The following is a 989,950-nucleotide window of genomic DNA, read 5'->3' on the forward strand; positions in this document are numbered from 1 at the left end:
CAAACTAGCTATTGTACACAGATGTCAGTAGTTCAGGAGGTCATGATGGAGGTGTCCACCGATATATTTAAAAGACTGTTGCAACAAGTGAGTCTGGCTTGTTCTAAAAAGACTGACCATACTTCAGCGAGCAGGTGGCTCGCTGAAGCGGAAAGTCTGATGATAAAAGAACATGAAAAAAAAGCCAGTGCATCCTGCATTCAGATAATGCAACTATAGTGCTAATACTTAGTTGAAAGGGCCTTCAGCACTTCACAATGTGCGTTCTACACTGGAAATCTATCCTGATTTATAGATCACCTCTATAAAAACATGGTATTTAATTGTTTTGGCAGTCGAATGTGTGAATAAGGTTCAATTAAATAAATTACAAACTTGAGTGTTTCACCCTTATTGCAAAACAAATGAAAATAGGCGTCAAATATCCACATTAAGTCACCATTGGTTCAAATAAAGGTGTTTTGAGAGGGCTGTTCCATTGCCAAAAAGGTGGCATTCTGGCATTCTCTTTCTGTGTTTATAATTATTGTTGTTAGTAATTATTGTTGGGTAGTTAGGCTTAAATTAATAAGCACATGATTTGTATTTTTAGGTCATTTTTCATCCTAAATTTTGAGTGAAAGGTGAATGAATGACATGGCCGTCAAGGTCAAACTGTCTGAGTGAATTGTCCAGTGAATGAATATGATTATTGATCTTCCGCACGGCTTGTGCTTGGAACCCACGCTGTGCTCTTTATTGTGAACAATAATCAAAAGGCTGTTGCTGCTCAACCACACTGATTCCTAAAGTTAATATATTCTCAAAATTTGAAAGAATTGGTGGTGATGCAGTACAGAGCAATTGAACAGCTGCAGCGAAGAGAAGTCAGACAGGCTGAATACAGGTTTCCACTGGATTGGTAGTTAATAGAAGCCGATGATTGCCCAAGAACAGGATGTGTACTCATAGCCAGCGGGTATGAAGATGAAAAAGGCGTATTGGGATGCGTATTCAGTCTAATAAATGAAAATACTTCAACACTATTTATAGTGGACAGCATGTTACCCAAGATTCTTTGTAACCTAGTGATTTCACCTTTGTTAAAAATAGTCATAATCAGACTCCATCGTCTAGTAAATGACCAAAAAGTAGAAATTAATACATCAAAAGATGAATAAATGCCATTCTAATGTAGGACTACAAAAAAAACATTCATCAACCATGAACAACACAAGAATTAGTTTGTATTCATGCTTTTTATGTTTTGAAATGACCTTTAAACCTCGTATTAAAAAAAGAGACAACATGCATTAGCCACCATTTTCAGGTGCCTCTGATTTGTCCTTAATACATTTCAGGTGACATCATTGAGTGTGTCATGGAACTTTCGTCCGACATATGTGGGTTCAGTTCCCACTAAGTGACGGCGTGAAGGGTAAGCATTGTTCAGTTTGTTGCATGTTTTCCTGCCATTTTTTGCACCAACCATGCTTCCACAGTACCAAAGGAAATAATTTATTATAACTAAATTTCACAGTTTTTTTTTTTTTTTTTTTACTTTTGGCGCACCTACTCTCATATTTACTGCGCGAACATGTATTTTTCTAAAACTGGTACACAATCAAATCAAAATCAAATCAAAAGCCTTTATTGCCATCATACACAGCTGCGTATAATGAAATTGGTGGTGCTACTCCACAAAGTGCGTTTTCCCAGTAAAAAAAACATAAATAAGTAATATAAAAATATAAAAAGTCACAACCTGGCAAGGTAAATTCTAAAATATTGCACAATATTTTAGTGATAAAGGGAGTCAACTTAAGATGAGTGGCACTTTACTGAGACCACAGCTCATGTGGTAATACAAAACATATACAGTATATAATTAAAAATAGCATATATACACATTTATGATGAGATTCACAAAACCACATTGCAAAATAGCTTTGGTCTGCCGCCTTCTGCTCTACTAATTCTGATCAAAGCTTCTGCTTACTGGAAATGAGACGATTCAGCAAAAATTCTAATTACCACTTTACCTACTCAAAGTGAGCATCATCGGTTTCACGGTTTATTGTCACATCCAGTGAGAGATGACAAAATATGGGAAAAATACACTTACAACAACATATCATATTATTGTTTATGCTTTAGTGAGCGTAGAAGTTTTGTCATCTGGACCCAGGCATATGGGGCGAAGTATGTGTACGTATGTCTCTAAGTGTGTTATGCGCGCAGTGTACATGTGTCCTGAGTCCTTTTCCATAAGCAGCTGTTCAACTATTAGCCCCCCCCCCCCTTCTCCTCCAATTGGAGTGTGGACTCACAGCACGCTTTCCAGGTTTCGAGGTCCTGCGCTACTGCTAAATGGCTGAGCTGCTGATGGATTAGCAGCCTGAGATGGAAAGTGTGAATGTATTTATCCCCTGCTCATAGCAAGCTGCAAGAAAAGCTTCTCAAACGTAACCCCAATCCACCAGCTATCAGATGGCGAAGGATTTGGGGTGGTACGATAATTCTGTTTTTTTTTTTTTAAACTGTAGATTTGCCAAGATCATAAGCCCCTCGTTGGTTACTATTTGCAGGTGATGATTTGAACTAGGATTTCATTCTTTGGCAGGACATTGTTAGAATAAAATAAAAGATGTTACAGAAGAGGCTCAGGTTGAAACACGTTTAGACAGTACACCAAACAGGGTAAAAGTAGCGCAGATCACAGTAAATCCTTGCCGACAGATGCAGGCCTTGTTGATCTGGGGGGATAAAGATGTGTCCAAAGACCTGTGATCATGGCATGTCATGGACAGCAGGCCTATTTGTGCATGAGATGCGCTGGGAAGTTTTACTTCGACCCATCTTTGACAACCTAATTAAAACGTGTTGAGTCTACACAAACATACACTTATTCCTGCTTATTATACTTGAGGTCAAGTGTGAACTATAGCCTGTATCACAGCTAATTTGGGGCAGGATACCCCATTGAGTGATGTCAACGCAGTCATACCTACAGGAAATTTGGACTTTTCTCGAGTAGCCAGAAAAAACAAAAAAGAATGTAAAGATCTCCATTTTGGCATAAAATTTCACCAACTTGTAATTGAACGTTATCTATTTACAAATGCTGGCTTCATCACTAGAGGAGTAAAAAATAAATAACTTTTTCTTATTGTTCTCACCCTAATCTAGTAAATTAACCTGATAGTATTAGGAATTCTGTACAAAAGGAAACAAAGTAAAAATCTAATGTTGGAATGGTTGACACTTTATTGATTAAAAGAATAACACTGTATTAGCCAATTGTTTAGTTTAGAGCAGGGGTGTCAGAGTCGGGTTGGTTCGCGGGCCGCTTTAACGTCAACTTGATTTCACGTGGGCCAGACCATTTTAGATATAATATTTAGATGTTTTTTAATAAATAGATTAAAAGAACTGGATTAAAAGCCCTGAGTATTCAGTTTTTTATCGATCTAAAACAATGTTTATTTTAGCTTTTTTTAAAATATATTTTAAGATTTTACAAAATGATTCTTGAACTAAAAACACAGAAAAAAATGATTAAAAAATTACAATTATTGATTTAAAAGGGGGGAAATCAGGAAATTTAATATACATCTATACTCTTCATTTTAATTTGATCCTAAAACAAAAAGTCGGCACTCATGATTTACTTTCCCGGGCCACACAAAATGATGCGGCGGGCCAGATTTGGCCCCCGGGCCGCCACTTTGACACATGGTTTAGAGTGCAGTCTTCCTACCACAGTCAGCTGGGATGGAACAGAAGATAAAAAAATAAGAAAGAAGAATATAAAAGGAAATACATTCATACCACACCATAAAGGTAATAGGATTCAGCAAATGATAGTGCATCGGGATCAACAATCTGTCAACTTTTGATCTTAACATGCACTTTTTCCAATATGAAAGCAAAGTTGGCCTGAAAAGGAAATCTTCAACACCTACAATATTCTAAAAGATCGACTGAGCAAAGTGAAAGATATTAAAAAAATGGTTTGGCATCTGCTGGGCGGGCTGATGCTCACTGAGAGTGAAAGGAGATTATGTAAAGCCTAAGGGAGGCTTTTACATTTGTTCAAATCCTGCAGGCATAATCTAATCTTGCCTGTCTCAATCCAATTTTTAATGCTGGCGACACATAGGATTAAAGTAGGGCAGTTTGCTTTGTAGGCCATTTGGCAGTGTAGCAACATCTGTTGCTGATGGTTGGAAGATGTGCAGGTTAAAAGAGATCAGAGCCAGAAGCCAGCTTCAAGCTGGTTCAGATGTTCACTCTAACAAAGAGTATTTCCACGCTGTGAGGAGAGATTAGACTTTACCTGTAGTAAATTGTTTCCTTTTTAGTAAAATGAGGACTTCCAGTCAGCAAAGAAGAGATTTCAAATCAGGAAGTGCAGGAAAGCAAACAAGAAAAGTCATGATTCAGGCCCTAAAACTCACACATTTTATTTCAATATATCAGATGCACACTTTTTCAAGACTCTGGTTGTGGCGTCCCAGCCAGAATTGATGATCATGTCTGGCTTTCTAGTGCTGCGCTAGCTCGGACATGCTGACAGAATGGTCACGCGGCAAAAAGAGAATAGAAAGCGTATGGATGGCTTGGTAGCAGACTGACAAAATCGGCAGGGCATTCTTAGTCGTCTTCTATTTGGAGATTTTCTGTGGGTGGGGCCAGGGGATCTTCAATTACTAAGCCTTTTTTTTGTCACTTTTTGGACGGATCTAATCCAAAATAGGGTCTACAATCATTTTATGATGTATTTCATAGCACCTTTAAAAGTGTGTCTGTTTGGGATTTGTCTTGCTTTTTACTATTACTTGCATGGTTCTTAAGAAAAAAAATTCTCATGATTAGTAGTAAACTTTTATTCATTTTCAAATCAATAGACATTGAAGAATAGTTTGTATTTCATAATGTTTGCTTTGAGTTTCAAAATCTAAATGTTGTCAGCAAACTGGTGTTGTAGTTTGGAGTGCCCTTATAATTCATTTGTAACTTAGCACAAATGTAGCCGAGCAGTAGTTTGGTCACCTTCATCAATTATCCTTTTCAATATGACAGCACTAAAAGCCTCAGGGAATGGCCCAAATGCTCATCTTGTGCTGATCAGGTTTCTCTAGAACAGATGGCTCTTATCTTCACAGAGATCGTTCCATTCCCAATGTTGTCAAGTCTAGCTTTAGTTATTTTTTTCTCCTCTATTTTTTGAGTCATCTTTCCCATGTATTAAAGCATAATCCAACAATTATGTTATAATCTACTTAAAAATAGGATTCCAATTAGTCAATGAGGGCTGATAAGATAACGATATTAGTTTGAAATCAATTACCTTTTCAACTCCTTGTTATTCATATCACAATTTAGAGCAACCACAGGTTTGATTTTGCTAGTAAAAATTTGCAAGTGACTACAATTGCAAAAAAAAAAGTAGCAGGGAAAATGCTCCTTGTGTCCTCCTGTATGTGGTGAATGTTATTTTATTAATTGTACTAACTGGTTACATCCGAGTTTTTAGCTTCTTTACATCAAAAGATCTGATTTTAATAATCAGATTTTATTAGTTTTTTTGCTGGTCTGTGGAAATATGTCTTTTTGTAAAACAACTCTGCAGTTAAAAAAAAAGAAAAAAAGAAAAAAAGCCCGGGAGACCGCTGCTGATGTAAAACTGTTCACTCATTGTGTATATCCTTGTATCCCTCCATTCATCCATCTGGCTATATGTGTTATATTCAATAGCATTGTCCATAAAGTATTACAACCCGAAAAATCTCATTCCCGTTGCGTGACCGGCTTGTGTAGCAAACGAAGGTGTTTATACAAGCTGTTTGAACAGCCATAAGGAAGCATGATGGAAGACAGCGTCAGAGAGCAAATTGCTGACAGGACAAGAGCGTTTGTTTGTCAGGATGCCATTAAGCTGGAGGTTGCATAGCGCCGTCGCCTAAATACTTGGGTTGCTGAAGTGTGACAATCATTTGTTCAAATATGACACAGATGTCTCTCTCATAAGTGTTTAGAAAAATAAAATAAAAAACCTTTTTTGACCTGTAGAATTATTCGGACTAAAATCTAGTGCGCAAAGCTACCAACACTTGCATCTTCTATCACTCTCACTACTACAATGCCCTTTTAAAACATGTGGGAATTAAATTTTGATATATCTGGTTATGTTTGGATGATTAAACATGGGTATACTTTATGTATAAACGAGAAGGTGGAGGTATGTGTGTATGTAAAAATGTTTATGTAGTTTTTTTTTAATATGGAGATGTGTAATCATTCCTTTGCTTCCAGAAATATACATATGTGGATTTTTATTTTTAGTGTTGTTGGTTGTTCTGATGGTGGACATTATTGGAATAAATTAAAAAAACGTGATCATAGTTAAATGGTAGCCATTATTCAACCCTTGAAGGAAATTGGATAATGAACATTTATTTAGATGACTTATGTTATTTTGCTATATCAGGATTTTTATAGGTCTGCATCTAGCCAATGTGAGATGGTGAAATGAAGTTAATTTTTAATCTTCACAAATGCAGTTTTTCTTTGTCCTTACAAGCTACAGTATATTCCCTCCTGCCTCCAGAAAGCTGACCTTTGAAAATTGCTGTATTTAAGTCTTTGCTTTTTAGCCTTCTGCAAATGTCACATAGTGTTATGGGCTTTGGTGGGACAGGATCATTAATCTTTCCTGTGCCCGTTGCCTGAGAGAGAGAGGGGGGGGGGAGCATATCACTAAGTAGGGACATCAGAGCAGAAATGTAAACATCGTTTCGACACGGCCATTTTTCTGCTCAAATTGGTCTGATGTTGATGAAGGGAGATCTTCATTTCAAAGTGCAATGATGTGTGATAGCCGCTCGGGTGTTGGTACCTAGCCTACAGGACAATTAGAATTTTGCACTTAAATTTCCTCCACAGTTTCAGTAAAATGCAAATAATGATTGTCTGGTAAGGTTGAATTTATCCTACTAAGTACTCCCAAATTGATGTAATAGTTATGTGACAGCGCATTGATTTCAAGTGACACATCCCATGACTCTTCATTAAAAGACACCCACATCACACCAAAAAATGCCATTAAAATGTGTTCCCATTGCTTTGCTAAGACTGGGAAATGACACATTTTATGAATGAATAATAATTGAAATCAGGAAATGACCACATCCATTCATTCATCTTCCGTTTCGTTTATTCGAGCGAGGGAGGTCGTGGCAACAGGTAAAAAGCAAATTAAAAAAAAAGAACCACCCTTCAAGAATCGAGGGGTGCATCGTCTAGATCAGGGGGAGAAACTTGAGCATATTTATCTTTTTGCGCAAAAGATTCGATCCAGACTTTGCCAAAATTGCTCGCAGAAATCTTGATGTTCATCTGGATTGGCTACCTGTAGAGCAGTGCAGCACGCTGGCAGAAAGAATTATTTTTACGTACTGATGTAGTGATTTGACACCATGAGAGAAAGTTATTCTGATCATTCCATTGGAAAAACTCAGCCAAGAAATGATTGTGATCAAATACTGCATTACAGGCCAACATTTAACCAGGATCTTTAAAAAAGTGTATCTGAATTACAGATAACAATCATGTGTTGCTCATCATAAAACCTCATTTATCCACTGCAATCATTATTCATTTTTACACAGCTCTCCACACAGTTACTCAGCCAATTGTGATCCCCTGTATCAAATACTGCATTAAAGGCCAACATCTAACCATGATCTTTAAAAAAGTGTATCTGAATTACAGTTGACAATCATGTGTTGCTTGTCACAGCTCTCCACACAGTTACTCAGCCAATTGTGATCCCCTGTATCAAATACTGCATTAAAGGCCAACATCTAACCATGATCTTTAAAAAAGTGTATCTGAATTACAGTTGACAATCATATGTTGCTTGTCATAAAAACTCATTTGTCCTCTGCAATCATTATTCATTTTTACAAAGCCCTCCATGCAGATACGCCCCCCTCACCCTTTCCGTCTTTGTCTCGAATGCTTCCTTTTATTTCTGTCATGTCAGATCCAAGTGGACACTATGGGTCATTGCACGGCTTTCTAAAGTCTTCACCATTTGTATGGGATCAGAGTGAGCATTTACATCTCGTGACAGTTTTCCCCTCAATTTGCTCTGATGTCAGGTCACTGCACCAGTCGGCTTGTAGACCACCAAATCTAATGGCGTCAGTCACTACTGTAGATTTCTACGCAATTCATCACACATTCACTGGCTTTGACCTTGTCATGAGCTTTGGATGTATTTATGTTTGTTTGTTGACAGTACTCTAGTGTGCTTGTGAGCTGACTTGCTACGAGGCTTAAGAGGTGCACTCAATCACAAGTCTTCTTGGTTGTCAAATTCAATAAAGTGAAGGAAGAGATGCCTTTTTTTTTACATTTTTACAATGCATTGTTTGAAGATAATTCCTGCAAACATGGAAAGACTGAGAGCGGGTTAAAAGAATGCAGTGGCGGGCTGTCAGGGCCTTCAAGGCCTTCTCTGCTGGCCTAAGAAATATCTGAATCACATATTATATTTTGGCCATCAATACTTATTAAATAATTCCAAATTGTCTGTTAGCTTCCTTTCATTGATTTTCCCCATGGTTGCACTGCTTCCAGATGTGTTTTCATATTGAAGCATTTAACCAATCACATTTCAGCCATTATTTGTTGCCAGGGTCAGAAATCTGCCTCAAGGCCTTCACAATCAGTTCTGCGGGCTCTGCTGCATTAAACAAGCGTCGATAAGACTGTTGCTTTAACCAATCAGATTTTGAGTTGGCAACACCACAATGCATTGTCGCAGGTGTAGGGATATGTCATCGCTTTCACCAACTATGATTGGCTAGTGATTAGCCAGAGCTACCCAACTCGACTTTCAGCATTAGCTTCGATGGCGATACAAAAGAAGGAAGAAAGAAAAGAGGATGGATATTGTGTACAGTTAAAAAGGATTTTTGGTGAGTAAAATATGGCTATATTCCTAAATAATATTTCAATTGTGGGCCAAGTTCTGATATCTGAAAAGCTCCAGTGTTTGTATTTAAGCTCCAGTGTTTGTATTTAATCACTAAATGCTTCTAGGAAGTGGATTTTACCCCATTTTAGTGCATTTTTTGCCGTTTTGCCATTGACGTCCATTGCTGTCTTTTCCCGGGGAAATCACCCCCCTGGCCCGGTTGTAATGCTTGAAAAGCTCCAGTATTTGTATTTAATCAATAAATGCTGATAGGAAGTGGATTTTACCACATTTTAGTGCAATTTTTGCCGTTTCACGTATGGACGTATCAACATTCATCGCTGTCATTTCCCGGGAAAATCACCCCCGGCCCGGTTGTAATGTCTGAAAAGCTTCAGTATTTGTATTTAATCATTAAATGCTGCTAGGAAGTGGATTTTACCCGTTGAAGGCGCTACGAGAAAATGCACGGACCGCCACTGAAACCGAGAGAATAGTAAGTAACATCCATGCAATAAAAGCAGAGCAGTCTACTAATAAATCAGCTATAACCAACCACTGCAGGAAGGAAAATCACATTAAAAACTGGAAAAAGGCCAACGTTGTGCATGCCAAGAGCAACAAATATCCCGTAGACACAATCAAGATGAGGAAATGAGCCCCAAAATCTAGCAACAGAGATGAGAGATTGTCCACCTTTCCCCAAATGTGGGGCACAATCTTTCACAAGGTGTCAGATAGCGGAGTCGCCCAAAATCTGTTGCTGTCTGATTAACCTGCTAAAAACAGCTTTTGAAGGCATGTACGTACAGGAAACACCACGCAGTCCTCGGATCCAGGAAAGACTGTACACAAAAATTGTCATTTTGAATGGTCTCAACGTCTCAATATTTATGATCCTGTCTGCTTGCTGAATAATTCCTTGATGGCGCAGCTTCATTTTCAGTGAAAAGCCACGGAATTGGCCAGTCAATAATTGGTATTCAGGTCTTCTCATGAGGCCAAATGATTCATCCTTAGGCGTCTGAGCTGTACTGGCCAAGATAAATAGTGAGGGAATATCAAGATGAGCTGCTTGAATGACCTTGTTTCCCAAACTCTTAAGATTGTATACAAAGAAGATCCAAGGGAGCACCTGCATTTGATTTCTGGGATGCAATTTCCCTCAATAGCTTTATTTTCAATGAGGCTGCGGATCCCCTTGATTGAATGAATATGACCTGGGTCAAACAGTGGGTCACTTTGAAGAGCTTGAGTACTCTCGACTTGGTCCTTTATGTTTGATATCAAACAACAAGCTATTGATTGCTATCAATCCTTTGGCTTCAATCTTGAGTTAAAAAAGAGGCTACCTGATTAAAGTAATCGCTCTATAGGCTGGAGACGAGAAAAGATGCATTGTATAATCCACAAATCATATTAGTTGACCACACCCACACAGCTTAGAAAATTGTCAATTTACGACCAACCTAAAGATAGATGAAGACAAATGGTCAATAGTCTTTTCAAGAAAAGAAGAGGAGAAATAATTTAAAAAAAATTGACAATCTTCAAAGAAAAACAACTGCATAATCGGAATGTGGATTCAGTTGCATCTCCAAATCATGGATAGAAAAACATGAAATTGTAAGTCATAAAATTGGAGTTTGGAATAATTTTATTCAAGGTACTGCTAAAATGTTTTCTGTGATCTAAATCATATTAAAAGTGGAATTAACTGAAACATGCTGCTTTCCAACCTCAGATCACTGAAGCAGTTTACTCATGTCAAATGGTCAAAGTATTTGTAGTAGCAAACCTGCTTAATTATACTGTCACCCAGGAGTAAAAAGACATACTCACACACTCTAGGGTCAAAGATTATCTGTTTACTTTAGTGTTGTGAAAGCTTTTCTCACAGCAACACCAAAGGGAGTAAACCTCTTTGCGATATACTAAGAGGCTATCACCAACTCATAGAAGGCTTAAAAACCAATTGATGTGATTTTTAAATGACCTTGTTTTAAATTCCACTCTAGAAATAAATTTGCCTTGGCTTGCTAAAAGTATTTCCTCAAAAATGTTGATGAGATTGGTGGTTTTCTAACATTACATATGTTTTATTGCAAGTAATTTGGTCAAATGGTAACAATTTACTATCATTTATCAACCCAGGATCTATGAAAAACAGTCATCCAAATGAATAGATTAATAACATAGGTTTTATTAATAAATTAATGTAATACATAAAATATAATATTTAGAATGTAATATTTTTTTCTTCTTCCGGGCTGATTGACTCCTGCCGTTCCAAGTTAGTGGCTGAAAATTGCATATGAAATATTGATACATTATGTCCCAATAAATGACTACAAAACAAGTTTTTGATCTTCTGAAGAGGTCCATCTGCTCTTTGCAATGAATCCAGATCATTGTTTTGCAAGCACAGCAGACAGCCCTTCATCTAATTTGCCTCAAAATATCCAGACAAAATGATAGAAAAGTATTGCAATTTTTTCATTTACCTGCATCTAAAGCCCCCGTTCCTTCAAAGCAATCCAAGATGCCATTGGACAAGGTGCAATGACACAAAATGATGTAATTTTCCCAACAGATGCCTAGAATAGAAAATAATAGCCTTGGATCAGACGTATTGATGCCAGCATGCGCGTGGTATTGGATGTCTCTGTCCTTTTTTTATTTGTATTTTTTCTTGAAATAAAGCTGTTTCATTCTAGCTTTGATGAACATATCATCTTATCATCTGAAAAGATGGATTTTTTTGGAGTGAAATGTCAAAATATCATGTAATGTCACAGATACACACATACATAGATCCATTTTAACAGTTCCCAATTATAGTGTAATTATATGTCATCATAGGAGAAGGCACAATTCTATAGTGCTCCAAATGATGATGAGGGGCTTTTGTGCTCCTAGCAACCAGCCAACAGAGGTTTGTCAGGGTTGGATGCAGACTGATGTAAAATCATTCCATAAAATACTGCACATCTTTTTATTTTATTTTTTTAAATATAATCTTAATTCATCCAGTGTAGGTAAATCCGAACAGATTTTCATTTGCCATGCTGAAAATAAAATGGAATAAAATGAAAGCAAAATTCAAACATCAATAAACACAGTAAAAAAAATAACTACATACATATACATTAAAATTACATTTAGGGGCATCACTAGATTCCATATACATCTTATCCTCTAAGAGATGCACAATCAAACACAGCATTATATTTCACAAACAGCTAACCAAGACTTAAATACCTTGCATGGTGCTAGTTTAAATATTGGGGTAAAAATTCAGGGGCAAACAATAATTACACTACATGTCACATTTCAATGAGCCTTGATGTTCTGTGAAGTCAGGTGGTAAAAGGAAAGCGCCTGGTCATTAAATTGCAGATGTGATTGTTAGGCTCATTAAATGTGCCCATAATCCTAATGATGGCAAGCTTCTGACCTATTGACATGGCAGCCTTGGAGTTTAAATGTCACTGTTTTGACTTAACAGTTATATATAAAAGAGACAGAACGTGTATTGCGGCCAATAATAGAAAAGTGAGGTTCTTTGTAAAAAATTATGTTGGTGGAAAATTCAATGCTTATAAGGACAACTTTTACCAAAAAAAAACAATAAGAGGAATATTTTGGATTTTATCAACAGTGACTAAACACTAACATTGCATCAAAAATGTGCATTTTTTTGTGTAAAATCTATTGTTTTATGGGCAATTAAGAGCAAAATATTGTCAGTCTAAAAGGTAATGTAATGTAGAATAGAAATTGCCCATGCAAATGATGAACAGAGTTACACACATTACATTTGAATGTGCAAAGACAATATCACATTGATTTTCATGTTCTAATCAGATCTGTTTACAGCCAAATTAAAATATGCCTATCATTTTAGAAGAGTAGTCTACGCTGCGAGGTTGCTCAGACACGGGTCGGGGATGTCCGAGACAGATCTTTTTCCCAGCCATGCTGGAGTCAGAGTAGCTGCTCGCTCGCCATCTCTGGGGAGGCTGCAGTGTTTCCCGCGACGTTGTGGTGGCATGTTTGGTAACAAGATCACTACACAAGTAGTGCTAAAAGGCTCTACAGTCTGGACTCAGGAAGCGTCTGTGGTCAACAGTTTCTCTCCTCTTCTCTCACTTCCTGATTATCTATTTTCTTTCAAGTATAAAATGTCTAGAATTATTTGGACAGTGAAATTGAGTGGAGTGGAGGCTTTCAACTTTCATTTACAGTTTCATGAAAATATAACATTGATGGTAGTATTGACGAGCCTTCGATTCTCCTTAGTTTTCTAGCGTGAGTGAATATGAGCAGAGTCTAGTGCAATACTGCAACAATGCATTTTCATTCTTGGTGGATGTTTGGGTGTTCTTTAAAACCCAAGTGCATTTTTTTACTCTTCATATTTTCTATTCCCGACATTTTGACATCTTGCTAGATTAAAGTCCGACTTTCCAAGAAAAATTGTGATGGTTCTTGACGTTTCGTTTTTTTCTTACATGATCTCAATGCAGCTGTACTTGAGTTTTCTTGAGAAGTCATCCAGACGCAGATCTTAATAATTAGCCTCCCATCCAATCTTGAAGTATGTCGCTAATCAGCTGTTACATCATGTGAATTGGTCTATGGAGGTCGACAGATTTTTTTTTCCGCCACGTTTATCCAACTAGCATCTTACACCCTGCTACGATGCGCCTATATCCCTCCAACCCCTCCATATATATATATATATATATATATATATATATATATATATATATATATATATATATATATATATAGGTACACGGTCGATTGGTCGCCGGTCTTTTGGTCGCCGATCTTTTGGTCCCCGGTCTTTTGGTCACCCGGAAGGTTATTGATAATTACCATTTAAATCGTTGCTCCAATTCCCTAAATACAAACTGCGAATTACTATTTAGTCATACTTAATGCCCTAGTAATTATTAGGCTAAAGAAAAGCTCCAAATTTCCCGGACTTTTATTGTTTTTTGTTGGAGAACTTAAGACCCAGAGTTGTATTCACTTCTGGAATTCTGCTCTCTGCACTATATATCCCGGTGGAGTATAATATATTCCTCTGTGCATATGAAGCTCCTGCTAATGGCATATGCGGATCAATTAAATACGATCCACCTGCACTTCCAGGTGGACGGAAAATGTATGATTTCAGACAATCTGCCATGCCGCAACAACAAATTAAGACAGTATCAGTGCAAGTCCTGTGCTAGACTCACAACAACTTATTGATGTTCTCCCCCTTCACCCACTAAGTGGGTATAAGGTATCACATGCTTCAAGGTTGGCGCCAGCTTCTGTCTTTTATACACCACAAACCAGAATTAATTGCAAATCAATCCAACAAAGTACCACTGATCAGTAAACCAATTAGTAATTTTAGCCTTTTGTCCCGTTTTTCCTCACTGCTCTTCCGTTCCTACGTATGTGTTAAGAATAAATGTATGGTCCCTTTTGCATGTATTGACAAACACTCTGAAATCAGAAATGTGGTGCATTATGTCCTTTTTGTTGTCGTAATTTTTTTATGATGTAGATGTATTTCTTTTTTTCTCATCATGGTGAAGGTTTGAGACTAAAATTATTCATTGAAATTGATGTTTTCATGTATGATTAGTTTAGAATATAGATATCGATCAAGGACAAATTTGTGACTTTGCTTGGAGAGACTTCTTAAAGTAAGAAAATGAAAGATTTTGTGGTTGATTTCTACCAAATATGCTGTATTATTCAATGGCTAGGAAAAGGAACATAAACAAGATATTTTTAGACAGGCATAGACCTTCCTATTTTACTGTTACTGTGTCTTTCCCTTTACCCCTTAACTTGTCTATTTAATGATGTTTTTTTTTGGTTTTTCCGTTAGTTCTTTCTTTTTCTCTGTCCCCACAAAACCCTTTCTTTGTCCACCGCTTTCTCTAAATAAACAACACAATATAAACAACCACAAAAAATTCCCATGTGGCACATACCCACTGTTCTTCACAGCAAAGAAAATGTTCAATTTTCATTATTCTGAATCTTTATTGTGAACTTGACTATTGTTTGAAGAATTCAAATTTTAACACTGAAATTTCCAAGACATTTAGCTATATAGTGTGTATATATATACACACTATATAGCTAAATGTCTTGTTTTTCTTCTTTTTTTAACATATATATCTACATATTAACCCCCAGAATGTTGCAATACAACTAGAGCTGTTTGTTTTAAAGAAGAAACTCTGCTATAACCAAATATGTGAAAGAAAAAAGGCTGACTGAGGCTAAAACCGTGATGTGCCATCTTAAGATTCTAAGATCTTTTAATGTATTATCCTCAGCGGCCAGGCCTGAAAGGGAACGGGAAAGAGGGGAGCTGAATGGATTCCATTAATTTAATTGAAGCAGGCCTTGACAAGAGATAAAACATCTTAGGCCCACATCTCTTCAGGGTTGGTGCCGGGCTTCATAGTAAACAAGCCGTGATCCGTAAACAAAGCCCAGAGAGCACTGCGCGTGCTGTACAGACTTCAAGGCCATGGAATATGTCAGAAATGGCTTTGAATAGATATTCAAGTACGCCCCACCCTCCCACCTCCATCTCTGCTCCCTCCTCTTAAGTATTCAAGCGCTATACTAGCCATTGTGCCTCAGCTTGTGGATATTTTGATGCTGGTAGCTCGCTATTTCAGTGACAGTACCTGCTGTGGATCAAGCAGAAAGGGAGACATTCACTCAAAAGTGCATTGAAATATGGATAGAAAGAATCATTGAATCCAACTCATAAAGACTCTTTGATGTCTCATCAGATAGGATTCTCACACACAATTCTGCACTGGAAGCTAATGTACAGTTGAATATTTTTCACATATTAGAGAATGACGGACATAATGTAAAAGTCAATGAATTCCGATTTCATTAGACACAAATTTGGAATTAAAATTTTTCTTGCCACTTGCATTGTGGACCGCAAGAACGATATCATGACAATGCCTAGATATTCTGCAAATATGCTACATACAATTGTCGTAAAATTTCTCAACTATAAAAATATCCTTCTTATGGCGAAATACTGAAAGTCTCAGAGTGTAGAACTTCAAATATATGCACAAAAGTACAGAGTGCGACTCTTTGTATATGTTTGATATAATAATGCTTGAGGGAAGGACAGATGAGACACCTGTGGAGTGGGCATATATTTAATATGAAAAGCACATGCTGTGCAGTGACTTTCCATCCATTTCTGAACGGTAATGGGAAAATATGCAAGAAGGTGCCAATTAACTAAATGTCTCACTTTGAGTTAATTGAGTTTCTGCAGAAAAACACGTGGCAAAAGTGAGCTTGAAAAAAAACACATTTTTCATTACTTATACATTTAATATCTCTGTGATTGGCTGGCCACCAATTCAGGTGGTCAATGAGTGATGCCCATACTTGGCTGGGATAGGCTCCAGCACCCCCAGCACCATTTGTACTTTGCTTTGGACACTTGATGAGTGCAGATTTTGTTGATTCATTTGAAAATATTGAATGAGTGAAGCACTTCTTTGGGTTATGTCTGCAAGTAAAGAAACAAATAGTTTACTTGCTTACATTAATGCACTTATCAGGTGAAAGGAAAAATATTTTTAAGCGTCTCTCTGTATTTTCTTGCCTTTTATTTCCCACTTTTTGTATTTTGAGTGATCAAATAGTCCTAGTCACAGTTAACTGACCATCTAATGCAATTGTTGGTCTATTTTCCATCAAAGGCAGATTTGATTGATTGATTCATTTATTTGATAAGAGACAGCGCTTATTAATGAACATATTTATATTCATGTTAATGAACATATATATGTAAATATGTAAGATTACTTTACTTGACTTCTCCTTGATTTTGTCATCAGTCCGTCATAAGACAGATAGAGACTGTTGTGTGACATTGCTTTATGTTGGCTCACATCCTGTTTTATTTTGGTGGCTTCCTCTGTTTTTCTGCGTACACTTTGTCAACCACGCCTCCATCTAATCACCTGAGTGTCACCACCTGTGCATCCTTAACCCTTGTGCTTATATAGCCCTCATGTTCCTTTTTTTGTGCCAGTGTGTCATCCTTGTTGGAGAAGCTGTAGGAAATTGCATAACCTCAAAGTTAAGTTATTTTTCGGTGGGTATTGTGCATGTCTAATGCTGTCAAATGGCTTAGTTAGTGTCTGCCCAAGCCTATATGGCAATTACTTCAGATGTATGACAATGCAGTAATTTAGTTTTAAAATAGAAAAATAGCCCTCCCCAAAAAAAGAAAAATGTATTGGTCCAGACTACCATTAATAGTTTGATACCACATAGACGTCTCCTGTAATGGATATCAAGAGCCAAAAAATGGGATTAGTGCTAGACTGGTATCGAAATTTCTGAAAATGCAATAGTGGCTATTTAGAGTAAATGCACACACAGTATGTATGGATAGCGACTATAATGACATTGTGTGACAATCTACTTTTCCACATATAACCTCCAAGCTTTAAAGGTAATTTTAGAATACCCAGGCAGATCAATGTTGAAACTATATAACCTTTTTTACCACCCACCTATTCTTTTGTGCCTTCATAAAAGCTATTAAGAGGATTTTTGGCTTTGGAACAGTAATCAATTAATAGAGCAGAAAGTCAGCAATCTGCTCTTTTTGTGGTTTATACTGTGTAACATATAATGCCATTAAGTGAACTGAGAAGGTCTTTGTCTGAATCTCATTTTACATCTACTCGTTGTTTTAGCTTTTTAATTCACTCCATTTTATCAGGCACTGACACCATTAACAACATCATGAAAATCTATCTGCGTTCTAATCTCATTTTAAATCATTTCAGGTTTTTCTGTGCATGATGGAATAAAGCTACATATAGATTGGAATTCTGTTAATTATGTAACCATTTGTTAACATTTATAGAGATACAGGGAGGAAGAATCGTACGTGTAGTTCAGCTGTTTGGCAGTAAAAAAAATAGTTAGCAGCTTTCGCTTGAACTTTTGCAGGTGGTGTGCAACCTTCATGTGACTGCAAAGCAGGCCATTACATGCAACTTTTATCTCATTGATCGTGTGCTCCATTCTATCTCGGAGCGAATCAAATCTTAAAGTTGTTGCTTTATGTTGAAAAGCCAACACAGACTCATGTCATGTGTATCTCATCTCGTCATCAGTGATCTCTGCTCATCTTTCAAAGCAGGTTTGATGCTCTTGTTGTGGGAAAAAAAAAAGCTTCTGATGTATTCACCTTTTGGTGTTCGATCAGATCCAAACATGCTTCATCTACACATTGGACCGCCATCTGCTCCGAAATAATCTGTAACACTTCTGATACTTTTTTTTTTGCTTTTCAACATTGGTGATTATATTTGGTCTGGTGATGGTGCATAACAGATTTGAAAAATTATTGTTATTGGTGTGGTTAAAGCGCCTTTTGAAGCAAAGGGAATGTTTTGGGGGCAGCATGGTTAGCACATCCATTGGCTGTTCAGAAGTAATGGCTTCAAATAGAGGCAGTGGCAGCCTTGCGATGCGGAGTTTGCGCCACCTCCATCACTTTTGTGTCCCTAGTGTGGCTAAGCAGTACAGTCAATGAATGGATGGATGGATATGCAGGTATTTAGTTGGTTTTGGTGTGGTGTGATTGAACAGCAATGGAAAAGGTACAGATTGATGTCAGCTCGGTCCAACTTATTTAATCACCTGAAGTGCTGGGGACGACAGACTTTGATTAAGACCACCCTATCAATAAAGTCCTTGAACTTACGTAAGTCAACGCCGGCCACTCACGGTATTACGGATCACTACAACACAATGCTTTTACTGTCTGACCACCACATCGGAGTGATGTTTCGACTGACAAATGAATGGCTTTTATGTCAGCTTTCACTTCAAAGTTAATATTTGAGAATACAAATGGGCACCAAAGTCTGTACTCTTTAAATTTGGGGTTATGTGAAGTGTGTTCTCTCTCACATTCAGCCACTGCTCATGCACATCTCAAGAAATCCAATAAATTGCCTGTATTGATGCAGTATACCTTGCAGGCATGGCATCCTGATTGCCTACAAAAACAGTCACAAGTTGGACACAGTGCAAACCAGTATTATATCTACTGATGCAACCAGTAAATTTGTGGGCCTACCACAGATTATTTCCTTTTTTACTTGTTTTTTTTGTTGGGAAAGAATTTATCCTCCACAATGAATGCATAAACAAGCTGTGGCCTCCCGAGACAACACTGAACAAAGAACCGTACCTGCCTTATCATAAAAAATGTGGGTGAAGGAACTATTTATTCCCCTTCAGTTTGATACACTGCTACATATTGGTGGTATTCCACTAATATTACACTAGACTTCCACACTGGACATCTCAGAAATAGATGAATAAATTTTTTGCCCAAATTTAACAGGCTTTTTGAAGTACTTTTTATTTTTTGTATCGGTGTTGCTAGTCTTACTATTTTAGTCGTTGTGAGGAAATGTCTCTCACCAGCCAATAGTTCACTTGTCAAGCACAGGTTGTGCACCTGATAAAGCTGTTTATATATTCCCAGACAGAATGGAACGGGCCTCACCCCCCTACCACAAGTCCCCACAGCTGTGATGATGGAAAAGGAAGGAGCCCTGAGCAGAGGAAGTTTGGGGACAAGAGCTGTCCCTTTGCCGACTGAAGGCCTGTTAAAACAGATACCCTGCCGTCTTGGTGAGCAAAGGAAAGCTGACACCACACACACTGTTTTGGGTAGTTCCTTCAATGTCGATGTATGACGAATGTTTGCGTTTAGATTGAAAGAAAAATGCCACAACAAAATTATAAGTAAAGAATAAAACGAATATAAGTCGATGTGCAAGAGTGATGCTAAAACTAACAAACTTAAAGGGCACATTTATTTTTGTTGGAATCATCTTTATTAGCTCTGTATGTTAGAACACAGAACACTAGTAGACCAATGAAAATCTGCTACAGCTTGAGTACATTTAGGACATAAAATAAAACATAAGCCACAGCACATTTTGGCATTTTTTTTTTACATTTTCCTCTGAGCTCTTCTGAAAAAAGTTACAAATGTTTGCATTAAACTAAGGAAAGGGTGTCTCAAAAAGTATTGTACAATTTCTTTGGAACATATTGTACAACAATGCCATATTGAAAGCTGGGTTGTTGCTTTTCATTTACTTTTTCTCAATGTGCTTACTTTACAAGACAAAGTGCTTGTTTTTTCTTCAATTTATGTCACCATTCAGATGGAAATGAAAATTGTGGGCAATTATTTGCAACTTGCAAAGGCCTTTCTTAACCCAACTGTCGTTTTACGACATCAGCAGTCACAAAAAGCTACGTTTGCTTTTAGTCACGGCGGGGTAACTGACTGCTGTTGATTATTGATGAATGTTGGGATGGCCTGAAACGTCTGTTTGATGGTACGCGTGTAGAACACACACGAAGGTCTTGAGCCCAAATTACTGGTGGCGGCTCATTAGCAGGGATTGTCAGTCATTTCTTGTTTAAGTAAGTGTTTGACATGCAACCTGTCAATAATGCAGCTATTGTTAGTCCAACAAATGGTGATCACTTACTGTTCTGGTTTTTAATGCTCAGGCATGTTACAGGGAAGTAGCCCATTTGTTTTGAACACAATCCAGCAATTTAGTAAAATAGCGTAGAACATTACACTGTGCAATGAATACATACACACAAATTGTCAGAATATAATTTTATCTTGGGGATATTTGTCTTATTCAAAACAAGTGTCCTTTTTCAATTCAACGCACCCCCGAAAAAAAATCTTCCACTTGAGCAAACAACGGTGTAAAACTTTATTCCCTCCAGATGCATAACAAGAGAGAAACATGGCCACTGCTGGCAGACAAAATGTCAAACAAACAGCTCAAAGAAAAATTCACACAGGCCGTCATTGCACCCACGCCCCCTTTGACATTATCCATAAAAAAATAACAACATTAATCCTGTCTAAATAATCCTAATCCTGTTCAAACAGAAAAAGTGGAACAAATCCTTGAATAAAGATACATCTGTCAGTAGCAAGTGGGGGTTGCTGCTAAGCGTACACAAATGGAGGCGGGCGCATGTCATTGGAACAACAGGGTGAACGACTCTCTCATGGCCCATATTCAGCCTACCAGCCATGTGGCACAACAAAGCCGCTTCATCTTCCTCTCACTTTCTCGGCACAACATTGTTAACACCCAGGAAGCCTCTGTATTGACTTTGTGACCTTGCAGTCTGATGGTGGTCGTGCCGCCCTATTTGCATAATGCTCTATGAGACTGTTGATCTGTCCATTACTTATGGATGTAGCTGCAGTAAAAGTCTGGCGGCATAAACTGCAAAAAACATTCTTTTTCACTGTCTTATTGTTAACCCAAGGGTCTCCATTATTATTATTTTTAATACATAGGGGTTGGTTAAAATGTCCCTTAGTGAAAAATGACACTTTAATATGAATTCCAGAGTTGCTGAGAAGGGCCTAACGATTCTTTGTGACAAGTCACGTATAAAATATGAGGAGAGGCTTATCTTCACTCTTGACACACCTGCCATTTTTCAAACACGGAATCTTGTGTCCGTGCTGTAGTATGACAATATCAGTGGAGAGAGGACTTGCAATGGAAGCTTTTGCACGTCGGAGCAAAGTTCTGATGCCATTTTAATTAACAGTGCAATGTAATGTAATATATTTCTAACTAAATCATCACCAGTTTTTTAAAGAATGTAAACCAGAAATATTTCAATTACTAATTGGACTGAAACGTGACCTGCGATTGTCTGGCTACCAATTCAGGGTGTCCCCTGCCTCTGGCCTGATGTCAGCTGGGATAGGCTCCAGCACCCCCTGCAACCCTAGTGAGAATAAAGCGGTTCAGAAAATGGAATGAGATGAGACTGTAAAATAAATAATAATTTATAAAACTTTCAACAGGTACTGTGGCACCCTGATGTGCCAAGGGGATAATTAGGGTTACTGCAGGAAGTTATCCAAATATCAGTTCATGTGCCCCAAAATGTTTAAATACAAATATGTATTTTACTTCTTCTAGCGACAGACAGAAAAAAAATATTGCTTTGCTATGAATAGAAATATGCACAGTAAACCCAGCCATTTGTTGCCATTCATAGAATAAGTTGCATTTTTCTATGAGTATATTTGTTTTATGTTAATTTGAAAAGACACTCATTGAATAAGTCCGACCTCCAGATGGGTGGATGGAAAGACAGCCAGACATAAGAACTCCACCAAAGATTTCTGTCTAGCCTCAGTAGGACCATCATTAATGGCTTATTTTCACCTTGATGCTTTATAAACGCCACAAAGCACTTCCTGGCTGTTTGTGCAGCTTCCCACATAACTCCATTTATGTTTTGGCATTGATTAATAAGTGATTGACTTCCTGAAGAGTGTGCTGCTGTGCTAATGCAGTACACACTGACACAGGCAGACTTAACTTAACTTAGCAATAGCCCAAACTTTGTTGATTTACTGTGTTTAAGACCTCAATAGTTCACTTTCAACTTAATGCATGTCAATGATATGCTTCAGTAATATAGATATTCAGAAATATCTATATTTTTATTGGAAAATTGATTTTTAGTGCTGGTATGGAAGCTGTTATTCTTTTGACATGGATCTGCACTGCAATTGTAGTTCAATCTTTTCCCAATATTTGAGAGCCACATCATTGAAAGCAGAGTTGCTTCTCACTGAAAAATGATATGACGCGTGAACCACCCAAAAATCATTTGCATTTTATTCTAAGGGCTAAATTTCATGTGTTAAAACAGAACGAGTACATAAGAATGCGAGAAGTATGAACATATTTGACATACGACAAGATAATAATGGCCAACAATTATGCCAATTACTTGCTAACATAATTCCAAATTATTTTTCAATCGCCCCGACCCAACACATTTATATTCCATTTCTGCTCAAACCTTGTGACATACGCGCCGCTGAGCCGATACGAACGTTATGTTCCCGCGGGTCAATAATTGGCGTACTTTGCCTACATTTGCTTGAACCAAACCAGCACATTTAGCAGCCTTGTTGTCAGTGACGATTTGATGCCAGATGAGCGACCACGGCACAGATGGGACTCCGGGACGAGGCCTCTCTGGTTAGATTGTTGTCTCGGTTGTCTCCAATGACAAATGGCCGTCTTTGATTGAGATTAGTGAGGTGGGTCTTGGATGTGTTTAATGAACCAGAAAATGAAATGATTACTATTGGGCTTCTATTGACTGCACTGCTGGTGACACTCTCGCTTCATCCTGAAGGTTAATTGGACTTGAACCCAGAAAGTCAAGGGGTTAAGCAGGGTGAGTGTGACAGCAGGTCCTTCTGGGAACAGCCCTCTCAAATGGCTGCTAATCAGATTTGTCCAGGGGCTTTCCTTATGATAATGCTTTCTTGTGCTTCTCTGTTGCCGCTGAGCCACAGCGCAATATCGATTCACATATAATAACATTATCCTTGACAACTGTGGGAGGGCAATTATAGTCACGTCTTTGTAGTCAAGAAAATAAAGCTGCCCTGCTGATTCCGTGATATTTTTATCAGTGTTCAGTGAGCGGTTATTATTGTCTGTGAGTATGCCACACACTTTTTGGAATCGCCGCATGAAGACCATTGGTTGGACTTTTAGTGTTACGCCACTCCCATTAGAATTTTAATCAGTTCGTCTTTTGCTTGAATCGTGGAGGATATGTTAAATTAGTATTATGCATCCATTTAGTTTTATAGTCCCTGGGGTCATAGGTATGCAGCACTCTGTCCCGCTTTATTTCGGGTGAGAGATGGGGTGCAGCCTGGACAGAATGTTAACTTGTGGATATCTTTATTGATCAAAATTTGCCAAAAAAAAGTTGTAAAATGAAAATTGTAGTTGTAAAAAGGGATTTTTTTTACTGAAAACGAATTTGTAATCCCAAATTTTGGATTGTGAAAGAAAAGGAGTCAGACATTTAAAAAAAGTTGTTTTCTTGTTTTTTTAAAATCCTATGAAAGTTTTAAATATGCAGAGTAGTAATGAATGATCTCACCGATCAGGTAAATCTGCACATTCAATTTCACTCATGGAGTACCAGCGAAAGAAATCCAAATTCTGCAAGTACATTACAATGGCATTACCACCCCATTAATGAACTATAGATTGAATAATGTTGCCCAGAGGGTGGAAAAAATCATATTTATCTCGTAAGATTGAGAAGTGAACGTTATGTATTTATTTGGGAGTCTGCAGGGTACTTCAGGGGCTTACGCTCTCTCAATCCCTTTCCCAATGTGCATCATATGAAGCAATCCATTAGTCTTAGCTTTTCTAGTCTGAGATTTTAAGTGTACAAAAGTCCATTAAGACCATCATTTTAGGCCCTCTCGGAAATTATTTGCCCCGAATCAAATGCTCCCAAATGTAATGGAATGCATATTTTTAGCATTTTCTTTCTACATATTAATCACCCACATTTAACAAGTTAAACTACGAACCTGGTTTTGATACGAGTGAGTCATTGTGGGAGGGAAAAGCCTTCTAATGCTTACTATTAACCAGGTTCAGTTCACAATCCAGAAAATTTTCGTGTAAAACTAATTTTTTAACCCTACAGTTGAAATGTTTCTTCACATTACCAATGACTTTAATTTATTCATTTATTTTTTACTTTTTATAGAAATCCATGGAATATTAGAGTGGATTTTATTTCATTTTTACCTGGCATGTTTGTTTTGATTTTGTCAAACATCAAATATTTGCTGGATGTTACAAATACAAGAATTGTTGTTCGTCTGCCTGGGATAAGCTCCAGCACCCCTGCGAGGCTTGTGAGAATAGGCTGTATGGGAAAAAATGAATGAATCGAAATCTAACTCTTTTAGATACAATTGAGAGATGAGTTGCAGCTAAATTGTTTTGTTTGTTTGTGAGCACTTGCAGTTCAATCGCTGCTTTTCATATGAATCAATAACAATAGAGCGACTCCCCCCCGACTCATCTCCACAGCGCTGGTGTCTTGTTACCTCGGTCTAAATCTGGAAGGTGGTGGCCGTGATAAGATCGAAGGCCAACTTGTTTAGACTCTCGACAGGGTTTTCCTGCGAGCACATTATGGCAATGAGTTTGAGGCTTAAAGGGCGGATGTGACAGCCCGGTGACACAGGCGTAAGCCCCAGTCATTCCATCAAGCCTGAAATTAATTAAACAAAGCTCGGCCCCAATCACGAGAGTGCCTGACAACTCTGAATATATGTGGGCTCCCGGCTATTGTATTTATTATTATTAATCATTTTTTTATGTTGTTGTTGCTCATTGGCGCAGTGTTCAAAAAGCAATCACAATAAAAAGCATATCTTGTCTTTATGCTTAATGCTTCAGAAAAGCTTTTTAAATTCATTAATTCCTGCATGTGATGGAATATGAAATTTGTCATTTTCCAATTATTTAGCACGTTGGGTTGCATTTATTTGGGGGTTGTCCATTTTTCTTATATGATTTGGCATTGCTCAATGTGGAAATGACATATTTCTGTTTTTTTAAATTCATCTTCTTAATGCCAAGTTCAATTTTTGAGATAATTTGAAGTGGTAGAGACAAGATGCTTTTCCTCAGCCCTATGAATAAAGCAATGAGTTGATTGGCTACTAACAGCAAACCAGGTATATACTATAGTTATCAATATAAGCCATTACAAAGTGTGGTGCTGCAATCGAAGAGCGGAAAGGGCTCAAGCTGGATTGCTTGAGAAAGATTGGAGCTTTGTTGCCTCCACAGGATTTGTTTCACTTTTTTGTGTAAGCATCCTAAGGGGTTGCTAGAAAAAAAAAGCTCTCCCGTCTTGACATTGTGAGCCTATTGTCTGGAATTGACTGGGTGCAGTCCCTTTCGCAAGTCCTCTCTCCTTTTATTCTACATTGTTGTATGAGAAGCCTGCAGAAAGTAACACATCCGTGCGGACTCCAAATATTCCTCGATACAACATGGACACATGTAGGTTTTAGCCCAGTGAGGCCTATTCACGAACAAATAGTTTTGTTGAACATTTTACTAGAGGCGGCTTATCATCAGGTTATTGACCAACAATTACCGTAATTGCACTGAGACTGTACCGAATATGACGGATAAGTGAGACGGGTGATGGCTGAACCATTATATTAATGTTATTATTTGTGTATTATGCACATTATCTGATTTAGAAGATCAATTTTGCTCATGCTGTCTTCTCCGTTTTTTTGGTTTGTTTGGATCGACTCCTTTATTAACGTACGCGCCTTGTCTTGTGGTTATGATGCAAAAAAAAACACCACGAGGAGCTTCTAGAATTTTACAATTCTGTAAATGTTTAGATCCATGATTACTTCTCCAGCCGAATAAAAGTGCTTAGAATGAAAGCAAGAAATCATTGACTCGGTGTTCTTTTGTCTGGCTCACCTTCACCCTACCCCTTGCCTCTGCACAGAAAGAATGGCGCTGACATTTCAGCCGGGAACAGAGAATAGAGGCAGTTTGTAATGTGTGCAGTCTTGCCTTTTCTTTCTCCCGTTGTAGTAGCACTTAAGTGTCGTGTTAAGCCCAAGGATGAGGGAGACTCAATGGCCTAGCCTCGCTCTCGGTGTGTGTTTACTGTATTCTGCCCGAGCTAAAGTGCCAGCAGAGGCATATCCCTGATCGGCAACAAAAAGTCCAACAGATTAGGGCCTCAAATTTCCTCTTTTACCCAAAGTTGGCTTTTATTTTCTATGCCGGAACTTGGATCTTGAGTTTCTCTCCTTTATGTTGCTAATGACCTCCCTTACAAGATTGCAAGCCCATAACAGTGGCGCTCAAAAAAGTTTTCCTTCCTCGAGGAAAGGCGCCTGACAGTGAGTGTGAGCTTCTAATTGAATGAGCTTTCTAATAAAATGACCATTGCAAATTATAATCATTTTCAAACAAATTATGACAACATGGACACCGCCAGACAAGCAGCCGGTTAAGAGGTTGAGTGTGGCATAATTTTTTGAACACGTAAATGCTACATTAAAGCTCCACGCCTCATCTCGTTTATTTTGGACTCTCCCTTCGCCCAATCACGCCCCTTTTACGCCTTCGCACCGGGCAGCCCAAAGAGCTGCCAGAGCACTTCTAAGCTCCACCCCTGCTCTCACCTACTAATAATTACCTTACAATTTCAATGTCAGAAAAGCAAAATGGTAAACTGATTTTTGCAGTAGTAGCAAATGAGTACTTAATAAGATAGAAACACACATTTATAGTCCGTAAATAAAACAGTTCATGAAAATAAATAGTGAAATGGGAAAATATTGGGAAAGAATTATCCATTAACATTGTCAATAAACACCTAAATATCAATAACTGAAAAAAATAACTATGGCTACAATTCATTTATTACATCGATGATGCATTCCAAAGAATTGGAAATATAACAGATCAAGAGTGGAGTCAGGTTCATTTATAAATCTGTAAATCATCAAATGATCCCAAAGGGCTTCACCGACACAAAAATGACATTAAAATGTTAAACATGAAACAAAATAATCAAATAATAATAATAGTGAAAACATGAAGAGAAGTTCAAATCAATGATTAATGATGACACCCCCTGAGCAAACTCTACCACTGACCGACCATTGGGAAAAACTCCATACTAAACCCAAGTGGCTTGCAAAGCCAGGTCAATTTCAAATGCCAACAATTCAAAACATGCCAGTTTCCACGCAAATTGTGTTGTAGTTTCTCTTCCTGTGTCACCATTCCAGGAAGTGATCTTGATTCCAGCCAAGAGACCAAAAATACTTCAGGAATCCAAAGCTGTTACACAATGCAAATATAGCATCTAATCAGGTTGACGAATGAACGTCTATTAGCTGTCAACTGGACCTTAACGATGTGCTGAAAAACATGTGAAGCAAATCTATGGAGCTCACAGATGACAATTTCAAAACGGACCAGAGTTTGAACAAAGGCTTGATTAGAAAAAATGTCCAACGTCAACACTGAAAGAAGACGTTGAAAGGAGGAAGTGGATTTGAATAGGCTGGCTACCAAGATTAGAGTCGCCCAGGGCCAAAGACATGAGCAAATGAAATTCTCATGTTATGTAGAAAAGAGAAAGCTATTGACCATTTTGAAAAATAGTGTTAGTGTGTTTTTAAACTTTACACATCTCGAAGTGAGGCTGAGTCAAACTACTTTTAAGCAACTGCTCACATTCCTCTTTGTGATGACCAGATGCTTCTTGCTCCCCCAAGACACCCAACAAAAAAGATGTGTATGATTTAAGGGGCAGAAGAACATATTTGAAAGGAAGGGTCGCATTTGTGTGACTATATCTTCTCCTTTTTACGAGTGCACGAAACCGCGGAGAGATACACAATGAAGACTGCATGGTAGCATACATATCTCCCTCTTCTGATTGCAGCTTTCTAACAAGCAGGGCGCTTGGTGAATCTTTTCAGACAAATGGTTGGAGTCATCTGTGCATGCTTTTTCTCTGATGCAGCTGAAATGTCCCTCTAGATGGAGTTGGCATGGCAACCTCTAACTGCTGTTCAGCAGAACAGAGGTTTAAAAGGTTTTAGGGTTGTCGTTGAAAATCCATTTGGGCCTCTAGCACTATGCTCAGCAATCCACTCCTCCGCCTTGAGGTGAGCAATAAATACTCCCTGCCCGCTGGAAAAAAAAACTCCATTGATTTTCTTTATGAATTGATTGCACTCACGGCAGCAACAGTATCTGCTCTTTTTTTTTCTTCCTCTTTGTTGTGAAGGCCTTTTAGTGGCAATGGCATAGTATCTTGAAAAGTTGATGGAAAAGTTGTTGTCATATGCTGTACTCGGGCAGGCTTCGCTGTTGAATCTCTTCTTGATAAAGGCCCCAAAAATAAAATGGCGTAAATTACGTGGGAGAAGTAATGGTGGAGAGTGGTTGGAGGGGGGGAGAAGAAGGGATGGAGGGCTTCGGTGTATCTGTACAGGCGGATTCCTACTACGACACTTAACGACCCTTGTCCTTAGGCTGAGATGAGACACTCTAGCCGCAGAATTATCTGAAGGGTGCAGTGTTTGAGAAAATTATCTCATCCTCAGGGACAAAATTACAGGGAACTTATCATTACAATTAGCATACTTATGCCCTTCGCCACATTTGGAGTAGGCAAGCCAAATAAGCCGCCCCGATAGGGCTCTCTCTGTCTCTCTCTCTCTTCCAGTCAGCTGGTTTGAACACTACGTTGCTTTGTTCAAGTCCTGCAACACTGCACGGGTGCAGGATTGTGGTGTGATGAGTTCTTATAGGTACGGAGGTGCGTGTCCATTCAGCCATTTGTGATCGAGCAGTATCATTGTGTAATTGATCCAGAATAGTGTGAGCCAGTGAGTAAAATGCGGAGATTAGGTGACCTACTAATGAAGACTACAGAACTTTAGGTGCCACTTTTACTCTCTTAATAATGAACAGTTGTGGTAAATTTATGAAGTCAAGGACAAAATAGGCAAACAACACGGCCGGTGGTGAATTGCTATCTTTAGAAAACTGTCATTTAATCGGGTCCTATATGTTGTTCTTTCTTACAGGGCTATTTTGCACATTTCCCCAAAAATTGTAGTCATTATTATCCTTATCATTATTATTTGTATTATTTTTATTATTTGTGTTTTTATTATTATTATTATTATTTGTGTTTTTATTATTATTATCATTTTTATTATGATTTTTGTTTTTATTATTATTATTTTTATCATTTTTATTATTATTATTGTTGTTGTCAGGAAACCGCTTTCAAATCAGTAGTTTGTGAGGTGTGCTTTAGATGTCTGGTCCACTATTAACATAGATTGATAAATCATTGCCTAAGGGCTACATTTGGGTAAGGACATTTTATTAATATCAGTACTATTTTCGTCAATAAAATGCAAATATCTTACATACGCCTGAGCTCAAGTCTATCAATGTGTTTGAAAGAGATCACAAATTGGTGTGGGCATCAGCAATGTAATTTATTTGGGTTTTTTAAGATTATTTTCTTCATTAAAAGGCATCAAGGAAATTTCCCATTTGCATGCTTAAATACTTTGGGTAACCATTTTCACACATTTCTACTTTTAAAGGGAACTCATAGATATCTTCTGGTAATCAACAATCAATCATCATATATAATCGCTGATGCTCATGAACTGATGTAAAATGAGTAAAATAATATCTCTGATGTATTTTTTATTTTTTTCTGGCCAAAGTTGTTGTCAGTCAATTTTTTTAAAAATGACTTCTATCGTTTTAGTGACAATTCATTCAAAGCGACTCCAACTAGAGATGTAATTTGCATTCCGTTTTTTTGAAAATTTCCAAAGCATTTGCAAGCCAGTTACTATAGCAACTCAAGCTGAGGCTGTTTATTAAGGCAGGCTAGTGTTTAATTGATCCACTAATGCATTTAACTGCGCACCCACCACAAAGTTGCCTTTGTTTCCAGGTCACATTTTAGGGATAGGCATTTACATAAAAGCATCCCAGATTGCTTGAACCAGTCATTATCAGCAGATTTTACATGTCGCCCTTTGGAAATATGCTGGTACAAACATTGATGATAATGACTACAACATTGCCTCATCTGAGAATTACTGAAATAATTATTCTGGTAGTATAAAACATAGAGCATGAGGCAAGTGTTTTGACCAAACTGTAAACAGTGTAGACTGTTAAATTGGGGTTATTCTTTTTCTTCTTCTTTTTTTTCTCAAATCATTTGAGCAAAATTCAGGAGACAAAAAGGCCATAATAACCAAATCATTTGCATGTATTGTACACCTTGCGAGTTTCTTTTCTTTTTCTTTTTCTTAAGGAGTAGAACAAATATGACCATAACGTACTACCTTTATGGATTCGGTCTTAAAGAAAATATCAAAATTAATTGTTTTATTGTGATATTTACTATTGAACCATCAACTAAGTGGTTTCACTGACACAAATGGTCATCATTTGAAAATGTAATTAACCAATTGCAAAAACCAGTACAAAAGTCCAGAACGAGTGTGACCAAAGACGGATTTCGAAAGTAGTGTGAAATATAGAAAAGTGCATAAGAAAGACTCATCTAATAACATTTAAAAAAATCTTGATAAGGTGCCTTGTCTTTGCAAAGGCCATGAAATCCCTCACTCCATTTTTTTCCATGAAATCTATGGTCAGAGATCTTCCATATTTCAACTCTGACAATAGGAATTTAGATTCAGGATGTTCCCAAAACAAAAGAGTTTGAGGCAGCTGCACAAGGAACAAGCAGGGTAATAATTGAATACAGGATGTGGCTGGGTAAATATTAGCCAATATAAAGTCTAATTATCTAAATGGCTTGATGCAGCAAGCTCAATGATAAGCATTGACGATCGGGACAGAGTGGCGGACTCCAAAACCGGCTTAAGTGCTAATTGGTTGCAAGAGATGCAGCTGCAGACCGACTCCAACATGTCCAAACATGCAATTACTCACATATATATACATACGGAACCACATGTTACGTGTTTTAATTTGTTTTTGTTTGTCGTGTTGTAGATTAATTTTGGTAGTGTGTCGCGTTCAAGCCAGTTTACCTCTGCTTGAACCTCTCCTTGTTTGCTTATGAACTTTTTACAATTATTTATCTGTTTGTAAACTAACCGTCAACCTGACGTGTTTTATTTTACACGGAAAGTTACTGAGTTCCTGCAACATTTTTCTCCGTGTGCTCCACAAATGCCAAATATATTAATCCTTAAATTTCCCTGAGGTGTCACTTGCTCACATTTTGGATGTCCTGAATCAGAGGTTTGATTGGTTAGGGTTTGTGCCAAATAGGTGTCGTGTGGGCTGCCCAGTTTATTTATGGCCAAAACAGTTTACTTACTGGCCGCTGGATGTTCATCTGACCATTTCAGTAAAGATGGATTGGACATATAGTGATGTCAATGGCACTGAAAGATGAGCCTCCACTGCCAGTTTAACTGAAAGGGACATCTATCCTTGTCAGTGGCAGGCAATGGGTTAATTTGGCGTTACTCCCTTCTCATTTTAGGGTACTTGCATGTTTTTGTAAAAAAATGGGATGATTTCCTATTGAATTTGGGGGAATTTCTGGCCTGCTTCCTGTTTGTTGGTTGTGTACTTTTGTTTTTTGGGGGCATTAACACGTTAATTTCTTTTGGTTTCAAGGCATTTTAAGGTTCCTTGATAACTCATTAATGGCACCATTTTGACTGCAGGGGTTAAAAGAACAAATGTGACTGTGGATAGGAAAATAACAATTAAAAAATAATACTATTCTGTTTGTACAGTATGAATGAAACCCCGCCAGTCGGATCAGACCACCTAGTGGCCCACATCTGGCCCGTGCGCTCTATGTTTGACACCCCTGTCCTAATTGAATACTTGAACTAATGATTTTCATAAAGGATAAGGCAGCGGGCCCTTATGACAAAGACGGAGTTATTTTCTCGCATTTATGGTCAATACAATAGTCTGGCATCAAGGTAATTAAATGTCAATTTTTCAGTACTTCAGTCCATGCAATCCAACTCAGTAGACAAAGATCAGTTGTAGAAGTACCAATACAGAACGACTGATGAAAAAGTAGGTGTACCAGCTGTGGGAGTTTTGTTGCACCAGCCGTCCAATCTGGTGCTGTTCGGGAAAGCACCGAGCGTTAACAAATATTTTCTGGACACACCCAAATTGCCCATAAAAGTGCAGAAAACTGTCTACTAGTAAAGTATGAATTAAAATACTACCGACATTTTTCCTTTTGCTGTTGGATTCAGAGTTAAAAGCCGTCTGTCAATGATGTGACCAATTCCATCCAACCATTACTGTAATTTGGAGAAAATTGATGGCGGCGTTGAGCAGAAAATGCAGGAAACTGCGAAGGAGAAGAATTCAAATTAAAGGGGAGGAGAGAGCAGACAGAGAGATATGCAATGCTTTTAGGAGTCCTCATCAGATTTCAGTGTATACAGTAATACATAAATTACCCCAGTCAGAAACGCTCAAATATATAATTTTGAGACAAACATGACATCTTGGGCTTCCTAATAAGTGATGAATGTCATGTGGAGGGTGCAATTATTTCATCTCAGTCACTCGTGCAAGTAATGTGTAATAGTAACTGCAGTAGTTGCACTCCGGTGAAATGTGTCCTCCTAAGATGCTTCCTGAGGATTGCCTTGTAATAACATAACTGGGAATCACGGGCCTTCGTGCATAATGTGTATTTGGAATCACTACCATTTTCGCCAAGACATATCCAGGTATTTTACGGATAAGCCGGACTTGATTTTAATTCAGTGCGTGAGCGACAAATGTCAATGTTTTGACCTGAAGCTCTTCTCATGCATGCAAGTGAGTGTCTGGCATTTTTTTATTTGAGTTGCTCATCACATCACATCCCAGACAGATTCTTGACTTCTAATCTGTGATATCCGGTTCGACTAGACCTGCTTCAATGGGAGTGATTTCAGGAGACAGCTCATCACAAAAAGTGATTGACTGTATTGTTCAGTGGAGAGAGGTCAGAGCTCAGGTTGAAAGATAAATCAATCAATCATAAAAAAATAAAAGAAAAAAAACAGCACATTTTATATATCCGTACATATTGAACATGGGCTCCAGCACCCCTGTGATCTTTGAGGATAAGCGGAATGGAAAATGGAGTTATATAGTCATTCATGTATTTCTCCATGAAGGGTCATGTATAAATATGTATATTTTGTATTAAACATAATGCATTAATTCACTAGATTAGTAATTGTCACAAAGAAAGCAAATAATCACTAAGAAATATGACAAAGGTGACAACGAGCTAACATAGACAGACAATTAACAAAGATGAGATAACAGACTCCACCTGGAAAGATGACAGGAGCGAGAAGAGAAATGATGAGAAAATATGTAAAAAAATAAAATAAAATATATAAAATGAGGTGACCAAGATGAGACAGGGACTAGGTAACAAGCCCAAAATTAGCCACCCCCCAAAAAGTGCATTTGTTGGCATAAGTGGGCTTTACCCAGCATCCTGATGAACGTCGCTTCATGGTCCAAAATTATTTTTAAGACAACCAGACATGAAAAAAGTGTGGAAAATTGACCCAACAAAAACATGCACATTTTAGCTGTCAATTCTGTTATAATAATGTGTTATAATAACTCTGCCACTTGATAGCAACATGTCATTTTAACCATAGCATATACATCCAGCTTCTCAAAATCACACTGAACATCTTTATGTCCCATTTTTCTTGGCATTTAGAAAAAGAATGACCGTTTTCCCCCAAGCCTCTGGTAGAATTTGTCCTTTTACGTTAATGCATTAGTCAGAAAAAAATGCAAAGAATCCATCTTTGTGTTTTCTACTCAATGATTTTCTCTCTTCTTTTTCTAATAAGCACTGGTGTCACTCTTTCTGCTTCTGAGGAAAAGAACAGTGAGGGAGATGTGACATTTAAGTCTCAGCGCTTTGATTTGTGCATCCACCAAATTAGCATGCAGAAAAAGCCATCTGTATGTATACTGTAGGTTACTCCTGAGAGAGGTTGAAAGCACTGCTTTGTGTTAGGGCAAGAGGTTATTTGGAGACTCCAGCCAGACCTCTTCGGAGACACTTACCTACCTACCTACCTTTTTTTGTATTGCAAATTGGAGCACTCAATAATAAGGCATCTATCTTTCTTTTAATCTTCCTGAAAGGATGGCACTGCTTTTTGTCCATGTTTGCGCTGGTTTCCAAAAAAAAAGACATTCTCCATGACATGGACTCTTTATCATTAATGAATGGTGCGCATCTCCGCCATTTCTCAAGTACAAATGAGCATCCTAAAAGATTTCTAACATTGTTTGCATTCTTGCGAGAATAGCAATCAAGATTTCATGAAGGATACTCTTTCAAATTGGGATAATGTTCCCATTCACAAAAGATCACTTCTCACTGAAAACATTGCAGTCACTTTATTTTAACTCAATGTGATGCTCCCACTTACTCGCTATTTTTGCGCCTCACATATTCAACAACTTCTCCAAAAAAGAGGAAGAATGTTTTGAAAATTGTTGTTTTCTTTCTTTTCAAAGCTTTGACTGGCCTTTCTTTTTTTCTTCTTCTTTACGTCAATATGGTAAAAGCCTGCACCCTACAATTGAAAAAGTAAGATGAAACTGTCTAGCAAAACCAATGCAGATGCAAAAAGTTATTCCACGTGCTTTGTTTCAATTTGATATTGACATTTTTTGAAACCAGTGGTACAAACATATCCATATTTGTCCTATTTGTTCTATTATAACGATTTGTGTAGAATTAAATGGAATATACATTGGTACCTCGACCTACGATCAGCTCGTGGTACGACGAAAATTTCGATCGAATAATTCGCCCGCGATACGATCAAAATTTCGAGATGCGACCAAGCCAGGTGGCCATGACATGAGAGGCTGTTTATCATTGTAGCACACTGTCTTTTTTTGCCGCATCCCTTTCATGTATAACTACTATATCTATGAGGACTGAATGATTTATTCAGACGAGTTTCGACCAGGAAACGCACAACGCGCATGCGCGGGCAAAAAGAGGGCTTTCTGGGTAATGAAGTATACTGGTGCACACAACACTGACAGGCCGATATCGCTGTCTCTACCCTCCGCAAAATGCGTCTAATTTTACTTCTATTAAACACATTTTATTACTATTAAACCACTAGTTGTGTTACTTTGTTAATAAATGGCGAATTAGAAGAAATAAAACTTTTTCCAATCCAATATCCTGTTTTTGGTGTTTTTTCAGAGGGTTGGAACAAATTAATTTGTTTTTAGTTCATTTCAATGGGAAACGTCCGCTCGTGTTACGAAAAGCTCGACATACGAGCTCAGTCCCAGAACGGAATAAGATCGTATGTCGAGGTACCATTGTACTGCATAATTCATTTCAATTCTTTTTACAAACCAACCCAGCGCCGCAATCTTGATGTAATGGGATTTCTGACAACTTGATTTTCTTTGTCTCGACTGCCTTCGTAACGATCCCAATGGTGGACGAAGGAGGGCAAACGCGGCGGCACACTGAGCGCTAAGATGAAATACAGGCGGAAATGTGCGGAAAAGCATTTATCGCTAATCATGTGGAAAATTAACTGCTGTGATACAGAATCAATAAATGTGTTTTAAGCCCCACACCTTATCTCCTGACTTGAACATTAACCTTCCATTAACCATTACGCAAGAGTTTTATTGCCCGTCAGTCAATTATGTTAATTTAGAAAAGGTCTTTTTTTCCAGACGCTGTATTCATATTATGGTAATGTCCCAATCTTTGGGAAGGGCTATCGGAAAGGGTAAAAGCTCTTCCGGGATGAAACATGGCATGCTGGGATGAGTTATGACTCCAAACGCGTTTCTTTGCAATAATCTGATGGCCAGGTCATTCCATTTTAGGGTGGTGATACCAAAGTGATGGCAATGCCCTCTGTCTCGCCTTAACCTCCCACCGTCATTTGGTCCTGCGGAGGAGAACAAATAGCCCACCTAATTGAACATTACTAGCGTGATGATTTCTGGCAATGTTGGCGAGGATTCTCCCAGGTCAACATTTATGTCACTTAAAGGGGAAAAATGGTACTAATCCTGCACTTTGATCTCAGTTAAATGATAATAGAGGCCAAGAATCGCTCTTTCGGGAAAGGAACACCGAGAGAGTAGTAACTTAGACCTACTGGATCATGTCCATAATTAAAGCTGCCTGTGTCTACAAAGCAGAGCGTGGAGCCGATATTCAATCGTTGACGTTTTTATCGAAATGGACAGAACTGGTGACTTAGTTGTTAACAACTGACGCAATTGCATGTTGGAAAAATTGTGGGTTTTGATTGTACCGCCTTATAACAGGATGCCAGACAGACTTAATTCAGTTTTCTTTGATTTCAGGGCATCTCTATATAATATACATGTATATACTAAATAAATAGCATGTCTTAATTGTGGAGATGCTTTGCAAAGTACACACACATTTTTCTTCCCGTCCAAAATAGGTTCCAAAAACATTGAAAATTCCAAACTTCAAATCCTTCCTTCATTTTTCCAAAATTTATAACATTATCTGTTGAATTCCTTGAAAAACACAACCGATTTCCAGGAGCTGGAGTAGATAGTAAGGTTTATTTGGCTTGGTTTCATTCCGTTTAATAAAACGTCATTCCTATCTGCGGCATTATTCAAATAGGGATGACCTTTTATCTTCTTATCTTGTCAGTAGATTTGGAGGGGAGAGAAAAAGGAAAAAAGCCGCGTGATTTTAGCACAATTTTCTGGCATCCAGAAAAATGTTAACATGCAATTATGGTGTCAGACAGCAGGAAGATAAGGGTTTGGCTCACCAAGAGCTCCGTGACAGGTGCATTGTGGGAAAATTGATTCTTACGTAGGGGGTAAGTGAATTGTCATTACCCGTCTGTTTCTTGTGACACATGGCTGGGTGCCTTACGATTTGTTACAACAATTTTGAATTGGCCTGCCACCTTTCCTCCGACTTGTGTCCAACTCTCCAGATTAGAAGGGAAGAGTGAAAGCCTTCTCTTCATAGGTCAAGAGCTCAGCTTCTAGGGGTCGCGCATCAGCCGTGATGGGGGGGACAGCTGAGCAGAAAAATGCAACTATGATAAATGTTTGCCTTTACCCCCCGCCTTGCTTATTCATAGATCACAAGTTAGACAGACGGCCAGGAAGGAAAACTCAAAGGAGAAAAAAAAACAGGGAAAGTGCTATGTTTGGGAGGCTTGTCATTGTGAAAACCATCACAAGGTAAAAAAAAAAAAAAAATCAATATGATATCTGTTGCCTCCATTAGCTTGATTAAAAAGAGCAATGGAGGAAGGGTGGCGGCCGATTCTGCGGGCTAAACAACTTTGTTCAATGAATTACAACAGGGAGCTTTTGGGCCGTTCAAAGGAGACGACTAAAAGAGACGCAGTTTGATCTCTATAGACCCCTGGGTGGGCATTTCATAAAGTTCTCGCATGAATAAGCATTTTGTGGACTTAGATTGGATTGTTAAATCGTAATCCTTCATTAATTGCCACTGCCCATATGTCACAAAGTGTATAGTAAAAGGTTGATAAAAAACATCTTGGATTCTATTTTTGTAATAATCATGAATCAACTCAATATTTCTCCAATACATGCCGGGACCTGAAAAATACAGAGAAACAAACACCCTAATAATATTAACCCATTTGTGCAGAAAATATGATTCAACAAATCTTTGCAGGACACTAATTTCATTCATTGGCTGCCATTGACGGCACTAAATGTCCAATCCATTTTGAACGCAAGTTCATTCATTAGTATACTACTTTAGAATGCCTCTTGTTACTGTAACAGCGTGGATGTAAAGTGTAATTTGTGCATGAAAGGGTTAAATGACCAAAAATATATAAAGTAGTAAGTGTCAACCTTTGGTTAATACAAAGTCATTTCAGTGATAAAAAGTAAACTCAACCTTCTCCAGATTGTTTCCATTTTATAGACACGACGTCTGTTTGCTTATGAATAAAACGTGAAAAAATGTGGATGAATTGTGCGACTCTTTGATGTCACCACAAGAATCTGCTGTATTATTGTTTCTGGGTGGGTCGTTTGAGATTTTAAATCAGAGTGGAGGCAAGGGAATGATTAAAATCTAGAGATAAGAAGAAAAAAAAAAGACGGCTAGTGGGTTGTCAGGTGGCTTTTCCATACATTTCACACAGGATGATACTGTATACAAACATTATTATGATCAAGTACTGCCATTTCTCCAGAATAATCCACATTTTTTTTATTAGAAAGTGGAGGGCGGGACATATAGTGCATGAGAAAAAAAATGTAATAAATTTACTATTTAACACGCAGGTGGACTGGTGCTAAAGTGATACTATTATTGTGTAGACTTTCAATAAGGAGGCCCACTATGCCCCTTAACCAATTTTTGTGGAATATACCTCCATTTTTTTTATAGGTCATGTTTATATACTGACATTTATTATTTTCTTGTGGCTTTGTCCCTCATTCTACTCACATTTCATGCAGATCTCCTGAAAGTTTTCCCCTGGAGAAAAATACATAGACAACCTAAGATAAGGAGAACTATAGGGTCGAAAAGTTCAATGGTTTCTTTGATTTTACTCTGAAGGGCAGCAGTTTTTTGACAAACGTGAAATAATGAAAATGGTACTCATCAGTGATGTTCATTATTTCTTGACTAAATCCATTATGTCTTGAGTCGGTATAGCGACGATTCTGGAACCAAATTGCTTTAAAAAAAAGAATCCGGCCTTGAAATGTTGACAGCAGACGGTTAAAAAAAAAAAGATAGTCAAGGGCAAGCAAGTGAAGACTAACAAGGCCCCAAGGACGAAAGGGCTAAATAAGATAACACATACACGTGCGTGTATTGATATCTTATCGTATACAAATGAGTGTAATGGCTGGAACTGACGCCAGAAAAAAAATGCAGCCAAGTGTTAGTCATAAACACAGTCAGTATATTTTCCAGACGGACATCTTAAAACATGGCTTAACGTCCCAAGGTGTGTCATTTTTGTTTTATTATGGATACCAGCAAAATTGAGAGAAAATTAATAAGCTCTTCTAAAAGTTGTGTGCACCAAAGCGATTCATGGGATGAAAAAAAAATGTATATTGATTAAAACGTTACAGAGAAATAATGGTAGATTCAAGTGAGTTTGTAGCATTCCAATTAGTGGTGCATCAGCTGTCTTTGTTCCTCTCATCTATATTTTTTTAATTTTTTATGGGGGCTTGGAGTTGTTCTAAAAGGTTCCCAAGTGCAGTTTTAAACAGGCGCAGACAAACCACTCCTTTTACCCATACTTTAGCAGTCAACACTGTTATGAAGAGGGGTTGAAGCACAGAAAAGAACATGAATATACCAGGTGGCACTACACTTGAAAACCTCATTATGTTTTCAAGGACACAAAGAAGGACAATGTGAAGACAGGATGGCAAAGAAAATCGTATTCCGCACTTCTTTTCACCTAGAGAGGACTTTTTTTAACCGTAGCCAAAAAGACAAGAACAACAAGACATTTGGTTCGTCAGGTCAAACTTGAGTCATCCTTCTGTCATATTCATTCATTGTCTCTAATCGCATTCATCGTTTGTTTGCGAGTCCATATTTTGATATTTAAATTCTGAGAGCGTGCAGAGGATTTGCCACAATAAGTTTTTTTGCGGCTATTCACACCTCTTTTGATTACAACTTGCATCTATTCGCAGATGTACAAACAACAGCGTAGGGTGCGATTGACAAATGTCATTGTAAAATATTTCCCCCAGTGAAACGTGGCCTGCACTTTGTGACAGACAATGCTCATTTAAAACACAAAAGAAAATGCTGGTATTCAGACTACAGCTGCCCTCTTTCACAACTAAATTCAAAGGCCACTTTTTGTTGTCCCGCACAGGTTTTTCCCGACAGAGGTAAAACCAAGCTGGCTCCCACTCATTCTAGGGAGGGGTAAGGGTCTTCCTGTTGTATTTAAAGAGGCAAAGCCTTTTTCACTCGAGGACACGTTAGAGGTGCACGGCTGGCTTTGTCTGGAGACAGTTGCTGGTAAAAATGCAGGGTGAATTGGAAGTGGGAAAACATCGTGCTGGTGGTACAATTGTCCCAAATGTGCTTATGAATGATTCTTTCACAATACGGACAAAGTCACCTGCTTCTTTTCGGGGAGGTTTGCGCTTCCACTCAACCACTATAGCACCAAGTAACACTTCAAATGCTAGAAAAAATTCAAATTGAACAAAAAAAAAAAGCTAGTGAGGAGATATGATGATATTTTTTTTAATCAAGTGTTTAATGCTTTAAATCAAGGGTGTCAGACTCGGGTTGGTTCGTGGGCCGCTTTGACGTCAACTTGATTTCACGTGGGCCGGACCTTTTTTGATATAATATTTAGATTTTTTTTAATAAATGGATTAAAAGAACTGGATTAAAAGTCCTGAATATTAAGTTTTTTTATAGATCTAAAACAATTTTTATTTTAGTTTTTTTTAAATATATTTTTAGATTATACAAAATGATTTTTGAACTAAAAACAGAAAAAATGATTAAAAAATTACAATTATTGATTTAAAAGGGGGAAAATCAGGAAATTTAATATACATCTATACTCTTCATTTTAATTTGATCCTAAAACAGAAAGTCGGCACTCGTGATTTACTTTCCCGGGCCACACAAAATGATGCGGCGGGCCAGATTTGGCCCCCGGGCCGTCACTTTGACACGTGCTTTAAATAGATATATTTTTTCCCATCAACACAAGTGGTTTATTATCTTACTCATATGTATATTTGATGTCTTTGTCACATCATCCTTCTGATTAACAATATTTAAACAAAGACTGGTCAAAAATGCAGTTTTCATCGTTATAAGTTTGACTGAATATATAAAACAACAAAAAATAAACAATAGGTTGGTTTAATAGAAAATACTGAAGTCTGAGAATTGTTTTATTAAGAAGTGGAAATTTGGACCATTGGATGTAAAGTTAAACAAGGTCTCGGTTATCCATTGATCAAAATAGTTGGAAATTAATTTGATAATTCTTTGATCTTGATTAACTCGTGTTTTTTGCCAGTTTATAGGTGGTAACTTGTTCAGTTCATTCAGGCAACATGTAGGGCAACATTACGTAAATTTCTTAAAGTAACTGTTTTTGTTTGTTTGTTTTTTTGGTATAAAATATTAAATATGTCCAGAGCATCGGTCATCTGCCAATAGTCTTTCCCGAGCAGCGATCCTGTCTCCTATGTCGCGAACACAATCAGACTGATAATACCGATGAGTGACGGACAATCAGCTGCACTGGACATTACCCAGGACTGCCAGTCAAAGTATTCACAAACAGAATACAAGAACAACATTTTCTCGGTGCAATGAACGTTTTTTTAGTTAAACAGTGTGCTTTAACTTTGAATTGAAATTTGGTCCTCTCAGCCTCTTCATAAGAATGACTTTGTATGCATTTTCAATCCAAAATGTCTTGAGAAACTAGCAAGACAGATTGACATTTCCAAGTGAGGACCAAACAACATCCCTACTGCTATAGCCTAAGAAATTTGACGCGAGCAATGGCACACTATCTGAAATACTCGCCTTTCATTGGCTAAAAAAACGTCTGGCATTTAAAAATGGTTGTTCACGGCAATTTTGCCAACTTGGCTTTTGTTGGTGTTTTTCCCCACTATTGCACAGCACAAAATATAAATTCAGTGGTCATAGTTGTTGTTTTTGTTTTGTTTTTTTGCCCCAAAATTCTTCTATAAGACTCTTTCTGCTATGATGCACTTGATCAAAAACGTGTCCTTGAAATATATTAGAAGGGTTTGGGTCTAACAGGCAAGTTGAGGAGACTGAAGAGAAAATCAGAGGCTACCTCCAAAGCACAAATTGAATAAAAACTGAAGTACCAGTTGGTCATTTCATGTTCCTCGAGGGTCGCCTCGCTTGAGGGAATTGATGGCAGGAGGTGATTTGTGCATGTGAGGGTGGAGGGGGGGCTAAAATGATCACTGCTGAAAGAGATATGGCAACACTATATGGATCAATAGCCTTGTTCCATTTTGAACACCCTGGCAACAGTACTTAAGAGAAACATATGTTTTATTTGAAATTATTCTAGAAGGGCCTTATGTAGTTATTAATACTATCACGCAAAATATTTCAATAATGCATGTTTTTCCTAGTGAAATTTGGAGTATTATCATGATATGAGTAATTTCCGTCATGAAATGGCAACTACAAAGAAGGGAACAAATTATAAGTCGCAATGCTCCCTGCATTTTATTATTTGTGAATTCAGTGAATCAGTGCTATCAGTTGTATCGCTTGACTCAAATTATACACTCGACCATTTCAGTTCAGTCCATGGAATTTAATCTTTCATTTCAGGAGAACAAAGAACGGTATTCAAATGATCCCAACTGAGTTACACATTGGACACGCTTATCTACATATAAATAGCAGAAAATACAAGTGATTCCCTCAAATACATTTCAAGTACAGGTGAAAAGTGCCACATGCCATTTTCTGTGACTTTACTGAATTTACTTGTCATTTCCAGCCTGGAATACCATTTTCAAATGCCTGTGGATACCCATATCCATCAAAAGTCAAATTGCAGACAATGGGCATATTATGTTATTAACCTGCATGCAGTGAATAAATGCTCAACTGACATTCAAGTCCTTTCTAGGGTGGATTTTTTCCCCCCATCTTCTTTATTGATCAAGCCTTTCTACATAAAAATAGCACATTTTTCCTGACTGAAAAAGAAAACAAAATGAACAATTCAAAACATATTCCAGTTTATTCCTACGTAGACATTCAGTTCATGGTTATTTTGTGTCAGCAATTGTTCATTCTTATACAGCTGCAGCGTGTAGTACTACCACATCATATTGTTTTCTACTGTGATAAACATTTTATTAAATAGTCAGCTGCTGTAAACAAAGTATATTATTAACAACACACCCATTTTCTCATTTGATTGCAAGCTTGCTTCCCACGGTGTCAGTTATTATCCCACTGTGAACATTTGGTTAACCCATGTGTTCTTAAGAATTGAATTAAAATGCTTTTATTCAACTTTTTTTGGTTTAGAAAATGTCAATATTATTATAGCAAAGTAAGCCTTGAAATACTTTACTCAACATGACGCAGATCCATTCATTTTCCGAGCCACTTATCCTCATGAGGGTCTATGGGCACCAGGCTGAACTGGTTATCAGCCAATTGCAGGGCACAATGAGACTAACAACCATGCACGCACAGACTCATACCTACGGGCAATTTTGAGTATTCAATCAGCCTTCTAACAATGCTTGTGGAATGTGAGAAGAAACCAGACTACCTGGAGAAAACCCACACAGGCATAGGGAGAATCTCTTGATTTTCTGAACCACTTTACCCTCCCAAAAACATATTATGACTGCCACAATGAATCACTTTGCTGGCATCAACATGTTTTTTTTGGCCTGGCTCCTCATCCAACCGGGGGGTGGCAGACATGTTTCACCCCAGACGGAGCACGAACCCGCACCGCCACCATGTCGCCAGTGAGCAGTCGACCTTCGCTGGCCACAGAGCTAAAAGCCTGGGCTGGAAACTGAAGGTCTCTGTGAAGGTTACAGGGAGTGAGGTTTTTCCAACATATTCCTTCGCATTGCAAGCTGGCATCCATTGGACTTAAATATACAACGATTGTGTTAAATTCTCTATAACTTTGAATTAGTGTTGCAGCAATGATTTACTATTACATTCTTTACGGCTACAGACTATTTATTAGGGCTACCTGGTTTTGTGGTATCCTGAAATGCCAATACTGTATATAAACGACATTTTGGAGCCACATTCTTTTTTTGATGAGATTGTACATTGAGAAATATTTTTGGGGGAATTGTGGCATTCATAAGTTTTGGGTGGAGAAGGATGTCATGTCGTCCATCCAGTGTAACAATTTGACGGTATGCGAGGCTTTTAAAGTATCTCTTCCCAATTAACGCAATACTGCCGATCCATGAACAGAGAGGGAAGTTGTAGATTTCAGAGCACTATTGAGTCTCTGAATCGAATATAGGCCTGTGAATGCTGAGCTCAGATTTCTCATGAAAAAAAACGCTATTTAAAAAAACTGTTACAAATTACTGGCGTGTTTTAGGCGCTCTTTTTTAAAGGTGAACATTAAAGCGAGAAGCCCAAAATAGAAAGTTAACAGCTCGTATGACTCCACTACTGACAAGCAGAGGATAACAGACCGTGCTACAATCTGCCTATGTTCTATCTGGGTTCTGAAACAGGCTCCTAAAAGTGGAAAACAACAACTTCAAGGGGGGTCCTAAGAGGATATGAAGTGGATGCTATCTGCTTTGGACACAGTTCTCTAAGTATGCTATGATACTCCATGCAAAGACAGTATTCTTACTGTACATACCTTATGCCATTGAAGACGACAGAAAAACTTAGTAATTGCATTGTATTTGTAAGAAATGCTGTGTACGTAATTAGGGAAACAGGTTTTTACAGAACAAGTGAGAAAATTGATAAATAGAAGTATTATAAAAGTTGTTTCAAGAGCTGAACTGTCGGTCCTACAGACTAGGACTGTGATTCTCAAATTTGGTAGATGAAATTCCACCACTAAAAGTACATAGCTCTTCAAATGTTCTCGTATTTTTCCACATAGATTCAGGTAGCTTTAACTATGTAAAGCCCAAACCATTAAATATGTGACAGAAAATTCCAATTCTCTAAATTTAGAGCCTTTCTTGGTGCCTTGGAACAGACAAATGAATTTTGAACTTCATTTTCCATAAATTTGTATCATATTTGATAGTACATTGGGTCAAAGGTTATTTTTTGTTCCTGCTATATTAACTGTACCTTGCTTGAATCGGATTGAACACATTGGGCTTTATCGGGGAAATAATATCCATATATAAAATATAATATGTTTAGCATTATTGGGCTAAATGTTGTTTTCCTAAATAATTGGTCCCATCCGAATATGTACTTGAGTTACCTCCGCGCATTTATTCCTATTTTCCAGTTAACTTTACATTGCCTTTTTGTGATTTGCTCAGTAACAAACAATAGCTTGGCATTTTCACTGGCCCAGATGTTTTATCATCCTTTTGGAATCCACCGTAAAATCTCATAGTTGAATTCATCATATGGCAAGGCTGTAGTCAGAATAAGTCTGTGTCTAACTCATGACTACTGGCTCGTTTTCAGATTTGTTTCCAGTTGTCTGCAAAGACACTTTAACAGAGAAACGGGTGTGCGCGACTACATCGATGAGACTCCAATAATGTTCCATTATATGTTCTTCTCTGTAGTCACTATTTTTTTCTTCCCTTCACATAATGGTGCATCAAATCCAATACTGCAATAACTGTCTTTCTTGTTAGCCAGGTTAGCATAAGAGGGCCAAGTCCCACGAGCTTTGGCTTCACATAGTTATTGTATTTACTCCAGACCAGTGGTGCCTAAGTGCTGTACAGAAGCATATGGCCAGACTCGCGGCAGCCCAATTACAGGCATTATCTCATTCAGTATTGTAAGGGGCTGTTGTGCTATCTTCCATTTATTTAATTAGGCTTTTCACTTACAAAAGCCCAGTTACAGCTGCAAATGCAACATATGTGTTGGGTAGAAGGCGGATTCCGAGTGCTCGGTGTGCTTTAACATATTGCCAGGCTTTTGTATCGACAGCAATTTGTCAAAAATGAGCCGGACAAATGAAAATTTTCCAGCACTAATCAAAGCAAAATGCAAAAACATTCTTTACATGGCTAGGCCTCGATCTGTTCCCATTTAACTTGATGGCTCAAAAGAGCCTCCTATTCCTGGCTCCCACTCCACTTGATCACCTCATTTGCATTTTATATTGGTAAATCAAATTAAGCACCCATGGCTTTTAACATGATTGACTGTGCCCCGAGCCGTTCGGCTGGGATTTTTTTTTCTCCCCTCGATGGTGGAATATAAAACCAATTTTAATGGGTAGAACAGTGAGTCTGGCTTCAATTGCATTCAGCATTTCACATTCACTCAACTAATTGAAAAGATTTCCCCCCATGCCAGTGTGCAAAAGGAATGAGCGAGATTAAAAAAAACAAAAAAAAATAGAAAAAACACTACTTTCAGCTTTTTGCTTGTCAGGTTATTCACTATGAGTCACTCAAGTGATTTGTTTGGCAAGGTTTTTTTATTTTATTTTATGTTGGAAGCCCTTCTTGAAGCATCTCACTTGTTTTTATCCAGGCAAGCAGTCTCTGATACATCAGCAGTGCTGAATGTGTAAGACTAAATTGATGTTTTTAACATTTTATTTATTTTCTTTTTTGTTTTGTTACCATTTGACTTATTTTTTTTACCATTTTCATGTTTACTTCCATTTCATGCAGGTCACACAAAATGGTTAACTTAAGTTTAATCAGTAATCTTGTAGATAGGGAATCAATGTCATCATATTAATTATTTAGCTAAATTATACATAATGGATAAACTACACTGACTAGTATTTGGTAGGATGTCCAACTACTGTAGTTAAGCATTTCATTGGCATCAGTAGAACATAACCCACACCTTACATACTTAGGTATTCTATTCATACATATTCTAATTGCGGCCAATGCTGGTGGCCACCCACCTTCCTGGAAAAAGTATTTCATACACTATAAGTAGGACTCATTTTAATATTTCTAAGGTCACATTAGGACAGTTTTCAAAGAATTACTTTGTCTTCGAAAATTACAATCCCTTATGTAGCCCAAAGCCAACATCATTCATGTTAAAAAATCATATTAATTCAAAAAAAGAGTAACACACAATTGTACAATAGTGGAATGTTGTTAGACAATGTTTTTTTTTAAATGTAAGATTCCTGGTCAAAGGCATCAATTGAATAACATTATATATTAGACTAATCATTTTGCAGCAATACATTTTGGGGAATAAAACAATATTGATATTGAAGATGATTGTTTCTATTATTTGACAACTCAATAATAGTTTCTGATTCGAATCCACAGTTGTACGTGCAAATGTGTTTTAAAATTGAAATGAAAGTTACACTACTTGACAGTGTAGGATCGAGGTGAAGAGAAAATACTGTTCTTTGGGGAATATTCCCACTGAGAATAATAGGTGCAGCACAGCGCCGGCACCAGGCGCTTCCCTGGAACGTGACAGTCAGCTTAATTGCAGCTTTTAGGATCATTACTGCTCCCATGTGAATGTCAAAATGGACAAGGCTAGCGGGCCTTTGACAAACAGGCAACCACCTCCCGCCACCCTGCAGTCTCAAGGAGAGGTCCCGCATCCAAGAGAAAAATACAGACCTTTTCGTCAAATCCCGAAGAGGAGAATACAACTGTATTCTTTTCCATTATAGGTATATACACACAGCTAAAATAGAAAAGCAATTGTTGAATAGTTTACATTGGAGGTTTCAAACTTTAGTTTGGTTCGCCGGTCACATTCATGCCAACTAGATTATTTTGGGCCCAAAAGGTTTAATTACTGGACGATGAGCATTGACTTCATTTCATGTCACTTTTTTAAAAACTTCCATTTTAGGGTACTTAATGATTATTTCTGGAACATTTTTGGATCATTTTGAGGGACTTTCTGAGATGCTTCTTGTTCGTTTGTCCCTTTCTAATGATTTGGAGCATTTTGGGGACACATTGAATTGGTGGCCAGCCAATCACAGGGCACAAGGAGACAAACAACCATTCACGCTCATACTCATACCTAGGGACAATTTAGAGTGTCCAATCAGCCTACCATGCATGTCTTTGGAATGTGGGTGGAAACCGGAGTACCCGGAGAAAACCCACGCCGGTCTGGGGAGAACATACAAACTCCACACAGGTGGACCGACCTGGATTTGAACCGAGGTTTCCCCACTGTGAGGCTGACGCGCTAACCACTCAGCCGGTAACTCAATTTTTGGTAAATAATACATTAATTGGCATGTTTCAAACACAAAAAAAGGATGACTGAATCGTGCCGTGCTCAGCCCTCTCTCTTCCACCTCCAACCTTTTTACTTCAAGTTGTCATGGCTGCGAATGCCTCATGACAGATTTGCTAGTTAAGGAGCCCATTCATCATTTGAGAGGAGAAGCTTGCATCCAACTCAACAGCTGGAGAAAAGTGGCTCTTCAAGAGCCTTGGCCTCATCCCTACAATCATCAAATGAGGTCTTCCATTGAGCATCATTGCTCACAATGTGGAATACAATGTCAAATTGTCTTTTACAAAAAGCCTATCAAAAGTCTTTGGTTGCATCCTCCTGTCATTAAATGCTTTGACTTTTTTGGACAAGTCACAAGTCTTTTTTTTCTCAAAGATGACTTCCCTGTTGTGACTTTGTTTCTTGGATTGCAAGAGCTCTTGCCAAATACAACTTGTTTTGCATCTTTCATGGTTTTCACCTTTTTGTTGATTTTGTGGGGCACAGCGAACAATGGGGGATTACTGTGGAAATATTTTTAGCAGTAAAATCCTGTTATTCGCTTTCGTGGATTTTGCAGCGTGCAAAATATTATTCAGTGTACTTAAAACAGGGGTGACAAACATACGACCCGTGGGCCGGATCGGACCCACCTAGCGGTGTTGTTCTGCCTGACAACCATCTTGTCGCTCATTCATGCTGTTCATAGAAAATCAAATGCTTTTATCTATTAATCACGGGCACCGTGAAGTGAGAATTTTGTGAATTGTGATTGAGAGTGTGCACTACTGCACTTTGCACAATTTCCTTTCCGCAGTCACATTCATTATTTTCTCCGTCCAGTCAAAATGAGTTGAACGTCCACGCCGTCAATGATGGCGTTTTTTAGGGCCAAAAATATACAGGTACGCCTCACGTGAGCTCCTTTTGGAATGAATGTGCCCCACATACCAAACTGAGAATGACACCCCTGGACTTTAACCCTTCTAAATCAAGAAAAAGCAAAGACAAAATGGTCAAACGACGTTGTTGTGACATGTTAATTTAATGTGAACAACCGATGTTGGTTCCTTTTCATTACAAACAGTTGTCGAGTCATTGGGGGGAAATGGTCATCATGGGTCTGATATGTGTATGAGGTAAGAGCCTTTTAAAGCATTTTCTAGTCAAGCTTGTTTTGGTTTGCAGTGTTTGTAGCAATATCCCTGCTGACCCTGGGCACACAAACCCTACCTTTCAAAACTAGGAAGGTCAAAACTCTCAGGTGTTATGCACGCCTAAGTGCTGTAAAGCCAAATATGTTATCCTTGTCACCTGGAGAGATGTTGCGATGTGAGCAGAGGATGGAGGTTCAAACCCACACCATCTGCCGGAGTGTTTTTAATCCAAAACCGTTCTGACCTTATGTGGAGTTTGTATGTTTTTTTGAAAAAAAAAGCATGACTTTATGTGGTCATTTTTAACGAAAAAAAGCCTAACTATAAATGGTCATTTTTTTAAAGAAAAAAAGCCTTACTATGCATGGTCATTTTATCACGAAGAAAAAGGCTTACTGTACATGGTCATTATTTGGATGAAAAAAGCCTTACTACATATGGTAATTTTTTGACATTAAAAAGCCTTACTATACATGGTCATTTTTGACATAAAAAAGCCTTGATATACATGGTCATTTTTTTACGTAAAAAAGCCTTGCTATACATGGTCATTTTTCACACAAAAAAGCCTTACTATACATGGTCATTTTTAACGTAAAAAGTCTTACTATACATGGTCATTTTTTAACAAAAAAAGCCTTACTATACATGGTCATTTTTTAACGAAAAAAGCCTTACTATACATGGTCATTTTTTAACGTAAAAAAGGCTTACTATACATGGTCATTTTATCACGAAGAAAAAGGCTTACTGTACATGGTCATTTTTCTCACAAAAAAGCCTTACTATACATGGTCATTTTTAACGTCAAAAAGCCTTACTACACATGGTCATTGTTTACGTAAACAAGCCTGACCATACAATGTCATTTTTTTACATAAAAAAGCCTTGCTATACATGGTCATTTTTTACGCAAAAAAGCCTTACTATACATGGTCATTTTTAACGTAAAAAGTCTTACTATACATGGTATTTTTTTTAAATAAAAGCCTTACTATACATGGTCATTTTTTAGATTAAAAAGCCTTACTATATATATAGTAAGGCTTTTTTCTTTAAAAAATCGACATAGTATAGTAAAGCTAAGAAAGTCGGAGAATAAATCTGGCTTCTGATTCTTCTCCTAGTTATTGCTGTGGTCCATTGGCAAAAATATTGGTTCAGAACTTGAGGTGGGAATCAGGAGTGAGTTCAATTCCACTCTTTGCAATTCACAAATTGTTTGTTGAGGTAATGAAAAGGATAAATATAACTTCCAATCACTTCATTTCAGAAGTCACTGTGGTCCAGTTGCAAAGACAAACGGTCAGAACTTCTGGTGGACTCAAGTTCAAATCAGGAGTGAGATCAATTCCACTCTTTGCAATTCTCAAATTGTTTATTGAGGTAATGAAAAGGATAGATATAACTTCCAATCACATCATTTCAGAAGTCACTGTGGTCGGTCCAGTGGCAAAGACAATGGGTCAGAACCTCTGGTGGACTCAAGTTCAAATCAGGAGTGAGTTCAATTCCACTCTTTGCAATTCTCAAATTGTTTATTGAGGTAATGAAAAGGATAGATATAACTTCCAATCACATCATTTCAGAAGTCACTGTGGTCCAGTTGCAAAGACAAACGGTCAGAACTTCTGGTGGACTCAAGTTCAAATCAGGAGTGAGTTCAATTCCACTCTTTGCAATTCTCAAATTGTTTATTGAGGTAATGAAAAGGATAAATATAACTTCCAATCACTTCATTTCAGAAGGCACTGTGGTCCAGTTGCAAAGACAAATGGTCAGAACTTCTGGTGGACTCAATTTCAAATCAGGAGTGAGTTCAATTCCACTCTTTGCAATTCTCAAATTGTTTATTGAGGTAATGAAAAGGATAGATATAACTTCCAGTCACATCATTTCAGAAGTCACTGTGGTCCAGTGGCAAAGACAATGGGTCAGAACTTCAGGTGGACTCAAGTTCAAATCAGGAATGAGTTCAATTCCACTCTTTGCAATTCTCAAATTGTTTATTTAGGTAATGAAAAGGATAAATATAACTTCCAATCAGATAATTTCAGAAGTCACTGTGGTCCAGTGGCAAAGACAATGGGTCAGAACTTCAGGTGGACTCAAGTTCAAATCAGGAATGAGTTCAATTCCACTCTTTGCAATTCTCAAATTGTTTATTTAGGTAATGAAAAGGATAAATATAACTTCCAATCATGTATAGGCGGGCCGCCTCGTGGTGTAGTGGGTAAGTCACCTGCCTGCGACGTGGGTGTCGAGGGTTCACGTCCCGGTGTCGCCAGTCAACGACTGTATGGTGTCGGCAGTCGGCCGAAGGCCGACTGTCGAACACCACCAGGAACCCCCCCCTCCCAACTGTCTTCCGGTCAGCCGAAGGCTGACCGGAAATATTGTTTTGCTGAAAAAAATGACTAAGTCTTTATTTGAATGAAAAAAGGATTACCCATTTACTGAACTACTAGTGTAGTGATTAGTCAAACGAGAGCGGGATTCGAACCCCATCTCCCACATGGCAGTCAAATCCACTAACTTGAGGTCTGTCTGACCCATTGTCTTTGCCACTGGACCACAGTGGCTTCTGAAATGAGATGATTGGAAGTTATATTTATCATTTTCATCACCTCAATAAACAATTTGAGATTTGCAAAGAGTGGACTTGAACTCACTCCAGATTTGAACTTGTGTCCAACTTCAATTTCAACCCATTGTTCTTGCCACTGGACCACAGTGACTTCTGAAATGAGATGATTGGAAGTTATATTCATCATTTTCATCACCTCAATAAACAATTTGAGATTTGCAAAGAGTGGACCTGAACTCACTCCAGATTTGAACTTGTGTCCAACTTCAATTTCAACCCATTGTTCTTGCCACTGGACCACAGTGACTTCTGAAATGAGTCGATTGGAAGTTATATTTAAAGTTATATTTATCATTTTCATGACCTCAATAAACAATTTGAGATTTGCAAAGAGTGGACTTGAACTCACTCCAGATTTGAACTTGTGTCCAACTTCAATTTCAACCCATTGTTCTTGCGACTGGACCACAGTGACTTCTGAAATGAGTCGATTGGAAGTTATATTTAAAGTTATATTTATCATTTTCATCACCTCAATAAACAATTTGAGATTTGCAAAGAGTGGACTTGAACTCACTCCAGATTTGAACTTGTGTCCAACTTTAATTTCAACCCATTGTTCTTGCCACTGGACCACAGTGACTTCTGAAATGAGGTGATTGGAAGTTATATTTAAAGTTATATTTATCATTTTCATCACCTCAATAAACAATTTGAGATTTGCAAAGAGTGGACTTGAACTCACTCCAGATTTGAACTTGTGTCCAACTTCAATTTCAACCCATTGTTCTTGCCACTGGACCACAGTGACTTCTGAAATGAGATGATTGGAAGTTATATTCATCATTTTCATCACCTCAATAAACAATTTGAGATTTGCAAAGAGTGGACTTGAACTCACTCCAGATTTGAACTTGTGTCCAACTTCAATTTCAACCCATTGTTCTTGCCACTGGACCACAGTGACTTCTGAAATGAGTCGATTGGAAGTTATATTTAAAGTTATATTTATCATTTTCATGACCTCAATAAACAATTTGAGATTTGCAAAGAGTGGACTTGAACTCACTCCAGATTTGAACTTGTGTCCAACTTCAATTTCAACCCATTGTTCTTGCCACTGGACCACAGTGACTTCTGAAATGAGTCGATTGGAAGTTATATTTAAAGTTATATTTATCATTTTCATCACCTCAATAAACAATTTGAGATTTGCAAAGAGTGGACTTGAACTCACTCCAGATTTGAACTTGTGTCCAACTTTAATTTCAACCCATTGTTCTTGCCACTGGACCACAGTGACTTCTGAAATGAGGTGATTGGAAGTTATATTTAAAGTTATATTTATCATTTTCATCACCTCAATAAACAATTTGAGATTTGCAAAGAGTGGACTTGAACTCACTCCAGATTTGAACTTGTGTCCAACTTCAATTTCAACCCATTGTTCTTGCCACTGGACCACAGTGTCTTCTGAAATGATGTGATTGGAAGTTATATTTATCCTTTTCATCACCTCAATAAACAATTTGAGATTTGCAAAGAGTGGACTTGAACTCACTTCAGATTTGAACTTGTGTCCAACTTCAATTTCAACCCATTGTTCTTGCCACTGGACCACAGTGACTTCTGAAATGAGTCGATTGGAAGTTATATTTAAAGTTATATTCATCATTTTCATCACCTCAATAAACAATTTGAGATTTGCAAAGAGTGGACTTGAACTCACTCCAGATTTGAACTTGTGTCCAACTTCAATTTCAACCCATTGTTCTTGCCACTGGACCACAGTGACTTCTGAAATGAGGTGATTGGAAGTTATATTTAAAGTTATATTTATCATTTTCATCACCTCAATAAACAATTTGAGATTTGCAAAGAGTGGACTTGAACTCACTCCAGATTTGAACTTGTGTCCAACTTCAATTTCAACCCATTGTTCTTGCCACTGGACCACAGTGACTTCTGAAATGAATCGATTGGAAGTTATATTTAAAGTTATATTTATCATTTTCATCAACTCAATAAACAATTTGAGATTTGCAAAGAGTGGACTTGAACTCACTCCAGATTTGAACTTGTGTCCAAATTCAATTGCAACCCATTGTTCTTGCCACTGGACCACAGTGACTTCTGAAATGAGTCGATTGGAAGTTATATTTAAAGTTATATTTATCATTTTCATCACCTCAATAAACAATTTGAGATTTGCAAAGAGTAGACTTGAACTCACTCCAGATTTGAACTTGTGTCCAACTTCAATTTCAACCCATTGTTCTTGCCACTGGACCACAGTGTCTTCTGAAATGATGTGATTGGAAGTTATATTTATCCTTTTCATCACCTCAATAAACAATTTGAGATTTGCAAAGAGTGGACTTGAACTCACTCCAGATTTGAACTTGTGTCCAACTTCAATTTCAACCCATTGTTCTTGCCACTGGACCACAGTGACTTCTGAAATGAGGTGATTGGAAGTTATATTTAAAGTTATATTTATCATTTTCATCACCTCAATAAACAATTTGAGATTTGCAAAGAGTGGACTTGAACTCACTCCAGATTTGAACTTGTGTCCAACTTCAATTTCAACCCATTGTTCTTGCCACTGGACCACAGTGACTTCTGAAATGAGTCGATTGGAAGTTATATTTAAAGTTATATTTATCATTTTCATCACCTCAATAAACAATTTGAGATTTGCAAAGAGTGGACTTGAACTCACTCCAGATTTGAACTTGTGTCCAACTTCAATTTCAACCCATTGTTCTTGCCACTGGACCACAGTGACTTCTGAAATGAGGTGATTGGAAGTTATATTTAAAGTTATATTTATCATTTTCATCACCTCAATAAACAATTTGAGATTTGCAAAGAGTGGACTTGAACTCACTCCAGATTTGAACTTGTGTCCAACTTCAATTTCAACCCATTGTTCTTGCCACTGGACCACAGTGTCTTCTGAAATGGTGTGATTGGAAGTTATATTTATCCTTTTCATCACCTCAATAAACAATTTGAGATTTGCAAAGAGTGGACTTGAACTCACTCCAGATTTGAACTTGTGTCCAACTTCAATTTCAACCCATTGTTCTTGCCACTGGACCACAGTGACTTCTGAAATGAGTCGATTGGAAGTTATATTTAAAGTTATATTTATCATTTTCATCACCTCAATAAACAATTTGAGATTTGCAAAGAGTGGACTTGAACTCACTCCAGATTTGAACTTGTGTCCATCTTTAATTTCAACCCATTGTTCTTGCCACTGGACCACAGTGACTTCTGAAATGAGGTGATTGGAAGTTTTATTTAAAGTCATATTTATCATTTTCATCACCTCAATAAACAATTTGAGATTTGCAAAGAGTGGACTTGAACTCACTCCAGATTTGAACTTGTGTCCAACTTCAATTTCAACCCATTGTTCTTGCCACTGGACCACAGTGTCTTCTGAAATGATGTGATTGGAAGTTATATTTATCCTTTTCATCACCTCAATAAACAATTTGAGATTTGCAAAGAGTGGACTTGAACTCACTCCAGATTTGAACTTGTGTCCAACTTTAATTTCAACCCATTGTTCTTGCCACTGGACCAGAGTGACTTCTGAAATGAGGTGATTGGAAGTTATATTTAAAGTTATATTTATCATTTTCATCACCTCAATAAACAATTTGAGATTTGCAAAGAGTGGACTTGAACTCACTCCAGATTTGAACTTGTGTCCAACTTCAATTTCAACCCATTGTTCTTGCCACTGGACCACAGTGACTTCTGAAATGAGGTGATTGGAAGTTATATTTAAAGTTATATTTATCATTTTCATCACCTCAATAAACAATTTGAGATTTGCAAAGAGTGGGCTTGAACTCACTCCAGATTTGAACTTGTGTCCAACTTCAATTTCAACCCATTGTTCTTGCCACTGGACCACAGTGTCTTCTGAAATGATGTGATTGGAAGTTATATTTATCCTTTTCATTACCTCAATAAACAATTTGAGAATTGCAAAGAGTGGAATCAAACTCACTTCTGATTTGAACTTGAGTCCACCTGAAAATCTGACCCATTGTCTTTGCCACTACACCACAGTAAAGTTGGAAGTTGCATTTATCCTTTTCATTATCTCAATAAACAATTTGAGAATTGCAACGAGTGGAATTGAACTGACTCCTGATTCCCGCCTCATGTTCTGACCCAATGATTTTGCCAGTGGACCACAGCAACAACTAGAAGGTGAAGAATCAGAAGTCAGATTTATTCTACGACTCTCTTAGCCTTACTTGCTATGTCATTTTTTAAAGAAAAAAAGCCTTACTATACTATGTCGTTTTTTAAGAAAAGAAGCCTTACTATACAATATCGTTTTTTAAGAAAAAAAGGCTTCTTCTACTATGTCGTTTTTCAAGAAAAAAAGCCATGCTATACTATGTCGTTTTTTAGGAAAAAAAGCCTTACTATACTATGTCGTTTTTTAAAGGAAAAAAGCCATACTATACTATGTCGTTTTTTAGGGGGGAAAGCCATACTATACTATGTCGTTTTTTAGGGAAAAAGCCTTCTTCTACTATGTCGTTTTTCAAGAAAAAAAGCCATGCTATACTATGTCGTTTTTTAGGGGGGAAAAGCCATACTATACTATGTCGTTTTTAGGGGGGAAAAGCCATACTATACTATGTCGTTTTTTAAGAAAAAAAGCCTTGCTATACTATGTCGTTTTTTTAAGAAAAAAAGCCATACTATACTATGTCGTTTTTTAAAGGAAAAAAGCCATACTATACTATGTCGTTTTTTAGGGGGAAAAGCCATACTATACTATGTCGTTTTTTAGGGAAAAAGCCTTCCTCTACTATGTCGTTTTTCAAGAAAAAAAGCCACGCTATACTATGTCGTTTTTTTAGGGGGGAAAAGCCATACTATACTATGTCGTTTTTTTTTTGAAAAAAAGCCTTACTATACTATGTCGTTTTTTAAGAAAAAAAGCCTTACTATACATGGTCTTTTTTTAAGAAAAAAGCCTTACTATACATGGTCTTTTTTGTAAATAAAAAGCCTTACTATACTATGTCGTTTTTAAAGACAAAAAAGCCTTACTATACTGTGTCGTTTTTAAAGAAAATAAGCCTTACTATACTATGTCGTCTTTAAAGAAAAAAGCCTATACTATGTTGTTTTTTAAGAAAAAAGCCTTACAATACTATGTCATTTTTTAAGAAAAAAAGCCTTACTATACTATGTCGTCTTTTAAGAAAAACGCTTTACTGTACATGGTCGTTTTTTTTAAATAAAAAAGCCTTACTATACATGGTCATTTTTTAATAAAAACCCTTAATATACATGGTCATTTTTAAAGAAAAAAGCCTGACTATATATACATAGTATTTATTTTTTAAACAAATAAAAGCTTTACTTTACATAGACCCACCTATAGATGGTCATTTGGTGCTTTTATTTAAGGAAAGACTGAATGACTTAGTCTTTTTAATGGCAAAATGGTTCATCGTCCACCGAGATTCGAACCCTGCCTGCCCACAAGGCAGTCAGGTGAACAAACCTCTACACTATGAAGTGGCCACACTTAACTTTGTCTTTATTGGAATTATTTGATTCAGGTGTATTGGTGGAGGGAGACATGGAAAACAGACTGGATAGGGGCTCTTGAGGACCAGACGTAACCACCCTTGCTATACATGGTCTTTTTTAACCAAAAAAAAGCTTTACTATATAGTATCTGGTAGCTCTGCTGGCTGAGTGGTTAAGTAGTTAGTGTCTCAGCTACCAAATTTTGGGATTGGTGGTACAATCCCAACTTTTGACCTTCTTATGTGGACTTTGTATTTTTTTTAAAGAAAATAGTTACGTGGTCATTTTTAACGTAAAAAAAAGCCTCACTATACATGGTCATTTTTTTTACCCAAAAAAATCTTACTATATATTACCTATAACCTGTGTCAGCTGAGTGGTTGAGAGGTTAGTATCTCAGTCACCCATATTTGGGAATGTGGGTTCAATTCCACATTCCAGCCTTCAAATGTGGACTTTGTATGATTTTTTTAAAAGAAAATAGCATGATGTGGTCATTTTTTAAGGTAAAAAAAGCATTACTATACACACCTCAATTACTGAGTGGTTGAGTGGTTAGGGTTTCAGTCCTCAACCATTGGGAATGGGGTACAATCCCATGTTCTGATGTTTTATGTGGAGTTTGTATGTTTTTTTTAAGAAAATTTGGTTGAGTGGTTAGCACAGTTGTTCTTAAACTTGTTGGAGCTACTGATCTCTTCCAGTTACATATGTGCATTCCCTGAATCTTACTTTAGTGTAAAATAAAATGTGATTTTTTTCTCCAAAATCAAGATGTATGAATTCCTCGCAGCACTGATTGGCCAAGCAATGTTTCGTGATCTTCTGCAGCCAGTGATGGTCAAGCGGGATATGTTATCGTGAATAGACATGATGAGTCGATCTGTCTTGACCTCTGCGCCAGAGTCACCACCGAACCCCTGAGATCGACTCACTGAACCCCTAGGGTTAAATCGAACCCAGGTTAAGAACCACTGCTATAAGGTTTTTGCATTGATTGTCCCATGAACATAATGAGTTACGTTATACGTGAAGCCAATTGTTATTGATGTCCAATCATCAATATAATTTAAAAACTGGTGATGATGGATCTTATTTAGTAAAGATCTGATTAGTTAACTGCTAGCGATGCATGGGGAAAAAAGACTTTCTTGGGCATCACATTTGAGTTTGTTTGGGTTTCTGTTTGTTAGTCTTTGCAAACAAGCATCCTCATATCTCATTTTCTGAACCACTTTATCCTTCATAGGGTCACGGGGGGTGCTGGAGCCTATCCCAGCTGACTGCAGGCCAGAGGCGGCGGACACCCTGAATTGGTGGACGGCCGATCGCAGAGACAAGCATCCTGGTTCTACAATTTACTCAAATTTTACATCAAAGTCATTACTGTGAAAATGGGTCAACAATGTGTCTACAACGATTAAACCTGTGGCAAATAATTTATTTCCCCTGGGAGAAAATACCTCTAACAATGACCAAAAAAAACCATACATGCTTTAAAATGCAGGCTTTATGCATGGTTATCAAATCTGGTCAATGTCAGTAAAAACCTGCAAGCTGCTCACTGAGGACCTAAATTTGAATTATTAACCTCTTTCGCAGTGTGTGGGGGGTTATATTGAAACACACACATACACACACACACACACACACACACACACACACACACACACATCATACTTTACGTTGTATGCTGTTCATTTTTGGTGATTAATTTTATTCAATTGTTTTTTAACAGTGTTACTATTAAAGCATTTTGTCAAGTCACTTGCATAGTTTTGTTTTTCTATTGACAATACACATTTAAAAGCCTTATCGTTCAAAGCTTTTTAACTGTAACATCAAGATTTTTTTAGGAAGTTATAGCACCTGATGGACCTTAACATTGTCCTTTAAATTATATATTTTTTGAATGAAGAAATTTATGATACAACCCATGAAAAAACATACATTTTTATGAGGTGGACAACGCAGTGGCCATTTTGGATATCCTCTATGTTTGGAAATGTTAATAATAATAAAAATGAAGTCATTCATACCACCAGTCAATTTGTCTGTGATTTTTCCTTATATAATTTAATTCAAGTTAACGCATGTCTGAAAATGATTCTTTGAAAAACAATGACCAAAGTGACAAGGAATTTACAATTGGCATTATTGTCTTTGCGTCCATTCAATATAAATAACATGGAGGGGTGGGGGGGGGGGCATTGACAAAACCCAGATAATGAAGTGGCCAAAATAAGTGAGTCATGATGAAAAACAGACGTGTCTTAAGTTTAAGGCAAATAGATCAGTGCCTTGATTCATCCGTTTATTTTAACAGCACCCCCTCACAAAATAAAAATAAAAATAACAAAAACACTTTTGCCTTCAAAAGTGTTTTTTCCCTATAGTCCTGTTAAAATATTACAACCCTATCCCCAAAAATGCGTGGCATTTGCATGAGTGGATTTGGTCAAAACTCCACATCTCCCAATCAATAAATACAATTAGCATAACCGAAATAAATAAAACATGTATATTTCAAATTCATAAATAAGCATTCTAATCCGTGGCCTGTTTGTCAAAAACAAGAAAAGAAAGTTTCAATTCTGATCATGGAGAGATGATGCACTCTGCATATTTTGGACAATACATATAGTAATAATAATAATTAAAATAAAAAAGACACCAAACGTCCTTTTACTTCAATGAAGAAAATGACAAAAAAAGTGGCCATTTTGTCGACAATAAATAATAAATTATTTTTTTCCACGGAAACAAAGAACTAATTTATATGCATACATACACATGTTTGGAAAAGAAAAGCAAAAAAAGAGGTATACCTTGTTGAAAATGCTTTAGTACTTCGTCGAATTTAATGAAGAAAACCCCAGGCCGATTTTCCATGTGATGGTACTGACGATTTAACGATTTCAAAAAAAAAAAATGCAATCGCAAATTCAGATGGAGTTCGTCCCCCGTTCACTGGTCCAAAATCTGAACGAAGCCCGTTTGGAGTCTTGACTTTTGGCAAAAAAATAAAAATAAAAAAACAAGAAAAACAAGCAGCGTCCGCTGGAGTGCTGCAAAACGTCGTTCTTTTGCGTGGATTTAAGAAGTGGGTGACGATGGTAAAATCCCATGATTGTCTTCACAGTGTCAAAAAAGAAAGAAGCGGTGCAGTCCGGAGGTGAGGAGATGAACGTGAGGAGCGTCAGTCCGTCCAAAGGAAAAAAAGAAGTCTCAGGCCTCGATCGGGCTGGACACCATGCTGTTCGGTGTGTCCGGAAGCTGAGATGACATGGACGCTACCTCGCTGCCGGTGGAGTTGGACCCTGGCCCGCCCTCCGAAAAACTAACCTGCAGAAAAATGAGTGGCGGTCAGCGTTCAGCTATTTATAAATAATCATCATTTTGAAAAACTATCATACTTTTTTTTACAAGGCTGCCAGCGTGTTAAAATGGGTATCATTGAGGAAGGGAAAAGTTTGGATCTGGCAACCACTGCTGAAATTATGGCAATACGTTGATTAGAAATATTTTGGATAAAATGCTGATCACTGAGGAAGGAAAAGAGTGGGATTTGGCAACCACTGCTGAAATTATGGCAATAATGTTGATTAGAAATATTTGGGATTAAATGGTGATTACTGAGGAAGGAAAAGGTTTGGATATGGGAACTACTGCTGAAATTATGGCAATAATTTGGGGGAAATGTCATAAATGGGAATGTTGATCAGTAATATTTTGGATAAATGGTGATCACTGAGGAAGGAAAAAGTTTGGATGTGGCAACCACTGCTAAAATTATGCCAATAACTTTGGGAAAATGTAATTCATGGAAATGTTGATTAGATATATTTTGGATAAATTGTTCATTTGATTTTTATTTAGGGTACTTGTCATATTTTGATGCTGGATCTGACGTTGATCTAAGAAAAGTAAACTTTTTCCACCGATGGACATTTTTAAGGTTATTATTGATTTAAGGGCGTATCAACTTATTTTCCTTGAGACGTACAGAACAGCTGATAATTAAAAGAAATAACAGAATAAAAGCCTGAGCTGAACCAAAGATGTGTAATTGTCTTCAATTGTTTTATTTTATGGGGGCATCGTTAAAACAAGCTATTATGATGATAATTGGTGAAATAGTCAAAACGTTTGAACCAATATAACCTATATAGAATTTATAGATGAAGAATTACTTTGAATAACTTCTATTTTTAGAGACCTTTATTCAAGCATATTAAAATTCGGCCACTAACTCAAATATTGGGGAAAAAATGAATTATAAAAAAAAATGTCAAAGAAGGCTGCAGAAATATCAAGCGACGCACCAGTTGCTGAAACGCGGGCTGGTCGATGTCGCTCTGCAGAGCAAAATCGCTGAGGACCTTCCAGGGCGGCTGGTAGCTCTGCACCTCCACCGAGTTGGCCTGGATGCCCCCGTCGTGCCGCTCGGGACTGGCCGCCACCATCGGGGTGCCCGTCATCCCCTGGATGTTCTGCAACAATTAGCCAAGCTCAGCGGGAGGAGTTCCACAGGGTGTGGTAAAAGGCTCATCCAATTGTGTATGTGCGTGTGTGTGTGTGTGCAAGAGGTGTGGGAAATTCATCCCGCGTCAGTCAAAACAATCAATAAACACACAAACAAATGGAGTCAGCGTGGGTGGATGGAGAGCATCAGGATGCCGCCTTACCGTTTTGTCGTTGGGCTGCTGTTGCTGAAGCTGCTTCATGAGGATGCTTCTCTTCTTGTCTTTGCAGCGCTTGTTCTGGAACCACACCCGGATGACACGCGGGCTCAGGCCAGTCATCTCCACCAGCTGCTCCTTCATCAGGGCGTCGGGCCTCGGGTTGGCGTTGTAGCAAGTTCGCAAGGTGTGGAGCTGCTTCTCGTTTAGAACCGTCCGCACCCGGGTGGTCTTCTCGGGCTGTTTGTGGATGTGGGGTCGAAGGGCAGACTGCCGGGCGGAGATGGGTTCTGTTCCAGGAAGCCACGGAAGAACCCGTCAGTTGAAATGCTTTCTATTTAACACAATTACTGAGTTTAAACTTTAAAGGAAGCGTTTGCTACTTGGGGGAATTGATACAACCACGGCCCTCTCCCCGAAGAGATTATTAAAGTCAATGAAATAATCTACTTTTTTCATAGAATAGTTGGTTTAGGGAAAAACATATTTTTAGTTGATAGTGATCACACTAGGGTTCATACAAACACATTTTGGGGTTTTCAACTGTGTTATTTGACTTTAGCCTTGCAACTAAAATGCAACATCAGTGACAATTTGGTCTTGATGAAATTTCAAGTTGGGTTCAAAACAAAGCCATTTGTTTTTCTATGATTTTAATAACTATGGATTATTTGGCCAAAACATCAGGTTATCTTAATAAAGGTGTTCAAAATAACTTGTGTAGTAATCACCGATGCTTTTAGAGTTCAAAACGTCATTTTAGTTGAAGGCTTAAACATTTCAACTCCTGACCGGAGAGTTGTCAGTCATACACTGTCATTTATTTATTCATGTGGAAATTGTTTACCCTTTTTATTGAAAACATTTTTGGCGTCTGGCCTAATTTAGGTACAACTTTCTGTGTAATAATATATAACATAAATAATTCAATACCAGCAATCCACAGATCTTAATGAAGCTTGAGGGTGTCCTACAATTTATCCTAAATGCCTTTTGGGTGAGAGAGAGCAGATTCACCTATCTGCCGATTTTATTCTAATTTTTTTAATACATATTTTCAAATATTTATTTTAATCATCTTAACCTTCCAGTTCAATTGAGACTCTTTTGATAGTTGAATGGATAAACAATAACTTAGTTTTTTTTCCCTCCCTTCCCAAATGTTTTTTTCTTTCTAAATGTTAAATAAAATGATTGAATGGAGTCGATGTGAGTGCAAATGTTACCTGCCATTTGCAGCGGCCTGGCGGGGTGCAGCGGACTGAGCGGGTCTCCGTGGGCCAGCGTGGCCCGCTCCACCACGTCGTGGTCGGCCCGGCAGAAAAGGCCGTCCTCGCGCAAGGCGAACTCGTCTCCCGGTATGAGCTGCCGGCTGCAGGCCACGCAGCGGAAACATTCGATGTGGTACACTTTGGATCGGGCCCTCATCACGAAATCGTTCTTGCTGAAACCGATGTTGCACTTTGCGCATTTAATCCCATATAACCTGCGGGATAAATCAAATAAACTTTATTAATATTATTAATTATTATTTTGCATAAGCATTCTAATTTAAGATGATTATAATAACTTTCGTTGCACATTTATTATTTTCTCTCATATTTACAGAAAATGAATCAGTTGCTATAATGAATAATTGCACGGTGGTCCATACCTGATATAATCCCGTTTACAGTACGTTTTTCCGTCCCGGACGAAGCACGTGCACGATTCGTCCAAGTACTGACTGCACTCGGCGCATTTGAGACAGGCGGCATGCCACTCCAGATCCGGGGAGACCCGCAGGATGTACTGGTCGTGGATCTGGTTTCCACAGCCCACACACAGAGACACCAGCCGTTTTTCTAGAAGACCATGATGAGCATGATAAATAATTCAGCCTTAGTAGAAGAAATTGTTATTCTTCAAACTCTCCAATATATTTAAAAAAATGCAATATGAACTTAGAAGCTGTCAAATCCTCATAATTAAGAAATAACGGACTGAAGCAACTTACTTTTCGGTGGATCCCCCATGTCTCCCATGGTGATAAAGTAAGGCGATGGAAGGTCCACTGTCAAGCTGGCTGCAACGCCTGCACGCCTTGATGTGTCTTCTGCTGTCGGGGCAAGGGGGGGCTCCAAGAGGGAGTGTGTGCGTGTAGGTGTGTGTAGGTGTGTGCGTGTGTGCGTGCGTGTGTGTCTGTGTGAAACCCTCATGCTGGTGGGACTGACGTAGGACGACAGCACGTCATCTGCATGCCCAGCTGATTGGCCCTCCAAAGTGTACCCCCCACCCCCTCTGCCCCCCCAAACACACACACTTCTCCAATACCCAACACCCCCACCACAGTGGCACACTTATTGGTCTAAATAATGTGTTTGTCAGATTTTCTTATTTGGTGTGTAGCCTACACAAATGGGTTGAAGTTTATATGCAAGAGGAATTGGTCTTTTTTAGTCCTTTATTTTGCTTTTTGAAGGGAAGATGATAGGCTCCAATATATTGTGATGGGCGATCACGCAGTGGACTTTGGCAAGTGACAGGCCTGTGACAAGCACGCACGCACGGACAGACGCACGCACGCACGCACGCACGCACGCACGCACGCACGCACGCACTCACGCACTCACGCGTGCGCACCATTACAGAAAAACAAACACGCCCTCTTGTGTCGGTCACCTACTAAAACCAATAACATCTCAGCAGGAGAGCCATTCGGTCACTCTTTGCTCTTTTCACTTTTATTTACTCACCTAAAATTCAGAAAAGCGACTGATTGTTCCGGTATTTGTTTTTAATCAACACAAAAAGGGGACTGGTACGCCCCTCTCCTTTAATATGTTTGTTAGAAAATACTCCCTAAACCAAAACACAATTTTAATTGGAAATAAATATATTGACTTCAGGTCCTCCATGTCTAACAAATATTTAAAGGTTATGTAGGGTCATTTGGATGATTTTCTTCTAAATACATGACATCTAATTGAATATAAATGCTGAAAACAAGTGAGTTCTGAATCTCTGAGTTATATGGCCATATTAAATGATATTTTCCTAATTGCTGCAAGGCAATAAAAATTGGGCAACGAGCCGGAGTTGACACCCATGCTAGAACATGAAGCTTCTCTTACAAATCTGCAGAAATTTGGTGGATTAAAACATTGAAACAGTCTACATTTTATTAATAGACTGTACGCTTTCATATACTATTAGGCCAATTAGAGAATAACCACCATGCTGGATAAAATATTTTAGAGTAGTCTTGTGATTTTATTTCACAAAATATGAAAAGATTTGACAGAACAAATATGCACACACACTTATTGATTTGTTGATATAACAAATGTGATAGAAATACTCTTGACCAGGACGTGTAAAAACAAAAAGTATAGATCCAGAATTGGAGGGGTGATACATGGGCCAAAAATATCAAATAACATTCAATGATTGTCACGTGGGACTCTCCAGGGATCCTTACTAGAACCATTGCTATTTATTTCTGATTACTCCATGTACCTGTACATACTGTCCAAAAAGTTCTGTGTTTAGAGATAATACCAGAGCTCAGTCATACAAACTAACAGAAAAAGGGGTATATGACTTATATAAAGCATGTGGTGAAATATCTCTCATTTTGAGTTAACTGAAAATTTCTATATACCGTTCATCATGATATGCATCCAAGACAATATAAAGATGCCGTGGCGCTGTACTTTACTTTTGTTTGGACTGCTCTACTCCCATGTGATGACATTTTCCTGCAGTCATGGCCCGAGGCTATGTTTGCCCTTGAGACTAAAGAAGACTGGCTGCCACCATCATGTTTAACTACCTCTGACACATCATCACCCTTATTGTGCTTCCCAATCTGACCACACGTACACAGAGCAGCAGCAACAGCAGTCCAGGGCTGCAGTGCTGGAGTACCATCTGTCAGCCTGGTGTCAAGTGGCCCTTGTCTCCAGTGATTATGAAAGCTCCTGCTGCCTCAGGTGGTCCATAGACCAACTCACCCATCTTGGAAGGGCCAGGCCGGGCCATATGGTGGACATGAGGGGCACCCAGGGGAGGCAAAGGGGAGCGCTCCTCCCTTGCCATCGGACAAGACAGCCTGAAACCACCAGCCTGCCAATTGCTGTTCACTAAAGTGACCAAATCAAACCTGAATAGACAGAGAAGGTCTTTTCAGATACCATTCAGCACCTTAGAAGAGAGCAAAAGAACAAGCTTACTAAGGCAGTGTGCCATGTGGCTCCATTTCTCACGGAGATCTTATTCTACTCGATGAACATGGCCAGACAAACCTCTCTAAAACGTCTGACTTGAACCCTATTGAGATTTTTCAGGCGAAAGGCAGTTTACACCCTGGACTGGTCGCTGTAAAGGGACACCTTGCAGCCCTAATCTATGTAAAATTAGTTCATCTTTGACTGTCATTTGATCACCTTTTTTTTAATTACTTTTTGAGTGATCTACTTCCTATCATTTGAAAATAAGCGCTTGGTTTTGACAGTTTTTCCTGGTGGTCAGCTGAAATTTGCTGGTCACCGTCACCCCTCGAGTGGAAATACAATTCAAATACTACAACTATTTTGGGGAAAATTTGTGGCAGGAATATTTCTAACTGCAAAACCTACGCAACCTAATGCAAATAATTGTTGGATTAATTTGGCTCTTACCTTAAAAAAAGAATCAGTCTACTCTGGATACATGAACAACTTCTTATTCAGTTTTCACCCTAGATTTAAAAAAATCAAGATATTAAATAATGCATCATTTTATGAAGAATAACCTCTAACTGTCAATGTTCATTCTGATGTTTGCATGTCTTGACATTTTGCTTGATATGTGAATCAATATTTAATTACAGCAACAAGCAGTCATAGACTGTCAGGTTTCATGATTACATATGTGGCAAACAGAAGTAAAATCACTGCTATTCTTCTTGGTTCAAAAACCAATACTTTTTGTCATCTCATCTATTTTGATCATCACTTAAGTGCAAACTATTTTCCCCTCAAATTTTGAGTTTGTCATGTTTCTTTAATAATACAAAAAAAACATGCTTATCGGTGTACTATACCTGCATTTATTATTCGGGAATCGTGACGTTATTAATGATTTTAGGTGAACTGGGATTAATTTAAGCATGACTTTTTTAAGGGAAACGTTTCAGTTCAGGTTATGTGGGTCAACAATTTCACTTTTAAACGATTCATCCTATTTTCCTGCATTTTTTTTCATAAATTAAAAATATTCTCATTCCTCAGAGTTACCTTTTTTTGTTGGACTCTTTCAACATTACTGAAAATGAGATCTTGCCATCTAAAATGTCTTAGGGTGTAAATTTCAGTGATAATTGAATTGAATATTTTTCTCTGCGGCGAGCTAATATTTTGCTTTCCCACCACATATTAATTCAAACCACGGCGGAAATGCCACGAAATTATTAAACCATCCTTGTCCTCTCTGCTAATAACAGCATCACATCTTTCCAGTGACAGTGAAAAGCGATACTGTGAAAACTGTAATTAAATGTCTAATTGGCATATTTTAATAGAATAAAGTAAATTACCACAGTCCCATGAAATAATTGAACAACAAAGCAATTATGGTCTGTAGGCACCAGTCAGTGTGATAATTGCAGCTTGGCTCAGACTGACAGCAAATTAGACCGGGTGGAGTTAGAGACTACACTGTCTGTCGAATTAGAAGAAAAAAATGTGCCAAATTCTCAGTCTGTCTCTTATCCAACAGCACAATGGGGAAAATGACATTTTTTTAATCTGCACAACTTTACTTTTGTAAACAATATTTGGGAAAATAAAAGGTGGTGTGGTTGAATTTTACATGAGGGAACTTGAAGGTTCTGTTTTACGCTCTTTTGGCTTGATTTTGAAGGAACCGGATGTCATTCTCAGTCCTTTTGAATGATCTTCTGCATTAATAAACTACAAGTACACACGTTTTTAAGTCATTTTTTAAGGAGCTGCAACTTAATATAATACACAAGTGTTGTCTTGTGAACACGACATGTAAAAAGAGCAACAAAAGACGACAATAACATTTCCGTCCATGTAAGATGCTAGCAAAGATAATTAGACTAATTTACACAACCTTTTCAAAAGTTTATCATTTGTAAAATACATCACTCACCCAACTGAGTGACTCATCTTTTGACAGGTATTCAGCTTTTCTGAAGGACTTTCCCTGGAGATTTTGACAGTTCCTGTGAGATCTCTTTTGTGCATGTGACCAGACAAGACCTGCAAGAAGGGCAGATGTTTTCCAGACATTTTTGCCCACTTCATTCACCTATTGGGACCTCTTTGAGAAAGCCTCTACTTGTCCATCCACACAAAACCACCCCGTACCCTTTAAAGCAAAGGTGAGAACAACGGTAATTGTATGTAACAAACCTTGTGATGCAGGTCACGATGCAAGGCACGGAAGGGTCAAGCTAAGGGCATGATGGTATCGCTTAAGGAATACTGGTGTTGAGTCATTTGTTTAGCTTTTGATCAAATATTTATACGTTTCGGAAAAAAATAGGAAAAAAACAACTTTTATTTGGGTTACGCACAAAAACAGAATTAGTCCGCCTCATTTGGCTTGTTAAATCCCAAACTTTTAGGCACATTTTATATTTTTTAAGCGTCTGCCAGAGGTCGCTATCTTGCTAGCCCGCCAACTTTTAACATAATGATATTGCGTGAACGGACGTTTCGTCGAAAGACGTTTGGTCCCCGGACGTCTGCTCGCCCCGCCCCCGGATTCCCTCGTATTGGCGTGTGGGTACATGTTTTTCAAACTACGGCCCACGGGCCATATACGGCCCGTTAGGCTTTTTAATCCGGCCCACCGACGTTGTCCAAATTATAGGAAAAATCAATGACCTTATTCACTTGCCTTTACCCTGCAATACCGCTCATCACTCTCAATTAAAAGACTGCTTTCTTTCGTTGAATAATAATATGTTCTTAATGTTGAAAGTAAATTTGAAAATAAATTTTCACCTTCAATTGTGTCATTTTTCTTATATTTCAATCCCCAGGTTTGATAAATTACATTGCGTGTCCAAATGCTGTCCAATTTTAGTATACATTCTGGCCCGCAAATAAAAAAAATGCCTACCCCTGGTATAGACAAACTTGCCTCTTTTATACTATTATTGTCCCAAATTAAACACATTATCAATAAGCTGCCATTGACGGCGGTGGATGTCCGGCTGCCATTGACGGTGGTGGACGTCCGGCTGCCATTGACGGCGATGGACATCCGGCTGCCATCCATTCTTTTTGACTTGCGGGCCGGGGACCAAACGTCTTTCAACGAAACGTCCGAGTACCCCCGGGAAACAAATGAGTGTGATCTACTGCCTTCTATTACCATTCTATTTCATTTTAATGGGAATAATTATTCGATCAGTGTAAGTCTGGCTCAAAAACATGAATAAATAAACATTACTATTCCAAACGGGCATCTTATGATGGTCATCCCAGCAACAAAAGAGGTGATTATGGTCTAGTTGACTTTTAAAACAGGCCGCTTGGTGAGCCACAGGCAGCAGTATCTTACAGACTGTTAGCACTAAATATATAATGCAATATTTTTTGTCATGCCATTTGTCTTTGGAAGGGAGACACGGATTGTGGCTTGGGGCAGTGCATCTGTCCTAGAGGCTGCCATGGAAGGGCTTAAAAGCTCCTCCAGCTGAGCCAAGCCAGCCACATACCAAACCCTGGAAAATCATCACACCACTGCTTCTACATACACAATTTCTTACCATCTCTCTATTACCAGCTTCTCGCTCTCTCTCTCAGACTACTAGAGTTTCTTTCATGTTGCCCACAGGCAGTTGCTCAACATGCTTCACTCCCAGTTCTCCAGCGCTCTTCTCCACAGGCAGTACAGCCCTGTTGGTCGTCTAAATAAGCCACATGGAGATCCCATTGGGGGCACTACTCCCTCTCCCAACAATAAATGTGCACGTGCCACAAATTAAAATGAGGGGGAGGTTAGGGAATTGTCAGCCTTCAAATGACTGACATAAGTTACAAGCAAATTTTAATTAGCCAGGAGGAGTGGGTGATAATTCAGAGGGGCCTAGTTCTGTCAGGGGGCTTATCTATATTGTGTTTATTCATTGAGCAGGCATCTGGAGACTCCGGCGGGCCCCTGGACAAATTCTATCGAGGATAAAACGACTTGTATGTACACGAGCACGCACCATGACGTGAAGATCCTCCTCCAAATTAGCCAACTGATATGAAGTGATGCTTACGAGCTGGAGTCTATTCCAGCTGCTGATTGACAAGAATGTCAACAGTTGCTCAAAGATAACCGGATAATGAAAAAAAATATCTTCAAAAATGAGAATATACATGTGCAGTTTGCAACTTGTTGTCACAACTTTTTTTAAACCTATGTTTTCTCATCCATAAAAGCTCGGGATTGTGATTAGTTTAATCCAGTCCATCCATGTCATGAAACAATTGAGTAGGCATGTGTTACTACTGAAGAAAGTAATCAGGGTCATTAATATTTCAGACTTTGCCACGCCTTCCCGACTGTTATTCAATCTCAGCTCCTGTTTCACTCTGCATTTTATGTTTGCCATTATTTATTTACTGATGAAGAAGGTGGAAGGATATCCATGCTTGGCGGGAGGTTGGACTTGAGGGGAAGGGCTTCTCTTGGAGGAGGAGATTGTTTAGTGGAGGGAAAAGGTTCTCCATTGCCTTCTATATACAGTATGTATATGTCATTCTGTGAGGTCAGGTTAGAAAATATGCCAACATTATGGAGGTAAACTCCATGTGGGTTGGGATGCAAATATGACATGCAATAATTGTGTTTTATTTTGGCTCTTTTGAAGAAAATCAAGTTCTCTCATAATAGTTGTTTGTTTATTAAGGTTGTCATTGTAATGCATCATAGAGGTCTGCTTCAGAAGGTTCATCATCTAATTTGAACATTAATAAAGTAAGTTCCTGTCTACCTCCAGTGAATTGCTGTGACTTGCGTGGCACTCTAAGGTCTCAATGTGAGGTCTGCATGCCAAAGGTGGACCCGGGTAGATTAGTTTGCCTATACGGGGTGATTTGTTGTGTTGTGACAGAGGGTTTGTCGTCAGCGTGGCCACATTTGTGAAGAAAATATTAAAGATCTGTTTTGTATTTAGTGCTCGCGTTATCTGCTACAAGTTCTGTATTATCTCAGGACTTAATATACGGAATAATATGGTATTATGCAACTGATAAATCAGAGATAGTCATAAAATGAAGAGTATTGGTCCTACATTTTGGTTTCACATGAGTCGCTCTTCTTGTTTACACATGGTGTATGAATATATTCATACGTTCATATTCAATCTATAATTATTACTAATGGACTGTTATTTACTCACTTTTTTTTAATGTATATATATCAACAGTTGGTCTGTGAAGCCGTTTGGAATCTTTTGGTAATTTAAAGATATAAATTGACTTGGAGTAGGCACTCATCAACCAGTGTAGCTTTTTTCTCCTTAGGAGTGGACTGACATTTAGAGAATTACAGATTTAAAAAAATCATACCTCAAAAGGTTATACACATAAATATTAAGTTAAGGCTGGGATCATTTTTGTCGCATTTTTATTGACAATGTCTGACTTGCAGTAGCATGTTCTTGGGAGACTTGGGAGTAGCATTTTTATTTTTACATTTTCAGTTATCATTATTTAAATTTGCGTTGAGTTTTCATCACAATAGTTTAGTCCATGTCTGTATTTATGTTTTTTTTCCTTTTTTTCTCTTCTAAAGCATAAATGCGGTTCGCTAACGACTAAAATCATATTTGAATTCCATGTCAACATTCATTTGCTTTGAAATGATATTGCAATATAAATGAAAGTTGAACAAAGTGAAATCAGTTCGATTATCATAAATTTCCCTAATGGAGTAATCCCTGTCAAACAAAAGACACAATATGCAGGATAGTGTTACATTTTGTGCCTTTCATCCCAGGTTCCTAATTTTCATATAAAAGTCTTTCTTTTTTGGGGGGGGATAAAAGCACTCAGTGACTTGGCACACAATTCAATGCTTGTCATGAGTATTTCTGACTATGGATATAATTGTAATGCTTGAATTTACAACAACAATTGGCAAAATAAAATTCATTGTTCATTGTTTCAAGTAGTGTGCTCTGGCCTGCCACTGATGTTATTGTACATTCTGCTAATAAACCCAAGTAGAATTGCGTAGTTTGATTAATAAATCTGTAAGTGGGGTTTGTCTTTACACAGAAAGTAATGAAGGATGTCCCACCTGCTGTAGATTTATTGTATGCTTGCTGTACCTAAATCTTTGGTGGGCTGCCATTCATATTCACTAATTTTTCAGCCATGTTGGATCCTTTTATATATATTTTTTGTTTTTAATTTCAAAAGCAACACAGGCAAATCAATAAATATTTTTGTGCGAACATTGTCAACTGGCCTGGTGGGTGAGTGGATAGCGCGTTGGACTCACAGTTCTTGGGTGGAGGGTTTGATACCAGGTGGAGTTTGTATGTTCCCCTTGATTTTTGAAACGTGAGGATCTCATGTACTGGAAGGAACATAAATGTGATTTAGTTTGCAAATGCATTCCCCAAAACTATGCACCATGCCCTTTTTAATAGTAAAGCAATCTAAAATGTCCATTTTGGTATTCTTTGCTTTTCAAGCATCTCACCATTTCACTTTTGTCAAGCGTTAACATTTTTTTTTAAATGTACAAAATGAAGTTGGTCTTTTTACTATTTTGAAATAGGGCTTCAACTCAAAAAAAGAGAAGGGGCACTTACTAACTGCTTAAAGCAGGGGTGGCCAAATCCGGTCCTCGAGAGCCCCTATCCAGTCTGTTTTCCATGTCTCCCTCCACCAACACACCTGAATCAAATAATCTGGATTGGTATGAAGCTTCTGGACAGCTTGCTGATGAGTTGATCATTTGATCCAGGTGTGGTAGAGGGGGGAGATATGGAAAACAGACTGGATAGGGCAGAGATGGGCAAACTATTCCAAAAAAGGGCCACAGTGGGTGCAGGTTTTTGTTCCAACCTATACGAGGTAACCTTTCCACCAATCTGGTATCTTTGAAGCACAATCAGTGGATTGCAGACAGGTGCTTATTGTTTCAGCAGAAACCTTATTGGTTAAACAGTTTGCGTTGAATCGGTTGGAGCAAAAACCTGCACCCACAGTGGCCCCTCGAGGACTGGTTTCCCCACCCCTGGGATGGGGGCTCTTGGGACCGGACTTGGCCACCCCTGACTTAAAGTGTACGAATATGGGATAACTATTCAACCGTGCATGTGAGACCCGTTAAAAAAAAATAGTTACTACTCTCTTGGTGCAAGTGAAGGCCCTGGTTAAGTCAATTAGGCAAGACTTAAAGGACGGAGGGCCTCAGATCCAGCCGGAATGGAAATTGATATGTGCCCAGTAAATATCGTGTACCCCCGCCTCCCTGGTAACCCCTTCCAATCAAGCCCCGACCCACATCCCTCCTCCCACAAGGCTGGTGGCACCATGAACCTTGAACTCTGACTTGACCTCGTCTACGCCCCCAGCTCTGCCTGCGCACTGTGTGCCACACTCCATCCCCTCCCCCTTAATTCTCCCTTGTGCTCAGCCAGTCCGCCTCTCTCTCTCAGAACCGCCGTTGACACTTTAGGGCTTGGCGAAGGCAGAAAAGCGAGAAGGGAAGGCACAAATGTTACTGTTACTTGCCGTGGCGGAAACAATTTGAAAATGAGTGATGCTTTTTGAGTCCCATGAGGCACTTATGTCTTCCTGGCTGTCCCCCGTGCTCTCTTACTCTATCTGCGGAGGAGGTGGGGGAGATAACATAAAGGAACAAGCACAACAACAGCGGATTCTGAAAGAGCTAACCGGTGGGTGGATTAAGTGTGTCATTGAATGGGGTTCTGTTGTAAATGACAGGGTGGGGTGGGTTTTCATCCCCATCTGGTCTTTTTAAAGAATACTTTGTGGTAATTACCCCCCAGACAGCATTGTGGAGCGCCCGAGCCCTCCGACCAGGTGCCTGCAAGTCCTGCTGCGTCCAGCCATTCAATGGCGCTGCGTGCTGTCTTGTAGAAAATGGCCCCAAGGTCACCACCTGATTTTTTTTTCATCCTACCACATTACTGTTTTTCTTTTTTGTTGTTGTTGTTTTTGTTTCTTTTTAAACAGCTAAAAAAAAATCCAACAGGCGCGCAGTGAAGCCTGACACAAAGCAATATCATGAGCAAAAACAGTGTTCCAAAAAGCTTACCTTGATAATCAAGGGTGTAAGAATAAATGGCTGTATCACTTGAAGACAGCCTGTAAGATCCCTGGAGAGATCTCTCTCTCAGCTGCTGCCCTCTTCAGAAAGGAAAGTGTCTGCTTGCCACTCTTGACCCTCTTAAGGAAGAAGACAAGTCCAAATAATGCTTGTGATAAAATTCCCGAGGGTCTAACAGTGGCGGGTCTTCCCTTTTTTTGCTGGAGGATACCCTGAATTGACATGAAAACAAATTGATTTCATCACATGATATTATGCCATTGATTTCCATATATTTCTATTGGTTAATGGTCATGAAGTCAATACCTAGTAGCTATAACAATGTTTGTTCACTGAGATTATCGTAGAATTCACTTTCCAAAAATGAAATGGATTTCATTTGAAAGGATGTAAAGAGTTCTGGATTCAACTGGGGCTAAAATATTAATTGAAATGTTTTCTAAAATTCTTAAGGTTGTAAACTGCATTCTGTTGCCCCCCGTTTGCATTCTCGCCTGAATGTCAGTAACAACAGGTCCTTAACCTTTGCCCCCTTTGCTCTCATCAGCTTTCAACATTATTCATGAATGAACATATAGAGCAGGTTGGCCTTAACAGTGCTAAGGATGGGAATAATTAATCTGTTGGACCAAGGCTCATCCATTGTCACTCTTCAAGGGCGCAGCGAAAGGTTAGTGGGAAACATGGATCTGCAAAAGGTTGTTTTTTTTTGCTGTGGCTGTCTTCCAAAGCAAATTCCTGCATAATAATAATAATAACAACAACAAAAAATGTCAGCCTTATTCCAGTGGGATAAAAATATCCCCATGAAAATATGTGTCCAATATCCTTAATCCAGTAAAAAATTAAATATCTTCGTGAAAATATATGTACAGTTTCAATATTTACAGTTACAATATAAATAGTGGACAGTGTAAAGTGAAGGGTAGCGATTGGTCATCTCTGCTGATTCATTTTATAATCAAAACTATTATAAGTATGGGCACCATGTTGGCGACCCCCCGATAAAGCGGATCCACATTTCCTTCTAGAAAAGACTGAAAGGGGGTGTAGCCCCCTCCAAAACAAACATCAACTGAATGAGCCTTTAGTTAAAGCCAATACAAGTACACTTGAAGAAAAGAATGCAAAAGTTTCTTATTGAGAGGCTTGGAGCTATTAACATAAATAAAAGGATTTAGAACAACATTCTAAGGGCATTTTGTCATTTTTCTTCAACAAGTGAAATGAGGAACATTTTATTTTATGCGATTTACATTTTGTCTTAGTTTCGAATGCTACCTAATGCTATGTTATATATGCCAAGACTTGATAAAATACTGTAAAATACTGTATTTCATTTTTCCTCTTCATAATTATAGAGACCTAGATTTTAAAATTAACTGCTTTTGGGATTGTAGAATGGTTAGGTTTTAAATTTCATAAAATTTGTGCGGTGCAGTTTATAGTCAAATGCACTCGATAGTGCGGAATTTACGGTAATCTGCTCATTGTGCAAATGATGCGACTGTGTATCAGACCATGAAAAATCATCGATTAATACACTTGGCCAGGCTCTAAGAGTGTTGAAAAAAAATGACACATATTCTTCCTGTTCTGCAAATGTCCTAGGTTAGAGGGAAATAGCTCTCGGTGGTGCTTTTTATGCTTCACCTACTGCAGCGAAGCAAGCGGTAGATGGATGGATGATTAGGTAGATGATGGTAACAGTATGGCAAATAGACAGGGATCGGTCTCCCGTAAGCACTGGCAACCTTACATAGATTCTTTGTCAGTGCAGGAGAGTTCACAGAGATTGCCTGCTCAGAAAGGTGTCAGTGCTCTGTTTGGCGACTAAGTGCAGTCCCTTAACACGGTCAATCTCCTGCTGCTCTCCTCACAAATGTACAGCAGCTGACCTTGAAATACAATGTGCGCATGTATTATATCGCTGACTGCTAGAATAACTTTTGTAACATGTATATCCAACCTTTTGTTTGAGCCACGAACTCATTTATTTCAAGGAATTGTTCTAATCTACAATCTCGGTTCAAGATTGCTTCCGTGATTATATTATCTCGAACATCCTCGCACTATTTTAACACTTTCTGGCCCGATTTATGATTTTAACAATGTAACAATTTAAACAAAGAAATCAACAAAAAGAAAAGATGGATATATATTTGGATGCAAAGTGTTACATGTGGTTGTGTGTCTATGGGTGATTGTCCATCTTAAAGTGCTCCTTTGCGAGGGGCTTTTGAGAGAATGCTCTTCATGCAAAATGGATTGGATGTGGAGAACTGTCAATGGCACTGAAACATGGGCATACAATGAATTTAAATGTCTACATTCACACATGCTTTTATAATTATAAAAAATACTGTTGCCACCACTGATTTTGAATGGCGTAATAGAATATTCACAATATACACCGTTTTAATGAGCAAAAATAGATTTAAAAATGACAATAATGCTGCATATTTTTTGGGCATCCCTAGTATTGCTTTTCCAGTGATGTAAATTGACAATCTGGCCAGGTTGTGTTGCAGTTCTGAGAGTGTAACAGATGATATACTACTATATTAGAGCGCCATCTGTTAATCCTCGTCCTGATTAACGCATATTGACCAATGAAAGGCATTCCTCAAGTGACTAGAACAGCAGCGGGATAGGAGGAGTTTTGCATCATAAATGTGTCCAGCCAACCAAAGTACGTAATTAGTACCATGATTTCATCCTGGTTTCTATTGGAATACTTTGTTTACGCGAGCCCATGGGTTTGCGTCCACCGTGAATTTGGAAAGGTAATTATTTACAAATGACTTACAAAACGGTCGACTAGGCCATTGTTAATTCTATTGAATCTACCAGATGAATATAAACTCAAACTGTCAGTTGTGAAATAAATAAATAAAAAAACTTAGCTCCTCGAGTCAGTTGTAAAGATACACACGGAGCTCCAAACACGGATAGATTTTACACAAGGTGTTACGGAAAGGATGTAAAAGGAGAAATAAAAGAAAGAAACACGCTGTTCACTAGCCTCCATTGATTCTGCATGGGTGCTGAAAAGGTCTTTGGTTCATGCCCTAACCAAAGGATACTAATTTGCTCGATCAAGTCTGTCAGAATATCGACTGGGAGGAGACTGAACGCCTGCCATTGTGTACCTTCAGCAGGGAGCTGGTCTGTGAAACAGGATTACCAGAGGTCAGGCAGGCAGTGAAAGGATGTCCATCACATGGGGGCTAATACAAAGGGGCGGAGCCCTGGAGACATGATTGAGATGTTGAAAACCAAAGGGGAGGCAAGGCTGGAAGGCTCCCCAACCCCCACCCGCACCCATATGTAGATCTGCATCCTCTTAATCTGTGTATTTCATGGTTGCAAACATCCAGGAGGATATTTTCTCTTAATCGTATGTTTCTTCTCATCTCAGGGAAAACTCTTATGACCTAAACCTCCAAATAGTAAAATGAATTACCTAGTGGCTGAAGAGAAACTCCCAAAACTCAGCACAGATGTAGTAGTACATATTCAAAATGATTTATCAATTCAGAAATTTGCATTTCGAGATTTTAATCCAAAAAAAGTTGTGTTTGAGAATGTTTTTGATGACAGATTTAAAAAGTTATATGTCATTTAACACACCAATCCTAACAAAATGTGAGATATCCTTGAATATTTAAAAAAAAATGCTACTTCCAATTGTTATTAGCAAGGACATCCCACATATTTTAGTATTAAGGTGACTTCACTTGATATCCTCCAAAGGCCATAAATTACTAGTGCGATTTGATCTTTTCATGTATTGTTGGTGAGACTCTGCTATGAGCTTGTTTGACAAGAGAACTGAACGCAACCCTCGCACCATTTCAACCTGATCACATAGGCATTTAGCTCTGCATAATGGCCTGGCGTTTCTGTTTGTTTTATTTTTAGAGCAGGTGTTTTATAATCATTAGTGACTCCATTATGGCCCCAGCTCTAAGTAGAAGACAAACAGTGGCGGTGCATCTATTCTCTATGAAACCATCTGGTTACAAGAAGGATAAAATGACTATGTGTTGTGCCAAAGGAAGCATAATTGTGTTTCAGAATAGAGAGAGGGCTTGTAGAAACAAAAAAAATGATGGATTTTAGTGAAGTTTATTTATTCAACGGACGTGATGTTTGCATTGTCTTTGGCCTGCTGAAATATGACTGCTTAGAAAATGTAATCCTCAACATTATCATTGTTATTGATCATTTGGTTAGTCGTTAGATCACAGTTTTGTATTGGTTTTATGTGCAAGATGAAAAAAAATACATTTTCTTTTCTAGGGATTACTATTTGTTTTACTGTATAGTCCAAAAAAATGTGAACTTTTTTTAAAATGGTCAAAAATTGACATGTTTAACCAAGATTTGGGAATATCAGGAGGCGACAGGTTAATAGGAAAACTGCTGTCAGGCACAGCTTTTTTTAATGAAACGTTTTCATTTGTTTGTTTACATGTTTTGAGATTAATCTTTTTGTTTGTGTGTGTGCAGGCTTGTGTGTACGCCGTTTGCATTCAACAGCCGCCTCTGTTACCACTCAGGGTTCGTTTGTTTGTGGGAAAGGCTGCATTGCGATAATTATGCCAAAATAAAATGCTTCGCCCACTACACATAATTATACCACTGATCCTAATTACTGTATTTGTTATTAACGACTCATTAAACAATTACGCTCACAGTAAATGATATGCTAATGAATTTCACACATAATCGGATAAAGTATCAACACAGGCAAGAAGACGTGCACAGCCAAACCGAAGCTTCTTCTTAAATAAAACTTTCACATGATATCACATGGACAGAAATGTCCTTTCTTTTCAACTTCATATTGTCACTGTTGCCCAAATATATTATCCATGTCAAGTTTTTACAAATCGATCCTAATTGCCTGGCCCCACTTTCTCTGTTGTTTTGGAATTTAATCTATGATCAAATTTGGAAGTGATGACAAAAGAGGATTTGAAAAAGTTTTCATTGTCAAGCAACTGTCGGATGTACTTTTATTCGTGCACAATAAAAGTTGTTCATTTTAAGGGGGAAGGGGAGGTTATAGCAATCAAAAAAAAATCGCCTGTATTATTCCGTGTGCGGTCGATTGGTCGCCGTTCTTTTGGTCGCGGTCTTTTGGCCGCCCCAACCGCGACAACGGGCGACCAAAAGACTGACGATCAAAAGACCGGCGACAAAACAAGGTAAAACAACACGGTCTACGCATCAATAAAAGCCAACAATGGCCATGAGCATTTTCACTGAGGCGACGTGTAAATCTGGTGCAGGTTAATATGTGTTTAATGTGCATGGTTAGTCGGTTCTTGGTTTTATCTCACGCGTTACTAATGACTCATAGGCCTTTGAGAGTACGGGATGATAACATAACACAGGCGTTTGATTTTATAAAGATTTAAGGGTATGGACAGAGGTACGTTTTGATGAGGACATTTGCACTGCTTGAACCAATCCCACTGCAATGAATTAGCAATCTCTTAGAAGCCACATCCGCCTCTTCTCAGGGTTGTATACTTTGACAGAGGTGGATTTTTTTTATTTTATATTATTAATTCTTTTTTTTTTAACTTTTTCTTCTCCAGCCTAAAATAGAGAGAGCGGCTGAGAAAGCGAGTGAGTGAGGGAAAGGGGACAATGAACTGTTTGGTTTAATGGTAAAATATCCTTCCATTTCAAGTTCCTGGAGTGAGGACCTTGGATAAATTGATGTATGCCTCCTCCTCTTCCTGGATCTCTCGTCTTTTCCACAGCATTATGGCTGGTTTTAAAATATTAATAAGAGAGTGCATTTAGTGGAGGGAAGCTCATATGAGTATTCTCTCGTGACTCCCTATTTAGGTCACTTGGGAGAGAGAGGCTGTCTGCTTGCCTGGCTGATTTACTCTAAATGCAACATCAAAAATCCCCCCTTCTTTTGCTGGCTCTTTCTCTCTCGGGCAAGAGGGGCACCCCGGACTGAATGGCAGTCAATCACAGGGCACATATAGCCCGCCATTCACACAGATTCACACCTAGGGGCAAATCAGTGACTTCAATGAATACAACATCACAAATATATAAATAAGAGATAAGGTCTGACTTTGCACTTTAACACTGATTAATATTACAATGTAGTTGCATTTAATTGAATAATTGTATACAAAATTCAATACTTCAGTCAAAAAGTAGTATATTTTCCATTTTTTTTCGGTTTTCAATGTACTTGTGAATTAAAATGTCATAGCATTTGTCAAGAAAACATGATTTTTATACAGTATATACAGTAGCTATTAAATAAAATATTCAGTGTAGCTCTGAAGCATAAACAAAATTACAGTATTCCCCCGTTTTTCCAGTTTTGCATTTTTTCGCAGTTTTGCCGTTTTTGGTAAAAAATGTAAACATAGCAAACAATGGGGGAATACTGCCAAAATAAAGCCTATTACCACTGCTAAGGCCTAATTGTAAATCATTTGGGTTAAAAACAGGTTGGAGTGATTGTCATGTATGGCTGGGGCAGCCCATTTACCCTCAGAGAACATGTAACACCCCCCCATTCACACAAAGCACAGACACCTTCATAATGTGACTCTGTGGGCCCGAGAATATTATTATCACAATATTTATGACCCAAGTAAAAATGACAATTACGGCGGCATACACGTGGTAAATTGATTCACATCTCAGCTGCACAAGCTTTCTTTATTTTTCCCTTTGGTGTTTCAAGCGCGTATGCCTTGGGGTTAAAGGCTTTTGGAAGTGTGCTTCTCTTTTTCAGTGAACACTGAGTCCATCAATTTCAATTAAAATATCTCACCATCATTTTCACATATTAAGGCTTCACGGCAAGTCGAGTGGAGTTTACTTGCAAAACGTTCAATCACAAAAGATGATCTTAAGAAATACAGTTATTGTTGATAAACTCCACTATATTGTCCCTATCGTTCTATTATTTTCTGAGGCTCAGTTAGAAATGAGTGGTGATGTCCGGGTGCATTTAGATGCTGATTAATGATTGCTTTTGTACATGACAACTACACGGCTTGTGTACATTAGCATTTGCGCTGGATAAACAAAGACTGGAGCATTATTTCAAGCAGACCAGACAGCAGCAGGCTGGGAGCTGTACTGCTCTTCAGGTGCTAAATAATTAACTGCTTGCTACTCACAGAGCGAGGCAGTGTGGTGGAGGAAGTCAGGCAGAAGCTGAGAGCAGGCTGCATGAACAGCATGAGTGCGTTCTTCGTGTATTTGGGTTAAGAGAGGCGGTAACATTCAATACATTCTTCTCTTGTGCGGCGACTTACTTGTTATGACATCTGATATTCACGCCCTGGCATTCTTGACTGTGTCCTTTGGATGAGGACTTGCTGGTAGTAGACCAGGCGCTGCCTTCCATGTCACCTTGCGCGCTCTCATAAAGACGAGAGCGAGAAAGTCCCAAAGCACATCTGTAAGGGGGGGATCAGCAGGAGCCTTCATGTCACCATTAAAGTTTCAGGCTGCACGTGCCTGTTTTACATGGCTGGCGATCCCCAACAGAGGCCGAACTGGAGAGCAGCCATAGGCAAGTGCGTGTTAGACATCACATTGCTCGTCTCAAGGTGCTACTGCGCCACAAACAAGTGTTGAATTAACCCCATTGGGATTTAGAGCAACATACGTTAACATCTCAGGGATCCTGTTAAAAAAGATGTCGCACACCACGACTCAATGACAATTAAGTTCAATATTATGTGTAGGTTTTATATATTTCTATTTTACACATTCATTTTTTTCCCTCCTCTGTTCTAAATAAAACAAGAATGAAAAAGTCTTATTAAAATACAAGTGCTTATTCTCTGCAAAAATATTTATCATTGTGACATTTCATATTCAAATCCCACAACAAAAAAAGATACTATACTGGTATACTTTAAAACTAGACACATTTGGCCTTTAAATCGGCAGTTTAATATGAAACAACAATGTTAAAAGCCATTGAAAAGATTCCAAAAATGTCGTATATATGTATATTCAGGAATAGATAACATTCTTGTTTACTTCTGACAAATAGGTTTTATGGATGAAGCTATTTTGGGGGAAATTATGCTAAATCATTTACTGTATAATAGGTCCCTTAAATCTCAGCAAACAGGTGATAACTGTAACGACATCCCTGGAAGCATGATGGAATGTCAAGTCAAACTTGCTTTTTTAATCTTTCAAGTGCTATTTTTTATATGCAGTTTTTACCGCAATAAATCTAAATCTTTTGTATATGTGTCGTGGGGTTGCTAATGGGTTTTTGAATAAAAGTAAAATATTGGAACCAGCCAGGTGTTGGCTGGCAGCAAATAGACCCTTTTTACTAGAGTTTATTTTTAAGCCAAGACCCTGTAGCCCCCTATCAGTGCTTTTGAAGTCATAGATGACAACCTGCACAGTATTGATGCAAGTCCACCGCTAAAAAATGATCCCATAACCCAAAATCAAAAGCATAGCTTCTTGTTGAATGGATCTATTGCTCTGCTGGTCCAGTCAAAGATCAGAGCTGTATATCCACATGAAAAGCTGAGCCCATCAGAGCAAGGCTATTTTTTTTATTTTTTTTATTTGTCTGCAAAATGTTCCACACCCAGATGGTTGAAAAGTGAGCCTCCCCTAAGAGAACAGAAATCCGGCATAACATTGGCAGCATAATCACGGACAAGGAATCTGGCGCAAACACCCTGACCTTTGACCTAAGACAAATCCCCCATCTTAGATCAATATAAATCAAAACTCTGTAGGGTTCTTTCAGAGCCTCAAATTACATCAGAGGATCACCCTTACAAAGGATAGCCAATAAAGACAGTGATTTCATAGAGCGTTTGAGTTTTTTAAAAAATTTTATTTTAATTAATTTAAAATTATTCACCCCTTTTACCCGGAATTTAAAAAAAAAATCTATTTTTTTTCCTAAAAGAGCCGCCTCCATTTTCAATATTATGAATATTGTAAGGCCGTGAATTTTAGGAAATTACTTCTCACAAAAAGACAAAATGGATAAATGACCTCTGGTCACCATCTTGTTCTGATTACATTACAGGTTTAAGACCTAATGTTCAACCCTGATAGCAATCAAACCACTGAAGGCAATTCAATATATATTGACTGACTATTTTTTGATTATTAATTTTAAAAATGTGTGGAGTTTGCATCTACTCGTTGTGCCTGTGTGGGTTCTCTCAGGGTACTTCCATTTCCTCCCACACACCCAGGTACCCTGCAATTGACTGGCAATCAATCGATGGTATACTCCACCCACTGCCCAAAACCAGCAGGGATTAGACATCTAGCCTCGCCAATGGCAGGTAATAAATTAAACAAAGGCACTATTAAAGGGTTCAATTCATCGCAGGAGCATTTGATTAGGAGGGATTTAAATGCGTCTTGTGTCACATCTTGAAACATAGTGGAGTGGAATCTCAATTTTTGGGGTGACCGACACGCCTATTAAGGAGAAGTGGGATGAAACTGGAGAGCAGGGACCCAAATTTTGATTTTATTGGGCTCTGAACGGAAGAAATAGTTGCTCACTTTGCTTTGATAAGTGGATTCTTATTTTTCGCCATTTATTTCAATGAGCAAATGAATCAAGATCCATTCTTTACTTGGAATAAGTTTTCAAACAGATGCATGAATTTGACATCAGTGTCAAGTATCGTGTAAATAATTTCTTCCCTCAGACAAAAAAAATAAAACCTGTTTGCCCTTTTAGTAGAGTGCAGAAATTATAATAAGAATAATTTACACGGACGGGTTCTTTTCCCAATTGTTGTATTTTAAGGGCTCTTGACTCAGGGTTTGTTGAGATAAAAAATAGTGGAATGTCGTGGCACATTTGAGGTCTTCTCTCAAGGTCTGCATTGAATGCTTTCTCAATTTGTCATCCCTGGCATCTTTAAACACTCTCCATGCACAAAACGTCAAATGCTGCTTGAAAAGTTACTTCCTTTGTCAGACCATCATAAATTATCAAACCTTTTAGGGGGGGAAACAAGTAGCGCACAAATAAGACAGCCCCCTGAATCCCCCAACCTCCCTGCTAATTTAAGAGCTTTAATTTATGGCTGTAACCATGGTAACTATCTCCTCGGTCTTTGCAAAAGCAGCCACCCCAGCGTGGTCTATTAGTTAGTGTAAAGGAATACTTTTGCGTCAGGCAGCTAGCGAAGAGGGAATTAATCCAAAGATTCGTCATCTTTTGCAGTCTGACACAATCGCTGACGGCATGTGAGCAATGATATCTAGAGCAGGGGTGCTCATTATGTCAATCGCGATCAATCGATCGCCAGTCTGTTAGTTTTCTTCTGAAACTTCATATCTGACTGATTTAACAATCATTAGGGTCTCATCAGGATCTAAGTGTGGTGACCACAGCTCCGGCTAATATGAACGACCTGTCACAACTGCCTGTTAAGTCTTTCCTTTGATGTTGAAAAGCTTCATTTCGGTGCCTTTTTTTTGACAAAAATGCGATAAGAATAATATATTTGAATTCAATTTGACCTCAGCCATTTCATCTTCTTGAAAACAATTGAATTTAAATTTCCGATGAGTCCGTTTTGTTTTGACCCGATTTCAATTTAACGCCGGCATTTGAAAATTCCAATATACATGTGTTGAAATCTTCATCGGTTCCACAACAGGCCATCGACAACCCAGTTGAGATTAAAACCTGGTAAAACTCAAGCACCATCATTGTCAGCGTAGATGCCCTCCAACAATATCCACTCGGCCCCCTCCTGTTCACCTTGTGACCCACAACAGTCCACCAACAAGTTCACAGACAACAGATCTATGGTGGGCCTCATCCGGCTCACCAAGTAGCACAAGGGACAACAATTCTCCCCCTGGATGTGAGGAAAAACCAAGGAAGTGGATAATGACAACCACCCCCTGACGACGTGGTGTACAGTACACAGGTCTGCAGATTGAAAAAGGCGTGAACTTCCCCACCCATCACTTGCTCCTTCTTAGCAGGAACATTGGCAGCCGTCTAACCAGCAGCATAACCGTGTATTGTGGAAGACACATGAAGTACAATTGCCAAATTCGGCCGTGTATCGTGACAGACATGTAGCAGAATATACTTCAGTCTGTTCTTCAGGCGTTTAGTCATGCTGAGCAAGGAATGAAAATGCTTACCTGATAGTGGCAAGTTAAGTACATCTTTCAGGTTCTTCTGCTTCTCTAAGCAACAGGATCCAACAATGCGCTTAAAGGGGGCCAGAGGGGGGGGGGGAGTTGATCATCTCCACCTCTGTCATGGTGACCCTCAGGAGGGCCTTCCTGTTCGCTGCATGGTACATAAGCACTGTACTGACTCAACAATGGCGGCACACTAAAAGGAAAGCATCGGTCTCCCCTCCAAGTGAGGCTTCTGTAGCTCTTGCAGGAAGTGTAATCTCAGATGATCCTTTTTTTTGGAAGTCCTGTAGCGATCCTTTAACCGGATGGACAAGAATCTTGATCATCTGCATCCCAGTGTCCAAAATATTGTTTAAACAACTGAGAAGAATTTCATTTTTTGATACCTAATAGGGTAGAAAAATATTTAAAACATCAATATTTGCCCCGAGCATGCAAAATAGCCATTGTTAGACATTTTTAATTGCTGAGAGTATTTTAATCAATCAAATGCAAGTATCTCATATTGTCCCCCAGCTATAATGATTTTTCAAAGAAAATAATAATTTCATGTGTCTCAGCATTTGTGTTAGCATGATGTGGCGTACCTGACATCACATTCATTCTTTACACAATACCTGTGCTTGCAAGCGTTGTCATTTTTCATGTTTGAACATTATTTACTTCAAAGATCGAATGTCCGATAAATGATTTGCCCATTTAAATACATTTTGAGAACCACATTTCTCATGAAGGCCATTATACTTTGTGTTGTCTACGGTTTAACACAAATATCTAAAGTTACACTAAAACACAGTACTTTTCCCACCTGAAAACTAAGTGTATTATGTGGGCTATTTTGTTGTTTATTGGAAAATTAACTCATTTTTCTTAACTTTTGGTTGCATTATGCAAGTCAAGATGGACTCTCTTTTACTTTGTGTCGAGTACAACATTGGAGATTTGAAAATTCTCTATTTGTGAATCTAAACCTTAAAAAAATGGAAATAGTGCGAAACCCATTCATAAAAGTGACAGAAGCATGTTGGTTTAATTAAGACATTCATATAATACTTGTTTGATGACTTTCGTTCTAACCATGGTCAAGTGTACGGTGTTGGGGGGGAAACCCACAGCTAGTGTTTATTAATTTATTATTATTATTTTCTTTTTTTATGAGCCCCCCCATAAAGGGATGGAGGGGCTTCACCTCGGTAAAAGAGCATCGTTGCCATCTAGAGACCGAAAAAAATAGAATTCAGTTCATTGTAGTTATTACTATGGCCAAACTTTTTGTTTTTTTAAACTGATTTGGTGTAATTTAATTTATTCATTTATTTTTTCTTCATGCAAGTGGCACTTTTGATATTCTTGAATTATCATATTTTTAATGTACTATTTATTACTCGATAACAGTTGAACTTTTTAAAGTCCTCTGCATCATTTATATACATATATTTGTAGATATATTCGCTTGTTATAGTTGACTGATTTACACAAAGTGGAGCAAATGACTTTGTCCCTATTGTTGGTCTCCTTTATGCAATTGTTTAAAACAATCAATTTCTGCCTCTTAGTCTCTATTTTTGGGAGTCAGACAAAAAGTTAAACTTTAGGAAAATCTGCAAATTTAAAAATCAATGCATAAATGCACCTTTTGAGGAGGAAGAAGGGAAATCATCATAATAATAATGGCTGAATTCATTTTTGCTGAATTAATTTTCTATTTACAGACTAAGAATTGCCCTGCCTTTAATTACAAATAGGAATTAAATTTATTGCATAAACAACGATAAAATTGCAGCAGAAATTCTAATTAGAAAAAAAATCTGTTTTGATAAAAAGATTCCCAAGGAAAACAATATTTAGGATTCCACTGACCTCAAGTGGAAGAAGAGTAACACTGCAATTTGGACCATGATCCCCTTTGAACTCATTATCAACGTGGACTTCGTAGTATTCTTTCAAAACAAAGAAGTGTTAAGTGGTTAGCGAACCGGCCTCGCAGGCCTGAGGTCGAGGGTTCGATCCCAGGTGGGTCCTGACAGTGTGGATGTGTGTGCTCTAAATTTCTCCCAAGTATGAGTGTGTCCATTGTCAGTGTTGAATACCAAAAGTAACTAAATAATAGATGACGACATCCTCATTCAAACTAAAACAAAAATCTTACACGCAACATGGCAAATGATTGTTTCTCTCATTTAATCCGTGCCTATTTCAAATGAATAGCACCGTACACATAAATTAAACTGAACTAAAATCAAAAGAAAATACTTTTTATTTGTTATACAGATACCAATAAATGAAAACATTTTCTGTTCTTTGGAAGTTCAGTCAAAATCGACTAGAAGTGCTTGCACTGGTCCAATCATTTTAGAAAAGCGTGCGCTGAACGACCAGAGGGAAAAGAATGTTAAGAGAATAGTTCTATCTTGAGAAAATAGTTGTGCAATATTCCATTTTTTATATTTGAACACAATGGCGACTGGATTTTAATATTTGAGAGCCACTAGCAGCAATAGTCATTCAATCCACATTAATATGGAGTTTATGTCTATCAATGAGTTAAATCATCAACTATTTGGAATGATTTTCTTTTATTCAAGGTTCCACGACATTAATTTAATTAGCGCTGGAAACGGAACACAATGAAAGTTTATCTCATGTCGGTATAAGTGAGGCTCATTTGGCAGAAGGCAGTTGTTTTTCTTTCTCAGGATGATCAGCTAACCAACCGCTCTTTCTCCAACTTACAACCCAATCGATTGACCAATCACAGTTGGACTTTGAATACTCGGGACTGCCGTTGCACACACACGTAAGTAGCAATAGAGCAATATGAATGTCCATAAAAAATATCATTTGGTATTTACACACAAACCAGCACGAACATATTTAAATATTTTTCAAATTGATATTCAAATGTAATGTGAGTAATTAGGTTAATAAAATATAAGTATGCTCCCCTCCTATGCACAGACCGGAACAAAATGTGACCATGGCAGGGAAAGTTTGCGGTAGGAAATCAATCCAAAAATCCAGATAAGGGATACCGTTTGTCAAGTCACCGTGGTCAAGGCAGCATTCCCGAATGGTCGCCGAAAGGACGCCGCCGCCAAATTGTGTTACCTTGCGTTTGCTTTCTCAACGGTGGCATCATTTGGTGAAGGCGGCGATGACGGCCCATAAGAGCTCATTAGCGTTAGCCTTTGTGCTTTCACTTTCAGGCTCCAATTCAAGAAGCAGCCGAACTCTTTTCATCGCCAGGTCGTACTGTTCATCCAACAACGGCGCAAACGCGTTTTCCAGGACATCGGAGGAATGGGCTAGGAAGATGAGTGCCAGAATTCGTCTGTCCATTCGGTGGGGGTCATTCACCCACCTGTCCAATACAGCCTCTTGGACCTTCTTAATCAGGCGCTGCTTGAGATTGTTGTTAGTAAGAGGGTGCGTGGTCATATCAAAAAGCAGGAAGTTCTGCTTTTCAGTGGTGAGGACACCTTTCTCCACCAAATTTTTGGCCAGTCTTTCACGGACGTTTCTCAGTTGATAATGGAGCTTGAGGGGATTCCATGTCTCTCCTGAAAAATCATATGTACAGTCACAAGCATGCATGCTGATAAGTGAGGGAAAACTCAAAGAAATGGAAAAAATAAAATAAAAATCAGTGATATACACATTTTTAAGTGACATTTGGGGAGAAAAAAAACTCACCACTGAGTAATTCAACCCAACTCTGCACAGTCTCTGGCGGTTGAGTGTCTTTGATGTGTTTTAATGCTTCGTCCAGTAGGACGTCACCTGTAGGAGCATCTGACTTGCATATGACCTGCAAGCAACATTGAAAATGTTAAGGTGTGCACGCATTTAACTTTGGAAAAAGATGTTGATGGGGGATTTTTTTTTTTTTTTAATGATCGTCTACCTTTCTGGCAAGCAGACTTTTCCTCCGCATACCAGAGGCTTCCAACTCAAGACGCCCGCGTAGAGCGAGCTCAATCAGCATGCACCCCCGCAACCCTGATGAAATGCAGTCATTCCAGAAGGAGGTATATCCCTACAAATTCCAAGACAAAAAAATAAATGAGATGAACCTCTTGGGGAAAAAAATGTTACTCAAACAGGTTTAAAAAGTGAGAATGAAACCAAAGTGCCAATGTCTGTTAAGAGACTAAGGTGACAACTGCATTTGTCCTTTTTTTGTTTTTTTAAGACACTTGAGAAATGTTTTTTGGGGAAAAACAATAACTAATATCACATTCAGAACATGAAGTGACCTTGTTAGTGAAACGTGAACCACCTTGAATGTAGGTATTTAAAAAAAAAATGTAAATAGTAGTAGTGATGTCCTGCTCGGATACGACTATTTTTGGAGTATCGGACAGTATCGGATTTGATCACAGGATCGGATCTGATCTAGTAGTCGCGTATGATTTCAGTACGATCGTGATTTACAGCTGCTGTAAATCAAACCAGTGGGCAAACATGCCAACTGAGAGGGTCTACATCTCTTTAGAAACTAATGACAGTTACAGATCATCATGTAATATCGTAAAAAAAACATTTCTTAACTTTAATACGATCAGTAATTTATCATTTGCTGGTTCTATTATATTTTTCATTATGTTCACTGATTCATTTTCAAATCGGTAGCAGCAAAACATCTTGAGAAATATCGCATGTCAAAAAGTCAGTATCGGGCATCTCTAATCACAAGGTCTTTTATGAAATGTAAATAGTATAAAGATAGTATAATTTCAGCAATCTGAAATGGCCGGTATTAGAATTAGTGCAGCCCAGTTAAGCTAATGGCTAATAAATTTAAACTTTGTTCGATTAAGAAGGCCAGGTCAGTGAAAAAAACAAACAAACAAACACGGCTAACTTTATCTTGGCTATCCTGCCTGTGCGAGTTCCGTTGTGTTGATCTCTTTTACCTCTCGGTCTTTAAGTCCCAATAAGAGCACCTCTTCCATTAACGTCAATCGTGTTTCTTTAGAGTCTTGGCCATCGACATCGCCTTGATCTTCTCCTGGCCTCAAATCTTGGTCTTCTTTCCCGGGAGAGTGCTCTTTGTCAGCGGCACTACGAGAGGCTTCGGTTCGCCTCTGCACAAGGCCCGAACTCCGCTGAGTCAACGAAGTCATGTCAGCAAGTTAACTTTACAGCGACTAAACAACAACGCCTCGGACTCCCTTTGCCGAGATAACACGACTCAATTAGTGCTCATATGAGCGACGGATTTAGGTTCTTTTTTGGGGGAGTCTCAGCGTCGCCGTTGCAAGAAACATGGCCTCTTGGTGAACGTAATGCCGAACGTATCCAACAGATGGCGACATCTCCCTTCTTCTTTTTTGTCTTCTTCTTTTATTTCCTCTTCTTTTCTTTGTTTATACGCATTTAGGCGTGCGGCTGCCATCTACAGCTGAATGCATTCGTCATGTTTGTGTTTTGTCTCTCGTCAAACTGCAGTAAAAAATATTAATACAACTGGATTTTTCTTTCATTCATTTTGGGCCCCTACCTTCTTGATAAGAATAAATTATTTAATGTGTTATTTTTTATATTACTTATTTAGATTTAAAAATAAAAATAAACACATTTTTATAATCAGAAAAAGGTATTCAATAGAATTTCAGTTCTTGGTACTTAAAAAAAAAATAAAGTGCACTTACGAACTAATATCGGGTGTTATAAAGGAAGATGGGCAGAAGTGGGACCCATATGAATTTAGGTCCCCATCAGGGCTTGGGCCAACTCTGCGTTGTGACATATAACTCCCCCCACTAAAGAGCATTTTTCCCTCCTTGGAAAATAAAAACCACAAACAATCTCTACCAAAACATGTGATCCATACATTCTACACGTTGGAGAAAATCAGCATTGTCTGGCTTGAAAGAAGCTATGCAAACCAGATTATAGTAACCAGAATAATGTTTAGTTGTGTATGTGTACTATTTATTTGACTGTAAATCCGTTTTCTAGTGCGACGCGAGAGAAAAGCTTTTGGGAAGGGGGCGGAGTTAATGGTAATAACAACGTAGCAGTCTATGTTTTGGCCCCGCCTACTGCGGGCTGACACAGACGCTGCCAATGCCGCTTGATTCCCCAAAGTATTTTAATCATACCTTTGGCTAAGGCGACACAGATGGGAAAACAACAAACCAATCTTACACGTTTATGGTCGTTTTTAAGGAGGCCTATTTGAAATCGGGCTCCTTTTATTTTCACCGAGATTTTGAGTTTGGGATGCAAATTCTTTTTGCAACGCCGTGAGTGAAATCGGGGTTTATGGAGTTGGGTTTGACTCGAAAAGTCCATGTCTTTTCTTTTCTAAAACATCATCATGAACATCATACGGCGTTGGAAACAGGAATGGTCACGCTGCTTTGAAATACATCGCCATGCAACACAAGGTAAAGCGTTAACTATGGTTTTTTTCCCCCTTTTTTTATTTGATGCTGTCTGCAGCCCCCTGCCCCAACCAAAAAAAGTCATACAGTCGAGACTGAGTTGTGACAGTTTCAGGATGCGCCTTGAGAAACGATCAAAACTATTAAAATGGGTTTTTAGATCAACACACAGCCTAAGGCATGCTAACTCTGTCCTAACATGCGTCCTCACACAAGAATTCTGCAAAGAGGATTTGAGTTGTGTACTGCAACACTGTAAAACAACCTTTAATCTATTGTTGTATTTGGGGGAAAAAGATGAATTATAGCATTTTTCTTAAATGCATACAACTCTTTGGTAGCCTGCCAAATTGAATCAAATCCTTACCACCTCACCAAATTCAGGAATTGACCACAGATGAACACAAAGTTGGGCAAAGATTGTGATTTTATTTATTTACAAGAATATAAGATTATGTTTAGTTATATTTCAAGGATAACATATCTATTTTTTTATGTCAGCTCCACCTTACTTTGCAGCAAATGAAATGTGGCATTAGTTTGTTGTTGTTACCCATGAGATCATCACATATTTAATTAACGGTGTATAAGAAAGAAGCTCATTGACTTAAATTAATTTCAAAGGACAACTAGCCAAGAAACACAAGAAGACATTTAGAAAAACAGGAATCAGTAACAGTTGTTAATAAAATATATTGTCAAATTTAATTCCCGAACTAACAACTACAGTTGACTAGTCGTCTTGTTAGTCTGCAGTTAGAAATGACTGATGATACATTGCTCCAAAAATGGAAGCTGTCAAGTGAAACCATGGAGAGCGTTATCCAACTTTTTAAAGAAGCTAAATCACCATTTGATGTGCTAAAAAATGTTCGCTGTTCACAGTCAGCCGTGTCGAAAATATGGACCAAGTACAAACTATTTGGAAAGGTTAAAGGCATGGAGGGTGGTCCTAGCCAATGTCCTTTTGACCGTTGGTATGTTCCACTAGCTCGCACTAAGTTCAGATGTCCTTGAGTGGGCCCATAACTCAAAAATCACCTGCCACCCAGGGACACAAAGGACCCGTGATGTCCTGCTCCAGCAGATCTAGGCCACCCTGCAAGAGGACGCTAGGGAGTTTGTAAATGCTTGCTCCGTTTGCAACCAAAACAAGCTGCCCCCAAGAGCCCCACTGGTCTCCTGCATCCTTGCCTCCGGTTCCACATCGTTCTGGAACTTGTCATGGGACTCCCACTATCTGACGGCAACACAACAATCCGATTGTTAACTGTTTTAGTTAAGATATCTCAGTTCATGTCCTGACCTAAACTGCCCTGATGCCAAGGTGACATCAGCAGTAGTCCTCCAAAATGTTTTCCGCCTCCATGGCCTCCCCCTTGATTTGGTCCCAATGAGTCCTCAATTCGCATCTGTATTCTGGAAAGAGTTTTGCAAGTTTTCCATCCGCAGTCCAACTGGCTGACCGAATCAGGAGATGCGGAACGCTCTTTGCTGGGTAGTCTCGGAGAAACCTGCATCCCGACTGCTACTCTGGATTGAATATGCAGGGAAACAAAAGTCAATTTTCAATCTAAATTGAAAATGTCACTGAGCTCATTGCTGTTCCAGGTTCAAACTTGCCGGACTTGATATTAAGAAACAGTTAGCGTAATCCTGTACTTGTGTAGCCTCAAGTGTGTTCGTCAAACAGAAGTTGCCAAGTCTAGACTCACAAGTATGAACTTGTCATACTTTGTATTAAGAAACAGACACTGTGAGCTGTTAAAAATGTAATGATGGTGCAACAAAGTACTAGTTCTGTGTTTGCTTGATCATTCGATATTTGTTTTCCCCTGAAATTAGGCAGAAATCCAGTTTTAAAAGACATCGGTAGACCCTCCCATTTAATAAAATCCTGCCAACTGAGATAAGGTGACAAAAAGTACATCACTATAACTCACACGAACTATCCTACCGTACCATCTAAACATCTTAATAAAACAGTAAATATCCTACAAGTTTTGTTTACTAATACTGAAGTTTTGGGTGGATTGATTTGCATCAAATCATGTTATGACCTTTATGTTCGCGAACTTTGACTTGTCACTACGTTAGATTTGTAACATACAAAAAGGGCTTTTTCCTAATCTTAGCCCATATGTTCACAATAGGGGGAGGGGAGGATAGGATTGGATAAGTAAGAAATATAGGTCAGTCTGAAACAAAGAATGGTTCATGTGTCCCAATTTTAAAATTAAAACCCTGTTCGATCATGACAGAATCATTCAAATGAAAAAAAGAAAAATCAGTGGGAGAAAATTTTCCTAAATTGCGTGACCGAAACAAACGTGGCATTAAAAGAGTGCATTGGCCTCTTCCCATGTACAACATTGCGATTAATTGTAAGTCACGCTGGGACAGGGTTTCAGAAAAGATTTTAGGTTAGGTTAGAACCTTATTTCATTCTGTATTTGGGAAATTTCTTGGTTGCAGTAGCAAGACACACAAGACATTGTAGACCTAGCTAAAAATATATTTTAAATAATTTTAATATAATATATTAATAAAAATAATAATTTTAAATACATTTTATTGCTTGTCCTCATGGAAGAACACTTTCATATATCATATCAAGTATAGGGTTAGGGGTTAGGGGTATCAAGGATTGATTTTTGGATGCTTCCTATATGGGATGCCTTGTTGTTAATACACTAGCCTGTCGTATGTTTTGCCAACTGTGACCGTGTCCTCCTCAGATGTGTTTTATACGAATGAAAGAAAACAGCTTACCACTTGTCTGTGGTGATGCACAAAGTTGATATCTCAGCTGAATTTCCTGAACACACCCACATCGCCATTGTTTTCCTAAGCGCTGTAACAAAGAGCCCCAGCAAAGAGATGTGACACTGTTGAACTAGGGATTTGCTAGGTTTATTTGGAGTCACAACATTTTAATAGGCTTTTGGGTTTACTGATTTATCAATCTACTGTACACTTGTTGATGTAAAGTTTTGTAATAACATTGCTGAGAATGGTAAAAACCTACGATAAGTCCAATGTGCAATTTTAAAACTAAGCCTGAGAGTGCAGGATTTGCCTGCCTTCATGCAAAGTACGGTACTTTGAATACTATAGACAGACTGCACCACAAAGTGCAACGCTTTATTTGAAGGGCCAGTCTCTATATCGTAATTATAGTGCGGTCTTGTGGTAGCCTGGCTTTTTTATCTCTAATTGCCAAAGATGTGGCTGTGCGCGACTCTGTGTTTGTAGTTAAGTTTACACCAAATGGTCAGCCCATATTCCCCAGTTCTTATCGGGACCGTTCATTGCCATTCACGAGAGGATTTAATAACCATGTTGAAGACTATTAATAACAAACTACGTAAACTCGTACATAAATAGAGTATGTATACCGCAACCCTGGACATTGTTCAGTGCGTCGTTGTGGTCAGTGACATGGTTATGTCCTCTCGCAATGTACGATTTTTTTTTTTTTACTTTTTTTGTTTTGGGGTCGGACCATTCTTTTATAGCAAAGGCCTCCACTGGAAAGCACTATATAATTTGGTGATAAAGTTAGGAGCTTGTTTTCCTCAAATTACTGTCTACTAGTAGCAATAGTTTTTGGAATATTCTACAAAGTAAATTGTATATCAGTCGATGTGTCTCTTCTGACAATTCCATTAGTATATGTATATATTATATAGTATATATAATATATTATATATGTATATGTATATATTATATATATGTATAGTCACCATAATAAGAAAATAAACATAAGCAAGTACACGTTAATTTTCAAACAGTACTAACCGAGATTCTTTTAATGTGTATGCAACATACCACAACATGGCTCTTCTCTTATTGGTCGGTCACAAGAACGTAAACAGGAAGACGGTTGTTTGTTGATAATTGTAATGCCAGATGTAGTATAAAAAAAAAATCTAGTGGGCCAGTAAGTAAAGAGCACTTTAAAAAAATGATTGAGACGTGATATCCTAAATTGTCTAGATTAAAAAAAAACATAATGGCAGGTTCCAATGACTAAAATCGAATTAAGATAAATAAAATATACCAGAATATTTGTAAGCATAAAGTTGTTTTTTTAAAACAAGGTACTCTCTGCCTAATATTAAACTAACAAATGCATTTTTTTCTTCTTTTTTTAGGTATTCATGGGACGCTACTACAAAGTCCCCAGAAAATCTATACAAGCATTCTCTACAATCAATTACACTGAATACAAGTTCGGGTTTATTTGATATATACTGACACATACAATGTTACCTCTATCATGGTATTGAAGAAATTGATATCAAGCCACCAGGATATGTTGATTGATTGATGGCTGCATGGAAATTTACCAGTATCAACTTTGCTGTTGGTGATGAAGTCTGAGCAGGCCTAAAATGCCAGAATGCCCATATCCCAGGACAATGCCCTCAGCATCCTTTCACTTCTCAAGGAATGGCTTGGAACTCATGCCGAGAGATCGCCGCACCACAACGATGTCTCCCATCTGGAAACTTGCGTCGGCAAGGTACTTTACCTCCTTCTGTTTTAAAGTAGGACACACAATAGGCTTGTTATTGGAATGAAAATCACTTCCTGAGAATATTAACATTAACCTTCAATGGAAACTTCCAAATGAATACACAATGTAACTGTAAATGTAACATTATATAGATACAGAAGCAAAAGTCCCAAATACATTAATATCCAGATTGTAACGAATCAGCCAGCAGCAATTATGTTGTCCTCATAGTGCCCAGTTTTTCCTAAAAAAAAAAAAGTCCTGGGAATATTAAGCTAAAAAAAAACTGTCATGATTATGGTGTGTGTGAATGTGCTACGGCAGCACACACAATTCTGGCAACACATGAAAGATGAATTACGGCCGAGCCACAAAAAAAAGAATGGACTCACTAACGACTAGAGGATAGGCCGCCAAGACTCAGCCACATGGTCAGCCACTCCTTTGCCCGTCACTGAGGTCGGCCAAAACACGTTCCTGTTATTTGCCTTTGATTCCGTAATCTCCCGCTTTTATCGTTTTAAAGAATCCTTTATGAAACACAAATTGTGTGACATTTGTTGTCCTTGTTTTCCAGGTTTTCACACCATAAAATCGTATATCAGAGTCTTCCTTGTATCTCGAAACAAAAAATGCCTGGGGTTAGATTTATCCCCCCAAAAAACAGACACTTCCAACAAATACAGAAGACATTGAAAATGATTTTCTTTCCTCAAAAATGTTAACGCTAAAGTCACATGTCAATCTGATAAAATGGATAAAACGGGGGTTTATTTTAATCACTTCTTTTATTTTTATTTTTTGGGCAGCCCTGTGACCAGAATGGAGAAACGGAACAAGGGTGCAATAACGTTTACATGAAGAATGAAGACGTGGAGAACTTGTCCCTTTGTCTGTCTGCCATTCAGAAACTAGTCGAATACATAAAGTTCAACTTCATCGAGGATGACTCTGCTTCATCTAGCGACCTATCCTCCGACAATGAAGGCTCGGATGTTGAGGTTCACGCTATTTCAATCCAGAAAAATGAAGGGGACCCATCCGATTTTGGTCTCAGCTTTGGAAACATTCCAATTTTTGGAGATCCCGATGGAAGAAAGAAAGGTGGACCGAGGAGGAGGCGAGACCAGAGTCCCATCATGCACGTGGGATGCATCTGGGTGACCGAAGTAAGAAAGGGAAGCCCGGCAGCCTGCTGTGGCAAAATCAAATTAAGAGATGAACTCTTATCACTGAATGGACAGCTCATGGTGGGCGTGGATGTTAGTGGAGCCAGGTAAGGCTATTAAAAACAGCATTGAAAGTCAACAAAGTTCAATGTGAAAATTTTAGGTTGTGTTCTTCAGTTACCTTGTTCTGCTTGCTTCAAATTTTTGAGTTCCCAAGGATAACTCTGGTCTACAATGTATTTGCAGTTATTTGGCGGATCAGTGCTGGAATGGAGGCTATATTTACCTTGTCCTGTTGCGGAGAGTGAAGCGAAAAGCTCCTCTCCCTCCCCACGGCTGTCCGAGTTCGCCCATCGGTTACGACGGCTGCGGCGAGCAGCCGCCGTGTTTTCCACCCGCCGACTCCTTTGACAGTCCTGTGACGTCCAAACGTACACGCAAACTTGGTGTCATTTCACGGTCACCCTGCAAAAGAGATGCCAACAGCGATACGGACTCTGAATTTCAGAGTTATTGTAGTGACATTAGCTCTGGCTTTGCCGATGGAATCTGCCCCGCCAAGGAAAAAACGGAGGATATCTTCTCCACGCGGATGCCTGCGGAGGAAGGCCACGGCACCTTGCCTCATGCCAAATTTACGCACCACCATCGCCGCAACGGAGGAACCGCGACGCTGCCTATAAGGAGTCACAGTCAAGTGTTGGAAAGCAAAAAGGATTCTTTCTGCAGCACGCTTCCCAATCAAGTAAGTTGCACATTTTTATCATTGTAGTATGATGTTATAGTATGTACATTTTCAATTCAATTTTGTATTTTTTTTTTACTAAAACATTGCGTGTGAATGTGTTCTAGTTGGAAGCAGATTGGAGATAATATCTTTGCTTTCTATTTTTTAGGGTTAGTTGCTAGTGTGCAAATTCAGTTTATACATAAAATACTTCCAAACTCAGTTCACACATTTTAAAATGAGCAAGTCCACTTTATAATTCATACGTGGACATTTATTAAGCACGTTCATTGTTCCAAAATCAAACTAAATTTATTGTTTGCTTCTTTTGCTGAGGTCCTTTTATTTAGCATTTTTTGTGAATGCCACAATAGTGGCAACATTTATAAGTAACATTAAGGCTAGTTAGTGTTGTTACCGTAATTACTCGAATATAACACGCAGGTTTTTGCAAAATAATTAATTCCAATAGTTGGGGGTGCGTGTTATAATCAAAAACTAATTTTTTTTTTTTTTTTTTTTTTTTTTTTTTTTTTTTTTTGTCTTGTTACATGGCCCTTAGCCTGGTGCTTTTTCTTGCCAAATAAATTGAATTGAAATTGAATTGAATAAAATAAATTACAAATTTTCGATCGAAAAAAGCATTGTCAAACTCACTTTGACGCACGGATTTTACGTCATCTCGTAGAGCTGACGCACGGATTTTACGTCATCTCGTGAAGCCGACGCACGGATTTTACGTCATCTCGTAAAGCCGAGACCACCACTGCCCCCCTCTAGCCTCGTACCCGTCTCAGTTCACCCTCTCTCAGTTCAGTGTTATAATCAATAACTAAAATAAATTACAAATTTTCGATCGAAAAAAGCATTGTCAAACTCACTTTGACGCACGGATTTTACGTCATCTCGTAAAGCCAATCGGATGATGTGTTGTGGGAGGAAGAGGAAGTGGATGAAGGAAGCGTGGACGTTGATAGGATTCTCAACGAAGAGATGTATGAGAGGACAGACAAAGAGAGAGAGGAACTTTTCATTTGAAGGATTCTAATGAATAAATTTGTTTGAACAAAACAATCGTGAAACGAAGAAAAAAAGGTAAGATTTCTGATTTTCGTCAGCGGGAAATTTTAGGTGCGCACTATATTCGAGTACTGCGTTTTTCCAGATTTTTTTGGCCCAAAGTTATACCTGCGTGTTATTTTCGAGTGCGCGTTATATTCGAGTAATTACGGTAGTTAGTTAAAAATAAAAATTAATGAAAATACAACTAGGCAAATAGAATAGTGGCCTTTTGTTGCTTTTACATGGTATGTATTTTGCTAGCTGCGGATGTAAAAAGATTATAGACTGGCGAATAGTGGTTGAAAATGTGGGTCAGAGACAGACAGATGGTGTATTAACCCATATTACAAGGATTTTAAATGTAAATCCATGTCACATGCGCTTATAATGGAAAGTTGTCAAATATTTATGAATCTGTAGGCTGATAACAAGCCATGTCGATAGTACAATAAGATTTGTACGTTGAAAAAAAATGTTGCTGGTGATCACCCTTTTCCACCTGAGTAGCATAATCTCATTTTTACAAATAGTTTCTCGTTTCAATTTATTGACACTCAGTTGTAAATCACTCCAGTGAAGGTTGAAGATTGTAACTTCATGCAGAAGAAGAACAGAAATATTGAGCTTTTTATTAATTATAATAACATTCGTTTATTGCACTGTGGGGAAATTGAGCACATCATTGGATTGGGGAAAAAAGGCAAATGTATAGGTTTATTACTTTGATTGAAAAAAATCTAGTTTAAAAGTTTGAGAGCTGCCATTTCAATGAGTGCAACGTTACAAAATTGCCATGTCATTGTTAACTGAACTCTTAATCACACTGGCAATCGTGGTATTTTCATCCACTATACTGTACAGTATGTTGTGATTGGCTAGCACACGAGGATCGGTCATGGATTATAGCTTTTACAGAATTAGAAGGATTTGTGCCATCTGTCACGTGTGATGTAATGCATCTCTACCTTGAAGTAAATCCAATGCTAAGTCCATTATCCTATAGTTTTCAAAAATTCTTGTATACTGCTCATGATAAAATATTACACAAAACAAATTATTGCAAGTTTTTCTACTTCTATCTACAGTTGGAGTGAGAACCTCCTGGGTAACTACCGATACTTTGCAATACGTACAAACAAGGCTTACGATAACGATTATCTCAAGACGACAATTATCGAAGTACCGTTTTAGTTGTTGTAATTCTTATTGTATTTTTTTTCCTGTGCTGTCAAATCTGCTCAAGAAAGAGAATTTGATTTTCTGTTTTTTTTTCTCCTTTCCTAAAGTCAAAGGATGGCTGCCACATCTGGAAAATGCACCTGGTTAAAGGTCAAGAGGGTTTAGGCATACAGATAACTGGGGGGCGCGGATCCAAACGCTCCCCCCACGGGATTAACATCACTCATATTGAGGAGGGAGGAACCATTCACAGGTTTGCTTTTTCATTGCCTGGTCTCAAGGTTTTTTTTCCCCCTTTTTCTTTTGGCTGGGCACAAAGATTATTAAAAGATTGCTTTTAATTTATAAAAACAACATTTTCAAAGCCACCAAGAGTTCAATCAAAATTGGAATTGATGTGTATATTTTAACTACTAACTAACTTTAAACTGGCAGGAGGTCGTCTGTAACGCACTGCATTTTCTTACTAAATTTGCTTTTTATTTATTGAATATTTTACCTGTTAGAGTTTTGTGAAGGAGAAATGTTGCTTTTACTCATTATTTTCAGGATTCAGGTTTGCAGTGCTACTACTACTTCTATTTCCATTAATAAAACTAATGATAATACTAATAAGTCATCGTCATAATAACAATACTCCATTTTATTTCAAGGCACTTTGCATTTAATTGAAAAATTAAAACTCCAAGCTTAAAAACAAAAATGAAAAATCTTAAAAAGTTTGCTCATCTTAAATTGGACAAAATAGCACAATTTACAAAGGAGATTTAAAACAAACAAATACTTTGACTAATCATACAAAACACAGCTATTGCAGTAATTAAAGAGCGCTTCCTCAGTTCTAATGCGCTTCTATTTTACCCAACAAAGATGCATTTCATATTCATATTGTTTTAGTTGAAGCAATATCAGATTCATGCACAGCTTTTTATATTTCTGTCAAATATATATTTTCCGACAGAAATAATATACAGTTACTTATGGATTACTGAGAATTTCAGTTGTTTTTCAACTGCATTATTATGTAGTCTTGTAATCATTTGTTTCTTTTGTGTTTCTTGTAACATAAATTTACATGAATTTGAACGTGTTTTATAGGGATGGTCGTCTTCAAGCTGGAGATGAGTTGCTTATGATTAATGGTCAGTCGCTAGTGGGTCTTACTCATCAAGAGGCTGTTTGTATCCTCCGCACTTCCACTGGTCTTGTCCAGCTCGTCGTTGCCAGCCGGGTAACACACTCAATCAATAGGATTATTGATTATGATGTAACTATATAGCATATGTAAATATATATACAGTAATCCCTCGATTATCGCGGTTAATGTAGACCAGACATGGCCGCGATAAACGAAAAACCACAAAGTAGGGTCACCCCTATTTAAAATAAATAAATAAAATTATTATTATTATTTTTTTTACACTTCAGTGCCGAGTCCTAGTAGCAAGCGGAGGACAAGGGAGCGGCTTCCGCTTGCGAGTTTCAGCTTTGATTTTCACATTTTTATGAATTTACACAAATGTAATTAAAAAAAAACATTCCCCCAGAAAAAAATCAGCGATGTAGTGAAGCCACAATATTCGAGGGATTACTGTATGTATATATATGCGTGTGTGTATATATATATGATTTTTTTTAAATGAAAAGTAATAAATATTCTTCTTTCCCAAGCAGGAAGAATCTGATGTAGGTTTCCAACAGCATCCATCCACGAGTTTGCCCGATCTGGTTAGCATCTCCAACTCATTTTGACCACCTTGTCAGATTTGTCTGTACATATATGTTCCAAGTAATATGATTCAGATATTTTAAGTGTTAGAATTTCAAAATAGTATAATGGTCTTTTTTTGCAGTAATCTTGGATTTGAGTAAATAAAATACAACATTATGTAGTATTTACAACTTGCTGTGTCTAGTGGTTGGTTTTAACTAACTAAATTTGGGTTAGTCATTCAACCGCAAAAGCTTGGCTGCGCATTTGTTGTGCAATTGTTGTATAATACTATAGTTGGGGTATTCATTTAGCTTAGGAATTGGGTCAAAACCCAGTTGGGGTTTACCCAAGTTGTATTCAGTGTCCTTTTGACCCAATATTTTGGTCAATATGAACCCCCTTTAACCAAGGCGCTATATGGTATGTGTGAATAAAATAGCTTTGCTTTACATAAGTATGAGTAGTGTTCCCCAAATTACCAATATCCTCTGCAAAAAATTAGGTCTCTTATACGGTATATTTATATTTACAGTGTATATATATTCCACAACATGGTTGTGAGGAGCTAAAATAAAACAATGGAATGTCATGGCCAAGTAAATTGCTAGTGTTCACCAAGTGCTTCTGGAATTTAGGCCACAACAACAACAAAACTATGAAAACTAGGAGCAACCATTTCTATTATTGTTTGCTAACAGTTGACTAACCTGGAGAAACTAGAGGACACGTGCCAAAAAGAGGCCGTCAGAGGATCGAGTTGCAGTCTTGCACCCACAAAGCTTTGCAGTCAATCCCAGAGTGAGTAATATTGCAAACCCACGTGAAATGTGTAGTCTTGCCCTCAGATAGCAAAATTCCAAAAGTAAAATCCCTAAAAGTCATCATTCTGCATATATACTAGAACATTTATGAACACATTTATAACATGTAATTGCCATCTTTCTATTCGTTGCGGTTGTAGGTGGCAGCTCCCGTTTGGAGTCGGTTGGTGAAGATGATGAGCTCTTTCTGGAGAACGGTGTGAGCCGTTGCGATGTCACACACAAGGCCTCAAAGCCAGGCAGACGTAAACACTCCTTACCGCAACAGCTGGATACTGCTGGAGATAGACAGGTATTATGACTCGCAATATTCTTTACTAACCAAAAGTCACAAATCCTTTTAACGTAGAGTAAAAATTATGTCCAACAATCCATTTGAAAATAGCAAAGCTTAATTCTCATGTCCTGAAGAGGTGTTGTGGATAGTAATTTTCAATTGAAGGATCCAGGGTTCAAATCTTTAGGCAAAATACTTCAGCCAATTTGCCTGTGTGAAAGTAGCGTGAAAATGATTGGTTATTCGTGGTCAAAACGGTGTAAATTGGTTGCCTCACTTCTGTCAGACTGCCTCAGGGCAGCGATAGCGCGTGTGCGGTCTTTTGGTCGCCGGTCTTTTGGTCGCCCAAGACCGGCGACCAAAAGACCGGCGACAAAACAAGGTAAAACAACACGGCCTACGCATCAATAAAAGCCAACAATGGCCCTGAGCAGTTTCACTGAGGGGATGTGTGAGTGTATAAGAGTTTGTATGTACATGAGTTGTCCCCTTAGGAAGGGACGTCAGTCAGGGTCTTAACAAGTTCTCCAACAAAACACAAAAGTACAGGAAATTTGGACCTTTTCTTTAGCCTAATAATTAAGTATGACTAAATAATAATTCACAGTTTGTATTTAGGAAATTTGAGCAACGATTTAAAATGGTAATTATCAATAACCTTCCGGGCGACCAAAAGGCCGGCGACCAAACGACCGAGTACCGCGATAGCGTGGTGCTGTGTGCAATAGTTTCTTACCAACATCTAGCGTAGAAAAAATTGCAATGTGAAGCGTCTGAGTGTCCAGTATAAATCCAATTATCATTATTGTCAAATCACAGTATCCCTATTAGGATTCAACATAAACTAAAACACATTTAAAGTGTCAACTCAAACCATATTATACTTCTCAGCCTATGACGCAGAGTTGAGGACTCTCGTGGCTAGATTATGTTAATGAAAGATGAAAAAAAGAAATAAACAAATGGGAAGAAACAGCAAGCTCCCATCATTAATTCATAGAAATCCACATTTTGCAAATGACTTCTTGAATACAAAATGGGGTTTACTAATTAAAAAGTACAGAAAATAATGGCATGTTTGTTGGAAATGATTTGGAATGTTAGCTGAAAGGTTATTATGGCTGTATTTATTATTTCATTAGATTGTCGCATCCCTTTACCTTTCAGGAATATCAGATCATTAAGAAATCAGCACGTTCGTTAAGCACCGTTCAAGTGGAATCACCATGGCGACTGGCACAACCATCAATTATCTCCAGCATAGTACTAATGAAAGGCCAGGGGAAGGTGGGTGCACTCGTCATGCGAGCTGGAATAAAGCCTGTAAAATATACACGGAAATGTGTGTGGCATTTTTGTTCACTGCTTCAAAGTTTTGCTAAACATCTGATTTTAATTTTCTCTTTACATTCATCATCAAAATCTCTCAGGGCCTAGGATTCAGTATTGTTGGTGGTCAGGATTCAGCTCGTGGTCAAATGGGAATTTTTGTCAAGACTATTTTCTCTCATGGCGCTGCAGCTGCTGACGGTCGCCTAAAAGAGGGTAACCTTTCTTTTTTTTTTTCTCTCATAACAGAAACTGAATACGATACAGAAATGCAATTTGACCCCAACTTTTTCTGCACAGGAGATGAGATTTTAGAGGTAAATGGAGAGTCTCTCCAAGGACTGACACACCAACAAGCCATCCAGGCTTTCAAGGTTCGATCACGCACCGCATTAAATCATAATGTAAAACTGATATATTATGCAGAATCCACTGAAATGGATATGGACATATTTATGACCACGTTTAAAACTTCACTGTTCGTGTCCAATTTCAGCACGGCTGAAAGACTACATGAATTTGAAGCAAACTTTTTTTGGGTGGGTCAATGTCTTTCCATGACAGCATTCTCATGTAAAGGGTTGTTTTTTTGAAGTTGCGCATTTTCAATGTGACAGGACGTTCCTTAAGGTAGTTGACATTCCTCGAATTCAGCGGTAGTCAAAATTTCATTGCTCTCACCTGTAAAATGGAGTAATCCCTCGATTATCGCGGTTAATGCAGACCAAAAATGGCCGCGATAAACGGAAAACCGCAAAGTAGGCTCACCCCTATTTAAAAAAATATATATATATTTTTTTCTTTAGTGCGGAGGACAGAGGAGTGGCCTCTGCTTGCGAGTTTCAGTGTGGATTTTCACATTTTTATGAACTTACAAAAAAAATTAATTTAAAAAACTATTTCCCCCAGAAAAAAATCCACAATGTAGTGAAGCCGCAATATTCGAGGGATTACTGTAAAGGATGCCTGTTTTCTCTTCCTTCTGTAGCAACTGAAAAAAGGCGTTGTGACTCTGACAATTCGAACTCGCCTTCGGAGCCCCAGTCTTACACCCTGTGCAACCCCAAGTGTGCGTAGCCGATCCAGCTCACCCAACTCTAACACCAGTGAGGGAACACCGGTTCCCTTTGGAGCTGAAGAGACTGATAGCCAGAGGAGTTCTGGTCCTGGTCCAAAAGACTGCATCATTATGGAGGTCACACTTGATAAAGGTTCTTCCATATATCTTTTTCTTTTATTCGGCCAGGTGCTGCAACCTTACAAGATGTGTCAGTTAAGTCAGTGGTACCCTACCACCAGTCCGAACCACCTAGTGCCGGTCCATCAGAGTAAAAAATATGAACGTTTTCAATCTCGCCCTCCTAGTTGAAATGAGAAAAGTTGTTATAATAATAATTGCTATTATGCTTTTTTTGCCGTCGTGGGTGTCATTTGTGGACTGACCCCACCCCCACACAATTTAGTCTTAAGTTATCGCCCTCCCCATTAGCCGATCCGCGAGAAAATAGAAAGAGCTTTACCGGTCCGCGGTGAGAAAATGGTTGGGGACCGCTGAGTTAAGTGACAGATTTATGTCACTAAAGATGTATGAAAACTACAAAGGGCAAATTTAGACTTTGTTTAGTCGTCAGTAGAACTTTTAAGGTTTCTCCATTGGGTTTTTCATGTATTGTAAACATTAGATGGAAACAAACATATTAAGCACCAGGTACCGACTTAACATCAGTTGGATTAGAAACTCTTCTTTGATTGTCTATTTTACTTAAATAAGAAATGTTAATGGACATGAGCTAAGGTGTTCAAAAGATCAGAATCACATATGAAAATGAAGCGATAACGGAACTAAAGATAGAAGTAGTATGGATGTACCTTTTTGAGACCTATAAAATATATATATATACGTATAATAATTCTTTTTTTTTTAGAGCCTGGTGTTGGCCTGGGGATTGGAGTTTGTTTTCTTACCCCAGAAAACTCTGCTCCTGGCATCTACATCCATAGTCTAGCACTGGGATCTGTTGCCAAAATGGATGGCCGGTTGAGGTAAAGGCATTTGTGTACTTTTACAAAATAATCAAGAGGGAAATCTGGTTACTTACTTGAATGTCACACGTATGCTTTCTCACATTTAAGCCGGGGGGATCAGATATTGGAGGTGGATTCCGTCAGTCTTCGTTTCGCTGCCCTCAGTGAAGCCTACGCCATTCTCAGTGAATGCGGCCCTGGACCCGTCAGTCTCATCATCAGTCGGCACCCTAATCCTAAAGTAAGTCTCCTTTCTTCTTTTATTGACAAACTCATCCATCCCAATTAAAACTTGACTGTTTTACCTGTAAATTGCCACATGCCAGATGGAACTGTGGAGCCATTTATGTCATTGTCTTTTAGTCAGAACTCATTAAAGAACTCTTGTTTGTAATGCTCACTGACAGTGAAACAAAATTATAAATTGTGTTATTCGGTCTGAAATGTTTCCAAACAACTTCTTTTCTCAGGTATCGGAGCAAGAGATGGATCATTTCATAGCTCAATCCACACACAAGGGCAAAATGAACAAGAGACATTCATCTCATTCTCAAGGTCTGATACCGTAACATATGTCGAGTTTCTTCTTTCTTATTTCTGTTATTCACTCGCGCCAACGAAACATTTTGGCAATATTCTTGTCTAAATTGACTTTTTTTTTTTTTTTACCAGGCATTTCCTGTAAAGGCGATGGATCACCTGCTCTAAGCTGGACCATGAAGAGATTTCTCGAGCCGGCAAGTAGGGTATGTAGCAATACAAGTTCAAGTGGGAATTGTCGCTTCAGGTTGGAAATGGGAAGAATATATATATGTTTTGACGAAAGTTTGGCGACACTCTCTTTCCTTGTCGACGATAATGTCAAATATTTATTCATCTTATTAGACGTGCTTCATAACTGAGCAAAGAATACCCTGAGATTTGGTACAAACGTAAAGCTGGCATGCAAAATGACTTGAATGGCTGGACATCGTAAGGCTTTTTCTTTAAAAAAAAGTGGTCTATGTAAAGTAAAGCTTTTATTTGTTTAAAAAATAAATACTATGTATATATAGTCAGGCTTTTTTCTTTAAAAATGACCATGTATATTAAGGGTTTTTATTAAAAAATGACCATGTATAGTAAGGCTTTTTTATTTAAAAAAAAACGACCATGTACAGTAAAGCGTTTTTCTTAAAAGACGACATAGTATTGTAAGGCTTTTTTTCTTAAAAAATGACATAGTATTGTAAGGCTTTTTTTCTTAAAAAACAACATAGTATAGGCTTTTTTCTTTAAAGACGACATAGTATAGTAAGGCTTATTTTCTTTAAAAACGACACAGTATAGTAAGGCTTTTTTGTCTTTAAAAACGACATAGTATAGTAAGGCTTTTTATTTACAAAAAAGACCATGTATAGTAAGGCTTTTTTCTTAAAAAATGACCATGTATAGTAAGGCTTTTTTGTTTAAAAAAAACCATGTATAGTAAGGCTTTTTTTCCTAAAAAACGACATAGTATAGCATGGCTTTTTTTCTTGGAAAACGACATAGTAGAGGAAGCCTTTTTTTCTTAAAAAACGATATTGTATAGTAAGGCTTCTTTTCTTAAAAAACGACATAGTATAGTAAGGCTTTTTTTCTTTAAAAAATGACATAGCAAGTAAGGCTAAGAGAGTCGGAGAATAAATCTGACTTCTGATTCTTCACCTTCTAGTTGTTGCTCTGGTCCACTGGCAAAATCATTGAGTCAGAACATGAGGTGGGAATCAGGAGTGAGTTCAATTCCACTTGTTGCAATTCTCAAATTGTTTATTGAGGTAATGAAAAGGATAGATATAACTTCCAATCACATGATTTCAGAAGTCACTGTGGTCCAGTGGCAAAGACAATGGGTCAGAACTTCAGGTGGACTCAAGTTCAAATCAGGAATGAGTTCAATTCCACTCTTTGCAATTCTCAACTTGTTTATTGAGGTAATGAAAAGGATAAATATAACTTCCAATCACATCATTTCAGAAGACACTGTGGTCCAGTGGCAAGAACAATGGGTTGAAATTGAAGTTGGACACAAGTTCAAATCTGGAGTGAGTTCAAGTCCACTCTTTGCAAATCTCAAATTGTTTATTGAGGTGATGAAAATGATAAATATAACTTCCAATCATCTCATTTCAGAAGTCACTGTGGTCCAGTGGCAAAGACAATGGGTCAGACAGACCTCAAGTTAGTGGATTTGACTGTGGGAGATGGGGTTCAAATCCCGCTCTCGTTTGACTAATCACTACACTAGTAGTTCAGTAAATGGGTAATCCTTTTTTCATTCAAAAAAAGACTTAGTCATTTTTTTCAGCAAAACAATATTTCCGGTCAGCCTTCGGCTGACCGGAAGACAGTTGGGAGGGGGGGGTTCCTGGTGGTGTTCGACAGTCGGCCTTCGGCCGACTGCCGACACCATACAGTCGTTGACTGGCGACACCGGGACGTGAACCCTCGACACCCACGTCGCAGGCAGGTGACTTACCCACTACACCACGAGGCGGCCCGCCTATACATGATTGGAAGTTATATTTATCCTTTTCATTACCTAAATAAACAATTTGAGAATTGCAAAGAGTGGAATTGAACTCATTCCTGATTTGAACTTGAGTCCACCTGAAGTTCTGACCCATTGTCTTTGCCACTGGACCACAGTGACTTCTGAATTGATGTGATTGGAAGTTATATTTATCCTTTTCATTACCAAATAAACAATTTGAGAATTGCAAAGAGTGGAATTGAACTCATTCCTGATTTGAACTTGAGTCCACCTGAAGTTCTGACCCATTGTCTTTGCCACTGGACCACAGTGACTTCTGAATTGATGTGATTGGAAGTTATATTTATCCTTTTCATTACCAAATAAACAATTTGAGAATTGCAAAGAGTGGAATTGAACTCACTCCTGATTTGAACTTGTGTCCACCTGAAGTTCTGACCCATTGTCTTTGCCACTGGACCACAGTGACTTCTGAAATGATTTGATTGGAAGTTATATCTATCCTTTTCATTACCAAATAAACAATTTGAGAATTGCAAAGAGTGGAATTGAACTCACTCCTGATTTGAACTTGTGTCCACCTGAAGTTCTGACCCATTGTCTTTGCCACTGGACCACAGTGACTTCTGAAATGATTTGATTGGAAGTTATATCTATCCTTTTCATTACCAAATAAACAATTTGAGAATTGCAAAGAGTGGAATTGAACTCATTCCTGATTTGAACTTGTGTCCACCTGAAGTTCTGACCCATTGTCTTTGCCACTGGACCACAGCGACTTCTGAATTGATTTGATTGGAAGTTATATCTATCCTTTTCATTACCAAATAAACAATTTGAGAATTGCAAAGAGTGGAATTGAACTCATTCCTGATTTGAACTTGAGTCCACCTGAAGTTCTGACCCATTGTCTTTGCCACTGGACCACAGTGACTACTGAAATGATTTGATTGGAAGTTATATATATATACAGCAAGGCTTTTTTATGTAAAAAAATGACATTGTATGGTCAGGCTTGTTTACGTAAAGAATGACCATGTGTAGTAAGGCTGAAATGATGTGATTGGAAGTCATATTCATCCTCTTCATTACCTCAATAAACAATTTCAGAATTGCAAAGAGTGGAATTGAACTCACTCCTGATTTGAACTTGTGTCCACCTTAAATTTTGACCCATTGTCTTTGCCACTGGACCACAGTGACTTCTGAAATGATGTGATTGGAAGTCATATTCATCCTTTTCATTACCTCAATAAACAATTTGAGAATTGCAAAGAGTGGAATTGAACTCACTCCTGATTTGAACTTGTGTCCACCTTAAATTTTGACCCATTGTCTTTGCCACTGGACCACAGTGACTTCTGAAATGATGTGATTGGAAGTTATATCTATCCTTTTCATTACCTCAATAAACAATTTGAGAATTGCAAAGAGTGGAATTGAACTCACTCCTGATTTGAACTTGTGTCCACCTTAAATTTTGACCCATTGTCTTTGCCACTGGACCACAGTGACTTCTGAAATGATGTGATTGGAAGTCATATTCATCCTCTTCATTACCGCAATAAACAATTTGAGAATTGCAAAGAGTGGAATTGAACTCATTCCTGATTTGAACTTGAGTCCACCTGAAGTTCTGACCCATTGTCTTTGCCACTGGACCACAGTGACTTCTGAAATGAGGTGATTGGAAGTTATATCTATCCTTTTCATTACCTCAATAAACAATTTGAGAATTGCAAAGAGTGGAATTGAACTCACTCCTGATTTGAACTTGAGTCCACCAGAAGTTCTGACTGTTTGTCGTTGCAACTGGACCACAGTGACTTCTGAAATGAAGTGATTGGAAGTTATATTTATCCTTTTCATTACCTCAATAAACAATTTGTGAATTGCAAAGAGTGGAATTGAACTCACTCCTGATTCCCACCTCAAGTTCTGAACCAATATTTTTGCCACTGGACCACAGCAATAACTAGGAGAAGAATCAGAAGTCAGATTTATTCTCCGACTTTCTTAGCCTTACTATACTATGTCGATTTTTTTAAGAAAAAAGCCTTACTATATAGTATCCATAGGAATGGCAGAAAAATTCTGTATTTTTTGGACCACAGCATGCCAACACCATATTATAAGGGGCACCATTAATGAATGGGTTTATTTCAACACACAAGGTGCAGCTATAATTATAAAGTTCATTATGGCATTGATGGACTGCATTCGTTATGTCTTCTTTATCTTTTAACTTCCTAATTGTTTTAATTATTTGTGATCCTTATGAATAATAAATGTATCTTGAGCACTTTACTGGAGCAGTATAATACGGTTATGCCTTACCAAAATAGTTTTGAGTTCAGTAGAGAACCAGAATTTCTACATACAGGAATGCATACTGTATTATAAGGCACACTGTCAAATTTGTCGGAGAAAAAAATGAATTTTATTCACAATGATGCACATTTTTTTCTATGATTACTAATATAATTTATTCCTGCATTATTGTTGAGAATTGTTCATTTTAATTCTCTTATTTCCTAATCAGCAGGGCTCACTGAGTTCAGAGAAAGAGTTATCACAGTACTTCTCATCGGATGTTTCCAGCCAATCGTACTTGGCCAAATCAGTGGGCTCGACTGCAGATGAGGCCCACCATCAAGGTACTAACATCCCTATTAACGATGTAGCCTCACAGTTTCCGGGTAACAGGAATAAACAGCAACAATAATCAGTGTATATGTTGTTTTATTTATTTAATATATATATATTACCGTAAAACCTCTATTTCAACGGCATGCCGTTCTATTTTTCAAACTTTTTCCATAGTGCCATTCAATTAGAGGTGCCGTTCAAATAGAGGTTTTACGGTAACTTTATACTAAGATCTGTTTTAACATGGCGCTGTTTCTTATTTTCAGGAGCTGATGTAGAATGTGACACCGTGTACAATGCATTGAAAGACAAGAACTGTCCTCTATCCAGTCAGTCGAAGAACGCAGTCAACTTGCCCACTGTTGTGTCTGATCGCAACTCGGCGCGAAGCCCACTTCTCCATCAGCGAGGAGTCATTCATGAGGATAAGATCGGAAAAGAGGAGGATTCATCAACAGGCGTTGCAGCGTTATCCCTGGATGGCGACGACAACAGTCACTTCTGGGGCGAGAGGCAGACCCGCGTCTGCAACGATGCGACAACACCGCTATATAGCGGTAGCAAAGAAGGCTATACAAATACCTATAAACTACCAGGTCCAGAGTCTCCCTTTATGCCAATCCGTTGCCCCTCTAAGCAGAAAGTAGCAGAAATAGATGACCGCAACACGTTTCAGCATCCCCCCGAGACGGGAGAGAAAGCATCGACGCTGGTTAAAAGCGTGTCATGTCCTGAAGCTGCAGATTTCACAGAGGAGCAAAACAACAGCGCTAATGGGCCTTCACCAAGTGCAAAAAACTCAATGACGTCAAGTGTCCTGTTGGATGATTGCCACTATCCAAAGGGAGCTGAAATTGAGGGGTTTGGTGTTTGTACAGTTCACAATGTGACTCTGACAAGAAAGAAGGATGAATCTTTTGGCCTGGACTTGGAGATAATATCATCCCCTCTGAAAGTTGTCATCAATGGGTTAAAGCCTGGGGGTGCAGCAGAAAGAGTAAGTTCTGATTTAATTGTAAGTCAAATTAAAAAAAAAAAAGACCCGAAACATAGGCTGAAAATGATGCTGTTGACCTAAGAAAGGCTTTGTGGTGTTGTGACTATTGATGTTCTGCTTACAGGAATCAAATGGAGTATTGTGTCCGGGTGATGAGATTGTAACTATTGCTGAAAAACGGGTGAGCTCCTGTAGCTACCAGGAATTATGTGAACTCATGCATAACCTTCCAACAACAATGTCTTTGGAAGTTACGAAGCCTGTTTCAGGTAAGGCCCGAGTACACCAACATCCATAAACGGCATCCCATAATCATTTAAGCACTAACGTAATATGATTTTAAAATCACCCTTTAATTTAATTACCCTTACATTCACTTTAATGAGTTTTGATGTGGAAGAAAAACAACAACAAAACAATAGTTTCTTTCGTTCCTTCCTCATTACCCTTTTTAATGCAATGTTTTCTTTGTTCCACCAGTATTAAAACAAAATCTAACTACCCGCTTGTGCTTTTCAAAATGCATTTATTGATAAGGCTTTTTCAGTAAACCCTGTACCCATGTCTTCCCTTACATGATGACCTAAGATTTAGGTTTAAGTCATGCTCGCTCACCTCCCCAAAACAGCCTTCATGCATCTGGCTATCTATCCATGGTGACTATGCTACGTTGTATTGTTTGCGATTAGTAATCAATGCTAGCTTTTTCCTGTAGCTTAACTCCCTGCATGTTAACAAAAAACAGAGTTGAAAATGTGTTTGCTCAATGCTAAGCCTGATCTTTAGTTTTGCTCAATTTTCGAGTAATGAATAAAAATTGGCCCCAATTGGTATCAAATACATAATGGACAAAAAACAAACAAATTTGTTCTGACTGTGAACCCTTGGCATGCTTTTGATCCCTCAAAAAATGTATCTTAATAATAGGACAAACCCATTAGGGAGAAAAACAGTCATCACACTGCAAAATGATTGACAAAACCATAGTTTCAAGAGAAATGTATCTTGCAAACACCTTTTCAAACTTCTTGCATTGTTTTTTTAACTAGTGTAGTTGACTTCTTAATTTATAATAGAGTAGGTTCTGCTGGCAGCAAATGCATCCATGTGAAACATGTATAAAACACTCCATTTTCCTTTACATTGACAAAACTATCATTTGTTTTGAAGCTGTAGATGGGCTCTCCACAATAACGGATTTCTCCGGGAGCAGTGACAAAGACACCGAACTCAACCCAGACAATCCGGAACTATTACATGCCAAGATAGTTGAATCCGAACACAACCCCCACATAAACAATGAAAGTCCAACTCCAGTCACCAACATTGATGATATTATATCTGAAATTATTCTCCATTCCACCTGCAGCAGCACGCCCCAAGAAAATGTGCCTGAGAAACATACTCTGGTTCAAATCGTTTCAAATTCACAAGATTTTTTTTTAGTGGATAGAGGAAACGAAAGGGGGAATCCTGCACATGTGAACCCACTTCATCAAAATAACTCTTCCATTGCGAATGAATTATACCCTGAAACAGTTAATGCTGTGTATCAAGAGCAAGACTCCAATGTACCCCAAGACAGCAACTCCAGTGACAAATTGACATGTAACAATGTCAAGCTTGGCAAATTGTCCAGTGTCGGTCAACATTTTCAGGAGCCATCCTCAAAAGGGAAGACATTTGAGCCTAATTCCTGTAACAACCAAAACCCTGTTAACGACGGACATGTATACCTCAAAACCTCACCTAATAGATCTTTGTCGTCCCAGCACGCCAGCCAAAACAAAAGCCTGCATAAGACTACCGATATGTTTCTCAGTTCTATAGACTTGATCAAGCACGAATCCTTATTGCTTTCCCAATCAACAGGCGTCTCAGCCATCGAGAAGCCAAGCCTGCCATCTCATTTATTGTCACCTGTTGAGTATCAGAATCCCGCCATTGAGCCCGACTCTGTTGAACGTCAAGATTCCTCTGAGGCAAACAATTCTAGAAGCCTTTCTCCACTTGATTGCAGTACCATCCGGAATAGCCTGTTGTCTGATGGTGCCTTGCTCAACTCGGATAAAGCACAAACATCTGAATTGACATCCGGGAGAAATACAAACATTCCTACCACTTATACGTCAGCTACAGTACAGTCAAATACTATGATGAACAAAGAAAAAAGTCAGGAGTGTAGACCAAACCGTATCCAAAATATAAACCCCAGCAACAACACATGGTCAAAACATCAGCATCAAGGTCCAAATGATGATGAATTTCAAGTTGAAACTCAGATCACACCTGAAAATGGCTTTAAAGAAAAGGTTCAAAGAATAAAGAAGGAGAACGCCGGAGTAGGAACATTGCAAAATCATACCAAATCTGAAACTTCAGTTGTTTCGTCAGGCAATAAAAATGACTTCCGTAACCAGTCTACAAACCTCACGGCAGGAAAAACATTGACTCCCATTTTGAAGATCAAAAACACACTCAACAAAAACAGTGTTACTTTATCCACACTCAGCGTAAGAAAGACTACGCATGATTTATCAGATGACATATTTGGAACAGTTGTTCCCAACAAAAAAGACATCAATTTAGAGACCAAAACAACATCGGACCCGAAGACATTGTCTCAATCGCCCGCCACTCAGAGAACATTTATCGAAGTTCAGTTGTCTTCTTCATCTGGCGTTTTACCTGTGCGGGCAAAAAAGCTGACCGCCGAAGTACAAAATCCTGCAGCAACTCAAAAAGACACAGAAACCAGATCAACACCTGTACTACCAACTTGTGACTCCATTGTAGGCCCAACAAATCAAACTGATAAAAGACCACGTAAAGACGCGACAACTGACACCCAACCCATTGAAAACCCAAAGTCCAGGACATCCAAACTGTACAAAAAGACAATACTAAGGCGAAGCTTTGTCGCAGACCCTCCCTTTTCGGTTGACTACAATCCCTTCTCTGTCCAACACAAGATTAAGTCCTTTGAAAATCTGGCTCTCCTCGACAAGCCTTTGTCTAAAGGTAGTGACATTCACTCCTACGCTTCAGCATACAGGGCCTCACTGAACCAAAGGATTGCGGGCTACATGGGCTTGATAAAATGTTCTGACGAGAGAGTACAACACCACCGTTTTAGCTCCTTTGAAGACACTTTATTGTCTACCGCATCCTACTCGTCACCGAGATCGCAGTCAAGTGTCGCGTTGAAAAATCTTGATCCTCCATGTGCTAAGAACAGCCTCGTCTCTGAAGTACAAAACATTCCCGATGTTGCGCCCGAGACCCCGCCAGTGGTACGTCGAAAAAACGCCAGACTTTTCCGAAACCAGTTGCGGCAAGCCAGAGCTCTCAGCATGCCTGAATTGGGGAAACTATTCACGTGTGATTTGCTGACCAGAAGAGATGGTTCAACCGATGAACCTGAGGAGACCATCGCTTCCGCAACCCCAGAAACTGTGTGCTCTTCTTCATCGCCTCCACTCCAAACAAAAGTGGAGATGACAAAAAGAAAGCAAAGAAACATCGGATCCACTGAAGAAACAACTGAGAAAACCATCCTTAAACAATGTCAACAGTCGGAGCCCTCTTGGAGTATCAGGCAAGGAATTAACTTAAGTGTTGTTACTACATCCACTAGTTAGAACTGTGGTAGTAGGTGGAGCCTATCCCAGGCAACCACAGGTAACAGGCAGGGGATGCCCGGGATTGGTTGCCAGCCAATTGCAGGGCACAATAAAACAGACAACCCTCACACTCACAATCACACTGACACCAAGTGGGAATCACACCCAGAATGCCCACACAGAAGTCAGGCAGAAAAACCATTGCACAATCGGTTGGCCTATGAAAAAATAAATCAATCCTCTGTATTGTGTTCAGGTTAAAAGATCTAAACAGTCCTCCTATGAGTCAGTCAAAGTTGCAAGCACTTCAGACGGCTACAACAAACACTCCTACTCTACTCATGGAAACAAACAATTTCATAGAGGTATCACATAAAAGCCTATGATTCCTAACATGAATTGCACAGTTATAATACTCTTGAGTTTTTGTCTGACCAATTTCTACAGGCTAACGGTCAGGCTCAGCTTGTGGTCCTTCACAAAGAGGAAGGTTCAGGACTTGGTTTTAGTATTGCTGGTGGAAGTGACCTGGAGCAGAAGACAATCACCGTAAGGGGGTTTGCCTTTTTATTTTCAAAAATTATTTGGAACATTTGTCAGTCATTTTTCTAAAAAAAAAAACGAGTTTGACTAAGGGTTTGAATGTCAATATCTCTGCATTACCAGGTTCATCGCGTCTTCAGTAAAGGAGCAGCCGGCCTAGAGGGCACAATTCTGAGAGGTGATAGAATTGTTTCTATAAATGGCACACGTCTGGATGGTAAAACCCACGGAGAGGCCGTGTCTTGCCTCCATCAAGCTAAACCATCCATGCAAGCCTCGGTAGTTATTTGCAGACACATGGTCAGTGAAAAGAATCCACTTGAAAAGCTTGATTCAACCGGCCAGCCACAAATGAGGTTATCTGCCACCAAGATGTCTTTGCAGAAAAGTACAGGTAAAAAAAAAAATGTTGATAAAAATGAAACAATGGTAACATGTTTTGATATTCTGTGACATAACGTAGCCAAACAGCTAAAATTTTGTATCAGGATGAATCCAGGTGGTGTGGCATTAACCCTTTAAAGAAACATGTCTGATCTGAAAATTTAGGTCCAAGTGGGGCTTTAAAAGTTGAGCTTCACAAGACAAGTGCTGGACTTGGGTTCAGCCTGGATGGGGGGAAATCCTCAAGTACTGGAGATAAGCCCCTTACTGTAAAACGCATTTTTAAAGGTAAAATGGTTTTTACTTTTGTTTTTAATTAAAAAAAAATAATTAAGGAATACAGGTTTGCACTAAATTGCTATGTCCCTCTACAACAGGAGGCACTGCTGATCTATCTGGGGTACTAGAAGTTGGTGATGAGGTCTTGTCAATAAATGGATTCTCACTGGAAGGTCTCATGCATCATGATGCCTGGAAAATCATTAAAGAAACTAATGAAGGGCCCAATCACCTTGTCATTCGCAAGCTTGGAGACCGGCTCTAATTCTTTGAAGGAAAAACTGATTTCAAACCACTTTTAAGACAGAAATCAAAGTGCAAAAAAACAAAGTAGTAAAGATAATGGCGTGAATCCAAGTCTTACTAGTCATTTTTTAACAGCTCAGTATTATTGCGTGATTTTACAAGATACTGTCATCCCACCACCAATGTTGGTGAGAGCAGCATGTTTACAACTTGTAATATATCTAAGAAATGTGATTTGCCAATAAAATGTTGATTTTAAAAAGCTTGAGTTTTTTTAACAGTGCATCTAGCCCTCAAATTTAAGATATCAAGACAACACTACTTGCAAATGGAACAATTGCAGACAGGATGTCATTTAAAATATATTGTTTATGGCAAAATATAGTACAGAACATTTCATTTTGAATGTTTCTTGAATGTATTGACATCAATGGACAATGCTCTCATAAACTTCAAATTTGTATTGGATACCATTTTCCTCTTGCAGACCCTGAGGGACACCAGGAAAGCTAGAAGATATAAAAGTTCACTGAATGATTTAATTCATTCCAAATGGGCATTTACTATGAAATAAGACTTGCATATTAGCAAAACCTAACTTCAGTGTCACAAATTCAGTTCAACTATTTTGGAACAAACATGTTTTGTTATACACACTGTGCAACTATTTTGGAACAAACATGTTTTGTTATACACAGCGTTATACAGTGGTTTTAAATAAAACATGTAAAGATTGTTTTGACAACTTAAAAACATGTTGTAAAGCTTAATAACAATTAGAAATTCTGCTTGCTTTATAAAATGTTATCTTTTTATTTAACTAGCAATATTTTTAAACCAATGCAGAAGGCAATTTACACTTGCGCATTTTTGACTGAACAAAACATGGATGTCAAAGTCCAGAAAAATTATATAACTGTAAACCTTTGGACTTATAACTGACTGAGCCTTTTTAGACCAAAACAGGAGGCTTTTTCTCATTAACAACTGAACTACTGCTACCACTGCTTCCTAACACCATCTTTTACAAGAACTAAGATAAACTCACCTAGGCAGCAGATTGTAGTCGTCTGTGCTGAGTTCAGGGAAGAATGTATCACATGGAAACTGTTTTAGAACTTGTGTGACAAATAACCTTCTGATGCCTTGGCTCTCCATCAGCTCCTACAAATATTAACATCAAGCCAGTGTGAACAAAAGGGAACAAGACAACCTTTTACCAACATGAGCATTTAAATGTGGCATTTCTTGAAACCGGCACTAGTGCAGCGGAGTGCCTAGGATATTTTTTGATCAGTTTTCATTTAATAACAACAACAACAATTGAGTTTTACCTTGTAGAGTGAGCTACCTCCTATAACCCAGACCTGATCGGCCCGCTCCGAAAGCTCCGTGTTAATCAGCCTGAGAGCTGAGCAAAAATCAGGAGCCAAGTGCTGAGCTCCTTGAGGAGGATCTCTGTAGGCAAAGCAAGATTATTGTTAAAACGGAGAAATACAACATCATAATGATGGGTGAATATGTGAGAAGAATGGAGGGAGGACCTTACTTGAGTTGTCGACTTAGTACGATATTGATCCTGTTATTTAAAGGTCTGTTTTTTTCTGGGATGGAAAACCATGTCTTCCTGCCCATGATCACCACATTCTGCCTACCTGCAGAAGACAACAAATCGCATCATGACAACAAAACTTCAAAAGAGCAATGGGTGCCATTCAGGAATGGATTGAAAATTATGGCATGATATAGGGTTATAAAACACTCCAGACATATGATGCAACTTTTTCTCTATCTCCAATGAAACTTAAACATTACCTTCCACAGATGCCGTGGCCGTCATTTTCCGGAAGTATTTGAATTCTTCACTAGAAAAGGGGGAAAACATTGGAGGACAGCAACAAACAAACCAAAATTTAATGTTTTTTTTCATCTGTCAGCACTGAAACTAAGAAAGCAGAAAAAAACAACTTCACGAGTGTTGAAACATCCCAAACGGTTTGTCATAAACTAAGTTATTAGCTGTCATTTATGGCAAAAGACGATCGCTGCCAGAACATCCCAGTGAAATGATTGGACGTCTATTGCCGTCAATGGCACAGAAACATGATCATTTCATCCTGGCCATTCAAGTTCAAATGAATTTGATGTTTATCGAATGGCAGTAAATCGGGCAATGTTGCACTGACCACACTAGAACCACAGGAGTAATTTTATATATTGTAATATAAATATATAGCCTACACTATATCTAGTGTTGATGTGTATTATACACAGTGCAGTATCTGCAAATTGCAGGATCCACGTTTTTCACTCTCTCTAGTTTATAGTAAACCATTTTAATTGAACAAAATGAGAAAGTATTGCAACTTACTTGAGTCTTGTAGGGTGCCATGGGAGATTTCCGTCCTTGCCTATTCCCAAATTGGGACACATTGCAACGATACCGTTCAAGATGCGCGCCATTCTTTCACCCTTTTGGGCGACAGGCCGGACTTTCAGTTTCCTTTTCCGGTTTTCCACAGGACGTGCATTTTTTTTAATGTCATATACAGAAAAGGCTAGCTGTCTTAGGGGGAGATGTCGGCGTAAAGAACGGGCGGCCATCTTGGTACGGAAGATTTCCCTGCTAACTTTAAATTTGAATTCTTGGGGTGGGTGATTCAGGCTAAATGATAAAACAAAACTATACATTTAAGTAGGGACCGCATTAAAGTTACTTAATCACAGATGAATTACTGTTTATATATATAAATATGAGCCTTTAGAAGTTTTTGTCATCAAATGGCCCCGACCCAAAAAGGCCGACGAGTGACGACACTCGTTCACAATGGCACACGGTTGAATTGCACATCTAGCATTTATTATTTTAATCAACAAATTAATGGGTGGCCCAACACTTTTAGTTACATTGTAGTGTCCAAACTTTTTGAGGAACTTTTCCTACCCTTTTTTCCCTAATCTTGTTCTTCAGAACTTGCTTTGCAATTTCGTATTTTTACTCGTCGCACCATAAAATGTATTTGTTACACAATTTTAATAGTTATGGATCTGTGTGACTCAATGACCCACTTAATACCTTTTCACAAGTTTGATTCATTTAATTAGTTTGTAAAAAAAAAAAAAAAATGGTGATGTGGGAATTTAAGGGGTGCGTTGACTGTGAACACAACCAGGGCAGCAGTGGAGAGAGTCGTGAATGAAGTGATCACACTCCACACAAAATACATTTTTACAGGATGAGCAGGTGAATATCTAGAAAAAGAGAAATATACCAAGGTAAAGTCATTTGAAACAACTAGTGGATAGTAAGAAACATGTATAAAAGTCATTGAATTAAGCATCCTAAAGGGTCATTTACTACTTTTTTCCTGACAGAGCTACTTAGGGAGAATTTGTGACTGAGCAAGTATAATGAAATTTCAATTATGCCATTCTCCCCGTAAAGGCTCATTACAACTGTAGGAATACCAAGCTAACATTAAAATACATCAGCCACACTTACTGTTTTATCTTTTAATTCTCCTTGACAAGAATCACAGAACCTGAAATTGACAAGAGCAAAATGTTAAATTCTTTGGAACATTATTGTATGTTTCCAAAATTTTACATAGAGTGGAGGGCATTGAAAAATGACAACAACAAAAAAGTGCCCCATCCAAAAATGCTGACGGAAAGAGCTTGAAGTCAGCATTTCCTCATTTATACAATGCGGAACAAATTTCCAATTGTGCAATTTTGTCTGAAATTATTGTTATTTCCATGTATTCAACATGGTATAATTATTTTAGAGCTAGCCTTTAGTAACTTACCTTTTATCTGGGCGGTCTCCTACTGGCATTTCAGTGAAGGCGTGTAAGGGGAAGAGGTGGTGAAAGGATCTGGCGAGATGTGGTGCCGACACAAGAGTTAAACCTTGGTGACAAAATAACATGACATGAGACATTGGACATTTTAAAGCCAGAACATATTTGAAGCATTGTGAAAACACTAATAATATGATTGTTTCATTTTTTAAATTGTGCTCCAGCCATACTTACCACAGACTTTACATTCCACTGGAAGCTCTGTGTAGTTACCATGGCACTGCGGACAAAAGTATCCTCCCAGAGAAAGCCCTGCATCAGTACTATCTAATAAACTTCAAGACAAACAACAGACTTAAGATCAGTTCTGCTTAAAATGTTCATTAACAACACTACTTGCAACTTTTGCCATTTCTATCAGTTTACTTTTTACCAGGAGCAGCGTTTTAAAACTGAATCTATCATGATTCCGGTCTCAATTTTCCAAATAACGGAGTTAATGGAGATAAAAATGTTACTTACGCCATGCTGAAAGCAGGTTTGGCATTTTGGTCTGTCAGGGAGGCAAAGGTATGCTGGGGAAACCCTGGTGGAAAGAATTAAAAAAATATGAATAAAAAAAAAGACATCCAGATCATTGTCACGTAACATAACTTCCCACCTCGCATTGAAATATTAACGCTTTGTGATTAGAATGTAGAATACAAGACTGATAAGCATAAACATCAGTGTGCTACGTACCCATACGTATTAATGAGCATTCGGATGAGGCGTTGGCTGGGGGAGGTTTCACGTGCAGCGTCAGGAGAAGCTCTTTGAAATGGCTCTCATCCAGGATGACGTGGTATGTCCCGCCAGTTTCCCGGGTCAACATGGTGCACACCCGAACTTCCGCTGACAGGCCGATCACAGACACCCTCACCTTCAATGACTTCATGGTCTGACAATGGCAATGAATAAATAAGTTATAACCTGTCAGGCATGGATTTATAGGTTAATTGCTAGAAAAAAAAGTGTAAAGTGGTCCACAAGTCCACAAAAACGAGGGCCTTTTGATGCAGAGTTAAAAGTGTGAATTGTGGTATCACCTGGATCATCTCATAGATGTTGGCTGGGTCACACGTGGTAAGGCTGCTTAGGATAATCAAAATCTCCCGGCTTGTGTGTCCAGGCATGTGTCTTCACGCAATCATAGTATTTTTTTAAAGTGCAAAATTCTCATTAGATCGCAGGAAAACATTTCAAAGCCATAAAAACAAACACAACCTACTTCAGTGTCTGTAACGCCAAGTTCAGGGAATTGTATAAGGATGGTTCTCCGAGACAAACGGTGTCTACTGCTTTCCTTATAGCGGTCATGTGCTTTTTGGGGTTCCCTGTTAAAATTAAGTGCACAATCCAAATAAATGGATTTGAACTGACAAATGAGTATTGAAAAAAGAAATGACACATGTTCTGATGCACACATGCATTACCTGATAAGTCAGTGAGCTTCTCTGCTCTTTTATTTTTTGTCATAATTATTCCAACCTGGAAATGACACAACACACTTATTGGTGATTCATTCAGGAATTGAAGCCGTTTCCGGACATACCTTATTCCCCCGTTTTTCACTTTTTACGGTACACCGCGAAAAATGGGGGATTACTGCAAAAATATTTTTCACAGTATTCCCCCGTTTTTCGCGTTTTTTGCGTTTTCCAGCAAACGTTTGATGCCTTTCAACGTATAACAGTTGCATCTGAAATTCTATATGTAAAAGTATACCCTTTATTGGGGCTGTAATTTTTACCACTCACCTGGCTAATAGGATTCTGATCAAAATATTCGTCAATAAAAGCCTCCATAAGCTGAAGCAAGAAAAAAAGACACTCATTTAATTAAGTAATTGTCGATACATGTATTAAGAAAACGTAACTTTTATAATGTGCAAACCTTAAGAGTTGCAGTAAGACGGTTTGGTTTTAAGTCTTGATCCTCCATACTTCTAGAAGAGTCAATCACCACAAAAAGATGCCGCATCTACTTTGTACAAAAAAGGATGGGTATTTTAATCTTAAAATGAATTTAGCCACCACAAAAATAAGCACCCGTGATTAAGCAGTAAAAACGGATAGAGTAAAAATCATTTTAAAATTATTCATCATGCTCTTTAAACCAACTAAAATGGTAACCAAAATGAATAACAGGGAAAAAATGGAGGACCAATAAAAGATTTCCATTCATGAAGAATAGTAAAAACACAAATAGACTAAGGAAATCCATCAACTCACCATTCCAAGTCTAATTTGGCCAGTGCTTTTTACTATCCTGGGAATGGAGAAATGACGATGTGTAAATAGTTTATAGAGTTGATATGGAACTTTTTCAATGACCATAATATGTTCTCAAGTCAGAAGCACACCTGTCTCTTTTGGACTGGAACAGAATTTCTTCCACAGTGGCTTTGAGTGATCCTGATTCATCCTCCTTCAAAATTTCCCTGACAATGAAAAACAAAACAAAAATGAACCTCCAAATTTGCTGCAATTCAAGACTTTTCTTCTACTGTAAAACCTTACCATGTCCTTTCATAGCCACCTTCCCAGCGTTTAGTTCTCTCTGGTTCTTCATCCATGATGACTGATATTTCTAAAAACAAAAAACAAAAAAAACAAAGAGTTGGCAATGAGAAACCAGTAACATCCTTGATATTGAATAATTATACACCAAGAGGTCTAATATCTTATCCTTGACCCAGACTATTGTATACACCATTTTTGGTCGTTCCAAAAACTACACAGAAAATCTATTTTCAATGCTGGTTCATTGAACAAATATAATTAGCATGGGCACTATGAAAATTCAAAAACATATCCAAATGCAGTATTTTTTTATTTGATTCACCTGAGTGGACGAACTTATTTCTGAAATTCATACATACGTATAAATAACTATGTATAACACAGATCAAGTTTTTTTGGGTGAGGATAGACAAAATTGAACTTACCAACAAAGCAATAAGACCATAAAATCTGCAATAATTTACCTGTCAAGCTATTTGTTGGAGGTTTTATTGAACAACGAGTGCCTCTCTTTTATATTCCGTGTCAAAACGTTATCTGCAAAACATGATTCTGACCAAAAGGAAACATTTCGGGGCGCCTCCAAGGGGAATATTAATCCGCTCAAAAACTATTTAAATAGAATCCAAGTGGTTTTGCACACCAAAATACATTCCCAAAATATCGTTTTCTCCAACTACCACTCTAATGACTGATGCATGAGTGCACTAGGGCTAACTAGGCTATCATTGATATCATATATGTCAAGGTAGATGTCTAAATGTGGAGTCGGCAGTGTAAGAGACTGGCGGCCATCTTGCGTCGCAATACTTAATTGGATTTTTAGTAAATGATCACAGATTTTATATGAATAAATTCAAATACTGGGATTCCTTTTGTAATTTCGTGCAAAACTAAAATTAGGAAGATCACGAAATTAAAAAATAGGCCTGCCATAAGTGGAAAAAAGGAAAACAATTATGAGCAGTAAACAGTACAGACAAAAGAAAAATGTCCAGTTTTATGTAAGAAAGTCCAACGAGGAAAGCAAACAAAAACAAGGGAAAATTATATTAAACGCAATGTATACTTGGATAATTCATTTGTGCACCACTAGAGGAAGCCTGCATGCCAAATTTTGAGGGTTTTTTTCATGTTTACCTCTTTTCGCACCTTTACAACAACAACAACAGAAAAACATGTCAATTACGCAACAAAGATTGCTCCTATTTCAGTAGAAAAAAAAGCAACATTGATCTTTTTATATTAATAATTTATACATTCATTCATAAATGTATTCATGGTAAACTTGTCAAAACTGTTATCGGTACTTGTTTTGTTGGTATATAATGCAGTCGGTCGAAAGCAAAACACAATAGGAATTTTTCCTACAAAAAATGTTTTTGTTTCACGTCACAACCGAAAGCACCTTACTGATGTGTTGATCAGGCATCTAGTAGCAGAACAGGTTTGTCAGGTAGCATTAAGGCGGGGCTTCTGTGATGAGCACACCTTGAAACCCGATTTTCTTCCAGGTGCACTACAAGAATCATCTTTCCCAACGTCATTGTGATCAATCATTTCTAGAGCTTCCAAAGGTAAGTTTCCTCATGATGTTTTTCATCATTTTCAAATTTTACGCCCTAAGAAAGACTCGAGTTGCAAAAATAATAATTATGATGGTGTCAGCTGCACATTGTTAACATTGTTTTGTTGAATATTCAATTAATTCAATTGCTTAATTCGTTTGAACAACATTGAAACTTGTGATTTGGTGGCTTCTTCCCAAATGCTTGTTATTCATTGAGTTGTTGCTGTGCCTGTGTTTTTGCTTCCTGTTTTGTCTTCTCAGACAAAGAAATTTCTGCCCTTGAAAATAACCAGATGATCATTTATGACAAAATTGTGGGGGATTGTAAATTTGGAAATGTTATTTATCATTGTTTCAATCTGATGGGATTTGAGAGGCAGATGACGAATTTTAATGTCTGCCAAATTTGAAATAGTACAGCTATATTTCACATCTGTTTTGAAATGGCCATTTTGGAATTAAAAAGCAGTTTATTCTTAATTAGAATAAGATCGGGGAATCATTGATAGAAAAAAAAAAATAGTTCAAAAATGTGTTCATGAATGAAGGTTTCTTGGATAGAAAATATAGTGATAAGTGTAAAGACAGACAAAGTGTGACCAAAGTACAGCAGACCGGATTGTCGTATGCTGAAAAGATTTTGATTGAACCAACAAACTAAGGAGAGAAATATTGCTGGGATTTTTTTCCAATTAAAATATTTTAAGTTGAGTGAAACTGTCAATTTATGACAAATTACTGTATGTGGCAAACGTTAAGCAACAATGAGTGAATTCATCCCGTAATTTAAAAGCAGAAAATAATTGTAAATTAAAAGTGCCAAAAATGGACAAATGAATTAATTGACCATACTTCAAACCATGTCCAGAAATCGGCAAACATTTTAATCATTGTTTAAAAAAAGTCTGATTTAGAAAAAATGTCAATTACGTTGCACGCAACAAGCTGATTTCCTTAAATGTCCATTTAGCCTACTTTTCATTGATGGCCAATAAATGAAGGATACATCTTTGACAAAATGGACATTTAGAGAATAGCTACAGGATTAAGTGAATGGTCTTCAGCTAGATTGCCGACAACTAGACAAAACATTATCAAGGTCAAAGATTTTTTTCTTTTTTAAGTGAACGTCTTATCCTGTTGTAGAATACATTCTAAGTGGACTTCACTATGCGAGGCGATAAAAGCAGCAACCCACCATACCAGCCGAATGGCAGCAAACAGTGAGTATGCTATCAAGAGGAACCAGTTCCATTATACTTTATTCTAGAAATGTTGACAATTCATTCATTGAAATACTTTAAACGGTTATCTAAAAAGTTGTGTTTGGCCATTTTGGAAATGCTGTCTTTGTTAGCCCATCAGGAGCAGAGAATTTCTATTTTATGTCAATAGCTTGGGAGATTTTTGATTGCTCTTCTGGAATATGTTAGTGGCATAAAGTGACTTGAGCTAAGGACATTGCTTGTTATGCGTCAGTGAATCTGAAATATGTGTAACTATTATTCCCTCAGAATGATGAAATCAAATGTACATTGCATGCCACGTCAAACCAAATTGGAATCAAAGTTTCCATTTGTTATCTTGCAGCCATAGCAGCAGACACAGACATGGCGAATTCATGTCCAATCCGGCATATTCCTACCGCTCCGGAGACAAAATGCTCCACTTCTATCGCTGGACTTCGCCACCGGGTGTGATGAAGATACTTTGCATTATCATCATCATCATGTGCGTGGCCGTGTTTGCCTGTGTGGCCTCAACGCTCGCCTGGGACTACGACATGAACGCCATCGGTCTTGGCGGGAGTGGCTTGCTTCCAGGCGCCGGCGGTTCGTTCGGCGGATCGTACGGCGGCGGCGGCGGCGGCGCCTTCGGAGGCTCCTACGGCGGCGGCTCGTACGGGGGCATCGGTGGAGGTTTTGGTGGAGGGTCTGGAGGTGGCTACAATGGCTACGGAGGGGGCACGCAAATGGATCCTAAGGCTGGAAAGGCCTTCATCATCGCCATCGCCGCCATCACCTTCATAGCCGTGCTAGTCATTTTTATATTGGTTGTGTCAAGACAAAAGGCGGCGCATTCGTCAAAGTTCTACCTAGCAACCATCATCATCTGCGCCATCTTGGCATTTTTGATGATCATTGCCACCATTGTGTACCTGGTGGCCGTAAACCCCACCGCCCAGTCCACGGGGTCCATTTACTCCAATCAGATTCGCCAGCTGTGTGCCCAGTATCAAAATCAAAACCAGGCCCAAGGGATCTTTCTCAACCAATACCTGTACCATTACTGCGTGGTGGAGCCCCAAGAGGTGAGATGTAAACATTATTGGAATTGACTCAACATTGGGCTATCTATACTATTCCTTTTTCTGTGAGATTATTAACTTTTCCCTTTAGTCAGCACTAATTGGACTATAATTCCAAATTAATAGGAAAACCGTTTGTTCATATGAGCCGCGGGGTTTTAATTGGATTGGTAAATTGCAGTTTAGTCCGAAAATGACAGTATAGATTTAAAAACATCAAACCTTTTGGTAGCTCATTGTATACTTTTTTGTTATTTCTGCCAAAAGTTTAAGTCTAAAACGTTAATACCCAAGGCAGCACTACTGTTTAAGATTTGGGAACATTTTCTGGGAAAATAAAGGACAATCGTCTGAAATATACAAAGAATGAATGTCATCTAAGATGCAAATTTTTGGTCTGTGGGAAGAAATTGGTTGAAGAGTGACAATTGATTTTTGGGTTTCTGCAGGCTATCGCAATCGTTTTGGGCTTCCTGGTGTTCGTAGCCCTCATCATTCTTCTGGTGTTTGCTGTTAAAACACGCGCCAGCATTAGGCGCTGGGGCAGAGACCGAATTCTATGGGAGGAGGTGAAAATTGTCAAAGACAGCCACAGCATTGGAGAGTGGGTGAGTACATGAGATTGAATTTTGAGGCAAAATGGCCAGAATAGTAGATAGAAAAAGTTGTTAGATTTGGCTCCAAAAATGCTTCATAAGAATAGATGAACATTTCTTTATGCTTTTTTTCCCCCTTACCTAACTTGCCGCCAATTAATTTCCAGAGAGCAAGCAGGAATTCTTTATTAAAATACCAAGTTCAAATGAACTACGATGGCCTTGTTATTTTAAACTTGGTTGTTGATAAACGCATTTGACTATCTTTTTTTTCTGCCTTGAACTAATGATTGGTTGTTTTGTTTCCATTTGTATTTATGTCATATTTGGAGGTCCACACACACATCGCTATGTGTGACACGAGAAGAATTTCATCAATAGTTTCTGGGTGTGGTCAACTTGGAGATTTTAACACCGAGTATAAAGTAGAAGTAGGTTGTAGATCCAAAACTCACACTGCACATTGTTATTGACTTAAGTCAGGTCCACACTTAGTTATTCTACTCGCTTCGTTTCCCTTCTAAAGCAAAAACTAGAGAGCTGACAGAGCTGACATTTGCGTTTCTGTTAAGGCCATCATTAGATTCCTGTTTACGTAGTCGTATTCCGGCATACAAAAAGTACCGGAACAAGTTTGACTTGTCGAACGGCTCTTCCAGCATTGTTGGAGGAAAAAAATGCTCGACTATAAACAAGTAAAGTGTTACATGATCTCTTTTTACAGGTAAAAAATGTATCAGGTGAACCAGAAACATTGATGAATGACTATAATGATCAAGTTGGGGCACCTCCAGACTACATCGATCATATGGAGCGCGACAAGCCTCTTTACCTGCCAGGGTAAGACATGCCTCCTAATTAGCAAATTAAAAACAAAGTAATATATATTGCTATCTGAAAAATTAGAATAGAAAGTTGATTATTTTTTGACAAAAGATGAAAACAACTCATTTTGTTGAGCCACTACACGGAAATTTAAATATCTCAAGCAGTTCCTTGTTGTAACTTTGCTCATTAAGATTGTCACCTTGTTAAAACAAGCCTTTCAGGATATTCTAATTTTCTGCGTAGTATTTTACAAGTCACAAAAGGTGAATCCTCAAATGTTTTACACATTTACCAACTAAATCGATGACTTAAAAAGAGAAAAAATGGCAAGATTTGACATCAATTTAAATGTCATGTGCTAGAATTATTTCCTAAATCTTTATTCAGACTTGGACCCAAATCTAACACCAAATATCTGAATCTTGTTTGCAGGAATTCTGATATTTCCGGCTCAGTGGATGGCCTTAGGGGTTTGAATGATTACGATGCTGGGGGAGATTTAGGGGACGATTTTGAGGAGAATTTCAGCAAGTAAGTAGAACGTATGATATTTTGATTTGCCTGGTATTTTTTTTTTGTTCACATTTTTCCCCCTCACTTCTGTAGATTGTATCCTTCCATTATTGACGAGGAGGAACGTCTGGCCTACAAACAAGAGTTTGAGCGAGATTACAGTGAGTACAAGAGAATTCAAGTGGAGCTGGACAACATCAACAAGACCCTTGCTGATGTGGATCAAGAACTGGACAAGCATCCAGAAGGCAGTCCACAATATCTGGTAAGTGACATGGTGCTAATTTTGTGTGCGCACTCACATTTTCTCATAGATTTGGGAAGTATAATCGATTTTTCCTGCCATCCAATTAAATTGGGCTCAGACTCTTGGTATAATTGAATAGATCACACTCAAGTTTGACTAAGTCAACAGACTCATACGCTCCCAGAATTGCATCCCGTTTGCCTTGAAAAGATAAATCAAAATTCAACAATCCCTATTTAAATGGACTAAAATTCTTCTCGTTGAGGAATAATGTTGGAAGGCTCTAAAATATATTTATTTTGTTTTCTTGCATCTTTTTTTTCCAGGATGCCATGGATGCGTACACAAAACTGAAGAAAATTAAGCAGGTAAGTCATGTAAAATGTCTGCTTTTTTTTTTTTTACTGAAATGACCTATTTTTAAACTTTTTTGGGTGGGCATTCATTTTCATTGCAGTCCAGTGATTATCAGGTCAGCAAGAAGCAGTGCAAATATCTCCGGGCCAAGCTATCCCACCTCAAGAGGATGATCAGCAACTATGACCATCGACCTTAAATCTTGGATTGTTTTTATATCAGGATTTTATGCACTGTCTCACAACCAATTTCCCCCTTTTTAAGACTTACAAAAGTAAATCATTTTTAGACTTGCAGTAGCTGGGATTTGTGTGGCTTTTATGGGCTCACTTTTTAAATTCCTGAAGGACAATATAGATCAATGAGTTGTATCTTATGATTTTTTTTATTGTACATAAATGGTGTGTCAAGTAACAGTGAAAACATTTTAAAACATTTTTAAACTTTTTTAACGTGTGATAAGTCAATCATTGATTTCCTTCAAAACCATTGACTGGCTATATTGTACATGTTTTTGCTTGTAATAATTGTATATATTTTTTGAGACATTGAAATAAAATGTGACAATAAATTTGTGGTGTTTATCATGATTTTGGCATTTTTAACCATGCTGAACCGCACTGGACTTTATCTACCAAAATAAATATTTTGTGATTGGATACTGCATTATCCAATATGGAATAAGCATTTTGGGGGAGGAAAAATATAAGACTGGCAGAAACCAGTTTTAGGTTTTATTTAAAATGTACAAACAAGTACAGTTTTTCTATAACAAACAACAGTTTATTACCAGTGTTTCACACCATTTACTCTTTCTAGTTCTCAGGTTTCTGAATTAAATTTGTATACATTAGTCAATATTGACCAAGGTTAAATACCAATTACAGTACAATAGTTTCCTTTCTCCTTTGACAAGTGTGTTGTTGGGGGTTATCCTGACTAATGTTAACGGAATTGCAAGTTAGCAATATTTGGATAACCAAAGATGGAAAAAGACTGCCCAAAGTCCGTTTTTTTTTTTCAAAGAACACACCCAAACCCCAGACATTGCGGAACAAACTTGGATGAGCCAAACAGACGTAACCCAAAATAAACTTAAAGCCCCACTATTTTGAAAATATTTGAAATATGATTTAATATCAAAATGTTGCCACCATACATCACTCCTAACTTATAAAAATGCAAACACAGGGAAAAAAAGGGACCAAATCATAACTCTGATGAAATAATTTACCAAAGCACAGCCATGGACAAGTTTTGTGATGAGCGGATTTGATTTCAGAGTTCAGTGTGATGGGCAGAGTGATGGAAGGGATCCTGGCTCGGCTGGATGAATACGCCTTCCATAACCTGCCACCAGTTATGCTGGTTCGGCGAGTGCATGCCGTGCACTTCCCTTTGACCACGAATGGGGGGGCCGTACTGCTCGCCCGTCACGCTCAGAAAAACATTGGTACCTACATGTTTGATTCGGACTTCATCATCACGCTCCCAGTGGATACCATCACACTCCACTTTCCAAACGTCCAAGTCGTCGCCCTCGCCATTTTCTCCAAATGCACTGACCTCCTGTAATAGAACAAGCTGGTAAATTGTACAGCAATTTTGGGGAATTTTTCCATTGGAACAACTGTTTTCATCTATGGTATCCTTTTATCTGGTTTGACAGTTTCTCACTGGGCACACTTATGAATTACCCAGGGATCTCATTACGGTGCATCTTTGCATCCCAAGGGGACAGTTTTAGCACTGTAAAAAAATACAAGCAAAACTTCCTGAGCCTATAAAATGAACATTGCTTACCTGATGATTAGACAACGGGGAGTTGAAGTGGTGTGTGTGAAGGTTGCGACCGGTCTTCTGGTGTGTGAATCGTATAGCCTGACCACACTTAATCGCTGTTCCACGTCGACAGGGATGGTCGGGCTTTCCTCGTATCTGCCAGTAACTGTTACCATCATCGGCGCTTTCCACTCCTGTCACAGATTGCTGTCCACTCCCTGACAAATACAGCCACACGATAAATGTCTTTTATTTTGAAATTCAGAAGCGAATGAAACATGCTGATGGCAATTATAAGACAGGCATCATATTTTCTTCAGGTTTTTGCAGAGTCAGGGTTATCTTCACTTTTCCAGTATTCCTAGCCCTCTCCTAACTATAAATCCCAACCTTCAGTCGTGAGACTAGATAGATCAAAACATGCCTAGATTGTGGACGTAGTTATTTATTTAATACATACAAAATAAAATCACCTGCCGCCATCCTACTAGTGCCCACCATGTTATCTTTAATTGCCAGATAGCATATATCATGATTAAAAAAATGATTTAGATATTATATGATTATTTTTTTAAATTCACCTCAATTAATAGAAACATTTAGCCTACCTGAGCCATATTTGACATCGTGGGAATGTAGACGAACGCTATGCCTAGTGTTCAAGAGTTTTATCAATGAACCGCAAGTGACGTCTTTAAACTCTGTCTCCTTCCCCTCGCATTTTAACCAAAACAGAAGAAAGACCAATGATTCGACGAGATATGAGCATCTTATCTCCATCATGATTCAGTTGTATTGCTCTGTGTCGCTTGTATGCCAGGAAGCGTGAGCGACCCTTAGTGTGGAATCTCATCCCTAATTTTGGCCAATCACAGCGTTACATGCAACAATACGGAAGAAAGGCGTCACGCATGATGAATATCATGGCTATGAATCTAGATGCATGATGCGCCCTGTCAGATGACTGGTCACCATCGTTAATCGTCGGCCATTTTGCATCAAATGGTTTGGCTGCGGTCAATTTACTGCATTTTAAACATTCAACAACTAGTCTGAATCATAGCCAATTAAATATATTTCTCATAAACACATCATTTTTAAACATGTCTTGACTTCAGCAAGCCAAGAGTATTCCAGTGGTAAAAATCAACTATACTACACAGCAGTAGGGCACATTAGAGAAGTCCTCCGATGCAACATGCCCGACAGTTACTTCACGACACAGGTTTTACGCATCTAGTCCAATATTTATTATATCTTTGACACTTAATCTTAAGTACAATATATACAGTGCTCCTCTTTATGAATATAAGCTTTATATAAAAACACCCGAGTTTTTGGAACATACTCCAGGTTAAAAAATAAATATTGCTGGGTTGTTTTTTTAAAGATCTTTATCGATTTAACGTTAAATTGTTGTTTGTAAACAATCATGGGGTAACTATGGAAGGGAAATTATTATTGATAGTTTTATTGTTATTTATAGACCATATGGTGTTTTGTTCAAAACAATAGGAATAATAATGTCCCTGAAACCCATAAACTGTACACAAAATCGCGATTGTTCGGGTTCATACTAGCCAGCCCAGTAGATGGGAGTATTGCATTTTTGAAAAATGGTCAAATACTAGTTTAAACAGAAGAAGAGGCTGAACAGAGTGACCAGGAAGATACAGCAACTACTTTTTGTATTTTTTTTTTCAATTAATGCAAAACACTTGAAAATGAGGACCGTTCTGATGGTGGCGGAAAAACCTTCTCTGGCTCAGTCAATAGCCAAAATTCTCTCTAAAGGTCTGTACCGATAAATCATTTAATCTCTACAGATACTCATTCAATCCACATTTATGTTCCTTTCCGTGTACTTTCAAGTTGTAAACATACCAGCAGATTTCAATGTTTTGCACAATCTAAGACGCTAATTTGAACAATCGATTATTTTTATGCATGCATTTGCACATGTATTGCTGTATTAACATAAAGAATCAGAAGGATTTATGTCCAAATGCATTCTTACTTTAGTCGAGAAAATCTCTCTTTGTATCATTTTCATTCATAAATCATTGGGTGTTGGACCAGGAATCCAGTTTTTATTTATATAAAAAAAAAACGATGGACTAAGTAATAGTTCAGAAGTGAAACTAATCACTGTTAAGTTAGATCTTCCTTTTCCCAAAATAATAGATTCTAGACATTTCTCATGACCTTCAATTATCTTCTAGAAATCGGGTGTTCTTCTTCAATGCATCAAAGTTGCTGATCCCCCCCCAAAAAATCAGCATTTATAATTAAAAATAATGGAATTTGTCAACTTTTTTGCACTATTGTAGAACATCTATAGTCATTATTGGAACTAAAACGTGATCATTCAGTTAAAATTGGATTGTGTATCTAAATCAGTGAATGAAGGTTTAAAATATTTTTTTAAATGTCAAGAGGACATAACCAGCATTTTCTTATGCAATCAAACTATGATTACATCAAAATGATAATATATTGAAAATTTGACATTGCGGAATCAGAATCCATTGCGATTTATTACCGGCAATAAAATAACCCCACCTGTAGTTTATTTGACTCTTTTATTTCTGACACTAAGCAATGCACACAGTTAGACTGTCGGAATATGAATTCCATCTTTGTAATCCCCTCCCGAGTCCTTTCATCAGTAACATGTGTCACAGTTAACATTAACAGGAGATGACAATGTCATCGACCGCCACGTTCAGCTGTGTCTGGCAATAGCGCATATACAAGCGATGTTGATGAGTTCAAACTCCAAGGAGTAGCTTGCCGTCGGAAAACAGCTGGGGTTCTTCTTAAGGACGGGCATTCTCAGGGCTACGGGGATGGTCTCGAGACCAAAAGTATTGTCGAGACCCCTGCAGGAGTGGCTGGTGTGGCAACTGGCTTCGCTTATCACCTGAGGTATCCGGTTCAAGTCTATGTTTTTTCTAAGGAGCAGAGTATGACCAGAAAAAGTAGTGAGCATGCACATATACATACTGTACACAGTTGTGTATATATACACACACTAGGGCTGTACAATTAATTTTTGGGTGACCATGTGATAATGAACGATAGTGTTATTTACATTTAAAATGCAGAATATGCTGCACACTTATCCGGCCTCTTTTCTCAATCTTACTAACCATCAGTGGGCAAGCCAAAGATTTAAGTCTCATTAACCTGCCTTAGTAACAACGAGTGCCCTCTATTGATTAAGGGAGAGAGTAAAAAAGGACCAGTGGATGATAATGTTGAGGAGCTGTCTTAAAAGGAATCCGCATTTGACATCTGGATTTTTTTCTCTGTGATTTTAAATGAGGCAAAAACAGTTTTCTGTTCGCCCACAGTGAACGTCATTGCAAAATGTGAACTTCAAAAGCGACGTGATTACTTCTGCAAAGTCGATGTGATCGTTAACCCTGATGCTATAACGAAAGAAAGCTTTGGAAAGAATTTAAAGACAAATTTCAGATCATCATCATCAAGCGTTTCAGTCGTGCAGCCCATATCTACTTATTTCATGCAAAGAAATACTCACATATAATCCCAGGGGGCGATACTGCGCTCATTGATGCGGTTGGGCAAGTTACCCATCTGGCTGTAGTAATCCTCAAAATTGTACGTACAGATGGAATCATCCAGACATTGGCTTTGTAGTGTCATAGTCAGGCACTGATGGACAGCTAGAAAGCTCAGCAAAAATACACGCAGCAGCTGGACATACACATAAAAAATAACATAGGATTTCGTATTTATTTCTTAGGGATAGTTTGCCATAATTCCATATTGTATTTACAGATTACTACTAACACTGTTAGTCGTCAACACGATAAATTGTAAATGCCACTTACCTGAATCCTTGCCATTAGATTTTTCAAGGGTAGGACGGGAGAGTTTAGATTAAGATTGTGCAATTTAGTTCTTTTTTTCCGTCTTTGGTCTTCACTGCATCCTTTGGCAAGACTTTTGGCGACCATTCTTGATGTGGCCCTTTTTATCCCCGTGTGTTTGTACATGCTCGCAGGTCAGATGAATTTTAAAATGCATTTCTCAATCGTCATCGGTAGGTACAAAATGTTGATGAGGGGACGTGGATTGCTCATGATTTTACATTCACGTCCCTTATCAATTAATATTCAACCTTGAGGGAAGAATTTTATTCACAGTGGATGTCACAATGTGGCAAATGAAAGCACTTTTTATTCCTGGAGAGGGAAATGTATTTTCAAAAACTATAAAAGAGCCTTGATTCATCATAATGAAGATGATGTTGTCATTTTGTGCATATGTATGCATTCATATATTTATAAACTCTTAAAATTTGGCCAATAGATTGTACTTGTTGTAGTATTTGTATTTGTTAGAATCACTTAGCCATATGCTCCCTCACTTAAGATCAAATTTGTTGTCTGAATACACAATTGAATTGGAATTTATTTAATTTATTTATTCATATTTTGGGCATTTTTTGAATGAAATTATTTGCCTAAGGGCTCTCAGAAAGTGCTCATACTTTTGTCTTTAAGACTCACTTCTGCATGTCACCTTACTTTAAAAATTCCAATTTTTAAAAGTAATTTAAAAAAATAAGTAGCAATTGAGGACAGGCTTAATTCCCCATTTAAAATTGTCGCTATATTAAAGCTATTTGTCATGATTTTTTGATACATTTTATGCCCTTTTTGAAACACTGGTTTTCGTTACATACAACCAACCAAATAGATATGCATGCATAAAAAAAGATATAAAATCATTCAATGATCCATAGACTTCTAGTGGTTTTGTTTTGAATTTTCCCTTTTCTGTTTTTAGGAAGTTGTACAAGTCGCAAGGGTCTGAACGCATCATGCTCCGTGCACGAATTCACTGGCAGCTTCCAGGGCCAAACAGTACAATACAAAATGACTTCTGTTTGTGGACATGTGATGAGTTTGGATTTTATTGGTGGGTATTATTTGAAAATGTGACTTGATAACCCATTGACTTCTTCAAAGCGATGCCTGTTTTTTGTTTTATTACTAATGGTTTCATCGTGTTTTTGTAATGGCCCATTCACAATGTAATAAAAACGTATTCATTATAGCTTTCAATAACATTTTAGAGTTTAAGAGCATGTAAAGGGAACATCACTTTACTGTTCATACAAACATACCGGGCAGGGTATGAAATAATATAGTCTGCTCAATTATTATCAAGCATGCGATTCACAAGAATGACAATGCTCAATTTGTAATGATAAAATCCACTGAAAATAATACTTTTTTTTTTCAAGCAAAGTACAACAACTGGGATAAGGTGGACCCCGCCGAACTGTTTAGCCAAGCTCCAACTGAAAAAAAAGAAGTCAACCCCAAACTCAACATGGTGAAATTCCTCCAAGTATGTCCAATATGAATGCGTCTGGCTGAGTACTTCTCTCGATTTGTATCTTTGATCCTTTGCCTATTCTCATTTTGTCAGATGGAGGCCAGAGGCTGTGACTACTTGGTTTTATGGTTGGACTGTGATAAAGAAGGCGAGAACATCTGTTTTGAGGTCAGACAAACATCTTAACATTTTTGTATTCTTATTTCAATGTTGCTAATGGTCACAAAGTAGGGAACTCCTTCCATTAGTAAACATTGCCATTTGTCATTCACTAACTAATTAACCTTATGAGAATGTTTTGTTTTTGTTTTTTTTTACGTCCAGGTCCTCGATGCTGTCCAACCAATGATGAAGTCGGCGCTTCACGAGCAAACAGTTTATCGTGCCAAATTTAGCTCCATAACTGATACCGATATCTGGAAGGCAATGAATACCCTGGGAACGCCCAACCGCAACGAAGCCCTTTCGGTGGATGCGCGCCAAGAACTGGATTTACGTATTGGCTGCGCCTTCACTCGGTACATTGTCTTCCGTCCCACCTCATTTTCTGTCCCTCCATCTCAACATATCACAGCAACGTTACATATCTTTTTACTCCTATTTCTTCAATCTGCATGTCACCTTACTCTCAGCTTCCAAACCAAATATTTCCAAGGAAAGTATGGAAATCTGGACTCGACTCTGATATCATTTGGACCGTGCCAGACCCCAACTCTCGGCTTCTGCGTGGAACGTCATGACAAAATCCAGTCCTTTAAACCGGAGAACTACTGGGTTATACAAGCAAAAGTGAATAACACAGACACCTTTGATACCAACAAGGGTTTTAGTGGTGTACTCAGGTGGTTTCATTTTTGCTCAGGTGTTTAAAGGAAAGGACAACCCACTGACCCTTGATTGGAATCGGGTTAAGGTCTTCGACAAGGAGGTGGGACAAATGTTTGTCAACCTGGTCAAGACATCCAAGGAAGCTCTGGCAAGTATAAAGTAGTCGTCTGTATAAGTATAATATGAGTTGCTGTCTTTGGTTTGCCAATGTTCTCACTAGAGAACAAAGCTCGACTTGTTATGAGGTTAGAACATTTGAAAACTCTATAATTTGTACTTTGAATCCAGGTGGAGTCAGTGACAAAGAAGGAGAAGGCCAAGCAGAGACCACTGGCTTTAAACACTGTAGAGATGTTGAGAGTGGCAAGCTCTTCCCTAGGTATGATAGTTTTAAAAAAATGTTTTAGATATTCCTTGTGTTAAATGTCTATTTTTGGTAGTTGGGCTACTTTAGAACAAAATATCCAGAATCTACATCACGGGTGTCAAACTCATTTTTTGTCGCGGGCCACATGGTAGTTTCGATTACATCCGGAGGGCCGTTATGTCTTCCAACTAGGCTGCCAAAATTAATCGATTAATAAATTGACAGCTTTCTCGATTGTGCTAATCGATAGATCATTTTTGGACATTCAAATTAGTACAAATTGTTTGCAATTATTGATTTAAAATGAGGAAACATAGGAAATAATCTACAAACTTCATTTGAATTTCATCATAAAACAAAAAGTTGGCAATCATCATTTACTTTCTCGGGCCACACAAAACGATGCGGCGGGCCAGATTTGGCCCCCGGGCCACCATTTTGACACATGTGATCTACATGATCAACATTTCACATTCAAAATCAATCTTTGCAATCCAAGCTACAAATAACTAAATTCACTATTATTAACGTCCGTTTTTTTAAAACTGTATTTACATTGAACCTCAGGAACATCTCCCCAAATTATCCTATTTTTCTGTCTCACACCAGCCTAAAAATGGACAATAAATAGAAAAAAAAGAATGTTAGCAGTGAAGTATGAGACAATTTTGGAGAGATGATATCTTTTCAGAGAGGAAGAACAAATATTATACTAAAAATGATGATATAATTCGCAGCTAAAGTAGCAAAAAAATGTGAGCATTAGTCTTGAAAATACGGTAATGAAAGCATTTGGATCTGCTTTTTTTTTGTTCCCAGGTATGGGTCCTCAGCATACCATGCAGATTGCTGAGCGTTTGTACACTCAGGGCTACATTAGCTATCCTCGGACAGAAACGACGCACTATCCCGAAAACTTTGACCTAAAGGGAACACTGAAACAGCAAATCAACAGTCGTTGGTGGGGAGAGGAGGTGAGAGCGCAAGTTATGAGTTATTAAAGTCAAATGGCCCAATTGCTGCATTGTGATCCTAATACGCACCCCAAACTTGTCCGTTTAATCACTAGGTTAAAAATCTCCTCTCGGCTGGAATAAACCAACCCAAGAAAGGAGTTGATGCTGGGGATCATCCACCTATAACTCCCATGCGTGCTGCTTCAGAAATAGAATTGGGTCCGTCTAAGAGCTAAGATTTGATATGTAAAAATATTCCAATATATGTATATGTCAAATTCCTGTAAATATTCACCCTTCAATGACCATTCAGACTCCCTCAGTGTCTATTCAATAATTTATACTTGCTAGATTGACAGTCAATTCTTGAAAAAATGTTAAGTGACTGAACAGAGTGTTATTTGGTTCCAAACCAAATTCAATCCGTTTTTTGGCGCAGCTCAGGTCGTTTTCAACTTTGAACGGTTTCTCTGCTCTCCACAGGAAGCGACGGCTGGCGCCTTTATGAATACATAACACAACATTTCATAGCTACTGTCAGCCCGGACTGCAAGTACCTCCAGACAACTATTGTCTTCAACATTGGCACTGAAGAATTCTCGTGTAGTGGGAAAACACTCATCTCCCCCGGTAAATCTTTCAGTAAAAACAACTTTTTACTACCGACAGCTCGACTCTTCCCTGCTTCGTCGATGTGTTTATTTTTAGTTGGAAAGCGTTTATTAGGCTCACCTATCCATTTTTTCCTTAGGTTACACAACTTTTATGCCATGGCAGGGCATCCCTCTCGAAGAAGCACTACCTGTCTGTGAAAGTGGTGACGTTTTCACGGTAGAAGAGATCAAGCTGCTGGAAAAGCAGACGGGTCCTCCAGACTACTTGACCGAAGCCGAACTCATCACTCTTATGGAGAAACACGGCATTGGTACTTTTCAGCACTCAGTGTCTACTATAAATATTAGTATTTTAATAATATTTGTGCCTGGGTCCCCCAAAAATGGTAACATCCACATTTTTTGTGATAGTTCTAAAAAAAATGCATTTTTTTTCCAGTGCTGAGGGGAAAACACCTCCCCAAAATGGTGTACTATTAATAACTCAAAGTCCTTTTCTCCCACAGGTACAGATGCTAGCATCCCAGTCCACATCAACAACGTCTGTCAAAGGAACTACGTGACCGTTGAGAATGGACGCAAATTGAAGCCTACAAACCTGGGCATTGTCCTGGTCCACGGCTACTACAAGATAGGTCTCGGATTATGTCAAACTTTCTCCATGCCTTGTTTAATATTTTCCAAAAGTGATTCTATAGACCGCCATATGCTTTTCTTTGCTCTGAATCTCTATTCTATATTTTGTCTCTATCACAGATGCAGAACTGGTCCTACCCAGCATTCGCAGTGCGGTGGAAAAACAACTGACCTTAATTGCACTTGGCAAGGCCCACTTCCAGGAAGTACTCCAACATGCATTGGAAATCTTCAAGAAGAAGTTCCATTATTTTGTGGATTCCATCTGTGGTGAGTTGACTTACAGCCATGCCTTGCAGACAAACCCCTTTTCTGAATGGATAAGATGGTGCTCTGGATTCACAGGAATGGATGACTTGATGGAAGTGTCTTTTTCGCCAATTGCCGATTCAGGAAAGCCAATGTCGCGTTGCGGAAAGTGTCGCCGGTTCATGAAATTCATTCTGGTAAGCAAAGGGAGGCTATTAAAATATTTGAATATGATTGGATTAGTGAGTAAAAGTTTTTTGGAATGATTATTTGCACACTTTTTGCACCACGCATTAGATTTCTCTTAAAGTTGACAAATGAAAAGTCCAAACTTTACTCCAACTAAATCCTCCATTTGAAATACAATGAATCAGAAAAGCCAAATTACTAGATACACGTGTCCCTGCCCTGGTTGAAGAAAAAAATGAATATAAAGTAGCTTCAATCGTCATTGACTGGCTGGGATTTGTCCGTTATGAATTAGTTATTTTCTGGTCATTGTCAAGTACTTAAAAGCCTTTCGCCAGACCAAAAAAAAATAGAAGTGAGTCATATTTCCAATATTTAAAGCCCATTGATCAGATGAATCAATTCTGTCCAATACAAAAAAAGAACATTTTCTCCAGGGGTATAATTATTGTAACATGTTTTATGTTTGTGTGTAAACTTTTGACATTCCTACCTTAACGTGCAGGCCAAACCCAGCCGGCTTCACTGCTCCCACTGCGATGAGACCTATAGTTTACCCCAAAATGGAGCCATCAAACTGTACAAGGAACTTCGCTGTCCACTGGATGACTTTGAACTTGTACTGTGGACCTCAGGCACCCGAGGGAAAAGTTACCCGCTGTGCCCGTACTGCTACAGCAACCCACCTTTCAGGGACACAAAAAAGAGTAAGATGGATTTAGAATCGTGCAATATGACAAAAAGGCTTTGTAGAAAAAAAAAAAAAAGTATAATTGAGATTTTATCAAATGGTTCTGACCTGTTGCATTTACTGTGTATATTTAAATCCTGTGATTTCAAATATTCTGCATTCTTCTTCTAGATGTAGGTTGCAATGAATGCACCCATCCTTCCTGTCAGCACTCGCTCAACTCTTTAGGCATTGGACAATGCGTGGAGTGTGACAGTGGCGTTTTGGTGCTGGATCCAACTTCGGGGCCCAAATGGAAAATGTCTTGCAACAGATGCAACGTGGTTGTTCATTTCTTTGAACATGCACATAGAGTGCAGGTAAGACTTTTGGTTAATTGAACGTAGAGTGACGGTTCATTGGCGAGTCCACAATTCATTAGTGTGTGTTTCTTACTTGCTCAGGTCGCCCAAGAGAATTGCGAGGCGTGCGACGCGCCCCTGGTCACAGTAGATTTCAATAAAGCTCGCACCCCGCTGCCGGACGGTGAAACGCAACACACGGGCTGCGTTTTCTGCGATTCGCTCTTCCAGGATCTGGTGGAGCTCAAACATGCTGCCATGAGGCACCCCATGCACAGAGGTGGAGGCGCCAGACGAGGACGAGGGCGAGGACGGGGACGCCGCGGACCTCCCAAAAGGCCTAAAGACAAAATGGCTGAGTTAGCAGCGTACTTTGTTTAGTGGACTGGATGACCTTTTTGGATATGCTGGTTTTATCTCGACCTTTACTACAATTAAATAAACTTGATGAAATTACATTTGTGTTCATTTTAAGTTGGGCAAATTGATGTAAGGTGTCCAACTTTTGTTTCAGGATTTCTGACCCACAAGAAAAGCGTAGCGTTGGAAAAATGCTAAAGTTCAGACGAGGCATAGATTTGAACTGACCTCAGGTTCTTGTCAGATGGTCAAGATTGAAACTTTTTAGGGCCATGGTAGCATACTCCATTTTAGAGTTGACTGTGGACTTGGACTACACAAAAAACAAAACAAAAAACATTACTGTGATTAAACATGTGACAGTTTCCATAATCATATGAAACAGTATATAACGTGCAATTGCTTGGCTGTGGTATGCTCCAGCACCCCGCAACTCTTGAGCATAAGGAGAAGAGGCTGAATGAACGAGACCCCATCACTCTTCTGTTTTCTGTCATATGTCGCCCTCTAGTGGTGACAACTCGTATCACACCAGAAGATTTAAGAAGTTGGGGCTGCTGTTAAAAAACAGCAGCAACATCAAATTTTCAACTTTATTGTTTCAACATTCTGTGTTTTTTATTAATTGTATTTTTAAACTAAACAGCAAATAAGGTTCTATTCATACTCGTGAAGTGCTGCCACATCCATGAAGGCGGCGACGATAACGTACGATTACGAATCAGCGCTGAATGTGACGTCTGTCTGTCTTACGTCACTCACTGAAGTGCCCGGTGTTTTTATTTATTTATTTATTTTGGAAAAGCGCCGTCAAGCAGAAAGAGGAAAGAAAGCGCACCAGGACTCAAACATGGCACCTTTTGGACTAAAGGCACTTGTTAGCGAAAGTAAGAAATATTTCAATATTATTGATCTTTCTTACTCATTTGTTCAATTTTCAATGTGCAAATGCTTTCTATTACATATCATCAGAAGCTAAAGTATAAAAACACAATAAATCATAGTATTAGTCTTCAATGATATTTCAATTTTCATTTTATTTTGCATATTCGCCTGTTTAAAAATGCTGGAAAATAGATCAAAATGTTTCCAATAGCATCTATATTTTAATATAGTTCTCTAAATAATGCTTTATCAAAATACGTTTGGTTATTTATTTATTGTGAATTTTATTAGGCTAAAACGTGTAATAAAACTTGTTTTGGTAATGACAGTCATCATTTAAAAAGCCTCACCCCCACACACACACATACAAACAAACACACACACACACACACACACACACAAAGGGAAGTCTGCAATTAGTATTTTAAGGAGTTATGTGTGCATTTATGTCTCAATGAGGATTGATGTTTTCCTGTGATGTTGTGTGAGATGATACAGAACTGCCCTGAAATTACGATGAGAAGAGTTGCACGGGCTAAGCGGATTTGAAGCAGATTAGAGGCAGGGATTGCGTTTACCCTCCACGGAGGACAGACTGGATTGCTAAATCCCAGTGATAGAAACTGGGACACGCCATGTCAGGCTTGCCCATCCACCCACCTCAGCGCGATTTGATTTTATCATTATTATTGTTTGCTTTTTGGTTCAAGTTCAATTTCTTTACTGCCCAATGATTGTTTAAGTCCACTTTTTGAGTCAACATTGAGACCCCATTTGGAATTTTGGCACCACTAGCACAGAACGTATTTTAGGGAATACTTACAAGCCTATTAGACTTCAAATTAAATGTTAATTCTTAAAATAGTTCAATTCAACTCCCTAATAAATTTACATAACACCCAAATCCATCAATTTTTTTAATGGTTATTCAACAATTTTCCAGGTAGAATAATGGGCTGAAACTAGAGGTGGATCCATTAATTATCATTAATATTTTTTCTCTGATGCATTATTTTCCAATCAACTTTTTGGGTGGAATCCCATTTTTCTTTCCCATTTGAACCACCCGTGCAAAAAATGAGCTGATCGGAATAGTATTATTACCACCCACCCAAAACTACATTTCATCTAGCGGAGAAAAATATCATTAAAAATACATTCGTCCTTTCTTCTTCTTGTTTTACAACAAATAAACAGTCTTTCTCACTTCACAGAGATAATGAACGGTGTGATCAAGAAAGCAAGAGAAAAAGCAAAATGGAAAGTAAGCGCCCGTCACTTTCCTTTTCAATTCTGCTTGTTTAAGCCTTACCTTTCATGGTATGAAGACTTGCGTCTCCATCGTTTGTAGGTTCTGGTGGTCGACAAACTGAGCATGAGGATGATTTCTTCCTGTTGTAAAATGACAGACATCATGTCAGAGGGAATCACCAGTAAGTAACACTGCAAATCCGTCTGAAACACTACAAATGCTTGTTATATATGCTTATCCATGCAGTACATACAGAATTAATGCTTTTTTTTCCACACTAAAATTTTGTGAGTTCTGTGTTGAGTGCGTGCACTATTACACTTAGCTCAATTTCTTATCCGCAGTCATATTAGTTCTTTCAGTCCAAACCGTGCCGTCAACGGCAGCCTACGAGTAAACAAGGAACGTTAAAATTCTAGATTAGATTAGATTAGATAACTTTATTCATCCCGTATTCGGGAAATTTCATTATCACAGTAGCAAGAGGGTGAGAATACAGGAAAATACATTTTAGACATAAATAAATAGGTGATAAATAAATAAATTAATTAATAGAAATATATATTTATATAAATAAATGTAAAAAAAAAATTTAAATTAAAAACGTGCCCCAAAACCAATAGGAAGTAACCTGGAAATGGGCAAAAATAATAAGAATAATAGGAAATGATCTCAAATTTACAGGACCCTAAAATGACTAGGATAGAGGTCCAATTCACTTAACCTGGCTGTGGATGCTCATCTTTCAGTGCCACTAAGTTATCTTTTATGGCCAAAAAAATAAACGGATCGAGTTGGCATGAATGTGGCCTGCAAACCAAAGTGGTCATTAGCAGGCAAATGTGGCTAGTCATTATGATATGCATCTAAGGTGGGCTCAGATCACCTCTAATGTCAATTCACGACTGATAGAAGGCTGAAAAGTATGTTTCTTTTCACAGTTGTCGAGGACATTGCCAAGCGAAGGGAACCTCTGCCTAGCATGGAAGCCATTTATCTGATAACACCCTCAGATGAAGTGAGGAGAAATTGCTGCTATCTATACAAATATCTTCATCATATAGGAGATGCCAGTGGAAACTCCGCTTTTACACATTTTATCGTTCTCTGTTGACAGTCTGTTGAAGGTCTGATTGACGACTTCCGAGACCCGAGTTCTCCAAGGTACCGAGCGGCCCATGTGTTCTTCACCGATGGTGAGTAACACAAAATAAATTACAATCATTTTTTTAAAAAAAATTTAAAAGCGTTTTTTTCTTTTCTTAACAGCGATTCCAGATTCCCTGTTTGGTCTGTTGACCAACTCTCGCGCCTCCAAAGCCATGAAGGCCTTGACGGAGATTCATGTCGCCTTTCTGCCCTACGAATCTCAAGTAAGTACATATTTCTATGAATGGCTGAAGAAGTCTATAATTTTGTCTTTGCATTTGACCACAACAACAGTTATTCAACCATTCCATTTTTTTACTGGCATGGTTTCTCATTTTGATACAGTGCCTATCCATTAACCTGAGGGCTGAATTGTCCCCAAAAAATGAAAAAAAATATTTGCATAAATATAGAGAGAAAACACGAGTGTTAATGAGCATCAAATAACAGTTGGTTTAAGCATGTATGTCTTGGGTACAGGTCTTCTCCCTGGACAAAGTAGATGCCTTTCAGGACTTCTACAGTCCCTTCAAAGCAGATGTGAAAAACAACATGCTTGAAGCTTGTGCTGAACAGATTGCCACCTTATGTGCTACGCTAAAAGAATATCCTGGAATCCGATACAGAGGGTGAGACAATAAATTAAATTAAAAAAACACACAATGCAATTGGCCATTCGATGTCAGGTCATTTGTTGTTGAAGAATACGTTTATAGTTGTGGTCAAAATTAATTCTGGCTTTGATATTAGATTAGAATTGATTTTAGTCTTGCTTTATAAGTGGAATTTTTATACAACATTTTGTACATGTGTTATTTTTTGTGTTATTCAGGGAGTACAAAGACTGTGCAGTTCTGGCCCAAATGCTGCAAGACAAGCTAGATGGCTACAAAGCTGACGACCCCACCATGGGGGAGGTGGGAAATATTAATCAAAGAAAAATAAATATACAACCCAATTTGACTTCAATAAATGACATGCATTCTACCTCCCGGGTACATACAGTCATTTAAATTGCATCATTTTTTTAGAGCAATAAATGATACAATTTGGACAAAACAAGCGGAAATTTCCCTTTGTACATCCGCATGATGTTTGAAAAAGACCAGGCCGTTATAAGGTTCTTACAGACTAATCTGTCGTTAACCCTAATCCTTAGAACACTACTTCAAAAAAAAGAATGCTATGGGATCGCCAATGTCTTCCTATGTGGGAATCAAAATATTAGGATATTTAAGATACCTACACTTTTCAAAAGGCACGCTGATTACACACATTTAATATGAATTTAGACGCATAAGGAAGCAAAGTCTCTGCATAATGTTTAAAGTTTTTTTTTTTCCTCTGTCCTGATTTTCTCCAGGGACCAGACAAGAGCCGTAGTCAACTAATCATCCTGGACAGAGGATTCGATCCTGTGTCACCTCTTCTACACGAGCTCACTCTTCAGGCAATGGCCTACGACCTGCTCGGCATTGAAAATGACGTCTACAAGTACTGTATATCGTTGCCACACAATATTCACTAACAAGGTCACCTCAATTTTCCACCATTTTTTTCCATGTTAATAAGCAACACCCCAAAATTAGTCATAATAAGTAAAAGTGAAGATTTCAATTTTTGGGGGGGAAAAAAACATCACTTTTTTGTCTTTTAATCGTTTTTTTCCATTTACAAAAAGGACATTTTATGAAAAAAATATTTTCATTCACATTAAGACAAGTGGAGAAATTATTTTTTCTGTTGAACTCTTATGTATTTCATTTTTAGAATTTTAAATATCCTTTTTTTGATTAAAAACAATAGGAAAATAGAAATATATTATTTAATTTTAAAAAAATGTTAAGTCAACACACACAATTTACTTTGGCGGGCCGCACAAAGTCATGTGGCGGGCCAGATCTAGCCCCCGGGCCACCACTTTCACACCTGTCTGACCATTTGAAATAAAGTGATGTAGATATCAAAATCGAATAATTCCAAAGCAGCGGTCAGTGCTGCTAGGGTAAACTTTTCCCTCTCAGGTTTGAGACCAGTGGAATGGGGGAAACTAGAATAAAAGACGTCATATTGGATGAGGACGATGACTTGTGGTTGAGTCTGAGGCACAAACACATTGCTGAAGTTTCAACGTAAGCCCTTACAAAGTATACTACCCTATCTACACCTCCCAAAACTCAAACTTAATCAAATATTACTATCCTCAATACTTTGACTCGATTTAGGGCTGTGACTCGTTCTCTCAAAGAATTTTCAGCCAGCAAAAAGATGAACACAGGAGAAAAGGTAATGGGCAAAACATCCAAACGACTTTCCTGCCCAACAAGGATGTAAAAAGTGAATTTAAATCGTGAATCACCCTTCTGTCTTTCAGACCACAATGAAGGAACTGTCTCAAATGCTAAAGAAAATGCCTCAGTATCAAAAAGAACTAAGCAAAGTAAGACGAGCACACGCATTCTTAGTTCACAATTTCCCTCCCTCAAAGCAGTTACTACGATAAACTGCCAAACTCATCCACAAAAATACCCTCATCTTGTCAGTATTCAACTCATCTTCACCTGGCTGAAGATTGTATGAACCGCTACCAAGGCACCGTTGACAAACTCTGCCGCGTGGAGCAGGTAACAGGCACTTTTAATGAAATAAATAGACGCAAAGAGGTGAAGAAATCTGCTTCCTCTTTGAATACAGGACCTAGCGATGGGCACCGATGCAGAGGGCGAGAAAATCAAAGATCCCATGAGGCTTATTGTACCCATTTTACTGGATACCAACGTCAGTGTCGCCGACAAGATCCGCATCATACTGCTTTATATCTTCCTCAAGAATGGTCAGTGCACTTATTTTTCACTTGGATATCCTTTTGAATCCATATTACATCCTCTAAAGCGGAGTGTGTGTGCGTGTGTCAGGTGTGACCGAAGAAAACTTGTGTAAGTTGCTCCAGCATGCCAGCATCCCACCGGAGGACAGTGATATCATTTCCAACATGGCGCACATGGGGGTGCCGATCGTCTCCGAGGTAAGGCTGAAAATTGGATTCTAACCTCATTGGATGCACAAATTGGTAATTGTGACATAACAATTCCATTTCAGGGGACTGCCAAGAAAACCAAAAAGCCAGACCGGAAAGAGCGAATCAGTGAGCACACCTACCAACTGTCAAGATGGACGCCACTTGTCAAAGACCTCATTGAGGTGCGTTGACAGCCAAATGTTTTTTTCCTCAAATTTTTATATGAACATAAACCCATTTTTTAAATTCATTTGTTTTTACTGTTTTTACACTAGCACAGATCAGGGGTAAATTTCTTGTTGCTACTCTTGATAGTAATGCTAAGAATATATTTTTGCATATTATATCATATGAAAAAAAAGATCTAAAAAATAGTTTTAAATCCAGTTGAAAATGTTTGTATCATGACAACATTAACGCTGAATCATTTTGCAATGCCATTTCACATTCTCAATTTCTTATTGTCAATGTCCTTGAATGCGACCCACACAAATCAAGATGCCTAATCCAATTTGCATTCCAACAGGATGCCATTGAGGATAAACTGGACGTGAAGCAATACCCATACATTTCTCAAAGACAAGTATCAGCCAAAGCCAGCGCTCCGACAAGGTGAGCATATCACAGCACTCTTTATTTCTAATTGTTGCATAAGGAATATATGAACATAGCACAAATCATTGTTTTCTGTTACACAACAATGACCTTTTTTGGTTACTAGTATGTCCACCAGAAGTTTGTTCATTGTCATTTCCCTTTTTGTTTTTTTTTAATACAGTAGCGCCCGCTATGGTAACTGGCACAAAAACCGAGGACCCACGGAGGTGAAGACTGGACCAAGGGTTATTGTCTTCATTATTGGCGGCATGGCCTACAGTGAGATGCGTTGTGTGTATGAGGTCACGCAAGCCAATGGCAAATGGGAGGCCCTCATTGGTACGTTTTTTATAGGCTTACAGATGCATTAAATAATGGAGCAGAAATTGTGTTAATTTTGGGTTCTTGCGCAGGCTCTACTCACATCCTTACGCCTCCCAAATATCTGAAGGAGCTACAACACCCCGATTTCCTGGACCCCAATGCAGAACCTGAAATCACCGAGCAGGAGTCAGCACAGTGATACGCAAAATTAATTGCTCTTTCGTTTGTGGACTGTATGTGGATGCGCCTGAATGCATCTTGAATTGACGATTTGGTTTTTTTTCTTTAGGTAAACACCAATTTCCTGCAACCACTTTACTGACCTAAAAAATCCGTTCACATGATTCTACTCGAATTTATACTCTTATTTCATATAAAGCACTCGCTCACTTTTTTTCTGTCAATGACTATGGTCAATTTTGTTTGGTTAATGTTTATTGCGCAGGGTTGTACTTATTTGTAAAATTGTATTGATTGTGTATATGTTCATTTCTCTATGTGAAATAGTTTAGCTGTAGAAATTAAGAGGGTCAAATAATAGGGAATTCTTATTTTATCTACTCGATGTTTTATGAAATTACGAGATGTTGACAAAACAGTTGTAAGACTGAAATGGAAGCCAGTTAAATGTTATGTTGATTTAGAATTCATATTTGTTTGTACGGCAATGTATTTTGATACTTAGATACTCATCTGATGTTTATTTATTTATTTATTGGAACAGGCTTATGTAGGGCTTTGCTTTTGTGAAGTGATATACGTCGTTTCCCATGTTTTTATCTGTTCGACCATTCCTTGGAATATTCTTAGCACTGTTGAAAGTGTCAACAAAGTACATTATTTATATGCATGCATGCATGTAGGAAATTGAATGTGAAGGTGCATAGTGTCGTCGTTTTTTTCCTTCTAGCTCTTATGGTGTTTGTGTTGGGAGTACAAAAAGGATTAAAAATAAAACTTCAGACCACAGTTAAAGCTTTCATTATTTCAAATGACTCATTTGATGTGCATACTAAATGTTTTAAACATTTTTTTGTTTAAACTACTGAGATTAGGTGGCAGCGGGGATATATATGTATTTTTTTACTGGATCAATCATGCCTGTTTTCTTCTGCAGATGAAAGACTAAAATGGACGAGTATGACCATAGTGGTTTTAAATCAAAACCCAGGTAACACAACTAACTTAATTAGGCTAAATTACAACTTTAGTCCAACTATTGAAAATTTAGTTGCCTGGACACGATAGAGAAAAGCGTACCCCTTTGTATGTAGAAACAGAAAAGTCAGATTATTTACCTGTACTGTAACATATAGGTATGACAGAAATATATATTTTTTTAAATTGCTGTCTAATTTTCATTATTTACCAGTATCAGATCATCACACAAATTATAGGTATATCAATTCTCTGCCACATGGCGTCAGCCAATATTTTCAACAGCTTTAACAACTGTTAATCATTTAGGTTCCAACAAAATGAGTATACCATATTTCACAAATATGAAATGAAGAATGGATACTTTTATAAGCGCAATGTAAAATTCAAAACTGAGAATTCTGCAATATGTTTTCAGTTTCCCTCATGGCAAAGCTGCTGGGAAAAATGCCTATATTCCCCGCACAGTGTCCCTCCAGCCATTCCTCGTTCACTATTCAGAAAAAAGAAAGAGAAACATAACAATGAAAAATTATAAAGCGTTCTAAGATCTTGTGACGTGCTCTTTTTAAGTCATTTGAACTAACCAATCAGGTATGTCAACTGTCTTTACGTACATATACGTAGTTGAGTTTTGTGTGAAAGAACTTGACTAGCACCCGCCTAATGTTTTCTGTTTGTCAACACAGATTAGAGCACACACCCGCCAAGGTTCCGCTGGAATTGTGTTTTGGTGCTGGTATTACAGCATCTGATGGATTTATTTGGTATTATCTAAATTTTTGTTATGTCTTCTGGATGAATGTTCCAACAAAAATGCTTCAATTTTTTTAAGGAAAATAGGATCTGTCCTGTCTAGAAACTCTTATCCATAAAATGATAGAAAAAAATGATGTTGCGCTACCTTCACTCAGGATGTCAATGGTGTCCCCTTCGCTGAACTCCAAATCCTCTGGACCCTGAGCAGAATAGTCATATAGTGCCACCATTTGGTAGATGATAGTATGTTTTTTCAGGGAATCTTCCATCTGAAATACAAAGATGTTAATTGTTTGACTTGTGTATGATTTTGAATCACCTACTTAATTTATCTAATTCTGAGGTGTCCAAGCGATTCCACAAAGGGCTACAGATTTTGTTTAGGATTATAATCGGGATTGAAACGTGACCAGCGAATGGTGATACAAATGAGGCAATACACACCCCTAAGTCCATATAATCATATACTTTCTGTAATTAAAAAGTTTGAAACAAAACTAAACATGTAATTGTGTTAGAATCCTCACCCGGCACCACAGAGTGGTTTTGCCAGCCTCTGAGATCTCTTGTATGGTCCTTCCTACATCTAATTCCCATTCAAGCGGCACCAGGGCTCGAGAACCCTGCTTCTTATGTCTGATAAGAGAAAGGGTAGATGTTTAAATATTGTGAGAGAGAGAAAGAGATGAACATAAGGGGGGAAAACGGATTATCTAGACAGAATAGACCTGACCTGAGGCGTAAAGAAGATGCCGGCTGGTCCAACTGTTGAGCGATTTCTTCCTTCAGTTCATTGTATGATGCATTTGAAGGTACTGACATTGCCATACTGTACGTGTAGTGAACTTTTACAGTCACATAGTCTGTTTCTTCTTCTTCGACTGGGTTGAAATGCTGAAGAAAAAAATGGAAGAAGAGGAGCCAATTCCATTAAAGTATGCCACAAACGTCACGGTTTGCCTAGCAGAAAAATGTTGTCATTGAGGGACAGCTTACCTCATTTCTGGCTAATGGAGGAGCCGCGTACGTTTGGGGCACTGGGCTTGGCAGTTGAGTGTGGGTGGCACTTGAGTAGGATGGGGGTGGTGTCTCGGAAGGCAATTTTGCCCCTGCATAAATTCACGGCTGTAGTGAAAATGCTTACTATTACAACAGTTATTAAATGAAAGCTAATTAGAGTTGATACATATCCTAAAAGACTGTATTAGATGGTAAACCTTTTCAAGCACTTTACAAACAATATGAAGCATTTTTAACTTCTGAACATCGGATAAATGAATGAATTACATTCTGTTTAAAAAAAAAAGTATATTAGAGTTGTATTTTAGTATGTTGCTCATTAAGATGTGTAAACTGCTTCATTGTTCCTTCTAAAATCAACACAATAGAAAGCTAAGCAAGCACAAGCAGAAAACACCTTAATTCTAATTTTACCATAAGTAGGCGGAGCCACACTAGGCTTAGTATGTGGCCGAGTGGGTGGTTTGAGTCCTGGAGGGAGTGGAATCCCAGATGGAAGTGTCTGTAAAATAAAACAGGCAAAGTACAAAAGTTGTTTTCAACCAACAAGAAAATTACTCTCACTATATTTCCTTCAACCAAGCTATATTTCTACTCATTCCTCATGACCTTGTAGGTTTTATCCTTTTTTTCTTGCCCTTTGAACCAAACTTTTTGGCCGCCTTTGCCATCTTAACTTTTGTGTGATTATGTTCACGACCTTTGTATCTTTTCAGAAGGATAGGTTACAATTTATGTACTATAAATTTCAGTGTTGTCTTTTCTTTGATGCTTAGTACCCTGATCCAGAATCCAGAAGAGATTATTTCTGTGTGGGACTGGCAATGAATTAGCATAGACCTGCCACAAAAACATTGTGTATTGTTAGTACCTAAATGACTTACATTCCCATCTTTGCCTTTGGTCATCTTGTTATCCAGCGGCTTTAACAGAGACATTGGAACAAGTCCTCTCTGAAAACAAAAGATTTCAAATCAGCAACAGACAATTTCCTATTGTCCATTTCTCCCTCTTACCTGTCCATCATATATGACTGTTGCCATCCCATCCTTGTCCTGATCTTCAAATAAAAACACCTTTGCACCTCCCGGCACTGTCAGGTGGCCCGGGCCTCGAGCCATGTAAGGGACCGTCATACACATGTAGCGAGACATCCTGTTATGCAGTAATGAGATGTGAAAATAAACATTTCACTTTAATGTACGACATATTTAAAAAGTGCTGGCATAGTTTATTTCTTAACCTAATTCTGAATCGTTGCTATCCTTTAAAGCACATGTGTCAAAGTGGCGGCCCGGGGGCCAAATTTGGCCAGCCGCATCAATTTGTGTGGCCTGGGAAAGTAAATCATGAGTGCCGACTTTCTGTTTTAGGATCAAATTAAAATGAAGAGTATAGATGTATATTACATTTCCTGATTTTCCCATTTTTAAATCAATAATTGTAATTTTTTAATCAATTTTTTCTGTGTTTTTAGTTCAAAAATCATTATGTAAAATCTAAAAATATATTTAAAAAAAGCTAAAATAAACATTGTTTTGAATCTATAAAAACGGAATATTCAGGGCTTTTAATCAATTTATTAAAAAAAATCTAAATACGGCCCGCGTGAAATCAAGTTGACGTTAAAGCGGCCTGAGTCTGACACCCTTGCTTTAAAGGGCACCCATTGAACTCATTCCAAAAATACACAATACTAATTTATCATATTTCAGTTGTTTTTTTAAATGACCAAAAACTATCACTTGCCCTAAAAAGGGTTTTCATGATATTCATCGAGGAAAAGTCAACTTTTGAATAGCTGGCAACACCCACAGAAAGTTTAAATTACATAATACACTGTACAATAAGTGCTTGTAAGGGCTCATAGCCAATAGCTCATAGTGAATCTCCCCAAAGCTTGGGTTCATACGGTAAAATGGAATTTTATTTCAAGAGTCGGAGTACTCACTCAGCACCTTCCACTTTGGGCTGATAGTAACCAGGTTTCTACAAAGGGCATAATTACAGTCACTGATGAGACTGGGTGACATTTCTAACAAAAGCAACAAAGAAATGAAATGAATATGTCCACTCTTACCTGTAACCTGAGCGGCTCAAATCCCCCATGATCGTCATTTGGAATAATGGAGGAAATCACCTTCAGGTAGCAAGCAAAATAAAATTTTAACATTTTGTTAAAAAGTCAAACTCAAATGTTTTTGCTCTACATCAAGGATAAATCCTTTTTTCCCCTGCATTTCTGCAAACCTTTGCTTTTCCCAAGAAGTCTCTCTGCTTGAGCTGTTCCACATCTTTTTTCCTGGGACGAAACACCACACCTTCAGGTACGAAGAGAGGCGCAATCATTTCTTTTCTCTGCGTGTTCAGAGGAAAACAACCTTTACTCACGAAAATGGAAAATTGCCCTTTTTAGGTTAGCAAACAATCTGGGAGGCGAATTTGGACACCTATCTAAATTTGGGCCCTATATTTTGGGTGTCACCCTGTCAATCTTTCAACGTCGTGTCGACCTCTTCAAAATAAGAGCATTCTTTGTGACGGTAGGTGTTTTGGGTGGGAGCGACAAGCAACGAACGATGCTTTAAAATGAGAATGGTGCCATAAAAAAATTCCTTGTTAGCACAGCAATAATTTTAAAATGTCAGCGTACGCCTCCACTTGCACAGGGTCCAGCTGTTAAGATTCATTTACCTGTTTAACAGGTTGCACATATAGTAACCGTGCAATAACAAATTACCCAACAACAGACCCACAAACAGTCACCTTATGCCTCCCAGGATGCATTGCGGAACAAGGTATGGAAATGATTTTCAATGTATATGTTGTTTGCTAATTATTTCTTCAATTAGTGTTCCATTTATTATTCCATTTGACTTAATGGCAGAATATTATTTGTCAACATCCGCCAAATTGTGAAAATAAAAACTGTGATTTATAGTCCCCAAAAATATTGTCATCTACAATTTGAAGTGAAAATAACTGTCACTCACCAGGACACTGTCCAAGGCCATCTCCAAATTCCCCCCATGATTTTCTGACATGAGAACATCCCTGGCCTGCTCCCACTGGTTCATTCGGCAGTACACAGCGGCAGCATTGTGTAACAGCTAGAAGAGATTTGAAAAGATTGGATACCTGAATTTGCGGCTAACTTTATAGATGCCTAAATTGCACATTTTTTTGTTATAAAAACAGCCAGTTTCACACCTGCCAGCTGTAGAGCTTATAACGGAGCCCAAGTTGCCGATAATCAATGACAGCATTTCCTCGCAAGTGCTTCTGGGCCCAGACACAGTCAGACAGAGCCTCGTCCAATCTGCAAGAAAAAAAAACATTAAAGACGGAATAAAGCTTTAAAGAATTAATGAAATTAGAAATGATCGATCATTTTCCTGCTAATGTGGGAAAAATCAATCACTAGGCACTTTGTGAGACAACACACATTTGGCAAATGAGTTTGATTTGTCTGTTTGTATAAAATCAAACAGAAGGAGTAATGGCAGGGTGACATTTTTCGAAACAATTTACAAGTAACATCCACCCTCAGAAACCACCTCAAAAGTTTACATTCAATGAAAGTTTTTTATGAGCGAGCCAATTAAAAGCATAAAAACATTCCAAGGTTACCCATTGACATTTTTCTTGGCATGGTTATATACTATAAAATAGGCCTTTCTTCTGTCTGGAATCAGGTCTCCAAGACACAGAAATATTTTTATGTATTTGCAAGATTTTTTTGAAGGGAGTTCATCATCAGGAGTTTATCATTAAATGTTTATTGTCGCAGTTTCCAGTTGTGGAAAATAAAAGGAAAAACTATTAACAAAGTGAATAGGAAGTGGAATCTTTCAATCACCTGTCAAGTTGCATCATTACTGCTGCTCTCTGGAAGAACGCAACTGAGAGACGTTGATCCTTGACAATTGTGAGATCCAAAGCCTGAAAGATGAGATTTACTCATCTATCAAAAAAAATATCAATGCATACAATCCATAATTGAATCCCCATGTTGCCCCCCTGCGACTGCAAAGGGGTGTGTTGGGATCACCTGAAGGGCATAGTCCAGCTGTCCCAGACACAAGTGTGCTGATGCAGCATTGAAGAGCGTACAGGAAGATGGTTCAGTGATTTTCTCCAACTTTTCCAGAGCTCCTTGCCAGTCCTTTTTATCCATTGCATTGACAGATTCGTTCCATAAGTGCAGAAAATCTGTATAAAGCATTTTTTCTGCCTGAAAAAGAAAAAAAGTTGGTGAAAATCATTTGGGTAACAGAAACCCCAATCATTGCAATCTGAATTGAAAACATTTTTTTCTCCACTTTCCTCCATTGAAATGTTCGCTCTTGAATGAACGCTAAACGCACTAATCAAAAATAATTTCATTTAACAAATAGACTTTTACCTTTTGACGTGAAGAGCTGACTTGGAAATAAACAGTTTGTACTGCTTTGTGAAGGAAAAACAGGGAAGTGAGACTTACTGAAATAGGTTTACACACCTGTGAGTCTCCGCCCACAAGGAAGTGATTTAACCACATTCCTCTGTAAGCACCTGCAGAGGAAAAGAAATTTTGGGCTTCACCTGTCCACATAACACAAATAACGAATAGAGTGAATAAAACCCGTTCATCTCGACCATCTGCATTTTAATCGTGATGTTTTGTTGCCGTTGCCATGGTTACCATTTTTAACTTTGAGGCGCCACTATATAGAATTGGGACAAAAGAGTGACATTTGGGAAGGAACAAGGAAGGAAACTTCATCTAGTTAATCAGTTGGGATTGTCTTTATTTCAACGACATTTTAGAGCAGAGATTTATTTTATAACAGGTAATAAATTCTGTGATAATTGCTGTTCATTTTAGAAGTGCAAGTAAATAATGTTGTGCCCCAATAGGATAACATAACTTCCATGCCTCATTCGTCAAAGCCCATTTTTACTTTTTTTCTTTCTGACTCATTGTTGCTTGCAGATTAGGAGTTAGCCAGAATGATGTAACAGTCTTCAGCCTGTACTAGCACACTAACTAAAGGTGCCCTTTATTAGTTAGTTACTCTGCTACAAGTAACTGGTTTTGTGTTTGGTAGCCCTGGTCATTGTAATGTAAAGCAAAAATATATTGAAATCAAAGAATCAACTAGCGTGTGAGTCATTTAATGACATGAAACAAACGAAAAAAATTCATTCTTAGTGTACTGAACTTTTTGAGGTTCTAAGATGAACATAATTAGGTTGGAAGATAAAAGGGAGGGATTTTATTATGAAATAAAGGACAATCACATCAAGTTGGCTCCCAAACAATCACTTTTCAGTCTAAAAATCTCTGCTCTTATCTCCCAAAAAATCACTTTTCAGGATAAAAATAACTCATTGAGCCACAAACATTGCATCGTCAAAGAGAACAACAAGAACACTATCACTTTTGAATAATCAATAGTTTGCAGGAGATAATTCAGTCTATATAAATGATTCAGTCCTTCATGTTTTGAGAAAACGACCCATTTGTTCTATGGTAACTGGTGTATGTACAATACACCAAATCTAGTCGACGAAAATACTTCTATTTGTTCTTAAAAGAAAGGGTTTGATTCTACCTTGCTTTTTTCATTTTTAAGTACCCAGCAGTAGTTTTATGAACATGCAGATAAATTAAAAAAACGGAATATTAATCAACAGAAAATGTCAGTTGACGCAAGAAATGTCTCCAAACCAGCAAAACCTTAACAATATCAAGACAACAGTCGTATTTTGGTTCTTTCCTCCTCCACCCATAGTTTGATGAGGTTTGCTTCAGTGATCCTAGCTTTGATTACTGATGCTGGATCAGCATCATTGGATCCTCTGGAAAATCATTTTCAAAAATAACTATATAAATATTTTAATATGGCATTAAAATTGAGAAAGGGGCAGCTTCCAATACCTTAAGTCGAGATGATGGGCTCCCCCAGCAATATTGATGGCTATCAATGATGAACTCAAAGACTTCCGTACCTTCAAGAAAACATACAGATCTAAAGAATTGTCTTTACAACCCACATTTAAACCACTTACCCCTCCATTTGCCCATGGGTCCAGATCACCATTGGAGAAAATAATGTTGCTGGCTCTAGAAAGGGCTGAAGAAAAAGCAGTGTGCAATGTTTATAGGCATACTGTACAAATACAGTGTATCTGAGTACTGTTCGCTGAATGGAATTCAAGAGGTTATTTGGGCGTCACACCTGTGATAAATGTATATTTTGAAGACACTCACCATCTCCCCAGAACTGAATTTTTAGCCAGTCTGGTCGTGGAATCACACCCCAGCGTTTGGAGCAGTACTGTAGGCGCTCTTTCTCAGTAAAAATCATTGTAGGAAACATGTCTGTGACATTGTTGCTCTCACAGCAAAGATTTATTTCCGTACATGCCTGCAACACACATGGATGTGGAGAACTACTGTGTCATCTTAACAAAAATGAATCTTTTTTTATGATGTGGACATGGACAGCACATCTGATGCAAAAAAGGCCTTTGCTACGAATGAAAATGTTGTAAATAGAGTGATTGTATAATACCTGATAGTCCCAGGCCATGCTGTTAAAGCCAAGTCCACAACCAGTGGGATCAGCACACTTCACATACAAAGTGTATGCGTCAAAACAAGTCAGTAAACCAGTTGAGTTGTACACAATTGCTGTAAAGTAAAACATCCAAAGGTCTGAACAACCTCAGTTGAACCCAGATTTTGACATTGATTCATTGCAAAGACACAAACTTTTTCCTGCTCGCACAACAAGCTCGTTTGAAAAGAACTACGTCATCTACAAATTGCAACAAATAATGATTCAAACTTGAGGAAATGCCCAATTGTTTTCCTGTTATCTCATCTGATTTATTTTCCATGATGTTACACAAAGAAGCATTGGTGGACATACCTGCAGTATCTCTGAGATTAGCAAGCAGATCCGATCCACGCAGCATCATTTCGCAACCAACCTGACAAAATTAAGAATACATATATATGACACATTCATATAAATGTAAATGTCAGTGGAGAAAAAAAATCTACATATTCTTCTTCAAATGCCATGTTTTTTGTAATATTATAAAATATAAATATAATAATAATAAATATTAAATTTATATTAAAAAAAATAAAAAAAATAAACAAACAAATAAATAAACGAACGGACACATAAATGAATAAATAAACTAAAAAAAAACGAAATAAAAAAAAATAAAAAATACATATAAAATATAAAAATTCAGACCATGTTGTATACTAATACTATTTTCCTTTTTGAGACATTTATCTGTAGAGGTATAAAATTACCCCTATTTTTGAGATCACCAAGGTTAATTGATTGTGCAAGTGTACAACACTCGTTTCAGTTTGGCTCAAAATTAAGCAATCACATTCAAACTCCTTATATGGACGTCACCAAACACCTGCAACCATTCACAGTTATTATAAGTGAGGCCAAATGAAGTTCGGGTTGATCTCTTTTTCCTGATATACCATTAGAAATTGCACATTTCAGAGGTTTTGCATTTCTTTCCTCCCAGGATAGACAAAATTAATCAATTAATTAATACGTTATACAACAATGATAACCCTAAGACAATGTGAAACAATGTCAAGCCCTACCTTGACAGGATTGGCAGGCATGTTTCCTATGAATTGAGTGCTGTATGGATAATCTAACATGGCCATCAGCGTGAAGGCGTTCCTCAGCAAACCATTTAGCTGATGGATGTCCTGCGCACATGACGGACGCTTACACAGTCTGAGGGCAGACTGAATTTTACTGTATTCTAAAAAAGTTCAGAGAAATTGCATGTTTATTATTACATTAGTAAGAATACATGATAGAAAAATGTAAGTGAACTGTTTTTATTTGAAAAGGCAAGGGACAAAATTGCACATTTTACCTTGCATTTCACTTAACTCTTTCAGCTGCTGAAATGCTCCTTTTACAGCAGAACTGCATTCTGGGGAAATATTCTCAAAATCCTATTGGGGTCAAATAAAGCAAAAAGGCAAATTTGTGGAAAATGAAAATCTGGGCTTTTAAAAAAAGAAAAAAACTTTTTTTAGTCTATTTCTTTACAAAATCTTAACATTTACTGTACAAACCTAAAATGATCACTGGATTAATATTTTCTTAGATTATTATAAACCCTAAATGAATGTGGAAAGAAAATTATCCACCCAATAATACCGCGCTGCAAATAGGATACAATAATTTTGGAAGTAAACTTAATGTAAGAACGTGCAAAGAATGCTAGGTGGTTCTTAATAATTCTACACACAATTCTAAATAAAACCTATTCAACTTACAGCAGTGACATCCCTAAAAAACTGTCTAGGGTCGCCAAGCCCAGCAGTTGAAAGGATGGGAGCACTAGCAGCTAGAGCACCAGCCACCAGATTTGGATATTTTATTCTCATATAAACTGACAGCATTCCACCATAACTGAAGAGAATCACGAGACAAAAGCATGTTAAATTTTGAGGTTACAAAGGGTCTAAAAAACTCATGGTAAATTGTGGATATCAATAAATAGAGCATGAAAATATTCTTTCCTAAAACTTATCGCAGGCAGATAAAATCTACATAATATAGTCATTTATACATAGATTTTTTAAGCCACTGGTTAAAGGATGTCACTAAAAAGGAAGGTAAATGTGAGTAAAATCACCTTTTGACGATGTTAGGCTAATCTTACCTCCCACCAAAAACAATGACAGGGCAATCTGTGGCTCCCATCTGATGTTTCAACACACTGATTATGATGGCGTAATCGGCGATTGCCTGTTCCACTGTCAACAGTCCAATCTGAGGTATGTTGAAGGAGTCATTGCCAAAAGGAGAAGACTTGCCATAGTACCTCTGTAAGAAGAAAAATAAATGTAAGCCAATCAAAAAAACATCAAGTTAAAAAATGACTCTTAATTTGTCTGATTCTCTGTAAGTGCTCAAGGGAAAATTCCAGTAAGATATGTTGGCTTTTTTCAGCTTTCGCAACAAAGAAAACAATGTAACATTTGTTTACATGTTCAGCAAATATGACCAAGGCTTCCTGCTGAGCGGCCAATTCCATCAAAAATCCAGAGTTAAGGGCAAATTCCAAGATGTCCCCTTCATTGCCAGTGTAGAAGAAAATTGGACCGTACCCAATTTTCCAGTATTCATCTGTAGGGGAAATCAAGACATAAATTAACACCTAATAATTTTTGGCTGATTGAAATATACAACTGAATATTGGTCAAATGGTCACCTGTGATCAGGTAACGCTGAAGGAATGTTCCATTCCCCATTGAATTAAAGTTGAAATGGTCCAGGGTCTGGGTGAAATACTTTTCTTTGAAACTGGGTTGTGTCTTTAATTTATGAGCTCCTGTCTAAAAAAAATATTATAATAATAATAAATACACAATAATAAAAAATAGTCTTAGTCAAATGTTTTTTTACAATTATGGTCTGGCAAAAACAGTGTGAAAGGTACCATTACCTTTTTGGGACAAACTGGATAAGATTAGAATAAGCATGGCTGATAATGAATACAAAAACAACCCTGATTTCATTTATATTAATTCCACATTCAGTGTCAGAAAAGTGGGCGTTCCAAAACTGATAAGACATTTTAAAAAATAAATAATTATATATATGTATCCATAACGGCAGAATGCCAAATTACGAGTCCGAAACTATCACATATTTGGGTCTTTTGCCGAGAAAACGCACCTTATGGAGAAGCACTACCAATTTCGTCATACGCAGTTTCTGGGTGTGATGACAATTAGGCTTTTGTTGTTGATGATGACGACAGGGCCTATGTCCGATTATTTATTATAAGCCTTAATCATGGCGACACGAGCCAAAATAAAAATAAAATGCGGTTCTTTTAAGATGGAATGGCTGTAGAAGTGTGTGCAAATAGAAGAACAAGCGATGAATTTTGGTGAGAATTGTCTAAAACTGCTGTGCTTTGTGTGTGTCTAGTATGTTTTATCGTTTGTCTTCAACCTACAAAAGCGACTAAAGATGGAATTTAGCCCTCGGCTACAATCTTACATATTTACATATATATGTTCATTAACATTAATATAAATATTTTCATTAATATGTGCTGTCCCTTATTAAATAAACAAATTACAAACAAAAAAGGTCTCCTCTACAAAACATGCAGCGAAGCAAAAGTCTTAAGCGGGTTTTCTGATAGAAAAATATTGCATATAATGGAAACTTGACTATCGCAAGTGGCAGATTCAGCAGAAAAGTCATTTGAACGAGAATGAGAAGTGAGAAGGACCGACTTGAAAAATAAGGGAAAATTATAAGTCCGATTTGTGCATATTTTAGTGTCATTTATTAAGATGTTTTATTCATAGATATTAATTACATTTTATTATGACTAGATCATTTCTGGATCATAGATACTGGTGTGTGCCCATAGCTAGCATTTATAATGTTGCTCACACTGGTCCTCTGTTTGCTCAAGGGGGTTGTCTGTATGCCCAAACATATGAACAATTAGAGGGAACATTGATCACGGGTCAAACTTTGCAAGGAAAAACAAATCAATTTAGGACAAAAACAAACGTTTAACGTGTATTACCTTGACCTGACACTGTGACAGCGCGTGTAAATTCATCATTATTGCTATTAAAGCTAACTTCATGTTTGCAACAGAAGCTCCAGCACTCAGGAAATAGAAAGACTGCGTCAGCATGTGTTTGGTTAACAATCCGTCGCAAGTGAAGACGCCTCTCTGCATTCTGATTGGCTTATGACAGTTGATGGGTGGGACTAAAGTCTCCAGAAATGAGACGAGTGTTCCTCCTTCTATTTAGTTATTTATTTATTTAAACTTTTGTACATTTGACAAGTAGACATTTGTGGTTATTTTTTTATACACAAAATTATTATACAAAGTACCTTCCAATTTGAAATACAATAATATGCTTGTAACAAGGTCATTAAAAAGGAAAAAAATAAAAATATTTTGAAAATCCTTTTGCGCAAATATAATTTATCAAGTAACAACATAAGATTGTTTGCAAAGGACAAAACTTTACCATTAAAGTTTAAAATGCTGCAGCTATGTCTTTTAGATCAGTATTGACGGTAGGCTGTTATTTTATGGAAATACTTTTCAAAAATCTAACCAAATTTAAAATAAATGAAAATGTTATTTTATAGTGTTTTGCTATAGATATTGATTTTTGCATTATTCCCCAAATCTTTCTTTAGAAAAGATAACGGTGATGCAAATGACACAATTTCCAAGACACTAACGCTTGTTCATAAAAGTGGTGACATTATTGATGGAGACAGTGACAAATAACAGTGACTTTTTAATTCATGTCACAAGTCATGGACCTGGTGTGCATACAAATAGAAATAAACTCATTTGTAAATATGACTATCAGATTTTGTGAATACTTTTAAAACAGATTTAAGTATACAAGCATTTATCCCATTGTCGATCAACCTCTATGCATATGTTGCCGGGACAAATCACGTCTAATACGGCATATACTGATCAAATACATACCAGAATGTGTAAACCAAAATGTATCTAAAAGCTTAAACGTGACAGAAAAATGTTATTTACAAAGATATGTGAGTCAGTGTCGCTACACTACAACGTGATCATTAAATTTTATCTTTCAGAGTAGCGACACATGGGTGAACCACATTCGCAGCTCATGTATTTGCTCTTCACCATCCAGTAGTGATCACCGTAGTCAAACCTGATGAAGAGATGTCATGATTTGGTGATGTTCTTTTGATTTCAATCATGCTCATATAAAACAAAAAATCTAAATCGCTAACACGTATTACTCCACCTAAATCAATCCAGTCCTGAGTTAAATAGAGTGAAATAGCGCTTACCCGATCTGATTGCCAGCTTTAATAGTTTTGTTGGAGAAGAAAGCAATCCTTGGAAAGCGCATATCCTGGTGCATGGTGAATACCTTCACGGCTAACAGGTTGGGCTCACAAAGATGGTTAATGAAGCGGCCAATGTTGCCAAAAAGTCTTGCATCAATGCAATGTACATCATCTACCTGCATAGGAACAACACAATAACAAATATTGGATGAATGGATGGAAATTTCAAATACTATGTATTTACTGCATATGCCGAGTTTCTAGTGAAACTAAGGGCTGTGCTGGACAGTCTATGCATGCATCAAGACAGATTTTTTTTTACTATGGGCACTAAAAAATAATTGGCGTTAGCCAAATTTGAAAAAGCAGTGTTTGATTTTTTTTTTTTAACTCTTGGAATTTTTTGTAGCAGCGTTTTATTGTAAATTGCTTGTAACAGGCTGCTGCAGAAACTTTTAAAATACTTCAGATGGTCATTTGTAAAGGAATTGTGGAGATGAAAAGGGGAACAAGGGTCAACCAACCTTATCGTTAAGCGTAAAGAGGAAAGAGTCATTCTCTCTATTGTTAGCTTCAGTGTCAGTGATGATCTCGCCAATATACCTTGATAAAATGGAAAGGAAAATGCCTTTATAAACTGAACATGTTGTAAAGTATACTACCCATTCACTTAGAAAGATTTTCCTCACTCGCAAATAAATGTTCCTTGGGGGACATCTTGCATGACTCTCACTCCCCAGCCCATTTTCATTGTTCTGAAAAGCTGTAGTTGCACTCTAGTAACAAAGCAGTACAGAGAAAAGTTCTCAGACCACTTTTATTTTGATATTATCTGGGTGACTTCACATGCAAAATATAAGAAATAAATAAAAGAAATGACTATTAAGCGTATTGCTTGAAAGTGTTTCCGATTGCCTCACCTCAATCCATTTTGAACAACGCGATTCTTGCAGGTTCTCCAGCATAGGCAGGCATGGTTACACTCAAAGAGCACTGGGGGATTCTGCTGACAGAAATCCGACAGCAGGCACCCCTCCTGCATACAGTATACGTAGAAGTTGTTGTTTAAATTGCTATGGGTGCTATAATCAGAGGAGAATGTTGCACGTGTAGACGCTGTGTAACTAAGGAAACATTTTCTTTCTTTATACTTACACTATCGTACCAACATTGTAGACTAAGCTGACCACATGTGCAAGTACTGGATGAACAGTCATCTGTGCAACTACAGTGCTAATTGGGGAGAAAAAAACAAGATATACAAATAATAAAATTGTATAGCTGCTCAAACTGCAGATATGTATATGAACCTCATACAAATTCATGGCTGTTTTCTATTGTTTTTTCTTTCTAAACAGGTAAAATTTTACCTGCAGGTGAGTTATGTCACAGTCAATGTTTACAGGGGAAGTGACACAGTTGTCTGGTATGTATTTAAAGTTTCCGGGATATGCCTTGTCGTCAACACCATTAACACAGCTTATGGGAACGACCTCATAACCTCGAGAAATGTCCCTATCAGAGAAAAGGTTACAATATAAAGAAATAGGATGGCAATCACATATCACTTGCGTTAAATTGGAAATTACACATATTCAGCAAAGCACATGCCCTATTTAAATGATGAACATAATTGATTGTTTACTTGATTTTTATAAAACTTATTATATAAACAAACATTTACACACAATTGCCTACCTAACGAGCAACTGCTCCTCAGCATTCCCCTTGGTATCGTTCAGCTTTGTGCTCGAGTTAAGGGCCACCCATACCTTTGAGCCATTGACGCAACAGTCCAAAGCGGTTTGTCCGTCCCTGTTCTTCTGATTCATGTTAACTCCGTTGGTCAAAAACAACCTGCAATTTAAATTGTAATCTAAGACCTCCACATATGGATGAATCTGAAACCTAAATAATGCAATGTAGAAAACATCATACCCAACAATTAGCCAACCCCTCATTATTGCAATGTACCTAAAAGTATGTGTTTTTCCTGAACACACAAAAATCTCCACAGTCTTCACAAAGTACTAATTTTCTAGTAAAACTGAAAATCTGTCCTGGGTTTTTAATGCATATCCAAATAAAGCGATAAAGGTATACTCACTTGACACACTCTAGGTGGTTTTCTCTGGCAGCCACATGAATTGGCAGGTCCCCATGAACATTGACAGAATTTTGGTCACACTTGGCACCCAACAGAGCCTGGGTGATTTCAGCACACCCCGATAAAGCTGCCCAATGCAGGCATACATTCTGTTCCTGTGAAGTGGGATAGATTTTAATCACATCTCTCACATCTATAAGAATAAAGATAAGAATACAAATTGAGGCCTGAAGTCACACCCAAAAATTCAAACACAAATTTCAAATTTTCCCCGTCAAGAAAAGAAAGTTTTGATACACTTCACATTGCAAAATTTCTTTGGGTTAACGCTTTAGCTCCCCAATTAGAAAGATGTTTCACAGGTAGTGTCTGAAATGACCTTGTCTCTGATGTTAACGTCCGCCCCTTTGGCCAGCAACAGGTAGAACACGTCCTTGCGTTTGTACTCGATTGCCCAAGTGATGGGAGTCCATCCACCAACATCCTGCTGAAGCACAAGTTACACTTCTTATAATCACACAAATAAAATATAGGCAGTGTGGCCAAAAGTAGAAACAGCTGAATATTTTAGGTAGGTACAGTAGGTCCCCGTTGAATGTAGTACAAAGTGTCTACCTGACAGTTGATGTACTTGGATGACTTGGAGAGCAGATGTTGAACAATGTCATGATGTCCAAGTTTAGAGGCCAGATGCAAACAGGTAAAGCCCATTGAATCCTTACGTGGAAATACAATTTCCATCAAACAAACATTGGACAACAAAGATATTTGAAGAATTTGACCAATTCATAGAAAATGCTAGCAAGTCAATCCAACTCTAGTTGTATGTGTATCAGTATTTTGTTTATTGAATGTATTGATAAGAATTATTTTTTTAGTTATCGTCTTATTGCTGCAACCGGCCACAAAATATTAACGTGGCTCAAGATAAAAATGATGTTGACGAGTTAATATGTACGTCTAAGAGCGTACCTTGTGGTTAATAGCAGCCCCAGCCATTATTAGGTATTTTACAGTCCCTAAATGATTATTTTCACAAGCTGCCAGTAAAGGAGTTCTTTGCTCTTCATCTAACATCTCCAAATTGGCTCCAGCCTGTAAACACACACACAAGTTGTAACTCAAAAAAATACATATTAAACGACAAAACCCCCGCACAAAGATGAACATGTATAGGTCAACGGGCTGTATGAAAAAAAATTGGTTCAATCATGCACATTCTAAACCAGGGGTGTCAGACTCGGGTTGGTTCGCGGGCCGCTTTAACGTCAACTTGATTTCACGTGGGCCGGACCATTTTAGATGTAATATTTAGATTTTTTTATAAATGGATTAAAAGAACTGGATTAAAAGCACTGCATATTCAGTTTTTTATAGATCTAAAACAATGTTTATTTTACCTTTTTTTAAATATATTTTTAGATTTTACAAAATGATTTTTGAACTAAAAACACAGAAAAAATTGAACACTACAATACTCAATAAATCATTACTTAGGAGAAAAAAATTCAAATAAGGTCCAAGTTAGCAAAGCAAAATTATCTTTTGTGGATTGCTGCATTTTACAAACTTGGAAAGTATAGAAACTTGGCCTCACCTGGATTAGCATATGGCAAATTTCCTCGTGCCCTTCTGCAGCAGCCGCATGTAGCGGGGTTCGTTTGTTTTGGACATCCATGAGAAAATTGGGGTCCTTTCCATCAACTGCAGTAGACGAAATTTGAAAATAACCATATATATATATAATGGTACTAAAACACTGTTAAATCAAATCTGCTCGTAAAATAAAGAAAAAATAACTATTGGACGTACCCAAGAGGCGAATGACCCTCTGGAGCTCCCCTTCCTTTGCAGAAATATACAGTTGTTTAGTCGTGAAATTGACTTTTGTTGGTTTCAAACTACAAAAAAAGTGAGACAGAATAAATGACACTTCAGTGTTTCCAAAACGAGGAAATGCTTCATGTGTAAACTTACTTTTCATCATCTAGTCCAGTCAGTATATTATCTAATGATTCATTAGGACTGGCTGCAGTACTGCTGTAGCATTAGAAGAAATCCATACATTGTTATGTAGTTTCTAATTTTGTATGAGATGATTAAAACAATGTCATTTACTTGTTTGAGTGTGTCTCTCTGCTCCTTTGGGGTTCGCTTGTCTTTTTAGCCCTGAGTATCTGTGTGGTGGGTTTTGGCTGGGAAGTAGGTAGTGATGGCGAGGAGGGCAGGGGTGAGGGCACTGTGACTTCTTTGGCCCCACTGGCGTCTTCTCCGCAGTGTGGGCAAAACCTGCGATCTTTCAAAATGGAGGCACAGCCCCTGTGAAAGCGGTGGGAAATGTTGCTATAAGGCTGACACTCCATGAAGGTACCCTGAGGGGAAATCCAGAAAAGCAACTTTAGAGACGATGTCAAGTGATTTCAGAGTGTTATTTCTTTGTCTGTTTTCAAATTAAATTTGGCAGGCCAATTAACAACGCTCTTCAAGTGTGATTTTCATGACATTTTGTTTTCGATCTTGAAGGATCTTGTCATAGTTGTTATCGAAGAAGGGAGGCAGGGCTATTATGTGTGATTTTTAGGATTCCACTCACCGCATTACAGAAGATTCCACAGCCTGGGCAGCATTGATGTTTAACCATGCTGGCCCTGTGTTTCTCACACAGAACCTGCATATGGACTACATTAGAAGGTCTCATCCTTTCATATTTAATGACATGATTTTGGCAACGATTCAACTGAAAAAAGAAAACAATGAGTGTATGTCATACATTCAAATAAGTATAAATTCTCCTACATGATTAAAAATGAAGTAAAATGTTTCAAAGGTTTAATTACTGTATATTTTTTACTATAAGCTGCACCTGACTATAAAACACACCCAGCGAATTTTACAGGAAAATTATTTGTTCATATATAAACCACAATAGGTTATAAATCACAGGTTTGTACATTGTATTAAGGGATATTTCCAGCAAAAGATATGCAGCTTGTTAGCCTGTAAAAAAAAATCTTAAATAAACCGCACTGGAAAATAAAACGTTGCAACGAATGACTAATAATCCGAAAATGTCAATAGTCCCATCCAAAACTATCGTCTTATCATAGGACAATAGAGATGTTGTGACAGAATCTCTCATTTGTGCTTTTTTTACCATTCCATCTGTGCTCTCCATGGCCATACAGGTCTGGTCATTTTCAGAAAATCTGTCTCCGCAGGATGGCGTCTCCATACGACAACAACACAATGGTAACTCCTCGTCCAAGTCTGATTCGGTCGCTTCAGAGAATGCTGGTCAAAATACAAGAGAATGGATGACATCTGTATACTTGTAAAAAAAAAAAGCTTTACAGTATTATTGCAAGATGAATATGGTGAGTATGTGCAATGTCCCATTTACCCATTGATTGTGGTAAAAGTAGCTCTTCCTGAACTTTTAGGTCAATACAGTCTAAATTCAGCTCTGTGTACTCAACATGGCTTGCTTCTCCAGATTGTCCATCCTTGAAAAATTCACTTCTCATAACTGAGGTTTCTTCACATTTTGTAGTAGCAGGAATAATCTCATCCACGCCAACATTTGTCACCTGCACAGTGTGGTAAGAGTCATAACTCTAATTAAGACCATAAAGGGTATGTATTATTACTACTTGTATGTGTTTCATTCAAAAAATGAAATGCAAATACAATTTTCACAATGTAGGAATGGTATAATAAGTTGAATGAATAAAATGAGTCATTTGATGGATCATACATCAATACATCACTGACTGAACACTGCAGTGCAGTTTCTAAATTTGATAATAACCCACTTTACATTTTATAATATTTATCCTCATGCACAAACTTACTTTTTCTAGTTGTTTCAGTGGCTTTGCCTTCTTTTTTGGGACAAAGTTGTACAGTCCCATCTTCCTTTTCTTCCTTTTCACAGCTATAAAAAGAAATATATAGTATATAAATAGCTACAGAGTAAAAACACTGCTAACATATTAGATACCAGGATTGTATATGTTATGGTATAAAATGAGGTAGAAATGGTAGATTAAAAAAAACCTTTACCTATAAAACACATGTTTTGATACAATATAAATATGAAAATGTTACAATATTATAATATAATCATGCACATATGTATGACGAATGTCAAACATAAAATACGGTTTCACACCAATCACCAAATTATGAAAGGAATACCTGAGTGAGGTTTAGTCGAGGTGAAGGACACACTCTTTTCACCATCATCTACACAACCGTCTGTGGCTTCAGAAGTGTGCATGTCTTCTAGTTCCAATTTTGCTTTACTCTTAGTGGGCTTGAGAGAGAAAGACAACAGCAAATGTAGATTGGTGGACGAGTGGTTAGTGCATCAGCCTCACAGTTCTGAGTTCAAGTGTTCAATCCCAGGTTCGGAATGCCTGTGTGGAATTTGAATGTTCTCCCTGGCCTTGCAGGGCTTTTCTCCGGGTACTCCGGCTTCCTCCCACATTCCCCAAAATGCATGGTAGGTTGGTTGAACACTTTAAATTGCCCCTAGATATGATTGGATGGCGGCTTGGTGGCACGATTGGTTAGCGCGTCGGCCTCACAGCTCTAGGGTTATGGGTTCAAATCATGGTCACGTCCACCTGTGTGGAGTTTGCATGTTCTCCCCGGGCCTGGGTGGGTTTCCTCCGGGTGCTCCGATTTCCTCCCACATTCCAAAAACATGGTAGGCTGATTGGACACTCTAAATTGCCCCTAGGTATGGATGTGTGTGTGCATGGTTGTCCATCTCCGATTGGCTGGCCACCAATTAAGGGTGTCCCCCACCACTGGCCCGAAGTCAGCTGGGATAGACTCCAGCACCCCCCGCGACCCTCGTGAGGATAAGCGGTATAGAAAATGAATGAACGAAAATAAAGTTGCACTGACAGGAAAATAAAAGCAGTATCACATCCCCCATCTCCAAAACTTCACAAGTAATCGTTGAAACGTTAACTAACTAACGTCAAAAAAGGGGCAAAGACAAAACAAAATCGTTAGGTATGTGTGGTATAAGTGGAATTGTGCCCTAGCTTCATATAAACGCAAATTAGTATTTTCTTACCTCGCATTCACGTGCACTTGTTTTTTCAATAGAGGTGGACTGCTTATTTTTTAAATCGCGTATTGGGTCGTCTGTTTCTCCGATGGGGATGGATGCCGCAACAACATCTTCCTTCTGTACAAGTTGAGCATTCAATGGATCGGATGGGTCAGGTAATCCGGACCTTTTCGTTGGAGAGCCAGAAGGTCGGGGGCCACGGTTCCATCTCAATCCCACGTCACTTACAATGTGAAAAGGAGTTGCCTTCACTCTTGAACTGTCAGTCTGCTTCAGTCGGGTTCTCACGGTGGTCCCTAAAGTATTTAAGAGTCCCACTTCTGATCCTGGACCCTCTTTAGCTCCCTTGTGGTCCATGAGTCTCCCGATAAAATACTGGTCACTTAAAAACAAGTATACTATACTAGATTTTAAATTAGTGTATTCAACAAATAGGCGCACTCTAAACTACTGTTGACATTCAATCGGGCTTTGTTCCTGCAGGTTTGGAAAAGTTGACCGAGTCACTCAAATTCAAGCGGATGTACCATAAACAGTGGCATATCTTAGAGAATCAAACTTTTAAGAGTTGTAAAAAAGGGGGGGGAAGCATGCCATCACGGTCTTCGCCTCGAAATGTGAAGTTTATGAAGATGCGGAGATGTTGTTGTTAATTTACAAGTGCAGTTGCTAGACTTGCACTTCTTCGTTTGAATTTCCGGGGGATTGGACACATTGCTGCCCCTTGGTGGTTAGAAATGAACGCAACAGAGCCCAACTATAAACTATATTACTACGTACATACTACTGTACTATTTTTTGTTACAAAGTAATGGTGCTTCATATGTCCACAAAGTTTAATTTTAATTTTATCAGACCATGAGAGGTATCTAAAATTACGTTTTCTTTTGGAGTCAGATAGTCTCCCGAGAACAGGGGTAGGGAACCTATGGCTCGGGAGCCTTATGTGGCTCTTTTGGTTGGTGCATATGGCTCCCAGATAACCTATCAGTTAATATATGGAGTTCTGAATGCACCAATAGGAGCATCAAGTCTGTGGCATTGACGCTACATCTAGCACCGCTTTAATCATTATTCTTTTAATTAGACGACACTTTATGCATACAGTGATTAGCAACAGCGTACGAATGTTGGCAAAAGAATTCAGGGAGTTTTTGTACTTTCAAAGGGGTGAAATTAATTTTAAAAAAGGGCGCACATTTTTCATGTATGTTAAATTATGAGTATGGCTCTCAAGGAATAATATTAGAAAATATGAATTGTTTATGGCTCTCTCTGTCAAAAAGGTTCCCGACCCCTGCCCTAGAATATATCATACCAGTTTTAGCCAGAATCTTGATAAGGTGTGTTGTTTTGGGGTTTATAAGTAGTAGTACATTTGAGAGGACACCATTATTACTGTAAATGAGTAAAAAATGTGAGGCTTTTTGTAGGATTTTTTATTGGGTTAGTGAAATTTTGAATGAAAACATTTGTTATTTTAAATGATCATTATACTTTTCCACACTATAAAATCTACATAGTGGAGTATTTCAAAATTGAAAAACAAATACAGTAGATTAAGAAAATATTCTTATGCTAAATTCTAATAAAGTAATTAGAAATCTGTTCAACAACAAATATATTTAACAAGTCAAGCTCTTGCCACCAAAAACAAACAAACCAACTCACCTTTAATATTACCATTTAAAAATATATTAAAGGAATTCTGAGCTATTCTAATTTAAAATATATGTACGAATAAGAAAAAAACTACAAAGTAGGTTTGGAATAGGAATTATTTTTTAAGAAAACTAATCCAACTAATTTGTAAGCATGTATTCCACCATGATGTGATGATGCTTGCACACTTGTTCATGTGTTGCAGCTCTCGTCATAGGAAGGAGGAGCCTCTGAAAAACAATCATAAGCAGCTAATTAGTAAAACTCATTATGGTTTAACCCATTATTGGATACCTTTGACCTAATTGTAACATCCATTTAATAATCATGTTTCACAAACCGAGAGAGTGGATCAAACAATCAAACTATTATTCTGTAACCTTACTTGTGAACTTTGAATACCAAATATTTTCAACAGATTCCACGTTTAAACTCCTTCCACAGGCATTAAATATTTTGAAATTATTATTTTTGTTCTCCTCTAATGGTAAAAAGTTGTCATGTGATCGGATTTCTTAATGAGTGAGTGCAGAGTAGCGTTGAAGGAAATCTACTTGACCAATTGGGATACACTTGGCGAAAAGTTCGACCATCCGTGATATGATTCAGAGTCAAATATAGCAAAAGCAAAAAGCTAAGAGTGCAGGAGAAAAGAGAGAAATCTGTTTATCAAGCAAAACAACATATAGGACAAGCGAGAAAGCTAAGGGTAAATGTAATAATAATAATCGGACATAGGCCCTGTCGTCATCATCAACAACAAAAGCCTACTTGTCATCACACCCAGAAACTGCGTATGACGAAATTGGTAGTGCTTCTCCATAAGGTGCGTTTACTCGGCAAAAGACCTAAATAAGTGATAGTTACGGACTTGTAATTTGGCATTCTGCTGTTATGGATACAGGTCACTTACCTCTCACTGTCTTTCACTTACCTTCAGTCAGCTAGTAGGAGGCAGATCACCACCCAAACATCTTTTCATATTACCTCAGAAGGGAATGTGTGTTGTGTTACCGCAAATTTAGAGTTCTGATGGATGTGGGGAAAAAACTGTCCTTAAGCCTATTTGTCCGTACTTTGTGGGAATCATTATAAGCTTTATTTTTAAGATGACTTTGTTTGCTTGAATTTCATTATTTTGCTTGGATTGCTTTTTTGGGCTCTAACCTGACAGAATTATGATCCCATTTAAACACACAATTGGAATAGCAAACAATGACCATTTATGAATTATGTTCAGGAAAGAGTAATATCTCTGATCAATCAATCATGACAACTTTTGGTTTGCAGTCGTATTTTGAGCACTAACGCCGACCAAATTCCTAGATTTAGACAACCTTTCCAATTCCACTGGTCAAATCTGTGAGCTCAGCCTGAAAGAAATCCTGCCAACTCACCTTGTGGGAACTCTGTGCTTCTGTAGTCCGGAGGCATGGAAAGTGGAGTTAATGCCGGGAAAGCAGTGTTCACATTGGAATAAGAAGTTGGAGTCCTCGTGGAAGCACTGTGCGGAGTTCCTTCTGGGTTCACGCCTGAGCGGCTTTGATGGCGGTTTGGGAAGGCGAGGCCAGGAGCATAACTAAATCCAGTTGGTGACAATTGGGAGTGGCGCTTGTTGGTGAAGCTGCCATCCGACCGTATCCCACCCTCAGCTCCTGGTTGGCATTCAGCCAATGTAACGTTCGGAGGGTTGGAGTCTGAAAGTCTGGCGCGAGGAGCGGCACGTGGAGTCGGTTTCGGGGCGGTGGGAGGTGGAGATGATATGGGGGCAGAAGCTATAATGGGTGACGTGTCTTCAACATTTACAGAAGATTGAGAAGCTTGGTTTTGCGATGGTTGAAACCTCCTATCCAAAGAGATATTCCCAATGTGGATTGGTAATGTCAAAACAACTTGTGGAGACTTTAGGCTGACCTAGGCATCGAGAGATGAAGGGTTTAAACAGTTAAATGTATTGATCAATATTCCAATCTCAATTCACCCCAATTGACTTACTAGTAGCTAAATTATATTTAAGACAAGCATGGGAATGTAAACTCTAACATGGATCATTCAAAAAGAATCAACCGATTTTTTGGACACATTGCTACTGTTCCCAATCATATTTATGGAATGAGTCAGTGACCATTTGAATCAGGAGGAAGACATTTTTTTCTTACTTTTACGTAGTATTCGACCTTGATAAGCTCGCAGCCAGTAAGGTTTGACTGTGGCAGAGGAGGAACAATGATCTGCTCCTTCCACTCTAGCACTTTGCCAGCTTTAACTCGACCACCTTCCAACTCTACAATGGCCCTCACGTCATGGATGGGTTTTTTTGTATGATACGTTACTCTCTGAAACAGAAGAACACAATGATTCATAGCCACAACTCATTGCATTGAACAATATGTACACATGTTTCCTTTGATCTGGTTGTCCAACTGGCAAAACGTTATGTTCCTAGGACATTCTAGTTCTTGACTCAGCAACCTCAATAAGTCTTTAATTTTGTTCCAACTGTTTCAGCAACAACATTTCACAAGTCTCGTGACATCCTTTTCCTGCAAGATTGTTGGTATGGTGCAATTGCATTTTCTCTCCTTGAAAACTTTTAGATTATTAGATGGAAATCTAATCATTAGCCATTTTTTTTTGCTTTAGGGGCTTTTGGCCGGCTGGTTATTTTCTCAAATTAAAACAAATTAAAAAATAGGAACTATTTTTCTGAACCCTCAAATTGACTTCTGATCTACAAAAGCTTTACATTGTTATTTCCTTGGCCAATTGAATTAGTAATCAACTATAACCATGCTAGGCTAGTCATGATACACATAAAAAAGCTGTAAATTCCTACCCAAGCAAAACTGCAAAACTGACATGAATTTTTCATCTATAAATTTACACGGTTTATGTAAAAAAAAAATCTATTTGGATTTAAACACACTATTTTTAAAAATTAGAATGTGTTGTTTTATGACTCATGAAGTTCATTACCTCCAACAAATGTAAAAGAAGCTTTACCTGTATCAGAGCAGCACTAATGTTGCCTGTACTCTTTTCAGATTTATTGTGGACAATCGCCGAAAGTTGAATAATCTGGCCTGGTATGTAACCCTTCTTGTCAGTCTGAGCTTTCAGCATCACGGTGCCCGTTTTTAATAACATGTAGGTGAACTCCTGGACCACTGAAGATGAACATGGACCCTGGGTACAGATAGACAATTTCAGTCTGCAGTGATAGGACTGAGAGCCAAGGTGGACCTATACATTGGTCCATTTTAGGCAAAATAAATACAGTTCATGGCTCACCCATATTTCTGGAATTTTGTTTAAGTTCAGGGCATCCAACAAGAAGAAGGCTTTCTCTGTACTGTAGTCTTTGCAGAAGCGTGGTGTGTCAATGAAAGCTCTTATTCTGTATACTATGCTACCATAGTTGCCCCTAAATGACGTTGGAGCCGAGCCTGGAAAAAAAATATATATAATGTTTAAATGGGTATTGTGGTTACAAAAAAAAATTGTTCATACCAGCAGTAACATCAACTAAGTACAACAACAAATTTAAAATGGCCAATTAGATTTACATAGAACGTACCAGGTATAAGAAACTTGAAGGGAAATGTGTGACTTCCTGGTTTCAGAGTACCTGTGGAGGGAAACAAAGAGTTGAGGGACAAAGGCATCGCAAATTACAGAAACTCAATGTTATGATTGCAATAATGTCTTTTGTCCAAGATGTTTGGACTGAAAAATCTACTAATAGCAATGTCAACATAAACTTTGTACCTATATCTGCAACAGAAACTGTGTTGCTGAAGTATTGTTCCTCCAGCGTCCATGTTGTTTCATTTAGTTTATTGGTGATGCCACAGAAACCGTTGCAGTTCACTTTAATAGCTGTAAATGGCAATAAACATCTTTGTGTGATTACAGGATATATGTAAATAAATAAGCTATCATACCTGAATCACAGCGTCCTCTACTACACCCACCCTTTAGATAAATGTGGCAAGAAAATGTTTACATTCCTACGACTTTAAATACATTTGCTTTATTGGCAAAGGCTTAGAACCCCCATTTATGAAGGACATAATCATGTCTTTAAAAGGGAACAATAGCACACAAATTCTCATAACACTGAGTTTTGTGTACATGTCTGTGTGCATTATTCAAAATTTACAAATTATGAAGTTTAAACACTCAAAACATTTAAGAATTTAGCCACTGGCAGAAGCAATAAATAAAAAAAATTGTTTAACATTTTGAGAAGGCGACTGTAGAGATTATTTTTTAGGCAGTGGCTCCTTAGCCGGTAACCGGTCAAATAGTCCCAGGGGCTATTTAGCCGGTAACCGGTCCAATAGCCTATATGGCCCCATATGGCTATTTAGCCGGTATGAATTCTGTGTGGGGAAAATAGTCAGAAACTATGGCTACGGAGCCACTGCCTAAATAATAGTCATTAAATCCCTATTCACCTAATGTTAAAATCTATCAATTGGCAATAACACATCAAATTTCAATAAGATTGATTGAATGGTTTAGAAAATCCCCTATTCACTCAATGTTAAATAATAGGTTACCGGCTAAATAGCCCCTGGGACTATTTGACCGGTTACCGGCTAAGGAGCCACTGCCTAATTTTTAACATAATGCCCTGCAGTATTGTATCTATTGGCGTAAAACGGAGCCAGTTTATTTACTTTTATTCATTTATTTAGAGACTGAATTTGCTGACTAAAAGAACTCCTCCCAAGTTGCTATTATTTCCAACACAAACATATAATTATTAATCACACACTTTTGAAGATGAATGAAGGTTGGTGTTGATGGTTTTCTTTGAGTCCATCCATTTTTTTATCATGCATATAATCATGAATTTGAAAATTAATTGCAATGCAATAATGTCAATTCCTTCTCCAAAATATGGTAACCCATCTACTTACTCATTCATGTTGGACTGGTATTATAATTTAAAACACCATTAGGTATAAAAGTATAGCAATTACGTTTTTGAATGTTCTCTTTTAACATAAATCTTATCCTGAAGAACAGAATATTTAAAAAACACTCATTACAATCAATCATGCTATTTATTAATTATACCATTAATCTCTTTATCCCTGAAGTGAAACTCAAACACCTTCAAATACTAAACATTAACACGTCGTTTTCTAAATATAATATATTCACTAACGATTCCAAATAAACAACCAAATCAATTCCTACAAATGTTGCTTTCACTTCCTTGTTTGGCGACTCCATTTTTCCCCCCTGTTGTAGATAAGAGCAAGATGAAACCAAGTAAATGATCTTTTACCTGACTCTTACCTTTACATTGTAGCTTTTGCCCCACCTTGATAGCCACAGTTCCCGAAATGGACTCGCCGGGGCTATAAAACTCCTTAGTGCTGTCGAATTTGAGCTCAAGAGAGTCAATTTTGCCCATATTTGTGGCGAAAACGGCTCGGACTAAACTGCGAGCGTCACCTGTGTGATCCAACCACTTCCAAACCCGCCCCTTAGCACACATAACCACATTCTCAAGGTGGTGGCTCATGGTTGTCGCCACCAAAATACTTCACTTTTTCCACCCTGGGCCACTACATAAAATCCAATTTTTTTTCCGCCGTTTGCTCACCAAACAAGGTAGTTGAAAATTTAGCAAACCAGCAAGAAGTTTTATTTATCGGGAGTCGTTGAGGGGGGAATAATTGTTACTTGCCCGTCATGGTTCTGTTTCTTGTCGCTAGAGGGAGACATTAACGTTTAAAAGCTAAGTTTGACTCGAACTAAAATTGTATGTGAGTTATTAATATATATAGTCCTTTCGAGCTATTTTTTTTTTCATTTTTGAAAAGGTGACTTGGAACTTTGTTGTTGTTGTTCTTACGTAGTTTTGATTGTGACAAGTCGAAATGAAAGAGAATGGCGTCGTAATTTCTTTTGTGGTCAGTGACACCACTTGTCACTCGTGTTTGGGCTTTTTTTGTGGCGTAAAGAACAAAATAAATGTGGTTATAACTTTATAATGCAAGGGTCTATTTTTAGGAAAAATAATATATACATTTTTTGAATCGCACATTTCACACACTGTCGTGGACATCACCTGTTGAGTCATAAAAGACACAATATAAGCATTTGCCAGATAGTTTCTGCCTTTATGACCCAAAATGAGATTTCCAGATGTAAACATTTAGCCTCAATTATAGAAATATTAGTGATGAATATGTAATTGAGTAATGAATATAATATATAATTCATATAAATATGAATCACTGTTGGATTTTTAATATTGTTTTGACATATTTTTAATAAAGGCAATTATGAGTCAAAACAAATACACTGGGTATGTCAATACCCCTCTCAAGTGGATTTTAAAATGAAATGTTTAATTTCATAGTATTTAAATCATGGCCTCAAATTGATAACAAAAGACATTGTGCTAATGGTCAATTTTCAGTGCCATAGATGGCACAAGACGTCCAATTCATTATGACTGGAAGGGTGGCAGCAATTAAAACTACATGGGTCCATAATTGTCACAATCCACAGTGTTATGGAAATAGTGAGAACCTCTGAAGCTGCCTAGAAACGGCCATGTCTTGAAAACATCTTGAATTGCAATTAAGACTAGTCGGCATTAAGAAAAACAAATTGGAGACCTGTGAAACTGGAGTGACAGGTATCTACAATTCAAATGCAGATATCTGTAATTTACACAATAGAACCCTGCAGGTGAATTGCAGATGTCGCCCTCACACATTAACATCAAGATGTTTTTAATCGAAACTGCCAGAATACAAGGCTGCCCAGTTTTTGGCATTGCCTTAAGTTATTTCTTCCAAAGGTGAATCAAATTGTCACATTAATACATGATTGATACTTATGTAATGAGTTTAGTGTTGTCAGCGCTTTTTATGTTAATATGAATTCCCGGTTGCACTAGACAAGGCAGTGATCACCCTCTAAAGAACAAATACTCAAAATTTCTTTTAATTTATTCTTTTTTTTTTGCACTGGTAACTACTGAAACAGAAAAATACATAGTTCTGGTTTCTCACTTGAGTACAAAAATATTGACAATGAAAAGAATGACGTCAAAAGCTGGAAAACCAACAGAAACATTCATAGGAAGAAATCTCTATAGAAATGTTTATACAAATAAACAACCAGGCTCATGTTTGTAGGACTACACGTAGCTATATTTACAGTCAGTCTCAATTCAAATGCATCCTTTGGATCTCAGATAGGTGTAGTTGGGGTGGAGGCTGTGGTGGGAACATTTACAGGGTGAAGACTGAGATCCATGGATGGAGTTTCCTCAGGCACTGGAGGACTCTTCTTCTGGGCTTCTATTTTCTCTAGGAGTTGGCTGTGTAGCTCCTTCACAGGATCACTGCTCTGTATTTTTTTTCCATAACAAAACCAATGATTAAGCCAAGCTCAAACTGACTGTTATACGAGTCAAACTCAGGCTACAATGTCCACCAGAAATTGACTGAAAATGTAAGCCAAACCTGTTTTGGTGGTTCCAAAGTTTTGACCAAAGTTTCCATATGTGATGGCAACACCTTGTGATGGAGATGCAGTAGCATACGTAGAAGGTGTCTGTGGACGTTTTCTTTACTGTAGAAATATAAGCATAAAAATAAAATACAGTAATGCAGGGTCAGAGGTCAAAAAACATCTGCTAATTTTAGTGTTATAGGATCAGGTAACAAATTATTAGAGCTAGTGTTGAATGGGGGAAAGCTGTGGTAAAGACGGGTCTAGAGTTAAAAAGAGCAAACCTGGAAAAAGTAGTCAATAGGAAGCCATCAAAAACGACTGAACAAAATTCTTCTCCTCCGAATTCGTCTGAGAGCAGCGTGAGGTGTCCCGTAAGCAGATGAAGGAAAATGTCACCAAAAGCCATATCGTTGTAGGTCTCCACTTAAGGAAAAGACAGACAGATATTTTTATAATAGCCTGTACAATTGAATTGAATTAAAGACAAACAGTCTTATATCTTAGTTTTTAACTGATCTTAATACCTTCAAGTAAATACAAGATTAATTCAAAATGTTATGCAACCTGTTTCACTAGTTTTAGGAAAACATGGTGGATTCTCACCGAGGGCAGGCAGTAACCTTTGTAAGGCATTCTTGTTTCTCAGCTTGGCGATGTGAAGGATGTAATAGAGGCCCATTTCACAGGCCACTCGATTCTCCTGCAGGTATCTAAGGCAGAATCACCAGAGAATGATTGCATAATTGATTCATCATTTTTCTAGCTAGACATAGGTACAAATAAGTATCTGATCTACTACAGAAAGTCCACACTTTTGTAGTTGTATACCCTTTAAAAAATCCAAACAATCAATTGCCTGTGGCAAAACACGAAAAGTTAGTGTATAACTCTAAATACGTTCACCAGCAACTGAGTATTTTTCATTAACTTACTGAATAATTGTATTTTGTAGGCGAATACATTTTCTCGTCACCTGTAAAATTTTACCTGGTAAAGGCATCTGGTAAAGTGGTAGGATAGGAAAGCGAGGTCTTTTCTTCACTGGGAAGTTTCTGCTCAACAGTGAAAGTATGGTCATCCACAACTACCGACATCATGGCAGGCAAAAAGCGGGTCATGAGCTCCAAATCCTGAGTGTGTGTGTGTAAACAGTAAAAAAAACAACAACAACAACAATTATAAAACAATTTTAAAAGGCAAGAATTGTGCAACACATAAGACAACAATTGCGAATACCAAACGAGGTTCTTTGAACACTTGACTGTCAATCATATCCCACGCTCCTTGACCAAGAGAAAGCATCCTCAGAAGCAACATCAGATCAGAGCTATCCTGAAGACGAAATGACTTCCTTAAGTTATACTGTTTGAAATCAAGTTCACGATAAAAGGTCACAAGTTCCATAATTATCATTACTTTCACAAGAGACACTTCTTTCATTTAAAACTATTTCAATTTTAATGAAGGTTGGCAAAATAATGAAATGCTTAATCACTCAACTCAAGCTCGTAATTCATAGCGAGTGAAATTTGGCTAATTGAAGACTTTAAAAAAAAAAAGTGATAACAAGTCGCTCACCCTAGGTAGAGCATCCTGGCTAAGAAGCTCTTGCAGGTTCCTCATGATTGTCAGCACCAGAGTGTTGGACGCAAATGGATCACAGAGGATCATAGATAGGTCCCTAAAAGTATAGGTCACTATCATTTTTTTTAAACCAATTTCATCATACGCAGAAAGTCTGGGTATGATGACAATTAGGCTTTTGTCGAGTCAATGATGATGACAAAGCCTATGTCCGATTATTATTTACATTTATATCCAAAAGAAAGAAAAATTATGCTTAGCCATGTCTGCTCTTTTTTTTACCCAAGTACTTGCTCTTGTCCTTTCTTGACCCCATCTAAGAACCCTTGCAACTCTCTTGCGCGTTTTCCATCCACAAACTTCTCCCGAATGCAGGCATCTAAACACCAAGTGAACTGTGGCAAATGAAAAAGTAAAACAATTAAAAGAAATGTACTTTGACCTATGTTGCAACATCTCCCTGTCCTCTTGTTAAGAGAGAAATGTCTTCGTACCTTGTGGCAGGGGTCAACAGAACAGATTTCACTGATGTCCAAGTCATGAAGAGACATTAGCAGTTCTGCTCTAAGAGTACAGTAGTGGACATTTCGAGTCCGTAGGAACAGTGTTCGCAAAAACTGCAAAACCATATCATAAAGCTTTACATTCTTCCCAATCATCTGGGTTAGCTTCAGGACCACCTAAAATACACACAAACAGAACAATTAAACACCTGTGTTGGATACTGAGTTCATGTAATGTGACAATTTACTCCCCCCCACACACACACCTCGCCTTGACGTCGCATTTTTGGAGATGGGCTGAAGAAATTATGTAGAATAGAGAGATCGTTGCTGAATAGAGCTGCTTCTTTTTCCACAATATACTGCTTTAGGAGAGGTGAAACCTCATCCCCAAATAGGGCCTGGTTGTCCTGCCAGATTTGTCTTTTCACCTCCACAGCACACACTTTGTAAAGCTCCTTGTCTGCCATGACCATCTTCAGTTTCTTCTCGGGTACCTGGAAGTGTTCACGGTTAGTAAGGTGATGCTTTTTTAATTTCAAGCATCAGGGTTATGGTTGTAATGTACATAATACTACCTACTTAATCTATTTTAACTGTGTAGACTGCCAGTGGTCATCTTCCCAGTTAAAATGAATTGGACACCCATTGCCTAAGATCATCTTGCCTCTTTTTTATTGATCCACACTATAACTATGCCTTTTCTTGCTACTGTCACAATGAAATTTCCCGAATACGGGATGAATAAAGTTATCCAATTTCCATGATATTAATACTCAACATGGTGCAAACACAGACCTTGGGTAAATGTTTTAGGACTTGCATCACCACTGGTTGAATGGATGGCATTTTGACCAGTGGAAAGCTTTTCTCCAGTAACTCTTCAAGCTTCCCATATCTGCAAATGTATGAAAAATAAACACATCATGGCAGACACGTTCAGAATTTCACTTCAGCTCCCCTAGTTCCTCCTACCTGTCCTCCTCTTTGCCCTCAGCAATAGTAGCCACTCGCTCCAGTAACTTTTCACGAAGTTCATCAAAGACGGATTGGTGAAACTCCAATCGGGGTGTTCCGTGTAGATCCAGGAAGGGAAGGGCAGACTGGAGAGTTGGCAACAAGATGCCATTTTCCATCTACAGTCATACGAGCATCAAGGCGTCATTATCAGTTAACATACAATTAAAATGCCTTGAGATTGTCTTGTGTGCGTGGTTGTTGTTGATGTTTCATCAATGATCAGGTACTGTCTATTCAAGGATACGCACCGTTATCGTAACCTCTAAGAAACATCCTGGGTGTTTTCATGAACAATTTCATTTTGTCATGAGTATTTGCCAAAGAAAACCCACATACAAAAAAAACAATTTTCCTTTACACAGTCATAAATTTCTCTTTGAATGTTCTCAAGTGGCAACATTTTGGAAAATTTTCCCCCTAATAATCGCAAAAATAAAGTATTTTATTTGACTTATAAAAGTTTTATTTTTTTAGATAAATCTAACAATGACTATTTATAGAAGCATTAATTGCAATGGGGCGTGTCGTGCCTAGAACATCGGTGGGATTCATAATAAGCAGATAGTGTAAATATGATTGTTGTTTCGCAGTCATAAAAATGAGCACACCCCAGTACTTTGTGTATTGAATAATTATGGAATAAATCCGCTAAATTCATAATACAATTCCGAATGTTCACTGTGTGCACATGTATATCCTTTTTTCCAACGCATATTACAACAAACCAAACAGCGAGGAAGTCGGTCGGTGTGTCTTACTATACACTGGGCGATATAAAATTCGAAGCTGACATAAATTTATTAACACGATTAGCTTCACTTCTTCTTGTAATCTAAAATTAATTTTATTGACTCCCTGTGAAAGACTCGTTACCTGAAATTGATCAATGGCTTTCAGTGGCTCGGTGCAGTTGGTGAGAGTTTCTTTCAGGTCCTCGCCGTTTGAAATCCCGAGCTCAGGTAAACCCCCAAACATTTTCGTTTCCATTTATACATCGATTTTAGGATTCTAAATGAGAAGAACTCTGTATCACAGTTTTGAGAACCAAAGGTTTCCGCCTATCAGGTTCTGCGTGGTCACTTCTTAAACAGTTCGTCAGAAACAAACCGGAAAAAATAGTTCCGCTATATGTATGTGTGTTATTGTTTTCAAATTTCCATGGAAAACATTTAAAAAAAATCTCCATCAGGTTTAAAAAATCTAGAAATTTAAATTCCTAGAAAATAAAATAAGAGTCAATTAAGAATTAAATTGAACCCCCAAATTGCAATTGCAGAGTGTGGGTGACCTCAGTCAAAGAAAAGGAAGGCCAAATATTGAATCAAATTGGAAAAAAACAGATGTTAGGTGATTTATTTATATCTTTATAATTTATTTTTTGTTCAATCTAATTTTTAGACTGGCATTAGATTTGTTTTTTTCCACAGAAACACGTTATTAAAACCATTGGCAATAATTTGTGCATTCATTCATTGAATGTTAGAGAACCATTCCCGTGAGTGAACGTGTGTGTGTGTGTGTGTGTGTGTGTGTGTGTGTGTGTGTGTGTGTGTGTGTGTGTGTGTGTGTGTGATTACACAAACAGAACTTGGGGGTGACTGGTCTGGGGAGTTGGGTGGTGGGTGGTAGGGTGACACAAATGGCCGAGAGGTTAAGAGGTCACCAACATATTTCTGAAATACACAAATAAATCAGAAGTGTCTATAGCCAGCAGTACAACCAGCCACACAATGTTTCTTCTCCAAACAACATTGGTCACTCTTTCAATGAGTCAGAAACTGCAAAAACTACCATTCAAAAATGGATTATCTATTTTTCAGGTTTGTCTATTTTCTTGTATTTTGAGTCAATTTTTTGGGGATTCACATTTATTTTGAGTGATTCACCCTTCCATCAACAAAAGGCACTCTTATTTCACTGAGCTGTGAACTTGAAATTTTGTGGTTATTATTTTACTAACTGTAATCAGTGGTAGATTCTAGCAATTTGTTTTCTTATTTACATTACCTCTTTAAATATCTCTTACTCAACCTTGAGTTCCAACCACAAGCAGACTCCGTCAAGTTAAAACTTCTCATCAGCACTTTTACTTACTGTAGGATGATACTTTTATGGTCGCGTTCTTCTGACATTGTGCTAGTAAATTCTTACCCCCCGTCCCAAAAACCAAATGTTGTGTAAAACTACACACAGATCGGCTGAGTTTGCAAACTGAAAGTCCGAGGGCACACAGAGGGCATTCACACCTTGTTAAGTTTTACAACGGGTACATTTGTTAGTCCCAAGCATCGATTGCTCCAACGACTTGTTGGTCTCAGCTTTGAAGTGACCTTCCTTCTCAAATTAGGTGTGGAAGAAATGCATTTTTCCTCCGTGGTCAGTGGGAATAGAAACGCGTTAAGTGGTCTTGCTGTTTTACAAGGACACAGTAAAATCACAAACCAGGTTTATAACAGAATGTTTCATTTTGTACAGTCATTATAGGGCTCCAGACCACCTTATTTTACTAGGAGAATAGTATACACCATTTTGAAATTTTACTGGTGCACCCAGAACATATAATGGTTTGCAAATTGAATATGTACATTTCTCATTGATTTGAACTATTCACTGTATTACTATTAGAGCGGAACATCATCCCAAAATGAACATTTCCTGCCTTTTTATGTAATTAAAGTCTATATACATGAAAAAATACAAATATATACATCTCTATCGGGATCTGCGGGCTGTATTAAAAAGAAATTGATGCCTTTTCACATCGAAAGTTTGTACAAATATTACAAGATCAGCACACACACACACACACAAAAACAAGAACAAAATACTCCACAAAAGGTCACGTTTAAGGACGATAGGGTACACTTTTGCGTCAGGTTCCTGAATTATTTTGCTTTTCGAAGCCTTTATCTCATGCAACAGTTTGGATCCATTATAATATGTTTTTTTACATTTGGCACACAAGGTTTATGTACATTTATTTATGATTTTCCGGGTAATCGCATAACCTGCTTCTTTTCAGACATATAATCTAATGAGACTAACACAATGTCATGGCTTTAAAATAGAATCCCGAAAAAAAAAACCAGAAAAAATATAGTGTAAAGTGATACCACACTGCACTGATTATCATATGATAATATAATCACTCTACAAACAAATGGAATGCCGGTAAATGTGTAATGTATCTTAATTCACAGGCTCTTGTGCTCTATGTTCAGTATTGAGACCGTAAGCCTCAACATGAGGGTTCAGATAGATGGCTTAATAAGTAGCGCATAAATGAGTGCTCAAGTTTTTCACTTTTGGTTTGATCATTCATAAAGTGGACCACCCAGTGCTGAATCTTTGCCTCTATTTTTGCAGGGTCAGAAAAGGGAGGCCAGTTGCTCTTTATGGTGGAGTTCTTTACGACCAGGTCAGAGCTGGTTATGGAGCAACACTTGTTACTGCAGTTGTAGGAGTCCCCTTCCCTAAATGGGCTTTTCTGTGTGGACTTAGCTTGTTCTGACACTGCTTAAGTTTATTCTAGCTAATTGCTCGGGTTTGATCCCATCGCCCCAAAATATTTAACATTTGGCAATATGAATGTATTTTTGCCAGATTGAAAATCTTTTGCATTAACCAGTCTTTTGTGGATTCTGGCATTCCTGAAGTGTGAAGTTCCCTGCGTTTTTGCAACAGGATTATTCAATTTCCTCGCACACCGGCTTAATTAAATGCTCGTAAGGGTCAATGTGAGAGTAAATTGTTGTTTGTTTACATGTGCGCTGTGATTGGCTGGTGACCAATCCCCTTGCCCAAAGTCAGCTGAGATAGGCTCAAGATCACGCATGTCTCTCGAAAAAAGGTGGGACAGAAACGGCGAGAATATCTATATTTATATCATATCTAGGTATGTTTCATATTAGTCATTGATGGTGTAGTCAGTTACTTTTCTGTATAGTAGAGCCTTTGCTGATTTTAAAATCCGACACATCTTTGCAAGTCTTCTTAAGACATTTTTTAAGTGATTAAGATAGGACAACAATGTCACTGGTTTAGTTTAATAGATCGTGCCAATTTTCTATACTGAGCTAGGTCAGGGTTATGCTTATTTTTGTCATAGTAACCATTTGTTTCTCATCTCCTCACAGTTAGCTCCGCAAAAGAAAGACTACTGTAAATTAAACTAATCCTGGGATGTTGATTGCAAATTATGCAAGGTTGAATCAGGCCTTTTGTCGACATGATTTGTCTTAATGTGAACCAGAAGTGTGACCAGTTAACATAAGATGAAAGGGAAGTGCAGCGGTAGTAGTGGGAGGAGTTTTCTTGCCACACCCATGTCTACACACTTTTAAATACAATGCCGCGGAAATGATCCCGAAAGCTAGGTAGGAGGGTCCATTTGCTCTTCTAATTGAGGCACATCATGTGTAATTAAAGAAACATTTTTGGAAAAAAATCTTTGCAATTTTCCTTCTTGGGAGAAAGTGATTGTTCTGATAATCTGCAATAGTTTTCAGGCCTTCCCTGTCAACATTTAAACAAGAAGAAAAGAGAAAAAAGCAGATTCCGACTAACACTGAAGCCTTTCAAAGCAAAGATTTTGCACATAGAGATCAGTCATATTTTGACACTGTTGGATACGTGATTTAATTTGGACGACAATGGATGTGGCCAAGTGGATCTTTGAGGATTTCCATGGATTTTTCCAAGAGGACTTCAACACTCGTCAACGGGATGAGATTTTTGATACCCGTGAAGCCAAAACACAGTGTTGATTCCAGAGACTGGTATGGTGGATGGGCTGCTTTATTGTGCTAAATTTGCAGCACCCATTTGGGATACATCTTTCCTCAAAAAACCCACTTCTTGACCGGTTTCATCAGAAGGAGAAAATGTATGGAATAAACCAACGTTGTATTTACCTGTAAGTCTAATGTAATCCTGATTGTAATATTTTGGCCATCGCCATGACTCCCCTCCCTCAAAAAATACTTGATTTTAATCACTACTGTTAAAAAAAATTCTTTCTGCAGATCATTTCAGTTTTTCATGCTCTGGAGCCATGCTAAGGTAAGAATATAAAAAAAAAAATCCTTTCAGTTCTTTTTTAGATTTCATCCAAATTAGCAGCTCTTTTGACCAGTTTGATTTTTCCCATTGAAAAGTTATTTTACCAAAGTTTGAATAACCTGAGAAATTGGCTAAATCCCAGATTAGAAAGAAAGCATTACAGATTGTATTTTTCACTTTACAAAAAAGGGGGAGAATCACCCGTCTCCTAATTTTAACCAGTACGTGAGGACACAGGGTGCAGTGACGGACCAGGTCAGCCGCAGACAGGTCAGGATTTACCAGCTCTACAGCCGAACCAGTGCAAAACACGTCCAGATTCAGGGCAAAAGAGTCACCGCCACAGCCGAGGATGGAAATGTCTACGGTAAAAGTCATTTCCCTATTTGATTTGAAACTATCTATACTCACAAACATTCATTCTTCTAGTAATTTTTTTTGAATTTTTTTTTAACTCAATTTGACTCTAAAGAATCGTTTTACTGGATTTTTGTTGTTGTTGCTCGATAACTCATATGAATGAATACCTGTTTCGGATATTTAACTAGTTTATCAAATACAAATTATGATCCATTGGGTTTCTAGTCACAAGGCTCCTGCCGGGCAGCCTTTGTCCTTAGCCACAGCTAGGGTTCACCTCCAGCCACCCCGAAAGAACCCAACCCCCGCGGCATGTTAATGCAAGCTAGCGTATCAGCAGAATCCATGAAGTCATCGTCTGGCAAATTAGAGGCTGATTGGCAAAGTCATTTGTTACGATGGGCCCAATACACAAGCTTGTTGTTATTACCACCTGCCACAATTTGCAGTAAGTTAAATTGCGAATTGCGAATGTATATTCTACAAGAGCCCCTTTCACTGACGACATTTTCTTAATCAAGTAGCCTAGCCTAAGAGGAAAGGCAATTTATTTCGTTTATGGGCTTGCTACAAGCACGAGTGACTTAATTGATTGTGCTTTGTTTGATTTAGTTTAGATTCACTGTCATCACCGGTTTCGATCACTTTATTTAAAAAAAAATATTGATCAATTTTCTCTGAATTGTATGTTGTATTTGATGGCTTTGTGGTTGGTGTTTTCCATTAATATGTATTTTTTAATTTTGTTTGCAGCTCGTCTCTTTGTTGAAACAGATACTTTTGGCAGTCGGGTCAGGATAAAAGGTGCAGAAAGTGGACGGTACCTCTGTATGAACCGGAAGGGAAAACTTGTTGGAAAGGTAGTTTAAATAAGCGTACGACATTTAGTAGTTCATATCGAAAATATATCCATTTATCGATAAAACATTGGACCATGTTGCTCTTTTTCAATCTCATGTTTATTTTAATACCTCAATCAGGTTATAGAATCTAAACAAATCAGCATTTAAAATCACAGTAAATATTAAACTAAACTTTCTACAATATAAATTAGTCAAACACAATGGTGCATAAAAAAATAACATTTGGACTTCTGAAATGGGCCTGTAGAGTGTAAAACATTTCATCCAACTGTAATTTGGGGCAAAAAACGTGCTTTGGTATCACAAATGAATCACTTGCTGTTGCTACCCACTAATAATTTACTGTGGAAAAAATATTTTAAAGAATCTTCTAACATAAAAAAAAACCTCTCTCCCCCCCCCCCATCCATATACAGCCCAGTGGTTATAGCAGAGACTGTATCTTCACAGAGATCGTACTGGAGAACAATTACACAGCTTTCCAGAATGCCAAGTACGAACGTTGGTATGTTGCTTTCACAAGAAAAGGGAGACCCATCAAGGCATCTAAAACAAGAGAAAATCAGAGAGAAGTCCATTTTATCAAAAGGCTACACACTGGTTCTCCTCCCTTTCCCAATGCTGACCAAAGCAAACATTTCGATTTCATTCGATTTCCAGCTACACGTCGCGCCAAAAGGAATAAGACATCACGAAAGTTGGTGGCGAGAAAAAAAGGGAACTGACGACAGCCTTCGCTTTGGAAAAATCACTCTTCTGTTTTTGTATATTATCCAATGTAAAATATGGTCACCTTGTCTTATAATAAAAAATGCTCTTTTGTAAATACTTTACTGAAAGGGATTAAAGCAAATTAAGTATACTATATTCAGTGTTTTTATTACTGCAATAATGCTGCACTGTTTTTCTAAGGGACACACATCAGTTATTGCAAATTGCATGATTATGTGTAAGGGAAAATGAAGTAGTAAGACTTGGTCATGTATTTCCAATGGTCTTTCTGTGCATTAAAAATGTCTGGGAAACAGACATCTTTAATATTTCATTTATTTATTTGTAAAATCTCACAAGAGGAAATAAATTGGGATTTTACCATTAAAATGTGAGTGCATACATCATGCATGGCTGCTTGTGCATGTGCATTTTTCTGACATAGGAAAGAATAACCCAATTGGTGGTAAATGAACCCAAACGTAACAATAATATACAATAAATATGTGCAAACAATAATGCCGTTGAAAAAAAAATGATTTTTTGAAGACAACACACACACATTGATATGAAATAATGAATTGAACTTTCAAATGATTTCAGCAATAATCAGATATTATAATTCCAGGTTTTTAAGCCAAAATGACCTTATTAACAAATGATGTGTTGATGTTGACAAGAAAGTAAAATTCCTGGAAACCAGTTGAAAAATGAGCACGTAATTTAAAAAGAAAAAAATGATTTGGATAGGCTAAAATGGGGGCATTGCCCCCTCCAACATGGCCTACGCTTTAACACATCACAAGCATTTGCAGGCCGCATTCGAAGTCTCTTTCACTAAGACTGCGGTCTACAAATGCAAGCCACAGACGTGTATCACGTGGAAAGTCAGCTGGTATCCAATCGCCTCAACCAGGAAGAGATCACAAGTTACACTTAGTTGCCATGCAAAAAATCGTTTATTTGTTACATCACATGTTTTATTTGTCACGTATTGCCTTTTAAGTGATAAAATGTTTGGTGGAGACGACGAAGATAGAGATTTCTTGTCACCCGCAGGCGGGTAAGTGATATTTCTTTTCTCGACGACGAAGTATGTGTTAGCATAGGAGTTACCTACCTAGCATAATACTCCCTCGGCATTGTCAGTGATGGATAGGTATGTACATCATTTTTGTGGTCAGTTAGCCAAACATACAGATTATTACCAACTTTTAGTACCTCCCAGTTTAGTAGGTTTATTTCTCGTTTCTATTTGATTGTTTATGAAAGAGAAGCAGTCAAAAGTTGAAAAATATTACTCAGCTGTCAATTTCATTTTAATAATCTATAATGTCCATTTAATGGCTTGTGATTGACTACGCGATTTTTCCTAAATGGTACTAGTGTATTTTATTTTTATGACATGCAGTGAAACGGGGTTATACATATTTTTTATGGACTTCTCCTTAAAAACAGGGAAATGATCCATGAATATGAAATACTATGTATTTATTTCCCTGAAATTTTCGAAACACATTTAGAAATCAATTATTGTAAAATGTGGTGTCAACGTACACATAGATATTAATAACTCAAAAATTCAATTAAATAAATGTCAACAGATATGTAAGTTTTATCATTTTTTTCAAGGTTTAATGAATCCTATGGAAACGTTGACACCACTGAAAGCACTCAACTAAAGCTTGACAATTTACAAATATTACAAAAAATATGCATAAGGCCTATTGACTAACTGAAATAAAGCAGTTTTCCCCACCCAGACCACCCCCTTTGAAATGTGAAAATGCCACTGTATACTGCATTGTGATTTTGATTTAAATTGAAATAGTATTACCACGTAACCAATTATATTCTTCCATGATTTATTCCCCATAATTTAAAATATTTTATTTTTAATATATTTAATATATATATTTAAGTTTTCTTAATCTACAGGGATCTGCAGCATTTTTATTTAATGGAGTTTTTTTTTTACCATAACCTGAGAAGAAAATCACGAAAGCCTTAATGCAATTATATTGCAATCATATTTTATTTGGAATAAAGCATAGATTTGCCCAAATCTTGTCTAATACAGGCCTTTAACTGTTCAACTGTCGCACCTTCCTCTTTATGATGCGCCAAATGTTCTCTATAGGTAAAAGGTAGTGATGGTTCAGCAACACTGATGCGTAAGGAGCATTCATCAAGTTCATTGATCAACCCAAATGTATTGCTTTAAGGTAGTTACGTGACCCAAAATGGCAGTCACTCCAGCAGGGGTCAATCCAATTTTGCAATGTGTTGAAACACTACATGACGCCTCATCGACCGTCTATTTTGAATAAAATTATTCGACTTTGGACTGTCCACCTCATTGTTTAGATTTTTTTTAAAATAACAATTTGTCAAGCATTTTAGAAATCTGCTTCATATTTGAACCTAACATTTATTCTGCTTGTAGGGCCAAGTTGGCATCCTTGTTTGGGATTGACGAAAACAACAGTCAAGGGAATGAGTCCTTTCATTATATAGCACCAAAACAGCCGAGAAAAAACGCAAATCCAGGTCAGGCCTTTTCAAGGGAAAAGCAGATATTAAATACGTAATGTGAATGGCATACTTCAATTTTTGTCTCATCATATTTTGCAGTTTCAGTCATCCAGACAACAACAGCACCATCACCTGGAACCTTTGAAGTGTTGATTGCCACAGCAGTCCAAGCCTTCCGATAGTAATACTTTCATTTTAAATGTCTAAAGATGAATTGCAGTTTGTCTGAATTATGACTAGCGTATTCGTTTTGCCATATGCACTTTGTTTGAATGCTCAAATAGATTTACTTGATTATCTTAAGGGAATGTCTTTAAAACAATTGCATGCCCTTTATACAGTATAAATGGACAGTATGTGAAGCAGGGAAAGCTGGGGGCAGCCATATTGGGAAACCACACAAGTAAAGAGGTAGGGACTGTGGACTGGATTATTTTTGGCTCCAGTGTAAATTACAATGTTTGTGCATGAGAGTTGTTCTCTTATGACATTTTTCTCAATCACGGCTCTTTTTCTGTGTAGTACAAGCTGCTTTTGTACTTGAGCCAGCAGAAACCAGTGACTTCTGCCAAGATTCACATTGATTTCATTTTCACGGTGAGTTTCGAAAACTATTACAAATGTGTTTTTCTTCACTTTCTGAAGCAAAGCATTTCCCCCCATTCAGCAAGTAGCCATTTCTACGCATTATTTATAATATGCATGTTAGGGTTACGATGTAGTGGTAGTGGGTTTTCTCATTGTGCACAAAAAAAGATTGCGTTGAATTGATTTGAGCAACAGTCACTCTGAAATTGTATTTCTTTTCACATGTTTCTAGATGTATAAATGCTTCATTAAACCATTTCACTTTTACACTGCAATGAAGCCCATAAAATCTGATTCACAGCCGTTTACTTTTTTTTTGTTTTTGCAGGTACAACCAAACAATTACTGTACATTTTACGATGACCAAAGGCAGAATTGGTCTCTTATGTTTGAATCCGAGAAATCAGCATCTGATTTCTGTAAAGAAGTAAGTTTAAAAAAAGCGCAAAAATGTCTCAAGAATTTTCAGAAAAACTTTTCATTTCATTCATTCTCTATTCAAATTATTTCTTGCATGGTCAAATGATGTGAGGTCTAGCTTGTTATCATTTCCTCCATAATAGTCATAGAGTAGAAATATTTAAAGAAAAATACTATAGTAGTACTTAGGTGTTTTAAATATTTTCCTCTCTGTGTTTATATTTTTTTGCATTAGGTGTGTTTGGCAAAGGCAAACACCTGCAATGGGTTAGACGTGGTGCTAACTCAAGATCTAAGTCTGGGAGAAGGCCAGGCAGTCCAACATGGTGACTCTTTGGAGGTGGCGTACAAAGGCTGGCTCTTGCAGAACCACACCATTGGCGAGGTAACATATAAATAATAAACAGAAATGTATTTGCTTTATTGGTGGCATTCCATGTTCAATTTTTTCATTTCAGATGTTTGACTCCAATCAAAAGAAAGACAAGTTGTTACGTGTAAAAATTGGAGCTGGAAAAGTCATTCAAGTAAGATGAGAATTTCTTTTCCCCCGCATTCTTCTGAATTAACACCATATTCGCGTGTCTATATTTATTCCTGCTTTAAACACTTTATGCTGTCGTTCTGCGAGCAGGGTTGGGAGAAAGGCATGCTGGGGATGAAGAAATCTGGCTGTCGACTCATAGTTGTCCCCCCAAACCTTGCCTATGGATCTAAAGGTGTCCCTGAATGCATTCCAGCTAACAGCACCCTTATTTTTGCAGCAGCGCTAAAACGAGTGAGTGCCTTGAAATATTTCAAGCAGTCATTAGCCACATAATAAGTTACTTGGTCAACTTTTTTTAATTACCTTTTCTGACAGATATAATTATTCATTTGTTAAGTTTGAACAAAGATGTAATCTGGATAAATCAAGTTTATCTTGTGTAAGAAATAATGTTCAGTTGTTTCTGCGCTGTAGGTGAAATTCTCCAAAGACTCTGGCTCTGATCAGACCAGTTCCAGAGACTCTGGTGGTACGCTTTCCCCTGCTCCTAGTCTTGAGAATTTGACGCAAGAGCCAGTAATGCAAACAGGGTGAGGCTTAAATAAGTAATAGGAGTATTTGTGAAAATGTTCACATTGTTGTTGTTTTTTTCCTCTAAGGGAGACAACTCAACGTGCAAAATCAAATTCAATAAATGAACAGGTAACACCAAGTCATCTTGATGGCTGTTTTCTAATTAACCCCATTTTAACCCGTTAACTTTTTTTAAAGATTTTTCTAAGGTTTTCAGACATTTGCATAAAATGGGGAAACTGTTTTTATATCAAGTAAGAAAAGAATTACAGGTTGTCCTGAAATGAGGACAGTGGGTGAAAATGGGTGAATGCAACATGGAACACGTCAGCACATTTTGTTAAAAAATGTATGAATTGTTTTTTCCAAATTTAGACTGCAGATGTTACAAAAGCCAAGCTGATTTCTCGTATGGCAAAGATGGGCCAGCCCTTGTTACCTTTCCTAACAAGCCAGCCTGACTCTAGTGACTCGGAATTTGAGGTGACTGTATCTGGCTCGAAATTGCTCATTTTCCATAATTGTAGCAAGAAAAAAAATCTAACAATTAATATGTGGATGAAATAATTCTGTCTATCCTTCTTTAAATAATGCAGTAAATGTCCACTAATGTATATTGTATATTGTTTTCCTTTTTCCTACAGGATTCCAACACGAGTCGAGGCAAGGATACGTCTGCTACACCATCTCCTGTACAGATCACTTCGGCTGCCCCCGTTCAAGGACATGGTACTGTAAATAAAAGTTCACAAGTTTTTCCATCCCGTCTTCCAGCATCTTAAATAATCCAATTCAATTTCCATGTTTAAATATGCGCAGAATGACGAGTTAGATAGCAACCATTTGTTGTCTTTTTGTTTCACATTAACATACCTGTCAACCTCTGCCGATAACTGCCCTTATAAATGATTATTGATTCCCCTTACAAACCCCAAAAAAACCTTACAAACACCGTACGAGTCGTACGGTGTTTGTAAGGTTTTTTTGGGGTTTGTAAGGGGAATCATAATCATTTATAAGGGCAGTTATCGGCAGAGGTTGACAGGTATGCATTAAAATGGTGAATTCTTGCAACATTGGATATTTTTGTTAATTTGGCATTTTATTTGGTTTGGTTGTTTCTCGTAGTGCTTCCACATCCATGCCCCAATTTTCCGTCTAACGTGCTTCCCAGCATTACCAATTTTGCCGCACAGCCTAGTTTGCTAGGCAACATGCATCCTTTTCAGGTGAGATTCTCACATTTTGTCGTCAGTACTTTTTGACTGTGAGAGTAAATAAGAAGTTTTGTGTTCTGTTCATTCTTCATTTTTGTTGTTTGAAAGCCTTACTCCTATACGCAGACCTCTGTTCCGACTCAGCTCCAGTCCGTTGGCCAGGTTCATCCCGCACGTGTTCCTTTCATTGGTACCACATGAAAACTCAGTGAATGCAGAAAAATCATTTAAAGTCACAATGTTTATATTTGGGTATTCTAAGTGGATAAAACCTCGTTCGTCCAGGCACCAATGACGTGACTTCATTGTTGATGATCGAGGCCAGACAGCAAAACACGGAAATCCGCTTAGCGGTCGGAAAAGTAGCTGACAGAGTTGATCAACTTGCATCTAAGGTATAAAATCCAAGGATATGTCGCGTCTGGCTTTAACACAAATGTTACCTGCTTGTGGTGTTTTTTATTAGGTAGATGATCTTCAAAGGCAGGGAACGGTCCCCTTGAATCTGTCTGGTATATCAATGGAGTCCTCCATGGTCATGCAAAACCTTCTAAGAATCATCCAGGTATAGCCCACGTTGTATGATCATAAAAATCATACAAAACTATCAAAAAAAATATTGAGACAAATATCACACCTGGGGTGACCTTCTCGAGGCTGACATTATGATTTTCCTTTTTCTTATTAGGAAAATGAATGCTTAAAGAAGGAAATGTTTGAGAAAAGCTCTCGTATTGAGGAGCAAAACTTTAAAATCAATGAACTCTTAAACCAAAACCATGGGTGAGTTGTAATAGTTTTGAATGCTCCCATTTTTAAGTACTTGGATGAAGCTGATTTAAATATGTCTCATAGTTATATGGAACAGAGAGACACATTGTTGGAAAAGAGTAACGACTCAAAGTTCTCAAATGTACAGAGTCAGGCCAGACTACTCCAGGCTGAACAAGACAAGGTCGGTATTTCTTTTTGTTCTTTGGTTTTACGGTGGGGAGGTACTTTACATTGTGAAACGTGTGTGGTGGTATGAAAAGGCCTCAAATCCTTAAATGTAGAATTATAACATGATTGTACCCATCGGGTTTCTACTAGATTCAATTGAACGAAGCGCTGGCATCCACCACAGCCCAGTTATCTGAAGTCAAACTCGAGTTTTTGGCTCATCAGCAGAAGTTTCTGGAGCTGCAGACTGAACTGAGCGCAAGGCAGCTAGACTGTGAACGCCACTCTCAACACATCTCTGAGCTGGAATCACAGCTTGAAGGTTGGTTAAGTGTAGTAGGCCTGTTAATACAGCAGGATTAAGGTATCGCGAAGGCTATAGCAAACAGACGACGCAATCACCGATTTAACGTTACTGTCAACATGTGCTTGTTTGGGTTAGAGTTTAAGAAAATATCAGAAAGAGTCCAGGCTCAGTATTGTGCAGAGCGGCAAAAGTGCAAGGAGATGGAATTAAAGCTCGAAATCACGACGGGGGAAGTCAATGAACTGAAGACGACTCAAGATAATCTAAAACAAGTGAGTGTTGTTTATTTACTCGGTGCATACAGTTAGTGTTTACACTTTGGGTGAGACTCAAAATAACTTTTGATAAACTATTGTGAAAATATTGACACTAGCAAAGGTAAATATAAAGTAGGAGAAAATGAGCCATAATACATCATAACATGTGAAGGTAGAAGAGAAATTGATTTTTTTATTTTTTAAATCAGAAGTAACTTTGTACTTGTTACCTTTGTTAATTTTTTTTCCAGAGGTGTCAACACCATGTAGAGCTAGAGGAAAGTTGGAAGGTGAAGTACAAGCAGGCTTTAGAGTCAATTAGAGAAAAACATTTGAGGGAGACTGCTGAGTTTAAAAAGGAGAGAAATAATCTGTTAAAGGAGCAACGGGAAAAGGCAAGTTTGTTACAGTGTAACACACAAAAGCAAGCGTTTTAGTATGATTTTTTTTTAAACCGTTAAAATTGATAAACTCATTAATTCCAATTTACTTAAGGCTCACGTAGCAATATGTATGCTCGTAAGGAGCGACTCCTTCAAACTCTGTATTGAACCAACAATGAAAGAATACCGAAAAATCTATAACATCCTTTGCCAATCTGTCGGTGGCCCCATCACGCCACACAGTGGTTGGTGTTAATCTTGGATTTAATTGATTTTACTGATGCACATTTTTCCTTCATGGCCTGTACATGAAAGGATTCACAGAGCTCCACTGTTATAGCTTCTTTGGAGAGACGAGTGGCTGAACTTCAGAAGAAACTGAATGAGCAGGAAAGTTCAGCAGATACAGCAACAGAGGTAAATAGTAGTTTTTTTCCCCCCTCACCTTATTACTTGCGCTCATTGACATTCATTCGAACTTTGTATATATTGCTGAAGTAATTGACATTAAAGATCAAATGTGAACCGGTGATGCATTTCTATTCATTGATTGAAGTGTTTTTCCTCTTGTTGTTTTTGTCCTTTCATTAAGAATCCTGTTTAGTCGACACAAACATAACCTAAAAAGACCTTTTTGTCTTGGCTGTAGGTGAAGCGTGTCATGAATGCTGTTTTTCATTCTTTACGGGGAGAGTTTGAACTCAATGAAAATTACACTGGCCAAACTGTGCTCCGTATACTTGTTAATACTATTAAGGTAAGTATAGGTGTTTTTGGTTTTTGTTACTAGAACTTTTTTTATGTAGTCAAAACAAATGCAGTAGGATTTGTTCATTTAGGGTAAACGAGAAAATTCTATACAATGCATTTTCTGGTTGTAATGTCATTTTCTCTCCGATTAATGCTGCAGTTGTGTCCATTGCTAACTTGGATTGTCCAACTATTCACTGGAATTTTAGAACCCTTTATTTTATCTTTCCATGAATTTTGATATGACTCATTAATGTGTCTCCAGAATGTAACTTTACATCTTCTACATGGCAAAGACTCTCTTGCAACAATTGAGAGGGAAGAGTTGTCCGATCAAGAAGAGGAAGAAGAAAAAAAAGACGATTCGGAACAAAAAGAGGAGAAGGTAAGCAACACGGTCCTCGTCAATGAAGATAATGCAGTCAGCAAACGCATGGAGGATGGCGACCATCACAGAAGTCAAGACCAAATTCATCAAGATGAAGCCGAAATACGGGAGCAGTTACCTGATTTGAAGGAACAATTTGCTTCAGAAGCGCCAAAAATTGCACCTATGACAGGATTAGAATGTCATGAGAAGCAGGAGCAGGCAGTAAATGACACAAGTGGGACAGCAAATCCAGAGGCTGGACCTCATCAAAGTGTTTTAATTGAGGGTGAAGAGGAGCAGAATGCTGTGTTTATACCAAAATCAGGAGACATTGATCCAGATTCTCAGGAATGTCTTGGACCCCCAGTCAAACCACCCCCACCACCAAATGAAGTTCAGTTTGGCAAGGGTGAAGATAAATGGTAGGTGTTCCCTTAGGAGTTGCTCATTTTGATTGGGAGCTTTGCTGTATGCTTTACATGCATTATTGCTTGTATTTCTTGAGATCCATTATCAATGTATTATGCTGAAGTTCATAACCCACCTGTTATTGTTTTTTCTTGTCTTAGTCTGACTGGAGAATCACTCTCTGAAAACGGGGCGTCCATTTCCCAGGTAGCTTCCCCTCCTCTTTTGGAAGAAGAAGAAGAAGAAGAAGATGAGCTGGTGAGAAAGGGAGCTATATAAATCTGTAATGTAGTTTGTCCTTAATATTTTTTTTTAATTTGACTTTGTTTATTCATGTGTCAACTAGGTAAATCTGTTTTATTTTCAAAACTACATTTGTTTTTTGTTTTTGTTTTCAGAACCTGAAGGGGTGTCCACCACCAGATCCATTGTTGGACAACAACAACAATAGTGAAGATGATGATCCTGTTTGGCGGAGTTGAAATACATTGAGTATTTAAGTTAAGCACATTAGAGACCACATCTGCCTCTACAAATTATGTCAATGTGACTTCTAAAATGTTGAAATTTAGACTGTGACTGCCCAAGGACACTGGAAAAGTACATATAAGTAAGTATTAAGATTTGGGTTTGGTTCATGGAAAATGATAACTATTTTGAGTAACTACATTTTTTTTTTTCTTAAGCGAAATTTGTTCAAGAGATTTGAAAAGCTTCCACACCCCTGTTCCAATACTCGCTTTTTGTCTTATATATTTTACATTTTAAACATTTTCCACTATTTTTCCCTATAACCTTTACAACTCAGTTTTCCCCCCATGTCATCTATTGTGGAAGTAAAAATAATCACATGTGATTACACACAAGGTTTTTGTTCTAATGGAACCAATGTTTGACTTTTATTTTAACTTTTTTTCTATAAACGCGATCACGCCACCCCCACCAAATAAATCTAATTAATGAGTTAGAATGTAATTGGTTTACTTTTAAAAAAGTCACATTATTTGTACTTACCCTCGGAATGATTTTTTTATAAAGATTGAGTTGCACAGGTTGTATGTCAGAATATTGGGAAAAGGTTTTAAATGATCTTGTTCTCATTAATTCAAAACAAAATCGTTGTTTTTGAGGTGTGTAAACTTCACTGTATTTATGGTATGTTGTTGTGCTGCACAATTTCTTTTTCTAATCTGTTCCTGTTGTCGTACATTTCAAAACAATACCATTAGTTTTAAACATGTACCATGGGGAAAAAAATAATCTAGAGAATACTTTTACATAATTTTGCTATGATTATATAAACGTACACAATAAAAATCTTAGACAAAACCGTTTTCATGTTTTTAGTCTTGACAATTTGTTAGATTTTCAAATTAAATATGAAACTTGCCCCTACCAACATGGCGAAGGCGCTGACGTACCGCCGCAACGGGCTAACCCGGTAAAGGCGTTTCTACATCCGGGTTTTCAGAAACGTCAAAGATGCAGGAAATGGACTGAACACTTGAATATTTATTTTTCCTAAGCCCCCATTTTTAAATCCAAACATTTTGAAACTCCGTCGTGATTTCGCTAAATCAAGAGAATTTATTGGAGAAAATGGCTTACCTTAGCTTCGCTGCAAAAAGGACAGAATTCCAGTGCTTTAAAATGGCCGCCAGATAACGTTGCCGACCGCGACTTTCCGCATCTAGCGCTAGTTTTTCTGCCGCGGTGCTATATGGGTAAAAGTCAATTGACGTCCCATGTTACCAAACAACGCTGTCAACTCGGACTCAACGTTCGTATGTAAAAGTTGGTCCAATTTTCAACATTATACACCGATTTCAATCGCGGTGAATCTCTGTGTGTCCACAATGAGTGGCATGCGAACCATCTTGACCTCGGCCGCTCTGGTTGGAGTTGTAGGGGTCGGCTATGGGATGTGGTCGATTATTGTTCCCGGAGAAGAAAGGAGAAAGGAAATAATCAAGGTGATTCACATTCACCATATCATATTTGTCTTTTTGGGTACTACAATGACCTCATGTTGACATAGATGGACATTAAATTTTTGTCATGTAGCTCACAATATTAACATTTAGTAAGTAATAGAAGTTTGCAGTATTTTTTTACTTTGATATATTTAACAGATCACCTGCTATTTACAATGATAGACATCCAACTCATTTAAAAAAGGGAGGACTGGCTGGGAATGTTCTACCATGATCACCAATCACATATTTCCTGATATTGGGAGAGTGCATCAATGTAAACAAATGTTAATCACGGTTTGAAAATGTGTTTTTTTTGTCCTCAGAATTTGCCTGAGTCAAATCCTGTGAGAATGGAAGAGACAAGAAAACGAAATATTCTTGTAATGCAGACACTCAAGGAGGCCGCGGAAACCAATGAGAACATTGCCAGAGGAATCGGACGCTCCACAAAATAGACTGAAACCATTTTCTGACTTGTTGAAGATTTATTTGGCATCTAGAGTAACGTGATGCATTCGATTGTGCTACCAAGTTTGAATGTGGTATATTCCATCATTCCATCAGAATTCTACACCCAAAGGTGTGTGGCCACTTGCTTTTCAGATTCTTGACCTTTTAGTTTAAAGGAAAGGGATATTTTCATTAAAAACAAAACAAACTCATATTTGGTGTCCACATGTGACGGTGAAGTCTAATTCATGCGAACTGTCATGGTTGGCAGTGCTGCATTGCCAGTTCATCTAATCCTTGTGCTTTAAAACCGAAAATAGCGGGAGTAAATACATTGAAAAAATGACATTAAATAAAACATTGGAATCATACGACAAAATATTGACTAGTTATTAGTACCTAAACCTGCGTTACAAGGTTATATACTATAGCTCCACCAGGGGCGGTAGAGAGCCGCTCAGTTGATTTACGAAGTACACGACGAAGATGAAGAAAAGAGAAGAAGAAGCATTTGAAGAGGAAGACTACATCGCTACACGATACGTTACAGCCAACAAATTATCTACGAAATAATGTAAGGATTTTAGATTTGAATCGTGCCTTGGTTTTCTCTCATAGGTTCTCAATTTTATATTCCAAGGTGGCTATTTTAGCCTTTTATTGTATAGCGGAGGTGGTTATAATTCAAGTTACGTTTGGAGCTAGGCCTTCACGTGCTTTGTTGGAGTGCATGTTTGCTCAAATATTGGCCTACCAAGCTAAAATGTTCATTTAAATGCTTTATGTCAATGGTGTCATAATGTTGACTTCAACTCCCAATGATGAAAATTCTCTGTCCTTTCATAGTATGTTGCATGTTTTTTAATGTTATTGCACCCAAGCGAACGACATTAATCAATCGTCCGTTCGTTTAAGGTGGCAGCAATTTTTCTCGTCTTATATTTTGTCCAAATTAAAGTAATTGAGTTCTCCATTTTAAAATAGTGGGATATAACATGGTGTAAATGCAAAATGGTTCGGCTATATCTCAGTATTTTTTTCCTCAATCAAATGTTAAATACATAAATCTTTATGATGTACTTGTTCATTGACATAATTTAGCCATAGTCATTGTGCTCGTCAATATAAGAAGACGTGATTTATGGCATCATAACTTCATAATTTACGTAAAATGAATTTTAAGCAACAATCTAACAGGTAAGCATGACATTTTCTCATCATTTTAAATCAAAACTATAAAGTCCCTATCACCGAAATCGTGAGCAAGTCACATAAACTAACCATAGTGGCTTTGAATTTAGCAGTAGTTGCACACTTTGTTATCAGATGATCTAAATAGAACTTTTTTCATTTAAAAAAAATATATATATATTTCCTTTTCCCCCCCAACTAAGACCTTTAATTCGTATTTTCTATCCACTTTGTTAGATGACTACTATCTTTAAACATTAGTGGTCATTTAATTCACATTTATTTTAATCAGAAAACTATAAGCCCATCCAGAAAAACAAAATTATTAAATTTTACATACGAAACAATGGAACTAGTTCAGTTGTCAGTAATATAGAAACTGGCAATATAGTATCGGTATTAGTAACTTAGTAAAAGTTGTGTTCACACATGTACATACTGTAGGTGCAATGTATTAAAGTTGAAATATTGATTTCTTTTTCTGCAGAATGCCTAAATCAAAGGAAGTGCTTTCCTCCACATCTGGGAGTGACTCTAATAGTGATGTGGAAACCAAGGTATATGGAATATTTTGGTGCTCATTTCTTCTTCTTCCAATTATAAATCTCTGCAGACTGCGCAATATACAATAAAAACACATATGAATGTGTCCAAATGAAGTTCATTTTTGTGGCCACTTGAAAATAAATATATTTGATGGTTCTAGGCTAAGAGAAAGAAGTCCGCTGCGGCGCAGAAGCCGGCGGCTAAGAAACCAAAGACTGAGAGCGGCAAGGCCGGCGGGTCTTCCAAAGGCGACAGTAACACTGAAGACAGCATGTTCCAAGTGAGTGCATTCACAAGTTGCATGTATAGATAATAATACAGTGGTACCTCATGATACAACATGCTCGTGTTACGACGAAAATTTCGATCGAATAATTAGCTCGCGATACAATTAAAATTTCGAGATGCGATGAAGCCAGGTGGCCATGACATGAGCGGCTGTTTATCATTGTAGCGCACTGTCTTTTTTTGCCGCATCTCTTTCGTGCATAACTACTATATCTACGAGGACTGAACGATTTATTCAGACTAGTTTTAACCAGGAAACGCACAACGCGCATGCGCGGGCAAAAAGAGGGCTTTCTGGGTAATGAAGTATACTCATGCTCACAACACCAATAGCCAATGGCACCCTTTCTCAGAATAAAACTTCATTACCCACAATCAATACGTGGGTAGGCTGTTATTCCTTCCTTAGCCTGTTAGCTCCCGCAATCGCTCATTCAAGACTACTTCTCGTTGGCAAGTGGACGTGCGTTATCCTATTGTGAGGACATTTGTGTGCATCATTTTGGGAATATTTTGAAGGAAATACAACAACAAACAGTCCATCGATAGCAAACGTGAGGGTGGAGGCGTGGCAAACCGCTAACCCGGAAAACGAAGGTAACAAAAGATTAAGACAAAACTAGAATTCAGTTTTGTGTGAAGTTACATTAAACGTATGTTTGAGTGTGTCTTTATATATTTATCCAAGTTAATTTAAATTTGTTTGTTCGTTTACAAGTGCCGTGGATAAAGTCCTCCGCCTCCGTGTGTGTTGTTGTCTCTCCCCTCCGCGAAATGCGTCTAATTTTACATCTATTAAACACATTTTATTACTATTAAACCACTCGTTATTTATTCCTTTGTCAATATATGGCAAATTAGAAGAAATAAAACATGTTTTCCAATCCAATATCCTGTTTTTGGTGTTTTTTCAGAGGGTTGGAATGAATTAATTTGTTTTCAATTCATTTCAATGGGAAACTTTTGCTCGAGTTATGAAAAGCTCGACATGAACATCGACTGAATATATTTGGGACATAATTAATGTTTTCTTTGACAGATCGGAAGGATGAGGTATGTCTCTGTCCGGGAGTTCAAAGGTAAAGTTCTGGTCGACATCAGAGAGTACTGGACTAATCAAGATGGCGATATGAAGCCTGGGAAGAGAGGTATAAACTCATTTAACTCGCTTATCTACTCAAAGTATGACACTTTTTTATTTTTATGCCAAACACCATAAGGACCCTCACAATAAAGAAATGCTTGTTAATTTACCTCAATCCAATAGTTCGAAATGACCATCAATTGCTGTTTCTAATTGTTGCAGGCATCGCTCTGAATCCAGAACAATGGAATCAACTGAAGGACCAGATTTCAGAAATTGATGAAGCCATTAAGAGAGTATGAGCAATTCTTGTTGAAAACTTTGGCTGTTTTTGTAAAAAGCCTCTGATTTTTTTTGTACCTAACTTTAACAGTATGTTTAATTTGTCATGGTTTAGTACTGTTGCTGGTCTTCTTTTTAATTTGTTTTTCATGTCAAATGTATTAAACTGTGTACCTTTTTGAGCTGTGTAGTAAAGCGAGGGCTAATTAGGATGACTTTCATGTTGTGGCATATTTAGTAGTAAAACAAGTTGTGAATTGGTATTAAAAGTTTTGAAAAATCTTTTTAGTTTGTTGTCCAAGTGCTTTTGCCATTGTCAGGTCTCTGAGTCCTTCGGAATTTTTCTTTTGCTCTGGGAATTAGAATCAAACTGTCGAAATTAACGTTTTGACCAATTCGTATATACAAAAGATTAATGACTTCTTTCCAAACAAAACGGAGATACGTAACACACTCACTAAAACAACATACATATAGATAATTTAAAAAAATCACAACATTGTGTTTGAATAATAAAAGAAAAGGCATGTATAAGCGAGGAAACATTTTGCGGATGCACAAGTGTTATTTGGTTATAAAGTCATGTCGCCTTTATACCTACAGAGGCCGCTGTTGAGTCATCTTTATCCTGGATGCTTTTTTTCGTCAGTCTTTTCAAATCAATTCATTTTATTCCAAATGTTTGTTTTTTGTTTAGTTTTTAATAATGACCAATCACTGCTTAAATTTTTCCTTTCACACTGAGTAAAAAAGTTTTTAATTGACTGTTAATTTTATACACCTTTGTCAAAAATGTCTCATGCTAGTACTATTTATTAATGAAAGTTTCACTTCAGTAGCTGTCAAGATGACATTTAAAACTTTTAAGATGAAAAGGTCAGAGCTCTCAGTCGCTACCAAAAACGGGCCAAGGTTGGAAATCAAAGCTTACGAACGAATCCAACGTGTCTCAAAAAGATTTGGTTCCGGAACCCGGGTCATCTAGCGAGGCCAGCCCCGTGTTTTTGAGCTGGAACCTCTCAACCTCACACATAAGTTCAAGCTCTTTCACTACCATAAAAGTGACATGCCAAGTCGCCCATGCCAGCTTTTACAGCCGGGAATATTTTTTCACCAATGCATTTATTTTCTCACACACACACTTCAACATCGAGAACAAAAATGGTCATTATTATTAAAACAGTGACACAGTCTTCACCGAGAAGAGGCCTGTCATTTTCTCTTGACTTATTCTCTTAGCCGTCCGTGCACAAACGTGCGGGGGTGCGGGAATTTGAAGCGTTGTGCAAACAGGGTGAACAAACGAAGCAAGGGAAGCAACACGAGAGACGACAGAAGCAGAGATTAATTTGGTGTTTGACAACTGGCGATGGATGCCACTGTGGCGTTGATGATGTGCTGACAAGTTCTTCCTTTTAGTTTGCTTGGTGATGACAGATTTGCCTGGTTTGGATCTTTCCTGGGATGTTAGAGAAGTTTGCAGGAGAGAAATTCTCAGCCTACTGTTAGTGCTCTATCCAACATGCCAAAAAAAATGAACAATTTCCATTATTATGCACAAATTCTGCCGTGCAAACTGACGCAACGGTGATTTCTTGTTCTGTAGCGAGTGTAGTAATTCGCCGAGAGAATCAACCTGACACTTTTTGCATTTAAATCCTTTTGTAGGATAAACAAATAAAGGAATAAAAAAAAGAATCAACCTCCAATATACACACATTCTGACACATTTCCCAGAAAGTGTTATATAGAGCATTCTGGGAAAACAGAATGCCTCTGAGTAAAGTTCACATCCTCTTGATGCCTGCTGCGAAGAAAAGCGCGCTGGTAACTGTTTGAATAGAATTGACTATTTACTGGTCCTGTCAAGAAAGTACGAGGCGACATTGTTGACATTTCCCAGGCGCTTGCTGTTGTGTGCACTTTCCAACAGGCAGTCACACAACAATGTGAGACTGAAAACCACATGCCTTTAACGCTCTCCTCGATTTATTAAGCCTGCCTGCCACCTGTCCGACGCGGCTACGAGCGAGAAAACGCAAGTGCAAAGCAAAGACAGGTCAAATCTTGGATTGCTTATTTGTATGGAAGGCTAGTGTAACAGCTATATCATTCAGAATTGCAGGATCAATGATACGGCCGCGAAAAAATGAGTGTGTGATAGCATAATAGCTTAAATCAAAAGAAAGGACGAGGATGTGTGCGCGTCCAATTAAGCAGGTGTTGTGACTGCCAAGTTAAACAGTTAAACAGGATGAGGATGTGCGTGTGCATGTTTTAACGCTAATTAGTGGGAAGGCTAAAGACTGGTTTCTTTTTGTTGTGGCCTGAAAACATGGGGAATCAAAACAACAAATATGAGACAAGAGCGACTGGTTTTATTTCCAGCCATTTTGGATTTCAATTTAGAACACATGAAGAATGCATTTGTGACAGTTTTGTTTTGTGGCCCAGAACGATCGCTGCCATCCTCTAAAAAAATGTCTTTGGCCACCAGTGGTTGCGAGTTTGAAATAATTAAATGGTCTCGTAGTGTGGATGGTGTCCTGCTGTGGACTGTGTCCAGTTACTTCGCAGGGTTGTAAATGACACCACTTGATAATGTTAATGAGAAAGCATGTTGATTTATATAGCGAGCGTTATTGATTTTAGTTAAAGTGGCTCCAATCATTCCTTTAAAAGTCTAAAAGCTTTAAAAAGTTCCTTTTGAGAGCCTCGCTAAATGACATTCCGGTTGTCAAAGTAACAAGTCAATAGGAAACAGCTAACATACTGAGTAAATCGCGCTGTTCCCATGGTAACTGTTGGTGTGACTGCGACTCTTGAATAGAAATGATGTTCAAACGGACTGTATGGCCATCGTGTGTCTTGAAGACAATTTTAGCAAGTCATTTGTTTAACCATTATTCTATGCATTTGATCATGAAAAGAGTTTTTCCCCATCGTGAATTCATATTTTCAAGACAAAACAAAATCAGATGGATCTTAAAAATGAATCAACATTCATCATCACCTGTTTCCAACCAATTAAAAGGCAAATAAAGTATTCACAAACCATTAACACCTCAAAAATGATACATCAATCAGAACACTATGGTCATTCATTTAGCTAAATTGAATTTAAAAAAATGATATCATTGCAAAACATTGATTGACATCCTCTTTCAAAGGTATGAAATCTTTGAAATTGTCAAGAACAACAACATTGATTTCTAATTTTAATTGCCCTGAAAATAATGAAAATTGTTGTGCTAGATGTAAATTGGTTTAAGGCCCTTGAATGTAATTCTGGCGAACTTTGCAAATTTTGTATCATATTCCAAAGAATTGCTATCATATTATACTGTATCGTATCCTCATTAAATTGGTCAATAGTTAGTCAGTCTGTTACTAAGGGACTTAAAGTCAGTTTTCCCCAGAAATCATTGTTTTAAAGTAGGATGCGGATGGAGCTTGTATACACAGTGGCCCAAGAATTTTATTTTTTCAGAATATTTTCTATGTGTTTTCACACACATTTTAGAGGCAAAGGCTTTCATCTCACCTAGCGCACCACGACACCCCACAACAATTGATTTCGGCCGTTTCCACCACGAAGCCATCGGAAAGTTGTTTGTCGAATGGCGATTTGGAAAGTCTCCATCTGGCCGTGGTCTGTTTGTTCGAATGACGTCAAAAGCATTTTATCAGATAGAACGCTCACACTCTTCATTGCCAAGCTGCCAATCTGAAACCGCTGGAATGCATTCCCTTTCAGCGATGGAAGAAATAGCTTCCTTCCTTCTTTACTTTATACTTCCTCTCATTAGTTTGTTTCACTTTACTGCAGCACAATCTGTTGCTTGCAGCGGTTTGTCGCATTCAAATCTCCCCATACATTGTACATTTATATTATTTAATAATCTCGTCTTGGAGTTAGTAATGTCCTTTCCACATGCAATCACAATACGAATAAAGTTGGGTTCGACATCAATTAAAACAGAATGAAATTATATGCAAATCATCTTCAATTTAGAAGAGATATTTGATAAATATACGTTAAATCCAAAATGGCAGCGCGCGTGGGTGCAGTTGGTGCTTTGTTTCCTCAATCTTATTCTGTGAAATAACTTTGGGGTGTGCAATAACAATGTAATATCTTAGATTGTACAATATTTTAGAATTATACCCGGACATGACTTTTTAAATTACTTATTTATGTTTTCACTGGGGAAAAACACACTTTGTGGCGTAGCACCACAAATTTTGTAATACGCAGCTGTGTATAATGACAATAAAGGCTTTTGATTTTGATTTGATTTGATATTCAAAATGATCCACTTTATTGTTTTTAGCAATGAACTTTATGTCTGCAACACAATTCAAAAGGACAAAAGAAAGAGTTAAGGAATGCTCATCAGCCATCTTTTTGAAACAAACCACAGGTGAACTAATGGTGCCACCTGATTGGAAACAGCTGTGTGCCATGATTGGGTAAAAAAAAACAGCATTCCAGAATTGTTCAGTCATTCACAAGCAAAGATTCACGTCTTTGTATAAAATTGTGTCAAGAAAAAGGTCAAACTGGATAAAGATTATGTTCCTCTGTGTACAATTTCAAGGAATTTCATCATGTACAGTCCATAAAATCAAAAGGTTTAAAGAATCTGGAGAAATCACTGCAGGTAAGCGGCAAAGCAATCGTCCCCGAAAACGGCGTCGGTAAACATTTTTTTCTTTGATTTGATTTTTTTGATTGATTTCGGTTTTTAGAACTTATTTCACCAAGACAAGACCAAACTAGATTCTGCATGTATTCCAAAAGCGTGTCTTCGTAATAAAAAAAAGTGTATAGATAGGAAAAAACTGGTCTGTCTCACGTTGAAAATGACTCTTGAACCACTAAAGCTGTACATTACGCAAAAATAGGAAATAATAATATAATAAGAAATGACTCGTATCCTCGGTCCTCAAATCTATAATAACAGTAAAGGTATATTCCATTAGATTCAAATGTTTATTAAATGTTTTTAAAAGATGAGCCTTGCCACCAGCTCTTTTAAAAAGTTCCAATCATAATATTTTAATTGAATGATGAATCTTTCTAAAACAATGAAATGTGTCCGTGTGAAATTATTTTCAATGTCCCAAACCTAATTTAAATGACTGTCGTCGATCCAGTGTGGGCTTGGTTGGAGAATTTTGCCTCTAATTCCAATCAAAGCCTGCAAAAGCACGATAGTCGGCTGTCTCCAAAAGATTATGCAGACGGGTACATTATTGTTTTTAATGTCAATTACAGTGTTGCGACTCAGTGACCAAAGGAAATTGCGGGCCCCGTTGTGACAACATTTACAAACCGATGTTCTTATCTACACTTCCGTTTGATATGTTGACTAGCTCAGACCCCCCCCAAGTGTACATGTTTATCCCCTGGGGAAAGAATTTTAGGTCTCCCTTCTCACACGATCTGATGTCTGGGTGTATACATGCACATCTTTAATTGGGCAACCAAGTGTAGCAGTTATCTTGTACATCTCTGGCATGTGTGGTCAGGGGAAGCGTATCAAAAACATTTCATTCCAACGTTACAAGTGGAATTTAGGAAGTTGTTACAAGATTGTTGGCTTCGGTTTGGATGTAAATAAAGTGGCTCCGAAAGCCAGAACATTTTCGGAATTCAACCACCAATATAAAGCTGATATGATTATGCAATAACGCAAGAACTGTGCTTCTTCAAACATTAAATCAGATTTTTTTAAAATCTTTTTTTAATTTTTAATGTACTAACATGTCTGTGATGTGCGCCTGACAACCCGAATATTCATTTATTATGGGATGTTTGCCATGACAGTTCATTTTAGGTGAATGTTATGCTTTTTTCTTTTCAGATTATTCTCAGAAACCTGTTTTCGTCATCTTGTTATACCGCATGCAGCAGTTTGTGAGTTTTGATCTATTTTTTTAATTTTGTCAAATTATTTTACACTTTTTTTTGCCAATTACAACCACACCTCTAAAATTCATTACAAAATTGACAGCACAATTAAACCAAATATAAGTAGTGCACATTATAGCATAATATATATCTACAGCATGTAATTATATACAGCCAGAAATAAGATTCGTATACAGTGTAAAATTACAAAAATGTCTTTCTATGATCAAATGGACCCTCACAAAAAACTTTAGCTGTAAAAGTAAAAAAAAAAAAGTGGTGCTTTGAGACAGTTACAGTTGTCCTGAGTTAAAATACGTTTTAAAGTCAAATATTTAAACACATAAAACCATCTAGTTTCTAAGAGTATTTCCCTATTAACAGCCATGATTATCTCCAGCCACAGAGATGTAAATTTGCGGCAACAGTTTTTGCTTTTGATGTTGCTGGCTAAGCAGCCGATAAATTGGATCTGATGGAGTCTTCTCGCAAATGGCGGTGCTTCCTGCTGGCACACGCCTCGCCGTCGGCTCGACGTTCAATGGTAATCCGGTAATTTTTCCTACAAAAGAGAAAGAACCCCGGTCAACGATGATTATATCGTAAAATACGGGGCAAATTAGGGATGCACTTAAAGAATCGGTGTTGGTATCTGAGACTAAAAATGCCGATTTATTGTCAAGCCAATGATAATAAATGGCATATATTTGAACACATTGGGAAAGTGAGAAATTAGGATCGAGATTATGGAAACTCAAAATCATAACGTGACAGATAGAAGCGGGATTTACACTTGGAATATTACCTGAAAAAGTAGAATGCTGTAAGCATTGCAATTCCCAGAAGGGATCCCACTATGACTCCAGTCAAAGCCGACATTCCAAGGCCACCTGGTTGACAGAGGAAATAAAATGCCACAGCAGTTAACGTCCATACAAGTTGATCAAAAATATTGCAGGGAGATATTATTTTACATGATGAATCTGATATCTCTGCATGCGTTATTTGTATTCCTTGCAGAGTGAAATGGTGATAGTTGAAGGCTGGCAGCAGCTGAAAGCTCCTGTTCAAACCAAAATAATTGGCCACAACCTGAAATGACATGATGTGAATATTAGGAGGGCTTCGAATCAGATTTAAACGTCAAACTTTTGAGCTTGAATCGGACGTCGTACCTCATACGTTCCTGCGTTAACGTCGGTCATTGCCATCAAAGAGAAATCTCCATTTCTGTCACCGTTGCCATCGATGGACACCTGGCCGGCGATTCCTGTGCATCACAGCAAAAACAATCTACATTTGAAGGTGTTGGGTCAATTTGTGCTGTTGTCCATTCACTGCCAATCAAAGCTGGTCCTCTCACTCCCTTTAAATATGGCATAGTCATTCAGATTTTATTTTTATTTTTAGATTGTGCAATATTTTAGAATTACCTTTTTAAATTACTTATTTATGTTTTTACTGGGAAACACGCACTTGGTGGAGTAGCACTACCAATTTCGTTATATGCAGCTGTTTTATAATGACAATAAAGGCTTTTGATTTAATGTGATTGATTGATTTCAGCTAGAAGACAAATGTCAAGTCATGCCATATCCTTTAAATTGCACTTTTTTATGGGGATGGTTGGGGGAATGTTTTGGCCTCCTAACGCGTTCAGGATAAACTATAATAATAATTTATGACCACCGGAGGGCGACAATACACCTCTTTTGTATGAGATCTGAACTTTCGAGTAACGACGGAGGCGCTAAAACAAAATGGCACTGCAGTGTAAATTTGTCGGATTAAAAGGAATTACCTGACCAACATTTTTAGATCTATAGCAAGAGTTTCACCAAATGAAATGTTAATTAGATTGACAGCTAGAAGTGATGATACCTCGGATGAAACCTTCTGAATTACCCGTGGCGCTAAGTTAACATAGCATAACGTGATGACTTTAGCTCACTGTCCGTTCCTTATTTTCTGGTGACTTTTTTTAAATAAAAGCTCAGAAATCCCTTATTAAAATGAAATTTCATGACTGAATGTCTTATATATAAGGCCACATTCCTCAAGGTTTAATTTACCTTCAAAGGTTCTGTTCCACATGCGTGAGGTGATTTCCAATCCATTTTTCTTACTGTATCCACTTTTTATGGCCTCCTTTAAAGCAATAGCATAAAGCAGCAGCGCGTCATGGAATCCCTCAACAAACATGTTGACCTGCAAGGGCAAATGTGGGCAAAATGTCAATTATGATAGAGGATTAGATTTAACATTGCTAATTTCTTGTTTGGTTTTTCAGTGGGGCCCAGGAGGACAAGATGATTCCATTTAATTATAGGAAGTTGTGTAAATGTTATTGCAGAGATTATGTCTTAATTTTTCCCAACCGAGCAATCGGATATCCTGCCAAGTTTCCAGGGACCAACTTCACTTCTTTCTACGCTGCCAAGGTCTCTAACATCGAATATTTGAAAAAAATAAAGACTCAGTTTATCAGATTTAAAAAGGCACCCTGACATGGCTCGAAAGACCCTCCAGCTGGCAACAGAATGCTGTTGCACAACTGCAGAATAGTGGAAATTAAAAAAATATAATCAGAGGCCACATTGTTAACGTATTAAGGTATTTGCTACCATTTTTTTTTGGTCTCAAGGTTATGCCGCTTACTTTTTGCTTTTTTCTCTGATTGTTTGAGATGAAAAAGCTGTCCTGCAATGTGCACACAGGTTTATCCGCTCTGTTGGATGTGGGAGGAAACCGAAGCACCCGGAGAAAACCCACACAGCCATGGGTAGGTCATGCAATTACACACCAGGATCGAAGCATCGTTCTCAGAATTGTAAGGCAGTTAAATTTCTCCAAATTTGAAGTACAAATGTGTTTAACTCCATTTCAGGCACTATGAAAAAATACATTTTCTTTCTAAGATTTTTACCTTAGTCCACATGTGTCAAAGTGGCGGCCCGGGGGCCAAATCTGGCCCGCCGCATCATTTTGTGTGGCCCGGGAAAGTAACTCATAAGTGCCGACTTTCTGTTTTAGGATCAAATTAAAATGAAGAGTATAGATGTATATTACATTTCCTGATGTTCCCCCTTTCAAATCAATAATTGTAATTTTTAATCCATTTTTTCTGTGTTTTTAGTTCAAAAAATCATTTTGTAAAATCTAAAAATATATAGAAAAAGCTAAAATAAACATTGTTTTACATCTATAAAAAAGGAATATTCAGGGCTTTTAATCCAGTTCTTTTAATCCATTTATTATAAAAAATCTAAATATTATATCTAAAATGGTCTGGCCCACATGAAATCGAGTTGATGTTAACGCGGCCCGCGAACCAACCCGAGTCTGACACCCTTGCCTTAGTCCATGGTTGAGATGGAATTACATTATTTTAACCTGATGCATATGCAAAGACCCTTTAAATAAGTAACTCTCGCCTTCTTATAAATCAATGAATTGCAATTGAGTCCAGCAAAAGCATTAAATATTTCTATTATTTGGTCATTACAACTAGACGTGTAGTTGTTGAGGTGCATTTTTGTGTTTTGGAGAGGTCAAAGGTCTTTCTACTTGTTGGCACATACTGAGAAATGTGAACTTTGACTTACTGTCAGCCCCTACTTACATGACAAATATCAGAACTATTCAAGTATACTTACACTTTCGCAGTCTTTGCAGTTGTGCAGTCCCATGCTTTCCCTGGCTGCTTTAATTTCCATCGAGAAGTTCTCAAACTCTGGTTTGACCGTCCGGAGCAGCGTGACGGTGTTCAGATACGCATAGGCTTGCCTCGCTTCATCATCAAACTTGTCTCCTCTCCACCACGAACCGTTGCCTGAAGTGCAGTTTCACGACATCCACAAAATGAAGTACAATTTGATCAACGTAAAATATATTTTTAAATTAGAATTTCCACTCTAAAGTGTGCATCATTCAAACACAACATTGCTTTTATAGGCTTTACCGTAAGAGGAAGCGTTGAAGAGTTCGATATTAAAGAACATGTGCGTTCCGCTGGTCAATCGTCGTCGGTGTGCGGCGAGCATAATTTCTCGGATTTTGTTGGCGTCCATGCACAAGATTACCACTGCGAGAAAAAGACATTTTATTGTAGGGGGATAAATATTTCAATGGGAAATTGTTTAGAATATTTCAAAACATTTTTTTCTTCATTCGGGTGGGAAAATGACCAACTTTTAGATGTGTAGATGTGTTTAAAAAGTAGTATTCACTTAAACTGAGTGGCACAATCTTACACACTAATCTGTTAACTCGTTTTTAACACTCCAAAAAATGGAGGGAATTTATTTGACTAGATTTAATCAAACCAGAGGTGTAGAGCTGAAGATGCAGCCAAGTGGTGTCTCTACATCTGAATTTAAACCCCCCAGCGTTAAATGAAGTTGACGGGATTTTTAAAGGTGCATGCATGCCCATATATGGTCACACAGTTGAGTGTCTGTCAGAGTGCAAACCAAGCCTGAGGTCTGAACAATACTCTGCAGACCTCTGAGACAAGATTGCCCTGAAGCAAAGATCTAATGAAAGGTACAGAATAGTTTGTGCACCTTAGAAGGTCTTACGATCCACAGTGCACTTCACTATCCATAAATGGAAGACAGGAAACCACCAGGACTTCCTTCCCCTTATAGATAGGAGAAGAGAAATGGAATGGCCTTTTGTCATGAGAGGATTAGTCTGATTTAATTTTAGACAGTGAGGTAAAGTTATGGTTTAATTCATGGAAAGATTGGAGCTGCAAGGCAGTCGCTCGAGTGGCAAATGCAAAAAAATGCAAAGATATGCATGCATTGAAGGTCGGCCCTTTATTTTGCTAAGGTGACTAAAAGATTGACAGGTAAGGTCAGGCAGGAGTCACTGTGAACTATGTTTGCAATTCACATGATATGCAGTGAGTCGACATGTAACAAGACAGCGCATGTGTGTGAATTGAGAATGATTTATGGAGACGGATACCTTCAGTTGTGTGTATATATATACTAGTGGTACCTCACGATGCAAAACAAAGCTCACCATAACAATTATCTCCCGATTTGGCCACACAAACCATTTTTGATATGTTGGTCAATGATATTCATTTGGGGGCATTTCAGGTCATTTCTTATTGGTTTTCAGTCATTTCTTGTAGATTTTGGGGCATTTACGGGCTGTTTCTGGGTGATTTTGTGCTACTGAACAGGAAGTGACCTGTAAATGCCCTTAAGTGAAGCCAAAATAAACCAGGAGTGACCTGCAAATGCCCTTTAAACAGGAAGTGGCTCATGTTTATTCAACCCCTCCCGGTCAAAATGAGCCGGACGTCTAGCACCGTCAATGGCAGCCAAAGAGATAACATAAAACCTATTTTAGTGGATAATTTTGCTGGCAGCCTGTTGGTTGTCTAAGTGTAAGTATACTTGAATAGTTTTTGGCAGTAGCATATCAATAACCTTTTGGGATGCATACAAAGTATCGCGATATATCACCGTTTCCATATATCGTCACACTCCTAGCGTATATTGTTTATACATGTATCAAAAGGAGTTTAAAAAGCCAATCAGAATTGTTTTGGGATAAAGTGAAAGAGAGAAGATGCCTGCATATGCAGGACAGATAGATGAAGATGTAGTTACTGACTTACCGTGTAAGAAAATATAAGAAATGTGATGTCAGGCTCTTTAACAAAACAAATGGCTGAATGTTAAGACCAACCGTATGTATACATGTACATCTATGTGTATGTATGTATATGTATATTTATATATATGTATGTATATATATATGTATATGTGTGTATGTATATATGTATATATATACATATATATACGTATATATACGTATATATATATATATATATACACACACACACATATATATATATATATATATATATATATATATATATCAGCAACATGCTTCTTTATTTATTAACTTATTTATTACCTATTTATTTATGTCTAACATGTCTTTTGCTGTGTCTGTATTCTCACCCTCTTGCTACTGTGACAGTGAAATTTCCCGAATACGGGATGAATAAAGTTATCTAATCTAATATAATCAAATAAATCTACTCTAGTTTTTGATGGTGCTGTGCCATTAGCCTTAAGTGCAAGTCCCATTTGAGTACAAGTTAAGTAGCATTCAGCATGCCAGTCGTCAAACAAATCTTTCGCAAACCAATGAAACGAGTCAATATATTAATGAATAAATTGCGAATAGACACAAAGAAGCCTTGGCATTTGACCTCCCCCGCCCCCTCGGCATTAATAAGGAAGAGTCAGACAGACTCTGGCTGGAACATTCCTCACGACTCCGTCACTTAAACACACCTCCTGAAATATGCCCCGAGTGAGTGGGACAAACTTCACCTCAGTCTTGCCAGCACTTCAGCACCTTTAATTACACCGAGTTCTCCACACACTGCTCGCCCTGTCTTAGCGATTCCGTGAGCCAATGCGAGCTAGCGGCGATATTTCCAAACCTTCAGATATTCCTTTTACGAGAGTCCCAATAGCTGTTAGAAACTCGCTGAAGGCTGCCCGCGGCGTGGCACGCCGGCAAACTGTAACTGTCAATGCTAGATTGCAACCGCCCTGTTTGCTAACGACTTGAAATCCGAACGGGAAATTGATTGGATATAAAGGACAGTTGTACTAATTTGCTATATCGTTGGTCCTAAAACAAGGATGTGTTGTGTGTTGCTGAATTCCTCCCGAACAGGGTACAGAAATGACATTTAAGCGGCGCAAAGCCTTTAAATTATTCCGCCTACGTTAGTGTTGACCGTATGACTGCCGGATAAGTTGACCGATGCATTTCCTGTTTATCGTTACCGTACGTGCAGAATGATATTGCTGTCTTCGCCCGTTTAGGGAGCGCAATATGATGTTTGAGGTTTTTAGTCAAAGTATAAGTCATTGGTTTTAACTTTGCAGGAGCCAAAAGGCGGTACACTCAAAAGGCACGGATTTCATACAGACTCCATATTGGCATTGAAATTTTTCACATTTCAACATAGTAAAGTGACTTAAAAAATGGAATATAACATAAGTCGTCGTGCTGAAATGAAAATGCATCTACCAAGTATGATCAGCGACTATATTCGCTGCCAATCAAACTGGCTCCTATCATTCACTTTAAATGTGGCAAAGGAGGAACATGTTGTCTTTATTAAAAACTTACTTGCTTAAGTCTACCAGGTTAAAACACGCAAAGTACGTTCAGAAGGAACTGCTAGCAAGTCGTTGATACCAAAGTGAGAAGGACAACTGAATATTTTCCAACCTTGGTAATGAGTCTATCACTTTGAACGTTGTAAAAGTGAATCATTTTGCGACCACTGTGCTGTATGTACGTATATGGTAGTTACATTCATCAAGTGAGGTTATATCAGTTTTACGTATTACTTTCAATAGTTGGACTTCACAATAGGAAAATCAGTTTGTTTATACATTATATCAGCAATTGTACCCAATCAAAAAGGTGTTTCCGTGTGAGAGTGATATTGCCGCTTAAATAATGTGGATGAATGAGCCAAGTGGAATCCCCAAAGAATCCTTCCAGGAGTGCATGAAAGAGTCGCAGAGAAGGTTGGAACAGTGCAGAGGGAAATGGGTTTGAATAATATATTTTTAGAATAGGTCATTTGGCCTATGAAATATAGCTTTTCTCACACAGACCCCAAAACTGTCAAAGATAACCTCTCCAAAATGATCAAATAGTTAGCTACTAAGTTTCAAGTTTGACTGTGGCAGTTAAAATTCGATTTTGGAGTCAAGAGATACGACTTCACACATTGCAGTCATTCCTTGTCAAGTACATAACATCTAACTAAATTAGGGAAGGGAGCAAAGAGCACCCTCTAGTTTCCCTGCTACAAATACACATTGACTCATTCAATTTCACTATCTCTTTTTTTGGGACCGCGCATGCTCTATTGCATTCACTTTATGGTTATCTGACCTGGACTGGAGAGATAAGGTACTTCCATTTTCCAGTGGGAAGAGTTGTGAGAGGCTCTGACTGGCAAACTAAGCTTTAAAAAAATATACGTCTTGAGATAAAACAAATGTCATATTTTCCTACCATTAAAATCTATTTTCAACGATCATGCTTTTGAATACAAGTAAAACCAAAAGTTTTTATATGTTATTTTTTTCAATGAAATGTGATTGTTTAACAGTCCTTTTAAAGTTATTTTAAATGATAAATAGGTGGCCCGGTGACCGAGTGGTTAGCGCGTGGGCTTCACAGTTCTGGGGTCGAGGGTTCCATCCTCACTGTGTGGAGTTTGAATGTTCTCCCCTGGCCTGTGTGTGTGTTTTCTCCGGGTACTTGTGTTTCCTCCTACATCCCCAAAACATGCTTGGTAGGCTAGGTGAACACTCTAAATTGCCACTTCGTATGGATGAGCATGAATGGTCATCCGTCTCCTTGTGCGCTGCAATTGGCTGGCCCGTAGTTAGCTGGGATAAGCTCCAGCACCCCCGTGAACACTTGCAAGGATAAGCGGTTCAGAAAATGAATGACTATGGATAAAAAATGATAAACCATACATGTAATGCCCGTTGCGGGCGGCCCGGCGGCTCGAGGGGTTAGCGCGTCGGCCTCACAGTCGGGGAACCGGGTTCAAATCCAGGTCGATCGACCTGTGTGGAGTTTGCATGTTCTCCCCGGGCCTGCATGGGTTTTCTCCGGGTACTCCGGTTTCCTCCCACATTCCAAAGACATGCATGGTAGGCTGATTGAACACTCTAAATTGCCCCTAGGTATGAGTGTGAGCGTGAATGGTTGTTTGTTTCTTTGTGCCCTGCGATTGGCTAGCCACCAATTCAGGGTCAGCTGGGATAGGCTCCAGCACCCCTCGCGAAAGGCGGTTCAGAAAATGAGATGAGATGGGTAATATCTATTGCAGTGTAAACATTCAGCGATTGGCATCTAGTTTTGTAAGAAAAGTTTTGATTAGATTTTCTTTTGAGAAGACAAATAAGATCATTTCTGCCATTTATTTCTGCTGCATTACCTTGACTGTCATACATGCTTTGGATGATGTCGTCAGTGTCCAGCGGCTCTTGGAGGGATAAAGCATAGGCTTTGATTGTCAGGTCCGTCATGAGATGATAAATCCCCTCCACCGTGAAGTAACAGTTCTGCTCTTCTTTGTCGTCCTCGTAGATGAGCACCGCTGTCTTCCACGTGAAGTGGCCGAAGATCGCGCTGAAGGTCTCGGCCATTTTCCCGTAGGACGGCGCGATGCGGGTGAGGTGGGAGTATTCGCTCTTCTTGTCGCTAAAACCGGCGGCCAGGGCACCTGCCGAGATGACCGGAATATTCCAGTGGGAAGCCAGCCTCACCACAGGCGCCGCCTCGTACTCGCACACCGGACCCAGAATCAGGTCGGGCTTCTCCTCGCACGACTTGTCCACCAAACTGAAGACGGCCTCGTTGACGCAATCGGACTTCTCGAAGTGGACGTTGAAGCGGAGGTCGGAGTGAGGGGCTCCGCTCGTCTTCAGCTTGAGCTGCGCGTAACGGATCGCCGGGGCGACCCTCGCGTAGGAAAAAAGGTAGCTGTCATTTTGGGGCAAAAATGCCATCACTCGTATCTCATCGCCAGTGTCTTGTGTCGCCGCGACTCGTGTACACGAGATCAAAAAGAGCAGCACAGCACGCAGTGAAGTCACGAGTGACATGACCCGACCTGTTAAAGTCACCCCCCAAAAAAGAAAAAAAATTAACCGAGAGGCTCAACTGTGTGAATGAATGTGTGTGCGTATGTGTGTGAGTGAGTGTGTGTGTGGAACCCCCCACCCCAACCCCCCACCAAAGGCTCCACTTGGCAGTGCCTTCCGACCTGAAACTATAGTTTATTTATCATTTATCTGTTGGAGGAAGAAAAAAAAATCTTCAAAAGTTCATGTTTTATTTTCAGTGGAATCTCCTGGAATGTGGTTCTAATGGTCTTCTAAAACTGTATGCCAGCCCGGATGGTCTCAAGCAGTCGGTGGTCACCACGCAAACTGGCTGTGGGCCTGCCTGGAGTTTTGAAGCATCTTCTTGGGTTCCGTCGTGCGTCATTGGGACGCTCCCCACCTCCTTCTTAAAGCTACAAGGCAGGGTCAAACTGCAGCCTAGTAGTGAGTATATTTGTATGACCTACACTTATATGACCCTTCCAACCAAGTCAAGTATTCATCAAAGTATGCATAACGATAGGCTGAGGCTCATTCCAAAAAATAAAAAACAAGGGATGACTCGGTGAGGGGTGATAGAGACCCTAAATTCTCGGGGTGGCATAACTAAACTAAAATGCTTTATTTTGGAACATCATAGGAGTAGACTGGCCAGTAAAAATAAATTAATAAAAATAGTATATTAGAAAGACTATCTTTATCAAGCTCATTCCAACGTAAAGTGTCTACGTAATTGGATTCATTGGGAAAAAAACAGATTTTTTTTTCATACAAGTTAACAATGTCAATTATAGGCCCCCTAATTTTCACCCCTGTTCACCCGACATGTCATTAATACCCATGAAACAGGCACTCTGTGCTTAGAAGTCTCAAAAATTCAACATTTGCATGCTTTGAGCCACTGTCTTTCATATGAAGGTCATTTTGACTAGGCTATGTTATTTCAAATGGTAGACAATGTTCACTAGTTAATAAGATAGCTGCACGACTTTTGGTATATTTCCTAGTACAATGTGGACGTTAGTGGATTACAATCCAGTGCAGCTTACGTATGAACAAATATAGTTTTCTTGTGAAATTTAGCGGGTGTTGCTTGTAGTCAGATGTGCCTCATAGTACAAATATTGCAGGGTATGTCTATACACACGTATATATACAAATGCCCAGAATTTTAATAATACATTACACTGTACAGAGTTGGAATCAGGAGTATTGGGAAAATGAGTACTAACGTTTGGATTTTGCCTAGTTGCACTGCAAAAACATTTTAACATTCAAAATCCTGTTTCATTTTAAATGTAGTTTAACACTGTCATCTGTTTGATCATGACATAACCTTTAAGCCAATATAGTAAAGTCATCATGGTTAGGTTTACATTGTTACTGGATGAATTCTGGCAGACAACCCAGCAATGCGTCCCTTTATTTTCCAAGATGCAAGCTCCCTCTTGTGGCAACATCAGATTGAAAAGTCTCATGTTAACACATTTCAAGCGTTTGTTCATTTACCTTTTGAATCTCTTACTTTTTGTCTGAGTGTTAGGAATGTGACCATAGAAACCTTTGATTGTGCAGGGAAACAGTGTCGAAAGTGTCGAATCAAATTCTCAGACTCGATTTGAACACTTTTTGAGATTTTATGCCGCTTTCAAAATGATTTGAGTATTTTTAAAAGGAATCCATTAAGTGTTCAGTTAAAAACTTTGTAAAAGTCTTACAATCTATTGTTTAGCTCATTCTAAATCCTTATGTATTTAAATAATTCCAGTGGACAAAATGTCTTTAAAAAACATTTATTGTTCCTAGGGAGGAACATGGTGCTACTCAGTGGTCTTGCAGACCCTGGGCAAATCAGTCTTTGGTTTGTTTTAAGGCATCAAGAAATGTAACCAATCGTTTGCAGCATCCAAGTCAATCCAAAAGTCTTTGTTCCCATTCACAAGAACCACGTGTCATTACCAGTTTAGCAGACCATGTGAAATGGAACATTTGCCTATTCAGAGGGCCTTCTTCCACATAATGATCCAAGAAAAATGTACTAACCGCTTTTAAACAATGCAGGTCCTTCAAGGTTGCATCCAATTTTGTCCATAGTGCATGGTACAATAGCAAAGGATTTATTTCTTACATTTATGATACAATACTATGTACATTATGTGTAACCCACCAACGCTCAACATTCACACAGTTAACTTTTGGATGCTACTTTCTTTGTGCATTTATTGTGAGACGGGTTTAGAAGACCTCCATTCACATGAAAACAAAAGTTGCTTGACTGTTGAGAAGAAACAGAAATTGGCAAAACCAGACCAAATACTGCTGTTGAAATCACTTTGCAGTTATTTCACTCCTGTATTCACGCATACTGTTCAAGTACCATGCTGCCTTTCTGCTCATGAGGCTTGCTTGGTGCAAGTTCCCACACTCTCCTGGAGATTTGCCTTGGATCTAAAGACAGAATTGAACGGATTAAGCATGGGCTACCTACAATTTCGTTTTCTTTTTTTCTCAGCAATCCCTCTCAGTAGATTGACTTCCTCTAGTTCAACTAAATTTAACATAAACATTTCAATAGTTATGTCATTTACTTCGGTCAAAAGAGGAAAATGAACGCTTACCTGTTATGTGTCATGTGACTCTTGACCAGGTGGCCAGCAGCCAGCGCAGACATGAGTGACAGTTCCCCAGCCAGCACAGTGGCACAAACCACCTTGGCGAGCTGCCTGGCATTCTCCCCCGGACAAGCCTCACTGGCCCCCTGCACGCCTAACATCTGGGCACACGTCCAAACAAAATGCCTGACTCAAAGATTTTGAACCACTCCACCATCTGAATCACGCGTAAGTACAAACTAAGGCACCATTACTTTTTCAACGAGGGAAAAAAACGAAACAAAATCATCTTAAATGATCGTCTGGCGAATTGCGCCGCCTGAAATGATATATATGGTCATATCATGCGAGCCTACCTGAAGGCAAGCTTGCTGGGGAAGAAGGTTGGTTCCTCCCCCTACAGTGCCGAGCTCTATAGAGGGCATGGTGCAGCTGATGTAAAGGTCTTCACCTGTAGGACCTGATGCCTCCATCAGGGTGATGCAGTTACTGCTGCTCACTGACTGAGCGGGATCCTGAAGTACACGTTTTAATGTATAACTAGGAATGCCATCAAAATACTAAGCACAAGGAGAATTTTACTACCTGTCCACAGGCAATGTATATGGCAGCTACCAGGTTGGCTGCATGTGCGTTAAATCCACCAATACTGCCAGCCATAGCGGAACCCACCAGGTTTTTGTTGATATTCACCTCCACCAAAGCCGCCGTCGAGGTCTTCAAAATCTGAAGTGATTAGTAACATAAGTACGAATATAAATATATATTTTAATTGTTTTTCTAAACATTGTTTATTAATAAATATAATGCTGAAATGATAGAAAGAAAATGAAACCAATTCAAATGAAAGAATTCCCCCAAAGTGTGCAGGTTCAAAGTTACTAGACGCACATATTTGAAATCAGGGTGCATTTAAACGTACCTCTTTGACCACTTTGGCTGGGATGGTAGCCTCGGAGACTGCCGATTTTCCTCTTCCTTCGATCCAGTTGATCGCAGCTGGTTTCTTATCGGTACAGTAGTTCCCGCTGACAGCCAAAACCTGCAGCTCTGGAAAGTGTTGCTGAAGCTTGCTCAAAGCCTGCTCAGTACCCTGCAACAGGAACCGACACACTTTTAGAATGAGCGAAACACTATGTTTCATTCCGATACACAACTTTAAACAATGTAGGGAAATGATCACTGACTTCATGAACCTCTCACCTTTGAGATCATATTCATTCCCATTGCATCCCCTGTCTTTGAATGAAAACGAATGTACAGATTTCTACCAGCCAGACCAACCAGTAGCTTCTGGAGACGAGCAAACCTGCCACAAAACAACCACACGTGTGACTCGTTTTTGCCAACGCAATGCATGTAAATGCCAACAAGCAAGCTCGGGTTTTACCTGCTGGTGTTGTCAAAGGTTTCTTTAATGGCTTGGAAACCATCTCTGCTCTCTAGCCAAGCTTTGACCTCCGCAGCCTGGCAGGCAGAAGGAAGTCTTACCACGGGTCCTCGGGTCATACTGTCAGCCAGGATGCAACTTCTGGCTCCACCTCCAAGCTACAAAGACATAGATCGAAATTCTTTAGCTCAGGTGAACTCTCAACTCTCTAAATAGTGCAAAAATTCCGATAAGCTAAATCATGCCACTTAATTACGCTTTAAACAAACAGTACAACATTTACCGCAATTGCTCGACATCCCCGATTGGTGCTGGCTACCAGGCATCCCTCTGTTGTTGCCATGGGAACTTGGAAGTGCTTTCCATCCAGGTGTAGCGGCCCAGCCACGCCCACCGGTACAGGCATATATCCAATTACGTTCTCGCAGCAGGTGCCCATAACCTGGAGGACAAATTCATAGCGATGTCAAATAGGAAATACAGCAGACTTTTGCTAACCGCAGCTGATCGACCTCACCTTGGAATAGTCGTAATCAGTAAACGGCAACGTCGAGAGTGCAGTGGGCGAGGGGAGCTTCGCGGAGATCATCTGTCGACGTATGGCCACGCCTCTCTCGGGTGTTTCCATGACGGCCTCCAGTTTGTAAGACGGAATGTGTTTCGAATTGACTAACATGATCACCTCAGCGTCACTCAGAAAACGAGCCCCTTGCTGCAAAACACGCCATTTGTGTAAGGGATTTACTTCAGATCAAATGAGCCATTTTACCATTCAGTAGGAGGAGAAATTCTCTCAAAACTTTTGACCTAGACTGTACGGGGTCAAGTAGAGGTCTCTTACCTCTGGATTGTTGAGAATAGCCGTACATTCATCAAGGCTTCGAGGCTTTAATGGAGGCAGAAGCTGTGCTTCTGTGATTTCAGATTTTTTCCCTTCTTCTTCATCAAGATTGGAGATGTTAATAGACCCAGAATCATTGACAGAAACAAGCAGGGGCCGGATGACTTCATCTGGAGAAACGATTGAAAGAAGTGAGTTTGAAGAATTGTCGTTGTTGCGCCATAAGAGTAAAAGTTTTACTGAAGAATGCTCTCTGATTATAATTGAGCAGCAGCATACCTATATCTTCCTTGTTGGGTGGAGTGGTAGAAGGCAAACTGGTAGAAGTTGGTGGGCATTGGACAAGAGCAGGCTCCTTCCTGTAGCATGTTTCCGAGGCCTGTCGCGGAGCCACGGACTGGCCGGACATTGTGATCGGATTCTTTATTGATAGGGAAGACTCCGTCTCCGCTTGCTCGAAAAAGATGTATTTAATCGTCAACAGCAGAGCCAAGGCCAGACAGATCACCTGCTCAACGTCCATGGTGATCATTCTGTGGGAAAACATTGCGTCAGCAAAGGAAAACATTTGAAATCACACTTCTTCTCCACGGCTAAAAAATGTAAACACCGCCGTTTCTAGCAATTCACGTCCACTTTTGGTACCTTGTGAGGTAAAAGTGCCACAGGGGTATTTCTGGTTCGATCCTTCTGGGTGAGAGGTGCGATTCGTCCATGCCACCCAGTGGAATTCCACCTGTAGCATTGAACAGCAAGGGCTCAGCAATCCACCTACTGTGGGCATGAACCATAACAAGGCCCAGAGACTGCAGACAAACAAGATGCAAAACACATCACACACATTCTCGGAATGGAGAAAAACGACAATGAAAGAATCAAACCCAAACAAAAAATGCTGTAAAGAGAGCAATTACCATTATTATTTTGACTCTCTGAGTGACGGGATTTGGTTTGTTATCCTGTTCTTCTTCCAGCACCCGGGAGAAGTGGCTCAATTGCCAAATGGGATGGCCTTCCTGACTCTCACGGGACACCTACAGGAAATGATATAGATAAACTATTGAAATCAAACGGAAAACTTTGGGAGTACAAAAGAGCCTGCTTGGATAAACTAAACTCTTACCTCCAGCACCAGTGACACACATGCAGGGAAGAACGTCATGAAGACAAAATAGTTGGCCAAAATAGACATGCACCCAAAGCAGCACATAATTTCCAACTGTCGAACACCTGCAATATATACACAGTTACAAAATAGTTGAACATTTCTGGGAAAGCAGACTCCATGAGTACACATGTTTATGGTTTTCGTTTTGTTTTCTCTCTACAGATAGACCTAATCATTCAAGGACCGCATCGCACATGATGATAACCAATCAGATTCTTCCCCGATGGCGATATCGTACCTGACATGGTTCCCACTCCGATCACTAAGCACTCCACCAGGGCATCTAAGGTAAATGTTGGTCCCAGTACTGCCATACCTCGAGCAATGTTCTCACGGACTTCCTCCTGAAGACAAAAAAAACATGTTAAAATAATAGCAAATATCACTTACTATTCATTTTACATGGGTTCCATTGCACACATTTTTTTTACCTGGGAACTGGAGCTGAGGGCAAACTTGGCCAGAGCACAAGCTTTGGACAGGTCAATCAGAAGTAGAAAGAAAGGTAGCGCCTCACTGGAAGATACGGAAAAACACTGTAAAATTGTTGAATTTTCTCTAATTTAAAACATTTATACAGCAGTAAAGTTTAAAAAAAATCTTACTTGAGGCCGGTTAGTTCTTTATCAAGGAAGTGAATGACCACTGTGCTGAATACAAAGCTGGAAAAAATTGTGAACAGGCCTGCAATACCTAAAAAGAAAGGAGTCCAAAAATCACATACAATACTAGTTTTAGGTATCACTCTGTTTATTAGCAACAAATGTCATACCTAAAATATATTTGGATCCCAATTGTCTTAAACTTTGGAACTGGAAGTAAATGTAGATAATAGCAATGCATCGTGTAATGGTCAGGATGATAATGTCGCTGCTCAGAATTTGCTGTAAAAAGAATTTAAAAGCAGTTTTTAAAAAACGGTTGCACAAAAATAATCAAACAATAAGGTTACGGACTCCCAAATAGAAGTGGGTGTCTTTTTGCAAACAATTGTAAGGCAGAATGACCTCATCTGTTTTGGGGCAGTCAAAGTTCCAGCCACAGATCTGGTCATTTCCGGTGAACATATTCATAGACATCATGCAAACGGTGAGGGTGACGGTGCCCACAATGACCTCCCAAGGATGGGAGGCCACCACAAGGCCGTGAAGGCGGAACAGATGGGTCAGCATGGCGGAGGGCTGTTCCAAACCAAAATAGGAAAAGCACAACATTTTAAGAGCAAAATCCAGTACATTTTAATGAAAACAGTTTTTTTTAATCAAAAGCGATTATTTAAAAGATGACGACGTTGAGCAATGTTTTGCATGTCAATTTGATTGCATCATTGCTCATCCAATCGATGTATTGATCCGGATCGATGGATCATAATCATAATTCAAAAATTGCATCACAATTACCAACAGTATGGAATTAGAGTAATAATTTTATTTACCACAGCCTATAAATATAAACATGATAGCCTGAGTCTACCACTTGTTTAGGTGCAAAATCGCAATTGTGGTTGTACATCAACTAGTTCACTCATTTGAAATAATTAGAATTAAATACGAAATGGATACATTACAATCACAGCAATAATTTCACTTTATATATGTATATATCTTTTTTAAATTAATAGTTTCTTCTTCTACTTTAAAGCAGTCCAGGCTTTAACTTAACTCGCACATATCTATAACTGTTTATGCTATAAATATATGCAGTACAGTATTCGTCATCAAGTATTCCTTTTAAGTGTTTTCAAAAGCATTGGTGAATCTTTGATTCATCCCAACAACAACAAAAATACATTTACAAAGTATGTTACAGTTTGACAAAAATACAAGCAGTAGAAGACGTCCCCTTGTCTGAAATCTTTCAAGATCTAAAACGGGGTCTTACCTGTGACAGTGCAGAAGGGTGAAGAGGAAGTGAGGGTGGAATGTGGCGACGATCTAACGATCAAGGTTGCCCAAGTCAAGGGGCGAGCGGGTGGGCCGGACTTGCCTCTCGCAAAATCGCTCCCATCACCAACTTGAGCCGATTCTGCAATTAAGCGAGGCCACATGGAACCATGGCACGCTACTGCATCATACGAGGGCTGAGCCAATCACAACGCTCACCTTTTTCGGTGACGCGTATTCCACGCCCCGTTTCCAAGGTGACGCCGAAGTGGGCGGGACCCGCGCGAGGACGCCTCATCGAACCACTGCGCTCAGATATCTGCGTCAGACCAGCTCAGCATACGATTCTTCTGATGGAAGACCCGGTTTTGCTACATTTAAAATTCAATGCAAAACAATGCAAGTCTCTCCATTGTATATTTTCTAGGGATCCTTATTGCTATTCTACGTACCCTTAATTATCTCGCAGTGGAACCACATTTCATGTTGACTTGTTTAGTTACCTACAGATGTCGATAAATTAATTTAAAAAAATCAAATATTACGTTAAACACTTTTGCTGTTTAGCAGGGAGATTATTTTCCTCTTGTGCATAAGCAGCTAGTACTTTAAATAGTATTTGCGCGCCACTGGAATGACGTCACTGTACTAGCAAAGTGGATGTTATGCATATGCTTGTTTTGACAGTTTTCGACAAAAACAATTGACTTTAATTCTACTATAAGCAGGACACCGGAGATTTTACAGGTAATTACAGCTCATAGTCTTACCAATACATTCCATGTTATAGTTTTTTTTTTAATGAGAAAAAACGTTACAGCAAATCACTTAAGACTGCACATTTGCGTTAAGCTAGGAAGCTAGCTGACATGAATAATACTTGTTGTTATGATGTTATTGTAAATTATTACTATGGTAATTTCATAGTCTCCATAAATGTGTTTAATATGGTAACATTCATTCGTTTTTTTAAATGCTTATCCTGACAACTTTTAGCCAAAACTACCTTGTAAACAGTAGGCCTTACTTGTCTTAGCCCATTATTATTATAAGTTGTTTTACTGCCAAATTGCATTTTTGGGGGGCTTCATCGCCGAAATTAATGAATATTAAACTAATTAAATTAATAGGTAGACAGCTGTACAATATGGACACCATATTGTACAGCTGTCAACCTATTAATTTTACTATTTATTACACAATTTAAGAATGAATGCAGTTGTTCATGAAAAAAACATAGTCAACACCGTTTATGACAATAAATCAACTCTAAATATGTCAAAACTTCTACAGTACAGTTTAACAGTGACCAATCAATATTTAGTCTTAATATTTGCTGATTTTTAATTGAAATCAATCTTTAGAGCGGAAAGTCAATTTTACACAGCCGAGAAAATCATTTACTCCAAATGAACGAGATCATTTTTCTTTTCAAAAAGTGAATTTGAATAAAGTAAAGATGAAAATATCTTTCGTCATTTAGAATTTTACGTGACCAATTTTGAGTTCTCCCATACCCTGAAATAATCTCGTTAGGTGTGTTTCGATTTTACACTGTTTTATTTCCACAAAAGTGGCTCCAAGTTAGTGACAGGTCCATCATCTCACAGGAATTCATTCACACACCAACATTTTTAAAGGAGCATGGCAAGGAATGCAAGGTAAAGTGCTGTTTTTTTGTTTAGTTTTTTCAAATTCAACCATGTAATGGATTCAAAAATATGATACCATAATGTGGCAGATTCATGACTTTTATATTTCCCAGTTTAATCATTTGTCTGTTACAGAAATGTTCAAAAGAAAATAAAGACAACTGCACCTGCTCGTAAGAAAAAAATACCAACAACACAGACAGGTTTGACAATTATACATTATTACATTGTATTCGTGCAATTGCCTCTATTGCATATTATTTACTATTCCTTCATTTCAATTGCCAATATTGCATGTGCACAATGTGCACTAGTTTCCTAAAGCATTAGTATTTTATATATATTTTATTTCTCTGACTTCCATTTAGAATGGCTATTTAAGAGGTTACTGAAATGTATGACCGCCTTTTGAAATGTTTTTGTTTTGCTTTGTTTTTTTGTTTTTTTACATGCACAGCCAAAAGAATCAAATTTGTGAATCGTAGAAATCGCTTTGGCGAGACTTTGCTCCATGAAGCTGTACTCAAGGCCGATATTCAGCTTTTGAAAGACACACTGAAGCTTGGAGCAAATGTCAATAGAACTGACAATACAGGTAAAATGCAGTGTAAACTCAAACTGTCTAAAGCATTTTTGTTTTGTTTGAAGCTTTCAGTTTTCTTGCCTCCAGGACGAACAGCCCTACACGAAGCCGCTGTCCGGAATCAGTATGAGGCTTGTTGTTGTTTGGTTAATGCTGGAGCTTTGGTCAACATTGAAACACGAAACAAAGCTACACCGTTGCATGAAGCGATCACATTTGGCAATAAAAGGGTAATTAAAAATACTAATATAAAGGAATGTTTTTGTCCCCATTTGTTCAATACTACTCATTTTCTCTGACTACAGATAGTCGAGTTGCTTCAAAAACATCAAGAGCAACAGTTCAAAGCCAAAGAGGAACAAACTACCTTTGGAATCATCGAAAGACCTTCCTGTCAAGTACAGGTGCCTAAAAACAAAACCTAAGATTACCCAGAATGCACATATTGCAAATATTGTCAAAGTTGTCCGTCAAGAGTTATTTCTAGTGACAAACATGTATTTTGATGTTTAATAATGATCCAACCATTCATAATTCATTGTCTCTGATAAAATGAAAATAATACAATACTAGTTGTAACCTTATTTTAGAACTACATCTCCCATGATGTTTATCGGCGAAACGACAAGTGTTCCTCTACGATGTGTCTCCTTATGATCTATTATCTTTTGGTTATAGTAATATAAAATTATAAATTGAGTTGGTTAAGGGAAAAAACACCTTATGGGGATTTATAAATTTGGAAGGTTTTTATCAGAATAAACAAATCCACATAGCTGTCATCTTAAATAAAACGCCGGATCATTGCATATGTCGAATGTGAACTTTTTTCTTCTTCTGTGACAGGGAGAAGATGTCCAAAATAAAGAATCTGATCAATCAAAACAAAACCAAACTGAAGTACCCAGAGGAAATCCGAAGACCTTGACTAGTGGTATTTATATGCGCAAGTATAATCAAGTTCTTGCTAACAAGCTTAAATGTGTTCCTGCAATTGTTCCTCCGCCTCCAGCAAGCCAGCTACTTTCAACAAAGGACAATAACAGCCTGACTCAAGATCTTCCAGGAGAAGAGACAGACAGTGACCAAACTGTTAATTACTTGGGAGAGAGTTCTGAGTCAGAGGACTGGAGTATTTACGCCACACAAAATTTCTGCTAACCCTGAAGCATTGTTTATATGGCTGATTTTTCTGCTTCTAGATAGTATTATCTCCTGAGAGCTAAATGTTTTAGGGAATCAACATCAGTTGTTCATTTTAGATCCCATTAGTTTGGGTAGTTTTACTCTCACTCATTGTATTATTGTTCATTTTTCCTTGATAAGAACATATTCAAGGTCGTTCAATAAAGCATTTCCCACAGTAATTACGCTGTCCTTGTGATCATTTACAATATCTCAAATGTTGCACAAAGAAATGTAAAACTTGATTCTATATAAGAAATATATTTTAGCTGGTTCTTCCTCTTCTGTGCATCAAACGTTTTAGCTGCAAAATTTGAGACATGTGACAGTTTATCGTAGTTTATTGTCCTTATATCTATTTTGCTGAAGTTGTAAATGTTTCTTTTCCAGGACTAAAAGAATAGCAGGAAGATTGTGACATGTCTGACCCAGTCATCAGTAATGGTTTCACAAATGGGTGAGTAGGATGTATTAATTGGCTCATTGTTACAAGATATATAGTCATTGGTTGGTTATCCTTATGTTTTGTAATTCAGAGCCCCAGACTAACATTTTTTTACTGGTAGCATTGTAGCCCTCAACCTCAAATTTTAGGTGGCCAACATTTGACATTTTTCTGTTAAAGGGAAAGGATTGACAGCTACAATCAGGAATATGAGACATCCAGTGATGACTCTATAAGTCTGTTACATGACTTGGAACCCATCCGAGGAAGAGGAATACATGCAGAATCTGAAATACATCATTCATCTCTCCAAACCATTGCAAAGGTGAAGGAAAATAAGTCATCAATAAGTCTCGTGAAGACCCCTTCAGGGACGGAATGGAGAAACTTGACAGAGTGTGTTGCAAGCGGCGGTAAGTCATAACCAAACACCCACATTTGAGATGCATACGTGTTTATAGTACATTACGTACTATTACTCAACGTTTCATTGTTTTCAGAAAACGTCCCAGAAAATGGGAAAATGATTCGCAGAAGACAACTTCAGAGGAGAGAATGCAAAGACAAAACGGTTCTTCACAGAACATGCAGAAGAGGAGATGTGGCTTGTGTCAAAGCCCTCCTTCAAAACGGGATATGCGTAAACATGGAAGATTATGCCGGTTGGTTTAGAATAAATATTCCCTGACCAATGTTCCCTCTAATTTTTTGTTTGTCTGGGCAGAAAGACAACCTCCCTGAGCACACTGAGTACCGGTGTGAGCAACATCATCATTACTCGCTATGGGCACACACCAGTATCACACTTGCCATAAGCAGGTGTATGTCTACTACACATAAATGATTCAGTAATAATAAAATGTAATGATTAATATATAAGAATGGGCGGCCCTGTGGATGAGTGCTTCGCGCGTTGGCCTCACAGCTAAAAAAAAAAAGGGATTTTATTTTGTGCGCTCCATATGATTTGCTGTGCGCAGAGAAGACGAGAGTAGTGCGCAATTGCGCACGCGCGCAGCTTAGAGGGAACATTGTCCCTGACTATTTTGTTTTTTATTTGTCATTTCATTACCATCTGTTTTCAACCCTTTTTTTTCAGGCGGGACAGCTCTCCATGAGGCCTGCAAAGAGGGTCATGTGGAGGTGGTCCAGGAGCTGTTGAATGCTGGAGCTAATGTCAATGCTACAAACCATGATGGCACCAGCCCTTTACATGATGCTGTTGCATGTGGACATTATCAGGTGAATAGGACAAATGAATGGAGTGTATATTTGAATTTTCCCCAAGAAATGTGTATGTTCTGTATGTGTTATGCAGGTAGTGGAGATTCTCCTCTGGCATGGCTCAAAGCCTTGTGACAGGAATGAACTTGGCGTCTGTGCACTTGACATGGCTGAGCGAGAGGACATAAAAGAGCTGCTGTTGGCATCATCCTCAATTCCAGTCCAGCATGGTGAAAATCTCATCCATCGTTTTACCAATCACAATCAGTGCCTTCTAACCTGATTGAGGGTCCAACAATTGTCTTTTTACCTCAAGGTGAAATTCCCACTGAGGCTCCCTGCCGTGAGCAACCGCTTGACCTTTTAAGCATCTGTTCCACTCAAAGTGACACAGCAACAATTATACCTGCCAGACAATCAGCAGATGGAGACAGAGCCATACAATTTGCGGAATTTCCAATGAGAAAGATTGGCACCACAACTGATTATGTGAGCTTTAGTTAAAACTCTAATCACTGAGGCAAGATAGAGTTGCTATATTGATAGTGATAAGTTGTTGTATCGTTTGGTTTGCGGGGGTCTTCACTGACTTATTAGCATATTTTCCCCTTTTCTTTCCCCTAGTGGAAACAATCCACGGCCATAAAAAAGATTTTAAAGGATGTGGCAAAGAAGCAAGTGGAAATATCTACCTGGACTATGACGGGACCTGAAGATGGAGGTAGAACTGCAGTTGAAAACAACAATAGTGTTCATCTGTACTTTTTTTGTAACAACAATCACAGATATTACTGCTAATGCTATCTCAACTATGTTACAAAATATTACAATGTTTAAAGTAAGCAAGAAATTGTGTCATTTTTGTTTTACTTTGTTACAGTCGGATATTACAAAGCATTTACAGAGATTCTTACTGCAGTAACCGAAGTCCTTGCCAGGCAACATTTGGAGAAGCATCAGCTCACCAACAAATACAAGTCAGTTTTCTGTAAATCCTTCCCTGTTACACCAGTCAAGAACTCTTTCTACTTTTGGTTTTATGTCACTAGTGAGTCCAAATACTGTGTGTCATTTAAAATATTTTTGACATGGCATAGCCTCAATGACATTTCCGGTTTTTGGAATTGCAAGATACACGATACACTTACACGTTAACTCACAATTTCTCAGAGATGAGATGTCATGGGCTTAATACAATACGTATATGTTTGGAAAGCTAAGATGGTAGTATTTTTTTATTATTTGACTCATTTCATGGTGCCTGGTCACATCTGTGATTTTTTTTTTTTTTTTGCTGTCATTTTACAAAAATGTGTTGTTGTTTTTTTAACACAGAAGTATGTCTTCACCCAAAAGTCAAAGTCTGGTAAGAATTCAACTTATCTCCCTTGCTACAAGACAACGGAACATAGTAGCCATCCTTGAGAAGCAACGTGATTTGATACAATTGCACGACAATACTACAAAGTTCACCATTCACCCAACCAGTCATATCAGTCAAGCAGTGCAAGACTCACCAGGCCCGCTTATGCAAAAAGTGACAATTTCAAGCCAAAATGTTGTAAAGTTTTTCTTCAAGGTGAGGGCTGTTGACCTTATTCAACTCCTTTGAAGGTTTCTAAATCTTGCTGTGATTTCTGCTATGGCACCATGCTCATTATCCGAAATGTGGTCAGCATATACTTACGCTACTCTTTTTGTCCACTAAGGGACGCTGTTTGCAAAGCGATGGTTTTGTTAACAACAGCCTTTCTCCCGAGCTTCAGCTGCACTCTGTCACTGATGACAACATCCCAGTTAGTCCCAGTCATTCGTGTGTCCAGGACAAGGTTAGCCAACTTGTTAAATAGTTAACCATCTCTGCTGCTGTCCCATTCCTAACAATTGCACGTAGACATTAGTGTGTGTGTACACACGCCAGTGAATTGATGTACTTATGAAAACTGAAGAGGACTTTATAAATGCGACATTATTGTTGAATGGTATTTCATCAGCTCGGGGTTTCACTCCCATTATTGATAAATATTTTACAACGATTGAGTGTGCAAATTAGTGGTTTTAAATTCCTTTCTTTGTCCTTTACCAGAGGATGTTCCATGAAAAGTGTTTGTCCCATCCTCGCGGTAAAAGGCCTGAATCAAAATGCTCTGAAACGACTGTGCAACATGGCAGCACTAGTTCTACTCCGGAAACGGTTATAACAGGTCAGTTGTCACTACTATCTGCTGACAAGTTTCATTCTGACATCAACACACTTCCTGTCTTGTCCACTTCCTTCTGAACAACTCAAAATAATTGCAATGTGCAGCAGCTATTGAAGTGGAGATTTCATCATTTCCTCTCTTTATCATGTCTGCCTCTGAAAAGTTTTGATGAACAGATGAATTGTTGCCATTTTCTTTGAGATAGTAGTGATGGATATTTCTTGTATCTTCCAGTGTCACGCAAGTGGAATCATATAATGAACATCAAGACAATTTATTTGGTGGCTGATGAAGAGCTGATTCGAAATGCTTTACTCGACAACTACTGGGGGATGCTTATCCGGGGTGACCCACGATTGGGATGGTAACCACTTCACTAGCTCCAAGATTTTATTTGAGGTGTCTCAAAGAACACACATGAATTTTCATTGGATTCCTCATCTCTGAGCATAAATCTATGTCACTGTTTGATTTCCGGATTGACATTTTATAAATAATTAGTAGTCAACATAGATAAGATAAGATTTCAAAATGTCTTTACAATATATTTAGACACGTTTTGTTGACTTGCCTCTCATGGACATTAACAAGGTAATCAAATGGTTAGAAACAGAATGATACGTTAATAACAGTCACCAGGAAAAATAAAAATAAAAACTTGACGCAATTAATTTAGTGGCCTTTCATTTCTTTCCCTACCCAGGTGTATCCAAGGCTACAGTAGTATCTGTAATGGTCACTTGAATCACTTGTATAAATAATAGATGTCTGCAATGAAGTTAATGGAAGGCTTAGTTTAGCTGGGTTAATCATTATATACCAGTGTAAAGTTGCACTTGGACTGACCCATGAAATAATCCTAAATAACTATATCCCACCACAAAAAGAGACAAAAAAGAGTTATAAACAACACAAACGACTGAGATAATTTTTCAAGTTTGCAAGAGTTTTCCGTGCAGCGGAGGGGCCATTTTGACGCAAGTTCCTCACAGAAGAGACATAGAAAGAGCATGGTGAATGTGAAGTAATAGTGTTGGACACAGTTATGTGGTTGTGAGGGCCAGTGGGCGGACTGTTGCCGGGACTCCTTCCCCATCTACCACCCTTCCTTCCGCTCCTAGCCACCGTCACTCCACCCTAAACAGCTTCCAGTCCACGATGGAGCTGCACACATAGCGGACGGGACAGACAGTCTACCTGTTCTGCCTAAACTTTCCTCACGCATGGGGAACTTATCCTGCTGGTTCGCCTTGCAATGTGCTGTACAACCATTAGACATCTTTCAAGGTAATAGTACAAGACTCAACTTTGTTGTGGAGTATTTTACAAATATGTTTGTATTGCACTGAAACTTTTCGTGTGACCTTTCTGTCATCCGTTGAATTGGAGAAGTGCATTTCCGTTTTAAAATTCTTTCATTTAAGTTTCTGGCGGGTTTATTACATTTTCTTTGTCATTCAAGGTTCACATCATTACAGCCACACTTGTTGAAGAAATTTGGATAACACTCTCCAGGACATCTTTACAGAGCAAGGTTAATCTACACCTTTTTATTGTTGTCTTTTTTTTTCAAATTATTTGGTTCATGTGGTGTTATAACCTATATATGTACAGAGTGCTCAGGGTAAACAGTTAGTGCTTTCAAGTACTTGGTCATTTCCTAAATACTGTCAGAAATATTTATGCTCATTTTAAACATAGAAAAAAAATTAATTTCATTTTAATAACGCACAAAGTGTAATTTTAGCACTAGTTGTGTGTACAATTGGTTGATTTTTTTTCCAGTTAAATTTCAGATTCCTGTGTTGCTATGTTAATCTAATCTGCACAGGGCCTTCAAAACCGTTCTGGCATTGTATACCCCCAAACTATATTCAAGCTTTTTCCTCATTTTAAAATGTTTAATGTCATGTAAAATGACAAAAATCTCTTTTAAATTTGAAAAGCCAAAGAGAAGATAATTTTTAACTATACGGCTTAATTAATGTCATAAACGTATATGACATAGAGCTCCACAATCATGAAAATTGCCTTACAATTGGAGGACTGTGTTGAAGCAGACCTCCAACTGTCTATCACGTCCAAGCCTCGCCCTCCCAGGCTTATCCTGTGCAACATTTATTCTCCTCCATTAATGTGTGAACACACAAACTGACATCATATACATGGTGTGGCACTATTTAGCTCATAAAGTCTTGACCGTGTTCTAGAATCACTCGCTGGCCCAGTTTGTCCTAATCTGAAATCTGAAAACAATTGTTTTTCGAAAATAGTTTTGAAAGTTCCTCCGATAATTTTTAAATGAGCGGGAGAAGGCAACCATGCGATATCATTTGCACATAAAATATACACCTGTGTACGTGTTGTATGTTAATGACTGTCACATAGGCATCCGTATCCATTAAAATGCTTCTTTTTGCATGTCTTTAAACCTTTTTCTAGAATGAAAATAAGATGTGGCTGCTACAGACATAAATTGAGACAAAGGTGCTTCCTGTTTCTTCTGTCTCTGGTGGCAGTGTGTTTGCTCAAGCTCGTCTACATCAAAGTCAGCGTAAGGGAGAGCATCTACTTTGACCCCTCTGGAACCTATGACAGGCAATCAGCAGTTCACAGCCCCACATATGACGTCAACTGTTCCGCTATCTATGAGCTTGACCCAGTGGAAATAGGCAAAGCCCTCCAGATGAAACGAAAAACCATCCCAGTGGATGACGAGAGCACTGTGAGTCTGACCTCGGACTGTGCCGTATTTATGAAAACAAGACGGTACGCTAGTGTCCTAGTATCAGAGGTCGAGCGCAACTTCCCGCTGGCTTATTCCTTGGTGGTTCATAAAAACGCTCCCATGGTGGAGCGTATTCTTCGTGCCATTTATGCACCTCACAACCTCTACTGCATTCATTTTGACCAAAAGTCCCCTCCGACATTTATTAGGGCCATGGAGAACCTTGCTCGGTGTTTGCCCAATGTGTTTGTTGCTTCAAAACTGGAGTCAGTTGAATATGCCCATATCAGCAGACTTAATGCTGATCTCAACTGCCTCTCTGACCTACTGAGGTCCGAGGTCCAGTGGAAGTATGCAATCAATCTCTGCGGCCAGGATTTCCCTCTCAAGTCCAACTATCAACTTGTCATGGAGCTGAGGCAGCTGAACGGGAGAAACATGCTCGAGTCTTCCCGCCCAAGTGAACTGAAGAAACAACGCTTCGGCTTTCGTCACGAACTAAAGAATGTCCCGTATGAGTACAAACGTATTCCTGTCAAAACAGAGTTGGCTAAAAATGTTCCCCCGCATGGAATGATGGTGTTCGTGGGTAGTGCGTATTTTGTCCTCTCGTGGGAGTTTGTCAATTACATAAACAGCAACAAAGTGGTGGAGGACTTTCTGGCATGGTCAGCAGACACTTACTCACCAGATGAACATTTTTGGGCCTCCCTTATCAGGATGCCAGGTGTGCCAGGACACATTTCCAGGTCTGAACCAGATGTTACGGACTTAAAGAGTAAGACAAGACTTGTTAAATGGCAATACTTAGAAGGGCGTTTTTATCCACCCTGCACTGGTACGCACGTTAGAAGTGTTTGCATTTTTGGTGCTGCAGAACTTCGTTGGCTCCTCAATGATGGTCATTGGTTTGCTAACAAATTTGACCTCAAAGTTAACCCCATCTTGATACAATGTTTGGAAAGTAAGTTGATGGAACTGCAGTACCACCACGCATAAAGATTGTACTTCACATAAACTTGATGGAAACTTGCCTTAAAGGAAACTCAAACTGTAATAAAAAATAGATTAAGAACCATTGGCCTCTACTATCAACAGATGGTGTTAGAATTTTAAAAACAGGTATTCTAGTCATAAAAATGGTTATTGTCGACAGAGTAAAAACAATACATTGTGACTGCCATGTTCTCAGTGAGCAGTGTGTTCTGAAGCAATGGTGAAGGTTGGTTGAGCCATATTCGTCCCACAATGCCACACTGTGGGGATTTGGATGTGCTTTTGAATCAAGAGCAGCTGAGTTGAAGAAAACGTGGATACATGTTTGTCCTCGTACCAATTTGATTGAAGACTAATCATCAACTTGAATTTATGTCACGTTGACTGCTGTGTCTGGATCCAAATAACGCCTTAGTCCGGACCATCGCTACCCACCAAGCACCCAAAAGAACGCCCACAAAGGACAAGTAAAAGCCGGTCCCAAAGATAAGAGAAATACGAGATGTTAACCGCACTCCTAGATTGACAGCTTGCTGCTTCACCACCTACAGAAGAGACGCCACCTCCAGGCAGAACTTCTGTAAGTGCTCATTATCTTCTACCTCACTACCCAGAACACATTGCGAGATAAAAAAAACAAACTGGCCATTGTGTCAAAATATGGATTTTAATATTACATTAACTATTATTTAATATTACTTTTTTTTTTACATGTCATCACCAAAAAAACCTTTATTCATAATCCTGCCTATGGACTACAAAGCCCTATCAAGTCAAAGCCAAACGGTAAGAAAAGGAGCAAACTAGTAATCAACTAGCACATACTAAGTTGTCAATATGGCATGCGGAAATATTCGGGTTTGAAGGCATGTTAATGAATAGCTATTTGGGAAATAATTGAACATTTTGAACACTCACCTTATTTTTAGATGGGGCTAGTCGTAGACCTCACATTGTTGCTTCCTAAGACACCAGTTGTCATGGAAACTTAAGTCATGCATTAGCCCAGCAATACAGTACGTTAGCATTGAACAAGAATGACCCACTAACCTCTTGATTTGAACCTTAGTGTGACATGTGGATGTTCAGTGTGATCTAAGTGTTGTATGCTGGACATGTTTTCATGATCCCGATGGACATTTAATCCATTTTAATTGGGAGGGTTGGCAGCAGACAGAGTGAAAAACCAGAGATTTTTCGGCTTCACATTAAAAAATGAATATGAGACCAAACTTAAGAATTACATCATTTAAAGCCAATCACTTTTCAAGTGAGCAAAAGTATGGAATAGTATAGTACAAATTGTTGCTTCTGGTTGCTCAGGTACTGCCATTTTGATGGATTACTTTAACATTAATTCATCAGATAGTTTTTCTTTTTGGCTTTGGGCTTTATCACACAAAATTGTAGTCGCTTTTGAGCAAGAAGACGCCTACGGGGGAAAAGCAGAGGAGGGAAATTCGGTCAGCGCTATTGTCCAAACCATTATGCTCTGTACACTTTCTTTCCATTCATTGTACATGTTTACATTTTATCTAATCACAACTTGCTACATTTTGATTCTTTGAATGTATCACTCCTCATATTACTTGAATGTTAAGCCTGTGTGTGTTTTATCAGCTGCCAAATTCAATGTTGCTGCTACCAACTCTACGACAGCAAAGAGAGCTGCAATAGGGAAGATGGGCGTCACCTTTTCGGAGTTGAGTCGGAACTCCTACTCCATCAAATTTCAAGTCCACGGCTCTTCTGGGATATGTTCATTCAAAGGTAAGGTCAAAGGTCACATTACTCACATCACTGGGCCATGCAGTATGTTCAGCTATGAATGAATGATTTTTGATTAGACACGAGGAGCTTTGCAGATATCCTTGCTATTTTTGCTCGCTTCTTACAAAAACTCAATTCATGGCTGTAGGAGGGGGTTTTGGGAGGTAGGTGAAATCCGAACGCCTTCCACCTGCCCCCCACCTCTTATTTTCTGCCGGTATTAAATGAACAATACCCATCATTCATTCTCGGTAGTATGGTATTTTGGGAAAGTTCCCAGCTTTCTTTACCTCTTACAGGTTGATGAAGTCCTCCGAAGTTGGTTAAAGTATGAAATAACTTCAATTGGGCTAAAAGAGTCATTATATCCCTTTTTAGGTACTAGTTTTGTAAACTCGGTGGAATGAGAACATTTTCACATTTCACAAATTATAACGCTGGCCAAAAATATACTTTAGATCAAGTTCTGGTATACACATTTTTCAAAAAAATAAGCATGAAAGACCACCTCCATTTTGTCAGACATGTTTTTGTCTAAAAACCACAGTAGCATTGTATGAAATGTATTATGTGGCTTTTCTATAGGTACTCCGGTTTCCTCCCACATTCCAAAACAATAGTTTTTTTAAATTGATATCTCTTAAATAGCCCAAAGGTGTGAACCTGAGTGGAAATGCTTTCTAAGTAAACACCAAAGTAGAAAGTGCTGGTGTACCAGAGCTGTCAGAGCACAATAGCGGACTTGTATGTGCAGACAGGCCTTAGTTCCAACCATCACCTCACTGATGAGCTAAGTGACTGAATAACAGAGTACTGTCCACCATAACTTCACATACTCCTCCTCTGCTTGCACAGTACTTGCGCACAAGTGACACATTCAACTGAAACATGGTGCATTTGATTATTTACTTCCCTACAAATCGGGTGTATTTTTATAAAAAAAGGTGCAATGCGTGGCAGGATAGTCAGTAAGGAAGTCCAAACATTTGAAGAAGCTTCAGACATCCTAAACAGGTCTAATATCAGATTTAACATTAATCTACAGTCTGAAAAATTCAAACCCCTTTTTTTCTATAGTGTGGACAATCAATTGGGTGTCTTTCATTCATTTTAATCCGACCGAATTAGAAATTATAAATAGTGCCCTCTGTTGGACAAAATTCAAACAGGCAAATTCTGCACGAATACTAAAAAAAAGGATGTCGCGATGTCAAACACCACATTCATTCATTATTATTCTTAAAACTCAAATTATTTTGCAACAATTAAAATAGATCCTAATTATTGGACAGCTCTAGCAGTTGTTGTTGCTTTAATGTTTATTATAAAGCCCACATTTAACTCTGATGGCAAATGACTGTATTAAATTATAATTTTATTTATTTAAAAATATATTTTATAAAATAATAATAATATAATTGAGACCTAGTGTCCACATATGTGGACATGAGATTAACCCTCATATGGCACTCATTGAACTCATAGGCTGCCATTGACGGTGCTAGGCGTCCAATCAACTTGGATGAACATTTATTCGGCCCTCAGCATATAAAGACTTCAATATTATGAAAAAAAATACTGTTAAATTTTCGTTAAGTTCTTTTTTAAATTAAAATTCTATTAAAATATTATTTTTAAATATATATATAGTTGATATTGAAAATAAAATGATTTAAAACACCTTCATGTTTATTCCATTATTAATAATAGTGAATTGCTCTATGTTTTGTCTCGGAAAGGGTTAATCTGACTCTTTTCATGGGCCACATTTTCTCTTTTCTTTATTTGGCCCTAATACTCCGTCGTATTAAAAGAGTTAGAGGAGCTTAAAGTTGAGTTACATAAGAGTACCGAAGGATTGGTTTCCCCTCGCGGGGCATGCGCACATTGCTCCAGCATCAACGGGCTCAGGCGGCTGTAGCCTGCCATCTCACAAACCTGCTCGTATAGTATAAATAGTTATTACGATTGTGTGCGATTTTTGAGCCATCGCCGGTAAGTTTATGTTCGTGTACTGTCGAACGCGTATGTGTTTGTGCGTGTCTGTGTGTGTCCGATATCGGGCTGTGCTGTACGGGACAGCGACCGAAGAGGGATGAGCTCGTTGGGAATGTCGAACGAATTCATTACTCTGCATGGTACTGTTTTCTTTTTTAATGTGCCGTTCTATTTGGACGCCATAAACAACAACAACAAGTAACATTTCAATTACTTATGATAGGGAACGAAGTGTTCTAAAAACAGGCACTAAACAGGGCACCCTTCTATACTGTTTATCATTTCTGTAATAGAAAGAGGGGTTAACCAACATGGGACTTGTTATTGTTTAGCATTGACAACTAACTATTTAAAAATTTGGCATTTTGAGAACGTTTTCCCTGTTGACATATGAAAATCGGACACAGGCAAATAATTGTTGTTAACTTGCCCGTTCTGAATGTGTTTTTTCATGTGTTGCGTGTTAAGGGGCCCTGGGGCCTTGATTAATTCATCACTTGCTGTAGAGTACACCACACCCACAATTTTACTCATGCGCGTGTGCAGCCCATCCCCCTTTCAGTTGTTGGGGCTCTGTAGAACTTGTTGGTGCCTACGAATACAAATACATAATACATCATTCTATGCGTGGAAGCATTAGCATTAAGCATTAGAAAAGTCCCCTCACCGTTCCTTTTAAAACTGGCCTTAAAACCAATTTTTAGTCCTTGACCTTTAAGACGGCTTGAGACTCAGCTCTTTAAATGCTGATTGTTTAGGTTTATTCAATTTCAAATCTTATGCTGTTTTAATTTCCACTTTTGACCTGTTAAAGCTGCTGTTTTAAAGTGTTTTAATAAAGTTGAGTAGTGTTTTTTTAATTCTTTTTTTAAATTTAGGCATCAATGAATTAAAGTTATGAAGCCTACACAAACCCGCGCACTGTAAAAAAACATTCCATTCGTGGCAAGTTACATTACAGATGAGCGGTATTCACAGCGCCCTATCCTCGGGGGTTTGTTCACTGAGCAAACGCATGCAACTGCACTCAGACATTTTCTCTCTTTGCATAACAGAAAGCATACATGACCTGAGAACCAAAGAAAGTCATGTCTAGTACACTAACTGCAGGTTTCCATTCTATTGAATACATACAATTAATTTGACTGTTCATTATGTTAAACCTGATGTGTTTGTGTATTCTAGTTATGGAGTTTCCTGTTGATTTCCTGGCTGATGTCAGCCAGGCTCAGCTAGAAGCATCAGCTCACAAGTACATGAACCATCTTCTTTACAGCAACACAAATGGCCTTGAAGAAATAACCCTCTCGGACTATACTAAGGTTACACAACCTATCGCTCAGAAAAAGTTCACATTTTTGTTCAACCCATGCATTGTTTCCCTTATAGTAAATGTCAGGTCAAAGGTTATATTTTGTTCATTTTAATCTTGTACAAATATTACTCTGCCAACTGTTGAAATAACTCATTATTCACACAAGTTGAAATGATATATATTGTTATAGTGTATGAAATATATTAGTGTTGTGGATACGTTTTCAACCAGGTTACGTTAAATTATACGAGCTTGCAAGCTTCAGCCCGTTTTTCATGAGTAATTTGTAAGGATGTTCAGATCCCCAGCCCCCTATTCAAGATGGATTGGACCCCTATCGCTGTCAATGGCAGCCAATGCGTTAAAACTTTTAAAAAATAATAATAAAAATAAAAACCTGATCTTTTTTTACCTGATTCTGATCCCTGATAATGACGTGATCTGATCACATGATCGGATCTTGGATATCTTCTAGTAATTAGTCATGGCAGGATTCTGAAAATATGAGGTAAACTTCATGCACATATGTTCATTATGTAGCATGAACATACTATTTTTTGTGCTTTCTTCTTTGTCTCCAGGTCAGTGTAGGTATTTCCAGTGTTGGCTATGTTCCTCTATATGTTTCCAGTGACAAAGATAGGACGCTGGCCCTCTTTTCTCCCTCCAACCCATTTAATGCCGTTGCTCTTTACCTTTTGGACAAGTGGTGGACTGCAGACGATATTCTCAAAACCTCTAATGTTACTCGAAACGGCACTTTGAAGGTAAAAGGACTTTTGTAAAACGTCACGTCGTTAAAGTTCTGTCACTGTCATCTGTAACGAACATATATGGTCGATATTCAACTTTCAGTCAAGTTTTGTACATCAACTGATGTAGATGCTAGTATTTGATAGTGTCTTTTTCCCCCAGGTGGAGAGTGTCGGCGAGAGAATAGTGTTATATGTTCTGAATCGGTTGATCTACAGAGTAAGGGAGATAAACCCCCAAGACGAGCTACCCTTCCTCTGCCATGGGGGGACGGATTATTCAAAGATTTGCTGGCGTAATGGGGAAGCAGTTGGCTTCTACTCAGTCAAACACTCAGGTGACCTTCATAACGGATGTGGAACCACCATCCACCATCACACCCTGTTTTTGATGCTGATTACCTTACCGCTCCAAGTAGCCCTAGAAAATGTTGAAGAGCATAAACTGTCATATATGGGTTCCGGCCTTGCGTGAGTTTTCTCCGGGTGCTCCGATTTCCTCCTACATCCTAAAAGCATTTACTGTCTATATCTGCCCTGGAATGGCTGGCAGATAGGATAGGCTCCATAACCATAAGGGGGGAAAAGCAGCATGGAAGAGATTGAATGTTTTTTTTTCTATTGGTGTGTTCTTTTGTTTCCCTTGTAGGCACTTTGTATAGCTATTCTTCAAGAAGATATCAACTTCCTGTGATGGACTCTATATTTGTGAGGAAATGTCATCGTCGTAATGGATTTGGCCTTCACATGCTGGAGGATTTTGTGCTGAGTTTTCAAGATGACTGTCTGGGATTGCGATATCCTCTTACCAGAGCCATGTACAAAAGTATGTACTATGCTGTGACGGGATGTAGGTTACAAACAAATATATAATGTGTGTGTCTTGGGATGAATATTGCAAAATATTTGACGCCCTACTAATGCCCTACAATTCCAAATTCCTGCTTCTCTTTGTATTCAAAACCAAATGAATGCATCTGTAATGTTTACATTACATTAGAGAGATTGTAACAATCATGTCAATACTATTCCATTGCCGTTTGTCTGCAGTGTGTGAGAAGTACCTGCATCAGTACCCGGGGGACGCAGATTTACTTTGGGAGGTGGAGGGAGAAGGTGGACTGAATCAGAGGTTTAACATTGCCAGCAAGATTCATGCCATGAAATTGAGGGGTAAGAGCATATCCCAGACCAAATCCATTACACAGTCCTTACCCAGCAACATCAACTGTCCATTCTTCGCACCCACCCACCCACGCTATGATCACGTTCTACCCTGATCACTGTTACTCTACTCTGGTCTTCCTCTCACCATTTAAATGAACAACATATGGACCACAACCGCACTACCCACGTCATGATCTAATTGTATTCATAGATGTACTTAAGTTAAACAGTAGCTTGAATCCGAAATGCAGACGATCCTCTCTGAAACACTTTTTCACAACTTGCCTAATGTGTCAAATGTAAATGCTCATATTAAATGATATATTATCGATTAAATGACACATTACAACCATATTAGCAGGTGTTTATTTACAGAGACACCAGCGGAGCTCAGTGAAGAGCCAGAGAAGGAAGTGTCAATCGTCGGGCAGATAAAAGCAGCGGAGTCTTTGGTGTACACTGTTGAAATTGTGGTATGTTTTTTTTATTGATTGCATTACAGTTTTTAGTCACAACACAAACGAGAGCTACTAAAACTAAAACGCTTATTGATTTTGAATTTGCAGGATGAAGTGTTAGTGGGCGGAGCTACTGGAGGTAAGAATATTTTCGACAGGAAGCGTCAAATTAAATTGACCTCAAAATCTGAACAGATACCAGGGAAATGGCCGTTACTACTCGGAGTAGAAGCAGCGCTCGAAAGCAAGGAAAGAAAGCTGATGAGATTGTGAGAAGTCAATCGAAAAAAGTTAGCAGGTAACCACACATTTTTCTATCTTTTTTTTGTGTCATAGTGCTTTACGCAACAAATTTTCAAGAAGGTAGCCTGGTTTTCTTTCCCCGTCAGTCCACACTTTATCATGTGTTTAATTAGCGATCAGAAATAATTAAATAAATATCAAATTATACTCTCATATCTGTTAGACTGAAGGATATTGAAGCACAGAACCCACAAGAAAATATATTGGAGGAAGAGAAGGCCACGTCTTGTTCTGATTTGGTGGTGACTAAGGTGTGTGTATAGCTAAACATATGTACAGAAATTTTCATTTGATTAACAATAATTGTGTGTTTTTATGTTCCAGGGAACAATTAACATGCTTGCAGAGGAGAAGGGAAAGAATGAAGTTGCAGATTTGACAGAGATAAAAATAATCCCACAAGATGAAGATGTAACAGCACTCGGTGCAGAGGTGCGTCAAGCCACCGAGATTCTGACACAGTCTTGCAGTGATTCTCACATTGGTATTGAAGAACCGTCAGAAATGGAAGGAATTGAGCAGGTGCCCCCAGAAGAAGCCAAATCTATCGAAGAATTGGATTTAACCATTGATGAAAACCTTGAGGAAAAAGCAGGTTTTCCTTCTGAGGTATCTGACAATGGCCAAGTGGGGTCTACACTTTTGCCTTTGAATGACAAAAGTCACGATGACTTAAAACCCGCCAAGGTGGTTCACGAAGAAGGAGGAAAACGCACTGCCGAGGAACTGAGATCAGTAGAGGGAGATGGTGCGCCAAGTACAGGACAAGATGAAGTGAGACCTTTCATTGAGGGAAGCCTGGAAGATGAAAACGCAAAAGTAATGGAGCTCGAAAACAAAAATACGGATGAATACCAAATTCTGCCAGCAGGAACCGAAGCGTCACAGGAAGAAGATGCTGATCTTCCCAAGCTTCAGGAAGCCAGAGTCATCTTAGTGGACTTGAAAACAGCAAACCATGCAATCTCTGAGAAAGAAGCGGAACAAACAGCGACTACCGAGGGATCTGCCGAATTACTCGTTGAGGGAACTGAACTGGAAGCAAAGGTGGAAAACAACATGGCCATTTGTGTTGAAGAGACCACTGGTATGATTTTTACGACAACAGAAACAGAGACTGCCAAAATAAAAGATGAAAATTCAGAAAAGGAAATTGTGGATGAGATGGAAGGGGTGCCAGTTGAGGAAATGAGAGTTCTTAGGAGAGGGAGGCGTAAGGTAGGACCAAGTTGTAGGTCTACAAGCAAAACTGAGAAACAGGCAGGAGCCAGATGTCTTCCTATAAATAATTTACATGAGGCAGACTCCATTACGATGGAGGAAGAGGCTGTAGTTGTAAAAGACACAGAAGAGGAGAAACAACTTGCAACTTCAGAGGTCTCTGTAAATTTAAAGAAGGAAATAGAAATGGTGACAACAACGGAAACAATTGTGATTTCGGATGATGAATTACAAGCCAAGAAACCTGTCCTCTCACTAGGTCAGGAAACAGAACCTACTGCAGCACATGAACAGAGTGAAGAAATTGCTTCAAAGTTACCGGATCTGAAAACCATCCCGGTGATTGTAGTGGAGGATGGAGTTCCAGAAAATTTCTTACCTGAAAATGGAGGGGACCTTGAAGAAACGACTGGCGAGGAAAACACAGCAGAGAAACATGTTTTCGAATCGGAGATCGAGCAGAAAAAGTGTACAAAGGAAGCTGAAGGTGCAAAAAAACATGAACTCATTCAGGATGAAGAGAAGACATGCGATGTAGAAAGCAGCCTTGAGGAGATGGCTGTCGACGTACAAACACAAAGTATTGAACTAAAAACAAGCAGCGAGAAAGAGAGCACAATCGCCGAAGACTGTCCTATGGAACAAGAGGAACTTCGGCAGGAACCAATGGAGGAAGATCAGGCAACCGAACGAGAAGTCGCTGCCGGCATTCCCGACGAGGGGAGCACGTTGAAAGATCCTACACAAGAGTCCATGAAAACGCAAGCTTCGGTCGAAAAGTACGAAGAGACTCCATCGGTCTTGGCCAGCGTTCCATCAGGAGACATTGCGCAGGAGATACAGCTGCAGGAATTTGCCACTACGGTTGATCAGAATCCCGAAGTGAAGAGGGTAGATCTTGGGACTCCGGGAGAAGAAAGGTTTCTGAGAAAAGGAAGGAAGTGGTCAGCTCCTGCCACCACTGGAAGTAAGTCCAAAAGGGCCCGCGGATTGCAGCAGTCGGATGACGTCAATCCAAAAGAGACTGCGGGTGGCGTCAGTCAGAAGGTGAGGAAGAACAAGATGAGGAAATAGAGGTGGAGCAAAGACAAGAGCTACTTTTAAAAGGGGGAGCTGAGAGAGGAGAAAAAAAAGGAAACCAAACTGAAGGACAAAAAGAGACTCAAATCTCAGAAGTTGAACTTGTCATTAATCAAGGGCAAAACAAAACTGATGGCGTAGGAGGTCCAGATCTGGAGGACATTGTGGTCCAGCCTCAGAAGAAAACCAAAACATGAAATCCATGAACTTGATGATGCAACCGAAAACAGAAAGCTTTTTATAACCGTTGGTGCTAAGGAGGAGAGCCACTAAAATGAAAAGCAGCATTCGAAAGAACAAAAACATCCTCAAAACGTATTGATGGTACAGCACCTGATAAAAAAAACTACTACATTTCAAAAGTGAACAAACCTTTTTTTTACATAAAAGTGAGAAAATCTTGAAGCCAAAGAGACCCTTTTTGACATTTTAGATGAGGAATGCAGGAAGATGAAGACAAATAAGGGACCTTAGAACCTTTGGAGAACTAGCGATGATGATGAAGAAGAAGAAGAAGAAGGTACAACTGATGAATGTGAGCCAAGTGCAATAAAATAATGTAGAGTTCACGGTTAAAAAGAAAAGACGAGATCAACACCTAATTGTGATCATACCACACTGCGAATGAGGCTGCCGCATTATAACTCCTGACAGGTATGATTCAAAAATTTTTGGAAAACAAAAGCCATCTATGCAAAAAAACAGGTCATAAAATAACTCTCTGGTACGTCACAATTAAGAATAAACAAATATTTTAAACAACATTTTTGTTGGTGAGGAAAACATCTAAAAATATATATTTAAAAAAAAAGCTCTGGCAGATTCCCTTATCCTTGTTTAAAATTGTCCTTTGTTTATTTTACTTTATTTTATTTTTTTATGTGGAGTGGATATTTTACTAAAAGAAATAACAAACATTATATAGACCCATTTATTCCTTTTGTTTTACTAACGTGGCAAAAAAATAACAATTGTAGATAAAAGATGCTTAGATGTTACGTTTAGTGTATAGATGTTTTTCTTTTTGTTAAAGGTACTTTGTGTTTTACTGTCTATTTTAATTAGATAATAATAATTGCATATATCTGAACCTAACATTTCTGTACACCTCTTTGAAAATGATGTGCCAATATGTTCTTAAAATGTACTACTAAGGATTTATTCCCTGTTTGGCACTTTTTAATCTATAGTTTTGGACCAAAGTCATAACTCCAACTCACCAGCAACGCAAACGAGTTTTCTGTTAAGCCACAAGCAAAATAGGCAATGCCAACGAATGTAGCGCTAAATGCAAAATGTACATACAATTCAAGTTTACGTAAGTTAATTTCTCTAATACCACTGTGATTTCATCTAAACATTATACAAACTATTCAGTCAATTTAGTATTTAACAACATTAATTAGCATTAAAGCAATCATAATGTGAAAGTTCTTCCGACTTAAAAGGCCCAAACTAATCAACAAAAGGTTTGTCCAATGTAACCTTTTCCAATGTGCTCTCAATGCTATTTTGACACGCCATGTAAAGCGTATGTTTGTTCTAAATGTACATTACAATAAAAAAAACTGCAAGGTAAGTCATAGTTGCATGTCTTTGTAGAAAAAAAGATAATTTCCTTAAAATTGATTTTTTTTTTCATTTGGATCTAGTATTTCCCATTATTCATTTTTCTTCTCCGGTTAAAGTTAACTACACTCAGTTGTACATAACAGTTTTGACATCTGGAGTACTTTAATTTATTCACGAATGAATCATACGTTGGATTGTTGAAGCATTTTATATCCTTTCAACAAAGGTGGAAACAATGAAGTATCCAAGAATAGTTGTTGTTTATAGCATGAAATTATGGAACGACTGGAGTCAGAAAACCACAGCTTTGCGTAACCCGATGTCAGGAATCGGAAGAAAAGCTTTTCAAGGGAAAAGGGAAACTACCAGTTGCATTTCATGCTTATTGGTTGCTTTGTTCGAGGCTATAGGCATAATGGAGGGTGCCACCTTTCTTCAGGAAGCAGTCGTGCTCGTGGCTTCCAGGTCGGATTTGCCTCTGACACACTCCCAGCAGGTCGTCGAAGATTAAATCGTGGTCATAAACCTCCAGCCTCAAAACGTCACGCTCCTGGGCCTTAAAGTGGGAGAACTCCTTCTCCCACCAAGGGTTGGCGTTGTTGTTGCGGACCTCCGTTCTGCCCAGATCCGCGGAGCCGCAAAACACCTTGACGTAGCCGTCGGTGATCCCCAAAATGTTGGAGGGGAGACCACTGGCGCGCAAGTTAAACACCTTGATCTGGGCCTGAGCCATAGCCAGGGCACAAAGAACCAGGAGCAAACTTGGCAGACTTGAGGCCATGGCTGTGGAAGGGAGTAGACGTACCGTATTAAGTACAAAGAAGGAAAATTCAACGGGAAATGGAATGAAAGTATGAGACGGTGCGTGCCTAATGTTACCTTTGGTCTTGGTGTTTGTGTCTCGATATTGTCCCAACTTGGACGTTTTTAAACGCCAACAGGCTTCGTATCAGTTTGATAACGGAGGCTGTTCCACAAATATTCTGGGCGCACCTGCTCCGTTCTCGCAACCATGGGAGAACATGATGGATGCCACCTGAGCCATCAACTTGAAATGTTTATATAACTAACAATGTCGAACATGGATGATCATTCGATTCAAGGATAATTTTGTTTTTCATTTACATTGATCCGAAACAATTATTAGGTTAGCTCGATTTAGAAAGTTTTTTTTCTTATTCTACCAGCGTGACCTTGACACACGACAGTGCAGGTAAAAATGTTGTATTCTTCTTTTTGCTTACAGTGGACTAGAATCAAAATAATTGGAGAAATGAGAAATAATAAGGTGCATCCAATGGGTCTTCAGATTGAATTATTTGAAGGTTTCTTTGCTCTTCCTGAAAACAATTACAAAAATGGATCCTGACAAAACCCTTGATAACATCACACCAGATGCGATGAGGTAAATTTGTTGTAAATATGTTATAAATACTAGCTGTTTGTAATTTTATGTGTATGAGCAAATATTCACTTTAAACATGGCATGGAATGAGAAGGAAGCTGTCAGACAAAAGGATTATATAATAGTTTTACATGTACTAAAGTAATTGTAGAAATATAAAGGAATCATAAACAACTGTTTATTATTCATAGGGAAATTCAGAGTAACATTAGTTCTACGTCTAACCAACAAACTTTATTTTTCTGAAACTGTAGTACTAATATTGTGATTGATCATTTTGTTCCATTTGACTAGCCTGTCCTACCTGTCAGGGATTAGCCAATCATATTGAAGCAAGGCTAGGCCTGCCCACAAATCGATATTATTAGGCATAGATATCCTATGTGCATGACGTAACGTGGTTTACATAACCACGCCCCCGTTTTGCATGGAGCGGGTGTCTAAAACTGCAGTTTCCTTTTTCCTCGTGGACTTTGAATGGTTTTCAGAGCGCCATCTGCTGTTTTGGAGGAGGGATTGTTCGCGTGTCACGTGACTTGGGGCAGTCTTGTTCTTTGCTCCGATTTGCAAAAGACAACACTTCATTCCGCAAATAGTTCCGGGTCTGTAGTCGCCGAAATAGTGCAGAACATCATGTTTAAAACGTTGATTCGCGAGCGGCTTGATGCGGCCGCAGAAGAAATATTCGGCCTGTTTGAGAGCGCGATCAAGTCGTACGAGGAGCAACTTTTTCGCGTGAAGGAGGAAAGCGAGCAACGCCGACAACAACTCGAAGCTATCTGCAAGGCCCAAATTGTCGTTCGCCTTGAAGGTCTGCCTCCTTCCTATATTAGCAATATAGCAATACCTCATCACTACTTTACACCAGACCACCATTATTGCACGGTGTTTTTACAAACAATTCCATTGATAGAACGCTATCATTTCTTTTAACAGCCCTGAATATTAAAACGTCAGACAAAGAGATTTCAAACGTGTGCGTAATAGACCTTCCTAGGCTTCTTAACTTGGTAAAATAGTTTAAAGACAGACCCTGTGTATGTAGTTGAATAATGACGAAAACCTGTTTCGTTCTAAGAATAGCGTTCTAACCAAGGCGGAACCATTGTCACTGTTACATGGTTTCTGGTACAGCGGTAATGCGGTCGGACAAATGCACATGGAGGAAAGTTTATTTAAAAAAACACCCTTATGGAAGCTTTTCGCGAGACTTCAATAGCCATGTCCATCCATAATTGCTTATTGTAGTCCTGACTTTTATTTCTAGCAGACTGAGTTTAAAAACCGTAATCCGGCTTGGTTTGTTTTACTTCCGTCTTGCAGATGTGCGGAAGATGATTGGTCGTGAGGAGAAACTTCCCACCCAGCAACTGTTGAGGAGCTCGAGTTTAGAGCAGAAGCATCCGCCGCCCCCCACTATTAAAGAGGAAAGTGATGGTCTAGAGCTCCTTCACATAAAATTGGAAAACGAGGAGCCTGGCGTCAGCGAGTTGTCACTACCTGTTGTTTCTACGGATAGTCGAGACAATGCGGGTCAACCACCTAATACACTGCAGCCTCATCATGATAGTCCAACTGGACCCCTCCCCGGAGGACCACCCGCAGCTCCACTGGCAGACAGTGACGACGTGGAAGAACCATTGGGGAAGGACGCAGACAGCCACGGTGGGGACAAACGGTTCAAGTGGTCTCAAAAAGAGAGCACTCTTAGCATCATGACTACTAAAAGGAGCAAGAAAAGATTTACCTGCTTAGATTGTGGTAAGGTTTGGTCCAAAAGAGTTCATTTTGTGACACACATGAGAAAACACACAGGTGAAAAACCCTTCAGTTGCCCAGTTTGCAGTAAACGGTTCTCAGACAAGTGCATAGTGACACGACATTTGAAGATACACACTGGGGAAAAACCTTTCAGTTGCTCAGTTTGTGGTAAAAAATTCTCTCGTGGGAGCTCTCTGGTGAGCCACAGAATAACACACACAGGAGAAAGACCCTTCCGTTGCTCTGTTTGCAGTAAAACATTCTCTCGTAAAAGCACTTTGGCAAACCACAAAGTGACACACACGGGAGAAAAACCTTTCAGTTGCTCTGATTGCCCCAAAACATTCACGCGGAGAGGAACTTTGGTGAAACACATGAGATCCCACACAGGAAATTGACATTTATAGTTGCTCAGTTTGCAGTAGGTCTTATACAGAAGAGCACAAGTATTTTGCACTTTGCCACAAAACATTCAAAAAGCAAGTTTGGAAACTTGCTCATAGGATAAACCCCCTTTGTCAGCCCACCGGAAGCCTCAATCCAGTTTATTCTCTCTGGAACCGATGGACATTTTCTTGAAATGTAAATTCTGGATCAAGCCAATACCAGTTGACCAGCAGGTGTCGCTGTTGAACCTTATATTGTCTATTTATGTTAGGGGAAAAATTGTTGCAGGCAACAGTGTCTCCGTTTGGATTTTCATGCAACGGGTTTGTCTTTATATTTAGTCGCTCTTCCTATATTAATCGCATTTTCTCGCATGTAAGCCACCCCATGCATAAGCCGCACCCTTGAAATTGCCTTAAAATTTCTAATGTATAAGCCGCCCCGATTAACAATTTTCACCTCCATATTCATGGTTTTAATAGGAGTACAAATGTCTTACTTTGAAGGGAAAATCTTAAGAAAAATCATCGCACGTGGTATTTCTGAGATTCTGTATGAATCAAAAGCACATTAGGATCAAGATCATAAGGAAGTTAGTAATTCACCCAGTATTAGTTGGTTTCTTACTGCAAAACAGAAAATAACCAACAAATACTAAATATTATTTTGCCGAAATCTACTGGTGAAAAAAGGTACAGAAAAGCTGTAAGTCTTGTGCGCATATAAGCCCTACCCTTGATTCAATCGGTCATCAATACTGGAATAAAATTGGATTTTCTGGCTGATAATTTTGTCTTGTTTTCTGCTTTCTCCACGGGAAGCTAACCTCCAGCCTTGTATGGAAAAGCAGGAAGCTCCTTTCAAGAACAGGCCTTATCTGAAACATATGGAGGGCTGGTGAGGGAGTCAGTGTTGCTCAATATGTTCCTGTGTGGGATCCAGTCAGTCACAGCCAGTGTTGGAAGGAGAGGGAGGAAAGAAAGAAAGCATGGTAAGTATGCGTGAGTAAAGTCGCGTCATCGAGCAGGGGGGCGGAGTTGAACTTGTCTGGGGGCGGGATTTAGCGGCTTCAATTGACAGATTACAGCCGAGTGGGCGTGTCTTAACCTCGCAGACAGCCAAGCACGTGGCTCGGCCAGTCTGCACGAGGGCGCAGCAACAAAGAGCAGCCAGTCAAACAGTACACGGGACATCTGCTGCAGACACGCGCACGCTCACGTTCACGTTAGCCACACACTCCTGTGGGTTTATATGGAGTACAAACAGCCGCAAAAGCAGACAAATTGTTAGTCTCCAACCACGTGAACACAGCGTTAGAAGCAAATGCAGCACATTTCTTTCACCTTTGGGTTCTCACACACACATTTATAGATGCACACACACACACACACACACAGAGTTTCCAAGGGACCACACTGTAGCACACATTCTTGTTTTTACAGCAATCAGCGAGGAAACTATGCAAGGGAGAGGTTTTGTGGGAATAGTGGGGGTGAAAGTAAGAATTTAGACAGGAGGAAAGTTGTGGGGACTCCTCCCTGGGTGAGGCACAAAAAGAACATTCATCATGTAAAAGAGCTGCGATCCAGTCGGAAAAGGACTTGTTGCTGAATCAGATGATGATCCACGCTTGATCGCCATCATTTGGCTTTCAACCATTTTTCCGTTTGACTTGAAAGCAAATTGGGGTGCACTTGTTGCGTTTTACAAAGCGAGCCTGTGCTCTCAAATTGAATATCATACAACAAAGAAGCTCCTGATCCCCCTGAAATGATGCGGACAAAAATGCTCTGTTCGTGAAATGCTACACGGCACCCCCTCATCTGGGGGGTTTCAACCTAACGTTGAATGTTCAGTGTGAGCCGAGCAGGGTGGGGATCAACTTTAGAATCAATGCTTTTTTTGGTCAACCCCTCTGCACAGTTTATCGTGCCTTACACGCGGCTTATGTAAATGGATAAGCTGCGAAACCCTTTATCAACAGTGTTGGCAACGCAAAAAGTCCAACCCTTGTGTGTGTGTGGTGGGCCAATATCTCCCCAGTAACTCGATACATGCCGTTCCAGATTCCCAAAAGTAATCCCCACCATCCACAGAAGGAAACTCCAAAATGGCCGAGATGTTTCCGTTATCGCGGCGACCTATCTATAGCTAATCCTCACGTGTATCATTCATGGCAGGTGAAAAGAAAACCCCCTCCAATTGATCCCTTAGCCAAAGAAACACCCACCTTCAGTACACCCTGGTACAGAAACCTCTAACACACAAACAGAGAAGAAGAGTGATGACAGCATACACATGAGGGGGATGGGTATTGCTCCTTGACACCTCCCACTTTCTCCTCAGTCGCAACCTCCTCTCTGCGAAACCAGTGAACCTTTACATACTAAACAGACGCATACATTTCACATACACATGGTCAGTCTTTTCTTCTCTGTACAAACCCGCGTTAACACAACACAGTCCCACAAAGACCTCAGTGTAGAGAACGAAGCGGCTTGACCCTCCCCCATCATTCTCGCTGCTTGCTTCACTGACATCTGACAAGCTCATGTCTCTAGAACCGGGGAACATTGCATCATCAAACCCGAATACATAAAGAGCTCCAAGAATTGTGTCACACTGTCCAAACCAAACCGTAAATGTGGCCTTATCGATGAGTGTGCACATGATAAAAAACAACCGCATTTTATGGAGCTGTGACTTCTTCTCAGAACGGTATCTCCTATAACCAGAGTGCTCATAAATATACTCATAATACTACACATAAATGTCATGCTCAAAGCACATTGCTGAAGAGGTTTGCATCAACAGCTTTAGTAAATCAGTTGTTTACACAGATGACGCTATTACGAAATCTGTTTTTCTAGCAAACGTGTGTGTGTTGAGCTTCGACGAGGTTACACAACGTGGCAGTAAGAGAGAGCCCATCCAAACTTGCTACCTTGTTTATCAAGAAACGTATCATCTTTGGCCAAGAGCCACCTCAGCTCGTGGATTTCTACAGAAGTTATGCTAAAGAAGTTATGCCAACTCAGTCAATACTTTAAATGAGTTGCCACTCAGAGAGTGGAAGGTTCTGTTACAGCCTCTAGAGCTGATAATCACCCTTAATATTATGTTTCAGTTTGAGAAACGTTCTGGCCTTGGCTTTCTGAAACCCTAAGACCAATCGCAGGATCCCACGTCTTTTCCCATTTGTCCTGTCAGTCAGAATCAATGGGTCACAGAATGTCCGAGTGCTCCAAGTTCCACGAATTTACTGATAGACGACACGTTCCGCTTGAAGCACAAACATGCGGTGACATACATTCTGTCCAAGGCATGTTTGTTTTCTACTGGGCTGGGCTTAAGGAGGCCTTTACGTTGATTGACGGACGGGGTGGGAAGAAGACGTTGAGACTTGTCAGACCTGCGGGGCCAACTGACACACTGAAAATACATGGAAGGAACTTGTTTTTGTTTCCCCCAACACGGCAAGTCATGGAAAGATGGGGAGGGGGCTCTTCAAAGCACAAAGTTGAAGCGAAACTACTGTATAAGAAGGAAGTAAACATTATTTGTTCTTGTTTACAGCTCATTTTGTGATTTTACATTGGTTTTACTGTTAACAAACGAAAAGGTTTTCGATTTAATTTTTTTTGCTAAATATTCACTTTGAATAAGTTGACACGTAGCCAAAGATAGACTATAATCTTTTGTTTAATGAAGAAAAGTTCTGAATGTGTGGTAGCATACTTTCAAATAACTGTAATGACAACTCCTTACAACTTGTTTATGTTTTAAAAGTTCTTCTGACTAGTAAATGTTACCAGAATGTGTAACCTTACTGTAATTGCTTCTAGTCTTTGCTTAATACTCCCATTTTCTTTGAATGACCTCAGGGAATCGAACCCTCGACCTCAGAACTGTGAGGCAGCCAGGCCGTTGACATTAATCATTTAATACTTTATGTATGGAATTATTAATTTTTAAAAAAGGACTCAATATTAATATTACTTTAACGTGTGTTAGAGACTTATCACCTTATCAATCTTAAAGTCAATGTACTTGTGAAGGCAAAAAAACAAGCAACAAAGGACATATTGTCCTGTTTATCTTACATTATCATCCAACCTTGTATCTTTTTCATATCTACGGTGTCAGTGCCGCAGCAGAATTTACGCCGTCGACCGTTTCGGATGATTACTCAATAAAAAGTAGGATAAAAAAGGTTGTTGTCCTTGTAGGTGGATGACGAATCCATGTGTAATAAAGGCTAGACGGTTTGTGCGCATGCGCACGGGCAAACGCTAATCCGGGGGGCTCCGCGGCCAGCCAATCGGGACACGTTGTTTCACCCGTGACACCATCCGCCGCCACTCCCCTTACTAAAGAAGGAAACAAACATCCACCCAGAAAGATCTGGAGATCACCAGAGAGAGAAAGAACGGAAGGACGGAAGAACGGAAGAACGGGAGGACGGAAGAACGGAAGAACGGGAGGGCGACGAACGGACAATTTAACCCATCCGAACAAGGCTCGAAACGGATAAGGACGAAAGGACGTACGCCACGTTGTTGCTGTTTTTTTTAAACCCCACTAACATCAATTTCCTCCGTCGCTCGGCGAGAGACGTCGAATTTCATCAGGTGATTTTCTTGGATTCATTGATTATTTATGTTCTTAACGTGTTTTTGTCGAGTTAAAAGACGAAAAACGGCGTTTTGTGGGACGGCGATGTCAACCAACGCGACCTTTAACGGCTGATTGAAAGGTCACGTGGTCTGTTGGGTCGGAGAGAGGAAAAAAAAGCTGTTTATTTGTCTTTCGTGTGTTTGTCAACGGCTTTGCGACCACTTGGTGTTCGTGTCAGCAGCCCACCAACGTGACTCTGTCTGGCTTGGGGGGAGAGAGAGAGAGATAGCTGGTGCTTGTTACCCCCCCTGTGCTTCGCCCATGCAGGGGGTTGGGGTACCAAAACCAGATCATTCTGGTCGAAAAGTTGAACATTTACACGCCCAATTGACAAAAAAGCGAGACCCAGAGGCCAAATCAGTGGAAATCGCCATCAAAAAGGACCAAGGATGGCTTGATCAAGTGGTCAAGTCAGTTTCTTGTGGGTATTCTGGGGGTTGATCCCTGTTGTTTTAGGGCTATTGTGCAAAATTGTTGCAGTTTTAGCCTTTTGTTACATATTGGAGGTTGGAACACAGTTGGTGTGAGAACTGAGTGCAATATCCAGGGGAAAATGTAGCTGTTCATGTAGTGTCGAAACAGGAAACAAGGCAAATGTAGACAAAGGAAGAAACAAAGGCGAGCGACCGAGAGCACAGCGTCTGGACGCTTTGACTAAACATCATTGGTCCTCATTTGTGTGTGCTCTCCAATTCTATGCTATATTTATTTTTCTTTTTATAAATAGAAGGATAACAAAAACAATGGTTGAGTGTTTCTCTTGTGTCCAGTGTGACTCAGTAGTTTTCAGCGGAGAGGGGCCTGAAATAGGAGCTCAGCTTCCTGCTGATAATCTGGAGTCAACCAAAGAGGATCTCCAACTCTAGTATTTTCAAACTGACATTCATTTACAGAAATGTGTCTTGGATCGGGTTACAATTCAATGTGTTTATGAGCTATAAATCAAATGTTGACCCTGGAAACCACCTTGTTTACCCGATATGGTTTATCAGAATAAAGAATACAGGTTCAACTCAAAGCTGTTCAGGTTTATTTTGTGTATTTCACCTTGTCTCAACATCTGTTGCTTGATGTCTTGGTGAGATTGCAAAATTGAGGCTGCAATGTTTTGTTGTTGTGCAAGTGGAGTCATGTTGACGTAGCTTTGAGAGAAACATAATGGTCCCCTTTCAAAATTCGTGAGTTGTAATGATTCTCATTGATTTAAAAAAAAGTCACATTTAAATCCAGTTGAAGCATGGCTTTAAAAGCCGATGACAAGAACCTACACCAGTCAGCAGATGAACATGTGACAGGAAGGCAGAGAAGGTCACCGTGGGCTTTTCCGTGGAAACCCTTTGTTGACGTGTATGCACAAGGGATCTGGTAGAAGGAGGGGGGTTGCTTTACGACTTAAAACACGTGTTGGCGAGGGCGAAATTCCTATTTTTGTGGCGTGAAGACATTCAAAAACAACTGCCGGTTTCCTTGCAACATAAAAGTGTACGAGCCTGTTTGTGGGCGAAATATTGCCAAGTAAGCAGCTGCTATGTTACGGAATTGTGTCAAAGGTTACCAAGGAAGAAAATAGGATTCTTCTTGTATTGTCAGCCACTTCCTTTTCATATTAGTCACGTCATCGCGAGGGGGAAGTTAATAAGCTCCTTGGTTAAAGTATGGGAACAGAACGACCTCGAATGTTAACCCTCCTACGTTTCCACGTTTATTAAATCGCCGAGGCCTGTTTGAATTGTGAAGTCCCCCGTTACACAACCGCCGTTTTTCTTTCATCACTATGTCATGGGCCGACGAGTTTTGCCTAGAGAAATGGATGTATACTGACTGTTTGCGTAAGGGAGGGGGCAAGTTTTGAAAGGCCTTATTTGGTCATCTGGCTGTTGAGTGGAATTTCCCTAATAATGATTCTTTGATTCTGTTGTCTTTAGTTTTTATAGTAGCACCAACGTGTTTTTTTAATCAAAGTGGTGTCATCAACTCAATTGTCAAACGATAATGAGTCATAAATTATTATGCTGTAGAAAGACAGAATTGAATGGCAGTATTCACACAATGTTCTTTTAAGCGGAACACGTCATCGCCGCGATACGTCATCAAGACGAGTTTTCCTGAATGACGAATTGTGTGTCAGCTCCGGGAAGAGCCATGATGGCAAACGCTTGAGGGGAAGGCGGTTTAAAGTTGAAGAAGGATCATTTTTTGTCAGGGATTGATTTCCACACAGGAAGCATTTTTCCCTTTTTTTTTTTTTTTAAACCTTTTCTCACTCCTCTCGTTTCTTTCTTTATCACATTTTCAGCCATGGCCCAAGAGACAAACCAGAGTCCGGTGCCCATGCTATGTGCCACAGGCTGTGGTTTCTATGGCAACCCGAGAACCAATGGTATGTGCTCTGTATGCTACAAGGACCACCTGACACGGCAGCAGAGCAGCGACCGGATGAGCCCCCTAAACCCTATGGGTACGTCAAGCCACGACAAAATATCAACAGAAAGACTCTCGTCCGACTTTTTCCAAACAGCACAACCTTTGCTAAGTATAATGTAAGATTGTATTGTTTTCAAATGAATACGTGACATTTTTCCGCTATGTAATGAAACACAGCTGTTTTCCTTAGTGGCAATATTCAAGGTTACAGCTACTCTTAATGTCAAGCGTGGGAGTCATGGTATTTGATTTAATTCTCGGTGTCAAAGAGGCATCGCACAAAAAAAATATTAATAATAATAATCAACATTGGTTTCAGTGTTGGTCGTTTTGTACCGGGTCCTGTCTAATGAATGTACATTTCCTCAATCAGGCTCAACTTCTAGTCCTACCTTAGAGGCATCCGCAATCCATAGACTAGAAGCTAGTCTAGCTAAAGTTGACGCTTCCCCTGCCTCCTCGCCAGTCATGTCTCGGTGAGTATCCAATGCCAACCCAGCGAGCCTTTTTCGGCTCCCGCTTTTGCCTTTTCACCTCCCGCTTTTGCCTCACGTTTCTTCCATTTTGGCATCTACAGAACTGTTCAAGGCTCGCTTCCCGTGACTCAACAAATGACCGAGATGAGCATTTCGAGAGAGGACAAACCCGAATCCCTAGAAGCCGGTAAACACGCACGTGTACCCGAGCAGATATTTGATGCACTTACAGCTGACAGCTCACGCGCAGTCTCCTTTGAGGCCGTCTTCTATTCCTTCATCTCGGCCACGGGGTTTTCTTTCTGCGTCGAAGAAAGACGGCTAAAAATAGAGCCGGTTAAAAATAACTCCACATCAGCAGACGTTTTCGGAGTAGCTTCTGGCTACCAGAAGCCCACTCAACGGGAAAGAAAGGGGTCATTTTAAGATGGAGCCTATGCTAATTACCATCTGAGCAACTATGGAGTGCTGCTAAGTAAAGGCATTTTTTTTTACTGTGTTGCAGCACTTAAAAAACGTGAATTCTGCCGCATTCACGAATGGAGATGAATTAAATGTGTTAGTTCCTCCGTAGTACCGTATTTTCTGGATTATCAATCGCACTGGAGTATAAATCGCACCAGCCCATAAAATGCATAATCAAGAAGGAAAAAACATATATAAATCGCACTGGAATATAAGACGCATTTTTGGGGGAAATTTATTTAATTAAATCCAACACCAAAAACATACATGTCATCTTTAAAGGCAATTTAAAATAAAAATAAAATAGAGAACAACAGGCTGAATAAGTGTACGGTCGACTAACGTTACATGACTGACATTCCTGGTAATGTCAGTAACGACGAAACATATTAAGAGTTATTCAGATAACATAAATAACATGCTAAAAAGTTTACCAAACTATCAGTTTCACTCCAAATCACCAATGAAATCTTCACTTTTAAACAACTCCCCCAACTCGGGAGGTAAATAATTTCACACAAGTCCCACCCCCAGCCAAACTGTGAAAAAAAAATGCGATTTATAATCTGAAATGCATCTTTAATGCTAATGCAATTAATGGACGATCAATCCATTTCGATTCATTCACTGCCAGCATCGCAGATTGCTCACCGTTCCTTTTTATTTCATAAATACTCGCGATCACATGCATCTATCTTCACGTTTTATCCGTGTGTGTATAACTGATGTCACCAAATGGCTGCATACTTCTGTACATCTTTTCACCTTTTCCCATGGTTATTTATCCTTAAATATAGTTTTTTCTTCATGTGACAGTCGTAAACCAGCCAGCTGCCTCGAGCCCAACTCCTATAGCTTCTTCCAGCGGTGACGATAGCAAAGATGACGCGTCCAAGCCTAAGAAGAATAGATGTTTCATGTGCCGCAAGAGAGTGGGCCTCACAGGTATGCGGTGGGCAGTAGAAAGAAAGGGCCTTTTTGTGCATTTGGTTCTTATCATTTTGGGCTTTTCAGGATTCGACTGTCGCTGCGGGAACCTCTTCTGCGGAATCCACCGGTACTCCGACAAGCACAACTGCCCGTACGACTACAAAGCTGAAGCGGCCGCCAAGATCCGAAAGGAGAACCCCGTAGTGGTGGCCGACAAGATCCAGAGAATATAAATCTCGCAAGGCAAATGATGCAAGTGGCGGTGATAAAGATGACACTTTTTTTGGAAAAAGACTGGAGTATTTCACCCTTGGAATTGAGCACTGGCATTTGAGGCCAAGTGAGGACGGAAAGGACTTGATTTACAAAATGAAAACCTCAAGATAAAGAAAAAAAATCATGTCTGAGGGAGATGCATGAATGATCACTTTGCTCCCCTTTTGATGAATCCTTTTTGTTAGTTTGATCTTATTTTCTGTGGTGTGACTTTTTCTCCCCGAGAATACATATTGTCTTATAACGAGGAGCCCAGACTCGATGTCCGACATAAGCTGCGCTCTTTTCACCTTAACCAGGCATGTTGTGCCAAAGTGCAGACCGCCATGCTTGCTCAGACCCCGTCATGCGTCACCAACCCGATTCTAGACTTGAGACTGTCCCCCAAAATATCGCACAAGGGGTTCTGTTACTTCGTCTCCGTCTCTCCTGGCTTTACCTACCTCAAAGTCGTTCCATTCGCCTCGTCCAAGACCACCATACCCCCCCATCACCTCCCCCAGCCCCAATCCTTTGTCTTTTTGTGCTCATCTGTTGTGACCCCAGCAGAGCAACAGGTCACCTCTTTTCTGCCTCAGTGACCCCTCTGATCAACATTCTTATGTTGACTGATTGGTTTGATTGTGACGAGGCTCATTCTTGTTTCATTATCGGGGTATAGTGCAGGACAGGGACAAATTGATTTTCACTGAACTAAAACCCTAGTGGTGGGCATTAAGGGTGAAAACGTGCATTCACGGGAGTGACAGGCCGGAATGATGGAAGACTCGCAGTTTTTCATCGTTGAATGAATTGGATTTATGCATTCGGAAATGAGTTGCAGGCATTTTTAATTGCTGAGACAATTATTATTATATCAGTCCCCTTCATATCAATCTCGTTTGGTTGTCGGCGCATCTATTCGATGCATACGTGCGCCATACTTTGTAGTTTTTTTAATGATTTAAGTGCGCTAACACAACGTACATGTGAGCAAAGTTTGTGTGTGATTGTTGAGAAACAAGGTTTATCAGCACATGTTTACAGAAAACTACAGGAGCATGCAAGACCTAGATTTAAATGAAAAAAAAATATGAGACTATCATAATTATATGTAGCGCGTGTGTTGTACGCAAGGAGTGTTTTCATGGGTGCCTGACACATTGTACGTATGTGATTTTTGTTCATCTTCCAGTGTGTTTTTCCATTTAAGACAACTATATCTGTTTGATTTTCCCCCCCACCCTCCGTTTCGATTCTTAGTTATATGCAAATTTGTACAAAAAAAGAAAAAAAACTTGATATTTATGTATTGCATATAGTCCTGCTATCCAGCATTACCACAGAATAGTATCATGTAAATAAAACTGTACAGAGAGACATTACCACGCTGTACTGTGTATAGTCAGTATTTTTTTTTGGTGTGTGTGCGTGTGGTATTTAGAATTTTTTAGTATTTTAAAACTTGCAAAGAAAAGACTGCACATTTTTATTTTGTTGTCAGGCCAGAAAACTGCTGTTGGGAATACGATGACATCATAATAGGTGACTCAGCAAAGTGGTGCAGGGAGAGCAATTGTATTTAGTAAAGAAGGCATCAGCTCAGTTAAACCGGTTGCTTGAACTTGCGGATTTTGTGTTATGACGTTGTTGTTATTATTATTTTAACCTTGGCAGGATCGTGATCGGCGCCAAAGTGCGTCATTGTTTCGGTCACACGGGTCGTAGTGTACGGACGACTAGGACCAACCTGGCTTGCCCGTGCACTTCAAAATAAACAATAAGTTCTTTCACACTCCTTTTGGGACACGCAGATGGCGTCACGGCAGCAGCTGCTCTGACAGCTGAGCCGTGCTCATGTGCGCTTCCTATGACACAGATCACATTGTTTGGACGCGGGCCCGGCACAAAACAGGATTTGGGCAAAAAAAAAACAAGGTGGATTTAGGGTGGTCAAGCAGGAATCGGTCATCTTTTCCAATCAAAACCTTGGATTTTGAGTAATGTGAAGGCCTTTTTTTAAGTTGGAGCCACATAATGTGCTCAAATGACGTTTTATATGTTGTGTTGTTAGGAAAAGCTTTACAAGTGTTTACAGTCACTTCAACAGCACCTCCAGGAAATAATGGCCTGTGACCGGGCTATTTTTAGAAGAGACCTGCAGGCTATTTGGTGGTCCCTGGGGAATGAAGCTAGTCCTCATGGGCACCATGTTTTTGACCCCTGTGCTCGTAGAGAAGAAGATTCAGCACATTCCTTGGGAGTCGTGACATTCAACAAATGCTGACCTCCTGTGAAAAACAGAAAATGAATGGAGAGAAGCGCTTGCTCGAGGCTGATCTGCCACCGTGAACACGTGTTATTTTGTCATTTCCACTAGCGCGTGAGGCGGAGTGTGTCACCCTCCATGTTGGGGTCTGCCGTTGTAGGTGTGACTGAACGGGATGAGACAAGAACAAAGGACGATAACAGAGACGTCAACATTTGGGAGCTCAAGAGGCATCACAGTCGCAACTTCGTAAATTGTCTTGGGTGCAATGACTTTGCAGTCTGTCTATTTTTGCAATGTTTACAATTTTTATAGTGTATTGTGCATACTTTATAATGTGCAGAGACATAACAACCCTTTGAAGCAGCTGAGTTTTTATTTTCCATATCTCTGTGCAAAAAATAATTTCAGGATTCAGTATTCAAGGTATTAATAAATTAACTTATCTTTAATTACTACACTTTCTTTATATACTTTTTTGATTCTTACGGGGAAATTAATGTGATTAGAAAGGTTTAAAATATTCTAGAAATGCAGAAATATTCTCTCTTTTTCCCAATTTTGTTTATTGCAATTTTATGTCAAGAATGGAGAAAAGCATGACTGTTAAAGCTTCTATTTTATCTTGCAGCAAACAAGTTTTCCTTCTGCCAAAAAAACTAAATTACAAAAAAAAACATTTCTTCACTTTTGCGTTATGTTCAAATATTTGAGTTGCACACCTCTAGATTTTATCTTATGATCCAACGAGTAAAGCATGTGCAGACGTTTAACCGCCGGAGGGCGCTACAGTTCTTGCCTATGACCTCTGCGACCGGAAAAGGAAGTAATTTCGTCCACCGCTCGTGTTAGCGGTGCTATTGGAACGTAACCGTAGCGTGAGTTGGACTCCAACGGGAATATTTGATCGAAATTTGAACGATACACGCTTAAGCCATGCGCCGATGATTTCTGCATCTTTTTCCGAGGAGAGCACGTCACGATTCTTGTGGTCGATTTGAGCCCGTATCAGTTTTTTTTTTTAAAAGAAAGTGTGCTCGTAGCTTACGCAAGGTAGCACCATGGCGGATGTTACCGCTCGTAGCTTGCAGTATGAGTACAAAGCGGTGAGTAGGATTTTGTATAAAACGCAGTGCAGTTCAATACATCGGATCCTACATGATTGTTTATTTACATCTTATACGACTTTATTATCTGTTTATCGAATGTATTTATCAGCGTTTGTGTTAGTTTGTTGCCGAGTGAGAATTAGCTATTAGCTTCTGTGGCTACACCGAATTTGCTCAATATGTTTTGAACCGTAGAATTCGAACTTGGTGCTGCAAGCCGATCGCTCCCTGATCGACCGAACTCGGCGAGATGAACCTACTGGAGAGGTGCTGTCCCTGGTGGGGAAGCTGGAGGGAACCAAGATGGGAGACAAAGCCCAGAGAACTAAACCTCAAAAACTGGAAGAGAGACGAGACAAGTCAGTACAAGTTTCTTTTGACGTTTTGACAATCGACTCACATTTTTGGCGTAAATGCAGTGGTATTGTTTTTTTGTGCCCACAGACACCATTTGCAGTTCGAAATAATATTATATTTATCTTGAAATCGAATGTGTCATTAAGAAAATAATCGTTTTTAGCTTGAAATCCAATATGCCATTTTGTGACAACGATTCTAATTTACGTTGCTGATCCTTGATTACCATGTCTTAATCACACCAGCAAATAAATCTTGGCTGTAATATTAAATCTAAAAAAAATCAATCAAATTGATAAATCCTAAAATAAATGTTCTATTACCCAGTTTTATATGTCCTCATGTAATAACTTTATTTTTCTGTTTAAACAGGAGACGAAAGAGAGACGAGGACAGACATGATATCAACAAAATGAAGGGCTTTACTCTCCTGTCGGAGGGCATTGATGAAATGGTGGGAATTGTATACAAACCCAAAACCAAAGAAACAAGAGAAACCTATGAAGTTTTGCTCAGTTTCATCCATGCGGCTTTGGGAGATCAGGTTTGTGAATCCCACTTTTTACTGGATGAACGTTGGTTCAATGACCGTTCACTGACTCCAGTCTTTTCTCCTTATAGCCACGCGATATCCTCTGCGGCGCAGCAGATGAAGTGTTGGCCGTGCTAAAGAATGATAAAATGAGGGACAAAGAGCGGCGGCGTGAGGTGGAGCAGCTTTTGGGCCCGGCCGATGACACCCGCTACCATGTGCTGGTCAACTTGGGAAAGAAGATCACCGACTATGGGGGCGATAAGGATTTGCAAAATATGGGTATGTTTCAATGAAACGACTGTGCACTCAATAACCAATGTATTCCAAACTATTAATTCCCTCGTCAATTCTCTCTTTTTGTAGATGACAACATCGATGAAACTTATGGCGTCAATGTCCAGTTTGGATCTGATGAGGAGGTATATTTCTTGGATGTTAGAATTTTAAGCGATTTCTGCTTTACAAACGAATCCTTTTTTTTTAGGAGGGCGATGAAGACAAGTATGGAGAAGTGCGGGATGAACACTCAGATGAAGACAGCGAAGGAGAGGAAGCCGGCGTGGGCTCTGCTCTTTCGGCCAATGTGAGCGGCCCATCCATCTGCCTGAGTAGTGGAGGTGAAGCTTGATTGTTTATTGATCCTTCTTCTGCCCATTCAGCTTGGCGTCACGGGCGATGTGATGACAGTGAAGAAGAAAGATCTCCACCCGCGAGACATTGACGCCTTTTGGCTCCAGCGGCAGCTCAGTCGTTTTTATGATGATGCAATTGTTTCCCAAAAAAAAGCAGATGAAGTCTTGGAAATTCTCAAGGTCAGCTCATCACTTTTCATTTTTAGTGTTTTTTTTCTTTCTTTTTTCCTTCTTCCTCTGAACTGAGTTTTTGTCCATTTCTTCCAGACTGCCAGTGATGACAGAGAGTGTGAAAATCAGCTTGTGTTGCTGCTGGGCTTTAACACTTTTGACTTCATCAAAATCCTCCGCCAGCATCGTCGGATGAGTAAGTGAATCGGGCTTTTGTTGTCCTTCTCAAATGTAGTAACGATTTTTTTCTGTAGGCGCTCGTTTGCACATTTAGATGGCATTTTGAGTCCAAATTGAATTTTGTATGCTTTTCACCCGCAGTCCAATATTGCACAATGTTGGCAAGCGCTCAAAGTGAGGCGGAAAAGGAACGAATCACCGGAAAGATGGAGTCTGACCAGGAACTTTCAAAGATTCTCTACCAGCTCCAAGAGACGGAGAAGGAGGACATTATTCGGGTAAGGCGTGCGTCCTCACATGTATCTTTTAATTTTTTCGCATCGTATCTGGACGGGTTTTTATATTTTTAGGAGGAGCGTTCTCGCAGGGAGAGAGTCCGAAAATCGCGAGTGGATGACATGGAAGCAATGGACACGGGCCATGGAGAGGTAACTACATATACTATTGTGGCTTCACTACATCTGATTTTTTGGGGGGAATTCATAAAAATGTGAAAATCCGCCCTAAAACTTGCGAGTGGAAGCCACTCCCCCAGCTACTAGGACTCCGCAATAAAGAGAAAAAAAAGGTATTCATAATAGGGGTGATCCTTCTTTGCGGTTTTTCATTTATAACGGCCATTAACTGCGATATTCGAGGGATTACTGTATGACAGTGGCAACATGTCAGCATACAACATATAGGTTGTGATTTTTTTAATTCATTAGCTGCTATTATTAGCAAATCCATTTTCTTTAAATCCATCCTTGTCCTCCAGGCTGTTACCCCCCGCCAACTTTTGGACCTGGAAGACCTAACCTTCACACAGGGAAGCCATTTTATGGCCAACAAGCGCTGTCAGCTGCCAGATGGCTCCTTTCGCAAGCAAAGAAAAGGTTATGAAGAAGTGCACGTTCCTGCACTCAAACCCAAGCCGTTTGGCGATGAAGAGGTTTGTATTTTGGAAGCAGATCTATAGTTAGACATGTCAGTAGGATTTGTGTCCTCATTGCTTTTCCTCATTATTACACTGCTAGGTTCTTGTTTCCATTGATAAGCTGCCCAAGTATGCCCAGGCTGGATTTGAAGGCTATAAAACCTTAAACCGTATCCAGAGCAAGTTGTTTAAAACCGCCATGGAAACTGACGAGAACCTGCTTGTGTGCGCGCCAACGGTAGGTTGAGTTTGAGCATTGGATTTGGCTCTGCAGGTATTATATTATTTCTCTAAATATTTTACACGATGTGGTGTTTGCGCAGGGAGCCGGTAAGACAAACGTGGCTCTGATGGCAATGCTCCGAGAAATCGGAAAACACATCAACATGGACGGGACCATAAATGTGGATGACTTCAAAATCATCTACATTGCACCCATGCGTTCTTTGGTACAGGAAATGGTGGGAAGCTTTAGTAAGGTAAGTTCGTCTCATTTGCATTTCACTCTTTGGATGCCATTGATGCCGAGAGAGATCCTTTTAAATTCGTGGATTTTATCCATTAAAAAAATAAAAGGTCAATGCCAATGTTTCCCCCCCTTTTTTTTCTTCCAGCGATTGGCAAGCTATGGAATCACAGTGTCGGAGTTGACAGGAGATCATCAACTATGCAAAGAGGAGATTAATGCCACTCAAATTATTGTCTGCACCCCTGAAAAATGGGACATCATCACTCGTAAAGGCGGCGACCGGACTTATACCCAACTAGTGCGCCTCATTATCATTGTAGGTGCCAGGCATACTTTTTAAAACATTTTTTAAGACTGTTGTTATAGAAGGTGAGCATAGTTTGAAATAAGAAATGCGAACACTTGCGCAGGATGAAATCCACTTGCTGCACGACGACCGCGGGCCCGTGTTGGAGTCCCTGGTGGCTCGAACCATCCGCAACGTGGAGCTGACTCAGGAAGACGTGCGTCTGCTGGGACTCAGCGCCACGCTGCCCAACTACGAGGACGTGGCCACCTGCTTGCGTGTCGATGCCGCTAAGGGTCTCTTCTACTTCGATAACAGGTATACCCGTGAACCACAGCGGTTAGTTGGTGCCATTTATTCGGGTTGTTCAAAAAGAATGTGTGAATAATGACACGTTTTGGTTACCTCTGCAGTTTCCGACCAGTTCCTTTGGAACAGACTTATGTTGGCATCACGGAGAAGAAAGCTATTAAACGATTCCAGATCATGAATGAAATTGTCTATGAGAAGATAATGGAGCATGCTGGGAAGAACCAGGTTGGTCTTTTATAACTTTGTGTTTGAGGGAAACCGATTATTATTTTATACGTTAACGGGCTATCGAGGAACCTATTGGAATACAAAGCATCATGATATATCTGGCATACATTGCCTATTGGGGTTTGTACAGGCTACTAACTTGTATTTGTTTCTGCCAGGTGCTTGTATTTGTTCACTCCAGAAAAGAAACCGGAAAGACAGCCAGGGCCATCAGAGACATGTGTTTGGAGAAGGACACGCTCGGTCTTTTCCTTCGAGAGGGCTCCGCCTCCACTGAAGTGTTGCGCACTGAAGCAGAACAATGCAAGGTAAAGTAGACAAAGAAAAGAACTTTTTTGGGGGGGGAAGACTTGTGCAAAATATCGACAGCTGGTTTTCGCCTTTCACAGAACCTGGAGCTGAAGGACTTGCTCCCTTACGGCTTTGCCATCCACCACGCCGGAATGACCAGAGTGGACCGTACCCTGGTGGAAGATCTATTTGCCGATCGCCACATTCAGGTTCTGGTGTCCACGGCGACTCTGGCTTGGGGCGTCAACTTGCCAGCACACACGGTCATCATCAAAGGTACGCAGGTGTACAGCCCCGAGAAAGGCAGGTGGACCGAGTTGGGCGCCCTGGACATCTTGCAGGTGAGTGTCGAGACCACGCGGGGACTGTCCGATTGGCATTAGGGCGTTTGCCAATCCGGGGTGAACATTTCAGATGCTCGGTCGAGCCGGTCGTCCGCAGTACGACACCAAGGGAGAAGGAATCCTGATCACGTCCCACGGAGAGCTGCAGTATTACCTGTCCCTGCTCAACCAGCAGCTGCCCATCGAGAGCCAGATGGTCAGCAAGCTTCCCGACATGCTCAACGCCGAGATCGTGTTGGGAAACGTTCAGAACGTGAAGGTCAATTCACGGGCGGCGGTGGCGGCCTTTCTACTTTAAGCGTTGAAACGATCAGTGACGTTTTTGGGGACTTGATTTCAGGATGCGGTGAACTGGCTGGGTTACACCTACCTGTACGTGCGCATGCTTCGCAACCCAACGCTGTATGGGGTCTCCCACGATGACCGCTCATCAGACCCGCTGCTGGACCGCCGGCGGACGGATCTGGTGCACACGGCCGCCAACGTACTGGATAAGAACAGCCTCGTCAAATACGACAAGAGGTCGGGCAGTTTCCAGGTACGCGTTTTGGGGTTTTCTGTTTCCACAAAGCATTTTTCAAAATAGCTGCAGTTCAACTTACCTGGCGGTCTCTTCAAAGGTGACCGACTTAGGCCGCATCGCCAGTCATTTCTACATTACACACGACTCGGTTCAAACGTACAACCAGCTGCTCAAACCGACCCTGAGTGAGATTGAGCTTTTCCGCGTCTTTTCGCTTTCCTCCGAGTTCAGGAACATCACCGTGAGAGAGGTATGGCGGACTCTGAAGTGTTGTCTGCCCTAACCGAATAACCGGGATCCTTACAATTATGGCCGTTTGTTTTAGGAGGAGAAGTTGGAACTCCAGAAACTGCTGGAGAGGGTTCCCATTCCAGTGAAGGAAAGCATTGAGGAGCCCAGTGCCAAGGTAACTTTCAGCTAGCTAGCTAGCCCTGAATGTTCATTTTTCAGTGCCATTCAATTGAATGATTGCCCTCTTTTCCCCCCACAGATCAACGTGCTGCTCCAGGCATTTATCTCTCAGCTAAAACTGGAAGGCTTTGCCCTCATGGCAGACATGGTTTATGTGACCCAGGTTTGGATTGTTACATATTTATTCAAGTCATTAGTTGACATTTAGGGTGAGGAATGTCTCCGTTTTGCTTGGCCTGGGTCTCCCAGTCCAAATGAATTGTACGTTTATCACTCGTTTCTATAGAAATTGTTCACAACACCTACTGTATGAATGCAAGTTAAAATTCAGAAAGATCAGAAACCCTGCATTTTCAAAGTCGGCTTGTTGAATTTCCCTTGCAGAGTGCCGGAAGGCTGATGCGAGCCATTTTTGAGATTGTTTTGAACAGAGGCTGGGCTCAGCTATCAGACAAAACCATGAATCTGTGCAAGATGATTGACAAGAGAATGTAAGTCTGTCATCAAATTTGGACTGGCTGTTTTTTGTTGTTTTTATTTTTAGTAATTGCGTTACAAAAGCCAGATCTTGAAGCGTATGCTGATTTTCTTTTCAGGTGGCAGTCAATGTCCCCACTGCGCCAGTTTAAGAAGTTGCCAGAAGAAGTGATCAAGAAGATCGAGAAGAAAAACTTCCCCTTCGAGCGACTCTATGACCTCAACCACAATGAGATCGGTGAGTTTCCCATTGTTGAAATCCCCCCTGCGGACTCGCAGTAAAGCGGCGTTTTCTAGGCGAGCTGATCCGAATGCCCAAAATGGGGAAGACCATCCACAAATATGTCCACCAGTTCCCCAAACTGGACCTGGCCGTTCACCTTCAGCCCATTACCCGCTCCACGCTCAAAGTGGAGCTCACCATCACCCCAGATTTCCAGTGGGACGACAAGGTTAGGCTTTTTTCGGGGTGTCAATAGCGTGCGGCGCTGCATTCGCGCACTTGTCCCATAACTTCCGCTCGCCTCGTTTCAGATCCACGGTTCGTCCGAGGCTTTCTGGATCCTGGTGGAGGACGTGGACAGCGAGGTCATCCTTCACCACGAGTACTTCCTGCTCAAAGCCAAGTACGCCCAGGACGAGCACCTGGTGACCTTCTTTGTGCCGGTGTTTGAGCCCCTCCCTCCTCAGTACTTCATCCGCGTGGTTTCCGACCGCTGGCTGTGTAAGTCGAACGGAGGAGGCGCTTGCGTAGACTCGATCCATCGCCCCTTTTATTTCAAAGTTTCATTCCTTTTGCCGTACTATCACTCCAGCCTGCGAAACTCAGCTTCCCGTGTCGTTCCGGCACCTGATCCTCCCCGAGAAGTACCCTCCGCCCACCGAGCTGCTCGACCTGCAGCCCCTTCCCGTCACGGCTCTCAGGAACTCTGCCTTCGAGGCCCTCTACCAAAATAAGTTCCCCTTCTTTAACCCCATTCAAACTCAAGGTAAAAGAATAAGGGACGACCAAATTCAGAAGGATAATTTTTTGGGGGGTTTAGACCAGTGTTAAATGTAATGTTTTTTTCTGCGTCCGTCCAGTGTTCAATGCCGTGTACAACAGCGATGACAACGTGTTTGTGGGAGCGCCCACGGGCAGCGGGAAAACCATCTGTGCCGAGTTTGCCATCCTGAGAATGCTACTGCACAACGCGGAAGGTCGCTGCGTCTACATCACCCCCATGGAAGCGCTGGCAGAACAGGTCGGATTCAGATCATCAATGGCAATATATCTAGAGTAAAATTGGCATCCTCATATATGTGTTGGTTCCGTTAGGTGTTTGTGGACTGGAACCAAAAGTTCCAAGACTACCTAAACAAGAAGGTGGTGCTGCTCACGGGAGAAACCAGCACCGATTTGAAACTGCTGGGAAAGGGAGACATTATTGTCAGCACCCCTGATAAATGGGACATCTTGTCCCGCCGCTGGAAGCAGAGGAAGAATGTCCAAAACGTCAGTCTTTTCATTGTGGATGAAACGCACCTCATCGGAGGAGAAAACGGGGTAAGGTTCAAGTCGTCGGGTCACGTATGGAGAGAACGTCTCTGCCGCTGGTAACACGTCGTAACGTCTGCTCCCTCCCCCAGCCGGTGCTGGAGGTCATCTGCTCGAGGATGAGATACATCTCGTCTCAGATCGAGCGGCCCATCCGCATCGTGGCGCTCAGCTCGTCGCTGTCCAACGCCAAAGACGTGGCCCACTGGCTGGGTTGCAGCACCACGGCCACGTTCAACTTCCACCCCAACGTTCGCCCCGTGCCCCTGGAGCTGCACATCCAGGTACGGAAAAGCGCGGCCACTCGCCCGCCACCTGCCGCGGCCACTCGCCCGCCACCTGCCGCGACCTCATCTGAACTCCGCCTCCCGGCCTTTTCAGGGCTTCAACGTGAGCCACACTCAGACTCGCCTGCTCTCCATGGCCAAGCCGGTGTACCACGCCATCATGAAGCACTCGCCCTCCAAGCCGGCCGTGGTGTTCGTGCCGTCCCGCAGGCAGACTCGCCTCACGGCCATCGACATCCTCACTTTCTGTGCCGCCGACGTGGTCCCTCAGAGGTGGGTCTCCGTCCCGTTTTTGCCAACGCTAATCGGTCGGGAGAGCTCACTCGGCTGTCGCCTTTAGGTTCCTGCACTGCACGGAAAAAGATCTGGCTCCTTTCCTGGATAAGATAACCGACGCCACCCTGAAAGAGACCCTGGCCAACGGCGTGGGCTACCTCCACGAGGGCCTGTCCGCCGGCGAGCGCAGAATCGTGGAGCGGCTCTTCAACTCGGGTACGAGCCACGACACCAAGATGAGAGTGGGTGGTTTCTGACTGGTCCCCGATCGTCTTTCCCAGGTGCCGTCCAGGTGGTGGTGGCGTCTCGCTCCCTCTGCTGGGGGGTCGACATCTCGGCGCATCTCGTCATTGTCATGGATACGCAGTACTACAATGGCATCATACACGCGTAAGTAAAGATGGAGAACATTTGCGGACGTCCGGGACGCTGTATTTGATGTATGGCTCACACGGCTCTCATTTTTTTCTCCGATCTATGCCATTGTGTTCATCCTCCGCGCAGCTATGTGGACTATCCCATCTACGACGTCCTCCAGATGGTCGGCAAAGCCAACAGGCCCATTCTTGACGACGAAGGACGCTGCGTGATCATGTGTCAGGGCTCCAAGAAGGTATGTCTGCTGTTTTTCTGTTTTTTTTTACTTAAACATTAAGCGACGTAAAGGATGGCAAATCAACGTGATTTCTTCCTGTCGCGATAGGACTTCTTCAAAAAGTTCTTGTACGAGCCTCTGCCCGTGGAGTCCCACTTGGACCATTGTCTCCACGACCACTTCAACGCCGAGATTGTCACCAAAACGGTGGAAAACAAGCAGGACGCCGTGGACTATCTGACCTGGACGTTCTTGTACCGTCGCATGACCCAAAACCCCAACTACTACAATCTTCAAGGTGAATACACTTTTCAAGGCTAATTAAAGGGGGCATCATTGAATGCGCTTGAGCTCACGCAAAAGCAGAATAGAAAATTTGACAACATAAAATCTCCAACGCCGACTTGTCCCTGTGCCAGGCATGTCCCATCGCCACTTGTCCGATCACCTGTCTGAGCTGGTGGAGAACACGTTGCACGACCTGGAGCAGTCCAAGTGCATTAGCATTGAGGACGAGATGGACGTGGCGCCACTCAACTTGGGCATGATCGCCGCCTACTACTACATCAACTACACCACCATCGGTTTGTGCCCTTTTTTATTGGAATGTAGTGAAGAGGGGAGGGGGGGAATTTTTATTGTGCAAATTTTGGCGGTTTTGAAATGTCTACGTTCACTGTACGGTGCAATTGGTCTATTTGGAGCTAAATTCCCTCTAGCTTTACCGAATGAAATGCTCAAATGAGACAATGCAGTTCCGTTTTATTGAAACTATCTCTGGGGTAGTGTTTCAGAACAATTTTTCAAGTATCACTTTGACTGGAAAAGGCTGTAAGCGAGTGAATGTTTGCCTGTCGCTTTTATTTTGTTGGATGACCACTAAGTATTTTCTTTACGCTGTGCAGAGCTATTCAGTATGTCCCTCAACGCCAAGACAAAGATCCGCGGCCTGATCGAGATCATCTCCAACGCCGCAGAGTATAAAAACATTCCCATCAGGCATCACGAGGAAGCGCTCCTTCGACAGGTAAGTTGTGTTAAACGGGGAAATATAGCAAATCCGAAAGTCTCTGGAAGTATGTCTGATTTTATTTTTCCTCCTGCAGCTTGCACAAAAGGTGCCCCACAAGCTGAACAACCCCAAGTTCAACGACCCCCACGTGAAGACCAATCTGCTGCTCCAGGCCCACCTCTCCAGGATGCAGCTGAGCGCGGAGCTGCAGTCGGACACTGAGGAGATCCTGAGCAAAGTGAGTTTAGACACGCGGCGTGCGTTCGTCTGTCCAAGCCGGAGAGTGACCGCCTCGTCTTGCTCGTTAGGCGGTGCGTTTGATCCAGGCTTGCGTGGATGTGCTGTCCAGTAACGGCTGGCTGAGCCCCGCCTTGGCGGCTATGGAGTTGGCCCAGATGGTCACGCAGGCCATGTGGTCCAAGGATTCCTACCTCAAACAGCTCCCGTTCTTCACCTCCGAGCACATCAAGCGCTGCACGGATAAGGTAAATCGCCCGTTTCCTCTCGCCGCCGTCCAACGTCCCGACCGTCGAGTAACGAGCCGCGACGGACGGATCAGGGTGTGGAGAGCATCTTCGACATCATGGAGATGGAGGACGAGGAAAGAAGCGCTTTGCTGCAGCTGTCCGACATTCAGATAGCCGACGTGGCTCGCTTCTGCAATCGCTATCCCAACATCGAGCTGTCCTACGAAGTGGCCGATAAGGACAACATCAAGAGGTCTGTCTCCTTGTTCGCTCGCGCGAGCGAAGACACGATGTTGAGCATTAGCCTCAAGATTTGAATTTTTTTATTTTTTTTTTCACTCTCAGCGGGAATCCAGTTCTGGTTCAGGTCCATCTGGAACGAGAGGAGGAAGTCACCGGGCCCGTCATTGCGCCCATGTTCCCTCAGGTATTGTTTCTTCAACGTTCTTTGATGAAAGAATTGAAAAATGTTCTGTGAGGAGGATAACAATTCAAAAATAACACAATGTTGGTGACTGAATATTCCGACAGTGCGCGTTAAATCTGAGTATTTTGCTCTGTAAAGACTTTTTATAGCACCTAAGTATTTTCTTATTCTAATCTAATGCTTCTCAGAATCGTGAAGAGGGCTGGTGGGTTGTGATTGGAGACCCCAAATCCAACAGCCTCATCTCCATCAAGCGACTGACGCTTCAACAGAAAGCAAAGGTCGGTGGTCTGCGCGCTCTGCCTTTTGACGGCCGTCTGAAAAACTTCAGTGCAATTCATGTTACATCTCCTGCAGGTCAAGTTAGATTTTGTGGCACCGGCGATGGGCGTTCACAACTACACGCTGTACTTCATGAGCGACGCCTACATGGGTTGCGACCAGGAGTACAAGTTCAGCACCGACGTCAAAGAGGCCGACAGCGATGCGGATAGCGACTCGGACTAATTGGAGAACAAGTCAATGGAGGCAGTCTGATTTCTGTAAATATTTACCCAACATTTTCTTCCCATTTACTTTGAAGTAATTGTTCTTTCATATGGTTTAAGGTCAGCTCCAGAACATCATTGAATATTTTTCATTTAGCAACAGTCATTTGTAGTACCTGTGGGCACTTTTTGTCAAGCAGTCTATTGTCTATTTTTGCCACCGCAAGTTAAAGTTGTTATTGTTGAGCAGTGAACATTTTAATAAAAATTCCAGAGTTTTTTCAAGAAGGAAAAGCCTTGTAATTGTGTCGTCATTAATATAAACATCATCAGATGAATTACAAGTATGCACGTGATGGATGAGACCGCCGTCGCCATTTCGATCAACGAGTAGTCAGTGCAAAAACGTCACCCACATTCAGTCTTGCTCGAGGAACTTCCAAATGGCAATGTCGCCGTCGTCGCTACAAGAAGCTAGCAGTCCGGCTTCTTTTGGATTCCACGTCACGCAGTTGACATCCTGGCCGTGAGCGTTGGGCTCGTGCGCCGCCAAGGAGAACGACGGCTGGTCGGGGTCGGACGACGCGTCCTCCCTAAACACTCGGACGGCGTTGTCCCCGCTGGCGGTTGCCAGAGCTCCGGTCAGACGACACCTCGTGAGACGGAGAGACGAGTACAGTTATTTAAGATGTATGCGTCATCAAATGACAAAAAAGTTAAGTCCAAGGTATTTAAATCTTACCAGTCAATGTCGTATACTGTGCGATCGTGATAGCCAGACAGCGTACAGACGCATTTCCATGACTTGTCGCCTGCTCACAGCACAATGGCGCGCTCATTACCCAGACGAGGTGAACTTGTATTTTTGCCAACTCACCTTGCCCGCTTTCGGCGGGGTACTCCTTCCAAATCTTAACGGCGCGATCATCGCTACACGAAGCCAGCCTCTCGCCGGTGGCGCTGAAGGACAGATTCCACACGGTGGACGTGTGGCCCTTCAGCGTGGCCTGACACTCCCAGTCGTCGTCCACCTCTTTGTAAATGCAGATGTTGTTGTCGTAGCTCGCTGAAGCCAAAAGCTACATTCAAAAATAAAAATGTTAGAAGTAAAAAATAAAAATAAATCATTGACGTGCTGGGACTCACTTCCTGCGTTGGGTGCCACGCAACATGTTTGACATCCTGCGTGTGGGAGTTCAATACCGTAACGCACTCGTAATCGTCCTCTTCATCAACTGTGAAGCACAAATGATAAGATTACAGGGTGTTCCAAAATGTTCTACCACATTTTGTCGGCCAATCATTTTGACAATTTTCTTTGGAATGACCCTAAACGCTCAGTTTGTGTAGAAATGTTTCAAGTTTCCATGTGTAACGTTTAGCATTTCTATCTTTTAGCTTAAGAAATGCCACAAAAGGCATTTTTCGTGTGAGAGTATGCTCCGACCGAGTCACCAAACACAGTGCAGCAAAGAAGGCACCAACTACGTACAAAACAAATTAGGACTTTGGCAACAAAACTTTCAAGAAAAGCGCTGAAATGTGGATTTCCACACTTGGAGGACTAGGCAGGAAAACTTCACAAACCTGCTCCACTGTCTTAAAATTATTGGCCTAGAAAACGGGGTCAAACATTTTGGAACACCCTGTATTTGCGAGCCAAACACAATGAAAAATGTGCACTAAACAGTTAAGTTTGGTTTTGCTAAAATTATAGGTGCTACTCAAAATATTAGATCTGACGTTCTAGTTGTGCTTATGCCATATTACACAGAAAACACCTGATCATGTCTGATTTTGGAAGCTCAGCAGGGTCAGGCCAGGTTAGTATTTGGATATACAGACGCTCCCCTACTTACGAACGCAATTGGTTCCGAGCGATTGTTCATAAGTTGAATTTGTTTGTAAGTTGATTCAGTGCTATATTTTGTATTATAATTTATGTTTAAGGCCGATATAAGTATATTGAAGGTTTATATAAGTGCATTTGTATGTTTAAGGCTTGTATAAGTAACACGCATTGGTTTGTACTGAAAAAAAAAAAACATTTAATAAAATGGAGAGAATATGTACAGTACTGTAGAGAGAGAGAGAGAGATTTATGTATTAGAAACTGAAACTTTCAGAAGTCACTGTGGTCCAGTGGCAAAGACAATGGGTCAGAACTTCAGGTGGACTCGAGTTCAATTCCACTCTTTGCAATTCTCAAATTGTTTATTGAGGTAATGAAAAGGATAGATATAACTTCCAATCACATCATTTCAGAAGTCACTGTAGTCCAGTGGCAAAGACAATGGGTCAGAACTTCAGGTGGACTCGAGTTCAATTCCACTCTTTGCAATTCTCAAATTGTTTATTGAGGTAGTGAAAAGGATAGATATAACTTCCAATCACATCATTTCAGAAGTCACTGTGGTCCAGTGGCAAAGACAATGGGTCAGCACTTCAGGTGGACTCAAGTTCAAATCAGGAATGAGTTCAATTCCACTCTTTGCAATTCTCAAATTGTTTATTGAGGTAATGAAAAGGATAGATATAACTTCCAATCAGATCATTTCAGAAGTCACTGTGGTCCAGTGGCAAAGATAATGGGTCAGAACTTCAGGTGGACTCAAGTTCAAATCAGGAATGAGTTCAAATCCACTCTTTGCAATTCTCAAATTGTTTATTGAGGTAATGAAAAGGATAGATATAACTTCCAATCAGATTATTTCAGAAGTCACTGTGGTCCAGTGGCAAAGACAATGGGTCAGAACTTCAGGTGGACCCAAGTTCAAATCAGGAATGAGTTCAATTCCACTCTTTGCAATTCTCAAATTGTTTATTGAGGTAATGAAAAGGATAGATATAACTTCCAATCAGATTATTTCAGAAGTCACTGTGGTCCAGTGGCAAAGACAATGGGTCAGAACTTCAGGTGGACCCAAGTTCAAATCAGGAATGAGTTCAATTCCACTCTTTGCAATTCTCAAATTGTTTATTGAGGTAATGAAAAGGATAGATATAACTTCCAATCAGATCATTTCAGAAGTCACTGTGGTCCAGTGGCAAAGACAATGGGTCAGAACTTCAGGTGGACTCAAGTTCAAATCAGGAATGAGTTCAATTCCACTCTTTGCAATTCTCAAATTGTTTATTTAGGTAATGAAAAGGATAAATATAACTTCCAATCATGTATAGGCGGGCCGCCTCGTGGTGTAGTGGGTAAGTCACCTGCCTGCGACGTGGGTGTCGAGGGTTCACGTCCCGGTGTCGCCAGTCAACGACTGTATGGTGTCGGCAGTCGGCCGAAGGCCGACTGTCGAACACCACCAGGAACCCCCCCCTCCCAACTGTCTTCCGGTCAGCCGAAGGCTGACCGGAAATATTGTTTTGCTGAAAAAAATGACTAAGTCTTTATTTGAATGAAAAAAGGATTACCCATTTACTGAACTACTAGTGTAGTGATTAGTCAAACAAGAGCGGGATTCGAACCCCATCTCCCACATGGCAGTCAAATCCACTAACTTGAGGTCTGTCTGACCCATTGTCTTTGCCACTGGACCACAGTGACTTCTGAAATGATCTGATTGGAAGTTATATCTATCCTTTTCATCACCTCAATAAACAATTTGAGATTTGCAAAGAGTGGACTTGAACTCACTCCAGATTTGAACTTGTGTCCAACTTTAATTTCAACCCATTGTTCTTGCCACTGGACCACAGTGTCTTCTGAAATGAAGTGATTGGAAGTTATATTTATCCTTTTCATTACCTCAACAAACAATTTGAGAATTGCAAAGAGTGGAATCAAACTCACTTCTGATTTGAACTTGAGTCCACCTGAAGTTCTGACCCATTATCTTTGCCACTGGACCACAGTAAAGTTGGAAGTTGTATTTATCCTTTTCATTACCTCAATAAACAATTTGAGAATTGCAACGAGTGGAATTGAACTCACTCCTGATTTCCGCCTCATGTTCTGACCCAATGATTTTGCCAGTGGACCAGAGCAACAACTAGAAGGTGAAGAATCAGAAGTCAGATTTATTCTCCGACTCTCTTAGCTTTACTTGCTATGTCATTTTTTAAAGAAAAAAAGCCTTACTATACTATGTCGTTTTTTAAGAAAAGAAGGCTTCCTCTACTATGTCGTTTTTCAAGAAAAAAAGCCATGCTATACTATGTCGTTTTTCAAGAAAAAAAGCCATGCTATACTATGTCGTTTTTTAGGAAAAAAAAAGCCTTACTATACTATGTCGTTTTTTAAAGGAAAAAAAGCCATACTATACTATGTCGTTTAAGAAAAAAAGCCTTACTATACTATGTCGTTTTTTAAGAAAAAAAGCCATACTATACTATGTCGTTTTTTAGGGGGAAAAGCCATACTATACTATGTCGTTTTTTAGGGAAAAAGGCTTCCTCTACTATGTCGTTTTTCAAGAAAAAAAAGCCATGCTATACTATGTCGTTTTTTTAGGGGAAAAAAGCCATACTATACTATGTCGTTTTTTTAGGAAAAAAAGCCTTACTATACCATGTCGTTTTTTAAAGAAAAAAAGCCTTACTATACATGGTCTTTTTTAAACAAAAAAGCCTTACTATACATGGTCATTTTTGTAAATAAAAAGCCTTACTATACTATGTCGTTTTTAAAGACAAAAAAAGCCTTACTATACTGTGTCGTTTTTAAAGAAAATAAGCCTTACTATACTATGTCGTCTTTAAAGAAAAAAGCCTATACTATGTTGTTTTTTAAGAAAAAAGCCTTACTATACTATGTCGTTTTTTACGAAAAAAAAAGCCTTACAATACTATGTCGTTTTTTTAAAAGAAAAAAGCCTTACAATACTATGTCATTTTTTAAGAAAAAAAGCCTTAACGAACGCAATTGGTTCCGAGCGATTGTTCATAAGTTGAATTTGTTTGTAAGTTGATTCAGTGCTATATTTTGTATTATAATTTATGTTTAAGGTCGATATAAGTATATAAAAGAGGCGAAATACAAAATTGGACTTGCGAACATTTTTGGACTTAAACGCAATTTGCAGACATGTTCGTATGTACCGTTGTTCGTAACTCGAATGTTCGTAAGTAGGGGAGCGTCTGTAATCGGAACCTAAACTTTTCCGGGATCTGCATTTCCAAGCATCATAATAGAACGGGTTAAAAAAAAAGAACACCTACCTTCCCAAATCCACACGCTCTTATCGCGGCTGCAGGTCGCGAGCAGGTTGCCCGAAGGTGCCCAAGCCACGCATTTCACCTCGTTCTCATGACCCTCCAACACGGTCAAGCTCTAAAAGAACACTAATGTTTTCTCTAGTCCAAAAAAAACCCACCCAACATTTCAACGGCAAAGATCAACACTGACCTCAAATTCTTGATTTTTCTTCCTCCAGATGCTGGTCGTGGCATCAAAGCTGGCAGAGGCTAGATAATTGCCACATGGAGACCACGCCAGCTTCCTGACGGTGCGTTGGTGGCCGTCCTCCAGCACGCTCTTGCACACCCACGTGTCACCTGCGCAAAACACAACACCCGAACGTGTTAATTGAAGGACACACACAAGAAACGAAAATGGCTGACAATACTGATGCATACGTACTACACTTAACTTATTCACTGCCATCCCAGGTACTGCACATGCATAGTAACACGTTGCGGTTCACGCAATTTCAACCTAATTTGATTCAAGCTAAACACTGACCTTCCTGCCCCCAGATCCGGATGGTCTTGTCGCCCCCACACGAGGCCAGAAGAGACCCGTTTGGATTCCAACCGACGAACCAACAACGAGAGTCCGGATGCGCCTCCACTCTCTGAACCAGAGTCAAATTGTCCTTCATTGTTCAAACTAGAACGACACTCCTACCCAACTAATGACAAATGCGGCAAAGTCTCTTGTGAGAATTTGTCAAGTGGGACTTTTGATGCTCAAAATGTTCAAAAGTTGTGTTTAATAACGCAAATGACGGTTTGCACACCCTATGCATGCGGAAGCGTCGCCATGTTTGCTATCCTGCTTTGCGCAATGCATTGTGGGAAACACAATTGATCATTTTTAATTTAAAAAATAATTTTATTCGTACATTAAAACAGCAAAGAATGAGTGAAATTAGATAGAAACTATGAAAATGTAAAATACAATCAACATAAAAGATAAATAAGAAATCAAAACCTGGATGTGTAGTTTGCTGAATTGATCAATTTTATAATTTTTCATATTTTTCATATATTATTATAGTAAAATATATTACTGCGCCTTAGTACACGTTTTACCGACTAAGTGTAAAATCCAGCGTTTTCGAGATACTAAAGTTAAAGTTGTGTTTTTACCGTTCGCCAATAGAGGTCAGCGTTGAGCGCTACGTGCTTCAAAGCGTGGCGAAGAAGAATGTCGTGAACAAGGAAGTCATTAATTCTACAGGAAGCCGTTGTTGGCTGCCTTTGTTTTGTTTGGTTTTTGCTTTCATTTCCCCCCATTGAATTAAGCATCATTTCCAGAAGACATTCATTTGATTGCCAACGAAAAACCCGTACTTTTTTCTTCGATTGTTTTACTTTGATTTTGCCAAATTGTCGACGATATTTAACGTTAGCTTTTGAGCTATCCGTATACGCCAAGTTAAGGCCTGAGGACCATCTGTTCCTTGTTCGTCGGCGATGTTTTATTTCCTAAAACTGGAATATTTGCACTCGATTTGACTCTGTTTCGATCGAAAGTGTTTATGCGATCGGTAAGACTTCTTGACGCGACGACTCCAATTTAAGTTAAGAGAAAAGATCGCGATTAGAAGTTACCGGACGAGTATGTATGCCCCGCCGGGCTCGAGCATTCCCGGAGGCCGGAGGAGGAGAGGAGGCACCGCGTTGCCCAAGCAGCCGGAGCGGAGCCTCGTCTCGGCTCTTCCCGGAGCCCTTTCCATCACCGCCCTGTGCACGGCCCTGGCCGAGCCGGCTTGGCTCCGTGTTCACGGGGGCACCTGCCCCAGACAAGAGCTGGGAGTAGCGGACGTCCTGGGCTACGTTGATCCCAAACTTTTGCACGGTGAGGACTAAAGTGTCATCGACATCCAGAGGGAAGCCACTCATCATATCGTGCCTTTTGTCTTTCAGATTTCTGCGTGAACTCGCAGACAATTTTGCTGCTGCGAGTGATCGCCGCCTTCTGCTTTTTGGGCATCTTCTGCAGCCTGACTGCATTCCTCCTGGACGTATTTGGACCCAAGTACCCCGCTCTTAAAATCACGCGGAGATACGCCTTTGCGCACATCCTCACAGGTCAGATTGCGTTTCTCTCCTCGCTATGGCAAAGTTTGGCTCATTTTTCCTAATGCTTTTGGCTCCTTCGCAGTTCTCCAGTGCGCCACCGTCATCGGCTTCTGCTACTGGGCTTCGGAGCTCATCTTGTCGCTCCAGCAACAGCACAAGAAGTACCACGGCTCCCTAGTCTACGTGACCTTCGCCATTAGCTTCTACCTAGTGGCGGGGGCCGGCGGGGCGTCCATCCTGGCCACGGCCGCCAACCTACTGCGCCACTACCCCACGGAGGAGGAGGAGCAGGCTTTAGAGCTGCTCTCGGAGATGGAGGACAGCAGCGAGACCTTCCCCATCGAGTACGACGTAGGCAACCAGTTCCAGCCGCCACCCGCGTACACGCCTTGACGGTCGCCCGCCCACGGGCCGATGCTCCCTATAGTTGAAAGCGGCAAACGCTCGCGAGCGCTCCAAGGCCGACGAGTGCTTTGGCGCATGAGAACTGCGAATTGGTTCTTACTTTCCCAGATGATGTTGATTTGCATGTAAATGGCTTGTAGGACTTGCTTCTTCACCTAAAGCCGAGGGGTCATCGCGGCGGACGACGTCGCCAATGGAGCGGCCCTATCGATGCCCATTCTTCTTCCCGACTGCGTGTCGATTGGCTCCGGCCGGTGTTTTGCGCGTTGTTTTATTGTATTGTCTTGACAAAATGTGAGTGCTTGAATTGCTGAAGTGGCAAAAGTGCAGAAAAACATGTTGTTAACTTCTTTTTTTTTTAACCAAAAAACAAAAAAGCCCCTATTTATTGGTTCGTTAGATGTCCGCGATCATATTTTGTACTTGAGTTGACAGCTGGAGAAACTATTTTTATATTGGGTTGGAAGAAAACAGGTCGACTGTTTAAAGATAGGTGAAGAAAACCGTTTGGCTCGAAAATTGACATTCAACAGAAAGCTGCAGTGGCTCGAGTGGGCGCCGGCACGCTCTGCATGACATTTGTTTCAATCCAACTTTATTTGTACGGTGTAAGTAATCCAGTATAGTCCGCTTGTCCACGTGAGATTCTTTTTGTGCCCATCTTAAAACTTTGTCACCACCTGCGTGGAAAAGATTTGAACTGTGATTTGTGTGTTGATTCTAGTTGCTCGTCCGCTTTTCCGTTTCACGCATTTCTGCTTTTATTCGTTAATCTCAATCTTGTATACGTACATCACGATGTAAATATTGTTCATATATTAAAAAAGTCAAAATACAAAACTACATCACTTGTTTCGGTGCGATTTGTTAAATGTCCACGAAATGTGATCCTACACAACTTTGCAGTGGCGGTCCGTGAATTTCCTAGTGACGCCTTCAGCTTTTAGAATCAATCCAACCCTCAAAAACTATATTATGGCTATAAAACCTCTACTGCAGCTACAGCTGCGACATATACAATACTCATACAATTGAAATATTATTTAGGAATATTGCTATATTTTACTCACCAAAAAACACTTTTACCTGTACATACACAATATCCATCCTCCTTTCTTTCCTCCTTTTCTATGGCCATCAAAGCTAATGCTGAAAGTCGAGCCTGTCCTGTCGTATTTCTGCGATTTAGTGCTGAAAATGTTCCTTCCCGGTTCTGACAGGCTTGCTGGCTTTGGGGTTGTCCGACCTTTCTTAATGATGTCCAGCTTTTTTTTTCTTGAAAAGTCCGTCTTGAAAATGGCTTTCACAGTACATCTGCAAACAAATCAATTTCTTCTCCTCCTTCAGCCATTGTGGGTTGACAAAAATGCTATTAAATCAACAACAATATAATTGCTTGTGCAGCTCGCTCCAGAAAGAGTTTGGTAGCTCTGGCTCGTCCACTCTATCACTAGCCAATCATAGTTGATGAAAGCGATGACGTATCCCTACGCCTGCGAGAAGGCCTTGGTGTCACCAAATCGAATTCTGATTGGTTAAAGCAACAGTCTTATCGATGCTTGTTTAATGCAGCAGAGCCTGCCGAACTGATTGTGAAGGCCTTGAGGCAGATTTCTGACCCTGGCAACAAATAATGGCTGAATTGGGATTGGTTAAATGCTTCAATATGAAAACACACATCTGGAAGCAGTGCAACCAAGGGGAAAGCAATGAAAGGAAGCTAACAGACAATTTGGAATTATTTAATAAGTATTGATGGACAAAATATAATATATGATTCAGATATTTTTGTGTTTTTTTTAATGAAGTATTAAAAAAAGATAATAAAAAATTTCAAAATGGGATTTAAAAAATGGCAGAAGAAGAAGTAAAACTTCAGCTCTATTGTCTTTTTTGTGTAATCAATTTACATTTAAAGGTCGTTTTGGGTGAAAATGGCACTGGGACTGACTATGGGTTAAAGGAACATTGGTTTTTTTAATAAAGCAATTTATCCATTACAAACATATGAAAACAAAACAATATATAAAACTTTTCAGTTTGTACAAAAACCTCTAAATTCATTACTTGAGATGTAGCTTCTCATTTGGGGCTATTTTCGTAGAAATAGTTCTCCAAGTACTCAAATAACTCTAATCAGCCGTTTTTGTTTCTCAGTTGAAAATAAAAATGAGCAATTTATAAAAGCCTGAATCATTCACAGTGCTGTCTTCACATAAGTGAATTGTAAACATGTTTGCATATTAGAACTCACTTCAAAAAAGGTGAGCAAAACTCCAAAGCAGAAAAAGGCTTGCAACATTTTCCTGTCTTACAAAGTGTCATTCGACTCTTTTCAACTCAAATCTTTTTGTTTGTTTTGTTTTTGCTTCAACGCAAGTAAACACTTGCACACCTCAACAGGTAAACATTCTGAGATCAAGGGATTTAGGCTAATAGAAAAGGGAAAAAAATAACATCACCAGGTGCCCTGAGGTGTTTAAAACTAAAGGGTAAAAATATTAATTATATTAGATTTGAGAATAAAAATGTCAGCAGTAGGAAAAGGATGGGAAAGTACACAATGCCATTTTGGGAACAAAATAATTGTCATAAGCTTTGTTTTTCTTTAAGAAAAAAAAACGCCCAAAAGAACCCCTTCATAGAGATGTTTATATCCAATTTGATCTGTGTCTGATTGTCAAAAAAAACCTAAACACAGTTGGACAAGCTTTTTTAACATTAAATATTCCCCCGTCCAGTGGAACAAAGACAAGATAATGCCATTAGATGACAAATGCGTACTAACCAACCACTTGACGCCAATTCAGTTTTGGATTCTTTTAGTCTGCTCGAAAAGACCAATGATATTTTTTCCTCCTCAATCGAGACCGCCGTCTGCTACTTGTTGTCTTTTTCAGGTGCACCTGTGGAAACAAAGCATTGCGGCAATGAACTCCACAAACAAATTTACTTTTTCTTCTATTCCATTGACATGCAGTGGGAATTTGACTAAACTAAAAAGAAGTGAGTGACAGGCAGGCAAGGAACGGAGGGAAATCAAGGAAAGAGAGGGCAGTCAGAAAGCGACGGACCACTTTTAGAGCAATGCCGAGCCGGCGTCGGAGTCCGAATCGGGTCCGGGGTCGAGGTAGGGTTGCCGGGAACGGGTGGACACCTGACCCCGCCTGAACTCTTGGTACTCCTCCCGGAGAGCGTCGTAACGCACCTCGCTAAGAGATTGGCGGTAGCGGGCGCCGGGTGGGCGGGCCGAGGGAGACGGGCCTGGGAGACGGCACGGGGGACAGGAAACGCATGGGTGGACGTGACGGGAAAAGCTTACGACAACCACAGCACGGATGGGGGGCCAAGCTCATGCGGCGTCATCGTCACGTTTGCTGGCACTTACAAATGGCGCATGCAACATGTCTGAAAAAAAATCAAGAAAGTGACATCACCTTTGTTTCTCAGGTCCTGGAGACCCGCGGGTTGATCGCACGCAAGGCTCCTCCCCCCGCCTGTGGGAAAATCCGCTTGCGAGCGATCCAACCGCCAGGCCTCCAGGACTTCCGCGTCCGCCGAATCCCACTCATAACTCTCATCTACGGATGTGTTCCTTCTACTGGAATACACAAAAGCAAAAAAAAGTCAGAATGAAAGCATAGAGAGTGAGACAAAAACAGTGTTACTTTGGCAACAAGAATGAACCCTCCCTCCGCCGTGAGAACAGTCCGCTTTGCCGTCCATTTTTCCCCGCTGAGGTAATGTTTCACCTTTTGGATGGCCTCAGACTTGGATCCGACTCGCCTCTGTGCCTCTCGCTCTCCTCGGTGGTCTCGGGGGAGCTGAGCAGCGTGGGAGTGATGGAGAGCGACTGGCGGAAGAAACCGGCGCTGCCTCTGCCGCTGCTCTGACTGGCATAGCTGGCTCTCCCTCCTTCTCGGACCTCCCGACTCTCCGCCTCGAACGGCCTCCTCGTCGTCCTTTCTACCCGTCTGTGACCGTCGCCCTCCCTCTGAGGGAACGGCATGCCGTAGGGCGAAGGCCAGCTGACGCCCCTGGGAAGGTAAGACCTCGGGGTGCCCATCCCGGGGTCCATCGGCCTCACGCTCTCTGGTCGGGGTCCCGGCCAGGGTGGATGACCGGGGAACGGGATGGACGCGGGCACGGGGAAGTACCTGTACTGAGCGGATCTAACTGTCTCTGGGTAAGAAGGGGACCACCTGGAGGAATCGGAGAATACGGCCGCGTGGCGTCGCGGATCGCAGTGTTCCGACATCGGGGACCCCGAGCTTTCTCTGGGCGGGTACATGGAGGGGGTGAAGTAAGAGGGAGCGGGTCTTTGGGAATATTGGGGCCGCTCCAAGCTCCCCATGGGGGGGCGCCTGACGGGGATGTACTCTCTCCAGGAAGGCCCAGGTCTGACAAAGGAAGATGGGCCGCGACCTAAACTGTAAGACCTCATCCTGTCGTCTGGGTTCGGGAACTCATCCCAGTAACATTTCTCAGTAACGTAGGGCCTGGGGCTCTCAAAGTGCTCCCATCTGGGGGAGCCGAAACTGATCGATTTCTTGAGGAAAGGTCGAGGGGGTACCATACCTGACAGAGTTCTACACGGGCCCACACTTAAGGATTTCTTCAGAAACGGGACTGGGGCTTGACTTATTCGTGACGCAATCTTATTCGTTCTGTTGCCGGGAGAACTTTGCCTTTGGGGTTGCTCAGATAAAGTCTCGCTACTGTCCGCAAAGCTCGGCGAATGTTTCGACATGATATCGACCATGCCTTTGGCGGCACTGAGAAGGGTATGAGCAGGTCTGGAACTCAGTCTGGACTCAGTGCTTTTTGTTTCTGCTCGTATCTGTGTTTTTTCATTGTATAGTTGTTTACTAGTTTTTTCTGGAGCGGGTGACATTGGGCCGATGTGGTCCGGAAACCTTACTCGAGGTTGAGCCTCCCTTGCTTCAACCTGGCCTCGAGATCCATTTTTTTCAAAGGAAACCTTAACTCTACTTTTTTCAGTTTCCGCAATTTCCTGTACGTGAACTTCCCAGTTCTTAGGTACCACATCAGGCTTAGCCACAATGGATTGAATCGACTTTTGGTCATAACATTGTCCGGCTCTGTCCGTAACTTCGGCTTCTTCCACGGGTTCATCTACGCTCATCTCAATAAAACCCGGAAGACTCAGATATTCCAGAATTGCGCTGGTCTGCATTGTTATTTTAGAAGGCGATGCTTGTGGTTTGGTCTTGAAAGACCCTGACGTTCTGAGGATAGAAAATTGGGACCGGTCACTTTCAGACTCTTCTACGAGGGTTAGGGGCGACACGGGGCTAGGGCTATCGGAGAAAAGACCTTTTTCACTCCTCCTGGAGCGTGCTCGTACACCTTCTCTTTCGGATCCAGACCCGAGACGCTCATCGCCGCCTTGATATTTGCCGTTTTTGCAATTTGATTTGACTTGATGCTCATGTCTTGCGGTACCCGAGGGTCCCGGATCCCTTGTGGCAGTAAGAGCGGGACTTTCAGACCGCTTACTGAAGACTAAAGGAGTTCGTGAAGGAGAATCCCAATTTCGAGTGCCGTAAGCGTATGAATTTCTGGACCGAGAGGGAGCACCACCAACGACCCTATTTCCCCCTAAGCCCTCTGTCAAGGTCTTACTACACAGATCTGAATCTCTGTGCGGACTCAGTGACTTAGCTCTGGGCGATGTCGCCAAACATGAAACGTTGGGGTTTTGGAATGTCCCGTCCATAGATGGCATTGGAAGAGAGGTGTTCAGAGTCAGCTGAGTATGCGATGAAGCCACAGCAAACGAGTTTGTAGTTTCTGCAGACGGAGGAGAATGCTGCTGTAATGCTACAGATGTGCCATCCCAGTGGCTCTTGACCGGAACGAGGTTTGTTATGCCTGCAACGGGGCTGATGTCCCATTGGATGTTAGATGAAGAAACTCCATCTGTAGGGCTACTGGTGCTCCCAAAGTAGCACGCCCTTCGATAGTCTGCCACCCGACTGGTGTAGCACGAGGGCTTGGGTTTTTGACGAAGGGTAACATCTTGGAGCTTCCACACGGGTTCTTCATCTGGCTGGGATATGCTACGCCGAGGGCTCTCTTTCCCATCGTCTCGGTTTCTGCGATCGGTCCTATAGTGTTCTAGCTCTCGTTCCATTTGCTCCCTCTCCTTGGCCAGCTGGATGCACTTTTTGATGCCGTCGTTCTCCGGGTCGCTCTCGAGTTGTGTGATTAGCGTGCTATCGTCTGTAAGGTGACTGGCCATGGGTTGATAGGCCGAGGACTTCGGTCTGTCTGCCTCTCTATCCAAGATATAGGTTCTCCTTGACAAAATAGGGAAAAGGTCTTCGGTTCGAACTGGCATGCGATGCTGCTTCAAAGAGTCGCTGTATTTTATCTCACTGTTGTCAGAATAGAAGCTCGCTCTTTCCAGGAGGTTCTCTGAGCCATGTTCATCGTCTGAGTAAAAGCAGCCATGACGAGAGAAGTTCCGAGCGAGGCTTCGTACCCTTCCGGGCGACGGGGGAGGTTTGTTAAGTTCCAGCACATCCACGGCAAATGGGGAATCTTTTCTCCCATCCTTGTCGGAACTCAAGATACTCGACTTTGGGGAGTCCCGAAATGACGTGCGATTGCTTCCTGAGCCGCTCGCGCCGCCATTGCTAAGCACGACGTCTGTGAGATTTTTCTTATTGGAGGGACTGGAACTCTCGATCAGAGGTCGGATTATGAAACGTCCATCTGGGCCTCTGTGAATGGACTCCAAAGATGTCGGGGAGGGAGCCTGAGTACCCAGGTGGCTCTCAAAGAGTGTGTAATGCGGCGGTGGAGATGAGTTAGCCAAAAGTTGCTTGCGCTGATCTTGGTATTCTCCTCGACTGCCTTTATTGAAGGAAGACCGATCGTACTGTGACATGGACGTCGGGAAGAAGGATATGGGTGGACACAGCTTTAGCTTCAAGACGCTGTCTGGACTGGGGGGAGGCGAGCGACCTCTGAGGGGAAAAAATACAATCAATATACAAGTGGAATATGATCAAACAAGGCAGTCGGCGATTCCAATGCTACTTTATACTCCTTGAATTTTTTTCAGTTGAATGATAATATTTTCGAATGAGACGTTAAATCAGGACACCTACCCTGAAGATGGACTCTTGTGGAAAGCGGATGGGACATCTACAAAAGAACAATAGAAAAAAATGTTGACAAACCATTTGTACTACGTGTGTCAATCCCGCTTTATTTACCTAGTTGTCTCTTCCTGCGCCGACGCACTCGCCAATTTCTCATATAGCAAGCCGTTACAAATGAGAGCACGATGGCCATGAAAAGGAAACACACTCCGCCGATCACGCCGGCCAGGAGAGGCGCAGGGAGAAGCTCCAGAAAACTAGGGCTCAGAGGGTAAATCTCCATCCCTTGAAACCCAGCAAATCAGAATTAAATTTGTCAACTTGTATATCTTCAATTCCTTACACACTGAAGTCAATTTCAATTCCTGTAATTTACCTGTGGTGGATATACTGACAAAATCACTTGGTTCGCTGTGCACTTGATTACTCCGCGACATCAATCTCAGATCATAACTGGAGTCCTGAGGGCCAGAAGATTTTATGACCTTGTGAAAATAATTCTTTTAAACCTCATGGCATTTTTAAGAAACATAATATCGATGCGAGCTCCAGAAGCGACGCAAGACCGTTTGAGCTCATGAGTCAAGAAACACTAGAAAACGCCTTACACGAAGCAGACCCTGAACGAGGACTTCGCTCTCATTGGCACCGATGTCGCTGCTCAGGATGACCCACTGGCCCTGATTTTGGCGAGCCTGCAGCACATAATTTGTCAGAGGGAAGGATGGAGCCTCGGGAGGTGACCACTGGAGGAGAACACCCAGGGTGGTCCGGTTGGCACACAGGATGAAGGGGGGCTCCAGTGTTACTAAAGTGGTGCTGACGGTTGGGGCTTCTGTTGGAATAGCTAGAATGACAAATCAGGTTAGAGTACAAGCCCATACAGAGTTGACAAAAAATGTCAAGGCACCTCAAACATTCACAAACCTTGCGTCCTTGCGGTAACAATTTCACTGAAAGGTCCGGAGCCAAGTTTATTCTGCGGTAGGACGCTGAACTGGTAACTTGTCGCGACCAGAAGACTGGTGACCAACAGGTAGTTCTTTGAGGTGGGAACTGGTAAAGATGCCCATTCATGTTTACCTCTGGAGGCTTGCTTGAACCTGATAAAAAATAAAAATAAGAAAAAAGGGAAATTGACCGACCACTGTGTTTACAGTAATTAAATAATGACAACAAGCAGACCATCCATGTTATTTACCACACAGTGAACTTCTGGGTGTATCCACCATCAAACCCGGGAACCCATGACACATTAGCTTGGTTTATTTCTGTGTCTACAGATACCGCAAAGACGGCATGAGGACTCGTACCTGGGTAGCACAGAGAAACAGTTGATGTAACAGAAATACTTGCAAATGAGTCTATTTTCTGGACTATAAGTCGCATCTCCAAAAATGCCCAATGAAGAAGAAATCAACATGTAAGTGGCAGGCCCAGCCAAACTATGTAAAAGAAATGTGACTAACAGTCCGGAACATACGGTACTGTACTTCTTTTGACGAGGACCCACTCACCGAGCACCGTTACCGTAGTTCCCGCACTGACAGTTGCTACAAGATTAGAGGCTAAGCATTCCCAGCCCCCGTGATGGTCTTTACTGAGAGGCTGCAGAAGGAGGGAGCCATTGGCCAACACAAAGTATTGGGAACGAGGAATAGAGCCGATCTGGTGGAGAACATCATCCGTTAAAACACGAAAAGCGGGACAAAAACATTTTTATGGTACAATCTCGATGTTATGAGTACCTTGCTCCATGTTATGTTTGGCAAGGGATCGCCAGCAGCTTCGCAGGGGATGACCAACTCTCGGCCTACTTCCTGAAGATACTCAGACCGTGGAGGCACGAGGAATGTGGGTGGATCCTGGAACATCAGCGAGAGATTGCCTTTGTCAGCTCATGGCACGAAATAGGAAAAAGTTCAGAGCAGCATCGGATACCTGCAGGATGACCTGGGTGGGCTCAGATTGACCCATGGTGCCGTAGCTGTTATACGCGGTGCAGCTGTACATGCCCACAGCATTGTCGTTTGCCGTCGCTATGAAAACCGAGCCTTCGGAATTCACCATCCAACCGGGGAACTGGATAGGACGGAGATATCAATCATTTACGGTAGCGCCACTTCCGAGGGAGAGAGGAGCGCAACCTACGTGGTCCAGATTTAAATAGTTTCCATCTTTGGTCCAGTTCACATACAGCACCGGGGGATCCGCTTGGACGGGACACATGATTACCCCCTCCATGCCAGAGGGCAAGTATGTTTGCCTGGGCATGCGTACGACCCGAGCAGGATCTGGGAATTGAGAATTTGCGATAAAAATAATGGTTTTCAGGCAGTGAACAAGGATCCAGTCAATTCTTACGTTTCACTTGAAGGTGAGCTGAGGCAGAGGGTGGAGTCAATATCCCATTGGTTGGGACACACGTGTAGTTTCCAGCATCTTCGGGGATTAGATTAGGAATCAAAAGGGTTCCGTCCACCAAAACTTTCACTCTGGATTTGAGAGATCTATAGAAACCCGAAAGAACTTGTCATCAGAAAATAATTGTGTTGTATCAATGCGCTATACTGACGTTGTAAAATGAAGTCAAACAGTGTTCATGTACTGTATCTTTAAATTTTCTATGAAAGCAGATGATGCCATTTTGTCAGCAAATTGATGAATCAGGCTATTTTGACAGACAATACTCACTCAATATAGTAAACATTCTGTCCTTGTTTCATCCACTCATACGTTAGGTTGGACGGGTAAGCGTCGGCCTGGCACTGCAGAACTGCATCCTGGGACATATTGAGTGTGGTGTCCTCTGGCGAGATGATGATGAGTGGAGGACCTTCAAGAACACCAGACATAAATGTCACTACGGAGTACACGGTGCACTCTTGTACAGATTGATAACCATTGTTGTTGTAACAACGTGCAGAAGAGTACAGGGATTGATTCCTCGAGTTACGACGGAGTTAAAGTACAAACTTACAGGCACATCTCAGGACGTGATCAACAAGCAAGAACATATTTGACTCTCACCTTTCACCTGCAGTTGTGTCACGTGCGTGAGGTTGCCTTCTGAATTGGAAACGTGACATTTGTACACTCCTGAAACGCTTCTCGTGGCTGAGGTCAAAGACAAGGTGCCGTTGAGCACCTGGAAGTAGCCAATGCAAAAGGGACAAGTGTTAGGAGAGCAGAAGATCACGGAGTGTTCATTTTGGCATATTTCTAGTAAGGATGTCGGAAATAAAACTCTCTCACTTTGATTTTTTCATGCTTCTCAATAGGGGTTTCATCTTTGTGCCACACGATGGTCGGGCGGGGGTTGCCGTGAGCGCCGCAGCTGAGCGTCAGCGTGTCTCCAAGCAGAACCTCCACAAAACTTGGGGGTGTCTTGATAAACGCCGGCGGAGCTGAAATGTGAAGAGTGCAGTAGAAAGAGTTTTTCCTTTGACGAGTGAGCCGTTCCACTGAAATTGCAAAATGCAACACAGTAGCTCTAGAGGGCAGCGTGTCTCATTTTGATAGCGTGAGGAGCATCTGGTCTCAGTGGAACATCTGACAAATGTGAGCTTTTCAAAATGAGATAACACAACCTCAAGCAATATGTTGTTGATCTACTTTCTCAGTCATTTTTGATGAAAAACGGAGGAATACTGCGAAAAAAAACTTCACGGAGTAACCCGTTTTTGCGGTGTACCGAAAAAAACGTGAACAACGGGGGAATACTGTGAAATGTTTTTCGCAGTAGTCCCCCGATTTTCCCAATGTCCCGCAAAAAGCGCAAAAAGTCAACATTTAAAAAAATTGCTGAAAAAATCTGATTCAAATTTGTAGTGTTGATTTCATTGCTCATATTTTTCTTGTTTCAGAGATAGTTATTAGTGTTCCATCCCTTACAGATGCACTTGATGTGAAAGCTGCCTTGTACAGGAAAATTTACCAAATGTTCTCCATTACCTAATTGTGCCTTGCTGGTCTTTACACTCCCTTAGCTCATCCAAAATAATAATAACATCATTTAAAGACAATCTACATTCCATATTGGGATTGCCCCTCCATTTGTTTTGTGGCATGCAATAGAATAAGCGCACTGATGCACCACAATCATCAATAAAATGAATAGCGCCCAGTGGCATTTGCAACCTTTTCATTTACTGAAGGAGAATTAAATGTGCTTCTCAGATGAAAAAAAAAACAACCTCTGTGGCACAATTATGTGTAATTAGTTATAGCGAATGTTCTCTTGCCAGAATGTCTTCAAGGGAACAGCAAAGACATGCGGTTGCTTGTGTACACAGATTGTCATGTGGCGTAAGTGTGAATTTAGTTTGCCAATGCCTTTTAACCACAAGCCACCAAAGCGCCGGTGATGAGCCAGCAAATGAGCAGCTCTTGATCTTCCCAAGCCCCGCTGTGCCGCACCTGTGATGGAGAGGAATGTCCACGTGCCGTTTTGGAAGTCATCTGTTTTGCTGTCCAGGACCAGGATGCGGCATTCGAACCAGCCCTCGTCCTCCAGGGTCAGCCGCTCCACCAGCAGGGAGGCGCCGCGGGTCAGAGAGACCCGCCCTGTGGGAGGCGGGGAGAGGAATCAGAGAGCCAGTCGGCACACGCCGGAACGCCGCGTACAGTCTGGATGACACGGGATCATTGCACAAAGGCCTCGGCCCGTGGTGAACAAAACGACGGTGGCAAAATCAAAACAAGCGTCGACAAATCAGAGCAAGCAAGTTACACAGATACGAGTCCACTGTTGAAATTATTATGGGCAGTTTTGAACTCGCGGTTGCAGGTGTGCGTGCCTACACACCCTGACACACATTTCATCCCTCTCTGTCATCATGCCCACAACCCACTCTACTAACCCTTCTTAGTAGGTTTTGTGTTTTTTTGAACGTCACTTTTAGGCTTTGAAACCTGATCTGTCGGTTGCCTGGTGACTGCGGCCTGAAGTGACCCCCCTCCTCACTTTTTCTCCTTTTATTCCGTCTCTCAATGAACTCTTTTTTACCCCCTTCAATCTCAGCCTTTTTAACGACAGGAGGAGGGGGGGAAACACACACCTCGTTCATACCAGGCTGTGGTTGGTTGGGGCAGTTTGAAAGTAAACAGAGACAATATTGGGAAGTTCCCAGAAACAAACTATCCTTGTTTGCTGGGGGTTGCCTTACGCATGCTGATTATTCCTTTGTTATAAAGGCTATTATTTTTAAAAAAATAGATAGCTCAATGGAATAAGATGAAATCGGGACATCACAAGGTGATTTTTTTTTTGACTGGAAAAAAAGAGGAGGGGCAGAAAGACTCAAAAGACCTAATAGAATAAAATATCCGTATCTCTTCCCAGACAGTACAGTCTGGAAAAGAGCCTGAAAGCTATGAAATTCATTTAACTTTAGACACGGACTCCAGACAGGGTGAATGAAGCACACGCTGAGACTATAGACAGGCAACAATGGCTTATAATTAACCCCGCATTCCAGACCGGCCCTGTCGCTGTGCTTAATGGTCACGTATAAATGATTGACTTTACTCCGTCGAGTCTTGAACGGGCGACCAATGCTTCTCTGAGACGTTCCCTCAAACAAATACCTTGAATCGCGGATAAGTACTGACCAAACAAACGGGCGGGTCACCCATGAGAAGGTGAGTGGATAACCTCAGGCATGCTGCTCTTATTTCTGAAAGGAGGATCCTCCCTTCAACCGTTCATTTGCCAGGCGCCCCCTTCTCATTGGACGCGGAATTAAATGCACCCTGAGAGGGAAAACGTAAAAAAACACATAAACAAAGCACCGCTAATCTTCTTACGGCTAAAAACCGTGTTGCTCTCACGGGTTTAGCGTCACGTGGTGGCGTGTTGATTTTCAAAAATGAGTTCCCGCGTGTACGAGGCCCTTAGAAAGCGCAGTTCCTATCTTGGACTTTTAACCCTTTCCCACTGCCTCGCTACAAAGGGACAACAGCCCCCCGCGCCGCATTCTCGCTCGTTACCATAGAGACGAGACCGAGGAAACCCGGGACAGTAGGTTTAAATTTGAATTCATTTACTAGAGGAGCGTGGGCGCGGATAGGGGATTCTCGCCTGCAAGGGTGGAAAAATTGAGAGAATTACAAAGGGAAAAACACGTGTTTGGATTTGGAACCCGAAAAAAACCCCAAAGGATTGCACAGCATCACTTGGAGGCTGATGGGAAGTGAGCGGAAAAGAGAGAGGAATTCTTTTTCAATTCAGCCTATGGACAAACAAAAGACTGACACTGAGTGACAAATGTTTTTTTTCCCCATTTCACGGCTTAGTCTCTGAACTTGAACTCAAATTGGCAGGTGCTCTTGGAATTGCATTACTTATGGCTTGATGGCCACATTTAAAGGAAATACTTTCAACCCAAGCACTAACAATCATCCATCATATGAAGAGAACAACAAGCAAGCAAGAGAACGCGAGGTTATGGAAAGGTTACTTAAATTGTGTGCATCAATAATCCACTGACAACCAATAAGGCGTGGACCCTTTTGACCTCACTCCCCCCACAGACACATTCATCACTCCTTCTGCTTCAAGGGACAAACATCATTAGACTATATGGTGGGTAACAGAGAGAACGGCAAACAGAATAGTTGCATCTCCCCCCGAGCCAAGCCTCATCTCTCGCTCCTCTACCTCGGGATTGTTTTTCTCCAGCACCTTCCGACAAGTCGGCTCGTCCAAGTGGAAATATCGCAAATGCCTGTTCACTGGTGCAGTGTGAACACTTATTGGAGAAGTTAGACTCTAACTCCAAAATGAAATGAATCACAGTGTTCATCCGTCTCTGTTTTTTACGATCCAAACCAATTTGACCAGTGAGATATATTTCCCCGAGATAGTAACAGAGGAAGAAAGTTTATTTAGTTAGAAATAGCATCAGCACTGCTTTTCTTTGCCCACGCATGTGTGTGTAAGAGAGAGGCCAGATTGCATTGTGGGATGTGTTTTGATTTGAATACAATCATAAGTCTGGGTTCCTGGCCCCATGCTTCTGATAGTTCCCCCCCTCACGTTCCCCCAAATTTCCCTGTTCAATCCTCCTGTCCCCCTAATCAGTTTAAGCCTCTTATGAATAGCTCTTTGTCGTGATATAGATTACAGTTAACTCTGCCCCTCTCACTCTGTCCAGCTCTGTTAACCCCTGCGCCATTAGGCACACCCGCCTCACGTGCCAACTTTCACCACAGCCAATGACACTCTCAATATTTCTTCTCCGCTTTAACTTCCATGCTCGTTATCTCTACCATTCCCTTGACTTTATTAGAAGAGCGATATTTTTGCAGCAGGTCACACACACACCACAGAACAACATACGTACAAAAGCAACTACAGCAATAATAATAAAAAGCAGTACCCGGCAATAGATACGCTAAATACAGAGAAACCATGAAAATAAAGTGTGTTCTATTTTGTAGCTGAGTACTAAATGGCATAGTTCTGGTCAACATGTTACGTAAGGAAGCTGTAAGTAGGCATGTCTAATGATGTTGTTCTGATTGAACCTTTTGAAGAGCTTCAGTTGTTCGATTGAGTTTTTCACTTTAGTATTAGTTAGCGAATATTCCTCTGAATTCATTTCACGGGACTTGGATTATTGGTTTCCAACATCTATAAAACTCAAAGTTAAACTACTCAGCTGAGTAGCACCACAACTGGAGAACTTTTAATCAGGAGTAAAACGAAATGTGTGGTCTTCCATCACACTTTGATCACCTTTACCCTCCAAATAACCTCTGGTCCACTCAATTCTTCTCCTATTTTTTTGTCCAAGACTGATTGTTAATTACAAATACAGTACATCATCATTTACTGTATCTATGCTTACAAAACCATGCAGAACAAGTACATCAATGCTCATTAAATGGTACGAGCCAAATCTTCACCTACTCCTCATCATACAATATGGCTTCCTTTCAGACGTGACTTTTTAAAATTTTATGTTACTTATTTATGTTTTTACTGGGAAAATTGACTTTGTGGAGTAGCACCACCAATTTCGTTATACGCAGCTTTGTATAATGACAATAAAGGCTTTTGATTTGATTGGATTTTGAGCGTACCAACTATTCAATGAACCGTGCCCAGATTCTTTCCTTGGGAAATTCAAAATGAGAACGGATCTTCACGGTTTTGGTAATTAAACCTTTTATCCCATGTTTTGTGGTGCTGACGCTGTGAGTTTTCTACTGCAAAACATGCCTTAATGAAAAAGTTCTGGGGTTGCTATTCAAGAGGACTATTTGCACTTAGCATTGATTCAGATGGCCTTGAATTGATTAACAGATTTTTTCTTCCTGGTATCTTCAGTGTGAATTTAAAACTTGTATTATAACTGGAAGTGGTCAGTTCTTCTTCAATAAGCTGACCCTCTTACTCCGCATTATCTCCACTAAAATTGATGTCGTCTGCTTTTGTGCGTTTAGAATAATAATACGTTTCGGATGTCCGCGGTGTGTGTGCGTGCGAAATAGCTGAAACCTCTCCCAGGCTCAAAGGACCCACAGAGAGTATAATGAAGGCCCACAGAAACCTGGGGGGTTAGCCCATTGTTGTACTGGCCTCAGGTCGAACTCTCCCGCTCACCGTCTCCCAAGATTTTCTTCAGCTCACGGAAGGAAGCCATTTGATCTCGCCCTGCAACAGTAAACCTGCCTGACACCCACATAAACCCCCATATTTTTTTTCCTCCAACAAATTCATCTCAAGCAGATTACAATAGAATGTTGTCAGAGTTGATCTGGCTGCTTCCTCTGTTATGTGTTCAATGATGTTCTGCCCTGCAGGCCATGCTGGGTGTGAAACGTGATAGGGCTGAGGGACACTTATACCTGTCGGATTCATTTGGAGCAGACAACCAAGACTGGAGTCTTAAAAGCGTCAAAAGAAGGTAGACATTCCGTAGTTTCCTCAAATGGCTGATGTACAAAATTTCAATTTAAAGTACAAAAATAGTCATATTCGGTATTACCCGCTCTTTAAACACTAGACTGATAATAATACCAAACAAAACAACTTGTTTCCCATTTGAACTGCTTAAACACATAATTTACCTGCACTGAAATTAACAACGGTTGTCCGCACAATCCATCAAGTTTAATGTGGAGGCAAAGCAATGCATTAAATTGACAATTCAGCACTTCCACAATTGCACCTCAAAACAACCAAGCAATTCAAGGATTTTCCACTTGAAACTATCATTAACACCCTGTTTGAAATGCGCTGATCTCAGACAAGACAGGGCAGCGTTCTGGGAACTGTAACCAAGTCAGCAGTCGTCATAAAACCCCCAACACTGTAATTTGAGGCTAAGATACATTAGAGCGGCCATGCTGACACGCTCCACATGCTGCCATCTGCCTCCAATGGGAGGGGAGGCATAAGGATGTGAAGCAGACAAGAGTAAAGCTCAAAGCAGATAAGACACACGAGGTGGCTATTCCAAAATACAGCACTGGAAAATATGCCAAACGGTGTGGGAGAAGGTTATTTACTCCGTTAGGGCTGCAAAATCTTCAGATGACTGCTCAGAAACAATAGCTCAGTTAATGGTCCAACATTCATCCACATGTAGCCCAATTGCTCAGTGAAATTGGCCTGTTTAGGGCTGTCTTTGCACACAATCAATACAGTGTTATTAAAACCCACTAAGGTGCATGTTACAGTACTTCAGGGGATTTTCTTCCAGATTGAAGCCGCTTTTGCTGGATAAATGCAATACACATGTAGCTACAATCATTTTCTTTAGGGCGTTAGCGGGGCGGGGTTATGGGATTTTGGACAATCTAGCGGTCGTGTGGTATTTTTGTAAGGCAAAAGGAGGTTGTGATACCCCTCTTTGTCTTTTGTTTAGGGGTAGACAATGATGGGATTATAGGGCTCCAGCAAGAAACCTCCCATTATCTGCCGTGCTCCATCCTTCCTTCTCCACTCACAATCTCTTAGTGGGTCACCCCTCTGCATACTAATAAAAAAGCCACTGTCATCGGACCAGCGGCCCCCACCTGCACACTTAATCCTAGCATGCGCATTGCTTCTCGTACCCTCCCCCTTGGTCTTTGCAGAGCTGCCCCACCCCCTTTATAGCCTCCATCTGAACATAGGCGTTCTCGACCCCTTTCTCAGTGCTTGTGCCATCAAAGCAGACAGGAAATCCACAGACTGAACACCTGCTATGATTCACATTTTTCAAATAAAATTCAGAAAAGTCGCGGCCAACGTCAAAAGTTTCAAGGCTTCCACGGAGGACCAACATTTATGAAAGTAAAACTCTTTGTTTGCTGAAAAACGTTTAGCGCTATGTACTTGGGCGGGTCTTACCCTTGTAGTTGGGATGAACTCGGGGAGCGTACACTCCAAATTTGATGAGGATGGGAACGTTGTAACCGAGCCGCACCCACTCAACCACATGTAATGGAAAGAGGTTTGGGCTGGTGGCGTCATTGGATTTTGGTGCAAGGCTGCAGCCCAGCTCTGCAGAGGCCCCTTCTCTGCCACGAACCACTGATGACAAACCTTGAGACACACCTGCGAAACAAACATGAAATATATGACCAAGATAAAGTACATGGGTGCATTCTGGATGGATAACTCCAATACACAACACACTTATAATCTGTGATTGCTTCAAGAAGACTATGGCTGTTTTCAGAGTTACTGGATCCGAAATTGGGTTTGATCGCATTGGAATTGGGTAGTAAAAAAATCAATTGTGAGCGGGGGGATCGCTTGCAGCCCTCTTTCAAAATTCATTGGACGTCTATTGTCGTCAATAGCAGTGAAAAATGATCAATCAATGCCAGCCCATTCAATTGAAATTGATTTGGGGTCTAGAACTGTCATTGGCAGTGACTTAGTTATGGGCTAAGAACAGAAAAATAATCCAGAGGTAGATTGGCAATAATTAAATAAACAATTTGTAAAGGGATAGAGATTGAATGAGTGAAGGATTCCGAACAGCCATGAAGCCTTTAAAAAGAGAAATGGCTGCCAGACCTTGAGGCGCAGTTCTTGCAACTGTATTGTATTAATACAGTCTCAAAACGTGCTTTGTATTGAGAGAAAAGAAACTAAACCAAAAAAAAGGTCTAAACTGATTTTTCATGAAAGCTGAGCTGGCGGCTCCCCCGAGCGCTTCTGATGAACAGCCAGGGGCATGTAGTGAGGGGATGTAAAATAAAATAAAAACATGTGCCATTTGGTGACAAGATCTTGTGGTGGCAAAGCCTACAAACACAGCGCAATCCCATTAGTGACACCTGGAGTAAGCGCTCCTCCCGATCGCGGCCTACGGTCCCTTGCTGCCATGTGCTCACGTGGGTGTGAGCGCTACTGGGTGCCAGTGTTTGCTCTACTGCTCATCTGGCCTGGTCATTACTTTAATCCCACAGGGGGGTAGGGCTGCGGGGGTGACACTCTGATAGAGGGCAGCAGGCCTCTGTGTGCTCTCTCTCGCCGACCTCCCGCCACCCACTGGGGGTACACACATGGTTAGAGGACCAGCACAATCAATCCCCCCCACCCCTCCTTACTCACGCAGGCACACACACATGCACTAAAAGAAGCGTGCCTGCGGTTGAGAGCTGCATAAATCCCAGATTGATCTAATTCCGCACCCAGAGATGTTATTTAAGTTGCATTTTGGCCCCAATTCGCACTCATTTAAGCGAACTGCGGCGCGATAACCCTTCCTCTTTACAGAGGGAGCCGTGCCAAAGTGCGCGGGGATAGTTAAACAGCAACATGTGCCAACTGCTAAACGATGCTTTGACATGGCGGTCAATTTGGCAAAGGACCCAACGACAACAAGAAAATGTAGTGCAATAGGGGCTGACTGACTGCCTGTTTGGTACCTCAGGGGTCGCCACAGACATTCATACAGTCGATTCGCATGATAGATTTGATTCACAGCGGATGCACTTCCTTACACAACCCACGCAAGTAGGAATTGAACCATGACTACCTGACCGGCAGTGGGGCACTCAGACCACCGATCCACCGCCCAAGTACCTAGTAGGGCATTAAACTAATGAAAAATATGGAACATTCCAAAGAAGACTCTGCTTTTGTTAAGATCATCAAATTGTTAAAAGATTCATTCAATCATTTTTAACACTGGAAGGCGGACTCCACCCTGGATTGGTCGCATAGAGACAGGCACACATTCCGCCCCCAAGTGGGAATCAATCCCACAATGTCCGTGCTGAAGTCAGGCAAAAAAAACACTGCACCATTGGGCGGCTTGTGAAAGCATGAAAATAAATGATGCTCTCTTGATTTTCATGTGTGCTTAAAAATATTTCATGTGATTTATTGGTAAAGTAAAGAAATAGGCTTAGTTTTCGGCTTACAACGTAGTACTACTAGATTATAGCACGGTTTAGTACTAGTAGTGTTGCATGAAGCGGTCATATTTTTTAGCAGTTGGCATTTCCAGCTGTTTGAATTATTGACCTGTGTTGTAAATCATTGACCCAGCTAAATAAAAACTGCAAAATATGTGCAACTATTTGCATCCCCGGGGTAAAAGCCACATCTGATTAGCATGCATACTTAGCAAAAATATGGCTAGAGCAGTGACCGCCCGAAGCCACTGTCTCTCCGGTCCCATGGCCGTCCGTCACGCTGCTTCACACATCTCCCAACCTGAAAGACAAGACCACAAATTAAAAATACTAGCAATAATACTTCTATTCTAAAACTTGACAACGCACCGAAATGCCAGTCACAATTCCTCATAGATGACCCAAATGACTTCAATTCATTATAACCATTAGTGCAACAATATGATGTTCCGCTTGGATTTTGATTGAGCAGAACGCACCTTCGCTCATTTTTGGTATGTTTACAATCATCATATATTTTTGTCATTTTCTTCTAAAACTGCGCCTAATACCCGAGAAACGCGAGACTTTTTTCAAACGACCAGTTCAGCACCACTAACAAAAATTGAGGTGATGTTAGGTATTTGTCAGGTTAGTTTATAAGAGTCAGGACAACAAACATCTTCACGTCAGGAAATTTTTAACCAGCTTTTCTAACTGAGTAAGACAAACCATGCTATTTCCTAAGACATTATACTAAGACTAGGAAGCTGTATATTCGTGTTTAAACGTTTAAAACTGAAAATGCAGTCCTAGGCATTCTGGTCCCACAAACAAGCCCCCAAAAATGAAACATAAACCAAACAGCTAATACACTTGCAGCACGTGCCAAGTGTGCTGGTTGTGGATTTCACTGACACAAATTGCTTTGGATCTAGTCATGACTTAGCCTTCTGGATGGTTCATTTGTGGCACCTCGAGTAATCCTAACCTGCTGCTCTGGGTGTTAATGGTCTAATCAAATTAGTTACAAAATAGTGAAACCAATCGAGGACATTGAATGAAGTTAAAAAGTGCTCGATTTCGGCATTCCATAAATGATGCTCAATGTTTATATTCTGGGCCTTCTGGTTCTGCAAATGCCTACTTTTTCCAGTCTAATTGCCTTTGACCCTTGCTCTCTAAACATTATTGTGATGAGGCACATCAATCATTTAAATGAGAAGAATTTACTGAAAAGGGATTTATTCAGAGTAAAACCCTGGACTACTTAATCGAGCCTAAAGCCGATACTGTATCCTTGCAGGATACCATGACTTATTCTGATGTCACAGAAGCTTTATTCTACCTTCTGGCATTTAATGGAGGAAGGTCCCCCTGTCCGTTACTATACTTCCCTGGCATAGATATATGAACAACCATATATATGTAATTAATGAATAATTTTCAGACAGATTTCATGAAATTGGACTGCTGTTGATATCTCACGACACCTTGGCTAAGAATTGGTTCTCCATAGTATGAAAAATGTACGCCTAACAATTACTTCAATGAAGTGGTGTACTAGTATATGACAGTGATTGTGATAGTCACAACAGATGGCGTGCTTATGCATCTATGCTTGAGTAAACTCAAGAAATTAATAATGCAAAGAGTTTCAGTGGCCCATACAAGAAGGTATAACTGTTATAGTAATAGTCAAGTATTTAATAACCGCTTTGTAAAACTAATAAGAGACAAATTCCTTTGTCTGTACATTTTTATTGTGCTTGTGTTTGTCCGTGTGTGTGTTTGTTGTCTGTGTGAGGAGGGGGTCACTTCATGTGTCAGACAGCACCATGATTGATGTTAATGACAGAGCCGGGCATGATAAGAAGGAGCAATACTCTGTAGTTAATCCTTGTTAATCCTTGACAGAGACTGTGGTTTTAGTAAACCAGCCTGTCGGGAAAAGCAAGTGCCGTTTTAGTAAACACTTTCACAGGTGCACGAAAAAGATGCCACACGAAGGCCACCAAAGACAAAAATTGCCGTACATTCTTCTGATTTTATGCCACGCAATCGTGAATTGCGAATGAAATTTTACGTGACAAGTTCCAGTTTTATTGTGGTTTTCTTATTAAAAAAAGTCAAATTCAATCCCATGGACAGGACTGAATTGTTTGCTTTGCCCATCACAGGAAGCGATGAGACAACCATTCACGCTCACACTCATACCTAGGGACAATTTTGCATGTCCAACCATTTTACCGTGCATGTTTACGGGGTGTTGGTCGAAATCGGAGCACCCAGAGAAAACCCACGCAGACCATGCAAACTCCACACAGTGAGGACCGACCTGAGATCGAACCCTCAACCCCAAAACTGTGAGGACGACGCGCTAACCACTCAACCAGTTAATGCATTTATCTGAAATATTTTAAGGTCAACATTGTAAGCTTCAAGTAGAAAATGTGAACTTCCCAGCACAATTGAATGCAGCCTTATCACATCCAAGTGATAAGGAGTTATGACTGGGTAGTATTAATTGCAACATTGAAACCAAAACAGATGAGGACACAATGGTCCCAAAAAGTATCCTTTTTCCACTTTAACAGAGGATTAATCATCCAGCAGCACTGCAGTAATCACATTCTTAGACTTTGATTGAGAAGGTGACAGACGCAAAAACCTCTTAAGGTAGCACCTTGGCTGTCTAAAACCCGTGAGCAGGTTTTTGGTTGACACATTTTCCCAAGCTTGCGCTACACAATCAAAAACTCAAAATGGAGTTCAGTCAAAATGAATTTTTAAAACTGCAGTCCACTTTTTAAATGCTCCCAACTCGATTCTTTTTTTATTCGACTGTAAACAACCACTCTAGCCATTAGTACTTGGACCAGTAAACCACAATCGATTTATGGGTCCTCAACCCTGGCACGGCAACCTACTTTGGGACTGTATTGAAATTTTCTAGCGCAAAAGGAAATGAACTTGGCACGCGGTGGGCACATGCGTGGACCGCTGGTCTCGTGAGCGGGGAAGCCTGCTGACTATGGATTCATGTAATGATTTCAACATGACGCCACAGGGTGTATCAATACTGGCTGAAATAATTGCAAGTTTTTAATATTAGGCTCACTGACTTACGTTACATTACGATAACATGAAAACACAAAAAAAGATGGTTTGTGTATTACCATCTTATTTTATTGAGAGTAAAGAATGCCACGAGTTGTACCTCCCTCCCCATCCCACCTGCTCCTTCACCCCGGGAGTCGGCTCAGTCCCATTAAGCTACTTTACAGACACGATGAGGAGAATCTGGGATCAAAAAACTGCAAAATACACAGCACATTGCCGAGCTATGGACAAGTGTTAAGTTTCAGCATTTTAAACGGCAATTAAAAGTCTTCAATGAACCTAGCATGTGTGTTATTGGAATGTGGGAGGGAACCAGAGTACCCAAGACAATCCATGAAAGCGCAGGAAAACAAAAACACCTCAGAGGAAAAACCAGAATCGACATTCAAACTCCAAACATTAAACAAGTGAGACTATTATCCTTGCCACCTTACCGTCCATAAAAAGAGTGTTTTTTTCTTTTTAAACACGTACTTTGCCCCATGTTTTGGAGCTGACTGTATTACAGATAGTAAGAGACTCAAGGAAATATGTTCTATTTATCAGACAGAGAGCATCCCCCCTAAAATCCTGTTGTACAACACAAAGGATTACAGGCATTCGGAATGATGTGAGCCTCTTTGTAGCACATTCCCCATAGACAAAAGGCCAAAAAAACTGATTTGTGAGTGTTTTTAGTTTTAAATAAAAAGCCGGACTGCAAATAGCAATCACAGCATGCCGTATTGCAGCGGACAGATAATTACAGTTCATGTGAAAATGCCAATAAGCAAACAAACCCTATAGATCTGCAATGCCACATTCCATTGTGCAGTGCTTATTGCCACCACCCAGAAAGAGCTCCCGTAAATCATAACAAGCGCATCTTTTGTCTGGTGCAGCTTACTGAAAAAAAATGGAGCAATAAAACCCAATATTTCTTTCACTTGATTTGTCACTTTTTCAATCTAAGGATCATTTTTTTCTCGGTAAAGCACTCAGACACCACAGTTGTATATTACAAAATAAAACTATTGGATATTACAAGTGGATCACGTGAGGACAACAGGAATAAAGGTATTGTGACCCAGTGTGGTATTTTAGGAATGGATACAAAAAAAACTTATCTGAATGTTTATAAATATAATAGAAGACTAACAAAAAATATGGAATGGTAGTAGCATACTGGTGGTAGAATGAGAATCAGAGTAGTGCACAGCTGCAGTTAATATTAAATCCAAACAATCCAAACAATTTATATGTGATTTATTCAGGCTTTTTTTTCTTCTCTTTTGATTTCTTTTCTGTTTTTGAAGTTAACCATAAAGTGGATGCAGAGGATGAAAAGCACACATTTGCTTACCTTGCTTGAGGCACTTTAGCACTTGGAAGTTTCTTTTTTTTTTTTCAATCCATTGATGTTCTAGCAGATTCACCTCATAGCGTTCACCATATGCTGAAATAAACTCGAAGATTTTCAACCAGTTGGAAAAAATAATCACATTTTCAGTCGATAAAATAATAACCTTTGCGAATCCTTCGGGTTGATGAGATTTGGGGCTAGAAATTCAAAAAACAACGATGAGGTCCAGTTTCAGGCAGTTTAAAGTCGATTTCAACTTGTTCATTTAAGATGACTGATAATAAGTTAAAACTACAAGTAAGAAACGAGCCTAATAAATGCGATTTGTGAGCCGAAAAATGACCATACGGTGCACCTTCTCTTCGTATGGCCGCCGTAGGGGGTGAAAAAAAGCACCAGCACGTTTCAGGCAAATCCCAATGTTGATACTTGGGAATCTCTCCTCCCATTAGGAAGCTCCCTCCCCCTCACCCATTACTGTATTAACACCCGTATTCCCTAGTGCTTCCTGTTTTAGCTTTCAAAATTATGTTATGCATTGTCATGGGGGAAATATATATCAAACTAGAATAAAATATTTAAATGAGTATTAATATATCTACATACCATGGATATGCTCAAGGTGTTAGTTGTATTTTAAGCAAATTCATTGTTTATTTTCGTCACACTCAGTGTCTTTTACGTTGTTGGGACTTTAACTCGTTCCGGTAGGTACCGGGTAGTTACTGTTAACTTTATGCAACGCTCATTTGGGCGCCGCACACAAAAGCGCTTTTTCGTTGGAAAGAGTTCGAACGCAACAAAAGACGAACGCTAACCAAAAGGACGCGCTTCCAAACAGACCCCCAAAGGCCCCCCAATAAAAAACTTTTTGCAATTTTCTGTTGCTATATTAAAAAACGCACACCAGCCGTTAAACACGACTATATCTTGATAATTGCACTTGTTGTGTGGTTGAAAATGAGAGAAAATGAAGAAATTAAAAACATTTTGGTGAAAACAGAATAAACACACGAACACAAGCGAATATATTTCAAAAGTACTATTTCATTTTAACACTTATACATGCAATAATATAATAAATTAATATGGGTCAGTAAGGTCTCTCACCTCATCTCATTTTCTATTTTCATTAGGGTGACGGGGGTGCTGGAGCCAACCCCAGCTGGGGTCAGTAATGTGTTTACATTAAAAAAAGTGACAAGAAAAATGCATTCAGAATGCATATCAATTAAAATCAAATAACACTAGGAATAAGTTGAATACGGAATTAATTTTATTGCAGATATAGAAAATAAAAGCTCACCCAGGTCAAAATGTTGTGCATTAAAAGGTTAACAGAAACAACACCAAAAATGGGATGTTTTCAGAAACGTGCTGGTTTGTTACCATGCACTTACTGCTATGATTAGCCACTAAAAAAACACATTTTAATGACTTCACTCGGACATATCTGGTATGATACCAAATTACCACTAATAGGCATTAAGTTCCCCATTTATGCTGAGCTGAGAATGAGAAGAAGAAAAATATAAGCCTTTAGGTCATCAAATTATTATAGATAACTTTGGAAAAATAGGGAGGAAAAGTAAAACTAACGGTCAAGAAAGAAATCAATACTGAAAATTGATACAAAGTCAACGGTAGCGCAGTCACAAAGTATTTATATTGCCCACAATAGCTAATTTGTACATCAGAATACATATACACATACATACACCACTCCTGCTAATGTCATAGTAAAATCATAATATAATCACTGGTATGACAACGGCATGAATGAACCAAAAATGTCATAAATCCTAAGAGTTTTCATTTACTGACAAACAAAGCGAGTACATTTGAGCTCTTTCATTAGGGGAAGGAAACAACAAAATGTAAAAACTAAGGTTTCCAAAAACAAAGTAATAATTAACTTTCCATCATGGAGGCTTGAATGTCAGAAATTTGAAGACTTCTGACTTTTGTTACAAGAAACAATGAATTTAATCATCAAAGTCTGGGATGTCATCATAGGAGTATCCCGGATATCCTTTAGATGCGTAATAAGCTATCCGCAAGTGGTAAATTCCAGGAAGAAAAACGAGAATTCCTATCACTAGGACGGGAACGGTGCGATCAGAATGCTGAAAGAGTTAGAAAAGCATTTTAATGCATAGAAACGACCAGGAAATATCATTGTGTGTGTTGTGAAACTTTTTTTCTACTCACAGTGACCCCAAAATAACCAGCCAGGAGAAGAGAACCGATGATAATTAACAGAGTTCCAATCAAGAAAAGGACTGTGGCCAGTGCAATGGCTTTGTATGGGACTTTGGGTGGACTCCTTTTGAACTGGAACACGAGAACGTTGCATTAATGACACTTCTTAATCACACAGAAGGGATGTAGAATTTAATGTATTTTGTTTTTTTTAAATATAATGCACATACATGCTACAGGTGTGTAATATGATTCTTGACAAAAAAATAAAAATATTTTCTCATTGTTTTCCTACAGTTCCCTCATTAGATCCCATTCTCCAAATTTCTAACACTAACCAATACAGCTCATTTGATCAAAAAACTATACCAGATAGTTTGCAATCCAAAGTACATATCTATAATTTTTGGGTCGTTATTACCTACCTGTAAATCAATGTAGCCGTCGTCATGAGTGGCCAACCTGGAATACTTGACTTTACTGGCAGGAGCGTCGTTGGACACAAAACTACGAGCTGGCATCTTTGGTTCGCTATTGACAGCTTTCTTAAGAGAGTCGTCCACTTAATACAAGAACTTGGTTCTTGTATTAATACAATATAATTAGTAAATGACCTTTACTTGGTGTACAGACACGTATTAAACACAAACAAAGCAGCCAAGAAAAACATAAACATGAACTGATGAGATTATTCGAGCTTCTGCGCGGCACTTCCGGGTTTTCAGGACGCATGCGCAGAATGGAATTCTTCGTCATTGTTTACATATAGAGGACATATCTTAAAAGTCATTGAAATGAAAAAAAGATATTTTACCGTAGCACGCCTTAAAAATAATTTATTTATACGAAACCTTTAACATTCCTATTCTCCGAAGTGAATACTGTTTTATCTGAACCACGAGGGGGCGCTGTTGAGTTTCAACAGCAGGTCATAATGCGCTGCAGAATTCACAAGATTTGATTTATCCAGTGTACGTGCGCTTTCATTTCATCTTTCTTATCGCAATGGGCTCCGTCTCACAAGCTATCGTTCCCGTCCAGTCGACCATTTTGCTCATACATATATGATAGATGATCATTTTCCAACGTATATGTCTGAAAACAAGTGGATATGACTGGTCTAATGATAATTCATCCTAGTTTTTAAATGCGAATTCTAATAATAAATTCATATTTTTCTTCTCCACCAGGGGTGTTCCTAATTGCGGCCCAGTTTTTATTGTCCTGCAGCAAATTATAAAAGTAGCTTGAATTTGGCCCGCACAAGAAGCTTCGGTGGGCCTACATTCTGTTGCACTTCTCAGATTTAACAGTAGATGGAGCTAATGAAAACAATGTCTTTTCTTTTTCTGAGGGATTAAAACCGAACAAGATGTAGGAATCAATGTAGGAAACTGTAGAATTTTAAAATTTTGTTTAAAATAAATAAATCTACATGAAAAAATTCCAATGTGAAAAATATAGTTGTTTTATGATTTTGGGTTTTCCTTTTTTGGGGGCTAGTTAAAATGTAAGTATATATATTTTTTGCAATATCCTTATCATTTTGTTGCTTGCAGCAACAACCAAATCATTAGCACAATTTCTATTAATTTTCAACAAATCCCCAAAATAATGAACTATTTATTAAAAAAATTTAAAATATGGCAATCGCAAAACGGTTATTGGAGAGGGAATCACCCACAAGATTGGCGTTTTAATTAATGTTATCCTATTTATTTATTTATTTATTTAAATGCCATTGTCAACATGCCAAAAACAGCCTGTAGTATAACTCTCTACGAAAACAACGCTTGCCCACAATTCTTCCCTAAAGAATAATTAATGCTGCCGAGGTCAATGTAACGCTGACCCCGCCGCCCCCGCCCAACTTTACCCTGCTTGTGTATTGGAAAATTGGGCTGCCAGATTGACAAATACGGACTCTCCTGTAGGCCGGATTCCGTTTGCCATGGGGACCTTGAGGGGCAGTCATTATTAAAAAAAAAGCTCTCTGGCTTGTCGACAATCAATGACAAATGTCCACCGTTTGAAAGAGACCCCCACTATTATCTCCCAAGTGATAATTTTCCAAATGCATATTGATATTAGAAGTGCTTGCGGCATGAAAAAAAATAAAAACCAAACTCTGAAAGCACTGTACTCTCCACAGTGAGTCTTGATTGAGCAAGTGGGTGCTCAAGGATGACCTTGGCCTTTTGTGTATACTTGCCGTCGTCACGAATGCAAACGATTGTTCCCAAATGGCCTCAGACAAACGCCGATCCTAAACAATACTCCGCTATGTATGAAAGTGAAAGGGACTGTCTGCAATTATATTCTGAACAATGTTGCTTAGAACAACCTGGTCTCTGAAAAATAGAAAAATGGATGACAAAACATATCAGGGGAGGAAGTTCCTCACACAACTATAAACAAGGCAGTAAATGATGTTATAAAGAAAGACACCGGCTATTGTCACACTCTCGTGGGGACGATGAGCCACAAAATCATCCATTTATGTTTCATATAGTAGTGCATTTTGTATAAATCATATGTGCACCAGGCAGCACTAAGTATACAGAGTTATGTTCCTATATAATAATAAAACAAAATCTCAACTTGATATTCTATTACATGACAGTATTTGCACTTTTAAGGGGTGGGAGTATTAAGTGTTTCTACATATGCAATGCAAATACGTATACAGACTCCAAATACTAATACTGCTGCATGGCACAGCCTCGTTTGTGTGCCAAATCCAAGTTTCTTAATCCTGGCTCTTCATTTGTCCAAATCCATCATCATTTATGCCACCCAGCCCACTCTTTCATTTATCTGATGTTCTGCAGACAAATGTGCTTCCATTCAAAATGCCTGGCTGCAACATTACGGCCGCTCAAAGTATCCAGTTTGAGTCAATATAGAAGTCTTGGTAAAAAGTCTGTTTTTCAAAAAGCCAATTTTCAATGCGACTGTCATAAAAATAAGTGTCCATTTTTGTGGTGGTTGTAATTTAGGGTGACTATAATTCACAATTAGAGTTTCTTTCTTATATTTTGCAGACACACAAAATTAATCTATGTTATGTTGAACATAGATACATATACAAAACATATACAAGATCTTTAAGAATCTCATTAAATATTCATGCCACTTCAATCGGGAGATATTTTCTCTTACGAGACATTTTATGTCTAAAATACATTTGAAAATTTCTATCACTGTGTACATAAATAGCTTTGCTTTGGAAATACAGCCAATTTAATCCTTTTTTTCAGTATAAACAGCCAAGAAGTAAGAATAAGCACTTCTGAAAATGAATGAAAGAACTCAGGTAAAGTACAATTGTGTGAAAAATACAAAAAAAAGATTATCCTACCAATCCAATTTACAGTTCTGCGATGGAGGGTTCAATCCCTGGTGGGTTCCGACCTTCCTGCGTGAAGTTTGCATCCCCTCCTCATGATTGCGTGGGTTTTCTCCAGGTACTTCGGTTTCCTCCCACATCCTAAAACATGCATGGTCGGCTGTTTAAAGGTTTTAAATTGTCCCTAGGTGTAATTGTAAATGGTTGCTCATCTCCTTGTGGCCTGTGATTGGCTGGCAACCAATTCCGGGTATCCCCCTGCCTACTGCCAATATACATGACTGGAATAGACTCCAGCTCCCCCCCGACCCTCGTGAGGATAAGCGTAATGGAAAATGAGTGAATGATCTTATTTACCTGACTCATCTCATAATTCAAATATGAACTGTGGCATTCTCTTTAAACCTGACAGTTCTCATTCTTGCTTCGTTGGGAATCATCGATGCTGCATATGTGGCATAACAGCACTGCTGGGGTGCCATCTGGAGTTGTGATTAATTAATTAGGTGATAGAAAAGTCATTCCTGGTCGGAGGGGAACAATTTAGTCGCGTATGCTGTCATGTTAGCTCATCTCTGACACTTCAACAGCAGAAAACGCAGACTTTTAAACAAGATCGTGTGGGGTTTTTTTCCCACGTGTAAGTATTGCCTTTGGGTGACACATTGCAGCAAGAGAATAGCATTTAGGCTTTAATTAGAGACCTGTTCTGTCTGCTAAGATAATGAGGTCCTTCATTAGTGAGTGCACAAAACCTCTCATAAAATTCAAAGGCTGAACCATTAGAGCACTTGAAGATTGGAAAAAATATTTTAAAGGCAGCAACATGTGGGTACAACAGATCCAGGTGCTTTTAGATTTGAAAATAGACATGCAAATATAGCGATAATGTCGTCGTTCTCTGTTCGGCGGCGCGGCAGACACAGAGGATAAATCATTTTGGCAGACAGATGTGCTCCTTTATTGAACATTACGACTCATATCTATGCAGACTCAATGTGAAAAGGAAAAGGGGGGACATTTCTCTGTTTTCCACATGAACTAAAAGCAATTTAGAAACATTGCTGGTACTTGACTAATGCTGGTGTCGCACTCAATGCATAAGAAAATTGACTTTGTTTATGTTGATTCCGTTTGGTTGTAGCCAGTTAGGTTGTCATATCTTTTAAATCCGTATATGACTCAAGTGCTTTTGCTGTCTGAGAGATGGCCATGGAAGGAATCAGGTGAGTGTAGGTGGACAGCTGTCACCATATCAGGCACTTCATAAACCAAATGACGCAGCCCAGCACCTTTCGGAGCACTCTATAAAAAATGTCTCACCCTGAGGAGCAGCGGCTTCAAAAATATCATTGCAACAAAGATAACACAGGACAGAATTTTTCCTTTCTTTTTTTTGGTCCTGCACGTGCCGAAATTGTTCAGAGATGAAAATCTGAGCACGTTCATCCATCAGTAAGATGGGAGAGGTGATTAATTAAAGCAATTAGGCGAATGTCACTGCAAATGTCAAAATTAGCGCGAGGCATTCACGCTAATGTTGGCTGAGGTTGTCTCCATGGTGGGGAGCGTATCCGCCAATGCGGAGATATTGATTTGGGTACCTTTCAAAAGTCGTCATCCGAGCCTTACAAACAGGTAATTGCTTTTCCAACAGGTTTGAGATAGCACGATGGACCCTTAAGATGCAAAGATAGGCGCACATGGGATGAGAATGGAATTCAAGAGGTTATTTTTCAAGACTCAGGTTATTCTTTTGCATTTTCAGGTGAAATATTTATTCATTTGTTGTTTCCCAGCAATTGATCTGCTCCAGTACAACACAAATTGGGGAGCTTGGGTGTGTGTTTGCAAGGCAGTTATGCATGAATACAATGGAAAGTCATTTGCATAAATGTTACATTTCATATTCATGTCACCAAATTCCCCACTGGTTAATGTATAATCTGAGATTTGCTTTGCGTTATTGTTCTCAACACATTATTTCACCGTCATGGTTTTATTTCTGTGATTCATAATGGCATTTTGTCATGTTAACTTTTTGTTTTGATTTATTTCCATATTATATCTGACTTCATCTTGATTCTCATTTCTTCCCCCTTGTTTTGATTTATTGGCTTTGTGAAGGCGCAGCGGATTTGCTTACGTAAATAGTGATTTGACAAATAAACGTATGCCTTTCCTCTGTTCATGCCTTTCATAATGAAATTCCCGTGCAACTGTCCCTCCCTCTTTGCTGTGTACTACTAATTTGTGAGTTTATTAAGTATTTAATTAACATAGTCTGCGTGTTCTTTGGGGAGCAAGGAGTGTAATTGTGAAGAGGGAGATATTAGTCTACTACCATCATGCCCTCTTAACCTGTCCTTTAAAATGTCATAATTTAATATTAAAACCCTCTTTCTTTCTGTTTGCTTTCATGTCTCCTGATCAACCCTTTATAGAGATGTAACCAATTGGATGCCATTGGCGATGCTTGACGTCCAAAATCCATCTTGACTGGGAGGGGCGAAAAAACAAGAATTCCTGCCAGCCCCCCATAGATGTATATTTAATTTCCTGATTTTCCCCCTTTTAAATCAATAATTGTAATTTTTATCCATTTTTTCTGTGTTTTTAGTTCAAAAATCATTTTGTAAAATCTAAAAATATATTTTAAAAAAGTAAAAAAAAATAAACATTGTTTTAGATCTATAAAAAAACTGAATATTCAGGGCTTTTAAACCAGTTCTTTTAATCCATTTATAAAAAAATATCTAACTATTATATCTAAAATGGTCCGGCCCACGTGAAATCAAGTTGACGTTAAAGCGGCCCACGAACCAATCCGAGTCTGACACCCTTGTTCTATGGCATGCAATGAGTTAAAAGAGCAATATATTATATGTAAGACTGGTGGCCAAAAATGGTACTGCAACAGTCCTCTCACTTTAATTAATATGACATCTTTGGTCGCCAAAAAGTGTTTTTTTTCTGTTTCCATTTATTTTAATTGTACTCATTTTGTTTTTCTTCACGAAATGAGGCACTTGTCTTATACAGGTCTAAAACTCAGAATGAACATAAATATCTATAGTTTAACCTTGTTCCCATTTCCCTGATATGTTTTTAAATAATTCAAACCTTTCAGTTAATGCGCCTTTGAAATTGCTTGGGGTGCAACAGGCAAATGCGATTCATCTGCAAGGTGCCAATTCAAGAAGACCATTCTATTATTCAACACGTATGCTCCCACATTAACGGCCAATCTTTCCCTCGATGATGAAGATGAGGCTCAAACAATCGCCGGCGTGCACGCTTATAATTGAATTAGCTGGGCAATTCCTTTAAGCGCAGCCATCAAGTTCAGTCAGTTGAAACACGGCTCCTAAAAGTCTTCAAAGTTGTCCGAGCGTCGATGGAAAGTCGCAGGGAGACGCAAAGGGATTTTTCTGGATGACGTAGGAGCGAGGAAGGGTATGTGGGTGGCCGGGAGGAGGGCAAGAATAAGGATGCTCCACCGGGTGCTGATGGGAGACGCGCTGTCCAAGTAGACGGAGGGCTGAGAGGAGGAGGGGGGGTCATTAAGTACTCGCCGTCATTGGACTGGAGCACGTGAAGGGGGCTCAGTGAATCGACTCACTCGTGATGCTATCTTCTCCTCCTCGCCGGTTGTTCTGGTGCAGGCAGAGACACCGTGACCAGGACATTGCGAGAGATGTTCGATACACCACAAGGCACGGGTGAGTCCGCTTTATTTAAGATATAAGAAAATAAGAGATAAGAGAAAGAAAGAAGTGTTTGACATCATTTGGAAATTTTCCTAGAATTGAATCCTATTTCAGTTGCTACATTTAGGATGTCATGAGAAGCATTTGGAGGTAGTTGCCAATTGGAAATGAGGGGAATCAAATGAAATATTTGCATGAATTAGTTATGGTATTGGATAGTATGGCATCGTGAACCCGTGGCATTTAGTTAAACCATTCTCCATTAAATTGACTTTCAGGATTTCATAGAGTAAAATGCCTTGACCACAACATTAGGTACACCTGCAGTGCCAAAAACAACAGAGATCGTACGTCGACCGCAATGGTTACCTGTCATGCAATTTTGTACAGGAGCTGTAAGACTAAAAAAATAATTAGAAACTATAAAACGAGCATTTTTTGCCTTTTTTGAGTTGTGGCTAATATTTTGGTTACAGAATTAGGCTCATTGAGAGACTGAATTTGTGATATTTTTCTGTAAAGGCACAACTATTGAATTTTTTGTGCTAGATATGCATGAATTCTCCAACAAGTGTACATAAACCAGTAAAATTGTCTATACTGGAAGTCCGTAAAAAGGTCATTCACCCTCTTACGTAGATCCTGTTGTATTAATATCTCCTAAAGTATCGCAAGCATCCTCTCATTTGCATTTAAGACATGATGTGAAATAGTTTTTCATTAGAAATGTTTTTTAATCCTAAAAATGTAGTTTATGGCCCAGTGCCCGGCAAAGGCTAATTTTGGGAATGAGTCCCTTGCGCCGTCATTCTTAAAGAAGACTGGACAGCGAGTGCCGTTGCTTATCCTGCGTAAGGAGGTGGAGATTGCAACTGAGCCAGAGTGGATGTTTACGCTTCCACTTAAAAATAACCGCAGCCCAAGGAGTCACCCCATGTCCCAAAATGTCCTTGACATGATTCCGGATCTCAGTCCCCCCTTATTAACGACATCGTGGGTTAGTGCATGTGCCAATTCTCTTTTTGCCATGATATTGGGAGCTTATATACGTAAAGATCGTAACGCTAGAATACACCAACAGCCAAGACCTGCATACATAACAGTTTATGGGGTCATTTCCGACCCCACACATGCATTCTAGATTGTAATTAATAAAAATACGACTTAACTTGGAGGACGAAAACAGAGGAGACACACACCGACAACACCGCAAACATAACGAGGACAGAAAACACTTCCATGCCAACACACACAAACACGGGGTTTAAATACACAGACAGGGATTGATGACAATAACGAACACCTGGGTCACACGAGGGAAGGGGAGCCAGAAAGAACACACCAGGTGAAACTCATACAATCACGCAGTCAGGACACACAAGGAAAATGCACCCAGCCACCAAACCCCAACAAAACATGACATTTTACATCTTAACACTTGAGATATTGGTCCATTCATTTAAATGGAATGCTAATATGCAAGAAAAGCTTTCACAGTTGCATGCATATTATGTCAAAAGTGATTTATTCCAGGTAGATAGCCCCCGTGGATATACATTTGTATTTTTATGTTTTCTAAGGCTGTAGCCACCTTTGCAGACTCAAACGAATCTCTCGTTTTTCATGGATAATGTAAACCAGACGTGTAATCAAAAACCAGCAAAGTAGGATCACCTCCATTATTACTACATACAATACTCGTACATGTTTTCACGCCTAGACAAAAATATAAGTATACACTTTTCCAAATGCTTCCCATTGACCACAGCATGCCAGCGACGGCGTTCTTTCCACCAGGTGATCACGCAGCAGAACTTATCAGCAGCGTGGAGTCCATCAAACACTCCAAAGAGCTCGGTCTGGAGTAGCAAGTAGAAATTTGCGGCAAATGTCAATGGTTAATAGCGCGTTGCACTGTGGAGAGGGGGAGAGACACGAGGGGACCACGTGATGCATTCACCTTTCACCATCTGTGGATTGTTTGAGATGAATAAATTCAACCAGTCTGACAATATTGAAGGCCTGAAGGAATAGCGTCGAGCCTATTTGAACTCTCTCGTTATTTTCCCAGATTGATTCTGCTCGGGTAGGCTTTACATGTAAATACTTTTTGGGCTAAAGTGGACATAATGAAGCGGTAGTCACATTGATCTTGAGTCATCCGACTCTCGGGAAGAGAGCGGGGCAGACAATGTAAAGAGACAAAATGGTTTTGATTGCTTTTGTTTTTCTAATGGCAGTTTTAATTTCCATTCTCCTTTCAAAGGCTGGGGATGCTGCATCTGTTCCACGCCTGTTGTATTCGTGCAGCAATTACGCCAGCAATCAAGAGCGTCAATCTGGAACATGACTGCACTGCGACCACCTGTAATGGCGTCACGGACTTGAATGATGTCTTTGGAGATTAATACTCTAAACTTGGATTCAAAACAGACTTTATGGACTGAAAAAAAATGTACACAGAAGGAACTCAATTGAGTTAGATAGTTGCCTTTCTAATTAGACAACTAAACATTCCAAGTGCAAGGAGACAGAGCAAAATTTGCGGAATGAGACTCTCAAGTGCATTTGGGGCCACTTTTACTGGGCTGAAACTGTACAGTGGACATGCCAACTGTTAAGCTAGCCAGATGTGTCCTACAAGTACCCCCAAAGTTGCAGTCACCTGTTCTAACTGGGCCAACCCACTTCTGACGTTGTTTGTCATGAAACCTTGACTGTCAGAGCACACAAGCAAGATTGGGCTCTAGTATCTGACTTCCATCGACTTTTTAAGACTGGTACGCCTTACATTCACTACTTCCATCATTCAAACCTGGTCAAGACTGAAGACTACAATTTCGGACGTACACCTAAAGGCTTAAAGGACAGTTTTGGGCTGCTTACCGACTCCGGCATTGGGACAGATGGTGCCCGCATTGCCCAACATGACACCGCCTCCGCTGACTCAAAACTGCTCCAACTGCAGTCAGTTGTTGACCCTAGACCTGAGCGCCATCAAGCCCGTCGTGGTAGGCTTGGTGCTTGGCGTCTTCATCGTGTTCGGAGTGGTTGGGAACATTCTGGTCATCCTCTCGGTAGTTTGCCACCGCCACCTGCGCACGGTCACCCATTATTTCATCGTCAATCTAGCGGTGGCCGATCTGCTGCTGAGCTCGACGGTGCTGCCTTTCTCCGCCGTATTCGAGATCCTGGAACGTTGGGTTTTCGGGCGGGTCTTTTGCAATGTTTGGGCGGCCGTGGACGTGCTGTGCTGCACGGCCTCCATCATGAGCCTGTGTGTGATCTCTGTGGATCGCTACATCGGAGTCAGCTACCCGCTGCGTTACCCGGCGATAATGACGAAGCGCAGAGCTCTGCTGGCCGTCGCGTTTCTGTGGGTTCTGTCCGTGGTCATATCCATCGGCCCCCTGTTCGGCTGGAAAGAGCCGGCCCCGGAGGACGAATCCGTCTGCAAGATCACGGAGGAGCCGGCCTACGCCATCTTCTCCGCCGTGGGCTCCTTCTACCTACCCTTGACCGTCGTCCTGGTCATGTACTGCAGAGTGTACGTGGTGGCTCGCAGAGAGAGCCGGAGCCTGAGGGAAGGTCAGAAACGGGAGAAGTCGGATTCGGAATTCGTCACGCTGAGGATTCACCGGGGTAACGCGAGCGTGAGTGACGACGAGGCGCTTCGAAGACGCACCCATTTCGCCCTGCGATTGCTCAAGTTCTCTCGAGAGAAGAAGGCGGCCAAGACATTGGGCATTGTGGTGGGCTGCTTCATACTGTGTTGGCTGCCTTTTTTCCTGGTCCTCCCAATCAGTGAGTATCAACTAATTATTTCTAATAATGACACTCTTTTCAACCATTTTGTGTGTTTTTTCTCACTGGTCGCAATATCAGGTATGCCGTAAAATCTAGCACTGACTATAATGGAGACTACGCTACTGCTCATCAGTCCTACAGCATAGAAAACGTTTTTTTTGTGTTAAAAAGTATTCCAAATTTCCTGTGCACATAAAATTGTAGTTTGATTTGAATACAAATGAGTATAAATTAGCTTCACTAAAACGCCATTTGTGTAGTCGAGATAGAATCATAATTAAAAACAGAACCTGTTACAGTTAAGTAGATGATCAAAGGTTAGTTTGCTTTACGAAAACTACATTCTGCATTTACGCCAACAACAGCAATTTAAGCACAAACAAATAGTTGAATGACTATAATTAAAATGTCCCTTTTTAGGACAATGACGTTGAATCCATAGAAGATAAATATCCTCTTGACTCGGCCAGGAACATTAAAAAGGCGACTAATTTGAGCGGTCTTTTACACCTACCTCCATGATTGAACTTTCAATCCAACGTCCTCCGCGCCTTGTTGTCCATGAATCTTTTAATCGCAATCTTGGGAACGGACAGGCAGACAGACCCATCAAACTCAAGTCAAGCTTTATGATGCGAAACAATCACTCAGGGAAAATCACACAAAAAGTTAAAAAAATGGAATTACGTGATGGAATGTATTGATTGATGTTAAGTTGTTAACTCTTACAGCTCAATGTTTAAAGGTATAGAAAGCATGTTTTCTATTTGTAGTTAAGACAATTATGATAGATGTTGAATTTATTGGACAGCAATTTGCACTGGTAGCTTTAAAAGAGCAAATAAATACATTTTAAAAAACTATAAACTAGGCAAGACCACGTGTTTTTGTAGGTCCTTTCATTGGTGTTTTGTGTAATTCAACAAAAAGTAGACTATTATTGTTGCTGCTGCTTGCAGAGATCAATAAGTTATTTTTTGTCTTTTCCCCTTAACTCGTGCAATTTGGAAAAAAATATTTTATAAACCTTGCGAGGATGACAACTGAGGGCTCTGTGGGTAATTGAATTTACAGAAGTTTGTGAATGGGTAAAAATCTAAACACCAGATATAATCTCATATTTGAGGGTAGTATTCATGACATGGCAACATGATCTAAGACATTGCAATAGGTTACATGCTTTTTGACAGGGCAGTGATGCTTCACGAGTCTTGTCACCCCCCAAAAATAAAACAACATAGCGAGGGGTGCAGGCAATAATAGAGAATTTTGCCCAGCTGGGGATAAAATGATAGCCCTCGACTACGAGGCCCAAAATGATTTGCTCCCAAGCACTCGTCTTCCACCCTTTCCGTTTATCAGTGTATCCCCATCTCATTTTTCAAAGCCAGTGTTTGTCATCTACAGCGGGCGTCCAATAAAGCCTCTCACACATCAGCTTCCCCCCCCCCCCCCCCATGTCCTGGACAGTAAATGATAGACAAACAAACTGAAAATAGCATCCCTCCCGCTAACCTTATAGTCTCATATTTAGTTTCTTTGACAGTCGAAATGGAACATTCCTTTTGCTGGAAAATAAATATAAAGGAATACAAAAAAACATTTGACGTAAAAGTTGTGAGTCAGCCTTCAATGTAACAAACAACGCGGCAGCAATTTCTCAACTTTTTAGCTTAGTCACTAAAACTGAAGTCTGACTCTAAATGAGTCTATTTGTTAACACTGCATCTCTTCGATCATTTTTTTACCTAGGTCTACATTGTCTTGTGTGTCTGTCTTGCTACGGCAACCAAGGAAATTTCCCAAATACGGGATGAAATAAAATACTAATCTAATCTAATCTAATTTCCACAGGCTCAATATTTCCTGTTTACAGACCACCTGACGTTGTCTTCAAGATCACCTTCTGGCTAGGCTACTTTAACAGCTGCATCAACCCCATCATCTACCCGTGCTCGAACCAGGAATTTAAAAAAGCCTTCCAGAGTTTACTGGGAGCTCACTGTCTACGAGCCAGTCCCAGACCGCATCGACATGATCATCTGGCTGTAGGCCAGAGTCAAGTGCACGTCCCTAACCAGCCCCTGACTCTGAACCTTTCCGGCAGGGGGGCATCCTGTGGGCTCAGCTCCTCGTCCCCCGCCGACCTGTCCGGGACCCCGTCCTCCCGGGGAAGCGGGGAGTGGAAGGTTTTCCCAGACGGTCCCGCTGGGGGAATCGGAGCTGCCGACAGAAGCAGAAAAGTAGCCAAACTGTGCAGAAGAAGCTTCCGGCGGGCCTGCTGCTGCGTCCCCAGCGGTGGGAGTCCTCGGCGGGGGGGCGATTGCACCCGGCCCCCTCCGGTCGGAAATCTTCCCACCATTAAAATCCATCAGTTGTCCTTGTCGGATAAAGGGGAGCCTGTATAACCGCTGCATGTTCACATGAGACCAGATTTACTGAGTTGAGCCAAGTTCCACTATTTTGGATTCAAAACATTGAAACCAGTTATGTGTACTACTGTTTGCCACCCCTGGACGAGAAACGTTTATCAAATAAATCTTAGTTTGGTGCAAAACTATCATGGTTAGATAGCACGACAAAGGTTAAAATCCTGGGAAAATGTTTTGTTCTGGTGCATGATAAATAACGCGGGTCGTTTGTGCTTAAACGGTCTTAAAATATCTTCGCATGTGTCCCCTCACAAAAAATAATGATAATTATATTTCGCTGTGCAAGTCTGTCAAATTAAAAATATTACCCATTAATTCTTCCCTCTGCACATTCCCACAAATTGATGCACCTCTTTTGGTTCCTGTGCCAGATGGAAGTCTTAATATACTCGTGGAATTTTTGATGACCTTGTGGTTGCTGACCTCAATCCTGACCAGCCCCCAAGCCTCTTTTAAAAAAAAGCAGATTTGGATGTCAAGATAACTCATGTCATCTCAAACATTCCTGCCCTGGGATTTTCTCACCCATACATTCTACCATATACATATGCAATTTGTTGCCTTTGTCAGCTGAGCCATGTATGGTGATATTTACTAGTGACATCGTTCAGTGCAAAGGGCAAAAGGATCTCTGCCAACGTGGCCGACAGACTTCCAACGTGGCCGACAGACTTCCACCGTGGCGTCTCTCTCAACCTTCGACGTGTTAAGTTTCCCTGTACAAGTGGAGCTTTTAGCTCTCTCACACTGGGGGGCTGCCAGTGAGCTTGTCATTGGCTGGCACGACTGTTAACCTTTAAATCAAGCCGTCCCGGCACAGATACCATTAGTGGTGGTGGCACTAGATCAGCAATAAAAGCAGAGATGTTCCCGCTGACCTAATTCTCACCTCTCTCTATTGTCCTCTGTGTCGGGATTATGCCCATCAGCCCCTACGACAAATACCTGCGTCGTGGGAGGTCATTTTCCATACACGCCAGAATTTGAATGGGTAATTTGATTACACTTAGAGTTGTAAGTAAGATGCGGGCTTAAGAGAAGTTATAAGTAAACTAATTGGCCAATTATTGAGGGTGTCTAATGCAAACAGGAGTTGAGGACGTGAAATTCGTGCAAGACTCTTAATAAACTGTATTGACAAATGTGCTGGACACTTGCTTAAGCACCTGAAGTAAGAAAATAAAGGGTTCACAATTGGCAGACATTGTGCAAGATTTTGAATTTATTTTCTTTATCGGACCTGCTTCATCTCAAATGTGCCAAATTGGCTGAATGGCAGGATTCAAGTACTTTAACACCAAGTGCATTTTTGCTTTGTGCTTTTTGGTCCAGTCATGTCGGAACAGATAGGGCCCAAAAGGTTTTCCATTGCCAGGGATGTGAGAAAAATACTATATCTTGGGAATAAGAAAGACACTTGGGTTAAGAATGTAATTATTATTCTCATTTTACACTGTCTAAATAAGACGTTCTGCCGATGACTCATGTTTGTGAAGTTCTTCAAAAGGGATCAGTTTTGTGACGTCTTTCTGAGGCAATTTCTCGCCAAAGCGCGTGTGGGTGGAGATGCTGACGTTAGGAAGCCCTTTCCATTGTATAATTAAAGTGCTTATCGTTTCATGTCTAGACGGGGTACTTGGATAACAGCCAGCGGCTCTCTATAAAAGGGGAAGTCAGGTACATTTAAGGAATGGCTGAATGAATGTTTTAATGTGTTAACATCATTTTTTTTCTCCTTCGGGGGAACAGGTTGTATACCTGAAACAAGACAGTGAAATAATGAGGTTTATTCTCTCCTCTTTGCTTCCACCCAGTGTCTGGACACTGTATCTCTGTGGAATGTATTCTAACTCAAGCCTGGACTGCATGGAAAAAAAACCTTTTCAGTTCTGCAATGAGCTCATTGTTGACTATTTTCTTTCTTTGGGGATGATACAAAACAAAAAAATACATCATATGCCTGATGAGGAAACATCTGTCATTTACAGTAAAAGATTCTGTCATGCAATTTTCATGATTTGTGTATAAATACATGAAATGTGTTTAAAGATAAGTGCTGAAATCAAGTAGACTGGACAATTTAGTGCTGGATTAGTAACTAATATTACTTACCAAGTCACTTGCACTACCTCTGGATTTTTTTAGCACATCTAAAAGGGTGGTAGGGTATTTAATGACCTCAATTTCAATGCATTTTTCACAGTTAAAATCTTTCCTATATTTGCTAATATGCCCAACAGCAATGAAGTCTACAAAGAAGTCAGTACCAAAAGTTTTATTTATAATATTTTACTCCACCTAAGTCAACACAGGTCAGATTGGATGCAGAAAGGACCAGTGATTTGTATACCGTCAAACTTGGTATCCTACAAGATATACGTGACTTAATATCACATTTAGTGGGACAACACCTGCGGTGCATATTACAGCTCAATAAACACTATCAAGAACGCTGCCAAAATAATTTAATCCTCTTCACATTTAGTCCAGCATACAAGGTGTGCACTTCACAAGCATTGGAGGGACATACTCTAACTGTTACTCTGCTTCAAACAACTGGCAATATAAATAAGTAAAGGTAAGACCTAGTAGGACTGGATTGGTGGTACATGTTTCACGACACAAACAACGAGAGAAGTGGATACATTATCAGCACGCAGCGAGAGTTCTAAATAGACAAGAATCTGAGGTTGCAATGTTCCGTCAGGTCTCGAGGATCACTTTTTTCGAGAGCCTTCATAGATACAGGGTGCTATCGACATCTTAGCAAACAGGCAATTGGCTATTTCAATTAAACCTAAAAACATAGACACTCCACAAAACAAATTGCAAGCTCACATACGGGTGTATTATTTGGATTGGATTGGTCCAGGTGCATAATGAATTTGTGTCACAAAGTGGCTAAATTGATCAACGGGTGCGGCTCCAAAGCAAAGACAATGGAGTATGGGTGCAAGAACATTTAACACTTTCACATTTACATACTTGGCCTTGCTCATATAGCACCTGATGCAGAAATATCTGCAAACCTCACATCAAACTTTCCCTTTTCTGTTCAGTAAACACATCATTTACTTATCAAGGTTGAAATGGCAAACAAATAAAAAAGAGCTCAAGTGAGTTAAGAAAAAATATGTCGAACGTTGTGTGCCTCCAAAATACCGGGTGAGAATTAAATGAATTAACAATTAATTGACCTTAAAATGAATTCAACACATTCCGTTTTTCAAAACAAACCAGATGGAACTTAAAATAGAAAGTGCAACTATAGCACATGAGGAAGACCAAAATGAAAAGCGAGATCAAACAGCAGGGAGAAAACAAAATCTGTAGTCTTGTTTTCTGGTGATTACAAATGAACTTATCTACAAGAAAAGAAAGAGGATACTGTAACAACAATTGAGAATTGACCTTTCCGCACACTCAAGAAATGGGAAAAACTGATGGTCCTAAAATGGAAAATGGCCCATGAAGTCAAGAAAAGTTTAATTGGCAAGCAAGCTTCAATTACCTTAAATGGTCCCTATTAGATTAAATTAGTAAGTGTTTTTGTTAATGTTCAATACAACATAACAGTGAGTGACAATGAAAAATTGTATTGCAGGGCAAGATAAGGAGCGACAGACCGCCATTCCTTTGCTTCCCGCTACCTGGGTGCATTTGCGAAACAGCTTAACCAAGGTTGGTGATGTTGGTTTTTCCTCCAGGGGGAGCCACAATGCGCTGGGTGTTGCGGCGTGGAACGTTGTCATCAATTTGGGCACCTAACAAGGACATCATTACAAGACGTATTCACAAAAAAACTGTACGTAAAATTGCTGTTCGACAGAGACCGAAGTTGACTTATACCTGACAGACTGAAGCCGGACTGATGGAGGTTGCGCATGGGCTGCTGAATGAATTGTTGTTGTTGTTGTTGTTGTTGCTGCTTGGTCGGCGAAGTCTTTGCAGTGGGCACGGAGGACAAAACCTTGGGTGTAAGAATCACCTCACACACCGGCCCATCGTACTGACCCCGGGGGACTCCGCGCAACTCTGTCAGCTGAAGGATCAGATCAATTCGTCAGTGTGAGTTCACTGGCCGCATGGTAGACACTGAGGAAGGTCATTCTTTCCCCATGTGGACGTACCCTGCTACGAGCCTTTATCTTCTTGTACACGTGGTCCGGAAAGCCTTTACGGCTTATGTAGCGCCCACAGCCCTCTGTTGTGTGCAGGCTGCCTTCTTCCAGCACAACTTTACCTTGGCTGATCACCACCAGAGGACCTCCGCGCACCTCCGTGCCCTCAAAAATGTTGTACTCTATAGCCTAGCGGGAGAGAAGAGTGTGAGCTGGCTTTTTGATCAATCCAATGGGATGTATAGACAAACAACAATTTACACACATATTTAGAGGCCATTGAGAGCCTTGAATTGGACAACATTCATTCATGGATTGGGGAAAGAAACGTGAGGAAACTACCAATTTATAAAACACCTAAACAAATACCGAGTTGTGGTTCTTGGCCGAGATGATCTTGGTGACATCTGGGTCCCACAGGACAAGGTCGGCATCAGAGCCCACAGCAATGCGGCCCTTGCGTGGAAAAAGATTGAAGATCTTGGCTGCATTCGTGCTGGTCACTGCCACAAACTGATTCTCATCCATCTTTCCGGTCACCTAGCGGCACATATCACAGGAAGGTCTGAGCACACACCAATAGAGGAGGATTGTTTGCAGAGTGGATATTGTCCCTCACCACACATTTGTCCCAGATGATAGACATCCTCTCTTCAGTTCCAGTGGTGCCCTCCGGAATGAGGGTGAAGTTATCTTTGCCTACTGCGCGTTGCGATGTTTGGAAAGCGCAGTGGGCGCTAGCCGTCACCTGTAGATCCCCGCTGAATAGTACAGAATGCAAAACTCTTATTTCAGGTGGCAATATAAGTTTTAGAAAGCACAAAAGGAGAAAAATAAAATCGATCAGGTGATGACAGCTCACATCACAAGAAACATGTGAGAGCACTAAAAGTGACGTTAACCCTGAACACTTGTTATACAAGCAAGCACACAGATCAGGAATATCTTGTGCCGTCTTTCATTATGAGCACCAACCATGACAACAGAGAGCTGAGGTAATCAGGGGTGGTGGGATCAGGACTGAGGGGTGGTGATGTGACGTAGGTCGCAGCCTTGGCCCAGTTCTTGCTCCAGTAATGGGTCCCGTCTGTGCCCAAGCTAGCTGAGATGGGCTCTCCGAAAACCACAGAGCCTATGAAAATGAACAGGAGGAGTCCTTGCGATTGCAATTGTGTAGCAGAAAAGAAATAGGGCAAATTTTCACCACATACCCTTTTTCCTGGCTAGAGCGATGACATCTGCAGCACTCTTGCTCATCACCTTGGTGATGTAGACAGGACAATTTGTTTGATTGGCTATGGTGATAGAGCGATTGACAGCTTCTGCCTCGACCTGTCGGGAACACACAACAAAAGAATGTACTCTATTTCTCTTAGGCTCTTTGTTTGCCTGTACCATTTCAATTTAAAGCACCTCACCTCTTCTGGGCGGCTAAGCACATGACCTTCAGGGCCAGTGATACCCAGCTCGAGAATACGTTTCTGCTCCTGTTAAATCCAAAAGGAAACAACATATTGGAGATGAATTGTTTCTACAGTAGCGTAATTTTTGGACTACAAAATTTAACAGTCCAATAAGATGTATGTCTTGAGTGGGTTTGTCAAAAGTCTCACGGTATCGACCCTGAAATGTTGTATACGGGTAATATCTTTAGTTGTCATAGGGTAAATTTGGTTTTGCACTACTTCTGATGGAGGACATTTTTGTACACCTGTCATTGGCTGATAAACTCTTAAATTCTTACGGTACGTGATTGGACATCTTTTTTCGTCAGTCGCACAGAGAGTAGATGTGTTCTCGTAAAATTTGGTGGCTGCGGTTTACAGTCAGATTATATAATCCAAAAGTATAGTACCTCTACAGTAAATATCTTTACCTCAGCAATGATGTCCCCATTCTCAGCATGCACTTGAGCGATGGCACCTAAGTCTCGGATAACGCTGAACACCTCGTAAATCTAAAACAAAATCATGAAAAATGCTAGTCGGCACATTAGCCTGAGCCACACACAGGCATTAAACATGAAAATTGGGTGGAAGAAGACCTCGCCAATGTCATCCAAGATCTTAGCATACCTGAGAATCAGAAAGTTGAAAAATATCCTTATAGGCCAAATAGACCAGGAAAGAGTTGACACCTGAAGATAGAAAACTTATGAGAGCAAAAAGTAGAAAAGGGAGAGCAAAGGAGGGAGAATCCAAAGAAGAAAGAGTAAAACAACAAAGTAACCATTACAAAGGAGACTTGGGAGAATCTGGACAAAACATATTTTAACACCATGCAGAGAGTGAACGGGGGAAAAAAGTGAGATTTTTGTGACACACATGATTGATGGGGTTCTTTTATGGCTGCATGCTGGTATGCAATAATAGAACGGTTGTACTCTGGATGCTGATTGCTTACCATGTTCTTTCACCAAGGTCTCCATCTCCTCCTGTGTGCCTTTCTTCCAGTCGGTGAGATCCACATGGAAAGAGTAGTCACAGCAGGATTTGCTGTCGGCGAATTCTCTCCACTGCTTGAAAGCTTCAACCAAGCCTATGCCAGGTTCTGGCACCACGTGGTCGACTAGGACACACCCCAAAACAGGTTTGATTTAATGCAAGTTATCGAACCCCAAGTAATATGTACACGCGACGCGTCATGTTATATTTAATCTCTATGAAGGGGATTTTGGACTTCATTTGAAAAAACACACAGAAAATTGATCCTTCAATGAAAACTTACTGATCATGGTGGTGCCTCCTGCTAGGGCTGCTCGGGTGCCCTGGTAGAAGTCATCTGCTGCCACCATGCCTCGGTCAACCATCTGGAATCGAGTGTGTACATCAATGCCACCAGGGATCACCATTTTCCCGTGAGCCTCTATGATCTTAACCCCTCCAGGAACAATGAGGTTGTCACCGATTTGCCTGTGACAACAGGAAAAGAACTGAGCGATACAAATACATACTAGGCAAAAACTAGAAAGACACCACCATGTGTGTCGATATTTTTTTATATCATATACTGTATGTTTATATATAGCTGAATGTTTGAGCGCAAAGTAAGATATGTCAACACAATCCCTGTTTATTGGACATTAAAAATGATGACATATTCATGCAGGGAAAGGAAGAAACATAAAAACTGAAACTTACTTGATGACTCCATCCTCCATGTAAATATCAGCCATGAAGGACTGGTCATCATTCACGATCTTTGCTCCTTTTATGAGGAGACGATCACTCTGTAAGGTACAGACAGTTAGGTCGTGGTGGTGTGAGACAGTGAGGCAAGAGTTAACAACTAATGGCACTGCTTGGTTAGGCCCGATTCCCTGTTAATATGGTGCACACTAGCAACAACTGTCCCATGCCAATCAGTGCATATCAATCTGACCACTGTCACATTCACATTGTACCAACAATAACAATAAAAGGGCTGTTGTTTGCCTAAGTAAAATGTGCCAAATTGTATCGACTTCCCTGAATAACGATATAAAGGCCTCAATGATAAGCTGTTTAGACTAGACAATTCACATGGTGCGCTAACAATACAGTTCTAGAACACTAACACATTGAAACATTACCATGATTGTAAAATGCTCTAACAAACAGGGGTGAAATTCATTGCATGTACATTTGTAAATAGTGTTTTAGATGTTAAACAGTATATTCCCATCACATAGAGCCAAAACCATAACACAAAGTCCAGTCTTCACCTAAATTTGATTTTTTTCCATATTAATGTTGTATCCATTTGTGAGCCCATTTGAATTATATTTCACTCATTGCTAAAATGCTTATTTTAGAATATCGTTATACATTCTGGAGTATGCAGTATGCGTGTCAGATAAGGTAATGGAAGTGTCTATATTTGACAGCTACCTGTTGTCAAGATCGCAGACGCATTGCAGCTTTCAGTGCAGTGTTAAAACATGTTAGTGTTGCAGTGTTAAAACATGCTAACTGAACACTATAAACACCATTATTTTATGTCGATATTGCTCCAATCAATGTGGCTCTAACAGCTGCAAGATTATGGCTTTTTTGGATGGGTGGTGTCCAGTGACCTACTTTACATCGACTTTATTCTTTGTCACGATATTTAGTGCGCCATGCGGCTCCAAAATGCACTAAAAAATAACACATAAAAAACCCTGCTGCAACAAAAAGAAGGTATAATTCACGGAAACTAACGGAACTAAACAAACGGATGCTGCTTTCCGTGGTAATTGGATGGTTAGGACGGCTATGGGTTTGCTAAGCTATCGTAAAGGATAAAAATCGATAATATAGCAGAGTTAAAACGCTTGGTTGAAAAATATACTCACGGTGATTCGAGGAATGTTCTTTTTCCCTTGGTAACCAGACATTTTGAGTATTTCTCCTCGGAGTGGTCCCCTCTCAGCTAACGCTAGCTCAGCAGCCGGTGAAAGAATGAATGGATGCTCAATGGATAGTCGACGCCCAGGGCAATTTGCACCTGTCTAACTACTTGTAACGATGGTGAATGACGCTAATAATGTGCTATTGAATGCTCCAATTCAAAACGTTTGCCACAATGTGATAATATCATTCAAATTTTCGGATTTACAGGAAGATCCGAGAAGACAAGTCTCAAGAAAGGGGTTAAGTCGCAACACGCATGCGCAGTACCCCACCCTTGTCATCCCTGCTCCATGTTGTTTTCTTATTATACTATATACTAACATGTATGGTATCGTTTAATGCTATATATTGGAATGTGACTGATTGCGTTAAAGATCCATGGGCATAATGGGATTTTATCTTGGTATTTTTTTAATATTACAAAAGCCTGCATTTCTAATAAGGGTGTGAAATGTATACATTTTATGCAGGTAGTATATGTACTATTAATAAATAAGGACAAACTCCCTGGTAACCAGTTGTCTGCTTTATTCAGAAAAAGGTCTGTTCAGAGCTTCCATTGTCCTCAATTACTTGTTTACTAGCTGTGCAGAAATCTGTCAATGATAATAGGCATGTTTAAGATTACAATTCCATTATGGAACCTTATGTTATATTGCTAATCACTGTACAGAAACCCATAGGCATATTGAAAATGGAGTTATTATGTTTTTTGATGCATTGGTACCCACACTGAGTGTTTTAAAACGTAATTTACCACAGCAGCCAGAATACAGTGAAAGGTTTGGGTTTCTACATTACACCACAGTGTCATCAATTTTCAAATACTGACATTACTCCAGTCATTATTCTTAAGTATCATTATAAACAACAATATACAGAAAATACATGCACTTAAACTAGTAAATGCTTGTCTACTTATTTTCCCCCCTCACATTTTAGGCCTGTTAAATCAAAATGGCAATGATAATAGAAAGTGACATCTAGATGAAAACAATTCTGGAAAACATTTTCAATGGTGAAGTTTGCATCAAAGGTTGACAGCTGATGTCAGCAAAAAAACATTGACATTATATACACAGGTACTGTGTATATTGTGCATTAATATGATGTATTCTTCATACAACATCAAGGAATTTCGAGGATCACAGTTTTAAGTATCTTCACAACTGCTTTTAGCAAAACATATTAGGGAACTTGCAAAACACATGGAAAATGTGCAATTGCAGTAATTTGACACTCTCATTGTCACAATATGCATTACAAAGCAATATATAAAGGCAAAAGATAAAATAAAAAGCAGCATATGGTCTAGTAAATTGCCGCTGAGCCCAAGTTCCACTATCATAACATAGTCAAATACTACAAAAAGCAAAAACTGCTAGCAACATGTTAGAATCGAGGTGTAAGTTTTTAAACTAAAAATAACAAAGAAAAAAGTAACAACAACACTGATGGTAAAAATGATCAAGCTTCTATTTTTAAAAGACTTGTCCAGCATTATTAGCTTCCATCGACAACTGCACTTCTAAAGTTCTGCTTAAAACGTTAAGGCGTTACAAGTTCCTTCAGTCACCTGTACTTCTCATATTTAAGATATGGCGCACATTTTTGGTTCATAGACGCTATCGAGCAAAAGAGTAGTAAAATGAATCAGCTAGAAGACTAGACAGTCTGGTGACAAAACAACAAAAATAAGGAGTGAAATTTCACAAAACTCATTCCCAACCAAAACCCCAGCCTGACCCTAACCCGATGCCAACATTTCCAACATTTATATTTCAACACGACTGGATTTTATCCACCTAAACGGGGTTTGGTATTGGATGGAAACCAGTTAATTGGGGTGCTTAGTGTCATTTTGAGAAGGAATAATCACATTACAACATGTGTATATACACTTACAATGTGACACGATCAACATGGATTGGCAGGGCAAATGTGGGTGCACGATGACTGCAGAGAAAGACGTGATAACAGCTTGCTTGAAAGACAGGAGGACATCCAGGCACTGTTTTCTACTCAGTAAGAGCTGGCGGAGGCTGTGACGAGTCTTTTACCAATGTACACTCTTCAAAAACAAAAGAATTAAGAAATTAATGACATGAAAAGTAAATGAATCTGTCGAATAATGTAAGAATGTTTCCCACAAAGACAACCACTTCATGTAGCATGCTGGTGTTATTGTGTTTTGTATTAATGCTAGTGTCTCAAAATATTCCATGACATAAATCAGGATGTCAATGGCCATAAAACATTCAACTTCTTACCCGATTCCAAGAGCAAGGATGTGCGAAATGAATAGCGACGGGATGAAAACTTTGAGGAACTCAGCAGAGAATACCCCGCCTTTCTTCATGACTCCACTCTTTCTCATACTGAGGGACACTGCACGCCTGGGGTGCCTGAAGTGAAATTCCCTGAAATGATAAGATTGGAACATCAAGAAAAAGCCCCCGTCAATATTTTGAACAACAAGCTTGAGTGCCTTCTCACTTGGGTGGAATGTTTTCTGGCCTGCTGGACCAATCGGCAACCCAGTCTACTTCTTTGTTCATGAGGATATCATCCGCTCTGTCTTTGTCTGCGCCTTCTTCGTCTTCTGACTATATAGCAGTGAGGACAAGTTAGCAGTAATTTGTGTTATTATAAAAAGCAAAGTCAAGCCCACTTGACGCTGGCTACTGTATCGCAACCACCATTAAAAGGAAAGGATATCCAAATAAAACCTGTAACTAAAATACAAAGCAATTGTATTCATTTTCAAATATTGTGTTGATGGTTACCTCACAATCTCTTGGACTGGACATGTCCACGTCAAAAGTGATCTGACCCTCATCTTGGTTGGGACTTTGTGGCCTGTGAGGACTAAGTGGATACTTTGTGATTAATACACATGTTTCTACACTATTGGCAAATACACACGATTATTAACTAGTTTCAGCCCCACCTGTCACATGAAGAATTACTCGGGCTAGACTCGTGCTGTGCATCCAGGAGGATCTTCTCCATGTCTCCATTGTGAATGGATGAGGATGACGGCACATGTTCTAGTCCTCCGATCAGGGTTTCATCCATCTCAGACACCACTTCCAAGGTTTGACTCATGCCAGCATTTGCATTTATTTGGTCTGCAGCGGCTGATTCTTGCGAATGGGTGTGTGCGCCCTGAGCTCCTGTGTTTCCATTTAACTCCAACTCCACCCAAGAGCCTTGGATCACACACAAAGGTTAAAGGTAATTTTAGATTATTTAATCCATTTTAGATAACATAAAATCTGACACATGATCCACGTTGGCACGTTGGATTCAGATTATTTGAACTGCCGTCAGTGATAGCGTTCATATTTGTGCCACTGCCCTACTAAGAGCGATCTTTATTTATTTATTTTTTTAACCAGGAGGGCGTTATGCAATCTATGACAGCCAGCTTCACTGCTAACAAAATGCGAAAAAAATCAATAACGCACTTTCGTCAATTCATATTTGAATTATGAAAAACGAAGCGCACCACCAATAAAAAAAACAATATTAATTCGATGTGCCTGGGCATGTCCGATTCTATTTTTATAATCATGTCAACAATGCAGGCTTCTGTTGCGTAACAGTCCCTGACGTGACGCCGTTTTACATTCTGTGTGATGCTCATACCATAAAAAAATATTTTATTAAACGTGAAACAACCTTGGATCTGTTGTGGGTCAAATTCTTTAATAATTTAGTTAGCATTAACAACGCAGAAAAAAGTTTCCTCTAAAAACGTCTAAAAATCTGTTTAATGTTTAAATTAGGCAGACGCAGGCTCTTAAACAACGAAAGAAGAAAAAAACAATATTGATGACTGCACGGAAACTCGTTAAATCAAAAACAAGACAATGTTGTCCTTTTTTGTCTCAAAGTTGTTTTCATTATTGGTTAAGAGTCCGCCCCACTTGAAATCGACAATTTGATTGGCTATAATTTCCATCAATGAAAAGATGGCGATATCCTATTGGCTCTCTCTCAGGAACGTCATTGCACGTCAACCAACGACTTGCCAAGATGAGGAAACGTTTTTAGCCAATGCAACTTTAACCAAAATTACTCGAGCACCATTACGAACAAGAGAAAACTTTATAGCGCTTTAAATTATGTGTGAAATATGAACGCGCACGATGTTACGTACCATTAAGTCCTGGTTCTTCGTTATTGTTTTGTTGAGCAGCAGCGGTGGACATGTTGACTTCTCAGTTTTAGCATTCGTCAACATGACCGGAGGTGCGCATGCGCGAAGTCAGTCCATAGTCCAGACGATGAGACAAGATAACAAAGATTGCGTTTTAACTACTAATTGGCGTCTTACCTTTTAATGTCAAAATACGTGATGGTGATGTATAACGCCTACACAAAATCAGACAAAGACGCGTGGCTTTATGTGATCACCCATCCCATAATTGTGTAGGACTAGGATGTAAAAAAGAAAAATGTAGGTGCAACTGTCATAGACTAAGGAAATATAATAAATAATAGTTTTTGACAAAACAGGGACCTTTACACTAACAGGCAATTTATTATTACTTTATTTAAAAAAGATGTAAATGAACTATTTTCCACCCCAGACACAATTTTTTTTCAACTTTATTCAAGAATCCCGAGAGGAATAACAACTTTAACATCCCAAAAATAAAAATGCATTTTAACAGGTTTTAGAGTATAAGATTCTACTGTCAGAAACACATCCCCCCCAATGAAAGCTCATGTTCATAATAAGTCACACAATAACATTTAATAGGCGTTTTAGTAAGGCATTCTTTATTTAGTACTGAAAAGCTGTTTTCTTGATGTTTTGAACATGGAACAGAGGCTTTTTCCCAAGTGTTTCCTATCTAAAATGTTGAAAGTGAATTTGTCAGGTTATTATAATCTTACAAAAGCAGGGGAGGGGGCAGGTCAAATTGAGGTTTTGTGATTTAGAAAATATCCTGTATGCTATGGGAGAAAATTAAGTTTACAAAATAAATGGCTGTAAATATTTTCAAACAAGGTAGATGACAAAAACTGCTAGAAATTTTCAAAATCGTCTTTTTACCCAAATCTGCATGCGTGACTTAAATAAAAATTCTCTAATAGTGCTGAACCTTTAACATCTTGTATTAAGAGCAGCAGTAATGATAGAGCAAAAGGCATTACAACACATTTGTTTTTGTTTTTTATAAAGAACCGGAGGATAAACTGTTGAGAGCACCAAAACAAGATTTGTCAAACTGGCCGCAAGATTCCATACATTTTTCTGACTATTTCATAGGCAATTGTTGAGTAAATGCCCCGCTACTGAAAGATACTCCAAATCCCTGAGGAAGTGACATCAACACCTTTTTTTGATGACATTGCACTTCCTTATTTTATAAATGCTCTTTAAGTTTGATATGTAAAAACTAACAAAATATGGCACAAAAGAAATCCTCAACCTGTTTGGAAAATAATGACAGAAGCACAGACAGTATAGCAATAGCAGAAATGAGTTTAGGTAATTCCTTAATGTACATGTACTTACAGAATGTGCATAAAACATTCATTAACTGACCAAGTGTTTTACAAAGTCCCCCTTGAACAATAATATACATTATTTTGAAAAGCATATACAACAGACACCCTTTCAAGAAAATAAGGCAAGTTACTTGACTGGCTTTTAAAGGAGTAAGGTGAAGATGTCTTTCTCCCTTTTAGGCGTGATACTGGTCATGTTTTAAATGATTTTGGGGGGATGACAATCAGCCAACGAGTGAAAATATTTAAATGGCATGCCCTTCTTTGACATTGTAGAAACTTTCCAACAACTACCTTCTCAGGTAAACCAATCACTGACTGTCATGCAGCCTTTCTGCTACAATCAACCAGCCATCAGACAGAAAGCAAAATTTTAAATAGCAGTGATCAGACTAAGTATTGACTCAACTCTTAAAAAAATAAATCGTCTGTAGTAACTGTCTTTCAGAGGTACAGTTTATATATGTATATAAAAAACAATCTGGGGGTAAAGTAAACTATTATGCTTTCAATAAAACACAATGGCCGATGATCAGCCTTTTGTTTTGTCATTTGCAAACATTGAGCAGAGCATTAACAAGAATTATACATTACAGGAGTAAGTAAGCACGATATACTTTGGTATGATTCCTTTCCTCCACCATCAATACCTGCCTTATGTCTGCATGTTTTCTGTCCATGTCGAAAGCCAAACATGATGATGATATTCATCCAAGAATAGAATTCCTCACTATTTCCTTATTTATAAGCTTCATATGTAGACACTATTTAAATACGTATCTGGAAATGAAGACTATGTAGGCACCTGAGATAACCTGAACAGGGGATTTCCAAACAGGACTCTTTAACAATACTACCCATCTATTTTCTCCCACTTATCTTCGGTATGATAAACAAGTTTTCAGGAAGAACCGGTGCATTTGGCAATTTGACAACTGATATATATAGAAGGAAATAAAGGAGTGTCAACCACTTGTGTCAGCAGAGTTTTTAACAGTGCAAATGAGTCTATAATTTGACATTTTCTTGCTAAAATGAGTATAAAATGTTATAGCAACAGAGAACGCATTATCAAGAAGTAATGGCACTAACACAAAAAGGAAAAATGTGTGTTGTTTTTTTAACAGATATTTCCTTTGAATTGGGATGAAGTGAAGTTGTCACCAGTAGCTTCAAGAAAAAATGTTTCTACTGGATGGAAAATAAAACCCTGAATCTCAAAGTCTGGAACATAATCAGCCCAATGAAGTCTCCGCAGGTTCATTTTGTATGACGCATGAAAATATGTACTTGTGACGATCAGTCATTCTTTATGAGGCCGACAAGTGTTGTGTCAGTGTAATAGATCATCAAATGCTAGTTTATTTTGTCCTGGAATATGTACAGATTATTGGTAGTGGCCACAGCAATAACATTGTCCAGCGGATGCCAGGCAGTGTGGAGGATCTTCTTGTTAAAGTCCAAATTGTCTACACTAATCTCATCCTTTTTGCGCTTCCCACCTGAGCTTACTTTGCGGGGTCTCAGGACAGACTGTGGCTTGCTGTTCTCCCTTGATGCCTCAAATGTCACATCCTGCCTGTATCCGCGCTCGAACATCCTGAAGAAGTTATTGTAGGAACCTGTCATGACCACACTGCAGTAATGAGGGAGACAGAGACGTCATTAGGATAGGGACTAGAAAAGGAACAGACACTAATGCAATCAGCTTCGTCAAGATTAAAGATAATCAACCCAAAACAGAGCTTTAACAACCTTTAAAATTGAGGAAATAACATTTTAGGAAAGACTAAAAAAAACATTAGACTGAAACTGTGAGCTCACCTGTCGTTCCCATTCCAACAGCACTCGAACTTGTCAAAGATGCAATCGTTCTCATAGAGTGAACACAACTTGCTCCTGAGATATTCATGCACCTGAACAGAGGATAAATCATTACGAGCTACTTTTAAGAAAAGTATGGAAATGAGCAAGTCATAGAAATGTAATAAAATACAGGATATAAGGCTGCATATTACAACATTTTTAAAAATGGTACCATGCAATGAAAAAGGCATAAAAAGTAAAGCAAACTCTCCATAAATATATAAAATAAACAATTGGGATTTCGCACTGGTTAGCCTGGAGTCTGCTTGTCACAACCTACTGTTTCTGTCGATTTTTGTGACAAAAGTCATTCAGACAAAACAAACATGCACTTTTAGTCTATTTTCCTTCACACATTTCTAGCGGCTACTTTTATAAGGCATCCCCAATTAAAACTTAATATATGATACGAGCTTAATGACAGTACCATACCTGATAAGTCTCTATTGGACGAGTCTCCATGTTGAGGTCCCAGATTTTGATGGTCAGGTAGTCACGGGTCATCATGTAACGTCCACTGTGGCTGAACTTCACATCAGAGATGGATGAGGTTATTTCTGAGAAGAAGGAACGGTTGTTGGGATCCTCTGACTCTTCAAAAACTGTGGGCATTGGAGGAACAATTTGCTTAAGTTATTACACAGTTTAGTTGGGTTCTGTCCACTAATGACCTCTATTTATTTACATTTGGCATGGTTGTCACATAGCGCAGACGCCCTCATGTCGCACAAGCGGATGGCTCCTTTACTGCTACTGTACACAAACGTATTGCATTGGTTAGGATGAAACTCCGAGGCTGTGATGACTTCAGTCAATTCCTCCATGTTAGCTGGCTTAATGTCAACAATATCTGTGTAGGAATCATTCAGGCCAACAGCAGGAAGGGATGCAACAGAAATGTTTTTCCATTATAAGATCAAGGATGGTTGATTTACATCGTTCCACCCAGACTTAAATCCTCATTACAGTTTCTCTGACAACAGCCCTCCCACACGATAGAAAGGAGGGGATCAATTATCTGCTTGTAAGATGCATCCACTAATGAGATTGTCTGCGAGGGGTGACATGGGGAAGGATACTGAAGCTGCGATCAGTGATCTCCAAGTGCCAAAGGTTGACGCGAAGGTCATCCGAGGATAGGTAGGTTTCACAATCGCTGTTGACTGAGATGGAATTGATGTGGTAGGTGTGAGCATTGGCAAAAACTCTCCGCGGACTGGCCTCCACCATCAGATCCATGGGTCGAAATATTGGCACCTAGACAGTAAGTTCACATAAGTCTTTATTTTCATAGTTGATCATGTTTCATTGCAATGTCATGCCAAAAATAAAAAATAAAATGATAAAGAAAAAATATATGAATATATCCACCCGTAGTGTTGTAACAGTATTTGGATCTCTGTATCGGCCATCATCTTCTTTCAAATTGTAACCTTCAGGTCTCTTGTCTCGCTCACTTATTTTCCACAGCTTTATGGTTTTATCTATGAAGGGGGGAAAAAGAGAACTAGAAATTAATATTGCATTTTCAAAACAAGTCAAAGCCAGTAAATGTTTTATTATATCAATTCGAATGGACCAGATTTACTCAAAAGTGTTTAATTCTAGAAGTTAGATTTCTTATTTTGTCTCTTTTTGAAAATTATGATTACTATATTTATGACCAATTCAAAATGCAGTGATCCCTTGCTTTTTGCATTTTAGTGGTATTTATGCATTTGTGTGCATGTGCACACAAGTTATTGATGAATACTTTTTAAAAACCTTATGTTGGACTCAATCCGCAGAATGTAATCCGCAAAGTAGCGGGATTACTCCATGTTGGGTAATTGCCCTTTTTAGCTAGACATAGTTCTGGAACGCAAGTATAATCTCTAGAGCATACTATTGTCAACTTGCCATTTGTGGATAAAAGAAAGTGAGCAGCATTCTTCTGGGGCAACCACCGAATCTTGTTGATCTTCTCCTCAATTTCAAGGCTCTTCAGGTAGTCAAACTCAGGCTCATGGCTCTGAAAAGTGCTGTAAACATTGTATTCTCCACGACACTGAGGCTGATTCTTACTCTAAAACGAGAGAGCAAAGAGGACATCAGGGCCAACAACACTTGACTAAAAATAATTTGAGACGTGCCGATCTTAACAATCCAATTTCTATGAATCGACATAAAATTACCTCTGGCTCCTGTTGAAAGATGACTACACGACCTCCTTTGTCTCCAGTGGCTAGCAACTCCCCACAGTGGTTGAATTCAAGAGTGGAAATGATATCAGCTGTCAACAGAGTAATGCTATTAGTATTTCCTATCGCACTTCTTTTAACATTGTATCTCTGTCCAAAGTAATATGCAACCACAATATGAAGAGTTTAAATGTGCGTGTTTTGGTCATCAATGAGCTGTGACACCAATATCAATAAGGGTAAAAAGACAAAATACTAAAGACCAGTGACACAAACCTGGATGCATTCACACGCTACATGGGTCTGGTGAAAAGTCGAACTGAAATTAAGCAAGCATGGGGATCTCACAAACGAGCATTCCCCATCTAACCGTACAATACAGTCCTCCAACAAGCAATCCTTGTTAACAGCCTGGCACTATTATCAACACTATTCTTAACAAAGGCAAAGAGTGTGGAAAACACAAAGTGCCTCCTACAGGCCTTCTTCGGACAAGCTCATTTAAACATAAGAGACAATTAATTAATAGAAAACAACTGTTATTGTGATCCAGTTAAAGTCATCATTATTTTCTATGAATGTCAAAATTTTCACCGACTCCTGGAAAAAAAAGCCCCTCATATTAATACCTAAAATGTAAGAAAAAATCTTTTAATTTCGAAGATTAGGAATGGCAAAACACTCAACTTTGCATTGAAAAAAGTCATTTTAAAAAGAATGATGTAGAACCATAATATTAATTCAATCTTGATTTAAGTAAAATGTTCTGTTAGCTTTACACAACAAATTTGATGAGTATTTACTGCAAGCTCAAGTTCAAGAATGAAACTCTACTATTCAAGGCATTAGTCAAACAAACAAACTGACTCCAAAAGCGCAATGAAAACAATACATGAGAGACTAAATGCAAGTTGTATTCAGGACAGGATGCAGCTCTTTGCTCCTTTCCCAATAATTCACACAGCTGGAGTTGTCTATTATGGGAACAAAATGGCAGCCGAGGTCTGACAGTCCCAAAGGCGCAAGAGAATCACAAGAGAAGGCTCTGAGAGTCCACAGCTGTCAGCCAACTCACGTCCATTTAACGGCATGCTGGCATCCAGTAAATAGTATTACAATTATTTTTAGCTGCAGGCTTATCATGTCAAGATTCTGCAAGAGATGTGGACAATATTGTAATAAATGTGACCAGCTCATGCAACAGAAAAAGTCCAATTTGAGATATTCATATATTGTAATTCTGCATGCAATTCCCTCAAAAAAAGTGATAAATAAATAAATCTGAGCACCTTAAGAATTGACAAATTTTAATATTGCCACTTTGGAAAAAACAAAGTTTTGGTACATAAAGTCACATTCAGAGAATTGGGAAAAACTGGTTTTTTTTTTTTATTTAAAATTTATTTTTAGGTATTAACTTTTGGGTCGCTAATGGGCAGTGACGGACGTCCAATCAATTTCAACTGGAAAACAAAGTGGATTTGACGTCTATCGCCGTGAATGGCAGTAAAACATAATCACCTAATGACATCCTTTCATCTCAAATGGATTATTTTTATAACAGTCAATGGCAGTGAACGAATTAAGGGCTACAAACAACAAAATAATACAGAGGGAAAATGATTTTGCACATACACAAATATAGTCCACGAGTGTACTAGTATAATAGTGTTAAAATGGATATGGAAGGAAAGCTTTCAAAACACGCACTTGGAGCCAATGAAAACAAAATCATCTGGTCTTACCTTCTGCGACATCGTCATCTATCGCCCCTTTGACTTGGGAAAAGCACCATTGCACCTCATCGCTCTCATCACCGACCCCTGCAGGAGATAGAACCCCCTTTTCAAGACACCTCACGAAGAGCAACTTTGAAAATCAAGCAGGGGAGGAACGTTGACTACATTAGAATCTGCTTAGCATGCTAGCTAACCCTGCACGTTTAACACAAAAAAACACTGCAAACTTGCGTTTCCTCACTGACTAACGGAACAATTGCCACAGCCACGCCGTTTGTCTCAAGTTTTACCTGCCATGGTGAGCCACCCCGAGAGAGTGGGGGTCTTTGAAGCGTCTTTGAAGCACTGCTGCGGACTGGTTGCTTCTGGATGGTGAGATGTGAAGGAATGAAACTGAGTGTGCTGCCAATGTTTTTAAATATTTTTCCCCAAGACTCATACACGCCAGTGGCCAAACCGTTTTTTTGAGTAATAATGTTTTGTTAAAATTGTTAACAGCGCAGGTGTTTAGACTTTGCACTCTACTTTAAGAAATTCCCTCGTCCCTGCCTCTCCCCACAAAGTACATTTTCAAAATGGCGCAGCGCGGGTGGCGTTGACACTTATTGTACGAGTCACACCGGGAGAGCGGTGACAGTGAGCATGCAAAACAATCCTTTCGTAGTCCTAAACTCGTTTGTACGTGACGATCAATATATTTCACAAACTTAACACATTATTGTTTGCATTTTTTCTTTTTAGCTTATTTGAAAATGGCAATAACTTATCTTTTGTATGACATAAAACACTAAACCCCGCCCGTGTGAGATCATATTGTGAATAAATCAAACGTAGCAATGCACAGACCCGTAATAAATTGAGTTTTATATAGGAACCTTTAATACATTTTATCTTTAATTATTCATTTGAACAAAGTCAGTTTTACATAAATAGCCAGCTCTTTTAAATACAAGTTTTCATATTTAATTTACATTGACTAAATCTCCAACATTTTAACACTGAAGCAATCACATTGTATAAGCAACTGAAGTATAGTCCTGTATTCTTGCAGACAAAAATCCACTACATTTTGGATCTCCCTGTTTATATGATTACAGATTTCAATCAGTAACAGTGTATCCAATATGTTAACATATTTTGTATTAGATATTGAAAAAGAAGCACTTTGCAATGCATTGTACAGGTTGAAGAATGCACACGGCAACACACGAGCAGCAAAGTTTGTGGCTATTCAAATATTCCCTCCACTGTTGTTCTGTTTAAATAAGGGAATTGATACACATTACATTAGTCACAGCTAGCTCAAGCGTTTAACAAGTACATTGCCATTTCAGGTGTTACCAAAATGAGCACTTATAATCCACAATGGACAAGTTTCTATTTAAATAAAGAGCTCCACATCTAGTCCAAGTCAAAGCTTTTTACTTTCCCACCATGTAGTAAGTGGTCCATCGGGCGAGAAGCAAGGCACCGAAAAGAACAGTGTAACTGAAGAGGACAAATTTGATGACTTCTCTGAATGTCCGCAAGAAGCGGATAAACAAAGGTTCAGAATCCAGATGCACCTGCTGTGTTTTCTGCCTTGGGGCAGCCAAAGTCAGGTGTCCCAGGTTCCCGTCTTGTCCCATTCTGCAAACACACACTTGCACATTTCAAAACAATGACAAACTAAATAATATATAGAAATAAAAGCTATCCTATTAGAGGACACACTTATGTTGACAGTTGGTAAATAATGTATCTGCATATTGCACTAAAAGGTTTCAGTATTGATCTTTATTCACAAAAAAACAGCCCTTTCCGCATGCTTAGCCCTCATAAATCTGTACTCTCAAAAGTATGAATAGGGAATTCACATTAAAAAGGAAAGGGAACAAGGAGAAAAGTACTAGAAGTTGCAGCAAAGTCCAGTTTTTGAGTAATCTTTTAATAAAAAAATCCTATCACTAATTGTATCCTAGAATAGGACGCTCCTTTAAAACGATGTATTGTTTGTTTTTGTTATATCTATTAGAAATAATTCAGTTAAACCCACAGATCATGTAATATAATCCAAATCAAATATCACATATTTTAGGAAATAAAAGCGTTTAAACAAGTCCTACCTTGATGTTGCTACAGCAGGACTGCACCGTTAACAGGGTGGGCTGGAACACTTCTAGCTGTGAAGTTAACGGGTGCCGCCTCAAGCCTTTCAACTCCCAGTCAAGGAGGAGCCAAAGACAAGAACTGATCACTAGGATCTTACTCCACTGGGATTGATCCTAATGGTGCTTATGTCTCCTGTGCACCTGCTCCTCCAACAGTCACGCCCTAGCATTCTATATGAAACTCGTCAAGCAAATCTTACACATAAATCTCATTAGAAATAACAAATAAACATGGATTTATCCATTAAGAGTACACCGAGTACGTCCTGTCAGCAGGTAGCCCTGTTTATACTGTAAAGACAAGGAGTTGCTATTGACTGAAGATCTAAAACCCCGCTGCCACACAGTTATTCTCTGCCGGAACATTGAGCAAATGGCCCCCTAATTCAATCATTGTCCTATGCTGTCAAATGATAGGATGCTGAGGCCTGAGCACTCCAGACGGCCCCAGAGCATTATCGGCTGATAGAGGGAGGCCTGCTATGCGCTAATTGCTCCTTCCGAGGGTTGAACCGATGCTTACAGCTAATACTTTCGTCTTCCTCATCAAAAGCCACTGTGCAAAAAAGAGGCATTCTTGTCAGTAGCAACAATAATTCTGCAGCTAGTGAATAAGAGGGACCAGTTTAACCTCATGATTTAGTAGTTATATTCCATCTGGTAGGGGGAAAAACATACAAAACAAGTTACAATACTAATTTAAAAAACAAAAAACGTAACATTTAGACAAACTATGAATCCATGCTTTAAATTAGAAAGTACTTTCTTACAGTAACAGTTGCATTATGCTTCTTTTTCCACCACACCAGTGCAAGCCAGCAACAAAAACAGCTCCATCTGTTCCATTCAGTGACACACCTGTGGCATGCTTATTTTGACATGAAGACTGGTCAGTCAAAGGGTCTTTAGATGTGTCTATGTGCGTCACAGTTGGCTCAGTGCATCTGGGCTTCGGGTCGGTCCATGAGGGATTTGATCCAAGATGTACCGTTGATCAGTTTGGTTGTAGCTATAACATATTCCATCCCGCTGTCTTCCATTTGGGAAAGGAAACGGAGAGCTGCTATTTCTGCATATGTTACTCCTCCCAGGAAAAACACTAGTGTTGTTTTATTCTCCCCCTGCTGGCCTGCAAGTTAGTAGAAACAATGCATACATTCAGTTTCCTCATTGGAACCGTCTATAAAACGTTAGCACACCTAATTTGTTGAACAATTTTTCAGATATAAAGTACTAGACAACTACAAAAGGTCCCCACTACAAAAATATTTCCATTTAAAAGCACAAATTTATTCATCAGCCTTGCCAAGATTCTCCTATTATCACTTGTGAAAAGTCTGCTTTTACGCGGGCAAGCAGAAACAAGCCACTAAATCTAATTTCACGGCTTTAATTAACATATTGCAAAGTGTCATTCCCATCAGTGGTAACACATCCATCTGCTATTTGGAAGTACTGGCAATTGAAAAACTGTGTTGTCATCTACCCTTTTTTTTAACACATCTACACAAAGACGAATGCAAACGGACAGAGCCATGGTGACAATGGTAGCCAAGTCCAATCCATTAGCTCATTCAGCCTCTGCCCCTCCCACGAACAAAGCCTGACTCTTATCTATATCATGCAGGCAAGACCCTGTTGGAAAATCATGTTTACACTGCAGCTTACGTTTTTTGTGGAGACCAGCAGGCAGCTGTTGGCGCTCCTCAAAGTGCGGACCCGGGAGCATTTTTAGCACCTCCTCGATGCTCCGCCAGCCTGGCCTGGCCAAAACTTGAGTGAGTCGGATGCTTAACGGAGCATAGCCGCTGTATACGTATGAGATGTCATTAGGGTTCTGGGGGGAAAAAGATAAAATCCAGTATCAAATATATCCATGTAAGTTATGAAGCATGAAATCTCCCCTCAGCTCATACCTGCTCATTTGCATCCTCCATCCATAGCTTAAGGGTCTTTCTAATGGTAGGGTAATTATTCCTTGAACTGGTCTGTTGTTTTAGGAGACCCCCCTTTTCCAGGTTGTTCAGTGTTAGGATGTGCTCATAGCCATAAGTCTTTACAGAGATAAGATACAGATAGACACAAATTCAACAGGGAATAAAGTCATACCTTACACAACAATAATAATAAAAGCACTGAACTGCACAATAACGTAATTACATTTTATTCTAAATCTTAATTATTTTTGGAAAATTGTATTTTTTTCAATTGTTCAGGCAACCTTGTAATTCCATTTATTTCTAATTCCTCTAATAAAATTAGCAGTATGGTGTTCCCTCGATTATCGCGACTTCACTTATTGCGAATTCAATTCTTTGCTATTTTTTCTGCTATTAATTATTATTAATATTTTTCATAAAAATGTGCAAATCCACGCTGGAACTCATAAGTGGAAGCCACTCTTGCTACTAGAACTCATCACTGAAGGGAAAAAAAAGGTAGTTATAATAGGGGTACCCTACTTCACGATTTTTCGATTATCGCGGCCATGTCTGGTCTACATTAACCGCGGTATTCGAGGGATTACTGTACAGTATACTTAATGTAATAATAAAGTTCTAACCTAATACGATTCCAACAGCTTTATAGGCCATTTTGATATTTTTATTGGACACTACCTGTAGAATCTCTCGCTTGTAGTAGTCAAGGACCTTCTGTTTAAGGCCATTGTTACAGACGGACTGCATACACACAAGGCGCAGAATCTTGTTGAGGGGATCTTTTTGGGCGATGCGATCTTCAATGTAGGTGTTCACCTGGATTTGAAAATGCCTTAAAGGTTATGTGCAAAATACCATTCCCCACAGTTGCACTTAAATCTCTCTTTTTCTCAATACGAGTGATTATTACTTTACCATAGTTTGACGGGAAAATAGGTTCAAGGACTAGTATGTACCTTGTCGGTGTCAACTCCAGTCATGAATTCCTGTTCCACGGTTAAATTGTCAAAGAAGGCCTCCGATGCTGAAATGGACAAACCCGTGAAACTTTGGTACTGAATCAGATGTATGGAAGGAAGCTCAGAAAATAATTATTTACACACTTGTGATGTCCTTTATGAGTTCAGCAACGGATGTGTGGTTGGCCAGGGAGCTCCGTGCTGCCTGCATGTGAGGCAACTGCGACACAAACTGCTTAATTTCGCCGACAGTTTTAGCATTGTGGCGCTCCTGCAAAATAAGACCAATGTGACAAACTGTCAATATTTTAGCTGCTGGACTTCTAATATGATAAGAACAAAACTAGAGACATGTCTACGCTTTCTAACGGAAATAGTACTTTATCTTATCTTTTGAACATAGCAATCAACTCTCCAATCATATGGATTTTTCCTCAGGGCCTTTGTGATAACATGCCAAATTACAATCACTTGATTTTAATTCAATTTCAGATGCCAGAAAGCGATGGCAGCAAATGGTCCAAGTAGATTTTTGTTACTTTAGTGCTTATCTTTGTACAGAAGCATGTGTAACCATGTCAAAGTGGCTTAAGGGCAAAAGCAGGACCAACCTCAAAGGCAGCAGAAATAATTTTGGCCTTTTTACTGAGCGCTGCTCCAACAGCATTGAAGTTTTTGTCACGGATTTCCGCATAAAGTTCCTCTGCTGAGTTGAGTTGCAACTTCTTGGGCTCCGTCGGCAAATCTTTGCTTGCTTCGCCTTGTTTTTTCTGGGCAAACTTTTCGGGTGGCAACTTCACGTAACCTATCAAAGCAATAGAAATAAATTTACTCGGTGACAAAAGGAGTAAGAAAGTTTGAGTCCATATATTTAAAATGTCATCCTGACCATTATTGATTCCATAGAGCTCATCAATGAGACCTTCATATGTGAGCTGTGTGGCCAGAGGTGTTAGCAGGTCTACATTCCGGTCCAAGAGCAGTAATGTGTCAAACACAGGCAAGATCTGATTCTGAATGCCTGCAAACTCCCTCTTCATCCTCAGCATCATGTTGGCAACATGCTAACAGATGCCCGAAAAATGACAAGCGATATATACAATTCAACACCAAATTCGTTGGTTTGTTATTTAGTTAGGTCGGTTGACAATTTACTCACCCGTGCACACTCTCCTTTTCCATAAATCTGTGGAATAGTCCCATAGAGCGCCTGTAAAGTCATAAGACCCTTGGCGGTGTGGTAAAGGCTTGTTTGGTCATTTTCCAAGTAGCACTCCTTTCAGTGGGTTCAAAAGAAACTTATGTTACATTCAGGACAACACATTAAGGTTTTACATTTTCCGAATGTTACAGAACTCATTTTAAAACAAATGCCTGCCAATTGATGAATGAATAGTCACGGCAGGTGAAGCCACTGACTGCAATCTCTAACGTGACCACTTGATGTCGTTAAATCGAATATGTATTGAATGCAATTGACTACATTTTCACATCCTTATACGTATATGTTATTATATATAATAGAGGAGACTTATAGTAGGTATTTTGAGATTTTTAGGAGCACATGCTTCATTTAAGAGATTTTGTTTTCTATATATGAAGACATGAACACACCCTGAAGGCACTTTCATATTCCATTGAAAGCAGGTCGCCATCATACGGAATGAGGTCCAGGATATACTCATCAATGTTGATGAAGGAGCCCAGCACACCGAGCTCATTGAGTCGTTGTTCACAAAGCATGCTCCGGCGGGGCACAAACAAAATGTGGAATTCACGTGTTACGTGCATCTTATCTTCACTGAAAAAAATGAAAAAAACAACAACACAATGGGCAGTGATAGTTGTATGTTCGGATGACAATGACAGAGGTCCATTTTGGTTCATTATAACCACCTGAATACATTCTCTGCAATGATATCCATAAGCTCTAGCCTGGGTCGCACGAAGAAGATAATGTTTTTGACATCGGCAGAGGGGAGCCGACCACTTTTGAGAGTGAACATCTTCTCCACTTCATGTTCCTGAAGAAAAGACGCATCAGAATTATGCTGCCACAACGTTAAACCAATACAACAACACTTAAAATCAAAACTGCAGTAATACAACAAGCAGACGACTGATAGTTTTAACAACAACAAAAATAGCACGCTGGTTTAGCTATACAAATATACACGAGGACTATACTTACCTTAAGTAGGGAATATTGTGCTATGAGTCCAAAAGGTCCAGTCAAATATTCATCCCACACTATAGCCTACAAAGCAAGAACACAACCAAGACACATTAAATGAAAGATTTAAAATAATTTAAAAAGCAGCTTTGACAGTTTGTCGTCAATGCAAATATTACTCAAGTTTTTTTTTCTTAAATTTCTATATTACTCAACAGTAGAGATAAAACTACTACTGCTTAGCAAACTATGTTGACAGCTGCATCACGCCATATCTGTGTCTGACTCCTTTACTCTGTAAAAAGATATCAAGGCAAATCATTTTCCCTTCCATACCTACTAAATATTACCTTGCTTCCTGCACATTTGTCCAAAAACTCCCTTAGCTCCTTTCGTGCCGCTTCTCTCAAAATGTTTAAATTGACTCTGCCGTATGATAAGTGGGCGGCCATTTTGCAGTGCGAATCAGGTGACCCACTGTGTCATGTGACTAGCGCTCCCTTGTGCATTACAACATAAAATTGACTAAAGACAAAAGACAAGAAATTCTTCAGCAACAGATTTTGGAATGTAAATAGTCCACCGAATGACTCGAGGTAAGTATTCGAACTGATATGATAAGAGGGGAAATTAATGTATTTTGAGTAGCAATTTAACTAAAGACTGGGCATGCGCATTGATAATTATCCTCCCGTGAAAGCTATTTTTTTTATTGCATTTGATTGTGATTTATATAAAATGACAGTAAAATGTCTGGTTAGTACTGCTGGGACTAGTATTTGCATTCCATAAAGCGAGTGTGATAGATTTTTTTGCGTATATGTTCTCTCTCTTTCTGAAACAAAACAAAAGCGATTCGGCAATTTAGCGCAACAAACAAGCTATCCTTTAGGTGGCGTAACCACCCAACTTTATATTCACTCGAGTCAATAAAAGTGGAAAAAACGATGAATTTTCGAATAACATTTCAAGACGTTTCTGCGTTTAACTTGTTTCAGAATATTGTCGGATCGATTTTTTTTTAAAAAATCTTAAAACTAATTCTTTTAATGTTTCCAAAGCGAGTACAATAACAAATATACATTGCATTCCATCACAAAAATGTGAAACACACGGTAGAGCTCAAATGAAACTATTCAGAGAGCAATGTGTGTATAAAAATATAAAAATAAAACGTTTCAAATATTGAAATAGTGTCCGGGTTCACTGTTCCAGACACAATTCGATCAGGTGACTGTCCATTTATGCATTAGCGTTATCACTTCTCATCCAGGGGTTTCCTTCCCAGCGAATCAAGGGCTTTCCATCCTCAGCGCAGGAAAAAAAGGCGAGTTCCCACGCACACCGTGTCTTTAGCCACGGACGACCCTTCCAGGCTGCACATTAACACCCGGGTTCCGGTGTGGTGACATGCACCATGCGCATTGACTGATCCTACTCCTTTTCATCACAATTTCTCCACAAGTGACTGGAAAGAAGAAGCTGCTCTGGATTCTCAGGTGCGTCTTTGTATCGCTTAGAGGATGTCAAAAATATTGAAATGAATTGAAAACCTTTGTGAGGGTTACACTTTCGGCCACTGACTTGAATGGTGTCAACCTTTCATTCACAAGAGGGGATGGTCGGTGGTGATTTACGAGAAGCGTTAATCATTGTCCACTTATTAATTTGATGGGACAGATAGGGGCCAATTATACACTGAGTCATCTGAATGAAAAAAAGGTAATTTGTGCGGATCACTGCGCAGAATGACGCTCCTGTTAATTAATAATGGGCATTTTTATTTGATTGATTTCATTTTAGAGAACACATTTTCCTGCAAACCACAATTATCATTCATGATCACACACAATGGTGCTGATGGTGAATTCACTTCAAGATACCGTGCTTCAGATGGTATGATAAGATGCTATTTTTACACCCTCTTAAAATGTATTGTGAACGTGGCAGGCTCGCCGCCCTCATGCAGTGCTTGCTTCCTGGTAGTAGTCAAATCTGAAATAGACAACGGAACCTGGTAAGCCATGTAGGACACTGACTGGTTGGTTCCCAGGGCGTTGCTGCAGGATTTTAGGCGCTCGATGAAAAACCTCAATGAAGCCTTTCTAGCTCAGATGTGTATAGGGCGGGCGCATGTGGATTCCAGGAGGGTCACTGAACAGGTGCTTGTGTCACCTCCTTGTTTCCTTTTTATTTACCCGTGCATCTATGAGTTACCACCTTTGTCAACGGATACTCTGGTTCCTGAAGGAACTGGTTCCACCAACTCCTATGACCCTGAAGATGGAAGTAAATGGGGGAGGGGGAGAAAATCCTGAATACTATTCTGTATGAGAAATATCTGCAGTTACCTCATCTCACAAAAGAACCTACAAGTATTGATTGGGGAAAGACGTGTATGCATGGACGGTTGGAACTCTTATTTCTATGGCCTTTTACTATGTTTTCAGTAAAGATGGAGTGAAAATGTGTACTGTGTGCGAGGGTGTTCTTACAAGATAGCTAGAAACAATCCATTATTTAAAACAGAGGAATTTATGACAAGCGTTGCCAGATGTGTTTTCCAGCTGAACTTCAACTCTGACTTTTCTCAGCTAGATCCCTTCTATTCGATACTCTGACATGATTTGTAAAACTGAGGCCCATTTACAGTAGTACTGGACAGGTATACCGACCGCCATGATCACACACATTGATGGTCGCACATGCACTCCAATTGTGGTAAGCCATTTTGGTTCCTCCCATCCTGCTGTTACCATGGACACAGTTGGTGAAAGGTGTATGTGTGCTACTCACCATCTATTGTATTGATACAGTTTAGAGTCCAATATCAGGAACTGTCTCTTTTTGTAGAAATATTTCTTATTTTGTTTAAATCTGAGCAACATTATTTTGCCATTTGCTGCTTGTCTGCAAACGGGAGTGTCTTCATCTTGAAACTCTCATCAATGCAGTGGGTGAGAATCAATACCTTTCTCAAAGTCGTGATTAGATCTCCTAAGACCCTCAGGGGTATCGGAAGAGACTGAACTAATTAATAATGCCTTTAGACCAAGTTCTCCTCAGAGACCATAAGAGCAAAGAGCATAAGAAAAGTCCAAAATTGACATTCGTTTTCCCTAGACGACTGTCAAGTTAATTATTGGGTGGAACATTCACGGTGCATCAGAATTCATTCCAATTGACCTCATCTGTTTGGATTTTGCATTTGTTTTCTCTACAATAAATGGACATGTTCAATGCACAGTGTTATATATTTTTCACATTACTATCACATATCGGCAATAATTTATGAGACAACATATTTCCCACTAAAATTTGCTATGCGTAAGGCCTACGTATAGCTTTTTTTTTGGACCGCAGACTTTAATGCTGTGTTCGACAGTCCTGAAGCAAGATAAATGGAACTAAATGGCTTGTGCATCAGCTTCCAGTTGTGTTTATTGGAATAACCATCCCACAAGCAGACACCAGCTTGAGTGCTGGTAATTGAAGGCTCTAAATATGCTCCCCATTTCCTTGCACAGTTCTAAAAATATAGGACTGGATACTGTTTTGAAGTGCGTAAATAATTTTTACATGACAAATTAATGTCGATAAACTCTCTGAGTAGTAACTCTGAAAGAAATGTATAAGCCTTCAGAATCAAAATGCAAGTCAAATGTATTTTCTTACCTTTATTCTTCTTTCTTAGTCCAATTTTTGGGCTATTTCTTGTCGAAACTGTCTCGATTGGCGGTTTTGCAGTCAGCTTTAGCCTTAGATTTTGTAAGTCCAACTAAAAGTGTGATGTCTTTGAATGAATTTTACCTGCCATGTTTACATATTCTCTTCTACTTTGGGAATTTATGTAGGCTAAACTGTTCTTTTGGTGTTTTGCTGCACTAAGCCACTGGATCTGTTGGGCATTCATGCCTAAATTATCCAAATTCATTTGAATAATACATTGGACAATTGGATGAATGTTAAAAGTTGAACACCCTATAAAGAGTTCCTTTTCGCAAATGTACTTCCTTGGAAATGCACGAGAGATTGCAGTGATTGATTTTTATCCATCTACATTGGTGAAAATGCAGAGTAAGATTTATTCGCCCTTTCCAGAGCCCTTTGCTCTCGCGCCATTCTAATTCATTATCCGTTCCACTGATTTTAGAATGAAAATAAGGCAGCACGAATGACTCGGCAAGTCTCTCGGAGGGGGCGAAGGGCAAAGCCGAATTAGCAGCAGGTTAGCTTGTTGGACACTGGATGGTCTTTCCTGTTTGCGCTCCAACAATGCGGGACTTGGAGGCATGCCCGCACAGACAATTTGGTTGGATCAGTGCAACACTTGTCCTTTTGAGAGGTGAGGAGCCCTCACAGATGGTTTTCGCAGATGGTGCCCACCAACGTGACTGTCTGAGCTAAACATATTTAGTTGCTTCAGCACCTCTTAAAAGACAGACAACTTTACCGTTTCCCACGCAGAGTATTAGTACCCGCTTAATACCTACCCACTGTGGATGTTTGATGATCTGAAAATCAGAAAACTTGCACAAATGCATTGAGAGTGGATGTACACAAAGTGAAGAGCACTGGGGTTTGAAGTTGTAAATAATTAAGAAATGCTGAGTGATGTTTTCCTCCAGCAATGAAGGACTGCATGGTGCAATGCACTCTTGTGCAAGTCCACTTTTCTTTATGGTGTTCGGAAATGTCTTGTCTTTTCTGTTGCATTTCTGGAGAGTAATATCTATTATACAATGTTTTATTGTCTTTAGTACACCATATTAATGTTGTTATTTACGGTTGATCTATAATGTGGTAAAATAAAATTAAAAATAGCAAATTTCCCAGCACATTACCGTCCTGAATTTCTTCAAAGATTCTTTTCACTTTGATTAATATTGGACAACACCATCATACTATAATTAGAATTCCTTTTCATTTTTTGACTTTTTATTTATGGGTTGGCTCTGAATAAATGAAGCTAATTACTTTCCATCCCCAACAACTTTCATTTGCATTTGGCATATCTGAAATAGCCGCGAGGTTTGATTTGGTTCTTGTTTTTGTATACAAAAATGCATATATTGCTGGCTTCATGAGATGACAGTCTGAAAAAGATGCAGAACTTGGCAGCCCTATGAATAAAATTCCCTAACATTATAGCATTGTATTGGTAATTCACTTTTTAATATGCATTTGTAAATGCTTTTCAAATTGCATAAACCATTCTACTGGCAATTTAATAGACTTGTTACAATACAAAATGTCAGCTTGATATCATAGCTTTTTATATTGAAATATATTCAAATCATCCGAATAACAGTATCAAAAATTGGGCTGCAGGGGCCGTAAGAAAGTTAAACCTAAGCAAATGGAGCCAAAGTTGTGCATTTAAATGTTGATCTCAAATTCTCATTAACCTGCTTTAGAAATGTCCTTTTTCAAGCCTCGCCTGGGAATTCTTGCCCTGAATTTTTAATAGTGCCATTATAGTCAATATCTTACAAATGGGAGCCATATTAGGGTGTACAAGAAACTTTGAAGACTGACATACTTGTTCTATTTTTAGAATCAAAAGTATGCTATAGAACACAGGTGTTTTATAAAAAAACGGAATATTTAGGTCTTTTGATCCAGTTCTTAAAATCCCCCCCCCCAAAAAAAAAATCTCAAATGTTCCAGCCCACATGAAATGGAGTTGATGTTAATGCGGCCGGTGAACCAACCCGAGTTTGACCGCCTTGCTATAGAATAACTATAGGCAATTATTTCCTTAAAGATTATTTTAAGCAAACTATTCTTTTAAGAATGATTAAAAAAGGTTTAGGTAATATACAGGTTGAACAGTGAAGAGAGCTGTCAACGGCAGTTGACATGTTTTATGGAAAATCGAAGTTCTCTGTAAAAGTAATGGATTTGCTTCAATCCTTTCTTCCAGCAACATCGGCAACTTTTATAAAGAAACATCTGACTTTGTTACTACTGACAGTGAATCAAATCCTCCCGACACATAATTTGGTTTTCCAACCAGAACCGGTCAACTCAATTATGTCTTCTAAATGTGAAACATCATGTACTAGTAATTGTTAAATTCAAAACAAGACCATTTAATACAAAAAACATCATCTTCCTTGTTCATTCACGATTGTATGCCTTCTATCTCTTTTATGAAAGATGCTTTCTGAACGCTTTTACTTTCAGTGAGCCTGCAGTCATGAGTCATACACCTACTATTCAAAGTCACATCAATTTGTGCTGCTAACTCTTACATTCACCCCAACTAAACAAGGAGAGTGCATGACCATGTTTCTAAAAATGGCTGACAGATGCTTTGTGCGTAAAGTGTGCTTAGGGAGTACAGACGTAGATATCTATTGCCTCTCCTACTCGGCCTTTAAACGCCTCGCAAAACTGCTCCCTTCTTCCTACATATGAAATTCCATACAGGATGTGGCTGCATGAATGGCTTGATGTTTATGATTTATTTACATTGACATGTGCTAATTCAACCGTCCCAAACTGGCGGACCCCAGTCCAAGTCTGGACCCCGATGCCATTTGGTTTGGACTGTCAAACATTTTTCAAATGAATGAATTCAAATGTTATTTTCTGACTAAAAGACATTTTTGAATAGGCGAAGGCGAAAGCCCCAAAAGCACAAAGAATACGATGAGAAAACAGAAAATAAGTGATCAGAAAGGACAGTCTGAGAGTGCAACGCACTACTACATGGCTAATAATGCTCATGCAACTTCTTTTTTGTTCTATCAGGTTAAAAAACATGTCTGGCAGACTCCGTTATTATTGTTAAAAAATGTACAGTATGCTTTTTGAGGACTACATTATTCACTGCTTGTTGCACTTTTCATCACTTTTCCATTGATCATCCCCGAAAAAGTGTGTTGCACACTGCTGCAGTGGCGTCACAAATGGAAAGCCCTCACCCAGTATTGCAGTTTTACGAGGAGTCCAGCAAGTTTGCTGCTATTTCTTCAATCTCACAGGCAGGGCGCTGACAGATTATGGGTCACAATGTGGGGCTCTGATGCACCATTTACTGAATTTAAAATGATCAGACAAGTGAGGGAGCGTGATCTTAAAGCTCTGCTGAACTGTTGACAAGAGAATGCTATTGATTTTATTTTTTCCACATTCTCACTGTTCATCCCTTTACTGCCATACGGTGGGAACACAATTGCCGTTATGCACCATCGCTATTCCTGACATCAGCTCCAGGAGCTTTTTACTTGGTGCAGCCTGCAGGGCTTCACAGTTTGGTGCTACTTGCCTTCAGGACATAGACTGCGGACCTGACACAGAAAGACGTCTGAATTCTCCCCAGTTTTAGGGGAAATCTCCTCTCCCAAAAAAGACTGCAATTTATGAGATTTGAGTTGAGTTTGTACTTGGAATAAGTGCACACTGCAAAATTTCTTAGTGACAGTGTGTTTACTTTATTGAGATGCAAAGTTAGGGCATTCAAGGGTGAATTTCAAAGCAACATAGTCTTTGATCGTCTTTACACTCTCGTGCATTTTAAAAGTATTAACACTTTTTTTCTCATTTGACTTCATTGCCTTATCTTAATTTTTTTTCTTCACCTCACTTGATTGATTCAGTTTATTTTTTCATTTTGTCATCGTGAGTTTTTTGAAACTGTCCAGTTTTTTTAAATGTATTTAGAACTTAACATGTAATACAGGGCACTAAAATATGAGTTGTGTGCTGAAAATATCTCTTGGATTTTAAGCACATTTGTATGAGTGATTAAAAAGGAGAAGGAAATAGTTGGCTGTAAATATGAAACCTGGAAATGTGCTTATCTTGCAGTTGGTCTTGTAGCAAATATTTGATCAGTTTCAGGCCTCTGAAATTGTTTGAAGTAAGCAGCTGAATGGCAGTGCGATTATGATCTGAATCAGTAATTTGACATCATGTTGATTCATTCCTTTCATCAGTCTACTGCAATGAAATCAATCTGGTGGTTTGCCAATTAGAGCCTTTCGCTGTTTCAACCCATTGGGCAACCTGTAGTGGCACTTAAGTTAGCGCTGCTTAAGATGAGATAAAAACAATGGAAAAGCTAAATGCGCGTACTAGAGGATTTCAATCTAAAACTAACCATTCTTTTAATGACTCTCCATTGTACTTTTCCCCGTACGCCTTCATTCGCAAGCTATTAGTTTCCACTAATTAGGCACAACAATCATCACTATTTATGGCAGTTTCAATCTTGTTGGATTTTTTACGTTGCTTTTTGTTATGTCTTTCAGAATGTGTTAGTGCTGCCATGACTGACACGGTGATGAGCAGTAGCTCGGATCGCTGGATTCCCAACGACAGGCAGAGAACCATGCAAGCCAGGTGAGAAGGATTATTAGCAAATGTTGTCATTTAGCTGTATAACCTCCAAAGACTAATCCTTTGTTTCAACCTACATCCTTCTAATGTGCCATCTCTGACAGTGTTAAAGACCAGTAAGTAGATACAACACCTCCACTATCACGCTCATCTTTAATGGGGCATTATAAACCCTTCTTTTTTTAAAAAATCATCCCAATATTCTGTTTTTACATCTAGAGAAAGTTTAGCTTCTTCAATGTAAAACCTATGGCAAAGGGAAATTTTGAGAGGAATTTGTACAGAAACATTTAAGGGAATAGGTTATAATTTGGAAGGAGGGGAGTATCTTTGTGTGTAGTATTGTTTTATTTGGAAATTGCATCTTCATTTACAATGGCCACTCCCTCACAATATTTTTATATGCCTTTTTTTGTTTAAATTACGACATCATCTACTATTTGGCTGACAGGGGCAACTGGACCATGCAGCCAGGCCCTGCCCCTGGATCTGCTCCAGAATTGACTGATGAAGAAAAAGAAATCATAAATGGCGTGATTGCACGAGCGGAGAAAATGGAGGCCATGGAGCAAGAGAGGATTGGGTGAGACACTTCAATTATCCGCCCTATGGAAAGGACATCAGCGCATCTGTTCAATACGTTGTAGCAATTTCAATGCGAGCTACTTATAAGGAAGTCATCAGTGACACCAGGTGTGCTTCTGCAGGCGCTTGATAAACCGCTTGGATGACATGAAGAAGACGGTGTGTGGGGATGGGCAGTCTCGCTGCGTGCTTTGTGGGGAGCAGCTGGGAACCCCTGGGGTCAGCTCAGTGGTGTGTGAGGACTGCAAAAAGGTAGGTGCTCAAAGAAGTAAAAATGCCAATTTCACTAGACATCAGTGATGTTTGAATGGTGGCTGTTCCTGCGAGAAAGCTGAATTACTCAATTTGATACATAACCCGTCATAGGAATCCCTAAATCACGTGACAAAGTGGCGGCCCGGGGGCCAAATCTGGCCTGCCGCATCATTTTGTGTGGCCCGGGAAAGTAAATCATGAGTGCCGACTTTCTGTTTTAGGATCAAATTAAAATGAAGAGTATAGATGTATATTAAATTTCCTGATTTTCCCCCTTTTAAATCAATAATTGTATTTTTTTAATCAATTTTAGTTCAAAAAACATTTTGTAAAATCTAAAAATATATAAATAAAAGCTAAAATAAACATTGTTTTAGATCTATAAAAAACTGAATATTCAGGGCTTTTAATCCAGTTCTTTTAATCCATTTATTAAAAAAAAATCGAAATATTATATCTAAAATGGTCCGGTCCACATGAAATCAAGTTGACGTTAAAGCGGCCCGCGAACCAACCCGAGTCTGACACCCCTGCCCTAGATAGTTTTGACCCTCTCTTGGTGAGAGCTGCACAGGGATGACACCAGAGCGACCTCATTGGTTTATTATGATATGAACAGAGTTTTTCAGAATTAAACTGTTCATAGGCACTGACTCAACCTCACTGCAGTAGCAAACTGTCTTACTCAATTTGATGCATAATACATTTTAGGAATCCCCAGATAGTCTTCACCCTCTCGAGGTCAATGGGAATTTGCGATCCCAAAAGCTTGGCTCAAAACATGTTACTTGTCACTTTGTCACCCTTGCATAATGATATTTCTATTTTCTTGGTGCCTAGAACATGTGTACTAAATGTGGTACTCAGTGCAGCAGCAGGCCCCGCGCCGTGTGGCTGTGCAAGATCTGCAGAGAACAACGTGAGGTGAGTACATCATGCTAGGAAACCAAATATATCATGTCGGGTGAACCAAGTAAGATGTATTTTCTCAGGTATGGAAGAGGTCCGGTGCCTGGTTCTTTAAAGGATTCCCCAAACAATTCCTTCCTGCACCCATGACATTATCTAAAACGAAAGACCAAGAATCTTCTAAACCCCGGGAGAAGGCAACTCTGCAACAAAAACCTGGTGCGTGCAGCAGTGCAGTGCCTCTAATTTGTATACCTTTTTATAGGTTTTCACTTTGTGATATTTATTGATGCTGCAGCCCATATTGCAAGTGTACATTTTTTTCTCCTTTCCAGGTCAAAGTCAGAATCCTCCACCGACCAACCAGGTTTCAGGCAAGTAGTCATTTCACTGGTTTCTCGTGTGCAAATCGGGAATTTCTTAAAATGTTGTATTTTCACAACTATAAGGCTCACTTAAAAGTCTTAAATTTTCTACAAAATAGATAGGGTGCCTTATAATCCAGTGTGCTTTATATATTGGAAAAAGTGTCATTCATTGAGGGTGCGCCTTATAATGCGGTGTGCCTTATAGTCGTGAAAATACGGTAATATTTGAAGACAAAAACATTTTGGGATGAATTTAACGTCAAATACTCCCAATTAGGATTGCTGGTATGCGTATACTGGCTAAAGTTTGACATGTTTTACCGCCACTCATCTCCATACATTTTCACCTGTTTTACCCCAAGGGCATCTCGGTGCCAATGCATGGAATACCTTTTTTCACATGATGGAAAGGCTATGAACTTCGCTGTGGCAGTACACTGCCGCAGCTTTTTGTGTTGAATGTAGGTCAATGCCTTTGAACAAAAAGCTGCAACATCAAAAGTATCTAAAGAGACTGGGGAGTTATTAAAGATTCTGCTGCAGTGAGAGCTTGAAATGCGAATATGCACGTCCCCCTCGTGAATAGGGTGTGTTTATGGCTTTACTATATTATGCTTGTTTTCAGGAGCAGAACTGAAGGGCCGCGCTGGTTACCCACCTGTGGCCCCTAAACCCTCAGTTGCTCGCGCGGCCACGGGCCACGCTTGCCTCGAAGAGGGGGAGCAGGGAAGCCCAATGGTGATGAAGAGAATGGTGCCCGTTCAAAGCTCCAGACCGCAGCCCGTTGTGACCCCCTCCATGACTCCGCAGGGTGAGGGCCAGCTGGGCCGCTAATGGATGGTCTTCAATTTGGAGCAAAGCTATATGCTTGCGTGTATGTACGTGTGTTTTTAGGTCAGCCGGGACGCGAAGGAGCTGCTTACTCTTCTGGCGCAGTCCCTTCAGAGCCGAGAGCACCTCCTGCTATACAAGAGGACAGAAGGCAGCCCGCTGCTTACAGTGCTCCTCCTGCCCGACATCAAGCTCCCCCTGCAGCGGAAGAGGAGGAGGCCAATGACTATGACTCTGACGAAGCGAGTGAGTAGAGACCTGATGTTCTTTGGGAAAGCGCTGAATGCCGTTTTGATCAACCAAATACACTCAATTGATTAGTTTGCTTCAAACTGAAAAGGAATGCGCCTAGTCATGGGATTTAATCAAGTATTTTACTCCCACTGACATTGTGAAATGAGAAATAGGTCTAAGGGGATTATAAAATCTCATCTCACCTCATTTTCTGAACCGCTTTATCCTCACTAGGGTCGTGGGGGGTGCTGGAGCCCATCCCAGCTGACTTTGGGCCAGAGGTTGGGGACACCCTGAATTGGTTAGCCAGCCAATCGCAGGGCACAAGGAGACAAACAACCATTCATGCTCATACCTAGGGGGCAATTTAGAGTGTCCAATCAGCCTACCATGCATGTTTTTGGATTTGGATTTGAACCCAGGTCCCCCACTGTGAGGCAGATGCGCCGCCCAGGATTATAAAATGTAAACTATAATAATAATTTTTATTAATCATCGTTCTTGCTCACTACAAAGTTGCTATTGGCTCAATAGTAAGACCATGATTATATGATAGCATGCAGTGTATATGTTGTAATTCTAAAGCGGTCACCCAAACTGTAAAATAAAAAATGACATTTGCTGAATTTTCTTGGTGTCTTTCAGCCACTCTGGGCTCTCTAGAATTCAGTCTGATGTATGACCAGGAAAGCAACAGCCTTCATTGTAGCATTCTGAAAGCAAAGGTACGTTTCCCCTGGTTCAATGCATGCATTAAGGGCCAATTCCCCTCAAATTTAAGGCCATTCTATTAGTAGTAATTAAGCAAACCTTCTTTTAGTATGTTCACATAAAATAATTGATCTGGTGTTTTATGTGCCTCTTTGTTATTTTGAATACTGTATTAATAGTACTTTTTTGACTTGATTTAGCTGCTAAAGCTCTTAAATAACATTGTTGGCATTGGACATGATTTCTCCTTTTTATCACTAGGGCTTGAAACCAATGGATTCTAATGGATTGGCAGATCCGTATGTCAAGCTTCATCTGCTCCCAGGGGCTAGCAAGGTTAGAAAAGAAAACATTTTCTATACTACTTTAAAAATAAATAATTACGTAATTTTAATTAAACAAAATAATAATAATAAGGGAACATGATACTATATGGTTTGTTGCCTTCTACAAGCTCAAGCCTGACATCTGCTGGTTCTGAAGAATGAAAATAATTTAAAAAGGTGTGGTTTCTAAAAAGGCGACATCAGAATAAATTAAATCATGACTAATATGTCGGCTCAAGTTGTCATGTTGGCACTTAATTAAAAAAATGACGCAAAAAGATGAGCTCTGAAGCCTTTGAGTCTTACTGTCTTTACTTTTTTCGGTATTATCAGTCAACAAAGTTGCGCACAAAGACCTTGAGAAACACCCGCAACCCAGCATGGAACGAGACTCTCACCTATCACGGCCTGACGGATGATGACATGCAGCGGAAGACCCTCAGGTGGATACTGTAGTCACACTCCGTCTAACTTGACTTAGACTTTACAGCCAGTCAATTCTTCGTGCCACAGGCTGTCTGTCTGTGATGAGGACAAGTTTGGGCACAATGAGTTCATTGGAGAGACTCGAGTGGCGTTGAAGAAGCTGAAATTGAACCAGAAGAAAAATTTTAACGTCTGTCTGGAGAGAGTTGTTCCGGTGAGTGACAGCGATTTGCCTTCTTCTCCTCTTCTCAATCTCAATCTGATGTGATATCTTTTTTCACAGACCAAGAGAACAGCAACAGCTGGTGGAGCTCGAGGAATTGCTCTCTATGAAGATGAGGTGTCCTTATGTTTCAAGAGAATAACTAAACGCAACAGATTCCGCCATCGTTTGTAACACAGTCTATCATAAATGTGTCTTTTTCTTGCTCTTGTGTCTAGTCAGCAAAAGATGGCGGTGAGGTAGAGGAACGTGGTCGCATTCTTATCTCCCTCATGTACAGCACACAGCTGAACCGCCTCCTTGTAGGTGTGGTACGCTGCGTTCATTTAGCTGCTATGGATGCCAATGGATATTCTGACCCGTATGTCAAAATGTAAGTATTAGACTTTGCATTGAATATCATTTTGGGCGTGCATTATTTAACTCTTTTGCTGCCTATGGCAAAAGACGTCTCATCAACTTTGACTGGGAGGGGCTAATAGCGATAACTCGCAGCTGATGAGGGTGTTTTAAATACAAGTGTTGTCTTTTAATAACGATTACAACAGATTATATGAGAATGCTACATAGTGAAAGAGTTAAGTGATATACTGCTCCTTTTTCATATTTAAATGAGTCCTGTATTGCTTACATTCTTGTTGCTACAATTGGATGAAGAACTTAAATGTGCATAAAGATATATTTTACATAACTGGAAAAAATGTTTGAGGGAGAAATTAAATAAAACGCGGTAATACTTGTAGATTAGACATTGCCTCCTTTTATTTTATTTTTCTGGGTACACCATATACTAAACAGTGTTTTTTTGTGTGTGTATTTGTGCTATTTGCTGCAGTTGTAGAATTCTGAAAAGATGAGATGTTGCTCTTGAAAGTGCTTGAATTTGACATTGGAAAAAGTCTTACAAACCTGCTTTCTATAATTTACAGAGTTCTGAAACCTGACATGGGGAAGAAGGGAAAGTGCAAAACTCAGATCAAGAAGAGGACACTAAACCCAGAATTTAATGAGGTTGGTAAGAAATTATTTGCTGAAATATAAATGTGATTTATTTCTTAAAAGTGAGCTCTCCAAATCTTGGATATGACAAATATTAGGAAATTGTGTTTTACTTCCATTTTAGGAATTCAGCTTTGACATTAAACACGGTGAACTGGCTAAGAAGACTTTAGATGTTTCGGTGTGGGACTATGATATTGGAAAGTCCAATGACTATATTGGTAAATATTTGATGGAGATTTTTCTTTCTCGATAAAATCAAATGCAAATTCAAGAATTGAGCAGCCATTACTAGCAAGTTCTCACACTTGAATTCCAACTCTCCAGGGGGCTGTCAACTTGGCATCACCGCCAAAGGAGAGAGGCTAAAACACTGGTATGAGTGTTTGAAGAACAAAGACAAGAAGATCGAGCGCTGGCACACCTTGTTGAATGAGAATCACACCGCCAGTGATTAACCACCTGTGACAAACACAGCATGCGCTAGAACAACCCCAATCTACATTTCTTTCTGTTGGCACCTTTTATATATTGCCTGATTTTATTATTATTTCACTACATAGCGCAGGCACTGCTCTCATGCTTCCTCTTTATTGCTCTTTTCTCTCCTCCCTGCGTTGACTTAATCCACCTCTGAGCAACAGAGATAAGCATATAGATATATTTCTTAATGAATTAAGTCAATCAAAGATAATCACAATTTTCATATTACAAGAACTTTGAATATCTTTCTTTCACATCCAAATTTGTATCATCAACATGGGAAAGGCCATTTTCCGCCGCAGAATGGTTTTGCCCAAGTGCACAATATCAAGTCTGCATACTATTCTACATTGTCGGATAAATATTATGTGGACTAACCTAGACAGAATCACAACTTAAACCCCTCCAAACACTTTTAAGAAGAGAGAAAAGGAATTTTGCGGCCATCTTTCAGGCCCTACAGTAGTGATCTCTCATCTCACAAATGGTCTGATTTCATGCTTTTATTTTCAGGGGGAAGTGGACATAAAATCTCAAGGTCGATGTTCAAAGTAAAGCAATTATATTTTCGATCAGTGCAAGTGCAGTGATTGTGCAGCCACACATATAGGAGTGCAGCCCACTCCTATATAATAGGTCATGGTTAATATAGTGTATTTATTCAATGAAAACAAACTCCAGGATAAAAGGGAAATCTTTCCTTGATCAACAAATGCTTTTGCTGGCAGTGCATGACACATGAATGGTACTTGTTATAACTCCAAACTACATACCCTTATACTACACAAAAGCATGGCAAAATGAGGAAAAGGGCAGCAAAATTGAAATACTAAAACATTCAGCTTCGATAACTTACTGAAATAGATTCAGAGTTTACGTGGGTCTAACGACCAGTGATTTCATTCTTATATCCATGAAATGTAGACAAACAGTTGCACAATTGTATGTTGAGCCTGAGACTTTGAACAAGAAAAGCAATATGTCGTAGCATCGGAGGTCACAATCAATACTGAGGCTCCTGAAAGCAGAGAACTCACGCCTAAACATTCACCACTTTGTCTAGCGTATTTTGCCATCTGGCGTGACGTCACACCAGAGTTTAACACTTGAATATACGAGCATGCCAAACCGCTGACGTGTAAGACAACGATGAACATAATGTATGTATACATATGTACTATCGGCAACCATGAAGAAATGTTTACATACTGACACATTGCTCAGGTTAGGTTAGAAATATGATATCCAATTTAGATGAGGCGAGTATTTGGATCTTTCACCAATTGATGTTGATTTGTGGTTTGATTAGAGCACACCAAGGTAAATATTCGATGTATACGTGGTTATCTGTGGTTATTTAATCTGTGACACTTGAGTTTGTGGGAATTAACACTCATACTGGTTTTCTATGTCATGTTTTACACTGAATGCACACTGTGAGCGTTGGTTCACTCCTTAGGAAATTAGTCAGGAAGCAAAGTTGCAAATGCTTTTGTCATGAGTGTGTGCAGCCTTACCTGCATGCATTGTGCTTGTGACTCTCATGTGCCTGCGGCAGTAGTGGCCCACTCTTACCCCCAATACACCATTTGCACAATGCAGGGTTTGTCTGCCTATCCCTCTCAATTCATGGCTTTGGCGTGTGTTTACTAATGACAGCAAAGCACACCTTCCAAAATGGGAATGACCTCAACTTCTACAGCTGTTTGCAAATGATTCCAAGTACAAAAAACAAGAAATTCTATGCATGGCGTTTATTGTGGTACAAAATATCTAGAGTATACAAATCTTTATAGAGATGTATATGGTATCTGTATATAAATATATAGTTATTCATGATCTATACTTGGTGAGAATAACGATACAGTGAGTCTATTCATGTTTACATCTCTTTCCTAATACTGTTATGTAAGAGGTCATATTCTGCATGACTATGGCATCATTTGAAGAACCTGCTGAGGTGGTTTGTAAGCGTATAAATACTTGGCTCTTATAAGGTAGCAGTGGTAGATTTAAGAGAGTCAGGTCCTTCGTCACCGTCTTGTTGTCGCCGCACAACATCTCTGGCCCTTGTGGTAGTGCGTAAAGCAACTGCCAGTAGCATCTTGTATTGTATTTTGGGCTGCTTTGGCCGTCGTGGCCGTTACATGAGATCAACACGAATCATGTTGGATTGATTGTTTGCTTTAAAATGAGCATCCCTCAATGCATTGTGCCAATCTTTATCACTGTTGTAAATAGTGCATGCCTTGGGAACATGGATGTTTACGCACAATGTTGCATGTAAAGGTTTTGCAGAATTAATACAGGTCAAATAAAATAAATCAAAGTCAATGTGTGGTGAATTGTTGTTGATTATGCATTTTAAAGTGTGTGTAAACTTAACTCGAGTTAGATATCTTGACTTTTTTTTTTCCGCACATAGGTAAATATAAAAAGTATACTCACAGTGGATTTCCCAGACTTTTGGGATCTAAATAATGTGATTATGATAAAGCTTTTCCAAACGTTTTAATTTTTTTTAAATCCATCTCAATTGAAAGAGTGGCAGCTCTGGTCCTAAATGTTATGGTTTTAATTAATTAAGTTTATTTGTATAGCACATTCAGAAGAAGATCCTATTATGGGATTCCAAAGTGCTATACATAAAACAGGAAAATAAGGTAGAATATATAGGAACAGAGAATAACAGAAACAAGAGTAAAAAATAAAAGACTCCTTTAAATGTTAAACTCAAACAACCATTGGTACAAATTCTGCTTTTATTACAGATACTTTAGTTTTGCTGCAGCACTATTTCCCTTTTCCAGCTGTTCGACAACAAAGCCTCTGACCTACTTGAAGCTCTTAGAAGATCAGTGAAGTGCAAAATTCAGGCAATGAGTAAAAGAAGAATTTCTACTTGCCTTTATATGCAATTGGCTCAAGGCTGGAAAGACACCGACATGCATTATATTAACTAAAGATGCAACGACAACAATGAACTTGATAGGGTTTACATTTCCTGCATTTTTTCCATACCCTAAGGAACATCAAATGTCTTTCAAAGTATGTATAGAAATACAATTCAGAATCATGATTTTGTCTATCCATCATCAATCTCTGTCAAAGTAGTAAAACTCATAATAAACAGATTGAAATCCATTGTAAAAACGTCCTAATGCACTTTTAGTCAGCCTTTTTGGGGGTCTTGATGCATTATGTATTAAAGTTATTATAATCAAAGCCTAAAAAGTTGTTAGTTTGAGTCTGAGGGCACGCGTGGGGTTTCCGAGTGCTACGGCTTCCTATTCTGAAAATTACTCCGAGGTATCAGTGTGGAGGGGAATGGTTGTCCGTTTCCTTGTACCCTGCGATTGGTGGGCAACCAATTTAGGGCGTCCCCCACCTGCTAGTGGTCCTGGATAGCCCCCAGCACCCCCCGCGGCCCTTAGGAGGATAAGCGGTAGTGAAAATGAAGGAATATTGAAATTACACCCAAGGATTTCTAAATGAAAGTTGCCAGGGGTTCCCAAACTTTCTCATAGCCTTGTATTACATTGATTTTACATCAACCATGGTATTTTAGGAAAGCATTATTAACCCAAAAGTGAAGTACCGTTCCGCTATAGTACTGTATACATACTATCAACACTTGACCCTACAAACTGCAGTGCATGCTGGGAGAAACGGGTTGGCCTTGAAAACATGGCGTCGCACTGACAGCTCGGATTCTCATTATCGTCTTCGGCCACTTAACAGTGGCTGAGCCACACGTACGGAGCGTCTTTTGGGGGGTCGCCGTCATTTTTTGGGGGGGACTAAAATCAGCGATGACAGACACGATATCCGCCCCGAACCGACTGACTTTGTAAAGGCGTGGCACGATAACAGCTTTAGTGTGAGTGTCACGCCCACTCTGCTCGGCAACATTAACGAGTCGACGCCGCACGGTAAGCCTTGCGAGGCAGACAGCTAGCAGCGGCGGCCACTGCTAGCTTGGCTCGGCTCGGCGGACGGGAAAGGAGCCGACATGCGATGTGAACGCGACCTGCCATCGCTCGCTTTTCACCGTCTGGCTGCGGTCCGCTAGCTCGTAGCCTAGCACGGTGCGTTTCGTCAATAGACCGTCGTCAAAGCGGACGGGCTGGGCCAGCAGTCAATCGGTCTTGTACAGAAGCCGTAGCCAGGGCGTTTTCTGTCATTCTGGCTCTGAATTTTTAATGTTCGATCCCATTGGCATCACCGTCGGAGGAGAGAGCGATGGGCTCCGGTGCTGTGGACTCCTCCCAGTGGCTCTCGGTGAAGGAGGAAACCATTTTTCTCCACGATGGACTCATTCGGGTGACTGATTTGGCCGAATTGCCCAGTGAAATTGGAGTATCGGAGCAGGGGGACACCGAGCAGGAGGTGAGTCGAGTCACACGCCCATGACGGCTCGTTTGCAAGTGTTTATGAAAGGAACGCGGACGTATGACAGCGACGGGCTTTGCTTGTTTTTGTTCATTATGTAGAATGTATTTTGGACTGTCTGCGGCAACACACCCTTGACGATAACGATAGCGCTAACGTTTGCAACTTTCCCCTGCCCTGCTTTTTATCGAACCTGTGTCAAGGTGGCCGTCACTGCGCGTGTTTCCGCTCCATTCGTTCAGAATAAAAGTAAGGGAAACCATCGTTATTTTACAAGGCGCCTCTTAATATAAGTGGGCAATTTTCTCGTTGCAGTGAAACAATTTTCTTTTCATATGTATTTAATTTTTAGCTATATCGGCTAAGTTCGTTCAGTCATTCATTCATTTTCTGAACCGCTTTATCCTCATTAGGGTCGCGGGGGGTGCTGGAGCCTATCCCAGCTGATTTCGGTGGCCAGCCGATCGCGGGGCACATGGAGACGGACAATCATGCACACTCACGTCCATACCTAGGGGCAAATTACAGTGTCCAATCAGCCCACCATGCATGTTTTTTTGGAATGTGGGAGGAAACCGGAGTACCCGGAGGAAACCCACGCAGGCCCGGCCGGGGAGAACATGCAAACTCCACATAGGTGGACCGACCTGGATTTTAACCCAGGACCCCAGAGCGCTGAGGCCGACGCGCTAACCACTCATCCACCCATATCGGCAAAGCGTTGAATGTTCTTTCTAAAATTAATACAATTCGTTATTACTGAAATTGATGCACCTGGATGTGCTGAAATTGTTATTTTATTGTTAAATTATCCCTGCAAAACAATCGTTTTTTCAGACGCTATTACAACGAAGGAAAAATAAAGGTTGTATTTACCTTTTAGGGCTTCAAGGAATCAATGTAATCAATTGTTTACTAACAAGCTCCCTTTGTGTATTTTCTGCTCATGGGAGTTTTCAGTTGTATTCATTAATATATTAAACAACTTTTTTTCTAAAATGGCTATTCTAAATCGTCCAAACATCTTGTACCAAAACTGCTAAATTGTGTTCCTCAACTTTGCCAATGATCATTCATTACATTTTTTGTGGGGCAGTGGTGCTGACTGCGTTTTATCTATCAGAAGCAGTATTTCTCAGAACAAGACACAAAAGGAAAAACTCCAGTTAAGTTTTACTGTAACATTAGTAGAGTTAGTGTAAGGTAATCAATACAAATAGTGCCTGCTAAATGCCATAATAGTTTTTTCCCCTTGTCCGTCGTCCATAGGCCATACACGCGAATCAATATCCGAAATGCTGCCTAAGTGCACATATGGTATATGGTTTTACTTTGCTGTGCCTGACCATTATTTCCTTGTGCAAAGAACTGTAGTCATGAGCATGTCTTACCTTTTTATAGGTATAGATTTGATTTTAGTTTTTTAGGAAACAATTTGAACTAGGCCAATTTATTCCATTCTTTTATTCCAGTGTAATCTTTTTTTGATTTCTCTCCTCTGCATGACAGATTCTGACATTTGAAACAAAGAACCCAGCCGAGCTGGCCGAGCGTCTACGTGCAGTCTGTGGGAATCAAAGTAACGCTTACGCCCGCCTGTTGGAATACAGACTAAATGCTCTGCGTGGGCTGTGGGGGGCACAGCGGCAGCTGGCCCTGGAGGAGCAACAGGAGCGAGAAGGAACTGGGGGTGCTGATGAGGAGACCTTGGCCTTGCTCAAAAGAAAAGGTCTGCTCCAGCAGCCCGAGCAGGCTCCCTTTACCTCCCGTGTCGGCCTGCTGTTGGTCTTCCCCCTTCTTCAGTCACAGACCCGCAGTGACCCGGCTCTCTGTGGTGTCACGGCGGAGGTGCTGCTGGCCTGTCTCCGGGACTGCCAGCCGCTCAGCCTCATCAAGGAGCCTGCCGACTGCCTGAATGGCCTGGAAGGGCTACTCTGCTCCTGGCTGGAAGATGGTGATCAGGAGCCCGGCAAAACACAAAGAGCGACACAGATGCAGATTCTCCACACGCCCAGACATCGGGAAAATGCTGCTGCTGCATTGGTTGCGCTTGCCTGTGCCAGGTGAGGCGCAGGCCAGAGAAATTCATTCACTCAACACATTTTGGTTTTCTTATTTTTCAATTGTCTGTCTCATCATCAAAGCGGTTATGTGGCTGATACCATTGAACAACGGTCACCGTGGATGCTTTTTGCATTGGTAGAATTTAGAGAATTGCAGCAGGTTCACATTTCACGACCTTCCTACTTTTTATATTTTGTCCCAGTATGCGGTGATCTTTTAAAACGTATCAGTTCAGTACAAGATTCTTTATATCACAGCAGCCTGTCATGCGAGTGACACCTTACTTTACATAAGATGGATTTGTGTGTGCTTCTGCTGGCGACAACTGATCTTGAGTTGTCAAAACCAGAGCTCTATTTTCTGTTCAGCTGATAGGGATTTTAACTCCTTGTTGCCCTATGATATATATATATATATCATTGAGGTTAGTTAACAACATTGAGAATATCTACAGGAACCAAATGCTCGCCTGTCATGTGATCATATTGGACAAATAATTTACATCAGCTATAATGACACTATAACTAATGATGTTTATATATAATATGCGCTTCGCTTTAACGTATTTGAGATTCAACATGGATCCCAATACAGAAAAAAAAAATACAAACTTCAAACAGTGATCATTGCGCCATTAAAATGAATTTAGTTGTTTTGGGGACGCATCATACATTTCCACGTCTGAATTTTGGTTCTTTTTTCTCCCCAGAGGATCTCTGAAGACCTTCATCCACACAGTGCACCTACTTCAGAAACAATCGGATCTGGGCCAGCTCCCAGTGTCAGATGTCCTGTACAGGTGACGACGCCTTATTCTTGTTTTCCCATAAATATGACTGTATAATTAGCTTTCGTGCCATGGAAATAACCCTCATTTCTGCTTCAGGCTTTTACTCTTGGAAGGAGGGCCGGGCTCTTCGTCATGCTTGCTGGGGGGGAAACACAGTGTGTCCTGGGGTTTTGAGGATATGTTACCCACACCTGATAACTCAGCCGGAGGAGCTGAGAATAAAGGTGAAGACCCAATTAAATTAAGAATTATTATTAAACTCTTTTTTTCCCCCCCCTAAAATTATTGTTTTCACACTTAAAGATGTTTGATCAAAAGCACAACAATTGAATGTTTAAGGGAAGCCATTCAGCGTTACGGTATAAGCAGAGTGTAATTTTCATCACGGTAAAAAGCTGACGATGCAGTGATGACTCACCGATCGATAAGATGGCTTCATAGAGTAAAAGAAAGTGATCAGTGGTAGTAAGAATTTTGCAATTGCTTGAGAAGCTAACACAAAATCATTTCGAGCTTATTTGATCTGTTTTTGTCATTCTTTGTTTGCCCCAAACCAACCGGCAGATGACATCTTAATTCCCCTGTTGCAGAAATTACCCTTTTTAGCCATGTAATTCTTTTTGTCCTATCGAGCTTACTTGATCTGTTTTTGTTGTTCTTTGTTTGCTCAACACAACCGGCAGATGACATCTTAATTCCCTTGTTTCAGAATTCGCCCTTTTTAGCCATGTAATTCTTTTTGTCCTATATTTTACAGACACCGACCTTGGGCGCTGTCTCGCTACAGATGGACTCTATCTGTACAGCACAAACTCCTCTGGGAAAGGACTCAGTAAGCTCGGCTCTGGCTTACATGGAACACTGAGGTAACATAACACTTGCCTTTATTCGACAGCATTCTAAAAAAAAAAGAGTAAGATGCTAAAAATATCTGTCATCTCATTCATCCATCTGCGTTATTTCCTGTATTTTCCTAACTGGATTCCTGTCTGGTTGGAGTCAGGTCCTGATTGAATGGTTTCTATTGATTATTGCAAGATGTGCTTGAATCCAATTTATATAGATATTTTCAGTGCAACCTTACACTGGCTTATTCCTTGTTTAACACGTATCTTAAGCAATTAATAAACTAACCATTTGGACTTTGACTAGAACAGGGGTGTCAAACTCGGGTTGGTTCGCGGGCCGCATTAACGTCAACGCCATTTAATCTGGGCTAGACCATATTAGATGTAATATTTAGATTTTTTTAATTTATAAATGGATTAAAAGAACTGGATTAAAAGCCCTGAATATTCAGTTTTTTATATATCTAAAACAATGTTTATTTTAGCTTTTTTAAAATATATTTTAAGATTTTACAAAATGATTTTTGAACTAAAAACACAGAAAAAAATGATTAAAAAATTACAATTATTGATTTAAAAGGGGGGAAATCAGGAAATTTAATATACATCTATACTCTTCATTGTAATTTGATCCTAAAACAGAAAGTCGGCACTCATGATTTACTTTCCCGGGCCACACAAAATGATGCGGCGGGCCAGATTTGGCTCCCGGGCCGCCACTTTGACACATGTGGACTAGACTATAAACGATAGCGACCTCAACCACATCCACAATCAATTAGCTAAAATAGTCCAGCTTTTCAGACATTGTGGCAAGTAAATAAAGACTGTTTTATCACAAAAATGTTTTTTCAGTTGTACAAAATGTAAAAATGAAAACTTTGTGTTACTGCAGGGGCTTTGTTTACTGTCGCAATGAGGAGCTGGAGCCAGGTTGGGTGGTGTACAGCGGTGGTCGTCTTCTCCACCGCCCTTCTGCCTTTGACGCCAAGCCTCATCAGTTGTGCCAGGTCATCGACCCCTTCACTTTACAGGTAACGTGCTTTCAAACTGCCCCATACGAAAGCTGGTAAGTTAATGAAAGAGTAGCATGAACAATTCTCTTTGCGTTGACATTTTTAGGTTTGCCAGATTGTACCCATGCCAGCCCATCACTTTTCTGTGGGCAGCAGCATGACCACGCTGCATCTCTGCTCCGATGGTACCTACCTATATTGGGTTTGGTCCCCGGCCAGCCTCAACGAGAAGACCCAGAAAGGCCACTCTGTTTTTATGGATGTTTTTCATCTTTCTGTGAGTCCTTTTCCTTGTGCTATTCAGAAATGAACAGATTACTATTAGATTCTGATGTCAGTGCTTGATGGGTTCTCCGCTTTGGTCTGTGCTGCAGATACAGACAGGACTGTGTGTTGCAGACATCTTGCAGGAGAGAGTTATTCTGACTCGCAAAGAAGGCGAGTCTTCCAAGTGCTTGAATGAGCTTCTTTTGAGTCGAATGTCTCGCTTTCGGGCCTCACATTCTGCCACATTGGCTGCTCTCACAGGCTCTACCATCTCCAACCCTGTGAAAGAGGAGCAATCTGGTAATCAATCCGCTAAAAATCGAGTTTTTTTCAAAGATTTTATTGGTTCTCGTAACATAATTTGTCATTTCTATAGCTGTCAACACAAGCTGTGGACTCCCGCTGAAGACTCTGAGGAAGACCCCAATGTATGTGTGTGGAACATACTTGGTGATGCTTGTCCCACCTCCTGGTGTATCTGGGAGCTCTGCGACTCGTTCTTTGTTTGGCGGCACCAGCAGTTTGTCCTCTTTGAAAAGTAAGAGCACATTGTCACTAATATTTTTCTTATAGCACCGTAGGTTCATCATTTGGTGTTGTCCATTAAAAGGTCTTATTTTTATTCCAGTATTAGCCTCCAGTTTAGTCTTCAACCTTGCTGATGGCCAGTTCAGCAGCCGCGCTGATCTCATTGATGCTCCTGGGAGCTCCCTAGGCAGAGGAGCCCAAGTGGCGGGACTTGGTGAGCACACGTTTGCCACGATAGCTCCGTGGAAAAATAAGTTCGACTAACTAAAATACGTTTTGCTGTGTGGTTTTTCAGGAGCATGTTACGACTCACTGAACAACTTGATCTGGACTTGCTCTAGTGATTACATAGATCAGTGGTGTAATCCCGGGAACCAAGCCTTTCATCATGTGTGCCATAGGCTGGGTGTAAGCCATGTCATAAAAGAACCCAAAGGTTGGAAAGTAGTGCTTGAAGTAGCTATGTTTTGTTTTGTTTTGACAATTCACCGTTCTCCCTTGTTTCCCAATGTTTTGACTATTTCACAGAAGAAATGGTAGACACAAGTGAGGTGATTAACCAGCTACTTCATCATGTTGGTGCAATGTGTGTCCACCAACTTAACCTGATAGCAGCCAGCAGTAATAGCCTGCCCTTGAGTGTCCTGCTGGGTAAACAACATCCTATTGAAGCCAGTCACTTTAGCAGCATCTGTGATATAATGGAGAAGGCCATGGTCAATGGAGATACCAGCATTATCCGTTGCATATTGGTTGTGTTCCAGGTTGGTATTCTTCGACATTGACCATGATGTATTCAGTACGTTTTTTTCATTTAATTATTAGTTTTCAAGTTATTGTGTGTACATGGTTTGTTTTCTGCAGGTTGTGTTTAGGTTCTTTAATCCTCAGTCAAAGCAAAACAGAGAAAATGTACATAGGGCAGGCCTACTCTTGTGGCAGTTACTTATGGCTCCAGCAGATCAAATAGGGATGGAGATTCAGAGAGAGGTGTGCCTGGCCATTAGGTAAATATGATTGTCAATATCATATATTTTTCTCGATTGTAATTGGATACACATGAATTTGAAAATATCAATTTTTGACCTTTTTCTACAGTTCAGGCCTGAATACTTTGTATCAGGGTGAGGCTGAACTCAACAAACTCCTGAAACTTGTTCTAAGTGAAGGTGATCAAATGAAGATATTTTTGAAAATTCAGATAATCAATGTTAATGTCCTTCATAAGTAACATTTGTTCATTTCATTCACAGGTGAAAGGAACAGTGGTCTGTCCCAGCTTCGGGATGTCATTCTCACCAATATGGCTGACCAACTGCAGAAAAATAGGTTTGGAAGTGAAGAAGATGACCACTACCGGTAATTGAACATTTACTGGCTACTTTTTTGTGTTTAGTATCCCAATTCCTACATATTAGATATCATCACCACAAAAATATTCAATAATAAATGCCAAAAAATATTCTTCTTTTTTAAAATACAGGCTCAGTGATGATCTTCTGCAGTGCATCCTTAAGACTGTAGTTCGAGACTCCTGCCTTCTCATTACAAAATGTCAGACCGTGGCGCGAGATGACTTCCAGAAGATGCTCTCCACAGTGCCTGTATGCTTATGCTCACAGTCTACAATTTGATCCAACTTTGCGTCTTTGCTCAAATGTGTCCTCTTCCCTGCAGGTGGTATCTCCTTGTCTGCGCTATCTTATGGCTGTTCAGAACCACCTTCTCAGTAACACTATTCTTATTCGTCCCGATGATAGCGATGACAGTGACAGCTCCCTACAAGGGGAAACAATGAAGGTACAGGTAAACATCCCCTTAAAATTCCCCTTCCTTTCCTGATGAGATGGTCTTTTTTTTACACTCAATGCAATCAGTGAAGGAGCATATTCATGCATATTATCCATAATGACAGAAATATAAACACTATAGTTTTATGTATGTGTTTTACCTGTAAGGATCACAATAAAACATAGCATGCAAGCAATAGAGTTGATCCAAATTTTGGAGTGTTTGCAGTGTTACCGAAGTGTGGGCCTTTTCTCTGTGGTGTCCTCAGGAGCTTCAAGGCAGTATTCTCTCCTTAGCAACCAAAATCCTGGTGGGATGTGATGAGGCACTGGAGACGCTGCAGTGGGTGACAACAGCTCTTATTAACAGTGAGATTGCTGACAAAGAAACAAGGTCTGTTTTTTTTTTCTTTTTCCTCTAGTTGCTAGCTAATCAATGGCTACTGTGCAGAGTCATCATTTTCTTTTGTTACCCAAAGGCTAAAAGGTCTGGAGCAGGTAACTAAGGCCACCATGCTAGGACACCTCCTGCCCGTGCTGCTGACCTCTCTGATGCACCCGAACCTGCAAACCCTCACATTAGCTGATGCCCTCATGCCTCAGTTAGTGCAACTGGTTTTATACACCAGTCAGGTTTGTTCCAGTTTGTCCTTTAAAAGAAAAGTCAATAAATCCTGAAATAGGATAATACAAATTCTCCTTTCATTTTCTTAACAGACTGCTCTTTTACTGAAGACTCAGTGTCCGCTTTTCTCAGAGGAGCCGATTTTGGGGGGAGGTGTTGGCCAGGGGATGAAGACCTCTGCTGCTGATGACAAGTATGTTATATGTAATGCCAAGAAACAAATAGTACTGCTTGGACAATAGAGTATGTAAATGTGTTAGCTAAAAGTCTTTGAGAAAATCCCTATCCTTTTTCAACAGAATTCTTGATGAACGTGAGGAGCCTGGATTCTTGACAGGACTGAAGATCCCCGCCCCTTGGGCTGCGGGGAAGACAGTGGAAACTGTTCATCCTGTGAGGGACAACTATAAATTCAAGGAGACCGTGCACATTCCAGGGGCTCGCTGCTTGTACCTTCGCTTTGATTCTCGCTGCTCTTCTCAATACGATTATGATAAGGTAAATATTAAACAAAGTGGAGTTAGTTTTCGCTTAGCTCGCTATTGTTCTGGTTACATTGTCATCTATTTTTTTAGTTGGTTATTTATGCCGGTCCCAACACCAATAGTCGTAAAGTAACAGAATATGGAGGAAATACTCTTGGTTATGGCAGTCGCAGCGTTTTGGGGACAGGATGGCCAAAGGATCTTGTCAAGGTAATGGAAACAATAAATGGCGATCCATAATTTTAGTCTTGACTCCTTGCGTTTATGGTCTTTTTTTTAGGTTGAAGGTGACACAGTGACTTTCTCATTTGAAATGAGAAGTGGACGAGAGCACAACACCCCTGATAAAGCAATGTGGGGGTTCTCTTGCACTGTTAGAGCACAGGTAAAATGCAGTAATGCTGACGGTTCTTACTATCCCTACATTTAGTACTCCTTATATGGAATTCCCATTTAAAAATGTTTATTATAATACCATAGCCTGGGGGAAAGAGAAAGATCCATATTTGTTGCCAGAAATGAGCTTAAAGGTCATTTTATATGCTTCTCCAGGGCCACAATTAGAATACCCAGCGATATAATCACTTTATAAATATCAAGAGTAGTTATAACGCAAAATGCATACACAAGTTCACGCAACTATGGCCATTTGTATATTTTTCTTCAGCAGGACTTGAATTGGGATCCAAAAGTTATTACCGACAAGCCCTTGTAACACAATGACTCCAATATATTTTTCTGACGTCATCTTTTCAGGAATCATCAGAGGATGTCTCTGGAGGCCTCCCTTTCCTGGCAGACCTGGCACTCGGCCTCTCTGTGCTAGCGTGCTCAATGCTGCGCATTCTATATAATGGGCCAGAGGTGACAAGAGAGGAGGACGCCTGCCACGATTTGCTTTGCTCAAAGCTTTTGCAAAGGTGATGCACTAAATCAATGTGCAACATTTAGATTCTTGTTTTATATGATAATCTATCATATGGGTTGTTTCTCCCGGAGTACACAAATATTATCTAACCCAAGGGTGTCAGACTCGGGTTGGTTCGCGGGCCACTTTAACGTCAACTTGATTTAACGTGGGCCGGACCATTTTAGATATAATATTTAGATTTTTTTTTTATAAATGGATTGAAAGCCCTGAATATTCAGTTTTTTATACATCTGAAACAATGTTTATTTTAGCTTTTTTTATTATATATTTTTAGATTTTACAAAATGATTTCAGAACTAAAAACACATAAAAAATTGATTAAAAAATTACAATTATTGATTAAAAAGGGAGAAAATCAGGAAATTTAATATACATCTATACTCTTCATTTTAATTTGATCCTAAAACAGAAAGTCAGCACTCATGATTTACTTTCCCGGGCCACACAAAATGATGCGGCAGGCCAGATTTGGCCCCCGGGCCGCCACTTTGACACGTGATCTAACCAGTGCTTGGAAAACGTGTTAAATTTACGCAGAATGTTGACTTTTCTTTCTTCAGGTGTCAATGGCAGGTGGAAGCAAACGGTGCACTCTCTCCTGCCCTTACCCCAAGCCCTTCTCCTCTGCCACTAACCATCGAAGAGGACCAGGAGTTCACCTACCCTGTTGATGTACTCATTCCGCCTCCAGGATTTACATCAGGCACCTACTTCGACTTGCCGCGCATACGCCTCCCACCTGGCATCATGGGAAAGTTGCGAGAGATTTCTGGAAGAGCTCGCCCACAGTTTCGGCCCAGCATTAAGTAAGGACTATCTCCCCCCAATAATGGGCTGCATGTGAATCTTCATATTTCAGTGCAATCCATTTTGCAGCGTTTATTCACCACTGCGGACATTTAATAGTTTTTCCGCAATGTTTCTTTAAGAAGTATTAGCGCTATAGATTTCAGTATTTTCATATTGTTAAACTTGACACAATTGTGACAATATAAGGAATTTATGACAATACATAATTTACTGTCAATATTTATTGCTATATTGCCCAGATTTAATGTAGTTATATGTTGCCTCTATTATTTATAGGGCTCGTTTTAAAAAATATATTATACATAGTGGAATATTACATGCTTATGTCCTTGACTGTCATTTCTGAAAGAGAGGTGATCCGACCAGATGTTATGGAGGAGGTTATAGTGTCATGTGTCATAAAGCATCTCAGCTTGGTGGACGGCTTGCAGTCATTATTCAACTACCAGTACCGTGAAGAGCATGCAGAAGAGTTTGACCTGGTTTGCAAGATCATGGCAGAGACTTTTAAGAAGATAAATGCTATGGAACGTCAACTGCAGGTAAGATTTTGCATTCATTTAGTTTAAGATGAACAAAAATCATTTTCACTGCAAGATTTTCCACGAATACCAGCTCCAATATCAATGCATCAACTTCACGAAAGGAAACTTCATATGATTGTCTTCTGTGTTGGCTGCAGAGTGTAGCAGAATTGGAGCAGAAATGGCAGAATGAGGTAGAAGAGGCCCAAAATGGCAAATTGGATAACAACACCCCTTTCTTTCACGACTACCATTTCTTTGAGGTAAAGTGTTCAACATCGCATTTAAAACATTGCATTATAATTAGAAAAATAACGGTTATTTATTTTTATTTATCCAGAATAAGATCAAAGAGCTTGAACTACTTTGTTCCCTGAAAGAGGTCTCCCTTGATTTTAATGACTTGGAAAATGTTGTTCTCGGATTGAGGCAAGTCACTTAAAATACAGTCGTGTTGTCTCTTTGGGGGTGAATGAGTTATAACCACATCTAATGTTGGCACCACCAGGGAGAAGTTCTTTCATGAGGTAAACACCATGCACCTTAAAACTAGCACCCCACTCACTAAAACAAGAGCACTGGTGAAGAGTCTTATGAATCGTACCGCGCTACTGCTACACGTTACCATTGCGCCACATTGCCGAAGCCTAACCACGACACCCACTGGAACACCAGGCCAAGGTAGAAAGCACTTTTTAATTCTTAATAAAGATGAGACTGTATTTCAAAGTGTTTGAAGTATTTGTTGGGCAGCACATTTGATTCTCGTATGTCTATTAAAGCTTCCCAGTCAGTGTCAGATGCCAAAACTGTCATCTCCATTGTGAAGCAGCCTGTCTTCCTGCGCAGCATGTCTGCACCCTCTGATTTAGAGATGATTGCTAATCAAGATCTGGAATTTACACATGCCACTCAAAGGTATGCATTTCCTTCTTTAAAGATAACACTTTGAAATTTGAAAAGTTTAAGGTTTTCTGTCTTTTTCCTGAAGGCGACGACACCACCCAACCAGTCATCGCAGTAGCTCATTTACACTGCTGCAGTCTGTGGCTGTTGAGGACAGCAGAGACAAACCTACATACAGTGTTCTCCTGGGTCAGCTCTTTGCATTTATCGGCACTGCACCTGATCAAGCTGTAAGTCTTGTTGCCTAGTTATTTTATCCAATTTCCCAATGTCCATGACCTTTGGCCAAAAGTGGAGAAAGTACTTGATGTAAAGATGTTTTTACCATAGACAAAAATGAGATTGACCAGTCTTCGAAGTTTAAAAATAACTGGAAAAAAACTCTTTTTCACTGTGCGTGTTTATTATTTTTTTTTTTACCGACGTATATTGATAAGACTGACACAACCCATTTGCCAAGAATAAGCAATGACACTAATTACTCCTGAAAAATATTGTACCTAAGTACAGGAGCAAAATCCTTTTTACTTTGTTACTTCCCATCAGTGAATATGGCCAATATTGATTGTTCCTTGCAGGTGTCAAGCAGCAGTTTCCTGTCTGCTGCACAGACACGTTGGCGTCGTGGAAGCACACGAAAGCAGGCACTTGTTCATATGAGAGAGCTACTCACGGCTGCTGTCAGAGTAGGTGGGGTCACCCACCTGGTTGGGCCTGTTACCATGGTGTTGCAAGGAGGCCCAAGGTAAGAAAAGAGTAAAAACAATCATTCCTCCTTACGCTCCTTTTTTAACCCGTTTTTTATTAATTTACACAGAATTGAGGAGCTGACCTGTGGTGGAATGGTCAAGCAAGTGCAAGAAGCCTTTGGGGAGACCATGACGTCTGTCGTGTCCCTTTGTGCTCGCTACCCTATTGCTTGTGCCAACAGTATCGGCTTGCTTTGCACAATACCCTACACAAGGCAAGAGATATATTTGCTCTCCCATGATCCTCTTTTTGGGGAACCTTCCCCATATTTATTCATTTCACGTTTCATTTAGGAGTGAGGAACAGTGCCTAGTTCGAAGTGGGCTGGTTCAGCTCATGGACAGCTTATGTAGCTTGAGTGGTCAGAGGGAATGCAGCTCAAATGAAAAGCAAACCAAAAAGCAAAAAGTGGCATCCATGGCCTGGGCTGCCTTCCAGGTGCTTGCTAACCGCTGTATTGAATGGGAGAAAGTGGAAGGTACGGTTAATATAAAATTGTATTTTCTTGTAATTTAGCCTTTTCCCCCCACAATTCATTATTTCTTAAGAGACTCTGAAACTTTTTAGCAGTTGTTTCTTTTGTTACACTGTATTAAAGGTGGCTCGACAGATGGAGTGCACTCCGGTTTGGCTCGGCAGGTATCCAGTCTGCTGACTAATCATTTGGCCAGAGCTACAGAGTGCTGTGGGAATCAAGCGGCTGGCAATGATGCCTTACAAGATGTCCTCAGTCTTCTCAATGACCTTTCTAGGTAGGTTTTGTCATGTAGTTGTGTGCTTTTTTTGAATATTTTTTTAAGTGTTTATAAACAGTAAATGCCTTTTTGTATTTCTCTTCAGGAGCAACATAGGAAAAGCTATCCTGAGCCAACCAGCCTGTGTTTCCAAGCTCTTGTCTTTGTTGCTTGACCAAAGACCTTCCCCAAAGTTGGTTCTCATCATCCTGCAGCTTTGTCGAGCTGCCTTGCCCCTTATGAGCGTTGAGGACTGCGGTAATGTGGCCCTACCCACATGGAGCTTTTCTATAAACACACTCGATGCAGAGCAACAAGATGCTAATGACCCCGCTTCACGTATTGCTGCCTTGCTGCTAGCCAAGCTGGCAGACTATGTGGTACCAGGTTGGTGTCTTTTGTCCTTAAATGACAACATATAGTTTGGGGTCTTATACTGATGTGGTCAACTCCTTGCCAGGCTGCCAGACCTTGCTCTCTCCCAGCTCTTCGGAGCCGGATACTGGTCTGTCTCGCGCCAGTTCCAAAGGAGCTCTGAAGAGTGAAGATGTTGGGGAAGAAGTTGAGGCTGTTGATGGTAAACTGTCTATCTTCATTCACAAGAGAGAAGATCAGTCATCTCATGAGGTTCTTCAACCACTTCTTAGGTAAGATCGCTCTCGAAAATGCTGAAGATTAAGTTAGCTTTATGAACCTCAGTAAGGTTACCAAACATTTTTCCAGTCTCCATCACCAACTTTCTAAACAAGTGGCCTTTTTTCCCCCCAATTTAAAATGTAGTAGTTCAGAGGGACGCCCCTTCCGACTCGGCACTGGGGCAAACATGGAAAAGGTTGTCAAAATGGACAGAGATATGACCAAAGTAAGACATACAATATACTTTTTTGGGGGGTGGGTGGGTTGATTTTGCGTAGTTAAGAGGTCTGTGGCTTTTTCTAGAGTGGAAACTGTGAGGTGATCACCGAGGAAGCAGCAGCTGCCCTGAGAAAGGCCACTAAATGGGCTCAGTCTGGTCTCATAGTGAGTGTTAGTCCGCCTATAGAGACGCTGACCCTAGAGAGCGCGGGGGGCATCACAAGTGGCGATAAGAAGAAAAGTGCTCAAACATCTGCGTGTAGGGACAGAAACACCGAGTTGGCCAGGTACTATGAACATGTGTTGGCACAATATATTGTGTGTCGCTAATCTTTGAGACAAATTGAATCATGTTGAAAGCTTTCATTGAAATTGTGTTCCCCCTACAGGTCGGACCCTGTTAGGCCATTCATCAGTGGGCATGTTGCCAACAGTATGGCTTCTGAAGTTATTGCTTTGTTGCACAGTCTGCTTACTGCGCCAGAGTCAAACACAGCTCAAATTTGGACAAGCACTGCTGAAAAAGTAAATCCTCCCAATGTTTGATGCTTTTTTTTAATTGAGATTTTTAAGGGCCTGTTTAAAGGTTTTCACGCATTCAAAAACAAGGTGATAACTAACCCAGAATTATGTCTACCAACCTTTATTTAAATTAATGTCATTAGAAATTAGACATTTTAAAAAAAAGTATGAGGTTATCTGTCAGAGTGAATGGACAATTAGCAGCCAGGATTTGGGATATTATTTAAGATCAATGATGAATCTTTTATTGGTCTATATTAGGTGCTTTCCAGGGCACTGATGTTCATTCCTCAGTTGGGGAAGTATGCTGAGAGTATTTTGGAGACTGGAAGCAGCAGTGGCAGGAAACTAGCTAAACTTCAGGCCATCGGCAGGCAAGCGGTTGCTGCACTCTGTGCTTTGGGAGGCTTTAAAGAAACAATTAAAATAGGGTCTGAGGTCCAGGTAAAGGATGCAAATTCTTAATAGCTTTTGGGAATTATGACATTTATGAACATGTTTCAGTATGTACCTCATATATATCCAGGTGATAGGTAAAGGAGTGCTGGGCAGTGTGGGAATTGTGATGGCCATCAATGAGCAGGAGGGCATTGCAACTGTCAAATTCCCCTCTTGCGACTACAGGAGAGCTTGCAAAGCCTCAGATGTGCTGACTGTACCAATATCCCGCCTATGTACACCGAGATCTGAGGTAAGTCTTCCTCCCTGTAGCATAATCATCTTAATCGCTTAACGGACAGCAATATTCTGATACTGGTCTGATCTTTTCTGCCCAATCCTCAGGCATTACCCTTATACAAGTTGTCAATTACTGAGAAGGTCGTGCAAGCAGTGCAATCCATGCTTCTGCCACAGGAAGGCAGTCTGTCTATTCATACTTCTCTGCCAGCTACTGGAGATGGAGCTAGTCCAGTGATGGCCGCAGTTCGCTTGCTTGCTGAGATCAGAACTAGGTTCGTCACAAACCAGTTGTTCCTTTCAGGGTTTTTTGTGCTCTTATGAACAGTAGTAATTTCAGAAAAAAAAACAATTTCTCATAGGATTGAAGTGCTACCTGTGATTAAATGATGTGTTTTCAGGGCATGCCTGGTCATGGCGCAGCTCCTGGAGGATAGTTCCTTTTGTGAAGAGTTCATACAGCAGTGTCCTGCAGCTGTGGAGGTGCTCAACCTGGTTGCTCAAGAATGTAGTCCTGGTAAGAATTTTTTAAACACTTCACTTTTAAGTCAGTAATGCTCAGTTTCAGTGTCTTTTTCCCCCTCTTTCCTCAGGAGAGCGTCTTGGTATTGTTGAGGCTCAGTGCGAAAGAGTGAGAATGCTTTACCGAGACTGTGCTCGGCCTCCGCCGCCACCACTTCAGACAGACAGACGCCAGGTGGAGTTACCTGGGTTTAACATTGAATTATTAAAAAGGCATTCATGTAAAACCTTAGAACAATGTCTGACAGTATTTTCTTCTGTTGTTTCCTCAGCCCAAAGAAATTACTTGGTGTCCGTCTCGAGTGTTCCCTCCTGTCCGGGCCTGCATGTTCTCTTCCCGTCTTACCTCAGTTACGTTCTTGGCTGACCCCAGTGCCGGAGGAGGGCTCCCCAGAGGCACCTTCATTTACGCCACCTCTCCTGTACCAATTCAGGTTGAACAGAAGTGGCTAAGATCATCATCAGAATTTTTGGGGGCCTTCTGCCTACCGAGTCGTGACTGTTTTTTAATTTCCGATTCTCTGCCCTCATAGGCACCTTCTTTTTATTGGGAGGTAGAAGTTGTCTCCTATGGAGACTCTGAGGAGGACAGTGGCCCCATTGTGTCCTTTGGTTTTGCCACTGAGGCCGAAAAGAGAGATGGAGCATGGACCAACCCCGTTGGGACATGTCTGTTTCACAAGTAAGTTGATCTTTTATACACATGCAATGGGGACTATTGTCTTAGTTGTTCTTTTTTTACACTGTTCTTAGGTGAGAGTAAAGTTTGATATCAATTTGTGTTGCTTTTTGTCTTTTGCAGTAATGGAAGGGCAGTGCATTATAATGGCTCCAGTCTGCTACAGTGGAAGAGCGTTAGGCTCGACGTGTCTCTAATTCCTGGTGGGTTAGCTTTTTTGTTTTGCATTTATATTCAGCAAAAGAGATTCCTCAACATAGTGGAATCTCTACAGCTGGAGTTGGGAATGTTTGATTTCCACACGTGTTGCATTTTCCAACCAAACCAGGTGATGTGGCTGGAATAGGTTGGGAGCGTTCAGAAGGTACGCCTCCACCCCCTGGCCAGGCCCCAAAAGGACGGGTCTACTTCACCTATTGTGGCCAAAGGCTTAACCCTGTCCTTGAAGAGGTGGCGGGTGGAATGTGGCCCTTGGTTCACATTCAAAAAAAGGTATGCTAATATCATCCAATGGCACAATTTTCCTGTATTAGTCAGAAGAAAAAAAGAATGACCTCTGTTGTAGAATTCCAAGATTCGGGCCAACTTCGGGAACCGTCCTTTTGCATATGCGGAAGGCCAAGCACACAGGAATGCTGCTGACTTGTGCATAGATCTTGCAGAAGAAATAAGTGCAAATTTTGAAGCGCTGCCCTTTGCCATGGCCTCAGACAGCGATAACGATGCAGGTGCAAGCGTTACATCAGACTCCGGCTCCCATGGACCCCCCTGTCGGATTGCTGCAGTAGCGGTCCCTCAGCAACGTATATACATATAAATATGTTTCCCCAATTACTCCATCTGAGTTTATGACATCCGACTGGCAACATAAAAGTGTTTTTTGTCTTTTTTAGAATACAACAGCGACTTGTCCTGCCATTACAAGGTGGAGCTGAGCTATGAGAACTTGGTCACTTCTGGACCCGATACCCACCCTCCGCCTATTGCAGATGACGAGAGTGACGATGAGGATGATGACGATGTTCCCAGGGTGAGTGGGCTCCTTGTCGTTTCGTGATCGTGTCACCGTTTTCTCCTCCATATTTCATCATTACATTTCAATCTCAGGAGGACCACTATGCCTTGCTGGTAAAGGCATGGGAAACCAAAGTGTTCCCCACGATTCGAAGGAGGTTCCGTAATGAAGCGGAGAGGAAATCTGGTCTGGACCAAATCAAAGGAGCCTTGCAGCTGGGTAAAAAGAAAACATATATGAAGTCAAAGACGTATAGAAATTCCCTGAAAGTGGAACATCCTCTCATCAAGACACATCTGTGTTCAAATAACAACAGGCATGGTTGATATTGCAAGACAGACCGTGGAGTTCTTGTATGAGGAGAATGGCGGCATTCCTCGAGACCTATACCTCCCCACCATAGAAGATATCAAAGATGAGGCCAACAAATTCACTATTGATAAAGTTCGCAAAGGTACTTTTTAACCGTACATGAAGCATTCATTCAGTCCAAACGCATTATTAATACTTTGTGTCATTCTCATGTATTTTCGCTTTCTTCCTACAGGCTTAACTGTAGTTATCCGCTGTCCTGATAGCAATAATACCAACAGCACTACAGGCGGAACAGCACTGCCCAAGTTTGCCATTCGGGGCATGTTGAAAACTTTTGGTTTGCATGGAGTAGTGTTGGACGTCGACTCTGTAAGGGCAATTCCTAACGTTTCGCTTCTTTGTGGCAAAACTGGGTCAAATTTAAATTTGGTGTCTTTTCCCCAGTTGAATGAACTGGTACAGGTGGAAACATACCTTCGCAGTGAGGGCGTGCTAGTGAGGTACTGGTACCCTATCGAAATTTTGGAGCGCCCTCCTGCTGGATCTCGAAGAACTGCATCCAATGGTTTAGTCTCACTCGACAGTAGCAACATTCAGATTCACAGGTATCTTTTGCCCCTCTTGCAGCTTTCTGCTAGCACCCTACCTTTTTAATCAATGATTTATTTTCCAATGATTATCTTAGAGAGCTACTTCGCTGTGAGAGTGCTCTTGCTCGATTATACTGCCGAATGGCTCTATTGAACATCTACGCCCCCAAAAATCCCCACACGTTCACACGTCTCTTCCACATACCTGCAATCCGAGACATCACCTTGGAGCACCTGCAACTTCTGTCTAACCAGCTGCTGGCTCCCCCTCTTCCCGGTAAGTGATAAAATATTGTAGAAGTGCACCTTTTTCTGTGTGATCCATTCTATGTACATTCGCCTATTTTTTTTCTAGATGGCACTATTAGTTCTGGTTCCATCCTCCTGGCCCAATCAGTGCTTCACAACCTCCAGGATCAAAGCTGTTCTCCGACAGATTTATTCTATCAGGGAAATGCTCAACCCATCCGGGAGTGGCTGACTGTGGCCATCACTCGTGCCTTGCATCAAGGAGAGGAAAGTTTACTTGAGCTAACTAAACAGATCTGCTGTTTCCTACAGGTTTGCTTTGCCCGTCACTGATTCATTGAACCTGTGTAAATGCAGGCTAAGGTGAAATGATATGTGTTTTGATGGTTTTTTTTTAGCAAGCACCAGAACAGTTTACATCGGAGGAGTTCCCTGTAACGGAGTCGAAAGTGAGCATGGACGTCAGCTTTCCAGGAGCTGCATTTGTGATTGTATCATGTAAAGAGAGCCAACTTGGCTGCCGCAAAGAGTGAGTAAACGGACCCCTTTTTTTTTTCTTTCTTCCCCCAAGTCACTTCATTATGCTCTGCTCAAATGTGAAACTTTACTTTTTCCCTATTAGCTCTAGTCTGTACAAGGCTCCATGGGCAAGAGTGATGCTTTATGGTCTGGGTCACAAAGTGCGTCGAAATGGACAGCTTAATTTGATGGAGGCTGTCTGCTATCCTTTGGATGCCTCACCCGCCAACACAGGCCTTACTCCTCCTCCCACAACTAACCAATACCCCTCTGTCATTATCCCAACTGATAAAGTACACATTAAACTGGGTATGTATTCATTCAATTATGCCTTGAAGCGGGTATTTATGAAGAAATAGAAGTGAAGAATTCATCATCAGATGCCGATTTTGTATGGATTCCAGGTGTGTCGCCTCCTCCTGGGGCTGTATTGGTGCTACATTCCCTGCCTCTGGAGTTTCCTCTGGCCATGGCCTTTGCTGAGCAGCTGTTGACATGGAAGCTGGGAGAGAATAACGAGCGATCTGAAGACGAGCTGGACACAGTGCCGTCTTCTGTGCTGCTGCAAGTGGTAGAACTGCTTGGTAGGTGCAACATTTGAACATTTAATGGGATTCTATGCTTATACATGTTATATTGGCTTATTAAAGCACCTCGACAAAAACTGTAACAAAAAGTACAGATAACACCGGGCAGCACAATTTTTGTTCCAGATACGTGTTTTTAACAAATTGTCGGTTGCGAAAACCAGAAGTTAATCATTTTTTTTATTTGAGTTGTTTAAGTTAATGACATGAAAACAGTAAATGGGTAAACTGTAGCGAAAAAGAAACTGATATCAGTTTCAGATTCCAGATTTTTTTTTAAAGGTTGTTTCCCACTGTAAAGGATAGACATAATTGTATCCTGTATTCCCAAGGAGGTTTGAGTTTAAATACATGGACGATATTTCAATATTGTCAGTGCTGACTTGTTTTTGCTCATAATAGGCGGTTTACTCTGGACCACTGATTTGGCTCCCTCCATCAAAGAACTCAGCTTTCACTTGCTGGCTGAACTCCTGCGGAAGATTCACCACTTGGAGAGGCGAAAAAGTCCCTCTGGCTTGTCCAGCTCCATGGCGCTGTTACTCAACCCCTGCCTCGCCGTACTCATGGCTCTGCAGACTGAACTCCGGAAGCTTTACGATCGAGAAACCCAGAGATGGACTGCGGGAGGAGCCGGGGCTGGGGAATCTTCATCCGGGTGTGTTGCTTTGGCACTGGCGGCGGAGCAAAGTCGCTTCTCCACCTACTTTCATGCCCTGATGGAGGTCTGTCTAGCCGTGACAGAGGTGACTCTTCCTCTGAATGTTGGAGGTTCCACAGTTGGGACCCTGACTTCCACCAGTGCTCCCAACCTCAGCGATTCTTCCTCATCGTCATCATCTTCCCCTGGCCAGACGCCACAAAGCCCAAGCCTGCTATCAAAACGTAAGAAGGTGAAGATGAAGCGTGAGAGAGCGGCGGCCGCAGTGGCCGCCGTGGTCTTCGGTAAAAGGGGAAGCGGCGGCCGTCTTTCGGAGAGTGATAGCGCGCTCTTGAACATGGCGAGTAGTAAACCCGAAGACATGTTGTGGTTCCATCGCTGCCTAACTCTTTTGATGATTCTTCGACATCTGGCCAATAAAGACCCCCAGGGGTTGAGTGTGACAAGCGATGCGGTGACAGACGCTTGCCAGGCTCTGGTGGGTCCCACAGCCCACAGCCGCCTCTTGGTGCTTTCGGGTATCCCCACACACCTCGAAGAGGCCGTGGTTCGAAATGCCATCCGCAGGGCTTGCAACGCACACGGAGGGCTTTTCAAAGACGAAGTCTACATCCCCCTGCAGGAAGAGGACCCCAAGAAAAGCAAAACAGGGGCCAGGGTACCAAGCCCTCAGGGGGATAAAGTGAACACCGAATCCGAGCGCCCCTTCCCGCACAGCGGCGGTCCTGAGAGTCCCGACAGCTCCAGCAGCGTGACTCCAGCTATGAGCGTGAGCGCGTCCGCTTCCACCAGCCAAACTTCCATCTGCAGCTCCTCACAGGCAGTCTCTCGCACCGCTAGTGAACTTTCCGTCGATCAGGAACAATTACCTGTCCCGGCTGTCCACCCTGCCGCTGCGGCGGCGGCTGGAAACTACCCCCAGCAGGGCTCCCATGAACCCCAGACTGTTTCTAGTCAAGAGAGCCTAGATACTTCTCTCTGTAGCACAGGAAGCCTAGGGAGTCTCGGCAGCTTTGGGGAGCCCGTGGACACTGCGGAGACGGCGTCCGTGTCAGATGGAGGCTCAATGCACACAGTCACCTCGCAGGAAAGCAATGCGGTCACAGCGAGGCCGATCAAAGGTTACGCCGTCATCGAGGTGAGTCCTACCTCATTTTGTTTCTATTGGATATATCTTTTTAATGCCTACTTGTGTGCACTTTAAGATGAAGCTTTACATCTCATTGTACTCTGCTATTGTACTATACTGACAATAAAGGCATTCAATAAATATCTTTGGAGTTTACACAGGCCATTTCAAAATTGAAAGACATTTGACATCTTTTAACAGGTGCGTTCTCGAGCCAAAGTGGAGAAAATTCGTGCTAGCCTCTTTAACAGCAGTGACCTCATTGGCTTGTCCAGCCTGGAAGGTGAAGAAGAGCTAATGGAGTTGACTAATGAGGAGATCCTCACAGCCTCCAGTGTCAACCAAAGTCTGTTTGACACTCAGGGCAGTTCTGCTCTTGAGGACTATTTTCTGGACAAGTCAATCAGAGGTTTGTTTATGACTAGCAATCCTTCTGCTCTGCCACGTTATTTTCTCCTAATATTTACATTAAACAAACATTTTCCAAGGTGACAAGCTTGTTCCTGGAGCACGAGACGTTCTCATTGATATTTTTAAGAGTTGTGTGCACTCGGAACAAATGCTCAGCCTCACACCTGCCAAGCCAGTGAAAGTGTCTGATATTTACCTCAGCAAAGAGCAGATCAACTCTCAGACCCCTGGAAACCTGCTACATACTTTCTTTACTAATGTACGGCCTCCTAAGAAAGTGCTTGAAGATCAACTTACTCAGGTAAATCACCGGACAATCTTCAAAAACTACGCTATGACACCTACTTTTTTGAATAGTTCATTATAGTTAACAGATTGTTTTTTTAAATGCAGATTCTAAGAAAATATGGCATCCCCAAACCTAATAAGAACAAATACAGCAAGGCAGGTAAAGAACAGCACCAAGGTAAGGTAGTAAGCACCAAGAGGGCAATCACCAAACCTCCCACTAAGGAAAAGTCTGTTCTCAATAGTGTAAGGTAAGGAGTACATATATTTCATTTTCATGGGTGCATTTGGGTGTTTTCATATTTTTTAAAAATTTGACAATATTTTTTTTTTTACGCATCTCTGCTAGGACTGCGCTCAGTGAGAAAAAGACGGTCCTTAAACCCAAATCTCCAGAAAAGTCCAGAGCTGATGAGAAAGATGTGGACAAGTCTCCTGCTAAAAAGCTTGAAGGTTTGTCCCTAATTGCAAAGCAATTTTAAAAAAGTTCCCCGCCAATTCTCTCAATTAGACATTAAACAGTTTTTCTTTTGTAAATATAACATATAGATCACAAATAGCTGGGTATTTCACAATTTTTTTTCTATCGTTGGGCCTATCATCCACACGCAAACCCACTTTTGGAGCATAAACAACGAAGGTTTTTAAAAACTCCGACCAGCGCGAATATTTGCGAATACTGGTAATTTAAAAAGCCGTGCTATGTGTACACATGGGTTTAGTTGCCTGTTTGTTTCTTTAGTCTCAGAGGAGAAGTTCCTGACGCTGGAAGGCTTCCATAGGTTTGCAATTGACCGAGCCAAGCAGGACATCCGCAGTGTCTGGAGGGCAATTCTGGCATGTGGCTACGACCTTCACTTTGAAAGGTGAGACTGGGAATGCAAGACCTTTCTAACACCTTCCAGTCTGATGTAATCTTGGCTTCCGAGAACACACTATGCATGCGCTACTATAAATATATTTCTACACATACTGTATTTTTATATATGCCTGTATTACTGTAATGCAAGAAAATTCTTCTTTGAAAGTTTGATAAAGCTGCTTTTGTAGACAACGCAACCCATCCTTTTAGTCAATCATCTTGATCTTTGTCAGGTGCACCTGTATAGACATGCGCCATGCTCAGAAGACTTGCAGGAAGTGGACTTTGGAAATGGACGTGGCATTGGTTCAATACATCAACAGGCTGTGTCGTCACCTTGCAATCACGCCGGCAAGACTGCATCCCCACGAAGTGTACTTGGATTCCAGGGATTGTGTCGATCCACGTGTGGCCTGCCTGCTTAGTTAGTAACACACTTCAACATCTGTTTCTTTCCCCAGGTATTTCATCTGTAGCTGATGCCAGTCAATAAGCCATTCTAACAAAGTTTTGTGTCTTTTGAAGATCTGTCTGTCGAGAGCTTGCGTTTGCGTTTTGCTCTGCTTCAGTCCCTCAATAACACCCTGGAGAGTTTCTTCCTGCCACTAGTGGAGTTAAGACAGACATGCACTTATCAGAACAGTATTGCAGCCTTATTATGCGAGGCCAAAGGTACGTTGGGACCTTGTTGTTTTTTTCTCCTCTGAAGTTTAGGGTCCGTACGAGCAGTTGAAATTCCTTTTTTCCCCACAAACCTCCCACTTTTTAATCCTCACAGGGCTGATTTACTATGACACTAAGGTTACAGTAATGAATAGAATACTGAATGCCACAGTGCAACGGACTGCAGACCATGCAGCTCCAGAGATTACGTTGGATCCTCTTGAGATTGTTGGAGGTAGAAATCATTTCATGTTTTTGAACAGGTCCCAATTGTATGCATCTGTCCTTTTTGTTGAACTGCTTCCACCTTAAAATACGTCCTCTTTATGTACTGCAGGTGAGATAAGATCATCAGAGAACACATACTTCTGCCAGGCCGCACGTCAGCTAGCGTGCATGCCCTCGTCACAGCTTTGTGTGAAATTAGCCAGCGGAGGGGACCCAACCTATGCTTTCAACATCCGCTTCACGGGGGAAGAAGTTCACGGCACAAGTTAGATATTCTACTTTTTTATCTGCCCTGAACATTGTTTCCATGCTTCCAGTTTGCAGCACTTAGGTTTGTTTCTCACCAGGCGGTTCCTTCAGGCACTTCCTTTGGCAAGTGTGCAAAGAGTTGCAGAGTTCAGCCCTTTCTCTGCTGCTTCCTTGTCCTAGTGCTGCAGCCAACCGTAACAAGGTAAACCCTGTGTGTTTTCTTCAACTCTTTGGCTACCATTGTCGGTGATAGAGGTCCAATCCAATTTGGAATGGGAGGCCTTGTTAATGGCATTAAATGAGTTCAAAATGAAAACATTTTATTTCCTAGCTTATGTGCGTGTGGTGCATTGCATTCCGTAAACAGGACTATTTGAGTCATATGTGATACTCATCATTAATATTAGGATATCATGTTTTTTCTTTTGCATGCTTAGGGGAAGTTCATATTGACACCATGCCCTATCAGCTATGCGGAGGAGCAGTTGTTGCACTTCTTTGGTCAGCTACTTGGAATCGCCATACGTGCAGATGTGCCGCTTCCTTTGGACCTGCTGAGCTCATTTTGGAAAGGCCTAGTTGGTGAAGCCCTTGACCCAGAGCAAGACCTCCAGGAAGCAGATATGCTTACCTACAACTATGTCAAGAAATTTGAAAGTGTAATCTATCTGCACTCTCTATTGTTTCCCCAAATATCCTCTCCCCAATTTAATGGCTGGCCACAATTCACACTCCCTTAACTGTTTTTGTAGGTTAATGACGAAGCGGAGCTGGAGGCACTGTGTGCGGAGATTTCCTCCCAACACCATTCAGGTGAGAGCCCTGATTCCCCCGGCAGGACCTGCTGTTCTTTTACCTACATCACCATGACGGGGGAGGAGGCTGAGCTTTGTCGGGGAGGACGGAACCTCACTGTCAGGTGACTGTCGACGGCAGACGTTTTTCAAGTGGTAACTTAACACTTTAACTCGCCGTACTACTTTTTATTCTTGCATTTTTAGTTGGGAGAACAAGGACGTGTACGCGCGAGCTGTACAAAGCCTTCGTTTGAGGGAACTGGAGAATCCGGAGTGCATGACGGCGGTGCGTGCAGGGCTGGCCTCAATAATTCCTCTCCAGCTACTCACCATGCTCAGCCCACTGGAGATGGAACTTCGGACCTGCGGCTTGCCCTACATTAACCTAGAGTTCCTCAAGGTTTACCACCCTTTCTAATCCATATGGTTCAAATATATTTGGGGATTCTTTAGGAAATCTCCCCTTTTTTCCTCCTTGTTAGGCTCACACAATGTATCAAGTTGGTCTAATGGAAACGGACCAACATATTGAGTTCTTCTGGAGCGCTCTAGAGATGTTCACTCAGGAGGAGCTATGTAAGTTCATCAAGTTTGCCTGCAACCAGGAACGCATCCCCTTCACTTGTCCCTGCAAGGATGGAGGACCTGACACCGCCCATGTCCCTCCATACCCTATGAAGATTGCACCTCCCGATGGAGCGGCAGGTATGTGTTATCATTATTGTTCTGGTTTTGCAGGAGGAAGGCTTGACGTTCTTATTAATGCTGTAGTATCTCCACGTCTTGTGAGCTTCAACCTTTTTTTGCGGGAATAGGAAAAAACATGCACCATCAAGAAACTTATTTAAGTAATGGGTTTGATTTGCTTGATGTGAAACAATGTGGATAGTTACGAATCTCACACTTGCCTAAGTGCTATTATTTGTCATAGAGAGATATACATTTATTTAATGAGCAAATAAATAAATTGTGGTGGCATGAGTGGTTAGCGTGTCAGCCTCATGGCTCTGGGGTCCTGGGTTCAAATCCAGGTTATGTCCACCTGTGTGGAGTTTGTATGTTCTTCCCGGGCCTGGGTGGGTTTCCTCCGGGCACTCTGGTTTCCTCCCACATTCCAAAAACATGCATGGTAGGGTAATTGGACACTCTAAATTACCCCTAGGTATGTGTGAGTGTGCATGGTTGTCCATCTTCTTGTGCCCTGTGATTGGCTGTCCCCCACCTCTGCCGTGGAGTCAGCTGGCATAGGCTCCAGCACTCCCCGTGTTCCTAATGAGGATAAATTAGTTAGGAAAATGAGATGAGATAAATAAATTTATGCTTTCCGGTGGCACACCTGATGATACATATTGAAGCCCTGGTTTTAACTGGTTTATTTCATACTTAACAATCTGGCAGTAATAGCGTAGCATCTCTTTTTCCTTTGTGACAGGTCAGCCAGACGCTCGTTACATCCGCGTGGAGACCTGTATGTTCATGGTCAAACTCCCACAGTACACCTCTTTGGATGTGATGCTGGAGAAACTACGTTACGCCATCCATTACCGCGAGGACCCTCTTAGTGGCTAAGACTTCGCCCCCCTCCCCCTTTGTTTTGTTTTTTTTACACCCTAAGCTACCTGGCACCCTTCATCCCTCCTGCCTCAGAGATTTTACTCCGATCGTCACTTTGTTTTTTGGTTTATTTTAGTAGTTTTCCCAACGCTTTGCATGTTGACCCTTGACTTGCTTACTTTTGACTCAGCTTGTGAGGATATCAAAGACTCTCATCACAAGTGACTCCTACGCATATGTGAGTATCTGTTCTGGTTGCACTGAGTAGTGAAACAACTGTTGCACTGGTTATTGATTGCTCCCCCTAATTGTTTTTTTGTGGAGTGGAGTGCTAAAAAAATGTGAAAAAGTGCAAACGCTTCCAAACTACAACAGCATTACTCAGCTGACTCCTGTGTTCTCCAATGATAAGATGTGAAAAAATGCCTTTCCACTAAAAATGCGTCAACACACATTTATTGTAGCTGGTGTGTTTATGTGACAACTTCCTTCAAGTCTTGAGCGCAGACTATTACGTAGTTTCCTGACGACTAAAAATAACAGAACAAAAGTATGTCTATACAACCTGAACCGGTCTTTGTAAGATTCTGCAGTTGCGATCGGAATCCTAGAATCATTTTCTCATTGATTTGGTATCGTAGTGGTCCTGTAGACGCTGCTATTAGTGAGGCCCGCAAGTTGCTATGGTGATGTAAAGTTGTGAGTGTGGAGGGAGACCATGTTGTCGTGAGTTCTCCCTCCCATATGTGTGCTTTCGCTACTGAATGTGAACAAAAAAAAGAAAAAAATCCCACTCCCTGTCCCCAACATACACAATCTACACTCATTCGTGGGGCGCCGATTAGGAGAAGGGGCAGTAAGTTCTCTTCAGTTCTGCCTTGTAGTTGTTTTCTTTAATGGAAGAACAATATCTTATTTTACTTTTTTTTTTTTTTAATACTCATAACTAAATGTTCGTGTAAAAATATTGGAGAACAAATGTAAATATATTATGTTTGAGTCCTGTTTTTAATGATTGCTATTTCACCTTAAGTTTTGCTTTGCACTACTCTTCCAAAAAAAAAGGCCAAACTAGTGATGTCTGTTAGATATCCAGTTTGTTGTGGTCTTTATTTTATTGTTTTGAGGGGGTCAATCACTTGTGACATGCTCAGACGGATTCATTTTCTACTGCTCATGGTGCAACATGTTTTCTTGTGTGAGTAAAACCATTTTGACCTGATCCAAGCAAATAACACAACCGAATTGAAATGTTACACATTGCGTCTTGGACATTGCCGAGACTTTACATTTGATTCTGTTCTTTTGGGAGCCTAATTTAACGCTGCTGTCGAGGACGCCCTTGCTTCTATTTCCTCCATGGGGGGGGTCATTAGATGGGTGACACAAAGGACTTCTTCTTAAGAATGAGGCGTTGCGGTAAATATCTGCTGTACATTTACTTGATATTTATTACAATTATTTATGTTTGCATTAACTTAACTTTTATTGTCTTACCTCTGCACATTGGAAAACTCAACAACGTAAAATGGATTATACATACAAATGTAAAGAATCGGATGATGGCATTTGAGATTTCTGTGTCACAATAAAGACATCATGTACAAACACTGATTTTTCTGTCAACCTTGAAGTTCCACTGCAGTTCGATTTTGTCCCCCTTAACAATGGCTTTATATATTCGACATGTTGCGTGAATAGGCCCCCCACCCCCATGTGCTATGCTTTTTATGTAAGGTCCCTTGACTGACTACTATTACATCACTAAAACTTGTGAACCAGACACCTTAGCGAAACCCAGAGCTGGGCCAAACCAGTTTAAGCTAGATCGCATTCACGCGCCCAGCAATTCTATGACTTCCTGTACTCAAACGTATAAAATTTCTTTGCATTCTTGCTTCTCTTTCCATTCCACAGCCAAGTCATCCCTGGAGAGGTTGTTTTGAAATGCATCATGTTATGGAAGTATTTTGACATGTTGATTGAACCAATATAAAAGAAGCAGCTTTAGTTCCTGGCCAATAAAAAGTTGGAAAATGGGCCACATTCCCAACGCATTAGCCTACTCACAACACTTGGAATTTACTGCAAGTGTTAAATTGTGATCTGTCATGCCTCATGCTACTGACCCACAAATGGCACGCAATGCACACATACCTATGAATGGCACTGAAGTATTTATCAGCTGTGTCGTGAGATTTGAATATGTAACGCGGGTTCTGTACACGGGTACAACATGTACTGCTTCCTCTTCTGGTAACTCGCATATATACTTTATTGTGTGGGATTTGTTTGAAGTATTCTCACTCGATAGCTGCTAAAAATAGCTCTATTCTTTTAGGGGGGATAAAAAGTTAATATTTTAAACAAACTCTGAAATGTTATGTAAATAATTAATACTATAATTATTTAGGTTAACCTCTTAAACAGTTTTTTTTATATAATACATCTTTTGATTAGAAACAAATATCTAATATATATATATTTTTTAATCATATTGCTCATCTCTGACATGAATAATTCACACCAAAACGTTTTTGAGTGGTAGTTACTAAAATTAAGCTTCTTTTTATCAATGTTATGTTGGCACTTATTTTTTTTCTTTGCATGTGAATATATTTTCAAAATCCCTTTCAAATTCAATTATAAAAAGGAAGGCTGAAACATTCACAAGTACAATTTATTCACTCAAAACAGTCAAAGTACAAAACGGGGAGAATCTAAACTATTTCTTTCTTCATGAATATCAATTTAAATACAACATATTCCTGCTATGTAGTGCTACATTATTAAATCCCTCTACTCAGTATATCACAGTCTGGAATGAATTAGTTGAAGGAGCACATGGAAAAATAGAACAAGTTTTGAGAGCAGATCACTACCATTGACAGAAAGAATTAAACAAGCCATTTTTCAAAAGCAAGCTAGAGAATACCAAGTTGTTTTTTCAACCTGTGGAGCTCCTGCATACTGATGTTGTTCCCCCCACACACAACTAGGACCACGGGCCCCATCTGCTTCTCCAGTTTGCCCTCATCCCTCAGCCTTTTGATGACATCACTGTACACGGCAGCGAGCGCAGCGCCACAGGCTGGTTCCACCAGAATCTTCTCATCATCTGTGCGTAGAGGAACCCCACATGAGATGATACAGCATGTATTTGCAGTCTGTTTTTTTCCCAGTGGTTGGTACTCACCAACAAAGCGCTCCACAGCCTTTACAGCCTCCTGGTCAGTGACTACTTCTGAAAAGACGGTGTGCTCCTGCACCAGTTTAAGAGTCTGTGCGGAAACCCTGGTGAGGCCTAATGTTGTGGCCACACTGCAGATGGAAAGGAAAAACACGCTTGACTTTGATCAGAAATGCCAAGTCATGCATTAAGTTGAGAAAGCATACGTTACGTTATTAGCGTACCTGGTGATAGCAGGTAAAGTGACTAGCTGCCCTGCCTTAATGGTTACATTGAGGCTGTGAGCCCCTATGGTTTCCATGGCAACAATGGGCACGTCATCCCAGCCGGCTCGCCGCAGACCCTCCACCACCCCGTTCAGAAGGCCGCCACCTCCCACCGACAGCACGATAGCCCCAGGTTTCTCCTTCATGTCTTGCTCCAGTTCTTGCACCAGAGATGTGTGGCCTTCCCTGCAACAAAGCCCAACCTACACGTCACCCCCCGCAGTAGACACTACGCGAACATTAACGCTGCATTCGTCAAACATAAATAAACATCTCGTCCTGTGTGAGCCTTTTCTAGTGATACAGAGAAGCACTGCTTTGTCCACCTTAACTGAGCCAATGTTTTCTCAATTTACTCTGAAATGGATTTATTTTCTGTGAAATTGCATTTTTTTAAACCTTACTGTCACTTTAGAGTAGTCGTAGTATATAATGTTTGTTTATGCTAACATACTTCTTGTTATTCATGAATTTAAATGATATATGTTGTGATTTTATTTCCATTAGGACGACTAATTGAAAATTGGATTATGACTTCTTGAGAAGAAATAATTTCCCTTCTGGCCTTTTCTCTAAAAAGGATTCATTCAGTTTGAAATTCTTTAATCCTGCTCAGAATTAAAAAATAAATAAATCACAGGCGCACTGAATCTGAGGTCAAACAATCTTTTGAAAAAATTCTGAAATATTGATGTTCTCTCCTTATGATAGGCAGCATATGATCACACATACTTTAGAACTATTTTCCTTTTAGCCAGAAGAGGAAAAAATATATTTTATGGCTTATTAAAATAGTTTCTTCGACTCACCAGATAAGGGGGTCATCAAAGGGAGAAATGAATATCCATCCTGGGTTGTTCGCCACAAGCTGCTGTCCATACTCGATGCTTTCGTTAAGGGCCTACATAAGGGCGAGTCTCATCTTATTGTCATTCTTCCGATGGTCAAAAGTTCCCATGTTTATCTAACCTTGCCATGGATGACCACGGTGGCCCCTTCCTCCCGTAGACGGTCCACCGTTGGGTTTGGGGTGACGCTGGGCACCACGATGGTTGCGGGTATACCCAGCTGGCGGGCTGAATAGGCCGCAGCCATGCCTGCATTTCCTCCTGTTGGAATAATTTAGGAGGAAAAAATTCAACCTGGCTTCAGAGGAAGAAGAACGAACCCTGATTGGAAAGGCGCTCACCTGAACAGCAGACAAACCTCTGGCATCCTCGCTCAGCCCACTGCAGATTCAAAATAAGTCTTTTCAGCTTGCATACACTTGAGTTTGCCCACTCAGATTAAATAGAAACATTGAAATGTACTTACTGTTTTGCATAGGTGTCCAATGCCCCTGATCTTAAAGGATCCCGTAGGCTGGGATGAATCCAATTTGAGGTAGACGGACGTTTGGGCCACTTTTGTCAGGGCAAGGCTCTCCCTGACCGGGGTGGACACGTGAAGAGGCTGTAGGGTCTTCATATCTCTGCGGAGCACATCCATGTTAACCCCACCCCACTAAAACTAATTTAAAAAATCTTCAACTTACCACAAGCAAAATGCCAAGTTCAATATTGATATTTATGATCTAATCTGCTGCTGGTCAGCGACAGTTCATATATACCTGCAAGTGGTGTGGGCTCGGCAAAGGAGGCCCACTTGAGAACCAATCAGTATTCGGCTTTCTCCTCCCAAAAGCACGGACCCCCCCTGCCCCCCAGGAACCTCTAGGATTGCCATTCAAATGAAGGTGTGCACTGTGTTCTTAATTGTAAAACAGGAAAAACAAGACAACCCAGGTAGTTGGTGTTTATACTGTATTCTTATTTATTTGTCTCCAATGCTGACTCAATCCAAATGAGCCTTACATAATTGGTCTGGACAAGGTCGTTGAAACCATCCGATGACAGTGTCACACTCTGGCCTCGTCGTGAGGGGTCAACCTTTAAAGGAGGCGCACCCAGTCGCCATGCCGCGCCATTACCAAAAGAGTCGACACTATTTTAGCTTGGATTCACGACTACCAAAAGGAGCGCAGGAGCGTTGGAGAGCAGCCTCAAACCTCAACGATCTGGTGGGCTTGTGGAAACCTGCTCCATCGCGTCTATTAAAAGACCACCAGGACTGCTAATCTATGCAATGTGACTAAGGAAACAACTCAATCTTTAGGCTTTTATTATTATTGGACCACTTTGCATTGCTAATAAGTGAACACTCTAATAAGCAAGGTTGTTTTTGGCAATAGATAAAATATCCACATGCATAAAAGCACACAAAATGCAAGTTGTAAAATATGGTGCATTTTTATTAAGTAAAATGACTGATGTAATCGAACTCTTATAGTGTGCACATTAAACTCATTGACTGACTAAGTGTTCATTTCTGTTTTAATTCATTGGAATTTCATTTAGCTTTTATTAACATTGCATTCATTAATATTTTATATTATATAAAATTATATAGAATTTACCATTTTGACTACTAATAAAAAAAAATAGGCAGACTCAATTGAGGCATGCCTGCTTTTGACTTGACATTTCACCCTTATGAGACTGCAGCGCCTCTAACTGGTGAAAGGCTGCAACTACACGCAAAATGAACTCAACTATGCCAATTTTGCGCCATCTTTGTGTTGCTTTCCAATCCATTTTTGTATGCAGGGCTTATTAATCAACAAATTGTTCGTCAATATTGCCATCTCAAGCACTCAATCTAAACACTAACCCATCGACTGCAGTCAATTAAAGACAATGATTAACTTGGTGTTCCACAATTGACCATTGACAATGTTTTTATTCAATGTAATTATATTAATGCATTTTTTTAAAATCAACATTGTATTATTTATAAAGAGGTGCCCAACTCTGGTATACTTGAGGTTCCCTATTCAGTCCATCTTCCATGTCTCCCTCCCCCAACACACCTGAATCCAATTGTACATAATCAGGATTGTTTTCAAGCTTCTGGACAGCTTGATGATGAGTTGATCATTTGATTCAGGTGTGTGGTAAAGGGTGGAGATATGAAAAAAAAAGACCGGATCATGGCCCTCGAGGACCGGAGTTCGACACTCCTGCCCTGGGAACAAATTAGAGGGCTTATCCAGCCTATCATGCATGTATTTGGGATGTGGGAGGAAACCTGAGTACCTGGAGAAAACCCATGCAAGCCCGGAGAAAACATGCAAACACACAGGAAGTTCCAAACCTCGGATCGAACGTTCCATCTCAGAACTGCGAGGCCGACACACTAACCACTCATCCACTGGGATGCCTCAATTATATATAATAAAAAATATATATATTAAAATGAAGTTTTATTAAATGAGCAAACAATTGTCAATTTCCCTTTAAAGTGACTTTAATATTTTTGTTCCCCCCAAAATAGTTGCTTACTCTTTCAAAGGTTAAAAGGTCTTAACTTTTGCGCATCTGTGTAATGTAATGATCACTGTCCCAGAAAGGGTTAAATGGGTACTAAACGAGTCCCAGTTGGAGAAAAAAAAGCATCTATTAAGGCGTTCTCCCAGTTTTGGTGACCGAGGCTGCCACCTCACAGCGTTCGGAAGTCGTCCTCTATGGCAACAGCAGGAAAAGGGGAAAAAAAGGAAAACATTTGACAACATGGCGCACAATCCCTGAGAAAACTTTCTGCCGAAAAGCCACTCACGCATCAATTTTGCTCCACTTTCCGTTCTTTCGACACTCCCGACGACTAAGTGGGCGCTTATCGCTTTTCAAAAGTCCGATTTTTGATCGCACGGAAAGTGATTTTTGGATCTAAAAGCCGAGGAGCGTTGTGATGGGATGATAGCAAAGGAGCGACGCCAGGATGCAGAAACAAGCGAGTGTGAAAGAAAAGGTAAATTCAATTGAAAAGAATTTGAAACGACGCGCATAAAACAATTGGCTGTCACGTTGGCTGTCTTCACGTCATTGTCTCAAGTCAAGGACACTTTTTAACTCGCGCTTTTCACCGGAAATGACCATTTGTGCACAAACTCCCGTCAAAGTTTGTTTATTGATTTTCCATGCATGCATGCTGTAGAGTCGCACACGATGTGTGTGTTTTTGTGCGTGTGTGTTTGTTTGTGTGCGAGTGTGTTTGTTTGTGTGCGAGTGTGTTTGTTTGTGTGCGTGTGTGCGTGTGTGCGAGTGTGTGTGTGTGTGCGTGCGTGCGTGTGTGCGTGTGTGTGTGTGTGTGTTTCACCCGTTATACGGAAGGGACACACAAAAACACAGTTTGAGTCCGAATGTGTTTTTGTAATCTTCAATTTGTTTGTTAAATCTTGATTCATTTGAGTTTGTAATTGTTTGGAGAGTAAACACTGATTGATAGATGGCGCTTTTGTATTATTTAGTTTATTTTGGACGTTTATAAACCGAGACAACAAGTTGTTACATCCTTGTCATTCTTAATTCCACCATGTGCTGTCTCTGAATGTGTTTTTTTGTAATAGTATTATTCATTTAATTTATCATTCTTATATGTGCAAGTTTTAACTCATTGGATTCCATTGAGTTTAAATTAATTGGACGTCTATTGTCCACTTTGTTTATTTTGTTGTTGTTGCACTTCATTTTCTCATTTGTATTTGTTCTGGTCAATTTAAAATGGTAAAGAAGAACTTCTGGCAAGAAAATGGAAAACAATGGTCCAAATGCAAGGAAAAGTGCCACTTGATTGCTTTACATTTCCTCAGCAGCCAAAAGTCTGTATGCCTGCTTGTGTTCTATTCTTTCTGCCTCTGGAAGTAATTACCAAGCCTTCCTGTATCCCAGAATTCACTTTGAGGAGGAGGTGTGGTGAGAAGGAGGAGGAAGGAGGCTGCTCCAATAACATGAAACAAGAGATGACTTCCAAGTCAGTAATGTCTGGCCACGGTGTAGTGGTTTACTCGCCTGACTTCGGTGGGGGTGGCGTGGGCTCGATTCCTGCTGTTGGTGTTATGATTGACTGGTGACCAGTCTAGGGTGTAATCTGCCTTTTGCCCAAAGTCTGGGATAGGCAACCAACCGGAACCGCCGTACGTCAGATTTATGGCTAATTCCTTGCAATCCATCCCTGCAAAATGGATAAACTTTTTGGATACTATTTGGTACCCAATTTGTCAAATTGTCGATCATTACTACTGTTACTATGGCAACACAATAAGCAGTGGTGACAGATGGGATCTTATATTTCTTTATATTGGACCCAACTCCTTGGAACAGCATGTAAATACTATAAACAAATGCATTTTTTTAATAACTTCGAGTTGTAATTTGTGGGTTATTTGGTCACTCTTATGTTTCACAATATGGAGTTGACCGTAGACTTTACGCTGTTTCTTTTTGAACAGCTGTGTGTGTGTGTTTGTGTGTGTGTGTGATTTATTATTGCTCTTGTGAACATCCGGACATTGACAATGAAGCTAAGAACCTAGTGAATCATTGATACATTTTTTTCATGCACAATCTCCTGAAAAATGACAAAAACTGTACTGAAAAATGCTGTTTTTACAAAGACGCTAGTTTGTCAGGTTTCTCAGCTATTCATTTAGTAATACGTCCAAGGGAATGAAAGTTGTGGTGGATCTACTGAAGTTTGTGGTGGCGTACATGTGCACTACATTATCTTGAGAGGTGTGTCTATTTTGGTCACCATATGGAGATGCAAAACACCAAATTATGTTACAGTGCAATTTCATCTAACAAAAAGTCTACTCTCATGTATTTATAAACTGTGCAGTAGGTATTTGTAAACCACAGCAAAGTCCTGAAGGGCTTCTCAGACACACACTTGACAGTGAAACTATTCATAATAAGTAATAATACATCCATTGCATTATTCTTTCACTCCACACTAGATGATGCGACGATACGATGTAGCAACTTTAGCTACCCTGGGTTAGTCTTACAAAAGCGAGGCAGCCAATCTGCCATTTTGGACCCTTTCACTGCCAACAATCACCCGTTTTGGCGTTATATTTCGTAAATTGAAGCGTCTTTCCCAAGGATTCAATGATAATGTGGACAAGAGGGATTCTAGACCCCCATCATTTGACATTCTGCTGCAACATCTCACTTTCTGTCTTCCCCAATCCTTGTCTTTAGTTTTCAACCTCCGGCTCTCGGGCTAGGGCTCGACCCGTGCGCCACGCTTCAGGGGACAGCGAGACCAGGTGTGTTCTCAGCAAAGCGGACTTTGTGGAGAAAGTGCAAAGGAGCAACGAGGCGTGTCAGCAGGGGGACTTTCGGGAGGCCGTGGAGCTGTACGGCGAAGCTTTGCAAGCCGACCCGCAGAATTGTATTCTGTACAGTAACCGGTCTGCCGCACTGCTTAAACTGGGACAGCACCAGGCCGCTCTGGAGGACGCCGAGAAAGCCTGCACGCTCAATCCTAAATGGCCTAAGGTAGGAACATCTTTGTATTGATATTTTACCTTAAAGTTAACTTAAACTTAAAGTATTGCATTAAATTAATACAGCTAATTAAAGACAATGCAAGAGGGCTCTAAAAGTGATTTATGAAGATGAAAGGAGGGATGTCAAAAAAGTTTGAGTTATCCAAACATCTCTTCATTAAATTAATACAATAAAATGAAGAAATACATTATGATAAATTTAATACAAGAGTAGTATGACCTCTGTAATTAAGTTGTAGTGTAAAGTGCCACAATGTAATGATTAATTATTATTGTATTTATTACTTATTGGTTATTTAAATATTTTATGCCATTCTCAGTGAACACAAAGGTATGAAAGGGTATGATTCTGTCAATAATGTTGTTCATGTATGAAAACAAACCAAACAACACCACCCTGCCGTCCCTCCTCTCCTGAAAACATTGCCCAAAGAATACCCAAAGCTATCCCAAATTTCTGCGTATCGAGGCCGCACATTAAAAATATATATTTTAGTCAACGTGCATGTGATGAAGTGTGAACAAGTGAACTATACCTTGTACTCGTTATTGTTGTTAAAAGTATATTTATAAGACCTTGAAAAATGATTGACACAGAAGCAGCTAAAACGAGACCCCACAAAAATTAATTGAATTGTTGTCATTTAAAATCTTTGCTGCTCACCGACTAAGCCCCATCAATCGAAACTTTTCGGAGTTCCCCCTGATCATGTCCGATCCACGTGCACTATTAACCCCCCATGGATTTCACATCAGTCGCGGCCCTATTCCTTACAGTGAGAGAGATTTCATTGATTACATAATTTAGCGGGAAACGAGGCTTTTGTCTTTCCCCGGAGAGACTGATGATAACATGGTAGAGTGATATTGACTCTCATTTGTCAACGCCGTGATGCATCACGTCTCTTCTTTGGTCAGGGGTCACCCATCTTCTGATGCACAGGTAGGTTTTCTTCTAATGGTGCTGCTGCACAAGACTGTCACTTTGTATTTGATCCAATGTTTTTGGGCTTGTCGTATCATCATTCACTGACGTGTTGTCACTCTGCTCAAAGGACGCTTTATTCATGTGGGTGATGTTTTACTGCTTATTCAATCCCGTCACGCTAAAGTGAAATCCTTCGTTGTACGCTGTCCAAGTATAAAGCCGGCTTTGTGGTCTGACTAGGAGGGGGGTGCATTGATCTAGACTGAGTTATTCTCCATGTTCCTAGTTTTTGTTGTTGTTGTTTTGGTTAGGCATTCTCATTGTCAACATATGTTTTCACGTTCTGCACAAAACCATCAGATTTTAAATCCAGTGATGTTAAAAAAAAATAAAAAAAGAGATTGAAGTTGCTGTTCCTCAAAGCACCTCTAGGGGTCAGTGTTGCCAAGTAGAAAGTTCCGTGTGAAACGTTTGCTTTTCAGAGTTAATAGGCATACAAAGCAATTTAGTTTTTACAGTCTGCGTGTTTGTGTGTGTTTTCAAAGCAATAAAAATCACAATCAGTCTTCAACATGGAATCTGAAATGAGTGTGCTGGATGCTCTCATTTTTCCTTTAGCTCATTGGTTCCACATTTTCTTTCATTTAAAATAAAAAATCGGAATAAAATGCTATCTTGCCGCACTAGAAATATGTATGCGTGATATAAAAGGATCACAATTTAACCCTGTGAGAGTGGAGGAATGCTTTGGAGCAATTGGGTTCACCTGATTCGGAGAGTCGTTGGATGTTGAAACGGGGGATTAAAGCGTGCCGGCGTCCAGATCCTGTATGACTACATAATATCATCAATCATACCGTCTTATGACTGGGCTTCTGGATTGGCCTGTCAGATGTTGACAGGCACAGTTTTGCCGCCCCAGGCACCAGGCACCAGTGGCCAGCCCACCCTCCCGAAGAAGGCCGAGAGGCGTTAAGGAACCCCCGCCTCCTTGTCCAATGTGTCAGTTCTCTCGGCTCGGAGTGCCAACAAACACATTCTAAAAGAAGAAAGAGAATGTGCAGTTTAATGGCCCGAGACAGCTTTAGGCCTTTTGTACCTCACCCTGCTTCGGAATATAAAATGCTTAAATGAGAGCAAAATGGTGTGTCATTTCACAGAAGAGGGGCACGTCTGGTTGTATTTTGTCTCACGTGGGTGGGTGGTGGGTGAAATGCCTTTACCAGGGCTTCCTTGCCCATGTTCAATTTATTATCTCCACCAAATAGATTATGGTTTCCTTGAAGCCTTGTGGGGTGAGCCCAGAAGCTGAGGACATGCCCATTTGGGGTACATAGGCTCAACAATAATTTAGAAAAATAGGAATAGTTTTCATTGGGCTCGCCAATATGATCCTGGCTCAAAAGAATGTGCTGATGACTGAAAATACCGTTCTGCAATTCGCATACCAGGCCAGTACTTTTATCCTTTGAATGACCTATTTTTTTGGTCATTTTTAATACTCCAAGTAGTGCAGAACAAGTGAGCAGTATTAATTGCGTACATTTTTGGACACAAACACAACATCAAAGCCCAAAACATTGCTGCGGTCAATGTTGTTTATTCATAGAGGACCACCGCCACCCACTGGGGCGATGTGACTCAGTAGTAGAGAAGTCGTTCCCCCACCGAGAGACTGCAGGTTTGATCCCTTGCTCTGGTGGTCAAGAATGGAGGCAATTTTATTAAAGCATACCAACATGTAGAATTTTGTTGTTGCTTTGAGAACCCCCCCCAAAATACTGATATTCTTATACTTTTTCTATTATACTATACTTTTTTGACATCATAACCGATTTAAAAATTAAAGCTCCCATGTAACACACCACAAAACCCCATTTGTGTTTCTACTGATACTATTTTTGGTACTTGATTTTCCTCAACGCACCACCTATTCCCCACCACAGGATCAGACGTGACAATCTTTTAGCGAGATCTTAAAAACAGGTCTTTGATGACTTTGATCTCAAATACTATGTCAAATCAATTTTTAAATTCATCCCCCTGTAACTAGTTTGTATTTTCTGCCAATTGAATCTCAGTTGGTTCAGTCTTGGAGGATTGCACTCTACTAACTTCCAGACTAGTTTAAAGTCAAAGATGCAAAGTCTGCATCACACTTGTTGGAGTTATTTTTGGTACTATTATAAATATGCTTGCAATATTAATCATTATATGTGCTTGCAGCGACAAACGCTTAGTATAATTGTTACCGAAGGACACTTCCCCCTGGAGCTGGCTCCGAGGACATTTAATTGTTTTGTTCTGGATCCGAGGACTGTTGACTTGACACGTCACCCAGTCCCTGGATCCGAGGACTGTTGACTTGGATTAAAACCTCGACCCTACACCAGGTCGCAAGTTCGCAATGAAGATCTGTGAAGGACTCTTAAATGGTTTTGACTTGGATTCCGGAGCAGATGGCGATATCGAATCAAACCTCCGAAAATACTCGCAATTGTTTTAAAATAGTGTTGCTCGGTTTACCTGATATGCAATTGTTGTTCCGCAGTTGTTTTCGACTTTTGACCTTAATTGTGTTGTTCGGGTTAAACGCTTATGCAATTGTTTTGATTCTAATGCAACTAAATGGACAGGAGAGGATTGGTTTCTTTAGAAGGATCTGTGACGAGGACGAGTCAGGATTGATTCTCACTTGCAAGATAACGCTGGATTATGTGCTCCGATATCTTTCTTATATTAAAGTATATCTAGTAATGAACCTAACACACTTTTAGCCCTTACTTTTTGACAGATGCCTTGTGCTCTTTTGTTGTGTTTTATACTTCTTCTGGGATTCTTTGTTGGCCCATCGCACCTGAATCGTTCCCCTTTTTTCAAGCCAGTGACTGGGAAGACAATCACTTTCTCTCGATTGATGCTTTGCCGGTTACCCTGCTCCATCTGGTCCCTCCTACTCTTCACCGCCGCTGTTTCAGTGGCATGTTAAATAAACGGGGCTCTCTGCAATCATTCCTGTGCTCCAGCCCGAGAGCTGACAGAAGAGTCCTCATGAGCCAAAAAAAACAAGTGGCACTGCAGCACAGAGAGGCTGGCTATTTGAATATCTTGTGATTATAGCCTATGATGGTGTCTTCTGAGGGGATTCTATCTCCTCGACAGAAGCGCCTCGCTGAAGTCCTGCAAACTTCAACAACAAATGATGACACTTGTCGTTTGTACAGTATTTATTATGCATTTTTTTTGGCCGAGCAAAGATAAATAATGGCTGTTTTAAGCAAGAGCGCTTGGTTTCACCAAGACAATGCGGGTAGTAAAAGGTTACGGTGAATGCCTTCACGGTGCAGAGAAGGGATGCAATTACAGCTGCGGCATATCCAGCAATTGTGTGAGAATACTGAAATGCTGATGAGAGTTTTAGGTTTTGTTTCTGCAAATGCTGGGAGCAAACTCGGGATTTTGCTGCACATGTACTGACAAGGAACAAAAAAAGGCCTCATTATTTGAATTTTTCGCAATTCTAATCACTGTACGTTCACATCTCTCACTATATGTCGAATACAAGTAATTCAGTCTTCGACAAATGAGGGTGCAGACCATCATCAAGCTCCAATGTGTTGTCAGCTGTTGAAAAATGCATTGACCAAGCGAGCCAGTGATGAAAGTAGTGTTTTGTTGTTGCTGCTATTCTGCCGTTCCAACGAAGGCTTTGATATACTCTTGAGTTTTAGACATGGAAGTTTTGACTTTGCTCAAAAGTGGTGGGAAATTCACTTCAAGCTGTTTTTAAGTGCCAACTTTGGAACAACTTCCCATCTTAAACACGTCCTAAGAAATAGGAAGAAAACAAAAGATTGACTTGGTTGTTTAATTTCACACTTGATGGGTTTGCAGGGCCTGCAAAGACGAAACTACTTGTACACAGCCAATTAAAACGTCTGATTTCCATATTATCTCCTCCGTAAAAAGTGTTTGTCGTATCCTTCTGATTATTTCAGGGCATTTATTACCTAGAAGACTGGATTTTTTTAGACTATAAAGAGCTAACTCCATGGACATCAGTGGTCCTCTGTGTCTTGTTATCAAATAGATTAAAACAATTCTACCAATCTAAAGCCCTCCTGTGTGGCAAAGATAAGTTAGCACCCTTAAAAATTAAGGTTCAGTTGTAAGGACCACTTTTCATTTATTTGGGTCTGCTGTTTAAATTGTTCCCTCTTTCATGGACTATGTGCATCATCCTTATTACTTCTGTTTAATAACCACAACATTGTATGTTGCACCCAAAAAAAGATTTAAGCTTTCCAATTAGCTATAAAAGAGAAAAATTTAATAAATAGCTCCAAAATTACAGTCTTACAGCAACTTAATTTGACTTTTAAGTGAAGATCACCAATGTTTTCATTTTTAAACCGGCATATTTCACAAAATATTTGCATGCAACTTTCTGGATAGGAAATATCACCTCGATTATGATATTACGTCCATTGATTACATAGTATGATGACATTTTCAAATGGCGGGCAAGAAAATTATTTTTAACGGCGACAGCAATTGGCACCGGAATCTTTGAATTTACATGGATTAGTTTGCTTTTGGGCTGCACGACACACGTTTTGAAATATCCCAATTTTGCACAAAGCGCCTCCTAATTAAGACAATATGCATCCCCTGCTGCTAGGTCATTGCAAGGTCTTGGCTTCCCTTTCCCCTCTCTTGCTGCAATGCTGTTTTCCACTGTAGCTCACCATGGAGAGACTCGAGTCATGAACCACTAATAAGAGGGTTCCATTTTGCTTCCACCCAGGCGGAGCTTGAACTAATGAACAAATTAAATGAATGGCATTTAATTACAGGCCGGAGAGAGCGGGACGGACAGAAGGTTGGCGCTAGCGGGCACAAACCCCAAATTATTTGTCTGGAAAATTGTGAAATAAGCCGGGAGCAGTACAACTCCGACTTTTTCCTTTTGGAAGGCCTTGTGGCCGGGCGGCGGCGTTCAACATGCACGCTTGGAGGGAAATTGACCACACGTAAGTCTGTTGTTTTGATTCGAACACACGTCCCTGGCAGCTGTTTGCGTTCAAACGTACATGAGAAAAAAACAAACGCTGACTTGTCATATTTGGTAAAGGCAGCCTTTATTTTACATTTCGTGGGAGCGCTTGAAATTAGGAGCTCTGCAGGAGAACCATTCCGCTCCTCCCCTTGTTTCTGCAAAGGCATTTGTATAACCATAATGAAGCCATTTGCACTTCATTTCAATCTACATGTATTATCACCATGTAATTTCTTTATGTCGTTGACATTTTCCCAAATGGACGGTTGCTGCGGATTGTTTTGGAGCTCAGGCTCAACATGCACAAGATGACCAAAACATTGACCAAAATTACTTCTTTTTTTTTTTAGCTGCATGAATTATGTACTAGTCCCTATTCCACTTCTAAGGAGGACTTTCTTACACTGGCGGTAGCCAAGTGGCTTTCCTCTCTACAACCCAAATTGTGGAGTCTCATAAAATTGAATTCCTTCACATGAAAGACCAGAAAAACTCCTAAAGAAAACTGAAAATAGGCTAGGTTTCCCTGGTTTTTATGTTTTTGCATCTGCGTGAGAGTTGGAAAAGAAGGGGAGACTTTCCCAGTTGGATGACGTGATTCTGTTTATTGGATGCGTGCTAACCTCCCTTTCACCTCTTTAGACTGTCCAGGAGATGCTTATGACTCAGAGCTAGGATGGCGTCATGTATGGGGTGATGTCACCCTGATGTCAGCCTGTCAGGCTCATCAACTGCTGCTGGCCAGCCAGCAAATGCGTTGATAAAGCAAAAAAAAAATCATACACATTTCGCAAATCATACTAGAACGTTCAAGTGAAAACAACCTTGCTAAATTCCAAATTTGACATTTAAAATTGACATTGTCAGGACCATGGTGCTGTACAACTGATTAAAAACAAATGGAAAAGAAATGAACAAAAATGCAGAAAAACGTCATCATTTCAAGTGCCTGTTGGTCTTATCCAAAAATCTGTTTGAAACATTCCACTCAGTGTTTATTTGGGATTAATGTGTTTTGGATGGTCACGATGTGTAGTTTACTCGAGAAGGTTTGTTAAGCAACAATTGCGGCAGTTGAAACTGATGAATGGAAACAATCTAATATACTTGCAAGCCCACATCCTCTGTTTGAGAAATGTATCTTGTAGTGCTGGCCCCAAAATGGCAGCATTTATAGGAACTTTTTATTTATCAACAGCCCAGTGTACATTGCACCATCAATTGCAAGTGATTTACCTGATAACATAGTATTCATGTACAGTGGTACCTCGACATACAATCTTAATCCGTTCCGAGATCGTATGTCGAGCTTTTCGTAACTCGAGCGAACGTTTCCCATTGAAATGAATTAAAAACAAATTAATTCTATGGGCTGTTTGCTGTTGTATTGCCTTCAAAATATTCCGAAAATGATGCACACAGATGTCCTCACAATAGGATAACACACGACCACTTGCCAACGAGAAGTAGTCTTGAATTAGCGATCGCTCCGCCAACGGGAGCTAACATGCTAAGGGGGGGAAACAGGAAATGCAACCTTCTACCCACATATTGATTGTGGGTAATGAAGTTTTATTCTGAGAAAGGGTGACATTGGCAATCGGTGTTGTGTGCACGAGTATACTTAATTACCGAGAAAGCCCTCTTTTTGCCCGCGCATGCGCGTTGTGCGTTTCCTGGTCGAAACTAGTCTGGATAAATCGTTCAGTCCTCGTAGATATAGTAGTTATACACGAAAGAGATGTGGCAAAAAAGACAGTGCGCTACAATGATAAACAGCCTCTCATGTCATGGCCACCTGGTTTGGTCGCATCTCGAAAGTTTGATCGTATCGCAGGCGAATTATTCGATCGAAATTTTCGTCGTACCATGAGCTGATCGTAGGTCGAGGTACCACTGTATTGTCAATCTTGCAAAAAACAGCTAAATATTAAATCAGTTTTAAAAAAAAAAGTGTTTTAAAAATCTAGCAATTAGGTCTCAACTTACAAATTGGTTTGTATCAATCGAAATAAATTTCAAATCCTCTCCCTAACCTTTGTTAAATCTTAGATTTGATCCTTTAAAAGAGTCTAGCGATTTGCAGATAATAACGACAACAATTAAATGCTGACATCTCTTAATCCCAATCGTAATGGCATCCAAAAGATTTTGCAATCGCCTCACACGAGAGGCGTTCATTCGTTAAAGGATGTCTGCAACCTTCGAATGCTTTTTTCCCAGTGGATACATCAAATGAGTATCAGCTTAATAGCTTTTTGCCTGCTGTTCCATGGCGAGGAATGTCAAAGGGCTGAGAGAAGCAGATCTCATTGCGATGCTCAAGGCATAACAGCTTGCCGCTCGTAGTACTTCGAAAGCCTTAGGAAATGAGCCAAACAATTGCACCCTGCTCGTACCATCCAATCCCTGGAGTTGTACTGATGCTTTCCTTTTTCTCCGATGCTTAATAGTCTGTTGACCCCACCCACTTGGGAGCTTGGTAGAATTCGGGCTCAAGACCTTCCAGAATTAGCGCAGGCCACGGCAAAGAAGAACTCTATGGGGAAATGGTCTAAAGCGCAACCCGCAAGGTTTAGAATAGGCATACCAATGAATAAGAAGTACCTGCTTTCAGATTGTGTTGTACTCACCTCTGATCTATTGATGGCTCTCACATTCCCGTTTTTCTTTGTGCAGGAGCCAAAAGAACGCAGACTCCGGTGGATCACAGATGTATCATTATATCTTTCTTGTTAGGAGGTCTACGAATGGGTTGTGGTGTTTTTCAAACGCCACCTATCCATGATGTAAACCACTTTCCTACAAATGAGTCATGTACTTATTGAGTGGCTTTTCAGATGGCTGATTGGGGTTAGTGGAAAGAACTTAAGATTGGAACTCACTTGCAACATCTCCTATTCTCACTCATTTGTTTTGGACAGACTGGCTCGGTATTTACGTTACTGGAAAAGGGATGGAATGAATGGGAGGTTCTCATAAGGTCACCCATGTAACGTAACCTAGTCTAGATTGGGGTACTCGGACGTTTCGTCGAAAGACGTTTGGTCCCCGGACTTTTGGTCGACCAGACATTTGGTAGAACGAACGTTTGGTAGAACGAACGTTTGGTAGAACGAACGTTTGGTAGAACGAACGTTTGGTAGAACGAACGTTTGGTAGAACGAACGTTTGGTAGAACGAACGTTTGGTAGAACGGGTTCGCGAGTCCCTAGGTTTGAGTCACGAGACTTTCATTTGTTTAACCCTAACCCTATTTACTCAATGTTAAATTATAGTCATTAAATCCCTATTCACCCAATGTTAAAATCTATCAATTGAATGCAAACCCGTTCTGCCAAACGTCCGTTCGACCAAACGTCCGTTCGACCAAACGTCCGGGGACCAAACGTCTTTCGACCAAACGTCCGGTCACGCTAGATTGGTAATGTCCATTTTACAAAAAGATTTTTTCTTCTTTAGCCGTGCTCTTTATGAATACAGTATTACATATTAGCAGTGCAAATTCATATTAGCGGCAATACATTATTTCCTCTTCATTAACAAAGAAATCAAGTTATACTGCCATTAGCAAAATGTAGCAATGCAAAATGCCAGTGCACATTAATGGAACACATTTATTTATTTGGCCACTAAAATCCATCATTGTTTCAGTCAGACGCAATCAATTGATACAAGAAGAAAAATGTGTCTTATTTGTCAGCGTTGCTCATGTGGAACCAGAACAAGAACATGGAGTGCAATCAGGCTTTGGTGTAAGCAAGACCTAATTTTATCTCTTAAGTGTGTGCTGCCTGGCCACAATGTTTGTATAATTACTGAATTAGCAAGCGTGTCGAATACGGTTAATGATAAATGATTTGGTAATAAATAATGGATCTTTCGGAGGCAAAGTGGAACAAAGATCCATTGTGCAATATATATTAGCTCGTTTTTCTGATAGTTACAAATTCCGGCCAGATATGGGAAGCAGGACAGTTTAATATTCAAATTGAGCTTGGTGAATGATGGATGATGGTTTCTAGGTTAAATGAATCTGCTCAACTGCTTCCTTCGCTCACACTTCGTAGGTCAAACATAATCTTTTCTGGAAATGAATATCACTGACAACAGTGGAAAGTACGTCTTATTTTTCGAAGCATTTTTTCCCCTTTCACTTCATCTCTTTTCCCCGATTCTTTTTAAGAAAGAAGAAATTCTGTGGTGAGAGGTACAAACGTGAACAGAATAGAGGGAATTTTGCTTCTAAGGAACTGAGAGACATTTGTATGTGAAGATGATGAATAATAGTCGATTTTCTCATGTAAAAGGAAACTTTAACATATAACTTTTAAGTTTAAATGGATTTTATGCCAATTGAAGTGGCCACGAGTGAACTCGTCATCTTGTGGGCTGTGTTACGTTTGCGGGCATTTTGCTGTATGAGTGTTGATTTATGGATTTTTGGCAATTGTCAACCTTTAGTCATTTCGGTTGTTGAAAGTTCAATCTCTGCTTAATATTTTAAATAGAAATATAGAACACATGACTGACTCGAATTCATTTTGCTGCTCCCGTTTCGTCCTTTGCTACTCTTTATGAACTGCAGGTAGTAATGAAATTGAGCTATCTCCATAATTTCACGAGTCACACTGTCTTTGTTTTAATTAGCTGCTGTAGAAAAGTAAAAGGATGTTAAAAACAGAGGCCAATTGAATGAATATTCTTTATGCTTGACCAAATGTACTTTTGCTTCTACCCTAAATGAATTAAGGACAAATTTAAGATAGACTGAAGGATGAGAAACAGATTTTAATTGGAGTTACAAGTTGAGAGTTACGATCAAACGGCTGTCTTGTCCATTTTGTCTCGGACATTTGGATTTGTGTTATTGATTGCATCTTGACCTTTGCCGTTTTAATAAAATATTTAGAGACGCTGCACGCTGAGTGAACAATCCCAAACAAAGTGCGGTCAACAAATCAAATTAGCACACCTGGTCCATATGCTGGCGCCAATATATTGATTGACCTTTGGCGAACTTGTAAATTAGGTCAAGAATAAGTGAAACGACAACTACAACAAATGTTTTTTTTAAATCTCTCTGCATGTATCTTGTGTCTGTGTGTGTGGGTGTGTGCGGATATGTTAATTCCGTTATAACGCACAACGGTTCAACCACAGTTTGGCTGCATTGTTCGGTGTGAGCTGGTCTTAAGTGGTTAACTGGCCATTAGCGAGACAGAGATTAGTCTTTTGTTGTCATAATAAATTCATTTTAATCTCCTGCCTCTCTCTTGCCGGTGCGCTCGCTCCTGATTAAAGTAATCACGAGTTCAATCATGGCCAAGTTTTGTATTAAACTGAGTTTTATGTCATTCGTCTATGTTTACCGTGTATTTTCAGGGTTTTGACAAGGAAATTGCCTCATTTGTTGGAGGCCATTACAAGATTCTCCGATGTTTTAGGTGTTAGTGACTGACATCTTTCCCCAAAGTGCAGGAATTTCTGTGAGTAATTAGGCGTAGGAGGTGTTGGATTGCCTATAGCTAGAGGTTTGTCTTATCTTTGATTAATGCTTCTACATTAGTGCCTGCGACATACTTTTGGAGGGGAATTGTGTGAAAGGGCGAGAGACGAGACTCAACGAAGAAGAATAGCCGTCCCCGATATTCGCAGTAACTCGATACAACCACAATCTAATTGGAGCAGACGTCACGTGGACTTTCAGAGTTGTAAAGGCCATTCAAAACTGGGACGAGACACCGTAACAAGGATTTCAAAGAGAAAAAGCTCCGACCGGCACCCACGTCAGCTTCAAGCTCGCACCAGTTGGAAGCACTTTGTTTCTAATCAATAAATTTCATTGTAACAGCAGCTGTGCCACTCCACTCATCAAATGATCGCACAAATCCATTTGTCATTTGGCACAACAAATCCCAAATGTGTTAAAACAAAAACCCTGATCAGAATTAAGATGTTTTCCCCGTTTTTACCGCATGTCAAAATGACTGAATATTCTTATGTTTTTTAAGTGTTGATATGAGCATTTCTCATAAGCACAATAATCTACGTGAGCGTGTTTCCTGTTGTGTCACCCCGCATGTGTGAAGTAGCAAATGTCACATTCAGGCGGTGACCCTTGTTGGACATGGAACCCTGGGAAATTGTAATCTAACAATGTGCAGAGAAACCGGAACGTATTTGGGAAGTTTGTCAACAAAGCTCGGAAGTGACCTTTTACTTGGTAGGGTCATCACACATGCCACGGGACTCTGCTATTACATCGAGATTTTGCTAGCAATTGACGTTGGTCATATGATTTTTATGAGCATAGTTTTTGGAATCCCATGCTAAAAAGATTGTGTTAATGCAGTTTGTGCTTTTGTCATTCTGATGATGTCATCCAAACTTAGTACATATTAAAATCACTTCTACAACTTCACAGCCCCAAGTACACATGCATTATGCCCTTTTCTACGTTCCTCGCATAGGCCTAACACACGTGTCACAGTGGCGGCCCGGGGGGCAAATCTGGCCCGCTGCATCATTTTGTGTGGCCCAGGAAAGTAAATCATGAGTGCCGACTTTCTGTTTTAGGATCAAATTAAAATGAAGAGTTTAGATGTATATTAAATGTCTTGATTTTCCCCCTTTTAAATCAATAATTTTAATTTTTTAGTAATTTTTTTTCTGTTTTTAGTTCAAAAATCATTTTCTAAAATCTAAAAATATATTTAAAAAAGCTACAAATGGACATTGTTTTAGATCTAGAAAAAACTGAATATTCAGGGCTTTTAATCCAGTTCTTTTAATCCATTTATAAAAAAAACATCTAAATATTATATCTAAAATGGTCCGGCCCACATGAAATCGAGTTGACGTTAACGCCGCCCGCGAACCAACCCGAGTCTGACACCCATGGCCTAACATGTTTTGATGGCAGAGTGAATATCTAATGAGCACAGTAAGGTTTAAAACTGTTTATCTCATATTATCATATTCTATATCCTTGGCTAGGCAAACTCTGTTTACAACTACACATGCACTGTCCATCAGAATGAAATACGCGGATCAGAATGTTTCTAATTACTTACACTCTTTTCAGCGAGCCATAAAATGAATAAATTACAGATTTTCCCTCAGCATTGGTCTGTTTATTTATGATGCGGGGTTATTTCGCATCTACTGCCGTGTGGCTCTCGTTCCCCGGGGCATTCCTGTACTTCTGGCACAGCCTATTTCTTCGTGGCGTAGGGGACTTTACCTCATCTATACGTTATGGTTGAGCTGTTCAAATTTCTTAGAAAAAAATGAAAGCTAATTGTTTGTTTTCTCATTTTTCCATGTATGTGAGCACGGCGTTGCTGCCACAGTTCTAAGAAAAGACAGTAATTCCTCACTTGGTCCTTGGCACACTTAGCAGTATGCCCAGGCATGATTAAAGAAGAGACTTATGAGAACTCTCAAGGGGTTTGAAAACTCTTTTGCCTGACCCGTTTGACTGAATAAATAAGGGGCTTTAAAAAATAGGACAGGATAGAGGACATGCTGCAGAGGTCACTGCTGGAATGGCTGCAATGACGTACACAAAAACACGATCATTTCTGTCCGTTAAGGTAAACTCCAGTAAGGAGTAATTCTGGTTGTCAGGTGACTAAACTACTTTTGATTTTATAGCCCAAAGGCTCCAAAAATGCTGAAAAGCCAAAAGTCAGTCGGGTAAAGACAATTCTTTTTAATCCTCAACCCAAAGGCCAAGCCTGGAGCACTTTATCACATACCAATAATAAGACCAGTAAAAGGTTCCCCAAAATACAAACCATTGCCCACATATGCAAACTACAGTATTTGATACCCTACACCTGTGTCAAAGTGGCGGCCTGAGGGCCAAATTTGGCCCGCCGCATCATTTTGTGCGGCCCGAGAAAGTAAATCATGAGGGCCGACTTTCTGTTTTAGGATCAAATTCAATTTAAGATTATAGATGCATGTTATATTTCCTGATTTTGCCATTTTTAAATCAATAATTGCATTTTTTGTAATCTTTTGTGTTTTTAGTTCAAAACGCATTTTGTACAATCAAAAAATTAATATATAAAAATATTTTCTGTTTTCCACTTTAATATTGAGCATAATTAAAAAATATATTTTGTTTCCTTTTGAAATCAAAAACAAATGATTGACGTTTTCCCTGACTAAGAAAAAAAAATCTCAAATAAACATTGTTTTAGATCTATTAAAAAACGGAATATTTAGGGCAGAGGATCCAGTTCTTTTAATCAGATAAAATAGAAATAAAAATCTAAATATTATATCTAAAATAGTCCGGCCCACATAAAATCGACCTGAATGCGGCCCGCGAACGAACCCGAGTTTGACACCCTTGCCCTAACTTATTACCCTAAAAGTTTAGATTGAATTGCTGCAATGTGTGACATCTTGTGAATACAAAACAACAAAACTCAATTATCCCCACCTGTTTTCTCCTTATCCATATTTATATCGAGATTCAAAAAAAGATACTGAAATAGCATTGGTTTTTCATATTTTTGATATTAACTTATGTAAGTAGCCACTGCAAGATCAACGCTAATATTTAGTTCAACGGATTGATTAATCTCTGTGTGCCCCACCCCAATTTCCTTCTTAGTCAAACTGCCGCCTAATCATAATCATGGCTCTACATCTTGGAAAACGTATTTTTATGTAGCACTGCCATATTAGAATGATAGCAAATGGTTTCTTTTTGAGAGTTCCTTACACTGTGCATCTGGTTATTGTTGCTACATTGTTCCCTCATTACATCCTGTCCAGAATAAGTCATTCTGCAATGAAATGATCAGAAGGAGCTGTAATAAACGGCTTACACTCAAGTTAGTCATGCATTTTTGCATCCTTTGTAAATTTTCCAAAGGAGTTGTGTGGCCTAATTCCTTCATAAAACCAGCCAGAAAGAGCTTAACTACCAAGGATATACATGAGGTTAGGCCGCTAAATGTGTTTTTTTTTGTGTGAAAAGAAGTTTGCAGGCCTCTCGTTACATACATGAGCAATATTATGTTGATTTGAAGTTTTAATGTCTCTGTATTAACTTTTAATTTAGCATTGTTAGGAAAAGGTATGGTTATCAGACCAATGCGTTAGTGGTATTTTCGAATTGTGACATGGACATAATTGAATGTGAAAGCTTGGCTTGTCTCTTCAGGTTGTGACATTATGGGCTCTGTTGGGGAGACGGCTTTTATGGGAATGATTGTTGTTATGCTTTGATGAATCATAACTCGATGTTTGATTGAGCTGCCCTTTCACGTCTCTTATCTGGGCTGTTCTATAACGTGGACCATTTGGAGCCATTTCACAGAGTCGCTTCCATTATGACGAGAGAAATGTAATCTCTGTCGGGCTGTGCATGCATTGTGTGTGTGTGTGTGTGTGTGTGTGTGTGTGTGTGTGTGTGTGTGTGTGTGTGTGTTTGTTATCATGGTTGACAAGTCTTTTGAATACAGCACATTTATATTAGGAATTGCGATGTTGGAAGATATTGAGTAGTGTTTTTTGGGGGGAAATCTGTTTTTACAATCATTTAAAGATCTAAAGAGGAGTAGTATTTCAACACTTGGTTTCAAATATTAATATTTTCTTCTAATTCTGTGTATTAGATCTAATGTATCTTTCAGTCTTTAAAAATCCCTGGTAAAGAGGCACGAATAGGACTAAATTGTTCCTTATTCTAAATTATTTCTTAGAAATTTCCATGTATTTTTTTGCGAGACTGCCATTGGAATGCTCTGGTTGTACAAATAAAACCAAGTCTGTATGTAACATAGTCTGACTGTATGTTAAAATATGAAATAACACTTGTTAGGGTTTACCAATGGTGCATAGATTTTTGACAGAGCTATTGCACTCCCAAGCCCACTCACTGGGTTGAGCGCCAGTACTAATCACGTTACTGTAAATGGATACATTTATTCTGTGTTGCCAACTCTTTGTCAGGATACAGTTTTCCCAAAATACTACATGCAACAATTCTTGTAACAGGATAAGTGGTACGGAAAATGAATGAATGACTGAATGAATGAATGCCCAGTCTTTATTTTGGCACTTGTGCTAATTATTGGTACCATTATGTGATCTTATGTAATGCTCGGTCATGGCAGTAGCAGTTACACAGAGCCCATTTACATTTTTTAATTCCCTAGCTACTTTGTTCTGCTCTTCTGGGCCAAGTAGGAGACACAGTTTTCCTTGTGTGTCTAGGATAGTACAAGGGGTCTTTCCTTTCAAAGTTGAGGAGCGAAGTCTCAAATCTGAGAACCCCTACCAGACGACCCAGCTTCGTTAGCCTTTCTCTGGCCAGTTACCCTGTGGAAGAAACTTGTTCCCACCTCCTAAAAGAACGTATTCTTGAGGTCACCACACAAAACCTGTGAGCATCGATGCGGTGTGAAAAAAGATCGACCAGGAAATTGAGATTCCTGCCTTTTTGTGTCAACTACTTCGAGATCACGAGAAACCAATGCAGAGTTGACATCCATGCAGAAACTCCACTGATCTGCCAGTCTATCTCCTGCTCATTTCTCTTACCTTTGCACAAGACTGCAAGAAACTCGAACCCCTGCGCAGTGGCTGGTCTGCAGCGCAGACCTGAATTTTCAGAAACCACGCGTGGATCTCATCCACACAAGGCTTGACCATCCAGGATTTATTTTCCGTTGACTTCCACCTATCTTCCGTACGTCTAAATAATGTAATGTGGTGATTTACGCGTGCCCTGAACCTTCTCTAGCAGGAACCTCTAATGGTTTTCATTCACCTACATCAGGCAGGTTTTATTAGATGTCAGTCAAATAAACAGACTCGATTTGGAGTTGAGGTGAGGGGTCACAAGTGGGTACAGATGAGGCGTGAACCTTATTGTGTGCAAGTTGGTTTATGTCTTTAAGACCCTGGATCATATTCTAGATATACTCCAGAGTTTCTAGGGGGGAACTAGATTGGATTACAATTTCTCGAGGCAGTGCTCCTGTCACTCACTGACAAACATTCCTTTAAAACAAGCCCCTAAGACGCATACGAAAGATCAGAGGTGAGATTGAAAGCCGAATTCACTCTCATCACTGAAGAAAGTCTCTTTTTATTTAAAAGATGATCACATTATTCCAAAAGACATCACTCTTAGACTATTTCCTGCTCTGAACTCAAGTTGATAATGTACACGTTGAAGTTAATTATTCACATTTCATCCATGAGCCGTACACCCTGTCAAGAGAAGCAATACTTATCAGATTGGTTGCTGAGTAAGAGTTTTCGACTCCCACATTGCCAGATAAAATATTCCCCAGATACTCACTCTTTGCTTTTGTGTTCCTGACACTGCACTGTGCTCGTGCCATTTGCTCATCAGATTTATTGATACTGAATATCAAACTGCTGTAATGCCGAGTGAATAAATTCAGTCCAGTAGAATAAAAACAGTGTTATTCCAATGAAATATCTTTCGTTGACAACAGGGGTAATTTTCTCGAAGATAACAAGGTTGGATTAATCTGGTGGAGCAGAATTGGGCAGCTAGACATATTTTTTTAACACTTATGAACCTCTTGTGCGTTTGTAGACCTATTTTCTTAATATGCTGTTCATTTTTCACTACATGCAGCTTATTAGCTCCATGGCTATATGACATTTCTTGCACCATAGATTGTAGTCACTCCTTGAGGGGGTGCTGATACATATTCTATAGCTCTCTAGTGTGTATGCACGTGCACTGGCTTGGTTGATGTTATGCGGATATAGGGGGTTGGACTAATTAGGACCTTTGTGTAGCTTTTGTGGTATTAGGGAAAAAAACATAAAAATGTCTTAAATAGCCATGAATTATTCAAATAAAAAAAATTCACCCCCCCCATGGAAAACAAGACCGTCAGTAAAAAGGGTGGGAGTTAGGAAACTGATTGTTGTAGTTACTATGAAAGGTGTGGAAAAATCGTTTTTTTTCTTAATATAATTAAATTAAAAACTGCAACAAAGTATATATTCCATTGATACCCATGTCACATTAAAGCACAAAGGAGCATCCTAACCACAGATGTTTTACTTGCTTTTTTCTGTCTTTTTATAAGCAAAAAGAAGTGTGCAGTTTTTTTTCAGTAGTAAGTCCACTTCATTAAATTCTCTGTCTGCCACCAGCAGTCTCACAGGACCAGTTCTTGTCTCTTACATAAGTCATGAGGCATATGACCATTTCATTTGTCCTGCAATGGTTTTTAAAAAAGGTATAAGCCTCATTGTACACGTATATCATTAAAAATGTGCTTAGTTCTCGTTTGTGAACATCCATGTCCAATGTGTCGGCGTGACAAAGTCCTGGAATGATTTCTCGTGGGCGATTTATCAGTGCAGGTCACTTGTTAACAGTTATTTGTGAATATGGCTAAGCGATGTTGAGTTAGTGTAAACTGGAGGACTGAAGGGACTCTGGTGGGATAGGGGGCGAAGGGGGCGGGGCCTTTTTATTGCACAAATGAGACCATTCATCACAGCTTTGTTTGCCTGTATGCTCCTGCTCATGAACAATTAATGCGCTGCAGACATTTTAGTGTTCTCCCTCCCAACTTATCCTCCCTCGCTTTGTCTCACTTTCATGGGCTGTTGCTGCAACACTAAATCCTTATGCTGGATTTACATTTGACTTGAGTTAGTTATTTTGGCCCTGAATGAAAAGGTGATGTTATGTTTGTCCAATTTAGTCACAATAGGAAGTAGAATGTTCAGTATTGGAGAGCGTATTACTTAGTCGATGTTATGTTCCTCACTAAGCTTGTGCCTTGTATGAGTGATCAATATTTATTGTTGGACATTTACTTAACCAATTTGTTTTAAGTCCCTTGCCTTGGTGGTTAGTACGGCCCACTGGGCCCACCTGGGAATTGGTGTTCTCGTGTGTTGGTCTCAAGCATGTCCTAATATACCTCCAGCTTCCACAAAACCCATCCTTTAAACCCCCAGCCATGTTTTAAAACAAGCGCCTAACTGTTGTGTGTTGGTTTTTAACCTATATGCGGTATCATTTGTCTCATCCTCTTCAATTATTAAAGAGCAGACTTGATTTATTTCAGTGTACATGCCAACCGTGCTTTGCTCGTTGCCACAATGAATAGTATGAAGGGAGAAGAAGCATGAATAATATATGATTACAGCGTTAGGCAATAGACTCCCCATTGCTCAGTGGTGAGTGTTTACATGTTCGGTGCAACGTGGCCTTCGGCTGTATTTGTTGGTAAAACAGAACTGAAATGCAAACAGTTAAACATCTTGGCTGGAACTTGGTAAAATGAGCTTTGTGACTCGTTTTCCCATTTCTGTGAAAATTAAGAATTAGTTTCAAATATGTGCATGTATTATTCCAGTCCTACTCTTTTAGCAACTGTGTTATTTGTGCAGTAGTATGGCTATCTTATTGTAGTTAATTTGATTATTTCTATTCTTTTTTTTGGGGGGGGTGAAAGGCAAAGATAGTTTTGAAATCTAAGCACATCGCAAGAGGACCAAGTTGACAATCACAATTGAATGGAACTGTCTTGCTTCTTTGCTTTCTTCAAACATTTCAATTTGGCTTATCATTTGGGTTCAGATGTAAATCTTATAATAGTATATTGTCTGATTATGAATTTTTTTTGCCAATTTGAAACTTGTGCTGATTCAATCTTTTACATATATTTACTCAATGGCTGCAAAGGCAAAATAGCAAAGCCCCAAATATATAGTACATAATATACATTTGGACAATGAACCTTTTTATTATTGTGGCATTTTGTGTTCTTTCTCAACTGCTTGAATGCAGAGAGTGAACTGTTTCCCGATCTTTAATTTCTTCATGCACTTGTAAATTGCCATTTGGATATTTAAATATGATTAAGCAGGTAACACACTTTTTACTTTATTTTTTTAAAGTGGCTAGCTGTGACTTTTACAAGCAGTGTAACATCCACAGTGAGACCTGTTCAAAACAAAGAGAAGTATATACTGTTGTTTTTACTTGGTGTGACTGAACCCTCAGTACACACACATACACACACATACACAAACACACACACACACACACACACACACACACACACACACACACACACACACACACACACACACACACACACAGTAGGCACAGAGAAAACATGCATTCAGAGACCTTGGGAATTGACTCACATCTGTGCCTTTTCTCTTGCACACAGTGTTTGCAGATAGAAATCTCGGGATAAAACAATAACAAATAAGCGACACCACGAGCTCGATCTCCCTGTTTGAATTCCAACACAAGGAGCATTAACACAATCAGCTGTATCGTCACTCACACACCACATTAGCATTCTGGGCCAGAATAATAGAACTGATTTAGATCTACTGTAGCTGATGCCGTGTCTGTCTTCTCTTCAGGAAGCCAATATGTTGCCGTGAGCGTTGCCGTGAAGACGATAATAAAGATGGATTAAAAATCATAGTGTTGTAGGAAAGCAATTGATTTAAATGTCACGGTGAATCCCGCCCCTTCCCCCTTTGCTCTGCTTTATTGTGGTGCGCGGCGAATGGCCCTCGGAGGCGCAGTGGAGCTCGGAGATGCTTGCGCGGGTCTTGTGGTGTGGGGACTTGTGGGTGGTGCTGCTGGTGATGACGGGGGGGGACATTAATAATTCAGTATTGCCAGGGAAACAGGACGCAAAGGTATAAGAGAGTAGGGGAAACATTTCTCCAAGCACTGTGAGAATAAATAAAGTGAGGTTGCTTATTTGAAAGGATCTTTTGTGTGTGTGTTTGAAATGTATTTATCCCCTAAGATGCCTTTTGAATAATACAGAATCTCCCACGCTGGTTTATTTTCAACACGCGTCACACAAACACAATTTCATTTAGTGGCGAATGGAGGTCTTTGTCTTTGTGAGAGCAAGGGAAAACTCCGTGGAGCCCTAAAAGAGCACGGGGCTATCTCCCGGGCCTGCTTATTAAATTTCCAATCATAGCCCGTAGTGTCAAGGCTTTACCACGGAAAAACACCACCTTGGAATGTAACCGTGCAGGCAGAAATTGCTATTGCTTTTTAGAAACCTGAGGGTTTTCCTCACATTGATTTCTGTTGCGAGGGGAAGGAGGGAAATAGGGTTGAGGCTATCATTAAAAGAGAGACACAGAAGAATGGGCAAGGTTCCTTTGGTAGCCTCCAATACAGAGGTGCTGAGTTGGCTAAAAGGTGTGTTTGTTCCCTCGTGAATGTTTGCCAGCTCATTTTCCCCGCGAAGAGCATCTCCCTGTTATGGCTATGGGCTTAATCCATTATTGCTTCAATTGCCGGTGTGGATTCAGTCACAGCCTTGCCCACAATGGGGTCAATTACACAGAAGCTATCGTCTATTCACTGGAGATGGCCGTGAGATTAATTACATATTTGTTAAAGAATGAATCAGTTTATGATTAGCTTGGGCGCCGTAATGACGAAAGGGAGGTTTAGTTCTTATTTCAGCGAAACATTGCACTACCTTTATCACTGTGTCAGTGTCTCCGTGTTTTTTCTTCTTCTGTCTTATCCACCGTCCCGAGGGGCTCCCTCTTTCGCTTCCACAATTTTCTCATTAGTGATTGGAGTCCAGTGTTCATTTCCCAGCCATCGACTTGGCTGCTCCAAAATGAGAGCCCATCGCATACATTGCTCTCGCTAATTGTTTCCAGTCATAATGAAGTTCCTCATAGTGGAGAAATGGTAGTTAAGGCAAACCAGGTTGTGGCTATGTCCGCTGCTTCACTGTGAATACCATTCCTTTTCACTCTTTCAATTTGAGGCAATATGAGTGAATATTATGCAGTAATAAGCGAAAAGTGAGCAGTGTCAGACAAATTAACCTTATCTGTTCCTTATGTACAGTACGTATGTATTCATTGCCATGAGTCTATTGGAATAGACTACAAAAGAGACTCAAATTCAAAGTTCCCATCCTAATTTAAAAATGTGTTATAATAATACAATGAAATATGGTCTTGTATGTGCATATTTTGTATATCTGGTCAACTAAATCCAATTCATACGGTCTCACATAAAGTCCTTAGTGTTGCTGCAAGTGTTTTGTCCCGTTCCTTTATTTTATGTTGGACGGCTAAGGAGTCCTTGGACAACATATAGGTTTATTCGCTTGTTAATTTCCAAGAGTATAGACTTGGAATCTCTCTGCAGCATTTGCAGAAAATGACAAACCTGAAGACTGATGTGACTTGCTTCTGATTAATTTTAGACCATCTTGCATTTCAGTTTTTGCTTACATTTTGGCACAAAGCGTGTAGAGCAGTAAGTGCTTTAGACCTACACAGTTAGTTACTTAGTTAGTTGGTGGTTACTATTTTTCTTGGATGTCACTCAAGAATGGACGAACAAAGCATTTCATATTTTCATTGTGTAAATGTTGCCTTTCATTGTTAAACCACAATAATACTCTGTCCACAAACGTACGGTATCATCAGGCACGTCGTAGGCAAAATGAACGAATGGATCAATATTCTCTCTGGCCATTTTTTAGACCTCTGCTTCTCTGCTCAGGCAAAAGAGCATCCCATTGACCCAGTGGACTCACAAGCCTCCTTGCTGTTCACAGGCTGAATCACAGCATGTCAGAATGACAGGCGGTGTGAAATGGAGAGGTCTGTCGGAGATGACCTTTAAACATGGCACAGCACATCTTTTGTCAAGTGCCTTAAAAATAACCCAGCCTTTTCTGCCTCATCTCCTTCTGCCGGAGAGCGATCGACACTCGGGGTTTGGTCCACCTGCCTCCCCGGCACGCGATCACAGCCTCTGCACGTGTAAGAGCGGCTTGGCTCGCTCTTCACTGCCAAGCGGAACATGTAATATGTCTTGTGCGCCATCATGCTTTATGGACCTTATCATTTTACAGAACATATATCAGAAAATGGGACGCCTCTGCTAAGTGTGGCTGAGCCTCAGGGTCGGAGCCGCCATGCAGCTGCTGTCCTCTTGTGGCTTTAACATAATATTTTGTCCAGAACGGTTCTGTGGCTTATTTTGATTCATCTCATTCTGTACCATCTTGCTCTTAAATCCTTCCCTCTTTGCCGCCTTGCCTTACCGATGCCATTTGAACTACAGCGCAGGAAAAATAAATAATGAAGCTTATGAATTATTGATGGCCCACAAGACTCGTCTTGGTTTTCCTTACAGCACAATTTTCCTACCCTTGGGCCTCATCCACTATAGTTATGTATGCACAAAACTGGCCTGGAAGTTCCGTACGCCACTTTTTACGCCAGTCAGCTCTGGAGCTGCAGGTTGTAGCTAGCTAAAGAGCTAGCTTGTGAAAAAGTTTACACGGTTACAGAGTTCCAACCTTCTTACCTGCGACTCATTCACTGGGAATGAGTCAAATATTGTAATACCAACAGACTAAATGTGTGAGATGAGTTCATCAAGCCTTTGATATTTTATTACTCCGTATAGTTGAATATTTCACAGAGAACCAGAGAAGCAAAGGCTTGTTTTTACTAACATTTGGAGCCAAATCTGAAATTAGGTGCTGGCAGATGCTCGTTTCGAAAGCACACCCTCGCAACTCGTGGATGTGTTTTTTTAGCTATTGATCAACATGCTCATTGAACAGCATTTTCATTCATGTGGTGCTTTTCCCGTCTAATTTTGTTTAAACGAATGCAAAATATGCCGTTTCTAGGCAGGGTGCAACTTGTCTTTTGAACATTTTTGTGCATATGCCCTTTTAGTTATATTCCTATGCCTGATTTAATAAATAAGGCCATGGCCTGGGTGTAAGTGCATGATGCAATATGTATACTCATTTCATGTTTTTTGGGGGAGTACGGACTCCCAGAAGCTGATTGCATCTCATTTAGAATGCTCTTAATAAGTCTAGCGCTCAAAGAGTAGTGTGCACTGTAAATGTTAATCCTAAAATTTGAGTAAAGTATCACGTTGTTTTTGGCTTCGCTACAGTTGATGACAGATATCATGGCGAGCAATCTACCGATGGACCCGATAATTCATGCGTGACGGTACACGTGTAAATAATGCCGTTTTCACACTGACTAAATAATGGCTTTGAATGTTTTAAGAAGGAGAAATATGTTGTACACTGACAGATGATCACAGCACCACTTTGCCTTTTTTAAAGGTCAAATATCTGCTGTAGCTAATCCAAACCATGTGGTCTTGCAGCACCAGTCTCATTTACGATCTTTAACTCCTCTCATATGGGATTTTGTGGGAACACTGGTGTAAGTCCATTTACCTTTCCTCTGCCAAGAGGTACACATCTTTATTTTTTATAAATACGGTCAGAGAGACGTCTTCAATTTATATTCATTTATGCTCACCTTGATTAATTTGACCGAAGACAGAGATTGTTTTAAATCATTCTGTAAGAAACAGTGCCACACAAAAACAATGGGCAACTACTCGTACATAATTAAAATGTATCTTTAGTTAATACACTTTAATTATTCATGTCGCTTTATGGTTGATCACACCTCATTAATATTGGTTTGAAATCACTATGGCAGTGTGTGTCCTATTTTTCGTGTCCCTTTCACGTAATTCAGTGTGAAGATGCATCACATTTATCGGAGCTGGAATTCTTGGAGCTGTTACAAGAGATGGCTGTTAAATGTTATAAACTGTCTTTTCATGATGGAAGCAGACATTTACAGCATATTGCAAGAGAGACACTGATGCAGACAATGAGTGTACTTTTGTTCCTCTCAAAGACTTGGGCACAGTTGTTGAGTTTTTTTTCAGTTGATGATGCAACATAACAATTGTTTTCCGCAACAAACATTACCCTCTGCGGCATTGACTCTCAAACATGCGTTAAAGTAAAAATAGTAAAACGGAGAACACCAGGCTAAATAGGCATCTGTTAACGTAACAGATTTTCAGATAACTGTAGCCTAAAAAACAACAACAGAGAAAAAAAATACATATATAAATAGCACTTGAGTCTTAGTCGCAGGCCCAGCCAGATTATGAAAAATCAGTGTGGAAAAATTCGTGACCGGAGGTTTCGTCGACGGACACTTCGTCGCCAGACAGTTCGTCGACCGGACATTTCGTTGCCGGCGTTTCGTTCCCGGACATTTCGTCGACGGACAATTCGTAAGGTTAGTGGTTAGAATTAGGGTTAGGGGATAGTGGTTAAGGTTAGTGGTCAAGGTTAGTGGTTAAGGTTAGTGGTTAAGGTTAGTGGTTAAGGTTAGGGTTAGGGTTAACCTAACCTCAACCTCGTGAACGATTGTTTTGTTGCATAAATATTTATTATCAACCAGGTAATCTCTCTCTCTCAAAATTATAATCATGAGAGAGAGTTTTTACTTCAGATTTTTTAAAGGAACTTTGACATTAAAATAAAAGGCAAAAAATAAAACGAAAATTGTCCGTCGACGTAATGTCCGTCGACAAAATGTCCGGAAATTGCAATATATTATTTAATACGCCATAATTTTTGGACTATATTTCAGATAAAACTAAATAATGGGCTTATGTCTGAACTTTAATGAATGTTATTTTTTTTACCTTTGCTGCAGCCTTGGTCGTAAAAACCCTCATACTTTTCCACGGCCCATTGGTTAGAAAGTGGAAACCCTTCCCTATGTCAGAAAATAAGATTTTCCTCTCTTTGCATTGGTGGGATTGAAAATTCACTTTCCCTGCGTCCCATTTGGAACTCATTTGAAATTCATCATTGGCACCGTAAACATTTTTTTAGCATACATATTAAAATCCGACCAAATGGTTCGCAGCCTACCTCAGGTCTTTTCTGCTTCATTTACATGTCTCGTATTCATCTTCGCCTGAGAGCATCTTGATATGTGGTAATGCAGTGCACATACGCAGGCAGAATGCCCCGCGTTGCCGCCGTTATTCAGCCGTCTATCAAGTTAATAGATGTAAACGTCGGCGCTTGGCATCCCTTTCATTGAGGCTTCGGTGTCATGCGCTGCTGCCCTTGCATTGTTCTGCCGCCCTTGAGCCATGTAGTGTCAGATTGTCTACTTAATGATTTAAAAACATTTCAATAATAGAAGCATTTTGAGGCATTATCAAAATTTTGATTAGCTTGAAATGCAATGCGATGGCCTCAGACCCATACTAAGCTACACCATCTTGATTAGCAAAATTAGTCCGAATTTTAGCTATCAATTATTCAAACTTCATTATGTTCTTCAGGTGAAGGTTATGTGAGGGCATTTTACGTATTGTGGCCACGCTCCCGTTCCTCAAACTTCCATCTGTGTACATTGAGTTCCTCCGTTCCCCGAGCTGGCTTGCAGCTGCTCCTGCAAGGCTGGGGATTCATAGACGCTCACGCTGCGTTTCTTTACGGGGGATGTGCAAAAAAATGACCCCACTTTGCAGTTTTAGCAAATCCTGCTCAGCGCTCCCTTCTCAGATTATTCTTGACACATTTGAATAAGATAAGTAATGAAGCGAGCATTGAGAGTACAGATTGGGGATTTGAACAGGGACGATTATTAAAACACTGATAAGATGTAAAAGGATCTGTCAATTTTCTGTCTTCCTTTGCCATTTGCTCAAGTCCCATTTCTTGGTCCTCAGAGAGTTCCATGAAGAGGGTCATCTGCGCTTAGCACACCAATTACTTCTGCCACTCATCAGGAGCTTTCTTGGAAATGGCAGTGGTTTGTGCAGTGGAATAATGCTTTGCACTAATTAACGGTCTTCATTTAAAGACCCAAGGAGAAATGGTGAACTGGTGCATGATTTTGTAATGCATTGAGGAGACTTGCTTGCTGCTCATATTTCATTTTCATGTTTTCATCTGAGAAGACTCCTCTAAAGTCGCTATGTGCAACCAAGTATGATCCTAAAACCTCAAGGATTTTAAATATACTTGAGGGTGCTTTTTGATAAACGATCATTTTCTGGTGTTGTTTCCTGGGTGGATGATTGACATACAAATTGGTCCAATCAGGTAGTTTAAATCATGAGGCAAAACACTGGTGTACCAGGCTAACCAATTGTATGATTGCTTGTCATTGCCACAGTAACTTGCCAACATAACATCTTATACCCAAAGAAACAGGATACATTTTTTTCCATTTTTATTTATTTTTTTAATCGATCAAACTCATAAAGGCATGGCATCCCGGCGGCTTGAGTGGTTAGCACGTCGGCTTCAGAGCTCTGGAGTCCTGGGTTCAAATCCAGGTCGGTCCACCTCTGTGGAGTTTGCATGTTATCCCCGGGCCTGCGTATGTTTTCCCCGGGTACTCCGGTTTCCTCGCGCATTCCAAAAACATGCGTGGTAGGCTGATTGGACACTCTAAATTGCCCCTAGGTATGTGTGCTTTGCGATGGACTGTCCACCGGTTCAGGGTGGCCCCGTCTCTGGCCCCAAATTCAGCTGTAATAGGCTCCAGCACCCCCCGCGTGAGGATAAAGCGATTTAGAAAATGAATGAATGAATGAATGAATGAATGAATGAATCATAAAGGCATTCCATTTACAGTTTACATTGAAAATACGTTAATCTTTATATTCCTTTCAGATTCTTGACGCCCCACCTTTTCTTAAGAAAACGATTGGAGAACCCCTCCAAAACCAAAAAAACAAAAAAACTGTTCCAATTCTTTGATGTAGGCTGAAAAGAGAACCACTTAGGTACGCTGCGGTCATGTGCACTGTATGTTGACGTCAAACATTATGACAATATAATGTCCTAAAATTTAAAGGCCTAATTTTCTTTTCCACATTTCTGACCTTCAACACGTTTGAGAGTTTCGATTCCACTGCATGTGTAAACTTCTATCCAATCTTATTGTTTCGCCACATGTTTTAAACTGTACATACTGGAAGAAAGGCAGACTTCTGGTCAAAAATTGCTTTCAGATCCACCACAAGTAAATGGAAATAGGTGACTTAAACATAATACAGCTCTCATTTTATAAACGCCGTACACGTATATAAAGATAAATTTACTTGGAAGCACGGAAAACGATACAAAATGTACAAATTATTGCATTTGTGTGCGCCCCATAATATTTTCAAGGCTTTGTGTGTGTGCATCTGGGTGAGAGCTGTGCCAGCAGCAGCAGCAGCAGCAGCAGCAGCTTCTGAGTGTGTTTTACCGTTCTCCAGGCATCGGAATAAACGGCCGGAAAGTGCATGGGCGACTATGGCTCTAAGTACAAAAACCACAAGCCAGATCAGTTGTTTCTTATTTCATAGCGTACTGCACTGTGACGCCGAGTGGAAATGTGGCTTTAGTGTCTCTTCTCATTGAGCCTTTCCATTTCTTGATGCTGTGCCAGCCCCTTGGCAGTTTGCCTCACAGTTGCCATGGTAATGATATCGTTTCTCATCTATGTAACGTGATGTCTTATTATATTTCATCTGGGCGTGTGTCGCTATTTGATTTCACACGCCATTTGGTGAGCTCCTGTTGCCTTTTGTTAGGGTGGGGGAGTGCCACTCTGAGTGGCTAGCCGTGTAAAAATGCCAGCTTGCACTTGAGCAAGGGCGAGAGATGTGCACCTGTTACCGCCACAATGCATTAACCGAGTTGGTAAACGAATGCGAAAGACCCGCACCACCTCCCCGATCTCTTTGCACTGCACTTCCTCTCACTCTCTTTCGTCAGAACCACCGCCTGGCACACCCGGGAGGGTTTGCAGCTGCTACCCAGCAGGAGGCACTATTTTGTGTGAGTGTGATTGGATGTGTGTGTATGGGCTTTCAAGCCTCTCGTGTAGAAAGCACTTTTTTTTTTTGGCTCCATCTGTTTAGATAGTTTGGGAGATGTGCAAGTTGATGATGACTGTGCTGCTTTCTAGTCAACCGCATTTCATTTTCCTCCTTAGACGCTTTTGTAGATAAAGCTTGCCGATCAATATCTGTAATGGCGTGTTTGAGAGCACGTCCTTTAGAATTGTCAGTAAGTACGCCCTGTATTTTTCTCCTCCAGTGCTTTGAATGCCTGTGGGGGGAAAAGCGGCAGAAAGGAGGTTGCAATCAATACGCAATCAATATCAGCACAGATGCCACTGTCAAACACATCAATAGAGTTTCTCCAACAGCATTTTTTCTTCTTCTTTTAAATCCCCCTTCTGTGTATTAACTGCCTTATATCGGCCCACTGGGCTTTTTGAAAACGCTTCGTGCTTCATCCGGACTGTCTTTGCAAATGACTTCCACACACAACGTTTGACTCTGTAAATCTGTCTATTGAACCGACTGCAGCGGCTCTAATTGCACATGCAATATACATTAAATATGAAATCCTCACCAATGCCAGTGTTTTATGTGTAAAATAACCCATCCAACATGAATTATTGCTGAAACCTTTTTGCCTTTTAATGTGGCTTATAAGCTGCACAATTGGAAAAAGGTAACCTTAAAGAAAGGGCCCTTTAAAATTAGACTCTGATATTTTGGTCACTCTAGAGACCCTCTTAACGAGGAATAAGTAGGAATGTTGCTGTCAGCACATATCTATACCTTTTTAAAATGCCCCCAATTAATGAAAAATACATATTGGATCTGCTAGTAAGAAGGCTTATTCTTGCCATTTCTGCAGTCACATCTTGATACACAAGCCGTGTTCTATAAAATGTGTCCATAGCGTTCTAGAGGAATTTCACAACAGCGATTGTGACCTATAACAACTAAAGTGATAATTTGAATGGATGGATAAAATTCTGAAAAGTGATAGTGGTTGTGGCATGATGCTATATTCCATCCTTACAGTATCTGGATTCTCCCTATTTCCCTTGAAGTAAGAAAACAAACCATTCTACAACCTCTGTACGCCCCAAATTATTTTACCTTTTCAACTCAGTTCAACACCATACGGTTGGATTTCCAATTTCTCCTCCCACCAAACTGTGCTGAAATTACAGCTTTGAAGTTCTCTTGTGTGCACACTTAATAATGCTCTGAGAAACCTTCTGTTGGCTCCATGGGCGTGGAAGCGGGTGCCACAGTGGTTGAGACAGTATCTCGTGTAAATTCTGTCAAAGCCTCGCTGCCTTGTGCTTTGGATATGGCCCAAAGTGGGAAATATAGTGAGACTATGCGTGCAAAGTACTTTGTGCAAAGAGTGGCAAATAACACTTATTCTAAACGCACCCCCGCCATGCTAACATGTATTGGGTAGCAGCTGCTGACTTTCCTCTTGCCTCAGGCTCCATGCCAGGCGACTTGTTTTCACATGTGCATATACATTCAAGGCTTGTCAAATTTATCTCCGTTTTTCTTTGTTTTTTTTCATTTCTAGTGTTTTAATCATATCTATATCTAGGCATGTTGCATTTCACACCCCTACAATGATTCAGCCCTGTTTTGAAAAAGTACAGCCAAGACTGACAACGAGCCGATTGACAACATTGTTCTACTTATCTAGAGATGACATTGATCCCGCAAAACCAAGAAGAGTGGCCGTAAACACAGATTTACGCAGTTTTGACCCAGGCAGAGTGAAACCAGATCACACTTCAGAGTGAAACGTGAAGGTGTTCACTTCCTTCTTCAACTCTCCTCTTTGGTTAGGCGAAGCAGATGTAGGTCATGGAGCTTTGCGGGGTGACACTGCAGCTGGGGAGCTTGTTCTGGACTGTCATGGCTTCTCCGTATGCCATCTGGATGGGCTGATAGTGCCACCTAGCCAGTTATCCTCTTTAGGAAGCTGTGGATCTGCATAGTAAGAAGCCTCAAGTGCTTCGCCACCTTTTGGCACGTGTCCATTGTAGCTGGGGTTAACCAGAATAGGGCCAATCACATTTGTTGTTTCTTGATAGTGTTGTCTATAGATGCCGGACACTTCATTAGGTACACTTGTAAAGTATGTAATGTCATTGTAATATCATTGTTAGTCGTGCTTAGTAGTTTTGTGTTCAAGACCACACTATCTTAGACCAAAATCTACTAGGTCCAAAACTCACTGAGACACAATGAGACCATCAAGACCAAAGGAAGAAAGAGAATCCATTTTGAAAAGCAGTAATGACTGTATTTCGTCTTTTGTTGGAAATTAATTTTAAATATGGTACATCTGACAGCTAAATACTTTCAAAGCAAAACATTCAAAAAATCTCAAATCAAATATTTATTTTCAACTCATTTCTATATCCCACCTAAAATTATTGGATTTCAAAGATCAACTGTGAAATAATAAACAATTTAGTTAGTACCAACACTAAAACATACTTAAAAAAATAATTATGGCCAGACTATGACATCAACAAAAGCTAAACTTTTGGGAGTCAAGTCAGAGACGAGACGGAGACATAGAACATGTGGTCCTGAGTCAGGTCTCAAGTCTTATAAGAGGGATTAGCGCAAACCATATGACTCACACTTTGCATGTTCTCCCTATGCTTACATGGATTTCCTACGCCTACTCAGGCTTTCTTCCACTCTCCGTGTTAGGTTCATCCAATTGTAGGTTCCTTAGGTTTTTCCAATTCAGCTTTCAATAAAAAAGGCATCTGTAGTCACATCACATTTAATTCTTGCAAGAGAGAATACATCCGGCAGCTCGCCCCACCCAAGATTATTCTAAAGAACGGCATTATGTCCTGCCCATTTAAGGCTTCAAATCAAAACAATTACAAGGTTATTGATTCCATTTGCGTAAGCAAGAAACAAAACAATTCCATAATCAAGCAACCCAAGTGTCAACCTAGCGTCACAAATTAAAACAATATGCTTGATAGCCATCCGCTGACCCAACAACAATTTAAGCGTCCTTCACCGATCTTCATTGTGAACTCGCATCTGGGGAAAAGGTTGAGGTGTATCTCCCAGTACTCAGTCCTCGGAGCAAGGACTCAGTGGATTGTTTTATGTCCTTTCGAACTTGTATCTCTCGCTGTCCTGGAGAGCGACCTTGGCGCAAGCGTTTGCTTCACATATTAATTCAACTCTAACATAAAGGCGATCAAACACATATATATATTGTTTAATATAGTTACACATTTAGGATGAGCAAATATATTGATTAATATAGTAAGCATGTATATTATAAGGCTCTATATTCATTGCAAACACATTTATAATAATGATTACCCCAACACTCCGGAAACAGGCGTTTTTAGTGTGAATAGTTATTTGTTCATACATGTGTGCCCTGCAGTTGACTAGCAAACAGCTCGGCGACCCAGGTCTTTTGTTAGGAAAGATTCCAGCTCAGCTGCAATGTTATGATTTTACACCAAAGCAGGCATAATTTGTCTATTTTCAGGCGAACACACAAAAAAAAACACAGAGAGAAATAAATATCTAGTTTGACGGTGTCAAAGTTTCATTTGATTTCTCGTCGACAAAATGATGTCCATTTCTCACACGTATCGTCCCATCTTTGCCAGAAAATGGGTGTAAACTGGCAAGGACTCAACATTGAAAGCTCCCACAGCAGTTTTGAATCTTCACAACGCATTCATGCTTAGCTTGAACACACTACTTTCTTTTTCTACCTTGAGGCAAGTCATGTTTCTTTCCGTTTCGGGGTTTTGTGCTTAAGCCACTGAGCAGAAATACCTGAATACAGCTGATGAGAAAATCCCCCTTTTCATCCTTAAATCGACTTCTCCCTGAGATGTCGTTTTACTATAGTGGATTTGCCTCCAGCTGCATGGTTGTGAAGCACTTTTGCTAAGTGCTGCGTGTAAATGAATGTCACACCTTTCAATTCAGGCTGAGGCAGCACTTATCTTCCACATTTGGTTTGCTTCATAAGTGTTATGAAATTCATTTGGGATCTTAATGAGGGCATAATCCTCTACTAATGCATCCACTTAAGTGTCATCCATTGTGGCATTGAAGCGTCACACTCATTTCACACAAGTTTGTTTTCCTATTAGGTAGAATACGCAGTGCACTGTGATTTCACCCCAAATATACACTGTACATTTTTTAATCCAGTTCACTTTATGTATAAAATTCTGGTTGTGCTTACTGACCTCAAATGTATTTTGTTGGAGCTCTAAATTGTTCCAATAAAGCAGGGGTGTCAGACTCTGGTTGGTTCGCGGGCCGCTTTAACGTTAACTTGATTTCACGTGGGCCGGACCATTTTAGATATAATATTTAGATTTTTTTTTTAAATAAATGCATTAAAAGAACTGGATTAAAAGCCCTGAATATTCAGTTTTTTTCTAGATATAAATCAATGTTCATTTTAGCTTTTTTAAAAAATATATTTTTAGATTTTACAAAATGATTTTTGAACTAAAAACACAGAATTAAAAAAAAAATACATTATTGATTTAAAAGGGGGAAAATAAGGTAATTTAATATATATCTATACTCTTCATTTTAATTTGATCCTAAAACAGAAAGTCGGCACTCATGATTTACTTTCCCGGGCCACACAAAATGATGCAGCGGGCCAGATTTGGCCCCTGGGCCGCCACTTTGACACATGTGCAATAAAGAGTAAAATGTGAATAAAAGAAATATTATATGAATTTAAAAAAATAACATGGTTCCAATGTTAAAAGAAAAAATGCAGTACATTGATTTCCCTTCATTCAGGTGTCCCACGTGCCTTAGAGTCAGAAAAATAGGGTAGACAGACCACATCTGATGGATCTGCACTGATCCAATATCTCATTTTGGTTGGAGTGACATTGTTTGATTGCTATACATTTAACTGTTTAACCATTGATTTTTTTAGTAGCGCCCTGTGTCATCACGAGAACACGATTTCTGATACAGTTCTTATATTGGAACTCATTATAAGGTAGACATCCACCAAATGTGATGGATGATAAATGTATCACTTACAAAGTATATCATTATAGCATTCAGTTCTGCATGGTGTCATCTTTCTTATCGCCACGCAGACCTGACACCAAACCGCACGTACACAACACGCAAAGCCTGGTTAAAAGACAATGGATGATTGATTCCCACAAAGCATTTTCACATCTGTTGCACTCCTCAGGGATAATTTTGACGGATGCCTGTTCCGTCCAAGAGGTTCTGGGGAGTGAGAGGTGCATTGAGGACACTTTCTGGGATCTCACTATCTCCCAAGATTGCCTTTCGCCTAATATTACATCATCATTTTTATCCTTTTATCCGAGACATGTTTAGAAGAAAGAGAAGGATGAAGAGCCACTTGTCCGCAGTGATGTAAAACATTTATCCTGCCGTCATTTTTCCCCGCCACCTTTTGAGCTCTGTAATTCGCCTAAAACTGATGAGGTAATTAAAGTTCAACGCGCAACTGTCACACAGATGTTGACTGTTTTCAACGTCGTTTCGAGATGTTCAGACTGATCGCAACTTCACATGAAATCTTACATAAGAAAGCAAAGGAGGACAGCTGGACCAAGTGTTCTAATGCAACACAGCGTTCTTCATCTTATCTACGCTACACTTTCTATGTATTCAATTTGCCAAGCTTAGGAAATGGATCCACACTTGGACAATTTTGACACTTTTGACTCTTTCGGCTTGGATTGGACATGGACAACTTTATTCATCCCGTATTCGGGAAATTTCATTGTGACAGTAGCAAGAGGGTGATTAGACAGAACAACAAAGCAAAAGCACAAAGTACAAAGCAAATCAATGTAAATGGGATCATTAAGAATCACCAAATCAAATCATTAAGACAGAAAAGCAGCAAAAACACAAAAACGAGCAAGAGTGGATGGAGCTACCGCCACCGGCTGCCACTTGAACGGCGCCATCTTGGTTGCGGTAGCAAAGATGAATACAGACTCAAAAAGACGTTGTAAAGTTGGACAAAAACTGGAACCACATACAGGAAGTCTTCCACAAGATGGGGAACTTCTGCAGACTGTGACCGAAGTAGAGAATATGCAGAGTCACTCTTCCAAGCTTATCCGCACAGTTCCTCAGTAGTCTGGAGCTGAAGACAACAGTAGCAGAGTAGAACTCCTCGACTCCGTTTCCGGCCTGGTAAGCGCCGACAGCTCTTCCATCTTATCCCATGATGGAATGGTTGGTCAGAAGCGTTGCTTCTTCTCCCGGCACTTTTGTCCAGCTCCGAATTTCCAGCGGCATTGAGGTGTTGCTCATTCTGCTGCGTATTGTAACAGCTAGTCCCATGTGTATGACAGCGTAGGCATGGCTGAATGGTTCCAAAAAAGAAGTAGCGGAAAGAAGCCAGGCTAACAGAACAAGGAAAGTTGTAAAAACATTAAAGTAAAAAAAGTATAAAGTACAAAGTAAAGTAAAAAGGAATGTATTAAGAAATATTAAAATATAATTTAAAAAACGATAGAAGGGCTGCAAAACACGAAAAACATAAGAGTGGACAGAGCTACTGCCACTGGCTGCCGCGTGAACGGCGCCATCTTGGGCAGGCAATAACAATAACAATTAATGACATAATAATAATTTACATATGGCAGTGAGCTGTATGAGAGGATGTCAGTTATTGGCATGTTTACAATAGTATACACGACAATTACAGTATGGAAAAGCAGAACTTAAAAAACATACACCATACTTAGTTGCTAAGAGCGACACAACAAATACTTTGTAAAGGCTTACCCTACCACAACAGAAGCAACTTGTCACACAAAGACAAATGCAATCTCTTTTTTTAGTTTAATAAAAGTCAGAAAGTACCATACACTGTATTTTTTTCCAGTTTCAAAAGCCTTTACAAGGAGTCCATATATCAAATAGCGCAAAGCGTGGGTGGGAGGTGTCAACTGTCCTTTTTTTTGGCGATGGTTCTGTCCAAGTCTGGTTCAGCTGCGTGACACGATGCTACACTTTAAAACATCTATAGATTTCTACTGTTCCCAATATTTTGGTAGACTTTCCCATAATAGTTTTTGCGATTAATATGTTCGAAACAGTCTGACAAAAACACTGCAAGATAATTCGCAAGTTGTCAATTGTTAGTGTTTATTAAAAATAAATATGCTTTTCTCCCCCCGTCACGCTTTGATGGCAACGTTGTGTTTATGCTATCAGAGGCAACATATTTTTAACTGGAGAGCTTCAAGTTCAGGTATCAAAAAGAGGAAAAAACATTTTGTATGTCATTAGTCATTGCTCATTTGTGTCTTGTCTGTTTTTTTATTTTTGAACAGTGGTGACGTTTTTGTCTTATTAAATATGTATCGCCAGCTTTGTGATCATACTGAAGAGGCATCGGATAGGCAGACAAATTATATATCCACATACGAATGAGCCCAGATCGGATTTTCTGCCCAAGTTATTGTATTTGTTTTTTTAGGAGTATGAATTTTCTCTTATGATAGTTTTTTTCCCCCTCTGTGTCAACTTATAACATTTTTTGGGCGCATTGCGGCTCATACAGCAGTCCCACTGAATAAATAAGCAAAAAGAACTTTCAAAATGCTTCAATGAACTTGTGTGTTGGCACTCAATGTTGCTTACTCGTGCATACGAAACTAAATTGAAGCAGAAGATAAAATGTGTCATTGTTTTGCTTTCCAGTGTCAAGAGTCATTGATGCCTCGCCTGAATTTATTTTAATATATCAGTGTAGAATCAGTCCCTCTCTGGCAACTACTCTACAAACTTACCTGAATATCTTTGCCCTCTGAACAGGGCATTCTTTAGTAATACAATCTTTGTTGTATATTTTATAATGTTTAAAGCGGACATTTAGTTGAACCCTTGTTGGCACGGTGCTTTTTTCTTTTATAATTCAAAGGAACTTCATTCAGCACTTGATCTTGTTTAGCCTTCTCACATGAGTCCAATAAATCCATCAAACACAAAGGCAGAAAATAAGCTCTTGTCACTTTAAGGAGCACGGCATACATCATAATATTGCGTGGCGTTTTAGTTAAGAGTTGACACAATTTTTCCATTTAACGAAGTGACAGGGGGCATGACACAGTTAGGGTGTAAAAAATACAGTTGATTGAAGTCACCGTTCCTCTGATGTTCCTCGGTTGAATGCTGATGGTGACGCTGTGGTGTGATGAATGCCAAACACAGGCCAATGAAGTGATGAGTCACAGAGGAGTGTGTGTCAGTAGCCCCAAAGAAGCCTATATTTTTATCTGACTGGGATGGATAGTTGAGGGGGGATGCTCCTTGCAGGCTGTGGGTAGTGATGGATGAGGAACGAGCGAGAGAAGGACGAGGCATGAAATAGAATGAGGATAAAGGACAGTCGTGGCCAGTATGGGGAGGAGGAAGGTGACTGTGAGACAGAGATGGAGAGACTGATAGTCTAGGAAGAATGAGGGTCACAATGAGACTAACCTACTCTCAAAATTGCTGATGTTTGCTGCTCTTAGCTGCCCTCTGGCTTCAAACTTGGAATTTCCATTGAGTCAGACAATATCACAGAAGTTTATCAAGTAATTATCCTTTTGCACCTCAAGTGAAGGTCTTTCATTCAAGTGTAAATAGAGTACTGTTTATTATGAGAGAATGATAACGGCAGTTCAAAACAAAACGGTGCACTGCATCAAGGTCAATTTGTTAACCTACATATTGCGTAACTGTTGGTAAATGTCACACCTCCAATTTGCTAATAAATCCAAGTGAATTTAGCTCTGTGTTTGTCACTCTTCAGTTCCTATAAATCTTTTTGCTACTCGGTGGACATCACCATGAAGACTCCGCTTGCGTTTCTGCTCATTTGGTTTTGCGCCCCTTCTTAGTCAAATTGGATCTGACAATAATCAACTGACATAATTTACATCGAGAGACGGAACTCGAACTTGGGGCCACCCTCTCACCATCAAAGAGTTACAGTTTTGATCACATTTGACTCTGATTTATTTTCATCTGAAACATATACCATTAGTGTTGCTGCGTTATCTCCTCTCAGACATCTTTCTCTTCATTTCCTCGAGGTAATTGCTAGTAGGAAGCAAGAACATGTAGTAGAGGAGCATCCTTTTGTCTACTGGTTTGTACTAGTGAGGACCCCGTTAGTTCCTAACTTGCTGAGATTTTGGCGCCTTTGCTTTGGTTTATTGGTTGAGCAATATGTGGACATGCATTGAAAAGTAGTGGGTGCAGTTCTTTCTTTACATATATACGAGCATTCCAGTATGGCTGCATGAAATTACTGTCAAGAAATATTCTTTTTGGTGAAGTTAAATAGAGAGCACCGTCTCTTGGTACAAAAGAGACCTTGAGTTTCTGAGCCCTCAATCTTATAGTTGGGTCATTTCTATTATAGAAATGTATAGAATCTATATAAATGTATGTTCTGATATGGTCTTCTGTTAACCTTTTTTGGGGGGGACGTATCTCTCAGAATTTACACAGTTTATGTCGGGATGACAATTCGTACTTCTACCAAAGATGGCCTTGGCGTGACTGCGGTTTCACTTCATTGTCAGCGACTGTCAAAGCTTTCATAACGCACATTCTGGCCTGATAAAGAAATATCTTTTTACTTGACCTTCCAAATGGTCATTTAGAATGGAAGTACTGCTGTGGGTTTGCAAATTACTGCTGACTTGTGGGTAAATGAAGCTTTCATTCAGGCTGCGAGCTGTCACGATCACTTTGAGGGAAGCTTGTATTCATGCGTGCACACACACTGCTCGCTTACAGTACCCCTTTTTGTGCACACACATTTAAAGATTGGAGGCTGTGGCAGAAGGATCCATCAGTCATTGAGTCACGCTGGTTGCAGCAGTCGAAAGGAAGAGGCGCCGTCGCTGTCTCACATGGACTTTCTCCCTAATCCATTAGCATGTCTGTCACTTCTCATCTCTCTTCGCTTGACTCGCCATTCATCCTGTTCATCCTGGTGGTGCCCGAACTTCCTCGGGTTGTCTTCCTGTCTTCAGGAGTCCAGCAGTGAGATGGGCTGTTACTGGGCCAAGCCAGATGGCAAGGGATAACCTGGGATTGAACAGTTCACTGGCCAAACTGGAAGTCGGGATGGCAGACAGCAGCTCGGTTGGAAGTCTCCCAGTAGCCACATTAAAAAGAAGAAAAAAAAACACTTGTTCAGCGATACTAATTAGCTATCTTCAAAAGTCAAGCAGTTGCTTAGAGATATGAAGTCATGCTCCAAGTGGTGTAGCTTCTGTCCCAGTGCTCATGAAAAGTTTGCGGTGGATGCTGACAGGAGGCTGAGCCAGTATGGAATGAAGATGATGCAAGTGGAAAAGTCAAACCACCAAAGACGGGGAGACTTGACAGCGAAAGCGCAAGTCTGCGGGGGCAGAAAGGCTGCATGGGTCTGATGAGAAGCGAATGAAGTGTCCCTATCCTTTGCAGGGGTGTCGATCTTAGACCGCTTCCTCCTCTTTGCCTCATCAGCTACATTTTGTGTAGCAGTAGCCTGAGGATATCCCGCAAGTCTCCGCTTAATGAAGGATGGCTAATCATAAAGGGCGCTTTACACAACCTTTTTTTCTTCCAAAGGAGGCAGGGAGCACAGATGTTTTACTCAGCCCTCTCCCAACACTAGCTGCATCTAAATGAAGTCATCCTGCTGATACATGAGTGCGAGGCTCTCTATTGGAGCTCACGGCGTGAGGGAGGACAACTAATTTTAGTGTGTACTGCCTTCCTCTTACCGAGTCGTGCATTTTCCATGCGTAAGTGAGATTTTGGAGTTGAAAGAGAGGCCTTTTTGTGGTATAAGGCTAATTTAGGTGATTAACACCTGTTTTATCAAGGAAGATTTATCCAAATCCCATTTTAACCCCTTTGATCTCGAGTCTGAGTGATTTAAGAAGTGGACTGGCCTAATCCCTTCACCACGGTGACTAGAAACCACGGCTACCTAATGGAACAGCAGGCACCGCGCTACATTGTGCAGAGTTCTCATTACGCCAACTTTTTCCTTTTTCTTTCTTGTGGCGCGAAAGGACGGAGTCATTACAGAGTCTTTCTATGCATCACTCCTCTCCCCTTACATAAAAGGGTTAATTTACATTTGATACCCTCACACAGGCTAGATCAGTAAGAGCAGTGAGAGCTCTCACTGGCATAATAAGCCTGAAGCATTAACGTATTATAAGCTGATCATCACGTAGGAATGTTCCGTTGAATTGAAATCTAACGCACCAGGTCAGGCCTTATATTACATTTGCGGTTAAACAATTATCGTAACAAAAGGATGAGCCGCAGAAGGTTTACTGTAGTTAAATATTTGCGCAGTTATTATCTTTTTTGAGTCATCATCAGTCATACGTTTAGGCCGGTAATGTGCTTGTTATGATAACTAGTCTGTGGCGTGTGTGTGTGACTTGAATGAGACTATGCAAGTGTGTGTGGGTGTATAATGCTAACACATGACTTGAAAGGAAGAAAAAAACAGAGCGACTAGTCAAACGCAAGGAAAACTTTGATTGGATGAATACAGCGAAGGTGGTGGGAAGAATGGTCATTGGGGAAAAAAACTGCAGGAGTTCTGGTTTGGGGTTTTTCTAAATGAATGACTGCAAATGGGTGGATTTAACCACAGAATGTTTTGGAGTGTTTTTAAGTGTGAGTGGATGCTTATATTTGTTTTCATTGAAGTGCATTGACACAAACACATTTAAATACAATATCCTGTCGCATCCCCTTATTTAGCGCACAGTCTAGGGAAGACCACACAGAACGTCGAGATCATGTATTCTAGTTTGCGGCAGCGTCGCCGCCGCCGCAGACGTCGACCATCAGCGCCGATTTAACTGCCGGTTTGATTCAAACAATATGCCAGAGCTTTTTCATCCACGTCCAAGACCACTGAATTATTAAACACACCATGAAAACAACAGTCCATTTCTTTGCACAATGTCTCACAAATCTCTAATGGTGTAACTAGAGCCCTCCTTCACGAATGTAATTGTAAATTCAGACGAAGGGGGGAAAAAAATCACATCTTGATCACCCATGAAAGCCCATACAAAAAGAATGACCTAAAAGTACCCTGGTATAGTATTTTGAGGAACTGTTTGATTCATTTCAAGTTTATAAAGGAGTTTTAAAGCTTTTATGTCTTTTCTTGAATATTACATTAACTCACAATCATAATTTTTGAGAACAGTTTTGTACCTTTTACAAAAATTCCTGTTTGTGCAATTAAGGGCCTATCTCGTTGACCTGGAAACCAGTTGGCAACCTGATGGTCATTGGTTGTGGATGTCTGGTCTTGACTAGCTGGGTTACCAGGGAGTGAATTCTAACGGTTACATTTTTTTGATAACTTGGCGAAATCTTGGAGATGTCACAGACTAATTCCACCCATGAATGGGGCAGAATCTCTGCAAGGTTTATGCGACATTCAAAAACACATTCAGAGACATAAGACAAGTAGGAAATGCACAATTGAGTTGCTCTGGCATGGTATGGAGATTTTGTTTTCTGTTATTTTGCAACATTGTTTCCCAGTGGCGGTCCGTGAATTTCCTAGTGACGCCTTCAGCTTTCGGAATCAATCCAACCCTCAAAAACTATTTTATGGCTATAAAACCTCTACTGCAGCTACAGCTGCGACACATAAAAATCATCAATAATAACCTCACATAATTGAAATATTATTTAGGAATGTAGACATATTTTACTCACCAAAAATCCTTTTTGACTGTACACAATATCCATCCTCCTTTCTTTCTCTATCACCATCAAAGCTAATACTGAAATTCGAGCCCGTCCTGTCGTATTTCTGGCATACGTTTTATTCGATTTAGTGCTGAAAATGTTTGTTCCCGGTTGTGACAGGCTTGCTTGCTTTGGAGTTTTCCGACCTTTCTTAATGATGTCCAGCTTTGTTTCCTTGAAAAGTCCGTCTTGAAAATGGCCTTGACAGTAAATCTGCAAACAAATCCATTTCTTCTCCTTCAGCCATTGCGGGTTGACAAAACCGCTATTAAATCAACACAACAATATATTTGCTTGTGCAGCTCGCTCCAGATACAGTTTGGTAGCTCTGGCTAGTCCGCTCTATCACTAGCCAATCATAGTTGGTGAAAGCGATGACGTATCCCTACGCCTGCGAGAAGGCAATGACGTATCCCTACGCCTGTGAGAAGGCCTTGGTGTCACCAAATCGAATTCTGATTGGTTAAAGCAACAGTCTTATCGACGCTTGTTTAATGCAGCAGAGCCTGCAGAACTGATTGTGAAGGCCTTAAGGCAGATTTCTGACCATAGCAACAAATAATGGCTGAAATGTGATTGGTTAAATGCTTCAATATGAAAACACACATCTGGAAGCAGTGCAACCAGGGGGAAAAGCAATGAAAGGAAGTTAACAATTTGGAATTATTTAATAAGTATTCAAGGACAAAATATAATTAACACCAGTCTGTGATTCAGATATTTCTTAGGCTAGCAGAGAAGGCCTTGAAGGCCCTGACGGCGCACCACTGTTGTTTTCTGTAAATCAATGTGAATGAATGTATGCAAATGGGAAAAAAGCCACACATTTTGGGTTTCCTGCACTGGCAAACAAACAAATTGATTAACCAGTAGGCTGATGAGTCAATGTAGCTTTAGATAACAAAGAAAATATATGTGACTTACCTTTAGTGTAAAAATACTTCAACTGATACTGTCACATACTTGAAAATCTGAGTGATGACTTGTTTTGCCTTCAGTCTCTGGCGCCCCAAGACTGCTTCCAAAATGAATCCCCGCATCCCCTCTGGACACACAACAAATACGATTGAAAATGGTTTTCAGGTCCCCAGGCATCAACCTTTGCTCGGGGCATGTTGGGTGGTCTCAACATGTGACCTTCCCAAAGCAGGGCTCTCTAACATCTCACCCCATCCATCGTTATTAGGGGACATGGATGTGAGAGAGCGACCGCAGTGACACACACCCAGCTTGAAGAAAGAACTGTGCAGGGAGATATCCTTACAGTGCACAAAGGCGTGTTTGTGTGATTGTGTGTGTACGCATCTATGTCTGCGTGTAGCGCTGCAGATATACTGTAGGAACCTGGGACTCGGAGATATGCACAGGCTCATTAATTAGAGGCTCTCATTATCCCCCTTAGGGTCCAGACACTTAATCAGCACCAGGCTAAGACGAAGACTCACACATGGACGTCCCCGTCCCGTCGTGTCCAATCTGACATGGCATTACTAAAATCAGAGAGCAGTAAACGGGTTCAACGGATGCAGATCTTATTGGTAGTTGTTTGTTTTAGTGATGAATGACACAACAAAGCACGTGGCTGTCATTGCCGTCGAGCACTTATTATTTTAACGTTGTAAAGCGTTTGCAAATGAATTCATTCGGCTGACACTTCAGAGTGGAAGCAATTTGTCAAACATTGGAGATAAATTTCCATGCTAGGGTTTCTAACACATTTGTTTTTAAGAACCTTGTCCTTAACACACGGTGGTTTTTGGAGTTTATTTTCTCAATTTGTGTTCTGCCCACAATTGTTTTTCACGTTAAAAAAAATTACAGTACATTTCGTCACATTGTTATGCTTTTGGGGTGGATTGTGCTGTCGTAAAGTGTTTTCTGACATAATTAACACTAGAATCCTAGTTATTTTTTTTACACTCAGTGAATACATGTTAAAAAAAAAACAGTTGTCTTACCGCTGGGAATTCTTGTTAAAGGCTGTTTTTTTTCAATAGAATAAAATAGGGCAGATGGGGACGGCCAGATAGCATGAAGCAACATTTCAGTGTTGATCCTTGAGTCCGTGTGAAAATCAATTTCCCTCAAACAATCAGGAGAGCTTTTTGGAGTGCTTTTCATCTCATTCCAGAGTTTTTTTCCTGTATGAATAACATTTTCCCCCCTCAGCACCGTCTGAACGTTGCATGTTTTACATCTTGTTGACGATTAGTATGCAAGCAGATGCAGATGCACGATGCATGCTAGCAAATGAGCTACTGCATAAACAGTTGAGGACTGTTGGGATGGTTTGAACGCCAAAAATCTGTAGGCAAACTCACTGTCTAATTGTTGACTGTGTGCTGATGCACGTCATTGTGCTGATGGCCAATTAGGAATAATAAATCCTTGAGCCAAGTTATTACGTGACTCCAGCAGCCCACTTTCAGCTTGCTATGTTTACATACATTCATTTTCCCTATGTTGGCTATGTTAAAGGCCATGATATTTAATTTCAAACTTAATATGAATGTTGTGCAGTCAAAGTTGCCCCCTTGTGCATCTCAAAACATGGTTCATTGTTGCTGAAATTCTCAAGTCATACCAATGTAATTGAGATTTACTCATGAGGGTATAAATGCTTTCTCAAGGCACTTTTCATATAGAGACACACTCCTTATGCATGAAAGATACCTCGTGGGACCCCAAATGAGCTAGCGCTCTTGTGCCTGAGACAAGGACAAATTCCCCCTATGCAGGCAAAACCTTGGACAGAACCAAGGGGACAATTCAGTGAGGGGCCATCTGCTTCAACTTGTTGGGTTGAGTGAGTAAGGTAGAGGCTAGGGAAAGAGAAAAGATACAGAGAGGTTTAGAGGCTGGCATGAGATAAAGCATGTTATGATGTTAAGCTCTGAATTAGAGATAATATGATTGTTGTCTCCGTCTTTGATGCCAATATTACTGTTTAGAATCCTAAGCCTAGATAGCACAGCTCTGGAGACGTAGTAGGTATTGACAGGGGAGGTGGGTAAATCAATTAGTAGCATGCATAAAGGGAATATTAAGTGAGTGTATGTACAGTAAATAGAGTATCATAGAACATTTCTTTTGTTTATTAAAATGCACTTGATTGGATGCTTCTGAATCATGAAAATTTAATGGTAGGATATCGTTTGGATAGCAATATCATTGATGAGTCGTAATGATAAGTGAAGCGGCCAAAATGATGCTCAATTCATCCGATCGGGTGCGTGGACTTGGAGTGTTTGCATTGGGACAGCAGAAACACAGCTCTCAGTATGGCAGTGTGACTTATTTTAATGTATCCACCCTCAGTAAAAGCACATAGTGGAAACATTTTTTTGAGGGTGTGCTTGGCAAGAACAAGAATGGGAAGCGCACACACTTTTTTCCCAAACAGCTCCGAGCTCCGCACAGTGAAAGAGGAGTTTTTTGTTTCCCTCTGAAGCTCGGAGTCTGATTTCCTGTGCGGCTCTGATTGGAAAAGCAGAGGCACGTGGAGGGAGCCACTTTTGGATGGAGATGCCAGATGACAGGCTCCACTCTGGGTGCACACAGAAGTCGCCTTTGATTGATAATCAAACATATGCCTTTTATCAAAACCCCTCATACCTATTTTACAACATTTCTGTGCTTGAAAGAGAACATATAAATGTTAACTTTGGGCAGCGCCAGCAGGCACCCGTCGAAAGGTGCCGTATCATTATTTATTGAGCACGTAAAGAAGGTGGAGGGGAGCAAGTTGCAATGGGTGCCATCTGCAGGAGGTAGTGTCCAACTTTTGTTCATGTTCAGCCTTGTGGATTACAAGTGGACACCCTGTGCACAGCAGGACTTCACCCGTGTGGCCATATGTCAGATCAAGCCCCTCCTCCGGCTGCTCTTTTGTTATCCCGGTGACCCAAGTATGCACCCTGTACCCCTTTGACCCATCATATTGACCGTGCTCACAGCTCCATAGTGTCCATTACCAAAACCAATTTAAATCACAAGATTATTGTTTAAAACTCCCCACACTACCGTTCCGTATCGACCACTTCTTTCATTTGCCTTTCTGCTACATTGAGATAACACCTTATAAATGAAGCCTAATCCCGTTACAGTGTTAATTTTGTCGCTTGTGCAGCAATGACGTTCATGTGCTCTTGTAAACATCGTTCCGCATCAATAATTGCTTGGTGATTGCTGTGTTTTGGGACTGTGGCAGCGACTGCATCGAGTTAGTGTTGTTCAGAGCGAAATATTATTTAGTTCAACATGTATAGAGGCTGTTCATTTTGAAATAGTTTTAGTTGTTTTTCTTATTCTCCACAAGTCAAACAAGACTACCATTCTTGGCAATAGTATATGCTGGAAGGCTGCAGGTAAAATATGATGCTGTGTACTGTTTATGACTGCTGCTCTAAGAAGGAGAAAACATGGTCCTGTGAAAATGACGTGATTGTGCCCGATTTTTGATAAATTACGATTCAATTTCAGATCAGAGGCATCCCTAGTAGTATATTATGATTGAGGAATCCCCCAAATGAGTTTTTAAGGTACGAGTAACCCTTTTTTTTTACAACTGGGTAGACCGAGTAACACTGGATTATGTAAAAGTCCATTAGATTTAAGTGTTCTACACAAGTGTTTTGTTTTGTTTTGTTTATAAATATATCATTGGAAGGCTGGTGGTAATTAACGCGTCGGCATCACAGTTCTTGGGTGTGCAATTTTCTTCAGGGGCTCGACTGGGTTTTCTTTGGGTACTCCGGTTCCCTCCCACTCCCCAAAACCACCTGATGCCGGTCCATCAGAGAAATAAATATTAACGTTTTCAACCTCCCCCCTACTTGAAATGAGAAAAAATGTTATAATAATAATAAATAATAAGTTGTCCCCCTCCTCCATATGCCAGTCCGCGAGAAAATAGGAACGAGAGAAAGGTTGGGGACCGCTGCTCTAAATTCCCCCCTGAGTGTGAATGGTTGTCCGCCTCCTGCTGCCCTGCGATTGGCTGGCCACACCAATTTAGGGTGTTCGGCGCTTGCTCCCCATCGTTTACTGGGCCAGGCTCCAGCACCCCCCGCGACCCTTGTGAGGATCATCATTGGCATTTTGAGCCGCTATATTCCAAAAAACTAGAGAGGGATGCAAACGGCGGCACTATGACCCCGCGGTTCCTGCCACCTCGAGTGAGTAAAGAGCGAAGGGGAGGAAGGAAGTCATCAGAAAGCTCCAGTCCAGTTTGTTGCTCTTGCACGAATCAGTTTATCCTTCCAGCTCCTCACAAATTCCAAGGATTTTTTTTGTCCTTGCCCCCCCCTTTCCCCTTGAAATAATCCCTCCTCCTCCTCCTCCTTGTCTTGCTCGGACTCATTTTTCTAACTGTTTCTCTGCGAGGACATCCGGGAAAAAGTGCGTCTCCGCTCCTGGAAAAAAAGAAGGATCTTATTTTAACACTGTGATGTACATTCCTACATTTTGAGATACACTCCCGTTTTTTTCGGGGTCAAGAGGAGCATCTGGACCCAGACTGACGGCGTATGGGAGTTAGGGAGACGTATTGAGAAAGTTAGAAACGTATTTGGAGGACTGGATGAGACGCGGAGGCATCGAGATTTAGCGGATTGTTGCCTTGGATTTACGCGCAACCGTCGCGATCGAACGCGCACCCTGACAAGCCGACACCACCGCCGAAAACAAGTGTGGATTTAAACCGTGTATGAGTGGCGTCAAGCGCCGTCCAAATTGCCGCAAATCGAGCCTGACACCCACCAAGACGCGTCGCTTCGCCCTTTGGAGAACATGTGAAGTGTCACCAGCATGACTTGCGCCCCGGATTCCCCCAAATCGACATTCCATTCTCCTGTAATATCTTAATGCTGGCCCATTTTGGTTTACAAATATGATGAAATGGCAGCCCCGGAAGAAGGTGAGTTTTTTTTCTCTCCCCCTTATTTCCCCCCACTGCCTTCCTACATTGTCGAGCCAATTATGGACATCTGTAATCCCAAAGTTGGAAAGTGGACATTTACTGATTCTCAAACAATAAAGAGAGGTGAACTTTCACCATTAAATTGTTTTTGATTTTCCATTCGCTTTATATGATAACTTGTTCATATTTTATAGAAGAAACTTAAAGATATTTGCCAGTGGACAGATGTGCAGCCAGTCAGTCCACTATGCATTTTTTTCACTACAGTACCTTTAAAAAGGACTTCATGCAATTAGTTCACATCTTGAAAAAATATTTGATTGATCTTGTATCCAAATAAAACATGTTATAACTCAATTTGAAGGATAAAATGATGAATTGCTCGTTTTCCCTCAACACAATTGAAGAAAAAAAGGTAGAAATTCCTTTAAAGGAAAAATGAAAATGTTATTGCAACATTTTTTTCATAGCTCACACTCTATGTCACCTACCATGGAAATTATCTCAAATCATCTGGAAAGTATAAAAATGTGGAGACACTGAAAGGACTTCTGCAGATTTCTTCCAGAAGGGGGCGCCTGTCTGACAAGCAGAAGGGAAAATGGGCTTTAAACAAAAATACTAAGATGCTTTTTAGGAAAATAAAGCAACAGCAAGAAAATAAAAATAAAGTGTTAACTGGGGTAGTAATTAAGTTATTATAAAATTGTGATGCAAAACATTGTAAACTTTCTCCTAATGTTTCTTGTACATTTTTTTAAAACCCAGACAGCTAAGACATACTGCAGCTGATGTTCTTTTGAGCACTTGTGACTCGTGCCAGATGCGTAGTCTAGGTTTACAACTGTGATGCATTAAAGGTGATGATTTTTAACTCAATGTGTTTCAAGTTAGTATCCCCTGCCCTTCAAACTAATTCAGCTGGTTTGCTAGTTTTACACAGTCTAATATGGGTGATCTCACCCTGAAAGATCACCACAAATGCAGTTTTTGGTGGAAAAATTAGCTGTAATAAATATACAGTCATTTCAGCATGAGCGTATGGTAATAAACTTAACATTAATGGGAGACTTTTTTTGAAGTGTGATGTAAACATTGTATTCATTTATTCTAACATCAAAGATATCCTTCACCAGATTATTTTCTAAACAAGTGTACAGTGATTAGAAAAGAACATTGTTACTCCACTCTTATGTAATGATGATTAATTAATCTGTTGATGGGTTGAGACACATGCTTACTGCATATTCCAGTTTGTAGAAAAGGACAAAGTCATGTGAGAAGGAGAGACTGCCACATTTGCATCTATATTTTCGTGCTAAATGAAAGTGAGAGTTTAAGGACATTCACACAAGCTGAGATTTTTTGTCCTATTCACACTATGTCTAAAATGAGCATATAATTGTATAATTTCAATAGCGCAGTTAAATGTACGCCAAGACAAGTTAAGAAAAAAAACTGTTGCATAAGATGAGGCTTGAGAGGTTGTGATCATTACCCACCAAAAATCATTCTAATATTCGACTCTTTTCATAACCCAACTTTAGGATGTCTGTACAGTTGATTGTTGAATTATTACTAACAAAGAGAAGAAGAAAAAAGAGTGATTTTGGAATTGTCGTCATTTAAATACATAGCATATTTTTATCACTCTTTATGGAACACACAAGATGCCGTGAGAAAGATCAAAGTCTGTAATTTTTCATATAGGCTATAAATCATTTTTGCAAGAACATGCAAAGAGCCACACAGCATTACCTCAAAGCCAAGAACAAACTGTCCCTTGACCGATAACAAAAATAGAGAGCATCTGTCTGTCCATCACACCACAGAAATGTATGTCTCGTCTTGTCATGTCATGTTTGTGGTGCTAAATTCAAACTATATATAAAAGATTCACACGGAATGAGTCATACCATCATCTTCCTAAATTGGGTTAACCACCCCTGTAAACACAATAGCAGTCTCATCTATTCTCAAACCAACAAAACTTGTATACTGCATGCGGTTTGCTTGCTTGCTTATTTTCCAGGAAAATCCGTGAAATTGAAAATAGGATGTTGGAATAAACCATTGGACTCTGGATAATAAAAGAAAGCTAAACACAAATTATTTCCATGGTGACATTCAATGTGTCCAGTCTACTTCATGGGTGGATCAGAAATTCTATTTTGCTGGAGTCATGAATACGCTAACATATTCTGAAAAGATAATTGCTCAATCAGTTATCAATTTTGTTCATGCAAGTTGGCTGATTAAACACTGCGGATGAATCACTTTAGTATTGAGGATTGAAGATTGTGAACAAAGGTTGCAATATTAGGATTCTGCCGTTTCCCCCCCCATTGATTAATCAACAGATTTTTGATTGGGTTATCAGCCAAATTCAAAATATACAAAGTGAAGGCAGTCCTTTCCCTTAAGTAGTGTATATCTTGATATTTTTTTGGAATAATGGTGAGGACTACAGAATGACCACGTTGTTGTAATGGCCACTTTATACTGCTCTGGTTGTGTATTAAAGAAAGAAAAAAAGGATAACTCAACAAGGCAGGGAGAAATGGCGGGGCTAAAAGTACCCTCAAATCAATAAGACCAACTGATAGGATCTCACCAGGTCACATTTCGACTAAAAGTGTGGGAGATGCAGTTTACAAAGGCAACGTAACTTGATTTAATCACACTAGGGAAAGTGGACTGACGAGAGTGATTTACACTCTCTGCTCTTGCCTAATAATTGTGTCATCCTGGTGTATACCCATTACTGTGTGTTTGTATTTGTTTTGCGCCAATGTCTGCAAATATTTTGTATGAGCGGAATTCTGGGCATTTTTATGAGGGGGAATTAGGAGTGTATTTTGGGGGCATTGCATGTGCTTCAATTTTCCAATAATCTGTATTTGTAATGGACAGTTGTTGTAGTTGTAGTTATAACAGACACAGAATGTTATGTGGTTTTCACGCTAGTGAAATGATACCTTCTCACGTGAGTGTAACGGCATGCCATGCTCAGGTTCCGACGTTCTGCAAACTCATCAACATACTATATGTTAATTATGTATGAGCTCGTAGCCAATGTAAAAGGATGGCATATCCCTGTAGTGTTTTATCAATCACTGTGATGTCCCCACTGCCAGTGGGACACACCAACCAGGAGGCTTGATGCAAGGAATGAAGATAAAGATATTTAATTGCTGCAAAGCTCTTGACATCCAATCCCGGAAGTGGCAGAATTGTGGGGAGCGTGGGAGTCTGTGGAAACAATGGTGCACATGATTTGGAGTAAAGGGGTGAGAGTAATGCAACAGGTATATAATTAATGATTGGAAGCTCCTGTTCCTACAGTGAACTCTATTTATGGCTGTGCATGCCAAAATGGATTGGGTGATGCAGCTATATGGCTGTCCCCCATTACCCTGGCCTCGTGGGGTATAGAAATGTCGTAGTGTGATGGGGAGACCGAGCCAGGGAAGCAGGAGGGAACTGCGACTCAGCAATCCATCTAAAATGTTTGTGCTCGACTCGTAGTGCTGTTAATCCTGAGTCCATTTCTCCCATTGGGAAAACCGGACAGTGATGGAAGACAGCAGGAGGATCTGCTTCGAATACAAGGGCAATGTACATTTGTTTGCACTATACACAAAACACAGGTTTTTGTCAGGTTACATACTCTTGAGAGGCCAGTGTCAAAATACACCAGCAAACACAATAGATGCCATTGTGACTGGGCCATCCTGGTCTCATTAATCCTCATTCTTTGGAACTCTATCTTACACAATGTGTACAGATGGATTTTTGGATGTGCAAATGGATTTTAGATGTGGAACAGCCTATTTCCATGCACTCCTCCAAGCCCGAGAGCACCCATTTGTGATTCGCCACAGTGTTAGCGCAATGTTCTTTTACCCTCCAGTGCCCCTGTTATAGCAAATGTTTGAGTTTATCGAGGTCATTGTTCCACGGGTGTGGTCAGCTGTTCAGGAGGTGCGTGCCTCTGGAAGCCTCTGTAGGGAATTTAAAGGAAAAAAAAGACCTGACTTGATGGAGCACATCAATAGGAAAACATTTCCTTGGTCTCTGAGGTGGAACTGACTTCTACTTGATTCTTTTCACCGGTTAAGTTCCTGTGGTGTGAACTCAGCCTTGCATAGACTGTCGAGAGTCAGAGCTTTGTACATAAGTTGGATCGAATTTTTTTTCAAAAAAAGGCCGGTCAATGGCACTTGAGACGTATCCCTTGGTCGTGCGTCCTGAAAACACACATAGTTTTCCCTGTTTTGCAGCATTTATCAGCCAAGAGCTGCCAAAACCACAGTCCTACATTCTTTTATAACTCCTACTGGACTTGATCCAGTTGGCGGAGCACAGCATCGGCTCAGTCCTGGGGCCTTGCAGCTGTCTCCAAGTGATGTTGTGCTGGATGTTGTGACTGACTGCTGAAATATTCCTAAACAGTCTATGATCCAGTTTGGATTGAGACTTGAAAATCACTGCTTATACCACCCTGCCACCAACTGACACACACTAATTCCATCACTTCTTTTGTCAGGGAAAACATTCTTAAAGCCCCTTTTTGAAGGCTTAGTTCTGTACAAGTATGACCCTGGAAAAGCTATGTGTGCACATAACCGTGAGATTTTACACTGCCTTCATTTATTTTCTGGGAAGGCATCTGTGTGGTCAACAACTAGTTTTTGATTGGATTAAAAATATTGAACATGCAAAAACAGTCAGTTTTTCACCTTAATAGTGTGTATTACTGACGTGTGTATTACAGACATGTGTATTACTGACCTTTGATCTCCCTCTTGGGCAGTTTTTAGGGAGCATTTTTTGGCAGGCAATAAAGCTCACGGAGTATGTATTCATGGGTTATAGAAAAAATTAAGCTTGGAGAACATTATTTTAGTTCCCAGTCCGGTACCCACCCTGACTGATGTGGAGCTGCCTTGCCTTCATTTTCATACCAAAATCCCTAGTTGTTCTTGTTGTGTTTTTTTTCCCTTTTAACTACATGCTATAAAATCCCACTGAAAGAAATGGCTCAGATGAATCTTTGTTGTCTGCGTTTCTCAGTTCTTTCTTTCTCCAGAAGTTGTTCTAGCAAGTTTGGGTTAAACTTTTGAAGCATGTACTTAATATGAGACCAGTGTTTATGGCTGTGGCGCTCTGTTGCAGAGAAGCCTTTCCTTATTCTCAGTGGGTTTGTCACTTATGAGATATTCATGATTCCACTTCTTCTAACAAGGGGGACAGACAGGCTGTGACTGACAAGCAGGTTGGAACAGATTGAGTGATACGGACGGAACAACGAGCTAAACTATGGTCCTCCCCCCTGCTTCCATATTTCAAATTATTATATTCCAAAATGTTGTGTTTAACCACAGGTTAAAATTGTTCCTTCCGTTTTTATAGGCTGAACTTACTCTCTGTAATCACCTGAAACATACTAGCAAGCATTGATTTCCATCACTCTTTTATTTTGGACATCATAATAATTATAATAATGATTTTTAATGATATGTTTTTTTTTCTAAATCTACAATGTCCTATTTGTTTGTCTCAATATATCTTAGTAAACTGTTGACTTGATAAGTGAGCAATATCCTGGTGTCAGATAGTCTGTGATTGACAGCAAATGCAAGGTTATCTATTGGGAAAGCTGAAATACTTTATCTTCTATTTTATAGTCTGATATTTCTTCTTCCTTGATCTTTATTCTTGTGACTTTGGGTCAGAGAATATATATACTATATATATATCTGAGCCCATGGTTGGGAAATGCTCAAATTACCGCTGGGAAATCTAGAGCATCCCCAGCTTAAGTGTTTGACTATCCTACAGCAGGTTTAGTGGCGACGCTACATTAATAGGAGTAATGTCTGCATTTATAGGCATGTAATGTTTGTTGCCTTTGCCACCTGCCTCGGAGTTTCTGACGAAGGCGTGCTGAACAGAACATATTCACTGGTGGTCTAGCTCCTGCAGGTATAAGCGCTATGCACCCAGTTCTGGCAGCTTCAATGAGGTTGATAATAAAATAGGATACACAGTCACACTGTGGAACAAAACACCCTAATTTGGCGCACACCAGGTGAATAAATGGTTCAGGTGTGAAATTACCCTACCAATTTACATAGAGGAACACAGTTTGACTGTCGTCAAATATTTCATTAACATTCTATTCTCTTTTGTGATAAAAGGCATTGTTACTGCCATCAAGAAATTTGTGTTATTATCTTTTTTTCCATTTGTGTGCAAGATCATACCAAGGCCACTTAACCGGTTTCCACTAAACCTTTTGTGGAAGAGACAATAAAGGACTATATTGTAATGCAAAAACATTTCAGTTTTGCCAACATTGCAAGTGAATACATTTTTAGTATGACATACTGGGAAGTCTGAGTTTACAAAAAATAAAAAAAGAGAGGATCATAAAGAGCCACTGGTATACCACTAATGGTAGTAGATGAAAAATAAAAGCCTAACAAATAATACATGAACCTACATCTCGAATTTCATGCAAGTTTAGATTTTCTTGTAGTCCAGTGATTATAGTCGTAGCTTGGTAATGAACACGCTGATCTTGCACATGTGCTCTGAAAAATCCTCTGAATTCACATTCATTATATCTTGCTTATTTTAGATTTCCCTCAGTTTTCCATTGACCATTTTACCCTTTACCACAAATTCAGCTTCATTCTAATGCTGTGCTGCTGCATTACCCATGTTACTAAAGCAGGGCCCCAGGCTGTGCAGGTGGAGGCAGCCTTGATGGCGGGTCTTCTGATGCACATATGCATGGGATCATCCACGGGAGTTGAATTGGCTGCCATAACACGCACTGTAAAACGGCAGAAGAGGATTGATGAAAATACACCGACTCTGTCCTTTGCCATGGAAAATTAATTGGTGCGTGTCCAGACAGACGAACATACTGGTTACTAAGGACACGTGAAGGGTTGTTGCAAGGACACACGTCTCATATCTCTATGGGAAATCATGTATGCAAACGATACTCACGTACGATAACTTTGTGTATGGCTCAGTTTTGTATTTTACGGTCATTAAAACACATCAATATGTAAATAGTTATTTTACCAAAATTTTCCAATGTCAAGCTCTTGCTTTGAACAATATTTAGTTCTGGGAGGAAAACTGATGGTGGAGCGGTTCTTTCGCCTGACTTTGTTGCAGGCAGCGTGGGATCAATTCCCGCTCAGTGGCACTGTGATTGAGAGTGCAAATGGTTGTCTGTCTCTGTGTGTGCGCTATGACTGACTGGCGACCAGTTTAGGGTCTAGTACCACACAACCCTGATAGGTAGGCCCTGTTGTGAATGAATGAATACAATTGTGATACATAATTGACTTTCTAATTAGTTGTGATGGTGCGATGCCTTGGACTGCTACAAGATTGCGCTCATCAACACAACATTTTCCAGATAATTATCTAAAGAATGAATGTAAAACCTACTTTTGATGTGGCTCTCGTATGTTATACATTTGATGCAGGTTTGTCACGCTTGGGAGTGCTGCATTGACTGGTAGCTTGACAGCTAATGAAAATGAGACTGTGGACCTTATTGTCTATCCCCCATTTTCATACAGAAAGACTCATTTATTTCTCTCTCTGCCTTTCCTGCAGCAGTGGCAGCCAGTTGTCTTTTAAGGAAATATACATTAAACAACATTCAAAAGCTGCTCTACCTTTAGATCTTGACAGTGATGTCCATTTTTGGCAGTGCTTATTGATACAAATGTTTTATTATCTAAACCAATGTGCTATTTAAGTGCTTTTCACTTTGGGAAATTAGCGTCACAGGATCTTGTTTAAGTACCAATCTCCTCTTGGCTGTATGATAGGTAGTCCCAGGGGGTTATTAAGAATATTCTGATTCGTTCATTGTTAAGAGGGGGAGGAATTTTGAAACCCAATTAACATATGGTTTATCTTAATGAAGACCCCCTTTTCTTCTCCCTCAATCCATCTATTTATGTGTAATCCAATCACCGATGGCGATTTTGCTGTTTCCTATCAAAGCAAAATATAAATGGCCCCTTGAGAGGAAGGGGGGTTGTCTGGTGATGTGATACTCCTCCAAGCGGCCCACCCACCTCCTTCTGCACCCAGTGTTCTCATCTTCTCAAAGTAGTGATCACGAGTTTACAGATGTCTGGCCAATCAAAAGCTTTGTCCACAACATTCGGCACTGTCTGAAACAGATGCAAGACGCAGTCCATTCATGCATGTTGGGAGCTCTAATGAGAGGCCTATTTGATCTTCTTGGATGTTTTTTCCAAGGTGTCAAAAGTCACATACAAAAAGTACAAACACATTACTTTTCAGCCATGTGTCCACCAAAGCTCCCTTTCAATTGCACAGTTGCACAGAGCTCAACTGGGCTCTACTCACAATCGACTACTTTCCTTTGATGAATTGAGCCAGGACAAGGTCCTTTTTCCAGTACCTGGTGAGAATGAGGTCCAAATGTGCTGAAGCGATACCAAATGGATGTCATGAACTATAAGACAGGGTTTTTCCATTACATTTTTCCAGAAAAGATACATTTTTATATGAGAAAACTTTTACCAACAAGCAACGTTAACAGTGTGAATATTGGACTAATGTCTCAAACATTGGCCTACGTACTGTGAAATCTTTAGGTTATTGAATTGAATACAAAGGTGATATAAACACAAAAAGCCATGCAATACGAATAGCAACAGGTGAAAAGCATTCAACTGGTATGCATGTCACTATTCATCATCCCAAATTTACTACGTTAGTACGAAGATCAAGGTACATGCTTCCCGGAAACCGCTATTTCCAAGTAACTTGATTTTGTTTGAAGTTTTTTTGTCAGCAGTTCACATGCCAAATCGAACATGAACTGCTCACGCTTTTGTTAAAAAGAGGAATGTACGGGATTCCTGTCGTGAAATATTGTTGCAGATCTCTGGCAATGGACTGAGAAAGTATTTCAGCTGCATGTGGAACTCAAGACTTAATTATGACCAGATGGAAATGGACCTCTTATATTAGTTTCTGTCGTCCTTCCTCCCACCGCTTCTGCTCTGTCTGCTTCCGCCAACTCCTTTGTCTTTCTTTCAAAGTTTTCCAAGTGGTGAAAACTTTTCTGGGCTGACATCCTTTTTTCCCCTCTGAACATCTGAGTAGCTTTCACATAGCAAACTGATTGTAAAGATCAATACCTACTCTTCAGCTCCGACCGCTTAAAGAGTGCTTTTGGGCGAAAAAATGCAATTTAAGCACTTTTTTTCTTGTCAAAGATGACAGCAGTTTTAGTATCAACATCTTGCTGTCTGTTCTCATGTCTTCTGTCTTTTTTTTCTCCTACTGTCTAAATTCAAGCGCATCATCTTTCCTCATCTACCTCCACATATTGTCGGAAGAAATAGCCCTTAGCTGTAAATTGTCCCATTTCTCAGTTTTGTTTTCAAAAGTTGCAGCAGGTAAAGAAATATGTTTGACAGAACTTGCTAGCCCAGCACATTAGGAGAACAGAATTCATTAGCGTACCTGCTTGCTTGATGTAGGAGAATGACACTTTACCTCCTACAGAAATGTTATTTTGATCTATTGCATTTCAAGCCCTTCCGCATTTGTATACAAAACTACCTTATAATTATGGTGGTGAAAGGAAAGTGAAACAGGCAGTTAACAGAACATTTTCCACCAGGCTTCTTTTTTTTTTTTTTGCAAATGTCTATAAAAGCAGAAAATTCATATCTGTGAAGCAGAAAATTAATTCCGAGACCTCTATATAAGGTCAAATGACATTTTCAAACCAAACTATTAGCTTCTTGTTTGACATTCAATGTGAAATGACTGTTTCTTGTCACACTTGATTCCAGCTCTGCAATCAGAGTTCTTCTTTTTTTGCAGTCACGGGACCTATTATGAATTCAGCATATTGTTGTGTTGCACACTGGCTACATTTGAGCCATTTTTCAAAAAAAAAAATGGTGGTCGCTGTGGATTTTGCTGTTCCAGTCATTTTTCTGACACTTTTTTCTCTCACCACTATTTCGTGGTCAGAGATTAGTGGGAGTAGAAATGCAGCATCCAATTGCAGTTTTATCATAGACTCCTCGCAGTCTGCAGCCCTCTCCTCAGCCCAATTTGTTTTTTTCCCTACTCAATGAGATGGGTGTCGTTTTTAGTGGGAGCTGGTGCCTGCCCTTAGAGAGGACTCATTATGGCAACCGAGATGAAAAGGGAAAATGCAGATGATCTTTAATCTCCCTTGAGCTGTCTCACCTCCTCCTGCCTTTCCTTGCCTCTTTATCTCATGATCCCTTTTCTCTTTTATTCAAGGTCCCACTGACCTCTCAATTTTCATCTCATTTTATTTCACAACTCCTTTATTTCTGTTTTAAGTTTACCACCCACCATTTCTTTCTTTGTCCTCCACTCTTTGTCCTTAAATGCCTTGTTGACACGTCACCTAACCCTAAAAAATATGAAGGCTAATCTTGGTTCTTATTCGTTTGTGTACTATAATAATAATTGAGACTGCCTTTCCAGTGCAGGGCCGGATTAGCAATCATTTCCTCCATTTGGTTAATTGAAAACTAATACGACTGGTTACAGTCGGGAGTAGCTCTGATCCCACTTACCTTTGGACTTCTTGATAAACCAGAAGCCCATTTTTAAATGGACACCAGTCAAGAAGCTATCTGGGAGAGCCGAGCGCTGGGAAATGAGGTTAAGTAGGCGGACAGCTCGACCTTCAATATCACGACGTCCTTCATATCAGAATCTGACAGGCCACAAGAGTGTGCAAAGAAAAGGTTGGAGTGGTATAATTGCAAATTCACTCCAAAACCAGAAAGTGGAGGAAGCATTAAGGGTTCTGGCCTGTGTGGTTTTCCTGCGTGGAAGATATGACATCACCATTTTAGCATTTATAACTCCTTTTCCAGCTAATAAATTACATTTACAGAGCATACACCTAATCCCCAATTTGGACTAGATGGCGATTTAATAGCATTTGTGCAAATCTGATTATGAATTCAGTACTTTTTACTGCTTCTACAGATCTTAGTCTTTGTGGTGCTATTTTTTTCTCCTTTCAATGTCTTATCTTTTGTTGTTACTTGAGGATAGTTGAGCAGAATGTGTCGAGACTCTTTGGAAACGGAGTCCTCCGTCTTGCCTCTGGACATGTTCCCCCATCAAGAAGCTAATTTTATGCAACCCTCATCATGCCTTCAGAACAGGAAAAGAAAGATTTTTATCTTTTGGATGGCGCTTAAATGAGATGGAGAAATCAAGTGGAAATGTTTTCTATCATAATGGAAAGCAGTCTACCATCATGGGAACATGTTTTTTTTTGTCTCGATGATTACTCACTCAAATTTAGAAAATTTTCCAATGGCGATTCTGCGAGTATTTGCTTCTCTATTTTTCTGAGAAAATGGAAGATATGAGCATGTGTATATGATAGACAGTTACACTTCATCTGATAACTACAGGGACATGTCTGTTGACATTATTTGTATTGAATCCCCAGAACATTTTCCGAAGGAACAAATGATTCATTTTGCTCAATCACCTTGTCCTATTTGCCATCTATCGTGCCACCACATGAAACTGAAAGTATGGTAGATTTGTGTCAAGTATTCAGAAATGCGGAATGGCACAGTGTCATAAAGCAGCAGGCAGACTATTAGCACTGAATGTTTTAGCAAATGTTTACAGATTCTGCTTATTCAAATGAGCACAGAATCTTGGCTCCGGAGCCAAGAGGGTGCCGGGAGTACTCCGAAGTGGACACCTGCTCCATTAACCCCACATGATGTGCTTGGTTGTAATCACTTGGAAATTAAAAATCCTTGGGAGGAAATGTAAATCAGTGCCTGCACTATTTCCCTTGGTTTCCTTTAAAAAAACAAATTAATAAAATTATTTTGCTTTCTTGCATTTCAAGAGAGAATGGAACTAGATAATGGAAGAGTAGTTGGATTTAGGCTGCATTAGCAATATATGAGTTGTTACATGAAAGGAAAATGGTAATGTGTCTATTTTATTCCTGCATTCTGTCAAACAATGAATCTAAACCTTGGGTTGTGAATGGAAAACCCCAAACTTAAGCAGAATTATTTCTGTTGTAAATGCTTTCCTTCATGTTTGAATAATTTACAGGGTCAACTAGAATGAGTTCTACATATATAGGTGGAATAGTGCAGCCCATCGACTCATTCCTGGCATATGCTGTTTAATGTCTTTAAACATCATCCTATTCGCTTTTAGCCTCACAAACCTTGTTTGGTCTGTGGTCCTCTCTCGTCTGTCCTCGACTGCTGCAACAGCCATGACTGATTTGGCAACTTGGCTGCCAAAACCTCGCACTGATGATTTGTGAAAATGAGAATTTTGCACTCAGCCGATTTTGATGCTGTGTTGACTGTTTTATGTTGTTTTCAATTGTCTTCTTTCCTTCCTATATATTTTCTCTTGCTCAGGGATTTTCCTTGTCATTTCATCAGCAAAGGATGACTGTCTCCAAATCTGTGTCATCACCGTCTCTAGACTAATTCTCAGATGAATAGCTATCACGAGTCGTGTATTGAATGTTTAATGTTGGTGGATGTCGACGATTGCCATATACTTGTCCTGATTAAATATTTAGTGGTGTCTGGCGGATGCGTACGGACACTGCTCTCAATGTGAAGCGGGGGAACATAACTGACTTCCAGGGGTCTTATTTGCTTGGTACTCATGCACCACTGGGAGAGGGAAGAACGTGTGGGAGAACAACTAGTAGGTAAGAGAGGAGGTTATATTTAGTTCTTGCAAAAGTACCCTATTTTATTGCTTTATGGTACAGGCCAGCCTTCAAGGACCTCTCTTGACGTTTTATAATGGTGGACAGCAGACACTACTAAAACAGACCTAAATCACATGTCTGTAGACAACTCGGCGACTTGTATTTTGTAGTTTGACTCGATGGGGGGAAAGCAAATGATGCCAATTGCAGAACATTGCTAAATGGACTATACTTTTGCCCAAAATGTGTTTTTCCAGCTAGAGTTATTGTTCTTCAAAGGAAAGATACTGAAGGTTGTACAAGTTCCATCTGGAAAATCTAGCAGGGCATCACCTCAAACGCTGGCACGTACTCGTATTTGAAAATCAAAGTGGCAATCAAATAACTAAGTAGGTCCCTCTCCATTTAACTGTCACCATGTCTCCAGTTTAAAGAGATGACTATATATTAGCTGTGTTGCTTTGAGATCTTATAACGTTCTCTGACTGTTCAGTATATGAGTTAATTAATGTGGAAAATATATCTATTTTCAGCACGCTGACTCCCCAGTACATCAATTGCTTTCATGTTTTTTCCATGTGGATTACAAAGATCTCATGCTACTTATAGCATTGGCAACATTGCATATTTAGACAGCTCTGTTGGAGACTAGGATACAAAAGTGTTTTAATACGACTTCTTTAGCTCGATGACTTTGCACGTAAAAGAGTTAAAAAAAATTCTGTTACCGTATGTCGCCACTGAGACTTCAGCCCATGACTGCTCTGGTTAATAAGTCACTATGACGGCAGCCTTGCTTAGTTGATGCTAACCAGCAACACACATGCAGTTTTTTGCAAAAACCCAAGTTGCTAAAAAGGTCAACTCAGAAATACGTGAGGAGAGTCCAGACACTAATGGGTGCATGAAACTGACTCATTTTACAGATAAAGGTCACGGTGCATTTCACTGAGGTTATGATTGATGTAAAACCTACGCAACTTCACCTGCTCACACATCTAAACCCTTCTACAATGGGAAGACTGTTCAACTGTGACATCCCAAACAACTGCACTGTCCGACAGGAGAGATAAAGGGAAGAGAAGTAGTCCAGCTGGGAAGCATGCCCTCAGGTCAAGTCAGAAAGACAAAAGTAGCGTATCTGACTGTTTTCTGCTTGGCTGGCCCACAAACGGATGTAGAGGAAGCTCCAAGCTGCAGAAACTTTACAGTTCTCTGTCTAGTCTGCTGTAGAAAAGCTGAGAGGATAAAAGTAGAGTCCACTGGTGTGATCTGTGATTCGTGTAAAGTCATGCCACATGATCTAAGGAGATGTTTCATCACTCGTGGTAGCTGTATTCTTTTTGATGTACAACAGAAGGAGCTTGGGTACAACTTTGCTTGGGTATACATATTCAAAAAGAAATCTGTGGAGCTACGAAAGATGATACTAATAATTCAAATTTGGACTACTGGCCCCACACAAATACTTTCACAACTGTGGATTCTTTACAAACTCCTTGAGGTTTGTGGTTGCACTGTTATGCTATTTTCATTGTGCGGTGCTTTCACTATGCCCCAGCATAGTGTTCACTCGCTGCTTTTCATTAGTCCCACCACACCAAGAATCTAGCACTCTATTTGAAAAAGGATGTTCGAGATTACAGACAGTGCTGAAATTGCTGAGTCTATTTTTTTGGCAGGCACGGGTGTATTCAGAACCAAAGAGCTTTGGGTTCGTGGACGTCTTGATCGTCATTTAAATCTGAGGTTTACCGTGCCTTTCGCTCAAACGTGCTGGAAGTGAACATTTGAAAGAATTATTTTCCAATTTATTCTTATTAATTTATAGACACAATGTTGTAACGTGATTTTTGATACAATAGATTAATATTCATGAATTCTCTACATCCCAAAAGAAATGACATGAATGTTTGCAAGTGACTGTGGCTTTGCGGCAAACCAGGAAGCTTGTCCGAAATACAATTGCAGCCAGCTCTATGAACACTGTGAAAAGAGTTAACTCCAATTCATATGTTCCATTTAAACCAGATTTTTCAACTTTCGATTGCCAGCACCCAAGCTATGAAAGAAGAGAAACTAAAAAGAAAACGAACATTCTCTGTTTTTGCATTGGGTGCTTTTGAAGCGTAGCTACATTTTAAGAATTTATTATACTCTTTCGGGCCCCCTCAAGAGAAAATTCACTTCCCTCTCTGATGTATACTTGCATTTTGCGCACCACACAGAATCAGACCTCACTGATGCAGGTTTGCAAGGAGTGATGCCAATGGGAAGGGAAGGCAAATAGTACTGCACTACTTGGCTAAGGGTGGGAGGGATCATGTATTGCTCAGGTAGAGGTTACATTTTCCCTTAGGGGAGTAAAATTATGGTGGATATAAAAACATATATTGTCCAAGTTAATCAAATGTCTTTCCTCACTGGTTTTGGGTCAAAATGTGTACGCTATAAAATGTCAGTGGCAGGACTATAACTCATAGTGTTACCATTTCCAACACTGTTTTTTTTGTCCATGTGAACATATATGCCTTCCAGATATTTATTTATTTTGTTTTCCCAAAGTTTGGGGCACCTTGCCGAGTGGATCAATGCAGGATAAGAAATTAAGGTGTGAAGGAAGCCTTATATGTGCTTTCATGGCTTTGCGGTTTTTAGCCATAATCCGATTGTGTACACTTGTGAGATGGATTTGGCGAGGCGGTGGCAATCAAGTTTGAATTGGCAGACAACCAGTGCACTCGCACCTGTCACTCCATTTTGTAGGCGCCTTTTAGCTGGTTGCTGGCTGCCATTAAAAAATTATAATGATATATCTGATTTTCTATCAGGCAGGATTTGTGGAGATGATTAGATTTCTATGTTTTGTTTTGGTTAAGCTTCCATTCACTTTGCATCTAGCCTGCCAGTTAGACAGATTTTGCCCACACACCTTCATGTGTGAAGACGCCGGGTTTTGGTAGGCGCGATTGTGTAAAATTGTCGAGTGAGGACAAGCTGTTGTCCTGGGAGTCCCCTCACATTGACACCTCTTATTGCACAGAGCAGATATATATTGAGAAGCGAATCTCCCTGTAAAGAAACACATTAGTGAGGCATTTAGAGCGCCATGTCATTGGATTTGTAGAAGTTTTGTCAATTATAATGCAAGTAGGATTCAGAAGTGGTAAAAAGAAGGATGGCTTTTTTAAATTAAAGGCAGGAATCCAATGTTGGGATAAATGAGAGGCATAGGCATTCCTCAAGCAATCTATAGCAACACATACAATACCCCGAGCAGTTCCCTCACAGCATTAGCGGTCTTGTGTGGGATGCTGTATAATCTACCTGCCAGATTAAGATGACATGGTCATTGTCTAGAAGAGAGAATTGAATTATGGTGTGTGAAGGGGCTTTAAATACGATTATAGGGAAAGCGCTCATCCAGAGAGTGATGTGCAAAGTCAGGAGCTTGGTGACACACTGACACACACACACCTGCTCATGCATTCATAAGGTTTAAACTGTTTTGCATACGCTTAATCACCACAACACAAAAAAACAGAGCTGAACCTATGCAAATGCACGTAGGGGTGACTGCACAAGTGTTCACTCACCTTTTTCATGTATTCGACACTCAAATATTCATATTTATTATATTTATCGGTCGAGTTGAGTGTACATTCTTTTCTATTTTACCTATCCATTCTATTGCCTTGATTTGAGTGTATTTCCCAACCCAAGTACTACAATATAGGCTAATCCTCAGGATGTCTATGATTATTTTAACAACTCTGAAGAACACTAAGTCCATGTATCTGCTCTGTTTAACCAGAGCTAATCTCCTTAAAAAGGGGCAAATTCTCAAGATCTCCCATTTCCATATTTACACTTAACCCCGTCTTCTTCCATGTTCCTCCAGGCGACGAGCAAACTGGATGTGCATTGAGATTGTCCGCATTCCATGCAAATCTCTGTCTGTGTGGGTGACTGTGTGTGATGTGATCAGTTCATTTCCTGGGTATACAGTTATCGCAAAGCATGATGTGTATGTTTTACCCTGTGGGAAAATAATACGGGGAGAGATTCTGCAGAAGCCCGCATGAATTTTATCATTGTTGATCATCAGATGAGACAATGCACATGCTTGAACAATATTGATGTTATCAATAAATCATAACTGTCTCCAGTATTTTCTATTGGATTGAATCACAAATGGGAATGTGTAGGTGTGTCTGGTCACTCGTGCGTGTACTGGGCTTGTGTGTTTATACACCATATGTAGGTGAATGGATTAGAATTAGCAGATGGAGTGTATTTGCATTAGCCACCAGGGTGCTAACACAGACGGAACCATTCTGGTGTGCAGAGCTGCCACCAGGTTGCTTCTCACTAGGGAAGAGCCAAGCCGGGACAGCCGGTCTGGAAATTAATGGGGGTGTAAGGACAGGTCCGGAGTCCAGCCTGTCTAAGGTGATTAAAATCTTGTGTGTTAGCGGTAACAGTGGATTTAATGGCTATCAGGGGTGTCTCCAACGACATGAGTCTGCACGCTGGTGGAAAATAAGCTTTATTGATTTTTAATGAATTTTAGATTTTATGTCATTTTGAAATTTCAATCAATTTTGCACGTGTGCTGTTCTTTAAAACATTGGGCAGGCCCTAAATCAACCAGTTCTAGAAAAGTGAGTTCTGTGAAAAATAGAAAACTGCTAATCAATGATCACTTTGATTATTTTATGTGTCAAGGTTACAGTGGATCTTAGGTTCATCCTGAACTTTCGCCTGAAATCAGTTTCCTTAATTTTTTTGTACGAGTAGTGTAGTACCTAAATAATGAAGGGCGTGATTTATTAGGTATCGTATTAAGGAACCCATCCCACCTTAAATATGCTTGATTAAAAAGTTGTTTTTCCTGAATATTCTTTTTTCCTAGCCGTTTCCCCCTTCACAGTGGCCCTGGGAGCACAATTTCAAGCTCTCCACAGGGGGTTGTTGCAGTATTTTGCTAGACAAGGCTTGCGCTGCTGCCAACCATCACATTGCCCACTAAAAATATTTTTCTTTCCTTTGTGAGTGTTTTATTTATTTTTTACCCCATGTTTTTCATTCTGACGTGAATAGGCATTCAAATGGATGTTTTCCAATTTATTGACAATCCTGCCCGAATTGGTCAAACGTTTACAACATTATTGTAATACCATACGGCATTTTTTGGGCAAATATTGTCCTTAGTTAATACTCAGCAACGATTTAACAATACCTTGTGGAAGTTGTTGGTAACAGCTAGCTCTGGACAGTTGTGCACAGTCTATTTAGACAGGGGTCAACGGGGAAAGATCATAGAGCCTCCTGCCAATCAAAACAGTCTTTTCTGGACAAAAAAGGAAATTGCCTTGAGCCCACTTCCTCATGTGGAGTTGAAGTTCATTGTGTGAGGGAATGCTGCAGCTCAGACAAAAACAACACTGGCTTTATCATTGCTTTAGTCCTTTTTAGATCAAGAGTTCGGACCAAATTCATAGGTAGATGTTTAATCATTTTTAAATACATGTAGGGCTCTAGTGTAGGCTGCATCTCAAACATTAGAAATCCAGTAGTGGTTTTCCTTGTCTAAATCATTTTTCTTATTGATTTTCCTTTTTTTTTGTATGCCATTCACACATGCTGAAATGTGATAATTATAGAAACACCCACTGTTGGTTTTATAGATTAATCTTCTACTTACTTGAACACACTATGAAGTTATATAGATATACATGCTGCATAAGACACCTGCTTTTTCTAATGTTGTTATTGTTTTCTAAAACGAATTAGTCTTGGTAAGGTCAGAAAGTCTGGACTGCTGTGATCATTATGTCTCATTAGGATTCATATAAATCAATATGAACCAAGTCTTGCTGTAAACTGCAAACCAAAGGTATTTGATTTTTGCTGATCTGCTGTAAAAGCAACCGCAAGGCTGTGCAGAGTGAAATAAGGAAGGATTGCAACTCCGCTAAAACTACTGAGGGTGCTTTGCAGTTAAAGGACAGCTTTTTTTAGTGCTTTTGTAGCGGTCTATAACTTTTAGTGGCCCTTTCAACAAAATGTTTGCTGTTTCAAGAAAAGATTCTTTCAAAGAAGAAACACATTTGGGTGGGACCATTGGCGAAACAGATTTCTTTTTTTTATTGTAGCCATTACAAGCCATCACTCCAAACTAATCTTGTCTTGGAAATTGAGCCTGAGAAAGTCTGCTGAGCGTAGATTTCACTCCTCCCCCTCACACTTTCCACTTCACGCTCTCTTCTATATCTCCTAATTCTCTTTCCACCAACACTGATACGCTCTTCCACTCGGTCTGGTCTGTTTTTCCTCTTTCTCACTGACCACTGTTTTCCCTTTCTTTTTTTCCATCTTTTATTATGTCCCTCACTTTTTATCTGTTGGTCGCTGGATTCTTAACCAAAGAGACAGAAAATGGCATCCTCTAACTTTTTAATCCTGACTGTTATTTTTTTTTCCAGCAAAAGAATCACTCTAGTGGTTTTTATTAGAAAGATAAATCACTAGTATAGACATACTTCACACATTTACATTTGCTTTCGCGCCATTCTTCTACTATGCACCTGTGAGGAACCCTTGACCCTAGTTCATCTTCCACTGTTACTTCCTAAGAGTTTGACTGAACCCCCCCACCTGGTAAATGCATTAGCGTCAGTCCGCCACCAATGCTGTGACAGGTGGTCATGAGACAAGGTTAGATGAAACCTTGCACATATTACAGGAAGGGAACATTTCACACGAGTGCCGAAAAGGGCAAGTAGATGTGTTTAAAAGGGAGATAAGGAACTTGATGGGAAAAATGATTGCAAGTAGCAGACCAGACTCAAGACACCGAAGGGCTAAGAATAGTTCTTCTCTTCGGCGCAGTTATTACTCTATCCAAAAACAAAAGTAATCCAGGTCTGAATGAATAGGTTTAAGGAGCAATAACAAAAGACCCACAAAATGGACTGGGTATAGATTGTTTTATTTAGGATTTGAAGATCAGCCTTGTGGAAATAACACTTTATTCATTCGATTACTGATGTGATAACCACCTCACCTTATTGTCAAATTCCATCATTCGTGTCTCTCTGTTTCCTACAATGATTGTGTACGTGTGTGTGCACTCATGCGAACAATTTGGCTAAGGCGGCACAATTTGACATGTTGAGGGACAAGATTAGAGGCGAAAACACAATATATTCAGTATTACACTCTCATCTCAGAGCTTTGGAAATTGATTTTTTATTTTTTTTGATAAAGGCAGACATTGGAGCGCCTGGGCTGCCGATAGCTAAGGAGGAGGTGTGGCAAACTCTCATTATCAGGCCAAAGACTCGAATTCGCACGTGTAAAAATTCAGAGTGGAAAGAGGATGAACAGCAATAATCTGTTTTAACGGACTGAAGCGTGTCTAAAGTTATTTAGAGAGAAGCAGCTGTGTATGAGATCCTCCTCCGCTGAGGCTTATTGTCCTTTACTACATGGCGCGGCCTAAGCCTGCCCTCTGGGTTAGATTGCTCGCAAAATGCCTCGTAGCCTTCTCAGGATTCCCCTGGTCTGAGCTTATCATTCTTGCACACATGCAGCACCCACTTTGCAAAGCATGGCCACTGACTTCCTAACTTCCTAAAAATGCAGCATCATCATCTTCATCTGTATTCTCCCGATATAGATAAACCGCCATTTTTTTTTTAATTCTAAAAGAAAAGCAATTGCATTACTTTGCACAATTTCAATGTCATTGATATTTTGCTGAAGATTAAGTCAAAATAGAGTTAAACCTGATTTCATGAGTTTATAGCAGATGTTGCTTTAGTTTCACAAACTTTGGTTCATATTTCATGTAGCCACACTATGTTGTGCATGAGGTTGAAGGGTTGTCCTGAAGAAGCGCCTCCCCCATTCTCCACTCATCTCTTGGCATCTTGGTTTGAATTTATTAATTATATTTCATTTCAATTTGTGATAAATCTTGCTAAGCTCCTCAAAAATTTTAGTTTGCTAACAGAGATTTGGAACAAATTAAGTTCTGGAAACCCACGTTCCACCGTAATTACGATTTTCATACTGCTTGATTGTGCAAATGGACTTAATATTGTGGCCTGTCTTTTTATGTGCGGACAGAAAACAATCACTGATGTCATCGAAAATTGTGGCAAAGTGGTAGTTTTGTTGATAACAAATGTGATGATTTATTGGTATGACGGGAGTTTGTTTCTTTGTTCGCCCTTTGTTTTTTTCTTTTCTTTGACATCTCTCCAAGGTCCAGAAAAAAGACGGTTAGTGGGAATGTGGGTTCTAAATTGCTTGTAGGTGTAACCATTCAGGTATAGTGCTTTCCTGTCTCCATATGTCAGCCGTATGCTGTATCATTTGTCTTGCGCAGATGGGATTGCCACAACTTTATGACATTCCTGTGCAAGGTTATAACATATTGTCGATCCGGTCATAGCAGATCAGTGGCATAATTTGACTCATGTATTTATGGTGATCAAACTGGGTGGGGTATGGAGCAGCATATCTCCTTGTAACATCCTACATATTTTATACGTAAACATTTCTGCCGAATCTAAATGGCTAGAAATAGATTGGATCCATGCTTTAATGTGTCAGAGTATTTCATCCAATAATTTAGACGATTCCCAGTACCATTTGGCACTCAGGGTTTCTTAGTAGTTTTTTTCTGACATTTTGGGCTGTCTCATATAAAATGAGAAGAAATAAGAAGGAAAGTTAACTGATATATTGATTGAGCTTTATAGCTAGTTTAGCGAATGATTTGCCTTCAAGTTTTGTCTGGTTAAGTAAGTTTAAAAAGTTGGAACTGGTGTCTGCATGGTCTGTCTTTATCATATAACTAGGTGTATTCCCATGTTCCTTTGTCTAAATATGACTTTTTTGTTAGCATGTATCCATAGTTAGATTTTAAACTTGTTGGTGTGTCAATAATTGCCTTGCTACTGAAGTGACGCATGTAACCATTTTGTGAGGCATTGTTCTTTCTTGTGATGTTCTCCACCATCAGTTTTCGATGTACACTGAACCGTGAATATTATGCAAGTGCATAAATAGAAACTGTAAAATTCTCTTTGATAACTGTAGGAAACTGCTTCTGCTCCTGGTGTTTTTAGCCTAACGTGCAATTCAAACTGACCTCTGTGGGAGATAAAACAAAGTGCTTGTGTTTGTAAACAGAGGCATAAATTGTGCTCTTATTCTAGCACTTCAGAGACATGCACAGCCATATGCTTTGAGTGCGTAATTTTCGAATCCATTGAGCGTCCCAATTCTCAGCTTGAACATTCAAGAAATACCAACCTGGTGATCCATCCGTGGTCAACAAGCCAGGAAGCTGTTTCCTCTTCTCTTTTCAGATCAGATGGTGGTTTTTGTTCAATCCCTTTTCTGGCACTTATGTTTAGCTGTCACAGAAGAAATCATATTTTCTTCTCCATCTGAAAACTAAACCATACACATGGTGTTTTTGGGGGGGTTGTTTGCTGTATTGATTTGTTCACAACTTGAATGTTTTGGGCTCAACGGTTTTATTTAAAGCCGAACAAAAAGGAACACTTTAATGCACTCAATGTGTGCAGTTCATAATCAATTTATGAATTTTGAATTTTCCTCATACCGTTTTGCAAATCCTAACATTTCTCTATCGTAGTCTTTTCTTCTCTGAGCCTCATGTTGAACCTGATACCAATGAATCATGACTGGTATAATCATAGCAGTGTCTTTGTGGCTGTGTTGCCAGCATATTATCATAGGCACTAAATCAGTTTATAGATTAATCAAATTTAGTTACCGCATCTAAATGCTGCACCCCACCTTCCCTTTCCCACTCTTTCAACTCCTCACAACATTAAACTCAGTTTGGCCCATTTTCCGCGCACTCAGGTGTGGCTCAACCGCCACACTCTGTTAATAAGGCTGCGATGCGTTCATATTATATTTGCCCACAGGTCATCTGATTGAATCACTTCTGCAATGTGGTTAAGAGTGTGACACTGATAGCTGAGATATGTTTTTAAGAACAAAAAAAAGGTGTTTGCGATGTGACAAGTGTAAGGACACACGGGAGACACATTCGGGTCTGCACTGACACTTCAACGAAAAACACAAAATCAAAGACTCAAAGGAAAACCTGCTTTCTTCAAATGAGATTTTAAGAAGCGATCCCTCCAGTAAACATTCTCATGAGAGAGAATTTCTAAATATGAACATAAATCATTCACATCAAGTCCCAGATCACACATATACGCCATTAAGTGCAAGTCTACATGTCTGTTTTCCCCCAAACAACATAAATATAAAAACATTCATCACCTCATCTTTGAAAATAAACATAACGCCAAGACAAGAGTAAGGGAGGGCAATATCACACATGCAGCTACCCAATTAAGCATTTCTGTAGGCACCTTTCATAGATAATTAAGGAAGCAGGCGCCAGTGGGAATTTGAATGAAACCCTTTTATTTCCCTCTTTTACATCCAGTTGCAACAGCAGCAAGACCTCTTGGTCTTCTATAAATAGTAATAAGATGCAATTATGTCAAAATAACAGGAACATGCTCACAAAATGACAACCCTACCCCCATTTTTTTAGATTGCATTTAACCTTTGGCTCTTTTCTCAGCAGGCTTAAACTATATACATTAAAATCACATGCTATTCAAAATCACAGTTTCTTTCTATAACCTAGTTGTCACATTAGTAGATTTTAATTCTCACACCAACGATTCTACCTTTTTTTAGAAGTGCCATGCCATCCTGAGTGGACTGCTTGGATTTTGACAGAATTTTCTATTCTCCACATTTTTATTGTGCTGGTTGCAGTCCTGGCTGACATATAGCAGAAACAAAAGAATGTCTTTGGCTTGCTGGTGTGAGGAAAACACACAGTAATACCGGTTAAGACAAAGTGAGGCGATGGATACAATAAGGCAGGGGTGGCTGAGGAGATAAAACAAGTGTGAGGGGGGAGGAGCTCAGAGCAGGAGAGATGAATAACTGTGTGACAGGTGGAATGAAAAAGCTGCAGAGGGTATACAGAGAAGTGTGGTTATCGGTGGGTGTGTGGTGTGGCGTAACGTTGTGTTTGGGTCATACATCACGCTAATACAGCAGGAGGACATAGCCTAGACAGCGCTATGCAGAGCAGGAGTTGAAGAATGTGCTGGGCTTGCAAACTGCTCCATCTGATTGAAACCCACCACTCAGGGGCTATATTTGCACCCTCAAGTACTCGTTATAAATCTTCAACTGCCCTGCGTATTTACTGATAATCCCCCAAAGCAGACACATGCGCACTTCAGGGTGGTAAAAGATGCTCCGTGTTTTTGGCAGCATACTGCTTGGCTCAGGCTTCACCATTTTTGTATGACTCATTCAATTAAACTCCCATCATATCAACAATTTTAAAGCGTTTGATGGGTATAAAAAAACACCAAGGAAGATTTGAGGGTCGGCTCGCATAAATGCTCTGTCAGAATGGTGTCACATTTAGTAGTATTAAAATGGTTTAGAGGAGCCAATAACTCAAAGAGTAAAGATATTACATTCATTTCAGTGTACATAAGCCAATAGAGCTTCAATCATAGTTTATTGTTGATTTTATGCATATACAATACAAATATTGCATGGAGTACATACGTAACAAGGCTTTTTTAGCCACAATAAAATACTGCGCAATTGTCTCAGGCCGTAACTTTTCATCTAAAGTGCTTTTTATCTGGATGACCTCATTGTCCAACAGTTCAGAAAAAATAAATTACAAACTAGTACTCGTTGTCTGTTTAGATTGCGTGATTGTACCAGCACCAGCTCACAGTATGTCGTTTCATTTGCCGTTGCCTACTATGCAGGACCTGTCTTCATCACAACTACACTCATTGATGCAGCAAAATGAAATTAAATAAACTAAATGTAGCCTTCTAGCCGTTTAGGTCAAGATCTATGCCCAAACCGAGTCAATTTGATTCAGATGGTATTCAATCATACTCAGCTAATGATAACATTTGAGTCCTGTGTGTGTGTGTGTAATTGAATGTTGTTAGAGGTCTCAGCGTTTGCCACCCGGTGATAAGCGTGTAGGATGTGCTGCTTGGCATTTATCACCAATCACCTACAGAGAGCGGGGGCTGCGAGCAAGCCATGTGCTCTATTCTTACCTCAGGGCTTATTAATTAATGTTGAAGGCCATGTTATGAGCACACCACCAAACAATCACAGAGGTGATGGTGTGAAGAGCTTCCAAAAAAGCATTGTGGCCATAGGGAATGGAGCCACCATTCATCTTTTTCCAATATGTGTGGCCGACTGGGGAAGTAGACTACAGGTTGTCTATAAAAAGAGTGTGTTGAGGTGTTGTGAGGTTGGAACCTGAGGTGAAAAGGTACAGGGATTGAGGTAGAGCCTACTATTGACTTTATGCAATTTTCATGAATGACCTTGTGTGTGTTTTTTGGTATTGTACATTGGAGTTCAAATGTTGGAAGACGCTCCCGGCTGGAAATAAGGCTTTCATGGGGGTACATGAGGGCCTCTCAGGCAGTGAACTGGTACTTTGGAGTCATGCGGTGTTTGACAGGGCAGTTCTAATTGCTCCTTGGAGACAGTCAGCATCATCAAAATGAATCGGTTTTGAAAGCTTGCTCCTCTTCAAGAAGGGTGGAAATGCTGCACGGGAGGAATGAGTCCATAAAGCAGCAAAGTAAGGGAAGATGTTCATTCGTTTGATGCTACTAATTTTCAGATTTGTCGACAGTCTGTACTAGGTCATTTGAGGCTTAATGATCTCTTGCCGTTTTACTGCTGTGTACTTTTTCCTCTCAGTGGACCATTTTATTTCCTCAAAATTAATTTTTATTTTCATGTTTTTCCAATTGGGGAGAACTGGAAAACATGAGGCGGTGCGGCTTAGCTTCGGGGTCCCTCAGGGCCTACCTAGAGACTATCCGGCCACTTCCGCCTGGATGGCCAAGACTCAGGTTTCTTTTGAAGTGTGCCGGTTTATGCGAGGGTGTTTTTTTTGCGTTCAGCTCTTTGAGAACATCACGCTTAGAAAAGCCATACTCACATCTGCTACCAACAGATTGAATATTCCAGTATCACCCAAGTAGGATTTTTCTCTAAGCTGTGATTAATGTATAGCTATAATTGCCCGAGATGCTGGAAACCACTAACATTTGAGTTTGTAGATTAGGTAAATAAATGTAAGGTCAAGATTGGAGGGCAGAGGCTATGACAGAAACTGCATGGAACATATGTGCCTGTGTACGCCTGTGTGTGTGAGAACACTGGATTGATGGGTGCGAAACCTTTCTACCCCCTTCGTCTGACCGCCACTTATTCTCTGCCTCACAAAACAAGATCGTATCAATTTGCAATTAACTTGCCAGCTCAACCTTGTTTAATGCAGCTATACATACTGTGATAAATATAATTCATTAGTACAGCCAGACCTTCATGGTTGACTGGCGCTATATTATTTTCCATAAACAGCAGCGTGCGTCTCCTTGGGAGCGACCCAGCTGTTGACCCATGAAGAACTCTTGACCGATCCTGCCATGTCCTCCCGACTGAGTGTTGTGACACTCTGCATTTTGACCGACAGGCAGCCAAAGAGAGAGAGACTGACTTTGACCCAGACACACTGGAATGTAAATAAGGGGATCGACAAAGATTATACTGCCTGCTTTTTAAAATAGCCCTGGTCCTTGTCCAAGTCAGGCCCCCTTGAGAGGTCAGAAATGAGGTTATTTTTTCCTTTGTACGCAGTCTTTGGACCCAAATTTTTCCCAAGGAAGTTTTCTTTTTTGTTTAATTTTGTGAGGCACAGCATATTCAGAGCAAGGCTCAAACCGAGTGCAGCGGTGAAAGATTGGCCTGATCTCATGCCTCCTTCATGTGTGCATTCCCGAGCCAGCTGCCACTACCCTCCCTTTGCCTCCTTATCCCTTCATTCTGTTTCTGGCCTCCCCTCTGCCTCACCTCCCGCACTCCAACATGGCCTAATGGAAATTATTCAGAAGTGGAAAAGGATGAAAAGTCTCGAGTTCATGGGCTCTTTTCTATCTGTTCAGGTCAAGCAGACAAAATGGTAACAACTAGGGTGCATATTTCTTGAATTTGTTTAAAAACTAGCTGTTATTGAGGATGCATAAGCGTACCAGTGGTACTTTTTTGTCTATCATTCCTGCTTTACCTGTTTTTCTACATTTATTTCAGTTTAGTCTTAAATTTTATTACATATTTGTTCATAGAATCTGAAGCAGACATTACGTGGCATCAGGGTATCTTCTTTGATGCCTGTTTGATGAACTGTTTTCTCCCTTTCAATGCTTTTTCTCAAGAATTGAATTGAAAAGAGTTCCATATCAATTCAGCCAGCCTTATTTTCATAACCACTCAGTTTTTCCATCCTGGAGCATTTTATTTAAATTATGCAGACTACAATAGATGTAATTGCATTGTGACATATGGCTTGGTATATTTTCATGACTAACTTTGTTTTTTTCAAATGAAACAAGTATAATTCATTATGGAAAGTCAACGGCACCATTTTAAATGGGCATTAGATGAGGAAAAATTGGTGGTACATATAATTATTCTTCTAAATTCTCTCCATTTATGTTGTCTCAAGACAGATAGAGGGGAGGGAGATTTGTCTTCCTCATTGTCTTCTCCTTTCACTTATCTCTTTTGTTTTCAGTTGGTTCCATAGATGAGAAACGGGTCTTCGTTCTCTTCTCAAGCGAAACGACTCTAAACTGCCAGCTCCAAATTGGCAGCCTGACCTTCTTTTTCTTCCTTGAGGTGTCTTTACAAAGGCATACCTCGACCATGTGGGAAGGAAATGCAATTAAGAGGTGACATAAACACTGAGCACCCGTTGTAGTCATCTCTCGGTAGACGGAGAAGGGCAGGGGTGTGGAGGGGGGCCGGTTTCAGAGGACATGGCAGCTGCCATTGTGACATGAATACATAGATAGTGGTTTATTAATTGGGCTTTGCAAAGGTGAATAGTCGACAGACAGTGGAGAATTTGCCCTGGTTTTGTTTAATACATTTCGACCTTGACATTAAAGTGATGTTAGCCTTGTCGTCATTGGTTTTGGCTTGTGTGACTTGAAAATTTTGTTTTGTGCAAGCAATTGTTGCATGGGTGCAAAGTTGGTGGGATCACCTGTTTTGTTGGACTTTTTTAATAATGCTTTCTATGGTACATTTCCATAAGTCTTTACTCACTGCCTTTGAAGCCGAAATTTCATGTTAAAGGATTTGGATTGGATTGGATTGGATTGGATAACTTCCCGTATTAGGGAAATTTCATTTTGACAGTAGCAAGAAAAGGCATAGTTAAAAGTTAGACAGTACAGTCGCAAAGGCCGCAGAACAACAAAGCAAAAAGCACAAAGGGATCATTAAGAATCACCAAATCAAATCATTAAGGTGATATAGTTTCAATTTGATTATTAACACGTTGGCACTCGCATATTTTATTTATAATTGATATCTAATCAATTATTCTTTATGGAAATATAACATTGTAAGTGGATTGTGACAGTACTTGGCATCTTTTAGTTTTAGAGTACGAAGCCAATTAAATCATCAACTAAAGAAGAATGAGTTTTTAATTGCCATTTAAGGTGGATGACATTTGGAACAGCCCATTGAATGGGGCCTAAAGTCCAAAAGGTGTTGTGATGTGCTGGGTGGGTAATGACTGTCGTCTCCCCAGGCAACGGCCTTAATAAGACGAGAGGATGACACCTTACGTATGCTGCCCTACCCACACATCAGACATTCACACCACTTATATTGTAAATATCTTTGCTAGATTTATTGCTGTCATCATTGCTTGCTTAGATACACTCTAATCAAAGAATCAGACATACTTAAGGACTATTTTTTGCCTCTTGACATGCATTAAGTGTGGTAAGAGATTTCTTCATGTACGTGACGATTGTATTTTAGGGGTGGGGGTTTAATCTGCAGACTTTGCTTTCAAGTAAAATCTAGGATAAGTACGTTTGCAGCATTAGGGAGTCATTTTAACACAACTTTGTTTCTTCCCTCCAACAAAACACTGTCAGAGAGGGCTTGACTCAGTCTTGCTATCTTCATAAAAACCTCAACAATGGGGTGCCATTAACTATGTTTGCACAGTAGATGAGTGGCTCTTTGGCCTTTTCCTTTGGGCTTGTTTAGCTTTCAGGACCCTGACAGAGGCAAATAAACTCCCTTTGGGATACATGAGGCACTTCAGGTTGAATGAAATTCTCTCTATATTCTCCAAAGCTTTCTTCATCTGCAAACTCAGGGGGGGAAGAACAACTGAAACTATTTTAAAATAGGATTCTTAATCCAGTAGCATTGAATGAAGAGTAGTAGCTTGTGAAGGGTTTTTCCCCACCCCTCACCCAAGAGAGGAAAACACTTGAAAAAGAGGCTAGCGTAATAAGCCACCACTGGTTGCTATGAGAAAGTTTGTGTATTAAATCAGCTCGAGAAGTTTAGGCTGAGTGCAGGATGCTATCATAGTGCCGCAATGTGATAAATGATGCAGGCAGAATACTATTGGGGGACTAGTTGGGATATATTCAGCATATAGAGCTACTTGAGCACAGAGGAATGATGAATATGATGAAAAATATACAACCTTGACCTTAGTTTGGAGACGAAGATCAAGATGCACTTGAGGCTACAGGTAGACAAATGTTACATGCGATCGAGCTATCTTATGCTCATATTTTGTAATTATAATAGTAAGCATGATTTAATGTTCTCCATCGGCTGTATTGTTGTTGTGTAATAGATTCTCAGTAATGATAAGGTACGAGAGTGAACCGCCCTACGCTTGCCTGTGTGCGTGTGTGGGGGGGTTTTGCGTGGGCACCTCAGGGCAATTGGCTCAGTGAATGATGCTGGTGGGGTTGTCTATATTGATGGGGGTCATCACTCCATGGACAGCCTCAAAGGAGAGCCCTGCAATATGGTATTTTCACAAGCCTTCAATACATAAACCTCTTATGTAGTTAGTGGTATTCTGTCTTAACACCATGTGCATCTACTGATTTGTACTTTGAAGTTTCTGTAAATTATACAGCATTCATATAGAGAGCCAATGTGTCTCAATTTACAGAATGTCATGGTGATAGTTTATTTCTGTTTGACATAGATTCTAAAATCAGCATCTGCTATAGGGTAGAATTTCCTTCTTTCTGTGTGCATTAATCCAACCCTTAAGTAAGTACATTTTTATTCTCAGTTAGTTATATGCTGAAAAAGGGACATTTTCCCTTCTTGCATTATTCTGTTAACTTCAAATCTGAGCACTTGAATGCAAAAGTACATCAGGTGTATGTATGCATGTTTCATCCTTTGACAAGTTAAAGGCATAAAAGTCGCCTCCTACAACAAAGAGATTAGTTATTTTCTTCTCTCGACATTTCATTCACCTATTTTTAGTTGATCAAATTGACGTTAGTTTGTTTCTCCTCCCTCAAAATGAAGAAAGATGCTAATGACCTGATAATTTAATAGGATCACATTCTCGGTCAGTAAAGAGGACAGTTGTCACTTTTGGTATATAGGCAATAATTTCACTAAAATGTAGATGCCATTTGATAACGATTAAATAAAAGACAAAAGAAAAATGACAACATGGAAACACCAACATGCTGTTTACAACTCAACATGAAGAATAGTTTCTCTGTAAGGACCATTGGCACATTTTGTCCATGACCATTTGCAAAATATTTTCCCTCTCCTTGCCCAGAGTAACCATTAGCACCAAATAAGGGTTTAGTATTCTTTTTGGTGCATTCCCTGACATGGAGTGGTCCTCAGCTTCTGTTGCTATTAGTGTCAGTGCCTGCGGCTGCTCAGTCGCCACTTCAATGAAAGCTTTCTCTAAGCAGGACCATCTTTCTACTGCAGCTGCCGCCTTGCTAACTCTCTTGCTTAGGGAGAGAAATGCGACACCTCAGAATATCCATACTATTCTTATTCCCCACCCTTGTCTTTGGCATTTTTTTTTATTTTTTCTTAACCTTGCTCATAGTTTCACATCCAATTTGCCCATAACTCAATGCAGCACATTCTCTTAAGACCCCAGCTTCTATGGGATTTCTAGAGTCCCCTTATATGTGTGTCCTTGTGTGTTCGCTGTTATTAATCAGCTGTGTGCATGAACTGTTATCACTGTACTAGTTACCATGTCCATTCGCTTCATTAAGTTAAAAAGCTGATTTTAAAAACTGGAATATATAAATACAGAAGGTCACACGATTTTGGAGGACACCAAAGAATTTATCGAATCAGCCAGTAAATTAAAATTTGACGTAAAACTGCGTACTCGATGTTAATTTAAAAAAAAATTAAAGCCAAAACTATTATTCAGCCATTCATTTTGCAGTTTTTAATTATTTCAGATGAACTTATAATATATTTTCACTTGGACACATCATCCAACAGCTATAACCACCTACATGGGGTCAACAAGACATTTAAGTTGTGGTGGTTATTACAAGCAAAGCTGTGCTTATCTTCTTCCTGAACCATGATGAAATGATAATGAAGGAAAATAGCTCCCAAGCCATGGTGGGAAAACAGGCTGGCGGCATTCCGTAAATATGTATGTACTGTATGTTCCCACCAATGGGACATGTCAATTCTGCGAAATACAGAATGTCGCATTTTCAGAGACATTTTCAGAAATGGGGCAACAAGAATTGGTTACACTATCAGAATGCTTATCTTAGCACTGTCCTAAAATTGTCATAATCATGACATGACACCTGCCATGAATGGTTATGACACATTCATTTTCATGACATGTCTGCAGTGTTCTTTCCCCCCTTTGTCAATGTGTGAACATGAAATGTGTATATCAGTCAAGATGAGAGCAGAACTCTTTGCCTTATGTCAGTACTTTAATTCGCATGCTTATCCACACAGACTGTACAGTTTAGCTTTGTCTCTCTCAACGGCACCGTTCCTCTGTGGCCCCTGTGATTAATTACTTTTAACAAAGCAAACAGTCTTGCTTATCTGGATCATCCTTGCCCGCATCCAAGAATAAACCCATCACTAGCAATTGTCAGATTTTGTGTAGTATTAAATGAGAGTCGCTTTCACTTCTCTCTTGTCCCAACCAAGCTAGAGTCTCAATTTTCTACACTTGTGCCCCTGCCCTCCTGGGTTTTGTGTTGAGATGTTATTCTTCCTGCCATCCTGCTTCTTCTTATGACATCTTCTAGTCAAGACAGTCATAATGTTGTTCTGTCTCAAGAAGAGAGAGAAAAAAGTGATGTCAGATATAAAAATACACCAACTTGGTGATTACTGACAACAACTGTATAATGTGTTGCTGTTTTATGTATCATGATAGCTATTGTTTTACAATCATTAACATTCACTGGACGGTAAGTGGACATTAACTCCCTGTTATGACTCGACAAGTCATTGACTCAAGCCACAAGTGTGCAGCTCGATATCAAAGCCAAAATATTACAGCTAACTTCATTAGAAGGCGGATAGAATTAATGATGCACGGTGATGCCCAAAGAACACTGAGGGAACTTGCTCTTTAATAAGCTAACACAGAGCCTGTACAGATCTGCTAAACAAGCAGTCGGTGCTATCAGTGGCCAGCAACTCCCCACTGTAGATCTCTACCAATTAACTTTCTTACTTGACTTGATGATCATGATTACAATCGAAAATGATACTTGTTGCTGAAACTTATATCACCGCTGGTCACTAAAGTGTGCAACGTTAAAACGCTAAAGTATGCACTCCTGTAGAGCTCAGCAAAGGACCCAAGTGACCAATAATTCTCGCCAGGGTTCGAGAGGCTTTCAGTACTGGTATCATTAATAAGGAAATTCAACACTACTCTGCAATTATTGTACTTTTTGCTTCTGGTTTAGATATTTCCCTTGCGGGCCAAAGTACCGGAGCGTGTCATATATATGATAAGTAGAAGCGCCTGTCTGCGTTGGATTCATTGCACACTTAAACTGGTGCAGCATTGACTTCATATAGCAGTCAGTTGGTGAGGGAATTTGCGAAATATTAACCCCCATTGCGTTTGTTGTGTATTAAAGGGCATTTATCCTGCCCTGTCTTGGGAGGTGTCAGTATTCACAAGCATATACAAGGTGTGGTGCTCCAACCTCAGTAAAAGGATGGCTGCTGGTACTGGGAGATAAGAATGCGAATTGGGTCTTAATAAATAAGTCAAATAATCTTGGTGGCAGAATACAAGTACAGTCCTCGATGAGGATCCAATAACAAGAGGCGTGTCACCATCATGAGCTGAGTTTTGGTCTTAGATTCACCTTTTCCTTCTTCCTTCAGACCTCATCCTCTCAATTTGACCCACAGCAACAGCACTTTACGATATTAATTGTATACTGTATATTGGAATGCAGGCATTTATAATCTTTCAGAATTTTCTGATGGTTATTTAGTGTCCCGCTTTTAGAGAATGTAGGGAATGGGGGTCAGTAAGGCATGACTATCAATCTCAATGCCTAATGGTTCAAGAGTTTACATGTTGAGATCATGTGTTTCCATCGAGTGTTTACGCAGAAGAGGGTATTTTTTAGACATGCTCAAGTTGACCAGGAAGGCTAATTAAGGCAGTGCTAATGAAGATGGAAGATGTGTTGCTTGAAGCCAGGAGAGTATTGTGTGAGGCCCAAGCAGCTTTTTCTGTCGTCACATTGAAGATAAATGAAATAGTGATGCTTATGGTCAAGGGTGGATTTTGGATGGCTGTAAATCTTTTTATTTTTTGATTTTTTCTTATTTTACTCCTGGAAAACGTTTGTGAATTTCTATGAAATATTTCAACTCTCGCTTTAATCTCATTGAGATTGAAAGCTCTGCTGCAGCCTAAAGTTTATTCTTTTTCAGGGTCACCAGCTGGCTCTGACTGATTAAAGCTCTTTTGCTTAAATAATGCCCACTCTAGCTGATAACCAGCCCGTGTAGCTGTGGGGTTGGTGGATAGAGCTCAAGCTGAGCGTAACCAGAGAACAATTTAAAAGGGCCGTGGAAATCTGTTTAGCTCTTTGACCCCTAAGTCTCAGACCCCAAACTCTTAAGATGTTAATAAGAATGCAAGTATGATATTGCCATTTGTCTGACCAATCAAGCTATAAATCAGCAATGTGAAGTTTTTTTTTGTTTTTAACTTTGAAATTAATGTTAGAACTAATGTTCTGTCCTTCATCTCTTTTTTCTATTCGTGTATTCCCTCTGCATAATCCTCTGTTATGGTGGCGAAAATATAATTGAAAATGTTCGACCAAACTATAGATTGTGACCTTGTGTTACTGAATGACCGCACACCATGTTGCTATTGGGATGTTTCATCTGTGATAAAAGAGTAATGTAATTTTTTTTACCCTCTTTTTCACATTGACTTGTCTAAATGCACTTGCATTAAGTGACACCTTCGCAATCCCATCCCTGACCTTCTGCAAATGTTTGTTATTTGGTAATTGTTTTTGGAGAACTGTCCCGGGAGCCACCTGGTAGAGGCACAGTGAATACAGAATGATGAGCCCAGACTTCACATGTGTAAGTGTGACCTTTTCCAATCTGAAGTCCTGCACCAACTGCCAGTTTGATGAGAGCTCGATAATCGATGTCTGTCCGCCTTGAGAATGCACGTATATGTCTCTGGGACTCAAATCTCTTGTAGGAATCTTGGCTTCTTCCTGACTCTTTTTGTCACCTCTTCACTGGATAATGAAACATTTACCCTTTAATTGCCAGCTCCACAAAGAATGATCGGTTTAATTTGCCCCCATTAAAGCCGTTGAATCTAATGGGCTCATTAAGGGCCATGAATGGAACTGCAATCAACAGCCTGGACAACTCCCTCTGGGAGGAAGAATACATCAGTGGATCATAAATATTTTATGGTGTCTACCTACAGATTGTAAGGTGCCTCAATTTGATGTGCATAAGTGTTTTACATGCACCTTAATGTTGGAACATAAAATCCATTTTGTCTCAGACATCCCCAGATGACAGTGTATAGGGCACAGTTTGTTTTTTTAATTCCCCCTACATTTTGTCATTATTTTTATTCCAAACACTTATTATCTGATTCTGAAAAATTGGCCCAGGTAACTCAAAACCTGAGCCAAAATATTGACCCAGATTCCTTTAACCGTCGATTTAAAGTGCGCCCATAAAAATCCTTATGCTGGTCACATTCTTTCGAAAGTATATCTGCATGGTGCCTGGGGATTTATATGTTGGCTCGCATATGCACCATTAGAGCACAGCGATGAAAGTTTCAGTTTTGGCTCAGAAAAAAAGGGGCTTCCTAAGTCTGACCACAGACCTATACTCTTTTGGGAAAGAGATCAGTACTTGCAGCAAGGCGAATACAAAGGCTCCGATTTGGCTGCAGACCTGGATTTAAGTGTGACCTAGCTGGCTCAATTGTGGCTTTCATTCGGTCAAGTTGAATAGCAGGAGGCTCAAAGCAGCAATCACAGTTACTTTCGAGCTAATTTGTCATGGCCAAATGTTTTTAATTGTTATTAAATGAAGCAGTTGACATTTTGTGTACAGCATCAGTTCAGTGTTTTACCTTAAATGTGTATTGGACAGATGTGTGTTGGGCAGCTAAGGTGCATCAGTAAAATCATTGTGGGCTTTTCTTGCTCACTCTGGAGTCAAGAAAGGAATTTCTTTAGTCAGTGGAATCATTTGTGTAGATCATATATCCACGATTTCAGCATTATGTGGAATGCTGATTGCAGCTGAGTGGATTTTTGCCATTTTATTGTGTTGTAATTGAGCCCTCAAACGCTACACATTAATGTAGTGTGTGTGTGTGTGTATACACGTGTGTATATATCGAACCCTACTTTAGTGTAAAATAAAATATGATTTTTTTTCAAATTCAAGATACTATATAAATTCCTCGCAGCACTAATTGGCAAAGCAAAGTCACATGATCATTTGCAGCCAGTGATGGTCAAGCGGGGCATGTAATCGTGAATAGACATGATGAATCGATGTGCCTTGACCTCTGCAGCAGAGCCTCCACCGAACCCCCGAGACCGACTCACCGAACCCCTAGGGTTCGATCGAACCCTGGTTAAGAACCACTGCTCTAACAGCTTGTCTTGCACAAAGCTCCTAAACTTAATCTTTTTGTTTAGCTTCTCTAACTGTGGCTTTTATTGTGAACAACAGTTCTGTCACCAAAGAAACCTTATCCATGCTTAATTGTGCGTTGTAAAATAGAATGATAGCATATTTGACTGCATTCTTTTTTTTCTCCCGAGTAGATATGCACAAAGTATGATGGGTACCCACCCCACAATGTGTAGCTCAGTGAATTACTTTTCTTTTTGCATCATTTTTCTCTTCCTCCTAAGCATAAAGACATGAATATTTAAAAGTACATCAAACAAGCATTCATAAAATATTAAAAGACTTGGGAAGTAAGAAAAGCCTTTATCCTTTCTCTCTCTCTTTCTCTCTCACTCATGAACACATGCACATTGGCATTCATGAATTTTACCCATAGGTGACATGACAAACTTAGATCCACACGTAGATGCAAATCACGGCAGGGAGGACAGTTTACCTTTCAGCATGTAGATTTCCTGCATTATCAAGAGGTTTATATTGTGGATGTTAAACTGAACAAAATGCACAACATATGCTTGACATTTTAGGGGGCCCATATAATCCATGGGGATTGAGCCCTCAGAGAAGAGTTGGCTAAATTTGCATCCACTTTAGGGAGATTGTTTTTGACTGGAGGACCTGAATCGCACTGTTCAAAGGGCAAAGCTTTCTCGAGCTATGCCGCCGCTTTTGCGTCTGGCCAAGAGCTCGCTACGATAATCGCCGTACAAACACCTCCAAGCTGCTGTGTTTATAGAAAAGATCCTGTTAAGCATGAATTTAAAAGAAGGTTGTGCAAGGCTAATATATGGATTTCCCCCATTTTCTTTTATATCCCTGATTGCAATAACATGACCAATCTGATGCTGGTATTTTTTGCAGTTTTGTTCTTTTCTACTATTTAGGTGTTTTTCCCCTTAAGGAAGCCAGAGTAGTTGCCAGATGGCTGTAACATTTACTGGAAGGGCACTTGTGAGGTAAATTCAAAGTGTGCCAGAACGGGGACAATGTGGAGGAAGCAGCAAAAGAGCGAGGTGAAGCATAACAAACTGCAACATCCAAGTCTTGGTTCCTTGCATTGTTGTTTTTTGTGGTTTTTTTAATTGCAAATTTATTCAACATTTTTTCAACAACGTATCATCGGCTTCAGATGTTTTTCGGACCATTTTAAGTACAAACAGTGTCGCTCATCAAATAATTTTGGGTGGGAGCCCCAGGAAAGACCTCTGCAGTGCAAAATCACCTTTTTTTGACTTTCATTTGTGTGTGACGCTTTCACTTTGCCCTTTTCATCAGTATCCCTAGATTAGTATTCACGTATATAATGAAAAGGAATTCAAAGCAATCTGTGTTTAATGGGAAACGCTGCTTGAATTAACTTGTTGGATTATGTGGAAGTTGAAGTTACTGTGTATTGTGTGTGTGCGCATGTGTGCCCGCGTGGGAGTGCAACTGCATGATATGCTGCGAAAGCAGTGGGAGATTAATGAAAGAAAAAGCACATTTTACACGGCACATTGATTCTGTCATATTTGCAGCGCTGTTTCACTTATGCATTCATTCGTATGCTTGTGTTTGCAATATATTAATATACTCTTGTCATTCTGAATCCTCTTTAACTTTCTGTAATGGAATACACAGTAAATGAAAAAGATGCCATTTTTTGGAGGGAAGCAAATCTCATTTTATACATCCTTTTTTTCCCCTCTCAGTCAAGAAACACCGCTTGAGAGAATAAAGGCAAATACCTTTTAGAGCGCATATTGTTGGCTAAATCTAATCAAAGAGAGAAGTGCATTTAAATGTCTTTTGTTCCCCTGGGCGGAATATTTGTTGGCCTCTCTGCTCTCACCAGTGTGTCCTGCCCAAACTCCACCGCAACCAGATTCAATTATTATTGAACGACTACTCTGTCTGGTGCTTCCACCATATAATAATTGTGTTTGGACAAAGATTAATGCTCTGAATCATGTTGTTATTGTCTTGCCATTTTAAATGGAGTTGTAATACCAGGGGAGTAGGGCAAGAGTCATGGAGAAACTGGTTGTCAGTGGGCAGCGGGAGATGAGGGAGGTGAACGGGTTGAAAATAAAATAATTACTGGTCTCTATAAATTCAATGGCATGTCTCATTTGTGTTAATCCTCTGGCCCCTTTCAATCTCCGTCTTTCTAACTTCTTAACATAGTGGCATGTAAAGATGAATGGAAAGCACTCCCGATTCTGATAGCAAATTAGCCCATGTGTCACTTTTGTAGTGGATTCATTCATTAGTATGCCCACATGGCTGACCAGTCCAATGTCGGCAAACGCAGACTCTGATATCTTAAAATCGCCCAGAACAGGACAGTTTGGAGCTCGCAACGTAATGAATTGTTAGCTTGTTAGATCGAGGTAGACAGCCCATCCCTCAGCTTCTTCATGCTTGCCTGTTGTAACTATTTACTTACAGCATTTTTACAGCAAGAGTGTGCTGGCTTTTGGTGGGATTTAGTGGTTTGGCTTGAAAACACAGAGCTGGATGGAGTTCAGTTTCTGTGTGCTACTGTTGCTAAACTCGATCAGAACCTCGGATAACGAACGACTCACTTGGCCAAGGGCATTTTTTTAGTTTCTTCTGTTAAGTTACTGAAGCAACACGATCCTTCAAAAGTCAGCAATACTTTATGTTCAAGATGCACTATTTTCCACAAAATGAACAGCAAATCCAGTTGCAATATGCCGTGAAAATGTCACGCCTCTGTTTTCTCATAAAACTGATATATTTCAAAGCAAAGGTGGGAGTCGGGCATATTATTTTGATGAACAAGATCATAAAGTAAACTAATTACACTGCATTCATTTTTTAATCATATCCGATACCATTGTCATGAAAACAACGGGAAGTTCTTCCATCATGAGCTAGGCTTTGACTATCACAAGAAAAATGTACACCGCCAAGAATTTTATGTGCTACTGAATTATTATTCTGTCAACAGTGAATCAATGAGAAATGCAATTTCTGTCTGATTCAGGAACCAAATCAAACAGCCGCATATATTGACTGACACTACTGCAGTAAAAAAAAAAGAAAAAGAAAAAACAACCCCAAAAAACAAATCTTATCACTTCATCCCAATTTTCAAAACAAAGCAATATTTATGAGGCATGTGGCATTCTCCTTTTTCTCTTATATACAGTTCTTTTTCTAGGACCGCTACGGGTGTGTGCCAGTCTACTAAGTGGAAAAAACAACTACCGTATTTTGCTGTTTAATATACCCCCCATTTAATATACCCCCCCCCCATTTAATATACCCCCCCCCATTTAATATACCCCCCCCCTTTAATATACCCCCCATTTAATATACCCGGGTATATTGAACGGCAGGGGTATATTAAATGGCACACAAACGGGAAGGTACAATTCAATGTTTTGCAGACTAAAACTACTTACTGCTCAGGTTAAAACTACTTACTGCTGAATAAAGTCTGACTTGGCATTTTAATGAACTTAAGTATCTATAATTATGCCCCCATGAACACCATACAAATCTTGCCAAAAAAGCTGAGTTGCCGTTTAATATACCAGGGTATATTAAACGGCAAGGGTATATTAAATGGCGCATACCGGGGTATATTAAACGGCAAAATACGGTAATTTTGATATACCTAAAATAATAATTACTCTCAAAAAGGCAGGTCGCCTGGGTGGAACTCTTGCAATTATGTTGAATTTTGACTCATCTAATTCACAGGGAATACATTGTTGGATACATTTGAAAAATAATTGTGTTGGTTAAAATACATGTTTACAAGACTGAAAAGTTTTAATTTTTGTTTGTTTGTTTGTCAACAGGCATACTTCCGACAGGGTGTTGCCCTTCAGTACCTTGGTCGCCATGCCGACGCTCTGGCCGCGTTTGCCTCCGGGCTGGCCCAAGACCCCAAGAGCCTTCAGCTTCTGGTGGGAATGGTGGAAGCCGCCATGAAATCTCCTCTACGGGGTAAGAAACTTATTAGAATGCTGTTTATATATACACGCGCATACGTCAGTCGATACCTCCGTGCGCTGAAGGAACCTGTCAATCTGTCTCGCCATCGCCATAGATTTTGTCCCACATGTGCCTAAATGTCTGAAGATTATCCTCCTGCTGTGTCAGTCAATAAGAATGTTTGGCCGACTTTACCTGTCACTATTTACTCATTGTGCGGGAAGGCCGGCTTACGACTGACTGGTGGTGTCATGTACCCCCCTCGCCCTCATTCTCCTGCCTGATGCCTCATGCAACTTCAGCGTATCTTATTGTCAGTCGGATCCCTCTCGCAGATAGCCTGTTATCTTAATGAGCATCCAACACTAATGCCATTGTGTGTACTTGGCCCTGACAAAGCAGTTTCCCTAGAGCTGAGTGGATTTATAAATAGTATGCTCAAATTAAGATTGAGACTAAAATGTGTGCTTTCTGTTTATGCATCATTATCATCCGACTGCACTGACCTAACTGTGCATGAGTAATCAGCGCAAGGCGGTCTAATGAGGCTCTCAACAAACCTGGCAATGATTTCGCTTCAGATGACCACTGCAGTAGAATCGAATGTCTGCAGATCAGCATCCCTTGTTTTAAATTCTACTGTAAACAGCTGCTGTGCCCTTGTTTAACCATTCAAAATCCAACCAAGGGATTAGTGGCATTGATTGATTTTGATTTTTTTTATTCCCAGAAGGAAGGTATACAATAAAGCGAATAAAAAATACAATAACCACTTATGCGATGGTTATAACTGGATGCAAAACATGAAAATAGCTTGGGTGCAAGTGCAGATTGAAGAATCATAGACACAAATGAGTCCCCCCTCTAGGGCCTTTTAATCTTTTAATTGTTTACCATAGTCCCCACAGCCAGTTAAGGACTTCATCCAAGGTGTGTTTTAGAAATGTGTGCAAGGATGGAGGATTAAGAGCAGTGATCCTCTCAGAGAGAAGCTGTCGACACACTGGGACAGCAATCAATGTTAGGCCTGTAAACAGGGAGGATAACCAGCGTTAGTTGGCCAACATCTACTGATATGTGAAAGGTAGACCGCTGTGAGCGGCACCAAGTCTGCCTTATTAATCCCAGGCTGTTACTTATCAACTGGAATAGAAAACCATTAAACCTTCCGCAATTTTTACATGAAAAAAGGTTTACTTTTGCTATATTATTTAAATATCTAAAATAAAATGTGCAAAATGTGCTTCTTGCAGACTTCAGTAATTGATCATAAATGCATTAGTCAGAGTTTATTCCTTTGACTTGCAAGTAAGTTGTAATTGAACATGAATTGAACGTTTGATGGTTCATAGCTGTAGTCATTATAAACACAGTTATATTCTCCACTGTATTTTATCTAAGTTCTTTGTATCTGGTCCGGAAAGAGCTGATTCTTTACTTCCTGGAAGTATTTTTTTTACTGCTCATTCTTTTGTTGTTCTGTTGCTGTCAGCATGATGTTGTTGGAGGCGTCCCAAAAACAATTTTAAAAAAGCCTTCACAACATGTGTCAGTGCCAATTATCAAGGCATTTCTTTTCAAGGACACCATATGGGGTGACTTGATCAAAACGATATCACACTTAACTTCATGTGAATTTCCCATCAATTTTTACTGTGTCACATAATGTATAATTCAAAGCAATCTTTGACATGCACACTTTGTGTAGATCAAGGTTTCTGCTCATTACACCAGATGCAAGCAGCTGTTATGCTATCATGTGACTCCTTCTGTATTTTACACAACAAAGAACTCTCACAAGTGGAAAGTAGAGCAATCGCACCTCCAACTCTTTCTGATCGGTGTGACAATTTTTTCCACTCCAATGTTGTTTGCAAATAGATGGGAGAATAAGGTATTGGCCGTTACAAGCGTTTGACATTTTAGAGTAGTTCTTCGGCTGTGTGGACGATCCAATCTATCTTGATACCTAAGGGCCAGAAATGGTGCAAAAGGCCCATTGACATGACCGATAAATAAAAATTCGTCTTCAATTTGTACTAAAATGTCCATTCCACATAGGAGAGCCCCACAGATAAACCGTTGCAAGAATGGTTTCGCACCATGGCAACTATTGACTCAGCCTGGATAATTTGCCATTTAAGTGAATGTCTTTTAAATGGATGCTGTAGCCCGTGTTCATTATAGTCCAGGACCCTCGAGTCAAATCTTAACTACAAAAGAGGAATTAGAACTGACATTGACCAGCTCTAATGGCCATCAACCTATGGCCTAGTATACACATATATAATGTTTAATCCGACAAGCTTTTTTTTATCCCAAGACAAAAAAAACTTACATTTAACCAGTATATCTCACATTTAACAGGTTTCTCTTATTGTGTGTGGAGTAAACTTTTGGATATAACCTAATCTTTGACAAGTGTCTTGAAAACAACAAGAGGTAGGAGAATGGAGATGTTGTCAGAAAAAAAAAGATTGACCACAGCTAAGAAAGGATTATTTTTATTTATGGCTGCATTGTAGATTGTCAGTCGTTGTGTTCCGTCCACATTGTGTTCCATCTCACAATGTTTTGTCTCCGTGTATGTGGACTTCCCCCATGCACATTACGGTTTTTAGTCGTAAATATTAGTCATGTTCATTTGCAAGATTGGAACCCTGACCTGTATCGGATGCTATTATTGGAAGTGGGACAAACTTCAGACATAAATCATCTTTGACATGCGATGGCATAGCATTAGTTGTCCTCAGTCAGGAAGGGGCAAAATCAGTACAAAAATGGACCGATTAAATACATAAATGTATTTATACTGTCTTAAACTAGTTGAAAAATCGTAAAATTATGTTTCACGCCACATTTTTAAACAACCTCTGTACCACAGGATAACATCCTTATGCTTTCATTACTCAGAATTATTAGTGAATCTATAGTTAGTTAAATGAAGTTAGACTGCGATTACAAAGTTGCTCTCATGGAATAGAGATGCTGTCCTTCATCTCAGCTTTTTCAACTTTTTGTAAATGAAAACATCAATACTTAATCATTTTTCATTCATTCATTGAGTGAACTTTCTTTTGAGAGCAAAGCGGTTGGAGTGGGAAGGCGCCGAATGGGAAATTTTCATTTTTGCCAACATATCTCATTTCAGACCCCGAGGAAATGAAAATGATCCCTGCAACATTTTCTTTGCAGTATTATCATACTCGGTGAAACATAATTTTGACACTGTTCCCATACTTTGTTAATTGGCCTCATGAGAAATGGCCACTATTTTAGCTTTGTGGTGTTAAAATGATCCTTTTGTCTCACTGCACTGACTTTCATTTGCTTAAAACAATCAGCTTGAGATAACAGTCATATCTCAGAGATAACCTAATTCTCATAAATGAGCCTGTGCAATACCACAAACGTGGTGGTTACAGTGATCAAATTGAATCTTACTGAGCAATCAAGTGAAGATGCTGGAAAATGTTTCCTTCTTGATTCATTCTTTTGGCCGCAGTTTTTCTATTTTGCTAATCATCACGTTAGAATGCTACGCATACATTACACCGCTGTACGCTGCTTCACTTTACACAGTATATATAATGCTAGTCTGTTACAAATTTTCCTTATGGAAGTTGTAAAGCCTTTGAATTTAGAGATTTGTGTTTGTGTGTGCAATATTTTATCATCTGTCTTTATGTGAAACCATCCACTCGGGATTGTCATAACTACCTGTTCATGAATATGATAGTCATGAATACTTTCCCCGTACTGGAATCTCATAATGTTTAATTCATGTCACAGCTCTCTGTCACTTCAATAGGCAATTAGAATCCATGAATGGGTTTATAGGGAACCTCTATCTCTAAGCATGACATAATGTCAAGTACACAAGCAGCATTGATGTTCTAAGATTGCAGATGCTAATTATAATTTTGAAACCAAGCACATTTTATTTACCATAAGAGCCATCGTTTTACATTTTAGAATTGCCATCACATACATAATACCACACAAAGCAAAGTAGCACAAATGCTAATAAGAGGAGATTAAATAATCCTGTCTACCCTAAAGTAAAATCCATTGTTATAAGAAATAATACATTATAAGTAGCTATGCTGTAATAACAGATTTTGCTAAGATTTGTTTAATTACCTGCCCATTATAATATTCCTACCATTACAGATTAATGCAGTTACATCCTTTATAAAACAAAATGTCGATTTCATCAACAAAAACAGTCTGATGCCGATGTCTGCCAGAGGGCATGCAATCTGAAGGGGCTGTGAATTTCCTATCCCATGCGGCCCAACATTGATTTATGTCATTGTGTGCATTTTCAACCTCTTCAAAGGTCACCTTGTCTCTGCTGTCCATTGCCATGCATCTACCATTTGTGTACAATATGCATTAGTCTGCTCGTCAACTATATTTTATTTTGTTTTTAATCTCATTGTCACATATTCGTTCTATGACTGCCTACCTTGTGCCTTGCGATGGATGGCATTTTATCTTTGGGTGACGTGCCGAAGTTGACATTCAGTAAAAATACTGAATATGCTAACAGACCGACAGTATGAAGCCATTACTTGAAGAATGACTTCAGGTAGCACTTTTTGAGGCACCAAACAAAGTTTCCAAAGTAGTATCAAAGCCAGATATTGTTGTCAATCAGCATGTCAGTTGATAGTTTGGTAGTTTTTTTTCCTGTTCCTAATCCCGGTCTCACTCATGTTCCTCCTGTAGAGTCTCTAGAGCCAACTTATCAACAGCTGCAAAAGATGAAGCTGGACAAGAGTCCTTTTGTGGTGGTCTCTGTGATCGGCCAGGAGCTGCTGACAGCTGGCCACCACACAGCTTCTGTTGTAGTTCTGGAAGCAGCTTTGAAGATCGGGACTTGCAGCCTCAAGCTGCGTGGGTCGGTCTTCTCAGCTCTCAGCAGCGCCCACTGGTCTCTAGGCAACACAGAGAAGAGCACTGGCTACATGCAGCAGGACTTGGAAGTGGCCAAGACCTTAGGTAAGATGCCTCGCAAAGTCATTCTCTGTTGCCATAGGTTTTTTCCCGTCTGGTCGCCCTCCTGTTCAATGCAGAATTACTAACATAACACCAGTTTTAAATTGCTTCTATGGAACAGAAACACTGAACAAGGTGAGAGGCAAAAAGCCTACAATGTCTATGTAAACACAATAAACTCTACCCTAGTCTAAAATCAACAATATCCAACAATAAAATATAACTCACCAAAAACGTAGTGTTTTTTAATGACAACAACTGATTAAATGACATTCAGTAAATACATATTCTGAGACTGGTTATTGCTTCCAATCAGATTCCCAAAAATTGTCAAAAGACACGTTAAGGTAAAAGGCTAAATTATATTGTACATTTTCATTAACTTCCAGTCAACCTTTGTCAGTTTTCATCTTTATGCGAAGGAACTAATGTCTGATGCTGTTGACGTATAATGCAAACTAAGTAAATAAAGCACAAATTATTTTTAAAATGTAGTTACGCTCTAAAGACAGTAATCAGATAAGTAACTTATGTCTTCAGTGAAGTCATTAAAAGTTACTTTTTTAAGTAGGTAGTTGAGTTAGAATCAATCAGGGCAGAACATTCATTAATAACTTATGATATTCTTTTTATGTCCACTGTCTTTGTTGTGAAAATATTTTACTGTAGAAAACAAAAAGAATAACTTTACATGACAGAGCAAAGACTGCAGTGAAACTGGGTTTTTCAGATTGATCATGCGCACTTGCACTTTACTTGGGACACGTCTGTGAAGCCTCGTTTTTAAATCAAATAAGTATGTTCCAGACTAAGGAGAGTTGATTTTAACACACCTAGCCATCAGCGGAACCAATCTCCTGTGCAGAACGTACAACATCAATTTTCCCTTTCAAGGGCTTCCCTGTGGTTGAACTCTGATGGCTAGAAATGTTGGGAAACACAGTCTGCTTTCTAATCACTTGCTTCCCTGAGGATAATGAATCCAATTCATCTCCAGGTGACCAAACAGGGGAATGCCGTGCTCATGGGAATTTAGGCTCGGCATTCTTTTCCAAGGGAAACTATCGAGAAGCGCTGACCAACCATCGAAACCAGCTGGTTCTTGCCATGAAGCTGAAAGACCGAGAGGTAAGGGGCAGGCACACATTAAGATTTTTTGAAATGGACAAAGCAAGCAACTGTTACAAGATAATAACTAGAGGTACCAGCATATTTTTTCCAGAATGTCAGATATTTGTGTGGGTGGCCTTCTGTCTGCTGTAGCATTTTAGAAGCAACTCAAAGGACATACAAATGCTGATGCGCTTTGTCAATATGAGAAAGAGGTATTGAGTTGGAATGAAGGTCAAATTGAATTTCAAGAACAAGGGGATTATTTCCATCTTGCGAAACTATTCATTTACTAAAGTAGTAAATTAAGGTGTATTTAAGGGTGTCATTTGGCCAAATGAGGTTTATTGGGCATTGAGGGAAAAAAAACTGTCCTGTGACGTCCTCTATCCTGTCCTTTGGCCCCTGTGGTCATTGTTGTGGGCTGACAGGTGCTTGTATTCCCACACAATTGCCATCAGGCAAGGAGAAGAATGGTCTCCGTTTCCCCTTCATTCCTTATCCTTCCGACCAGGCCTTGGAGTTTGCTTGTTTGTGCTTGTTGATATCACGAGGCATTTAAACAGTCCAGTCAAAGTCTGAACAAAGCAGCAGAACAAAACATTTCAAAAATTAGATCATGGATCTCCTTGTCATTCCTCAGTTTCAGGATATGAACAACGAAAAGAAACATTTATGGCTTCTCGAGTTCAGATTTGGGGTGTGGGTTATCTAGTAATTTATGCAAAGTCCTTAGTTTGAAGTAAATTCCAAAATTTGCTTCATCTGCACACAAGTGTGTCATATCAATCCAGCATAAGCCAGCTATGTATGTTGCCTCTTAGGGAAGAACAATCTGTACACTGCATGCCCTTCAGACTTTGTGAAGAAGACTGGTGATTTTGAATAACGGTAACAGTTAAATAATGTAACGTCCTCATTGGCCCATTACAAGCCTTCCCTCCATCTCTTTTCTGCCCGAAAGCTCTCTTAATCAGAGTCATATGTGTGTCACACCACCTGGCCTTGCTCTTTACGCACTGTGTCCTGGCGGATTGCTCATTACGTCTGGGTTGGTGTTTTTGTTTCTGGGGTGGACTTTTTATCTGCCCTTTTCGAGGCTGAGGTCATTTCCTAGAGGCCGGAGGTGGGATGTTGTTTCTGACTGGATTTCCTGGACATGTCTACCATTCAGAGGGGAACAAAGTCCCTGAGACCAGTGGCACACATTACTCTCCATTTGTAGTACAGTAATGTACTGTATGTACTACATATATAATGTCGCTTTTGGGGTATTGTGGAGTTTTAAATTAAATAAAAACATAATTAGTGAGACTAAAGCCTCTATTGAACTGTATAGCTTTGGAGTGGGCTATGATTGTGGTGCAAGATCAGCTTAATTTTTACTTTAAAATGGTGTCTGCAACCACGAAAAAAAAGACGAGAGAATAAAATAAAGGAAAAAAACATAAAGCACAAAGCTGTGTAAAGGCTTGCAGTGAATGCTTTGTCAGCTGTGTCTGTGCGCTAAATCATTGAAGTCATTGATTATTGAAAAGTTACTTCTTTAAATACAATATTTTTTTAAACTAGAAGCTTCCGCTTTTGCCCGTCACCTTTGGGTTTTAATGGCTAGTGTTGCATATTTAGGGATTTTTGGGGTTAAATGGCTAGTGTTGTATATTTAGTGATTTTTACAGTCTAATGAGCTGCATGTCTTTTGGTGTAAATATCCCATAATGCAATGTGTGCCGTTTATATATTTGTGAACACATATGGTTTAGTTGTAAAAAAAAATAGGTGCAGTCTGATAACGACAGTCGTATTTTGGATATTCTATGTAAGCGCAGTTAAAAAGGCTAATTTTTGAGTTTTTAAATTTTATTCTGCAGATGCTGGCATCCTTAATAAGAGTGAATTTCAAACAACGCTTTTAGAATGTGTTTCCTATAAAATTTCCAGTGTCTGTATTACTGTGGTGTTCTCATCTTAAATAGTAGGCTTAACAAGAGGGAGGTGAACCCTTAATTTTGGAGATACTGAGTCGGCTTGACGGCAGTGCAGTCTCTAATTATGTCTCGTGTGATGTTCAAAAGACTCAACAGCTGACTCCACCGACTCCAAATTGAAGTGAAAATCACAATCAGGAAAAAGTGCAAGAGACAGAAACTTTGCCAATCCATTCACTCCATCTCTTACCAGCAGTTGCTTTTTTAGCTCTGTAATTGTTTATCCATTCTTCTCTCGCACCATTTGCTGTGATTAACATGCATAAACTTTGCTTCTAACTAATTGACATAGTGTTGTTTATCCTTTGGCTAGATTGAAACTAAATGGATTATGTTAAACATTAGCTTGTACAATGAGAATGTGGAAAGTAAAAAGGAGTAAACAACACACTTAAAAGTGGGAGTTCTTTTTGACAGGGTCAGAGTTCGTCAGTGTGTGTCAGTTTGCTCGTAGAGGAGGAGATCATTAAAGAGTCATTAGGACACGGACATGTGGCTTTTCATTCTTTACAAGGGGCTGACACTAATGAAGGATGGCACAGGAGGAAACGGGCATCACTGTCTCTTTTTATTTTTTATTTTTTAGCCAATACATTGCTGATTAAAAGAGATTTCTACTGAAATTCTACTCTTGGATATGAGAAGATGAGATAAGCTTCTAGTATAATGAATGGTGACATCCTACTTGTCTGTCTATACTTTTGTATATATCCATTACATTGAGAAAATGAATTAGCAGTTTTACCGAAAGCTCCTACGTACAGTAAAACCAGTAAGAAAGCAACTACTTATGAATAAGGAGGTGAGAAATACATGCCACACTGAGATTTTAAAGTGTACATAGAGTACATAAACCCACTGTGCCTTATTAATGAAGCACCACTTGTTCAGACCAGTGGTTTAGAACACCTATACAGCAGGTCGCTTAGTCACGAAAAATGAAGGATGGACGGCCAGTGTCAACCAATGGCCCATGAAAACAACTGGGAAACAAAGATTGGTGTGCTTATGTGCTCGTTTGTTCACAATAAACGGAAAAACTAGCCATTTTCTTGCAGTTTTGGTTATGAGTATAGAGATTGTGTTCAGGATTTGATTTTAACAAAATAGTATTCACATCCAAGCACTACTGTGCATTGTGAAAACTCAGCCTTTCACTGTGGATAAGTTAAGTAATTGATTCTATAATATCGCAGCGTCTGTTTTTTTTTCACTTACTGCTGCAATCAATGGCAATGCTGAGGGACAGATTAGATGACAAATAAAGAGTGACACAGTCACAGCAGACCACTCACTTTCTGCTGTGGTGCACCTTATTTTATGACTATAGATGAGAGCCAATAGACCCAAAGGTATTGCTCATGATTGGACAACAGGGATAGAATGCCTCCAACAAATTTACAATAAGACACAGCAATGAGAACATCATGAAAATGTTGATCATTACAATCTTTTTTTTTTATCCCGGCAAGTAGATTGAGACGGAACAAAACTGAATCTGCTCACGACTTTTTATAAATGTCTTATGATAAGGTATGGATGGATTAAACAAATTCCGGCAGAGCGTTACTTCACATGCTTTTGATTTAAATGACTCACTCGTTTGTAGCCAAGAGAAACAAATGTTTGGAGTGACCTCACAAAGCTCATGTTCGGGAGAATTTTAGGACAGCCTGAAAGTGTTGCAGGAAGGAGACTAAAGTGTGAGATTAATTTGCTATCTGATCTCATGAGCCTAATCCTATATACTGAGCTGGTGAGTCATTTTTATGTGTATTCTCATCCCTAGCCTCGGGGTGTTTTAAATGTTATTAACCAACAACTGAAATAGATTTGTATCTTTCGACTTCGAACGCAGTGGCTAAACCCAATACTGTCTCCTTTTACTCCCCTTTGTCCTCTGTCCAGTCCAGTCCTCATCCAGAATGGCCAGAGAGCCATTTAAAGCCACATCCCTCGCTCCGAACCAATCGATAGAAAAGCTGTCAGCAAGATGAATGGGGGTTTTAGGAAGTCCATTTTAATGAGGGAAAAAGAGAGGGAGGGAGGGAAAGAGATGTACTAGGATGGAGGGGAAGAGTCACAGCTGGTATTTATGCATAAAATGAAGCAAAGGGTGAACGGAAAAAATCAAGGACAATAACTAATATGTTTATGCATGTATTGAATATGTAGCATTATGAGCTCGCTGTATAATAGTCTCTCCAGTGACTGATGAATAATTGTAAGTAGTGTATTGAGTTAGTTTAGCAGCAGCAGGATCTAGTTATTGTGGTTTGATAATATTGAATGACATGTATTAAAAAACCTAGGCAAAAACCTTCATTAAAGTGGGCAACAATTTGGGATAAAAATGTGCTGTTTTAGGTCTGAAACTATTTTTAACTAATTTTGGTCCCAGTTTTTCTATAGCACAGCAAGTTTTTTTTTTTCACGGCTTACCTTCTCACATTGGTGTTATTGCATGTAATCCAAAGAACTTCCTTCCAGAACTGAAGCATTTGCACTGTCGGTCCGTGCATATTTACGTTTAAGAGATTTAAACATGGCTTCTTGCTCTATTTGGTCGTTTTAGTCATTTACAGGGGAAATAAAATGTATATGTTATTAGAAGGAAACCTGCTTGTTAATTAGGAGATGATGGCAAAGGTTGTAGGACCAGTCGGTGGTGTAGACATGTCCTCTGGGTACTGCTCTGGCTGGACCCTTTTTTTTAGCTCACTGGAGCAATTTCTGGCCCCGATTAGTCACCGTGACTTTAGAAAAGATCGTCTCTACGTCATTTCTGTTCTTCCATTGTTGGCAATTGTACATATAAAACAAAAAACCACAAGCAGCCAAGCACTTTTCTTCCTTCCTTGAAATCAGATGGAGAAAGTAGTTCCTTGACTTTCTCGGCTATTGAGTTTTTCGTTTAATTATTTACTTTAGGAGCTACTGGAGTACTTCTCACTGCTCTCCCTTTTGTTGAAACAGACTTGGGATCAAAGAATTCCGATTTTTTTGGTGGACTGTTTCCTTCTTCTCCCGGGTGTCCACATACAGTGGGATGTCAGAGACGAAGCATTTAGGCATTTTGAGGAAATGGTCTTCTTAAAGGGGCCTGTCATTGCGCCAAGGACCAGGATTATACTAGCTGCTTAGTCTGGCTCAGTCCAAGCCTCCAAACAATACATATGCACTAAGATATGCTTTCATTCAACACTCAGTTTAGCTATTGTTCCCTGTTAAGGCAGTGTCAGCATTCTTGTCCCTGTGGCACCATATTGAGTCCTTCTCCAATCTCTCTTGGATGGGAGCCTTCTTACTTTATGAGGGGGTTTAATGTGTCTTTGTGGAATGAGCTTTGAGAAAGTAATAAAATGGATTGAAAATACGAGGCCCCAAATGAGAGAAATGAAAGCACTATGTCTTCAGAGGACACAGGCCTAAGGGTTCTACCTATACAGTGTGTATACCATCCACTACACTCAGAATGGTCTCAAAATAAAACTTGTGACAGGCTGTTGCCGAACTCGGGACGGCGTCTTTGAATGAAGCCATGTGGCACAGCGATTGTTTAAAATTCAGTCGTGAGAGCAAAGGCAAATGTTTCCTGCGTATTTTATTGTGGCACAGTTCACTTAAGAATTTTGTAGCTATTGCTGGTGCTGTTATCAGATTTAATTGCAACTTGTGGCGAGGACATGGTTCCCTTGTGGTGCCCCATCTTGGTACGCTCACATAAACACAGGCTACACCCCAGATTTATATACACAAAAAGGCACACATGCAGTTGTTTTCAGTTCTATTGGCAAAATCAACAAACAGCTCCTTGTTGTAAGTTGTAATAAAAAAAAATCTGTTTTTAAGCAATGACCACTATCGGTGTACTGTTATCTTGAAATCAAACTTGCATTAAACTGTCCCCTTATTCAAATAAAGATTATATTTGAGTGTTTAACATAAAATCAAAACCGAGTTTTTAATATATTGTGGGGGATATTCTACTACAAATAAAAAATATTTATAACGTCTTCTTTAGTGCCAACATTTACTTGCTGCTTTTTTTCAATTTTGCCATGGTTCTTGATGAGGAAGTTAATGTGCAGCATGTTGTCCATCTAATGATTTCTGTGGCAAATATGTGCATATGCACGTGTTTGACTTCATCGTCATTCGTAGAGGCTTAGCGTGATTAGAGCAGCGTGATCCTCTGAAGAGTTAATGATGAGAGGCGGTTGCTTCACAGAGGGCAATCACAACCCCTTTCTCATGGCATTTGGGGCTTATCTTTATCCATATATTGTGTATGTCTTCCTAAATGCATGCCTGTTTATGTACTGCATTGGTTTTATATATGTGGAAACATACATGACTATGTTTCTTATGTACTGCATTGGTTTTATATATGTGGAAACATACATGACTATGTTTCTTATGTACTGCATTGGTTTTATATATATGGAAACATACATGACTATGTTTGTTGCCGTGAAAACATTTTTTAGAGTTGGATGTGAGTACCATAAAGCGTAAATGTGATTCTATTGTCTGAGTGCTTGACGTTTGAGGGTTTATAGACAAACAGAGCAGAAGCCATAATTATACAGCTTCATTATGCTAGTTTCAAACTGACAGATTGCTCAAGCACAAGGGGGCTGTAGCTTTTGCTTCAGTTCAGGGCTACATGATGTTCTATGGAGGCCATAGGCGTCTCTCCCATCCCTGCACGCCGGGGGTTCGTGTGACAGGCTTAATGACACTGTCGGGGTTACGGTGTGTCTTCAACTCATTTTCCAGTGTGATTGAAGTTCGCCATGGGTAGCATTTCATCAGTGCTGAGCCGACAAAAGGGACCTTTTCAGTGTTGTCTTAGTATTGGTGCAAGTGTGTGTATGCCCCCAGCGCTGAAGAGATGCAAAAAAAAAATGCTTTTATGGCTGTTATATGGACTGTGTCACAATCGCACTTTCACAGAGATGATGAGTTTTGTAGAGGCTTGTCTCTAGCGTGTACTCTACTTGTTTATTGCCCGCCATATATACACTGCATTGGCTTTCCTGGAAACATTAAACAAAGTTGTTTGCACAAATAAGATTCTATGTTGAGATCATGGGAAAAGTACTTGGTTTTCTTTGTGTGGTAGTACCTGAATGAAAAAAAGAAACGCATGAGTTTGAGAAATGATTGAATGATTGTGTGGTTCAAGAAGAATTATCCTATTGCTATAGGGAAAGTAGAGTGTTTTTTTTTCCGATGATGTTGATGTTATCTAGGCCAGCTCATCACATTGGGCTTAACTATGGGCTTTACAATGTTTGAATGAAATAATTATAATATTAGGGAATGGTTTTATAAGCTACCCAGTTCTACATCTGGCAAACAGTGTGCCCATTGCATTAACTCCAGGTGACATTTTAGAGATTTAGATTTCTCAATAAATTAGACCATTCGGTTTGAGAAAGCAGCTGTAGAATGAATCACATGATGGTTGTTGATTGACTCAATTTCATTTCCCTTTGCTTTCCTTTCTTTGCTTATACTCCTTTTCATTGGTCCCTCCAAATCTGATGGGTTAAGGATATAGTATGTCAGTGAAGCCTGCATCCTTTCTTGTAATGGAAGGGTAAACAAACGTGAGCCTTGATTGCTGCATTGCTCCAATGTGGCAATGCCAATGAAACATACTGGAAGCCACACAGGTGTTTTCTTCATTGTTCTCCATATTGATTGATCTCCAAGTCGAATGAATTTGGTTTCTTGTATTGCTGCTATGAGTCAGCTGACTTTTTTTCAGCTCTCACAAAGCATACAAAGTTTCCCGAGCCACTGGCTAACGGAGAGAGTCAATGAGAGCCAACTGTTCCTCCTACGCTGGTAAATCCCAAAGCTTATTTTCCGTGACCTGGAAAACACTGGCAATCTTGGAAAATCAACCCTTCAAATTCTAACATCCCTGCATGAGAGGTTGATAAACATTTTTATCCATCCTCTCTGGCTCTATGGGTACACGGTCGATTGGTCGCCGGTCTTTTGGTCGCCAATCTTTTGGTCGCCGGTCTTTTGGTCGCCCGGAAGGTAAGTGATGATTACCATTTAAATCGTTGCTCAAATTCTCTATATACAAACTGCGAATTACTATTTAGTCATACTTAATGCCCTAGTCATTATTAGGCTAAAGAAAAGCTCCACATTTCCCGGGCTTTTATTGTTTTTTGTTGGAGACCTTGTTAAGAACCTGACTGACGTAGCTTCTTAAAGGGACAATGCATGTACATACAAACTCTTATACACTCACACGCCGGCTCAGTGAAACTGCTCATGGCCATTGTTGGCTTTTATTGATGCATAGACCGTGTTGTTTTACCTTGTTTTGTCGCTGGTCTTTTGGTCGTCGGTCCTTTGGTCGCCGGTCTTTTGGTCGCCGGTCTTTTGGTCGCCCGTTGTTGCGGTCGGGGCGACCAAAGGCGACTAAAAGACGGCGACCAAAAGACCGGCGACCAATCGACCGCACACGTTCTCTATGCACCTAAGAACAAACACTTTCTGTCTCTTCCTCATTCCTCATCTGCTGCCTTCTCTTTCCTCAAAAGAATTCAGTTAAAGTAGTGGAGACAAATGTGTGTTTGGGTTTTCTGGACATTCGTTAGAAAAGAAAATCCTCTAAACACACGTGCATCTCACAAACGATATGCCAACATAATTTATGGTTGAGGGGCTGTAACTATCACTCTTTCACGGTGTCTTATATTATGCCAAGGACAAGAGATACAATCAGAGACCCTGCCAGCAACTATTTAGCCTCCCTGTCAATCAGAGTCCGGTGGCGTGTGCTCACAGCCGGATGCAGTGCTGGCAGGTGGCGTGGTATCACCCGGAAAACATGTCTTATAAGCAAGCCATTATTTCCTCATCGCCACCTCCTTTTTATCTACACCAAACCCTTCTCTAGAACTTGACTTAAAATGATTGTTTTCCTCTTATTTTTTTCCCGGCGTGGTTATCTCCGAACCTTATTACTAGCAAAAGCAAAGCATCAGCCGTTCTGCTCCATGTGTCTGGCTTCAAAACACATCATATTTTATTCCTAGGAGCAAACATCCCCGCACTATATTTAAAATGGGGACAGAGCCCATCCTACACCTCCAAATAGGCACATAGTATCTCTTGTGTGAGACTTATAAATGAATGTCACAGGGATTTACTTTCTATCATTCAAGGTGAAATTTACTTCATGGTCTTAAAGCTGTTTCACACCGAGAACCGGTGATAGACCCTTTTGTGCTTGCTGTAGCGCTATACAGTGTGTGTGCATATATGAATAATGTTTTTACTTAAGTTATGATAAAAACCCAGCTTTGGCATCGTCTTTTCAGTGTTTATCAGTCAGAGCAGTTCTCTCTCCATGGCGATGAAGTGAAGGGCTTGGCCATGTTGAACGATGGGGTTCTTTCTCCACAGCTTGGAGCTGCCCATAGCGCATGAAGCAATGAGGTGTGAAGGCACTTTGGAGGTGCTCCCACACAGTGCAGTTGTGCAGCACATGTGTGGTGCTGCAAGTTGCCCCAGTCACAGTCACCACCCTCAACGCTTGTGCCAAGTTTGTAATTACATTTGGGGAATAAAAGCAAAGGGAGAAGGGATTTGTGCAGTGATTTTTGGGGTTGACTCTGCTTCTTTCGTTACATGGCATGTCATTGCGAATTTATTGGAATGACACTATATATGATGTCTGATGACGACAATTGGAATGGACATAGTTTTTGTTGGCTTCCGAACCAATAGGGTAGAAATGAGCAGTGAAATTTCATCCAATTATACCGCCATTAAAATTAGGGACCGTGCTCCAACCTGTTTGTACTGCGTGATTAAAAGAGCAAACACTCCAGAGTTTAAAGCTTGGACACAGAAAGACACATCCCATGTATCACAAAGATAAAACATGGGTTATTTAGTTTTTGCCTCACATTGTTGGGATGTTTCACTCATATTTTTGTATTTCAAGTGCAAATGAATGTTCAATTTGATATTTATTCAAGCCTTTTAATATAGTGTTTGTCAATCCGACTCAGAAATCTGGTGACCTTTTTAAGATCACATTTGCTTAAACAATGAAGAAGTCAGGTCAGTGTCATCTGGTTTGTGCGTTATACAGTACTGTTGCTGAATGGATTAGGGACAAAGTGCAAAAGTGTCTCCATGAGAACTGTGAGGTGCTGACACGCTTCATTTTTTTCATTGTGTCAGCACGCTCTAAGCCACAGCTCTGTTCGAGATCAATAAGATCTGGGTCTCTCAAACCTAAACCTGTGTAACCTTATCTTTTTTCTCCCTCTCCTTGGCTTTCTTTTCCTCTCCTTACGGAACTAAAGAAATCCCCCTGTCATTGAAAAGGGTCGAACAAAGTACTGCAACATGTATGACCTGTGTTGTCCAACTGTTTGTCATGGACATCGCCGCCCATCCATAGGCCTCCAAAAAATCCTTGAATTACCCAGCAGTGCTATGTCCTTGGATTGACTTCCTGGCTTCCTGCTAAATTCTGTCATCTGCAGCTGGGGTCCTGCGAGCTGTGCTTTATTTGGCATTCTGTCAGAACCATTGAAAAGTCATAACAGTTTAAACTGATTCTACATTATATTTTAGTTCAAATGTATTCTATGCTTCAATTCAGAATGTGGTTCTATGGCTTGGAATGGCAAACTCAATTTTTGTGATTTCATAATAGGTGACATTCCACATGGAGTAGCATTTTTTCCCCTCCGAGTAATGTAGCCATTTTGACTGTTGGTGGCTTTGTTACAGAATATGGGCACAATTTTTGGTTCAATCTCACACTGGTTGCCTGTCATCCAATCAAGGAACAGCAATCCATATACTCATCAGTTTGGTGTAACGAAGAATAGATGGTAAAACGATCAAATCTTTTGTAGCCTTTTACAACTTGTCAACGGACCCTCAAGAAATTGCACCCTAGCGCACTGAATCAAATACTACTTCTTGACGGAAACAGAGAGGGAGATTCTGTTCATTCTGAGTCAATTTAACCTCTTCTAAAAGCTATTAGTGAAAAGAACTAAGCACTAAACAAGCATTAGACCCTCTTGCAACAAGCTTATAGGCTCTATAAAGTGGCAAGCCTGGATGTTTACCTCAAACCCGTCCCAAATTACTTTCAAACACCACTGTTATTTCCTTTCCTGTCACCACAAGGTCTCTAAAGAATTGATTCCCTTCTCCGGCAGACATCACACAGCTATGCCTGTGGAGATTTGACTTGAGCACAGAAATAAGCAGCAACCCTTCGAGCCTTTGCTCTGATTTAGAGTACATTAAGATCCATTCATAGTCCCCTTTCCCCAGTGTGCAACCACTTCAATTTTCTCCTCATTTCGAGTTTATATTCATGTGTTTATATATCAGAGGGCAGGAGGTCTGCTTCTGTGCCAGAACAATGGTGACATCCCGTTTCAGGGGACCAGTGTTGTGACAGCAGTGTTGGTTGGGAGAGTGGGTTGAATGGGGGGGCGTGCAGTCAGTTCAGTTACCGTGCTGCCCTCTCTTCATTTTCCTCACCTAACATTTGACCATTTCTATAAGCACTGTTTTGCTTGGTGTATTTTCTGAGAACACCCCCCTTCTCCCTCTTGAATAGAGCACTAACATTTCCCCCCAGCTTCAGTGGAGGTTGTAGGATTGAGTTTGACTTTTTGGCTCCTCTGATTTCTTCCTCGACTGTTTACCACCAATGGCCGTAACGTTGCATGAAAATTGAGGAAAAAAAACACAAATACATGCAGCCACATGCGCACACACAGGCATTACACCCTCATGTTTTGTTGGATACTCTCAGAATAAGGACATTTAAGGGAATCTAAACTGGGTTTTGAGACTAACCGCAAATGATCTCCCTTTTAGCCTGGCACCACTGTGCAGACTGCCCACAGCTCAGACAAAAAAAAAGGGTTTTCACGAGCCAAAGCTACACTCCATCTTGTGTGTATCATTAGTTAACCCCCCGCATTTCTCCATTTCTGCTCGCACGTCTATCTCTTCCTGGCGCTTGTACAGTGGATGCAGCGGGTGATGGTCCCTGCATCAGACTGCGTCGAAACTGTCACGAGTGGCTTTACCCGTGGATTGACCTCGAATGACAACCCGTCCTTTTGTGAATGTGTCCTGTGAAGGCTAAAGGAATTATCAAGCTTCAAGGCCTCTGGCGTCACTTATCTATGAGCTGGAATTTTCGCAGGTCAAAAATGAACAAGCGGCTTTTGTGGTATCAGTATGTCATCACTGCCGGTGAATAAGATTAATCTTGATTATTAAGTTGAGGAATTGGCTAACAGGTAAGATAACGTGATAAACAATGGAACATTAAGAAACTCCAAAAAGAAGATAACAGGAAGATGTTTGTTTTCTTTGCTGTATTTTTTATTTTATCTGTGTCGCTAGTTATAGTAGGTGTGATATATGTCTCTGTGTTTTTAAGAGAGCACTCAACCACAGCTGTAGCTGCCTTGCTTGGCAAAGCACTACATCCCCCGCTTCAAAAGCAGAAGGTTTTGATATGGCCGAGTGACTGTCATTTGGACAATTAAATTGTGGTTCCTATGGGATGCATATTCATGTGCAAACAACAGACCGCGAGAGAGACTGAAGTATAAACCTATAAACCCAGATGAATATTTTACCCTCTCTTTCCCCGCCCCCTACATTGACACTACCAATATTCACCTTCATACTACGCCCCTTTTTGCCCAAGCAATTACAAAAAAGCTCATGTTGCTGCCCTGTGTACATATGGAGAAATTTCACTCATTCTTCTTTTGGAAGGGTTTTCTGCTCCATTCTGTATTCATTACATTTATAGAGAGATGTTTCCTTCGACTGTCAAAATGCATTTGTATCAGGGAATCAAGATGGGAGGACGGCCTCAGCCTGGGGATGTCTGTAGCATTCTCTCTTCTCATTCTTCAAACGCAATCTCTTGCATCCCTTTTATCTGTCCCTCTTCTCCCCTCCAATAACCCCCTTACCCAACCACCCACACACACACACCTAATACCCGTTAGTGTTCACCGCCACCTAGCTGCTCATGTTGCCTGAGCCTAGCTCGTTAATGGAAACGATGGTGCATGGTTCTCCTTACCATACCTCTTGCAGTGCCTTTTAATTAGCCAGCTGCATTTCTGTGTGTGTGTGTGTGTGTGTGTGTGTGTGTGTGTGTGTGTGTGTGTGTGTGTGTGTGTGTGTGTGTGTGCATGTGCTTGTATTACATGTACATAAATCTGCAAATTCAGATTGTGGGGCCTCACCACCCATAAATCCTTCGATAAGGTTGTTGAGTTGTGGTTAGGCTCCAGGGAAATTAATGTCAGTCATGTCCTCTATTTGAATGGAAACACTGAAGTGTGTGTACTAGAATTTGTGGGAAATAGTAGGTCTCATGTTTGCACCAAAATTCTAATAGCCACACATGGCATGTTTGTACTCACTGTACATATTGTTTTATATGATAGAGTATTGATTAAGTATTCATTGTCATTAAATATTCCATCAACATTGTTTGAATTTTGCTCCTATTATGCGCACTTTTCTGAAATATAAACTGTGAGTCCAGTAGCATAATATTAATCAATATGTAGCAGTTATATAGTGCCTTTTTTTTCATAATCACTGTAACTTCAGCTCAATTTTAGTTTCCACTTAATTTGCCGCTCAAAATGTCCATTCAGCCTGTTTTGCATTCATCAAAATGTAATTGTGAAAGCAGGCTTGTTTTTTCCCAAAAGTATCCATTGACTGTCTATTGCCATGACAACTGTAGTTTCCTGTAAATTTCACTTATCTGTAATTATCCCCTTTGAAGTAGCTCAGCGCTGACTTGTGGAAATGTAGGATTTTTTTTCCCCTGAAGGCATTGGCATACTCTGCAAATAGAAGCATCATAACCTACTCTAGCTTAAGTTAGCAGTGAAGTGCGTGCCAGTGTGAGAAATAAGTCAAACTGGTGACTCAGAGCTACAGAACTCATACTATCAATAGTAACTTTGTAGCATGACATAAGAGAGTAATTATTCTAAGTACGATTCATTACCTCTTTCACATGCTATGAAAGCAACCATTAGTCTGATGCTCCACTGAATATAAATACATTTAGTAGAGGAGTCTAATAGAGGAGAATGTGCAACAGATTTTAACCCAATCTCCTTGTCACGGGTAAGAAATATAGTCTTTTTTGGAAACAACTATTTGTGATTGGCACGGCAGCATCGCTTCTTTGCCATCTTGGTACTTTGCTCTGCTTCCAGCATAACCAGTTTACGTTTTATGAGGAGACACCCGGTGCAAAAAATGATTTGCATTTGCTTTCTACGCACTTGCATTTCTGCAGAGCATCCAGTCTTAAAAGATGAGGCAAAAAAGAACTTAGAAGTCTTTAGGTAACTTTCACACTTGAATGTATGGAGTGACTTGCACCCTCCTGTGGGTTTTGTGTTCTGGTTGGAGAGCAACGTCATTTTAAGAAAGTCGTAGTAGTGGTACAATGTGCATGCTCTTTGACTTTTAAGGAAAACTCCTAATTATCTTGGCCTTGATCTGCAAAGATAATGCAGCGTTGCAGTCTCATTTTAGAGCGACCCACATCAGAGGGACTCGTCTGTGCTGGAGAAAGATTGCGGCCTTATTTTTTCTACCTATCCAGCTGCACTATGAAGTCTGGCAGATGAGGATTCCTCTGTTTTCTGCTCACAAAAGTAGAGGTTTGAGTTTGAGAGAGCAAGGAAGCAAGCCTTCAAAAGGTACATGTAATTGAGCAGCCTCAGATAAGATATCTTGGAACATGAAACAGCAACAGTTTGTGACGAAGGGTAATTGCATCCCTGGGCCTGTGTAATGCCTTGTTGCGTCTCTAAACTTGAGCAAAGTGCTGAGACTCCTTTTGTCAGCAGGTAATTGGTTGCAGACATCAGCAGCAACTTGAAATAAAAGAAATAATGCTTGCTAGGTTTGTATACCGTTTGTGCATTTCATGTGAGGAAACTAAGCAACAAAATGAAAGTGTTTGTCCTTGTAAGGGACTCTTTTATTGTATTGATTCTTTTATTTCATCTCAGAACAAGGTGCTTTAGTTTTCATTTAGTCAAAGCCTCAGAAATTCATGATGTTGCCCCGCAGCCATATGTCCTTTTTGGTATGTTCCGATGGCTAAGATGATTTAATTTATCATCAAAGTACATTTCATATGAATGCCCCATATGCAAATTATATTTAAAGAAAAGTTTGAATAGTTCAAACGTAGTATTATGTGTTTTTGACTTTCATCATGACCCAGTCTATGTAACTAGTTTCAGGCATGACATTGACCTTCCCTGTCAGAACGAACGTCCTCCCCGGTGGCCACAATCCAAACGTTTTCCTGGCCGGTATGGGCTGGGTGGAACCTGTGGAAGGACTTGCTTTATTAGCTGGTCGTGTGAGATTAATTGAACATCTGTTCAGGCAGAGACAACTGACCCCAGTCACAGCTGTTTACCCTCTTTATAAATATCTAATAAGTGAGCTCATGATATGCTACCTTGGATATGTTCAAATTGAAAAAGGTATTTTTCAATGTGAAAGAAATCTAACGACATTGGTTCCTTGCAGGCTTTTAAATGCAAGGCAGGGCAAAAGCATTGAGTTTGAGTTCATAACTGCAAAGGTATTTTTGCCAATTAGAAGCTAGTAAGAAGTCATTAAAATTATTTCAATTATTTTGTGGATGAAAATAATACTACCGTAATACTTTGTTGACCGAGACAACAAGATAAGAGGGAGATACCCGCTATGACAGATGACATTGTACAAAGGAGAAAAGCAAAGGTGGATGTTTACAAACTCATTTACATGCAAATTCTGGGCGCTTGTATTTCTGTGGGAATGTTTTGTTGTAAAACTTCTTTTCAAACTGGAATTTCGTGCAGTCTTTTTTAACTGGTCGACTCTGTTTGTGGAAATGAATTGAAATCTCAGCGAGAATACACAGAATTCATTTGTCGGTGTCTATAGCCTCAGCATTCCTGCCAGGAGCGAGACAGTAATGACAAACACACACTCACAAAGACACACACACACACACACACACACCACACTCCCCCCTAAGCACAGGTCGAATTTGAGGCTGAAAGCACTCTGCTCACCCACCTGATTAGCACTGTCTTTGTTCCGTGGTCGGTGGCACGCCATGAAGTATGATTGCAGTTGGCAAACTGGCGGCTTTGAAACAAACCTACTGCTGTGCTGATATGCATCACTCTTTACCCCCTTCCTTCCTTTGCAACCTCAGAATCAAATGAGGTTTACCTGCTCAGTTGGTGTCCGAGCTGTAAGCCCTCTTTGGGGAATTTGTAAAGTTTTATTTCCCTGCCTTTACATTTGCAGGCGTAGTGGTAAAAAAAAATCAGTACAAAAAACAATTCAATTAATACTCATAATTAAATGTGGTTGTGGTTCATTTGAATATTGCAAATATCGTAAATGTCTATTCATTTTTTGTAGTCCTTTTTGAGTCTAAGCTCTACTCTTTCTCTGTTTCTTTCTTTAGGCTGCCTCGATGGCCCTGAGTAGCTTGGGACATGTATACACAGCCATAGGGGACTACCCAAATGCACTAGCTAGCCACAAGCAGTGTGTTCTGCTGGCTAAGCAGTCTAAAGATCAGCTCTCCGAGGCACGGGAGCTGGGAAACATGGGTGCTGTCTACATTGCTATGGGAGACTTTGACAATGCCGTCCAATGCCACGAGCAGCACTTGGATATCGCCAAGACCCTTGAAAATAAGCGTGAGGAAGCCCGAGCCTACAGCAACTTGGGCAGCGCGTACCACTATCACCGAAACTTTGACAAGGCCATGTCTTATCACACTCATGTTTTGGAGCTCGCCCAAGAACTGGAAGAAAAGTCCATTGAGATGCGAGCGTATGCGGGCCTAGGGCATGCAGCTCGTTGCATGCAAGACCTGGAGAGGGCCAAGCAGTATCATGAACAACAGCTCTCGATAGCCGAGGGTTTGAAAGACAGAGCCGCCGAAGGAAGAGCTTCCTCGAATCTGGGTATGTTTGCAAAACACTCGCTTGCAAAATGAATAGAGTGATCTTGATTGAAAATTTATTTTTAAATTTCAATGCTCCTTTCACTTCGTCTGTTCAAATGAGTCAACTGAAAATGCCGAATATCATCCTGATAAGTATTTCTTTGACCACATCAAAATTCACGAGTAAAAATCCAACACTATTCTTGATGTGAATTAGCCATACTAAAATTTTGTACACATCTTTAAAATGGGGCGGCCTGGCGGTTCAGTGGTTAGCGAACATGTGTCAAAGTGGCGGCCCGGGGGCCAAATCTTGCCCGCCGCATCATTTTGTGTGGCCCGGGAAAGTAAATCATGAGTGCCGACTAACTTTCTGTTTTAGGATCAAATTAAAATGAAAAGTATAGATGTATATTAAATTTCCTAATTTTCCCCCTTTTAAATCAATAATTGTAATTTTTTTCTGTGTTTTTAGTTCAAAAATCATTCAAAATCTAAAAATATATAAAAAAGCTAAAATAAAATGTTTTAGATCTATAAAAAACTTAATATTCAGGGGTTTTAATCCAGTTCTTTTAATCCATTTATAATAAAAAAAATCTAAATTTTATATCTAAAATGGTCCGGCCCACGTGAAATCAAGTTGACGTTAAAGCGGCCTGCGAACCAACCCGAGTCTGACACCCTTGGGTTAACGCATCGGCCTCACAGTAAAGCACCTGGGTTCAAATCCAGGTCGGTCCACCTGTGTGGAGTTTGCATGTTCTCCCAGGGCCTGCATGGGTTTTCTGAGGGTACTCTGGTTTCCTCCCACATTCCAAAGACATGCATGGTAGGCTGATTGAACACTCTAAATTGCCCCTAGGTATGAGCGTGACCGTGAATGGTTGTTTGTCTCCTTGTGCCCTGTGTTTGGCTGGCCACCAATTCAGGGTGTCCCCTGCCTCCGGCCTGAAGTCATCTGGGATAGGCTCCAGCACCCCCCATGACCCTAGTGAGGATAAAGCGGTTCAGAAAATGAGATGAGATCTTTAAAATATTTCTGTCTTAAAGATTACCATATAGTATAGGATAGTATAGTATAATACTGTATTGTAATGCCCTTGATTTGCTCTCCTGATTTTTTCGTGTTGCCTTCAAGCATAACTTAATGCATTTTCAAAGTAAGTCTTTGAAGTTGCTGTATACCATGGGCATAAATACAAAACATACTTGAATTTGCAAATTCTCCTTAATAAACAAGCAATGTTTTGTAGCCGGATGTGTAAAATTTAAAAGGCTAAATCCAATAATGTTTTCTCTCGCTCTTTGTTTTTAGGCCAGAGATTGCACAACCTTCAAGTAATGTTTATTATATTGAAGTACTTAAAAATCATCAGTTCAACCAGTCAAAAAAAGTACAAAACAACACCAATAATTACCACTAATAATTATATTCCTTTGCAGAAAGTGCAAACAAAACAGTTTACTGCACGTGTTTACGGATGGGGACATTTTAAAGATACAATTTAACCAACAGTGATAAAACAAGCTCATGCATAATACCATTTTAATGATATGCAATTTGAACTAGTTATTTCACATAAATGCAACATTATGTGAAGAATGTTCTTGGTGATTGGGTATCACCAAAGTGAGCTTGCACCACTATAAAAAATATCCAGTTTTGCTCTTTTAATATCTGGTGTACATTCCGTAAGGTATATTTAATGTCCTTAAGAGAACCAATGTAGAAAATGGTGTGTGGGCGTTTTTCAGTGTGGTTTCCTTTACCCCCATATGAATGTTGCTCCATTTACAGACTTGACTGTTTCCCTAATGTCGTTTTATATACATAATTCAAGGTCCATATGATTATACAATACCCAAAGGTGTATATGAAGAAGTTTTATTATAACGCTGTGTGAATTTTCCCCTTTTTAAATGAGAAAAAAGGATCTGCTGCTGTGGACTAAAACTAGAATCAAATGACGAATCAAATTAATTTCAAAGGATAGAAGTTAGTCTTGAGCAAAAGCAACCTTTAGGAGCAAATTAGAAAATCTTTACTCTAGAAGATGATTAAATGTAATACAATAGTAAAAAGCAATAAAACATTGCTCCTTTAGCTATCAACCACTCCATGAGATCAATGCTGAGCCCATTTTTCTGTATTTAGTGCAGCAATTACAAACTACACTGCCTGAATTATGATAGCCATCAAAGCAGCACTAACCTTGATTCTAACGGACAACGCAGAGGTTTAATAGTTCTTCCGGATGATTTAGTCTTTAACCTCTGAATAATGTGTTCAAGTGGAGAATTGAGGTTAATTAACCAAACATAAATTGAAGCTGTGATTTGACCAACCTAAATGGTGCACATCCCCTTTGCTGCAAAATACAGCTGATCTTTGAGACAAGACGATCATAAATTGAAGCACCTCTCAAGAGTACATTTTATGATGCTACCTACATCAGAGTTTTATGATGTGAGGTGGCAGGTGGCAGATATATTCTAGTGTCTTATAGGAATCCCATGACAATATACCAGACCAGGGTCTTTATGATTGGTAGCAAAAGTGAGTACTTCTAATGTTGTAATGAGGAGTGCAATGTTAAAGATCTCCATCTGGTGACATGACTAAATGAGTGAGTCGTGGGTAGCAATGAAACTTGTTGCTCTACAGGGACAAATTCCGGCAAGATGACCATCGTTCTCGAATTACACCTCTGACACCGAGGAAACCCCGTGTCAATGTAGCCAATCTGTCTCTCTGCCATTTTTTTCTTGCTCCGTCCTCATTTCACTTTTTGATGCCTCTGCCTTTCATTCTCTCGGTCCCCTGCCTCACCCCTGCTGATTGTAATCTGAAACTGTCAGGCCACTAGTAATTGAAACTGACTTGATGAATCGCTTAATTACCTTTAATAGCTGATTCAAGTGGAGCTGAATAATGAAGATAACAGGGAATGAAGTGGAGGTTGTGGAGCTTCTGTCTGTAATTGTTCTGTTGTTGTTTTTTCCGCGGCACATTGTTGTTGTTATTCCATCACGAATGCCCACAAGCTGGATTGGAAGACTTGAAAACATTTTTCTTTTCCTTTACACAAAGGAGATGGGAATGATCCAAAGAATTAACAAGCTCAAAACACAAAAGTTTCGAGAAAGGCAATAAGACATTTTGGGAAAACGGCAAAGTGGACAGTTTTATAAGCCCTCGGAGCTTGTTGTTGAACTTGGTTGCGGGTTGGTTGGGCCATGGCTGATTTGCCCCTGAGGCATACTTGTATAGAGATTGCCATCCTTTAATATCCAACCTCGATGCCCAGAGGCACTGGTGGACCTGGCTCAGCAATCTCTGACCTATAAAGGATATGAATGTTTTGCATTCCAGTCTCATATATTATTCAATAATTGGCCAGCTTACCAACGAGTCAGCACTATTGCATATCGGCGAAGGGACTGAAGTAGTACTACTCCTCACTACTGAAGTAGTGAGTTGACATGTAAACATCTTGAATAAACAAACGGGTAAAATCTGTCCTGTATTATCTTCAGACTTTTCATGTCCCAATTATACAAGACAAACTCATACCCGTAAAAGCGCAGCGATTTTGAAATTTATTTGTCGGCAGTCAATTTCTATTGACCATGAAGTTGAAGCAAATTATAATTTTTTATATGCGTGGAGAATATTTTATTGCTCGCTAAATCGTAAGTATACTTTGAGTATCATTCACCATTTAAAACAGCATTATTTAATCCAAAGTTGGGGCCAAATACACTATAAACTAGACTTGCCTAGAGCTTTGAGACGCAGAGATTACTCATTTTGGAGACTAAGCCTTTGGAAATAGATACATTATTAGTTGGACTATAGCAAAAGGAGAAAGAAAGAGAATAATTCAAAAAGGAATTTGTCCAGCCTATTGGCTCAGACAGGATAAATTGAAGGCAAGAAGGAGCTAACCAAATACACACAAAAATGCATTTATCTAGGATTGATGATATCTTTAGCTTTTTATTGGGATTTGTGTCAATATTAGCAACCCGTCCTTTTCTTTGATGGGGATTCAATGTTCCCCGCAAAGACCTATCTATCAATTTACTATGATATTAATCATATTCAGGGTCTCAGGCACGCTCAAGATTCTTCCAGTTGGTATTGTGTTATACTTTCATACGTATTCTCCGAGCTGAAGACCTGAAATAACACATTGGTCCTTGTTCTGATACTATATTGAAGGCAGGGGCATCCTTTTATTAGCACTTGGTGAAGTTTAGCACATTGCAATGGCAAAACTGTATACGAATTAGATTTTATTAGGTTTGGAATATCTAAATGCAAATTATTCCAGGACACATTTTATGCCCGTGGACAGTCCAGTGATGAATAAGAGAGATAAAGAGGAGTGGGTTTTTGAGCGGGTGCCGAGATGGAACAGCTCAATGGGTGGTGAAGACAGAGTTGGGTCTAATGCTCTTATATGTGCAGTTCTCTCACTCAGCATGTGTCTATCTAATCCAACGTTGTCAAACTCAAGGCCCTGGAACCAGATCCACTAACCGCATGATATTTTGAGGTCTAACAAAGAAAATGATACTTTTTCAACATTGCAAATTAAGCCCTTGAGAACTACGGTGGTCTAACTATTTTTTGTTTCAAGATGAATGCTGGTTGAAAAAAAAGGGAATGGATTTGTTAATGTTCAATTCAGTGCTCTCAGCACTTTTTGTTTGCTTGGTGCCAAAGTAAATGCATGTTGATATAATTCATCTGGAATAGTGGAGTGGAATGATGCCATATAAATTTAAGCGTCACTTAAACATTACACCCCAATCATGCTCATAAGCGTCTTGAATTTATTTTTTGCGAAAACGAAAAAAATAATTCCAGAAATCTAAGTGCACTCATAATATATTTTTATTAACCAACAAAATAATTTATTGTCATGGCACGGAGAGTTGGCGAGGGGGTGAAATATTTTCCTTTCCCTATGGGGGTTGTGACAATATAATTGAGAAGCACTGTTGTTATTCGGCTTTCATGACAGATTTGACAGATGTTTGCACTTAGACCAGCGTTGCACAAAAGCTTTGGTGGCATCCATTGAGTAGCAATCATAAAAGAAATCACTGTCCTGTAAAATGGCACAAAAATTGGGCTAGCTTGTACTGTTTCTCGCGTTACTAAGCCTTGACTTTTGATTTCAAAACAAATGACCCATCACCACACATTTTTATGTCTACAAATATAACACTACAAGTCAATTCTACATTTTATGTTGTTTCACAATCATCTCTGGAAAAAGTAAATGAGCTTAATCTAACAATATCTCTCTTTATAAGATTGATCTCCTTGCTATTTATGTTAGTCAGACGTTAAGGACTGTTCTCCCTCTGATTAATTATTTGGTAGTTTAACAACACAACACAGCCCCATAGCGCCCTATCCTTTGGACATCCCTGCAGGTTCTCGCCTCCTCCTCTGCTCTCTGTCTCCCCCCACAGATCGCGACATTTCCTTCTGTGTGTGCTGTTTTCACACAGTAAGATTTTAAATCCCACTCAATCCCTTAAGAAGTATAGACCTCCTGATACGTATTAATTATTGTTAAAAATGTATGCTGCTTTTTTATTTATTCATTCTTGAACTCCCCTGGATATTATACTTCTCTCTCTGCCTGTCAATAAAATCGACAACTCTGGAATACTTCTTACATCCTGCTTCCAAATGTAAATAAATGATTACATGTTTCTGCTGAATACTTAATACCAGTGGATACAAAACCTTTCCAAACTCTCTGTCTAAATCCACCCCTTCGGAAAATAGTGGCGCAACACAACATAGTAATCTAATTCGACACCCCTAACCCCAAAATGCTTACCAAGTGGCAGATCCATTATTTGAAATACTAATACACAGTTAACTGCAGGAATAGGGATCTCGATAGCATCTGAACAAAAGCAGAAAACAGGTCACCATCCCTCGAAGTCATCAATCATGGCATCATTTCCGTCAATATAAAGCCAACTTTTTAATAAAAAGTGACAACACAAGTCTTAGTAAGAATGTATATGCTCTGGATGGATTGAATGGCGCACAAAATCATCAATATTAATTTCACTTGCCCTCTTTTTACTCCCACTGACGCATTTTGAAAGAACTAAACTTCATACATTTTGTGGTAGAGCCGATTATGTTATGGTTTACCACAATAGTTGAAGATTAATTTAACACAAAGACATTGTAAAGGCATCATATTGATTTTGACAGCATACTGTGAGGACAGTGCCTGGTAGAGGTATGGTTTTATTTTCTGTAATCCCCTTACCATGTTGGGGGGCTGCACCCCCTGCGTCTGTGCTGACAGTCTCTTCAACCAGTCTCCATGGCTGTGTTACTGATTCGTTTGCAGCCAGCTACATGGAGCATTTTTGCTGGTAATGCACCAGAAGGCATTACATTCTCAGTTCGTTCTCTTACTGTTGAGGACACCCTAACCTTGAGCGTGACTTTGATAGCTGCCGGTGCTCCTCCAAGCTGCCTGCACAGTGAATCTTAACATGCTTAACAAGCAAAAACGAGGGCATTATTAAAGGTGTAAGAGGAATATTGTTACTAAAATGCACTTTAATAGAATGTGTATTTAGTGCAAACTTCTAAAAGCAATGATTGGATTGAAGCACCCCCAACCTTTTGTCTTACATTTGGCTTTGTCTCAAGACCAAAATTAGGTCCAGTTGCATCCCTTAAAATTGAAAAAAACACATTTTGACTGATTTTTCGAACTCTTCTGCATGGATGATTTTTTTCTATGCCTTTTTATTACTGACATACCTGTTACAATATGTTTAATGTGCGTTTATATTTACATATTTTTGAATTGCGAATTTTAAGATGTCAACTAGAGTGTTATTGGACACATTGTGTTCATGTCCATGATGTTATGAATGGGAAAATACATGAGCTTATAATGCCAGTGCGTTTTTGCGGTGTACTGGAAAAACTGACAAACAGGGGGATGTTATATCACTAAAAGCAGTTTGACAATGATCCTGAAAAAGCTAGTCTCAGTGCAGAGGAGCCCAAATTCATTAAATATGCTTCAATGTCTTTTTTACAGTGCTTTGAGATTGTTGTTTCGTATTGCCTGGTGGATCTCAGGGGGGAATCTGCATGTTTGGTTATGTGTTGCGGCAGATGGTTGTTATTTTTGATGAGATCATATTTTATCAGCGACAATACATCCGCCACCGGCTTCTGGATTATTTATTGTTTCAATATACTTATCTGAAGCTAAAGTTTTTTGCTGAGCTTTCCACATCAACTTCACACGCGCTTACATGATTCCCCATCTCAAACTCTAAAAAGCTTTCATTTTAAAAGAAAAATATATCCTACATATCCAGCAAACGCATCTTTTGATATCACTCCATTTATAATGGCTATAATTGTGTTGTGTAAGCAGACAACAGATGGCACCTAGAGCCATTTTGCAACCAAATGGCTTTGCTGAAACACTTGCATTTTTTTCTGTTCCAATTTTACCCATTTAAATTTAATCGTAATATACTGTGTTTACAGGAATTATTCACCAGATGAAAGGAGACTATGAAACTGCACTCAAACTCCACAAAACGCACCTGGCCATTGCTCAGGAGCTCAATGACTATGCCGCACAGGGGCGGGCTTTTGGAAACATGGGCAACGCTTACAATGCCCTTGGAGCCTTTGACCAGGCTGTCCGTTACCACCGCCAGGAGCTGCAGATCTCCATGGAGGTCAATGACCGGGCCTCACAAGCATCCACACATGGCAATTTGGCCGTGGCTTACCAATCCTTGGGCGCACATGACCGGGCTTTGCAGCATTACCAGAACCATCTCAACATCGCTCGTGAGCTTAGAGATGTCCAGAGCGAGGCGCGAGCTCTGGGTAACCTTGGTAACTTTCACTGCTCACGTGGGGAATTTCCTCAGGCCGTGCCCTATTATGAGCAGTACCTGCGCTTGTCCCCTGACCTCCAAGACATGGAAAGTGAAGGAAAAGTTTGTCACAATTTGGGCTACGCCCACTACTGCTTGGGTAACTACCAGGATGCTGTCAAATACTATGAGCAGGACCTCGCTTTGGCCAAGGACCTCCACGATAAACTAAGTCAAGCCAAGGCATACTGTAACCTGGGTTTGGCTTTCAAGGCTCTGGGTGACTTTGCAAAGGCAGAGGAGTGTCAGAAATATCTTTTGTCACTGGCCCAATCCCTCAACAATTCCCAGGCTCGCTTCAGAGCTCTAGGCAACCTCGGAGACATATTTGTCTGTAAAAAAGACGTGGCTGGAGCCATTCAGTTTTATGAGCAGCAGCTGGCCTTAGCTCATCAGGTACTGAATAATTGGTACATTCTCAAATAATGTCATGTAAGTGTAATTCCAATAGTGATCATGTGTTATTTTTGTCTGATTTCAGGTGAAGGAACGTCGGTTGGAGGCCTGCGCCTATGCTGCCCTCGGGGCTACTTACAGACTTGTCCATAAGTATGACAAAGCACTAGGTTATCACACCCAAGAGCTGGAGGTTTACCAAGAGCTTGGGGACTTGTCTGGAGAATGCAAAGCTCACGGACACTTGGCAGCTGTATACATGGCCTTAGGGAAGTACGCCATGGCCTTCAAGAGCTACGAAGAGCAGTTAGAAATAGGGCAGAGGTTAAAAGATCCTGTTGTGGAGGCACAGGTATATGGAAATATGGGCATAACAAAAATGAATGTCGGGGTGATGGAAGAGGCTATTGGGTACCTGGAGCAACAGCTTGCTACTTTACAGCAACTAAGTGGTAATGAGGCTGTGATGGACAGGGGCAGGGCCTACGGAAACCTTGGGGACTGTTACGAGGCTCTTGGAGACTTTGAGGAAGCCATCAAGTACTATGACCAGTATTTGTCAGTAGCTCAGAGTCTCAACTGTATGCAGGATCAGGAAAAGGCCTATCGAGGTTTAGGGAATGGACACAGGTAAGTCTGCTTTATTTGAAAAAGGTACACCGATGAACATAAAATCATGCCACACTTATCTGCAAGTGAATTTTTTGGCTTCAGAACAAAGCTCAGGCATTTCAAGGAGCTTTTAGGGCCGTTTTTTTCTTAAACTTTGTGTCAAAGAATTGATATCAACCAAAGAATCTAAAATAAACAAAAATATTTGCAAAACTGCTCACTCTAGAGTCCTCAATAGGCAAATAATTTTCTGCATTGTCAGCATCATTGCATTCACGCGTGGGTGTATTAGACATCAGAAGGAATTAAAAGTCCTTACTCACAAAGCCCTCTCATCTTCTGACAGTTTTCAACAAAGTACTTATGTTATCACACAACATTAATTCCTGTGAGGAGTTTTATTCTCATACCTTTCCCATACCCTTTGAACTGGCATTCACCCTTTGTTGATATACCAGAGACTGCAGGAGCAAAACGTTTAAAACCTATCAGGCCAATTCAAAGCTTTAGAATGGGATACAGTAAATGTACCTTTGTCAGCACACACTGTAACTATCTAGTGTAGGATCGACTCCTTAATTTTTTTTTGAGTAATCCATTTAAACTTTGAAGTTAGGAAACAGTTGAAATCAGAATTTCAAAAATGCCAATTTTCACTAAAAGTTGTTGTGATGCAAACATCCTGAAAAAATAAATCTTTATTTGGTAGTGTATTGGTTTGTTATAGTATTTGTCTGTTTTTCTCTCGCTAGGGCTATGGGAAACCTCCAACAGTCACTGGTGTGCTTTGAGAAGCGCCTTGTGGTGGCTCATGAGCTGGGAGAATGTGGATTCAAAGCTCAGGCCTATGGTGAACTGGGCGCACTCCACAGCCAGTTGGGCAATTATGAGCAGGCCATTTCATGTTTGGAGCGTCAACTGGTCATTGCCCGTGATACCCACGATCGGATACTGGAGGGTGACGCCAGCTGTGGTCTCGGTGCTGTATACCAAGCGATGGGAGAATATGAGACAGCACTGCGATGCCACCAGAGTGATCTGGAAATCGCCGAGGAAACCGGAAACCCCACACGCCAGGCTCGCGCTTATGGGAACCTGGGCCTTACCTATGAGTCGCTGGGAAACTACGAGAGAGCAGTTGTGTTTCAAGAGCAGCACCTGAGTGTGGCGGCTCAAACGAATGACTTGGCTGCTAAGACACTAGCCTATGGCAGCTTGGGGAGAACACACCACGCATTGCAGAACTATTCACAAGCTGTCATGTACCTGCAGGAAGGTGAGTGAGACAGCGAGAACTGCATTGAGCATTGCCTTTGTTGCCTGAGCTGATAGGCTTAGTGTTTGTGAATTCATGAATATGAAATTCACAGCCTATTTGTTGCTAAGCCTTTGCTACATTTTTATTAGGATATGCACATTTGGAGTGTCTGTATGTGTGTGTGTTTGTGCCTTTGTGCTTATGAGTGCACTGGGGATTCAGGCTGTTTTATGTATCTGCCTCTCTCTTGTTGTATAGGTATTTCGGTATTTATGTCAGTGCAAACCTATGAGGATACCAAAGCCTTTTCCCTATTTGCCAACTACTGTTCTACCGCCTCTGTATCTACTTCCGCAGGTTGTTTTTTTTCCCTCAAACATCTTTTCACACAGTGACACATCTCAGGTGTCAGATTATAATGGGGGAAAAACAGCTTGGCCTCTCAGAAATTGATTATCTCAGTGAGTGCAGATGTGATAGGTTGTAGTCCCCCATTTATGTGTGTTAAATATCCACTCCACTAGGTTTGCAGATGACCATTAACCGACGTCTTGCTCTAGCACACCGACTGTTTTATGGCCTAAACCCTGTTTGAATCCAAGAAAATTGCACCTCCTATGTGGACTGAGTCATAGCTCACCCTGCAGGAAGTGAATGCAGGGAGACCAGAATCCATCTCTTCTATCTGCCATCCTTAAGCAATTGTTTTTATTATCTAGGTCTTAGGAACACCATACCCCCACTGCAGACTGTTCTTATTGAACATTATTGAAAACAAAGGCACCCATTCTGTCTCCATTCTCTGCTTCTGCCGTCCCCTCTGCTGTCCTGTTCTTTGTATACTCTTACTTGAGTGTTTTATATTGATTCACTGTTACAAACCATCATATGATATTATATGCCTTAAATAGCAAATCTGAGGCGTGCTGTAACTGTAAAGCCATTAATTAATCAGTTAAAGTTTGCCCTCAGGTCTTTCCGAATCTCTCGGCACAGACATATCACAAAACAGTTGCCATTAGAGAGAACAGAAGATTTCGCTTTAGGGTCTGCCTTTGCTTTTTTCGTGGAATCCATCCAGAAAAACTCCATTCAGTGACACAGCATACGATGCATAACAGCGTCATTGCCAGCATCTGGTGTGATTCAGACAGTGACAAATGATTTCAACCCGGCAAAGAAGGAACATGTAATTTTGAGCCTGAAACTTTATAACACTTTCCTTGTATTGAAGAATTCTCTCTTTACTCGAGACGCTGTCCAAATACTCTGAAAACCTGCTTCTTTGTTTTGAAGAATATATGAACTATAGTATGGCCCTTTTTTAAAGACATTTAGAGCATATACTATTATAATTAATAGTTGCTATGTAATTGTTTTTATTAATTGCAGAAATTAGGGATCGAATCTAGGAATGGAATATTTATTCATTCATTTTCTGAATTGATTATCCTCACAAGGGACGCAGGGGGTGCTGGAGCCTCATCTCATCTCATTTTCTGAACCGCTTTATCCTCAGAGTTGTGGGGGGTGCTGGAGGCTATCCCAGCTGACTCCGGGCCTGAATCGGTGGCCAGCCAATCGCAGAGCACAGTTGGACAACCATATACGCTCACACTCATACCAAGCGGCAATTTAGAGTGTTCAACCCCCGCCTACAATGCAATTTTTAGGGGTGTGGGAGGACACCAGAGTACCTGGAGAAAACCCACGCAAGCCCGGGAAGAACATGCAAACTCCACACAGTGAGGACCGACCTGGGATCGAACCCTCGATCCCAGAACTGTGAGGCCGACATATTAACCACTCTGTCGCCAGGCCGCCGGAGTGAAATATTGAATCTTTTTGCATTTGAAACCCACTCACAGGTTTTTGATTTTAACTTCATACCGATTCGTTGCATACGAGATTTGAAGCCTTTTTCAGGATAAATGTGCAGGCAATATCCGCACATTAGAGCTGTGCATAAAAGCAGAGATATTTGATTTGGAGCTTCAGTGATTCTCCCATCTGTCTGTCAAAGTACCGTTAACATTTTCAGCGGGTTCTCTATGGGAGTAGCCAGCCACATCTTGGTGTCAGCCATTGCTCCGTGACTGTGCCTGCGGGGTGCACCGAAGGCATGCTTGCTGACAGTGATACACGCTGAGTGATACAGAGAAGGAGAACTGAAGGAACAAGAGTGTTAGGAAGTTGTCTAGAGAGAGTAGGAGTAAAAGAAAAGACACTCGATGTCGGACGGGCAGAGAGGCGAATCAGAGGTGGTCATGAGTCATAATTCCCATGTATTATTTCCCTGTCAAATGGAGAAAAAAGAAAACAGAGTTGGTTGACATTCCGGCTTGATCATGAAAAAAAAACTAAAAGGCAAAAGCTCCGAGAAGGAACAGTTTTGTGTGTACATGTGTGTGTGTCTAGGCAGATGAAAGGCTTGGTGCTACAGTTGGGATGAATGAGGGGTGAGGTTGTCAGAGAATGAAGAGGATAATTTAGATCTGTTTCCTTTCTCTTGTTCCAGCGCCTAATGAGCCCTAACAGTGCCGAGGCCCTGTGAGCACTGCCGCCACACTCGAGATGAAACCGGTAGAGGGGAGGTACAGAGATGAAAAACAAGCAGTGGCGGTAGATGGAAAGATGAGCACAGCTGATGCACAGGGGAGAGAGGGTGGGAGTGCGACAGGGGGAGGGTGCGTGGAAAGATACATGGGTGGGGGGGAGAGGATTGTTGATGGACTGCGTCAGGCTTCAAAGTCTGGCTTGGATGGCCGTAGAGGAGCCATGAAGTCTCCGTGGTCTGTTGGTGAGGTTTGTGGAATAGCTCAGGTCATGCTCTCTGTTCTTGGCTTATCTTCTTCGGCCACAGACCATTTTCCAGTATTGCCGGGAAAATATAGCACAACGAGCTTGGCTTGGCCCATTTTCTACTCGCTCTGACCGAAAGCATGTCTAGACTCTGAGCCTCTCATAAGCAAGTACTATAGAGAATGCACATATAAATGATAAAGTAGTAAATAAGCACAAGTTCATTGCACTATGTTGACTTTTTCAAGTGAGTTTAAAACCTTGTGGGTGATGTGCGCTCTAGTGGCTGGTCTTTTTATTTGTTTAAATGCTCCTTCCCCCTCTTGTCACTCCTCTCAGTTGTACAGCATTTTCTTGTCAGTAATTGGGCTGAACCAAGTACCCGGCAGGCGGGCTAAGGACACATGCAAGGATGTGACATACACATCAATGCTTGAGGGACTGGAATTGAAAGGCAAAATGCAGCCTTGCAGGTACTCTGCCTTAGCTAGTTTTTGTATATCACCTTGCACGCTGCGCACACACTTAATTTTACTAGTACACTGACAGCCATTGGTGTTATACAGGCTCAGAAAATATCAATATAATATTAACAGTGCCACTTCCCAATAGAGGGGAATTCATGAAAGAGTTAAAAAATGGTTATTAGTAAGTTTAATATTTCACCAGGATTTACAAGATAATAAACTATTATTATGTCATTATTTTCATGCAGTTTTATCACATCGCCGAGACAATCTGCGCTTAAAATGGAGTTATGTTCATTTTGAAGCAATTTCCGTTGGTCATTTCTGCTTGTTTTTGTAAACAGTGGTTTTCTTATGAACGTCTAGCTGATGCAATCACTGTAATATATTTAAAGTTAACAATACACTGTACATTTGGATCAATATATGGACTGATTGAACAATTCAATCAAATCGAATGTAACTCAAAACCTTGATCATCACTGTCATCTTTCATGTATGCCATTTTGTTCAAATGATTGATTTTCTTTCAAATTTCTGAAACGTTTCAGCAAAACTATTCTTGCAAGGAAGACATGGTTCATTCATTGATCACACGGTACCGTTTTGACAACCTCTAGCTGTCCAATTCACAGCCATATCTTGACTTGAGTTAGTCAGGGAAAAGAGGCGAGAGCTTCAGACGTGTGATGAAACTGACTATCTGCTTGAGTCCATTGGCAAGTACAAAATGGGTGTTGTAGATTGGTCAAGTTAGATCATTTGTCGGAAATACACGTAATTTTGTCATTTAGACAGGGGCAAAGAACTCTATTAATGCTTTTTTTATTTATAAACCCCTTTTACACTTTTTTAAAGTAGATAATACTTTGCTCAAGGTCCATTATTAGAAATTGATTATTTGTAAACCATGTGTAGACTTGATCTTGAAATGATGTGCCTTGTTGTGCAAGCATTAGGTGTGTGTTTGCTCAGTCGGTTGACAAACAGCATTGATTGGCCATCAGCCTGCCAGCCGTTGACTGTGTGTCTTTGAAAATGCAAGTCCCAGTGTGAGATGCATCTTAGAACTGAGGCTAAATATTTAAACCTGATCACGGGCACAACATCAGCGCCGCGCCACACTTACATCTGTTCCTCCGAACGAGTCCGCCTGTTCTGAATAATTTTTACTCTACCTCCTCTGTCGCTCATCCTCTCACGCATCTTCCTCTTTCTGGCAGGCTTGCGGCTCGCAGAGCAGTTGGCTCGGCGTGAAGAGGAAGCAAAGATCCGCCATCGCCTGGGGCTGTCTCTGTGGGCCAGTGGGAATCTGGAAGAAGCCCAACATCAGGTGAATAAAATTAACGAGTACTCTTTTCTTTCATTTACCCTCAATGTGAATTGCCATCTTCATATCCATAATATGCACCTTAAACTTTCTGGAGCATGGTATTTAGCAATCACACCGATGTGATGAAGTCAAACATATTGAAATAGTACATTTGAAGTGGTACACGGTCGATTGGTCGCCGGTCTTTTGGTCGCCGATCTTTTGGTGGCCGGTCTTTTGGTCGCCCGGAACGTAAGTGATAATTACCATTTAAATTGTTGCTCAAATTCCCTAAATACAAACTGTGAATGACTATTTAGTCATACTTAATGCCCTATTAATTATTAGGCTAAAGAAAAGCTCCAAATTTCCCGGACTTTTATTGTTTTTTGTTGGAGAACTTGTTAAGACCCTGACTGACATAGCTTCTTAAAGGGACAACGCATGTACATACAAACTCTTATACACTCACACGTCGGCTCAGTGAAACTGCTCATGGCCATTGTTGGCTTTTATTGATGTAGACCGTGTTGTTTTACCTTGTTTTGTTGCGGTCTTTTGGTCGCCCGTTGTCGCAGTCGGGGCGACCAAAAGACCGCGACCAAAAGACCAGCGACCAATCGACTGCACACGATTTGAAGTTCTCAGTTCTGCCCCTGTTCTGGGTAGAGAATACAAAGTTTAGAACAGGCATCAGCTGCTTTACAGATAGAACGTGTTTACTGGTAATATGCTATGGAGGGCGTTGAGTGGGTAAATATCGTCATCTCGGCAAAAGCTGTCTGAAGATTAGTTTTTTTTGTCTGTGTGTATTGTTGCAGTCCCAAACCTCCACACCACACATCAAATACACACTTCCCTGTTCTACCCACTGCTCACCTGCCAGGCATGTAATATCCCCTTAACATTTCTTGCTGCAGTCTGTCCACACACCAATTTCTTTTTTGTCCCATATATATCCATGGGGTGTGGTTAACCAGTTTTTTTTTAGGTTTCCTCACATTAAAACCAGTTACTATTAATTCTGCTGTATGTGCATACTGTATATACATCAGCATTGATCTTTTTTTTCATTTTTATTTTTAACACATTTACATATAAATTGTTCTCAAATCAACATTCAATGTACATTCTTGAATTTGCAACCCTTAGTAAATTCCATGACCCTCTTACAATTAATATTCACAAAGCGCACATGGCAAATGAAAGCACTTGGCCTTACATTTTTAATACACTGCACATGTATAATCATTAGTATGAACCTGTTGTTCACGATAAAACAGAGGTTGTCCTGTATTATATTTAATTGGTACAACACTACTACTTTGTCAATAAATCAACGGCTCCTTAAATTTTAGTGCTTTTCTGCAGATTAGACATTTTGTTTACTGTTGACGTAAAATTGTCAGAGAAGATCATTTCCCAAGGAGAGGAGTAACTTTACAGAAATGACTAGTAGAGTGTGTTCACCCAACTCGCCTCACTGATTCCGTATGACAGTGACATTTACTTAACATGTCAGATAAAAGCCACCTTCCAGTTGGTGACATTTTGAATTTGTGTCCCTGTTGTCTGAACCGCAGCCCAACAGGTCACCAAAGACACAACATATCTGAACCTGTTACTCAGCCAAGATGCTTTAGGTTTCTCTTTTTTAGAAGGTGGTCTGCGAAATCATATAGCTAACACTGAAGTAATCAACCCACAGCCCTATCAGTGGAATCAAGCAGAGACTCACAACTTCTCCTTGCACTAATGCAGCAAAGCTAACAGAATCTCTACTGATCTGTACCCACTGACTCTGAAAGACTTTGCTGCGTGACCTTGGGATATTCCCGATGAGCTACCATCTATGCGTGTGTACCAATGAGAACATGTCTGACTCGCTCTCTCTCTCTCAAATCAAAAACACTGTGTTCGGACCAATCATTTCACCTTGAGCTGTAACCATTTATTTACTGCTGTTGTTTACTGTGTGTGACGGTGATCACGCAGTGTGAACAGAGTGCTTCAGCCTTTGTGTTGGCCGGAACGACTGGTCAGTGGCTCAGTAGCACTTTCACTCATCCTACAGCACGACCACTGGTGTTGGAATAGGAAATCAATAAAGGGTTCAATGAATCCGAACACCTAGCCAGCTCTGTTGGGCAAAGTGTAACATTACCCACTGCCATACCTGCCCACACCTTTTCTAAATATAACATATGACCATAAATAACGTCATCAAATCAGCACAGAAATATAAAGCAGAGTGAATACAGCCATTTTAGTCATGTCTAGATAAAAGTTTTCCCTTTATTATATCAATTTAAATAAATTTACTTGAGTTGCATTCTAATTCATTAACAAATTCAAGTGGCCCTCCTATTTTTGACAGCTGGCGAGCATGTTGGGTCGTGTAGGTGTAATGCTCCCACCTAGCGGTAGAAATCTTTTTTTTTCTCCTCACTACAAATCCAGGTAAAGGTGCAGACTGAATCTCATCAGGGATTGGCAATCCAATGATTACTTTGGCAGCATTGCAATACCCAAAATGCCTTCCCTAATTAGAAGATTAAGATAAAATAACTCTAAACAATTCAAAACCGTTCATATCTTGTGCAGTTATAGAGTATAATTATAAATGATTGACCATCATTTTATATGCTTGTTATACAATATGTAAAAGGTCAATGAAGTCTCAGATGTGGAACTTGGTGGAAACTTGTATAAATTGCTCAGTATCAACATTGCATTCAGGTTATTATTCAAAGCCATTGTGATGTGATAGCTTAAGTAATGACAAAACTGATATCTGAACAGTCTTTGAATTAATTAAATTGCTATCATTGTTGCAGCTTTATAGGGCATCTGCACTATTCGAGACCATCAGACATGAAGCTCAGCACAGCACAGACTACAAACTTTCCCTGTTTGACCTGCAAACATCCTGCTACCAGGCTCTCCAACGGGTGCTTGTGAGCCTAGGTAAGAAATATTGGCTATTTATTGACGTTTTTCTCCACTATTCCACGCCGGAAAAATCGAATTGTCACTTTATTAAACAAGCTTGGGATGCACAAGATCAATGTGTTGTCTATTACTTTTAAGACTGTTATGAGATTTTTTTGCAACAATGTTTGCACTCCACAGGACATCATGATGAGGCACTGGCGGTGGCAGAGCGGGGACGTACCCGAGCTTTCGCTGACCTCTTGGTTGAAAGGCAGACAGGCCAACAGGACTCAGACCCCTACACCCCAGTAACAGTGGAGCACATTTTGGACACAGTTAACAGCCAGAGATCCTTGGTACTTTACTTTTCCATGGCTGCTGGTTACCTGTACAGCTGGCTACTTGCCCCAGGAGCAGGTAAGAAGTGATTTGATTTGGATGTTTACTCAACAATACAATGCAACATTTTATGCGTGGTTTATTTCTGCAATGACACTCGCAATTTCCAACTCAACACCCTATTTTAGTAGCACTTGATCCCCGGTAAAAAAAAAAAGGTGGAAACAAAGTTGTTTGCTTGCACTTTCAAACTTCTAAGTGTTATTTTGCCCCATGGGGTCATGAAGGCCAGTTTTCACACCATGCTGCTACACCACCTGCCACTTCGCTGATGGGATTTGCCTCAGCAACCCACAAGGCTTTTGCCTGTGAACCATGCTAATTGTTAACGACAGAGCCAACAACTCTGGCAATATCTTCCCACCTCACAAAACCTCAACACATTGAAAACATCTCTGTCGAACATGGAAACTGTTCTTAACCCTTTGTTGTTCTACCCTCTTGCTGCTTTTCTTATTTCCCCTGAGTTTATGAACACTTTTGTGCTTTGCATTCTTATCTCTTGCTGGTTTCTGGGTCACACCAAGTCGGGTAGTGAGTGGAATTAAGATGGCTGATCGTTTATGAGTCGTGAAATTTCAGTGTCTTAAGAGAACTCATTTTTCCTTGAGCTTGATTAGAACATGTCACACGATTGCCATACCGATCTCTTTGCTACTGATCCCTTGTAAAAAAAAAAAGGGAAATAAAAGGCATAACCCATGTTCCATCCTACCAAGTTCGAACATTTAATCAAATGCAGCTCAAAGGCAACACGATGAACTTGACACCCCCAACATTATTGATATGGATGAAGGCAACACTTCAGGGACAATAGTGATCATTAAGTCATTTAATATTGCCCCAAGCATAGAGAGCTTGCTTGTTAATTACATGTCTGTCGCTATCTGGCGTTCCCTGGTAACCAGCTGGCACACAAGCATGTATGTGGTTGTCTAATGTGCATTCATCAAAAAAAGGCTAAAATGCTCTGCTCAAATTTCATATCCAAATAGTTTAAACGTGGTGATTTTATGTTGTTGTCAATGTGCTTGTTTTTTGTCTTTCTAGGCATTCTAAAGTTCCATGAAGTGTACTTGGGTGAAGGAATATCAGAAGTAGGATCAGACTTCCAGGAAGGAGGTCTCAGTGGGGGCGCAGTGGTCAGTGCCTCGTCATTGGAGCAGCACATCGCCAGTGCACGGGAGGCCCTCGGGGTTGAATCCTATTACAGCAGGTGAGCTTATTGCAAAATAGTTGACAGATTTTGTCACGTAAAAAGAGAGTGCTGAAAAAAAAAAGTACAAAATCCAAAAGAGAATTTTCTGCACCTAGTTCGTTGAAGTGTAAAAACGTGTTATTCCACCCAATTGCTCACTGTGATTACAAGTCTCTACTCCTACTTTTGGAACGAAACTATCTTTCCAATGAGATAAAATAATGGCTTTTCTTTGGCCAGCCTCTTAACAGTACCACACAGCTGTTAAGCTGACACATTTAAAATGGAAAATAATTCCCCAAATGAAAAGATGGTACAGCAGTAAAGGCTTTGAAGCGGTTATTCACCAATGGATAACCGAGGATAGAACCAGAGGGATGCTCAATGAGTTCAAGCGAGTTGAAAGTGTAGTTTCCTTTGTTATCCAGGGTCTGCACTGTTTTTGACATTAGCCACATTTCATTCAAATTGCTGTTAAACTGCACTAACCAGCTGGCCTGCCTGACACCTGCCTGTCTACCCTAAAGATGGTCAAAGGCCCTATTACCAGCTCATTTATCCCTCCAATGGGCATCTGCTTGAATGGAACTAACATGGCATTAATTATGAGACTATTGTACACTTTCAAAAGGGACGAAAAGAATGTTACCATATGTATTTCTAGCTGTGGTAACAATACGGATAAACATACACATAAAATGCTCATATATGGCCACAAAGGACATTAATGATTCTTTATGTTGTAGACTTCCGCCCTCATGGTCAATGCTTGTATATAAATACCATATATTCTATACCAGTGGTTCCCAAACTATCTTACCTGACGCCCCCCTTTCTTGCTTCCAGTAGACCTATACCGTTAATTTCTTTTCAGATTAGATACCCTTGAAAATTATGCTGTCGCATCTTTTGCAGTAAAAAGAAGGTGGTTCATGTCATGTTTCATGCTAATTTATTTAGCGACTGCAGTAGGAGTCAGTGATATTGCAGAATACCCTCGGATAAAGACTTAATAAAGGGACAGACAGCAGGTGGGGGTGGTTGACTCAATGGCTGGATCAACATCATCAGCATTGTAATGAAAGGATTACACTCTGCCAGGTTTTTTTTCATCGAGCCAAGTGAAATTAGGCCATCTATGTGTGGGTTGAATTGTGTGTATTTTGGCTATATAAGACTAGTTTCACTTTATATTTCCAAAGGGGAACAATGCAAGTCTTTATACCATCTACTTAGCTCGAGTTGCCAATCCTGCAATAACAGTCTGTCTAATGTCTCTTTGTCTTTTTTTAGAGGGTGTTCTAGCAGCGAGACCGAGAGTGAGGCGGGAGATTTGTTGGATCAACAATTTGAGGAGTTAAACAACAAGCTTAACTCTGTCACTGATCCTACAGGCTTCTTGCGCATGGTGTCCAGAAACAACCTTTTCAACAGGTAGGAGAATGCTGCAAATTATCCAGACACCTGTGTGCATATAAAGAGGAGATACAATTGAGTTCAATTGACTAGAGAAATAGAAAAGCTCCTTTAGCTAGCAATTCTCTAGTTCATCTGGGAAAGGAGTTCTTTTCTATTGTTCAATCTGTGTAGAAGCAGCATGTGAATGCCTTTTATCAAATAGACTTGGAGCCAAGGCTCTAAATCCTCTATCATCTGTGTGTTTTGATGGGATGGGCCTATGTGTGCATATATATTGAACTTGCTGCAAAACAGTCATTTCATCACTATGGCACTGACTAGATATGTACTCCAATATATTATGGACCTGAATAAATGTGTGGGAGACTGGGTCATATTTCCCTTTACACGACCTCTATTGAGCCTCTCTTTGATGAGAGGATAATTCCATCTTTAATTGAGTCTTGGTGCTCATTAAGCCCCTTTAATGGGCTCCCGGTAATAATCCACTCATTCTTGTGGGCTTCAAAAAAAGCAAGGAAATATAAAACTCCCGAGGATGTGAAGCCTAACGTGGATCACAATATTATAGCTGGAGAAGACAAAGAAAGCTTCCGGTCGTTATGATAAACTGCATGTGCACTGCATTTATTGCTAAAATGTTGAAGGAATTAAGGCACCTGTGTCAAAGTGGTGGCCCGGGGGCCAAATCTGGCCCGCCGAATCATTTTGTGTGGCCCGGGAAAGTAAATGATGAGTGCTGACTTTCTGTTTTAGGATAAAATTTAAATGAAGAGTATAGATGTATATTAAATTTCCTGATTTTCCCCCTTTTAAATCAATAATTGTAATTTTTAATCAAATTTTTTCTGTGTTTTTAGTTCAAAAATCATTTTGTAAAATCTAAAAATATATATAAAAAAGCTCAAATAAACATTGTTTTAGATCTATACAAAACTGAATATTCAGGGCTTTTAATCCAGTTCTTTTAATCAATTTATTAAAAAAAATATCTAAATATTATATCTAAAATGGTCCTGCCCACATGAGATCTGGTCACCATGAATGTGGTCCGCCAACCAAAATGGGTTTGACACCCCTGAATTAAGTCCTAAAGTTGATTTTGAAATCGAGTCCTAACTGATAAAATCAACCCATAATTAAGAGAAATGGTAACGTCTTAAGTATTTCAGTAGAGCCCGTCAAATAATTATGTTTAACCCTCACGATCAACACACTTTATTATACAAGATGAAGGGGAAAGTGTCCTTGTGCCAAATCCAGTTCAAGTTTAAATACGTAGTTTGTTGACACTTATTGAACCACTTGTCATAAAAACAAGACTATCAAGCATCAATGGCTATTTTCAACATTTCAACAAATGGAAAATATGTTAAATTAATCTTGCAAAAATAATAACCACGGAAACAAAACAGTTAAGGAATGCTATAAATAAGTGTTGTTTATTTGAGAACTTTAACATAAACCTTAAACTAAAACCTTCAAAAGGTTTGTTAAACATTTTTTGCTCAAATTAGGCACCCACACAAGTAAAAGCCTTCCTCAGCATGCTCTGTCTTTTCTCTTCAATGTTTCCTCTCTACACTTGACACACATCTTGTCTCAGATTATCCATTTCCTCCCTTCGAATTCTTCCATCCTGTCAGACTAACAAATGATTGTTTGCTTTCCATTGAGGCTCTTGCCAAGTTCTGAGAGAGAGACAGACAGAAAGAGACATTTTGCTTCTTTTAAAAAGTACTATACTGAGGCAGTGAATGATTTGGAGCGCTTTAGTTGAGGGGAAACTAGTGGGCTCCCAGTAGGGAGATGCTTTTTGGCTGGACCTGGAAGAAAGAGCAGATGGATGCTTGTGACAAGTGTGGCAATAAAACTTGGCCCTCTACTCCTTCTGTGGCAAAGGCTTTATACTCTGGCCATCATTAGCAAGTTCTCAACGTGTTACGTCTTTTTGATGACACGGGGAGGCAAAGTAAACAAATCTTTTGGTCGACCAATGCTGTTGTGGCTTTGGACAATATTTTACATGAACATATGTGAGCACAGTTGAGTTTTTCCTCTTAATGTTTCCCCAACGAATCTCCACTATTGGAATGTAACAAGAGCAGAGTTGCTGACTACTACAGCTCTATCCTGCCACCTTGTGGAGTTTGATTATTCTTGTAGAATGTAGATCATTCTCGGTCATCTCTTCACATTCAGTCAAAACATTAAAATCACCAGAAACTGTTGTAGTAACATCTCTACATGGCATGCATAACAAAGCTTGTGTCAATGAAGAATGCAGGTCAATTGGTATTATATGAGAATTGCAAGGGGGAAATATTGAACTTTATTGTTCTTTTTTCCTAGAAAACGTGAATACTTGGTGCACATATTAAAGAAATTGTTGGTGCTTTAGGGAATAATATGTCTTCAAATAGTGAAAATTACTAGGCGCATGAAAAAAACTTTAAAAAGAAACACTTGAGGTGACTGACCTAGGGTGATATACGGACATAATTAAGTTCCTTGATTTCAAAGCAGGAATGTGTAATTTACAATGTGATATGTTGCACTTGTAGAAGCTGCCAGAGCATGACCAGCCTGTTCAGTAATACCATGTCTCCTGCCAAAGACGGTTGTTCTTCCCTGCCTCATCGCACCAGCAATCTCGGGAAGCCTCCTCTCAGAGCACTTTATGATTTGCTCATTGCACCTATGGAGGGGGTGAGTGTTACCCTCTTCCTGGAATTCTGTGTGAAAGATCAAGCAACACACATAACTTGTATTTTTTCCTCTAACCGTGCATGTGCACACCTATTTTGTCCTACAGGGCTTGATGCACTCCAGTGGTCCGGTGGGCAGACACAGACAACTCGTCATGGTGCTGGAGGGAGAACTTTATCTAATACCTTTTGCTCTGCTGAAAGGAAGTTCATCCAATGAGTATCTATACGAGCGTTTTAGCCTCATTGCTGTTCCATCAATCCAGGGCCTTGGATCCTGTGCAAAGGTTGAACTTTTTATTCAGATTCTCATCATTGAAAACCGTTGTCATCATTGATGACAAATCAGGCCGTTGTCTTAATTTGTTTGGGGTGAAAAAAGTTAACCGTTTTTGTATTGTCAAATCTTTAGTTTCATCCCCGCCGGCCTGGACCAGTTCCCTGTGGTGGGGTGTCAATGGCAGCAGTGGTGGGAAATCCTAAACTGCCTTCACCTGTGATGGACCGCTGGCTCTGGGGACCAATGCCCTCTGCGGAAGAAGAGGCTCTCATGGTAGCGGAGCTGTTGGGATGCCAACCACTATCTGGGACAGCAGCGACAAAAGAGAGGGTCATGAGTGCCCTGACACAAGCAGAATGTGCTCATTTTGCTACTCACATTTCATGGAAATTGGCCGCACTGGTGCTTAGTCCTAACCCAGAAAGCATGCCTGGTGCAGCAACCGGTAACGTGGGTGGGGGAACAATAGGTAGAGGTACAGGTCGAAGAAGAGGAAACAGCAGTCGAGGCAGGAAGGGTTCGGTTGGGAGCGGATACACCAACCCAGAATCTCACCACATGCAAGATGACGGCAGTGATATGGACAGTATGTGCGACAGTCCACCATTACAAGAATTTCTCTTGACAGCTGCCGATATCCTGGACCTTAGGCTACCTATTAAACTGGTGGTGCTTGGGTAGGTGTTTCATATACAATACAGTAGCGATAATGATCACAATATTGTTTTTATTTGTTAAAATGAGAAAATTTAAGCAACATAGTTACTGGAAATTGTAAATTGTGTTCAATGAGAATGTTGTTTTTTCATCTAGCTTGCTTTCTGATTCTGTCTGATTAGCTCCTACCTAGAGTCCAGCAGCAAGGTGACAGCCGACGGTGTGGTTGGCTTGACACGTTCCTTCCTGGCCGCGGGGGCACAGTGTGTCCTTGTGTCTTTGTGGCCAGTCCCTATGGCAGCTTCTAAGGTTTTTGTCCATGCCTTCTACACTGCCCTCCTGAATGGAACTAAAGCAAGTGCTGCACTGGCAGATGCCATGAAAACTGTGCAAAGCAGCAAGCAGTTCTCGCATCCTTCCAACTGGGCAGGTTAGTGTTGGCAATAAAAAGAATAAACACAAATGATCAAAAATGAACTTAAACATCTCAATGACTAATGTGCTTTTATTACTCTTATATTTTCTGTCCAGGATACATGTTGATTGGCACTGATGTAAAACTGAACAGCCCCTCTTCTTTGATTGGGCAAGCTTTAGCAGAGATTCTCCAGTGTCCGGAACGCGCTCGCGATGCTCTGAGAGTTTTACTCCACCTGGTTAGAGATGAACTTACATAGTTAAGGAATTCATAAGGAAAGGCACGTTACTTATACTTCTGCTGCAATGTTTGCAGGTGGAGAAGTCCCTTCAAAGAATCCAAAACGGTCAACGTAACTCGATGTACACATCCCAACAAAGTGTGGAGAATAAAGTTGGGGGAGTCCCTGGGTGGCAGGCCTTGTTAACTGCCGTGGGCTTCCGCCTTGACTCTGCGGGCACTGGCATCCCTGCAGCAGTTTTCTTTCCCACTGCTGACCCAGGAGACAGGCTTCAACAATGCAGTACCACTTTACAATCACTTCTAGGTGAGTACCACAGACAAAGTTGGTATCAGACTACAATAAGATGAAAAACAAAGTGTTTTGTTGTTGTAGATGACTGACATGTATACTTATTATGGACACAAAATTTTAACACACAAAATGTTCGGCCGTACATCAGTTCACGTTCAAAACAAATGGTATCAAAAATTTCATCTGACATGGACAGTGTGTAGACACAGTGATTTTATTGTTCAGGATGTCGTTCAGATCAGCAGCAATTGCAAAAATGGTAAACTACTGACTGTTCCCATTTGAAGAATCTGCTATGTTAAAAATACCTACTGCTTCCGTCCCTCAGGTCTGCCACCGCAAGCCCTCCAGGCTTTGTGCAAGCTCATCACAGCTTCAGAGGCAGGGGAGCAGCTCATCAATCGGGTATGGACCTATCTAATGCAAAGGACACATTACACATCATTTTTTTCTGGGCACATCACGCAGTTCCAAGACGATATATTGTCCTTGTATAACCATATGATGTCAGAACAGAATACAATCTGTTGCCCTGGCACCTTAAGCTTCAGTTTAATCTCTTTTGAAATGCGGTGGGAAAGCCTAATTACTTCAAGCCCTGGTTTTATCTAAAGACTTCTTGTTACACCCAATCATGTGAAGCCAGCAAATAATCTTTATCCGCATGTTTTGCGTAACGTGAAGTGAGCACATGTTCCCATGCGGTGAATGACTACCCACTTGATGCAATAAGCAGACAAATAACAAACTCCTGAATAACAGAATAAATGTAAATTAAGAGATCTTTATCTTATGCATTTGTATTTTAATAGAACATTTATAGTAATAGTCATAGTTAATGTAACATTCTCTATCAAGGTATTGAGTGCCAAAGTATTTTTTTCTGGATATTATTTGATGCGCTGCAGTTGCTTGTCCATTGTGTTCCTTTTTATTGATCTGAACCCTTGTGAGGTTGCCTGTGTGCATGCAATGAAACTACTATTCTCTCTCCCCTGTCCCTATTGTGCAATCTGAAGGCTGTTAAAAATATGGTGGCAATGGTAAGTGTGCCTTCACCTAACTGCAAACCATCCCAGCCTTGCCTGCATTTGCTAAACCTTTTTGTAACACCACCATTATTGTAAAGCAGTAACTGCATGAACATTTATACCATGTTAATCTGCAAGTATGAAACCTTAAATGTCAACATTCTGTAATGCAATAATAGCCATTCTTTATGAATGCAATAAAGATTTATGATGTAAAGGTGACGTGACGACAACGGCATGTGACTATACTCCCTAAATAGTTACGTCAGGTTAACAAAGGTGTCCCTGTTTTCAGCTGTAATCTCCAAACAAAATCACCCAGGGCGCACGGGTACCACCATTTCCGTCCCTCACCTTTAAAGCCTATTCATACCTGCTACAAATAGATGAACACGTGCCTGCGAATACATTAGCTTTAATAATTGTGTATTTTATTCATACAATTAAGTACATTTAAAATTAAACTATATTTATTCATCAACATTTGCAATGCTCAAATATCAATAAATGTACTAAAATCATATCCTAGAAAACGTGTCTGTCTATCATGATACCAATAGAATTAGACTAACATTATTAACATTGTTAATAATGATTTTCTTGTTTTCTCCAGCTCCACCAGGTGCTAGTCCAGCTCCAGACTGGTGAGAAAGAACAGGATTTTTCACTCCTGCCTATCCAGGTGTCCATTAGTGTGCAACTTTGGAGGCTACCAGGATGCCACGAGTTTTTGGCAGCACTTGGTGAGTCGCCTTGTTCCTACCTGTAGCTTTCCACATCATATCCAGTAACTAAAAGACGGCATTTATTTGTCTTTGAATGTACATGCAGGTTTTGACCTTTGTGAGGTAGGCCAAGAAGAAGTGGTCCTAAAGACAGGCAAGCTAGCCAATCGCCGCACATTGCACTTTGCTCTTCAGTCCCTCCTGGCGTTATTTGGTATGTATAATTTTTTTTATTTTTTTTATTCATGTATGGCTTGCTTTTCTGATCTTTTCAGTTCTGTTTTTTTCACCAATCATTTCTTTCAGACTCCACAGAACTGCCAAAGCGTTTAAGTCTAGACAGCTCATCTTCTCTTGAGTCTTTGGCCTCAGCGCAGTCCGTTTCCAACCCTCTTCCAAGCTATTCAAGCCTTCCCTTCACTCCTCATTGCCTGGACAATCAGGCATCAGATGCCATCTCTGTCTATAGCCTGAGCTCTGTGGCCTCTTCCATGAGCTTTGCTTCCAAATCCGATTGTGACTTCCTCAGCCATCGGCACCGCAGTGGGGTCTCAGCTCACTTTGCGGCACACAAACACCCTCACGTGCCCCGGAGTCGATCGTCTCCTCACGGAGCAGCGACTGCAATGTCAGGATCCCGAGGAGAAGAGGAGGAATATGAGGGCTTCTCTATTATCAGTAGCGAGCCGCTCGGGGGCCATTGTGACTCTTTGCCTTTGCCACCAGGCCACAGCCAGCGCCATGTCAGAGGAGGAAGAGGTGTCGTTTCTCGGTCAAGTAGTGGGGCAGGCAGAGGTTACTCTGTGTCAGTGTCGTCGAGAGGCAGTGTCAGCACCCCCACTTCCCCTGTCAAAACATGCCTGGTTCCCAGTCCGAACTCACCGTTCCAGAAAGTTGGCAAAGTGAGCAGCTCAGACACAGGTGAATCCGATCAATCCAGTACGGAGACGGACAGTACTGTGAAGTCTCAGGAGGAAAAAACTCCCCCTCTCGATCCTCAGGAACTGGCGCAGAAGATTCTAGAGGAGACCCACAGCCACCTACGAGCCGTTGGTAGTCTTCAGCGAGCCAGGGTGGATGGCGGTAATTCGAGAGGAAATTCACCACAGACCAGCGCCTTCCGCTCCTCGGAAACTAGCGCTTTCAGTCGTCCTAACAGCAGTGCTAGCGACAGAGCTCAGTCTTCCCCAAAACCCAAACCCCCGTCCCGCTCATCTTCATTGCAAAAAATAAGCTCCGGCTACAACAGTCCAGCTGTCTCAGAGTGTTCACAAAAAGACGGCAGCCATCCTTCACCAAATTCAGACAGCCATGCACAGTTCAAGTTGAAGTACCCGAGTTCCCCATACAGTGGCCACATATCACGATCCCCCAGTAATGTGTCTCCTAGCTCTGGTCACCAATCACCAGTTGGGAGTGCACCATCTCCTGCCCTATCCTATTCCTCTACAGGCTCCGCCACCTCGGCCGATGCGCCAGATCTTGACCGATTAAGGAGAGGGGTCATTGATGAAAAAGTCCAGGCCATCCACAATCTGAAAACCTTCTGGGCAAACGCTACAGGTCATCAACATCTCGGCCCCGTCAGAGCTGTTCATAGCGCCCCTGGTCCTCTGGCATCTGCCAGTAGGGATGTACTGAGCCTTCTTAACCTGTCTCCACGACATTGCTCCCCCAATGATACTCAAGACAGCCTGGAGCTGCGAGAGCTGGGGCTGCAGTCAATGGAGAGGGGGGGTAAGAACTCCAATGGGCATCACTGCTCCAGTCCCAAGAAAGGGGCTCCATCGCCCACCATTTCTACAAGAAGTAGTCCTGGTGCTCGTTCAATTCGACTCCCCGGTGGGAACGGATACAAGTTCTTATCACCTGGAAGATTTTTCCCTTCTTCTAAATGCTGAAACATCAGCTGTCCGTGATAAGAAGTTGGTCACTCTTTGAGAGCCGTGATTGGCCAGTCAAGCTTTACAAACGGTCAGGACAATTATTGATTGGTCGGATGGGTTGGGTTGGTGTTTTGGCACATGCCTGCAGTTTTGTTTTATGTGCCCGAAATTTTGCAAAAGGCGATGAGAAAGGCTCAACGACCTGATACTGTGTTTGTGTGTAACTTTGTGTCAGGTAATTGTAAATGCCATTTGGTCTTTTCCCACCAAACATTGTTCGCGCGGGCCAAGATGCAACAGCTATGACTGACTTCTTCCATTTTATCTTTTGTTTAAAAGAATTGTAATGTTATTATTGTTTGTTATTGTTATTAATATTATAATTATTATTGTTACGTTTGTAAATTAATTCCAGTGTTTCACAATCAGTATTAAGCGTTTTTATATTATTAAAAAATGAACAAACATGTACCGTGTAAAGATGGATAGAGTGGGAGAAAAGATTTAATATTTTTTATCGAAGTCAAAAGGCATTTTGCCTGATTTCTTTGTGAGTCGAGTGTCTGCTCTGAAGCATGGATTCTATTGCTATTCAATGTTAAGTATGGCATATGAATTTTTAGCCAATGATTTTTTTTTATTCAACATCACGGTTTCGTGACGACCACCTGTCATTATCAGTAAACTGTTTCAATAAAAGAAAAAAACATACAAACACCTTTTCTGCTATGCTCTGCAACCAGCTATACTGATTAATCTGTCCTTTGCTTTGAGTTTGATATTTTTTCCTTATAATTTCTATCCCTTTATTCAAGAACAGGACATTATTTCCTATTGACTGCGCAAGCGTAAATTGATTATGATTCACACATTGTTTCACCCATATTTTTATTCCATCATTATAAGGTGCAGGGCGGCCCGGTGGAGCCAGTGGTTAGCGCGTCGGCCTCACAGTGGGGGACCTGGGTTCAAATCCAGGTAGGTCTACCTCTGTGGAGTTTGCATCGTCTCCCCGGGCCTGTGTGGATTTTCTCCGGGGTACTTTGGATTACTCCCACATTCCAAAGACATGAATGGTAGGCTGATTGGACACTCTAAATTGCCCCATAATATTATACTTCTACTCTACTACTATATACACAGACACAAAGAAACTTTAGTATTCTTTTCAGGAGCCTGAATTGCAGGGTTTACTTTTCTGACATTTGAGATTTATAATTTAGGGAATTGTATCAGTAGTTCTGCTTTTCATATGAACCTTTTTTTTCTTTTGCAAATATTTGAACTTAGTAGTGGAGTGTGTGTGTATATGAGTGCTCATGCCATCTCTGTTTTTGCCCCAGTGATGAAATCCAACATATACTGTAAAATGACTGGCCTTTTCAGCCACGTGAAATAGATTTGACTGGCTAATGTACATGATGAGAGGTAGCGTCGAGCCAATCAGCAACTCCCTGGGGCGGGGCTAAATATTGTTCTTCACAGCTGATGACGTCAGCTGCAATCAGCGGTCGCACTCGATTAGCGGTACGACGTACAAGTCGACTCGGAGCAAGTACAAGACAATGGTCCTCATCAAGGAGTAGTAAGTGAGATATTAATACAAATTATTGTTTCCAACATCATTGTAAATGTAGATTTAATACGGTGTTAGCTTGGGTGTGGCGGGGTTCAGGGATCGGATACTCGCTACTCGGAAACTTTTCATCACTGACTGACGGACTGACATGGTAACACGAGGAAGGGTGGTGGCGTTGCCCAAGAACTACTTTGTGGCCTACCGGCATCGATAGCTAATGTTATCTCACTGTTTCCCCCTTTAATCCATATAAAGTAACTTAATCATTAACGTGCTGCCGTACGGTTGTTGCAACGTGAGTGTGACTTCTCTTCCGCAAAGTTGAACTTCATTTGACGTGCACGCTATATTAGCTAGCACTTAGCCAATGTTAACATCTCATAAATCAGGTGGGAAGGGTCCCTGCTGATGCAGATTTAAGTAGGGCTTGATGTCGCGATCGTTCCCGATTACTCTTTCAGATAGATTTTCACACACGACGGGCAACCCTGTGTGCTAAAACATAGTTTGCGTGTGTCTGTTCGATAGTTGTGTACCTCCGTTGTGCTGGTTAGCAGATGGCTACTAGTCTTCAGGCAAACGATGCCTCTATAGTACCGAGATTATGGCCAACTAGCGTGATTGTCTGCAATCATTTATTTCACATCGAATTGTGATTGTAGTGGCTTTTCCCCCCGAAAAGACCTGCCAAAGTGTTCTTTTCCGGTTTTGAAAATGTTCACAGCGTTCTGTTTTATTTGGTTGAATAGTCGACTTGGAGGGAGGGCTTCCGCTGCTAAACACACGCGATTGGGGGATAACAAATGTTTTTTCCTGATGATCAGATTTGCCACTGTTGCCTTTCCTAGTTCAACACAGCGCAGTCAAACTACCTACTACATTTCATCTAGGTTGGGGGAGATTAGATGTAATTTTGTACTAGATAATTTGCTGATAACACATGATAACTTCCTGTTGACGATGGTGGAACCTTTCAAAATAAGGAATCAAAAACTTTCATTTGTACTCTATGCAGAAATTAAATTCTTAAACTATCCAAAATAAAGAATTAATCCTATGTGGTCGATTGTATTGTATTTGATCCATGAAATTTGAGCAATGTCATAGTTTTTTTATACCATTAAAATTTGATGTATCATAACAGTGTGTTACAAATGATACTTTTTGGAGTAATTTTGTTCCAAGGGACCATTAAAAAAAATCCAAATTGAAAGAATTTATTGCCCAAAAATACAAATAATCCAGACTGCATGAAGTCACTGATTATCGGCAAATTATCTAGTACAAAATTACATCTGATCTGCCTCTATTGAGTTGATGTCAGGGGTGGTGATTAAAAGTATTGACATGTATTTAAATTGATGTACTAAATGCAGCACTATAGCGCTCACCTTCTAATCATCTTTCTTTTTCTTTACTAGCCGTGTGGTTTTACCTTGTAGTGTTGAGGAGGTGAGTGTATCTCTTTCTTCCTGTACCACAGACAAATGTAATTTTGTAATGCTCAAATTTGTTTATTTCTCTGCCCTTTGCATTGCTCCACTGACACAGAAACACCTTTCATTACTTTTCTGCCTGAAAAGCGTCATCTTGTAAACATGGTAAAAGGAGATCATATATGTAAGAAAAGAAAATCATATTGTTTAAAAAGAATGAGCAATTGTCAACATAAAAATCAAACTCCATTTTGGTATATATTCTATGAGGCTTGTCCATCTCGTAAATTGTTGATGTTCCTCAAAATCCAAATGAAAAGAATTAAACATGAGCAAATCAAATCAAAAGCCTTTATTGTCATCATCCACAGCTGCGTAAAACGAAATTGGTGGTGCTACTCCACAGTGCGTTTTCCCAGTAAAAAAACACAAATAAGTAATATAAAAAATCACATCCTGGCAAGGTAATTTATAAAATATTGCACAATCTTAGATATTGCGCATTGTTATTGCACACCCCAAAGTTATTGCACAAGGGACTGAGTTCAATTTTGAGTTCTAACAAGCATTTGAATCAGTATGCATGCACATTGGCATTTCATACATGGATTAGGAATGAAATTTGAGCTTCTCCCAATCATTACAGACGATAGCAAATTTAAATATAAAACACAATTGCTAAAAACAAGAGCATCAAGTCATCCCTGCAGTCCATCTTGTTTTGCTTGTGGCTCACATTTGATTCTATTCTGAAAATTGTTTATGTTTTACAGTATCAAGTTGGACAGTTGTTTTCTGTGGCTGAAGCGAGTAAAAATGAAACAGGAGGTGGTGAGGGGATTGAGGTATTAAGAAATGAGCCCTATGAGAAGGAGGGAGAAAAAGGACAGTATACACACAAAATCTACCGCCTCAAAAGGTTTGTTGCACGTTAAATATCGACTATTTCACTGTAATTGCGTTGTACAATCAGCTGGTGGCAGTATCACACTACTTTTTGTTTTTGCCACAATCCTGTAGTTTTCACCCACATATCAACAAGTCAAGTTTGGACACACACTGGTGTTATTAAATAAGAAACTGTCCAGACATTTGACTGGTAGTTTCCATATGTTTACTGTTGCTAATCACAAGTCAGCCACTGGTACATTTTTGCTTTTTCACCAAAGTCATCTCTGCCCCCCATCTCGCCATTCCGCAGTCGTGTTCCAACATTTATTCAACTATTGGCACCAGAAAGCGCCTTTGTATTTCATGAAAAAGCCTGGAATGCCTATCCCTACTGCAGAACTGGTGAGCCCCTTTCCCGTTGTTGTTGGTTCTTCCTCTAGACTTCCGACTATTTTCTGAATGATTATCTAGGCACGCAATTCCCATTGTATTTCTATGTGGCTAATGTCATGTTTCTTTTTTTTTTTTCTCTCCTCCTGCCGCCTATCCTTGATCAGAAGTGACGGTAGGTATCCTTTGTTGGCTGGATGTTTGGTGTTTTTATTGATCAAAGCACTGTGCATCATTAACGCTTGTACTTTTTGTAGAATGAATACATGAAAGACAATTTCTTGATCAAGATTGAGACGTGGCATAAACCTGATCTTGGAACACAAGAAAATGTTAGTAAAATCACAATACACTACTCTATATACTCGGTGTCTTTGTATGCCAGAATGTGTTTTAAATTGTACTTTTATATGAATGATTTGGCTTTTTAGGTCCACAAGCTTGATCGGTCCTGCTGGCAGCAAGTTGCTGTTGTACCTATTGACATTGCCGACGGAAGTCACGTGAGCTCCTCCGTAAGTAAACATTTTAATTCTGTGTGGCGCCTCCATGTGGAAAGATATCTTTATTACACTGTTCGCAATCGCTTTCAGGCATAATTATCCCGTACTTATGGATTCTTTGCACATGATCTCCCGAGTTACTGAAATACAATTTGGTCTTTTCCGCTTCTGTAAACATATTGTTCCACACCATGTTTTCAGGACTTACCCAAAATAGCCATCATGCATCGTCTTTGTAAGTCGTACCCAAAACAAAGACAGGAACTGGCTGTTTGTTAAATGTACTGCACTAAACCACAACACATGCGCATATATAAATTTAAATACGGCATTATCTACATGATCTACACTCTTAAAGCTTGGGGCACTGCCATTTTTACATATCTTAGGCATGAAACTGTTCAAAATATTGAAAATTGAGTTTGCCTCATTAATGAAATAATTCTTTAACTTGAAGGCATCACAAGCGTTAGTATACACTGCTTCACCTTTAAGGTAATGGTTTGGAACCTCTTCTTGGGCCTCTGCGATCTCCAAGTTAATTATGGAGGACCTTACCTGACAATATTTCACACTTGATGAAGAAGACAAATCAAGATTTTAGGTAGTTAGTCGTTACGGCTCTTAGTAACATCACATTGCCTCATTTCGTAGTATGCGCTAGTGCAATACATGCTTTTTTTTGCCCTGGGAAGTTAACGAGGCGGACATGTTTGCCTTTCTGGAGGAGTGTGTTGTGTCTAAGGGCCCTATCAGCTCTCAGCCTCAGGCATGGCCGCAGGCCCCGGGACGCACCGCCTGCACCGATGAGTTTGTTAGCGTAATTACAGCTCACAGTTCTTCGTATGGCAGCTCTCGACAAACGCACAGGATGCACCCAGGGCTCTTATGTACTCTAGTTTACTGGTGGAGTTTCTCCCTTTTGTCTGCCACGGCACATTGATTCACAGACCTCATTAGTGCTGCACACTGCATTGTTATAGTGATCGAGCTTTCAGCATTAAAACAGTCAAATTACTGTGCATGTGTGGTCTCTCCACAGTTTTCGCCCTCTTGTTGACCGATCACCCTGAAAAATAGCTTTTAGCTGCTGGGCTAATCATGATTTTTTTTTTAAATTGCTGAGCCCTCGAGCAATTGATGATTTGATACGTAGTTGTTACATTCAGCCAATGTTTTCTGTGTTTAGTATTTCTTCCAATATGACGATAGTTAACACAAGTTATTTTAGTAATAATGACATCAAATTATACTCATGGAAGTGGTACAAAGTTGTAGAATGTTTACGCTACATTTCCATTTATGATACCTTACGTTAATTATTTTCTTTCTGGGTGAAAGTATGTAACCATAAAAAAACGGCGAGCATTTATAAGCTTGTTAAGTTTAAGTTAGTGTCCATTGAACAAGACTTGTTGTTTTGTAACAATTATTTCAATTTTGGTTACAATAGGACTATAAGCAAGATGAAGACCCCGCCAAGTTCAAGTCAGTTAAGACGGGAAGAGGACCACTTGGACCTTTCTGGAAGGTATTTATTTCTCTTGAGCTTTCTTTCTGTCTTGCAGCCAGTCAAATGAACGGAAATTGTTGCATTGTAAGGTCTGTGTGAACCCAAAGTGGCTTTCGGTGACATTTATGGTCTCTTTTTGCGTGATGGTTTTACTCTGATGTAAACGCAGCCTAAGATTAAAATGGCAGATGAGTTTTGTACGCAACCCCACAGCTTACTGATAACTGGATTTCTAATACTAGGTTTCTTAGAATTTCTTTTTACAGAACATAGGCAGCCAAATGTTTTTATTACTATGAATACAGAAGTTGAACTTCATTTGTGTTTTTAATTAGTTTTCCCCATGCTCACTGGACACTGAAATAGTCTCGAGTGGAAAAAAAAGTTTCACAACAGAGGGACAATTTACTGCCAGCTTCGTGAAGCAAAGAAACTCTTGTCTATCTCTGCATACACACATGCTTGCATATCTCTTTCCTTTGTATTTTGCAAAACTTCTGCTCCTTTGAGTGGGGCATAGAGAGGGGGAGAAGAAATGTCACCGTAAGTGTTTTGATGTAGAATGCGTTTCATGTGAAGTTCTCCTTTTGCCACGACAACTTTTCTAAACCCACTGCAAATTTAGAAATGTTTCTCATTTCCCTGCTCTCGCTTTTCTCCATGATGGCAGCATCAAACAGCAGTGACATGGGGGTGACTGAGGCAGGTCTGTGGCATTTTCTCCTGGAATACTGAGCCAGAATGAAGTGATTAATTAAACAGGTGTTCTCTGAGGCTTCTCTGCGAGTGTTCTGGGGGCGAGCGAGTCGTAGGTGTTAATAATGTAACCAGCTTTGCGCCGACCTTATCGCATCTCCGCTTCCGTTTTATCTGCCTTCCCTGGCCACAAAGGCATGTCTTTCGGGAACGGTGTCACTGTCGGGGCTGAGGCAGAGAACTGGTCCCTTCATCTGGAGTTTACCCACTTTGCTCCGCCACTGCCTCCCCTCTTTTCCCCCTCTTCTATTCTCTTCAGAGGACAGCAAGAAGCGTAGAATGGTTTTCCAAAGTGTTAAAGATAAGGGCACTTTTATCTGTGCACAGCAGAATATATTGATAATTTTTTTGCCAAGCTCCATACACGGAGTTTTACATATTAATTAATTTTTTAAAGCTTTAAATGCTGCCAAGATGGGTCTTCAATAGTCTTTCAACTGTCTGTATGACTCATTCACAACTCATGGTTTTCTTATGTAGCTTTTTGGGCCCTCAAGTTAGATGGTTTGAATTCATTTTATTTGACATTCTTTTGCTTTTTCCTCTCACCAGAAAGAGCTGGGTGCCAAGAACGACTGCCCTAGAATGTGTGCCTACAAACTGGTTACAGTCAAGTTTAAATGGTTCGGCCTTCAAACTAAAGTGGAGAATTTAATTCATGATGTGAGCATTGTGCACAATTTAAACACTTTATTTTGACAAAATTAATATTTTGATTGCTTTCAATTTAATTTGTTTTTGTATAGATTTTCTAACAGTACCTTTTTCCCTATAAAATGTAGTTTTTAAAATTAAATTATTGAATGTGTAAAACAATCTACATGCGCAAAAATGTATAGTTTTAGGGAAATGTTTCATTTATTTCATTTTTTAATCTACTTCTACTAACCTTGGCCCTGAAAATATTTCAGCAAGAAAAGAGGATATTCACCAACTTCCACCGTCAGCTTTTCTGTTGGATTGACAAGTGGGTGGAGCTAACAATGGATGATATACGGCGGATGGAGGCAGAGACTCAGAAGGAACTTGATGAGGTAAGTGCACAAGGGTTCATTTGTCAGGGGACTTTTTTAAAGAAGCTTGGGTAGGTCAGACAGAGCATGTTCTTTCTAATGGGCACACTAATGGTTGTCAGCATAGAGGACAGCACGGCAATGTTGCCATAATTAGCGACTTTTTTCGACCAGTCAGCGACGATTCTAAACTATTTCCGATCTTCTAAATTGTGGCAAGAAAGAAAACATGAACTGCATTATTTCATCATTTATGGAAATGTCTATGTTTAAACAGTAGTCCAGTAAAAGCAAAACAAGTAAACTCAAAAAAAAATTATGGTGTAAAAAAAAAAAAAGATAGCAGACAACTGATTTAAGGCATTGACCTCGTTTTACAGTAATCGATGTAGTTAGCATTGATTGTTTCACACTTGACAAGCTCAACATTTTAACAAAAGCTCAACAAATCCGGACTGCCTTACTGGTTTGTCCAATTTACTGTACTTTTCATTCCTGTCTAGATACGTAAACAGGGTGCTGTGTGTGGCACAAAGGCTTCAGAGCAGTAGCCAGGCCAGGTAGAGCCCAGTCTCCCGTATTTACCTCTGGGTTCTCTATTGCTCCAGCTTTTGCTGCGTTCACCCTTTTTTTGGTGTTGTCAAATGGCTTTTTGTTCACTCTGATGGCGTGCGTGCGCGTGTATACCTCATGTGAATGTGTGCAACTCTATTTCACAATCACGCATGCATATTGCAAAACAACCCAGCCCAAGTTACAAACAGGCGGCTGGATTTTAGCACCCATTATCTGCAAAAAAAGTGCAAGTCCGAGAAGTAAATCACAGGCTTTTTATTTCTGTAATTCACATTCTCAGTGAAACCTTACCCACTGATTTTCTCCTGGAACTCCTAAATATATTTGAGCTTTTGGCCATACATGGAGAAAATGGAAGAATACAGGCTGGACTGTACTGATCTAGCCTAAGTGGGAAACACTCAGACATTCCATGCTTTCTACCAGAATTACACCAGCATATGTTTTCCATTTTCCCTTTGAGTAAGTAAACATTGGTTACCATCAAAGAAGAATGTGGCTACGATGAGGTTATGGCCGCTGGACAGGATGATACTTGCGTGTAATGCTAGCCCATAGACACAGTGACATACAATGTCTTGGCTGAATGGGTTGAAGGACAACTTCGGGAATGGATGTATGCGTCCTCTGAACAAAGCAGTCCATACTGTGCACACTAGAAATGGTTCTGTCAGAGTAGAGGGAGAAGACGGTCTAAAAGGAAAGGGCCAAAGGACCGATTACCTTCAAGATGGCTCCTATTGCTTCATTAACATACAAATGGAATTTTGCCTTTGAGAAGCAGCCTCTGTGGTGATTGAGTGAAAGAGGATGGGGCCGGGAGTTAGATGTTGGATGGTGGCGGAAGCAGCAAGGTAATCCTGATGCCGTTTCATCACATCTGTCCCGCTCCTCTGTTTAGTGCCACAGTTGGTTCAAACGCTTCTATTAATGTCCTCAGCTATCAGATTCAAACACTAATTGGCTTTCCAAAGCCATCAGCCTCAGGGTGGAAATATCTGAAATGAATGGTTTTTTTTTAATCTACCTACAACGTAAACAAGATAAGAATTGTTTGTTTTTTGGGGGTGGGTTTGGTCATGTGTTGTGATGGTTATAATATAATTTTTCAATCTAATTGAAAAAAGTTTGGCCTGAAAGCCAGTCATCAATTTACTTGAAGTGCTTATCCCCACCATTTTAACAGAAATACTTTGTTAACAAGGTCTCTCTTTATCTTCCATAGCTCCGCAAAAAAGGTGATGTCAGAGGGACGAGTGCTGCAGATGAATAAAGCAGCGGAAGATTTCAAACAGCCACTATAACAGCAGCAATGGTGGCCGCTAGCAGGGCTTGTTATGTGGCACTTTTTTTTAACTTCCTACCTTTAATATTCAGGTTGTGGACATGGTGTAGGGGGGTCTCATACAATCAATAGAGCAGTTCCATAGCTTGCACCCATTCATAAGCCTTGTATTCACTAAAGAATTGATTTGTAGAAACCGAAACGATCTTCACTGACTTTCATTTTGGTGTTGTAGTCTTCTGAGTAGCTATGAAACATTTTTTTTTTAAATATGTTTAATAAGAGCAAAATTAGCCCCAAACCTACATTGGCATGTATTGGACCAAATGTTACCTTCTGATTTGTTTTTGGCCCCAAAACATTCCTCCTGAGATGATACCCAGTTCCCTCTTTACAGTTTTAGCTGTACACACTAGATAAACAGTTTGCATTCCTTAGCATGAGTGCATGCATGATTCATATTTTTTTCCCCCGGCTCCTCCACAACTACCCTTAAGAGATTACTATCGCCCTTTGCACCTACGCCCATTCTAATCCTTCCATCAACGGCCCACCTAAAGCACCACATCTTATTAACACTGACAATCATGCCCGTGTTGTTCTGCAAATGATGGCTCCATTGGGCACAAACCAATATGCACATACTCACAGGTGCAAATGCCTTTGCAGTGACTGATCATTTGGGGCGTATTCATGCAACCGTGATCGGCCAGGTGATGTTAATTTTAGCGGATGTGCTTTTCCTCTTCCCGTGTCCAATACAGTCCCCGTTCACAAGGCATTCTTGAATAAATTGTATTCCCATCCCCAAAATGCACTGGGAAAAAAATAGCCACCGATGGTGCTAGTCCTCTCAAGCTTGGTGCTGCTTGGCCTACCTTACCCTGTCCACCACAGAAGCCCGCCTGCCTTTTTTTTCTAGCTGGTTAAGCCGACTGTGTTCAGCCAGCTTTTTGCTTTGTCATTATTCTCAGTGTTTACATGAGTGCTTTACCACTGGCCATCTCAAACCAGCGATGTCCGCAGCTTGCCTTAACCTATGAACCTTTTTGGACCTATTCCACCTACTGTACCTCTGCATCCAGCCGCTTGCTTTAGCTACCTCTCTCTTTACTGGCTGACCATTTCAAAGACCTAAAGGTTAACGCTTACTATTGCTGTAGCAGCTACAGGACTGTTTGGAGTCAAGCGATTGCAGGGCTTTGTGACATCTCTTGCTAGTCAAATGTAATTAGATTTAATTTGTCTTGTTTTTGTGTTCTCTAAATTTCCACTGTTTGTTGGACATGCCATATTAGTCCTGAGTTTCAACTCCACAGTGCACTTTCAGTATAGCCTTTAAAACCATGTGGTGAGTTAAGGGCTATCATTTTGAATCGATACTAGTGTAATGTACACGTCATAATTGATTCTTATTGGAGTTTTTTTTTTCTCTTTGCATTTGTAATAATCATAAGAATCCGTAGACATTTCGATTGTATTACCCATTCATCTCCCCCATCTGAAATTTAATTCATTCGTATCATTTTATAGCCAAAGAATTTAAATTATGAACGGATGATTAGGACAAAAAAACTCATTTGAAAAACATTATGGCGATTTAACAAATTATTTTAATGTTCCGTTAGCTACCTACTTCTTTGCTGTAGCTTTAATTTCAGGTTTGTACCAAGTGTTAATTTGGCCATTGTACAGACAAATGAAGATGATTCATGTGCCACCCAAATGGCCAAGAAATGTTTTTGTCACCAATACATATAGTTTACGATATATTTTTGTCTTTGTTCTAACTCCTGCTGCTGAGTCTGACAAGACTCACTGGCTAAAATTAAACATTTCAATTTTTAAAAAATAACAGTCATAACACTGAGTGAGCCGGGAAGTGTTATTGTGCTATACAACCATACTGTCTTGTCCTAAATGATTAAATTCATACCCATAAAAATCACATTTTTGTTTTCAGATGTTTTTGAGCCAATTTTGAAAATTGGTAAGCATAGGATTGAATGTTGTGCCATTTCTGCCTTTAATTCCTTAAGTGTTACATTAAATATACATGTGATTAAAAATGAAATAAATTTTGAGAGAAAATACTTTTTTTTTTTCATTCAATCATGGTGCCTGCCATTAGTCTGTTTTCATTATGCAGTTATGCTATGATGTTTGTCCTAAGGCGAATTCAGCACATTTTTTTGCCTTATTTTTAATTGATCTTCCTTTTAGTTTTTAAAATATGCACTAAAAGAGTTAAATTCACTTCCACAGAGGGGAGATGTTGACCTTAAATTTGTATTTTTCAAAGAGCAGGAAGGGCTGCTTCTCTGGCAGCTGTGACATTGCCTTTTGTCATTGTTTGGAAGAGTTTTCTTGTTCTTGTGAAAGGAAACCAGTTATTGCTGACCTAAAACAAGCTAATAGTGTTTCTAAAATTGGAGATGGCCAGACTTGCCTACGCACCACCTGCTACACAGCAACTCATAATATTCTCCTGTATGCACATCTCCCTTTTGATCAACATGCTGGTATATGACACATGGCAGGTATGCCTGGGTGGCTTAAACAAATGAAAAGGCAAATTAAGAGGGATTCTTGGTAGCTGGAAAAGCAAGTTTTGCAGTTCAAATATTGTTTGTTGTAACACGTGCCTTCATATCCTGGTACATGATTGTTGAGGAAGTGTCACAGTGAAGATTCCATTCACAGTTTTGCCATGTTTTTGTGTGCGTGTCCTTTGGGGCCACTTTTGCCAGGGGGTTGCAGGTTTTCCTTGGCAAGGAAATTTATTTTTGGTTTACCGCACATTGACTGCAACGTCAAAACTACTTCCTCAGCTTGGGTCAAGTTCAACCTCAGCGGTTCTCGCAAGCTTTTCCTGTTGTTGTGGTAGATGCGGAGCCCATTGATGATAATGAGGTCGCTGGTTGGGAAGAGTTCACTGTCGCATCTCTCTCCTCTGTACAATAGAATAGTGCCACTCTGATGACAGATGCTGCTTAACCTGCGCTGACCTGCGGAGCTGTGATCTTGCAGCTGAATGACAGGCGTAAAGAGCGCATGCAGGGGCCACACAGGACATTGTCCACCAACGACGAAAGGAACTGTCTTTTTCAGGGAAACCCCCTACACCTGCCCCTTTGATAATACATCTCTCTTTCCCAGTACGGTCTCACCACCAGTAATTGAGACCAGAAAAGGACTAGTATATCTTGTCCCGTTGAGTAAAATATTGAGACAAATTGAGTGCTAAATCACAGCTGAGTGGAGTCTTCATGTGACCGTCCCGGGTCTCCAATCCTGGAGACTGTCTGTTGTGTTGAAGTCTCAGTGGCAGCCCTGAGCTTCATTTGTCATCATTGGCAACTCGAGGGGGAAGAGGGCATGCCTCCAGTTTGTCATTTTTAACTCATCTGTCTCCATTTTGTAAAAGCTAAAGATGACACTCTTAAGGGATTATCTGCAAGAGTATTTGAAGTACAGTGGGAACAATGCCATATTCATTACGTTGATTTCCCACCTCTCTTTCCTGCCGAGTTTACTTGTTTCTTGTTGGGTTTTGTTATACAGTTTTTATCAGCTGGAAAATGAACATGACATATGGTGTTTCTTCGAGGCTCCTCACCAGTGACGGCAGATTTGGCTTAGTGTTTTGCTTGGCAAAAGCTTTTGTGTCTGGCTCTGTAAAAATAATGATGCTAAATCCAGCTTGGCTTTAGATAAGAAGGTGGTTCTCCTGTGGTCCAGTGGCAAAGATAGGGAGTATTTTTCTCATTTCTCATCAACAGATGTACAGACAAGAACGAACCTGAAAACAAGAGAAGAAACTCTGCCACAGGTATTCCTAAAAGCATAATCACTGCCTACTGACTATTTTTTTGTCCTTTAGCAGGAAGTTGTAATATGCATTCTTTGCAATTACATTTTTCTTGACCTCCTTCAAAAGTCCAAACATACATTCACGCACACATTCATCTGCTTTTAATAAGCTTTGACTTAATTAGTTTCCTCCTATATTGAAATGTGACCATATGACTTTTCTTTTTGCAATCCAGAATATGGAAATTAGTAGTGTACTATTTTACACAAAACCTTAGCAGTGCATGAGGCAGATTATCTTTAATAAATTAATCATGAATGTAACCTATTTATTTTTTTTACCATGCACAAAACAATTCAAGGCTTTGCTTAAAATGTGAAACCATTATTCAAAATGAAACAAAGTTGGATTCATTCCCTGTAGTTTACAAATTTTCAATATTTTAAATTGCAAAATTAATATCTGGTGAATCGCCAGATCCTGCAAGGCTTTTTCTGCTGGTGTAAAAAAAGATTTTAAAAAAAGAATCGCAGACTGATGTAATTTATATTTTGTCAGCTTCCTTTCATTGCTTTTCAGCTGGTTGCGCTACTTCCAGGTGTGTTTTCATATTAAAGCATTTAAACAATAACATTTCAACCATTATTTGTTTCCAAGGTCAGAAATCTACCTGGAGGCTTTCACAATCAGTTCTGCAGGGCCTGAGCATAAAATAAGCGTCGATAAAACTGTTGCTTTAACTAATCAGATTTCGAGACACCTTCTTACAGTCGTAGGGATACGTCATCACTTTTATTTTGAATAGGCGTGACCGAGGTCAACGTTCAACTCGGTGACGCCAATCTTCAAGATGGCGGATGAGCCAGGAGCTACTACGGCAGTGGACTGCAGAGCAGCTCAGAAGTGACGATTTACCGAAGAAAGACCGGATAAACTTCTTTCAGGCGAATGCAGCACATTCGGTACGTTGTCATTTGGGTATTTCGAATCCCCAGTTCTCATTTTAAGAGTGCTTTTTGACGGGAGCATTCTTCGTTGGCGTGATGCAGCCCCACGTGGTTGGAAATGTTTGCAAGCAAATTGGCTACATTGCGTTACCTCTAACTCTTTATGTTTAAAATGAAATAATTCCATTGTGTGTTTCAGTTCCTCACCGAGCGCAGACTGCTGGTAAACATCAAGAATGTGGCCGAAACGACCTAAAAGGACCAGCTTGGCGACGCCATATCGAGCTGTTTGTCAGCAAAGTGAGTCGTTTTTAAATACTACTTTATATTTTCTCTCTCCGTGTAATAATTAAATGTCAGCTTTCAATGCGTAGTTCAATTAGTATGTTTTTCATTATGATACATTCAAATTTTGAATGAAAACACACTAACTGATCTGGTGTTGATTTTTAATAGCAAGAACCTGTGTGGATAACTCATACCCACATAAGTGACATCAGTGCAAATGTAAGAAATAAATGGTACATTTATAGAATATATACCAGTGGTTCTTAATCTTTTTGGACCTATCGAACCCTACTTTAATGTGAAATCAACTGATTTTTTTAAAATTAAAGATAAATAAATTCCTTGCAGCACTGATTGGCCAAGCAATGTCACGTGATCTTCTGTAGCCAGAAATGGTCAAGCTGGGCATGTTATTTTGAATCGATGTATCTTGACCTCCGTGGCAGAGGCTCCACCAAACCCTTAGGGTTTGATCGAAACCAGGTTAAGAACCACTGATATATACACATTTACCCTGGGCTTGGGACGTTTTTATTTTTTAAATGTGATTTTGACAAAACCCAAGTGAGACAGACATTCATTCAACAATAGCACAGGGCTCATTTTTGATTCAAGTTTAAACATATGGTAAAATAATTTTTCCCCAGTTTAAGAGAAAAACTGAAGAAATGATGACTTTTTGGGATATTTATTTTTTTAAATGAAGGGATTTGAAATGATTGACTGGCAAAATTCATCCAGGGTGATATAAAATGGGACATGAATGTGAATCAACATGGTTAAATAAGCAATTTCATTATCACACTGGTGTTTTGTAGATGTTTAAAGCCCTGGAGACAGTGAAAGCTGTCAAAATCGACGAGAAGACCAAAGAAGTCAAGGCAGAAGTTGTGGATGAGGTAGCACCTGTGTTTTGTGTTATTATTTTCATGGTGTGTAGTAAACCTACTCATTTTGTATCTTGCTTCTCTTCAGGGTCCACCCAAGTTTACCAAAAAAACGCCGAAGAAAGGGTGAACGTCAGTCTTTGAGACCAACATCCCCTCACTGGTCTCCAACTGGTCCCCGGGCACCTATCCAGTATATTTTCCATATCTCCCACCATATCTGAATCAAATGATCAACTCAACAGCAAACTGTCCAGGAACTTGATCATTTGATTTTGGTGTGTTGGAAGATGTGGAAAATAGGGACCCTTGATGACTGGAGATTCCTGTTACAGAGACTTGGATTATTTTTGCGTCTCTCTGCAATCTCCAGTCATCAAGGGTCCCTATTGCAGAGAGACGCAAAAATAATCCAAGTCTCTGTAACAGGAATCTCCGGACTTGGATTATTTTTGCGTCTCTCTGGGCTTCAAATTCATCTCTCCTGGTAAGTATCCTTTTGATGGAAAATACCTAACTTAATGATTTTTGTTTTTCTTCCTCCAGGATTCCAGCCACAAGGAGAGGAGTTTTCATCCATTTATCGGATGGCTTACAAGAACTTATCCTGATAAACACTTTGAATTTTTGTGGAAAAATAAATGTTTTTGAATGCATGCCTTGTTCTTCACATTTATCTAGCAAAAGAATGCAATTAAGATGACAAGTTTAAACTTTTTATTAACAGGAGCACACTTAGCATCACATAAATGTTGATTGGTGTTGTCAGTCTTCTTCCTCCACCTGAAGACATAAAACAATTAGAAATATTTCTAAGTGTAAAAAATTGCACCCAGAATATCAAAAACACTTAGTTAAATCCTGCATAAGTGTTTTTGATATTCTTTTCTTATAAGAATATCAAATACACTTATGCAGGATTTAACTAAGTGTTTTTGATATTCTTTTAAGAATATCGAATACACTTAGTTAAATCCTGTGTAAGTGTATTCGATATTCTTTTCTTATAAGAATATCAAATACACTTATGCAGAATTTAACTAAGTGTATTCGATATTCTTATAAGAAAAGAATATCAAAAACACTTAGTTAAATCCTGCATAAGTGTTTTTGATATTATTTTCTTATAAGAATATCAAATACACTTATGCAGGATTTAACTAAGTGTTTTTGATATTCTTTTCTTATAAGAATATCGAATACACTTTTACAGGATTTAACTAAGTGTTTTTGATATTCTTATAAGAAAAGACTTGGTGCATTTTTTTTAACATAATAAGAAAATCCTTACCTTAAGGGTCTGGTACCTCACTTTGCCAGCATGAACCAGAGAGATGTGGACTTTACCTATATAAGAGGTGGGAAGGCAATAGATCAGATTGAGTTATATAAGACTGTTTTAAGATTTTATTTAATTAGGATGAATACTTAGATATTCTACAATAAACAAATACATTAACCAACCTGCAGAATTTAGAGATGCCACATCTTCAAGCAGACAACCTGCGACGAAGATAACTTGAAGACACTCCAGAGTATAGACACATGCCTGCAAAAAAAGCAAAAGTTATCATATATAGAGACTGGAGATTCAACAAAAAAAGCATGTTTTTTTTTTTTTTAAACTAGTTTTACCTTGATCTGGCACAGTCTCATCTCCTGTAACCTCAGGGGTGTGAGTGTTCTGGGCACACGAAGAGCTGCATGGTGATCCTAAAGAGATAAAATAAATAAAAGCAAAATGTACCATATATAGAGACTGGAGGTTCAACAGATAGGCTTAGGCGTTTTTGTTGGAACTTTTTTGCTTTGATCTGGCCCAGTCTCCTCTCCTGTAACCTCAAGGTTGTGTACAAGATACACTCAGATCTTGATGCTAAACAGAGAAAACTTGATTCAGCCAAACCATTATTACAGGAAAGAGAAATCTTACAAGAAATTTAATAAACGATCAAGATAAAGAATGAAACTAAGTTTGAGTGTTCCGTGCTATTTTCCCTTAAACATACAGTGTGAAGTTAACAGTTAAGAGAAAGTTGGCTAAACAATTTTGGTATAAATGATTTTTTGTGAAAATGGAACAATTAGAATTACAAATTAGAAATGGGTGCTTATCACTCGCAGTGAAAACAATCATTACATATAACACACCAGGAACTAATTCGTGTCTCTGGGTGAGCCTTTACTCAGTAAACTGTGCGTTGATGTCTCGGCTCTGTTTGATTAAATTAAAAAGACACACGACTACACGCCTCAATAACGGAGAGAAAACGGGCAACATATTTTTTAAATCAAAGCATCGTCGCGATGCTAATGCTAAGATAACTAGCAGTCAGATGCGGACCACATGGGGGAAAAGAAGCCCCAACTTAAACTGTCGACGGTGTGTTCAACCTAGCATTAAACTAACAGATTTGTTGGCGTTTTTGGCTCTATTGATTGCTAAAAAATCTCCCGGTAGCGTGATAAAAATGCACTTAGAGCAGTAAATCGCTCTACACCTTACCTCGTCGTGCTAGTCGTCCACCTGCATTGAAAACGCCATCCGAAAGGACGAAAAACTGCGCATGTGCATAGTTTACGGCAGCTGCGTCACCAACAGGCGTAACCACGCCCATATTGTCCTGCCATATTGAATGTGGAAAAAATGGTGGCTTGCTTACCGCGCTCCCCGAGGTGGTTTGTTCTTCCTACTCAACATCATGACGTAGAATAGTCGTGGTCTTGGTGCTATAAAAACAGTACATATGTGTAAATTACAATGAAACTCTAATGCATCTTTCAACTCAAAGAGGGATGCTATAGCAACTATAGCATCCTTCTTTGAATGAATGAACTATAGTAGAGTTCATTCATTCATTCATTCATTTTCTGAACCACTTTATCCTAGTGGCCAGGCTATCGCAGGGCACAAGGAGAAAAACAACCATTCACGCGCACAGCCATACTCAGGCCCTTCGCTGATTAATATCCTCTATACATATATACGTACGTAGTTGATTGCCATGTACTGGCGCTTGTGCTTCTGCAGATGTACAGGGTATAACACATACATTCTAAAAACAGCCACTGGGTGGCACTGTGTCTGTTTAGTAAAATAACCTCACTCCAAACGGAAACAAAGCAGTTTGGCACTAATAAATCCCAAATGTCAATGTCCACAATAGTGTAAATGACTACCTTAAATAATGGGTTTTTGTTTTGTAAAATTCACTACGGGCGTTGGATAGTGAAAACATACTTTTTTTTGTCTGAAAGCTGAAGTTGCACTTGTTTCACATAGTCTGCAGCAAACAGCAGAATAAATCCACACAATCCAGGATCCGTCTAACAAATCGTTTGTGGAAAAATTGGGAAAATATTTTACTCATGTCTCTAATTCGTTTATTCTGGAAAAAAAGTAGTTTTAAAGTCGACTCTTTCCTCAAACCATATTTTTACGACACAAACGCCTAACAAGACTATGGGGTTAAAAAACAAGCAAGCAGGCACACTGAAAGCCCACAATTATTAAAACATTTCGGAATAATTATAAATAATTAGCTTTCTAGACGCCCATTCTTGCTTGTGAGCGCTTTATTTTACATTCCTATGTATATTGCTTAATACTTGTTTGAGGGATAAATTGAAATTATAAAACACTCAGACAGACAGAAAGAAAGCCACAACATCTTTTGAGATGATTTGTTCTCTTTCGGGTCAATGGCAGGTGTTACTTTGACTGGTCTCATGGGGATGGGCTATACTTAATTTTAATGCCTCGTTTAAACCTACGTTTTTGTATTATTATTTCTGGGCTACCATAATAATGAGGCTTAATCGCATTGCAATCCTCATGTGATGAAAATCAATCACAAATAACATTGCAACATTTTTATAATGGGGCATTAGGGTTTTTCTCCGAATAACAAGACTGAAAATAGTCTATGAAATTACAGAAAAGAGGAAAATTATAACTAAATATGCTTGTTGTATTTAAAGCTTTAAAGAAATAGATGGAATCTTGATTTCTGCAGAAGTGTATCAGCCACTTTCCCCTCCAATTTCTCCCAAATTACCCCCTCTTTTAACCGTTTTATACATCTTTTAAAATATCAAATTTAGTAAGCTCCACCAAAAACAAATAGCAAAAGTCATTGCGAAGACTGCTTTACACGTGAAGGTTTACAAATGTCATTCACTGTGGAAGATCACCTTAAAAGTGATTGTCCCGCCCCCCCACGCCGTCGCCCGGCACTCTGATTGGCTGGGGCTTCATCCGTGGAAGTGATGCTGGAAATGCAAAACTTGTTGCTGGCTGCTGCGGACGCGCTGATCTCGCACACAGCCAAAAGCGGCTAAAGCGAGTGTGTGCGTTCCAGTCAACGTGCTCCCAGTGTGCGCGCACTTCAACACGCGAGTGCGTTTCGGAGGGTCGCACTCGTTTCGGACGGCCAAAAGGTGCACCGCTTGGTCGCAGGACCAACCTTCAACAGCGACCTGGAGGATGCTGTCACGCCGCTCCGTGCTTGTGGAGTGCGGCTAGTGCACGCATCGCCACCCCGGGACCAGGAACGGAACCGGGAAAGCGTCGCGCCGGTATTTTGGCAGGAGATCACTTCATGGTGGACTTTACATCCAACCGGACGACTTTTTTGCGACTCCTCCGCAATTATTAATATTTTATGGACAATACTTTTTTTTTCTTTTTTTTCATCGACAAAGATCATTTGAACAAGGCAGTCTCGGTTGGACTTTTTCATGTCATTAAGGGACTCGATTTTTGAAAGCAAGAAGTGGGCATTTTAACACGTGTTTGGGTTCATTATTGACAGGGCAGAATTTCTGATTTGTCAAATTTAGTCGTTTTATTTCTCGTGTACGCTCGTCTTGGTATGTTAGAGATATGTCTTTGTGTCATTACTACCCCGTGGAAATGCGCACACGCAACTTTAGTGTATCTTTAGGCAGCCCGGCAGCAAGGTAAATAAGATTATTTTAAATATTGTTGCTTGCTTAAAGGTCACTATAGTGAAAGCAAAAAATAAATAAATCCATAAATGTATATTTTGCAAATTTAGATGCTGTTTGTTAAAGAAGTTTAAAATAATAGGAGGAAAAAAGGAGCTTTCTATATTTGTTTAGACTTTGAAAGCTAATTGTATAGTTTGATTTGCTTTTTAGAGCAGACTGCTTAACAGTCTGCCCAATAACTGGCAATTTTACTATCATGTGGGATTAATAGTAGAGTAGTATGTTTGGGGTGGAAAAGTTTGGTTCTCAGATTAATAGCAGAAACCCCGGCCAGTCCGACAGACAGAAAAACCAACCGAGACTGAACATGGGCTCCCATTACAAAAGTCCCAGTTTTCACACTGGAGGTCCACCGGGAGCTGTGGAGCCCAGCATGGGTCCTATGAGTGACCCGCAGATGCTCGGACTCAACATGAACATGAACGGAGAACAGTATGGAGGTTTTCACTCCCGGGGTCACTCTGACATGCATGCAAGCGGCGGACTTCAGCAGCAGCAGCAAGGACCCATACATGGATTTTTTAACAACCAGCAACCTCACCAAGGACATCCTCATGGCCATCAACCTCACCCCCACCAACATCACCCTCACTTCAGTGGGAATTTTGGAGGCCCAGAGCCAGGGTCATCATGTCTGCATGGTGCCAGGCTAATGGGCTACAATAACAATGCCATGGGACCACAGCAGGGCTTCGGAGAGGGATTTGATCCTCTCGCTGAGGGACAGGCGGGGGATGGCTTCCCACAGCAGCAACAGCGGCCTGGTAACATGCCTGACTTCCAACATCACGGCCCTCCCAGTGGCAACCACGCCGTTCCTGCCCCCTGCCTCCCCCTAGACCAGTCACCGAACAGGGCAGCTTCTTTTCACGGTCTGCCTTCGTCCTCCTCGTCCTCGTCTGATTCTCATAGCCTGGAGAATAGACGGATGCCCAACCAGGGAGCCGTGGAGGGAATAGATTATAACTTCCCCAGTGAACCCCCATCTGGACATTTCGATGTACCTGTGTTTTCTCCCTCTGATTCAGAATCCCAGTTGCCCCATTTTGGCCCAGGAAGGCCAGTTCCCAGTGGAACCTTTCAAGGAACCCCTGGCATGCCTCGGACGCCGGGCATGCAGGGCATATCCAAGGGACACCAACCCCCACAGCCCCAACATGGAATGTTTTTTGAGCGATTTGGAAATGGCCGCAAGGTGCCGGTGGCAATGGACCCGGGTGTCAATGCGAGACATCCCCTCATGCAACCGCAACAACAGGCCGGCTTGATAGCTAGACAGAACTCGTGCCCCCCTGGTCTCCCCCGACCCCCTCAGGCCGAGTCTGGATCCAGTAACCCGAACATTTTGGACGGAGGGGTCATGATGAGTGGCCAACACAATCAGTTTGAATATCCCATTCACAGACTGGAAAATAGGGGTCTGCATCCCTATGGGGACCCCATGTTTAATATGCAACAGCCAGCTCCCCTTCCCTCCCAACAGCCTCCAAATCAGAGACTACAACACTTTGACGCTCCTTACGTAAACATGGCAAAAAGGCCTAGATTTGACTTTCCCAACGCACATGGAGGTGAAGGCTGGTGTGGTGGCATGGAAAATCACCTTTCTCCTTCTTCCTACCCAGGGCTGCCTGGTGAGTTCACCCCCCCTGTGAATGAAGCTTTCCCACCTGGTCCACTTCAGCACACGGGGCCTGAGCAGCAGTCGTTACAGCAGCGACAGAATGCAGCTATGATGATAAAGCAGATGGCCTCTCGCAACCAGCAGCAGAGAATGAGGCAGCCCAGTCTGCAGCAGCTTGGCCACCACGGTGATGTGCCTCCAGGTCCACTGGGTCATGGAGGCCCAGTGGCAGGCATGCCTCAGCCCAACTTTGACAGGGAAAATGGAAGTCGAATGGTCAATGTTGATGGACAAAATCCACACGTAAACCAGGAGAATTCCTGGTTTCAAGGGTCGCACCCTCCCGGGGAGATGATGTCACGGCGCATGGGAGGAGCAGGCACTGACTCAGGGGCCCATGACATGGGTCTCCAGCAGAATGGTCCCGGAATGATGTTCAGGCCAGGTATGGGCATGCAGGAAGCCATAAGAATACCTGGAGACGGACATGTCCAGGCTCTCCATTCTCCAGGCTTGCACTCGCAGTTCAGCGGCAACATGGGCAACCTCTCACAAATGCAGTCTCCAGGAGCAGGAGGAGGCACAGGACATCCAAATGCGCCACCAGAGAGGCGACCCCCTGAATTCCCCGCACCTCCGATGGGAGCACAACCACCATTTCCCTATGGAGGGCCAAACCGTCAGGGGCCACCTCACAATGTACCCCAGGGGGTGAACACTTCACCGGGGAGCTACCCTCCTCCGTCTGAGTTCCCCTCGGGCCAGCGGTCCTCTGTTAGCAAGCTTGGTGCCCTGTCTCTTGGGAATTTTAACAAAAGCAGCGCTAAAGACAGTGTGTTTGGCCAGAGTTGCCTGGCGGCCCTTTCGACGGCGTGCCAGAACATGATCGCAAGCCTTGGGGCTCCCAACCTCAACGTAACATTCAATAAGAAAAACCAAAACGAGGGCAAGCGAAAACTGAGTCAGACAGAGCAGGACATTAATAGCAGCACATCTAACGGGACTGGCAGTGCGGGGCCGGGCCCTGAATATTTTCAGGGCAGCACTTCTCAGAACAACCAGCTGCCTGGCACTGGGAATAGCAACTCTAAGCCTGCAAGTCAAAACCAGACGGTGCAGGGGGAAGCCAGTGCCCTCTCCCCAAATTACAACATGGACGCTACCCCGTGCAGTGAGGGGAAGGCAACAACAGGGAGTGGGAGAGGGAGAGGGAGGAGAAAAAGAGACAGTGGACATGTGAGCCCTGGAATTTTTTTTTCCTCTGAAAATGGAAACCCTGTTGTCAGTCCAGGCCAGCAAACCCCGTCAGCTGGTGTTGGGGAGAGGGGTGGGGGTGGCACGCCCCACGAGAAGCACCTGCAATCACCCTCTTGGGGGAAAGGAGGCGACCTGATGTTGGGGGACCAGGCTGACCTGATGTCTTCTTTGGACAGTGGCATTCAAAGTGTCGCCAAGTCTGACAGCAGCTCGCCCCGGGTGGACTTTCCTGATGATGTCGGCGCCCACTTTGGCAATGAGGACGAGGTGTCCTCCAGCTCAGATGCGGGAGGCTCCTCAGCCAATAAGTGTAACCGCAGCCCGATGATCAATGGATCGCCTAAAATGCCAATAAATGGGCAGAAGCCCCTAAGCGTAGGCATTAACAATCATACTACCTCGACACCGGACAACTATGGACTGAGTTCGGGTGGAGCAACGGGCGGCAGTGGGGTGAGCCATCCTGGCACTCCAGGTATGGAGCAGGTACGCACCCCATCCAGCACCTCCGGCCAGGACGAAATCCACCCTCTGGAGATTCTACAGGCCCAGATCCAGCTGCAAAGGCAGCAGTTCAGCATCTCTGAAGACCAGCCTTTGGCCATGAAAAATGGCAAAAACAATGGCGATTGTCCCTCTCAGAACGGCGAGAACGAGCTGGCAAGCTGCAGCCCTGATACTGCGAAGGGTTCAATGGGCACTATTGACCTTGACACACTTATGGCAGAGCAGCACGCCACCTGGTATGTGCCCAGTGACAAGGCCATGATGGATGGCTCTGAAGATGACAAGTCCATAGGACTCTGGGAAAAAAACAAGAGCCAAACCAACAACAAAGAAGGTAAGAAAAACTTACTTTTGTCTTGCATTCCACATTTAATGAGATGTGTTTGAGTTCTTGACAGTGTTTTCATGAAGAATTTCTATCATCTGAAAATGACAAAATGCATATTTTCTTAGTCTTAAAACCGCTGCACAGTTTTTTTTCTCGAAGCAATTTAAGAAATCTTACTCCAGCTGAGAAAAACACATTTGAGTGTCCTCTTGAAGAATCAAATAATTGCCCAAAATTATCATAACATTTCAGCACTGTCTACAAAAAAGCCCCCCTTTCTCTCCCTCTGGTGTATTTTTATAAAATTTAGGTTTCCTCATTGTAGTGGCACTTGAAATGAACACCTCAAGAAAAGTAAACATTTCCCGTGGTTCTTTATCTCAGTTTTCTGGGTGAACAACTGCAATGAGAAGATTAATAGCTTTTAGAGGATATGCGTCTCCACAGAGGGGTTTCCCTTGCCTTGTTATGTGTTTGTTTATGTTATTACCATGGGATAATACAGATCTGCTGAAATGAAATTGGTGCTGAATTGGATAGACAGGATTTTCAATAATAATGTTTCAATTAGTTATATATGGTTAAATATGTTTCCCCTAAGAAAGAAATTATAAATGATTTAGGATGTTGGTATTAGGCTGTTAAACAAAACAATAACTCACATATTTAATAATAGAATGCACAGTCTTACCATAATAACAGAGATTATATTGTATTGTGGATTTTAATAGCTTTGCATCTATTTGCGTAAAAGTAGAAATGGAAATACATGTAAAGCCATATACTATTTAAGGCAACATTAAAATGTAGTCATAATGGTAACAATATTTGGAAATTAATAAATTTAGCTTTTAATGCCAAAATGAAATTCTTTAATTACACCGTCAAGCTGTAGTTTCTTATATCTTCTCTACTTTCTTGTAGCCCTTGATGACAATAATCTATTATATTTAAATGCGTCTGTACAATTGACTTATAATAATTGAATATAATTCATGTAATTAAATGAATTCATTTCAGTATCTTGTTTGCTGCAGAAATTTGCTAAAATTGTTTCTACTGATGTCATTTCATTACAATTATACATTGGCATTTTATTATTATTGTTGCTCTCCCCACCCAAATAAAGCAATCTACATGTTAGGCAGCAATAAATAACTACGCAATCACATGAAAAAAAATACAATATTATTAATTTTAATACTAATGATAATAATAGAAATTTGTATTTATGCATATAATTGTATTAGCCACGATCCGCCGTGTCTCCGGCGCCTCTTTGTTCTGTTCACTGCAGGCAGAGAAGAGGTGGGGGCGCGTAGTGAGCTGTGTCTGGGTTATGAGTAGATAGTACAATGTTTACGTGGGATTGGGTGGCGGCTGGTAACGCAATATCTTGTAACCAGAGGTCTAATATCACTTCAAATCAATGACATATTAATATTAGCTCAGATTTTAATACAAGCCCTTTGTGCTATTTGTTTTGCATGCAACTAGATGTCTTCCACTCAACTTAATGAATAGCGACTCTAGCCTTTTAATTCCCCTGATTTATTGATGTGGTCTTGAGAGGTGCACAAGCTCTGCTAATTTATGCAAACCTCAGTGAAAACAACCGTTCTAAGGAAGTGGGTATACTAATATTGCATATGTTAAATACAGTACACTGGATTTTTTTGTTATTAAATGGCTTTGGCTTTTAACAGAGAGACCCAGCACTATTTTTTTTAAAGCAGGCTTCTTCACCCTGTTGCATTCGCACACAAATCAGTCGGAAAAGAATAGCCTTTTTGCCTCTCCACCTTGCTTCCTCCCGCCTCCCTCCCTGCATGGACAAGAGGCATACAGCTCGGGAGCGATCGATAGCTAGTTAGCACAAATCACAGCCCCTGACAGTTTTTCATTTGAGTGCTTCAGACAGCAAAGATGGAAAAAATGGTCAAGGTACTTTTGGGAGGGGATGGGCGAGTTGGAGATTGAATCTGAAGCCGAGGTTTACATTGGAGGGAGCAATCTAACATAATAATTTAAGATAAGTCTGTGCGCACATCGCAATTCCTTCAGAGGCAACATCCCACTGGCTTTTTGTCACGACAAAAACTATCCCCCTCAACCAGTCTGTCGGGTTTAGAGTTGCTCATCTCGTGTACAAGTATTAACAACTGACAGGATGAAACTTGGCGAGAACATTCTTTAAAATGGATTATTTTCCATTTTTGTCCGTAGATCGTTTTTTATTTTTCTGTGATTTTTATATTTTAGGTTAAATAATATATATTCATTAGTGTGTGCATGCTTGGAAATATTTCATTGTTCTCTCTACAACATCATTTAGTGAAGTTAAAATAAGATATATGGAATCAAGACTTTGAATATGCAAATTGCATTAATTTATGAATTATGTTCAGGAGTAGTTTAATTTAAATCACAGTCAAAGCAACCCGGTTCTGTCTAATTGCCTTCTTTCTTTGGACTTTAAAACAGCTCACTGCAAATTTTTAGTTAACGTTAATCGGGAGCACAGATCACAATTATAAACTAATTCTTGACATTAGCTAAAATAATAATAATTGATTGCATTTTATTATATATATATGTTTAAAGTGTTTTACTTTTTAATTTTTTTTGCGTGGATTACTGACTGTTTGAAAGTTTTTAAGGAAGTTGCTGTTGTGTTTACCCTTATAATCTTACAATCATTTTTATCTTATTTTCCTCTTCCTTTAGTGATAGTAACTCGATTTTCATTCGTTATCTCTTTTTGTAACGTGGTTAGTCTTGATAACAAGCAACCAAAAATGGGACGGTGGAAATAAATAAGCTATTTTTGTTTTTCCCTTCTCTCTTGTTTCACCATGCAATTTTTTTTTCTGTTCAAAAAATGTAAATACTTCAGAGCTGACCTTATTGAATAGCTCTGCTCTTCACTCAGAGTCTTTAAAGAGCTGAGCTTATGATCAAATCTTTGTCGCTCTGACTTTGACAGATTTGACAGAGAAAGAACTTGCATGTTATAATACCACCAGTATCTGCTTTAATCCACACACAAGAAAGTTGTATTGATATATCAGCATCGAGAACAATCCTATGAGACTTTCTGATTCTGACATTTCGGTATAACAACACATCAACAAACTGGGCCAGTAATTTATATTTCCTGTTTTGAAACCAGAAAAAAAATAAAAGTGATTGGCACTTGCTTGCATGTGGGAAAAAACAGCTTGGGGCAGTGCTATGTGCTTTACCTGTCATTACACAGTCTTTCATATTGACTTTTTTAACAAGTCTTTCTTTTCCTTTTTAAACAAAGGCTCGCACACGCTTCCCTATCCAGGAGTAGTGATAATCGTTATGATAATGACAGCAATTAGCTTTGTTAATATTGTTTAAAAGACATAATTCATCCGCAGGCAACTCCCGCAAATTTGAAGTTTTTGACAGGTTCAATAGGAATAGGATTAGTGGTTTCTCTGCTTTTAATTTAAGCAGTGGGATTCCCGTCGTGAAAAAAAACTAAACAATTGTTATTCCACAATTCTAGCAATTTTAATGGAGTATGTGTGTGTGTGTTTCTGGATGGTCGTGTGTGTGGGTGATTACGAGTTTGTAGACAATGCAACTTGATAGTGTAGATGTGTCAGCTGCAGACATAAAGTTTGATTTATTTAGACTGTGTCAGACTTGCAACGCCACCCCGTTGACCCACGGCCCCTCGACCGCCTGTCTTCCTTGGCCTGGTGGAATGTGTTAACACTATTCTAATTTGATGAAACAATAAAGTTCAGACCTGATTTAAATGTAGTGCGTGAATTAGGGTATGGCACTTTGGCTACATTTAGTGTTTTGAAAACTTTATTCTTTCATCTAAAATTATGAGCCCTTGTCATATTCAAAAACAGCGCATTTAAGTTAAAAAAAATAGTTGTGGATAAAAACAAAAATGTCTAAGGGTGTGGGTTGAGATGCATTTATGTCGCCGTTGCAAAAATTGAAAAGTTAAACATCAGTGATTGCTGACGTTTGTGACACTCATCCAAATGCGTGACTTTTTGACTGCTATATGTACGAATGTGCCAGTAAAAAAGAATCCGTTTTCTACAAAGAACCACTGAAAGACTGAAAGGTGTTGGGTTTATACGTCTTTGCTTGTAAGAAGGTGTGTATAGTATGTGTTCTCGGGTCTCTTGAGGTGTCAGTGTTGTCACACTGTCAGCAGTGGTTATGTTATTTGCCATGCCGCTTGTTGTCAGGCGTCTTTAATTTGTATTGAGGGATTGACAAATGATTTATGACACCTGAGGTTTTTCTCCTTGGAGAAAAAAGTGGAAGCTTATTTAGACAATGCCAAACGAGTGGTAGCGATAGAGGCCGATAAATAGGGGGGGAAAGTGAGATACTAGTTTATGTATTTTATTTTGAACAAAAGGACACTATAGAATTAAATCACTTGTGACATTGTTTTCTATACATTGCATGACATTAATATTTAGATAGTTAGTCGTGTTTGAAAATACCAGCTTTTTTTTTTTTATTTAAAGGTTCTTGCAATGTGCTGAGACAAAATAAAGACAGGGGAGTAGATCAATATGTCACCGGCTTGGATGACACACTGGACAGGTCATAGACATGCTTGTGAGTTATGAAGGGCCCACTAAATCACTTCCCATGTTCTGCTTTGTGTCTGCTTTTCTAAACGCTTCTTGTGGCCGGCCTGAGAGGTGAGCGTGTGGATGTGTGCGTCTGTGTATTTGTGCATAAGGGAATGTAACAAACGCTGATGGCAATGCCTGCCTGTACAAGCTTCTCCTTTTTCGTTTTTTTTTCCCTCTTAAAGTCGGAGGCCAGAGAACAGAAAGGAAATTTAAACCAAAATAACCTCTCTCCCCTTGTTGGAAAAATGCCCCCCCATGCCCCGTTCACACACCAACTTCTTTCCAAGTCTTTGCAGCCGATCCTCCCTCTTCTGAGGCAGAGGTCAAAGTTTAGGAGTCGGGTGGAGTTTTAGGGGTTGCGAAAGAGCCTCACATACCCTCCCTTGATAGCACCAAAGCTTGAGGTACACTTTGTGGTGTTCATCTGGTACACTTTGCTCTTGCTTTGGGTTAGGGTTGGCCTGATGTGTAAAGTAGGAGTCTAAAGTAATGAGATTTCAATAGAATGGCACATTTCTTCAGAGTTTTTTTGAGTCTTGATTTTTTTCTTCTTCTATAGATGATGACGGATTCTTTGTGCTGACAAAGACAGAATTCTCACACCAGGCCATCCGTGGCTCTAGTTGTTATGCTAAAGGAATCTGACCTGATGTCACACAGTGTCATAGGAGTGGAGGCCTTTGGGTGTTTTTGTCAGCGAGCGAAGCAATCTGATTGGAGCTTGTGGCGTCCAGAGAAGATAGGGTCGCGCTCCCGAGAGCAGCAGGTCAAAGGTGAAGTGTCGTCATGGAAGTAGAGCTTGGGATAGAAAGGGCAGAGCCATGCCGCTTGAGATTCTGGAGCCTGGGAAATCAACTTGACGGCCGTGAGGAACTAGCGCCCAAAAAATAGGAATCTTGTAATATTCAACTCTCTTGCGCACAGTTTGTCTCCTCCTGCCAGTATTTTGTTATTTCAAAGCTAAAAATCATGACATAGAATTACTTTACTCTTAGTAGCAATAAAATATTAACTTCAAAGACCGCTGCGGTTATTTTTGATTTTAAGCAAACATTCAGGACAAAAATAATGGTCGAATTATTATCTCTCTCGTCCTTCACATTGCTTGCTGATTGGGTCTTGACATGAAAAGCTATGTTAGGTCGGTGGGTCCCAGCCACACTGATGTCATGCACAATTTCATCTATAGCTTGTGTTTGTATTTGTGAGAGAAAGAGAGAGAGAGGGAGCGAGAGAGGAGAGAGCACTCTCATTAGCCACAAAATAACATTGTCACACTTGAAGTGAAAGCGATACAAATGAATCATTGAATTTGGTATTTATTTAGCACCTTGCCGGGGTAATCTTGATTGCATATTTAAAGGCATTTAGTAGGTGTCTATGTCGCTTCAGGCTTAAAATTCTCCTCTACAAAGCTTTTAATATACTATAGATGTTACTAGGAAAATGAAATCTTTATTAGTTTGCTGGAAAGCATAGCAAAATTGATTTCAATGGGATGTAAGATATCCTTATGTGTAAAATGTCATGGTGATTTGGACTTTTGTGATATAAAATTTCACACCGTCGTTTCCAGTTTTGAACAAGTACACTGAAGTGTGGTGTTATTTTCTTCCACCAATAAATGTCACGCTATTTCTTTCGCCATTCAAGCAAGTCATATATTTTTCCCATTCACTCCATTTGGAAATCAATTTTATATGCTGTGATGCTTATGCCGTTCAGGCTCGCTAGGATTTAAAAAGAATATTTTTCCCTTTACTTCATAAGCAGAAGATGTAGAATGACAATTTACTGTAGTCATCTTGTTTATAAGGTGAGCAATTCTATTCCTGGGTCTTGCTTTGATCACTTGCGTGTGCGTCTGTGCACATGCATTTAGATATATGCGTGTGTAAGTGGAGCAATGGCTGAAGGCAGATGCGGGCACGGCAGCGGCAGCGGTTGGCGTGTTGTGTGTCTTTGGCCGAACGTCTTGTCAGTTTGCTGTGTGTCAGCAGTGAGCCAGGGGAACGCTTGGCTGCCTATTCAGGCCGGTGTGGACCCCGCTGTGCCCAGCTAGCATGAGCTGGCGGCGGCTGCTTCAGGGCGCTGAGACGAAGGCGTGCGGGAGGGAGGCAAAATGCGCCGGGCGGTGGGACCATGCTGGGGTCTATAACTGGACCCTCTGGCAAATGTTAGGTGTCATCAGGAACCCCTATGACGACACTCTAAATCCTATTTCGCCCTCTCTTGCTACCTTGGGAGAGCGAATTTTGCAAAATCCTTGCAGAGTCAAACGAAACAACGGGAGGCTTGGCTGCCTGACCTTTTACCAAATCCTCCATTTTTCCATTCCAGTGGTCACAGTCCAGACAGGCTGGAGGGCAAGCTTGTATGTCTGCCTCCCTTGGTTATCCTTGCTGCATGGCCAGGCTAGGATTTGGGAAGGATGTGGGGGATGACAATAGTAAACAAAAGCCCCTGCCCACCATGAGTACTGTACTGTACAGATTGGTACAGATTAGGTTATTTTCTTCCATCAAGACGTGAAATGATAGTAGGTCTATCCTTTGAGAGTTTTTTTTACACCCATCCGGTCACAGAAGTAAAACAGGAACAGGAATGGACATAAGCTTCATGCGTTTTGACCTTCAAGTCAACATTTTGTAATAAAAAGTTAAAAATGGATGTGCCCTCCGTTTTGTGTACAGTATCCCTTTCAGTTTAAATGTGTTTCAGTCACGTTGCGATCGTAATATACGGGGTGTTCCAAAATGTTTGACCCCGTTTCGTAGGCCAATAATTTTGACAATTGTCGTTGGAATGACCTCAAATTTTCACAGCTTGGGTACAAACGTTTCAGGTTTTCGTGTGTAACGTTTGGCATTTCTATCTTTTCAGGTTAAGAAATGCCGTTCACTTCAAAAGAAAAGGCATTTTGCGTGTTAGAGCATGCTCGGACTCAGTCAGTGTGCCTCATCTCATCTCATTTTCTGAACCGCTTTATCCTCACTAGGGTCCTGGGGGGTGCTGGAGCCTATCCCAGCTGACCTCAGGTCAGAGGTGGGGGGACACCCTGAATTGGTGGCCAGTCAATCGCTTATCCGCCGGGCCACCCAGTGCAGCATGCTTCACAAATTTTGCAAAGAAGGCACCAACTACGAAACAAATTAGGACTCCTGCATAGTCCTCGGAGGAGTTTTAGAAGAGCAAGTGTGGAAACCCACATTCCACATTCCTTTTCTTGACATTTGTGGTGCCAAGTCCTAATTTGTTTTGTGGTTGGTGCCTTCTTTGCAAAATTTGTCTTCGGCGACTGGGCATACTCTAACACGCAAAAATGCCTTTTATTTTGACGTGAATGGCATTTCTTAACCTGAAAAGATAGAAATACCAAACCTTACACACACAAAAACTTGAAACGTTTCTTCACAAGCTGTGAAAATTTGAGGTCATTCCAATGAAAATTGTCAAAATTATTGGCCTATGAAATGGGGTCAAACATTTTGGAACACCCTGTACTTTGAACAACCATTATGTCTAAATATCCCACATTCCAAATGAAGCCATTTTATACACTACTCTTCAAAACTGCGCTCGGTGAGCTGACTTCAGCCGTCGAGACATGGGAACATGTTGCAGCGTGTGTCGTCTATCTTAGCCGCTGTGACACATGTAACTCAGCTTGTCAGGGCGGTCTTCTCAGCTCCTGGATCGACTCGTCCCTCCGCCTTGGAGTGTTGTCTTTGTGCAAAACAGTGATCTCTTTCAACCACCCACATGGTCCCAAAGCATAAGTCAGTGCTTGCGCATGTGTTTTTGTGCAAAAGAGATGGGAGAGTAATCAGACTTAACGTCCGCACGCATTTCTTCTGTGCTTTTGGCTAAAAGGGAAAAATCCAAAGCACATAGTCCCCCCCCCATTCCTTCTCCCAAAATTGCGATGTATCTCTCCAAGCTTTCCTTTCTCCGTCCCGCAGTCCATAACATATTGGCAGATGATATATAGTTTTCAAAGCACTTCCTGTCCTCGTCAATCTTCTCCTTGACTAAGTTTTTCATTACACGACTCCGAGTGATTTTTCTCCATATGTGCAGCGCGCACCTCAGGTGTCAGCATTAACTCTCTGGCACTGCAGATTTTTTAATATGATGTATAATCAACCTGTGTATAGATTTTTCGGGAAGCTGGGAGCAGCCGTTTAATATGAGCCGCCACGTCCGTGTGACATGAGGTCGATATGCCGGCGCAGTCATTATACCAATAAATTGGGTCAAGCGGGGTTAAAGGACAGTTTTGTCAGTGCCCTTTAACCTCCTGATCAGGGGTCAGTGTAGATTTGCACGTGGGAGAAAATCCAGGTGCGTTGCAGTTTTGTGGGAGGATTGCGGGAGTGCTCGGAAAAAAACACTTTACCAGTAAGTGTGCATGAACACCACAGTGCAGAATTAGAGTGGGATGTGTAAATGACACTGGTTTAATTCAAATTGTATCTGCCTGTTGCTAGATGTCTTGCACACTGGTAATTAACCCTTTCCTTTCTGTGCCTGTCTGCAGAATCTGAGATGGCCCAGAGTAAGGCTGGAGTCGCAGCTCCTGGGGCCAGCGGAGGAGGAGGCGGGAACAGTGGAGGCGGTGGAGGTGGTGGAGGCGGTGGCGGTGGAGGAGGGGGGAACCACCTTCAGTGCCTATCCGTCCACTGCACAGATGAGCTGGGGGACAGTAAGGCCAGGGGAGGGCCCGTCTCCTCTTGGCGCTCCCTCCACTCTGATATATCCAACCGCTTTGGGACATTTGTGGCAGCACTGACTTGAACGAAAAGCAGTTCTACTGCAAAATCCGAGGACAAACTGAGTAGATCAGTGACAAATGACAAGGAATGATGAAAAAAAATATGGAAAGTGCAGGCACCGCTTGCCTGTTCAGGGCAAGAATACCATTTACAAAATGCAAATGCACACACAGACAGACACAAACACATACTAATATCATGTTATTGTCAAACACATGCAGTCACTCACTCACTCAGCCACTGCTGGACAATAACGCGGGGGCTCGACTCGCCAATGCCCAATCTGGAAGACCTCAAATCAACATGTATATTTTTTTCTTTGCTTTTTGTTTTGTTTTGAAGAAAAGTATAAACTTGTCAAATGATGATTATGAGATGGCAAAAGCAAATATACTCAGTTGCCACTGGCTGTAATTGTGTAGCAGTGTTGACATGCGCAATGTATTTGGCAGGCTGACGGTTGTTAATGTTGTTTTTTTTGTTTTTCTTTAAATACTATTATTAAATATGGCCTTTCTGCTCACCTCACTTACACATTGTGCTCTAATGTAAATATATATGAACCCATTGTAAGCAACTGTTGCCCAAAAACTATCTGGTTTAGTTGTCTTTTAATCATTTTTGTCCATTTAAAATGAGCACACTACTTCTTTTGAAGTGGAAGGAATACATAAGCATAACAGAAGACGGATGAATAAGCATGAATGTATGTTTTTTTTTTGTGCAAATACAACTATATTTGCCTCTGTGTCCAAGCAACTTTTCTTTTTACCTGTACCATTGCTGCTGTTCATTTATGTTGTAAGAAACTGCTCTTCTCTCATATTCACGAGCGCAACCTTGTATACAATTCAGCCAATGGGAACTGAAGTGGCAACATTTGCGTTGTTTTAATAAGGGAATTTAAAAAATGGCTATTGGTATTGCACATGTATAATAAGATTTAAAAAAAATTGCTGTGTGTTGGGCAATCTTGTAATCTTTAAATAAAGCTTCTGTTGAATTTGAATTTCTGAAACAATAGATGGAGGACTGTGACAGCAATTTATGAATTGATTTTTTTGTTTACTTTTTAAAAGATAAGTAAAGTGCAGTCGTCTGTTTTCCTGCATATTGTATATATCTGTATATGTTTTATTGAGTAACTAAATAACAATAAATATGACGTTAAAGGTGCAACGTTGCTACCGGTGTATTTTTTTCACTAAAATAATAATACAGTTAGATGAGTGTATTTTTACAAATATGCAGATATGTGTATAAATACGGTTTACCTTGAGTATCATGATCCAAAGCAAAATGTCTCCAGTATATTTAAAGTGACAGGTATGACAAGAAAGTTTTGAAGTGAAGCACACCAAGTGACAGCCAGAAGGTTCCTGCAAAAAAAAATGTAAATAAGAGATGCTGTGGAATGTGTATCTTCTTAATGGATTAAGACTCTAAGATGATTAACTCTGTGTACGCCTGTTTACATCTCATTTCCGCCTTACATATTTAATGGCAGTCCTGCCAGTATAAGTTAAAACAAATTCAACATTCTATACAAAAATTACCATCTGAAATAAAATGTCCATAACGATTCCCCCTCCTTGGCCTCGTGATTGTGAGCGCAAGTGGTTGCCCATTTCATTGTGCCCTGCGATTGGCTGCCTGTCCCTCCGCCTGTCTCCCGATTTGGATAGGTTCCAGCACCTCCCGCGGTATGGAAAATGAATGAATGCAATGTAAATGAACTATTTGTAAAAATGCAACTTTACGTTTCAAAGGCTGCAGGATTATAATGTTTATGTTATACAATACTCTGTGAGGCCTAACAATGAGATCAGGAGTTTGCGGTTGAAAAGTGAGGGAAAATTTGCTTTCAGGTAGGACTCGTTAGTTTTACTAAGGTCTTTGGGTTCATCCCATAATGCAATGTGGACACCAGTACTTTATAAGTCTAGTACATTGTAGTATATGAACATAACCTTTTGTGTCAAATTTTGTAGGTGTGTTATTATCAAGAAATTACATAAACTAATTATATAGTCTGTTTTGTACTTTGTGAGAAACCTTTCACACAAGAAAAATTGCTCCAATTTTTTTTTTAACAAACAACTCACTGTTTAAGCCAGGAGTGTCATGACACACTACCTGTCTGTCAGGTTTGACCTACCTCCTTCCTGGAAGGATGGGCAAGTGCTCACAGGTTTTAGCTACATACTTGGTGAAATGCCGGTTGCTATTTTGCTTTTTGCGCATCCTCGTGCAAACTTAATACCTTGACTCACCCGAGATTAGAAGACGTTGTTTTCCCTCGAGACGCCTCTGGTTTTGGTCAGTTATAACACGGCTGGGAAAAGTGGTACCCTGTTTTTGCGAACATGCCTGGTGATGTACAGGACACGCTGACAAAGAGGCCTTGGGGTATTGGCTCTGGTCAAGATGTATGGTGACGGACCTTTTCCTTCAATGGGCTCCTCTGCGTGGCAGCCATGCCGAAAGGGGAGGGAACTTTGTGGTTGCTTGAGAACTTGTGTGTTTCCCAGCCAACGCACATCCAAAGAATAACAATTTCACCCGCCATGAAGACCATCCATGGAGCCGTGGGGGTCGTGTCCAGAAAGCTGGGCCAAACACTTTCCTCTCATGCAGCTTTCTGTGTACTCCTATAAATACATCTCATATTTGTATAGTAGCGATATGCATCTTTGGGAAAATACCACAATGTTGACACAGGAGCACCCTGCGCACACCCCTACTGCCCTGCCTCCACCCACTTTCTCGCCGCTGTTGAACTTTTGAGATGAGAACGGCGAGGACGGAGAAGCACAGAGAAATGGAAAGAGATTGGGAGTAAAAGAAGTATCTTTTGGGGGCCTCCACGGTCTTTAAGCCACTATGGTATCCACCAGAGCCCTCACATACACTCGGCCTCTAAAGGGCTTTTGTCCTGAAAAAGAAGGGCTTGGCTAAATTGGGGGTGCTTGCGGATTGACGGGTGCAGTATATTTGTCTCCCACGTCTCCACCATCGGAATGGTGAACTTTTTTTATGAACTAGGCGGGGTGTCGTGAGGAAGGGGCAAAATGGGCTCCCATTTTTTTGGGGGAAGAGGGAACTTTGGAAATCTTCCAAACATTGCCTTTTTGCTTTCAAAGAAAGCTCACTTGTGTAAATGTGCTCTTTGTCCCTTGGCTTATTGTTTGAATACCATTGTGGACTTTTTGTGAGGAGCTCACTGGGGCCGGCAGGCTCGTGGTGGGACAGAAGGGGCCTCTCTCTGAATGACTCGGAGCTTGGACAACGGGGTTTCGGAAAGGTATCGTTCAGGAACGAGCGCCTATGAGCCGTGCGTGATTCCACATGGACAAGAGTTTCCGAGTTGACAAATACAAAAGTGGTGGGCGCTATTTGAGTGCGATTAATTAAGTTTCTAAAGTTAAAGGCCAATTGAGACTGCAAGGGTTGTGTCGACTTGTCTCCTAGATGATTACTCCATTGTTGGGCCCTTTCAGTTAATAGAAACAATATGAAAACAGCCGGGCTCCAGCCCTCTAGAAAGGGATTTCCTGATAGTGCTGAATGGCTGGAGTGCCTCACTGAAGGCAATTCATGACTTCCATCTGTCCTCTCTCGCTTTCTTTCTGGCAGGGAAGCAAGCAGGTGGAAAGGAAGCCCAATTCATTTGCATGTTGGGCCCATTTATATTTATACAGTTCATGGTGGTCTGTCACCAGGTTCATTCTTTTTTTGTCTCTTATCTTTGTAGATGATCTAAGTAAAACGCATGCAACCCTGGGAAATATACATATATATATATATATATATATATATATATATATATATATATATATATATATATATATATATATATATATAAAGGACATATTTAGATATAGAGAGTCACAAATATACATTAATGCAGCAACAGGTGCAAGTAGTTACACAGAGCAGAAGCAGACTTACATTCAAATTCAATGAGGATAATCCTTTGAGGATAACTAAGGCCTAGTAAATCTCCCGCTCTCAATGTCACAACAGTCTCGCGTAGTTTTTGTAGCTTGGTTCTCGTGTATTTTCCTCAAGTAAATCCCCAGCCCAATGGTAATGGTCTACTTGCTTGCGTCTGACTCTGTTGCCATCTCTTGATATCTTGCGACCTCTCTTTTCTCTAAAACCATCACGCTCAACATTCACATGGGGGGCTTTCTGTGAGAAGGTGATTGAGCATGGTACCCTACTCCGACCCTGTCCTGCTTTGTGTGGGGACGTGTGCCTGTGTCAGGCGCAACAATTAGTGGGGCGCGTCTCCTATCATTAATCACAAACAGTCGTGGATCTCAGTCGAGACCTATGGTAGCCTGTAGCTCTGCTGATTGATAACTTGTTGCGCATGGGACATAACGTTACACACACTTCCAGTGTGATTATGTGTGTTTATTCCTGTGCTTCCTCCGTGACCTTTTCCTTGTCACATTTCACCCACCTGCCACAACACTGGGTACTGAATTCTACAAAAAGCAATTACAATGACACTTATCAACGGACAAAGATTTCTCTTTTGCTTCAAATACTGAACGTGAAATTGTTAGTTTTAAGACTATTTTGCTCTTATTTATATGGATAAACCTTGGTATAGTTCAAATTTATTAGTTTGTGCAAATATAGCCTGTTAGATTTTAAAATATTCTATGTACAACATAAACAAATTTAAATAGAGAAATCAAGCAATTATTCTCATTATTTTAAGATTACAATAGAATTTTCTTTTTTATTGTATTGATCTTCATGAGACAAGCAAACAGAGTGACGTCCATAATCGAGAGTGAAATGTGAGCCATATATAAATATCGAGTGTTTTTTTATCTGTGTCACGGATGAATATGATGTCATCCGTTCATAGAAATGTAACAGAATGTGTTCAATTTCATCATTGCACATTTCATGCAGACTGTTGCGTCATATTGCATTTCTGTATTAAATTGGCAAAAACAAGTAATGTGTTCCAGATTGAGCTTATTTAGTTCTAATATTAGTGCAGAGTTGGTTTTCACCTCATTTTGCCACCATTCTTTTTTCGTTCATTCATTGAACATATTCTTATTTTCAGAGGGAAAGTGCACCTACTCAAAGGGTGAGATAGTGCCTTGCTTAAGAGCACTTTGAAAGTAGCGAGCGAAACACATCAGGAGTTGCCATCTGTACATTTGTCTCTAGCGGAACTGGAACCTGTGACCCTCTGATTCACAAGGCTAAACGATGTGCTTCTGCTGTCCCATTTCTGAAAATGCACCGTAACAGACGGCAAATATGAACCTGACCTCCTGTGGGTAAACTCTCCCTCATTTACCGTTCCACTCAGTGGCTGGATCAATACTGTGGAAAGATGTTAAATATTTGTCATCCGACGATCACACGTCGACTAAACAAATCAATGAATGATAGGCCAGAATGAGACAGGACGCCGCGCTTGTGTATCAACTTCCTTGGGGGAAACGAAGGAATGAGAAAGACACCAGGAGAAAGATTCCGATTTGCGGCTCATGAGAGGAAGGCCGCTTTCTCTCCTGGGTGCTGTTTGTCTGTTTTGTAGACGGGGTCGGTAAGGAAAATAATGAGAAGACTTAGAAGCGGGGCAGCATCAAATGAGATTGACATCCCCTTGTTTGCTTTTATCTCCACTGTATGTGCACGTGTTTACGAAGGAAATACATACTGTAGAGCCTGGCTATTTTTGTGCTTTCACTTGATGCCTCCCATCAGCGCACACATGCGTGCGCCTACTATATACGGACATATAGCGCACATGCATTGCTCAGTATGCTGACCACTCTCACACTGTCTTTATTTAATGCATAATGATTTTTGGGGGGGCTACTCTCTCTCTCACACACACTCACAAGCTCTCTCTCCCCGCACTCTCTGTGCTTTAGAATAACAAAGGGGAAAAAAGCAGCCAGATGGCAGCTCATGCTTAATATAAAATCAATACACTGCCTCGAAGAGAAGTGAGTAAGGAAAAAACTTAGGTCTTGGTGGGAGGGAAAGAAGGTTCCAATATTGGTAATGGCAAAAGTGAGCGTTTTGGTCTTTTCATTTTTAAAGCCTTTGACTGCACACCACACACAGGCAAAGGCAATACACATTTCAAATACTCTCTCCAACTTTATAGTAGTCCTTGGTCTTCTTCACAGTGTGTCCCTGCAACTATGCACAGATGTCAGCACATCTGATTGGGACACAAATTGAGGGGGCTGCTGGGTTGAGCTAAGAGCTAGCCTTTGAAGAAGGAGAGGACTAAGGGCTATTGAGAATACATTAGGCTAATGATAATTGGCGTAGTGAATAAGCACTGAGTGACAATAAAGGGAGGCGGCGTGCGGGAGGGGACTGTTTAACAGATGCAAAGAGGTGATACGTTACAAGGTAATTTGATTGACAGCAAGATGTCAAAAGTTGTCGGGAAAAAGTATCAGCTACTTTCTCAAATATGTCTGTCTTTTGTCATTGTTTCCCCATTTGAAAAGTTTTGGCTCATCAAAAGAAAATGGAGATATCAGACAAACATAGAGTTGGTGCTGTAACTTATCATTCTTTGAGGCTAACTTGCACTTTTTAAAAAAGTCATTTAAAAACATTTATTACATTACATTATGACTTTACAAGTGGGAGCGGATGGATTGCTTTTCACACTAATTTAGCTTATCTTCGTCTGATCTTTACATTTGTCGGATGATGTTAAACATGAAAGTGGAGAAACTAAGCGAGGGGGCAAAAAATAATTTGAGGAAGGGTCAGAAATGTTTAGGTTAAATTCTTGGATGTTTTTCATCAATATATTTTTTATTTCAAAGAACTAAGGTGATGCAAAGAATGTGTTTAAAGAAGAAAAAAAGAAAAAAGTACCATGTTTTGTGGGAACATTAGAGGCCATCCCATGCTTAGTGGGCTTGCTTGCTTGGGTGACAGATAGACCAGGGAGAGAGGGGACAGAACACTGTTTAGCTGATAATTAAGGAGGGTTTATCTTAATTTGAGCTGTTACTCCCTGTCCTCAGCTGTGATTTATGAGCCCTGCACCCTTGCTCTGGCCCTAACACCAGGAACAAGACAAAGGTATCGCTTCCTTTCAAACTAAAGTCCCCCACACAGAGAAACTTTTCACAACTGAAATTAGTTTTTTATCTTATTGTTCATTGTTTGAGTAATAACTCACCATCTTTAGTATTTTCTAAGGAAACGGCTTCTGTAATTAGAGTTGTAATGGGCCATGGGCTTGCGTCATGTGGTCCTGAGTTGCGTTGGCTGCCGCAAATCAAAGCGGTTCCTGTCATTCCCTTTAAATGTGACGTCATGGGGACATCTCTGTGGAGAGAAGGATGCAGCAAGCGTTTAATGACCGCAGTATTGTCAATGCAACTAAACAATGAGGGGACATGAAATCAAAAACAAGCCTTTTCAGTACCATGATGGTAAAAAGTCAGAGGAACCAAGCTGATGTTTACTAATGCGATAAAAAAAGTCAAGCTATATTCATTTTGAACACTAGGCTCCCTGGGATAGCTCTCTACCAACCAAGTGCTAATGAATTTGCAGAAAAAAGTACCAAACTATCTTTCAACTACCTGTGCTTTTTGCATCTGTGCCGCGATAAATTGAATGCATGGGTCAAAATGTATACATAAAAAAATAACTTGATTTCACTGAAAGCATCTTCATAAAAAAAGAGCATTAGCTGACCAAAATCGGCCCCCGTCATGCATTATTGACCCCCATTCTTCACAGACCAATGCTGGTGGCAATGCATGATAAAAGCTTTAACTTCTTGTTGGCTGACCCCAGAGAGAAAGAGAGAGGGGATTGAGTTCCTGTGAGGTGGATTGACTGCAGGCAAGAGTTAACTCGATCTTCAGCTGGGCGGGGTGCAAGGGTGAAGAGGGGGCAGGGTGGGGGAGGAAGAGAGGGTTCGTGCGGCCAAACAATGCCAGCCACTGTTCTATCCCATCACCCCCTGGGGTTACAGAGGAGAAGACATGCTGGTGCAACCTCATCTCCTCCAGTCGCCTCTCACACATAAAGGCTGGGGATTTCTCCATTGCTATGACTCGGATGTTGTTTTTAACCAGATGGTGGGCAGGTCCTGTGGCCACCACTGCTTTGGGCTGTGTCGTAATAATCCCACAGGTATTTTGCTGCAGGCAGGGACCTTCACACCTCTGTCAAAATAGCAAAAACTGTGCAAGTGAGCTTGAGGGTTTGTAAGCCAAAATGATGTCATTCTTTTAGTCACGTTTTTTTGCTGTTGAAACTTGTTGCTCTGCATTGAGGAGATGTTTCTAAAACAGTTCGGATCTAGTTTTCTTTAACTGGAACTTTTGGAGTAGAGAATATAAAGAGTGGATTGTGATAGGTTTGAGTACATGCTTGGGGAGATGTGCAATGGAGATGTGTTCAGAGCTGGAGGTTCGCGCTGTGACCCTTAAACTTTGCATGTCTTGTTTGTGTTTCCAACAGGGGCCTCCTCCTTTCACTTATCTTAAAGTTGCAGGAAGTGAATGCTCACACTCAGGGAATACACATTTTTGTGTTTCAGGTTACCTGTGCATTATACACAGTTAGTGGGGCCATCAAAGAATTGATGGACAAATTTCTTTCTTGACTTAATATCAGCTGTTATTTAAATTTACAAAAACTGAACTTTAGAAAACGACTACTTTTCGTGAGAATTTACAATTTGTACTGCTATTTCCAAAATCGAGCATTTTAATGTCCTCTTAATCATGAAGACTTGATGATATTTTACCATTTGAATAAGACAATCCTACAAATACTGTATGGTTATTGCAAAGTACTGCAATTATACTTTGCGGTTCTCAATTTAATGGACAAAAATCACAAAGCAACACACACATTCACACATAATGTGCACATAATGAAATTTCTATAGCGTGCATGTATGATTTTAGTTTGACACCAGTCCTGTTTTGATCTAAAAATGTCTATTCAAATTTTAATCTGGTGGAGATGACTATTTTTAGTGAGAGTAAGAGACACCTTTAAAATAAAAGTGTAGAATGGATGAGGCCCAATGAGAGCATGAAACCTCATCTGTCCCACTGCCATCCTTGAAGGCTCTTAAATTTCACCCCTGACCCTGTCACACCCTCCGCTGGGCTCCGGCAGCAACAAAAGCAGGAGATTAGGGAAATCGACAGCCGAGAGGGGATTACTGTAGCCCTTTTCATCTAGCATTGCGCACACAGTTGACACAGTCTGTCAGCAGTACTTCAACTTAATCTAAGTGCAGTTTGCTTTTTTAATTTGTGTACATATGTTAGCCATGGTACTTAACTGTAGCAAAATCCCCAAGAATAACACAATTTGTCGGCTCCGTCTCTATCTCCGGGCAATCTTCGTGTACAAATAAAACACTCAAGTGAGTGGATAAATACAATCATGAGGCCTAAAAAGAATATATTCTTGTTATTTTTTGTTGAGATCCTAGATTATGCCCTATTTGCCCTTGGTTGTCTTTAAGAAGACATGAAACATGGGTCGCAAGTGAAGAGCAGCTACCGAAGTCACCAGCATGAAGGACATCTGTAGTTTTGACAGAAGCCCAAATGTTGAGAATGTACAACCTGACACCTGTGTTTAAACAGTTTTCATGCATGACCACAGTGATTAACTGGACTAAAAAGGTTGTGTTCATTGCAAAGAGTATCAGGATATCAAATGTGTGAGCAAAGACTTTGTCAAACACATTTACTGTATCATGTAACCAAATGTACCTGTAACAAAATTGCCCTGGAACTGTAAAGAAAATGTTTATGCAAGCATACTTTGTATGCTGAAAAAAAATCATGAAAAAAATTAATGGACTTTGCTTTGTTTTGCAACATTTTTTTATATTCAGTATATCATGCCCCACTAAGCTTTTCACACCTTAACAAATAAGTCCTTTGACAAACACCTGCACCGTGTGTGTCCAACTCACAACCCTTGTGCTCCTAATGAACTGTCCCTGTATTGCCTTGGGTCTCTAAATCTGGCAGCTAGTCAGAACTACGATCACGACCCTCTGCTAACCGTTAAGCCGTTTAGCTCCTAATACCAACAACAAACACTCTTTCTCTGCTGGCCCGGCGCACATAGCATAGTGAGCCGCTTGTTACCGAGGACAGACGACTCTATAATCGGACTCAAGCCATCTGCCTTCTGCTCTCTTGCACTGAATTGCAGGCTGGGCTCTTTGGCAAGGGACTACGTGGGGGAATGGGGCCACACATGCCCCCTGACACAAGTCCGTTCGAGGTCCTTAAGCTCCATAGTCAATGAGAGATTCATATGTCTGCTCGCTACTTGTATGGCGCTTTTAATGAATACAGATTAGTGGACAAACTTGCTGAGTGTGAGCTTTAACATTGATGAAATACGTGTTAATTTGCCGTCACCACCTTCATCTCGACGATCTCCCTTAAGAACTCATTCACACTTGCTCGTACAACCTTGGAACACCCTGGGGCTAATCTTAGTGCCTCCTTCCTGACTCAAAAAGGTGGCCTTTCTGTGAAACATCTTTCATTGCTGCATCCCCCACATACTGGTCCAACACCCCTCTGGGGGCTGGAAAAGATGCGAGGCAAGAGATGAGAAGGAAGAGGGTTCGTGGGTGCTGTGCTAACTTGGGTCTCTCTGATGGATGATTTTCATGCAGAGGTATCTTTGCTGTTTTCTCTTTTTCCTTATTCAGTGGACGGGAGATGTGCTCCACACTGAACAGTTCCAGGTGGACATTTAGCAGATAGATGACAAATTACAAAAATAATTTACTCTAGTTTGAGGCTGCTGTCTCTTAGAAAGGTTGAACAACTTATGTGCCTTTGTCACTAAATCCAGGCAACCTAATGAGTTGGTTATTTTTCTACTTCACTGCAAATGATTTGACCCCAAATTCCCATTTATGTTCCGGTAGTATTAATGAGCGGTGCAAAAAAAACAAATGGCAAATTTAGAATATTTTATTGTTCTTTCTTTGATATTAACTTGCACAGGAAGGTCAGCCCACTCAAAACTGTGCGGCAAGAACAAATTTATGCTTTCCTTTAATCGACTTCCCTTATGTTATCGCTAATCTTCGGATGTGAAACTGCAAGGGTTTTGTTAGCATTAAACAATGCCCTCGGTGGCTGCTGTGCGTGTTGCCTTTTGAAAGGACCAGCAAAAAGTTCCAAAACAAACTGGGCAACATGCAAGTTTTTGTCTGTCCATCCGGATTTGCTCTCTTCTGGCTTTTAGGCCAAAGCCTCGGCATTCATTCAACTGCTCAAATATGCCTACTGGGGCATAAGCGGCGCTATCTATGGGACATGAATTGGACCTGGCCATGGGCAAAAATCAGAGAATAGAAACCCTGACAGCAGAGGTCTGAGGTTCACATTTTTGCCTCTTCCCTTCCCTTCCCTTTTTTGCTCCTTGGTAGCTTTTCTGCCTTTCTTGCACCCTGCACTTCTGTTGAAAGCTCTGACTGCACTTGTTAACATTAATCTCCATGCAAAAGTAGGGAAGTTGACAGTTTTTTGTTTTTGTTTTGTTTTGTTTTGGCCGATCTGAGATGTGCGAAAAAATGTCGACTCGGACTACGTATGTGTGTGTGATTTTGGATGGAATGGGGATGTGATTCATCATGTGGTGGTCAGGCAGACTCAACAGGCGTAACCACAGCCAGCCACACCAGGCCATCTGAGACCATGCGCGGAGACCATTTCAACACACTGCCTGCCTCAAAACACCTCAGGGAGGCTGGTGAGGTAAAACACAAACCAGGGAAAGACTGATCTGTGCACTTGAACACATGTATGTGCATTTAGCTTTACGTAGAGTGTGCGTGCATGCAGACATTTCCCAGCTGCCAAATATGGACATGTACTTAGGACGGCAGCATGTCACCGCAAGGTTTGGCATGTACATTCCCACAACAAAAATATGGTCGAAACCTCAAACGGAAAACAGAACAACATAGAAAACACATTGTCAAGGCTACCTTGTGTACTTGGAAACGCTCTGATTTCTTGTTCAGTACATGTTTAAACCTTCAAGTATGGTAGGTCTTAAATTTTTGGCATTTAAAAAAAAAAGTTCCACAAAGCATCCTAGCGCCTCTGAGAAATTTACAAATATTCCAGGACTCACAGATTTTTTATGCGAGGTTGGCAATGAAATACGCGTTAAATTATGTTACGAGTAGTCTTAAAAATTCTATTTTACTGTAGGAACTGTATGTTATCAGGAGTCAGTTCGCAGTGCTGGACTGAAATACCCGATTGGTGGAGCAGAATTCATTGAAAAACCAGTGCCGAATCACTCATAGTACGATCGCATTAGTTTTTGACATCCAGTTTCACTCTGAATGCAAACACGATGCCGCTCACTCGCTTTCACTCCTTTACGTGTACACTGTAACACTGTGTATAGCCCACTATGTATGTAATGAAGTAATCCCCAAGTGGTTCCGTGGGTGTTGGGTGGATGGTAGAACCCAATACATGTGGTTGAATTTTATATATTTCTTTCCAAGCTTTGCCTGTAGAGAGTTTACGGTGTATGTGCTTGTGTGACTGCGCCACTGCTCCATTACCCCATGTTTCCCTTTCTCCCTGTGGAATGAGCTGAAGGACATGTCACCACAACAGGACACTGGATAAGACAAGCCGGCATCTCTTTTCCTCCCCACTCAGCCTCAAAACTGCATTCTCTTCCTCCTCTCTTCACATGCACTCCTACTTATTTTATTCTAGCCCTGCACACACACAAACACATAAACAAACTCAATTAGCTAATGACACTGGCCTGGCCATTGGGTGGTCCTAATTAACGTTACTGGCATCCTGATGTCAGCTTTCAGGCAATGATTAATAGTGCATGCACACTCACTCACAGAGTGGTGGAACTTCCACTCTGAAATGATGCGCTTTTTGCACATTTTCTAGGTAAAGGACTCAAAATAAGCAAGTTGTAGGAAGACAAGCCTGTTTTTGTTTCAAACAGTAGGCAGGCATCTCTGAGAGGTAAAAGCTATGATATGATTAAATGCTGTGTGCTGTGAAACAGATTAGAGCCTGCGGGGAGTACAGTGGAGTGCTTGGTGGTTTGGTCTATATATTGTGCAGGCTCTGTAGAGTGCTGCTGTTTATATTGCAAGGGGTTAACATGTTGAATTTGGAGAGTCGCTGAGTGTGACGCACTGTCTCGATTAGGGAAAGTCTAACAGGAAAGGCAGTCTAAAAAAGGTCCCTGTGCAGCAAGGGCCCAAGGTACGTTTTCTTTGGCCCTCATTTCACATATTTTGTACGTTTTTCCAGTTTTCTTAACTACAGCTCAATGGTTTTTGAATTTGCAGTTTTCTCAATGCTCAAGCTTTCAATTCCTGTGCTGGAAGCTTCATTTTTGCCTTCCTATTATGTTTGTCCTCTTTTTTTTTTAAACGTCCAACGTTTTTGGCATGAGTCTCATTGGCCCACTCACCTTCTGCCCCTTAAATGTCCTTGTTTCCCACAAGCTCACCTAAATGTTAACGCTCCATCCTTGAAATGCTGCGAGAATTCTGGTGATAAAATGTCATTGCACCTGACTCAAAGCCTCAGTGTGTGTGCAAAAAAAGGTCAGTTGGGAGGGAGGACACAGCAGTGACAAGGCTTCATATGTTAATATGCTGCACATGTGGCTCAGGCATGGGAGGGCCACGGTGGTCAGAGTGACCCCCTACCCATTTCCACCCCATCCCATTCATACCCGATGAATGTGGCTCTCCATTCATGCTGCTTTCACAGAGGAGGGGGGTCAGGAGGGAGGAGGAGGAGGAGCAGGAGGTGAAGGAGGGATGGCGGTCTCAGAGGGAGAGAGGTAGTCTTTCTCTTTCTCCTGGCCCAGAGAGAAGGAAAAACAATTGGTGTGCAAATGGACGCCTCTCCTTATTCCTGGTTGACTCGCTCCTCCCCCTCGTTCCCTCCTTCCAGGGTCTCTGGGACATTTGGAAAGAAGAGCACATTGGAGAAGAGGGCTATTGGCTCGGAATCTGCGTAAAATCAGAATAAATAAAAGCGGAGGGTGTATCCTGTGGGTGTGTGTTTGTACTGTTTATGTATATTTTTGTGTGTGCACGCTCGTCTGTGTGGTAGCTAGCCTGTCAAAGGAGAAAGGCCCCCAGTGTCCTCTGTAATTTTCATAGGTCAGAACTGACAATGGCCACTTTGATAGGGAAGCTGTGGAGATGTAAATCAGCCAAAGGAGGGGACAAAACAACTGTCCTCCCACTGGGCCCCAGACGCTTCCAAAAAAGAGGGAATTTAGATTTAAAAGAGTGAGGGCACAAGAGAAGAGAAAGAGCAAAAAAGACAACCCTTCGGCCTGTAGTTTGATGAGTGGCGGAGGTTGAGGCGTTAAAGGGAACTATTTTAAGCAGTTGTCCTCATTCCTGGGAAAGTTTGGAGCATCTTCTCCATTGCCTGGCACCTGGAGTGGGTCGCCGAGAAGCAGGACAATGGCACCGGGGTTGGTAGGTCGTCACAGCATGGTCCTGCTCGGCACCAAATGTGGACACGCTCCGGGCCTTTCTTAATCCCATCACGGCTGCAGCCCTGAGGCTGAAAAGACCCGCTGGAGAAGGGAAGAAAGCCCCCAGCAGTCACTTTAAAAATATGCTTCTGTAGCATATGCAAATACCCAAGTGAAAATGTGGACAAAAAGTTTGAAAGAACGAAGACACAGATGAGTGTTAGGCAAACATTGTGCAAGAAATCTGGATTGAAAATGAAATTCACCACGATTCCAGTAAAACGATTGCTTCTATTACCTTGAAGCCATCCAAAAAACAACAGCTGTACATGTGCAGGAGTTCTTGAGGACGAAAATGACCTTGAGAGCTCTGAGAACTTAACTTATAATCACATCCTAAGAGCAAATATTGCTCCCACTGAAAGACTCAAGAGGAAGCATAGTGGACTTTTGAATTGGAAACCTGGCTCCATTAATGGTTCTGGTCACTGAGTTTGGTATGTGAAGAGGCTTTGGAAAGGGGGGGGGGTAGCTACAGGGCTGTGTGATGCCTCCAAGTGTGAATGAGCAGTGAGGCGGTCAGACAGACAGACAGTGGTCAGAGATAAGCACATGAAAGCCTCAGGGATGGCTGGTGGGAGAGAGATTGATCCATCAAAACTACAAACAACCTGTGTGACATTTGATGCCAAAGTCATAAGAAAAAAAAGCATATGGACGTCAAGAATTTCTATTTAAAAATTTGGACAGTGATATGCAACATGCTTGTGATAATCTGTTAGGAAGGCAGAAATATACTGCAAAAACAAACAAACTGTTTGACTAGTAATGTATAGCAAGGAAAGGGTATCCGCTATTTTAAAAGGAGTATTGTTAAGAGTCAGACAAATTCATGCTTGTTTCAAGGCACAATTCGATAGTACTATAGTCCGTCTTATAGTTGGACACAATACCATTGGTAAATGTAAACCTTGTTTGCATATAGAATCTAGATGACATAATATATATATATATATATATATATATATATATATATATAACTAAACTATGCTAAATTGCATACCATGGTGAACAAGGGGTTGACTTGTAGGATGCATTGTAGGGGCAATGTGAGTTTGGCCAAAGTTTAGGATGGACTTTTTTACAGAACTTCTGTATTGTGGGATTTACACGTTAAAACACAGGCCTCTCTGTTCCAAATATCTGAAGAAGGGGAGCAAGAAAACGATGGCACTGAGGTACTCATGAAAAAGTGTCTTTGTGTTAGAGGGTTGAAAAACAACCCACTTAGAGTGGTCTGCCTATTAGTAGAACAAAGACAAGGGCCTGTCTCTGAAATCCTTTATAAAGACTACTTAGTGTGTATACTGTATCAAGGGACAGCAAACAGGATCCTCTTTTTGGAGGCAGCTCTGGCAACCCCACCAACACATGCACACACATCTTCTTAGAAAGTGCTCATCCTCCCTCAGCAACCAAAACTGTCCCATGGCTCTTTTCCCTTCTTTTCTTGGTTTCCCCCATGGTACAATTAGAATTATGTCTCTCCAAGATAGGCAAATCTAAAGCTGAACATCCTGTGTGATCTTTGACGTCTGACTAAATTTACATCACAGGGATGCTGGTTATGTCCCTCATTGACCTCATCCAACCATACTGTATGATAGAACCCCCTCCACTCCATCCCCCCGCATGGAATTGTGACTTTCAGGCCTTCAGTGGACATGTCAGCAAGGGACACAGCTGTGGCTTCATGCCCCCTTGCTCACCACGGGCAAATATTTTGGTGTCACGCACTGTTTGCTTTATTCCCTTTCCTAAAGTCGAACAACAAAGGTCTCCAGCAGGCATAAAAGTTTTTTTACAGGCATGTTGGGTGTGTCCTGTCATATTATGTCACAGTTTTACCATGTAAAAGTGCAGTACATAATTGTGACATTTGAGGTGGCATAGACAAGGTGCAAAGACCTGCAGAGCCATTTAGTCACCCGTCTATAGGGAGTGCCTCTGAGATGAAAGGTTGGACCAGTCAGACTGGTGACGTGCAGTACAAACAAGATATATCTAGTTAAAAAAGTGCCTCTACAGAACATAGGTATCATATCATATGCTGTGACCGTGAGAAGTGTTAAAGTGGGGTTAGGAAATGCCTAAGGCAGGGGAAGCAATGAAGCTTCCTGTGGTCCGAGGGGAACGCGACCCGACCGAATGCTGCCCGCATCGACTCATTGACACCCGTGTTACTGATGAACTCTGCTCTGTCAGCCTGAGGTGTGGTGTTCATCTCTCATGCATCCTAATCTTGCTGTTGATCAAATGAACTGTTGCTTGTAGGTCGGTTAGTGGAAGTCATTCTGTTTCTGCCTGTGAGGTTGGATTTCTACTGTTGTAGAATTTGGGGCTGTCTCAGGGTGTTTACATGGTTTGTACGAATGTGCCAGGCTTATTTGTCATTGTAAAACAGACGTGCTAAACAAAAACCACAACTTTCATTCCAAACTAACAATTAAAAAATAAAAATAAAAATAAAACCATGTAAGAATGTAAGAGAAAAATCATTTGAATTGTTGCCAGAAGGCAGTGAATTTATATTGGGTTTTAGATCAGTTTGGAGAAGGCCTTTTCAGAATTATAGTGGTCTGTATTTTCAACATTTTCAAATCTAGTACTTAGCGTTTGGGATCATTGTTCAGTTCAGCCATTTAGATGGTGATTTGATTTCCTTAATATTCTAGAGATGCCAGTGTCCCAGTTTTGTTTGTCCATTTAGTGCATCTAAGAATAGACCACATTTTGATGGACAACCTTGACTCGTGGTGAAACTAAATTATGTTGACCTGACTTGACACATCCCAGAACTGAATGCCTTGCGAGTATCTCAGCACTATGTATTTATTCCTTGTTTTTTTGCTGCAGAGGGAGCTTACAGTAAAAAATAAAAGAAAGAAGCATTATTAGGTGGCAATCAATAGCTGCCAATTGATTGACAGACCAATGTTTTTTAAGCTCCATGAAACACTTTCTCAGGACTGACAATGTTCCAAAAATTTCAAGCGTGCTCTGTAACACTCGCCCCCACGCTCTCTCCTTCTCTGTATTTAAAATTTCCCTCAAAAAGCTGTTGTTAAACACATGCTAAGCCATTGCTCTCAAACGTACAGTGCAAAAGTGTATATTTTCACAGTCAAAATGTAAATCCCTGGCAAGCATTTGTTGTAGGAAGAAGTCATTGAGCTGTTTGGCACGGACTCCATTTTAATGTCTGTGGGACGGAATGGATTATTTCAAGGAATCCTGTTTCAGTACCACAATCAGACATACTCTTAGTTATTTTTGTGCTTATTTTTGTGTGTAGACATTGCTAAGACAGGGACAAAACCCTCCATTTACTTTAAAAAACAAGGTTTTCTTTAGACATAATAAAATACAATAGAATTACTTTATACAATGCTTGAGTTCGACTTTACACGGATGACCTGCACTGCACTGCACTTCATGCAGCAAAAGCGCTCTGTCAGGAGATATCCCAGCTAGTGTCCCTCCCCTCATTTACATTTCATCCCCTTTTTCTGACTGCATCTTTCCTTCCCATCACCCATCATTTAAGGCCTGGAATGGAACTAATGCAAGGATATACCAAGGACAATATGGATCGAGGGAGTTAGAGAAAGTGAAAGTAAGATTTTTCTCCTATAATGGCCATATAGAACATCGTGTGCACTTATGCATGTTATACTTTGCGAAGCTACCCTTTATGCTCATAGATTTTCAGATGATGTTGGGAAGGAATCAATGCCAAACATCCACTACCAGGAATGCTAGTCCATTGGAGGAAATCTGCAGTTAGATAGTATTGGGAAATAGATTTTCCGAAGACGCCCCCCACCTATCCCTCCTTCCTCTGCAAGCTTTCTCTTCAATACTCACACATTACTTTACAGGCATCCGAGGGGGATAGAGGCAGAGAAAATGTAAATCCATGTGTATGTGCAGAGTGTGAAGTTAATTTTAAGTGCTTGTGTACACCTCAAGGTGTTGCCCATAGCACATATACATACATCTTTAACAACATAAGACATTTCACACTATTTCTAAAATTCCATACTTGTGCAAAGGTGAAGGTGTGTAAAATGCATGCACACATTTCTCGAGTCTGATTCCCTTGGGAATTCGTAGAAAGGTGTTACAGTATTTCTGCCGCTGGCCTATCTGCAGTTTTACTCACTGACTTCCATCAAATTCGCTGTAACTACTGTTTTTCATCCTACATCCTTCACTTTTATCTCTTCTCATTCTCCTCAGCATCCTCCGTGTTTCCTCTCGGCCTCCCTATCTTTTCTGTCCTTTATTCATTTCTCCTATCCTCTCATTCCCTGCTTGCTTTTACTCCTCCACCAGACCTTTCTATCTTCTCGTCTCCTCTTTGTGTCTGCCTTATTCATTCTTCCACTAACCCTCTTTCTTTCCCTTTTCTGTCCTTTTCTGACTCGCTATCAAGCCGTCTCCAATTCTTTCAGCCTCTCTCGCTCTCTTCACTCTGTAACAATAAATTACACACAAACTCTTTGTACATCTCTTTGTTCTCCCCATCAGATAATTCAATTCATTTGAGCCAGGCTCTGCATTCTGAATGATGAATGTATTGACGATACAATTAAGCAGGGGGATACATTAAACCACTCCCAGTGAACTCCCAAACAGCCGCTTCACCTACTGGATACAAGACCAATGTTCCTTCAGAGCCACATGATGATACACACAATTGTTTGTTTTTACTACCTATGTTAGCCTATTCGCATCCCTGTTCTAAGTGCAAACTTGAATACATTTGCATTAGTCCCATTTCCAAATAAGCTGTACGTTTCTGCTCACTTTGGAATGGCAAAGAATTCTTTGCAATTTTTGCTTTGAATACTGCACAAATACATGTGTCGGTTTTTCATATATTTTTAGTGAGTGACGTAAAAAAACACAAAAATAAAACAACCTAATTTGACACAATTACATGTAAAAGTGACATTTTAGATTTAACAACTGGGTGACCTTCCATTTGTAGACATAACCTAAGCCAAAAAATATATATATATAGCAGTTGCAGAGGATTTTTTCGCTATTGCCAAAAATGAAGCAATCGCGCAAAATTCTTGGAATATCTGGTTGGACTTGCTCTTGAGAGACTGTGCTACTGAATCTCAATTAGTAGAGTAGGGCAATCTCATGAAAAGCTGAACAGTAAGGGTAAGGTATTTGGGGGAAGAAAAGTGACCTTGACAGTGTGTCCTGTTTGAGTGTTGTGACATTTTTTGTATACAATGCAAGAGAACAAAGGCACATGATTTTGATTTTTTTTAAACAAACCAACCAGTGCTGTAAAAGGATAAGAACATTTAAATGTAAAAGCAGCTTCCCTCAATACAAAAGGGAAAATGTTTGTTTCTGGTTGACAGTAAAGGCGAGAGAGGTGACCTTGCAGTCCTTGGAGCCATTGGCAGGTGGTTTTGCCCAAGTCCTCCATCTATCTCTCTGTCGATGACTTCCTGTGGTGTGATTAATGTTTGCCTTAACACATCCGGTCTGCATATTTTCACTCTATGCTTTCAAGAGGTTTGACAGTATCTGTTTTGTGTTTAAAGGCTAATTCAAGCAGTATTTGAATGTTTGATCCACACAACCCTTGAGAATAAGTTTTTTATGATCAAGGCCAAGGGCGGAGAAAGAAGAAATGATAAAGTCAGACGTGTGAAGAAAGTTTAACCAGAATTCTGGAAATGTTTTCATTTCCTTCCTTAATCGTGTAAGAAAGAGATTTACACTGTGCTGCACATTGTACCCAGGCTGAGCACCCACTTTAAATGCTGTGGGATTGTGTGGAGGCAGAAGGTGATTAATGTGGCGTGTGTAAACAAAGCCCTTCAAACAAAAGCGAGAGTGTAAAGAATAGAGATAAGGCTTGACTCCAGTCAAGTTTGGCATCATCCCTCTTCCACTAACGACCTCTACTGTCGCTCAGTGATGGCGAGGGCAGCATGGACGGGGAAGGTGAGGTGGGGGCACTTCAAATGGAAAGAAAAAGACTAAAAGGAGCCCCGACATGCACATTCATTCCTTAATGAAAGAGATAATTGTGAGTGGAACCAACCTGCCTTTATTCTTTGAATAAATAAAAGTACATGGCCTGTCTGCAATATGGACAATGCCATTAATGATTTAATTTGAATAGACCACTTGTTATCGTGTCTTGTTGAGGTTGGAAATGAGTTCGTAGTAGATAAATCTAGCTATCTTTGAGAGGAAACAAAACGTGACAAATACAGTATATGTGGTCAGACACAGGTGGACTATACGTTTACACTAAAATTTGTGGGGACAAATTAGTCAATCACAGAACACATATGCACAACAGTATGGCACAGGATAACACTGGCTCTAGTAAATATGAGGCAGACATAATGGCCACAGTTCCACAACAGTTACATCATTGCTTTTTTTGTCTGAGAGTAGGGATGGGTAAAAAAAAAAATCAATAACTGCAAAAGCTTTATATTCTGTTATTTGAGTGACTGTTGTGATGGTGACTTTAGTTTGGACTGAGTGAATAAAAGCGGAAAATGACATGGCAAAATCGATGCACGTCTAAGATTATACATTCTAATCCTTATCCAATTTAAGATTTTGTTATCCTTATGCCCTTGGATAATTATTACTATCTTTTTGTGTACGCAAATGAAAATGCATATTCTGACATCAGCCCACTATCTCTAACTCCATTAACCTGGGGGTCTACAATATTCGCTACCCCTGATTTTCTGCTTCCATATTACTGTGAAAATAAATTTAGTCTGAACAATAAATAAAACAGCCCCATGTAAATTAACAACAGCCGCTGAAAGCACATTCACTTATACTCCCCCATGCAATGGTTTCACACAGGGCTTGATCTAATATATTCGACCAAAGTGTTCCAATTAAACAGATTGATTTCTCTCAATGATGTAACAACGCCGTGATCAAGACAAGCTTGTTCACTGTCGATTTATGAATTACACCGTTTCAACTTGTGCCAAAGCCTTGTGTTTATATAATGAGATAATGGAAGGGGGGGCATATGTCCTCCCCTACAAATACTTTAGATAAGCTAAGTTTGACTCCCCCTTATTCCATCCGAACGCCTATCTGTGGGGCAGGCGGGGTCATATCATAATGCGTCCCTCACCACATAGTAATGGTACTAAATCATTAGAAACGCTTCACGTCATACCTAATCCCCAGGATGTGTACTCTTATGACTGGAGAGTGAAGAATTCTGGGACAGATTGATAAGAAGAAGTAAGATGCTCTCTTGCTGGCTAAGCACAGTCAGGTTCTCACTTGGTTCTCCACTTCCCAACTTTCTTGTGCAGTTGTGTCAACTATGGCAGGTTCAACAGTGGGTCAAGGAGAGAGGCCAGCAGCCATTTTATCATCCGTGTTCATAAAACACTTCCTGAAGGAAAGGAGACCAACTGCTGGTGTGCATCCGTGCATATAGTGTATTAGGTCAGGGCTGTGCATGTAAAGAATTGGCCACGTAGCAGCGTAAAACCATTAAATGCAGTACTTCACCCACCTCTTTGAATCCAGATATTTTTCAGAAAGTGTCAAAACAAGATATGCCTACCACTAGTGGCATTGTATGTAAGCGGTGGTAGAAGAAGAAGAAGAAGAAGAAGATATAGAATAAACTTTCACCTCAGACACTTTCATCACACAACTGTTTGGGTAAGCATCTGTAAACAGACTCATTATAAACCCATCACTCAAAGGTCTCGTCAACTTTGGCCTTTTTCTCAGAGAGAGAGAACATGTGATTGCTACACCAATTCTAATCCTATTTCAAATACCTTTGCAGTTTTTGCTCAAAAACACAATTAGGACAGCCCAAAACCAAATATGGGCTTTCAATGGAATGGTTCACATATAGTCTTAAAATATGATTTCTTTGATAACCAAAACTTTTGAATGTATTATCTTATTTGCAAATGAAATTCTGTTTGTAGAAATATTTTGACTGTTTTGAAAAGTACAAACACTCTATTTAACCGCCTTTACATTTAGCATTGCCATGTTGTCACGGTGTCCGTGCATGTCAGTAAGCTCCATCTGAGCGAATACACCAACCTAGCGCCTACCCAATCTCCCGTACACTGCTCCCTTGTCTCCTAGCAACCCCCCCCTGTGCCTGCGGCCGGCTGTTACCTTTCTGTCTGGACCCGTGATTTCTCCCAGTTGGAGTGAGGTTACATTCATGTGTGGTGTGTATTTGAGAGCACCCCCTTTCTCACCCTCCCGCTCCTCCTCCTCTTTTTGCCCCCACCCTCGTCTACTGGTGCTGCAGGGATGTTACGTGCAGCCGAGGCCTAGCTGTCGAAAAGCATCGGTTCAGATTCCTATTTACCCTCACCCCAAATGCAGTGGCTCTTTGAAACAAGAAGAACTTGAAAGGGTGGGATCACAGAAACTGATCAGTGCATGTGCTGTTCAAATGAGAGCATTTTTTGAGGTGGTCAATGGATGACCTAGAGACTGAATAAAAAAATGAAGGCGAAGAAACGATAGCGAGATCTGAAATTGTTCGGGACATAAAAAGAAAAATGCTGGTTCGTAAGATAACATGGTACAATACCACCAGCTGATCTGAAATTCACTGAGGGCTCCAAGAGAGGTGAAAGAACGGTAGCAAGTCCAACCTAACCATTCTACGAGATGACAACAGAAACATTCTAGTTCTCTGTGACAATGGACATTTTCAACACTTCATTCTCACCAAAAAGCCACTTCAATAATTCATCAGTCATTGCAGGCTCATTGATTATGTGCAGGAGGCTAACAGTTTTCAACAGCTTTAAGAAATTGGTGACACACACACCCTTGTTCACACAAACAGGCAAACACAAATACATTTTAGATTTGAAAATGGACTCTTAAAGCTAAACTTGACAAACACAATTATTCAAGTGAAGATCCATGCATGCCTCAATCAACGAGTGATCAACACTAAAGGTTTGGCATAATCCTTTTTCCGACAAATGTGATGTACATTTTCTTAGCTTAAATTGCAGAAATTTGCTGGAGTCTAATAGCAAACCACTGTGACCCTTTAATAACCTTTCATATGACTACTCAGCAACACAGTCCTTACAGTCTGAAAGGGAGGCCTTAGAGGGATTTCTGGCAGGGCGGTTTCAGCCCAGTTTGGAAAAGTGAGGTCATTGGAGTGTGTTTCTTGATTATATATATGAGTGTTTATGTGCCTGTGCGTCTTCGTAAGTGTGTGGGCTTGCATGCGTGTGTTGTATTTTTCATCAAGCCAGGGGGGATATGGGTTGCGAAATGCTAATTTGGGTTTAAGGGCACTGGGCCCTTGCCAGGCACACCAACACGTCTCATATGCCACCATCTACATCAAAACATGCACTAATATGAAACTAGCCCTCACTACCATTCCCTTCTTAGACACTACGTCCATTGCGATGGAATATGCTTATCAACCTATTAACAGCCATATTGAATGCCTTATTTCCTCAGATGCCTTGCAAATGTCCATTTGTTCCAGCCAGGTTCTGTATTAAATCAAATTAAATGCTTTAGAGTGAAAAAAGAATCATCATTCTTAAATATTTCAACAATTCAATTAATATCACAGCTTTACAGAATATTGTGTTCGGTTAACGATAAATTGTTCTTCTGTAGAGGCACACAGGATGTTCTCTTGACAACAAGTTGACCAGTACCTGTAAATAACTGAGCTAAATTTGGGTTAGACAATGCTTTCGGAGTGTAAGCTGCTATATTCGGAAACTCAGAGTGTTGTTGGATGAAGGAACACTCACACAAGTAGGTAAAAGGCTCTGAACATACCAAAAGTGACAACATCTTCTGGACTGTAAAGCAAATTGAATAAATCATTTGCCTTTCAACAACCATGATGCTAACTTCCCCATGAAAATTCATAATTTAGCGACTTTGTAAGTTACTAAAACTGAAGCGTGGAGAGACAGAGAAAAAAATTAACATCTTACAGTGGAGAAAATTACGGTCTATCAAACAAGGGATATATTTTACCTTTTAAGGAGAGAAAAGGAATACTACTGCTTTGGTAGTAGCTCAATTTTAGCAAATCACTTCTACCATTCCAACCATTCTAAATTCCTTCTGTGTCTTTGTTGTTTGAACAGTTGCTCCTGATTAGAGTTCGGTAAGAAGCCTTGAAAAAAAAGGATGGCGGGTGGCAGCGGGGCCATGGAAGCATCAATGACACGAATAGCTTTTCACTTCCCCCCGTTTTCTTTTTTCCCTCCTTACTTCTACTCTGCTATTTCCACCCTTTTCCATCTGCAGTTTGACCTCTGCTATTCTTCACTATGATTCCTGTGTGTTCAAAGGCGGCAGGATGTCAGTAATTGGAAGGGATGTGATGGAACGGGAGGCCCTTCTTGGGGCTGCCCCCCCTCATTCTCCCAGCACCAGAGAGGTCAGGGAGCCTGTCTTGCACTGACATGCGGGCTTGGACAGCAGCATCCAGCCACAACAGGCCTGAGGTAGCGTGATCAGCAGTAGTTCTTTCAAAAGAGGAGCACCACGGCTGAGAGAGGATACTGAATGCTGCTGTTTGGAATCAAACATCCAATGATTCCTCCTAGGATAGCTGCCGTGTTCAACATAATGCTTAAGAACCTTCCCTGGCACAAAATTAATGAGATATAATTTTGAAAAATAAGTATTGAGGCTTCCTTCGTGATGCAACTGAAACAGCTGACTGCAATATTTTGAAATTTGACGATGTCGTATATATTTGAGGATGTCATTGATATACAATCTCTCTTTGGGTTAATCTCAAGGTGTACAGAAGGGTTTAGGTGAGGGTTCAATTATTCAAGTAAATCACTGATTTTTCCATTACAGACCTTTTTGTGTGTTTGGTGTACTGGGACACAGTTTTGCTAAAATGGCAAAGTGAAGATGTCCATTGGTCCAAAATGAAACATCTAAATATGCTCTGGATAGCAATCCTATATACTATATATACATTCCAGGAACCAATATTATTTAAAAATATTTTGCATCACTTTCTTTGAACTTTTCAAGTGGTTATAGCTCTAATCAGTTGTGATCAAATTGCAGTCAAAGGTCACACTTACTATCTATCTCATGCTGATCCAAACAACAGATGTGTGTGGGAAAGAAAAGTCTTTAAGAGGCTACCTTTCTCACACGAGCTTTAAATTAAGGTGCCTGGACTGTATTAACATCATACAACCACATTAATTCATACGTGTGAGTATTCAAACATGCATTGACAGGGAAGCCTCGGTACATCTCTGTGATTACAAAACCATATAATGTGCATGAGGGAGAAAAGTCATATGGGTGTGTATAGCTGTGTGTTTTTGAGTAGAGACATAAATTACACACACACAAATATAGAGGGAGACTGTCGGTGCCCTCAGCATATGTCATCTTGAGCAATGCACTGTGGTTGAAGGCTGCTTTGGTGTAGGATGGGGCTTATTTGGGGAAACACCCAGCTGACACATCAGCACTGGCAAGCCATGACACAGAGCTGCCACTGCTCCCCTAAAAAAACAAAACACCTGGGGCTTTTGTCTGTCCGTGCCATGCTGAATTACAGCGGATTACCCAACGCATCCATTTGGTCCAGAATGGACAAAGCAAAGAAATAAAAAAAAGAGTTCCAACATGACCAAAAATGTGGCATTTGGACAAGGGCACGGCAATGAGAAAAGGCAATGCTGATGCCGACCACTGTTAACATCACGTTAGGTTAGGGTGGCTTGTTGTATTAGTCTTGCCCCTGGGTGGTGCCATGATATGAGGAGACCTGTCCTCAGGGACACTCAACCCTCCTGCCGAGTTCACACATCAGTTCCCCGTACCCCAAAACATGATCCACAAGCCCCCTCCCATTTTGTTCACACCCCTCTCAAAATTCACCCAAATCGGAATGACTCCTGCTCTCTGTCCGTCACCTCGTATTATCAAACGCTATGAAACACTTTAGGGAATTGACAGTTTCACAAACACAAAGAAAATGCTTTTCTACTCAGTTATTTTGAAAAACATGGGATTATTTTGCACAAAAATGCTTCTGAAATTCAAATGATTGTTTTCTTTTGAAATGTAAATGGTATAAATAATAATAATAACAAATAAAATGTGAATATTCCAGATTTACCAATCTTTCTCCTGATGTCAGTCATACTCATTATTCCATGCAACTGTGTTCAAGGACCCCCCTTTTTTATGTATTTTTTAACTTATAACGATAATTATTAGCCATTTAATTAAAAATATTAGCTATAAAATCACCTGCTTTTAGTATTTTGCCTTGGGTAAATAAGGTTCACTGTCTGTGAGATAGTTAAAAATGTCATGCAGTATTTGTAGCAATGTTAGTGCTATATGACCTGACTGGTGTTGAGGTGCCCTTGAGCAATGCAGTCACACGGCACATGTAAATAACCATTCACATTCACACCTATGAACTGTTTTGTCTATTCATTTATCCTCTCTCAAAGCAAGTGTGAAGAAAAAATGCAAAGCTCCACTTTGGAAGGCCAGCTGAGAGACTCAAAACCAGAAGTTCATAACGCTTTAAGCGATTAGTGCAAAATATTGTTTTGCCTTTTTAAAACACGCAATAGTCATTGTTCCATACTTTATGGCCAAGAAACTGATTTATCACACAGTATATATCGATGCATAGATTCATGACCAGTTGGAATAGAAAGGAGTGGGAGCATGAAGTGTGAATGAGAGACAGGTTGAGGGGAGTTGTGATGGTGAAGTCAGAGTATAGACTGTATCTACCTGCCAGTCTCGTTGAGAGGCTGTCAGTTGTGTCTTTCTGCCAGCATCCAGCAGAGGTTTCGAGAGACTTCAAGTGGAACATCACCTGACTGTGAAGCTCTCACCTTACACTGTAATGAACAGTCGCTGGAAATCAATCTCTTTGCTACTGTTCAAGCAGTATCATTTCATTTTGAGTGTTTATCACTTGACCAAAACACACAATTGAATCAGAGATGGCACATGTGTTTTGTAATCAATCCTTGTCCTCTTGATGAAGACTCAAGTGGACAATGGTATTCATGGCCTGAGCAAGAAAAAAAGAAAAGCAGGCACGTTACAGGAAGTGAAACGTTAGGAGAATCCAGATACGTGAGCCTGCAACTTGAACCCAAGAGAAAGAGAAAACCTCATCCCAGGGGAGAGTGGAAGGGCCAGCCGGGGTGGACAACGACTCAGACTCAGGTGAAAGACAGTAGACTGCTGGATGAGGTTTCACTTCAATGGAATAAATAGTTGAGTCCCACCGGCAGCTCATTTTATCCTACACAAATTATCGGGATACCTTCCCCAAAGTGTCATAATGCAGTCTCTAGCTGTTTCACAAAGAAAGAAAAAAGTTTCTGAATCTGAACTGCAGGCTGGTATTCAATGTCTGCCCATTCCTTTGTTATCTCCTCTTGGCTATAAAGCAGTCACTGAAGTGGAAGGAATGTAAGGTATTTCCAGGGTCTGACAGGGGAGTGTGTGTACGTTTGTTGTAGATGGTTGAGAAGGTAATCCTCTAATGCACCCCAAAACGACATGACACTTGCAAACACAAAGAAATCCTACCTGCATTCAGGTTCACCCCCCTTACCGTTACATTCATGCAAACCAGAACTGATGAAACAAAACAGGAGAAAAAGGTGATTATAAAAATCTTAATTAGTTTCCAGGGATTACCGGTGCGCAGATTTAATGAGTGAAGAAAACACAAACAGCTTGAAAGCATGATTACCGCAAAGTACAGGTATAAAATTGGGGTTAATATGCGAGATGAAACATACGCCTTAAAAGCTCTAAACCTACATCCATCTGCCAGAAGATTCAAGGACTGAAAAGATGGTTGGTATTCAAGGGGCATACTGTATTTGATCATACTTGGCCTAATGGGTCTCTGGTTATCTTCTAAATAAAATATGACTTGCACACAAGAGGCATCCCCTAGAAATGGATGAAAATCTCAGTGTTGACAGACAGATTTTATGTTTTTTTATTTTCTTTCGCGGCATGCAGCATGCATTCCCTTCTCAATGCAGCCTTTCTCCTATTTTGTGTGTTGATTCTGTTAACGGAAAATGTTTTATTGAGAGTGTTTGTGCTTGCAGCGAGATTCAGATATTAGGTGGCTCATTTGGTAAGATCCCTGGCTGCTATCACATTTCAGGTCAATGACCCCAATGACCAGACAGCAGCACATAGCAAGGAAGAACATGCAGGAGAAATGAACACCAACCTGCTTTGTTCCTTGGTTGGGTGCACGAATGCCTGGATGGGATGACAGACAGATGGAAGGACATATTGATGGATGGACAGTAGCAGTCTGCTGAAGGTAGGTTTCACCAAAACACTCTGGGTTGTTTGAGTGGGTGTCAGGAGTTCAAATACACGAGTTGATCATCTCACAGCACACTTTGACAAGAGTTTGCCTGCAACAAAATTGAGGAAATGTGTTTAGTTCTTATTTGGATTGTACAATTAAAAAAAAATAAAAAAAATTGCTTGCCCCTTCTCTCTTCATTAGACTGGTCCCGCATTACCCCATTAGCACATCTGTTTGAATTTGTGATTAATGTGAAATTTTAAAAAGCTGGTGAGAATCAAAGATCACAATGTTGCTAGTGGCACCATTAGTATTGGAGACACGACCTCATGTCATTCTGCTGACACATTGGTTAATTGTGCAACAACAACCTGAAAGTCTGGGAAAGAAGTGATTTATTGGGGATCTTGTATATTGCTCTCAATTACATACTTGTCAGTCGCTTTACTTTTGCATTGTCTGCCTGCTGAATATCAACTCGTACATAAGTGATTTATTCTAAGTCAGAATAAAGGCAGATTTGTGATTGACTGAGTAGCAAAGTACTGAGTAATATATTTTTCTAAAAATTACATTCATCTTTAACACTTCCACAGACAAAAAGTGAGCAGCAGCATTGAAAACATTCTGACACGGGTTCTTTGTCATGGAAGAACTCTAGCTCAGGATGGATGATCTAAATTTCCTAGTAAGCACTGGTAGTGAATTATTAGTAAAAATAATTGAGGGGATGCTACTCCTGTTAAATAATTTTTTTAGTTCATCAGATTGAATAATGGCACATCCTAAAATGTCAATTTACATCATGGCTAATAGATTTTCCCAACTATACATGATATGATCATAATTAGCAATGCAACTGCAAGTTCAATAATTAGACATTCCTAACCTCAGGCAAAGAGGAACATGGATTGTGAGCACCAAATTACATTTTCTAATCATTGTAGCTTCAAATGCTTACAAATTGTGTATTAATACAATTACTTAGCATTTGAATTCCTCAAAATCAGCCATTATCAACTTTTTGTTACCGGGGGTACGCGGAGAGCGTTGTTGGACCCAAATGCAGGGGAGTAGGTGGACACAGGGAGTGAGGGGGCACTCACGTAACGTTGATAACTAAGACTTACTCACAAAAACAACAAAGCCGTAAATACGAAAACTGGGGCAAGTGACTAACAACTAAGAAAAATGAACCAAACCTTAAATGGAAAACATGGGGGGAACGAGGAGCACTGGACGTGAATGTAGGACAGGTACAGGACTGAACAGGGCAGGGCAGAACCATGCATGATATATGTGTCCATTCTCCTTCATGCTTCTGCATTCTGGCTTGTTTGTGACAGACTATCTTCAATCATGCAATCGTTTTAAACATTTTCCAAATTGCATCAATGGCAAATGCATTGTCAGCGTACACTAATGCTATGACAGGTTGGTGAAAATATTTACTCGTGACGAATTTCACAGGGGCTGTTGGAAATTGTGACACAGCTAGATATTTTAAAGCCAATCGACGCATAGTTCTTTGTATTGCCTACACCAACAATTATTTTGTTCTCTTCTTTTGGACATAGTACAGTAGTTAGCGGTAGACCACTCTCCTCTTTACAGCGCTCCCCTTTTCTCTCTCCTTGGGTCATTAGCATGTTGCTGATGGGGGTCGGTCATCCATTGAGCAGTACAGCGAGGTTTGGCTGGGGCTGTAGTGGGCCTGTCAGGGCAGGTCATTAAGAAAACGACAGGTCGGGGAATACACAGACAAGGTTGATTGGTTTCCTGCAGCCGTCAGCAGAGCCCTGCAGCATCTTTTGACCCTTTGAGCCTCATCTATCCTGTTCGTGCACACACACGACGCACGTACACCCCTGCTTGCGTGCACACACACACAAACAAATGCGTACAATCAAGCACAGAAAGCCTGTTTATATAGACGCACAATTGTCCACACCACTTGCAGATTTTGGAAAGGTGCATTGTTTGAATAATACACAAAGCAGCTTGTCTTTCTTGGGGTGAAAGAGAAAGACTCCATGAATCAACAATAAATGAAATTGCAGTTTTACGCTTGGAGTCAGCGCTGTGGCAACAGAGCAAAAGAAGCCTTTAAAGTTAACCTCGGTTTTCTCAAAAGGTCACAAGTGAGGATGCGTTTAGATGTAACGGAGTGCTCTGTCATGTGCACAAAGATGGAATGCTGCCTAGCATCCATCGCTGTTGTCTGATCCACTGTGAATGTCAAACCTGCAGGCATTGACGCCCGGCATCGTTCCGCCTCATCGTGCATACCCGACCCCCACTCTACCTGACCCCTTCAGCCTGGAGCAACCCCCGCCCTACCTGGGAAAAAAAGCCTACTGCCTGGGGCTTATTTATTCTAAATAAGCCGTATATAATAATGTTACATTTAATGTCAATGCTAGGATTGTTGGTGTACAGCTGATTTCGTGTGGTCAATGGGGTAGTGCGTTAAGTTTCAGGGTATCTCGTGGCACTGACACATCCTCCCGCTTTCATCCCTGAGTGCAATCAAATGCATTAATGTGTAAAAATGTCATTTAGCACAACACATCCCACTGCAGGCTGCTTAGTAGATGCTGAGCGACAGATTAAAGTTTGAGTGACAGGCTCTGGCTGTGGCCTGGTGGTGAGTGCCAAAGAAACACAAGCAATACTTCACGCGTGGGATCAGTCATGAAACCAGTTTCTTACTTGTGGAAAGGACTGTGATGATAACATTCTCACTAACAACAACAACAACAACATTAAAGGAAATGCACAAACAGTACCATAAACCCCCACGCGGTGACTTTTGATGCACAATATAATTTCTAATGGGAACTGTCTTTGGGGTGAAGTGGCGTTAACCTCTGATCAACCCCAGGTCAACCACTTACAGTCCAGATAGAATTCATTACATTTCAACCACTTCATCTTCAACATCTGACTGACCAATTTCACACCCAGGACAATAGAAAACACTAAGGGAATGGAAGAGGTAAAATGCATTTAACTTACCATGTGATTATTTCTTTATGTTGATAAATAAATAAACAAATACGCTGATAGATAAATGAATCATTGAAATGGTAATACCGACTTTCACAGTACTCAAAAGACATTGTCACAAATATGTGAGTGCTGACGCTAGTCAATATGGTTGGTCCTCATCTGATTAAGGAAAAAAAACTTCACAAATCACCTGAATGCCAAGGAAATGATAGGAATATGCCAAAATGCATTAATGAGAATGTCAACTGGGCAGATGAGACAAAACTGTGGAAGCTTTTTAAGATGTCATGTCTTAACAGAAGCAAAACTGAAATGTACTTTATAAGGAAAAGCACTCTTTACAAACTGGCAAAATTTGAAATTTGGTTCTGGGGGCTCCTTTGTTGCATCTGGCTCAGAGTATCTTGGATCTGAGTAGTGAACAATGAAATCTCAAGATGAACAAGGTATTCTTGAGCAAAATGTGCTGCCCAAAAAGTTTGGACTCAACTTCAGGTCATAAGTTTCCAGCTGGAAAATGAACCAGAAGGCACAGCCAAAAATATACTGGAGAAACTAATCATTGGTATCATTGGCGTATTCTGAAAACTGCCAAAAGCCTTTGCTCACATTCATTTTCCGATCCGCTTATTCCTCAATCTCAGAAATGTGAGGCGCACGTCTTATCACCCCACCACTGTACCGCCCCAATTGGTTCATCCAAAGCCAAAAAGAGTGTACATTTGACCTAAAGTTGCGTTATTTGCAAGCATAACATTCTATGTAGCTTAATAATGCACGGAAATGTAATAATGGAAATGGGTAAAGTAAATCAGCCAGCAAAAAATATTTTTCTGATTACAAACCAGAGGGAGAAAATGGGTGTAACATGTACAGTGCATAAGATGTTCTAGCCTTTTAATTACAATGATGACAATTAAAGTCCGATTTGGACAAATCCACCCATTTTCTAATGCCATCTTGTCTCGCTTATTAGGCACATTGGCGCAGCCATTATCCGCACTTGTACCTGTGTAACAATACCTAAATGACCAGCCATCTATCTTCTTATTGCGTGCTAGTCTTTGTCTCCATTTTTGACAATTAACTCACTCTCATGCATTTATACGGCCAATGCTTGTGTATGTGTTGTGCGGATGTTTTTAGGGCCAAGCAGCGAGACGGGGCAGGTGAACGATAGCAACTCTAATTAGCAGGGTGGTGGCTCCTGTGCTGTGGAGTTCAGGGGATGAGTCGTCAGGGATTTAAGATTCCTGGCTCAGTGGAGAAGACATAGAAAAACAGCGTTAATTGGTGGGAGTTATTTATAGAAACATACCTCTTTCAAGGTTAGTGGGTTAAGTCTGCTTAGTCCTCTGTGGGAGCCGTCATGTTTAGTGGTGACAAACAGAATGCTGCCAAAATGGAGCCCTACCTTCCAATCCCTTTGGAGTCATAAAACCACATGTACACATACATTATTATGGCACATGCTCACTTTTGTGGGAGAGCTTTAGGAAGGTATTGCAGCGTTTCCCACAGACTACCATTTCTGATCTGAGAGACATAAGAGGTCATGAACAATTAAAGAAAGAAAATGTGTTTGGATGGGACCCCCATCTTGATTTCAATTAACCAATGACTGACATGAGCATTGAGGCACCTGCGTCAGCCCCACCTTTGTGCCCTTTTTAAAAACTGCCTGTCCATGTAAGATGATTGGGGACTGTTTTTTTCCTTTTTTTAATTTAGTAATGACATTAGTTGTTCATTTATTTGTAATGGTTCTTGCTCACCGAAAACAATGTTAGTCAACTATAGTTCAAAACAGCATATTGACTGCTGTAATTCCTTTTTCCTTACCTCTATCAGTGACCCCCCCATAATTTATTGGGTTCTACCAGTCACAGGTGCGTCCCACCCTGACTAAAAGGTCTATGGTGTAAGTTATGTGTAACACACCAGAAATTGGCTAAAGATTGTTTATCTCTCTCAGGTATTTTATTGTCCTGGAAATTTTAAAAAAGACAAATATATATATTCTTTTTCTATTATTATATCCCATTTTTTTGGGACCTTACCTCCCAACATATCCCTGAGAAAAGGCTCAAATGAATAGATAGCAAGAAATAGCTAGGAAAGTCAGAACAGGGAGGTTATCCCTTCAGTTGAAACCCTCGTTGGAGGCATCTTCATCTGCCGCCCATCCTCCCGAGGGCCCCCACTTCTCCATTTCATTAGTTTGTCAGCCTGCACGAAGGATTGTGCATTAGGCCTTTAATTTAGTGGATAGCCAGAGGCAGCCTACGCTGCCTAGTGTGACTCTCAGCTCCAACAGACTGGAATCTAACTAGGATCAGCTAAGCTAAACTTAATGCAGCCACACACACCCACACACACACACACAGATATGCACTCACTCAGCGAGACACATACTGCAATCGTGCCAGAGGATTCTGATGGTGAGTTTTTTTTCTAGCTGGTGGTAATGAACTTTGACTTAGCGGACAAAAACGAATAATAGAACAGAAGGAAAATAAGATTAAATGATTTGCGGCTGTGCAATACGAATGCATATGGGATTAAAATTATAAGACAAGAAGCCAGAGTTATATTAGAAGAAGAAGAAAAATTACACAGCACAAATATTGCAAGAATCGGCTGGCCACCGATTCAGGGTGTCCCCCGACTCTGGCAGCTGGGATAGGCTCCAGCACCCCCCACGACCCTAATGAGGATAAAGCGGTTCAGAAAATGAATGAAAAAAATTGCAAGAAAAGCTAAATACATATCACACATAGTAAATGAGTCTAAATGAATAACCTCTTCAAATACTAAACTAACAGTAATTGCATAAACTCTTTGTGCAATTTGAATGCATTTATAAGGTGCAATGGATGTATCTAGTTGGCAGATCAGCTTCCAAATCTGTTTGCATGAGTTTGCAGCCATTTTTGCTTGAGCAAACTTTTAGTAAATCAAGCCCTATTTCTTTTTGTAACAACAGGAATAAACAATTTATCACCTTGTAGCTATCTATTAGTTGGAGCTGGCCCCAGGCATAGCAGGTACATTAACACTGGTGGAGGCAACACTTGTAGCGCACAATAGTGCATTATAAAAATAGTCTCACACTGCAAACATTTTGCACTAAAGTATGACCGTGTCTACTGAGTGGCCTTCATGAGATAAATACAAAAGTATTCCTAGCAAATATACACAATTCTGTCTATATCTTTGTTGGTGAGCACTTCTCATATGCTAAGATAATGCTGAATAGAAAGCATGATTATTGCATCGCTGAAGCTGCTCACAGTAAAGGCTTATCACATCGCACAATGGCACAGATGTTGCTAATTTTGCAAGTCAGATGTGGAAATCCTGAACTTAAAAGAATAATAGATGTGTTTTTAATTTGAAAACATACAAAATCGCATATTGAGATATTTCCCAAAATTCATTTTGGTCATAAAACTGGGCTTCATTCATATTTAAAATGTATGTCAGATTTCTTAACAAGTTAATTTCCTCTCCACTATTTCATGCCTGTCAAATTGTTTTATCAGCATCATGCCACGCTTTTGGGATTCTGAGGAGAGTGTGGGTGGACAATAAACCAACCAGCAAACATAAGCCACTGAAACAAACAACACTTGAACAAACAACAGTCATGTACACATGAGCTGCAATTATAAAGACGCAACCATGAGCGTCGGTCTGAATGCTATGCACCCACACAGAGGCTGGGACACATTCATGTGGAACAAAAAGCCCCCCCAAAAATCAAAAGGTACTCCTTATTTCCTGACCCCCTGCACATCCCACCCCTTATACACATGCACACTGGCATTACAGTTACTTTAAAGCATGAAGCACACCACAGTGTTGCTCACTCTCCCAGGTCGGCTCTAAGGCATCGCCCCTATTTTGAGGATCAGAATGCAGACTAAAGAGGGTGCAGTGGGATTTAGTAGAATTGGGGGCCCATCTTTTGTTTCCTGTTACAACATGCATTTCATGGGGAGGCCTGGCTTCTGACCCTGCTGATCACACACTGCGTTGAAGCTCGGAGCTCTAAGGGAAAGCCCATCTGTGGCATCCATCAGTGCTGCGCTCTCCTGCTGAGGTACTGTCAGGAGCCCGAGGGGGGTAGTGGTGGAGAAGGGGAAGGTTTATGGAGGGCACGATAAGGGGAGGTTAGGGGGATAAGATTTGCTCACGAATGGAGATAAGGATGGGGCAAGGCAAAATGAACAAATAAAGTTGACCAACGCAAGCTTCTTGTGAATTGTAGCTTCACTCAACCGAAACTTTTGGAACAAAAGTCTCAGAAGTGGGAGTAAGGTGAACCATTCGATATTTAAATCATGGCATTAGGAAAGTTGTACAATGAAATGCTTGTTGCATAATGAGAAAGAATTATTACATAATCTTGCGTGAGCAATATGTCTCTAATTGCATTCTATTATTTCGACTGCATCCAAGTGATCCCTAGACACAGGAGGAGCTACAACACATACAAATGGATTCCGATGAAACAATGCATTTGTTTTCTCTAGGCATACAAGGGAGGCTTTCAAATAGCAGAAGGCCACGCAAAAGCTACTGAGGGTGGAACTGAAAGACACCAGATGTTGTTCTCAGCCTCCTCTCTGCCACTGCATTTTCTCTGAAGCTTCTCTCAGTTGTTGCATTTACCCGAGGCGCTACAGAGAGATGAAAAAAAAGTATTGGTTTGAAGGTCAGTTTAAATAAAAATACTTCAGCAAGTATGACAGGCAGGTTGTGCTCTGGATAAATGTGGTGCTCCAATGCCAGCAAGCTGAAACTGATTGATTGACTTGCAAGATGTCACGGACAGGCGGGAGAAGCGAGAAAAGGGAGAAAGACAAAGCAATGGGGGAAGAATATGGTGAATGGGATAAAGAAGATCCCGCACATGCATGTCCCGTATATGCGTATTGTCGCAGAGATTATCCGCACGCACTCTCACACATGCACAAACGTACGAATACTGCTGGTCAGCTCTGGCCTGGTTCTGGTCAGTAGCCGATGGCCACGGCGGGCACAGGAGTCAGCTGTCAGCCTATTGATGGATTGATACAGACACCCCACGCCTCCATCCCGACACGCTCATGCTGCCCCCCTCCCTCTGTCCCCCAGCTCCAGCAGCTGGCCCATGCCTGGTGGGCATGTTTGAGAGGAGACGTATTAAGGAGGGGTGGGAATGGGGAGCCGTCCTCCATCTTGACTGTGGCCTGTATTTGAGCATGCCCTCCTGTCACCCTCACTCAGCCACTGTGTTGGCTTCATATGAGATAGCTGTGTTGGTTATTTAGGACTATGAATTCTCTATCTCTTCATCTGGGCTGCTGCCAGCAGTCAGCTGGAGGTCTGTCTGTGCTGGCTGTCTGGTTCATTGTGGGTTTACTCTCATCCTTTTTACTTTTTGTCAGTAGGATGTAAAAGCATCCTGTATTATGAGTGGCATGAATTCTATCACTTGAAAGAAACAACAGTCTTTTTCCAACTGACTCAACATGTTGAAAAAGTATTTCAAAGCTGTGCACTTTGTAACATTTTAGTTTACAACCCCGTCCTCCTCCCCAAACAAATATAATCAAATGGTAAAGCACTGACTAATATTTTTAATCCTCAACGCGGCTATCCTATAACTAGCCTGTAAAATACAAAATGGTGTCAACCGGTTTAAAATTTTCTGTGCAAACTATTTTGTATTTACATGAATGTGACCTATGTGCTGCTATATTTCTGTCTGTCCTTTTCCTGCATCTCCACAGCCACTGTCTGTCTCCTCTTTTCTGTGTCCTGTGTGAAGTGTAATTGAAGGAGCAGTCTTCACATGGCCCACAGGCATGGAGGGGACATTGTGTGCGCTGTGGCGGTAAATTGCTCTTCTTGCCTCTGCGAGCCTATACCTCTCCTTCACTTCTCCTCCTTCTCCTCTAGTCATACCACTGCCTATATTCTCACCACTTTATTAGTCACTTCTCTTTATCATTACCCCTCCACCCCCATTTTCTCCCATCACTTCACCACAGCTTTCTCCCATAAAGCTATTTTCTGATCTTGTTCTTAAAAGTACTTGGCGTGTATGATTTTACAATATTGTATTTCTTTTTGACAATTGAAAGAGATGAGATAAAGAACATACCAAGTGAGAAAGAAAAGGGAGAAAATACATTGAAACGCTTGAAAACTCTACTCATTTTTACGACTGTAATCAATGACTGGAGTGATGGAAAGGGACCACAAATTATATCATGTCCTATCATGCAACCACAAAGACAAAACCTTATTAAATGACAATTCTTGAATCTTATTTCTGCAAACTGGCTGTAGCCCAAAAGTTGCTGAGGGTACATGAGAAACAAACTAAAGATTGTTAGAGAATGCACTCCCTTTTGGATAATGAAAGTGACAGAAGATCTTTGATAAGGGATATGTGAAAACTCTCCAATATCAAGTGCGATTTGAACAGCCTGTCTGGAGAGAAGCATATAAACAAGAGGAAGAGGGCCACCGAGAATACATGAGATGGATTGAGGAAGAAAAAAACCTGAGGGAGAGAAAATAGGGAATGGGGAGAGAGGTATACGGGCCGAGACGAAGAAGCGCATGCTTCATTAAGTGAGGAAGTAATCCTGGCTAATTAAGGCTCTCCATGACAGCACTGTCAAGGATGACTGATCCTTCAAATGGCACCTCTCTCTACTGACTGACAGCCAGTCTGCTCTCACTCTTTTCTAGGTGTGAACTTTTGTACTTATTCCCACAGCTTTTCTCCTCATTGCCAAATGAAATTGCTGTCCTTTCTTTCTGTATCTTAATTAAAACCATTGGAAAAGGGGTGGAACGGTGCATATTTTTGTGTCTGTTTGTGTGTACGTCTGCCGTAATTGCCACAGTACCTGGGTAAAATACTAAAGGAAATCAGTAGATGGAAGGCACAGCCCATTGATTGCTTGACTAATTAATCAGGTGCATTGGCTTCATGTAGATCCAGCCTTATTGAGTGGAGGCTTGGCTCAGGGCCCTTTATGAGTCCATAATGATTCTTCAGCCCACAGGGTCATCTAGCCTTTATCATAGCCATGGAGAGAGAAAAAAACAATGAGTTTAGAAACTTGAGCAGTCTTTAGGATGCAATATTTGTGATTAAAAGTTATCCTCCCACTCACTTAAAAAAATCTATAATATTTAAATATTTCTATTCACCATTTATTGCATACTGTAGTATTTATGATGAGCATCAAGCAAGTCCAAGTGTGCGCTGACCTATAATGATCACAGAGAAGGATTGTCCTGTAGTGGATCAGACAGAAAACAACAGTCTTAGTTGAATGCAACAATGGGCAGAGGCCATGTTAGGTGACCCAGACACCTAGGTTTCATCGTGTGTCCTTTCTTACGGTTAATCCTTGTCCCTATCACACGGCCGGCCTGACACTGGTTCACTAAGCGCCGCCCATGCCAAAATGGGGAACTGCATCGGCGTGCTTGTTAACATGCCTATAAAAGTCCTGTTTGCATTTCAGCAGGATTGTTCCGCTGTCTTGACAAGAGCTCACATGAGCGAGCAAGCACCCACGCATTGCCGAATACCTCGGGTCAGTGGCAGTGTCACAACAGGTGCTTTTTTAACGGTGTGCACTGACACACTTTTTATCAAAAACCAATTTAAATACAGGTCTGCCTCTATTTTCTTATTGATGATAATGTCTATTGTCATAGTTTAAAACAACACAAAACTGTGATATTTAATTGGTTGTCTTAGCATTGGCACTGTATTGGCTGATCCCATGTTGGCAAAACAAATACAACGTACACATTGAATCTAGCTCAGGGTAGCTATTGAATATCATTGATTAAACAAGGTTAACAAGTTCATCGGAATTTCACAACAACTCTCTGTTGGATGTTTTGTTGCTTTTGCTGAGATAGACAACTGTGCTTCTCTTCTATTCAATCCCATAAGCTCTCCCTGTAAGCTCCCTGGTTCCCTCAGGTGGCTGGACCGGAGTTTGAACACTAAGACACAGGCAGTAAAAGTTTACAGTGTCATAAAGTAGACTAACGCAGACCAGCTCTCTAAAGATAACGCTAAATACACAGTGATTACAGTGTATGGTCAGTAGGTTGGAACTTGGAATAGCACAGAGATGATTTGCTGTAGTTTGTCCTTAAGTGTACGACATAATGAGCATGATTTCTTTTTAGCAATATGTGCTTCTGCCCTGGCACGTGTGGGTGTATCCACATGTATCTTATGCATTGCTGGGTTAACCACACGTTTCCAATGCAGGCATCTTTTCCTTTACAAACAAGTATGTATTCAATAATTAGAACATGGCTCATTGCCTGTAGCGCACAATGGAATGCGACGAACATTGCACAATTGCTAAATAAGGATCACCTTTGAGAAAATTGGGTCTATCTTGAGGTTAGATATCCTTTGATTTACAAGGTCCAACTTCCCAGTAATGCCTTGTGTGTGTGTGTGTGTGTGTGTGTGCATATGTGGGAGTGATTGTGTTTTAGAGGCATGAGCACATTGGGCCATTTTTAACCACAGTCACAAGACGCCAGTATAAGGTTAGAAAAGAGATGAGCCTCTGCTCTCAGAATAGTCCCTAGGAGGCCATGAGGGCCCCACCACTGACCCTAGCTTGCATTCCAGTTGGCAGACAAACAGTTGTTGGATCAGACATGTTTCCGTATGGCAAGGGACACGACGATATTCAGGGGTGGGGTAGAGGGCTAGATAAGATGGGTTGATGCACTACATTTTACCACAGGACAACTGTGCTTCATTTGGCACAGCCCTATATGGAGATGAGAAATGGGACTGTAATGTGAGATTTTTTTTCTCGAAAAGAAATTCAAACATAATGACTTCAGTTGATAGCCATTGGGATACAAGATTCATTCTTAACAGAGTGTAAAATTCAGTTCACTTTGATATTGTACTATTTGGGCTGAACCCAAATCTGTGTTTCTCTACAATATAGGGGAGTCTTGGCAAGGTGCATGCATGCTTGTTCACGCTCCCATTCACACCCATGGTCAATTTAGAATCTTCAATAAACACATGCTTTTGGACTACATGAGTCGCTGGTGTAAATCCATTTGTTCCAGTGTAAATGCTACTGTAATTCGGAACAGTGAATTAAGTAAAGATGGATGCATGACACAGAAAACAGGCAAAGATGGAAGCAGACAAATCATAAATAGTTTCTAATGCTCAGAGTTAAGTACCACCTTCGCTATCACATCGATATAGCTGGTATCCTAACAAAATGTGTAAAAACAATGGTATAACATGCACTTATAGAGGCCAAGCTGTATCTTCTGTCATCTGATGTCCACTGTGGACAGTTTTCGGAATTTTGGTGGTGGCAATTCATTGAAGGTTGCTTCATGGTTACACCTTGTTTGGCAATCCTCTGTGATATGACTCTCACTATTTATTGTTTTGCCATATATTTTTAAAGCATTTTGTGGTTGTTGTGAAAACACAGAGTTAAGTTTGATTGAGATTATATAAAAATTTGATTGGTGTTGATACCTACTAAGGGAGTAACTGGTGCCTTCTCCACCCACAGTTTTCAGGCACTGTGGCTATTCTACTCATTGACTCTTCACTCACAAGCCAGCCTCTATGACCTCTGAGCGACTGTCACCTCCACTGACTACAAGTGTTACAGCCACACAGTTCAGAGACTAGCTGTGGATATGGAGATTGAGCACTGGTCTGTTTTTCCCTAGTGGGATCGGGTATATGGAGTGGTATGGAAGTATTGTATAGACTCTGTCTTTTATTTTCAACACCCTACTCCCAGGTGGTGACAGCTCAGTGCTAAGTGCGGTAATAGGCAATTGATTTTGGTCCCTTTTTTGACGGTGGCTAGACATAAATCAAAGTGTCTGTCAGGACCTAAATACTGGGGCGGGGCGTGGACAGGGTTCTGTTTGAACTGGGAGAGTGTCAACAATTAATCCAGCCTCTGATCTGTGGGCAATCGCTGTGTGACCCGTAATCTAAACCTAAATGGGAGCACAGCTCAAATCAACACAGATGATGTCCATGTTAAGGAATTGTAATACACATTAATTACATTTATTTGGCCCTAAAACTACACATACAACCCTGATTTTATGTTAGAACTGTGAACCTGCTGATTTACAACCATTTGCAACCCAACACACACAATGATTTTAGTCTCAGTACATCCTTTATCATTTACATTCCTTATTCCGAGAAAACAGCCAATACTCGGTCTTCATACAGACACATCAGTGCCGTGCTAATCCTGTTAATGCAATTATGGTAAATAAGGACAATGCTTCCACCTAAACAAAACACAGAATGTAGGCGTTCGCCAGGTAGTAATGGGGGGCCTTCTGATGCAAGCAGGGTTCCCAGTGGGAGTCCTGGTGGTCTCCTGGGATACCTTGCAGCTTCCACACCCCCTATTGGGCTGCTTCAACCAAAACCTCTCCGTAACACAGCTCTTGTTCGAGTAGCCAGACAATATAGATGGGACAATGGAATCTTAACTGCAGAGTATGTGACAGCTGCAGCCATTCCATTATGAAACTCAAGGAAATGTACTAAGAGGAAAAGGCTGGATGGTCTATTTTGCGTCACGTCTAAGTATTGAACAGGGATCTGCCCGATTACTTTGTGGCCTGACCTGCTCATTATTTCTGAAATGGTTGTGTGTGGCGCTTACCTGTTAACCCATTCGTGGTAGACACCGGTACCTCCTCCACTATGAAAGAGACTATCTGTTCCCTGCAATGAACACGGGACTGGAACAGGACAGGGAGGGGGCTGAGAAGGGGAGTATGTTTTTGAAACAGTTACAAGCTGTTTGGATTAGGCCTATTGCTGAAGACACATGGAAATGATGGGCAGCCAGGACGAAGGGAGGAAAGGACTTGGTGGGGGAGAAATAGAATAGAGCAGGAGAGACAGATGGGGAAGAAAGGTGGTATGGAGAGGTTGAGTTGAGGCAATGGGGGAGGTGAGGAGAGTAGAAAGGTCGGAGACTGGAATCTCAGGATCTAAGGCTCTCTTGGTCTGATGGTTCCCAGATGTTGTGGACCCTCCTCAGCCCTCTTCCCCCACAGTATTTTTCTGCTGTGATTAATACACAGGAGCCCAGTTAGCCGTTTGGGACAGATGGGTCAGTGGTTGTGTGGAGATGGGCCTCCTGTGAACCAGGGAAATGAGAGTTGAGAGATATTCTCTCCTCCCAACAACCAAAAGACAGAGGGGTTGCCTGCCAGAATCTGCAACAATTAGGAACAGACTTTAATTAATACAAAATATTTTCCATTAGTTGAAAAAACATTTTATGTTATATCGGCCAATGCGAGATAAAGTCAAGACTAAAACTTTTGGGAGTTGAGACTGAAACAAGACTAATATCTTCAAAAATGTAGTACAAGACTATGACTGGCTGTTTCATCAACTTATACTACTGTTAAATGACTGCTTCAATTTACTGCTTCAGTGTGGCTTTGTAAACTTCATCAGATTCAGCTGTATGATATAAATAATTCTAAGACCTGTGTCAAACACTGTCCTGTGATATAGAACACACACCTCATGTTTGAATGAAGGCTTCTGTCCTCATCCACTTAGAGTAGTAGATGAAATGCTATCGACCCATCACTCTGCTCCATACTCAGCATCTTTGCTGCTTGGATTCTCTGTGGCAAAAAATACATTAAAAAAATACAGTGAGGCAATATCTTGTGCGAAAAAGTTGTTGACTGGCCTCTGAAGTAGACATTTATCGATGTGCCTTAAGAATTCACCAATTGGAAGAACAGCCATTTGACCATCCACCACAGTTCATGGGCAGAAGCACCACACACCTTATTTGTTTATTTCTAATAGAAGCAAGCTACATCTGCAGCAAAATAGACCATTTTTAAATCAATTTCAGTAAGTTAATTTGTCATCGCGAGAGTTCAAAATAACCCAAAAGAATGTAATTTGTACATGAAGGTACTTTGCCTGGGATTAAAAATGCTGGTGCAGCAAAGGCAACATGGATGCACCCACAGAGATGTGATTTCTGGGCATCTGCTCAGCAGTACTACAGAGTGAGCTGGATCATTCCCAGGGTTCTTATCCCAAATTGGTGTGTCAAAGCTGTGTGGCTTAAAATGCCCTGTAGAGCTGTTTATTGCCATTGAGCCCTTAATTGTGACTGATGTTAGCATGTTCACTCATAATCTGGTGCTTTCTTGAGTAAGGATTTAAGGTGAGGATATTCCACAGATGCCTTGCACTTAATTTGTGGTCATGCTTACTGAGGACATTCAATCTCTCAGAGCGGAAGGCTGCATATCCTCGAGTGGATGACATCAGGAGAGGATTCAGAGGACCATTACCGAAGACCCAAGGATGGGAATATTGTTCTGCTCAGTTAAGGTGGGGGAGTCTTTATGATCGGGATTCCACAGCTGCTTCATGTCACTCCTGACCCTCTGGACCACCACCCCCTACCCGTCCAAATAAAATGTCTAGACTGAACTCTGTGTCCCTCTACCTCACAGAGGCAGACACAACAGCACATGAGATAGATAAAGCGGAACCTCTATTCCCCAAAAAGATCCTCTTCAAGAGAGCCTCTAAGGAGTTTTTTAGATGTTGCTCGTTCTGACAAGACACTGTGTCTATTATGGCCATTAATAAATAAAGCATGGCGATAGGGCAACCAAAGTAATAGCTATCACGGTTTTAGTTATTTGACCACATGGATTAATTATTCATTGTTTATTCCAAATTATCTTTCATTTGAGTATACATTTTCAGTTGGGCATCCCTTGTGAATAAATCCAGTAGCGTATGATTTTTCACAGGCAACACGGGTGATTTTATGAGCGGGAATGTGTAGCGCTACAGCGCAAAATGTACTGTAAGGGTTGGGGGAAATACTTGATGATCATGTTCCTGACATCAAAGAATAAGTACACCAAAGTCAACAGCCAAGCAGTATTAAACATCAACTGAACGACATACACACACGCTCTCTTCCGCTCTTACACTCTGCCTTGCTCACTCTGTTTTAAGAAACACAGCAGGTCCAGGGAGAGAGATAAATTATGGGCCTTGCAGCTTTTTGAAGTCATCTCGCGTCAACACCAATAAAAGCCAAAGCGTGGTCTGCCTCACTGCTCTTAAATTAAGTAATTATTACCCCTGGTGTGACTTGGTCATGTGCACTGTAGCAACTTTGAGGCTGGGTAAGGCTGCAAACCCGAGGTCAGCAAAGAGCAGAGGTAATGGGAACAAGTGCAGCATATGTCCTCTAATGAAGTAAAGACCTTGGGTATGTCTAAGATGAAGGATTTACTCTGATGCTGCGTTAACCTCAAAGGGTTCGTAGCTTGTGGATTCATACATCCATTTTTTATTCCGCGTATCCTCATTAGAGTGGCAGGTGAGCTAGGCTAAAACATGTGACAGCAAAAACAAAACTGTTGTTTTTAGCAGTTTCTTTAATGATTCAGTGTTTTGTGGACTAAAAATGCAATGCTTTAAAGGTGGGTGTCAGTATTTTTTCTTCAAACAGTTGCATTACTAATTTATTCTAAATTCTGTTTGCGGAAGCAGACGGTGTGCATCTGTGTCACATTCAAAAAAATAATGGAGGAGTTGCTGACCAGAATAAAGTTGATTATAAATCATTTTAAATAATTAAAACAAGCTAAAGCCCCTTAAATTAATGTACTCCAATAATAAAAAAATTCACAAACAAGCATGTTTTTCTTTAGATCATATCTGTACCAGTTCTGGCGGAAGCAAGAACTTCAAATGACAACATTTTCATGAAATTTTGCAGCTAAAAAAGATTATTTTGAAAAACTCTTGATCTACTAATTTGTCACCTAATCTTTGCTGCATCCAATTTTGCCTTTTTATTGCTTATCAGAGCAGATTCATATTTCCATAAATGCATCAAAATACAATTTGATTTGATTTCAAATGGCCAGATTATTTTGTGAAATGTGTAGCCGAAGAAGCTCAATGTCTATTTGTCCTACAATCCACTCCTACTCTCTACTTTCTGATTCTCCAATATGTATAAATTGTTTAAGGTCTCCTCTCCTTCTGTTTTCTGACACATGCCTGTCTGACTGCTGCAGTAGGAAGATTGTATAACCTGAGTGTGTAAAACAGTCTTTTACAACATTGTAAAGATTTACTATTGGAGTAAATAACGGTGAGAGAACAGGGCTTTTAAATGGAACCCAATCAATATGTCAGGCGAACTGCAGTAGAGGACAAGGCTGTGTCTGACGCCTCACATGAGCAGATCAGTGAGAGACTCACTGGCATATCCAAGGAGGAACTCTCATTTCCTCAGCAAAACACTTTGGTGTGAATGATATGCTGGCAGTTAAACGACAAATTCAGACTTTTCACGTCCTTTGGATTACGATTTATAGTCTATTTTACATAATCATTGATACTATAAATGGAAGCCGAGAGATTTTTAAAAAACGGTCTGAAAGGAAATCTCATTTTCTTTCTGATGGCCTGAAGGAGGTGACACTGGTGGTTGAAAAAAAGATTGCGTCAAAGAAAATAACTGAGTCTATTTTTCTGCTCAGTTTTCATATATATTTTCTATTGATGGTCTACTTTCAAATATTCTTCAACAAGTTCAGTTTGTAATGGTAAGAACTTTGAAGGTTGTCCTTGTCAGAAATAAAAAAAACATTCTTGGCTGTGCTAATTGAACACAGGGAGCAACAAAAAACTATCAAAAAGTAGTACAAAACTGAAGGCTGCACTAGTCTATCAATGACCACAAAATAATCCACAACAGTTTTTGTAACATTGAGCAATAAAAAAACATTGTTGTATATTCAAATAGTATCAGATACAGTAGATAATAGGCCTACATTAATTCACATGCAGTCACATGTAAATTAAAGACTTTGTTCTTCTACATAGCTTGCACATGCCTACATTTACAGTTAGATGCGGACGTGTAATAAATTTCCAACCCAGTGGAAGCAGAGTTACACACAGCACGCACGCACTTCCATACACACACCTCAGCTGCATGAGCAATAAATCGCACAACCCATCTAACAAGTTCATTTCCGGAGGCCAGAGAGGATGGGCCTGCTGACTTTAAAGTCAGCAGCCTTGTGAGGATCAATGGCAAGAGATGGGGAGTGAGGTGCAAGGAATTGAGCTGAGATACAAAATCAATCAGCAATTTAATCGCTCCTGGGGAGGATGACATAAAAATAGGGGAGAGAGAACTCTGCAGCATTTTTTTTAACTTGAAAAACATCTACACTCTGATTTAACAATTTGAAATATAGTAACCATTTGGCCAATTTTATTGTTGTGTTCTTCGATGGGACAAAATTCTCACGTGCGAGATCTATTTTCAGTCTCTAGATCATACAAGTTTTACATTCTATATGTGCGTTGTGTATATGTTCCTCGTTCCTCGTAAAAAAATACTAAATGAGAAACATTCATGTGCTGAGACTGTGTGCAATGTCCGAGTCCTAGAATTGACACTATTGAATGGGCCAGCTTTAGACGAATGCAATGAGGGACAATCTCTGGCTGAAGAATCAAATATATGGATTCTCTGAGGAGAAAGAGGTCAGATTGAGAAAGGGAACCTATAAAAGCACTCCTCAAATCAGTGTGACAAAAGCCATAGACTGAAAAATATAAGAAAAGGAGTATCTTAAAAATGATGCAGTCACCCGGAAAATTTCAGATGTTTTTTGTGTATTTTTTTGAGTAAGTGGTGGATTACATTCTGTATGATTAGTATCCATGTGGACAGGTAATACAAATTACATTAGGTGTTAGTCCCCATTTTCTATAATTTCTCTTTGTCTAAAACCTATATTTGTGTACAGTACAACTGCATTAAGCTCACACTAGCGTTGATGCCTGTCCCAGAGTGGTTTGTAATTGGCAGATTCGTTCAGAACTCAGGCATTGCCGAAAATTAGCAACAGGCATCGTTCCCCAAGAGAGGCAGACTGCCAAGACACATCCATTAGCAACTTAGAATCTTTGACTGGGTCAAAAATGCATGTTGTTTACAACAACAAAGCCTCCCTTTATTAAAGAATCTGAGTCCTTCTAAAAAATGGCTCCACAAAACCTTGAGTTGATCACCGACATCTCGATGAGATCACCGCTCGTGTCTGAATGACTGTGTGTCTGGAATTCGTGTGTGGAATATTGCGCTTGTTGTGTATTCTCCATGTACACTCACACCCTCATAGGCAATGGCGATATAAATAATGACACTGTTTACTGCAGCGGGGAATGAAAACAGCCAGAGGGCTCTTGCATAAGGACACGGTTCCCTCAAAGTCTTGTGCTTTGTCATGCTGTTTACACCCATAATAAAGGAGCAGGTCTTGTCAATGTGTTGCAAATATATGTGTCCTTGGAATAAACTAGATTTTTGGGCAGTTCTTGCATGTGGCTCACTGGCAACAGTCTGTGTTTTCTTCTGTTGGTTGATTTTTTAGTAAAGGGACCATGCTTATGAGCTCTCTTCAGTGTTAATTAGCATACTGCAGTGATCATTATATCAGGTTCCTGTGGTTACGTCTGATTGCATTGTCCCTGTTGGGGAGGGGGCGGCTGGCGTACCAAAAGAAGAGTGCCACACACATACAGTCTACGCTCACAAACACACTTTGTTGACAAAGCGCATAAGTAGACATTGATGTCTTACACATGCATAGGAAAATATATAGATCACATGGGTGCACTTATTGTATAATTAGTGCGTAAATAGGCAGTGGTGTGATAAACATGATAATAAAAATGTCAGAATCAAAGGTGTACAATAGAGTACTAACATGTCAGTCCATCATCCCCACTCGCTCATACACATCCACGAATGGCCCAGCAAACAGGTGCAAGGTCAAACCACCACGCCAATAATAGATGCTCCTCCTCATTCTCAGAAATAGTTTTCACATAGCCACTAAATGTTTCAGCAAGCGTGTGTGTCGTTCGTGTTAGTGTGACGCGGATGAGTTGAGAGGCCATGTGTGCTCAGGTCAGACAGACGCCGTTGTCTGCCCAGCAACTAACCTTTGACCTGTCTTCTCCATCAGACCCCTGTAAACTGCACAGGGATTTAACTGCACATTGTTGTATGGTTTTGACCTCATGTTTCCTTCATTTATTTATTTTAACAGTTGAGGGCCAACGGTTAGCACATCTGGTGGAGGTTCAAATCAATATCTTGAGCCATTTTGTTTCAAAACATACATTTACCCTTGAAGGACATTTGTGAGTTGTTTGTCTCTGTCTACGTACACTTTGGCCTTCAAGGGGGCACAAAAAGATAGCTGGCATTCGCCTATGTTCTACTTGACCTCAAAGATGACAAGCAGTATAGAAAATGCTTGGCTGACTTCCAATTTTGCTTCAATTGAGCGCCTAAATGTTACTTGTTTTGGAAACAAGTTGACATATGATTGCTGAACAATGTGTTGCAACAACTAGTAGTGATTCATCGGGTCATTGGTTTAAAGTGATCAGTGGGGTTGTCTAAGGTTGGAGATTTTCAACACTCCCAAGGATCCACAACACTATCACCACTGATGACTGGAGCAGGTGACCCGTTTTTTTCCGCCAAGTGAAAAATAACTGTCCCGTGGGCTTAGTTAGCATTTTAGTATGTCATTTTCCAAAGTTAATTAACAACTATCTCCCAATCATGGTATCCCATAACCTGTCAAAGTGACCGACTGATAAAATGTCGTGTTTAGCTATCATGTAAACTTTGCATTGGATCTAATGGACAGGATAGGTGTACAGTAAGGGTGGGCAAACTATTCCACAAAGGGCCGCAGTGGGTGCAGGTTTTTAGACCAATCTGGTGTACTACAAGTGCAGAAATCTCATTGGTTTAAGTGTCTGTGCTGGATTGGTTGGACCAAAAACCTGCACCCACAGCGGCTCTCGAGGACCGGTTTTGCCGCTCCTGGTGTACATGAAATTAGTGACAGATTTGTTGGAGTTTTTCAGAATTTTTTTATGCATCTCACTAAACCTGCAAATCACATTTTTTAGATAACAATAATAATAGGGTTTGCCCCATGGAGTATTGTTGCGACATGAACCAACGTTGAAAGGCCAAGTATAAAAAAACGTGAATAGCTTACAAGGAATGAGCCTGTGTTAGACACAGGCCTCAGGCAAAAGCAAAGAAAAGGAGGCGGGGGGACTCCTTAAAATTCACAACATGAAGGAAATAATTGAAGCCTTGGGTTGGTGTTACAGTCCATGAGAGAAAACACTGTTACGTGCAACTAATTTATTTCACGAAGCAGCGCTCATGTTAATCCAATATATGATTGAAGAATGCCCTGCAGAAAGCATTTAGTTAAGGATGTCCATCTGTAGTCTCTCTTTGACACTTGATCTAGCATTATGGATTTGGGCTTTTTCATGTCCACATGGTAGTCCTCTCTCTACAAATGTGACTGATATGCCAACTATTTTTTGTCCTCTTATGTCTAGCTCGCAGCTCTTTATGATAGCTCCACCTAAATGTAAACCCTAACTCAAAACAGGGAGAAAAAAAGACAGCATGAAATCATTGTAGACAAAGAGGAAGGCACTATTGACTGGCATTCATGGCTGCATTCACACTAATACTCCTCTCAATAGATCAGCCTTCTATTGAATCTTTCCTGCTATAGATCACTTGTCACAATTACGGCCAAAGCAAGCCATTCATGCCGATTCTGCGAACTTTTCTGGAGTTTGTTTCAAAACAAGTTAATTTGGCTCATCTTTCCACCAGAATGTGTAGGCAGGATACTGTTAGCTCTCATGCCACTCTAAGCCCTGATACAAGATAAAATATATGAAGAAATCTAGCCTGGTTTCCTAAAATGAGTTCCATTCCCATTATGACATTTAACATGAATCATTTGGAGCAGTCTCAGTTTCAGCACCAATCCCAACAACTTTAAATCCATTTTTAGTGTTGATGTGTGGGAGTGGCAATCCAGCTGATTGTCTCACAGCCACCAACAATTGATGGCTGACACTTCTGAGGGAGTGAAGGTTGAATCAGAACCCGACTGAGGCAGAGCCAGAAGCATGCTTGCCTACCTGCCCAAGGGAGGTGTTGGTTGATTTGAGGAACACCGACATCAATTCCTAAATGCACGCACACCCAGTAAAGTCAAAAGCATGCATGTTAAACTGTGAGACAGGATATATTCAAACACGTGTGAAATAAACAATACACGCAATGTGTAGTTGACCTTTCACAGAATGAATTTGCCATTTTATCCATTGCATACCCGTAGCTTAGCCTTCAGGTCGCTCAGGTCTGTACCTCTGTAATTACACATTTTCCTATGTCAGTCAGAAATTTAAAATATACAGTGAGCGTGCAGTATGTGAATGGACAGCCAGATGCATAATGCAACTAATGCACGTGATGTGGTTGTATCTACCTGCTTTATTAAGGTGAGTTCTGTGCATATCAATGAATCTCAATGGTGTATCACCGACACAATGTCGATTTATACAGTTTACAAGGCAAATATAAACTGAAACGATAATCTATGTGCACTTTAAATTAATCTGCGAAGCAGGCTCACTGCAAATCTCTGGTAAATCATTAACGGAAAATGCTTATTTTTTAGTATGTGCATTTGAAATTTGTAATGACACCCAACATTAACACTCAATTAATTAAAACTACAGTTTTATCAAATTTTATGCATGAATTTGTATCTAAAATTCTCACTTAAACATAGCAGAATACGTAACACACAAGCATCAGGCTGCTTTGAGTGCCCCTCGAGTCGAGGGAATTTAGTGCCTCACTCTGGGGCATCTGAGAGGGCCTCCTTCACTCATGCATTCCCCTCCCATTTTCTTTTATGGGTGCCAGGGGAATCTGAGCTCATACACAGTTTGCATTCTTAAATACTCGTCCAAAGCAGGCAATAAAAAGTGCAGAGTACTAATTTAATGTGACTGCACCACTTACTTCCCAAATATAAGAGTAAACACAATTACTATGCATCATTAGTATCCAAAATCGGCTTTAGGAGTTTTAGCCAGTTCTACTCTCACATGATTTCCACCCGTGTTGAAAGAGGAAGTGATTCTTAGCCATCATCCGCTTGATGAATATTATATATAATTTCACACAAAACGTGTACATTACTTTTAGCAAACCTAACTTAATTTTACTATGTGATGTCCCCAGTGTGACAAGAATAAATAGATATTTGCATAAAATATCACAGTTGTTGCTATTACGTTGTCTGTGGGGGCCCCACAAGGAAAGAGGCCACCTGACGACCGAGGAGCGCTGTATGTGTCTGCTCATGTACGACATGCCCTCTACGTGCAGGCGCAGCCAGCAGCCACTGTCTCATGCATGAGTGAATTTGTTGGTGGGCCATGTACTGGCTAAGTTCCTGGCTGCTGTCTTTAAATCAGTCCGGAAATTGTTTGAAAGTCACTCATTTGGTGCTAAGAGGGTTCAACAAGTAGTTGACTTCATAAGTGAAAGAGTCAGGCTGCTCTCTTAAAACACTGACCAATGCAGAATGTTTCCTTTTTAAATATATATTGTATTTCGGTGCGAAATCTGACAGAAAATGCTCAGAGTTATAAAACTTCAGTATGTATGAAACATATAAGCCTTAAAAATACCACCTCTTGTACAGAATTATAGCTGGGAGAGCATCCAGCACACCCATGACCTTAATGAGAACCAACATTATAGAATATGGATGGATGGAAACAGAATATGACATCAAGTCAGTTATATTCAGACAGTCCATAAACACCCAAGCACACTAACAGCCATTTAGTTGTAATGATGTCATGCATTTGAAAATAATTTTCCGGGAGACATCAAAGTTTCTTCCTAAATAGCCCACTATTGCTTGTGGCGTGTAACATTGCTATTTGCATTGCTCTCAACATAGTCTCAGTGTGGTGTCAGGCGCTCCTTGAATGGCAGATGGGAAGACTACCTGGTTTAACAAGTACATGGCAATAGCCCACAGTCACATCGCCTGCCAATCATAAAAAAAAGGAACGGCAGATTGTTTCGTGGCCCACTGAAGTGTCGGGACAATGTGGAATTTGACTTTCAGGTTTAAAGAGCAGTGAAGGCTACAGGTTTAGAATTGCTTCTTTCTTACCACGTCTGGTGCATTTCTGTGGATTGTAGCAGAGGTAGTCAGCAGAACAAACACACCCTGGATTGTATCTGGATTTCATCACCACTGAACAATTCTGCTTCCAATTAACTCGTTGAGAGAGAACTAAGTGAGGCAAGGGCTCTTTAAAGTGAGAGCTGTCGCAATCACTGCTTAAATACAGATTTTTAAAGGGAATGGCAAAGGGTCATGCAACATCAAAACCACCAGGACTTGTGAATAATGAGAGTTGAAGTCACTGGTTTATCTCCCAGTCATAGTCCGCTTTTCATGGTAGAGGGTGTACATTTAGCCAGCATTTAATTAGACGCCGTTTGGCAGCTGATTCTGAGGCTCATCCAATAGCCAGTACCCTTGATGAGACACACTCAAATTTTGCGCAGTGCCTACAAAATAAACCAAGTTGTCCAACCTTGAACACATTAGGTGATTAAATTGAGTCACTAATTGGAAGAGACACACACTGTCAAAAGCGGATATTTCTGTCTAAGTGGATTGGAATGGCAAGAATTTACCAAACAGGTTTGCATTCCTTGGTTGTGGTCACTACATTGTCAATAGAATACATTGGGTCATTAGCAGTAAAAATAAAATAATAATATATACTGACAAACATCGCCTGCAATTTATGATAGTAGAGCTCTATTCATCTGTTACCTTAGGTCCTACGCAACCCACAACCCCCATTCAATCCTCACCATTACAGCCATTTACCTAATTGGATAAAACGACTCCTGGATAGGAGCCAAAGGGGTTTTAAAGTCAGTGTTTGCGATTCGGATGTTTGATTATAAGCTCTCTTTGATAATTACTCCCAGTTTGCTACCAGCCAGCCGGGCCAGCTCTCCCTATCGCCTCCTTGCCGTGTTGTGTGCTGCGGTTGTGTGAGCCCAAAATCAACCACGGGGCTGTAAAAGGTACCGCAGCATGCCTTCTGGGCTCCACATCATAGGCGTGTCTCGAGCCCAGTTTACCAAGGCTAATTAACCCTAATTCGAGGTAATGGCATGATCAAGTGGATGCTATTATCACAAATCCCCTCTCACCCTCCTCTTTCTAACTGGTAGTTTCTCAAAGGTTAGCATTCCCCTGATTTTCTGTGCATCTCCTTTTGGGTCTTTGCTTGTTTCCGCTTCCTATGCATTCCTTGCCTTATTCCCATCTGTTCATTTAAGTATGGACTTTGTCTACACTCAGGCATTGGAGGCACATTTAATGCATCAAGGATTCATGACTATAAGTGAGAGAGATAGCTACCCTCACCTGTAATGGCCCTGAGGGGGTCCTTGAAGCTGATGTGGTTATCAGTGCGCTGAGTGCGGAGAAGACATAATCCATTCCATGGCCCATGGGGGTCTTTCATCGACCTTCCCTCTTTGGAAAGAGTCTTTCCTATGGTCTGTCCTGGTCCTGTGATATGGCCCATCTTCAGCATCCCTCCAGCCTCCTGATATGGTTTAGCTCCATTAGGCCCTGTCTAGATATGGTTATGGACATGAAACTAGAGGGCACTTGCTGTCATTCGTGGAAGGCAGAACTCCCAAGGTCAAAGATACCTTACTGGAAAGTGCAGAGACTAACTTTTTGCTCTTCTCCTCAAATCAAACAGTTCATGTTTTCATACAAAATCGTCTTCGTAAACAACAAATGACGGTCTAATGAGGTGAAAAAATATTGCTTTAAATAAAGGGTTGTTGTGACAAAATAATCACGTTTCCATGAATATTTTTCGTCTTGATCTTCCTATGAATCTTCAGGAGATTAATGAATGTACTTCATTTTCAATCACCACAGCCATGTACAGTAAGCACATCTGTGTGTGTGTTCCCAAAGACACACTTGCGCGCACACGCCAGCTAACCATTGTTCTAACCCTTTTATTTTATTTCCCTCCTCATTGCTGCCTGCTCTTTGGCAGCCTGCATGCAAATGTAGTGCTTAATGAGCAGAAAAAGGCATTGAGAAAGAGGGGGGGAGAGAGTGAGACACGATTTCTAAGCCTCTGAACAATCAAAAGAGCAACACTCCCTCATTCTTTGTACTTTTTTCTTGGTTTGTTTGTGTGCGAGAAGGGGTGTGTGCGGGTGTGTTGGGTGGGGGGGGGGGGGGGGGTGTTGCTGTCATGTGTCTGACAGATATTGAAGATAATTGTCCGCTTTCTTCGCCTTGCCTGTGTAATTCCATTGCTGCTGCAGTGCCGTCAACACTCACCTGGGCACAGGAGAAGGAAGAAACAGATGCGGGAGGGTGTTGGGGAGCATGGAGAATGTTGGGAGTATGTTCGCCTTACTGCTGTTAATGAAATCTATCAGATTTATCCAGGTTTTGCCCTTGTGAAGACATCTGTACAGAAACAGGTTAAGTGTAGAGTCGGGGTGATGAGACAAAAGTTTGCTTGTCGCCGATAGAGTAAAACTGTTCTCGAGTTTATGTACTGAATATCACCGACCCAGAAAGAGTGCCTTGTTGGTTGGAATATATTCAAATAATAAAAACCCACTAGAGGATTATAATGGATTCTCCGAACCTGGATGCAAGCCATTCACTAATAATGAGATGGAAAATGTTAGATTGCTTTTGGCTATATATTGGGCTTATGCGATGTTTAAATGTTAACTAAGATTCATGTGGGCTTGCACTTTACACCTGTGTATATGCTGACCATGGGACAAACTGCTGAAGGATTTGGGACTCAAATTCTATCAAAGCAAAAAAGAATGCTTGTCATGCCTACTGTTAATCATTCGCTGGGATAGGTTCCAGCACGTTGACCAAGTAAGTGGTTAGCACGTTCTTCTCACAGTTCTTCGATTGAGGGTTCAAACCCTCGTGTGTTCCGAGATTCCCAAATCAGGGTATTGCCTGCTTACTGCTCAAATTGGTTGGGGTAGGGTAACATCCCCTCCACAACCCTTGTGAGGATAAGCGGAAAGGAATATGAAAGGACAGCCTTTCTGTCTCAATGTACATGTTTGTTTTTTACATATATATACAATTTCTAGGAATGATGGTTTGGAAGAGAAGGAAGGCTCTTTTTCCAGTCCAAAATGTTTCACCTCTTATAGGCAATAATGAAAACACAGGAATGTGCAGTCAAATCAAACAATGGTCGGTCCCATTGCTAAGGATAGTCTAGGAGGACTGGGCAGGTCTCCAGAGCTGCGGTCACTGGAAACACTGGTGAATGCTGAATACTTCACAAGTAGCACATTTTCTTCCTCCTCCCACTTGTGTACAGCAACACCCTGCTCACATACACACTAATATACACGCACAAACGCATTGGCTGTAGAACGACGGTAACTCATACTTAACACATTAAGGCGATATATCACACCTGAGCCTGTAACACTCTCATTGTCGGTTTCTTTTCCGGAAGAAGGTCAAACTTCGACCATGGTACTCTGTGAGAAGGCCCTGTGTCTGCCCAAGACTCTGTTCAATCAATGGGCTGCAAGTTCATCCTCTAATTAGTGCAGTGGGTGCCCCTTGCCTTCTCTCAGCAACTTATCAATAACACACTTCCACCTCTTCCCCGGGAGCTATAAATCTTTGGTGCTGAGCCTCCTTCAGTCTCCAAGTAAACGACATAGAGGAAGCCTGGACACATGTGTTAACAATCGTTGACAGGTCTGCGCCCTCCCCTCTGAAGACCGTTGGATGAGGGAACGTGTTTACGTTTTCTTGTTACTGCATTGACTTAACAGCATTGCTTCCTCCCTGAGCTACTTCTTTCTCACTCTCTCCCTGTCTGTCTGACCGTCCTAGTTCAACCTGTGTGCCTCTCTGTTCTTTTTTTTCTTTTTTTTCCTTTTTCCACATTTACCACTCCTTTCTCGACGTCTGTTTTTGTCAGATGTAGGGTGTGGGATTATGTCTCATACAGAGAGATAACCTATAGGCCTTGGATGAAGGGATTTGGGAAATTGATTTCCTGCTCGCCTCCCCCCATTTAAAGTTTACATGAAGGAGCTGGTAGATTTAACACCTTTAAAAATGTGATGACAGGGATAGAGAAACATGATTTCTAAAACCTATGGTCATCATTCGATTACAAAATAGACTTGCACAGTAAGGGCTCATTTACACATGATTTGACTGAATTACCAGAAAACCCAGATTTGCGCCCACCCAACCAGAGCTTGATTTCTATCTCCGTATCGACGCCACTCGATCCAAGTTTCACGCCACGTTTTCATGTTGATTCATGTTGGATTGTCAAAGCACGCTGTTAGACATACAAAATAGCAGAAGGTTCTCGTTGCGGGGAGTCATATTGTGAGTCATGTGACGGTGAAAACCCTTAATAGTGTGTTTCTGTCCAAAAGGTTGTAGTACTTTAAAAAAAAAAAAAAACTCAGTTCTTTTACACTAACGACATGTAGCTCATGTTATAAAATACAAAACAACATGAGCAAATGTTGTAGGCTGCACAAAAGGAGGGGGCCGTGGCGACTGCAAATGCCCAAAATTAAGTGTGCCCTGTGGTGATGTCATAACAGCAAAAGGGTTAGCTGGGGCTTCTGTTTATACGGCTGCAAGGCAAGTCCGGAAATCTAATCATACAACTTGGATATGTTTTTCAAAATCTCCCCCCCAAAAAATGGCCATTCTTCTCATGTTTGGTTATTTTTAAATATTCATTCATCCATCTTCCGCACCGGTGATTCTCACAAGGGTTCTAGAGCCTATCCTACACTACCAGGGGTAGTGGGGCTGGGGACAGCCCGAATTGGTTGCCAGCCAATCGCTGGCCACAATGAAACGGACAACCACTCATGCTCACACGCGCACCGCCACCGAGTTGGAATCGAACGCATGCTGCCCGCACCAAGGACAGGCAGGAGATCCACTGAACCATCGGGTGACTAATTTTAAATATGATGACATTAATTGTATTTTACTTTCTTTCTTTCGTCCCATCTCATTTTTGGCATTTATAAAAAACATGATAACAGTAGGTCTATAGTTTTGGATGTAGAGGTCCCTTTCCATCGTGCTTTCTGGGATTGAATATGTGTATAACAATGAGTTTGTGCGGGTTGAATAGTCGCAGCACCCAGGTGATGTTCTCCAGACACATCTCAATGTGCTGTCCCACAGCTGAGAGCTCTCCTGGCTATCGAGCCAAACAGGGTGCGGCAATCCCATTACCTACTCGTCCTCTGCTGTCTCCTCACTACTGGATCGTGAGAGAACACTGCTTTAACTGGACAGGTTGGGCAAGGTGACATCCAAAGTGTACAACACATAGTATGCTTCTGTAGCACCATTTACGACTGAAATTACAATAGCATGGTTCAATTCACTTCATGGAGTGGTGCAGTGAATACAATAATGGGGGTCATATGCTGAGTGCACCATGTTTCACTGATATCTGTCGAAAAGAACAGACCTCATTTCATTGCTGTGTTTTATTCACACATAATGGCACTTTATTAAGCCATTATTAGTCATTATTGATTTCTGATTGGTTGCTTTTTATGTTGGTTTACCCAAAAAGCTTATTGTGTCCTCAACCACCAGTAAATTCCAACTGTAACATGGCATAGTCGTATCTTGATCTTAATGATATTTGAATGGGCAAATACATCCATAAGTCTCGCAATCTCCAGAAATGCAAAGATTTCTATTTTTTTCCCCCGCGTAAATAATCCTGTTCTCAAGAGTAGAAAAGTCTGAAAAGCATATAGATCATGTTCCTTTGTCCCCCAGTGACTGCACCACTGCCAAGTCACAGATCCAACAGATCTGATGAGAAGATATTTGCTGGATTTGACAATCGCTAACCCCACCTTGAAGTGTTCAATTTATTCTTTCAGGGGGGAAACTTGAGACGATCCATTGAAAATTGGAATTCTCCTAGAGAAAATAAATGGCTAATATTTTCCACTTTCCTGCGCCATCGAAACATAAAGCTGATCTTTTGTAAAATGATATTCTTGGTTGTTTAGTAGTTGTGTCCTCCTGTTGTAGCAACACTGGCTATTTCAGAGAAAAATATGTGTAGCAGTTTGAACGCACAATGTGTCTCGATGCACGTGTGTGGGCGAGGATGCTGTACGAGTGTGCATGCTCCAGCAATGTGCAACACATTAGAGCCTGGCAGTCCCTCCTTGTACATAAGTTTGATTCATATGTGCTTAAGCCTTCCAAAACTGGTTTTCACTTCAGAGTTTGCCAAAGATGACTTAATTTAGAAGTTAAAATTCTCTGTGCAAGGGAATACAGATAATCTTTTTGAATAAAGCAATTTTCTCATGCACACTGCTCATTTTTAAAAGCTAATTTCCCAATTTTTAGGAAGAAACAAATTTTGGGCTATATATTATTTAAAAAAAATACTTATATAACAATAAAATAATTTTCAATCTTTCCCAATCAAACATAAGAAACAACAATGTATTTTTTGATGAATTTGTTATAAAAACTACGAATTTGGAAGTTAAAGTCATAAAAGTGGCCATTACTGACAATTACATATGGTTTAGTCAAATTATGTTGCGCTGGCCTCTACACGGCTTGACAATATATCTTGTTTTTTTAAAGCTACTTTATTTTGAAAGAAAATAACACTTTGGTCTCCCCCAGTGTGCTGTCCATAACAACATTGTTGTGCATTGCTGTTATTTAAGGTTGCCATGATAACTCTTCTATTTCTTGGGGGCCACGAGCATTTGGACTGCATATTTTACACGTTGAATGTAACTCCCAGAAAATGAAGGTTCGGGGGTTATTAAAAGTTTGAGAGGCATTGAAAATCCAGAATGTGCATGAGATAAACTACAACTTTTGTGGCTATTCTTTTTTTTGCGATTATGGTTATAGCTCTATGCATTATGAATATTCTGTATCTTGGGATATGGAAACATTGACCTAAAAAATAAATAGCTAATGTATCAGTACATTTCAAGCATCAAACCATTTAACTGCCCCTTCTGACTTTTCCCCAGACTAATATGGACCGAATTTGAAACCGAATTGAAACCTAGAGTGCATTATGGTGATTGGTAACAGAACCTTGGGGATTTGTATTTTATACAGATTAGAGACTGAAATATTGAACCTGACAGATTGAAAGCTAAGAATAGAACATGAATCTGCCTGTGTTCTCCCTCTTTATCTTTATTGTTGGTACGTGTTTATAGTAAGAGCTAAAAATACATTTTGTACCTCAGTAAGAAAAGTCAAAGGTCCTACTAGCGCAGAGGACACTTATACCTTGAAAAAAAACTTCTATTTACAATCCTCATGGAATTGTGGTGATGGAACCTTAAGTATACCAAACAACTGTATCCGTGTGCATCCTGCTCCACTGCCTGTCAGGTCTATTCAGTGGGTTATGATGACAGATTTCGCTTATGAAATGCAGCGTATGAAGCACACTGAACACTGTCTGGCTTTGTGTAGTATTGGTTACAGACCTATTGGATGGTTAGAGTCAACTTGACTAATCATTAATGTTATCTTGTTGTATTTTTGTATTTATATTTTCTCATTTTCAGCTTTTAACATGCTGTTTAAAAGCCACATTTGTTGATCCCTTTGTTAGAAACCTCCTCTAACAATTCATTTTTCACTTGTGCAAGACCAACCCCTCCACTGCTCATCCAATCAGATTCAGACAATCGAGGCCTTCTGAACTCATTCGTTCATTTTCCATACTGCTAATCCCCACAAGAGTTGCAGGTTTTTCAACACTGCTTATCCTTGTCAGGGTCATGGGGTGCTAGAGCCTATTCCAGCAGACTTTGGGCAAAACACAGACTACACTCTAGATTGGTCGCCAGTTAGTTGTAGAGTCCACATAGAGTGAGAAAACTATTTGCACTCACAATTACACCCCAACCAAGTGGGAATTGACCACAGGCAGGCAATAGAACCACTGCACCATCGGGTGGCCACTGTCTTAACTCCCAAGAAAAATAATAGAAGACAAATTCAGACATTGCTGGTTCCCTACTGGTTGCAGTACTATGATTTTGAAAACAATCAGAGGAGGAGGAAATGCTTTTAAACATAACCGCTAATGATGGATCATGAAAATACTTGTGCTGAACATCAAACATCTTGACATAACAACAAAGTGCTACTCAGTTTCTCCATTGTGTACATGTAACAGACACATACCGGTTCCCCTTGAATGACTTAACAAAAAAAATCCAAGTACTCAAAAAACATTTTTAAGGTAAAATAAAAACGAAAATGGCATTCAGGCCGATTCAGACCCCTAGTAAAAAAGCTCATACTTTGGCAAAACTGATTATGACCAAATACTGGATACAACATCACAGCACTAGTAAATCTAATCTCAGAAATGTAATGCAAACTACCACTGAAAGCTCATTTGAGGACAAATGGCTAGCATTGGTAAACAGTGCATATACAAGCATTCCCTACATCTGTGGATGCACCTGATAGGTGTTGATGTCCCAGTTTAAAACAAGTGCTCTCAATATTGCTGTCATCGTGGCAATCATCCAGATCAAGAAGTAAAATACAAGAAACATCTTGTCCCCTCCATTGTGTTTTTTTTCAATGCAAAAGGTTTTTTGTGCTTTCCTGCAGTAATATTTGGAAGTGGAAACGTGACAACCCAAACAGGAAAAGCAAACCTGTGCCAAGTCGCACCAAACAGTGGAAAAGTGGCATTTGAGTGCTCTCCCTTGCTAGACCTGTTGCCGCTTTCAGATCTGCTTGTGTTTTCCGATAAAAATAACTTTACAGGTTATCAACAATATCAATTAACCCCATGGTTCCATTTTTGTTCACGTGAAACCGTCTAATCTGGTTAGAGTCACGGGTTGCTGAAGCCTATCAAATGCTGACTACACCCTAGACTGGTCAACCGTCAGTTGTAGGCCACACAAAGACAGAAAACCATTCGCACACCACCCTCCCACTGATGCGGTGATCAATCAAGCCCTGCTCGCTCTGATTTCCGGCGAGTGAACCACTATACCATCAGGAGGCTCTATTCAGGAACAGTATTAAAAAAGCATTAAATAGAATGTTTCGTTCTAGCTCTGCTTATGGTTTGCCTAGTAAGCTTGTAGAAGCTCTTTAACATCACACTCGACCAGAGTACGCTACGTATACCCACCACGTATGGGAAATGATTTTTTTCTTCTTCCTTCTTCTAAACTGTTTAGTTTGTCCCCCTTTCTAGTTTTTTTTCCTAGACATCCAAAGCAAGAGGAAAAAAAATGTACAAAAAGTTTCACAACTATTCCCCTGCTAAGGTGGATCGGCAGGTTGGAGGCTGGATTTGACTACAGAAGCAGGATGGTCATCACTGCAGACATGCAGAGGAGAGGGGCAAAGGACAAGAGAGGTGAGCTATCCCTCTGGGGATATCATTGGGCTAAATGGAGAAGGGTTGCTTTGCTTTGTCTGGGAGGTCATTGTTTAGTATGCAAGGGATCGCCTATTTGTGGAACGCAACCATATCAAGACGACTTGCAGAGAAGTGTAAGAGTCAGCATCAGATGGGGCACCTTGTTTAGAGGCGCTGATACGGAATGATAACAGGTGCATACTTGTCCTGATTTTTCCCCTAGCATTTAGGGGTGGGGGGTGAAAAGCTTGCTCAGAAAAGACTTTGTATGTGTGTACGCAAGCAAGGTGTGCCTTAATGAAATTCAGTATTGATTTGGGTAAAATAGACTTTATACATCATTCATGATCTCTATCAATCACACCTACCAAAGTTTTCCAAAGCAGTTTGCTTTAGAGGACCAGAAAAACTCCAAGCAGAGCAATAATTACTTAGAAGAGATTGTTTTATAGTCTTTCCTCTAGCCTTTTCTTAGGGTATAACAGCCTTATTTGTCAAAGACAATGTTCATTGAAAGAACCGTTTAATTTGAAATTGATTTAGGCTTACCCCTTTGGTTAACATTGGGGAAAACCCTTTTAAGGAAATTTAAGTGACAGCTCACCCTTGATAGTGGAAGAAGAGTTTGCCCGCCAAGAGATAAAGCTTTATTTGTCACTGTTAAGCACTCATTCCAATGATGGTGCCATCCTCTTTGTGTGGTTTACTGGATGTGAGAAAAAACGCTATTGGGTGGATACAGACAAAAAGCAAAGAAAATAAACACAGGACATGGTAGCCTGACACAGGAAACCCAGTGAATGCTGGGAGTGAGCAGTGAACCATACTTCCTGTAGGACAGCACAATGGTAAGCAGTGGCCCCAGATTCCTAAAAGAGTGTGCAGTTGTAGGGAAGGGCAGCCTGTGTCCTCCGGTCCAGGCCTGATAAGAGCATAGATAGAAATGGCATTTTTGACTTTTGGGAAAAAAACATCCTGATATTGCCTTGGATACCGATTTCATTACATCATTACTTCCAGTATTATATCCAGGGGCCAAATGTCTACAGGTCTGTCTTGTTTGTTTCTTGGACTTGCGAGCAAGCTCGTGCATGGGATGGAAAACAGATTTGGTTTCCTCAACTTATTTTGGACAAATAAACTCTATCAAGTTTCTGCTTTCCTTTTTCTAGTGTTTTCCTTTTTTGCTTTCAAAATTCTTCATCCTTCACATTGCTGACAGGTGTCCAACTCTGACAACAAACAACAACTCTAATGTGTGACAATTTTCACTCTCACTCTTTAAAAAAAGGAAAAGTAACAACTGTTCTTCAGCTCAATCGATGTTTTTTTTATGGCAAAGCAGACAATTTCAGTCTTATTGAAAACAACTACAACTGACTGGTCTTTTCAGATGACCGCTGCATCTTGCTTATAGATGCTCGGATCGGCTCTAGCTGACACATCACCAAAACTAGGACACGTGTTTTAGAAGACGGCTGGAAAGATAATTATTTGAATTCAGGGATACTTTTGCATGGGGCTGAATCAGCAATATATGATATTAGTGAGAATTTCCCTCAGACTGAGCAGTAAGACATTTAAAAATCAGTAATTGATGTGCTCTTAGACTTTTCCTATTATGTCCTTAACTTGTTTGGCCTCCATGAAGTAAATTCTCCGCCATTTACTACCTTTTCCATGCTTCTTAATCCAACACCAGCATACAGTTAAACCTTCCAGCTCAACTGTGAAATTTAGCGACGGTCTTTGGTACTACTTCACTGAAAGGAAAAATAAACCAATAACAAATGCTGCTAAATAGAACGGTAAAGGGGAAACTCAAGATCAAATAAAGAAAAGGCCACACATTTCTACACAACTGAAAATTACAGTATGTTCTTCCTCAAATCCCTGCCTGCCAATAATAGCAAAGATGTCCACTCCATTTTGTCTGGGAGGGCTGACAGTGACCATTCTTTGCAAGCGCCTCATAGTCTTCTGTATTTAAAAAAAAAAATCTTTTACCACCTATTACAATGTGAATATGATAGAAATGATAGAGTTGGTATGAATGAGTTAATCCTCATTGTAACTTGGGAATTCTGAATGGTATTTTTTTTCCCTTTGGTACCCAAAATGAAAAATATGAGTTGAATATCAGAGCTTCTTATCTGCCTGTTTTGTTTTGTTGTTGACCTCATAGCATGCGTTTGTATTCAGTTCCTGCAGACCCTCCCGCTCAGACGCGCGCATATGAGCTTGCCCACACCTATCTGCTGCATTGTCCATTCAACATGATTATCGCTGACCCACACCGCCTCCTGTCTCCGGGGCTCACACGAACCAGTACTTCCTTCAAGGAAGGAAACGTTCATTACCCTCAGGCCAGTGTCACACGACAACCCTGTAGAGACCGAAAAATGAGCAACTTTGAGAATTGTGCCCACTCTGCCTGAATGTCATTGAACTCGCACCCAGGGATCCAAATGAAGCAGCTTCACAGCGCCACGTAAAAAGTAATCCACAATGGCAGGCAACCTCACCTCTTGATAGCGCTCCAATCCATCTCCCTGCACATTCTCTCGCTCTGTCATGCACACCAACACATGCACAGCAGTTGAGTGGTGCTCCTACCAGGAAGATCATTTATCTCAATGTGCACTGATGATAGTTTATCAGAGTCTCCTATGTCAAGTGGAAGAAGGTGATCGAAGTGGATTTTGTAAGGAGACTCAAAGAGGAGCTAGGTGAGTCTAGCACTGTAGGGCCATTGGAGAGGGCATCTAATTGACAGGCCAATTACAATTAAAATTATACACAATTTACTCTCTCTTAAGAGCTTTGAGATGTTCCCTTGAAGGCTGACTGGTTAACACATGAGCATTCAAAAGTCGATAACAGGGCAACAATGGTTGTGTCCTTCTAACATTTTCCACTTTAAGTGGTAGACTATTCCTCTAATAACACTTGATTTCATACTCTTTTTTGGTAATAGTTCTTCGTTTTTACCTTGTGTTTGTGACAGCAATTGGCAGACACAAAAGTATATAGTATATTGCACTACTGATGTGGTTGCCACAGCAACCTACTACTCAGACAATCTCATTACTGGCCCTTCGACATCTCTCTCTTTTACTTTTCCTTCTGAAAGCTGCTCTCTCTCCCAACGACACCTCCATTTTTATCTCTTGCGTGTCTCTCGCTCACACTCCTCCCTCAAAGGTCAGATGTCCACCATGTTGGGAAAGAGGAACGCTGTAAAAATGTTAGTCTATTCAGTAACCCTCCTCCCCACATTCTATGCCTATTGCACCCCTCAATCATTCTGTCCTTCAACATAAGCTACAAAGAAAGATGCCAGCCAGGAAGAGAGGCAAGGGAAGACTGATTTTTTTTACTAGGTCATCTTTAGATTTGTTTCTTGTTTATGTCCCTTTCTTTCCACAAAGGCTTCTTTTCTATGGATTGAAATAATGGATCACAACATGTCCTGGCTGATGTTTATATTACTAAGAAGCAATGTGCCAGTTCACCATCATCACCTAATTTTACATGCACAAATGTCTATATTAGTACAATGTAATATATGGGTTTATGTTCTTGAGATGGCATTCCAAATAAGATATCCTGTTTGTTCACATGTAAGTGTATACTGTATCTAATATTCCGGCAACAAATATGGAAGGGCCTTTTCAGTGCTCGGACCTCAAACCCAATGCCATAACAACAAGAGGAAAGGTGACAAAAATGTCAAAGAATATACATACAGTAGCCTTCTTCCTATATTCCTCGTAGTTCCCCCGTAACAGTCTTTTATTCTCTGTATTTTACAAAGGGACAGTGGGCAGTAGACAGATCTATAAGCCCTGTTGCTCCATCACACATTGATCCATACGGGGCTCTATTCAACTGCATTGACCACACAATTGATCTTTGCCTCTCTGCTGTGGTAAACATTTTACTCGGCTTGCCTCCATCCTGATCAATAACCTTCTTTTAATAATGTATCGCATCGATCAATTTGGCCCCAGAGTAAATTGATCAATTATTTAAATCTTTGTGTGTGTGCGCTTGCATGTGTGTGCGGTGTGTAATTGTGTGTGTGTAATTGTGTGTGTGTGTGTTTTGTGTGTGTGTGTGTGTGTATGTGTGTGTGTGTGTGTGTGTTTGTGTGTGTGTGTGTGTGTGTGTGCGATGTCAAACAAGGGCCAATCTCCTTTGGGATATGCATTCTCAGAATAATATGACACTTCCTTTAACTTATTACACATACTTAAGTTATAATAATTGATGCAACACAAGCTTGTCCGGGAAAAAAAACAAATAAACAACAAAAGTAATATCAATTTAGTTTTTTTTTTAAAATTGTTAACATTGTATAGATTGTTAGGGTTAAGGAGTAGGGTGTGGAGTAGACACAAAGTAAAATATCTTGTGTTTCTAGTTCTACTGAAAAGTAGTAAAGGAATTTTGTCACACAAGAAAATAGTCAGAAATATATTTATAGTCAGAAATGTAGCAAAACAATGTATGTTAGCCTAATGAGGGTTTACTTATTTGTTGAAATCCTGTTCAATTAGAATTTTTATGACATACTGATCTGGTGCTTTATGTTGTGCAGAAATTGTGAGGCAGTTTATAAATAGTCAGTTTGCAAAACATGCGTGAAAAACATGCGTTAAGTCTTAAAACCTTCAAGAGAATGGAAGAGATACTGCTGTACTGTAAAATTTAGAACATAACACTGGCTGCTGTATACGTACGAGGAAACAAAGGAGGAGTAGGTGCTGTGACACCTGATTATTTTACTGCGTATATCTGAACCCTCCTTCATATGCTAATGATGACAGATAAACATATTCATTCCTGCAGCTTTTCTTTGATCGTCTCATGTTTCCAACAGGATCTTCAGTTGCGGCCCCATGTCCATTTGGGATTGGAAGATCCCCTGTGCAATCAATTGTCTGGTGTTGTGTTGATTGTTATCTCATTAGAGTGTCTTCCTCAAACTCCAAGCTCTACCTACACTATATAAAACGCTTGATGACACAACAGAACCTTCAAGCACTTCCAACTCCACAAACGTGTGTTATTTCAAAACAACGTTGTGAGCATCAGCTCATTAATGTTTGTTTTAGGGTTCGGGGGGGATTTCATGTACATTTTTAAATATAGCTGTATGCATAATCTCAAATTTTATACCTCAAATCGCAAGTGAAATACATGTTTTGGTAATCCTGCCTATAGTAAACTCTACGTAATGTAAGGTTTAGTTCTCTTGCATAACAATTCCTACAGACGTTTGTGAAAGCAATTGATTACAATACACAATTTTGATTGTTGCCTGGTTTGCATTGGTAAATAGGAAAAAAAATTCACAGCTCTCAAAACACAATACTTTGTACAGCGTTGTACGGAAGCTGACTACACAACAAATACCAAGCATGCAAAGCCACAGTGTGCATAAATAAAGCTGCTATGCTAGAACGAATGCTCAAAGACATTATTGCTGAGGTCATCAAATACACAGGGATTTTTAAGAAAAGACGACTCCAAACTTAGAAGTCAAGGAGAAGTCGATTATTTTTTTCATTTATTCTTTGTAAATTTAGTGACGAGTTTTGAAAGTTAAGTGATTTTAAGTTCGCAGACTGCCTCAAAGAACGCACATCTCACTTGTGATGTCTGGCTCCCCCGGGTGACTAGCCACTGCATGTGGCTGCATGCGCCAACTTGGTATGCTGATATTAATTTAATTAATAATAATGTTTTTTTATCAATCCAAATATTTTTGTAAATATCCTCTATTACGATATGGATTTGTGTTAAATCGGGAAAATGCAGCAGCAGTTATGGTACTGGGAGGAGCAAGAAGCCTAAAAAACTAGATGCAAAGATGCAAGAATCCCGTTTATTAAGGGCTTAAGCACTGAGTTTATCTTAAATGTCTCCAAAAGGCATTTAGAGAACAAAATTACATGAACGTTCCTATTCAGAAAAGGCCAAACATTCCTTTAGAAGAATAACAATAATTCATTTCCCGGTAAAACATTCCCGCAGTTCAAGTGCCAACCTGTTCCAGGGAAATGAAACAGTCAACGGTAAAAACAGTAGAATTGTGGCTTTTTTCCCCTAACTTACAAGTTTGCATCGCTCTGTTTGCCCACAGTGTTGTGTGCTATTTTGTGTCTATAAAGAGACTGCTAATTGTAAAGGATGTGGCAGGTTAAGATAAGGTTATCTGGATGCGGTGAAACGTCTGAAAGAGAAGGCAAGAGCGCGCAGACAAAATTAGATGGCTGAGAAGAGCCATATTTGGGCCACAGTGCTATTTCCAGATAGCCCTTGGTGAGCCTCATCCCCTTCCCCTGGCATTGCTCCCCTTTCATGGTCGCCCTCACCCCCAGCTGACACTCCTGCTGTGGAACGGGACAGCTGATAGTGCCACAGGCTGTCACTCACATGCTAACTGACTGGCCACTGCAGGCCTGAGATAGTCCCAGAGAGTGTCTGCCTGTCATCCACAGAGAAAGAGAGAGAAAAAGAAGCATAATAAGATGCAACAATATACGCAAAAGTCCCTTTTTAGGTGCCAAACTGTGTTCTTTGATTAGGTTCAACACCTGATACAACTCTTCATTTGAAGGGGCTGTGACTCAAACTTAACTTTTCCATTTTTCATTATTTTATTCCATATTGAAAAGTAGGCAAAATGATTCTCACCGTGACGTTAGAGGAAAAAAAAGTTCTATTGTATATAATTTTTCAGAAGCGGATGTGGTGAGAAAGTCAATCCCCAAAATCCGGCACTCGATCCCCGGCATCAAAATCCTCCATTAGCCAAGCATTAGAAACAAATTAACTCTTCTCACTTGAATGGCTTGTCAGGGAAGTGTGGGAAAATCCTCTATTAGGCAGGAGTTAAGTGCCTATTGGAAAGATGAGGATGGAATTCTGCCTAATAAAGGAATAGTCAACCATTGGAACACCAACTGAATGGTGGAGAAGTGCTAATTAAGAGAATCAAGTGTCAATTTGCAGGCGAGTGTAAAGTTGCTGGCATTTTCAGATTTTCGAAACACGACTTGTTTGGATGGGATTTCTTTGTGTGAACGGATGAGAAATACGTTTAGTTTGCAACGTGGTGATGGCATTCAATTTATATACATATTTTAAATGAATCTCTACTAAACTGGAAGGCCACAATGGTTTGGGCAAGGCTCATCTCTGAAAATGACATGTCATAATCCATACAATGAGACACAGTGCATTCAAGCTATTTGGGGCGCTAAGTCTCGGATGAGCTAAACCAACTTAAACCAAAGCACCGGTCTCGTCTGTCTTGCAAACACGGAGGAACATTTTCCAATTTCCAAGCTGTGAAAAGTGGCGAAACAGCGTCATGGACCGAGCCGGGCGGAGACTCAAAATAAACTCGCGCAGGCTTGGCGGAGCATGGGTTCCATCTCTGTTTATCTTAGTGAGAGTGAGCATGGGAGCCTTATGATGAAATATAAAAAGGGAGGAAAAAATTACACAGAGTTGAACCGTCCAATGTATTTGGTTAGTGTTGCCGTGGTTACAGAGTGCAGGGATGCAGATAAACAGCACGTTGAGTACTCGGAGAGGAATGCGGCCCTTCTCCCTGCGGTTTGGAGGGAAGGTTAACACTTCTCTCTCTAAACAGCTTCACCACTCAACCACATGTGGGATTGAGAGGGGATCAGCAGAGGAGATTGCTCTTTAATTACACACTAAAAGGATAAAAACCTATGGGTATGCATGTTTGGTTGAGAAAACACAGTGCGAGAAAAAAATTACTAAAAATGAGAGCGTACTCACATGAAGAAATGGCCCAAAAAATTAGTTTGGATTTCATACTCAAACTCAAAATAAGAACTTGGAGTTGGCAAGAGAGCAGGTTGGAACATTGGCAAGGAGAAAGTCGGAGTAGAGAAAAGGAGAAGATGGTAAACAGAAGCCAGTATAAAGAGTGATTGTGGATGTGGTTTTCTGATAATAGGCTTCTCGAACAGAAGCAGTGTTCCCCACTTTACCAACCTTACCTACAAATACATGAAAAGTCTCCAATAGGGTCAAAAAAGGAAGCTTGCTACTTAATGGCTAACTCCAATGATTACCATTTGAAAAGTAGCTGTCAATGAACGATAGGCCCTAGAAAATAAAGCAGACGTCTGGAAGGAAAACAGACGTGACTGAGGGCCTGTTTACGTGGTGACTTGCCAACCCAATCAATAGAAAACGACCCATTAAAGCTTTTCGTTCACACGACAATGCACGCCGTTCGAACAATGTCGCAATACCTCACGAAAACAATGTAGCACTCGTGCCATGCAGTCGGTGGCAGTGCAATTTTACAGCGCCTAAGCTGCTAAACACACTTCCTTAAAAACATTTTCCTCAGTTCAGGTAGCCTGTTCATACAACCGCAATTGTATTTCAACATTTCTAGCAGCAAATTGGTAAATGCAGCCAGCTGTTTTTTTGTTTTTGGGTAGCCAACAATTTAGGGTGTCCCCCGCTTATAGTGCCCATAGTTATCTGGGATAGGCTCCATCACCCACCGCAACCCTTGTGAGTTACTACATTAAAGGAGCAAACACTGACTACAGGTTCAAAATGATTATGATAAAAACCTTTTACTTAAACAAGGAATAGGTCAGTCATTTAAATATCATTAAATACACACTGGAAGAATTAACTCGGGCATTCTGAACACTCATTCTCTCATGGATTTAGGTACTTTTCTTCTTACACGCTCCAGAGGCAGTAGTAAATCCAGTGCCCCATGAAGGTGAGACTCAAATTGGACTTGAAGTTTGGATTCAGTTACATCATACAATGACTTCCAGAAAGGTATCAAGTATACAAAGAAAGACTGAACAGATATATTACATTTAGCTGCAAAAAGACACCATCTGATTTGTGCTGAAGCACGAGAGGACGAAAGGATCCAGCTATTATGAAACCAAAATTCATCAAAATGGTAAATTGTTAATTATTATTATTTAAAAAATTAAAACCCCAGCACAAATTCACCTGGATTTTTTTTGTCTTTGTTTAAGTAACTAGGAACGTATTTGTTTCACCTTATCTGTTATGAACTAGAACTGGTATATGATTTTGTTAACTGTTTTAAGATAGAACGGCTAAAGTGTCTCTTTCTCATGCTTGTGACTCACCATTACCATTTTTTTAATAGTAGCTATTATAATTTTACCGCAAATTATGTCACTTTAGGAGGAAGGAGGGGGGCATCAATTATTTATGAGACTTCACTAGTTGCGGTCTGGTTGGAGTTTCTATACACAACCAATGGCAGGAGACCACTGTATTTGCATATATGAAAAAAAACAGGTCTACATTAAAGTTCCCTATATGAACATTGTCAATAATGGCTGTCACAACCCATTTATTACTGGTCAGGACACTTTACTGAACTTTTTCCGAATTACGTACTCTCCTTTAAATTCCAAGTAAAGAGATGCGCAAGCCTGATTGGGCGACAACAGAGGCACTCAATTTTAACATTTAAGGTGAGTTTTATTTTTTGACATGTATTTTAATTACTTTCACAAGTCTCATCAAAATTCTATGCCCAATGTTTTAGACCCCAGCATTTTACAGAATTAAGTGAATGATATCTTTGGAGTTTATCCACTAATTACCTGGTTATGTGCGCGGATATGTCAAAAGTCTGAAAAGGAAAATATAATTGTCCTTCTGATTCATATCATCTCATTGTACTTCCATCCTCCTGTGTCATGCAAACTTCAGTACATTTCTCTCCAGATGTTGCAAAGGGTGCCCAACGAGGCTACATTTTTAATGGTCCCTATAGACCTAGCCCACAGTGCCACATGAATGGCTTTATGGAACTTATTATAGTGTTTACCCACTGGCACTTAGTCGACCACACGTGTCCATGTGCAGTGAGGCTCTGCAACCCTGACTTCTGATTTTAATGTTACGGTTAACATTATAGCTCCTTCTCCTTGCACAATCGTTAACTCTGTGACCATTTTATGGGGTATTAATTGAGTTGTAATTTTGACTCAATGAAACCATGTAACAGTTTAATGCCATTTTAACTCAGGATCTAATTGAAAACAGGCACTTAGCTTTGAAAGCGTCACGCAGGTTCAGTGCGATGTTCGGGTTTTTTTGGGGGGTGGCCACAGGACTCTGGTTTTCTTTTTACACAATCTGCATTCCACTTGTAAAAATGAGTCATTTTATATAAACAATAATCATAAAATAATTGCAGGGGAGGAGAAGCACACATGCATGTGTGGAAGACAGGTTTAGATGGCACAGCAGATCGATCACATTGCCTTAAATCACCACATTTAAGCTAGACCCAAAGTTTAGATGATACGTCCTAATGGGGTAGGGAATAGGGGATTCTGAGACAGGGGACATCACAGGGACAGGTCGGGTGTTATAAATAATGGTTTTTCTATGGAAAAACAACTGCTGTCTTGATTATTTAAAAAAATATGATACTTTACAAAAACAAGTCAAGTAAGATAGAGTTTTTGTGTTGTTTCATCTCGATGTACCTGCCTCAGTCAAATATAATAGAAGAATAAAATCTCTATATTCATGCCTTATCATGTCAGAATAGTACACAAATCTGAGCTGGCTTAAGTTTTCAAAAACATTTTAGCGCCTCCATTGTGCTAGAATCCTTTCTCCACTTTGAGAAAAGTGTTTTTAGACCACACATGCTCACTGCCCTGTAAAATTAAAGACCCTGTTGGTTCAGCTGTCGTTTGAGAAAGACTAAACCCGAAAAGGCACAACTGGGCGTGAGGACACCGACGCATAAGCAAAAGTGCCCACATTCACTGCTAACAACTCTACAAAAAGAATCAATTTACATGGATTCTTTGCATACATTCACATACTGTATACTGTATGTGAAAGAAGAACGGTGGTGAATGGAGTTCCAAAGAATATATTGTACCTTGGCAGGCACCAAACCTCACCCTTCATTCCTCCCCACAACCTAGATTAGTTTATTAAAAACTTGCCTGTGTTTGTGTTATTCTGACAAATGTCTGTAATTATAATTGCGTTTTGTTTAGCTATATGTCTCTCAGTCTTGACATACAATCACCCACATGATTTATTAATTTAAAAAAAATACATTAAAAGCAAAAACTATTAGCAGCAAAGTGAGATGAATTGCAAAAGTTAAAGTATGATTGTTTAGAGTTGATAGTCAAAGAACAAACTACCTTTCACACAAGCCACAACCGTAATGCTGATGTTGTGCTTTGCTGGGTTGTTAAATGCCATAGAGACAGAAAGGTGTACAAAGAATTTTACGCCACTTAGCTTGTCACAGAGGCAGCAACAGCTGTATTATTGTTAATGGAACATTCAGATCGGCGCAGCAGCTAATTCAAAATGTTATTACTGACACAATTTTTCCATGATGACTATAAATTCACATAAGCCGAGGCTTGCGAGCACAAATGATGTATCTGTAAAAAGACTCTTTTAATATTGTTCTAACTGCAAAACTGTGATCAAGGGATGGACAATAACTCATGGAAGTCGAGGGTGACATGGATTCACACACATAAAAACTGAATACCGGTAAAGCATGTATGCGCAATCACACACCAATGTGTGTGGAAATGAAATATATGGACGAGCTTTAATAGCATTAAATCAGTCATGCACACATGATGCTGTATTTCACGCGGCAAATTGTTTCCCATGTTGTGCTTATTGGAATATTTGACACCTTTCAACTTGAACATCACGCCATCGAAGATGACTTTAAGTACTGCAGGAAAGCAAAGCTGCACTAACTTTCATTTTTGAAATGACTTTAATTTATCCTCTTCCATCCCATTGACTCCTTTTGGATCAATGGGCCATGGCAACTGTGGCACTGTACTTACTGTGCATTTCATATAATCCATAAGCATTAAACTTTATTTCATTATCTACTTTATCGAGCCAAACTCATTAGCCTGATGTAGGGCAAACTGTTTTGCTGAATATTACACAAGCCAGCCCCCCTGCTTTCTATTTTGAAATACTTCAACCCTATCCAGTGCGTAATATATAAATTCCACTAGTTTTTTCCGGTTGCCTTTTCCCAGACTTCAAACTAATGTGTAAAGTAATGGAATAACAAGAGTAATCCTAACACTTTGAGACATGAGAGACTAAATTAATGGGAGACCTAGCCACAAACCTCCAGACGGAAATCATCCCACAATGCTTTTATGGAATAATCCTGGAAAATAAAATGGCCTACATCAAAATGTCCACAAAAATGTATCCATACTTTATTGTTAAGATGGAGAACTAAGATTAAAAGGTGCTTGTTAGTGCTATTCTGCAATAGTGACATAAAAACACCAAATCCTAATTACAACATCCCAACACAAAGAAGCAGTGTATCCATTTTGCACAAAATGTACCCGTATAATAATGGATTGCAGATATTGAATGTTTCTTTAGCTGCTGTTTGCTGTGTGTAAACATGGTTTTCTGCTGAAAGCCCCTTCCCTTAAATGATGAGAGAAATACATTACAACTGGTGCAGAGCCAAAATAAGTTATTTCTGGCTGGATAAGCACAGGGGGGATGTATCAGAGGCAGCCAAAAGAATCTACATTAAGCAGAGATATCTGTTAATTAAATCTGTCCCTTCCTGATCTCTATCTATAACACGTAACCTACACCGCCACTGGTTCTTTTGCTGAATGCGCACACACACACACCTACACACAAATCTTCATAGCCTGGTTTTCTCTTTCTATCATCTGATCAGCTATTGCAGACAGGAAAGGAAACATTTCCTCGTGGGCAGGCAACCCAGGTAGGTAGAATACTTTTCCACGTGGGTGACATTGGCAGCTCTAATCTTAACATCTTACACCATATAATATCAATTGCTTTCACTTTCTTTTGTCCACGGATAATGGTTAATGATCAGTGATCAGTACTATGGTGGGACCTCCGAGACCTCGGAGACATCATTGTGTTTTCTTGTCCTAATCTTAAAGACTGACCTTTTAGCTGCACACATATTTTTAACACACAATTGAGGCCAAAATGATTTCTTCTAAGCCAAAGTTTGTGTTAAATTGAATTTTTTGTATATCAGGTTTTATTGCCTTTGCTGTTGGAACGAAACTATCTTAATTCATTGGGGTGTTATGTGGAGAAATTGTATTACTGACCTTGTGATTGGTGGAAAATGAGGAAGTCAGAGTTGAAAACAAATGTATTCTTTGGCTTTTCTTCTTTCTCTTCTTTCAATAAGTCCAAAGTCTTCTTTGAGTGCCAATGTCTTAGGAGCCACATGGTGAAGCAATTTTGATTGCTTAATTGCTCCATTTTCCAGCTGGTCACAACATCTAAAAACAAAGTATTTTTTTATTTTGCATGTGAGTCAACTGGCAAAAGAGAATTACTGATGTTGAACTTATCATTTCATTTGAACTCATAGGTTCTATTTGCACGCATGTTTGGTATTTTGGGCTTACTTTCTTTCCCCATATGACATGACAGAAAGTTCTTTAGTGAGCCAATTGCACCTGATTTTCTAAATGAAACTTTCATTGCGCTGATAGGAAGAATCATTTGTTTGGTCTCTATTCAGGCAGGTAGTAGGGAACTCAGACAATGTAAAATATCATTCCCATAAGGCATTTGGACTGTATGAATTTGACTGTTTTCTTCACGTCTTCTTGACCATTTAGTTTTTCTTCATCTACATCTTTGAGCTGTTCAGCCTTCCAAATATCTGGGGAATCCGTTTGGAAAGACAGGGGCTTGGAGGTGACGGGGGGATGAAGACATGGGGTGTATGTGGACCAGATGTCTAAGCTTTCAAGAGACTGGAAGGGGCGGCGTGAGAGCACGGCAGGGAAATGGGGAGACATGGCTGTTCTCAATTACCCTGATCAATTGAAAGGAGGGGGTTAGCGGTGCGGGGTGAGGCTAAAGTAAGCAGGGTATTTGGATAGAATGTTAGACGAGAACAGCCTTATTCAGCCCCTAATGTCAAACTCCAGCCTTTTGGCCCCACACCGATTATCGAAATTAACATGGAGTAGGTCTTAAATACACTTTCTTTAAATGCTGCACATTCTAGAAATTTGAGAATAATTTAGGAATATCTTAACACGGCATCGGATAGCCTCCATAATCTCTGGCTTTGCTTCATCCAACTGAAAATGTTATTTAATTGGGTGGCTTGAACAATAATAAGAAATCCTGAACTGGATGATGGCTGAGCTTAAAATGAGGCCCCCTCAGATCAAGTGGTAGCTCTGTTCTGTGTTTTAATTAGGATTATATGTCCTCTTTAAAGGATTCTTTCTCTGAAGTCCCTCCAATTTAGAGCCCTATAGGGTTACACAAGATTAAAAGCACTTTTCCATCTTTACCGATACATCTTTGAAATTGTGCTTGGTTCTCCGTCCCTGGAACACTTTATCTCCCTCTAAGAAGGAGTGAGGGCAGAAAGGAGGGGTACGATGAAGTCTGGTGTTATGCCAGACTTTTCCTTTTGCCTCGTTTGCTTTGTACTTCATCCACTCCACTCTGAGGTATATAGTCGGCTGTGGTGTTTTCATTTATTTTATCCTTCTGATCAGATTTAAGGGAGTGTCACATTACACACTGCAGGTTTAATGCATCCTCCCCTTTTGGTATCCAATCAAAGGACTCTTCTCAGTGACCCTTGACCTTTAGCTCTATGAGTAGAGAAAAGGCATTGGTTTCAGCAGAGGGAGGGGCTCAGCTTGGCTTGTCTATAGCTTGAGACTGCTCTGGCCCCCGGTTCCCCCATCACTCCCCTTTCCCCCTTTTACATTTTTTTTGACTCTTCTGGAAACTAACTTTCTTCTAAACACTTGAAAATCTTCCACATGTGCAAGCCATTAGGTTTCTCAACCCTAGATGAGAAAGACCCACAGTCATGTCCACAAACACGCACCAGCAATCCTATAACAAGGAAATCTACAAACTCACATACAGGTAAACGCACGTATTACACAAGCATCCAATGTGAGGGCACATACAACAAAGTGAAAAGGAAATATTAATATTAATCATCCACAGATGCATAGTCACCACATAGGGATGAAATATCCTGTCACAAACCATTTGTGTCAAAATCAAACACAAGATTAGATTTTTCTCAATAAAAACCCAAATACTGTGTATAACATCAGACACAAAATAATGAAAACACGCTCAACAAAACTTTTCATATGATCACTATGTGCACAACTTTCATACGTGAAATCATTTACCAGGATATACCGACTCGTGTCAATGATTTATTGAGAAGAAATCCTCAAAAGCCTTGGCAAGAAATTCTAATAAACAACAAGATTTTTAACAAACATCCAATTGCCAATAAAATACAGCTTTATGAACCCATTCTTTTCATTACCACACATTTATTAGACAGGCTTTTAACGCTTCTTGCAAACCGACTCCGATCACCCATTAAAAGTACTAACCTTTGTACAGCGCACATTTACACACAATTTGGTTAATTAGCCAACAGTGATTTGTTAACCAAGGATGAATTCCTTAAGTGGTTGTCGACTGGACTTATTGTGGGTTTGATCTCATTTATTATTTCTAAATTACTAAAGCTGTCTCTGCTAGAAAAAAAAATATGTGCACGAGGGTGAAATGACATTGATCAGACAAGTGACAGCAGCCTTTTTTTCTGCTTTGTAATGCACGGTTCCTGGTTTCTCATTCAAGGTGTTTTCTTTTTTCCTTTTTTTGTACAACCGGGTTATGCCTATTTAATGTATTTGTGACACGTCACCTTATCGAAAGTAGATAGCCAAAGATTCACTGAGACAACATTGGCGCGATGGATAATCAATGCATTAATGAAACACATTCACACAGAGTGTAATTTAAAAAGCAATTATGGGATCAGTAACCTTTGAAATCCAATCCTCACCCAATGTAGGCAATGTGTGTCATGCTGCTTCAACTGGATCGGTGGAAAAAGGAAACATTAATGAAATGTTAATCAATCACACCAGAGACGACAATGTTGGCAGGTAGGTCACAGGGGAGTCCCTTCGACCCCAAACTGCAGGTAAATTGGAGAATATGTGGCAATATTGCCGTTATTTCTGTATGCCCACAATGTGTGAAGAAAAAATGTCCTACAATATACCCCACACTACATTTTCCTAAAAGTGCCAAGCAGCATTTATGGTATGGCTAACCTAGGATCCTATGAAATCACTTGTTCGCCTTGGTTGCTGCAATCCTCAGGTTTTGCAACAGAATTCTATTTTCCAGCAATTCAAGGCATGGTGCAAATTACCAGCTCGGTTTTTGGAATAAAATAGCAAGCAGACTACTAGTAATTACTCTGGTTGGTAAATAGTCTGTGTTAGAAGTATTTCATGTGCAGCACCCTTCCTTTAAGTCATTCATTTCCAACAGCGCTTATCCTAGTCGGGGGGCTGAATCCTATTCCAGCTGACTTTTTGCCAAACAGAGACTACACCCTGAACTGGTCACCAGTCCGTCTTAGGGCACGCACAGAGACAGACAACCATTTGCACTTGCAATCAAACCCTACAAATCAAATCCACACAGCCTAATCTGAAGTCAGACAAAAGAACCACTGCATCAGGTCGTAAAGGTTTCTTGTCTTAGGGGCTAAGAGGTTGTTAACAACACACTTTTCTCGGACCCAATTAAATCATTTATTATTTTCGCCTGGAGAGGATTTTCCACCCTCAAATTCCATCATCTTAGTTTTTTTTTTAAAATCTGATTCTTACATATATATTAATACTATCCTGAGTTCATTAGTATAAACTGAAGCTGTGTGAAGCAATGCAGCTGAAGTTTTCTGTGGTAGTACCTGTTTCTGATAGTGCACATGTGACATTACGCTCCAATCTGTTAACAAGAAATCCTTTTAAACCAGTGTGCTGGAATCTATTTGATCCACGTGCTGTATCTGTGTGTTCCCTCCCCAGCAGCACTGAGGAGCTTCTCAGCAGTGGTCCTCCCTTATCATAGCACATTTAACAGGGGGCTAATCCAATCTGGTGGGATAACAAGGTTGCTCTCTGTGAGTGGAGAAGGATCAGGCAAGTGCTCCTCTGCTTCCCATTAGTGTATGTCTTTCCAGCCGGGCCTACCCTAATCCCATTTCCCCATCTAAAGCTTTAACCCAAACAAGCAGACTGGACAATAATCTCTGGTCACACTCCTGTCGGTGGCCCAGGGCCTCCTGATGCTGCTAATGGAGGGCTGGTCAAAGCAATGCCAGGAGGCTATAAAGGGACCGCATCAAACCTGCTCAGGCATGAAACCGCTGATTTTTTGTTACTGTCAACAGCTTTGTCCCATCAAACATGTTTGTCATTTTATGTTCACGACCATGATCATGGCTCGTATTGCTAAAGAGGGGAAATGCATATCTTCAAAAAAAGAAAGTCAAATAGCAGACAACGATGAAACCTACCAATGGGTTTAAAATAGTTGATTGTCCTAATTTTGTTTTTGTTTTTGACTGCACATGTGGCCCAGATGCAGGGTCATGTTCCAAAGTCAGACTCATCCAGACACTACTCCACTACACAGATCCATGACACTCACCAAGGACCCTGGAAAAAGTAGCCTCATTACACATTTCTTATGGTTTCCATAAGAAGCGCAAACGTCCTAATGAATTCCAACTGAACAATGGGTGGTGTAAAAGCGTGTTCCTCACAAACAACTTTCAAGCTCAATGCTTTCATATCCCATATTTTAGATGTTAATGTAATTGTATTTCATTTTCGAGTTAAAAGACAGCGTTGCCCTAATTCCTTTCGATTCTTGGCTTCTCTTGAATCCTTTTGTTAATGGAAGGTAAACTAGTATTTTTACTAAATAATAAAAATGGGTGGCTTCTATGTGCCCCATCCTCCCCTTAAGTAAAATGTTCCGATTTTGCAATCAAATGTTCTACTTTTGTGAATCTAGACTTATGAAAAGTACTGATCCAGTATTGAAAACATCGACCATTCTGTGGCTCGTGAACGTATTGCCTATTTGCCAAATGTCCTCATTTGTTTATTGCTTTGTCAGGGTAAATTATTCGCTTCTTATTTACGATGTGAAATTAATACTGCACAGTGTACCAACTAGGAAGCAAAAATGTCTGTACCATTTCATCATGTAGATGTTAAGATTTATGAAATTTAAAATGACCAGCTAGCACTATAGGAGATCATACTTATTAGACTACAACCTCAGGAATATCTGCTGGAATGTCATGGAAACTCATTTTTATGAACTGACAAAGTCTCCCCATGGTTAAAAGGATTTATCATCTCGGGGCTGTAAATAATATGCAAATGGTGGAAGAGTAAATTATAGACATGCAATATTGTCCTGTTTTAGTGTTGTATTAGATTAAAATAAATTTATATGTAAGGCATGCTTTATGAATCATCTGTGTATATCCAAGGTAGACCCAGGGAAGTGGAACAGTATAAGAGCAAAGTAGCCGACTTATTGAAAATAAGGATCTTAAATGATAAATCGAGAACAATATCAAGGTGAGATTAGTCAAAGTGGCTCGTTATGAAGAGAGAAGCCAAATTGATTTTGTACTTATGAAAATAAAAAATGCAAAAACTACTGTAGGGTGGAGCTTTGTTTTTGTTTTTAATAAAATGTTCTTACTGCTCTAATTTGATGTGTGAAACTGACCTAATTTGGGTAGAAATTCTAACAAAGTACAAGATATGCGATCAAAAAACTAAAACTGATTTAAAATTTTAAAGATTTTTTTTTTCATTAGAGAAAACAATATGAAGCAAATTATCTATAGTTTTTTTTACATTGTTTCCATGTTATTTATTTATTAAAATAACCCATAGTACAAAAATATCAATTTGAGAATACTGAATTGGTACTGTGACAACATTAATAAATAACCTTACTATTTTCAGTAAAAAAATTAAAACAAATTCCAGAACAAAACCACATTTAGTCACGTCAGCTGAAGATTTTCATCCACCAAATTTTTGATACATTTCCTATTTCATTCATTTTGTTACTGTTTTACAATGCCAGTGTCAAATGTGGCAGAAAATAAAAGTTTGGAATGTCAATTGTGGGAGCAAATGGTCTCACCATCTCCAATTGTTCTGGCCCACAGATCTGTGTGGGGTCCGTGTGGTGATTTGTTTCCTGATGCTCCCCTCTCCAAATATACACAGAGACCTCAGTGGAAGCGGCTCGGCCTGTATAGGGGAAGTTAGGGAAAGTGATAGACACAGGGGCCAGATGGCAGAAGAAACTCTGCCCTGAAAGTCTCCACCTGATGGGGTGATAGAAAGCCAGTAAGGAGCCCCCGTACTGCACAAAGCTCGCCTTGTCTGAGATAAGCGACAGGCACCAGGTGCGCCTTACGGCAGTATTTTCACAATCAGAACCAGTTTGTTTTCTTAAGGCCTCAGAGTCGTGCTGGCCAGGGGAGCAGCCTGCTGGCAGCGTTGGAGGTTGTGATGGAGAGCACTGTGGGTTAGAGGAAATGGGGGTCTCTGACAGGGTGGGCTCGGGCAAGCTCTCAAACATCTGCCTCTTCTTTACAAATCCAATGCAAGAGCGATTTGCAGGTTTTTTTGTTTTTTTCATTTACATATGGACTATCTATCAAAAGTAATTTACTTTGCAATTTTACATTTCATCTTTGTACTTGTTGGTACATTCTGCTTTACCTTGGCCGGAAATTTGCCTGCCTACGTATTTCATGTATACATAAAAATATTCAATTTCAGAACCTATAAGAGAAAAGTCATTTTGTGTACATAAGCAATTTATTATAGTTCTACTACTGGTGTATTGGAAATAAATTAGTATAAATAATAATCAGTTAAATAAAATCTGCTAGACTTTTCATCATTTTTTTGCTAGTTACTAAAACAACTAAAATATTTGCTTGTAGTCTGTGGTGATTTCATTACTATCATAACACAAGAGAAAATACTTCATTTATTTAAGATGTCAGGTGTAGTCACTGCTCATTAGCAAATGAGTGGCTAATGCGTTAAACAGAGCCTGACACCCGCTGTTAAAATTGTTTTAAAATGTCATTTGAACAAATAAATTAAGTAAATTTTAAAGAAGAAATGCACTTGGTACAACCTGTTAAGGATCTACATACGTTTACCACTTTTCATCAGAGAAAATAAAATATGACATTGCTCAAAATTTCTGTATCAAATAAGATCCATTTATCCATAGAACGTGTTAAAAATCACACACTAGTTTTGAGTCTTTTATCAAAAAGCTTTTCCCAATGTGACGCCCACAGCATTTTCAAAAACCTTTGGGATCACAAAGCTCAACAGACGAACAAGTTCGTGTAAGAAAGGTAGTGTAGATTAACGAGAATTTTAGTGTTTTATTCATTCTGCTGGGTACCTGCGTGAATCATTTCCTAACGTGTTAATATTTAATGGATGTGAATCGATAAGAAATGGGACCCCGGGACCGACGGCGCGTCTTCAGCAGACAAAGTGTGAATGGAACATTCTGTCCTTATGTAATACTATGCTAATTGTCTCAGTTCACTGCGGATGGCACAGTAAGGCCTTCATTGACTCACACATTCCACCTTCCCAACACACGCACACACACAGTGCGTCACTTTACTCGTGTAATATGACCTGGAGGGACGCCAACGAGCCCATGGAAGGTCTGCAGCTCGAGGCCTGCTGACACCTCTCCCAGCACTGTTGAAATGTTTATTTATAAATCTCCTCCAGCTCCTCCTCCCCCTGGCGTCTGCCAACCGCCATGCCAAACCAAACACTAGTAGGACTCTCCAGAGCATGATTTCAGAAAGAAGAGATCCCTTTCCCCTCTTTTCCACTTTCTCATGCCCAAATTCCCTCCCACTGGTCTAGCTGTGTCTTCCAAAGAATAATGCTTAGGGAGAGAACCTAGCTAAGGCAGGAGGGGAAGTAATGAGAGGAATTGGGGGGAGGTGGTAGAGGAAAACAGAGGGAGTAGAGGTTTACTCTTTCCAGCCCGGGTTGCTAAATTGGTTTCAGAGCAGCAGTTGGACTCCGGGGATGCACGGCACACACTTCAACTAGCTATGTTTGCTTTTGTGGGGTGCACGAAATCGGATCTCCGTCCATGTAGCCAGCCCACATCCCACATCCCATCAGTCATAACCACCGAGAATGAAGAGAGTAAAGAAACAGTGGCCCTAAAGAGCAATCACTGACACCTTAACTAAACGAATACTAAACACAAAATGTGTTTCGCCGACTGGATTGTCCGGTTACATCATCGTACGATATGGGTGTTTTTCTTTTCTTTCGTTTTTCTTTTTTTTTTGTTTCTATTCTCCAGCAGGAGGAAGGCAAGGCCGAACATGGAGAGATGACAAGGCGAGTCCCCAGCGAGGCAAAGGTTGAAGTCTCTCTAAATAGGTTTAATTGGGCAAGGCCTGACAACACCATAGCAGCCTTTGCCAAGACAGACGGGGGGCTACGGGGAAATGCTGAACACCCCAGAGACGTCAACCACACACTCTTCCTACATCTTGGTGCTGCTGCGCTGCTCATTTGGTACTGCTTACACACGGCTTTGTCCATGGGAGCGCTGCCAAATTACCGAAGCCAGTTGTTTATCTAAAACATGCCCATACAGCACAGCTATGATTAGTTTGTTGCCCGAGGCATAACTCACCCACTCAAAGTGGGACTTGTTTACCTCCGTGCGCCTGTGCGAGTTTTGTTTATGTCTTTTTTTATTCATTAGCATGCACACGTCTGCACGCCTCACTGTAGGTATCTTTGTATCAGCCCTTTACTACTCAGCGGCAGCGGTCTGTTACTTCCCTGTAGCCTCATGCAAAATGTAGCTAACCTATATGAACATACATACATTCATATTCAGTATCACTTTTCCTCCCTGGGGTTATGAGTGAATGCATCAAATATTGACAAATGTAATGTAATATAGAAAATATATCTTGTACTAATTTGTTAGAATTTCAACCCAAATTAGACTGTTTCATGTTTTTCACATTTGATATAATATATATCACATATTTGCTTATATTTGTTTTAATAATCTTTGTGTGATGACAGAAGAAGAGTATAGAGAGTAAATGATCTGATACGCTGAACTTGACATTATCAGTTTTACGAGAAATGGGTGAGCAAGCCTTTGGTAATTATGAACTATTATTGATTCATATAAAGAAGAGGAAAAAGAACAGAAGTGAAGGTTGAGTTATTAAAGATTTTGAAGCCATAATGCCCTCTAATTCTGTAATGACCCATTTTTTGTATTCACAGCCACAACCGCTATTGACTTATCATGTGTACATGACATTACTTTTTTTAAATTATTCATTTTTGATAGATCTTTCATTTAATTAACAATTATGTATTCAATGCAATTGAGTGAAGCACTGTGCACTCCCTCAATTTGTGCAGAAAGTTGTACCTTAGTGACATTGAGTGCGATCAGTTTACTATGTGTTGTCTTGTTTGGGCATTTCCCATAAGTAGGTCCTGTGGGAATGTGGTCTCCACAGTAACCATCTCTTTTGGTGGGTAGTAACTAATACTCTGTCTGGTATTTGCGAATTAAACTATTTGGAAAAAAAGACATCAATCAGATGTATCATGTAAAAGCCAATAAATCATATAAAGCACACATTAAAAAGTCAAATAAAAAAATATAAAAAAGTAAATGATCAGGTTAGTTTAAACAAGCCTTTACAGACTCTGTATGTGTAGGTTTGGACCATGTGTGTATTCGTTCAACATTTGATGTTTGTTTTTCCTCTTTGTCTCATCTCCCCCGCCTCTCCAGAGTGAAGAGAAATTGAGAAACCAATCTAAAATCCATCAGGACTTCCCTGCCCACAAGCCGCTCTCCCCCAACACTGCCTAAACCACCCCTTCACAACACACGCAACCCCCCGACACACACACACACACACACTTCTGTTTTTTGTGTTGCAAGCGCCTGGAAATTGGATGAGATGTTCGTTTAGCGGGCAGCTGGTCTGGGGCCGATATGAATTGCGTTTCCCTGCGCCAGGAAAGGTCAAGCCCCCTCGCCTTGACGGAGTGCATTGGCCTATTGAGTGGCGCTTTAGTCCATTTACTGGCAGCCAATGGCAAAGCTGCTGAGGGTAGTGAGGAAGGCATACAAGTCTTAATAGTAGAGGCAAAAAAAATGGTGGCACGTTGGAGATACATTGTTTCTCATCACACAGTTCAAGTTGATCTGTCGATTGGGGTATATAACCAGTACGGGGTAGTAAGCTAAACATCTAGTCTGAATAAGCTAAGAAATGAAAAGCACCCGTCTTTTACCTTCTTGGGCTAATAACTAATAAAAAATAATGCACATTTCACTCTGCATTGTTCCACCTGGCTAGCTTCCATGTTCAATATTACAAACTTTAAAGCGGGCATCCTCTCATGTTTGTTTGAAGAAAAGCCATTCAGCATGGCTAAAAGAGCAATTAACTGGTGGGTTGGATTCTGAATGCAGGGGATTCAACAGTGAGTCCATACAAGTAAGCATTGGTGCGTCTATTGCTCTCTATCTCTCTCTGACTCATACATGCATGCGACGGAAAAAAGGTTGCTGCCTCTTTAATTTTCATCCCTGCATATCTGGAGGAGCCAAAGCAAAGCAATTAAAACAAAGGCATATTTAACATGGGGTTAATGATTGGCTGACCCTGCAGTCAGCACAGTGACAATATCTTAATTATTGAGAAACCTAAAGTCATTACGCCTACGAATGGCCCGAGGAGCGTCTCTATTGATTGGGATCCAGTCCCATTACAGGCCAAAACGCTTCTCTCGCGCTCTCTCTCTTTTGCTCACAGTCTAATTTTTTTTCCGTTTACTCTTTTTATTCTGTGTTTCTTGATGAAGCCTTTGGAGATATTAAATGTATGACAAGAACTGAACAAAGAGTGTGGGCTTTATTGCGGTGTTAAAAAAAACTCAGCAGAGTGAGGCATTTTGCTGTTGACAATGTTCCTTGATACCTTGTCTTTATGGTCCATTTATTTGCCTTTTTTCTCCAGTATGGACTCTGTTGATTAGTTTGCATGTTCCATGTGAGATTACACATTGAAGCCTCCCTACATTAAATGGCTTTTGGGGTTCTTAGGACCACTAGGAAGTAATATAATGTGCAATTCCTGATATTAGAATGTAATAATATACTCAATTTCAGACATTATATATGAAAAGAGTACTTACTAACATAGACTAGTTCATAATCAATGATACTTTTGCATACATAAATTTGTTCGGAGATAAAACCCAATTCTGTATGTGATGAAAGGGCAATGAGAAAGAGTTCATGTCATGCTATGCCTGTATTTTATGATAAAACTACAGTGCAAGCAAACTAATGTCATAGTGCTTCCGCCTTTTGCGGTCTCAGAGTGAGGCAGCATGGGAAGAGCTGAGATGTAATTACCCAATCAGTGTGTGCCATCCTTATTAAAACACTACTAACAGTGTGCCATTATTGAAATACCCCCCACTGGACTCTTTCTAATTCATTAAATAAATTAGTGCCAGTGTCTTTAATAATTCATAGAATGATGTCTATTTTTTTTCCCTCCCCTGCTGAGGCTAACCCCGACAAAAGGCATGAGTTTAATACCAAGACTCATATGATGAGAATGAGCAGATTGCTTGCATGTTCGTAAATATGTGGGCAGTCATTGCAGTTATTTGAAAGATTAGAATATAAAAGCTGTTATTTGACCGTACCCTGATATTTAGAAACTAATGAAAGGACTTTATATCTACTCACCCGCATGAAGGGGGGCACAAGTCTGTCAAAAACACATCTTTTCCCATTCGGCTTCCACTCGGGTGTGTCGTGTCTCTCGCAATTGCGTTGTATTAATGTGCTAATAAGAATATCCTCGAGCTAGGGAAGAGAAAATAAGTGTCAAATAAAGCAGGAACGCAGATGAGGGACCCATCTATGCTTCTACGTATCTTTAATTGACACATCTGCATCCCTAATGAAATATTTACCGCCACTGATGATGGTGTAGTGATGCGTGGCAATCACCGCTGTGTTGCTGATGGTTATGTTGGCATGTGATTGTGTTCCTGATGTTATTAGCATAGACCGCTGGTTACTATTATTACCCAGGCAGGTCCTCAGATGAATCGTAGATGTTTACAATATTTTTGTCCACAGCTATTGGCAGTAAAACTGAAGGTTGATCCTACATTGGGAGCAGTGACTTGGGCGCCCTATTTTAACATAGTTATTTTAGTCAAGATGATTTGGAATTTACCTGTTCTCTCCATCTTGTTGGTATTAGGGAGCATTTAAATCACACAACTTTAGGGGAAAATTACATAAATTGTTTGAATACGCCTTATCAATGTGGATAGTGATGTTGAGTTGGAAGAGATGCAAATGACTTTCACCCCAGAAAAATAAAACATGAATGCAAAACAGCTGTCACATAGTGGTAACATTTTTTTTGATGAGATAAGTGGTATACGGTACATAGCAATGAATAGAGCATCCAAACGACGGGACATTTCCAAAACTGATAACCAGCCACATTGACTTTTCATGAAAGACTATAGTACAGTAAAGTAAAATTGAAAAGCTACATAAAGAGAATCATGTACAATTTACAGTTTATTCAATTTCTGTGGCTTTATTTTAAAATTCTATAGCGCCCCAAAGCATCATACTGAGAGAGGTTTCCATTATTTCTAATCCTCTGATTTAGCCAACTATATGATGAACAAAATATTAGGTAATGAGATTACCTGTCATTCTAACCAAGTGCAAACAGTAGAATTTCATTTTTAGAACCATTTTTTAAACTGCTGTAGTATCGGAACCTGTACTATAAAATTTCCTAAACGCACGATATGAAGTGCATTTTAAAACATAACATTAAATGAGATATATTTAGTTTAGACTTACTTAATGCATGCTATCTGTAAGCCTCAGTACAGTGACGTGTGTGTGTGTGTGTGTGTGTGTGTGTGTGTGTGTTTGTGTGCGTCTGCGCCACGCTTGTCGAGATGAGGCGAACCTCTCAGCCATGTCAGGGACAGCTTCGCGGAGGGTGGCAGCCGGCTAAAATGATGATGATGAAATTAAAATTCTGCGCCCAGCAGAAGGGGCTGCCGTGATTTCACTGGCGGCTGTTCGCATCGATCTGTTCCAGCATTTGACTTTCAACCATGACAAAACTGTGGGCAAATTAATTGTTCTCCAGGATATTAGGCATCAGAGTCCATTAATCCTCTCTGGAGCACTACACCACATGAATACTAATCGTCTTTCCAGGCAGCCGTCTCATCCCTTGCTGTTCTCGCCGTCTCCCTGTTTTCTTCCAAGCCATTTTTTGTGCCATTGTTCCATTTGTTACTTTTAGGCCTTGCTTTGTGTATTCAAATATTCCATGAATTCAAAACACTGATGCCAATTTTTGTGTGTTGAAATTAAATGTTAGCATTGTTAAAAAAAAGTCGTGTAATCCTAATAATCTATTGACACTGAAACAGATATAGGCTGTTAACTAACTTCAATAACATACTAATATTACAAAAAACAATTCAATATCAGCAGACAATCAATTCAGGGTGTCCCCTGCTTGTTGCCAATAGTTCACCACCCGCAATGTTGGTGAGGATAAGTACAGAAAATGAATGAAAATTTCTATATTAACTTAGTTTTTAATGAATTACATGTTTCTCCATGTCAGTATTTTCCATAAATTCTTTAATTTTTTTCATTGACCGCACTTATTTCTGCTGATGGTTTTAAAAATTTGGATTTCTTGGTTTTCAACTTCAATTTTCTTTTTTGCCTTTCGACATAATCACAGTGTTTCATGGAGAGGATATAAGGAAGATTGATATACAGCTGCATATATGTTTAACATTCATGTGAATGATTTCATGTCTTATTTGCCATTTATAATGAGAGAAACAACCAGAAAATAGTCCTCTACACCACCTATATGGATTTTTTAATTATACAATCTCCAAAATACCCATATATTTACTGTGTATTCGTTTGCCTGTCTAGATAAGATTGTGCTAATGGTGTACTCTGCCTGACATTTGAGAGTGGGAAAAAATAGCCCCCAACTCCAATTATGTAAGATATTAACACATTAGTCGGTGTGAGATCTAATTGGATAGAAGCGCTGCACACCATGACAACAATCACCTAGACCCTGTTTATCTCATAATTGATAGTCTTGAGCTAAAGCATGGGCATCAAAAATTCATACGACCCAGTGAGGGATGGCCCTCCCATCTATTGATTGCATTTTGGTTTCCTCCCTCCAACCAAAGTAATTTGATGAGCTTTGGCTTGAGCCTGCGATACTGAACTTTTGCTGCTTTTATAGATGGCTTGTGTGATGCAGCAGTAATGGCGTTGTATCACATTAAAGTCGACAGGGTCAGGGACTCAGACACTATATATTCACACCCCTATTGTATTTACAAACCGCTGGAGATATACCTCATTTAAGTCTGCAAATATAAATTGGGTTGCATCCCACTGATGAGCTCAGATACGTCAGGACTTCTCAGCGAGCCAATGTAACTTTTTAATGCCACAATTCCTGAAACCCTGAATTTTACAATATAATAGGTATAGCATTGTCAGTCCAATATATGTAAATATACTTGTAATTTTTCAGTCATGTATCATATCATCTTGAGACATCCAGCAGATGAATGCTCTAGGGATGCTTAATTGGCTGTTCCCTCCCTGTTAATTGAGTAAGTTTTTGGTTTAGTATGATTTTGTCTGGGACAATCTGAAGACAGGTGAAGATGAAAATAATCGACAAAAAAGACAAGAACTACAAATGAGGCAACATAAGGAACAAATAAATAAATATTAACACAACCAAAACACATACCATGGCCAGCTTTCCTTCAAAGGTTAAAGTCAAAAACATTACGTCACTACCATATAAATGGTCACCAAATGCAATTTCTTAAAAATGTGCGGCACAGATGTAAGATTGTTTGTTGGAAAACGCCGACGATAAAAGCTCTCCCAAAACACTTCTAAAAACATCCGGAGAAGACAGATTGTGGAAAAAAATAGACAACACTTGATTACTGATGCAGTACAATCAAGGCACTCAACAGAGGAATCAAATACTGTAGGTATGGTAAATATAGAATATTTTATCAAAATAACTTGAAACGCCAGTCTTTGATAACTTTTTAAGAAAGAAGTCTCTTCAAATTATCTTATTGATTTCAAAAACAGATGCCAGCAAAACTCAATCAGAAAATCAGGCTAGAGGTAAAGGGGTTTACTGAGAGAAGATGGGGACGTCCATCTCCTGGTGCCGTGTGCCGCGGGACCCTGTGGCGCTGATTGATTTCTAACGGTGGTGGCGTTCTGGGGGGGCTTGGGTCTTAAAAATGAGGTGAAAAGTGGCCTGTAATTCCTGATCCTTGAAATAGCTTGACATATTCATCTAAGAGCCCTTTTAAATTAAGACAAAAAACATTATGCTCTCTGGGCCTGTTTCTGTCTGTGTGCTATGTATCTGACCATTTTGCAGTCTTTTGGCCAAGGTAGGCCAAGTATTTATTTTCATTTACATTTTTTGCGCACACGGTTTGCACGTATAGTATATAAATAATACATTACTTAGAGAAATGGGAATAAGTGGAGTAAGGGAAACAGGCAGTTGAAAAAACAATGTGTCAAACAACCAGGGATGCAGAGCATAGAATGGAGAAGAGGGAGAATAGAACGGAGTGGAAGATTGAGTCCCTGATGGGCTCTTTCTAGCCAAATCTCTCCTTTGCTCTCTGGCTGCCGCGGCTCTCTTCTAGTTCTAATTAATTGGGCTGGGGAATCAACACTCTCATCTTAAATCTGTTCCTAATTGAGCAGTCCTTTCTGCCAGTGTCAGACGGCTCAGCATGTCTCTTCTCCGTGATTTGGAGTTAAATGCACTCTCGCTTTATTACCCACCACATAACTTGTAACCATTGTAACAATCAGATACTTACCACAATTACAGTGATGGCCTTTTCAACTATCTTCATTATCATCCCGTATTGTCTCCGCCAAAGGTGAACCTGATGATGTACAGAAAAGGGTGTTAAAATGCGGTGGTTGTTTTATATATAATAACATCAGTATCGACTGTAAAAAAATGTGTTAAAGCGACATTTCAAGAAACTTTAGAACATTTTTATCCGCCACATCAATAAACCTAAACGTTGGCAAAATCTACATGGAAAATAATTAAAACATCCATTCTTAAGAATAAAGAAGTGATTTTTGTCCCAGCTATGCCTATTATATTATGCCTAAACATGTTCTAATGACCAAAGCATACCTGTTTCTATGCATCAAGTGGTTTCATTAAAATAAAACAATAATCAAACAAATAAAGGTTACTGCCACATTAAAAATAGTATAAATGTAAATGTCTCTTCATGCTGTCTGGTGGTCAATGGTGTGGAGATGTTATCATTGTCTTTGCGTGACAAAGTTCACATTTAGTAATATCAACAGTGGCAAAGGAGGATTGGGGAAAATTATAAGGTGTTTGAAGAAATAGGTCACCGCCGTGTCAGTACGCATGTCTACCTTTCACTGAGGAATGGTTTTTACAGGAGCAGCTTTCAGGGGAACATTGGGCATAAATGAAAGGGTGTGCTTAAAAATCAAATCTGGTTCTACTTAGAAGAAGAACCCACCCACTTCTTCTCTAGTTTCCATAGCTGTAAATGGTTATGCACACATACCCACTTTGAAAATGGCGTTTAATAGTTTTGTGTGTGTGAGTGTGTGTTTTGTGATGTGATGTCCAACACGGCATTGCTTGCTCTCTTGGACTGGGAGAGTGATCAATGTTCCTTTGCGCTCTTAAAATTACCGGGGGAAAGAATATAAAATATAAACGCAAGTTTGTAGCCCTGCTCTTCTCTTTCTTTCACTGTCCAACAACAGATAAAACATTGGAATTCTTGGTTTCTCATGCAAAAGCCCACCCTCACCTTCTCAACTACACCTGGAAGGGATTCAGAACTTGGAAACCAAGTCATTCAACACAGCACTTCTTGTTAGGTCTCATAAATGTGAGCAAATAGCAAGAGTGCTTCAAGGCATGGTTCGAATCCACCTATATGTATGTATATCCTATATCCCCTTGCATGACCTTAGAGAATACCGCCATGTGTTGAAGTAATCAAATGTGCACAATATCCATAAACCCAACTTGTATATTCTTGATTTGCTGAAACTTTCGGTCTGGAGCTCCATAACATTGAACGCTGATCCTAACAGGTGTACGCATGTCTACCGCCCGTGTTGTTAAACTGTTGACCGGGAAGAGAGCCAGAGTAAAATAATATTAGATTTCATTTTAATGGTTTCCAAATATGTAGAAAAACAATAAGTGAGGGGGTTGAACCGTTCTATAAATGGAGTTAACACCAACACCTGGAATCTTTATGAAGATATGCTTTCTGAGAGGGACTCATCTGGTATGTACACTTTATTAACAAACATGACTTTTCACGATTCTTTTTATGGGGTTAAACCCCAACATTGAGTGGAACATGGGGCGTAATCCCAATGAATGCAAAATACTTCTAATACGTTGAGGACAATTATCAAAAATATTGTACTATAGTGCCATTATCAAGTTAAAAAAGTCTTTAATTGAATGGAAGAATACAGTCACCATTTTGGGTGCTGAAATCGTCCTCCACCGACATATAAGTGACACTGGCGTCATCAGGTCCCCACAACTAAATACGTGGCTCAATTAATGGATCGTATAAATCACTTCTGACTCTTGGACTTTAAGACCGCAGGAAAAAAAGTCGTTACGATCCCGATTGCAAATGCCATCATAAAGCTTTGTGAGTCATGGTCGCAATGGAGCACTGCTGCTGTTTATATGCTGTGAAAATGCGCTCGACCTCACACTATTTTGTTGTGATATCATTTTTGACACGGCCGAGACCATGTTGAGTCACATGTTTGTTTTTTAGGTCCTGTTGTTAATGTAGCCACGCAACCTAGCGATGAATTATCCATAATCACCTTCTTTTACTTACACCCAACTAGGAGTTGCTAAAAGTGTGGTTTCAATTAAGCTCACATACTAAATGTTATGGGGATATTTGATGGCTACGTCAAATGTGGCTGAATCTCACATAAAACTTGTGACATAGTTGAAAAATGTTCAGCAAAATTGCGCTGTTTTCATCTTTTCAGGGTACAACAGCGACGCCCAAACAAATTTGGCTTTAAATTCTGTTAAGTTCTGCTACTTAGGCCACCCAATCGTGCAGTTGTTCTTCCGCCTGACTTTGGGTTCGCACTCGGTAGCAGTATGATCATGAGCGTGAGTGGTTGTTCATTTCATTGTGCCCTGCCAATTTAGGGTGTCCCCCATCCAATGCCAGTGGTTGGTTGGTTGGTTGGTTGGTTGGTTGGTTGGGATACCCCACACAACTCTTGTGAGGATAAGCAGGATGGAAGGTGAGTAAATGAATGCTGTCTACTGATAGGCAAGATGCAAGTTAACATTCTGAGGACTGCTGCACTTGAACAATTTATCCCACCAGAGGCTGACAATAATGTTCGAAAAAATAATGGATTCTGTCGCCAATAATGTAAAACGGCCCTTGTTAGAATGGCCTTGTAGTGTGCGCAGGCTAAGGCTTATCTCTTCAATAATCTTTTTGTCTCTAGGTATATTGACATTCTGATATGACACTGTGGAAGGATTAATACAAAATTGACAATATTTTGAGAGAAATAAATCTTGTGTACTTTAAAAGTCTTGGGTCTTTGAGTTCAGCATAAATGAATAAATAACTGGAGCTAAAACTAAAGTGCTGAATATATATTTTTATTCACTGCAGATGGAATGAAGGGAACAATGGGCAGAACAAAGCAAGCTGCCATAGTGACGAGTAACACTAGCAAAGGATAATTAAAACACTGGTTGAGGCATTGGTGACTATAAAGCCATAGTCTAGTAGGGTCTTTCCTTTGCTACGCCCATGCTTAAAAGACCAGGGAAAGAAAAACAACGTAGAAGCGCAAACAGATAATGGGAACACCAGAGCAGTAAGATTTATGCAAAAATAAAGAAAAAAAACATTCAAACCGGGATATGAGCATTATTTCTGAAGTTAAACATTCCGAAGAGTATATTTATGTTCAAATTTGTGTGAATATCGTATTTCAGTCAAATTGAACGCAATCACAGGGTTAGGGATGAGGAGGTCAGCAGATTATATTATCCTATGCTCCATCATTAACCCCTTGCGCCACCTGCACCCCTAAACCCTCCCAGTGTCTAGCTCTGTCTCATCGTTGTTCGTTGCAGCAGGGTAGGGCAGCCTCATGGTTGGAGGGTCCCAGCTGTGTAAATGTTTTCAGTTGCTCTGTGACTACAGCGAAGTCCTTCTTTTTGATCCCGTGCCAAGACAAGCCTGGCCTTGGTTGTTTTTGGCAGCTGCCGGGAACGAAAGAATGTCAGCGTGACTTTAAAAATATGACGGTTTATAATTTGGACCACGGAGTGAAAACTGAGCTGCGGGTACAGTTTGTGATCATCTAATTATGTTGCTCCCTCTTCTTCAATAATTTCCCTCACAAAGCTAACCCCTTCTTTTATTCTTATCCAGGAATGAAGTTGTAAAGCTGCTTTGTCCCATGTGAATTATTTTCAGTCCACATCATGGCTTTGCGCCCTGCTGCATTACTTCTCATGTGTTTCCTCACATCCTTTCTGAATCTGTTCCAGTTTGTCAAATAGCAGTGGCTTGTATCAGCATATAATATCGACTGTACAAATAAGGCATTTGGAAGGGGATTTGGGGATGGTGGTTATACTTTTGGATTAAGTTTGTTTATGTGTGGCTTGGTCAGTCACTACTTTTTTTTATATAGAGAGTAGCTTTGATAATGATTAAAATCTTTTTAAAGTTCAGTGTACCAACCACAAATTAGTAGTAGTATCTTTTTTATGGAGAATCACAAACAATTCCAGCACTGTTTTGTTTAAAGGTAAGCTGATTAATTTATTTGACTATCGATTTTGGAAAATTTGTGGTGGCGATTCATTATTTTAGATGAAAACCAAGAATACTAACATTGCCTCACGTTGCACACACCACACAATCGCCTGTTTTTGTTGCATGTTGAGAAACTTGACACTGCTATGGGAATTTCATTTGTTTTAAAAAATGACATTAAAATCGTGCCCACTCTTTCACTCCAACTCTTCATTAAGGCAGTGCAGTATTGTTGAATTTTTCTGCATTTGTCTGGCTTTGTCTAAGTGTTCCAAGTTGACAGTGCCAACATCAATAGAGGGTGGTGAGGGGCATTTCTCCCACACAAGTTGGTATAAAATCCTGAGGCGAAAATCTGAAGAATAGATGTGTCAAATATTTAACAAATGACTGAGTTTTTAATCTGGAGCTCAAGGGAATGGCACGTTATGATAAGGCTCTTTTTTTTTGTTTTCCCTTGATTTGCATAATTTCTCTGGAGTACATGGACAGACTGAGTCGGCTTTATTTGGGATCCCCACTGCGATTTGAAACGGAGCATAGAATTATAAGAAAAACCTCAAAGGTGTCACACTAGCCTAAGCTAACCAGTAAAGATGAATGTTACCAACAACACAGCTACTATTGTTCATTTGTTCGTCCTTAATGGCGCTTTCTTTCTCCGGCTAATTTACCCGTTGTTTCTGAGGTTATCCAATAATGGTTGTAGACTTAACCACAATGAGCTACAAACTGAAACGTTTTAAGCCATTAAACGAAGTATACGGGATTAGAAATGTCTAATTTAATCAGAGGTCCACTAGTGCGAATCTAGCGATGTAGAGGAAGTCGTTCATTAAACTTATGCACAAGTGCATAATTTTTCAGCAAAAGGTTCTAAATGCACAAATGAGTTAGTCTAATCACTGATGATGTTAAACATATTGAACGTATTGCTTACTGCAGTAATGCATGATTAAATATGACCTGCCAGCTTGAAGATGAATGATTGCCTCTGCGTTGTAAAAAGCAATAACTGTAAACACTTTTGGCAGCAAATAAAGTGGCTCAAGATCAACAACTCTATTGGACCTGCAGGGCCAATATGACTTACAGTATGAAGCATTATCCTTTCTCCTTTATTACTGCCAGCACCAACCCTAGTGCATGAAACTGACTTAATGCTCCCAACAATTCTATTTAAAACTCACATGTCAAATGCTTTTAATGGCTTGGAGGTTAAACGAAGGAGAGCGAGGGATGGAAGGGAAAAGGGGGTGGGAGCCACACTGAGTGCCCACGATATAGTAAACAAATTAAGTCAGACTTTATTTTGAGGGGTCAGCTGCACAGAGCATGAGATGACGTCTGGGCTCGGTGTCAGTTGGACGACCTTTATGCGACAGTGCAGCCCTATCTCACACCTTAATGAGGCAATAGAAGGCAGGGGAAGACACCAGAAGGAAAACAAACACTTAATGGGGTAATACAACAAAACAAATGATTTTTAAAATCCTGTTTTAAAAGAATAAACAGCTTCAAGCATAATATAGATGGAAGGGGTGAGACTCTATGTGTGTGTGAGTGTGTGTGTGTGTGTGTGTGTTCTTCTTTAAACCTGGCAGAGCGGAGGCTGCCACAGACATCATCTTTGCATTTGCATATTCATGGCTCAATTTGCACTTGGCTATGCAAATGTATGCAAACATCGTTTCAGAACATTTCAAAAATAGAAACCAGCATTCCAAAACGACGTCGTGCCTTTTAATATGCAGCTGCACAAGGAAAATAAAACGAGGGGAAAGGGGGGAAATTGAATGGTCCAAACAACGGCTGAATATTGGATGCAATACTGAGGGCGTTGGTCCAATCATGTGCAAGCAGGTTAAAGGCAGATAAGCTGGTTGTTAATTCTAATGTAAATATGTGATGATTAAATGTCACTGTACTTATTTATCATTTTAAATTCCCTTCTTGTGATTCCCATGTGTACTGAGCCATAAAGCCCTACCAAAAAGTTACAATGTTTATTTGCAAAATCCACAGGCCAATTTAGCAGAGTAATTAGATTTGGATGAATTTTGATTTCACTACAGTAACATTAAAAGAAAAGATAATTATATCCGCATTGCTCACGTTAGAACTATAGACCATCTTTTCTATTGAACATACTTTCAAACATACCAATGGAGCTATTTTCCTCAAGCTCATCTTATAATGTTGGTTTATAGTGAAATGGTTACTTTTGATAGAGAATGAATGGGAATGAAAGGGTGCAACAAAATCTTCTACTTTGCTTAAATCCTATTCATCTGCTGGGCACAAGGCAGGGAAAGCAGTTCCCTTGGCACGGGGTCTGTGCGAGGGGCCGCGTGGGGCCCTTGAGAGTTTTATCTCCTCTCCCCGCGCTCCTTAGGATAAACAGCTCCACGTGGAACACTAATCTTTCCTTTCCTTTGCCACACTTTTTGTCTTCCCTCATATCCAGGCATATCCTCTTCCCCCTTATCCTCCCCCTGTCCTGCAAACGGCAATCAGCAGCCTGTTGAGACTTTCCTCGATGTGAAACAAACGGTTCTCCCAGGAGGCGCTTGTTAAACTCTCACCACATTTTGAGTTTGGTTCTGCTGTTTTGCAAAATGTGTTAATTTTATGACTTTCAACTCAGCCGTAAAAGCAAACGCTTCTCTAATTAGCCGGTAGAGTGAGGTGAATGGCAAAAAAATAAAAATAAGTAGACATGCCACCACTTTTGTTGCCTTAATCATATTTTATGAGTGAGACCAATGGGTCTTTTTTCCCACTTTTTGCTCTGCTCTTTCCATCTTCATCGGCCCAGATTCAGATATTTGAACTCTGTCCTCTGTTTAATCTTTGAGTTAGTTATACACCTTATGCAAGCACCTTGTTGCTTGTTTTGCAGTTCTACAAATATGACACCGAATACTTAACTGTTTAACTAACCATCAAATTGCCTAGACACATTCTCAATCAAGCATGTTGTATTGTGTTTTTCCACTGCGTGGTTTATTTCAAGACTGCTCATTAAGAGTGCTGATCCCCATTTATTTTTGTTTTTCCAGTACAATGAAGCAGTGCAGGTGTGGAAGAGATAAGTTAATTCCCATTCCAATGAGCGAGAAAAGGTTTTTTGAGTAGAAAAGTGGATGCTGCCTCTATAAGATGGTTTTAAGTGATCAAAATTTCATGCAAGGCTGCAATTGGTGGTATAATGTTGCTCTGTATGAGTGTTGGCTAATGACTGCCATGTGTGGACAGTGGTTTTTGGAAGGGGATTTTGTGGAGGCAAGGGCTGGGGGTCTGAGACTAGGCCAAACTCAAGTAGACACTAGTGAGGTCTGGGGAGATTGGAAAGCTGAGCGGAGAGAAGTCTCGCGGAGGGGCTCCAGAAAGGACAGCCATATGAGATTACAACATACCTAAGAAATGTGCTCGTCGGGAAAGTTTGTGTATTTTGGGAAGTGCTCCAAATTTTCCACAGACAGCTTTTTATTTTTTGGGTTATCTCACTCTACCCCCACCTCTCCCTCTGCTCGTAGTTGGGACTAATTGCGTGGCGCAGAGCCCGCTGAGTCAATAAGAGACAGTCTGCTCCCTTTCTTTTTTCCCTCCTTCCCTCACCTCTCTTTCCAAACATTCGCTGATAGGGTGTGTATTTTTCAATGTAAAGGATAACATGTCTGTATATTTTTCAAGCGCGAGGGTTCAGGGTTGTTTTGTAGGTTTAATTTAAAAAGGATGACATCTTGAAGAAGGGGGGAGCCAACATTTCCACTTTGTGGTTGGCGAAAAAGCGGCGCAGTAGCAGCATTGGTTCTTTTGAGGGAGGGTTCAATTTATGTCAATAAAAAGCAAACAGGGGGCACTTATGTTGCCAAATGCTAAAAAGAGGACATTGAGATGTTTGATTGAATACGAGTATTACTTAAGTAATTGCAGTGTTTGTTGACATTATTTTCAGTAGGGACACATCAGCCTCACAGGAATCATATCACTTATTCAGTATTTTGCCACACGTTCTGTTTCGCCTAAGGTATCAACTCCGTTGATGTCACATGGATTTTAAACAAAAATCTACCTCGGAGCAACAGCACTATTAAGAGGGGAAATAGGCCATACCTCCACCTGCTGTTCAGCTTGAGTTCTTCACACATGAGCAGACACTGTCTTTGCCGTGGCGAACTGCAGTGGCCTGCAAACACATGAGCGGCTTTCATCAGATAGCCGAAGGGCACGAAGCACAGTTCTGTCTGTGGCGCAAACTGCCGGACTAGACTGCACTCTTTACGCCCGTCTGTTTGTTCACTTCTTTCAAGCCACTAGAGTGAGAGAATTGCCTTGGACAAAAGTTTCCATGCTATCCTTGAGCCTCTACTTTATTTATTTCGTTTAATTTTTCAAATAATGTGATAGTGTTGTAACCCTCAAGACCAAGCACGGTACATTTTAAGGGACTTGGTCTTGTCCCGGTCTCAACTCCCAAAAGTCTAGGTCTTGTCTCTTGACAAAAAGAACAAAAAAACAAAACAATTCTGAACCCAAGAAACTATATCTCATCAAATTACTATGTAGATGACACTAAAATTTTGAGTGTTGGTAGCAGCAAATTAATGTATTTTATGCAAGCAGAGAATCAGCTTTTGAATGGTGATTTTGTGTTGCATACTCAAAATAAATGCACCCGAAGGAAGGGAAATGACATGACATGACATTATTCTCCATGACTCAGGAAGCGGTTTGCGATTTTTTTCTATTTCGTCAGCCTGTCAATCTCAATTAAAAGTTCTACTTTATGAAAAGCCCTTTAAATTCAAATCTATTCAAATGCTTAAGCTATTAAAATACAAAATTTGTCAGCACTTGATCTCTTTTCGCTTGTCCAGTTTAACTAATTTTCTGGACAATAAGCAATTGCCCCTTGACTGTGTTCTGCAGAGTCCCCCCTGAGCAGTAAGTAAATGACACAGCGCCCACATACACCAGCCTATCATCCCTGATGCGTCAGGACTTGCTGTGTTCACTCTCAGGCCCAACTCCGCCTGCTTGACCTTTCTAACCCGACCGCATTCCTTTCTGGGGTGATTGGCAGCCCGTGCAAATACAACACAACTATGACTGGCATTAAGAGCCACTCGGTGCCCTCCCCACAATGGCCCTGGCCCCTCCCCATCAACAGACGCTGAGCTCACGTCATTGTCCGGTTACATTGGCCTTTTCCCCCTCCAAAGTTGGCGCTTCCCTGGAACTAGCCCAGAACTTTTGTGGGTCCTGTATTGGAATGTGTGACACGTAGGCACGATGTCTCTCTGTTTACCTGCCTTCCCTCTCCACCATGTCTGGGTTTTTTTCTTCTTCTTCTTCTTTAGTGTATCTGTCGGCATCCCTGCTCCCCCTGGCAGTCCCAGCTGCGAACATGACATAGTTTGGATTTTTTTTTTTTTGTTTTATTTATTCTTCTTTTTTATTTATATATTTTTTTTATTTTACAACCCACAAAACAATATTCTATTTGCATAAATTTGGTTATGTAGCTCAGTCTTTCTGCAATGTCACAGTCAGATCTCTTTGCCTTTAAAACTGAAAGGTAAACAGCTTTAGGTGTTGTTTGTAGGTTGACTTGCCTTCATGGCGTGACAAGGCCTTAGGGCACCGAAATGCATTGCGCTTCTGACTGTGTCAAATCTCTCAGGGCGGCAAGGACCCCAGTCAACTTGTGTTGTCTAATGTCACACACCAGCAGTAAGCCGAGTCAATAAAATGAACACCTGGTGATCAAAGCGCTGACAAGGATGCTGGATGAAATTCCAACTTACTCCGCAAAACAGCGCAGCAAAAGGATGAAAATGCTTTGCGCATATCTCTTCCCCTGCAGCATTCTACGTGATTGGTAGTAGAACAGCTCGGAGGTATTTGGATCATTAAAAGATCTCAGCACTGAGCTTGCTGAGTACATTCCTTGGGAATATTCCCTCTTGAGTTCCATGGACGCTAAACTTTCTCTCGCCTCCCTAATCTGTTATTCCTTTTGTTCATTTACCTTTTGTTCTTTTCCTTTATATGTTTGCCTCTATTCTTTAATTGCTCTTCCCACCCAATGCGGGCCCTGTCTCTGTGCCCCCCTCCCATGTCCCAAGAGAAGTAAGGAGACGCGACCATGTGGCTTCGCTGACAATGACATGAATGGCCGTGGTGGCAGGGCCACCTCTCTGAGGACGAGGATACGTGGGGGGGTGGAGAGAGGGGATGTGAAGGAGGAGGAGGAGGAGAAAGGATGCAGAGAATGAAAAGGGCTGGGAAAAGATGAGCACAGGGAGCTTGAGTTCAGCCCTTCTTTCTCCCCCTATTCTCCATGCTCAGGGAGGAATCCTACCCTGGGTGGTTTTGAAATGGAAGGTAGGCTGAAGAGAGGGGAGGGTAGCTGACTTTTAAATTACAGAGGACAACAGACACCTAAGAGGATCAACTATTACAATTCTCCACAAATGTTAAAGTCTGAGCAATGTGATGCACTGTAAGCAAACGTCACTTATAGTATCAGATATCTTCTGTTTGTGAGTTACCACTTCATTTGACTGTCTAGAATAAATGTACCCTATTTTTAGGCCGTCCTGAGGGTGAAATCGTGTAATTGCTTACTTTGCTTTTTACAATCTTAATGTTATTGGGGACGACGCTAACTAAAAATGCTACTTCTCCGTTATTTGTGGACGGGTCGGAATGACATTTGGTAGGTACGTTTAAGGCATGTGTATGCAGGGATCCTTGAGGCTACTTTTCCCCCCTCAGGGTTCATTGATTACATTAATTGCAGAATTAAAATTGCTACTCCTCCATTATTCATGGATGGATTAGACTGAAATTTGGTCAGGCCTATATATTTTACGGATGTATAGAAAGCAAAAATATATATATTATATATATTGCCATTTCTGTCCTGATTGAGAGGTATGAGTATCTGATGTCTTTGGAATGTTGGAAACTGATATCCAGCACTACAGCATTCCAGTTAAAGCATATCCACATAATGTGGCATTCTAAGTAGTTGTTTCCCTTACCAAATATTGTTGGTGCGTAAACAACAATATGGCAGCTACTGAATGATTGAACTCTGAGGTCCCAGATGAAGAGAGTTGTAAAGACAGCCATAATGATGATGATCATAATAAAATATGAGGTTGGAGATGCTAATAACATGCAATAAAACAAGTCCATTCCCAAATTATTGTGTCATCAGGCAACGTGTCAGAAGAAAAAAGCATCCCACTGTGAAAGATCAAATACATAAGTGTTTAATGGAATCAGCATGTTCATATAGCTGCATTTAATCACTACACACCTCCGCCAAAGCAAAAGCAGGATATCTAGAAAAGCCAGGCGAGTATAAGACGATGAAAATATGAAATTCGTGGTGGAGAAGGGAAAGAACCCCCTCCACACACCACCACCAAATGACTGCAATCTCAGACACACTACTCTATGCCAACTAGTCCACAGCACACACCATCACATCATTTTTGTTTTAATAGAATCACTTAAAACAATTAATTACCCCCCCACCCCTTCACACCTCTTCTTCACACCTCACACCAACACCCTCTCACACTCATTCCCCTGCGTCGCAGGAGATACAGCCGGTAATAAAAAGGCATTTATTGGACGATTTTCTGGAGGCCCGTTGGTTATTAACATGTAAATTAAATCATCACAGCTGTTCCATTTTCAATCAGATGGAGTTTGAGAGAGGCAGGACGCAGACGAGGACACCGCCGCACTGATTTTATTACGCACACCTTCATTAGGGAGGCCAGCAGCCATGGGTTCCACCACAACAATCAACCTCAAGACAAAATACACAAAGCTTCTACTTGCATGTATACTACTCCCATAGGGTAATGTTGAAACATTAAAAACTTATATAAATAAGTAAAAAAATAAGTAAAAATGTGTCAAATAAATAACTTATATAAATAAGAATCACATTATTGCCAATTGGGGAACTAATTTCAATACTTAGCATAAATATCCTAACACTGCTCTTTTTTATGTTTTAGAGCACTTAGTCCAGGATTTATTTTTTTATTCTTATTTTTTAATCAACAACTTTCTATTCTACATCAACTCATTCATTGCAATTGCCAACAATAGTCAACTGTTTTCAATTGGGATTGCTGCCCTGAATAATCATGTATAGCCACAACAGTACAGTAAACACCAGCTAACTAGTTAATTAATTAAATGTTATTAAACTTGTTGTAGTCATAAGAAGATTGTTAATGTTACCTGTGTTTCAGTGTTCTAAGTGGTAATATGCCAAAGTTACTGTGTGGTCAGTTAATTCTCAGAGCTGATCTCGTTCATCAATCACTGTCAACGACAGCCGCAGTATGCCTTTTTATGTGTTTAAAATATGCATATTCAGTTCAAGGAATGTCTAGCCCTCCTAATGACCGTTCCTGTTTTCTCCAATTTCTGGGAATTGCTTTTTTTCCACTTCAAATGGCATATAGGATTTAGGGCACCACCTGATGAGAATCACTTTGAAAAATGTGTCATTTGATCACCTGCACGTCCCATTGAGCATTCAGCTCATCTTCCAAGCATCTAACCCAGCGTCAGAGTCGACATTCTTTCTACGGTAGGATGGATCAAATGCAGGCTTACAGGAGCAGAAAGCAACTGAACACATTCAGTTCCCTCTAGACAGGTTATGGTTGCAATTAATAAGATTGCCAGTTTGGCGCAAATGCAACCAGTGATGGACTTTGTGCCTGATCATTTTTATAACGTATGTATATGTTTAAAAGGCCTTTGAGAAGAAGCAATACTTGGATGTGCGGGTCAGCAAGACTAAGGATCGTGATGAAAGATTGGTAAGTCTGTGTAGAAAGGTTAATGTTACCTACAGAAGGCACTAATAGTTTAGCTTTGACAATGGCCTGTAGGGAATATGGTGGAAACCTAATAGAAACTAACTCATTGACTCATAAAATATACGTTCTCAACTATTTCATTATCACTGAGACCATCTTACAGTGACATATATCAACAGGGTTGAAGTGTATGGCCTTTTCCCCCTCTTTTTCTCCTCAACTCAAAGGCCTGAGAGGATATTGATCTTTCATTTTTTCTGAGGAAGAATCACATTATTGCCAATAGGGAATTAAGTGACACAGCCCTATGGAAATAAAAGCATGAAACCAATGGGACGTGGCTATAAAGTAACGTATGTCCACACAGGAGATCGATTTATCTTCCTAATAAGTGTAAATGGATCAGTGAATTTGCAACATATAGAAAATTATGTGCACTCTACCCGTCACAGAGCAAATAACTTTAAAGAGGGGAGGAAATAAAAAAAGTTATGACCAACGCCTTATAGGTGTTAATAAAACGTTATAAATGCATTCATATTTTTATAGGGTATTTAGCTCCTCCAAAATGATGTTCCTACCAAATATTGTTGAAGATCCAAGGATAAGGAAGGTGAGGCTTGTGTGACGATGAAAAACAGAAAACGAAGTGTGCTTGTGTGTGAGATAATAGACTGACCTGAAGTCTGCCAGTATACCAGAAAAGCCAATGTGAATAATAATAAAACTGTAGTCACGGGAACAGAAAAGAAGAATGATTAGGAAGATTATTTAAAAAAGAAAAATATAAATAAGACATTATGTTTCTGCTCACAGAAATATGGACGTTTACTATCTCGTTGATCCCCGTGATCGACCGAGCAAAAACGAAAAACAACAACAGGAGCAACACTAAAAGGAGATGCATAATTTACATAGATTAATCATTTTAATCCAGGCAAATTAGCATATATATTTGAATTAGGATTTAACCGCCTTGCGGCCTTGTTTTGATTATTTCACGATGACTGCAAACCCTGATCAAGCTGAATGGAATTTTGTCTTGAACATTGCTACACTATACTTATAGTGGCAAATGGCGATATGCAGATTTACCTAATTACTAAATGGATTCTACTCTACTTTTCTATGCTTTGATGCACTAGCTGAGCACTTTGTCTTTAGTTTATATTCACAGAAGCTTATCACTATAAGTCCCATCCTACAGTTAATGCAAGAGAATAAACTTTGGTGGAGTTTGGCAGCTTTCCCATTTTTCCTTCTGAACAATAGAAAACGATTCCACACTTCCTCCTCATCTTCATGATAATTGCAGCCAGGATCATCGACTTTATCGCCGTAATTTGCCTCATTAGCTAGTATAACGATGATCCTCCTAGAATATGCCCCAGTCTTAAGCAATGCAGCTATATTCAAGGCCGTGCCAAACCCTTTTAGCAGCGGAAATAATCTTCAGATCCCCCACCTTGTAAACAGCGCAATTAATCGGCCCTGGCATCGGTTTTATGACTAATTTTCCTGTGGTGCAACAAACTTGGCTACATGTCATATTGGTTTATTGTTGTGGCACTGATAATCAATAGCATGGATGCTGGGATGCTGTGGCAGGCCTGTTGTGAATTGATCTACCGTGGATGTAAAAGATACTCCCGCCTTCAAAATGACAGGCTGCATATCATGAACTTGTAGTCTGTTTAACCTTTAGAGGATGATGTAGCCACACGCTGATGCAGGTTGAAATACAAAAGGGAATGCACTAACTAATAAAGGCTGTTGTTATTTTGTATTACACAGTCTTTCCAAAGCCCTAAAATGTGAGCGTGTCGAGCGACTCATACCAGAAGATTTGGGACATGTATTAATCCCCTCCTAGAACTCAGTACCCCAAGTTCCCCCTCCCGTCTAAATGGATGTAAGCCCCCCACCTCTTGTGTGACATGCAACGTTGATTGTGAATTTTATCACATTGATCAAGGGCTGCTAACTTGTAATAATTGGATGTTAAATTAAATCGCTGCCATCTATTCCTTTCCATCTCAATTGTAATTGTCATTGGGTGGCACTTAATATAATATATGAGCGATTGTATTTTGCGCAGTGAAGCATGACTCCGATGACTAATGCTACTTTTGGGCACATGGCATACCTCCATTTTTCAGCCACCGCTTTTAATGTGTGCCAATACGAATATTAAATGGACGTAGTTATTGCAAAGGACAGAAGACAGTGCTAAATATGGCTATGGGCTCTTGAATGTGAAGTTTAGAGGAAAGCAACTTGCCAAATTCAGTCCTTCAAAGTCCTAAATGTTCGTGTACAACAGTGTATGAGCCATTTATGCCATTTTATGTTCTTTACGTTTCTATGCTATGGGTGCCTTTTTTCTGTTGTCTCATCGTGCCAATCCATGTATGCTGTGTTGTCACCTGACCTAAGAGTGACAGAACAGAGTCCTTACCCCTTATTATGAGAACATGAGGTCAAAGGCATAGCCTTCTATGACAGACACCTCCTCACTTCTTGACCTTGTCACTCCTCATCTATATGAACCGCCCAACATCGACTACATGTTGCAGACAAGGACGCCAAACCACTGGAGCATCTGCATCATCCACAAAATTCACTCTTTAGGGTGAAACCTCTAGACAAGGTATTTATTCCAAGAAATGAAAAAAAAGGAGGGGGTATTTATGCTTTTCTATGGAATGAAATTCAAACTGTGTATTGTTTCCTCAAATAAACTCTTACACGGAGGTGAAAGCCAAAGTATTAAATCTGAAAAGAAACAAGTAAATATGCATGTGCCGAAAACACATAAACAGTCCAACATTCTAAGTGATCTTGTGAAGGTTAATACGGCAGCAAATTATCATATTCAACAGGCTCATCTCCCTCGGCTCATTAGCAGATGAACGATATGCCTATATTTAAAGAAGCATTGCACATTTGTGTCATTATAAAATGTGGGTTTACATTCATCTGCCAACAGAGATGCATATGCAAGAGGCAAAAAGGTGGGTCCACACCTAACCCTAGTCCCCCCCATAAACAAAGCAAGAAAGAGGGACACACACTGGCTGGCATGCCAGGCTGTGTGTGTTCTTAGCTGGACAGAAATGATCCACTATCCACCCCTCCCGGGGTGGCGCTCACTGACAGAGCGTATTCTGCTGCGGTGTGAGTGTGTGTCTGGAGCCTGCTCAGTGAGCTGACAGTCTACGAGCAAGGGGGCTGAGGGGATGGGAGGGAGGCAATACCAGTGGCAGTGATTAGCATTAGCATCCGTGGGGCACTGCAGTAGCTGCTGGGGGATTTTATCATATGCATGGCCTGTCTCTTCATTGGAAAGTGACAACCCCCCGTGGCATGTGGAGCTCAGCTCTGGCAACTCTAAGAATAGGCATCATAGACACATTCCTACTTTTAATGTCCCTCCCTCATCTGAAATATCACAGTTAACTTCTGGTTTTAATGTTTCATTCACAGCATCCAACAACTAGAATAATTTTCACACGACAATTACTTCCCCTTGTGTTCATTCAAAATGACTACTTTGTTCAAATCATACGCTTATTCAGTTGAGTCATGGAGGGACGTACGAGTTATCCTACGGTTTGGCCATGGTGGAAAGATTATTTCTTACCCCACCTTCCACCCTCGTACTGGACTAATGGAATCAATGGATGGTTGCACATTTAGATTTTAATTGTAATATATGTTATAATAATATGACAGTGTTTTCTTTGGAGCTGAGGAAAGGTCTCACTACAGGTTTGTGATTTTGTTTAAAATAATCATCCAATATAATGACAGGTATCTCATTATGTGAAGTTAAATTAGATGGGTTTTATATCGCTAGATGAACTGGCTGATGTTTTCCACAGGAAAATAAATGTAGCACCCCATAAAGTTGTGAGGATGCAAATAAAAAACAAACAAGCTTGGATGTGTTGACTTTGACTGAAGTGTTTCTGCCTCCTTGGTATTGATTTCCAGAGAGAGTGTATTTCTCTGGCCTGAACACTTTACTGAACTACTTCCCACATACACAGATATTCACTTATAAAATTGGGACTAAATACTTCATTATTTGAAAAATTTATACAATATTAGCAGATAAATTATCACTTTAAAAATCTTTTCATGTATAAATCATGCAGATTTTGACTTGAAGGGAGCCGTTTCTGTGTTATTGATGAGGTGCTCGACTCTAATCAATTAGTAATTGGAGCATAGCTCTTAAATAATGTATTTATTAGATCTTGTGATGTGTTTGATGCCAGAGCCTTGCAGTGCAAGTACTTCTGAAGTACCCTAATGAGTCTTTTCTGGGCCAGCTCAGGGGAAATGGCACATCTCACTCTGTCATTGCCTTGTTTACAGAGAGTTGGCAGCTTCTAAACTAATGTATAAAGGATGGAACAAATTGTTATCATGCTCATATTAATGGAAAGGGCTTGTATTTGTTTCCATTCTGTTTGAATGGAATTTCATGGTCAATTTACAACTTCATGTTGTCTAAAAGTCAACTACATATTGATCACTGCCACTGATAATGCAGTGGTACAGCACATAACGCCAAGCCAGGGGTGTCCAAACTATTCCGCAAAAGGCTGCAACGGGCGCAGGTTTTTATGCTAGGAGAACACCTTGTAATCAGGTGCCGGTTGTTTCAGCTGAAACCAAGTTGGTTAAAAGGTCTGGGCTGGATCGCTTGGAGCAAAAACCTACAACCACAGTGGCCCGAGTTGCAGTTTGGACCCCCTTGCACTACACTCAAAATGACAGCAGCAGTAGACATCCTTTTGCACGGCCACCCAAAAATACATTGTTGAACATGCGTGGATGTATATTTACCAGTGAACCAATATTCCTTCAGACATTTTTCCACTGTGAACTAAGTTAGGTAATTGTTTGGAGGACCTGACAGGAAGAAGTCCAACGCCTGCCTGTGGAGAAACCTCTCGTGAAGACCTGAGCTGTTTAGCCAAAGTCTGTACCACCAGCCACGCTACGCACATCATCCATCATCGCCAGCCCAACTGTGTTTGTGGTCTGTCAGCAACATGTGTATGCGTGCACATGCGTGCTCCTCGAGTGTGTGTGTGGGAGAGCCCGGTATTGTTGGAGTGCCGAGGCTCTGCTGGCAGGGGTGGGTTTTAATTGGAACACCCAGTGAGTGGTATGAGTGCTGCTGTCACAATGAAAACTCCACAGACGGGCCCACACTGATTCACTCATATGGTGTGCTACTGTCTCCTGAGGGTTGTAGATAATAAAGGCATTCACCGCTTTAAATACCCATGCATTGCCTCGGTGTGAGTGTAGGTGTGCGTGTGCATGTGTGTCATACCTGCACTAAGTGCGCTCCTACATCCTATGTCCTAAGAGTCTACCAAATATATTCCTGTTGTCCGCACCGATTTGACAGCTAGATTGCTTAAGCATTAGGATATTGTTATTTTGTCAGGAGAGGTAAATCAGCATGCACAGAGTTGAGAGTGACGCACTGACTGCTGAGAATATTTATGGAAGCCTAGTGTCAATAGTGCTCACATGTATTATGTTTTACACAAAATATCACATGGGAATGCTGTAATGTTGTATCCTGATTTGACACGCATTCATGAACATTAAAAATGGGTATACTACTTAATGAGATTTAATTTGATAAAAAGCTCACTTTACATTGACAGTTTCAATGGTATTATGGTCAAAATAAAAACGTGTTAAGGTGCTTGTTTTATTTGTATTCTTATTATTTATACTTTGAGTACATCATTGCTTGTGGTTTTCCTGTCAAATAGTGTAGTATGCAGGGTTCAGTGACAAAACAATAGCATTATATGACAATAACCTATTAATCAAAATACTATTTTCCTCTGGAAAACAAATTTCTTCTTGATAAAGCATTGGATTAAATAACAGGGTGCCTACAATGTGAGTCAAAGTGTATAGTGGCTAGCAAAAGATTGACCATACCCACGGTCAATTTCGAAAGTCTTCACCTAACATGCAAGATGGGCTGAGAAGCCAAAGTTCCTTGAGAAGGGATGAGGACAATGTGAGAACCTCTCAATGGTGAGCCAGTCACACTAACCACTACTCCCCTATGCTGCAGTAAGTATTTTCCCTCAAATATCATTATCTTGTGAAAACAACCTGTCCAAACACCCCAGGGTGAGTTTTTCCTCTTTCTAGCTCCTCTAATACTTTGAGCAATGTACTTCAGACTCATATTCATCAACTATTATGACATTTGCTTTGCAGTACGTCTGTTACTTTGCTTGCTTTATCTCCCCAACGCATTTGAATTCAACATGCTCTCTCTCCTTCATACACACACACACACACTTTCTCTCTCTCTCTGTCTCACTCTCTCTGTCTCACTCTCTCTCTGTCTCACTCTATCGCTCTCTCTCTCTCTCACTCTCTCTCTTTCACTCGCTCTCCCTCTCACGCAAACACATAGACACACAGGCACACTTAAAGCTATTTGACCCTCCCCCACAAGAACAACCCAACACACACCCACATCCGATGTTTCAGTGGGAGTGGTGCCTGACAGGAACAAGTGACAGCTCCCTAATTACCTCCTCACTGTAGACGCTGACGCTGCCTGAGACACACTGCTCATTTTCCTCTTCCTCCATTCATCCATCCATCCATCCATCCCTTCCTCCTTCCACCTCTTTCTATCCCATCTATCCCCTCACTTTCCACCCTCGTCCGCCATCTCCCGTGTGGTGAATTATGCATGTCCAGGAACTCCCAATCTGCATTCACACCCAGAGACCAACAGTAAATGTTTCGGTCTTTTCTATTTTATTTTATTTTTTCTCCTGTGGACGTTGTTAGAATGATATTCTTGCAGTATGTTACTACATGTACAATATACTGTACATATTAAAGCTTTGGGTCCTTGATCAGCATTCAATTTTATTTTATTTTTTGGGGGGGCGGGGTGGTGTTTGGGGGGCAGCACTAGTGGCCACTAGGAAAGGCCAGTCATTGGGGCTGCTTATCTCCAAAACCTCCATGTTAGAAGGAGGAAAGAGGCCTGGGGAGACAGCATGAGCTCTCTAGAGGATGATAACATTCATTCTAGTCGCACCACACAACAGTTGCCCCAACTCCCTCTGCCACACCTCTACCCCACCTGGGGTGTCAGCTCAAAGGCCCAGATTGCATTTCCAGTTGACGCCTGCTGGCCCCACAGGCATGTTTTGTTCTAATAGAAAATGGAACCCTTACATCCCCCACCCGCTCAGCCACACAGTGTGATTGTCCAGTGGGAGGTAGTGCACAAACAGCAGTGCTATTGAATCACAAGTCAGGTTATAGGAAGGAAATGCTCGCCTGTGAAGGAAGGTGTTGAGATGAGGGTAGAGGAGAGGTTTGAAATGAAACGATGGGAAAAGGAAGAGGCCATGACATGGACCACTCTGGAAAAGAAAAGGAGCAAGAAGAGAAGCTTGAGGGAGACATTGGAGGTGGAGCTGCGTAGGGTGTTCATGGCATGCTGGCAGCTGATATTGTCATTGGACAGGTGTCATTCAAGTGGCATGTGAGGGCCATATGTACAATTTTGCACACAAGGATTGACTTCCATATCATATTGAGAACGGTCTACTCAGTTCAACTGGATTTGGCTACTAACTAGTACATGTTATACAGCTATAGAGTAAATAGTTTTTAAACTTTTGAAAATATTCACTAAAAAAACAGAATTCTAACAATATTTTTTTTCCCTTTAATTGTACATGCTTTGGCTAGAGTGACTTATACTCAGTTGCGACTTATAGTCCGAAAAATATGATATCTATAAAATAACTGACAGTATAGCTAATGCAATATATACTGTTTAAGAAAGAAGTCATTGGTAAATGCATTCACTAAGTTAAACACAGCAATACACATAATTATGGTAAATGAGCGTTATTAATATTATGCATGCAGCTAAATTATTATTAGCCATCTTTAACAAGAAAAATACTTTTCACTTTCGGAATTACTTAAAAACAATTATGAACAACGGTGAACAAAATAAGCATATGATTGTCAACATGAAGAATGTCAACTAAATAGTACACAGTTTCAACAAATACACTGTGACCAAGAGTATATAACAGCCAGCACAGGTGTTCCGTTTCAAGATACCATCACCAAGGACTCTCGAACTGAACCCACCATTATTGTTGGAGAGCTCATTTCAGAGTTTGGCTATAAGGCCATCAAGGTCCTGAAGAACGACTGTTTCTCTCTGAGTGAAGGAGAGCAAGGCAAGGGAGGACAGGGTCAGGAAGAAGCCTGCTGAGTTGCTGTAATGACTTTTCAGGGTAAATTAAGACACAGAGAGCTGTTATGGTTCGCCTCTATGGAGTGCTGACCCTTATTCACACAGGTCGCCATCACGGACTCGTCACAATAGTTCCTCCGCCCAATAAGCTCCAGCACACCGTTTATCTGACTGCCACTGCCCGTGATTTATTACCCCTTTCCCCGCCACAGGGCCCAAGTGTCATCAGGGCTGTGCCACTCTGCAAAGTCACTACAGGACCCTCATTTTTAGCCCAGGCCCTTTTGGCACTGTTGCTGTCTAATTTGTTACAGCAGAATAATGCTGCTCAGCCACTACCATATAGTATGAAGCTAATGGTTTGTCACAATCTTTCAAAGTCACTTTTCTGTGATTGTGGGGAACAGTAACAAGGTGACTGGTGAACCACACACAAATATAATTCCCAGTCCCTTTCTGCACCAATTTCTTTCACATACACGTAGAAAATAATTCAATACAGTGAGTGTAAAGCTCCATCAATCCACTCACTTTCCCATTCAACACAGTTTTGTATCATAATTATGTTTCTCACCATCCTTATGTGCATACAGCAAACAAACAAAAATGTTGACATCTCTATCAATATTTATGCGGTCATGGTCCGTCAAATGTAGATGACAGACTCCAGCAGCAAACGACCTTTGACATTCCCACAGAATCTAGAAAACTATGCCATGTGAGAAAGTATTACTCGTCCCTGGATTCTCACCTTCCCTCATTACAGCTTAACTTATTCCCTTGGCAGATTTAACCTTGCGTCCAAGACCGCGACTAAAAAAGAAGCAATACTTTCCTCTAAGCAGAAATCAATACTTTTGATGGTCAAAATCAAGACTGAGATCAACACAAGATCAAGAGAGAATTGAGCCCGAGACCAGACAAAAACTGTGTTCACACCACAGGATGTGATACCAAAGTCAGATTTTTTTGAATGCCAATACTTGTGTAGCAACAATTTCCAGTGTGAAGAAGCATTTTGTGGCAACATTTGAGGATTTCACGCTACCAGAGCCAATTTATTTTTATCCACACGTTCGTTAGCGTGATGGGCATGCCAGGCTCCTTCATTCAACGAAGGTGATTTAGTTTCACGAAAAATAATGTAGAACAATTAGAAATATTTAAAGAATGAGACCTTTACTAAACGCAAATCACATTTGTATTCCTCCTTGCAAGCCCACTTTAAATGTGCCGGAACTAATTTAGCTCTGATGCTTGAAATTGCGGCATGAGAAAATGACAGTGCAGAGCGATAAATGCAAGAAGCAATGGCGAAGAAGCGTTGAGCTATTGCTAATTACTGCCTCATTAGCGGCCGTGCTTATTCATGTGGGCAACAGTAGAGGAACAGCTGATAAAAACACATGCAGAAGCTACAGTTGAAAGAACAGTGTTGCCTTTTATATCTTCATTCACTCACTATACAATACTTATCAGCAAAGGATCCCCAATCCACAGGGGAAGAGCTTGGTAATTACAGAATCCAGTAATTGTGATGACGGCTTTTCATTACGGCTATTTGGTGGGACATGAAGCAAGTAGATTCAGTGGTATAGTTTGGTGTTGTTGTGTAGTTTTTTTTTTATGTAAAAAGTGAGAAACATCCCCAGACCTCAACCCGTTCCTCCCTGCATCCTCAAGACATCCATATGTTGCTGGCACCCCAGCTCTGCAAAAGTGATGACAAGAAACACCTCTGCCATAACCTGGGCCTCTACATTTGCATAATTTCCAAGTTTCATTTGTGAGGGAAAAATGCAGATGTATGCAAAAATGAAATCCATCTCCTAATGACATGAAACGATTAAACAATTTTTTATGCTTAAATATTCACTTTAATGAAATCAAACGGGCCCACGCGCTGCGACAAATTCAACTGGGCCCTAGCAAAATTAGAGGATATCACAAAGAGGAGAACAAGAAATGAAAGGGAAACGAAGGAGGGGGCATTGGTTGTGGATGGGATGCGTGACAGCTTTTTAAAGTATCCCTCGTGGAAAGAAAAAAATCTGAAAGCGGCTGAATTCAAATAAGGTATCTATTGCAATTACTCAATCTGTCAGTTTGCTATTATTTTCATGAAAGAGTCGAAAAGTTCACCTCAAAAAATGTTTCAAAACAACAACTCTAGAATCTGAACCTTGAAATCCTTCATGGAGATGATTATGAAATTAAAAGTGGCAAGCAAACATGTCATTTCTGGACGTGCTTGGAAATCATGTGACTGCTTGTAACATACCACTCATCAAGTTCCAAAATGAAAGTCACTGCCTCAAGACATGATCACCTAGAAGCAGACAGAAGACGAAGAGGAGAGGAGACAGGACTGTGATTACACTTGCTATCCAGGAGAATGGAGGTTGGGGGTGTCGGCTACGGTAATTGGCAACTGCTTAATTGTGACTAGGTGGGGAGCTGTGACAAATGGCCTTTCCTTGAGCTGTTCAAGCTATGAGCTGCACATTAATATAAAAGGGGTTATTATTATGTTTAAGCTTCATACCTGATTAATCGCATGGATTTACTTGCTGCTCAACACCCTATAGGCTACTGTATAAGACCAGCCATCAAACTCATGACCGTGATATTGCCTTTGAAATGCAAATTATAGACAGGATACACTTACTGTGCTCGGTTGAATGTAGAATGTCAGATTCAAGCGATTTCCGCAGATTCAGGACCTATAATGCTATAATCTAGACTGTCAAAATGAAAATAAGGTTGTCTTTACACGATTTGACCCCTTGGTTGCAGGACGTATAGTCTTCATTAATCATCATAATAGTAGATGAAGTGAAAATGATTGATGATGCTAATAGAATGGATACAAGAGAATTGTAGAGCAGCAAGGGATATGAACATCGCCTCACTTGGGTGGCAATTTAGCTCACTTAACTCCTAGAAGCAAAAGAGCAGTGAAGGTCTGAGGTGGGGCACCAAGGCTGGGAGGGATTTCTTCTAGCTGATGCTTTGTTGCCTCCAAATCCCGTCGACTTATACGTTATCCCCGCCTTCCCTCCGTGAGTCGGCTAATAGAAGCGAGGGGCGCAGAGCTTCTTGTGACACAACGCTCTTTCCACATTAGGAAAATAAAGTGCACCATGAGTAAAGTGTTGATTGTTGATTCAACAAACATTAAAATGAAGGCAGGCCGAGGACCGTGTGCGGTCGATTGGTCGCCGGTCTTTTGGTCGCCGTCTTTTGGTCGCCGGTCTTTTGGTCGCGGTCTTTTGGTCGCCCGTTGTTGCGGTCCGGGCGACCAAAAGACCGGCGACCAAAAGACCGGTGACAAAACAAGGTAAAACAACACGGTCTACGCATCACTAAAAGCCAACAATGGCCATGAGCAGTTTCACTGAGCCGACATGTGAGTGTATAAGAGTTTGTATGTACAGGAGTTATCCCCTTAGGAAGGTACGTCAGTCAGGGTCTTAACAAGTTCTCCAACAAAAAACAATAAAAGTCCGGGAAATTTGGAGCTTTTCTTTAGCCTAATAATTAATAGGGCATTAAGTATGACTAAATAGTAATTCGCAGTTTGTATTTAGGGAATTTGAGCAACGATTTAAATGGTAATTATCAATAACCTTCCGGGCGACCAAAAGACCGGCGACCAAAAGATCGGCGACCAAAAGAACGGCGACCAATCGACCGTGTACCGCCGAGGACCAGGAGTTGAGAAGCCAGCGTGTGCACATGAACTCATAAAGTGAGGAGGGAAAGAATTATAGGGGGCCACTGAGTCTGTTGTAGCGTGTCAATCCATTTTTGGCTCCCCTGAAAAGAACTTCCCCCACATGCGGCAGTTTTGGCAGGGGTTAGGGCTGTGGGAAGGCGCGGTCTAAGGTAGTTAATGTTTGGGTATTTACGGGGAGGCGGTAGATGTTTGCGCCATGACACCTTGCCAAGGCTTATAACATCACCACGATATCAGGTGCACAGACACGGGATTTGCACAACAGTGCGTGTGTGTGTAGGCAACTGGTTTTATACTTATGGATGTTAATGCGAAGGATTTGACTTTGGGTTCAAAACAAGGGGGAAGAGGTGATGAACTAGATTATTAACCCTTAACACCGAGTTTGATGCGGTTTGCTAAAATTATGGCAAAAGGGGGGATTTATGTGATCCCCATAATCCTGCGGCCCTGATGCTTTAAATCCATTGTCATGCTTCACATTTATAGAGGGAAATTTCCATGACTTCAGCTCCCCCTCTTATTGCACTTTGCACAACCACAATCGCATATATATTGCTGCCACACATTCAACATTCCTTTTTGAATACTCAGGGATCACATTTCACGAGGCTGGTCTTTGATGTCATTACACCCCTTTGCATGTGGTTTACATGCTTAGCAGGGCTATTCCCATGTATATCCCTTTGAAAGAAATTGGACAATTGCTGAATGAAAGGGAATGGTAATGAGCCAATTAATAACTGCCAACAATGAAAAATTATATAAAATCTGAAACCTTTCAGAAAATACAGTACAACATATTGATTATACAGAAGACCCCAGGATGGGATAGAAACCAAAACCAACAAGAAATAGACAAAATACATATGATTGACACCCTTTGACAAAATAAGACACAATAAATGGTATGATATCCTTAAAAAAATTCAATCCAGTCTGTTTTTCATATCCCTTTTTGGGTTCTGGAAAGATTGCTGAGGAATTCATTATTTGATTCAAGGGAGTTTGAGGAGGGAGACATGGAAAACAGACAAGATGGGTGCCCTCGAGTATAAGAGTTGATGACCCCTGTTCTAAAGAATCAAATAAATGATAAATATAACAAAAAATAAATGATACAGAACAAAATCTGTCCATTGATGTAATAATGCACCTTATAATTATTTGATGTATTATTATTCTCACAAGGGTGCTACAGCCTATCCTAGCAGGTGGGGGACACCCTGACTTGGTTGCCAGCCAATCAATTGCAGGGCAAATGGAGACAACAACCATGCATGCTCACACTCATACCTACAGGCAATTTAGAGTCTTCTACCAGCCTACAATGCGTGTTTTGGGGAAGTGGTAGGAATCCAGAGTACCCAGAGAAAACCCGCCCTGGCACGGGGAAAACATGCAGATGCCACAAAAGAAGTTTCAGAACCAACTGGGGATTGAACCTTTGCTCTCAGAACTGTGAGACAGACGTGCTAAACGATACTCCACCATGCCGCCTAGTATATGTGATAATGTGACGAGAAAAACTTTAGACATTTCAGCATTTAACAGTTTGCTGATTTGCATTTAACATATGCTTTGACTTTGAAAATACATTTGTGTAAATGTCAGGAAGTTAATTAGTTCTCCATGTTTTGCTGCCTGCGTGTTTGTGTGCTGATGCAAGACAAAGGCACAATGAAATTTGCCACAGTGGGAGGTAATGTCATTCTTGCTGTTTTATTTCCCTCTAAGTGGGAAATGTTAAGCATCTTTCCAGTCCCAGCCCTCTCTGTTTCACTGTGGCGCATTTTCTCCACAAAACTTTCTCCTCCCTCTCGAGCTGCTCTCATTTTCCTCCCTCCCTAATGTCTTCTCTGCTGGATGGTCATTTAATACATCTAACCAGCTGGAAAGATAAATATTCCTCATTGGAGTGTGAGGCCTTTTCCTCTCCACTCACACAAACCAGAAATGAGGGGAAGGCCTCCCTCTCTGCCGAGCCCAGTTGCCTGAATGTCACAATAAAGACTTCTACTCAACCAGGCACTGACATAAAGACGGCTGCAAAAAACATTTTCTTTTATCACTTACACAGCCTTTTAGTTCAGTTGGCACCGTTTGTTTGATAGAAAATTGAGAAAAAGAGCCACGCAGAATAGAATTGTGACAGCCGTCTTTGTTTACGGGACCTTTTCTTCAAAACAAAAATAGCATGTTAAACAAACGAGTTGTTTTCTGCAATGGGATCTAAAATCAGCACACAATCCTAAGAATAGCAACTTTCTCGTGTAAGATCATGTTTCCTCCACAGACACTATCGCATGTTCATTTTGAGCCTGCATTTGGCTGATCCTACCCGCATGAGGAAGGTGGATCGGTTCCCAGGGCTGACTCATGGTTTCTGTTTGGAAAGGTCCAGTCCAGTGTAGGCTGGACCTCTGTTTACTCAAGCTCTCAGGCCAGACTGGGAGGCCCTCTTTTCACACCCAGGTGCTTTCCAAAGAAAACCGGCTGCAGAGGCCCCTCGCCTAAGGTGCACCACACTGAAAACCATACATACTGCTTCAGGTTCCTCATGTCCTCTTGCATGCTTCAGCTGCACGCTTGTTATAATAACACACAGACTCCGAAAAGAACATAGTACCATTGTATTCTGTATAAAACATTGAAATTCTAGCACTCCTGTGAATTACTGTGCATGTTTGTTATAACAAGTACTATATGTTCAAAATGCTACCTTAGCACTGTGACTGAATTTGATCACTCTGAATATGTGATTTGGTCAAGAGAGTGCACAATAGCTCCTTTAGGGGTTTGGGTCTTGCTAGATGCTTTCACAGTTCAAGAAATGGCCATTACGGAGATGTGATTGCATGGGTGCAGTGTGAGGCAGGAGTCCAGATGCAACTGCAGGGAAGTGGGGCGGGGCAGGGTAGGAGATGTAAACTTAAAAAAAAAAATCCCCCCAAAATGAGAAACACACATGGCAACGGGCAAAAAAACTAATTGCGAGCTAAAATCAAATTAGAAGTACCAAAGATACCAGTGAAAATGAAGATAAGGAAAACACAACAAAGCATGGCGCACCATCGCAATCACAATTACAGAAACATCATTCAAACGATAAAACAGCAAAGACTGAAAAAATGGGGAGCAGCATAAAAACAAAATTCCAAAGGCTGAAAAAGAGAGTCTTTTGCTATTTCCATTCACACGGTTGTGGATCGGGCCCTCCAAACGATGTGTTCCCGGAATTCAAAGTTTGCGTTTTTCTTTCTATTTTTATCATTGCCGTGAGAAGGCGAGGCAAATCCGCAATCCAAATGTTGTCGCTAAAACACAGACTTGGACAATATTTTGCACCCCCTTTCGCTAAAAACAAGTAACTGTTCACATTGGTATCACACTGTTTTTTTGTGTATGTGTCTTTGTTTCAAGCTGCTAGTAGTTTTATTGATAAATGGGCAGTTGCACTACATCCTGCACATTTATTTGTTTATGTTGTGATCTATAGCATCAATTGAGATTTATGTGTTGTAATTGATGAACCACTATTCAAATTTTGACTCCTGCTGTATCCTTCCAATAGTAAAGATGATGTCTGGCACATAGTTCATACCTGAGAGAATATGCTTTGGAGGTGCTGAAGCATGGAACCATCACTTTGAAAGGGAAGTAGACCGTGCACTCTTTTTCTGGAGGAAAAAAAGTGGAAACAAAACATTTAAGGTTCAAGGAAATATAACTATGAAAAAGAAATGGAAATGCACATGTCCAAATCACAAGGACCAGGATGTATCACCACAAAGATTCTTTTGAGGGTAAAAAGGCAATGCATATATGTAGACAATAATTACATTCCATATATCTTCAAAATCCCATTTCCATCCATGGTAATTCTGCTGCACCGGAGTAATGGGTGTATTATGCAGTTATGACAGGCCCAGCTCCCTCTCTATCCCCTCCTCATCATCCGCCACGCAAGCCCACCTCCCCGCCCCCAGCAGTCAGATTGCTGAACAATCAAAGTAAAAGTAAAAATATGCAAAATGAGGTATTTTTTCACTTTGAGTCTGCAGCATGAGCGAGACAAAGACTGTATCAAAGAATCAACCCCCGCTACCTAAAAAATAGAAGGGTTACGTCCTTGCCTAGATTTAGGAAGCAAGTCTAATCTTTGTTTGGGTTTTGTTTTCTTCTTAAAATACCGCAACAAAATACAACAAACGTGCCAGGTGCTATACGAAACCAAACTGCTCCTTTGAACCTTCTTCTTAAGTATGATGGCCCTTGTTGAGTGAGCAGTGAGCACTGAATAAATGACCGTGTAAATGACTGAGCCAATGATTGAGAGAAGAAATTATTGAGCTGGTAAATGAACAAATGTTTGAGTGATCGAGTGAGTGAATAGCTGGGACATTGAGTGTGTGTCTAACAGAGTAACCCAGCCGGTCTGGCAGCCACACACACTGGAGGCAGAGCAAACAAACAGCTCTAAGTGCGGCAGTGTTCACTGGGGGGGCTGGGAAGAGATCCCCATCAGACCGCTGAATGGAAGCTTTCTGCCTCCTTGCAGCTGGCTATTAAAATCAATTAATGATGGGAAAGGGGGGTGGCCTGTAAAAACTGACTTGTTGGGCTCTAGGGGTCCTTTGCGACATGTTACCTTTCTGGATCACTTGTGCCATATGGAACCTCCCCGCTTGCGACACATAACTCACTTTTATGAGGGCTTCATTGGCTAGTGATGGAATGGTGCAGAAGCCGTGAGCATGGAAGTTTTCCTGTTCTACAAGCTGTCACTCCATCCGCCGTCTCACAGTGTGAAACTGACAGGGTGTTTGATAGAAGTGAGAGTAAAAATGTAATGTTACTGTATTAGTTGACAACTTTGGGTTTTTACACACCATGTCTCATCAAACTGTTTCCTTTCCAAAATGGCCCAGGAATGTATGGGGAACAGACTATGGATAGTCCATTTTTATTTACATATTTATAACAAGCCCTGCAATTTCTACAGCTAAAGCTCTGACAGAAAAAAAAACTGTATAGCTGCCTAGTTTTTAAATTTTTCTGCTCTACCTTGCCATTTTACACAAAGCAAGTTGGCATGCTTACCAGCTTTGCACCTGGATCGGCATTCTCCGCCCCAGTTATACCACACTGGCATGTGCCACAAAAAGGCTTACTTTCATATGGATCGCTAAGCAGAGGAAGCCTCTCCCCTGAGAGATTGAACTGACCCATCTATGGGACTCTCCCGGGAAGAAGTCAACAAGATAATGATTATGGTAATGCTGTAACTTTGTGATAATGACAGGATAAGGAAGTGTAAGATTAATTTGTCCAAGCTAAAATACTATAGTGATCATGTCAGCAAAAGTTGAACTCTGTCTGATGTGAGGTTGTGTACTTTTTGTGACCTTGTCTGCACACAAAAAAGGAAGGAATTCGAGTAACTTTATTTAATATCTGCATGAAGTCGTGACACCATTGCTCTGGAAAGACTGAAACATAGTCTCATCAACATTTTTTCTGTGTTGCGAGATGAATGCTGTATTATTTCCAAGGGGGATTATGGGAAAATGCTCCTTTTTCAATAGGCAGTTAAGATAGTAAACAACTACCTGAATCATGACATAATTTTTATTCCTACGATCATTTCTGTGTTTCTACTGTCTTTTTACCACGTGTTTGAAAGGTAAATCGAAGTTACCTAGATGCACTGCAAATATTTCATTTTTTTTTTCCCTATGGTCATATTTCTTTGAATATTCAAACATTTGCTAAATTACAACTTTGTATAAATATTGGTGACTCATACTATTGCAATTTCCTGTAACCCTATTAGGCCTGGTAAAATGTATGATAAAAATGACATTGAAATAGCTTATTTGAAAATTACGATTTCCAAATCCCAGCCAAAATAAAAACATGCATTTACTGAGCAGAGGAGCTTTGCCGTCAATTGCTGAAAAAGTAAAATTAACTATTTTCAATGGGTGAAGGAATGCCATTTATGCAGATGGGGAAAAAAGTACCTCAAATGTTTTTCTCCAGAATAAGAGTGGTTATAATTGACCAAAGAAATATTGGTATGAACCGATCATACTCCAAAGAGTAATTTTGTCATCTCATCTAGATTCATAGAAGATGGCACGTTAAAAAGGCCGCTGGATTTTTCAACCATCCTTGTGCAAAATGGACAATTTTTCCCATTCTGTCTTAATTTTCTTTCCAAACTCTCTCTCTATTCCCACAACCCACCCTAATCTGGCTTTAAAGGTCAGTTTTGCATAATGACATCATAGAGATGAGCACAGGCAAAACCAGATTACTAAATCTGACTGTAATGTGGCTTTTCAGATGAAACGGCATTAAAAGACATTAACGCTGCTGCATTCACTGGCAGCTTTAAACGAGATTGCTTAGGACTGGCCCTTTGCTCGACGCTTTGTATTTTTAATGAGGTGACAGAGGGAAGCAAGATTGGAACGGGATGGTCTTACAACATGCTGAGCCCGGATCGGATACAGTCCATCTATTTGTGTGAGATTCCAACTGCTTTCTTATTGGGCTCGGGTTAACCTCTTCAACGTGACTGACATTTTTAGAGCACAGACACCGCAGTTGGCGTAACTTGAGAGGTACGTAGGTTGCAAGAATATTATGAGCTTTATCTGGCACAAGATTTGATGACATTTATACTGTTTGTTTGAATTTAGGTCTATGGTTTTGCATGATTATGAATCACACCCTTTTCAGTTCTAGAAAAAATAAAAAACAAACAGTATAACTATAATTTAAGTCATCTTTTTAAAAACAGTCTGTGCCATAGTGTTAGGAAATACTAGGTCCTTCTGTGTAACACTTATTATTATTATCCTCTTTATTTTTTAATTCTCTTGAAGTATTGATATCATCAAGAAAAAGCTATGGGCATCATAAAATATTAATAAGGTGTTAACGGATAATATCCAGTATCAGTTAGGATGGTGTTAATGATTACTGAGATCTGGCAACCTGAATAAAGTAGAGGGCGGCACATCCGTAGTAACCATGGAATCAAAACGAGAACTTTTACGGGTTGATAATCGACCTTTAAAATTGGAAAATTTAGGCTAAAGCATTGAGAACCATGTTGGAAGTATTTGCAAAAAATGTGTTTCTTTAATCTCAATTGAAATATTTTGATCATTAAATGAATAATTGAAGTGCAATTGTTACATAAGACTCTCTTAACTTTATGTGAACTGACACCCATTACAGCTCTTCCATTCCATTTCTTGACTTTCCAGGAAAAAAGACCTTGACCTTTTAAAGAAAACCCAATGTCTTGCATGTGTAGAAAAGTTGATGCGCCATGTTTCATTACATTTCAAAATAAACATGTTTATCCCCATGTGAAATAGTTACACGATGTGTGAAACCAATGTCTGTTATAAATATGAGAGCAGACTGTGAGAGTTGAGTAGAAAATCTAAAAAATGACTTTTTGTTTATACCAGACTGTCTACCATTCTCTCAAACTGAATATACAGCTGGTTTTCCATGCGGTGGACTGTAACTTTAAACAACTACTTTTCGCTCTCACTCTTTCATTTACAGTAATTTCATGTTTTCTAAACAAATGTAAGCGTTTGTGCATAGCACAGTAAAAAAAAAGAAAGGAAAACCTCCAAGAAAACACTAAGAAGGTTTACTGGCAATGTTGGTTTAGAGCCTAACCAGCATTGGTCAATGAGGTATTTAACTATGGGGTTGAGGAGACACAATGACGGACACTCCGACATCCTCATACGTATACCGTAGACTACAATGATATCAAATCTGTTAAGATTCTGCTCAAAGGTTTAGAAAGGTTAGTTGTCTTACATGGTTTGTCAAGTACTGTACACACCAAAGCAACTGGTATCACTATTTGTTACCTTGTCAACCAATGGAGTGGATCTTAACAGTACATTCTTGTCACCACTCAGCTGTCTTGTCTTCCATTTTTTTTCAGTGGCCCACGTTTGTGGCATCCAGCTGTTAGAGGAAGCATAGCACAAAGTGTCGAAAATAAGTAACCGTCCAGAACAATGAAAGCATTTTTGTGGAGCAAGAACACATCACTAGCACTGATTAAATATGTGCTGCATTTCAAAAGCAACACTGTTATTGAACACTAATCTGTGGAACCAAGAAAACCATAACCATAGCACACAAATGCACACAACCGCACAAACATACAGTGTATGACTATGAAATCCAAAGCTACCCTAATTTACATTCCTGAGTTAAATTTGTCACATTAATAAAAATGTGCTCTTCTTACTGGCATTTAGGAAGTAGCAGTTACTTGCATGATGAAAACTGCAAAATGCTTAGTGATTTGAGTTACTAATATAACTTTATTTCGAATTATGCCAATAATAATACAATAAATAGCCACGTCTCTATGGGCACCACAGCGTTCTTTTTCTTGGTGTTTAGCAGGAGTGGGGTGCCAACTTAATTTTTACACTTTGTTTTAATACAGCAAGTGTTGCTTGGCTGGGGATCCAAATAACTCTTAACAAAATTGTTAAATATGAAAAATCTTTTAAATCAGGACCGGCATGCAGGATCGGATTCTGTATTTTTAATTTTTAATTAAAAAAGCTACCAGACAAAAGGTAGAGTATAGGATGAGGCATTTGCTCTAGTAATTGAGTCTTTGATTTGGATAGAATTAAATCAACCGGCAATTCTCAGATCATCAAGAGAATAATTAATCTAAATATGAACCTAAATTAGCAAACCCTAAACACTAATTGGTCTTTGTTGTGCAATCTAGGTTTGTTGTTTATGTTTATATTATGGCACAGATTTTTTTTTAATCGTCCTAGAGCCATTGAGGCATCACAAGGACCACAGCTGCATAGCTAATTAATGTGATTTATGCATGTTTGGCCGCTTGCTAACTTGCACCTTTTAGAAGCACACAGAATAATGTATATTACACATGCACAAAAAACTGGTGCACATCTATTTTTTGGGGCAATTTCTTTGGTGTGGAAACAAATTCTACTTCTGTTTGTACTCACTTTCCAAACTCACAATATCAGTTTTTTCCCCATGCCACAGTAAGCCAATGTTTTTTGTAAACCTTTTATACAGTACATGAATCTATCCTTCTAAGTCTATGTCTAAATGCCTTCATTTCAGATGATTTTATGAAATATGATGCTATAAAAAATAACTGATCAATTATTGTTGGAGTAATTCATTTAGTTTTACAGAATCTGATCGTGAGCATCATCCTACGTGATGTGCAGGTGTTTCACAGGTCCAATTTCACACAAGCCAAGTCTATTTATTTCCACTTAGACTTGTTTTTTTCTCCCCATGGTGTACTTGATAACTGTTCAACTGCAATTAGCAACAGATGCCACCTCACAGAGTGCTAATTTTAATTGTACGTGATGAGCACATCTAATCATTGTGGAGTGCTCTGACCTTCCTACAACAGTGATAGGGAGCTCCTTTCAGAGACTCCACAAAGACACGCTCTGCTCTCCTCAACATTTTATATTAACACTGTCTGTGGTCACTGAAAGGGAGGCCAGATTGGTTGACCACAAATTAGCCATGCCCATAATATTTCAAGCCTGTTTGGTGTCGTGAGAGGAGTCTGTTTGTTTTGGTGTCAGAGCGATTTACAATCAAAATGAGGACCTCCGGCACAGATGTGGAGATCCATGCCAAAAAGCAGTACCATTGCTTTAAATAGTCACTTCACCACCTCAGCTCTGTGTAAGAGTAGTCAACAACTACAACAAAAAGAACATGTCCGCAAAAAAATCCAGTCAATTAAACTTTAATTTCAGTCAACTGCTAAAGATTTGTTGGCAAGGTGCTTTAAAACGGACTTGAATGTATAATATAAATACATGTACAGACTTGAAAATGATTTCCGAAAACCTGAAAAACAATTTGTTCCATGTGATATATATGTAATACTTGGTCACAAAGCTATTGGTTTGTTGGACAACCAGCACTCAAACACACAATTCTAATTTTGCAACCAAACTGTTGTTTGTTGGTTGTATTAAACACATAAAAACAATTACAATTCTTAATTTAATCCAAATTATACAGTTGTTGCGCCAACCTAAAACTATCACTTATAACGTGTTGTAAGGCAAAGAGCGCGTGAGAACATCAGAGAAGAAAAGCGAAAACTGCAGTGATCGCAATGTGATGCGACTGTGCTGCAAGGCCATTAGCCAGTTGACATCAGCCAAAGCCTCTCTGACCAAAACCTCCCAGCCTTTTATGCCAAGGCTAGATGCATATACTAAAAGCAACAGGGACAAGCACAAACAGACAAACATCCAAACACATTTAAAAGTACATGACAATACCCTACAAACATTTATACGACAGGAAAGTGGATGGGTACAATTTAAAAAAAAAATGTTGCTCCTCCTGGTGGTGCAGAGTCACTGTTCGCTCACAGTTTTTGGAAAAGGCACACCAACGTGTCTCAACTATTTCTAATTCAGATGTGTCACATCTCAGCTATATCCAACATGTGGTATATACAAGCATTCAACACGTGGTTCTAAAGTTAGCCTCACATCACCTCTGTACATCTGCAAGTGACAGAAAAATCAGTGAGCAATGCAAATTAGCGATAAACATACATTACACAACTTGTGCAGTGCCGTATATATTTAGGTCCAATTAAAAGTGACAATAACGCAAAGTAGAGGAAGCAACCAGTGTGGTTTCAAAGGTCTGAATGAGTTTTTTTTGCTGGATTTGACATTGAAGCGCATATACCAATGAACCAGAATTGTTTTGTACTTCTTTTTTAACTCATGAAGAAAGGTGGTCAGTGGCTGTATCCTCGACCTCAAGTGAATATTCCCTTGCATATTCCATCCAAACCCTGCAATCCATATTTTTCAGGTTTCAGAGGCACTTCTGTACCCCTCAGAAGTTATTTTCACCTGCCACTCTCAATGGGCAAATAGTCCCAGTTGTTTCAGGTCGATAGACTTCTTTCTTCAAACTGCATTTTTCAGCTCCTTACACAGATGTTAAATAGGATTTACTTCAGGGCTCATAGAAGGGGCCACTTCATAATAGTCCAATGTTTAGCTCCTTGCCATGCTTGTGTGTTTTCAGCTGTGAGGTTTAGGTCATTATTCTTCTACTTCATTTCTTTATAGAATACTTTGGTAGCCTTGAAATTTCTTTGGACCATGCACAGATTTAATTCACTCTCTGGCAGTTGCAGCAAATCAGCTTCAAAACATAATGGTGCATTTCCATATTTCACAAGGGTAGTGTTCTCTTCTTGATGTGCATCACTTTTATTATTTCTGCGGACAAAGAGTGCATGTGCTGCGGCCCAAAGTAAACTTTTCTGCCATCTTAATGGGCAGGAACAACTTCTGGTGTCTGTGCTTCATGTATGCTGCCTCTTTATAGCTTTGCTTTCTAATTAAAACTGAAACACAGTGACAAGGGACTCTACCATCATCACTCAGCCACATTATCATCATTAGCACTGTCATTATTAAGGCCGAGATCAAATTCCAGCATGGCTTCGGGAGAGTGGGATTTCTGTACACCTGATGCATTGTGTGTCATTATATTGTTGTTATCACTGTGCCATGGGGAATCCAGGAGAATGGCTACAAAATGACTGACTTGGAAGGACTCACTTGACATTCTCCACCTAATGGCAACAATCTATTTAGGTAAAGGGCTGACAATTAGTTCACTCTTTTTTCCACCTTGGGTTTTGTTTTTTATCCTTGTGCCCAGCGATTGGCTGGAAACCAATTCAGGGTGTCCTTCCGCCTGGCGCCCATAGTTGGCTGGGATAGGCTCCAGCACCCCCCGCGACACTTGAGGATAAGCGGTACAGAAAATTAGCTAATGAATATTATGTTTGTATCATATGTCACCATATATTCCATACGTCACATGGTTTTGATTACAATTAAACAAAATCAATCAGTTTTAAATACTGGTGGTGAAAATACTGCTGGATGTTCATATGCTGTATGGATTACATGTAGTATACACATTTTTAGTTTATTCTTCACTGAGAAAGGCAGCATGTTTAGATTAATATCATCTGCCTCACAGATTTTTGAATCAAATTCTGTAAGGAATTTGTATATTTTTCCCTGTGATTGTGTGGGTTTCTCCAGGTTTCCTCCCACATTCCAAAACCGTCACGCTAGTTTACTTGAAAACTTTTGAATGTGCCCATACACTGTGTATTAGCTTTTTTTTGGTTCCTGACTCCACCAATGTCTACCACATGTCCATGTTGTTGGGACATTACCTGGCTCAAAACAGGGAACATGTTTGCTATGGCAGCAACATTGCGTAGTTTCTGTTATTTTATGTGCAGGAGCACCATCCTCCTCCTCTTCACATTTGAGATCACAGCTGAGTGGCATGCAACATCATCTTTAGCCTTTCCTTTGCGTGACTGTGCAGCTTACCAATAAAAACAATCACACCAAACTTGAAAAAATGGTGCATTGCATACCAGAGCACATCTACACAAAAGAGAATTCAAAGGATTGCATCAATTGAATACACATTTAGTCCTGCAGAGTAAATTCGGTCTGAGGTTTTAACAATAACTTGTCAACAATAACTTAATGATGTCCGAGATGGTTCAAAGGATGTGCAACATACCATTACAATACTTAAAAAATACCGACAGAAATACACCTCGATGAAGCAGTGAGAGTCTCGAGGAGCCGCTCACATTTTCACATACGACCCAATTGCCTGCATGTGATGACACAACCACGTAGCATCATTGCAACTTGCATCGAAGACACTGTCCCACTCTGCACAGCTAGTGTATCCTAATATTGACTTTGCGGTTGGACGGACCACCGGGGGGGATTTACTGTATCACCATAGGCAGTGCTGAGATTGGTCGGGTATAAATCGATCAAGCTTTATCTCTCCCGGAGGTACTAACAAATCTTTCAATAAATAACCTGTTCTTAATTTTGAGTTCTTAATGCAATTCCTGCAGAGAAGATAAATAGTTTGAGTGAGGACCCCAGATCATGTTTTCTGTGGAGTTTGTGCAATAGACAAGTTTGTAGTAAGGACTCACTTAAGGAGTGCCCCCCCACCCCCACCAGACACGCACACTTTTTTTTACGATTATTATTTCACAGAGGGACTTTCAAGACCCTCCAGCTCTAAAATGCTTACACAGACAGTGACATGTACACAAATACACAAACAATCACAGCACAACTTTCCAGGCCTTCCTAACATCTGCTTGTTCTTCCTCTGATTAAAAAAAATCCTCTGCGTTTCATTATTGCTAATTTGCATAGTAATAGCGTGCATATTAAACAGCTACTTCACAGGGAGGGCGGTCTAATGAATGCCGCAGTCTCCTCTGTTTTAACTCAATTTTTCCTCATACATATTCAGCTGTGTGCCCCATCCTAGCTCCTTTCCAACCCCCTGCCCTCAGGGACGGCATTTCTGTTTCCGCTGAAATGCTTCCTCCAGCCTCTCCTCAAATCCCAGAATCCACTCCATTAATCCAATTAATTAGAGCTATTGATATGCAGCCTACTCAGACCAAGCAGATGTTTGACTGCCAATTTCTATGTGGCAAAGGCTTGAGGGGACTCTTGTCATCCTTTTGTACATACAGCACCATTTGGTCATCAGCTTCCAAGAAGTCACCAGTCACTACAATGTTCTTCGTTTCACCACAAATCTTGCAACTTTGTTTTCTCATGGCAAATGGAAAATATGACATCGCTTACTTTGCATACAATTGTATCAATGCCCCGCAGGGTGAATTAGACCAAAGTCTTTTTTTGTATTCTAAAATGTTTGAGTGTCATTCAATGAAGGGTTGGTCCAGAAATTTAAAGTGGGCACAGCAAAGGGAAATAAACCACCTTCTAAATACAATATCACCTCAAAATGAATGTACAAAGTATTTTAGCAAGAATGAATAAACACTCATTTTGATCTTTTTAGATTGGTTTCAGTCAGACAGCAAAAATATACGGATTAACGACACATTTTTTGCGAAGGCATGGACAAGATTCACATTTCTAGACACAATCATTTACAACTAAAAGGTTAATTTCTAATTTATTTTATAAGACATGCTTGCGCAAAACCTAGAGCGGTATCCAATAAAATGTGTTTAATATTTTATCTCTTTATGTAGTAGCTCCATACTGCAAAAGCAGTTCTGTGCCATTGCTTTTCAAGTGTCGCTTGTCCTTTTACCTAGACTCAAAACTAATTGCCTTGTTGACTGTTTTAACAATCACAAATACAAGCAAATGGATGTGCTTCATTCACGCAACAAAGATAGTCCAAGACAGTCCAGTGGCTGTAATAAATACATTCATATGCTGTGCTTTCACGAAAAAAAGGAGCTAAACATACATCAGCAGTGATAATTCCGCAAATAAAGTACCCAAATTAGTAAAACCAGGAAAACATGTCCCTCGATGCACTCACTAAAAGGCCTGTGCCAGAATTACCATACAGAAATGAACAGCAGCAACATCTAATGTTTTGTGGCACAGCATGAATGTGCACACCTTGCCTCAATTCTGAGCTGAACCTGCTCATCGGAGATATTAAATTAGGAAGTGCTGAAGGAGATGGGTAATTCACTTTTCTGCTCCACTGGCCATCATGGCAGAGCAAAGGAATTCTCCTGCTCGCTCTCTCTCTCTCTCTTCATCGTTCTCTATCTCACTCGCTGAGGTACCACTTATTGTTATTGACAAACAGTATGCATATTGAAGTTAGAGAACTAAACGTATGACACATATTAGGACTAAGACGTTTCGAAGAAGTTAGTTTTCCATCTTATTTTAAGTTATTCAATAAAGTTTTTCGACTCTAAATTGGCCAGAAGAATCCGGCCCCTTACAACTCCTGAGTAGACAGGTCAGAACTATTTGATATCCTGTATGCTTCAAAACAGAGTTGTGAAGTTTGTGCACACGTCACTGTTCTCATTCTCTTTACCAGCATGCCAGGAATAAAGAATATGTCCATTACAGGGGCACCCAGTCTTAAGGTTAGATTAAATGTTATTGTTTAAAATGCCCACAATGGATAGAACTACTGCATTAATGTTACCACTTTTTACGTTAATATCTAAGAGACATTTAATTGTTGTACATGTCCAACTCTGGTATTGATGTATTGAACACTCACATGGAGGGGATTTTTTTAAATCAACAAAACAATTATAAATGACTAAAAGGGGAATGAAGTCTTTGTTCTTAATTGGAAACAAAAAACAATATTTTAATGTGCTAGAATCACTAAAAAGGCATTAAGGGCTAATCTAGCCATCAGCTTGTTTGGAGCATATTTCTTCATTGGGTAGATTAAGACTTGTTTACATCCCTTGATCAGACTGGCTCAAGTATAAGCCACAAGATAAAACGGAATAATGCATATTACATACAACATTGCGTCCCATGTGGAAATTCTAACTGAGAGCGTCACCTTTAAGATATGAGCAATAACAGTTGTCCCATTGAGGCTTGACCAGATCTTGACTGATTCAGAATCTTAACAAAAAAACTGCTGGTACTGAAAGAGTGTACTTGACTTGGTGGGGAAATGTCTTGCCAAGCACAACTCTACACTCCGTGTGTCTTATGGGCAGAGAACTGTGACTGAAACACCTCACTGCACCTCACTCGGGATGAGCTCCAAGTACATGGGGAGAATGAGGGCACAGGAAGAGCATCGAAACAGACAGGCGAAGTGAGGCTCAAGAGGGGTGCCTCCTTAAAACGGGTTGTCAAAATAATGAAAACAAATGGGGATGGAGTCTCCAGAGATGGAGAGGAGAACTTTATTTGCGGGCTTTGTTCAACGTGTAGTGCTCCACTGTCGCACAAGCAAGTGCTCTGTTCGGAGACTGAGAGAATACTCTGCATCGAAGGAGGCAAATTGAGGAGGAGAAAAATGAGAGCAGTCATTGTAATAATTGTTCTGGGTCAATTATTCCCACATTGGAGCAAATCATGCTGATATGTGTTTAGCTTGCAGCTGGGAATGGAGTTGCGGAATGTAGAAACACCACAAACTGATCCCCAGTGATGAAAGCACACAATTAAAGTGTGGATATAGTCTAGTTTGCATAATTATGAAACAGAGAATCAAATGTGTTCAAAAAATGCATATTGTATGAACAAGCAAAACGTTGAAAATAAAATTTAATGGGGTAGACCTCCACTCTCCAAGGTTTTCTTTTTCCGATTTTGTCTTTAGCGCCAATGCAATTGAACGAACAATAGATATAAAAGAAAAAAACATGCCTACTTCCACTTAAACTGGTGCTGTTCAAAAATGTAACACATTCTTTCCTAGTCATCACACCACCCCAGCACAACATTTTGTGATTTTGGTGCGTAATCCTGCCAGGAAACAACAATGACACTCTGCTGTCATGTTGGCTTCTGCCAAAGCTAAGAAAACGCTGGATTACACCTTCACGGATATCCACATCCTCCATATTTTGGAATGTTATTAACAAAAATCATGTGATGTTTACTCAGAAATTAAACAGGGGGTTAGAATCGTCTTTAAATACGTTCTTACACGAATGCTACCAAGAACCCCCCCAACCCACCATGTATGATATTTCTACGTGTCTCTCCATACTATAAATACTCCATACTATTGACCACTTCCGCAACCACAACTGTGTTAGGTAAGAAACAAATCAACTTTGGGGTAAACTTAACATCCAACCATTTCAATACAAATCCTCGACAGCACTTAAAATTAGGATGAAAAAACATGTAAAAAGAGAATAGGAAAGTGAAGAAAAATAAGAGGTAGATGAATACAAAGAAGAAGAGGAGGAGGAAGAAGAAGAAAAGGAAGACCATGTTTCTTTTTTTCAACTTCTGTCTTTTGGAAGACAAGGCGATGGCCTGACAAATAACAATGGCTGCTGTGCTAATGACATTTATCTCATGGAACAAAGATGCATGTTTTCCACAGGTTTGTGTCACCTCTTCCTGGTTCCCCTCTGGTGAATATGTCAGCTGACAACAGTGGCAATTTTGGAACGAACAGACGTGGCATTTTGAGTCCCATAAGTATTTATACCACAGAATGTTGTCCGATGAATCGAGAATGTATTATTTCCGGTTCCGTTTAGTCTAAGGTGATGTTCTGATATTTTGGTATTGGCTAGATATGATAAACCATCCACTCCCATCACTCTCCTCTTTCACCTACCATTCCTTCCCCTCTCTTTGACACTGAACATCTTCTTCAGCTTATCACCTTTTTCCTCCTTCATCCTCCCTCCCTGACTTTGACTTCATCTTTCAAGTGCAGCAGCCTCCGCAGCAGCATCTTCCCTCTTCATCCAGCTCACATCACCATTCACCGTCTGCATTCTCGTCACGTGACTACCAAAGGTTATATGGCCCACTTTCTTATCAGCTGCATTGTGGGATATCTCAGCTCTCAGGCCTGTCTTCTAAAGAGCTATCTGTACCCCCACCCCCTTCCTCTTTTGGCTTCTGGGAGGACAACCTTTGTCGACCTTGTTTTTTTTTCTTCCCTTTAACAGAATAAAAATGAAAGAGAGAACAAAAGCAGTGGGAGGGAAAGTAAAAGGTAGGAGAAGGTAAAAAAATGAAGTCCCCTGAGAGAATATAAGATAGGATTGGTCCAGTGTTAGCCCTGTATTAAAAAGATAATAATAATAATAATATTAAAAGTGCCATTGGCCCCCTCCCACTCCCACTCCAAGTACAGTAGACATTGAATCAATATCTTCAATCTACCCCCTCCACATCCATTCTGCCATGTTGCGTGCTGTCTACCTGTCTGCCTGGAGGAGGAGGTGCATGGTTGTCTGACAGAGCCACCATGTACAAAATCATTTTGGATCATGCCAGACTTTTGTACACTCTGTGTACACGCTCACATACACTCAAGGTCTTTGAGGTCACACACAGTCAGAGTAGCAGACAGATCCTCTTCTGCACCACTGACACCCTCCACACATGACTAATGTTCCAGGCCGGTCACGTCAATCCACTAAGACACAACTAGTCACACTTGCAGTAGTTGAACAAGTGAATCTTATGATGTTAATGTGTTATATTTATAAAGTATGACAAAAACGGTGTGTTTAATATTGTAATATTTCTGTGAGGATTGTCTGATGGCTCCCCTTTGATTCAAATGTAAAGTTTTTGTTTTGGTTTAATTTAAAAGTCTGTATTTAGTGTATCATACATATACTGAAGTACCAAATGAAGGACTAGGTATTATATAGTCCTCTTTACATGGATGAAAATATAGTTACTGCATTATAATTTATATTTACACATTTAAAATAAATTAACATAACTCATTATGTGGTTCAGGACACCTTTTTTTCCAGGTTTTGAATACGATTACCGAAACAGTATGAAATATATTTGATATATAAGAGCCTAATATGTTGCAATCATAAGGGCATATTTGTTTTGGTAAATGAATCACTCTCTAGCTTCTAGATAAGATTACAAAAAAGAAAAAAAAAGTTGGATAACCGCACCTACAGTGGCATGTGTTTTCAAGTAGCCTATTAGCTTTCATACCACAGTGGTTGTGTAAGTATTCATTGCATATGTTACATGTGATCTATGTTATGGATGTGCCTCTTTGACTTCCCCCACAGTTGATTCATCTAGGGAGGTACTGGCCTTTGGGTCAGCCTCAATGAAGCAGTGAACCTCCTGGGTTTTGGCATAGCTTTTATTGGAGCCACGTGAAGGTGATTCACGGGTAAATGAAAAAGAATGATGAATCCAAAAAAAAAATAAGTCACTATTCGCTCAGTTGTTCTTCATTCTTTGGATAAGACGGTAATTGCAGCTAGTTTATGATCCAATCCTGCATGTCTTTCTATTTTTTTCTGTCAAAGATAAATCACGTTGTTTCAAAAAATACATATTAGTAGTTAGATTTGGCTTGAAAGAATAACTGATAGTTTAAAGCAGCAAGCAACAAATACACTAATTTTTGCGACGTAGCGTTACTGTACACGATTTGCATCTCCTTAATCGTAATTCTTCACTTTCTTCCATCCAGGTGGTCATGCTCATGTGTTTTGAAATGTAAATAAAGTGCAGAAGGAGTAAAACATGTGTGCCTTCTTATTTGCTACACTTGCTTTCATCAGTCAGTTCTTTCTATCTTTCTGGTCTTTTTTTCTACTTATACTCAGTCAGAGTCAAGATCTTGCCCATGGCACCTTGACATTAATAGGCAGAAATAAGTATTGGTAATCTAACAGTGAGAAACAAGGACACATTGGTGATGAAAGGTGTGCAATACATGAAATGGCTGACAGTGTTACATTTTGCCCTACATTACTTAGTAATAAATTTCCCTTTCTCAAGTTCTGCAATAGTTAGTAAGCTACCATAACAACCCCCTAAATGGATATTGTAATACAGATTCTATTATGTTAAGTATGCCGCTCAGGGTGTAAAACTTATATTACCGCAAAAAAACCCTTAGTGAGACAGTGCCACGGAACAAGAATGTCTTTTGTAATTTAGAAGAAACCTACTTGTCCCTAGTCTCCTTGGTGCTTTTTCAAATAAGTTAATTGCAACTATTCATTCTGTCTGAATAAAACATGAGGGTTCCGCTTTGAATAAACATCTCCTTGAGTTTTCCAAATGTCACAGAAAATAAAGATGTTCTGCCTCAACAAGCTGAAAGACTTATGAAGCTCCAATGCAGTCAAGATATTAATTAGTTACGCAGCCTCATTTGTTCCCTTGTAGCACCTGCTGACTACATGAAGCTGGACCCTTAATCCGGTCTGGGTGTGCTCTTCCCTCACTTTTGCGTTATGTACGGGGGAGGGGGGGTTAAGAGGGCCGACGGGTGAGCACTTAGCAAGCGAAGGCCATGTTGGCAGTGCTTGAGTGTTAGTTAATGAACTACGAGATCAGTGGAACACACCTGGGTGCAGTGGGTGGGTATTTCAGCACCAGTACTTGTTTGTTGGTGGGATGTGTTGGCAGTGGGTTGAGTTGTATGATAGGAAGGAGAGGGGATGGTGTACTGACCCTGGGGGGCTAATAAGATCATTTTTTTATTGGCCCACAAGCCCGGGGGGTGTTTGTTTGTCTGCATGCTTGATGGAGGGGATAAAAAGTTAATGCATACACTGTGGAATAAGAGACTGAGATGGTCGCTGCTGCCCCCTGCAGGGCATGAAGACCTGCTTGATTGTGTGCACGTTGCACATGTTTAAGTTTAAGCAGAATTTGATCATCTAGGATCATTTTCATTTTTAATTCTGAAATCTGTCCACCAAAACAAGTGACCAGCGACTGAGTTTAAGGACTTCAGACATGTTTTAAGAGTTGTGTTGAGTGAGCTTCTTGTCACCTTAAAGTTATTCTTTTCTACACTGCAGGAGACGGACCAGGACATCATGGACAGCCAGTGAAAAAAAGGGGGTGAAAAGGGGTGGGGGGCCAGTGAATCGAGAGGGATGAGGGGTGTAAATTCAACAATGGGGAGGGTGGGTGAGAATATCAATCGGACATGCAGCGTGGAGGCAGCCTGCCATGGTCTGCGTCGGGAGAAAGATTAAAGAAGGGATCAGTGTCATCAGCAGCAGGAGAGTAATGGTCTAGGCCAGGTTCAAGGCTGGAGCTAAGAATGTATCGGCATCGCAGCCCCCACCAATCCCATCACTCGATGCAGACACCCTCTACATGAAATAGAGGTTAACCGCCAATCCAGACTTTTTCCCCTCTTTTACTGAGGGTGAAAACTACCACTGGGAGTCTCAGGGCAATTTTTTATATAGGATTAGAAAACAAAAATCAATATTTAATTATCTTTGAGCTTTTTGTGTCACTGCATCTTTGGGTCAGTAAGCGTAAGGGAGTTAGGGTCGCTCCACGGCACTGTAAGTGAAGGAAGGAGTCGTTGAAGAGCCACTATCTTTTTCCACCCCACTTTTTTTCTATGTGATTTCATTACCCATGGTTAAGGTTTTTTGAATCCATTGTTACTTTGTTATAAGGCCTTGAAGTTGAGCAACTTTATACTTGGGGGACAGGTGACAAATGGCTTTATGGTACAATGATTGTTTGCTTTTAGACCGTTCTCAGAATAGAACTTGGTGTGCCATTAAAACAGTTTGGCGGACAAACAGATGAAATCTGGACACATTTATTCTAAAATAATTCCATGGCGCCAATGAGTGCCTCCCTGGTTTGTTTGGTAGTTTTGCAACTCCTTTCCCGATCAGTCAAACAAAAACCTAATTTGTGTGGTGAGGAAGTATGCCATTTCAGAGCCTCGCATTTCTATGCTTTAATATGATAGTTTACAGCCAAAAATCCATTTGTTCGTTGGAGCGTACCCTCTTGCTCGCTGGTGTGTCCAACCCAGCACATAAAGCACTGGCTGTTTACGTCGCTCTCAGACGCTGTATTAAATTAAGGTGGCTCTTTAGCTTCCCCCTCCACCCCTGTGGCAGTGGCCGATGAGCCCGTGGAGTGGATGTGACGGCCGCTTAAGCGGTGACAAGCAGAAGGTCAGTGTCGCTGATGAAGGAGTGAGGCCAGCTGGCCCTGGGATGTGTCCATCCTTTAAAGAACGGAGGGAATCCATCCTCTTTAAGCCAGACACTCAGACAGACCAACATGGCTCATGAGGAGCGGGAGCAAGAAAGAGTGTGAGAGGGAGAAGAGACAAAAAGAAGTGAGCAAGGTAAAAGGAATGGCAGAGACAGAGAGTCTAAATGTCCCTATTCTGATCACTACTTCTGAAGCAGGCAAAAATGGACGCGGCCCCTTGGGCCATTTATTAAAATGATGAAGCGCAGGGCGGCTTACTATGAATCACACTCCTCTGTCTGCTATGGGCTGCATAGTGATACTCATGGCGAGCTACTCTACACACTTGATTGGAGTGATGTTTTGATGCTGTCATGAAGACTGCCGTGAGAGAATCTGATCAAAGTCGTGAAAGGGGGAAATGTTCTCTTTGGACATGCATATCATAACCTCTATTGGACATATTAAATCAGATAGAATCACTTTTAATAAGCTTTGGCAAACACTGTGGGGAAGTTTTAAATTTCTATGGTGGAGAATGACACCCGAGGAAGATAAGTGAAGCATGTGTTAATATCCCTTTTTTAATAAAAGAGAAAGCCACAATGGTGGCAGAGAAATAACTTAAACATATAATGAAAAATAATGCCTTTTATTCATCAAAGCATTTAGCTACACCTGCAATTTCAGTTCCCTGTGAAATGACCTTATCTCTTGATAGTCTTTGCCATTTAAAAGTAAATATCATCTTGAATGTCTGGTTGTGTTGTTCCATGATTGAAAAAATATATATATTATTGATGTCAACATGGACAAATTGCCTATTTTGATGTTATGTTTTGTTGTTGTTTTTTTATGAGAAGAAACATGTTGATTCACAGTGTAGTACATTTAAAGAAAAGTAAAGTGTGTGCTATTTTTGAGTTGATTATTGGATGTGTATAAAATTGTAATAATTATGATTAATTGCAAAAACCCTTCATCTCCCGTGCACTAATCCTTGCTGGGGTTGCAAGGGTGCTGTAGCAGTAAGCTTTTTTTTTGTATTCACAATAATTTCCTTGAAAATTCAATACAATAGTATTTTTTTATATCCAGAGAAATATGAATCATGAGTACAATGATTTTGTCTTCATCTACCTCAGCAAAATTGGCAGTTGACAGTATGGCCATGTTAAAAAAAGTATAGCTTGAGGGTAACCCAAAGCTCAAAGTTCTAAGCAAAAGTTCTGGTGTTTAATGGTAAGTAAATCTTTTGCAACTGGCTCAGCATTTGCATCACCTTACCCACTCTTTGTCTTTCACCTTTTGCCTGGCCAAACACCTTCCCTCAGAGTAATACACAGCAGCAAGCAATCGATACATACAAAGACCAGAGCGAAGAGGAATTGTGGCAGTGGAGGCACCACACATTAGACGGCGGCCAAGACCAATAACGTGTAAACGGGTGGAAGAATAAGGATGAAATTGGAACATATTGCGCTCTTATCTTTTCGACTGATCTGTTTCAAGTTAATCCCAGTTTGATGTGTCTGCCGTTCACCTTATTTTGCTAATTATAGTTATGTACAGTGTACCACAACAAAAGATATGGAACTATGTTGTCATAGGAACCACCCACTTCATCGTATCTGACTTAGATGCATTAAAACCTCCCTATTTTAATTCAGTAAAGATATTGTGCAAACTCACACAAGTGAACTAATGAGATATCTTAACATTTTCACAAAATAGAGCAAAAAAAAGATAGCTAAAGAGAAAGGAAGGAGGACAGAAAACTGAAAACTTAGTGTGTAGACAGATTTGCCTTATTCAAATAACATAAAATTGCTGAGGAGAAAGAAAATTGGGGAAAATTGAATTGTTGATGTTGTGCGTGACAGCATAAGATAAATGTCCAACAGAAACAATGCATTGCTGATGCAACTTGAAAGTCTCAATATGAAAATACACCAACTTGCTCTTGAAAAAGAAAAGGACAAGGGCCATTGTCATGTGGATATTGCTTCCAAAATGCAGTAACCAAAAAAAACCTTGTGTTTTTATTTGATAATTTTTTATGTAAACATGTCCTTGGTCTTGCCCCATCTCCTCAACCATACTAGCCACAAACGACCAATTACCTGATAAAGCGGCTTCATGTTGGGACAGTGAGCAGAAAAACTCTTTTGCCCGGCAATGATCATCCATAAGCACATTGATCCTCTTTGTAAAAATGTTAAAACAGATGATGTGCCGTTACTTCTTTTTTTAGTTGAGGAATTTTATCCTGCTACCGCACACACCTCCTCCATCACCATCTGGTGCTTGGCTGTCACTGCCAAGAACGAAAAGAGGCGACAGTGGTACACCCACGCTGACAAGGTGAATGTCTACAGCAACGACCCCCCCCCCTTACTCATCCACCCACCTACCTCAAGATGCAGTAACATATACCATCTATATCCTGCTGCTATACCACCGTCTTAGTCTTTAAAGATGCACTGAATAAAGTTGACATATTGATCTCCTGACTGAAAGCGCTTTATCTGAGATATAATTTCCTATTTTTTTATGTTTACATTATTACCTTGTGTTTTCAAGTATCATACATTATGAAAGATAGACTAATTAAAAATAGCTTTGACAAATCACTAGAAATTATTTTTTGTTTTGTAAATAATGAATGATTCCTCATCGTAAATGATAAACAAGTACATCTATCCTGGCATGTGTTGTTTTGTTCAAAGTGCGTCTGATTTCTGGATAAAACACTTGAATGTTTAAACCTCCTGCTGACTGAATGAACCCCGTGAAGTTTGTGCAAGCAAAAGCATCCCCACATCAACACTTTTTTCTGATTGCAATCAATGGCATCCAGATGATGCCAGGCAAAATATCATCAATTTAAATCAAATCTTTTGGGACAAACAACTGCAACAAAAATTGATTTGCCCTCACATAGACAAGGATTCTCACCAATTTTGACACATCCGAGATGTATTAATTAGCCACAGACAGTGAATGTGAAAATATATTTTTTTTAAAGGTTAAAGTTAAAGCACAGTTGTTTTAGGATCCTGCAAACTAGTTTATTTTTAATTAAAATAAGACAAACGGTTATTTACACACAATATAATAATTAAAACTTTAAAAAGTTCAATAACTTAAAGTAATTAATGTGTTACTACTGCTTTCATCTAAAAAGTGTATCTAGTTGAATCCTACAAGACCACCTACAAAAAAAGTCAATTAAATGATATTAAATCTCTAATCGGACCACTACCTAAGCTTTGCGATAAGTTTCACATTTTTGGAGCTTATAACGCTATAAAGCTTTTCATGAGCACATTTATTCCGCCTAACGACTCTCATTCACATTTCTATGTTTTATCCTATTTTTTCTGTGCCTTGCTGTTGTTGACGTCTGAGTTCAAGATTGTGTTCTTCCTTTCCTTCGCATCCATCATTTCCACTTTAATTACACTCCTTCCTCATTTGTCCGCTGACTCTTTCTCCTCCGTAGATTGGCAATTTTCAATTAAACAAGCACTTTCTTCAATGACTCATGGGGCAAATTGCCTGCCAAAAACCAACAACAACTAAGATATTTTTGGACATCGAGTTCCTCCTACATTCTTAAACCACATAACAGAAAAGACTAGCACTTGAAATAGCATTGCTATTGCTGTTTTTTTGGCATATACACACACACATATATATATATATATATATATATATATATATATATATATATATATATATATATATATATATATATATATATATATATATATACACACACACATATATGTATACATATATACACATATATATACACATGTATATATATATATATATATATATATATATGTATATATGTATATATATATATATATATATATATATATGTATATACATATACAAATACATATGTATATGTATACATATACCTATGTATATGTATACATATACATATGTATATGTATGCATATACATATGCCATATATGTACGTGATTAAACGCGTTGCTGTTAGGATACATCCTGTTATGTGAGCCATGCCCCTTTAGGATAGAAATAGAATAAAACATTCAAGAAAGTGAAGAGTAATATTTTTGGAGAATCGGAGAATATATGTACTTGGTTTTCAAGCAGTTAGATTAAGTAATTGAGCATGCAGACAAATATACCTACTGGTGAGCGTGTATATTTCATCTGCCACTGCTTGCTCATTTTTCACAATGTGTATTCATTAACATCACGTGCTGAATTGAGTTATAGAGGTGCGGCTACGCTGCCTGTCAAGCATCCACTTCCATTCGCTATTGTGTGCAAGGGTAGAAATTATATGTAAAGATCCAAGATGAACTCATCCTTTTGTCTTACTTTGGCATTGTAATAAAAAGTTATGGGAATTTCTGTATTTTTTTTATTTGTTGAAGATTACGTCACCTCACTGAGATAGGATTGATTGAGTTATTTGCTGTCTTTTTCCCCAAAACACTGCCCTATCTGGCTTGCCAGTTCACGTTCAGCTGAAAGTGCAGAAAGCTCCATGTTTGTGAAATCCCTTACGCTGTATGTCTCTTAACGTGGGAGTGCGAGTGCAGTGTGTGTAACGATCGAATTTTACCGTGAAAGGAAACATTCCATCCAGAGGAGGGATTCCTACTGCTGGGGAAGGCTCAGGATGCAGAAAGCAGATGCTGAGCTTGGAGCAATGCCAACAGACGCGGGAGACTAGGAGGCCGCCACGGTGTCCATGAGCGGCAAGAGACATGTTTGCTTTTTAGATGGGACCAGCAAATGTGAAAGAGCTATGAAGAGCACATGTCCATAACTGAATCTTGGAGACAAGACCAGAGAGTAAAGTTACTTTAGACTTGACTTCCGGCATATGCAAGTAAAATTACACCATGGACTGGTTGCAACTCAATTAAGGTCCTTCTTTTTTTGTTTCCCAAATTCTGTATGGGTTTATTTCCCCCATGAAAAAAAAATGCACATTTTCTTTAAATTGTGCCGAATTGTGAAAGTTCAACAAAACATTTGTAGAGTTTGTTCATTAAACAATGCTCTGTTTTTGCTTCTCACATTGGTTCCTAACTGATGGCCTTCCCAATATAGTATATAAAAATGCAAACAAATTAACTTTCAGACCGTAGTACACATTACATGACCACTCCACCAAGAATCTAAATCCTGGAAAAAAAAATGCTTTGCCTTCTCAGCACCTGCTAAATGCTGCAACTGTTCACCCTAAGCATCATCTCTTAGATCTCGAATCGGAGTTAAGCAATCGTAATGCTTTACTCAACGGCCCTGCTTGGTTTTGATGGTTTGCAGTGGCACTGGTCAAGGTTGGAGTCATGTTGTTTTATGGTGAGCAATATCATCAAATGTGCTTCATGTACAGATGTTTATGCTGCTCATGTGTGCTGCCTTAACCCTTTTATAAAAGCCATCAGCTCTTTGTTGCAGCTTTTCTCTTTTCAAGGCCCTTTAGTTGTATTGACTTAACCTTCAATTAAGCACAAAGCGTGACTAGTTTAATGACTTTCTCACCTCAGGCCATGGCCATGCCAAGAAACTAAACAGACTCACATACTGGTCGCTTCATTCTATTGTGAGGATCATTTTAGACAAAGGTAAAGTGTGCTGCTGTATGGACAGCATGTGTGCCCAATTCTGTATCTTTTGAACAGACAGTCTTGTCTCCTCCTTGTCTTTACATAATCCCTAAATCAAGGAAAAATACGTAAACTCTTCCAGGTCTAAAAAAAATGCCATTCTAAGCCATTTACCAATGTGTAAATCGGCAAAAACTCACAGATCACAACGCTGCTCTCAAATTCTCTTGTATCGGTCTTTCCTGACATTTCAACTTTGACATGACCATTTTGCTCGTTCAAAATTACTATTCATATTGATTCAAAATGATGACGGAATCATTTAGGGGAAATGAGGTGTTATAATTATGCAGCCTCGCAGGCAAACAGCCAAGAAAATAGAAACAAATGGCAACAGACACAAAACAATTAAAATGCTAATTGTTTGGGGGTGCTTTTAATGGTACACGTGGATGAGGCAAGCCCCAAAGGCTCCTTTTATTCTTCCTTGAACGTGATGGCCAATTTTGCATCTTGAATGTGTTGATATGTATCGTTGTGTCATGCGGTGAAAAGATGACAAATCAAGATTTGATTTAGTTAGGTAAAGTTTGCATGTCCTAGGTTAAAGAAGGTTCCTGTGTGCTCCTTTAAATGGCAAATACAATAACAGGCTGAGATCTGAGGTATACACACTTCCCGTATACGAAAACATTACACACTAAAACATGCCAACACACAAACCAGCAAATGCTGAGTAAACACAAAACATAAACGCTGGTTATTTAGCAAGCCTCCACTTCTCCTACTCCCACTTCTCCCACCTCATGCCCTCATTCTGCACCCCGGCATCCCGCCTCTTTACACATTAAGTATGCATTGATTCAGCCTTCCCCGTCTTATAAATACAGCATCGATCTGGTCAGAGATCAATAGACTCATTCACATGCATAGAGCCACTTTGAGAGCCCCCCTACTCCTGAACCACTTTCACTAGCATCCGTCTAATTTTCCCTTTTCCCTCTGCTTGAGGTTTTCATTTGCATCATTTATTATTCTTTACCTATATTCATATATGTATTATTGAAGGCCCTTACAATCCCCTACACAAATCTCTCACCTGGAAAAAAGTACAATGTGTATCCCAACTCATCTTACCTTAAATTACCTTCACAGTCAACACTGAGTAAGATAGATATTTAGCACAAAGATGAAGGAAAACCAAGACTCCAAAATTAGAATTCATTGACTTGGGTCACATGCCATGATTTTACTGTGATACACATCCACCATGAATTTATGAAAAAAACAGCCTATAGTATCTCATTGAAATGCTGACTTGGGCATAGAATTACAGACTAAACTATGGTATTTAACCTTCAAGAATTACAGGCATTATTAAACTGTCATTTTCTGGTACATGCTGTAATTCTAAGTATAATCCAACCATGTATTCTTTTTCTATACTGCTCACATTAATTAGGCTGCATTTAAATTGGAGTCTCTCCCAGCTGACTTTGGGCAAGAGCCAAGATAAGCCATTGAGTGGTCGCATTCTAATTGCGGTGAAACTATACCCATCATTTTAATACAGAGGTGAAAATCAATGATGGACAATGACTGCAGGATTCTGAATTTTCTCTCTGGAAATGCTTCACTGCAGTACATTTGAGACAAATGTAAATACTGCTTTTATTCACATTCATTTAGAATGAACTATATCAGTGTCTCAAACCTGGGTCAAACCATTATTGCTCAGGCTAATGACAGTTTTTAGCAATGTATGCAGAGTTAATCAAAGTGAATTACCGGCAGTCACTTGATTGAAATGCAATTGCAAAATATATTATATATATAGAAATATATTCTTTCACACAGTCCTGTCCTAACAGTCAATTTCAGGAAAAGTTAGAAACTAAATTACTTTTTTTATGAGTAGTGGGGCATCCCAACATACTGTAAATACACAGAGAAAGTTGCAATCCTCAAGAATGGGGTGGATGTGTAGAGAGATGCGACAGGGATGTTATTCATTCAACTGTTAAACATAAAGACTGAGAAGAATGGCTTACTTGCACTTTTTTTCTCTTCAAATCTGAAACATTTGAGCGGAATATTTAATAAAACCGTCTGTGACATGCCTATGTGGTCTCCCCTTTAAAAGAAACGAAAGCTCTGGAAGGCTGTTGATCTTTACGGGGGTCTGTCCCTGTTGTGCACTTAAGTAGCTCCTTATTGCTTTTATGGCAAGTCACTAAAACCTGTCTTATAAAAAGGAGTCCTGGGAGTGTATAAGAAATGGGTGGAACACATCCATAAAAGACAGAGAAAAGAGGGGTGAAAATCAATGACCATTTCTCCATTGCCTATGAATTTTATTGAACCTGCACCCCTCATCACAACAAATCTCGGTCACAAATGTACCGGCTTTCGATTGAGGCCCACGTGGACTTTTCAGTCTGAAAAAAAAAATCCTACTCGCCTTACTCGTTTTCTCATTGTCTTCTTTATATTTCCTCTCTGACTAACATTTTGAATAAATGCTAAAAGTCAGCATGAATCAAGCTGCCGTAGAACCTGCTGTCTCACATTCCAAATGACTCGTCTTAATGTCAGAACCTCACTTTACATTAGCCAGGGTGTATAACGAGCAGACGTTTTAATGCCATTTTGTCAGTGTGCTTCGAAGCAACTACACTTTGACGAGAAGTTTGTCTCGTCTTGAGGATCAGCTTCACTTAGCTTAGTGTGCAGCAGGACACTGTCTTCCTTAACGGGATTCTAATAGGCTTAACCTTTCTGCCAGCAGTAGTCAAAACATCATACATTGATCTTTTGCTCTGCGCATTTTAAACTACACTACGAAACCCCATCCCTTAAAGCCGTTACAAGTAAAAGTGTAACAAGAAATTCACGTATGAAAAAAAAAAAGTTGCACGTTCAGAATGACTTTATGCTCCTTTGTTAAAATATACGGCAAAACAAGCCCAAAAATAATCCTTCCGAGGCATCGTTGTGCTAAATTTTCTCTCCTCAGGTTGTACGCTGCTTGTATTCTTCAAAGATATGCAAATGTATTCTCGCGCTGTCTTTTACCTTCACTCCAATAAAGCAGGCTTATTAAATGCATTAGGGAGAATCAAAGTTGAAGTGTGCTTTGAGCTCATTCAAAGAATGTGGTGATTGGAGCTCAAAAAATGTGAGAAGATGGGAAACCCTCTTAGTGTCGAGGCGCCTATTACTGCACACTGTAGCACCAATTAGTATTTCAACTTTATTTCTGCTGTGATTGATCTCAGTCTTGCTGCTTCCATGCTAAATTAAGCACAAGATCGTGATTTCAGTCCACAAACCAATTGATTTAGCCCTTTAATCAATTTATTTCATTAGTTATACATTCCACTTTTCTTCCCTCTCGGCCTCTCCAATACCCAACAGTCCGTCTCAGGCATAGGAAGAGTGACCTATCCTAGAGTGTGACACGGTGGAGAGTGATCTGAATGATAACCAAATAGCTGGTGCTGCCTGTGCGGTGTTTAAAGATCATATGTAAATCAAATGTCGTGGGGGAGAAATTGCTTGGTGGGGTTCTGTCAGAAAACAATTTAGTGATCGTTAAAAGGGATGCCTCACCGTCGTGCAAACCTCCACAAATTAAATCAATGCACCCACCACTCTCTGCCCCCTTTCACTTTTATGAAGAACCCCCCCATGCCTCTCTCTCTCTCGCTCTCTCTCCCTTTCTCCCGTGCTCTCTCTTCTCGCGCTATCATCCGCCTTCACTTGCAAAGGCAGATGAAAAGATCTCGAGAGATGCTAAACCTTAAAAATGTTCACGGTGAAATGATTATCACTTGGCACTGTAGCCCTTTTCGATGAAATTGGTTAAAACTAAAAGTGAAAAGCCTTTAATGTAAAGCACGCCAAGAAACACAGGGTGGCACGCAGATGATGACAGGATGAGATCCAGGGAGCCTGAAAGAGACCCCACCCGAGATGATCTCACCGTTTATCCTAATGAGATGAGTTACAAGAACGAGACAGGCGGCTCTGCTACAAAATGCTTCAATACAGCATGTAGTGATGGAGAAAAATACGCGAAAATGCCAAGCCCACCCCTCCTTCCCCTACCAAGAGAGCCACTCATGCTTGGCTCCAATCCCCAAAGCCTGGATGTGTCAATCACAGTCCCTGGGGAGAGGCTGCGTGTTTCAGAAGACTTAAGAAATAAAAACATGCTGTGGAAAATCTACATTTGGTAGACGGAGGCGATATGGCTCACATCATGCATCATGTTTGCAGAGTTGTGAGCCAGCGTGGGCTATACATGTGGTTTGCAGTGTGTTTTTTCTTTTACACGGCCCACTCAAGCACGCAGAGAGGTGGGTGGGCTTGCCTGCTGGCCCAATATTACACACACCAAACGTCATAAACACTGACTGAACGCACACCTAGGTGAAGGCACAATCTACAGTTTACTGTTGTATGAGCTTGTAACATACACACACACACACTTGCACACTCAAACACTCTTGAATGTATCTGCTTGTCAAATGGCACCTGATATCTGCCCACGTCTGAGACTCAAATTAAGTGAGCAACTGTCGCCAAAGCCGCCTTCTCTCTCGCCCCCACCCCCTCCCCTCCCTCATCTCACCATCCCTTGGCAACATTAATTTTATCATCATCCTCGTTATTATTGTTAAATTGTTTTTCATATTTATTCTTTTTTTTTCCCATGTCGTGCTTGTCTGCAAAGAATGCCAAGCGTATGCTAATGTGTTTTGGAGACATGGAAATAGGAATGAGGATGAGGGATGAAGAGTGGAAGGGAGATGGAATGGGGGGGCAGCAAGAGGGAAGGGGTGCGGTAGAGCAATGAGGTTGGGAGGCACTGGTGGGGGCGGCCAGGTGGGTGTGGGAGCGGTGCTGCGAGGTGGGGTTGGCATTATGTATTCCGCTCGCGTATTTGGAACCCAATTAATCAAGTGGAAGAGAGTAGAGATGCAGAAAGGATGAGATCGCCCTTCACGTTGATGAGGCCTGGCTGGGGCAAGCGCTCAACCACCTGAGCTCCTAACAGCCATGCCGACACACTGGAATTATGGCAATACCTTTACACTAGACACATATACACACAAGCTCAACCCACTATGTGGCTCTGGCAACAGAAAATCTTAATTTTTTCTCCTAACGTCCAGCATGAATATGAATATGAATATGAATATGAATATATATATATATATATATATATATATATATATATATATATATATATATATATATATATATATATATATATATTCAAACCAATTGAGTCCAAGAAACTATTCAGTGCTATTTTTAATTTTAATGTTTCCGTATGGCAGATAGTTCGTTTTTGGACTTCAAAACACTTTTTTTCATGGCACTCAATGGGAAACACAAGTTACATTTTCTGCAACACTCGGTGTATCTGACCTTTTTTTTTCCAAATCTGTAATAGGATGCACAGATTCACCGGGGAAAATGTTAATGTACCACAAAGTGGGCAGTAGGATCCATCCAACAAGTTTGTTTTTGCATTCCTAGTTAGCCTGCGCCACATTCTTGTTTATCCCACATTAAGTGTGAAGGACAGTTTCCCAAAATATCCTCTTCAGGTTATCGCTCCTGCATCGTTTTCCCCACATCACGATGCCCCCCTCTATCCCATCTGTCACTTCCACTGCTCACCTGACACCTCGTCACGTCACAAGCAGACACCCTCTATACTTTTTTGGGGGTGGTGGGGGTTGGAGGGGGTTATGAAATAATTTTGTTGTGGGGTCCCCAGGCAGTTTTGTAATTTCATGCCTGTGTATGATAATTTTATGCTGTCCTGCGTCGCGTAATTCGGGGCTGCCAAATGCTGACAGGTGATAAATACGATCTTTTCTGCCTGTGTGCAACAGACCTAGGGAAAAACAGGGGAGGTGGGGGCTCTGTCGTGAGGGGGTCCTTTGTCACTGAGGCCTTGGCGGAAGTTGTATGCACAACAGTTTTGCCAATGATGGAAGAGTTGCCCTGCACACCTATCTCCCTCTCTTTTCTCCCTCACTCCCTCTTTCTCCTTCACGCGCAAGGATAGCAAACAGCACATTTTTGTGGCACCCTGTAGACACAGAAAATCAACAAGCAAGGGTACACTTGTACACACTCAAGGATATAGAAAAGGTGAGGGAAGAAAGAGCCAGACCGGAATTGTGCTCGTTGTTGGGGTGGGGGTCAAAAAGGACAAGAAAATGGCCCAAGCATGGAGGACTGATGGCTTTTTGAGTGACGTGATTATTCGCCTCCATGCGGCGTGCAGTTAGAATGATGATATCAGAAGTCCAGCCTGCCCACGTCACATGTACAGAGTACACTACGACCTTCATATTATACCAGCACATCATGTGCATTATAGTTTATTGCTTATGGCACAAAGATAGTTCTGTCATAAGCAGTAAGGCTCACCAAAGTCCAAAGACAGATGTTTTAAATTCACTTTCCTGATGTTGAGTTGAATATATATGTATGTATGTTTTTTTTTTGCCTATTTACACTTTTGTTTTATATTAAATACAGCTACAATATCTTTTCAGTGTTTTAGTCAAATGAAAATTGATCACGGGCATTCTGTATGTGGATGCAACACCATGTCCAAGAAATCCACTCAATCAATCCAGAGACATGGGGGCGAGGGGAGCATCACTGCGGTTCCAAGTCATTAAGCAGCCAGAAATTAATTGACTTCATGGCGCTTATATGGCTGAGCTTGGATTGAATCCAGGACGGGAGCCAGGGTTAGTACTGTATGTTTTTCTATAGCTGCAAAACTGGAGGACATGATCCAACACGGCTCAGCAAAAAAAGGGGGAAAAATGTCCTATGATTAATAAGGTGATCACATTGTGATAAAGCACCCCAATGATACATTGTAAAAGAAAGGTTAATAATGCATGCAAGTATGCGTGCATATAATCGGAGCTCATTATGCTGCTGACACTGTAGCAGTATGTCAACACATCCCTGTATCAATTCCAGTGAGATGTGTTGTTCATCAAATGGATGACACAATGGAAATTCTAGATCATTCCAGTTGTACACCTTTTCCTGTTCTGGTCACTTGTACAAGTGAATTGACCACATATGTAGACAAATGCAAACAGGTCCATTAAAATTTTGGAAAAGTGCACATACACACTGGAAAATTCTGAATACACTACATAGAGAGATGAGGACCATCCTCGAGGCTCTCTTTGACCTCTATGTTTGAGCTCACTTTCAGAATCCAATCACACTAAAGTCTCCAGGGGGAAACAGGGCAAGTGGAATACGGATTCTGAATTCAGGGAGCAACAGGAGTGTAAAGTTCATGTAAACGGTGTCTGTTTCTATGTACTATACTACTGTATACTGATAGGCTTAGTATAGCCTGTGTGCCCGCCTGTGTGCACTTCAGTGTGCAAGGGGGAATTCAGTAAATAGGGGAGTATGGACCTCACAATTTATGGATGAGTGCAAGGTTAGACAAATGCACTGTTCAAGTGCCAAAGTGTTTTTCACCACAATCACAAGGTAACTGGAAAGAGGTTTTAAAAACTAAAACATTGAGATCAGGGGAAAACCCAGTTGTCCAGCAAAGTGTGTATATCTGTTATTTACTCACATGTACACACATACTATACAAACGTTTTTTTTTCCATATATAAATATTTTCTGTCAGTTTATTCAAGTAGAAAAACATGACTTGCCCTAACCAAGTTTACACCCTGTTACTTTTGGTGTAAAATTGAAATGTCTTTGCTTTTAAATCTTAAAGGAAAATCGTTTTAGGGTTGTTTTTATTTATAGTTACTCTACAGCGCAATATCAATGAAGGTAATAAATAGAGCGGTAAAATTGTAGATGTTCAATGAACTTAATTACCGCATTGTGTTTGTTTTCCCAGATATGGTAGAGGCACTCAGAGCACTTGCCTGCAGCTGTGCAGCATATTTGGTAAAATGGGCAACAAGGGAACAGAATACATGGTGAAATAAGGGCGCAAATACGGAGCCTAATAAGCACAAATTTACAATTTAATCACATAAACAAGATAGTGTTTCATTTTAATCCCGGCAAGTAAGCTTTCACCTTTACCAATAACACACAAGCCAACCTTAATCTTCTACTTTATTTAAAAATCCATACATTTACTAGGATGCCTTAGGAATGCAAATCAATAAAGGGGTACATCCGATATATTTTGTGGGAGAGGTAGTCATGTGTGCGCATGCGATGGATTAGCCTGAAGAGAATGTGGTAGAATCAGACAGCATGCAAACCTAATCATTAGCATCATGTCAAGGAAGAAGACCCACTAAGCTCAATAAAACAATATACTACTTATTTCACACACAATAGCTTTCTGCTTAATATATACAAGTAAAAGACCTCTGGGTCTCCTAAGTCACGGTGCTTGTGTGTGTGTGTGTGTGTGTGTGTGTGTGTGTGTGTGTGTTGGGGCAATGATTATTTTGAAATTTTCACCAGGTCCGAGAAAACAAGCTGCTCACACATTAATTTGTTTTTTTTCCGCCTCTTGTAAGTCTAACAGTGAAGGAGATAACATGCATTTTCATCAATAAATCAGAATCAGAACTGTATAACCAAGGGTCTCACTACACACAAAGACACAACTAAAAGCAACCTCTGAAACATTGAATTACAGAAGGTGGCTGATGGACATTTCATCTAAAGGTGTGTGGAAATGTTTAGTGTGTGTGCGATGATGCATTTGCGTGTGTGTGTGTGTGTGCGTGCAACGAGACAAGGGAACTCCGAAAAGCATTGGGTCACTACTGATCACATGGCCATGGAGATAATGGTCCAAACAACCTTGACGAGACTGGAAGAGGTCTCTCTATTTAATTAGAAACTTTAATATTTCATTCTCTGCTATGCCTCATTAGAGTTCTTCCATCACACACTCACGGGGCTGCGCCCACAAGCACACACAGACACACACTTTCCACATTGGACGACTCTCGGTGGTCATGAAAACTGGCCAAGAACATTTCTTTCAGTATTTTACATGTTTTGTCAGGTGGTGATGAGAAGTAGATGGTTTTATAAGATGCGTGAATTTGAAAGCTACTTATACACTAAATATACAATGTCATGAAAAAGGATTCTCCCTTCCTGATTTATGATTTTTTTTCCGATTACCAAAACTAGTTCAATTTCTCACAAAAACAATCCAACTAAATATATCATTGTAGTATCTTCTTTCCAGAAATTTTTCGCACGGGTTAATTTTTTTCATTATTATTTTTGGGGTACGGACAATTTAAGGTCATAATTCACAATGTCATTTGTGGACATTTTGTTTCCTGAATTCAATTGGCTCAATAACTTGGCTACAATGGCTAGACATTTGCCTGCTAAATATTGTGGGTGACAGCAGAATTCATTGGTCCATTGAAATCCAAAAATCTACGTTCCTGATGTAGCAAAGCAGCCGCAGACCGACTTAACGAAGCTCATAGTTTTGCGCAAACAAATGTTACTAGTGTGACTGTTTTCCTCTCCATGATTTGTCTGTCTATCCAAAAAAAAATGGACAGGCAGAAATTTAGAGTGCTATATTGCAATCAATAATGTCAACCAAAAAAAATCAAAAACTGCAGGACGATCACCAATTAGCTTTTTAATGATTTTCCTAGTCAATAAATGGTATGTACGAGTGTAAAGTAATCCATGTGGACGTAGGTATGAACAGTATCATAATAAAATTTGCACAATTTATATATATTTGTATGTATGTCTGTTTATATACGTAGCTTGCTGAATTAACTTGTTTTTTTTGCTATTTTGTGTTGCTTCGCAATGACCTCAAGTCACCAAGACACAGAAAGATGTGTCATCCCAGACGCCCCCCTCCTGCAGCCACAGCCGCAACCCCACCTTGGTCCTGGTAATGGGAAGCATGAAAGTGATGACCAAACACTTTGGGTGATTCCATTCAAGGACACATCATTCTGGCAGTGATAACGCTTTAACCTGAACAAGACATTTGACTGCTGACCGCTTGTTGTCTTTCATATCCCTTTCTTACTGAAAAACGACATGCCACAAGGTCAAGTTTACACTGCGATGATACAAACAAGTAATGGTCAGTCCATGCCACTAGCAGGAGGAGTTAGGTATAAGCGCCTGACACAAAAAGAACAAATTTGGAAATAATGAGGATTATTATACTTGTGGAACGGTGGTTAGCACATCTGCCTTACAGTTTTGAGACCGAGGGTTCAACCCCCATGGGTCACAGCCTTCCTGTGCGGATGTTTTCCCCATGTCAGAACTTACTGGACTAATATTGTGAGATCAACTCCATCCTTAATTCACGGTTATAGATAAATGCTATATAAGAATTGTAATTGCCTCCATAATTCTAATAATTTAATTACTATTAATTATATGGCATTTGAATAAAAAAATACGGTATGTGTAAAACTAATGAAAGTTTGCCGATAGTGCATTTTCAGCCACTATGTCATTTCATGTTATTGTTTATTTTAATCAACTGTAACTTAATTCAGTATAATTGCAGCCAAATTGTAGACACTTTCTTCAAATAATTGTAACAGTCAAATTTAGGAGTTCTGTTGTACCTAATATTTTGGCTGCTATCTTTGTTTGTGTGTCTCATTATTCTCTTTAAATGAAATTTATTCATGGCAGTGCTGTAAGTGCTCGTGTGTGTTGTTATGTATGCAACAATATGCATTTGTGTGTGAGCATGGGGAAAATATGTAGGATAATTACCAGGAAGAGGTTGGACGGAGATGAAAGTCCTTGTATTGATTCTTGAAAGGACCTGACAGCTTGCCTGAGTGTTTTATTTTTCCCGCATTGTTTGTTTTGCATACAAAGCGTTCCATTTTCTCACAAATTCTGATTGCTTTAATGACAGCAAACCCTCTACAATAAAGTCTACAAGCTGAGGGGCAGACCAGACTGTGTTAACGGTTTAGAGACAGAAGAGGGATATGGAGAAATTGTGTGGCCTCTACGGAGCCCCTCCTTCTTGTCTACCTCACAACAATCCGGAAGAAAACATTACATTATTTTATCTTATCTTTGAGCTAATGACTGAAAGAATGATACGCTGTTCATACTAGATATGCCTTTAGCGATGAAAAGCCAAGCGGGAAAACATAGATCCGGATCTGGAGAGGCCACCGTGAGCACTGGAATGCATCGCCGTGAAGCATCACGCCCCAGTGTAAACAGTCAGCACACGCGTGAGCATGCCTCCACTTCTCCAAAACTGCTTCCCATTCCCCCCCAATGACCAATTCCCCCCATTCGGACCTTTGCTCCATCCGCTACCACGGATGCAATCTTTAACCACATGAGTTTTACACAAACACAACATCTGTATGCCCCTTTCCTGCAGCTGTCCCTATCATAGCCTTGGAAAGAATGTAGCCTTGCTTTATGCTCAATTGGAAATCACACTGTTGAAAAGAGCAAAAACAAAATTGCATATGGTCTCACTTAAGAATTGGATAGAAGTTGGGTTTTTTTTCTCCTCTGCTCAGGCTGCTGTAGCAATAATGATTTACACGGCCTTCACAAAGTCACTTTAGCCTTAAAAAATAAATAAATAGAGCAACTGATGAGATGCAATAATCAGATTGGTTTAATGCTCAGTAGTAATCCATGTTTTAATTATATTGCAGTCATGTATTTCAGGTACCCTGGTAATGAAATATGTCCTGTAAAATAAACCATCAAAAAATAGAGATGGCTGTTGCTCAAGAAAGGGATAAATGTCTATCGTGGTTTACCAAAACAAATTGGATATGCAGATTCAAGGAAATATTATGTATGAGAGATCATTTATACAAAATAAATATATATAGTACTTTTTTTAGATAGTATGCCTGTTAAGCCAAAGTAATAGAACTTCACAAAGAAAACCCCACACAGGCAGGGGAAGGACATGCAAACTCCACACAGGAACCCACTGGGGATTGAACTCTCGATCTCAGAACTGTGAGGCAGGCGGGTTAACCACTCCCCTATGTGTGTCTCATGGACCTCTACTATACCACCTGTAATGCCAAAAAGAGGAGTAGTTATTCGGCAAAAATCTGCTGCCGCTTTCCTAATTGCGGCGCAACCTGTTATAAAGTTCAATTGTTAACGTTCACAAAGCCAACACTTCCCCAATCAGAAATGTCATTCCTCATCCTACTGTCACCCCCATTTCAAAGCATCACCTCCATCAATGCCATTTTGCTCTGGGGCTGAAAAGCAATTGAAACAATTTTCTTGCAGAGAATTATTGTCCTTAATTGCAATGAAGGACACATTTTCCCCATCATTTCTTGGGAGTGTTTTTCTCTCTCTGGGTGGAAATGTAGGCTTTGCCACTGAGCGTGGGCTTTCTGAAAGAGGTCATAATTACATCCTTCAGTATGCTCGCCGTCGGCAAGGATTTTATGCCTCATAATTATTAAATGGCAGATTCATTTTGTGTTTGTGTGCGTGTGTGTGTGTAGTTTTGGCTCCTTGGTTGAATGCATGTGTAGAATGGACTGGTGAAGAGAGAATTTGTTCAAGAGATAGTTGATTATGTGTAAACGCTAGAGAAAACTGCTCAAACTATCTGCTAAGTAGGCTGTTATTTTACAGTGTTGACTTTTAGTTATACACAACATTACAGTCTATCATTAAAGTGAACCAGTGGAAATAAATTCACCGGTTTTGTAACACAAATTAATTTTAAAGACATAATTTAGTGCAACTAGTAAATAAAAATTGTAAGTAGTCGTGACCATTCTCATGCTCAATAATTTACATCAACGATAGCGGAGTACCAATCCCATTGGCACTATAGTCCACTTAACGTCATTTCCATATCATAATTATATTGTCTTATTCACATCTGCGATGATAATATCCCACTCTGAACATTCCTAATCTGCCTCTTCTATCCTCAGGCTCCTTCCCTGAGGCTGCCACCCCCTTGCTAGAGAAAAGTTATCATAAAATGACATTACATTAGGAAAAGGCAACATAATCCCCACATTGTATTATTCCTGTTCCCTTGAAATAATATTTTAAGTCGGTTAAAAGCAGGTGTTTCAATTGGGAATGGAAAAAGGAGTATTTTAAGGTCATCACAAAAAGATGAAAGTGTTTTTTTGCTTAGGCTAATTTCTCTTGAAATTTACGGAAATGACATACAAGAAAAGCACAATATTGTTTGAAGCAAAAATTAAATTATCAATGAATGTGGAGTATATTCATTTCCACGCGCTGTGGAGTTAAAATTTGACAAATAGGCCAAGCGGCTGGTTTCAAATGGTGCATATTATAATACGTTAATAATGAATATGAGCATTGATCATTTGGGCTCAGAGTTTGTCATGTTCATGCATTAAGTGAAATTCAGCTTGGAGACCAAAGTTGTGTTTAAAAATAATTAATGGTTGAAAGGCAGTTAGCTCTATTATAACAATGAGTAATTGTTGCAAATTAAAATCATAACCAAACACACTTCTTAAAACTGACCACTCTCATTTTGGTAAGAGCAGGTCTGCTGCCTAAAGTTTACACTAAATGCACTATGTGGAAGGAAACTGGCGCCAAGTTAAGTCTCTGAGGTACATGTCCCAACAGGGGGGAGAAAACAGAATATTTTAGATGACACGCAAATCAATCAAAAATAATAAAATAAATGTGACTCCTGAATCTCTTGGGAGACCCAAACATCTCCTTGAAGATATCAAAAATCCGCCTGTCTGGCACGGCGAGGGTGTTGAAAACGCCCTGTTTAGTTGTGTTCTATTTCTTCACAAACATGTGTTTTTCAGGTGAAATGGAGGAATCAAGACTCTTCAGTTGTCTTGTTGCAAACAGACACCTGAGTTGGAAAGTGGCAGAGAAGTTGAGGTCTTAGATCTCAGTAGCATAGGCTCCCCTGGGGAAAGTTCCACAGCTCAGGGTAGTCATCCCACGCTGCCGTGGAGCTCGCTTAAAATACTGTTGTCACATAACGATCACAGGCTTCCGCTGATGGTACACAAATAGTCCCCTTACGAAGCTCTTAAAAGCCCATTAGACGCCAGCACACACTTTGCTGCAAATGCCAGTGCTAAGTGCTCCCAATGCCAAAGGGAAAACACAGTGACAGACCTGATACCTGATGTGGAACAATCTGTTTTTACCTGTGCTTTTTCTCTACCATCCCACAAACATGTTTGTTGACTTTCCAATTCATTTCATGCGGTAAATATCTGAGAAAGTGGTAACAGACCTCAGATCAGGCGATGACTTTTTTTTTTTCATGTTTGAGAGTGTGACACAGATGTGGATGGAGCTGGTGAAAGCCGACTCCTCGGCAGTGTTCCCCTTCCTTGAAGCCTCTTGCAGTGAAAGAGAGCAGAGAGGAATATGATCCTCTGCAGGTAGAGGTCAAGCATGACTGCTGACTTCATGCATGAAGCAGCTGGTGAAGTTGTGCATAATAGGAAACCACCGTTAACTTGCTTTTGTTGGAGGTTTTTTCATCTGACGTGTGGAAGCTAAATAGTGCCATCTGGTGACCTGAGTTAAGCCTGTGGCATACATTGTTAATGTAATAACAATGAGAAATTCAATTATACCAATCATCTCTTAGCCCACATACTGTAATGAGGGTACATGATAAAAATATCATATTTTGCAATTGTCGCTTTAAGATCTCTTCGCAACATCTACCTTTCTTACTCTGTGATGAGTTTAAGCCAAGCATATTTAGCAAATCTAAAAATAAATTCCACAAGGTGACAGGTTTGGAGAAGCAATAAGCACTGAATATATGGCAAACTGCAGCGCGATGCTTGGGGAGTAAACAGCATGGGTACGCTCCAGTGTAGGGTGAGGCTAAATACCTCCAGGGCGCTGTGATCATTCTCTCCAAATAGTTGCTGCGGGGATTACGGCTCCTGGAATAGGAAACACTAACTGCCTCTAAATAAAGACAAACCCTTAGGGACTTGGGAAAAAGCACAAACTAGTCTATTGAATTGTGCGATTGTATCTTATATTTGATTTAATCACCAACTGCCTTGCGTTATAGCATGCTCAGGGTATGATTGGCTTTAAACAAAGGGGCGAGAACATTGTACATCATCCTTATTTTGTTTGGGAATAGAGTCAGTGATGGACATGACAACACATAACTCGTAATTACAACGCCATCCAATATACCGAGGCAAGTAGAAGGCTTTTGACCGCAGGCCTCAAAGTCTGTTTCGGAGAACAAGAGGTCACCGAGTCTATGTTTTCTCTCCTTGGGAAAAGGAGTAAAACATAAAAAATAATTAAAATGTATCTGGTTGTGTGGGTGCGTCCATGCGGAGCAGAATTAGAATCAACACAAGCAGAGTCATTTCTAAATTGGACATAATTGTTGGCCATCTCTTAAGTTGGCCACACATAAATAAACAAGAAAATTTCAGGGAAATTACTTCAAGAAGAAAACAATTAAATGATCATGGGCCGTACTGTCTCGCTAAGTTGGGACTTTCCCACTGACCTGACTCGATCATCGACTTGGAGAAAACCACAATTGCACAAAAGGCCACTGTTAACGGGTGGATGGGAAAACCTGCATGTGTGATCTTACACGTAAGCAATGATGACCCAAAAAATGGTTTGTGGTGGCAAGAGGGAAAAAGTATGTGTGAGAATTTTGTGACATTAAGTTGACTTCCTTTTTCCATTACCAGTAGTTTGTTGTTTCTCTTTAGTATAACTTGCATTTTGAAGCATATTATGAAAAAAATGGAATCAGATTGGAAGAGCAAAAATAAATTAAAAAATCAGTTCTGAGAGATCTCTAACTTCCACACTACAAAATCAGTGCACAAAGGAGACAAAAATGACAACAAACTGATATAATTTATACCAAATCATGGTAAAGAGTTCTAAATTGATTGATTTAAAGATTATAATTTTTTTTTAAAAACAGGGACATTCAACATATGAGGCAAACTTGTTATTACCTTTAATACCCACATAATATATAAGATATATCATAGATTATTATATCTACTGAAAAGAGGATAGTGAAAAGAGCCAAAATGTATTTCTCAGCCACAGACTTTCCCAATTGCTTAAACCTTTTGAACATGCTTATCTTCCTTTGTGACACAGCCCTTTGAAGGCTTGAATATACTGATGGAATGAATGAACAGTTCAAATCTCTAACAGGGTTTAAAAGGGGTGAGCTTGACTTCACCTCGCTTCTTTTCATCCGGCCGTTGCAAAAGACTTTTGACAGCTCTGTCATCTGTCGAGCCGTCCACCAAAAACACAAAGCTGCAAGCCTCCTGGAGTCATTCAACCTTTAACCTCGCTAACTTAACTCATTGCCGTGTCTTTTTTTATGTATCTATCATTATTATTCATTTGCACTCTTTTTGTAGTACTGTAATGGGTGTAGAATTGACTTAAATCAATGTGCATGTATAACAAGTTACATGCAATTTTATTTTTATTTTTTTTACTGGACATCAAACTGTTCAAGATCCACAATAGCAGTCTGCAAACAGTTAAAGTCAACCTAGGTTGAGGTCTCCATTTGTAAACCCAACATTTTTGGACACTATGATCTATTTGGCTGCTTTAAATTGTTAACAAATAGCAAAAGGGGTATTAGTCCTCTAATTTCTTTGCATTTCCCTTCATTTGTCCATATTTACATGTCTTCTGTTTTTTTTGCTAGGCCAGCTTGGAATGATAGATGAATTCACTTGGCAGACGCACAAAGCCAGCCTGATAAAGTGAAGAAATCTGCTGCCAATAAAAGAAATTATACAGATGGTATAGAAATGTTGAAGTTTCATTTCTATTACTTCAATATTCCATCCTATAGCTTGTGTTTAAATAACATCGTAGTGTTTGAATGCTGCTGAAAAGGCTGTCTGCCTTTAGAATTGGCCAATAGGGTATACTGTATGTTCAAAAGACACCATTAACAGCTAATTAGCAATTATTAACTGTTCCGCTGTGAAAAAAGACAAAGTTATCATAAATTACTACCTAGTACTTAAAATCCTCGCACAATAGTTATAAATCATTAATTTTAACACCCTTATCACATGCTGAGGGAAGCAATTCAACAAAAGGTCTATTAGACAAAAAAAAAATCACTGGTTTCTTACAGCACAAAACCTCACTTTGCGCTTCTCCTTGCCACTGCACAGTCATTAGCAATAATTACTTTATGTAACACATTGGCTTCATCCACACATATTAAAGCATAATTAAACTGCTGCCTAATTGCATTATGTGAAGCTGTGTGTGGTAGCGGCCCAAGCTTCTCCTTGCAATTAGTCCACAAAGATGCATGGAAATGTTGAGAGAACAAAGTAAGTAACTACTCAAATGGCTTTATATAACTTTTCCTTCCATCTGAGAAAAATGTATAATTTTACCAGCCCATGGACCCAAATCCAGGTGGACATCTGAGGGGAACTTTATGCCATGTATCAAGAACATCTTCCCCTGTGGTTGGTGAATAGCATCCACTCCAAGGGCCCCTAGGTTCTGCCTTCCAGGTCTGTCATGAACAAGGTTGTGACAGACCTTTTTTCTCCCTGTTTGCTCAAAGGGACCTGTCTGCCATCTTTATTGCTGAAGGCAGGCCTGACGTTCATCTTATAAACTTAATCCCTTCCATTGACACAGATCGCTGCCAATGGCCCTGAAATATGATCATTCACTGGCATTGCCAGTCCCTCCAGTCCAATTGGATCTATTTACCGCCATCAAAATCTTACCCAAAGGGATAGTTTACTGAATTCGGTTGTTTGGACTTCACTGAGCCACACCCTGTAGTCCTTTTTTGTAAAATAAACCAAAGTGAGCGTGAATCAATTTCAAAACCATTTTTATGTCAGCCAGAAAGTCGCTATCGAGTGACACAATTACAGCTTGTTCGCGCACTGCGAACCCGTCCATTTAATTTCAGAGATACACAACCAAAATCTAAAAAAAGTGCACTAATAGAGCAACTGGCAGACAGACATTTTTCCTTCCCAGCTAAAACGCAAGGACCTCTGTCGCTTTATGGAGGGCTACCACAGCTGAGACTCATCACAGTTTTCGTTGGTGTTTGATGACATTTCCCAAAATAAATGGCCAAAGTGAACATCTTGTTTGAAACGCCAAGTAGAAAGAAAATATATCCTGTCACCCAACCGTGGACACACCAGAGCCTAGAGTAAAGATAAATGTACAAATCTCGGTGACCAGCATAGACAATTTCAGAAAAAGTGAGAGATGGATTCTTGTTATTATAACTGTTGAGCACAGGGCCACCACGACATGTCACAGAGTAACAAGGAGATAACAGAAAGGACCAGGTGACCGATCTTAAAACCTGTCTACTGAGGGGACAAGATATTTTAATGAAAGCGGTCAAAAAGAGTGATGTGATATTTAAATCTATCGACGTGGTTGGTCAGATGATTGCAAAGGCAGCAAAGAAGGTAAGGTCACAAAAAAGGGCTGTTGTCCAAAAAAGCAGGAACAGATCAAATTACATTTCTAACCTATCAAGGGAACCAAATATTTCCATTCAGACTCTGTCAAATGTGATGTTAGCAGAGGCACCACTTAGAGCATAATGTACTCTAAAGAATTTTCAAGTGATGGAGGAGTTGCTCACAGTCAGATCCAGTGCGTGGTAAGACCATCACACAGGAGCTGATTGTACCAAACGATACATGACGAGGTCATGGACATCATAAATGCCGCATAAAACAACAAGATTCAGCTTTCTCAGACAACACTACCATTTCTAAGCATGGATGCCTAAGGTTGATCAATATATATTGCTATCTACTACAATGTTTTGTCCTTGCATTAAATATAGTGAATCCTGCAAACACTGGGTTTTGTGTATGTGTTCGAGTGTGTCCCTATTCTGTTCCATAATTCAAACATATCCTCAGCACGTGTTAGGTAACCCCGGACTCCTGTTTGCAGGATTTTTTTTGCTTTGTTTCGTCTTGCCTTCGATCTTTACCCGTCTCGCTAACAAGCCTGCTCTGGGTCCAACGGGGTGAGGCTGCAGCGGGGAAGTGGTGTTTTGTTTAGAGCCGCTTCCAACTGACATCCAGGTAAATGGCTAAATGTGTACTCTCATCCATATTCCAGCAAGCTGGGCCAAGGCGTTTGTCCAAAGCCAGGCCATGAAATATTAAAAGGATGAAGTGAAAGGTGAAGTACCAGGGGCCCTGTGGGTAGTTAAACAGCTCTTTGTGCGCAAGTGTCCTCACTGCACTTGCATCCACTACTCACAAAGGCTGGGTTTTCAGCATCACCTCATTGTGTACTTCCTCCAAGGTCAGTACACTGAGCTTGATTCAAACTGTGCTGTATGATCAGCTCTTACCATCCTCAAGCACCATCACTGATGTTCACAACCCAAACAAATCAATATCTGTGTGGACCGCTTGACTAGAGACTGCATGGCAAGATGTGGAAGATATAACTTAAGAAGAATTAAAAAAAACTTGCTCTCTAATAATATAAAGCACAGCCTGCTGTTAGCATGGTATCAGGCTCAGATATATCAGGTTTCAATTAACCACAGTTCAAGTTCACGGGGGCCCTCCACAGAGGTGACTTGGCCCTCAGTCTCTGCATCCCATGCTTAATTGCAGCCCCAGGGAGAAAGTAATGAGATGGCTCTCTTCTTAGCTCTCCACATCATCCCTCTTTTCCAATGGAAGCACGACACTCACGGCCAAAGGGAGTCTGTTGACACCTACGACAGGTTCTTTGCCTATTTGGATCCAGTTTGCAGCCTGCAAGCATGTTTGGATAGCAGGAGCGGTGACACACTTTGCCCCTCTAGACCGCTCTAGGGGGAAATATAATGAATAGCCTGAATGCAGGCACGTACTTGCACCGGAAACTCACTATTTCAAAGTATGGATGCCTGTGTGGAAAGGCTGGATATACAGCGCGGTAAACAAGTGTGATCATTAAAATTATAACAGAAAATACAACAGAATTAGCAGAGAACTCTAGAAAGCATACAAAAGTTCTATCGCAGGGTAGGATAGAAATACTTTATGGTGTTTAATTATTCATTTCCATCTTTTGTGTGCCATTTCAACTAGAAATAAAGCAAAAACAAAACAAAAATGCCTGATACATTTCCAGCCTGCAACTTAGTAATCCGTCATTCAGCAGTACATTCTCTGGCTACTACCTAAATTACTTTCAAATAAAATGCTTCACAAAAACAAAGCAATCAAGGCAAACATTGCTTTGCCCACACGGGCATAAAGCACAGCACTGTCTAAAAGGCATTGGCAAGATCAATAGTAGAGATTTAGGTGATATTAATTGTCTAGTGAAATTCTACTTTAAACAGAAAAATTAGGATTCGTAATCCATGACATTTGTCCCCAAGCGCATTTCCTTATTGATGAAAACAGCACATCATTAACATAGCTGCCAAAACCAGGACTACAATAATGTACTGAGCTGTTACCACACAATCATTTGTTCGGGCTTGGTCTTTCTGGGACAAAAACAAGTGGAAAAAGGGCACGCCCAAGTATTTGTATTTGGCAATGCCACCAAAATTGTAAAGCAGATGAGGGCATAAAGTTTTGTGGAGGCTACAGTGCATCCGTCACCAAGAAGGATGGAAGTGTCATCACTAGCTGAGGCGGGAAATCACAGGCAGTCGCTCTAAGATACACTTTTATACAGAGACACTTTTTACTTTCTGCTGAGTGCCCCTGGAAAAATAAATGCTAAATCTTGGCTGTCACTATGTGGCTTTGGTGCACTACAACAATGTCCAGTGCACGGGCACTTGAGAGAAAATGCTACTGCTGCATGTGTTATAAAATAAAAAATAAATAAATCAATGGAAAGAAGTGTGCATTTGTGCCTACCTGTGTTCGTGCATGTGTGCGTGTGTCTGTGCATGCAGAATAATAAGGATGAGAAGGGCTCAGTGTGGCTGCACAGCTGCAGTTTCTGAAAATCAAATTCGGCGGTAATGAGGCAGACAACGGAGACTCAGGCAGACCCAGAAGATTTGAAGGGCAGACGGAAAAGGGAAAGGAAGGAGGAGAGCTGAAAGGATGACAAAGGGAGGGGGGGCACTTATTGAATTAGTCAGACAGTAATAGCAGAAAGAGATGAGTATAATATGGACACGCAATTGGGGGAGGGAGATCGCAAGTAGTGGGCATTACCTAAAATAACTACGCCGCAAACAATGGTGGGATCCAATTGAAAGGTAAAGGTTTGTATTTGCATCATTCATCAGAGGGATGAGTGTGTTATTAAAAAAATAATTAACACCTTTCCGCCAACAAAATTGATTGAGTCAAATTTCTAAGCTGCTTTTATAATCAGACAAAGCATGGTTATTATGGTAAAGGACAAACAAATCATGAAGGGTAGGCCGCTGGTCTAGAGGCTATTTTGGTGAGCCTGCGATCAAGGTGTAGGCAGAGCTTTCTAGAAGAATCCTCTTCAGCCTCCCAAATAGGTGTTTTGGTAAGCTCCAACCGGCCTCCCAACTCTGCTGCTCTTCTGATCACCAAAAACTCCCCCTTTCAATTACATCACCCTCATCCCCCAGCAGCTTCACAACATCCCGGTAACATTTCGAATTCAATTCTACTCTCCTCTAGGCTTCCAAGGGGAATCACAAATTTGCTCCACCAGACTTGTCTGATGTCCGTAAACACTCCAAGTCCCAGTTCACACCCTAAAATCCTTTTTATTCTTCGACCTTACAGTTCTACCTGCCCGTGTCAGCAACTGAAAAAGCAGCACCTTCAGCCACTCTGCTCCACAGGAAGTAATTGCTGCTAGATTTCTGCATGCAGCTTTGTTCATCACTACCAATTAAACACAAATTCTTACTTACTTTGTTCTGCCCGCAATTAGTTTCTTCATGTTCATTATGTATGTATTTCTATTATCGTATAGTGGCCTTCATCATTTTAAAAGGCATTGACAAATCTTATATATTCTCATTCTTTTGGACTTCCTGCATGTACCGTATTTTCACGACTATAAGGCCCACTTAAAAGTATTAAATTTTCTCCAAAATAGACAGGGCGCCTTATAATCCAGTGCGCCTTATATATGGACCAATATAAAAATTGTTATTACGATAAAATAAAATAAATCAGTCGATAGGGTACACCATCCTCTACAGGTCTCGCAGCTACGGTAAGCAGCCTGCAACTTCATTTTCCCCCATGCGCGGTTCATGCTGGTATATGTAGTATGTTGTAATATTCCATTTTAAAAAATGCAGGTGGACCAAAGCAGGTAAACACCGTTAAGTGTTGTTTAAGCAATTGTTTTTTAGTTGCCATTACTACTAGCTTTCTGCACATTGGAAAAGATGAAATCTAGAGCATCAACATCAACAGAGAAGATCAACAAACCTCAACCTATGAGATAACATTGAACAAAAGCTAATCTTTCGCCCATCTGCACATGTATTCAATATGATAACACAATCGCCAGAGTGAAGATTGAGCCACCAACAATCACTGGGACTCCGGCTGGCCGGAATTATCGGAAAGTGCATGTCCAGAGTCACATTACAGCCTCCCCTGATCTGCAGTCACACGGCAGATTCCCAGCGAGCGTGTCACCGGGGTGGCGTAAAAGGGGGGCTGAAACGCTCCGCTCGTTACTCTAAACGCCGCCTAATTAATAATGTATCAGAGCGGACGCATTGAAGCACAGCAGGGCTCCTGTGCATGTCACAATCACTGACAAATGCACACCATACCACACACACATAGGGATTTCCACACACAATTAGGAAGCCACTTACCAATACACATCAAAAGAGAGCTTGTACCCAAAGTCTGATATTCTGGACTTGGAATATGCCAAACCACGTTTTGGTGCACCCTGGAATCTGTGCACATTTACTACACACAGTCACACACAATGTGTATGTAGATACACAAACTGACCAGAGCATTAGGCATAGCCTTACAACGCAATATGACTTTACTGAATTGGAAAAAAATGAATTCATTATTTTCGCATTTGTCCTCACTAGAGTTATGGGTGTGCAAATATTAATCAGCACTGTCAAAAAGGTAATTCATTTAATAACACATTCATCATTTGATTGCTAGGGTTTGGAGTCACACTATTTACATATTCAGAAAGCATTAAAACCCTTTAGAGAGGTATCATATCGTGCTTATTAATACACGACTTTCCCACTTGCTTGTACATTGTGTAAAAACAAAATAGTATTTAGTAATCCTATTGTCATCTCTCTAATTAATTGATATCTTAAGTCAATATGTAGGCAATACTATAAATTTTAAATCAACATGTTTAACAAATAAGTGGTCCTCTGTGGCACTTCTACTTATATAGATAAAAGGCTTGACCTGACTTGATCTGTTCAATTATGCATACCCTTTCACAACCCTTTTTTAAATTGTCTTGAACAGTTCAGATTCCACATCATTAAAAAAATGTATTGACAATTTGTTTAAAGCACAGGCTTGTTTTGGATTATACTAAAAAAAACAGAATTCTGTTGGATTGGATTAGGGAAAATATATGTCCTAAGGAGACTGGTGAGTGGGAGATTTTTATACATTTATTTTCTGTATAGTATATGTTCTGAAACTGACAAACATTCCCTGCTTGCGTCTACTACCCCCACCGCCTCTTTCACATTTGATTTATTTGCTTCTTTGTTTGTGTTTGTCATATGGAGAGATGTAAATTTAGCCACCCCAAGGGAGAGCATCCTCACCAGTGACACAAAAAAAGACCGGGGGAAAAAAATCAGAATAACATAAGCCAAGAAAAAGTGCAGGGGGTGGGAGTAAAAAGTAAAGGAGAGATTGTAGTTTGAGAACAAGAAAGGGAGGTTTGAGATGTGCAGGACTCTGTAAACAGTCAGTGCGGGGGCTGGGAAATTAACGCTGCATAAATTGTGTGAAACATGTCCTATTTTCCCTCCATTCTCTCCCTCAGAACATTCTTTTAAAAGGGTTCAGGATGCAGGGCTGTCAGATGAACGCCAGACAGGCATTTTCTAACTTTGTTTGATCCTCCTCCTTTTAAAAACACTTGCTGGTGACAGAGAGGAGGCAGAAAAAGGTTGCCGCGTGTGTGCGTAAGTGAGGAAGAGGAGTGACAAGTAGATAGGAGACACATGTAGTCACACTTTCACACTTATCACACTTTTATTGACACTCCCTTCATAGCAAGCGCCAACGCTCACTGAGCTTGTGTCTGATAAACGTGTCAACCCCTCAGCACATCTGATCGGAGAAGTGCAAAAGGTGATGTTGAAAAGGTCAATGCTGTCTTGTTTATTAAAAAAATGATAAAGGAAATATTAGTTTGTGTGATATCGTGTATATAGTATATAGGTGGTGTGATATTCCAAGGACATCTATGTATGTATATATATATATATATATGTATGAGGCAAAAAACGTCTAATCGTTAATCGTGGAACACCATATCAACCCCAACACCTTTTTTCCCCCAAAACCAACACTTCGCAAACTTCTCACCTATCTACTTTTTTTTAAATAGCAGCCATTGTAAGTCATCTCATTTTCAACTCATTGGTTGCCATTGATGGAAATAGACTTCTAAACATTTTTGACACTAGGGGTGATAATTTCAAGTCAACATCAAATGGATATCCATCACCAACATTGCCAGTTCAAACAAATTGGACAACTCTTGCCGAGTTGTGCAAAAATCGGACAGCGGGAAACAAATTGCCCCTGAAAAAGGTTGTTTTCTATACAGTTTTTACTGTTCAGAATGCTCTTTCAACTCTTACTAATAATAAGGATCATATCTTGGCACATATCCTTAAACTCAATGAAACCTAACACAAGAAATGGAGTCAATCATTCCCTTCACAAAGATAATAAACTCAATAATCGACAGTTCTGTTGAGATTTTCATTTCCTGGTAATTACAACCTTTAACTATTCCCAACTGCAAGCAACCATAATAGTGGACATATTATTATATATCAGATAGGCTAGTCACATTACTGTGGAACAATTTTATCTTATTTTGTCGATTGTTCAACGCAGACAAAGTGAAATAAAAATTGAAACCTGTTTGACAATCCCATCATTTATCTGCAAGCCCTTTTGGCAACATTAGGTCAGTTTTCCCTTCAACCTATGATAAACACAAGACCATCTTCTGCTGCACCCGCAGAAAGAAAACTAATATGTAACAAAAAGGAGACAAATAACAACATTTTGACTCGTGCGGCTGACTTCCAAGGTCTACTTTTGATACTTTACACCACAAGCTTCCCTGTAAACTGAAAAATGTGTTCAGTTCTGAAGTAAAAATAGTAAAAGGGTGTTGTCAGTTGACATATTTCTGAGAGCTAGAAGTTTTGAGGGGAAGTAAAGTGTAGGATGAATCTATTTATTGAACAAAGGACAGCAAAACACCATAACAAACACCAGGCAAAAAAAAATAAAAAATACTCCCGATCCGAGATATTTCAGTCATGAGAGATCTGAAAATGTTCTCCAAGGAGAATTACCCCTGCGGACGACAAATGCCAAAACAACTCTGACACACAAAGAATGGAGCAAAATATGACGGAACAGACGGAACAACAATTATTTATGTAAATAATGCACCATTGCTGCTTATAATTAGTGGGAAAATTAAGCAGAAAATAAAAGCGAGGGGGGGAAAAACACCACGCATGTCACCCAACTAATTTTTCTCATGCAAATTAACAATTGAAATTGTAAATGGAAATGGTGTTGTTTGTGTTCGAGAGAGAAAGGAGGAGAGCAAGGAGAGATGCCCTGCTTTTTTTTCTTCTCACTTTGTTTGGAATTCATTAACTGCTCAAGAAACCACAGGCAGATGTTGTTTGACACAAAGGGTGAAGACGATATTGTTAGCAAGAGAATGGAAGTTGAAGTTCTTGTTTGTGGAAGTGAAGCTTTAGATAGTAACTTTGATACACAAGAGCAAGTGGGCGACTCCTCTGTGACATATTGACCATCCATGACTATTGTTTGAATATCTTGTTTCAAACATTAATGCTGAACAACTGCCAAGAGTCTTTATAGTACATCCTCAAAGAAGACTAATTGCGGTTCTAATGGTAAATTATGAAAATGAAAATACTAGCCTCCAGAACGTGTGAATGGGACAGCTGGAACAGTTGAATAAGTCGTTGAAAACAAAGCAAGGACTGACACGCACACAAGTAGACATACGGGGATGGCCTTTTGTTGGTGTTAATAACAACGGAAGCTCACCTTTGCCTTTCTAAACTGATAGCACATTTGAACAGCGTATAGTGTTCTTTTAATTAGATTTTAAAAATCGTGAAACTGCATTAACGATAAGCTCAATTACTATTTTCCCCAAATAGTGCTTGATGAAAAACCTTTCAAGTGTTCCTTTTCATCTTGTTTTATCTTCTCAATTTTGATAAAAAATGGGAAGACTATCGTGTAACGTAGCAGTGTAAACAACAAGAACAACAACAAAAAGAATCACTTCGCTTCTCTACCATGCTGTGAATTTTGTCACTCCAATTTAAAGACTACAACAAAACTCACACATGAAACTAAAGTGCTGCAAATATATTCTATTAAAACGCTAAAATGTCAAACAAAGCCACATAGATTTGCCGATCAAGACGTTGCCAGCTTCGTGTTAACATACAGTATAAAGGTGAAGCATTTTCCAATCATTAGGCACACCTTAACCCAGAATGGTTCATTCCAGACAAATGACTTACCTACAAAGACATAATGAGTAGGATCAGTCATATTTTTAAGTCGACCTCTTCATGCAGCCTCTCGCTAATTCCTCATACATAAATACTTGCTTGATTCAGATGTCAAGGCCCAGTTTGCTTTTGGACCTAGACCTGGAGGTCAGTATAAACGAGAGCACTGGGTTAGACACTATGTAGGTTTCTGTCTTTAATTGAGGCGAAGAAAATGTGCATGAAGTGAGGGGCAGAGGGCGATCTTTGGAGGCCAATTAATTTGGAATACAAAGTAGTGGTGCAATCTGCTCGGCTTTCTGTCCTGGTGTGTGACAAGCTCACACGGACCATGTCTCTGAGGTATCAACGATTGAATAAATTTAAGCAAAGCATCCTACTTTGTTTTTGGTTTGTGACAAAGTGTCAAGGTATTGTTATTGTAATGCTCAATCATCAGGAAACTATCTTAAAGTCAACAAATCAAGTATGTCCTCTCCGTATTTTCAAATGGGGGAAACAATTAACAGCAAAACATTTCTCAACTCCCCAAAGGATTTGCTTTCCTGGTTTTGTAGAGTTGCACAGAATGCTTCACGCTGTTCATATGACAGTGTTTCAGGTTTTTCATAAGACTAAGGGTGAGTTCACACTGACACCCTTGAGTGCAGTTTGTTTTCTTCCATCATAAAGTTCATTTGAACAGGTGTAAAAACAGCAGGTAGCAAGAGGTGAGTAGCACTGCATGGACCCTCAGCCCAATTAGATTTCCGAGAAAATTGTGGTCATGCATACAGAATGGAAACCTAAAATTGGATCACGTGACACTGATATCCCTTAATATCCAAACAACATTGCTACTGTTCATTACTAGAGTAGAAAGCTAGTTGCTTAATTTTATTTTTAGAGGTTACAGCAGAAAGTAACCCTTTAAGTAGACTCAAAATTGACAATCTTCTCAATGTCTAGTTAGACACTAATATGGGGAGAAAAAAATAAAAATAAAAAAAACATTGTGTTGGCACACAGTTTTAGCCATGACTAAATAGCTACAGTTTATCCTGCAGCGGCAGTTCTGCTTACAGTTCCATGAAATGAATTCTATTTGCCATAATAATTTTCTGTAAATGAAGAACGATATGCTAGTCAAAGCCAGATAGCAATAGGAGGATTTTTCTTCCATGGTGACTGTGGACAAGAGGCAGATACACCCCTGAATTGGTTATCAGTTTAGGGACAATAACTGGCATCACTTATAATGTGTCAATTCCACCCTGTTCTTTGGTGGAAGTTGCTCTTCATATTTTGCAATAGACCATAGTTTATTTTTATTCAAGGTAAATCACCCAAAAGACACTCTTGTCTTTCCTCAATCTCTGGTCCTTGAAGTCCACCTGTCTCACTAAGTCATTCTCTGTCTCACTCCACCAACCCCACCCTTCGCTCTCGCACCTATCTATATCTGTGGCTCATTGCTAATGCAGGGCGCATAGCCGCAGCCGTAGACCTCGGTGTGGAAACACCCAGCAGACAAGAAAAATGACGTCCGGTGCAATCTCATTTCAGAAGGGCTGCAAGTCAGGCAGGAAATGGCTATTATTCCATCGACACTGTCGGTATTAAGTTATTTCCTTCTCTAAATACGGGAATGTTCATGAATATCTATTGAGTTCCAGGTGCAAGCGCAGGAGGTTTTGTCACCACACACTTGGGTGATTGCAGGCCCTATATTCTGCACCTCCACTTTTGAGATTGAAGTGAAAGACAATGGTAGTGGAAATTGGTTAATAAATCCACAGGAGGAAAAAAAAGCCTGTTTGAGTGATATTGCCAGTTCATGCATGCTTTTTAAGAAGCACAAGCCTTTGTGGATTTCTTCCCCAAATGCTTTTCTTCCAAGCACCTACTTTGTCACTTAATAGCTAAAGTCTTGTTTTGTTACAATGCCTGTGTCAGTTTATGTCAAGAGACATCAAACTAGCAGAAGACGAGATGTGTTTAATCGGTTACAGCTATAGCTAGAAGAGATTATTTATCAATTGGGAACGCTTGACTTGTGACATTGTACAAGCAATTGCTGCCCAAAAAATGGCCAATGTGACATCTTCAAAAACCATCAATGTCATTATGGCTACAATGAGACTACGGATTACAATAAATTTAACTGTACAGCTCTGCTTCAAAAAGCAGGTAGGCCTTTTGTATCATAGGATAAAATGCTGTCAGGACATGAATTCCACGCAAAAAATAATACATATTTCTCTTTTTCAACCTTTTTCAACTCCACTTACGCATTTAAGGCATTCAATGACATACTTGCATATTTTGCAAGTGACCGTGCTAATAGTATTATTTCTTTTGAAATATTTATACAAGTAAAAAGGTCATGGCTCGGGAAAATAATCTTTTGTCAGTGTGAAATATGAAATATTATGTTTTTGTAATAATCTCTTAAGTCAGTCTACCTAATATGTGTAGCGTAATTAAAGTATAAAGGTAGACCTCCACTGAATGCTCTTTTTATGGCTTGACAGAAAACACACGTCCCTGGATTTACGTTTACCTTTCTTCTATTCTTGACATGAATGATTCACTAAAAGCCAAAGAAACCAAAAATATCAACTGAAATAAAGTTGCTTAGTCAATAGGTTGCAAGCCTGAGCACAGATCAGGATTCCAAAGCAAAAGGTGCAAAATCACATATGCAACACGGAGGAAGCACACTCCGTCACACTTTCCCATAACTGACAAAGCGATGTACATTCACAGCATAGATGGGGCACTTATGACAGAACTAGAGTCAATTTACATTAGTCCAAGATGGGCTTTTCTCCTTTTGCCAATGGCTATACACATTGTTCAGCTTGTGTCTATACTGCCTATATAGCATCCATTCATGAGGTGATGATGGTGGAAGGTGGTAGATAAGGAGTCAGGGGAGAAAAAAAAGAAACAGCAGTAGAAATGGAAAGAGCTGTGGAGCTCTACTTACATGTGTCCAGTCAGAGGCAGTTCATCGCAGAAAGGAGACGCCGCAAAATTGATTGAAGGTGCTGGACCATAAATGAAGGTATTGATTTTGGGGGTCAGAGTCACAGGATGAGGTCCTGAAATAAATTGAAATAAACATATCAATACATCAAGTCTATTACACCCCAAGCACACACCTACACTTCAACAAATATATTATGAACATTGTTTAGCTTTACAGATGCGTGATTAATGTACATCTAATGTCTTTTACAGGTAACTGGCTAAAATAAGGCACTGGATTTATGTCACATGGTTTTCAACTCTGGTGATTCTAGATTCTTTGGAAATGGAACATTTTGGTAATTGGAACCAAATTATGATTCGATTTCAATTAACATACAACAATGGTTGGTGCTTAGTTTGGGTTTTAAAAACAAATGTGAGGAAGGGGATTTCACAAATGGCAGCCATGACTGCCACCAGATTTTGTGAATTTTGAAAACCCATCTCATCTGCATAGTAAAAGAATAAAAAGAGTGCTATAAAGGGAGCACTCAAAAAGGTTAAAGCACTTCATATTTATGGGTCAGAGGAAGACCATTTAGCAGGAAGAAATGAAATGACTTGGCTTCGAGACCAACAGAATCTCAGTGTAAAGACACAGCAGCCAATTAAGCGAAAGGTCAAACCGTAAAAGAGGAAGAAGAACAGAAGAAGCTCTGCCCGCATAGCAATAGCATCTCCTTTTTAAACTCTCTGTCTTGCCACCGTTTATATGCTGCTTGCAAAATGTATTTATGTCTTTTATAACGATGATTTGTTTTATGATCCACGGCACATAGACACTTCACATGGATAAAATGGATCATGCTGCAATAGAGGGAGCAATGTATTCAAGTTGTGCATGATACTGAATTGCTATACAATATTGCAATGGCAAAATGGGTCATAAATGTTCACTCTCTTGCTCACAACATTGAATAAGAGGATTTGTCCAAACTGTTGTTTGCACTTGGGAAAAGCTCAGAAATGTCTATGACTTCTCAGTCATTATCAGCGGCAACATTTAAAGAACAAAAAGTAAACTCCATGGGATATAGTACCATTCCTTTACCATCAGCAAACCATGACCTTCAGTCCTACCGCATTTAGTAATTACTGTCCCTACTATACTCGCAGTGGTGACTGATTGGGTGATTCTGGAGTCCAGCTTGGTCGGACATTAGAGAGCACAGTCCACCCCAGGGAGTGTATGCACTCCCACGGTTGTGTCTCCTGAAACTCTTCAAATTACATTTACCGAGGTAATGAGACAGAACAAAAGCTGCCTATATCAAGCTGTTTGAATGTCTTCATCTTGTACTGATTTTCATATCCAGACACCAAAAATGAAATTTGCCATAAAATTAAATGGCTTCATTTTCGAGCGTGTCGCAAGTCTGGCGCAGTCAAGAGTTAAGCGTAGGCGTGTTGGCATGAGTGTTACTAGTTTGAGGTGTAGTCTTTGCTCCTATGTATTTTAGTATAAAGGAATGACTCCAAATATAAGTGTTTATCAATGACGAGTTTTGTGTCAAACCAACCACGAATCACATCAATGTGATCGAAGCCACAATGTGTGTGTTAATATCACATAAATGCATCGCTGCAGCAATTCTCTGCATTGAGGGGACAAATTGTAAATTGGTTTCCAAGGTTATGCTTGCAAATGCAGGTCATGTGAACGTGGGATTTATTGACTTAATCTTTCTTTCTCTGCTATTGCATGTTTTTGTATTCTCTTATCCTTGGTGTAGGGGCATCTGTCCAGGGGTCTGTTGAGAGCTATCAAAAACACACCTGTCTCTTTTCACCCATCCTACCTGCCCTCATGGGGACTTCTGGGCAGACGGCCCCATCAGTGGTCCACCTGAGCCTGGATGCCGACACTGCCAAAATAAGTTCCCAGTAGAGTTCTCTGAGCTGACACTTTAAATGCAGTGGGAAAAGGGGATGACCTAGACAACTGGCTGGTTCCTACCTCTGGAAATAAGTGCGGAACATTTAAAACCATCGACAGTCCCACTTAATACTCACATGTATGATTCACTGGTGTGACGGAGGGAGAATGTGCCAAAGAAAGTATTAGCTAAGCTCAGTAGGTAGCTTTTTCCTTTTTCTTTTATAAAGCACAGAAAAACAGCTGTTCTGCTAGTTTGCAATCCTACAATGTTCTGGATTGTTGTTCAGTTAAATTGAACCTGTATGTCATTTTTCTTGTTGATAAATAAGTTTGAAGTTGAAATAAAGAGCTATTCCAGCTGGTATACGCATTCCGCTGTAAATGTTTGACAGTGGCCTCAAGGTTAATTCCCACGACCTCCATAGCACTAGACGACCAAGGGGGCTGGAAGGCTGCCCACTGCAAAAATGCTTGCTAACTCAACTACTCTAATGGGTAGATGCAGAGGTCACATTCTTTGCACTACATTTAAAATGTGTTCATGGCTATAAAGAGGTTGTTCTTTGAAAAGTTAACGTTGCATTTTATGTAGAATTACACGTCCTCCACTTGTGTACTTCTGCTGACTGCCATACTGTGCAGTCCGTCTGCTGGTTTAGTATAACGTGGGTGCTGCTTTGATACATATGGTATCAGAAGTAGGCTTGCTTGCCATGAGGCTTTTGGACGTTTGCCCAGTGCAAGGAATAAAAAGGAACATTCTCTAGAAATGGGTAAAATATGTCAATATAATCATGAGAGAGTTTCATAATATTCTACTGTCCAAATTTTTTTGTAAACTCAATGAAAGGTGATTGAAAGTTCAACACTACTATTACAGGAGTTGATTTTTATTTTTATTTTGATTTTAGAGAGACATGAATACTATTTTGATTTTGGGGGCAATACACTTTCTCCACGATGAGCCTTAGCATTTTACTTTTACTGCATGTACAAAAGACAGTTACTACATTTTTATGAAGAGAAACTGCAATAGTGCCATGCTGTCAAATGCCGTTAATGTTGCAAGTTCATAACTGAATTCAGTCAACAAACTTAGGGTGCAACTTTTTTAGTGGTGTGCTCATCGTCCACTAATCTGAAAACAGCTCACTCACCCTTGTCATTTTTCAATGTCACTTTTCACAACCAATCAAAATCAAGAATGAGTTCACATGTGCAATACCAATGCTGTCAACATGGAAAGAGGAGAACTTGATCTTCTTTGTCAATTCCAATTGGCTCATTTACAATTTAACTGAAAACAGGTACCCGAATCAATATTTAAAATCAAAAGCTTTGAAGTACATTATGATCTCGATGATGTCTTTCATCAACATCCAACCAATGAGACTTAAAATTCATTTTGCTGTGCATCAGCTAAGACAATGACAGGCGGAGTAACACGACATTGTCACTTAATCATAATCTATCACATAAAACAGAGCATAATTAAAGAAGCCTTGACTTCATATCTTAGAATGTATGCAATAATTTTGCATTCATTTCTGGAATACCAAAGAGATGTCGCGACCAATTAAAGGCCATATATGTGTACTATACATGCTTTTCACCATAAGACATTTGGAGAATTTGAAAATTTGAGAACACCACTAAAATATTACACATCCGTCAGACAGACAAAACAGTCAAACAACATTAGAAAGAATAAACAGAAGTGCAGGCAGCCTATTAGTGTGAGATCTGTGTTCAGACTACACTGCTTGCTCACATCATTTAATGAACCAAGTCCTCTTGCTAATGAGGCCAGCAAAGAACTCAAGGGTCAAGTTGTCTTGCTCACCCACACACACACACACACACACCCACACACACACACACACTGATAGATACACGCAGACTTTGTCTCCACTTAAATGCAGTTTTGAAGCTCTGCATGAAAAAAAAATACAAGTGTTAAATTGAGTGGTTCATTGTTAATTTGTTAAGATAGACACACTTAAGTTCATTGCCCTTTGCTCCCACTGGGCAATTGAGAGCCTCTTTTATATTTGATTATTGTTGAAAATCACATATTTTTTACCTTAAGAAACCCCACTTGCTTTTTGGTGTAATAGTGCCATTAAAATAAATTATATATGCAATTAGTAGCCTGTTCAATGATTTCTTCTATGGTAAATGTTATTGGAGTATGACTAAAACTAATTTAGGTTAGGTGTGTGCGAAACATTTGTTTTTTTCACGATTTAAACAGTTTTAATACAAAAGCAGTTCTACACTTGCTTTGCAAATATAGAGCCATTTTATGGAAACACACCATTGGTGCTGTTCTGGTCTCAGGTCAGAACTGAGACGGCTTTTTAAATTTCCACTGATCATACTTTTTATCTATTACTATGAACTCCTAATGACTGTTTCAGCATACCCACTTTTAATGACTTAAGTGGAATGGTATGGCTTGGGATGTCAGGACTTTTACATTGCAAAAATGTCTGTGATTGTTCTGTTTTCAAAGATCTTCACTACATTTGGCATCATTTAAAATGATTGGATCCGTTGATTTGTTATTACTTTAAAAGTAAACGGAATAGTTTGCAGTCTCACTAGAAAACTATCTGTATTTAACATCTTCCAATAACCGGCATATGTCATCATAACAAAATGATACCCACTTCTTTTTTTTTTACTACTTTCCTCTCCTTCCCTTTGTTCCCCACTGCACACTGCCATGTCCAGGTCTCTCCTCCAGGGAGTTGAGCCCAGCAAGAGTCTTGTTTTCAGAGCTTTGCTCAGTGCTTCCCTTCCCTTTCTCCTCATCTTGCCATTTTTTTTCCTCTCTCTTTTTATTTTATCTGTACCGGTGCAAGCTAATTACCGGAGCATTCTCCTCCTGCCAAGTGTACGCCGCTTCTGTCGAACACCTATCCACTTCACACCCTCCGTGCTAGCGCCACCCCCACCCCTTTTTTTCTTCCCTCTTGGAGAGAGGTGAGGCAGCGGGGATGGGTACAGATGTGTATTAATGAAGCAGTGAAGGGCAGGGGGTGACTCATAGAGAGGGTGAGTGAGGGAGGGGATGCGAAGCAAAAGGCGATTTGCATGCAGAGACGAAGAGATTCTCCACTTTTTCCCAAGGCCTCACTTCCCTATCTGTCTCTCTTTCTGGCGTTCACTCGATCTCTGACTGTTCTTCTCTTCCTCGACGTCCCCTTGCCATCATACCGGGTTCTTTCACTTTGCTGCACCCTCAGTCTCCTCTACCTCCTAGCCGCTCTCTTTTGCTCTCCAGCTTGCTGCCACTGCTGATTTGAATAATTCAGCACAAGCTGGTATTCTCTAGGGCCCCATTGTCTGTGAGCGGCAGGCAAATAAGGAGACAGAAGAAAAAAAAGAAAGAAGGGTAGGAATAGGAGAGGGAGTGCAGGGCAGTATACTATACGAGTATGTGAATGGTGGAGGAGAGTACGAGAGCCATCCTAGTATTCTTCACCTAGCTGTGGTTTAAATCAGCACTAATGAGGAATACCTGCAAAATACTACTTGAATGGGAAAGCAGATTAAAGTACGTCGACAAAACATGCGTGTCACCATCTGCATTCAAACAGCACTTTTATAACCTTCACTGTTTTGCTTTGTTTGCAGTGATTGACTTGTTGCTAACCTTCCCTTCTATGTGTTGGCAACCTGGCACGAATCCAATGACATTGTTCAGCAGAGGGAGTATTTGTAAGAAAGCCCTGATCCTAAGACTAATAAAGACAAAATTGTCAGTGTAAACAATCGTCACTGTTAACGTCAATGTACATCAGAGGCAATTAGTTTTAATTGCTCAAACTGATCAAAAACATTTCAAATCAATGGAGGGGGGGGGTTCTTTTCCCCACAAGAATGTGAATTAAAAAAAACTAAACCAAGGTTTTAGAGTTTTCTAAAAAAATATGTGACAGTCATGTGAATTAAAAGAAAATGCATTCATACTGTTTTACCTGCAAACAAATACCGCTAATGACTGGATGTCAAACTCAACACAACAGGTACAGTGCAAAGTCCCAAGGGTGCACAATTTTGTTGACTGGCAGTGAGTGCTTCGAAAAACAAACAAAGCTTGAATTGAATAATTAATGTATTTTTGATTCAAGATGTGAGCTAATGATTTTCAGCGGAGTAGAATTTGATTTTGTATTACTCACTTGGATTTTATTCCACTGCTAAGGCTCGGTTATCTCACTAATTATACAATATTTGTCAAGCAGATGCATTGTTAAACTTAAAATCATTTAGACAGTACGTAGTGACAAAGCAAATGCAAAGCCGACGTGTTGTTCTTGTGCTGCCTACTGCGTCCTGACAGATTTACACGTATTCCAGCAGTATCTATAAAGCGTCACTAACTGACAGGGCAACTCTCCAAGCACCTCTTACCTGATGTTTTTGTCAGGTGTCTTCAAAAGGAACATTTGGCATTACTTTATGGTTATCAAGTACAGAGGGAAATTGAAATCATTTAAAATGTCACTACCTAAGTAACAGCAGGCGTTAAAAAATGTAAAAATGTAACAAATAAAAATAAAAAATAGAAAAGGCTTAAATCAAACAAGGCAGTTCAAGCATTTTCTTTTATAATGCATTGTATCATAGGCTCATAAAATTCATTCATTTTCAGAACCACTTTATCCCCATTAGGGCCGCAGGGGGTGCTGGAGACACCTGAGAATTGTTTTAAATGTTTTGCAAATGTTAACATTTTACCACGGTAAAACCAATGTTGTGTCGGCTAACAGGAAAAAAACATGTCCAAATATAACTTTTCAATCCTGTTGCTTGAACTTTCACATGTTCTTATTCAGCATAATTTTTAAAAATAATAATACAGTTACTGTCTGCACTCTTCCGTTTCATGATCAGCAGTGACTTTCATTAGAGCTGAAAGGCTGAAATGTGTCCAGTCCATGGGAACTTCCACAGATGACAGCATAAACAACACTGATCTCACATCAGCTGAATCCAACAAAGCTCCTGAGACGGTCTGCTTTAGTCGCTACTGGTGGTGATTTGTTCCCATAAGAAAATATGTCAGTAATAGCTACACCTTCATGAATATGGACCAATGCGAAAGCTTTGTACTGGCTACACGGTGACTTCCGTCAATGGCATTCTCTTAGGAGATGACACACTAGCGCGTGAGATGGAGGCTGGCAGGACTTATGTCTTATGTCTAGACTTAAAAAAGAATGATGCAATTGTTGTGAAATGACTTTCTTTTATAATCCAATTGAACCTGCTGACGGGCATGGGTATTGTGCAATTCCAAAAACTTGGAATTCCACACTAGGTAAGACACATCATTTCAATCACTTCTAGTATTTTTGAGTAAGCAACTCAAAAAATGCCTGGGAGGCATAAACAGTAGATTTTAAAGATCCATAGTCATATTTCCCTGGGTACACTTAACAACTCCAATATTACAATATAAACCTTTGTTCGGTTGTTTCTGTGAAATAACAAGCTAGAAACAGGTTAAATGGGCTCATTAAACAGAAAATCACAAATCAGTACTTGCTTCCCATTCTCGCTCCTCATTTTTACTTGTGTTATGTTTATCCGATTTCTGAGTGTTGTTTTTAAGAAAATCATTTGTGGAAGGGGAACAGTTAACTTCACTAATTCACCCCAAAAATGCACAGCAGTTATCAAAATGAGTGCTCCATTGGAGTAAAGGGAAAATAAGTGGTTGCTTTGCACTGGCAAAATATGCACTTGTCTTTTGCATACATAGTACATCCATAGTCAGTCTTTCGACATTGTCCCAACTGTGACTATTCTCCTTTCTTTCAAAAGTAGACATTTTAAAAGTGATTCACTGAAGCCATGGGAATTCAGTGTGAGCACAGAGGTGGGGAAGTGCAAACGGGGCAAGGAAGAAAGGGGAACTCTGGGGAGATAAGGGTTGAGGGAGCACATGCCAGGACTGAGTAGCGTCGTGACCGGACGTTTGGTCGACGGACGTTTGGTCGACGGACATTTGGTCGACGGAGTAGCATGGGTAAGCGAGCATCGAGCGCCAGCCCCGATGGCCAAGGACTGAGCATGCCAAGCCGGATTCACCATCACCCTCAGAAGGCATGGTCATTGGTGCATCTAAATGGCCTCTAAATGACCTGAGCATATTGGTTTGAGCTTTTCTTAATTCAAATGTAAATCCTTCTCAACAGCTAGAGCAACGGAGAACAGGTTTCCAGACATCAAGAGTTGGCCTTGCCACTCGCATGGCCTCAGACAGTAATCAGGAGGAGAAGTGAGTGCTTAAGGAGTGTCAACAGAAACAAAGCCAGTGGATGTTTTAGGCCAGATTGAAGTGATAGCTCATTGCCAGTGACATAATGTAGATGAATGGTGGTGCAATCCATCAGAGGACGATGGCTGGCGTGACTGCGAGGCCTGAAAAAGGAGGGGTGTGACCCTCTCCTCGTCTTTGCTGCTCGAGCTACGGATCTCTTACCCTTACACCTGTTACCAACACCCAAAACCCTTGTACAAACAGTAAAATGATACCTTATTATAGTCTCTCACACAGAGAAATAATGAAGAACAAAGAAAAAGCATTAAAGACGAAAGAAAGAGATGCCGAAAAGGAGAAGAAATATGTTTGGTCTCCAAAGTAGTACTTCTTGTCGTGATGGATGTATTTAAAGGTTTTGGGAGTCAAGTAGTTATAGTCACATACTACTGTGCAGCTCAAATTCTCACCAACACAAGAGGGACATCTACTGGTTTCTATGGGAACCCATCATAATCTTCTAGGAACGCTGCTGGGAACATGTCTGTCTAAAATCTAAATGTTGTTTGCTTGTACGTCAGTCGTCACAAAGTCAGCTGTGGTGAATTATTGTAGTATGTTACACCAATGTCATGAGAAAAAATGAAATTAATCTTTCAGATGAAAGGGAATATAGTTTGCTTTGAACGTGTTGTTTTATATATTGCAGCTGCGTGCCATTTTTTCTTGATGCGAAACACACGACCAAACCATTTGGTCGGCATGACGTAATGTGTCGCTCCCCATTCCCCATATTCTGTCTTGTCAATAAATGATGGATGAATTACTATAGAAAAGTTGTAAGATAGAAAAAAGTGACTTGCAGAAAAAATATTATCTATCGAGATCAGGAACATTTTTTTAAAAGGATCTTTAATCTGTATTTTTTCACTACACTGTCAAAATAAACACATGGACTCTCACTAATATTCCAATTCAATTACAAGCAATGAAAATATCTATGATTTTGTTATTTTTAAATGTATTTCCAAGCAAAACCAATGGTAATTGAATGCATATATAGATTGTTGTATCCTGTCAATCTATACTCTTCACCAGAGCCTATTTTTGGGATGTAAGAGGTAACCAGACAAGCCAAAGAAAACGGACATGTGCAGCTTTACAAACCGTGCTCCCATTTCGTGCAAACCAGAAAAAAACTGCTTATTTTCCACCAATGTTCAGATGTTTTGCCTATTTTTTAACAAACACACCATTCAGGAATGCTTTAACGTCTATCTTTAAACAATATTTCATTTGGCAATGAGCCTATGCATTAAGAATGACAAACTTCCAAAAGAATCAGCAAGTCTTGCAAGTGACCTCATGTTCAAGACTTTCATTTTAAATCGACTCTATCGCCGCCTGCTTCTACTAGCAGAACGATTTCAAACCCGTTTCTACTTTCATCCTGAACTGTCCGCCGTCTTTTTTCACCCTAATGCCGTCTCTAACAAGTCATGTCTATCAAGCAATTATTATGAAATTAAAGCTATTTTTCATGGCTGATGTTTGCTCCGGTATTAACCACATCAAGATAGACTTCACTTAGCATTTCAATTCAGCTCAACTCCTGTCACATTAGCAAGTGGACCAAAATCAGTGTGTCACTTCGATATTTGGCTTGATGGTTTAGCAATGGTCCAGGCTTCTTTTTTTTCTTTTCGCCATCCTCCTAACCCTATCTTCCTGCCAATTACCCTGTTTAATCTATACGTAGATAATAGCGTCCAGGACCTCTCTGTTGAAATGTCAGGTGTGAAGAGGTTATTAGTTAACTTTTAATTACTGTCCATCATTCAGCAGTCCATAGGACAGATTGGCTTTCTTCAATTGTTGGCTTATCTGGCAGAGGTGCTAGAAAGACATTCAGAACGAGGCTGTTGTGATACAAATAATATCACCATTTCCACACTATTATAGTGCTCGGTGAAAAGATGGCATTAAAAGATTTAACTTTTAAAAGTTAAGTTGTATGAATCTTGCTATTTTGCATTAACATGCATAAGTGTGAGTTTTCCAAATGTTGGGTTTGGGTTTTACTGCAAACTCTGACCCGTGTTATCCTCTAGATTTGTTACTCTTATGAACCTGCAGTAGCTTGAGGCCACAGATGGACCTTTTCATTGCCTTTTTTCATAGCCATTTTCTTCCTCTTCAAATGTTTTAAAAGTCTGCAAACCATTTTCTCAAACTCCCCCTGCCCCTCTGTTAAAGACTCTATTGTATATTTCAACCCCTCACCCTAACTCTCTCTGCGCTCTCAACTGCAAATCGTGGTCTTTTAGACTGAGTTTGGGGCCCCAAATAACGAGTACAAGCCAGAATCTCTGAAATCTGGGGCTCAGTTTGGAATGCATACTGTACAACTATGTGCAATTACAAAAATACAAAGCTTGTACACAGATATAAAGCTATACCTCCTGGTTATTAAAGTTGTCATGCAGTATGACTGTATTACATATTGTATTCTAGGTCTCATATCATTTTCTGAACCGCTTTATCCTCACTAGGGTCACGGCCCGTCGGTATTCTAGGTCTGCAAAAAAAAAGAAAAAGATAGAGAGAGAAAGAGAGATCCCAATATTCTCAAATTCGCTCTCTAAATAGAATATTTTGATTTCATCCATCCATAAATAACAGAATGCAGTTTTAGAAAAAAATAGTCTTTTACTGCCAACTGCGGGTTAAAAGCAGATTCCAAGCAAGAATGTTTGCTAGTCAATCACTGGTCACATATAAAACTGTAAAGTTATTAGTATTTAAATACTTAACTTATAAAATCCATGCTTGCTCTATGCCTCTAATCTTATCAAAATGTATTACAGGTCAAATATATTGTTTAAAAAAGTATATGCATATAGGTATATGTTTTCCACCCTTTACAAAGATTTTAGTGAATTTACAATTTTAAACTCTACAGTAAAGAAGCAGCACCACTTTTACTACTACTACACACCTACCTTTTTACAAATATGTAAACATTGTCATACTTTGAGACAGCAAATGCGATTTCTTTCTTTGCTTAGGTCTTGCTCCACATTGTATGTAGTATACGTAGTGAAGGAGTATGTTTTCAAAGACTGGCAAATGTTAAACCATTTAACAGAAAACATCATTAAGTCGATTAATGCTTTTCATGCCAGACTACTTCCCTTTGAACTGGAGCGTGTGTGTGATATTTAAGACTTTAAGTGGAGCCTGGGTATTCTGTGAGGGTATTGTGTGTGTGTTAGGACTGTGCTTTTAATGCTGCCGTGAATTATGGATGACCCATGAAGACCCCGGGGCCCCGCGACCCATACCTGTGGAAACCGCTGTCATCTGTTTCACATCGAACTCACATTTAAGGAATGGGGGAGTAGTGCTCCCTTGTGGAACAAGTGTGGAATTAGGCAAAGATAGAACTGGAAACGAGGATTGGGGGGAAAACATTCACATCAGTTCAGTTCAATGAAAAACAAACAAAAAACTAGAGTAGATTTAAAGTTAAATAGAAAGAAAAGTAGCAATCAAGGGTTCAAAAATGTCATTATACTAGTTATGATGGCTTTTTAAAGGATGTATTTTTGCACGTATTTCTGTTGTACGACAAATTGAGACCACACACACAGACATACAAGAAAAGAGAGTGTGAGATGAGTTTCAGCTTCTTGACAAGTACTCTGTTGTCTAAAGTGTACACAAACTATCAGCTCTACCAGTTAAGGGTGATGGGTAAGTTAAGGCCGAGACCATCCTGCTTTAACCGAGAGGTCAATGAACAGGTGGCATAGATCGAGGCAAACACACAATCATACTAACATCAGTGGGAAATTTTCATTCTTAAAATAAATGAGCATGCATGTTAAAACCTAAAAAGCATATTGCCAATGATTTACTAATAAGCTATCTGAGACCATCTGGAAGAGTGTTGTCCAGTTAGTAGCAAGTACTGAGTAGCACCCCTGACACCTCACCACCTGTTGCAGCTGTGAGCAATATCAATGACTGCGGGAGTTTTCAATATCATTTGGAAATTAAAGGCTGTCAAATGCTGTATCTATAGTGTATTTTTCTTTAATATTTCTTAAATTCATCCACATATTATCATGCACCAAAAAAATCCTGCTGTCACTACCATTAAATCATCATCACTCTTACGTTGAAACTTGAATTATAACAAGACAAATTTCCAACTGAACATGCTAATTTAAATGACGAAAAAGGTTTCCGACATAGAAAAATGGGACAATAAAGCTTCCTGAAGTGGTAGAAGTAGGCCGTTCAAATTCCAATACACGCGGCAAGCACCAACGTCCTCAAAATTTGATGATGGGTGCCCTCTTCAGGCATGTGGCGCTGCAATATTTTAGTGAGCCCATTTTATCCAATCCAATCCAATCCAATCCAATCATGAATGATGCGTAATAACCATACTTTAGTATGGTAATAGAAATAATGTAACTACATTTGTCATTTGGCCGGATTGTTACTTTGTGACACATCATAGGTTACAAACTACAGAGCTGAAATCACTTCACTTTTTTTTTTTTCACGTAGGTTACTTTTCTTCCTTTTTTTGCTTGTCTTTGCACTTGGCAAAATGCCTTTAAATAATCTGTGCCAATTTAAAAAAAAATACAAAGAAAATTGTGGATGCATTTCCAAAAAATACTTTGACTACTAAATACTTTTCTGGGCCACTACACAATGATATTAACCAACATGTTTTCCACCGGCCACCTTCGAGGGTGTCAACAAGTTTGCTTCATTTGCCTGCGACCTAAAAGAATTGCAATATAAAGCTATAGCCATAACACTGTCTTAATATATAAAAATCTCTTTATTATCAAATGCAAGAAGGTCTGGTTGAGTAATTAAGTCAAGCACACAAAATACACTGTCAAAACACATGACTGTTTGGTAATATTAGTTTGCACATGTAAAGTGTCTGAAAGGCTTAATGGTGGTTAATTGCACCAAATATTAGTCTGGGGTAAACAAAATGCACATAGAATGACTTGTATAGCGACAATAAAATTATATTGCATTAAGACAAAAACTAATCAATTAAGACATTGTGTGAAGAAAAATATTTTTGACATTTATATTTACAGCTGAAATCTTTGCATTACAGAAGCATTTTGATTTCCACCTGAATGAATGAAGAATTATTGTATAATTATGTATGTTATTCTTGTTCGTAATTATTGCACTCAAAATATTCTTTGGATGGAAAATCCAAAAGACAAACAAATTCCCTCCCCCGTATATGCCCACCCACTTACTCGTTTGGGCACATATTCCACATAACTTCATTCAACCTTGTTAGCACACTCAATATGTGATGCAAGTATGGCATGGCATTAAATGATGTCATAATGACTCATTCAGTAGCCAAGCTAAAAGTTGGACACTGTGTCTTTGTTAGTTCATTTAGTTTGTTAGTTTGTTAGTTACCAAGAGGTTTTGGGTTAGTATTTGTCATACAGTGTTTTCAAGAATGTTAGCGGCAGACTAAAATTGCCTAGTTTGCCACAAATAATTCCCTAGCAAATTTTGAAAATAATTTTTACACAGGCCATGCTTCAGTCCGGTGATACATTGATTTGAAAACGTGTAACGAATTGAGGATTGTGCACATCGAGATGTTAGTATTTGGCAGCCGTGCCATTGTTAGTATTGAGTTAGTAACGTTGATTCTGGTGACAATAAAGCACTCATCTGCAAAGCTTGACCACACAGTGAACACAAAATCAACATAGTTTTCTTACTTTGGCCAAAAACATGACACCTTCTTATCATGTATATATTTTTTTGTTCAGCATCGATCAAAAGATCTTTGTAGACTTTGTAGTCAAGCCAAGATGATAAGACAGTCTTTGCTTTTGGCTCATGCCATTTCCTCCCCAAATCTCGAAACCCTTCCCAAAGGAGCTATACACAAGACTGCGCTTTTCTCAACAACATATCAGCAAATGGAGAAATAATATATCATTTGCTAATACATTGATAGCATCCACTAACACAATTTATTCCTGCATCCATTTTACCGATCAAAATATGTGCACAATGTGAACAAAGTTGAAATGCCTGTGGTGCAAAACAATTGCAGCACAAGCATTTCAACTTTGTTCATATTCAAAATGTAAATTTACCATCTCTACATAAAGATAAAGTACAAACGGCCAAGTTATGAGTAACACGTTTGTGTTTCTTTCGCCATGACAACAAGTGGAACTACTACTTTTCTTGACAACGTATATCAGCACACTTTGTAATGCATTGATAGTATCCACAAAGAAAATTAAATTCCTTCTATTTTACAGACCACCCTACATGCACAGACACGTGCCATTTTTGCCATGGTCAATGGACTAAGATGGTACAAAATGTTAGCACAAACATAGCCACTGTTCATATTCCTACTGTCAATTTGCCATACAGGAAAGTAATATAGGAAAACTCAAAAGTATACTATCACATTTTGAGAAGTACGGTGCAACCTAGGCATCTGTAAATTATTTTCTCAACAGTTCATTCATTCATTTTCCGTTCCACCTATCCTCACAACGGTTGCAGGGTGCTGGCGCCTATCCCTGCCGACTATGGGCACTAGGCAGGTGACACTATAATTTTGGTTTGCGAGCCAATCGCAGAGCACAATGAGACGAACAACTACGTTCACACTCACAACTGATCTCGTAATTGGCTAATGGTGGAATCAAAACAATAACTTTTCACAAAGGACGAAAATGCTCCTTCAAAATACGAAAATCTCATCTTGACCAATGAGAACAGTGTTAGAACTATTTGCCAAAAACGTTTCTGTAATGTCTATTAGAACCATTTAACAAATTGCAGTGCAAATCTTACATAATCTCATCTCATCTCACTTTCTGAACCGCTTTATCCTCACTAGGGTTGCGAGGGGGGTGCCGGAGCCTATCCCAGATGACAGGGCACAAGGAGACGGACAACCATGCAGTTTCACAACCATACCTAAGGGCAATTTAGTGTCTCCAATCAGCCTACCATGCATGTTTTTGGAATGTGGGCCGGAGAGAACATGCAAACTCTACACTGGTGGACCTGGATTTGAACCCAGGACCCCAGAGCTGTGAGGCCGACGCACTAACCACTGGCTGCACCGGGCCACCCTATCTTACATGATGCTCCTTTAAAAAGTTATACACTCCGTAGTTTATTGCTCATGGAGTTTTGTAATGATCCGGTGAATAAACCAAATAAGAGGGGTTGCAGGATCAACCGAGGGGCTTCACGTGGGTTCTGTCATTGAACCAAGGGTTAGTCATTGAATAAGAGACAAGCCTATAAATAGCCTTTAGCGGCAAGGTTAGTAGTCATCACACTGTTAGCAAAAATTAGTATTGTTAAGGAGTAATGTTAATATAAACCAGACCCCACGTTCAGAATGATCCTTTATGAAGTAGAAACAAGTTAGTCATTCAGGGGCATTCTTGTGATTATTCACAAGGATCCTCCATATAGGCCACTTGTCAACTAATATTACATAATTAGTAACTATAGCAAAATACAAGATGATAAATTGTTAATATTTCTTCAGGGTCTGGTGTATTTAGCATCTAGAAGTTTTACAATACTCATGCAGAATGACACACAAAGACACAGAAATATGGCACATGCATAGAAGCGTGCACTTACTACAGTGAAATCCACATAATACAATACAGGTATATACTGCAGAACATAAAGAGAAAGCTAACAGTAAACATTATCATCATAGAGCATTCTAGATTTGTGGTACATTTGAACGTTTAAATGTATTTTCTGATAGGGCTTTTTACCAATTGTAGCAGTTCTAAAATATGACACTCAATAATTCATTACTTTTGATGAATTAAGATGTGTTCTTATTGTATCGAGTCTGAGAATTGGGAGAGGTAACCAAGGAAACAGGAGTAGGCCAGGGCACACACACAGCAGAAAATATGTTCTGCTACTGCAGCAAATTTTCCATGAGACAAAATGTGGTTGATAGAACGACTCCGCGATTTGCATGCCTGCAATGGACAACATTTTGTCATATGACAGACACCTCTTCCCTGCTGAAAATTGGATGTCTTTCTATTAGATAGAAGAGTAGAAGGCTGATTTCTAACATGTTTATTTCACTGACACACAAAAGAATGAGAGCTTGATCATCCTTTGACGGTACAAGTTAGAAGGGAAGCCATAGTTCCAGTGTTTCCCTGCGGGAGAAAAAGCAATGACTCAGTCAACGTTCCATTGAATGAATAAAAGCTAGCGCAAACAGCTAAGATTGCATATTTTGGAATTCAATAATAACATGAATTTTGAATATACTATATTATATTATATATGTTTTACTGTAATAGACATCATATGGTAAAACATATGCTCTGTTATAATAAATATATATTAGATATTTACAATATCCCCACATATAAAGTCAAAAAAATTACAAACCACAATAAATCTGAGTAATGTAAGTGGGGGATGGACTTCTCTTCGTTCAAATCTACATAGGCACTCTTTACCGTATAAGAGGCAGCACGTGGAGAGCCATCCTACCGATGTAGTCAGCACGTGAGCACAATGTGTCAAAAGTGTGAGCCAAACTGCTGTCCATTGGTGGAACTGGCAGGGACATACAACACAGAGCTGTATAAAAGCTACAACTAAAATGAAATAAAACTTGAACAATTTATCTTTAACGCTTAGAATCCTGCTGCAACTACCTACCATGATCTACAAATGTTTTTGGTATGACATTATTTAAATGGGTTAAAATTAAAAGGCATAAAATTAGATAATAATTAATAACTCAACAGCTACAGCTAAATGCGATGGCTGTCCAACCCATTAGAACTTTGAGAGATGGCAGCTTGCTCTGTCAGTTTAAATGGATTGGACAGCTATCACTGTCAATGGCAATCAAAGCTTAAGATATAATGGGAACATAACCTTCCAGCTTGTTTAGCTCATTCCAGTAGCCTGAATTGACATCATGGCAACTTTCCTTGAAGATGAATTCTGTAAATCCCAGCATCGTGCTAAAAAATAAAAAAAAACACAATCATACAAGTGTATAAACATAAAACACAATCATACAAGTGTATAAACATAAAACACAATTATTTTTATTTCCCATTTACCATATTATAGGAACCATAGGCAAATTTGGCAATAAAAGACCCTCCGTATTTATTTACAGTAGCCTACTTTAGCACAATGATGTTACATTGAAAAATATACTACAAATTAATGTATAATTTCCTGAGTACAGGATGAATAAAGTTTAATCTAATCTAATATCATAAATAATTGTTTTACTCAACAATTAAATAATAGCAGTGCCTCAGTACACATTCACGTTGAACCTTGCTGAATTTTAATTAAAGACTGTCTATCCTACACACACACACACAATCCTAATAAATGTCACTATATAAAATGAATATTTCCTTACCAGAAATCTGAAAGTTGAACGTTGCACAACGTTGCCGTGATTGTATTAGTCCAATCACCAGAGCTTCCAGCGTGTCAAATGTGCAACGTGCTGTTCCCGGCTGTAAAAGGAGAGAAATGGTCGCTCCTATATCTCGTTTAGCTGCAGAGCTGCTGCAAGCACCAAGTGGGAGTGTTGAGAGCATCTGCGCACAATCCAGTTTGGAGGACGGCAAAATGTTGATCAAGCGCCGGAACAAAGGACGGTGTTGGCTGTAAGGGGCTCTGTCGACATGAATAAGTCAGTGGAGGCGCTCCCCAGCTGCTGCTACAGGTTTGTGCTCTTCTGTATGTGTGCCCTTCATCCGCCATCTGTTTCCCAGGCAACCAACGAGTGCTTGCAGGTATCAACATACCGAACAACTATCTCAACCAAGAAACACTTATTTTCTTGATATGGACAGGAGTATAAACAGGCAATTTGCGACAAAGTAAAAATCTCCTTTGATTGATTTCGTGTCCTTTGCGTGCTTGTGCAAGGACTTTGTTGAATCTTCTTCCCAATTGTAGTAACATTGTGCCTCAAACCTTCAAAATACCAGGTATTTTTTGTCGATAGAAAATTCAGGCAGTTCATAATAAATATTAAAATTGTATCCAAGAAACCACGCTTAAATCGGGAATCTGGCTGTTTGCATAAGAAAAGCAAAATATTACATAAAGGGCTTGAAAAACCACATTCTGTGAATTTTCATGGCAAATAATTCTGTAAAAGTGGAGAATGAGATCAAAAGTTGATAATAATGATTATGCAAGGTCACCTTGAAAGCCAAAGTGTTCAAAAGGAAAGAAAAGAAAATACCATTTTATAATGAGGATTATACAGTGGATTTTTCTAGATTGATCTTGAGTTGCATATAATTCTTTTTCTGATTATATTTTACTTTACCTACCTACATTTATTCACTTCACTACAGATGCTGAATTGTCCATAACCCAGAAACAACATGCACACAAAGATATTGTAAAACAAAGCAGAAACAAAAAATTAAAAGAGATGATGGATGCACGTGCCTCCACAACTCAAAAGCAAAATGCAAAACCTGAACCTGGGGTTGAATAAACATTTGGTAAAAAGAAATGTGTACTTCTTACTACATATTTGGGAAATCACCTTGTTACTTTTTGGACATTGAAAAACAACCAGGGAGCTTCAATGACTATCACACAACAGATACAGAATAGCAAGAAACTCACAATCCATAGCCAGATTAAACAGAATGTTTAATCCTCCTGTTTCCTCCCATATCCCAAAGTAAATTGCCCCTAGCTATGATTGGTTTTCCATCTCGTTGTGCCCTGTGATTGGCTGGCCACCAATTCATGGTGTCCTAAACCTGGTGCGCGAAAATTATCTGAAATGGGCTCCAGCACCCTTCGCGACACTTGTGAGGATCAGCAGTTCAGAAAATGAATGAATTAAAGTTGAAATGAATAAAAAATAAACACGTGTATGACATCTCAGCCAGACGGTGGCGACGGCGTGCAATTCTGCACATATTTAGAGATCTCAGACCCGGAAATATCGCGTTGCATGGCGTGTAGTCTTGCATGTTTCCATTAGTTTACATTAGTTTACACACGCGTTTCACTTGTACGCATCGCTTACCTGGTGGTGTCATGTCGAATCCGCCGATCGTTCCAGGTTTGTCCGGCTTGTGTCAGGTCACCGAATATCTTTTTGTGAGCAACAGCCGAGCGGCCAAGTGCGCCTCTCTCGTGAGTGCGAATAACATAACCTGCATCATCAACGCCACTCAAAGCAAAAAGAACATTCCTGATCTTGGCGGTGTGGAATACATTCAAATTCCACTTTCTGACTCGCCATCCACCCCCATCGGCGACCACTTTGACGACGTGGCGGACAAAATACTGCAGGAAGCGCAGAAAGGTGGTCGCACGCTGGTGCACTGCCACGCGGGCGTGAGCCGCTCAGCTGCGCTCTGCATGGCTTTTCTAATTAAGCACCACGGTGCCAGCTTGGTAGAGGCCCACGCTAAGGTCAAGAACTGTCGGCCTATGGCCAGGCCAAACAATGGCTTCTGGAAACAACTCATCCAATATGAAGCAGAACTTCGTGGTTCCACATCTGTGCGGATGGTGTCCTCATCCATGGGGGAAATACCAGATATGTATGAAGAAGAGGCTCGAAATATGATCCCACTTTGACAGGCATCTGCATCAACTGTGTATTTGTTACAATACAGTATTACTCCTACTTTGCTATGCAAACTTGCACATTTTTTGTGTTTTTTTAAAAATCAGTGTTGCATTAAAATGTGTTTATGGGAGAAAATAAAGAGGTTTTAATATGATGCACTGTTTGGTTTCTGCTTTTTTGTCAATCGAGTGTTTGTTTGGTAGACTTGTAAAGCAGGTTGGGCAGTGTAGTCAAGTGTTTTCAATTTAATTTGTGTCCTACTTTTAAGATCACACCCATATTGTTTAGGCATTTGGCAGGGGAAAATGCTTTCTTTTTTTTATGTATCCATGACTGAAAAGGGGAAGGTTTGATTGAAATAAGGGGAAATAAAATAACCATAACCTACTTTAAAATCCACTTTCATTTGAGTTGTTTGTGTGTGAGGGGGGTTTTCAAAGTCATTTCTTTGAAGTATAGGCCTACATGGGAGATACTTAATGACAACAATAAAGTTCATAAAAGGCTTTAATCACAGACAGCAGGATTTTAAGATTGACATTTTAACCAGATTAAAACGAGACAGAATTCACTCTCCATATTTGCTGGCTACTATTTGAAAATGGCATTCCTTCAATTCAATGCAATAACCTCAACCTGAATACAGTAAAGTATTTTCTCTATTTGTCACATACAAGTAATAGATGACTAGCATATCCATTATTCACCCCCTATTCTTTACAAAATAAATGTTTCACTGAAAGAAACAAGCGGCAAAGGATCAAGACAAGAGTTGCTTAAAACTGATACATAACGTTTCATATTCTTGCAAAGTAATGTTGCGAAACGTATTTGTATCACATTGTATTGTCTGCAGAAATGCAGTGCTATTTAGATGTGGGCAAACAAAAGGATAGTGGTCAAGTTTCTTCTATACACAGAACCGATTCAAACGTTTGAGGACAATAAATAGCTGAACCAGATTTTCCACAATGGACAGCACAAATTTAATATAATAATATATATAAATTTCTTGAATGATAAAACATCAAAGCATTTATCTAAATCCTTCTCAACATGTATACAACTTTATTTGAACCTTTTTGAAAATAATATATTAAGTCATTCTTGGGAATCCTTTTAACATAGAATACACTTTCATATGGAAGATAATTAGAACCAGTGAGGAAAAAGAAAATGGTCAGAATTGTCACTTTAAAGTCAGAACTTCTAATTTAATGTCAGAATTCTGAGAATAAAGTAACAATTCTGAGTAAGAATTCTGCCTTAAAAGTGAGAGTTTAGATCAATATTTGTTTGTCTTCTTTGGCCCTCAACCCCTTCTGTATCTTTCTTTACAGGAGTCATAAAGGTTTTTTTGCTCACAGTGCAATAATCACAACTGTGAAAACAAAGCAAAAAAAAATGTAACAAAAAAGAACATGGGTGAAAAAACCTAGAGGTCTCACCTGTGACTGAAGTATCCTGAGTTGTGGTCTTTTCTAGTTGGAAGTGGAATAAAGACAATGGATCAAAAGAAGCATGCATATTTAACTCAGTGTTTTACTCAACCTATCAATAAGGCAATAGTGTCATCTGCATAGTCATGCAATAAACATCCATTTACAAAATGTCCAAAAAGGCCGAACTGCATGTCAGTTGCTCGCTTCATCTGACGCCATCCCATAGTGCATTCAGTGTCTCAAGGATACAGCATCCAACTACAACTGAAAGAAAATATCTCATTACTTTCAATTCAAAGAAGGTTAAAAAAAGACAACAAAACAAACTTACATGTTGTTCCAACTTTTGGTATTCTGTGGATTTCGGACGACGAGATTTTGATCTTTTTCCTTCCAGAACAAAGGCTATTATCTAATGGGGAAACATAGGTAAAGATACCGTAATCAGGTTCAATGCAGGAGGTTGCTGACAACAACAACAACAAATCAAGTATTTTCCCTCTGTAAACTAAGCAAAGATTTAGGTTAGGAAAATACATAAGTGTTTCAAAGTATATTTAACCTCCTAAGACCCAGACCCTTGCAAGGCATGCATTTTAATTTTCTCTGTGATATTATTATTGACCACCTGTTGTCACAAGTACATTTTTGAAAACGCACGTAAGCCGTTTATATCACAATAGTTGATAGGGATGTGATCATTGCAATGGACAAAGGTTTTATTAGGACACCTACCTTGCGCTTGTTGTGGTAAGCAATGTAAAGCACTGCAACCAATACTGCTGTGCAGACAAGATATGTAAAGAAATGACTGCTTTCGACCTCGTCACTTCCACCAGGTCGCACATATAGATGGTTGTCTCCTGTTTTGGTATTTGTGCCTTCATCTCCTCCAGAATTTGCATTATTGTTTGGGTCTTCCTTTAATGGCTTGACTGTTTTCTCCTCGTTCTCTGGCAATGAATTTTCATTCTTTGCAATTTCTCCTCCTGAGTTGCCCTCATTTATAGGCTCTCCTTCTTTATTCTCTGGAGGCTTTGTGGATTTTTCTACCGGCGCAGGATTTCCATCAGGTTTCTCCTTGCTCTCAGGTGCTTTATCAGTACCTGGATTTTTTGGGGGGGTTGTCACCTGCGGAGGCTGGACATTAGTTTCTGCCCCAGCCGCATTGCCTTCTTCTGAGTTCAATTTTTTTGCAGGATCACTTTCAGAGTGTGTGTCTTTTTGCTGTTCTTCTGAGTTCTGCTCATTGGAACCATCACTTAACTTTGTGTCCTTAGGGATAGTTTCATTTGTGTCTAGATCCTCCTGAGCTCCTTCATTGCTGGCAACATCTTTCTTATCCACCGTATCTTCCTTAGGCTCTCTTTTTGCTGCTTCTGAAGCATCATCCTTCTTATCATCTCCGTGTTTCTCTACTGACTGGTTAACATCAGTGTTTATATCAACTGCATTATGGCTTTCTTTAGCTTGAGGAGGTAACTTGTTCTGATTGGGGTTGCCATTAATGGATGGACCAGAGTTGTCTTCACTAACATGAGGAAGTACTGCAGCGCCTACAAAAAACAAAAGAAACATGATTTTCCCAACCTATAAAACTCAATAGGTGCAATCCTTAACAATAACAAGGTGCAGGAGTTATACCATTTTTTTCTGTTGTATTTTTTTTAAACATAGTAAAATACACAAATTTAAAACATTTTCATAGACACTGAAAATATTTTCATATTTTTTACTATTGATTTGCCTTGTCTTAATTATGGAAACTACAGGCAAAGTGAATTTCCCATATATTGAAATGATGATCTAGTCCTTGACTATGTTGTAAAACAAGAAACGCTGACTCGAGGTGCAGATTCTGGTCAGACTGGAACTGGGTGGACAATTTACCTACAAAGCACCATCAAGCACTAAAATACTTAACTGCATAGGCATATATATACAGATATTGTCATTGATATCGTGCTGATGTTTTAAATGGTATGCGATACTTGCAGGGATCCATTGGTGAATCCAGATTTATGATGAAATGACATGATTTGATGATTCAATCAAAACTAATTAGACCACAGTGAACAGATCTGTGACATACGATGTTTATTTGTGTTGTATTGAGATTTCATCCAAAGTTAGTCATTCAAATTCAAATGTTTTTTTTTTTTTACAAAGGAATAAATTTACGTTTATAAAATTTTACCCTAGAACATACAAACTCAGTGTTTGTGTGTGTCCAATGTCAGATTGACAAGAGATCCGGTGTGGCTAATGAAATTATAACGTCAATTTAAAAACAAATTCTGCCTAACGCCAACATTCTTGCACATCGTCATGGCTCCTATCCCTCTCCAAATAAATGTAGCTGTTATTAAATAATTCCTAATCCGAGACGTCAAAGAGTTAAATCGACGATAGAATCAGGACCAATATTTGGATGTGTACCTCCACTCACCTGACACAATGGAGAAACACACAACTGTAACACATGCCAGGAAAGCAATCCTCATGATGCTAGCAAAAAAATAACGCAAAACACTGCAGTTCACAGAGCTTTGGGATTTATGCGGATATTAAATTCCGCGTTGACGAATATGACTGGCCAACAGAGCATCGGTGGCGTCAGACTTTAGCGTCACTCCTTCTTCCGTGTACGCGCTATCCTCTTATTCTGTGTTCCGTACTAAAGAAAAAAGCTCTTTACTGATATCTACAGCATGGAGGTAGAAGCCAGCTAAAAGTGTAGTTTTAAAACCGCCGCTAGAGGCCACTGCACCCTTAAAAAGGAAAACTCCTTCAATTCAATTTGCTTTTGCTGAATACTAACAGTAAAGTTAAAGTATTCTGGTATATATTTCCAAGGTAACTACCAAGTTTCTTTTCTCCATTTTACTGACCACATTAACAGTCTTTTCCCCCCTGTTTTATTCATTTACTTTTCTCCCTACTGTTGCCTTATTGATTTTATCTTGTGTTTATAACAACAACCTGCCCAAGGGACTAAAGATGGAAATTAGACCTTGGCTATAATCTTGCATATTTACATGTATATGTTCATTAATATGTGTTGTCCCTTTTTTAAATGAATCAAACTCAGATCAACTCATTCATAATCATGACTGCAACTGCAACAAGTGCTGTGATGAATAAATCTTGTTAATAACACCACAAATGGTGGTAATGTTTAACTAAACTGCTCACTAACCACTAACCATCATTAGCCATTTAAAAGCTGACCTGGTAATTCCTGAAATAATCTTCACCTATAACAACAAAATCATTAAATGAGGAAAAAAAGAACAATAGAATGAAAATATATTTTGTTAATCAACCACTATTTAGTTTGTTTGTACTGACTAATGTCAAATGGATGTTCTATGTACTACTCTATAAAGTTGAGTTAATAAAAGATGAGATAGGGTCTTTGAATGTTAATTGAGGGTGTTTTACATCTTAGCAGGGTGTCAGGGACCTTGTTTTTTGTAATGAATATGTCTTTATTGTGCTAGTTGACATTTGAAAAGTCTAATAATCCCCCTCATTCTTGGCAAACATTAGCATTTCCATCTTTAGGGTTAAATATGTATGAATAAAACATTAACAGGGTTCTTGAGCTCACAGCCTTCCTTACATAGCTTCACAAAGGCAGCAGCTGAGTCTTACTAAGATCAGAGATTGTTAGAAAAACAATCAATCAATTTCAATTTGGAAAGCCATATTCGACAAAAACAGGCATCTTTTTTATTTTATTAAGAAAATTAAGTCAATAAAAGTTTTTTTTGTGATAAAGGATAATTATGTGTATTAGCCATCTTTGTTTCATTAGTTGTAGTCTGAGCTTTATGTGGGTCAGGCATTTTTTTCCCTGTTTGACAACTCATTACTTATGATTTAAGTGACAGATTGTGAGGTTTAAGTGACAATAGGATTTGGGTCAGCATCAATGGCATCACCTCTTAGAAAGAAAGATGGAATCAAATAGGTTTATTACAGACAGATGGTAGTTTTGGTTCTGATTTGTTTCACAGGAACAAGATTAGCCCTCGTTTTGATATCATGAGAAAATCTTTATACTACTATATACACCGCACCTGATTATAGACCACAGATGTCCATATTATATATTTATGGGATTTTTACATTGAGAGATGTTACATAGAAATATTTGATTGATCAAATATTTTTCTTAACCAAATAAACATGCATCAGCATGCTGTTGCATCTTCATTATTTATATCACTCAGTCGGGGGGAAGCCAGACATCACTTGTGTTCTCTGAAGCTGTCAAAACCTTCAACAAACACCTAATTTTAAAGAACAGGTCGCTATGTCAACTATGGACCACATCTGAATTAATCCCAATTAAAAATAGTCATTTTCTGTCAGCACGAATTAGAACTTCCCTGACATGAAATAAAAATATTAACTTATTTGTCGATAGAGCTTTTATTGCCTCAAATGATATTACATAGTGTTCAGTTCTATACATTACTATTTATGTAGTGTACATCATTTATTGTTTCAGCCTTGATAATTTCTTTTGTACCTTCAATGAAAAAAAAATATGGGCCTATTTACCAGTCCTAATTTACAAAATTATACTGAATGTTACAGAAACATACAACTAAATATGTTGGGGACAACAGCATTAGTTCAGGTCATTCCCCCTACTATTCCCCCATAATTGGCCCATCTATGACTTTACTCCTCATTTCCTAAGGCACCAAAACTGTAACCTACCTTGTGTGTTTTTCTCTAATTGAAATGCCTAATGAGGTCCCAAGGGCTCCAGCCTATTGCTTCTGAATTAATTAAAGCCTAAGACGCTTGCCAAATGGTGAATAAAGATGCAGTAAAAGAGGAACCGGGATCTTGTGCAGGTTTCACTGTGCTGGGACAGTGTTGACCTCCTTTTTTGTCACTGATATGGGACACTATATGATGAAAAGGAGCAGATGTTCATTATTCATTTATTTATGTTTACTTGGAGCTTGATTTCTTTTTTGTTCACCTGGTTCAGGTTATCATGTGGTTTGTCTAATTGGGCTTTGTTAAACATTAAACTGCTTTCAGCAAGATTTATATGTAGCAGTTTCCAGTTTTAAGCAAAACACAATGATGTTCCAGGCCATGTTGAGTTTCACAAAACAGCACTCTTCAATAGAGCTTTTGTTTTGATCATGAGAATACTAATCATAATGATACAAAATCACACTAGGAAAAATCCTAATCAAATCATAGGAAACATTAGCTGTAAGAAACAATTTCAAATGTTTATTTAACATGTCAAAGGCGGGTCACACACTCGTGAATTGAAAACGGCTGCAAAATTATTGGCCAGCTCGAGGACAAAAAAACAATACTAACATTAATCAGATTTTGGCTACAAAGCATGTGTTTTTGTTCGGTTTTTGTTTTTATAAAGAAACTGTATTTACATTGTTTTATTATACAAGAGGTTCAATGGATAAATGCATCAAAACAAAACTGGTTCTGCAGTAAACTTTACAAAAAATACATTTTGTTTCATTGAGAGATGTAGAAAAGGAGACAGTCAAATATTGACTAATAATATTGATTTCCTTTTCTTGACTTGGAAAAAAAGGTTGCTCTACTACCTAGCTTAAAGAAAAGCAATATACAGCTTTATAAATGATAGAAAACAATGTTTTTGCCCATTCATTCGGTTGGTTTGGTAACTAAGGACAAAGGCTGTGATTGGAACAGGGCATGGTGAGAGTGAAGAGCTGCCTGATGAAAAGGTGAGGGGGGTGAGAGCATGGAAGGGTGCAGAGATGTGAAGGGGATCGGCCGGGTCAGGATTGGTGTAGTCGAATGTCCACCTGAAGTACCAATAGAAGACAGAGGGACAGAAATTGTCGGCCCGGAGACAGATGACGACGAGGAAGACGAGGAAGATGTGCCTCCTGAACCTTTCCCGAGGACAGAGAAGTGGTGGTGCATGCGCCCCTCTGGTTTGGTGGTGAGCGACAGCGGCTGGGCCTGCTCAGAGTGAGTAGCCGCGGGAGCAGCTGGTGAGGCCAGTGCTGCTGAAGGGGTGGCTGGTGAATCCAGCATGCTTCCGTGGGATGACGCTGGGCTGTCACACATCTTCTCTGAGGGCAGGTACTGAACGCACTGTTTCTTGCTTCTTATCGAGAAGTCTGACAAACACAAAAGAGAGGTGGAAGTGCTTGAATAATGGATCTGGTGCTGGCTTAAAAACTGGTACACGTCCCTCAGTGGCGCCAGTGACAGAAGTCAACGAGTCATTATTAAAACAGTGGAGATGGTAGCACTGAAATGCTCAACAATGAAAAATGTGCAAGATTCAACTAGTACAACATGAATGGCTAAAAGACATGATCCACCGACAACTCAAATGCAAGATTTTGGCCTTATTTTATGATTTTTTTTTTTGCACAACAGCAGACATACCTGCCACTATTGGCACTGAACCTCATAAGCTGCTTGTCAAAGTGCAGAGAGGAGTGTTAGTGAAGGAAAGTGAAAATATAACATCAATGTAGTATTTCCTTTAGAACAGGTGTATATATAAGTAACTCATTACCTTCTGGTTTTGAGTCAGGTTTGTTGTCCCTCTTCCTCTTTTTTCGTTTTCCCTGCATGGTAGAAACGGTGTGCACAGATGAGCTTTGACTGCAAACATGCGATGGTTCATGATAATATCCTACTCACATAATTATCTCGTGCTGACCATCCAGGGTAGAGCTGAGAGTGGAGTTGCCTCTCTTTTCTAGCTAGCTCATAGTATTTGGCTTGTTCCTCTCTTGACAGGGAATGCCACTATGGGAAAAAAACACAAAGTATATCAATGGTTTTGTGTCAACATCCTACCGGACAAAAGATAAAATACACTACGTTCTGTCTGGGCCACTTACCCGTCTTCCAAGGATCTGGTTTATGGCAGCACTTTCCTTCAGAGTGCACTCCGCCACTACTTTGGCTCTCATCTCCTTCATATACAACATGAAAGCATTCAGGGGCTTTTTGATATGAGGCTTCTTGTCCTCTTCTTTCTTGGGAGGCATGGGAGATTTCCTGCCCATACGACCATTGGAAAGATGATGTAAATAAAGCGAATGTTTGAGCAAAAGATTGGTAGGAAATGTAATCAGAAAGGAAGATAATCCTACGCATGCATCGATGGGGTAGTGTTGTCACTGTTGGGCTCTTGCTTGATTGTTGGCGACACAATGGCAGGGTGGGGAATGCCGGTTTGATGGAGGCTGTGCGGTGGAGGAGTCACCATGTGAGGGGAGAAACGACTGGACACCAAGCTAGGGACAAAAAGAAGGGGGGGCATGAACTCAACTATTATGGGTCATTGAACAGGACAGATAATCGCTCCTTCTCAACTTTGAGGGAAAAATGCTAAGCATGAGTTGAGACTAAATTAATACATGAATAGCATGAGTCACATGCTTGCTTTTTTCCTTTTTTTGTTCAAATAGACTTTTTCTAAAGCGCAATGGGTAGAAAATGTGTTTTGTTACCATGGTGACAGCTTGGCCATGACACCTGAAACCACTTTCCTTGCCATGTTTCAGATCATGGAGCCTTTTAAATGTGTCTTTCAATTTTTCCCACTGTGTTATACAGTAAAGCTTTGTGGGAGAAATTAGGCACTATAATCCAGCGATCAGAAGATCTTTTTAGAAAACACAACTGCTTATTTTTACGTCTTTCAGTGAGGTTTTATGTATAATTGAAGACACTATATAATATAACTTTGTTACTTTTCCTAGTCAAATGCAGAGTCTGCAACTTTACTTCAGAATGTGTGCAGAGTCAGCTTCTGACTAAAACAGTCTGAAGATTGTTTCAGTGGTTTTGAAGTGATTTGCTTAAGATCGCTATAGTGTAGGTATCAAACCCAATAGATAAAGGTTTTTGTTTTGTTTAAATAAGAGAGTAACAATTTTTTTTCCTGTTGCCATGTTCGACTTTCTCCGTCCGTGGTGACACTAGAAAGCTTTTTCAATGGAGGGAAAGGCTCCTGACTTTACCCGCATGGTTTCATCCACCAGTGGTCACGTTATCAGTTTACTTGAGGTTTAAGTCTTTGTCTATAAGGACCTATATTACGCATCTTTGGATTTTGAGAAAGGCACTAGCGCAAATTAGATCCTAGTAGATATTACACATTAGATGCATTATTTATCAGCACTGCTTTTAAAAGAGTACAGCAGGCAAATTGCGCCAGACCCAACAGCATAGTAAGATTTACATACACCAGTCTGAAGTTATGTTATTTCCTTTTTTTTTTTTACACGGTGCCATGTCGCTCCTCATTATGTTCTTATAGGGGTTGTGTACACTATCATTTTTTTTTCTACTCTGTAATTCATGGACAGACTACAATAAAATTGGGTCAGTATAATGTACACATCTAAATGCATCAATCCTAGGGCCCCATTTAAGAAAATATTTAGTATCATGTCTGATTAATCAATTGAGAACTTATATTTGAGTGTAAGTTAGGCCTTGAACAGTAGAGGGCAGGTGTACCCTCTGTCATAGCTTTAGCCTGTACTAGCAGACTGGTGCTGTTTTTTTTGGGTTTTTTTTCCTTTCCAACAGCAATACAATTAGACATCCTTCTAACATTATATAGAACTTACAGTTTCTTTAGGGCGATACTGAGGAATAACGTAGAGGAAAAACAAAGGTACCGTTGATGTTCACGTTGGTTCATAACCAAAATTAATACATGACCCAAGTTCATTTTTTTAACAAAAAAACTATTTTGTATACCGCATAGTAACATGTAACATTTAAAAACAAAGGTACTACTTGATGAGATGTGTCTCTTAGAGAAGAGGTTCCTGAACTTGATCCACTTACCTGGACATGGATGCATTCATAGCTAGTGTTGGATAGGGGTGACGGAATCCCCCAGGAGGGATGGAATACATGTGCTGGCCCTGCCTGGGAGATAGAAAGAGAACGTGAGGTGTATCACACACAGTTGACAGCAAACCCAGCAGAACTAATCCCCTACTCATCAACTCATCGCCCCTACTTGTTGAAAAGCACTGTAGCAAATGTTTCCATGACTCCCAGAATAAATCACGAAGGTTCCAATTCCCCTTTAACTGATAACGTATTTGTCTTGTTTTCAAATGAAAAGTTTTTTTGCCTTTACACAGCATATTCCATCCAATATTATGCTTTTGCGTGTGTGTGTGTCTTTGTGGTAAGAAACTTACTGTGGCATGAGCCAGCCTAATGGGTGGGCAATAGAACCAACTGCACCAGGAGACAAGGGGTAATACGGTGACAGTTCAGATGGATGAGGGGTACGCGGAATACCTACAAAAGACACAGTCAAAGCCTTTAAATATACATTACATCCTTATTGCACTATTAAGCGTAAACGGAGAAATTTAAGGAAAAAAGGCATACATTTAATCATTTTCATCCATGTTACCTTACCTGTCTTTGGGTCAAGTATTTCCGGAGAAAGGTGTGACGGTGGCGTGCCAGGGGAGAAGTGTTCATTGCTATAGGTAATAAGGGGTGTCAGTGGATGAACATGGTGGGCATGCTGGACCACAGGAACCTTATTTGACTGTTGATGCAAGAGAAAAAAGAATCAACTTAGGAGGTGAGTAATTGCTTGGACAACAATAATAAATCATAGCAAACATAGTCGCAACATTTTACATCAGTTGGGTATTGTTCTATAATGGAACATAGGTCTTCATTTGTGAAAGGCTTTCATGCTCAGCATGTCTGACCGTTCTCTGATGCAATCTGGATCCGAACCAAAGAACACTTAAAAAGCCTTGCAGACACATGCCAAGACCATTACGGCCATTTAGCAGAGGAAAAAACTGTTTGTTCAGTCCAACAAGAAAAACAACAGCACCGCTATGCCCAAATGTCACACTAGTTGCCCGCAAAGAATCAGGCTAAGGTAAGCTTAATGCCAGTAAACAACAGGAGACATCATCTTTTACTCATTCTGACAGCAGTAAATTGAAGGATATGTGGGAAATAGACAGGAATTGGAGGATTACACAGCCACACTGAGCTATGTTTGACCCCAGTCTCACAAAATAATTCCAAGTTTCTTGTAGAGAACACAACGTCCCATGAAAAACAAGCCTTTTTTGCAGCCCTGGCACAATGTTGTTTTCTTTCCAACACAAACATTGCATCACTATAAAAAACAGGGATCCTTGACTAGATCGGACCAGCGTTACCACCCCAATGAGGATAAAGCTAATAACAACAACTAGCATCCACTTTCATTAAGCAATGCTAAGCCTAGCAGTCATTTCCCTCTGGCTGCCTGCTGAATAGAGCACTTGTTGGCTCAACTTGTCACATGGGAGGGGGGCGAAAAAAAGAGTCTTGTTCATCCAGACTAACCTTTCTTCAATATCCTTCCCCACCCCCTTCCCAACCTCTCGTCTCTCTAACTTGGCCTGTTAGGGAACAAGGTTTGCATTGAGTCATTTCTACGCACTCTTGCTTCACTCTGCTCAGAATTGTTCCAAATCTTCGGTATGCTATTTTTTTTTTCCTGACATTTTTTTTTTCCTGACATTTTTTTTAAAGTTGGGCTCAGCCTTTTCCTCCTTTTAAATCTTAAACAAATTGGTTTCTGCAATGTCTAAAGCATACTTTGATTCCGGTGATGCCAGATGGAGAGAAGAAAATATTTACTGGTGTTAAACATGACTATATTAAGATCACTTTGCCTAGGGATTTATGAGAGCCAGAGCATTTAAGGGCAATCTATACAGACTACAACGAAAAGGGAGCTTTAATAAGGTTTCAAACCTTTGTCTGGAATCCCAGGTCCTATCTGTCATGTATATTTGAGTTGTGCTTTGTTGTTCTATTTGTGTATAATATGATGGAATTTTCCCTATATTGTGAAAGCTGTTTGAGACCTCTAGACCTGGGTGCCAACACATTTTGGGAAGCAGTTCAGTGAGAATTTGAGATGATGCCTTTTAATAATTTATTGCCTGGAATATGCCAATAGTGTGCTCTAAACATATCTTAGAGTTTGGAGACACAACTTTCAACTCCAAACTGCCTTTGGAGTCAGCCTGACAAAATTGCAAAACTCTTATGACCTGTTTTCTGCAGTTTAAGGTAAAAAGTATTATGTTGCGGCACTCAAAGATTGAAATAAGATTTTATACAAAATATATAATTGTAACTAAATATTTGTAATTATTCAAGAATTATATAATTAACAACTAAAATTGTGGTTGAAACAATTGGCAATGTGTCAATGGCTCAATTGACTTTTATTTGTATTGGTAATATCATTCAAACCAATGATTCATATACTAGTATTCATGACCCACATGCAAAGTGTACTAAGGAAACCACATGTAACATGAGCCGTGTTTTAAATATAAACAACATCTACGTGGTCGCACATATAACAAGCAACTTGGAACCAGGTGCGATTAACACGGGGAGCTAAAAACCAGGCTTTTTACACAGAATGACTTTCTACAAGGAAATCTGTAATGGCACATCTCTAAAACCGTCTTTTTTTAAAGAAAAAAAACAGCAAACACTGGTGCTGCAGTGATAGGATGTAGTAACAGGAAGTTTTATCAGAAAAAGACCCTGCAGAGAAAATATACTGTATCAGACTCAACCGAAGAGGTTCTGAAACTAACTAAAAAGGCCAATGTGGCAGTACCTCGCTTGGCTGTCCAACTTGGAATGGCGCTAAGAAAAGCACAGTCCTTAGTCAATGTGGGTGGAGGGGTGGATTTCATTCAAGCAAACATGTTTTTGGATCCTGCACATCTGAATTGAATTACTAGGCAAACAGCCGATGGGGAAGAGAGCTTAGAACAAACTGAATAACCCTGCAGCTTTGTGTGTCTTCATGCTTGGCGTTTCTGGGTGGGAGGCGCAGAGGCCTTTCAAAACTGCAGGAAAGACAGGGTGAAAAGAATGCCTGGCATGTTGAGAAATCCAAGCCTTGTTTGTCAACGGCAACAGGAAGCGGACGTGAGCTGGAGACTGACCGTGTTCTATGGCTTTAACATCAACCACTCCAAAAACTGCCATTCTTTAAAGACACCTAGTGCTTTCCATCTGATTTTGCCGAAATAATCAATCGCAGTAATATTCCAGAGTTATAGTAATAAAGAGCACAGTGGCATTAAATAACTATAAACATTTCCAATACTCATAAAATTCAGAGACAAATTAAATCATCAAAGTGTTGGAGGGGCAAAGACCTAGATCTTCGGAATCCATTCTTAGTGGAATACAAAAACTGGTTTCTTCCCGTGTAAAGCAGAATGAGGTAGATCCTAGGTGGGTATTCATTTTTTTCTTCCAAAACCTTTGATTTCATGATGCATCCCATCAAGTGCAAAAGGGGAGATTTTCCATAGACACCCTCTCACCAAGCTTTGAAAAAGGTATTTCTCAAAAATATACATTTATTAAAAATTATAAATCCTTTTTTCATCTGAACACCCAAAATAAAATTAGACTTTACTGGTAAATGGGTCCCGTCAGGCATAAGCTTTTCTGCGGCCAATTCAGTGTGGACTCTGTCAATTCATATTACAAATTCTGCTTATTTCCTGCTATTTATAGTATCACTGTCATTAAGCAACGGGAGCATTGAGCATGTCCAGCAACATTACGATACCATTCAATTATTTGCTGAATTGGTTATCCTAACTAGAAAGCTCAAGTACCGAGAGAAAACCCACAGGGACAAAGGCCATCTCCATACAGAAATGTAAGAGATCCCAGATTTGAACCTACGAACTCAGAACTGTGGAGTTGACATGGTAATCAGTTGGGAACAATGATCCCAAGATGAAGACGTAGGTTGCTAGCCCTTAGTGGGAGAATGTAGAGCAGGATTAACCATCACATGGCAGAGGGAAAAGAATAAAAAACAGGGCAGGTTAACCACAGTATAGTTGAGAGTCATCTGTCTGTATCATCAGGATGAAAGTCGAGAAAGCTAGCAATCTTGAAAATCCAGCCAGCAATAGCTAACCACAAGACGGATAAAAACTTGCTAGGGTTGCATCTTTGGTTACGGTATGGAAATTGATCCTTATAAAATGGAACCATTAAAAATTAAAAACTAGAATGTTGAAGTAGCGAGGACACACAGAGGTAGATTTATACAACACTGTCCTTTTGACCATTTCACTTCAATTACATGAAAATTTGGTGACTCATGACATGTTGAAAGGACCTAATTTGCAATTTGCAGTCAGACCACATTCTAACAAAGAGATCAATTCTTAAGATTCATGTCAAGGGAAGATTTACCCATATTTGAGCTGTGATCTGATAATCTTCTAGGGTTCAGACCCTGGTTACTTTTGACCGATTAAGGAGTCACAGCTTGCTCAAATCAAGTGTAACAGCACAGGGTTCTACAATAAAAGACAGGGCTGTGTACAATTTACTGTCTGTCCTGGAATGAACTCAGTGACTGCCATGCATAGCCTTTATCAGATCAGTGTTAATGTCTGTGAATCACTGTGTTAGAAAGTGATGCAACTTATAATTCATACAGTGGTACCTCCACTCCCAGGTCCCTCTTAGCCACCACTGATAGGATGGATGACAAGGGCATCACCGGGCCCTTTAGCACATTTGATGAATAAAAAAGTAGCCAGTTGAACACAAACACATCTGAGGGCTTTTGGGGTTTGCGTGTTGTTTGCCAATGTCCGCTACTTTCATATTAGAAACAGTTGGCCCGTTTATCCCAGTCTTCTCACTACCATCATTAATACCAAATGCAATACTTGCTGAATGCTAAACAATCCTTTCTATTGAATAATTGAGGATCTCAGGCCAAAGGAGCCTTTGATTAGCATAGAGGCCCTATGGACCAAATCTGCATAGTGACAGGAGTGGTTTTTGCCTGACATTCTTATGCCAAATTCTATGATTTCCATTTTACAGTATTCTCCCTTGTTCTACAACAACTGAATTATCCCAGTAATAAAAGCCCACTTAATATTATACTTTACACGGATGATTAACTGGTGATATTGTTTGTCGATCTACTTAAAGATATGGCTTGTACACTGTGATGCAATGGCTACAATACTTAATATACAATACTAACAGGAGTTCCCGATTAGGTCTTTTCTTGTGTATCATAAGAATAAAATTATAATACATGCCATATTAAAAAATAAGTAAAGGTCTCCTCAAGCAGCCCCTACTGGTGTATCCTCGCCCTCTCCTTGAGTCTTTCTCAGCTCCCTGTTCACCCTAGGCACTAATCCTTGGAACCCCGTGGGTGCGCATGTGGTCCCATTGCTCTCATTAGTCCAAGGTTGGAGGCAATAGGGAACCCTTAGTCCTGGGGAGTCTGCCTTCCAATACCCTCCCACACCCATCACATGCCCATAATGAGCACATAATCAGCCTTGCTCCCTTTCAGCAGCCAGACAGCAGAGGGAAATAAATGTGGGCTCCGGGCCCAAAGTGAGGTCTAAGGGTACTTTCAATCCACTGTACACAGGGTAACCAAAATTACCATGATTAGCACCATACATCAAATCGTTCTCCGTTCACAGCTCAAGCATAGTAAATTCCTCCTCTTTCATTTCTCTGTGAAAACGTCAGCAAATTTAGTGAATTTTCAATTCCTTTTTCTTCTGTAATAATTATGAATTGGATCAATTGTTGATGATTATGATTTCATGACTTCTGATTAAAATATTTTGGGCGAGTCATGTCAATAAAAACAGTTCAGATCAAATAAACGGCTTATGAAAACTAAATTGAATTCAATGGCATAAAGTTTATTTACTAAGTCCTGTGTTGATTTTAGTTTATTTTCAGCGTGACTAATTCTATTCCCATCTGCATTTGTGATGGCTTCCTAAAACAAATTAAGGACTAGTTCTCAATTTTCAAAACAAACAAATTTCTTAAAAAGGCTAATATGACTTAACAATAATAAATGATCAAGTATCGTAAAATATGGTATACTTTTTTGCAGTAATTTAAAAATCAAGGGAAAAAACTTTAAAAATCATCAGAACTTTTGAAATAATTGTCTTTGATTTTCATTGAAAGTAGTTTGCGTCAGAGTCCCGTAGGTCAACACCATGTAATCCAAATGAATTGAATTCTCTTGAAGACTTTGTCATGTGCATCATTGCGATTATGGGATGCAGCAAATCGACCACATACTCAACAAACCATGTCTAGAAAGGGTAACTAAGGACAAACAGCTGAGTCACAACGGCTCTTTTAGTCAAGAGTAACTCTTGTTCCATGCTCTGCTTGGCATTATCTGTCTATCAATACATTCAAACAGGTGAGGATGTTGATGAATTCCAAGAACTTCACACAAAGTTAAGCCACTAAAAAACGGTAATGTTTTCGGTCACAGCTCACACATAAACCAAGAGGGTCTGATGACACCACACGCACATAATCTAAATGCATTGAGACAGAACGTGGTCTACATGTTTGCACCTGTGTGGGAAAGTTAGAGACAGGCACCGAGTCAATCTTGAGAATTGCGTGGAAGAAACTGAGTTATTGAAATAACGACTGACAAAGAAGTCAGCTATCTGCCCCTGGGTATTGCAGCTGTTTAGAACTGCATTTGGAGCGATGTGAACCAGAAAATCTAAATCCAGACTTTAACTTTATTATTGGGATTAACCATATTATGGTGATTGTTTGATTAAATAATTTATTTTCCTAACTGTAAACAGATTCCACCTCTAAACTTGTATGATGGGATTGAGGATCTAATGAAGGATATTAGGAGTTCTAGATGAGAGGAAACTTGTCATTATTATGGAGAATGAATGTATAGGCAGGCTGTTTTGTGTGCGTTTGCGTTTTAATGAACTCCATTCGGTTTATCTTGCACTTTAAATGAGATCTTCCTTTCTCTCGGGAACACATATCAACACAAATGGCCCACCAGTGAAAATTGTATTCTCTGTAAATCAGACTACACTGACTCAAAATGACATCCTCAGTCCAATTCAATATTTCAATTAAAGTGTTTACTTTACTGGTGATGTCTTGGTGTTTGTGTGCACTCACTAAATGGCCTGGTGTTGGAGAACGGGAGTCCTTGAGTCCTGTGGGGCTGGGGACGTCCAAAAGAGGCCATTTCATCTGCAGGTACTGCATGGAAAAGAAATAGTGACATCTTCAATCAACAACACAAAGGATATTGGAAAACAAGCATATATATAGATATAAGATTTGTTGCATCAAAACATTGTAGACTATGTTAGCCACACATTTGGCTAAAGTAAAAGTGAACCGTGTTAACACCAGACTTGTGGATGGCTATGAAATTAGTTAAGGAAAAACAAGTGGCCAGCTGTGGATGCCCATCCTAGTGCGGGTGGGAAGAGACAGCTGGAAGGAAGCCCCAACAAGAGTGCAACGAAAGGTTGGGCTGCAGAGCTGACGCAAACTCTGTCTCAATTGATTTGGCCTTTAGTCCCACCTTCTGTTTCACTATTTTTCATACATTTTTCACAGTTATCACATTTTTGTGTGATTATGCCCCTTCAGCAGCGCACAAGTAGCCACAGAAAACAGAAGTGTGTACTCAATTTTTTTTTCATCCTGATTTATAGTAAAATGTCAAAAGCTGAATATTTTTTGTCCTCCAGCAATCGAGTTAACATGAAGCCACATTTAGTAAAGCAATGTCTCAACCATCTGGTTTATGAATCACTCAAAATGTCCCCTACAACAGCTACTCATGCTTATGGGTTTTTGTGATCCAAAGTTCATTTATTTTTTTCAAATTGGTCTATGTAACAGTGTGATCTCCACTGATACAAACACTTCTGAAGGATGGATTATACATTTAGATTGGTAATAATCCTTGTAGAAAAATAACATCTTAAAACCTTTGTCCCATTTACCAAAAAAATGGTTCAGGATAAGTAATGACAAACAAGCTTGCTGGAAAAAGTCATGCTTTCACGTTTTAAAACACCATTCATCACTCTGGTTTGTAAGAAGGAAGGAAGCTTGGATGGATGTGGGTTAAAAATGGAAAATACATTATAGCAGAGGGGGGAAAGGGACAAGAGGGGGAAAAAAACATTTTCAGGAATGAGTTCGTCGAGCAGGCGAATGGTATTGTTTCCTGACAGCTGCGGTCCAACTGAGTACCGGACCAGGGGGAAGGGGACCCTTTTTCTCTACGAAAAAAAGAAGGGAATTTCTTGACATCAGCCCTCTTTATTTTCACTATTTTCGCACAAGGCTGAATTGTGTCTTCCAACTAATGGGCGCAAGTCCATACAACTGTCAGGAGGCAGTTGCTTTTATGGACTACTAGCTCACTATAGAAACTTTCTGCCGCTGTGTGCATGGTGCCTAATGAATGCTGCACTGTGGGGATAAAATTCAAAACAATGCAGTTTTCTACATCTAATCTATGTCAATCATGAGGCCTTCCACAAGCGAAACAAGTGCTATTGTGGGCTTTTGGTTCAGCTCGGTCCTGCCCACCGTGACTTGACTACCCTATCCAACCATTTTTGACAGTTTCTGCCAAGAATGAGGAACGTGCCCTGAGGCCCTCATTTTCGGAGCACCTACCGTTCTTTTAATCACTACTGCCCACTGGAGCAACTGTTCACACATTTCCTAGGCGCTCACTGTCACATTAGCTGCCAGGCCTACCATCCAAACTACAGCCACTCACAAACAAATGAGAGGGGGCATGAGGGGCATACATAAGGGTGTGAGTTATGTCAAGACAAAAATGGCCAGGAGTTGTGAGCTGTATTCTTTCCAAAAACCTGTAGCAAATAAATTATTACGAATTAAGAAATATAAATATAGTGTATATATAAATTAAATCCCAACCTAGCTGGCTTTATCATACTTTGATACAACTCGAACAGAAGGAGCCACGGTGAAAAGTGTGGTTAGCACGTCCGCCTCACAGTTCTGAGATCAATGGTTCAATCCCTGGTGGGTTCTGTTCTGGCCTTCCTGTCTGGAGTATGCATGTTCTCCCTGTGCCAGCGTGTTTTTTTTTATAGGTACTCCAGTTTCCTCCCACATCCCAAAACTTTGCATGCTAGGCGGATTAAACACTCAAAATTCCCTGTAAGTATGAGTATGTGTGTGTGCTTGTTAGTCTGCATGTGCCCTGTGTTTGGCTGGCCACCAATTCAGGGTGTAACCTGCCTACTGCCCGTTGTTGGCTGGGACCCTTGTGAGAATAAGCAGCTTGGATAATTAATGAACGAGCAACTGGAACAGACTTATGGCTGGGGTCCTTGTTTACAGACAGGTCTTGCAGGATAGTTTGAACCACTGTTAAATAGATGAGGACTAGTGCTTTTTAGCTGATCCAGTTTTACACTTCTTTAATTGTCTTCCAACCTCGCTTGAATCCAACACTCAGAATAAACAACACTCAATGTGCTACTTATACAGAGCTCAGTGGCCACAAAGGTGGCAATGATGCCACAGATTTATTCCAAATTGGAACTGAAACCTTTTTGAAGAGTGAATATGACATATGCTCTGGGGCATGCAGCCTGCCAGAGTGGGGTTCTAATTGTTACACTGCTCTCAAAGAGTGGTGGAAAACACAGCCAAGAGTCTTTGTCATCTCTGAAGTGTGTGGTTCTGTACTGGAGGCCAACGTCACAGTGTGGGAGAGACAGATGTCTGGACATTTGCTGTCAAAACTAAGTCGCAAACTCTGCCAACAGAGAGAATGTGGAACTATACAAGTAACTAACTTCAAACTTCATAAGCACAGCAAGACTCGTGGCTTCATCCTAATATTTCAATTTTTAAAATCCTATACAGGAATATAGTCGGGGTAGGATCGTTTTTGCTTTGTGTAGCTCAAATTCAATTAGACAAAGCCAAAGTGCAAATAAAAGAGTAAATGTGCGCTCAGACGAGGCCTCAACGCTTGTGAAATGGCTTCACCTAACTTGTAGTGAATAGCATAGTAGCAGGAATGCCTCCACGGATTACTGCAGCAGATAATGTCAATCACCTACTGTGTGGCGAACCCCTCCCCATTGTTTTCCTTTAGCCCCCAACAGCAAACAAATGGGCCACACAGCTTGCTCTTTTGACTGAGGTGTTAATTACCATCCCCTGCCCATATGAACAGCAGCTCCAGACAATAAGCCTGTCAGGTCCCGACACAACAGTCCCTCCCTGGTTTGCTCTCCGCTGATATCACCTGCTTATGCGGGGCTATTGACACTTCAACCTGATCTATGCATGAAACACAATTAAAGCTTTCAGGACAAAGAATCTGTGATAAGTAGTCCCTGCCTTGTCTCCAGGTTTGCATTAAACCCATTGTTTGCCAACATTAGAGGCAATTACATTGACAATTCTTAAGCAAACCTCGGTAGTCATTGTGCTAATTAGTGTGTAATTGATGGGGAAACGACAAGCGGCTCAGCTGGTCAGACCCGCAAAGCCCTATTGGGCCAAAGCAAAATTTTGGAATGGCCACCAGACCTTCTTATCCCATCACGAAGAAGTAAGTAGATTAGTGAAGGAGGAAGCCATTTATTAAGGCTATCTACAAAGAGTGTAGAAAAGGGGAGAAACAAACATATTTAGATGGTGATTGCATCTTAAGTCTATTTCATTTGTTGAGTATTCTATTCGGTGCATTTTTGCTACCCTCTATGCTACACTCTCATACCATATATACATATGAACTAGTTTCACCACTTATATTTCTCATGACAGCATAAAGTTTTGTAAGAAGAGTCTTGTCGCAAAAGCGAATGATTCTATGTTGGAGATAGCATCCCGTTAATGGCAACCACATTTGGAGTGCCCATTAGCCTACTGAGGAATGAAGTTAAGTGACTATGTCAGGGACACTCCCTCAGTTTACCGGGGTTCTATTGTGACCTGCTTGGTCATCCCGCACTCTTATTCACAGCCAGTAGAAAAATGGGTCAAAGGTCAGACATCCAGAGTGCTATGGTTCCTATGGTAACATGCCCTATTAAGGCCAGGCTCATTGGCCTCTTAACATGCTCTTGTACACAAAAGAACTATTAGTGCAAAGAGGGAGAGAGGCAAGTGAGGAGTGGAGGCAAAGCAAGTGAGGTCATAGCAACAGGGTTTTAATATTTTCCTCCAACATTTCTGAAACGGTTATGATTGAGCCGCCTCCACCATTGTCACATGAGTCACACCTTTTTTTAATCCAAAATATTTGGAAATTCTTGCTGTTTTTTGTAACAGGAAAGAGCAGTGTAATAGTCCACATTTTGCCCCTTACAAGACTCCAAAAAATGTGAGAGTGACTAATGCGTATTCTGTACGTCGTCAAACTGGCCCGCAAGCTGGGTTTATTTGAAAAGTCCTGAGAGTGGATTTACTGCAGTTTCAGTAATAAACCAGCATGAACAAAATACAAGGCCAAGATAAACCCACCCCCAAAAGAGCTCCTTTAACATTCTAACCCAGTGAGTTTGAGTTTTTGCAAGTCAAGCAACTTTAGCAGGACTTTTTTTTTCTTCCTATTGCATGACACGATCCTGAGTTATTGCTTCCTGTATCCACAGCTTTAGAGCTTTAACTCAACGCTCACATGTGCGTTTATACCACATAGCTACTCTAACTAGCTGACTTTCACGTAATTTAACCACATATAATTGCAGTTAAGTTCTTCACCTATGTTTAAAGTGACGAATAAGTGAGGTATTGTGTGCTAGGGGTTCATGTGGAGCTCACTGTTCAATTAAACGCTGCAGAACATAATTATGCATCTGGTAGGAGCGAGGCCATCTCATAAAGACAGAGAGGAGGGTGTAAAGCTGTTTAAGTCAATTACAAACAGTTAGTTATGTGGTTTCTTATACCTCTGAGATCTGTTTTCAATTGTCACTGGCACCTCTGCTCAGTGTCAACATACTCCCATGTCATGGCGGGATCCACCTCCTGTTTGAGGGCTGCTGTCACATTTTGTATCCTGTAGCATTGTTTGTCCAGTTGCACAGGAACACAACTTTTTATTGTTCAGGGAGTAGGCTTATTTCATTGAAATTCACAGCCGTAAACGTCTATATAATTAACTCCAGAACACAAGGTGGTTAGCAGCACTCTGCTGGAGGTTTATAGCAAAGCTGGCGTTACAATATGCTTTGAGTATGCTCCACCAAGTTGCACACAAAAGCGATAACCTTTTCATTTATACTCCAACCCAGACTGATTAAATGCACAGAATTTCCTGCCATTGCCTTGGATGGATTGATAAGTCCCCTCACAACAATGACCACTCCACAAGACCCCACCAGCATCTTGCATTTCTCAGATGGGGTACCGTCAGGGATTTTTTTCGGCCTCTCTTTTAAATAAACTTCCTTAGTTGCTAGAGTTGCTGAACCACAGTCTCAGTTCTGAGAAAGTTTGAAGGACTAAGGTGGGCAAAAGTGTGTCTAGGGAAAGCAAAAGACTTCTCTTTTTTTTTAAGTGACTAAATTAAACACATTTGTTTCTGCTCGCACATACCACAAGTCTTATGAAAACAGAGGGCTGATTGTGTTCACTCTGCTGGTCCACCCCCATGCCCCCTTCCCCTCCACTCCGCACCACCACCTAACACCACCCAGCTTCCCCAAGCCACCCCACCCCCTGTCCCGAGCAGGAGCCTGCTCCCTCCCCCCTCTCCACAGCTGCCTGCAGATACCTCCTGTGTTTGCTCTGCGAACACGAGCACAAATCTCTGGGCCCACAAACTTCTGGGCCCTGCCTCATCTCACATTTTACTACCTGACATCCCTAACACCACACTGTTAAACCCACTCTGACTCTCCTGTCTGACTGCCCACCACCTGTACGCCATCTCTGTCCCACTCAAACAGACACACACATTGGCATGCCACAAGTATGCTCTGACACTTACCTTGTGGGGATTGTGTGTTTTGTATTACTTTAACACGTATGATAGAAAAATATGTAGTAGAAAGTTGTCAAAAGTGCTGTAAGCAAGTTAATAATTTAGTTGCAATTTATTAAAACAAATAGCAAAGAAAACATATGGGCCTGATGTTGCTTGACATGCAATGTTAGGGCACTATCTGAAGAAGAAATGTTTCCCAGACCAGATTCATCCTTCCACAATACGCAGAACCCAACTTACTACCGTGACATTCCCCAGGGTTAGCTATGCGTATTGTCAGCAGAATGCAGTGAGAGCTGGAAAGCAGCCAAGGATTTTAAAATCTCAAAACATTTTGGTAAAAGTCCCCGCTTGATTTCCACGATACTGTCCATATGCTATTCAGGATGGAATTATGACTGTGATATATAGTGTAACTCTATATGTTTAGCTGGGTATTTTGTAATGCAAGAATTTTCCACTTGAAATGTTAATTAGTTGTTTTTTTAATCGGACTGTATAAACCCTAAATCTTATAGCTATCTATTAATAAGGTATCTGTTGAGAGTCATTCTCTTCATATAAATAATAGCAGATGTTCCAGATTAATTTAAATCTGTTCAATGTTTTAGTGTTTTAGCACTCAAGTCTGAGTACAGCTGTTGCTATCTTTCACTTTTAGTATGATCTAATTAGAACCTCAAGGTGATAATGCTGTAAAGATCAGATTTCCGCAGACTTTGTTTAGGAGAGTCCCCTTACAATTGCACAGAATTTAGGAATGCAAAGCATTATTAACATGACAGTCCAATTACTATAAATACTATACATACAAATGTTATGGTTTTACTAAGTGTACAGTAATTCTCACACAAAATGTTCAAGAACAGAACACAGGAAAGAAAGTTGATCTTTCTTGAAGAGATGAATTCTGAATTCACAAATAAGTGCTACAAATGAACAACTTTTTAGTACAAACTGCGTACTGCTGCAAACAATTAGAGTAAACCCAAGAACTGTACGTTGTTCTGAGCAAGACACTGAGAAAAAGTTAGCGAGCGAGAGTGAAGGGGGAGTGACTGGAGGCGGAGAGGGGTACTTGTGCACAATTACAGCAGGGATTTATGGCCTGAGAAACAATTTATAAATCACAGTGCCTGTGCTAATGTGCTCCAGATTGTTCTCCATGCAGCTGCAATTTTGGTCTGCGTGAAACGGCATAATAAACCTGGCTGGAGGACATGTTTGGGTGGTGGCGGGGCAGAGAAAAGTTGAGATCGTGGGTGGGGGCTCATGAGGGTGAGGTTATGTGCTCCCAAACTTCCAGAGGTGTTTTAAACAAAGGAAATCTGAGCGCTTTTTTCATTACCTGTTGTGAATGTTTTCCCAAGTCCTGTTGCCTAAAATCTCAAGACTCACTTGTTTTCAAAATTAATATTGGAGCATTACAGTACTTTGATGGAGAAAACTTTCGAGAATTCTTGACATGACAAGGAAGTGCAGCACACTTTGCACGGGTTTACACCTTTAAGTAGCAAGACCAAAATGAAAACCAGATTTTTGACCCTATTGTGAAACACTACCTTTATTACATTGTAATATAAGCAAAATGAATTCTGAATTATAATAAGAAAAGGCAAATGTTGCAAGCTGATCCCTTCATTGTGGGAGAAGGCTGGTGTGTAAGAAGGGATCGGATGTACCGAGGCTAGCCTGGGCTTTTGTGGCCACTCAGCCAACTGGCCCTGAACCTTGGCCTCTAACCCTTCACCCTGGGGGGCAAACAAAGCTCTGAGTGACATCTGAAACTAGACACTTTTGGAGAGAGTGTGTCTGCTCAGAACTCCAATAACCCCATTAACTCTGCAGGAAAAGATGTGTTGCATTTTACGTGTTTATTATTATTATTATTATTATTATTTGTATAGAGCTGAACAATGAAGCTGTTAGAAGTGGACAACTGTATTCATCCTTGTTTTCTTGTATTCCTATCAATCTTTTGTAGAGATGAGTAAAATTCTCCATATTTAATGACTCAAAGCAGCATAGTGACTGTGAGTGATACACACATGCCTACAATTAGGGAGTATCAAAATAAATTCCTAACTCCTAATAAAAGCATCATGAATTTAATCTTCACTTTTTAATAAATTCACTGATGCATTTTTCCCTTCACCTCGGAGGGAATCTTTGGACTGGTTCTTAGAGTTCTGGCATAAGAATACTGTAAACAAAAACAGAGAGAATAGTTGGTGGCGTATGTGCAGCCATGTGAATGCAAGCCTCCGTCTCCAGTATGCTTGAAAGCCACTGTAGTATTTAAATCGGCCAAGGAGGGAGGAAGACTGGGCCAAGCATTCTGGAGCTCAGCTGTGAGGCTCTAAGCCGTTGCCCTAGGGTTTTTGTCCTGCCTTTCAGGGCAAGTCTGAGGTAGTCAAAGAATCTATTCATGGCCGGCGCTCCCCCTGCCAACACACCCATACAGCCCCAGTTAAGTCAGCCGAAAGCTATAGAGCCTGCCCATTTCACACGAGAATCAGACCTGCCCCTAAAGCCTGTTTCAGGGATCTCCAATAGCCAGCCCCTTCATCCTATGTACAAAATCAGACAAAAGGGTTCCGTGGCCCATTCCATGTCATGTAAGGCTGACGAGATCTTTTTTCCCCTGATGTCGATACTCCGAATTTTAGGCGGAAGCCAGCAACATTTTCAAAGATTTGGTATCTACAATGTGCCATCCCAGCATTCCGTCACTAAGATTCACTTCATGCTTGAACAGACAGTTCAACCTGAACAAGTCTCATGATTAAGGTTCCAAACAAAGAAACCTAATCATCCTGATCATCTGAGTCAGGCAAAAAGGGAATATCACTAGAGTGTTATGTCGAAGGAAAACAAGATTTCTCAACCACAGTCATTACTTCGAACTAATCAAGAACATTACCTCAACATTTTGAATTAAGCAGATAACGTCAGGAAAGAGTGATCCTGTGAGTGAGGCAGATGTGATGCTAGCAGTTCATCAGACCTTACTGCAGTTTATTCCAACAGGACCCACAAATTGGTCTTGAGATAAGACTGCTACACATTTCAGATGACTTGTGCTTTTGCTTGGCTTTAATCTAATTTGATGCTTGCCAGAACATTGTGACTCCTTAACAAGTACAATTGGTTTATGAGAGTAACTGAGGCGAGTAGGGGGCATCCAGAGGTTGCATTATTACCAATGCAAAAGTCCAATTTCATGGGACACTTGTATGAAAAGAATGAAACCATTATTGGTATTATCACTAGCGGCAATATCCACTGGAGGACAAAGTTTTCCCACAATTGTAAAACAGTTCACGACTGCTATTACAGTTTTAGCAAATCTGTCATCTTATTCAGTATAGAGTACATTGGTAACTACTTACTAATGCCTCTAAATACCCCATATGGAATCCGCATGAGTGGCAGCACAAATAATTATTGATATTTAGTAATCAATAATAAATTATTGAATCTCTTGGTGTCTGTAAATTACTACAGGTATGCATGGTTTCACGGCTTCAAAGTAGAGTCCATGGAAACATGGTACAGTGTTTTAAATCTCTCATACGTAAACAATTCAACATTTTAATGGGTGGTTCCTTGAGTCTTGAAATATATAACTACTGTAATTATTGTACCTGACATTATCACCAATGGATGCTATAAAGTTGCATGACCATTGCTGGAGCAAACTCTGGAAATCAGCTAAAGTAAATTAAAGCTTTGCTTGCTGTCAACTACTCCTCCTCGACTGATATCCATCCACTTCTTAATTTAGTATGACCACTACAACCTCACGGATATGAAACACATACTGTATGACATGGCCTTTAGCCATCCCTCCATGGCAGGAGTGTATGAGATGCAAGTAAGCCAGATAGAAATCTTAGCAGTACTGATGGGACATGTATGTGATTTGATAGCTTCCTGCTGTTTACTGATTAGACTGTGAAAGGCAATGGCAAGCCATGGCGCTCTGTGGGAGACAAGAATCCCTCGATAAGTGAGTGCCTCAAGGTCTGGAAGTGGGCCCACTACAGGATAACAGGCAAGGAATAGCAGGACCCATATCAGCCCCAGTTTCTGATCCCTCCACCAACATATCGTCAACAATCTCCCTTGTCTTGCCTGCTCTCTCTCCCTCTTCTGCTGCTGCCTGTAGAGCTTAAACTGAAAACAGCTGCTCAGAATACCAGACCGATGAAACCCTGTTTAGAGCATTTTGTTCCTGCTGTACATTCACATTTTATTAGCATGAATTGAGGAGTTTAAACAACAATTATGGAGGGAAAGCATTTTTATATGAACTAAACTAGAGCCTAAGAGGTTTGCCACCCCAAGCCTTCTGAAAACCAAACTGAGTCTTAATAAAACAGTTCTATTTTTAGCAATTGCATTATCTTTTTGCATAGTGAAAACATACTTTCGCCTTTAAAGAAAAAAAAGGCATAATGATCAATGCTTCCTAAAACAACGAAACTGTTGGACCTATTTCATTCCTATACATGATACAGGAGAGTTTCTGTTGCAGTGTGTTGTTGGATGTGTATGGCTCAAATGCTCTGAAGTGCTGTTGACTGTAACTTTTCTTACGTTGGTCCACTCAGTATGCGACAAGCTTGAATTCAGCTGTGTACTAAATTTCATGGGAAAATTTTGATGAGGTCCAATAACTATGATTTCCTTACTACACTATATTAGACTTTTGAGATTTCACTAAACATCATCTTTTACAGTTGAACTGTAATAATATATCGACAGTTTTTTTTGCATTATTAATGTCTGAGTGACACAATACGCCTAATAATATTGGTCCATTCACAAAGATTTCATCTTGGGCAACCATGACGCAATGTGTAACACAAGTTGGCATTCATCCAAAGGGAGAGCAGTTGGATTTCCGGCTATGACTGCCCACTGTCAAAGTGCCCTTGGGCATGGCACTGAACCTTAATTTGCCCCCAGTGGGTTGGCAACACAAATGGTACGTGAATGTGTCCGTGAATGGATTATTCTGAGCTAATGTAAAGATCTTCGGGCAAAGTAAAAATGTGTAAATAAATTTGCATTTTAGGTGCTCTCCTTTAACTAAAATGATACTTTCGATGTTAATTTGAGTATGATGAAATAACTTTTATAATAATAGTTTGGAGGTTTTCTGATCAAAATTTAGCATACAGTCTACATTATACTTTAAAAGCTATGAATGGAAAACATAAAAGAGATGGCAGTGCAATCTCAGGTGTCTCAAGTTCACTTTCGTTCAACACCAAAGTTGCCCATAATGTTCACATGGCAAAACTGTGTAGCTAAAACCCCAGACTGTGTAGTTGCATTAGCCAAACGTGAAGATGAAAAACACATCAATCGATAAAAACACATTTGCACACACATTCATGCTTTTACATCAAAGGGATTCATTGATGTCACTGAACATGGGGAGTGTGCGGCTTGAGAGGGGAAATGCTGGTGATCCTTTTCTCAAAGGGTGCTGAGATGCTCCTGATGGAGGAGCCAGAGTGCACTTTAAACAGAATTTGTAATGCCAGGCGGGCGGCTGGGTAGGTAGTGAACTAACTACGGTTGAAGCAGTCATTGATGCTATGTCTTGCTTTTCACAGAGACACACAAAAGGGAGATCCAGACCAGGACTGACACAATTTCCAACAGTTTCAACCAAACATTGAGTAAAAGAAGGGAACCAGTAAATCAATGTGCGCTCCCATAAAACCCAGAAAGACAGGTTATGCATAAAGGCACGGATGTAACGCATTATTTAAGTGTCACTTGACATGGGAATTGTTGATCTGACAGTAGTAGAGTACATTTGACGGGATGCCAATTGCTAATATTTGGCTTTATTTTGTTTTTTTCTCAATTTAAATTCAAGGTTCACATGGATCAAAGTCTTGCATCTAGTAAGCTGGATAATATCTGCATATTTTTTAAAGGCATTGAATTTTGGCAGGTCTTAAATACCATAATTTATAAATTGCGCTGCGTTGTGCGAAATTGTGTACAGTATTGGAGCTAAACACTGGGCTTTGGTGTTTCGTTAGAACTTTGTAGCTATTTTTGAGAACCAGTCTAGAAGGTAAGAATCAAAGAATAATAAATACATTATAAATATATCCTATAACTGATTTGCGCACTTGTATTTCTAATGTATGCATGACATTACATAAACATGCATGTCGAGTAATTGAGGAAGAAATGAGCCCAAATTATTTATGTTGTTATTTGTCAATATATGCCCTTTGACCTGATGAGGACAAGAAGCATCGAAACTGAATGGATTGAATAGAATACAGTGGTACCTCGACATACGAGCACCCCGACATACGAGCATTTCGAGATACGAGTAAAATTTCGAGCAAATAATTCTCTAGATACGAGACAAATTTCGAGATACAAGACAGCCAGGTGGCCAAGACATGAGAGGCTGTTCATGATTTTAGCGCACTGTCTTTTTTACCGCATCTTTTTCGTGTATAACAGATATCTACGAGCACTGGGTGGAGTGTTGCATTTTTTTCGCCCCGCTCGCTCTGTCCGTCTCTCTCTCTCTTCCCCCTTCAAAATCCATATAATTTTAGTACTATCAAACACATTTTAGTAATATTAAACCACTAGTTATGTGTTACTTAGTTAATAGACGGCGAATTAGAAGAAATGAAACATTTTTTTCCAATCCAATATGCTGTTTTTGGTGTTTTTTCAGAGGGTTGGAACAAATTAATTTGTTTTTAGTTCATTTCAATGGGAAACGTTCGTTCGAGTTAGGAGAATATCGACATACGAGCTCAGTCCCGGAACGAATTAAGCTCATATCTCGAGGTACCACTGTATTAGCAAATATTTAAACCAGCAATTACATTTTTGTGGGTAGCGCCAATTGCTCTCTAATTAATCAGTGCCATTAAACTGATGCAGATTTTTAACTTTAATGGGAAAATATTTGAAAAACTAAAAAGTCAGTCAAAATGGTGTCTCTGTTGACACAGTGCTTGGCTGAAAAAATATTTGCACTCTAACATTCAGATTACTTGCAGCGGAGGAATACAACACTGGGGGTTGTTATAATATGAGCGCTGGACACTGTTGCCTCTGTTGCAAAGTATCCACAGGGCTTCACCTGAACACGGCGTCAGCACCTCCCCTAACCCTGGCAGACTTTACACACACCAACGTGCTCCACGCATGAGTGCACGCGTACACATGCACGTACCAAGGTGAATAGAGTGTGCAACCTGATGAAAAGACGCCTCGACACAAATAGCATTTGCTTTTGTAGGGAGAGGCCCTTTTATTCATCAGGACAATGTCTGTGTTGACTTTTCTTTGTCTGTTTTAAGCAGTAAACGCAACAGAAATGGGGGCTGGGGGGGCGGCGAGAAGTCGGAGAGGCATGCAATTGTAGCCTCTGACAAGTTCAGACTTACACAAGCTCTCCATTCATGTCTCAATCTCCCACAAAATTCTATTCAACAATCATGCTCATGGGTTTGTATGTTTGATGTAGATATATTGGAGAGGCTAACCTCGCTCTTGCTTACTTGCAACTTCTCACACACAAGAGGTATTTCGCTCTTTAGTGGCAATGATGATGATACTTGCGGAATTGTTGCAAAGTGCTGATGAGGCTGTCAGACGTGACTGTGGAGCAGATTCAGCCATTAAATCTGGCACCGCTCTGTCACTACTGGGACAATGAGGTGACGATCATGTCAGTGGATTGACAAACAACAAGTTGGATTTAGACTCTGTGGGACAAACCTCCGCCCCTGAACAGGCAGGCATCTGGTGGAACATCTCTGCAAACATAAAATCTCCTCCTCAGCCCTCGCTGGATTACAGCGGAATGTCAACTCAGAATGGGCTTTAAATCAGTTATGCTTGGCCCTCAGGGGAAGTCTGAGCTGATCCCATGTAGCCCGTCTCTCATTGCTCATGATACGCTCACCACGGCCAAATTTAAGGGCTCCACACCCAGGGAAATCAATACCTTATTACTCTCTACCATAGTTCACAAAATCTACCATCTACAGTTTATATTTCGTAAACTAGAGGCACCGATTTGTTTAAATGTGATTAGTCTAAATCTTTAAAATGATACAAACAGATCAAGCTACATAAAAACAAAAGCAAGCCTAAACACATTGTCGGACATGTAAACACAAAACCGTTTGATGACCTTTTGAAACTATTAGTTGCCAGCTCTTGGCATGCAAACAAAAACCAGACAATTTGAGCATATCTCATGTTGGTACAAATAAACAAATAATGGCACATAAAACAAACTTGTCAATCCCAAAGCAACGCAGCTTAAAAAATAAACCATGCCCAGTGGATTGTTTGTTTCTTTAGGCTCGAGGGATGACAGCACATTTCAGGGTACCCTTGGGGCAAATCTTATCTCACAAGACATTCTGTGTTTTCTACAAATGTGTGTGATGAATGTAACTGTAAAGTCCGTAAGATAAACTCTCACCCAAATGTCAAAGAAGGCTGTTGTGATGACAGGGCCTATGTCCGATTATTAACAAACCAAACGCTGGGTTTCAAGGTAGGGGAAAAAACAATCTCATCATCAATACCACACTTGATCTTAAAGGACAATGCAATAAGGAGACCCCAAGATGGCTTTTAAGTATGCCACCTTTTGTCTGCACATTTTTTTCTGCTGCGGTGATGATAGATGCAGTCAGCTTTCTCTGCCCCATTGACCTCATTCTTTTTATTAGCACATGACAAGGGTCTACGCTTTTCACACGTTTTTTAAAAATAATTCACTCTCTGTAAGAAGCTTTACTAACCAAAGGTAAATTGAATCAATCAATTAGCTATCAAGACTATATGAATGGGCAAATATAAACTGCAAGAGCCATATCACATAAATAGTGTGCATATATAGGTTGGCTTTGGTGGCCAAAATAAACAATATATATAGGCTACAAGTTGCTGTGTATGGCCCAGTGATACCGGAGTGGCCATTTAGTTAATGAGCCCCAAAGGAGACCTCCAATGAAGCCATCAAGACTGTTCAGAATAACAATGGTCAACTAACGCCTTTCTAATTGAATGGAAGGTACAGGGAGGTGAAGGGAGAGGGCCTACACGAATGAAAAGACGACGGAAAAAAAAGAAGATGGGAGGGGGTCTTTTCAGCCCGATGGCTGCGGGCCCTAACGAAAGTACTTGTTTTGGGGGGGCGGGGGTGACAAGAGTTGGGGGATGGACAAATCTCAGAAACTACAATTTACCAGCATTACTCTTTTCATAAGAAAGTATTTTGTTACAATGTGTAGTCAAATCTGATTAATATAATCACATGAACCTGTAGAATTCTATTTATCTTTGCAGGTATCTTTAAATGACCTAAAATATCACCATGTCCTGAATGTTATTCTGAACATAATAGTAACAATAACAACAAAAGCATAGTATTTTTAGCCCTGAAGCAGCACACAGCAAACATACGGAACAAGTTCCCGCAAGCTCTCCATCAACACTTTAAATTGGTCGCACCAAAACTTAGAAAAATGGATGTGGACAACAACTGTCACAAGCACTCCCGTGTGATAGATTTGAAGTGTGTGAATGTGTGCGTGTCAAAGAAAAGTACTACATAGTTGTGACTATTGGGTGTGACTTTGGCAATTGTTTTATAAGATCCACACAGTGTCAACATGGGGATCTGATAGGTGGCAGCGTTCAACAAAACCACCTCAACTATTAAAGACAATTGTGTATAGAACCATATTAAAGACTAAAAGTTTCTGCGCATTGCCAATCCATTCCCTGCCAAAGTTCCAGTGCCTCGTTGGATTTTACAGCCAGTGATTAAAACAAAGACAGGATTTTGAGTAATTCTATCATTTTCTGAGGGAAAGACAGAATGTATTTAGATCACCCCAAGAGGACAAAGAAGTAGTTCCCCAGGAGGCCACTCTGGGGGAATATGGCGGTCTGGCAGCGCACAAGAAACTTTTAGGAGTGTGAAAGACTACAGGAAAGTGTGTTAGAGATTAGCACAGTTCATGGAAACTTACTGTTCTCGCACTGGGTGAAAGAGAGCCGTTGGACAAGTATGGATTAGTGAGATCTGGGATCATGAGAAAGGGGTAGCCAGAATAATGGGGGCTCTTAAAGAGACCTCCATCGTGTTGTCTTCTCAGTGCTGCAAAGAGACAGATAAGTAAGTCAAAACATGCACAACGATTTGGAGTGCACACTGGATGTTTTATATTTATGATGATTTTTTTGGAGGGCTCACCTTCAGCAAAATAGTCTCTTGTTCTCTCGTAACTTTCCAAGTCAGCTCTGGTTTGGGGACGCCTCTCTGTTTGCTGACAAGGGGGCACGCGCACATTCAAAACCAGTTAAACTTTTCAACAAAATCGAATTATAAAACACGCATTCGGATAAAAGGTAGGGGGAAAAATAAAGACTTAATTTTTTTTCCTTACCTCGGAGTCTGACGAGCTGCTGTTGTTTTCCGACTCGTTTACTAGCGAGGATTTGACGTCGTCCAAGTCTCTTTCCGCCGAGACATTTTCGGAAATCTTTTCCTCCTGCTCCCCCTCATCTTTAAAGGGTATCATTTCATCATTAGCCCCCAAATCATCCCCACCGCCTCCGCTCAGCTGAGGCATTTTTGCACAGAAGTGGATCGACAAGAGTGGCAGAATAAAATTAAAAAAAACGTGCGTTGCAAGCGGTTAGATCGAACCACTTGTAATCAGATCGTCCAAACGGCTCAGTGGAGGAGCACAACTAACTACAAGATCATGTCCATTTTTCATCTTCTGGGCGATCTCAGGACGTCCATGCCAATAATAATCCACGGTATGTGCAGCAACTTGTCAAAGTGTGTCTCCTTGGAAGCGCGTGCGTCCCCACTGTGGGATGTCCTCATGTAGAGCCCAGGGGGCCACAAAAACTGAAGCAGTCCCAAAGCCAGCAAGAGTTTCCTCGACGCACTAAAGATCCATGTGTGAGGAAACAATGGCTACAGCGCAAAAAAAAAAAACGGCGACAAAGTGCGGCTGAACTTGCCTCCCGAAGTTTGAGCCTACGTGTTGCTGTTTCGCTTCTTAAAAAAACGCCAAGTAGGTTGTTGTTGTTTCAATAACGACAATAAGTAGTATGTTTTTATCTGGCTTCGGTCCCCCCTTCCCTCCACATCGTAGCCCGAGAATGTGCCCTGATAACAAGTTGGCTGCTCAAGTGAAAGAGTGCAGCCCCAGCGTGCGTACAGAGGAGGAGTTACTAACTGAAAACCGACACTTCATCGTCCAGCAAAACTGCTATTCTTAACCCTCGAGGCACCAACACACAGTCAAGACGTTCAGCTTTTGCACTTGTCCTACTATATTGTTCATATCTTCACTCAGAGCCCACAAATACAGGCATACCAACACAGTCTAATGAGAGAGTTGATTGCAAAAACTAGGTAAGAAAAATACATATATACACATATTAAACACAATGTATGAATTTATGAATTAAAAACATAAATTTTATATATATATATATATATATATATATAATATATTATATATACATATATATTATATATATATATATATGTTTTTAATTCATAAATTCATACATTGTGTTTAATGTGTATATATGTATTTTTATGAATTAAAAACATAAATTATATATATATATATATATAATTTATGTTTTTAATTCATACATTGTGTTTAATGTGTATATATGTATTTTTCTTAGTTTTTGCAATCAACTCTCATTATACGATTCATTCCGTTTTTGAACTGCTTATTCTCGTAAGGGTCGCGGGGGGTGCTGGAGACTATCCAAGCTAACTATGGCCACCAGAATAGGCAGCCAGCCAATCGCAGGGCGCAAGGAGACGGACAACTGTTCATGCGCACACGCACACTGCATGTTTTTTGGGATGTGAGGACCCAGAGAAAACCCACGCAAGCCTCGGGAGAACATGCAAACTCCACACAGTGAGGATCGACCCGAGATCGAACCCTCAACCCTAGAACTGTGAGGCCGATGTGCTTACCACTCAGTCACCGAGCCGACAGTATATACATTAAATGTATATTTGACCAAAGTAAGACATTTTGTGATGTTTGTGTGTTTTATTGAGGTTAATGAAAGCACACCTAACTTTATGGTTAGTGAACATTGATTATTAAAGCATCATATTTTTGTTGTATTTTTGACAATACTTTAATGTGCTTTGTTTTTTTATGTTTTATTTGCGCCTGACTTGTGAAAGCAATCTCCATGTTATCAATCTTGATTCAACAAAGCCTACTGGACTCCACCCACATGATTGACACGTTATAAGTAGTAAGGGTGTTATAATTACATGCTGCCATAATTGCATGTGCTGTAGCGCAATAATCTGGCGGAGATACAAGAATGAGCACCTGGGATCAGAATGTTGGTGGCGCAACTCAAGGCAAGTGGGGCAAGTTTGTGACCATCCAGGGCCTCCTCTGAGAATCTTCCTTCTGTTTTCTCTCCTACAAGACTTAAATACATGAACCGCATTGTTCATTTGAGGAACAGAATTGAGGGTCCGTGTTGCAAGCAGTCATGGAAGAAGGGAAGTGGTTAGATTTTTTTTTCTGTAACCTGCTCATAAATCAGAATCGGGGCATACAAATGTTTTCAAATGTGGAGTTCACAAAGAGAGAACATTGATACAGTTGGTGCTATGATAATGAAGCTATTCTGATTTTGATAATAATTTATTTTATCCACTATAAATCTAGGGAACTGAAAAGTTCTGATAGAAATTGACAGGCTTACACTCATTGAAAACAAGACCTTCATGTTGTGGCCTGTGTATGCTGAGGACTGACTGACAATTCAATGCCTCCACGGGCCTCATTAAATTCCCACTGCCCCTGGGTGTGTACGTGTGTAACTGTTATCTGTGAAAAGAAACCTATAGTTGACTGCATCACTAAAAATTGCATCGAGGGTCACAGTTTGCTTGTTTGCATAAAAACACGTTTGCACTTGCATTCACCACTTCATCTGTGACAATTTGCCCCAGGCCAGAATACAGTATCATTGTTTTTTTAATAAACTATCTGCTATGAATGAGAAAATATATTCTATTTAATTACACACAGTGGTTATTTTCCCTGAAAATATTTTTTGCCACCATGATGTTTTTAACAAACTAAATTGTTTTCCCTTCGAAGAAGCCCAAAGAGAAATATTCAAGAGAAGATAAAGGTTATGTATGGACAAGTATGCCCCAGCAGGTGAAATTGTAATTTTTCACAGCTTATAAAAAATTCATAATGTAAATCAAATATTAAAAAAAAACAATTAGATGCATATAAATTATTAAAAGCATGCATAGAGATACAGTATCACAGTCAGTTGTGTGCTATATTTCAGCTAAGGTAGACATGAAGGCAGAATCCTGTTGTTCACAGTACAATGTAGCAGCACTGTGAAACCTAGCACACTTGTGACAAATACACAAATCTTGGCTGAGATGTTTTATTGCAGCAGAATGTGGTTGTTGGAATGAAAATGGAAACTAAAGCGCATTACAGTTTTGACAGAAAGAAGAAAAGAAACGTGTTACAGCAAGTCAGTTTAGGTGTTCATAACATGACTACATCATTTTGGAACATGAAAACACAATCATTTGAAATCTGTTCAATTGGGAGCTCTTTGACACACCTCATTGTAAATGGAATGTACTCAGATAAATTCAGAAGTAAAGGTAGTTGGTGAGAATTTGACATGTTGCTTTACAAGATACATTTGTCAAGTAAAAGTTTGGTGTGCATATTAATAATATGTAGTATGTAAATTTCACTCCATTTTACCAATACAACAGCACAGGGCAGACACATGACACAAACTCTACTGTTAATCTGTGGTACTTTCACTCTTTCTCACACACATTATCCCTGTTGCATACCTTTTCGGTATGCTGTTCCTCCTGTGAATACCTTGGCCTTTCGCGGTAATGTTTATGCAGATAATTGCTTGCTTATACGTTAGGTAGGACTAAAGAAAAAAGTTTAATTGAACTGCAGTAATACAACTGGTTTTCAGAATATGAAGAACATATGCCTGTGAGCTATTGTCTGTCTGTATTCTATCTGTATTCTGCCTGTATTCCTAATGAATTAATGCATGAATATGACTTGTTTGAGTAATAATATACCTACTTGCTTATGGCTCCTGCATGCAGGGGCTGTGTGTTGAGACGCTAATTCTTGTAAGCCTGTATGTTAACACTTAGTTGACAATGACTTATTATAATTCTCACAGACTGTGGGCGAGCAAGCGTAAGTATGGGGATGGACCCAATTGCAGCGAAACAGGGAGGACAGGCAGGGTGGTGGTAACTCAAACATTTTAATTAATAAGAGCAAAAAAAACAAAGTTTAAACAAAGGGAGGGGATCCAAAATTACAAAGGTAAACCAAAAGCTAGAGGGAACAGGTGGGTGACGGTACTCGGACGCATTGTAATTTATCAAACCTGGGGATTGAAATATAAGAAAAAAGACACAATTGAATGTGGAAATTTATTTTCAAATTTACTTTCAACATTAAGAACATACTATTCAACGAAAGAATTGAGAGTGATGAGCGGTATTGCAGGGCAAAGGGAAATGAATGAGGTCATTGATTTTTACTATAATTTGGACAACGCCGGCGGCGGGCCGGATTAAAAAGCCTAACGGGCCGTATATGGCCCGCGGGCCGAGGTTGAAAAACATGTACACACACGAATCCGGGGGCGGGGCGAGCACGCGAATCCCGTTCTACCAAACGTCCGTTCGACCAAACGCCCGGTCGACCAAACGTCCAATCGACCAAACGTCCGGGGACCAAACGTCTTTCGACGAAACGTCCAGTCACGGTGGGTGACACATGAGGCAGCGGATTGGTAGAGACACATTGGGAAGGAGACAACAGGTGAAAACAACGGACAAATATGATGACAAGTTACACAAAGGGAAAAAGCAAACCAAAAGCACAAGATAAACCCCAAAAGAAAACAAATCTAACAATTATTGGTCATACTTTTGAAGGTCTGTGATATTTATGCAGCCTCCAGTGCAAAATGATCTGAAAATAATATGCAATAAAAAGGATTAACATAACATTCTTCTGTTCCACCTGAAACTGGACTGAAATTGATTTTAACGTAGAGATGAAGAAGGGTCAGGAGACATTTGAACAAGCGCAATCTTCGCTCGAGGGCAGACCAACTGGTGGCCAGAAAATGTATTCACAGGATGTTGTCTTTACAGCTGCCACCCTTTGAAGTTGCTCCCTCTGCTCTGGCTAGTCATACATGACTAGTTCATTCTTCCCTCACACTTTAATGAGTGTGAAAAGGCCGCAAATACTGATCCGTGTTCCACTAGGTATTTGTGGTGCTGTGTGCGTACTGTCATGTTGGAGGGGAAAAAATCAGCACAGCGAGCAGATGAAAAGAGGGGGTCGAAATGATGCGAGCCAATCCTCACTTCCTCTGAGAATTCAAGGTCATCCTTCATGTTTTGCCAATCATTGGCCAGTCACGTTCCAATAAAAGTGGTGCTTTAATTCAGCAGTAATTTCCATCTCATCATGTTTTCACCTCCGACTTTCCAAAGGATTTTTTTTCTGATCTGCATCCACGTCTTGCCAGGTCAAAGCCAGGGGGAATGCACTCTGATGATGCCAATTTATTGTATGTGGAGCACACGTTGTACAATAGTACTGTATGAACCAAATATATCGCTTTATGTGAAATAGGTTTCGCTTCATTGTCTTTTCATGGTGCTCCAGTCATGTTTAACTTCCATAACTAAATAAATACCACTGGAGCTAATTTATGTTTAGAAGGAACATAATGATGCTTTAAAACGGTTTTCTGCAACAACAGGGAGTATTATTATCTCTCAGCAAATCAACGATGGAAATATTTAATTGGTTAAAGTATGGAATTTTAACTTCTGGTTTAAACAAAAGGACAAAAGGAAAATAGTTATTGTAACATTGAAATAGTATACGCATTTGTATGTCTCACATATATTTGCCCAAGGGTTTTCCCATAGTTAAATTATTACATTTCCTGCTATTTAAAAGAGATACCCATACGTTTGTTGACATAATTATTGTAACTACATTTTATTTGCACTGACAATAAATTGTTGCACTCAACTCAACTGCTTTTCTGTCTTTAGCCTGAAGCCAAGGAAGATATGCTTTTTCTCGTCACAAGCCTCAGCAAGATAAGTATAATATACTAGAAAATGATGGATGGGGTACTGCATGTAATTTTGTTTCCAATGATAAAGAACAGGATCATCATAAAAACATTCTGATGTTTTACACATATTAAAATGAAATGTTCGCATTGGCCCTTGTTATATCATTAGGTGTGCAAATGCAGTAATGATGCTAGGATTGTGTGTGAAATGTACTCTGGACACTGTGTGCTATAACCTCGAGCTTGTTTGATATCTGGTATACTTCTCATTTTGAAGTGATTTTGACCTTCATGTTTAGAATTCCATTGGTACTGATCCAGTTAATACTGACAAGGCAAGTTTAGTGATGTGGGTGTAACACAACTTTCCATAATTGCCTTACTATTGAGGTGAGTCAGCAGCTCCTGTCCCCCGGTATGCAAGACGAGAACGCCTTTATTCCTCAACTTTGTAATCAACAGTCAACAGCATTGAAAATGACCACTCATGAAATTATTATGCCATTTCCTGATAAACATATCATAACTTTTACCCAGCACAAAAGTTGAATTAACAAATTTCATTGCAACAATATGTGCCATACATAGATGCCATAGTTGCTTACTTCTTTAGTCATTGCACTACTACATCTGTCTGGGAGTGGCATATCCCATCATGGATTTTGAAGAAAAAAATATATATATATATTAGTATATATTTTTCTAACCCGTATATAGGACACTGGTATGGGAGTAAATAATATTTAAGATTGTGTGAGTATATGATTAGATGACAGTTTTTACAGCCTGTAGGGTGTAACTGAAACGCTAAACAGTAAAGATTGGGGTGGGGGGGTAAAATACTTAGTTGCAAAGTCACACTCCTGCTTTTCTCCTTCTTTCTGGTGTTGTGTTGCATTCACGGGATACCTTTTCCAGATGGGTTCTGATTTAATGACAAGGGAGCTTTTTCCCTCTGTTCATTGGTCAGTGGAAAACTTAAGATAGGAATCAGTTGGAGTTCCTAACAATTTGATCCCAGATGTAGGTCCGAAATTTATGAATGACCACAGTTTTGTTGAATTTGATCTAACATGTTTCTATAGCCTACGGCAGAGAGTAAGCATTATTTCCTGAATAAAATACAGTTGTGATCCTTCATAGGCAGAAGCTACTTTGTATTTTTTTTTCAAGATTATAACATTTTAAGGGTAATAGTAGTAGTAGTTTCCAGATAGGGTTCAGAATGACTTTTGTCAGGAATACATATTCACGTTTCTCTCTATTGTAAAGGATGCTTTAAAGGAGTATTATTTTCTGACAACTTCAAAGCTGACTAAGAGCTCTCTCCTTTAGGTGTGTGAACTGGCTTGAAAATGTAAGTACATTTTCAAGATGGGAGAAAAGGGCCCTCATTAGATTGTTGCCTGTATACAAGAGTGTTTATCTTTGTATATAGTCTTGCTTCAATCATTATTTTTTCCCCCTAGTTTCAAATACAAGAAAATGATTTGTGAATAACTTTCTGCTCTCTATTTGGAAACCTTTTTTTGCAGTTTAAGAGGAAAAAGATTTCAGCCAACAATATATACAGTTCTCTGTGGACAAATGTACGACTATTAAAGCATCATAATTGGCCGCACAGTGTTGGTAAGACTCTCTCCAGACGCTGTTTTATTTTTTTTGCCATGCAGGTTTTATTGAATCCAGTTATTCTTTTTCAAGGTCACAGTTTTTAACTGTCTGTGTTTTCTCAGCTGAGGATGCATGGCTTTGCATCCTCGGAAGACTGGAAATTCTTTCCCGTGATGTAAACCAAGCTGAAGTGAGAGCCTGTTGACTTCATTGAGCAGCCCTGCCAGATTTTTATAAGCATTGTGCAAATGAAATGGTTTGCATTACGTGTGAGCTATACGTTCCACAGAGGCATGCATGGCTGCAGACAGCTGGAAGTAACTTGAGGCCCCCTCGGTCACTTATCAGCGCTGCCATCCCTGCCATTTCCCATAGTCTTCTTCAAGCTAGAAGAATCCAGACATTGTTTGCAGCTCTGTGGGCCCTGTGTTAACTCTTCCTTGCTGATTGTTGCCCATATTAATAGAGATTGTAGATATGTCCTCATGCATTTATCCCTGCCTGATGGGTTTGTGTGTGCGTGCGTTTAAAGTTGAGGCAGTCTCGGAGGGCGCCTGCACCTGCACTGTATGTCAGCAGAAGGATCTGGATTGACACCCAACTAGCGTGGTGGCTTTTACACCACTGGCTTCCAAGACAACAATGACCATGCAGCATTCAGGGTTTTGGCTTTGGCACCTGGTCTGTGTGGCCGCAGGATTATCCACTGACTGAGCTGTCTACATTCAAGCTTATTGGACTTCCTAGCGTCCGCTTGTTTTCCGCCTCTCAAGTTTCCAGGATGCTTTTTGGCTGTCTGTTTTACACATAGAGACAGGATCCCCCATGGGGGTTGTTAAGAGGGGGTTACAGGAGGAGGAGCAACAGGGTCAGGGAGAAACTGTCTGTCTATTTCCTTTCTCTGGCCTTGGGAAACTTTTTACCGCAAGTCTTTAGCATATTTTTAGATTGCATTCTGCTTTTCTCCATGAAGCCACAGTTATTCCAAGTTCAGTGGGACTTTTGCTTTTCACACGAATTGCATATTATTAGGTGTCCCTTCTTCAACCTTTCCCACTTTACAGACTCTCGGGATAAATGTTCAGTATATATTGCAAGGAAGCCATTTTTCTATTTTTCTAAGTCTTGCAAAAACTCTACAACAGAACTGCTGCACCAACCTCCACCTTCTAAGTAATTGCAGTTTTTTGTGTATGCAGGTGTGTCTGTCTCTGTCGGAAATAAGGGAAAGTTTTTATTGATGTAAAAGTGATTTACAATTACATTTTTAAGAATGTTGTTCAATTTTACAGTCCTGCTTTTTATATTAATAATAAAAATTGAATGACTATTCAAAAATAGCGTTTTTACTATATTAAATCTTTTTTTTTTCATTCATTCAGTTTGCCGAGACGTAGAATTTATCATTTTTTGTCTTTATTTCCCACTGAAGGACGAGTGCTCAGTATCATGTACTGTAAGTGGATGGAAACCCTGGCAAAATATAGCAGTTTTTCACAGATTACAGTCATTATTTTTATTTTTTATACAGTTATTTTAATTTTTTACACAGTGTGTCCGCCATGTTCGTGGAGTCAATCATTGGAAATTGTCAGATTTCTATGGAAAATTGACTTTTTCCCTTTTGATTTCTTACCATACTTTCATGATCATGTTGTCAGTTATTTAGCAATGCAAATGCCATACGCAAACATTTGTTTATGTGAATCAGGCAAACAAATATTAACCAAACAAAGAAAAAGGGTGAAAAAACATTATTTGCATGATTAACAATTGCTCTTTTGGCAATTTAGTGTATGCTGAATGCTATTACTTACCTGGCACATTAAGTAGAAAACAGAGAAATGTTGCACCGTCAATTTATGTACTATACTTTCAGACAAAACACATTGAAGCATGACTTTAAGACGCTCTGGCCCAGATAGTATTTCTCTAAGGCACGTCGTACCTGCTGAACCACATTTCTTTGGGTTATCTTAAGGTGCACTGCACTCGCTATTGTTAACGTCTTCAGTGAATGGAATGATGAGCTGTTTATAAAATAGCTGCAGTATAGCATTTGAATAAAAACCTCCATATTGTCACCGCGGCTTAAGCTTCCTGCTTGAGCTGCCAACACCTTTGCTTACGTCAAGATCATTCTTTGGCTTGGGGCAACAGTCATTATTTGTATTTGTTTTGCTGTGTTTGCTATTTGACTCAAGTATTTGTGCTCCAGCATCACACAAGCACGTGCCGTGAGTTCAGTGCGCAGAATTAAGCCATGACAAGAAGATGAGAGGAAAAGGGAAATGAAATAGAAATTTCCCAATGTGGAAATCTAGTTAGAGACTCAATGATTCGAAGGACAGATGGCCGTAAGAAAAGGGCATGCCAAGGGTTTTATTCAGGCCCACCTATCTGTGATACACAACTGTGCAGCTGGACGGTGGAAAACAAACAGCATAGTGCAGCTGGGCTCCTTAAGACAGCGAATGGGGAATTTTAATCAATTTTTTTCCCCTTTGGCACGTCAGATTTATTCGCTCATAAAGAACGGAAACCAACTCCGTCATACAAGACGGACGGAGAGCGTAATGCATTTTATGCCAAAAGTCATTCTTGCTGACTTCGAAACATTCCTAGAGATGAAGTTTTGCACAAAGCAAAGAGATGACTCGTCAGTCCAATGATGGCACATGACTGTTGGAAATGTGCAGTTCACATCCAAGTCCCACAACCAATCTATTGTGCTTCACTGGGCTGATATCATTCACAGAAACACTTTTATGGCAACACGTGTCTATGCTGCATTGAAATGTTCCAGAGAAGCTCGAAGCAGTTCCAGCTGTCACGTCCCTCAGGCCATGTATCCTAACTTGATATGACAGGGCAACACAAGGTGAGGGTCAGGCCTCGAGGATGATTCATGACATGTAACTCAAACTATAAGCATTATGATCATAATTGCCTATGGTTGAAAAGTGAAGACCGCTGTGCACTGCGTCTATTGTTTATCATGTTACCCTCGCTATCCTCTCATTTTTCATTTGATATAAGTCCTCACAAATACGAAGCTCGCAACAATGGAAATCCACAACAATGTTGGCGTGTAGTGTAACTGTTCGCATTGCTCAAGTGCTGTACTTGCGGTCATAGTAGTTTCACTTTGTTTTAAACGTTTGTTCCTTTTTTTCATTCTTTATATTATTTAAGTTCTACTTCCACCCACCTTCATCAAACTAATAGAAAAGCCTTTATTTTCCTCCATTTTTTTTACTTTGGGCATATCCGGCTGATAAAATATACTCATCATCATAATCAAATATTGTCTGAATGAATAATAACTGAGTATGCTGCTGCTATTTACATTTACAGATGTACTGCAAATATGCTGCTAATTACGGTTAGGATTGTTGTACTTGCCACCCGACGATGCAGCGGTTCTTTTGCCTGACTTCAGTGCGAGCAGTGCGGGATTGATTCCCAATTGGCGCTGTGATTGAGTGCGAATAGTTGTTTGTCTCTATGTGTTCCTTATGAGTGACTTTCGGCTGAAGTCAGCTGAAGCTGTGCTCCAGGTGTTGAAAATGAATGAATTGTTGTACTCTGGATTTTTTTTTATTACTCAATGTGAAAATCTTGAAAAGGCACATCACTTACTTTGAACCGATTAATATTAAGGCTTTTACAAAACTTTTCTCACCCTTTCCATCTTCATTCACGTTAAGACTTCTTAATTGCATGTCTTTTGCGAGATCCTTTGTGAAAGAAAGGTATGGTTCACAATGGGTGATACAAAAAACTTAAAACTGGTGTGTGCAGATTTTAACTCTCACCACCATTCCCCTCACATTACTGAGTTGACAGCCCCTTATTAATCCTGTGAGTAGTCATTTGACTCCTTGCACTGTGAAAGTTTAAATGTTGTGGAGCATAAAAATAATTGTTTGTGTGGTATCAGTTTAAATACTCTTTGTGTAGTCTTGTGACTTTGTTGAAATAACAGACTACATTTACGATGTATTAATACAGGAATCCAAGTACAAATTCTAAAGGCTTTGGGTGTTTTCTTGCATATTTTTGAGTATGGTTAAAACAACCAACTTTATGTGAATGCAAATTGTATTGCATTATAACTGTGCATTTATTTAGGTATCATTTTGTTGAAGCTAATTGGATTATCCTTGTGTGAAACAGCAAACATCTGGAATATCATTCAATGCTCACACTTGGCTCTGTAAAAAGATAAATGTCTGTTTATGAATTTCTGAAGGAAATTTCTTCTCATCCAACTCCTCCACACCTGCAAGCCTAAGACAGGCTGCTGGGCCAAAAGTTTTCTAAACCACATGACGGTCTTCGACAACCAAATCTAATGCCAACACAAAATGTAAAGTGGCACACAATGCAAGTTAGTGTAGTCAATTTTAGAGGCACAAAAGTTCATTGTGGAATCATGATGTCTCTGTTTAACTTTTATAAAACGTCTGCTGTCATATATTTGTTCACGCTACAAAACGGCACTCACAATATATTCCGCCTTAAAGCTATCCTGTGAAAGGGTCATTGCTAGCGTCAGTCTGTGTTTGAGCTCCGTCTGTGGTTTTGTGTTGTAAGTAACTGTACAATACAATCGCTCCTTTCTTGCCCTTTCTTATTCTTTTAATGATATGCTTACCTCGGTTTTGCTCTGTTGGATTTAGTTTCCCATATTTGGATTGTTTTTAGACTACATTTTTCTTCGGTTACAAACAGGACAGCATTGAAAGCTATCGGGATTTTTAAGACTACATAGTTTGTGTCAGTATTCTCTTTTTTTTCCTTTTGTAAACTCTTGATAGACTAGACATTTATTGTGGCACAAGGGAAAAGAATGATGTCATTTTAATGTTTTGTTTATCAAGAGTTACGTGTGGGTGCGAGGGGAAGGGGGACTTATTATCAGTCCTCCATCCAAACCCTTACCTCCCCTTTTGGGCCTTTAGGAGCATCCTGTGACCTCTGACCTCGATGACAATAGCGGCCAGGACGTTTCCCAGTGAGCAGCGATGGAGCCAACAACAGGAACATGAGGGGTGCTCATGGGAAACAAACTGTTTATTGTGCAGCAGGATGGGCAGCCGACCCCCCACACCCTATGTCCTAGTCCTTACTTACACATTCACACACGCACACTTGCATACACACTTGGATTCTTACATTTTGTGAAGTTTTTATTATGATGTAATATCCATCATAAGGAATTCTCCCACACCTGAACAAAAAAACTCAAATTATACTGTTATTTAGTTTGCCTGATCAAGTCAAAATTGATATACATTTAGGAACAGTTGGGATTTTTTATTTTGTATTTTCAAAACAGTACCTGAAATTTTAACTCGAGAAGAAACAGTATAACATCTGAGGTGAACTGTATTATTAGTTCCATAATATTAGACGATTTCCAATTCGTTTTCACTTCTAACCAATTTTATCCAAATTTGAAACAGTAGGAAAAATCAGTTCAATTGATGTTCATCTTTATTGATTGTACAGTCAATGTACAGACCTTTTTCCCGTGAAATTGTAAAAAAAAGCCACTACGACAATGACATTGATTACCTCTTGTGATAAGATTGTATACACACTGTGTAAAGATGAGACGAATGCCACGAAAAAAAAGTCAAAATGAAGCCAAAGAAAAACAAAAACCCACCCAGTGTTATTCCATTTGACATGAGAACAGTTCTTGATTTTGATTTATTAGTGATTTTATTTCACCACACTTTATATCCCAATCATAGACATTCACAATTTTATGTGCCTAATTCCTTGAGCCTTTACTGGGCAAACAGCCAATTTCAGATTTCTCCTTATCCCACCCACTCTGTGCTCATATCTTGAGTTGCATATGATAAGTTCATATTTAGATACACTTTCTGTTTAAATAACACTGCCAAGCTATTTGTTGGTGCTGCTAAAGCCAGTCTGTTTCAAAGGAAATCCCTCCTTTGTCTCCCGAGGAAACATGGCCCACTAGGAAAACCTGAAATTGACATCGGAAAAACCAACAGCTGGAACATATTTGATCCTAGATGATAACCACTAAATGTGTTAGTCAACACTATATAGAGCGCTGGTGGCGAGACTCTGGGGATTACTCATTGGATGAACTGCACAGTTAAACATTTCAAAAAGCCATCAGTCAATGTGCAGTGAAAGGCTTGGGCTTGGCCTGAAACGCCTTCACCGCAAAGGAATACTGCTTCCTTATGATATGTTTGGTTAGTCTGGTTTCCACATGATGTGCATCTGATAAGGGTGGACTGGAGGCAATGTGACTAGATCATGTAGCATTTAAGTTCCTTAAAATAATTGCAGTGTAAAGTGGAAAAATTGGAACTCACATTGCTCACATTAAAAAAGGTAACTTGTGTTTTTTTATTTGTATTTTTTTTGTTTTCATTAAAGTGTGGGCAAGAAAATTCACACTGTGAACCTAAATAGGTTTTATTAAGTGACTGTTTCCCCCTTAACTGAAGTGCATTTTAAAAGTAAATCATTTTACATTCCTCCAACGGCTAAAATTACCACAAGGATTCCGGCATTAAATTATGAGAGGCACACTCCCTCTCCACAAAGTGTTTCTGGCTGATTGTTACCTCATGTGCTTTAATGTGCAAAATATATAACGAATTGAGAATTGTACACTGGATGACTGGTTATTTTTGTGTCTTAAAACGTTGTATACCCGCTTAAATGCTTTAATATTCAAATTTGAAATCCCATAAAGATTGTTCTGGATGGATTTAGAACATTACATGTTATTATGTTACATTATATTTATTCTTTTGGGTTGGGTTGTATTATTTTGAACTACCAGAGACGACATCTTGGACCATATGCACCGTAAGTATACCAGGCAATTCATCAATTTAAACACAATTTGTGAGGCCATGTTTTAATACAGCACCCCCGCCAACCAAAATAAAGGAGGACCATTATTCAGGATTTTTATCACAATCATCAAGCATGCTCAATCCCCCCAAATATACATGAAATTTGAAATGTTGATATTGAGATCTTTGGGGTCATCTCAATACTGACAAGTAAAATCAAATCACAGCTAAGGAAATGAACCATGAAACACAGATTGCTTCACACATAATGACCTTTTTTTCCCCCTTGCTTAGCTCAATAATCATTTGATTGTGCAGACTGCTGACTTCACTGTAAACATGAGTGCTATTTGCACATATAGTCTGAGTGTATAATCAAATCAAGACCATTGATACAAGGAGTGAACAAACATCTCTTAGTGTGTGACAACAATGGATCTTTGTTCTGTGGGAGAACCCTCAGAAAGCTGATACACTGACCCAAGGTAGAACACCTCTGGAGACTGTGAGCTTGGCTTGTGCTCAGAATTAATTGGCTCTGCTTTTATTGGATAATTTGGCCATTAACAAGACCAATCTAAGTTAATTTGGAAAATGACAGAATATGTGCCTTGTCATGGCGACCATGGGAAAAGGCACCATTCAGAGAAGAATACACGCAGAATTGAAGCGTTATTGGCACAAAACGGCAAAAGCTCTCTGTTATACAATTGAACTAGTATGATTCATGTGACCAAAACGATGCGTCGCTGAGATCTGCTGAGTCCGTTGGATCAAATTACCAGCACCACAGGCTAAACCCATCATGAGATGGATGGGCTGAGGTCCAACCCCCACCCGAATCGTCCTGGACCTGACACATTCACACCTTGGCTCATACATCAGTTTCAAACTTGGGCTACCACTCGTGTAACTGAACACTCAACTTCTGGCTGGAGGTGGGAAATTCCCCATACGGGACGGTGATATTTTACCTTTTGGTAACAAATACATATTTGACTTATTCCCGATGGTTAGCAAGGTTGCAATCACCTTTTGCTTTCAAGTGCTTCATTAGCATTTACTTCTTCTATGTGGGTTAGAATCTGTATTGCATGTGAATGCAAGCAAAACTATATTCAAAGTTTCCAATAGACACAATTGAGACTGCGTGCTGGATAATGTGAACTAAGGCTTGGCATAAACAACGCGCGTCAGAACGCCTGATAAACAGTCACTGCAAAAGTTCCAACACAAGGCCTACCTCAGCTACTTGTTGAATCTGATTACAGCAAGGCCCCAGGACAGGCTTGGTCATTGAGAGCGCAGAGATGAGCAAACAATAAGATATTATCTAAAGGAATCTTCAGTTTTCCAAAGGAAAAATGGTCCTTCTCAGTGTCACATTGACGATTGGATCCTCAACCTGACACTGAATCAGCCATTTAAGAAGAATGAACACTGGAGTCCATTCATGCACACTCACTAAAATAATGAGAGGTCTTTTTTTCCACTCTTGTTTAACACATATAAAGGAAAGTTCATGGCTCTTTGCAAAAACAGGGCTGCACAGAAATCACAGCATATAGCTGACTCAGATGAAAATGTCTTTAGGATAATTGAAAATAGAATTACTACTGGTAGCTCATCATTGTATTTCCTCATGAATACAATGAATTTATTTTTTTATTTTAAAAAAAGGAAACGTGGCTTTATAGCAGATTAATGTGCTATGTAACATTTAAAACATGATCTTTTTAACCTAATAGTATTCCAAAATGATAAGTGGCATTACTTAGGGGCCTGGTTTGATTGTTTGTTTGTTCAAATAGCGACATCTCGTGGTCACAGGGCCACACTCGTTACAATAACTAAAGGGTCAGTGCTCATTTTTGTTATAATTCTGAAAATATGAACAATATGAAAATGTAAGACATTTATGACATATGGAGGGATTTAGCAGTACCTTGCGTCTTGCTTGTTTAGGTCTTCAGTTCACACGAGATTTAACAGGATCGACTGGATTGAAGTCTCGCGATGTTTCTCTAGCAAGTCTTCTCCTGCCTGCAAGACGGCAAGATTACGACAGCAGAGGTACTAGCAAACACCTCGTCAATTCCACGACTAGCCACTGAAAGAAAACACCAATTGTCAATGTTAGTTGCTTACGTTGCTTCAGAAACCAGACCGGCGACGTCGTTATAGGACAGAACGCGTTTGCCCGAATCCTGTTGTAAAGTGTAATTTTGGAAATTACGCCACCGCCGAAAATATACATTGTATATGTTCATATCTGAGGGTTAGCTGACAGGCTACGTAGCACAGCCATTGGGGCAATGGCGTTGAAAAGAATTCAGAAGGTGAGTGTTCAATTCTTCCATTAAACCATGGCTGAAGTAGTATGTATCATGTTAGACTGTAATAAGACGACCCGTTAAGGTGTAATTATCATTGTTGTTGTTAACGTTTTCAACGACATTCTTCTTCAGCATACAAACAAAGAACAGCTAATGTAAAGTTAACCAGTTATGGTCTCGTTAGCCCCAGACCGTCAATAACGATCATACTCATTTATTGATGTAATTTTAGGAGTTATGTGTAATAAATGCTCCATTGTCGGATGTTGATGAACTCGTCGAACGCGGTTTCATCGCCGTGCTTTGTTTGAACGTGTGAATATTACGATTTGAATGATGTACATGTTCATATTGTTGCAGCAGATCTTACTGGCTATGGCTAGGCAGAGTGGTGTGTTTGAATGACAGCTGCTAGCCGGATGCCAAAATTGAACTCCAGCGTCGCTCTTTCCATTTATGGGCTGGCAAATGTTACAGTGCGGTTGCCCAAGCAGGCTGTATATTTTTATACCTCTGTCCCCCCATTCATGCGAAGAGATCCTGAAATCAAAAGTTGCACTTATTCATTTATTTATAAGCGTCCTGTTCTCTTTTGGTAGTCTCTTCGGGAAAAAGAGTCCAGTGTTCTGTTAGTATTGCCTTAAGTAAATGTTCAACTGTGATTGGCTGTCATTTCACTTGTTCTTAAAAATGCCAATGTTACTCAACACGTTTATGTATTAATTGATAAGTAATGAAATACAAATATTCCATTTATTTTTAAATTTTATTTTTTATTTAATATTCCTTTCTGGTTTTACATAGATTTATGTATTTTTCCTGTTTAATTTTTATCTTTGAATCTTGTTTCTTTTTCTGCGTGTATTTATAGTTTGTTCTCCAATAAATTAATTGATTAATTAGCAATGTCTCTTTTAATGGCTTTTAGAAGCAAATCAAATTATAAAATTAGGGTTTAACCGCAAAGAAAAGGAACGGCACCTTGCATAAAGGTGACATTGTACAAAATAATAATATGAATTATTAAGACAAAAGAAGAACGAATTAATGAATATGACCGCATTGATGTGATTAACATTTAACGCTTTGGCATTAGGAGCTGTCCGACCTGCAACGGGACCCCCCTGCTCAGTGCTCAGCTGGACCAGTTGGAGATGATTGTAAGCTTTTAGTTTGTACTATGTTGTTTTCCTTTTATCGTTTACATTGGACAAGTAGACCGGGAGAAAATGAGAAAATATAAAAATGTTTGGTACTTTTACTTACTAATTAAAAAAAGGGAAATACATTTTTAAGCTTCCTTTATTTTAATTTGGTGATTATGCAGTGTCTCCGAAAATGGTAATGTTTCATATAATCAATTACTTTGTAAAGATTCGATGCATACAATACTCTCCTTTACAGTTTTATACATCAGAAGTTGCTATCCAAACTTTGACAGATAATGTTTTTTTCCCCCAGTGTTTCATTGGCAGGCAACAATAATGGGTCCGGTAAGTATTTTATAAATTTGGTTTGAAGTATGCTTCACAAGTATATAATACAATTGTTTTTGTTTTTGTCAATAGAGTGACAGTCCCTATCAGAATGGCGTGTTTTTCCTTACCATCCACTTCCCCACAGATTATCCATTTAAACCACCCAAAGTGAGTAACCATCTTTCCCCAGTCTTGTGCAATATGTTGAGTAAAATTTACTTGGCTACTATTCAAATTGCTGCTGGGAATTAACTTTTTTTTTTTTAAATATTACAGGTTGCATTTACAACAAAAATTTACCACCCTAATATTAACAGCAATGGAAGTATTTGTCTGGATATACTAAGGTCACAGTGGTCACCTGCACTAACAGTATCGAAAGGTAAGCACGAACAAACTTGATGTCGTTCGGTCACTGCTAACTGGTATAAATGTATGTAAACTTAATTAGTATGTAAAAACAAAAGCTCTCAAATACATAATATGATTGACTTCCTTGATTTATGCTGAATTTGTATAACTTTTACATTGTAGCATTTGACCTTAATTGCTGTTATAAAAGCAGCACGTTATTTTTACCAGGACTACTTATGCTTCTAATGTAGACCTCACAGTCCAACTGCAATATACTCCAATGGTTCCATATTTATAGACGCTTGTAGCATTTTAAAATAGCATATGAACTCGTAAACACTGAGTCAATTTAGTTGTTGAGGCCAAGTGAGGCCGTAATGAAAATGCATTTTATTTTGCACTCTTTCAGGAAGAGTAACATTTTATTTGGAATGTCTTTTCAAATTAAACGCCACCTCTTAGAATTTTGATTGAGTTTGTATTGTTATTTCCTCAGTGTTATTATCAATCTGCTCCCTTCTTTGTGATCCAAACCCTGATGATCCTTTGGTACCAGAGATTGCTCATACATACAAGGCTGACAGGGAAAAGTAAGTAATGGATTAGCCACCTTATTTTCAATTTATTAGATGTAAGTTGACTAAAAAAAGAGCTTGGGTTTTGCAGGTACAACAAATTAGCAAGGGAATGGACCCAGAAGTATGCAATGTGAGGCTGCCAAGTAAGACGGAAATCCAAAAGGAGGACATGTTTGTTGCTCGAGGCATAGGATAAACAACAAACGAGACAATGGACAACCTTTCGGACAAGGTGGCAATATTATGATGCTTTGAGCTAAATCAATGCGTACAGGGAGCTCAGCAGAATCCGAAGATGTCCCTGGGTGTACGCACTTACTGGAAAAAAAAAGATACTACTCACAGTTCCTAGGCCTCACACAAGACTTGAAACTGTTACTCTTGCTAGTGTTTTTGCAGCCATCTTTTTTTGCTTGGTATACATTGCAGTTCATTGTGTTGTTTTACCGCCTGGATTTTGGAAAGGATCACTTGATTTTTGGGGATGCTGCCCATGTTCCACTGGATGTCTTCTCTGATTATATTTCCATGGATTTAGTGGCCTTTCTGTGTTCTAATGTTTCGGTCAACGTGCAATTGAGACAGAATGTTTCCGGTTCAACGATTTCGATGCAGTGCCACTACCAGCAGATCCTATGGCACATACTAACACTACCCCAAAACAATGTGAAATTGGAACAAAAAAAATGGACTGATCATCTTTGTTTGCTTTTAGTGCAGCATGTAGCGTTATTGGCACTGGAGCTTTATCTGCCCTAACCGCGGCTCCTGACACATTACTGGATTTTCTCCCAATGTGTTATCGCTCACTATACTGTATAATGTCCAACAGTTCGTTTTTGTTGGGTTTGCCAAATGTTACTGTTACATGACAATGCTGATATGATTACGGCTACTCTTCAGCATGTAGCTAAGCTATGTGTTACCTCCTCAGTACATTCACTCAGGTATCAAACCCAATCATCAGCCTTTCTAATAAGCAGTGATCATTGTTGCAAAAATGCCTCGAACCCTCATTGTAGGTTTTGATACGCTCATCAAATGTGCTGAAAGAAAACTGTTCTCCCCGTAATATTTGTTTTGCACAAATATTCTGTGGGTGAGTAGGCTCCTTTTATTCTTTATTTGTTTTATGAACAAAACTTGGATGTGAACAACTTCACAATGTATGTGCTACTGAAGCTATTGTTGGTGCGCTAAAGTGGACCTGAAGTACGTAAATGCTTTTCAGGGGTAAGTTAATATGACTTTCTTTGTTTGTTTTAATAAAGCTGCAGTTCAACGTGCTCATAAAAATTATTACACAGGTATATTTTGAGGTACATCACTTCGGCTAACTGTTTGCCATATTTGTATTGTATCTTCAAGATATTTAGTTTTAGCCTTCTGTTCATGTCATCTGAAGTTGCCATGATTGGAATGTGTCATGTTATAATGTTCGTTTGAATTTAATTCATTGTGACTAGTTAGTGTGTGTTTTATCATGTACTGATGCTGCCAATAAAAAGGGAAACTATTAGCATAAAGTTGAATAAATTACCGCCCAACAAATCTGGAAGGATCCCCACTGAAGCATGAATTAGCTGCTTTAATATTAGACTTCACGCCATGTTTTAAAATTCATTGTTGCAAATGTGTACACTAAGATTTTGAAAAGCTACATTGAATTAAGTCAATGTTTTTGTTTAGACTCTGTGTACAGTACTATATTGCTATTTTTTAAAAGCTCAAACCGAAAGACTGAATCCAGCCTCAATCCATCGTGACTGATGTTAGTAACCATTGATTCTTCTGCAAAAAAAAAAATATATGTAGGCAGCTTGGCATGCTTTGCACTCTATAGAGAAACTGCTCTCAGCCACTTGCCAGATATCAGGGATTTAATTATTATTCATCTGCCCAACACATCTGAAGAGACTTCGAGCCTTAACCATCATTTTGTAAATACAGAAAACATCTACAGTGTCAAATGCCTAAATTAGATGTCATGGCTTGTTCCTTTCCTGATGATTTTTTTTCTTAATTCAAGGCTGGCTCTTTGCAGCTTGAACATTGTGCTTAACTGATCTACATCGCTTCATCCACACAAGTTAACTGTTGACAAGGTCATTAAACATGAATAAAGTTAATGAGTTCACTGTGATTCTTTTATTTTCAGAATGGCCTTGAAATGGAATGCCAAGAGTTACTATAAAATGAATCATTTATTGCACTGCATTTAAATGGTCTGCCACTGACAACGATTAACGTCAAATGGTGCAATGGTAAAGTTGCCAAAAAACGATCTCTGCCAAGTGCCAACTCTTCCAGTCAAAATGGATTGGACGTTTGCCACCGTCAAAGGCTACCATTACTTAATTAAAAGGGGACCGGTTAAAAAAATGACATTATATACTTGAAACCAAAGCGGATGCATGTGGTGCGTTAGATTCTTTTACCCAAGCGAGCTTTTTAATTCGTTATCGAAACATATTCAACAAAAATGCTTTTCAGTGACAGGAAGATAAATGTCTTTATTAAGTATGAGGGCAGGCTTGCAAAAGTTTACTCCTGCGTTTTGTGTCCCCTCGCGATGGAGACAAGCACCGCCCCTTCGCGCTGCCCGTTAACTTCCTGAAAGGCAGTAGCGCCCCCTAGGCCACGCCTCCCTCTATCAAGGAAGGGCGCATCCCGGATAGGACAGAAAAGCTAGCTGGCTAGCTTCTCTCAATACAACCATGGCTGTAAACCTTAGCAAAAACGGGGCCGCGTTAACAGCGGCCTACAAAGAAGTCGTTAATGAAAAATCCGATACCAACTGGTAAGGATCTGCAAATTACACACCAAAACTTTGAGGTGTAAGACGGAGACATCGTTTTTTTTCATGCGCTTTGATATTGGCTAACATGGGAGCTGGTCAGTCGGGAAGTCACGTTAAGTTGTCTGCTGCGTTCATCGAATGTCTCTCCTTTTTGATCGCACCATGTATTCATCTTTTCATCATCGTGAATTTGTATTTCTTAACATGTGCTGGCAATAGTTTTGTCCATTTTTGCACAGATGCTGCATTACCTCAAATTCTATCATCCATTATTTTAATAGTTAATATTTTAATATTCAAGCCATGCAACAGCTGTTGAAATGCTTGGGCATTTTTGTAAAATAATGTTTCTTCACCTCCCCTCTTAAGTATTGAATTGAAAACGAGTAAGGTACTTCCTGGTTAAGTAAGGATGTGGAAATTTTGACAAACTTTCATTTTATTGTATTTTGAGTTTAACAATTCATTCCCTGAAATTCTGTTTTGTTTATATCAAATGCCCTTAAAATATTTATTTTTAATAGTTACTTCTCAGGGATTCAGAAATTTAATGGATGATTTGCAATTTTAGTGTTTTTTTTTAATAGATGCAGGATGTGGTAGGATTTCTTTTAGCAATCTTATGACGTGTAATTTACTATGAGGTGCAATCGCCTTGTAAAAAAATGTCACATTGATTAAAATTAATATTTAAGGGTATCCAGTGGAAAATTGACATATCAATAATTGATTTGTGGAAATGTTTAGCCCCCTCAAGTCTAGGTCTGCTTAAGGAAATTTTGAATTCTCTGGGGAATTATTCTCGAATAAAACTATGTTGTACAAGTGACTGTTTTTAAAATTGCAGTTAAGAGAGCACGACGAGTGCAAAAAATAAAATTATTGCTCCCAGGAGTATTTTAAATTAAGGAGATGATTATTTCAATTAAGCGCACAGAAACATGTCCTTGAAAGGATTTGGCTTATTCACGCACAGACCATTTGTAGCCTTCATGAAATACAACTATCAAGAGGAGCAACATTACTGTAATATTTTTTCCCTAACTCTCCTCCTTCAGGGCCTTATTCACTTACGAAGGAAACAGCAATGACATCCGCCTGGCAGAAAAAGGAGGTGAGTAATTGGTCATGTCGTTATCAAGCTTTTGGAATCTCAACACAACAACATCAAATGTGTGTTGGAATGTCACTTGTCAGCATGCTACCATAGCACTGGAAGATCAGCACAAAGCAACCGCTTGCATGTGCTGTCTCAACCCTTCATTTGCAAAGGGAAAAATGTTCTCTGTTATACAAGCAACCACAGCAGCCTTTTGACTATTCCCACAATGTTTGTCTATCAGATGGAGGACTGGAGGAACTGGTGGAAGAGTTAAACAGTGGAAAAATCATGTATGCATTCTGTCGGGTCGAAGATCCGAACTCTGGTCTTCCTAAATATGTCCTCATCAACTGGGTTAGTAATGCACTCCACCTTAATGTATTTGCTTACTCTTGCCAGTAAACGTGTCATTAAGAACTAATTGTTTGTGCCACAGACGGGGGAAGGAGTCAAAGATGCCAGGAAAGGACTTTGTGCAAATCATGTGAGCTCCATGGCAAACTTTCTTAAGGTAACGAGCACTCATTTCAATATGCTTTTGACTTTTCTCCCACCATCTGTTTGTGTTTAAAACCTGCTGAATTGCACATTGTTAATCTTTGGAGGACGACACCAAGAAAAGAACATTCATCAAAGATGCATGCAACTGTGGAAAAAGGCTCAGTTGGAGCAGTTTCTGTGTCATACATCGTATATTATAGAAGCAACCGCATGGCAGACTTGGCAGTGAATGGAACTTTAATTTGAATGTGTTTTAGGGGGCCCATGTAACAGTAAATGCCCGTGCCGAGGAGGATGTTGAACCTGAGGTGATCATGCAGAAAGTGGCCAAAGCGTCAGGGGCCAACTATAACTTCCACAAAGAAACCTCCAGCCGCTTCCAAGACAGTGGCCCTCAGGGTCCCGTGGTACGTCTTATTCGCCACTCATGCAATGTTTTGTTACTTGCAAAATGGACATAGTTGCAAGAAACACGACCCATTATCCTGAGGTAAACACCAAGAAAACCAAGTCCATTTCAAACTAGGTTTTGCTCTCTCTTTTAAGCCCATATAGACGAACATCATTTTTGATGAGGTTTGAGCAATGTGATATTTTTCCTTGATAACTGATTTAAATATGATGCAAATATTAGTTGAAATTTAAAGTCTTTTTTTTCCATCAAAGGCTTGGAGTTGAACGAATTTTGATTTGCTGTCAATTATTTAGTTGTTTAGGTTTTAACGGGATAAACATGGGCATTCATTTTAATTTATGCCCTTGATTATCTGTCAGCACTTTGCAATAGTGTTTAACAGCTTTGGCCATCTGTGTACAATTCCAAATTCCGTCTCGCCTCACGGCGTTTGATGTGAATGGTTATTTTTCTGAATGTGCTCTAATGTTCGGGATCCATTACAAACTGTTTTTCTTCGATCATGTCTTCCTACTAACTGATGTTAGTTGTTCTTTTTACAGGGCTCTGTGTACCAGAAAACCAATGCTATGTCAGAGATCAGAAAGACCAACAAGGACACTTTCTGGGCCCAGGCTGAGGTACGCTTGGGTTTTCACCGTATATCATTTGGATTTAGTTTTAATGGTCACTGCAATTACACTAATAGCCATCTGTCATTTTTTGTCGCCAAGAAAGAGGAGGAGAGACGTCGCCAGGAGGAACGGCGCAGGGCAGATGAAGAGCGCCAGCATCTGGAGAAAGAGAGGAAAGATAGGGAAGTCAAAGAGGCAGTACAGAGGGACAAACGGGACAAGGAAAGGGCTGTTCAAATTGAGGAACAAAAGTAGGTGGTGATAACTAAACCAGTCTGGAATGACTGCCTGAAATGTGACTGGTCTGATTTGAGCCTTGGTTTGATAGGAAGTACCAGCAGCAGCAGGAGGCTGAGAGCAAAGAGAAAGAGAAACAACGCTGGGTGAGTGTCATATAGAATTAGCATGTGTTTTTTTTTCAGGCAAAAATTATAAGGGAAACATAAAAAAGCTAACTTTTAATGTGACCACCATCAGGAGCAGCAGGATCAGATGGAGACAGCTCAGAAGAAAGCAGGCAGGCCAGAGGAATCTGTGGAAAAGGCCAATGTGAGTCCCCTTTCATCAACATTGTCTATATCAACTATTCTCGAGACATCTCAACCCTGTATGTGTCCTGTTTCTTTCGTCCAAAAAAATGCCATTACATCATGATACCCAAATGCAATGTTTAACGTTTATTTCACTGTGTTAGCACACTTTTAGTATCAATTTTGTACTATAAAGCACTTTGAACTCTGTGCTTTATAATCCGATGTGGCTCATTTATGGATTTATATAGGATTAGACATACCTGGATATCCTTCATCGCCAATAGCACTAGAAGACTTAATAAAAAATAACCTTTAATGTTGTTTTTGTTTATTTTATTGAAGTTGTGTCTTCACATAAATTTAGACTGAGTTGTTAATTAACGATGTATATCCGCAATATAACGTTATAGGTTCCATTAGACATTGTTTTCAGTGTAAGTTTTTCTTAGCAGTTAGTTTCTAATGAGCTGATGTGTTTTGTGGTAGGAGGCGGCTTCACTCATCTCTCAACGAACCACAAACCCCAGAGACATGTTCAAGCAGAGAGAAAGAGGAATGACAAGTGATTCAAATGTGCCCTCTGGTGCCCCTCCCAGCCCCCAACCAGGTAATTCCCACCCTCCAACACACAGTGCCACCGCTGTAAATATTGGCCGGTCCTACATTTGTCTAAACTCCGCCCTCTTTAGTGCTATATCTGTCCATGATCACACTTAACCTGTTTGTCTGTCTCCATTGTGTCTCCACCGTTCTTTTCTCCCCTCCTCCATCTGTGCATGCCTTGGACTCCATGTGGGGGCGCTTTACTCAGGGCGCCTGCATAGTCCTTTTCTGTCTAAGAATGAAAACGAGCAGGCTGAACCCCCTCAGCGTCAAGTGTCCCCGGTGCCGACAGGCCCCCCCTCACCTGTCCCTGTTGCAGGTGTGAGCCTACACACACACAGACACACCACTCAACATATCTTGTGACTGATCAAAATTAATGTTTCCCAAACTTTTATTGAGCCAAGGCACATGTTTTACATTAGGAAAATCCCACTCGCAAAGCAAAACAATTTTGCTTGTTTCGTGTGAAATCTGCCTTTTTTTTTGCTAACTATGCATCAGCTGTCCTTATTAATGAATTGTGAAGGGTGAGCCATCAATTGAGACACAACTTTTTTTTATTTTCAAATTCGGTGTTCAGCTGTTTTTTGTTTTTTTGCTCAACTTTCCAAAACATTCCCCTTCAAATTTGAGGAAGCTCAATTTCTTAGAAATCTGATAAAATGCACAATGAACAAGAGACAACTTTTCTATGAAGCTATTTTGCTTTTCAGGATTTAGTCATTTCATGTCATCATTTCACTTCCAATCTAATCATTTTTGTTCACATTGAATTGATCATGCCTGCTACTTGTATTGGTTTCCATCCTGTGTGTACACGCATGTCTGTGCTTGTGTTTTTGCGTGATAAGAGCCCGATGTGGATGATGGAAAGTCTAGGTGTGAGTATGATGAGCAGAAGGCAGCCCCCGAGGAGCAATTGAAAGGTGGGGCATCGCCTTAAGCCTTTCATGGACCAAGTTACCCTCTCATTGGGTTAATTTGAAACATGATTTGCTATCATAGCTCATTCCCTTCGGCCATTCTGGCTATATACTCAACAGCAGCCACCTGCTGCCATCTATCGGAAGACAAAAGCATGACTAGGCTTCTTTATTTTCTTTCAACAGAGGAAGAGCCAGTTGCATGCCCTACTGTTCAGGAGCCTAAAAATGAGGATCCCCCGCAGGTGATTATTTTTTTTCCTTGTTGTAAAAACTGATATTTCTGGGACACAAATGATGGACAATCTCTTGACAGGTTGAGGAGAACAATTATGAGGTGACTGCTGAGGAGACGCAAGATCGAGGAGTCTGTGCTCGGGCCTTATATGATTATGAGGCTGGTAAATACATTTTTATTATGGTTGTATAGTCAATAGAGGTTCTAAGGTAGATCTCTTTTTTTTTACACACACATTCCAAAAACATAATAATGTACTAGGTTCATTGAAAACTGTGCCAACGTGTGAGTAGGTTTGCTCAATTTACAAAGCGGATTCCCAAAAATCCAATTGTGAATATTTCTGAATGCAATAATGTGAGGTGAAGGCTTCAATATTGGCCCACATTTGTCATGTGTTCGACATCATTGCATTCAGTTTCTATTCACAATTTGAATAGCGTCCCAACTTTTTTATTTTTATTTTCCGCTCAATTGTGTGTGTACTGTGTAGCGTTTCTAGAATTTCTCAGTAATATAAGTGACTCTTTGCTTCCTAGCCGACGATACAGAAATCTCCTTCGACCCTGATGAAATCATCACCGGGATCGAGATGATAGATGAGGGATGGTGGCGAGGCTACGGGCCCAACGGCCACTTTGGCATGTTTCCGGCCAATTATGTCGAGCTCGTATAATCCGCCACTGACTGAGCTGCTCCAGATCATGGACCAATACAATAAGTGTACATTTAACTTAAAGGCCTGGACATTACCAATTGACCATTTCAAAGCAGCTCCATGAATAAGTTCATGTTGTAAGCACGTTAAGTCACCTCTACCACTTTACCTGTAAATGTGATGAGCCTTAGTTTGAATCTTGAAATCTTCTGAGCATACACAGTACTTAAGTCGGCATTCCTCACAAATTGACTCATGTATCTCACATCATTTCATTATTAGTTGCAGTAGCATCGTCTGCAGGTGGTGGGAAAAAATGTGGTACTAGTTGAATTTACCCCTCTTGTTCATTTTGTTTTCGCAAGACCAAATGTCCCATTTCATGTGAATTTCAACAGATCATGTATGAGTTTCAATTTGTGTATTGGATTGGATATGAATTTTGGTATTTTTTTTGCTTTGTTTTTCTTAATGTTGGTTGCCTTTATGAACTGAGTAAATTTCCCTCCCTTGGTCCTTATATTTGAAAGTATTCAACTTTTTCTCAGTGCACTGAGGATAGTTTTAATCGTGAGATTACCGTGAAATTGATAGTGAATATAATAAAAAGAAACTCTTTGACATTTTCCAGAAGGGCATAGTTGTTTGATCTTGAAATGTCATTCTAGTTTTTGAAAATATTGTTCGTCATCAGTTGACCAAATGACGCATCCTGTCTCGTTATGCAGTTTGCCAGAGTCTATTGTAATCCAGCCTTTATAATAAAATGAATAAATCCCTTTTGTGGTCCGCTCTTTTCACACTCAAAAACATTTCAATGGGAGAATTGTAAGGGATTTCCAGAGTTTAAACAGGAACTCGATGTAAAGGCAACATAATTTCAATCAGTTTCCTGGGCTGAAATGGATTGGATTGGATAACTTTATTCATCCCGCATTCGGGAAATTTTGTTGTCACAGTAGCAAGAGGGTGAGGATGCAGGAATAGGAAAGGCATTTAGGACATAAATAGATAGTGCCGTGGAGGAATTTATGCACTTCATTTGTAAGTTTCATTTCATTGTAAGAAAAGCTTTTTTCACCTCTTACATGCTTGGTTAATAGAGGCATGGTGAAATGCTAATGTTTGGGAGCAACAATTATTTTTGGAGTTCACACTGGGTGTACAGATAGGCAAAGTGTAATGAAGCTGAAATTAGAAATGTGTTTATATATGCACCCAATCTATACTATGATTGAAATAATTCATTGTGAGACATCTCATGTAAACAATTTGATTGAAAAAAACTCCAGCACAATGTTGTGAGGCTAAGCGGTACGGAAAATAATGGAATGAATAATCAAACTCAGTTCAGGGCAATGGCACAAGCACAAAATGACCATTTGGAAAACAACACTAAATTCTCATTTTGTCTCAAAACGGGTGGAAATATTATGAGTAATGCACAGACCGTGTGTCATTGTGAACTCTGGTTGTCTTAAAGGAATGACACAAGTAAAGATATTAGTAAGAAGAGGGGGATCACATTGTGTGTGATGTGTCAACCAATGAATGTGTGCAGCATTTTCGACGCCTTATGTTAGGGCAAGTTAAACTCCAGTCACAAAAGGATCTCGTTGGATGTCGTCCTCCAAAGATGGGTGAGAATCCATTTAATTGTCTAGAGTTTGATATAGTTATTTTAGTTTTGACCACAATGTTGAGATGGTCGATGAAAGTCATTCATGGGCCATAAAACTATATTTTTAGACAAACAAACAAAAGGTCATTTTCAATTTGTTAATTGGTTCAGATATACTTTAAATAAACAGTAAAGTAGAAGTGATACATTTGGAATACAACTCTCAGCGAAGAAATAGAGAAGTCAGGGGTTATATTGAAAGCTGAATACAAATTTGAAGCCGCAGCACAGGAAGCAAGCCATCTCAAAAGGAGTATGTTGGTTTTACGCACAAAACGATACAGTGGTTGACGACCTGAGAACAGCAGACACCTCAGACTAAACAGACTCATTTATTTGGAAATGTAAGTTATTGATTTTCTTTCCTCTTTAAAACAAGCCTGTTTTTAAATGGATATTTTCATTTGGGCTAAATATTGTAATACAAACCTCTTAAACTAGAAAGATCAGCAAAACATTGACTTTGTGATGGACACTAGAAAAATGCATAACAATGTAGTAAAGCTGTTAGTAATTGTTTTATTTTCAGGTCACTTTCAAAACAATAGGAAATACAGTCATCAGTAGGCTTTGAAAAAATATATAGATATTTCAATGACCTCTAACTTTTCAAATGCGGTGAAGACTCAGTTAGTAGTTTAGCGCAATTTAGTACAATGATAACACTACTATTTGCCAATAAAAACCAATACAGATTTAGCTTATGTGGGAGGTCTCATGGGATCTGGGTGCAGGTGTAACTAATATTGTGGTTCCAGATTAAAACAATGTACAGTGTAATGTGCATATCACAATATCCTCCAGTCATGTGCAAGTGTGAGTTTTCATGAGTGGGAAGTGGTTTGCTACCTGTGGTTTCACATTAGAATCCGGGGACAATATGTTCACATAATCATATGTTAGAATATCGTGCCAACTGAATTATCGTTAACTTTGTGGTTCAGCTAATGAGGACCAGAGTTTGACGGTGGCGAGTGAAGAAGACATGGAGACATCGGGCGAGGTGAGAGGAACCGCCGATAAAACGTCGATTGGCCTGCAAGTTTCACTCTGAGCTATTTTCATCTGTTACAGTTAAATGTGTGACTGCAGACATGACTCCACACAGACGCACTCTCGTTTCCCTTTTTGTCGAATTTCATAAGGAGTGCAAATTTGAAGCGCTCTAGTGCACGTCTTTCAGATAAGCTTGTGAAATGAGTAAGAAGGATCGCATGATTTTTTTTGGAAGGTGCATATTTGACCTCTGGACAGGAACTGCACATTTTGTTCTGGTAATTAAGAACAAGCACTGATGTGAGAAATACAGAATAGTTCATCAAATTTTCTCAGGTCTCAGGTCTCTTCGCCTTTACTTTACTATTGTCACTAAAACGTAGCATCCTAAAATTTTAAATTAATTCTAAACATGATATTGAGTATCACTGTTACTGCCAATTTGGAACAATTATAAACACAAAAAGCAAAACAGTAAGATTGAAACAGCATTTGTATTTATAGTATTTTCTTTATATTGACCAGTACAAATTTAAAAATATTGAAAGGCACTTTTGAAATTAAGAAAAAATCTTCGCATGAACTTACTTGGACAGGGTTCCACATAAATTAAATCTGAACATATTAAAGAACCAGAGATGGAATTGGGTTCTTCTCTGCTAAGGATAATTACCTCTACTGTATTTTTGGATTATTCTTTCACTATTATATCTTTTTTACCAATACATGGAAATTGAAAAAAAAAAGAAAAATATGATGTATACACATTTCATATACACAATCATCTAGTCTAGGTTGGGTGTAACATCACGCCTTCATTCAGTTCTACAAAAACAAAAGGTGTCAAAAAAGTTCAAATGATAAAAATATGTGTTAATGGTGTGTGTGTTGATATTCATGCCTGTACTGGCAGCTCTTTGGTACAGCATCACTGAGAATTGGAGAACAAAACCACAAAAAATGATGTTCTTACGACATGTACAGCAGAAGTCAAATTTTGATTTGGTGAGAACTTTCATTTCGCCTCAATAAAGACTGCATGAATGCATAAATAAACGGAAAAGCTGGAAGAGCGGTGCCGAGCAGATAAAGGGTGACTCAGTTGGGGCTCGCCTGGAGGTCCGCACCTTCACTATTACTCACTTTGCTGGCCGACTTCTCGGAACCAGGAACCACAGAGAGGAACTAGATTCAACATGAAACCACCTTGAGCTGTTTGTTATAGAACGACTGCTATTACATTCATTTTTTTTCAGGGGAAAAAGCATATAAATGTATTGAGTCAAATGAGTGTTTTTTTTTAAACTTTCAATCTATTCAAAGTGAGATTTCATGTTTGAATTTTTGTGATGACTCATTATGATCCTTTACAAAGTCGAAAAGTGTTTACACCAGCCAGATTTGACCGGTAACAATAGTTCACACTCAACGTCATGTGAACATGAAGTACTTTTAATAGCAGGTTCTCTTCTTCAACACACCGCTCAACTTCTCTAAATTAGGCACTTTTGTGCAAAGACTCACTGTTTCATTTCTGCATGCTTGCAAACAGCTAATTGTGACTTTGTCGACTTTGAAACATCGGAAAGGTGTCAAAGGTGCAATAACCATTTGGGAAATGTTATTCATTGTTTATCACATTTTCTAGAGGACTTTAAATATTTCAGTTTGCTAAAAAGAAACAAGGGCAGACTTGCATTCCGGCCACTTTCTTTGTAAATAAGATGTGCTGAGATGATGGATGGACCTCCTAATAAAGTATTTATTTTATTTTTTGACTAGGCTTCTCAACCAGTCACTGAATTGCATGACAATTGCAAGGATGGGTTGCGACTCAGCTCGCTGCATATTGACGAGAAGTCCTTTGTATCAAGTCTTCACTCCTTCATGAAGGAACGGGGGTCTCCCATTGAAAGAATCCCACATTTGGGCTTCAAGCAGAGTGAGTATTTGGCTGCTTAAGCCTAATAAGTTGTAATCAATTTCGCTTAATTTTGACTTGTGCCTTTGTTATCCTGCCAGTTGACCTTTGGATGATCTTCAAAACAGTTGAAAAATTGGGAGGATATAATTCGGTAAGTAAATCAACTTCATGTAACTATTCATTATTTGTTGCTGGTGCAGGTGATTGATATTTGTCAAATGGAACAGATACTACAAAAAGATCAATAAAAAGGCACAATGTTGGGACACAGAAAATCTTTTTTTTAAACTCTTACAACAACAAAATGTTTGCATTTTTAAATGTCTAGTGTTACAAAGTGACATTGTCAACAGGTGACAATGCGCCGCCTGTGGAAAAAAGTATACGATGAACTGGGAGGGAGTCCCGGAAGCACCAGTGCTGCAACTTGTACTCGCAGACACTACGAGAGGTAGAGCCCTTCCTTCATCTCTTCACGTATCAATCCATACTTGGACTTACAATTTGCCTCATGTTGCAGGCTGGTGTTGCCCTATGAAAGACACCTAAAAGGAGAAGATGATCAGCCTCTGCCTCTCAGCAAGCCCAGGAAGCCTTATAAGCGTTCTTCAGAGGAGAAGACCAACAAAGCTGAGTGGAAAGGGAAAAGGAGCAAGTCGGAGAAAGATTCCGAGGTATGACATCACGCTGGATAAAACCGGCTTCCTGCGTTGATTATTCCAATTTAAAACCATATTCTTTTGCAGAGACTGCTTTCGGAGGCTGCTCTTCAGATAAAAGCAGCCATGTTTCCCAGTTGCGCTCTCTGGTCTGGCACCCCCGACAGGCAGGAGCCACAAGGGCCAAGCCCCCCTGACCTTTACGCATATTCCCACCTGCTGCGCGGCCCGGCAGCAAGGCCTTGGCCGGGGAACATCTCCTCAGCAGTCGGAGTGGTCATCTCTCCTCTGGAGAAGAAGAAGCGTGTGGCTCAGGCTAGTCTTCGAGCAAGCCCGCAAGTTGAGGGGAGAGACAGGCCTTCTGTTATCCGCCGCTCCACGTCTCCGGCTTCCGGCAGCCACGAGTGCGAGTCCTCGGAAAGCTCGCCGCGCCCGCTCTCTTCCAGCTCCTTCTCCTCCAGGAGCGGATCCCCAGCCTCCATCGCATCAGAGGATGATAATAACAGTGCAATGAACTCCGACTTGCCGCCTAATTGTTACCTCCAAAATAATACACCAATGACAGATTTGTCAAAAGATCAAGCAGTAGAGCGTAAAAACAAAGATCAAGTCAAGCCCTTAGCTCGTGATAGCAAGTTCAAAGTTCCATGCAAAGGCCTTGAGCATCCTTTTCGTTCACTTACCAAATTGAAATCTGACCGGGTCTCATCGTCTTCCTCCAGTTTCACCAAAGTTCCAACAAAATCTGCACAGCTTTTGCGGCCCGCTCCAATCCGGCCGAGCCACAGGATCCAATATTTGACGCATAACTGCAAATATTTTAAAGACATCCATCCGTACTCCTGGCCTTTGGAAACATTGAGGGCAATGCCAGCAAAGTTTCTTCCCGCCCAGCAGAGGTTAAGCCACGAGCAGTCTCATAACATCTCAGGTAGAGACTCTCTTCGACGGAGCACGTCGCAACAGCCGGTGCTCCTCCCCAGAATGAGAATACCTCAATCCCAGCTCACGTATCGCCATTTTCCTGTCAGCGCAGTTCACTCCGCTCTCGTCTACCAGAACCCCTACCCCATCCCTTTGTGGGCTCATGCTTACACGACCCCCAGCGTGACCTCGTTTTTTACTCGAGAACAAATGTGATTTCTTACATTTATCTCCATCTGCTTGCAAGCTATGCTTATGGGTTTTTATGACTTTTTAAAAAATGAATTTCAAAACCGTTTGACTTTGTGCTATTACAATAAATGATGAATCTTTCTTCATCTATATATGGCATTTATGCCAAATGAACAAAAGGAACAAGAACAAAAAGGAACTCTTTTAGTGCGTCAATTTTGAATGTTCCAGATATGAATTGTAAGGCATAAGTCATTGTTTCAATATAAAGGAAATACTTTCTGTGATGTTTTTGTTTGGCAGTGGACGATGATATTTTTTGCTGAAAAATGTGTGTATTACCTGAATAACGGCAAATGCCACAATTTTGATCCAGAAATAAATTATTCAATCTATAGTCTACAGCAATTTTTCCTCACTTGCCACAGCCTTATGCATATCATGTCAGATTTTAAATGTGAGAGGCAGATATAGTGCACACACCCATTTATCTACAATTGTGACAAATGTAAAAGAGTTTAATGAATGTACGTTAGATGGCGGTAATGCGCCTAACTATTAGGTGCAAAGCGCAGTAAAATATGAGAAAGAAGAAGCCTTTGTTTTGGTTTTAAGAATCGTAGACTGCGAGCGAAAACTAACTCAACATCTCGCGAGAACAGCAGGCGCTGTGGCGCGAATGAACAAGTGCCTTTTTGTCGCTTTAATATTAGCTAGGATAGCCTTCCCTTGCTAGCGTTCAGATTCCTTATTCAAGCCGATCACATACGTTTTGCCTTTAGAATAGCTCCCTTTTGTGGACTTAGAGTAAATATAATGTCGGAATCGCTGTTTGACAACGACGCCAGCCGAGAAGAATGTCAAGAGGATGACATGACCCCTGCTGATTTGATCGCCAAACTGGAAGAAGTAAATAACTTTTTGTCACATCATGAATAAAAGTGCCTGATTTATAACACGACTGTCTATTGCAGGCTTGGCTAAATGAAAAGTTTTCACCGGAGTTGTTGCCCAACCAGTCTGAAGTGGTGGAGTGTGTCATGGAGCAACTCGCACACATGGTACATTGACAGGCACAAATACTTTTAAAGAATAGAATAACAACAACACGGAGACGATCCTTATAAATGTAACCTTTAATCGATGTTGCATCAGTTTCCGGATTACATTGTGTCAAAAGACTCAGCGCTGTAACTATGGTAACCAGTGTCCACTCCAGTTCAAAGTCCAAATCTATATCCAACGTGACCGTGTTTAGTTTGCACACTCGAGAATGACTTTGTTGAAGATTGCAACATATTATAATCGATCAACTTCATTTACACATTCGAGGTTCAGGTGTAAACAAACCCTAAAAACAGTAACACACAGGATTATTACATTGGTATAAACACATTCGTTAAATCCTTTTGACTGCGTGAAGCTTTAATATAGTGTAGCAAATAGTAATATCAAGGTACTCAAATTGATATTATATTGATATGGATACTCATTAACAAACGTGATTCTAATTTTATTGTGAGACTCTCTTCCAGTCCAATTGATGTTTTCTCCTTCATTATTATGATTTTTTTTGGTGGTGCGACATATTGTAGCAAATTATCACCTGAAATATACAGTACCCAAATTGTTTTGGGGGAAAAATGTTTGAAAAGTCATTTAAAAGTACTATTACGTATAAGTGTAAAAATCCTGATCTAAACGTCACTGAATTTGCCATTAATCAGAGGAAATTTTAAAAGTGGTCAATGTGTCCTTTAGTGGTGCGATAGACTTTGACAACTAATAAACAAATATTTCTTTAATTGTTTAATTATTTATAAACAATTTATTTTCCTAAAGAATGTTCAAATGGTCCTTTATGCCTCAGAACAGTGATTTCTGTAGTTCTTGTTAAAATATCTTTGTAACTAATCAAAATAAGTCTAAGAATAATAAAAATGGGCAAGGACAATTATTCATCCCCATATCGGCTTTCTATGATTTGATTTGGGTTTTTTTTTCAATCCATTTGAGGAGGTTGTAGGTGACAATAATGGAACAAGTTTTGAAATGATCTTGATCATTTTTATGTCCACAGTCTGTTAACGTATTGTATTGTCCAGTTGGTTAATTTGTCCCTTCCTTACACTAGGAAGCAAACCTGCAGAGGGTGAAGAAAGGCGACGCCAAGGCCAGCATCCACCGCATGGAGATTGACCGCATCCGCTTTGTGCTGTGCAGCTACCTGCGTTCGCGTCTTCAGAAGGTCAGGCAGTTCATCAATGATAGTGCACCTCAGAGTTGGTTCATAAAGTTTGACAGCATGGCCTTGTGTTTGTTTGGCTTTAGATTGAAAAGTTCTTTCCTCATGTGCTTGAGAAAGAAAAGTCTCGCAGTGATGGAGAACCATCTCTGCTCTCACCTGAGGAGTTTGCCTTTGCCAAGGAGTAAGCAACCTATATATTCAACTACAGTGGAACTTGTAAAGTACATCCATCCATGTTCTAGATTGTATCCAATTAACGCGCAATAATAGATATACTATACCATAGTTTTGTTTAGGGATCCGAAATCGGGCCCTATCGTGTCTTTTTCAGAGGACCGGAATTGGGTAATTATCTATAAGTATAATGCAAAAATGTAGAGATATATGGACTATGAGTTGTTTCAGTGTGTAGTACTAATGTTTAAATGGTGCTTTATGTTGAGTAACAGATACATTAAACGTTTTTAATTTTTGAAAAACTAAAGTTGGGCCTGATAGTTCTACCTTGACTTTTAAGTATTTTAGTATTTGCTACATGGGATAAAAACATTGACTGCTGCGGGCTTACTATACTACTTACTATAAATGTGACTTATATTAGTGCCTGTGACATTCATACGTTGATGTTTCCTACATCCTTTTTACATGACAAAAATAGTTTTAAAATATCTTCCCAGAAAGCATTCTGTTGGGGTTGAATTTCTTGGTATGTCTGTCTGCGTACGTTGTGCAGGTATGCTGCAAACACAGAAAGTCACTTAAAGTCGGTGGCACTGAGTCACATGCCCCCCATCCTGCAGACACTTGACATGCTCAAAGCAGGTGCAGTCCTCTCAACACCACACTGAAGTTGCAGATTCGCTTGAATACTGATTCTATTCATTCTGATTGACACACAGTTCCGGCGCCCTGCCTAGACTCCTTTGTGTTCCTGAGGGTGAAAGAGAGACAAGAAAACATTTTAGTGGAGCCCGAAACGGACGATCAGAGGTATTTATCATTTCCAAACCTCTCAGAACTTAATTATTAATGATTGTTTCATGATATCAGTATCACTACTGATGAGCTAATCTCTTGTCCCAGAGAATACGTGGTGGATCTTGAAGAGGGCTCTCAGCATCTCATGCGCTATCGAACCATTGCACCACTTATTTCAAGTGGAGCTGCGCAGTTGATTTAAATGTCAAGGTAAATAAGCCTCAAGTCCACGCTGGCCCTCCAGCTCATGCAAACGCTTGCCTTTTTCCCTGCATATCTTATGTAAGCAACTCCTTTGTACTGTCATCTGGATTATTTTTAGCCCTGAGATTTATTCAGTTATAGTTTCTTGGCAACACTTTGAGAATGTGTTCTAATTAGGGCAATGCAGTATACTCTTGTTTTTCATATTTGCCTCACAGTTTGGATGTTCAAGGTTCAAACTTGTTTCATGTTTGCATTGTGGTGCCCCCCATGCCTTGGTTTTCTACATTCCCAACACATTTTGACTAAAATTCAGCCAGGATGGGATGCAGCAAAGTCACAATCCTAACAAGGAATGGACGATGGATAAATGTTCTAAGGTGGACTTGCATGTTATAGAAGGCTGCTAATAAAGAGTGTATTTTGTGTCTTTCAGGTTCTTGTTTCTCCTCTGGATTTTTTGGTCTTAAAAAAGCAGCAGGCGCTTTATCATGTCTCGGCACAACTCAAAACGCGTGCTCACCACGTGATTCGTGACCCACTAATGGCCCATACACATGGAGGCAAGCATAATCTCTTAATATTGATTCCGGTTATTGCGTCCGAATGATGAAGTGGATTGGAGAGTTTCTGTGCAGCATTTAAAGCCTTCCAAGGTAAACTTACCATGGTGTTTACTAGTCCAAAGTACAAATACGGCACATTTGTGAGAGTTTGTTTTGACTGTTTTAAATGGCATAGTCTCATGCTGTTATTATTCCCATCATATGCAGTTTGATTGCAGTTTTATGATTTTTTTAAGTTATGTATTGTCTGTATCACAAAGGTGACTTGCCTTTTTTGTCTGGTTTCTAATGTTATTTTCTGTAGTCAATCAAATTGATTGAATAAATGCAAATTTCATCATACTTTTTTTTCTTCCAAATCTTTTCACATCAACAAACAACTGAGTTGAAAACCATATTTTTGAGGTGCGGCGCGTTGAATACATTTGTGTGTTTTTGTCATTTTTTTCCCACTAAACTCTGTCTTAGCAAGTCTTTACTGCAACAAAATTGTTGTAATAGTCCAGTTATGTAATTTGCAGCAAGAGCAATTTCATCGGGTGCACTCGCTCTAATTGCCAAATAATTAGACGCGATAAGGCAGCAGATCTTATTAAACTGAAATGAAAGTAATTACCGTTCTAATAAATTAATGCCCTAATCATGAACGGTCATATTATTCATCATGCCAAATGTTGACTCTTAACATGAAGATTGATTGTGCTTTTTTCCCCATCCAATCACCTTCAGATTCTGCTCACTAGCTTTAGGTTTTATGGTCTTTTAACTTTCTCTTGCAATTAACTAAAGGCTCAGGTTAGCCGCCATGGAAATGTTTATTTTCGTCCAACCATCTCAGCACGTGCTAGTTGGTGGCTGCCGCACACTTTCACCCACTTACTGCAGTCATGGCTAGCTGACACGTTAGATGACAGACATGCTGTGAGTGGTTTGTAACCCTGCGTCACACATGCCAACATGGTCTCACACAACCATCCCTTAAGGACATGAGCCAGCCGGAAGAGTGCTGCATTTTACAGATGACCGTGGTGGCTCCTTTACCACATCCCCAGCAACTCTTTATAAGGGGGGTGGGCATGATTAAAATTTATGATGGGATCTGGAATATCCTTTTTAAGGTCAATGTTCTAGAACACTGCGCTCATCAGTGGTCATGAAAATCATCAATTTCGTGACAGTGCAATATTGACTGAACGATACAAAATTTGCTGATAGCCTTCATTAGCCCAATTTAATTTAAAGGTTTTCAATTGATTAAATACTATATTATGTTAACACAATCAATTGCATTTAACTTAAGCCGTAACAAATGTGGAGTAAGTATGACATTTTGACAACATTAAATACAATTGAATTAAAAAGAACATTCATTTTAACCAAATATTATGTGACAATGTTGATTGTCGCTTTGTGCTTCACTTGATTTGATTGGATCGCTGCTTAACCAATTCATGTACTGATTGTGATCAATGTATAGTAACACCCCTTCTCCTTAGTAAGACAAAAAAATCGGAAATTATTGTCTTGAACGATGAACTAGACTAGTACACTCAACATTTATTTGATATAAGTCTTAACTCATTGGCTGCAATATTTGTCCAATTCATTTTAACTGAGTTCTAGCAGTGGATGATCATGTTTCAATGCCACTGACGCTATCGATTTTCCATCCATCTTAAACTGGGTGGGGCTAGCAGCAATAAAGGCAATGTTTTTACCATACTAGTAATGTACTTGTTCGTTTTCTTTAGTCATGGAAAAAAATGATCCTAGCAAGTGTTAGTGGTGATAAATGAGGACACTGTGCACACAAATTTATGACTGACACTCAAATGCAGAATTCAGTCACAGGCATAGGCCAAACATTTCTCACTTGAATGTAACACCTCAGTGGCAGTTAGTGCAACATTGTTAGGGGAAAGAAGAGCACCTCCAACAAAGTGGTCAGTGGAACAGAGGGGGCGGAGTACAGGAAGATAGCTGGGAAAGTATAAATAGAAGGTCACATAGGACTGCTGTGCTTGAGGGGAGCACACGCACCTCGCAGGATCACTGGCTGTCCACCATTTTGTAAGTAAAATAGGATGTGGTTAAATTCTGTGTTTACTAAAGCCGTACTCAGGTTTTTCCTCTTGTTCTAGCCGTGTTCGCGCACATGGGTACTCTGAATCCTTCACACTGCACCTCCAACATGGAGACCTCTGGCACAGCGTAAGGCCTTAATGTGGATGATATGCATGCACTTGTGAAAGTGGGAATGCAAGTCATTTGGAGTGCTTTCATCTGATTGCATGTAAAGGAAACCTACATCAAAGCCTTATCCCTTTTTTTTCTCTCCCTCTTCAGTTTCCTACCCCTTTTTGGCCTTGGTTCAATGGCACAGTCAGCGGGACTGGTAGAGATTGCGGTCAGGCTGTGTTTGAACCAACGTAAACAATTGTGTCCTCATGTTTGGGTGCCCATCCTGAAACCTCTGCGACCTTGTCTCCGCTCTGCACTTCCAAAACACGACTCAGCTGTCATCTTGAACCAGACACTGGTAGGTTTCCTTGAAGAATTGGATTTCGATGACGAAGATATTGTGGCCCCAGTCAAGAACAAGCGTGTGGTTTTCGCGGACTCCAAGGGGCACTCTCTGGCAGACGTGCGAATCTTTTCCGACGAAGAAGACCATTCCGACCTGGAACCCCTGCCTTCCCTGCAGGGTCTCGTCAGTCCGACCGAAGCCAGTTACAGCTGCACGGTCAGCACCTGCTGCCCAGGAACACAGCTCACGCTCGGCTTTCCGCAGCCCTCTGCGAATTTCCAAGCCTTTCGTGCCAAGCTTGCTGAGAACAAAATCACCCTGGAGAACTGCACGGTCACCGAGCAAGCCCTCAGAGGCACCGTCCGAGTCCAAAACATCAGCTTCCAAAAAGATGTGTGTGTGCGTATCACCTTTGACTCTTGGCAGAGCTACAGTGATGAGCCCTGCACGTACTTGGAGCAGCGCTTTGGAGGGCCACAAACCGACATCTTTGAGTTTGACATAGACATCCCCAAAGTACTCGATGCAAAGAAGAAAATTGAATTCTGCTTAAGATATTCACCAATAGGGCAGCGTAATACTTTTTGGGACAACAACGATGGGCAGAACTACGCAATCGAAGTGTGTGTGAGCTCACATCTTTGTCCTAGATAGCTGGCGGACCTTCCGTTTATCCCCTCGAGGCGCCTTGGCTAAACCGCAAGGTCGGAAAATGTAATTGCAGATAATATTATGCAAAGCAAAAATGATTATTTTGTCTTAATTCGTTGTGCTTCTGTATTTCTTTACTGTCATTTTATAATTATGTATATAGTATAGTGTAGGTTTGTAATAAAAAAAACTCTTATAATCATTAGTTTTCTCTGGACATCAGTCTTTTATTTGTGTGAGTCCACACTAAACCATTGTATATATTATTTTTAGTTTTAGGAAGACCATTGAAGAACAGAATGTGGGATTCTGTTTACTTTGGGCATATCTGGGATTCACAAATAGGTCACAGATTATCGTCAGGGACAAATCCAGGCCCCAAAGCGGGAAGCAAGGTAATCTTAGCTAAGGCCTGTTGAGATAAACTATCTGACTGATGATAACATGAGGTTTTGCACACCCATCATCTGTAACTGGTAACTGGAAAAATGTCTAGTCTAGTCTGATCTCTTGAAACACAATATTCAGACAAAGAAAGGACTCGCAAAGTTAGACTAAGACAGGCTACACTTTTGGGTAATTCACAAAAATAGCAGTATGTGTAGGCTGGACCCAATCTATCACTTCATATTTTTCTATTGCTGCCAGCGCAACATGATTTTATAGGGGCCCCTTGCTTCAAAACAAGATGCGGCGTATGATATGAAACAAGTCATTAAATGGAGCCGACTATGAGAGCTACAATGACAGGACTCTGGCTGCAGGGTAGCAACATGAGATGAGAATGAAATGATAGGGAAAGGTCAAACGGGGAAGCCAACATTGTCAAGGTGCCTGTTGCTACTCAAAATTACTATTTTCACTATTACTATACATTATTTAGTTCTGCTTCTCCCTTGAGACCTTAGTGAGCTCGAGGCAAACCCAACTAACTAAAAAAATGCTGTAGATGAACAATTTTTCATCAGTTTTTCTGCCTCTGGTCAATTAATAGTCTTCAATTTTATCTAAAATGTCTATTTCTGGAGTACAGAAATTGGAGCTGGATTATACACTTAAAAAGCATGCTAATTCCACAGAGGAAGGTTAAGAAATATATCCAAAAATCTGTGAGGCAAACATTAAGACCAGTAGGATATCTTTTATATTTTGAATAGAAATACAAAGTAAGCACCTGAAATGTCTGCACCATTTTTACCATCACAATACGCCACTTGCTAAAAAATACAAAATACTACCTTCAAGAAACCAGGGATTACATGTAGTCTTTTACACAGCGCTGAATAGAAATACATTTTCAAGATGCCCATGACGGACATCTGTGAGATAAGATTTCTATTCTAGCCTGGAAGGGAGAAGCAAAGGCAACATGCACACTCCCGTCAAGTGTTTTTCTGCGAGTTTTGGCCGACACGATGAGCTGTGCGTAATCCGCCTCAGCGGCCCACACTGATGTTACACACTTTGCAGCTCGGGTCTTTCTTGGCATTGGCGGTGGTCAAACTCATGAGCTGGTGGTGTCCACTGATTTGCTCCACGGTGCCCTGATCCAAACTGACCGGCTCTGTGAAAAGCACCTCGAGGATGACGTCGCTGGCATGGCAGTACAGCGGCTCCTCGCCGAGCCTCTGGGGTGCAGTGTACGTCAGGAAGGGGTTATTGGCCAAGTCTAGCATGGGGAGGTGGCTTCTGCAGAAGTGGTCCCTCTCTGTGCCCACGGGGGCCAGCACCAGAACCACGTAGTGGTAGGCTGTGTACATACAATAGAAGTCTGCAAAGTACAGGGAGATGTTGGGGTTAAGCAGCTGTCCTGCCGGGATCTGGAAGCGCAGGGGACCGTAAGGAGAGTCTTTTGGGGGGAGTCCTGTATCGAACTCGGTGTTGCAGCTAAAGAAGACCCCCTGCAGTTTGCCATTTATAGGAGAACCATGACTCCCGCTCGTGTCTTTAAGGGCAGGATGCATCATACCTGCGGACCCCTTCCTAAACAATCAACCAGAGAAAGCATATTATTTCTGTCCGTATTGTCCCCTTAATCGTTCTCATTTTCATGCCCGACCTACCTGACGCAGTCAAAGTAATCTGGATGCTGATTACGATAAAACACGGAAAATTTCAGAAGCCTTCCTGCAGAGCCTTTGGCCTTGTCGAGAAGCTGCTGAAGATGTTCTATAGCGTAGTCTGCAATTTTAAAAGGAACATAATAATTATTTCCAAACTCTGCCCTGCTTTCAAATGCAAATGAACCCCAAGACAGTAGCTTTTTATGACTATTTTTATGTAACCTCTCAGGGTGTACCTACATTAGCATGACTTGAACCATCAGATGCCTCACCTCCTGTGCAGAACTCCACCACTTGGCTCCACTCCGACACGAGGTATTCGCCATCAGTCTGTCGAATTGCAGTCTGCACGGCCACGCAGTACTCCGTGCAGGGGCTGAGGAACCAGTGTCCACGAACAGCCATGGGTAGGGGCACAGCCTTTGCCACCAGCTTGGTTGGTACATCCTGAAGGACGCGCTTTCGTTGATTAGCATTTCAAATGACATTTTACTGGCTTTGCACATCACGCTTTTCCCTCTGTAGGATTTGCATTATTGCCGTGATATTGCTTTTAAACCCAAGCAGCTGTAAACGAAGAGACGCTTAATCTTTGTTTTGGCCAAAGTGTCGAAGAAGCGCCGCCAAATACTCGAGAGGCTCACATAGCCATGGTAACATGATGATGTAACTTTTTTTGCTCTTTTATCCACTTGTACAAAAATTCCTAATCCGTTGTCACTTTAAAAAAGAAATGGTTGAAAAAGTTGTGCGTGAGCCTGATTGCTAAATGAGTAAATTATTACATTATCGTACAAGGTGGTTAGAATATTTGAATCGTATCAAAGCAATAGTTAACATTATACATTGGAAACATGTGCTTTAGTTCCTGGTGTTTTGATCATCAATTGTTTAGAAATTAGAATACATAACCAATTTTTTTGTGGGTGTTAGGCTTAGTCAGAATTCACATTAAAAACACTTCTGTGTCTTGCTGACTTTGTGATTAGATAATGTACTTGTTCCTAAAATGAGTTAATCATGTGCATTAGTGGTAATTACCACAATAACCGGTCGATGATGTTAGTTAAAATAATAATAATTATAATAATAATAAAAGAACACATGAGTCAGAGCCCCAGAGCTGTTGAGTCACACGCTTATTTCCCCTTTTGCTTCAATTGGAACAGACTGAAAGGGCACAACTGCGCTTGCTGGGCTTAGATTAGTGCAGAATTTCTGTTAACCTTACCAGACCCTTTTGAGTGGATTGCTTATTTAAGGCTTTTGCGATCATCTGTGAGAAGTTTTAATGAAGGCAGACAGTTAATAGACAGAGCCACAGGCTGATCCTTGGTTGACTCACCCTGTGTTTAAAGCGGTTGGGATCTCTGCATTCTTTGCGGCTCAGGTCAATGAAGAAGTGTGTGGCTCTGGACGTGTCCTCGGGGGTCATATCCCACACGATGCGGAACGAATCACACGTCACCTCACATATTTGGATGTTACAAGGGGTGGCGAGAGGGGTGTCCATTTCTGTCAGAGGATAAAACAGGAGATTTGAAAGCCACATGACAGCCTATCCTTTTTGAAAACTCTTCCATTAAAATCACAGGCACTTGCCAAGCATAATCTTTTGAGCCTTGTGAATATCTTAATGTGCAAATAACCAAGCTCTATATATAGAGATTGCGTAGATGCAAATAAATATGCTATTTTCTTATGCAATAGGGAACTTCACGCACGAGTTAGATTCTTATCCATGATCTGATGAGTCATTAATTCACTGCTTGTTAACGAATTTCACCAAACATTATATTCATTTATCTTCTTCTTAATCGTATTACATCAGACCAAGTCATTTTTTTAGCAATACATAATGATAAATAATTTGGGAATATAAGATTAAAAACCATCTATCTGAATCAATTTGTTAAGCAATTCACTCAATTTCTTTGTTGTATGAAAGACTTAGTAAATATGTTAAACTGAAATATGGGACGGTAACTTCAGAGAATCGTTATGGATATGAAGGATTAAATGGAAATACGAAGAAAAGGAACAAAAAATAACACTTGGCGATTATCTCTAAAGCAGAGACAAATTAAACTTTCCTTCATGACCTCTCTTTTCCCTTCTATTTGGTGGCCTTATCTGACATTTCCCATCATTATGCTACGTACATGAGACCCTCCCCGATGACTCTCAACTCCTGGAAGACACCCAGTAACCATATGTCAACAGCATCCTTCCATTTTCTCAATTATAAAACAGCATAACACTAACCCATATACGTACTACATAGTACACACACCTCTGCTGTACCGTCAACCTTCCTTTTATATCCCGCAAGCTTTTCCAAAAGATTGCAATAATTACACGATGGCTGCAATGTTTAACACGATTATTGGTGTGCATGAAGTGATATTATTATTACTAAGCAGATGAAAATAAATTTGATAGAGAATAAATACAATAAATAAATTAAAAACAGCTCTAAAAATGGGTCAGTTTTGTTCCTAGTGTTTTTGTAATGCAACTTTAATACAGTGATTATGTCAAACAATTAAATTCAAAAGTGGACCTATTGATTCGTGTATTTTCTCTCACAACCCTCAGGAAAATCTAAGCGTGGGGAAGGTGATGAATCACTATTGGTCACACTTCAGCCATTTGATCCACACTACTGCACAAAGCCTTGAGTAGGAGAATAGGCTCAGCCACTTTTTGATAGGTGTTTGATTTGATGTCTGCCTTACTTCTCTGCAGCCGAGCACATTCCTTTTTTTTTTAGTTCATCCAGCCACTCCGTCCCTCTAGCGCTCTGCGTTATGCATATGTGAGCCTAAAATAACCTCAGTAGCCGTTCAGGATGGATGCAAGCCTAACATGCTCACTGTGCTGCATTAAACATGGACAAAAATGCTTTCATGAGCTTCTTAAAAAAAATAAAACACAGAGAGACAAAATATGCATTGCAGGAGTAGGAGATGAAATTATCTTTAAAAAACAAACATCAAATTAAAACAGAGAGAGAGACAAAAAATGCATTGTGGGATTATAGAAGTCTGCTGAGGTGTTGGCCAGACCTTCTCTCACGGACAGGCTGCAGTAGCTCATTCAAGCCTGTGAATTGTGAAACGCGCGCTTTAGCCGGTCCACACTGGAGCCCGAGGAAAAAGACCATTGCACGCGTGTTTCCACAACAGTTTTTGCTCATTTCTCACTGTTAAAGTTTCTTTCAGGAACAGAAAGTGGGCCAACTCTCGCAGAACACTCATCAAAGCCTGCTGTCTGCGCATATTACACTGGCAGAACCAGTACACGTGAGCACAGTTCAAATGCAGGTTTCCAAATCACTCACACATCCCAGTTGCCCTCATTTGTGCATCAGTCTGTGAAAAAAAGAGCCAATTTTCTCTGCTGCAGCGTTAACGGTAATAGCCAGTTGCTCCAAATCAGGCTATTTGGGTCTGTCTGATGGCTGTGTCGGAAAAACAACTCATTAGTTTAATTATTTGTGTGTGAACCAGCCTCAGATAAATACCAGAAAACACACAGATGCAGCACGAGTAGAGATGCCGCATTCATAGAATACTCTAAGCTCCATCAATGCCAGATCAAAGCATTGTCTTTTGCTTCTTCTGCGATTGTTTGCTGCAGCTGGGTTACATTTGCACGACTTGTTTAATGCTCCAGTTTATTCATGCATTTCACCCATGTCGCCTATTAATGCTCGCCGCAAGCATCATTATAGATGGAAGTATTATCCTTAGTTCCATTTTGAATTGAAACAAAAGCTATATGGATATGTTTGTCATGTTATATTGCTGTGTTTTTGCGTTGTTTATTTATAACCCACGTGATTGTACGCATGCGGAGACTGTTTGTTTGAAACTCATTATTCCTGCTGGGTTGCTCTAAAATGACAGCAAAGTTTGATTTGGGAAGAAAAACTCAAAGGATGGAATCTATATTGTTTTATTTGTAATGACAAGATTGCCAAATCTAATGGTAAAAGTGTCACTATACACAATTGGAGTAAACATTATGAAAACATTATTAAGCTTACAGAAGCTGGAACAAACAGAAAATACTGAAATCCTCATTTTAAAAAAAGCAAAAAATGGTCCTCCAGTGCTGACAAACTGGTGCAAATAGCACCCATCAAAGAATAATGACAATAATTGGACAACATCTCAATCAACATGAAAACCTAATCTGGTACCATAGCGCAACATCTGAAGGAAAATCAGTAGCTATTTTTCCAATCTCAAATTTGCTTGAATAGTAGAAAATAAATCCTTACTTGTACAATGTCTTATACCGGGACTGAAGATTTTACTCGCTGTTTCCCTGCTTCCGTGTCTTTATATGCAGCAGCCTCTGATAGATTGCCTTGGGAAACTAATTTGGAGGTACAACGAATATACTAGATCCTCTCTCTCTTGCTCGTACTCTCCGTCTGTTTCATCTGTGTGTGTGTGTGTGTGTGTATGTGTGTATGGGCCACACAAACACTCTCACTCTCCTCCTCTCCATCACCCACCCCCCCGCCCCCCCACCTCTCATTTTTGCTTTGGGCTTTGAGCATGATGTTTATTTGACTCTTACGCAGCTGCACAGTCCACGATGCATTCAGAGCTGAAAGAGGTGAGCAGAAAAAAGAATTGTCAAACACTACAAGCTCATCAGCATGTTGGTACACAACACAGCATCACTCTTCCAAAGTGTTGCCCTGAGGCATTATCATATGTATCACAGTGAACTCTGGTGCAATAGTAAATTTTTCCTTGTGTGAACACAATTAAAAAATTAAACGACTTTGATGGAGAAGAATATTCAAAAGATACTGGTTGTGATGTCCTGTTAACTAAATTGAACTTGTGCCAACTGCAAAGCCATATGGACTTGCTCCACAGGGCATAACCCTATACCCCTCCAAGCCCACCCTCGGGCAAGCCTTGCCACAACATGAGCCCGGAGTAAGCAGATTTGCACTTGCATTAGTTGTATGGGGGATGTTTTGCATTGGTTTCCATGGGACAACGTTTAGGATTTCACCAGAGATTAAAAATTAATGTCAAGAGACGCTCTTTTCCGATTAATGGATGTAATCTTCTTTAAAATAAAGGGAAGGGCTTTAAAAAACATGTCAATAGCAGAGGTAATGACAAAAGGTTTTATGTATTTTCTCAGGAACACAATATAAAGACAAAAATATTTTATAAATCTATTCAGTTAAACGTATTTCAGGTTGTGAATTGTCAATACATGTATGTATTATGTATGAAACTGATATTTTAAAAAAATCAGATGAACCAGTACTCTTCGCTTTCTGTTATAATTGAAGATTTTGATACTGTTCCTATCTTCTGCTCGATTAGAACTAATTTGCTGATGAGAGGAGGGAACTGTCAATCTAACAATTGGTTTACAAGCAAGACTCCAAATACAAATATACATTCAAAATGAACTATAACCACTACTTTTGCCTCCTAAAGATTTCATCAGACCAGAGACATGAAATTCATAACTGAAGAGCATACATGCTCATCCTGAACTCATGATCTACAGGCAACAATAAGCCCACAATTAATTATGATTAATTATTAGAAAAAATGGAACAAATTGGAAATGGATGATTTTTCTCTATTAGTAATAAAAAAACATCTCTTATGAGTAAGATATTTTTTGCCAGTCTAGTAGAACAAGTAATAAAATAGTATTAGTAGTTCTTCGTTTAATTTTAAAGTCTTAATCTGTCATTCATAAACCGATCGTCTTGAAACTTGTGGTTTTAAAGGACGTAGTATATAAATTTATAACATGTTCAGGCAGCTTTTTAAAAAATAAGAACAAAATCTGGGAAAACAGCTTTATATAGCAGAAACTATACAATAAAGTTAATATAGGTGCGCATGCGCCATCTTGTGCGCAGCTGTGATCCGCCTCAACTTTGGCTGATGACACCCGGAAGTGATTTGAAGGCTGCATGTGAGTAAGCAAAGCGGCATTGGAAGTCAACACGTTTTTGCGACTCTTCTCACAAATGTTGACTTATTGTCATATTGAAGTATCTCCGCTTTATTAACGTAAGTAGCTGCTCGTTTGTGTGCCAAAACACAAACTCGTGAGTAACACAATGCATGTCGCTAGTGTTAAAGTGGTAAAAGTCGGCCACGTGTGTATACGTTTCTGTGCTGTTTTGTTAAGGAGTTAAGATTACATGATTTGACACTGACATTTATGGCTTGCTTTTGCCATATTTGCCTTACAGATGAGCCATAAAACACTTAATTACATTTAAAATCATTGTCATTGGGTTGTTCGATAACTTGGATGTCAAGTTTGCTTTGACTTTTATTCTTCCTCCAGAAAAAAATCGGTTGAAAATGCAGCCCATTAATTTTCATAATAACCAAAACATTGCTCTAAATGAGCAGTTGCACAACAACAGTATTTTTTAATGTTTTATTCATACATGTTTACTACCCTCACGTCACATTTGCCCATTGCTTGATTTTCGTAAATTAGATGATTGGAAAAAGACAGGTTTCTCAACCCCTTTGAGCTAATTTGCAATCATCCATGAATACATAACAATATATTACTGCATGTATATAATTTAGGTTCATAGTTCTTCAAGGTAAGCTCATGTAGAAAATGTTTTTCATGTTATAGTTGAATGCTAACACTTCTTCAATCTGAGACTTCAACATAAATGGTATGACCTCAATTTAATTTATTTGTTTTACTGTGTTAAGGGTTAAGGATGGCTGATTCCGGCGCAGGTGATCCCAGCGGCCATCGGATTCCACCACCAGGACGAGGTGGGAGCGGCCAACCGATGGGTCGCCGAACACCTGCAAGCGTCGCTGCAGGCCGCCTTCCCTCAATGCGTTCTCGAGATCTCACCCTCGGGGGAGTGAAAAAGGTGCGTGTCTCGAAATACTTGCATGAAGTTTCTCTTTTCTGTATCTCTTTATAAGCTCCTGTCTTTTTCCCTCCTAGAAAACATTTACACCAAACATTATTGGCCGCAAAGTTAAAGAAGAGTAAGTTCACAGTAGTCCAAGTTCACCATCCGATCTGAATCTGACTGTTGATCATGCTTTAAAGTACCAAAGATGACGGCGGGCAAAGGAGAGAAAGAAAGGATACACCCCGAGGCAGAGGTCCAAGAGAAAGAGGCCGAGGCAGGGGTAGGGGTCACCCGGAGACCATCCAGTCCCACTCCATTTTTGAGCAGGGTCCAGCAGAGATGGCCATCCGAAAAAAAGGTGAGCATACGAAGATCTTTTGCAACTGCTTCATTGTTATTTTAAATGCTGAACTAACAATCTTTGTTCATTACAATAGGTTATGAAAGCGAACGTGATGCCCCAAGCACAGGCCCATCCGCCATCATCAATATTAAAAAAGAGTATAGAGAAACTGAAGAAGAGACTAAAGCAATAATTCTCAAGCTGGAAAAAGATAGTGTGATTATCATTTAATAGTCCTATTGATTCTTTTAAACGTTCACAGTTGGTTTCTTCCTTTAACCTGCATGCTTTTTCAGTTCATAGATGATCCATTTCTCAAGAGCGAACAGAGAAGCTGCCCAGTTCAACTTCCTCTTGCTGTGTCGGGATGGGGTTTCAAGGAGGAATTCAGTGCTCCAAAAATAAAAATTGAGAAAATGGAGGAGGATGACCCAATGGAACCTGCATTAGAAAGTAATTTGCATATTTCTACTATACACTTGATCGCATACAGTATTTAGGTTACATAAACTGCCTGAAAAGTAGTCTTAAAGCTCCTCATCCACACTGTTAAAACACATTTAAGACACAAATGTGTATATACACTCATTACTCACTCAAACCAATTTTGAAGAATGCTTTTTTAAATATTAAATTTAGCTATTCTCGTGAGGATTATTGGAAGATGAATGTTAATAATTAAACTATCAATTCAAGAATATTATCTATTAACAGGAGCAGATGTCCCTTTGGTAAGAAGCCTCTCATTTAAAGTATTTGAAGAACTGTTTTAATGTCTCCACAAGAGGGTGCAAATGTCCCCATAAAATGGGGAATGGCATATAGATCACGATAACGAGACAACCATTTCACTTTTTTTCTTGGCATTCACAGCTTCTCAGAAAATATCAAATGTTCTAATAACGTAACATGGTATGTAAAAGTTGTGCGATACATACATAGCCAACTATATTGTTTTTATTATTTTAGTGAAACAGGAGGAAGAAGAATTTAAGAAGCCCGAGTCTACTTTCAAGCCGCCTCCCCTCCCTGAACCGGACGTTCTGCCGGATCTTCTTCACAGGTGGAGTCTGAGCAAAGGTGAGGAGCTGTTTTTCATGCAGCTGCCTGACACATTGCCTGGCCAGCCGCCTACCAAAGAGTTCAAGCCAATAAAAACGGAGGTGCAGTCTGCGGATGGTCAGTCTGTCCTTCTGAAAACAGAGACTCAGGTACCTGAAGGTCATCACTATATAGAAGTACTATTAGACAGATTTTGTCTAAGTGTACTTTGATTTTTTTCATTTTTTATTTACAGGAGGAGACAAGTGAAGATGACGGCTGTTATTTAAAAGATCTGCGAGAGGGTTTTGTTGGAAAGATGCTTGTACGAAAGTCCGGTAGGGTGCAGCTCATCATGGGACAGGTTACACTGGATGTCTCCCTTGGTGCTTCATGTGCTTTCCTTCAGGTATGACAGAAGATGGTTTGTTCTGTGTTCTCCACCTGCTGCATTTTCTACTGCCCTGTTGTTTAATTCTAGAACTTGTGGGTTGAAACTCCATCCCGTGTTTGTCTTTTTGATTTTTTGCAGGAACTGGTTTCTGTTGACCCAGAGGGACGAAGAGGCAACATGACTGTTTTAGGGAACGTGAAACACAAAATGGTTTGCTCACCAGACTTTGAATCACTGTTGGCGAGTAGGTGATGATTGATGCCCTTCAAGGTTCTGATTTGCCCTGCTGTGCCATATGAAAGTTTGCCAAAACACTTAACAAAAGACTTGGAACAAGGCCAAAAGTTTATTGTTGCTCAAAAGGACAATAATTTAGTGCTTTGCTATTTATTCAGTTACTTTAGTCTACATCTAGGGTATGATAAATGAGCTGTACATGGATGTAAATGTGTGAATAAAAGTTTTCTTTCTCAAAATAATTTCTTTTTATTTATTTGTTAACCCAATTAACAGAACTAACTTCATTTTTACAAAACACTGTCCTTCCTTCCTAGTTGGTCATCTATCCCTGCCAATGGCAGCCAAGGAGAAATGAGATTGTCACAGATAACAGAGTTAAATCTTAATATCCCATCAAAATGCTATTTTCTTTTGAACGATGGGGGTGCTTGAGGTTGTTTTCAATGAAAGTGTTAGCAACTGTGTTGTACCAAGCAACAGATTTGTGCACTACAAATACTCAACTCAGTTGCCTATCAAAAAAATGTATCCCCGTAGTAACATGTCATCAAAATTCTGAATTGCTTTATCCCCCCTAGGTTGGCAGGGGGTGCTGGAGCCTATCCCAGTAACTTCGGGCCAGAAGCGGGGGACACCCTGAATTGGTGGCCAGCCAATCGCAGCCGTAGTAACATGAGTGTGGATATTATTACGCCTTCTAAAATAGCCACACAATAATATTCAGTCAGCCATGGTGTAATGCTATGTAGTTGGCCGTTGTAACCAGGGAGTGTCGCTGTAGAGTTTGGTTTACCCGGGACTGTTTGTACGGACGCAGCGCCCACTAGTGGCCCATTGTCTATTCGCGTTGTCCGCCGGGTGGAGTTTGGCTTCAGTGTGCCGGACAAAGACAAGAGATGCACTGGTGTCGCAGGTGGGTCTATTAATCATTATTTCAACCTTTTTCCCCCTGTCTTCCTGATAGCTACTGTTTGAGGACTTGACAAACAATCACACCATCCACGCTGCCAACAAAAGCTTGGCTCAGCACTTTATTCTCAATCCGGGCCGATAGCAAAAGCTAACCCCTTGAAACCACGCTTTGGATCTAAACCAATGCAGCATATGGCTGTCGCGTTAGTTCACGGTTTACTTTTGATGGCTTAGCGGACACCCCCGTCTCTTGAACGGCACATGTCAGTGTTTGAGAACCATAATTTACGTTGATACTATGTAGAAATCGTGTGTCAAGTGTTAGCTGTATGCCTGTTGTTGAAGAAGCTAGCTGTGCCTGGATCTTGTCGTCAATCGTCCCGTTGAATCAACAGCGGAGGAGAAGTGGGCCTCCGATAAACTGTTATCTTCTTCACAACATTTAAACTCAAACGATTTGAACGTTTTTCGCCGTCAATGGCAGCGAATGCGTCAAGTACTCAAAGCCTAGTAAGTCGTAGGAATGCAAGTTTGCCAAGATCATTAAGTACTAAGTGACTAAGCTAAAGCGAGACTAACAAACATTCAGACTCATTGTATAATGACAATAAAGGCATTCAATTCAATTAAATACTTCTTTTTTTATTCTTTCCAGGCCAATTTCTCACTAAGAAACTGAGCTGGTTCCTCACCACAGAAGAGAAACCTGCCAAGTCCAGCTGTTTTGTTCTTTACATCCTCCCCGATGGGACATTTGCTATAGCAGTAAGGACATCTGGATTTGGACAAGTTAGGACGGATGGGGGGAGTTTCCTCTTTAATGTTGCCTGCGATGGCAGTGTTAAGATGAGCCCCGATTCTCTATGCAGTGAGATGAAGCCCCATCTTATGAAGAATGTGTGTTGACACCAGATAAGGGCCATTTTGGGCCAAAGAGTGGAGCTCGAGGCTTGTACTCCACTCGTCTGACTTGGATCAGGAAGAACTCCAAACTCAGCCTTCTTCATCATGGAGCTGTTTTTTAATCCTTTTGACAGCTTGGTGTGTATCCTCCTGGGTATCTCCTTCACTGTGTGGTTCACACTGCTCCTTGTCTTCATACTCGTGCCGGCCATCTTTGGGGTGTCTTTTGGGATCAGACGTCTTTACATGAAGTCGTTGTTAAAGATCTTTGAGGTAAGAGCTTTAATCTGAATTGTGTACTTGGGAAGCTGATACATTTCTTAAACTGTAACATAAATGATTTAAAGGACATTTTGAAAACATAACTTTGGGGTGCTTGTTCTTGTACCATTAGGAATCATGCAACCACTGGTAATGGGTTTCAGTGGTGGATATGGATTAACATTTCAGCCAGCTGTTATGTAACCTTCGGGGTTGGAGTGCGTCACTAACTATAGTCTGGCTGTCAAAGGTTCAGCTGCTTTAAATACACCAAACTGACGCCTTCCTCTGTAAACCATCATTTTTTAATACAGTTGCTCTAGCCCGAAATTCTTTATATTCGTGTATTCTTAAATTCGTGTATTCATGGAGAAAACTGATACCAGATTGCCAAACAAGTGAGCCCACGGGAACTTGGGGAGATTTCCTCAGCTCAAAATTCCTGGAGAGAAAAAATTCCAAATGTGGAAAGTGACCGAAGGTCACAAGCTGTAATAAGATGAGTGAATGTTTCATGCCTTGCACAAGATTACAACACTCGATTCTTCTTCTTATAATGACTGTTAAAGGTTTAACATATTTATGATCTAAATTGAAGTGCTTGTTGGACATTGCCTTTTTGTTTAGTTGAAAAAAAACTTTTAAATAGAAAGCTTTTCTATTCAATATGTGATAGTCAAAGCATTTTTTTGTGCCAGAGGGCATAAAATTCCTGTGTTTTTGGTCTTGCCTGCTTGCCCTTACAGTCACAAAACTTTCTCACAATTGCCATATTAAAACATTATTATGTTGTATAATCATTTGTCTCCGCCTTACCGTGTGAACTTTTTTGTCTCATACCAAAGAGAACATTGTGTACTTTTTCTCTCCCTGAGTAGAAGTAACTCCTTGTTTTCAGACTTGTAGACTTTGTAGTATTTTTTGTGTGGTTTTTGTTCTGCTTAAATGTTACTTTGACCGTAATAAAGTGACATTAAGGTCAGAGACTCAACAAATGGTCAAACCTTCTGTGTCAAAGTAGTGAACAATGCATACATAGTATACATACTTTCAACCCAGTCTTTTTTGCTGGTGTGAATGGAAGAAAAATGATTTTATTATAACTTATACTGTTGAATTCTAAATGTGGCAAATCCACATTCCAACAATGTTTTAAATCTTCTGTCCTCTGGTCACTACATTTTTCTAGTGGGCTACACTGAGGATGGAGAGAGGAGCCAAAGAAAATAATCATCCCTTGTATAAACCATACTCCAACGGTGAGTTAAAATATTATTTGTAGTCATTGTTTTAATTCTCCTTGTTAGTATTTCTGACATCTCCATCCTTTGGATGAGTCTAGCTATCATTGCAAAACATCCCACTTCCTTGGAAGAAGAGATCAAGGAGATTAGGCGCAGCGGCAGCAACAAAGACTTGGACTCAGCACCCGAGTTCGAGATGTCGGACATCTTCTATTTTGCTCGAAGAGGCGTGGAGAGCATCATGGATGATGAGGTAACCAAGCGCTTCTCGGCAGAAGAGTTGGTGTCTTGGAATCTGCTGACACGCAGCAACTACAACTTCCACTATATCAGCCTGAGGCTGACTGTGCTTTGGGGATTGGGCCTGCTCATCCGCTATGGCATCCTTTTACCGCTCAGGTAATCATAAATAATAGCGATATTTGCTCAATCTTAGTGGAAATATAAAGAACAACCCAATAAGATATCATTTCAAGTGTCATCAATAACATGCATCTGGTTTGTTTCAGGGTAACCTTGGCCTTCACTGGTGTTGGCCTCCTGGTATTTCTCACTTCTCTTATAGGCTTCCTACCCAATGGAAGGTAGGTGTTACCAAAGAAATATTTTCACGAATATGTACTGCTTTTACAAACAGGATTGAACAGGACTCAATTTCTGTTGTATTTCCAGGATGAAGAGCATCCTAAGTGAAAAGGCTCACCTCATGTGCAACCGAATATGTGTCAGAGCTCTGACTGCTATCATAACATACCATGACAGGTAAGAACAAACGCTGCGAGTGGAATAAATATCATTGGCATGGGTTGGAGTATAGACAGAGCTTCATAAGGGTAAAAATGTATTCATGCACAAGTGACAAATCGCCTTAAAAGCAATGTCGCTTCAGTATTTTTATTTGTGCACCAGTCTGTCACTAAGGAGTCATTTAACATGATTCTTCCAGCCCTGCATTTCACAGTTGAGATGGCGGTTTTAGGGTTTGAAGGTTCCAAATGTAGCAATGAACATGTCTCAAAACGTTATGTCTTGCCCCTGTGTGCCTTTACAAATTTTAATGTTGCTTTTTTATATTTCTTTTGGAATAATTGCTTCTTCCTGGCAGAGTGTCTTTTCTGCCTATGTGAAGTAGTCTTTTTTATGACACATTGTTCACAAGGTCTTTCGCTTTTGTTCTTGGCCCATTATGGGCATTTTGGGCAAAAGCACTTTCATCTCTAGGACACAGAAATCCTTCCTTTGTTGGTTGGTAATGATGGCTGGATGTTTTTATGTCGATGTGTCCTTAAGTGTTTGAATAGATGAATTTGGCACCTTCAAGTATGTCGAGATTCTCATTTCTCTCCTTGATTTCAAGGCTGGTTTTCTTAGACTTTCCCATGTTCCACAAAGAAGCGTGTTCGTAGTGTGTTTTGGGTGTGCCTTCAAAAGAAGCCCCATGTTTATCCCTCATTAACTCAACTGCTTAATAAATTAGCGGCTTCAAAAGAAATAACAATCATTAGAATTTTCCCAAATTCTCAAATGGCATAGGAATCGTAATGTGAGCAAACAGTGTGTAACAAAAACTTTTGTGACAAGAAGTGAACGATAATGGTAATGCTAATACAACTATAAAAAACAACAAAAAACAAAGCAGGATTTTTTTTTCACGTTATATAGTAAGAAAAGTAGCACCTTTCTTATCAAGTAGTCAGTGTATGTACATTTCTGGTTTAAACTCTGTACTTTTCAAAAAGAAAATTGTATCTGCTTTACAAGTTAAAAAAAAGCTCATGAGCTGTAGTAGAGTAGGTGTGGCATCCTAGGGCTTTCAGGTAGCATGTTTTGTTTTGTTTTCTTTGCAGTGTTTATCTCAGGGCAGGGCGCTTTGAGGTTTGCACGTGACTGTCAAATTTGTCTGTGGCTGCTAAGCAAACGAACAAGCCTGTGCCCTTTTCTGAACATAATGTAATCTGTAGTTAATTCGGATTTATGAGTTTAACAATGAAAAGCTGTGGCACATACACAAATGTGTTTGCTTGCAGTGTTAACAAGCTTTTATGTCAATTACAAATGTATGGATCACCACAGCCATTCTGACCGACTGTTCAATTTGCCTTGTTAAATTATAGAACAGTTATTAAGATTGAGTGTTTCCACATTTATCAAGTAGGAACCATTTTTTTTCATCTGCTGTAACTCAATCGCTGGAATTAAGATTGATGAGGTGTTCAAAAAGTCAAATGATTTGCTCCATACAACCACTTTTTTTTTGTTTTTAACCACAACATTCTTGTGATTTAATGTGCCCTCATGACTTTCTACCACGTGGAGTTATTGATGAATCCTGTTGCTTTTACTTTTGTAGTGAGAATAAACCCAAAAATGGAGGAATATGCGTCGCCAACCACACGTCACCCATTGATGTCATCATTTTAGCCAGTGATGGCTGCTACGCAATGGTAATTTTTAACTATTTTTTTCCTTACCTGTTCAATTTTGAAATTTTTCCAAAGTTGTATACATGAAGGCCTTTACATGTCTAATGTTGTGTACGCTATCTGTCAGGTGGGCCAAATTCATGGGGGATTGATGGGAATCATTCAGCGATCCATGGTGAGAGCTTGCCCACACATATGGTTTGAGCGCTCAGAGGTCAAAGACAGACATCTAGTGGCCAACAGGTAAAATACCATTATTGCCATGTTGCATTTCATATTCAATCCAAATTCTAAAATTCACTGAATGGGCTTGTATTCTTCTCTCTGCAATTTAGGCTGAGCGACCACGCACAAGATAAATCCAAGCTTCCTATTCTCATATTCCCAGAAGGTGAGTTTATTTTCATTTTTTTCCCTCTCTCAAAAGACCTTGTAAGTCAACACAGATTTGTATCTTAACATATTTGTCTACCAGGTACATGCATTAACAACACATCAGTTATGATGTTTAAAAAAGGCAGTTTTGAAATAGGCGGCACAGTGTACCCTGTCGCCATCAAGGTATGAGAAATGTCTTATTTTTTTTAACCGTCATGTTACTTAGTCTAATATCACTAATGTGTTGATACCTCCTGTCCAGTATGATCCCAGATTTGGAGATGCCTTCTGGAATAGCAGCAAATTTGGAATGGTCAACTACCTGTTACGTATGATGAGTAGCTGGGCTATTGTCTGCAGTGTGTGGTACCTTCCTCCCATGTCCATAGAGGTATGGCTCTGACTTGTACTATTAAATCATGTACATGTGATTGGTTGCCCTTGCACTCTTACACGTATCAATATTTTCCAAAGGAAGGAGAGGACGCTGCACAGTTTGCCAATCGGGTAAAAGCAGCCATTGCGAGACAAGGAGGATTAGTGGATCTTTTGTGGTACGACAATATCATTGGATTTATTTTACTCCCAGCAAGATGAGGGACTAATAAACCCTATTTTTTCAGGGATGGAGGCTTGAAGAGAGGAAAGGTAAAAGATACTTTCAAGGAAGAACAGCAAAAGCTCTATAGTAAAATGCTGGTAGGCACACAAGAGGATCGCAGTCGCTCCTGAGAGATTTGCGAGGAGATGGATCGGCTCCAAAGTTTCACAGGGAGGCCATGACTACAAATGAAGTCAGCTGTGCACCCTCCAGAGTTGGGGTTCCTAGACTTTTCTCTGCCTCACAAATAAGTGTGCAATTTGCAGCGTTTTATCAGGTCAATTGGAGTTGGCGAAACAAGCCTCGACTGCAGTAGAAAGGAAAAATATTGGCATGATCAAAGATGGAGCCATTTTTTGCTCGTGGTCGAGAAAACACTTCATAGTAATTTATCTGTTCAGTTTTTGTCTCTTTTGTAATTTACTTTTATTTGTATTTCGGTTACATTTTAAGATAATCCTGCTTTTACCAGGGTATATAACAGAGTTATAGAGTAAAAGAAAAGGTCATCTTTTGAGAGTTTGCATGGCTGGCTTGTGTCTGACATGATGCCAGCTTTTATTACATGTATAACTATTTTTATGAGCTTTTTTCCAAAATCTTGTATTTTAAGCTTTGTGTTTTACATGGAGCTTTGTATGCACCTGACTACAACAGCAGTAATTGTTGTTGCTAAACTCTTGCTGATGGTTCTTTTTTCCACGGAATGTGTAAATGCTCACATTGTGAAGTGGAAATATGGCTGCTAAAGATGGCTTCTGGCAATTCATATCATATTTGTGATGGCCACAGCTCAATCAGCATTTCCCTAGGTGAACAGTTAATTGCAAGTTTAAACAATTACAAGACACTTTGGAATAAGGAGCAGCTAATATTTCTTTAATTTGCTAACCGACTTTTTGGGCCACTCATTGGTTGAAACTAACAACACATTTCTGTGGTTTATTTTAACTCAACTACAAAGGCTATTTTCGCAATTTCCCATGCTTTGGTGAGCTCTGCCCCAGTTGGCACATGCGGGAGGAAAAAACTACTCGCTTTAGTTTAGCTTCCTTCAAGATGAATGAACCATTTAGATTGTGTGAAACATGTTCATAAAAAAAATTCTTCAAGAATGTCAGCAAGAATTTGTGTTTAACAATGGGTTTATTTAAACCACAAAGTTTCTATTCAAATAAGACATTTTACTTGGGGCAATACATTGCAAGATTCTCATTTGAAAATCTGGAACACTACTCAAAACATTGTCAATGCACTTTCCTCCACCCCTTTTTTAGACATGTTATTACAACCCTGAATTCATTTTGTTACCACTGGTAGAGAATAAAGTGCGCTCTGCTGGGACAAAATGGTGATGGAAATGGTCGTGGTTGAACAGCTCTTAACAAGCACTATGGTAACCATGATGGAAGCCAAAACTACACGTCTGTTTAAGACAAGGGGTTCATGACTATTAAATCCAACACCATTTGGTTTGAATACTAATCCTTTATGTACAACCACTATTATGTTTTTGGCTTCCACATAGTGATGGCGTACTGATATGCAATGTAGGAAACTGTGGCCACACACACCACTTAATCCTTTGTAGGGCTTTTGTTTAAATCATCGGCTGCCACTGACTAAACATGTCACCCCTTTTAATTAGGTGAGTTTGACAGGGTACTGGTCCTCCTAATTTAAATGAGGTGGACGTGTATTGTTGTCAATGGGAGGGAATGAATTAACAGTAAAAAATCTTTATTTTGAAAATGGTGAACTTCATTTCTTTTTTTCTTTACATTAAAAAAGTAAAGGAAAAACGGTAAATATTCTCAATTTAAAAATGCCTGTATTTATTCTAAATGTTTATATTTTTCATTAAAAATGAAACAACTAATATACATATCTGCTCTTTTACCAATTAACCAGTGTATATTTCTTACTTTCATTGTAATTGTCCTATTAATAACATTTTTGGAATTTACAATTTTTGCACAAACATGAATAATGATAATTGATAATAATATTAAACAATAATATATACTACAGTCAACCCCTGCCTCCTTCCGAAGTAATCACTTTATTTGTCATAAGTCTTAATTAGTTTTAAGTTAAACTTAAGAAAAAAGTAGTGTAGAACGCTTTATTCACATCTATTTGATAGAAGAAAAATACTACTTCCTGTTTTATTTCATCACGAGTGTGTTTGTGGTTACGCGAATGGAGCGTTCAAAATCTCCTGTATTTTTCTACGCCTCTCTGTAACCAACAGAACAGATGTTTTTTACAGTATAGGTTAAAAAGCACGTTGACGTGACGTATATGTGTTTAGCACGTTCTGTCAACAAGTTGACAACTTGACACAGCTCGTTGTGCGAGTTTTTGTGTGATTTAGTGACTACAAGACGACTTTAAAGGTGCGCTGCTCTGAAATGGGCGGAGCGCCAATGTTCTTTTAACGCAACACGACTTTGTCTTTCTTGCTGTCAGTATACACTAGTTGGTCACTGTGATCACTCTATATAACAGCCTTGTCTTAATCAGTTTGTTTCAATACTATTTTGGAGATTCTCAAAATAAGAAAACCTTCTCAATGAGTGCCTCCTGCGCTCGATCATGGCATTGAGCGCCTCTGCTGTGTTTGACTTGTCTGCAAACAAGTTGGACCTGAGAGCGGCACAAGATCATTCTACTGCAATGCCAGTTTATTTTAAGCGCTAACTACTCCGGTTCTCACAATAAGCCTTTCTAATCTGCTGAGGAAGTCGCTTATAGGCCTCATCGGGTAGGAGATTTTCAAGTCTGGGTGTGTTTTGTGACCGGACCATGGAGAGACACACCGAGGTGCTTCTTGTCACCGCAAATGTCGGCTCACTCTTCGACAATGTAAGTATATAACTTACCCCGATCTTGCTAGTCTGCAACAAAATTCACGTAAATCAGCCCGAATATATGAATACGTTTATGTTATGAATATGTCTCTCAGCCAAATTGGCGACTGGCTTTTTACTACTATACACTTCGAATAGGCGCCATTTAATTTCACCTTTACGTCACGCTTTGTCGTCACGCGCACACTTACGTGGACTGACTTATGAGTTCATCCAAGACGTTTCAAAGTGGTTTTATGAGGGTTCACGTGACAACAAGTTGTTTTTAGTGCAGAACGTTTTCAAGCCACTGGCTGCCATTGACAGTGCTAGACGTCCAAGCCATTTGGAGTGAGCTTGGCATCTTCACAGTTTTGTCTAGCTGTCAGAGTCATTTAAATTCTTAGGAGAAGGATGGGAGAATGGGAGGATGGCATATTGATGTCAGTAGCACTCGAAAAAGTCGATTAACTAGCTGGTTACCTGACATCTTGGTGGTCACAAACAGCTTTGCAGGTCAGGACATGTGCGTGCCTATGTCACAAATTCCAACATCGCTGCTTGAGTGTTTATACCAGATTTCTGGACACATTTATTTACAAACTATTGTTTCCATTATGACTTTGCTTAAATAAGAGCTCATTTCATCTCATTTCCGGAACCTCTTTATTCTGGTGTTGGAGCCCATCCCAGCTGACTTCGGGCCAGAGGCAGGGGACACCCCGAATTGGTGGCCAGCCAATCGTAGGGCACAAGGAGACAAACAACCATTCATGCTCACACATACCTAGGGGAAATTTATAGTGTCAATCAGCCTACCATGCATGTCTTTGGAATGTGGGGAAAACCCACGCAGGCTCTGCAAACCTGCAAACTCCACACAGGTGGACCAATCTGGATTTGAACCCAGGTCCCCCACTGTAAGGCCGACGCGCTACCCACTCAGTCCCCTTATATAAGAGCTGTCAAGTGTCAATGCCATGGAATTTACCACGACTGCAACAAAAATATGACATTATCATAAAATGCCTAGGACACATCGTCATATGACCAAGATATTTTGTGGCTCTTTTTATTCTCCCACCTTTCCCAGTTCAACATTGAGATCTATCTGGAAGGAGACAGTTGACTTTGGGTTAGAGGTTAGGCTTTGAATACATTCAAAATTGGTCATGCTCACTTAGTATGAGGATAATTTATATAAACATGGCAAGAAGATGCAAACTGGCCTCAGAAGTCCAGAAAACTTCCAACTTGGAGCCATAAAACTGATCTGCGTACCACCTGAGAATCATCCCACCTTCGCTGTCTACTACTCTGCCTTTAAAAATGCAAAAATACTCCGACTGATCTAATTAATAAAACTGTGTTTTGGTTGTAGTTTGCAGTCTCAGAACTGTCCGTACTGGATCACCCATGACGATGCTGCAAAAATAAGTAATGCGGTTAAATCCATCTAAACTTAAGTATTATTTTCATTTGTTTTCAATTCATGTCAGTGAAATAGCCAAGAGTCCAGAAAGCTTGTCATTGTTAATCTCTAAAATTCTGAGTAAAATCATTTTCATATTGGTTATCATGAATATTCACATTGATGGTTTTGTGAATATGTTTTGTGAACATTCTACATTACATAGAAACATTTCCAGCTTTTAGTTCTGCCTGAACTGACAAGAGGTCAAGTAATTCACTGCACTCATGGAAATTTGGCTCAAGTCCATGTTTCCGGGTGCTAGATGGAGCTCCAGTGGAAACATGTTAGATCCCATTGTGGGAGATATGTAAACAGATGATTATCACCACCGAGAGATTTTAGCTTTTCTAGTCGCACAGGGCCTGCCTCCAGATAAGGAAATACTTTAAAATATCCTAGTTTTCAGGATTTGGGTGCAGTTTGTTAACTTTGTTAAATCTTCAAAATATCATTTCATTTAGTTCTTTGTGAGTTCAATAAAGCATAGCCAGAAATAAAAATGAAATTAATCATTTGAAAGTATTGTCTAAATAATTTATTTTCCATTCTTGTTTAGTTCTTTTCAACCCCTGCCGAAAAGTTGGTTGCTTAAGTATATAAAGTGATGTAAAGACTGTGATTGCCTGGCAGGCACTTCAGGGGGTCTTGTGCCCATAGTCAACTGAGGGAGGCTTCAGCACCCCTGCGTCACTCATGTGTTATGGATAGTGAATGAATATCTTTGTGAAGTGCTGAATTGTAATAATAATAATATAAAATACTAATAGTTGGATGAAAATGTGATGTCCAGTATTTGGATTTTGATGATTTAAACACAGCTCCAAGTTGACATTAAATACTAAAAACTGCATTGTATCTAATGTTATAGGTGGGTGAAATTCAAAATGAATGGCTACAGGAGTTATACAAGGTAAGTGTACCTCACCCTCCCATTTGTTGAATGTTCTCTTTCTATATGACATTGTCTAACCTTTTTTAGGGAAGACCAGCAGAAAATTTCAAGAGTATAATACAAAAATAATAATATTGTCTGCATGGAATCACAGATCAATCAAACCTGACCTTTTTTAATTGATCACAAATTTCTGACCTATACTCTCCATATAGTATTGTGGAAAATGGATACTGTGCTGACTATAGATAACAAATGAACACACGGCATAGTGTGTCAACTTCGTGACCAAAAATTTCCACCTAACTGACAAAGTGGGAAAGACCCTCTTGTGAAATCCAAATGTGATTATTTTCCTCACCCCTCATTTTTGTGTAATATTAACTTTAGGTCTTTGCTTATTGTGTAACAGACCATCCACTCCTACCAGCCACAGTTCATCGCCCTACACTTTCAGGAGGTGGGAGGGAAAGATTATCTGGTCAACATGGGGCACGCAGAAGAATTCTTTCGGTAGGAAAAGTGCACTATTAATAATCCTTCTGTTTGTGTTTGTTTTGACCTCAAAAAGGAGCATTGTCCCGCATCCAAATGGGCAACAACTTCAAATTTCTTTCATTCTCACTTAGTTCTACTTTCTTCCCCTTGTTTCTCACAAAATGTAAAGAACTCATAATTTCAACAAGCATCGATGCCCTTCATTTTAATGAACGTTTTTATCATGAATTACCAACAGGATCTTTTCAGTTTCACAGCTCAACGAGCAAACAGAGTTTTGCTAATAGTTGTTCTGCAATTTTCAGGAGCATTGAGTGCAGTGAAGAACTGAAAGATTTTGACAGGCGCTGCATCTATGTGGACAACAAGTTTGAGGCAGAAGAGCGATTCACGGTGAGAAAGAAAGGTGGAACAACTGTAACATTGCAGTAGTTCTCAGAATTCTTCTCTAGAGGGGGCCCTTTTCCAGGCTTAGAAAAGAACATTTGCTGAACATTAAGCAAGGTCTGGTCATGACAGGCAGAGCAATTGACTCCTTTGGTAAATTGCACTCAATATGTAAATGACAGTCGTTTAAAAACTAGTGCATACGTTTTCAAATTATTGACTGTGATTCTAAGTCAATTGAGGGGTTATCAAGCTTTGGGGGCCCATTCATCGCTTGCAGTTGAATCATTTTAACCAGTAATGCCTTCAAAAGTCGACATCGCATACGTTATACAAAACATACTATATATTTGACATGGTTCAGTCTTCAAATAGGTATCAACATTTTTTTTCCAATTGCAATGATTTGGAATAAGATCATGAATTTGGAAAACAAGTTCAAATGAATTACAATTGTCCACCTCCTTTAAAATATAATAAGCCCAGAAACATGATAAGCATACCAAGAGTCTGCATCCCCTCTACTGGCGAACTTGGAAACTACAGAAAACAATTAGCCTGCAAATATTTAATTTGTTCTGACCCAAGAAAATGGGCTCCAAAAATGGATGTGCATAGAGCCCAAGAATACATATGGAAAATTTGTATTCTGATTCATACCATAAAGGAGGAGTTGACAAATTAATTAGTGTTCTCACCAGAAAGTAGAAAGTGTGATTGCTTGCAGTCTAACAAGTTTTTGTTCAGGCTAATTGAAATTATGTTACATTAACAAACTCCTATTTAGCCTGTTGTTTTCCATTTTATTGATATATTCATACATTCATATTTACATATAATGTATAATGTTTTTCCTTGGTTTTTGATCAAACAAGAGTCCCCTCTAAAATGTCACTGATACCCCAGTGCCACTTAAGTGCCCCCCAGCCCACCACCCCATCTTGTACTTATTTTGCATTGGTGCGACTTATACTCAGGTACAACTTATCGACTGAAAAATACGGTAAATATACCAGATTGCAAAATACTGTATAACCATGTCTCCCCACTTCACTGGCTAGTCTTTCTTAAACTATTAACCCACACTCCTCCCAGGTGATCCCTTTCCTCATCATCTGACAGCAGGGTTCAGCGGTCATGCTTGTTGGCTGAAGCGCCACGCATCAAACGGATAAAGTCAATGGCCAGGTGTGCGGATGACAAGCCCAAGTCAATACGTTTAAGTCTAGATTAAAACTATTGATCCCACCCTATTTGTCTACAATAAATAAAGTATGTGTTGGTGGCAGCTGGGACTAAGTTTCCCCCCTGCGCCTCAGTCTTCGCACCCTCCACCCTTTGCCCCTGAGAGGAATCGTGCACCCCCAGCCCGCTCGTCCACGCTGTGTTGCCTCATTCTCATTTGGTCGGTGCCACCTGTATTGATTTCCAATTTGTTTCCCTCGGGCTTCAGACCATCAGTTACATGGCTGAGAGCGAGAGAGAGTTTGAGTCTTAGTCCGTGTGTGTGGTTCTGCTTTATGATGGGCTGCAAAAGTAAATGGGGTAGACTTGCATGCATTTTCAGTACAAATGGTGTTTTGATAAAAAAATCACTTGTGAGTCAATATTTTTTTTATTAAACTGTGCACACACCTGATTGATGAAGATAGGTGCTGGCTAGAGTATGTGCAGCAAAGTGTGTGTTTTTTTATTGCACTATTAACACTCATCTAGGACAAATTTCGACCTGCTTGTGCAATGTTTTGGCAAATTGCTTTTATTAATAACTGTCAGTCTGCCCACACTTTAGGGCCAAGTTTGGATAAGCTGCTCCCTAATTGCTGCTCACTCACGCAAAGCACAAAGACACTTCTGTTTTGTTAAATGAGGATAACTTCAGTTCAGATGAGTAATGATGCCTTCTGGGAGAGATCTCTCTTGCTCAGGGCAGTTGTTTGAGGGCATGGTCGGTCGGTAGGTGTCGAGGGGGGTTGGAAGGGGGCTGTGTTTGGTGTGGTTGGTCTTGCTCAGTGGTCTGTCACGCCCCGATCTCCCTGAGCAATGGCTGATTTTTCTTTGGCCGCCAGTCCCTTCGAGCAAAGTTGGCAGACAGCGGCAGGCCCACTGCTTAATACCTTTCCAATTGTTTTAATCTTCTGTCTTTATTGATCTCCCGGGACGTGATTAATCAGATCAGTGGAGCAGGCAGTTAGTACATTAAAAATTGTCCGACCATGTTAGGGATGATTGGGTGCTGGAGTGCACATACAGCTAGTTGGGGAGTAGGGGGGGGGGCTTCTTGTGTTCTCTTGTGTTTAGTTTTGCCGTCTGTGGTCGAGTAACAAACAAACAAACAATCTCTCCGTATCAGTCTTTTAGCCCGTCTCACACAATGGCTAAACAAACATGTCGGTTCATCTGCTTGGCTGTCAGCTTGAGATGATTTCTGATGTTTTTGTCACCACGTTCAAGTGACTTTTTGCCTTTTGTTCGTGGGTCAATGCTTTTGCAGTTTGTGAAAAAGGTACATGGAGTGCTGAGCCAAGCTGAATTAAAACAGTAAATATTATACGTTCACCAAGTTTCTTATTGCCTTATGACCAATACTGGACATATACTAACATTTTTTCCAACTTCTATGTGGAAAGTTGTTATGTTTCATTGATTCTTGCAGCTGCAAAAGATGATACTGTGACCACAATCTACTATCACAATATACTGTAGTAAACATTATGAAAATATATAACATCTTGTAACTGTAACCAAGGAACTATTAAATTGATTAACCTACAAATCATTTTATTGTTACATTGAATATTTCTGAATGATCTCACATTATTGGCATAGCATAATGCATGAGTGTTAAAAAATGAATGTTCTACGTCAGGTGTCCAATTATTAAAGTAAGGACAATGTTAATTTATACAGTAAAATTCCAGTTTTGATTTTTTTTTTTTTTTTTTTAAATCCATTTGATTAAAGTAGAGCAATCTCATACTCAAACACATATTTTGTCGGCAAGGGTGTGGTTGTAGCCAAATTCAGCCTAAAACTAATAAAATTGGCGCCTGCTTTTGTGGAATGCTTTGCATAGGAAGTAAATGTATTCAAATGTGCTATTGTAAGAAAGGACTCTAATTGTGTTGCATTGCTTTCGACAGCCGCTTTCTTTCAAGTTAATCAACTGTTTTGAATCTGTTATTGCCTTTTTATTACCTTCAGGCTCATAGCACAACTCTTTCTTTTCTTATCTTTTAGGCATTGGGCAGCATGTACTTCATCCACAAGTCATTGAAGAACATCCGCCAGTATGACTTTAGTGGTAAGAACGACCTTTCTTGTCATTTAGCAAAATGTAGAACAAAGCTTAAGTTGTGACGAGGCTTTAATCGCTCCAGGCCGCCGCCTTTTCGCATTTGCAAAGTGCCCGAATGGTGTCATTTTGCCCCCTTCGTAGTCCAGTCACGTTAGGTGTGAAAAAGCTCCTCCAAAAAGCATATGGAAGAACCATAAACATGATGGAGCTGCCACTTGCTGTTTGGTCCAAACTGATAGTCGCTCACCAAACGCAGTCTAATGGCCGCTTTATAGATCCCCCTCATCACGTATGCCGTACTGATGAGGTTAACACCAGTTTATTGATTGCCGTTTGCATGTTTCCGCACTCTTTTATCTGACGCCTACCTCTCGCTCCCCCTTTCGTCTTTGCCCCTCACAGTCAAGGATTTTAAAGCAGTACCGGGACTGGACAAGTACGTGGGCTCACTGGATGGGGTCACCACTGTGGAAAAAGAAAAATTCCCAAAGAATTTCTGGTCTGATGTGAGTGTTGGTGTGTATTTGTTAGGGGGGGATTAATGTTGGGCCCAAAGGGAGATGTGTGGACAAATGAGTCTACTGGGGATGCAGTGGCTGTCTACTCTGACAGGGAGATGAGACAAATTATGGGACCGGATCGATGATGATCTATTTGGCTGCTGTTTAATGACTCTTGCTAATTTGTCTGTGTTGTAGTTCAAGTGGTCCAGGAAGGGCTTCATGAGGACCCGTTGGATCATCCACGACCGGTACGCTCATCCCGCCAGTTATAGTCTTAACATTAGATTGGAATCTGAGCCGAGCTGAGATTCCAATCTTTGATTGAGAGGGACTTGTTCTATACGCAAAATCTACCTAACACAATATTAGTGGTGTCTGCCTTTAGCACTTTCTGTTTTGTTTTCATGTAAAAGCTTATCGTGTGTTTATGATTATTTTTTTCCTCCCCAGAGGACTCGACCTGGTCAATGTCCACCTGTTTCACGATGCCTCCAACCTCATTGCCTGCAATTCTAGTCCTTCTATCTACTCTGCCAACCGTAAAAACGCTCTCCGACATGTCATCAACAGGTCTGAAGGGCACAAAAAATATGGAATCTCTTAAAAAACACACACACAAACATAGCAAACTTTAGTTTAAACATCGACAGCCGGTAATACAGAAATCTCACTGCTTTCAATGTGAGTGCTAATGATGAATTAACATTAACTTTATACATGTTTTTATGGGACTTTCCTGCCATGTCTGCACCAAAATGTGCCTAAAGATTTGCACCTACAAGCTGTGTTAAATTGTTTTCTTTTAGAATATCAGACAGCTGCCACGCCCCGATGCCTTTCTTCCTGTTTGGAGATTTTAACTTTCGTTTGGATACGCTGAGTCTAGTTCAGGTATGCAGAAACAATGAAGGCGGCTCTGCACATTTCATACGGTCCTCCCTATTTAACCGGAACTCTTATGCAAACAATCGAGCAGCATCTATCTACATCAGCTGAAGTTCAGACAGTGAAAAAGGACAGCAGTAATGAAGTGCAGAAAATCATTTGTGAGGAGAAGACTGACCGCCAGGTAGTTTCTACATTGCATTCACAAGTTTTACTATGCAACTTAGGTTGTTTTCTCACTTCCAGGTTCTTCTGCTGATTGAAGATAAACTGTTCGCCTACCTGTATCAAGCTGCATTCAGAGAAGACAATGGCAAAGCCGTTAGCTCATTATTTTATTATTATTATTTGAGTTTGTAAAAAAAAATGGAAGTTGAAAAACGTCATTTTGGCGTTTACACATTTTGATATTTCTCCATCTGATCTTTGAAACAAAAAAAATGTTCCAAAAAATACTTCTCTTCTTTCCAGTTGCTAAAATATGACAAGGAAGTCACAGCCTTTCATGATGTTGTGAGAGAAGAGGAAATCCAGTTTCCACCCAGGTGAGACTTTCATCTTACCGCAAATGCACAACTGGACGTCTCCTGTTGTTTCTATAAACCTTCATTTCTGATGTTGCCTTCCCCTCCCAGCTACCCTTACAGCGAAGAGTACACTAAACCCACCCAGTACATGAACACTCGTTGTCCCGCCTGGTGCGATCGGATTTTAATGTCACACAGCGCACAGCAATTCATCGACGGTGTAAGTCAGCGCCTGCTCCATTCAATATCCACTGTAACGACACATTAAATAGCAATCAAGAATAAATAAGTGCAACACAGTTACAGTATTTCCAAAAACCAATAATGCCACATTAATTTAAAGTTGCCAGTGGACTTATTAATGAAACATTTTCTTCCCAGGGTGCCAATAGTGAGAGGGGTGTAATTTATGACACGGTGGGCCCTGATGTTTGCATGGGAGATCATAAGGTAGGTAACCCACGATCAAAACACACACATGTGACAAAAATTCACAAAAGCTAAGGAGTATTTGTGTATCTTCAACAGCCTGTTTTCTTATTCTTTGCACTGAAGACAAATGAACATTGACTGGCAAACTTCCCGATGATAAACTAGTAAGTGTGTCCATATTAAACTGCTAGTGGCACGTGTAGGAGACAAATTTGTGTGTGGGGGGGAGTGGGGGGGATCTGGGTGAGTGCAGCAATCTTTTTGTGATCCCCAGAGAGACATTAGTTAAACTAAGCTCCAAGTGTGGCCATATGAAGTAAGATAAAGTACCAGCGGGAGACCAGCTCTCCTTTGTGTCTGTGTGCCATTAGCACATTTCACTGATATCTTATCTATGCTCTCAACCGTCAATCGGGATCAACGACAAAGCGCCCTGTTAGGTGGCCTACACGTCCTTCTGGATGGCCGGCTAGGGATAAATAAATTGAAGCCGACACAATATTGGCATTTTTATGGCCATGATTTCTTTTGTTTAAATAATCTGTATTGAGAATGACCTACTTTTGAATGAGGCATTTAGCAGTTGGGATAATTTATATTTGCCTGGATTAGTTTATGAATGGAATGGTTTGGTTGCGAGTCGCCCATATTAATGTGATGGGGTGAAAATTTAATTGGTATATTTAAAGCATGCTTCTTGTTTGTGCATGTTACTTAGATGTAATGAATGAATTCATGTTTTTCCTGTTTTCTTTTTCTTTTTGTGTGTGTAGGTGTGTCTCTGTAAAATACCCACGTTTGATTTTTGTGGAACGCGGGCAGCACTTGTAGGACGAAAACAAAAGTTGACCTTAATACCAGCTCAAGTGAAAACTTGTAAACACTGATGGAAGTTATTTCAAGTTCAAGACCTTTGTGTGACCTTGTTACATTTTTTTTTAGCATGAGTGATTATTTACAAACTGCTCCAGTTATATGTCAACAAATAATATCTAAACATTATTATGATTATAGTCCGACAACTTGGATACTGTGTATTTAGAACTTATTTAATCAGACATAGAATATCTAACTGTATTTGTATTTCGTTTCAATGTTTTAATTTGGCTTTTTACTTTTTTAAATATTAACTTAACCCTTTTTTTATTTACTCTGGTGATTGTGGCTTTCATGCTACCAAAAATATTTTAATTTATATGTACTGTATGTTGTTTTGAGTGGGGGTGTTTGGGTAGATATTGTACAGTTCAGTAACATGTATCAGATATTTAGTCTCAGTTTTGCGCACACTTGCAGTTCACGTTTGAAAAGTGCTTTCACCTGCGAGGAGTTGTCAGGCTGGTTACACACATTTACCCGTGGAACTAAATCTAAATTTCTTTTCTCTCAATTATTATAAAGGTATTGCGTTCTTTTTCCGATACATTCATTCTAACTATGAGGAAAAGGCGGAGTACACATTGAATTTATTGCTCGCCAAAAGGTAACAACCAGCGATGCTCATATTGATACATACAGACAATCTGGAGTATTCAATTAAATTAATATCTGTGTTGTGCAAATGTGGGCGGAAACGGGAGAAAATTCCAGTATAATCCACATAGGATTAAATTTATTATGCCACCGGGCTTGGTTTATACAATTATTACTTCTAATGTGATTAAGATAGTCATGCAATAATTTCTGTAAACATTTATTTTCCTGTTAAAAATTGCTCATAATAGTAGAAATGATGGAATTTTGTGGGGGAAGAGGGGGACTGCAAACCAAGTGCTTTTTTTCACTTTAAGTAGTAGTTCATTGTTCTTTTACATTTATTCACAGCTGTCCTTTTTAAGAGGTTTCATATTTCAGGCCATATACCTGTAGCTGTACAGCGAATATGTTTACTTCTCATAATAAGATTAAAATGTTTCAGTCGTACTGTCGTTAAGATGTGAAATGCACTGTGTACCCAAGTTGAATTAATTTGTTTTATGAACTGTGGAAGATTGGAAAAATATCTTCAAACAAGGGCTGCAAATAGTCTCATTGTAGTAGTAGTAGTAGGGTGCAACTACTTGAATGGGAATGTCACACAAATATTTTGCTTGTGTGGAAATTTCTCTTTTTTCGTTGCCAAAAAACATCCTGTCCTGAACCTCACTCAGATTATTGACAATATATTCATTAAAAATTGTCCTCATTTGCTATATGATGACATTAGTGATACAAATCAGTTCTCTGAGTAATATGACCACAGTCTACAATTTTCGCACAGGAATATTTTTGTAAATACATAGTCATGTTGGAATGAATTGGAACACAGTTGATGTGCATGTCACTGAGAACAAATAAAAAGGCAGCTGGAAAGAAGTTGAAGTGATGTTGACACAAGAATTTACACTAATTACCTCCATTGGGTTGTATTTGTTTTACCAGTTCAGTTAATTACATCTTATTAAAAGCACAAACACCATTTTATGATGAGGTGATCAACCTGTAAGGCCGGTGTGGCAGTATAAAGGTGTGGTTTGCAATGCAACGGCTGCATAAATTGTAATTCATAAGGATACATATTACCAACTGTTTCCTACCACCTAAAACGGGCATGTATCTTTAAAAAAAATCCATTTTTAAACTTGTGAACTTTGCTTTTTTGTTTGGAACATGCGATTATAATTTCAAACATCATTGCTAGAAATACAAATCTTGAAATATTTCACTCAATGTGCACTGAATACATGATGAGTTTCACATATAGAATACGTAAGCAAACCATCTGGGGGAAAAAAATACTGCAATCCAAAATGATCAGCAGTTATTCATGTAAAAGCCAAATGGATTTGTATTTGAATGTAAAATTGCTCATGAATTTGCAGCTTAAAATGTGTTATCTAGCATGTACGTATATCATTGTGAGCTATGACGAGTCACGGAGACTATTTGGTCAATGAGCTGCTCAACTTGTATTGATTTCTTTTAAATTTGTCCATATGCTCACATGAGAGGAAAAAAAACTAGTTCTTTTTATTTGAAATGTCACTTGCACGGCTGTCAACACAGCATAACTAGTTTTCAATCTTTAAAATGTGTCATCGCGTTCAGCAGTTTTGTTTGGACTTGGCAAAAGTAAAAAAGTCACTCATTACTATGTCAGATATTTATGTATATATCTTTATTTACAAACATTTTACTTTTATATAATCTATCATCTACATCACTAGCCACAACATTTCTTCCAAATTCACAGATAGATGCAATACAAGAATTGTATCAAAAATATGCCTTTACGAAGCGAATGATTACGTTACTTTTGATTGAAACTTATTAGAAATTTGGAGTGTTGTAGAACTGGACTGCATTCAAATGGAAAGGTTTTTTAAGTAAAATAAAAAAAATCTATGTAAACAAACATTCACAACATTCATTCATCTTATTCTCAATAATAATAGCAACTTTTGTTTGGGATATCAGATATTTTGCAAAGGCAGTATTTTAATACTTGTTCTTGAAAAAAAACTTTTGGACAACAACCATAATAAAGTCATTTTAATGTTTCATGATTAATCCTGATAACAACTATTTTTGTATAATATGGAAAAAAGTTGCAAATGATATCCAGTCTGTACAAAACTGCTTTTTAGAGTGTTTTGGGGCACATCCGTCTTCAAAAGACCTCCTTGTGCATGCTTATTCATTCTAGCACAAATAACTGGGTGGCATGCAGGTACACGCGAATGCATGCGAGCTTGTGTGACCTTCACACATGGTGAGGCCCGAGGCGCAGGACCGAGAAAGCTCGGCGGTGCTTGCGCAGAAGTAACCGGATCTTATCGTCGTCAGAATCCGGGTCCAGGGGCTTGTTGTACTCCTCGTCCTCCACCTCGTTGTCCGAGGCCTCCCCGGCAGGCCCGGCCTGGGTCTGAGTGGAGCTGGGCTCTGTCGCGCTTTTCTTCCTCCACTTGGTGCGACGGTTTTGGAACCAAACCTAGAGAGAATCCAGGATTCGTAAAATCTAGCCTCTTGTTCTCGGGAAACGAAAATCCTGCTAATATCATTAAACAAATGAAAGGAAATCAATACATCGTTGAATGCTTTGGTGTGGCTCAAGGCCTTGTACTGACTAGCCTTTTTAATGTAATGAACATAATGTGAGCATTGAGCTCACCTTAACTTGAGATTCTGTCATGCCCAGAGAGTAAGCCAGTCTGGCTCGTTCAGGTCCGGCCAAATATTTGGTCTGCTCAAAAGTCTTCTCCAAAGCAAAGATCTGATGCCCACTAAAAGTCGGCCTGGTGTGCTTCTTCCGGCCTGATATCTCGCCCAAGGGCCCACCTGAAATCATCCAAAAGTAAAGTACCAGCATATGTCTAATTGTTTAAGTGCTGGATTTAATTAGAAATATTTTATGAATTGGAAACATGATATTTTACAAAAACAAAATCCACAAACGTTTTCATTTTGTAAGACTCCCGTGTTTACTGCATACATCTCTCTTATGTACGATGCTGCTAATGGTACTAGAATAAATCACACCATCCATTTATTCATCTTGTGTGACATCACCAATACTGTTATGGATGTGGATTATGTGAGTTTATGTTCCCACTGATGCAACACAGACAGTTTAACCAATGAATGAGGTGTCTACTGAAGCAACTAGCACCTGACTGCAATCATCTGATTAAACTTGTAAGACACTGGATTGCGGGTCTGGAGGTGTCATTTTCGACCTGCACCTACAGCGGCTCTCTGTGAACTAATTGCTCACCCCTGTCCTCGAGCGTCTCTCAGGTAAGTACGGGCAAACGGAAGGGAAAACATGGTGGTTATCCAATTACACCTAAAGGCCATTGAAAATTTTCAATTAATCTTTGTGTTTCTGGGCGTAAATATGAATTTGGCGTTACGCCAACGCACTGGGTTTGACACGTGCCACAGAAAGGCCAAGATTTTATTGTCAGCTTGCTGCTATCATTTTAGATTGCAGGATCCTATATGGTGCTAAATGCATGACACCGTTCGCGGACATCCACGCAACGTCTGTGCGAGCTGCATGTAAAGAGTTGTTCGTCCCTGCGTGTGTCCTGCGACTGACTATTGACCAGTTTAGTCTGCAGTTCACCTCCTGCCTGAAATCTGATTGGAGAGACTCCAGCATACTGCACACTGAACAGGAGAAACTATAATGATACAGTTATAAGTACAGTTTTTTTAAACCTATTTGGATGATAAGGACATGCTTATTGTATAATGCCATTCAGTAGAATTTTTTTTTAATCCAAACCAATTATTTGGGAAACATTTCTTCTCATTTATCTCCTTGCGTCTCATCATATGAGTTAATGTCAGACGAAGACATTTCCGTAAATGGGATAATATTATAATATGGTGTAAAGCACAAAGAAGTCGCGACCAGGATACAAGTCAGACCGGATTAGTAGTACTTGCTAAAGTGAACTAGTCAACATCAAATTTGTCAGATCAAACCAAGTTGTGCTTTTTTCCCTCTCAAGATGATTCAAGATGATTCTATTTTTGTGTGTTTTTCTGTAAAAAAACAACCTTCATAGCATTATCAATAATACTGGTAAATTATATTAATTAGTTATGACTAAGTTAAAATGCGGTCAATCACTAGCTATAAGCAGAGTAAGAGTAAGTACAAGTTTGACGTTTTTAGCTACGGCTTAGTAATTTTTGCCTCCTTTGAGGCGATGACATCTTCTTTCAAATTGGCTGAAAATGTTGCTTGAATGAAAATTATTTTAATTATTTTAGTTGCTTCTTTTTAAGACCGGTCTGGTCCTCTAGGCGTCGAATAGACTCACTGTTGGCACACTGCTGCTTGCTTCCTCTCCAGTCGCAGCCGCTCTCGGCCCAGCAGCTCATGGCGCGACCCTTCACGGGGCACTCGGCGCCACTCTTGGTCAAACCGTAGTCTCGGTTGTAATAGACGGATGTGCTGGAAACGGGCGGGCCGAAGCCCCCCACACTTGAGTAGCCGGGGAGTAAGGTGTTGCCGGCTCCCGCGGAGCCCACCCCTACCATGGATCGGCTGAGAATGTCACTGATGCCGTGAGGCGTCCCTGGCGGCAGCTGACCCGCGTTGAGCTTGTAGAAAGCGTTTGGCACCGAGTACTGGCAAACCGGCGCCTTGAGCTCGGCGGTAAAATGGTTAAGGCTGTTGTTGAACAGGAAAGTACTTTGCATGTTGGGATCCATGTGAAGCAAACTCCAGAAGATCCGGTCAGGATCTCCTTGGTGTCCCAGCACACAATCAAGAAAGCTTTGCTATAACGCTCTCTTATGAGGTCCAAATGCGGATAGAGGAGATCAACTGTTCACCGTTGCCCCTCACCTCTCGGTCGCCATAATAAGCCGGGCCTTGGGTCCAAATGCGACACTAGTACGTCCAACCGATGCGGCCCCCCTTAGATATTATACATAGGCAGGATCTGGACATCTGGATCGGCACATTGATAAAGACAGGCCACATTAGAATGCAGCCTGGGATTGGTCACCGCTCGTGGGCCTCGCCATTGGTGGCTTGGAAAGAGCCGAGCCGGTAATTGGATGGCTGCAGATTGATGATGTTTTGAACAGGTGGAGTGGGAACAAGTTGATTTTTCTTGATGGCCTGATGTGTTTGGCCAAGGGTGACGGGGGAGAAATATTGGAGCCCAGTTTTGCTTCTTTCGAGGTGTGTTTTGCATCCAAATGCCTTTGTATGAGACAATATTAGTATGTTTCTGTAGGTGTACTGTTACTATATTTTTAACTTTGCAAGCTAAACTAAAACTACAACCTCAACCAGTTCTCAGTTGTTGTTGTATTCAAACCTTTAATAAAAACATAAGTACAAAGCTCAACATATCTGTGCCATAAACCTTTATCAACATTAAAGTTCATGTTGTAGTGAGACGTGCAACAGGCCATAATTAAATCTGACTATAATAAAATGTGAATAAGAAAGTAAAAATCCCCCACAGCTCTTTATTTGTTGTGCAAGTTAAGGACATAGTTAAGAGGTGGTATTTAAAAAAAAAAGAATGAATGAAACAACATTCAAATAAAAAATGTTTCTGACTTTTGTTGTTTTGCCAAACAGAAGCATTCAAGTTGTCTTACTACCTACTAAATTTAATTTATTGCTGTGTGGATAAATATTTTAAGTACAGTCACTACAACTGTGCGACATAATGAAGTGAGGGGAATAATAAAAAATAGGACAAACTAATGTGCTCGATTTAGAAGAAATGTAAATGATATAAAATTAATTGATAGTTTTATTAATGGCAAATAAATTATATAATACATGAATGATTTTGAACTGCATTTCTCTTTCTATTGCCGGTGATAGAATGGAGTGACTAGCAGCAATCGAATGATCGAGGTAATATTTAAAATACATTTAAAAAACACTTAAAAAAAACTTTTTCCAAATGTTTATTTAACAAAAGTGGAAGGATTTCAAGTTGGCCCTTGTCACCTTTGATTATTTTGTTTTGTTTTGAAAACAGCCTTTGGAGAAAAAAAATGCTATTGTGTCACTTTTTGTGTGGTAAAAGAGAGAACCTTTTTCTTCATTTGTACCTGCATTTACATAAAGGGATTTTTTTGCAAGAATCTGAATCAGTGATTCTGAGAAACAGCCATATGACAGCTGAGGAAATCACACTGTAAATGTGTAACTCCGATGATATCATTATTTCTCCTCACTCATGGCGTCTTTCTGTCACATGGTCTAAACTAGCAGCCATTCAACGTGAAAAGGTTGGGCCAAAGCAGCGGAGCTTGTTCCCAAAATTTCCACGCTTTCATTTTCTAAACATTCCCGCCCACTATCATGTGACAGACTAGACAGGAGCTATTGAACCCTTTCTAAGCGATGTCATTTCTCATATTGTATAACTAACACAACATACTTATTTGCTGTAATTTCTATTCTCTGATGGAAAAAAAACAACCTAATAATCGATCTATATCAGTGTGCTTCAACATGAATGTAAATAAACCCACGTGTTTTACTACTGTCATGCGGTGTTAGAAAGGAAACAGAAAATTTCCCCAAAGAGGCCACCTCCCTCTGTTCCTCCCCCTTTCCATTTATTAAAAGTCCCTAGCATTCATGTACGGTTCATACCTGACTTCCATCAAAGCATTTCATGCCTGACTTCATTCAGCAAAAAAAAACAGGATACATTAGATGCAGGTGAGTTTTTATTTTACACATCATTTGAAATGAAATATGAGGTTTTTCAACCTTGCTTTCATCACTGCGAATTTGTAGACAATTATCATGATATCCAGTATGCAGTTAAGATCATGGTTCATAGTTTCATACTGTGCACCATTTGTTGATGATTCTTTTCATCCGTGAGATTTGCCAGAGGCCATTGTTCAAAGACTTAACATGAAAGAATCAGCACTTTTGGCTACAACTTCAAGTCAGGGACTATTGTTGCATTTCTGTTTTTATTGCACAATGCATCTAATCTTGGATAATTTGACTTTGCAGATATTGGATCAGACATGTCGAAAAGATGTGGTTTACTGTGCCTCGGTCCTCTGACATTCCATCGCAGTGCCATTGGTGACAAGGTCCACCTTAGTCAGGGCTACTGCCATGCAAGGAGGGCAAATAACACCTTCAGCAAAGGCTTGGTGTTCAGCAGTCGCACCGTGAAGACTGGGGAACGGATCCAACTGCTAATCGAAGCCGAAGCCCCCAATTGGGATGGAGCGTTGCGAGTGGGCTTCACCAACATTGCTCCCGAGTCCCGTTCGCTGCCCCTGCCAGATTTGGCTATACCCGACCTCATCAATACCTCTGGACACTGGGCTGCTCCCGTGCCTGAGGGGCTCTGCAAGGCAGGGTCTGAGCTGGAGTTCTGGGTGTCGAGATCTGGGAGCATATATATCGCTAACCAACGTGGCTGGAAGAAAAAGATTCTAAAAGGAATGGACATCTCAAAGCCTCTGTGGGCCATGATGGATATTTATGGAAAAACATGCTCCATTATTCTTTTGGGTAGGTTTCACATTTGCTTGGCAGCCTCAATAAAAACATGTTTAAACTCAATTTTTCTTTACAATACGCTACCTTTTTTCACGAGAACACCCTCCCTCTTTTCTACAGGTTCCAAAAAGGGTTCATGTTGCTTAACACGGAGGTCATGTGAGACTTCTCCCTGGCAGGTTTCTGACACACATGCCTTGATATCTAATGACTCCCCCCGTCTCAAACCGACAACAGGTAGGAAGCCCGCCGTCATTGAAGCAGTCAATGTGTACCGAAAAATTGTGATGGATTTTTTTTCACGGTGCTTCCTGTTCCCTCATGTCAGATGGAGAAGATAAGATTGACTGTGTGGCGTGCATGAACCAGCAAGCCACTGTGACTCTGCCATGTGCCCACCGTTGTTTGTGTGAAAAGTGTTTTGTCGGTGTCATCGAGAATTTTGGGACTTGCCCCTTGTGCAGACACCGCATTAAGGAAGATTTTCACTACAAGTCCCTCTGAAAATTGTAAATTGTGCCACTCCAAGGAACCCAAAGTAAAAGGAAGGAGTACAGCAGGCCTACATGTTCCCCAAGAACAAAATGGAAGCTGTATTTTTAAGCTGTGATACTGTAAATAATTGTTTTATTTTTTTTTACTTGGAAAAACAATTATAATATATGGAGATGAACTCAAAAAATAAGATTTGTTTCTCAGGAACCCTTTGTGAATGTGAATTTTGTATGTATTTGTTTATTTTTTTAAATGGTGTCCTTTGTTTCTGCTTAAAAAGCACAGCTTTGTTTGCACTTTTAATGCTCAACCTTGCAGTTCTTTGTATATTGTGTAATTGTAATGTTTTGTATTTAATACAGCAATGATAAGCCAAATAAATAGATAAGAAATATTTCTGTTTATGACAAACAAAACATGAGATAACAAACTTCAGTTTTAAGGGAACCATAGTTTATGTGCAGGCATTTATCTAGTCAAGAAAAATCTTTCAGTTTCACTCTTACGGCTTTGTCCTCAAGGTCGTGTTTATACAATAAGGAGAATGCAACGTACATCTAGCGCCTCCTTGTGCCTGCATGTAAAATTGGACATCTGACAACTTTAATGTCATCAGCCATTAAGTTAAGATGATTAGTATCGAATGACTATCATTACACATTCACTTCTAAGGGCAATTTAAAATGTTCACTCAATTACTCCAATTTATGCAGACAATAATTATTATTTTTAAGACAACATTTGTATGTGTATGCTCCAATGAACATGTTCCTATATCCCGATGTTTCTTCTTGTAGGCCTAATTGTTACTTTCCACCGTTCTCTCATCTTGTCTTTTGTGCCGTGAGGCAAAGAAGAATGAATATTTTCACGCATTATGATCTAAAAGCACATATACTTATGACGAGAGACACGACTTTGACATTTCAGGATTTTTTCCTGGAATGTAAAGATTCAAGGTTTAGAACATAAAACTATTAAATGCAGTTCCATATGATCATAAAAAACCTATGGTATTTAGTGACATCTGTTGGACTTCAGAGGGTACTCCATCATGAGCGGGTGAACCTACGTGAGTGACTACGTACAGGCGTGTTTGACCTTTGGTTTCTGACCTTATTGGAAAGCTGTTAATGTTACTTGGCTACTGGTCGTGAGTTTACAAACGATTAGCACAGAAGATGGAGATGTGAGTAGAATTAAGGGAACTTTACCCAGACAGGATCTTTGTGTAGTTTCAGAAATACAGAGGATTTGCTTTGATAACACTACAAGGCAAGCAAAGGAAAGCTGTCTGGCCTCCAGGCTTGACTTTGCTGCTAATGCAGTCCTGAAAAACCACATGGAAATGCTGACATTTCCCCAAGGCCCTGTAGTACTTGTGTGTGGGCCTTAACATGTGCGTGCATGTGTTGTTTGCACAGAGAGGTTGGCCACAAAAAACACAGATGCCCAAACATTTCAGGTGAGGCCATTGTATAGTTGGTTAGATAGATAGTTCGACAGAAACTGAAAAATGCATTTCTGACAAATTAAGTGAAATTGCCCAATTGCCTACAAGCGCCAAATTTGAGAATCACTGTCAATGGCACCAAATAAATTATGAATAAACTCTCACATCAGAAACATTTACTTATCCATCAACGACAAGTAATAAATAATATTCCATAGTAAATCAAATGTCCCCAAATTTATGAGTTGTCCATTTCTCTGGGAAACCCATTTCAAAAGAAAACAGAAATACTTCCACTTTCATGGAAAATATGGGTCATTAAAGGGTTAAATGCAAGAATCAATCACTAATTCTACATTATCATCTAAGTCTTTTTAACACGAGTTTTTAACTTTACTCAACTTTAAAAAAAAAAAACGTAACACTTTTAATTCTTCCTCTAATTGGGAGGATTTTAACATTGTCTTACTCCATCACAACGTGATTCTACCGCTTCACTGAGACCGAACTGAAGAGGGTCCTAGATGAGTGCTCGTGATGACGCATCGAAACATCTCACTGACTCAAAAAAGCAGAGTCCTTCACAAGTGACAACACCCACTTTGCCCACCCGCCTCTTTGACCTACTGCCCTCTGACAGGCGCTTCCAGTCCATCAGGACCAGAACAAACCGACTCAGAAATAGCTTTTTCTGAACTCCTACCGCCATTATTATAAATACACTGCTACTGTATACATAAAATGTGAACCTAAGTGGCCTTTCCACGGCAAAACACTCGTTTTGTTCTGGATTCTATCCATTTTTTTTTTATTCCATGCTCGACATAAATGTGACACATGAGTAAGCCATGCAATTACATGACATGTCCCTCAGTTCAGAGAAAACGACCTCATCGCGTCTTGCATTAAAAGGCGGTGCCACAGAGCCCCAATGGCCTGAATTGGAAGCTCTATTACTTCCAGCTGTGGGTGGAAACTATTAGTGAGCGCCTTCTCCCTGATGAGATTGTGCTCAGGCTCGCACATGCAAGCATAAGACATACACACACACACACCCGCCCTCGCCTACTTTCAGAGCCGAGCTGGAGGGTTCAACATAAGATAAAGGCGCGCTGTTGGTTGCAGCCGGAGAACAAGAGAAAGAGAGAGAAAAGAATCCATTCACTTTCTTCCTTCACTGGACTGTTGTGAGGAGACCCTGCTCAACTCGCTCTCATCTGTAAGTACCGCTCAAATCTTGGTAAAGAAATAATGATTGGGAGTGGGACAGCTCAGGATGAGCCCCCTTATCTCTGCTCTGTTTCTGTGAGAGTTTTAACAGTATTTTATCACTTTGACAAGCATTACATGATTCATACAGTGTAGGATGTTTCACAACAGTTTTTCATAATGTCGTATTGGACTTTCCTGATGTTTATCAGTAGTTCTCTGTGTGAAAGTTTCAGACACACCATGAGCTAAACCAGTTGTCCATTCATTTGTATGAATCATTTTTTATTATCCCCACACCCCTAACTAACTGAAGCTCCCCTCAAGCCTTAAAAGGATCGTTATGGGACATACATGCTGGTGCAAAATGTTGTTTACTGCTAAAACAAATACACTCTGGTGCTTACATGTTTGTTCTCATGCTTACATTCCTTCACTGCTACCCTGGAGAACCTTATGTGACACAAATGCAGTTGCTGGGACAGTTTCTAACGAGTGCGACATGTTTCTGTGACGGCTGTCTACCTGTGGAATTTTTCAGAGGACATCCTAAATTTGATCAAAAGTCAATCACCGGGATTTTATTGTCCTGTTGTGGCCATATGAGTTCCTCTGATTATATAAGGTGTATTTATTGTGGTGGATAAGAGTCGCATGTTGACTGACAACCAGTGTCAGTTGAAATGAAGCTATTTGTTAAGGGTTCACGGATATTGGGTGGACTAAACTCATGCTTGTGTGTAGCCATTTAGCCTGTCTGATTGTGAATCAGGTTGTTCTCCTTCAGCATGTGATTACATCTCAAGGGGATTTGTTTATTTCGGAAGGCATAAAAGAATGAATGGAAAAGGAGAATCACTTTCAAAAGTAATGACAAGAGAACTGGTTTTACAGAAAATTTCTTTCTTTCTATTTTTCCCTTCTTTATAGTACCTTTTTTTTTTGCTTGTACACTATTTTTAGACATGTGGAAGTGTACATCCATGTCCATGAATAAATTGAACCCTCTGTTTATTCATAAAGTGTATTTGTTAAACAGACTGAGGATCATTCTGATCAGTTGGAACAAAGCAGAGATAATTTTTAATTGCATGGAATTATAGTAGTTGTCACCTAAAAGTCATGAACTTTGATAAGGATCTGATTGTTTTACAGTCAGAGTGACTGAGAAAAAAGGCTCTTGTGACTTGGTTAGTCTTTTAACTCCTTGACAAATTACAATGAGTTGAGTTTTTAATGTAAATCTGCACTTTTAATAACCAGATTACTTGGTTAACTTTAAAAGAAAGAGTACCAAAAGATTTGTCATAAAAAGGATGTGTTGTGACATCTGGGGGCAAAGTGTCAATCGCTCTTTGCATGATTTGCTGCAGAGCGACAAGGTGTTTGATGTGCTCACAGTGGGTGCAAAGTCTTTTCATGGCGGGATATATCTTATTGCCCCCAATTCATCTACTTGAGTCCGTCCCTCAGGTCCAGAGATTCAACTATTCGGCAAAACAAGCCTGTGGGTAGAGTAGGCACGGTAAACGGTAAGTGGATATCTGCCCTGTGTAGCATGAGCAAGCCAGACCGCTAAATTATTCACATAGGAGAGTTGTTCACCAAACATAATAGACAAAGAATGTTACAACAAACAGAAATCTCCCATGACATCTTGAGTTTATTGTTTCATGAAAGTGCAAGCGAGGAAGAGAGAAATCAGATGATCATAGGTAACCACATTGCATGGCCCGGGCATGAAGTTTTCTAAGCGAAATACCAGTTCAGTCCAAAGTTCTTGGCGAGCTAATTTTCAGGTATTACACAATTTGGAGATTTGTGGATGAACTGGAAAGCCAAGTTTTAATTGGATGAGAATTGTCTACTAGGGCAAACTATCAAGCACGTTCAGATTCAATTCATATGTAAATGTGGAAAAAATGCCATCGGAAGAACAAGCTATCAAACAATTATTTATTTAATCATGTTTGTGTGCTCCCATGAGAGAATCTGCTCAGAATGGATAACTTGGTGTTAACTAATGGGCTGCTAAAACAGAAATAACTCCATCCTCCTTTGGTGCTGTTGGCCTTTACGCACACACAAAGAGAGAGAGTTACAGGACCGATAAAGATACTTAGTAATGGTGTCACAGAGTCACTGGGCAATGAGGTGGAGGTGATGAACTATTTTCTTTCCCCTTTGGTTAACCTCTGGCTGTAAAATAGCACCTTATCACAACAATAGGGCTTCTTCACAGGGTCAGGTGCCCCGAACTGACGAGCTAAGAGCAGGGCAGAAGGGGTTGCTATGGTGATGCTTGTCATCTGGGAAGTCTTTTGCAGAGGCATGCAGGGCGAGAGTATGGGAGGGAGAGAGAAAAAGAGTGAAAAATGTGGATAGGCCATTCGGTCTTGTCATTCCGACAAGAGGTCATAGTGAGATCAGGGAGGTTTTGTAGAGTCCATTTAGAAGGTGAGTATACATTCTTTGTCCTGAAGATCGAGCCGTAGATACCAGTGTCGGACCTTAGCATGGGCGAGCTAGGCAAGTGCCTAGGGCGTCATCTCGGGGAGTGGGCGCCAAATTGCTTTGGGGGAATAAAAGTATTTGGTGGGGGAAAATACTAATGCTACGCTGTCCTAACATTTTTTTTTCTCAATATCCCTCATATAAAAATTATCTTCGGTATTTTTTAGTTGTTCCCTAATTTTAGAGGTTGTCCACCATTGTCTTAAAAAACGTTAAACGTGAAAATATTGTTAGCTTTGGGGCGGAACCTTTAATCATTCGTTTCAGGTGAACCATGAACAGTGAGTGCACACGCTTTAAGTTGTAAAAATACAATGTTTACACAATATTTTTAAAAATGTATTTTTCTGGCGGACTCCTTTCTACTTTTGCCCACGGCGCCTCATCACCTAGGGCCGGCCCTGATAGAAACACTTCATGCATTAATGTTGAGAAACCTGTCAGGCTGCTCAAGGTTTGCAGAATTAGAACACCTACTCAGCAGTGTGTAAACACCATAGTACACTTCTAAAAGAGTCTCAGCACTCCTTACATTTGCTTTTGACCGCTTGTTAGATATTAAAATTACAACTCAAAGGAAACATGTTTTCACAGATTGCAGGATTTAAAGCGTCACTCCTGCGGCTCCCCTCACTGTCAGGTCCATTTCCACAGCCACCCCTGATTCCCTTTGTATTATGACTGAGGGTCCCCTTGTCAGCCCGCATATGTGAAACGCGCCATCGGCTTTAGATATGCGAGATGACAGCCGTGAGGATTTGTAACGTTTTCTTCAAGGGCTTGAGGATGTGGGCCTTCCTCAAACTATCACTATGTGGGGCTATTTTAGAAGAAAGGTTGGAGGTTTTAATGTGGCAGCTTCCGGAGCACTGTCAAATGACACTTAAGACAGGCACTAAAGCCTGCTCAGAGGGGAGGTTGTTTCACCTCAGAAAACGATAAAGTAAAGTGGCAGTCCAGTGGTTTCAATTGCTGCCATGAATTCCACGATGGTGTCGTGACTGAAGACGATAAGATTAACAAAAAAATAATAGATGGACAGAATAAATCGAGAGCACAGGGGAGCTTTTAGTTATTAGTGCGTCTGCTTCATAATCATGGGGTTCTGGGTGATGAATTTCCTAAAGTATCATTTGTCTATCTATTATGTAGTCACTATGTTTTGTTTCCCAATTAGTTAAAGTGTTCATTTTTAAAATGTTCATGTTTGTTTGAGCGTAATTGTAGTACCTTTTTGATTTAAGTGCCTCACAGCTCCTCTCTGTTGACTAGAAAAACACTTGAGCACTGCTGTTGCTCACCCTGGAGAAGAACCATACAAGGAGGTAAAGCACTCCTCCCTTGATAAATCAGCGTATCCGCCAATAACTACATATCATAAACTTGTGCTGCAGATCCTTGTATGGCTTCAGTCAGTGTTGGTAAGTTCAGCAACGTTTTTTTTATCAATCCTGCAGTACCTTGAACGGTGCTCGCATAGCTGCAACCTGACTTACCTCACATTTGGAAGTAGAGATCACCAAATTGGCTCATTATGATCAGCTCATCTGTTGGAACTGTGTCTTTGATACAGTTTTACAGCCATGTGAGGTCAGCTGTATTGGCAACATTTTCTTGGGTTGGTTTGTAACACAGTGATTTGTTGAAATTCTAAATGTGAACAATACAAGCTGTTAGTTTTGTTCACTATCTTTCAAGGATCAAGAATTCTGCTCAGTGGATTGTGTGTAGTAGTTCCAACTGATGAAGTCAATGATTAACTCGGCGCTCAGAATCCAAGGCTTAGTTAGGTTCAACGGATGCTTAAGGGAGAGTTTTATTTGTCCCATAAAAGGTCTTGGATCATAGTATTATCATCTCTTGGCTGTGTGCTTGATTTATTAATGATGCAATCTTTTCCCACAACTACAAATCATTAGGTTGCCGTTGGTTAGTCCTAGAGTTGAAGAAATCCCACATTTAACACTAAGCATTGCCATTCATTGGCTTTAGAAGGTCAAGTAGGACAATGACATATGGTCTGTCATTTATTTATTGACCATGATAACATCTTACAGGAACAAGTAATTTTATTAGCATATTTTTGCTGCCAAATTGAATACAAACTACAAATCAGGCATTCTGAACATTCCATCTCTGATCTGATGTTCTAAAACTGCTGCTAATTGTCTGGTTTCTTGTCTGATTGAGGTTTAAGACTATTTCACGGTGAGCCAATGAGTCACAATGCAGAACTGTGGTTTTAAAAAAAAGGTTCCATTTTGAATGTACATGAAAGGTGCGCTTGATAATTCATAATCTCAAAATCTCTTTGTACTGTTTCCTAACATCTGGCCCATTCCTCTAGACAGGAGCACATTATCATATTCCAAATATCTCATCTTGCATTCCCTGCGTTACGCCAAGAAAAACCACGGGTGCTATTTGACCGAGCTACAAATAGGAAGCAGGAAGTCTGGTTCTTTGCAAGAACTATCTCAAAAGACTCATTTGATCTTCATCTGAGGTGCACCTGGACCTTTTATGGCGCTTTTCTTTTCCATCCTGAAAACGGATCCAGAGGTGATAATAGGCATTTCACATGGTGGGGGATTAGAGGCTACAGCCTTTGCATCTGCTCTTGATACGCGGTCATTACGTAAGAATTCACTGCACATTCAAAGGCTAAACCAAAAACTTGGCTGTTTCTGAAGATATCAACAGGGGTTTTTGCCTTATTAGGAAGCATTGATTCACACTCCAGAGGGGAACGTATACAGTGCTCGATGCTGATCCAAAAGGGAAATGAGACACAGAGAATATTACAACATAAGTTTATCCGTCGTGATACTACTTGGGGTTTCTACAAACCGTACATAAATTGCCTTTCCTGAATTTTTTAATAGAACAACATGGAATACATCTTTATTTTTGACTACCTCCATTGAAATCAAGAGTATCTTTTCCATTGCTCTAATGATACTGACTACTAGTGTTCTTTAAAGGGGATATACTATTATGAAAATAGTACTTTTATATTCATGGTGCTTGTACACCCAACAAGAGTCAATGAACAAAAAGATTGTTTTATTGCACTGAGGGAACACAGTTTTTTTTCCATTTGAGTTCTGAACGCTCTTCTTAACAAAATTTTGAGTGCAAAATTTGAAAGTTAATTATTTATTTTTTAAACTATGAATCTCCATTTTGCATATGAAGTGCACTGGACTTTGTATTAAGTGCATGTTTTATCAAAGAAAATTGTAAGGAAATTCTATGAAAGGCAAGATTGCAATGTTTATTTAACACTTATGCTTAGAGAAATGATATATATCTAGTTGTGTGTATGTAGTATTAATAGTAAGTAGGTAACCTTTAAAAAAAGTCCCAATTCAGCTGGGATAGGCTCCTTATTTTCTTTGAATGCCAGTACATTATTTGTGTGCTCATGGGCCTTCTGCTGAGAAGCCCACCCATTGGTAACAGAAGGATTAGCTATCCATTCTGTGTGCATTGTTTTCTGTTGAAAAGATAATGAGCTGGCTGTGATTGTTTTGGGCAATAAAACACCATCTGTTTTCGTAACCCAGTTTATTAACAGATGATGAGTCCCATACCGTGACATTGTTTTCTAGAAACAAAACGCTTGGGATTCATGGTTTCTGCGCTGTCCATTTCTGTTTTAACAGACTGCCCAAAATCCTTAAAGATTAAAATTCCATGTGGAAAAGTCATTAGTGAAATTTTGTGAGTCGGCCTGTTGTGTTCCTATCCATCTCACAGAGACTTTCTTACCGATAGTTTTTAACAGAACAGTCGCATTAGGAATTGCTGTTAAATTGTAGAGAGACTGTGTTGATGTCAGTCGCAAGGAAGTCTGACAAAAAAAATGACAGCCAATGTTGAAATCATTCGAACAGCAGTGTCACCATTCAGGGAACACACATTGCCACATTCCCACAGCATGTGACAATAGAAGGAAGACAAGTATCTTTCACCCAAAAGGCTCAGTTGATTAGAAGCTCGTCTATTTTATCAGTACTTGACCTGCTTCGTCAGTCCAGCTTATTCCGTGACTGTGAACAGATGTGAGTCAGTCGTCGTCGTCGTGGGTGGATATTTCCCGAGAAACAAGAAAAGTGGCTGAGTCGAACGTTTCTCTGAATTACTGGGGAACCAGATAATGGAACATTGTCATGACTGCCTGGGTGCAGAATTTGATTCATGATGACTGCACGGTCAAAAGGTTATTTGTTAAAAAGTCTTGATTTGTCTGCCAAGAATTCAGCATATCTGAACAGACAGAACATTTAACGATCGTTGTTTCTATGTTGAGGACCTTGCCAGACATGTCTTGTACATATCCAGTGACAATTCTGACCAAGGTGACAGAAAAAAAATCTGTGCGGGAGCAATAACGATGAATAGATTGCTAAAACAGTTACTGTACTGTTCACTACTTTGAGGAGATCAAAGTTCATTGTTCAGCATTGGCTGATGTGTATTGCACAAGCATGATCTTAAATCTGGTCATATTATTTCTTTTTAGTAAGTTAAAATATGCTCTGTGAGATATACTGACATCGTTTTTTTTTCTGCAGTTGCTTCTGGAGATAATCTTCCGTACAAAAACGGACAAGTGAGCACATGCAGTCGCAGGTAAAATGTTTTTGAATTGTAAAACCTGTTGATGTTGTATATCTATCTTAAAGTAGGGACAAAGATCCTTTATTAGCTTGAAAAAACAACAACACTAGGCTTTAACTGAAAGCATGTTTTAGAAAACAAATTCTAACCTGATACATTCTCTCACTAAAAACAAAACATTATTTTCCCTAATACAAAAGTAAAGCATCCCTTGGTAATGTGCCTGATATTATGGCCAGCCATTGAGAGTTATGGTGCTACTATTAAGCCATGGAGGATTCCCATGACCCCTCACAACCACACACACACACAGCAAAGCACCTGATTCCAAAGTTCCTATCAAACTGGCCATCATTAGGCAGTAGTAAAACAAATCACCATGGCGACTGGCGACCAGCTCTTTCTTGTTAAACTAAGATTGACATCAGTGACCCTTTCTCAACCCCGCTTGCCCAGTTCCACCCCTTGACTGCAGGATGAGGGGCGGGTTGGTGAATTGAGAGTTAATGGGCTCATAATGCTCCTCTCCTGTTTCCGTGCCCCCCGCCCTACCCCTCTGCTCACCACTTGTTAGATGATGACGTGGGTGGACCTCCACCGCCCACTACTACTACTTTAAATATATTAGGGACCTTCTCACCCAGGCCTGTCCTTACATTATTCTCTGAGGAACAGTTCCATTTCGAACATATTCACATCCTAAAGAGCTTAAAATAGATATTTTTTTGTTCAACCCAGAGTCCAGGAAATACATATAATTCTCATTCTTTTCCTATGGCAGCTTGTTGACGAGGCTGGTTGTCCAAATGGCTTCCCCCGGGAACCTGGGGGTCCATCTGGTCAGCACATAATAACGTCTCCAGATATGACCCAAGAGGTGGTCATCTCCCCTGGACTACCAACTCCTCCTCTCAGTCCTTTCCGGGCCCTGGCAAGGCTCCCTTCTGCAGAGGTCAAGGTATGCACGCAAATGATAGGGAGGTTCTCTTAGGATAAGTACTCCTCTATGTGGACAAGTGGAGTATCGCAGTCTGTACCATGGGCTGCTTGTATATTTTCCGTGGCTGGATCATTACTCAATTACTCATTGACATCACGACTTACTGTATTTACACTGATAAAGCTTTGTTGGTCTGTCTTAAGGGTTCTGATATTAATGGTGGTGGCCAAACTCCCCCCAGTTTTGGGGCATACTATGGTCCCCCATATGGTAAGTGTGATTTTAGTTTTGGAGTGAGTTGATTAAAGTACAACATTTTCAACTAAAAAGGGATTATGAGCATAAAGTGGAATTTTTAATACAGTATAAATGTGTCAATTGTGATCCAGGTGGTGTCACCAATGGTGTCCAAACATCTCCCACGAGGGAGGAAAGGCTCATTAAATTCTCAGGAATTGGCCCAGTGGACGAAACCGGGATGCCCATTGCGCCTAGATCTGTAAGACTTAAGAGTTGTTTAAAAATGAGTATTTTGGTGTTCTGTCAGTTTTATAGACTTTAAGTGGGATGTGATTTTTTAAATCTTCTTTTATGAGTGTGTTTACTGTTCCTGCCTCCTTTATTTTTTTTCCCATCAGAGTGTAAACAAGCCCAGAGACTGGTACAAGAGCATGTTCAAACAAATTCATAAGAAGCCAGACGGTATGATTGCTCCTCCATTTTCTTTCTTACTCACTGGTGCCAGAATTCTTGTCAGTAAAATGGAAACACATCATTCAAGACATGACATTTTTCCTGCTCATAATTATTATTTTAATATTATCATTACACATATTACTTCCACTTGAATTATTATTTTTTACCACAAAATAGAATCCCTTACAATATCACAAGCCACTAGTCCTGGAAAGAATTTTTGGTGGGGATTAATAGTGCATATCCTCGCTCTTGCTCTGTTTTGTTTTCTTTAGATTTTGAGCAGGAAGATTCTGAAAGGTGGTCAGCCAGATGTAAGTTGTTTTCTTTTTCCAGGGATAATCATCTGTTTACATTTCTTCATCCATAATAAGGCGGATTTAACCTGTTACCCAATCAACCAAGACAATTTCATCGATTACACTGGGCGACAAAAGTTTAAATAGGTCAAAAGTAGAGAAAAAACTTGAGGGAAAACCCCCCAACTAAGATCACTTTCGGATTCTGCCCCTCCAAATGGTCAAATGTTTTATTTTTTTGTTATCCTGTTATGTCGCCCATCATATTGTATGTGTTAACTACCTTAGTTTATGTGTTTTCCCCCTTTTTTCCTTACATGCATGTGAACCAACAGGCCTGCAGGTCTCTGCAAACAACACAGATGAAGAACGTGATAAATACTTCAGGCTATCACCACATGGAGCTTTGCCCGACTGGTGAGCTGACTTCAAATTAATGTCACGTGCAGCTCAATAGCAAAGGAAATGATACAAAACATACATACGGTATGAAGATGATAGTACGATTACCAAGTCTGTGTCCTTATTATTAAACTTGATGAAGCAGACATGGCCTTAATCCGGTACTCGGATGATTCGCCTAAAGACGTTTCGCCGACGGACGTTTGACAGACGGACAGGTCGCCGAATGGACGTTCCATCGAACGTTCATTCGGCCGAACGGCCGTTCGGCCGAACGAACGTTCGGTGGAACGTCCATTCGGCGACCTGTCCGTCTGTCAAACGTCCGTCGGCGAAACGTCTTTAGGCGAATCATCCGGTCACGCCTTAATCCAGTTTAAAGTCAAACATATACAAAGCAGAACTTGTCATATGCATGTCAAACTAGTGTTCCCCAACCTTTATCGAAACATAATATATATTTTACTAGAGAAAAAATATCAAGCCAAACAATGTGTGGAATGCTCTTTCTGTGACGGCAGGTAACGCCTCGTGTAATAGAAAGCCAGCATTTGTGTCGAGAGTCGGGGGGGTTGGAGTGAGCTGCATGTTGGGATTTGTTGTTGAAGCGCTTACAATAAGGCAATGATTAAGTTGCTGCCCATGGTATGTGCACTTGCGCACCTACTTGGGTGTTATATTTCAGGAGCCAGGATGTTAGCGAACTTTCAGATCCAGGGAAACAGCAGCCGAAACCCAAAAGCATTTTTGACTTTGAGCCTGAAAATGATGTTCCTCCAGTAAGCATCCCCCAGGTACTATTATAGCTCACACATTTCAAACCTGTCTTTGTTCCTAAACTCCTGCTGATGCCTTGTGCGCGTTTCTTCACCCGACCCATCGTGTTTTTGTTTTCTTCTCACAACAAGCTGATGAGTAATATGTGGTTATGTGTCAATTCTATTCAAAAAGCTTGGTCTAATTCCATCGGTGAGTCTCCACATTTTATTTTTGGTTGACCGTCTATTTAGTGCTTCTTTAGAAAGTGAATTACTGAAAACAACAAGCTATGATCATGAGGAAGAGGAAGAATGCGCTGAGCAGAGGTGTCTTGTGATCCGTATTATGATGTTAACCTTTGGGGGTGCGGCGTCCGTTCATTTCATTTTGACAGCCTCGAGTGTCTGGGACAAACTGTTCACAGACCATGTCAGGTGCTTCACTGTGACTTTGTGGCCTGTGAATGGAGTGAGAATGGCGCTCAGTTGAGACGAAGGCCTTGGCGTTCATTTAGGAGGGGAAGTTTCCTGCCAGCTGAGGCTTTTATAGTTGGACTGGAAAGAATTGAGAACAGATGGAAATTTGTCTTTCTTGTTATGTTCAAAACATTAAACAGAATTTTGTGGCTTCTTAAAATATGTTGATTCATTTTACTTCTACCAAAAGCAGTTCATTTCACCTTGTAAAAACTCTTACTGATTTTGATAATCACCACATAAACAACATTTAACAGATTCAGCAGCAAAATGCACTTTCATCTTTTTTAATGGTGAAAACAAGTCTACTGTTCAATGTGCTATGTGGGTGTAAATGAATGTAATGCGGTTTTATTATATATCAGTACTTATTATAATCAAATGGAATAGGAAGTAGGAGTTATAAAAAATTATGTTATTCCCCAAATGGAATCATCAGCCATTAGCTTGTGGCTGTGAAATATTGAAACGCACAACAAATCAACCATGCCTATAGTATTTCCAAAGTATATATTTTTTACTCTCCAACCTGATAAAAAAGACATGTTTAGTACATGTGTTTGATAATGGAACTCTGTGATATATTTTTTTGAAATGGTCCGTTCAAATAAATACGAATACCAACAAAGTGCTGTTTTTTTCTGTTTATAGAGATACCGGCCACCGCAAAAACAAAATGAGAAGTTAAAGTCTCCATCCGTTGAGGTGAGAAATTTCCCAATTTGCCTTTGTGCATAACCATTCCAAAATGAGCAGTGCCAAATATGATACCCTTACCTGGGCTCAGGCCAGTCTAGTCTCTGAGCTGAGTCGCTTTGAGGCTGAGTTGGACTCGGATATCCGGGGCCTAGAGAAGAGACTGTCCCAGAAGCAGCAGCGGCAAGGCTGGGGTGAGGTACTGAGCCCCCCCTGCCCCAAACCCACCTCGACTGTCTCAGATGAGGACGTTTTGTAATTCCTCAGAAAGACTGCCACTTCTTCACTGCTTGCTACTCATGACCACATTTGTAATGTTTCCTGACCTGGATGCCAGCTAAAGAATCACCTCCCTGTCTTGCACGTTGCTAAATAAATCACCTCCCTGCAAGCTTCACCCTTCTCCTCACGCACCCACCTCAGCAAAGTTCGATTCAATGTGCCTGCTGTAATCAGTTGCCTTGCAAAGCGCGCCTGCGTTCACAGTCCTTCTACACAGATGCTTTGGACGTGATCCTGCCTGTGTGCTGATTTCTCCCTCCTTCTGTTTCTGAATGTTCTGAAATCTTAGAGGAATTTGTTTGTGAACAAAGGAGCGGAGGACTCGTGTGATTTCAAACTCCCCCTGGGAGTGGTCAGCAACACTGTGTCGCCTACATTTGTTGTCAAAAGAATTCCTCCGAGCTGGGAGAGAGCTGAGGCTGAAGGCAGCAAACTTTGATCCATTTTCTCTTTATTTCCAGGATACTAAGAATAAAGACCCAATAATTGTCTCCAAGGCTGGAAACACAAACTACAGGTATGAGACCACTTTAATAAATATTATAGGTTAAAACTGCAATTTCTTTTACACTCATTGAGACCGCATTCAAAAGAAGCAATGTTACATTCTACTTTTAACCAATATTAATAGATGTGTGGATTCTCGCGCCCATTAAGCCTACTTACGGCAAGGGACGCAAATCCAAATTCCACAGTATAATGCCAACACTTTGGTCAATAACCACCCTAACAATAAAATCCGGCCCTTGAGGCAAAGTAATGACACCTATAGATTCTTCTTCCCTGAAAGAACTTCACTACTTCAGACAGCATTCCACATTTCTGGCCGTGCGTGTAATGCATTCTTGGAAGATTCTCGTTGTTGTGTGCTGAGGTGAGTTCACAGGAATTGACCTTTTAAGGCTTCTGGAGTTCAGTGGTGTTATTTAAAAAGACTGTTGCTGTGAGGAATTACATGATGAGGTGACAAAGTGTAGGTTTTTTTTGTCCTGCTCTGTGTAACATTGACATTGTTAGTTGCTATCGCTAAGCAAAAGGTCCTTTTTTTGCTGAGCAATTTAGAAGTACTGAGACATTTAATTAAGAATTTTTCAGTGATTGAATATGACTAAATAGGGATGCTTAATTTCAACGAAATGGATGAGCAACATGTAAAATACAGTAAATATATTGGAATGTTTTTTATTTTATTTTATTCTTCCAGTGTAAAGTGTATTCGAATGGGGAAAAAAACACTACAAAATAGTGCATTCCCACAACTTTGTTAACATTGTGAACTGACTACCAAATAGATATTCGAGATTACACTGTGAACAAAACTAATTAGCAACAAATCATTCTTTTAACCGAACATATCAAACAATTCTGTCAAATACGGTTATTTTGTGATGGGGGATTTCTTGGTCAGAGGAATTACAGTTAAAGTACAGATACCTTATTTAAGTAGCAGCACATGTAAACAAATAACTCCTGATGTTTATCACTTATTTTCAGCAATCAATCTGTGCCAAAGAAGCCGATCCATCACTTTGTTGGCCCCTCATCAGCTTTTGGTAAGCAAAGTTCTACTTTTAATGTCAATAAGAAAAAAAAAATCCAAAATTTTTATAAGCTGTTTGTTTCAACAATGTTTGCTAGGTTTTCATCAAAGTCTGCTCTGCATAAAAACAATGTGTCACAACAAAAGAACCTCATAACGAGCTCTCTTGTGACTCAGTAATTTAATATATGTGGTCCCATGATTGTATTCCATTGCATCTTTTGTTAACACCCCAGACTTTCAAGTTTTAAGGTGATTTGGCAAAACAGACAAACAAAAAACATTTTAAAACGTGGAGTGATGAAATCTTGGAAAATAGAAAGTAGATTTGTCCTACTTTTTTCCTGTTATAGTTATAGATGAGACAATCTTAATTACTTTTTTTTGGGTTTAGCCTATTATAACCATTTCGTAGATCTTACTTGCATGTTTTGTTATTGTAATATGAAAAAAGAACTTTTTAAGGTCTCATCTCACTGACTTTGCTCAATAGATCGACTTTCAACTGCCAATGACACGATGGAGCGCTCGTCTAAGAAAGAAGAAAAAAAGGTAGCTCCATACAAATAGTAACTTTGTATTTTTCACCTAATCTTATTTCAATGAAATATTTTGCTATTATCATCAGATAAAAGCAGCTCGAGTCAAATTTAACTTCCAGGCTCAGTCGCCAAGGTGAGTTGCCAGATTGTATTAAACTAAAAACATAGTAAATAAGTATTAAAGCACAGCTCCACCAACATACAAGAGAACCGGTGGAAAGCACAATGACAACAATGATAGGTCTCAACTTTTGCTCCTCTAGATGCATTGATGTTGTAAATTATTGGGGCTCATGTTTCTCGCTGCATTCATTTCTCACGCAGGGAGCTCACGCTGCATAGAGGCGACATTGTTTACATCCACAGACAGGTAGACAGCAATTGGTTTGAAGGAGAACATCATGGTAGAGCAGGCATCTTTCCCACCACATATGTGGAGGTAAAAAAACAAAAGAAAAAGATTCATGCTGCCCTTCTCCTCGTCTTTGAATTGAACTTTTCTTGTCACAGGTTCTGTCTCCATCTGAAAAGCCAACGCCTATAAAACCTCCAAGTGTGCAAGTGCTGGAATATGGCGAAGCAGTCGCACTGTACAATTTCAATGCTGACCTTCCAGTTGAACTTCCTTTTCGAAAAGTGAGTTCTGTAATTTTGGTGTAATTTCAGGAATCGTTGTTGGATGACAACCCGCACCGTGGTTTAATTCCGACTTCATTTTCGATTTCTCTGTCTGTCCATGGAGGATAGACGTTCATAGCTGTCAATCGCATCTAGTGAGTTAATTGGAGGACTGTAGTTGAAACCTGGGCTTTTTATATTTTTCAAAACAGTATATTGTCTTATTTTCTTGTTTTCCCTTCAAATATATTTTTGTCACTGTAATGGCATGAACTAGGAGGTGATATTATGTGATCTTTGATGACCATAAAGTAAAAACGGTCTATTTTTTTTGTTCATAGGGGGAAGTAATAAGTGTAACCAGATGTGTCAATGACAAATGGCTGGAGGGGAAAATCACAGGGACCAACCGGAGTGGCATCTTTCCTGCCAGCTACGTTCAGGTCAACAAGATGCCTCGCACCAAATCCTCCACGGACGACTACTCACCAATCTCCCTGTCTCCTGGACCACAAAGTCCAGGGCGTCCCCTCCACTCACCTTGCCTGCAGTCACCATTGTCCCCTCCCAGCCCCGCAAGCATCAGCCCCAAGCGAGAGCACTCCCCCCAGCATCCATCTTCACCTCTGACTTATGGCACAGCTGCACACTCACACTCGCATCTGTCAAAAGAATCTGGCAATCGGTGGCCCCACAATTCCTCTAAACCTGCTTCACCAGCCAACCACAACACTTTCAGCTCTGCATCACCTTCTGCTTGGTCAGCCACATCTGCACATAGCACAGTGAACACTCCCAGATACAATGATTCCTCACAGGTCTGCCCACATTGCCTCCTGTGGAAAGTCACTCCATGTCCACATCTGTTACGCTTTTGATTTTATTTGAGACATTTCATTCTTCTTTCCAGGGTGCTTACACCAATCCCGCTGCCAACTCCTTCCTACCCGCACAGGCGTCAAACGCCGCTGGGTCCACAGTGGTGCAACATAAACCGTAATACAGTACATCAGTTTCATTTTAGAATGATAAAATATGTATAAATCAAAGGTGGGGTGCGGTAACTCTATGGTGTGATTTTGTTTTTGCTACAGATATCAAGCTGTCTACAACTACAAACCGCAAAATGCAGATGAGTTGGAGCTCAGGGAAGGCGATATTGTACAAGTCATTGAGAAATGTGATGATGGCTGGTTTGTAGGTGAGATGCTAAATATTTTATTCAAAGGAACATTCATGTTTTTTTAGTTCTTCCCTCTAGCGCAAGGGTGACAGACTCGGGTTGGTTCGCGGGCCGCATTAACGTCAACTTGATTTCATGTGGGCCGGACCATTTTAGATGTAATATTTTGAGTGTTTTTTTTTTAAATAAATGGATTAAAAGAATTAATTTTTTTATAGATCTAAAACAATGTTTATTTTAGCTTTTTTCATATATTTTTAGATTTTACAAAATGATTTTTGAACTAAAAACACAGAAAAAATTGATGAAAAAATTACAATTATTGATTTAAAAGGGGGAAAATCAGTTAATTTAATATACATCTATACTCTTCATTTTAATTTGATCCTGAAACAAAGTTAGCACTCATGATTTACTTTCCCGGGCCACACAAAATGATGCGGCGGGCCAGATTTGGCCCCTGGGCTGCCACTTTGACACATGCTCTAGCGGATATTATCCAAAATTGCAGGCAGAACTTCTATCATGAGCATCCTAGCAGAAAGAATCTTTTTTAATAAATTAATGTAATACAGAATTTCATTTTGATGATGTGCAATAGTAAAAAAGCAGTGTTTTCAAGAAGCCATTCAAATTGAAAAAAATAATTGCACCTGTTTTTGTGTCTATTAGTGTTTGTGTGCATGAGTATAAGTGACGTCACAAAATGGCTGTGCTCCTAAGTGATGTCCTTTTATATTCTTACATATTTTCTCCATTATCAGTGGTCTAAGAAATTTGCGTTTGACATTCTTAAATACTTTTAGCAACATTGTTTCACATGAAGGCCATTTATACTCGGTTTTTTTAATCCTTTATTGTACCAGTGATTGTTTTAGGTTCTTCTAGTTATTGTGATATATTATTTTCCAAATTTGTATTCATGTTTCTCATTTTATGTATTCTACAGGTACGTCAGTAAGGACTCAGGCTTTTGGGACTTTCCCGGGAAATTATGTGACACAAGTTTAACTTATTTGACCACTTTCACATGGATTGATTCAAAAGAGCTTCTCAGCTTCACTCGTCACCTACCTAAAGATGGCCATGCATGTTCACTCCTTTTCCATGACCAAAGTTTAATACAACAAACAGTCCTCACATCCCGCATGAGTGTATCGCACTGGCTTCATACTTAAATATACACCCAGCAAAAGGACGACTCCTCACGACTTGCAAGCAATGAATGAATGATTTTTTTTCAGCCACAAGCACAATCATGCCACCATGGAATTCATTTTATTGGAATTTATAATATTCTGGGGAACCACTGACTAATGTTTCCATAAAATCTTTCTCTCAGATTATTTTTCAGGTCCTTGAAGAAGTTGGAAGAAGCAACCTGACCTATCTAGAAAAGTGCTTTAAAGAAAGACAAATTATCCCCCCTGATTTTATTCACAAGGTCATTCAGAGAAACACAATTTTATAGCATGTTCACGGTTTTACCCCCGATCGATTGTTAGATGTTCCGTTTTGTTTTTATTTTTAAAAACAAGAACCGTAAAGGTTTTCTCCACTGAAGAAATGTTCATCTATTCAATTGTATGTGTTCTTTTAAAGTTTTCTATTTTCCAGTAAAAACTCACAGTGCACATAATTTGCATGTTAGCTCATTCTAAATTTATTTCCTGCTTAATTAAAATATAAGACAATTTCTTGTGCCAAAGTTAGGCTCAAGTTTAATCTTTCCACTCTTTCTTTAAAAAAAACTTTTGACACAGTCACTAGCCTGAAGATCATGGTTGTACAAAGTGTAACCTTTTATAAAAATTCCAAAGTGTAATATATTTGCTTAAATGAACTATTGGCTTTCCTCATTAATGGAATGGTATTTTTGTAAGCTGTTAAAATAAATGCCAACTGTTGGAAAACTATGCACATGTTATTGTATATTTTGAATCGCGCACAATCATCCAATTAAAAAAAATGTTATTACTTATGGTTTATTCATGAAAAAAAAAGAAATAGAAATTCAGATAAAGAATAAAAACAAAATACAAAAATAACTAAAACCTGCTTTTAAGTCATGTAAACTACATAAAATGTTAATATTTTGGCAAATATGACCCAAAATGCCAATTAATTATTGAGTAAGGTTACGTTTGTTTTTGTTTCCTTAGATGATCAAAAATAGTCACTTGCCCCATATTCTAACAAATGAAGAATATTAAATAGTTGGGCTTGTTACAACATGTAACCAACATCAAATGCAACTGAATATATGTTTAAATTGATAAATAATTCTCTGACAAATTAAGCGATATTGGCTAATTTGTGACCTGTTGACCTCTACAGCCACATTAGCATACACTGCTAGGATTTGGAACTATTCTTTCTGCACTTTAAATTCATCACAAATACACAATACTAAACAAATAGTGCAAAAAAAAGTGCAATTGTTTGCTACATGGTTTCGAAACTCAAAACTCATAGAAGAAAACTCCCAAATATTTCGAATAGCACAGGAACAATGACCAAAACGGATGTGTCATGGTTATTATTAACTATCATACTGCATGTGCGTCAGTCAAATCAATTTGTTTTCCCAAACATACCGCGATCATGCGTCAAGTGAACACAATCAGCCAAATTAGACGGGCGATTGCGCGTGTAGCTCTTTTGTCTAGCCACCAGGCGGCGCCAAAAACGCTGGACGCAGAGGCAGGCGCGGCTTTTTGTGGGTGAAATGAGTCGATTCTCTTGGCTGTAGGCGACACCCTCGTCTCATCACGCCCCCGTGGTGCGACACGCCCCTGGCTTTCTGCCTTTTGACGGAGCCTTTATTTTGGTCGGAGCACATGGCAGTTAGACCTCATCCGTGTGAGGACGTCGGCGAGCAGCCACAGGTGGCGTTTAATAGTGTTCTTTAGAATTCCAATTTACTTGGAAACTTGCCTGTTTGCGCAAATAATCCACAGCTGGACACGGCGAAACCACAATCCTGAAAAATAACGCTCATCTTGGTGAGTAAACAACCCTAAAAAAAATCGAAATATTGTTGAGTAAACGTTTCTTCCCCCGAATCTCCGTAATATACAACATTAAAGTGTTTATGCCAGATTGACTTTAAATTCCGATTGTATTGGCAAAAAAAGTGTGCTGTCCGCTAAATATTCCTTGTTATAGGCCATCTAACTAATTATTGTTATAAATCTGAATTGTAATAATAAAATAAAGCACACTTTGGCCATGCCAGGTGTGTCATAAACTTGGGTGACCTTACGTCATGCATGATGCAGAATTGTCATGCATTTAAATGCCTAAGCATGCTCAATTAGCACACTTCTTTTTCTTCTTTTTAGTTTGAGCTAAATGCAACGCACTCGTCTGTTGATGAATACTCACTGTATTGATATAATTTATTTTAACCCAAGATTTTTCTCATGTTTTCAGAACATTTGGATAAAATTGGAAAACTCCTTTGATATCAAAGGAATTAGTGGGTGTCCTCAAACGAGGAGTTCAAACGGGTCTTAAGCACTTAGGACAGTTCTATTTTTATCTTAAAATCATATTTGATGTTAACTTGTAGTATGCCACTTCAAGTTTTTGTCTACATTTCGCTTGAACGGTAAATTTGTGAGAATAAGCAACATAGATAATCAATAAATATGTAGAAAACTTTTGTGGGGAGTATGCTGGAATTCAATTTTGAGATTGTCTTTCATTACAAAAATGTCCTCCTTTGTTGTGTTGTGGAAATGGCCCCCCGCGCACAACCTGGTATAACCATTAGGCCGTCAAAATTATTTGTGTAGGCCCTGGAATTTGGACCAGGTGCACGGTGTCTAAATGGCAGTATTTAACATGTTCACCACTTACGAGTTGACATGGACGGCGACAACCAGTTCCTTAAAAAAAATGAGCTCATTTTAAATTGACCACACAGGAACTTTGGCATATTGCCAGTTATTCACTGAAACTGAGGAAACGCATCAACAACCTTCCTACTGTTCTACCAGCTTTAACATTTTTCATTAATGAGCTCATTGGCTGTCACTGGGTGATCGATTGATCGCTGCCGGGCATCCTAGGCAAAATGAATTGGACGCCTATTGTCGTCAACAGCAATGAAAAATGATCATTCAATGCCGCTATTCGATTCAAAAGGATTTTCTCTCACTGTAAATGACTTTTAATGTTATCTTCTCATTTTATAAGAATAGAATCTATTGTCCAATTATTATTTTGTGGTGATGAGAGCTCTCAATTGGCAACGGTTCAAGTGGGCTCAACCCAGCCTCTTTTTCTTTCCTTAAAAAAGTGTCTAGACATGACTGCACCTCAACAGCTCATATTTGGAAATAAATTGTTTAACTGTGCAGGAGAAAAAGACTCATTCTTCAAAAGTGCAAAAACAGTCAGATTGTTGTGACTTTCCTCGGACTGAAACTCTCACGTTAGGAGGAAGTCACTTTTATCAGTACAGATTTGAGCGATCAAAGTTTTCTTCTCAAGTCTAGCTGAGGTTTGTTTTTCTTCCGCACCATGTTTTGTTCAACCTCCAGAAATGGCACATGGCGTAATACCAATGTTGAAAAAGCTTTTTGCTCAGCCAGCATCAATGGTGATTGAATGGGCCTAGTGTCCACTCTGATGCTGGATTTTTCGAAAGCTCATGTATTGAACAAAATGAGGAGAGGCGAATGTTGGGTGTGCAGAGGATGTGGTGAACTAGTCATACTGCTGAGCAATTTGAGTAGCCTATGCCAAGTGAAGAGGTGTTACAAAGAACTAACACTTAAACTGTAATCAAAGTGAAAAGGAGACTGACTGGAGAACCACATAACCAAATGATTGCAATTTTTTTGCACTATGACATGTTTTAACTGTCATACCAGGGCGTTGCCCATATATTTCACAGGTATGATTAGGATTTTTCCAGATGACACTTGTGCCATTAGTGATTAAAGTCAGAGTAAAAGTGTGAGAAACACCTCAGCCAACGCCCTCCTTAGACTTATTCATTTGTTATTGTTTGATATAGTCCTATCTCCTTAGTAACTGCTGCTAGTCAATATGACTGAGGGGGTGTGATGAATGAATAAAATGAATGTTATTTCACGCAGTCTAGGGAGAGGCTTGCATTCCTCCTGTTTTATTCAGTGGGTGTGTAGTCGCAGGTAGGTTTCGACCTGTCGGAGTGCGGCGCCGCACAGCGACTGTCAAAACCCCGACAGATCTCCCTGTCGAGAATGGAGCATCTGTTATGTTCGTCAGTTACACTTTAGTGGTGTTATTCTTATCCAATGGATTTTGGTCCAAACATAAAGAAACGCCCTCGTTCAGTGAGAAGGGAGAAAGTGTTGATGTAAGGTTTCTGCGTTTTGCTGGCTTGCATTTATGTGTAAAGTATATTGTACTAATGTCTGCTAGGACACTGCTGTTCATTCTTTCAAAGTGTCTGCTTTTGCCTACCTCAGCCTACAACATGGATTTATGTCGCATCAGAGCCACTATTTGCAATAATTATTGTCAAATGCACTTTGAATTTTCCATTTCAAAGAAATTGACATTTAGAATTTGTTGGAAAGCGGATAAATGATCATAAAACAGTTGCCCGGAACATTCCACAGGTTAGTTGAAATCAGACGAGAGTCATAATTGGGTATAAAGGTAGCATACCTGAAAAGATAAAAGAAAGGTGGGATGTGGGGCTGAGGAGATTTGAAGGGTATAAAACAATCCCAATGGTTTTGAAACATTTCTCAATGTTCTGTTGAGAGGAATTAGGGGATTTCATCTTCTACGGTCATTAATATCATCAAAAGATTTTCAGACTCTGAAAAAATGTCTGCGGTTAAACATCAAGGCTGTAAACCAATCTTTCATGCCATTGACCTTCAATTCTTCATGCCGCACTACTTTATAAAAAAAAGCATCTTTATGTGAAGCATTTTGCTAAATGAGCTCACAAATACTTCAAAAAGCCATTCTCAGCAAGACCATTCTAACAGTTTGCACATTGCAACAGTTTGACTTTGTAGTAAAAAAGTTTAAGTACAAGAGCACCATCAGTGTTTCCAATTGAAAATGCAAAATAGGCCAACATGACTTGAACGGTAGAGCAGCATAACTTGTACGAATAGAATCTCAAAATAACTGTAGCAAAACAGCTTGAACAATTACTCCTCAGTTCCCAAATTCTAAATGAGTGTTGTCACAAGGAAAAGTGATGACATAAATGCTAAACATGTCCCTGTCCCAGATTTTTGCAATGTCTTGCAGGCATCAAATATGAAATGAGTGAATGTGAAACCGAAAAAACAACAACAATCCAATAATGACCAAGTATCAGATTGAACATTTGTTTAAAAAAACTCAAGGTAAATGCACTACTGATTATAATTTAATTTTCTTTTACAGTGTCAAATCACTCATTGCAAAAATGATCAAATAGCTTCTTGAAAGGGGTACGGGCTGAAAATGAACCTACAATTTTCAAGAAAAAAAACATGCATTTAAGAGACAATATTAACATTCCTCCTTAAGGTGCAGGTTTGCTACTAAAGGCGATTTGCACACACTGACTCCTCCACTCTATAAATCTGATAAATATGAGGTGACAGGCTGGGAAATGAAGCAAATAAGACATCAAAACTTCTTGGGCCCAATCATTCGGCATGAAGAAACAAGCCTTTAGAGTTTAATGATTAGGGAAGTGGGAAAGATTACTCCAATAATGGACTGACAGAGAAAAAAATGCCCCCAATTGACTATTTACAATAGTTACAGTACATTCAGTATTCAAACAGCATCTTACTTTTTAATTTGTATGATTATGCAAATCAATGTTAATGATCTTGAAGAATGCATGCGTGGATTATCATCCCTAAAACTCTTGCTAATGACACATTCATCCACTGACTTGTCTTAGCAAGTTAGACTCATTCGGCACCTATTACAGGTCCCAACAAATAGGATTTAGCTGTGGTTTGTGTTGTATTTTTGTTGGACATCAGCCAAGCTGACTCCCAAGGATATGCTCTCGTATAAATACTTTATTTGTTCTAGTTACTGTGCAATGATTGGCTCTAAACACTATGACTATAGAAAATGTTCTGATGCACAGAGACAGCCTGTTTTCAAATCAAGTTGCATCAATATCAGTATGAAAAAAGTCATATTTGTACAAGCCCGGGGCGCTCTCTGCATGTTGAAGCAGCAATTTGTTAACATTTCACATAGCTTTGCTGTTCTGTTCTTTATAAATAAATTACTTTACACAGGGTGACTGAGTTTCTAAGTAGACAAAGAGAGCAAACTGATGATCAATATACACTTTGATCTTCACATATGATGGGAAATCAAAATTATTTCTCATATTCAAGGCCAAAAACAATTCAGTTTTCCTTGGAGGTCTTCAGAACATTTTATTTAGCTGTCCTTGGAGGTCTTCAGAACATTTTATTTAGCTGTTTCTGTCTTCCACAATGTGGCCCAGCTGATGCTGACAGTGCGCCAAATGATGATTTCATGACAAGAATTCTTCCTATTGTTTGAATGTGTTGAGTTCTGGCCAGAGTTGTGTGGCAGCAATAGCCAGATGTCACTAGAACACAAGTCCCCTTTTTATGGTTTTGCTTTTTGTCTAACTGGGCCTTTGGTGCTTGGTCGGAAGGTTGTTTCCTCAAACACCTCATCACTTTTCCATATGCAAGTGTAATTTGAAGCCACATTCAGCTATAGGTGCCTGCTTTTTCTTTTCGGTTTTAGTAGCTCTTACTGTGACAAAAAGGCTACTTTGCTTTATACATTGCACATGCATATTTTTACACCGTTCAAGGTTAAAAATATAGTTAATTTTTGCTTGAAGCTTGTGTTTTTTTGTTGAATTAATTTGAAGCCCTCTTTTCCTTGATTTAGTCTGAACAGCTCCAATTAAATAGCCTTGATATGGCAAGTCTAGTTAATCTGCTCTTTGTTCCCTGAACTGCGTCTTGATAAGTATTGTAATATGTGAACAATCAAATGTGCTTCTGTAATGTGGGGAAAATTTGAGAAATGGTTTCTGAATCACTTGGGCAGTCATTTGCTCCTCATTTTCTTCCAAACTTTAATGGTGAGCTTTCGTATTCATATTCTCCGAAGCGGTAAATGGATTTGTGTAGTAATCACTGTAATCATTGCCTCACTTTGAGTTCCAGGAGGTGCAGAGTTAAATAATTTATAAAACACATGTGAGGTGTACATTACCGGGGGATTACCCTTGATGCTTTATTGTTTGACAAGCTGAGACTCACAAAGATAAATAAAATTCGGTGAGCAGTACTCAAAAAATAGGATGTTCTTTAAAACATAAAGTTTCACTTGCCTCTATTTAAAAATATATATTTTGCATATTGTACATATTTGTACTGTGAATATCATCCAACCACAAAACATCTCTGCAAATGCAACCACAGGTCAATAAAATGTACATGGCTACTGTATATTAAATTTAACACGCCCCAGTCCAGTCCCTTGACAACATGCAGTTATTTTCCTTGTCTCAAATGTCCATTCAGATTTATTGAAACAACTTGCCTTTGCAGGTGCTTAAATAATGTTAGTCATGTGTTCCCAGTTCATGTCCAGATTCCTCCCATTCCTGTTTGATGTGGTTATGCAGTTCATGTCAAAGGGATTTAAGTCTAGTGAAACTGAAAGTGGTAGGGATGAAAGCATTTTTCAAAGTTCGCTGTCTTTGCTTTGTTTTAAATGTCAAGCGATATCATCTGATAGCCATTGTTCAAACCTTCATGTCCACATGCAAGTTTTCCATATTTAGGTTGACTAGTCTCTGTTTTGATTGCAGGTTCTCAAGAGTGTGTGCCAGCCTGATCAATGGCACTGACTGTAAACCTGATCGGTCCATCGCCATGGGGCTTCAGAATAGTTGGAGGAAGGGACTTCAAAAAGGCCATAACAGTATCTAAGGTATTTGTCTGGACCCGCCCTGCTCTTGAACCTCTTCTTGCGTTATCAAATCGTATCCTCTGTTTTTGTCAAAAACACAGACTGTAATGGCATGCCATGCAAAGTCAATTTCCTCCTCGCTACGTCCTTTTCTTGTCTTTGTTTGCATCCACGGGCTGCTTCGTACCTATTTCCTCGCATACCAAAGTCATTAGAATAGAATGGAAGTAGATTACATTAGAAGGAAACCGCTGATTACAGTTACAGTGGAAGTTGAGGTGTTCCTGCTCTGGAGAGTACAGTTGAATGGGTTTAAGTACGGATAGGCTTTGTTTTCCTCAATAACATGCACATACCACATAACAGTAGTTCTTGTATAAACTTAGTTTTCCATATTTGCTCCCCAGTCTTCAGACTTGGAAGCCCATATGTGTATCCTACGCCCACAAACCGCACTAGCTTTTTTTAGCAACAAAAGTAGGGATGCACCCGATCAGAAACTGTATCGAAATTCATTGGAAATTGGGCTTAGTTTCATGCTTTTTTTGTTATACAGACTATTTTGACACTGTTGAAACAAACCTAGAAGTTAAAAAAAGTAAAATATAGCTAAATTTATTGCATTGAGTGACCAAGTTTATGTAAAATACCTTATTTAAACAATTAATTTGCTACCTTATTTAAACAATTAATTTGCTACCTTATTTTGTTGCTACACAGCTGAATAAAGCGATTAAAAAAAATTAACTATTTATATGATTTATAGTGTTGCGATAACATTATTCAAATTGTGTGGACAAGAGACATTTGATCAGGTCATCCCTAAAATAAATGATAATTTTGGTAGAAACTTGTGGCAGAGGTGATGCTCGCAACACACCAAGTTTCAGTCCCCCTGACCTTGACTCTCAAAACATTTGTTTGGCCTCCTGGAAAGTTGTTTGTAGCTGTACATAAATATTGTGCTCTGGATCAAATTATCTTCCCACTGGCCAGTCAACAAAACCAGTGTTTTCTCTTGTCTGAAATATCAAACATCTCTGAAGTTTTGCACAGAACTGCAGTGAGAGAGCAACAGAGCCTTGTAGTGATTGGTAATGTCCCGTCTGACTAATAACCCTACACAACCCAATCTGCATTTGAGAAGCTATCAGGCTCGGGCTGTTAATCTGCTGTCACTTGACACTGTCGCGGACGCACTCATTTTTATTCATGTCGGCCTGCATAATAGTGATTTCTTGTTTCGCTTAGGCAAAGAGTTGCAAAAAGCTCATCCAAGTTGCACTTAGTTTATGTTAATCCAGGCTTGTCCTGATCAGAAAAGGCAGCCTCCTTTTGTGAGTCACCCCAGCAACACTTAATTGCCTTTTGAAGAGCCATAGGCATGGCTCCTTTGCCCTCTCATCTCACTTGGCTTAAGTGACTGGCATTCTCTCTGCATACAGGCATTTTTCTCTGGAAACTGAAAGCTCACACGGTAATAGTGTGCTGCATTCTTTGTTTTCCTTCCTCCCTTTATTCATAATTGTGAGCTTGAGGGTTGGTCTCATAATAAGCACATTTCGCTGCAAATGGCAATCCACCAGTTTTAAAGCTTGTGTAATTAAGCCTGTGATTTTAGCTTTTGTATTAAAGCGTTTGTGCGTTCGTGCGTGTGTTTGTGTGGGTGAATGCGGTTTGGGAGTCTTGAAAAGTGAATCCAGAGTTTGTTGCCTTCAAAGTAGAATTTTCAATGATGTGATGCCTTGACATTGACTTTGGCATACTGGGTTTTTGTTGCAAAGGTCAAACCATAAAGTTTGCTGCACTAGGAACATCTCCAAAAATGTCTATCATGAAGTGCACTGTTGACCAACATTGTCCTTTTTAATGTATGCTAATACTGTCGATGTCTTTTCTACAGTTAGTATAATAGACTGAATTTTATCTATGGAATACGATTTGTCTCAAAAAATATATAGATTTCTCTCTCTCGATGACAGTTTTTGCATTTACGATTTTTGACACAAACTTCACGGGTGGGTGGGCCTCATTGGTCAACTACATTTCTGGAAACTTACGGGTTCAAATAAAGCAGCTCATTAGTGGTGCACCTTTTTAATCTGGTGCACTTTATTGTCCAAAAAATAGAAATGTCAAAAAATGGATGAGAAAGAGACATTACGAATATACTTAACTATCTGATATTCATTGGCTGATGCTAAATTTCTATTATTACCAAGTCAACTTTCAGCAGGTCATTAATCAAATTTGAGTGGTAGATGCGCTCATCTTAATTTTTCATATTTTCAACAGGTCAACGGAGGCAGCAAAGCAGACAAAGCAGCTCTCCAACCAGGTGATGTCATCTTGGCCATCAATGGGGAAAATACTGCTGACATGCTAAATGCAGAGGCCCAGAACAAAATCAAGAACTCCAAGAACCAGCTGCAGCTGATGCTGGAGAGGTATGCAACGTGAATCAAAGGATTATGATCTCCACATTCCTGTGGTTGAATTTAGCTCTTAAAGTACATGGATAATGCATACTCGGTTATTTCAGTACATAAACATTTTATTCCGACAAGACAGTTTAGTGCCGCTTCTTGTCTTCCTCAAAACTGTTTTGTGTTTTTCTTATATAAACACTGCAAAAGCATAACAAGTGATTGCAATCAGGGGAAATACCAGTTTGAATTGGACCCACATTGTTGTTGTTTTCTCTACTTCTCCACCAAATGTGTTTTGAAACCTAAAGATATTTCTTTTCAGTAAGGCCTGCTTTAGGATGGAAATTTAACCAAAGGTCTTCCCTCAATTTCAATTACAATTGCAATCAGACGCTCAAAAGCTGTCCCGCACGTGCTTTGCTTTGTTTATTTCGAAGTTTGTTTAAATCCAGTATGAATAACAGTAGTACCGCATATCTTTTGTGATTTTTTTTAAAATGATAGTGTTTTCTCACATGCAAATGTCTAAATTTGCACGGAATTCTCGTCGTTCTGGTTCTGTTGAAATAACTATGAACTTTTCTTATCTGTTGCTATTTAGGTGTAAGGTTACGAATATGATGATAGCGGAATATGCTTGGTGGGGAATGGTTTCATTATCGTTTTAATGATGAACAATTATTTCCGAGAGGGGGAGGTAATTTTGCAAGTACACTTCTAAGGAATCTGCCTTAGGCCGCTTCCTTGAAATCAGCTTTGAAGAATTTATCTTAGCAAGTCGAGTCCTGGTTGATTTTTGCAGATAACATCAATATTGGAAAGTCATGGTCGGCATTTTTTTGTCAAAGGCATTTTTGTGTTTATAATGGAGAGGTCAGTGCTCAGAGACTCAACACTGATGTAATCTAGAACCTGAAATGCATATGATTGTCTCTTGACCCTCGCTTGTCACTTCACGCCAAAGCGGAAAGCCAAGGGGAGAAAATCTCCGTCATGCAGTTCCCATTTCAAAGCAGTGACATTTTTTTTCCAATGGCCTCTGGAGAAATAGTTTTCAACTTCTGTGCTTCTTCCTTTTCTTGTCATCTCTTTCCTACACACGCCGTATTGCAAGCCTAGGCGACGAGAGGGGGTGTGTTTCTGCGTGATTTACCACAGGCATCCAGGCCTTCCTGTGTGCCTCATTACAGTACCTCAGGCTTGACCAAGAGCCAGTCATACTCTGGCCCCGCGGCTACGGGGGCACTGCGTGTTTGAATTGGCCACCAAATTGCCCATTTTTCCCCCATCAAATTTAATCATCAAATTGCTTGCAGAATGTGTTTTGATTCAAGTAAAGCAAAAGGGACTGCAATAGTTGGAAAGAGAAGAGCCATCAGAGGAATATTTTTGAAAGAGACATTGTCACATGCCAGGAACTTTGCATGAACATAATAAAAAGCAGTGAGAAAAAGTTTAATTTTAAACAGTATCCAAGTCAGTAAAACTATACTATGCCTAACATATGTTCGGTTTTTTTACATTAAAAAATATATAATGAAATATGAAAGCAAGCAGCATTGCAAAATGTATTTAACACGTTTTGTTTTTTTACAAAGGATATATCATTGTTTTTCCTCATGTAATCAATGTTAACTCTGTGGGTTTCTGTTTCTCAAGGGTTGAAATTTCCAGCCCTCAGCAAACAAATGGCATCAGTACCCCAGAACAACTTACTGGACGCTTTCAGGTCAAACTTGTTTTATTTCTTTTTAATTATTATTATTAAAAACATGCCATGGTGCCCAGTAAAATCTCCAAAACCATCTTCCTTCAAAAATGTCTGTTTACTCCTTTCTTGACTTAGTTTCCAAATAATAAAATAGGATTTAAGTGAGCTAATTCAGTGACTTAATTACTCATTTCATCCATGTAAAACCTTGATGCACTGAAATATTTTTTTCCATTTGGGTGCTTTGTAGGAAGCAGTTATAGGGAGTCGAGATGAAAACCAAAACTACAGAGAGTACAGCATATCCAGCCCCGCATCTCTGTCACCTGTGCCGTATTCACCTCTACCACCTGCCAGTCCTGATGGAAAGACCAACATCAACAAGAGGTAGTCCATCCCCTGAGCTTATTATTATATATTTTTTAATGGGCATGTGCTGGCACTAAATTAAACTCAAAGGATCCCAGTCTGGTAGAATGTAGTTCTTTGATCTATGTATTCAAAGCTCCTTTAGCTGCTTCCATCCAAGGGTCGTTGAATCTTTGTGAAAAGTGTTCTGTTTGACAAATTGAATAGGATTAAAACTGGACAAAGTGCTCGCTTGACGCTGCAGCATCCAGTGTCAGTAGGTATGAGAATAACAAAGTGACCCACAAGCTTTTACGGTAGTAACAAAGGATATGCATAGGATATCACATTCCACCATGTGCATGCATTTTAACAAAAGCAGAATGTCGAACATTCGCTACACTTTTTGTTTGCCTGCCATTTGTTGACTCTCTACATCAACTTAACTAGGCAACAGATAAATGTTTGGCCTGAAAAAAAATTGTTTGCCCCCTTTTTTTTTAATGCATTGATGTTTCTCATTTTGCGTATACATTTATTGGAAAAGTAATGATGTTGTTCTCTTGCTTACTGTTATTACGCTCCTGTTACTAGACTGCATAAAAGACCTATTATTTGGACACTTAAATGTGCAGCTTTGATTGCAAACTTTTATTCAAATGTAAAAATATGCAAGTCTACCCAATGGTCGTATTGTGATGCTACACTGTATTGTCCACTGGCCAAATATACGAGCAACTCTTACAGTATTACTTGCTTTCCTTATGTAACAGTGTCCAGCTGCGCTCATGGTCACCAGAGGAGAAGACTTATAGGATGTCCAGGCCAATTTCACAGGTAGGTTTTTGAACATTAAACATTTTTTTTTTTTTTTTTAAGTCTCATAGACAAGTTTTTGAGTTTGAATCTTTGTATTGTAGCCCTGCCTGAATGGGAAATTCTTGTGATTATGCTAGATTTTTTAAATGGTATTCTAATTTTGTCAAACTTTCCAAAGATGTATAAATGTCTATATGTATGCACAGTGATTGACTAAAGAAAAATTTAGGAACTAACCACTTTGCCCAATGTCCGCCAGTTCAGTTCACCAGTGACCAACAGATGGATGGATGAAGGAATGAATGTTTTGATTTATTTTATCCCTGCTGACCGCCAGAGTCATATGGGATTTATAGAACCATAGTTACATTTGTAAACATGATTGGGCTTTTTAACAGTTCCAGCAACGAAACCAAAAAGTTGGTGAATCAGACATCTGCATGGCCTTTACTGAGCTTTAGAGAGAAAATGTTGTGGGAAAGTTCATTGTAAGTTATTTCAGCTATGCGTGCTGGCTTGGGCTTACTAAAGACTGAACTTGTTAGACGACAGAACAGGAAAAACATACAAGACCCCTGGTAATGGCAGAAGGAATTTCAAACCTTTTTATAACTCTTGCGGACATTTAATAATGCTCTAAAAAATGTGCAGAGGTTTGAACTTCAAAACATTTGAGTCTAACCCCAAGAAAATTCCACAGTTTGATGCTTCATCTCCCAAATGTGTTTGTTTTTTGGAAGCCATTGCTGAAAAATCCTCGTTCACTCGCAGCTTTTACAATGCATGTAAGCACAAAAGTGTGGAGTGGAGTAGATAGAGGACTTAACAAATTGAGGTTTGTCGCCACGTTTGCATGATGGTGATAATCCATTTCAAAACACGGAGACATGATCTCTATATTTACAGCAGTGTCCAGTCCAAAAGTAATTACATACTGTGGCAGACTTCAGCGCATGCACCAGAAATGCACAAACTTTCCTGATCTGTGAAAATGTTGAGGCTTGTTTTATATTTTCCAAGCGGATTTAGGGCAGAAAGACTTGACAACGCGTCTTGTATCCGTTCAAGGCCAGTCAATGCTGACACGGGCGAGATAAATGATTTTTACTTGTGTGCCTGAGGGGTCGATTTGAAAGAGAGATGATAGAACTACCTGGGGTTAAGAGTAGTGGAAGAGAATGAGGTTTTGCTGCCAGGAATTTTAACAAGATAATATAAATGCCTGCAGGCCTTTTAAGTCATAGTTAATGTGTTTTTAATGCTTATATTGAGGAGATTATTTTATCAGAAAGTTCAGTGGTTGGAGCAGATAATGTATTCAGCATTATGCACGGTTTGGGTCAGGGAACATACTGGGATTCGTAGTATAAAGATGTCATTGGAATTTCTTTGTGGGTTGGTTTAACTTTTGCCTTTCAGTTTGGGAATTCTTACACAATTTATTTATCCCAGCAGAAAACCCCCATAACTCAATTCAAAAGCAATAGCTCATTTTGAGTGTTTAATTTTCAGGATGTGTGTTTATTAGATCTCAAGTGGTTTTAGCGACCATTATGGATTTTATTTCATTAAGAGAGGCGTACCAACAAATTTGTCAATTTATGGAAAGCCTGCTTGATGTGAGCAATTATTTCCCAGGTGCCAGAAATTGACCTTCAAAGATTCAATATCAGTCTAGCATTATTTATCCACTGAAAAAATATCCAGCCATCAGCCAACTTTTTATGGGCCAGAATGTTACAGGCGCTGCTGCTTCTGTTTTTTTTTTAACTGAACTGCAACTTGAGATTTTTGCCTCGCGCACTACAATGCCTTTTTTTCCACTTTTTTTTCTGCCGTGTAAGATGATATGAAATGTAATTTCTGACTGCCATCTACACTTGACAGCTTCAGTGTGTACTATCAGTTAGCCTGCTGGATGAGTTATGAGTTTTGGCTGACCCTAGTCCATGAAGGTTGTCAACTGGGGTTTTAAAATGATTCGCGTCCTACTGCACCACTGTGATTAGTGAGTTGAATTCTTTCAAAGCGCCCCATGGGGAACTGGCTGGGAAGAGGCCTGCCTTGGCTGCCGTCTACATTATGCTGCTTGGGCTGGCAGGAACACTGCACCTCAGTCAATGTGAGCTGTGGAGGCTCCATGACAAGGACCTCTGTCCTGACCTCGAGGTGAAGTGAACTACTATATCAGGTTATCAACCTTTCTGAAAAGTGTTTAAAAGGCTTTTCCACACTTCTTTTGGATCCCTCGGTAAGCAAAGCGGGATGTGCGCAATAGGATCCCCCATTTTCCAGAGTATAGGGTATCCTGAGAAAATGCAGTGTACAATAGAGGCTGTGATGGTCCAGGCTGTGCACAACTGGTGCTGGTTTCGCTATGTATTACAAGGCTAGTCCTTGTGTGGCAAGTTTTTGAAGAGGGGGTTGCTTGTGGGATGATGTGGAAACTAGGGAAGTAAACTGTATTTGACGCATGGCTCCAAATTGCTAAGTCAAGATGCTGTTGAAGTGAAGAAGTGCTCTTTGTGTCAAAAAAGTGTTGGCGCTTATTTGTACTAACATGCGCATTAATGCATTTCCTTTTCCTTTTGGAATTCTGTATGTACTTCTACATGTCTCCACTATTACTTATGCATACACAGTGGGATGCGTTAATGCTTTTGATGAGTTGTGATCAAACGTCTGTTGGGAGCCATACTAGTCATTTATTACTTTAATAGATTTTTTTTTCTTGGAAGCATTCATTGTAGTTAGGCTCCACTATGAGGTAGTTATAGTTTGTCGCGTTACCCAAAAAGTAATGATAATATAACCCTGGAATGTGACTTATACGGACGGCGACAACCCGAGTCATAGTTTTATTATAATGAGGATGCTGTGTTGGCATTTGTTACCTATGGGACTATTTGAGCCAGTGTCATTGGATGTTTTCCTGAAACCTGTGACTTGGTTGTGTAAGCCCTTTTCTAATATACTAGGAGAAAGAGCCATTGTGGCCTTTTTGCAAGCAGCGGTTGATCAGTGTCTCTTTTTCTCTACCTTAGAATAGGAAGGCGAATTTGGCCACTTTCGATAAGAGGGGGGGTTTAGAGTTTTATATGCGTGTGTTGCCTAGGTGAGATGAGCCTTTACTAGCTGCTGCTGTTTATGAAGGTGGTTAAGCAATGTGTCAACATTCCAAAAGTTGGTGCAAGAATTAAATGTAAAACTTCAGTGTTTCTGTGCCAGCGGTTTGCGACTTGGCCTGCGTTGTTAAATGCCACCATGGCTGCGATTACAGTATATTTTATCATAATAGTTTTTCACTGTGATCCAACAAGACATAGTTTAATTTTAATGTGTGCCAGTCTTTGTGATTTGCTTTCACACAAGTCTTCTTGAAATGGTTGCCTGTGATGTCACACGTCGTTATGGCGCTTTGAAAAGCCACAGACCTACCACATTGTTCTTGTTGGCTACTACATTTGAAAAGCTGTTTTGCTCATGCTGTAAGGCAAGTCTCATGTCTTCCATCTTACAGTATTTGACCAATTTTCAGCTTTGTGTTTTTTCATTTCTTCCATTTAATCACATTTCTTTTTCTAAGCATCATATATGACAAAAGTCTGTTAATGTGTAACTCTGAAGGCCAATCTCAGATTAACAGGGAGAGTCCCTTAATTCAGAGTTTCATCCTTGGTTTTGAAAATCCCAATAGACATTTACCTAGTTAAGTCTCTTCTCCTTGTATGCTGGATTGAGCAATATCCGGCCCTACCTAAAACATCAAAGTACTTTGTGTTTTTATCAGTAGTCAACAGGTATTTACTGTATTTGTCATACCAGTAATTCCAGTGCAGTCTATTTTGAACAATCCTTTTTGATACATTCCTTCTAGCCTTCTATTATGAATTTATGACATATTGACCATCCTCCTTTTGTCTCTACTGTTCACATGGCCCATAATCTTTTACACATGGTACACCATTACGTCAGGGTAGCCTCAATCTGTGTGGTCAACAAATTAAGAGTACTGGGATCACTTACTTCCTTGTTAATGAATGTCTTAGTGTGTCTGCTTGAACCAAGAATATATATTTAGAATAGATTATGAAAGATTTATATATTATTTAAAAAAGGTATACCTTGGAGTCACTTTAGTGTATTACTTTACACTTGACTTTAGGGCAAAATCATCTTTTTAGATTCATAGTGCTCCTGGAATTGTTGTTGAGCAGATCTTTTCATTGAAAATGCTTTTAAAATTGTACAATTTACATTTAGTTTAACATCACCAGTTTTGTTATCGTATAAGAAACCCATGTTTTGCCACCATGTTTCATCATTAAAAGCCTTTTATGTAAAGGCTGTTCACATTAAAATTCGGAAATTACCCAAACTTGTCATATTGTGCATTTGAACACTTGTACACACAGCATTTATGGGTAAAAACAAGTTTTTCCATCCAGTATGTGATTGTCCAATACTATTCTAATTTAATTACAAATCTAATCTAATCATTTTAGTATCATTAGTATGAATCTTGAAAAAAACCTGGCATGAATTATGCCATGGATTCATTTGTAACATAACCCAATACTTTTAGTGTATTTTGAGTCCTCAGTTTTAGAATGTGGGCACGCAAAGACATAATTACAAGGTGGGGTCAATCAGTGACAGTGGATTGATTCCAGTCTCGGGCCTTTTGTTCGAGCCATCCAACAAAGAAAAGCTTTCGATTGAAGACCCCGTAGACACATAATCATCGATACAAGTATTGGTGTAGTATCTGGACCAGTTAGTAGCTGCTTTTCATCGTGGTTAATCAGTCCCTTTAGTTGGTGAGACAGTGGATGAACAGATTTGGTAACGGCAATGCCAGCTATCCCAAATAGAAAACTTCTCCAGCATCTGTGCTGTGATGTGCTTGCCTTTGCCCTGTAATTGAATCCTTGGGGTGGTAATGATGATGCCGAGTGGCTTGTTTGGAGCCAGACCTAAGGCCCCCCCACTGGCATAATCCCCAGCATCTCTCTTGGCCTTGATCTGAAACAGCTGCTCTCATTTGAGTTTGCTGTTTCCTCTTTTTGTCTCTTGATCTGGTCAATAATCAGAGACTTGTTTTGCTTTTGAACAAAAATCCGTCACACAAGGCTTAAATTAAATAATAGACCACAATGTAGTAGGTTTTTGGGAATAACCTAATCTAATAAACGTTATCATCGGCCATATTTTAATCTCTATATTTGATTTGCAGATTTGTGAGTTTGGGTGAACGACTTGGAACAGTACACACTTAAACAGCAAATTTTCTTGGAACACTTATTACAGCTTAATATTGTCCATAATTTTTAGATTTTACAAAATGATTTTTGAACTAAAAACACAGAAAAAAAATATGAAAAAAATACAATTATTGATTTTAAAAGGGGGAAAATCAGGAAATTTAATATACATCTATACTCTTCATTTTAATTTGATCCAAAAACCGAAAGTCGGCACTCATGATTTACTTTCCCGGGCCACACAAAATGATGCGGCGGGCCAATTTTGGCCCCCGGGCCGCCACTTTAATGTTTCTATATTTGTATCAGTTTTGGACCGCAGAGATGTGTTTTATATACATGCTCTGTGTTTAATGTTCCCATTAGAATTGCCACGGGTGTTGGTTTTATAGACTACTACTGTCAAATGTACACTGTTGGGTCATGATTTTCATGTATACTTAATATATTTTGTTGTTGTTGTGATAACTGGCATTACTGTTGTGGGTTGTATTTCTGAGATTATTGATATATATTTTAGATGCATGGTGGACCCAAGAGTTGATTTTCAATGTGTTATGCTAAGGTCAAATCTAAAGTACTTAGCAGATGTACTGTGTTTACTGCAATTAAAGTCTACAGAGGCCTTTGGTTTGTTTTTCTTCCTCCTTTTTGTTTTTCTTTACTGGGCTGCATTCCTCTTGAGTCTCATAGATCACTGTCCGGATTTTTTACTAAGGGAGGAAAAATTGCCGCTGTTGGAGAGCTCGAAGATTCATATTGAGTAGCCAGACGGTTACATAATGTGCGATTGGTTTGCATTAGTGAGGATTCATCTGCACCACGGTGTGGCCTTATTGGATCTTTCAGACGGGATCTTTAAAGCGTGAACGAATGTCAGGCATATACCCCGTTCACAGCAGGAGAGGAAAAAGGGTGCCTCTACATTATTGTACTCTGATCGTATGGAATAAGGGATTTTTGTGGGCCTGCGGTTGTTATTTTTAGGGGGGATTGTCCTTGGGAGATGAACCTATGCTTGTTTTTGGTAAGTGCTTTTCATGGCACTTGCTACTGTTGTGCTCTTTCACAAAGGACAATTACTCTCAATTGAGAGAAAAAGATTGTTCAAAGAATGAAAGCAGCTGATGGCGTTGCCACAAACATCCTAAAAATCTGTGCCAGGAAATGGAACTTGTTCCTTACTGTAAATAAGGTGTGGAGATTGGACCTTAGACTTTTTTTAGATGTTGTCCAGTTTTGAAAGTAGGCAATGGAATACTCATTTTGTAATACTGTGTGTTTTTTTTGTTTGTTTTTTGCACAAGTGGGGTCAATAGAATTTGTGGATGACACTGACAATTTATTGTTGGGTACCTGTAAAAGTGAAACTTGTTCCGTGTCAACTTGGTTCAGGTGTGCTGCCAGGCAATTTACTCATAAACTGTTATTACATAATTATGGCTTAGGCAATCGACCTTTGCTCATGCTGTCACCCAGCGTCATTGGTTTCTGCGTGGAACAGCTGCCATAAAAACCAGTAGTAATTCGCACCTCCACGCATTGTGGTATATATTATGAGGCTCTTTTATCTCTATTGGGTATGAGGCGCCCTCTTCTGTCCAACTTCACTATACAGAAAAACCTGTATGCTGTATTCCACAGATTTCTCTAGTGACTTAGTCTACTTTTTGGAACTTTTGTGATTAATTGTACTTGAAATCCATCTACAAATAACCTTTCTATTAAGATAAATTAAGTTGACGCTGATAATCTCTTGCCATGCAGTCATTAGTATCACCGTGATACTACAGTATAATGTAGTTTAAGCAAAATAAAACAAATGCTGACGTCTAGGTTGCTATGAATGTTTAACTGGGCAGTAACGAATTCATGGTGTGAGCTAAAGGTCACTGGCCGCATCTCGTGGGCTCTTACAGTTATTTACCCAGTTTGATCTGTGCTAAACAAATATTTGCAGAATATATGATAATAACTAACAACTTGTAATTTGCCTGTTCACTCATTATTTAATGTTGATGTTCCTGTTGCTGTCACACTCTCTTGAATGGTTCTTGCCTTTCTTTCACAGGACTTGTCTCCTCTAGACTACAGAAATAGTTCTTTGTCCAGCAGAACCCCGACTCCACCGGGACGCTACTCGCCTCACAGCCACGTTGATCAGGATGTGCCCATGTCCTCTCATCACAGGTAAGCACTATACCAATGTATTAAAATAAACAAACCTTTCAACCATGAGCCAGCCTATCTATAGCTCAGTTAATTCTATGTCCCACTGTCACTCCCAGCTATCCAGATATTTCACAATTGTGCTGAATAGTCACTGACATGGTTTAGTTTTTATAGTGAGGTGGCGGTCCAGAAAGTCCGGTTTTTATTAACGTCATTAGATGTGTCTTTGTTCGTTTAAAGCACTTATACATATTTCATGTATTCGATCATTAGAATTGCTTCACTGGACAATGTTAAGTTTCTTACACAATGAGTGAGTGAGGGCTTTTATGCCTTGTTCAAAGATACATTAGCTGAACTGCGGTAGTCGTTATTGTTCTACCTTTATTCAGTCCACAGCTGGTTCCAAAGCAGTCATACTTTCTTTCTAGCTAATCCCTTTCGGACTGAATTACTGCAGCCTCACAGTAGATTTTCAAATGTTTCCCATATCCAAAATTCCTCTGGGTTGTAACAAGAGCCACAGACATTCCTTTTGTGTCTTCGTAGCTTATTCCCTTGTTTCAAAGGCCTGTGATAAAACTGCAAGTGGCCCGTCAGACTAACGTGTCCATTTAGTGTACTACAAGTCATGCAGCTCACTGTGTGTGTGTCTGTTTTGAAGCGCTTCGTTAATTCCTGGAAAAGACATCAGGGTGCCACCTACATGGCACGGTTTGCCTCACTAGTTCTGATGAGCTGATTTGACTCAGCTCAGTGACCTTTTTTTTTGGACTTTGGCCCCGAGTTGAGTAACCATAGCTGATGTGTCAGCAAACACACTCAGACGCAATCACCCAAGTTCACCAAAAATCGGATTTCCCTTCTTCCCCTAATTGGCCTCGAGTTTGGAGCCCCCATCCTGCACACCAAGCCCCTCTCCTCCTCTCCTCGGCCAATCGCAACCACCGTGACGGCCGTTTACCCACCCATTCGTACAGCGCGGCCAATGGGTTGGAGACCAGGGACACACCTTTCAGTCAAATTTTGTTTCTCAGACTTGCTTGCTCTACAAACTGTAGGTGTCTGCTGTGCATCTGGTTCTATGTGTGCTTTTCTTTATGCATCTTAAGTAAGCAGGATAAAGTGTTGCTTTTTTAGTCTTGGTTCACTTTTACTGTCTGAGGTGAGTCATGATTTCTTTTTTTCTTTTTTTAAATGTAAGATGTTTACTTCATTGTAGTATTTAAGGATGTTATCTTTTATATGTATTTTAAGCAGTACTGTTTATGAAGTATTTGTCATTGCATGAACACATGACGCTTATTACAAAAATATTGCCCACATTTTAACTCTTCAAATATATGTTTTGTTTATTCTTGCCTCTTGGCAGCTATCTGCTGTTTTTTTTTTGGTTTCCTCCTGGTTAACCCCAACTTTCCACTTATTTTTGAGATTGCATGTCAGAAGAGATGGTGGCTGCCACAAAAAAAGGAAATGGAGTTTGCGGAGGGTGGAGCCGAGCGTGTGGAGGATTTGGGCTCTGGGGCATTCGTGGTCTGTTTTTAATTCGAGCCATGTTCACAGATAGACAGGAAAGCCTCTTGAGATTTTGCTTTGGCTGTATTTTTGTTGTCATGTCTGTTTGGCTTCTCTGGTTTCAGCCACAGCCCTCTAGTGGAAACGGCGTGCACACCATGTGATGTATGACCTTGAGAGAAGTGATTTACCTTGGACCATCCTTTTTTTTCAAGAATTAGGTTTTCCTGTTTTGCCTTTCTTCTTTGTAAGATGACATGTCAGAGTAGGGAAAGTCCAGACAGATTTACATTGTATAGCTATTTCCATTATGATTTCAAGAAGAAATCAAACCACGCCTCACCACCGCGCTTTGTCGACTAGATAAATAAAGCGTTGACTGTTGTATTTTTCTTTCGACTATCTTTTGTGCTCTGGACACAAAAGGAGTCACAGCCTTTTTACAAACAAGGGTTTGCGTCACCATTCTATTTCTGATCAAAGTCATCAGGTTAACTGACTTGGGCACTGAGCGCTATGCTGTGTCGTTATCATCTTTGCACACCTGGCTCAACCGGTGTACCCGGTTTCTTATGACAGTTGTAGTTGCCGCCATCGCATGCTTGTCTTTCACTTAAAATTTCAATTGATGTTGTTTTAGAAAGTGGTGAGGTTTTTTTTCCCCCCATCTTGTGTGCAAGCCCAAGTAAATGTTTTCCCCACATTGGTAACAAAGAATGTGCTTGTAAACAGAGCTACTGTTCCCTTGGCCATCTTAATTAGCAGCCATGTTCTCTGACCCCCTGGTGAATGCTTACTCTCTCCCCTGCTGTGCACTGACAGGCTTCAAGTAACCACTCTGAGGTGTTTTAATAACTTTTAATATTGTGTGTGTGGCCTCCCACTTTGTGAGGTTGTTGGTGCATTTTTGTGAGTTACAGTAATCAAATGCGATATTATCTCTACACTTTGGTGGCCGGTTTATCTCGATGCAAAGAGGGCAAAGTTCTAAAACCAGCTGCTGCCCCTTTCTTCATTTCCTCTGCTTACTATATGCGTGATTTTTTTTTTTTAATCTATCTTTGTATTCCAAAAATCTCAACTTCAAAATGATGCTTATTTCTTTTACCATAGTTCAAGCTCTGAACCAGTCATGCAGAAGTTTGACAAGGACTCCGAGGTATACAAAATGATCCAAGAGAATAAGGAGTCTCGTGTAGCACCTCGTCAGTCCAACACCTTCAAAATGCTGCAAGAAGTTCTGGAGGCTGACGAGAAAGGTTGGAACGACACATCTTGATAAAGCTTTTTTTTGTTTTGGGGTTTATGGGTGCAATGTGATATACGGCCCTCAATGCAAACCTCATATGTAGTGGTTACTGTATACATGATAAACAATTAAAACTGCATGTTCGCAAACCAAATTCCTTCCCCTGAGTGCATTTCATGTTGTGAAAAGTAGAATGGAATGCATGCGAGAGGCAATCATTTTACAGACAAATAAGATTCTTTCATGTGAATGACCAACGTGTGAAAGCGTCTGATGATGACTGAAAGCGCAAACGTAACAAGCTTTCAACACCTCGCTTTGTGTGTGAATCTAGAGGCAGCATTGAAGTTCCCGGGAAAGTTGTCGCCCAATGTTCAGAAACAAAGCGCACCTGTGGGAGGAGTCAGCAAATACCACACCTGTGAGAAGTGCGGCACAAGCATTGTGTAAGTTTTTTCTTTATTGAAAGAATGAGAAGTGGTAACATCAACTGAAATAAATGTTGACCTGAATATAAAGGTAACCATGTCAAACCGACTGATGCACTTATTTGGGAATCTGTTTTCAAAATTTGGGGAACAAAAACAATTATTTCTTTTTCAATTTTAACTACCTTTTTATTAAAAAAAGAAAAAAAATCATGACTTTCAAACAAAAAGTAACCTAATTTCATTTGCTTTTCATGTAAGCAAATGCGTGTGAGCAAAAAAACCAAAACATTAAAATAATTGACGTGTTTTAGGGTCATATCGCCCAGCCCTATTTTAAAGAAAATATTTTTCAACAATTGAGTCATTATCACCAAAATGCATGGTCATCATCAGTTTGGTCGGCTTTTGCAGGCAAATGCTCAGCGGTGCTGCAACAATTGTATAGATTTCCAGAGCAACACTAATGTAAACATTTGTTAAAGTTAAAGTTCATGTCTTTATCACAAAAACATGAGGGAAAACTTGCATACCATGACTATATGGACCAGTGAAATTCAAATATTGTGACATCCCTAGTAGAATTTTTGAAAACACCAAAAATGTGCCGTCCTCATGCGCAGAACACAAGCCGTACGCATCGTGGACGACCGCTTCCGCCACCCCGAGTGCTACACGTGCACAGACTGTGGCCTCAACCTTCGAATGAGGGGCCACTTCTGGGCGGGGGACACCATGTACTGCGAGAAGCATGCCAAGCAGCGGTACCAAGGTCCCACTGGCTCGCCGCGATCCAGCCTGTCTCCTCGCCACTGAGTCTTCCCCCAAATCCACCTGATCGGACCCGTGTACAGACAATGGGAATGTGGGAAGGGATCGACAACGTGGCAGGATTCTCTTCACATTATAACAGTGTTTGGCGATACTATAAGCCTTCACTTAACTTTCTCTTGTGACAACTTGAGGTTTTTCCACGTGACCCACAGTCACAAATGCTACAAATACATCTATGAATCGACGGACTTGACGAGTAGCTCACTTTGGCCACATTTTCAAACGTACAAAAAGTCTAACAATTACACAACTCTTCAAAATCTGGATAATCATTCATAAAACAATAGTTTGTTTTGTACAAAGGGACCAAATCTGAACAACACTGCTTTCCATGCCATGTGTGTGTGCATTCTTGCACGTTGTGTGTGTTTGTGTAAGTGTGTGCGGGTGTGAATGAGAAGAAGAAAAAAAGAAGTGCTACAATTACTTTTGCAGACTCAAGTTATTTTTCATGCTAGGATAGCAAAATTTTCTATATTTCATTGTGGAAAGAATTTAAAAGGAGACAAAAATATGTATTTGCTGACTTTTTTTGCTGTTGTGTTGCTTATGAGGGATTATTATTTCAATATACCAGGTTTTTGAATGTTTGTTTGATTGAGCTGTATTCCATAATATATATTTACCATATACAATGCATAATGTATGCACAGGACATTGAGTGTGAAAATGATACTGTATTTGGCCACTTACAGCAGTTAGCTGCATGTGGCACTTAATAAATTGCACAACTTGAAGCTCCGTGTGATTTCTGTGTATGTAATATAATTATGTATGTGTAAAATTGGCATCTTGATAGCATAAATCAAAATGTGGATCAGCCAGTTGAATTGTAAGACTGCCATAAAAAATATTTTAAAAAACGGGGAGAAAAATCAACCTAACATTGAATTCCTGCCATGCTGTTTATCATGTACTGTCACACCAAGCCTAGCCACAAGAGGTCAGCATTACCCCGCTGGGAGAGTTTTAAGTGCGCATGTTGTGAAACTTCTGCACATTTAATACAATTTAACCTTTTACAGCATCTCATGTAGGGCCACCACTTGGAATTATTGTCAAAAATTGAAAGTTGTCTTGAAATATACTTAAAGAAATAGAGGTTTGCACAATTAGCTCAGGTAACATTCAAAAAAATCTGAAGCTCAAAAAGAGGTTACATAAAATAATACTTAGACCGTTGATGGGGGGAATTGGCCTTGTGTCTTTAGCTAATTTGATAAAATCTTTGTTTTTACGTACCTTGTGGTTAAGTAGAAATCAGTCAAGGTTGTTCCCCAGTTTGCTGTGACCTTACGAGGTCAAAGAATTAATGAGTGGTTGCTCTACAGTCGAAATTCAGTGTGCCAGACTTTGTTTTCCAACACGCAATATCAACACGTTACCACTTGAATTGTCGTCAGAGTCAATGTTTTGTTAATGTAATTAAAAGCACATCACTGGGGCAGGGGGTACATTGTTGCTATTTTTGTCTGAAAGACTTCCATATTCAAAGTAAAGACACCACAGAATGAGAATTGCACCCCCGATGCATTGATCCATGTCATCTGGTGTCTCGTGCATCATCTGTCCTCGCTTATATTGTCTCTTCCATTTCCAAAATGTGGCGTAACTTCCACCCCATCTCCCGACATGATCTCAGCTTCAGTTCCACCTCTTCTACCCGATGTGCTCTACTTTCTCAACACCGCACCTGGAATCAAGTCCAGATGTGGAACTGGAAGAGAGAACAACTGCTTGCTTGCTTGGCCATAAAAAGGGGGAGTCTTTGGGGTACATTGAGAAAATGCTGGAACGACATTAAAGTTTGTCTGGATGCCATTAAGTACAATTTGATGTAATGTGTAGTTCGGGACGTGACATTTTCAATGGAAACTGCCTTCTGCAGATGAGAGAATTTTGGGCCTTGTCGACTAGTGGAGGTGGAGTAGAACTTGCACTTGAAGCCTTTTTTTAACAGCTTGGATAAACAGTCCTCTGTTTCATTAGCAAGCAGGCGCCCTTCTCCTCCTCCACGTACAGTATCGTGTACAGAAATAACAAACCTGTGAGGGTCAGAACAGTCTACCATTATACTGAGCTAGAGCTTGCATGACTGTGGTGTCTTTACTTTGAATATGGAAGTCAAAGTGCTCCCCAAACTCATGGCCTCGTCTCCTAAAAAATCTTTTTCAAACACTACCACTACTATTTTATCATTTCACATACTGGCTGCAGTATCTTGTTGTCAATATGTATCGAAAGACAAAAAAAGTAGTTTTTCCATACTCAGGAAATGATCAAAAATATCAAATGTTGCATTTTTAAAACTTGCTTCTAATGGCATAGGTCACACAATAATGATATGATATCAAGAGTCTAAAATAACATCAAAAGTGTCACTAAAATTTAAGTCTGTGCTTTCTAGCCATGATCTAAATTCAAACTCACAATGCATTGTAGAGTGAGACCCTCCACATTTATTCACCAGCGGGTAGCTCAGGTCCTATTGCATGAGCGATACTATCAAACATTCACATCTCCTTCCGATGAAAACAATGGTGGCAAGGCTGTGTAGAAAATGGAGCCATTAATTTCTTTCTAATGAAGTACAAGTCATTGTAAATATTTTCATTGCCATCGTCATCACCATTAGTTTAAACCAATAATACTCCATCAGTGCCAGCTTTTTCAGTTAATACGGATTTTGACCGCTATATCCAAAATACGCCTTTCATTGTTTTGTATTATTGCAACAGTTGTTTTTGCAATCTTTTACATACATACCTGTGAGAATAAGTGGCCCTGAAAATGAATGAAAAAATGAAATTAACGCCAGCTCAGGGGTGAGCAAACAATTTCACAAAGCTGGGTGGGTGTGGATTTTCATTCCAACCAATAAAGATGAAACCTATTCACCAATCTGGTGTTTACCAGTGCAATCAATGGATTGCAGTCAGGTGCTTCTTGTTTCCAAAGAAACCTCATTGATTGAACTGTCTGAGCTGGATCGGTTGGAACAAAAACCTGCACCTACAGCAACCCTTAAAGACCGGTTTGCCCACCCCTGCGTGAGATATTTCTTTGAGTTTTGTTCTCTAGGACATTTTTCAGAATGCATCTTTTTTTTTTAACTTTGGCTGATTTCAAGTGTGAGTTCTGCTACTTTAACATATATATGTGCTCATTTTTTTAAGTTGGGGTGATGCACTTTTGGTCTGGGATGGGACCTACTAGTATATATACTGAAAAGTGTGAAGAATTGTACTACAGATGTGAAGGGGAAGCGCTAGGACCTGGGAGACCATTTTTTTGCGCACCAGCCGAGTATGGAAAGCGGTCAGGAAAAAGCCGCTAGATTAGGAGTTGACATTGCAGCAGCCATCAACCGGTTTACCTCTTCTTCTCCTTCTTAAACACAGTTAAAGGAAAGAAAAGACGCGCGGAAGACAACTTGGAAAAAGTTTGGAAACTTTTTTCCCTCCCTCTTGCCTTCAGTTCATTCCTTCTTACAGATGTGAGTGTGACTTTGAGTGCCGAGTTTGGACTCTCATCCGCCGCTGGATTATGAAAGGACTTCACTCATGTGGACACTCCCAAGAGTCTTGATAGGGGAGTCGCAGTGAGTAGAAATCGTTTGGGTTTGACATTGGATTTGAAATCAAAACAGACTGAAAAAGGGAAAAGGATCGAAGGAGCGCCATGACATAAGAAGACTCTTGAGTGGAGCGCCGTTTTAGTGTTATTGTTGTATTTATTTATTTATTTTTGAACGGGACGGGCTGTGGTGCTGGAGAACAAAAGTAGTCCAGGTTCGTCATATTTGGATCCGATTGGTTGTGAGCGCGTCCCCACTCCGGAGGCTTCATGCCGGAGACATGGGTTGACCTGAGATGGAGCTGAGATCCAGCCCCAGGACAATGAGCACGCCCGGTTTTGGCATCCCTGCGCTGCCGGCTCGGCTGGTACTGATGCTGCTGTTCCTGCTGGCCGCCCTCGGACCGCGGCCGTCCCGGGCGTGCCGAGGGCTTCTCGGCTGCAGCTGCACGGAGGAGCGCTCCAAGACGCACGGAGCCCAGCCCCCGGGGCGGAGGGTCAGCTGCGGCAAGGAGGAGCTGTCCGAGCCCCCCGATGTCAGCCTGCTGCCCAACAGAACCGTCACTTTGTGAGTAGAATCTTTTTTTTCCTCTATCAAGACCCTTCCATTATTGCATTTGGTCTTCTAGCAATCTGCAGAATTTGTGCTGTGATGCTTCACAAATGAACAAATGTAACATTTGAACCGGTGAGATTGTACAGCTTCAAATTAATCACATTTAACAAGTACTTTTCTCTTAAATCCATTTTCTCATGATATACTGTCAATTGTTTTCTTATAGTTGCCCTTTTCTCAGTCACTATACTTTATTTTATTATAAAAGTACACTTAAAAAATCTTTGACAACCCTTTATAAACTGATATGGATTGGGTCAATATTGATGGGCCATCTTTAGAGGTAAAGAAAATCTACACACAAAGTACCGATTATTTATGTAGGTATGCTTAAGTATATAGTTTATTTAGCAGTGTAATAAATTGAATATCTGAGCAATGAATCTCAAATTGTTGTTAATTTAATGTTGCTGTTATTTCCAGCGATGCATAGCTGCACTAATCTTTTGCACACCTGCGTGTCACCAAATATGGTAGTCAAAGGACATATTGGAAACGTTTCAATACTATAATATCCAGCTCTGCACTTTAAAGATTTCAAGATAGAGTACTTGGAAGTTATGGTGACCATATATATAATGATATTGTACATTTATTGTTTGCTCTCAAATACAGTCATAAGTGGCAATGGAGTTTATTTGTAAACATTCAGAGAATCAGTATTTACTACACTGCGTTATACAATGCTTAAAGTGGTGGCATCAGACTGTACTGAAAAATATGCTAATGGAAAACTGTGCACTGTTACCTTTCCAAAGACATTATTGATACAGTTGTTAAAGAATATTGAATCTTATTGGTGCATGTGTACTTAATATTTTGAGTGGGGGCCTCACATGCAATTGTGACCTTATGAAATAAGTTTGTGTTGAGGAGTCACAACAATTATGATGATCCAAAGTGGTCATCTTGAACTACTTTGGCCCTAATTTGGCCTCACTGTGCACAAAGCATCTTCATCAACATCATGTAGCTCCGCCTGTTCGACACGAGCCTGTCGCTTTAAATGTTCCTCCCCTCGCATGAGAATAAACGCAAACACATTTCACTCGCTGACTGTTTCCATTAAATATTACCCCCAATTACCTTGCGCTGAGGAAAGAAACGTGTAGCCTGTGAGAGCGGCGTGACATCATGATAATTTAGCACCATTTTAGGCGGATATGTTCGTACTGGGATGCACTCGTTTGTGTGGTCTATTTGGATTTAAGTTGAAAGAACGGCTGGCCGTGCCAAAACATACAATCTTGCCTGATGAATGGGCCCATAATCTAATGGTGACACATATTTGGGCGGTGTTGGTGTACACTCACAAGAATTAGCTGTAATGCTTTCTTCACTGTTGCTCTCAAATATTATTTGTTCCTGCAGTGTGTGTAGTGTCGCTGCACTATATAAAAAAGGTTGGACTGGAGTGAACACATGAGGTAAAGTAAGTAGATTTGTGCCTTGGGAGAGCTAAAATCAGCCAGTGGTCCATTTATTGAGCCGTATGTTTCGCTCTTAATAAAGTCGGGATTATACATCTGCTAAACACATTGCTGCAAACAGGAGAGGGAAAATTGCAGTGGTTGAGGTGATTGAAGATCATTTCCATGGCCACACCTACTCATTATGGTTGACTTGTTTTGGTACAAATACTTAACATGCCGCATTGAAGCCGTGCACAAAAAGCCATTGCAATATTGGATGGAAGTCCTGTACAAACAGTGACACGTCAACTCGGAGGGCCAGAAAGAACATTATTGGGCATTAACTTTCATACACCCTACTGAAATGCTCTATGGCTCACTATTGAAATCCTTTCATGCATTATAATGAATTACTATGTTCCCGTACTTTGGAGTAATGTATGTGTGTTTCAGTAGTATGTATGACAGCATGTTGCCATATTTCATATCAACTTGTCAATCCTGTACATTGTCTCCCGCAATATATCGCACATGTAGCGAGTATTTGTGGTGGCCATCCTCCAATCAAGCTTTGTGACATTTTGTCCAGATGTGGAATGCGAGATGCGGCCTGCGTATTCGTGTTATTTCGAACATTCCTCAATCCGCTGAGAGCATGGCGCCGAGTATTCCAGGTGCTGCGCGCGAGCCTCGCTTCGATCCCTCCCCGCGTCGGCCTTCTCTCCTGGGGATCTCCTAGCCGAGCAGGTCGGAGGCTTCCGGGGCCTGTTTCTACGTATAACGCAGAACAGCTGGCCCCCGTGAACATTCCAGCTGAGGCCCCTCACCCTCCTAGGAAATCCCAATGTGGATTTGTTTATTAAAACTGTTTGTTTTCCTTGCCAGCCCAGAAGAAGCAACCGGGTGCCACCATGTTATAAACTCCCCCTTTAGCCTTAATGTTTTATCTGCTGCACTAAATTCAGCATCATGTTAAAAACACCCTCCTTTCTTGTCTTTAAATCTTATCATAGCTTTAATGATGCATTATAAAAGTGACAGCAGTGAACTACAGTCATCGATGGCACTTTCCCTGTTTTTTTTTTATCTTCAGATCCCCGATTCCGTCCCTTTCCCACCCCTTTATCACAGGCTAGTCCACACGCAGTAACTCTTAACCTAAATATTTAGGCGTCTTGGTAGGAAACTGCCATGTCCAAACTCCTTCCAGATGTGAGCCTGTGCAGCCTTGTGTTTAGGTCTAATTATGCACGGCTGCAGAGGAGCTGCTTCTCTGGGGGAGGAGGAGAAGGGAGGCAGATAAGCGGAGTGAAAAGTGCATTTGTTCGGGAGGGACTGACGACGAATGATGGACGGCGCTCTCGCCAGAAAAAAAGGGGAGAAAGTGCAATGTGAGGTGGAGAGAAACAAAGAGGAAGGAGAGAAGTTTGGCTAGAGGCTCAGAGGGATGTGCCCCTCAGTGTAGTGCAGATTTTCTCCAATACTTTGTTGTTATTAGCCGTTATGCGTGAAGGAGGGGTGAAAGAGAACTTGAGGATGGATACACCGTGCATTGTGAAAGGAATCACAATCGCATGAGTTTATTTTACAGTCTTGTAAGTTCAAAACCGTCTGACCTTTTGATTTATTTGGATTTTCAATTCATTTTCTGGTCCGCATAAAGGAATGAGAAACATTATAGTTGTTTTGGTAATGGAAAAATACAGTGACCGCTTCACTTTTTGGCTTATCAAACTGATATCACCTTGTTAAAGGATACATACAGTACATATGAAAAAGAAGAAATGCAAAACAACTGATACAGTTATCGTTTCAAGGCCCACAAGATATTGTGTTCTATGATTACATACACATCGAATCCACCAAATGCAATAATAGACTCCCTTTCTTCTCCAGAAAAGAAATGATATTACCTACACATGAAAAGCCAGTTAAGATGGAGAAATGTGTAAGTATGGAAATCCCACAGGGTTTGTGATAGACGGTACAGAAGTCACCTTGTGCCTTGTTACTCGTGTTTGTCGTCCTTCCGTCGTCATTGTTACGACTGTTGGGTGAAGGACCCAAATTAGACAACACACATGCTGTGAGGTCATTGTGCTTGTCTTTTTTGGATGCTCCATCAACCAGGACAGCCGTGTTGAAGCTTGCACTTAAGAATACCAGACTATTATTGGCTTATTAGTCTGATCTAAAAAATGTTTTCAGTGAGATGCCTGCTGAACATGTGCTGTGGTTGGAGTGTATACTTGTGCTTGTTTTTCACTTCAATATTGGTTCAAGGGATTGTTTCTTCCAATTTGGGCCTTTAATCAACAATACTGATCTGGCACAAATATTTGAAAGATAATGAATTGGGAGAAACATTTTAAGGCAATTTTTCAGAGGTGTTAATAGGTGTGTCTTGATGTTTTCATTTAAATCTAAGGCAGTGTTTTTTGCATCGGTATTGAAAACGGTAAACGCATAAACCCTAACTCAATGTTGACATGAAATAATGTTATAGAACCATTAAGTTAAATAGATTCACTCTGTTGATACGGATATCTGCTTTCCAAAGTTAGTCTACAAATGACATGATGGAAATAATGCTCTGACTGAGCATTTAAGTATTTTAGCATTCCTGACTGTCACACAAATGTAAGTTATATTATAACACTGTCCAGCGTTAAAAACGAAAAAATATGGTGTCAAACATAGTAACCTATATGGAACTATAAAGAAGGATTATTTAATGGGAAAGTGAATCCTGCACATCAATCCTGCATGCAGCTGGCATTCTGATGTACATTCTGTTCGTTTATTATTTTTGGATGACAGTAAGAATTTAAAGAAAACTAGCGAAAGAAAAGGCAAAAATCACAGATGTGACATTGTGATATTTCGTGTAAACACGTGTTGTTGTTTTTTTGTCCTTTTTTTTTTAGATATTTCACCTATACAATTTGTCAGATGTTTTACTCTGGTGCCATGCATCAAAGCAGAAGCCGCATCATATTGCTAACATCTGTTGGCTTCTGTTCACTCAAAGTCAACTTACTCCGACAGAAAATTCAGTTGGCTAGCCTACGTTACTTTTCAATCTGAGCCCTTCAGCCGTCATTCCGCGCACTGAAGCCTTTTGCTGAACCTGCCCAACGTGGATGGATGGCCTACAAAGCCCTCGCAGATGTGTCTGAGCGCGCGAGCGTGTGTCCAGACAAGAGAACGTGCACGTCCATGAGACGTCCAGAGAAGTCGTCTTATCAGCGGGGAGGATCCCAAAAGCAGGAGGAGTGGCGGCCCCAGGCATTCCTGTAGCACTGCAGTTTATTTATGTGGGGGGAAAAGGTGTTGAGAGGAGGGGGCGCCCCTCCGCACATGTGAGCTGGGGCAAGCGGTCAGCTATAAATCAAAAAAGCAAACAAAGGTCTGACATCGGATACTCTGAGTTTACAACCCATTAGAGCACCTGCCAATGCCACACAAGGGCGGGATTTTATCTTGCCCCGATAGGTCAAGGTCATATAACCCCACATAGACGCTTGCCTATTGCGCGGTGTCGTATCTTGATGAGGAATTCACTTAACAGCTCGTCGTAGGCGTCTGGTAAAACACCGCAATGTCTTTAAACCTTGGCGAGGACACAAAGATGCGTTGTAGTCGTCTCAAGTGGCGCAGTGTTGTTTTAGTTTTTCCTTTCGCTCCAGTCTCTTCTTATCTTTCTCCAAATATGCCTGACTTTGACGTTTCCTTGCCAGTGCTAACTTCCCTAACCCTCCGTTTCACCGCAGCGGCCCCCGAATTTCCCGTTTTGGGTCTCCGGCACATACTGATGCATGGATATAATGGCTGTCACTATTGGGAATGCTTGTGGCTATATTGGGTGTTTGCATGTATGTGTGTGTGTGTGTGTGTGTGTGTGTGTGAGAGTGACAATGGTCCATTCATCCCCCGCGTTACAATAACATACGTCTACACACTTCCTTTTTCACAATTTGTTTCTACACAATCATGTTCATTCACATAAATATCAGGTCTATTAACAAAGCAGATTAGATGATGATAGACGACGCATGAAAATGAACTGTTTACTTTGAAAACAGTATCTTTGCCGTAATACTAGACTAAAACAAGACGATACTATTTAGGCAGTTGTAGTGGCTTTAATGTTATTTATGTTGAAGTGACCATTTCACTGGTTATTGGAGTTGTTTCTTATTCTTATCCCAGTCCTTCCCACTCAAAATGGATTATTGTCATTAATAACAGCCAATGAATTCATAATACACAATTGCAGGTGTGTGCACCACTCAACTGCATTCATGCCGTTTATTTGAATCAACTCTAACATGACAACTTTTGAAAAAAAAGATGGCGACCGTACAAATGATTTATTTTTTGGAAAGTAACAAAGAGCTATTGTAGGGGAACGTAATGTGCAGTGAGATCATCATATTTCTTTCAGCAAGCGTGTCTACTTTTTGCACATTGTGAAACTGTGTGCGAGCCAACGGTCTCGTTAATTACAAATGCAGAGTTACGCCGAGACTGAACGAACTTAATATCTCACCGTAGATCATCCAATTAAAAGAATGACACGAGAAAAAGAAAAATATACATTGTTTAAGCATGTCCTTAATCATAAATAGCTACATCTGTATTTTGGTAGGATTTGATTACATTAAAATCAACATCGCAATCTGCAGTCTTAATATACTACTATTCATCATTTCAAAGCTCCCAGAAATAAATATGTCTCACCATTATGTCTTGAGCTGCATTGTAGCCAAAAGGTTTGCATTGTACTCTTTGAATGTTCCCACACATGTATATCCTTCTTATTGACTTCCTCCCACTGACCAAAAACACGAGCGAAATGTTAAAAGTGGCTTGAGGCTTTTACAGGAAACTTAACCTAAGATGACGCCAATCGTTTATGGGTCATTCTTCAATTAGAGAAATAAAACTAGAACTACCGGAAAAGAATGCTTGTAATTTGTACAAATGGTTTATATGAATTTTAACCTTAATTTTTCGCTGGATATGACTTGTTTGCCCTGTTGATAAGCAGTAATTGCTAGATTTAAAGAGTTTATTTTCTTAGAAAAAGCTAACAGCATAGATTTGCAACCTTGTGACGCCCCATTTCTATTTATTTAAATCATTTGATTCTGTGAACCTGAGTTTATCAAGATGCTGATAGTTTATTATTGATGAGAAGAAGAAATAAAAAGAAGGCTCATTTTTCATGGGTTGGAAGGAGATTCAGCAATTTAAATATTTTGCGATGATTACAAAAAATATATTTAAATGCAAAGTAAATAAAGTTGCAAATTGAAATTTTTAGGTATTGCATGATTTAGATATGAATAAAAAAGATGTCCATCCATTTTAATGGAGAGATCTGGCTTTGAAGGAGTTATTATCATAGATTGTCCAAACAATGCGAGAGGCACAGACAGTATGGCCACAAATGGTTCATAGAGAAAGTGGGAAAGATTGTTCCAGTCTTTTGTACTTGCTAAATTTCCCACCGGCAGCTTTTGGTCAGGAGCAGAAAACAGAGGCTGGTTATGAGACCAAACAATGAGACAATGTGCGAGCCGGCATCCGCCACATTCCAATCACGTATTCGAGAGGCCAAATTCACCAAATTGCCTCATTAGAGGTGTAAAAACATTTTATAGTGTGGCTAAGATGACTATTGTGTTCGTGCGAGTCAGCCATAAACATTCCACTTTGGTTTGTCTGTTACTTTTTACCACACGGCAGGAATTCAACTTCTCATATTCAAGCACACATCTTGGCCTTCTTTGCTAACTTGTGCTCAGAAAGAGAAAAAGTAGAAGACCTCAGAAAGAAATGCACCGTCTAATCGGAGTCATTCGGAGTAGAAGGCCTTCTGTTTTGTGTGCGTTGTGTCAAAAACACACACACTCATGTGGAAAGGGCGTGCATGGCCACAGCTCTCAAAATAGTTGTTCGGTCCTTCCCACCTTAATTAGAGACGTTTCTAAAACCCTGATTTTAATTTTAGACCGGTAGCATTTGAGCCACTCGTGCGCACACACACACACATACACACACTCACCCAGTTGAAATTGCACACTTTCCTTATTCATCCATCTGATAGGTCACAGATGAATCTAAATCTGCAGACCACAAACCACAACGCCTTGCTGCCTATAGCTCCTCCGTCTGCTCAGTGGAGCACAATGCAGTGTGCTCTATAATAAGCGAGGGAGCATATCAAATGCAGGCGTGTGCTTATTATAGCGATCCTCAATACTGAGTTAGTCAAGTAATTCAGGATTGTTTTATACTAGTGCTGTGCGGATTGGAGTTACCTCCACCAAGTGTTGGCTAATGTTTTGGTTCTTATCTTCTGTAATATAGGGTTTTTTTTCAGACAATATGAAACCAACAATCTGAATGAACCAAATTTTCATGTGGAGTACCTCAAGGTTCCATTCTCAGACCGCTTTTGTTTAACATCTGTATTCTTCGTTTAGACAGTGCAACATCTCCTACCAAACCTATGCAGATGACACAGAACTTTAGATTTTAGTGTCCCCAATGACTACAGTTTAACAGTCTCACTCAGTAGTAGAGTAAAGAATATTAATGAATCTACCAGAATGTTCTCCAGTTTAAATGAAGACAGTGTTGATCATTTTTTAGCCAAAAAGGAAAAGGCCAGAGATTGTTTTTTACATATTGTTTTACCTGTTTTTTTTAGATTTGGTCTGAGGACAAGTACATATTCTCAGAAACATTATGTTTTAGTATTTTGTAAGTGGAATATTTTGAAATTTGAAGTATAGGATGCATAGTCCCAATTCTGAAACTATTTGGTTTTTGATTATATGACCTTTAAACAGAAAAAAAGGAAAATCCTAAAGAATTTTGTACACCAAGTAATTCTCAATGTTTTTCTTCAGAATCTCAATTGTACAATCCCGGTAAACAACAAAGTAAAGTAAGACCTAAGAAGTAAACAATTCAACCTTGAGTTTTTTTTCGCTCTTCTGTGTGCCATTTAGTTGGCTTTAGAAGTTAGTCGTATTTTCCACTTCAGGAGGCAAGTCCATAATCTCTTCCACTCCTCGATGTGGTCTCCCAGTAGACTGACTCACTCAATCACAGTTCACCAACACAAAAAACATTTTGCGTGCAATTACACGGATGCTCCATGGCAAGTACGAAAAAGCCTAGAAGTCAGGCAATGTTCTTTGGTGATTGCTACAAGGCTGCCAGTGGCTCGGAGACAATGATGGCATTCAAATCTTGACATGCATTCGCTGCTAAAGTGCCTGTTGTGCTCAAGGGCATTTAGTCTCTTGAATACAGCAACACTCAGAGGATGAGTCCGGGTTGAAGTGGCCTCACAGCACCATGGGTTCGGGTTGTATTTGTAAAACGAAAGGGTTAAGCAATTTGGATGTACCCAGGCGCTGAATAGCGCGGCACAGTCTCGAGGCCTCTTAAAAAGTACTTAGTGTAAAAAAAAGATGATCTGAGAGAGAGATCCCAGCTTGTGCTCTTCCTCGGTCCATTCTGTCAATTAGAGAGAGTGGGATTCACCCCACACTGTTTTTGTAGGCCTGCAAAAAATCATTTTTGTCTCCTGGAATGATAAAAATGTCACTGATTTTAAGATAAGCGTCACGTAATGCGCAGCTAATGCCAGAAAAATCAGCAATGTTGTGCTGTCTTGGCACTAACATTTTAGTATTTATATACAGTTTTTTTTTTCTACTCTTATTCACACACGGTTTCCCAAAAAGACAATTTACGAGGCCAAAACTATAATTGTGAAAAAGCCACGCAGTGTCTGGCCAAACCTCAGACATCAGAGGCAAAATTAAACATGTTATCTTCCATCTAAATTCAACTGCAGATCGCTTTTTGTTACTTCCAGAGAGAGACATACACTATTGACAATATATTAAATACTTTGAATATTTCCTTTTACATTTATAAAGGTTTAATTTTGGCCATTTGGCCAAAGAATAAAGACATTGATATTGTTTGCCCTCAAAGGTCTGCCTCTACTTCATAATAGATTCAGCTATGTTTTACTCCAACTGAAAGTATTTCAGTAATGATTTTTCCTTTCATATCCAACAAACATTCAACATTTGATTCCATCTTTGGTTTGGCAGCCTTACATTGTTGCTCCACCATGTCTCTCCTCATTACTCTGGGTGCAAAGTATGTGATGTATATCTATTTATAAGAAGAAGTATCTTTTTGATCTGCAGAGCACTTGAACTAAGGGAGGAGAAGAAAAGCAGTAAAAGCATGGACAGACTTTCGTCGAACGTTCTAGCCGTAACATACACAAATCAAAGTACTCACGCGATGCATGCCTCTATCGCTTTCAGCAGACCTGAATCACCTCTTAGGAAACTTTTCTTATTTACAAGAAAGTCAGCACTACTGAGACACGGGGCCTGTGCAGTAGGCTAATTAAAACCGCTTTAATTCAGCCAAGAGACGCTCATGGAAAATCACTCTCATTATCTGGCTCTGACTGACAATTGCTTTTACGGTTGTTTTAGTAGTTTTGCTCTTTCACCTCACGTATGGTCTTCTGGTGTAAAGACCAAATCTGGAGCTTACATAGTAGCCTACTGGCTTGTATTGCAACTCTTTATTAGATGAAAGCTGCACCGCTTTGTCTATGCGGAGACAAGTCTCAAAGTGAAGTGTTTAATCTTGACACTTTATCACCATCCCTCAATTTACCATCCAAATTCCCCTGAGTCAGAACATACTCCAGCTGAGAGCAGGGCAAATATCTACTGTTGCCAAGCAATTATTATTTCTCATGTGGATTATCATGCGGACAAAATTCTCATTATTTTCCTTGCAGCTGCAGTGCACCTTGTAACGTCTAAATATTTAAGGGCCACACAAGCTTATTTAAGTATGCACTTTAGACACTAATGGATCTCATTCATGCCGTGAACAAACCAGGATGTGGCATTTCCTACTTGTATTATACATTTCTAAATCATACTTGTCGAACTCGGGGCCCACAGTATATTTACTTTATATTTTCCCCATGAGATCTAATCAAATGTGTATTAGAGCTGGCTCACCAGTGTATACTCTCGTGCATGCGGTGCTCATATTACTAGTCCCTGAAAGCTTTCATTGTGTGTTTTCCATGTTAGTTTAAACACAAAATGTGCCTTTTCTACAGCTGTGATCATTAATAACTATATTTCCACTATTCTCTGTCTAATTTACACTTCTTTTGAAAAATTGGCCAAACAAAGACGTGAAAGCCGGAACTGGCGGAAGTACTGTGCATGTAAATACATCTGAGGGTAGCAAACTAAGTTTGAATTAATGTTTTCTTTCCACACTTTTTCATAGCAGCGACTGTTATTATTAAAAATTTTAGTGGAGCAGGTTCTCTTTTTTTCAAAATAGATATAATAAATGACTGGCTACGGTGTTTTACTAATGTATATCAAAAACAGTGATCGAGCAATGCATTTGATTTCAAACCTTTGTTTTAGTATGAAAATATTTCATGTGGCCAACCGATGGTGCAGTAGTTATTGCGCCTGACGTTTGGGTTTGATTTCCACTCGGTGGCAGTGTGATTGTGAGCGTGACTGGTTGTCTGTTTCATTGTACCCTGCGATTGGCTGTCAACCAATTCAGGGCCTCCCCCGCCTGAGCACCCCCCGCGAACCCTGTGAGGATAAGCTTTGTGCAAGATGAATGAAAATTGTGTTTACGCACACTATGTAGGGAGACGATAAAGACGCATAATCAGCGATATTGTCAAGAACTTTGTTTTTTTTGCGAGGGGGGCACACTTGGATGTTTATTGTAACATCCCTGTTATGAAAAACAAAAAACTCTAAACTAAGCCAGCAGTTTTTTTTTTGGTCTGGCATTTCGACCTTCTGGTTGCGGTTTGGACGGGACACGCTTCTGCTCCAGGTTGCGAACAGGAGGGCTGCTGCTGCTGCTGTGCACCACACTCCCAACTCTAACACGCACACATTGACCCACAACCAAAAGCAGCTGTGGAAAAAATTTTGACGAGCAGCTGCAGTTTACTCTTCTGACAGGTACACATGTGGTGTTGACCACAGGCGGAATTGATCCTTGCAATAGTGTGGCTTCGTCTCCAAGGGCCAGCATTGGAGACCATCTTATTCAGGGATCTAGAGAACATCCAACACTTAGAAAAACAATAGTGTGCAAAGGTCTTGCTGTTTTAGTAATGCAACAAAGACATATAAAGCCAAGGATGGAATGTTAGTCAGTAAGGCAAAGACCTCCACCAAAGCCAGTGAAATTCTTTCTTTCTTTATTTTTCGTAATTTCTCTGTTGCTTTTGGTTTTTTTCCTGAAGCATTATACTGTATTTCAGTTTCTTCATTACAGTACAAAGATATACATATATCTAGAAGTTGATCCTTCTACAATGTTAGGAAGAAATCAGATTTATTTTGTTGCTACAATTGATTGCTTTCTGCACATTCATCCTTCCTGAACTCGGGTTCACCTTCTGGCCGCTTTTGTATAGCATTTAACCTAACAGAGGTAAAAGCAACTCAACACTTCAGCAACTTTTGAGCTACATTTTAACTAATGCAAAGTCTATTTACAAAATTACACAGCTATAAAATGTAAACCTCAAAGTGAAAGTTTCTAAGGTGAGAGGCTATCAGTTGCAATAGATAACACAAAGATGTTTGGGTAAAATACACACATTGGCCTTAAAGGTTATCATATTGATCATTTGATCATTTTCACACTCCGCAAGAAGCATCTGTTTTCACAGGAATGGCTCGCATGCTGTATAAATGAATGAATGAATGGATGTTTATTTGTGTGCCCAACGCTGTTCACTAATTTAACCGTGACATGAACTGAACTCGGTGGCTCTGGTCAACCAATGTTTTGATCTTGTGTGCATTACATGTAAATGGATTACAAGAAGTCTTTGAAGGCGACTGGAGCTGGACATGCACGCTTAACATAGATGACATTGACTCAATTAGTGCAAGGGGCCTCAATATTTAAGCGAATGAAAGATTCTAAATGCAGCACTGAGATGGTCTGGACCAAGTTAGTGCATGCCATGTGTTGTATAGCTAATTCTATTCATCGACTTTGTTTGCAAATCTGTCGCAAAGCTTTCTTTTGATGACATTTGTCTTACTTGGGATTGTTACCTTGTTTGGCCTCGTGTTTGTCAGCGGCCACCTGCCAGCAAACTCTGCTCTGCGCCGTCTGCTAGGCCCGTCCGGCCGGGAAGTTCTCGCTCTTCTTGGCCTCACCGTGGAAGTGGGCTTCTGAATAAACAGCTAATTGGCTGGGTTTCCTGTTTAGCCGAATGGGAACGCAGACTATTTCAGTCTGTTTACAGAGGTCGGCCGCCCTGGTTCTCAGAGTAACTCTCTCTTTATTGTTTATAAGAGAACAATGTCCTTAATGTAGCGACATGTCACACACACACATGCGTGTGTAAAGTCTGGAAATGCTCAATATTGCTGAAAATACTTGATATGAGTTTTATGTGGAAAATTTAACATATAACTATTTTGGTTCGGGATTATTTGGGAATGTTACCTATGACACAGGTCGAATTGTCCTTTTAGACTCTAATAATAAGTGTCAGTTCTACACGCCCACGTAACACAAATACTGCACATCCATTAAGATCACTAACATTGAACACAATTCTATAGATAAACATTGAGTATATTAATCCACCTAAAATAAAACTGCACATTTTGATGGTAGCAGAAAAAAATGAAATTGACCCATTTTTCCTGATGATCATAGAGCGCTACAAAAGTTAATGTTTGCAGATTCAGACAAACATAGGGCCTGCCCGACTCGTGTTTTTTTTTTCTACAAAAGCTGAGTCACAGAAAAGTATTCTGTATTTTAACAGTCTGCATTGAATTAAATGTCGTGTTCCTTCACCAGATGGGACTTTCTCCTCTTCTATCTGTTTTGAATTACTCTGCCGGTTCCGGATGTCTATAGCTTTCATCTCAGGGATGCTTTCTGTTATAATGATGAGACTTTGCTCAAAGTCAAGTGAGAGACCTCATGTGGTGAGAAGCAGAGCTTCAGATTCAGGCACCATCATGCATATAAAAATGTCTTTTAGAAAGTGTCTATATACCCATGAGACAATTCATGGGGTGCAGATGGTCCAGGTTAAGCAGTTGAAGATTTTCTTTTTTAAAGCACCTCCCTACTTAATATTTGCAAGAACATTTGAAATATGATGAAATGGGTAAACAAATTGGTGAAAGCAATTATATTTACTCATCATATCAATAGGATCAGAATTGGGAAGTTCCATTTGAAACTTAATTACCTGGAATTTGATTTTATTTATTCATTTTAATCCTTTTTTGAGTCCATTAGCATGCCTATTCAAGCTGATTGGGGGTTCATTTTGGAGTGTTCGCCAGCTGGTCACAATCTCGATTTATTTATATTATTTTTTCTCTTTTTATCCAAATGAAGTGTATCTGTGAGTTGCACATACAGGGGTTCGCGGGCCGCTTTAACGTTAACTTGATTTCACGTGGGCCGGACCATTTTAAAAATAATATTTAGATTTTTTTATTTTTATAAATGGATTAAAAGAACTGGATTAAAAGCCCTGAATATATTTATAAATATATTTATAAATATATTATATATATACATATATATAATATAAATATTTATATATTTATTCATGTATTTATTTCTTAACCCCAACCTATCTATTTATGTCTAAAATGCCTTTCCTATTTCTGCATCCTCACCCCCTTGCTACTGTGACAACGAAATTTCCCGAATACGGGATGAATAAAGTTATCCAATCCAATTCAGTTTTTTATAGATCTAAAACAGTGTTTATTTTAGCTTTTTTATATATTTTTAGATTTTACAAAATGATTTTTGAACTAAAAACACAGAAAAAAAATGATTAAAAAATTACAATTATTGATTTAAAAGGGGTAAAATCAGGAAATTTAATATACATCTATACTCTTCATTTTAATTTGATCCTAAAACAGAAAGTCGGCACTCATGATTTACTTTCCCAGGCCACACAAAATGATGCGGCGGGACAGATTTGGCCCCCGGACCGCCACTTTGACATATGTGCAGTACACTGTCTTGACTGATGCACAACGGCACATGTTCACACTCGGTCCCAACCCCCAAAGTGCAGGTTATAAACAGTTTTGCCAAACATAATCAAAGTTGTTTACTTTTGCTTGTCTTAAAGCAACAAAATACATTGCTGAAAGTGGTTGGAAAGCGAGCCACGCCACAGCTCGAATAGGTTCTTATTATCAGTAGTCCTTTCTCCAACAACCTTTGCAATTATGATAATTGCAGGAAGACAGAGAGGCAAAAATGATTTTGCTAACAAGTTGCCTTTCTTTTCGAGAGGGTATTTGCTGAAGGGAAGAAGTGAATGTTGGCCAGTTTGTTCCAGTAAACCAAGGCTAGATGATTTAATCAGATCATTAACTTATACTTGGAAGGCGTGGAGCTGAAGGCGGTGTTTTTATTGATGTGGCAGGAAACAAGTGGGGCTGGGGAGGGGTTCACTGACTGTTCACAGCCAGTCTTGCTTTTAAAGGTGCACTCATGGCTCCACTGTCTCGATTAAGGCACATTTAATGTCGCAAACACCCTATTAATCCCCACGTGGTACGAAGGAAAATATCTTAAAACCCCAAATGTGTGTTAATGATGGCGCTCGTGTTGGTGTCCTGTGGTGAGACACCACTAGGCAATGTCCTGGGCTGTAAACTTGAAAACTGTCGACAAGCTTGTGAGCAGCTATGAAAACTAGAGTATGTCTGCCAAGATCGTGAAAAAAAAACATGTATGTAATTAATGTATGATCCAGAAAATGTTTTTTTGGGTTCTTCTTCTCAGACAGGTTGTGAGTTGAACTGGCAAACAGACCAAATATTGTCTCCTTGTATCGTTTCTATTCATTATTCATTCATTTGATGATATTATTCTAGGTTTTGGTGCTTTGTCAAATTGAATTATTGATGAATTAATTGTGATTAATCATATAAATATATATATTATTCCCTGAGTGAGCATCACTTAACTCAGTAATACACGATGCGAGGTGTTTTTTTTTTTGACCAGGCCATTTTCTATTATGCAGTGAGGAACACTTTGAATGTGACTTGAACTTCAAAATGAGAAAATGCATTCCTCTGCGCCTTTATAAAGGAAAAAGGTTTTTATTTTGTTTGTTTGTATCTGTCCTATAGTTGCACACAGACCATTCAAGATCACATTGTTAACAAAAGAAGGGGGATTATAATAAAGGAGTGCTGTTTGTGCCTGTTTGTTTTAGTCTGTATTTTAGCAGGTCACTTCCTATTAAAGTGAGGATGTTATGAATGGATGTGACTGCCCGATTTTAGATTCCGAGAGGGCAGGAAGAGTTGCATGCAGCATGACTAAAAATAAAAAAAATAAAAACCGTATAACAACAGTTTGTCTTTCATTTAGCAGGTAACTTGCAGGTTCATTCAGATTTGCATTATTTTCCTTAAATGTTTAAGCATGAGATTAAAATGATACAAAAAGTATTTTTGGGCAATGGTGAAATCACACAAAGACAAAATAACTTTGATATTTATAGCCAAACTAATTCCACTTCTTTACTTTGACACTTGCTGCAAGTAGCTTGAAGAAGGTGAGAGAAAATATTTTCAATCTCGCCAATTAGGTCTCTCCTTCCTAAATAAAAGCAAAGCCAACATCCCGTTTTGGTGTGCGACCACACTTCCTCTGTTTACTACTAAAAGAGTGCCACGTCACAGCGCCTGCCACTTGTGCTTCACTCTCAAATTGTGACGACCAAAGAGCCTTGTTGACTCCGAGTGTCCATTTCCCATGATCCCTTGCTACTTAGTATCTCAGTCTCACTTCCAGTGTGTCTATGCGGTGATAAGACTACTGTGTCCAGACGGTATAGACCTCGTGTGTAAAGCTTGTGCTTTATGCGGAAAATATTCCCTTTTTGATGTACAAACGCATGGAAAATGAGGATCAAGATTACCAATACGCTCATAATCCAGATGTTTTTTCCCATTTCAAATGTATTTGGAACCATTTAGTCTCCTGTTTGGCATGAGCACAATGTTCTTACTCTTCCACTAAAATAAACGTCAGCATGATCGAATGTATTTTAACGTCTTCTCGAGTTAAGACAGGGGTAGGGACCCTATGGCTCCAGGGCCACATGTGGCTCTTTTGATGGGTGCATTGGCTCTCCGTTAACCTGTGAGATAAAATATGGAAACCACTGGTGAGAAATCTGAGTCCCAAACGCACCAATTATGGCGTTGACACCACCTCTAGTGCCGCTTAAATTACTATTATTTTTTTCATTATATTCTTCTTCATGCATACTCTTATTGATCCTCACTGATTAGCAGCAGCGTATTAATGTTGTCAAATAATTCAGGGACTTTTTGTACTTTAAAAGCAGTGAAATAACTAAAAAAACTGACATTTTTATGATTTTTTTTCTTTTTAATTCTGAGTATGGCTTTCAAGGAATAACATTTGAAAATATGCATTGTTTATGGCTCTTTCTGTCAAAAAGGTTCCCGACCCCTGAGTTAAGATTTTCTTTTTTCTTTGCAGAATACTGAGCCACAACAAAATTCAAGTCCTGAACAATGGCTCCTTCTTTGGACTTAATGCCCTGGAGAAGTTGTGAGTAGCTCATCAATCTTTATCAATAATCAGCTTGGCATGTGTATCATGTGTGTGTGTGTGTAGTTCGCCATATGTGTGAGCTGCTTTTTCGCTTTGGGGCCTGCGGGGAGCGAATCAGGCAGGATATGATGGGAACTGAGCGCCTCCCATGTGCTCCATTCTGCAGGCTTAAGGCCAACAAGGAGGATGATCCTCTGCTCGGGCTCGTTATGCATTAGTTCTACTGACAGGTTGTTAAGGTTACACCTCAGTCATCCCCAGTCCGACAAATCCCTCGTCATGGGAGGCTGTCGGCTTCCCTCCTTTAGATATTGTTAGTGGTGTTATCTCTTTCAATGAGCTGTTAGACGGATGACAGACAAGTGAAATAAACATTACAAAGAGTCTAATGGCTTTTCTGGTCTATGACTGGACTCGGCTACTCATTTCAAGTCATTCAAGGGATGGTACAATTGTGTAGTTCATCCGTCACTTTAAAAAAATAGTTTGCCTAAATTAGGGGCATAAAAGGAGTTTCCTTTTCCAATGTTACAAATGTGAACATTTCATTATCATTATTAGGAAATAAAATCCTTTCTCCAGGTACTAATCCTAATATAGCAGGACATGGGTGCAATGTGGTGAATGTTCCTTCTCAGACTAGCTTCCATAAATGGCTGTATATTCTTCTCTGCTTACTTTCGTCTCCTCTTAATATCCCTTGTTGAAAACCTTCCTTTTTTGGCAGTAAAGCCAAACTCATAGGAAAACAATGAATTTAAATACAGTCCCGTTGGACTGAGGTTTTCCGAGGTACCCCGACGTCTTATGTTATTTGATAAGACAAGTCGAGAGGCATATTTCATCCCGAAATTCTGGTCTATCATTGAATTGTAAATCGTTTTTATCATCCTTGTCGGGTTTACTTTCTCTTTTATGGAGGCAGAAATTGTGCAATCATCACTTACTGAAATGGTGAAGTGCTAAACCTATGACATTGGTGTCTGTCTGTTATTATCTTTGTGCAGCGGTTGCATTGGTCGGGTGTGTTTACCAATAACATCGTCGCACGATTGCCTCTCTACAGTTCTGTTGCTTTATAATAACTGAAGAAAGCTTTACAGCATTCTGGCAGCGATCAGCACACTCGTTCTCTGGATCAGGATGCTGTAGCTTCACAAACACACGATAAAGGCGTATTAGTACCACATGTCAGCCGGATGCGTCACCCATAAACATTTGCAAACATCTCACAATTGTTATAAATAGACTTCAATTTGCTGCTGTAATTATCCTGTGTGTCTACCTCTACACTTGTCTGCAACTCTGCAGCGAGGTCAACCAATCTCGTGCTACGTTAGAAAATATGCTGATGAAGAATGGGTGAACGGATGAGAACGAGGCCAAGAAACATTTTCAATGTAAAGTGAGATGAAAGTGCTTGTTTTTTTTGTTCACTTCTGGACAACGTTCCCCATGCTGCTGAAGGGTTGCTGGCTAGAGTAACTCGAGCTCAGCCTCTCGCTGGCCATTGTATGTCCAGCAGTGGTAGAACTAGCAGGAGACAACCGGGTGAAGCTTTTCCCAAAAACTGAAAAGGCTGACAAAGTAAATTAAGCGGCCGGACCGAGGTTTCACATCGAGAGATGTGGGTGTCCATTGTAGGGAGAACACATAACGTAAATCATGCAGGCTTCATTTCACTTCCCTGCTGGCTCTCTGAAATTCTACAGCGGAGGTCCGCGTATTCAGCCTTTAATTGAGCCACACCGCTGATCATTGCATTCCAGCGGACGAGAAAATATATGTTTGATGTAAAAAATGCGACATTCAAATTCTCTGTTGCTATGTCTTGTGGGGAAATGGAGCCATTATACGTTTTCCTCCCTGTAGCTTCCATTTATATTTGGCCAAATAAACCTGCCATCGCTGTTTTGGTCGTCTCATTGATTCCAGTATGTCATTTCCATGTGCTTGTCATTTGGAGCCGCAGTGAACAGTTAGTCATATTATGTGGTCAATCAAAAGGCAAACCCACGAGGGTTGAATAAACACACATCAGGGAAAAGCACAGCATCTCTTCCCCTACGCATAGTAGATAAACACTCACTAACTTGCACACACTTAATTTAGTTTGAAAACACATTTATTTGACGGATTATAATCCCTTAAGTGGAAATTCAAATACACTCCGTTGTATTATTTGTTTTCTTTGCGGTGCACACTCGGTTGCACTCGATGATGAGCACCATTTAAAATGTTTTCTCAAAAAATGCTTCAATTTGAGGTAAAAATACTGGCAGTTGTGGTTGCCAGAATTGTCCCTTGGCAAAAAAAGTCAAACAAACTGTATTTTAACTGATGTTTACAGCAAAGAAGTCTAAAAAGAATGTATATGTACACTTAATGGTGGTGGTTGGTGGTGCCTTTTTCCCTCTCTCCTCTCTCCGGCCAGGGTTTTAAACCCATAAAATCACTGTAGCAGTTGAGCATGCTGACTACTGAGCTAATAGACCAGTGTAACTTGGGCTGTCTTTTAAGTTCTCAGCGAGTAAAATTGTACTTAATTTTATAGGCGGCACATTTACACAAACTGGTCTTCAGTATCTCAGCAGTCAGGACGCTCAACCGCTAATGGTGCAGGTTTGACTCCTTTTCAGAGAGCAAGGCTAGATGAGCCACTGCTAGCCTTTGCTGGAATGCTATGTGTACTCTGTGCACGCTTCCTATTATGGACATCCTCATTAGTTGTCAAGGCGTTTGAAAAGACAACACTCACACCAGAAATATTCTTTGTGAATGCAATCTTATCTGTTCTTGGGAGCGGGCCGAACAAATGAATAGCTTAGCCGCCCTCGCTTAGACTTTGCAGAAATCTACACAGTTGGCCCTTTCTTTGGGACAAACCTCCTCAAAGCCACGATTGCCTTCATAACTGGCCAAACCACCCAAGTGCAGTGGAGCAATTTAGTCTTGTTTGTTTTTGCCTTGTAGCTGTGTTTTTGTAGTCTTTAAAATAGTCGCGGCGTCCAACAACTACATTTGGAACTGGGAATACCTCATTTCTTTTCCACTTTTGGAATTGGATCATACCTGGCTAATGTGGCAGAGTGTGATATATTTACATAGTTTAGTTGCATCTTTTTGCATGCATACATGGATAAACTGTTTGTAAAAGTGAAAATAATAGTCAAGCACTATATTTGTGTTTCTTTGGTCATCTGTGCGTTGGCAGATTGTTTCTTGGTTCATGCATAATTAACGCGCAATAACATGCAAGAGACGAAAGTTCCATGGAGACAAATGGAAACACAGGAAACTACATTCATCAAGTCATGGAGCCTGGTATAGGTGTTTGTTTGTCTTTGTGCTTGTTAGTTGGCAAACCACTTTCTGGTTTGGTGGATGACATTATATATATATATTTTTTTCATTCTGGGCCGGGAGGAGGTGTTCCACTTTGAGTTCAATGGAAGAGGAGAAAAAAAATTTGTTAGCCCGTTTGCTTTCGTTGCACTGGCTTTCAGTCATAGTTTTACTCATTTTTATTTCATTCAACGTGTATGTGCGCAGTTATAACTAAGGTCATAAAATGGTTACACTCCGCGCTGTAATTTTTTGTATTTAAACAATCTTTTCTCTATTATGAGAGGTTTAAGAAATGTACAATGTGCATACTAAATACTTTGAGCAGCCACCTTTCACATAAAGGTCATTATGCTATATTATCTTTCCCTTTTAATATGACACATTAAATGACACTTTCTGCCCAGTTAGAATCCCAAATATTATGGCATTAAAGTTGAGTAGTATATTGATCTAAAGTTGGCAGGAAGATACACTCAACAAGTTAACAGGCCTCCACAAGTGTCTCCACCCCCGAGCTGATGCACGCAGGCCCACTAACAAGCCGGGACCTTTTATGAGTTGTGAACAGATCCCAGGGCCCTGTCCTGTGTTGATTTGAGACGAGGTAATGAGAATAATGAGCAAAAGCGGGCTGAGGCTTCCTGGCTGTTGTCCAGCTGAGCCCCCTATGCACCATGGGACACGTAGGACAGGCAGGCAAGGCACAAGGGGCCCTCATTACCAGGTCTGTTCACCCTTACGGGGGGGAGGAGAAAGGGAGCAGAGGGCAGCAATGATGATGGATGAGGGAGCAGCAGGACGCTGCCGTGGACAGGACGGAACGGCTTGGCGGCGTTATGTAAACTCCTCAACTCAAGAGAGTCTAAAATGACCCTTGCGGGCGGGAGGGAACATCATGCAACATTTAGTTGGCCTTTTGGAAAGGTTTGGGCTGCATCCATGGTATATATACTTAAGGCAGCATTATCACATTATGTTTATTATTGATCAAAATGAGCGTACTTTGTGTGTTTTTTTTTTTGCTAAATAGGAGACAGGCGACTCTTGAGCGTTTAGCGGTTAGGAAGCAGTCCAATTTAAACAGGCGAGCCGACTCAAGGGAGAGGTAGTCATGATGGCTATAGATGGCATGGTGGCCGGAGAGAGTGAGGGAACACTTGCCCCTGCAATTTGTCTTAAATAAACGTGAGCTTGTTTTGCTTAGCGAGAGATTTCCAAAAAGGCGAAGCGTATGACGTTGATGAGTTAGAACAAAGAAGAGGTGGGCAGCACATACAATCGCAGAGTGGAGCCCCTTTGTCTGGCTCCATCTGTGTTTGCACTTGCCCCACTCCTTTAAAAGGATTGCGGGTGCCACACATTGACAATGTTCATTTCCCTGCACCATCCTGCTTGGGTAACCTCACGCTTATCGCACAGGGGTGGAGCGGGTGAGGAAAGGGTTAAGCGTGCCGGCGAGAGGAAACAGAAAGGGGGGTGCTGCTGGACTTGATAGACTCCAGATGTGCCTTCCAGATAAACTGGAGGAGCAGGGTGTTTGTGTTACAAGCCCAGCTCCGTCATGGCTCCGGGGCTTTATTGAAACTCATAGCTGCTAGTCAAGCCAATTACCAAACTGAATATAATATATACAGTAGTATATCACTAAAACTATTCTGCAAACTTCCAGGGAAAAGTTGATAAGACATAAATGGATTCTTCCATTTGGAATGTATTTTTACCAGCACCCCCAGCTTACAGTTTCACTATGTTCTAGCATCAGTGCTTCTCCTTGGTTTCATTACTTGTTGAAATCAGAGGATATAGCACCACTTTTTGTTGCTGTAGTACAAGCGTTAAGTCAATAGCAATAAGTTCCAGTTCGCTTCTGTGGTCATCAGTAAGTCTTTTGATCACTTGGCTTTTCCCAGGAAGTATTCCGGGGTCCATTTTTAAATTACACTTGACTTTAGGGAATTTGGGAATTTGAGCTTTCCTTGTCATCGCCTCAGTCTGAACCGTTGATTTTGTTCTGATAGACAGTGTTCCCAATGCATGAAATATTTTTTCACAGGCTTAACATGATTAATGGCCAACAACGTGCATGTTATTTGACACACGAGCAATAGCGTTAATCGTCTGTTTCTTTGGTCCTCCCAAATTCCCAAAATGAGGTCAACAATGACTGGAAGGTATAATAAAAATTTTCATGGCAAAATACAACCGCACCCCTGTTGCTGCAGACTATAAAACATGTCAATCAACTTAGCAAGTGTTGCAGAAAATAAAAGTGTCACTCCTGTGCAACTCCTCCATATCTAAATTAGGGTTCTGATTTTTTTCAAGCATATTACTGAATAAAAAGATAAGATTACAAAATGAGCTGTCCCGTTTGAAATATGATCGTAGTATACCTGGTCTTGGCTTGACTTTTTACAAAGCAATCGGTTTCCAGATAAGCACCGACAAAGGTTGATTAGGTATGCAATCTTAGGGGAGCAGAACAAATAAAGAAAATAATCAGGGCAATGGGCAGCAAAGCAGGAAATTAGTAGGAAAACAAGAGCTCTGCAGATCCTGGTTTCCTGTTTTGGGGGAAAGGCAGGAGTGTGTTTGGGGGCGCGGTACAGAGACCCCATTGTGAATAAGTGTGTTAAGGAGTAAAGAGGTGGGTCTGAACTCGACACAGGGACAATTTTGTTCAGTGTTCAATCCCCCAAACCACCTGCCCCTCCCAGAAGGGGAAAGCTATCTTGTGAAAAAAAAGGAGAAAAAGGAAACTGTAAAAATAAACGAGTGAGGGCCTCTGCTAAGACTGCAACCAGACAGGAAATGACACGCGGAACAAAAATGGTTCCTCTGACCTTTGTCGGGAAACAAGGAACCAGTAAGATCTTAGTTTCTTTCTTTTTCCGATTTTACATACAGTACATCGAAGGTACAAATACGTTTACAATGCGGGATGAATAGAATTTCAGAGAAGAAATTGGCCCCAGGATTGTGATGGCTTTCCATAAAAAATGACAGGAACAGGAAATTCCTGATTCCAGTCTAGCGATAATGAGCAGCCATTCCCTGGCCTCAGTCATTTTTCCAGCTCCCTCTGGGGCCGTGCCTCAAACAATGTCAGTGGAGAGCTCACGTCCATAGTGTTGTGCTCCTTTTTTTGTGAATTTCTTCATCTCCGGAACGCTTTACGCATCTTCATTCTCTCGACACGCTCCGAACATGCTTTTCAGCCACAATAGAACACCTCTTTGCAACGCTTTGTACTGAACTCAAGGAGAAATGAATTTTTAAGGGCAGCAAAAGAGTGGCTAGCAGGCAATTTCTTGGGACCCCGGGCTATAAAAGGGTCCCTGAGGTCTACCAAAACGTACTCCACAGACACGACAAAAAAATGGCCATTTGAAATGACACCGCAATAGCAAACCGTAACAACCTCCACTTGATGCTGTCAATGGACACCGCATGTATTATAAAAAAGTGATGTGTATAATTTTATTTGATGTTATATATTTATGTGAACAAATGTTTTTCTATTAAAATTTTTTATGAATGCAGTCTGCCAACTTTTCTTCTTACATAGCCTTACACATTTACTTTATTACTGTGTATGTATGTGTAACAAACCAATTTTTTTCAAAGTGCATGGGTAGGGTGGCGAGGGGGCCACAGGGATTTCTCGCTCCAAACCGCAACAACGCCAATGCTCTCTTCGGTGTTGGGTCAGTACAGTACAGTACAGCTTGGGACAAAAGTCCTTATTGGTCATGGAAAAGAAAGCCTATCGGAACCGCAAACGCAGTCCTTTTTGATTTTCATGCTCAGCATGCATGAATCTTTGAAGTGTTTTTGGTCTGGTATTATCCTTACTTGGTGACAGCTGTTGTCAGACATCACAAATCAAGGGTGCTGAGCTGGTAAAGTTCTTATGTGGGGCTACTCAAAAGTCACGCTCATAATCAACCAAGTATCAACTTTAATCTAGCAATAGTTTGTAAATTTGTAGAGCAAGAACGTGTCACAACTAACAGCTTTTTTGTAAGCTTTCTAATTGACTGGTGCAGTACTTTGCTGCACCTGTACAATACAGTTTTTATATTTTGTTCATACAATAGCTCAAGCTCTGGGTTTTCTCAAGGTACTCCCACATCTCCAAAACAAGCATAGCAGACTGGTTGAGCACTCTAAATTTTACGAATTGCGAACGTGAATGGTTGTCCGACTCCTTGTGCTCTGCGATTGGCTGCCCACCAATTCATGCTGTCCCCCACCTGGTGCCTGAAGTCAGCTGGGATAGGCTCCAGCACCCCCCACGAGATTTGTAAGGATAAGCAATACAGAAAATGAATGAATGTTTATAGTACATCTAGTGCCAATGGCAGCCATGGATTACATAATATTACATTTATGATTGTAAATAAAAGCATATTATTATAATTCTAAAAGAAGAATAGGGTGCAAAAATAATCCAAGGCATTTAAAAGAGCACCGAATGTAGTATGTTATTTAAATAGCCAGGTATATTATTATAACATTTGCAGCACGTACTGTTAACCATCACTGGTATCTATAATCTAGCAAAAGCCCATTCCCAGATGTGCCATACTTTTATTTTTTGTGCAATCTGCACCCAGAAACCACTGTCCTCCCGCAGTCTGATCAAAATAGCTTTATCATGGCGTAAGGCAGGACTGCTGAGAATTGGGAGGAAAGACAGATGTTTAGATAGAGAATCCCTTAATGACATGCCTACTGAAGTAGCATCCTTTATAAAAAGGGAATAGGTAAAAGCCACATCCTGTATAGGCTTGGGTTAATGCTCATGAGCCCATGCACGGAAATCCGTGCAGTGAAAATTGGCACTTTTCATGCTGGAGGAACTTGGACATTCCAACTTGAATGGACCATGTCCTGCAGATAACTATCAGTCTCCTGACCTGCTTGGCCCTCAACATTCCCACAAGACCAGTAAAAAAAAAACCTTGGATGTAAACTCAAACATGGGCCCAAGTTGATATGGCGGGGGGTTGCTAACTTCTTTACCACATGGGTGTGGATGTGGAATGGGAAGCGGGTGGAGAGAAATGCAGGATTACATTAAATCCTCAAAGGGACCTGAAAAAATGAATAATAATGTCCTAACTGTGCAGGTTACAGTAGGAACAGTTTCAGAAGAAGATAAAACTGTCACACAACTCTCCCTGGTCATTTTAGAAGCATGTTACTCACTTCAAGGCCAGGTGGCTGCTGGGATAAGATTTCTTATTTCTGTGCGGGATCCTGCTGGGTTCTGCTAAAGGGTCCAGGTTAGGCCATGAGAATAAGTTTCTTGCGGCTCCCTTGTTTTTCATAAAGCGTTCCTGTGAAGCGTCTATGTCAGGGGTCTCGAACTCAAATTACCTGGGGGCCGCTAGAGGCCGAGTCTGGGTGAGACTGGGCCGCATCAGGATTTCCACAAGAAAAGCACTGATAAAACATTCCAACGTTATCAAATATCTTAATTTTTTAACAAAAAATAATGAATTAAATAAATTAACTTAAAGATGAATAAAAAATAAATCAATCAGTAATACAAAACCAAATAATACTAATGAGCATACAGTAGATATACACTGGCTGGCTAAGTAGAGAAAATGAATTATTTTTATTCCGTTTCAAATGTCTGTATTAACAGCTCTTTAACCTTTAACTTTCTGAACTTGAATGGAACATTGAACATGAATATTCTGAACACGGCTTCTCTTGCCTACTCCTTGCTGCTAGAGACCTGGCAGCGCTTCTTCTCACATAGTCACATTTGGCTTGAGGGAGGAAGCAGTGGAGACCCTCAGTAGAGCTTGAAGATGCTCATCAGTAAGTCTGGACCTGTACTTGGACTTATTGAAGTTCAAGGTGGAGAAGAGCTTCTCACACAAGTATGTGCTTCCAAAAAGGCACATGGTCCGCTTGAACCTTCGGGAAAGTTCAGGGAAGCTGGGGGTCAACTCTCTCAAAAATTGCCCAAGCTTGTCTGCTTCTCCACTCACCTCCCTGAACTTGGCTTTGAGTGCAGAGTTGCACTGCAGGTCAATGAGCTCCATTTGAAGCTCAGGAGGGGCATCTTGCACATCAAAGGAGAAGGGGTCCGCAAAAATTTGAAATGTGGCTTTGTGTGTCTTGAAGTCTGCAAATCTGTGATCAAATTCCTCCTGTAGCTTCGAAATGGCCTCAACATACTTCTCACCACTGAATGGTGTGCCTGCATCCACGAGAGCCTTGCATGCTGGGAAATGGCAAAGGTTTGTCTGAGAGAGCTGGGCTTTCCATAACACAAGTTTAGTGCAGAATGCTCTCACGTTGTCATAGGCAGCACTGACAAGTTGCCCCTGGCCTTGTAGCTTCTTGTTCAGTACATTAAGCTCATGTGTGATATCAACAAGAAAAGCCAAGTCCATGAGCCATTTGGGATCACTTAGCACAGGATCAATCAACTCACAAACGGCGTAGCTAGCTTTGACTGCTGCATTACTGTCTTTGGTAGCCTTCTTGAAGAGATCCTGTTGCCTCAGAAGACGTGTTTTAAGACTGGCAACCTGGTTGGCTCTCTCATCTCCCTGGTATTTTTCGTACTCCACAGCATGTCTCGTAGTACAATTACGTTTCAAATTGTATTCCTTGTGCACCGCAACTTTTTCAGTGTAAATGAGACACGTCGGGGTGCCCCTGTGTTCAACAAAGAAATATTGCACTCCCCACTTTTCTTGAAACTGTCTGTGCTCATCACCGACCTTTCTCTTCACGGCAGGCTTTGAAAGAGACATCTCTGGGGCTCTGTAATATGTTTTTCCACTTGGAATGAGTCTCGGGTTGATCTTTCACATTCAGTCGCGCGGGTTTGTGGCGCATGTGCATTTTCGCTCTCCGTTTCAATCGCGGAGATGGCTACAGACACTGACACAGGCTGGATCACGGATCATAGCGCCTCATTCAGTTGTATGCTGAGAGCAGCGGAGGAGTGTGCGCGCCGAGCGGAGTGATCGGCCTCACGGCTTCTCCTCCGCCCAGCTGATTGGAGGAATGAATGAGTGAGTGAGCGAGGCACTGGACAGCCCGGCCGATGTCCCGCCCTCCAGAGCCGTATACCTCACCGTGATTGGTTCATTCAGCTCCGAACCAAAGTTCCCTCTAATTTTTTGTTGGTCTGAGCAGAAAGACAACCTCCCCGAGCGCACTGAGTACCAGTGTGAGCGACATGATCGGTACTCGGATGATTCGCCTAAAGACGTTTCGCCGACGGACGTTTGACAGACGGGCAGGTCGCCGAATGGACGTTCCACCGAACGTTCATTCGGCCGAACGGAGGTTCCGCCGAAACGGGATTCGAACGCTCGCCCCGCCGGATCGTGTGTGTACAAGTTTTTCAACCTCGGCCCGCGGGCCATATACGGCCCGTTAGGATTTTTAATCCGGCCCGCCGCCGGTGTTGTCCAAATTATAGTAAAAATCAATGTTCGTCTACCATCAATGGCAGTCCGGGAGTAAGCACCCTTGGGCAGGCAGATGTAGCAGAACCGAGCCGTAAAATGACAGCAATCGGGTCAAATCCATCCTAAAACAGCATTTAATGATTAAATACAAATACTGGATGATATCGCGATGGAGGCAAAAAAACGTCTATAAACGTCCATTCGCCAAACGGCTCAAAATGCTCTCAAATTCGGTCAAATCCAGCTGAAAACAGCGTTTAATGATTAAATACAAATACTAGTATTTGTATTTAATCATTAAACTAACAAATACTAGTACGACCTGTCCGTCTGTCAAACGTCCGTCGGCGAAACGTCTTTAGGCGAATCATCCGGTCACGACATCATCATTGCTCGCTATCGGCACACCAGTATCACACCTGCCACAAGCAGGTGCATGTCAATGTTCCCTCTAATTTTTCATGTAAAACATGCTGTAAAACAAGAAAAACATGAGTGGACAGAGCTACTGCCACTGGCTGCCACTTAAACGGCGCCATCATGGGGAAAGGGGTAAAAAAAAAAAAAAAAAAAAAAAAAAAAAAAAAATTAAAAAAAAAAAAAAAATTAAAAAAAAAAAAAATCGATCTTTCATATTAAGACGGGGGCCGCAAATTATCGTCCCGAGGGCCGCAGTTGGCCCGCGGGCCGCAAGTTTGAGACCCCTGGTCTATGTGAAGATGTGTCAACATTACCCCTGTGCGCGTTATATCATTTGATATTTTCTATCTCCACAGGGATCTCAAGCACAACTTAATCAGCACCATCATGCCTGGAGCCTTCCAAGGCCTATCTGAGCTCCGGAAACTGTAAGTAGATGAGATCCCACTTCCAATTCAGAGCAGAAAAAGCGATAGAAAGAGTCGTATCACTGGTGAAGACAGGTTACAGGATTGGAATAACCATTTTCACATAAAAAGTCCATAAAAGTGCCAATGTTTGTTGCATTATATCAAGGGTCAAGCTTGAAATCCTTCCACTTTCATTTTGTAATCAGGTGATCAGAAATCGTTCTCGATCGCGTCATTTACTGAGGATCCAAATCAGTTGAAAAGATTGAGCTTTTAAAAAGTATTTATATTTTAAAGTGCGAACAGATTGGCTGCAATCCAATTAGAATGGGAGGCCAGGGCAGATTAGATTGACCTGGCAGCACACAGAGGGCGATTGTTATACCAGTATACGTCTAAAGAACGAACGCTATTGAACTCATATTTTGTGTGAACTGAACGTTGTGTATAACATTGCAGCTCTTAACTCACTTGATAATTTTACATCATTATATTTCATGAATCAACAAGTGAACCCCAAATGTATTTGATCAACTTTTCATTAACCATAAAATGACACATTTATTGACCATGTAAGCATATTTAAACCATCAAAACAATACCACTCATCTTGACATATCACAAGGTAGTTGAGTGGTCAGTTGAGGTGTTGGTCAGAGCTGCTGTCATGTGTACTTCCCTGCATGACTTGCCTTCACTCTTCCCATGCTTATGTTTTCCCTGCAAGTTCTGGAGCTTCTCAAAACAAACAGGGGGAGATAAACACATGCTTTGGACAGTGCTCTGCTGGGTAGTGTCAGACAAGCACCAGAGCACATCTCTGGCTGTGGCAATACATCACACTTAGGCCAGGGGGACTCGTTATGAGTGATAAACACTGACTGGTCTTCCATGGAAGCTTCAAGTAGAGAAATCTTCAGACTCTCTTTTTTTGGATCGGGTTTTTATAGATGGTGAAGTGGTTTATTTGGACGGGGAGTAATGTCCTGATGATCGAAGGAGAGTTCAAATGGAAGCTATGCTTTGATTCACTGTTGGTCAATCTAAAGTTAAAGAAGTATCATGTGAAAGAGCCATGATATCATCAGTTTTTGCAACATATCTCATGGATCTAAAGTGACCAAATTAATGTTTTGGTCTTTTCTCTCTTTCAGTGACCTATCCAACAACCGCATTGGCTGCCTGACTTCAAACATGTTCCAAGGACTAACGAATCTCACCAAATTGTAAGTACATAAAATGATGTACAATACTTGGATTTTCTGTGTCTCGGCAAAACTACCAGATAGCCCATTCATTCCATTTTTGCCCGGTTAGGAACTTGTCTGGAAACATCATATCAACTTTGGATGCCGGTGTGTTTCAGGAGCTACCATCGCTTAAGCTTGTGTGAGTACTTTTCATCGACATCCAACAGCCACTGTATTTCCTAGGCACATATTGTAAACACACGATGGTGAATTACATTTTTCTCTCAGTAAACTGTGTGAGAATGCAAATAAATGCTGACCGCAAACCAAAATTCCAATGAATTGAATTGAAGAGTTCCTTTGGTGAAAACGTCACAGGGTATTATTATATTATCCGCTTTCAACCTAAACTGAAGTCTCAAATTCCCAAAACATGCATGTTGTAGGAATGAGTCTGAAGTGTTCCATCTTGGCAACACAAGTCAAGGCCATGATTTAAATTTAAAAAAAATCGACAGGAATTTCAACTCTGAATACCTGTCATGTGACTGCGGGCTGCACTGGATCCCAGGCTTCTTCCGCAGCAGCTCAGCGCGACTGGGTGATGAAACCCTGTGTGCTTATCCCAGAAGCCTGAAGGGAAAACCCCTACGAGGACTTCGGGAAAGCCAGTTGAGCTGTGGTGAGACTCTGCTCACTCAAAACCCATCCTATTAATATAAAGTAGGCCCCTCTCAGATGTTGCCTTCTCCATTGTCCCAGACGGCCCATTGGACCTGCACACCCTGACCCTGCTGCCCTCTCAGCGTCAGGTGGTCTTCAAAGGGGATCGATTGCCGTTCCATTGCACTGCCGCCCTGGTGGACAAAGTCACCGCTTTACACTGGCATCACAATGGTCAGCTCGTGACCTCTGACCCAGAGAAAGGAGTCCAGTTGGAGAGCAGTGTGTTACACGACTGCACATTTATCACCAGGTAAACTAATCATCGTCACGAAATATGCTTTTGGTGCCACGTTTAAAAGTCTTAAATCGAAAAAAGGCCACTAATATGTGTTGTATTTGTGTTTCATATTCAGTGAACTTATTCTATTCAACGTACACGTGGAGGCCAGTGGAGAGTGGGAGTGTGTGGTTACAACAGGGAGGGGAAACACTTCTCGCGCTGTTGAAATAGTAGTGCTAGAAAACAGCGCCTCCTTCTGTCCAGAAGATAAAGTTGTTAACAACCGGGGCGAATTCAGGTAAATAACCGCTGCAAATATCCAAGCCGAATGTTCAAATGTGTAACTTTCACGCTCTGATCTGGTGGGAAACTTCAGGTGGCCAAGAACCCTGGCAGGCATCACCTCTCATCAGTACTGCCTGCAGCTGCGTTACCCTTCCCTGCCCGTAGAAGGTGACGTGGAGCAGAAAAAGGCTTCTCGCCTCTGTGACCGCTTCGGAAAGTGGCAGGAGGGCAACTACACAAATTGTCACTACACTAATGGCATCACCCGTGTCTTGCACACCTTCATCCTGGTCAGTGCTGCCGCCACGGGAAGTGATGAATGTTTCCTGCCTGTTAAAAACGGTCATCGCTAATGTGTTTTCCAAACACTTGTATCGCAGAGTCCCATTAACACATCAAATGCTGTCAGTTTGGCCCATCAAGTGCGCAAATACACCCTAGAGGCGGCAGGCTTCACTGACTCAGTGAATGTTCTCTATGTGGCCCAGATGATGGAGAAGTTCATGGAATATGTCAGACAGCTACAAGAGGTTGGGAATTTTATTCTGTTACAAAGACATACTGTAGTGGACAATCACAAATGAGCGTACGGGGGCTGGATCAGTTTAATACTCTGAATAATAATTAATTGGATACATGGAGCGAAATTTTCCCGACATTCAAAGACGCAGTGCATTGCATTATTCATTCAGTCAGTGGCGGTATTCAACCAGAGCTGTTCTGGGGCAACCTAACAGAAGCGAGGCAGCCCTTCTGACCACCACCATTCCATGTTTTATTGGGCATATTTCCATCGTGCAAAAAAAATCTCTCAATTTACTTCAAATTATTGCTATACTTGAGAAAACTGTAATCTCGTTAAGAATGTCTTTTGGGCTAGAATTGCTATTGCAAGTGAGTGTACCACAATTTGTCAGTGTTGTTGTTTTTGTTCCAGTTGCCAGAGGTGTTGGTAGAGATGGGCAGCAACCTTATGCAGGTGGATGACCAAATCCTTACTCTGGCCCAGAGAGAGAAGCGAGCCTGCAGTTCCATAGTGGGCTCTCTGGAGTCTCTGGCCTGGCCTCAGCTGCACAGCCATGCTCAGGACTTCTCTATGGTGGGAACTCTCATTTGAACTGTTTTTATTACTCTTTCTTTCTAGCTTTTTCTTTCTTTTAAGATTTAATTCTAATTCAGTGATCAGACAAGAATGTATATAGCTAAGCATGGTTTTTGCAGGTGTCAAGGAACATTGTTATGGAAGCCCACTTAATTCGACCAGCCCACTTCACTGGTATGACCTGCACTGCTTATGAGCGCCGTGAATTCCCAACAGCCACTTTAGGAATGGATACTTCAGAGTTAACACATGAACAACAACTTCGTTTTCGCTGCAGCACAGGGTCTCATAACACATCTTTGAATAATTTTCCTCTCAAGGTGAGCTTTGACCATCATTCCAATTCGATATGAAGACTTTGTGACTGTCAACATCTTACACTTGTTTTCCTTTCTTTAGAATTCAGTGGCTGTGGCCTCTGTTACCCTCCCTGCTACCCTGTTTCCTTCTGATGCACCTGCAGACTGTAAACTGCAATTTGTGGCCTTTCGAACTGGAAGCTTTTTCCCACTGACTGGGAATTCAAGCAAGAATGCGGGGCACTCCCGAAGGCGTAATGTCAACACTCCGGTTATCTTTGTGGGACTTGGTGAGGAAGACTAAACTTCAGCTTCATTCCCTTAATTCTATCATGTCATAAATAAGCTTTTTCTAGACAGCCAGGTTACTTTTTTTATTACAGAACAAAAGATCTGTTTAATATATATGGCTAAACAGATGGCTATTTTCCCTACATTGAGACTATGTACATTCAACAACCACGAAACCATTTGCACAGTTTAATGAAATCCAGTACAAAAGTAGCTACAATGATTTTGCCTTTGTAAATTTGAGCTCTGTTAGCAATGAATCGGTGTTAAAATACATATTATGTGCAGTGGTGAATAACCAAAAGAGGAAAAATAACTCACAATATTCTTAAACAGAAGTACAGATTATTTTGTTTTTAAATAAATAGTGGTAAAGGTATTGATTTAGCTCTGTAAAAATCTATAAATTACAGAATGTACTAACATTATAAAAAAATCATTTTATAACAATTTTAAATAGGGGCTTACAAAAGGAATCATGTTCATCTCCAAATCTATTGCATCGTCATTGTTGACATTTTATGCAGTAGTTGAAAAGCAATGAGTTAATTTTGAAAAAATATGGGAAAGTACAGATATCTTGATTCAAAAAGTCATATTTTATTATAAAGATAAATGTTCAAGGTATTACAAAATATGCAACTGTACACTTTTATTTCTGATTTGTTTCTATGTATAAGAATAATAATGAATGAGTTGGCCATTTTTTTCTTCTTTATGATACAGATGGCTGCAATATGTGGAATCACTCCGAGCCTGTCTGGGTGTCACTGCGCCACTTATCCCCGGGAAGTGATGCTGTGGGGGCCCAGTGGAGTCCGAAGACCCTGAGCAAACAGGGAGGCTGGAACTCCGAGGGATGCCAGCTAGTCCACAGTGACGGCAGCACCTCCACAATGCGCTGCTCTGTGCTCAGCAATTACGCTGTGTTGCAGGTGGGTTAATACTCTATTTCTACCTTGCACGTCCTTTATAGGCCCACCATTTCACTTTTTTTCTCATTTGTTATCAAGGAGGTGCCAGACTTCCCCAATTCTTCACCCGCATCCATTAGGGTTCTCCACCCTGTGGTGTATGCCTGTACTGCACTGCTCCTTCTTTGCCTTTTCACCATCATCATAACTCACATACTATACCACAGGTACTTCATTTTGCGTTATACCCAAACGCTACCTTTCATTTTATTTTTTAAAAGCAAATAATGTAGTGAAATAAAATTTTATTTATTGGGAAGAAATGAACACTTTGTTTTCTTCCCTTTAACAGTTCCATTCACATTTCAAGAAAAAGCTGGCACACATTACTGAATACTTGCTTCCACATCGCCATGACAACAGCCATCTACGCTGGAGGCATAACCCTGACCAGTTATCCAATTGTTTGTCAAGCTGTAAGTGGATTTACGGATTTATTCTCAAGCCTTGAAAATAAAAGTTTGACTCACAAGTGTTACCCAACAGGTGGGCATCACGTTGCACTACTCTTCACTGTCAACCCTGCTGTGGATCGGTGTTAGTGCCAGGGTCATCTACAAAGAAGCTATGTGGAGAGTGCCACTGTCACCAGAAGGAGATTCTCCGCTTCCACCAACTCAACGGCCCATGCTCAGGTCAGAACACAAACTCACCTCCTCTTGTTCCATTAGGAGTCGATTTGGCTTATGTTTTTAGATGGGCGCAGATGTTCTTGTGCCCGACCACCCATACTGTGCACCATTAAAGGCGCCATTGTGCCCAACAACTAAAGTCCCTCTGTTTTCATGAAACCTCGAAGGCGTTCTGTAAGACACAAAAAGCAATAAGGCAGGGAGCAGGAGCTGAGATGAATGTATGAATCCAGCATAACAGGGCAGAGAGGGGTCGCTGTAAATCTGGATGGACATTCAGGGAGCGCACTGTCTTCCCAAATAACCCCTTTTATTTCCCCTCGTTTTGCCCCTGTGATCCCACAGCCGGGATCATACACGATGCTGCTACTCCAAACCCTCTTTGTTGCCCACTCAGATATATGGCACTATTTCCGCAATAAATGACAACCTTACTGACCTCTCTCTCCGCACAGAAAATAAAAGATCACACAGCTCTATTCATGTCACAGCAGGGGACAGATATGACATTGACTCACTCGAGGTCAAACACATGTGTTTTAACTCTTATTCAAGGTTCTATTTGATAGCTGGTGGAGTTCCTCTCATCATTTGTGGGATCACTGCAGCTGTCAATGTCAGCAACTACGGAGACAACAGCCCTTAGTGAGTGTCATCGTCAAGCCGACCCTTTGACTTTGTGTTATGTTTAATGGGAAAGTGAATAAGTCGGTGTGATTGGCCAGTTTCACAATGAAGTTCTTGTTCTGCTTTGACCCTTTATGGATTCTTTCCTTCCTCTTGCAGCTGCTGGCTTGTGTGGCGCCCCAGCCTGGGGGCTTTCTTTGTCCCAGCCGGCCTAGTGGTGTTGGTGACCTGGATCTACTTCCTGTGCACTGTGTTCTGCCTCAGACGCCGTACTGCCAAAGAATGCATAGGAACCACACCATCTTCTCCTGTGACTGAGAGCCAGCCTGCACTAGCAGGAAGCATCAGCCTCCTGTCCACAGACTCCGCTGCGGGCCCTTCAAACTCCAACGTGGCCGTGGAGGACCAGTACTCGCTAAAGACACAGTTTTTAACTTTGGTGGCCACTCATTTGCTGTTCATGGCACTGTGGTGTTGTGGGGCCATGGCAGTGTTTCTGACGGGGCACGTCAGCTTGCTGTTTAGTTCTCTCTATGGGATGGTGGCCATAGCTCTGGGGGTGTTCCTAGTGGCGCACCACTGCTTCCGTCGTGCGGATGTGCAGGCCTCGTGGCTGCCGTGCTGTCCGCTTAACAGCGGCGCCCTTCCGGTGTCCACCTACACCTGCACCACGGGAAGTGGCGCGCAAACCTCTGAGCAGGGATCCCAACTTTTCATCAATGGCCACCAACCGGGCGACTCGCACAACTCTTCATCCCCTCGGTCGTCGTCTACTCCGAGCGGCATCAGTAGCGTAGGACCCGGGCCCTGCAAACTCACCAACCTGCTGCAGGTGGCGCAAGACACTGCGAGCAACACCTCGCGAGCTGTTGCCGGTATCAACACTGGCACCAGCACGGACAATGTCACCAAGCCATCAAACTATGTTTTCCCCAGCGTGAATTCTTCCGTTCCCGTGCATCCTCAACGAAGGAAAGTGAATAGCAGGACTAAACAAGGCAATAGCCAGTATCACCATCGGGGGGATGGCAGAGGTCACTACCGTCTCAAAGCTTTAAGGACAGCAGGAGGTGGGGGCAGCCTTGGGGCGTTGGGTCCCTCTGGTTTGGAGAACCTCAGCTCAGTGCACATGGTCCAAGAGAATGGGAGCATCCATCACAGCCTCCCAGAGAGCCACGCAGGAGCGCTGACAAATGGAAAGCGCGTCGGTCAGTCGCTGGCCACCAGCCCTTCGGAGGGTAGCGACGGGGGCAGTAGCGGCAGCCGCAAACCTTACCCTCTTCTTCCCTCCGTGGCCAGCAGAGCGGCCATGAACGGCGCGCACAGACGATGCATCAGCAGAGACAATTTGAAACTGGCGGCTGCTGCAGAGCGGGAGGCTAAGCGCTGCTCTTACCCTTTAAACAGTATTACCGCGACCGTGCCGGGAGCTGCGGCTCCGAATGGCAACCTGAAGAATTCGCTTCTAGAGCTGGAACACGACATGAGCGGCACAGATCAATCCCAAAACTCTGTGGGTGTGAAGAGCAGTTTGTGGAAGAGCGAAACCACTGTGTAATCTGTAGATGAACCTCAGTGTTACTTTTAAAGCATTTTGAGAGACTGTTTTAAAATGGCTCCTGATTATTGATGTATAATTTAAGATGGGAAAAAAGGGATGCAGGAGCCAAAACGGCTACTTTCCAGTGGCAAATAATTTGATGTAAAATGGGGGAAAAATGAATACAGTAAAAAGCATGTTTTATTTTAATAATGATATTGTAAGATTGTGCACATATTGGATTTAAGTTTAATGAGAGATTTATCGTTTTTGTTTTGATTTTTCTATGCATTTCAGACTGTTCATTTTTATAGCATACAGCTTTATGCAATTCCATTCATGATCACGTTTGATTTACGTAATTTTTATTTTGCATGTGTGTGCGAGTGTGTATGAGTGGTTGTACATAATCATTTGCCATTTAAAAAAGAAAAAAGTGAGATTTTGAAATATTGAATGGATGTTTTTTTTTTAAATCTTTATGGATTGCCCTCAGCACTCCATGTAATAAAATACAATTGTGGAAGATGTGCATTTGTGATATTGAAAAACAGCTACTAAAAAAATACAGTGTATATTTTTTCAGTTTTTAAGGAAGCTGTCTTAACAGGAACTTGTGCTTCTGCAATCTGTACTTTTGCTGCCCTCTTTTGTCATTGACGAAGCAATTCTTTCAGTGAAACCTAGAGAATTACAATATAACAAGGTCCCTTTGTGGACACACCTCAAGTAATGACATTTTAACACTGATGTCAAAAGATATCCCTTGTTTAAAATAAACGATTGAAAACTATTTTTCACATTTAAAAAAGAGGATACTTAAAAAATGTCCTTTATAGAACACTGGTTGAACTGGTTGGCACCTATTAATGGTATTTTGACAGTCAAAATATCTACTTTAGTGTGTTATAGGGTTCATAACCAGAATTTATTTTCTGTATTCATTCATTTTTATTAGCTTTTTATTAATATGTAATTTTACTTTATTTATACACAACATAACTTATCTTTGACAGAGCTGTGGGAGCCCATTCCAGGTTATATAAGAAAATATTTATGGAATAGCAAAAACAGCCTGTTATCCTAAAAGGGGTCAAAGAATGGAAATAAATTTCACTTCAAATTAAAAAAGGGCCAGTATTTGACGAGGCAAAGAAGTTCGTTTAATCCGATTGATTTCTTCTCTGACGTCTTAGTTGAGAAATCAACAACTATTACGGCAAGAGACAATACTAAACACTTTATTAGTCATTAGACTTTTTGATTTTGCAATGACGTTCGCTTCCTTTTACTCACTCGCTTCAATACAGGAAAACTGATCCCCGATCAGTGGCCTAGTTCTCTCCTCGGCCACGCCCCTCCATGAAATGGACCAATCGGATAATCATATGATAAATTGACAGTAACCTCGGGCCAATGAGATGTGAGTTTACAATAATGTTAGGAATCACAAACCTGTATTGGGGTTTTTAACTTTTTATAAGGCATATTGACTTAGTTGCGAGCGTTATTTTACTACTTTAAAGGGTTAGTTCGCATGATCGTTCACTTATTTTTGACTTCACTGTCTGATGCGGATCCAGAGGCTGTAATGTAGTGTAACGAGGAAGAAGGGGACGTACTACGACACCAGGCTGCGCTTCCTGAACCCAAGCCGAACTCGGTAACACTATACACTAGATACCTCCTGCTATCAGAGAAGGTTGCAGGTGAAACGCAACCCCACCTCGATCCTCCCTTCCTAAAGTACCCGGGGAAGCGTCTGCTCTTGTTTCCGTGGACTCCGGCCCAATGTCCCTGGTCGAGCAGAGCCAGCAGTCGTTCCCCACCAGCGTTCAGGTAACGGTGCACCAGGCTCGGAACCTTCGCCCCAAGGGGAAGAATGGCACCAACGACGCCTATGCCATCATCCAGGTGGCCAAAGATAAGTTTTCTACCTCGGTTGACGAGAAAAGCTCGACCCCGGTATGGAAAGAGGAGGCTTCCTTCGGTTTGCCTCTTTTCCACTCGGGGAACGTCGATCGCTGCACTTTATACATCATCGTCATGCACCGGGTCCAGGCCGGTCTTGACAAGTTCCTGGGCCAAGCCGTCGTCAATTTAGTGGATCTGCACCAAAACAAGTCTCGACAAAAGCCCGAGTAAGAACTCTTGATTGACTAACTTATCATAACATTGAGATGTATATGCTTGGGGGGACTTTGAAATGATGAGGATGTCCCCCAAGTGTCCTTGTAAGTGTCATTCAACATGAAAACCTTGATCAGGGGTCCATAACCTTTTTAACAGAGCAAGAAACACACTTAACATGTTATTCCTTGAGAGGCATACTCAGAATTTAAAAGTCAAAGTAAATGTGTGCTTTTTTGGTCATTTCAATGCAAAAAGTACTAAAAAGTCTCAGAATTATTTTAACAACATTGTTACGCTGTTGCTAATCAATGAGTTTCAGAGAGTATAATGGGGAAAAATATGATTACAGCGGTGCTAGATGGATATTTTAGCTTACAGGTTAGTAGAGAGCCTAATCCACCCCTCAAAAGAAGAGCCGCATATGGCTCGCGAGCCATAGGTTCCATACCCCTGACCTAGATCATTTCATTTGTGACCAGCCATAACTAGTTTGCCCAAAACAGAGACAAGATTCAATTAGAAAGTCCTATCGCCCACAGTTTCTTGGGAACAGGGAATGATTGTTGGTCCACGTGCCATTTGATTGGCTCGCGACCTGTACAATACAAGGTGTAACCTGTATATCCCAAAGCAAGATGTTTAGTTTCAAGCGCACCTGTGAGTTTAATGAGAAAATATACAAACAATGGTTGTATTAAAACATTTTCATTTGTATTTGTGTAGGATTCCATAGCCAACAATGTCTTCATATGCAGTACATCCACAACCTTTTAATTATTGACTGCCATTCACAACCCTGTCGTAATGATTTCTGACTTGCTCATTTTTGGATCTGTCTAAAAAATTTGGAAGTGCTGGATAGGTGAGTTTTGTGATAAGGATAAGGTTAGATGATGTGTCACAGACCCACCCTAAAACTAATGTTTCACATTGCTTGCGTCAAGTCCACACATTCCTCAGAGCCATTAACTTAATGTTGTGTGAAGCTTGGGAATAACATTTAGATGCTTGCGTCTTAGTCAAGATATGAATGAACATAAAGGCCTGTGGAGAGAAAAGCATTCTTTGTGTGATCTTAATTTTGAAATAAGCAATTTTATCGTTTCGGTCACTGCACTCATGGCTTTTTTATGTTTGTGTTTGCATGGGAGCTTTTCACGCTTTGTTGAGAAAGTTCAGTCCCTCCCCAAACATAGCTGAATGTATCTTCCTCTTGAATTCCACTCTTGCTCTGTTTTGAGGAAGGACCAGCATGTGGGTTGTGCTACCTGATCTTTTCACCTTCCATGACTTGCAAATTCAGGGTCAAAATGTGAATAATGGCTAGTTTAGATGAAATAGCTTTTAATGTGCCTGCTATAATCTACATTTTTTAATGATATGATAAAGAGAAATTAGAGTTTTACATTATTGGATTATTATTATTCTGTTGAGCTATTATCTTGGTTTTAGAAAAGAAGTGATTACCTCATCCATCTCAACAAAAACCTCTCTTTGAACCGATATGAATTTGATTCATTGTCTGGCTCCACACAATAATATGTCCAATGGTTACTAGGTGGAACCTGACTTGCAGGAACAACAAGCGCATGCTTGTGGGGCAAGGCTAAGTAAGAACAGCGTGTTAATGAACAGTCTGTCTGTGAACTGGTGTATCAATTCACCATTTGAGAACACGCAATGATGACGCACACAAGATGCTAGGATGTAACAGAGTGCCAGTTCAAAATAAGATAGGCAAAAGCTGTCTACATATAAAGTTGGGCAAAGGACATGGTTCTTGGTTGGCCATTTTCTTCATAAATGTTTAATCTTTAATCTAGTGACCTTGAAAAGCTAGAGACTGAATTTCATTTCAGTTTGGGTGGAGTGACATTTAACAGCATTATTATTTTTCAATCTGATGAATCAGAGAAGCCATCTTAATTGCTATTTTCAATCTTAGTCAAATTTAGTGCCAATGAGTGCATGCAAACTATGTTTGTAGTTGTGAAACATGTTGGAAAGCCTTGTTTGACTTGGCCGGATCCACATGGCACAAGATGTGAACTGCACTGAAATTAGACTATCCTCCATGACCTCGTCATAGGAATGTTAATTTGTTCCCAAGCTTGGCTTTTATCTTTAAAAAGCACCACTAGAGGTCTCTCTGACAGAAAATTGACAAATTCAGCAGTGGACTTCTCATGAACTGCAAGGCCATAAAGCCTTAGGCAGAAATATATTTGGCCAATGGTCCCTTTAAAGGGGAACAGGTAGTTTATCACAATCAATGCTTCCACCAACTAGAGAAACATCCTTTAACTTGGTAAAAGCAAACTTTCGCTCACTTATTCCGTAGGCTCATTTTTTATGCTCTATTACTTAAAAAAAAAAATCAGTAATACTATTTCACATCCTACACTTAACTCACTGCCATTGACAGTTATAGACCTACAATTAATTTCATTTTGTTTCCGTTGACTGATCATGTTTTCCTCCAATTGATGGCAATAAACCTCTCCTAACCATTTTTTAATCATGCAGATGCTGTATTTCAATGTTTCATAGTACGTTCGCGTTCTGATTCATCTTCTCTGTCATCATCAGTTGGTTCCCTTTGGTGAACAAGACTGGAAAGGCGGACAAAGTGCGAGGCGATGTACTGCTAGGCATCTCTTTCCTGAGGAACAACATGTCAGCTAGCATGGTGGACCTTTCTATGCAGGACAAGCCTCGCTCCCGAATGTCCAAGTTGAAAGATAAGATGCGTTTGAAGAAAAAGGACAGCTTTTCTGACTCTGGCTCAGCTATGAGCCATGTCCTGACAGACAGCGAGGGGGACGGCGATTCACTCTCCTCCAATCAAACTAAAGGAGAGAAAAAAAAATCAAAGCTCAAGAACCTCTTTGCACCCAAATCCAACTTACAGCGCAACTCCTCCCAGTCCATGTCTACTCTCGGGACTCTTCCGAGCAAGAACTCGTCTCTAAGTGGCAGCCGCTCATCTGGCATCAACGTAGAGACCCCTGAAGGTAAGTTTATATGTAGAAGTCTTTTACTGCAATGCACCACTACTTTGACAAATGTATTTTCTGGAAGGACGAGCTATAGCCTACTTTCTAATTACTTGAAAGAGTACAGGGTAATATAGGATGATGCCAATCAGCCGACTTGTCATTAGTGGGTCAATCTAAGTACTAGGTAACATACTGTGGAATACTACACTTCGTTTAAGAAATAACCCCACATTTTTTTCTGTTCTTCCATAGTCAAGAAGAAATTCAAGTTCCTTGGACACAAGCGAAGCGGTAGCTCTGACAGCAAGGTGTCTTTGGGTGCATTATCCTTTCTGAGCCGCTCCAAGCGCAGCAACAATGACCTAACCAACCCTAGTGTTAATAGCGCTCAGGTGAATCCAGAAGACACAGAGGATAGGAGTAGCTCCACTCTTAGTGTGAACAGCTCCGTCCATGGTTCTATGGAGACTGTACCTCAACAGACCACTAGTGACTTTGAACACAAGAGTAGACCGGTGGTTTTGTTTAGGTCCGATACTCGAGATAGGCTTAGGATGGAGGACCAGCGACGTCAAGAGGAAGAGGAACAAAGCCGGTTTGAAGCCATGAGATTGCGCGAGGAAGAGCAGAGACAGGTGGAGGAAGAAAATCGTAAACAGAGCGAAGAATACGAAAGGAACGGGCGCTTTCTTGAAGATGAAGCAAGAAGAGAGAAGCAGAGAGAGGAAGAGGAAGAAGAACAGAGGAGGCTGGAAATAATGGAGAATGAGGCCATGACCCAAAAGAGTGAAGCACAGAAAAGTCAGGAGGAGGCTTCCATGAGTGAAAGGCTCTCATCTCTATTTGGAATCATCAGAAAGAAGGAGGAAAGAAAGGAAGAGGCACTTTATCCCACTGTGGAAGTGACCACACAAGCTCATCACGATCATACACAAGATCAGCAAGACTTCAACACCAAGAGCTCGTTTGAGAATAATTCGCTCACCTCTACCAATCAATTTAATAGCAATGAAAGTCCATTTGATGAGCCGAAATCAAGCCTTAGCGAACAAACCTCAAACATGCACTTCCTGAATCGTACCGCAAGAGTGTCTCCAGTTAAACCAAGGTAGGCCTTTGATTCAGTCAAAAATGCATACTAGTATTTGTTTTTATTGGGCTTGTGGGCACATTCTTATTTTTACCTTGGACGTCCATTAGCTTTGCTGTTATGTGGATTTTAACAGATGGCTGGCTGAATAGAGTACATCCATATTTTGCCAATCTTTCCGTGAAATGCACATAACAGTTTAACATGCAAATGCACTGACGTAACATTCTTCCCTCATTTATTTTTGAACAATGAATGAGACACATTTAGTTTGTTGAGATTGTGTTCACATTGTTGACTCTTGGATCAGCATTAGTATTCCTCCCAACAGTTGACGGACCTGTTTGGCCTGAAGGCTCTGGGAAAGAGGGCGTGTCCGTTTTTGTAAAGATGTTGTGAAACAGGTTGAGGAAGGAGTACTGTCGTTGCACTGTGACTTATAATGTTAAAGTCTTGGGTGTGTGTGTGTGTCCTTTCTTTTTCTTCCTCCGTTTTTCCTTAACATTTGGAAGTTGGTGGCATTTTTTTGTTGGCTTGGGGTCATTATGGTGAGCAAACTGTACTTGCTTTTGTGAATGTTGTTTGAATTTTGATTACATGATAGATGGTGGTTTTGAAGGGGGAATTCTGTTTTATTATTTTTTTGTATTCATCTGTCTAAGTTTGGAAATTAATATAATTTAAATGCATTTAAATAGTGCGATGGACTATTTTAAAGCCTTACGCCTAAAGATTCACAATTCAAAATTGAAACATCCACAGTCTTTGCAGCTTTTCCATTGAACAGGATATATATTTCCTGGCTAAACATTGTGTAACAATGTTTACAGTTTACTAGTATCCTTATCAGTTTAAAGAAATCTCGAATTGAGTTTTCTCCAACAACCACTATGGTCAGGAACGTTTGTTGATATAGTTGCTACAGTCTGGTAGGGGATGGGCTGGTGTATATAGGTGGACCTAACTCTGGCTTATTTGATAGTTTCACTGATTTGTAGGCCTTTTTTCACTTCTTGGCAGATTGACTCATTCTCTGGAAAGTGAATTCTCTGAGCACCACCAATTGGAATACTCTGATCCTCAAACCCTTCGTGTTCCAGTGGATCAGCAGTGCTCTTCCCCAGGCGCTCCTGAATCTCCCCTCTCGAGTCTACCGTATGACTCTCCTTATACTTTCTCCAACCTTCATTCGTCTTTGGCTCCTCTGACATTACGGGAAAGTCCAACCGGTTCCACGTCTAAAAGTCTAACTCCTTCCTCTTGTGAAAGTCCACCTGGTTCTCCTAGAGAAACTTCTCTTAAAAGTCCACCTGGCTCCCCAGCTGAAAGTCGACCTCGATCCCCAGTTGAAATTCCACCTGGTTCCCCTGCTGAAAGTCGGCCTCGATCCCCAGCTGAAAGTCCACCAGGTTCCCCTTCTTATAGTGTGGACAACGTGTCATCTTCACCAACAATGGCTGATAATAGTGGAAGATCCCCCTTACCACCTTTGTATCCCATATATGAGTCCCATGCTGACAGAACTCTGAGCCCAGCGAGAGAGGTACTGAACAGCAGACAGAAAGATGGATCTCCGCAAGACAAAAAACTTTCCCTTCCACTTCCTGATTATGAAACTTTATTCCCCCAGAAGAGGCATGGGGTACAGGGGCACACACGATGGGATCATATAATTGCTGAGGTCAATCAAAGGCACATTGACAGTCCACCGGAGCTTACAGGTCCAGAGATGAGTGTGGATGGCCCAGGGGTCCCAGAAGAGGCTAAAGTTTCATTTTCAGAAGAGAGCTCTGCTGTTGGGCATTTCCAAACACATCAGCAGGAAAGCAGACATCGTTCAACCAAAAAAACAGCAGCCCCTCCTCCACCGATGCAAGTTTTAACAATGGACAGTAGATCAATTATAGATTCCAGTCAAAGAGAAAGCCACAACAACGGATGGCGCGAAGAGTCGCTCACAAGGCCTCTTCCCTCGGGAACAACCGAAATAATAAACAATGACAAATCTAAAAGAGAGAGTCTCTCAGATATATCATTAGAAGAATCTGAGAATGCCCTGCGACCATCTTTTCTATCGGCACGAGACTCCAGATCATCTAGCGAAAGAGACGGAGACTCGGGAACGTTTGCTGGGCAGACGAAACCTTCAGATAGCACTGACATTCCCACTGCTAGACCAAGGCAACGGCAATCCATGAACGTGTCAACAGAGCAACAACATTCTACAGCCACATCTACTTTTCCTGATATCGGCATCACCCAAAAAAACACAAGTTTTAACATGAGCGAAGTAGACAAAAATGGCAGACAAGAGAATGTGAGTACTTCTGAGTACTACCCAGATACCACGACAGGTACACTTTCTAAATACACGGGGGTACCACAAAAGCCAGCCAGAGCATCAGATGGCCTTTTCACCCGGGTAGCACAGAGGGAACAAAATCCTGAAAACCTTGGCATGACAACGGATGATCTAGACAGAATTTTCACTGAGGACAAATCATCTAATCCTTCGCCAAGTTTGAACGGTTATGAGACGAGCTCAAGAGAGGACGCTTTTAGGCCAATCAGCCCGGTGTTCAAAAGACAAAATTCATCGAAACGAATCTCAAAACCTCCTTTGAGAAGTGACTCGCAGAAATCTTTAAAGTCTCAAAAAGAACCTGCAGATGCACACGAAACCACCAAAAGTCAACAAGAACTGACGACCAAGAATAGTGCCATTGATTCCTTCACACATAGGCATCCGGCTGATGGGAAGGCGCAGGCCCAACTTTTCGATGGAGAACATTCATTTGGTAGTGATCCCATTGCGGTATCATCCACTTTCTCATCTTCAGAGCCGGTTCCTGCCCTAACCACGGAAAAATCCTCAAAAGTAGATGTGTTGTCTGCGAGGAAGAAACCCAAGAAAGCATTGTTACCACCCTCTGTGTCTCAGCTTGTCAGTCATCAGATTAGCAAAGAAGATGACCCTACCTCAGTGTTATCCAGGTGAGAGTTAATAAGGTGATGAGTTTAGACAGTTGATTCAAATCTCTTCTTGATCATTGCTGCTATGGTGTGGATGGAATCTTTGGTCTTCTGCTTCACCTTGGTTGGGATTGTTGGTTTTCTTGGATAACCCTGGCTTGGATTTTGATCATGATTAGTACAAATTTTAGGGCTTACTAAACTCGGTTGGAGAACCCGACTGTAATAACACATTCACAATTATTCTTTGAAAGTCAATGGCAGTAAATGGGTTTAAACATTTTGAATTTATGACTTTGGTTTGTGAAACAGTATATAACCTAACATAATTAAGAATAGTATACATTTTCTTACAGGCCTCATCCAGTGCAGCCCATGAGCACTTCTCAACAGAAAAACGTGTATCTTCAGAAAGGAACAGCCGGAACGGTAAGAAACTAGGGTGTGAATATATAATACACACGAACAAAAAAAAATAATAACTGTGGCAGCTCATAGTGTAGGGGTGTCAGACTCGTGTTGGTTCGCGGGCCGCGTTAACGTCAACTCGATTTCATGTGGGCCGGACCATTTTAGATAGATTTAGATAGACTTTTTATAAATGGATTAAAAGAGCTGGATTAAAATCCCTAATATTCAGTTTTTTATACATCTAAAACAATGTTTATTTTAGCTTTTTTTAAATATATTTATAGATTTTACAAAATGATTTGAACGAAAAACACAGAAACAATGGATTAAAAAAATTACAATTATTTATTTAAAAAGGGGAAAATCAGGAAATTTAATATACATCTATACTCTTCATTTTAATTTGATCGTAAAACAGAAAGTCGACACTCATGATTTACTTTCCCGGGCCACACAAAATGATGCGGTGGGCCAGATTTGGCCCCCCGGGCCTCCACTTTGACACTTGTCATAGTGACTCTACTGTATAATTCTCTAGTTGCTCCAATACTGATTTTTTAAAAAATATACATATAACAAAGACTGCTTTGTTACGTTATCAAATTTTCTCAAGAAAGAATTTGAATTCCTTCAGGACATTATTATACTATTATTATTGACACAGGTGGCTGGCATGGCTGACAGCGGACCATTCACTCAGCTCACCCATGAAGAGTTGATCACGTTGGTGGTCAGGCAGCAAGCAGATCTGTCCAAGAAAGACGGCAAAATCGGTGAGCTTGAGGAGTACATAGACAACCTGCTGGTGCGCGTCATTGAAGAGAAGCCCGCCATCCTGCAATCCATGAAGGCCAAGCCCACGTGAGATAACAGCTACTGGAAAAAGAGCCAAGTGTACACAATACACTGTCATATTTTTCCTGGAATTTGTGTGTGTACTATTCTCATTGTGTACCAAGATGCGTCCTTATGGAAGTCTTAATGCCTATACACTTTGTGGAATATTCAAATTTATTTAAAGATCCTTGAGATAATCTCTGGTTAATACAAGAGCAAATACTGCTGTATATTAATTCATTTGCTGTTTTGTATAAAGCGTAGTCATGCTTTAAACACTTTTTAAATGGCTTGAAGAAGGTAAGGGGTGTGCTGTATTTCACTCCACCATGTGAATGAACTATATAGTATAAGAAAATAATCATTCAAATTTCTCACAATATAAATGCTTTGTGAATATTTTTTATCAAATTTAATTTATATTTTAGTACCTCATGATGCCTGATTTTTCCCTCTGCTGGGGTATTTCATTTTTTTTAATCCGCTGCTTTGCCTTCTCTTGCGTTGTAGCCATATATTTTCAACCACCTGACTCCATCTCAATTGATGGTAAGGGTGAGACTGCAGTGATTTTTTGCAAACATGAAAAAATATGAAATGATTTTTTCCCCCCCCTGAAAGTCTTTGATAATCAGAGACAGCAATAAGAGGCTCAATTGGCCTCCACTTGTCCTGTCAGAGTTAGAGGCCCTTATAAATGAACACAGAATCTTTGCCTTTATTATCTTTTTTTTACCATCTTCATGAATGCCTTTGCAGAAATTCCAGCATGTCTTTCTAAGCCTTATTTTCTGAGAAACTCATTGTTCTTGGGTTGAGCACTGACAAGTGTTCCTTCATAGATTATGGCTCAATCAATGGTCCTGTTAACATACATGACAAATGTAATTGTGTTTTTGCAAATAAAGACATATCCCATCCAAATGCAAACTGATTTTATTTGATGAATGCATATATGAGATGTCTTTCAAAAGAAAAGTGCGTTTTTCAAAAGAAATGTGTCCTTCAAAAGAGCGGAAAAAGTATGGTTCTTTTTCTCGCAGATTGGACTACATTTTCTTGCGGATCTGAGCAAAGAACAACACTGCCTCAAGTCACATGACACGTGAAAATCCCTTTTCGAAACAGCAGATGGTGCTTTTCAACAGTTTCAAAGGCTACTAACTAGGATGAGGTCTTGTCAAAACCGGAAGCCGCTCCAGTTTTATACTACATTTGCTCCATGCAAGACGGGTGTGGTTAGGTTAACCTGAATTACATCTCGCCCTGCAGGCCTCAGACAAGCTGCTAGAGTACTCCATTCGAACCTGCAAACAGGTGCAACCGCTGTTGAATCCTTTCCATTTTTGTAAGAACTGCACATTGACCATTAATTACTCTTTAGAAGTCAATGGCTTACTCACATAGATCACACATAAACACTTCTGCTAACTACCACAGCACATAATCTGACAACTATACATATACAGTAGCAACATTTTCAGGTAACATCCCTGAATTTTCAGCCGATGAACGACTGGTGTCAATTTGTGCCTGTCTACTCTCTCATTTTTTTGTTTTCTAAAATGGAGTTTCAGTGGGAATTAAACAATATTACAATTTAATCGTGCCCTAATTTGTGTGGAACTGTGTGAGAACCCTACCATTTTAACCCTATACCTCCCCTCATGATAAGAAATTTAAAATTTAGTATGGCATGGTATCATTAATGGGCTGAAACACAGTCCAAAATGTTTGGACAACACTTTTGCTATGTTGGTTTGTATTCCCAAATTTCAATAATTTCTGAAGTCTTAGAGCATGGCACTGGCAGTGGCGCCATTATTGGCAGCAATGCCGATGCGCCGGTGGCACACCATTATTTTGCGCAGCTCGGCCCGAAAGCGATCGTGAAGCCAAGCGTAGAGAAAAGGATTACAGCAGGATGAACTCATGGCGCACAGGTGACAGAGCAACTGAATGAGCAGGAAGTAGCGCTTGTCTATCAGGTCGATGTCGATGTCACGCAGCACATTGAACACGCTGATGGGCATCCAGCAAATGCCAAAAGCCGCCACCACCAGGCTCACCAGGCGGAAGGTCTTGCGTTTCCGCACGCGCTGGGCCTCGGCCTGGCTTTGCGTGTGGTGGCCCGGAACCACACAATTCCTCAGTTTGACAGAGATGCATAAGTATGAGATGCAGAGGGCGGAGAGAGGCAACACATAGGTGATGAAGAGAGTGCTGTACCCGTAGGCCAGACGCGCACCCTCTTGATCCATCCAAAATTCCTCGCAGATGGTGAAGCCCTCGTTCTGGAACTCCACATGGTAGGTGTGAGCTACAGCTGGAGCCACCAGAGCACAGGAGAGCAGCCAGAAAGCAGACAGCAAGTATGTGCATGCCAAAACTGAGATGCGCTTCTTCAAAGGATGCACGGTGGCGTAGTACCTGTCGAGGAGAGAACGAGATTAGCTTGGTCGACTCAACGTATTATCGGGTAACAAGAACAGAAGAGTGATCCACTGCTTATTCGTGGTCACTAGTTGCATTTTGTTATTTTCTCACATCAATTCTAACATAATAAAAAGAACACAAAAAAAAATCAAGTTTTGTAGACCCTAAGTAACTTCCTTTAAAACTGTTGTTTCATGTAAATATTTCTTTTTAATTGTTTGTTTACAACACTTAATTTGTTATTTAAAAAAACAAAACAGCAATAAGGCCAAATGGAAGCTACTGCTGTGTGTTGCATACATGTGTAGATTAAAGACAGTGAAAAATCATGTTATTTATTTTTTGGGGACTGGAAAATGTCCCTATGCAATTCTCCCACCTCTCTTAATCTTAATATCAGATTTCCAATATCTTATAATATATACTATGTATATATATTCTTTCATTCATTTTCTGAACCGCTTATCCTCACAAGGGTCATGGGGATATATTTATTTATTTTACTTTCTTTTTTCCATAGATGTATCTTACTGCCACATGCCTCATTATTCTGCTGCTTATCCCCTTCAGCATTACAGGTGAGTGAGTGGGCATCCATCTCATGCAGTGGTAGCCAACTGTGATTTAAGCCTGTTTTTAATGGCTATCATTGAGATGCAGTACAACAACCAAAGTAATCCGTCTATTTTCCACTGTATTTTCTGCTTATCCCCTTTAGGCTCATGGGATACTGTGGCTCGTAGCAACTGGCTACATGCTGGACGAGCCACCAATGACTCACCCATACAGTGACAGACAAACCATACTTTCTGCCCACAGGTCAGTCGAGTAATCTCATCATTTACAGCAGTAAGGTATTCACGAAAAACACAGAATAATTAACTATATAATGCTGGTTAAATATTTGGGACATCTTGTACGTATAATGGATAACATTTAAATCTTTATCCATTGCACGAGTTGTCATAATAGTGTGTGCGTATTACCAAAATACATGGGCAATTTTGCTTTAAAAGGACTCCAATAATTCCAAAGATAGGGGCAAACATTTTATGTTTCCAGAGGTATAATGATACAGAATACTACTCAATCTGGACTGATATATCGATTGGTTAAACAGCTATTCAATAAAATTGACTGAAACACACACACACACACACACACACACACACACACACACACACAAATAATCACATTTGAGA

General features: G+C 40.0%; 64 protein-coding genes and 9 long non-coding RNA genes across 127 annotated transcripts in view; 40 read left to right on the plus strand and 33 right to left on the minus strand.

Annotated features, from left to right (window-relative positions):
* Positions 1-17,073: 17,073 nt before the first annotated feature.
* LOC144073908 (uncharacterized) lies at positions 17,074-21,258 on the plus strand. The gene is made up of 3 exons (XR_013300184.1): positions 17,074-17,135; positions 19,557-19,705; positions 21,003-21,258. It is a non-coding gene; the product is annotated as an uncharacterized LOC144073908 (long non-coding RNA).
* Positions 21,259-59,718: 38,460 nt separating this feature from the next.
* Positions 59,719-64,720, minus strand: isl1a (ISL LIM homeobox 1a). The gene is made up of 6 exons (XM_077601767.1): positions 64,553-64,720; positions 64,211-64,400; positions 63,783-64,042; positions 62,563-62,846; positions 62,200-62,367; positions 59,719-61,219 (listed from the first exon to the last, which is right to left on the minus strand). Exons 1-6 carry the CDS (start codon positions 64,578-64,580, stop codon positions 61,103-61,105), a joined length of 1,047 nt encoding a protein of 348 aa, XP_077457893.1. The 5' UTR covers positions 64,581-64,720; the 3' UTR covers positions 59,719-61,102.
* Positions 64,721-65,780: 1,060 nt separating this feature from the next.
* LOC144074727 (uncharacterized) lies at positions 65,781-67,277 on the minus strand. Of its 2 annotated transcripts, none has more exons than XR_013300370.1 (2): positions 67,218-67,277; positions 65,781-66,700 (listed from the first exon to the last, which is right to left on the minus strand). It is a non-coding gene; the product is annotated as an uncharacterized LOC144074727 (long non-coding RNA). The 2 variants fall into 2 exon arrangements; XR_013300371.1 differs by having other exon boundaries at positions 65,781-66,741.
* A 21,441-nt stretch (positions 67,278-88,718) lies between these two features.
* golph3a (golgi phosphoprotein 3a) lies at positions 88,719-91,174 on the minus strand. Its single transcript, XM_077601682.1, has 4 exons — positions 90,957-91,174; positions 89,945-90,076; positions 89,734-89,848; positions 88,719-89,600 (listed from the first exon to the last, which is right to left on the minus strand). Exons 1-4 carry the CDS (start codon positions 91,164-91,166, stop codon positions 89,176-89,178), a joined length of 882 nt encoding a protein of 293 aa, XP_077457808.1. The 5' UTR covers positions 91,167-91,174; the 3' UTR covers positions 88,719-89,175.
* A 923-nt stretch (positions 91,175-92,097) lies between these two features.
* Positions 92,098-115,504, plus strand: pdzd2 (PDZ domain containing 2). Its single transcript, XM_077600743.1, has 22 exons — positions 92,098-92,435; positions 96,590-96,960; positions 97,764-98,230; positions 98,370-98,868; positions 101,199-101,344; positions 102,190-102,322; positions 102,766-102,819; positions 103,504-103,603; positions 103,767-103,918; positions 105,071-105,190; positions 105,334-105,448; positions 105,533-105,606; positions 106,221-106,443; positions 107,158-107,275; positions 107,366-107,498; positions 107,728-107,812; positions 107,930-108,003; positions 112,315-112,429; positions 112,688-113,418; positions 113,543-113,687; positions 114,589-115,459; positions 115,492-115,504. Exons 2-22 carry the CDS (start codon positions 96,838-96,840, stop codon positions 115,502-115,504), a joined length of 4,491 nt encoding a protein of 1,496 aa, XP_077456869.1. The 5' UTR covers positions 92,098-92,435; positions 96,590-96,837.
* LOC144073935 (PDZ domain-containing protein 2-like) lies at positions 115,462-118,914 on the plus strand. The gene is made up of 6 exons (XM_077599886.1): positions 115,462-117,016; positions 117,298-117,406; positions 117,489-117,590; positions 117,708-117,978; positions 118,134-118,256; positions 118,346-118,914. Exons 1-6 carry the CDS (start codon positions 115,572-115,574, stop codon positions 118,510-118,512), a joined length of 2,217 nt encoding a protein of 738 aa, XP_077456012.1. The 5' UTR covers positions 115,462-115,571; the 3' UTR covers positions 118,513-118,914.
* dhfr (dihydrofolate reductase) lies at positions 117,668-121,032 on the minus strand. 2 transcript variants are annotated; one of them, XM_077599894.1, is made up of 7 exons: positions 120,865-121,032; positions 120,309-120,358; positions 120,043-120,148; positions 119,828-119,951; positions 119,542-119,657; positions 118,965-119,002; positions 117,668-118,439 (listed from the first exon to the last, which is right to left on the minus strand). In XM_077599894.1, exons 1-7 carry the CDS (start codon positions 120,954-120,956, stop codon positions 118,411-118,413), a joined length of 555 nt encoding a protein of 184 aa, XP_077456020.1. In that variant the 5' UTR covers positions 120,957-121,032; the 3' UTR covers positions 117,668-118,410. The 2 variants fall into 2 exon arrangements, with proteins under 2 accessions (XP_077456020.1, XP_077456019.1); XM_077599893.1 differs by lacking the exon at positions 117,668-118,439 and having other exon boundaries at positions 118,845-119,002.
* A 534-nt stretch (positions 121,033-121,566) lies between these two features.
* gtf2h2 (general transcription factor IIH, polypeptide 2) lies at positions 121,567-126,366 on the minus strand. Of its 4 annotated transcripts, none has more exons than XM_077599889.1 (15): positions 126,274-126,366; positions 124,858-124,927; positions 124,701-124,778; positions 124,570-124,606; positions 124,232-124,318; positions 124,096-124,146; positions 123,772-123,826; positions 123,567-123,672; positions 123,385-123,475; positions 123,038-123,236; positions 122,819-122,882; positions 122,531-122,631; positions 122,303-122,405; positions 121,996-122,035; positions 121,567-121,745 (listed from the first exon to the last, which is right to left on the minus strand). In XM_077599889.1, exons 1-15 carry the CDS (start codon positions 126,290-126,292, stop codon positions 121,635-121,637), a joined length of 1,212 nt encoding a protein of 403 aa, XP_077456015.1. In that variant the 5' UTR covers positions 126,293-126,366; the 3' UTR covers positions 121,567-121,634. The 4 variants fall into 4 exon arrangements, with proteins under 4 accessions (XP_077456015.1, XP_077456017.1, XP_077456016.1 ...); XM_077599891.1 differs by having other exon boundaries at positions 126,269-126,339; XM_077599890.1 differs by lacking the exon at positions 126,274-126,366 and adding an exon at positions 125,325-125,600.
* On the plus strand, positions 126,340-131,850 carry oclnb (occludin b). Its single transcript, XM_077599888.1, has 9 exons — positions 126,340-126,437; positions 127,577-127,653; positions 128,021-128,741; positions 129,188-129,346; positions 130,059-130,174; positions 130,595-130,693; positions 130,769-130,940; positions 131,249-131,290; positions 131,380-131,850. Exons 2-9 carry the CDS (start codon positions 127,601-127,603, stop codon positions 131,476-131,478), a joined length of 1,461 nt encoding a protein of 486 aa, XP_077456014.1. The 5' UTR covers positions 126,340-126,437; positions 127,577-127,600; the 3' UTR covers positions 131,479-131,850.
* Positions 131,851-132,000: 150 nt separating this feature from the next.
* sdf2l1 (stromal cell-derived factor 2-like 1) lies at positions 132,001-133,931 on the minus strand. Its single transcript, XM_077599895.1, has 3 exons — positions 133,670-133,931; positions 133,083-133,279; positions 132,001-132,848 (listed from the first exon to the last, which is right to left on the minus strand). The coding sequence occupies exons 1-3, from the start codon at positions 133,842-133,844 to the stop codon at positions 132,558-132,560; spliced, it is 663 nt and encodes a 220-aa protein (XP_077456021.1). The 5' UTR covers positions 133,845-133,931; the 3' UTR covers positions 132,001-132,557.
* Positions 133,932-134,661: 730 nt separating this feature from the next.
* top3b (DNA topoisomerase III beta) lies at positions 134,662-143,764 on the plus strand. 2 transcript variants are annotated; one of them, XM_077601730.1, is made up of 18 exons: positions 134,665-134,855; positions 137,883-138,014; positions 138,343-138,449; positions 138,531-138,605; positions 138,762-138,955; positions 139,070-139,226; positions 139,300-139,413; positions 139,554-139,644; positions 140,452-140,606; positions 140,702-140,807; positions 141,072-141,218; positions 141,340-141,513; positions 141,709-141,837; positions 141,959-142,108; positions 142,184-142,284; positions 142,782-142,983; positions 143,139-143,326; positions 143,411-143,764. In XM_077601730.1, exons 1-18 carry the CDS (start codon positions 134,786-134,788, stop codon positions 143,687-143,689), a joined length of 2,571 nt encoding a protein of 856 aa, XP_077457856.1. In that variant the 5' UTR covers positions 134,665-134,785; the 3' UTR covers positions 143,690-143,764. The 2 variants fall into 2 exon arrangements, with proteins under 2 accessions (XP_077457855.1, XP_077457856.1); XM_077601729.1 differs by having other exon boundaries at positions 134,662-134,855; positions 141,959-142,284.
* LOC144075003 (uncharacterized) lies at positions 135,627-137,393 on the minus strand. The gene is made up of 3 exons (XM_077601737.1): positions 136,922-137,393; positions 136,609-136,784; positions 135,627-136,015 (listed from the first exon to the last, which is right to left on the minus strand). The coding sequence occupies exons 1-3, from the start codon at positions 137,084-137,086 to the stop codon at positions 135,787-135,789; spliced, it is 570 nt and encodes a 189-aa protein (XP_077457863.1). The 5' UTR covers positions 137,087-137,393; the 3' UTR covers positions 135,627-135,786.
* Positions 138,338-158,827, minus strand: noxa1 (NADPH oxidase activator 1). 5 transcript variants are annotated; one of them, XR_013300439.1, is made up of 22 exons: positions 158,237-158,827; positions 157,883-158,065; positions 157,691-157,773; positions 157,042-157,150; positions 156,825-156,941; positions 156,082-156,189; positions 155,912-155,971; positions 155,783-155,820; positions 154,848-154,986; positions 154,716-154,784; positions 154,246-154,333; positions 153,808-153,920; positions 153,545-153,705; positions 153,339-153,447; positions 152,957-153,080; positions 145,866-146,192; positions 143,897-143,981; positions 143,403-143,648; positions 143,076-143,301; positions 142,770-142,962; positions 142,011-142,281; positions 138,338-138,399 (listed from the first exon to the last, which is right to left on the minus strand). XR_013300439.1 is itself a non-coding variant. In XM_077601734.1 (16 exons), exons 1-16 carry the CDS (start codon positions 158,423-158,425, stop codon positions 152,439-152,441), a joined length of 1,701 nt encoding a protein of 566 aa, XP_077457860.1. In that variant the 5' UTR covers positions 158,426-158,827; the 3' UTR covers positions 150,587-152,438. The 5 variants fall into 5 exon arrangements, 2 of the variants coding, with proteins under 2 accessions (XP_077457860.1, XP_077457859.1); XR_013300438.1 differs by lacking the exon at positions 138,338-138,399 and having other exon boundaries at positions 141,278-142,281; XR_013300440.1 differs by lacking the exons at positions 138,338-138,399; positions 143,897-143,981 and having other exon boundaries at positions 141,278-142,281.
* Positions 144,341-151,863, plus strand: stxbp1b (syntaxin binding protein 1b). The gene is made up of 19 exons (XM_077601731.1): positions 144,341-144,555; positions 145,768-145,817; positions 145,905-145,986; positions 146,747-146,823; positions 146,923-147,001; positions 147,075-147,178; positions 147,435-147,583; positions 147,787-147,871; positions 148,318-148,448; positions 148,979-149,086; positions 149,180-149,240; positions 149,329-149,394; positions 149,498-149,578; positions 149,649-149,787; positions 149,870-149,979; positions 150,054-150,155; positions 150,500-150,585; positions 150,752-150,909; positions 150,984-151,863. The coding sequence occupies exons 1-19, from the start codon at positions 144,357-144,359 to the stop codon at positions 151,091-151,093; spliced, it is 1,977 nt and encodes a 658-aa protein (XP_077457857.1). The 5' UTR covers positions 144,341-144,356; the 3' UTR covers positions 151,094-151,863.
* A 145-nt stretch (positions 158,828-158,972) lies between the features above and the next one.
* Positions 158,973-164,613, minus strand: dpp7 (dipeptidyl-peptidase 7). 2 transcript variants are annotated; one of them, XM_077601735.1, is made up of 13 exons: positions 164,440-164,613; positions 163,099-163,222; positions 162,874-163,013; positions 162,547-162,710; positions 162,158-162,293; positions 161,749-161,830; positions 161,465-161,631; positions 160,752-160,812; positions 160,392-160,510; positions 160,088-160,244; positions 159,886-159,950; positions 159,755-159,825; positions 158,973-159,675 (listed from the first exon to the last, which is right to left on the minus strand). In XM_077601735.1, exons 1-13 carry the CDS (start codon positions 164,596-164,598, stop codon positions 159,564-159,566), a joined length of 1,557 nt encoding a protein of 518 aa, XP_077457861.1. In that variant the 5' UTR covers positions 164,599-164,613; the 3' UTR covers positions 158,973-159,563. The 2 variants fall into 2 exon arrangements, with proteins under 2 accessions (XP_077457861.1, XP_077457862.1); XM_077601736.1 differs by lacking the exon at positions 158,973-159,675 and having other exon boundaries at positions 159,755-159,845.
* A 552-nt stretch (positions 164,614-165,165) lies between these two features.
* ehmt1a (euchromatic histone-lysine N-methyltransferase 1a) lies at positions 165,166-173,592 on the minus strand. 4 transcript variants are annotated; one of them, XM_077601727.1, is made up of 22 exons: positions 172,916-173,592; positions 172,024-172,141; positions 171,678-171,760; positions 171,227-171,413; positions 170,981-171,117; positions 170,420-170,563; positions 169,945-170,198; positions 169,804-169,863; positions 169,639-169,727; positions 169,424-169,530; positions 168,799-168,921; positions 168,442-168,543; positions 168,206-168,313; positions 167,827-167,981; positions 167,418-167,576; positions 167,090-167,234; positions 166,875-166,952; positions 166,640-166,755; positions 166,409-166,495; positions 166,244-166,322; positions 165,720-165,895; positions 165,166-165,577 (listed from the first exon to the last, which is right to left on the minus strand). In XM_077601727.1, exons 1-22 carry the CDS (start codon positions 173,267-173,269, stop codon positions 165,487-165,489), a joined length of 2,952 nt encoding a protein of 983 aa, XP_077457853.1. In that variant the 5' UTR covers positions 173,270-173,592; the 3' UTR covers positions 165,166-165,486. The 4 variants fall into 4 exon arrangements, with proteins under 4 accessions (XP_077457853.1, XP_077457852.1, XP_077457851.1 ...); XM_077601726.1 differs by having other exon boundaries at positions 168,206-168,310; positions 169,804-169,866; XM_077601725.1 differs by having other exon boundaries at positions 169,804-169,866.
* Positions 173,593-174,330: 738 nt separating this feature from the next.
* On the minus strand, positions 174,331-180,277 carry LOC144074954 (arrestin domain-containing protein 1-like). Its single transcript, XM_077601667.1, has 8 exons — positions 179,888-180,277; positions 178,343-178,453; positions 178,152-178,202; positions 177,866-178,020; positions 177,578-177,760; positions 176,734-176,910; positions 175,972-176,488; positions 174,331-174,804 (listed from the first exon to the last, which is right to left on the minus strand). Exons 1-8 carry the CDS (start codon positions 180,114-180,116, stop codon positions 174,767-174,769), a joined length of 1,461 nt encoding a protein of 486 aa, XP_077457793.1. The 5' UTR covers positions 180,117-180,277; the 3' UTR covers positions 174,331-174,766.
* A 1,262-nt stretch (positions 180,278-181,539) lies between these two features.
* On the minus strand, positions 181,540-186,256 carry nelfb (negative elongation factor complex member B). The gene is made up of 13 exons (XM_077600870.1): positions 186,049-186,256; positions 185,131-185,291; positions 184,954-185,053; positions 184,422-184,652; positions 184,147-184,332; positions 183,935-184,047; positions 183,647-183,749; positions 183,305-183,400; positions 183,056-183,198; positions 182,672-182,778; positions 182,350-182,491; positions 182,077-182,185; positions 181,540-181,960 (listed from the first exon to the last, which is right to left on the minus strand). Exons 1-13 carry the CDS (start codon positions 186,160-186,162, stop codon positions 181,802-181,804), a joined length of 1,764 nt encoding a protein of 587 aa, XP_077456996.1. The 5' UTR covers positions 186,163-186,256; the 3' UTR covers positions 181,540-181,801.
* A 3,309-nt stretch (positions 186,257-189,565) lies between these two features.
* On the plus strand, positions 189,566-192,184 carry fgf17 (fibroblast growth factor 17). The gene is made up of 5 exons (XM_077600744.1): positions 189,566-190,090; positions 190,200-190,236; positions 190,459-190,603; positions 191,350-191,456; positions 191,876-192,184. Exons 1-5 carry the CDS (start codon positions 189,963-189,965, stop codon positions 192,182-192,184), a joined length of 726 nt encoding a protein of 241 aa, XP_077456870.1. The 5' UTR covers positions 189,566-189,962.
* Positions 192,185-193,057: 873 nt separating this feature from the next.
* Positions 193,058-202,461, plus strand: fkbp15b (FKBP prolyl isomerase family member 15b). 3 transcript variants are annotated; one of them, XM_077601360.1, is made up of 27 exons: positions 193,058-193,233; positions 194,617-194,720; positions 194,805-194,886; positions 195,047-195,116; positions 195,228-195,302; positions 195,622-195,720; positions 195,949-196,098; positions 196,172-196,240; positions 196,348-196,491; positions 196,675-196,790; positions 196,860-196,902; positions 197,149-197,256; positions 197,418-197,502; positions 197,902-198,002; positions 198,099-198,180; positions 198,276-198,385; positions 198,457-198,555; positions 198,679-198,773; positions 198,846-198,945; positions 199,083-199,254; positions 199,375-199,511; positions 199,748-199,891; positions 200,195-200,296; positions 200,529-200,636; positions 200,895-201,421; positions 201,569-201,665; positions 201,806-202,461. In XM_077601360.1, the coding sequence occupies exons 1-27, from the start codon at positions 193,184-193,186 to the stop codon at positions 201,887-201,889; spliced, it is 3,153 nt and encodes a 1,050-aa protein (XP_077457486.1). In that variant the 5' UTR covers positions 193,058-193,183; the 3' UTR covers positions 201,890-202,461. The 3 variants fall into 3 exon arrangements, with proteins under 3 accessions (XP_077457486.1, XP_077457487.1, XP_077457488.1); XM_077601361.1 differs by having other exon boundaries at positions 198,117-198,180; XM_077601362.1 differs by lacking the exon at positions 199,748-199,891.
* Positions 202,462-203,103: 642 nt separating this feature from the next.
* uqcc3 (ubiquinol-cytochrome c reductase complex assembly factor 3) lies at positions 203,104-204,045 on the plus strand. The gene is made up of 2 exons (XM_077601514.1): positions 203,104-203,380; positions 203,707-204,045. The coding sequence occupies exons 1-2, from the start codon at positions 203,153-203,155 to the stop codon at positions 203,836-203,838; spliced, it is 360 nt and encodes a 119-aa protein (XP_077457640.1). The 5' UTR covers positions 203,104-203,152; the 3' UTR covers positions 203,839-204,045.
* A 152-nt stretch (positions 204,046-204,197) lies between these two features.
* sub1a (SUB1 regulator of transcription a) lies at positions 204,198-207,506 on the plus strand. The gene is made up of 5 exons (XM_077601513.1): positions 204,198-204,407; positions 205,512-205,581; positions 205,731-205,850; positions 206,898-207,006; positions 207,165-207,506. The coding sequence occupies exons 2-5, from the start codon at positions 205,513-205,515 to the stop codon at positions 207,242-207,244; spliced, it is 378 nt and encodes a 125-aa protein (XP_077457639.1). The 5' UTR covers positions 204,198-204,407; position 205,512; the 3' UTR covers positions 207,245-207,506.
* Positions 207,507-212,201: 4,695 nt separating this feature from the next.
* On the minus strand, positions 212,202-223,178 carry npr3 (natriuretic peptide receptor 3). 2 transcript variants are annotated; one of them, XM_077601511.1, is made up of 8 exons: positions 222,161-223,176; positions 217,103-217,225; positions 216,798-216,973; positions 215,214-215,349; positions 214,317-214,411; positions 214,116-214,233; positions 213,947-214,031; positions 212,202-213,703 (listed from the first exon to the last, which is right to left on the minus strand). In XM_077601511.1, exons 1-8 carry the CDS (start codon positions 222,828-222,830, stop codon positions 213,592-213,594), a joined length of 1,515 nt encoding a protein of 504 aa, XP_077457637.1. In that variant the 5' UTR covers positions 222,831-223,176; the 3' UTR covers positions 212,202-213,591. The 2 variants fall into 2 exon arrangements, with proteins under 2 accessions (XP_077457637.1, XP_077457636.1); XM_077601510.1 differs by having other exon boundaries at positions 213,947-214,233; positions 222,161-223,178.
* On the plus strand, positions 221,973-223,271 carry LOC144074870 (uncharacterized). The gene is made up of 3 exons (XR_013300405.1): positions 221,973-222,242; positions 222,313-222,704; positions 223,120-223,271. It is a non-coding gene; the product is annotated as an uncharacterized LOC144074870 (long non-coding RNA).
* A 1,340-nt stretch (positions 223,272-224,611) lies between these two features.
* Positions 224,612-230,903, minus strand: hmgcra (3-hydroxy-3-methylglutaryl-CoA reductase a). The gene is made up of 20 exons (XM_077600989.1): positions 230,723-230,903; positions 229,849-230,022; positions 229,614-229,725; positions 229,447-229,534; positions 229,273-229,357; positions 229,080-229,185; positions 228,797-228,903; positions 228,588-228,707; positions 228,319-228,479; positions 227,953-228,206; positions 227,674-227,843; positions 227,350-227,544; positions 227,116-227,274; positions 226,833-226,990; positions 226,646-226,751; positions 226,365-226,535; positions 226,028-226,168; positions 225,799-225,957; positions 225,449-225,603; positions 224,612-225,278 (listed from the first exon to the last, which is right to left on the minus strand). The coding sequence occupies exons 2-20, from the start codon at positions 230,011-230,013 to the stop codon at positions 225,224-225,226; spliced, it is 2,667 nt and encodes an 888-aa protein (XP_077457115.1). The 5' UTR covers positions 230,014-230,022; positions 230,723-230,903; the 3' UTR covers positions 224,612-225,223.
* On the plus strand, positions 225,455-238,688 carry LOC144074518 (ankyrin repeat domain-containing protein 31-like). 2 transcript variants are annotated; one of them, XM_077600991.1, is made up of 15 exons: positions 225,455-225,670; positions 229,004-231,123; positions 231,412-231,471; positions 234,535-234,601; positions 234,770-235,002; positions 235,090-235,251; positions 235,689-235,831; positions 235,908-236,043; positions 236,130-236,302; positions 236,438-236,534; positions 236,694-236,790; positions 237,149-237,392; positions 237,523-237,642; positions 237,900-238,017; positions 238,252-238,688. In XM_077600991.1, the coding sequence occupies exons 4-15, from the start codon at positions 234,564-234,566 to the stop codon at positions 238,383-238,385; spliced, it is 1,695 nt and encodes a 564-aa protein (XP_077457117.1). In that variant the 5' UTR covers positions 225,455-225,670; positions 229,004-231,123; positions 231,412-231,471; positions 234,535-234,563; the 3' UTR covers positions 238,386-238,688. The 2 variants fall into 2 exon arrangements, with proteins under 2 accessions (XP_077457117.1, XP_077457116.1); XM_077600990.1 differs by lacking the exon at positions 231,412-231,471 and having other exon boundaries at positions 229,004-229,129.
* LOC144074519 (uncharacterized) lies at positions 231,510-234,326 on the plus strand. Its single transcript, XM_077600992.1, has 7 exons — positions 231,510-232,385; positions 232,512-232,579; positions 232,834-232,971; positions 233,047-233,189; positions 233,265-233,363; positions 233,806-233,893; positions 233,972-234,326. Exons 1-7 carry the CDS (start codon positions 232,369-232,371, stop codon positions 234,118-234,120), a joined length of 702 nt encoding a protein of 233 aa, XP_077457118.1. The 5' UTR covers positions 231,510-232,368; the 3' UTR covers positions 234,121-234,326.
* A 505-nt stretch (positions 238,689-239,193) lies between the features above and the next one.
* On the plus strand, positions 239,194-241,823 carry gcnt4a (glucosaminyl (N-acetyl) transferase 4a). Of its 2 annotated transcripts, none has more exons than XM_077600689.1 (3): positions 239,194-239,304; positions 239,480-239,551; positions 240,460-241,823. In XM_077600689.1, exon 3 carries the CDS (start codon positions 240,461-240,463, stop codon positions 241,742-241,744), a length of 1,284 nt encoding a protein of 427 aa, XP_077456815.1. In that variant the 5' UTR covers positions 239,194-239,304; positions 239,480-239,551; position 240,460; the 3' UTR covers positions 241,745-241,823. The 2 variants fall into 2 exon arrangements, with proteins under 2 accessions (XP_077456815.1, XP_077456816.1); XM_077600690.1 differs by having other exon boundaries at positions 240,537-241,823.
* A 124-nt stretch (positions 241,824-241,947) lies between these two features.
* LOC144074316 (uncharacterized) lies at positions 241,948-254,776 on the plus strand. 3 transcript variants are annotated; one of them, XR_013300271.1, is made up of 14 exons: positions 241,948-242,321; positions 242,505-242,527; positions 243,362-243,511; positions 246,695-246,831; positions 247,406-247,591; positions 247,740-247,914; positions 248,226-248,402; positions 248,627-248,749; positions 249,119-249,216; positions 249,310-249,340; positions 249,397-249,499; positions 249,668-249,755; positions 249,829-252,459; positions 254,624-254,776. XR_013300271.1 is itself a non-coding variant. In XM_077600687.1 (13 exons), the coding sequence occupies exons 3-13, from the start codon at positions 243,424-243,426 to the stop codon at positions 251,797-251,799; spliced, it is 3,177 nt and encodes a 1,058-aa protein (XP_077456813.1). In that variant the 5' UTR covers positions 241,948-242,321; positions 242,505-242,527; positions 243,362-243,423; the 3' UTR covers positions 251,800-253,384. The 3 variants fall into 3 exon arrangements, 2 of the variants coding, with proteins under 2 accessions (XP_077456813.1, XP_077456814.1); XM_077600687.1 differs by lacking the exon at positions 254,624-254,776 and having other exon boundaries at positions 249,829-253,384; XM_077600688.1 differs by lacking the exons at positions 241,948-242,321; positions 242,505-242,527; positions 243,362-243,511; positions 254,624-254,776 and adding an exon at positions 245,358-245,506 and having other exon boundaries at positions 249,829-253,384.
* LOC144074320 (perforin-1-like) lies at positions 253,726-254,767 on the minus strand. Its single transcript, XM_077600692.1, has 2 exons — positions 254,257-254,767; positions 253,726-254,160 (listed from the first exon to the last, which is right to left on the minus strand). The coding sequence occupies exon 2, from the start codon at positions 254,156-254,158 to the stop codon at positions 253,760-253,762; it is 399 nt and encodes a 132-aa protein (XP_077456818.1). The 5' UTR covers positions 254,159-254,160; positions 254,257-254,767; the 3' UTR covers positions 253,726-253,759.
* A 556-nt stretch (positions 254,777-255,332) lies between the features above and the next one.
* LOC144074318 (uncharacterized) lies at positions 255,333-257,667 on the plus strand. Its single transcript, XM_077600691.1, has 2 exons — positions 255,333-255,593; positions 256,106-257,667. Exons 1-2 carry the CDS (start codon positions 255,416-255,418, stop codon positions 256,939-256,941), a joined length of 1,014 nt encoding a protein of 337 aa, XP_077456817.1. The 5' UTR covers positions 255,333-255,415; the 3' UTR covers positions 256,942-257,667.
* A 3,711-nt stretch (positions 257,668-261,378) lies between these two features.
* On the plus strand, positions 261,379-267,542 carry zfand5a (zinc finger, AN1-type domain 5a). The gene is made up of 6 exons (XM_077600960.1): positions 261,379-261,561; positions 263,904-264,065; positions 264,405-264,507; positions 264,609-264,694; positions 265,789-265,917; positions 265,987-267,542. The coding sequence occupies exons 2-6, from the start codon at positions 263,906-263,908 to the stop codon at positions 266,133-266,135; spliced, it is 627 nt and encodes a 208-aa protein (XP_077457086.1). The 5' UTR covers positions 261,379-261,561; positions 263,904-263,905; the 3' UTR covers positions 266,136-267,542.
* A 1,719-nt stretch (positions 267,543-269,261) lies between these two features.
* Positions 269,262-281,050, plus strand: snrnp200 (small nuclear ribonucleoprotein 200 (U5)). Of its 2 annotated transcripts, XM_077600603.1 has the most exons (45): positions 269,262-269,532; positions 269,731-269,894; positions 270,265-270,436; positions 270,514-270,706; positions 270,791-270,846; positions 270,912-271,010; positions 271,087-271,239; positions 271,327-271,426; positions 271,552-271,688; positions 271,761-271,838; positions 272,168-272,341; positions 272,427-272,564; positions 272,650-272,805; positions 272,941-273,111; positions 273,206-273,399; positions 273,495-273,618; positions 273,780-273,929; positions 274,011-274,253; positions 274,327-274,515; positions 274,597-274,794; positions 274,877-275,029; positions 275,105-275,185; positions 275,270-275,353; positions 275,575-275,681; positions 275,787-275,905; positions 275,965-276,119; positions 276,202-276,391; positions 276,483-276,656; positions 276,751-276,911; positions 276,986-277,213; positions 277,297-277,488; positions 277,586-277,764; positions 277,832-277,983; positions 278,049-278,157; positions 278,272-278,380; positions 278,471-278,660; positions 278,782-278,946; positions 279,268-279,389; positions 279,469-279,612; positions 279,683-279,859; positions 279,934-280,094; positions 280,187-280,268; positions 280,457-280,549; positions 280,626-280,810; positions 280,877-281,050. In XM_077600603.1, the coding sequence occupies exons 1-44, from the start codon at positions 269,488-269,490 to the stop codon at positions 280,773-280,775; spliced, it is 6,411 nt and encodes a 2,136-aa protein (XP_077456729.1). In that variant the 5' UTR covers positions 269,262-269,487; the 3' UTR covers positions 280,776-280,810; positions 280,877-281,050. The 2 variants fall into 2 exon arrangements, with proteins under 2 accessions (XP_077456729.1, XP_077456728.1); XM_077600602.1 differs by having other exon boundaries at positions 280,626-281,050.
* On the minus strand, positions 280,163-286,767 carry ciao1 (cytosolic iron-sulfur assembly component 1). Of its 3 annotated transcripts, none has more exons than XM_077600605.1 (8): positions 286,446-286,767; positions 286,110-286,258; positions 285,923-286,034; positions 281,903-281,991; positions 281,634-281,835; positions 281,499-281,568; positions 281,173-281,409; positions 280,163-280,313 (listed from the first exon to the last, which is right to left on the minus strand). In XM_077600605.1, the coding sequence occupies exons 1-7, from the start codon at positions 286,582-286,584 to the stop codon at positions 281,175-281,177; spliced, it is 996 nt and encodes a 331-aa protein (XP_077456731.1). In that variant the 5' UTR covers positions 286,585-286,767; the 3' UTR covers positions 280,163-280,313; positions 281,173-281,174. The 3 variants fall into 3 exon arrangements, with proteins under 3 accessions (XP_077456731.1, XP_077456732.1, XP_077456730.1); XM_077600606.1 differs by having other exon boundaries at positions 280,271-280,287; XM_077600604.1 differs by lacking the exon at positions 280,163-280,313 and having other exon boundaries at positions 280,738-281,409.
* A 358-nt stretch (positions 286,768-287,125) lies between these two features.
* tmem127 (transmembrane protein 127) lies at positions 287,126-289,258 on the plus strand. The gene is made up of 3 exons (XM_077600556.1): positions 287,126-287,786; positions 287,855-288,019; positions 288,093-289,258. Exons 1-3 carry the CDS (start codon positions 287,549-287,551, stop codon positions 288,401-288,403), a joined length of 714 nt encoding a protein of 237 aa, XP_077456682.1. The 5' UTR covers positions 287,126-287,548; the 3' UTR covers positions 288,404-289,258.
* A 1,114-nt stretch (positions 289,259-290,372) lies between these two features.
* On the minus strand, positions 290,373-312,791 carry igsf9b (immunoglobulin superfamily, member 9b). Of its 2 annotated transcripts, XM_077600557.1 has the most exons (23): positions 312,525-312,791; positions 312,362-312,454; positions 308,126-308,218; positions 305,894-306,100; positions 299,968-300,114; positions 298,804-298,955; positions 298,579-298,696; positions 298,243-298,384; positions 297,913-298,058; positions 297,700-297,842; positions 297,490-297,630; positions 297,297-297,413; positions 297,066-297,216; positions 296,750-296,861; positions 296,476-296,651; positions 296,157-296,395; positions 295,925-296,009; positions 295,663-295,833; positions 295,555-295,591; positions 292,168-295,410; positions 291,853-292,016; positions 291,490-291,679; positions 290,373-291,321 (listed from the first exon to the last, which is right to left on the minus strand). In XM_077600557.1, exons 3-22 carry the CDS (start codon positions 308,181-308,183, stop codon positions 291,495-291,497), a joined length of 5,934 nt encoding a protein of 1,977 aa, XP_077456683.1. In that variant the 5' UTR covers positions 308,184-308,218; positions 312,362-312,454; positions 312,525-312,791; the 3' UTR covers positions 290,373-291,321; positions 291,490-291,494. The 2 variants fall into 2 exon arrangements, with proteins under 2 accessions (XP_077456683.1, XP_077456684.1); XM_077600558.1 differs by lacking the exon at positions 291,490-291,679.
* Positions 312,792-314,005: 1,214 nt separating this feature from the next.
* On the minus strand, positions 314,006-315,136 carry LOC144074426 (transmembrane protein 230-like). The gene is made up of 3 exons (XM_077600849.1): positions 314,989-315,136; positions 314,573-314,695; positions 314,006-314,487 (listed from the first exon to the last, which is right to left on the minus strand). The coding sequence occupies exons 1-3, from the start codon at positions 315,082-315,084 to the stop codon at positions 314,347-314,349; spliced, it is 360 nt and encodes a 119-aa protein (XP_077456975.1). The 5' UTR covers positions 315,085-315,136; the 3' UTR covers positions 314,006-314,346.
* A 6,348-nt stretch (positions 315,137-321,484) lies between these two features.
* adra1aa (adrenoceptor alpha 1Aa) lies at positions 321,485-328,519 on the plus strand. Of its 3 annotated transcripts, none has more exons than XM_077599859.1 (3): positions 321,485-321,634; positions 323,889-325,426; positions 327,284-328,519. In XM_077599859.1, exons 2-3 carry the CDS (start codon positions 324,529-324,531, stop codon positions 327,835-327,837), a joined length of 1,452 nt encoding a protein of 483 aa, XP_077455985.1. In that variant the 5' UTR covers positions 321,485-321,634; positions 323,889-324,528; the 3' UTR covers positions 327,838-328,519. The 3 variants fall into 3 exon arrangements, with proteins under 3 accessions (XP_077455985.1, XP_077455987.1, XP_077455986.1); XM_077599861.1 differs by lacking the exon at positions 321,485-321,634 and adding an exon at positions 323,533-323,721; XM_077599860.1 differs by lacking the exon at positions 321,485-321,634 and adding an exon at positions 323,770-323,815.
* A 1,602-nt stretch (positions 328,520-330,121) lies between these two features.
* On the minus strand, positions 330,122-336,453 carry LOC144073920 (dihydropyrimidinase-related protein 2-like). Its single transcript, XM_077599864.1, has 14 exons — positions 336,298-336,453; positions 335,123-335,211; positions 334,710-334,894; positions 334,386-334,550; positions 334,058-334,119; positions 333,859-333,939; positions 333,401-333,469; positions 333,194-333,314; positions 332,958-333,114; positions 332,602-332,743; positions 332,352-332,522; positions 331,992-332,171; positions 331,711-331,903; positions 330,122-331,625 (listed from the first exon to the last, which is right to left on the minus strand). The coding sequence occupies exons 1-14, from the start codon at positions 336,337-336,339 to the stop codon at positions 331,534-331,536; spliced, it is 1,749 nt and encodes a 582-aa protein (XP_077455990.1). The 5' UTR covers positions 336,340-336,453; the 3' UTR covers positions 330,122-331,533.
* A 413-nt stretch (positions 336,454-336,866) lies between these two features.
* On the minus strand, positions 336,867-340,671 carry bnip3la (BCL2 interacting protein 3 like a). Its single transcript, XM_077599863.1, has 6 exons — positions 340,521-340,671; positions 339,306-339,567; positions 339,142-339,223; positions 338,852-338,961; positions 338,626-338,775; positions 336,867-338,426 (listed from the first exon to the last, which is right to left on the minus strand). Exons 1-6 carry the CDS (start codon positions 340,570-340,572, stop codon positions 338,378-338,380), a joined length of 705 nt encoding a protein of 234 aa, XP_077455989.1. The 5' UTR covers positions 340,573-340,671; the 3' UTR covers positions 336,867-338,377.
* A 2,322-nt stretch (positions 340,672-342,993) lies between these two features.
* On the minus strand, positions 342,994-348,252 carry LOC144073918 (serine/threonine-protein phosphatase 2A 55 kDa regulatory subunit B alpha isoform-like). Its single transcript, XM_077599862.1, has 10 exons — positions 347,957-348,252; positions 347,673-347,750; positions 345,922-346,019; positions 345,647-345,812; positions 345,119-345,231; positions 344,827-345,004; positions 344,433-344,597; positions 344,180-344,349; positions 343,706-343,797; positions 342,994-343,517 (listed from the first exon to the last, which is right to left on the minus strand). The coding sequence occupies exons 1-10, from the start codon at positions 347,961-347,963 to the stop codon at positions 343,238-343,240; spliced, it is 1,347 nt and encodes a 448-aa protein (XP_077455988.1). The 5' UTR covers positions 347,964-348,252; the 3' UTR covers positions 342,994-343,237.
* A 270-nt stretch (positions 348,253-348,522) lies between these two features.
* On the minus strand, positions 348,523-349,919 carry LOC144074053 (uncharacterized). Its single transcript, XR_013300226.1, has 2 exons — positions 349,772-349,919; positions 348,523-349,295 (listed from the first exon to the last, which is right to left on the minus strand). It is a non-coding gene; the product is annotated as an uncharacterized LOC144074053 (long non-coding RNA).
* A 583-nt stretch (positions 349,920-350,502) lies between these two features.
* vps33a (VPS33A core subunit of CORVET and HOPS complexes) lies at positions 350,503-355,753 on the minus strand. The gene is made up of 13 exons (XM_077600161.1): positions 355,239-355,753; positions 354,907-354,972; positions 354,612-354,739; positions 354,330-354,516; positions 353,875-353,991; positions 353,605-353,779; positions 353,327-353,520; positions 352,860-352,986; positions 352,713-352,780; positions 352,435-352,572; positions 351,733-351,870; positions 351,485-351,653; positions 350,503-350,945 (listed from the first exon to the last, which is right to left on the minus strand). Exons 1-13 carry the CDS (start codon positions 355,338-355,340, stop codon positions 350,752-350,754), a joined length of 1,803 nt encoding a protein of 600 aa, XP_077456287.1. The 5' UTR covers positions 355,341-355,753; the 3' UTR covers positions 350,503-350,751.
* LOC144074050 (rabphilin-3A-like) lies at positions 355,396-371,921 on the plus strand. 5 transcript variants are annotated; one of them, XM_077600158.1, is made up of 20 exons: positions 355,396-355,484; positions 356,162-356,387; positions 363,150-363,240; positions 363,342-363,353; positions 363,689-363,820; positions 363,945-364,074; positions 364,918-365,001; positions 365,070-365,205; positions 365,322-365,360; positions 365,986-366,165; positions 366,249-366,431; positions 367,065-367,144; positions 367,392-367,466; positions 367,790-367,899; positions 367,970-368,096; positions 368,166-368,222; positions 368,324-368,478; positions 369,035-369,116; positions 369,229-369,325; positions 369,432-371,921. In XM_077600158.1, the coding sequence occupies exons 3-20, from the start codon at positions 363,167-363,169 to the stop codon at positions 369,560-369,562; spliced, it is 1,884 nt and encodes a 627-aa protein (XP_077456284.1). In that variant the 5' UTR covers positions 355,396-355,484; positions 356,162-356,387; positions 363,150-363,166; the 3' UTR covers positions 369,563-371,921. The 5 variants fall into 5 exon arrangements, with proteins under 5 accessions (XP_077456284.1, XP_077456283.1, XP_077456281.1 ...); XM_077600157.1 differs by having other exon boundaries at positions 355,465-355,484; positions 356,202-356,387; positions 365,980-366,165; XM_077600155.1 differs by having other exon boundaries at positions 355,469-355,484; positions 365,980-366,165.
* Positions 371,922-373,251: 1,330 nt separating this feature from the next.
* hectd4 (HECT domain E3 ubiquitin protein ligase 4) lies at positions 373,252-402,034 on the plus strand. The gene is made up of 76 exons (XM_077600163.1): positions 373,252-373,976; positions 375,489-376,042; positions 376,753-376,842; positions 376,930-377,057; positions 377,591-377,699; positions 378,577-378,715; positions 378,804-378,974; positions 379,072-379,264; positions 379,341-379,502; positions 379,593-379,706; positions 379,788-379,928; positions 380,021-380,256; positions 380,357-380,499; positions 380,591-380,661; positions 380,746-380,851; positions 380,976-381,096; positions 381,170-381,298; positions 381,552-381,676; positions 381,762-381,915; positions 382,000-382,100; positions 382,207-382,405; positions 382,483-382,602; positions 382,673-382,777; positions 383,149-383,312; positions 383,884-384,129; positions 384,483-384,675; positions 384,816-384,920; positions 384,998-385,090; positions 385,170-385,338; positions 385,440-385,575; positions 385,649-385,793; positions 386,142-386,308; positions 386,381-386,527; positions 386,607-386,791; positions 386,912-387,065; positions 387,154-387,434; positions 387,508-387,694; positions 387,828-387,909; positions 387,987-388,189; positions 388,292-388,427; positions 388,686-388,868; positions 388,951-389,115; positions 389,208-389,377; positions 389,504-389,619; positions 389,696-389,799; positions 389,897-390,058; positions 390,158-390,306; positions 390,427-390,506; positions 390,632-390,795; positions 390,869-391,106; positions 391,197-391,333; positions 391,411-391,537; positions 391,635-391,772; positions 391,866-392,002; positions 392,078-392,238; positions 392,319-392,500; positions 392,579-392,784; positions 392,871-393,001; positions 393,095-393,300; positions 393,396-393,575; positions 393,981-395,377; positions 395,570-395,777; positions 395,857-396,080; positions 396,173-396,318; positions 396,417-396,520; positions 396,810-396,933; positions 397,163-397,353; positions 397,455-397,601; positions 397,708-397,827; positions 397,930-398,085; positions 398,168-398,271; positions 398,507-398,728; positions 398,822-398,988; positions 399,071-399,266; positions 399,349-399,571; positions 400,299-402,034. The coding sequence occupies exons 1-76, from the start codon at positions 373,830-373,832 to the stop codon at positions 400,433-400,435; spliced, it is 13,353 nt and encodes a 4,450-aa protein (XP_077456289.1). The 5' UTR covers positions 373,252-373,829; the 3' UTR covers positions 400,436-402,034.
* A 1,190-nt stretch (positions 402,035-403,224) lies between these two features.
* LOC144074644 (L-serine dehydratase/L-threonine deaminase-like) lies at positions 403,225-405,343 on the minus strand. Its single transcript, XM_077601177.1, has 7 exons — positions 405,191-405,343; positions 405,066-405,105; positions 404,846-404,985; positions 404,686-404,777; positions 403,835-404,062; positions 403,617-403,741; positions 403,225-403,538 (listed from the first exon to the last, which is right to left on the minus strand). The coding sequence occupies exons 1-7, from the start codon at positions 405,341-405,343 to the stop codon at positions 403,345-403,347; spliced, it is 972 nt and encodes a 323-aa protein (XP_077457303.1). The 3' UTR covers positions 403,225-403,344.
* A 1,986-nt stretch (positions 405,344-407,329) lies between these two features.
* ttc28 (tetratricopeptide repeat domain 28) lies at positions 407,330-550,553 on the plus strand. 4 transcript variants are annotated; one of them, XM_077600153.1, is made up of 26 exons: positions 407,330-407,722; positions 409,957-410,256; positions 497,530-497,677; positions 502,400-502,672; positions 503,667-503,797; positions 520,340-520,847; positions 528,399-529,195; positions 529,281-529,825; positions 530,560-531,083; positions 535,558-535,667; positions 538,484-538,613; positions 538,779-538,997; positions 540,030-540,195; positions 541,471-541,611; positions 544,161-544,305; positions 544,412-544,591; positions 544,717-545,261; positions 545,424-545,671; positions 545,773-545,897; positions 545,975-546,206; positions 546,523-546,599; positions 547,214-547,237; positions 547,839-547,968; positions 548,057-548,164; positions 548,257-548,871; positions 548,952-549,151. In XM_077600153.1, exons 1-26 carry the CDS (start codon positions 407,693-407,695, stop codon positions 549,005-549,007), a joined length of 6,507 nt encoding a protein of 2,168 aa, XP_077456279.1. In that variant the 5' UTR covers positions 407,330-407,692; the 3' UTR covers positions 549,008-549,151. The 4 variants fall into 4 exon arrangements, with proteins under 4 accessions (XP_077456279.1, XP_077456276.1, XP_077456277.1 ...); XM_077600150.1 differs by having other exon boundaries at positions 407,333-407,722; positions 548,257-550,553; XM_077600151.1 differs by lacking the exon at positions 547,214-547,237 and having other exon boundaries at positions 407,333-407,722; positions 548,257-550,553.
* A 718-nt stretch (positions 550,554-551,271) lies between these two features.
* LOC144074052 (phosphatidylinositol transfer protein beta isoform-like) lies at positions 551,272-561,871 on the plus strand. The gene is made up of 11 exons (XM_077600162.1): positions 551,272-551,421; positions 552,837-552,867; positions 553,625-553,770; positions 554,053-554,144; positions 554,300-554,307; positions 554,390-554,464; positions 554,564-554,647; positions 556,089-556,166; positions 557,457-557,567; positions 557,816-557,938; positions 559,719-561,871. Exons 1-11 carry the CDS (start codon positions 551,402-551,404, stop codon positions 559,764-559,766), a joined length of 816 nt encoding a protein of 271 aa, XP_077456288.1. The 5' UTR covers positions 551,272-551,401; the 3' UTR covers positions 559,767-561,871.
* A 4,543-nt stretch (positions 561,872-566,414) lies between these two features.
* On the minus strand, positions 566,415-623,160 carry LOC144074055 (uncharacterized). 3 transcript variants are annotated; one of them, XR_013300227.1, is made up of 13 exons: positions 623,070-623,160; positions 622,763-622,932; positions 612,753-612,945; positions 591,072-591,220; positions 586,144-586,521; positions 585,145-585,249; positions 574,465-574,538; positions 568,378-568,444; positions 568,221-568,275; positions 567,350-567,590; positions 567,179-567,263; positions 567,006-567,061; positions 566,415-566,497 (listed from the first exon to the last, which is right to left on the minus strand). It is a non-coding gene; the product is annotated as an uncharacterized LOC144074055 (long non-coding RNA). The 3 variants fall into 3 exon arrangements; XR_013300229.1 differs by lacking the exon at positions 568,221-568,275 and having other exon boundaries at positions 567,350-567,427; XR_013300228.1 differs by lacking the exon at positions 568,221-568,275.
* On the plus strand, positions 570,030-585,049 carry LOC144074049 (transcriptional activator MN1-like). Its single transcript, XM_077600154.1, has 2 exons — positions 570,030-574,449; positions 583,636-585,049. The coding sequence occupies exons 1-2, from the start codon at positions 570,948-570,950 to the stop codon at positions 583,890-583,892; spliced, it is 3,759 nt and encodes a 1,252-aa protein (XP_077456280.1). The 5' UTR covers positions 570,030-570,947; the 3' UTR covers positions 583,893-585,049.
* Positions 623,161-626,592: 3,432 nt separating the features above from the next.
* Positions 626,593-777,336, minus strand: LOC144075029 (uncharacterized). Of its 2 annotated transcripts, XR_013300451.1 has the most exons (11): positions 776,809-777,336; positions 757,466-757,580; positions 708,369-708,468; positions 704,060-704,135; positions 684,862-684,952; positions 683,667-683,739; positions 675,510-675,578; positions 671,281-671,400; positions 659,643-659,819; positions 627,466-627,572; positions 626,593-627,149 (listed from the first exon to the last, which is right to left on the minus strand). It is a non-coding gene; the product is annotated as an uncharacterized LOC144075029 (long non-coding RNA). The 2 variants fall into 2 exon arrangements; XR_013300450.1 differs by lacking the exons at positions 659,643-659,819; positions 683,667-683,739; positions 684,862-684,952.
* Positions 773,820-775,515, minus strand: LOC144074680 (uncharacterized). Its single transcript, XR_013300354.1, has 3 exons — positions 775,162-775,515; positions 774,230-774,745; positions 773,820-773,920 (listed from the first exon to the last, which is right to left on the minus strand). It is a non-coding gene; the product is annotated as an uncharacterized LOC144074680 (long non-coding RNA).
* LOC144075028 (dual specificity protein phosphatase 18-like) lies at positions 776,308-777,514 on the plus strand. Its single transcript, XM_077601803.1, has one exon. It carries the CDS (start codon positions 776,751-776,753, stop codon positions 777,366-777,368), a length of 618 nt encoding a protein of 205 aa, XP_077457929.1. The 5' UTR covers positions 776,308-776,750; the 3' UTR covers positions 777,369-777,514.
* A 335-nt stretch (positions 777,515-777,849) lies between these two features.
* Positions 777,850-781,490, minus strand: tgoln2 (trans-golgi network protein 2). The gene is made up of 4 exons (XM_077601400.1): positions 781,252-781,490; positions 779,538-780,358; positions 779,134-779,214; positions 777,850-779,066 (listed from the first exon to the last, which is right to left on the minus strand). Exons 1-4 carry the CDS (start codon positions 781,304-781,306, stop codon positions 779,061-779,063), a joined length of 963 nt encoding a protein of 320 aa, XP_077457526.1. The 5' UTR covers positions 781,307-781,490; the 3' UTR covers positions 777,850-779,060.
* A 2,558-nt stretch (positions 781,491-784,048) lies between these two features.
* tcf7l1b (transcription factor 7 like 1b) lies at positions 784,049-811,997 on the minus strand. 3 transcript variants are annotated; one of them, XM_077601128.1, is made up of 13 exons: positions 811,188-811,997; positions 810,995-811,067; positions 810,771-810,898; positions 794,874-794,957; positions 788,256-788,391; positions 788,030-788,132; positions 787,665-787,748; positions 785,954-786,097; positions 785,699-785,858; positions 785,496-785,603; positions 785,368-785,419; positions 785,235-785,263; positions 784,838-784,960 (listed from the first exon to the last, which is right to left on the minus strand). In XM_077601128.1, exons 1-12 carry the CDS (start codon positions 811,371-811,373, stop codon positions 785,241-785,243), a joined length of 1,281 nt encoding a protein of 426 aa, XP_077457254.1. In that variant the 5' UTR covers positions 811,374-811,997; the 3' UTR covers positions 784,838-784,960; positions 785,235-785,240. The 3 variants fall into 3 exon arrangements, with proteins under 3 accessions (XP_077457255.1, XP_077457253.1, XP_077457254.1); XM_077601129.1 differs by lacking the exon at positions 785,235-785,263 and having other exon boundaries at positions 784,049-785,037; positions 785,394-785,419; XM_077601127.1 differs by lacking the exon at positions 785,235-785,263 and having other exon boundaries at positions 784,049-784,960; positions 811,188-811,993.
* A 15,452-nt stretch (positions 811,998-827,449) lies between these two features.
* Positions 827,450-832,300, plus strand: ube2d4 (ubiquitin conjugating enzyme E2 D4). Of its 3 annotated transcripts, none has more exons than XM_077601028.1 (7): positions 827,450-827,764; positions 828,858-828,921; positions 829,223-829,254; positions 829,330-829,407; positions 829,516-829,621; positions 830,090-830,183; positions 830,260-832,300. In XM_077601028.1, exons 1-7 carry the CDS (start codon positions 827,741-827,743, stop codon positions 830,303-830,305), a joined length of 444 nt encoding a protein of 147 aa, XP_077457154.1. In that variant the 5' UTR covers positions 827,450-827,740; the 3' UTR covers positions 830,306-832,300. The 3 variants fall into 3 exon arrangements, with proteins under 3 accessions (XP_077457154.1, XP_077457155.1, XP_077457156.1); XM_077601029.1 differs by having other exon boundaries at positions 827,457-827,498; XM_077601030.1 differs by lacking the exon at positions 827,450-827,764 and adding an exon at positions 827,777-828,255 and having other exon boundaries at positions 828,861-828,921.
* A 498-nt stretch (positions 832,301-832,798) lies between these two features.
* Positions 832,799-839,340, plus strand: dbnlb (drebrin-like b). Of its 3 annotated transcripts, XM_077601383.1 has the most exons (15): positions 832,800-832,971; positions 834,030-834,085; positions 834,315-834,427; positions 834,510-834,584; positions 834,832-834,981; positions 835,532-835,609; positions 835,703-835,854; positions 835,932-835,986; positions 836,081-836,152; positions 836,623-836,743; positions 836,948-837,058; positions 837,594-837,668; positions 837,852-837,910; positions 837,982-838,066; positions 838,443-839,340. In XM_077601383.1, exons 1-15 carry the CDS (start codon positions 832,889-832,891, stop codon positions 838,577-838,579), a joined length of 1,422 nt encoding a protein of 473 aa, XP_077457509.1. In that variant the 5' UTR covers positions 832,800-832,888; the 3' UTR covers positions 838,580-839,340. The 3 variants fall into 3 exon arrangements, with proteins under 3 accessions (XP_077457510.1, XP_077457509.1, XP_077457513.1); XM_077601384.1 differs by lacking the exon at positions 837,594-837,668 and having other exon boundaries at positions 832,799-832,971; XM_077601387.1 differs by lacking the exons at positions 836,948-837,058; positions 837,594-837,668.
* A 774-nt stretch (positions 839,341-840,114) lies between these two features.
* Positions 840,115-845,332, plus strand: arid5a (AT-rich interactive domain 5A). 2 transcript variants are annotated; one of them, XM_077601108.1, is made up of 7 exons: positions 840,115-840,201; positions 841,187-841,245; positions 843,021-843,180; positions 843,261-843,313; positions 843,516-843,613; positions 843,683-843,836; positions 843,909-845,332. In XM_077601108.1, exons 1-7 carry the CDS (start codon positions 840,138-840,140, stop codon positions 844,959-844,961), a joined length of 1,641 nt encoding a protein of 546 aa, XP_077457234.1. In that variant the 5' UTR covers positions 840,115-840,137; the 3' UTR covers positions 844,962-845,332. The 2 variants fall into 2 exon arrangements, with proteins under 2 accessions (XP_077457234.1, XP_077457235.1); XM_077601109.1 differs by lacking the exon at positions 840,115-840,201 and adding an exon at positions 840,398-840,586.
* A 212-nt stretch (positions 845,333-845,544) lies between these two features.
* Positions 845,545-849,275, plus strand: gins4 (GINS complex subunit 4 (Sld5 homolog)). Its single transcript, XM_077600911.1, has 8 exons — positions 845,545-845,846; positions 845,912-845,998; positions 847,072-847,185; positions 847,269-847,366; positions 847,919-848,007; positions 848,085-848,175; positions 848,269-848,373; positions 848,804-849,275. Exons 1-7 carry the CDS (start codon positions 845,754-845,756, stop codon positions 848,363-848,365), a joined length of 669 nt encoding a protein of 222 aa, XP_077457037.1. The 5' UTR covers positions 845,545-845,753; the 3' UTR covers positions 848,366-848,373; positions 848,804-849,275.
* Positions 849,276-850,909: 1,634 nt separating this feature from the next.
* ppp1r3c2b (protein phosphatase 1 regulatory subunit 3C2, duplicate b) lies at positions 850,910-852,316 on the plus strand. The gene is made up of 3 exons (XM_077601375.1): positions 850,910-851,003; positions 851,075-851,144; positions 851,280-852,316. Exons 2-3 carry the CDS (start codon positions 851,089-851,091, stop codon positions 852,112-852,114), a joined length of 891 nt encoding a protein of 296 aa, XP_077457501.1. The 5' UTR covers positions 850,910-851,003; positions 851,075-851,088; the 3' UTR covers positions 852,115-852,316.
* Positions 852,314-858,621, minus strand: phyhip (phytanoyl-CoA 2-hydroxylase interacting protein). The gene is made up of 5 exons (XM_077601373.1): positions 858,463-858,621; positions 855,520-855,689; positions 854,447-854,621; positions 854,175-854,292; positions 852,314-854,094 (listed from the first exon to the last, which is right to left on the minus strand). Exons 2-5 carry the CDS (start codon positions 855,685-855,687, stop codon positions 853,548-853,550), a joined length of 1,008 nt encoding a protein of 335 aa, XP_077457499.1. The 5' UTR covers positions 855,688-855,689; positions 858,463-858,621; the 3' UTR covers positions 852,314-853,547.
* A 1,479-nt stretch (positions 858,622-860,100) lies between these two features.
* polr3d (polymerase (RNA) III (DNA directed) polypeptide D) lies at positions 860,101-863,335 on the plus strand. Of its 2 annotated transcripts, none has more exons than XM_077600998.1 (9): positions 860,101-860,248; positions 860,921-861,090; positions 861,168-861,211; positions 861,276-861,436; positions 861,516-861,637; positions 861,718-861,874; positions 862,391-862,632; positions 862,719-862,871; positions 862,995-863,335. In XM_077600998.1, exons 2-9 carry the CDS (start codon positions 860,929-860,931, stop codon positions 863,106-863,108), a joined length of 1,155 nt encoding a protein of 384 aa, XP_077457124.1. In that variant the 5' UTR covers positions 860,101-860,248; positions 860,921-860,928; the 3' UTR covers positions 863,109-863,335. The 2 variants fall into 2 exon arrangements, with proteins under 2 accessions (XP_077457124.1, XP_077457122.1); XM_077600996.1 differs by having other exon boundaries at positions 860,928-861,090.
* A 510-nt stretch (positions 863,336-863,845) lies between these two features.
* Positions 863,846-871,853, plus strand: gpat4 (glycerol-3-phosphate acyltransferase 4). Of its 2 annotated transcripts, none has more exons than XM_077600994.1 (13): positions 863,846-864,009; positions 864,664-865,184; positions 866,362-866,431; positions 866,515-866,815; positions 866,926-867,000; positions 867,089-867,178; positions 868,767-868,860; positions 868,967-869,082; positions 869,175-869,230; positions 869,315-869,400; positions 869,480-869,608; positions 869,692-869,771; positions 869,841-871,853. In XM_077600994.1, the coding sequence occupies exons 2-13, from the start codon at positions 865,017-865,019 to the stop codon at positions 869,947-869,949; spliced, it is 1,374 nt and encodes a 457-aa protein (XP_077457120.1). In that variant the 5' UTR covers positions 863,846-864,009; positions 864,664-865,016; the 3' UTR covers positions 869,950-871,853. The 2 variants fall into 2 exon arrangements, with proteins under 2 accessions (XP_077457120.1, XP_077457121.1); XM_077600995.1 differs by lacking the exon at positions 863,846-864,009 and adding an exon at positions 864,112-864,518.
* A 396-nt stretch (positions 871,854-872,249) lies between these two features.
* On the plus strand, positions 872,250-883,921 carry inpp5l (inositol polyphosphate-5-phosphatase L). 2 transcript variants are annotated; one of them, XM_077601088.1, is made up of 16 exons: positions 872,250-872,686; positions 875,013-875,054; positions 875,449-875,549; positions 875,840-875,927; positions 879,162-879,225; positions 879,622-879,725; positions 879,918-879,970; positions 880,173-880,292; positions 880,529-880,613; positions 880,699-880,791; positions 880,854-880,928; positions 881,079-881,152; positions 881,243-881,354; positions 881,516-881,584; positions 881,663-881,730; positions 882,340-883,921. In XM_077601088.1, the coding sequence occupies exons 1-15, from the start codon at positions 872,627-872,629 to the stop codon at positions 881,702-881,704; spliced, it is 1,182 nt and encodes a 393-aa protein (XP_077457214.1). In that variant the 5' UTR covers positions 872,250-872,626; the 3' UTR covers positions 881,705-881,730; positions 882,340-883,921. The 2 variants fall into 2 exon arrangements, with proteins under 2 accessions (XP_077457214.1, XP_077457215.1); XM_077601089.1 differs by lacking the exon at positions 872,250-872,686 and adding an exon at positions 874,044-874,107.
* A 1,387-nt stretch (positions 883,922-885,308) lies between these two features.
* nkx6.3 (NK6 homeobox 3) lies at positions 885,309-887,784 on the minus strand. The gene is made up of 3 exons (XM_077601495.1): positions 887,380-887,784; positions 885,717-885,883; positions 885,309-885,536 (listed from the first exon to the last, which is right to left on the minus strand). The coding sequence occupies exons 1-3, from the start codon at positions 887,771-887,773 to the stop codon at positions 885,309-885,311; spliced, it is 789 nt and encodes a 262-aa protein (XP_077457621.1). The 5' UTR covers positions 887,774-887,784.
* Positions 887,785-889,680: 1,896 nt separating this feature from the next.
* LOC144074659 (E3 ubiquitin-protein ligase NEURL3) lies at positions 889,681-891,436 on the plus strand. Its single transcript, XM_077601199.1, has 4 exons — positions 889,681-889,763; positions 890,070-890,582; positions 890,691-890,807; positions 890,899-891,436. The coding sequence occupies exons 2-4, from the start codon at positions 890,084-890,086 to the stop codon at positions 891,072-891,074; spliced, it is 792 nt and encodes a 263-aa protein (XP_077457325.1). The 5' UTR covers positions 889,681-889,763; positions 890,070-890,083; the 3' UTR covers positions 891,075-891,436.
* A 2,095-nt stretch (positions 891,437-893,531) lies between these two features.
* Positions 893,532-911,220, plus strand: sorbs3 (sorbin and SH3 domain containing 3). 5 transcript variants are annotated; one of them, XM_077601205.1, is made up of 22 exons: positions 897,522-897,566; positions 897,636-897,662; positions 900,822-900,879; positions 901,649-901,825; positions 902,011-902,077; positions 902,197-902,306; positions 902,446-902,509; positions 902,779-902,817; positions 903,138-903,219; positions 903,890-903,998; positions 905,091-905,144; positions 905,227-905,334; positions 905,879-905,934; positions 906,912-906,970; positions 907,451-907,509; positions 907,586-907,632; positions 907,824-907,938; positions 908,010-908,135; positions 908,459-908,935; positions 909,028-909,113; positions 909,212-909,318; positions 910,250-911,220. In XM_077601205.1, the coding sequence occupies exons 3-22, from the start codon at positions 900,868-900,870 to the stop codon at positions 910,309-910,311; spliced, it is 2,016 nt and encodes a 671-aa protein (XP_077457331.1). In that variant the 5' UTR covers positions 897,522-897,566; positions 897,636-897,662; positions 900,822-900,867; the 3' UTR covers positions 910,312-911,220. The 5 variants fall into 5 exon arrangements, with proteins under 5 accessions (XP_077457330.1, XP_077457332.1, XP_077457334.1 ...); XM_077601204.1 differs by lacking the exons at positions 897,522-897,566; positions 897,636-897,662 and adding an exon at positions 893,532-893,737; XM_077601206.1 differs by lacking the exons at positions 897,522-897,566; positions 897,636-897,662 and adding an exon at positions 893,532-893,737 and having other exon boundaries at positions 910,643-911,220.
* Positions 911,221-912,087: 867 nt separating this feature from the next.
* Positions 912,088-935,749, plus strand: pdlim2 (PDZ and LIM domain 2 (mystique)). Its single transcript, XM_077601296.1, has 10 exons — positions 912,088-912,305; positions 918,140-918,261; positions 920,536-920,687; positions 922,329-922,398; positions 922,631-922,767; positions 923,502-923,565; positions 930,883-931,001; positions 933,615-933,760; positions 934,085-934,196; positions 934,802-935,749. Exons 2-10 carry the CDS (start codon positions 918,169-918,171, stop codon positions 934,992-934,994), a joined length of 1,086 nt encoding a protein of 361 aa, XP_077457422.1. The 5' UTR covers positions 912,088-912,305; positions 918,140-918,168; the 3' UTR covers positions 934,995-935,749.
* Positions 935,750-935,771: 22 nt separating this feature from the next.
* LOC144074726 (uncharacterized) lies at positions 935,772-937,831 on the minus strand. The gene is made up of 3 exons (XR_013300369.1): positions 937,779-937,831; positions 937,443-937,561; positions 935,772-937,057 (listed from the first exon to the last, which is right to left on the minus strand). It is a non-coding gene; the product is annotated as an uncharacterized LOC144074726 (long non-coding RNA).
* Positions 937,832-937,971: 140 nt separating this feature from the next.
* Positions 937,972-976,397, plus strand: adgra2 (adhesion G protein-coupled receptor A2). Of its 3 annotated transcripts, XM_077601286.1 has the most exons (20): positions 937,972-938,330; positions 938,414-939,156; positions 956,280-956,351; positions 967,930-968,001; positions 969,138-969,209; positions 969,301-969,372; positions 969,692-969,855; positions 969,936-970,149; positions 970,253-970,417; positions 970,496-970,694; positions 970,785-970,934; positions 971,342-971,503; positions 971,626-971,826; positions 971,906-972,095; positions 972,823-973,031; positions 973,110-973,237; positions 973,363-973,486; positions 973,557-973,705; positions 974,258-974,347; positions 974,489-976,397. In XM_077601286.1, the coding sequence occupies exons 2-20, from the start codon at positions 938,885-938,887 to the stop codon at positions 975,885-975,887; spliced, it is 4,104 nt and encodes a 1,367-aa protein (XP_077457412.1). In that variant the 5' UTR covers positions 937,972-938,330; positions 938,414-938,884; the 3' UTR covers positions 975,888-976,397. The 3 variants fall into 3 exon arrangements, with proteins under 3 accessions (XP_077457412.1, XP_077457411.1, XP_077457413.1); XM_077601285.1 differs by having other exon boundaries at positions 937,972-939,156; XM_077601287.1 differs by lacking the exon at positions 956,280-956,351 and having other exon boundaries at positions 937,972-939,156.
* A 916-nt stretch (positions 976,398-977,313) lies between these two features.
* rab11fip1a (RAB11 family interacting protein 1 (class I) a) lies at positions 977,314-987,242 on the plus strand. 2 transcript variants are annotated; one of them, XM_077600351.1, is made up of 6 exons: positions 977,314-978,010; positions 980,592-981,016; positions 981,254-982,109; positions 983,112-985,085; positions 985,421-985,493; positions 986,140-987,242. In XM_077600351.1, the coding sequence occupies exons 1-6, from the start codon at positions 977,661-977,663 to the stop codon at positions 986,338-986,340; spliced, it is 3,879 nt and encodes a 1,292-aa protein (XP_077456477.1). In that variant the 5' UTR covers positions 977,314-977,660; the 3' UTR covers positions 986,341-987,242. The 2 variants fall into 2 exon arrangements, with proteins under 2 accessions (XP_077456477.1, XP_077456478.1); XM_077600352.1 differs by lacking the exon at positions 983,112-985,085.
* A 67-nt stretch (positions 987,243-987,309) lies between these two features.
* prlhr2a (prolactin releasing hormone receptor 2a) overlaps positions 987,310-989,950 on the minus strand; it is a 5,306-nt gene continuing 2,665 nt past the window's right edge. Inside the window, exon 3 of the mRNA XM_077600354.1 lies at positions 987,310-988,742. Coding sequence (XP_077456480.1) covers positions 988,106-988,742 — 637 coding nt within the window. The 3' untranslated portion in view covers positions 987,310-988,105. The remainder of the gene's footprint in view (positions 988,743-989,950) is intronic.
* Positions 987,470-989,950, plus strand: part of LOC144074140 (uncharacterized) — a 21,054-nt gene continuing 18,573 nt past the window's right edge. The window contains exons 1-3 of the long non-coding RNA XR_013300245.1: positions 987,470-987,629; positions 989,269-989,326; positions 989,467-989,567. This is a non-coding gene — a long non-coding RNA (uncharacterized LOC144074140). The remainder of the gene's footprint in view (positions 987,630-989,268; positions 989,327-989,466; positions 989,568-989,950) is intronic.

The sequence above is a fragment of the Stigmatopora argus genome, chromosome 5, assembly GCF_051989625.1.
Source record: "Stigmatopora argus isolate UIUO_Sarg chromosome 5, RoL_Sarg_1.0, whole genome shotgun sequence".
Lineage (NCBI taxonomy): Eukaryota > Metazoa > Chordata > Actinopteri > Syngnathiformes > Syngnathidae > Stigmatopora > Stigmatopora argus.

Coding starts and splice junctions, on each gene's coding strand:
- isl1a (XM_077601767.1), bottom strand. CDS start 64,580: ATGGGAGACATGGGGGATCCACCGAAAA. Junction 64,401..64,552: donor CATGGGGGATCCACCGAAAA/GTAAGTTGCTTC, acceptor ATGGTCTTCTAG/AAAAACGGCTGGTGTCTCTG. Junction 61,220..62,199: donor AGCCCGCGTTTCAGCAACTG/GTGCGTCGCTTG, acceptor ATTTTTCTGCAG/GTTAGTTTTTCGGAGGGCGG.
- golph3a (XM_077601682.1), bottom strand. CDS start 91,166: ATGACTTCGTTGACTCAGCGGAGTTCGGGCCTTGTGCAGAGGCGAACC. Junction 89,849..89,944: donor AAAGTCTGCTTGCCAGAAAG/GTAGACGATCAT, acceptor TGTTGCTTGCAG/GTCATATGCAAGTCAGATGC. Junction 89,601..89,733: donor TTGGGTTGAATTACTCAGTG/GTGAGTTTTTTT, acceptor ATGATTTTTCAG/GAGAGACATGGAATCCCCTC.
- pdzd2 (XM_077600743.1), top strand. CDS start 96,838: ATGCCCATATCCCAGGACAATGCCCTCAGCATCCTTTCACTTCTCAAG. Junction 105,607..106,220: donor AAGCCATCCAGGCTTTCAAG/GTTCGATCACGC, acceptor TTCCTTCTGTAG/CAACTGAAAAAAGGCGTTGT. Junction 107,276..107,365: donor AAAATGGATGGCCGGTTGAG/GTAAAGGCATTT, acceptor CTCACATTTAAG/CCGGGGGGATCAGATATTGG.
- LOC144073935 (XM_077599886.1), top strand. CDS start 115,572: ATGATGAACAAAGAAAAAAGTCAGGAGTGTAGACCAAACCGTATCCAA. Junction 117,407..117,488: donor AAACAAACAATTTCATAGAG/GTATCACATAAA, acceptor CAATTTCTACAG/GCTAACGGTCAGGCTCAGCT. Junction 117,979..118,133: donor GTCTTTGCAGAAAAGTACAG/GTAAAAAAAAAA, acceptor CTGAAAATTTAG/GTCCAAGTGGGGCTTTAAAA.
- dhfr (XM_077599893.1), bottom strand. CDS start 120,956: ATGGCGCGCATCTTGAACGGTATCGTTGCAATGTGTCCCAATTTGGGA. Junction 119,952..120,042: donor GTACTAAGTCGACAACTCAA/GTAAGGTCCTCC, acceptor CTTTGCCTACAG/AGATCCTCCTCAAGGAGCTC. Junction 119,658..119,827: donor GAGGTAGCTCACTCTACAAG/GTAAAACTCAAT, acceptor TAATATTTGTAG/GAGCTGATGGAGAGCCAAGG.
- gtf2h2 (XM_077599889.1), bottom strand. Junction 124,779..124,857: donor GGTGGCTATGAAAGGACATG/GTAAGGTTTTAC, acceptor TTTCATTGTCAG/GGAAATTTTGAAGGAGGATG. Junction 123,827..124,095: donor ATCAGAATCCTATTAGCCAG/GTGAGTGGTAAA, acceptor TGTCATTTCCAG/GTTGGAATAATTATGACAAA.
- oclnb (XM_077599888.1), top strand. CDS start 127,601: ATGCGAGGCGATAAAAGCAGCAACCCACCATACCAGCCGAATGGCAGC. Junction 128,742..129,187: donor GCGTGGTGGAGCCCCAAGAG/GTGAGATGTAAA, acceptor GGGTTTCTGCAG/GCTATCGCAATCGTTTTGGG. Junction 130,941..131,248: donor AAGGCAGTCCACAATATCTG/GTAAGTGACATG, acceptor TTTTTTTTCCAG/GATGCCATGGATGCGTACAC.
- sdf2l1 (XM_077599895.1), bottom strand. CDS start 133,844: ATGATGGAGATAAGATGCTCATATCTCGTCGAATCATTGGTCTTTCTT. Junction 133,280..133,669: donor CGATGTCAAATATGGCTCAG/GTAGGCTAAATG, acceptor TGTATTTGTCAG/GGAGTGGACAGCAATCTGTG. Junction 132,849..133,082: donor CCCCGTTGTCTAATCATCAG/GTAAGCAATGTT, acceptor GTTCTATTACAG/GAGGTCAGTGCATTTGGAGA.
- top3b (XM_077601729.1), top strand. CDS start 134,786: ATGAGGACCGTTCTGATGGTGGCGGAAAAACCTTCTCTGGCTCAGTCA. Junction 138,450..138,530: donor ACATGGTGAAATTCCTCCAA/GTATGTCCAATA, acceptor TCATTTTGTCAG/ATGGAGGCCAGAGGCTGTGA. Junction 139,645..140,451: donor AGTGGCAAGCTCTTCCCTAG/GTATGATAGTTT, acceptor TTTTGTTCCCAG/GTATGGGTCCTCAGCATACC.
- LOC144075003 (XM_077601737.1), bottom strand. CDS start 137,086: ATGTACAAACACACGGGGATAAAAAGGGCCACATCAAGAATGGTCGCC. Junction 136,785..136,921: donor ATCTAATGGCAAGGATTCAG/GTAAGTGGCATT, acceptor GTGTATGTCCAG/CTGCTGCGTGTATTTTTGCT. Junction 136,016..136,608: donor ATCGCCCCCTGGGATTATAT/GTGAGTATTTCT, acceptor TCTGCTCCTTAG/AAAAAACATAGACTTGAACC.
- stxbp1b (XM_077601731.1), top strand. CDS start 144,357: ATGAAGGCGGCGACGATAACGTACGATTACGAATCAGCGCTGAATGTG. Junction 147,872..148,317: donor ACGACCCCACCATGGGGGAG/GTGGGAAATATT, acceptor GATTTTCTCCAG/GGACCAGACAAGAGCCGTAG. Junction 149,788..149,869: donor TTATATCTTCCTCAAGAATG/GTCAGTGCACTT, acceptor TGCGTGTGTCAG/GTGTGACCGAAGAAAACTTG.
- noxa1 (XM_077601733.1), bottom strand. CDS start 158,425: ATGTGGACAGGTGAAGCCCAAAATTTCTTTTCCTCTGCAGGTGCTTAC. Junction 156,942..157,041: donor ATAAGCTCTACAGCTGGCAG/GTGTGAAACTGG, acceptor AATCTCTTCTAG/CTGTTACACAATGCTGCCGC. Junction 154,785..154,847: donor CAGTCATATATGATGGACAG/GTAAGAGGGAGA, acceptor TTTTGTTTTCAG/AGAGGACTTGTTCCAATGTC.
- dpp7 (XM_077601735.1), bottom strand. CDS start 164,598: ATGCAGAGAGGCGTCTTCACTTGCGACGGATTGTTAACCAAACACATG. Junction 162,294..162,546: donor GTCATTGTTTTTGGTGGGAG/GTAAGATTAGCC, acceptor GATTCTCTTCAG/TTATGGTGGAATGCTGTCAG. Junction 159,951..160,087: donor AATTCAGTTCTGGGGAGATG/GTGAGTGTCTTC, acceptor CTTTTTCTTCAG/CCCTTTCTAGAGCCAGCAAC.
- ehmt1a (XM_077601725.1), bottom strand. CDS start 173,269: ATGGACCACAAGGGAGCTAAAGAGGGTCCAGGATCAGAAGTGGGACTC. Junction 170,564..170,980: donor TGGAGAGCACAGATGGAATG/GTAAAAAAAGCA, acceptor TTCTTTTTTCAG/TTGAATCGTTGCCAAAATCA. Junction 167,235..167,417: donor GAGGAGCAGTTGCTCGTTAG/GTAGGCAATTGT, acceptor TTTCTCTGATAG/GGACATTTCTCGAGGTTATG.
- LOC144074954 (XM_077601667.1), bottom strand. CDS start 180,116: ATGAGCCACCACCTTGAGAATGTGGTTATGTGTGCTAAGGGGCGGGTT. Junction 176,911..177,577: donor TTAGTGCTGCTCTGATACAG/GTAAAGCTTCTT, acceptor CTTCTGTTTCAG/AGAGTAACGTATCATACAAA. Junction 174,805..175,971: donor AAGCACAGAGTTCCCACAAG/GTGAGTTGGCAG, acceptor ATTGTTTTTCAG/AGGCTCCTCCTTCCTATGAC.
- nelfb (XM_077600870.1), bottom strand. CDS start 186,162: ATGGAAACGAAAATGTTTGGGGGTTTACCTGAGCTCGGGATTTCAAAC. Junction 185,054..185,130: donor GAGGGCAAAGAGGAGGACAG/GTAGGAGGAACT, acceptor ATACATTTGCAG/ATATGGGAAGCTTGAAGAGT. Junction 182,492..182,671: donor AAGGTTACTGCCTGCCCTCG/GTGAGAATCCAC, acceptor CTTTTCCTTAAG/TGGAGACCTACAACGATATG.
- fgf17 (XM_077600744.1), top strand. CDS start 189,963: ATGGGCTGCTTTATTGTGCTAAATTTGCAGCACCCATTTGGGATACAT. Junction 190,091..190,199: donor AACCAACGTTGTATTTACCT/GTAAGTCTAATG, acceptor TTCTTTCTGCAG/ATCATTTCAGTTTTTCATGC. Junction 191,457..191,875: donor AGGGAAAACTTGTTGGAAAG/GTAGTTTAAATA, acceptor ATCCATATACAG/CCCAGTGGTTATAGCAGAGA.
- fkbp15b (XM_077601360.1), top strand. CDS start 193,184: ATGTTTGGTGGAGACGACGAAGATAGAGATTTCTTGTCACCCGCAGGC. Junction 195,117..195,227: donor GAAACCACACAAGTAAAGAG/GTAGGGACTGTG, acceptor TTTTCTGTGTAG/TACAAGCTGCTTTTGTACTT. Junction 196,903..197,148: donor CAAATTCAATAAATGAACAG/GTAACACCAAGT, acceptor TTCCAAATTTAG/ACTGCAGATGTTACAAAAGC.
- uqcc3 (XM_077601514.1), top strand. CDS start 203,153: ATGTTACCAAACAACGCTGTCAACTCGGACTCAACGTTCGTATGTAAA. Junction 203,381..203,706: donor GGAGAAAGGAAATAATCAAG/GTGATTCACATT, acceptor TTTTGTCCTCAG/AATTTGCCTGAGTCAAATCC.
- sub1a (XM_077601513.1), top strand. CDS start 205,513: ATGCCTAAATCAAAGGAAGTGCTTTCCTCCACATCTGGGAGTGACTCT. Junction 205,851..206,897: donor CTGAAGACAGCATGTTCCAA/GTGAGTGCATTC, acceptor TTTCTTTGACAG/ATCGGAAGGATGAGGTATGT. Junction 207,007..207,164: donor TATGAAGCCTGGGAAGAGAG/GTATAAACTCAT, acceptor TAATTGTTGCAG/GCATCGCTCTGAATCCAGAA.
- npr3 (XM_077601510.1), bottom strand. CDS start 222,830: ATGTCACTCGTGACTTCACTGCGTGCTGTGCTGCTCTTTTTGATCTCG. Junction 214,234..214,316: donor TTAACGCAGGAACGTATGAG/GTACGACGTCCG, acceptor ATGTCATTTCAG/GTTGTGGCCAATTATTTTGG. Junction 213,704..213,946: donor ACAGCATTCTACTTTTTCAG/GTAATATTCCAA, acceptor TCTCTTTTGTAG/GAAAAATTACCGGATTACCA.
- hmgcra (XM_077600989.1), bottom strand. CDS start 230,013: ATGCTGACCCATCTGTTCCGCCTTCACGGCCTTGTGGTGGCCTCCCAT. Junction 226,536..226,645: donor GAATGAATATGATCTCAAAG/GTGAGAGGTTCA, acceptor TTCCTGTTGCAG/GGTACTGAGCAGGCTTTGAG. Junction 225,604..225,798: donor CCCAGCAAGCTTGCCTTCAG/GTAGGCTCGCAT, acceptor ACGTGTGCCCAG/ATGTTAGGCGTGCAGGGGGC.
- LOC144074519 (XM_077600992.1), top strand. Junction 232,580..232,833: donor AATACCAACAACACAGACAG/GTTTGACAATTA, acceptor TTACATGCACAG/CCAAAAGAATCAAATTTGTG. Junction 233,190..233,264: donor TCACATTTGGCAATAAAAGG/GTAATTAAAAAT, acceptor CTCTGACTACAG/ATAGTCGAGTTGCTTCAAAA.
- LOC144074518 (XM_077600991.1), top strand. CDS start 234,564: ATGTCTGACCCAGTCATCAGTAATGGTTTCACAAATGG. Junction 235,252..235,688: donor AAACATGGAAGATTATGCCG/GTTGGTTTAGAA, acceptor CTTTTTTTTCAG/GCGGGACAGCTCTCCATGAG. Junction 237,393..237,522: donor TTGTAAAGTTTTTCTTCAAG/GTGAGGGCTGTT, acceptor TTGTCCACTAAG/GGACGCTGTTTGCAAAGCGA.
- gcnt4a (XM_077600689.1), top strand. CDS start 240,461: ATGAAAATAAGATGTGGCTGCTACAGACATAAATTGAGACAAAGGTGC.
- LOC144074316 (XM_077600687.1), top strand. CDS start 243,424: ATGGGCGTCACCTTTTCGGAGTTGAGTCGGAACTCCTACTCCATCAAA. Junction 247,592..247,739: donor CTCGAAACGGCACTTTGAAG/GTAAAAGGACTT, acceptor TTTTTCCCCCAG/GTGGAGAGTGTCGGCGAGAG. Junction 247,915..248,225: donor CTACTCAGTCAAACACTCAG/GTGACCTTCATA, acceptor TTTCCCTTGTAG/GCACTTTGTATAGCTATTCT.
- LOC144074320 (XM_077600692.1), bottom strand. CDS start 254,158: ATGGCCTCAAGTCTGCCAAGTTTGCTCCTGGTTCTTTGTGCCCTGGCT.
- LOC144074318 (XM_077600691.1), top strand. CDS start 255,416: ATGTTTAAAACGTTGATTCGCGAGCGGCTTGATGCGGCCGCAGAAGAA. Junction 255,594..256,105: donor AATTGTCGTTCGCCTTGAAG/GTCTGCCTCCTT, acceptor TCCGTCTTGCAG/ATGTGCGGAAGATGATTGGT.
- zfand5a (XM_077600960.1), top strand. CDS start 263,906: ATGGCCCAAGAGACAAACCAGAGTCCGGTGCCCATGCTATGTGCCACA. Junction 264,066..264,404: donor GAGCCCCCTAAACCCTATGG/GTACGTCAAGCC, acceptor TTCCTCAATCAG/GCTCAACTTCTAGTCCTACC. Junction 264,695..265,788: donor ACCCGAATCCCTAGAAGCCG/GTAAACACGCAC, acceptor TTCATGTGACAG/TCGTAAACCAGCCAGCTGCC.
- snrnp200 (XM_077600602.1), top strand. CDS start 269,488: ATGGCGGATGTTACCGCTCGTAGCTTGCAGTATGAGTACAAAGCG. Junction 271,011..271,086: donor GCTCTGCTCTTTCGGCCAAT/GTGAGCGGCCCA, acceptor CTGCCCATTCAG/CTTGGCGTCACGGGCGATGT. Junction 271,427..271,551: donor CCGCCAGCATCGTCGGATGA/GTAAGTGAATCG, acceptor TTTCACCCGCAG/TCCAATATTGCACAATGTTG.
- ciao1 (XM_077600605.1), bottom strand. CDS start 286,584: ATGAAGGACAATTTGACTCTGGTTCAGAGAGTGGAGGCGCATCCGGAC. Junction 281,992..285,922: donor GAGCGTGTGGATTTGGGAAG/GTAGGTGTTCTT, acceptor TGTGCTTCACAG/TTGATGAAGAGGACGATTAC. Junction 281,410..281,498: donor ACAGTATACGACATTGACTG/GTAAGATTTAAA, acceptor CCGTCTCACGAG/GTGTCGTCTGACCGGAGCTC.
- tmem127 (XM_077600556.1), top strand. CDS start 287,549: ATGTATGCCCCGCCGGGCTCGAGCATTCCCGGAGGCCGGAGGAGGAGA. Junction 287,787..287,854: donor TGATCCCAAACTTTTGCACG/GTGAGGACTAAA, acceptor TTTGTCTTTCAG/ATTTCTGCGTGAACTCGCAG. Junction 288,020..288,092: donor CTTTGCGCACATCCTCACAG/GTCAGATTGCGT, acceptor GCTCCTTCGCAG/TTCTCCAGTGCGCCACCGTC.
- igsf9b (XM_077600557.1), bottom strand. CDS start 308,183: ATGGGACCGGAGAGACAGTGGCTTCGGGCGGTCACTGCTCTAGCCATA. Junction 297,217..297,296: donor CAAACATAACATGGAGCAAG/GTACTCATAACA, acceptor GTTCTCCACCAG/ATCGGCTCTATTCCTCGTTC. Junction 295,834..295,924: donor TGTCAGTATATCCACCACAG/GTAAATTACAGG, acceptor CTGGGTTTCAAG/GGATGGAGATTTACCCTCTG.
- LOC144074426 (XM_077600849.1), bottom strand. CDS start 315,084: ATGCCAGCTCGTAGTTTTGTGTCCAACGACGCTCCTGCCAGTAAAGTC. Junction 314,696..314,988: donor ACGGCTACATTGATTTACAG/GTAGGTAATAAC, acceptor CTCGTGTTCCAG/TTCAAAAGGAGTCCACCCAA. Junction 314,488..314,572: donor CTGGTTATTTTGGGGTCACT/GTGAGTAGAAAA, acceptor TAACTCTTTCAG/CATTCTGATCGCACCGTTCC.
- adra1aa (XM_077599859.1), top strand. CDS start 324,529: ATGGTGCCCGCATTGCCCAACATGACACCGCCTCCGCTGACTCAAAAC. Junction 325,427..327,283: donor TTTCCTGGTCCTCCCAATCA/GTGAGTATCAAC, acceptor TAATTTCCACAG/GCTCAATATTTCCTGTTTAC.
- LOC144073920 (XM_077599864.1), bottom strand. CDS start 336,339: ATGTCTGGTTACCAAGGGAAAAAGAACATTCCTCGAATCACC. Junction 333,315..333,400: donor TGCTTAGCCGCCCAGAAGAG/GTGAGGTGCTTT, acceptor TGTTCCCGACAG/GTCGAGGCAGAAGCTGTCAA. Junction 332,744..332,957: donor CTCAGCTCTCTGTTGTCATG/GTTGGTGCTCAT, acceptor TGTACTATTCAG/CGGGGATCTACAGGTGACGG.
- bnip3la (XM_077599863.1), bottom strand. CDS start 340,572: ATGTCCACCGCTGCTGCTCAACAAAACAATAACGAAGAACCAGGACTT. Junction 339,224..339,305: donor AGTAATTCTTCATGTGACAG/GTGGGGCTGAAA, acceptor GTATCCACTTAG/TCCTCACAGGCCACAAAGTC. Junction 338,776..338,851: donor CCAGAAAACATTCCACCCAA/GTGAGAAGGCAC, acceptor TTATCATTTCAG/GGAATTTCACTTCAGGCACC.
- LOC144073918 (XM_077599862.1), bottom strand. Junction 345,005..345,118: donor ATACTGTTACAACACTACGG/GTGGATATATTC, acceptor CTTACTGTCTAG/GTGCCAATATTTCGACCCAT. Junction 343,518..343,705: donor TGTTGGAATGGGAACGACAG/GTGAGCTCACAG, acceptor TCATTACTGCAG/TGTGGTCATGACAGGTTCCT.
- vps33a (XM_077600161.1), bottom strand. CDS start 355,340: ATGGCCGCCCACTTATCATACGGCAGAGTCAATTTAAACATTTTGAGA. Junction 354,517..354,611: donor ATTGCAGAGAATGTATTCAG/GTGGTTATAATG, acceptor CATTTTTTTCAG/TGAAGATAAGATGCACGTAA. Junction 351,871..352,434: donor ACAAGCGAGAGATTCTACAG/GTAGTGTCCAAT, acceptor ATCTCTGTAAAG/ACTTATGGCTATGAGCACAT.
- LOC144074050 (XM_077600157.1), top strand. CDS start 363,167: ATGACTGACACGGTGATGAGCAGTAGCTCGGATCGCTGGATTCCCAAC. Junction 367,467..367,789: donor TGCTCCCAGGGGCTAGCAAG/GTTAGAAAAGAA, acceptor CGGTATTATCAG/TCAACAAAGTTGCGCACAAA. Junction 369,117..369,228: donor TAAACCCAGAATTTAATGAG/GTTGGTAAGAAA, acceptor CTTCCATTTTAG/GAATTCAGCTTTGACATTAA.
- hectd4 (XM_077600163.1), top strand. CDS start 373,830: ATGGGCTCCGGTGCTGTGGACTCCTCCCAGTGGCTCTCGGTGAAGGAG. Junction 382,778..383,148: donor CTTGCACTGTTAGAGCACAG/GTAAAATGCAGT, acceptor TCATCTTTTCAG/GAATCATCAGAGGATGTCTC. Junction 398,086..398,167: donor GGAAGAAGTTCACGGCACAA/GTTAGATATTCT, acceptor GTTTCTCACCAG/GCGGTTCCTTCAGGCACTTC.
- LOC144074644 (XM_077601177.1), bottom strand. CDS start 405,343: ATGAAGACCCTACAGCCTCTTCACGTGTCCACCCCGGTCAGGGAGAGC. Junction 405,106..405,190: donor TTGGACACCTATGCAAAACA/GTAAGTACATTT, acceptor TTGAATCTGCAG/TGGGCTGAGCGAGGATGCCA. Junction 404,778..404,845: donor CCGTGGTCATCCATGGCAAG/GTTAGATAAACA, acceptor GCCCTTATGTAG/GCCCTTAACGAAAGCATCGA.
- ttc28 (XM_077600150.1), top strand. CDS start 407,693: ATGCAGAAACAAGCGAGTGTGAAAGAAAAG. Junction 503,798..520,339: donor TGAAGCTGAAAGACCGAGAG/GTAAGGGGCAGG, acceptor TTCTTTCTTTAG/GCTGCCTCGATGGCCCTGAG. Junction 531,084..535,557: donor TGTCATGTACCTGCAGGAAG/GTGAGTGAGACA, acceptor TCTTTCTGGCAG/GCTTGCGGCTCGCAGAGCAG.
- LOC144074052 (XM_077600162.1), top strand. CDS start 551,402: ATGGTCCTCATCAAGGAGTA. Junction 553,771..554,052: donor AAAATCTACCGCCTCAAAAG/GTTTGTTGCACG, acceptor GCCATTCCGCAG/TCGTGTTCCAACATTTATTC. Junction 554,648..556,088: donor GAAGTCACGTGAGCTCCTCC/GTAAGTAAACAT, acceptor TGGTTACAATAG/GACTATAAGCAAGATGAAGA.
- LOC144074049 (XM_077600154.1), top strand. CDS start 570,948: ATGTTTGGGGTGGAAAAGTTTGGTTCTCAGATTAATAGCAGAAACCCC. Junction 574,450..583,635: donor CCAAACCAACAACAAAGAAG/GTAAGAAAAACT, acceptor GCCTGTCTGCAG/AATCTGAGATGGCCCAGAGT.
- LOC144075028 (XM_077601803.1), top strand. CDS start 776,751: ATGTTTCCATTAGTTTACATTAGTTTACACACGCGTTTCACTTGTACG.
- tgoln2 (XM_077601400.1), bottom strand. CDS start 781,306: ATGAGGATTGCTTTCCTGGCATGTGTTACAGTTGTGTGTTTCTCCATT. Junction 780,359..781,251: donor GTGTTTCTCCATTGTGTCAG/GTGAGTGGAGGT, acceptor TGTTTTTTGTAG/GCGCTGCAGTACTTCCTCAT. Junction 779,215..779,537: donor CTTACCACAACAAGCGCAAG/GTAGGTGTCCTA, acceptor TTTCCCCATTAG/ATAATAGCCTTTGTTCTGGA.
- tcf7l1b (XM_077601129.1), bottom strand. CDS start 811,373: ATGCCTCAGCTGAGCGGAGGCGGTGGGGATGATTTGGGGGCTAATGAT. Junction 811,068..811,187: donor GCAGCTCGTCAGACTCCGAG/GTAAGGAAAAAA, acceptor CCCCCTTGTCAG/CAAACAGAGAGGCGTCCCCA. Junction 810,899..810,994: donor AAGAGACTATTTTGCTGAAG/GTGAGCCCTCCA, acceptor GTCTCTTTGCAG/CACTGAGAAGACAACACGAT.
- ube2d4 (XM_077601030.1), top strand. CDS start 828,163: ATGACAGCTGCTAGCCGGATGCCAAAATTGAACTCCAGCGTCGCTCTT. Junction 829,408..829,515: donor ATCCATTTAAACCACCCAAA/GTGAGTAACCAT, acceptor TAAATATTACAG/GTTGCATTTACAACAAAAAT. Junction 830,184..830,259: donor TACAAGGCTGACAGGGAAAA/GTAAGTAATGGA, acceptor TGGGTTTTGCAG/GTACAACAAATTAGCAAGGG.
- dbnlb (XM_077601383.1), top strand. CDS start 832,889: ATGGCTGTAAACCTTAGCAAAAACGGGGCCGCGTTAACAGCGGCCTAC. Junction 835,987..836,080: donor AGAAAGAGAAACAACGCTGG/GTGAGTGTCATA, acceptor GACCACCATCAG/GAGCAGCAGGATCAGATGGA. Junction 838,067..838,442: donor CTTATATGATTATGAGGCTG/GTAAATACATTT, acceptor TTTGCTTCCTAG/CCGACGATACAGAAATCTCC.
- arid5a (XM_077601108.1), top strand. CDS start 840,138: ATGTTAGGGCAAGTTAAACTCCAGTCACAAAAGGATCTCGTTGGATGT. Junction 841,246..843,020: donor ACATGGAGACATCGGGCGAG/GTGAGAGGAACC, acceptor TTTTTTGACTAG/GCTTCTCAACCAGTCACTGA. Junction 843,614..843,682: donor ACTCGCAGACACTACGAGAG/GTAGAGCCCTTC, acceptor CTCATGTTGCAG/GCTGGTGTTGCCCTATGAAA.
- gins4 (XM_077600911.1), top strand. CDS start 845,754: ATGTCGGAATCGCTGTTTGACAACGACGCCAGCCGAGAAGAATGTCAA. Junction 845,847..845,911: donor TGATCGCCAAACTGGAAGAA/GTAAATAACTTT, acceptor TGTCTATTGCAG/GCTTGGCTAAATGAAAAGTT. Junction 848,008..848,084: donor ACTTGACATGCTCAAAGCAG/GTGCAGTCCTCT, acceptor ATTGACACACAG/TTCCGGCGCCCTGCCTAGAC.
- ppp1r3c2b (XM_077601375.1), top strand. CDS start 851,089: ATGGGTACTCTGAATCCTTCACACTGCACCTCCAACATGGAGACCTCT. Junction 851,145..851,279: donor ATGGAGACCTCTGGCACAGC/GTAAGGCCTTAA, acceptor CTCCCTCTTCAG/TTTCCTACCCCTTTTTGGCC.
- phyhip (XM_077601373.1), bottom strand. CDS start 855,687: ATGGACACCCCTCTCGCCACCCCTTGTAACATCCAAATATGTGAGGTG. Junction 854,622..855,519: donor CCAACCGCTTTAAACACAGG/GTGAGTCAACCA, acceptor CGCGTCCTTCAG/GATGTACCAACCAAGCTGGT. Junction 854,293..854,446: donor GGTGGAGTTCTGCACAGGAG/GTGAGGCATCTG, acceptor TTAAAATTGCAG/ACTACGCTATAGAACATCTT.
- polr3d (XM_077600998.1), top strand. CDS start 860,929: ATGGCTGATTCCGGCGCAGGTGATCCCAGCGGCCATCGGATTCCACCA. Junction 861,091..861,167: donor CCCTCGGGGGAGTGAAAAAG/GTGCGTGTCTCG, acceptor TTTCCCTCCTAG/AAAACATTTACACCAAACAT. Junction 862,633..862,718: donor TTCTGAAAACAGAGACTCAG/GTACCTGAAGGT, acceptor TTTTATTTACAG/GAGGAGACAAGTGAAGATGA.
- gpat4 (XM_077600994.1), top strand. CDS start 865,017: ATGGAGCTGTTTTTTAATCCTTTTGACAGCTTGGTGTGTATCCTCCTG. Junction 869,083..869,174: donor AGACATCTAGTGGCCAACAG/GTAAAATACCAT, acceptor TCTGCAATTTAG/GCTGAGCGACCACGCACAAG. Junction 869,772..869,840: donor GGATTAGTGGATCTTTTGTG/GTACGACAATAT, acceptor CTATTTTTTCAG/GGATGGAGGCTTGAAGAGAG.
- inpp5l (XM_077601088.1), top strand. CDS start 872,627: ATGGAGAGACACACCGAGGTGCTTCTTGTCACCGCAAATGTCGGCTCA. Junction 880,614..880,698: donor ATACGCTGAGTCTAGTTCAG/GTATGCAGAAAC, acceptor ACAATCGAGCAG/CATCTATCTACATCAGCTGA. Junction 881,153..881,242: donor GAAATCCAGTTTCCACCCAG/GTGAGACTTTCA, acceptor TTCCCCTCCCAG/CTACCCTTACAGCGAAGAGT.
- nkx6.3 (XM_077601495.1), bottom strand. CDS start 887,773: ATGGATCCCAACATGCAAAGTACTTTCCTGTTCAACAACAGCCTTAAC. Junction 885,884..887,379: donor CAAGCAGCAGTGTGCCAACA/GTGAGTCTATTC, acceptor GGATGATTTCAG/GTGGGCCCTTGGGCGAGATA. Junction 885,537..885,716: donor TGACAGAATCTCAAGTTAAG/GTGAGCTCAATG, acceptor GATTCTCTCTAG/GTTTGGTTCCAAAACCGTCG.
- LOC144074659 (XM_077601199.1), top strand. CDS start 890,084: ATGTCGAAAAGATGTGGTTTACTGTGCCTCGGTCCTCTGACATTCCAT. Junction 890,583..890,690: donor ATGCTCCATTATTCTTTTGG/GTAGGTTTCACA, acceptor TCTTTTCTACAG/GTTCCAAAAAGGGTTCATGT. Junction 890,808..890,898: donor CCGTCTCAAACCGACAACAG/GTAGGAAGCCCG, acceptor CCCTCATGTCAG/ATGGAGAAGATAAGATTGAC.
- sorbs3 (XM_077601204.1), top strand. Junction 907,939..908,009: donor TTCCCACCACATATGTGGAG/GTAAAAAAACAA, acceptor TTCTTGTCACAG/GTTCTGTCTCCATCTGAAAA. Junction 908,136..908,458: donor TTGAACTTCCTTTTCGAAAA/GTGAGTTCTGTA, acceptor TTTTGTTCATAG/GGGGAAGTAATAAGTGTAAC.
- pdlim2 (XM_077601296.1), top strand. CDS start 918,169: ATGGCACTGACTGTAAACCTGATCGGTCCATCGCCATGGGGCTTCAGA. Junction 920,688..922,328: donor CTGCAGCTGATGCTGGAGAG/GTATGCAACGTG, acceptor CTGTTTCTCAAG/GGTTGAAATTTCCAGCCCTC. Junction 931,002..933,614: donor CCCATGTCCTCTCATCACAG/GTAAGCACTATA, acceptor CTTTTACCATAG/TTCAAGCTCTGAACCAGTCA.
- adgra2 (XM_077601285.1), top strand. CDS start 938,885: ATGGAGCTGAGATCCAGCCCCAGGACAATGAGCACGCCCGGTTTTGGC. Junction 973,487..973,556: donor ATCCAATTGTTTGTCAAGCT/GTAAGTGGATTT, acceptor GTTACCCAACAG/GTGGGCATCACGTTGCACTA. Junction 973,706..974,257: donor ACTCAACGGCCCATGCTCAG/GTCAGAACACAA, acceptor CTCTTATTCAAG/GTTCTATTTGATAGCTGGTG.
- rab11fip1a (XM_077600351.1), top strand. CDS start 977,661: ATGTCCCTGGTCGAGCAGAGCCAGCAGTCGTTCCCCACCAGCGTTCAG. Junction 985,086..985,420: donor CCTACCTCAGTGTTATCCAG/GTGAGAGTTAAT, acceptor ATTTTCTTACAG/GCCTCATCCAGTGCAGCCCA. Junction 985,494..986,139: donor AGAAAGGAACAGCCGGAACG/GTAAGAAACTAG, acceptor TTATTGACACAG/GTGGCTGGCATGGCTGACAG.